Consider the following 880,000-nt stretch of genomic DNA (forward strand, 5'->3'; position numbering starts at 1 on the left):
ACGTTTGACAACGTTCCGCTCACCCACTGATGAAGCCGACGTTGGCTTGACGGCTGCTCTGCACAAGGTAATACGTAGCCCACCGCACATCAAACTGAATGACGCTAAAAAGGCATACTTATATCTAGGCGTTGTTGGCGCAAGCAAGCGAAACCTGTTTTCGAGGTGCGGCGCAAGATACTGCTCACCAGCTACGCACGCAAGCGGTTGGAACACAAATTTACTGACCGATGCTTCCACGACCTTTAAAAAATTCTCGCACCTAACTACCGAACGCTAAGCGCAATCTACCTTTCGGTATTTTTAACTCGAACAACGAGTTCAGGTAAAGTAACCTCAGTTTTTGAAGAACTAGATAAAACAGCACTACGGAAGACGAGAGAAGAGAAGAACAAACACCAGCGCTCGAGAATTCGCTCAAGCATCGCTCCTGTACTATAAGTGATCTACTACTGGCATGTCATGACAGGCGTAAAAAGAAGTTTAAAAAAACAGCGCTGGTGTTTCCCTTCTCTTGCTTCGTCTTCCGTGGCGCTGTTTTATCAAGTACTTCAAGAATGAACCACCCAGCCCGTATTTGCCCTCTTCTGTAACCAAAGCTTCAATTCCATTAAAGTGTTTATATAACTATGGCGTCATTCTGGCATGCGTAGCACAGCATAGTCTCGAGGTGCATGTAAAATATCGTTACAGCGCGCTGCTGCGCTGGAGTGCACTGTGAAGACGACGACCAATTCGATGAGCGCAAGAGAGACTGAGCTAGCTAACGCTGAGACGTCGGCGATTCCCGCCGTGACCTTGTAAATAAACCCGTTCTCATCCTTGTAGCTTGGTATCAATATGTATTTGCAATGTATCGTCCACTGCGCTGGAGAAATTATATGCGATGGCAGGTGCTGCCATCGGTTGGCCTTGTGCGACACAGGTTGCTCTTACCGACCAACCTCCCGCAAGCAATCATTAATAGAACCGCTACCTGCCAGGGTGGTTAGTTTGCTCACAGTCCGGTGGGTACGTTGTTATGACGCCACAAGGTCACGTGACCTAGGTGGCCCACCAGCCACCTGGGTTGATTCTCCAGGGATTTTCTGAGGATTTTCGCACAGGGTCAAAGACGCCGACACCGACGATGACTCCGGCTTTTCTGCGACACGGGCTTTTTAACGCTATCGCGTTCATTATTCAACGTCAGCTTTAAAGCGATGGTCAACACGACCAGATATATAATGTGGCTCAAGAATGAATTCATCACGGAGGGTCGAGGGATACTGAAGTGTATGAAAAAAAGTTCGAGCAGCGAAAATTGTTTCGGCGGGATGCTAACGAAGGAAAAGAAATATCCGATTTCATACAAGTTATACTGGCAGGGCGGTTACAACAGGAATAGCTGAAACGAGTAGAGAGACTCTGCATCATTTAAAGTGAAGCAGGAGAACTGTTAGTCCTTGGGCCCCACACTGAAGTGAAGTATTAGAATTTAGGTCGTATGGGTGCTTTATAAAACGAGAGCTTTAAAGAAAGAGCTGCTGAAAAGATATGGCATATGTAACCTAACTTGAGATTAGTGTTGTTAAGTACCTTCTCAACATGCAAACACCAGCATAAATTAGATGTATTAATACCTAAATATTTGTAGGGCATTTATGAACATTCCAAATGCTTACTTATGCGACGAAAAAGCCCGTCCGCGTGAAATAAGAGATATTTCATTGTTATTCCATGCATTTACATAGCAAAATTTATAAGAGAGGAACCCCGGTACTCAGCACAGAAGTTGTGTGAGGGGTCTTTACATTAAACAAATTGAGTACTTGAAAGGTTGTTTTTATTAAAGATGCAAAATTAGTGCAAAAAAGAGCAAATAGAAACAATACAGCAATAAAAAGAACAAAAAATTCCACCGGATACTCAAGCTCCGCCTTAAGAGTAGACGTGATCGCGTTATTGAGTTAATGCTCATATATGCAGAAGGTCATTCTCTACGTTCATATAGAGCCCTGAGAGTCCTCATATCGCTCCTGGCGCAGTGGTACAGCGGTTACAAGATGCGCCAAGAGAGGTGGTGGAATTCCCTCATGTTTACTTTTCCTCCCTCACCCTCACTTTTTAATCCATGACCCTCCCTCACCCTCGCCCTCAGTTTGAAAAACTATGCAGCCCTCCCTCATTCTCATCACTTCGACAAATTTGCTTGCCCTCCCTGGCCCTCGCCCTCACATCGTCGGCCCTCCCTCACCGTCACCCTTACTAACACTCGTTTTAAAACTCGAGTAATGTTTTGTAGTCGGCAACTTCTGGCGATATTACTGAGTAATAAACATACAAGACAAGCCCTCAAGGCACTATTTGGCGAGAGGTTTGATGCTTATATTGTTGTGTGTCCCTGTAGGTATATGTGTGTTGTTTGAGCTAATACGTGAGACAAAAGTGAAACAGCTACGAGCTAAGCCGCAAGATATCACTCTGCCTTTACTTCTGGCACGGACTTCGTGCATACATGTGCCCTCCACTCATAACATTTCATTGTTATCTACGGCCACTGCTAAAATGAGTCAGCGTGTTGCTGTGTCTGTGTACAAAAACTAATGTACGCCAAGAATAATCAGAAAACAATGCAGTAGCGTTTACCACGACAATTACAATAAGTGCTAAGCACAGAATAGACTCAGAACAAGGATAGTTTGTAGGTCGCTTAATTATCATTATCAGAGCCTTCTGGATTTCACTGCTTCTAATCTCCCGCCATTTCGTGCGGTTTTCTGCATGCTCGTCTGATGACGCTTCCACGTACACGGATGAAAGAAGATGGAGACCACGCTTTCAAACGACAGCGTGAGAGACAGGCAGTTTAACACGCGTGAACGCGAGTACGTGACTAAGACGACGAGATTGCAAGCACAGCTCAAGAGCTTGGCAGGATGTGAAGATTTCTCGCAACTGATCGTTCATCTGAGGGTAGTGTATGAACCGACCGACTTTAAATCGGAGTGGCATTCCCTCTAGGTGATGTACTCAGCCTTACCTCCCGTCTAGTACTATTCTGTTCTGTCTTTTTGCGATGTGTTTCGTGGCGTTTCCTAAAAGCTTTGTAAATAATTTGGTTAATGTAAATGTAATATATTTCAATGTAATAAATACCATGCTTTAAAAAAGCTGTGACGATGGTGTAGTGGTCGAAGCTGCGGCCAGCTGAACTGATATTTTTTTTTTTTTAGTGCCGCCGCGGGTTCTAATCCCGCTTCCTTAGCCGAAGTTTTTATTTCTGAAATGTCTTCCTCAAGCGCGATGCCGGCTTTCCGCTGCAGTGAGGTTCTCATGCTGTCGATTAAAATAAAACATTATTTAGGCCACTTGAAAATAAAATGGGTTGCTAAAATGCGGTATTTTGGCTGAATAATGGTAATCACTAACTCCCCAAGTCTGCAGTGAAAGATTCCTGCGGTAGCCATTTTGGTACCCTAGCGCTTCCACTCCACCGAAAAGCGGTTGCCTGTCTGTCCGAAGCCTGCTTCTAGTACGTGGGCCACCTTGGTCACGTGACGTTGTGACGTCATCACAAGCTGGCCACCGATTGTGAGAGCAAACTGCCCACCGTGGCAGTTCAATTAATGATTAGTCGCGAAGAGATTCCTCAGGAACAACATCGGTCTCATAAGCCCCGCCGATTGCAGCACCTGCCATCGCAAAGCAGTAGCTCGTAGCTTAACCGCTGCACCTGTAAGCCAGGAGCGAAATCAGTACTACCAGGGATCTGTGAGTGCAGAGAATTGACCAATCCTACCCAAGTACAAGTCTAAAAAGGTGCAATGTCACGCAAACTTACATAATATGATATATCAAAAGAAGTAATCCTGTTCAGGTCAAGCAAAAGCATAAAGTCAAGATAAGCTATGCAAACCTAGGGCTAATGGCGCTAGCCCACGATATTTCGTGGTTAACCCGAACCTAAACCCTCGTGATTTTTTTTTTGCTTGCACGTGTACGCATTGCACAAACGCTGAGTGTCAGTTCAATACCTTTCCAGCAAGAAATTTGGTTCATAAAATCAGGCGCGCGATTACGTGGTCGCACGTCTCCTCATGTACAGAAATAAACAAGGAGATGTTCCCGTTTCAGAGAGCAGTAAAACTATTTCTTTTCTAGCACCTCGTACAATGTAAGACGCAGCGAGCAATGATTCAGACCAAGGTGTTTTAAGCTCCTGCTTTATTTCCATGGTAAGACTACAGTGGTTGGCTTTGACCACCACATTGCGGCACCGCTTTCCTATAATGCAATTCCAGCGAAAATAGAAAGGTACGACTGTACTGTACTCGCAGAGTGAATGAAAAAATTCCACACCAACGCCGCCAATAGGCTTTGATGTGACACTAGAATTTCGTAAAAGTATTTTTGCGCGGCAGCAGTTCTTTGAAACCTCACTGAGCTGAAATCGGATTACGCACCGGGAAACAAGGCTTAGAACTTGGGAATTCAATAGCATTACTACGTATAATTTCCGCATGCTTTACTCTACACTGTGGGAGAAGCAGGGCTGATAATGAAAATGCTAACTGCGGTACCACGGTTCCCATTGGACCGGCGGCCACCCGCACGGCCCGGCTAGTGCCTCCTTGTTAGCTCACTATACAGGGTGTTTCATCTAAAGCTTAACACAATTTTTAAAAGTAGGCTTTTTTAGTTAGAAGAGCGCAATTTTCGGCATAGCACTTGTCATCGGTGCAGTACATCGCGGCGACGGAGAAGGTGTGCGGCTCCCCGCGTTTCGTGTTCGCCTTGTGTGCCTCCAGACTGCAGAAACTACGTCTTCCCCGGTAACCTTCCCCCTAAGAACTGGCGCTCTAAAACGGGAATTCTTAACGGGCTGCACAGAAAAAAGCGTGAGCCCGAAGTACGGTTCCAGCCACCAACCTCGCCCTCAGACCATGCATCTTGCCCTCTTCGCCCTCCCCTCACATGGTGAGGTGAGGGCGAGGGGTCTTCCCTCCCTCAACCTCGTCCTCACCATCATTTCACCGAATCAAATCCTCATGAGGTGAGGGTGAGGACGCCCTCATGAGGGCTCGCCCTCGTGAGGATACCCAGCATTGCCCTGCAGTGTCAGATTCTCCCAGCGGTTGGCCTTGTGCGGCCTAGGTTTGCCCTTCCCGAGCGACCAATGATTAACTGCCGCTTACCGCGGTGGGCAGTTTGCCCACTATCCGGTGGGCAGATTGTGATGACGCAGCAAGGTCATGTGACCTTGGAGGCCCACCTGCAATCTAGGTTGCTCTCTGGGCACCCCCTGCCAGAGCCATGCTCGTAATTTTTCGCTCATAACGCCGACACCGGGTTTTCTGGTGAACGGGCCTTTAATTATCTCGCGTTAATATACATACAATTTGGCATAGTTTTTGTAGTTGTTCTCAGGATTCAAGCGTTCTGATTGCTTGTTTGTGTTTGTATGAACGAAACAACACATCTGACGGAACAGTTTGTGGTAACTTATTCCCCAGCTTTGCAGAATAAAAACGAATATTGGAATAATCCGTAATATGTTCGAATTCTCGGGTGATTTGTAAGCCTTATCGAAGAAGAGCTTTGAATGCGATGAATCAAGTTCATAAGTTAAGATCAGCACATGGCAATTAATGCACCACGATAGCGGCTGAAGATTTTCCTTGTATATTTTAATGGTGATGTCATGAATGTGCGCGTGTCATGACACCAGAAAGCCAATGTATACGTTGATAATTTGTGTTATCGCAATAATTTGTAATCCTTTGTCATTAAGAAAATTTGTTAATCGTATTTTCTTTAAAGCAAAGGCTATATAGTTTGGTTTTAGTAGTGTTTGGAGAAAATTAAAATCATTCCAAGATAAATTTAAAGATCTGTTTTCCTTACAATAAAATTCTACTTCGTTTTCTGATATTACAAATATGTTTGTGTAGTTTGCATAAAGAACACACTCATGAGATATGTAGGATGGCAGATTAAAAATCAGCATTAAAAGTAGGAGCGGGCCGAGAACAGGACCCTGCGGAACTCCAGTGTTTGTTCTTAGTAGCGAAGATATTTCAAAGAAAGTTTCAATAAACGGCCGATCATCGTTAAATTCGCTCATTTTAAAACTAGAGAGAATGTTCTTCCTTTTGCTAAGAAACTAAAAAGCACTGACTGCAGCAACTCGGAAGACTACTCAAAGCCTGCTCTCTTTGTCAGAAAACAGTTGCTAGCATTTACGAAACTTCAACCACAAACATACAAACTCCGCCATAATAAACTAATCATTGATAACACGGTTTATATCTTCGACCATGCTCCACAGAAAGTCGTCCCCCGCACGCCATAGCTACTGCATAAACCTCCCGTCAGTGCGAAACTGAGCTCCTTGTTTTTCCTTACACTAATATCCGAAGCCTCCTGCCCAAACTTGACGCCCTTGAAAGTGTTGCGCGCACAATAGATAGCAGCATAATCATATTCACTGAAACCTGGCTAACATCATATGTACATGACTCTGAAATACTTTCCGCTTTTCCTAACTACACAATTTTCCGTCGCGATAGAACAAATAGACGGGTAGGAGGCGTGCTAATAGGAACCTATGATTCGCTTTGTGGTTCTGAAATTAAAATTTCGTCCCCTTTAGAAATAATGTTCATTCAGTGCCACGCTTCATTTCCTCCCGTAATCATTGAAGTTTGCTATCGTCGACCTGATTTAACCGATTGTTTTGTTGCTAATTTGCACGAAGAACTTCATGTGATAACCGCGGCTCATCAACATACTCCCACTTTTCTTTTCGGCGACTTTCCTGCAATAACCTGGTCCGACATTTCCACCACAACATGTAAAGATAACATCGAAATTTATTTTGTCAACAAGAGCCTAACATTTTGTCTGTCCCAACTCGTATCCAACCCGACAGGAAAAAAACAATAATTCATCCAACATACTCGACTTCGTGTTAACTTCTCACCCTGATAACGTCTCGGCGCTAGTTCATTTACCAGGACCCAGTGATCATTCCGTAATTCAATCCACTTACACCTGCCAGTTTTCACGCACAAAAAAAAATACGAAAAACATTAACACTGTACGGCAAAGGCAACTATGCAGCCATTAATTCCGAACTAGCTGATTTCTGCATGTGGTTTCTCCGATATTTTTTCAGAACGATCAATCGAAGTTTACTTGTTTTTTTTTTCAGAAACAAGATACATCGACTAATAGATAAACAGGTCCCTACTATCACCGTCACCCAAAAACCATCGTCGCCATGGTTCAACAAAGAGCTGAAACGCCTCAGAAACAAAAAGACTTTTTCGATCCGCAAAACGCTTTGATACCGCATATGCATGACAAAGATATTCTACTGCAGAAAAAACATGCTTATCCTTATGAGGAAAAACTAGACGTACATTTTTCTCGTCTGTCCTACCTTTCATGTTGCACACCAACACCCGCAAGTTCTGGAGAACTATAAACACATCACATTCTAAACCTCTAACATTACATGACGACGACAGCAACCTTATCCCGAAAAACGAATCTAGCAACGCTCTTAACTTTTTTTTCTTCAGTTTTTACGCGCGAACCCGACGGTGACTTCCCGGAATTCCCAGCTCTCGGCCTCCCTAAAGTTATGCCACAAATTACATTTGATGCTAATGGCATCATGAAAGTCATTGAGTCATTGAAACTTACATTTTCACCTGGTGTTGACAGCATAAATTCTAAAATCCTAAAAATACTAAAAACATTGTAAGCGTAATATTGTTCCACCTCTTTCAGCAGTGCATGTCAACAGGTGTCCTTCCACAGGATTGTAAAGTTGGTAAAATCATTCCAGTCCCCAAAAAAGGCTCATTTGTTTCATGCAAAAATTACCGCCCCATTTCCCACAAAAGTGTCTATTCGAAACTAATGAAACATATTATGTATTCGCACATAGCCAAATTCCTTGTCTCCGTAAAATTTTCCATACTAACCGACATGGCTTTTTGAAAGGACGTTCATGTGACTCCCAACTGGCTCTTATTAACGACCTAAGCTCCAATCTTGACCGAAACGTTCCTACTGACACTTTCTTCCTTGATTTCGAAAAAGCTTTCGATAAAGTACCACATAAAAGACTGTCACTAAAGCTATCGTGCCTAAACCCTAATCCGTTAGTATTGGAATGGCTTTGTAACTTTTTGATGAACAGAGAGCAATTTTTCTATGCTAACAATTATTCTTCTCGTTGCCCGGTCATTTCAGGTGTTCCCCAAGGTACAGCCGTAGGACTTTTGCTTTTCCTCATATAATTAACGATCTTGATTCCAATATTTATTCTACTGTCCGCTTATTTGCTGACGATTGTGTAATTTACCGCCCAATCACTAACTGTACTGACGTTGGAATTTTTCAACAAGATCTTAACCGAACTGAAACTTGGTGCAAACGTTGGTTAATGTCGCTTAATATTTCCAAAGCATGTTTGATTTCATTCCATCGTCGGCAGGTGCGTACTCATTCTAAATACGCTCTTTTTCGTTCGGAAGTGTCGTCCGCCTCTTCCTGTAAGTACTTCGGTATTACTGTAACACAAAACCTTACATGGTCATCTCATATCATAAACATCACTAACGAGGCTAATCGCACCCTCGGTTTCATACGGCGCAATCTACGATTTGCCACCCCATCCATCAAATCATTAGCATACCTAACTTTTGACCGTCCTAAACTAGAATACGCCTCAGCAATATGGGATCCTCTCCAGTCTAACCTCTCTTTAACCTTCGAAAAAATACAAAATCGTGCTATCCGCTTTATTTATTCTGATTATTCATACTACACTAGTATGTCTGCTTTAAAACCTAGAGCCAACTTACCCAGCCTTGGAACGCGATGAAAAATTTTTCGATTGTGCCTCTTTCATATGTTTTAATCATTCCCCTTTAGGAGAATCACTCATATCACCTGCTTATCGCCTCTCAAGCCGTATTAGCCACCATAAGGCCGTCTACGCCCCCACCGCAAGAACTACCACTCATTCTCGATCTTTTTTCGTCTCTTCATCGCGGGACTGGAATGATCTACCACAAGACGCCGTGCATCATATCAACGCCATCCATTTTAAGAACACTATCAGGACCATTATTGTTTTAACTGCCATGCCCATCCCTCATGTAATGCCCCATACCAGGGGCCTTTGAGGTATCAAATATATAAAAATTTTGGATTCATTAGCAGTTACGTATTGTTCATGATTGTACAGATAAGTTCCCAGTAGTTTTCATGTAGTTCCCAGAATTGTATAGTTAAAAGTCGGGATAATAAAATGCAGTGGTTTAACAGATGAAATGCTTTTGTTAAATCGATAAAAATGTACAGTTTGAGTTCTTTTGCCTTTATATAAAAATTTTACGTTTTCAACTTGTTGAGCAAAGCCGGTTCAATTGATTTTCCTTTCCTGTATCCACATTGCTCTTTTGTGTATCAATAACATCGACTGAAAAAATTCTGCAATCGACAAAACAGTGCCTTCACATATATATTTGCTCAAGGGGAAATAACAGATATGCGACCGTAGTTTTTAACACTATTCTGCTCCCTTTTTCGTGCATTAGTATTATCTTTGAAATTTCTCTGTGATAGAAAACAATCTGTGGTGCTGAACATATCGTTCGTGACTAGCGCTACTAGTTCACACATATTCGCACTGAACTTATGTAGAGCCGCCGCGGTGGCTCAGTGGTTATGGCGCTCGGCTGCTGACCCGAAAGAAGCGGGTTCGATCCCGGCCGCGGCGGTCGAATTTCGATGGAGGCAAAATTCTAGAGGCCCGTGTGCTGTGCTATATCAGTGCACGCTAAAAAACCCCAGGTGGTCGAAATTTCCGGAGCCCTTCACAACGGCGTCCCTCATTACCTCTGTCGCTTTGGGACTTTAAACCACCATAAACCATGACCTTCTTTAGAATATGTTCAAGAATTCAAATGCAATATGTAATAGGTATCTCAATCATCATCACCATCAGCCTGACTACACCTACTGCAGGGCAAAGGCCTCTCCAATGTTTTTCCAATTAACCCTGTCCTTTGCCAGCTGCGCCCAGCATATGCCTGCAAACCTCTTAATTTCGTCCGCCCACGCCCACCTAACCTTCTGCGCCCCCTGCTAGTGTGGCTTAACAGAGCGTAATTAAGCCTTTCATGCAATCACTTTATCTGAAGTTTGTAATCCACTTACCGGAGCAAGTTATCGGATTGCGACGTTTCGAATGCACCTGTTAATCAAGCGGTGTCACTGTCAATATCAGCATTACGCGGCGCCCGCTGGCACTGAGTCGGTTCCGCGAACCTACGTGCTCTTCGCGATTTCCACGAATCACAGCTTCCAACTACAAAAAGAAACTAGTGCAATTAAATCCAAATAGAATGAACGTCTTCGCATATCAGGGCTTTTCAAGCCATAATGCCTCACAATGAGGACTGAACAAAAATGTGGAGGGTGCCGGCCGATATGTTGTCGGTGCGTCAATGAATAATGACGCGATAACGACGAAGATGAAGGCAGTATAGCGGTGAGGCACTGTAGCGTGATTGCACATAGTGGACAGACCTACGATACGAAGTACAAGTGACTCCACCAACATAACTTCGAGCATTTCGTGCCTGCTCCAGCTCTTGGAGCTGACGAACGCCATAGAATAGCACTGTCAAGTTTCCATTTTTGGCGGTTTGGCAAGAATCCATATACGCGGGAATTCACATACCAAATGAAAAATAACAAAAAGAAACAAGAAACATAAATACCGGAAACAATACTGACGTTTGAATCAACATTTTTCCTTTTTGTTTTGGTTGCTTACACTCGTATAAATTGTTCTCTTTGCCCATAGTTGTACCGTTAAGTCAGGTGGCAGTGCTTAAAAGGTGACCGCCAACAAATAAAAGTCGGCCTATATTGATGGTTTTTCGCTATTTGTTCATTAACAGGCCACTTTGAAAGAAAAGGGAGTTCTTGTAAGCTGGAAAAAAGGGGGAATGTGAAAGACAGGTGTCGCCACTATCGGCCGTTTGCACAGGAACGCTGCGGTAATGTCAGGGAAGATTTTTTTCGCAGAACGAAAAACGGATATTACGCGCCTCATTAAATGTTAGCTTTTGTATTGTTACCGCTAGTGTACTTTCATCGCATCAGAAAAACGAAAAAAGAAACTGCTTGTAAGCCCACGGCATTCAACGTCATCACTAACCTCCCGAGTATGAACAGGGTGAAGAGAAAAATAGTTCTTTAAATTTGACTCCCAATTTCTCAGGAGTGAAAGCGTCTTTTGCTGACGCTTATCAAGCTGTTTATCAAGAACTAAAACCTGATGGAGTTATCACCAGTGCCCCATTTCAGATGTTTTTGGAACAAAATCAGTTGGAAGAATGCGATTAATTGCTTTTTCATTCTCCAACTTCCATCCTCCATGTTTCTGCGGCAGAGAGAAAACAATACATGTGCCTAAATAACTGTGCAGCTGCAGCACTTCAGAAAGTTTTTGAATGGACGAGGCTTATCAGTATAACAGTGCGACAGGCATATAGAGGAATTTCATACTTAATAAACAGAAGAGAAGTCCATCGATTTCTCCGTTCGGAGATTTATGGAGCGAAATCTCAGCAGCCTTGGTGCATATATGTACAAAACCCGCGCCATCTGAACGCGAACCAATGCTCTTCTTACAAACGCCCACAGATGTCCTCCCAGTCTTGTGCCTAGGTAGACACGCTACTATATTTGTTTTCTATATTATAGTCGTTCATAGCGCTTGTGCGCAGCTCGCCGCGGAAAACAGGTTTCCTAGTCGACGGCGTGCTGCTTTCCGTACACACCGGCACGCGGCGCTCGCGTGTCCGTGTATGGGCTCGCCGCAACAGTCGCAGCGTGTTGCGCTGTCTCGGACTAATGCTTTACCCGCAAAAGTCAGATCGGTTGGCGCAAACAGTTACCACGACTACGCATGAGTGAACGCTGCAAGCGGAAGCTCCGCATAGCGACATGGAGACCCACAGCAACCGCAGAGTAAGCAGCTGCTGCGCTCGGCTGACAGCATCGATGCCCTCTGAAACAGGCCTACACGGCGGCACACAGAGCGCTGCAGTTTCGCCGCCCTGTGCGGTGCAACCGTATCCGTCGCTCGGAAACAAAGGCGCCTGATAAGGTGATCGCTGTGGAAAGCGAGAGCGCATACAGACAGCATACTGAGGATGCATCGCCGTCAACCTCGTGTGGCTTCTAAGCTGCGATAAGATATGCGCCGCCGAAGAACAATCAAGTATGGTTCGCTGCCTCTCATTGTCGCCGTTGGAAGATAGCGCCGTCGCAAGTAGCACAGACTCGACTAATAGCGAAGCATTCCAGCTCCAGGCTCTGACAGCGCGCCGCCGCCGGCGTTCCATCACGATGTACAGCGTGGGCTTCAATACGCTCCTCGTGAGGCGCTTCGCGACTCTGTGCTCCCTCCTGTTCAAGGGCAAAAAAGCGGTGCTGCTCCTCGGTGGTTTAATGTTCGTCGTTGTCACTTATGAGTTCATCTCGTACCAGGTGGGCCTCATCAGCAGCCGTTACTACCGGGTGCTCCAGGACAAGGACCTGCACGGTTTCTGGATCCAAACTGCTCTCGCTCTCAGCCTTGTGTTCGCCATATCCAAGACCAGGGCCCTGCGGACCTTCCTCGCATCGACCGCCGGCGTGCACTGGCGCAAGCTCATCACTGCAGATCTGCACGGACTCTACTTTTCGGGAAAGAACCACTACGACGTGAACGTCGTGGAAGCCGGAGTACTAGACAATGCCGACCAGCGGATGACGCAGGACGTTGACCGCTTCTGCAGGACGCTGGCCGAGACGCTGCCGCCGGCGCTGATTGCTCCGTTCACGGCCGGTTACTACAACTACCAGGCGTACGTGGCCACCGGCTGGATAGGTCCGGTGTCCACGATCGTTTTCTTCCTCGTGTTCACCGTCATCAACAAGTTCCTCATGGCGCCGGTCGTCCCCCGTGTTTACCAGCAACAGAAGCAAGAGGGCCAGTTCAGGCACACCCATGCGCGCATCAGGGACAACTCCGAGTCGATCGCCTTCCTGGACGGCGAACCCGTGGAGCAGAAGAAGGCAGACGACATTCTGAGCGACGTGGTCAAGGCTCGGCAGTCCGTTGTGAACAGGGAGTTCCCCTTGAACTTCGGTATTCATCTCTTCGACTACACCGGTGCAATCCTGAGCTTGCTAGTCATCGCCGTGCCCATTTTCAACGGCGTGTACGACTCGCTGACACCCGGTGAACTTTCGCAGCTCATAAGCAAAAACGCGTTCGTGTCAATCTATCTCATAAGCTGTTACAGCAGCCTGGTCGACCTGTCTGGCAACGTGGCGGTTATCGCGGGAAACACGCACAGGATCATGGCTCTCCGGGAAAAGCTACAGGCTCTACATGAAGAACTGCGTGACACGAAGTGCGACGAAGCTGGCATCCAAAAGGGTCCTGACGACAGCGATGATGGCAGGCCGGCGGTCGAACTCCAGGACGTGACGTACAGCTCGCCGCGTGACGGTGGCGTTCTAGTAGAGAAGCTGACGTGGATGTTGGACGACAAGCGAAAGGCGCTCATCACCGGTGCGAGCGGAACCGGAAAGACCACTCTGCTGAGAGTCATCAAGGGTCTGCGGAACGTCGACTCCGGATGTGTGCGCTTGAGGAATGTTCACTCCCTGGCGTTTTTCCCGCAGTCGCCGTGGCTGACGTCGGGCAGCCTCCGCAAGCAGATCCGCTACCCTTCGGACGAATGCCACGAAGAAACCGCTGACGAAGATTCCGAGGAAGCAGAGATGGTCGCGTTACTGGAGCTCACGGGCCTCAAGCACCTCCTGGACAGTGCGAATAATCTGGACAGTGAAATGGACGCCGCGTGGTACGACACGCTGTCTCCGGGAGAGAGGCAGCGACTCAGCTGGACTCGCCTGCTGTACCGACGGCCAAAGCTCGCCCTGATGGACGAAGCGACCGCCGCCATAGACCCTGAGCTCGCGTCCACGTTATATGCTGAGTGTGAGAAACGAGGCATCAATGTAGCCGCCGTCAGCTACGAGCGCAAGATCGAAGGATGGGAGCCCGACATGGTGCTCCAGCTGCGAGGAACGGACGGCTACTGGACGGTCTCGTAGATGCTGGCATCAGCTGCAGAACATGCGTGACAGTATTGCTTGACGCTGATGAAATGTGTATAACTTTTGTGTGCGACAAACATGTGGCGCCCCTGAGCAGATGTGCGGCAGGAGACATGCGCGTCATCCAGTAATTTTTAATATATTCGCCCGAAATTCCCTCATAAGGAAACAGCTGTTCATGGACATTGCTTTGTTACAAGCCATCTCTGGTACACCTAACACAACTCTTTAGTCCTTAAAGTTGCAACAAAAGCCGCAAAACTGACGACGGCGCAATAACTGGAGTTCTATTTCATGGCGTGCGTTTCGATCTTGTCACAAAGAGTAGCCCCGTGTAGTCCCAGCACATAATGAAATTGCAGCCCGTATTAATCCCATCCTACAAAAATGTAGTCCTGTCTAGCGATATATCTACGCAGTTGTCCAAAATTTTCTACATAATATCAATCCCTTTCAAAAATGCGCAATTGTCCCCGTACTTGGCCATTGCAACTGTCAAATATTATGCCTTTCACTCCATGGCTTAAAGCCACGGACGGGAAAGAGGTTTTAGGCCCCGATCCTTAGGAGGGACCTAGCGCGTCACATCTCCACGCCTTCCTTCGGCCTGTGACCAAAAAAATGCGCAGTACATAAATGTAAACACGTTTTGCCTCATTTGCTTTCATAGTCGAGGCATTAAATAGACAGAGGCGAATTGATAATTTCAACGCCGGTGATTTTAAATGCAACACGCTTACTTCTTTCTCTGTGAGATGGCCCCGGACACGCTTTCGTGATGGCTGAGATGCGGGCGCGGTGTCCATGACATATATGGAGAAACTCAACTATTTTCAACAAGACCTATGTTAGAGATCCCCCTCCCTCCCTTTTACTGTACACTCGAACACGAATACACCTATGTGGGAGTAAAATGGAGTGAGCTGCCCTATAGCGGACACCCTTTTTGTTAAAGGGAGGAGGGGAGAGCTTAGTCACTTTTTTACTCCTTTCTGTTAGAGTGCACCGGTAGACACTGTTCCAGGAGAAGTGAAATTGGCTTCTTACTTGCGTCAGTGGTGCATACGTGTCATGTGATGTCACCCTGTGGAAATAACCTCAGTCCGCCTGTGATGACGTTCTCAAAATATATTTTCTTATGTAATTCCAAGCTGGTGTGTTTATTACTGCTGCCATGAGACGTGCTTCAATTATATGCGGTGTAAATGAAAAGGACGAAAGTTCTGAAAGTCTGCCGACTGCCTCAGAAACGTGGCGCGTTGATTGCGGCGTCCATTAAAGTGAACCCGCCTGCGGGTTTCTCACGCGCTGCCGTTAACCGCGGAAAGCAGTAAAAAGGGGACAAGAAAAGGATTGGTAAAAAGAAGAATAACATTTAGGGCTTTACCGCTGTGTTTTTGCGAACGTTGTGTACGATTCACTAGCATCTTGCGCATCTCTATACGAATGCGAGCAATAGAAAGTTTCAGTCATGCCCCTATTTTTTTCTTTTTTCAAACTGTATACTGTATTTCGTTCCCTAAAAGTACCCCTTGCCTCCCACTCCTCATATGCGCCAGCTATGATGAGCAAGTTGATGGCGACATGTACATACAGCTTAATCACACCTGCCCTTATAGCATCGTGTGAATTCATGCGCAGTGTGCACGATGGAAGATTCTGGACGCTTTCTGGGAACAGCCATGGCATCCGGCCTCGTGGCTCGGTTCCAAACCTCCTACCCACATTATGTACTGCACCTCGTGTTCTTCCGATGATGATTACCAAAGCGGACGGCCGAATTCGAGCAAAGAGTAAATACGCGTGAGCAACAAACTTTGGAATGAAATAACGTGCTGCCGCCATTTAAGCTATTCATGCACGTGTTAAATGAATTACTATCATCACCAAGGTCAGAAGCTAGACTCCCAGTAGGATTCAAATCTCACCACGCTACTCCATTTGAATCACTCGTAGCAAAAGCGAGTTGAAAACTTGGCCTTCGACATACTTCTTTCCTGGAAAACAGGGGGAATTTTCCTTTACACTTTCTGGTCCACAGCGAAGAAGAACGGCTCTGAACAGTCCTACCTGAAGGGGTCCGCATCGCCATTAGCTGGCTTTTTGAGCGCCAACCGCCGTCACCGTAAGTAAAATGCACGCAAAAACGCCTTCAATGCCTTCAATGCATACTCGCAGCAGCGGAACGTTGCGTTAAATATAATGCAATTATAGGTAAGCGAAACCCTGGCCATTAAAAGCCTTTGAAAGCACTGACTGAAAGAATAAATACATATAAATGATATATTAAGTAACCATACTCCGTACTGATTTTTTATTTGCTGTAAGAGATTCAAAACCCTTTCTTGCTTTTTCAGAGCATTTACTGATCGTTCAGGCAGGCAATTCACTTAAATTATTAGCAATTAATCTTGAATCTAATATATACGTGACTAAGTCGTTTTTTACACATCAGAGGCAACGCAAACTCCAATGGAAGTCAGACGGATGAATTAGCTTAGCATGGCTCGAACTACTGTCGCGCGCACATCCAGTTGAAAGGGCGGAGGCTTGTTCGTCTCAAATGAAAAAATTACTGCGGTTTGCAATTCACTTGACAACGGAACCGCAAAATGGCAATAATGTGAGGTTGGGCAGCAGATAAGGTCTTCTACAAGCGCAGACGAAGCCCGACAAGCCCAACGGCGATATCACTCAACGACCGTTGAAAGTGCCTGTCCGAGGGACACCGCGCTCGCGTAATGCCTTCTCTTATGTGTGCGAGCGATGCACGCTTTCACCCAAGATAAGTCAATAACGGAAGCCTTGTAACACATCGGCTAATCACTTACCCCGTGTAACACAGAATAAACATGGTCTACGAGCGCAAAGTTATCATACATGTATAGGCTGCTTCAAAGAGCAAAAAAAAAAACTCCTTTCCGAATAAGTCTGTGGGAGCACATTCTTTGCAAGCATATAGCGGAAGGCAGCCATATAGCGCTGGCGGTTGTGTAAAGCTACCATTGGGCGAACCCTTCGCTTAGTGTCAACGGCGATCTGCCATCCCTTATAAAAATCGTCTATAGGCAGTCTATAGGCTTCTTATAGGCACTATTGGCTCCCTATAGATATTTATTTTTGTCTATTCATAGTCTATAGACAGTCTGAAGAAGTCTAATAAAAGTGTTTGGCCATAAATCTATAGACTGTCTATAGGATTTGTATTGCCTATAAACTGCTCCCTGGGGTTTGTCTATAGAGTCTATAGACTTTATAGACAGAACTCTATGGGCAGTCTATAGACTGTCTAAAGAAGTTTTTGTAAGGGATCCTGCACTAGTAGCGCCGTCAAATAGTTTTCATCAATAACAATAAAAGTGAACGAACTTCTCAAACCGGCTGGCTAGCAATTCCAATTAAAGCTAGGTGGCGGCTTTCACATCGAATCTGTGCACCTGCGCACAGACACGATGCGGTTGCATTAACACTGCGTAACCGAGTAGAAAATCCGATGGCCCAATTAGCGTGACACGCCCTTTTCTTCCCGACTAAACGGACCAGACTCTAGTTGTAACTGCCGGTCAGAGGCACAGAGCAGATTCTTTTTGAGGCGGCTTGAAACACGAAGCAGATCTCATCGTCACGTGACACTTCTGCCTTAGCCATGCGCGAGAACTCACCTCTCGTAATGTGCCGGACAGCGAGGAGAGGATGTCCTTGTCGTTCAAGTACATCTGCTGTGCGTGCAGGTGCGACCGGATGCGCGCCTGTAGCCGCTCGGGAAGGTCGTAGTAGGCCATGAACTCCTCCACCTCTTGCATCTGCGTTGTAACGGCGGAGCAGGTGACAAGTAGTGCGTACATGGGCGGTCGCAATTTTCGTTCCATGCAGTAAGTACACTATAGTGTAAAAACTGGAGGTCCAAGGAAGGGAGTTAATTAGCTACTTTACTCTCTACAGAAGCTATTTACACATTTATAGCAACGCCAGGGGAAAGAAATGCCATGTTAATTCCTCCTTTGGCAGGAAGTGGAACTGCCTGCGCACCATCTCTAAGAACAAAAGAGTGGGAGATTAACACTACATCTTCCCTTTATCCCTCACCGACGTTTATAATGCACTAGAGTCCAGAGGCACGGCCGCTCAATGGAGGCGCACCCAGTACGCCCATTGAGCGGCCGTGCCAGAGGTATTGGCCTCTTTCGGCCTGCATCTGTCGAAGAATTCTTCCGTTGCTGTTTCAACTGACGGTAAATAAGGAGACCTGCTTATGAGCAGCAGGAAGAAAATGCTTTACAGGGTTGTTCAAAAGTTTCCACGCCATACGGTCTGCTTTTGAACAGTATATTTAGTATAACAGCAGTTTTTAGATATTAAGCAACTTGTTCAACCCGTAGATATCTGTGGGTTGAACATTGTCCCAGGTAGAAAAAAAAAGCGATCCTTAACTATAGTTCCGAGCATTCCTAACTCGTGAAAAACGGCATTGCTCTTTCATGCCTGCAGTCTTGCCTACCAAAATCGTGCATACATACTCTGCAGGATAGCTTTAACGCACAAGTGTACATATTGTCAGAAGCAGGCTACCCAAATAATGCCATACTCCAGTCATGTGTCAAGTTAATGAAGTGGGCAAAAAGGCCTTTCATCTCCCACAAAAGGCAACTCAAGGAAATATGCTGATGCACTGATTATCCCATGGTATAAAGAACGTAGCGAAAAAAATATGATGTCTCAGTAGCCATTCCCGCCCCCTTAGGTTAAGATTATGGCCCCTTGTACAAATTATGATTGAACAAGGTTAAACACAGGGTGAAGTCCTTGCGATGTGAATCTGCTGTTATGTACAAGATTCGCTTCCTGTACAGACTTGTACACGTATTCCAGACCGGGCGTTGTCTCAACACCCGCCTTAGACAGCATAAAAATGATAGCTCATCGTAAGTGGCTGAGCCAGGCCGCGAATGCAGATATTGCCGCAGTATCTTCGAGGAAACCGAAGTCCTGTTTCGTCACCCACAACAATTTACCAAAATTGTGATGGAAGCATTTTACATCGCATCGTATGGTAATTACATCAGCACGCCATCACTCTCACTGTCAAAAAGAAATAGATTAGCTCCGGAGATTTTGATTTTCTTTTCTTTTAAAACTTGAACTCATTACTGACCTCTTTGTTGTCGTGTTTAATCAACCGCGTCGTTTCAAATGCACCGGCCGTGTCCCTTGTCCTCTTTTTCTCTGTGCTTGAGTTTGCGCCTACAAATTTCATCAAGAACATCCTCCAGCTAGCACAGCTTCCTATCCAGTAGGAGTATGGTTAACCATTTACAGTGCCTATGAAACTACCAAAGGAAGATAAGACTTCTCCTCAACCTCCAGAGACTTTGAGCTTTTGGGGAGGTGTCGCAAAAGCCACATAACGCGGCTCAAAGGTAAACTTTGCGTCTTGGGAACCTTTGAGCAACCCTGTGCCTCAGCAAACGGTCTCGATAATAACCACTCGGCGAAGACACACACTTGCGTGCAGAAACTGTGCGATAGTTGTTGCCCTTTCTGCGAAACAGTTAAAGCTATATCGCTAAGCGACGAGGCAGCGCTTCGGTAGTGTCATTCACACACACACACACACACACACACACACACACACACACACACACACACACACACACACACACACACACACACACATACATACATATATATATATATATATATATATATATATATATATATATATATATATATATATATATATATATATATATATATATAGCATTCAGTATACGGCTCCCAATGCGCCAGTTTACAAGTGTAAGTACAGTATTACGACAAACGCGTCTGTTCGTTTTAGAGGTTTTTTGTGCCAACAGTTTCGGTAATGGTATTCCCTTCGTCAGGGCAGGCTTACAATGAATCAGTTTAAGCCATTGTAAGCCTGCCCTGACGAAGGGAATACCATTCCCGAAACTGTTGGCAAAAAAACCTTAAAAACATATATATATATATATATATATATATATATATATATATATATATATATATATATATATATATATATATATATATATATATATATATATATTTCCCGAAACTGTTGGCAAAAAACCTTAAAAACATATATATATATATATATATATATATATATATATATATATATATATATATATATATATATATATATATATATATATATATATATATATATATATATATATATGTTTTTAAGGTTTTTTGCCAACAGTTTCGGGAATGGTATTCCCTTCGTCAGGGCAGGCTTCATATATATATATATATATATATATATATATATATATATATATATATATATATATATATATATATATATATATAAAAGTAGGATGCAACTTAAGAAAACAGCGGCTGGTAACACTGGACTACGGTCTGCAGCGTCCTGTATTACTCCGCTAGTCAGTCACTACAGTAAACAAGATCAGCTGTTTAACAAAATAGGTATCAGAATCCTAGAGCTAAAAATTTTGTTCCTTTCGATTATCTTCTTGTTTAAGTAACGAGAAAAGTTTTAACAACGGGCTACTTTTTTGTCGTGGAGGAATTCTGTGCAGTGGTCCCGATTGTGGGGGAGCTTCACTTCAAGACAAAGTATTCATTTTTTAGCGCAAATAAGACAGAGCACATAAAGAAAGACAAACACGAGCGCCCGTGTTTCTTCTTCTTCTTCTTCTTCTTCTTCTTCTTCTTCTTCTTCTTCTTCTTCTTCTTCTTCTTCTTTCTTTCTTTCTTTCTTTCTTTCATTCATTCTTTCTTTCCTTTTCACTTTCCCTCTCTTTCTTTCCTTCTTTTTCTCTTTCTTTCTTTCTTCCTTTCTTTCTTTTTTTCTTTCTCTCTTTCTTCCTTTCATTCTCTTCTCACTTTCTTCCTCATTTCTTTCCTTCTTTCCCTCTTTCTTCCTTCCTTTCTTTCTGTGTTTGCGCTAAAAAGGTGAATGCTTTTTCCAGAAAACCAACTAGCCCAACATCTCACTCTTTTAAAGTATACTTCACTCCATGGAGGCTTAAGTTGTACCCAACCATATACGTATAACCATGTTCCGCACAGCTTGCCTGAAAATGGCGCTAACAATTCGTACCAGGTGCTGTGGCGAATATTTAGGATGCTGAATGGCCCCATGGGCGAGCTTGCTCAGCCCAAGCAGCCGCTGCTGGCGGAGCGTCGCTCGAAGTTCCAGGAAAGACAGAGTGCTTTACAACAACGCGTTCGGCGATTTTCGCTTACTCGACGTGGGCTGCGGTTGTGAAGTGTCCGAAGCGCATACGGCGACGTGCGCATGAGCGTCTCGCACTTCGAGGCATCGCGGAAATTGAACTGAATTGCATCTATCTCACTGGAAAGACTTCCATTTTGTCATGTACTACATAACTGTGTACACAGTGAATCCGCAGCTTTTTCTGAGGGTGCTCTATGCCTATAGGAGTGAATTCCTTGTTTATTACAGATACAGCGCTCTACATATCGCAAATGGGGTGCATTTTATGTTAGCTATCGAACGCAGTACCTAATCCTCAAAACAGTAAAGGCGTGGCATCGTGCACGCATCGCGTCCTCCGACAAAGTCATCTACAGACGGTTTCCATAATACGCAATAATATCGTTTTACTATGGACTTGTAAAGCGTCAAATATGTCTTCGAAAAGAAATAAGTGGTTTCCATGGTGGTCATATCACAAGTCCTGGTGATAGCGATGTCTTAGTTCACAACGATTATGCCGCTTTGTCTACATTTGCGTGCATTCCTAGAGAAAACAGTTGGTGTTTTTGCATTGCAAACTACCCTTCTTTAGGCAGAAATATATATATATATATATATATATATATATATATATATATATATATATATATATATATATATATATATATATATATATATATATATATATATATATATATATATATATATATATAGTGAACGCTCTCAAGGTTCCCTTACACCCAGTAAACATAAATACCCACGAGAGCAGCAGATTGGACAGCCGTCGCCGTAGCTCAGCTGTTAGAGCACCGGACGCGATATTCGGAGGTCGTGGGTTCGGATCCTACCGGCGGCATGGTTGTTTTTTCTGCTGCTTTAAAAGTAATTTTCTTTAAAACAATTGAATGGCACTACAATTTATAACGTCCGCGATATATATATATATATATATATATATATATATATATATATATATATATATATATATATATATATATATATATATATATATATCGCGGACGTTATGCAAGCGGTTGCCTAACGACAAACAATAGGCGAAGAAAAAAAAAGAAGCCGCCGACAATGCGGGACCTTATGGTGTGGCCACAGGAAACATCGATAGCGCATGGCTCGAAGCAATGGTATCTAGTTTGAGCGTGGCTAGGTGTTGACTCTTCGCATGGTGCACGTGGACGCTTGTCGCAACTGTCCCGACTGCCTTTGTCGGTACGGACGTTTTTCATTCATCGAGGTCGATGCGCGAGGGCGCGCTAATGCTCTCGGCAACAAGATTGCAGAAAGCGTTGTTACTAGAAGAAACCGGAGGCTGAGATAGTTAGCACACCGTTGAGTGCGACTTGCTCCACTGATTGAGCGGGGTTTTTTCACATCCTAACCATACTCAATGGGTCTATACCCTTCTCAGGAGCTGCGAAGTCTTGTTACTCATTAGCCTCAATAATACGCTGCCTGCAGAACAAACTTCGACAAGATGGGAGGGGGACCTAAGTTCGACAAGAAGACTCATTTTTGTCCTCTTGTTTAATGTCCATATCGAACCGTTGGTCTGCGAACTGAAGCTTCCCTCTCCGCCCTTGTTTAAATTTGTACTTCGAGAACTATTTTTCCTTGTGTACTAATTACGCTGTCGGGTGCTTTCAGACAGTGTGGATACTATATAGGAAAAGTGTGGGACAAGCAGTCACTGTTTCAGCTTTCAACAAGTCACGTGAACGGCAAGCTAGGTTACTTGGCGGTGGTTCATTCTGGACAGTAACCAAAGCGCGAGCCAAGAGGACAAAATAAAACCTACTATAGACCGACACAGCGCTGTACCCATTGGTAACATTTTATTGCAGAAGGAACGAAATAAATACATTTGGCCGCACAGGTCACACACAAAAAGATAAGAAAGAAAAACAAATATAAAGCGAAATACAACTAATATAGGTTTTCAAGGAGCTCATGCTCCTTTAATTGCAGTTGGAAATAAGACTTGCTTATGCAATGATTTCTGTTTTTTTCTTTCTGATATGCCCCTGCGAGTTCAATGGTATGCTGATACCGATGCCTGTACAAGACAGCAGTGTTCTTGCTGAAATCGGGAGAGCCACCACACGAGCCACAGCGCGGAGCTATATGTGCGTGAATAGTATTTAGCTATAGACAGCTAGTGTTCCGTTAGGCGTTCGTTGAGACATCGCCCTGTCTGGCAGATATAGCGGACGAAGCAAGGAAGAGGAATGCGATACGCCCCATCCACCGTACATTAGACATACTTCGTTTCATGTTTCACGGTACATGCAGCCCGAGCGTTTCTTTTTTTCCCCTGTTTCTGCCTTTTGTCCAAAACACAGAAGCGAGCGAAAAAAAAAGTGTGTTCACGCAGCGTATACTGTGAAATATGAAACGAAGTATGTCTAACGTACGATGGATGGGGCGTATCGCATCCGTCTTCCTTGCATCGTCGGCTGTATCGGCCAGACAAGGCGATGCCTAATAAAGGCTTAAATGGACTCTAAGGACCACACCATCCAACAATTATCCGTAAAAACTAATTCTCTGACTCTTTCCGGCTATGTTGACGCTTGTCCGGCAGCAATATACGCATTTACGGTCGAGAAAAGTGTATATAAAAGTCTTCCTCCCTGTCTATTCAAACCAGTGGCGTCAGACTGAGAAGGCCTAGGTTTCCGCCGTTTTGAAGTGAATGGCGGTGTAGCGTAGCCTCTGGGATCCACGCACAAAAATCGCTGCTGACGCACACGTTTTAGTTGCGAAACTGGTCGGCGATGGCGACACCTGCATTTCGTTTCTTGGTCCTTTTTACAGCTTATAACAGCTCCGTTCTCGGTGAGAGTGGTCTCTTTGGGATTATAAAGCGGCACCCTGTCAATACAGCCCAACCTCCATTTATAATAACAGTTTTGCTTACCCTTCACGTACACGTGGTGAGGATGGACCCCGAAAAAAAATCTACAGTTAAGCAGCTTGAGAGTGTCTGAGTGTCCCGAAGCATCGACCGCCCCTGGGTAAACGTCCATTCACGCGACTGGCACCCGGCTGTGCCTTTGTGGTGGCTCTCCCCAATTCAAGAATACTGCTGCATTGTACAGCAGCGGAACCATGAGCTCGCACAGGCTTATCAGATAGAACAATTTTTCTCTTTAATGCGTGAGTAAGCAAGCAGTCCCTGTCACTTCATTTGAAACAAGCGTTCCTTAACAGCTTCGAAAACTGGACCCTGTATCTCGTGTTTTCCTTTGGTTCTTTTTTTTCTGTGACATGCGCGACCAACTGTATATCATTTCTTCTCCACTAAAATCTCAGTTGTCAGTGGAGCGCTGGTGCATGCGTAGTATGTGTTCTAATGTCCTGGACTTTTAAGACACCGTAGCTATCAAGGACGACCTTCCGTGCCTAAGCTGTGCACGCTACCTGTCCTAGTTATCAGGTACAAAAGTCTTCGCGGAGAAAGGCTAGCCGAAAATGAGTAAATAAAAACAGAGAGACTCCTTTCCTGCTTCGTGCACTTTGTTTCAAAACTAATTTATGTGGAGCTCTATCTTTATGGTAACACCTAACTTTTCAGAAGGGAGCTGTAGAATCAGCAAAGTGACGTCTTTACTACTCACAGATACGTGCCTGTGCACAATAATTACAAGTTGTAAACGTCATTCGTAAAAAAACTTAAGCCTTCCGCAGTCCCAAAAGGGTACTAAACGCTGTAGCTGAAAATCAATGTCATCTGGCAGGCCTGTAAGCCACTGTCTGAGGTTATCAGCAACAGCCCTACATGGCGATAGCCTCTGCACTACAATAAGCCATCTGACACACCTTTCACCAAGGATGAACGCTAACAAGAGACCTAGCTAAGCCCATTGTGCGAATACCTGAGCTAACAACAGGACCACCAAAACAGATAAGATGGCATACACGCACGTACGGTATATGGCAACACAATGTTACACATATGCTTAACTCTTGTCTACGGACAGCACCCAGCACTGTGTAAGCGAATAGCTGAAGCATAAGTATAAGCCGTGCCCTGGTAGAAATGTAGCTACAGGCGAGGAGGACCTCAAGACTCCTCTCGGTAGGGCTGACTGTTCAGTAGCCGTTCAGTAGATGGGGCGGAGGAAATCAGGTGGCGTCGCTTTCCGGGCTTAGGAATGGTGATCAATGCATGTCGCCAATCCTGAGCTACAATGCCCTTCTCCCAGAGTTCATCACTGAAGTAGTCAGTGATGGCTTCGATATTCACATGACTCTATGAACGGGTCATCCACACCCGCCTCCAAAAATATATTGAAGACAATGACCTCTTCCCCCCACTATAGTTGGGCTCTTTCAGCCCAAGGCGCCTTCCTGCTCCTGCGAGAAGTCCTCACCAACATCCCCAGAGGTCAAAGACATCTCATGGCCTTGCCTTGCAATCTCTTCCCTGCCCGGGAAGCGGTGATCCCCGCTCCTCGCCACTTCGCTGCTCCAGTGTGGGATGGGCAGACATTGTAGCGCCGTACGTGCGTCACGGTGGCACGATTTGATTGACGTCGCTTTGCCACCACAAAAGGCCCGCGGTTTTAGAATGGCGCCAGAAATGGCCCAAATTAGTTGAGCCACAGCGACGAGGGTAATCGCGTTTTCTAAATTCTAAAAATTGATATGGTAATTACTAACTGCCGGCTACAAGTCTCTAATTGCAATCATGTGCCTATTGGAAATGGTTAAAAAGTTCCCTATTATAATTTAGCTAATCACTTTACTGGTTAACATCATTCGCTTATTTTTCACGTCCGTCAACACTGCTACTGCTAGGCCGCAAAAAAAGCCTCTGTTTATGTTAAAAACCCTATATTTAAAAAAAATTAGTGCCGGCTTTCCTGAAACAAAACAACGAGGGTGTCCACTCAACGAAAATCTCTTATTAAAAGTATTTGAAGGAGTTCCTGATGTAATCGTTGCAGTATCGGGCACTTGAAATAAGTCTGCATTCATTACGAGATGTCCTGCCGCTTCTATGCGACCAAACCACCCACTGCATGACGGATAAGATTGTTAAGATGAACACATGACCGGCAGCCGGCCCAGCTATCAAGTGGCTGACACATACATTCTGTGAAGGACAAAAAGCAGATACCTGCGAACTCGCGATAACAGACTGCTGAGCGTGACAGTCTTAGCACATTTATGCAACGCATTCTTGTGAACAGTGCTGATGTAATCGATTACCTATACTACTGCATACTATCCTGTGGTGGGCTCGTTCACGACACTGCGGCAGAGTGGGACAACCTAATCCGTACACCATGGTACAACATCGCAAGCACCACTTTCCTAAATACCTGGTGTTTCAGGGAAGACTTTCAAAAACTTTCAAAAATAGGTTTCTTGCGATAAAAATATGGCTATTTAGGCACAGTATTAGCAGTATTGGTGGACACCGGAAAGACGGTGCACTCTCTTAAGTAGTTAACTAATTTCTGATAACTAACTTTTTAACTATCCAAGCTAGGCAACTCGTTTCAGTTAGAGATATGTAGCCGGTCGTTACTAATATCAATACGGGATCATCGGGAAAAGGGAGGCGCATTAACTGCCTTCCACTGGTCACACGTATGAATTAGCCGCAACGTGAGGCGAGGGGTTGAAGATAGGTGCAAAGCCAAATTTTGTCGAGCCACAGAGCCGAGGATAATCGCGTTGTCGAAATTCTAAAAACTGGCATGGCTATTACTAACGACCAGCTACAAGTATCTAATTGCAGCTAGGCGCCTAACTCTACTAGTTCCAAAGTTATTAAAATTAGTTAACCAACTTACTGCTTAAGACGATTCACCAGCAATCCGGTGTCCGCCAACACTGGTACTAATACTATGCGGAAAAAGCTACATTTTTACCCAAAAAAACCTATTTTTGAAAATTTTTGAAAACCTTCTTTGATACACCTGGTATACACCTATAGAAATTTCACGGATGGAAAATTGGAAACATTTCTGATAAACAGCAGTTCTGCAAAAAATAAAACTTGAGGAGGCACTTAAGCACCGCCTTCAGTGTACGAAGCGTTAATGGGTCCCCAAAGCGGCCTGGGGTCCTCTTTGTCTGTCAATTCGCAGACACGGTCATTCACTACATTCATAGATCGCTTGGAGAGAAAACAATGAATAGTTTTGTGCCGTTTAAATGCATCGTTTTTCGTCTGCCAAGTTTCTTCAGTGCTCTTGCACTCGTCGAGAAACTGGCCGCAGTTATAGCAATGCCTCCGCGCAAAGGTTTACCGAAGGAGGAGTAAGAGAAGCTCGACTTGCCCTTTCCCTCTGGACGTTCTTGGTGTAGTCCTTGTGGGCGAGCAGGTTGGCCCCGTAGCCCAGAAGCAGGGCCTGCCAGAGGGCGCCGAAGAACATGCCCATCACCTGGATCCACTCCTCGACCAGCAGGCCCGTCTTCTGGGCCAGCCCGTAGTTGTTGGTCATCATCAGGGACACCGTGTTGTGGACCGCCCACGAGTACTGCACCCACCAGGGCTCGTTCTGCGGGCCCCCGATGTGCGCCGTACTGTCAGTCGGTATCGCTATATTCGTCTTCACAGACTCACCTTCCTGAATATGCCGTGAAGCGGTGCTCTAATTTAACCAATGTAAGAGCATCACTGTTCACAGGCACTAAGGAGCTCTGTCAGCTGCCGAAATTAATGAAGTAAGCCTACTCTTCCTCCTGGCGAGTTTTTACCAGAGGAAGTCGGTAAGATATATGTCTTGCTCTGACGTGCATCTTCGCTGCGCCGTCAGCTTCATGCATACGGTATCAGTGTGACATCGGAAGGGAATTCATACATCAGGAAACGCGTTATTTTTAACAAATGATCGCAGATTACAATGCACGATTCCACTCGTCCGTATGTGTGCAGCTATAGTCGGATACAACTCACGAAAGAAGCGGCAGATGCCCCTCAAAAGAGGCCTTCCACCCAATGGCGTCGACCGATTTCCATGACGCCGCGGTTAATCCCCTTCTCATCTGCCACCCCCTGCGTCGTCACACTAGCTGGTCTAAGGGCATTAGCCACAAACTCATGATTGTCGGTCAACGCCATTGGCTGGCCACTGGTCATTCGTTCTTGACTTGTATCCGACTATAGCGCACAAGAAAGACGAGAAATACGGGATCATCGGGAAAAGGGAGGCGCAATAACTGCCTTCCACTGGCCACACGTATGAATTAGCCGCAACGTGAGGCAAGGGGTTGGAGATAGGTGCAAAGCAAACAAGCACGAGAAACCTGCAGATTGGCGATGGAAATCCAGGACTCTGGGGGGAAGCCCATCATGAAACCGACGAAGAACTGCAGACAGGCGTGCCAGTGCACAGCCAGGAAGATGAGTGCCAGAATGTTGCCAAGCTGTAGGTACACACCCGTCGTCTGGTAGAACTGCGGCACGCAAGACAGACAAGGCAGCCTTAAGGATAAGCGCACACGTGACATTAAAGGGACATCGAGGACGACTGCATCGAATTTTTTTTCTGTGTATGTTAGAGGGACCGGCAACTGGCCAAAACGTGTCATGATATTATAACGGAAATTAGAAGACCACGCCTCCTGTTGTAAGAGCTGAGCACTGCAATATCAATGAAACGACAACTTTTAATTTGACATTGAAAATCGCATAAAGAGCAGCACAGTGTTTCCTTTCAGGAGTGTTCATCCTATTTTATTATAGTTTACGCTCTCTCCAGTGCGCCCTTCGGTGAAAAGCAACGCTTCCTTCGCATCGTCAACCATGTGCGTTTAGCTTCTGTCACTATATTGCACCAAAGCATTTTGAATTTCTTGGATGGAACCGCAACCACGATGAAATGCCGAGTGCATGGTCCCTGGGAGTTTCTTGGATTGTTTGTAGGATATTCGTTTTCAGTATTTGCCGGCAGTCATCGTCAGATTTTACTCCCTGCATTCGCAGCGCGCAATGACGCTGTCGCACTAAGAAACCGCAGCTCCGAGATGCAGTATATAGAGCGCGATGTTGTGTTGTGTTCTGTTTAATGGCACATAGGCAACTAAGAGAGCGCGATGAGGCCGCGCTGAGCAGCCGCAAGTTAAGCTCGCTTCCGAACATTAACGGCTGTAATCAGCAGTTCGTCGAAAACGCGCTTACTTGCAAATTAGGATATATCGATGCGATACCGCTGAAATTAGTCTTGTCTTGTTCACGCAGAGTGAGCGTGTACTGGAGGTGTTCAGTTTTACTGACCACAGATTTCGCCTAAAAGAAATTATGTTAGCAACTTAATCAATTGGTATTTACAAACATGCTTGAAAAAGATATCCGCAGAGTGGCATAACACGAGTTTAAGCACTTTTACAGAAAATCTGTATTGGATTTCATTAAACACCCCGCATTTAAAGCCTGTTCAACCCAATCCTCCATCTCGATTTTAGTGCGCCTCGCGTCAGCCTGCAGCTCTATATATCCAGGTTCTGTGCAGTGGATCACCCTTGCCCCCGCGTGCCGAAGATACGAAAGCGCCTCCACCGACCATCATCTGCTCGGTGCGTCCTCCGTATCGAAATAGGCGGCTGATCTTGACCAGCTTGACGAGGCTCATGAGCTTGGCCAAGTGCCACAGCGTGGAGCGGCGCTCGGTGGCCTTCCCCGACAACACCGCCACCATCCAGACGATGAAGTCCAGCGGCATGCTGCTCACGAAGTCCACGGCGAACCAGCCGCGCAGGTAGCGCCCGGAGATCTCCTGGGGATCCATGATCACGATGCCCTGCTTGCGGTCGTCAATGCCTGCGCCATCATGCGCGCGTACCCCTCACGACACCCGGCCGGACTGAAGAAAGAAATGATGATGGTGATGATGATAATTAACTGATTTTTAGTAGAGCAAGGGGAGCTTGGCCGAAGAGTGCGATGGACACCGTAGCTGGTCACCGCGAGATGGGGGGATGAGAGTCAAAGACCCATCTCCCCAAGGATTTCACCCGAGGAGAGAAGCCGTCTACTGGAAAACCGGTGGGTACCCGCAGTGGCACAGGCCTGGGGATCGAACCACGCACCTCCCGCATAAGAGGCAGATGCACAGGCTACAGCTGATGTGTATGGTTCGAGAAGGAAGGCAGGAAGGAAGGTAAAAATCACGGAATGAAAAGGAAGTACGGAAAGAAGGAAAGAAAAAAGAAGAAAAGAAGGAAGGAAAGAAGGAAAAAAGAAGGAAAGAAGGAAAAAGAAGGAAAGAAATAAATAGGAAAGAAATAAGAAGAAAAGAAAGAAAGAAAGGAGGAAACAAGGAAAAAAAGAAAGAAAGAAAGAAAGAAAGAAAGGAAGAAAGAAAGAAAGAAAGAAAGAAGAAAGAAAGAAAGAAAGAAAGAAAGAAAGAAAGAAAGAAAGAAAGAAAGAAAGAAAGAAAGAAAGAAAGAAAGAAAGAATTAATACCAGTCCTGAAGTTCAGCAGCAGGTCGGCGAAGAGTACGCCGTCCAAGAGGAGCGAGTAGAGCGCCCAGGCGTTGCCGTGCTGGCGGAAGAAGCCCAGCTGCAGTGGCACCAGCACCATGTTCATCAGCAGCGTCAGCATGATGAAGGCGTCCCACCAGCGCCTGCGCGGCCGTGTTCCATCAGGTAAGGAGGCTTCGCAGCGAACATTACGTGGCATAAACACGTACGCATACGAAAACTGGTGACAGCAACGGAAAAATCAAATACGGGGGACAACAGAAGACGTGCGGCCATGTGAATGCGTCTATGGCTCGCCTATGTGACGGACGATAAACTCTAGTGCACGTTCCTGTGGGACACTGAAAACTGAAATGCCAATGGCTTTCACTTTACTTTGAATGAATGGAATTTCCCCACCATTTTTGCTGCCTAGGCAGTATTTTTCCCACCCCTCTCCTAAGGCATTAGCGCGAATACAATACGTTTGTCAAATAACAGGTGAATTGAGCATTATTCAGCCAACGCTTTGATCTTTTGCCGATAAACGATCTTGCCAGAAGGCCATGGTAGGCAGAGGGCAGGCAGATGGTTCTTGACAGTCACAAAGCGAACAAGGGAGGGGAAAGCCTTACGGTGCTTGTCAACAAGAGGACTCGTCTTCTCGAAGGCAAGTCATCTTATCGAAACGTTGGCAAGCACCCTAAGGCTTTCCCCTCCCTTGATCATGTCAGCAGGTTGACCAGCGAGTCGACCCCTCGTTAACTTGGCGGATCATAGATGATTAGCGTACAAACGACGCTGGAAAGTAACTCGGGCAATCAACCTAAGTACGAAATCATTGTGTAACACACATGTCAAAAGCCGGGGATCGCACTTCGCTTCTGCCTTCGCGTCTTAACACGTTCAATGCACCGTGCGTCATCGGTGGGTGGCGTACTGTATTCCTGCTGTGCGGCACAAATACTAAGTAGTGCTATGAAGCCGTGGGACAGACCAGGTTTTCGAAACGGCCTACGATAAACACGAATCACTGACTGCTATTGCCATCACTTGTCGGGTCCGAAAAGTTTACTTCGCCGGAGGTGCACTGGCGGGTCACGCCGCACCCAAGAAAATCCAAGAGTTTACCACTGGTGAACCGCGACGTACAGAGAGTAGGGCCCCGAAAATCGCTGTCGTAGTGAACATGTTAAATAAATGTAACCGCGACAACGGTAAGAGCCGGACACAGCACTTGTCTTCAGCCACAGCATCACTTCCGACTGCAAAGAGTGATCACGCCCCAACGCCTCCGCGTGGTGAGCTCTAACCAACTGGACGTCCGGCAGAGCCTCCAGGATTTTTTTTTTTACTACACAGCACTCACTGAGCAACTGCAGGCAACGCTCTTCTCTATACCACCAAATTCCGAATGAGCTGGCGCAAATATCGCGTTTCTCGCCTAACCAGACATGATAAATCTAGCGCTCGTAACATAGGATTAAACGAAGAGGACACCACAGCGCATGTGTTTTCCTCTTCGTTGGTCCTGTGTTTCGAGCGTTACATTTATTGTCATAGCAACCTACTCCACCAAACAGCAACCCTTACCAAAGCATCCATAGCAGCGCAATCATCGGGGGTCGCATTTTGTAGTTGACAGCCAGCAAGCACAGGCCCTGGTGTCAATAACGCGGCCGTTCAGAAAAGCCGACGGAATGAATGGGGAACATAATACTTTTAAAAATGCGGTCCCAGATATTTAAAAAATCGCCAGAGACACTTAAGGCTGCTTGCATGTGAGAAGGCATAAGGCCATCCCCTCACATTGTGAACGCAGACGCCACGCGCTGCGGGGTGATGTAACCCGATGGCACGAAGCTGACAATTCTACCTCTACATGGCTCTACGTAGTCGCCGCCAAACCGATTCTGACCTGCGCGCGCGCGCGCGCGCGCACGCACGCACGCACGCACGCACGCACGCACGCACGCACGCACGCACGCACGCACACACACACACACACACACACGCACGCACGCACGCACGCACGCGCACACGCGCACACACGCACGCGCACACGCGCACACGCGCACACACGCACACACACACACACACACACACACACACACACACACACACACACACACACACACACACACACACACACACACACACGGGTATTCGCTCAACGAGGCAAGTAAGGCTTGCGCCTTAAAAAAAACCAAAGCATGGCCGGCGATGACCAAAAAGCGAGGAATTAGCACTAAGCTTAACGAAGTGGAGAAACGCCGGGAAAAGTGTATAAGCTCTCTGGCGGTGTTCATAAAGGAATGCCATTGCCCTTTAGGTTGCCGATATTATAGGAGACAAGAGAAGGTCGGGTACTTTGCGTGCAATCCTCTTATTTCTCCACTTCTCCTGAGACAATAACACTCTAGCGCGTCCCATGTATACGGACATTACATCAATATCACCTCGCGTCAAGATGTCCGCACCCGTTCCTTCGGGTGTCTTTAACGTCGCATTGTATTCGGCTCACGTTCCAAGCAGCCCACCTGTCAACACTTCTGCCATATCAGCCTCAGAACGTCTACGGCTGCTCCTCCTCGTTGCGATCGAAGGCAAAGGTTATAGCCCCATTGTCAAAAAATTAACTTCACAAAGGCACATTTGATCTCTCCGTGATTCTTTTACGCCAGATTCCACGCCATTTTTACGCGAAAAGCTGTCTCCGGGATGACAGTGAGGCCGCATACCTGAACCTGGACCGTGGGTGAAAGACGAATCTGTGCTTGGTCGGCGCGCGCTTCTTGAAGTCCAGCCCTGAGTACTGCCTCCTGGACGAAGCAGTCAGCATCTTCTTTATATTGGACTTGAGGGCGTGAACTTGGCCTGGAGATTCGAGTCGCAAGAGGAAGCAACGGTTTATTGCATAACGCTGGAGACCGTCAGATACGGAAGCACTCTGTGCTCATGAACACGTGAGCACTCTGCGCTATCACTTTGTGCTCATGTGTATACTTGAATGTCCCGAAGATCGCGCTCCACAATGAGTTCATTAGGTCCATGACAAAAACAATCACTTCTCCGTCGCTTCCCACTAGTTCTCCTCCGCCTTTTTCAGCCTTGCTCAGTTCACATAGAACGCTTTAATCAGAGAGATTTAGCATAGCGCGATCCGATTCCTCGACGCCTGATCCGCATGCCCAGGTGGCTAAGAGGAGCGCACACCTGCCACTGCGCAGGCGAAGCAACGTCTTTGCGGAAGCGGACCACGCTATGCTAAATCTCTCTATTACCCTCGAGCCTGTGTGTTATCTTCATTCGCTTAAAATATTGCAATGTAAAATTGGCGCCGCGCTACAGATAGTAGCGTGCTTAGTTTGTTCGCATAAGGAAGCCGAAGTCAAACATATAGGCAGAACTGTGCACCTAAAGAGAAGATCCTGCTCCTTTGAGGTGTACCGTATTTCGAAAACGGCACCATCTTTGACATAGGTGGTTTAAATTACTTCATCGAGAGTGCTGGTCTTGGCTGTGATATAACGTGGCGCTTTAAAAGAAAAATGTGCAGCTGCACCCACGAAAGAGCATTTGCTTGGCGCTTCTTACCAATGAAAAGAAACACACACACACACACACACACACACACACACACACACACACACACACACACACACACACACACACACACGCACACACGCACGCGCACACACACACACACACACACACACACACACACACACACACACACACACTAGTGCCCCTCCGTTTTCTTCAAGAGCGCCTCACCTTTGTTTAGCCCGCTAATCTCGCCACTACAACTCGTCCGACCGTCTGTGCTACGAGCTCATACGCCCAGCCCGCACAAGTACGTGGATAAGAAGCCAGTCGTATGCAGATAAAGGACGTTCTTGAGAGGTTTTAGTGGCTAAATTCGTCTCCCAGAATACGAGTTTGCGCACGTCTCATTGAAGCGGCAACACCGCCACATATGATGTCATATATATAAATAGCAGCCAGCAGCAGTTCCGTATACATAAAAAAAGAAAACCTTACAAGAACAAGTATCAGGCTATTTTACATAGTGCTCTTGTCCATCGGCTATACACAGAAAACACTTAGGTAAAAACTGCCCATAATTAAATGCCGATACGCTTAAAAGCTGTGTCTCAACGCCTGCCAAACTCCTGCCCTGAACGTACAGCCATGGACGAAAGTTTGTGGGATGCGGATTCACGGAAAATAAATTAAGTTGCCTCGCTACATAGACGGCAGATATTTGTTCCAGCGATAGTAACATGTGTGTGTCCTCATGCATCTATGCTTTTCATTGGCCTAATTCACCTGACCGGGCAGATTTTTTTTTTCAGCGAATCTGCACACCGCAAACTTTTGTCCATGTATGTACAAAATCGTCGGAGCACGAATGATGGTATGGTCCTAGAAGAGTTCTCAGGACAATTTTCGCGCTGATTCTCATGGGACCCCGAGGATATACTGGGCGTCTTTTTTTAGAAGGTACAAAATTTTAAAAAACAGGGTTTTTCAGGTAAAGGGAAGCTTTCTACGGCATAGTAATACCAGTGTTGGCCACACGCGCAAAGGACTTGATGCTCACCCTGTGGGTGTCCGCGCACTGGCATCGACCGCTAGATGTAAATAGCCGTTTTATCACCTCAATTCTCGTTTCTCAATCAAGGCCAGGGAGCCATCCTTCCCTAAGTACTAACCATCAATGTTTAGGAGTGATTCATAGCACACCACGTGCCGCCCTGAAGGATAACCCTATAAAATGTGGAGCACGTGGTATACTGTATTTGATGAAACTGCTGTTTCCGTCAATAAAAAAAACAATTAAGATAGTTCGCCATCCTTTTCTTTCCTTCGTTTTTGTTGCAGCATAACCTCCACGGAACCTCCTACACACGCCCAGCTATCCAATCTATTTTCTATGGCATTTTACTATCCCTAGTCGACCAAATAAAGAAGAAAAAGAAAATTCAAACATTCCAACTGTGTCAGCGAGTGCAGTGAATGCTCGAAAACAGTAGGCTGTTTCAAGACAGCCGAGGAGCTCGCAGTCCCTCCCGTCAGAAGCCGTGCTGTTGTGTCGCTTGCAGCACGCGAACATCGGCAAGAAAACAAGGTCACACATGTGTCACGCTACGGAAAAACAGGTGGTGTGTACACAAGACCACAGTGCGCCGGGGATTCCAAAACGCGAGCGATGCCTTTTCTCGCAAACGTTGGTACCGTGCGCCACACCTCAGTGAACCACCCGACTCCGATGAAGGCAGCCAGGTCAATCAAGTTAGTTCAGATCGGAAAAAAATTACTGCGCGGTCAGATTAAGACCCCAGGAGGTGAGTCGCCTGCTCACCCACGTCATAGAGAAGGGGGTACAGCGAATAGTTGGCGCTGATATTCGTAGCTGACGGTCGCCGAGTAATTTTTATTTACACAAAGCCAACAGCTTATCACAATCGTTTCTTTTGCTCTCCATGGGCACATGCTCTAGCTCGAGGCATCATCAATCGAGCGGGGCCACCCAACGTGCCCGCTTTTAATCCTCTACCCTCAAAGTGTAACGAACGCCTTGAGTCGCAGGGTCTCCAGCGCTGACACTTCCCCAACCTCATAGGAAATTAGACACCCCAGATGCCGTCTCTTGGCGGCAAATGCCGACGAACATATTTCGAAACCTCAATAGACTACATCTCGTACAGCGAACATTACACAGCGACACATGTCACTGGTGCCATGTGTCACTGGTGCCCGCCCTACACTCTTCCACATTTCGTGGGGATGTGGGGCCAAACCGAACAATCTACATACACAAAACACGTATTTTGACCGGTGGGGGGCGCTGCTGAGCAGCGATAGCCTGGAGGACCAACGGGCCCTCATCCATCAGCTCCGCAAGGTAGCTCCATACAGTGGAGCCCTGGAATAAGGACACCACCCATAAACTCGAACAACTACTCTTCTTGTAGAAATAAACATACACTCGCCAGAAGTTTCGACGAAAAAAAGAAACACGACGTTTCGAGACACTTCTCTTCTATTTAATAAAAGTTTTCCTCCTCTTAATCTCTCTCTTCTAAACCAAACGAATCAAGGTAAACTAAAGGCAATTAAGTCTACTAGACCTAAGGAATACCTGGCCAACGCGTAGTTACTGAATGGTCTCACGTCATTAGAACTTTTTATCACTGCAATGCTTGGGCAAAACATTTCATGGTCATTAGAACTTTTTACCACTGCGACGCTGGGGCAAAACATAGGAGGCACAAACATGAAACATTAAAAAAACGATGCAAGAACGGCTGGACGAACTTAATTTTTTCGTGTCTTTCGGGCTTGCGATTCCACATTTTCCTGAAGTATATGACCCATCAACAAGGCCTAAAGAGAGCATCGATTCCAGTAACGGGTGAAAAAAAAACCTTTATTTTCACTTCCGAAGCTTAAGGATCCTTCTAGTCAAGGGTTTCCCAGAAACAGAAGTTAATGGTGTTTCTAAATTTCCTACGGGGGTGTTGAGAGTAGAAGGCAAGCGGTAGTCATTTTGAATATTTTTATTTGTGTCGTTGATGCGTCACCTAGGACTGCCAACATTTATGACTCCCACACTCATGACCAAGATGACAAATATTCCTCGTCATGTGTAAAAAATAAAGATTCGTTACGAATTAAGGAGGCGCCTTTAGAAAAACAAGTGTGTGTGCACATCCCTAAGGGGAGCGTAAGGAAATCACTGCTTGCTGTCTCCTCGCGCGACGTTGGATTGCATTTAAAGGACCTTTTCCTATATATGGTTGTTCCCATGTCCATTAGCAACGCTTCCTTGCTCCCAGTGCTCAGGGAACACAGCACTGAGTTTCCTCGGTTGTCTTCCTTTAATCGGGGAAGACAAAAACGCCACGGCGCAGTCTAGTAGCGACGCTCTATCTATATTCGTCACTAATAGAGTTTTATCTATAGCGAATACTGTCCACCGCCACCTCTTAGCGCGGCCGCCTGCCACCAGTGCGCAGGCGGATATCCATGGCCCCGCGATGCCAGGTGCACCCGCAGCTGGCCTGCGCCCGGTCAGTCAGCGCCATCTGCGCATGTGCACTGGCAACTAGCTGTCATGATAAGATGTGGACGGTATACGCTATGCTAAAACTCTCTAGTAAAATTAAGCATCTATAGGTTAATTTCGCAGCCTCCACTGCAGCGCTGCACAAGAGCGGCTGACGATTCAGACGCACTCTTCAAAACTCACGGCTGGGCTTGTCGTCCAGGGAGTGTTCAGCGCTGTCTGCCCCACCAAGCGGCGTGTGCAGGGGCGCGTGCAGGGGCGTCATCAGAGAGGTGATGCTGCCCGGCGCGCTGCGCCCGGACCTCGCCCTTGGCGTGTCCGGCGATACCGGCGGTACCGGCGAATACTGCGCACTCGAGAGCAGTGACGACGGCGAGCGCATGATGACTCTTCCTTACGGCCGCCACAAACGCTGGGCGTAACACGCTGTTCCCGAGGAAGACCCGCTGGAAAAGGAGTGAAAATACGAGGTAAAAAGCACATCTCCGTGGTCAGCGGTGAAAACGTAATCGTCACTTGCCGACATTCAGAGACAGGGACCACACAGTAAAATATGCTTCAGCGCAGTTGACTGACAAGAGATTAGCTTGAAGCTGACAGCTAGTTGACAGTTAGTTGTGTGCAGTATGAGGCATGGTGGCAAAGCAAATAAGAACCAGCGATAATCTCGTGTGAGTAAATGTATTTCTGCGCGCAGTCTCCTGATCCCACAAGGGGAGATCCTGTCCCCGTTACTCTTCAAACGTAGCCTTAGCCCTACTGACAGATGCCCTCGCTGCCATCCCAGGGCTCTGCCCCAGCCCTGTGATGGAAGCGAGGGCCCCTCTGGACCCTCTGAACGACGGACGGATCCCTGGGAGCAGCCCAAGATCCTACAATCAACCTCAGATATATTACCACCGCCCATTTAGCGCATATACGGGGCTCCGCTGCTCTCCAACGAAATCGGAACTCTTGCAGCTGAAACCCCTACAATATGAGCGCTACCCTCCATCACGGGAGGCGGCAGTCTCGAGCGAGCTATCACACCAAGAGGTACAGAAACCGCACCGACATCCTCTTCGTCGCCGTGGCAGAGTACACCAACCTAGGGCTCTCCACAGCAGTCGCAGCATACGAAGACGGCACCGTGGGGGTTGGTGTCACTATCAGAACTCATTCCCCCGCAGAGGCGGAGGGAGCCGCCTTCGCGTTTGCGCTGGGTCACTGCACCATTTACAAGGAAATTGCCGAAATTTGCAAAGGTTCTCAGGCCGCATACAGCCACTACCTCCAGGGCGCGGCGTCACCGGCCACCCATCACATTCTCGCCACAGCCCCTTCTCTCGACCGGATGGTCACTATTACGTGTCCCTGGATATGCCTTAGTCCCCGGCAATCAGCGCGTTCATGCGTTGGCCCGATAGCTCTCATCCCGGGCCCCGGCCGATCAGGCACCCAACCTCACGCAAGAGGCCACATCGTCTTTTCTACATATTATCAAATCACCGCATTCTACAAACAGCCGCTCGACGCTGCCCTTCCCCCACCCCCATTGTAACTTCTGTGGCGTGCCCAAATCTGCACCCTTCCATCACCCATGGGAATGCCCTTCCCACAGGCAGTACCTCCCCCCCCCCCCCCCCTCCAAGCCCACTCATTCCTCCTGGAACGCTACTTTGCGGACCGCTCAACCCGCCGGCCAGAAATAGCTAACGGACCGGGCCCTACGTGAAGCTCACGCTTGTGGACTACTGGACCAGTAGGAGACCACCCAGGCGGCCTTTCTTTTGAAGCGAAAGCTTCACTACGTTAGGTAAGTCTATATCGCCGTGCGTTGCCGGTTGACCTTGAAGTGAGCCAGAAGTGTGGCTATGGACCTTACCATATGTGGTCCACCATGATGTAGCGCCACTTGACCTTTGACCTTTCGATTCGCCGGTAGAGGGCGGTAGAATAGGCCGCAGCGTTCATTGGGTGACCAACCTCTCGATGATGAGCCATCAATTTAACTGCCACCTGCCAGGGTGGGCGCGCTGCCTATCCAATGCGTGAAACGCATGAAACGTTACAGGCGCCAAGCTGCGTCTACTTGCCCGATACACCATAGCTTTCGCTCTCTAATCAGGTTCAGCAGTAGTTAAACCGCAGCTAATTTTTTGCCCAATAAAGTTGCTTCCATCCATCCATCCATCCCCTCTGTCGTTGCCACCATGGCTCACAATACCATGACGCCTTACCGCAACACCATCGCCGTCTGGACTTTCCAAATAGGTAGCTATAACAAAAGCCCCCACTAAGACAGCAAATGCCAAGCGAAACTTCCTGTGGCCTGAGAAAAAAATTTTCAACCAGCTCACATGGGTTCATTTTTTGTCCAAGTATCCTCTGATAGTGTGAAAGTATATGTCTTGCGTCTGTCTAACAACGACGTGCAGTCCGTTAAATCCCACACGCAAAATATCCTGTGCGTAGGAACTTCTAGCGGCGAAACGACAAAGAAAAAATTCCGACATCCAGTCCCCCAACGTTACAAACACTTTCAGGAAATAAAGGTCAGTTAGTGCCCTGCTGTCAAAGGATAGGCTGACCGCAGCTTCTGTACCGTCTATAAAAGTGCTTGGAGTCGACCATCAGAGGGAGAGGAGGAATGGGAAATGGAATAGTGTGGTAAGTACCTCAGCCCAGTTTTCCGTTAATCCTCAAATAGAACTCAAAAGAAACTGTCATTACTGCCGTAATGCCATTCGCTTGAGCTTTGCGGGACAGAAAATGGTAGTTTGTTACAAAGAAAGGAATACCGTAACAGTACGCTGGTGACTACAGCGTCCTCGCGCAAAAGCATGTACTCTTTCGGGAAAAATTGACTCGGCATCACCCCGGGAACTGCGCTGCTCGGCTCTCTCAGGTGCGAACAGCCAGCTAATCATTCAGTGGGGAAATCAGTATGCTTATCGCTCATTGTTCTCGTCACGCACTTATCCATTATCTCCCAAATATGTAGGTAAAAGGCAGCAGCAGGTTCAAACGTGAGCTTATCGGACGCCTCGGCTATTCACGTGCGAGCTCCGCCTCTCTAACTCCAACTGCAATGCAAAAAAGCATGTCTCCGCAGTCTGGTAAATATGCAAGGTTGTAAAAATGCGATAAGTTCAAATAATGAAACAGTGGTAGGGTTTCAATGTAGTTAAACCGAGTATATGTGTGAAAGTATGTGTTTAGCCTGATTGATTCATGGTTTTGCTTTGCTGGGTCGTCGGCACATCTGGTGACGATATTAGACTCAGGTTAAGCTCTGTTCGAGGTTAAGCTGTTCTCCCATTGGCTACGGTTGGCGCGACGCTACCCCGAACTTACCAGTGCTTCCTCCCATTGGCTGCAGTTTGCGCGATGTTCCTCCGAAGCAGTGGAGCGATATTATGGTCAACAACAACACGTGTACTAAGTGGACATTGCCGGTCCCCACCGTGTGTGTGTGTGTGTGTGGGGGGGGGGGGGGGGTCACCGCGGCAGTGTGGTCTATAACACCAACACATCGGCAGGACGTTCCGTGCTTACACCACAACACACGCGGAGGAAACCGAGATTGCGCTCGCCCTTTCCCTCCCACAAGTGAAACACGTCGTTACCGACTCGAAGAAGGCCTGTCGGAATTATGAGATGGGTTGGATACCTCCTCCCGCCTGGCGCATCCTACAAAATTGCTCTTGGTCCAGCGACCCTCCAAATTGTAACGTCATCTGGACTCCCGGCCACCAGGGACTTCAGGGCAATGAGTTAGCCGATCAGGCGGCCCGCGCCCTCTCCCCAGGCACTCACACTTACTCTGGAAGCCTACTCAGAGTCCACCCAACCTCTAATTACATTCAAAGACATCACTACATATTGTAAGAACAGTCGTCGTCGCTTTCTGGAACCCTGTAAGGGTCCCCGGGGAGCAGACGAACGGCTTCTTCTCAAAATTTTTACAAATACAATGCTGTGCCCGGCAGTATTGAAACACTTCAATTCAGAATTTGATGGTGGCTGCAGACTGTGCGGAGCGACGTTCTCGAAAGTTTTCCATGTGGTCTAAGCCTGCCCTTCCAATCCCCACCCTTCCCTATCTTTCATCTCCCACCCTCCGAGGGAGGCCTGGGAGGCGGCGCTGCTCAGCTGCCATGACCTGCAGTCCCAACGGACCTTGGTCGCCAGGGCGCGAGCGGCGCTAGACGCCATTGGGGCTCCGGAATAGGAGCTCCACCGAGATTTGTGAGGACAGCTGGGCCAGTAGGGCCTGGGCCCAAACACCCTCTTGCACATAGTCAATAAGTGCTTACCACCACCACCACATCCTCCGAACTCACCCGAGTTTAACCCAGTTACTCCGAGGCTTCATGCAAAATTCTTTGTTGGGCTTGACCGTGCTAAGTCGTGCTTTCACACTAAAAGCTCTCGATATCAGACGTGTTTCCCAAACACGTTCCGCATGAGATGCTGTTCCCAAGAAGCGGTGCGTCTGTAAAACAGCAAAACTGGGTGAGTGCTCAAGCTAGGATTGCAGCACTGTTGTTCTCGGCTTCTTGCGCCTGTGTATATTTCGCACTGTTTAACGATGTAAAAGCGCGTCACAGTTCCGCGAGCGCATCACTGCGTTCTCAACCATCCAATTTCACTTATTTTATGAGCCAAGAACTGCTCCGTCTGGAGTTTGGATTGCACGAAAAATTAAGAGATTGATTAGTTCTATACATCTCAAGGCAATAAAAGTTGATTTGCCGGCTTCCGTGAGCTGCAAGGTAGAGCACTGCACGAGCTCGGGCCGGCCCGGCCTATGTTTGTTTCGCAGAGCCTGGGCGGGGCCCGGACTTGAAGTCGCGGGCCCGGGACGGAACCGGGCCCGTACATGGAGAGGCTGCGTAGGTCATTTGATTCATTATTGCAGGGTGAAGTACACTTAAAGTGTTTTAGCAGCGACACTGATGGAATAGATCCATATATCGTTGAGAACAAAAAATATTCAGCTCTTGTTTGCTTAATTTTGTCGTCTGCTAAGTTGCATGTTCCTCACACAAGAAAATGACAAATAATCCTGGTATATTTGTTTCGACTGCTGCCTGAAACATCTCGGAAATTAAATAATCCGGAGCTAAAATGTTTACAGTGGTTTATCAATAAACCACTGATAATACTACTTTTTGCTGACGCAGAATGAGAGAAAGTTCATTTGTAGGCCGACTTTAATCAGCGTCACTCACTGTGCTATGTCCAGGTAATTTCCGACGCGCACACCTCGCTGTGCTGAAGGACACAAGAGAAGTTAAAAAGAAAACGCGCAAAATCCAGCAGCGGGCTGCACTACAGCGGCGTTATTAATGAAGCTTTGTAACACAAGACTCATGACTCATTTGTTCCAGTGCGTTCGCCTACTAAAGTACACAGCACCACTGAATTGGCTGTCCCAGCTATCGACAGCACACGCCATAAGGTCTGCCAGAAGGCGCTCCGCACGTGCTCGGTTTTGTGTCACCGCTAACGACTGGACACTTGAAGTCATTAAAACCGCCGCAGAATGAGCTTCATTCGATTGCTCGACGGGCAGCCGTCTGTTCCAAGATAATTCTGAAGCGAAAGCTTCACTACGCCAGGTTTTTGAGGGGGCAGCGTCAGTTGAATTTCTCTGATTGGTTGAGAGAGGTCATGTGACCTACTGACGGCATTACAATCTGCCCACCGTAGCAGGTGGCAAATGCCCCATCGGACTGTGAGCAACCTCCCTACCGCAGCAGGTGGAGATTAAATTGATTGGCCGAGAGACCACGTGAGCTTTTAACTTCATCTGATGATTCAGCCATGCGATCTCGAAGCGTCTCGTCTAACCAGCGACGCGGAGTCGGAGGTTTCTTCAACTTCGGCACTGAACGCAGAGATGGTTTCAAGTGAGACGGAGCGCCGGAAGACTGACATTGTGATCAGACTCAGCGAGCCTGGCTCGGCTACACGTGCATTTCATCGACTCTTCACAGACAATCCGTTCGGCAGTGTGTGTGGCGTTCGTGAACGTAGCCATGCAAAGGAATTGCTTTCGCTTCTCACCAGGGTTAAGCAAAGTTTAAACCGCAGCTAATTTTTGACTGCCTGCCTTCGCCTCACAAAAACGCATCTCTAAGCTACGAGAAACGCCATTGGAGAAAGCTATATTGGTTAGGGCACTTCGGGTGTTCAAACATAAACTACGGAATAAACAGGATCATTTATTCTTGTGTCCACAGAAACGCAGTCAGTGCGGCCATGATACAACCCGCGAAATCGTGATCATTAAAAAAAATAAATGCCAGGACGTTTTAATAACTATATATACAGCGCGGGCCATAAAAAATGACATTAAAAATCTATAGCGCATCGCAAAGTATAATGCACGTTTTGCAACCCTTTTCATTTAGTTCTAGGGAATTCGAGGCTATTCACAGACAAGGCCACTGTTCAAAACAATTGGCTATGGTTTAGCTCTTGTTAAACCTGGAGTGACGCGAGAGCTACATCTGACCGAGTGGAACTCGCTGAGTCGAACTGCAGAAAGTGAATATTTCGCCGCTCCCTTTCGCTGGGCGTTCTTTCTTCATCTTTGTACCTGGACGTGAATTCTCTCTCTCCTCCTCTCCACTCCCCCCTCGATACGGCGCATGCGCACAGCTGTTGCAGCTCGGTTTCGCCTGCGCGCCGTCAGCAGCAGCAGATGCTCCGCGCCACGTGACCACGGCGCCGCCAAGGAGCCCAAGGGGCGCCACGCGCCGCCAAGGAGCTCAAGGGGTGCCACGCTGAAGGCTCAAAGTGCTGGCGTAGTGTAGCTCTCGCTACAAAAGCGAAGCGGACGAACCCACATTACATTTTCTTCTTTTTGTATTTACCAAATTAATTTTTTCTAGACCTCCTTTGTTGGCCACTTAATTACCTGTGTAGCATGAGACTAATTGCACTCAGTGAACAATTTACCTCTTGAGCTGCTGTGGGAACGGACCCTGGCCCAGGCTGGACCATGCCTAACATCGAGCTTGGCGGGCCGGGCCCGGGCTCAGTAACGTGAAAATGTAGCAGGCCCGGACCGGGCCTGAAACCGCGGGTCTGGGCGGGATCTGGCTTTGAGTCTCGGGCCTCGGAATGCGGCCCGTGCAGTGCTCTACAGCAAGGTACTCCAACCTGCACTTCCCCACTAACATAAACACAGCGCCCACAGGGCACCAATTCATCTCTTTATTCGACGCAGAACCAATCGATGACGCAGTATCACGAGTTCACCGCCAGCGAAGAAATCAATAGAGCCTCACATATGAAAAATAAAAATTGGCACTTCTCCGCTGCGCGCGTAGGGGTAGCACTCGGCGGATTAGACAGCGAGGACAAAGGCCGACAACACGAGAGCTGCGTTGAGGACATATGAACGCTCTGTTGTATACTCACACGTCACTCCTGACTTGTGCAGGGAAGGCCTTCAAAGAAACGCAGGACTTGCAACTGAGCAAAGGTTTCAAAGCCAGCCTTTCATACGGACCGATGAGAGGCCGAGAATGTTTCTTTCTTCATCCTCTTCCCTAGGGAAACCTCACTGCCTTTCTTCGGCCATTAGGGAGGAATAGCGGAAAATGGGGCAAAATGCGAGGTTTTCGTACTTAGCACCCCTAACTTATAAACGTGCAATCAAATTAACCTTATATTTATCTGGCATGACCTGCCATGTGTCCACTGCAACTTAAGGCTGAAGAGGTTGATTTTCCCGACCAGAGGAAAAAATTAATGTGGATTAGCCCTGCTAATCCAGGATATACAAAGCGAAAACGAGATTGAGGTCTCCACTGACCCACGGAGCCGGTTGTGCGCTTTTCCTTTCGTGAAAATGAACAGTCTTTAATAATAATTGTTTTTTTGGGGAAAGGAAATGGCGCAGTATATGTCTCATTTATCGTTGGACACCTGAACCGTGCCGTAAGGGAAGGGAAAAGGAAGGGAGTGAAAGAAGAAAGGAAGAAGGAGGTGCCGTAGTGGAGGGCTTCGGAATAATTTCGACCACCTGGGGATCTTTAACGTGCACTGACACCGCACAGCACACGGGCGCCTTAGCGTTTTTCCTCCATAAAAACGCAGCCGCCGCGGTCGGGTTCGAGCCCGGGAACTCCGTATCAGTAGTCGAGCGCCCTAACCACTGAGCCACCGCGGCGGGGCAGTCTTTGCAAAGTTGTCAACGCCAATGAACTCTATGAACGCCGTCGGCTCACTTGTTTTGTTTAGTTTTTGAGGAAAGGAAATGGCACAGTAACCGTCTCACATATCTCGGTGGACACACGCACCGCGCCGTGAAGGAAGGAATAAAAGAAGGAGGGAAAGAGGAAAGAAAAAACTGAAAATTGAAAGTTGGATTTTGAGGAAAACCCGCCGCGGTGGCTCAGTGGTTAGGGCGCTCGACTACTGATCCGGAGTTCCCGGGTTCGAACCCGACCGCGGCGGCTGCGTTTTTATGGAGGAAAAACGCTAAGGCGCCCGTGTGCTGTGCGATGTCAGCGCACGTTAGATCCCCAGGTGGTCGAAATTATTCCGGAACCCTCCACTACGGCACCTCTCTTCCTTTCTTTCTCTCCCTCCTTTATCCCTTCCCTTACGGCGCGGTTCACGTGTCCAACGATATATGAGACATACTGCGCCATTTCCTTTCCCCCAAAAATCAATTATTATTAACACCGGTCGCTCGGTGTTACTAGGGGCGCATGCGCAGTAGTGACTAGGGAGCGAGAGAGAGAGAGAGAAAGAGTCGGCGGCGGCCACCTGCGCCGTGCATGACGTCACTCGTGCTCCGACATACGCCGACTCGCGCGAAGCGCGGTGTTGACCAGCGTAGTGAAGCTTTTCGCTTCAAAAATTGCGAATTGCCAGTACGTGAAACAGGTCAAAAATGCGATTTTCTGCAGGCAACATTTTTTGGCACTGTGCAGCACAATAAGTGGTCAGTTAATACAATTGGTTATTGACATTATGCAGCCTTTAGGAATTGTCGCGCTTGGCGTTCATAAAATAGAATTAGTTTATTCGATGGCAGATGCCGGGGCTAGCAAAAATCTTTTCCTTCCTTTTTACTATTATTTTTAATAAAACCACTACCACCACCACCTATCGGCAGGCGCCAACATACCCAGCAATTCTGGACAAAAGCATTTTTGAGCGGGAAGCCGTTCATGGACGCAATTTTTTTCCTATAATGTAACATTTCACTATAACAATCAATATATCCGCAGATCATCTGACTGCAGTCCTGTATTTTTTTTCTATTCACGTTGTTGTTATCGTAAAAGGCATTCCGCATTGGTTTCCTACGGCAGTTTTTAACAGTTCGATGCAATCGCTGGAAACATTTTAAAAGAAAGATTTTGCTACATATCATAATAATGTACTATTACCTTCAGTATTTCCATAACAGTGCCTTACGATGTTCCAATTTTCAAATCTTTTGTCCGAAAAAGCTGGACTTGCGGCGAAAAACGCGACACGTGGCGTCGCGGTAACGTCGGGCTGCGCAGTGTTCCTGTATATGCCCCCGCAGGGAGCATATAGAAGAACACTAGGGCTGCGCATTTCTCAGCCCGCGTCAGAACTTCCTCCGTCCACGGTAGCCACCCTCTGGATTCTTCCCGTGGCAGACGCCTTCCGGCCTCTCCACTTTGCCACCTGCCACTGTTGGCAGGAGGTCCCCGGAGGTTTCAGAAAACGCCGCCCACGGACACCTTTTTCCGACGTGGGGATTCTAATGTTGTCGAATTAAAAAATTGTCTTGCTTGTTTTCTGTCATCAAATATGCCTTCATCATCACCACGGAAACATTCTCGTGTTTGAGGCTATAGCTTGTCTCTCACTGTGCTGGGCGAACCTGGTTATGGCCAGGCTGCAGGGAGAGCACGCGTTGTTCTTCACCCTGTTACACCCTGGGGAAACTTGTGGGGAGCTATGCAAGGGAAAGTCGGAAGCTAGGAACGCAATGCGATGCCTCCCACATGTGCGCTATTCTCTCGTGTTCACAGCCCACCATGCAGGTTTGGAAGTTCTACAGTATTATTTTGCTTCGGGCCTCACCCGCCGACCCGCCGTGGTGGCTCAGTGGTTAGGGCGCTCGACTACTGGTCCGTAGTTTCCGGGTTCGAACCCGACCGCGGCGGATGCCTTTTTATGGAGGAAAAACGCTAAGGCGCCCGTTTGCTGCGCGATGTCAATGCACGTTAAGACCCCCGGCGGTCGAAATTATTCCGCTGCCCTCCACTACGGCACCTCTTCTTTTCTTCTCTCAGTCCCTCCTTCATCCTTTCCTTTACGGCGCGGTTCAGGTGTCCGCCTATATGTGAGACAGATTTTGCGCCATTTCCTTTCCCAAACAGCCAATTCAATTCAATGTGGATTAACCCATTAACGCTATCGCGTCATACCTTCAAGGCCAGTTTACGTGTCCCCTCCAGATTTCTTTTCTGATTTTTTATTCCTATCCTAAGACTATCCTAAGATTCCTATCCTAAGATTTTTTGTTCCTATCCTAAGACGGAGAAGCGAATTTTAGGGCGCCTGCAGACAGATACTCTACTTTGTCCTGCCCCCGCCGCGGTGGCTCAGTGGTTAGTGCGCTCGGCTACCGATCCGGAGTTCCCGGGTTCGAACGCGACCGCGGCGGCTGCGCTTTTATGGAGTCAAAACGCTAAGGCGCCCGTGTGCTCTGAGATGTCAGTGCACGTTAAAGATCCCCAGGTGGTCGAAATTATTCCGGAGCCCTCATTTACGGCACCTCTTTCTTCCTTTCTTCTTTCACTCCCTCCTTTATCCCTTCCCTTACGGCGCGGTTCAGGTGTCCGCCGATATATGGGACAGATACTGAGCCATTTCCTTTCCCCAAAAACCTATTATTATTATTATTATTATTATTATTATTATTATTATTATTATTATTATTATTATTATTATTACTCTGTCCTGCACATGAAACATTACGATCCTAACACGGATGGGCGATGCCCGCACTGTGGGGAGATCTGTGACATCTTCCACATGGTGTGGGCATGTACTCAAAATCCCCACCTCCCCCCTTCCCCTACCCCTTTCCAAGAGGCATAGGATGCAGCTTTCCTCAACTGCTCCTCGCTCGAGTCCCAAAGGGCTCTGGTGAAACGGGCGCGATACGGGGCCTCGCCATGCGGTGTCCCGGACTAGGGACGCCGACAATGTAGCGGGGCCACTCTGACTCCCAAACTCTATTCCACAAAATAAAAGTTTTCACCACCGAAATTATTCCGGAGCCCTCCACTATGTAACACCTCTTTCTGCCTTTCTCCTTCTTTCATTCCCACCTTCCTCACTTTCCTCACGGCGTGTTTGAGGTGTCTACCGAGAAGTCAGTCGCTGCACCATTTACTTTCCTGAAAAACCACTAATTTTAATTCATGTTGAAAGGTAGCGCGAAATGAATAAGGATCAAATTAAGAAGCAAGACGCGACACGAGCGCTTTTTCGCACAGGGTACTACTCTCCCGGGAAATCCTCCTGACTCAGAAACAAGGTTAGGCCGGGACACGTGTCTGGGCAGACGCTGTTACCCTGCCTAGTTGGTTGATTTTCGTCTGTGAGGAGCTCGCATCTGATGCTTTCTGCAGCTACGCAGATATCAGCAACACCTTTGTGGAGCTAGCAGAAGCACAGCACGAAGCACAGCTGCAAAGACTCAGAAACACGGCTGCAGGAAGAGCGCTCCCGACAAGGTTTGGTCGCGACCCAAGGAGGCATCTCGATCGATCCGCCGATATACCCGACGAGATCCGTAAAACCCTGCAGGTCAATCCCATTCCGGAAAACATGGACCCAAATCTCCACGCGGCCAGGAGACAGGCGCGGGAAGATTATGTGGAGAGGTACTTAGCGAAATTAGAAAACACAGTCTTCACGGATGCAACCATGTATCCATGGAATAGACGCGAAAGCTACTACAAGACAGCTTCGGTGGTAGTTAATAACGCAGGCAATCTAATCACCTGCGCAACTACGCAACTACACGTAGCGTCAGGATAGCGGAAGCGGAGGAGGTCGCTGTTGCGCTGGCAGCGGCTGAGGGCTATCGAAAAGACGAATCATTGGTCATCCTAACGGGCTCAAAAGAGACATGCAGAAACTATACGAAAGTTAGAATCTGCAGGGCTGCCTTAGCTATCCTCCGCCAAGCAGTACACCTCAGAAAAACAGCAACCCACAAATTAATCTGGATTCCGGCACACACGGGGATAGAAGGAAACGAAAGGGCTGACAGCTTGGCTCGAGAGATCACGTACCGAGCCGAGCGGCCATACGCCCTGGGACAGCACTTCACCGTGGAGATCGGATTTTCAGAATACCTAAACTATCAAAGAGGCAGGAGAATTAGATACTCCCCGCCACATAAGGGCCTCACACAACAAGAAGCAGCTATAGTTGGCGGAGGCTGCAAACGGGAACATTCTTTAACCTACATATACTTAGCAAGATGTATCCTACACAGTATAGGAACACATGCCCGTGGTGCGGGGCAACCTCCACGATTTACCATATAACCTGGGAGTGCAAGCGAAACTACACGTTCCACCAACACAAAACCCCGAGTGCGGAGCAGTGGGAGAGCCGGCTCACCAGCTGCGAGCTCGCCGCCCAAAGGGCAATGGTGCAGCACGCAGGCGAAGCAGCGCGATTCAGTGGAGCCCTGGACTAGGGGCCCAACCCTGCTTTGAAGGTCAAGAGTCTTCAGCGATGCAGACGAAGACCGAAGGCTAAACCCCTAATGGACCAAATAAAGTTTTTCTCTCTCTCCAGACGTCTTACATATAATGTCGGAAGTTCATGTATTAGCACACCATCGCTTTCTTCAACTGGAAAGGAACTAGCATCATAGAGAAACATACTTACGTTTCTCTATGCTAGCATACCTAGACTACATGTGGAACTGATTTCAACTTCTTTTGGTCTTCCTCGAATGTGACAATGGGTTCCTGCTTTTTGTATCATATCTCTTGTTACTCAACATTGCCACCTTTTGAATTTTTTGCCCTACACTTTTTATGGTGTTATCACTTGGTTATCTTTTTACGAAGTGGGTATATATTTTAGTTGCGAAAAAGCGCTCGTATCGTGTCTTCTTCCTTTGGGTACTTGTTCTTTTCGCGCTACCTTTCACCATGAATCAAGTTCGATTCGTCCAACTTTCCACCTTGCCACTAATTTTTAACCCTTTTTGGCGCGAGGTGTCAAATTTAACCCACCTTTTAGGTTGGCTTCCATCGCCTGGAGAGAAACATAGGGTACATTTTAAGGTCCTGCTAGCTCATGAATGAAGAGAGCTCCTTTCATGGTCTCTAACCAAACGACGCTGAGGTGAATGCGTTAGCAAGTGGGATCTGAATTCGTGAGCGTTTTGTGTTGAACTGAGTTCATTCACATTAATGACAATAATGTTTTTCGTTACTCTGCAGCGATTGTTCAAACTTCCACCGTTTCGTGGGAGATGGAGCTTCCTTGTGCCTAGTGCTAGGGTGCCTCGATGCCAGCGCCGCTGTACAGGGTGGCGACACCATTTGACATGCGCCGCCGCCTTCTCCGCAGTCCCCATCTTGGGGCAAGTCGCTTTTCGTGCCATTGCTGCGGAGTGTACGTAGCTGTGGTGTTGTGCGCCGGATGCTGGATGACTGAATTGCGATATCGTGAAAACTAGCGCACCAGACTGTTGTGTTCCATTGTGCACCGGCTCGACAAAGACAGGAGGCACCCGATGTTTTCGTTTTCCACGGGATGAGACACAGAGAAAAGTGTGGGAGGCGAAAGTGAGCCGTAAAAACCGGAAAACGAATGCGAAGACCTTAGAAGTAAGGCACAATACCTAAGCTGCTTTTTATACATGTCACACGCATTTATGCGCTTCCGGTAGCAATAACACTATTCCATGGCGCTGCACCCATTCCCTTCCAAGCACTAACTTTGTGCGGACTGAATTATTTTTTTAGCTTCTTCGCCAATCTCGCATTGCGCACAACAGATTTTGGTGTCTCTTCCACGACGTTGCAGCATCACTACAAACGTGAATATCAAACGTGTTGCATAGACAGCATTGGCATCGGGAGTAGACCGCTGCGTTTTTGAGGCGGAACATTTGAATTCACGGATGTGTGGTCTTATAAGCTAATATATGGACAATTGCTTCTGCTATATTCCTGACAAACGAGAAAATTTAGCGTCGCACCGCAGCGGTGACCAAGTGGTTGAGCATTCGCCTCGCATGCGGGAGGTGCGGGGTTCGATATCCAGTGCCACCTGGTACCAACCGGTGATACAATGGGTACAACCTTCCCGCTGGTCTGGTGCTCGGCTTATTTAGGGTGAAATGCTTGGAAAATGGGTCGTTGACCCCACCTTGAGTAGTCGAAAATACCTTTTGCTATGGCCCTCTTTGGCCATAGATGCCCTTGCGCCATAAAAGAAAGAAAAATCAGCGTCGCTTTGAATGAGTGACACTCGACTTCAGTATCATTCGCGGAGTGCAACACAATTATCCTTAGTGACTAGCGCTCAGGAAAAGGAAACGCAGACTGTGAACGACGACTTTTGGATGTAAAAAACAATCCTGTAAGTCAGCCGTACTAGAATTTGACCACTTAGCGAGTACTAAATTAAGCGAATCACCGGTGATATACGTCCCTTAGAGCTACATTTTCTCAAATTATCCGCGGGAAAAATTTTCGGGAGGTCCTTGCGATTCGTAAACAACGCGAAAGTTAGGTCCTCGAGAAAATTACGTCGTTCACAGTCTATGGCTCGCAGTTTAAGGGAACTTCTGTCGTGAACTGGAAGGTGCCGCCGCGTCGCCTTGCGAAAGCGGTCGCTATACGAAGCAAGCAATACGAAGCAATACAAGAAGATCATTCCAAATGAAGCTTTTATTCCCTGTATAGCGACACATCGCGAGGCGAAGTGCACCCCCGTCGAACACGCAATGCGAATCTAAATTCGAGTGAAGTTAAATTTGTCGGTCCTGCAGCCGGATTTAAGCTGTACGGCAGGAAAACTAGATGGCACCAACCGGTTCAGGAAATGCCTCCTCGTTCAGCCAGAGGCAGATTCAAAAAATTGCCGAGAACTGTTGTGAAATAAAACGGTATGCGCCTTAGCGAGCGGTTTACGATAAACCACTGCGATGCAATGCTTTTTGATGGCGCGGCTGACTGAAAAGTAACTAGTTGTTGATCTGTAGCAAGAGAACCATATGAAGCTTTATCAGCTCATTCATGCCCAGCGGTGCCGAAAGGCATTGCTTTATAAAGCAATCACTCTAGTCAAAATAATCGCTTTGAGCATCCGAGACGGCCAGACAGAGTATGCTGACCTAGCTGCACAATAGTCCTTTCTCTCAGAGCTATGCATGCAAAGCATACTCATTTTCTTTCTGTGAACAAGAACTTGGCTGTGGCTCAACTCGGCTGAGCCAGGTTATACCGAGCGAAAGCTCGATTAAGCATGGTTAGACACGGTTTAGCTTTGGCGCAGCGCAACGGCGATACCGCATAGGCGGCGAGCGCTGCCCTTCATTCAGCAAGAGCGAATCACGTGGCTAGTCACGTGACACGAGTGGCGAGAGCAACGGAACGAGCGGTAACACCTGCAGCGAGCCTCCAGTTAGGGGTCAAATCCAAGCGTCATTTGACCTTCAGCTTTGCAAGCGCGAAATGGAGCTTTTCGCTCCAAAAGTTTTCACAACTGCGAGTACATGTGCAAGAACTTTGCACATCTGAGCCTGATAGCGCAAACGCATGCTGAACAAGAACATCGGCCGACGCTCCATAGCCCGGAGTGTCTTTGTTTGCCCGAAGGTCGCGGACGCGAAGGCAGCGTCTTCACCCTGTACACGGCGGTGCGTTACATAGAACGAAGCACCCTACCTTGTACCCACCACGTGCTCTTGCGTTCGGAAGCGGATGAACGTTGATGAAGGCGACGGTATCCAAAGCACAGCGCGAGAGGCTGGAGAAAGGCTGCGGCGTTGGCCGAATGGTCCAAAGCAGCGGCAAGCGAAGTTGATCTGTTCGTGCTGCCGCGGGTTCGAATGCCGCTCGAGATTATAAGTACGATAAGTTTATTTCTGCTCCCGCTTTCTCGGAGGCTTCAGAGAATGACCGAGTGCCTGGCATCACACCCTTCCCGTCTTCTTTCCCGCCAAATTTGTCCAAACGTCGGACGCCGGGTTCTCGTTCACATAACCGTTCAATGCTAACGAATTAAGTGTAACTGCAAGAAATAAGAACGTTCCTTTTTCGTTTAGAAGGCGACGTATGTAAACGACAACGTTGCAGATATACACGGCAGAGCTCGCCCGCCGCCAAGGCGCCGAGGAGCGTGGCAATTACCGATAAAAAGCAAGACCTGAAGCTACATTTTAAAACAAAATAAGACATATTTATCACAGAAACGCGCAATAGTATTTTGCCGGTATGGGATACCGGCATGTACCCCTGTTAGTTTAGTGGCTGAGCCGGTTTTGCGATCAGTGTTTTCAATACACGTCGAAGACGAACGAAAACGCAGCGCCAAAACGTACGAGTGAAATGCGGCTAAAATCGAACTCGCGAACTTCGCTTAAAGCATCCGAGTGCAACAGCCACTGAGACACTGCTGAGAGTTTGTCGGTCGAAAGGGAGGCTGCGTGTGATGAAAACCATACAAGTTATCAGTCATTCTTTCAATTTGCTGTCAGGATTCAAAATGCGCCTTTTCAAAAATTTTCGGCACAAAATCTGCGAACAAGCAACTTCGTAGAGCAGCTCTCGAATGCTTTCTGGATTTATGCGAAAGGCATAGTGCGTTCATCCAGAACTTGTGGGGACTCGCCCCCCTCCGTACCCCTGGGTTTGCTTCACCGCAATGCGTCCTCCCTAGTTACCTTATATAACAAGTGAGAAGGCCTGCGTAGCAGCTACGCTAGCGCCAGAGACGGCGTTGAGGGCGCGGGATGGAAGCTCTCTCTCCGGCCTCGGGAAATCGTCGCGTGCAGACGTTTCAGCCCGGCGCTCCGCTCTCCGCCAGCGGTGCAAGGCCTCGTGGGAACATTTCCTGCAAGCTCGCCCCGTCCGGTGTCAACCGCGGTTCAGCGAGGAAAACGCATTTATCCCACTATTTCACATTCCACAAACTGCATCACAGCCTTGTTGATGCTGGACCAACCACTCTCTCCTTTTCTCACTCCCAAAGTTCTGCGCCTCTGCAGAGACACGTTTCGTTTGCTTTTCTACGAACTGTTTCCATGCAGTAGAAAGGCTCTGATGTCCCTAAGCCGCACATAGAGTAGGGACGCCGCGTTGAAGAGCTCTGGATTAATTTCGACTTTCGGGAGTCTTTCACGTGAAACTGCGCCGACTTTGCACAGCACACGGGCGTCTCGTGCATTTCGACCCATCGATATTCGCTCATGGAAGACGGGATTCGATCCCGCGACCTCGGGCTCAGTATTCGAAAGCCGCAGCCAGTGATAAACTGCGGCGGGTCGGACACTCACCGTATACTAATGCTGCGTACCTACCCTGAGCTTGTCACTTTACACACGCATACGTGCACCGTTTTTCGAAACACAAGGAACCAAGAGCTTTTGAAGCCAGAAGAACCAACAGCAATATTTAAGCAAACTGCATGATTAGCAAGAATGGGTAACACGGAGCCAGAGCCCAAAGCCGGGCCCATACGTGACTACCATTAAGTCCACCCATACAAGCAGAGTACCCGCATCAGCCACTCGGCTATTTCAAGGCATGCACATCTGCAACTATTTGCAAGCACACTGCAGGTATTTTTTTGTTTGGGACCTATGCATGAATCAATCTGCAAGTCTGGACTTCCGAGTAAAATTTAAGTAGGCAGTTATTTAGTCGCCGCGAATTTATTAACTTATTTAACTGCCGCCAAAGTCACTAATTATGCTTGGATCACTACGTCAGGCTCGCCAAAGTAATCAAAAGTATAAAATAACGGAAAGCGCTGTCTTAAATGCCCTCCGTTACATGCGGTGAATGCGAAAGAATGCACGTAGGGTGTTCGACTGTGGCGATGTCGTACTACTCTAATACAGTGGCTAGCGAAGCTGATATGTTCGCGCCACCCGAATGGAAGTTGAAGACGACGATACACAAAACCAGCGCGAGAGACTGACAGTTTAGCGCGTGGGGTGTTGTGCTGCGGCGATGGCGCCGTGCTCTAATGAAATGGCCAGCGAAGCTTATCTGTTCGTGCCAGCTTAGGTTCAAAACCCAGTTCGGGAGTAATTTAACAGAAAAATTATTTTTCCTAACGATGCAGGCACTGCTGACGACGTCATGAGGTCACATGGGCCTTCAGTGCATTTCTCGTGAACGCCGGACACCGCGCTTCGCAACTGATTATCCACATAGGGCGTATGACTTAATAAGCGACCTGCAATTAGCAATGACCTTTCGCGGAAACTGCACCCAATCGAGTACAATGGGCCCTTTATACAAAGCACCCACAATAACTTTATGCAGAACGCCCACGTGATAGCAGAAACGCCTTTATTTCGCGCCTTTTACGTCACAGACGATTATGCTCATGGGTCGGCAGGATCGGAAGCATGGCCGGTAGTGCCGAGATGACTGCCACGTCTACGACGGCGCAGCGTTTGAAATCGACATCTGCATGCACGCAAACTTGTCGGAAGGCACACACACGACCGGTAGCGTTTAGACTGTGCCCAAAAGTAGACTGTAGGTTGAGGTAAAGGAAAAAATTGCGAGATAAGTGCCGATTGAAACTCTCTGCAGTCATGCACACCGGTCCCTGCTCCCGCATGGTGCCTCCACAGGGGCCTCTTTCGCTACGCTTCAGCATACCGATCCTCTCCCGGATCCATGGCCCGGACGCCAGGCCTCAGAAAAGGTGCCCATGTGCTGTGCGACGCAAGTGCACGCTAAAGATCCCCAGGCAGTGGCATGTATAGGGGTGTTTCAACCGCACAGGGTGAAACATTGGGGGGGGGGGTCAACTCGGAATGAGCTCGAAGTTTTCATTTCGAAACTCGGGCTGCTTACTGGTCTGAGAGCACACTGTCAGTCGCGATCCCGATAGGCTATGGAGACATCTCAGAGGCATGCACCGACCCGACAACAGGCCAAGCATTCTGCAGCATTCAATATTACTATCATTGTCAGTGACTGAGTCAAAAATTTGGTGTGGGTTGAATTAGGTGTCTAGCCCTCTCCCTCCCCCTAAAACACCCTCCACCCCACTCTGTCACCCTCCTTTGGACCCCAGCACATGCGGGCCTACCTGGTAATGAGGCAGCTCATGCCTGCGCTAGGTCGCCTTGTGTACCCCCTCACCCCCCCGCGCACTCAACAAAACCTCTCGATATCGCAAGATTCTGTGGCGTCAGCTTCAGACCCACACTTTTCCCACTCCTACTTTCTGCCACCTCATTCCTCCTCTGCTTGCAATTTCTGCTTGGCCAGAGCCAGCCTCATTATGTGGGGCTGCGTTCATCCTCCAACACAACCCCTCAATATTCTTCATTCCAAGAGCAGTGGGAGGCTGCCCTGCACAGCCCAGCACCTGATCTCCGGGACAAGATCCTCGACTGCGCACAGAGGATAGCGGAGGCCTACCCAGCACAGGACGTCCCTCCCCCGCTGCCCTTAGTTATACCTTCTGGGATAAACAAAGTAGGTACTCACTAACTCGACTTTCGTCACATTCATAAGTCAGTAGAATTTTATATCGCACAATCCCTTCACTAGACCTGGAATTGTTTACAAAGCGCGTGCCTAAGCTGAATGTATGGAATGTGCATATGCTACTGCATTTCAAACTGTGACAATGACTTCCCTAAACATGAAAACTCTCAGCATGATGCAAGGGTGGGAGAATAGAAATGTTACCAGTGTATGTTAAAAAAAAAGTTGGTGTGCCAAACTGTCGGGTGTATTTGGTCATACAGTTACATATGTTGTGAATAAAACACTTCTCTAACTGTACATAGGCTACTTTTGAATCGAGTAACTATGTAACCTGTGAGTCACTGGCAGGTAATCAACCTGTACAAATTACTGATGAAGGGATTTTAGTGCACACTGTGAGCTACCACACAGCGACAAAGTGCACCAATTCTCACGAAGCACTCTTCTGTTCATAAACAGCTATGACACAACGTCATTCACCCTAAACAAGAGCACGGCTAGCGTGCCTTCCGTTCGAGACAAGTGAATTAAAAGTGAACGCAGCTTCTGCACTCTCTCAAGGTTCGCCACTGCAGTAGGAATGATGGTGTCGAAACAAGCCGAACTATAATTCGCCATGTGAAAAAGCCACTACTTCCCTAAATCGCCATGTTCAGTCGACACGGCAGCTGGCTTCTCTGTGAAGAGCAAAATCAAACAAGCCACCACAGCCAGCCCTTGTCTCTAGAGGAGTGTAGAGCAGTAACGGTAGGGTTCAGTGCTTGCTCACTGTCCCAGCGCTAAAGCCACTTTCAATATTTGACACTAACGTCACAAAACTGACATGAAAAATGGTGCCAGCTCCACGCACCACGCATCATAGCCATCACGGTGCACCGCTGACGGCAGCGTCCTGCACAAATCAATGGTGTCACACAAAACCTATGAAATACAAAATGCATGCACACAACTGCTGCGACAGGAAGTGTGAACAAGACAGTAAGGAATGAAACACGATGAAAGACTGCAACAAATAATTAATTTCACAGAAAAAAGGGGGGGGTTGCTAAGGCAGGTAAGATTAAGGCAAAAAGCAAACTAAAACCCACACCTAGCACCATAGCAATTCCCAGCAGTAAGAGCGGAAAGCATGTACGACCGTGTCACCCAATCCAAGCAATGATGTGCTCCCTTGTGAACCCAATCCAAGCAATGATGTGTTCCCTAGTGAACTTGCAAACACAGTTCAGAACATGAGCGCGACCGCAGTGCTCGACACACCAACTACTGCCACCAAGTTCCAGAACATGTTGGTCACGTACACACGTGTCCCTTGAACATAGGAACAACACTGTCAACAGCTCTCAGCACAAAGAGAACACATCCACAGGTACTCTCTTTATTCTAAATCATTTACAGCACAGCCATCTGGTTGCACAAGCATAAGATTTGGATCCTGTTCGATGTCACATAATGACCTCATGAAAGACACTTCAGAAAAGAGGTACAATAAGCTTAATTTCCCTCAGGACAATATGGTTGGTTGTTTTTTTTTCCTTCAGGAAATGATGTGGCATAAAAAATCGAACACTGTACTGGCGTTCCAACAAGCAAATCACAAAATTGCAGGTGTCAACAAAGGCCCTGAGCACCGCTCTGAAATTTTATCGAAGGAGATGACAAGGGGCACTACGGGGAAGTCTCGTATACAAAGGAAAATACGCGCTCCCACCAGTCAGGGGACAAAATGGCATGCGACAGTTCGTTCAAAAACAACCATCACTCTTGGCACAGAGAACGTCAAACATGGAAGGTAGTCAAAGTCTGCTGATAACTTTTCACGTGCCAACGGCCCGCTGCATGAGACCTAACGCAGTTTACTTTCGACGGACCAACACCTTCTATGCAGGCTCCAAGCGCAGCGCGTTATCAGTACTCCATCCGAATAATGCCCACTAAGATGAGCCTCAAGCAAAGAACTTTGCTCAACCTTACGGTAATAAAAAAAAATGCGCTCCCTTGGTCCCTGGAGCACTTTGCGGCCTGTCAGTGTTGCAAACAATGAAGAGTCTGTAGTCACTAGCTCAGTTATATTTCTATACGACCAGCAGTACAAACCAATGTAACAATGCTTGCAAGGTCACCATCCTCCTGACTTCAGGAAGACAGAATTTGTAACTTGCACCGGCTGAAGCTTTTTTTTTTTTTAAGGAGGCCTCGAAGCCAATGTATAGCTTAAGTGTCCCTCGCAAATGCGTCGGCAAGAAAACAGCCGGCAAGAGTGACCGTTTGGTGTTCGTCTCTCCTTGTTACTAAGAAAAAGCGGCACCAAACGAGTTTCAGCTGACGCACATGTATCCGGGCCGCCTCTTCCACACGGCCGCTCTACACATGCATGCCTCTCCTCCTCCAGCTCCACTGGCTGAAAACAAACCGCGAGCTCCTGCAGCACATGCGCAGTTCATGTTAGTGACAGTCTCATGCGATACATGGCGGTAGCTGTCAGGCACACACTTGCCACTTCGCAGGCACAGCTGGCACCTCGTGGAGCCAGATCGCACCTACATCTCCCAAGGGTGTTTGTTTTCAACCAGTAGCAGATGAATTTTTGCCACTTCCCAGAGAGGCATCCAATCTTGTGAAAAAGTAGGATACCGGTCCCGAGGGTATTCCGATATTACATGTTTCAGAAACTTCACACTGATCAAGCGTCAGGTTCAAGTCAGCTTTGACGAACTCCCCTCGTTCGTGGTGTCTTTGCCTTTGTATTTTTTTTTGCTGCTGCAACTTCCTAGATCTTGGCTGTGAGCGATACAATGCCCTCTCCGTTTCCTCCGGAACACACTCGAACTAAATCACCTAAGCACCCAAAAGAGGTAGCCTAGAATTATGCTGAGACGAAAGGAAAGCACTTGTTGCCAGTAATTTACACAATTACAGAAAAAGCGTTAAGTAGACTAAAATAGCTGCAAAACTTGATTCCACCAAACTAGACAGTAAATGTGCACTGAGGACAGCTCACACATATACTGCACAGAAGCCTAACTCTAGTTTGATCATAATATACCAAAGTAAAAATACACAAAAGGTCACCACACATCTCTAACTAGTGAAAAGAAAGCAAGCCACCACAATTAGGAAAAGATCTTAAGAAAGCAATCATTTCGGGCTCTTCATTTTCCAACAAGCACAAAAGAAATTGTTTCAACATTGACTCATTACTTCTGTTACTCCCTGAAGAACAGTAATTACGCATTGAACATTAGAGAGGTTCTAGTTTCTCAACGTACCCAAGCAATGGCAGCAGCTCAATAATTTCTGATCTCTTTGACTCAAACAAAAAAGACTAAATAATGCACTCTGCCAGAACTGATTAACACTGATAGTGAAGCAAAGAACCAAACGCTGTACGAAATGGCGTGACTTAACACCTTTAGTGGCACACCCGCAATGACAACCTCAACACATTGAAAGCTGCAGGTGAAGCAACGCAAAAAAAAATATTTATATAACCACTGCAAAAGTAGTGCACACTCGGAGATAAATGTGCACACAGATTATGGAAATTCAGCTGCAAGTCAAACATTAATTCCGAAGTCATTAAACTCCATGTCATCTTAAATGTTTCAAGTGCAACATAGACCCACCTGACCCTTTTCCTGTCTGCAGAGAAAAAAAATGGTAAAAAAAGCTCCACAGCACAGCTCCTTGGAAGGTCATTATGCTCAAAGAACTCTCATTGTAACATAGAATGATAACATGCTCAGACCACAGCAAGGAGCATATTTTTTGCTCTTCCAGTAATGCATGATGAAACTAGTGCTGAAAAAAAAAAACCATTCCTTTATCCTAGGAATGCGAGATCACAATCATGTAAAATCAGTACACCAGTACCTAGAGCTACAGCTAATATATCACAAATTGCACTGCAAAGTTTCCATACCGTCTCACACCCAACACTGCCCAAATGTTTTGGGACTGATTCACGACGAGCGTAGGAGTTAACGTTTCCAAAACTAACAAGCTTATAACATGGCGCTTAAGGAACTGCAAGGCCAGACAAAACTATAAAAGGATCCACTGGCCATCCCTAAATGCTGCCTAGGCGCCTAAATAAACTCTAAAAAAAATAAGGGGGGGGGACATGTGCACAGGTACAAGGGGGGGGGGAAAGAAAACATAAAACACCATTAGGCCTGCTTCGAGGACCGTGTCGCATGCCCAGCCAACTCGCTTATTCCTCTATAAACACCCCACATAGGTACCCAAAAGGGCACGTTCTCATGGGATGCAATTTGATCCTGCGCAGTGACCATGCTCGATGTCTGCCACATGATTACTAGCGCATGATATGACCACACATGTCGGGAATATAGAGATCACCCTTGACCATGAGCATCCGAACGCACTGTGGTTCACTCTAACAGGGAAGGAGTTCTGCAGACCATTTTCCTCAGATAAGAAAGTGGGAACCCGCCCTGTAGGTTTATTGAAAACTGCTCTCTTTCTAACGTCATATTCGGTGTGCCATCTTTCCTTCTCTGAGGTTCAACCTGTCGTGGTTTACTGTTTTCGTTAGGTAAAGCTTAAGCGTCAAGTGCACTTGTGCTTAGACACCCAGAGTTCTCAGCACTTTCACATTATGCCAATCAGCACATGCCCACAGAAAATGTTGCCTGCCAATCCCCCACAAGTTTCTCCAACCACCACCTTCATAAGCAGATTGCATTCAGATTCAACTATACGACCATTTGAAAACGAAGAACCCTTGGGCAGGAGGCATTCTCTTTGGTCATGACAGCAATTTAAAAAAAGAGAAATCCTCACACCGAAACTGCTTCCAAAATGCACATAAAATGACTAAGCTAGCACAGCTTCTGTGGATGAAAAAAAAAGTTACCAACAAGATGTGGCAATTTTGCTAGTGGACTACCACAGCTCTACAATGAAGCTACGCAGCCATACTCCAAAAACCTAACAGTCCTGTAAATAAATCACAAATGCACGAGGAAACAAACATTCACAGCAAAAGCCCAAAAAAAAAGATAAGCACCGACAACGCACTTCTGAAAAGCGACCGTAGGATGCCAGTAGACTACTTCTGTCTGAAGATTTCAAAGGATGCCACAAACGATGGGACAGTAACACGGTTGCTATGTAGAGAACATTCCTGTCTCACTTTGTTTTGTCCCATTGCTTGCACTCATCATGCACCAATCGCACCACCAACCGCACGCACCAACCGGTGCAGGACTGCACTCTTTGGACTTCTGTCTGATTGCTGTAATTGTTTGACTAAAAGTGCCAATGTCATAAGGAGCAAGCCTCTCTACCGAGCTGACCCTCATAACTCATAAGCCCTTCCAAGGAATCTCACACTAGCTGTTACACCTAGGCAAGCAAACCATTCAACATGGATCTGCATACATGCATGCACGTTTGTTGAATTACACTGATGCTCAACATGGCAAGCACAGCAGCACGACAACGTTGCGAATTCCACAGAATACACCATTTAAAACTGAAAGCTGTAGAAGAAACATAACTAGCCTACCTTACATGAAAATACACAAGATAAATACCAGCAGGATTTCATTTAGATCCACACCAAAGCTGCCAAGTGGCATGCTCAAAACATGCGGCCACCGCACAAAGTCTGCGCGCAGTGCAAAGTCGCGCACTCATCCGCGTCTGCGCGGACAACTGCGCAGCTACGCACACTCTACATGCCTCAAGCGTTATGCCACGGTGGCTGCACACCACCAGCGCCTTGTTCAGAGTCAACGCATGTTGGTTAAAGCCCTGCCTTGACAGTGAACATGCAACGACATCGGTGGCGAACGGTCACGAACTGCAGCAGTGAACAATACGATGTTTGCTGGACAAGTCAATGCCCCACTCGTTTTGAGCAGACCATGAATAGCCTTCCGATCTTGGTACATAAACAACCGTAAGCACTAAGAACATCTCGATGTCAACATTAATAAGAAGTACCGCCACTTCTCAGTTATCTAACCCAACACTCGTTCGGTAAGCAGCCCTTTGTGCAGAACACTGCGGCTGGCTCAGTGAAACTTTTTTTCCAATGTTTCAGAGGGCGGGACACTTCAGGAGAGAACAGCAACTTGTAGCACTGTCAAAAGCTCACTGTAAGCACCACTCAAATATTACCAATTGGTTGGCTGAACCAATCACAACCGTCCATGATGACGTCAAGATGCTCTTCAGCACAACAACAGAACACCACTCAGATGGCGTTTATATCAACAACCTTGTGACATCAAAAGTAGACACACAATAATCAGTCCCAATCAAACTTGCAGACCTAAGAAAACAAGATCACAAAAAGCAATCAACCACAAAAAAAAAGGACGAAAAAGGCAAGAGAGGAGGGGGAAAAATACACCCCGAAGGTGAATGCACCACCTGTACCCTCCTCTCTCTCATGTAAAAAAAAATACAAACAAGAGTGCTGCACAAGACAGCAAGAGAACACATACTGCTTGGAGTGGAATGCACAACGGTTTCTTTAGGGGGTGGACAGATTAGAGCGTTCTTTGTTAGAAGTTGCCCGCAAGCCCCGGCCGATCGGCGGTAGGCCGGAGCCCCACGGTCGTGCCCTAACCAAGTCCGTGATCCTCAAAAAACCCTTGCGGAGTTTCTTCCTACAGGGGAAGGAAGAAAGAGAGAAAGAAAAAAAATGGGGGTCAAGTTTAATGGCCCAGAAACAGCCAACATGCCATGGGCACAAATGTAAGACAACACCACAGAGGCAGGGAGCTTCAACAGGGGTAGGAGCAGAGGACAGAGAGGTACTACTGTGTATCCCTTTTGTACCCCTAGGCCTTCTACTTGACTGCAAGGGAAGGAACAGAGGACAAAAGGAAAGAAAGAATACCAAAAGACACTGGATGAAATACTGCTACGCAACAAATGGACAACACTGTATATGGGCTAAGCCCATCAGTCCAGTGCAGTCAAGCGTACGCAAAGCAAGCCCTGCATACAGCACAACGGTGGACAATGAGAGACAAGGCTTCGCGCTGATGATGAGAGTGTTGAATGTTGCTGAAGTGTAATCAACAGTGGCAAAGCTGGGATAAAACTTTGGCTGCTGTGTATGCCTTTCTCTCTTTCGGGAAACAAGAATGTGATTAGGCAAGCAGTGGTTAATTTAGGCTTACTTAGTCTGGCCATAAGACGTCAAGGTTAAACCATGCCACAAGGCACAAAGCCAGGGTTGCCGCCATGAAATGAATGTCGGCCCGCGTTTCACTGATGGGTACCACATGTGTGTCGTCACAGGTGACACATTTCAAGCACACCAATCGTCACATTTTTAAGTTTCAGCGAAGAAAGAAGTGCTCATTGCCAGCTAGTGCAGCTTCAAGTGTCCCCACCATAGGCAGGCCCCATAACTTGAAACTGCCTGCAATACCTCCTCGGTATATCACAACCTTCGTGAGGCTGGGAGAGATGCGAACCCAGTTGGCATGGCAGCTGTAAGGCATGCACTAGGCAGCAGCTATCCAAACCATTATTTCTGGCTAACACTCGAACACCGGCTGGAAGACTTGAGCCAGCATGAGTGAAGCGGCCAAAGCAAACACCTCTGCCTTTCAAGTTCTACAAAGGCATTTATGCTACGTCACTTGAAAGGCAAGTTCAGAACAGAGGATGTGACTTGTCTGCTAAAATCACAAACAACCCAACACGCTCTAGTTAAGGCCTTGACTTCAATGAATGCAAGCCGCTGGTTTCTCAGAAAAGATGATGTTACTGCAGCATTGCAAGCCTTTGTCACGAAGAGCAAACGAAGACAATTTGACATTTTGCAAACATGCAGCTACCCTGATGAATAACAAGCAGAAATCAGCAGCACCAAAGATTTGCACTGCTACAAGGAAGTGGCAGCCAACAACCGAGTTCGCACTAGTCCAAATGTTTATTAAACAGCATCCAAAACAACGACACAAATGTTACGACTTGGCGCACAACCTACAAAGTGCACTGCAATACCACAGACTGATCCACCTTCACAAAACTTCTCAGGAGGGAGCATCTAGGGGGGAATGACTGTATCTGGTATACTACGCATTGGGAAGTTACAGTAGACAAGGAATTCGGTGCCAATACAATGCCAGTACAAGCACAAAACCAATCCACAGGCTCACAACTTTCCCACAAGGATTCTATTCGTGCGGCACAGCGCTGCATTCGTAAAGGTGTTTTACCGGGATCTTTGCTGAAACGTTCTAAAAAAAACGCTACATCAATTGGGTGTGTAAACACAGACTTGTGCCACTGCACACTACATTGGAGTTTTCTACTTTTTAAGGATACAGATAATGAAAATGGACAATACAGAACACCTCCAGGAGCCCCAACAAAGATGCATTTGAGCAGTACTTCTAAGACATATCGAAGCAATTTTAAGCAAGAAGCTGCAGCTACAGTAGGGTTACCATTTTAAGACTGCGCCATTTATGGAGACATTTCAACGAGTGGCCTTCACACAAACTAAGGCCTGTATCCTAACTGACCCCTGGAAAAAAATGCGATCCCCGACCACAGACGCCAATTGGCTGAAGCAGCAGATATGCATGCGGTGCTATTACAATGTAAATCATCACTGGTGTGGATGGCATCAGTGTAACATATTCAACTCTGTCGCTCATTCCATGACCTCCATAGCTGCTGGGATAGCAGCAGTTATCACAATCTCTGAAAACTGCTCATTAGTGTGATAGCTTAAGTCGCAGTGAAATTGCGACATCACTGCAGTTATACGAAAGCTGTTGCCAAAAACAATGGCCTACTTCTCAGCCTTCCATGTCCCTTCTGAAACACCAATAATGTTCCAAACATATATTAGCTTTGACTTAGACTGTGATGCGCTTTAACTTGAAAAATGCAATTTACACAACTGTGGCATATCCCACACATAGTGCTGAAAGGCAAAATGAGCACAGCTGGTTTTGTCAAAACTAAATTTAAAAAAAAGGCCACTTGAGGGGGATGTGGGGCAGAAGGGTCAGATATTGAACTGCTGTGCCATTTTTTATAAAATTTTCAGAGATACTGTATCCTCGTGCCATTAGAAAATGAAGATTTCAATACTGCAATTTGGTGTGAGAAAAACTGCTTGCATCAGAATAAGCTAGTAAGTGTGTCAGTTCAGGAAAGCTATCATTTTAAAAATACTTGCAAGTTTTTTTTTTTACATAAAAGACACTGCAAAAACCCCACATACACAAATACTTGCAAGTTCATTTTTTTTTTATATAAAAGACACCGCAAAAGCCCCGCATACAGGACAAGGGCAATTGTTTTATGACCAATTTTTCTCAATATAGCACAACCTAATAGCAACTTTTGCTTTTTATTTAGAAATTGGGCTTTTTTTTTTTGCCACAATAACCTAACAGTTAAGCATCATTCGTAATATACCTAGCCCAAAATTGCAAACTCAGAAAAAAAGCTTTGAAGATTTCAGCAATAGTAATATTGTTTCACCGGCTATCAATCTTAATTACAAGTCCTTACTGCACCCGTAGGACCTTCTTCGATGCAATGCTGCTCAGTGGCCAGTCCTTGCAGTTTCTGTCGCTTATTTTCCAGGTTTTGAACTGCGGGGCAACTTTGTTTCAGCTCGGAAACTCACAGAAATAAGTTGAACAGTAAGTATCAACAGCAATGAAACAAAGTCTTGTGAAGACTAATGGCTAGAAATTTATTTTAAAAGGACGCGTGATGCAATACCACTAATCACCGACCTAGCTTTGTTTTCCTACCAATTACGGCTCACAAATCCGGGATATGTCATTTTTGCCTGAGTTTTTAACGTGTTTCTGATCAAGTCTTTAAGAGAGAGATTGTCTGAACAGGATTGAAAGGGGAAAAAAACTGCAATATGCCTGTTTGCCTCTGCACTGTATATTGGAGACGTTTTTGGGTACGGCCGGCGACAGCTCGCGCACAATCGGTCACGGGAAAACAATTGTCGACATTTCAACTGCACAGATTATGAGCAAACCTTAAAGATTTTCTGTTAGTTTATGAAGCTTGTATAATAAAAATTAAGAAATTTTTTATATCAAAATCACATTTTCTGCCCCACATCCCCCTTTAAGCCGCTTCAGCCTAGCAGTAAACGTTACCTGGAACCAATAATCACAGGGTTCAAAATTAGAACGTCCTTGCATCTCACGGAAAACTGCTGAGTAAAAATCTAAAACCAGATATGCATGTACCTTAAGCTGTCGATTTTGAAAAAAAAAAAAAAAAAATCTGTGCACCAGACAAAAGTGCACTCCGAAAACCAGATAGTGCCAGCAGTATAGGAGAGATTTCTCGAAGTGCAGGGCAAAGTCAACACAGACTATCTGTGAAAACACACAAGCAGACTTCTGAACTAACGATCACTGACTTGTCGCAAAGCAGTGAAAGGAAATCAAACATCAAAATACTGAAAAGCAGGATCAAGACTTGTGGCTTGTTATACTACACAATCCAACAATCTTTAACAATACACCATGATGTCACGTTCCAAGCAACCTGAACATCCATTAGCACAGAGACCAAAATTAGCACCAAAAATGATTGAAGCACGCCTGCTTATAAACATGCACAGTGCTGTATTTACTCAGTGCAAAGTGGCTCATTACAAGGCTTGGGTTGTTTTGGAGCATTACTGAGTAACAGAGATTGCATTCAGCTACAAGGCCCTACAATCGCATAGCACCAGCAAAGAATTTCTTATGTTTACCACGGCTGTATTACTGTTGCAATGATTGTCGCAAGCATTAAACAACAGCTTGATTTTTTAGGCTCGGACAGCATTCCAGAAAGCTACATCAAATAAACCGTACTGAATGCACATTGTACACAGTTCCGTGTGCATTCAAGACCACTGCCTGCTACATCCAATGCTAACTGCATGCAAAAATAGATCGGGTTTAGTGCCACTAGGCAGAACGACTTCCGTGTCACGATTAGGAATGGCCCTGAACAGACAGAGCCATATCAAATTGTAAACAGCAGATCAACCTAAAAGGTTTAACAGGCCTAAGTTGCAGCAAAATCTCTGCAACTGCCAGCTAACCCTTTCTCTGGATTACCACAAGACAGAACGATTTAAATATGCCTACACCACAAAAAGACTGTCATGGTAAAACAAATGAGTTGGAGCAGGGCCACTCATACCCTAGCCTGCAAAAATGCTCAAAAACTAACACAAGAAACTACACACTGTCTACCAGGTAATGACAACTCTGTCATAAAGGGAATGTGGGCAACTTAAACACAAGAACGCAAAACAATAACACAGCAGATTCTGCTTTATTCTGAGGTACCTCAAGTGCTTAAAACACACACAACAGCCTCCGGCACTGCAACGAATAGTACGGTGCAGTATTAAATTTGAAGTAGCCTGTCTTTATGTCATTTAAACTGGCTGTGCGCAGAAGAGGAGGCATGAGTAATGCATGTGTGACATATATTAACCATGTGAAATTAAGGCTATGCAAGGTGTCCAGCAAATGAGTCACAAATGGCAACCATGAATAAAAACATGCAACATGAATGGGCAAGTTTTCTACTCATGCTACCTGTTGGTCATAGTTATCACTACATGCTTAACACAGGCACATAATGTACAGGCAAACAAGCAACATACTTCTGCACAATGAATATGCTGAAAAATTTAGATGCAAGAAAAAAGAGCGCAGCGTTTGCCAAAAAAAAAAAAAACTTTCCTATGATGAAGAAAAAAGGCAACTTGGATTGAAGGGATAAGCAAACAATGCATACAACACTGCTGAAAAAAAAAAAAAGCACTTACTGCTACTACTATTAAGAGGAGCAAATATGCACAATCTCTCTGCAATAAACACCAGAGTTGTCAAGAATGCACAAGATTTTCTCAGTAGCATTTGCAGTATTCAATGCAAAGCACAATCGGCAGAGTGCAAAAGACAGAAAAAAGAAAATGCGCTCTTTGTTCTTGCATGTCCCAACTCAAGAAACTAGTGCCAGAGAGTGACAGCGCAGTCTGAATGCAACGACATACTGTGAGTAATGACAAAATGGTCCATTCCGCTCTACAAACAATGCGTACACACTCATACACAGCTTGAGCTGGACCTGCCGAACACACCACAGCTGAGGAACTGCACAGTGGTTGAGAAGCACCATGCAAAATATTAAAAAAAAAACTCCTCCCACAGAGCAAGAAAGCAACAACGGTAACAGTAACAACAAGCTTACAACAAGCAACAAGCTTGTCTGTGATCCCCTTACATTTTCACTGTGCTGCTGGGTTTCTCAGTGATGACTTTTGTTGTAATACTCAAGCTGTTTGTAGCTCCTACACTAATCCAAGTTCGCATTACCTGGCACTCAATGCTTACACAAGCTAAATTTAAACAAAGGCTTGAAAATATTACAGCGGACATTTTCTTCCTCGAAGAATGCAAGCACCTTGGCAAGCAATATGTTTAGACGGCATGAAAATGACCATGAACAAATGGACACGTAAATATTGTACAGGATATGTACCGGCTGCTTTACATACATGTTTCAGCCTTTGTCCGCCTTCTTCATCATAGCTTCTACACCTAGAACCAGAATACAGATAGCCCCTTTGTCTATTCTGAATTGCACTACTCAAGGTAACCCTACAACACCTCACATGCAGGCAATAAGGGGCATTTGCCTTTTTGTTTCACCTCACACACTTACCAAAGCTATGTTTGTTGTGTATGAATAAAGTTTAATAATAATAATAATAATAATAATAATACCAACACCACTATTACTACTGCTATGACCTTAGCATGCCACCTGTGCACTTCCTCAGCTGCAGCTGCCCCATCGCTGAATGACATGCAAATGACATTTTAATTAAAGGTGGTTCACCTCTAACCCACTGGTCCCAAACCGGAAACGGAAAGTAAAAGACAATGCTTCAAACCTCTGGCCAAAATAATACAATGCAAGAACATTTTTCCAATGCTTTTCTTCAAAAATTATGTTCCTGGTTATACGACTACAACTGCACTTAGCGACTCCCTGCTTGACAGATGTATGACTGAAACTATGAAAACTGAATAAGAAGGAGCCAGCTGGTTGGGGGTACTAGCCAAATGCCATTTTATTCGAATGGGTTCCTCCTCATCCAACCAGCAAATGAGAACCTTCATGAGAGCTAATGAATACACAAGCCTTAAATGGCATATTGTACCACATGTGTTCACGCTTCGGGAGCTTCAATCAATTTCACTAAAATGGCATTCAGCTACCACTCCTCACTCAGCAAAAAATGTAAATCGGCATACAGTGCAGAAAATAAGTCAGGGGTGGCGGGGGAGGAGGCAGTGTTACTCAGCACAAAAGCAAGCTCTGACTGAAAATGCAGGAGGGGACGTGTGAGCACACATGATGTTAGTCTTGCACTCCAGTCTCAAGCATTTCATCCTTAAGATGGGTGGGGAAGGGGGCAAAGAAGAAAAGAAAAATAAAGGAAATGACCAGCTGTTAAAAAAAGCTGCAAACACAAAGAAAAAAAAGGCGTGTTAGCTCCCACCACACCCAGAAAATGTGTCAGAAAAAGTGTGGCATGCAATAAAATGCACTCTCTTTTCCCATTTTTTTTCTTCCCATATTGCCTCCCAGTACACTCCACGAAACCTAGGACTGACTGCTGTGCTTAGCTGATTAGCGAAATATGTTATCTATATGGCTGTCAGGAGAAAAGAAATAATTTCTCATATAATAGCAGATTTGCTTACAAGGGTTACCTAATCTACGCAAACTGCGAAGCCGTAAGGCAAGCAACACATACACGGCACCGTTACGTGGCAGGACAGCCAGGAAAACATTCACGCATAATGGCACATACACCCACTGTAAAAAGGTTATGGAAGGCGACTCTGTCCGCATCCAAAGCATACTGCTCGAGATTTAATGGTGCACTGTGCAATATGTGCAGTGACAATAAGACTCATATCTATTCCACGATACATGAAAAGATGACAGCAAAACAAATATTTTTTCTCCAATATTGCCTTGTATAAACTTCTGACGGCAAGTGTAAACAATGCTCTTAGATGTGCGGTAATAAGAAGCATTACAGCACCGCAGATATAGAATAATGTGTTGGCAAAACAAAATTTTGCAACTTCAAAGCATTCCAATAACGATAAAATCCATTTAGCTGCTCTCATGCGCTTCCTTATAACTGTAGGCCAAAACCCCAGCTAGTACTAGTCGTTAGAATCGTAGGTTTCAGTAAACTAGTCCTCCTCTTGGCATCACCTTCATAAAACTTGAATGTCAAACAGCTGACAATGCCATCACAGCTGGGATTCTTTATAGCCAAACAACAGGAGAATTCAACAATCATAAGGTTGCCGGACATATTGCACAAATAAATTTTCTAAAAAAAAATTTTCTCTCAAATCGAGCTCAGACCTCAGGATGAGGGAGTACAGATTGGTTCTATCACAGCAACATTACAAGGCTTTCAAAAAACCTGCTCCTAGCAAATGTAAATGGAAGATGCAGTGACCAGAAAAGAAAAAGCTCAACTGCTCCAGCAACTAGCATTAACACGCCAAAGTTATCGTGAGAAAGCATAAAAATCGTGATCCAAAACGATTGTCATCATGGACGAAACTCCTCAATCCCCACATTAAAACAATGACCCTTTAAAGTACAGGTACAGAGTACAAGTGTAGACAACATACACATTGTCTACAAGTGCTTTGTGACTATAGTTACCTTTCTGGAAAACTGATATTACAGTAAAGCACAGCCACTGTTTGCAGCAGGTCTAATGCAAGCCTATGAAACTCCATCACAGGAAAAGATAGTCTCACTGCAATGTCAGCTATGTATATATACAGAAATGTTCACTGGTCTTCCTTTCTTAATTTCAATTCTCATGTGAACATTCTGGAAAGGTAAAAAAAAATAATTTTCCGCACAGATGTCACCGGGCTGTTTTCCTATTTCTTGCATCAACAATGCTCGACCTTGTCAGGAACTACAGTAAACTATCACGTGGTATTGTCAATCTGTAAATATTCCTCATCACTAATAAGCATTGCCTGCCATATAAACTGCTGTGGAGAAAGCACCGTGGCAGATGCTGCCTATAAATACAGCACAGCCTCTGCACACTGAAAAAGCTGCGAGTTTATCTGCAACATGTTCCAAGACAACACGAAATGCTTAATTAGTATATGGGCACAAGTTCAAGCTTGAGCTATGACCATTTCTGAAGAAGGTTTAGGCATAAAAAAAAAACAGTTAAAGGGAGCATTATGGAGTTTTTGTGAAACAAATCTATGAAACTGGAAACATGTTCAGCAATAAAACTAAGCCTGTTCAGCATATGGAGTCAGAGTCGCATGAGCCAATACTGCATTGGCAGCACATCAAACAGAAGCTTGATGCTTCATACTATAACAGCCATGCAGGAATGCAACACTTCTAGCAGCAAAGCCCACCGGTGACATTAGACACTGCAAGGCTAAGTTGCTAAGTTACTATGTGCACTAGCAGGCGCTGCTAAATAACCCACTGAATGAAGTACGCACCTACAATCGCTGTCACCAATGAAGCAGACTGTGCCTTATTTTAACTGTGATGTAGCAAAGAGTGCAACTTTTGCTTATTAAAATTACCTTCTCCTTGCAACACCAGACTTGGTCAGGCAATGTGAGGCCTCACCACATCAACTGAATTGACATGAAAGGTGCCACTGCTACAAGTGTATATATGGCTGAATACTCTCATCATCATCGCTTTTGCAAACGACCTTCAAAAACACTTCTTTTTTTCCACTGAAAAGCAAAGATAACGAACATGGCTAAGTTTTCAGCAGGTTTTTAAGGATAAAACATGTCCTTTCATGGTTCCTGCTTTGGCAGGATACTTGTCCTGTATGTGCCTTTTTTTTTTCATGGTCTGTAAACAACCACCAACTTCAACTAGTACCAGCAAAGGTTGGTACCTATTTGGAAACAGCATGTCAATACCACTCTAAGAGCAAGCACTGAAATGTATTGCTTATCCTATATTGCTTCTCAGAAACACAGTTCTGAAGACCCACGTCAACCTTCCAAGAAACGAATTATGGTTTTGGTACACATATGCATACCCAAAGGTACCAGCTATAGCTGTAGTGCAAGCAATTAATAATCTGCCTGAAATGAGACTAAATCAAAAAATGTCAGAATAGGCCCAAGAATAGTAGCAGCACTGTTGAAACAGAAACATCACGGCTAATCTTCAAAGGTGGGCAATGATTGTGCACCTGCATCTAGGCAGCTAACGTGTACGCAGCATCTCTGAGTAACCTAAGAAACCTTAATATGCCGAAGACTGCAGCTATCGTACATAGCTCAACACTTTATAGCCATGTGACCATTCTAATGTTGGCCTTCTGCATCAGCAGAAACAGGTGTTGCTTTGCTCTTAAGTAGCACATAGTACTGCCATCCATGGAAGCTTGCACAGCTTGATCAATGTGAAATGTGCATTGCTACAACACCACTCAAAAAGCGTGATTCAAATTTTACAGTTAACACTACCAATCAACGGTTCTTGTAAGCATGGCTCTATCACGGGAACAAAATTTGCTTTCCCTCATCGTACATGTACAACAAATGATAGATTTCGAAATGCAGTTGTCTCAGGACAGAGACTAGCCACAAGATCCTAGTTTGTGAACTGTTTCTGCTGTCTTTTAGCCAAGTTAAAAGTGGGCAGCCACACAAAAGTGCGGCTAACATGCCTAACATTGGTGTGTTGACAGCTGATGAATTCGCGCCATACCTTCATTACCGGTAACGCTTACCAGAGGAAACACCTTGACCACTGATTGCTAATCAGCCATTTCCTGTGCCAACTGTGCCCCACCCCTCCTAGTGAATTTTCTAATCTCCCAGCGCAATTTTTTTTATGCTATTCCACGCTGATTTTATTTTGATAGCTCATATAACAATAAAGTTTACGCTTTAAAAAAGCCTACGAGTTAATTTAAGGCCACACATTGCAAACTTTAGGACACAGAGAATGAATACTCTGTAACAGTAAGGTTCATTCGTGTAAGCTTGACAGCACATAAACTACAAGGGCCGGCTGAACATTTAATACATGAGCGCATCTAATCCATGCTTGCCTGAACGTTCCTTCCATGCCCATGTACTCCTATATCAGCACCACAGCAGCCCAGTGTAATACCTTTTCAGACAAGGGCAACAATAGCTGTCCTCCTAAGTCACACAGATGACAGAGCAATGTCACAAGAGCAAATGCTCCCAGGCTAGTTCAGCAGTAATGCAGGACAGGCGGATGCAGCACTTCCATAAATTTAAAAAAAAAGAAGTCCAGAAAAAAACTGTCTACGTAACCTGTTTTCCCAAAACCAGCGTCACAAAGCTGGGCTAGCACAAACATGTATTACGTCAAGAGATGGAGAGAGTGAGTGGCAGAGGAAAATTAAAGCAGCCAGACAAAAACGGTAAATCCGATTGAACTAAGACTCCAGGTACACACACTACCGTGGTCGACAAAATTGCAAAAACAATAAAATCAGAAGAGAGGCGGAGCAAAACAAAAAAAGGTCGCCTCCCATATGTCATGCAGCGCAACACGTTTACACATACACCGGATAGGAGGAGGAGTGACATCTCTGGGGTAAACAGCATGCAGACAGAATGCCCCAAGCAATTTGCAGGCAAAAAAGAACCACTCCGGGAAGAGAGACAGGCACACCCGTATCTACTCTCGTGGCATAATCACACCAACCAGCTCAGCTGAGATATTAAACAGATTCTGCAGCCTCCTGCTCACTCTCACATAAAACTCAGAAAAGCACATAAAAAAGGGCAAAAAAAACTCAAAAACAGATCTCTTTCTTGCATTTTATAGCCAGGCACACAACAATGGGCAATGAGAAGCGCAAAGAATTTGTTCGATAAAGTTCCCCTTCCAACTTGTGTAAAAGTGTGCCACGAAACCATGCCGCAGGGATGTTACAGCTTGTATATATAAAAAAAAATGCTCTGAAAAAGTGTCCAGTGATGCAGAAAAAAAAGAAGAATAGGAAAGGAGCAGCTTTGAGGCAGGAAAGAACCAGCGACGCTGCTGCCACCATTTAAACACAGATCAGATTCATATGAGTCCAAACTCTTTGAGGGCGTTCTCAACGGCTTCATCCTTTGGGAGGAGGACAGGAGAGAAACACAATTAGCACCCCACTCTGAGCACAACAAACCAAAATCAACGCTGAACAGCGCAAAACAGTGACAACATTCCACACACTACTCTTATATACTCACACATGTGCTCACAAACAGCACCCTTTGGCAAAGCACACCTGAAAACAATCTCTCCTTTGAAAGTACAGTGCTACCTGCATGAAATGGATCAGCTAACATGTCACCGACTAGGTCAGGTTCCTCTAAACTACCTCGCACACATGTGCAAAAATCTGCAAGAATTCTAAACTTAAACGCAATGCTCCTTTTATGCTGTCAAAAATAAACATTAAGTCAGTTACATAAAGTCAGTTACATTAAGTCAGTTACGTAAACATTAAGTCAGTTACATATCAATGCTGCGATTGCTCTTCTGCACATACAAAAGCAAATTTGTTTTACGCACAGCCACAGTCTGTGTATGCTATATGAGAGGAACACATCAATGTGGTTGCCACAACACAAAGAGTACCTTTTAGCACTGGCAGCTATATTCAACGCTATTCTTGCACAATTGATATAGGGAAGCCAATTTGATGATCACAGAAAGGATCTAATTAAGCTTTGCGATTATCGAACTACAACCAAGAAGAGGGTCAACTAAGTTAATCCCCCGTCGCATCACAAATTCAGCCATTCACTGAAGTTCCTCCTACAAAGAAGATATTAAAACTGTGCAACGTTCTCTTCACCCAAAAGTGCAAAATATAAAAATGTTTTAAAGAAACACTGACGACAATTCAATATTTTTTTTTTGTTAGCAAATTGCGATATTTGCGGATTTTCTGGCTCTGCTGCCACTTTTCCGGCGACGAAAGATGTATTTAGTGCTAATAAATTTGGATTCAAAGGTGGAAAGCTTTTTCCCACCGCTCTGATTAAAATTCGGGACACTCAGATGACAAAACAGCCAAAAAGTGACAAACTGAGGTAAATTCAACAGACAAGAGAATGGAAAGAGGTGCTGTTAAGACATAAATGATATAAGTGAACATTTACAGAATCCAAAGAGCATAGGGGATGTCTTTTTTTGTAGTTTTTAACACTGGGCGAAACATGTGCGAGAACCCTCTCATGCTACCTACAGCATCAAGAATGCCAGATTCGAGGCCCTCAATGAAGATGTGGAATTCATGATTGCTGGCCGCCAGCGGTGCAGCCTAGCAGTAGCCGAAATGAAAACTACTACTGGCCGGACGTTGAAGGCCTCTATTGACTGTCACGACCATCCCTTCGTTTATGTTTGCACCAGACCTATGATAGATCCGTTCCCGATCAGGACAACGAAGTTCTCGCAAAGAACTGCAGCCTGCACTTCAGTGACCTCAACCCTACACAGCATGCAACGCTTCTGGAAGCTGAGGCGGCGGGTCTGGCAGGATAGTCCGAGAGCTGAGGAGTACGCAGTGTTGGTAGCAAGCCAAGCTACAGGTGCAGCAACTGTCATCACCGAGCCACCATCACGACTGATTACTCGAGACTGGTACGCACGGACATAATTAAATTCTGTAATAATAGTCCTTGTGCGCTCGTTATGCAACATAGAGTCTCGGTACCTTCACGAAGCGAACAAGCCGAGCGGTGTGTTTGCTAATGCGGAGGCTCGCGAGACATTAGCTAGCCACAGGTAAAAGGGACGATTGTTGAGCTAGCTGGTTCATGATACTGGAATGAAACAGCGCGAAAACACGAGTGTATTCCAATGTTTTCGTGCTGTTTCGTTCCAGTAGCCACAGGCGTTTTCCTCATTGCAGGTGTGTGCCATGGCATGAACTTCGTCTGAGAAGCGCTTAGAGGGGCACCTGGAGTTCCTCCGCTGCTCCGCACTTGTAAATCAAGGAGCGCCAAAAACGCAACCATGTGGGCACGAAAAGCGCATAGCCGAGAAGCAACAAAAATACAAAAACTCAGCTGGCTGCCTGTTGTGCCGCCAACTGCAGGTTTTTCTTTGGCTTCCAACATTCAGGTTGTCTTTATCCCATCTTCTTCGTGTGATAAAAGTTCACTAGTGGTTTCAAAACAAAAATCATGTACATCAATATTGATCAACTGCATAACCATCATGCATGTTAGTCAGCCTCAGAGATTCGCAGGTTTTTTTGGGGGCCATTCCGTCATCGCGCTTGTAACTGTGAGACTGGCCAGTGGCAGCAATACCTGTATTTCAGTTCTTGCTCTTTTCTACCTTACAAGAGCTTTGTCTTCAGTAAGAGTGGTCTTTTCGTGGTTAGGTCTTTTCGTGTGTTTACTTGCAAAATCAGCGGCACCTGTATTTTCTTTTTTGTTCTTTTCTAGCTTATGAAAGCTCTGTTTTCAGTGAGAGCGGTCACTCTGTTGTTAGAACGGTGTAAGCTATCATTACAAGCCAATTTCAATTTCTCCTCATTGTCCCTTAGGCATGCTGCTGACCAATCATATCATCCAGAAGAAGAATTACATGACCATGGATACTGAGAGAGTTGTACTGGAATTGGATTGATAGCAATACTAAAGGCCCTACCAAATGTCCAGCAAATCCACAAGTTGGAGTTTCCTATCTTCAGTCATCAAGCTGGCTCCAGCTTTTTAAAGCTCATTTGCATCTTAGTCCTTTAGGCTTGAGTACTTGAAAAATTTTAATAGCTGTGGAGAGACTGAACTTCACACCTGAAACTCTGCCAGTAGAGCAGAGCTCCAAAAAGACTGGATTTAACGAAGAGGATTTTTCAAAACATTCACATTTTTGCAACACTTAACTTTGGCATACAACTGTTGGACATACACAAATTTACCAGATAGACAGAATACAAAAAGACCATGGGAAAACAGCATGGAGACAGAGACGTGTTATGTCACTCACTGTCTATGTCTTGTCTCAATGCCACTCTCGCACGACCTAGCATCAAATAGCATATCTCCAAGCTGCCATCAAAAAAATACCACCACATCAAAAATTTCCAGGGACACAAAACTTATTCACATGAAATGTGCCGTTTTCATACATGCGGCAGGCAGTGTACAAAGCAACTACTGCCAATGCAAATAGAAAGCCTCATTTAGCAAACCAGTAAATTCATATGAACGATTCTCAATGCCACTGCACAAAAAATGGTGGAAGTACTGAGAGGGGGCTGAAAAAATTTTGTTCAGAGAAACAGTTGCCCTCTGGTGAGTGAAGAGAAAGCTACTTGATTGCTGGTGAGTTGCATGAGTAATCCCAGCCCCACTGGACAGCGTGCATACATCATGTGTAGCCACATTCACAAGAGGATCTAGCTTTTTGCTGCAGTGTCCAATAGAATCTATATACATATCCTGCGTGCCAAGCTGATTAAAAGAATGCACATCCACCAAACAAAACAAGGACATGCGAGGCCCCTGGCATGGTACTAGTAAAGCGTAGTTTAACTAGCATGTATACATTATTTGTGGCTACTGTAATGGTGCTTCCAATAGCGTAGCAAGGTGGACATGTTGGTTTGAAAAACATAAATTTGACTGTTTCAACAAAACAAGGGTGTCCACATATGAGGTGAGCATTTCTGGAAGGCCTTTAGACTGTTTCTGCTGTAATCTGGTGTACAGCTCTGCATTGTACGCTACTAGTACCTTTCATTCTTCAAAGCACTGCTGTCTCCACATTCGCGATCGCATTTATTAACCACATACAACAAAGGAGCATTACGTTTACTTGCCCTGACCAACTGAAAAACTTTTTTTCTTTTCTCAGAAGAATTCCTCAGAGAAGGTTGAAAAAAGAAGCCTGAGAAGAACACCTGAAACCATTCTTTTTCCTCTATGACAAGATGTCAATGTACAGCAGCCATACAATCAGATTTAGGCAAGAAGTCAGTACTGGCATTGTCCTTTCCCTCCCCTTCTAACAGGGCCCTTAATTGCTATTCTCGGCATGACAAGTTTTTCTTCACAGCTTTTGGCTATTTTTGTCTCATGCACTATGTTTAGCTACTTAGGTACCACCACTTTTCATACTGTTAACTAATACTAGTGAAAGCTCCACATTCTCCCCCACCCTTTTGTCCCGACATCCCCTGCTCCTTGGAGCAGAAAATAAACAACAGAAATCTCCTGAACTCAACAACAACCGGACTCAAGCCTTGAGCAAGCAAGGATACCTGGAGGAAAACTGTACTCTCTGGCACGGTATTACACAATGCTAATATACATAGTGGCTCATAGCCACTTAAACTCTGACAGCACACCTCGCAGCCAAGACAACGACCACACTTGTGGACTTGCATTTTTCACAGCACTAACTTTTATACTGAGGCATTTCTTCAGTTTCACATAAGGGCAAACACTCCAAAGAGCATTTGATTGCCAACTATGCAGCTAGCACAGTATAGCACTGCACAGGAGCCTGCTGTTCCATGTTACCAAGTACTACTACTGCATACCCTCATTCTTTCACGCGTGGTAGTAGCAGTGCTAGCGGCTAATGCCACATCAGCAACTCAAGCTACTCACAATGTCATCTAGCTGATCGCTTGGTCTTGCTCTATGGCCACTGCTAAGTTTTACTAGTCCAATGCAAAGCCATTTGTTCCCGTGAAAAAAAAAAAAAACCTGACAGCTTATAAGCACAATGCACCTGTGACTGCCAGTTCTGAATAGGAAGCACCGCAAAGTTGTTTACAGGACAAAGAGCTACATGAAGAAGCACAAACATGATCATTCCAACTAGCAATTACCCGATTATGTAACGTATTACAGCTAGGAAAAAAGGAAAAGGTAACAGTGGAGCAGGATAACGTGTCTCGGGCGCCACGTACACTTAGCCGTCCTGGATGCACATCAGACTTCTTCAGCCCCACCAAAAGCATGTCTGCCAACCACTGCAGTCACTGAGAAGGGAGGGTGCGAGAAGAGGAAGAAGAAAAGAAGATGCTAAGGATGTGGGCCGCCTCACCTCCTGAAGTAAATCTTGCGCTGCGATGGCCTTGAGGACGTTCTTCTTGCTCGTCTCCTGCATCTCGCCGCCCACAAGCAGCTCATCGAGGATGAAGTAGGCTTTCTCGAAGTTGAAGATGATGTCCAACTCGCACACCTGCACAACAAACCGTGTGTGTAGCCATAGGTTCAAGTGTGCTCTTCACTGCCCACTTTCTTGTTTTGCAGCCAGCCAAAGTAGTGAAGAAAGAAAAAAGCATCGAAAACCAGGAAATAAAAATTGCAACTCGACTGAGAACAACGAACAGAACTGTTATAGACAAATATCAGGCATGATGTGCCACTAACACAAGTGGCTGAAACTAAAGCTGTCATGTGTTTCTACGGAAGATCATGGCACATTATTCACATCCTACCACTGAAGAGGTAAAGTAAGCTGATTCAATGGCAAACAGCAGTGCTAACAATCATACTGCAAGCAGCTACAGCTCCAGTGTCAGCAATGATTCTGTATTCAGGAGCTTACACTGCTCTACCATAACGGCAAGTTCCCATGCACAAGGATAAGAACAAGCTTGGAAAAGAGCTTTTAAAATGACCAACACCTGGAAAAGCTTTTCGAATTCCAACAAAATTGCCAGGCAATCTGCATTCTTCCAAAAAACGGGAAAAAATGATATCTTAAGACTGTTGCTTTCCATTCGCAGTTTATTTGCTGTCTTACGAAAAGTAAAGTTGGCTATGCTTTAAAGGGACACTGAGGAGAAATTGAAGTTGGCTTGTATCGATAGAATAGCAGCTCCTGATCACAAAAACGCCACTCTTACTGAAAACAAAGCTCTTGTAATGTAGAAAATAGCAAGAACCGAAATACAGGTGTCGCCGCCACAGGCCAATCTCGCAAGTACAAGCGTGATGACTTCCTAGGACAAGAGGCGCCACCTTGGAGGAATTTTCCTTACTTCATGGAAGCCACGAATCTCTGAGGCTGGCAAAGGAAGGTTGGGCACCGCACCGCTAGCCGTTAGAAATCACGGAGTCTGCGTTTACGTCACGTATCACGTCACTCCGTTCTGAGACATCATAAGAGTTGCCGTGGCGTCATAAGATTTCCCTGAGTTTGAATCAGAGCGGCGGGAAAAACTTTTTCATCTTCGAATCCAGATTTCTTTGAAATAAATGCATCTTTCGCGGCCGGACAAGCGGCAACAAAGCCATAAAATGCCGAACTATCAGATTTTGATAACAAAAAAAAATGATAGAGTTCTCCTCAGTGTCCCTTTAATGCTGTAATTGCACTGTGCAGAACTACTTCTAATTGACACCAGGAAATGAAACTGAAGTTAATCTATATGATGTTTTACTGCTGTTGTTCATGCTTTACAGCATCTTATAGGGCGAGAAGCCCATTTGGGAAACTTGTTTTGACGTTTTCCTCCATTTTGGCACTCTGGCACTCCTCTACTTCAGATCTGCCAAGAGGTGTACCACTGAAGGCGTAAGCAAGACAATACAAGACAGTGTTTCTGTTTCCATGGTTCGTTTTATTCTTGTTAGTGCCTTTTCGTTTCTGTATTTTCAACTTTTTCTATGTAGACAGCGATTAGGCTCACATAACCATTAACCCTCCCTTTCTTTCCTATAAAGCAGACTCTCACTGAAACGAATCTCACGGGATCACAAAAAATACTTGTATCATCAAAAATAAACAAAACCTTCATGGCTTTCACAGACAAGATCACTCTTCAAAAACAAAAAGCCGAGCGGGCGAACCCAGCTTGTATTCTCTTCTTTTTGCACCTACCAAACACATTTTTTACTAATGTTATTGTGATTTAAGCACCTTTGCTGGCCACCTTTTTTACATATGTAGCAGGAGGCTACATTCACTCAGCGAACAATTTACCGCTTATGCTGCTGTGGGAACAGGAACAGGCCAAGGTCGGGCCGGGCTTCACATCACAAGCTTTGCGGGCCAAGCCCGGGTTTCAGAAAAGTGATAATGTAGCGGGCCCGGGCTTGAAGCCGCACCTGGGCCGGGCTCAGACTCAGGCCTCAGAATGCGGCCCGTGCAGTGCTCTAGTTTGGATACCACGATGGACAGTAAATGGTGGCAACAATACAAGTGGTCTTGAGTGTAGAGACATGTGATGCCACCACGGGAATGCAGATTCATTATGAGAGTACCTACAACTTTTTCACTCACTGAGCACAGATGGAACAAATTGATGTGAAAACATCATTTTTTGTGGTTAAACACCCAACAGATGGATGATACATATGAGGACTAACTTAACCATGACCTAGGTGTAGATAATTATTAAAACAAAAACTGGACTAAAATCTAGATGTTCCGAAATTTCAGATGCAGAGATTGACAATGCTAGCAGCTTTCAGCAAGAATAAACAAAGGTACAAGGGGCATGGATGTGGACGCCCATTCAGCGCCGCAGACTCTGTAAAAATCTTTTATGCCACAACTCCGGCTCCTACAAGATTTTTCGTCGAATCAAAGAACTTGACTATGAGGTCGTCCGCAATGGAGCTACAGCATCTCAGCGGCACTGTTCACACACAGAAGTTGTGCATGTTGTGCGCCTGAAGCCTTATTATGGATACTAATTGATGCTTTGTGTTTGCACTCTCAGCTTTATTCTTCTCTTCTCAGTGGCTGTTTTTGCATACCTTTCTTTTTGTCGTAAGGTGTAGGGCCGATGCTTCTTTGAGAGAAGAGGAATACCGCGAAGCTTTGTACTTTTATTTTTTCATGCTGAAAGCCGCTGGCTCCTGACTTTATCACTTTTTTTGTGACGTAAAATGCGACCAGTTCTATCTCTAATGATTGCAGCCGCGTGCAACTGCTCCTAAACTGTTTAACGTTGTCGTAGCTGCTTTTGACGCTTTATCTCGAAGGCTGTTAGCCAGCTTTAAAATGAGTGCAGCAGAAAGAGGCCGTAATTATGCACTTCGACAACCACTGAGCACATTTGTTGCTATCAACGCAACATTTCTTGCTATCAAGTTTTCCAGTTACTGAGGGCGCAAGACAACCGAATAAGGAGTTCGTTTACGAACAACTTCAGTCAGCTCATCCGTCGTCCACGGCACTATCACCATCACGTGACAATACCTTTGCAATGCATATTTGTGAGAAATCCCAACATGAAGCAGATCTTTAGCCATACGGCAGCACCCAGGTGGATGCAAAGGAGTAATTACTCCCTTAATCAGATTCGTATCTGGCAGCAAATGTGCTATCTTTGCCAAACGTAACCAGGCTGGCTTTGCCATTTTCCACACTATCAGTACACTTGTGCTATTGTTGTCCCCCTTTGGATGACAGCGATTGTGCCGGATCACATCATGCATGTTGTCCTCAAAGCTGACCACAGCGTCCCCACATTGCCGCCAGCCCATTTTTTTCCATTGTCTCAGCAGCTAGCTATTTTAGGCAAAGACTAAAGGTACAAATAAGCCATGAAGTTTTACACCACTGGTAGGCATCATGAAGCAGCTACCTGAAGCCTTGTTAACTGAAGAGCAACTCCTTCCACACTCATTGTCGGATTCAAAACAATTGTAACCTGAACAAAAGACTCGTTACCATGTAAAGATATGGTCTCTCACTACCAGTGACACAGTCCACCAACACGGGTTGCTATTTTGCATGTGCCTTAAAGGGACATTGAGGACAAATTGAAGTTGGCTTGTATCAATAGAGTACACCATTCTAACAACAGAGCGACTGCTCTCACTGAAAACAGAGCTTTCATAAGCTAGAAAGGAACAAAAAAGAAAATACAGGTGCCGCTGATTGTGCAAGTAAACAGCGTGCGTTGGCATCGAATTTTTTCACAGATCTCAGAGGCTATGTTACACTGCCATTAAGTTCAAAACAGTGGCAACATATACATATTTAGCGCACACGTCACAAGTTTAACTCGAGTGGCAGGAAAATTTTTCAGTTAAATTTTCTTGCCAATAAATGCGCCTTTTGCTGCTGTGCAAAAATCAACACAGCCAGAAAGAGCCAGAGAATCAATTTCTACTCAGAACAATAATTGCATGCAGCTCTCGTCAGTGTACCTGTTTTGTCCAACCCACAAAGCAACAAGCCTTAGGGCAAAGCACCTGCTCATGTGGGACTACATGTGAACAGCACAATTTCCAGCCATTAATGAGTAAAGAAATGCTACACAAAGCTACACAAAGAAGTATAACGGGAAAGTTGGCAATGAGGATGCAATGAAAAGGCTAAACTGCGCGTTCCAATGCCTTAACATGTGCCCAAGTCATGAAAAACCAGTATAAACATAGTGATGTACATGAATGCACCCCCCCCCCCCCCCCCCTGCACCAAGTTACTTCATGATATGCTGAATCATGCAAAAGTAAAGAAATCTTTCCAAAGGAATGACTCTGCAATGCCTTGGTGGTAGATGTACAAAAAAGAACTGAAGAAAATAGGCAGCACACATGGGCCGAAATGATTACTCTTCCAATTGCAAAACTGCAAAAATTTTTCTTGGCAACAAAAAGGCACTTACACTTCCAAAATACTTGTCCAGCAGCTCCACATATCGGTGAATTACTTCAAGAGTCAGCAGCTCATTGTCCACCTGTTCTACAGCACAACAGAAATACAGGCTGGCATACCTGCAAGTAACAGGACACGGAAATGGGGATCAGCAACACACAGGCATGGAAACTCAATGGCACAAATATAGCTGTTCCATCATTCTGCAACAACACACCAAAGGGCTGGCCGGCCGAGGCAAGGAAAGAAAGAAGGCACACCACCACCCACACGTAGTTTGAACAAAAGAAGGAGTATACGTGAGCTTGCCCAATGACAACCAAAGCTGTTCACTGGTTCCACTGAAAAAATGAAGCTCATATTCCAAAAGTGTGAAGAGTCAAGCTGATGCACATTTCGCTTTCTTTCCTTATCTTCATTCCATATTCTTCACAATGCACTTGAACAGAATTTTGCAAACAAAGATGGCAGGGATGACCACATGTCCTAGAAGCTGCCAGATGCACGAGTGTCATGTTAAGTGTTTAATTTCCTTAGTTCCGTCGTGTTTGCGCTAACCTTGTTGAAGAATGATGCATGTAGTACACGCATGAGCAGTATGAAAGGAAAGGAACAAATCACACTTAAGACTCTAATTTACTTTTAATGCTGCACAGAACTTGAAGTCTCATGGGGTCATCTGTCCTGAAAGAGACTTCTGACCAAAATGAGAAAAGTAGCGTGTCATACAATTTGGGGGTTAACGACTGGTCATGTAACAATAAATGTTGCTTTTTATACTGCTCAAACCTGTGCTTGTTTGCTTTTCTGACTGCAATTACGTTGTGACCAGCGCTATTTCACACTCGTTTTTCTCATTTCTGCCTGTCAATGCTATAATAACTTCTTGCAGAATAGATACTTGAGACCAGGAAAAATATATATATATCCTGTCATAACAAGATGACAAGCTGTCATGTCGCAGCACAGTCTGCAACTGATCCTGCAGCATATCATGTGCCAACAAAGCCAAGAGACTCCATATTGAGATGTTGATTTTACGAATATGTTGAGTGTGTGATGATGTTCACAATATTGGGAGCCATACACATCACTGTACTATATCAAGAACAGAGTATCATGCAAGATCGTACGCATTAAATTTGAGAAATAAGCCCTTCGTCTTCAAGTTTAAAGACTAGCATGCAAGATCAGCTGTGCAAGGTGATCAATTTTGTGTATGATAGCTGAACAGTAACATTTCCGGTTTTTTGTAAAAAACAAAGCCAGACGGAGGAAATGACCTCGGCAACATGTTCCAGATTAATGGGACACTGGAGACGAAGACAGCATGCATCAATATACCCCACTCTGATGACAAAGTGGCTACTTTCAATGAAAATGGAGCTTTTATAAGCAAGAATAGGTCAGAAAATGAAATGCAAGTGTCACCATCACTAGCCGATTTCACAAGCAGACTGCAGTGCATCGAGATAATTCTTTTCACATGGATCCCCGAGGCTAGACTACACTGCCATTCCCTTACAAACGGTGATCAGGAGTCCCTTCTGGCCTTCACGCCGCAAGCTTAAACCGAGTCGTGGGAAAATTTTTAAACACAATTTACTGAGCAATAAAGGCATCTTTTGCTGCTGGACAAAAATCGACATAGCCAATAAGAGCTGTAGAACAGATCTTCTTTACTGGGAACAAATATTGGAGTCATTCTGAGTGGCCCATATGATTCAATGCTGGTATCCAATGGCAATATTGCCAAAGCCCTGCAGTACTGTTTTCAATGCCATATATAGTGCTCCAAGCGGTCGCGTATGCACTGCCAAGACCAGTGCTACATATTCTTTATTTTTGTTTTGTTTTGCTGTCTTCATAATATATGCAACTCATACTTTCAAGAGAGTTTCAAGTATAGTGGAAAACAGCATTCCTAGCATTGCATGTGTTCTTTTCATTTTAGTGTATTAGTTTGGGTCTGTTCTGCATACGAAAAAGGTGAAAAAATTAGATGCACAGCAACAAAGTGCAAAGTGAATGCCCAGCAAATCTACAAGGCAGCAGATCGACATTTGTCATAAGAACCGATAAAAGTATGCTGAATTAAGTTTCCGAAATTTGGTTTTAACCGCAGGTCAGTATTCTTGGCATGCTAGGCATAGCTAACTGGCTGTTGAGTGCTAGGTACACTAGGTCAAAGTTGAAAATTAACTGTGTAGGGAAGAAAAGTGCATGATGAGACAGTGGCAGTGTTGGATAAACAGAGTAGTAGTGCGACTGCTCCACTAGCTTACACACATCTGCAGACCAGGAAGCACCACGTCCTCGCCTCCTGCTAGCTAAGCACTGTTTGTTCACTATCATCACCTGTCTAGAGCAGTTAGTTAAGTAGGTTTATAGACTGTATGGAGGACACTGACATAAGCAGTACATGGATGTTACAAAAAAGTACCATATTCTGGCTATCACGACCACGTTGACCGAGCAGCAGTTCCATCACTGCCATCAACACGCGAACCATGTGATGCCCCACTCTCTCGCTCAACTCAGTGCGATAACATGTGAACACAGCTCTTGGACGTAAACTTCCACTTGACTTTTTATCTGCCGGCTATATCATTTAAGTTAGTTTTTTAATAACAATAACTTCTTCTACATGCTGAGCTCCAAGAGCTTCAATTTGCAAGTTATTACTGGCAAACAAGCTGTTCCTGCTGACAAAAACACCAAGACAGACTCTAAGCAACTTTTGACCACGCAATGTTGCTACAGTAAATCATCGAAAAAAGTCAGTAGTTCAGTCATCAAAAAATAATATTAGCTGAAAATAAAAAGCTAGCGTTCTGAAATAAACATAAAAAAGCCGCCGAATCCTCAAAAATACAAAGCAAAAAGTCCAGCCCCTAGCCATATAACACCCATTGCTGAAAATCACCCCAAAATTTCAACACCATCATGAAATCAGCATTTATGAAATACATCAATATATTAAACATTAAAAATTTGGTGTTCCCACTGGATACTGAAACAATGACATGCCCCACATTATACATACTTATGCAAGCAAGGAATAAAACCAATATGCTTAATCTGCATTCCAAGGCCCCTTAAAGATAATTATTAATCTTCGCTCCCACACAGTAGGTAAATTTCAGGCAGTTTATGTTTTAGTAAGAGCAACAATGCCTTTATTTGTATAAGACAGCATAAATAGCCCTCTCCAATTGGGCCTTTCATAGAAATGCTCAGCAAAACAAAGCAAGTTAACATACCTACAAAGCCCTTATTGCACGCATTCGAACTAGTCCAGGTTGAAGCATTCATTTTTTATAAGGTACAATGCCAAAAAAGTGCCTCATCACTGTGTGCTCATCAGCAGAAATGCATAAAATAAAAACCAGTATTTATGGCAGTTTGCGAACAGTTTACTGAACCCATTACAGCGACGGAAACCTCAGCAATAAGGAGTCAGTCAGAGCACGTTTCTGCTTGGTCTGCAGCACAAACCCATGAGAAAACAGTGCAACAGAAGTGTGCATCAAATGGGTATCAAAGATGTTTCTTGACTCCTGAAGTAGTGCTTCGTCCTGCCGAGCCATGAGCGCATCTTTCACGTGCAAGTGATCAGGAGAACAGCACAGGCTGCACATGACTTCGAAAATAAAAAAAAAAGGCAGCCTAAAAAAAATGCTACAACTGTCTTTGATTTGTCTACATCTGTTAATGGACACTTCTTCCTTCAAATTTAGATTGTGAAAAAATAGCCATGCCAGTTACTTCTTAAGCAGAATGCTAACTGACATGAATGTTTATCTAAAGAGCCTTTGAAAACCTAGTCCACTTCAACTCAAATAAACCAGTGCAATGGCATAAATAAGTGCCATGACAATAGATCAGAAACACCCCAAACCAATTAAACCTGCAGACCACTGATGCAAATCATGGCAATATGCAATTTCTTTTTAACACGAGAGATAGAAGCTTAAACCAGGCTCAAAGCAATCACAAAGAGCCATACCGCTTGTAGACGACTTTGAGATCCTTCCACTCAAGGAAGGAGCACATCTTTGGCTTCCGGGCAAGAATGGTCGTGACCAGTTCACGAGTGATCTTCTTCTTCAACTTGTCTGGATGAGCAATGTACCACTTCTGAAGCCGCAGCTTGCCCTGACGGCTGAACAGCAACATAAACTGCATCTGAAAGTGCACACATCAGCAATGTGAGAAACTGAGCAGCCAACCTAAGTCACCTTTTCAAGGGTCACAGAGCTCTCAGAATGCAAAGAGAACACAGATAGAACAAAATGGTACTGTCAGTAATAGAATCAGTTATCTTTCAGCATGAGGATGCATGCTAAATGTGACTGTTCCACTCCAAATGATCCAGCATTTATTTTTTTCAAACCACAACAGATTTTCTAAAAAAAAATTGGCAGTGGTTTAGTTCTGGTTAAACCTGGAGTGACGCGATAGCTACAGCTGGCTGAGTGGAACTTGCTCATTCGAAATGCAAAGTCAGTCTTTCGCCGCTCCGTTTTGCTGGGCATTCCTTCTTCATCTTCGTCCTACTTGACACGGCGCATGTGCACAGCTGTTGCAGCTCAGTTTCGCCGGAGCGCCGCGCCACCAGCAGCAGCAGCTGCTACGCACCACATGGCTGGTCACGTGACCACGTGGCAGTGGCGGCGCCGCCACACCGCGGCTACGCTGCCACCGTCACGTGCCGCCGCCATGATCACGTGCCACTGCCACGCATAAGGCTCGAAATGCTACCGTATTGTAGCTGTTGCTACAAAATTCTTTCCATGTTCTCTGTCACTGAAATACAGCTACCAGTGTAGAAGCATGGGCTATCAAGTACATCTTTTATATGAAAGGAGTAGATGAAAGACAAGATGTAGGGCACACTGTGACGATGTGAGATGGAACAGCCTCTTCATTGTAATAATGTAAGGCAGACAACACGAGTGTCCACAAAGGCAACAGTTCCAGATCCACATATTAATGCCAGTACTTTTATTCAGCCAGCTCATCAACCAAAAAATTTCTTTTCACTTCTCTGCTAATTCTTTAAATTCCCAAAGAACTCAAAAATAATTCGTTAAGAACCAATTTTTTTTCAGTTTATTTGTTTCATTCTGACTTACCGAAAATCATCTGAAAAAAAAAGGGGGGGGGGGGGGGGGTCCATTCCCAAATGCAGCATCATTGCCTGTACCATTAGCAGAAAGAAAATGTCACCCAATTTTGTATGCAAGCAGAGACTGAGCTGCTTTGCAGAATCTATGTACACATCATTACACTCCAGGAAGTTAGCATTGCATGCATCAATGTTCTGCTCACATCAATATCTTTAACACACCAAAACTCAACACAGAACATGGATTCTATCACATGACCTTGCCATTGAACTGCCGCACTTGAGGTTGACCCCAAAACAGAGAGAGAGAGGCTGTCCGCAATGCATACTGCGATATTTTCAAATGCAAGCGAGGACCTATGCAACCACCAAGAGCTCTGAAAATCTGTGAACAAGCAAACAAGCATCACACTCGAATGCTACCCAAGACTAACATGTGCGCATCACCAGACAGTGCTGGGCCATCTGATGTGGCCAGGAGCAAGGACAGCAAAAAAAAAAAACGAGCACCTTGAAGCAAGAGACACTTCACAAAGAAGGTTTTGCTCAATGAAGGGGTCAGATGCTCATTTCAAAGAGCAAAATGCAACTGACAAATGAGAAGCTTCCTCCTTTACATTGGCACCAAATTAGTCATGAAACTCGAGAAATACTTCAGTACTTCTGAAGACAAGTTCATACCTCTCTGGCAATCAAACAAGTGAAGGGCATATATTGACATAATGGTGGCAAAGGCAAGCCAGCCGTTTGATGAAAACATCAAAGAACATTGAATGGTTCGATAAAGGAGAAATAGCTTCAATCTAACTTCCAGCAGAAGCTTAATTACAATTAATCCTCAACAAACATACAAAAAATGAAAAAGAAATGAAGCAAGAACACATTTCAGTGCAGTTTTTTCAAAGTTTACTTCTTTGAGATCTTGATACTTCCTGCTATCCAAAGAGCCAGAAATGCACTCATGTAAGTTGCAGAGCTCGAAGTTGGTTTTGCATTCTTTGAGCCTCTCGAAGCTGACAACTGCCTATTTGGAATGACTGTTTGCAGTGTTCCAAATGAAGCTGCGGTATAGATTCCCAGAATGCCTGGATAATTCATGTGTAAAAGCCCTTGTATTGAATTCCTGTACTAAACCTGTCACCAACATAACCATTTAACAATGAATGACTAGAGCTGAGTGGAGGCTGAACATAATTTTCAATTGTGAAGACCGACCAGAATGTTTATTTCATTACTTTCCATTACTAACGATACATGTTTAAAAAACAGCTTATTTCCTCGAATTTACTTACAAGCGGGGCCTCCAACCCGACTCGATTGTTTAAGTAATTCCCTTAACTTCCTTCAAAGCCTTGAGCCATTTGCGTGTGTGTCATGAGCTGCATTTGTAGTCAGCATCAGGGCCTTTTCCTAGTTGAATTGCTTCGTTTTAGTACACCTTGCATGGCAGTGTTAATTTTTTGTTATGAGTGAAGGCTGAAGGTTTATTAATAAATGAAATGAACATGTTAAATGTTTCAAGGAAACCCTGACGCCAAAAATACGAAGTTAATGCATTAAAGAAAACCGTCATCAGAAAATAGAATATTTCTCTCAATAGTAAATGAAACTGGCATGGCGTACGTTACAGATGTTCGCACAGAGAATGACAATGCGCAAGCGTTAACTAGTAGACATCTTGCAAAAAAAATAAAAAATCCCCAAGTAGAACATAATTTTCTACGTCCCCCATTTCGCTACGCACTATACGCAGTTGAACTCGTCACATTCAAACACGTTGGGCGCCTCACAATGCTCCGAAAGTTCCGAAAGTACGGTCCTAACGCAAAACTCAAGAAGTCGCCGCACACATTCGAGGCAAATCCACCTCTTTGAAGGCGGCGTTCAATCGTCCGCATATTTACCTCGTTAACTCGCACGTTAACGAGGGCAGCGCTTTTTAATGACTGGCCTCTAGTCCCAAGCATCGTGGTAGAAAACATCTGCAAGCATTCGGGGGCGCCACGAACTTCGGTGCTTCGGCTTATCACACGAAATTTCAGTTGAACAGCCATGCTGCTACAAGGCTATGACGGGATACATACTAGTCGACGCTTGTACTTACCATCTTGCTGTCGACTTTAGAAAACGTTCCAGTCGTATGTAATGCAAAAACATTTACAAACGCAATTCGTTCGAGAACGCCCAGCTCGACAGTTCTTTCCTGTCAAGCCGGTCAAGCTGCCATTTGCACTCGATTAGAAATCTGGGATACGCCGAATGTTGATGACGATGATCACACGTAGTACAAGCAACAAGATATTAAAATCAATTTTTTTTTACTTTGCCCTTTGAACAATTCAGAATAACTTTCTGTTCAGAACTATATGTTTTACATAGCAACAAATATTTTTATAAACCATTATTGCCAGTGCCTTGTCCGAGTTTCGATTCCTCTTTTCGGTTCCTCTACTCGGGAAACCCGCTGCTGTTGGAGCGCTTCGGCTACAGAGCCGGAGTTCCCAGGTTCGATCCCGGCCGCGGCGACCGCGTTTTGATGAAGGCGAAACGCAATGGGTCCCGTATGCTGTGCGATGTCAGTGCATGTTAAAGATCCTCAGGCGGTGGAAATTATTCCGGAGCCTACACTACAGCACCTCTTTTTTTTTCTTCTTTCACTCCTACCTTCCTCACTTCGCCTGTAGCGCGGTTTGGGTGTTCACCGAGATGTGAGACAATTATTGCGCCATTTCCTTTCCTCAAAAATCAATTTTCATTTTCTTTTCAGGAAGAATGAGGTCGCACAGCACACGGGCGCCTTAGCGTTTTTTGTTTTTTTTTTATGGAGGAAAAACGCTAAGGCGCCCGTGTGCTGTGCGATGTCAGTGCACGCTAAAGATCCCCAGATGGTCGAAATTATTCCGGAGCCCTCCACTACGGCACCTATTTCTTTCTTCTTCAACTCCTTCCCTTATCCCTTCCAATACGGCGCGGTTCAGGTGTCCAACGATATATGAGACAGATACTGCGCCATTTCCTTTCCCAAAAACCAATTATTATTATTATTATTAGAATGAGGTGATGTCATTGTGTTTCACCCAGACAATTTTTGTCGCTATAATAGCATTTTAATTGGTTATACGAAAATGAAAACTGGTTTTGGGGGAAGGAAATGACCCCGCCGCGGTGGTTCAGTGGTTAGGGCGATCGGTTACTGATCAGGAGTACCCGGTTCAAAACCCGACCGCGGCGGCTGCTTTTTTATGGAGGCAAAACCCTAAAGCGCCCGGATGCTGTGCGATGTCAGTGCACGTTAAAGATCCCCAGGTGGTCGAAATTTTTCCGGAGACCCACAACGGCACCTCTTTTTCGCTTTCTCTTTCGCTCCTTCCTTTATCTCTTCCCTTACGGCGCGGTTCAGGTGTCCAATGATATATGAGACAGATACTACGCCATTTCCTTTTCCCAAAACCAATTATTAATATTTATTAAAGGAAATGGCGCAGTATATCTCTCACATATTTTTTAAAATTTAATTGGTTTTGAGGAGAAAGGAAATGGCGCAGTATCTGTCTCATATATCGTTGGACAGCTGAACCGCGCCGTAAGAGAAGGGTAAAGGAGGGAGTGAAAGAATACGGAAGAGAGAGTTGCCGTAGTGGAGGGCTCCGGAATAATTTCGACCACCTGGGGATCTTTAACGTGCACTGACATCGCACAGCACACGGGCGCCTTAGCGTTTTTCCTCCATAAAAAACGCAGCCGCCGCGGTCGGTTCGAACCCGGGACTCCGGATCAGTAGTCGAGCGCCCTAACCACTGAGCCACCGCGGCGGGGCTCACATAATAATAATAATAATAATAATAATAATATTTATTAAAGGGAATGGCGCAGTATATCTCACATTTTTTTATTTAATTGGTTTTGGGGGAAAAGGAAATGGCGCAGTATCTCTCACATATATCGTTTGGACACCTGAACCGAGCCGTAAGGGAAGGGTAAAGGAGGGAGTGAAAGAAGAACGGAAGAGAGAGGTGCCGTAGTGGAGGGCTCCGGAATAATTTCGACCACCTGGGGATCTTTAACGTGCACTGACATCGCACAGCACACGGGCGCCTTAGCGTTTTTCCTCCATAAAAACGCAGCCGCCGCGGTCGGGTTCGAGCCCGGGAACTCCGGATCAGTAGTCGAGCGCCCTAACCACTGAGCCACCGCGGCGGGGCTCACATAATAATAATAATAATTATCACATATCGCTCCAGAGTTTGCTTTCACCATGAAGTAAAAAAAAATTAAAGAATGGTTTGCGAATGCGAAATCAAATGAAGAGCGTTAGCTAAGTTGTTTTCACCTATGCTTTCGACTATGATTTGCGTTATTATTAACTATGATCATTAACGTGCACCTCGCTATATCCGAAGCTCAAATTCGTTATTTCCGAATTCCACTTTCAGGTCCAAAATTAGGATGCCAACGTGTACATCACGAAACGGCGATTCGTTTGGTACCGACCGCATCCCTTTTCGACCACTGGATCTCACGCCACGCTCCTCCGAAGGTCGCCCCCATTACGGTTTCGAGGAATAAGGTCGTCGCTACGAATCCCTCTCACATACCAGGCTTCAACTCAACAACTTTGTGCATCGAATCGTGTCGGCCGCAACTTTGTCAATAATAATAATAATTGGTTTTTGGGGAAAGGAAATGGCGCAGTATCTGTCTCATATATCGTTGGACAGCTGAACCGCGCCGTAAGGGAAGGGATGAAGGAGGGAGTGAAAGAAGAAAGGAAGAGAGAGGTGCCGTAGTGGAGGGCTCCGGAATAATTTCGACCACCTGGGGATCTTTAACGAGCAATGACCTCGCATAGCACACGGGCGCCTTAGCGTTCTTCCTCCATAAAAACGCAGCCGCCGCGGTCGGGTTCGAACCCGGGAACTCCGGATCAGTAGCCGAGCGCCCTAACCACTGAGCCACCGCGGCGGGTTAAACTTCGTCACAAATGGCGATTTCAACTGGCACCAATGTCGGCACCCGCTCAGATGGTATACATATGTGCAGCGGGACGCCAGCCTAGAGGGCGACTGCGCGCCCCCGGGGACGTGACGTGGGGTCACATTTTGCATGATGCTGCAGCAATTTGATCACATGACCGGCCGCCATCTTTAAAACTTGGACGGACAAGAAACATTCGAATGTGAGCGCCTTTGCGTTCCGCCTCCATCGAAACGCGGCCGCCGCGGTCGGGTTCGAACCCGGGTACTCCGGATCAGTAGCCGAGCGCCCTATAACCACTGAGCCACCGCGGCGGGGCCAGCGTAGGGGGCAAACCGGCTGCCGTGCCGGCCCGACTACTGCGCGCGCATGGTCACTAGATGGGGGTCACACGATGCTGCAGCAATTTAAAACATGACCAGCCGCCATCTTGAAATCTCGGGTGGACAAGAAATGTTCGAGTGTAAGTAGTAAGAGCTAACGCTCCTGAAATATGTGTCATGAAGAGGAATCCGCCTTTTTTCATTTTCCTGTGCTGCCACCTCGCGTACAACGCTGGAAGCTCACTGGTAGGGTACTGCGCGCCCAACCCGGCCGGACTGAGTGCCGCTGCGGAGCACGTTTTGTTGGAATCTGTCAACGATGGCGTGTCCTGGGCAGCACCTGGTACCTGGAGGATTTCTAGGATTGACTGATGGCTTGGTGCGAAGTCCGAGGCAGGCTGTAGTGCCCACTGAAAAGCAAATTCTTCAGTATCTCCGATCATCCGGCATGCGATGCGCACCCCAGCTAGCGAGGGCCGCCGCTTCAGAGATGAAGGCTACATTCGGAACATAATGTTCAATGAAATATCCCCGATCAGTGAGGTTGGCGTTTTCCGCTGTATATGCCTGCCATTCATGAAAGGTGGATACTACATCGTGCACGCCGTAGTACAGAAAACGACTGGGGACAACAGTTTTCCCAAGCAATCGTTGTGCTCAAGCGCTGCCGAATAGCTACACGAGCTATAAAAGCACAAGCGTACTCGCAACAAAGCAGCTCTGTTAGAATTTCACTGTATTTTCCCACAACACACCGCTGCATAGGTTAAACAAGCATGCGCGTCCCTAAAGACGAGCGCGAGAGGCGCACATTAATCCATTCCGGCGATACCACGCAGAGCTCTTCATCATGGATATGGTTCGAACACACGCATAACGCACCTTCTTCTTCTGCCTCTTAATACATGGCACATACCCACACGAGGGGATTGGCCAGGGTGTAGTGGCATAAACAAGGAAATTTCCATAGGAGATTATGACAAAATTTTAGCACCATGCGTGAATGCTCTCGTAGCTTCTTTTTCTTGCCCACTCCATCGCGCGTTGAAAGCGGCTCACAGCACTTGCCCATTTGGCCTTCTTGCTTGAGAAAGCAAAAAGCGTCGGAACGAAGTCTGGGTGCCGCGGTGACATTCGAGGCCTTCCTTCCCATGAATAAAACACTTCGTGATAGACTGCACACGCATTTAAACACAGTACCTCATCCGTACCTGTCACAAAGTGATTCCCGCACAGTCTTGACGTGCTTGACGGTGCCCAAGGGCGGCACGATTGTCGAGCCGGCGAACTGCTTTTATCCACGCTTCGCGTCGAAGGCTGTCCCGGGAAGCGCTCCGAAAGCGAAAAAATCCGAGTTTACTTCCCTTTACATATTGGGCATTGCTGCCGTATGCAACACATTTCGTAGGTATCGCCAAATGCGTCGCGCTGAACGCCCGACGGCTGCAGCAACGCACCCCGCGTAGGAAGCCGGTTTGTTTACACTTCCACGACCGGTCTCGAGTGGAGCGAGCGACCCTTCCAATATGTTTCGCGACACCGCCGCCAGGGGATGGGCGCATGCGCAGTCGCGTCGTGAAAAAGGCGGATTCTCAACCCGCCGCGGTGGCTCAGTGGTTAGTGCGCTCGGCTACTGATCCGGAGTTCCCGGGCTCGAACCCGACCGCGGCGGCTGCGTTTTTATGGAGGCAAAACGCTAAGGCGCCCGTGTGCTGTGCGACGTCAGAGCACGTTAAAAATCCCCAGGTGGTCTAAATTATTCCGGAGCCCTCCACTACGGCACTTCTTCCTTTCTTCTTTCACTCCCTCATTTATCCCTTCCCTTAAGGCGCGGTTCAGGTGTCCGCCGACATGTGAGACGGATACTTCGCCATTTCCTTTCCCCAAAAACCAATTAAAAAGCAATTCATTATTAGAAAGGAAGAAGAGGCCGGCACGAGCGATGATTATCCGGCCTGCTGCTTTACACTGCGCGTGCGCGGAAAGGCATAAATATTATGCAGCAGGTCTCATGGATATGTGCTTGGTGCGAAAAATTTGCGCGCAGTGCAACAAGCTCATGCCAGATCGGGTCGCCGTGCTCGTGAAATGTGTGCGCGTCAACGCCTTGTACGCACTCTACAGCTCTATCCGCACTGCCACGTTCAGAAGGAAAAGAGCCATGTTTGGACCTATCTGGTCAATCAGCGAAAGAAACGCACCACGGCCTTCCAGCACCTACCACGAGCAGGGTCGGATTAAGAAAAATGGAGCCCTGGGCTAATGCGCATGCAGGCCCCCTTTCCCTATACTGACCACCCCCCCCCCCCCCCCCGTCGCTGGCTACGCTACTAGAAATATGCCATGTTTAATTTTAATTCCACCAAATTAAAAATAACGAAGTGCGATCAACGGGATTATTATTATTTTTGTTACTTTTATTATTAAAAGGAAAAATACAAAACTTGCTTCAAACGCGGGTTGTTGTAAACACCAATTCAGATAGTTCACTTTGTGATTTAATCTGAATTCTGTTTTCAGCAAAAGCTAGGCTTTAAGGAATAGTTTACTGCACTCAAGACGAACAAGAACGTAGAAAAGACAACAAAGCTCAGATGTCGATCCTTCTGAAGCTAAGTTTAATCACAGGAGGAGACGCATGGTTGTATCCAAATCATTATTTATTAAAATTAAAGCATCAGACTGCAGTAATCGCTATACACGTTACTCTATAAATATGCAGTAGGTATATACAATACTTAGTGCAATACAAACACCATAAAAATGCAGTAGAATGCAGATGAAAATTGCCAACTCTAATTACAGAACATTACTTGAAAATATTTTCGTTAAAGGTAAGACAAGCAAGGACGACACCAAATAAACGTGGCACTATCAAAAACAACAAAACTACAGTTCTTTATAAGCTAAATATCACAAGAAAAATAAACAAGAGACGAACAACGAAGATTTGCATATCTTGAATTACACTGCTCAGCGTTTCATTGCCAACGTGGAGGCTGGGAGGCGACACAACAAACTTAATGGAACTATTCATGCATAGCGCAAACAGTCCTCTTTTAAAATGGCATCTTTCGCGCCTTCGCTTTGGCGAAATCGGATATAGTCTGTTCGAAGGAGAGATCGCGGAGGAGGTCAGTTTAAATGGACATGATAGCAAGCGAGTTCACCTTGTCGTCAGGGAGACTCGAACGAAGGCGATTTTTTATCAGCGACCACTTGGAAAACGATCGTTCGGTCTCACAGTTTGCCACGGCTATGCTTAAGTACATTCGCAAAACAATAGAAAGGTTCTGAAACACATCAATAAGCTTTCTTTCGTGCAGCAACTTCATTATTCCCAGGGGACTCGTGTCCTGGCGCACAGAGTTGTGCAGAAAGTTCCCCAAAGAAACGATTTCAGCGGAAAATGCTGGCTCAAAATATTTTTGTAGGATTTCACCAACTTCTTAGCCTGCTCTGCCAGAGAGGCCTCGCTCCCAACTTCTGTCAGCAATTTTAAGAAACCGAAACTTTCGCAGAGTTCAATGTAGGCAGCCTTTCGCACTCGGAAAGCAGAGCCTGGTCTTTCAAGTACAACATTGTAGGTCTGTAGGATAAAGCGCACTATCGCTTTTTACGTCAGGGTGCTTTCTGAAAACGATGCGTTTGCCCTCATCCTGATAACATTGATTGGTACTCAGCGTGCGTGCTCTCTCTTCGAAGGTATCAAATAGAGGTCGCCAAGAATTAACAAAGCCTTCTAGAGAGCTCAGCAGATCTACAGCAGTTGAAATGTGTAGGCCTGGTTTCTGAAGTGCTACGCTCGTTTTGTCAAAGCGCTCCAAGATTTCACTGCAGAAATCGCCATGAATGCAGCCTCTAGTTTTGTCATTTTCTTGAAGGGCGAGTGCACTTCGTTCCTAGTGTCACCGGTTTCTTCCTCGTTCATTGATATAGCTTCAAGGCAACACAAGACTGCCATTGAAAATTTTCAGAATGGCCTTACATGATTCAGCATGTCTTGATCACCTGGTCTCAGACTTTTCAAAACAAGCTGCTAGCCAGTTCCGCCCATGCTGTAGAAAGGATACCTCCATCGCTTAGGTGAGACAGCAAAGAACACATACAGTCTCAGAATTACAGTGAAAATTTTGACTGCCTCAAGGCAACTGTCAACGCTACACACGCCAACTAAGTTCAGTGAATGACCAGCACACGGACCGTGACGTGGACTGCCAATCCGTTCAGGTGTTTGATATGAGGTTGCAGTCCTTGGTATTTTCCTGACATATTACTCGCATTATCATAAGCACCTACTATCATCAATTGAGATGCCATTGGTCGTCAAGTGGGACATAACAGTATCGAAATGTTACAAGCCAGTATGCGATTCGATTGGAAGAAATCCAAAAAGCCTTCGTACATTTTTTCATTTAAATAGTATCGTAAAGCAACTGACAGCAGATCAAAGTGAGCAAGGTGTGGAGTCGAATAAAATATTAAAAAGAAGTATTTTGCGCGTTTCACTTCGTCAACGAGACGTTCCTTGACAGCCTTGGCCATACGCTCCATAAATTCATCACAAATTATTTTTGACAGATACGATGGGTGACATTTTCCTTTGTTCCCGTAGCGTTTGATGTGCTCCTATAGAAAGGGATCAAACTTGGTAATCCATGGCCTCGAGCACTCCCACATAATTGCTATTTCTCGGTGAACCAAAAATCTCCTCACTGCCTCTAAACGCTAGGTTGCGCTCAGCTAGAAGCTTAACTACAACGACTACGCTCTTCAACGCCTCTGTCCAGTAATTAAGTGGTCTCAGTGTCAAGATGCTTAACCAGCTCCTTGTCAATTGTGCTGCTCAAGTTAGAGCGGGCGAGCCAAGCTGCCACGTAGTTCCGGTGCTCGACGCTATTATCATGTGCGCAAACCTTTTCTTCTGCTCTTTTCCAATTATAAAAGCCGTGCGTGGTGAAAGCACTGGGGTCGCCTGAAATCGAAAATAGTTTGCACCTGAAACAGTAAGCGGAACCATTGGACTCCGAGTACATTAACCAGTGTCGCTCGTACGCCTCCCCATTTACAGCCTTTCGCACGAAAAGATGAGGTGACATATAGCGTTTCTGAGTTTAGTATTGCCTTTCGGAAGGCGGAAAATTTTCTGTCCGATTTTGAAAATACACTGGCCCTTTCCCAAGGCATACACTCCGAAAACTGTCAGTAATAACGTCCGGCCACTTAGCAGGGTCACTTCGGAGAATCTCACAACGTGCCTCTTGCTGCGGGGGTGTCTGTATTTCTTTGTTGCCGCAACGAGAAGCCGTCTCATTCGTACTCTCGAGGCACACTTTGTGGGCGGGATTTGAAGCCAAACTAACAGGAAACAAGGCGGTCGCTTCTTGAATTGTTTCCTGGCGCTCGTCAGTAGAAAGAGGCTCATTGGGGAGGTTTGGAACCTGTTGATCAGTAGTAGTAGAAATCGGGCGTGGTGGACCGGGCACCTGGAGCTCTGTGGCAGGGGCTCGGCCGAGTAACATTGACGTTGCTGACTCACGAACAGGACAGGGCTCGGTTAGCGTCGGTTGCTCATAAACATGGATGACCGAGGTTGGCGCCGTTTTCACAGGATCCAGAAAAACAAGATGTGTAAAACCATGCATCTTGCTAGGAAACCGTGGTGATGGAGTTGGCAAGTCTTCCACAGAAGCACAATCGGTACTATTGGGAGTTTGACACGGACTCTGGGCAGAACGATCATACTGCTCCGCGGAAGCTGCATTCAGTAGGTACTTTGTCATCTTTGGTAGCTTCTTTTCATGCTCTTCTCTTTCTAACTTCGCCTTTCGTTTAGACGCACCACTTTGATGCTGCCAATCGAACATTTTCGCATGAATGGATGCTAATTGTTCACCGCACCGGGCACTTCGTCAGTCCGACGTCACCGCAGGTGTCCAACGGTGGCAGTCCCGATGACTGGCGCACGCTGCCTGGATGGTCCGTGGCTGGCCGAGTGGTGCGTCCCCGCGGGGGCTCCTCAGCGGGCGCGCTTATGCAAGCTTAACCGGCGGCTTGTGGCTGAATCGCAGCCCGCGATCAACTTTCTTTCATAGACGCGCGACGCGTCTGTCGGTTACTAGCGCCAAAGCAGGCGTTCACATACGCACTGTGTTCCTTGTACAAATTCCCTCCTTTCTCTATTTTTCTTTCGCCCCGTCGACGCCGAGCGCGAGAACGAAGGGGAGGGGCCGACTCTTAGCGCGGGCGAAGATACGCGCACTCCGTCGCCTCAGGGTCTTTTCTCCTTCTTTCTAGAAAGTTCGGCGGCCAGACTCACCTACTTTTACCGTCGAGCGCGCGCGAGGGTGCGCAGCCACTAGACAGGAATGGGCCCTGGAGACAAGCCTTTGTGTCCAGCTCTCCAACTTCCCACTTAACTCTTCCACAACCCTGGCCCGAACAATGAACATTCCATGCCACCAAATTTCACGCCTTTTAGCCGAGGTCTCTAAGCTACGGCAACGCCGTGAACTGCTTGCTCGCCGTAGACAACCAGTGGAATCCCACTCCACGCCAATCAATGCTGCAGAGCCTTCGACTACGTCCAGCCCTCATGCGTTTTTCGCAGACTCTACCAGGTCTTCTGCATGCATCACTGCAGGATAACTCAACAACATCCCTCCTCCGATTTATGGTGAACCAGTTATCTGACCTGACATCAGTTCTATTACAACGCTTGGAAGCCTAATCGAAAATGGCCAGTACACGTAGTTCTGGTGTGCTCCAATGGAACTGCAGAGCCCTCTCCACAAAGCTGGGAGAGCTGAAATCTCGACTTCGCATGAACAAGCTCCAGGTGTGGGCCCTGCTACTGCAGGAGACCAATGCCTTGCCATCCATTCCGGGCTTGCTGGCAAAATTGCACAAAAATGGCGGGCCTGACACCGATGTCCCTTTTTTTGACAGATATGTTTTTTTTTAGTTTTATGCGGGTTTAACGTCCAAAAGCGACTCAGGCTATGAGGGACGCCGTAGTGAAGGGCTCCGAGGGAGGGAGAGAGAGAGAGAAAACTTTATTTGGTCCATTAAGTGTTTAACGTTCGGTCTTCGTCTGCATCGCTGCAGACTCGACCTTCAAAGCAGGGTTGGGCCCCTAGTCCAGGGCACCACTGTGTCGCGCTGCTTCGCTTGCGTGCTGCACCATTGCCCTTTGGGCGGCGAGCTCGCAGCTGGTAAGCCGGCTCTCCCACTGCTCCGCACTCGGGGTTTTGTGTTGCTGGAACGTGTAGTTTCGCTTACACTGCCAGGTTATATGGTAAAGCGTGGGGGTTGCCCCGAACCACGGGCATGTGCTCCTATACTGTGTAGGATTCATCTTGCTAAGTATACGTAGGTTAAAGAATGTTCCCGTTTGCAGCCTCCGCCAACTAGCTGCTTCTTGTTGTGTGAGGCCCTTATGTGACGGGGAGTATCTAATTCGCCTGCCTCTTTGATAGTTTAGGTATTCTTAAAATCCGATCTCCACGGTGAAGCGCTGTCCCAGGGCGTATGGCCGCTCGGCTCGGTACGTGATCTCTCGAGCCAAGCTGTCTGCCCTTTCGTATCCTTCTATCCCCGTGTGTGCCGGAATCCAGATTAATTTGTGGGTTGCTGTTTTTCTGACGTGTACTGCTTCGCGGAGGATAGCTAAGGCAGCCCTGCAGATTCTACCTTTCGTATAGTTTCTGCATGTCTCTCTTGAGTCCGTTAGGATGACCAATGATTCGTCTTTTCGATAACCCTCAGCCGCTGCCAGCGCAACAGCGACCTCCTCTGCTTCCGCTATCCTGACGCTACGTGTAGTTGCGCAGGTGATTAGATTGCCTGCGTTATCAACTACCACCGAAGCTGTCTTGTAGTAGCTTTCGCGTCTATTCCATGGATACATGGTTGCATCCGTGAAAACTGTGTTTTCTAATTTGGCTAAGTACCTCTCCACATAATCTGCCCGCGCCTGTCTCGTGGCCGCGTGGAGATTTGAGTCCATGTTTTTCGGAATGGGATTGACCTGCAGGGTTTTACGGATCTCGTCGGGTATATCGGCGGATCGATCGAGATGCCCCTTTGGGTCGCGGCCCAACCTTGTCAGGAGTGCTCTTCCTACAGCCGTGTTTCTGAGTCGTTGCAGCTGTGCTTCGTGCTGTGCTTCTGCCAGCTCCACAAAGGTGTTGCTGATTCCTAGCTGTAGCAGCTTCTCATTCGATGTGTTTCTTGGTAGGTGGAGTGCCGTCTTGTATGCCTTCCTTAGGATTGTCTCTGCCTGTTCCGTTTCGCTTTTGATCATGGGGTGGTATGGCAGCGAGTAGATGACCCTACTGACTATGAGGCTTCATACTAGTTTTAGCATGTCTTCTTCTTTCCTTCCATGTCTTCAGTTGGAGACTCTGGTTATCATTCTGCTTTGCCGAGCAGGCAGAGTGTGTGGCTGCATTTTCTGCTTGCTTGCAGCCACATCCCTAGGACTCTTATGTTTTTCTCCGGGATGTTTTGCCCCTCTAGTTTCACTTCGAGCGGCGCGTCGGTGGGATGTCTTCCTACCCTCAATAGTTCGGACTTTTCTGTAGAGCAGGCTAGTCCTCTTTTCTTCACGTATCTTTCAACGCATGTTGCTGCTCGTTGTAGCAGATCTTGCTTTTCCCCCAGGGATCCATGGTTCACCCAGACCGTGATGTCGTCTGCGTACATCGCGTGCTGGATGCCCTGGATTCTGCTGAGTCTTCTCGCTAGGCCGATCATCGCCACATTAAAGAGTATGGGCGAGATGGCCGAGCCCTGGGGTGTTCCTTTGCTCTGGGTGGTGAAGACGTCACTCTTCAGCTCCCCTAGTCCCACCGTGGCCGTTCTGTTGGTCAAGAAGTCCTTGACATAGTCATGGATTCTTCTCCCGCAGTTGGTGTTGTTTAGCCCCTCGATTATAGCGGCGTGGCCGATGTTGTCAAAGGCATCTTTTATGTCGAGTGTCATGACTACGTTCTCCCCTTGTTTGGGCATTGTCTCCAGGACTTCTTCTTTAAGCTGCAGAAGTACGTCCTGCCTCAAGAGGTTCGCCCTGAAGCCGAACATGGTGTCCGGGTAGAGCCTCTTGTTTTCTAGGTGTTGCTGGATGCGTCTCGTGACGATCCTCTCGTACAGTTTTCCTAGGCAAGAAGTGAGGGAAATTGGTCTGAGTTTCTCGATCTGCAGCTTCTTGCCTGGTTTGGAGATCATGACTACTACGGCATGCTTCCACTCAGCTGGTATCTTTCCTTCTTCCCATAGTCTGTTTAGGTAGGCCGTCAACTGGTCCACCGCTACGTCGCTTAAATTTCTTATGGGAGAGTTTCTAATTCTATCTGCTCCTGCCGCTGTGTTTTTCGTAATGGCTCTCATTGGCGCGGTGACTTCCTCTCTGGTGATGGGCTTGTTCATATCTGGATTTTCTTCTCCAAGGTAGTTTCCTTCGTGGCCCTTGGGCTCATCTGTGCCGTAGCATTTGGTTCTGACTTCATCGAGGAGCTGCTCGTCTGTTCCCTGATATTGGTGCACTAGTCTCTGTATGGCTTTTCCGCTCTCTTCTTTAGTCTTGGTAGGATCCATTAGAGCCTTTAGAATCCGCCACGTTTTAGCCGGACTGAGTGTTCCATTCAGCGAAGTGCTGAACTGTTGCCACCCTTGCCTGGCTAAGTGTGTTGCGTACTCTTCTGCTTGGGATGTTACCTCGGCTATCTTCTTTAGCTTCCTATTAAATTTCTGTTTCTTCCACCTCTTAATAAGACAACGTCTTGTCTCCCATAGCCTGAGTAGCCGCTCTGTCCACCTCTGGTGCTTCTTCTGTACGATCTACCTCCTTAGTATACATTTCCTGTATTTGTTTAAGTTGTTGGGACCACTCTCCTATCGAGGTAAGGTTGCCCTCTAGTTGCCGGCAGTGGTGCCTAAAGGCGTCCCCAGTCCGTGAGGCGGGCGTGCCAATTTTTCTCTTGACGTTATCTGCTGCGGTGGCTTATTCTTATGATGTGATGGTCGCTTCCAGGGTTTCTAGCGGATTCTCCCATTCCGCTTGTTTTGCTCCTTTGACAAAGGTTAGGTCGGGACACGTGCCTGGGCTGACGCTGTTCCCCTGCCTAGTTGGTTGATTTTCGTCTGTGAGGAGCTCGCATCTGATGCTTTCTGCAGCTACGCAGATATTACGACCCTTCTTTTCCGTCTTTGGGGTAGCCCCAGCTCGGGCTCTTAGCGTTAAAGTCTCCCGCTATATCTAGGGTGTTCAGCCCGGCAAGCCTGCTCGCCCCGGCGAGAGCTTTATAAAGTCCGCTTTCTTCTGCCTTGGGGGACTATATAGGTTTACTATGAAGGTACTCCTAACTTTTCTTTTCTTTTTCGAAAATTTCGGCTACCTGTGGTTGTTTAATGTGCACTGACTTCGCACAGTACACGGGCCTCTAGAATTTCACCTCCATCGAAATTCGACCGCCGTGGCCGGGATCGTATCCGCGTCTTTCGGGTCAGCAGCCGAGCGTCATAACCACTGAGCCACCACGGCGGCTTTTTCGTGAAGTATTGTTTACTCTTACTATATTCGAAAGTTGGTATAAATAAGCACCCACTTTGCGATATGAACTTATAAAAGATGCCAACTTCACCTGAAAAAATAAGTCACGCTATGTGCAACACACACACTCACACGGAAGACAGATGACTTTCACAGTTAATCAAATGCGAAGTATAGATGCGCTAGCAGTGCTTGAGGGAGCGCGAGCTACACACGCTCATACGTCCGGAGTGCCAAGCGAGAGACCCACGCTACCTGCGGAACGCACGCTAACTCAAGGCAGATGCTGACGCACGCTACACGGCCGCAGCCTCTCCCTTACTGGCTGCAGCTGCGCGACCGCGCCACCTCCCCGGTCGATAATCCACGTGACGCGCGCATCACCACCTGCTTCTCTCACGCGCTTCAAGGTCATGGCGTCGTGGCGTTGCTTGGAATACACCCAAGCGAAATTCATGACTACGGGCAATAGTGCTGGTGCACTAAAAAAATGAGGGTCGATTTGCGTGGTCGGAAAATAATAATAATAATAATTGGTTTTGGGCCAAAGGAAATGGCGCAGTATCTGTCTCATATATCGTTGGACACCTGAACCGCGCCGTAAGGGAAGGGATAAAGGAGGAAGTAAAAGAACAAATGAAGAACGAGGTGCCCGTAGTGGAGGGCACCGATATAACCTCGACCATGAGAGGATCGACCCGCCGCGGTGGCTCAGTGGTTAGGGCGCTCGGCTACTGATCCGGAGTTCCCGGGTTCGAACCCGACCGCGGCGGCTGCGTTTTTATGGAGGAAAAACGCTAAGGCTCCCGTGTGCTGTGCAATGTCAGTGCACGTTAAAGATACCCAGGTGGTCGAAATTATTCCGGAGCCCTCCACTACGGCACCTCTATCTTCCTTTCTCCTTTCACTACCTCATTTATCTCTCTCTTTACGGCGCGGTTCACGTGTCCGCCAATATATGAGACAGATACTAAGCCATTTCCTTTCCCAAAAACCAATTATTATTATTATTATGGGGACCTTTAACGTGCACTGAATTCGAACAGCACACCGGCGCCTTACCGTTCTGCCTCCAAAAAAACGCAGCCGCCGCGTTTTTGGGGAAAGGAAAGGGTGCAGTATCTCTGTCACATCTCGGCTGACACCTGAACCGCGCCATAAGGGAAGGGATAAAGGAGGGAGCTCTAGGTGCTCTTTCCTGCTTTTCCTTTTTGTATATTATTTCTTATTCTATATTGTATTTTCTTCCTCCTCCTCTGCGTCTAACCCCTACAAATAAAGGGAGACACCAATGAAGCAAATCACTCTTGAAAAAAAGATCGGTCCTCCTATCGAAACGACGAGCAAAATAAAAATGTTGCCTTAAACGAAGTGTATACTTCGCTCTATATTATTTTAAGCAGCCAAGTATGTCATACTGGAAAAATTGCAGGGCAGCAGTAACAAATACGAGACGAGAAGGACGCAAACGCAGCGCTTGTGTTTGCGTCCTTCTCGTCTCGTATTTGTTACTGCTGCGCTGCAATTTTTCCAGTATGCAGAACTAACTAGCCAGTCACTATGTTTTAAGTATGTCATATATATATATATATATATATATATATATATATATATATATATGTGTGTGTGTGTGTGTGTGTGTGTGTGTGTGTGTGTGTGTGTGGTGTGTGTGTGTGTGTGTGTGTGTGCGCGTGTGTGTGTGTGTGTGTGTGTGTGCTGTGTGTGTGTGTGTGTGCGTGTGTGTGTGTGTGTGTGTGTGTGTGTGTGTGCGTGTGTGTGTGTGTGTGTGTGTGTGTGTGTGTGTGTGTGTGTGTGTGTGTGTGTGTGTGTGTGTGTGTGTGTGTGTGTGTGTGTGTGTGTGTGTGTGTGTGTGTGTGTATACACCGCAGGTATATATATAACCTGGGTAGGTGATCATGAGCAGCCTACCGCAAAACCGGCTTCAGACAGACAGAGACCGACACAACGGCTGATGCGGGGCCACCATAAGTCCTAGCGCATGCACTTAAAAAAGACGAGTTCGCTATACGTACTTTACCCGCCGCGGTGGCTCAGTGGTGAGGCCGCCTGGCTACTAGTTGATCCGGAGTTCCCGGGTTCGAACCAAACCGCGGCGGCCGCGCTTCGATGGAGGCGAAACGCAATGGCGCCCGTATGCTGTGCGATGCCAGCGCACGTTGTGCCAAGTCTTGTGCTATACCTGCACAAGACTTCACACAACATCAAGAAAGTGGCCGAGAGGCATGGTGTGTCCGTTGTATTTTTGGCACCCAACAAGCTGGGAAAGTTATGCCCACGCATTTGCGACTCCAAAAAAAGAGGATGCCAGATACGACATGACACTCTGTCAAGTGCTCAACGGGCGTGATTTATGCCATTCCCACGACGTGTGGAAAGGTTTATGTAGGCGAAACCGGCCGTTGCATCAAGGAACGATTGGGGGAACATGCCCGAAATTTAAGTCAGTTAAAAGATAAGTACGCACCTTTGGTTGCGCACGAATGTGCAGAGGATGCGTGGCTCGTTTGGCTGAGACGAATTCTAGGCAAGAGTGCCGACAGGACTGAGCGTGTTAGCCTGGAAGCTTACTATATTAAGAGATATGGCGACACTTCCATAAGCACTCCCTCATTATCACTTTTTGCAGCAGAGGTAGACTTTTTAGAAGCAGCTGACGTTTCATTTTTTCATGTCTTCATGGGTGCTTGGGCTTGCTGCTACCTTTCTAGATTGTTTGCTCTCCTCCTTTTCACCTCTGTTGCTCACCTTATTTAAGACGTGCCTTTCTTCGATAAAATTCAGTTGTCAGTCAGCGCTTGTGTCTTGTCCTTTCTTCTTGAGTGGCTGCATGCTTTTGCGCTGCACCTTTTCCTTGGTTCAAAATGCAACACAAGCCCATATAGAAGTTTTACTAAAGATCCCCAGATGGTCGAAATTATTCCGGAGTCCTCCACTACGGCATCTCTTTCTTCCTTTCCCGCCCTTCTCTAAGTTTCTCCTTTATCCCTTCTCTCGCGGCGCGGTTCGGGTGTCCGCCGAGATGTGAGACAGATTTCAATTTTATTTCATGTGCCGCCGCCCGCAAACTAACATCACACAGATGCCCAAGCGCGTGGCTTGGACTGACCTTAGCGACGCGTAGAGTTGACCAGGGGGTACGAGAGCATGCTTCGCGGTGCGTTTGTGGCTGCTGACGAATGTGAAGATAGCGGGTCCCCCGCAGCCGTCGTAGCTCTAATTTGACCAGAAAGCATTTCAGAGAATAACGCATTCGCCTTCCCCGTGCCCCCGAGCACAGAACTTATATGGCTGTCACATGTGCTCGTGTTGTCAGAACGAATCCACTGATTAATTGCAAAGAGCGGCTATCTTCTACACATCTGGGATGTCCTCTAGGACCTGCATGAGTGCACAAGGTGCTGCTTAAGCGAGATGAAAAAATTCTCGCTTCCCGTTCCTTTCAAGTGTTAGGTCAGGATATCAATGATCTGAGCTCTGTCAAATATGCAGGGTCCTAAATAAACACCTAAAAATAACTGCAGTGCGAAGGCAACACGCCATCACAAAGGGGATTGTTGTACTGCAAACACGTACGTACTAGTCAGCGGCAGCCTAGCATGTGCACCCTACAAATCCAGCGGCGTTGAGAGATGGAACGCGGTACTCTGGCAATGCTTCCTGTGTCTCTAGCCCTAGTATGGTCTCGGTCCATACTTGATGTCTGATTTAATATCTGCTACGGGTCCTATTTGGACCAAGAGGTATAATAATAATTGGTTTTGGGGGAAGGAAGTGGCGCAGTATCTGTCTCATATATCGGTGGACGCCTGAACCGAGCCGTAAGGGAAGGGATAAATGAGGTAGTGAAAGGAGAAAGGAAGATAGAGGTGCCGTAGTGGAGGGCTCCGGAATAATTTAGACCACCTGGGGATCTTTAACGTGCACTGACATCGCACAGCACACGGGCGCCTTAGCGTTTTTCCTCCATAAAAACGCAGCCGCCGCGGTCGGGTTCGAACCCGGTAACTCCGGATCAGTAGTCGAGCGCCCTAACCACTGAGCCACCGCGGCAGTGTTTTATTTTTTGGAATGCGGCGGAGTGCTTTAAGCACTCCAGCACGGGCTGGCCCGGTATTGCACTGCCTCCTGGATCGGCCCGGGTGATAATAGCGCGCGCGCGTCTTTATATCCTTGCACTCCTATCTTTCAACTCTCCTTACTTTCAGCACGAGGTAGCGATTGTGGTTCAGCTTGAGACAGTGGGCAGGCCCGTGCACTTCCCTTTCCATTCTTCCTGTCAGCAACAGCAGCAGCAGCAACGGTGGCCTAGTCGTTTCAGCATCCGCCTCGCATACGGGAGGTGTGGGGTTCGATCCCCAATGCTGTCGGGCACCCACCGGTGATACAATGGGTACAAGCTTTTCCCTGGTCTGGTGCTCGGTTTATTGGGGTAAAATGCCACTCCTGCCTGCACCTTGTGCCCAGAACCCTTCGCCTCTTACCTCCACATCCTCTCCCTCTGCCAGGCGGACCCTTCCCCGCGCGGCCTAGAGGGCCTCAAGACGTACCTGGGACTACTGGGAGAGCCTGTTGCGCTCGGAGGATCCGGCTGAGCAGACCATCTCCACCGGCCGGGCTGCCAGTGTTATGAACCTTAGAGCCACAAAAATTTAATAATAATAATAATAATAATAATAATTGGTTTTGGGGGGAAAGTAAAGGCGCAGTATCTGTCTCATATATCGTTGGACACCTGAACCGTGCCGTAAGGGAAGGGATAAAGGAGGGAGTGAAAGAAGGAAGGAAGAGAGAGGTGCCGTAGTGGAGGGCTCCGGAGTAATTTCGACCACCTGTGGATCTTTCACGTGCACCGACATCGCACAGCACACGGGCGCCTTAGCGTTTTTCCTCCACAAAAATTTCAAGTGCAGTGTGGTCGTGCGGAGACCCAGGCGTGGCCCGAATTCATCTCCAAAAATAGTTTTTCTCTCACTCTCTGGTTTCTCTCTGTTTCTCACTCACTCACTTTTCTCTCACTGATCGTGGCGCCTTTTGTGATACGTGCACGGCTTCCTGAGTGGGCACACCATGCCCGTACGAGTAGGGGGCAACCTCTCCGAGTCTCGTCCGGTGAACTTGGGCGTGCCACAGGGCTGTCTTATCACCATTTCTGTTTAATGTGGTCATGTCAGAGGTGCCGGCATCCCTCCCCACGAGCGGCCGACACCATGTGTACATGTCCATATATGCAAACGACATAGCTTCAGGAAGCTCTGACCGCAATCGACGCCAGCTTGCGCGGCCTTGGTCTGTCGCTGAGCGCGGACAAATCGGTGGTCATGGCCTGCGTTTCGCGCTCGCGCGCGGACCTTGCGCCACTGTCACTGGCCGGGACTCCGATTACTTGGCGTAAATCGATGCGGTACCTTGGCCTTGACATCGACTGGCGCCTTTCCTTTCGCCCCGCGGCGACGAAGGCCTGACTGCCGATGAAGAGGACCACCGCCGCCGTGTACAAGCTCACCGCTTGAGGCCAGGGCATCTCCCAGCAAGCCGCGCTGCGGCTATACAATGCCACAGCTTTGGGGGCGGTGCTCTATGCGTCTCCGCTCGTCACGGTGCGCAAGCCGTGCTAGAAGCCCAAGCTCCAGCACCGCAAGTCCCTTCGCGTGTGCCTAGGCCTGTCCAAAAACTCGTAGTGCGCCGCAACGTTGGCCGAGGCAGGAGCGTGGCCACTTGAGGTCCTAGCAGCGCGCAGAGCACTGAATCACGTCGACCGGCTTCACCGCGCACCGGACGGCGGTTCGCTGCTGCAGCGTATGCGCTCGCACCCGCGCTCACTAATAGGCGCGATGATGCTCGAGTATGAACAATTGACTCAAGGCTCACCCCCCTACGGCTCCTGCGCGCCCTGGCCTTCTGCCTCGGAGGTACAGCGAGAGATGTCGGCATCGCGGGAAAGCGGAGCACACCTCTCTGTGCTGTGCAGCAGCTGGCCAGAGCCGTCATACACGAGGAGCTCCAGGACCATCTCCTCGTGTACACCGACAGCTCAGTGGCCCGCGACAGCTGCTCCCTTCCAGCGGCGGCTACCATCCCCGCCCTGCGACTGCACAGCCAGCAACACGCAACCTTCCTGGGCTCCTCCACCACGGCGGAGTTGATGGGGGTCCGGCTCGGGCTGGACCTGCTGCTCACCCTCTGTCCCCCGCCGCCCAGGAGTGCTCTGCTGTGCGACTCCCGCGCCGCCCTCAGCCGCCTGCATTCCAACGGCCGCGGTACTCCACTAGTGCGGGACATTAGCGCCTCGCGCAGAGAGGATGCGCCGCGCCTAAAAACAGTGGGTGCCCGGTCACTGCGGCATCGCCGGCAACGAAGAAGCTGACGATCTCGCGACCGCCGCACATCACCTACCTCCCAGTGATCTGCCCCTTGTGCTGGAGGACATTGCGTGCGGTCATCCACGGCCATCTCCGAAAGCAGCACCCCGACCCACGCATCGCAGGAAGTGAGCGCATCGACAGCATCAACGGCTGTCGCGCACTTACGCGGTCGCAACGTGCAATGATCCTTCGCGCGCGTACTGGCTGCGTGTGGCCCGGGGAACGACGGGAGCGTCACGGAATCGCGACGAGTAATGTGTGTGACGGATGCGGTGCAGTGGAAACATTAGAGCCCCTACTCCTTCACTATGCCGCGTACGCCGATGCTCGTCGCGATATGCTTGCGGACTATATAGCGCTGGGCATACTACCAGACTCCCTCAAAACGCTATTGTGGCCGCAGGGCAGTGAGTGCACCCGTGAGCTAACCTTGGTGAGCCTATGTTCTCCGCCAGGTAGTTACACGCAGTGACCGAACGCTCCGCGAGTTCCATCTTGGACGATTAACAACTGGACGCGTCCCACTCCACTTGTAGGCAACATACTGCTGTGCGCGTTTTTATTGTCCCATCATGAACTAATCACGTGCACAGCCAGGACACATTTCTTGTGTAAATAGTCTGTGTATATTACATCGCCCCCTACCCTCTCTTCCTGTCCCCTCACCTCTTTCATTTCATTTCTCCATTCTGCCTGCTATCCTTTATTTCCGCTGCCCCAGCTCAGGTGTTTCAGTATCGATGGCAGATGCCGGGGCTAGCAAAATTCTTTTCCATCCTTTTTATTGTTATTTTAATAAAAACCACTTAATACTGCTACTCTCACTTTCTCTCTCTCTTGAGAAATGGGTCTTTGACCGCACCTTGAGGAGATGAAAAATAGAAAAATTAATTTGGATTAGCCCAGCTAATGCAGGATATACAAAGCGAAAGTGAGATTGAGGTCTCCACTGGCCCACGGAGCCGGTTGTGCGCCTTTCCTTTCTTTACCCTTCCCTTACCCTTCCCTTACGGCGCAGTTCAGGTGTCCAACGATATATGATACAGATACTGCGCCATTTCCTTTCCCCCAAAACCAATTATTATTTTTATTATTATTTCCTTTCGTGAAAATGAACGGTCTTTGCAAAGTTGTCAACGCCAATGAACTCTATGAACGCCGTCGGCTCACTTGTTTTGTTTGGTTTTTGAGGAAAGGAAATGGCACAGTAACCGTCTTACATATCTCGGTGGACACCCGAGCCGCGCCGTAAAGGAAGGGATAAAGGAGGGAGGGAAAGAGGAAAGAGAAAACTGAAAATTGAAAGTTGGATTTCGAGGAAAGGCGCGGCGCTGCGCAGCGGCGGAACACCTGTGGCTCGGTACTACTAGTGGCGCATGCGCAGTAGGGGCTAGGGAGCGAGAGAGAAAATTGGCAGTGGCTTAGCTCGGCTATGCCAGGATATACGTAGCGAAAACTAAGGCACACCATGGTTAGCCTTGGTTAATCTTGATTGCAAGTCCAGGTTAGTAGCTGGGCAGCGTTACGCAAGTCCGAACCGGACCCCTGAAAGTCGTGGAGGAGCCCGAGGCAGCTGCCCCGGGTTAGGATTCCCTGTCTCCGAGTCGAAGCTATTGCGTCGTTGGGTGGTCAGGCATCCCGTGAGTGGAGCCGCACCATTGGACAACATCGACGCCCTCCCTGTCCTGGCCAGACAGGAGTCGAGCGATGATAAAATGAGGGTCAATATCTAGCTGTCCCCATTACCATCACATTACCCATAACCCTTCCCTCAGTCCCATTCCCACAACCTATGTCCCACCCCCTCCGCTACGTCCCAGGGGAGATCAGGGGAGTCTCCCCGGGCCCGCTTCCCCGGCTGTGGGTCGCTTAGTAGCATTACCCCATTTTTTTTATTTTCCCACCTGCGGGTGGCAAAAGCACAACATTGCCTTCGGGCCTTTTCATTTATATTACGATTGGGTCAAGCCTGTGATACTTTAGTGGTACAGGCAGGAGCTTATTGGTTTACGTTTTTTTATGGCAGCTCCACCATACTCTGTCTAGCTATGTTGTCGCATTAAAGACGACGCAACTGTGGTTGCGGCGCATGCGAGCTCTCCTTTTCAAACCTCCGACATGTTATCAGGCATGCGACGCAGCTGGCGAAGAGAGCGGAAGCGAGCGCAACGACGAGGAACGTGGTGTGACGTCATACCAAAGGCGGCGGCGGCGAGCCGCGCGGTGTGACGTCATGCCGGATGGAGTGGCGAGCACGCAAAGCAGTATAGAGGGTGTTGGCAAAGCACAGTAACCGCCCCCATATCTCGGTGGACGCCCGAACCGCGCCGTAAAGGAAGGGATAAAGGAGGGAGGGAAAGAAGAGGAAACTGAAAATTGAAAGTTGAATTTTGCGGACCCGCCGCGATGGCTCAGTGGTTAGGGCGCTCGACTATACTAATCCGGAGTTCCCGGGATCGAACCCGACCGCGGCGGCTGCGTTTTTATGGAGGAAAAACGCTAATGCGCCCGTGTGCTGTGCGATGTCAGTGCACGTTAAAGATCCCCAGGTGGTCGATATTATTCCGGAGCCCTCCAATACGGCAACTCTCTCTCTTCCTTTCTTCTTTCACTCCCTCCTTTACCCTTCCCTTACGGCGCGGTTCAGGTGTCCAACGATATATGAGACAGATACTGCGCCATTTCCTTTCCCCCAAAACCAATTATTATTACTGACCTTCTCATAGAAAGGATGTGCTGCAGTACCCAACAGTGCCTCCCATTCGACTTTCCTTTACAGTGATGATAATTTGGGCGGGGGAGGATGAGTCCGATAGCAGAAGATGATGAGTCTGAAGGCCGAGTCTAGGCAGGAAATGAAAGAAGACGTCACACGTGTTTTTGTCCGCGTGCCGGGGGGCATGGAATGTTCACTGTTTGGGCTATGGTTGTCGACGAGTGAAGGGCCAAGTTCGAGAGCTGGACACAAAGGCCTGCTTCCGGGGCCCATTCCTGCCTAGTGACTGCGCACACTCGCGCGTGCTCGACGGAAAAAGTACGTCAGACTGGCCGCTGAACTTTCCAGAAAGAAGTAGGAAAAGATGACTCAGAGGCGCCGGAGGGCGCGTAACTTCGCCCGCGCTAGGAGTCGCCCTCTCCCCTTCGTTCTCGCGCTCGGCGTCGACGGGGCGAAATAAAAATCGAGAACCTCCCAGAACAAACGATTGCTCCTAGCCAATAGGAAGACGAGACCGGAACGGGAGAAGAAATGATTTTTCACGGAGGAGGAGGGAATTTGTACAAGGAACTCTGCGTATGTGAACGCCTGCTTTGGCGCTAGTAACCGACAGACGCGTCGCGCGTCTATGAAAGAAAGTTGATCGCGGGCTGCGATTCAGCCACGAGCCGCCGGTTAAGCTTGTATAAGCGCGCCCGCTGAGGAGCCCCCGCGGGGACGCACCACTCGGCCAGCCACGGACCATCCAGGCAGCGTGCGCCAGTCATCGGGACTGCCACCGTTGGACACCTGCGGTGACGTCGGACTGACGAAGTGCCCGGTGCGGTGAACAATTAGCATCCATTCATGCGAAAATGTTCGATTGGCAGCATCAAAGTGGTGCGTCTAAACGAAAGGCGAAGTTAGAAAGAGAAGAGCATGAAAAGAAGCTACCAAAGATGACAAAGTACCTACTGAATGCAGCTTCCGCGGAGCAGTATGATCGTTCTGCCCAGAGTCCGTGTCAAACTCCCAATAGTACCGATTGTGCTTCTGTGGAAGACTTGCCAACTCCATCACCACGGTTTCCTAGCAAGATGCATGGTTTTACACATCTTGTTTTTCTGGATCCTGTGAAAACGGCGCCAACCTCGGTCATCCATGTTTATGAGCAACCGACGCTAACCGAGCCCTGTCCTGTTCGTGAGTCAGCAACGTCAATGTTACTCGGCCGAGCCCCTGCCACAGAGCTCCAGGTGCCCGGTCCACCACGCCCGATTTCTACTACTACTGATCAACAGGTTCCAAACCTCCCCAATGAGCCTTTTTCGACTGACCAGCGCCAGGAAACAACAATCCAAGAAGGGACCCACTTGTTTCCTGTTAGTTTGGCTTCAAATCCCGCCCACAAAGTATGCCTCGAGAGGACGAATGAGACGGCTTCTCGTTGCGGCAACAAAGAAATACAGACACCCCCGCAGCAAGAGAAGAGGTACGTTATGAGATTCTCAGAAGAGACCCTGCTAAGTGGCCGGACGTTATTACTGACAGCTTTCGGAGTGTATGCCTTGAGAAAGGGCCATTGTATTTTCAGAATCGGGCAGAAAATTTTCCGCCTTCCGAAAGGCAATACTAAACTCAGAAACGCTATATGTCACCTCATCTTTTCGTGCGAAAGGCTGTAAATGGGTAGGCGTACGAACGACACTGGTTAATCTACTCGGAGTCCAAAGGTTCCGTTTACTGTTTCATGTGCAAATTTTTTTCGATTTCAAGCAACCCCAGTGCTATCACCACGCACGGCTTTTCTGATTGGAAAAGAGCAGAAGAAAAGGTTTGCGCACATGAAAATAGCGTCGAGCACCGGAACTGCGTGGCAGCTTGGCTCGCCCGCTCTAACTCGAGCAGCACAATTGACAAGGAGGTGGTTAAGAATCTTGACACTGAGACCGCTTACTGGACATAGGCGTTGAAGCGCGTAGTCGTTGTAGTTAAGCTTCTAGCTGAGCGCAACCTAGCGTTTAGAGGCAGTGAGGAGATTTTTGGTTCACCGAGAAATAGCAATTATGTGGGAGTGCTCGAGGCCATGGATTACCAAGTTTGATCCCTTTCTATAGGAGCACATCAAACGCTACGGGAACAAAGGAAAATGTCACCCATCGTATCTGTCAAAAATAATTTGTGATGAATTTATGGAGCGTATGGCCAAGGCTGTCAAGGAACGTCTCGTTGACGAAGTGAAACGCGCAAAATACTTCTTTTTAATATTTTATTCGACTCCAGACCTTGCTCACATTGAGCAGTTGTCGGTTGTTTTATGATGCTATTTAAATGAAAAATGTATGAAGGCTTTTTTGGATTTGTTCCAATTGAATCACATACCGGCTTGTATCATTTCGATACTGTGATGTCCCACTTGACGACCAATGGCATCTCAATTGATGATAGTAGGTGCTTATGATAATGCGAGTAATATGTCAGGAAAATACAAAGGACTGCAACCTCATATCAAACACCTGAACGGATTGGCAGTCCATGTCACGGCCGTGTGCTGGTCAGTCACTGAACTTAGTTGGCGTGTGTAGCGTTGACAGTTGCCTTGAGGCAGTCAAATTTTTCACTGTAATTCTGAGACTGTATGTGTTCTTTGCTGTCTCACCTAAGCGATGGAGGTATCTTTTCTACAGCATGGGCGGAACTGGCTGGCAGCTTGTTTTGAAAAGTCTGAGACCAGGTGGTCAAGACATGATGAATCATGTAAGGCCATTCTGAAAATTTTCAATGCAGTCTTGTGTTGCCTTGAAGCTATATCAATGAACGAGGAAGAAAACGGTGACACTAGGAACGAAGTGCACTCGCCCTTCAAGAAAATGACAAAACTAGAGGCTGCATTCATGGCGATTTTCTGCAGTGAAATCTTGGAGCGCTTTGACAAAACGAGCGTAGCACTTCAGAAACCAGGCCTACACATTTCAACTGCTGTAGATCTGCTGAGCTCTCTAGAAGGCTTTGTTAATTCTTGGCGACCTCTATTTGATACCTTCGAAGAGAGAGCACGCACGCTAAGTACCAATCAATATCATCAGGATGAGGGCAAACGCATCGTTTTCAGAAAGCACCCTGACGTAAAAAGCGATAGTGCGCTTTATCCTACAGACCTACAATGTTGTACTTGAAAGACCAGGCTCTGCTTTGCGAGTGCGAAAGGCTGCCTACACTGAACTCTGCGAAAGGGTCGGATTCCTAAAATTGCTGACAGAAGTTTGGAGCGAGGCCTCTCTGGCACAGCAGGCTGAAAAGTTGGTGAAAACCTACAAAAATGATTTGGAGCTAGCATTTTCCGCTGAAATCATTCAGTTTGCGAACTTTCTGCACAACTCTGTGTGCCAGGACACGAGTCCCCTGTGAATAATGAAGTTGCTGCACGAAAGAAAGCTTTTTGATGTTTCCGAACCTTTCTATTGCTTTGCGAATGTACTCAAGCATACCGGTGCCAAACTGTGAGACCGAACGATCGTTTTCCAAGTTGTCGCTGAAAAAAAATCGCCTTCGTTCGAGCCCCTTGACGGCAAGGTGAACTCGCTTGCTATCATCTCCATTTAAATTGACTTCCTCCGCGATCTATCCTCCGAACAGACTATATCCGATTTCGCCAAAGCGAAGGCGCGAAAGACGCCATTTTAAAAGAGGACTGTTTACGCATTACATGAATAGTTCCAATAAGTTCGTTGTGTCGCCTCTCAGCCTCCACGTTGGCAATGAAACGCTGAGCAGTGTAATTCAAGATATGAAAATCTTCGTTGTCCGTCTCTTGTTTGTTCTTCTTGTGATATTTAGTGTGCTTGTAAAGAACAGTATTTTTGTTGTTTTTGATAGCGCCACGTTTATTTGGTGTCGTCCTTGCTTGTCTTACCTTTAACGAAAATATTTTCAAATCATGTTTTGTAATTACAGTTGGCAATTTTCATCTGTATTCTAGTGCATTTTTATGATGTTTGTATTGCCTTCAGTATTGTATATATCTATTGCATATTGATAGAGTAACCTGTATAACGATAACTGCAGTCTGATGTTTGAATTTTAATAAAGAATGTTTTGGATACAACCATGCGTCTCCTCTCGGGATTAAACATAGCGATGCAAACAAAGCCTATAGCTTCAGAAGGATCGACATCTGAGCTGTGTTTTCGAAGTTCTTGTTCGGCTTGAGTGCACTTAACCTTCCCTTAAAGCCTAGCTTTTGGCGAAAACAGAATGCAGATTAATCACAAAGTGAACATATGTGTTGGTGTTTACAACAGCACGTGTTTCAAGGAAGTTTTGTTGTGTTCCTAATAATAATAATAATAATAATAATAATAATAATAATAATCGCGTTGATCGCACTTCGTTCTTTTTAATTTGGTGCAATTAAAATGAAACGGCATATTCCTATTAGCGTAGCAGGCAACAAGGTGGGGTCAGTATAGGGAAGGGGGGCCTGCATGCGCTTAGCCCAGGGCCCCCATTATTCTGAATCCTGCCCTCAGTAGGTTCTTCCGAATATGTTTCGGTAGCCGAGTTTTCGCGTATCCTCTGGGAGGTGCGTTGCCCATTCCTAGATGGGAGAGAATAGCGCTGCCCGCACTCGTACGAGTGAGGAGGAGGAGGGACTTTAATGGAACAGGAGAGGTCTGTCTGGTGTGTTGGCCTGGCATGCTACTCCAGAGTCTCTCCGCTTGTGTCCTGAGGTGTGCTTCGCAGAGTCAATCTAGCGTATTGTGTATGCCGAGCCCTAAGAGCCTCTCTGTTGACGTGCGACGCGGTAAATCGAGGGCGGTCTTGTACGCTTGTCTGATGGTACTATCTATTTTATTCTTCTCCGCTGCATAGAGGCGGAGGTAGGGGACTGAGTATACGGCTCTGTTCAGAACGAAGGCCTGAACCAGACGACAAATATCATTTTCCTTGACGCCCCGTCTGCGCTTGGCTATTCGTCTGATGAGTCTCGTCGTCATACTGACAGTAGGTTTAAAGTTTGTCAACACTCTGGGTGTTTTCGTGGTTGGTTTGCATGTATAGCCCTAGGATGCGTATGGTGGATACCTCCTTCACTTGCAAACCTCCTACGCATACGTTTAAGGGAGGGGGGAATGTAGTTTTTGAGGTGTACGCCTCTGGGCTTGTTTCTGAGTGTAAAGAGTTCAGATTTTTTTTTATGCGAGCACGAGAGGCCCGCCGCTTCGGCGAAATTCTCTGCGCAGACGACGGCAGTTTTCGCCGATTCCGAACAGTTCAGGCAAGTTCCAATGTTTCAATTATTTATCGCATAACGCAGACTATCATAAGCTACCCTGTGGTCTGTGCTTGATCCGAAATAGACCAGTTGTTTTGCGCAGGAGGATGATAAATACGGAACACTCTGATGTATGGTAGTCAAGCCACACCCTCGAGCATTCGCCTCAAAGCATTAAAGTGCGTAAAAATTGTTTGTCAAAGGGAGTAGATCTTTCTGCTATTTACACGCACAGACAAGTACAGAAAGACTCGTACCACCTCATAGGTACACACCGTGCACCTCTATATTAGTGCAGTCATTCAAAAGAAATGTAGTACAGTGATTTATTACAATACTGTCAAAGTAAAAAGAAGACGCGTAGTTATATATGCACACGTCCCGATGCATAAACAATCCGTGCCCCGTATACGCTTGCTTAATGCACGCTTCCACACATTTATATACCCACAAGCTATAGGAGTCCATTCTCCGTGGCGGTCGCTTGTGTCAACCGACGCCGGAAGTGCCGTTAGTAGAACCAGCGAAAGGCGCCCCGTGCCTTCTCAGGCCTGCCAGCGCGCTCGAAAGTATGCTGCTGTAATCTGGAAGAGAAAACGAAAGTACGCGGTCAATTAAAGCTCAAAACCAAAAGACCGCGCGCTGAATGAACGTGCGCAGGCTTTTGCACTCACCAGAGTACACTACAAAACCATTCTATAAGTATACACTCTACCCTGCCCAAGCTTTCCAGTGTAACTTACTCGCAGCACCAGGAGCGGCTACCACGTCCCCCTGCACATCTGCACGCAGAAGGTTTAGCATATCAAAACCACCGCCGCCATCATCATCCTAATCAAAGTCACGGCCTTTTTAGTGACCGGCCGCCAATTAATTTATCGCATAAAGGAAAATAATGTCCAGAAAAATAACGACGGTACTGAGGATGCACCTCTTGTGTACTTACGCACTAATTTGGCACCTGGGGAAAAAGAGAAAACGAAAATGCCAGTTGTTTCTTCGCTATTCCTCTATGACGTTCCACGTGCAGAATTTACAGCATCTGCAAGGGACCTAGCTGAGGACAATTCCATTAAATTTTTTTTAGTAAAATGATTCTGTGCTTTCCCAGTGACAACACTGACATCCAAGGGACGTCCTTGAGAAATCTTGAGAACCCCCGGAAGCGCGGGAAACTCCCGCGGACATCCCTCGCATATCGTTTTCGCCCCACTTTCTGTATCCAAGGGAGGTCCGTAGGAAGTCCCTGAGGATTTTCGCAGGCCTTAACAAGGACATATCGGTTATATTGCTCAAATAATGGTAAATTTCCCTGGACATTTTTACAGGACCAAGAGAAAAAAACTTGTTCGGCCCACGTGAAAAATACTCGGTCTAATTTATGACTTCTGCGCTAAATCGCGTGTAGAAAAAATTGCGGCTGATTACAATGGTGCAGCTGGGCCCACCGCTGACAGCTTTATGCGTAAAATATGCATCGCATCACACGCTGTCATGGCGACCATGACATGTTGAACAACAAGCATACGCAAAACGCATCATAACATCTGTAACAAAGACTTGCCACGGATATCCCTCGTAAGTATTCATAGGTGTTGGATATTTGGCGATGATTTGGATATCCCTGGGATCAGGTGTTGTCAGTGGTATGTTGATGTAACCAATTTTCTCAGCAGTCAATCCATCTTTTGATACCGAGCAAATTTGATTTAAACGTTTTCCTACCGGTGTACTGAAACTCGTAACGTAAGTACGGAAAATGAATCCCTGATCACCGTATGGAAGAGGATGGTGGTGCAGCCTAGCCTCAGTGGTTCGCGAACTAAGAACACTGTTTTGACGTAACCTGAGTTTGTTTGCGAAAACGTTCGCTGGCGGTGATACTTGTCATTTCCCTTTTCTTTGCTATTCTAGCTTATGATACCTCCGTTTGCAGTGAAAGCAGCTTCTTTCATAAAAAACGCTGAAATTTCTATCGATGCAAAAGCTTCGATTTGTCTACGGTGTCATTTTAGGGATTATAATGTATTCTACATTGCCTTTCCTGTAGCAACGCCACCTAGACATAGTATAGGTGGTGTTGGCTGTAGACACGTCATAGTTCCGGATAGCCTTGCTTTCTTCTGTAATTAGGCGAACCCGGGAAACCGCCATCGCGTAGCCGTGCAGGTTCGCATACTCCGGTAGCATTCTCCGATGGTGCTGTGCATACTATCTGGGTCGACCTTGCAGGGGTTTGTACAGCAGTCGTTAGTACTTAACACTATAGAGAAGGCTGGCTGCAGAGGCTTCTATAATGGGTTGCTTTTTTTTCGTGTAAAATCACGATGATGGAGGTGTCGTAGTGGAGGGCTCCATAATAATTTCGACCACTTGGGGATCTTTAACAACCCGCCGCGGTGGCTCAGTGGTTAGGGCGCTCGGCTACTGATCCGGAGTTCCCGGGTTCGAACCCTACCGTGGCGGCTGCGTTTTTATGGAGGCAAAACGCTAAGGCGCCCGTGTGCTGTGCGATGTCAGTGCACGTCAAAGATCCCCAGGTAGTCGAAATTATTCCAGAGCCCTCCACTACGACACCTCTTTCCTCCTTTCTTCTTCCACTCCCTCCTTTATCCCTTCCCTTACGGCGCGGTTCAGGTGTCCAACGATATGTGAGGCAGATACTGCGACATTTCCTTTCCCAAAAACCAATTATTATTTATTATTATTATTATTATTATTATTATTATTATTATTATTATTATTATTATTATTATTATTATTATTATTATTATTATTATTATTATTATTATTATTATTATTATTATTATTATCTTTAACGTGCACTGACATCGCGCACAACACACGGGCGCCTTTTCATTTCGTTGCCGCCGCCACGGCCGGGTTCGAATCCGGGCACTCCGGCTCCGCAGTCGAGCGCCGTAACCACTGAGCCCCTGCGGCGGGTATTCCTCGAAATCAACGGAGTCTAAACCTGCCGCGGTGGCTTAGTGGTTAAGGCGCTCGGCTACTGAGATGGAGTTCCCAGGTTCGAACCCGGCCGCGGCAGTCGCGTTTGGATGGAGGAGAAACGGAAAAGCGCGCATGTGCTGTGCGATGTCAGTGCACTTTAAATATCCGGTCTAAATTATTCAGGAGACCTCCACTACTAAACCTCTTTCTATCTTTCTTCTTTCACTCCTACCTACCTCCCTTGCCTTACGGAGCGGTCAAGGTGTCCATCGAGATGTGAGACAATCACTGCGCAATTTCCTTTCCTCAAAAAAAAACAATTTTTAATTTCAGTTTTCAATTGGGATCTTTAAGGTGAACTGACATCGCACAGCACACGATCGCCTTAGCGTTTTTCCTCCATAAAAAAAAAACGCTAAGGCGCCCGTATGCTGTGCGATGTCAGTGCACGTTAAAGATCCCCAGGTGGTCGAAATTATTCCGGAGCCCTCCACTACGGCACCTCTTTCTTCCTTTCTTCTTTCACTCCTACGGCGCGGTTCAGGTGTCCAAAAATATATGAGACAGATACTGCGCCATTTCCTTTCCCCAAGAAGAAATTATTATTATTATTATTATTATTATTATTATTATTATTATTATTATTATTATTATTATTATTATTAATATTATTATTATTATTATTATTATTATTATTATTATTATTATTATTATTATTATTATTATTTTCATCTGGTGTCAGTATCATCGCGGCTGGCGAAAGTGATTGGTTATCAGTATATGAAAGCACAGTGACTGTCTCACTTCTCGCCGCGCCGTGAGGTAAGGAAGGAAGGTGGGAGTGAAAGAGAGAAAGAGGTGCCGTTGTGGAGGGCTCCGGAATAATTTCGACCACCTGGGGATCTTTAGCGTGCACTGACATCGCACCGCACTTGAGCGGCTTTAGTGTTTCGCCGCCATCGAAACGCGGCCGGCGCGGTCGGGTTCGAACACGGAAATGCCCTAGGAAGCAGTTTCTTCCCGCTTCCTGTAGCTTCCCCGTGCTCAGCAGCTGAATGCCGTAGATGACGCTCCCACGGTGGTAACAAGCTTGGGCTTACCATGCATATGACTGACACAAAACCAGTCACGAAAAAAAGCAGTGTTGGGCTTGGTGTTTGGAAAGGACATTCTGTGTCGACTATCCAAATTTAAACACGCACTTCAGTTATCTCATGTTTATTAAGTGCGGTGATAAATTTCACAGAAAGCTGAAGCATATGTTCTGTTAGCTTGACTCTGTATGGTCTGTGCGCAGCGGAGAGTATACATAGTAAAAAAGTACTGGGAGTGCGTTTCCACGTCTGCGTCTAACTTGCACCACCCCCTCTTCCCCAAAATGGGTCCGAACAATGGATCTCACGCCTATACAATGGGGCGTGTGTAATAGGTACACTTGCACCGTTTAGCCGACTGCTTTGCAATTTCATAGGTCGATTGTTTTACGGTTGCACATATACCGACTGCTTTCAAAGACGCTGATCGTTTCTTGCGTTGCGTGCACTTTTAGAGAAGCTGCACAGTCCCTACAAAAAGCTGCTGACGACTTTTCAAAATGCACCAGAGATACGTTTCCCCTACAACTGTAAAAAAAAAAAGTTCGCATTTAAGGGTGAATTCCGTGAATTTCCGTGTCTCTAACTCGCACCCTACTAGAAGGGTGCAAACTATGGTTATCACACCCGTTCAGCGAGGTTTGATTATTTTAAAATAAATAATAAATAAATAGGTTGATTTTTGAAGAAAGGAAACGGCGCAGTATCTTTCTATATCTCGGCGACACCCCAACCGCGCCGTAAGGAAGGGATAAAGGAGGGGTGAAGGAAGTAAAGGAAGAACTGCCGTGTGCAGGGCTCCTGAATAATTTCAACCACCTGGACACGCCGGTCAGTTTTTTTTGCGTGCACTCTTGGAGGGAAGCTGAACATTCCCTACAATAACCTGCCGACGACCAGTCTAACGTTGCACTGGAATTATGGCATTGTAAACTATAATTACGATACGGCGAGTCTGAGCCTGATTGTGGTGGAGTCCCATTCATGATGTCTACGTGGTGTTCACGGCGTGGCTTTACGCCATTTGAGCGAGCCCCCATTTGTGGTCAGCGATGCTCAGCAGTTTTGCTAAAGCAGTTCAGTTTATGGCATTATAGTGGTACAAATCGCAGTCGTAGCTGCACGCTACAAAGCTGGAGCTGTCATTTAATGAAAAGCTCAAATATCTCATCATTTTAAAATCGCGCTTTACTTAAGAACTGCAAAGGTGTTCAAGATGTCTACGGACACATTTACACCCTTATGCACCTTTGCACCTTTAGGAGCTGTAACATCTTTGCACCCGTGCACCTCTGAAGCGTGCATTGGTGCATTAACGGTGGTAATGCGCTCAGCGCACCCTTAAAAAAATTCAAGAAAAAAATAAGTGTTGAAGGGTGCTTTCATTAATGTAACGTCTTTAAAAATGCAATTTTTTAATATGTAGTGTATTCAATACCACGATATGTCTTTCATGGCCTCTCTGCACATGTTTGCCGTGGAGTGAACCAATTAGCCCAACAGCAAGTACTTCTAATGTCCGCATGATCACGGAGCTTTTTTTTTTCAATAAAATATTCGAAAAAGAACAAGTTCCTCCACGGCTGCCAACTTTCAACAAACCCGCTCTCACAACGACAGCCAAATGAACACAAACAGGCTGAGTGCGTCATTAAAATGCATTTAGAAAGAGAACGAAACCACTGCCGTGTCCGCTATAATTGCCCATTAAGTTTTCATCCAAGTTTAAATGCTCTTTAGGCTGGCCCCCATTAGAAGTCACTTGCGTTTGGCAGTTGAGCTAAGAAAATTTAGCTAATGCTCAAATCATGGCGGTGCAAGGTGCAGTCATAACTGAACGCATCAAACCTGCGCCTGTCCTTTATGAAAGCTGGAACAGCTCACGTCACATTAGATTCACGCTCGATGCACAATTGCAAAACTGTTCACGAAGACCGAGACTGCTGCTGCTGTTCTTGCTGATAGGAAGAAAGAAAAAGAAAGCGCACGGGCCTGCCTACTGGCTCAAGCCGAGCCACGCTCGCTGCCGCGTGCTGAAAGTAGGAGGGGTAAAGGATAGGAGAGCAAAGATAGAAAGAAAAGGCGCACGCTAATACGCCCCGGGCCGATCCTGGAGGCAGTGCAATACCGGGCCGACCCGTGCCAGAGTGCTTAATTCAAGCCAAGCACACCGCCATGTTCCAAAATTAAGTTTAATATCTTGGGTCCAAGGACCCGCTGCAGATATTAAATCAGGTATCGAAGACCGAGAGAACCAGTGCACCCTTATGTTCCCTTGTACCCCGTGCACCTGAAACGCCTGTGCACCTGTGTACCCTTAAAGGATCGCCTTGCTCAAAGCACCTTTTTCGAAATGAAACAAATAACTTAAGGGTGTGCAAGGGGTGCTTAAAACAGTGCTACGCCCTTAAAGGAGCTAACTTTTTTTGCTGTGTATAGCAGAGCGTGCACAGCGTCTCGACCATGGTGGTCTCAAATATTACGTCACAGTTACTTTGCAGGATACGACAAATAACCATGAGTTTGTTTGTACAGCGTGATGCGGAACTTGTGTTGCACTTGTTCCGCCTGGGAAGCGGACAGAGGGATTGCGCGCGACGTCGTGGACGCCATGACGGCGGACCGCGCACAGCAGGATGCGATAATTGAACTGGATAAACGCGCAGCTTCCTGCATCGCGTTATGACGTCGGTGCAGTGGTCTCTTTGTGAGAGTGGCCGTGTATACTGCGGGTGCTAGCATACCCTGTACGTAGGCGATGCCCAGAGCGAAAGACAAGCTCAGGGCCACCACGAAGAGGATGCAGAAGGCGCAGAAGCAGGCGTCCGAGCACGACACGAAGTACGGCGCACGGTTGCCTCGGCCTCCTGCCGCTGGGCCGCCGCCGGCGCTGTCGTCGGCCGCCTCGCCGATGGGGCTGGCGTTCTCCTCCAACGGCGACCGAGCAGCTGCCGGAGCCTTGAACGCCGCGTGGCTGGCGGTCACCGCGCCGCTCTCGTCGTCCGCCATCGCGTCGTCCTTACGGTGCCGAACGCGTTCAAAAAGCGAGCGCTGCAGTTTGCAGTCGGAGATGTGCGTTAAGGTCATTCCAGCGGTATCTGAGAGGAGCTCTCAAGTAGCCGGGCAATTAAGACTACCCCCATCTTGGCGATCGGTGGCTGTCTGTACGATGCTTATTTTTGTGTGCAATAAATATGTAGCCAAGAAATTGTTGCTTGCCGTCTCATCCGGACTTTTTAACTTCTCTTTGCCACCGAACCCCTCTGGAAATTGATTCGACGCGACTTATCTTTATCGCAGAGCCCAATGCAAACCTTGACGGCTCGGGTATAGTTTGTTGCACTACCACAGGAAATTCAAGACTGAGCGTGTGTGATTGTTCCAGTATGTTCCGCGCATGTTTTCGTTTCATATTTCTCCTAAAATGCTAAAAGCACCATATGCAGCAGCACGCCCGTTAGATCGTAGTGCCTAAACGAAAAGGCTGGTGCTGGAGCGCGAAAGTTTATTCTTTTCTTTTTTGCTTTTAATCTGATAGAATTGAGCGTCTAGACGGCCTACGTGGCTTAGATGACTTGGTGAGCGAAAACAGTTATATAAGGTACAATGAAACACCAAGAATAACACACTACCCTCTTAATTCGAACCTAACCCGGATATTCTGAATGGAAGTAGTAGTTTTGACAATTGATCGATACCTGAGAAGCTCTGGCCGACTCCTCCTGTCCTCTCGGCGGTTTTCCACAGTACGCCTTCAAAAATATGTCTTTGTGCAGTAGTATACTAGGGCAATCTTGACAACGAAACGAATACGTCCGCAACAACTACAGCCACTATAGCTCACACAGCGCTCGACATTCGTGATAGGGCAAATACCAGTCCTGCTATCACTTCATCGCTGCGCCATGTGGCCAGCAACTTCACCGGAGGTGGCTCACGGAACTGGCATGCCAGCGCTTTGAGGGAAGGGTAAAGGGACTAAAAGCATAGACCGGTGATGTTTGAAGCCAATTTTTGGCGCAAGTTTCTGTGTAGTGCAGGTTTCGAAGGATAAATGTGTGTTAAGTGGCACAAGCTGGTAGACGAAGCGCTAGCTTATGGAGCGGAATAAAGCAGAACGCACGAGTTAATTGCGACACACACACGCACGCACGCAGCCAGCACACACTGCGCTTGTGTGTGTCCTCCTTTTCTTGTCCTGTCTGTTGTGAGCGCGAAGATTCCAAGAATCAATGAAGCGCCAACTGGCGCTAAAAGTAATGCTTCTGAAATATAAAATTTAGTGGCTCTCAGCGCTTAATAAAACGCTCTTTAAAGCACATGAGCCAGCGCAGGATGGCGTCCAGGCACAAAAATACGTCAAGACAAAGACGACTGCAGCACAGTCGTGATTAAAGTGAAACTATAGCGCTTAGCTTCCTCGTTTGCGAGCAGTTATCTGACTCACAGGCACATCTACCCGGGTTAAGTTATACCGGGTTAAGTTATACGCAATACCGACACTATATGTATCTTACTTACGGTGCACTCAGAACCATACGCAATGAATAAGCAGCACACTCTCTTCCCCTTGCATGCAAGCATACACGCACAAATGTAACGCAGATATACAGTGGCAACCAACCAAAACCTGAGGGCTTCCTCGATCACAAGATATTCGTTAATCATGCGAGGTTAGGACAGCGCTTACCGAAGAACGTTGTCAAGGAGGCGATCGGGCGTTTGCTTGACGACTTCTTCCTCTTTTAGGATAGCATATCTATGGCTCGTGGTCAGATTCTTTAAACCTGCTCGCGCTCATTTTCACACATATACAGAATGGTTACTTCTAACAATTTTCTCATGATTAGCTTGTATTCCTGGACTATTAACTTGTGCCATTGGATGATCCTCCATACATATGACTACGGTGTGCTCGTATACTATCAGCGTCAAGTGAAACTTTAACAGAACAACTGAAACGTTAACCCCAAAACAAGATGTTAGCCTTTAGGAAGATGAGCACCATAAACCTTGATTTGCGCTTCTATGGTGTAAGGATTTCGTCGAAGCGTTAACAGACCCCACCTGTATTTCCTCTCCAGCGCCAATATTTATCTTTTTTGTTTTAGAACGAGAGCTCGACTGCTCGGGGTACAACTTCCGATTTCGATGAGACAATGACCTTCACTGCCTCACAAGGTCAAATCGAACTGCGTGGTGGTATGGCCCAAGCTGTGGTAGTATGACCACGCGATCATATGACTATGGCCATTGGGTAGCTGGCCTTGACTTTTGATCTTCACCCTTGACCTTGACATTTGATTTGAGACAGTAGAGACCATGCTTAACAGAGCTTTCGCTCGTATAACTAGGTTCAAGCCAAGTTGAACCCTAGCCATTTTTTTTTGCGTTTTAGTTGTCGTGCTCGCGTTTCATTTAGCATTGCACATGAAATCTGGATCGTCAACAAAGATGGCGGCCCGGATCCTCTAGTCGTAGCTTCTAGTGTGCCTCGCTGCGGAGCGTTTCTGCGTCCTAGTCGGGTCAATCGCAAAAAAAAAATAATTGATTGCGATAAGAAAATTCAGAGGGCGCTTAAGACTGCTTACGTGTGTGATGGCGGGAACGTTAGTGTGTAATCGTGAGCGTTCGATCTCGACACAGGTTGCTCCCTGAAATGAAACGAAGACGCACCCCTAAACGCTGATTCCACAAAAACTGAACCCATAAAGGTCCTAGTGAAAATATCGGACACTCAGTTCGAATACCTGTCGCGAGCTAACAGTATGACACACTCACTCATAAGTGCACTCATATAGCGCCTCACTCACAGACGTTAGTGTGCATAAGTGAACGTGAGTGCGAGTGCGAGTGAGTGGATGTGAGTATGGGTGGTCGTGAGTGTGAGTGCTTGTGAGTGTTAGTGGACGTGAGTGTGGGTGCGAGTGAGTGGATGTGAGTGGTCAGGAGTGTGAGTGGAGATGAGTATGAGTAGAGATGAGCGGTGAGTGGGCATGATTGATGAGTGGATACGAGTCGACGTGAGTGGCTGTAAGTGGTTGTGAGTGGCGACTGAATGTGAGCGGCGGGTGGACGCGGCAGTGAAGTTTGTCGCGTGTTTCGCGACGAAGGTATCCGCTTAGCTATTTTCATGTTGTTGATGCTGAGGGAAGTCAGTGAGCGAAAAACTTAATTCGGCTCTAAGTTTGCGATGTTGGTGGGTCCTGGACTCCTGGTGGTTTCGTCTCTGTTATCTCCCCTGGATCTGTTCCGGTGACCTTTGTAGCGATAGCTACATTACGGTAGCATTTCGAGCCTTCAGCGTGGCGGCGCCGTGGTGGTTGCGGCGCCGCCACCCTGCGGCTGCGCCGCCATGCACGCTGTTCCGTGGTTGGTCACATGGCGCGGAGCAGCTGCCGGCGGCGCGGCGCCGCAGCTGATCACGTGGTTCTTCACGTGGTTGGTCACGTGACCAGCCACATGGTGCGGAGCAGCGCCGCGCCGCCGGCAGCTGCGAAACCGAGCTGCCACAGCTGTGCGCATGCGCCGTGTCAAGTGGCACGAAAATGAAGAAGGAACGCCCAGCAACGGAGCGGCGAAAGACTAACTTTAAACTCAGCTGAGCAAGTTCCACTCGACCAGCTGCAGCTATCGCGTCACTCCAGGTTTAACCAGAGCTAAACCACCGCCAATTTTTCCCCCCTTTGTCAATGGTCGACTCCCCTTATTTCAGGGCACCGCTGGCTTCTGCTGCCCTTCGAGCTCGCTGTATTAGATCTTTCCGGATTCCACAGCTGTCCCTGGTCAACGTCTCCTACCATTGCTCCACACTTAGGTTTCTTACTTTCGGTGGGTACTGCATCTATTTGCTGACATTCCCATGCGATGTGGCATACTGTGGGTCTATAGCTTGACACCATAGACACTTGTTCTCGTATATTGTTGGGCGCATTTTTGTGTGCATGTTCGCATATGAGCCTCTTTGTAGCTGTCTCCAGGAGACAGCCTCTTTCCTGTTTGGGAATTTGTGAGGTGGGTACCGATGGTCGAGTGTTCTTTGGGTACTAGTTAGGGCTCCTCAGTTGTCTCAGGCACTCAGCAGAGTGTGTATCCTCGAACGATGCTTTCGACTTTTAGGTTCTCCACTACACCTGCGTGTCCCGGTGTCCATCCGATCTTGTGCTTGATCGGTTCCGTCCCTCTATCTATTACATCTTCTCTCGGGACTCCTGCCTCGAGGAGTATGCGTAGTGCGGTGTGTCCAATTCTGCCGTTCATGTAGTTTCGGCAAGCTGCTTGTGAGTCTTGTGGTCTGCTTGTGTTATCGACCGTTTAGTTCGGTAGCCTTCCGGCACCGCTAGAGCTACGGCTGCCTCCTCTGCTTCGACCACGGTGCAGTTGCGTATTGACACGCTAGTTCTCTCTTGTAATCATGAGTTGATGGCTACTGCTGCTGCTCCCTGTTGCTGGCACTCGTATGTAGCCGCGTCCACCTACATCTTTCCGTTCAACGGGGCGTAAGTCGTCTGAATATATTTGGCCCTAGCCTGTCTTCTTCCCTAGTAGATATCGGGGTCCATGATTCGTGGTATTGGTGCTATCTAGAGTGTGCCTCGAATTTTGTCGGTGATCTTTTCGGTTCTTGTTGATTCGCGCAGTTGTTGTAGCCGCGTCTTCGGAGAAGCGTTCTTCCCGAGGACGTTTTTGATAATGCGATCTTTTTGGGTTTCAGTTTGTGCTTCCCTCAACTTCAAATGTATTTTGAAGGCCGAGTACTAGGAATCTTCCTTTTGGGGTATTCTGTCGTAGCTTGAGCGCCGTTTTGTACGCCTTGCGTAGAATGGTATCCGCTATGGGGTCACTCTGCGTCCAGCCGGCCGGGAAGGCGAGCTTCCGTGCAAGCTACACGCAGGCGTTATTTAAGCACGAAACACGTTTCCCCAACCCGTGGCGCAGAGTCGCAGCCACGGCAGGTCCGGACGAAATAGGCAACGGCAGGGCACGCTAGGAAATAGTTTATTATCCTAACGCGAGGTAAAGCACACTGCGGAAGAATGTTCTATCCGTAAAATAGATGTTCCGTAGCTCACCTTGGTCGTTGACGTCGACCGGCGCTGGTGTTCGGGGGCCGGCGGGCAGCGAAAGGGGTCCGTGGGGCACTTAGGTAAGGTCCGGCGGCGAGAGCCCCTTCCCGCCGCGCGATCACCCCTTTTATCCCCTCGGTCATTGCCTCCCTGGTAGCAAATCGTTACCGTCAAGCTTAGGCGTGCTACCCTCTCCGCAGAAGGCGGCGCGCTGCCGTGACGTCACGTCAGTGCTGGGGCGGAAATGAGCAGAGTTGCGGGGGTGCCTTCTCTCCACATACCTGGCGGCCTGCGCGCCCGTGTAAGTCACGGTCGCCGCTGGCGCGGGGGACGAGGAGGGGATACCAGTGTATCCCACATCCTCCCCTCCTTAAGAAGCCTCCCGAACACAGAAACAGGGGCAACATTACTTGATCTCCGCCATCCTGGGATCGAAGTTCTTCAGCTCCCGCCGGTGCATCGGTTGACGGCCGCGCCACGCCCCCGCCGATCAGCTGCTTCGCTCCGAGGGCTTGGCCTCCCGCACGATGACGCTTGGAATCTTGCTCCCTCTCACGGTCTTCCGAGTGCGCGCGGCTGCGCCGTTCCGGCAAATTCGGTCGACCGCCTCCTTGGCGCCGGCTGGGATGGCTTGGAGGCCAGGTCCATGGCTGCGCCCCTGAGGTACTGGGTCAGGTGGCTTCAGGGGCCAGGGCTGCGGCGCTTTATGGTTGAGGCCGCGGTTGGGCTGCCCTGGCATACCTGGTCAGCAGGCGAGGACCCAGGGTTGCGGTGGTAATGGGGCCCCGCAGGCGGTGGCGCACAGTCGACGGGTGGGCAGCTCCGATGCGTTGTGGCAGGTAGCCGGGGTGGCCAGGGTGGCAACTGCAGGTCGCGGGCGGGGCGTAGCGTCGAGCCTTGGGCGCGGCGCGTTGCCGAAGCTGGATGGTGGCTGGTAGTGGAACGGTGTCGTTCCTGATGTGCCCTGCTTCTTTTCCATCTGCGCTGGAAAAGGTCAACACAGATGTAGCCAGCTCCCGCAGCGCGTGCTGCGTGGCTGTTCGACCCTCACGAGAGTCATGAGGGTTAATGCAAGTCAGTCTTGCGTGACACTGATCGGCATGAGCGGGCCCGTACGTTCATGCATCTAACGAGACTGCCTGCCGGCTCGCGCCCTCGCTCTAGGCTGCGCAGGCAGATTCTGTTTCTGCCTAGGGCGCAAGTTATAGCGGGACGCGGGGTTCGCCGGCTGATCGCAGATCTCGTTATCCGACTGCGGCGCGGGTCGGGCTGTGTCCTCTACCCACTCATCTCGCTGCACGTAACGTTTCAGGTCGCATACGTGCACCGGTCCGCCTGTCGGTTTCGACCGCAAGTCCTCGAGCCTGTGAACGAGCGAGGAAAGTTTCTCTCGCACGCGGAACGGCCCGATCCATTTCGGCGCCAACGAGGCCGCAAACTGTTTGCTAGCGTCGCTGAGAACGTGCTGGCGTCGAAGCACCAGATCGCCCACTTCGTAGTGAACATCCCGGTGCGAGCGGTCGTACTGTGCTTTCTGCTGCGCCCTAGCGGTGCTCAGGTTGCGGCGAGCCTTGCGTAAGGCCTCCGTCATCTTAGCGCGCAGCTGCGTCGCGTACTCAGCTCGTGCTGACGAAGCGACTGGCGTCTTCCTGCTGTCCGATAGAATCCGGTCCATCGGATTTAGCAGCTCTCTACCCAGATTGAGAGAACACGGCGCATACCCAGTCGAGCGGTTAACGGTCGAACGCAAAGCAAACGCGATCTCCGGCAGATAGGAGTCCCAATCTTTGTGCCTCTCAGAGTACGCGACAAGCAAGTGCTTAACGTTGCGATTGACTCGTTCCGTGGGGTTCGACTGAGCATGATAGGTGGTCGTTTTCTTGTGCTTAATGCCGAGTGCAGCGCACGAATCAACGAACACCTTCGCAGTGAAGTAGGACGCGTTGTCCGTTATCAGCTGCTCTGGGAAACCGAACCTGGTGAATACGTCCATCAGCTTCTCCATGATCACTCGTGCCGTCAGCTTTCTAAGGGGGAAAAGTTCAACCCACTTGCTGAAGTGATCCGTGGCCACCAGCAAGAACTTGTTCCTACTCGGTGGTCATAGGATACGGTCCCATGATGTAGCACGCCGCGATTTGCCAGGGAGTCTGGCTGTTAATCGGGTGCATGAGGGCCGGGTGGTCGTCCGCCTCGGGGCTTCACACTTTGGGCACACGTGGCACGAGCGGGCGTAGCGTATTACGTCCCTTTTCATGCCAAGCCAGGTAGCAAAGCGACACAACTTAGTGTAAGTCTTGGGGCGCTTGCATGCCCAGCGATGCACGAGTCGTGAAAATAGCGTAACAGTGCTGCTCTCAATACTCGCGGGATCACCACCTTGAACGCCCTCGTTTGTGTCGTTCTCGGAGGTGATATACCTCATCAGGACGCCGTCGGAATCCGAGCACCAGATACGAATCCATCGCGCTCACAGCACTACCAGCTGTTTCCCAGCGCTCCGCACCGACAGCAAAAACCAGCTGTCTCCTTGTGCGCGGCGGCCCTGCCGCCCGGGCTCCCGGAGCCCGTCGAACACCTTTCGACAAAACGGATCCTTCTGCTGAGCTTCGAGCAGCTCCTTTCTGCTGAACACGATCCCCACGGAACTCGCGTAGTCCACGTGGTTCACGCTCTCGCCCTGGATCAACGGTTGGTCTGCGTTCCTTACATGGGCTACGGCTCGGGTCAGTCCCTCGCTCTCCCCGGCTGTCGGGCGGTCGGTCGCGTGACCTTCCTCGCACTGGACAGGGCGCTCGCGAGAGTGCGTCAGCCACAGCGTTGTTTTTCCCTTTGCGGTAGCGCACGGTGAAGTCGTAACGCTGCAGCAACAGGGACCAACGCGCTAGGCGGCCGCTCGGCTCGCTGAGTCGTCTCAGCCAGGTGAGCGTCATGTGATCCGTCTCGATCACAAATGTCACCCCATCGACGTAGTAGTCGAACTTACGCAGAGCAAAAACTATCGCGAGACATTCCTTCTCTGTCACCGAGTAGTTTCTCTCTGCCGGCGTCAACGAACGGCTCGCGAAAGCTACCGGACGGAGAAAGCCTTCATGCTCCTGAAGCAACACTGCTCCTATAGGCCCAGGGTCGCTTGCGTCGGTTTGAATCACAAACTCCCTGTTTAGGTCGGGTAGCTGCAACTCAGCCGTGTCAGCGAGCACTTTGGTGAGGTTGCGCAGTGCATCCTCTTGCCTCGTGACCCCAACTCCAGCGCTCGCCTTTCTTCAAAAGCTTTGTCAAAGGCGCCTGCAGCGCTGCGCAATCTGGGATGAACTGGCGATAAAAGTTCGCCATTCCCAGGAAGCGCCTGAGTCCGGCTATATCTGTGGGCGACGGAAACTTAAGCAAAGCCTCAAGCTTATCGTCGCACGGCAGAATGCGGCCTCTGTCGATCGTGAACCCCAACAGTGTTATTCGGGTCGCGGCGATCAGTGCCTTCTTCGGGTTCAAAGTGATTCCCGCGGACCTCAGCCTCTCTAGGACGTCCCTCAAGTGGCGCAGGTGTTCCTCGAACGTTTTCGAGTACACCACGATGTCGTCTAGGTGCGCGAGCGCATGTTGCCACTTCGCATCTCCCAGAACACGGTCCATTAGGCGCTGATAAGTAGCGGGTGCTCCTACCAAACCAAAAGACATTCTCTTGAACTGGAAAAGGCCTCTGTGACAAGTGAAAGCAGTTTTCTCCTTGTCCCGCTCATTCATTTCAACCTGAAAGTATCCGCGGCTAGCATCGAGCGTTGTGAAGTACTTCGCCCCACCTAGGTTGGACACTAGGGAAGAAATGGTGGGTAGAGGGTAGGCGTCTTTCCTCGTAACCTCATTCAGCTTGCGGTAGTCCACGCAAAGTCGATATGTATCGTCTTTCTTTGCAACCAAGACTACCGGGAAGCCCCAAGGGCTGTTAGACCTCTCAACAACGCCAGTGTCGATAAGTTCGTCTAAGGCGCTGTCCAGTGCTTTTCTCTTGGCCAAGCTAATTGGTCTAGGATTGCACTTCCAAGGCAGTGCGTCACCCGTGTCTATTCGGTGCCTGACTAGAATAGTGAGGCCCGGGCGGTCAGTGAATGTCGCGTTGTACTCGTAGAGGAGAGATGACAAACGTGCCTTCTCCCTCTCCGTCACGCTGTTCACTTCCGACAACAAGGGGTGCGCTGACCTTCCCTGCGCGGCAGAGCAGCTTTCTACCGCGGCAACCTTCTCTCTGCCCTCTCCCTCAGCGGCGATGGTCCGCTCGCCTCCTGGATCTCGGGCTGGCGCGGTGGATTTGTCACGGTCTCCCCCCGCTCGCGCCGCGTTCGGAGTCTGAATGGTGTGCGACGCCGCGGGCGCTTTCGCGAAAGGCTTCAAGGCGCCTGACGTGCGCTCCCTGTAGCCTCCGCTGCTGATGTCTATCACAATACCTGTCTTGGCTAGGAAGTCTCGTCCAAGAATTACAGGAACGGATAAACAGGGAAGATGAACGCGGCGTTGTCGCCGCACGCGTCTTTCCCAGCGAACCACTATCCTAGCTGCACCGCTTGATTGCGCTGTGCCGCTCGCGAGGCGAAAAGTGGTATCGCACTCTCTCAGCCGGATTTTGTTCTCGCGGAGATGGTTTAACACCTCGTCACCGAACAAAGAAGCGCTTGCTCCTGTATCTAGTAACGCGGTGAATTTCTTTCGAGCTATTGTTAGCTCAATGAACGGCGCTGACAGGTCAACAGAATTTCCTACGCGACATGCCAAAGGCGCTAGCAAACCGGGGTTTTCTGTGTACGCCGCGCGGAATCGAAGGTCGATCACCGGCGGCTTTGGCCGTTTCCCGACCGTGTTTGGTCACGGGCGGGAGGGCGGCCACACTCGCGGGCGAAGTGTCCCGGCTGGTCGCACCGGTAGCAACGGTTGCCCGGGCCCCGACGGGTTAGGCGCTGGTCGCCCCGTTCCGGTCGGTCATCTCGAACTCGCGGCGAGGATGGTGGGGGCCGCGTGTCGGCCTCGCGATCTCGCCTCGGTTCATTCCGCTCTGCGGCAGCGTGTGCTGTTCGCAACGCGTAGCTGAATGGGTCCAAAGCGCGGTCGGACAACTCCCAACCCCTTGGGACACGCTCGTCAGCAAACTGTGCTGACGCTTCAGTTCTAGATGGACTGCGCGCTGAGCTGCCATTCCACGCGCAGCGCGGCTCAAGTGACAGCGATGCGGGTGGGGCGGCCGATACGCTCGCGCAGAGAGGATGTCTCCCTGAATGCGCTTCGCCTCAGCCGCCAGCTCATCCAAATCTCTGAACCTGACTCCCCTCAGGTAAGCCGTGAAAGTCGGGTGCGCTTGTCTCGTGACACGCTCAACTTTCTCCGTGTTCGTGGCGCGAGGGTCAGCGAGGCGATAAAGTTCGTCCATCGCTCGGACGTACTCTAACAGAGACTCGTCGGTGTGCTGGGTTCGGAGCTCCAGCTCTCTCCTCAAACGCCACTCATAGTTTGCGGGAAGGAATTCGTCGCGGAAGCTTGCGCAAAACTCCTCCATTGTCCTCGCTCGGTTGCCGGCTAGTCGGTACCAGCGGGCCGCTTGCTCCGTCAAAGAAACAGGCACAACACGCGCGAGCATTTCGGCGTCTGCGATTCCTGTCACTTGCTGATAATACAGCAGACGGTCGAGGTACTCATTTGCTCCCGCAATGTCGTGGTACCCCGTGTAGGTAGGCAAGTCTATCCTAACACGTGGTGACTGGGCCGGGGCTTGCAAATTGTTTTGCAAAATACCCGCTAGACTCTGCATAACCTGCATTGCGTTCTGCAAGAGCACCTCGGATGATTGCGGACTAACACCCCCGGAGTTGGGCGCAGCCGCTGATGGCGTCAAATGATGAGGCCTAGGTGCCTCATTGTTCGCGCCGCGGAGCGGCGAGGCGCCCGATGTGGAGCCCCCCATGCCAGGCCTAAGTCCTACCAACGCGTCAGGGGATGTTACTCGGCTATTCCGCATGGAACGCCCAAGATTCACAAATTCAAACCCTTCCAACGGCGCGTCAAGTAGGGAGCCCTGGTTATGTGCCGCTGGCTCTGACAGCATAAACAAAGACTGCAAGTCACTCCTGTCGGCTGCCATCCTTTGTTAGGGCGACGGTAGTCGTTCGCTCCAACAAAGGTCACTGCTCGATTGCCTAGTTCGCCCCACGTTCGGGCGACAAGATATGGGGTCACTCTGCGTCCAGCCGGCCGGGAAGGCGAGCTTCCGTGCAAGCTACACGCAGGCGTTATTTAAGCACGCAACACGTTTCCCCAACCCGTGGCGCAGAGTCGCAGCCACGGCAGGTCCGGACGAAATAGGCAACGGCAGGGCACGCTAGGAAATAGTTTATTATCCTAACGCGAGGTAAAGCACACTGCGGAAGAATGTTCTATCCGTAAAATAGATGTTCCGTAGCTCAACAAGTCATTGACGTCGACCGGCGCTGGTGTTCGGGGGCCGGCGGGCAGCGAAAGGGGTCCGTGGGGCACTTAGGTAAGGTCCGGCGGCGAGAGCCCCTTCCCGCCGCGCGATCACCCCTTTTATCCCCTCGGTCATTGCCTCCCTGGCAGCAAATCGTTACCGTCAAGCTTAGGCGTGCTACCCCTCTCCGCAGAAGGCGGCGCGCTGCCGTGACGTCACGTCAGTGCTGGGGCGGAAATGAGCAGAGTCGCGGGGGTGCCTTCTCTCCACATACCTGGCGGCCTGCGCGCCCGTGTAAGTCACGGTCGCCGCTGGCGCGGGGGACGAGGAGGGGATACCAGTGTATCCCACACCGCTTGTTGGATTTCGCTTTTGTTCAGTTCTTGGTATGGCAGGCTATATGTAACTCCTCAATGGGCATTGAAACGCCCTTGGACGTCCTGCGGACGTTCAGGATGTCTGTAGGACGTCCGAGGGATGTTCAGTGCCCATCGGGCTGTTCCATCATTATCAGCCTGACTATGCCCACTGCAGGGCAAAGGCCTCTCCCATGTCTCTCCAATTAACCCTATCCTTTGCCAGGTGCGGGGCAAAGGACAGGGTTAATTGCATACAGAGTTACATAACTCTGCTTACTACCAGGCTTCTGATTAGTTTCAGTGCATCCTCTCCTCACCTGCCATGTCTTCTGTTGGTGATACGTGTGATCATGCGTGCCACTTGTGCTGAGACTTTTTGTAGTGTGAAGGTGTGGGTGCTTGTTTGGTTGGATTGCACCCACATGGCCAGTATTCTGATTGTTCTTCTCTCCGATATGGGTGCTCGAGATAGACATTTAGTTTTAGGCCCTCGCTGGTAGGTATCATGCGGTTTTGTTTGCCTTTCCAGATTCTTACCAGTTCCGATTTCTCAATTGAGCATGCGAGCCCTCGTTTCCCGACGTGTATTATTCTACGCAGGAGGCAGCCTGCTGTAGCTTTTGTTCTTTTTCCCCGAGTGAGCCCCTGGTAGTTCATATCATTATATCATCAGCGTACATGACGTGCATGATGCCTTCAATCTTCTAGTTTTGTGCGAGGCATATTAAGGCTATGTTGAAAAGAAAGGACGATATGACTCAGCCTTGTGGTCTTCCATTGTTTGGTGTGTTGAATTTGTCGGACCTGAGATTTCCCAGGCCGATAGTGGCTGTTCTGAAGACTTTGGTGTAGCCATAATACGCACTCTGAGCGAAAAACTAGTCCAAGAACTAGTGATATTACTAAACGCACACTGGGAAGTAGAAACGGTACCAAAAAGTTGAAGCATGATGATACCGAAACCAGCCAGAAGCTCCAAACCGAAAATCTTAGACCAATCTCGCTTGCATCATGCCTAGCCAAGCTATACGAGCGCATCGTAAAGAGAAGACTCCAAGACTATATGGAAGACGGCGACCTGGTCCCCCACACCATGTTTGGCTTCCGTCCAAAACTATCAACACAGACATACTCTTCCAGATACAATTAACATGAAGTACTGAAAAACGTACCCTGCAACGGAGAGAACATAATGGCTCTGTACATTAAAGGAGCCTTTTATAATGTTGGCTAAGGGAAGCGAATATATTCACTGTCGAGGGCACTCGAGGCACCGTAAGGCATCATGCCGGTGCCTTTGGACAACCGAAGCTGAGGACTCCGCTGGCGCGGGAACAGCAGTCTTTCGTTGCTGTTCGCCTTATTAGTTCACTGTTGGCATGGGCGCAGGCCCCTAGCGGGTGCAATAAGCCGTTACTAGTTTCATCAGATCTTTTGGTCGAATTTCGCTTTGCCACTGCTATAAAAGTAGACATATCTTGTCGCGCCTCCTACACGGCTCGAGATCATGTACGCAGAGTTCTAATGCTTCCTGCTGAAACAACGTCTGCCCGCTTCTCGGCAATAGGTAGCGTAAGATGGGATCTAGAGTACTGCAGTGAAAGCTTCCGTTTTTTCATTGCCGGGGTGTGTGCAATGTATAGCTCTGCTCTGGCCATATTTTTTTTTTATTGGACCGAAACCGTAGTTGCACGAACTGCAGGTTAACGGGAAACCTTGCAAAGTGCTTCGTGATAGCTCCGCGACGATGGACGTTGTCCGTCCGCCCTACGTTACAGCGGACGATTTCGCGGGGGAAGTCTCGTGGATAAAACAGGCGGTAGAAGAACACAGTGTATGCCTACCAATGGCGAGAGTGAGCATTTGCGGGCCGTTTGGAGAGCTGATGACTGAGGCCACAGTTTCGGAGGCCGTACCACTTCAGTTCCCGTACCTCTTCTCGAATCGATCAGATCAGTTGCTACGCGAGAGAGACCAGAAACTCGAAAATGGGGTGTAACAAGCTTTGACAAGGTTGAAAACTCGCCAGCTCGCATGTCAGTTGAGTCAGAATCCCGACCCTCAAGTAGCCAGATATGCACCAGCCAACCTATCGTTGGAAACCATCGAAGAGGGAGAAGAGCCAACGGGGTACCTAAGGCAGACGAATTACCAAGCATATGAGAAACCAGAGACTTCGATCACTGAGTCCGTAAATGAGGCCAAGAACACTGAATGATCAGTTATACCTCCACCTTCGCCTAACTTTGATCGCCTTCTGCAGGTGCGCAAGGAGTCCGTAATAAGAGAACAAAATCAGGGCCCACTTTGGAAAGATTGCACCTTATAGTCAAAGAGGGCATCGCGAGACGCAACATAACGATGCATGAGGAAGGAGGCTTACTGTACCGATACTACCAGGACAGAAAAGGCAAAACACTTGATCAGCTGGTCATACCTGAAATATACAGAGCGGACATTCTGAGTCTCAGCCATGGGAATGACTGGCCAGGACATTTTGGAATCAATAAAACTAAAGAGCGGCAATTAATGAAATATTACTGGGCGGGATGTTTCAAAGATGCAGAACGCTACGTGAAATCATGCGATGCGTGCCAGCGCGTGGGCAAGCCGGGAGAGAAATGGAAGGCTCCACTGAAAATCGAGCCATTGATCTCGGAACCCTTCCGCAGGCTTGTATAATAGACACAGTAGGCCCTTTGCCTAAAACAAAGTCAGGCTGTAAGTACCTGCATACTATGCTATGCCCCGCCACAAAATTTCACGAAGCAGTTCCATTGAAGGATTGGAGCTCCGCAGAAATAGTTGACGCTCTTTTGTCGGTATTCGCGAGAATAGGATTTCCGGCCGAAATCCAAGCCTATCAGGCGACGGTCTTTACAAGCGCCTTGACGACCACGTTCCTAGAAAGATGCGGAATAAAACTGTTACACAGCTCGGTGTATCATCCGCAGTCCAACAGTGTAGAGAAATGGCATTCGGTGCTGAAGCGGGTGCTACGCGCTCTTTGTTATGAGCATTAAGCACACTGGGAGGATTGTCTTCCGGCCACACTTTTCGATTTACGAATAGTCCCCCACGAAGCTACGGGGTTTACGCCAGCAGAACTCGTGTACGGAAGAACCCTCCGCTCTCCCCTCCGAATGCTCAGAGAAATGTGGGAAGGGACAGGAGAGAACCAGACAGTGGTTAAGTACGTGCTTCAGCTGCTGGACCGCCTTAACAATACGACGGAGTTAGTAAACCGAAATATGAAAGCCGCCCAGGAGGTCGCCAAGGTCTATTATGACAAAAACGCCCGCCTCCGAGATTTCTCCGCGGGCGTTCGCGGGATGACCCTCCGGCTACAGTGTCCTCCGGCCATCGAGAAAAACAAGCTGGAAGTTCACTGAGATGGTCCTTTGTAAGTTTTGTAAAACCTTTCAGGCACGAATTTATGCGCTATATGTTCCAGGCAGAGAAAAGGAGGGGAAAATTCATCACAGTAATCTGATGAAGCAGTTCGTGCCCTTACAAAAATATTTAGAGAGCCAATACGTCTATAGCCTTCTGTCTACAAAGTCTATAGACTGTCTACAGACCCTTTAAAAAAGTTTGTGAGGGCATGAACGGCTTCATTAGATTGCAGTGATAAATTTTCAACTGCTTTTCTCTGCCTGAAACATTTAGCGCGTAATTCGTGTGAGAAAGTTTTTGCAAAACTTCCACGGGTCCATCTCAGTGAACTTCCAGCTTGTTTTTCTCGATGGCCGGAGGACACTGTAGCCGGAGGGTCATCACGCGATCGCCCGCGGAGAAATCCCGAAGGCGGGCGTTTTTGTCATATATAGACCTTGGAGGCCTGAGCAGCTTTCATATTTCGGTTTACTAACTCCCTCGTATTATATTAGAGAACAGTCTATAGGCAGTACAAATGCTATAGATAGTCTTGTTGTGATCGGAGGCCCCGACAGCGGGAACAGACGAGCCCGGCAGGCGCCATCGAACTATGTTTGACCAAAGGTGCTGTCGTCCTGAGAAGAGGATTAGGAACGGCTCCTGGCGACGGTGAGCTGTGACGAAAGGCCTCTCATCCCTTCATCCGGAGTATGGAATGCGGCATTTCTCCCGAACTGCGCCCTCACGTGGACCGGCAGAAAGACCCGAACAAAGGCGCCGGACCCGCCTCGCTCGCTTGCACCTGCGCGGCCAGACAAAGCGGGGGCGGACACGGCTGATTCTTCTTACCCTCTGGAATTCACTGGGACCGTCAGGACGCATCTTTCCACGGAGGGGATCACCGCCTGCAAAGCCAACGACCTTACGCACCTGGTCAACCCGTCGGAAACAGCATTCCAGGACCTCAAGGCGCCAGGATTCCTTATCGCCTGTGCACGTGTTTGTGAGGGCGGAGTGGTCACGGGGTTAGGGAAGAGACTATGAAGAGTGTGTCTGCCCATTGGACGCTTGATCAGCCACCGGTTTCCCTAGCTAGGTGCCTAGGGAATATCCACTGTATTTAAGCCGCGATTTGGCTGGTTTCACGGCACTGCATCTCTGACTATTGGTCTCCCTGCTTCTGTTGTAAAGATGTAAATAAACCTTCAAGTTTACCAACCCTCCTGAAGGCTTCTCTCCGTCGTCTGCAGAGTTCATCGTCATGCGGTGAAGACCTCGGTCCCGATACCCAAGCATATCAGTCTATAGACAATCTACAGATTTATGGATATACACTTTTAGCGGAATTTCTTTCTGTAGACAGTCTATAGACTATGGATAGACAAAAATAAATATCCATAGGAAAGCAATAGAGTCTATAAGAAGACTATATAGACTTCCATAGACCATTTTTATAAGGATGGAAAGCAGCGGGATCGTCAATCTGACTCTGAATGAAGGAGAAGCGCTCGACAGCGAAAGTCAGGATTTAAAGGCAAGTTCGGACGCTAGTGGCAATGTGGAGAACATCTTGGCTCTTTCTATAAAGCAGAATTTCTAAGTTTGGCCTAGATTGACGCGCTAAAGCAGTTGCTGGGCGAATTCACCGACCCATTTAGCAGCCGCCCAGGGAAGACACACCTCCTGAAGCACGAAATAGAGCTCACGTCTGATGAGCCGATACGGTCGAAACCCTACAGGGTATCGCCGTGGCAAAAAGAGATAATGGACAGTGAAATTCAGCGCATGTTGGAGTTGGGGGTTATAGAGACAGCGGAAGGTGACTGTACCTCGCCGCTGATTCTTGTTGAGGCCCCAGGCAAAGATCCTCGTCTCTGCGTGGATTATGGAAAGCTGAATGCTATTACCAGGGCTCAGCTATACCCGATTCCCCACATCGAGGAAAGGATAGAAAGGGTGAGTGATAATAACAATAATAATTGGTTTTGGGGGAAAGGAAATGGCGCAGTACCTGTCTCATATGTCGTTGGACACCTGAACCGCGCCGTAAGGGAAGGGATAAAGCAGGAAGTTGTGATGACCGCCCATAATGCGCAGGTCCACACGGGACGGAGAGGCAAAGAGACACCGTATGGCTCAGTTTAAACAAACAGATATATTCAATAATTACACATGATTAAGATTATACATCAGAGGCTGGGGCGTCCGAGCTTACGTGCCGACGACTTCATGGGGGCGATGGAGTGGCTCCGGAGTTGGGCTCGAGCGGTTGCTGGCAGAAGTTTCACGCCGTCGGGCTGCGGCGCTGAAGGCCCTCTTGGCGAACGATGTCGTCCTGAGCGTGCTTCTTCCGTACTGCTTGTCGATTTTTATATCCTCTTCTCCACACTCCCTAGGGTGAGGACGCCCACGCCGGAGGGGAAGGAGGGGGGGGGGCTAGGGCTTTCACTTGGGCGCACAAACATACCACCGCACTTATGGTCTCGCCCCCTTCACGTGTTGAGTCCGAGGGAAAGAAGGTTGTCTTCGAGGTAGCGCATAGCGTCGGCTGTGGTAAGGCGCGCTCTGGCCCGCTGACAGTTCCCGCGGGTCACCGGCCTCCATTCTCCATCCATCAACTGACACTCGCTCCTCAAGGTAAGGCGCGCTCTGGCCCGCTGACAGTTCCCTTGTCCTGGAATGTGCTCGGGAGGGCCGCCCCTGGAACCGCCACGCCAATTGGGGAGGATAAAGCCCGTTTCCCCGCAGCGGCGGCGGCGGGTCCGGTTGGGTCCGGTTGGGCTTAAACCCCTTCGTTCTGGTCGTCACTCAAAGAGCATGGCTGGGTAATTGATGATGCCGCTGTCATCTGGGTCTCCGTCTACGCCGCGCCGTCGAACGCGGAACCTCGTAGCACACACAAGGAATGTCACAAAGTGAAAGAAGAAAGGAAGAAAGAGGCGCCGTAGTGGAGGGCTCCGGAATAATTTCGACCACCTGGTAATCTTTAACGTGCACTGACATCGCACAGCCTTAGTCCGTGTGCTGGTGCAAAATCCATTTCCGCTCTTAATCTCGTACGGAGATATCGGCAAGTCCCCAGCCCCCTCAGAAAGCGCGAGCCAGTGCGCCGCCTTCATCTCCCCAGCAGGCACCTTTCGACCCTTAATGCTTAGTTTTGTGTTGAACAATGCCCCCTTCAGCTTCTCGAAACTAATTGACATCGTACTGAAGGACATGAAGGGTTATGCACTACCTTATTTAGATGATGTCGCTATTTTTTCGGACACCTGGAAAGAGCATTTGGAGCACCTAAAGACAGCGTTTTCTAGTTTGCGACAGGCCGGACTGACATAGAAGGCGGAAAGGTGTAGGTGTGGTTGCACTCAGGTGACGTACTTGGGCCACGTTGTAGGCCAGGAAACTAGGAGCCCATCCGAGTTAAAAGTTGCCCCGATCGCGGCATTTCCGCAGCCTCGGACGAAAACGAACATTCGCTCCTTTTTGGGATTGGTTGGATACTACCAGCGGTATATCCCGAGCTACTCACAACTTGCAAGCTCCTTAACTTACGCCTTACGAAAGGGAGCACCCACTGACGTACATTGGGATGACGTGAAAGAAAACTCTTTCAAGAGCATGAAGGAAGCTAGCGCTCGTGTCCCGACCCTTGCTCCGGACCCCTGACTATAGCAAAAAGAGTTTTTAGTCCAGTGTGGCGCCTGCAGTGATAGAGAGCTGGGCGCTGTTTTAAGCCAAGTTGGCGACGGCCACGAAGCACGCCCGATTCTGTACGTCAGCCGCGCTAGCTGACCTGTAGAGAGGAAGCGCACAGCGCTTCAGAAAAAAAAAAAGAGTGCGCGTGTTTAGTTTGGGCGGCACCGAAGTTGTCGTGTTACCTGTACGGCGCAAAGTTCGTCTTTGAGGCTGAATATTGCCCTCTAACGTGGCTGCGACAGATGTCCCCCCCAAAATAGTCACTTGCTCAGATGGAGTCTAGCTCTCCAATAGTACAATTTCTCGGTGCGTTACAAGGAGGGAAAACTGCAAGGAAATGCTGATGGCTTGAGCAGATTGATGTAAGCGGGAGAACTTAGTAGGATCTCCTCCTCTGTTGTTTTTTTTTTTTAACCTCGGTTCAAGCAGTCCGTCTGTGGCGATCTCAAAGTGTATGTCTCGCGCTTTGACAGCACAAAGTTAACCCAAATTAAAACGCATTTTAGTGAACTGTTTTGTCGTCGATGTGGGAAGCCTGGTGAATCTTTGGCGAATTCCGGACGCTTGCTTGTGGGGCAGTGCCCTGTCGCGGGGAACAGTCCGCTGACGCCTTCCTTTGTTGAACGTTCGAGTTTGGATGACATTTCTGGAAGCCAGCCCTTCTGCACAGTTCCAGTCTCATCTAAGCTTCCTGCCCAGCGGTCGTCAGCGCTGGCCGCTTTGAGATTTTCTGGGCCGCGTAGGAGCTGTTGAGTTCGGCGAGCTCCGACCTGGGGGAAATCCCTGGAAGGCCAACGTGATGGCGGATGAGTCATCGGAAAGAAACGCTGCTGAGAGGACTGACGTTCGCGGAAGCAGCGGCGACAGCAGCTGCGTCAGGTGGCCGAGTCTGCCCTCGGGTCACCCGACTGAGTGATGCTATTCAACGGTCACACAGGGGTGATTATTGAAAAACGGCTGCTAGCTCGACAGAGTTCCCTCGTTTAGGACAACAGGCGGGGGAGCACATGACCATTCATTCACCTGCAGGGAGACGATTTGACATTCCTTTCCCACGGTGGCGCCGAACCCGCCAAAATGGTGAAGTCGACACGCCAGTGTTCGTTGCGTCTTTATCCCTGTCCACCTGCTGGGAGACGGCTTGGAATTCCTTTAATTCCCACGGGGGCGCCGACCTAGCAGCAATGGTGACATCAACGCGACAGTATTCGAGGACTGTCCTTTCTCCTTTCCTTCGACCGACCTGCGAGAGAGCATCAGCACCGCCACCTGTCGTGGGTGGTACCACCAGCATTTGCATCTGCTCACTTGATTGGACATCGTTCTCCGAACTTTATTCCCCAGTCAGAGATCTGGGGAATTTTAAGGGTGTTTAACGGGCTGCTGGTTTGTTGCCTAGAGATTAACTCCTATCTCGACTGTAAATATGTAAAAATAAACCTACTGTACAGTTTCCTTCTTTGTTCAGAGTCCGACACCGTCCTTCGGAGCCGGGACCTGCGGTGCTGAACGAGTCTGACAACCAAAAGACCCCTCCGATTCCAACAGCGTGAAGCACATGTCATGCGAATACCCCCCGCGCGTGCGTTTTTTTTTTGTTTTTTTGAAGAGATGTTTATTGCCTCAGGGCATAAAAACTATGAAGTGAGAGATGAGTAAGATGCTTAAATAAATGAAAAAAAGGTGGGCTGATTTGATGAAATCAAGAAGTGAACGATGATATGGACCCTGTGTCCAGGCATTATAGCAATCCGGATTGTCCGGTGAGAGTCCCGCTGCCGCCAGGTGCCGAATTCTCGTGCGTGTTTCGGTCACCCGTTGCCATCGAGATAACTCGTACACCATTCGCTATGAACGTAACTGAAGGAGGAATTGGCGCTACCGTCTGTTTTTCGTGGCCGCTGTGCGGTAGTCGGATTCATGACCGCTGTACAGAATTCCTCCACGACAAAAAGTGATCCATCGTTAAAACATTTTTTGTTACCTAAACATTTAAGAACCTATAGTCGCAAGAAAAAATTGCAAGCTCTAGAAATTTGACACCTGGCTTAATTGCTTAGTGTAGTGAAGCATTAAAAACTTGATTTCATTTCCTGTTGTGATTGGCGAGCGGAGTAATACAGCATGCCACAAAGCATGACCCAGAGTTAGCAAATGCTGTTTTTTTTTTAAGTTGTACCCTAATGTAGCAAGTTTCAACCACCCCCCTCCCCCCGTTGCCACTGTTAAGTGTAGAGGTATGCTCTGCATGTCATGCATGCATGCATGCCGCAGTGTCCCCAGAGGCCGCTAGTGTACACGTGCTTGAAATGGAGACCTCTAGTCACAGTGATGGCTCTACAAATGCTTCTTCCCAGCATCAGGGAATTGACGATAGAGGTTTCCATTTTATGCATTTCTTATTAACCTAACTGCCTAATAGTTGTCGATAAACGAATAGGTGGAGTTGGCGATGTCAGCTGTGGCAGGAAAGCCGCACGCCTGCAAGCCCGGTCATACTCAATGTAAATGTGGGCTTCATGCAGGAAGAATTTGCGGTCCGATTCGCTCTCACTGAATCTGCCTACTATAAAATGCTTTTAGTTCAGGCGAGCTGCTAGCGATTATGCATTGGGAAGGTACTTACGAGCCTTACGAGTCATGTATTGCATAATGGGGCTTCAAAACACGCCTTAGCACTGTTACCACCTGCAAATGTACTAAACATTAAGATGATATCAAGTATGACTCACTTGGTGGGTAAATCTTCTATTCTAGGCTCTGTTCGAAAACGCCGTCAAGAAGCCTCGGGGAGCAGCTATTAACAGAATACCACAATGGTTCAACATCGGCCGTGTGAAGGGCTGAACAAGCCGGCGCAAGTCTGCATCCTACTGTGTAGACATATTCTGTCCACTGACTAACCAGTAATTATACATGTCCATTGGTGATAAGTGTACATGTGAGAATTTTCAACTGGTTGATTGCGCTTATTTACAGTGACAGCTAGCGCTGTTAATATAATGACCTATTACCTGAGGTCTCGGCACCGTTGCCGTAACGGCGTCCACACAGAGTAATGCGAGGAGAGTGGAGAGAAAGGGAGAGGCACACCGAAGGCAGAGGAAGAAAGCGGTGAGGCACAATAGCTAGCTATAGGCGGGCGAATTGTTGATACATATTCAAAAATAACAGGACGAAAAATGGGGACGAAGGGTAGAAAAGCGCAGGACAAGCGCTGTTTTCTTGCCGAAAGTTCTAGATGGCTACCATCGGTTTATCCGAAAACAACGATTCAGGTAAGACGACAAAACAACCCTCTTTTATCAGCAGTTACCAATCGCAAGTTATTCAAGGCTAGGAAGTTGATCAATGAACCAACCCCTTCCCATGTTTGACAGCAGTCGAAGTCCTGGCTAAAGCTGCAATACACTCCTCAATGCATACGGCCCGATACTCGTCCTGCACCAGGCGAAAAATCGATTGCGCAAGAGTTACCCTTTCTTCCTTTCGCAGGTGCAGCTAAACGCAGAACTTCAATCGGGCCCATCCAATGAAGGTTCTCATGCGATTTTGGCAATGGCATATCACCAAGGATAATCACTTTTCCAGGTTGCGGTGAAGTCCCCTTCTGGCTGAAGAGCTGCAGCAACACGTCCTAAAACAAGTGAGCGTGATCATGCATGGCCGGACTGCAGAAGAGCGCGTGTCGCCTCCGGGTCTAATCACATCACTCGTAGCAAGCAATTGCAGTGGCTGCTGTGCTGCGGTATGGATCACACTAAAGCCCCTCTGTTGTCGCTGGTCAGCAGAAAATGTCATGGAAGGGCTTTAGATCACACATCACAGTGCGCTTCAGCTGCAGCTTGTGGGTGATTCTCTGCCTGCGAGCACTCAACCACATGTCATGCCTGGAAAAACCATTAACACTTCCGCGCAGAGCCGCACGTTTGACAAGATTGCAGATCTCCGAGTGCGCTGCCACGAGCAAGCATATTCTACTGAATGTCAAGCTGCCGTGCAGCACACACAGTTCGATAATGTCTTTTCATTGCGCAGGCTTTTCATCCCAAAGCTCTTGCATCTAAAGTCCGCTGCCCCAGCTTCTATTTTTTTTCATTATGAAGGTTTTTACTGGGATGCCTCTCAGAATATCGTAGAGTGCCGGCAGAGAATTTTGATGTGGCGTGGAGAGGACAGGGCATGGGGAGGAAATTTTTTGAAGGAATGGTGCCTCTTTGGCATGGCTGCTTACAATTATAAAATAAAATAATAAAACTACACAGTTGGAGCATCATGCACTCACTCTCCACTCAGAGGTGTGGAAAGCGGGCTGTAATACAGGCTGCATAATCAGGCATCATCTTCCTTTTCTACGTCTAAATGCAGCACTCGGCTACTTTTTATGCGGCCCAGCAAATTTTTGAGGTGGCGGCCGCCACCCATCGCCTCACTTTGGCACCGTTGCTGAGCGCCACCTCCAGTGCAACAGAAACGTGGCCACCAAGCACATGTGGCTTCGAACGTCTCAACAAGGCTGACGCCTGAAGGCCTTACATGTGACGCATTCACCTGAATGCCTGACCTGTCATGCAACATAGGGAAGAAAGTGGGCAGAGAAACAACCAATGTGTAAGGCCGATTTCCCAGAACAAATTTAGAGTTCTTGTAAATGCATCTTCAAATGCCATAATTTTTGTAGCACAACAAAGCAGTGTGCTCCGAAATATATGGGTTTGAGGCGAAGTACGTGCTTTGGAATCTCCGCAGTATATCTACACTGTCAAGCTCACCCTAAAAAGCACACCAAGACCATAACGTATGGTTGTGCATAGGCTTGCAATACTTCTTCCCTTCCATAATCGCATTGTAGTCTCACTGGTGGCACTATGTGGTGCAAAGCGTGTTTGAACTTTGAACCACCATTTGTAACGGAATAAGCATTGGAAATATAATGCACAGTGTTGCAGGAATTCCGGGCAGTAACACTCTGTAGGGGCTGCAACCAAAGTAATCTGCTGCAGCGTCCTCAACGAGGCAGATCATTGTGGAGCACATGCGTGGCAATGTTCAGTGCGTGTGTCTAATTTCTAGAAAGTACGGTGGCGGTTAACTGGGCAGAAATAATATAAAAACCTCATGACTAAAAGCGTAAATGATCAACCAAGACAACAGAATTTTGAAAAGCAATAGATTTCATTCATTTTGAACATAAAATATTTACACATACATACAAAGAAGTTTGAGCACACACACACACACACACAACAAAGGTCAGTCAAAGTCAGCGTCTGTCAGGGTAGCTTGCAGCAGAGAGCAATTTATTCTGCTGTGCATGTTTGGCACTTCAATAAAAATCAAACGGGATGTAGCATACCGTGCTAGATTAGCATGTAACTCAGTGCAGTGAGAGAAAATAAAATGAACACATCAACATTGCCAACGACGTATATAGTCAGTATAATCACAACCATCATCAGTCTGGTCAACACACATACACACTCCTTTTTTGCAATGCTTAGAGCATTTCGTTTTGTCATACAAAAATGTATTCTCTCCCTTAGTTTTTTTTTCTTTCTTGAACTCTTGCCTCTGGTCCTTCCCAAAAAATTGAACGCTGAGCTTTCATAAATACATACACTACAAAACAGTCACTTAAACATCCATGCATACATTAAAAGGAAAAAATTTAACATTTACAGAAGCTTAAGAATTGCAGTTACAACAATAAAAACATGCTAACTTGTAGTTATTACTAAACCTATATATATATATTAAAAAAAAAGAGGGTACACTACTGCAGTAATGTTGCAAGACCTAATAAATAGCACATCAAACACGTATACTGCCTAAATGGTTGATTTACAGTGCGAACATGCACACGAGACAAGCAAAGAAAGTTGCCTTTGCTATTCAACTTGAAAATGTCTTGTGAGAAATTGTAAGAGTGTGCAGTATTTAGTTGTTTAAAAAAATTGAAATATAAACTAGAGTTAGTATACTCTAAACAGATTTGGTAGCATCCTAGATAATTTTGAGCATTGGAAAAATTAAAATGCCAGTTCAGTTCACATCACTACAAGAAATGATGTGAGAATGGCCATGACTAAGCAACGAAAGCTGTGTTAGTTTTAGTACATTAGCATAGAAGACAAATGAACTGATAGCAAACACCTAAAAAGAACATACAACAAACAACATCATTACTGCTTCACTACTGCTTCAGGAATGTGACTATGAAAGCAAACAAGAACAGAAATAATAATGCGATGTGCAGCAATAAATAATTGTAGATGTGGAAGCGCTTCACAAAGAATGCTCCCAGAAAAGAACTAAATGAAAGGTAGAGGTAATGTGCTCAGTGCATCAGATCCTGCACAGCTCTTTACAAAATAAAATATAATAGACGTAAGCATATATGAGCTAAAGAAGAACATGTTTAAAACAAAACTCCTTCAGAATCAACAGATGACAACACAAACAACCAGAGTGCAAGCTGCCATGAGTTATATTAATCAAAGAACACAAGCTAGTGTTTAGTGCACAAGTAATGAACAGCACAGATTCAAATTACATGTAAAAATGCTAAGACAGATTTAAAAATTGCTTTTGCCCCCCCCCCCCCCCCCCCCCCCCCCCCCCCCGCATGATAAATGTATAAAAAATTTAAAATTGTGACCTTTGCAACAAGCAATGCACGGTTAAAGTCATACAGCACGCCATTGTGCATATGATTTGATATAAAAAAAACAGCATTATAGTTTTGCCTGTTGAAAACGATGAATGCGAAAATGCAGCTTTTATGTTGAAGGGTTGAAATGCGGGCCAGTTGGTTCATAGAAACTTGAAAAAAAAACAGTCACAAAAGACAGTTGACAGTCCAGTCGTGGCGTGTACACTCCTTCCCTTGTCCATTGTCTTTTGTGACTGGTTTTTTTTTCAAGCTTTTATGTCATTCAAAAGATTGGGCAAATTTTGTTTTACAATGAAACAATGTCATGTGTCCTTTCACCACAGTAGTATGACAGCTACATGCTCTGGCCAGATCAGATATTTCTTTAACCGTGACTGTTTGAGAAAGCTTTATAGCTTTCCTTCATAACTGGTTGGCTGTGCCCAAGTGGGCATTATCTGCAATTGTTTGCTTGTTTTTTTTTTAGATGTTCAGTTCTTTGCAACACATAAACACGTCCACATGCACTTTGCTCACTGTAGCATATTAAACTGCTGTTAGCTTTTTCATGTATTGGAAGTAAAAGCTGCAATTTGGAAGATGTACTGCACTACTGAACAATGCTTGCGAAAATGCGCACCTGCTCATGTAGAGTTGACAGCACCCTCATGCTGGTGTGGATAAACCTTTCATCAAATCACAGGTAGGGGCAGCCAATTGCCGAGCATGAAAAGTCACTTGTAATTTTCACACTTCTGCTAACTTGACAGCAGAAAGGAAATACTCGCGCTCATCACGATGTGATATTACATACAAAGTTGCAGGCTGTGCTGTTCCACAGAGTTACACTTCCAGCGCTTGAAGGTGTTGTCCTTTCTAGCTTTTTGTTATTCAAAAGCAGACTTTGCATGCTAAGATGCCTAAACTCTCAAAATGATTTGTCACCAGTTAGATCATGTAACGAGCTAAGCTTAATTGCCATAATCATGGCTAAGTATTGGCCTCAAGAACAGAGCTGCAATAAATAATACAGCAACATAATTTGATGGCAGCTTTCAGAACTTACGTGCAAAAAAAATTGTAAGTCAAGGTCACCTCTGCCTTTTAGACATTCTGGCTCCCACCACGTGAATCTAACTCTGCAAAAAATAGTCCAGCAGCCCTCTATACACACACACACACACACAAGGTAAACTGTTAATCAGTATGCAAACAGATTCGTAAAAGCATACATTATTAACCCCTGACAGAGGGTGCAAAAATTCCACTCAATGCAATCAGATGCAACAAAGAAATGTGATACATTCTACACATTCAGCAATGCCCTACATTTTTTGGAGAAATGCTGCAGACAAGCAAAAGCTCAAGAAAATATCATAAAAATGATTTGCATTACTCAAGACTGCACTTAACTTTTCCAGGCACTCAAATACTTTACGTTGAAGAAGTATAATCAGCAGGCTACTTGTAAGCACAAAGAAAAGTTAGAGTGGAATCTATTCATACAACGTTGTTGCGATCAGAGCACATAATAATGGTGCAATTTACAATTCAGGCACTTAATGTAAATATCGCTCTAGGACATCAAACACATTCAAGATGTGTTGAAAATGCTAGCATATAATTACTTAGCAGATCTTGCTGCCTCACTCTACAAACAACAAAACTGCAACTTGTAAGAAGTGTGAGACATGCCCTCCTTTGCATCTTATCGTTAACATGAAGAAATGTCCATCCATAAATGAATAAGAGCCTGTTTGTGATGTCATATTTTCAGTATACACCTAGCCAAGAAAGTTATTGGGCAACATTACAGAGTAAGAACGATTGTGTCATCCGAGTCTTCTGGTTCAAATGCTGAAGAGCAAAAACATAGAGTCATGCAAATCTGATGAGTATGACAATACTTATCATACATTGACGAAAGCAAATCCAGGTTGTAAACACCTATTACTAAGGCTGGCTAGGATGCAGCTCCTAAAGCACATATTGATTAATGCATTTAATATTAACTACCTGTTGTGTAGCTTGAAACTTATAAATACACAGCTCAGTTAAAACGGCACCAAGGCATGCAGCCTGTAATGAAAACAATACGGTGCGATGACTTGACTTAGCACATCTTGCATGCAAAAAATAAGTTCTAGCAGTGAGCTAAATGCATTCTATTGTTAACAAAGAGGCATATGAACATTCCACCGAGTTCTGCGGCCTGCAATGCTTCGATTCCTGGCATGCCAAATGAAAACAAAAAACTTGCGATGATTACAAGCTTTTCAGAAAGCTATACAGCATCTTCTGCAACTTGAGACTTCTTTGATTTGTGACAAATTCCACTCATGCCTTCTCGTGCACACATGCTAATTGGTGCACACACTCACATTGAAGAATATAAAGTACAGAAGAAAAAAAAAACTGGGCGGTGGCTTTTGCAAACCAGCCTCCTTGACACATTTCCTCCCATCACCACACAGTCTTTTTGATCGCACCTTTGGCAAGTGTCCACACCTCACAACTTGCCACTCTCTTCCGAGTTCAAGCTGGAGCTGGCGTCCCAGTTCGTGAGAGCTGTACGCAAATGTTTATACTTCACATGCGCCCATAGAACCACTACAAAATGGTTTACCCTTGACAGAGACGAGTGACAGGTGTCCAGAAGAAGTCTCACCACACAGCGTCATCACAGGCACGATAGCAACACACGAGAGTCATTTCGCAGCGCAGCCGCCGTTGCTGTCGTCGTCATACAGGGCTCTTTCTATTATCCTATATTTCTGCTCAGGCACTATTGTGGCAGCAGGCAGGCGCTGCTGCAGTTGCTGGGTCAAAGTGATGATGTAAGGTCAGGAACAAACGTCAGACGCTTCTGCAGCTGCTCAGGCACGTCTTGAGAAGCAACAGGGCCATGAGAACGAGAAACAGAGGAGCCTCACACACCACACGGTGGGCAGAGCTGGTGTGTGGAGTCACAGGGTGCTTGGGCGCCGCTCGGGATGGTGGGAGTGAGCCGGTGAAGAAGATGTCAGGTGTGGTCATTGTTGGAGCAGGCTCATACTCGTCGTCACCGCTTCCGCTCCCACTTCCACTGCCCATGTCATCAAGGTCAGCTGCAATGGACCACCACAGAGGCAAGTAGACACAGTTAATTAAGCAGAAGGTCAAAGATGGTGCAGTTGGCTCTCGTTATTTCAAACTCGCTTAATTAAAACCTACTGTGTTTCAAACTGTTGGTTTAGTCACATCAATATCAAGTGTATTTAACAGTCAGACCTCAATTCGAACAAATTTACGGTCCCTTTCGAGTTTAAGTTACTGATAGCCAACAACTCCTTCAGCCCTTGTGTTGTTTTGAATGTTTCCCACATGCTTCAAAGACCACCTGAAAACTTAGTAACACAGACATTACATTTGAATACGCTTAAACATTGCTGTAAATGCCAAAACTGACAGCCCTGAATGCATAGATTTTTGTTGTACACTTAAGGGTAATGGTTCATGCAGAAATGATGCCTCCAAGCATGCTTGCAGCTTAAAAGTTAAAAATACAGCTCTGCTCAGCAACATTTTGGAATTGTGGATCGGTTTACGAAGGAATCAGTAAAGCAGGCAAAAAATCATCCAGGGGTACCGGGTAGGCTGAGCGTATTGGCCTCGTTTTTTCGACGACACAAGAAAGTTCCAGGAATTTCTTGCTGTGCATATACAACAACCTCCGTAAGTGCCTGCAAATGCGCTGTTTAACTCAGTCTCTACCCAAGAGATGGCACTACGGCGTGCTTACATGTTTCCCGGAGTCATGATGTCATATTTATTTATGACTAGCCGTAAGCTACCAAAGAGTCACAGTGCTTTAGGGGTGTATAAGAGGACAGAGAACTGAAACAGGGCTCTGGCTTTTAGTGCGACAGCACAGTCGATCTTTAATGATTTGAGCATGAAGTAACTGACAACTTGCTTGAGTTATGCAGAGTTCGACGTAAGAGAAGCCTTTCTAATACACCTGGTTTTGACAGGACCCAAGGGCAGATTATTTAAATAAACAAAGTTAAACAATAGGAAAGTTTGAATTAACAGAATTCTGTGCAACTAAACATCATTGAGTGTGCTAGCAATGCACTTTACTAATAGCTGGTATTAGGGAAGCAAATTTATTGATAATGAATTAGAGGGAAGCTGCTACACACACATTGCCAAGCTACACATCAGTCACGCTACATAGAAATATATTTTAATTTCGTACACTCCCGTATAAACCGAATCTCAGGTGGGCGGCAAACAGATTTTCTCAGCTCATTCATGTATGCATATCTCAACCAGAATCCACTCAAACACACAATTCTAGCAGCCACACAACAACAGCATACGCATAGCCATTATAGACTAAACTTTGCATGTGTAACTTTAAAATAAGGTCAGAACAAATGCATCTACATAAAAAGAGCGAACATCACTACAAATGCAGACATGTGAAGGTTACATCAAATAATGCAGGAAACTGTGGTGCAATTCATGACAAAGCTTTGCCACTGACCGGTGTCCTGCCACTGGACATCATGGCCTCCATATGCCAAGTTCAGCTTGTTAGTGATGATCTTGAGAGTGAGCACAAGCTGATTGACGACCACGTTACTGCTGGTTGAGTACTCATGGCCACTTGCCCTATGGCCACTCTGAAGTTGGTGCTGCAGCTGCTGATGTGATCCTCGGGCTTTGCCTCCTGTCACTGTGTGGTTCCCTTCAGACCTGCATAGTCGGCAAGAACACATTTTGAATGAAGTAAATGAGGCTCTTTTACGGCCGTCAATCATCACATGTGAGTCACAATGATGCCAAACACGAATTGAAGCTGTTTCAAGCATATCACTTTTGATTAGTCTCGAAATTGAGCGACCTCTCAAGCTTAGAAACTGCTGCACTACAATGCCTTATGAATGGTGGCTGCAAATGTGTTGATCATGATATAACATTATTCAGAGCTTTAGTAGTCGCCCTTAATGATCCAGATAAAGGCATGAGCTATAAAGCTATATATAATCAGTAGCATCATGCTGATATCAATGTCATAAATTAGAGCAAATTTTCACAGACCAAACTGGCAATACATTTAATATTGTTAAGCTGCTTTGAGCCCACACAACCTAGATCTAGCACTTATAAGGAAGGCATTAACTCTGACGGACAATTTCCAGTAATCAGAATCCTCATCAAAACTGTAGACCTCCTTTACCAATCAAGCAGCTTGGCCTTCAAGTAATTTTGATTCACCTACGTGAACAAGGCCAGTTTACAATTGGTAGATGCTAATGAATTGGGGACAACAGTTGGTGGCCAAATGAAGGCAAGAGTCGGCATGTGCTCGACCGCTGACCCTGTTGCTACCAATTGGCCAAAACAGTTGGTCCAAATTCGTGCAGAAAATTGGCTGACAGTGCTTTAAAATGCAGGTTGGAGAGTGAGGTCAAATCAACACTGCTTAATGGCAAGCACCCCACACAAACTTCGAGCTGCTTTAAAGTGGCACCCTTCAGTGGGCAAACTGTTTTAATTCCAAGGAGTGACTGCAGATATTTAAACAGTGCAATTACTGCATAAGCTGATAAAGCAAAACAAACCTAAATCGCATAACAAATGAATTGTACATTTTACGGACTTGTATAGGATTGACCGAATGTATAGGTGTGCAATGAAAAAGTAGAAACTAGCATTTGCACCATTGAATTTTGCCTTGTAATTTACTGCTTTTTTGCTTTACTGCATTATGTACTGTCTTTGTCAAAGTAACAAAGCAATGGGATCTTAGCAGTGTAGCGGAGCACTTATGGCACCCCCTAAGCTCTAAATCTGAGGAAGGCAAGGACAGCCCTTGTCATCACACTTCGAGACCCTTTGATCTTCAGAGATGCAATAAGGCTCCACTACATGGCAGAGAAGCAAAGAACGTTGCCTAGTCACCTCTGGCAAAGACAGTATGTTAATGAAAAGATAGGAATGCCATCTCCGCTTAGCCCATTGGCAGTTTGGCAAGACCGACTGAAGCCAAGCATTCCAGAAGAAAGGGAGGAAAGAGTGGGAAATAGGAAGAGGTAACAGTAGCATGCATCTTCTCTGTTTTCTGAACTACAGGCACAGTGAGCTGTGAGCGAAAGTTTGCAATTTCAGCAATTCTAGCAGCGGCAAAGCTATCTCTGTCATTTCTTCGCTACGGGGAATGGCCAAAAGTTTATGCCCCCATTTAAAAAAAGGTCAATAGAAATTGGCTAAAACAAAATGAGAAACAATTATAAACCAAATAGAAAAAATCGGATTCCTATCCGGTTCCCAATGTGTTTTGGCCCATGCTAACAGGCCATTTTAACTACGATATCTTCCCAACAAACGATGCTGCAGTTCAATAAGTGCAGTTTTACTGGCCGCACCCACAGGTCCAAATCTAATGAAAGCATCCTCAGTCATTTGGTGAATGCTTCTGGCTCTAGCATAAGGGTCAGGTATGTGGAGATACAAATGAATAGGGAGGACATGCTTCATGGATGTACGCAGGTTATGCCATTGTTTTCTGTCTTGTGCAATGAGTGATCCCTTTCTAAGTGCTTTGACTATAGTCAGATACAACTTAAGAAAACAGCAGTTTGTAACACTGGGCGGCGATCTGCGGCGTCCTGTATTACTCCACTGGCCAATCAAAATAGTAAACGAAATCAACTTATTAATATTTGACTACGGTAAACAAGCCAAGCATCAAAATTCTAGAGCTTATAATCTGTTCCTGTAATTAGCTTCTTGTTTAGGTAATAAGAAATATTTTACAGACTACATTTTTGTCGTGGAGGAATTCTGTGTGGCAATCCTGAATGTGGGAGGTGCTTCACTGCAGACTTAAGTTGTATCCGACCATATAACAGTTTGCACTGCTGCAGCTTAGGGGTTGGTGGATGGCTATGAACTTTTTATTTTGTAGCGATAGCTACACTACGGTAGCATTTCGAGCCTTCAGCGTGGCGGCGCCGTGGCTGATCATGTGGTTGGTCACGTGACGAGCCACGTCGTGCACAGCAGCTGTTGCTGCCAGCGGCGCGGCACGCCGGCGAAACCGAGCTGCCACAGCTGTGCGCATGCACCATGTCAAGTGGGACAAAGATGAAGAAGGAACACCCAGCGAAATGGAGCGGCAAAAGACTGACTTTGAAATTCAATTCAGCAAGTTCCACTCAGCCAGCTGTAGCTATTGCATCACTCCAAGTTTAACAGAAGCTAAACCACCGCCCATTTTTTCTTCTAAGAGGGTACGTGGTCAATCAGTTCGAAGTTACAAATTTTCATTTCCCTTTCCTCCCTGTGGGTCATTACTGGCTGGTATCTGGTCATGTTGGCCATCGATGTCAGCCTTATGAGTGTAGCCCCCCTTTTTTTTTTTAAGTTGTTGCAAATCCACAAGGTTATACCAACCTTGCTCATGTTAAACAAATACATGCACCCATGTTGTGCTGCGCTTTTTCATATGGTATGGCATGGTGCGGTTTGTGGAGTTTAATGCCTCGAAGATGCATGCAGGCAATGAGCAATGCTTTAGTGGAGGATTCCAAATTAATTTCAGCGCTAGATAGGCACGAGGAAGAAAGAAGCACACAGCAGCTGCAATTATTGGCGTCTTCTACCACACCCCGTGGATCGCCTTAGTTACTACAGAATTTTTAAAGGCAGCCACGCCAATTCTTACTTTGCACGGCTGAGTCCATCCCAGCAGTCTTCCTCAGTGGGAGGAGGCTGCGCAGAGGGCTGGCGGCATAAGCGGTCGGGCAGCTGGGACCACATGGAGCGTGTGGCACGGATCTGCTTCTTGATGCCCTGCACCAGCCGGTCCATGCTGGTTCCAGCCGCTGTAGTTGGTCGCATGGCAGGCTGTTGGCCACCACCAGCACCACCAAACTTGAGCGTCTCAAAGTGAAGCTCCTGGCCACTCCCACGTCGTGCCAGTCGAAGCTTGCCACATTTGTCGTAGAGCTGTGCCGCGTGAGGCAGAAAATGAAGGACACATGTCTTCTGTCATTTCCCATATGCATAAGGGATGCAGGCCCCAAATACACAGTCTTCGTAAAATGCAGGAAGGCCACTGCACTCAAGCATGACCACAGAACTCACGGCAGTGCTCAGGCGAAAAAAAACCATCGTGTCCAATTGGGCTTTTCAAATGAAATGTCCAGTTGAATCCAACTGTATGGAACCAATTGGACATTCCCATTAGAACCAATTAGTTCCAAACCAAATGGAATCCAAGTGTTCCAATTGTCTCAACTGGAGGTTTCAGTTGGTTCCAAATACATGATTGAAAGCAACTGGACATTCGAATTGGATCGAATTGGAAACCCCAATTGACCAAATGCATTTTTGGGCCACAGTGTGCAAAGGAGCCGCTGTGAGCACAGAACAAAAGATGAAGATTCATAAATTTTAAAGAGTGCAAAGGTGATAGCAGAACACAGCTCCTGTCTGATGTAGCCGAAATGGCCTTCACGCTTTTCAAATTCAAGAATGCATGCACACCAACTAGCTCACCTTGTTATCCTTTTACGAGACTCATATACGCCCAAACTCAAGTTGGTTTTGATTCACTCAGGCTCACTTGAACTAGGGCTTAAATGGACTCAATCAGGCTCATGCTCATCCATGAGTTTAAATCCAAATCATCCCAGGTGAATGGCCTCATTAATCAGCCCACCCCCAACCTATGCTTGTGAGACAACAGCTGACACTCGGCAGCCATGGTGGGTGGAAACAATGGACCACATAGGCCTCCAGAGTTCCAGAGTGTCAGCACCGCACAAACGCATCAACTGACAGTGCAGACATATGTGCATAGGCCTGCATATTTTGAATTCACCCTGTGTAGTTATCAGCCCAGCTGCTTAGAAGTGCTGTTGATTCAGTGACGCATGCTAACTTCATTAAAGCTTTAGCACCATGCCATGAGGAATGTATCTTTCGCTTCCTTCCAATGGGCCAGGTGCTCGACGCGCACGAAGCTACAGACACATATACCGTGGATCAGTGACTCATGAGGGCTTGTGGGCTTAAAGATGCCTGCGTATGCAGCCACTGTGGGGGGAGAGAAGAACAAAGGTGATTCAAATAAGGATGTTTGCCACTTGCTCACCGTTTGCAAAATGGTTGCCCTGTTCTCTTGGAAGTCCATGATGGCTTCTGATATCTTGACTCCTATTGGGTTCACCACTGACTCGATATTGAAAGAGCTCTCGAGGCGATTTGCCAAGTTCATTAGGGCATCTGCAGAGAAGAAAAAAAATGCTCTAACAGTGAGATATAATTAAGGTGCCAAAGCTAAATGTACAACCTTAACTATGCTAGACTTATTTTCTTATTTCCCACTTGGCACTATAGTAGAACTTTGTTGATTCAAACAACTTATTTATTGAACCTGATTAATGTTTATCCAGATTGATAAACCCTTAATGTTTTCCTAGTGCACTCTAGTACACAGCATTTATACGCTCACGAACTGAAAGAACACATGCAATGAGACATGCAATATAGTTATCAGACATGAATTACAGTACAACCTCTTTAACTCTTTACTTACCGCATCTATTCAAATCGTTCAACTTGACCGATGGTGCAAAATGTCCCATTCTGAGCAATTTTTCTGGACACATAAACCCATTCAGCGTGTTGCAAAAGGACTGTACTTAAGTTTCTGAATTTGCTTTTTGGTCAGCCGCATGAGGCAGCATTTTTAAACTTGTACAAAACCTGCCAACATGTAATGATTGTGCAAGCATGGTGCTTAACGTGGTGTCCTCTTCTGGCACTGACCCTGCAAGAGTTTTGTGTGAAAAGATGGTGCTTATCAGTTTTATTTTAGTTCAGATAGAGGTGGTGATTGCTCCTCCTAGCCCAGACTATCAACTGGTGCCCATCTATACGTTTCGTTTCCACCATTACCGAGGAAATTCACGGCTTTTGAAGGTACCGGTCATGTTCTGAACGATTCCACGCCACCAGCAGTGTAGCGGACAGAGTTATCTGCAAGACAGCCTGGGGCCCACCTAGGCAATGCACTGCGAGTAGCCCAAAGCGCTGCACGTGAACGATTTTTGTTGCGTTACTTGAATGCTAATTTTCTGTATAGTAATGCACAAAGCATGTATTCTAGATTTTTCATTCTCCTAATTTCCGATATAATGTGTTTAATATTTAAAAAATTTTTGTGAGTCTCCCAAACTTTGCCAAAGATTTTTTTCTTTCGTAAGAGATATATATATATAGCTTTTTTCTGAGCATCATTAAAAAGAGAATTCTGTTACACTACGATGTGCTGCAATAAAGAAAAATAGTTAAATTAATTGACGGAAAAATTTTTTATACACACGCCTCTGAAATTACTTGTTTTCCTGGAGCAAAGAAAGAGTTAATTCAAATTATTTGAATTATTAGAACTTGAATATTTGAATTAGGTGGGTTTTTGAATGCACTGAAATAGAAGCAAAACAAGAAAGGTAAGCACCAAATTTTGCTACCATTACATTCAACAAATCTGCGGTCGATGTTTCAACGGGTAATTCCTCCTAAATTGGGCTCTCTCATCGTACTGGTTTCAATGTACAGTCTACAGCGATTTTAAAGTTATTGGGTTTCTGTCGGCCAACAAGACCAATAAATGTTCCCTGCTGTGACGGTTTCTTAGCCTGCAATACAAATGACGGTGCAGGACAGAGGAATTCTTTGGGTAGCTAAGCTCATGCATTCCTTTCAGCCTTCTTGCAACAATAAACCGCATTAGAGCAGTTTATCTGGAGAGTTTAGACCTCAAGTGATAACCTTCAAATTCTATCACACTGTATGCAGACCATGGTCGCACATCACTCCCGATGTAACTCGGTTACTGGAAAAGCTCTTCACCGCTCGCTGGCCCTTTTATCCTCCGACTTTGTCAGCATGTGCTGAGGCGGTAGCCAAGATCGGATACATCGCATCAGTGTCATGGTGCAATGCAGGTATACACAAAGAAACGGCTGTCGTTTCAACAAGAGTGACAATGAAGAGTGCGCGCGGTCTATCCTACCTCTCTGGCCAATCTGGGCATGGCACGGAGTACTTTGTAGCAACGAGTTGAGGCGATGCCGCCTGCGGTATACTCGAAATAGAAACTATAATCTATGTCGCTGCCGGTGGGGCCTGAGCGCGCCTATCACTGCCGAATGGCGGCCAGGCAATGGTGAACTACAGAGTGTCGCTTTGGCCAGCGTGATATAGCTGCAGCGCACGCTAAGTCGTACTGCCGCACTGTATAATGCAGGGCGGCGCAATCCTTCGTTACCAGTCGAACTTGGGTGTTCCCAAGTTTGTAACAAGCTCAAATGTTCACGTATAGCACCCTGGGTATTCGAATTGGGTGTGAGCTGCCGGCTGGAATTATCCCGTAAAGTTTCTTCACAATATACGGGACCACAAACTCTAAATTATTTGCAATTTCAAATTAACTAATATTGAATCAGCATGATTTTACTACAATTGAAAGGAGAAAGCATACTTCACAGGTTGAGCGACACCGTGTAGGTATAAAATAAAACAAGGAGAACTGTTGCACGTGCAGAGGGATACTGACCAATGAACAAGCCCCACTCGGTGTCCAGCTCCATGTGGTGTGCTAGGCATCCACGCATGACGCTGTGACAATACGACGAGCAGGGCTTCAGGTTGGGGAGGCCGTGGCAATGCGGGCAGTAGCTCATCTTCATAAGTGCATGGCTGCAGTTAGCCGTGGGACCAACCTGGAACAATCATTACAACACAGATTGGTGAGACTTCAACATGACACATATTGTGTAGCAGTCACCAAGAAAGTGACACTGTTTTTTTCTCCAACAACTTCACAAACAGCCACTTCATTCAAGGCACTGGCAATGTTTAGTCAGGAACAGTAACAAAACATCGTTTGCATCCAAACTCAGGATGTCATGCTACCTAGAAGAATGCATTGAAAAGTGCTTAGAAATGTGTTCAGCGCATATTGATATTTCAACTTGAATAGCCAGGTACTTGCCGACTCTGAATCTCCTCCAATGTGTGGTTCAGCAGACATATAAAAACACATTTGAAAAATTGAAAATTGGTTTTTGGGGAAGGTAATGACTCAGTATCTGCCTCACATACGGGCCAACACCTGAACCACTGCGGTAAGGGAAGGGATAAAGGAGGGACAAAGGAAAGAAAGAGGTGCCGTAGTGGAGGGCTTCAGAATAATTTCGACCCCCTGGGAATCTTTAATGTGCACTGACACCGCAAAGGACACTGGTACCTTAGTGTTTTGCCTCCATCGAAATGCGGCCACCGCGGTCGGACACACTTACTGCAGGGGCAATTTAAAGGATACGTAGAGGTACATCAAAGGATAAATACAGTACAATTAAAAGTTGGCCTCTATTGATAAGGTACCGCGTTATGATCATGAACGGACCATTCTTAGCGAAAACTGAGCTCTTTTAAGCAAGAAAAGACCAGGAAACGACATAAAGGTGTCGCCACCTCCAGCCAAATTTGTAACTAAAATGCCTGAGCCAACAACGAATTTGGGGAAGGGTGCTGATCCCAAAGGGTACGCTACACCACCATTCACTTCAATATGGTGGCAACGTGTCCTTTTTGGTAAGGACATCACGAGTTTGGATCGACTAGCGGGAAGATTTTTAAATCAAATTTTCTTGCCAATAAGTGCATACTTGGCTGCCAGACAAATAGCAGCACAGCCACAAGGAGCCAGATAATAATTTTTTTACTGAGAACAATAACAGGTTGGGGTTGTCTCAGTGTCCCCTTGAGGAAAAGGCTAAAGAGCAGGGAGTAGGGAACAAATGCACCCATTCCGTCGAGAAATTTTGCTCGTCAAAACGCCACTGGACCCCCCTTTTCTTTTCCATGAAAAAAAAAGTCAATACTTGGTGAGAATAAGACCTCCTCTGCCAAGAGTGGCCCATACAGCTACCCCCGATTTTTTTTTCACTTTGTTTTGCCATCTTGAGCAACCATGTGACATACTGGAGCAGAGCTTTCATTCACCCACTCGAGCATGGAGAGATGGCTGGATCCACCATCATTCAGAAAAGGAGCCCGTGACTCGGGCGTGGAAATCTATGCTGCTGATCCAGAGCACCTAACTTAATTGTGCGATGGAATGACATAAGCATCACTTTCTGAAGCACAAACAAGCACACACGCACGCACACCACTCAGATGACCCCAAACTTAGCTGTTTCTTTTGTCGTCTCTCCCATGGAGTTCACGTATCTGGAAGCGTAAGGTACAGAATTCCACACGCAAGGGCCAGGCTCCTTTTCTGAGCGATAGGGAGCGCCCAGTCGTCTCTCCACGCATGAGTAGGTGAATAGATCAAGCCCTGTTGCGTGGGGGGCGCTTTGAGGGCACTGATAGCAATTCACCTGCTGCAACTACTAGCGAAAAAAAAAAAAATGAGAGAGCGAGAGAACGGAACTTTCTCCGCTTGAATGATCCTGAGCAACCTCAAAGCGGGGAGGGGGGTGAGGGAGAGTCTACAGCAAGCAAGAAGGGAGGCCGCCTCATTTAGTTGGGGGCTCGACCTTCGCATCCACAAGCTGGGGCCGAAAGGCGCGCGCGGCGGGCCGCTCTCTGTTCGGCATGGCGTGACGACAGCGAGACCGTGATGCTCCGCAAATAGCGACCGATTTGGGCGCATCCGTGAGAACGAACACGCATGCTGGCCGCCCGCAGGAAAGAAAAGCCGGAGAATTATTGAATAGATCCCCGTCGACGGTACAGCGCCCGACATGGGTCTTAGGGCGGAGCTCTACAACGCACAATGGCACACGCTTCCCGCGTTACGCAAACGCACCACTGCTGGCGGCCGCATAGCGTGCGACGAAATTCGTCTCCGTCCGGACCACCCTTTCGAAATTCTGAATTACCGTGCCGCGAGCACGGTAGCCGCGGGGAGAGCTAAGATTAACGAGGAATCTCTGTACAGCGCACAGAGATGCACAGCGCTGGAAGAATTGCCCAACACGGTACGTTCCGCTCATCTACTGCCTCGAGGGGGCGCGCGCGCATGCTCACGTGCCACGACGCATGCGCAGTAGTCAGTGCACACCGCGGAAACGCATCGCGGAACACGCTGTTCTAACTCACGCTCCGTGAATTAAATTACCTAAGCCCCGAGGACTTCATTCAAACAGAACGTGTCGCAGCTGCGTGCCGGATATAGCACGGAGAGTGGACGCGCATGCAGTCTTGGCCAAAGCCTTCAGGCCAAAGGCTTTTCGCTTGAGCCGCATAATGGAGCCATCACGGCATGATTAAAGAACCAAGGACCCTGAAATGCTAGGAAAAGATTTCTTCTTGAATTATCCTTGATTTCTTGAACGCTCCGCTACACGGAGCACACAAGGCCTGGACATTCACCCCACTGCAAGTGAACTTTTGACGGGGGGTGCACATACGTACCTCCATGACGCTCTGAATGACGTCCCTGCCGACTGCCAGCGCCTGGACGAAGGTGCGCGTGGCGACGAAGGAGCGCTTCACTTCGAGCGTCAGCTTCTGGGGCACGTCGCCGAAGGGCCGCAGCTCGTCGCGGTACTCGCTGACGCACTGCAGGTAGCGCTCGCTGAGCGCGTACTGCGTGTTCATCACCTGGAACATCTTGCGGTACAGCTCGAGGAAGAAGCCGTCCAGCGCGTCCACCAAGTCAACACCTCCCGTGCGGTAGTACTTCTCGAGCTGCTCGAACATGTCGTGAAAGATGTAGGAGTTGGTGTCGTACTGCATGCCGTAAGTGCGCAGGAACATGCCGTGGAAGTCCTTCTTCGAGGTCTTCAGCAGCTCCCTGAAGAACTCTGCGCATCACAAGGACGTCCACGTTAATGCTCCGCAGCTCTCTCTCTCTCTCGCTGCCACAACTCCGTTCAGACCACAGCGAGCACAAATTTTGCGCGGTGCTTTTAATACATTTACAAGAGTACTTATTAACGTCACTCAAATGAGGCATAGCAGCCCCAACAACTGAATACGCGTCCCCCTGGTGAGCAGGAGTGCAGCCGGACACTGCATCCGTTCACCGGCGGTTATTACAGTTTAATGAACGTATTCTGACACGTAGTTCCTGTAGTTGGGCGCGATTCACTAAAAAATTTGATCAACATTGGGCCATATAGGTGGGACATAGTTCTTACATCTTCAGCGAGTTGGTCAGTATAGTCGCCCTGCTCTGGTATCAACATGTTTGCCACTATATAAACGGAAAGTATTGTTATAAACAGATGCGTAAGCATGACGACGCAAGATGTACAAAGGCGTTGAGCCCAACCCGCCTTTTTTTTTTTTTCTTCGTGCGACACTGGCTACGTTGCCCTCGAGTACGGACCTCCCCGGACATATCTTCGCGGCAAGCATCTCAATAAGTGCGGATAATTTAAGCCCACGCTACTTTCCAAAGTGGACATCAGTTTTATGCGCACCAGTACACAGACTGCTTTTGCACACAGACTATTTCTTTCTCGTTTCCTCCCAACGGACCCAGAAGGAGCACACGAGGGCCGAGGCCAGACCTTCGCGATGAGTGATCCGTCTGCCGTAGTGACGTGCGACGCGTGCTGCCAGCTTTTTTAATACCGGCCGGCACAACGGCGTATACGTCACTCCTCCCCCACCGCTCTCACACAGCTGCTGCCCTTCCTGCCAGGCCGTTCTTTTCTCTGGGCCGGGACCAAACGCCAGCGAGACAGGCCGCCCCAAGAGTGCCGCCCTTCTTTGTTTACCCATCGCGCGGCGGAACACGGCCGTCCACCAGGCCAGCGCTGCAGCAGGCGCGAAGCAAAACAAAGCCGAGCCGCGAAGAATGAGCGCCTCAACTCGGCCCCAGATGGCGCGAGGGGGCGCCCAGTACTACAACGCTGCAAGCCTATTACGTGTACGCGGCTATACGCACGCACGCACACAAACACTCGCATACCACGCTGCAGTTGCTGGCCGGCACATAAGCGTTCTCCTCTGGCGAGGCAGCAGCGGCCGACGCGGTGTCACAAACACATGTAACTGCGGCCGCAAGCACACACACACACACGATGGCATCCAAGCATCGCGAATAGCACGCGTGATTGCCAGCACGACGTGTGCTCGCGGACGCTAGCAGAGACATGCACGTACAAACTTACTACACGCGCGGGAACAGCCGAGCAAACGATGCCTCGTCTAACCGATATGTCTATTCGGTATCTCGCGTAATGGTCCCTTTGTGTTCGCTCCTCCACCCCCAACCCCATCTATGCGGCCCCATCCTTCTCCGCTTCCTTCCAAGTACCCGCGGGCCAAATGATGATGATAATGATGTCCCGCAGGGGAAGCGGTCGATGATCGCGCGTTCCCACTTGGCGCTGCACTGCCGCGGCGGTGGTGCCAGCTTCGGGTTCGCACGCCTCGGCTGCTGCTCGCACTGAGAACAGCCTCTAGAGGTGCACAGGGACGGATGGCGCCAGTCAGTGCTAACAACGAAGAGTGTAGAAGGAAAGGACAGGACGTGCCGACACCGGAGTAATAATAATAATAATTGGTTTTGGGGGAAAGGAAATGGCGCAGTATCTGTCTCATATATCATTTGACATCTGAACCGCGGCGTAAGGGAAGCAATAAAAGAGGGAGTGAAAGAAGAAAGGAAGAAAGAGGTGCCGTAGTGGAGGGCTCCGCAATAATTTCGACCACCTGGGGATATTTAACGTGCACCGACATCGCAAAGCACACGGGCGCCTTAGCGTTTTGCCTCCATAAAAACGCAGCCGCCGCGGTCGGGCTCGAACTCGGGAACTCCGGATCAGTAGCCGAGCGTCCTAACCACTGAGCCACCGCGGCGGGTCGACACAGGAGCGACGAGCCTCATTTTACACTGCCATCGCATCCTTAATGCTTCTGTCGACGAAGGGCTTATATTAACCACCGCGTAAAAAGGAAAGTCAAATTCACGCTGGCAGCCGCAAACTGTTTATAATTCTCAATGGGAACCGAGTCGGGAATCCCTGAACTGACTCTCGAGTTCATTAAATCTGTTAGCGACGTGGGGACGGCGTGAACACAGAAACTGAGGCACAACAGACACACTGATATACGCGCTCTGATCACAATGTACTACACATAAAATCTCTCCTCCATCGCGAACGGCAACTGAAGTCAAGCAAGTCAGCGCACTGGATGTGCATCGCGCTAGTATCTAGCATCTGGGCGAGAGCAGCTTTCGAAATACGCGGATAAATAACGCCTCACGGGAACCCCTAAAAAGGTAGAAGGACGCAGGCGAGAAACACGATATCGGCCCTTGCTGCAGTATGCCTATACACACACACGCGTGCAATACGCGGTCTTGCCCAAAGAAGGCTCGAGTCCAATTCCCGGAAACCCCGCTCGCGCAACCTGCTCAGCGTCACGTCGGCGGGGCGCGCGTCGGCCTCCCCACACACGTGGCGATGAAAGAGCACGGCACCGCGAAGAACACAGGGCAGCGTCGTGACTCGTCACGGCCGGGCCCCGCGCGGCGCCGACAGACTGACGTGCGGGCCCCCGGGACTCTTGGGCACCTCCCCTCCCGTTGTCGGCACTTCCAAGGGTTCTCCGGAACCGACTTGGCATTCGTCGTATCGATTTGGGCGCCTGCTCTGTATCGTTTTATGCAGGAATGCGCTTGATACGTCTATATGTGTTGCCCGTTCATCCGTGCTCACCTTGATGGTAATAAAGGTCGTGCAGATATATCAGCCCAGATTCAAGCTCGCCTGCATAACGGTAAAGTGCCGTCACGTCTCTATTGAGACGTATACATGGCCACACTGCACATGTGACAGGGAAGGAATAATGATAACAATATTAATGTTATCAAAGTGCGCTTCTGCGGGAGCTCCCATAACATGGAGAATAGCAGAGGAAAAGAGCGACACACTCCAAAGAGAAAGGAGTAAAAAAGGGGAGTAAGTTGTGCTCTCTAGCGCACTTCCGTTTATAAAAGAGTGCGCTATAGAGGACAGGCTACTCTACTTTTATCCTCGCACAGGCGTATTCGCGTTTACAGTAACCGTCGCGCGAAGCGCACCGCCTTTCTTTCGGTTGTGTACATGTAACGTATCACAACATCACACACATTACAACAGAGAACACGATAAAGCAAAGCAACACAGCGCATGTATGCATTCGTGCAGGAGTCGTTAACAGGGGCACGACTGCAAACTTTTGATTATTTGGCAGCTTGCACACACGCAGCACTTTTCAACCCCGAGGAGCTGCGTCTAGCGGACAACTTTTCTGGTGCGTTTGCTTCCTTCTTCCACGGAGTTACGCAAGCCCCTTTTCCAAGCACGGAGTCTAGCATGGGCACAAACAGCAAACGCGCGGCGTGCCTCCGAGCAGCGGCTGTTCCATTCGATCCGTATCAAAATCGGAGGATATTGCGAGCGAAGACACTACATAAGTAGCCCACAGAGATCAACGACACGTTCCGAGCGCCTCGAATCCCTCCCCCGTTCTTTCCACAAGCAGCGCAGCACGCCGATCGCGACGATGATTGACCAACGACGCAAATCTTTTATCTCGATTTGTTCGCACACTCCGCTCGTATACACCTCGACATCTTCCCGCGCTCCCAGCTGCTGCGGGGGGCGTCATTTGTCTTTCCGCCGACGCCATAAATCCTGCTCCACGCATTCCGCCTTTTTTTTTTTCTCGCAGAGTCACAACAAAGCTTCCTCTTACCCCTTTCTTGCTTTCTTTCTTTCTTTCTCCTCCTGATTTACGTCCTTCGCGCTCTGTGCACGCGTCGCAGCAGCAACGCACCGCCGAGCAGCCGGCGTCCCTTTGCTGTCAATCCCTGCCGGAGGGCGTCCGCCGGCAACAATAACAACATCCCGCGAGGCGTGCAAACAAACACGTGTCTCTCCGCTAGACCGGCCTTCATCTTCCCGACGACGCTCTTCTCCCAGCGAGCGCCACGGGGCTTCTTCACCTTGGACGGGGAGAGGCACCCGTTCTCCGCGGACACGAGCCCGCTCGGAGCTTCGCAGGGATCAAAAACAATGGACCCGCCGGTGCGGCGCACGACGCCATATAGGCCTGCTGCGCGAACGCACGAAGCGTAGTATACTGGCGCGTGACTAATCCGCCATCCGTTCCGATGGGAGGACACACAAACAACGCGAAGAGAGAACCCCTTTTCCAATTCGGGCCCGACGCTAGAGAATCCCCGTGCACAAGCGTCCCGGTGAGCCGGGGCCTTAGAGCGGCGGCGCTCTTCGCTTGTTTGGACAGCTCGACAGGCGGCGGCGCTCGGACGGAGGGGGCGGAGTGTGCTCCGATGTGCCGAAGTGTGCGAGGAGCCGAGTGCGGGCTCGCAGCGAGGATGCGGGGACGGCGGGCCGATCGAGCGAGCGGACGAGAAGCGCAAAAGAGGCCCGTGGAACAGCGCTCGGGCATCAGAGGCGGGGTCGAAAGGGGGCGGCTGATGCAAGCCCGAGGAACGGAAGGCCTAAACGCACTATACACTCGGCGATCTCCACAAAGCGCCGTGTGTGGCATCGTTGGATGAACAGAGAGGGAAGCGCTCTCCTTTGAGCGGCGCTTCCGGGATGAGCCCCCCAAGTGCAGTTGAGAACGAGTGAAGGAAAGGAGGGGGATATCATTACAAACAGAAGCGCGATGGATGTCCAATGGGGGGCTCCGACAAGCGGCTCCCTCGCTGTGTAAGCGTACGAGTGGTCTTCAGTCGACTGTGTACGAGTGCCTATAGACGAACGTGTTATAGGAGGCAGCTTCATCCATTTCTTTTTTAAATAAAAAGATTCGCCCACGAAACTCGCTCCCTAACTTGGTCGCTGAAATAACAACACGCGGTGCTTAGCGGCCCAAGAATCGCCAGCAAAGAACAGGCGGTTCTTCTACGAAGGCTATTTGGAACCACTTCTGTAATACGCTGCACCGAATCCTCAGCCTGCTGCGCGGAGCCGTTTCTTCATCTGACGATCGCGACCGGGAACCCCAACTTCACGAGTGTCGTATGAGAAATGCCCACATTCCGCTTCGCTGAGTGCGTGCACCTCTCGGCGCGTTTTGTGGGCCGTGTTTTTCCCGATGTGGAATGCGTCGCGCACTCGTGGATCGATCGGCCACACTTGAAGCACGAGGCCAGGGAACGTAAAGGGACGGCGAGTGCACATCAGCGTCAGAGGGAGACAGAACAGCAGTTGATAGTAAGGAGGGGAGTAGAGAGACGACAAGGTTTGCCCCGCTATAAAAGAAGCACATTCAGTATCCTCACATCATCACCACTCATATCGACAGCACCGAAAGTCAGGGATGTACACTAAACTTCTATACAAACGGGCACTCGCGCGCGAGTATAGTATATATATATATATATATAGGTTGGTTGGTTGGTTGGTTGGTTCTGATTTAATGTCTGCTACGGGTTTCATGTGGACCCAAGATATTAAATTTATTTTCGGAAATATGGTGGAGTGCTTGAAGCACTCCGGCACAGGTTTTTCCCGGTATTGCACTTCCTCCGGGATCGGCCCGGGACATATTAGCGCGCGCGTCTTTCCTCTCTTAACTTTCGACTCTCCTACTTTAAGCACGTGGCAGCGGTTGTGGCTCAGCTTGAGCCAGTGGGCAGGCCCGTGCACTTTCCCTTTCATTCTTCCTCGCAGCAGCAGCACAGAGCACCATCTCTCTCGGACCGCGACCACTGTGGCGACCACTTCGCGAATGCGCGCATCAGAGAAAAACCACGCTACAGAATGTCCCAGCGCAGATGCCTTGGCAACAGGAGGCCCGAAGGAGCGCGGGCTCCTAATATAACAGCGCGGCCGGACACGTGCCCTCAAGGAAAAGGGCAGCAGCCTGTCTGAGAGACGGAAATAAGAAGAGGGTGGCAGGGCACAAGGGGGCCATCGGACGCAGCCCGCGCCAGCAGCGGGATTCGCCGTAAGTGCTCTCGTATGGCCCTCGTACACGGGGCGCCAGCGGTGTTTACGCATTCCCTCGCCCCAAGAAGCGCAAATATTATTGCGGGCGCGCGAGTCCGGAGAACAGAGCAAAAAAAAAAAGGGGGGGGGGGGGGGGGGGGCTTCATCGCCACCGTGGTCCGGTGTTCGATGAAACGAATTACGATAAGCTGCGTCACCACCTTCTCGCCCAATCTATTCCCGTCTCACACCCTTTCTGCCTAAATTCCCTCACTGCGGACAGCTCATTTTACGCATATGGCCGATTACGCGTACAAAAGCCCTAACTCATTTCGGAGGGAAGCCACTCCTCATCGCGCGGGCTCGTTAACCCTTCCGACCCCTGGAGTGGCCGCCCCTTTTGAAGGCTTCCTATACAGAGAACTTCTGCTCAAGAAGCCAGCCAGAACAACACTAGTGCGCGAGGATGCTGGAAAGCAGTTTTGGTTCCGGTTTAGTATGTATACATATAGAGGAAGAGGGCTTAGCCCTCAGGAAGGAAAAGGAGCGGGGAGAGGCAGCGAACAAGAGAGTTTGTACACACAGAGAGAGGAGGCCCCTAATATACACACTGCTTCTGATTTGCCGCGCGCCATTTTGAGCGCACGTCGCTGACCGCTCTCGGCAGCGTGCGCGCTGCACCGCTAGATGGCAGAAGAAGCATTAAGCGACAGGTTAAAAACGCGGAAGGTAAAAATTTGATAATTTTAAAGATCAAAGAGCCACCCACCGCGGTGGCTCAGTGGTTAGGGCGCTCGGCTACTGATCCGGAGTTCCCGGGTTCGAACCCGACCGCGGCGGCTGCGTCTTTATGGAGGAAAAACGCTAAGGCGCCCGTGTGCTGTGCGATGTCAGTGCACATTAAAGATCCCCAGGTGGTCGAAATTATTCCGGAGCCCTACACTACGGCACCTCTTTCTTCCTTTCTTCTTTCACACTCTCATTTATCCCTTCCCTTACCGCGCGGTTCAGGTGTCCAACGATATATGAGACAGATACTGCGCCATTTGCTTTCCCCCGAAAACCAATTATTATTATTAAAAATTAGATAAATTCAATGGAAAAGAAGCATAGTGTAGAACTATATCGATACTGGAAACAGCAGATCGGGAAGGAAGCGTTTTATGATAACTGAAGAGGCAGCGCCCTACTCGTTGAAGCCAGGTCAGGATGTCTTAGAACGCGCAGCCATAAAAAGAAATTTAACGAAGAACATGGCACATGTGCTGTGTGTGGTAAAGGTGTAGAAACCTTAGAACACCTCATACTAAAATGTGATGGTATCCATCCCGATGTCGATGCAGGCACAGTCACTCTTCCCGGGACCCTAGGGTTTAGAGATAACAATAGTCGTGTAAATAAATCGCGGTAGAAATTAGCAAAAAGCGATTGGAATATTGGTGGCTCAAAAGCAGAGAGGTGACATAAGGTTAAAAGTGTAGGAAGACATATTTAGAGAAAATGGCGAAATTTAACTTACAACACAGTCAAACAAGAATAAAAGAAAAAAAAAAGCATGGTGGCAACTGCCATCATCCCGTTTAAAAGGGGACGCTCCTACCTTCCTTCCATCCATCCATTAAATGGATGGCGTGTGCGGGGCGGTGTCGTGTGTCGTGGCGCACAACAGGTTGCCATTCTGCGCACTGGTCATGCAGTACTGCTGAACGCGCTATGTTGCATCCCCCGTAGGTGCTCGTTGCATTACAAGCTCGGTTCAAAGAGGGGGTATTAATTAGTAAGCGCAAAGCTAGCGGCGCGCGAGAGGTATCACCGCCTGCAAAGAGCGACGACGTGCGACAGACCACTTCAATCCCACTGACGGCGACGACAAAGGCATTGAAAGCAGGGAGCCGTTGTGGCAATGTCCCGTTGGCTGGCTGTAGAGGACCCTCCAGACGACGGACCACGGCACTGAGTGGATTTTACGCGTCGATACGTAGCCAGTGATGTAAGCCATTGCGGAATCTCTACGCTTCACAAAGGCGTAAATCAAGAACCCAACCGAAGGCGCGTGGCCGGTAAACCCTCGGACGAGGGGAGAAAGGATACGCTTCTTCTCCTATCACAAAAGAAACGCTAAGGAAGAAGGCCCTTATTCAGGTCGGAAGGACGGTTTCAGTGAGCGGTGCACAGTCGCGGCGCGGAATAGCGACGGCTCGCGCGCTGTCGCGTTCGCGAGTAATTAAATCCTTTGTTCTAGTTCCACGTGGCAGCAGCACGCCGCATTAGGCAATCTCGCGGCCGCATTCGAAGCGCATTCATATAAGAATTCCCCGGAAGAGGCGAGGAAGCGGAGCCGCCGCAGCGCGCCATTAACCCTCCTCGAAAACAATGTGCCACCGCGAGAGAACAATTGCGCCGCGTATAAAACATGGGCCTCCTCGCGGGCTCCCTATACACCTATAGCTCACCACCACCTCCCGCTTCTTGTTATTTATTCTACAGCCCCTGCATACTCTCAGCATCTCCATGCATTTTTACTCGCGCCTTGATCACCGCTGTTTCTCTCGGTGAGCAGTAAAAGAGCGGCAGCCGCACAGCCATTACAGTGGCAACTGCACCGAGTACCTGAGAATACCTGCACGACAAACGAGCCCGATGCGCGAGGCGGACAGCAAAGCGCGGGGGAAGCCCACGCCAAGCTCCGTTAATTGCCGGCGAATGCCACGGCTATAGCTGCAGTAACGAGTCGCAGGGAGGCGCGGAACTTTAGGAGAGTAGAACACGAACAGGACATGCGTGTGTGTACGCGCTTATGCAGGTGTGCGCAATACGCGGCGAACCAGCACGGTCACCACAGCACGCTCACGGTGTACCACATTAACGGACGCCAACGGGGAGCCACAAACGAGCGGACCGAAGAACAGGAGCCACGCGGTCCAAGAAGAAATGGCAAGAACGTGCCGCCTTTCACGGCGAAGGGAGGAACGCACCGGGCGCAATGCATGCGGCAGAAAGGATGGCATATCGAGCAGCCCGCATTCCTCGACCACCCTGCCGTTTCCCCCACTCACGGTGCGGGGTCTTCTCCACTCGGATTTACGTTCGGCTCGTCGTTCCGGAGCAGACGCAAGAGCGATCCGAGCACTACTGGAGCGGGCCGGGAAGAGGAAAAGGAGGCTCCGGCGGTCGCACGAAACGAGCAGGGGAAGAAGACGCAGGATGGGTTGTAATGAGCCCCGGGCCGGATAGGTGTACCGCGTTTTCAGCCGCGTAAGCAGCACGACTGTGGTCTGGCCGAAGATCTGAAATGTGAACTCCTGCTGTGCACGGCCGACAGTGATGGCCGATAGCAGCCGAACAACTCGGGTCACGGGTACGCACCGGAGGACGCAAAGTGAGGAATCCGTATATAGCCGCCGCAGTGAATTGTCTTCTTTTTTTTTTTAGCTCACTTTTGTTACCAGTACGTTAGAAACTGACTTTGCTCTCAGCGACTTTGCTCTCAGTGACTTTGCTCTCAGCGTGTTTCGCTGCAATTTAGAAGGAAACTTCCGCAAAGGTTTTGCTACGAGTTTTCAGGCGGTCGGTAATTACTGCGCCAGTAGATGATGCGCTTAAAACACGCCGCATGCTGCCCACTAAGGCGAAAAAGAGACGTTAAGTTCACATGTGTGGATTCCAACTGCTATTCGATGTAACCCGAGTACGTATACAGACACCGGCGCATGCACAGAAAGTTTCGCTCTGCGCACCGCTTGCCTCTGGCGCAAACAGAGCATGCGTCAGAACCTGACTTCACTGCTGACGCGGCACGGCGGAAGCCTGCGGATGGACATGATCAGGGAGCGGAAGCTTCCAAAGCCGCATGCGTGTGGGTGTATAGTATACGGCGCCAGTAACACACACACAGCGAGGACTGTAACAAGCAGGCACGCACGCCTGCCGGAAATATCGGAACACTCGCAGAGGCAGCGGCGAACACGCAAACCCGCGCAGTGCACGCCCCCTGCCGATCTCCTCTGCCTGGCGTTTCCGAACGGGGTGGGTGCGTGCGGCCACGAAAGCACGTAAGACGGCCAACAGCGGAGGCAGCGCTGGTCCAACTAGCGAAGGTATGAACGAAAGAAGGAGGAGGAGGAAAAAGAAAAGGCCCACAATACGGAAGGCTAAGGCGGTGCACGCGAACAGACCAATTGACAGAACGAGAGACAGGTTATTCGGAAACAAGGAGAGAAACAGAAGCAAAAGAGAGAGAGAGAAAGACAAAGTGGGGGCGGGGTTACGTTTGGCTCAAACAGGGGGTGCCCTCTTCCTCCTGCGCCAGGAGCAGACGCGGCGTCGGCCGAATCGGGCAGACGAGGAGCGGCAACCTCGTAATCCGTCCTGGTGAACTTTCGTGCAGGACGCCTGAAGCCTCACGTAGCCCGCCGCACGTACGACGAGGACGACGGGGACTCTCGGGAGCCGCGTCGTCTGCCTCTTTTCTCTCCACCCTTTCCGGTCGTTCGCGCCTGTCTTGTCTCAGTGAAGCACGACGGGGTGTCGCTGTGCGGCCGGCAGCCTCCAAGCGTCGAGTGCCTGCGGGACTTGGAAGAGCCAGGAGCGCGGCGCCCCTCCTCACGAGGCCATCCAGAGTGCGCGAAGCAGCCGCACCCTCTAGCGCGAGAAGCTGGGAGCGCTGCACAGCCTTCGGATAAGCCCGCACTGCGGGCAACTATCGACACAGCGGCTCGAGCCTCGGTCCTGCATCATTTAGGGAACGCAGCAGGGAGGCAGCTCCCTTTTGCCCCGCTGCCGCGGCGAACAGTTGTTTTCCCGCGCACGGAAAGGAGAGAGAGAGAGAGAGATGAAAACACAGGGAACCTGTGGCAAAGGGAAAGATCAATCGGGAAAGGGGGAAAATAAAAAAAAAGGCGACCTCGAGCGCATGTACACCAGGCGTCCAACTGCGGAGCTGCTGCGAGCGCATGCTAGTATACATAGGCCGGTCCTGAAGTGTGCGAGCGAGCACACAATTTAGAACGCGCCCGCATGATCGGTGTCCCCATTTCCCTTAGTCCCCTTTTCTTTCGCTCCCTTTCTTGCTTCCAGGGGGATTTATTTAGCGAAATGAAAGAGCAAGATCGGCTCACGTGACGGCCGGGAGAAAAACATGGAAGAGAAAACAATCGTATTCATTATGTATAAGTTATACAGCGGCGCTCTGATGGGGCGGGCGCCTTCCGCGAAATTGGGTTCTCGTTTCTCCCGACAGCAACAGTTCTCTCCGGGCACGACTCAGCGTTGAAGCGCATCGGCCTGGCTGCTAAATTTCTAAAGCGGAGCTTTGCGAAACGACAACGCGGCCACCGCGTAAATACATACGGTGCACCCCGTGCCGACGTTGTTCCGGAGAAATCCACGCAGAAATAACCCTGACAAGCAAGCAACTACTGAGTACACGAAACGTAACCGGGCAAGGAAGCCTAGCCGGTGGCGTCAGAGAGTTAGGTGGGCATATGACACGAAGGAAATTTGCTGGTGTAACGTGGCCATGGCCGGTCAAATAAAAAAGAAATGGCAATGAGGAGGACGCAGTAACTGTCTCACTCTTCTCGGAGGGCACCTAAACCCTGCCTTGAGAGAAGGGAGGAACGAGGGAGTGAAAGAAGAGAGAAAGAAGCGCCCCAGTGAGGGCTAACGGAATAACTTCGTCGTGAGATAAGGGATGGGAGAGGGTGTGCAGGAAAGAATAGAGACGCAGTAGTCGTAGTGAAGGGCTCAGGCTGTTTGAAGACCGGCGAGATAGGAGGTACATGTCTCGACGTAGACGCAACCAGCGTTTATGATGGTTATGAGTTTACGAGTACTCAAAAAAATGAGGGGAACGAAGAGAGCTAATTTCGACGATCTTCCAATTAAAAGAAACGTCAACTCTCATTCTGTTCTTTACCCTGAACAAAGGAGATCGAAATACACGACCATTCCGCCATCGACCAGCAGCAACAGCTTCCAGGACAGTGCCCCGCCCCTGATGATGACGCTGCTGCAAAATTACAAGTTCTGCCGCGGCGCTCCCTTGTCTGCCCGGCCACGGCACACGAGCGCCTAAAGAAGTCATCGTGGAGGCTTTCTTCTCGGGAGTAAAGACGTCAAGGCCGAAAAATGGGGCACCGCCCACGTACAACAGGCGACGTATTTATTATGCACGGGCTCCCGCACCGCGCGAGGCTATTATCGTCGTCATTATGCAAAAGGTTGCGCACAGCCCCGCGCAGTGACGACGACAATGATGGCCCGCAGACGGCGCTCGCCAATCCTCCTCTCCCCCGCGACAATCTCGCGAAAGCCGCGCGGCTTTGCAAAAGCTCCGAGACGAGAACGACTACGCCTCCCGCCCGCATGCAATCAGACCGCGCAAAGACGCCGGAGGAGTCCCGCGGGAGCGCGCACGACGATGACGGCGACCTCACGAGGGGGACGCGGTCATTAAAAAGTTGTGTCCCCGCATATATGCGCGCAGATCGGGCCCACACGCGCGGATGCCGTGGATTGAGGGAAGGAGAGGGGGGGAGAGCAGATTGCTCGTTCGATCTCGAATCGTGCATAGCGAATTCGGCGACGCCAATGCCTTGGCAGGACCGGTAGTAATTGAAGGCACGGCTTCGTACAAACAGAGAGAGGCCGCTGTCTCGGCCCGTGATTGCGGCCGAAGCGGGCACCGGAAATTGCAGGCACGCTGGGGAGGCGAGCGCGGCCGCTCTCTCGGTGGCGGGTTCGAATGAGGAACGTCGCGAGCAAGCTGTGAAAGGAGAGGCCACGCAGCATGGCGTCCGTCTTGTTTCCCGAACCATGATATAGGTGCATGCATGCACGTGCTCGAATGTGACAGCATTCAGGGCGACTTTGCGAGGTTGGATTTTAATAGTTAACAGGTGCAGGATAATAGCGGTCATCTCTGCTGAAAGTTTCCATATGACGAGTCCCATAATTCCTTCCGTAAGTTTCCATACGGATTATGTGGAGTCAGTATATAGATTAGGGAGTCGATATGGACTATATAGAAAGAACGTACCAAAGCTTTGGACCCCACATGACGTCACGAAGACTATATGGAAATCGTATAGAAATTATCTAGAAGGCTTATGGACTCCACACAGGAAACATGGATTTTCATATACCTTTCCGTATGCTATGGACTCCATATTTCCATAATTCCATACAAGCGGCTCATTGAAACGTTTCAGTATGGATGCTGGAAGACTGGAATGGAAAATGCTGTATGAGCCGATAGACCTGCGACACGAAGCTCACAGCCTGGGAGGAACGAGTTTAGCTACGTAGGTAGACTCTAAACATCTTGTAAAAATGTGCACGCTAAACAGACACCCTAAACAGAGGTACACTCTAAACAGACAGGAGTAAGAAGGAGTGCGCTATAGAGGACAGCTTACTCCCTTTTCACCCCTATATAGGCGTATTCGTGTTTAGAGAGTATGACTGATGCGGTAGCTCCAAGTGTGCTTTGGAGACCAAACGCTGTCTGCGAACGAAACTTTTGAGCCTACGTTTTACTGAAAGCAAGCAAGCTATAGAGGCGTAACACAGGCATGGACTCGCTTTTACTAAGCCGGCCTCAGGCTCTGCAGTCTGCAGTTCTGTCAGGGCTGGGCTGCGCGCTCACCGTCCTATCAGAATAAGATCGCCACGATTCCTAGGACTCTGCGGTCGTTTCTGCCCCGTTTAGAGTAGCCGTCCTGGCGACGATTTTCACGCCAGCACGACGAAAAACGGCGCACTGCGCGCGTAACTGACTTTGCATAGTCCTTCTCGGCTTCCGTGCAGTTCAGAATCCTCTGAGAGCACATGGGGAGGCAGCAGCTGGTACAACCAAAGCCAAGAAAGAGACTGAAACCGAGCTCGGAACTAAGTTCGGAGAGACCCCTTTCATCGACTATAGGCGCTTTGCCATGACCATCATCTCCCACAGGGACTATACCACCACAAGACACACATCGCTCGCAGTCGCTCTTCTCCTAGTCATCCTCGCGAGGACTATCAGTTGCCGTTAGTATGGGTATGGCCTTGTATTCTATAGAAGCCTCGGCACACTGTCTGTCGAGCGCTTGGATTAGGCGCGCAGTGGCCTTTCTCGACCACAGGTGAAGGACGCGTTCAAGCCTAATACGGAGGAAAGGGGTGGCGCGGTGGCGTCCGCAGCGCCACAGCACACTCACCGTCGAACCTCTGCATGCGGGCAGCGAACTTCCCGCGGACCTTGCCGATCTCGTCGCGGAGCACGCGTTCGAACTCCTCGCGGCTCTGGGCGCTGAGCAGGTGCTCCATCTCCTGGGTGCAGCAGGTCAGCGAGCGCTCGCAGATCTGAAGGTGCTCCCCTGCACACAAGAACCACGCCACGAGTCAGGGCAGTGTCGCGAACAATGAAACAACGGGCACCAATAGTATACTTCTCACTTCCAAGAGCATGCATGAATATGGTGAATGCACAAATGTACTCTGTAGGCTACCGTATTTAATCGAAATGTTGTTGCCACCGTCATACTGTCCAAAGTTGCGCGTTTGGCGAGCAGTCGGGGCCAGTGAAGGCCGAGCAATAGGCGAAGTCAGAATTTGAACGCACGGAGCAAGACTACAAAGGAGGTGAAACTCCCGTCTGCGCGAGCGAGCGCAGGCGACCAGATAGAATTGTATGCGCCGACAAGGGCGCATGCAGTGGCGGCGCCATGCGGCGCGTCATAGAAGCCGCAGCGAAAAAAAAATGCAGCTCCCGGGCAGGCGGCTCCGGCGCGCTCAAAGCAGACGACAAGCAGACGACACGGTGTTTGCTTCAGCGGGCACGCCGTAACCACCGTTTATAAAGCTTGCCGTAACATTGTATTTCAGTAGTTTCTTTCCAGGCCGCCAGCATGATAGTGGCGCCGCGGGCTTGTGACCTTTTCTGGTCGTTGCAGACAGCGGAGTTTCCACTCCTATATAGTCTTCCTCCGTGTTTGAACCCAACACGGTTTGTAGCCGACTAATGCAAACAAAATCCAACACAACCTGGAAACATCTTGAGGAGAGGAATACTTGGGAGTTCGCGGCGATAACACTGTGCGAAACCGAGTATGCCGATGAGCATCGCCGCGAAAATCAACCCGCCAGAAGTTCAGACGATGTTGAACGCCAGTGAGGTAAACTGTCACGTTGATTCATGTGTTATAACGCGCGCACCGTAATACACGGCATAAACATAGTTGTTGTGCTCTTAGTGTCAATGATGATAAGCATTTCCGTGTTCAAATTTTAAACCGCTATCCACACATATAATGCCATAGTGAAGCTATATAGACGCAAATATGTTTTGCAGCGAGCTATGTGGTACGTATCTGCCCGAGTAACTACAAAAGATCGCGCCGCTAAACAACCTTTCACATCACTAAAAACAGGACGCCACACGAAGAAAGCAAACAGAACAGGAGCGGCTTCATCCGAAAGTTTCATTATGTCACCGTTCAAGTTTTCCAAACTTCCGCTACTTTTGCCATATTTTCACAGCTCCCCTGTGAGTTTCAGATGAGCCCTTGAACCAAGCGCCTTTGTCAATAGGGATGAACAGCAAGCTAGTTCGCCGTCACACAGACTACGGCGGCAGCACATCCTATCAAGGAAGTCAGCTCAACAGCATCATGCGTCGAACAAACAAGCGTAATTGCAAATAAATCGATAGATGCGTAAAGAACGAAGCATCAACGCAGTTATCCTCACGTATATTCAGATGCTAAACGCTAGCCAGAGCTGTCCTCCGTGTTCCACACGAAAGGACTGCAGGACTGTTTTGAACGAAAGTTCAGCTGCGACAGTTCTTTGTCAAAGGGTCTCGCTACCTCAGCTTAATTAAAGATCCGAAGAATTAGCAGGAAAACAAACGAACAAAAGGGGAAGCCATAAGACAGGCGGCAGGCCGCCTTGCAGCGACAAACAAAAACCGCCCACGGCACTATTGCATGACGTCAGTCAGCCAGGCGGGCGCGCTGGCAGGAACACAGGCAGACGCAGTCATCTGGCTTCCTCGCCGCTCTGCGTAATTAACGACGACTCTGAGGGCGTCTCGAAGGGCTTCCCGAAACGCAACACGGAGGATAAATTTCGAGGAAAAAGCGATATGGAAGTCATATACTCGGAAAGAACGAAGGCGTGGGAAGATTATTGTTATTTTTGTTTTTCTCGACGCAAAGTTAGACAGCAATCAAAACAGCCAGGAGTGAGGACAGGCTGCTGCCGCCCCCACCCCCCCCCCCCCCCCCCAATAATTTTGTCACGCAACGCGACCGCATGCACCAAACACAGGTTGCTCGCCACACGCACAACGTGCCGCCACCTGCGTTCGCGCGAAGCGCCTTCAAAGAGTTGTGCCGGCGCAGTCCGCAGCCGCAGCTGACAGCGAAGAAAAGGGCCAGGCGGGGTGGTCCCATTTCGCCGCGAAATTAAGTTTGACGCGCAAATTTATTCCGCAGGAGCAAGGAAGAAAACGAGAGAGGGCGGATGAAAGAGAGGTACGCGAAATAAAAGAGCAAATAGAGAGAGACCTTTCTGAAAGGGTATAGGCGCCCGTGGTTCCAGCTGCAGGCCTGTCTTCGACGGCAACGAAGCAGCAAAAAAAAAAAGCATAGCTATAATAAGGAAGAGGAGAAGAAGGCAGGCCGGCCGACACACAGCCCGACAGCCGCAACGGAAATCTGCTTCGAGGCGGCAAGACGTCAGGCCGAGGATGAACAACAGGAACTCTTAAGAAGAAGAAGAACCAAAAGACACAGACGTCCTCGTCGTCTCCACGGGGCCGGCTATTGCAAACACGAAGGGAGAGACTACGGAGGCGCCCTGCGCCACCATCAGAAAGGAGTGAACGCAAATCAAATAACAAAAAAATAAGAGAGTAACGGGGAAAAATGGAAGGCAGAAGAAGACCCGTGATGAAAGCGCAGGGGCCGTCATCTCCCCTTTTTCCCGATGCGCGCGCCGAGATTTCAATTCGAAGAGCGCGCGCGCGAGCACCTCCTTCTCGAATTGAAAGGACATTCCGGTGCTCCTCGCCTCCTCTCCCTCATCCCCTCTTCTGTGCCGGCAGAAGAGCCAGAAAAAGCCGCGGTCTTCCCGCTGAGCCCGCCTGCTTTGCGTCCCCGCGCACGTCAGCGGTCCCGCACAGGTTGCGTGCTCGTTTGAATGCGCTTGCGCGGGAGCTTTTTGCTTGCGCGCGTCCGCCTGGCGACCAACGCAGAAGCAAAAATAAAAAGGAGGGAGAATAGGGGAGAAACGGGTCCGCGTCCTCTTCGCGTCACAGCACGCCACGGCGTAGGCCAGCGTTGCGCCGTCCGATATGCAAGCCACCAGCTAAGCACGAATAGATGGCTGAAGTCAGCATCGGAGGCGATAACGAGACCATGACGAGGCGAAAAAGAGCGAGAGAAAAGAGAAAAAGAAAAAAAAATAGACGAACCACGCGAGAGAAGGCGAAGATGAGAGAAGAACCACGCAGTGGATGAAAAACTAGAAAGACGTAAAAGAACAGACACCTTAAGGCCAGTCCAAAGGGTGAGATAGAAGAAAAACGAAACTATGAAAGAAGAAATAAGAGAGCGCTCCGATTTGCGAAGGACGGCGCGTAATAGAATCGTCAGGCTCCTCCTCTTAGGGCACCCGCAAAGGAAGGAACATAAAACGCGACAACGCCGCCGAAGGGCGTGAAAACTACGAACACAGGCTGCGAGATGCGCGGGGAGAGGGTAGCGGCGGGAAAAAAAATAACGACGAAATAAACGAGTGGGAGCCATAGAGGCGGTGGGAGTTGAAGCGGGAAAGCGACGCTACAAACGCGCGAAGTGAAGGGTGTAGGCGAAAGAAGCCGAGCAACGCTTACTAGGGAGGAGGAACAGACTTTAGTGTCCGGGCGGTGCCAGCCGAGCGCGATGATGGAAGGTGGGCGGCAGATTGAAGCCGGATGAAAAGCTCGGCAACGGCACGGCGGGTCGAGCGGGGGTCGGGGGCGAGTTGGCGCGAGGGGACAACACCACCACGCGACACGGCCCGGCGGGGAGAGCGAACCAGCGCAGCGACCGGAAACGCGCCAGATTAGCAGCCGCCAGAAGTGCGCGCGCACACGACTGCCCCGTAGTCTCGCGCGGGTCTTGGGGGCAAGAAATAAATAATGACAATACAAAAACAAGAGCGCACAGGCACCACCGCTCTAGAAAGAAAATAGCAAGGGCGTTTTAGATGCGCGGGAGGCACTCGCTGTATACGGGTGGAAATCGTGGCGGCGACGGTGGTGATGAGCACGAGGCGAACTTGTGGGGGTGTGAAGGGTGATGAGGAGGAAGGGCTTGTGCAAAGGAAAGTGTGCACTGTGGTGACAGAGGAATGAATGCGGGGTGAGGTGAGAATTGGGAGCAGGCAGTTTCCGTTCACAAAATGTGACGAAGATGAACAGGGATTATTGCTAATGAATACGACGGCATTCGCCTGTCTATCTCTTGTGAGTACGCAATACGAACAATAATAATGTGCAATATATGCACGGGTAGCGGCAATATGAAAGGGCACATGGGAGAGCGCGTTCGCGAAGCACTGCCGCCGAGAGTTGGCGAGAATCGGCGCAAAGGCGCATGCGCCTGGTGCCGTCAATTCTCGCTAGCCATGGAGGAAAAAGAAACTAGGAGAGAGCGTGACGTCATAATCTTCAACCCTAGTCATACAAAATATAATGGAAAGCATCATGGGAAATAGGCCCTCACTTAAGGCAGCGGTAGCTCTTAGCCGAATTTCGGTTTCGGTTTCGCTCTCTCGCTGTGTTGCGGAGCACGGACGTTCACTAAAAAGCACCGCAATCCAAGCTGGTTCGCAGTCTGTTAACTATGAAGGGCCTATTTCCCAAGAGCCAGCAGCGGCGTTAGAGGAGGATGGCTTGCAGAGGCTGAGCGCGTGACGTCATGCTCCCTCCTACTTTTTCTTCCTCCATGCCGCTGGCTCTCGGCGGGAGCGCTTCGCGAAGCCTGGAGGCCGCGCACTCCAGTGTTCCCTTTCATATTGCCGCTGCCTGTAGGTTGTTTGAAACACTTTTTCCGAGGGTTCTTACAAAGGTAACTTGGAAAAAAAAGAACACTAAGCCTTCGTGCTCTGCAGCACATTCTGCCTTTTCAAAGAGAAGATAATTAGCGCCTAGTTTTCCTGGGAACTCCTCCGCGGTGACTCGTGCAACTGCAAGCAGCGTTCATAAGGATTTGCAACCAGGATACTATGCCGTCCGCGGTTGAAAAATTTCGCAAAAATTCCTCAAAAATATGCCTGACAAGTTTCTCTTCTGGATCGAATGCAGCCACCCTAAGTACACCTTACACCCAACACCACTAGTGCAAAACCTAACACCTGGGGCTCAGACTCGCGAGCTCACGCACGATGCCTAAGCGCAGGCAAGTCCATATTCTTGGAAGCAATGGCATCAGCAGTGCAGAGCCAAGGAAGCACTGGGCCTCGCGGCTGCCACCGCAGGGCGGTCATCTTCAAAGCGCCGCTCGGTTCGGCGGTCTGTATACGTTATCACGGACGGGCTTACAATTAAACGCGTCCCCCGAGAAAATGCAAACAGAACAAACGAGGTAAGAGAACCCCCTTTAAGACAGGTCGGGCATGCGCGAAAGCCAACACACGGGGAATGGAAGAGCCGCCAGCTCGCGTAAACGAATTCCCGAGCCATCCTTTGAACCCGGCGCGTCTTGAAAGAACTCCCCCCCCCCCCCCCCCCTTTTTTTTTTCTTTTCTTCTTCTATCTCTCTCTCTATCCTTATTTCGCTCGATCACCGGCGTATATTGCGTTAGGAAGTCGCAGAGTAAAAAAAAAATATTTGGCGAATCCCGAAAGGCGCACGGAGGCGCGACCCGCGGTTCCAATTTTCCTCAATTCTAAAGCGCGGCTTGCCTGCGGCTTACGGAGAGCGAGAGAGATGAGACGAGAGGACGATCGGCCCCGCCACGGAGCATAGGCGTCGGCAAATACGCCGTCGGAAGTGAGACCTGAGACCCAAAGGGCTCGAAAGACGACTGAGCGAACGACAACTCCGAAAGGGGGCGCTCCCGGCTCTTTCCGACCGCTGCGCACACAAACTTCAAAGCAGTGTCGGGAACTGAGTCAGGGAAGCAAAGGCATCCGAGAAGGCCGGGCGAAGCATGCGCTCCTCATTAAGTTCGAAGATCTGGCAGAAAGCGCGAGAGAAAATGAAAGAGGGGGGGGGGGGGGGGGGGGGGGGGGGCTAATAAAGAGCATGGAAGAAGGTTCCGTTCGTCGCCCTCTTCGGAGCTCGCTTTTGTTGCGTCTGAGACGCTGGTATGCAGCAGCTATATGGGGGCGCTCGTCAAACAGCTTATTTTGAGCGCGCCGTTTGAGAAGAGACTCTCCAATCGCGAGACAAAACGCAACTGCAAGGAGGCCGTTACCCCCTGTTGCGGCTACAGGTTGTGCTATCTTGTTTCGGGCGAAAGTTACTCGGAGCATACTGCGTGAGCGACTTGCGACGTTCACACAGAGGCCGAGAAAAGGTAACGATGAGGAAAGGTAAAACTTTATCGGCAAGGGCACTCGAGATAAAAATAAAAATATACAAAAAAGAAAGCGCATAATGTTACGAGCGCTTACTCTGCGCAAGAATGATGTTCCCATTTCTGCATGCGCCAACATGCTATTCGGTGCTTCGCGGTTTCCTTAAATGCGGGTTTCATTAAAGCACAACTACACATCTGGAACACCGTACGCATATAGGCAAACCTGACGGGATTCAGCGAAGGCCGCAGTCCTATCACACGGGAGCAGAAAATATGCAGCACAACATGCGCGCGCCACTGTGCCGAAGCTATGATAGCATAACATAACGTACGCGTCTAGAATCGCAGCTACAGGCTCAAGAAACGCGTGATCTGTCCTTCACGTTGCATTCATGTTTTGTGATTTGAGTTCAACCACTCATGAGAGCCGTCGCGGCGAGAAACGACCTCCGTCACACTCAAAGTGTTCAGCAAACCACTAAGCCCCATCGCAAGACACGGCCAGCTAGACACGAGGTCTACGCGGGCCTGCCACTATAAAGCCGTCAGTCAGACTTTGGAAAGCGAGTTTTTCATATCAGCCTCCCGAGGAATCCGGTGCACGTGACATATCGCTTTCATGCGCAACACCACGCGCGTCAACCGCCATATTTCAGCTGCCACGCACTCCATGCCGCCGGCTCAAACCACAGCACGGGAGGGCGGCCGTATAGTATACACCACAGTGCGCTCGCCGCGAATGGCGCGACGCCTGCACCTTGTCGGCGCCGCCCCAGCGCCAAATTGCGGGGAGCTGAACACGCGCGTTTATGCGCTATGCGGGATGTCATCCGTCTTGCGCGTCACCCACGCCTCTCGCTCCTCTGCCGCTGCAGGCGCGCGACTGTTCAGCCAGCACTCCGCGATACCTGTCGGCGTGATTCGCGGCAGTGCAGCCAAATCTGGAGTCGACGGAGAGATCCAGCCGGGCGAGTTGCAGGCCTCCGAGGAGCCGCCTCACAACGCGCTACCTCCGCTGTCCTTCGTCTGTACTGATTGCATCTTTCCTAGCAATTAACGCGGCCTGAAAGAGCTTTTCCGAAAGAGTATTCCGAGGCCCGAATTGGGAACAGTTGGGGATAAGGGTTAATGGAGAATACCTAAATAATCTGCGATTCGCTGATCACAATGCATTGCTAAGTCACTCAGAAGATGGAATTGGAAATCGTGATCAATGAGTTAAACAGGCGGAGCAGAACGGTGGGTGTAAAAATTAAGACGCAGAAAACCAAAGCAATGTTCAACAGTCTAGCAAGGAAACAGCAGTTCACTATTGGAAACGAGGTCCTAAAAGTGGTAAAGGAATTCGTCTACTCAGGGCAGGTAGTGACAGCTGATCCGGATTATGAGAGGGAAATAACTATAAGGATAAGAATGCGGTGGAGCGCATATGGCAGGTTCTCTCAGATCATGAATAATCAGGCTACCAATATCCCCCAAGAGAAAAGTGTACAACAGCTGTATCTTACCGGTGGCCACCTACGGGGCAGAAACGTGGAGGCTAACGAAAAGGGTACAGCTTAGGTTAAGGACAAACAGCGAGCCATGAAAAGGAAAATGTTAGTTAGGTATAACGTTAAGAGACCGGAAGCGGGCAGAGTGGGTGAGGGAACAAACGCGTGTTAATGACATCATCAGGGTTGACATCATAAGAAGGTTGGGTGGGCGGATGATATTAGGAAGTTTGCAGGCGTAGGGTTGGCGCAGCTGGCAACGGACAGGGTTGATTGGAGAGGCATGGGAGAGGCCTTTGCCCTGCAGAGGGTGTAGTCAGGCTGATGATGATGATGATGATGATGATGATGATGATGATGATGATGATGATGATGAAAGAGTTTTGCGAGTTGCGACGGGCGTAGGGATACTGTCTCCGCGCTCCTCTGTCCAGATGGTCTCTCACCAACTAGCCCCGTTCCAGACTGTCCCGAGGGGTGCAACAGAAAGTGCTGACGGGAGGCATTTTCACTTTTCACTACGTAAGCCGCAGCAAAGATATTCACCGATCCCCAGTCGGTCAGGACGCTCACGCGGGCGCCGCCGCTCCACACGTGCACGCAACATAAAACGCCACACGGCTGGAGCGCTGCACGCAACTCGGGCGACAGCCTCGAGAGGAAGATGTGTCACGAGGGAGAAGTCGCGCCAAGGAAGAGGAGTCGGCGAGGGGGTGATTTCATCGGGCGCGCTCGGCTGGCTCTCAGCTGGGGCGTGACGCGATCAACAGGGTGGGCTTTCCACCCCGGCCTGCCAACCCCTCTCACCACTCGAGCCGCGCGTCTCGGAACGCATCCCCGGGGAGCCGTCAGCGCGACGCAAATGCGCAGTGAAATGCATTAATGGCGAGCTGAGTGGCGCGCCATTGCAGAAAGCGAGCGCGCAATCTGCCTCGATCTGCGACCGCTGCGGGCAAAAGCGGCTTTTTGAGATTCGAGCGCTGAAGAACACTGATTTAAAAACACAGGCAGTCCGTTGTTTCGGTTTATGTCAAACCCGTAAGAGCGGTACAGTGCACAAGGCCCGGCTGGCCCTGCCGTATCTTGGCCAGGGACAAGGGAAGACAGGAGCGGCGATGAGAGGCGTAATGGAGTGTCCCAAGCTTTTCCCGGCGTTCAGGTTGCAAGGCTCGTTAGACTCGCTTATGGCAGTTGACACGCACGCTTTCGGTTTGCGAGCCAAGTATTAAAAAAGAAACGGCCGTACCCATATTGCACGCTCGCTTCCCCCGCCTGGGTCTTTCAGCTCGTGAAGGAGCGGGAGGAGCAAATGGCGAAAGTTATTCCGCGGGGCAGTAAAGTAGTACGAATTGGGTAGTAGCCGCCTCTTCTCGTGTTCAAAGTGCAGGGAGAGGCGAGTGCAGAGAATCGCTGCACACAAGCACAAGAGGAGGCGGCACTGCCGATTGAAAAGCAGGCCCTGCAGGATCCACGCGGTGCAGCGTGCGTCATCCACTTCTGGACAATTCTGTTCCGGTCCAGTGCGCCCTTTCAGATTAAACCTGCGCGCGCCAGGCGGCTTCGATCTGAGCAAAGAAGGAACTAAAGGCGAGAAAGCGAGCGGGAGAGAAATAGAGCAGGTAAACGTAGAGGTAAATGGAAGAGTAATAAAACAATGAAAAACGCGGCATCAAGCCCACAAGCGCAACGGAGCTCGGAACAAGCGCGCTTAGCGCTGAAACAAATCCTCTCCCCAGTCTCGAGACACAAATAAAAAGGCGGCATAAAAAAAGTGAGGATTCGGTCGTCATCCGAAGTACAAACGCCCAAGAGCGCGGCTTCCAGAGCTATATTACTTTGAGGAGAAGGCAGGGTGTTCCTGCTGCTGCGCTGAGAGTCGTTTCAAAGCCATCAGCCGCCCCCAGCGCTAGACGCCTCGCCTTTCCTTCGCATCCCCCCCCCCCCCACACCGCCCCCCCCCTCCCCTGCTTCACCGCACACGCGCACACATACGAAGAGCGACAGCCTCCCACCGCGAAGGTGAGGCAAGGGAGGCGGGGAGACCGAGCGAATTTGTCCGGGGACCGGTGAATAGAAAAGCGATGTGTCATTGCATCCGCGAAGCTTCCTCTTCGCTTCACGCCGAGACATGACGTCATCCATCTTTTCCAGGCGCCGCCGCCGCTTCCCCTCATCCCGCTCCTCTCTTTCCACCCCCGCTGTCCTCATTCGCTTCCCCCGCCCAGCCTTCTTCATTCGCAGAGCAAAGAGACAAGGGCGAGGGTTGCGCACCTCAACTCCCGGTGAGGGAAGGAGAGATGCCAGGCATGGATGGACGGGGGCCAGCCCCGACCCGAGGGGTTCTAATCCCCGGCGGGAACGCGGGAGCTCTCCTCTCCTTCCGTCACCGCCACACAACAACGCGGCCCGCACACCTTGTCCCATCCCCCCTCCCTCTCTCTAAGGTATTGCTGTGCGCGCACAGGGACGCACACTTCAAATCGGCGCCCTATTTCGCCAGCTCGGCTCGCTTGTCAAGCCAGAAGGAAAGCGAGCCGCTTCTTCTTGCAGAGATATGTGCCGTGCTCGACGCAGGAGGGCGTGCGCGAGACAACTCCGCAGAGCGCAGCCGGAGGGGCGAGGACACAAACGAGACCGCGAGCGTGTGAACTGGCACGACTGTTGGCGAAACATTGTGTGTGCGGGTGCGCCAGTGTGTGCTTAGCACTCCCACCGTCATACGCGGACCCGCTTGATACGAACGCGCCGCAGACTGGAAAATCCCCCCTCCCACCTAAAAAAGAAACACAAACAAAACGTTAAAAGTTTTTCAGGTATTGTGCCTGCTACTGCACCTATAGCGGGTCGGAGGCGTGTATATGTTCGCGTCTTAGCGGCGAGGCAAGCACGTTCTGGACGATAATCGGCTAGAAAGAAAAGGTATGAAAAGGCGGATCTCCTCAACAAATCCGTTTTATGCTTTACGCTGCGTTGTATACTCATATCTCGTCAGAGATATCCGAGCGCGAAAAGTATCAAGACTGTTTTCAGTGGTAGTGGCACCATAGTCAATATCTGACTGCATGCATGAAGCTCGCGGAAAGGCCTCAAGCATTGCGCACGCGTCGGCGTTGTGAGCGAGAAATCACGGGCATGGCTCCGGCAGGCGTTCCCCAGAAAGCAACCTCGGAGGCAGGTGGACCGCCTATGTCACGGGGACTTGCGGCGTCATCACAACCTGCCCCCCCGGATAGTGAGCTAACTGCTCACCGTGGCAGGTGGCAGTTAAATTAGTGATTGGTCGCTCGGGAAGATCAACCTCCATGGGGAGCACGATCTCCACCGGTGGCAGCAGCTGCCATCGCAGAGCAGCGGCGCATCGCTTAATTGCTGCACCACTGCGGCAGGAGGAGTATAATGACTCGCAGTTATCTATGAATGTAAAGCAGAGAATGACCTGCACATAATGGAATTAGCCCACTTCGCTATAGCGTCATATCGCTAAGGCGGAGGAGCTTAGGTGTCCCCTCCAATTTTTTTATGTATTAATTAGCGGCGCGGGCGAGCTCTTCTATCGACCTCAACCTGCGGTCTGTCCCTGAGACAGAGTTCACAGCAGTCGACAGTAGGCAACGGGCTGACAAACCGCGTTCTATTCATGCACACGGCACATTTCTAAGCAATCGCTCATTCCCGCTGCCCATACTCTGCGTCAGCTACTGCGTCGTCAAACAGAGGAAGAAAGCAACGAACACTGCAAACAACCCGAGCAAGTCGCCTTTTCAAGGTCCCTCGCCGCTTCCACCATTTTCCTTCGCTTAACTCTGCTATCCTGCCGAGAAGGGGCGTCTATACGCCAAACAAGAAAAGAAGTGGTTCGAATGGAGACCGTCGCCCTTGGAACCTATTGGGGCAATGACAGGCTGTTACGGGGGCCGCGCTATCAAAGAAGCCTCTGCAGATGAGACACACGCAGCAGCACTCCCGCAGAGAGAGCGGCGGCGCTCTGGCCTTGAAAGCTTCGCATTCCGAGAGTTCCTGCGACCATTCCATTGGGTCACCGATTCACGCAATGAGGCCCGCCTGAAAGGCTCGCCGGGGACCAAGGCTGCGGGGGCAGCGCTTTTTTGACGAAGCGACGCCAGCTGTTGCCGCCAAACAAATGCTACTCCGCCCTGGGGCAGACCGGAGAGAGAGAGAGAGAGAGAGAGAGAGAGAGAGAGAGAGAGTGTGTGTGTGTGTGTGTGTGTGTGTGTGTGTGTGTGTGTGTGTGTGTGTGTGTGTGTGTGTGTGTGTGTGTGTGTGTGTGTGTGTGTGTGTGTGTGTGTGTGTGTGTGTGTGTGTGTGTGTGTGCGCGCGCGCGCGCGCGTATGTGTGTGTCATGTCAATGCAGAAAGGTATCCATGCGCTTGCGCGCGATACCGCGGCACTAGAATAGGAAAAGCAAACAACAAGCACGAAAAGCGTGTAACCTTTCTCGTCATGGCAACGGGCGACGCTCTTCCGCGCACGATCATCCGGGCGTGAAGAAAAAGAAGTTCTGGGGTTTAACGTCCCGAAGAGACACGTGGCCTACGAGGGAAGCCGCAGTGGAGGACTCCGGATTAATTTAGAACGCCAGCATGGGGTTCTTTATAACGTGCACTGACATCGCACAGCACAGGGGTCGCCTTCTGCGTTTCGCCGTCATCGGGACAAGGCTGAAGCCCTTCGGCTCAGTAGCCGAGCGCTCCAGCCAATGAGCGTGAAGAGGACCTCAGCAGTTTTCGGGAGCAAACAAGGCTGCCTGATGCGGCGCGTTTAATGAACTTGTGTAAGTATCTATGCAAACCGACTCCCGCGAACTGTTACTAAACAGCTGTCTCTTAAAAAAAAAAAACAAATTATCCGCAAGCACTGTTCTCCGTAGCAAACTGTCATGCCTCTGGATTATTGAAGTCAAGCTAACTACATGTACTGTTACTACTTGTCTACCATTGTTTCTTGTATTCTTAAAGGGGTGAGTTAAGCATATTATTTAGCTCCCAAGCGGCGCAAAGCACCCAGTGCTAACGTCGGCGTATTTCCCAAACCCCTAACGAGCTCGCAGATAACGCACATTCGCTCGTTAACAGCGGCTCATTTGCGCACCCATACAGGCGTATCTCACTTTACTCTTCCGCTGCCTTACTAGTTTCCACCGACTTCAAGCTTCGCTGAGTTCGCCAACGATAAAGTTTATGCTTCTTCCTTCCTTTCCCTCTTCCTTCTAAATCTCCCCTCCCTTCTTCACTTTGCCACACGTCCACTCACGCACGCAGAGTTAAGGCGATAGGGAACTAAACATGGATGGGATCAACCTTGTAGTGTGACAATAGCCTCGTTTACATTAATGCGACAGAAGTCGACAGTAGTCGACAGTCCACTTTTTGCGGGAAAGTACGAAAACGTAGAGGAAGAGAGTGGAGGACGAGTCAGGCTTTTCCTTCTCAAAACTTGCTCTTTCCCTCGAAAAGTGGACTGGAATCGACTTCAGTCGCATTCATGTAAACGAGGCTTATGAGTCCTAACCTGCAACATCGTGGCAGCATCCGACTGGATTGCTACACGCACATTCAAGCACGACCGCATCGAACAGCATAATAAACCGCTGCTTTACAGGGACTAGCAGTTTTAAAAAAAGGCTTAAAAAAAGTTAAAAGAAAACAGCAGCGCGCACACTTGCTGCGCGGGTGCGCTCGTGGGGAAGTAACGAGCGCCTTCACGCGGCACAGTGCGGTCCTGGATGCTCAGCGGCGGGTGCTGATCGGCCGTTATGAGGCTTATAAACGGCGCCCCCGCCAGCACAGAACCCCCCCCCCCCCCCTTCCTGCTCTCCTCCTTACCAGCTTTTAATTCATTCCATTGCTATTGTTTGCCATCCTGCTACGAGTCTTCATGGCTGAAGGAAGCGCAAATTGGGGACAAAAAGGAACCAAAAAAAAATGCCTGCTAGCTAGCATCGCGGGGAGGGGGGGGGGGGGGGGGATGAATGAAGCAGCACGCGTGTTCCGTGTTTCTTTCTGGGCATAATGTCGAAACCCTCCCCATAATCACAGCAGCGACGACAACGACCCCGCCCACCCCCGCGCAGTGATGTCCTCATAAGTGCTGACGGGGCGTGTGCTTTGTGCCATAATGCGTCTTTCATTGCCTCGTTCGTGAGCCTCTATGAGCGCATGGTGCAGTGATGGCGACGGGTGTACCGCTCAGGCGAGAAACGCTAACGACCGCCGAGACGGGAACGGCCGGGCACGGACTATAGGTTTATATATACACGTTGAGTCAATAATTGGTTCCATTATTCCTTATTCCCTTTCATTTTGTTCCTTCCCGCCGAAAGCGTGTCTCAGGCATAGTCGTTTCTTGCACTGCACGCACAATATACTCGAGGCATACTCGAGGTATTAATTGATTAACGGCGAGAGGGAACGATACCGCACTTCGCTGCGTAAATGGCATTCGACAGTGCGTTACGGAAAACCAGCGAGAAAGATTTTTTTTAACGTCACCATCACAGGGACGTTTTATTTCTCAAAGAAAATCGCGCAACAACATCGCATAGACCTAAGCCTGAAATGACAATTCACGCAGCAGGCAAGCGTGCGGCGCACATAAGGACGGCGTTCAGCTGACGCAACAAATCCTTTCTGCGCATGGTTGAATCGTATTCAAGCCGCCGCCTGCACGATTCCCAAAGCGTATATGGAAAGCGCGTCGATACGAACGTACCCACAATGCGCGATATGAAATCCGGCTTTGCAAAACAGACGCATTAAAAATAGACAGTAAAAAAGAAAAGCAGCGGGAAAAAGAGAGTGAAAGATCGACAAAACAGTACGGAAAGAAAATGCGGACAGCAGAGGGCTCTTCCTTGAAAGGCAGCCGCGGTCGGTGGCATTAGAAAGTGGGGAAAGCTTGCGCGGGACGGCTAAATTATGCATCCCGTAGAGTGAATAGGGACGGAGCCGAACGGGAGCTGTCTCCAGAAGAGAGCGTTTTCTTCCCCCTCCCCCCCCCCCCTTATTTTTGTGCACCTGCTTCTTTTCCCTCGCGCAAACCAGTGCGCAGATCCTTTCGCTTGCCATTCCTCTGCGCCGCAGTCGATGGCGAGCAATCAATACGCCATTAGCGGGACTTTTAAAAATACTCCGGCGCCGAGCACACCCACCCTCCCGGCGTCCATCGAACAGCAAGCGACGACGTTTACGGACGGCCGCGTCACGACACTGTAGGTAAGGTATCTTTCTTTCCTGTTTTATTTCTGTCTTTTTCTTATTTGCCGCCAATCTCGAAACCACACCGGTTCAGTAAAGCAGCACTTTCAGGCATACCAAGGAAGGTATATCGAGCTAACCAGGCCCAGCTGCTCGATTACACGCACACACACACACATGCATCACCGGCTGGCCGCTCCTCGAATGGGTTCCACGAAATGGGTTCCGAGAAACACGCCGCGAAAAGAAAGGAGAAACGGGACCGTGAGGTCAGACGGGAAAGGAGACTGCGCAGAATAGAAACAAAAAAAAAGAAAGGGGAAGCAAGGCAGGCGGCAGTGCCTGTCACGAGCAGATGCTTCTTTTTACCGGTGCGCGCTCTTTTTTTTCCTGGTAACAGCCCGAACTTTCTCAAAACTTGGCAGAGCGGAGTGCGAGGTCAAAACGAAGAAAAGCGGTGTGTGTACAGGGAAGGAAGGAATAAATTCGGGATAAAGCACGAGACGGTAAAAAGTGTCCCTAGACTGCCCTCGTCCGGACGGTGGAAGGAGCGTGGTATACCGGGTGAAAAACAGTGGCGCAAAGCGTCACTCCTGCCCAGATGGTCGTAAGCCTAAGTGAGGTAGAGAAGAAAAAAAAAGGGGGGGGGGGGAGGGAAAAAGTGAGGACAGCCACGAAAACTACATTATTCGATCGTCTTGGAAGAAATCCGCCAACAAGCAAGCACACAGTCCGCGTATAAAGAAAAGCAGCGGCGGCTAGGGCGCGTAATTAATATGATGAGCAGCTAGGAGAGAAAGGGAGAGATAGAGGGCAGTACTTGAGGCAGCGGTGAGCCAAAGCACTCGCTGCGAGGGCCATAAGAGGCAGCAGCGCCCCGCGTTCGCGTGCGAGCTGGCCCCTTCGCTTTCGCAGGGAATAATTATCGCCGCAAATTTGCCGCGCGCCCGGGGACAGCTGGCGTACGTACAGCACTCGAACGCATAAGCACCCGCGAAAGACGGGCTTCGGGGAAGAAAAGATAGGAAGACGGTGGAGCTCTGGCAAGAAGGAAGTTTCTGAGGGGCGCCAAAATGGATTTAGGCTGGCCGTTATTAATTTACCATCTTCATAGCCTCCGCCGTTTCCTCCCTGGAGGCTGGGAGCCCGTATGCTCGAGGAAATTTCCTTTCGCCGTGTAAAATTTGGAAGGAGAGAGAGAGAGAGTCGACGAAATTGTGTTTAGTTCGCCCCCTTGTTCGCGTGACTGCACCAAGCAGCGTGCGCCGCGCGAAAGAAAGCTTGCAAGGTAATCATTAACTTATTAATTACCCCCGTGACGATTAGGAGTTCGTTCACTTTCTTTTCTTTTTGGCGCCGCGCTGCATGCGCTAAATCAAAGGCGCTTACTTAATTACACTCCGGCAGTCCGCCGTAGAAAAAGAGCCCTCTTGCGGGCCGCCTGCTGCAGTGGCCGGAAATCTATTCGAGACATATGCTTGTTCCCTCATTTCAACCTGCCGCCGATATCCAGAGCCGTCCAAAGCCAATCCGCATCAGTTTAGTCTGCAGTTATCGCACTTTTTCCCTGAACTTATTTCGTTTCGCCCGATCGAGATACAGTTGGTTGCTAAGTAACGTATATCGACGTGTGTGTGTGTGCCCCCCCCCCCCCCCCCACACACACACACACAAAACGACAATGTGGAAGCCAAAGCGATGGCGCGGTCGAGACAATTATGTACATTAGCGGAGTGTAAAAGTTTACCTTCGCTTCGTGTCTGCTAATTCGTCCTTTCCAGGGGACACAGACGCACTTTCAACCACAACCAAGCCACTCACGCTAATCGCAGAAAGCCGACACGTGTTGTTCATTAGCCTGCAGCGGCTATATAAAATAACGGAAGTAAACACACGGACAAACAACTCGTAGCAAGCGATAAAACCGTTATCAATTAACAGATATATCGAACCCCTCGAAGTAGCGAAGCAACGCGCAAACACATAGAAATGACTGAGAGAGAGAGAAAAAAAGAAGGGGAATAATGAGATTTGAAGAGTACATGTACACAAAAACAAAGACCGCAGTGCGCCTTACACGGTGAATACCTGCAGCACGCCAGCTATGAAAGTGTGTACATATGATAAGGTTCCAAGTCATAAGTTATCACGTTCTGCGGTCTCCTTCCGGTCGGGTAGCACCGCGAGTACTGGGAACGGCGACACATCGCTGCTTGTACCCGCTAATAATTACAAGCACTGGACAGAAAAGAAAGGAGGAGGTAAAAAAGAACCGTGTCCTTGTCGATGGGAAAACGTCGCGGTAACGGTCGCTTACCACACAGCACTCGATGGGGGGGCTGAGCGCGCGGTTCTTTCGCTTGCGCGATATGAAAAATGGATCAGCTTCCGAAAGGGACGGGTAATGGACGAGAAAAATAATAAAAGAAGAAAAACAAGAGGGCAACTAGGTCGTAGCAACAAGCCAACCCAGCCAAGATAAATCGTACCGACTTCGTGGCCATGAAAAGCTACCGCTGCGGTTCAAGAGGGCCAACTAACTAGCAGCCGTTTTCACTAACGAAAGCGGACCACTCACATACGAGCGAACTAAAGATCAGTGTTCTACACGTGGCTGAAGTTGACCTAGTTTGTTAAATAGAAATTCAGCTGTCCGGCACAACTTCGCCCATTTGAGTTTCTCAGTGTAGAACGACATGTCAGCACATTATACTAGAGAGTCTCTGCATGCCTTTGGGTCGTGGCCTGATATGGAGCCCACTACCTCGTGCCCAGCAGCACAACACGATGTATATATAGCATGCTAAAAGCTTCGAGGCGGGTAACGAATACGTCCGCAGCATGTGGGGCGTGAGGTACAAGAGTGTACTGCGTATAGCTCGAAGACAAAAATATGTTGGGTGCAGCTGCCGGAAGTTCCTTCACCGAAAAAAATAAAAATAACAAAGAAACGACTTCTCGATTTGGTAGGCGAACTCGGCATATAAATTATAACACTCACAAAGGAACAAGCGTAAACTTGTGGGAAGTACACACAACAGCGCACGAGTCCCTTTGCAACTCCGGCATAAAAGCAGTTCCTAATTGTGTCATGCATGTTTTCCGCTGCTCTAAAACGGACTTCGTGATTGGACGCTACAATGCGCAGTGAATTTGAGGCGTACGCTGATTCTGTAGCGGCGTCGAGGAGAAACGACGGGGGCGCGTCGCAAAGCGTCGGATTTTTCATATTTCTTTAAAAGTTATGTCAACCAACACTAAATTTATCCCAGCCGGCATATATCACTCATTTCGGCATGTGGCCAACGTTTCGGTTCCACAAGAAATAAGGACCAGCGGAGGTGAGAAGAGGCGTGGTTGTTTCAGCCCAAAAGCGAAAGTGGGCCAACAGACGCGGCTGCTCCCGGCCAAGAGTGAGGGGTGATAAGGAGGCCTCTGAGGAGGGGACCCAAAGCGAGGATACGACGAGCGGCTGGATCGAAGAGAAGTTAATAAAACCACAGAGGTGGAGGATAAAGGGCCACTGCTACATAGTGGGCTTGACCAGAAGGAGAGAGGGAGAGAGACGACGTCTTCATTGCGGGTCAACTCGACCGCGGCACACCATTGAGAGCGCGCGCGTGTTGCAGCAGCGGTCGCGAGAATGGCGAGTTTACGACCCTCCTCCGAGCGGCCGGACGTCGTCGCAGTGGTCGGTCCTATACTGGAGGGGGGGGAGCAGCCGAATACGCGTCGTGTGTGCATACATGCACGCAGGGGCCACTGCCCTCCTCCTCTTCCGTCGGCGGCGCTTTTGCGCTGCCCTCCTTCCGTCGTTGGTGGAGACGCCGTGTTTACGACTGACGAGGCCCCGTAAATCAGCTTCCTGCATGCTGCGGGGACCGCCGCGCCCCGCGGCTGCCTCACCGCACAGGCCTCGCTCCGTGTAAACACACACTCTCGTGCGAGCAGCGCACGGGAAAGCTCTCTCTTTCCCGCCAAGCAGGTGCACGCGTGGGTGGGTGTAGTGATCACGTCACCCACCACGCAGCTCTGTGCCTTCTCGGTGTCCGCGCACACCCGACTCGCGGGCTTACTTCCGTTCATTGTTAGCGTGAGAAGATCGCAGGCAAGCACACTCATTTCTGGCCTGTAGTGGTGGTAGTAGTAGTAGTAATAAAGGTTAATTCTCGGTTTGGTTACTGATCCCCTAGTGCGAGGCCCCATATGGGGTCGCTTATCAACTCAGCCAGCGCTGTGAAAGAGACGCCAAGGAATACTTTCTGTGCTCTATCCAGGGCTCGGCTCTCGGGAGTAGGTTCGCAAAAGCTAGCTTCGCCTCAATGCACGGGTGCAATCTTTATGCGTGCTGCTGACAATGAACGCGGACATTCAAAAAATTGTGAAAGTGCTGGCTGTATTTACTTCTCTCTCTTGTCCTGCGAACAATATTGCGATTACAGGTGTTCGCTGGTCAGCCTCAGGACTACCCATATCCCGCACTCGCGCACGAGTGGCAGCTGGTGAAGTGAATTCAACGCCCGCCCCTTGAGCAACGCCCAACGGCGCGAAAGGGTTGTTTTAGAGTCACTAAATAAAGACTTAGAGTACCGTCACTGCAGCACGGCGGTAAGCAGGGGCGGCCATTTTGTTGTTTATCATTGTTGCCAGATTGCCGCTTCGGCGACCTCGCCGCTAACTTTGGCCCGGCCATTTTGTAAACAACGCTGTTAGCCACCCTGCGCTGCGGCGGGGATAGTAGCCGTACGGCATGGAGGAAAGCGCATGAAGCGTTTTCCATCATTCTGCGAGTTGAAACAGCCAACAACGCAGCAAAACGGCATCCTCGTATGCTCTTGTGCAGCTGAAATGCTGCGAGGCGCGGAATCCCTGGTCACTGAGTCGGCCACTGACAGCACTCGCAGCGTCGCAGCACTAGGACTACCACAGTTGCCCGACTGAAAACGCATAAGCCACAAAATGGCAGCCCCCATGAACCGTCGCAGTGTAAATAAATATCACGTGATGCAAACTGACCAATGATCGTGGCGGCGGCACAGAACAATAGGAGAAAAGAGTGCCGGTACTCTAAGTCTTTATTTAGTGACTCTAGGTTGTTGCATGCATGAGTCGAGACGACGCCACACAAGCTGCAAATAAATAAATAACAAGCGTACGTTACTGCGCTCTACAGTGAAATCAAACCATGCTCACGGCATTGTTCATGTCAAGCTCGTGCCTGATCACTATTTGGGCCCGCTTAAACGCTCGTGCGGCTGAGCTGCAGGCTGATGCTTGCGTGAAGCACCACTTCTTGCGCACTGCGCGTTGCTGAAGTAAAAAAAAAATCTGGATATCGGGGTAAAGACAACAGCTAATCCAAACTGGAAACTGAAAGAATTTTGTTTCGAAGGTCACAAGCCGGCTTTCTTCAGCTTAACGCGTGTTTTTTTTTTTCTATCCGATATATCTATGACATATATATTTGTTCGCTTTTACGATAAGTTCGCACTGCAGCCGTGGACGTGATATATTCGGACCTGTTCAAATTGCATTACTAACTGCTCACGAGAACTTATTCCTGTAATAGTCGGTTTTGCCGCTCAGCGTTTTTTTTTTTTTGTGCCCCAAAACTAATATAAGCACGAAATGTGCAACAAGAAATGCGGAGAACAGATAATTGTAAGACAAGGTAAGATAGTGAACACCAAAGAAAGGGCAACACAGCTGGACGCGGCAGGGAATCCAGCGGGAAGATGAGATTAGACAATACAGTGGTGGATATGAGAGACTATAGGGCGACGCAGCTGGTGGTGTGACGATGTTATTTCGACAGAGGTCAAGTGTTTAACAGGTCCTGAGCCAAGGTGACTGGAGATAAAATAAACTAACTGGACACGTTAGTTTTCTTCCCTGCTCGCTCGCTTTAGTTTGCAGCAATGCTTTGAGAAATGATTTGCAGTAAAAACAAAAATAAAACCAAACAGCACGAACTCAGAACAAACGAACAGCTCGGTTGCGGATTGGCAGGAGTCTTTTTTTTTTTTCCCCACAAACGGCGCAGGACACACAAAGCGTGGACTACCTCAGATAAAAGCCAGCGCTTCCGAGAAACTTGGGCAGGCCTTCTTTAGCGCTATAGCTGGCCATTCTGAGCACGCCGTTATCGGTCAGCAGCCTTGGCGGTGCGCACCCTATCGGCGTCGGAAACAAGGGGCCCTCTTATTTTCTGCGCCTCTCTCTCTGTTTGTCCACGCTAATCCCCTGAGTGATACCCACACTCTGGGCAAGACTGCTCCAATAAAACGCACTCCACCTCGGAAACGACTGTACGGGTCGGGGAAGCCGTGATTACCAGCCGCTGCTGACAGGATGTTGTCTCGAGAGATGCGAGTCTGTGCCATTTGAAAACACTTCCCTGAACTTCGTCAGATCAGAATCAAACCGGCATACATGTGCTTGAGGACGAGGGTTTTGCTTTGAACGGTATATGCATATAGGCGTCTTACGCCGAAAGACGCTGGCGTTCTCGTAGTAGTGTAGTCATAACCGGAAATGTCGCGTTCACTTGGTGCACATACACAATGTTGGTCAGGCGGGCATTTATAGCTGCTCAGGTGCTTTAAGCATCAAGGTCAAACACGGGGAGACAGCTGTGTTATGGCCGCGTTCTTTTTGCAGTTGCTTTTATTTTATTTTTTGTATCCTGGTGAATGCTTTCCATGGCATCTGTTAACTGCGGTGTTATCGGGCTCCTCAGTGTACGAGCTCACGCAGGAGCTCCATCACCCCAAACCTCCACACTGTCCTGCTACTCGGATGCAGCGCAGCAACCCGTGCCACCTTCCACGGGGTTCACCTTCCCAACCTCTTTCTCTTCGCGAGGGCATGAATGAAAAGGCCGACTACGCCAGAGAAGGCTTTTCAGGATCGGCAAATGGAGGGTAGGGGGTGCGGAACGAGCCAACACATTCCGGGCACATCCAAACATGGCCGGCCCGAGAGAACGCCACCGGGGGCAACACACGCGGAGAGCGTGCGGTGTGGCCACTCCCGGGCCAACCCGACCGAAGCCGCCGCGCTGGACGACCCCCTCGTCGCGTACACGCCACCCTCTCAGCTATGCAGAGGCACGGGGGAGGAAGGGGAGAACGTGCTGACCGGTGAGTTATTCGGACGGCGCACCTCCTTCCAAGCTGTCGGGACGCACTTAGCCGCGCCTTCAAGCTTTCATCGGACGGAGCGAGGAAGGAGGCGGCTTGGCCCCGGGCCCCCGATGGAGGCAACGGCAACGCACCGCCGACCAAGCTCGCGGAGGAGGAGGAGGAGGCACAAAGGCCGCCGAAGAAGACGGCGCGTCTTTAAAAGAGGCCAACAGCAAACACGTCGTCCCCCGCCGCCGGAGAAGGACCCGATCGGAGCCGAGAAAGGCTGCGTGGTAGCCGCCACCAGCGGCGCCGGGCAAACGAGAAAGAGAGGGAAGACGGCCCCTTTCTTCCTCCACATACCAGAGGCGAAAACGCCGGTTGCCCCGCGCGCTCCCGCCGCGCACGATTGAGTTAGGAACTAAACCAACGAGCGCACGTCAAATGCCCCGCGACGAAGAATGATGCGGTCCCGCCGCGTGAAGCACGGCGCCGGTTAATGTGAGCGTGAGGGGCGCCGGTGCGGCCGCGAAATGTGACGCCGGATAGTGTGCACAGACCTTCTTGCTACCGCAGCCGGACAGCCGGTGACGGCAGTGAATGGATGCGGCGGGCATACTTGGATGCGGCGGGCATACTTGAATGTTGCCAGTGGAGAACAACGTAAGAGAAGACGCGTTCACCCCGTGGAGTCGCACCAAACTTCGTGCGACGGCAATGCAAGCGCAATTTTCCGCTGAGGTGCGGTGTTGAATGAAGGACTTACAGAGCGCGATTGCTGCTCGCACACTTTTCAGAATCTCGTGAAACTTATGTGCAGACTGATCCTGGCAGCTTGCGATAATCGGTAATGGTAATGAAATCGAGTTGCTTTATCCTGAGTTACTTCTGTACAGACGCCCCTTTTTATTTTATTCCTGAGCACACCACGCGAGGTTCGAACATGCTCGTATACAGCGTCCATTGACTAAGCCAGGAGGGCCGAAAAAGACTGATGCAGACATGTATTCTGAGCCTTCACCACAGTTTCGCCACTTCGCTTAGCCATTACTCGCTGAATGCACATGTCTCACATGCGCTTCAGCCGCAATAGGCGTTTTCCTGCCCTTCATTACACCCCGTCCGCTCATTTCCGCCGCCAACCTCAGGCGCTACCACCTACCACCACCAGCCGGCACCAGGCTCGACGGCCGCAGGCCACAATAAACGAATCTCGCCGCCCCGCGTAACGAGCACGGCGGATAGGCGCCGTTTAGTAGGCGTCCACGACTACCGCGGAGCACGGGAGGCGAGAAAGCGTGAGAAGGAATGCACGGGGGCTCATCGGCGTCGTGCGGCCCGCGAGATCCTCCACGTCGTCGCCAATGCCGGGGCTAACCACCCATGAAGGAGGCGGCAGCACGGAGCGGGAGGCCCGTCCCGCAGCGCACATACCTGCAGCCTCCGTCCGAGCGCACTCTAGCGGGGGCACACACGCAGCGGCGAGCTGCTCCGGTCGGAGATGCCGACCTGCCGATATTGGCGCCGCCGCTGCGGGGGTCGACGGACGGCGGCGGTGAAGAACGGCCCGCCGGCCGTCCGGTGAAAGGTCACGTGCTCAGCGCGTACGCGGCCGCCGACGCCATGTGCGTGTGTGTGCTGGAAGACAGCATTTCGACTGCGCATTTGTTTGCGGAAGGCTGTTCGTCGGAACTACACGTGCGCAGCAGTACGTATTCCCCTCTCCCGTCGTCAGATGCACGGAGCGAAATAGAGGGAGGGAAACTGCCACTGGAGTATCCGGTGCTGCAGCAGTTTAGCTGGTAGCGAGCTGTGCAGCGCAAACATGATAACGAGGTTCATTACAACAACAATGAAGGACAATAACGCTACTGCTAAGTCGCATGCATCGCTGCTAACGCCGGAAGTAGGAGAAAACGGAATTCAGACACTCCTCGACGTGATCTAGCGGATCTAATCCATACTGCAACCAAACAATTGAGCGGGTGAAAACAAAAGCGGCGGGGGCAGCGCACCAACTCAGTTCTCTGTGCCCGAGGCACAACTCAGCACTGCTCGGTTGCGTACCACTCTCTCGTGACCATTTCAGGGAAGGCTCACCATAACTGAGCTATCCGCCCCAAGCACATAGGTATCGAGGCGCCCTACATGTACAGTCATGAGCTATATAACGGGAACGAAGTTTGACCATTCATTTCTTGATAACTCCATAATTATCTGTGACAAGCAGTTTTTTTATATATAATTTTCCTCTTCGTGTATAATATCGACAAGTATTTCTCAAATTTAGCGAAAGATTAACCAGGAAATTCGCAGTTTTTTGTATAAAGTCTGTTCCCTGTCGTATTGCTCACGACTGCAAAGTACGTGCCCACTCGCCTCTCAACAAGCACAGAGAGAGAGAGAGAGAGAGAGAGAGAGAGAGAGAGAGAGAGAGAGAGAGAGAGACACGAGGACACCGCACACACCAAGAATCCATCTCCCGCCCGCGCATTTCGATTCGACACCAGCTCCGCGCGCTCATCGCGATGTGAGAGAGAGCGCGCAGCAAGGGGCGGCCCTTCGTATGAGCTCTCTCTCGAGAGAGAGCGCGTACGCGCATGCCGTCGAGAGCAACAGGTCGGCAACCAAAAGCACGCCGCCGGTACAGATGAGAGACAGCGCACAGATCGGTATCAGGCGCGTTCCTCGATCGGCGTTTGCAGCATCGCTGCGCCCCTCACTGCCTCCCCTGGTGGTGGCCCCCCTTCGCTCATACTTCGCTTATCGAGAGCGCCTCTTTTTATCCTTGCCGCCCGGGAAACGCCGCTCGCCGGCGGCCGACTGGTTTGATACGCTTCCTTTTTCACATATAGAAGCTTTTTTTTCATTGCTCGGAAAAATTCCAGGGGCGTACGCCAATTTCGAATCGTTTCGGTGTACACTAGCGGCGTTCGCTGGTGATGGCTCCGGTACACTAGATTCTTTCGCGATCTGCTGGGGCGGCGATCTCTATCGTGAAACATGCTGACTCTGAAGCGACTTTGTGCGCTCCTGCAGCCTCTGCGCCGCGAAAGAAACGACAAAAAGAGCGAGGAGGTGGTCAGGGCTGCTTCATGTTCCGCGGAAAAGGTGAGTACCCTCGCGAATGATCAAAGCAGTGTTCGCGTCGCTCCTCGATCATTCGGGGCTGGGATTCGCTCGGCGCGAACTTTCGGCAACACCCAGTGACCATCCTGAACGCCACTGCGTCGCTCCGGGTACGCGGAGGTCAAGCGAATGCGCACTCGACCTAACATTCCTCTCTCCGCCTTCCCATTTCGTCTCCACACCTCCCCAGCCATCCGTCCCAGCTCGCCGCTGAAGACCAAGTGCCCTGACCGTACTGTGCCGCAGCAGACGCAAGAATGGGACAGGGGCAAGGTGCCTCAAAAATGGAGCAAGCCTCGATTTAGCAGTGAACCTGAAAGCGAGAGTCCGTCACGGCGTCGTTAAATGAAACACTAAACAACCGAAGCTCCACGTCCATTCCGCAGCTGGCGCGAATGATCCGCATGCCCCAGCCCGAAGATCACGACGGCCGGGTGGTCGGCGGCGCGGGTCGGGCTTTCTCTTGGGAGTCGGTTTCTCTCAGCGGAGGTCTTGCGCGGCATCGACTCAAAAGCTGAGCGCATCATCGGCCGAGAGCACTGCCGCGGCTCCGACCATTACGCACGCGCGCATTGACCGCCACCCCGCGTGCGAACGGCGTACATACACAGCGGTGGCGTAGGCCCGTCGTCGCCCTTTTGTTTGCCCACCCGCACGCCCCTCTCCTTCTCTATTAGGCGCACTCCGCACGAATTACACACCGGTCTCCGGCGGAGCGGCTCGCTTTGCCCAGTTTTCGGAGATCTTTTTTTTTTTCTATTTCCTCCGCGGGCGCATTCCTGGAGGCGGAAGGTGGTGGCGTGGCACGAGGCAGTTACGACTCTGTCGGCGCACGTTTCTCTCTTCCCTTCCTCCAGCCGGGAAGGAGAGCGCTACACGCACAGACACCGCGCGCGCCTCCTACTAATCACCGCCGCCGAAAGACGCGGCGACGAAATGGGCCGAACAGAGCCTGGCGGCCCCCATCCCCTCCCTCCTCCTCTTTGACGGTGGCCCGGCGCGTGTGCGGCGACGCGCCGTGTAATTGCGCGGAGGCAGCTGCCGCCCCCGATGGAGGAGCATGACTCAGCTCTCTTTGCCAGAGGCCGACATCGCCCAGGGCGACCACCGGACGCGAAGCCTCCCGCCAACGTCACCAGAGCGCTTGCTCAAGCCTGCTCACAAGCTTATATACCGTACGCCAGAAAGTGCTACAGGGGGCAGTTCTCACGACACTTCCCAATATATGGCCAATAAGAAACACGAATGTGATCGATGGCCTCTTCTCAGCAGTTAGTTGCAAGGACCTTATAGCTCATTTTATCCATTTAAGGCATGGAAACACGAGTGTACACCACTGCCAAGAAAGCAAGGGCTGCGCGTCAACGCTAACGTCACCCATTGTATCGCCAATATAGAGCCAACCTCCGGCGGTCGTCCTACCAATGCCAGAGCAAGCGGCGTTGGTCCACTTCGGCCAGTATTTGAGCAGCACACCCTCCACGTAAAGCCAACGTTCCCCCAACACCTAGCCGATGTAAAACCAGCACGCGCAGCCTCTGAGGTGCACCTTTTCGCTTTTATCACATCCCTCCCTGTCCGCCCGCACTGCCACACAACAACGTAACGGTGAGAGCGTCAATGCACCGGAGACCACACAACACCGGCCATATTTCACGGCCCCCGCCCGTCCTTTAGTACAACACCCCCCTCCCACCACGCCCTTCCCTGAAGACATCCCGCAACGTTCCATCCAACATTCCATCACGTCCCTTGCTCGACTCCCCAGCCAAGAGAATTTGCGCATGCCACTAACAACAACAAAAAAAGAATTAACAAGAAGCCCACGACTGACGAAGGAGGGGGGCAGCCATTTCACCCTGCCGAGACGAGTTCATCATACAGCCGCCAGGGGCCGGCGCCGAGAGACAGGCAAGCCGCGCGGCATAGCACGAACAAACCCGGACGCGTCCGCTCGCTGCGTGGTGTCCCGGTAGGAGGCGACACGTCCTCCAATCGGCATCCCCGCGGTGCAAACCAGCAGCACTCGACCAGGCGGGCATTCCGCGGCACGCGGGGGCAAGCCGTTACCGCGCACAAAACGCGCCCCACCTGGCCGCGGGAACGGCGTGCAGCATGGCGTACGGAGCGCGCGCCTAAAAAGAGCGGAATTTGTTGAGAGTGCAGCGCGGGCTCGTAAATCGCCGCTCAAGTGACGCCCCAGTGGTCGCCGCTGCGGCACGCGCGCGACACATGTGCGCAGTTCTCGCAGAAGCGCGTGACAACAAAGGTGTGCGCGTATTTATTTGCTTTTCGTTGAACAGAAGAAAAGTAGCGGCTTGAAAAAGACTTCTCGGAGATGATCAGTTTGACGGGCGGTTTGCCTTCGACTAAACAAACGACGCGGCCGAAAAAGTTTACGGGCGGGAGTGCCACGAAGAAAGACCGCTCGCAAAAGTGGCGGCAGTTAGCTCGCGACGACGCTACTACGACGGGACGCCGTTTTAGTGCGGGTGCCTGTCACAAGGCCTCTCCTCTTCAAAGGAGTCTCGTTACCGAACGGGGCAGCACCCGCTCTCGAGACATTCTTTCCACAAGCAGCGCACACGTGTTGCCGTGCGCTGCGCGTGTTCAAACGCAACGATGCTGGGAAAATAAATGTCCGTCGTCCTCGGAATCCGAAATAATGAATAATAATAATAATTGGTTTTTTGGGGGGAAAGGAAATGGCGCAGTATCTGTCTCATATATCGTTGGACACCTGAACCGCGCCGTAAGGGAAGGGATAAAGGAGGGAGTGAAAGAAGAAGAGGTGCCGTAGTGGAGGGCTCCGGAATAATTTCGACCACCTGGGGATCTTTAACGTGCACTGACATCGCACAGCACACGGGCGCCTTAGCGTTTTTCCTCCATAAAGACGCAGCCGCCGCGGTCGGGTTCTAACCCGGGAACTCCGGATCAGTAGTCGAGCGCCCTAACCACTGAGCCACCGCGGCGGGGCCCGAAATAATGAAAAGTCCCGTTTTTTTTTTCTCGGAGGTCGTAGGCGGTAGGAAACACGAAGGGTACGCGAAAAATAGGGACTACATTCGGGTCTGACACAGCTTAGCAACATGCAGCGATGCGGTACAGGATAGACTCCGTTTGCTGTAATCAACAGAAGTGAGTAAATTCGAAGGCATCAGTTACAGTACCGTTTGTATGAATAAAGGCATAACAAGCAACGCGCGGTGCCTTTGCGCCATACCACAAAACAGATGATCTCGCTGTGTTCCAGCGCACTCGTAAATTAACGGCCAGGAATAATTTTGACATAGACGAAATGAAACTGAGCGAGTCGGGGCACTTGACGACAGCCTCCCCTAATTCCCGCTGAAAATCACAATCCCCACTGAACACCTCAGGCTTTATAGGGCAAGCCTCCGTATAAGCTACGTGTGTTTCAACGGTTCTCCCAGCTTCAAATTGCCCAAACACACGCACATCGACATTCGGGACAAATCTGCGGCAGCGAGTCACTGTAATCCACACGAGTTTCAACGCTTCTCCGAATTTCATACAGAGTTGCACCACGAAATGCGATCAAGCTGGCGTGGGAGGCGGTTCGTGACTGCGTTATACATCGGGATTCCGCGGCATCCATGCGCAAATCCATCCGAGCAACAAGAGTGCTTCCGCGGGGCGCACATATCCCGATTTCTCCCTGGCTGAACACGGTGATAGCGCATAGACTTCACCTGGCTTTGTTCCCAGCGTTCCGCTCCGGTGGCCACCGCCTTGCGAGTCGGTTTCTCGTCAGGGCCCAATTACAACTAATGAGCGGGCCCCGTACGCAGCAGCCATCGCCTCCCGCCCATAGCGCGCAATTACGCTGAAAAGCGCCATTCACTGCTTCGCCCGCACGGAAAATGGCTTGCACTTTAGGCACACACGTATACGAGCGTCCCGTATACTGCCGCGTGGATTGCGCCAGCTCCTTCTTCCCCCGGTTCGATCGATTGTGATGAGGCCTGCTCCCCTCGTGGATCATTATGGGCTGAATACGGTCGACTCCTCCTGTCTGTAAAGAAGTGGAGTCCGCTGCAGAGAGGAAGGAGAAGCGTTACAGGGAAGAGATAAAAGAGAGAGAGAGAAAACGGTCCTAATGAACTTTCCTCGAACATTTCTGTCAGCAGCATCGGGGATTTCCATCGGCCATTTTCAAAAGTTACCGAACTATTCTGCGCTGCTGTCCGGAGCGCCACTTTACGGCAGAAAACTACATCACGAGACTGTACATAGAAAATAAGCTATCGAAATATGGGACGTTCGAAGAAAAGCTGCTGCACGTTAACACTGTAGCGTAATAGAAATTTCACTCGTTATGCACTTCCCTCTCGTTCGAAGAGGATGTTTTCTGCAATGCTCGCTGTGCCGTCCCGACACCGACTTCAACGCCTACGCTCTTTCTGAACTCCTGAAGCACACTCCCGCAGCTTGCTCCATTCTAGTGGTATATAGAAACGGGGCCGCTCCGATCATACTAGACTGGTTCATTCTCCGCCTTGGAGCACTCTGGCCGCTCTTATGGCGTATTCCAATGGGCGATCCGGAGCAAGTTTTCTTGCCCCGCGAAACCGAAGAGCGTGTTTCAATGGACGATTTGAATTCAGATCCCGAGCCATGATTGGACCCCGGAGGACATTGTGCCCCTTCGAGGATTCAGGTCGACGCTCCGAATCACCGACTGGAACACGCATTTAGCCATGCTACTATTTCCTAACATTATCAGCATGGCGCCAACACATCAGTGGTGCGGGAAGCTAGCTGGGCTCCAGAGTTATGAAATTCCTGAACTAGAATTCCAACAGATTCTTCATGGCGATGAAATTCACGAGCACTGCTATGAATTGGCCGGAGTCGAAGGGCCTTATTTCGTGATGCATAACGGTACCGCATTTGGCTGCGCAGTCGCAATACACGCCTTCCATCTTCAGGGCAAAAAGTGTAAGAAACCCTCGTGTGCACATTGAAAGCATATTACCGTTTCCGTGGCCCATAGCAACAACGACAGTAGGCGTAGTGACGAGGCGGGAACTATGCTGACAGAGCTCGAAAGTGAGTACGAAAAAGGCTAAAAAATATGCCAGAGAAAACCTATTTTCCGCTGGCTGCCTTGAGAATGGAATACTAATATGATTTGATAAAAAGATGGGACATGGTATAAATGATATTGCGCCAAAACTTCGAGCAGTCGGTGTAAGCCAAAATGCTTTTCCGCAGTTGCGTATTCTTCGTGTAAGCACTTCGAGAAGCGGCGCTCATATTCTACCTGCTGGCGACTGCCCCGGACGAAATTGGGAGGTGGCACTACATCTGCATGCTGTTAGTTGGCGGATCGCAACGACCAGTCGAATATGCCGTTACTAAAAGCACCTTAGGTGTTTGTCCAGCCAAGCCTACAGTCCGCATGCAAAACAGTCATGCCGCAGCATTCCTCTCCCCGGACGAAATATTGCTCTCAGGAGGTGGCTGCAACACGCACAGCTCCCGACACGCCTAGAGCATTCAGCCGCCCAAACAAGACACCGCACAACCTCTCGCAACGGACCAGGGCGGCGGTCACAGAGGAAGCCAGAAGGGATAAGCTTCCAGAGGCCTCCTTCGAATGGCATGCAAGAATTCCGAGCATTTCTGGCGACGCTGTCACAGCGCAGGCACAAAAGGGAGGGATATTGGCAACAGCGCGCGTACATAGAACGAACGCCGCCAAACCGCTTAATGCAGACAAGAACGCCGAGTGCTCTGTGCTCGCTCAGGAACGAGGAACGTAGCATTCGCATACATACGAGGACGCACGCACAAGGGCGATCTCCGCTGTGACCGGAGGCAAAGGAGGCACAGCAGCTGTTCTGCGACGACCACCGGCACAACAGCACCCCTGCGCACGGAGCGGGCGCAGCCTCCCGCGTGTGCCACCGTCCTCTGCTGCTGCTGCTCGGCTATGCACCGCGCGGTCCGCAAAGAGGGGGGGGGGGGCATTGTTGTGCTCGCCAAGAGCGTGTGCCCTGTGACCCGAGAACGCCTGCCCGCCCGGCCGTTGCTCGCCTCGCCCCTGCTTCCTACCAGACGCCGAGATGTGGCGTGTTGCCAGCGGAATCCGTCACCCACCCCCTACAACCCACGGCAACCGCTTCCGCGCACGTCCACTCTTCGGTGGGAGGATCGTTTTTCTTTTTGTCGCGCGCATAATGGCGTCGCGCTCGGAGGAATGTGCGGGAGATAAGAGGCAAAGGAGGAGGCCGCCCTCACCGTTGGAGCGAGCTTGCTCACTATGCGTACGTGCGTGCCATAGTTGGGAAGCATCAGCGAGGCGCTCAGCCTCTGCGAGCGGCCGTTTAAATGCTTGAGACGATGCGGGGAATAATGGCCGGAGATCTGCCCGCGAAATAGGAGGCCAGCAGCTTACAGTCGGCGCTGGAGCCTTTCCTGGTTGTCCTTTCTTCTCAACAGCAACATTTCTAACTCTCCCTCTCGAGGTGTTCTCATGGATTAGCGGGTCTTCATCCGACTCACAAATACGCAGGGCGTCCTAAGATCGGCTGCCTAAACTAACTCTGTTGTCTCAATAAATTTCCTTCAAATTTAAACGACGGTCCAAAGTTTTTCCCAGGGACACCTAACTGTTGGTGGCTTTGCCGAAAGTGACGTCACTTCCCTCCAGCCAATTGCAATCGCCTGCACTGGTGACGTCACTCGCATCCAGCCAATGAGAATTATCCGCATTGGTGACGTCACTTCTCTCCACCAGCACTTTTTTTTTTTTTTGCCCCGATGAGGCTTTTAATGCCATCGCAGCATTACAAGCCCGCACGTGAAGCCGGGTACAGCTTCCCGGATAGGATGACCACGTTTAAGCTGACAGCCATTGTTTTGTTGCTATTTTGTCACAATAAGAACACGCAGCCCGCCGCCACGAACACGGGCGCCTCCACAGCCGACTTACGGCCGACGCGCTGTCGGCGGATGCGGCGAAGAACAAAAGGATCATCCGGCAGGCGGAAGGAGTGAATCGGATGAGGCCGACGTCGTGATGGGCGCGAGGCCGCTCGCCTGGCTTACGCTTAGCGGCGCTAATTCCGCGTGACGCGCGTAAATATCGGCATCTGTCGGCGTCCGACGTACCGCCTTGTCTCTCGCGGAACACAGAGGCTCGGTGCAGTAGCGACGCGCCAAACCCGGCGGCAGATCTCGTCTGGGGCCCGACGTATCCGCCGTTTTATGACCCTGCCTTGTGTTTTGCGCTGATCAGCCGGAAAGCGCGCACACTGCCCGAAACGGAAGCGAGATATACGGTGAAAAGAAAGATGGTTCGTCTTACTACGCCGTCGTTAACGCAAAAAAAAAAACAACAAACGGGAGCTGTCACTGTAACGAAGCAACGCTTAAGCATTCGTAAATTTAGCTGCTATCCCTGACTGTCGCCACAAACAACAGCAATGTTCTAAGTCGCTTTCTTGTGCAATCCTACGGCCACGCTGTAGCGGAAAGCTAGGCCGATGGCGAGCGCTTTCGAACGTTTCAAGTTTAATTCAAGCCACGAAGGTAGATAGCAATTCCTCTCGCTTATTCTCGTTGTTCTGTTTTTTTAGTTCTCGCTGTATTTCTTCGACGATGTGCCGTCGTTCTGCTGTTTATTCTTCTCTTTATCCACCTGCATTCTTTTTTTTTTCTGCCTCCACAGGTCTATTATTGTCGGACAACTCCCTCCCGTGTAAAGTGGTCTCCGGAGACCTTCGGCGCAAAGACGCTCGACCAGCGCGTTCTCGAAGTCCCGGCCGTCCGGGCGCCAAGAAACCTACACCGACGACAAATGGGCCGAGGACAAAAAAAAGGAGGCTGGGAGACTAACCGGAGTTCAACGTTCCCCCTCTGCAAGCGCGGGTCGAAAGCTGCACCGATCCCCACTGGGACAGGACAGCGCGGGGTCACGTACGCTCCTCGCCCCACCCCACTCAGCGCCGGACAATGGAAGAGAGATCGTCCCGTGAGATGACGTCCCGCCAAATCGCAGGAGGCCACTGACTCCGCACAGAACGCATTTTCCTCTGAGGCCACACAGCGACTGCCGGCGATTAACATCGGTGACCTCAGAGCGAACAGGGCTTGGACACGGAAGGAAGGGAAAGCGTGTGTGTAGTGTTTGTGTGAGGGGGGAGGGTTCATGTCCAACTGAGCGGACAGAGCGGAGACGGCAGTGGCCTTGCGAAGGACCTTCTGTATTCAAGGCCACTGCGCATAATACGTTGTATTAGACCACTGAAGGATTAGCCTCAGCGGCTTTCACTTTCCGAGCGTGGGGGTAGAAAGCTCTTTCTTCCACGGCCCTCCTTCCGCTCACAGTTTTCTTTTTTCGTCACTTCTCACCCTCTTTTCTCCTCTTTTTTCTTTTCCCCTGTGCACCTCGCCGTCGGACATTTTCTACCGAGAAAAAGTACCCAATAGGAAAACGAGAAGAAAGGCTTCGCTGCGCACAGATTACCATATATCGCGCGCTGTTGTTCCGAACTCAGACCACGGATTAGACCTAAGCCTCGGATGGACAAGACGGTAATCCGGAGGAGTTCTCAGTTTCTTTCGCGGGAAGACTCGTGGAGGAGACTCAGGGACACAGCAGCCGCGTCGAGCCAAGGTCGGAACTGTGTGCGTGTGGGAAGCTTCGTTTATAGTTTTTTTCTCCCTTTTCCAACTGCGTCTTCCTGTCGAGCTCTCTCTCTCTCTCTCTTTAGCGGGATTAGTTGTGATGACAATCGCGCCCTCCCGCGGTGACAACTATAAACTGTGACCATGCACGAAGGGGCAGATTCGGCCTACCCAGAAGCGTCAGGAAGTTTAGTTGCACAAGAGAGCTGCGTTGTCACGTGTCCAAAGCAAGCAAAAACCGCCACAGAACACAGGGAGGTCATAATCCGCAGCGTCGCGGGCGTAAATTGATTCTGGGATCAGTGCGGACGCAAAGCGACAGCACAGAGTTGGCGCAACACGTGCCGTATCTTGTGTCCTTGTCTGAAATCACACTCCACAACAAAACGATGCGGCCACGGCACTTTACGCACGAAGGCACTGCCCATCCATGTCCTCTTCGTTAAAATAGTTTACACTCCGCATTAAGACGATGGTAGGTGACAAAGCAGTACGTAACCAGTAGTAAAAATAGGAAGGGGGAGGGGAACAACAAGAGTGAAAACAATTAATTCCCTGCCCGCTGCGTGTAACTATACCGCCTGCCCGAACAGTCCGTGCTCCCTGCTATCCAATGGCTCGCTTCGCAGCAATTTACCCCGGAAGACTGAGTATATTTATTTACTAAGCTACGTAGCAGGAGAGAGAGAGAGGTGAAGGAAAGGAGGTGAGGTTATATGGAAGGACGTACACGTTTGTTACCGTGCACTGCGGAAAGGGATGGACGATATATAGTGGGAAAGAGAAAAGAAAGCCAGCTTTAAAATGGAAACTGCTCAAGTAAGGAAGCGGAGCCTACTCCCCTGGTCCCCAAGAGTGATGCCCTAAGGGCCAACATACGTCGGGACCAGTATCCTCCCCCCCCCCCCCTTCATAGCAACAACCACCACCACCACTCCCCTATCACGTTCATGCTGTCGTTGTTTTGATCGCATATATTCCAAGCTTGTGTTTCAAGTAAAACAGTTGCGATCAGAGCACGTTTTCTTCGTTCATCCCACGTGCTTTAGCGCTGTTCCCCTTTTAGTATGAAGCAGAGGCATCTCGCCCAGCCCTCCGCCTTGGAGGCAAATGCTTCGCTCACGGCCCAGTCACAGCTCGTCGCGCAGGCAGAGAGGAGGACGCCTGTTTCTGCCGAGGCCCTGCCAAGATACTCAACTCACTCGAGTTTACAATCGCCGATGAGAAGGGAAGCAGCGTGTGACGCCTCCAGGTGAGCGAGCCGCCTTTCCGTTTTCCCTCTGCGCTGCCCTCGTGATCCCGGATCACGACGAGCAGTGACACGAAAGAGCCTCGTCCTCCTCCGCCGCCTTGGGGCCGGAACACAGAGCAGCAGCAGGAGCAGTAATCTTGCCGGACTTGACTGCCCTTCGACGCCACCCAGCTGGAGGACGGTCCGGACGCTTTAAACGACCCGACTTCTTTGCGGGAAGCACGCCTCGCAGTTGGAAGAAAGATGACCGGGAGGAGCGCGGGCCGAGAAAAAAGCCGCTGCCCAGTCACCACCTGTCGACGACGAGGGGTCGACCGTAGAAGGCATCCGCGGAATGCCCGGAAAGGGAGAGGGCGGAGAGCGACAGGAGGCGCAGTGGAGGGCGGAGGGCAAAGAGGCGGACATCCTGTCCGGCTCCTCTTTGTGCGGGCTCATCACGAGGCGAACGTTAAAGCTGCGCCGAATCCGCGTTTCTTTGTTAGCGGTCGCGAATCGGAACAATACCCGGGGTATTATAGTGCGGCTTGAGAGGGGGCCCTGCTCACATGCCGCGGACTCGCGATGAACGAACCCCGCGCGAACGCTGTCAGCCGAAGTAAGCGCGGATGCGCAACTTTTGCCCCGATCAAGCAACTAGGTGCTAACTGCATGCCTTCTGAGCACGGCGCACGCCAAAGGGGCATGCGTACAGCTACACGACGAAACAGACCAGGAATACGCAAAGTGGCAGGCCTCGACGACAGCGACCTTAAAATCAGAGACTGCCAAAGACGACGGGAACGCCGCTTTATCGACATTTGCACCACATTTACTTATCGATTTCCGCGACACGCAGCGGCTACCATGGTGGGCTCCTGGACATCCTGTGTGGGTCGCCGCGGCTAGCACCAGAAAGCCTCGCCGCGCTCCCTCACAGCGCGTGTGTACATACCGCCCTGCAAATGGCTGTTTAGCTGTCGCGTACACAGAGACTGCCCGCCGCTGTTAAAAGCAGCGGCCGATGAAGAGGGAAGAGCCGATAATGGCTGCGGCGTGCCGACAGCAGCAGCGGCGTGCGCGCACATTCCCGCGGGACGCCTCCTTCTTCCCTTCTCCCTTTCTCTCACCGCATGCATGCATTCACCGAGTCCTTTTCTCTTGCGCCGGCCGGCCCGCGGGCATTCTTTGTTTCTTCTATGCCGACACAGAAAGGCAAGAATGGACACTCCTCCGTCCGTTGCCGTTTACATAAGTGCCTTCCGAGACAATTTCGCACGGGCATTTCCCGTTCCTCTACTTTTTCTCAAGTGCCGCCCCTGTGGAGGCAGATAGCGCTGCTCTCCTTGTCTCTTTTCCTTCCTCTTTCAGGAAGGCCTTTGTGCGCCCGTCGACTAATGGATACTAAAACGACGACGCCCGCAGGGCAGTCTCTCTCCATGAGAAGAATCCTGCCACGTAGGACCACGAGACAACAACAAACGGGAGTGAGACACGTTTCGCGGTGCTCGGCTGGCCCGATTGTTTCCAAGATGCCAGCAACTGAGCGCTGGCGGGTTTGGGAATTGAACGGCCTCCTCGTTCGCATGAGCTGAACCGGGCGCGGTCGGATTTTAATCAGCGCGGGGATTTAATTACCCGGGGCTGAGTACACAGAGACTCAACTCACGTTCAGGGGTCCGCGAAACGTAATGCTTAGACCCGAGAACGCTTATCGTCGCTTGAGTATGGAGTCTGCTCTATGGAATAGGATCTATCCTAATATCGAACGAACCACAGAAAAAATGCGGGCAACATAATTGGCATGCATGAATTTCTACTTCTACGCATTTGCCTCAGCGCAGGTCTGACGCAAGACTTCCCTTCCGAGCTTCCAAGTACTGAGGACACGCGCAAAACTTTTGCGGCTCACGATTTTCAATGTTATAACTACGCACGTAATTTGAGAAATGTATGGCTCAACATCCGTGCCTCCCGCAAAAGTATCTGCGTGAACCGAAACCGCGCTCAAATTCCTACTTCGCAAGTTTGTAGCAATACCCCTTTTAACGACCGCGCGAGGGAACTTCTTCGTTCCGAATTCGACGACTTCTCCCAAGAGCATAAGCGACCATAGACCATAGGCATACGCCAACAAAATAAAACCAGCAAGTAAAACAAAACGAATGAATACACCGCGCAGCGAAAGCAGTTTGCAAACGCCACCGAGATCTCGAGCCATGTAGAGAGGACGCGACAAGATCGAGGGAGGCGAAAGCAGCCTCCCAAACGAATCGTTGCAGCTGAGGCTGGGCCGCGATCAAACACACTGAAATAAAAAGCAAAAGCCACCAAGACGAAGTTGTTTCGAGGAACAGCTATCCGTTCGGCAACCAAAACCTCTCTCCCAGCATGCTCATTTTTGCGTGCGCAAGACAGCTCGCGAGCTTTAGGGCTGGGGAGCGAGGTTGTCTATCTCGTCCGAAGCAAGCAGAAAAAAAAGTAAAACATAAAAACTGCCGATCCGCTACCGTTCTTATATATATACCGCCAAGGAGACGGCATTCCCGTCGTATCGCCTGCTGTATACGCGCTCAGCGGAATAACAACCTCGAGAGCGGAGTGGCGCCTTTCAAGAGAGGAGGCCGAATGAAAGAAAACCGCCAGGTACTTGCGCCACACGTATGCGGGCAGGCACAGATAGCCTGGGAGAGCCTCGCGACTCAATAAACTCCCCAAACGCGGCGCGCTTTGCGAAACAGCGTCACAGTTGAGGGCCGGGGAGGACATGTGTAGGGGTATAGACGAGGCGCAGGCGGGCAGCGCTTCTGTAGAGTGGTTTACCTTCTCTATAGCGTTCGTTCGTTGAATACGGGCGAAATCGGGCACACGCACATAATACACGCCCTCAGCTCTGAGCTTGTTCTTCGCCTGTACGAAACGAACTCCGCAGGCAACACACACACACACACACACACACACACACACACACACACACACACACACACACACACACACACACACACACACACACACGCACGCACGCACGCACGCACACACGCACGCACGTTCATGTTTCCAGTTTACCACGCATAACGGTTCGTTCCCCAAAAGCAAGGAAGCAAGAATGCTTTTGATTTCTGACTATCAAGCCTCCCCGTTTGATCTTCTATCTGGAGTATGGTTTCAAATAGCTCGGCATCCAAGACAAGTCGCCACCGCGCAGGAGACATAACGGGACAGCTGGCAAATCTGCCGTGGTTCCATTGCTTGCCGGCTACCAATACTCATGAGGTCGACAGCCGTTGTTGAAAGACGGTGTCAGTGAACCAAACGACGAGCTCTTTTGAATTATACACACAGGTGGTTGCGTATACTCACATTGCAAAGCTTCACCGCCCGTGAGCAAATAAATAGAGGTCCGATCGAATCGAACAGATAACGCAAGACCGTGTACTCACGGCGAGACCACATTGCGTAAAACACCTTGGGCTGCGCGCACAACGATTTCCACCCGTAACGAAAGCGGAAAAGAAAGAAAGAAAGAAAGAAAGAAAGAAAGAAAGAAAGAAAGAAAGAAAGAAAGAAAGAAAGAAAGAAAGAAAGAAAGAAAGAAAGGAAACGTGCAGAAAAACCTAGACAGACAACGGGTTAAGTTTCGAAACTACATCAACTCCGTCCGCTTCTTTGCCGCGCGGATCAACTCCCGAACGTCTGTCGTGTCGAGATATTACTGGGTGCTGAAGAGAAAGAACGACAGACAAGCCTTGGGGGGGATTTTCTCGAAATCCCCGGAGCGTGCCCGACCGGTCGCCCGGGAATTTTCGGGATGGCTTCGTTAAGGAAGTTCATCGCTTCTGCGTCGCTGGCAGAGAAAAAACTGAAGCCAAATAACGATCAGACTTCGGTAGACCAGAGGACGCGTCGCTTTCGCGAAAGGAGTTGGCGCAGTAGAATTTCGACACTCGGAACGACAAAGCGGCGACTTCGACAGTAACGAAAACGAAAACAAAAATAACTCTAAACATACCGCGTGAAGTATATAGTTGTGCTGTGATGGTTGTTCCCGCCTGGCACTTGCATCAAGAACACGACTGAAGAGAGAGAGAAAGAAAAAACTTTATTGGCGCCAAAAATTGGTCGATTCAGCGGGACCCGGGTGTCTTCATGTTGAAGTCCCGAGTCTTCCAGGGGTGGTGCCCTTATTCCAGGGCCCCACTGAGTCTTGCTACCTCATACGCATGCTGGACCAGTCCTTTTTGGACCGCCAGCACGCTGAAAGAAAATCTGGAGCAAGACTTGCACATTCCTTCGGAGGCAATCGCGGTGTGTGTGTGTGTGTGTGTGTGTGTGTGTGTGTGTGTGTGTGTGTGTGTGTGTGTGTGTGTGTGTGTGTGTGTGTGTGTGTGTGTGTGTGTGTGTGTGTGTGTGTGTGTGTGTGTGTGTGTGTGTGTGTGTGTGTGTGTGTGTGTGTGTGTGTGTGCGTGCGTGTGTGTGTGTGTGTGTGTGTGTGTGTGTGTGTGTGTGAGAGAGAGAGAGAGAGAGAGAGAGATTCCAAACGCCGGATTTTCCGCAAACACACAGAAGCGCCCAAGTTCAGGAACACCGATGTTCAATGCACATGCCGTCTTGGGGCCAGGCTACCGGCGGTAAGCACATTTGCAATGCGTTACCATAGCAACGAGGCCCGTCGCTAGCTGCACTAAAGACGTCGATCGCGAAAAGTAAAGTACAAAACTCGCGCAAAGACGCTCTGTCGCAGCACACAAACGTGGACGATTGCGACACAGTGAGCAGACAAGAGCGCTGTCATGCTCGCAGAGAAAGCGACAGGCGATGTGAATCGAGGGCCGACGAGAGGCGCTGTATATACGGGATTGAGCCACAAGCCTTGGCGCTGCTGTAGCCGACAGGCGCCAATCCCGTAGCATCACCGAACAGAAAAAGGAGTCACGGTTGATTACTCGCTAACGGGGCAACCGCCAGGCACCACATCCGGGCACAGACAGCACGAAAGGACCCGCTGTCCACCACATCTGCGCTCGTCGCATGTTGGTGGCATGGTCCACTCCACTGGACTTCCCCGCTGAGCTCTTACTTAGCACGCTCGTCGAGCATATATCGACGTCGCACGAGTGCACAGAGCAGAAACAAAGGGTGGCACAGCAAAGCCGGATAAGCCTGCTTCCCCGCAACGCGCTTGACGATTGTTCCCGACTATATATAGCCTCGCGCACGCCTCTCAAGCAAAACCCTGTATACAGTCCTTTTGACGCGCTCAGCGGAACAACGCGGACGCGTCAAAGGCAGATGAGGAGCTTTGCCAGTATTACATGCTAATCATATGCTAAGCACAGGAAAAAAGTTTTGGAGCGTCAGTGAATGCATGTGCGTGAATAGAAGCACATGAGCTACACGCGGCAGGAAACGCAGGTAAGAAGAGACACCTCATTATACACCGCATATATGCAAGGCTTCAGTTCTAGAACGCGAAGTGTTTATCTCCCCTCTATTTTTTTTATTATTTTCAGCAGCTAACACAAAACAGCGCACAGAAAGAAAACCGCACATAGTCCATCAACAAGCAGCTCTAGCTCCCTGCTGCCCGAGCGGTCCATTCCTGTATGCCTTCGTATACAGGTTTCAGCTTCATTATACCCGCTTTGGCCGTGGATTAAAACGCCCATCAGCGCTCGGCATTTCTCGTGCGCCCTTCATACGCAAAATAAATCGCAACTGGCGCGCACTTGCATCCGTTGCGGCAGCGAAACTAAATGGTTGCACGGAAGCGCATTTAGAAGCAAATTTCTTGAAACCTGCAGCGCGACAGCGAAAGTTTACTCCGCCTGTAGATGCTAAGTTTGAAAGACTATACGCGTGTGCCATGCTCTCCTGCTTTCCCACTGCGATCTTAAAGGAGTATAGACGCGCCTAATCTTGGTGGCATGTTTTCTTCTCACAATGATGCGCAAGACACTACTACGCATGAATCACAATGTGATATTCGCCTACGACCGCTAAATAATTCATAATCGATTTTTTCTGTCGTGCTGTTTCGGTTTCAACAGCCGAACGATGGCTGTGACGTCAAAGAGCACCTTTGTGTCACGTGAGGCACGGAAAAACGTCGATATAACCACTGGTTCATCGTTTTAACTCACTCCAGTGCTGAATTCAGCCTTTCTCAAGAGTCGGAATGACTAACGAATGTAGAAGCAACGATTACATTGCAGTTTTTTTTTTTTTCATGCCTCCCGTGACCTGTAACCACACTGAGGCCGCAGTCATCGCTCGGCTGCTGAAACCGAAACAACACGAGAGAGAAATTCGATTATAAATCATAGAGCGGTCGTAGGAGAATACCACGTGGTAATCCGTGTCCCACGCATCATTACAAAGAAGAAAACACGCACCCAAACGCTAGGCGTCAATACCTCCTTTAAGCAGTAGTCGTGCAGTAAAGCCTCGAAATCATTTGCGTATAGTCCCCGGACTTTTTCTGCAAAGAGTACATATACATGGCTCTAAACATGAATGCGCCTTATATGGGAGTAAAAATGAGAGCAAGCTTACTCCCATTTCACTCCTTTCCGTGTAGAGTGAATGCGTGGAAGGCAGCGGACAATGGCCCCCGACAGCGGCTGCCACACGAGCAGTGGCGTCCCTACTTGGGCGTCCTGGCGGCTGCCTCTTCGCATTCCTGGCCCGTCGCGTGACGGGTCAGCGGAGCGGAATAAGCGCGCGGCTGCCGCCCGCTCGCGCTAATTGCCCGGAGGTCAGCGCCCAGCCTTCTTCCGCGCGCACCACGACCGGCGGTGCGTGCCACATAGAATGCGGGGTCCAGGGGGATAGCGGGGCCCCAGTGCGCATGCGCAGAACAGTACCACCCCTCGGGTTACTGCCCTGCGCTACGCCCCTATCCCTCTAGTCCACAGACTACCCCCACTCAAAACTCGCTTACATCTCTGCTGTCCAACAGGACTGGACACGTACTTAGACTGACCACAGTCGCACGCCGCGATAAATCCGCGAGTGCGACACCACGAGCGTCGAGTCTCGTGTGAACTCGTTATTATAGAGGTCGAACACTTGTGGCGAACTGGATGTCGCAGAAACAGTCGCTCGACATCACCTGGACCGTTTCACAGACCTCGTTAAACGCATACTAAACTACTGAAAACAAGAAATATCAGCGACCGTATTCAAAGAACAAAACCACCGTTTGTGGTCTTCTAAGCGCCATGCTGTCTTCAACTCTGCAGTCCAACCCCCCTCTTTGAGTCAAACTTGCAGTCCTGACGAAAACGCCTAGGTGGCGCGCCAGCTGCGATTGGTATACGAGAAGCGGGTTTAACCGCAAAGGGTATGCGCACCCGTTTGCTTTCCACTCCTTCGCTCGCTGTAACATTGAGGCGGTGCGAGTGACGTCATAGGCACAGTTTTCATTTTCTTCGTCTTCTCCACCACGCAAGCCCCACCATCACTCCAGTACTAATCCCGCAAGAAAAATAAAGCTGTCCGGTGACGGTGTCTCCCCACGCGCAACACTCTGAACAATGCCGTTTAAAACGCACCCCTCCCGCGGTGTCACGTCCTCGGAGAAAGAAGGAAGGTGGGCGTGGGGGTGGGCGTGGGGGAGGAGCAGAGAAGATAGCGGGGTCAGATTCATTTGCCGGAGCGCGGCGCCCGTCGGATAATCGCGGCCGAGAACTTGGTCGCCGAGCAGTACCTCGCAGAGCCGCGCGGGGACCTTATTCGCAGCACGCCTGGCAGCAACGCAATTACTCGAGGATTTCTTCCAGGGGCGCAATTAGCGCGGCACGCAGTTCGTTAGCACTGATTCGGCGCCGCCTGGTTACTTCGCTCGCGCCGCGGGAGAAGCACAGTTCGTCGCTCTTTAGCTTCTAGATTGCAAAGCGAGCTCTTCTTAAGAACCAGTCCGGCCGCTCAGCAGTCTGCTAGGAATTAGGCACGCATACGAAGAACAGCGGGTAAAGAGCTTGGTAAGCGAAACTCACTCCTGCGTACAAGTGCGAGCCTTTACCGTTGCAGGCACACGAGCGTAAATAAAGAACGTCATTCCGCTGATTAAGCTGCTGCAGGCCCGTTATTCTTCTCTGAGCCGCAGAGAGAGAGAAGTAAAAAGGCTAAGCATCATTTCTTTTTTTAAACGAGATTTATTGCCTCAGGACATCAATGGGCGAAGGTGTGATGAAGGATGCAGTCATGATTGAGGTAATGAAAAAAGCTGATTTTATGATGTCCAGTAGTGAGCGATGGTATGGTTCCTGCGTCCAGGCAATATGTGAAGCACGGCTGCTGGGAGAAAGATCCGCTACCTTCAGGTGCCGGATCCTTAGTAGGCTTGAGAGCTGGGCAGTTGCGTCCGTTCTGGTGACGGTTGCCAGCCTGTTCGTTTTACCTTTTCTTTCATCGGTATCCATGCTACTACTGCTACTACTACTGCTGCAGCTGCTCCTGCTGCTGCTGCTAATAATAATAATAATAATAATAATAATAATAATAATAATAATAATAATAATAATAATAATAATAGTGCTATAAATAACAATAACGAATAATAGACTGCTTTCAGACCGGTCGTAACGCAATTGAACCCCCGGTCAGTCGACCGCGCGCGAGAGAGCATTCAGGTGAGTACACTCCACTTGGAGCAGAAGGACCCTCGTCCTCTCTCTACGCACCGGAATCGGAACCGCGTGCCCCAAAATGCGGACTGCCGCGAGAAAACGAGCAGGGCGTTACAGAGAGAGCGGGCCAGCCACGCGGTGCGCACCACCGCGGATGAGAGCAGTCTCCGCCGCCACGAAAGCGAGCTTTGGGCAAAGGGGGGGGCATTCCTTTGGCGTCCAAACCTGAGCGGGGAACAAGGTCCGGCATGCCTTTCCGCGCTGCTCACGATGATTAACGATCCCGCTGCTCCCGGACGACCGAGGGAGAGAAGGCAGCCACCTCCTTTTACGCAGTGAATGCGCGTGGAGGCGATAGCGCCGATACAATACCGATACCCTCCTCACCTTGGGAAGGTGGAAGGAATGCGCGGTGAGTGCGCAGTTGAAACAGGCGAGGCATTTTTCTTTTTTCTCCACCTCCTCCTCCTCCTCCCCCTCCTCCTCCGCGATGCTGTGTGTGCCGCTCTCGTTTACGAGACGGCGACGTGTGCGCAATGCGCTTCGGTCAGACGTGGTATATAGACCGATTTCGAAAAACACGGCGCCCTCTCAGGCAAGAAAAATCGGCAAACAACAAATCCGGTGACACGAAACAAAAAAGAAAAAAACAAAGCAGTTACTCGCGGAGGGGATGCAAACGGACCGTCGGAGGCGAGGGAACGGCGCGCCGACCTGCCAACCCAGTCGCGAAATGAATCCTCTATCCGCTCGCGCGCATCCTGCACCCTCGCTCTCACTTCGTGGGTTTAAAGACAAAATAAATAAACGAATAAGACAAGAGAAAAGAAAAGTACACGGGCTCGAATCGGCCGAGAGAGCATGGAAGCCCGAGCAACGAAAGGAGGCGAAACGGAGCTCAGCTGAGCAGAGGAGGCAGGGGGATGCGGCGTAGGGGAGCCCGCCGCTCATTCTTCGGCGCTTTATAGACACAGTCCCTGCCAAGCATATGATGAACGCACGCGCAAAACAAGCCTAAGCGGGGAGGAGCGGCGGGGAACCCTGCAAAAGAGAGTCGGCGCGCGTTCACACGCATTCCCGAAGGCGCGCAAAGCGAACTGACAGACAGACACCCAATCGACCAAATAAAACGATCCGCAGGGTGGGTGGGAAGAATGAGCGCCGCAACTGCTGAGACGGCGGCCCCCTCAGCGACCTCCTCCATCTTATGATACAGGCGGAAACCCAGAGACGGCAGAACGAAAACGAAATGCGCAAGAAGGCGTGTGTGTGTGGGGCGGTGGCGTGGCAGCTCTGCCTTCTCCGGCTTCCCAGGGCTCAAAGAAATTGTTTCCTGCCACCTTCGTCTATCCCCCCCCCCCCCCACCCTCTGTTTATCTAGGGGAAGAAGAGCGAAACATGCAGGAGAGTGCGCGCGGACTTTCTCGCCGTGCAAGTGGCAAACGATCCCAAACGACAGCCCAGGCACCGCTTTGGCGCTCGCTTCCAGAGAGGCGGCAGCCGCTGGTATGTGGGTGAATGGGACCTGTTCACATCCGCAAGCCGCCACCCACCCCTCTCCCCTCCATCCTCATCCCAAATGCACCGGCTATATATACACCCGTAGAAGCCCCAACAAATCGACAACACAGTCTGATAAGGCGAAGATAGGGTAGAAAGAAAAAGCAAAGAATAAGCCAAAGAAAACACAAAGCGGGACTGAGAAGAGCGACCGCATTCCACGGAAATCCGGGGCGATTCGAAGACCGCCAGCGAACGAGCTGGAGTCGAGGAGGAATAAGAGCGGAGAGACAAAGGATAGGGACAAGGGCGCGCGCAAAAACAAAACGCGCGAAATACGCCCCCCCCCCCCTCCTCCTCCCCTTTTCCCAGACAAAGCGAAGGACTCCGGCGGCGCGGCAGACAGCGTGTCGTCCTCTCTCTATCAGCCTAGGGTCGGCTGTGCACGGAGACGCTAAGACGACAAACGAGGTGCGTCACCCCCTCTGCAGCTCCAATTTTTTCCCTCTCCGGGCTCTATATATATACGCAACGGCCGACGCATCTTGGCGGCGTGATTAACGCAACATGAGGCGCACAAGAATCTGACAAGCTGTAAGCGCGAAAGTTTACCAGGCATGAAGAAATTTGCGCGTGCAGCATTACAAGAAGCTGCTTTTCCACCCAAGATACAACTCATTTGACGTTAACGCATCTTAACCTCCGGAGCCTTATGACTTATGCGTCAGTTTTAAAAAGTGGAGCTCCTGTACGGTGCTCTCTCGGGCGCACACGTTTAAGTGCAATGCACGCGAAATGACCCCAGAGACACAATCGGTTCAGCTGAGTCCAACTCGCACCAGACGCATAGAGTGCATATAAAGCATGGCAAGTCATTGCAGCATCAATTGTATACATTCACGCAAAGGCACATCTGCCCGTTAATTATCATGCTGGAAGAAAAACAGTGAAATCCGGGAAAATGGTTTATGGGGGTTTAATGTCCCAAAGCGACTCAGGCTATGAGAGACGCCGTAGTGAAGGGCTCCGGAAATTTCGACCACCTGGGGTTCTTTAACGTGCACTGACATCGCACAGTACACGGAGGCCCTAGAATTTCGCCTCCATCGAAATTCGACCGCCGCGGCCGGGATCGAACCCGGAGTCTTTCGGGCCGGCAGCCGAGCGCCGTAACCACTCAGCCACCGCGGCGGCTATAAATCCGGGAAAATGTTATAGTCCCAACCCAAGTTCAAAACAATATATATATATATATATATATATATATATATATATATATATATATATATATATATATATATATATATATATATATATATATATATATATATATATCATCGTCCATATCATGTGGCCTAGCACAGAACAGCGTTGAGCGAAGCTAAAAGTACAGAAAAACTACGAAATAATAGTAAAGCGTGAACAAAACGATCAAAGTCCTATGAGAAGCACCTCCGCCGCGACCAGCAGACGCTTTCCTTCTCCGGTGACGCCTCTCTCTGTAACCAGCAATCATACAGCCGCAACATACGGGACACGAGAAGGTGACAACGAACAGCAAAAATAAAAGCGGGAAGAAAGGGAAGAAAAGCGTCTACTGGCTGTAATTACGTGACCAACACATACCGCAGAGGGATGACGCATTAGTTAAGTGCACATCCGTCTTCCGCCAAGAACGTCATTCGTCAAGTCACCAAGCCCAGCGCTCATCATCTATACAACGTATAATATTAGCTGGCTGCCGGAGCTAGAGCTCGGAAGGCCCGACGACTACAGTCGCAGCGGCAAAAAGAACGAATTTAAAAAAACGGAAACATGTCAACTCCCTGCGACAGCGACAGGACTAGTTCACTCTCGCGGGCGCTCGGTCGCGGCAGCAACCCGGAGGCGATGTGACACCGCCCGCAGTTCTTTCAATGTTGAATCTACGTAAGTAGATAAATTAAACGCACGCGCACATTTGCCGAGGTGATAAAGTGGCGCGCGAGGAACTGGATACTGGCGGCCGCATAATTTTAGCCACTTCCCCTCCCGCGCCTTTCTCCCTCTCCCGTCCTCTCTCCTCGTGGCAGCAGCGGAGGCCATGTCGCCCCGGCTGCGATATTAAGTTTCCATCGTGCTCATATATAGTGTGTAGCGAGAGAAGCAGTAAGGACCGCAGCCTCGTTTCTGGCCGTACGGCGCGGCCTCCTTTTTCAAAAGCGGCGCGCCCGCGCAATACTCACGGTCGAGTGCGACACGAAGTGCGCGTGTCTGTGCGCGCGAGTGCGCGGAGGAGTGGGGGAAGGGAATGCGAAGTGAAATAACTACATCGCCGTCACAGCGCGATTGTAAATTAACTCGAGGAAAAGCGACAAGAGCGAGAATCAGAAACACGCGTACTCCGCACATCGCGAGAACAGCATGCAGGACAGAAAGCGAAAAGAAAAAAAAAAGAAAGCTTGGGGTATACGTTTAATTGCCGGGGAACGCGAGCGGCGGGAACCACGTACAATCGGCGAATATGCAAATGTAACGTGACCAAAAACAAAACAAAGAAACGAGGAGGGGAGAAAACAAGTGTCGTTAATACCATGGGGCTGCAAGCACACGGAGACGTGCTACCGGAGACGTATACCGGTTTGCGGGACCCCTCTCGCGCATGCGCAGTGGGTGGAGCCACTGCGCATGCGCGAGAGGGGTCCGGTAAACCGGTATACGTCTCCGGTAGTACGTCTCCGGTATGCTAAAAACGTCTAATACCATGGGGCTGCAAGCAGTCTAATACCATGGGGCTGCAAGCGCACGGGGACCAGAGTAACAGCAGGGAAGCACGACCACTAACGAATGGAAAGCTAACGAAGGAATGTTAAGCGGCCAAATTTTTCTAGTAAGGAATATAGAGAAGAAAGTGACAAATACGCCCACCACACGACGGCACAGTTACAAAAGAGTAAAGGCACACAACGCAGAAAATATAGAAGATTCTGCAGAGCGATGGCTGATGAAGTGCCGCATACTCATACACAGCGAGTAACTGGAGAGTCGCGGGAGAGGCCCAGGCACGATATGTGGAGCCAACGAAACGAACAGCACGGATGAAGCGCCCGAACACGGAGGGGTTGACGCGTCGCACTGAGCACGATGAGAATGCGGCGGTGACGCTACTCCATCCATCAAAGCAGCGCCGCATTAACCGAGCGTGAAAGAGTAGAGGGACGAGAGAAGCCCCGAGGGGCGCTTTCGGTTCGCGCGAGCAAACACAAAGCGAAAAATTTCTGCGCGCGCAAAACACTGTGAAATGCGAAGGGAAACGGTTTTCTATACCAAAACCACGAGGGAAAATGTAACAGAAGAAACAAGAGATGAAACGAGAGGAGGATCATAGAAAAAAAGAAGAAAAATACAAGCCTAGCGCTACAGACACGGCCCGTGGTGGACTTGCGTATATACGCATATTCGGGGACGTCCAGAAACGAGGCTATCCCCAGGGACGTGCGCACAGCGCACAAACAAGCCCGAAGACTGCGATGTACACAAGCCGAAAAAGAATACAAAGAGAGCTTCGAGACAACCATTGTGACTTAAGCAATAAAGAGAAACAGACTGAGAAAAATGGCTTTCGCAAGGTGCAATAGAGACAAAGGCGCCGAGAAAAAAAGAGCCAAATTTAGAAGCAAACAAAAAAAAAAGCATTCCGTAGCCAGGCCGGGCGTGGGCTCCTCGTCCCCGGGGAAACATTTTGACGCTGGTGTGGCACGGCTGCGCGCGTTATGGGCGCAGGAAGAAAAAAGAAAACAGAGAAGCAAAGACGGGCCCAAGGGCGGACAACAAACGCGTCTTATGGGGACCAAACAGGAAGGCCCGGCGTCGTAGCCTCCGGGCAGTGGCCACAACAGCAGCAAGCAGCGATGGTGGCCAGACGGAGAGACAGCCAGGCATCCGCGGGGCTCGCTAAACGCGTCCCCACTGATTTCGCCCGGAGGGCCCCCGGTTGTAGTGAGCGAAGGATACGGATCGGAGTGCCTGTTGCCTTCTTTTTTTTGTTATTGTTCCTTACTGTGCGCAGTAAACAATCTACACGTCGTCCCTACACAGCGAACCGAGAGCGATAGGAGCGCGCACCAAATGCATTTCCCGTAGGAGTACACCTCGAACAGGAGGACCATTCTTGTTCTCTTCTCAACTCATTTCAGGCGAACAAAACACGACAATGGCTGAGAGCGGCAGTAGACGTGGCCAAGGGAGTCGGGACAAAATGGCGTCCTCACTAAACGTCGTCCGCGATGGTGCACGGCCTGGAAGAGGAACGGACGAGGCCGCCGATCGCTACAGGATAAGGACGTTGGCGCCGTTAAGAGACGCCTCAACGGCAAGAGGAGAAACGAGGCGGCCGGCCGGAGCCAATTCATTTCGCGCATCAATCAGGCCATCGACGTCGAAGCTATTTCCATTAGCGGCGTACGCCGAGCGCTCATCGCTAACTTGGTGGAAAGGAGGAGGAAGGTGGGTGAGGGGGATGAGTTCCCGCTCGCGGGACCGAAAATAACGCGCCGATCGAATGTCTGGTCTATAGGATACAGGAAAGAAGCTTCCGAACGGAGATGCGGCCGCGGCAAGGGTACACGCATTTCGTACTTGATGCCAACATTCTGAACTAAGCTAGACGGCCTGCATCGCTAACTGCCAGCAAGCAAAAGGGGTAATGTTAAAGCGACCTTGTTATTACCCTCTCTAGATTAAGCACTCAGTAGAGAGCGCTGTCTGAGCTGAGCATGGCGTGGCGTGGTGCGGCACGGTCACACACGTAAAAAATAAAGCGGTGCTGAAGAGGTCACGATAGATGCATAAGTATAGATGTATAGATAGATGTATAAGTTGGAAATGCGTTGAACAAATCCAGGCAGGAAACATGTGCGAAAAGCAAAAAAAAATGCTGGCCGCTATTTCTCCTTTTCTCGCAAAAAATGCGGGACGACGGAGGAGCTTAGCAAAGCCAAAAAAGTGATAAGTTAGTGGTAAAGTCAGATATAGCACCAAAATAAGAAGCAAAACTCTATACGCGGTGCTTGCTGCACGACAGCAGCTCAAAGCCACCATGCGCGTAATCTTGGAAGAACACGGCATGAGGGCCAGCATCCGAAGAAAGAAAAGCACGCGGGAAACAAGAATGGGGACAAAGGGATTCGGGAACAACGTATACGGGAGGCTGGGGATGAAGAGCGCACACAGGGGAAGAAACAAAGCCGCGACGCACAAATTCTGCCGCGATGAGAGAAGGAAAGAAGCAAGGAAGTAAGAAACGCGGGCCAATCTAAAGTGACAACAGCTCGCTGTCGCGCAGGCGTCGCCTTGGGGAGAACAGCGAGCCGCACGGGGGAAGAAAGAGAAGGGAGGGGGGGGGGGGGGGGGGGGCGAAAGAGGAGCGAAAGCGAACCCGCGAGAGAACAAACCTCGGCGAGGCGTCGGAGGCGGCGTCTCGTTTAGAGCGGCTCCAGCCGCACAGCGCCCACGGGGGCCCGAGGCAGCTGAGTGTTTCCTACTGCCTCTCTTATTTCTTTCTTTCTTCTCATTCGTTTCATTCCCCCCTCCGTCTATCCCTCCATTCCCTCCGTTGGTGTCGCCGCTATTCTCTTCCACGTCGCGTCCCCGTCTTCCTTCTTGCTGTCGTGCTTGCTCCATTCTCGTGGCGGATACAGACGAGGCCCCGAGCGATGTTATGTTTGCAGTGCGCGACATTTCGCGGCGAGCTTCAGCCCCTGTTCCCATCTTTCTTTCTCTCTCCTTCTTTCGCTAGATCCGCGAGCGCTGTCGCCGTCAACCGTAATCGTGTTATATCCTCTCCAGCACACCAACGCTGCCTGCGGTCGACGCCTACACACCGTGGGAGCTTCTCAGTTTCAGCGGAGGCTTAATGAGCTTTCCTTTTTTTTTTTTACCCCGGCCGCCGTACAGAGAGAAAACTCTCTACGCGGTTGAATTGCCTCCGTGAGCGTCCTTTTTCGTTTCCCTTGCATTTCCCCGCCACTGAATGAACGTCGCGTGGGTGCGGATGCCGCCACTGTCGTCCACCCACGCGTTACAACAGGATGTGCTATTTCTGTCGGTCGCACATTTTACGTCTCCCACTCTCTCGGCCATGTCTTTGTGACGTAACGGTGTTTCGGAGAAGCTGCCAGCAACTAAACCGTGCCTGTCTGCCTCACCACGTGGCATGGGGCTTATTTACGTTAACAAAGTAGCGTCATCACCTTTCGCCTCGAATACAATACAGCTCAGCTGCAGCGCTATTAGAGTTTTCACTGCGGATACGTGGCTCTATTAGTAATTTTCAGCGCTTGATTCGGCATCAAGATGAAAGCACAAAGTGAAGAGTAGTACCTGACTTTACTACTACGATCGCTTGAACAAGCCGTGATTTAAAGAAATGAATGAATGAATGAATTCAGGTCGTCCAGTGCGTACACGCAGGAAAGAAAGAAACGCTATGACGTGCCAACATTGGACCTCCCAAGTCTTGAAGTGGCTCCCTGCGTGCCTCGAAGCAAGCCATACTGCGGCAGCTCAGTATGAAACTTCCATGCTAAGGTGCAAACAAGCACACCGGCAGGCCGCAACGAACGGACAGTGCGAGCCTTTTAAAAGAACAAGAAAGGATTCTCGGGGCAGAGCACCGGAGGCATCGAGAAAAGACTGGAGCCAGCAGTGCGGTCGCGCATTAGCGATTTCACGCATCACAGCTTGCAGTTGTTGCACTGCTCTACGCCACAGTCCCAAGAAGCCGGTTTAAGGGGGGCAGACAAAGACAGTCTCTTTTCTCCCGTTTGTTTCGACCGCGCAGCGGCCACGACGACGACCATGCGGCAGGCGGGGAGCTGCTTTATTGACCGACGCGTGACGGCCATGGCCGATGAGAGAACGAACGCCGCCGATTCTTCCCCCCTCTCTCACGCCCGTCAATGTGACACACGACCCACGCGGACAAACAAGCCGCGGTGCGTTCTCTGAGGAAGAGGAGAAGGGTGGACACTAGGTCCGACTGCGTTTCCTCCCACTTTTTGTTTTTCTTTCTGCCGGTGGTGATCGGCTGACAGTGCTCGCCTCCAATCGGCCGGGTGCGCCACAAAAAAGCAAGAAATCGCCCGCGCTTCGCTCCCCACCTTCTCCGCCTCCTTCCTTTTCACGGACCAGTTGAGAAACAACGGTCAGGAAATAGCCACTACGGTCGACGCCGCAGAGAGAGGGGGGAAGACAAACACATCGAGGAATCCGAACCCGAATAGCTGGCGTTCGTGGGCGGTGTGTGTGTGTGTGTGATCCCTTTTTTTTTAAGTTTGTCGTCGTTTCGATTGTTGCTCGCTGAGCTCGCTGAGAGCGCCACAAGAATAGGAACTGCGGAGTTCGTTACCCGGCGGCACCTGTTTAAGAACAAGAAAAAAACATGAAAGCGAGCCCAATGACGCTATAATAAAACAAGTACGCGGCACTTCCGACTTTTCCGAAGCTAACTTCGACCGGTCTTTTGTCACAATGCTCCGCGCGCTGTTGACTTAGAGATTGCACTACTTTTTTTTTTGTTATGATACAGTGTGCTGACATTGAGGTGTATACTTGCGTACCCCGGCTGTTCCCACTTCTCCAATATCTACAGCAAAACAACGAGATCAGCACGCACGTATGAGCAAAGTTTCCTACAAGCATATCTCGGAGCAAACACGAACCAGAGTCACACTGCTATGAAGGTATAAGGCCCTCCCTTACACTCGATCCGAATGCGAACGGTTAAAAGTGTTGTAAGGAAGTCCCAGTCAAGAATTAGATGGCCTAGTGATACAGTCTGTTCCCTCAACTCAAACCCGCTATCCAGCTAAGAGTCATAGTTCGCTCATTACGTCCCTAGCACTCATTCTCATTACACTGCAAGCATGAAAAACCGAGCTAATTAATGCTTCGAGGCACATAGAAGAGGTGACAGAGGGCCGGTCACTTTTTCCCTGGCGGTGGAATTTTGCGCCCTTAAACACCGAAGGGAACATGTTGAGCCTATTCTTTTCCTTATTTATCCTTCATTTTCTTTTCCGTCCATGATGCAATTGGTGGCGACGTACAATGCCTGCGAGCTGACGTCACAGGCGCTAGTGGTCAATAGAAGTCTGGAGTAACAGAAAAAATCGTGGGGGAAAGAGTCGCGACAACATACGGCCTCATATGTATTGCATCCCCCCCTCCCACACTATCCGAAAGAAGGCCGCCAGCCAATATCCAGCCTGACAGCGCCGGCCAACCACTTCGCACCCCCGCAGCGCAGGTCCGCCTCACGCTCGCACAGCTATAGGTCCGCGGCAGCCTGTACAAGGCCAGCCACGTCCGTCTCAGTGGCATCCGCGACCGATACACCCCGCGGCACCCACAGCGACGTCTCGATTGAGCGGGCCTTCCGCCGGCGGAGAAAACGCGCCACTTTGTCTCCATTACCGGCTGTTCTCTCCGCCTTGTTCCGAAGGCACCGGACAGAAGCCCCGTTCCGGCCGGAGAGCCCCCCTTGCCGTTGATTCCATCTGACGAGCGAGGGTGTGTATAGGTACGGAGGGCCGCTACCACGGAGACCGCTTCGCACCGGCTCGGGGACTGCGGGTCACTTGGGTGCAGCACAGTGAAAGCAGCGAGACTAAGTGAGCGATGCACCGGAAGAACTGAGCTTCATTCTAACGTTATCACGCCATTTCCAATCGGCTGCACACGCATCACCTAGAACAAATGGGGAGCCGCCGTAACCTCCGAGCGGCGTGCGTTTCCATCCAACAGTGCAGGCTGTGAACAAATACGACTTCGACTCCCTCTCACACAATGATGGAGGTCGCTATACGAATCTGACCACTCAGTACGGTTGCACAGCTCGCCGCGTCTATGGACTCCTCTAGTAGTGCTGCACGGAACTGTACACACACACACAACCGAACGGACACCGGGCGGCGCTTTTCGGACGCGTCCATTAGGCGACAGGATTAAGGCAGCCCTTCGGGAGAGGCGCGTCGCATCGTCGCCCAGGTCTAATCGCACGGGGTGCCGCCTTCCTTTCATTTCGGCCGCTTTGCTGCTGCTGCTGCTGCTATTCACAGCTTTCATTTATCTATTTGCCTGAAACTGTTCGCTACGTCCTGCAAGTTCGTTCGACTTCCCCGTCTGGTTCGCCAATCGACGCCAATGGCCGACGGCTCAGCGAGTGCAGCACAAAAATAGTTACCAAGATCCTGGGTGCCAAAGGAACGAACTCCCGGGAGGCGCTAAGCGTTAACGAAACCAAGAGTTTCCGGTGACAGGAAGGATCGATCGGACACCGTCCCTGAGCCGTGCATCTTGGGTGCGGCTCGCGAGGCAAGCCCACAGCTCCAGGCGTCGGGCTGTTTGCGCTTTCAATTAAACGTGCCATCCTTCTTCCGACGAAGCGCTTGAGTTGAGCAAAGACGGTGAGACCTCGCAGGACTTCCCTCGTTCTTTGCTTCAACGAGGCTACAGTGCTGTAATGCTCGAGATACCGAGGCCTTCGCAAGATCACTTGGCGCAACATCCGTTACGACGAAGCTACGAGGAAGAAGATGAATTAAAGCAGAAGCGGCAATAAGAGGCGCTTGTTCGCAATTCGCGACAGCTAGAAGTGTTTTGACCTAAGCGGGTTTAACGTCCCAAAGCGACTCACGCTATGAGGGACGCCGTAGTGGAGGGCCCCGGAAATTTCGACCACCTGGGGTTCTTTAACGTGCACGGACATCCCACAGCACACGGGCCTCTAGAATTTCGCCTCCATCGAAATTCCGACCGCAGCGGCCGGGATCGAACCCGCGTCTTTCGGGTCAGCGGGCGAGTGCCGTAACCACTGAGCCACCGCGGCGGCTCACAGCTATAGAAGTGAATAATCTACGCAGTAATCAACGGAAAAACGCGTCGTAATCATCACCATCGTAAGCCTAACTATGCCCACAAGAGGACAAAGACCTCTCCCACGGATTTGCAGTCAACCTCGCCCTTTGCCAGCTGCGGCCATCACATTCCAACTCGCTGACCATGGTACAACTCATGAACGAACAGGCAGGTGACCCTCAAAGGAGTCCCTGCAGCCAATGACGTCGGTCGGTTTTCATGACATCGCGGTTAATGCGATTAAGCCGTGGTTTGTCCCCATTCATCTGCCATCTCCTGCGATTTCACATCAGCGGGTCCAAAGGGATCGGTCAAGGGGGAGGCGAGAATGAGTCGACGCCATTAGCTGGAGTGACTTCTTTGAGCGGCATTTGCCGGTTCGTTCTTGAGTTGTACCCGACTATATAGTTGATTTATTTCTGTCTTTATTTAACCAAGCACATCTACTTGTAGAACCTTAACTTTCACTGCTGCCTTGAAGGTTTTTGTTCCATCTTGCGCTACCGTAAGTCGAATAATAATAATAAACCTATGTGCGCGTCGAACAGTTTGCACTGGCGAGCTGACCCTTTTTGCGAAGGTTCAGCTCCAGTGGTCGCGTACGAAGAGAGCAAAACGCGCCAGTAGGCGTAGCACACTACATGCAGCGCTTCTATTGCCGGCCGTGTACCGAGCGGCGCAGAATTTGCCGCAGTCGCTCAATAAGCGAGCCAATTAAACGAGCCGCTTAAAGGGAACGCCGTCTCTCGCTCAACCGTGCAACTGCAACGACAAGCCAAAAAGAAAAAAGAAACGGCAGGATAAAACGGCCAACGCTGGAGCTCCCGCTAATCCTTCAGGCGCGCCTGGAAGCATCGCTCGTTAATCCCCCGGAGGCCCTATCGTTAATCCCCGTGAATCCGTTGCCGCGCGGCGGCACGGTTCAATAGCTTCCTCAGCCGGCAGTCCGAGGTGTATACGAAAGAAGCTTTCAGTCTGCCCGGCAACGGTTTCTTTCACATTGATGTGTGCGCGCATGTTTTACGCACAAGTGTCCCGTCCTTGCCGTTTAGGACTCGCGCTCACATAAACTCGTATAACCTATACGATGAGTCAGATTATAAATGGCGGCGCAGCTTGGCCAGAATACCGTATTAACGCGAAATTAAGCACCCTACAATCCTAAGCACTTCTTCGCCTCTCTTTTGCGGGCTTTCCACGAAAAAAAAGAAAAAGAAAAGAAGTTCGAGCCTCCCGCTCCCTCATTAAAAAACGGTGTTTGTGTGGAGGGCTTAAATTTCAGTTAATGCGGTAGCAGACAAAAAAAAAAAACCTGTTCCGCAACGCGTTCACGCCACGCGGCTTGTAACCACCACAGAGCCGCTTATTAGCGTTTAAACTCAGCATTGCTATGGCGTCCGAAAGCGAAAGCTCCCGCAGGGGATAATTGCAGGAGAGGGGACAATAAAGGGATGTTTGCGCGAGGCGCACCACAAACCGGGACCATTTTGGAATACATAATTAGCCGGAACGCGTGGTTCGACGCATGCATAATTAAAAACAAATAGCCTCGTTACCAAGCTCTTGCTCAGGGCCCTTGTGCCACACGGGCACGTGGGCTAGTGCTACACAAGGTGCATACTACTCGTATAGTTGCACGCACCGACTCGACAACGAGCAGTCGGCGCGCGGCTACACAACAGAAACAACAACACGTGCAATGCACTTCACTCTGGGAGACGCTGGTACGTGGCCACAGCTAAGCAGATCCTAGACCCGATCATTCGCCTGCGCGAGGCGGCGAAGGCTGAACATCGGCCAAGAGTGCGTGCGTTGGAACAGCAACAACGACAACAGCAAACACTGAGCCGCATTATTATTCACCCACCGGGCTCCCTACGGAGTGGGCAGCAGCAGCAGCAGCATAAGCGGGGAGGGCTAATCGACCGCTCAGCGGCCCTACTCTAGCGGCGGCCACGTACGTGTGAAGGCAATTAACTCCGTCGGACAGCTCCGAGCCGGCTCGCTGCGGTGCCGGCCGGTTCCAGACAAAGGGTGCGAAGGGGTATAGGCGGAGAAGCCTTCGGTGCCGCAGCAACAGAACAACACTGCCGAGCAGCAGCAGCATTGCAGAGAGAGAAAAAAAAAAGAAGTAGAGAAACGTGTGGCAGCCCTCCAGCGGGTCAACCGGATACAACCCAGCGAGCACCGCCCGCAATGGAATGCGGCCTTGAATAATGAAACAGAAAGCTAAGAAAAAAGAAAAAAACAACCAACGCTACGAACCACAGGGTCTCGACTGGCTGGCCACTGCGGCGACACTATAAAATATGAGAGGAATTAGGGGTGTATAAACGAAGGGGAAAATGCGCGAGACAATGTATCCTGTCGGAGTGTGTCGGCTAGTGCATGCATGCAAAGAAGAGACCCTGGGAGAATCGCGGTGCTTCTTGAGGCGGCTGATGCATAAGTGGGCGAGTGAGCGATAATTATGAGCCCGTACACGTGAGCCTCCGCTGAGGAGGTGCCGGGCAGCGCAGCGGTTTGCGGCGTTAAGTGCGTACCTGAGTGTCAACAGCTAGCTGGTAGAGTGCACCAGTTTATAGCTGCTGGGGCGCGGGCCGAAGAAATTATGGGCCCAGTGATAGTTATGAAGAGAACACACAATCGTGTGCACTAGATACGCAAGTAAACTACGCCGCAGTGTCCCCTCACTCACTCCATGCACGGAGATCGCGAACAATGCCTGCTCCTGCGCTGAGACCCGGATTAGGGAGTACTTATGTATTTTACCATCCATCTTGCTCGCAACACTTCTCGCTCCCGCCTTGTAAAAGGCGCAAGGCAGAAGGAGTGAGGAAAACCACACTGTCCGCAGCGCCACATCCGAAGGGCAGGCAGTAGCACCTGTTGAAGAGTAACTGAAGACAAGCCTATGCATTCCCGAATGCAGCTTCAGTCCGGAAACAAATTCAATTCCCCTCCCTTCCTCCAGAAGCCAAAGGAAATGAAACAAACACGGGTACGTATTTCCAGCCAGCTGGAGCTCTAATTCGACCTCTGGCAGGTTCCACTAATAACATTGATAACCATGCACACGAAGTCAACCGCCGGTAGCAACGTAAAGACGACGCATAAAGGCAACGACGGGCTAGAAAGACCGCAAAGATCAACAGCCTAACAAAAAATAAAGCAGAGCGGTCAGAGCGCCAAGCGGCCCCCAAGCGAAAAGCGGAAATTCATGCTAGAAGACAAACAAGCCAAGGCGCGCCTAAAGTCGTTTCACGTGATTGGATTCGGCGCTTATCGAATGGGAAGAGAAGAAAGGGGAGGGGAAGGGTGGAGAGGAAGCGAGGCTTCAAAATTCGATTTCGTTTCGTCCAGGCAGAGAGAGGCCAGCTCCTTCGCCCTGCAGCGCGTCGTAAAAGCGACGAGAAAAAATATTGCGAACAGCAGCCGCCTGTTCGTATAGGAACACCAGGCAAGGGTCAGCAGACGCGAAGAAAGCGAAGGAAAAGGAATAAACAACCAAGTGGAGAGATTGCGCTGATATTGAGCTTGAGAAAGGCCGCGCTCGATAGAAACTCACGCAAAAAAAAAAAAAACAAAAAAAACACGAGCACACTGATCGACACCCAAAGAGCGCTCGCACAGGCATATACATGTGCTGTGTCCTCTACGAATTATGCACTCACGCGCTAAAGTCATTTCCTCATCCCTCGACTGGGAGACAGCCCAATCAGGCTGGGAAAACATAAGGGGCCGATCGTAAAAGCGCGCGCCACGCTGTTCGCGCATTGTGCTCGGGACAGAGGGAAGGACAAGGGAAAGAGGTCAAGGAGGGGGAGAAGGGAAAAAAATTGAACAGCGTGTGTCTGCGGAGCCCACTTCGCGAGCTGCGATAGAGAGTCAGACGATAGAGAGCCTGAAACATAAAATAAAAGAAAAAAAGCGACATCGCCGTTCATTCTTGCAGGTCTATAGACAAAGCGGGGGAAAAAAAATAAAACTCGTTGAAGATGTGCTGCAGTATATACTATGTAGCTCCGGTTGAAACATCGAAGCACGAATTGCAACACTATAAAAGGGAACGGACCGGAAAAAATCGCTGGGAGGGAAAAGCAAAGGCGAGAGAAGCGGTAAAAAGAGCACGCAATGGAGGTGGGAGAAGGAGGTACGTGTGGAGAGGGAAAGTACAGCAAACGAAAGGGTGCAGAATTTTAGGGAAAAAAACAGCTGCACGGACGGAGCAAAAGGCCACGGACACACATAAGAGAAAATATTTTTAAAAAAAAGGGGGGGGGGGGGGTGCCCGTAGAGAACTTCGCAGTGGAAGCGACGGCGCGAACGACTTTCGTATGCGCTACTTACGTATGCGATCTAAATAAAAACAAAAAAAAACGCGGGAAAACGCTTCGGCGGTTGGCCCCCATCGGGCGGCGCGTGGTCGATTCTGCAGCAGTGCCAGGTTTGCTCCCGCACCGTCGTCTCGGAGATTTGGCGATCAATGAGAGGCGAGGCGAGATGAAACGCAGCAACGCGGCCGATGCGGCGCGCACGAAGAGCGCAGCGAAGCGTGCGGGTGTGCGTGTAGAGCTGACTGCGTGTATATCCCGCAAGATAGAGCGCGCAGCTCATCCATGCAGCAGAGACGATCGCCGCCGCCGCTTGAGTCGCGAAAAGCAAGCAAGCAAGCAAGCAAGCAAGCAAGCAAGCAAGCAAGAAAGAAAGAAAGAAAGAAAGAAAGAAAGAAAGAAAGAAAAAAAGAAAGAAAGATCGGGAGATCAGGCCTAAACGAGAGAGACAGGGGATAAAGTGCTCCCCACCATGTTGTGGAAAACATCGCCGAAAAGGATTCGACGAAAGAGGAAAATGGGCCACGGAGACAACTGTAGGCCGATGATGGAAAGCGGGCAGAAACGGAGGAACACGGGGATCGTGGAAGAAAAATACTTCACCCCGCACGGAGCCAGCGGTGCTGGAAAGCACGAAAGAAGCGCGCTCTATTGTTTCTCTCTATTTTTTTTTTGACGAACTTGGAAAATGCGGGAGGGACAAGGAAGGAAGAAAATATCTCACAACTCAATATTTCCCTAAGGTTATAAGGATATTTTGCCAATTACCTGACGAAATGCAATAATTTGCGATAAGTATATATATATATATATATATATATATATATATATATATATATATATATATATATATATATATATATATATATATATATATATATATATATATAACCAAGGCTATAGTCACGAATTGATAGACAGGAAAAAGCGACACAAGACGAGCGACGATACATATAGAACATTCTGCCTTCTCTTTCATGCGTTCATCGCTTAGCTTCGCTTTCTTACTTAGCAGCACCGACACGTACAGCGTAACGTGGGAAGGAATAGGCATGCAATGATTCGAACGGACCAAACAGCACGTCTACAGAACTCTGTGCAAAGGGAAAAGTTCACAGGGACGCCTGCGGTAGCATTAGCAACTGTTGATGCCTCTATCGGAAGTGACGTCACACTTCCTCCAGCCAGTGGGCGAATTTCACGACAGACGACGCATTTTGGCCCCACAGGGCTTCTAAGGCTAGACCGCGTTAATAAATGAAAGTTAATCGCTTCGAAATTGTAATCAACGTGCAATGAAGAAACCTATGCGGTGAGTAATCAAAATTCCAACCCATGCAAAAAAGAGCCCGAAAGAGTACGTGAGCGCCACATTGCTCACTACAAAACATAACCAGCAAATGCACCGTGTTCAAGGCTTACAAAACGATATCAAGAGGCTAAATAAATCTGCCGCGGAAAATAAAACACAAATGAGCACTCAAGACGGAGCAGCTGGTCTCTCCAGCGGCTCCGGGCAGCGGCGGCCAGATTCCTGACGGCTAGCGGAAAAAGAGGGGAAGCGAGTGCTGTGCGAGGTATATGTATACGTATATACCACGCTCCAAGTTGAAGGAACTTCAAGTCAGCGCAAAAAAAAAAAAAAAAACGGCTCCTTCCTCACTTTTTACAGCGAAGCAGACCTCGAGGCGAAATAAAAAGCCACGCAAAGGAGGAGAAAGGCACCGCGGTGGAAGAACGGGGCCAGTTTGCGAGGGGAAGGAAAATGACCGGCGCTATCCCGGGCTCCCCCGTATGCCGACCGAGATAGGGAAAGGCGCCTCCGGCAGACACGCACACGGTCGGCCGCCGCCCCCTTCTCTCCCTAATGGCTTCGATCTGTATTAGGCGCGGGACGCCTGCTGGATAGCGCGCGCTGGCCCGTCTCGAGAGGCGCGCGCGATGCGGGGAAATGGGGAAGCGCTCGCCAATCGGTACCATGGCTTCGGGCTGTTTGCGAGCGCATAAGCGGTCACTCGAACTCCTACAGCGCGAAAAGAACCAGCGCGCAGAACAAGGGGACGAACACTCGCTGAATACAGCATACCCGCACCGTCTGCCTGTTGTTGCCGGGAAGAAAGAAAAGGAAAGTGCACAGGCCTGCTCACTGGCTCAAGCCGAGCCACAATCGCTGCCACGTGCAGATAGTGGGAGAGTTGAAAGATGGGATAGAAAGACATACGCACACCCGTTCTTATATCAAGTCACTCCCGCATGCTGTGTAGGAGTTCGGCGAGTGCGTGCCGACCGGATGTCGGCGCGTTGCTATAATTTTACTGAGCAGTGGCTGGCGTACTACCCCTGTCACAAACGTATTATTATTATTATTATTATTATTATTATTATTATTATTATTATTATTATTATTATTATTTCAGTTTTAGTCGGAATTAGCGGCTTTGCTATCGCAGAGACTTTCAACTCCGCTCTGTACCGCATCTAGAAGTCAAGTTGCTGTCGAACGCTGTCGAGGAAGAAAGCACGCGGGGAGCAAGGGGCCTGCTTAAACGAAAGCAAAAATAAAAACCCCCGCCGCGGTGGCTCAGTGGTTATGGCGCTCGGCTGCTGACCCGAAAGACGCGGGTTCGACGCCGGCCGCGGAGTTCGCATTTTGATGTGGGCGAAATGCTCGAGGCCCGTGTGTTGTGCGATGTCAGTGTACGTTAAAGAACCCCAGGTGGTTGAAATTATCCGGAGCCCTCCACTACGGCGTCCCTCACAGCCTGAGTCGCTTTTTGACGTTAAACCCCACAAAGCAAAACAAACAGAGAACACACTCTGCACCGAGTCGGCAAGGATAGAAAAACCGTGGGATGGAGGGCGTCGTCGATCCGGCAAGAAACGATCTTCTCCGTTCCGCATGAGCCTCTTCTCACCATCACCTCCGCTCCGCACACCCCATGCATACATGCATCCGCAGCACACGCGTGCACTGTGGCGGAGGCGGCGGCCAGGGGCGCCAATCGATGCCTGGCAGTGTTCCCGCCGTCCACTGCTCGATGCTCTTTGTGTAAGTGCGTGGCCTCGGGGCAGGAGAGGGGGAGAGAAGAGAGCGGCACACATGGTCACTGGACGGATGACGACGCGAGGCAATGCACGCCGTGAAATATACCACATACAGTATGCACTGACCGCGCATTCCGGCAGGTTCGCCGCTCTCGCGAACGACTGGTTGGCTTTTTTTTTTTCTCTGTAGGAGCTGCAGCTTGCACTTACGTATGCATGCATGTAACCATGCACAAATGGCCGCATATAACGCGGCGAAGCGCATGCACAGAAAGGCGACTGACTGCCCAGGAGTGTGGGGCGCCGTTCAGTGGCTGCGTAAGGAATCGCCGGTCAAAGGAGCTGCATTTTTGATGCCGGAAAAGGGCACGCGGGAAGGTCAAAAGCGCCTACAGCGCTAACAGCATGTATGCCACATGCACGCAGCGGCATCTGGCGATTTATTGGAAAACGACTGGTGCTTTCCCAACAGGCCCGACATTCACTCAGAATGCTAACAAGGACCCTGCGGACTTGCGCAATAGTAGGAAAAACACATCGTTAACCAGGGCTCTTTGATCTCACACCGTTTTCGAAACTCCTCTCGGGGCTCATCATATCAATATGCGGAGGTCGGCTGACTATCGCGCCACCTATGGTCTTTTAGAAGGACTTCCCAACACTGTCAAAAACAGTGTGATGGTGTGAAAAAAAAGAACAACTGACTGCCCACCAACAACTGACTGCCCAGACCGTATGCGGCGCCATCAGCTGCTAACTTCCAGACACTGTCCACAAAGTCACGACTGGTGTCATTAATAAGCACTGCTGCCAACGGCCAATCACACTGACGCCAAGGGGCGTCCGTCGCCGGCACATTCTCAGAGGGATTACGTACGAGGACAGCTGAAAGCGAATTTCGCGCGCGAAACACCAAACATGCAAGGCCGTAAGCGCATCGGAGCAAGCCGGTCCGCAAGACGGGGCCAGGACAGACGCACCCACCCATTCGTGGGGCGTTCATTCAACAAAAATTGCGACGAGCCTAATAAGCCGTTTCGCGCAGACATAGCAGGGAGGAGAAGTCGATCGAACTGTCGTTCTGTTTTTACTCCACTCGATGTACTCTCCAAATCTAAAAAGGTAACAGAAGGGGACGCCTTTTTAAATTTTACTTCTTTCCCCGCCAGCCAGTCAGCGCCGCAGACAAGAGAAGCCAGCCAACTCAGCACTCTACTTATTGTATATATTCGTCCACATGCACGCACGTATATGTATATACTGCACACGCGGGCACAATTATAACGAGGCTGCTTCTGACAGCTCCGAAAATTAGTGGCTGCGCGCGGAGGGCGCGGCTGCCGCCATCATTTCCACGTCGACGATTGCCGCATACGCTGGCTCTCGTGCGTGCGTGCAGCGACCCCCGCCGCAGCCCCGCTCTCTCGCAAGCACACACACGCCGCAGCGAATTCGGAGCGACGGTGAAGACGTGAAAGGCGGCAGTCGTGGTGGTGGCGGCAGTCGATGGCGCGCTAATTAGACCGCACACTATAACGCCTTCGATCTCCCCACCGCGTGCGTGCGATGCAGTGGCTGCCGCTGTGTGACCCCTCCCCTTCCACTTCGCGCGTCCGGTTCGTGCCCTGGCGTCGAGAGTGGTCCCGCAACCCGCGGGCAAATTCTGGGGCGCACAATCGAAACTAGAAGGGGGGGGGGGGGGGGGGCACAATCGAAACTAGTAACGAGCCGGCGTGCGCGAAAAAGGGGAGAGCGCTGCCTCATTGCTCTCTCTGTGCATTGCATTCATGTGAGTGAATGTGTAACAACCAAGAAGATAATTATAATGATAATGATGGTGGAATATAGTGTTTACTCCCCGAAGCTGAACGTGGGCTATGTGGAAGACGCTGTAGTGGAGGGATCCGGATTCATTTCCACCGCCTGGCGATCTTTGCCAAGCACCCCGACATCGGACAGCACACGGGAGTCTTACTTCTTTCACTCCCTCCTTTAACCCTTCCCTTACGGCGCGGTTCAGGTGTCTAAAGATATATGAGACAGATACTGCGCCATTTCCTTTCCCCAAAAAACCAATTATTACTGCATTTCGCCTCGATCGAAGTGCAGGAATTCGACCCAGCGACCATGGGCTCAGGAGCCGAACGTCGCAGCGATTGAGCGCGCTAATGATTTGATGGCTGAACAAAGGCATTGACAAGCGAACAAGTGATCGGGAGGACAGAAGATTGAGCGAATTATTCAACCAGCAAGCGAGTCGGACTCCGCGGTGAATTGTGCGTTTGGAGATCGGTCCTGAAATATTGAAATTTGGTCTTTTTCTTCACATAGAGTAGATGTCCGTCTTTACAACATCTTGAAAACGTTCACACAAACTTTCCTTCACCGCGCAACATTTCCACCAGTAGCCAACCGAGGGGCCACGCAATTAGTGCAAACGTATAAACGCGGCAATTCGACGAGACCCTCCCCCGTTCACCACTGATCTCAGTTTGCAAGCCCGTCCACTTCGCCTTGCGACGACAGCGAGAAAAACACCGCGCGACTCTCCCGGGCCGCTAAAGGGTTCATCGACTAATTAATTGACACGACCAGTGTGATCAACGGGCGAGAATTACTGCCGGATGTGCCAAGGAAGGCATATCGCCGAAGAAACTTTCGCTCTGGCTCGTTCCTCCCAGGGGCGCGTAAAATAAATACCTCCGTTTAATAAACTCGCCTCGCGTCACGTGGGAACAGCTCGTGTGTACATGCACGTAGTACATGCACACACACACACGCTCGACCTGCGCCGCGGAACTCTCACGCTTAGGTTTGGCTAAGCGGAAAGTTAGGGGCGCTGGGGATGGGGGGGGGGGGGGGGGGGTGGAGCGAGGTGAGGCTATATATCTCGCTTAAGCACGGCCTGCCGCTCGGCCAGATCCGTTTCGGGGCAGCGCCGGCAGCAGACCGAACGACGACACGTCTGGGCGGGCGCCGCTCTTTGGCCCGCCGCCGTTGATCAGAAAACGAGCAAGAGAGAGAGCACGCCGCCGCCGGAGGAAGCGCGCGATGAAGGCAGGCGCGGGGGCTAAAGAGGCGCCGTCGCGGGGACCCCGGCACCTCGGCCGCCCTTATCCGGCGTCCGATCGGAATCTTAATGAATGGCCGCGCGCACACGGCGGCTTCAATGGGCCGCCGACGAACGCGTCCACAAACGAGCCGAGAGGAGAAACAAGCGCCTCACCGGCGGAGCTGGCTGTGAGAACGGCCGCGAGGCAGAGACGGCGGCGAGAAAGAAGAGAGAAAAAGAAAGGACACGGCGTGTTGGCAGGCGCTGCCCTTCTTCGCGGCCTTGCAGGCGCTGCCCACGGAGGCCTCCTCCCCTCTTCGTAGCCGAGTGAATGTACTACTATCCGGACTATAGGGCTGCGGTCAGGCAGGCAGCAGAGGCGCCTGTCCGCGGCACTTTCTTCCAACCTCCCCCACGGGGGCCACGCACTCGTGCAGAATGAGCAACGATGCCGTGGGATGGGCCACTCTTTGTACGGAGGAACATCTTTTACAACCGCCTGCAAGAACGCCGCCGCTATAGCTCTCATGGCGTTTTTCGAGGCGTCTGTGGGAGTGAAGTCACCGGGAAGAAGCAGGAGAAAAGAGCGGAATGAATGAATGAATGAATGAATGAATGAATGAATGAATGAATGAATGAATGAATGAATGAATGAATGAACTGACCCACTTCATACTTCGACACACTTAACATTTGCCCCACTCTTCCGCAAGGTAGTTAAAGCTCACATGGGGCTTCCAAAACACCGGAGAGCTGCATTAATCCAGTCCCGCCGCTTCCCAACGTGGCGAGAAACGAGTCGGTGCCCGGCTCGTAAACTCTCCTCGAACACAATTACGTCGGATAGAAAAGTAACCGCAACAAAACGTACGCCCATTCCTCGCTGAGAACTCTCCCGTTCAAAGCCCGTTTAATGGCCCGTTCCGAGAGCGCTTATCTTGGGACAGCGTAACGCGGCGGAACGGCCGAATCGAGCTCCGCAAGTGGCCATGATTCGGTTTACGTCAGCTCGCTAGCGGGCACCCAGCCGCCCGTGACTCGGCTGCCGAGTATAAACTACACGGACCGAGTGTTGGCGCCCACTGCATGGGGCTGTTCAGCACCCGAGTACGAAAACACACGGCCACCTGTCAGAGCCGCCTGCAACGGATAGCCCGCGCCGTTGTTGGGTGAGCTATACCGGCCTGGCATGCTATCTCAGGCGCCGCTTGCACAAGCGGCACCAATTAACCAACCGCGCAAGGAGGGGCGCGCGTATTCGGCGCAACCGACAGGCCTACGAGTTGTCACGCATACACCAACAACGGGGAGCAAACTTCTCCCCCAGGAAGCGGACCCCTGTTTTCCCGCGCCGGTGAAACGTGCCGCTCGAATGCCCAGGGACGAGGTACAACACACTCGGGGCACCACGCGCTAATGGAGTAGTAGAAGCGGTTGTGCACGCGTTATACCGCGCGCACAAAGACCCTCGAGGCAGGCTTCTCCGCCACGCACCCGCGCACCCCCCGCGTTCCGCCCTTCCAATATCTCCTGTTCCCCTCGTCCACCTCACCCGCCGTGTTTTTCCGAGGCATCCCCTATTTCCCGATAACAGCGGGTAGGCGTAGGCCACGCCGTTGGCGCAGAAGGGTGCGCCCGACTAGTGAGAAAAGTTGTACATCGAAACAGGTGGCCTCGACACGTACTAAACTACAACACCGCGGGCACACGCCTGATTTGCCTGCCTGTCTGCCTAACTCGACGAAGCTCGAGAAATGCTCCGTTTGTCCCCTACCGCCACGGCGCGTGTTCAGCACGCGTTGGGTAAACGCTGCGGGCCGGTCTCCGCCGCTCTCTCTCTCTATTCAGCCCAGCTGCCACTGCTTCTGAGCCAAGCCACACGCTCACTGCGGGACTCGGTGCGCGATTCCATTTCGCCCCTGGCGTGTGTTACGCTCCGTCATTCGCAAATGTGGTGGTACGCTGGAGAATGTTTTCAAACACGTCACGCAACGGACGAGCCGCTGTCTCGTCGCATACAATGGAACCGACGTACGAAGTCCGGCGCTTAATCGCCTGACGTCGGCGGCGCCAGCGACGACAGCCCTCAAGCCGCTCTCTTCGTTAGAGCAACCGGTCTTGCTATACAAGTGGGCTCTTCATCATATGACCAGTTCGTAATCAGTTCAACACCAACGGGAAAGCGCTGAAACTCATACCGCTGCGAAACAACTAGCTCGCGCTCCTTTGTTCCGGAGGAAAGCGGAAAACACGCGCAAAAAGAAGAGCAGAAGCCAGGAAGAAAGGAAAGCATTATGCTTATGCGCCCAATTCTGTCGACATTACTATATCAGGGGCACTCACGCCATCCGGGTTAGGACCCCGGAGTTCGGAGCACTGCTCGGAAGAACGGCGTCGAGCCATCTGCGCAACGACGTTCCACGCCCTATGCGCCATTCAGAGCCGGGGGAAGAAGGAGGCTACGACACGAGTTGGGAGCAAGAGAGAGAGACAGAGAAAAAAAAATAACAAAAAAGCGAGGTTGGAAAGCAGCGAGCCGGGGATCCACCCCTGGACGCCTACCCGCTCTTGATAACGTCAGGTGCCGGCGCCCTCGCGGAGGAAGAGTGATGCGGGCCCTTTAGCGCCGTCGGCCGACCCCTTTCAATCAGCGTGGCCCATTGTTCCTCGCATCGTTCCCCCAACGCCTCCTCTCTGCGGCGCACACGCAACGCCAACGCTGTCGGCGCGAATTGAAAAGCCGCCAGGGCGGATGCCACAGCGTATTGCCTCCGAGGAAGGAGACGAACCATTTCTCCGCTGCGGCATGCTTCGATCGCTGACACGACCTTCTCTCTACTGCGCACTTCTCGCGAGGCACAGCGCGACCGCCCTGGCTGACCTCACTTGCACCGCTATTCAAAGGGTCTGAGAACCGTCTCTAGGAGAAACTAAATGCAAAGAAAACGCGTGGGTAGCATCCCCGCACAGCTGCAGAGCACGCACACGATGGCTGCGCGGCCAGTGTGGTAACGCGGCCCTTAAGTAGCGCAGCCGCGCATTTTTATTCACGTCGAGCGGCCGCCAGCGACGTCTATACACGGAGCACCATGGCAGCAGAGAGCTCACGGGAGCTCAGGTGGGACAGTTTCTCGAGGGAGCAGCGGAGGTGTGCGGCGAAGCCGACTTCACAAAATCGAGTACGGTTTAGATTTTAAAAAAGTATGTGTGCACTGACGCACCAGTCTCCACATTGTTCACGTTGCACATTGTTATTACCTGCAGTCGGTCGGGTGACCCGTTGCGTTGCATCGAATCTTAAACAAAAGGCGGATAGCGCAGCGCATCCGCAGCTTTGTTCGACCACAGGGCGTCACTCGCACCCGTCCTTCAATACCGCGCTGCTCTCGTTCGCTTCCTTCCGTATTTTACGCCTCCGAATCAATCTTCGAGCGAATATTCCGGGTATATATAATAGGCTTAAGCGCTTTCAATTCGGAATGCCAGTGTACGCTGACATCGAAGATGCCGGCGCCGCCCAAAGCCCGTACAATCTCGGATTCGGGCATAACTTGCCCCCAAGCGTGCATCGGCCAACACCAGCGCGCTACGCGAAACCACGCGGCATCATCCTCCACCGGCTCGGACAGAGGCGGGCGGGCAGCTCGCGCGGCTGACTCGACAGAGTGCCTGGCAGGGCGCGATATGCGGCCCCGGGGGCCCCTTCTTCTCAGCGGGGCTCCACAATGGCGATGATGACGATAGCGCCGTATCCCTGCCCCGGGCGCAAACACACTCTCGTAAGCCCCGAAGGCCGCCCAACGCTACGGCAGCGTCCGGCGGGGTGCGCAAACGCGGCTCTGCCGACGATTCCTTTTCCGGAGCGACGCAGCGCACACCGGAGGGGGCTTCACGTAATGTGACACAACTTTCAACGCCAGTTGTCGAGGGGCTCACATTGTGTGAGGAACTCATGGCGGTCGTCATGCAGGGGTTTAGTTAATCACGTGACCCACTGACTGTTAATCTGTGAATTGCTGTAAAACAAGAGAATCGCGAATTCGGTTCATATTGTTCTGCCAGTTTCCTCCAAACGAAAGATATGCAGGCTCTAATTATTGACGACGACAGTGAACTTTACTGGCGCAAAAACAGGTTTGGCCAGAGGCCAGAGGGTGCCACAGAGCAAAAAGTGTTTTGTCTACAGAAAGTGGAGTCATATAGACCCATATCTCAATAATTTCACCAATAGAAGAAGCCGAGCAGCAGGCCAAGGTGAAAAGCCTGTACCAATTTGTACCAGCGGCAATGGCAATCGAAGCCTGCATCTCCCTCATAAGGTTCTCTAAATATTACTGAAAAAGGTTCAGCACTTAAATGTCGTACGAAGGACGAGGCGACACAAACACGCACTCGCTCGCCACTACGAACAGAGAAGGGTCCGGGTGGACATACTGCTGCTGCACTTGAGATCCGACGCGACTGACTGCTTAATGGATTTATACGTGCATACCAAAGCAGCGCTGCTTGTTTTGAGAGGCTGCAGTGCGACGGACTTCGAGTCAGTTTCGACTGCAAGGAGCTCAACACTACCGCGTGCACCGAAATCATGTAGAGTACGTGCATTCTCGCATTTCTATACTGTACCCAAATGCGGCGGGGATTGAACCCTCGGACTAGTCAGTGTTCGACAACTGGACGCCTTTAATTGCAACTGAGCAAACGAGGTGCGCTAAGCGAGGCAACTGTTGTCAGAGCAAGAGTTGTCAAACTATTTCCTCAGAAGAGACATGGCTTGCTCGAGTCGAATTCATTAACGCAAAATTAAACACAACAAACCTCGCGGGATCTCCTAGTCGCTCGTGGCGACAGCTGCCAGGCAGTGATAAAAGCGCCGTGTCTCTGCCCTAGCACCGTTACAGAACACAACCCTTAGAGGACACCTGCCAAGCCAGCGTCCCCCCCCCCCTCCTCCTCCCACTCTTGTGCAACTTCTCGACTCGCGAGTCCGCCCAAGGCATGGCTGAAGCAAAGTTGATGCCAGCTACCCGATCGTCCGGCCCGGTCCACCAATCAGGAGAAGATGAATCGGTGCGCGTGTGCCGCATACACGCAGTACCTATATAGAGCCGCCTACCGCCGAACACAAGACGCGAAAGGAGGCCGACGCTCGAGCTACTGCCGCCTTTCTCACTCACACCCACCACGACAGGAAGAGAGAGCGATACCGCTACGATGGCGACCACGGTGCGGGGAACACGAGCCCAGGCCTGCCGGGAGAGCGAAGGCGACACCGAGCCTGCTTTCCGGCAAGAAGAAAGCTGCCGCACGGGAAAGCAGCCCGGTCCGCTCCGCTTCTCATCACGGCGCTGGTGGCCACGACTCCTAAAAAGCAAAAGCAGCAGCTGCGGGAGCATGAGAACAGAGACACAGAGGAGGCGGTGGCACAGCCAAGGACTTGGGGATCGCATGCCACGTGCGACGGGAAGCGGACGACAGCCAGTGCTGCTTCTCTTTGCCTCCCACGTCAGCCGTCTCTTCTACGATCGGGGATCGCGTTACCCGCGTCCCGCTGCTGACACTATAGCGTACACGCTGAGCGCGATGCGCGAGCAACCCCCCCTGTCCTTCTGTTGTTCTTCGCGCTGCGCGGATGACGGCGAGGCATCCGAGCGCCTCGTGAAATAGCAGATGGCATTCATGCGCTCATCGGCGCGCGCTCGAGCAGCCGGAAGGGCGTCGCGCGCGGAAAGCAAATGCGTCAACCGAGGCCGCGTTCGTCATGCCGTTGAAAGCCAGAAAAGAAAAAGAAAATAACTCTCCCCTCCTTGTGCCTGTCTCTGCACTCCCGCGCAGAGAGGCGCTGTTTCCCCGAGTCTTCTTTGTGGGTTAATGGCGGGCCACTGACCAACCAAGTCTCGAAGGAGTGTAGTTACGGGCGTTCTATACAGCTGCACCTTGTACGTCTCCCTCGGAGTTTTTCAACGCCTTCTTTTATATCGTCTCTGAGTGACGTGACAAAAACCCGCTCAACAATCCACCAAAGTGTGCCTGTCTTGCTCCTCATATTTTTAATGCTTGCGTTTGGGTTATTTTAACTCATCAGTTTCTGCGCGAGCGCTCAGGTCACGCACAGAACTCTGAAAGCCTCCCCATGTGAACAGAAAGATTCGAGCCTCCAACAAGTGGGAACGAGCCGTGAAAGTACCTTGCCCATAACAAACACAGGTGCTTTATTGCAAGGATGTGGCAGGCTACAGCGACCGTTCTCTTAGCAACGGGGGTCATCGATCTTCCTGTCGTTTCCATCCACGTCAACCGAGATACTAACCATGGAAAACCTGACATTATTGAGGCACGAACGCAACATGTTCATAGCTGCTGCTTAAGACTCTTCTGTTGCATAAGCAGCTGAGCACCCGTCCATGCAAGAACGCGCAGAATACTCGTCTAGCTGAGACAGGAGCTAACGCGAGGAAAAGCGAGAAGAAAAAAAGCTAACAAGCGACTAAGCAAATGAACGCCCGCGCGTGGTCAGAAAGAAATGTGCACCGTCTGCAAGCTGGTGTATACACACGAGAAACACCAGATGGCGCTGACGACCCTCTGAACTCTGGTGCTGCGCGAACGGGTGACGTCCGGTAGGAGCCAGATCAGAGCGCCCGGTTGCCCTACTTCCCCACGAGACCACTTTGCCGGTTTTTTTTTTTCTGTTTGTTTCGTTTCGTTGTTGCCAATCCTCGGCCAGCGACGCGCCAGAAAGTCCTGGCCGCGTACAGTAGCGTGGGCGTGTCGGCGAACATCATCGATCGGTGTGCACAGGCGATCTGCTCTAACTCAGCACAGCTGCTCCTCCTCCTCCTCCCCCCCCCCCCCCCCCCCATCCTGCGCACAAAGACAGGAGTGCGTGGCAGCCGCGCGGAGAGCACGTTCCCGCCATAAAAGTCTGGACAATGACTGACCCGGCGGGCGCGCCAAACGAGGGGAGAGGAGCGGGGAAAGAGGCGCGCAACCCCTACGAAAGGTGTCGGGTACGCGCCCCACCGTAGGCCGGAAAAAGAACGGGCCGCAGCAAACAGAAGACACGGAAGACAAGGGAATGAGGCTCGGTCGGCTAGCAGCAGCAGCAATAAGCGGAGGAAGAAAGAAGCCTTGTAACGACGCGCCCTCCAGCGGAGGACACCTGCCCCCGCCGCTGTTGGGGAGAAGCGTGAGGCGAGCACGGGCGTTCTCTCTTCCGGCCCGCTGGAAACAGCGGACACTCTCTCTGCCTCACGGGCCTTTATCACCTGCGTCTGCGCGGCTATTAGGTGGTGACCTCTGCAGAGGGGCCCTGGGGCACGTCCTCACCCCGCGCTTGGTGTACACCTCCGCAAGGCCTGCACCGACCCTCTCCGTACCACCGCGAGCAGCTCCGATTTCACACCTGGCCGAGGAGGGCACGGACCCGCCGGCCCTCCGCTGAGACTGCGGCACAGACGCAACAAACACCGTCTCACACGAGCGCACTCGCACGCGCATGGCAACGTGCTACGCACGCGTTCCCGCATGGCGTAGCAACATGCGGGAGACGCCCGGACACACACGTACACACACCAGCGTGCGGCCAGATGTTTTCCGCTCCTCGCCAGCCAAGTGAGCGGCAACGGAAGCAGGGAAAGCAGAGCAGCCGTCGCTGGAAGACACGCCCCGCAGACGGAGGAGGAAGAGGAGAAAGACTTCTTCCGGAGTCTAGGGAGGGGATCACACGAAGGCGACGATGGCAAAGAGTAGCAGCGGCAGTAGTTGAGGGCGGAGTGACCCAAGCGCCGGCCATATGCGCCGCTTTGGAATACTCCCAGGTGTGCCTGTCTGACCGAAGCTGAGCTCGGCGAAACAGCCTGTGGATCACAGTCTTGATTGCGAGTCCCTAATACGCACAGGCAGTGAGGCGCCGACAGCAGCAGGAACCACTTGGCCCTAGAAAGAACCACGACTGCCGCTGCTGCCAGTTTCGCACTTGTCGTACCCTGAAATTAGGGAGGAGGCCAGCGCATGATGGATCGAGCAAGCATCCGGCCCTCCCTCGCAATCGACACGCCGCGCGTTTCTCCTTCACTCAGAGCACCGGGACAGGTCAGACAGTATTGAGAGGGTGTTGGACAGGCGCGCCTGGAGCAGCGGATGGCACCGGGAGCGCTGGCGATGTACATCCGTTCAGTGGTTCTGCTTATTTTCGCAAAGCTTGTGCGTGCGTGCAGGTTTTGACTTAGGCCCCAGTCCTGGTTATCGCGTAACTGCCACTCCAACGACGTTACCGAGAATCCGCAGGTCATGCGACACGAAGAAGAAAGCGCCCCGCACGCATTTTATTACCCGAGCGGTTTCCAAGAAGGAGAGAGCGCGGGAAGAAAAAAAAAAACGAAAGTCTCGCTATACAAGCGTTATCCAACAACACATCCCCAGTTCCACTCAAGAGCGACAAATTGCGGGCGCGCGCGCTCACCCCTGGCGGAGAGAAAAGAGGGCGACAGCGATAACTCTTTTTTTCTTTTAAGTGCGCCGCCGAGCCACGGCGATCGTTTCGAAACCAGCCTCGACACGCTTTTCACTCCAGACAGCAGCAGCAGCGCGGAGAGAGACCGCGGCCAATTTACGGGGGTCCTCTGCGCTGGCACGCGACAGCGTGCGAGAACAACCTCGAGCGAAGAAGACACGCGTGAAAGGAGGTCTGTAAGTACACGTGTTTCGCCATTCCCTCGTCGCAGCAATTGAGGCCGTGTTTGTTGTCCTTCAGATTGCCTGTCTCGCGGCTGTTTTTGGTTTCTTTGTCTCTCGTTTCCTGCGGGGAGATAGGAAAAAACAGGAGAGGGAGAGAGAGAGAGACAAACAGACAGGCAACAGAGAAAAACAAACAAAAACACGCGCGCGTATCCAGCCAAAAAAGAATGCATGCCAAACAGAGGCAAGAAAGAATGAGGAGACCATTTCTTCGCAGGAATAACCCTTTAGGCACGTATTATGACTCCCTCGCTATCGGCGGGCTCCGAGACGTATTGGGGCATCAATCGCGGCGACAGCGCGCAAGACAGTCCGTGAAGAGGAACGACCGCGCAGCAGACAACGAAGAGGGCGCTGCCGCCGGAAGTCATCAGGGGGAGCGAAACCGGAAGCGCCCCATACCCGCTCCTCCGCACGGGCAATCGACCCGTCCAACGCGGAGGATGACCAAGCAAAGAATACATACTACATGCGCGAACGGCAGGGTGGGGATGCCACCTCTCGGCAGAAGTGCGCTCCAGCAAACGTACGCACAAACACTGCGCGCGGAGACTGCAGCTGCACTTGAAATCGCGCGCCGCCGTCCCTCGCACGCAGAGCGAGAGGACTGAAAAGCGAAACAAAACAAGAAAAAGCGACCGTAGAGGTCGTAGGAGCAATCAGGAAGGATGGGCCAGTAGCGGCGGGCGAAGAGACGCCGCAACAGGACTAACGGGTCGTGACCGCAGCGGAGAGAAGAAAGGAAAGCGAAGAAGTAAAAGAAGAAAAAGAAATGCACCACAAGACAGAGGAAGAGAAGAAAAGCGAGAAGAGGGAACACTGTACGCGGTACCGGACGCACTACTGCAACTACTATTCGACTGCTGGGGAGTCGTCCTCCAGAAGCAGACGGCAAGAGGACCGACTCTTCTTTCTCTTTTTCCAGTCGGCGTCCCACCTCTTCCTTTCGCCCTTGCAGCGAGAGGCAGTGCGTAATGAGGCATCAAAATCTCGACGGTCACGCTAGGCGGCGCGCGCTGCCCCCTCCGTCGCTGCCTTGCAGCGGCGGCTTCAACTCAGCACGCGCAAGCTAGAAAAACCGTACCTAAAACACAGACGAGACGAAAGCTACCGTCATTCGCTTGTCCCACGTCAACCCTCCCTGTACGCTACACAGGCGGCGGGCGCAAATTTTCCTTCCCTACTCGACTCCCCCCCCCCCCCTCCCCCAGAGTGTCAGGCGCGTGGCGCGGTCGGACACGTGGTGCGTTTCGGAAATATACGACCGAGGCTCTAGGAAGCAGGCGTGAAACAAGATTTGCCCGCGAAAAGTTCGTCCCCTGTCGCGCCTCTCGTTCGTTGGAAACCCATAACTTCACGTGCTCGAGTAGCACCGACCCATTGTGGCGAGGGCAGAGGGGCGTACCGGTCACACCAAACGTGCTCGCACCAGGCAGGAACGAACTGCCCCGTTATATAGAAACGGAAACACATGCACGCCGACAGAGCGCGAATGCTAGTCGACTAGAAAAAGCGGCTTGTGAAGGGTGCGTCACGCCGAGGTAAAATATGGCATAACGGACGGCAGAAAAGGGCACGTCGCGATTCGTACGAACGCCGCGACTCACAGGCCGCATTCATTTTCATTCCAAGGGATTGATGATGTCGAGTGCTACGCAGATTCACGCACACCATCGCTCGTTACGTGTCTGATTACTGTTTTAGGTATTACCAAAGGTCATCGCTACGAAAAACCACGGGTAAAGAAAGAAAGAAAAAACAAAGAGAGAGAGAAAGAAAGAAAACAGTTCTAGCGTTATACAATCACTGCACGGAATCACTGCAACGATGCTTGAGGGTTACCACTTGTTCATAGTGAAAAAAGCAGTAGAATTAGCTCAATTGGCGAACGTGTAACTGGGGTGAATCCGTATTTCAGTTGGCGTGTAAGCTTCATCATGAACTAATCCCGCGCGCAACCTGTACACATATTTCTTATTGTATAAATAGTTTGTGTATGTTACCTCTTCCCCTATCCTCTCTTCCTGTCCCCTCACCTCTTTCATTTCATTTCTCCATTCTGTCTGCTATCCCTTATTTCCGCTGCCTCAGCTCAGGCGCTTCTGTATCAATGGCAGATTCCGGGGCTAGCAAAAATCTTTTCCTTCCTTTTATTATCATTTTAATAAACCACTACTACTACTAGTTGGCGTGTAATGCTGTCCTCTCTCAATTCCGGCCCGACAGTGCGCGTTTATTCGCTCCCTCGCTCTGCCCATAACGAAAGAGGCGACAGAACAGTCTCTATAAAACATTCACGATCTAACCACATTTCAAGCCAAAAGTGGAGAAATTTACCACGACGTCCGTGAACGGAGCGCCGAGGTCGCCACCGCGCTGCATCGATTTTTCACCGTTTATTTTTTTTTTTTCCTACACCTTCGGACGGCATACCGCAGTCTGCACGCAAGGCTCTAAATAATTCGCGTGATGTGGCTCATAAATTCCCACCAGGCGGCAAAGAAATCTGAGATATAAGTTCGTTGCCAAGTGCGCTACTCGGAAATAGGAAAAGGTCCAGGTTTGGCTCAGCTTTATTTTAAAAGGCATCCGATATTCATTCGGTATACCAAGCGGACATATTCAAAACAAGAAAAACGCTCCCAGAGGAGACCAAAGAGAAGAATAGGTAAATAGACACGAAGAAAATATACACAGGTGGGGGCATCGGAGCTAAAAGCGCCTTGGTATAAGGTGACGCCGGCGAAGGATCAACGCCCCCGAACCCAAACAACCGCAACTCTCTTTTCCTCAGCCTCCTCTCATTCACTTCTAGCCGCTCTCTCTGTCTCTCTCTGCATTAAACTTTCAAAATACAGGCAGCAGTGTCTACGCCGCTCCGTCTAACGGTGCCGCCATTATGGCCTCTGCACGCACAGAGATTCCGTGCAGTTTTGTGCAGTTATCAGGTGGGCGAAGATGCCGCATTGAATGTGAGGGAAAAAAAAGGTTTTTGTCCGCAAATGTGGGGCTTAGTTAACTGCTTTTAGCTAACCGCCATAAACAGCCACTTCCAGACACGTATGCGGGGCAAAAAAGCATGACATGACGCTACAACAGCATGGCGTGACCGCAGCTGTTGCCATCAGTGGACGAGGGGCACGCGCAGTTTCCACAGCCCTGCACGCAACTGCGTCGACTCCTGACACGGGTATACAAGTTTTGCACGAGCTGCCTTCTTCGCAGCCATTTGTTGGCTGCAGCCGCGAGGCACCAAGAAAACAAACCACGCTAATCGCGCCCTGGGATAAAGAAATCAGAAAAGGACGCGGTTTCTCCCTTGCACAGGCTGAACTTTCGGGCCAAACAGGACCGAAAAGAACGCCTTGAACGGGATTTGATGGCTCTGCCCCCCCCCCCCCCCCCCCCCCCACACACACACACCCCACTTGGTTGATGAGGGTACAGAATGGGTTGAACTAAAAAAAAAAATACGGAAAGGGAAACGCATAGGCGTAAGCAGTGGCGAAATGAAGCGGGAACGAAAAAAAAAAAGTAAGAGAGAACGGTGAACGTAAAGAAAAAGAGAGAAAGAAAGGGGGCGGCAGGAGTGCATCGCAGAACCACAGCCCGACGATACTTACTCTTAACGAAGGAAAAATAAACACGGAAGGAGCGATTTTTCTCCGTTCAAGGAAAACCGTTCATGAGCGGCTTCTCCCGAAGCAAGCAAAAATTGGGAGAGAAGGGCGGAAGGAGAACACACAAAACATACAGCAGAAATCAAAGAATAGAAACACGATGTGAGGGGGCGTAATTGCAGTTTCTTGTGGAGCCTGAAAAGCGCCGCCCAAGCAAGACTCGATCAACCAAAAAAAAAAAGTAAAAAAGGAAGAAAATTTAATCAGCGACAGCTATAAACACGCCAGAATCTGAAAAGAGAGGCAGACTGTACTGCAAATCTGGGGTTTTGCACAATAAGCAAATGAGGAAAACATCGCGACTGACGTCTCTCCGAGACAGAATCAATAGCGTCGGAGAAAAAAAAAAAATGCGAATTGACTCGAGCGCATGCATGCATGCCACGCCTGTCTGTCTGTCTGAAGAGGATCAAAAGGGAGAGAGGGAAAGAGAGAAAAACGCAAAGAGAGCTTTCGCAGAGAAAGTCGGCCCGGCTGCATCAAATAATAAAAGACACAACAAGTCATAAAATTTTGCTCGAGGCCAGTGAACCCTCTCACGCTTGACTCTCGAAAACTTCGATTTTCCTCACGCGACGAAGAAAGAGAAAGACGTCACAGCGGCGGACTGGGAACTTAGACAAAAGTTCAAAAATGAATGGGGGGTGCAAAGGCTATACTTTTGCCCCCACGAAATTCACGGACCACACGGGCTGCGCCTATACAGGCCTCCACCGCCGCGCAGCCCTTCTTTACGCGGCGAGCCCTAAACCGATTGTGCGCGAATGGGGGAAAAGTACATACGTCGTCATGGCGACAAATACTCGGGGCGGGCTTCGCGCAGAGAATGCAGCCGGCGTCTTTTGGCGCCCCTCTCGGAATGCGACTCGCCACCGCCGCCGGCGAGAAGCGCGGACGACGCTAGCGCAACCCGTCACAACAGCCACTCGCGGAAGGTCTCCTTCCTGCCTTGCGCAATGCAATATAGGGGCGGTCGTCGCGCCTGAGTGCGCGCCGTCGCGAAAACCAATGCGGCTTGCATTGGTCTCTCTTAAGACAGCGCGGCTTTTACGCATGCGTGTGCGGGCTTCTTTGGCCGAGCTCTTCGCATTTGCGTTTTAGTGCTTCTACACCGTCCGTTTATTTTCTTCGCACGCTGTTGTGGTTTAAAAGCGCAATACACAAAACTGATGCCACCCAGCTGTTCTCATTTGCTTGTTTTAGAAGTTCTCGCCGCGCAATAATGTAGGCAGAGGAAGCGCAGGGTGCAGAAAACTTTGCGCACATTAAAGTGGGGAAGCGTTTGGACTGAACTCAACCACCCCTTACAAAGATGGTCTATAGACAGTCTATAGACTTCTTAGAGACTCTATTGCCTTTCAATAGGTATTTCTTTCTGTCTATCCATAGTCTATAAACTGTCTATAGAGAAAAAGTCTACTGAAAGTGCATGGCCATAAATCTATAGATTGTCCATAGACTGTCATAGAATTTGCATTGCCTATAGAGTGTTCTCTAGGGTTTGTCTATAGACTTTATAAACATAAATCTAAGGACAGCCTATAGACTGTGTAAAGAAATTTTTGTAAGGGACTGGCGAAATGCGGGTTTATAGACCTCTCCAATAACGGCACCTTGGGCGTCACCATACTGCCCGCTGGACTGTGGTGTGACCTCGCTCTAGCACGGTGGAAGCTGCAGCGGAACCGGTTTGCGACCGTGCAGAGAGCAGTTCGGATCTCTCCCTCCCCCGATGCAAAGGTCTATGGAACCGCAAAATGTGCAGTGGGCCGAATAGAAGTGGGGACTTTTTACCCTCGTCCAAGGGGAGGGCATTCCGTTATTCCAACAACCCGCTCCTGCCTGCACGCGTCGCTAGAACTACGGCCGCAAGGAACACGACAGCGGCTGCTCACGGCTCACCTGTCATCGGCCCGACCTCTCCGTCTTTGCTGCTTATTAGACTGCTCTCTCTCTCTCTCTCTCCGGATCGCTAGCAAATCAAGTTTCAACAAAAAGTTTGCTGCATCATGTTAGAGCTGGACGCATAGACTGCATGCAGAAGGTGGTCCCAGACTCAGCGACTGTATAGGGACTTCCCATCGGCAAGGCCAAGAGCTCCAAGGAGCAGTAAAATAAAGAAGGAGGTGATTTCCGGACACGTCGTTCCCCGTGACGTATACCGAGATGTGAAATGATCATGCACAGCATTCTTGAGGGCACCTGCTGCTTACCTGACAACAATTTTACGGGCCAGGAGCAACTACAGTTTTAGGTTTTGGCAGGCTACGTTTCGCTAGCCGGATAACATCATATGTATATATATATATATATATATATATATATATATATATATATATATATATAGAGAGAGAGAGAGAGAGAGAGAGAGAGGGAGAGCGAGACTTCGACGGCGAAACAGAACGCCTCTATCGGCGACAAGCCCCGGGGAAAGAAAGGTTGTCGCTGAGCACGCAGACCCGTTGTCAAGAGGCCGAGCACAAAACCGACCGCAGTGCACAATTCAGACACACCGCGCGAAAAGCGAAGCCAGCCCGAACCGAGCATGCGCGAGCGAAAAACCGGGCTGGGTCGTAAACAATACGTTTCCTTCACGGCGTAAATTTTGCAGCCTTCCTCCTTTTCTCTTCCAGTGAACCTACACTACACACCCTGACCCGGGGGGTGCAGGCGTTCCTCGCCGGGCGATTCAGTACAGGGCCGGCAACGGCGGAACTCACAAACGGAGTCGTCGAATCGGGCGGGCGTCTTCGAAAAAAAAAGAGAAAGCGAGAGGCAAGCCGCATCTGGAAGGGCGATAAACGCGCACGACGCAGCGAGCTTCCAAAGGACGCGCGCGCTCTGCCGACTCGCGTTGTTCGCGAGCACGCCTCGGCTGACGGCGCGACGGAAGCGGCGATAATACGCACCGCGACAGAAAAGTGAAAGCTTTTGCGGGGTGACAAAGGAGCCCGCTCCTGTGCCCTGACAGCGGTATATCGGGGCATCCCGCACCGCCGTCTCGCTCCTTCGGTGTCTCCTTCGTTTCTCGCCGGTTTTGCTTTATCTCGTCTACCGCGCACCTTCTCGCGCCACATTTACGGGAACCGACCACGCACGTTTTCAAGGAGGAAGATATAAAAAGTGCGACAGACACAGCCGGGCTGCCGTCTCCTCTCCCTCTTGCTACACATTACATTGCAGCATTAGGCAGGGACTCCGGAACAGGTGAATGGGTGGGATGAGCGGTCGGCCCTCCCTCACTCCTTTCTGTAAGAGTACGTGTGTGTGTGTGTGTGTGTGGGGGGGGGGGGGGGTTACTTTTCCCTCCACTGTCACCTGCCGGAGTTCGGAGCAGAGCAAGCCTCGCCCCTAGTCTCTCCTCCGCTCGAAGCACACTTCCGGAGACGCTGACATTGGGGATAAGCGCATTGCGGTCTGAATGCATCGTCACACAAACTCGAGGGACCGCAATGTGTCGGCATCTTGTGACATTGACGTTTGTACAGATTATGAGTCGCCCGCGATGCGAGCGACGCTTTACTGCTGGCCCCAATCTCGTATCTCCCTCTTTGCAGCAGATGAGATGGCAGCTCTTGACACAACCATCGTGGCGCACCAAGATAAACGGTCGCAGTGACGTCACCCAAACCGACTTATCGAAGTTCGCCAATCCCGAAAGGAGGCAAACAAAAAAGAAAGAGCGCGTACAGCCAGACAGAAACGAACTGCGCGCACTAGTTGGGAGGCCCAAGAGGTTCGCACGGCAGGAAACGAGGAGCTCGCGGAGGTTCCCCAAAGTGGCTCGATCCTCAAAGCGGGGTTCCCTGTGGCGGGCACTCCATCTCCACCCGGACTTTTCAAGGACTGCGCACTTGTCAGCGTGCCTGTCAACACAAGGGCAGAAACAGGGGAGCCGCGAATAAGACGGGGTCTCGTTAAGCAGCAGGAACATTCTCGCCCCCGGTCAAACACGGGCCGTCACAAAGACGTCTGCGCCATGCCAACAGCGACGCTGCCTAAGCTGCACGCGCAAAAGGGGGCCGACGCTAATTGGACGAAATCTCTTTTCGAACACTACCGAATGGCGCGGGAAATGGATAAAAACAAATTAGGCAGACTGCAAGGAACGGCGCTCGACAGCAAGTGTTCAGACAGAGAAGACGGAGAACAGAGCGGGAAGGTGGGGCGGAGATGAACAGAAAGAGCATATCGGTGCTCCCGCCTTTCAGATTACGCTTAAAGAAAATAAATATTCGGTCCGGAGAAAAACTTCACAGGGCGCAGAAGGCCTCACAACCCGTCGGGAGAAATCCCCAGCAGAGGGGACAACGAAGCACAGGATGGAGGACTCAGGCGAGAGCAGCGTGTCTTCTTCCGCTGGCGCCGCACTCACGTCGCGAGCTCATTGATTATACATAGCTCGAAATCCTCTTCTTCCTTGGCGTACCCTTGTCGCTCTTCCCTCGTCTCCCTTTTCCCCGAGTACGTTTTAATCCCTCTTGCGAAAAAGGGGAAGCCCCTCTAGTCTTCTCCCCAACTTCCCCAAGGAGGAACACGGCCAACGCAAGAGTCCCCTCGGTCGCCGCACGCACCCTTCGTTGTTTCCCTCGCCTTCTCCCAACCTCTCTCAAGAGCAGTGCCGCTTTTTAACGGCAGCTGGAAGAGCCACCAAACGAGGCGCGACACCAGGACGATGGCGCAGGGGGCGGTGGTCGCCTTATATATACGCACACTGACAAGAGGGGCTCTTCAGACGGCACGCTGTCTTCGTTAGTACTTGGGCACTCTCGCGCCTCGTGGAAAATGACTTCAACGCGTACGTAAAAGAGAGAGAGAGAGAGAGAGAGGAGTAAGGAGGCACACAGAGGGGGTGGCTAACGGCGTCCGTCCAAATTTAGCGGGAAGTGGGGGAGGTGCCACCAAGCCCCGGCGCAAATCAAGGCAGGGAAGGTGTTGTGTTGCCTGTGTGGAGCGCACGGCGCGTCTCTAGCGCTGCAGCGACCGACCGAGAGGTGGCGGGACGTCATTCAGTTGGGGTGCTGGGGAAGGGGACAAGAAGGGGTCTCAAGAACAGAGCTGCAGCGCCACCCGAAGGGCGACCCCTGAAAGCTAAGCCCACCATCACCGTCGCGTACGAGCACCGCAGTTTCCCGCATCATTATGCCCACACCGATTTTAGGCAGTTTCCCTTTCAATTGTCGAACATCCAATGCTTCCTACGTGGGACCTACTCTTCGCCGGCGGATTTCCACGCTGTAAAAGATTTTCGGCGAAAATCGGCTCTCGCTGCCATTAGCTGGCGCTGCATGGCGCAGCGGCGACGCCGCCTCTTCTTGCTTTCCATTCAGCCCACGACGCCGCCTCGGCCCCCCGAAGCAGAGCCCGCTTTTCGTTCGAACCCCTTTCACGGGGCCCTTCTTGTGTTCCACGGTCCTCGAGCCGCAGGTGTGTGAGCGTGGCGTGAAGCGAGCTGAAGAGGCCCGAGATGCCACCGGCGTGGATGATCCCCTACAGCCTCCTCTCTCTTTCTCCTTGTCGCGTTCAGTAAGCGCACACACGAAGGCCTCTAGAGCCAGCAACACAGCGTGCCGCTACTCGTCGGAGTGAAGCCCGCTTCTCGCAAACACACAGCGGCTCCCCTTCTTTCGAGGAACCGCGCAGAGTGGCCGCGGTGGAAAAAAAAAAAAAGACGCAAAAGGCGAAACGAGCGGCAGCTCCTCACAGACGCGCCGCCGAGTGACGGATGAAGAGGAACGACGACTCGGCCGAAAGGGGCCGGAGGGAAAACGTTCCTGTACGTACCGCCGGCAGCAGCCATCGAACGACAAAGGGCCGCGCCAATTGCATCGACGCCGAGGAGGAACGTTCCCTTTTACCGCCGGGGCATTCTTCGTTCCCGGAATAGACGGCATGTCCCGCTTCCTGATGCCCGGCCAGGGCCTCCCCGGGATGCCCGTCTCTTTTGCTCCTCTAGCGACCACGGCGAGCTGTGGTTCCTCTCCAGCGGTGCCAGAAGAGGCGGTGCGCGTAAAACATCGAACGCACACGCTGGCGGAATGAACGGGCCAAGAACACATTGGCACCCGAGAGCGCGCCACCGCTCCAGGAAGTTCCCGCTTCGTGTTTTCCTGGGCTGCTTCTACGCCGCGTTGAGCATAACGAGACCGAAGTGTGTCTGCGTCGGCCTGATGAGGTAAATGGCCCACCGCTTACTGACGGAGGAACCATTTTTTATTGGGGCGAGCTGTTGCGGGCACGCCACCGAAGACCGTCCTCTTCACAACGTTGACGCGTGTTCTCTGAATGAAATGTTTCGCAAATAGAAAGCTTTAGCATAGCGGAGCCGTACAGTGATGGATAAAATTTTGCGCTAGGCGGATTCGTGAAAAAAAAAACAATTATTGCGACGCGGTCAAGCAAAGCAGTTCAATAAAATACATTAGAACCACGAGGCTAAATGCATGCTCCATCAGCTAAAAGAATACCATATGAGACTGGCCAGCGAGGCAACGCAGAAATATTTTTTTTTCTTTATGCCAATGCACATCCACCAAACTTGTCCATGACCGTACCTTAGCGTGGACGTATACCAGTATGACCGTCCGTACCTTAGCGCAGGAGGCGTCTGGTACGTGAGCCGGCATACGTCTACGCTGTAGTACATATTCGCTATGCCAAAACTCTCCCACTCGTTTCACTCCTTTAAAATACTACCAGGTGCACGGCAAGCGAAAGCGGACTACTGCGACGCGCGCGAGTATTCCGATTCCAAGAAGAGGGGCGCGAAACTTTCGCTTAATCCAACGAGCTTTGCACCGCGAATACGCAACTCAGCCGCCGGCAGAGAAAAGTGGCGAATAAATGCTCCATTCTCCCCCGGTTTCTTTCTAATCTTGAGGTGGGTCTTATATGGGGCGAGAGGAAAAGAGGTCCAAATCCTCGCTTGCGCCATGCCGCTACGGGCGCACGACGGCCGCACGAGGCTGCGGGGCAAGCGTAACAGGGGAAAAAAAAAAAAGAGCCCGACAGCCGGCAGGTCCGGAGGGTAATCAGAGCGAGGTCCGGGGAGAAAAATGAGATCCTCGGGGCCCATCCGCTGTGTCTTTCTCTCCCGTTAATGATTAACGAGCCGTGGCACCGAGAATGCGGAGGAGGAGGAGCAGCAGCGCCCGCGTAAGAAGCGCCGGCAGCGGACGGATAAGGAACGCGGCGGCTGCATTCATTTCTCCCCGTCTCGCTCTTTACCCCCCATTTTCTTTCCCACTGCTCCCGCACTAACCTGACAGGAGCTGCATGCAAGGTATATGCAGCATGGGACACTCATTCGCCGCCATGGTGCAGGTTCGCCATCGCGCCAAGGGCGGCGTCCGAAACACCTGACTGCTTCACTGCGTCGCGTGCATTCACCGAGAGTGTCCGAAAAAAAAGAGAGAAAAGAACGATTTAACAGTAGCAGAGGGGAACGCCGGCTGAATTTAACTCCAGTTGTCAAGGGGTGGAAAAAATGTGGGAATTATTTATTCCTACGAAAGCAAAGTTTTCCTGTATCTTGTGAAGTACGTTAATTTCGCGAGATATTATTTCGGGCAATTTTAAATTTGGCAACGCTTCCCCACCGCGTTCTCCCCGACAGTAAGAGGCGAGGAAGGGACAGGTGGCTGGCTGGACGCGAGCATGCGCGGTGCGAGTTCCGAAAGTGGAACTTTGCGTCGGCAACGCGGATGTGCTTTCTACCGTATACACCAAGCAGACAAGCGAATTAAGCATTGCGACAAATTGTTTTTTCGAAAATTAGGGGTCACCGCGTAACAATTCCAGCGACGGAGTGCCGTGCCTGGAAACCTTATGCATGTCGGCACAGCCTACTGAAGATATGCGCGCCGTATTACAGCGCTTTCATTCACTCGTGGACGGCGATATACGAGCATAAATGATTTCCCTTTCGATGTTTTTAACACTCGAGAACCATGTCGAACAGCGAAAGGTGCGCAGTCGGGAGCATCTTCGGTGCAGACGGCGGCTACTCTCCGGGCATCACCCTCGCCTCTCCCCGATCCGGACTCCGACCCTAATGCGGCTTTTACCTTCAAGGAAATCATCCAGTATTACCAATTCGGCCACGCAATCTTTCCTAAGCCCTGCGAGGGCCTCATGAAGACGGACGAGCGCTTACTCCGTCGCCTTTGTACTAAAACACTTCTGTGCCCGGCAGTAATCAAATATTTCGACGCTGCGTGCACAGGGGAGTGCCCGCACTGCAGGGAAAAGTCTTCCGACATTTACCACATGGTGTGGGCATGCCAATCAACTCCGCATCTTCCCCCTACCCCCAACCCTGCCCGGGAGGACTGGGAGGCGGCCCTGCTCGGCTGCTCTGACCTGGCGAGCCAAATGGCCCCCGAGCAGCAGCTACCGCCAATGGGCTGCTGTAATGAGCAGCCCACCTAGCATTTGCAAGGTACGGACCCTTAAGGACCGCTCCACTAGCTCCCTGTATATATTTTGAAAATAAAGTTTTCAGTCAGGCTACAGCGTCTTCGCAGTATGCCGCAACACAATACTACCGAGTTCATTCACTGGCCGATCAGGTTCTGTTATACCGGTGCTCAGCCAAGCAGCGGCGCTCATAAGCTTCGAGTGCGACAAACGAGCAGTTTGAACGTACAGCTGTCAGCCTGTCCGTTCGTTCAGTCCTTCCAAGTGACCCCCAGCACACGATCCTGGTCAAACGTCACCTTGCTTCGCAAACCTACTCGACGGCGACGCTGGTGAGGTGCCGCGAACCCAGCCCTCGACGACATCCCAACGCGCGAACGAGGCGCGAGAGCGCGGTTGGCGTCGCCGCCTCCCTCGTACAAGTCGGAGCACTCGAGCGACCCCACCGTACCCCCCCCCCCCCCCCCCCCACCTCTCGACGCCCCGGTGCGTACACTCAACGTGCGGAGGCCGCTTGGCGCTTATCCAAGAGATAGCACGGCCGCCGCGCACATCAAACGCCGCCGCCGACGACACCAAGACGCGCGCCAGACCAGACGGTGTCTACCCCCCCCCCCCCCCCCCCCCCCCTTCCGCACACTTGCGCGGCGGCCACCGCAGTGCGACGCCTGGATTGCGCCACCAAAGGATGGGCCGCGACAAGCGCTGCCGCGGCGGCCTCCTCGTTTCGCACACCCGCCAACAAAGCGTACAACAGGCGCCGCTGAACGATCACCCTGCTACGCTGGCCAACTAAGCTGACTATACAACTCACACCGGGTTGACTATTACTCGGCCACGTAGATCAAAAAAAGTAAAGAGAAAAAGAAGAGGGCCCGCCGCGCGTACAAAACTGCACCGAGTGAGCATACGTCGCGCATGTAGCCTGTGCAGAAGCAGCGGGAAAACACTTAACTGCACTAACCCGCGTCCGGGTTGTGAACCTGCACAGGCACTTTCATGCCTCAGCTGAGGATAAATTTTTCCGCAAGGCGGCAGGGCACGCCTCCTCAGCGTGTCAGCGTCAAAAGAAACTATGAAAGAAAAAAAAACGCGCAACAGATTTAGACTCGATCGTGCAAGAAAGCGAACAGGAGAGATGAATAACTGCCTAAAACATGGATTTTATTTCCAAAGAAGAAGCACGTCATTTATGTCCCCAGAGACGGTCACAACTGCCGGCATTCGAAAGTAACAAGCCTGAGGCTAGATTCAGGAAGCTGAAACGACTCGACGCTGTTAATATTCTCTTTCGATACGAACTCTACTTCCGAGAAGAGTTTCCAGTGGGCCCGTACTGAGTCCCAGCGGTAGACCACGTCCAGCCGATTATTCCCAGTGGGCGCGTGAACACGAGGCGGCCGGAGTGGGGTCAAGGCTACCCGTTTCACGAGCATGCAAACCGCGGCTGCGGGGCCGCGCCATTGGCACTCACGGCACGAGTCTGGCGCGACATTTGGTGTAGGGGGAGGCCGCCACACGAGGCGCTTGTTTGAGGACGCCTTCAAGGGCTTGTAAGTCACATGCGTGCTCGCACAGGTGCGTGAGTCGCCCGCAGAGAAGCTTACAGCACCTCGTCCCGTGCGAAGGATTCTCCTTAGCGGGTTTCCGATAAGCGTGCCATTAGCATCAGTGTGCATTACTTCGTCACGCACGAATCAAACTACGCACACAAACGCGGCACTGAGCACGGTGCATACTTCACTGCGTTAATGACGTTCGTGAATAGAATGAAAAAGAAAAAAAAAATCGACTTAACACTCGGCCTCTACGGCATGTTGACATAAAATACCTCTCGCTACCACTGGTTGCCTGAACCGTACTCCGCTGCACCGTCGTTCAGCCTCTCCTGGTCCATATATATTGTCCGGCTCCTGCAGTTACAATAAGCGTCACGCGAGAACGCCTCTTAATCACGCGCACAACCTGGACATAATACTTATTGCGTAAACAGTTTGTATATATTACTTCTCCCCCTATCCTGTCTTCCTGTCCCCTCACCTCTTTCATTTCATTTCTCCATTCTGCCTGCTATCCTTCATTTCCGCGGCCCCAGCTCAGGTGCTTCAGTATCGATGGCAGATGCCGGGGCTAGCAAAAATCTTTTCCTTCATTTTTACTATTATTTTAATAAGAAAACCACTACCACCACCAGAACGCCTCTGAGCCACAGGCGTGAAATTGGAAATAACTTACGCTCGGCTCCGAACCCGACCGCGGCGGCTGCGTTTTTATGGAGTAAAAACGCTAACGCGCCCGTGTGCTGTGCGATGTCAGTGCGCGTTAAAGATCCCCAGGTGGTCGAAATTATTCCGGAGCCCTCCACTACGGCACCTCTCTCTTCCGTTCTTCTTTCACTCCCTCCTTTACCCTTCCCTTACGGCGCGGTTCAGCTGTCCAACGATATATGAGACAGATACTGCGCCATTTCCTCTCCCCCAAAACCAAATATTATTATTACTTACGCTCGGGACTGCAAAAAAAAAAGGAAAAAAGCCACACAAAACAGTAAAGGAGCTGGAAAAGCCGAAAATCAGCTTTTCCAAGCAGCAAGATGTGTTCACGGGCGTTGAGGAAGTCGTACAACAATGAAGAAATAAAGATACAATAAATGAACACTAGAAAGGATTTCGCCGGACATTTCGCGGCTTGCCTTCCCTCTTTTTATTATACGAATGCGGCGCAAAGTGGGAAATTCGCCAAGTAGTATTTCGACGCATTCCCAGGCGGAGTTTAAAATACGTGCATCTTATTGACGTCCTCGAGGCGCAGTTTGCACACTCGCTGGAAAAGTGGTCGCAAATAAGCTCGCGTTCTTTCATCTCTTCCTCTTTCTTTCTTCCCCTCGCCCATTCCTCTTTAAGCACGAACGCAGCTTTGTAATAAACCTCGACTTCACGTACCAGGCACACAAAGATTCCGAAAGCAAGCAGGCAAAGAAAAAAGCGGGAAGCGACTGAGAGAAAAAGAAAGTCTCTTTCCACCCTTGTCGCACACTTTGCGGGAAGAACAAAAACGGCCGGAACGCCTCTGCTCCAGTATGGCCATGTCCGATGGTATAAAGAGAACGCCTCCCCGCGGAGATGTGTGCACCCCGCGTGTATACTACGTCATCGTAAAGAGGGAATGATGGGGCCACTGCGGAGCTGCGGAAACGCCGGCGGATGCACTAAATGATTCAAGTAATGCCGGGGCGCCTTCATACACACGCGCGCGCTCAGCAAAGCGGAGGAAATCCGCGGCCGCTCAAAGAAAGGCGCCATCGAGCGGGGCTCAGCCTCCCTCCCGAAGCAGTCTGTTACCCTTTCGCAGTACGGTATACTGAGGGATGCTGAGGGGGACGGGGGGGGGGGGGGGGGGGATACAGGAAAAGAACCGCGGTGAAGCAGAGAGAACTGCCGACGCTGCAGCAGTCGCCGAATATCGCTTCCATTCAATAATTTCAGAACTTCTTTTCCAGCGGCATCCCTTTAATGGACAACTCCAACTCCCTCCCTCCCTCACGTCCGCCGACCGTTACCCGACCGTTTTACGCTACTATTTTCCGAGTTCCCGCGCGAAACTGAACAGCAGACGCAAGCTTTATACCCCCCCACCACCACCGCTGGGGTACACACGCCACACGAGGAGACCCATCTCGCCAGCGGGGGGCAATCGAAAACCTAAAGAAGATGCGGCGGCGGAAAGACATGCAGACCGAAGAAGCGGCACCGCAACGACGACGAACACGACGATGAGATTTGGGCTCCCGGCAAGAAGAGGAAGAGAAAACACCGCCCCCCGCGAGCGCACATCCCGGGGGAAATCCAATACCGTCTATGGCCGTTCTCGACCATCGCCTATATATCTATATCTTGTTCGGTACAGCCGCGTATATACGGGCAAACCCGAAACACAGACGTGAGGCGGGCGACCAAAGGCAGTAGAGCGCGAGGAAAACCACAAACAGAAGAAGAAAGAGTCTAAGGAAAAAAGCGCGCCAGTTAAAGAAGAAGACGCAGGGGTACAGCCGTAGCCCCGAGCCGCAGAAGGAACCGTGCAGAGAGCTAAGCACACAAACATCCTGTGCCCACACAGGGTCTTGAACGCGATCGCGCGCGGCGGCTACCGTTGCTGCTGCTTCTGTGGTCAGCAAAAAAGAAAAATGCATATATATACAAAAGCATGTGGGGGGGGGGGGGGGGGATGCGCTCGTAAAACTCACTAACGTCATCGCATAAACCTTCCGCTCCTCAGCCACGAAGCCATGGGTTCCTTGCACGGACCCGAAGTTCAAACAATAAATCATGGAAAAACGAAAAGAAAAACGGCAGATCCCATGGCGAACCCAGGGAGTGAGCGAGGTAGATTGGACGAAGTAAGTTACTAAGTCTCCGTAGAAGCAAATACACACGGAGTAGAGCGAATGGGGCTGGAAGGGGAAATGCTGCCTATGGCCCCCTATACGGAGCGGTCGTGTACCTGACGTTGGAAAAAGCTTCGACAGGCAGCGAAGGAGGGTGCTTCAACTGAGGCCGCACTCCGGCCGCTGTGTGTGAGGAGAAGTAGACAGACAGGGGCAAACGGTGACGTACCTCTGGCACACTCGCAGGTCTCAGCCGCTTCCTCTTCAAAACCGCAAAGACACGTTCTCTTGTCTTTCAGAGCTCGTTCGCAATCGTACACACTGAGGAAGAAAAACCGAAAGGTATACCACCAGCAATCTCGGGGCGCTTACACGGTTGTCATTCGCCTGTAAGCGACGCATACACGCGACGCAGCGCAGTGCAATGTTTCTTTTTCCACCTCGAGAGCCCTGCCTTCCCCCCTTCACTGCCTTCAATTTTCCTCCTTTTAACGGCGACGTGACAGTAAAGGCAGCGCCTTTCGTTTACGCCAAAGAAAGAAAGGCAGAACTATAGCGCCAGCGTGCGCGCGAGCACCCAATCGATTTCAATTTCGCCTGAGACAAAAAAGGGCGTCGCGCGAAGGGGCGCCAGCTCTAGAGAACGTGCTTGTAGTATATGTTCCGTATAGGTATATATATACGTGGTGCGGGTCGAAGCAATACAGCGCACACTTTAGCCGAGGCGAACAACTCCCGCTGCGATGGGCCGGACTAGGGAGTGTTGGGGAAATAGGGTAGCAGCGCTGCGACAGACAGGCGACAAATTTCCTGCGCCCCTCCCCTTTCTCCCCATCTATATACGGGCCGACAGTTTGACCCTCTATCGCCGTACAAGATCTTTCCTACAAAAGGCTCCGCGCGCGCGCGTGTGTGTGTGTGTGTGTGTGTGTGTGTGTGTGTGTGTGTGTGTGTGTGTGTGTGTGTGTGTGTGTGTGTGTGTGTGTGTGTGTGTGTGTGTGTGTGTGTGTGTGTGTGTGTGTGTGTGTGTGTGTGTGTGTGTGTGTGTGTGTGTGTGTGTGTGTGTGTGTGTGTGTGTGTGTGTGTGTGTGTGTGTGTGTGTGTGTGTGTGTGTGTGTGTGTGTGTGTGTGACGCCCGTCTCAACTCACTTCCGGCCGAAGCACGCTCTATAGACAGCTCGTTCTCTGACGCACAAGCCAAACTTTTCGCGCGGACACGGGCTAATAACACCTCTCAAGGCGTTCTGTGTACTCCGCCCGAGCGCCCCTCTCAGTAGACACACAGAAAGGGAGAGCGAGATGCTGAGTCGGCAGGCTATACGGCTGCGCTACTGCAGCGGCGTGATGATTAATGTGTCTCCCCGGTATTGTACAAAATTGCCTTCGTTGGTTCCGCTCAACCGTTCTTCTTTGGGTACACCCCCTCCCCCAGCGCTGCCTCGCCAGGGCATATAGCGGACGACGATGCCGTGGCGTCGGTGATCGCGCACGGAAAAAAAAAAAAGAAAGCAAGCAGCTCAAGACGAGAACAGAAGCGCAAGCCCGCGCCGAAAGATTAACTGCTGCAGTGCAGCGTATATAGACAGCCCTGAGGATCCAATTTTTCCGAGCTGAGCGAAATAGGTACCGAGCTGCGACAGTATGCCAACGCGGAGCGTAAATGCCATAGCTTATGTTTGCGACTCACACGCTAGGCCTGAAATGCGCTCGCGAGAGCAGCACCCCTAGCCTCCACAACGAAAAAGTGTGAACAGTCCCGCGGTGGACATGAACGTTGACGAATATCCGCGCAAAAAGAAAGCGGAGGGTGATGGCGACACGCAATTCTTTTCCGAAGTTCCTAGGCCAGCGGATTTGCTTCTGCGTAGGCACTGCGTATATATTCTGAAGGAGGGTGTTCGAGTGACAGGGGAACTGTTATCTCCGGGCATCAGGAACAAAGCCGGGGGCACTAAAATACGCCCCCCCCCCCCCCCCCTCGAGCTACATGGCCGAGCCGCAAACCTGCAGTGACCTTCGAATTTACGACACAGACGGCGCGCGCACATTTAGGCTGCATCATCATCATCATCAAAAATTATTAACTGTCTCGAAAGGAAACTGCCCCGTAGTTCATTTCCTCTTAGCTCCCTGCAGGTTGATACAAACCTCAAGTACGCGATCCTTATCCCAATCACGAACTACGCGCCGAAACAACGGCGGCACTACAAGGCGAGTTCACTGCTTCTGCACCCTCGCAAGCCCACAGCGCTGAATCCTCTCCAGCTCACTCTCTTTCCTCCTCCTCCTCCTCCTCCGCGAGCGATAAGAGCAACAGCCTCTCCACAACGCCTCGTGTCCGGGCCGGACCTCATCACACGCTTGGCGAGATTCCTCCCCAGCAGACGCCCTTCCGGCTTCTCACACCGGCCTTCGCTGCGCGCACTCTAATTCCTGAACACGGTTCCGGCGCGCCATATCCTCCCCTCACTGCCGCCGTCTTGAACGGGAATCGATGCCTAATTTGCCGGTGGACAGGCAGCCGCCGAAACGGAAACGTATTATTGCTCTCCCGCGCCAATACCCTCCTCCTCCTCCTTTTTTAACACCGGTGAGTTCAAGCTGGCAGGAAGACGCTGCGCTGTCCCGCCGGGGAAGCAGGAAAAAGCGGCGGCGCAGCTCCTCGCGCCGCCGGCCGATCGCAAACACTGGAAGCGCTCGGGAAAAAGCGAGGAGATAATTGGATGGAGATGTAATAGAAAATCTCTCCTTTTCCTTACGCGCCGCTGCGAGGTAATAAATGCTCCTTTCGCGCTCGCTGCTTCTTCCTTTCTCTCTCTCTCACCCGCTTTCTTTCTAATACAGCAGCGAATGCGGGCGATGCCGCTTTATTTTTTTTTTTTTCCTGCGCACTCGTCCTTGTACCTCGCCTCCCTGCCTCTTGCTCACTCGAGCGATTGCTCCGAAACTTTTGTTTCTTTAAAGCCTACGGTCATGATTGCCTTGGCCTCTCCTCCGTCTCTTCGCTTCTTGTTTGTCTTTCTCTTCCAAAGCGCCTTCTGTGCGCGGCTATACGCGCGCACTCCGGCGCTACGACGAAGCGCGCGTACGCACGCCCGGTTTGCCTCCAATTGCAAAGTTTTCCGCCAGTGCGCGCACGTGAGTGCTCGAAGGAATGGGAAGAATTTCGGGGCCTGCTCGGCTGGCGTTCACGCCGTTGCAGGCGTTGTTTCGCGTTTGGAATCGCCTGCCCCTGTAGCCTTCGCTACTGTGTGAACAGGAACGCCAGCGCCTGCCCGCCCAGCCCCGCGATGCACGATTTCGCGTGCGCCTGACTCTTGAATCGTATTGCTTGTTGTTTCGGACGTCTTCGTTTCGACTATATTTTTCCCTTCTATTCTCTCCACTGGCGGAAGTTCGCACCGAAAGCAGCCGACTTCAACGCAAAACACTAAAACAAGTAATAATAATAATAATAATAATAATAATAATAATAATAATAATAATAATTGGTTTTTGGGGAAAGGAAATGGCGCAGTATCTGTCTCATATATCGCTGGACACCTGAACCGCGCCGTAAGGGAAGGGATGAAGGAGGGAGTGAAAGAAGAAAGAGAAATAGGTGCCGTAGTGGATGGCTCCGGCATAATTTCGACTACCTGGGGATCTTTAACGTGCACTGACATCGCACAGCACACGGGCGCCTTAGCGTTTTTCCTCCATAAAAACGCAGCCGCCGCGGTCGGGTTCGAACCCGGGAACTCCGGATCAGTAGTCGAGCGCCCTAACCACTGAGCCACCGCGGCGGGTCCTAAAACAAGTACGAACCAAGAAACAGTACATGGCTCTCGAAACGAAGTGCTTCTGCCGGCCCTCCCCAATTTATCTTGCTTTCTTTCTCCTCTTTCTTTTTTTCGCTGTACACCTTCGCTCATTCTCGTCCTTTCCATTTTTTCCCTAGCCCTCTACTTCGCGCCATGGTTGAGAATCTGCACAACCAACACACAGCGACGGAAATACGTGTTCTTGTACCGCAAAGAAGAAGCCGAACTTGCCTAATGAGATAAAAAAAAAAGCTCAAAACCTCGCAGCTTACGGGCCACGAATTTCAAAGGCCGACCTTTACGATAGCTATTAACATCAGGCCGTCGCTTTTCCAGGACGCCACGACGACTGTCACGACGGTTTTGATATGCGTAGCGCGCACGGGTGCTCCCTCTACACCAGGCAAGGGTCGATCGCTCGCTTTGAAGACGTCCGAAGCCCGAGCCAGCTGCCACTGGCCATTCCGATTACAACCACCGACACCATTACTAGTACCCCGACGAGAGGTCGTTCGTTAACAGCGCGACAGCGACACTACAACAGAACAGGGGATCTACGGGGAGGGGCGGCTTTCCCGCAAAGCGACCTACGACGACGCATTTCCTCGGCGCGCTAAAACCCGCCAGTGACGACCGATTTCTAAAACGCCTCGCCATTAGCGTAATAGGCCGCATTCCAGCAGGCATAAAAAAAAAAAAGCAAGCCCGGCGCGCACCCACACTGGGCCTGAAAAGAGCGGCTAAAGCAAACAAGGCAATCGGCGCGAATGCTCCCAGCGTCGTGTTCCGGAAGCGCGCAGGCAGACTTGAGCCATGTCTCGTACCATCCTTTCCTGGGACGCTGGGCCGATTTAGCTCCCAACGCACGTAATGCGCTCCGCGGCCGCAATGTGGCGCGCGTGCCGGATAAGGCCACACGCAAAGTGACCGGCTAGGACCCGCCACCAGCCCCAATGGCCTTCACGGTCGCTGCACCGCTCTTGTTTAATTAAAATGCCTCGGTGAGGGACCGGAGCCCCAGGGGGGTGGGGGGGGGGGGGCGAATTTGTTAAGTTCGCAAGAATTAAAGAGCACGGGGCAGGGAGCTAAACGTTATTATAGCTCGAGGTTTCAATCTGTGCATTTCCGCCCCGTTCTACTTGACTTCAGGTAGGGCAGACGTGTCCTTTAGTGATCACGGGCCCATTTATGCGCAACTCGTGGAGAGGGCGGTCGGGAAGGAGGCGGCGGACCTGTTTGCACGAAACGTTACTTGAACTTTCTGCGTCCCAAAAAAGATGGAGTTTTTCCGATGAAAGTTACTGGACTGGGGAGAACGGGGTGACCCTTTCCATCTAAAATTCGCCTCTGTTCGATGTGAGTAGACACAACTCGTACTATACATAGGAAACCAAACACTATTACCAAGTACCAAGGGATGGGGGCATTTTGAATAGGTGTTATTACGGGTGTGCGCATTTCGGTCATCTAAAGCTAAAGGCCAGGACTCTGCATCCGAGGCAAGGCGACCACGAAAAAGATGCAAACACAAATAATTTCTGTCACATTCGGGTCAAAGGTTAGCGTGTTAGCCGTCCGTACAGCACGTGATGGCGCAGCCTCTTCGGAGAACAAAGCATCATAAAATATAACACGCACACAGTGATGATTACATTAGTCAGGTTAGGCCACGATAGGCCTTGCTTTCCTTGTACCTCAAGGCCGGTGTAGTCAACCGCAAACTTCCGCAAAAGATAAAAAAGGAGTTGCAACATGCATTCCGAAACTTCCAAACAGTTTGTTTGAGCGTTGTAACACGCCGCGATCGTAAAATAAAATAATGCAAAGCGTAATGACCAAGATATACGCCTACAGAATAGTCACATGTGTCCTCTCAAGGTCATACAATGCTCTCTCACACACACACAAAAAAAACGTCATTTAAACTAAACCAACCAAGCTAAAGCAATGGACTACATCAAGCCAACGCTCCCTGTGCTGTCGCAGAAATCTTTTACTGTTTAAGGGACCGTGACGGGGCAGAATGCGATGAGCATGTTGCAAGCGAGTCGAAAGCAAACGAAACACAAAGGCGCGGTGATTTAATCAACTGCGCTCATTCAATTGAGGCATTATGCCTTTCACACTCCACCTTTCCGGAACATTAAACTCAGTAACCCTGTCCGGCGTGGTAATTGGAGCTCAATGGGTGAGGCCTAGCTTTGTCCGGCGCAAACGTAACTGGGATCATGATGACGAAAACGAAGTCTGACGTTTCTTCCACTTAGGCACTGACACCGTGCTTCACAGATCTTCCAGCCGGGATGGCATCAACACTTAGTACAAGTACCATTACCATCGCCAGCAGGCTTCACCTTAGTTTCGATTTTCATCGGCAAGAATTAATTACAGAAGCGGTTTTGCTTGCCTCTTTCAAAAGCGTTTCCTCTCGAGCAGTGCCTTTGCTTGACGAAAGCAGCACGTTAGTCAGGCGTGTTGGGGTCAAGCGCACAAGCAGCTGCTGTTGGCCGAACAAAGGGGACAGCCAAAAGTTCGGAGAAATCACAATGGGAGCACAAAAGAGTGGCTGAACGGTAGGACCACCGAATGACTCCCAGAGGGTTTTCAGTCTCCAAGCATCGATTCGTGCGAGGCTACTTGCAAGCGTGCACTCAATGGCAACACAAGAAGCAAACGCACCGTGCACGCTATTGAGTGATTAGCGAAAGCGTGAGCGGGGGCATGCGTTTGCAATGAACTTTTCTTTATTCTAAGAAACACTACATCCGTACCGTTGGCTTTCCAATGCCGTCCTGTTCGATGACGTGAGCAGACGGGCCCGTCAGGCACTGCGTGTTGGTATTTTCATTACACGACATAAAGGGCTGCGATTTGATCGCGTTTGCGAGGTCGTCAAGTCTCTGCACGCAATGCACCAGTTCTTACATCACGGAGCATTTCGGCGAGGAAAGAGCAGCCGACAACTTCTGCCGTGAAAAAAGGGGCTCGATGCAAGAAGCTATACCTGCGCGAAGCTGTCGCCCTAGCGTGACTCCTAGAACTGCAGATGCGCCGTCTGCAGTTCGCTGTCACTGTGGTTTAAATTGATGCATAGTATCTCTGAGGTAACTTGGAAATAGAACTAGTTAGTGCACGATGTAAGCAGTGTCTTGTTTATGAAGCCAATGAGCCTTCGGAAGCTAGCGGGCTGCCGGCGCCGTTTTCAACCAGACGACGCGTTCCACTATCAACAGCGCATCGAACAAAATGAATTGTGAGGCGCTTCTGACACACAGGGAAATCACAAAAACCGCGCCTCGGGCGAGCATAGCGACCGCAGGCGTCTTCCTTGACAGCGGCGAACGAACGGCCCGCCGGAGGAAAAGGAGGACAAGCCAACGGTCATGCGCTTTGGCTCACCTGAGATGGCCCGCGAAGGGACGTCGTTTTCGAATCCTTTCCCCTGGAAGGCGTACTTGACTCCAGAACAGCCGGGCTCACTGCTCTGCGCTTCGGCGAGCCACGGGTTCGCAACCAGTGCGGTGGCAACGACGACGAGGAGGAGGCAGCCAGGGTACGCGTTCGTCTTCCCCATTGCTGGGCGTCTTACAAGCGGTGCGCGATGGGGCCAGCAGAGAGAGCGCGCGTGTCCGACACAAGTAGCGCGCGGCCGAGACAGTCGGAGATGTCGAGGAGAACCGCTACCTAGTCCTGGCGTATCCCATAGCAGGCTCCCGTCGGCGCTGTGAACTCGGCGCGGTCGCTTCGCTTTTCGACAGCGATCGCCACCGGGCACCCTCGTGAATAACAATCAGGGCCTTTGAACGGAGCACCACATCCCACACGGAACGAACCCGCACGAACAAATGCGGACGGGAGAGGAGCGTGCTTCCCTCCTCAGCTCAACAATGCCCAGCGTTGCCCGACGCGGCATGCAAGCGAGCCCCGCGCGCGAGTCTCTCCGCGGCAGAAGATGTGGCGCTGCAGTCAGTGTGTTTCGAGCTCTTCTTAGGGTGTGGTGTGCTGAAGATTCGCGGCATGTTGAGATTTGCTTGATAATTTAACCTGACTTAAAGCAGACTACTTAGAGTTGCCGAAAACGAGGGCTGTCAAATACATGTACATGTTTGTAGAGCGCTAACAAATACAGCTTCCATTCTTTATATCTAGATGGCAGCACTATTAAAAGCCGCCACTGCAGAGAAGTTTTGAATATCTTTTAACGGCGTTCAGTGATCCTGAGTCCTTTTTGGCAGGTCTGTGCTGTTTAGTTGTGAATAGCGTTCCACAGTCGTCATCTACAAAGTCCTGGGCACTTTGTGATCGCGTTACATGCAGATAACAAGAAACGAGCGGCTTGATACCAATGACTGCTGCAGCGCCATCTACTTTGCAAATCTCAAAGGCGTTCTTTGGCGGGTCGTATTGGACAATTTGAAGTCGCAAAGCAATCGCGTAGCAAGAAATCGTCCGTGCTATGTCACATTCAGTTTTCAAACAGAAACCTAAACAATCAACCTAACAATTTAAAGCAAATAAGATAGAGTTGCTATAACAGAGGTATACATGTTCACAGTACGTGTGCACTTCTAGAATTTTTTTTTGCACTAATTCTCACAATTTTGTTGTTTGCGGCATTAGTTTCATGCAAAACACAACTGGGTGCTGTGCAATGTCAGTACTCGTTAAAGAGCCCCAGGTGGTCGAAACTATTCTGGAGCTTTCACCTACACCGTTTCTTTCATCCTCACTCCCTTCAATCCCCCTCCCTTCGTCGCTCCTCACAAGGCTCGAATAACGTGTACACCCTGAGTGAGACAGTTACAGCTTATTTTCTTTCCTCCTCACAACGTATTATTACTACTGCTACTACTTTTCGAGTAGTTACGTGCACTGGAGAAGTTGCTTTGCCTGCATAATTTCGAAAGCGCATATATTTTCGCACGATGCAGCCGAATTTTGTCGAGCCACAGCGGCGAGGGTAATTGCATTTTCGAAATTCTAAAACCTGATATGGCTATTAAAAACGACCGGTAACAAATCTCTAGTTGCAACTAGGCGCCTAAATCTACTAGTTAGAAAGTTAATAGTTAAGCATTAGTTAACTAGTTTTTACTAATTAAGACGATTCACAGGTTTTCTGGTGTCTGCCAAAACTCTAATACTATGCCGCAAAAGCATTATTATTACCCCCCCAAAAACCTATTTTTGAACATTTTTGAAAGTGCTCGCTGAAACACCCGGTATATAGTTACGGTGTGGGTCGGCACAAGAAAAACAGCGAAATCCGGTTCTCCAGCCAACCGCCGACCACCGTCCTGCTGCCGCTGGCTCTGTCGAACCCGCACCCTTGTCCTCGTGCCTCTCGTGCTGCGGCATGGTCTCTTCCTCTTTTTCCGTCACAATATGTTAAGCTGTATGTGCCTCAGTTCGCTATTAATAGCACACATGCATACTGAGCGTTGGTTCAACTTTTTTTATCGCTTCCTCTTTCCACTTCCTCTCATGCAATAGAATTTGTTTTCACTTGCTTTGATTCGTGTAATTATGGTATGCACGCATCTCTTCAACATGCTCCAAATCTGCTCACAATTTGACTATGTAAAAGTTTCAAAATTCTTGTGCTATTCTCGTTCATCGGATTAATGTGCGTTCCGCAGTTCACTGCCGTTCAGAGCAATTGAACGCCAAAAGTGCCGGGTCAATGCGGAGGGTCATTTTCCAAACTAGACTGTTTGACGCATTATTCAGAGGGGCAATGTGCCCGCACAAATGACTGTGGTGTGTACAGAGATGCGCACTTTCTTACAAGTGTGTGTGTATATATATGAAGGGAGCCAATTAACAGTCACCGAAACCAAGGTGCATAAGGGAATGATTAATTTTTTTGTGTGTGTTGTGCTTAACAGTGGAATAATAATACTTAGAATCTATCGCTTAAAGAATATTACTTATAAAGCAGCATAAAAAAGATCCATGCCGCCAGTGGGATCCCAATCCACGACCTCCGAATATCGCGTCCGGTGCTCTATTAACTGAGCTACGGCGACGGCTGTCCAATATGCTGCCCTCGTGGGTAATTATGTTTATTGGGTGTAAGCGAACATTGTATTACAGGACGTGCTACGTCCGCCCCCTATGGACGAGGGTGGCGCTGGTGAACACTTTGGTAGAGCACCGGACGCGATATTCGGAGGTCGGGAGCTCGGATCCTACCGGCGGCATGGTTGTTCTTTCTGCTGCCTTATAAGAAATTTTCAAACGTTGGTCCTTGTTTTTACTACAATTGACCGTGCCAAGAGAGAGAGAGAGAGAGAGAGAGAGAGATGTGAAAGCTGTGCCGTAAAAAAGCAAAGGCTTGTTTTCTCCAAACATATGTTTTCAGCCAGGAAAGATCTTTAACCTCCCCTGCCTCCTTTCACCTCCCCCCCCCCCCCGCAAAAAAATATAAACGAGAGCGTAAGGCAGGCGGCGACCATCTGTGCTGCACACTGGAGAGTCACTGCATGACGTCACTGGGAAGACTCCTCTCCAACTCCTGTTGGTCACTGTGCTCGAGGAGAACGTTTCTTCTAAAACACACTCGCACACCACTCTGTCTCGTTAATTCCCAAACACGTGGATTGAGCAGTCGTGTAGGTGTCATTGTTCACAATAACGTTACTTTCAATTCAACATGTTCTCAAGGGGAATCGGTAACTGGTTAATAGTGACCGGGGTTTGCCGGCTTCAACCGCGGATTAGTCTGCCAGTGTGAAATTGCACTGGTTGCGACAGATATGGCTAGCAAGTTTACTACCGCCGTGAAGCGACGCCCAACAACAATTAACTGTAGCCGCGGTTTTTTTTTTCGCCCCCGCGGTCAAGGCTTTTCGGATAACGCCCGTCGGTTTGTGATTTGTCACTGGCCTTCTGCGGCTCACAAAACATGCATCTCTAAACTGCAAATAGCTTGTGTAGCCGAAGCGACGGGTAACTCTGGTATGTCCGATATAACGGCGTACAAACCACAAAGAAATGATCTTCCTATGACTCAGTTCCTCACTCTTGGAGAAATGAACAAGGCTGCAAATATATTCATTAACTGTCCCATTAATACAAAAACAAAGCTATCCAAATAGCTGCAAGATGGTACGGTGGCGCGTCGTCTGCGACTGTTTCCCTCAAGCCAAATGCTGGTGTTGCAGCCTGTCCGCCGGGAGTGGGCTGAGGTGTCTGCGGAGGAGGCGCAGTCAGCCCTTCAGGCTGCCCAACCTCGGGTCAGCGCTAAAGCATTCTGTCTCACCGGCGTCGGACACTCTCTCCGCGTCATCATCTTCGAACCCTGAGGGCAGGCGAAAGCGGCGCCAAAATCACCGGCGAACATCAGCGCAGCGCTGATGAAGTCTTTCACTCCGTGGCCGTCGACGGCGCGCATGCAGAGAGAACGCGCCAAACGCATGTAGAAGAGACGCGCCTCCGACACCTCCCAGGGCGCACCGACCGCCTTCAGGGTGAGCCAGTCGTTCCTGTCAAGAGCGCTCCGCACCGACGCGACCGCCAGTGTCAACGCCATCGCGGCCAGGTTCTCGTCGCCTCTCAAGCAGAACCACTCCATGAAAAGGCCACGTAGCGTGCCTTCGCGCCAGCGTTCTGCGGGGCTTTCGGTTGTAACGGTGTTCAACGCCGCCTCCCACAGCACTCTGGCAACCTCGATGCCATACGTTGCCATGTCCAGTATCTGTGTGGACGGTGGCCCGTCGAAGTGCAGTGTCTCGTAGCGGAGTGGGGCCGCGTAGATGTACTCGCCGCCAACGTCGACCAGAGCCTCGAAGAGGGCGCTGCTGTCGTGGTGCCACTCGATGCCGAACTCCCGTTGGGCCCAGGCGAGTACGGAGCGCTGGTAGTCCCGCCCTTCTAGGAAATTGCGCGTGAACGAGCGAGTGGACGAGGCCTTTGGAAGCGGGAACTCGTTGAGAAGAAGGTAAGATGGGACCAGCAACTGCTTGCTGCTCACCACCCCCAGCGCCAACCGTTTCTCGTCTTCGCGGAACACGTCGCCGGTGGATATGTCGCCCACGACGGCGCTGCGCACGGTCTCGAACAGTTCGACGACGTATGCGTCCCGCGTCGGGTCGGTCAGTCGTTGGGCGTGAAGGCGGTGCCACGTCAAGGACATCTCGTAACAGAGGGCCTCACACCTATTGAAGGAACGGGTGGACGGAAGTTGTCGAAAGTGATCGAATGAGGCAAGGCTGTCCACCGCGGACAACGTGCACTGGGTAACGAGGTAGGCGATGCCGGCTGCGGGAACGCTTTTAAGGGCAGAAAACAGCGCCTCAATGTTCGCGGCGCCGTTAACGTGCACGTCGCCTTCACTGTAGGTCCCGCGGTACCTTAGGAGAAGCCTTCTGAGTACTGTTTGGCGTAACGAGGGCAACACGTTGCTGAGGTTAGCTATGGGCACTACAACAGCTATGTAACCAACGGCAGCGCTTTCCCCGGCCAGTGACGAGTGGAAGGCTAGAACGTCGTTGTTCGTTACGTTGGTCTTGAATTTTGCGTTGAAAACTTGCAGCGAAGCGTCTAGAGTTGCGTGGACACTTGCCGTGCCTCCTAGGGGCTGCGATGCGTAACTGATTTTCAACACCGTTTCCCCGGAGGTCCCACGGAGAATAACTTGCACTGGTGCAGGCACTTGCACGACCGAAGCGACGAAAAAGAAATAGTTCCAAACCGCCATGACGTCGTTCTCAACTGGCTTGATGTATGTCATGTCGATGATGGCTTCGGTGACTTCCTGCACAAGGGCGTCGTGGTTCCACAGCGCGTTCACGCAGCCGCTGTACAAGACGGCAAGAAAATGGCTGCTCTCTTCTTTTCTCGTCTGCTGTGTTCTCTGAAATACCTCGGCCTCGAATCGGATCCTGGCGCTGTCCAAAACGCTGACGTCCTGTGTATCTTGTGCAGGTAGGGAGCCGCACACGTAGCCCGTGAAGTTATCGCAAGGGTCGAGAGTAGGATCAGCGCTGCTGAAGAGGCGGTAGGCCTCTTCTTCGCAGCAGAAGGTGTCGTTGACCAAGAGCACCACCGCCGGCAGGGACCCTTCGTCCGCGAAGTAGACAATGACGACCATGGCTCCCAAGGCAGCGAAGAAAGCCTGGTAAAGCACCGGAACTCTCTGGGATCCGTGCCTTACTCTTCGGAGGATGCGCAGTCGAGTGGTCGAGGTCCAGGTTCTGCGGATGGCATCCAGACTTGTCATATCTTCTTCTCCTTCCTCGTGTCATTCTCGTGACGCAAATTTCGCTCTCGGTCTTCTTCTTTCTCCGACGTATACAGTACCATGCCAAGCAGATCGAGTGGCATCTCGCTCCTCCATAGTTCTACACCCCTCCGATTAAAGCAAGACTTTTCCTAAAAGCTTTTCAAGTGGTTCCTGCAGAATAAAATGGTTCCTACTTAGGCTTAAGTTGCGTGTTGAAATCAAACGCTTATCTTGAGAGCCCCTTGCCGTGGTGTCTGTACTCCGATAGAGGAGTAATGCCAGCTCAGCCATGTTCTGTGCGAGGATAAGTCATCAGCACCATTAACAGCACAAGTACGTAGGACTAAGGCCCGTCCCATTGGCCTCCAATTAACACTCCCCAGAGTCAGATGAGGCCAACCTAAGCCAGCTAATTAGCGCCTTAAAACTGTCCCACGTGGCTGAAACTAATTCTGAGTCCTCACTGCGTATATTTGCTCAGAGACTAAGTTAAACTACTGGAAGTTAAACCACATATAATCTTTATATGAGTACTACCTGCAAAAAGGCAGCACGCAGACAACGCCCCCTGTGTCAGGCGTCTCAGCGTTTTCCATCGATGACCGGAAGACAAATGCTCCACCGTTAAATCTCAAGACACTTTGGACTTAGCCTGGGTCCTTACAGGGCGGTCAAGCGGTTATGTTTCACCCACTTCTATAAATGTCACCGACCTACAATTGTCGCCCGGGAACTACTTCCAATTTACGTAGAGAGCGGTGGACCGGAGGAAATTTTCGTCGCCCCAATTTGTAGTGTTGTATCTTTTCATTGTAGGTAGACACGTTCTGTGCACCCCAAACCAGCACCTTCCCTCACCACGCTTCCGCGATGGCTGACTGATTATAATGCTAGGCTGCTGTCCTGAAAGGCGGGTGTTCGATCCCATCCGCTCCGGTCGCATTCGATAGAGGCGAAACGCTATAGAGGCCGGCGCGCTGCGTGATGCCAGCGCACGTTACAGAACCCCAAATTGTCGAAATTATCCGGAGCCCTCCACTACGGCGTCCTTCATAATCTGGGTCGCTTTGGGACGCTGAACCCCATACAACCACGAAAATCTATCCTCACGTTGGCTTACTAAATAAATGTTACCCCTCTCAATACACCGATCAATGCCGAGTACGCCGTAACTACTCTAACCTGCTACACATGATACGATACGACTCCCTTAGAGAATACTTTCACAAACGCACAGTTGGAGGCCTTGCTGCTCAGCTCGTACTCGGCTGCACAGGAGGTAGTCAGCTGAGCTCTGGCTACCTCTCAGGCCGAACAACTTCTTTAATCCCACCCCACCGTAATTACCAATAAAAGTTTTCAAAACTACCACCACCATCAACCTACAGTCACCACACGTGCGTTGTCACAGTGAGCACCCGTCGCTTGCTCTTCAGTCCCTCCTATTCAGCATGGTTCCCTATACAACCTGCTCCCTTCTTAATTGTCACTTGAATTATTAATGTGCGTTATGGCTTGTAGCTACCAATGACGAGTCCCGCCTTCAAGTCCGCGCCAGCGTGGTGATTGCCTGATTTATTGGCAGTGGGCCTAAAAGCGCTAGCCCTGTGAATGCACACAGATATGAGTGTGCTCCATGTCAAGTGACATGGAGGCCTTTTGGGCCAGCAGAAGATTTAAAAAAAAAAGGAATAAAGATGGGAGGAAGCTGGTACCAGACATTCTTTTCAAGAAGGACCTGCACAGATAGCGGGGTCCAATGCAGCTGCGTGCTTTTGTTAGCTTTCTGCCCGTTGAGGACGCTCGGTTTCCCTGCTCGTGTAACATGATAATCATCATGGTCCGTTTTTGGGCACGTGAAATTTAAATACATTCACTTTGGCTTCCTCTGCGCTCTCAAAGGCGGCAATGAAAACGGATGACAACTTTTACCGATTTGTAGAACAAAAAAAAAATAGCGTCTTCCCTCTTGCCTCCTTTCTTTTTGTCGGCACCACTGCGCCAAACTGCGCCTAGTCAGTCTTTGAGGCCTAGCAGAGATAAGTTAACGATGATTACGCAGATAAATGATAAACTGTCTTCCTAGCAATAAAACGATGGAGGCGGCCATTTATCCAAACTGCACGGTATATATTATCGCCACTCCGCCAGCAGTGTTCTATCCTAGCGGCAAAGGACAAACTATACAGATGGGCGCTGGAGAAGTGCTTTCTGCACAGGTTTTCACTTTAGTAGTTCTTGGTTCCAAGGAACGCCTTGTAGTCATGAAAACTTCCGCTTGCTTATTGCACTGTTCTGTACTCTTCTGTACTGTAACTCTTCACCGCTGCAGTGCTAATTTTTAAATTCACTTTGTTTGCTGATGGTAAAAGAACGAAGCCGCTGGCATACGTCTCCGAGATGCGATGGCCACCGAAAATTATGCAATAGCACTCTAATCACTGCACAAGCATACGTTATTCGATACGCGTCTCCGCGTATCCACCGAGAAATATTTATTGCGTTCGTACACGACTTCAGGTCTTGCCGGCGTGGAAGAAGAATTCAACCTGGAATAAAAAAAAAACATACGTGACATGGTGACAGCGTCATATGAGACTGTATATTGCAGTCTAAAAAATGCAGCGATGGCGTAGAGGTAGAACATCCGCTTCGCGTGCAAGAGGACCGGGGCTCAAATCCTGGTGCCGCGCAACTCTCCACCGGGTTTAAAAAAAATCCGCGTGTCGATGGAATTGCATAACCAGGCCTGGAGTGCGGCCTGATCTCGGTGACCAGCACCGACAACGCACTCTCTCACCAGAGCAGGATTTGGCCACCCTGGTGTAGTACTTGGCCACAACCTTCTATGATCAAACCAATTAACCTTCTATGATATTGCAGTCTAAAAATCCAGAGGCCCAGCTATACCCACCAGCTGCAGACGATCATGTTAACAATTGTTCATAAAACCGAACAAATCTCTTCAAATATTTTATACGTGTCGAAAAAGACAGCAAAGAGGTTGGCGTCAATAATACGAGCGTGGCCCTCACCGTGGCCTTTTGCCATTCCCTAAAAAATAAGCGACTTTCATAAACAAATAAATGAACAAATCAATCAATCAATCAATCAAAAATATTTTGTATAATTTCATTCGTGCTTAAGAAAACTGAAGGTGTTTTGTGCGATTCTTTCGCGTCTTGTTCCTGTAATCAGTAAAGCGTATGTTATTGTTACTGTAATCAGTAAAGGGCCTGTTATCAGCTACAAAATTCTTTAGGAGATTCCGTCTGTCCTCTTCTGCAGCCTTCCAAATCAGAAACAACCAACGCACCAGACGAAAGCATAGCATGGCGATGGCACGAAACACGGCGCTTGATTAGCAACTGAATTTTCGTTGCCTTGAAATATGCTTCAGTAGATTTCTCAGCTCACCGGCTCACGGTCATAGGCATAAGAAGCCAAAACAAATTTTCTGCAAGACCTTCACGGCACGCGCTCTCCTATCGATTTCTAAATTTCACGGTTTGAAGCCAGGGTTCTTAAAGCTATTTTATTCCAGTTTCACCGTAAAATGGTCTGTTTGTGTTTTACAGGTTCCAAACGCCGCATATATTCCTGCAGTGTCAAGCGAAACTCGTTTTCATACTTTCTGTGAGCCAAACATAAGCAATAATTAAGCCGTGAAGAACGTGCTTCGAATCTCCACACCATTTACAAAAATCTTGTTCTGTAGGGCTCCTCCGTGGGCTACTATGCAGATTATCTCCAACACCTGGTAACCCACAATGTTGTTTCACCTATGAATCGTTTTCAGGATCGCAAATGGTGCTAGGTATACGTGGCAACTCAGCGAAAATACTATTATAAAAGAATGTTGATACCGGATGCTGTATACAGGGTGATTCTTTTTTTTTTACTGTTTGGAGATTTTTATTGTAAAAACTCTGTGAGATATGTCGTAGTGTAGGTGTATTTTACAGAAAGACGGACATTATGTACGTGATAGAGATGATTAATTAGACAATTAATAACTTAAAATAAGTATTTTAATTTTTTATTTTAGGAGGCAAGATTATATTGCAAAATTGAAGGATGCCAACATGGACGATGAAAAAGTGCTTAGATTTTCTTTGCCAGCAGTGTGGTTCGCAATATCGACCGTCAAAATTATGCATTTCAAAACTTGTTGAGTAGGCTTTTCCATGTTGCATATATATTTATAAAATGGGGTCGCTTAGCGTAGTACCGTCGCCGAAACTACATTAACTGCTTCTGCGTCATAAAATTCACAAACGGAGTCTGTATTTCCTGCAATACAAATCTGAGCGGCAACAATTTAAAAATGTGCAACGCGGGAAAGCCAACCCAACGAGCTGTCAAATGCGTGTTTTTGACGCTCGACGTTTGAAACCACATTGCAGATGAATAGAATTAAAAAATTGGGCTCATCATTGATCTCGACAGCGTTCGATTTCACAATATAACTTTGGCCCCTGAAAATCTAAACTAAAAAAATTATCACTTAATTTCAGTTCATTATTAGTCTAATTATTCAACTCTATCGCGTGCATTAATGTCCGCCCACCGCTGTAGAATCCATCTTCACGGACCCCACCGACGCATCTCTCATAGTTTTAAAATAAAAATCTGTAATGGTTAAAAATTAGCTCTTCATATGTATATATATAATATTCCTTCAAGAAACCGCTATAAACTGCACTGCGTACTGCGTACCTCGATGCGGCAGTCCTCTGGCACGTCGGTGCAGTGCACGCCATTCCGATGCAAATCTCTTCCCACCAGAGCGCGTAGTGAGTTAGGGTACAGCCTCCTCGCCACGACCTGGATGAGAGAGAGGGAAAGCAAAGCACTTCCTGTTCTCTTCCATTCCTTGCTAATCGCGTTCACAAGCGTATACACGCTTAATGGGACCCCGGACCCTTTATTCCAACCTTTTCTCGTTTTCCTTTCACTCTTGTCGCCATCCTTTGTGGCTTAAGTACGCGTTGAAGTCGAGTTTTCCGGGTTATAAAAGATTAGATCCCTCCCCTAGTCCGGGTGGATTTATATGAGTGTGCGTGCGTGCTGTGTGTGAGGAGAACGGGTTTACGAGAGCGCCTTCTAGAAAGAGGATAAAAAAAAGTCTTAGGGTTTTAACGTAGTTGAACCGAGCAGATGTGCGAAATGATGTTTTTAGCCTGGTTGGCTCATGGTTATGATTTGCTGGGTCGTCGGCACGTCTGGCGACGATATTAGTTCGATAGTTGTATTACTCGATGAACACACAAAACCATATGAAGAGCACATAATCAGGCGACTACAAACTAATACTCTGCCCAATCCTTACCTAATGAGTAAATGGTACCCAGAAACCTACAATTCGTCCTGCCCCTTCTGTGGAGCAGTTGGCACACTCTTTCACGCGGTTTGGGAATGTCAAGAAAACCCAGACTTGGACAGCAATCCCGATCCGACTCATGAGCGCTGGGAGGCAACCCTTCATAGCCACAGCCCACTCGACCAGAAATTGCTGGTTGAGAGGGGCCGGATTATGATGACGACCAATGGGTTCTCGTACTGAACCCACCCAGTTTTTGTGCTCTGAATAAATGTTTTTCCTCCTCCTCCTCCTCGATGAAGACGACGACGTGCAATGCACAGCGCTGCAGTGTGTTCAAGTTTAACATGAGGCGTGCATGGTCGGTTCCGGCGATAGCATGGTGCTCTCGTGCAGTGGCCACCGAGGCTGATCTGTTCGCCCCACCGCGGGTTCGAATCCCAGACGCGACAACATTGACTTTATATACTTATATATGGTTTGGCCAAGGTCACCCTGAAGGTCAAGCTTCACAAAAACTCGGTGAGGCGGTTAGACTTCGCGAAATAGCGCTTTCGCACTAAAACAGGGGGAACGCAGGCTTGACTAGTCACGGCAGGAACCGCTTAATGTATGTGTCTGCAATACGTTGACAGCACTTAAAACGACAAGACTGGGATGCGAGCACACAATGGTTCCATTGGCAGAAGAGGTGGACGCCCTCAATACTAGTTTTTTTTTTTCAGTCGGCTAGTTTTCCACATGGGCAAAAAGACCATTAGTGCAATGAAACAGTACTCTCAGAGATGGAAAAATTAATGGCCACGGCCAACTAATAGCGTCGTCAGCTAGTGTGCGGAAAATTCGCAATGGAAGGCTTATTTGAAAAAAAAAAAGACAGCAATTAGACCGCGCACAAAGTTTAAACTAAGGGCGAGGGATTACTCGATCCGGAAGCACTTCTCGGTAATTAGACAGCATTTTTTCTGCTTTTTTTTATATATCCCTCTATTTCGTATTCTTCCATGCATTTGTAGCCACCAACTTTCATTCTTCAAACTTATGAGAAAAAGAAAACAGCCATGAAGTGTTTTGGAAAAAAAAAGAAAGAAATCTGTTTGCTAAGATGCAACCCTGCTGAATGGTCATTATGTGCTCAACAAAGGAAGCTAGGTTTAGTTATGGTGCTAATGAAACGTACAACAAACGCTAATGATAGGACACAGCATGTAGTGCCCGTGGCTGATGTTCAAAGAAATAAATGATTGATATAGAAGATTTAAAAGTGGAGCTGCAGATTTCTTCAGAATTTCCCCTCCATTTCATTGTTACTGTTGGTGGGATATATATTTCGCAAACCGCGCTTTGCCGCAGTGTGTACTGCGGCAGCCTTTGTATGCACATTCATCGCCAAGGCAAACATTGAGACAACGTTGCCTAAGCAATCTATAGCACGAAACATCAGTAATCCGGGAAAAAAAAAAAAACATGCTGGCGTCCTCACGGGATCTGCCGGGCCGACAAGTTCCTTGAAGTCGAGGGCTGTGTTTGCAGCATTCGAACCTCTGACCTCTATGGCAAGGCACGGGCCACTGCACAGCTGTTGCACCATGTTCTGCGGTGTCATGTTCAGTATGGGAGAGAAAGTGAGAATGAATAAATAAGGTGCGAGGTAATAGTGCACATACAGCAGCCGTGCTTTCTTTTTTTTTTTTCGCGGCACGAATTGCTAGCATTCATGCTTGAAAAACAATCGCATTGCAGCCTAGAGAGAAGCCTGGGCAGTTAGGCCACTTATAGTAGAAATTTAAGTGAGGTGGAACTCAGTGTAAGATGACTGCTTTGACATAGCACAGCTAAGGAGTAACCAGGCTCAGCTGCAAACGAAGGCACGCAGACAGGTGCATTCAAGTAATTCACTGAATGATTAACAAGGGAGTACTAACGTACAACACCGAGATTCGTGAAACATGGGTGAATAATCTGCGCTTTGATATGCACGGTTCACACAGGCATTGAAGCCATATAAAGGCACATCCTGCACGACAAATAAACTGATCAACTTACCGTGTAGTTGGGCACGACACCTTTGTACACGAGAAGGAACTCCTCCGCTTTTGCGCAGTCGAGATGGAACTGAATTGAAAGGTCAAGGAACGAGAGAAGATGCAGAGAGCTAATGCGCTTGCCATGATACTGGTGAACTGACAGCGAAAGTAAACACAAAAGTACATCGCACAGGACATGCAAGTGTGGCGCGCGATACAGGCAGGCGCCTTTCGCCCCAGTTCCAGGGATACATTATCCGACTTGGTGTCAATACGTAACGCTTCGTCTGCCCGAAAATTTGACGTCATCACGTCCTTTCATGTTGCTGACAAACGCGCTTGCACATTTCTTCCTTCCACGACCCACCGCGGATTCCTTCAAGTGAGCGATCAGAAAGACGTTACAGACCACCGCCGGTTATAGTGACAAGTGTTACGATCCGTTCTCTCGTGAGAGCAAACTATCGGGGTTAGCGAATCCGGGCATTTACCGAGGGCCAGACCAGTGGACTTCACAGCGCTGCCGTCGTCATCGTGGCTGTACGCGCTTTGTTCAGTTTCTTTACAACCACAACCTGGCTGAGTTTTCATTTCTCATCCCTGGTTATGCGAACTGCCGGAGAAGGGAAGGCTTCTCGTAATTGTCTCCAATTACCCGTGCACTGTGCCAGGTGTTGCAGGCTACCTGAGCTAATTTCTCTACCTCATATCTCCAGCTAACTCTCTCTAGCCTCTGGTTAGTTTTTCCTTCCCTTTAAACCAACAGTGCTGCTCTAAGAAGTCATTGGTTATGTGCTCTCCAAATTGTATTTCCGGCCAAAACCTATTTCTTCCTTTTTACATCCGCTAAGACGTAACTAATGTGAGTTAGATCTGTATTCAACTCCACTCTCTTTTTGTGTCTTAATGCTACGCCATATATTTTCCTTTCGTTTAGCTCACTGCGCTGTTCTCGGTTTAAATTTAATTATTTTGTTCAGCCTCCACATATCTTTCATCCTCGCAAGTATAGGTACATACAGGTACGACTGTTATGCACTTTTCGCACGCTAGATATCCGTTAGTTGCTCTTCTCATATTAAGCGCGCTTGCCAAGTGCGCTCCAACCTAATCTTATTTCCTTAATACTTTCTGCCAGTGATCTCGATCTGCGATAATTACTCGGCCTTGACAGACGTACTTGCAATCTCTAACAATAAAAAAATCAACCGCCATCAACTCCTTAAACGAAATCGGAACCCGTGAGTACTGAATCATGTGTCCTCCTGACGTTCATTATCAATGCCAAATACATTACACACCGAATGACGGTGCTGTTGTTGAAGGTCAAGCTATAGGTGGAGAGCTGGGCGAATTGGCAGCTCTCATCACTTTGCCATTTTATGTCTAGTGACACGTCCTTTATTGCTGTTTATTTTAAAATGAAATTCATTTCACTAGGCATACAGGGCAGTGCTTAAATTAGGCAGTCCCTCCCCGACAATACTTAACAAGGGCGAAGAGCCTATAGCGCTCATAGTAACGTGACTTTGCGCAGACGGGATGAAACGAGACGCTACCGCTACGTCGTGCTTTGGCTAACAGCATGCGCTCTGTTAGAAACCTTTAGCTTGGTGAACGCGCAAGAACGTTATACACAAATGCTGCTGCGCCACAATGCGTATGAGAGCCACTGTGGTAGTGACCAAATGTGCATTTATGTGCTATCAAAAGCTGTTAGTAAATGAGAAGCAACTTGCGTGTCATGTATGCAGCGACCGGGTTATCTGTGGCCAATATGAAATGAATTGATACTCGGGTGACGCGCTTTTGAGCACCTGTGTCCCAGAACGCAATTAGTGCTGTGGCAGTAGAGAGAGAGAGAGAGAAAATGATGGACGGAAAGGCAAGGAGGTTATCTAGGCGATGTGTAGCATGCTACCCTACATGTGGGAAGGGGGACGAAGGGAGAGATAGAAAGGGGAGAGAGGAAGGTAGCCGACTTTTTGACGAGTCTGTAGTGCGTCTAACAGGGTACACGGGGCACGCTTTGAAAGTCTACAGCCTAAACTGTAAACAGTGGCAGTAAAGTGTTTTACAACTGGACAGCTGCAATAATTTGCGGCAGTAAAGTATATGTATTCAATCCGACAAAGCAAGGTGTAGGAATCTGGGAAAAACCAAAAGCGGCAACGTGTATATCTTTGTTATTTGCATTCGAGCAATGCCTGTGCAAATCCACCACATTGACCGGCATCACACGGTGCACCTTTGTGAGGCGCTTACCATTTGGAGTGCTGTGATGTCGAAGCCCGAGTTAAGTATCTTGCGTAGCACTCTGCTGACATTCCCTGGAAAAAAAAAGGAAAACAATTGCAGTTCCAACTAACGGAGTATTACGTCAAGTCCAGCACAGTAGTCAAGAAATAAGTGCGCAATGATTTGTTCCGCGTTACTTCTAAGTAATTCTACAGCGGCATAAGTTTGTTCCCACCGATATTCCATGGTGTTATGCTTCGCAGTACACGGCCGCTGGATCTCATCTGAAGGCCTGGGCCACTCGGCCAGACAGAGTGCCAGTTATAACAGATGAAAATTCCCGTTTTAACTTAGAAAGAAAAAAAAAACTGGTGGGCGGTCAAACAATGTAATGCCACAAACCTGCATTATCAGTGTTGGTTTCACCCTGCGCATTTTCATTTAGCGCTTTTGCAATGATCGCCGCACATGGCGGAATTGAATTTGATTTCGCCGTCCCAAGCTAGAACACAAAGATATCATGACAGAGGCAACATTGTTCATGTGTTGTGTTGAACTAAGTGCACTGATTTGTTCCACGTTACTTTTTAAGTGATTCTACAACAGCATGTTAGTAGGTTGTTCCCACCGATATTCCATGGTGTTATGTTTCGCAATACACGGCCTCTGACTACAGCTACTACTACTACGACGCCGACGGCTTTTCGCCCGAACGAGTTGTATATGTTGTCGCGTAAAATGAAAAATGAAGAAAGAAAGAGGACACGGGAAAGACTTTCGCATTCGCGCTCTTAAGCAGACTGAAGTGCAATCCTGTAATTTTTTTAGCTCCGGCGCTGTATGGGTGATGGGTAGAGGTTCGCTGGTTGGAGATGCATTATTTGGTGCTGCGCGCAATAGAGGGTGCTTCTTTCGGCGGATGCTGCCGGAAGGTCGAGGGTTCGTGTATACACACTGACGACTTCTTCGCCGCAGAGACTATGATGATGATGGCGACGTATTTTAATGACGCAAGGGCATCTGTGGCCAAAGAGCACCATGACACAAGGTGGATTTATCTATAGTTCCAACTTTTATACTCATAAGCAGAAATCGGCATAGTAATGCCCCTTTCAACCCTACGTGGTTTCGTTCACGTTTTCACAAGGCTCGTTTGTGGTACAGTCTTTTCTTTTGCGAATTCTTTCCTATATCGTGGGAAGAATGCTGGCGGTGTCTTATGAGAGAGCAATGAAAAGTTTCGCTGTGAAAGCCGCCAACCACGCGACAGAAGAGCCACTTTTCAAGTCACGCCGCTGCGCACCTGCGTATGCACGTCATGCGCTGCTGCATGCTCCTTTTGATGGAACTGGACGCTAGCACAATGCGGACAAGAAGGGCGGGAAATTCAACTCACTCGCGCCGTTTCTTGTCTACCGGCGCTCAAGGTCCTGCTTCATCGAGGGAAACAGAACACAGCGCTCTCCTCTCGTAACTCCTCATCTGCCTTTGCGTGTTGGGCATGACGAAACGATCATAATACTTCAAAATATGCAGAAGAAAAGGGAACGGGTGGCTACTTTACTTCTGAACAAGCAGACAGCAGCAAGGGTTTCCTATGCACTTCAGCAGTAACACAGCGTTTTTGTTGTAGTTCTTTTTTTTTACAGTGAAATAGATAATACGGAGCCATCCTCGGCAGATTCACAGCCACAGTATAGACAGTCTACATCCGGTGACGTAACCGGTCAGGTAACCAGCGCCGTGCACGTGGCCGTGCGTCCATTGCGATCGTTGTGGTGCCTGAGGTTGCCACACCATCTGTAGGTCTTGGACTCCCCTGTACGCCATAGGCGTTAGCAAAACACAGCAAGTAGCACGCCGACAGTTTTCGCTGAACTTAGCGCGTTCCGCGGCAGCGCGATAACATTTCACTTTCTTTTTTCTCTATGTCTGGTCACAGAGAACTGTATATCTGCACATTTCTTCGGTTTGTGATTGTATTATTATGCGGTTTCACCGTACCAAAGCGACTAATTAGGCTAAGAAAGAAATAATAGTGCTAAGCAGCGCCATTTGGGCAAGACACAAACGAAGGAAGAAAAAGGCATCACAAGCGTGTCATCTATATCCTTGTTTTGTGTTTCGTCCAGTCTGCGCCATAGTGAATTTTCCCCAACCAGCGCAAACTTCTGCTCTGCTATGAGGGACGTTGTAGCGGAGGGCTCCGGATTAATTTAGAACACCTGGTGATCTTTAACGAACGTCGACATCGCATAGCACACGAGAGGCTTTTGTGAAACATTCATCCTCCATCGATACAGCCGTCGCAGCCGGGATCGATCCGGCGACCTTGGCTATACTTCAGTTTAACACCGACGTTCTTGGCGTCGAGCACGCGAGTGAATAGGCAGTGCCGTCATTTCGTTCAGAGACCCATTCACGCTTTTTGTTGAATAGTAAGAAAAGGACAAACCATCTTTGAAGACGTGCGGCTTGACCACGCAGCACGCGGTGTTCTCGAAAACTGCAGTGTTGCACCGCCGCTCGAACTTCCCGCCAAAGAGCACAGCAGATTCCTGAAGAAAACAGATCAGCAGACAACGGCAGCGTGTGAATTTTACAAAGTTCACACGTGCAATAAAAACGATTGAAAACTCGCATGTGGGAGCCACCCTGAACATATTAGAGGCCGAATAATGCAACCATAAAATGAACACGTAAGGGCCTGAGCCATTCCAAAGACTCGATCGATAAAATTCTTTCATAATAAATAAATTCATTGTATCATTCAATTAGTGCTACGAGAGTGCTATGCCCGATTCGTAGCTTGAAAGCGTGAAATGCCGCAACCTTAGCATACGAAAGACGCTGACTCGTGTTTTTAATCGCGGTTCTACGTTTAGATTCATTTGCGATTCACGTATACAAGGACTTGGCGGCAATCAAATAAAAACAAGCGCATACTACGCACTCTTGTGGTACAGTTTCAGCATCCACCAGGCGGGAATGAGATTTTCTTTGGCGTTTCTAGATGCCCTCAGATGAGTATATAGGTGCGGACAGAAGTAAACAGAGCATGAAATCGTTTTCTAACACCAATTACGCGTTACCTAATGGAGGTTGGGATGTATGGCCTGTGCAGGCTGCTAGTGATATATGCTACTCATGGGCACGCATTAGAGAGAGTTAAGCGAGTTGGTAACAACAATCGGTTATGAAAAATGAAAAACAGCGGATATATATATAAAAAAAACACGAGGACCAAAATGTATGAAAACAGACTAGCGTTCATAGTGCGCCTTTGGATATTCTGGCCCTGGCGTTTTCTTTTTCACGCTGTTTTTCATAATGGAAACACAGTGTTGCCAGATTTCCGCCGGGGCATGAGTGATCGCACTCAACAGAATAGCGTGGTCCATTTACTTATGTCCGCACCTGTGCATGAAAAGATGGTTCATTTACTTGCTGTTTCGTTATTTTTATTATAACTGCGCGGTATACATGGCGTGTCTACTCTTTAAGTCGTTTTCCTTAAACTTTGCCTTGCAGAATCACGTGCGATACTGCAGCAAAAGGCAGAAAAGAAAGAAAAGAGAAGGAATAACAATGTTAATAATACAACAGACAAAAAAAATGCACCGTGCTTGCTGTGCAGTTTGCTACTACTGTGCTTGAAGCACTCCGGCACGGATCGGCCCGGTATTGCACTGCCTCCGGGATCGGCTCGTGTTATATTAGCGCGGCGCGTCTTTTCTTTCACTCTTTGCACTCCTATACTTCAACTCTTCAACTTTCAGCACGTGGCAGCGAGCGTGGCTCAGCTAGAGCCAGTGGGCAGGCCCGTGCACTTTCCTTTTATTTCTTCCTATCAGCAACAGCCAGCGAGCGAGCGAGCTTTCGAAGCACGTACCCGGGTCAGTGCGCGCGCGGTCGGAGTGCAGCCTTTTGTTTTGTTCTCGTGAGCTCGCGAGCAATAGCGTGCTCTATCTAGACACCTATATTAACAGAAGTGTCAAGCGGAAGCGGTTGCTGCATCGCCTAGTAGGACCACGCGCTCACTAGGTCACAGGCGCAATAATTATCCTGGCAAATTTTTGGTGCAGGTGGGGCATGAACAAAAAGGAAACGCCGCTGACATTTGCTCCGTCTTGTTTTTTTTCTTTCAGTAGTTTTCAAAATGAGAACGAAGTACTGACCTCTTCAGCTGAACACTTGTCCTTCGACATCCAACAGAAGCTTTGCAGTGCGCCTGTTGCGTTCACAAGGGACGGGAACAGAATGCATCGTACAGTAAAAAATTCGTACAGTAATCGTACAGTAATGCACCGCAAAAATTTCCCCGCACTTGAGCGTGAAATTAGTTTTGAAAAAACGAGGCGACAGGAGTGTTCCTCAGCTTTGCGGTGACCAGATAGGTGAATTCGACCACAATGGTTTGATATATGTTAAGATGTTTAAACCAGCCTAAATATAGTGTCGGGGTTATTTTTAAAGAATCATCGTCTGTCACAAAGAAAACCAAATCTGGAGAACGTCGCCAGCCAAGGCCGCGATGACCTTTGCAGGAGATGCACAAGTTATCCTCCGTCTCTTTTCCAAATAAGCAAAACTTCAATGATACATTCACGGTTCATACTGTCGCCAGGTTCATGTGCTCAAAATCGCGGGCAATAAAAACCTCTCACAGAGTTACACTATTTTTCTCCCGGTTAATGCGTTCCCGAATGACACCACTTCCCGGCTACCACGCCCAAGATTCCGACAAATTCGTCGTATAATAGGTTCAGTGACCAAGCGCACGAGTGGGCCGATCGACATGGATAGATGCAACGCAGCAACAGTCTTCCGTCATGGTGGCTTCTCTGCAGCGCATAAATGCACAGGGACGATGCGTAAAAAAATAATCTGCTTCATAATATAACCTACGAGCTGTTCTAATGGAGTGCGACATGAAGGGGAGATAGGCAGCTGCTTCTTCGCAGCGCCTAAGATCTGGGGGGCAGCGAAGCATTCGAGAACTAAAACCATGCGATTACATATGAGCCTGCCGGGTCTGGGGAACTCTGTAGGAAGAGCAACAACGCTGCTACGGTCAGCCGCTGCGATGGCTTTTCCGCGGGACACTATTGCACAAAGGAGAAGCATCCAAAAATAACGCGGAAGAGATCACCGTTACTTTCGCCATTGCCATCGGCTGATCGGATGCGTTGTGCAGTTTCATCAGCGCTAAGGAAAACGGAAATGCATACTGAAATAGTTAAGTGCTAGAAAAATGGCTGTTCAGACCTTGCGTCGAGAAATTCAGATCGACATTTTTTGTGAAATGAAGGTGTCACACGTCATTCAGCAGGTGTCACATGTCATAAAAAAAAAAAGGTGGTTTGGATCAAACGGTTTCCTGGCTAAAAAGTTTTCCTGTTGCGTTTTTTAACAAACCACATCGAAGAAGTTTCGCTGCATTCTCTTTAGCTCCCACTAGCAACGTCCGATGCGCCTTTGTCGTTTTTCACACCCAGCGAAAATACTGTTTCGTTGCCCTTCGATAACAAGTGAATAATGTGAACACGTCTGTGACCTGTGTGCGCTCCAAAACTCTTGAGTAAGAGCTCTACGAAGAGAGCGCATACGCGATGCCCTAGCGTCATCCCGGATACATTCTGAGCCTTGCGGAGTTTTCTGCGGCAAAATGCCATCATATAACGCGTGCGGGCCTATCACGTAGAAAAAATTCTGTGAACCCAGGTCACCATATCCTCTAGTCGGCGGCTAACACATACGTCCAGCTTTTTCTCTCTTTACCAAGGTGCCTATTATGTTGTCCAAGATAACCACCGTAATTCCTCTCACCCAACCCAACTACCCGTCTCAGGCTAGAGCTTTTTTTCCTGCCCCGATCACCTCAGTTTTCCACAGACGTGGCATGATTACCGCCCTAAAGACCTCTTTTGTTCTCCTGCAGGCGGTACTTGAGCTTGCCGATGAGACTGCCTTATAGTATGTCCTCTCGCGAAAACTGCCAAAATTCGCGTTTTACATAGCACGCATCACCGGGGTGTGCATATTGCACAGGGACTGCACCTTCCTCGCCCGCGTCTCCTTCTTCCCTCGCCACCGGCTGACTTCTCAGCCGCGAGAGCACCCTCTCTCCCAGAAGCTGGATGCACACCACCGGACCATCCAACAGACTCAAGTCGGCTCTGCGTGAGAAAGGAAGAAAAAAAGACATACACCGCTTTTGACAACCTGTACCAGATGCTCTGTAATGTGACGTATTTAGGATACCGGAGACATATACCAGTTTACTGGTCTCCGGCTGCGCACGCCCAAAGATCCCGCCTGGCCCCACCTAGGGTGCCTTGATGTAGCCCCCCACCCCCCTTGTCACTGCGCGTGCGCAGGCGTCGTCCGGTGAACCGCTGCACATCTGCGCTAATACGTCTCCGGTATAGCTAAAAACTTCTATTGTCGCTGCAAACACGGCGGGAGGCACTGCAGCTGGTCGCTCTGTTCCGTGCTGCCGGTAAAGCTAAAGTCGCGTTGTAATAGCGAACGAATGACAATTTTAGAGCGTACTAGCAGCAAAAGACGTCAGCCACGGGCAGTGAATACTAACAGCGGTGGTGTAACACTTCCTCAGCAAGCTCACTAAATCGTCGCTCGAGATAGCCTTCTTTTCACTTAGTTTAATTTACTGGTTCCTTCTGTGAACTCAGTTTAGAGAACACCTTGTTTCCGTCTTAACACATCACGGAAAGGACCGATGTTCGCGAATAGCGGGTGCGAAGTTTAGAAATTTAATGACAAGCTGGTTGTATGGCGAGTCGACTAATCAGATATAGTATCAAAAGGTGGAAAACAAAAAAAAGCTGCCCTCACAGAATATAGCGACTGTCGTGCCTATTTTCTCTCTATTCTAGTCTTTTAGGCGGGTACAAGTTAACGTCTAACTAAGCTGTTTCAAGGGATTATACAGTTATGTGCCTTCGCGCTGTAGGCAATATCCACGCCCCACAGTGTATGCATGCCTTGTCGTGTAAGGTCACCAGCTATCTATCTTCCATAACACCCTTTCTTCTTGGAAACGTCACAGTCGTACAGCGAGGCTGAACACCGGCAACGATGAAAATGAGTAAAACCAGTCAAAAGACGGAACACAGCGAAGAGAGGAGGCACACACACGACGACTGGACTAGCAACTGTGCTTTATAGAAGAAAACAGACTCCCAGGAAAAGTGGCAAAGTTTGCGCAGCTCAGTTAACAACAATCTACATCTAAAGATAAGCTGTGATCTAACGCCGTTGCGAAAGGAAGCTAAGTTCGTTCTGCATAAGGTAGATAGAAGGACTGCTGATACAATCATCTCTTTGAATACTAATGAGGAACGCTTCGAGGAATCCGCGCTCAAATTTTCCCTTTCCTCTGCCGACAATACTAACATTGGAAAAAAGCGGGTGGCAACCGCATTCCCGGCAATGTCGAGGCAAGTTAGCGCCGTCAGTAGGGGACAGAGAGTTGTGGTGTTCTCTTAGTCTGTCATTAATACATCGGCCTGTTTGCCCAATGCACACTTTTTCGCCGATCAACGGAATTTTGTAAACCACACCTGTGGCACAGTTGACGTAGCGGTTTTCATGCTGCGTCGAACAAACCGGCCGATAAGTCCCGCCACGTGCAACACGTGAGCACAGGCGTGAAAGCTTGCAGGGAGCTGAAAACACAACATTGACGCCCTGCTTTCCGGCGACCTTTTTGATGGTGTGGGCGACTTTATGCACATAAGGCACGACTTCAAAATTTCTCCTTTCCACTGTCTTTGGGTCAACCCTTTTGACGTCTCGAAGCTTCATCTTTTGCAATAGCGTTTCGGCCACTGCCCTCAGAAGTTCGTTTGGAAAACCGGCCGCCTCCAAACGTTTGTACTAGATATCGAAGCTGGTCTTCATGCTGCGGTGGCAACTCTTTTGCAGTGCATTACAGAAGCAGTTAGTAGCAATCCCCCTCTTGACAATCTTGGAATGAGCTGACGAGTACGGTAATAAGGACTTCTTAGTTCTAGGCATGAAGCACCAGCAAACATGGCCATCGTCATGAAATGTTAATTGAAGTTCTAAAAATCTAATCGAGTGGTTAGCGGGTAGTTCATATGTAAAACTGAGGGCACTCGAGCAAGCTTTAAAAGCTGTCAAAATCTAGTTTACAACCACATGCAATGAGTCACTGGGTGAAAGATTCAAAAGAATCAGGAAATCATCAACATATCTAAAAATTCTGCACACATGTTTGTCAAAAAGAACGCCTTGCAACGTGTTGTCAAACTTTGCTAAAAATATATGGCACAATACTGGTGCTACGCTTGCCCCAATACAGATTCCTTTTTTCTGCACGTACATGCTATCCTTAAAATCAACAACTGTGGAAGAAAGATAAATCGTTAACAGCTCAAGGAACGTATCCACAGAAACGCCACAAGCATTTTGAAAGGCGACTTGACCCTGCTGTTCAATCAGCTCACGCAGAGCAACAAATAGATCACCATGGGGGATGCTGTAAAACAAGTCCTCAATGTCAATGGAAAACGCACTGTTGGCTCCAGGGATGCCTTTGTCCAGAACTTCAATCACTGCAGCCGCGCTCGCAACACAGTAAGGGTCCTGAACAGTGATGGACTGTAGAAGTCTCTGCAAATACTGGCCCACTAACTTCTGCCCCGTGCCTGCCTCTGTCACAATTAATGATTCTCAAAGGGCAGTCAGCCTTGTGCGTTTTTGCAGAGAAAAACACGCGGAGGCGATTCCCTTTGCAATTCTTCACCCTTTGAGACAGGCTGTCCAGGTTGACTGGTTTTACTCCTGAATATGTGCCAACTGACCCAGATTTCAACACTACTGCAACGATGAAAACTTTCACGGGACATACATATCACGGGGAGTACTCAGCATACGTGCCGGCGTACGGTCAACTTATGCACTGCGACCACCGACATTTCCAACGTGACTTGTTCCATCGAGAGCAAATTGCGTGACATCCAGGACTTACGGCTCTTGCGAGTCCGCGCTGAGCAGCTTGACGTCCTGGGGCGTCAGCCGGTGCATGAGGGCCTTGCACACCGTGGCGTCTGCTGCCTCGATGGCCGCCCACACGTCTCCCAGGCGCCGCACGCCAGCCGGTTTCACCACGAGCACAGCTCTGCGTTCGTACTCGCCAATAAACGGGCGGGTCGGAGACACGACTGTAATACCTCACTCAAAAAGCGCGCAAGCGCATAGGCACTACGTAACTTGCCGTACTCTCAGTAAACGTTAAGTCGAAAGTCAGCTCTCGCAATGCTGCAACTCGGCAAGACGGCAGGCGGATCTCGGCGCCGATTTGTCGATCGCTCGACGTTTCTTGAGATTCCTCATGAAGGCCTCCATTAACAGGAAACAGCAGCAGCAAAACCACATGACTGAATTTTAAATCATGAATATTCATGAATCATGAATTTGAAATCATCAATATGAAAGTGAAAAAGCAAAATACCGGCACCCGGCAACCGGAACCGGTTGCACAGCGAAATATCCTCACCGTTCGAAGCTCTACAGCGTTTTACGACGACACAGTGCTAAATTTTGTTAAAACCCGACGACAACCTCTTTAGTGACTTTTCGGTGCGCATCGATATAAAAAAATAACAACCATGTGCAGCTATTGTCAAAAATTTAGAGGCCAATTTGCTTCTGGGCCTCGTTATGAGTCCTCACAGTTCCAGATACCTTGAAGGTAAGAGAAACTCCGGCCCTTCTCTCTCCGGAGGTCAGGACTTGCGCGGGTGCTACAAGGGCCCCACTAGACGGCTTAGAAGCAAACCCTCCTGGGTTCTAAACATTTGGCAATCTCTGTACCTCCCTTGTTTTGAGCCCACATCGTATAACCAGGATTAGTCACTTTGCTTTTCCGTCTCAGGCAATGCAAATGAGGAGACCAAGCGCGCCTAGGCACTTGCGAGATCTATAGACGGCTTCTGTCTGAGACAGGACAGCAATATCTACAGGTTGGCCATCGCGTTCTAGCTAGCACATGTAGAGCCCAAGAGGGTTTGCAAGCCTTATAGTGGGGCCCTTGTAGTATCCGCAAGGGCCGCAACTTTCTGAGGGGTGAAGCGGACGAGAGTTGCTATTGCCTTCAATAGATTTGGAACACCGGCAACGCATAGTGAGCATGTCCCAGATGCAAACTGCTTGGGCTCAACACTTTTGACAAAAGCTGCACACGCATTGTCTTTTCTTTATAGCAGCGTTCAATGATCTAAATCGACCTTTGTCAGCTTTCAAAGCAAGGTTATCCTGCTCAATATTAGCGTTATAAATACTGCCATTCACCTTGTGCTGCAAAAATCATATTGCCTCAGTGATTAACGCCGAACTCTTACCGAGTGCAAAGTAATCTCGTTCGGCGGAGGACAAGTGACTGCGCCATTCCGCAGTAGCGCTAATAAATTTACTGTAATGCTAATCATTCAAGCTTGCGGTTAACCGCGAAAGACGCCATGCAGGTTGTCTATTGTTGCAAACTCTGCACGATCAGCTGGCCCCGGGCTAAGGAGCTGTGCAGCTGAGCACAAGGCTTGCCTGCGGTGGTCCTTGGAATTCATTCAGGGCAGCAGATACTAAAATAAAATAAAATGCTTGTGATTAGATCTCACAAGATCCGTGCTAAAAGTTTTACTATACTAAACCGCTTTTTGAATAGGGAGTAAGAGAAACTTTAAAAGGAAGAAACGTCGGCTGGAACGGCAGGGCTCTGACCTGCTAACTCCCTTTAATTCCCGTTACTCACACGATTGAACGTCATGTACCCGGAATTCGTGCCACACAAGCACGTAAGAAGGGCTCATTAATGGCCCGCGCCGACCACTTCGGCATTCGTGACAGCACGACGTGTCATGTGCCGGCCAGTCACGCGGTGAATTTCTAACGCGTGGCCATCTTTGAAAACACTGCACTTGAAAGACTCGCATCTCCCGACGCCTCCTCTTCAGTGGCAAGGTGTGCTACGACGCACCGCTGTGCGATGAAGTGCGGGCAGCCTGCAGGCTGAAACGCTGTACAGTTTTTGTGTGACAGAGTTGTGCAAGCATGACAGCTATGTTTCGCACAGTTAGGCATTTAGCCAGGCAACGATGCATGCTCGCTTTTACGCACAGTACTCACCGTTCGTGCTTGGGGCCGAGGAAAGCGGCGGTCTGGGTGTCCGCGTAGCCCACGATGCGGAGGTGCCGGGACAGGATGGCCACCACGTTGCCCGCGTACAGGTCGCGCAGCGTACAGCTCTCGCACTCGGTGCGACGCAGGAACACCCGGCGCGTCTTCACATCGATCTGAGGAGCATACAGTTACGGGGCTCATTTGTTGTTGTTTATTCTACGCCCTCTGCAGCCACAACGATTATCAGAGGAACATACTGGTGGCGTGTACAAACGGATAAATGGTGGAGCAACCGACAAGTAATCTGGAAAGCACAAATTTGAGTTTAAAACTTTCTTTCCTGAGTACCAGCACCCGAAGACGAATAGACCTGGGCTGTTCGTGAACGCTGTGCAGTCGCCAGGTGTGCACATCTGCACTGTATAAAGGCCTCGTTACTTCTGACGTCATTAAGCCACTAGGACAAGGGCCAATAACCTGACGTGCTCTTGCTACTGGTCGCGATGTAGACTGTTCAGAGAACGATGTAAGGTGGATAACTCACCATTTCCACTGTTGAATCCCTGGTGAAGAAGTTGAGGATGAAGTTCCTGATAGTGTAGGTGCTCGCGTCATTCCATTCGGCGTGGAATGAGTACTTTTTACCTGACACTGCGCGGGGGAAAACAAAGGCAGCATGTGTACACCTTATCATGCCGGAAATATCACTAGGTTACATTTATGTTGCCAGCCGCCGCGGTGGCAGAGTGGTTACGGCGCTCGGCTGCTGGCCCAAAAGACGCGGGCTCGATCCCGGCCGCGGCGGTCGAATTTCGACGGAGGCGAAATTCTAGAGGCCCGTCTACAGTGCGATATGACAGTGCACGTTAAAGAACCCCAGGCGGTCGAAATCTCCGGAGCCCTACACTACGGCGTCTCTCATAGCCTGAGTCGATTTGGGACGTTAAACCCCCATACACCAAACCATAAACCAAACATTTATGTCGCTTTATCCGCCAGGTATGCGTTATCGCGCACCTTAAAACGGAGTAAAGTTTATCTTTAACGCAAAGGGAGCATAAAAAAAAGACATGGACAAATACACAGGAGTGTATGGGACGGGAGCCATCTTTCAACTTTGTTTCAGGAGAAGTCACCACATGGCACACATGGCCCGAGCTACCCACGGTCAGCTGGTGAGGAGGCACAATATAAACGCAAGGGACAATCAAGATCTGTAACACGTGGGAATAGGAGCAGATATAGGTACGTTCCAGCAATGCATAACCGCAAAACGAAAGAAAAGCCAAATAAAAAGTTATGTGTGACCAATGGTATGTCACAAAATGCTCTGGAATGATGATGAATTTAAAAGATCGTATAAAGTTCACAAACAGCAGGGAAAACGGAGATGAACGTTAGAACCAGGAAGCGTGAGAAGCTCGCAATAAATGCAGTTTTTAAGCCTCACGCATTAAACATAAGAAAAAGAGCTTCCTGTTGAAAAGAGACTAAATTAAATAACCAATGAATAAAAAAACAGCCTGGATCTAAAAATGAAATAACAATAACGTAGCCTGTGAAGCAGACTTCATACACTCTCGTTTCATGAAGGCGTCTGCTCTACGATGTCTCACGAAGCCTGTGGTGCCGCCAAGACTACTACAGTGCGAAAAAAATCAAAGCTCGTGCGCTCTACTTGACTTAAAGGTGCACTAAAGAGGAATCTGAACTCGTTTTTTTACCGCGGGAACTCGATCTACACGTTCCGGGCATTCCTAGAAACACCGAAGTATTGTCCCGTGCGGCCGATTGTCCTAATTAAATCGGATTAAACACCCCGGCTCCCGCCCTTTTTTTTTTTTTTGAACTCAACGCATAAGGTAGGAGGAATCAACTAATGCGTCAGCCAGTCCCGTGGCGGCTTTGCGCTCTGCCATCGGCGGAGTGACACGTAGATCAAAGAGTCCACATGTATTTTTATTTCCGTGGGCCTAATTTGCGGCTATATTGTCTGTAACTGAAACTGTTTATTCACAGAAACCTAAAAAAAAACTAAGTAAAAGCGAAAGTGAAGCCGCCACTGGACTGGCGAAAGGCACTTCACGCGTTGGTTGACTCCGCCTACCTTCCGCGTTGAGTTCAAAAAAAGGCGGGAGCCGGGACGTTAGATCCAATTTAATTGTGGCAATCAGCCGCACAAGATAATAATTCGCAATTTTAATAATGATCGGAACATGTAGATCGAGTTCGCGCGGTAAAAGACGAGTTCAGATTCCTCTCTAGAGCAGCTTTAAAGAACATCATAGTTGCTTAGCGGCGCCGGCATGCGTGGATCAATTGTCAGACGATGCTTGTCGACGTATGTTTAAAATTTTTATCCGCACGGAACGGCGAAATTTGCGAAATACAGATGCCCTGGGGTGCTCACTGGCTGCTTACAGGAGGCAGTGCGCAATTAATAGTAAACATATTGGAGATAAATTTATCGCACTGCACAGAAGACAACGGTGAAATTTTCAAGCCGCGCGCCACATCGACACCGAGGTGCAGGGCGACCGCTGCCGACAACGGTGGGACGTGACGTCGCCTTAGTAACGACAGTTGGAAACAGTCTGCTGCTCGGTTTATAGCAGACGCCTCTCCTCGCATTGTAACACCGACTCCAGACCAAAAAAAAGAAACAATTTTTTCCCTCACGAAACACAGAGTGCAGCCATAGGTTTGTAATCTTCTAATACCTACAAGAAACGCAGCATACACTTATAAGGTGAGCATCCCGTTGCCGCACGAGGATTGCGCACTTCCCAGATTATTTGAGCACCCACCGGCTACCTTTATGCTGTGCTGTACTCTACATAACAGCGTGGAGAGCGGAGTTAGGCACATGCATTTTTATTTTAACTTTTTTCGCGCACATAATGGCCTATGCAAGAAGAAAGCAAGCAGATAGAATCAAGTGCTTGAGGACCTACTTTCAGCTGTGGCGAATTCCAGAGCAGTGGAAATAATCCCCGCCGGCGATCGGCATAAAAATAAGCTGCGTCCCCTCGGATGTTGACAGGGTTGCCAGACAGCAGCTTCATATCTTGCCGCTGCCGCCAAACACGGCTGCGAAGAGAACAAAGCTCGGCGTGTGCGTTCATACGCGCGTCTGCAAGCGCACTTGTGTCCATCTGCCTGTCTGTCTGTCCATCTGTGTGAACGCGTGATGATGACGAAAATATTTATTGTAATAAAGGTAGAAAGGGTGGTGTAGGAGGGTGGTGTCCTTATTCCGGGACTCCATTGGCGTAAGCTGCTGCCCCTTGCTCATTCGATAAGCGGACGTTGATGTCTTTTTCCGATCTAGACAGTGCCGCCTCCCACCCCTCCCGCGTTGGCTGAGTTGTAATATCAAATACTTCCTTTTGTTGGCAGCCGCATGTCATATTTATTCATTTATTTATTTATTTATTTATTTATTTATTTATTTATTTATTTCCACAATACTGCAGACACTCATTTGAGTCCAGGCAGGGAGGGCAGAAAAATACACTCACTCAATACAAGAGCAGCTACATCATAAAACACAGAACAATAAAATTGTGTAATGTAGCACATACATCTAAAATAGCTCACAAAGTGCCTTGTCAAAATCAACAGCCGATATCACTCGTACAGGCAGGGTGTTGTATTCGTCAATCGTTCGCGGAAAAAAAGAAAATGTAAAAGCGTTAGAATGCGCGAAGTATTGATAAAGTGTGATTATGATGACGACCAGTTCTACGCGTTTCTGAAAACTGCACATAGCGTAGTGGAGAAATGCCTAGTTTTTCCATGAATTAGTTGGTGAAGTAAGGATAGGCGGGCCTGACGTGGAGTGGTTTAATATCATTTGCTACCATTAACGAAGATGGGGAATCAGTTCTATAGTACCTATTAAATATAAAACGTACTGCGCGTCTCTGTATTTTTTCTAATTCTCTTATGTATTTTTGCATGGGGGTCGCAAACGATAGCGGCATATTCGAGTTTTTGTCTTATAAGCGTATTGCAGGCTAATAGCTTGCAGCTGATAGGTGCGCCCCTAAGTTTATGGCGAGGAAAACCAAGTTTACGTTAACCTGAGGATTAGTGTGGTCAATATGGTCATTCCATTTTAGTTGCGAGTTTACTACAATACCAAGATACTTGTACCTTGACACTTCTTTAACTGAAACGTCGTTAATGCAATAGTTGAAGAAAAATGAATTTTTCTTGCTTCTTATCCGCAAGAGCACAGTCTGCTGAGTATTTATTTCCATGCCCCATTTTGCACTCCAGGAAACGACACTAAGCAGAGCATTATCTAAATGTTCCTGGTCAGAAACGGAAGATACCGGAGTATATATCATGCAGTCATCGGCAAACAGAGCAATCTTAACAGCTGGATCAATACCGGAAACTAAATCATTTACATAAACAAAAAAAAAGTAGGGGACCAAGCACACTTGCCTGGGGGACCCCAGAGGTTACAGGGAGTGGGGAAGAACAACTGCCGCCAATCTCCACAAACTGCGTTCTAGACAAGCTGCAATCCAAGCAATGAGCGGATGTGGTACACCAATCAGTTTCAGTTTTAAAAGAAGCTTGTTATGTGGCAACCTTGTCAAAGGCTTTGGCGAAATCTAGAAATAAAACATCAATTTGGCCTGACTTGTCTAAAGCTGCGCTGAAATTATGAATGGCTATTATCAGGTCTTATATGGTACAGGTCTGCCTTCTCACAGCAAAATTTTGCATTTTGATTCGATCAAATCCGGGTTTATGGCACATATTACATCTGTAGAATGTCTCAGTCTGTAGTCTACGGAGGTAAATCTCATCGTCTATGTTCAGGCTTCTGGCAGGTGGGGAATATGTCTTCCGCTCTAATCTGAGGTGTATAGTATGTCGTTGTATGTTGTGAGCGTATCCACTTGGTCGATTCCGAGGTATATATCTGTCGGTGCCCCGGGGCAGAAAACCTCAGGCAGAGTTGTGTGCCAAGTCGTTCCCCTCCATACTTCGGTGGCCAGGTATCCACATCAGCTGTTTGACGTCAGCGCAGGCTTGTCTGCTTTTGATGATCAAGGACGACAGCGGGGCAATCATATATCCTCAATGAAGTTTCGGTACGCTATTTTCGAGTCTGTGAGCTTGCACTGCGAGGCGGGATGTGTGGCCCTTCGCCGAACGTATTGTTCTGGCCATCATATTAGAGAGCTTTAGCGTGCCGGTGCGATCCGATTGCATGGGCAACCAACCATGCAATCCTGCGCATTGGCCAGTGGTGGATCCGCACTTTTCGCTAGTCCACGGCTGGCGGGAGGCACGGCGCTCTGATATAACTCTCCATCAAGTTCTTCTTTGTCTCTTCTGTTACCAGGCCCGTTATACCAATAGTGGCACGGGCAGGGACACTTTATTTTTTGTATTTTTTAATAGCACCACAATAACTTTTTGTCTTCTGTTACCGTTCTCGATGAGTTGTCCTCCATAGCAGTGTCTCTCGCAAAGTCACAACGCCGTTTATTTATTTATTTATTTTGGGACGCTATATGTGCCGCACGGCATAAAACGTGATGTCATTAACAAACGTTATAATACGTTACAAAAAGGCATGAACTCCGATTATGTATAAAAAGTCACCTAACTTGGGCCGTAAATGTTTTTCGCTAGCCACAAGTGAAAATCGGAGTCATTGTTTGAGGACAGGCCTGCCTCTTGAAGAACTCGAGCGTGCACCAGAGAAGTTCCTGGGCATGTCCACAACAAGTGGTATAGACAGTGGTGTCAGACACAACACAGTTGGCACGTCCACATAAGGTGCTCTAAATGCCTTGTCATTCTCCGGTAAGTTCGCGAATTATTCGACTTCGCACATATTCTATCTCCGGGCGATGCTGAACTGTATTCCTCTGGCATATGTAATTCATCCAAGCCATCTTTTCCTCTCCTAATTTCCCTGTAAAAGCGTTTATTCTGAGAGCCAGGTGAAACTGCGTCGGAAAGTAGCCTTGATGGGGAGGCAGGTTTCTTCCGGGCAGTTTTTTTTTTGTATCGATAGCTACATTACGGTAGCATTTCGAGCCTTCAGCGCGGCGGCACCGCCACGCTGTCACGTGGTTGGTCACATGGCGCAGAGCAGCTGTTGGCGGCGCGGCGCCGTGGCTGATCACGTGGTTGGTCACGTGACCAAGTTCCACTCGGCCAGGTGTAGCTATCGCGTCACTCCACGTTTAACCAGAGCTAAACCACCGCCATTTTTTTTTGCACTGTACGAAGGCGTCAACAACAACATAATAGCAACATTTTTCACAAGACTGTGAGCTACACAGTGAGATGGCAAATTTCTCGCTAAAATAAAGAAGGAAACGAAACATATTACGCCACAAAGTCAATGTAAACTGATGCACCCGTATTTACTTAACGGAGGAAGTACAAATAAAAATGACCTACTGAATAATCCGGGGCGTGTAAATCACAGTTGTGAGAAGCAGAAAGCAGGAATTCACCGCGAGTTCGTGCGTGAGTGAGCGAGTAAGTGCTTGAGCGAGTGAGTGGGTCAGTGAGCGAGCGAGTGAGTGCTTGAGTGGGTGAGTGAGTGCTTGAGTGAGTGAGTAAATGATTGAGTGGGCGAGTGAGTGCTTGAGTGGGTGAATGAGTGAGTGAGTGAGTGAGTGGGTAAGTGCTTGAGTGAGGTGGTGAGTGAGTGCTTGGGTGAGGATGAGTGAGGCGAGCTATAGTCGGATACAACTCAATAACGTAGCGGCTTTTCCACGTCAAAGGACACCAGCCGATGGCGTCAGCCGATTCTCGTGAGCCTGCTAGCTTGACAATGCAGCGATGGGACTATCCCCTTTCATGTGCCTCTCCCTGCATTGCCACGCTAGCAAGGGTCATGCGAATCGGCCGACGCCATCGGCTGGTGTCCTTTGACGTGGAAAAGCTGCTTCGTCATTGAGTTGTATTCGACTATTGTAAGCGCGAGTGAGTGTGAGCGCGTTTTATTCGTGGAGGCCACCTTCCAGCTTTTAGCAGCGAGAGGAATAATGGCTTATTTATCACGCGTTTCATCAGTTCAATCGATTTAAAGAGAAGGTGGGGCATAATATTTAAGGAGGGAAGGTTTACAGGTGACGCGGATTCAAGGATTTATAAATAGTGCGAGTGTCACTGCTGAGCTGAAATGACTTCTGATCTATCACCCTTTACGGCGGCGGGCAATCAATGGGAATCGGCCCCATACTACCTATTCTCCTCGGAATGGAATTAATGGCTGCGTATTGATGCAGGTATCCCCTCGCCCAATGCCAGGCTGGTGCTGAAAGCAGTCTGAATGTTTCACGATTCCTTAGTGCGTGGGGAACGAGGCGAGAGATTTTCCGCTCATTGCTGACGTCAGAAAGCGTCTTGCAGAGTCTTCTTTCTTGCATACTTTAGACCAAAGTTACTGACTTCAGCATCGTTAGCTATAGATCAGGCGATATGTGGTTCAACGCGGTCGTGTATTTCAAATAGTGGCTGCGACAGGGTACGGATTTGATACACATTTCATTGCTGCACTCAACCAATCATTCAGGGCTAACTTGAGAGTACTATACGACATGTGATGTCCCACAACAAAAGCAGTACCCAACTTTTGCTTTTATTCATTGTTGGGATTCAACAACAACACAATCCCCGGGCATTGCAGTGGTATTACGAAAAATATAGTTTTAAGCTAAGAACATAACACCCTACTGTTGCCCAGAAATTCCTGAAAACAAAAGTAAACCCAGAAAATGAAGGTTTTTATGCTAATGGTTCAATATGAGTTATACTACAGCCTTTTCCGACAATCTTGAAAGACTTCACGGTTACCGCTCGTCGAGAACATGGTACGGAAAATTCCATGCAGACTGCATTGCTCCGTTGAAATTGCACTGCCTCAGTCCAGTTAATTGCACTGCCTCAGTCCAGTTCCGAGAAGGAGAGCAGAGAGGCAGACACTGCCGTTCAATTTGAACTCGCAAGGCGAGGCATATAACGGGCGCTGTTCGGAACATCCCGGCTCTTAATCAACGTTGCGACAGTATAGGGACCTCAACCTAAAGTTTGCCGCGCGACGACAGCGCCGTGCTCCTCCCTTAGCGGCGGAATTCTGAAGCGTCGATAGGGCACGACGGCGCCGGGGCGCTCTGACTGGCCGTGTTCGCGTGCTGCGCGCGCTTTCTCCCTCCGCGTGCTCCTCGTGCCCGTCTCCTCGCGGGCGCGGCGGATGCGAGCACAGCCTGACGACTGCACAGCGCGCCGTTTATGTCCATCGCTGGGCAGTTTTTACGCGGTGATCGAAGTGGCACCGTGGTTGCATAAAGGTGGGGAAGCGTCTTGCATGACTTGTGGGCTTCTATGGAATGGCGCATTTGCTTACTGACGTGTGTGCTGTCAACAGAAATTACCAAGGTGGCAGGAATCGTTCATTGCGAAGTACCGGTGCATTATCGCGCGCTGCAGTATTGATTAAAAATACTACTACTTATCCATCACCGGTGGCAACAGGAGAGAGCACTGGCGGGCACTTAATATATGTGCACTTACTCGGCCGACACCATGTAAAGTAGCAGCGCATACAACTGCGAAGGCGAAGATGGCAGACACGATTCCACATGTGAACTAACCTTGTGTCTCTGTCGTACACACGAGTAGCAGTGTGGCTCTGCAAATTACACTGTAGCTAGACCATTGTTGTCTGTAACGCGTTACAAGTAACGGCGTTACCGGTAACGCATTACTTTTTTCGGTAAATTAGTAACGTACTCGTTACCAATTCGGAACTGTAAAGGGTAACGTACTTACGTTAACATTTTTCGGTAACGGGAGGTGCCACGTTACTAGTTACTTTTTGTTCCAGTTGTGACCCACTCCACCCCATTTTTTAGAAAAAAAGCGCAGAGCACCTAAAGTGATGTAAATAAACAAAATGCACAGGTGCTCCGGACAACCCGTGTTGGGGTTCGCATGCATGCCAGAAAACAGCTGCCCTTGGCGACGCACCCTTCTAAAAAAAAGACGGAATAGCCATAAAGCACAAAACACCTGCACGAACACGCATTCACACACTTGCCTTCACCTACCTCCCCTTCCCAAACCACTCACACACACACACAACTTTCTACAGAGTGGAAGCATGCCGATCATTTTGGAACATCACATTTTTCAGAATTACTCTAAATGTGTTGAGAGTTCAGCGATGTTTTCTTCGTGAAGTTAGAATTGATGATGGAGTGTCATTTTGTGTTTAATGCCACATTCATAAGGTTGCTTCATCATGTAATACACAGTTAGAATCGAACAAATGTAACTCTACAGGCATCTTTAGGCTACTATAACATTGCTAAGCTCCTGCACATTTGTGCAAAGTATTCTCGTTAAATCAGGATATCGCGTAAAACCGTTGTTTAGGCTAGTTGTTATTTGGGAAATGTGAGCTTTATAAAATTGTTATCGTAAGGTCTTAAGGTGACGAAAACTTAACATTTATGGCCATGAAGTAACGGCAAAGTAACGTACGGTACTTTTTTCGGTAACGGTAACGATTACGCGCTACCTTTTTGTAGGTAATGTAGGGCGGTAAAGCGCTCCTTTTTTAACGTTACCAGTAACGTATTTAGTTACTTTTGTTCGGTAACGCCAAGAACACTGAGCTTGACCTCGGGCGGCCGCGCAATAGTGTTACGTGCCCCGTCGATGCGCATCAAAACTGAGTTGTGCCAGCGGTTTGTGAGTTTAACGTCCTAATTCTGTACGCATATTGTGCGCACAGCCGTTTCTGGAGGGCTCCGTAATAAGGGGTATTATTTTTAGATATCCGTATGGTAAATACGCCATATGCTGTAAATACGACAATATGGCAGAAGCGGCTGAGCATGCGCGACACCGGTAGGAACGGCAATGCGTTACCGTATTGGTCGCATCAGCCGCACGCCCATGCTAACACTCTCAAAGCTCAACAGAATTGGATTCATTAATGCGCACCTATATTGCGAAATACGCTTTCGCTCAAATCTAAACGCGGCGCGATTTGATCTGTGACACTGGGGTGAGCAGCATAGCGCCAAATCCATTAAAACACCGTGCAAAGGGAAAAGAAAAAGGTAGCAGAAACATGTCACCAGCACGCACGGCGGAAGCAAGCAGATCGAGCTGAGCTAGCTCTATTTGAAGACACGAAGAAAAAAAAAACGCGAAACGCATTCGTGCCGCAGCTTCGTTGGAAGGTAGGCTAAATTTCAGTTTTCACTTCGTACACCACGTGGTTATGCGCTCTGGGCACAAAACTAGGGCGTGACGAAACAGCGCCCTTTTGGACTGTTTGCTTGACGCCGCGCACACGATCTGCTCCCTCTCTAAACCACGAAAGCACGCGCAAAATTTTCGTAGCAGTGTCAAAGCGTGCGGAGAACCCTCGAGCGGGCGCGCTCTTCTCTCACAACGGCGTCCATGCACGAGCGGAGAGAGCATAGCGCGCGCGAAGCAAGCTCCTCTCTCAACGGCGCCGAAGCGCGAGCCAGAAAGAACGAGTGCGCGCGCGCGAAACCCGTTTCTTCACGTGCGGGCCAGGCAACCCACACAAGTCAGTGGCGAAACTCGTCGTCCTGCCCGATCAATTAGGAGGAGTCGCTCGGAGAGGGCGCTGTTCACTGGCGTCCGCAGCGCCCTCTGGCCCAGGTTGTGTCCCCTATACAGCGGGTGCTGTTAAGGGCACTCTCCCCGGTCCCGCGCCTTTGGCTTCACAACGCGCCATGCCAGTTTTTAGTCAGCATGAAGTGACGTCGATGCATGCGACGCGCCGAGTGGTTCGAGCACATTGGCAGCTATAGTGACTTGATGCGCACGCTACCAGAAAAGAATCCAAACAGTACTGAATAAACAAAATGTACTCACCACCGGAATGAGCTGTCGCCGAATCTCGCATTACATAATGGTAACCGTCCAGTGATCCCCCCATTACAGGAACTGTCCCTTCACTGCTTATTTATTTTGACCGAAATGACCTGGCAAGGGGCACTTGTTTCCGCTGAATAAAAATGATTGGTTATAAGGAAATGAAAGGCGCGGTAACTGTCTCACTTCTCGGTGGATACCTCAACCGCGCCGTGAGGGAAGGGAGGAATGTGGGAGTGAAAGAAGAGAGAAAAAGGAGTGCCGTTGAGGAGGGCTCCGGATTAATTTCGACCGCCTGGAGATTTGACAAATGCTTTTATTTGAACGCAACAAGGTAAGAAGAGGGAGCCTCGGCAACGGTCACTCGCGCTGCAGGTGCAAGATTTCCGAATAAACTTTCAAACTTTATGGACTTGGATCACCAACACCTGTACATCGATCGTCTCGTCGTCGGCTGGCGCCCTGATCGGGTTGCGGCACCCTTTGCAGCGGCATTGTGTGCAGCTGGTTCTGGCCCTGAAGCACGGGCACCGCTGCCCGAGGCACGTCAAGCTGCCCGGCTTGGCGCTTGTTGAGCCGCACTTGCAGTTCCAGACCGCCGGCGACGGCACTGGAGGCCGCGGGTAGGGCAGCGGCGAGACTGTGGCTGCCGCCCCCGACAAGTCCGACCCGTCGCCGTTAAACGCCGGCCCTGCAAAGACGCGCACGCAGAACGTCCTGTTCACGCACTGGTTGAATAACCATTCACTTATCTCCCTATGAAAAGTACAATTTACACATCCACGACAGCTTGCTGTTTCAATTTTTTTTTTTGCGCATTTAAAGAAAATTTCAACAAACGATGCGCGGCACCCGCCAACCTTTTAAAAAAAAGCGATTCCCTGTTCGCTTACGACACGAATGCGACCTCACCCGAGCTTAAAGTAACAAAATCCTCGTTATTACGGGGCTATAACTGCCTGCAGCAAAAGAAATCCTCCACTTAGACACAACAGAATGATCCAGTTGATGTTTAAGAGCGTTGCAGTTTACCTGCTATTTGCCTACTGTCGATCGAAGAGCAACAGCCTAGCGATAAGAGCAAGCATTTTTAGGCGGACTCGTTGTGCTTTTCCAAACCACCTGCCTGCGCATAGCATGAGCGTCAACAGACTGGGCTGCGTAGAATGCACGTAGGCGTGTGCAAGGATTGTCATGAGCCAAACGCACCTCTAATCACTCAGTATGTGGTCCCGCATTTATCGCGACTGACCACAGCAGTTTTGGGCGCGCAGTGAAACACCTGCACAGCGGGTTGCCAGGCAGCACCGAAATTTAGAACATCACGTTTGCGCCAATGTTAACAGGCTGCCGTTTTTGTCAATTCTGTCTAGTGTTCGTATGGCGTCACAAGTGAGTTTCATAAGATAGAACATTTCAACAACATATATGCAACTGTCGTTAAAATAGCCAAGTAATTCTGGATGACCAGAGCAGCCAGTAGTGATCGGCCGCAGCTTCATTGGACACTTAGTAAGGAGCAAGTTGCGACGAGGGCGACATGCGCTACACACTAGCACCACAACTGTACATTCAACTCACACACCCACCGTCTAACGGATATCATGACTCAAGCATATAGAGCCAGCTGCGAAGGGTGTCATAACTGAGGGATGAATGGACAACGTGCAAAGTTTTCTTACGAAATGTTTTGGCTGCGCATGCGATCTATGGCAGGCATTATCTCAGATGTTTAACAGTAAACTTATACTATAGTTAAAAAAACATCATTAATGCACAAACAGTGTGGAAGCTCTGAAACAGAAAACTTGAGTTTTTATGATTTGAACATTATAATAATATTAGAATTTATAATGTTGTTTTAGTTATAATTTTAACATTGAAATAACATTTCAAACACACCATGTGGCATATAATGGTACTGTAACTTTGAGAACATTTATATAATAATCTTCTAATGCTCGGTACTATCTAGATTTGCATATGCCTTCTCAGTACGATAAAACATAATAAAACGGACCAAGCTGCACATCGCTAATCTGTTTTCATGCGGTGTAGCCATGCTCATTTACTGCTCTTGCCCCCCCCCCCCCCCCTCCCCCCAAGGAAGGCATTTCCAAGGAAGGAATTTCTGTAATGGAATGTCTTGAATAAACAAACGACACCACTGAAAGAACACAAGACACAGCATGCATAGTCTAAACAACACAAACAACTAAACTGCAGAGCGACAATACATTATACTCAAGAGAACCACATCAGAACAAACGCACTATGCCAGAGCACCACAATAAAAAACAACACACAACATCTCAAGCGACAAAGCAGAAACAGTACACGACAAAAGAACATGCGCAAGATCAGCATGGACCAAACGACACACGAAGAAATTGCACGGCAACAACAGATCACGGGAATAAAACAACACATCAAAACAACAGCACTATGACTGAATAAAATAGCCAAAAAGCTGACAGTACATTACACTCAAAGAACCACATCAGAACAAACGCACTATGCCAGAGCACCACAATAAAAAGCAACACACAGCATCTGAAGCGACAAAGCAGAAACAACACGCACAAGATCAGCATGGACCAAACGACACACGAAGAAATTGCACAGCAACGACAGATTACGGGAATAAAACAACACATCAAAACAACAGCACTATGACGGAATACAAACGCCAAAAAGCAGCACACTGACATTGAGCTGTCATTGCATGCAGTCACCTTCGCTGTCCTGCCTTGAAATTGCACGTACAGGGAGGCTGCGGAAAAACGCGTGGGAGAGCTCTAGGTGCGGGGAGACGGGCAGTCGTGTGCAAACAATGTCTTTTGCGCCAAATTTCGATAAAGTAGACGAAAAAGCACTTGCAAACCAACCGCGCAACCGCTTTCCGTCCTTCGCGTTTCTCCGCTGGCGTTAAGGTACCACTGCTGGGAGAGCTTGCCGTTTCGGTACCCTGGCGGCGCACGCGATCGAGATTTTCGATTAATTCTGACTTAATCAGGCATGTACACCACCCACTCATAGTTTAATAAAACAAAACAGAACGCCAAATCTCACTGCGAAATTTCAGCCCGAACAAGCGAGCGGGTAGGCCGAAAGAATTTTCCCGGTTTTATCTGAGCGACGCAACAGTCAATATATGTGAAACGATCATAGGAGAAATGGTAAGTTCACCTCGTTCCTCATGAAAGCCATAAAATTACTCCAGCCTTAACTGCAGCAACAACCGCAACGCATAGCCAGAGCCCCCCACTCACGAAACGGCTTCACCAGGCACAGATGAGAAGGCAACAGTCAAAATGAGAGTGCAGCCATCAGTCAGTCCCAAGGTGTAACTACGCACGTTTGGGCGGCTTCCGCTGCATCAGCAAGTCTTGGCGGCGAATCGCAACACAGCAACACAATGGTGAGATAGAACAAGGTGACACGACTGCTCGAGCACGGTCTTGCAAACAATGGCAACGGTGATTACGCCATCACCGTAACTCTTCGGCCAGTGATTTGGCAGGACTCCACCAACTTTCCGGGCTTGTCTACACCAAACTTCATTCTCGCGGTCTCGAACGGCACTGCTAGCTCGACGACGACTCGGTCTTCGCTCTTTTACCGGCGCATGTCCGCAGTTCGTCGAACACACAACCTCCGCTCAGCAAACCTCCGCTCGAAGTGAACCGGTGAATCGTAATTTCAAATCCCGATAACGCGCATGCGCAGATCAGCCTCCTTCCTGCGTCGAAAGATCACGCCACCCTCCACAAAAAAAGAAAGAAGAAAAAAGCGCGCCAACGAGATTGCGCGCCGAGGGGTTGTTTTCTTTTATTTTTAACTGAACAGTGTGCTCAAGCGTGATCTCAGGCACTGCGTCGACAGACGCATCACGCAAGTGAAGCGCAATAGTTAGGCGAGCTTGTTTGTGCACGATATTTATTTCCCTTCAGAAGTAGCTTCTAAGTCGGCCATTTTGTGCGTTCCTTCCAACGGCCGTCCGCCTTCGTCGGAATTTCACGTGGTTGCCGAAAGAATCGCGCTATTGGCTGAATGCGAGCAGGCGGGCTTGGAGACACTCAGCCAATCGGCTAGCGTCGGGCCTCGCGTCTCGGGCGACGAGCTGGAGAGCGGCCTGGCGTGCTGTGCTGGCGGTCGCGGCGGTGTATCTGCGAGTGGCTCTCGGGCACGTGGCATGATACGTTATGTCCGCATGTCAAGTTGATTTTTTTTTTTTTTCTGGGGGGGGGGGGGGGGGGGGGGGGGGGGCGTGGAAGGAAATGGCGCATTATCTGTCTCACATCTCGGCAGACACCTGAACCGCACCGCAGTATAAAGGTGGGACTGAAAGAAGGAAGAGGTGCCGTAGTGGAGGGCTCCTGAATAATTTCGACCACAGCACACGGGCGCCTTTGCGTTTCGCCTCCATTGAAACGCGGCCGCCGCGGTCGGGTTCGAATCCGGGTGCTCCGGTCAACTTCGGTAATTTGTTTTCCGCCCTCCGCTCGCGCTTCTATCGTCCAGACGCGAACATGCGGCTCCAAAGTATTCATGCATCTAGCGTTCACGGAAAAGCTTTGGTTTTCCCGCTGGTCTCATGTTTTGCGTGCTTCCTTTTGCCTGAGTGCGCGTTTGAATTGAGTGTTTTTTTTTTAATCGCAGTTTTGTGATGGGTTTTCTGTAATCGGAGGGAAGAAAACACTACGGCTTGAGGCGTCTATAACGTACGCCGCCTCTCATTCACGAGTTTCTTTGATGACTCGTTGACATAGGTTCGTCTTGTGCAACTGGAATGACATGATATCTCACTCATTGCGACAGTATGTGAGTGTTTAATCTTGAAGTCTAAGGCGGCGCATTTGTTCGCGTGGAACGCGTTTGATGGGGCTTTGTCATAGTAGAAAGCTGAAACTCACTACTGCTGTCTTGCGGCGAGAATCAGTATAGTTTAGGAGACGTGAAAACCCGTGAATTGCCCGCGAAATTCTCCTGTTTTCCAGGCACGCGGAAAGCAGTTGTGCAAAGTGTGAATTCATATCAGAAAGCAGAACTATTAATCATAGCTATGACTTCGAGACGAACTCGAAGGTAGGCCTGGATTAGAGACGCATATTTTATTTTACTTTCTCATGCATTCGCGCAAAGGCAGTGCTCGCTTATAGGGGGCATTGTCGCCCGGAATTTATTAAAAGCATTGACGGCAGTTGAGGATTTCGCTGCAGTGGGCGCGAGGTGACTTTAGCGCCGCAGGTAACATTGTTACGGTACACAGTCGCGAGGCGAAGAGGACGTTGTTCTGTCGCTGGGCAGTTGACGAGGACGCTGCAGCTATACTGCTTGGGTGAATGGTTCTGGTGTGCCTTCTGAACTGTGGCCTGTCGCGCATGCTGCTGAGCCTAACCCCCGTAATATTTGGTGGAGGTGTCGATCGTAATACACCTGTCCTGTCCACTGTCCTCGACCACTGCCCCCACGATGTGATCCTCGCCATCGACTTTTTGACGTCCCACGCGGCGCTAATTGATTGCTCCACTGGCCTTCTTCGTTTGGACCTGCCGATCTGCTCTGAAAGCGCCGATACGAAGCCGCCCCGCTTACGTGCCGCTCAATTTGCTCGCCTGCCTCGCGATGCTGCAGTCTATGTTCCAATGTCCCCGTTTCCTCCCGTTCCTGATGGTTCCTACGCCACTTACCCAATTAAGGACGTTGCCCTTGAGCGTGACGTCATCCTTACACACACCATCCTGACCGTCGCCGACAACCGCACCTGCTTCCGATTCTGAACTTCAGCAACTCTACCCAAGTTTTACCCTGTGGCATCGTACTCGCTGAACTGTTTCCTTTGGCCGAATGCACAGTTTCTGCTCTGATACCGACGACTGTGTTTTGTCCGCATAGGGCTTACATCGGCGACGAGCAGCTCTGTAATCCATCTCTGCGCCCCATAATCGACTGCCTCCACAGCGACCCTTCCGAGCCTGTTCGTGCTCCATCGCGATACTCTGTACCGTCGTAATATGCACCCTGATGGCGCCGACCTCTTGCTCGTCGTCCCGACCTATCTCTGCTCCACAGCACTTGCCCAACTTCATGACGCTCCTATACTGCAGGGCACCTCGGCGTGTCCCGCACGTACAACAGCGTGCGCCGGCGGTTCTTTTTCTGACCTGGTCTTTACCGCTCTTACCGCGCCTATAGGTTGCTTCCTGCGATCAATGTCAGCGCCGGAAAACGCCCCCGCTACCGCTCAGTGGCCAGCATCAACATTGCGGCTGACGCATCTTTCCGTGTTGGCCTCGATCTGCTTGGGCCTTTTCCCATATCAACTTCCGAGAAAAAATGGATAGCCGTCGCGACCCATTACAGTAGCCTATACGCTACCATGCGCGCTATCCCGACCAGCTGTGCCTCCGATGTCGCCGACTGTCCGCTCCGTGACGTCGTCCAGGTTCATGGCGCTCCTCGTCAACTGCTTACGGATCGAGGCCTGTACTTTCTTTATAAAGTGGTCCACGACCTTCTGCGCTGATGCGCCACGTACCCGTTACAGGTTCACGACGGCCTATCATCCCCCCCCCTTCCCCCCCAGAACGGCCTTACTGAGTGCCTTAACCGCCTTAACCGCACCCTGACGGGCATTTAGACCACCATCGTGACTGGGACGCCATTTTATCTTTCGTGACGTTCGCCTGCAGTTCCTCACGCCATGACACCACCGGATACTCCCCCTTGTACCTGCTCTTTGGCCGCGACCCGTTGCTACCCTTTGAGAGCTTACTGCCTTCTGACCCTTCTACTAGCAGTTACCCGTGTGACGCCATTGCCCGTGCTGACGCCGCCCGCCAAATCGCTAGGGATCGTCTCGACGCTTCTCAGAACACTCACAAACGTAGTTACCACCTTCGTCACCCACTACACTTCCGGCTCCCTCGTACTCCTCTGGCTCCTTGCGCGCCATGTGGGCCTGTTTGAGACGCTACTGCCTCGTTACGTGGGTTCTTACCGCTTCTTGAGGCAATTGACTTGAGCAATGTGACCTTCGAAATCACGCCCCTGCACCCCAACTCTCCTTCCGTGGCCCCGTCCATACAGCTCGTGCACGTCGCCCGTCTTAAGCCCTATAATTCGAACCCACTCCCTTAGGACGCCCAGGGACTGTGCTTCCTTCCGCGGGACGGTACCCAGTCGCGAAGCGAAGAGGACGTTTTTCTATCGCTGTGCAGTTGACGACAACGAGGACGCTGCAGCTAGTGCTTGGGTGAATTTGTTTTGGTGTGTCTTCTGACTGCGGCCTGTCGCACCTTCTGCACCCCGTACTAACATAGGTCCCCATGTGGTAAATGTCCACGACAAGCGAAACGCTGAGTGATTTTTGCGAAGATGCGTGTGTCAGTCACGTAGCCAGGATTTTTTTTACACTGTCAAGAGAACAAAAGGGGGGGGGGGGGGGTGAACTTGATTTCGGAGGGAGAGAAATAGAAATGAGGGCCCTCGCCACCCCACCCCCCACCCTCTTTGGATACGCGTGCCTGGCGTGGTACAAGATTGCTGCGTTTGAATACTGCGGCACAGTACTCGCGCTGTAACATGTGATGATGTGAAATTGAGGTGTTAAATAGAAATTCGTAATTTAATTAACAGCTTTGATTCCCATGTTTGCCACAGGCCGGACCAGCATCGCAAGTTGCAAATATGTGTAGAAGGCATCGTCGGAACATGGTCGTTCTTGCACCATTTGATCACCAAATGTACCGGTAAGCAGTAATCTATGGCCGCTTTGATGTATCACTGAAAACTGCAATAGGTTTTAAAATTAAATTAAAGCTCTTTTTTCTTGAGTCACCGAGCCCGCTACCCCTGTGCTCTCACATTCAGACATAGGAAGACGGGACGGCCCCCGGTGGCGACGTAAAACGCGAGCTTAGTGGCTTGGCGGACTTCGTTTCGGAATCCGGCGTCCTGAACCTCACATAAACCTCCCACTTTCCCCTTAGGCCCCACGCCATCCTTGTCAATAAAGACATATGAATGAATTAATAATAATTAGCAAACACTTTTCATAGACTTGGAGGTTTAAGATAAGAAAACATTGCTTTTAAAGAACATGTGCACTTGAACAAAAAAAGAATGGAATGCCGCAAAGCCTGTGAAGAGTGGGTGTACCAATGCACTGTCAGCAGCAGTCTGAGCTAAACCATGCGGAGAGATTGGGCTCCGCCGTCCGAGATGGTAGTGTCGCATGGTAAACAAACGCGGCATTGTTCATGAGCGAGAGGTGTTTGGAAAAAATGGTGATGCCAGGGCTTACCTCGGGGACTGCGGTTTTGTGCCTGAGTGCAGAAGTTTAACCGGGGCTAAAATAACGAAGTGTCTAAAGATACGTCCGACGGGCCCAGATCATTCTCATTAAAGATACGGCGGACGTCACGCTAGGCCATTGCTATAACGTTACGTACACCGTATACGCGTCATGCTGCCAGTGAGTCAGGCCTGATTGCTCCGCGATCTACTTTGCGAGGCGTTTGCATCGCAAGGTGCACGTTACATTCGCGATACTGTCGAGGAGCGGTAAAGAGAGAAGTAAGCCCATTGTAATATATCTCTGGCTGTCGCTCAATCTATGCGGCGACGACGCATCATGTCTAGCTCGTCCACTCGTCGCGGCTATAATCATCTGGCATCACGATGGATCCACGATCATAAATGCATGCGATTGCGTTGAGATTGTGGTCAAACACTCTAGCGCTCCCAAAATTGGCACATACGGGCGTCTTGACGCCCCGTAGTGCGCGGCGAGCCCCACAGTCACATGCACCAGGACACATATGCAAGCGACGCGACGTACGCCAGCAGGGGCCGAATCCACAAAAGAGTTCGCTTTGGAACGCGTTCGCTTTGCCGTGACGTCAATTTGACGTGGGCATCGTGGGGATAAGGATGGGACGAACACTGCGGGAGGGTCAGGCAACAGCCAATCGGCTTTGTTGGGCGGTCCCATCTCGGCTGCTTGTATGTTTAAGGGACTATATGCTAACTTCGGCGCGTTTTTAACCTCTCGTGCCGACTCGCACGATTGCCTGAGCAACGGCCAAACTCGTCCGGCTCACAGACGACTGCGGGAGCCGTACAGTTGCTTCGCTGCCGAGTGTTGCCTGGAAGCCCCCGGTAGCGAGGAACCGTAGCGCGCACAGTATTTTGCGCTCTGTTGTGAGCGCACTTTTCCTCGTTGCTCCAAGGTGGGGTGTGGAGTTCGCTGACCATTCCGCGAACTCGTTGGTCTTGTGTTCGCAAGGAAGGCCGCTCCAGCAGGGTCGGAAGTCCCCAACAAAGGGGCCCGTCCGGGCCGTGCCTCCCCTTTGTGCAGCGGACGTCCTCGTTTACGCCGCGCCGTCACGGGGATGACCCGCCGGGAAAAACGCGAACCAAGTACAGCTGACGACATGTGGTTGTTAAGGGGTGGACGAGGTTTCGGGGGCGCACGAGATATTAGCCGAGTGACCGGAAACCCACTATTCCTGTAACGACTGTCTACTTCCCTTAACGACTGTGTTCTCTTTGTTGCTGTCAACAACCTGAGTCATCGCCTCGTCGGCACATGTTTCTAGCGTCTGTGGTGCCGTGGGTGGCGTGGGGAACGGAAGTCGCATTTGTGTTGTTTGTTTATTTGATTGCGACCTCTCCTTTCCCAAATGTTTAATCAGTACTTTTTCCCCAATCTCTGATCAGTGGGCGGACCTTATTTTCCTTTCCCTAACCACTAATTGGCGAGATGGGTCGTTTGTTATCTTATTGGTTGCTGTCCCCGCTAAGGGCGGAGACAGAGGGTTTAAAACCAAGCGCTCTGGGTTGAGCGGGGGCTGAATTCGTCTGATCCACGATTTAGTCATGTAAATAGTTTTCTCCTTGCTTTGTTTCTTCTCGTTTTTTTACCTATGTTGTAAATAAATAGTTAACCTTCTCCTTTCCTTGAGTAATGTGAATGTTTGCGAGTAGAACCATCGGGTCATCAAGAAACCCCGATTTCATCATCAAGTAGTTTCCTCTCATCACCACCGGAAGGGGATCTCAACTGGCGCAGTCGACACAGGATCTCAACTGGCGCAGTCGAGACAGGATCACAACTGGCGCAGCCGACAGGATCGCAACTTCTTTCTACTCAAGGCATTGGAAGGTGAGAAGAACAAGTCGGTGGACAAGCTGTTTGTCCTAAAGGAGAAAACGTGAAGCTGCGTCGCAAGACTGACGTCGAAAGCTTCGGGATCACGGGTCGAGTTCCAGAGGACGTCGGAGGCTCAAGTCAGCTAGGAGCTGAAGGAGCCGGGCAACAACAAGCCATCGAGGGTTCGAGTCAGCGAGCTGCTGAAAAGAACCAGGCGTCCACATCGAACGGGTTCGAGTCAGCGAGCTGCTGAAAAGTAACCAGGCGACCAAGTCAAGCCAGTCAAACCAGGCACAAGTCAGCGAGCTGCTGTGAGATCCAGAGCTCAAGTCGTCCGCATCGAGGAGCCGGTCGTCATCACTGAGGACGACGATATCACCGGGGCAGAGAGCAACCAGTAAGGTAGGAGACCTTTCTGCTTTCTCCGAATTCACCATGTCGGTGTAGTGTTTTGTGCTAGAAACGATAGCACGGAAAACGGAGATGGCTGCCGTTCGGTATGATCAGGAGGGCAGGATGCGACGCGTTGAGCAGGAGGAGGCAGAAAAGCTGAGTGAAATTGAAAATTTGAGACTCCAAATTGAGCTGGAAAAGAGAAAACTTGCACAGATGCAGTTAAAATTAAGACAGGGGGTGAAAGTCGATAGCGAGGTCTTATTCGCATCAGTTCAATGTTTTGTCTGCATGAAATTTGGGCATTCGATGATTGAGTGTTCGAAAAAGCAAGAACAAGATATTCCCGCGGTGAGGAGAGAGGTGTGCGAGCTAGTAGCTCAGGTGGAGGTACCGGTGCCTGATAAACCAAGTTCCCAGTCGGAGATGGCTGTTGATAAGGTCAGTCAACCAGATAGGGTAGACGACATGGCATGCCGCAACTTGGAATCCGAAGGTCAAAATTCTGAAGCCTGTGTGGATTCAGGGACCGAAATTACAAAATGGCAGTGTGCGGTTCTCCAAAGAGCACAAGCTGATCTAACGCTGTGTGCCGTGCCAGAACAGATCGCTGAAGGCATAGAGGCGTTAGTCACACCTGTGAAGCACGCGCTGTCAGAGCGAGCAGATATAGAGCTGACCCAGGAGGCGCAGGAGTGTACTTCTCGCAAACAAGCGTTCAGCGTTGCCCAAGAGCAGGTTGGCGCTAGCTCTGAGGCAGCGGGAACGCGCGAGGAAGATGTAAATCAAGATCTGATAGCGGGCACACTCCTTGCAGGTGATGGTAAGCTAGCTGCCAAAAATGAGTTGGTTAGCAAGCTGGAGCTGACACTGTGCGCAGTGACAGCAGATGTAGCTGCAGGTGTAGGGAAGTTGATAACACTTGAGACGCCCGCGCTGCTAGAGCAGCCAGGAAAGGTGCAGCTGCAGGAAGAAAATGTGAAAGCTGATGTCAAAGAGCATTTAAAAATTCCGCGAGAATCCGTTAGTGACAAACCTGAGGCTTCAGTGGAGCTTCAGGCAAATCCGGAAGCTACAAATGTTTCTGCATCAGATTGGGAGCTGACAGGGGCAGCTGCAAAGAGTTTCGCAGCACATAGAAAACTGGTGGATGCGGGCAATGCCTCCATTCCTGTAGGTTTCCACATGGAGCAACCTGCCCCATTAGCAGAAGTGTGCAAGCTCGGCGGCGATGGTGATCGTAAAACGATAATGTGTGAGGGCAGGCTCTTCTCTGAGGAGAACACCGGCCGCCAATGCTGTAAACAGCTAGCACTGTCTGAAACACGATGTCAAACTGCAGGCCAAGTTGCCGATGACAGGCCTAACCCGACGGTAAAACTCAAAGTAAGGGCGAATGCAGACGCAATACCAACAGCAGCCTTCGTGGCCCGTGGGGAGTCTGTAAGCTCTATTAATTTTGAGAAAAGCGACAAGGGAGATCCGATAGCGGCGGCAGCCTTCACAACCGGCGCCGTGCCGGATAAATTAGAATTTTGGTCTAATCTTGTGAAGAAAGCTAAAGAGAAACATCAACTCCTTTTTCGAGATGTAGGTGGCTAGAAATAATTTCTGCCAACTTGGTGCACCGATCTGACATGGTGGATTATGGAATGTGCAGATTGGTGTCCTAACCTTGTGTGCACGGAACGAATTGAGGCTGTGTATGTGTGTGCGCAGTGCTGCTTGGAACCTTGTGGCCGGACTTTAATGTCACACTGACAGCAAGTGTCCGCGTGACATTCTTGGTTGGGAGGTGTGGAGTTCGCTGACCATTCCGCGAACTCGTTGGTCTTGTGTTCGCAAGGAAGGCCGCTCCAGCAGGGTCGGAAGTCCCCAACAAAGGGGCCCGTCCGGGCCCTGCCTCCCCTTTGTGCAGCGGACGTCCTCGTTTACGCCGCGCCGTCACGGGGATGACCCGCCGGGAAAAACGCGAACCAAGTACAGCTGACGACATGTGGTTGTTAAGGGGTGGACGAGGTTTCGGGGGCGCACGAGATATTAGCCGAGTGACCGGAAACCCACTATTCCTGTAACGACTGTCTACTTCCCTTAACGACTGTGTTCTCTTTGTTGCTGTCAACAACCTGAGTCATCGCCTCGTCGGCACATGTTTCTAGCGTCTGTGGTGCCGTGAGTGGCGTGGGGAACGGAAGTCGCATTTGTGTTGTTTGTTTATTTGATTGCGACCTCTCCTTTCCCAAATGTTTAATCAGTACTTTTTCCCCAATCTCTGATCAGTGGGCGGACCTTATTTTCCTTTCCCTAACCACTAATTGGCGAGATGGGTCGTTTGTTATCTTATTGGTTGCTGTCCCCGCTAAGGGCGGAGACAGAGGGTTTAAAACCAAGCGCTCTGGGTTGAGCGGGGGCTGAATTCGTCTGATCCACGATTTAGTCATGTAAATAGTTTTCTCCTTGCTTTGTTTCTTCTCGTTTTTTACCTATGTTGTAAATAAATAGTTAACCTTCTCCTTTCCTTGAGTAATGTGAATGTTTGCGAGTAGAACCATCGGGTCATCAAGAAACCCCGATTTCATCATCAAGTAGTTTCCTCTCATCGCCACCGGAAGGGGATCTCAACTGGCGCAGTCGACACAGGATCTCAACTGGCGCAGTCGAGACAGGATCACAACTTGGGGGTTTTAGCTCTTCGCATAGCCGGCGTACAAGTCCCTTCGACAGCCTGAAATGCCTTCGGAAGGCATCGTCACGCGTGCCGAAAGAATTGTCATGCACGTGCGACCGCCGATAGCATTCGCTGAGCACCGGTAACGACAGCGGGGCGACGGGAGGTACCGGCATGTTTCTTCTCGCGCCAAAGCGAACGCCACTTTCAGAGTTCCACACACAGCGACCGAACGCGTTCGCTTTCACTTGATTGACATGTCTCGTGACGTAAACAAAATCCGTGGTCCCGCCTCCGTGAAGTGATGTCACCGCCAGCGGTGACGACACACGGCCAATGGGGCCTGGTGGCGAGAGAGAAAGTGTTCCAAAGCGAACTGTTTCGTGGATTCGGCCCCAGATGTGTATTCGCTCGGTGCCTTCGTCCGGCTTGGTAAACAGTCTCTAATATGTCACCTCGTTCTGCTCGTAATTTAAGCAAGTCATAATATATCGCCAGCATTTGTGACGGCGGCAATTGTGCACCGACCTGTGAAGAACCGCGGTATATGCTTGCTAGGGATCGATGGCCCGTACTCGGCGAACATATATAACGAACGAACATATAACATATTACGGACGGGTGCACCCGTCCGTAATACGCAATAAATATCATTCTACCTATTTTACCGGTAAATACTTCACAGTTTTTACCTTCCGCCTCGCAGTCATGGCAAAAGAAATAGTATGCCGAAAATGGAATTTATTTGAGGACTACAGTTACTAACGGCGATGGCCTCGCCAACGCACGTGCCGCATTGAGGACGTACTCCACCACAGTACAAGGAAACTCTGAGGAGGAGAAACCGCAAACTCGGAAGCGTGTGCGAGTCACTTAATTTCTGGCGATCATCGATATTTTTTAAGGGAAGGCGAGGAAAGGGAGTTGCTCGCAGTTTGATTACTGTAGCTTGGTCTTTCTCACGGAACTTCGCACACATGGAGCCCCGTCAGCCATCGCCACACATCTTGGAGCATGGATGCGGCGTGCACTCAACCTCGGCTGGAGGACAGCGGCTCGCCGCAATGAAACAAGCCTCACGTTCGCGAAGCGGACTTCAGCACACGACAGAAATATCCGGGAGTAATTTTGCAGTTCGCACGACGCAACCATGGTAGACGCCACCAGACGACGTGCGCAAGACGGTGCGACCGAAGGATCCGTCATGGTGTTTGTAATGCGGATAGCAGAACGTGTAGACAGTTTATTGCATGGCTCTCTCGAAGTATGCGCATGCATCGAACGCCAATCGGCTTATTACGGGCAGTGAGTAAATATTCTTGAACCAACGGTATATCTGTTCTCGTATATAGATATGGTAGTCGAAAACAGCGCAACGAGAACCGGACCACCGAGCGAGAATCAAATGGACGGACTTCAAAAATGCTGGTCAGATCCGCCCAACGTGCTCGGGGATAAGAATGCTCCAGGTCCGTCCGACGTATCTCTAGCAGCACCCTTGAAAAACACCGGTCGGATACATCCGGCGTACTCGGAGAAGAAATGTACCATGCCATATACCGACGTAACTTATAGCCACAAACCAAAAATAAACCAGAGAGGTGCAGGTATACAACTGCATTATATTTAAAATCATATTTAAATAATTGCAGGAGACACCTCAGCTCCACCTTAAGGCTATGACGCGATAGAGTGAATGCCCACACACGCGGAATCGGTCATTCTCAACTTTACATTCATATGTGCCTGGGAGTCCGCACATCATATACGTCCGCAATGGAGCAGCGGATGCCCACTGCCCTGCGATGCTGCAGGTGCTGCCACCGGTGGGTCTTGTTCGACCCATTTAAGTTGCTCTTCCCGAGCAACCCGGCGCGATCAACCATTAACTTAAGTGCAATCTGCCAGTGTGGTTAGTTTTCTCACAATCCGGTGGGTATACGTATACTGTGATCATTCCCAAGGGCGTCCGCAGAATTTTTTGCAGGGGGGGGGGGGGGGGGGGTGTTTGTTGTTGGCGCCCTACCACTTTTTCATTCTGCTTACTTATCGCCTTTTGACAACCTTGCATATTTCGCATACTGCGGAGAGTTATGCTTTTTCTTCATTACAGTCGGAGTTAGGGAGGCGGAGCTCGCACGTGAATAGCCGAGGCGTCCGATAAGCTCACGTTTGAGCCTGCTGCTGCTGCCTTTTACTCGCATAATTACGAAATCACGGACAAGGGCGTCCACAGAATTTTTTGCGGGGGGGGGGGGGGGGCGGCAGCCATATGTTCGCAGCAAAAAGGCACTATTTGCGGAGTAAATTGATTTATTAATTCATGAATACATAAGTAAGGCACGCTCATGAAATAAAAATTACAAACAGCAAATTCATGCGTGGCTTGGAGAGATACATTGGAGTTTATTAACGAACAAACAATTAAAATTAATCAAAAACGCAAAGATCCTATCACTTCGTGGAGAAGAGTGCTCAGTCTTGCTGCATGCGGGTTCTCGACTCACCCGAATTGATGACCAGCACACGGCACAATATGTTCATAACACGCAACTACAGTCGCTCAGTCAGTCTTCCTTGAACAGCAACTGCAGGCGCCTCGGATTTTTCTGGCCGAATTGCGTGATGACACGGGTGATAAAGCCATAAAGATATCATCATCATTTAAGTGATTGGCTGCATCCCATGCTGCATTCATGATGTCAGAGAACTCCTCTACAGCGTTTGTCCGGTGGCCGCGAAAAATACGTTGCAGCTCAGTGATGTGGTCATGCACAGAATGGAAGGCCATGGATACACCTTGCAGAACGTTCGTAACTGGTTAGAGTCGAGCGCTTTACTTCGCTACAGAATGCAAGCAGACTATGGAAGATGAGCTTGTTGCGCAGTAGAGGATGTGAGCTCGTTGTCTGGTTGCAGCGTTCGAGCATGATTCCGTTGACGCGAGCTCCTCGAGAGCTTCGACTATGGCCGCGTAATGCCGAGAGAAGATCCTAATAGACTTGTATTTTGCAGACCATCTTGTCTTACACAGCATCGGAATGTTGGGCACCAATTTTCTCGGGAGCACGCTCTCGAGGAAGAAGTTTATGGTTTTTTGACTATCCCAGTTGTGTTTCGAATTTCAGAGACGTCGTTCAAGTCGTTGATGACAAGATTTAGTTTGGGACTTGCGCAGTGGAAAAATAGTGCCTTCGGGAACAGTTTCTGTATTATTTTGTTCACTGCAGCTTCTTTTCCAGCCATTATAGATCATCCATCGTACCCCTGTCCAACGAGGTTCGAAAGAATCAACCCGGCATTCGTCAAAAGCTTCAAGATTGCAGCGGCGATGCAAGCGGAGTTTAATTGTTCCAGCTCTACAAATTCCAAAAACTGCTCTCGAACGCACACTTTGCCTCCCCCCTTGTCAGTAAAGCGAACGCCTATAGACATCTGCTCTTTTCCTGAAATATCTGCAGTTTCATCAGCAAGAACGGAAGAAGCAAACGCTCTGTTAGCTTCGGCAACTATCTGCTCCCTCAGGATGTCGCCACAGATTGTGATGATCTCGTTCTGGACGGGGACAGACGTGTATTTAGCATTGCCAGCAGAAGAAGCGAAGTGCTCCTGAAGTCAAGTATCTCCAGCTTCTATAGAAGCTATATATACCCGCAAGTCAAGGAGATCATTGAAGACTCCACTATCGGACTGCTTGGCGCGAATTGGCAAGTCATGCGTCACACAAAAGACAATGGTGAAAACTATTGGAAATAGTTTCTCACGATTCCCTTCAACTTGCTCGTGCAGTGTTCTGTTCAGCTGCTGTGCAATGGGTAGCTTTTTGCCTTTCATCACACCCATTAAGTTCTGTGAGGCCGTCATTGCCCCCTGGTGCCATTGGGATTTTACGTGATCCCTGCACGCCTCTTGCATTTTTCTGTACTTACTGAAAGCACGCACAACAAAACTACCTGGAGTACCCCGGTGAACACGCGGAGGAAAAGTGACGCAAAAACGACAAAGGGCGCCTTTTGCTGTCGCTGAGTACGCAAGCCAAGGGCCGTAATCTCCCAGCCATTGGTGGCGAGAAGGCCTCTTTCCAGGTGTTACGTCCTTCTTAAAGTATTTGTAACATTTGGCGACCATGGCTTAGTAAGATGGCGTAAATTCAATAAGTCCGGGGTGGCAGTGAGTTTAGCTTTGCCTGGAAACACTCCTAAGTCGTATTTTTGAGGCAAGTTAGTTGTTTTTTTGCTGTTATCTCCGGACTTCAATCCCGAGCACGGAGAAAGGGAATCGTCTCGGCTTACTGCGTGACTGGAGCTCGCTGTTGGTGGAGTTCCTTCCATGGAGTCGACGACATCGACTACTGTCCGGGGATGAAAGCTGGCGCCGCTCTGTTCAAATCCGGACTTCAGTCCTAAGAAAGGAGAAAGGGAATCATCTCGGCCTGCTGTGTCACTGGAGCTCACTATTGGCGGTGTCCCTTCCATGGAGTCGACGACATCGGCTACTGTCCGGGGATGAAAGCTTGCATCGCTCTGGTCAAATCCGAACGTCAGTCCTAAGAAAGGAGAAAGGGAATCATCTCGGCCTGCTGTGTCACTGGAGCTCACTGTTGGCGGTGTCCCTTCCATGGAGTCGACGGCATCAGCTACTGTCCGGTGATGAAAGCTTGCATCACTCTGGTCAAATCCGGACTTCAGTCCTAAGAAAGAAGAAACAGAATCATCTCGGCCTGCTGCGTCACTGGAGCTCACTGTTGGCGGTGTCCCTTCCATGGAGTCGACGACATCGGCTACTGTCCGGTGATGAAAGCTTGCATCGCTCTGGTCAAATCCGGACTTCAGTCCTAAGAAAGGAGAAAGGGAATCATCTCGGCCTGCTGTGTCACTGGAGCTCACTGTTGGCGGTGTCCCTTCCATGGAGTCGACGACATCAGCTACTGTCCAGTGATGAAAGCTTGCATCACTCTGGTCAAATCCGGACTTCAGTCCTAAGAAAGGAGAGACGGAATCATCTCGGCCTGCTGCGTCACTGGAGCTCACTGTTGGCGGTGTCCTTTCCATGGAGTCGACGACATCGGCTACTGTCCGGTGATGAAAGCTTGCATCGATCTGGTCAAATCCGGACTTCAGTCCTAAGAAAGGAGAAAGAAAATCATCTCGACCTGCTGCGTCACTGGATCTCACTGTTTACGGTGTCCCTTCCACAGAGTCGACGACATCGGCTACTGTCCGGTGATGAAAGCTTGCATCAATCTGGTCAAATGTTACACTGTTGTCACATGTCACACCAGAATCTTCAGGGGCGCAGTTAGATAGCGTTTCGTCAGGCAACCGCTGACGCTTGAAGAAGCGTCGGATGTCCATCATTCGGGACCGCGCGTGACAAATTTCTGCCTATGGAGTTCCTCGTGGTTGATAGCGTTAGAAAATATATACACAGTGATTGAAAAAAACAGTTGAAAGCGTACGTTTAAAACAAACAAAAAATGGCTTTATATACAACGAAAACTTATTTACAGGATAAATGCACGCTCGCAGCTTCATGCACCTCGCTCGATCTTGCTCGCGCATCCGCGCAGTCGAGCAACCGCACGCAGACTGCTCGCCGCTCTCTCGTCTGCTGGCTTGGTTGTTCTCAGCTCCGTGGCTCTGTTGACAACCGGCCACTTAAAAACACCGAAACACAAACAAACACAGGCGCGCGCACGTGCAAGGGCTTACTTGCCGCAATGTCCCATGCAGAGTGCGCACTTTGTGGGTGAAAGGAACGCCGCGCGACTTCCGAGGGGAAGGGACACTTGTCTCTCCGGTCGCAAAATTTGTTTTGTGTGTTTTTAGGGGGTTTAGAGTTCCAAAACGACTCAGGCTATGAGGAACGCAGTAGTAGAGAGCTCCGGATATTGTCGAACACCTGGGTCTCTCTACCGTGCACTGACATCGTACAGTACATGGGCGCCTTCTGCATTTCGCCTCCGTCGAAACGCGGCCGCATCGGTCGAATCGAACCCGCGTGCTCGGGATCAGCAGTCGAGCCAGAGTACTCGCTGAACCACCGCGCCGAGGCTCCGGTCGCAAAATGTAAAGGAGGCACTCACAGAAACAAAGATATACTCACGGAAAGGACGCTGTGTAAAGGGCGCTCGATTACAATGGCGTTCATACGAGGTGGATGGGTCGCCGGTCACACCGAACATTCGAATAACGGCACAAAATTTAGATGCCGCATTGGAATGTCACATTAATGTTGAACATTATTAAATAACATTATGTGTTATAAAGAAAGCATTAGTTCAACATTGAGAATAAACATTATTTTGATAAGGTGACCTTTTATTGTTAATATATTGTTGAAAATTATCGTACAATGTTAAATGTGCCAAAACATTAGTTTAATGTTCCAAATGAACATTGTTTTAATATAGTCCTCTAAACTTTATTACAATGCTGCAATCATAAATATAAAGAAAAGTGCAATATGTTTGTCCCAGACCTTTTTTCACTGCTCCTACAGTAAATATAATATTCGACTAGCTGTACGTTGCGACTAAATCTTTTATATTGTGCCTACCATGCATTCTATGCACAGCTCCAATATTTTGTTAGGAAGTTTTCTTTATTACGCATTCGTCACTATTACTCACCAGCCACCCATTGGTAAAGGGTGTATAGGCTTGACACGATAGTACCCGTTCGGAGGCGAATGTATGATATGCATGCTGCGCTGTGTGGAGCTCAAGTGCCGCCCCCCTAGTTCGTCTTTGAAAAGTGTCAACTTGTGTACCGTCACAACTGGTGGACCCGCGGGCTCGTGAGAGGTTGCTGTAACATTTTCGAGAATGCTGCAATTATTTTTATTGATTTTTATATATTGCTATAAAAACGTTAAATAATAACATTGCAAAACAGAAAAAGTACATCAAAAACTTACAATTAGCAAAGCAAAAAAAGTAACATTATTATAATGTTTGGGTCCTACATGGGATCAATATCAGTGGATATGGTGCAGAGATGTGGCGGGCAGTAACTTACGATTTTTTAGTGCGCGGTAGCAATTGCCTCATCTAGCTTGGAATACGTTTGTCCTTCCTTTCCAAGTTTTCTCCTATCATTTTTTCTCGTGCCCTGATTTTGTTGATGGCCATTTGTGAATTTTCCAGGTAGCACCAAAACATTATAGCAATAATGAGAACGGAAAACTGGGCGAGTTGGTAGGGATTCATGTTTAACTGCGCAAAAAAAAAAAAAAACGAAGAGAGAGAACAAGAAGGCACGACACGGACGCAGTTACTTACTTTACGGGAAATCTTACATTTTGTTTGGTCAAACATTGATTCAATGTTCTTAATGTATTTGTAAGACCGATGTTTGTTTGGGCTACATTCATTTTTACTAGTGTATGACGCTTACCCCGCCGAAGATAGAGCGGCGCCACTCTGCCGGAGACGAGCCTGCCAAGGATCCACCCGAAGGGTTTCTGATTGTACAAAGACGCACGTGCTGGGAAACACGTCGCCGTGTCGGCTCCTCTTGTGGGAAGATGGTTGGAATCATTTACTCGCTACCGCCGCTGTGGCGAGGCCTCTCACGCCGCAGGGGCACTAAGCCAAATGCACATTCGCAATGGTGTGGGATTCAGGTAGCGTAACTGGGCCGGAGAAGAGACGAGGACGATCGGAAGAAGAAAACTCGGAAAACTTTATACAAGGACTATTTACATTATGTACAAGTACGGGCAACTGAGAGTGCTTCTCAGTAAAGAGAGCTTCTTAGGAGTCGGGAGTCTCCGATACCTCTCAAGAAGGGGGCTCTCCCCTGGCATCAAACCAGCAGCTCCTTAAGTACTCTTCGTATTAAATGAAGGCACAGCGCACGAAAGGCGGGACTGAGAAAGAGACAAACACAGCGCTGACTTACGACTGAAAGGCTTTATTGCTCGCACGCAATAAATAGGCGAAAAGGAGCACAATCAACAGAAGAACAGCATCAGTGATGATTGTCAAAAAAACACAAGAAAAAAAAGCACACAATCACAACCTACACAAGCGAACGTAACAGTTAAGATAGTCAATTTCTTTTTGTGTTAGCGCGACGGAAGGTTTGCTGACGCAGTTGTCAAGTCCCCGGTGAATTAAAACACACAGTCGCGATAGCCGCCCTCAAAAATGCCATTTCCAGGTCATGTTCCCATCAAATGCAATCTAGCTTCAGAAGCCAGATCATGAGGCTTAAAAAGGCCGGCTTTCCAGACCACATCCTGCGTGCTGTAGCGGAGAAAATTCTTGCCCAATTCAGAACAAATACAGCGAGTTCGCTTGCAGCAGAAAACCAAAACTACGCGGTGATACCTTATGTGCACAAGGTATCACATAACCTGAAAAGTATTGCAGGAAAAGCCGGTGTCAGAGCGATCTTTTCTGCCCCGAACAAACTGCAGCGCTTGTGTAAAACCGTAAACCGTGAAGGACCTCCCTCTGCCGAATGCGGAAAAAATCACGAATCACCTAATGTGCAGTGCCTAAAAATGTCTATAAGATAGAGCTATCCTGTGGGCGATTTTATATTGGCCAAACAGGGCGCTGCCTGAATGATCGCCTAAGTGAGCATAAACGCTCCCTAAAACCACCCCCCAAAAGCAATTTGGTTATACAATGGCTATTCTGTAAATGCACTCCTTTTTTCGGCCGTACTAAAATACTGCATAAACATAAGGACCAACGTACCCGGGAAATCGTGGAAGCTCTTTTAATTCACCGGGGACTTGACAACTGCGTCAGCAAACCTTCCGTCGCGCTAACACAAAAAGAAATTGACTATCTTAACTGTTACGTTCGCTTGTGTAGGTTGTGATTGTGTGCTTTTTTTTCTTGTGTTTTTTTGACAATCATCACTGATGCTGTTCTTCTGTTGATTGTGCTCCTTTTCGCCTATTTATTGCGTGCGAGCAATAAAGCCTTTCAGTCGTAAGTCAGCGCTGTGTTTGTCTCTTTCTCAGTCCCGCCTTTCGTGCGCTGTGCCTTCATTTAGTACCATGTACCGACTAGCCCAGACAAACACCTTATTGCAGTACTCTTCGTATTCCCCAGATCCCTAGCTGGGGAATACAGTTCGAAGAATGATGTCCAATCACACGATGGCACTGATGGTACCACCCACGGCAGGGCGGTCCTGATGTTTCTTCGCAGCTCGGTCGAGGGAAAGGGAACAGGACCCGGTCACGTTGTCGTCCCCGCGGCTTCCAGGTGGCCGCGCACGTGCGTTCGGACCGCGCCCATGTTGACCCGGAGGGCACCTGCATGACACAGGAATGCAGGCTGTCTCCCAGCAGGTGTCGAAAGAGCTTGTACTGGTGACCGGAACGCGGAAGCTCTGTCGAAGGTGCGGCACTCGGGCAATTGTTCAAATCCAGCGTGACTGAAGGGGACCACACTGATACCGCACTTCGTCGTGGTGAGGACCGGAACGAATACGTTTATGGTCGTCGCTGGCATTCCTGTTGAACACGTGGGGACGCTATGGTCGTCGTTGCCTCCGGCAGTCCTGCAGTCGCGTCTCCCTCAAGGGCTCACCCACCCTCGCGGTGGTCTTCAGGGAATCCTCCCCATGCCCAACTTCGCCGAATTCCACAGCAGGAAGGAAGCGCGAGCACAACAGCACCCCCGCCGCCAGATATTGTGCCCGGAAGATGAACTGCTCGCATGTAGCTCAGCTGACTGGGCGTGCCAGGAACCAGATGCTCTTTGGGAGCCTTCTGATGACCTTCAGTGCCGAAGCTCGGCATCGCTTCCCCTCGTCAGATGGCCGTTTTGGGAAATTCTCTGCAATGCTGGCCAAAAGGGATCACAGACGCCAAACCACACCTTACAAAAGCACGTTCCCTCAGAACCCACTCATCCCACCAGTCCAAAACTCAGGGCCAAAACTGCACTTAGCAAAAAACTTCAACTAAAACTTGAAGAGATCAAATGTTATGCCTGAATGAACACATGGTGTCTCCCGACGAGTAGTATTGACAGGGCACCTGTCCAAGGCATGTGCTCCCGCTCGAGGCACACTTGGATAGGAAAAGAAATTCGCTATATGAAATCAGGTTGGTGCTTAGAGGGCACGCGGTACGGGAATAGGTGGTTTGATTTGGCCGACGTGGCGTTCAATTTTGCCCGCCCCAATACCTAGAGTCAAGGTACGTTACATCACTCGCTTTTACTTATCCTTGGCCGAAATAAGGAAACGTACTCCTAGGTATGTTACCTGATTATGAACAACATTACTGCGAAGAAAGTGGGAGATATGCGCTCTCCATTAGGAAGACAACATGAAATAAACCTCCAAAACTACAAATTTGGGGGACATCCCTTTTTGTAAAATCTTTACTAGATAAAAGGCTCGGCTTAGCCCGTCGGCATTTGTGTGGAGCGTGCCTTTCTTGTAGCGAACCTCGAAGCTGTGGTGCTGGAGTGCCAGGCTCCACCTCAGTAGACGACCATTTTTGGGCGACATATTGTGTAGCCAAGTCAAAGGGCAATGGTCCATTTCTACTGTGAAACGGGACCCGGAGACGTAGCATGCCAATTTGTCTATCGCCCAAACGAGGCATGCTGCATTCTTTTTCAGACGTGCTATACGCCTCTTCCCGCGTGCTGAGCTTGCGGCTCAAGTAAAGGACAGGCCGTGTGTGCCTGCCATCGCTTTCCTGGCAAATAATAGCGCCTAACCCACGGTCGCTGGCATCGCATTGCATGATAAAGGGTTTCGAGAAATCTGGCGCAGCCAGTATTGGGCGCTCGCTTAGGGCCGTTTTCAGACTCTGAAATGCCTTCTCTTTCTTTTGGTCCCAAGAAAGATTGGCAGGCTCACTTTTTCTCAGCGCGTCGGTCAGGGGGCTGGCTAAATCAGAGTAGCCCTTTACGTAATGCTGATAATAGCCTGTTAGGCCAAGAAAAGCCCCGAGTTCCGAATTTGTGGTTGGGCGACGGTACTCCACCACGGCAACCACTTTAAGTTCTGCAGGTCTGCGTTGGCCTCGTCCAACCACGTGCCCAAGATAGTTCACTTCGGCGCACCCCAGGTGGCATTTTCCCGCCCTTACCGTTAAACCAGCATCAAGCAGTCGGCTCAGCACAATACGCAGGTGATCAATGTGCTCCTCCCAGTTTTGTGAGAAAACGGCCACATCGTCAAGGTAGGAGAGAGCGAAATCTGCAAGTCCCCGCAGCACTTGGTTCATAAACTTTGAAAAACAGTACGGAGCATTTTTCAAGCTGAAGCTCAACATTACAGGGCGAAACGTGGACGCGGGGGACACGAATGCTGCATACCTGCTGACGCGCTCAGTGAGTGGCACCTGCCAGTAACCACGAACTAAATCCAGTGTGGATAAATATTCTGATTTAGCGACTGTTTCAACCCTCTCCTCGATGTTCGGAATGGGGTAGGTCTGGTCTACTGTGATTGAATTCAGTCTCCGGTAGTCCACGCAAGGTCTCGGATCCTTGCCTGGAACCTCTACAATAATGATTGGTGATGTATAGTCACTTTCACAGGGCACTATGACGCCAAGTTCGCACATACGGCGGATCTCCGTCTCAATTTCTTTTTATCTTGGAGAGACACGGTACGGTTTCCTCCTGATTGGCTGTTCGCTAGACAGCTGAATGTCGTGTTCGACGAGAGTTGTTTTTCCTGGCTTGTTTGAAAACACCGCCTCAAAGTCGCGGACGACGTTTTTCATATCTCCTCGTTGATTTTCCGACAAATGTGGCTCTCTGTCGATTGAATTAAGCAGCTCATTCGCTGCATGCTCGTCCTCATGTATGACATAAGGTACGTCTTAGATCTCTTCCTCTGGCATGTTCAGCGCCATGTTAACCATGGCCTGACGCTTCACATAAGGCTTCATCAAATTACTGCGGATTATCCGATTGTGTTTGTTCTTAAATTTGACCCCACAGTTGGTGTTCGAAAGCTTGGACACCACCTTAGCTGGCCCTTCTCATTGCACCTCAAGCTTGTTCCTTTTTGACGGACGCAGCAACATCACCTGGTCACCTGGTTGAAAGGTGCGCTTTCGTGCCGATTTGTCGTAGTACACTTTAGACAGTGACTGCGCTGCTCTGACGTTTGCTTCCACGAGGTCTCTGGTTTTCGCAAGTCTTTCCAGTAGTTTCTGGACGTATTCCACTACACAGGGATCCTCACCGTAACCCTCCCATGACTCCCTTAGCATGCGCAATGGGGTCCTCAAGTCACGCCCGTAGACTAGTTCAGCGGGGCTAAATCCTGTGCTTTCGTGGGGGACGGATCTCATTGCAAAGAGTGCTGCTGGAATGCAGCCTTCTCAGTCTCCCTTATGCTCACAACATAGAGACCTAAGTATCCGCTTTAGCACTGAGTGATACGCTCGACTGGATTTGACTGAGGGTGGTGAATGGAACTGCGGATTATTTTAATCCTGCACCGTTCAAAGAACGTCGTTGTCAAGCAGCTTGTGAACACGCTCCCGTTATCGCTTTGTATCTCTGCAGGCAACCCCACGCGAGATAAAATTGACAAAATGGCGTCTACAACACATGCGGAACTTAGCTCCTTCAAGGGAATGGCTTCGGGGAATTGGGTTGCCACGCACAAAGAGGTCAGAATGTAGCGACAGCCAGAGTTGGACGCTGGCAGTAGGCCGACAGTATCTATTACAAGACGCCGAAGGGCTCTGTAATTATGGGAACTAGTGTCATGGGTGCTTTCCATTTATCTGTCGACTTGCCGACCCGCTGGCAGGTGTCGCAAGATCTAACAAGCTGTTCCACATCTTTCCAGCAGCGAGGCCAGTAATATTCGAGGGCTAATCTAGCTTTTGTTTTCTTTATGCCCAGGTGGCCCGCCCATGCATTTCCGTGTGCGAGCTCTATAGAAGCTTCCGCCGGTACTTCTCAGGCACTAGGAGTTGCTCATATGCGCGTCCCTTTGAGTCGCAGTATTTCCGCTACTGAAGGCCTGATTTCTCCTGAAAGCTGATGTTCTTTCTGGCGACTCCCTCGCTCACCTTATTGCTTAGAGCTCTTAACGATGGGTCGTTTTTCTGCTCTGCAATAAGTGCTTTCCTATCAACCTTAGTCAACTCCTCCCAACAAGTCGAAGCAGGTGTTAATGTCGAACCCTTCGCGTTGGTTCCTGTTGCCCCATTCTCTACGGAATCGGCAGTTCCTTGGATTTCATGAGCTACCGCTTGTTCGGGAACACCTTCATGGTCATGATCATGCAGTTTAGACGGATTAGTTTTTCTGCAAGGATCCCCCGGCTGGTCGGGAGAGTGGTTCGGTGCCTGCTCATTTATCGGAGCGCAGTCGAGTTTCTTTGCGAGCTTTCGCGCTCGAGAACGTGTTAGCGCCATGCAAGCCAAGCCCGAGGCGAAAGAGAGACCTTTCTCTTTCAGCAGCTGCTCGGATTTGTTCGAAAATAGGTCGGGCAAGTGTGTCGGCAAGTTTGCGCTAACTGCCGCTTCTGTGTCTAACCTGCCAAAAGTCCCCTCTAGGGTCACCTTTGCTATAGGCAAGCATGCACTCTGTTCTTCGGCGACCTGCTTAATCCAGGCGCATTCGCCTGTGTAGTCCGTGGAGGAAACACAGGACGGGCGAGCAACATCCATGGTAGCCGCTGAATCCCACAGTGCCCTGAATTTCTTGCCATTTATAACCACGTCCCGCATGTATGGCTCCAGCAATTTAAGGTTTTCCTCCGACTCTCGCATGCACGCGAACGCCATCTTTTGCTGTTTGCAGTTCACTGAGATGTGACCCTCCTTGTTGCAATTATAGCAGACAATGGGCTTTCGCGCTTCAAACGCGCGAGCTCCAGGTGCCTGCTGTGTCGGCGAATCGGCAGATTTGGGTGACTCCATCTTGTTTTCGCTACCTCCTCCTTTTGGTGGCACCCTTCAGTCCGAGATTCTCTTTAAATAGGTTTCTCCCTTTCCTAACCCGTTATCGTACCCTGCCTTGCTTTGGAGGTTTCGGCGAACGTAATACTCGTCTGCGAGCTGTGCTGCTTGTCTAGGTCTATATCTGTTAGCCTATCTTGCAGCCATATCCTCAGATCTTCTGGAATCGCGCTATAGTACTGCTCTAGTGCGATGCACTCCAGTACCTTGTCATGACTTCCGTGCACCTCAGCGGTCTTAAGCCACAAGTTTAAGTTGACTTTAAGCCGGTACGCGAAGGTCAGTATGCAACTCTCCGCCTTTCTTTGCCTGCCTGAATCGCTGCCTAAAGGCTTCAGCAGAAAGTCGGTACTTTCTAAGCAGTGCGCTCTTCACTTTCTCGTAGTCATCACACTCTTCCCGTGAGAGGCGAGCCACCACTTCGGCCGCCTCGCACGGAAGGAGAGGAAGTAACTTCTCAGACCAAGCGCTCTTGTCGATGTGCACCTTCCCGCATGCGCGTTCGAAATTTACCAAAAAGAGTGCAATATCGCCTCCCACGCGGTATGGTGAGTCGAGATCCTGCAATCTCTGCCTCCCTTGCTTTTATACCGAAGCTACAGGGCTAAGACGCGCCATATTCTCTCCGTTCGACGCGATTTCGAGCTCCTTCATTTTTCGAGCATGTTCTCTGGCTTTTTCCTCTGCCTCACGGACCTCCCGTCTCTCTTGAGCCAACCGAAGCTCTTCTTTTTCTTTCTGCTCGCACAATTCCCGTCTTTCTTGAGCCAACCGAAGCTCTTCTTTTTCTTTCTTGCGTCCAACAATTGTTTCCAAAGCCTCGTTGACCTCCTCAGTAGTCGGCTCCTTCTGCCGCATAACCTCGTGAATTTCTTTTTTCTTTTCGCAGAACGTAGCGAAATCCCCAGCTCCTGGCAAATTTCGAGCAGGTCCTGCACTTTTAACTTCTCCATCGTGAGTTCCACCATGTGTTAGCAAGCCCACTGAAACAAAAGCCCTAGCTTGAAGTGGACAGAGCAGTTTCCCTAAATCAATTTCCCAGACAACACGAATCCGCACCTAGCATCTGTTCGTGAGTACGGTCTGGCGAAATGAATGGAAAACATTAGGCACTCACCCTGCCAAGGTATAGCTGACGCCTGTCAGTCCCGTAGCTGCCGAGGTCCGTTGGAGCCGGTAACTTCACGTGGACGTCCCACAGCTGCCATCCAGTTGTTGGGATTCAGGTAGCGTGACTGGGCCGGAGAAGAGACGAGGACGATTGGAGGAAGAAAACTTGGAAAACTTTATACAAGGACTGTTTACATTATGTACGAGTACGGGCAACTGAGAGGGCTTCTCAGCAAAGAGAGCTTCTTAGGAGTCGGGAGTCTCCGATACCTCTCAAGAAGGGGGCTCTCCCCTGGCATCAAACCAGCAGCTCCTTAAATACTCTTCGTATTCCCCAGATCTCTAGCTGGGGAATACAGTTTGAAGAATGATGTCCAATCACACAATGGCACTGAAGGTACCACCCACGGCAGGGCGGTCCTGATGTTTCTTCGCAGCTCGGTCGAGGGAAAGGGAACAGGACCCGGTCACGTTGTCGTCCCCGCGGCCTCCAGGTGGCCGCGCACGTGCGTCCAGACCGCGCCCATGTTGACCCGGAGGGCACCTGCAGGCTGTCTCCCAGCAGGTGTCGAAAGATTCTGCACTGGTGACCGGAACGCGGAAGCTCTGTCGAAGGTGCGGCACTCGGGCAATTGTTCAAATCCAGCGTGACTGAACGGGACCACACTGATACCGCACTTCGTCGTGGCGAGGACCGGAACGAATACGCTTATGGTCGTCGCTGGCATTCCCATTGAACACGTGGGGACGCTATTGTCGTCGCTGCCTCTGGCAGTCTTGCAGTCACGTCTCCCCCAGAGGGCTCACCCACCCTCGCGGTGGTCTTCAGGGAATCCTCCCCATGCCCAACTTCGCCGAATTCCACCAGCAGGAAGGAAGCGCGAGCACAAGAGTACGCACCCAATCGCCCACAATCCCGTTCTCCAATCTCAAGTTCAGAGCAGTGCTTGTTTTAAAGGGCAGCATGACTGTGAGTCTTTACGCCCCAGTATATGTCACAGTACTCCTCCAATCTTGTTCGCATTCATGAGTATGGCTTGATTCGCTTCTTCTATCAAGTTAGCAGACAGAATATGCTGTCGCTCTTGCTAAGATAATTGATTCGCCGTGCTCATATATTTTTTTTTGGCGCCTTCGTAGGCGAGGACACTACATAAGCAAGGCAAATGAATATCCAGACAGGCGCAAAATGTGGGCACGTTTTGTTTACGCTGGACCGGAGCTATACGTAGAGCATTACTTTTTTTTCTTAAAGGCGAAGCCGCCATGTGCACGCCAACAACAGGGTGTATTAAAAACACGAGTCAAAACAATATCGATGCATTTCCTTGCGCGCGTTTCGCTTAACTGTTCTGCTGTTGAGCTCCAGGCTATTGTTCAGTAACTTCGCGGCTTATAGAGGCTATTTCGGGATGAAAGAGCTGTCGGTATGCCACACAGTCTGCGCAAGGAGGCGCGAAAGTTCATGATCTGCTTGTGCTTCATTATTTATTTTAGGTCGTTGCGCCATGGGCGATGCGATCAGAGCCGTTTTTTTTATTTTTCATGGGTTTCCCACCATCTAACCAATGTTCCGTGACATAACAAGCGCGGGCATACAAGTCCACGTCACCGCGACTAGGAAAACTAGCACGTCTCAGGAGACCCTGAACGGGATCTTAGCTGCTGCTTTTCTTTTTTCTGATGCACCGTCCATCTGCGTCAGATGCTAATGATATGACTTATTACAGGTACGCTCTTTTTTCTCCGCTAACCCATTTAGTGCAACCTGCTGCTGCTTCTGCCGTGTGTTTTGCATAAGATATTTTATTCATCGTAATAGCGAGCGTTGCTTTGACATTTTTCTCTTCATCTCTGCCGAGTAGCAACAGCTTACGCCAGCACCAAGCATGCAGCGTGAAGCAGGATCGTTGTGCAGTGCACAGTGTAATCTTGATGTCGGCTCACAGGGCTCTAGCTTAGCTCCTTTTTTGCGGAACAAAACGAACAAAATTCATGGGAACAACATGGGGCTACAAATCGCATTTCCAACATCTTCTAAACTACCTGCATTCGCATGGAAAAGGTCATCCAAAGGTCACCCTGTTGCTAATCCCTAGATGTTTTTGTTTTTTTACGACGTTTGGAAGAGGTATTCAGGAGACCACTGTTAGAATTTTCTTGCCTATACGCCTAGGAGACGTATTCCGAGACGTCTTTTGACCCGGACGCTAGACGAATTATATGACTGATATACAAGACGTTAACCAGCCGAAAACGGATTTTCCACGCCGTTTCCTAGACGCTTGTTTCGTTTCGGATAGCTGCTCTGAAGACGTCTTATACTCTTAGTTTGTGCTAGCTCTGCAGCTTTGTGATGACAATGAACATAACCGGAGTACTCCGTGTATTACGCTGCATAAAAGAAGCCACTCCATACAGACGCATCGCAATGTTTACAAGGGAGACTGAGGAGAAACTGAAGTTGGCTTGTATCGATATACCAGTTCCTAATCAAAAAACACCACCTTTACTGAAAAAAAGCTCTTGTAACGTTGAAAAGCGCACGAACAAAAATATAGGTGTCGTCGCCACAGGCCAAGCTCGCAATACAAGCGTGATGACGGAGTAGGAGAAAATAGCCATGATCGATTCTCTGAGGCTGACAAGCGAAGGTTACGCGGTTGAATATTAAGGTAAGTTTTGTCTTGAAACGGCTAGTGCACTTTTATCACACAAGGAAGACAGAAAATAGACAATGTGAATGCTGGACACACACACACACACACACGCGCGCACTCACACGCACACACACACGCGCGCACACACACACACACACACACACACACACACACACACACACACACACACACACACACACACACACACACACACACACACACACACACACACACACACACACACACACACACACACACACACACACACACACACACACACGCGCGCGCGCGCGCGCAAAAGGATTGGCTTTGAGGGAAGGAAATGGCGCAGTAACTGTCTCACAGCTCGGTGGACACCCGAACCGCGCCGTAAGAGAAGGAAGGAAGGTGTGGCTGACTGGGGCTACCGCATCATCACCGGACAAGGAAGGCGACTGGTCCTTGATACAAGAGCTCCGCCTCACAATACACAACAATTTTAACACTCCCGCGAGAACAGGCAACAGCGTCAGCGCGGACACCAGTCCAGACTTGACACTGAGCCGCAGCCTTGCGGGTATTACGTGGAACACATCCCACATTAGGGAGCGATCACAACATCCTTTCCGTTAAAGGGGCCCTGACAGCCTATTTGCACGCATACCCTGCTTATCGCCTTTAATTCCCGACAGGTTAAATTACAATTCCCCCAATTTTCAGTTGATTCTGTGCGGTAAATATTTTTAAAACGAATAATAATAATAATAATAATAATAATAATAATAATAATAATAATAATAATAATAATAATAATAATTGGTTTTGGGGCAAATGAAATGGCACAGTATTTGTCTCATATATCGTTGGACACCTGAACCGCGCCGTAAGGGAAGGTTAAAGGAGGGAGTGAAAGAAGAAAGGAAGAAAGAGGGGCTGTAGTGGAGGGCTCCGGAATAATTTCGACCACCTGGTGATCTTTAACGTGCACTGGCATCGCACAGCACACGGGCGCCTTAGCGATACTAATCGCACGGCCGAAATTCACTTCAGACCCCACACATCCTGCCCATACACCCTTAGTGGGGTCGGCACCCCCCAGGGATCTGTCCTTTCCCCTTTTCTCTTCAATGTCACTCTCATACCCCTTGCCCGCAAACTGCAAACCATCCCTCACCTTCGGCATAAACTCTATGCTGATGATATCACGCTATGGACCACCCATGGCAGTAATGGAGAAATAGAGAATGCTCTGCAGGCGGCAGCTACCCTCACCCAAACACATGCGCGGAGTATCGACTCTCATGCTCTCTGGAGAAGTCGGAGCACCTCATACTCCGCCCCACAAGAAACTGCCCCACAGCCCCCATAACCGTGACACTGGAAAATCGGTACATCCTGGAGGTACACACTCTCCGGGTACTGGGCCTCCAAATCCAGAACAACGGGAAAAACACTCTCACCATCCAGAAACTCAAGAAGACGGCGGTATCGATATCCCACCTAATCCGCCGAGTTTCTGGACATCACCGGGGCATGAAGGAGCATGACCTAGCTATGTCGTCTCATCCATGCCTTCGTCCTCAGCCGCTTTCCCTTCACGCTCCCCTACCTGAAACTCCAGGACACAGAAATCTCCACCCTGGATGCCATGATGCGAACAGCATTTAAAGCAGCACTACACCTGCCCCTAAACACCTCAACTGAAAAATTCCTCCATCTAGGCCTACACAACACGATAGGTGAGCTTATCGAGGCTCACCGACAGACACAATACAAACGTCTCGCGAGAACCACCACCGGCAGACACATCCTACACACCCTCGGTATCAGGATACCAGCCACGGTTCCCACACAGCTCCAGGTACCACACCACATGAACCGCGAACTACTTATTAAACCTTTCCCCCAAAACATGCACCCCACCTACCACGAACCCCGCCGCAGAGCTCGCGCACGGGCGCTCCACAAACACTATGGCACGGAACCGGATGCCGTGTGGTTGGATGCCGCATGCACAGGCGAGGACGCGGTTGTAGCCATCACGAACCCCTCCCTACAACCGATTGCCACCCTTCATATATCCCCCACTGACACTTCGGAGGAGATGAAAAGGCCGCTACTGCCCTATATATCCATCACGCGCACGGAGGCCCGGTATATACTATCGGACTCTAAAACTGCCATACTAAATTTAGACCGCGGGAGAGTTCACGTCCCTGCATTTCGCATACTGAACTCCCTCGCCGCACACCCGCCCCGCCACGTGGAGCTCAAATGGGTGCCTGCCCACTCCTGGAGGGCGCTGCGGACGCGCGAAGAAGGCGAACGCGCTCCACATCGGCTCCTGTGATTTTCGTCCGGAGGGCCGGATTGCTGCAGCCCGAAAACTTTGCCGGCATCATCCTTCTAAAGTTGTCTGGACCAAGAAGACACCCCTTTCACCAAGGTGGGACCATATTTGGGCATGTTATGCCCGGTCTCTGATTCCGCCTCATGGGAGCTCCGCTAAGCCTAACGAAGAATAGCGTCAATACCGCCCTGGACGGGTACTCCCCGCGGCCGTCGGCCAACATGGCGGCCTCCGCTCTTCGGGGCTACGATCCGACTACACTGTCGTGGACCGAAACCGTCCCTGCTGCCGCTCAAGACACTGCGGAATCGTCGGACGCTATTTCTGGCGAGAGCCTATACGTTAATCGCGCTGCGCAAGCGTGGCCGACGCGCCAAGACGGCTGCCGCCGCCGCGTCCGATACTGGCGGGGCGGCTCGAATTTCTCCTGCTACAGAAGTCGGCGCGCGAGGTCCGCCGGCACAGAAGCCATCGTGGCGTCCACGCAGGATGCCTCGCTTCGAACAGGAAGACATCATTGTGGTGGTGAAGCCATGAGCCACCATCGACTTCCGCCAAGCTTTCAAGCCCGGTGAGCTAGGCCTACCCCTTGCCTCCTAAGTTGGCGCTGAGGCAGTCAAGGCCCTCACTATCTGGCCCCTTTGGGATCAGAACATATTTCTCTGCGCCACCCAAGACGTCGCCACGGCCAATAAGCTGGCCCGGGAATTCACCCTTAACTCAAGTGAGGGTCAACTTCCTCTCATTGGCCACGCGAAACTTACCGGGGAGGTGTGCCGGGGAGTCATCACCGTTCACGAGCGAGAGACCTCGGCTACTCTCCGCGACAAAATCATCTGGCGTGACGGTGATATCGCTTTCGTCCGCAAGCTCGGAAAGTCATCTCTTGCGCTGGTCACCTTCGAGGGCCGAAAGGAGCCGCGCTTTGTCCTCTATAACTCAACGGTCACGCCAGTGCGAGAGTACAAACGCACCATCCCTGCTTGTTACCGGTGTGGAACGATCGGACACCGGGTGGACACCTGCCCTCGCCCGGTAGAGGAACGCTGCGGCCATTGCGGCCAAAACGTGGGGACGGCTGCCGACGGCATGGCGCCTCACGAGTGCAAGCCGGCTTGCATGGTCTGCGGGCAAGCCCACCTCACAGGCTCCCAGGCCTGCAAAGGAAAATTTCGCCACCTCCAGAACGCTCCGGGAACCCTCGCCGCCCGGAGCCTCAAGGGGCTTCCAGCTACACGGCATTCTGAGTCGCCAGGCATCGTGCAAGGAGGTGCTTCCGGCGGCAAGGCTGGCAACACGGCGACCAGCGACGCGCCGCGACGCGGCGTTACCAAACGCGCGCCGACCTACCCGATGACGCCACATTTATCCCCCAAGAAGCCGTCAACGAGGACGACACCGAAGACGTTACGTGACCAGGGTGCTCCGGCTTTCCAGGCCGGGGAGTTCCCAGACCTCGGAGGCAGCGGCCCGTCAACGCCTGCGGCTTCCAAGAAGTCATCGAACAAGGTAGGCAGCTGGGCTGGGGTTGCCTCCTCTTCCGCCTCTAACCCTCCTTCTTCCCTTCCCTTTGAAATCGTTGAGATGCGCCGCGAAATGGCCGCACTTCGCGCGCAGGTAGCTCAGCTAGCTGCGGAAAACAAAATTTTGCGCTCTGCGCAGGCAGAATCACCATCCCCGCCGTCGTCGCCGGCGGTCCCAGTGGTGCGCCCTGAGGAATCTGAGCCTATGTGCGAGAGCCCTCAGTGAAAGGAGATGGACAGCCGTTTAACGGCTGTAGAAAACACCCTAGCCGAGTTGGTAGGCCAGCTTTCTAACTTTGGCAAGCTAGTGGAAGACATCACTCAGAAGGTGACCATTGCGGTCACCAATAACATTAAAACTTGGATGAATGAGGCTGGCCCGCGCCTTGGCCGCAGGCCTAGCCCACTAAAGGACGTTAGCCGTCCACCAAAATTTACCAGGAGTATTGACATGGGCGAAATTGCCGAAGATTCCGTGCAGTCCCTCCCAGTTCAGGGCATGGGAGCCGTAGCTGCGGAGTCTATCCCAGCTCAACCCCAAATTCAAGATGGCAGTGGGAACTAGGCCCACCCGCCCTCCAAAACATCAGGCTTTCTCCGTCGTGCAATGGAACTGCCGCGGTTTCAAAAAACAATAGAAAACGAGCTCACTTGAGATTATATCTCGACACTTTTGAGCATACGTCAGCACTAGTCGCACTCCAGGAACCTGGGGCGGCGGTGAAGCTGTCAGGTTACAACACTTTCCAACGGGACCCGTCCACCTGTCTTTTTGTCCACAAAGGCTTTACCGCGCAGGAGGTCCGCCTGCAAACAGCGGCGAGCATAGTGGAACGCTATGCTAGGTACTGTGGTCTCCAGTGCTGTGAATATGTGCATAGATGGTGACTTCTGGAGTGGACTGTGATGCGAACTGTGTGGATTGATTGTGTGCATAGATGGTGACTGCGGGAGAGAATGTGTGCTATTATAAGAGACTGTGCGCTTAGCGGGGTAGATGTGGCATTGTTAATATCGAAGGGATGCTGCGGTGGAGCAATTGCCGGCAGATAAAGCAAGGCTAACCCCACCTGTAGCATTCAACACTTCAACCTCCAGTGCTCTCCTCAAAAATCAGAATTCGTACATCTCCGCCCCTCGCAGAGATGCAAGACCCCAATACTTCTCTCTCTGGCTAGCGGACCCATACACGAAGCCACTGAGATTAGAGTCCTCGGACTATTTACTAACCATAACCGTCGCGCTGACCCAACCATAGGCAAGCTTCGCAAGGTTGGCGATCAAGTGGGCCGCATGGTCCGCCGCGTCTCCAACAAGCGTGGGGGCCTCAGAAGTAGGGATGCGATGCGACTCGCCCGTGCTTTTGTGACGAGTCGAATTCTATATTCGACTCCATACCTGCACTTGCGCAAGCATGACGAAGACATCTTGGAGGTTACTCTCCGCAAGATGATCAAAAGGGCGCTCGACCTCCCGATCTCTACCTCAAATGCGAGGCTCCTTGCACTGGGGGTGGTGAACACCTATCGGGAGCTGCGCGAGGCGCACCTCACTAATCAATAGACGCGTCTTGCCCAGACCGTGTCCGGTCGTCGCCTACTGGGCCGGCTACATATACAACATGACCATCACATTGAGGAAAGGGTATGAGTGCCAGAACAATGGAGAGGCGCCCTCCGTGTTCGACCCCTTCCTACCAAAATGGACAGAGAGAACCCCAATGGACGGCGTCAGGCGCGGGCGAATGCCCTGCACCGCCATTATGGCTCCAAACACAGCGTTTTCTAAGTAGACGTTGCGGGCCCACATCATTCCAGGGGAGGATGATACACGGCCGAAGTCGTTCATGAGGGGAGACAGGTGAACGGTCTCACTTTTAAGGCACTTCGCACAACCCACGCGGAGGAGGTAGCAATCGCCCTAGCCGCCTCCCCCGCTGAATCTAATTCATCATATCTGACTCGCGAGGGGCTTGCCAGAATTATGAACTGGACTGGATAACGCCAACAGCGCAACCGAAAACTTCGGAGAGCAGCTCGGGATCAGGACCCCACGACCCGATTTCTCATTTGGACTCCAGGCCACCAGGGCCTACCAGGGAATGAGGCCGCCAACTTGGTCGCCCGCGCACTCACTAAAACGGGCCCCCGACGTAGACCCTACCGATCTGGACCAGGACTCGTATCCTCTGTTAACTTTCAAAGATATCTCCGCTTATTACCGGGGCTCGCACCGTCAGTACCCGACTCCTCTCAAGGGCTAGGGGAAAGCGGACGAGAGAATACTGCTTAGACTTTTTACTAACACTCTACTGTGCCCGGCAGTGCTCAAACATTTCGACACTTCTTTCTCTGGCCTCTGCTCTTTCTGTGGGGAGGTGGCTGACACGTTCCACATGGTCTGGGCATGCCAACACAATTCTACTCTTCCGCCCCTAACCCCTTCCCCTACTCGAGAGGACTGGGAGGCGGCCCTGCTCAGCTGCCTGGACCTACCTGCCCAACAAGCCCTAGTTCAGCGAGCTCGAGTGGCGGCCCAGACCAATGGGGTCCCTGAATAAAGGGACTTCACCCTAGTACTGTAAGGAGAGCGGCCCACTAGGGAGTGCTCCCCATGCAACCTCTCTGCAATATTCAAATAAATGCTTTCACCACCACCACCTGCCCATTCCGGGAATCCCGGAAACGAGGCTGCCAACGCTTTTGCCTAAGGTTCTCTCAACCGGGCACCGGCGGCCTACGATCTGGGGTTCTCACGGGAGCGCATGTATTCGTGCAGTGAACTGACGCAGGCCCTGCAAAGCCGAGCATTCGGCTGTACCCCCTACCCCGTCCCTCCCTCGTCACTTATCACCAGACACTTTGGAGGCGGCTCCAAACACGCACCTTACCCTCCCCTTATATACGCTCGCGCTATCACCAAGTCCACAAAAACCCCTCCTGTACCCTCTGCCACCACCCCAAAGCCACTCTCGATCATAACTTTTCCTCTGCCCGGCGAATCCTCCCCTGCGGGGCCTGGAGCACCTTACCACTTGGGAGGCTTGGGAGACCCTACTGCGCTCCGAGGACCCGACCAAGCAAGCCATCGCCACAGGCCGGGCTGCCAGCGTCATGAGCCTCTGGGACATGAACGTTTGAGTGCAGTAGGGCCGTGCGGGGGCCCAAGCACCTGCGTGTCCTAAATTCCCCTGTGTCTAATAAAAGTTTCCACCACCAACCTCCCGTCGCTCGATCCTGTCGCTCAGCCCCTCAAAGGGGGAGTAGGGTATAAAGTCTGGTTTTGGTTTGGTTTATGGGGGTTTAACGTCCCAAAGCGACTGCGGCTATGAGACGCCGTAGTGAAGGGTTCCGAGCGCCATAACCACTCAGCCACTGCGGCGGCGGGGTATAAAGTCTGCTCGCGGGCTCGAGTAGAGACGGCAATCGGTTGAAGCGTCACCTGGATGAATTAGAGAATTAAGATAATGCTTTGGCGCTTCGCGGCTGTGCGCTTTGCGTGCCCGCGTGTTTAGTTTTTCGCGCGCCTCGACTTCGCGCCTCTTACAAGCGCAGAACCGCACAGGAACTCAAAGTACCCCGGCCACGTGCTAGCTAAACATTCCATGGAGCCTGTTACGGCTGGTCAGATGATCTCCGTGGTCAATAAATAACCATGATAGCACGATGGTCGTGGTGATCGTATAAGGCAGTAAGCAGTATAAAGAGCACCTTGAGATTGCGTACGCTCGCCCGGCGAAACGTTGCGGGGCAATAACTTCGAATTTCTTAACAAAAATGGTTTATTAGGGACGGAAGAGATTTAACATACAAGGCAGTTAACAAAAGACGATTTGGAAACTGCCGAGAGCGATCGAGAGTCGGCGTGCTCCTTCCACTCGATTCGTTGCGGCTTCGGTTTGGCTTGGTTTGGGGGGGGGGGGGGGGGAGGGGGGGGGAGGGTTTAATGTCCCAAAGCGACTCAGGCTATGAGGGACGCCGTAGTGAACGGCTCCCGAAATTTCAACCACCTGGAGTTCTTTGACCTGCACTGACATCGCACAGTACACGGGCGTCTAGAATTTCGTCTCCATCGAAATTCGACTGCCGCGGCCGGTATCGAACCCGCGTCTTTCGGGTCAGCGGCCGAGTGCCATAACCACTGAGCCACCGCGGCGGCCCCGTTGCGGCTCCATTTACCAGCTTCGGTAGCTGCGCAGAGCTGTATACATACTATTTGTGCTCTCGTCCAATTTAATCCATTCATAGTACACATTGGAAGGCATGCAAGTGGGCGAGGCCTATAGGCTCGCTGCTAGAGCCGGGCTTAGTTGACCCCGTACCTCCGCGAACGCGCAGGGCGCGCGGTTTCGTGTAGCGGCGGCTTTACTTTCAAGCCATTATAACCTTAATTGCGTTTTTCGTGGCAAAAAACGGCCCTTTGCGACCGTGGAAAACCTCCCGGACGCCGCCCTCCCGTCTGCTGTTCCATGCAACGGCTCCGTTCAAGGAATCAGAATCCATTTGGGCCCAAAGCATCGAACAGCCTCCGAAGCGAGCGACGCGTCGACGTTGCCCTCACCCCTCGCGACTCCCCGCGCTGCGGTTACAATATTTAATTTGAAGCGTAGGCTCACAGCGGAAGGGGGAAACGACTCGCCGGTGCCTAACCTAGCCAACCGTTGGCAACACGACCCGGATTCCAATTCTACAGGATGAAAAAATTCTCCTGCGAACGCCCTTTTTGACAAGCCCGGTGCTGCGCCACAAAACAACAGTGCCCTAACGCTCCCTTGACAAGTTAAGGTGCTGCTCCGCAAGGCAGCAGCGCCCTATGGAGAAGTATCGGCGAGGGACATGCCCAAACGTGCAGCAAGCTGCTAGACAGATAGGACAGAGAGGCGCCGGTTTCCCTTTCCCCTTGGAAGTCGCCGCGCGCGGCAAACTTGAAGCGGGTGGCCATCGCGGTCGCTGGTTGGACCTCTGGGACGGCCGTCAAGTGTTGGCTTTGTATTGGGCCGTTTGAGTGACAACCGTTCCTTGGGCTTTATAAGCCCCAGCGCTGCCGCTTGGAGAAGAGACCGATCCACCGAGAGACCGACCCACCGTGAGTCGAGTGCCGCTCACGAGTGGAGTGAGATGTGTGAGAACAGTCACGTCTGCTGTTAGCTCTCGGCCCCAGTGCCGATCTTGTCCTATATAATGCCCTGTACGTAGTGTATAAAATCCCTTTTGTTATTCTCACCTGTGCCTGACTTCTCTTCGCTACCGCCAAGAGAACTGGCAGCGCTCTGTCACAAAACGGGTGGCGAGCGCAACGGAACCACCTCTAAGTCACAACATTGGTGGCAGCGGTGGGATGCCAAATCACAAAATTGCAGCGGTGGGATTCGAACCCACGCCCATGAAGAGACTGGTCACAACACGGGTGGCGAGCGCAACGGGACTACCTCAATGGCACAACACCATGCTCCTTGAATGAAGCTGATCACTCGGCAACAATTTTTTCGCTTGTGCCGCGCAGTTTACCCTGCGCGAGAGCAGTGCGCGCTACTGTGTGCTTCCGTATGCTCCGCGCTCACAGCCGGAGTACGCGGACGTACAGCGTCGTAGGTCTCCTTTTGATCGACAGTTCAGCGCCACTAGCAACGCAGATGGGGGCAGCTGCAATTATCAACCACAAGCCTCCGTTTGTGATGGGGATGGCGAGCTGCTTGCGGCAGCACAGCAGAGTCTAGTGAACCATGTCAGTAAGATCCACGAAGGACACAACCAAATCTATCCAAGGTGCCTACATAGGCCTTAGCCTTTGAGCAGCTCTGCACGGCTCAGTGTTGGTAAGTGGAGTTAAGTCCCCTGCTCAGCTTTCTCAGGACTTGAATGGGCTCTTAGAAAGTCTACCAGTAGAGATCTTGTGTGCCTAACCGAAAGCAGAAAGAAAATAATGCCACTGTTACCTCATACTATTTCATCAGAGTTAGTACTATGTCATGCAGAATGTTTTTTGTTCAGTTGTGTAACAGTGCAAAAAGTGTGTTTTTCTATCCAGGTTCTCTTTCACAGAAGGAAGTTGAAGCCATTATAAAAGCACCAATGCTTCTAAAGGACATCCAGTGCCTGTCACCATGAGTACAGACATATGGTCTGGAACCACTTCACCCTGTGATGAATAGGTTCGTCCCCAAATCAACCTCATTCACATGCAAAGGCATGAGGGCTCAGTGAGTATGCATAAGGATACATACAGAATATTATCCATCATGGCATAGTGGTGCAGTACATAAAGGATAAGGAAAATTCTTTGCAATACAATAATAATATCTAAAAGTTTTGGGTCATATTTCTTGACCTTTTCAGCTCACTCCTGGCAGCTCTTCATTTTAATGAGAATGGTGACAGGGACCAGGCAATAAGCGATGGCACACTCATGTGGCATATATAGACCTCAAAAGCCAGGCATGGTGCCGCATTCGTCACCCACAGAAGACAGTGCCAACATTTGGGTGATTTGTTGCTGTGATTTGCACGCTGTGGTTTGCATATTCTGTTCCTGTGGTTTGTGGCTGTAAGTAGAAAGTGCATAGGGAGCAATTATTGCTGGTTCAAAGCCTTTAATAAAACTACTAGCAGTCTTCACCTGTAAAAAAATGCATACCATTGTTTTCATCTGTAGCAAAAGTGAGCATTTGGTGAAGAGTCCATTTACCCTGACACTGGCTGCAAAAAGAAAACATCAGCGTTCATAACTCGTTCACGAGCTTTGTTCAGTTCCACATGGCCGAGCTAGGCAGGCTCTAGTTTCCGCAGACTGTGGGAAAAAAAAAGCACACAAAAGTCAATCACTGAGAGCCCAATGTCATTGTCTATTGCAGGGTACACAGAGTCCCTGCAAATGAAGGTCATAAAACTGCTTTCTGTATCCTAGCTTCAAAGATGCCATGGAACAAACACACTGAACCAGGAGTTGGACCAGCATATCTAAAAAAACGTGCTATCCAGGCCATCCAAGGTAGACTTGGTTGGTAGGTGGAAGCCCACAAAGCGTGCTTTGCAAAGCCGTAAAATGGCTGCCGCACTGAAGTAGCTGTAGGAAAAAGGACTGGAAAGCCTTCAACTCATTTCCGGTATCTCATATTTTAATTTTCATCCTGTAAGTTGGTCTTGCAATTTTGTGTTTATTATTAACATGTAATTCCCTTACTCTGTGCGCTAGCAGCCGCGTATATTAAATAAATTTCAAAACCCAGCCTGTATCCTACTTTTGCAGTGGTAAGCACTGCTCTGTTTTTGTCGGCGACTACCAGAGTGAATACCTTGAAAGCAACAGAAAGCAAGCTCAGTCTACAATTTTTAGAGTTCTTATTCTGTCAGCATTCCTGAATGTACCTTTTTTGTAATGAACGTTGGCCCTTAGCATATTCATTTGCTATAATGCTTATTCTGTCAAAAGTGAAGTATGAGGAATATCGACATTTCATAACTGGCCACAATACTGCTAACTTGTAAAATGACGTCCTGATGCACTGCAGACAGTCCTATTTGAAACACCTCTATTCTGCCTGTCAGTGTTACCAGCTGCACATTTTCCAACAACTAAAATTAGAAACTAATTGGCTGGCCAATTGGCAAGCTGTTAAATGAATGCTGCACCTCTGCCAGCCATGGACACATGCAACAGCTAGTGGGCATGCACAGAACTTCTTAAAGCTGGTTGATTTGATGAGAAATGTCATTTAGGCAACACAGGGACTGTATGTGAGCCCTGCCATAATGTTGTAATGAAGTGTGTTGACTACTTATTTAACAACCTGAGAGTAACAACAAGCACATAGCCATTAGTGCTTTTTCAAACAATTCAAGTAGACGATTAGGCAATTCCAACGGGCTTGAAACTATATATTCCTCATAACAGTGCAATCATATAGCGGCACATACCAACAGTCGTGACAATGCGCTAACAACCACTAAACTACCCCCCCCCCCCCCTTTTGTCGTCTTTTCTGGTTTCATTTAGCAGACTGGTCATTTCTGTTGTGTTCATTTTGATTACTTTTAGCAAGGACAAAAGCTTGACCTTTGCAGAAGTTGTGGGCAATGATTTATTCATATTTAGACAACATGGCTTGGATTTCATGTGTGAACTGTCTGAGGGTAACTTTGTATAGTTTTTAGATCTGACCATTGAGTTTTGTATGGATCACGTGTGCTGGAGTTATGCTATGCGTGCAAAAAAGGGCTTCAGCCATATGACTCCTCATGTTCAAAATTAGTAAAAAAGAGAGATTCCTTCACTTTACCTTGAATCTGCACTCAGGAAGCCATGCACTCACAAGATTCAGTTGAGTTTTGTAAGACAACTGGCCATGCTGGCTTCAGCTGGGTTCCCTCAGTCACTTGTGACAGCTAGGAGTTGCCGAAGCCTCATTCAGAAAATGAAGAGCAAGGCAGTGTGAGCTAGGGAAGATTTCTCTCGAGAAGGGGCAAGACTGGCAGTGGTGCTGTATGTGCACAAGCTGGCCCACAATTTGAAGAATGTTGAGAGCAAGCATGACGTACTGCTAATCTTTTCAGCCCATAAGAAGCTCAGGGGCCTTTGCTGTTGGATCGGAAAAGGACGTAAAGAGAAAAAAGAGGCTGTGGAAAAAAGCGTGGGTGACCTTCCATGAAGTGCACCAAAGGGCTAGTATACGAAATTGCCCCTAAATACAAGATAAACCGGGCGCTGTGTAAATGAGCAAATCAAATAACATGAACAAAACATTAAGCAAAATAAAGAGAGCTTAATTTCAACAAAGCACGTCAGACTTGCACTTCACGCTCTTGTGAGCCACGCTTTGCTGGCATGTGATTTCTTGCCAGAAGTAAGAATACAATGGCCACGGAATTGACTGAAGCATTCTGCATCAGAAAGAAATGTAGCTTGTGCATGAGTGAAAATTCCATATTATTGTATAAGGCCTAGAAAAAGTTTTTTGAGCATCGTTTATCATATCGCACTTATCACTAATACAGTAAGAATAATCTTAGACTTCAGTCAACCAAATGATCAGGTAGTCTTTCATAAACGCTACTTAAGAACAGACCATATTCACACTATCAATCAGGTGATAAGCAAAATGCACAGAATATAACCAACCTCTATATATAGCCTTCATAGATTATGAGAAAGCATTTGACTTAATAGAAACCGCAGCAGTCATGCAGGCATTACGGAATCAGGGAGCAAACAAGCCATATGTAAAATTACTGGAAGATATCTATAATGGCTACACAGCCACCATAGTCCTTCATAAAGCCAGCAATAAAATTCCAGTAGGTAAGGGTGTCAGGCAGGAAGACACGATATCGCCAATGCTATTCACTGCCTGTTTACACGAGGTATTTAGAGATTTAGATTGGGAGCAGTCAGAGATAAGAGTTAAGGGAGAATACCTTAGTAATCTGTGATTCGCTGATGACGTCTTGCTAAGTCACTCAGATGAACTGCAAAGCATGATCAATGACTTAAACAGGCAGGACAGAACGGTCGGTCTAAAATTTAACATACAGAATACCAAAGTAATGTTCAACAGGCTCGCAAGGAAGCAGCAGTTTACAATTAGTAGCGAGGTGCTGGAAGTGGTAAAGGAATACGGCTACTTAGGGCAGGTAGTGATCACAGATACGGATCACGAGAAGGAAATAACAGAAAAATGAAAATGGGGTGGAGCGCATTTGGCAAGTTCTCTCATATCACGAATGGAGTTCCCCAAGATCCTGGAAGGGAAAAGTATATAAGAGCTATATCTTACCGCTACTCACCTATGGGGCAGAGACATGGAGGCTAACAAAAAGGGTTCAACTTAAATTGAGGACAACACAGCAAGCTATGGAAAGAAAAATGATAGATGTAACGCTAAGAGACTGGAAGAGGGTAGAGTGGGCCAGGGAATAAATGCAGGTTAATGACATCCTAGTGGAAATAAAGAAGAAATAGGCTTGGGTAGGGTATGTAATGTAAAGGCAAGATAACTGTTGGTAACTAAGAGTAACGGACTGGATACCTAGAGAAGGCAAGCAAGCCAGGGGGTGGCAAAAAGTTAGGTAGGTGGATGAGGTAAAAAAGTTTGCGGGGATAAGGTAGCCGCAGCTGGCACAGGACAAAGTTAATTGGAGAGTTACGGGAGAGGCCTTTTTCCTGCAGTGGACGTAGTCAGCCTGATGATGATGATGGTGACTTGATGCATCATTGTGTCCTTTGTGCAACTTTTTCTAAGCTTTGCTACTTAAGGTGGAAGCTTAAAGGTGCCCCAAGTAAAGTCAAACTCCTTGCATACTCGACATTTATTAGGTCCAAATTAGAGTTCGCTTCGGTTTTATGGGATCCATTCATAAAGAAAGACTTATGTTCCAGGTAGCGATGGTGCAAAAGAAAGCAGTTAATTTTATTTATAACAAATATAGGAGGTTAGACTCACCTACAACACTAATGAAAACCAACCATATTCCACTACTTGAAGTATGCAGAAAAATGTCCCGTCTATTGTTTATGCATAACCTTTTAACACATAAATTAAACATACCCTGCCCCACAATTCTCAAACAATTGTAGCACAGAACACACCATTCACGAAGTCATTTGCTCGAACCCATTTTTGCAAGGACTGACACTTTCAAGCACAGTTTCTTTACACAAACTGTTTCCGACTGGAACTCTCTTCCCGAGGTCATTTTCCAGTCCTCCAGTTTCAGTAAAGCTCTCGAGAAGTATTTTCTTGAGTGAATGAGTGTTTCATTTTGTTGTTTTTCTCATTGATTGCAACAGTATGTATTCCTTTGTCATTTTAAATGCCTTGTATAGCCCCTCCTGCATGGGCCAATATATTGGCCTGCAGTTTTGAAATAAATAAATAACTAAATAATCCCTTGTGGAATGTGTAGTTTCTTTGGTGCATTTAAACAGTTGCGATCAACAGCTACCAATTCACTCAACAATAAGTTCTCTTGAGATATAAGGAGAACCACTTTTCTCTGCTCCAGCCCACATTACAAGAAGCTGAGAACTTGGCTGTACTTGCCTCCTAGTATTCAGGGTATCGGAATCCTGTTGGTGTGCATGTCGGGAACGATGCCCTTATCGTTGCCACAGCATAAGCTGGCAAGACCAGGTATTTTTTTTTCCCAGGTGACGCCACAGCCACTGAACAAACTGTAGGTATGCTGTGTACTAGTACCTTCTGGGAATAAACAACAAAAGCACTGAGTGAATTATGCACTGTGATGACAATACACGCAAGCATGCATGTTTGATGACACCGAAGGATGAAAAAAGTCATAGTTGTAAAAACTCAATATGCCAGTCTATCCACTATATAGTTTCGAGAGACCTTTTCATACGAAATGCTGTGCACCAGAAATTAACTAATTTACAGTGCGTGTAGCATAAAACGCTAACGCATAAAAAAATTACTACACTATAAGAACATTCGATTGCGGATGAATGCCCTGGAATGCTGAGTTGTACAATATGCGCATCCTAACGCACATCAAACAGGAACAGAACATCAATTGTGGATATTGCCGCCACCCGCATGCCTTGAAGCAAGCAACGCGGAGCACGGCCATATTGAGACATAGAAGGCTGAACTCTGGGTGCTATGCCCTCCAGCCGAGCTGCGACGACGCAGTCCATCTCACAGCAGCACACACTCGAGCTCCTCAAGTTTGAGAGAACTTGGCAGTGTCCGTAACTGCACCTGTAACAATTGCAATGTTAGTGCAAAAAAAATAGCTTACTGGGTACGCTTACCTCCAGCAGCAATGCTAACTGATCACTCAATTGTGAGCCAAGTGTTCAGCCGGTGAATGAATGTAAGGATTTATTATCACAGTTCCTTGTCACGGTAGGCAACATAGCTGCTGCCAGAATTTAAATGTTGCCTTCGTGAAGCTTGCTGTCATATCCCAATGGGCACTGAACCTTCCTTGTACATTCTACAGACGCCCTGCAGACATCCTGAACATCCAAAAGATGATCAAGACAATTTTAATGCCCATTGGGATGTTTTAAACAAGTAAATGGAAAATGCTGGCCTATGGCTAGCTAATGTTGCATGAGCTTCGAGATTAGTCCATCTGTGGGCCAGCGTGAACTTTGGGACGTAGAGAGACACATTGAAACACGGAACACAGCACTGCACAGATGGAATCATACCAACTAGCCCAGAAGAATGCCATTTTGCAGTGCCTCGATATTAGCAAACGCACAGCTCGGCGTGTTCGCTCAGTGAAGGTACCAAGAGCTGGGCAGCACTACAATTTACGAGAACTATTACAGAATTTACATAAGTCCGCATGTAACAGTCTCTACTCATCAGTCGTGACGGTGGCTCCGATGACAGCTCCCGAACCGTCAGCTTGGCTTAATTGCTGCTGACGCCGGCTCCTCGGTGCTCGGACAGCTTGATATCCGACCACTCAAGCCCGCGCTCAAAAGCATATCACATGCTACATGGGGATGAGGCCACTGAAGTGCTGGCTGGAGTTGTTTGCAGGAACTTCGCTGTCATTATCAGGTACGGGATCAATCGTAATGCTGGCAAGACGCTGGTGTAAACGTAAACGAAGCGACGGCAGCGACGGCTGATACATGCTTTTAACATCTGGCCACCGGTAGCTTTTATTTCGACTGCTTCTAGACAGCACTACTGCACTGCTAGTTTCCAGCAATCACGGAGTACGGGCTTTACGTCATGTTTCATGCCACTTTTTCCTATTTCGCCATCAGAGAGTTGAGAGTTTGAATCAGAGCGGCGGGAAAAATTTTCAACTTCGAATCCAAACCTCTTAGCAATAAATCCATCTTTCGCTGCTGGACAAGTGGCAACAAAGACAAATGCCGAACTATCGCACTTTGCTAACAAAAAAAAAATTGATAGAGCTGTCCTCACTGTCTCTTTAACTAGGTCACGGACCTAGCACGAATAAGACCTCAGGTTACTGGCACGGAAGGGGGTCTTCTCTGCAGAATTACAAAACAACCTGATAAGCCTGCTTTCCAGAAGCGGATGGATAAGATGTTCCCTCTTTAGAATTGGTAAACCGGGTGAGAGAATTTACTGAACGAGAAATGGCATCCGGGTCCAGGGACAGCCCCCAAACTTACCAAGATATTACTTCAGCATAGCAACTGTAGCGGACCCCCTATCAACCCGCGGACAAGTCGCTCACCAAAAATCAAGCGAGCGCATGGCGACGGCTACAGACGATTGTAACTATTCGCACCCGCTCTACATTCCAGAATACACCCAGAGAGATACACACCAACATGCAAAATGTGCTCACAACCAGCTCCTTTAAGATTGTCAATACCTACCCTTCACACACCCAACAGTCATTACAACCAAACATAAATTATGGTGAGGCATAAAAAAAAAAGTAAAAAAAAAATAGAGCCTCTGCCTGCGCCACAATTACAACCAAACAGTGGGAGGCACTGTTCCGCAGCTCGGAGGCACTGTTCCGCAGCTCGGAGCCACGGCTCAAGTGAGGTCGGCGGGCTGCGGAGGCCGCCGCGGCTCATAGGCTTGGGGTCGTCTGATATCCACCCTTTCCCTAAAATCTCTCAGAAATAAAGTTGTTACCTACTTACCTATCATTATACTTTAACAATGGCTTTTGAGACACAAAAAACACGAAGCAAGCAAGCTGCTTGACATTAAGTACCACCCAACTTCTCTTCCAGCTCGCGCAAAGAAGAAAAAATAGACGATGCCAGCTGGGAGCTATTCCTCTGGTGCGTTCTTCTTCTTTCTATGTAAAAACAAACACAAGGTCTGAGGGGAAAAGACTACACACCGAAAACAATTTCCCTTGTAGACTTTGAGCATAAAATGCTGCAGGCATCAGAAGGCACAATTAAAGGATTTAAAAAAAAATTAACCTCTCATTTCCTTACCAAAATCCAAGCGATTTTCATTCTTGTTGCATGAACGAAGAAATACAGTCTTGTCCCATTGCTTGGACGAGAAAGGCCCGACAGCTTCGACCCGAACAGAACGTCTCAGTACCCCCAAGCAATCAGGATGAAGCAGAACACACACACTCAATTGATTAAATTTTTATTTTCGTTTTAACAGAGATGTTCAGGTCATCACTGAAAACCACTGCACAGCCTCGCTCGGACTGTGTGGTCGGTTTGGCATCAAACATGAAAACTAAAAAATGTGCTGTATCGACAGACCATTAAATTAAAAGCACAAAGAAGAAAAAAAGTCCTACAAAAGTTACTACATGAGCCATTTAAATATCAGATGAGGCATTGCATTCGCCCCTTCAAAGCACAACAATGGTTTTAACTAGCAGGTCCCCGAAAGAGAGTGTAATGAAAAAAATAAACGACACAAAACCAAGAACACAAATCTCGTGACCACCTGCCGAGAGAAAAGCAATTGGTCATTTACAAAGAAAAGCAGAGGAACTCCCTCACATTGCCGGCTGGCCAGTAGTCTTGAGAAATGGCCCCGCTATCGGACGGACTGAGTTTCATCAGCAAAAAAGCTGCTTGTCTGAAGAAAGCAGTTCATCGTTTTTGTTAAACATGCAGCAGGAAGTGCTACCAGACAAATTCCTCGGTGGAAAAAGAAAGGCCAGTACGTAACTTGAGTGCAGTGGTGTCTGAATGAAAACTGTGAACGCACAAACTGTGTTGGATTTAAGGAACCAAGCAATTCCAATATGCCGTGAGGAAAGGGATGTAGAAGGGAGTGAAAGAGAGGAAGAGTGCCTGTAGTGTAGGGTTCCGGAATAATTTTGACCATCTGAGGTTTAGTGTGCACTGATCCCAGCTGAAAAAGTCCATTGCTTCCAACTGAAATTCCAACTGGTATTAAGCGGAACCAATTGGAGTTACTGGGTTCCAATTGGCAACAACTTATCGAACTGCTCTTGCCAAGTGGTATTAACTGAAGCCAATTGGAGTTCCCGGGTTCTAATTGGCAGCCGCTTGTCCTGCTGGTTTTGCCAACTGATGTTAACTGGAACCAGTTGAAGTTGCTGGGTTCCAATTGGCTGCAGCTTGTCCAAGTGGATAAATCCAATTGGTTCTTGAGATTCCGATTGGACATTCCAATGGGTCCGAATTCACATCTACATACTGCTCATTATTGACATACAACAGTGAAATTAAGAGGTTCTTGTTAAAAAAATATCAGCTTTACCAGCTGAATTATTTTCATCTTTTTCCACCACCACCGTGGCCGTTAATAAATGAAATTATTTCGCTCAATGAACAAGCGTCGCTGGCTCCAGCAGGAGGGTCCGATTAATGGAGCATATAAGTGGAAGCAAAAGTGCGTTCTGTGAATATGTATTGAGCTAATATTCCTTGTGTGTGATGCTTTTGTGATGATTTTGTTTGGCTTCATTTCCCTAACAGTGTGCAATTCTCATAATTTTAATTTCCCTGTAAAACGTTGGCACAAGGCAGAATGTTCCCCAGTGGTCCTGGGAGAATATCTAAGTGGTTCCAGTTGGAACCAATTGATTTTTGCGGCACTGAAACCAATTGGAAGTATGTCCAATTAGTGTCCGAAAACCTGATGGACTTTTTCAGCTGGGATGTTAACTTTTTTTTTTTGTTGGCCCATCTTCCACCTAGGTTGCTTCTCTGGGGATTTTCCATGGATTTTTTGCTCACGTCCAACGACGCCGACACCAGCGCTGGCATTTCTGCGACACAGGGCCCTTCAAGCTTATATGCTTTAATATTAGCAAATTATTTTACCCAAGTCCAAAAACGATGGAAATGCGTACTATGCTCAGGTGCCTTGCAATAAATCAATAGCAAACCTCGTCTTCCTACAGTGGCCAATGCACCAGTATGACCACACAAAATGTAGGATATTTTGCCGTAAGGGTTAGCTTTTTATAACGAGGTTTTCCAGCAGGCCTACTACATCTTGCACTTCAACTTTATTTTGACATATGTTGACCAACAATTTCTACAATAATGTGAGGAACTGAAACTCTCTAGCATAAAAAAAATTTTGTATCGTACCTAACACACTGGGTGCTACAGGGCTAATATTCTAGTGTCACCATCCACAATTGCACTCTGCTGCAACTTCTATCCCTGAGTGCAGTTTTTTTTTTATTGATCGCACGGCTGAAGCAGCACTTTTGATCAATATTTCGAGTGAGGTAACGAGAAAGGTGAAGGGATCGAGAGAGAGTCAAGTCCGTCCATTGCGGAGGCATTTCCCAAAGTACAGACCGAAACCCAACAAAACATCTGCCATTTCTCCCCAATTCGCATCCATTTTTAAGTACGCCAAGACCAAATGAGACGTGCTCCTCGTGCGGTCTGGCGATCAAGCAAAGCACGAACGCAATGCCTGCTAGAAGCAGGCGCCCGTACACAGAACCCAGGATCATTATCACGATCATCACCACCACTAGCACACTGCACATTCACACAAGACAACAACCAAGCCTCACAAAGAAACCACGACCGCCACAGTTATTCCTTCCCGCTCGTTGCAGGCGTGCACTACCATCTGCCAACTCCATTGAACAAGGTGTCTTCCTTACATTGCTGGGTTCCAATTTTTGAGCAATCGTCATACTTCCAGGCTGGAAGGATCACTGACCACTGCCAATGTGCAAAACATTGTGCCACAACCCATGGGGGTTCAGCCATCTGCTATAGATTTTTAATAACGCTACGGATCGAGTGTACACAAATCTGTCATTTCAGATAAAAAAACGTTTTTCTCAGCTTTACACCATTTCTGCACACTTACAGCTGCTCACCGCAAGTGAAAGCATGCACAGATTTTGCTGTAAGGCTGCCATAGGCAAGAGTAAACAAGACGAGCCCTAACTTTCCGAGTAAAGTAGCTGCAGCAGCATGAACATCAGTAGTTCACTGGTGAACCTTATAAGCTTGTGAAGCCTGAAAGGGAACTGGCCCGTGCACACCCCCATCACACTAACATAGAAGCTGCATTAAAGTGGTCACTCACAGGTGACCACCTCACTGCACGTAGCAAATGACTAAAGTTTTCATTACCCCTTCAAGCAGTCATTTTGCAAAGAGGGCTGGCAAAGGTGCACATCAACATGTACACACAAAAATATATAGAACCAGCAAGGCAGTGATTTATGGCATATCCAGCGGTGGGTAGTCGTGGACAGTTGCAACGGTCAAGAATGAATAACTGCATAACTGCGGCGTTCCTTTAAAAAAGGAATACAGAGGAAAGGCACAAAAAGTCTCTAAAGAGCGAGAGAAACATGGGGAGATCTCAATACTGTACACAAAGCAAAGGCAGTCTGTACCAAAGTGGCTGAATGAACAGCTGAGCACACCACTTCAAGCCGTCAACTCATAATTGTCCACAGGTTCAATTTAATAGAAAACAAAAATTAAATGTGTCGCGATAAAAACAGAAGTAAAAGAATGAAGACAGCTCCATTCTATTGCAGTCAGGGGATTTGTTTGGCCAGACGTGTGCGACATTTTATAGAACCATACATTTCTTCTGTTTTTGGAAAAATATCTCGATGGTATATCCTTCCCTTTCCAAGGGAAAAATTTGCATATATGAAATATGTATATATTTACAAGTATTTACAGATGAAAAATGAGAGCTAGAACTGTACAAGGAGGCGTGAAACGCTGAGCAAGCAGCTCGCACCTATACAAACATGTGTTGCAGTCTAACTTGTATCGCACTCCTCAATTCGATCCATTTCAACTTTTTTTTCTACCAGCAGAAAGTACACTCAAGCGTCTGGCTCCTTTTAAAGGCAAACAAGAACCTGCAGCAATTCGAAAACCATCTCTTGCATGTGTAAGTCACTTTGAATACATCCTAATGTGCGCATGTTACACTGGAGGTGCAAGATGGGCCACAAGCGAGATTTGCATGTTGGTTACACCACAGCATGTTGGTCACACCACAGCATGCTGGTAACACCACACCACACAAAAATGTCAGCAGGGCACAGCAGCTGGTGATATGAGAAGGTTGTGGGAGCTCAGCACCTACTTAGATGAATGGCTTCCACTGTATGCACAAATTAGATGCTGAAGTTTAAGAGGTTATTTCACAGTATTTTTGTTTGTTTAAAAAAAAATATTTTCTTCGCAGAACTGCCTGCTGACTTTATGCCTACAAATGTAGCCTGTCTGCAAGGGCAAGTACTTCCAGAGACAACAGGGGCTTTGGTTCCTTGCATTTGCATGAAAAGGAAAGAGATTTCACAAAGTATGCAAGCATTCTTTCTGATGATCAAAAGTGAGCAGTAGACTGCAGTTCGCAAAGATGACCTATATTGTTTTGCTGCCCTTATAAGCACATTTTTGTTCGTCACAAGGACACAGAAGACGGATTGGCAAATGAAACGTGAAAGCTTGAGTAGGCTAAGACTTCATAACAATAGTAACAATAGTAGAATCATCATATACCTCACCATGCACAACTCAACGAAATAAAACTAAAAAAAGCTCTTCAGTACAGCTGTCTTGCTCAAGAGCATTTTCAACAATTTTTCTCGTATACAAGCTCATATAACTCGTGCAGCAGCTCATAATTCTGCCCCGAGAGAATACAATTAGAGTTCACTCTAGCACAACTCGTTGCATTCGGATCTAAGCCCCATTACAATAAGTTGCTACAATCATTAATTTGGAAAATCTAACAGAGACCCTTTCTGACCAGGCATGGTTTCTATTAGTTCTCAGATTCCTCACGAAACAATCTTTTTGCTTGTTCATCCTGAAGGGTAATGTATAGTAGCATTGACATTCAGCAGATTGTGCTCCATACTGTTGCATATTTGTTTCAGCATTCAAAAAAGGGTGCTTGCTAGCACTGACAATCATTATCACCAGACAGTGCGGCCAAAGAAAGTATGCATTTATTATGCGAAAAAAAAAACCTTCCTTTTTTGACAGCCAAAGTAGGGGATGCATTCATTATCCGAGTAAGTGCATTCACTAAGCGAGTATATATAGTATCTCAAACTGCCTTTTAAAATTCGCTATTTATGATGTGGCTTAACATGAGGATAAGTTCGGAAAGCACGTCCTAGAAGCAAGAGGCCAAAACCCCATAATGACCAGGAATCTTACTAGAGACCTCAACGAGATCAACCTTGGTTCAGGAAAACAAGTGAAAAGGGAAGCAAAGAAAGCATGACAACCTAACTTTGCAGTGAGTTTGTGCTTTTCACTGCCACAGTACTGAGCACCTATTATTACATGGTGTGTAGCCCTTTTTTTTCTGAGATCTAATGGGTTCTCAGAGCAGGAAAAAGAAAGAGGCAGGGAAATAACAACAAGAGCGAATTGTTTTCAGTACAGCTATGTTCCTCAAGTAAAGAAGCATTCTTGGATGCATCTGCAAAAGGATCCAGCCAGTTCAACACAGTCAGTACCTGTCATGAAGAAATTTGCTATACCAAACATTACAACAAAACGATGTGCACTGAACTTCTCAGAGTGCTTGGGAAACAAGGAATAGGAATGAGCACATATTTTTCGAAGAGAAGTGAAGGCAATACCTTACGAGTTAGTAGAGATATGAGGAAAACATGTCGTCACTTAAGGCAGTTAAAAAGCTACAAACTAAAAGTTCGTAGCTATAGTTTGCAGTATTTTTTTTTATAGTAAAAAAAAAGTCAGCATTGTCAAGTTGTAAACAGCCAAGACAACATTCCTGATAGCAGTTTGTAAACCGAAACTAGCATGCAGTGCTGGCAGAACTCGTTCACAAAGAAAAAATCGCACTATCTTTAAAGCAGTTTGTAAACTGAAACTAGCCTGCAGGGCTGGTAGAACTCGTTCACTAAGAAAAGCATGCACAATCCTTAAAACCTTTGCACTGCTGCTCAGTGTTATGTGGGAAAAAATTCTGCAAATTGAAACGAACATTTCAATTCAGGCAGTCTTGAGCTGAGCTTGACAGCCTTCAATTGGTAGAGACAGTAATGTGGCTGTTCTGAGAATACAGTGAAACATAGACAATAATGTCCCTTACTTTTCTGTTGGCAGTGTTCACACTATAAGCAAATGAACTCAACAAATCACAATAAGCTGCATTACACTTATCAAAAAGAAGCAAGAGTACACGATTCACAAGGCTGATTTGTTTAGAATTACACTGCACAAAAATGGAATTTAAACAAATAATTGTACACAACATATAAATGTTGATCTCTTCGTCTCAGGCAGTGTTATAAAATAACCATGATCTTCGTCTAATTAATGCCATGGTCAAGCCATGACACTGAGGCATTTCTACCACGATTCTAAAAGAATACTTAGGATACTACGGACCCATCTTGCACCTCATATAAGGCACGCCAATTACCTTTGCAACACAGCACAACAGAAAACTGATCATAACTAACCAGGAGCTGTAATAAAAATTCGCTAAGAAACATCAGGCCATAATTATTATTCAATCATAGCTCGGGCTGAAGGCTTGCTGCCAAAATGATTTCCTTTTTGCGCAATCTCTTGGCTGAAAGCCACAAGTGAAGTGATTCAGTGAGCTTCCAGGCGTCTATTCTTTCTTCTGCAGTGCTCATAATGCAAACAAAAAAAAGACACCCATTTAAGCAGCCTAGAGTAAACATGGAGCAGTCTCTTAACCCTACACTCACTTTGGCACAAAGATAACTTGCTTTCAAGGGTGGCCTGAAGAATGGAATTATTGCTTTGCTCAACAGGCATATGGGCTGCACACTGACCACAGATAGGCATATAACTGCAAAAAACATAATCAAAATGTCTGAGCTTAATCCAGGTTCAGTACAAAGCTGCTAAAGGCGCCATGCTTCAATATGTGATAGCTCAAGGCACGTGACATAAAAGCACAAAAGGCGAGGCACCAAGAATGCCGGCGTAAACCATGCAGTAATTTTTCATAAAAGCAGCATATCTTACCGCTGCTGTTTTGCCCCGTTTCCGTTTTGCTATCTTTATTACAGTGCTATTGGCTCAAATGTTATAGAAAAGAAAGAACAGCTGATGGTAAATATTGCTAACATGACACAATTCTGTGCAGTGGTCAGATGCTGCAGAGTTCTGAAGCTGAACAAGTGACAATTCGCCACACAATGTCATATCATTGCATCAAAAATTCTTATTAAATAAGGCTTGCATGGTGAAAGCTTGATGATTAACCACGAGACTAACCACAAGATATAGACTTTCCGTCACAACGAAGACTGGATGATCGAAAACAAAGAAAAAATGTAGCATACCAAGTTTGACTTTTGCTGGAGTTTTCTGCAGCATCACCATTCACCACGCTACTTTTTTTCTCCTTTTCCAATAGCTCTTCAGATGTCATTGCATGCAGAAAACAGGGAAAGCAATAATGAAAGCATAACTGTGACTCCTACATTCGCACTCAGCAACTGTGGTGCCTCGCTTTTTTTTATCTTTTGTGCCATTGCCTTCTGTGTTCAACCATGTGACAGCACTTAAATCCTGCGAGCACGCAGCCATAAGCTTTGTTAGTCGTCCGACAATACTGCGTGGCCTCCGTGATGCGCAAGATTTGACAACGTCCGCCGAGCGGCCCGTGGCCATGACCACCCGCGGTGTTCGGCCAGCTGGTCGCTGCGGCCAGAGTTTGCTGCCATATATGCCAGCCGTGGCGAACGGCCTTCACGGAGGCCATCGCTGCGCAGATTCGCCATTTCGTCGCCGGTGAAAGAAGGCCAGACATGCTCTTGACTCTGGTCCTCACTAGAAATGGAACGAACAATAATAATAATAATAAACAAAAGGAGAGATCCGCGACACAGGTCACTTGTGGTCCACCTGCAGGATATGCACCACGTGTGTCCGTCCCTTGGGCGGCTTGCCGTCAGTGCCCGACTTGGCCGACTCATGGCCGCCCACCTGAAGGGCCTCGCTCCAGATCTGGGTGATCTTGTCGATGGGATTTCGGCACCCTTTGCAGCGGCACTTCGCGCAGCTCGAGCCGGCCACGTAGCACGGGCACCGCTGGCCGCAGCACGTCAGCTTGCCAGGGTTTATGCTCGCCGAGCCGCACCGGCAGCCCCGGCGCCCCGACGACGACACCGGTGGCTGCGGGTAGTGCAGCACCGCGGCCGTGGGCGCCGCCGCCGTCGAAGTGGTGCCGCTGTACTCTGATGAGTCCGAACCATTGCTGCTCAGCTCCAGCACTGCACATACACGCGCGTCGGACGTCAGTTGGCCACTGGCCCAGAACAATTCGCATACTCATGATCGTTTGCCGTTATTTCAATTCTTTCACCCTATTTAGCAGCTGCTTCCGCGGACGGCACAGATGCGGACATCTTTTCTTGTGCGCCGGCGCTTAGGCGTGCACGCCACGTGGCTCCAAAAAAGCGCACCACTCGCGCAGAGAGATTTAGCCCGATCCGCGATCTGCTACCATGATCCGTTTTCGCGGGGGCCCAGCTGCGCCTTGAAGAACCGGTTTGCGATAGCGTATCGCACTATATGCTAAATATTTAATTGTTTCTTTTGCTCAGCAAACGAGCGTCACGGTAAGGCTTTTGTTCTTTCTGGTGCCAAGGCGTAGCTAGGATACGCAACATAGTGGCATAATGGCGAAGCCTCCTCACTGTAGCAGTTCCACGCAGAGCCAGAATTAACAGAATGATGCGATGTCATCACGGTCGTATAGTGCGTGTCACAGGCAGCTGCTGCCATCCGGTAGCTCTGCGCACAACATGCCGCGCGAGAAAAATTACACGATAAAAGCAATTGGTGTTTGCTGCTAATTCGGGATGAGTGGCTCTTACACTACGGTATACGGTAGCTCCAAGAAAAGGCCTGACAATATATGTCCACCGCAGCATTTTCGCTACACCGAGAGGGACAATATGGCACAGAAAATTTACTGAGCATTCAAAAATCCATCCAATACAATGGCAGGAAAATGCAGTCTTAATAGAATATAACCCTTGCTCTTACTGACTTACCGATTGTAATAAACCCAGATTGAACTCAACATTCCACAACACGGTCTCGTAGAAAGAATTTACGAAAACTCAAACCTCCCCGCAGAAGTAATCGTTGGAGCTTATATAGTTCGGACAACCGGAGAAAAAAATGCGCCAAATTTTACTACATGTTCTGTCCGACAAAGCGTATCAGGACAAATAAAATTTTATTTATCTGGCGCTCGCCCTTCCCCAGACTCAACTACAGTCGAACCCGAATATATTGAATTGGAAGGGGATGCGAAATAGTTCAATATATCGATGGTTTGATATATAAAAATAGCAATAGATAAACTTGTCTGTAACCTACAAGCAAGAATACATTACGCTAGTGCAGCGTTATACTTGCAGCGACATGCTGCCTGCCGGCATGCTGGCAGTGCACAGCTCTCAAGGCACTGCTACATGTAACCTGCTTTGCATCGAAGCTGCTGTGGATGGTGCTTTGGAACTAGCCGCTACCTTATATAAGGTACCTAACCGTGTCACCACAACATTATAAATAGAATTATCGGTCATTAAAATTAAGATACACTTGGTTTCCACAATGCCTTGCCAGAACAGCCGCCAAGCTTTAGTTAGGTTTCATTTCATTTATTTCATTTATTTCATCCTTAAAGGCCCGAAGGCAGGGGCTTACAAATGGTTTTGTGTAAATGCACTCATGATGAAAACATAGGTACAATGAACTTAACACTGAAACTGTAAACACTAGAAAAAAACACTAAAAAAATGGAGGATCAAGCGGTTACAAAAAGGGTAAGAAGAAAAAGAAAAAAAGCACAAAAATACAAAGAAAAGATACAGGGAAAAACTACAGGGCAACTACAGGTTCACGTGTTCTGAAAATGACTAGTGAGTTTCGCGCGAAATGTTTTGCGATCGTTGCATGAAACTATGTCGTTTGACAGGGCATTCCATTGGGTTATTGCATCAGGAAAACAAGAACTGCTCATAGCTAAAGTACGGCTCTTGATGCTGGCTATGGGGTGGTTGTGGCTGAGGCGACTGGAAGTTCGGATTGGTGGTTTCAGCAGGGGTTGCTTTGACGTCGGATGGTAAAAAAAGCTGTGTAGTAGGCAAAGGCGTGAAATAATGCGGCGTGACTCAAGTGTGGGGAAGGAGATAGAACGTTTGAGTGCAGTGATGCTAATTTCTTTTGTGTATTCAGAGGTGATAAAACGGGTCGCACGGTTTTGGATGGCCTCAAGTTCGGCGGTGAGATAGGCTTGAGAGGGATGCCAGATGGATGATGCAAATTCAAGTTTGGGATGAACAAATGTTAGGTAAGCAAGTTTTTTTACTTCGGGAGATGCTGACTTGAGGTTACGTCGTAGATAACCTAAGAAACGGGAGGCATCTGAACATATTCTTTGGACATGGTTTACCCAAGATAGTGAAGATGTCAGATGCAATCCAAGATACTTATATGACGTTGTTGGGACAATCGGGACTGAGTTTATATGTTTATATTGTAGGAATGATGAATAACTGCGTGTTTGCAAGAGAACGACAACAGTTGGCATTTATCAAGGTTTAAAGGCATCGGCCATGTGTCGCACCATGTGGCTATTGTGTCGATATCTTTTTGTAGCAGGTGACTATCGGTGGGATCACGAAGGGGCTGTATATTACACAGTCGTCCGCGAACAGTCTTAATTTGGTGCTTGTGTTTAATGGAAGATCGTTGATGTAAATGAGGAGTAGCAGTGGGGACAAGCCAGCCCTCTGGGGGACACCTGATGATACATCGGTAAGAGATGAGCGGTAGCCATTGCATGAAGTGAATTGCATGCGCCCATTTAAGATATGATCAATCCAGGTTATTAGGTTATGAAGAATGCCTAGGGAGGAGATTTTTGCGAGCAGGTGTGAATAAGGAACACGGTCGAAGGCTTTGGAAAAGTCTAAAAAAATAGCGTCTATTTGAACGTTATTGTCCATAAAGTGTAGGATGTCATGAGTGAATTCAGCCAACTGTGTTTCACAGGAATAGTGTTTTCGAAAACCGTGCTGGTGGGGATAAAAGAAGTTAATTGAATCTAGATGGCTCATTAAGTTTGACGACATAACATGTTCAAGTAATTTTGAAGGAATGCTGGTTAACGAAATGGGACGATAGTTGGAAGGATTTGTGCGGTCACCTTTCTTAAATATTGGAATGATTTCAGCTATCTTCCAGTTATCGGAGACTTCTCCGGATTCCAATGATTGGGTGAAAATTAGATGCAGGATTAGGCTTGAGACTAAACTAGTATCTTTCAGTAGTTTACTGTTTATATTATCACAGCCAGCTGATGATGAAGTTTTGAGAGAACTGATTAAGTTCGCTATTCCTGTTGGTGTGACTGTGACCTGTGGCATGGGTATTGCGGCGATGGCTGGCGAAAAATTGGGGCTGCTAGTTGCTGAGGAGAACACTGAACAGAAGTAATTATTGAGAATTGCCGCGCACATATTACTGTCTATGGTCTCACGGTCAGCGTCAAGAAGCTCAATTCTACAGGACTGCAGTTTGGGGGAGAGAATACGCCAGAATTTATTAGGGTTTGTTTGGAGGATAGAATTTAAGTCGGAAGGAAAAAACTTCAATTTGGCGGAGGCTAATTGTTCATTGTATTCTTTAGCACATTGATGGTATTGCTCCCAAGTTTCAGACAGGTTATGCAAGTTAGCCTTACGATAAAGACGCTTTTTCCTATTAAGAAGCCTTTTCAGGTCTATTGAACCATTCGTTGTTACAATCGGATTTTACAAGGAAGGACGAAATGTGTGCGTTTTTCAATGTGAGCATTGTAGTTTTAAAAAGTTCCCAGTTGGCATTGACTGAGCGAGCAGAATAGGATTTAACAAAAGAGTTATAAAATTCTGATAATGCGAGGTTGATGGCATCGAAATTAGCCCTTTTGTAGTCGGTTATCTTTTTCGTTGGGGACCACTTTGTGATGGGCAATGATAGGCGGATGTGAGTTAGGTTGTGATCGCTAATGGCTGGTAATATGGTTATGCCTTTAACGTCATCGGGGGAGGTTGTCAGAAATAGGTCAAGAATGTTACTTCCTCTTGTGGGGCATGTAATGACTTGGTGTAGGTTGTAGTCAAGTGTTAGATCAAGGAAGCGTTTTGATTCGTTGGAAGATGATCCATTAAGCACTGAGATTAAGGGCCAGCTAATGTTAGGGAAGTTAATATCGCCGAATAAATAGATGGGAGAATTTGGAAATTTATCTTTGATGTCGTTCAAAGCACGGCAGAGCGCGTCACAGAAGCATGAATCACTATCAGGTGGCCCACAGCAAATACCAAAAACGACTTTTTTTGCCCTGTCATTCACGGATGCCCACGTGAGTTCAAGGCTGTCGTCACTAAAGATGTGAGACGAAGACAAGGTGTTCTTGATGGTTATGAGAACGCCTTCGCCTTTCTTGTTTTTCCTGTCATGCCGGTATATTGTGTAGTTAAGGTTGGGGGAAAATATTTCACTGTCTCTAATATTGTCGTTCAGCCAGGTTTCAGTGAGTAACACGACTTCCGCTTCAATATCAGTAATGCAACCTTCAAGTCTGTCTCGTTTAGGGATAATGCTCCGGATATTCGTGAACACAATATTCAGGTTGAGGTATAGTGATGGACGCTGTGTAATGACGGGTGAAAGTACTTGTTGGTTGTTGCGTCATGTATCGCTTTGTTGGGCGTTTGCGGAGGGTGGTCTTGCGTTTTTGCGGACAGTAGCTGCTGAGTTTGGGATTTCCAGAACGCTATCAGCTTTAATAATAGCATTTGCTGCCTACGTAAACCTCAGGCTGCTACGTAAAGCTGCCTACGTAAAGATAGGCTGGCTTGGCAGCATGACAGCGATGTGGCGTGGAAAATGAGAACAAGAGACCGAAGGCCACTGTTACGTTTCGCCTACGACGCGCGGTATAGCCGGCGCGGATGCAACGGACACTGGGGCTTCGTTCAAAGTGGCGGTCATTTTGGTCCGTTCAGTGCTGCCGCAACGCCTCCCGCCAAGCGCGTCCAGGCAGGTTTCAATGCCACGTGTCTTCGTGTGTGCGTGTGTGTGTGTGCATGTTGGTGCCCACGCTTGTCAAAGCGCGGCAGCCGGGGAGAGGAGCTCCCCAACTGGGAGGCGAGGAGGTCTGACCGGCGCCGGCCCGGCGGACGCGCCACGTCACGTCTCAACATGTCCGTGCGTCGCCGTCTCGGGCGCCTCATCCCGAGCCGTTCCTTCTTGCCCTCGACTCCGAGGGTATAAAGGCAGCTGCCCCGGACGCCAGAGATAGGCTTCGATTTCTTCCGTCGAGTAACGTGGTCGCCCTGACCGGCTGCTCTTTTGCGATGCTAGAATAAACAAGTTGTTCTGTTGGCAGTCGACTCATCCTTTGCCAGGACCTTCGGATGTTTCCAGCTGTGCCCCAGGCCGCCAGGCCAACGCTACCCTTGGGGCTTGCAACCCATTTGCAACACTACCCTCAAGCAAACCCCCATTCACCTCGTCAAGCGGTGTCACAGTGCTGATGCCGCTGCAAGCAGGTGCCAAAGGCCGTGCAGTTGATCAGTCCCGGAAAGTGACCGAAGAGTGCAGTTAGGAGAAGTACCACTTGCACGGCCGGTGCGCAGTTCGATTTATTGGATGACCGGCGAAATTGAAGTTCGATGCACAGCGCAACTTTCATACATACTTTTACACGGTATTTTCCAGGGGATAATCTGTGTGTTCGATAGAGCCAATATTTGAAATATCTGGACTCTACTGTAATACGATCTGCGCCAAACATCCTAAATGACACTCAAAGCTGTTTTTTTTTTTTGCAAAACTGTTATAAGCGGGTGTTGTGTTTTGAAAAAGCATGCAGCAAATCAGAAAATGAAGACTCTACTGAGGGGAAATTATTACTGTACCAGTGGGAAAAGATGCAATTGTCTCTTCCAGCATGTCCAGATGACGAGTTATATTACTAGGACTTTTATGAAAAGCTTGACGTTTCTGAATAGGACATGCCATTTCTAGATCTACGTGGCTAACTTCGCTCTGTGAGGCAATTCAGTGTCGGTGATGTTTATGACTGGCAACACACGCAATGCATCACAACGGTAAGGACTGGTGGAAATTAGGAAGAACACTAAGTAGCAGAAATGTAGACTCTTCCGCATGGCCTGAAGGTGACCTTATGATAACGCCTCGTTGAATGAATTAAGCATATGTTCCACCACACCAGTGGGTGCCTTTTCAATAGCTGATGTAGTCAAAGCTGTTTCCACATCAGGTGCAAAAGTAAGAACAATGCTAGCATATACTAATGCTTTTGTTTTAATTCCAACAATGCACAGGCATCTGTTCTAAAGGATCTGTTAAACACGCTGATGACATCGCCGTCTGGGTAAAATAACTGCGGTAAAGACAGCAGTTAGATGAAGTGGAGGCACCGTAGTTGAAAGCATGCTTTCCGCCACAAACTCGGCAGCGCGTCACAGATTTGAACGCTCTACCACTGCGCACTTGCCGCCTGCAGTTCCAGATATGAACAAGCTAAAGTAGCCAGAAAATGCATGAATAGCCAATCCTGTCTTCCTCTCAGCTGCAACAGCACACCAGATTGACACGATGCACCGGCATCGAGCTCATTCCAAAGCGATGAAAGTGAGCCCACACTATGCTTTTATTGCTGGCTAGTTGAAATTAAGGGCTTAATGAGCACCGGCACCGAGCACATTCCAAAGGGATGAAAGTGAGCCCACACTATGCTTTTATTGCTGGCTAGTTGAAATTAAGGGCTTAATGAAAAACAAGGCAAACGGTGAGCGGTTCACAAAGTCCAACACATGTCTGACGAATTGCACATGATGCCTCGTGTACCAAGTGCCAGCATCTAACAGATTTTCTTACGCCAGTGAAATAACTTTAATTCTGTTCCAAGCAAAGGAATCAGGCTGAAGAACAATGTTGACAGACTTCCGCTTAGGGAAGTCGAACATGCGTCTCTAAGCACGCCAACCAAGACAAAAGTTACTTCAGCCTAACTACAGCAATACCTGGCCAAAGCTACCAGTCGCAGAACTGCCTCACCCGACATCGATAAGCAGGCAATGGGCATAATCAGAATAAGTTGTAGCCATCAGTAAGCACTCAAGAGTGTCCAGCATTCATAGCAAAAAACAAAAACAGCTGCTGATTGTCAGGTGTTTAAGGGCACACACCCCCAACGGGGAATCGGCTAAGTATCATGAGGCGTTGGAAGGTTAATCAGCAAGCCATGATTTTGATAAGGAAGAAAAAAAAAAGTAAACAATAACACGCGCAGTTGAGCACCACCAGGTAGCTCCGTCAAATTCAGTAAAGACAAAGCTAAATGTACGGGACAACTCCTTACACTTTCCTCTGGTGTTCAGTAAAGCATTTATTAATTTGCGATGACGCTTCTCCGTCAGCACCGGTCATGCATCTCTGTTTTTACATGGCGAATAAATATGCTTTTGTTCATAATTGACTGCACATAAACACTACCACTTAAGGTTGGCATAGGCATATATAAAATTACATCTTTCCTCTGTCGGTGTGAATGATGCACGTGTTTCCGCACTCTTGCTCTGCGAACTCATATTTGTAGACTTCTATGTCACTTGCTAGATGGCTCGGTCACCTCGCATTATTCACACACTGAAATTCAGACATGACTATCAGTTCTGCCCCCTAATCGTGAAAAAAACGAACAGCACAGTGGATACGTAAAGGGTTGCTTCGACCACTGTGCAGGTGTAACTAGCTACAGCGGGAAAAGATTAGTACAAGTACAGAGTCGATCACACTTGTCTAAAGCGCTCGGGCGGTGTTCTGCGAAGCAAATGAAGTGAAATCTTTTTGCAACTGCTTAGCGAGCGTTAAGGCACTAATGCCTGTGCAATTCATGTGTCTATTCAGCTACTCTCCAGCGCAAGCATTATCAGTGAAAGTCAATACCTGCTTTAGAATGTCGGCTTATTTCCCCCGGACGGCACCTCGCGAGCGCTCTAGACAAGTGTGATCGACTCTGTACAGTGTTCTACAAGAACACTGTAGTACAAGCAGAGGAATGAAAATTTAGAGAGGCCATCATGTGACATTTTATGAAGCCAGAAATGAGCTCGGCGCCATGATGTCCGGGCACGATCTTGTTTACTTCTCTTCGCAGCTCCACTCATGCCGCCAGCCTGCGCTATGATGCGAGCGTTTAAACCCTGTGAAGGAGCTGGCCTAAAGAGACTCCATCGCGAATGGCACTTGGTTTCTGACCGTTCTTCATAATAATAATAATAATAATAATAATAATAATAATAATAATAATAATAATAATAATAATAATAATAATAATAATAATCCTTTACTCGCACCATAGGAAATGACACGGGAGACCGGCAGTAAAAGCTTCCATATAGGACAGCTTGACAAAGCCGCCAGCCCACCTATACAAAATCACAGTAAAACATGGCACGTCACCTAAGAAAGAAAGAAAGTGCAGAAGCTAGGAAACTGCATAAAAATAACTAGATCAAAGAAATGCAAGTTTAAATAGAAGAATGCATCATCATTTCATTTTATGATAATTTCATATAAACAAACAGAGGCTGTGTCAGAAACAAGCAAGAGGTTTGGTTTATGGTTTATGGGGGTTTATAGTCCCAAAGCGACTCAGGCCATGAGAGACGCCGTAGTGGAGGGCTCCGGAAATTTCGACCACCTGGGGTTCTTTAACGTTCACTGACATCGCACAGCACACGGGCCTCTAGAATTTCACCTCCATTGAAATTCGACCGCCGCAGCCGGGATAGAACCTGCATCTTTCGGGCCAGCAGCCGAGCGCCATAACCACCGCGGCGGCTGAGCGGTTATGCAAGAAGTAGCTCAGGCAGTTTAAATAACAGCAAACCAGAATGCAATGGTGAGTTACATAATGGATAAATTATGCTCATTGTTTATTTGAACAACACTCAAGAAATAAATAAATATAGAATGAGAAATGTGACAAGGAAAACAAACAAATGGCAGAGAAGCTTCTTGCAGTGTAATAAAATATTTGCAAAGTTTTTTAAATGTCACCTTTTCAAATTGAATATGCGCATGAAGTAATCTGGGTAACTTTTTTGTAAAGTTCATAGGCCAAATGTTGTTTTAAAGGTTCCCACTTGCCAAAGCTCAGTGTGGCATGTCTGGCGTGCAGCATTATTTTCTTGTAACCTGGCTAAATGATGTAGATGTGAACCATTATTTGCCTTTTCATTCTTAAAAGCCTTACAGAGAACAGAGAACTCGGAAATATTCGTGCGAGACATTCGGCTCATATTTCAATGGCCCTCTGCAGCACTTTGTATTTGATAGCATAATGATTTTTGAGTGGACAACTGTCAAATGTTCTCATGAGGTGGTAAATAAATCTTTCTTTGCTAGAATGAATTTAGAACTTCATGCATGAGATCCCTGAGCAAGGTTTTTGAAGTCGGGTTGTTTGCATGCTATGCTCGTGTAAAAGTGGCCCAGATACTGGCCACACTTTAATCACGCTCTCTGGTGGATAGCACAACCCTATAAGTTTTATGCCGAATGAATGTGCATATGCCTGCCTTCTGCTGATTCGTGAACAATGCTGCCATGCACGGTCAAGTCCTAGCTTAGTGTCCAACCTGCCTTTTAATGCTGCTCTTGATGTTGAATACTGCAATCTGCCTCCATTGCATATGTTTGGGTAGCTGGCCGTGTCAACAGTGCCTTCTTTTGCAGCAGTGAGGACAAGAAAAATCCTGCAGTATTTTGTTTTCAGTCTTGAATACTGTATTTATCTTCATAGCATGTTTTTGCGTGGCTGGCCATGCCAGGAATGCTGTCTTATACAGCAGTCAGGGTGGGCAAATATACTAAAAAGTTTGAGTTCTTGGCCCTGAATGCAAAATTTAGTATCATAACGTGTTCATAATGATGGCCATGCCAACAATGACTTTTGATTCACACCTCCAAGAGCCATTCATAGAGGTGAAAGAAACAGAAAGGGCCAACAGTGCCTACAGTAACACGGCAGGGGAGGATTTATAGGGGAGGGGGTGTCGCCTCCCTCCCAAAGCCTGAAATTTTACATAGGAAAACCATGCAGAACCCCTTTTTTCTCAATGAAAAAACTCCAAGAAATACATGTTTCAAATGGGACCGCCCCCCTTAAGAATGATCCATAAATACACCCTTGTAACCCTGCAACATAGCATGTTTCACACCCACAGATCTAGTTTGGTGCATAATATACATGACCGTAGTTTTTCAGACTGCTTCTAGAAGTTTAATAGCACCCAGTGGCTGCAGTAAAAGTTTCACAGTGTTGTGCATTATTTCAATGCTGTGTTTCATATTTAACGTGCAAAGCTGCAGCTGTAAGCACCAAGATTCTTTACTTGGTGAAATACTAGCTTGTATAGCTTGTAATGTCACTGCATAGGCTTCTGCTCGCGACGCCGTCAGAGGAGGATGCTTTTTTTGGAGCTCCAGCGACTTTGTCAGAAGCTAAGTGCTTTTGGTATTTGTTTTTGTACATGATATAAGAGTGGTAGTTTTAAACCGTGTTAGGGGCAGGAAGGCTAGCGGATGTGCGTGTGCCGTAGGGCTTTTTTTGGGGAATTTTGGCGGGCTTTTACATTACGTAGTTGGCCAGATGATGGGCTGGCAAGCTAGGAAAGCCAGGGTGGATGGGGAGCTAGTGCAGTGCGAGGAGTGCAAGCGTTGGTATTATTTGAATGAGATGGATTTTGGGAGCTTAGCCGAGGCAGTCCAAGAGGCTAGCTTCGTGTTCAAGCAATGTAAGCGTTTTGAGGAGGCCGTTCGGACGTTGGAAGGGGAATGGGCAGCTACGATTAAGGAACTCAAAGGGGACCTGAAGGTGGAGCGAGAGGAACAGATTAAGCTAGAAACTCAGGTCGCCAAGTCGCTTAAGAGGGAGGGGGCTAAGATCGTCCTGTTGGAGTGAATTGTGGGCCAGCTGAAAGACGAGCGGGAAAACCAGGCCCAGCTAGAAGAGCAGGTGGAAGCGCTCAAGTTACGGCAGGCACGTCACTGCAGTTCGGGGTGGTGGACGAGGACAGCGTCAGGTGGTGGACGAGGACAGTGTGGTACATCTAAAGACAGTTGTCCCTCAGACAGAAGGTAGCAGTAACAAGGAGGCTCATCGACCCTACAGCGCGGCAGCACGGCAGGCTTTGAATGGGGAAGACGGAAAGGTAACAACGGGCATGGTGACATGCAACAGTAGTGTACGACAGCAGGAGAGCCAGTTAGCGCGATTCGGAGGGCAACAGTCGCAGGCGGGAAGCGAACGGTTAGAGCACAGAAGGGTTCTGGTAGTAGTGCGTGACTCAAACATAGTGAGGGGTGAGGAAGGCATTTTAATGAGAGTGAAGGCGGACAAGTGGGTGCAGGTGGAGGCCCAGTCAGGGAAGTGCATGGTAGATGCAATGGCCAAAGCTCAGGAGGCGGTAGGAGACATGGATAACGAACACCTTGTGGTTATCCATGCTGGTCTCAACGATGTGCTGAAGGAGAGGAGCCAGAATCTCGAGAAACAGTTAGCAGTGGGGATGTGTAGGCTTAGAGAGGCCTCTGAGAGGGTGCATGTGACCATATGCACAATCCCAGAGGTTCAGAGGCAGTCTAGCGGGACGGAAAGTAGGGTCGTTGGAGCTAATTGTGTAATTAGATTAATGAGTCAACGACTAGGATATGAGGTAATGGAAGTTAACAGGAATGTGTACAAGGCCAGCTTCCACCCTTTTGCACAGGATGGCATTTACTACAATGGTGCCACTGGCAAGAGGGTGGGGGTAGGATAGGTCGTCAGGCAACAGCTTTTCTGGGGGAACTAAGAGCCCTGAGGGCACCAGTGTAGACAAGGATGAACCAAGATCAAAGGAATGATGGAACCATAGGAAAAGAAATAGACACAAGCACCAGTGCTAAGTTAATTCAGATATAGGGTAAATTAACATGCAAGGTGGCAGGAATAGGCTGAAATGAGAAGAAATAGAAGAACAGTTAAGGCAGGAGGAATTAATGGTATATGGTTTAGTCGAAACACATCTTAGGGACATGGAGCAACAACACTGTAATCCAGACTATGCATGGGAATACTGCAATAGAACAGAGGGCAGCAGAAAGGAGGTGGAATTAGGACGTTCATACATAAAAATTGGAGGACGCTTAAGCTTCGCCTTTAAGAGTGGAATGCGACAACGTGTTGCAGCACTGCCATGGAGTCCACGGAACGCCATCGCCCGTTTGGCGCGACGCTTTTCCCGTTAGACAAATCGCTCTGCTACGTACGGTGAAACGGACGCGCGGAGTGGCAAATCACGTAGAAGCACGTTCTCGGCAAACCCGATGCCACGGCCCCACTGCGCCCGAACGAGATGTGCGGCTGCCTCACGTGCTATCTGTTGGGGCAGTGGCTTACTTTGCAAGGAGGAGGAGGAGGAGAGAGAGGAGGGATTTTTCGCTCACGCTCAACGCTGCCGACGACACCGGCTTTTCTGCGACACAGAGCCCTTCACGCTGTCGCGTTAAAGGTATGAATTGGCAAAGGGTTAATCAGGAATGCAAGGAACATTTATGGCTAAAAGAAAAAGTGGCAGGGGAGCAAACACTCCTTGGCTTTCTGTACCTGTGGACAGGATCGAGGTAATGCCAAAGAGGAAAACAGAAAAATGGTAGATTGTATCGCAAGCGACATTGATGAGCTAGGAGTACAGGGCGAGATAATTATATTAGGCGACATGAATATACACATAGACCTGGATGGGTACACAGATTCGACAGGAAGTATGCTGCTGGATATGTGTGACAGGCATGATTTAGTTGTATGCAACAGCACCGAGAAGTGTGAAGGGCTCATAACATGGGAGGCGGGGAGTCTGCACTCGACGATAAATTATGCACTAATGTCACAGAGGATGTATAACAGATTAGGGGTAATGAGCATAGATGAAGATGGTTCCAGAAGTCTAGGTAGTGACCACAAGCGTATCAAGTTGAGCTTCAAAAGAAAACGCAATGTAGGACTGAAGCAAGATGAACAATCAGGGGGAAATTTTTACTCAGAAAAGCAATTGGAAGCAGCAGCCAAGCAGATTGAGAAAAAAATATTTCAGGATAAGGAAACACAATGGACTTATACCATATTAATTCGATTACTTGAGCTAGAGCTAGCTAAGGTGCGAGTGAGGCCAAAAGGAAAAAAAAAGACGCAAACCCAAGAGTTGGTGGGATGAGGAGGTCAAGAAGGCTATAGGAAAACGTCAAGAAGCGTCCAAGGAACACAGATATTCTAAGAAGAGGGGAGAAAGAAAAGCTGAAGTAGACAGAAAATAGGGTACCTTCATAAAGTGTAGAAAGGAAGCATCCTATTTGATCAATGAGAAAAATTAGAAGAAAGGGTGCCCAGTGGATTTCAAAAGTATATAGAAAGGATAGAAAAACAGCTCAAAAATTTCGGAAACTTCTGAACTCCATGAGTAATAAGACTAAGCTAGAGCAAAGGTTTATAGTTACAGATCAGGGCATTCGGCTAGAAAAGGATGAAGCAATAGAACATATAGGAACAAGGATGACAGCAAAATTTAAAAAACAAGGAAATGCTGCACATAATTTATCGAAGGAGGATAGACCGGTTACCGCAATTGTTTGACTTGGACAAAGAGAGAGGGAAAGAGCAGAGAAGATTCCTAGTAGCACGTCGACAGGATCAGATGGTATTCTACATTAATAAAGAAGCTAGGTCCAAAATCCAATCAAACATTAAGAGAGGCAGTGAGCAAAATGATAGTAGATGGCAAAGCCCTTGATGGTTGGCAATTAAGTAGAATGAGCATGATATATAAGGACAACTTATATAAAGGACAACTTAACAGCGAAGAGTGGAAAGAGCGCCAAGCCATGACAAAAAAAAAAAAAAGAAGCCCCCGAGAGCCCCGCGGTCCTCCGATTGTTGTAAGAACCCCGCTTCCGACGCGCGCGCGAGCGCCCGTGCGCAGGTGCGGATATCTAACATGTCAGATATCTGCGCCACCGCTCGCGCCTGCTCGCGCGTCGCACCTCGCGCATGCGGATAGGCTCCAGCGTACGCCCGTGCGCGTAGGCGCTCTACCCGTACGTCCAGGATGTGTCCATCGAGTTGGGGCTTTAAACTCTTCAAACGGGCATGCAACAGAGTTTCTATGTACTAAGAACAAAGCGAGCGCAGCTGCTTCCTTTACAATATCGCTCTCAGCCCATGTGTCATGACCCCTGCCGCTGATACAAGCGCAATCGCCGATAAAACAACAAAATGACAGTTATATTATAATCAACACCAGTTACAATCGCTGAGCGTTGCAAGAACACGCATAACTAGCAAAGAGCTAGGTTTCACTGCCGATGGAAACGGGAGCGCGAATGGCACGCGCACATTACACACACAAGACGCGAAACATTGGCACAATACGCCGACGCGCACTCCGTAGCGCGAGACTGAAATACTGGTGAACGAACAGCGCGAATGTCCCACAGTGAACAGCGGCGGTCTCTTGATCGACGGCTCCGAGCAGTGTCGCAGTATACGAAATGACCGTGCTATCGTTGTCGCCGAGCGCGTTCAAATCCGTGCACGCAACAAGAGTTTCGCACTGAATTCCACCTTGAGATATCGGTGAACGTCGTCAACGTCTGACGCCTGTGAGCACGAACAAAAACAGAAACTCGAGCAGTAAAGGGACCCGACCGCGGCGGCTGTGTTTTTATGGGGGCAAAACGCTAAGGCGCCCGTGTGCTGTGCGATGTCTGTGCACGTTAAAGAACCCCAGGTGGTCGAAATTATTCCCGAGCCCTCCACTACGGCACCTATTCCTTTCTTCTTTCAGTCCCTCATTTATTCCTTCCCTTATGGCGCGGTTCAGGTGTCCAACGATATATGAGACAGATACTGCGCCATTTCCTTTCCCCGAAAACCAATTATTATTATTATTATTATTATTATTATTATTATTATTATTATTATTATTATTATTATTATTATTATTATTATTATTATTAGAAGTAAAGGAAAGTGCGCCTACGCCGCACCTCAAATGGTACGCCGTGGCCCGCTGCTGTCGCATGGTTTGTAAACAGCAACTATGAGATAGACACGTTGTGCGCTGCGTGCGGAGGAGGAGGAAACGGCTGAACGCTTGATACTTTTCTGTAAAGGGCTTCACAGTGGAAAGCAGCGGGGCTGATTTATCCAAAGCGTTGGGGTTTAAAGACAGTGAAGGAAAGTAGATTTTAAGGGGGTATGAGTAACCAAGCGAAGGTTGTCTGATTGGTGGCTAAAATCAAGACAAAATTTCACAAGTCATGGCTAGGTGGCTTGAACCACCGCCCGATTTAAAGGGTCCGTCGGCCACCCAGCGCAGACGGCACGGAGTTCGAGCACTCTAGACAGGTCTGTGGATGACGGTACAAATGACGTACCACCGGAGCTGCAGAACACGGCGCTGCGGTTATGAACACGCCGATAACAAGAGTGCCAGGCGTGTTCGCAAACCGCGGCGCCGCGTCAGCTGCGCAGTGCGATTTCGCCGCCTTGGTGACGTCATTTGTGCTAATCTTTTTCCTCTGCAGCTGTTAATTTTAACGAATGCGCGGGAGCGAAAAGCCTGAGCTGAAAAGCGAACGGCGGTGTACTCGCATTATAACGCCTTTGAACGCGCATGCGCAGACGAACCGCTTCCGTGCGTCGACACCATGGAGCGATCACGCCGCCGACAAAAAGCACCAACTACACTGCCTGCGGAGGTGGTGGTGTTTTATTAAAATAATAGTAAAAAGGAAGGAAAAGATTTTTGCTAGCCCCGGCATCTGCCATCGATACTGAAGCACCTGAGCAGGGGCAGCGGAAATGAAGGATAGCAGGCAGAATGGAGAAATTAAATGAAAGAGGTGAAGGGACAGGAAGAGAGGATAGGGGGAGAAGTAATATAAGAGAATCGAAATTACAGCCGGGCCTCGAGGCAGGCCGTAGCGCATTCCGGGATTCTTTAACGTGGAATGAAATTTCAAGCGAAGAGCGTTTCTTATCCTTTTTTTTTCTCCTTTAACCCCACCAATTAGCGGCCGGCAGGGCTGGGATCAAAACAGTTGCGTTACAGAAAAGTAATTTATTTGCCTTTTGGTTTGCCACCTATAGGCAACTGCATTGTGTTGTCTGGATAAAATATTCTGCCATTGAACTGAGCGCCGCAGTCAGTGAGCCAGCACGGCGAGTCGAAGTGCAGACGAGGCTCGCGAAGAGAGCTCTCGCGCAATCGCCGTTTTCCCACCCAAAGTTCCACAACGAGAGAACGGAATTACACGTACCGGCGACCTAGAGTTTACCCGTGACAATACATCGTGTTCTAAGTGATGCGCAGGATCAGTATGTTTGTTCAACAATCGCGCAAGGCTCAACGATCCAGCATACAGAAGCTTCACGCAGGGTCTGGGAATGTGGAACGGTGAAGATCCGATTCGCGCCGAACGTCCTCCGATGAAAGCAAAAAAAAAAAAAAATGAAAGCACAGATTGCCGCTACGTATCGAGAGCGGTGAAAAGAGCAGTGTTCAGCTCCGATTATGCGCCAGCCGACACTTCTCACCTTGCGAACAGCCATGGAGCCGCGTTTCTCCGTTCATGGGCCAACAAGGTTGCTGCGAACGGGGTAACCGCGCATAACTGTGATCACAGAGTTCAAACATCTTTGCCGCCTTTCCCGCCAACGGTCGCGGCCACTTGCTCAAACCAAGCACCCGCTAGCTCAAGCCTGGCGTCACCTAGCGGTCCTAGAATGACGCCTCCCATTTCGCTCGCCAAGGGGTGCTCGTCTGGAAGTGCCTCCTCTGCTTTCATTGGGTTTGTTGCGAGAAGCAGCCCACACGATGACTCGGCAAAGCGGCGCGTGCCGCCACTCTACCTCATGTATTTTGCGCTACTATTGCGATTTACAGCCGCCTTCGCTTCATCCGGCATATTTCCTCGTTATATCAGTCAATAAAGGTTATAAACATGCGCATCACAACATGACGAATCGTCTGACACCATCCGGAACCCCCCGCGACAAATGGTTCGGCCGTAATGGCAGTATGGAGGTCCTTGGAATGAACGGTTTGAAGGCGGAAAGGTCATTTGCAAATCCAACACATATTTTGGGCTTCATCGCAATTAGTAATTTTATCTTCAGGAACGTGCCAATTCATTTGACACCACTTCGAACATTCTGTGTCAAACGGGTGGCTGTAAATTTTGTGCAAAATAGTGGTCCCAGCGTGGTCCCACTTCAATGGCCGCTATGCTATATAATCGATCGAAAGAAAATGACATCGAGCGATAGCAGGACTGGCTTTCACTTTTTTTTTTCTCGGAAAATCAGTTGCATATTGGTAGCAGCCACAGGCAATTTGACTGCAACCAGTATCACGCGTCCGCGCGAAGTATTAGAAATAAAACATCAAAGAAATGGATGAATACGGCTGAACCCTTTAAATCGGGTGGTGGCTCAAGCCAGCTAGCCATGTCTTGTGAAATTTTGCTCCTGTCTTGCTTTTAGCCACCAATCAGATAACCTTCGCTTGGTTACTTCTAACCTCTTAAAATCCACTTTCCCTTCACTATCCCTAAACCCCGATGCCTTGGGTAAGTCAGCCCCGCTGCCTTCCACTGTAGGGTGAAGCCCTTTACAGAAAAGTATCAAGTGTTCAGCCGTTTCCTCCTCCTCTCCGCACGCAATGCACAAAGTGTCTATCTCCTGGTACCTGACTCTATACGTCTTAGTCCGCAAAACTCCAGTCCTGGCCTCAAACAACAAAGAACTTCCCCTACAATTATCATAGATATTTTCTTTGACAATTTCCTGTTTAAAGGTCCGGTATGTTTCTAGTGCCGATTTCGTCAGCATCCCTGTTTTCCACAAAGCTCTCTCTGTTCCTTTAACCTTTTTCTTAACCGATAATTGCTGATTTGCCCCCTTACTGCTGTCCAGATATTTGCTTGTCAATTTTCTAGTTCGCTTTCTCCATTTCGTGTCAACATTCTTTATATACAGGTATCTGAAAACTTTCCTAGCCCACCGCTTTTCGTCCATTTTTCTCAATCTTTCCTCAAATGCTATCTTACTGCTAGCCTCTCTGCTCTCGAAAGACGCCCATCCCACATCACCCTGTACCCCCTGATTTCGTGTATTGCCATGTGCTCACAAAGCTAACCTCCCTACTCCCCGTTGTTTAATTTCTAACCTTGCTTGAACATCTGGCCTCATGCACAGGACCGCATTACCGAAAGTCAGGCTAGGGACCATCCCCCCTTTCCAGAACCCTCTTACCACTTCGTACCTATTGTAATTCCACAGTGCCCTATTTTTCATGACAGCTGCATTCCTACTAGCTTTATTCATTACATATTTTTCATGCTCTGTCAGATACTCAACACTGTTATTTATCCACACCCCAAGATACTTGTACTCATCCACCACCTCTAGCATGAACTCCTGTATTCTATGCTCGCTGCTGCCCTCTTCATTAAATATCATGACTGCAGATTTTTCCTCACTATACTTGAAACCTAATTATCTCCCTCTGTACCGCATATGTCTATCAACTTCTGCAAGTCTTCCTTGTTGTCAGCCATTAGCACTATACCCATTAGCACTATAAATGGATGGATGGATACGGCTGAACCCTTTACATCGGGCGGTGGCTCAAGCCACCTATCCATGTCTTGTGAAATTTTACTCCTGTCTTGCTTTTAGCCACCAATCAGATAACCTTCGCTTGGTTACTTCTAACCTCTTAAAATCCACTTTCCCTTCACTATCCCTAAACCCCAATGCCTTGGGTAAGTCAGCCCCGCTGCCTTCCACTGTAGGGTGATGCCCTTTACAGAAAAGTATCAAGTGTTCAGCCGTTTCCTCCTCCTCTCCGCACGCAATGCACAAAGTGTCTATCTCCTGGTACCTGACTCTATACGTCTTAGTCCGCAAAACTCCAGTCCTGGCCTCAAACAACAAAGAACTTCCCCTACAATTATCATAGATATTTTCTTTGACAATTTCCTGTTTAAAGGTCCGGTATGTTTCCAGTGCCGATCGCGTCAGCGCCGCCGCGCGGGTAGCGTGGGCGAAAGTAGGAGAAACGGAACTTTCGCCTGTCCGACACGACGTATCACGGGAGTAGTAGTAGTAATAACTTTATTCATAGAATATATATGGGTGAGTCTCAGTGTAGAGCCACTCTTCACATCTTTTGATGTGGTCTGTGGCTCTTGTGGCAGGGTTGGAGCCGAGCAGCGCAGTGGTAGTACAACACATCCGACAAGAGACACTTCTTCAGTGTTCCTGCAGCCCACATCAGGCAGTTATGAATTCACTGCACATTATATCCCTCTTGGCGTAACAAGTTCACAAAACCGTTGCGTCCTTCGTGCCTGTTTTGGTCGCCGTTGACGGTTGTGATTTCAAATTGCCGATGGAATACAACGAATTTCGCCTGGTGCCGTCTACTGCAGCGGCTTTGCTTTTGCGAGATGCGTTTTAAAAGTACGTTTAGACTCATTAAAGCAAAAATAAGGGGCCGTGATGCAGTTCTAGATGGCCCGACGCGGCATTGTTTTTCTTAAGTGTGGGACCGCTCGCTACTTTGTTTTGCTTGCTTACATATGTGTGCGCGCGCTCGCGCCTCACTGTCTGGCTTAACCTTAAGTGTCTCGCTGTTACTGTTTGGCATACGTTTTATGGAATTTAGCGCTTGTATATATATTACGTGCGTGTTTTCTGCAGCCGTGATGTGAGCGTCGCATTCAGAATTATCGCGCAGGCCTTACTGACACCAGTAGGTTGGGGCAGCGCGCCGTGAGCTGCATACATAAAAGCCGTCGGAGTTTTTTTTTTTTAATGCACAGGAAGCTTTGATTGGCAATATTCGTGCTGAACTCCCCAGTGTGCCTCGCGGAAGCGTTGCTCGAAACTACTGTGTACCGTAGTGCTACCGTAGTGCTGCCGAACAGCGCCGCGCCGCTGTTCGCCAATTCGCTTGCATGTGAACCGCCCTTTAGGGCCTTTATAAGCGACGCAGCGCCTTTTGCGCGGGCCACTTTCTTTTTAACTTTTTCTGGACCCATCTTCGTTCTTTCCTCTTTTTTTTACATAAACAATGCAAAGCTAGTTTAAAAAAAATTGTAACTGAGCATTAAAACACCTGGTTTTGAGCCTCCTACCGTGCATTTGTTCTTTTTCAACAGGTGATAGCCCAAGGACACCCATCAGAGTGCCCACAACAGCATCATGGAACTTACCCTATGATGGTAATTAAGTGCACAAAGAAAACTTGAGAATTTATTGCAAATAGCTCATTTTTTCATTTGCATAAAAAACTATGGACCGGTAGCCTTGATATTTTCGTGATGGATATTGAGAGGTCTGTAATAGGCATCAGTTTTACTTTAATGCAAAAGATTATTTCTTGATTCTCCCATTTGCATAACTCATACATGGTATGAAAATGTACACACTGTTCAGACACAGCTGTGTAAATACTTAAGCTGTTTATTGTTTTCAGAACAAAACATATAGTTATAGGCATACCTTCAGTCATTTTGTTCACAAAGTTTAGTTTTTAAATTGATGATAATGCAATTCAACACAATAGCTGGGCGGGCGAGTTGGTGATACATTTTTAAAAATAACAGCGCGGAAAACGGGGACTTCAAGGGGAGAATTCCTGTGTTTTTCTCCCCTTTAAGTCCCCATTTTCCGCTCTGTTATTTTTAAAAAAGATAATGCAACATACATGGAGCACTTGAGATACCAATTGTCTCGCAGTCACGTTTACATGAATGTGACCTGTCTCGACTTTCTAGCATATCGGATGTGGGAAATGTGCACCCATCCCCCGCCTGCACTTGATACCAGCTGCAGCTAACAAAAGTATCCTAAGCTGGAAGTGGCCGCAGCTTGCCGTTCCACAGCCTACACTGGGCATGGCACCACCAAGCTTAATGTGGTGCATGTAAACGATGATGCAGCTGCCAAACAAGATACATGAGGAAATACAATGTGCCGCAGTCACAGTTTTGTTAACTTTGCTTATGTAGCCGAGTATGAACTAATACAAAAACCATTACTTTGCAAGGGCTGTTGCTTTCTGTCAATATTTCATAAAATTCTGCAATTTCTTTAATGAACTGCTTTCTTGCCACGTTTAATTTCTGTAGTTGTGAATTTGTGGTGCTTAGAGAGGAAAATCTTCCGACCACTACATGACAAACTTCCCCTATGAATGCTCATTTCTGCCTGATTATATTCATGACTTCAAACAAAACATGACATAGCATTGCACAGTGGGCAATTAGTTGCCCTGTGATTGCACGCTAACAGTAATTTGTATGGGATCTAGGCTGCTTTGTGAGGTTTACAAAAATACGTCTCTTTGTTTTCTTTCATATTTTTTTTTTTCAGGTGAAGCTGGCCTAGTGGCCTCAGTGGTGCCAGACAGGCCAGTGTCGGACAGGTAACGGTGACATCTGCACCGGAAGCACCAAAAAGAAGACGGAGGAGACGCACATCTGTGCACACTGCTCAAATTTTCAAGCAGATTGAGAAACTGCATTCTCAAAGCGACAGCTACAGGAAAGTACTGGGCCGGATAAGAAAAAGGCATGAGAGAAGGCGAGTAACACATCAGGAGGCTCTAAAAAAGCATAAGCCGCATTTGCTACAAAAGCTTTTTCAGATCAGGCTCTGCTCTTTTCCGAAATCCAAAAAGCACTGGTAAAAACAAACAATTCGCTCTCAATTTGTTCTTTCACTCCCAAAAATCTTATTGTTTCTTTAGAGAAATGCTTCCTTTGCCGCAGGTGAGGATGCTGAGGCGGTGGCTGGCACACATCCCAATGACACTTAATATCATTCCAGGTGCCATGAATGCAATGGAATCAGTAACAATAGATTGGCCACATCAAGACAAAGCATTTTGCCTTTTATTCAATGAAATAGCCTTGAATAGATTTTTTATGTATGATCACTCGCAAGATGTTGTTTATGTTCTATGGGGGTTTAATGTCCCAAAGCGACCCTGGCTATGAGGGATGCCGTAATTGGCTTCGTAGATGATGGGAATACAAGGACTTCTCATGTGGAAAACAAAGCTCTTGTTATGGCAGTGTCTGGCATATCAAGAACTTGGATTCAGCCAGTAGCCTTTGCGGCGGCCCACAAAGCATCATCGGCTCTTGCAATATACAAGCTGCTATTAGACTTAATCCAGTGGCTTGAAACAAAAGGTCAGTTGCTGACAGCAGTCATCTGTGCTCATGAGTCGGAACGATGTCAGCCTGACAATAATCATCATCCATCCCATCCATAAGCCATATTTGAACGCACCAACTGGACATCTCAAAAGCAGATTAGTAAAGAAACTAAAGAACAACACATTTGCAGGATGCCTTCGCTGACATGAGAGTTTGAAAAGTGTTCAGCAAATCTGTGTCTGTGGCACTTCTCACTCTCATCACCATTCAGGGGCTTCCTGTTGATGCCAAATTTATAGCAGAGTTCGCAGAAAAGGCAGATCAGCTTTTTAACAGCCTGTTCAATTCAAGCCCGAAAAAGCAGGATGACGAGTTGTGGTACGCATGTGTGAGGGTTCGGAACACCATGTCTTCTTTGAGTCACCCATAAATAGGATTGCCCAATGAAATTTTGGTTGCCCTTGGGACGAGTAACCGCGCTACATCAAAGGTTGGCAGATTACAATCAAATCCTTGCTCCTACTGTGGACTATCTAAAAGAAGATTTTCAATTTACTCATCTTTTCACTCATTGATTTCTGCTAGACCCTTTGCAAACCTTTTTTCAATTATTCATAAAAAAAAGGCCCTACTGAGACACACAATCTGCACCAATTCATTGCCACTCTGAAACATATCTGGATTGGCAAAGTTTTCACGCTTTCTCAAGGAGACTGTGAAGTGACAACAAATGCATTCCTCATCAACGTGGAGGGTGTTTCCGTATTGTGTCATGAAGCAGCGTACCAACCACAAGCCACAGCAGGCCGCAAGGCTCCAATTCATCTGATGTGCAAAGGTCTTCACAACATGCCCCTCGCATAGTATATGGAAATGTGTACTTTATCGCTGTCACTCTTCTGAACAGCTTTTTTGATCTGAGAACTACTGAGTGTACATGTGAGAGAACACTGCTTGCAGCAGACGGTAGCTCTGTCCATGAGCGACATCAACTTTTCATACTACTCAAGGAGAATGGTGGTCCTGAGCGAGTTTTCTTATTTGCTGCCGCAACCTCTAAAGAATGTCTATATTATTAAAGGAATTAGATTCCACCTTCGGACAAGAAATCACATAGTGTGCCTAGTGCCCACATATCGAATGTGTGTAAGAATCTGATTGAAAGGATGCCAAACCAACAAGGCATGTTCTGTTCAGTAGGCTGAAGTCTGAAGCTTCTTAATTTAATGTGCCACACAAGGCTACATGAGTACACCTCATTTGTCAACAGAAGCACAGATACAAAGTCAAAGCAGATGCTCCCACCAGAAAGAAGCGAAAATATGCTGTTTTATTCATGACGCATTGTGTTACTAAATGATTAAAATATTTAGTTTTTTATTTCTGCCTACTGCTTATGTGCTCTCTCTTTGTTGAACTATTTATTTGTCATGTTCATAAGTGTTTTGTATTTGTTATGTAAGGGGGGTTGTGGCTGTTCGGCTGAGCCACAACACCCTTCTGCTAAGCGTCTTTCACACACACACAGTTCACCGCAGTTGGTGACGTCGCTGCTATGCTAGTTTATAATTCTGCTCTGGTTGCGCATATACTGTACTTGATTTTGCTCTTGCTGCATTACTTCTTTTATGAAATGCAATGTTGCTTTCTGGAACTGTTGTGTGCCAGGTTAGTCTGAGCATTGTTAACCCCTCCAAAGAGGATTGGTCATCCATGCCCAGTGAGCAGCCAAGCTCAGTGGTGCCCTGGAATAGGGGCACCGACCTCTGCAAGACGGAGGGAGACATCTGCTTGAAGATGAAGACCTCTGTCTGACCGAAAGGCCTTGTTAGAGCAATAAAGTGTATTTTATCCTATCCTATCCTATGACCAGGGGTTTTGAACTTACTTATTACTGACAAATACTAACACCTTACAAAAGGTACTTAGGAACCCCGTGTTATATGGCTTCTTTCTCCTCCTGTTCAACAAGCACATAGCCATACAGCCACTCAAAAAATGCCAGAATTCAATTAATAATGATTAGCTGTATGCTGAAATCAGCCTCTATAAGCAGTTTTAGCATGATTAGTGAAAAAATAAAGTAGTGAATCTTAATGTTGAGACATGCATAGCTTCAGCAGCTCAAAAAATCCAAAAAGTACTCTGCAGAACCAAAAGGTTTTGTGGCATATAATTTTCCATCCCCTGGTCATGACTGTTGCACTCTGTTTTGCAGTTGGGGGAAGTTAGCAGTATCTGGAATCCAGCGCCAGCAAAAACAGGCTGGCTCAAGTGTTCGGCTCTGTAACAATTAAGAGGGTATACACATGAGATGTGACTTGGTTGACACGTATACTAGCGTCGAAAACAGGCATTCTCAAACTATGATAAAGTGCTACTTATACTGGCTGTTTTAGGAATTTCTTCTGCAAGTTGTAACATTAAGGGTATCGCGTTTCCAAGCAAACACATGCACTAGGAGGGACATAGTACTAGTAGCCGGCATGTTATATTGGATCCCTTAACATGTGCGGACACTGTACAGTACAAGGACCACTTGCAATTTACCATTTAGTAAACCACCCGACATTGCGGCAGATGCATTATAATGCCGCATAGAGAATTAGTGGCTTGTTACACACATTGCAAATTATATTTGTAATTTCTCTATGAGCTATTTATACGAATGCATATCTTGGCTTACCCTCCAGTGTGTCATCACTGCAATATGAATTAATGACCTCCGATTATTGTTGTGCGCCAGCCACGGCCACAATTGTTCTGCGAATATTCAAAAATTCGCTTCTCGACCTGCCTTGGTCACATTTTCCTTCCCTTTGCGTCTACATTAAACAAGTAACCGAGCCATGCCCTAAACCGTGCAAGCCTGGAACTCATTAGCCAAGAAGTAAACATGCCAATTGTTAGCAGAGTTAGAAGGTGAACTTTTCTTGGTGTCTGTACATGAAGCTGTATGTAGCACTGCAGCATATTATGTTGTCCTTGGTCTACTTATGCACTATGAATTCTTCTGCACAAGATAAGGGTTGAAACTTTTGGCTGGCTCACTTTGTATGTGTATACCCATTGCCACACATTGATCAAGGACTACTTATGCACTGTGAATTCTTCGGCACAAGTTAAAGGGTGAAACTTTTGGCTGGCTCACTATGTGTATACTCATTGCTACACATTGATATATTTCAATACATGTGAAATGTTTTACTTTATTGCCATTTACCTGAATCTGTACAAAGTTATTGTGTATCCACATATACTGATTGATGTTGCATTTGGTTATGTATACCATATTTTTTTGATAGTACCGCACCTTTTTACAGCATACTGGCATGTTCCGATACTGATTGTTTGGAGTGGCTGTCACTGGTATTGCCATGCCACTGATGCCTAGAATCACCACTTTTGTACATCCATTGTGAATACTTATGTATCCTTTAATAAACTGTCGTTTGCACTGAATTTGTTTACGCTTTTGCTTCTCGAGCGAGCGCCCTGCTATGCAGTCGCGCCGCTCGCCACCATGCCACCTACACAAACACGTCGAAATACACGCCGCACATAACGTAAGTACATAGGAAATTATGTAGGAAAGCAGCACGGGAGCAGTAAGCGATCAGTATGTAAGAAGCTTGAATCCAGGGGCGCGATTACGGATCGCAAATGAGACACTTTTTGAGACAGTTTCGATTGAGACCGATCCGTAATCGCGCCCCAGAGCGGCCGCCAGCGCCACGAACGCGCGAGCAGCCGGCTGCAACCACCCACCTAAACACGCGCCGCCATATTGGATTTCTAGATTGCCTTGGCTAAGCTTGTCTCGGGAAGTTTTGAGCAATCCATGCGTTTACCGTTGCTCCCAATACCGCTACCGTCGCATTCAAATATCGTCCCCAATTGGCGTCTTAGTTGACCATAGAGTTTCTTACTATTAACTAGACGGAAAGCTGGAGGCGCTGCACCTGAACAGCGCCTCCTCTATTTGTAAAAATAGAGGCGCTGATGAACCTCCATGTGCGCGCAAAGCATCATGGGGCGATGAGCTACTTGGTGCGGGACAGTAAGTTTTTTTTCAGGAACACAGAGTGGCGCTACTAAGATTTGCCAATCCGTATCCACGGCGCACTCCGCGCGCAGACGACTTCGGCGTAAAAGTAGTGTGCAAAAGCCATAGTAGCGAAAACGCAACACCACACGACGCCAATAAGAGGTTTTGTTTTCCGAAATGCTGTGGAAAAACCTTCTAAAATGTTGAGGTGACATTTTTTTCAAAAACATATTTCTTTTTAAAAGCGCGCCTGTTAAGCACGAAATATTGGCTTTTGTGGTCTGCAATGCTTGGCCAATAGGAGAGCAAGCCATTGCCTATTTTGAGCAAGATTTGCATTCGCATGCTTTTCAGCTCGTTTGTTACGATTGATAGACAGGATATTGAACGTTTGGGCATTCTTAATTATCTAACAACGTTTCTTTCATTATTTTTTGGCCAAAAGTTGTAGTTCTGCAGTCGGTAGCTCTCCGCTCCATGATGCTTAGAGCGCCCATGGTAGTACAGGTGGTCTCGAGGAAGCTCTACGCAAACTCCCATAGGCGGGGCGCCAGCTTTCCCTCTAGTTAATAACTCTATGACCGGAGCGCACCTCCCGTTCCGCTCGCTGACGACCCTAGCGGAGCAAGATGGCTGCCCCAGCGAGGCAAGCACGCAGAGTTCGACGTCGACTTCTACCGCCAGCGCTGCTAATTCGGTTTTGGCATCGTCTTTGTAGATGTAGCAAATGTAGATGTACACACGTACGTACGTACGGTGGCTCGTGAAATCATCGTCAGGGAAAACTAGTACAACCTTGGCTAGGGTTGCTGTTGGCTTGCTTTGGATATCGGGAAGACCCGACCTGTCGAAGTACATCAACGTATGTTAAAAACATTTCTACTGCATAAATAACTTTAACTGCATATAAAGTGGTACAATAAAAGTATGTTTTAAAGTATAAAAAGAAATAATAACCCTATATAGTTTATCGAATGCAGCGCTTCCAGTTTAACTGCACAGAGGGCGCTACGAGAGTCTTCTCCGCCGAGGGAAACTTGTTTCACGCGAAACTAAAAAAAGATTTTGGTGCCTGCGCTCCGCTACCGCTTACCGTGAGCGGAGCGGGACCGTCGCTACGGCCAACTAAAACTGTCTGTCACATTCTTGGTATCGATTGCTTCCTGACCCAACGGACTAGGATGTAAGTTCCTCGAGTATTGCGAGGATTCATCACCGGGTGTACCTGCTGCCAAACCGTCGTCTTATCGTATGACTCAGTAGTTTCAACGCGCTCCTTGACTTTGAATCTATTCTCTCATTTTATACCTCTCTTACTGTCCGCACGTGGCAGCGATTGTGGCTCCGCTTGAGTCGGAGGGCAGGCCCGTGCACATTACTCTTGATTCTTCCTGCATTCGCCACAACAAAGCATAGGTATAACTGAGGCGCCCACTGTTGCTATGTGGTACAGTCTGGTCACGTGGTGACTGTTTGGGTCAATTTTGCCTTCAATCCAGACAGACGCGTCCTTGACAGTGGCCTCCGCGATCAAGCACCTCGCTTCAAAGGGACGGCTCCAAGCATACATCCATACGTCCGTCTGCTGCGCCAGGTTTCCTTAGCTGCTTAACAGTTGAGGGCGCTCAAGTGACGTGTCCGTCTGCTATTCTCGTCATCATCCTCTATTCAGTGCCTGCCTTGTTTTGATCACTTTAAAATTAATAATGAAAACAGCCATAACGGCAACTTTTTCTCCCCAAAACAGAAAAAGTGCATGCATGCTCGCGCATCTTAGATCGCTGCAGTTCTACGTTATCGAGTTAGCGCTTTAGTTTTACGTAGTCGGCAGAAAAGAAACGGATCGCTCGTGCTCAGTTGCTTAGGTAAGATCTTTTGAACATTCACTGTGTTTTATGATGTAATCGAACAGTCGACTTCAGCCATTCTGAAAGTCATTTTAAATGCAGCGGACTTAATTCGGTCTCAGATATACGAGTTAGCAATGAGCGCGCTTTTTATTACATTGCAAGCGTGCGATTCTCCTTCAGCCCCTTCCTTTTACATCGGCCCCGCCCCTACCACAGTTCACAGAGCTTCTTACTATTAACTAGAGGGAAAGCTGGTGCCCCGCCTATGGGAGTTTCCTCGAGACCACCTCAGCCACCATGGGCGCTCTAAGAACCACGAGACGGAGAGGTACCGACTGCAGAACCACAACTTTTGGCCGAAAAGTAATAAAAAAAAATGTTGTTCGACAATCAAGAATGCCCAAACGTTCAATATCCTGTCTATGAATTGCAACAGACGAGCAGGAAAGCATGTAAATGCAAGGTTTGCCCAAAATAAGGGGTGGCTTGCTCTCCTATTGCCCAAGTATTGCACACCACAGAAACTAACATTTCGTGCTTAACAGGAGCGCTTTTTATAGGAAATATGATTTAAGAAAAAAATGTTGTTGCTTATTAAACACATCAAGAACTTTTTAATGGCATTTCAGAAAACAGAAACCTTTTATTGGCGTTGTGTGCCGTTGAGTTTAGCTACTATGGCTTTTGCCCACTACGTTCACGCCAAAGTCGTCTTCGCGCGGGGCGCGCCATGGACGGAATGGGACATCTTAGTAACGCCACTTCCGAAAAAAATCCGACTGTCCCGCATCAGGTAGCTCACCGGTCCATGATGCTTTGAGCGTCCATTGTGGCTGAAGTGCAGCGCCGCCAGCTTTCCCTCTAGGTAATAGAAACTGTGTACGCACTGCTGAACCGAGCTCGATGAATGTAACTATGTGCATAAATGATGAAACTGCCCTCTTATAAATGGTGGACGAGGCTATTTGTCCCAACAGGCGTATATTAGCGCCACGCAGCCCGCAGTGCTGCTACCCTAGCGGCGAAAGGGATGAACTAGGACGTGCGTGCCACGCCCTCCTGGATGGGACGCGATCCAAGTGGCCGTGTGTGTGCTGAAGCAGCGTTACCCGTGCTGGTCATCAGTCCAGGCCTTGTTGAGACGGAGAAGAGCGCTCGGAAAGATGCAGTCGAACGCGTCAGGAGCGAAGTATTTCGACCATTCGAGTATGAGATTGGTAGTCAAACAACGGTCGCTCAATGAAAGCGCACTAGCGGCTATGCCGGGGCGCACAGAAACGACTAGTCAGAGGCAGCTTTAGTTTGGGTCAAGACAATCAGTGCGCTTAGAACCACCGATTATATTCTATTCCTGTCAGCGCGTATCATTCGAGTGTTCATCCAGGCTTGGGACTGCCGCACTTCGTGAAAATCTTGAAAGCTGTTATGGCTTCAGTGATATTTTGAAGCGATAGTATACTGCTCCTGGGCACACTGGATGAGTAGCTGACGCAAGAATGATATACGTTCCGAGGCCGCCTCGTACGCCCGTTTATTCGCCGCATGTCCGAAAGACGACGTATCTTTTTTTTTTTTGTATGCACAGCAGCTGACTGGAGCTACCTTCCTGCAAACGCCATACATCACTCTAATCCTGCCCATTTCAATGCCGCTATGGATCAAACTTTCTGTGAACTTGCTATCAGGCCCGGGGTTTTTAAGGCAATGGAAATAAATGCTGTTGTTTTCCCGTCTTGCGAATGCTGATCCGGACTGTAGAAAACGCGCCAATTTAAACGGTAATTAACCCCCTCCCCCTATTATGACTTAGCATCGTCACGCACAACTGTAGAGTAAGCACTAAGCGAGTATTAAAACACGGCTACCTTGCAAAAAGGCCCCTTTGCAAAAAATAAGCTGAAGTCGCTTCGTTTACCGCTTACCACATGGAGAGCCAACTGTTGCTAGCGGCGCTGGATGTCCAACCAGCAGTATTTAGTCAAGCTCGGAAACGATATCAGGTTTTTTAATGTCAAACGATACTACCCCCATTCGTTTAAACATGGCTACTAAAATTGCCAACTGCCATAGCATGCATACAAGAAAACGTAAACTAAGACCTCCATTATTTTTGCGCGCAATTATGTTCCGAAATCCAAGCCTGCCATTGAGGTAGTCTCAGAGAGACGACTACGACTGACTGATAGCTCTGCCACCCAATACGAATGAAAGAACGACCGATACGACCGTTCAAGCAACACTTGTTATTGACTCTCCGGATCCCTGATATGCATGCTTTGCGCCTCTTTCCACTCACCTGGGAAAGGTAGAATTTCGTCGGCGGTTTTCGGTTTTCGTGTCTTCTAAACTGTTGCGGCACACTTCAACATAACATTCATTTTACCTTTTCACGCAGACGAAGAAGCCGCGCGGCCAAAATCATTACACTCGGTCCAAACCACGACCGACAACGTCATGAGGCAACAACTCCATCCCTTCCCACCAGGGCAACAATGCGGCGCTGCTGTCACTACGCCAAGCTTAAGCTGCACTCCCGCTGTCTTGCAAGTTGCACCCTTGTGCCGATGGCCGAACCGGGATCAGCGTTCGCTAGACGAACAACAAACATTCGTTCTAGGCTCACTGCTGCATGTGCTGTCGTCCCGCACGTACGCCACCCAGGAGGGTCGGAAAACGCGGCAATCCACCGCCCGGACAGAAACGCGTCGGTTGGGGTGACGGCCACAAAGCTGGCGCAAATGTCGCGGCACAGTCAAGAACGCAAGCCTGGCGACAACTTGCACTGTTCGCAGAAGCTTCTCCACAAATGAAACTCGTGGATGGAGCTGCTGACCAATTACTACGCCCGTCTTGCCGGCAGTTGAAACTAACAAGACAGATTCGATGATGCTTACCGCGTGGTGCCTTCTAAGGCGTCGGCAGTGTACAAAGCAACCTTTCATGCTAAATTTTTGTCTTCAGAAGCTATCGTTTAATTGAGATAATTAAAAAAAAATAAGCATGAAAAGAAATAACAGGCAGGTTAAGTATAGGTACAGTCGGACACGAAAAGTCTCTGAGCTGCGTGCTTTGTAAACTATTTATTAGCTGCCGGATGCAGACTACACACTTGGCGAGATCAAACTCAACGGTCCAGATGCTTTTGCTCCCGACTGTCTTATTTGTTTCACCCCGGCACGTTTTTAAAGCGTTATATTTGTTAACGGTTTCACACTGCCTTTACCTGGCTTGGATTTTGATTTCCCGACTCTGCTTTGCTACGACGCCTTTCACCCTCGTCTGGCCGTTGTGTCGAATTCATTTGTTTTTGTTACTATTTTGGTTTATTGACACTGCTTACAATACGATCGGCTTTAATTCGCTTTACAGACTCTGCCCTAACCTGCTCACAGCACTTACTCTGAATTTTCCTAAAGCTTTTGTTGCTGTCTTGTTTTTCGGGTAAGAGAAAGAGGTCACCTGCATGTATGCTTGCATTTTTGCGCTCGTGCGTTTTGTTTACTTCAACATTTTCCTTCGTTTTCCTGCTCGACTATTGCGAACGCTCTAGCTTGTACAAAAATCGCGGTTGCTCTGAGAGAAATGAAACGGTAGGAATTTGCGCACTGCACACGTGGTATGCGGTCCTTTTTCGCCTGTGTTGGCATCGCGCAAGTATACGTATACCTTCGAAACAAGGCGCTGCCGATCGGCTAACGCTGGTGCACAAGAAACGTGCGCTCTACACAAACAGGAGCAGGTGCATAGTGTATTACAATGAAGTTTTGTTGCGTTTTTTTTTTAACTGCGCCCTTCGTTTAGCGGCAAAGAGTGCTCGCACTTCCCGTTCGTTACGCGGAGCGAGTCAAACAGCGAACACTGGCCAGGGGCGACTAAAATGTTCGCGAGGAATAACGATCACGCCAGGCGATTCAGCGATGTTCCTCTCGTTTTTCCAGTCATTACACGTTCTAAGCATGCTGGAGACGTATAATCTCACTGCGCGTGCGCAGGAGGCGTCGGGTAAATCAGCATGCGTCTCCGCTAACATGTCTCCGGCATGCTTAACTCAGCCGAGCTATACTTCCGAAGACGTGGCTGAAGGGCGCGCAAAAAGGCGATAGACGGAATTTGCTTAGCTGGAAGCCACGCTAGGGTGTTTTTTTTTTTTGTTGCTCAATTCGACGTCACACGTCGCTCAAAGATCCGCTAGACGGGCAAGACGTCATCACACGTCATCACTCACAAAGTGTTGGCGTTATGACAACTATGCTCCGTGATTGATACTCGTAGTAGAATAGCTGCTAAGCAAGGTATCGTTGGATGTACTAAGCACGACGAAATCGCTGCTCCTACGGCTCAGACTTTATCGATGTCCTGTCAACTCCCTTGAGTACGCGCCTATAATACAGCCCTCCCCCCCCCCCCCCGTCATCTGGAATAGCCTTGCAGGCAAACCTTATAAGCGCACATAAAAGGGACAGTAACTACGAACTCAAGTTGGCTTGTAATTCAGGGGTCTCAGACGTGCGCCCCGCTGGCACTTAATACTCCAGCCTTTCTTACAGAGGGGTCCTGCTAGTAACCGATTGGTTTTTGAAGCGAAAACCTTCACTACGCTAATTAAAACAGTTATCGCGTAGGCCGGAGAATGACCTTGAACGACCTTCAGCCCAACCACGTTAGCGGTGTATAACCATATGTGGTACCGTTATGGTGTCGAACCCTTGACCCCTGACCTTTAGTTGACCTTTGAATTGGGTATCTTTGGATTGACCTTTGACCTTAGGAACATCCTATGGGGTGATGTGAAGCCACGTGGTGACATCCGACGTAAGACCATGTGATACCACGTCATAGCCACGTGGTCATGTATGTATAGAACGGCTGTCGCGAGCGTGTAGCGGAGTTACCATGGACGAGCCTCAGGCGCTTAGCAGGCGTCCTTGTTTTTCGCTGAATTCCAGGGTTAGCCAGGTTAAGCCACTGCCAGTTTCTTTCTTGACCCCGTCGCATCTCTTCACCACTGTTCGCTGGTTGCTTACCGTGTACTTGAGAGTCAGCGGCTGGACGCACTCTTTGCCCAAGGCCAGTGGTAGCAGTCCACCACTGGCTTCGAGCCAGCGTTTGAATTTTGTTCGTTTTGAAACATTCCAGCATGTGGTACTCACCTTTCTCCTCTTGTCTCCTTTTCGCATTCACTGGCCCCGTGGAAGGCAAAAAGTTCGCCAATACGGCCCGCGATGCGAGCTGAGCTTGAGATCCGGGACACTGATTGATTATAACAGTGTTACAGGGACAAAGCGACGACTCTGAGTGAAAAACGAAGCTTTTATAAAACTAGAACAGTTTGAAAAATGAACCTTTCTCCTCTTGTCTCCTTTTCGCATTCACTGGCCCCGTGGAAGGCAAAAAGTTCGCCAATACGGCCCGCGATGCGAGCTGAGCTTGAGATCCGGGACACTGATTGATTATAACAGTGTTACAAGGACAAAGCGACGACTCTGAGTGAAAAACGAAGTTTTTATAAAACTAGAACAGTTTGAAATATGGAACACAGGCAGGTATTGCCGCTACCGGCCATTTCACGCGCACAAGTGCGAACGACTTCTATACATTTTTCTGGACACGAACGCGGAGCTCCGGGACTAGGGTGCCTGGATGGCGCTCGCCCATCGAGGCACCCTATCCGAGGCCATACAACAACGCCATCTGTCTGCGTACACTTGGTTTTGAGTGGAACTTGAGACGCACAACGTGCGTCCCAAATGGGCTGAAGAAAACATTTCATTTTTCATTGCATGCGACAGTAAGACCATTTCTTGCTGGAGGTTACTTCGGACGACCTCTGCCGACACTGTTGGCCAGAAGTGGTCCAACATATATGCGCAACCATAAGGCAAAGTGGATATGGATTGCCTTGTGCTTTCGCGCGTCCCTCCCGCTCTCAGGAAAGGAGATGAACATAAAAACAAAACAAACAAATACATAAATAAAACAAACACCGTCCACAAGCTTTCAGAAATCTGACTTAGAGTATCCGGCGCATTATGTGGCGTGGTGGCGACCTTGGCGCGCCGCGGACGACCCGTCCGAGGCAAAATAAATAAAATGAGAGCAAAAGAGGAAGACAACACTGAGCGAGTGCCGCTCGAGCGCCACAGGCCAGCGCGTGCTGACGGCGGGGCTCGCGGCAGCAGGACCGCTGGAAAGGACCGGTGACTTGCGAGGACCGAAGGCCAGGAGCACCTTGAGCAACGGCTGCGTCACGGCGTGCTCTTTCAACGCCGTGCCCGCCGGAGGGAGTCTTCGAGCCGACCTGCTGAGCCGACAAAAACCGTGAGACGCCCCCGAAGACAGACCCAGAGCCAAGGTGGCAACTGGAATAGTGTGCGTGCGTGATTCCTCTCCTTGTGTCCTTAAAGGGCCCTTTCGTGCACCCGCACAAACGTGGCCGCGCCGACTACCGTCCACTGTCGGCGCGCGTCGCACGCCGACAGCTTAGCCGACTCGTAATGCATGCCCTGGAGGCCAAACTGTGGGACAGAATGCTTTGAAAAATTTTAACCGTTCGACGTTATACCGACAGTGCAAAAATGCAAGAACCTGGCGGAATTATTGGAACAATTAATATATTACTGAAGTGGGCAAATTAGGGTGATTTCTTAGAACCCGAAAAATGATAAAACTGCGCACGCATACACACAGCACAGAGTAAATCATTATAACGGAGTAATTACTCATTTGCATCCACCTAAGTGAAGCCATACGGCTACAAAAGAGATATATACAGCTTTCAGAGAAACTTCCTACGAACTTTCAGTCCCGGGTTCAACCGGGACGAATTTAAATTTTTCTTCAGCTGCGAAGTTTCTCTGAAATCTGCATAGGTTTCCTTCGTAGGCCATATGGCAACGCTTGGGTGGATGCTAATGAGTAATTACTTTATTGTTTAAAATTTACTCCAACTTGCAAGGAATAAGAAACAACGAACAAACAAACAACGCAACTAAAAAAAAAAACCTTGGCGCACTGAAATCTTGCGTAACTTCGCCAGCATGCATTGCCTCCTGGAGTGTAAGCTCCTGCAGCATGCTTTCTGTACATCTCTGACAACTGGCACCTATACATTTCAATACGAGAAGCAAGTTTTAAAAAAGCAGTTTCCTGAATACAGTGCGATGACGAGACTTTTTATTTGCGAGCAGGAACAAAATTTACTGGTTTGTATAGTGTCCGTAACGCAATACGCCGGGCGTTACTAGGTTATAACTCGCAATTTAAAGAAAAAAGGAGCAAAACTGGCTGCGCTTGTATACGTGCAGTGAGTACAGCCGTCTTGAATTAACGCATGATGCCGGGCTGGTCGGTTCACAGGATAATAATAATTGTTTTTTTGGGAAATGAAATGGCGCAGTTCAGGTGTCAGCCGATATGTGAGACAGATACCGCGCCATTTCCTTTCCCCAACAACCAATTCAATTCAGGACGAACCGCGCATCACTTGACACGACGTCACGGATGTCCGTGGACGACGCGGACGGAAAAAAGTTGGGCTGAGGCTTAGCTAAAGTGTTAAGCCTGGATACCTCGAAGCGAAAAGCGTTTAACAAGGCGTGCCTCATGTGATTCTGGCGTTTCAGCCGCTTTTCTAGCCTTGCACTTTTCATATATTCGCTGCTTTTGAGCCAACTCCCACGCTACCACTTCTTGGTCTTCTTCTCCTCCTTCCAAGACGAAAGGTTAGACGACGGAGGCAGCGCGCGGTGGCTACGACGGCTGCGGCAGCAGCGGCCACCTGCGCTCCGCGTGACGTCACTCGGTTTCACGGTCAGACGACGGAGGCAGCGCGCGGTGGCTACGACAGCTGCGGCAGCAGCGGCCACCTGCGCTCCGCGTGACGTCACTCGGTTTCACGGTCAGACGACGGAGGCAGCGCGTGGTGGCTACGACAGCTGCGGCAGCAGCGTCCACCTGCGCTCCGCGTGACGTCACTCGGTTTCACGGTCAGACGACGGAGGCAGCGCGTGGTGGCTACGACAGCTGCGGCAGCAGCGTCCACCTGCGCTCCGCGTGACGTCACTCGGTTTCACGGTCAGACGACGGAGGCAGCGCGCGGTGGCTACGACAGCTGCGGCAGCAGCGGCCACCTGCGCTCCCCGTGACGTCACTCGGTTTCACGGTCAGACGACGGAGACAGCGCGCGGCGGCGACGACGGCTGCGGCAGCAGCGGACACATGCGCTCCGCGTGACGTCACTCGGTTTCACGGTCAGACGACGGAGTCAGCGCGCGGCAGCAGCGACCACCTGCGCTCCGCGTGACGTCACTCGGTTTCACGGTCAGACGACGGAGTCAGCGCGTGGTGGCTACGACGGCTGCAGCAGTAGCGACCACCTGCGCTCCGCGTGACGTCACTCGGTTTCGCGTATGCGAAGCCCGGTGTTGACGAGCTTAGTGAAGCTTTTCGCTTCAAAATGAGGGCGCTTTTTCGCTTTGGAATCTGTTGGTTTCATCCGTCGTGTGACTGCTTCCACCAAAGCGGACGGTCCCCTGACTTGGCGTGACGTCACGGATTCGGCCGTGACCTCATCAGTCGTGTGAATACGCCTTCAGGTACCGCCTTCCACAGCTACTATCAGTATACTGCTCTATCCCATGCAATCCCTCAGCTCTCTCGTATCTCTCCTTCTCCGTGCCCGGCCACGAGCTTCTGCCGACCGCGGCCAGCGCTGGACCCCCGGAATAAAAATACCACCGTCGACGGCAATCCTCTCTCCCTCTGTCTCTCTCTGAGAGTGAGAGCAGCAACTAAAGGATGTCACGAGGCGCCGGCGTACACAGGCGAAGGCATAACGCACCCCCCCCCCCCCCCCCGCGCTTTCAGCAGCGTGTCCTTAAGCCTATCCTATATAGGGGCCGAGAAGATCACACGGGGTAAAGGTGTAAAATCTACTGCGTTTCGCAACAGCGACGCTGGTGTAGTGAGAGCAATCCGCGAATGGCCGGTGATTCGGCTAGATGAACGCCCGCCTATCGCAACGTACGAATTTATGGACACGAGCCAGTCGTTGACACGGTCGCCATAGCGATAGATTTAGCGGTACCGTCCCGACATTACGCACGGTGCCCCGTGTACCGATGTGTGATACGGTGGGAAGAGGAATTCGTCCCACAGTTAGCTAAGTCTGCCGAGGCCCACGCGCACACATAGCGCACCGTATGGGCCCATGATGCAAAATTGGCTTCCTTACGGCCAGTGCACAACGCGAGTCGTAAAGAACTCTGTGCGTCACTCGCCGGTGTCTTGAATACAGTAGAGTTCCTATACAGCATATACAGGAGCACTAATCTACAGCTGCTTTCATATTTTGTGGAAGTGTGGTTTCGCTTTCGCATAGCGCGGCTATGGCCATTCTGGGCGGACGCAAGCGCCGCAGCATGGGGCCGCACTCAGCCGACAGCTGCAAATAGATAACTCACGTGCCATTTTAAATGTCAGCAAGAATAGAAGGCTGATAGGCCACAAGTCAAGTCTCAATGAAGGACGCTCCTTTTGAAAGCGGCGAAAAGGAAGCGAAACGCTGTCTCAGCTCCAGCTCATGCACAATAATATATTTTTGGTTTTTGGGGAACGGAAATGGCGCAGTATCTTCCTCACATATCGGCGGACACCTGAACCGCGCTGTTAGGGAAGGGATAAAGGAGGGAGTGAAAGAAGGAAGAATTTAAGGGGTGCCGTAGTCGAGGGCTCCGGAATAATTTCGACCACCTGGGGATCTTTAACGTGCACTGACATCGCACAGCACACGGGCACCTTGGCGTTTCGCCTCCATTGAAACGCAGCCGCCGCGGTCGGGTTCGAACCCGGGTACTCCTGATCCGAGCGCCCTGAGGCCGAGCGCCCCGATCCGGAGTACCCGGGTTCGAACCCGATAATAATAAAATAATAATTGGTTTTGGGGGGAAAGGAAATGGTGCAGTATCTCTCTCATATATCGTTGGACACCTGAACCGCGCCGTAAGGGAAGGGATACAGGAGGGAGTGAAAGAAGGAATAAAGAGGTGCCGCGGTGGAGGGCTCCGAAATAATTTCGACCACCTGGGGATCTTTAAGGTGCACTGACACAGCACAGCACACGGAACCCGATAATAAATACGAATTTCAAGGCCATATTGATCTTGCTGATTCTGGTTGTGCTATTGCATTTACTATAATTTGTTTTTTAAATTTTCAGCTTCCCCTCAGCCCTTCACCAGCATCAGCTTCCAGACGCCGCGGTGGCTCAGTGGTTATGGCGCTCTGCTGCTGGCCCGAAAGACGCGGGTTCGATCCCGACCGCGGCGGTCAAATTTCGATGAAGGAGAAATTCTATAGGCCCGTATACTGTGCGATGTCAGAGCACGTTAAATAACCCCACGTGGTCGAAATCTCCACAGCCCTTCTCTACGGTGTCTCTCATAGCCTGAGTTGCTTTGGGACGTTAAACCCCGTAAACCCGGTATCAGCTCCCTTCGTTGGAAGCGACGAAAACCGTTTTACGCGCAAGATGCTCCCGATCTGCTGCCGCGATCGAGCTGCATTTCTTCCACTCGGCGGCCAGAAATCACCGAGACACAAAAGTAAACTACGCGGAGTGGGCCCGACTTGTTTTCGTGCGAATCACCGGAAATCTCTCGCACATTCTCGCTCAATGCAGGAAAGTGATGTGACTGGTCGTGCAACCGAAAAGCAGGCAACGGGTCCTCCGCAAGACTATGACTGGACGTATATCAGAGAAAACAAAAATTGGAACCACGCAGATGGCACAGATTCAGGCGGGAGCGGAATCGCAGACAGCTCAGATCTATAGAGACCAGCGCGTAGCGATACCGCCGTAGCTGTAGCATGAACGATGAGACGTCTTTGGCTGCGTACCAGTTTTTTGTGACTGTCAATTCGCATATCGCCGTTTCACGCCTAGTTCTATTTCCAGTCACGGGACAGGTCACATCATCATCATCATCACCACCGTGATAACCATTGCTGTCAGTTGGAAGACGTGCTCCGCTTCTGTCGTCAAGACAGGTTGATGTACTACCCAGCCTGCACTTCAGCCGAAAAAAAATCGTAGCCACGATAGCCAGCCTCAAAAGTGGCACTGCAACGGTTTTCGAAGGTGGCGAAGAAACCCGTCCAAGAACATGCCAACAAGAATTCTTAAAGGGGCTCTGAAACACCTCAAGATGAGAGTACATGAACTCGCTGAATCACTGCACACACTCGTCATGAACACCTGAGCCACATACTACACTTCTACACGCAGCAGAGGACTCACAACCGCACGCGAAAGTAGGCGAGCCCTTTCCGACAAGTTTTTCATGCTGGCGCCCTCCTCCGTCGCACGCTCCTGCGTAATTCTATTCGGAGATGGCTACTGTGGTTAGATCCTTTGAGGCATCACGCAGATACCATGGCCGCGGCCAGTGAGCAGCGTCGCTCTGGCGGGTCAGGAGGCTCCGCCCGCGCGCGTTGGCGGTGGGGATGCTCCGAAGCGCCGACCACTGAGCGTGCAAAAAGTGACGAGACGAGAGGGAAAGGCGCGGAGACGCTGTTGTTGTTAGTGGCTATTTATTAATAAAATAACAATGGAAGGAAAAGATGTTGCTAGCCGCGGCATCTGCCATCGAAAGTTGAAGCACCTGAGCTGCGACTAGCGGGAACAGGGAGAGGCAAAGAAAGGGGGAGCGAAGAGACGTTGAAATTCAAAATTTAACTACACATAACTCGGCTTCTACAAACCGCAATAAAAAAATTGCTGGTGGTTTACCTCTCGTTAACCCTGCAGGTCGAAAGCGAAAAGCTGCATCTGATAATAATAATAATTGGTTTTGGGGGAAAGGAAATGGCGCAGTATCTGTCTCATATATCGGTGGACACCTGAACCGAGTCGTAAGGGAAGGGATAAAGGAGGGAGTTAAAGAAGGCAGGAAGAAAGTAGGTGCCGAAGTGGATCGAGGGCTCTGAAATAATTTCGGCCACCTGGGGATCTTTAACGTGCACTGACATCGCACAGCACACGGGCGCCTTGGCGTTTTTCCTCCATAAAAACGCAGCCGCCGCGGTCGGGTTCGAACCCCGGTACTCCGGATCAGTAGCCGAGCGCCCTAACCACTGAGTCACCGCGGCATCTCCCTGGCTACGCTTGTGGTCGAACGACTGGCGGTTTCCATGGATAGCCATACTGACAAACACACAGTAGTAGGCATTTTCTTATTTGTTAAACATCTTGCTTTCTTCGAAACGACATTAAAGGCGGTCGCACAAGACAGTACATATTTGCTATAGCTTCGGTGACATTTACAACTGTATTACTGCTCGTTGTATGCGGAGATAGGGAACCAAATCCGGTTCCAAACGACGCGCAAACACTGCAGATAATTTCGGAAAGCCAAATTGTAAAATAAATTTTCTTTATTTCTGGGGGGGCGCAATGTGAGACAGGCGTCATTTCCTTTTCCTAAAACCACCTTTTATTTTCCTTCGCTTACGGCGCGGTTCGGGTGTTCACCGAGATATGTGAGACAGGCGTAATTTCCTTTCCTTAAAACCAAATTTCATTTCACTTTCCCTCTTACAGCGCGGTTCGGGTGTCCACCGAGATATGCGAGACAGGCGTCATTTCCTTGTTTGAGCTCTAGCTACATTCAAGGTCAAACTTGCGGCCCCGCTGACGGCTCGAAAAGCTGGCGCAGTGAAGCTTTTCGCTTCAAAATTCTCGCTGGAGGATGGATATTCGTGATGCGATGTCCTTTGACATCGCAGGAGCACCACACCTTTATAGCGAGCCCCTTCCAGGGCCCTTTTAAGCATGGACACCAGCAGAAAAAGCGGACTACCGCTAACACGGTAGCTGCAGCTTTTTCAAACGGCCGTTAGAAATCTCCGCCACCCTCCGGGAGAAGGGCGGACGTGCGCGTCGAGAACAGCTACTGACCGGCTTCCTCCAACCATCGCGAGAAGCCAGGAGCGACCTAAGACAAAACGATAAGAGCCGTAATGAGTGGGGCGGCGGAAAGTGCGAGAGGCTAAAGGGGGAAGAAGGTAACACAGTGCAGTCCCACACACAACTGCCTAAAGCAATGACAGACGTCGGCGAACAAGCGAGTTTTGTCTAAAGGCGCTACGGAAATTATGCGACACTCCGATCGGGCTTCGTGTTCGACCTGACAACGCGTCGGCCAAGAAAGTGCGTTCGGCTGCCGGAACGTATTCGGACCGACACAAGCGGGGTCATCCACTAAGCGCACGTGAAAACGAAGTGACACACAACAGTGCGACCTCTACATTGCGGGAACGAAGGTTTGTCGCAGCTATCGAGCATCTCGAAACGGTATCGGTCGAAGCGTGGGGATTAGTTGCACAGCAGTGCACCGTCTTCAGGTCTCAAAAATACGCACATATGCTTCTCAACTTAATAAAGGAGTAAGGACACCAAATTTTCGTAGTGCGTTATTAGAGAGTTATAGCATATCGTTACCGTGTTTACGTTACCGTTTACCGTGCCCGGCTAACGACATATACGCAAGCGCCGCCACTTACCGGTTCGCTAGCACTTGACGGAATCTCTTTTAACGTTGCGGAGAGTTAGCGTTCACTCGTAAACAAACATTGCGGCGCCCTGCGCAGCCGCTTCGGGCCAAACACAGCACCGCCGCCGCGTTCTTCGGCGCCATTTCTCGCTATAAATGAAGGCATTCGCTTTTAATTTGCAAACTCTCACTCATACGTTGAGGTTTGAGTAACAACTAGGACATGTTTTGAGATTATTTGCCGATTTTTGAACAGTTAACCCTGACTATATGTCGTGTACATAGCCAAATAGCAACGACTACACTGCAGCTCTTCAGTTTTGTGCCCGATTTAACATTTGTTTATACTTTCACGATTTTTTCGTCCAAAAAAAAAAGACGCAATTCTCTTACTATATTCATCAGTAAATGCAGAACATAAAAAGTTTCTCCGGCCCGGAGTTGGCGCGCTTTATCTTACTGCCACTAGATGGCGCCGCGGTGTTTACATCCAAACACATAAAGAAGAGACGGTGCGGCACGGCAAACAGGTGTCGTAGTTGTGCATTTTTACAGCGTTCGCAACGCAACGTGCACTGTGTATGCAAGCTTGCTGAGGTCTACGTAGTGAAACTGTCTACTGGCCAGGGTAGGCAAAGCTGTCTAGCTTCACGGGTCCATTTGAAAAGCCGCTGAGTCGGCTTTTAGCCGAAGTGTAGTCGGTACGTCTTTATATGAGAGAAAAAGATTATTAAAGTGTAGCATCTCACTTCATAGAAATGATTGCAATGCATCCGTATTTTATTTTCGTTAAAAGCTGGGGATCTGCCGTCATCATCACTCGTTTTCGCCTTACGGTAACTTGTTACGGGAGAGACGGTACGCTAAAACGTCCTCTGGCGTGCGCCGCGTAAACCGGAAAGTCCGGCGTCTGGTAACACGGTAAACGGTAACGTAAAAACGTACGGTAGCGATATGCTATAACTCTCTACTGAGACGTCCGGAAACATGGACCGCCCGGTGGAGTTCGTCTAAGCCTGGTAAATTACCTTTAGTTCAATAGAGAGTCATAGCATATCGTTACCGTGTTTATGTTACCGTTTACCGTGTTACCGGACGCCAGATTTTCCGGTTAGCTCGGCGCCCTTCAGAAAACGTTTTAGCGTACCGTCTCTCACGTAACAAGTTACCGTAAGGCTAAAACGAGTGATGATGATGGCAGATGCCCAGCTTTTAATGATAAAAAAATACGGATGCTTTGAAATCATTTCTATGAAGTGAAATGCTACACTTTAATAATCTTTTTCTCTGCATATAAAGACGCACAGACTACACTTCAGCTAACAGCCGACTCAGCGGCTTTTCAAATGTGCCCGTAAAGCTACACACCTTTGCCTACCCTGGCCAGTAGACAGTTTCACTACGTAGACCTCAGTAAGCTTGCATTAGACGTTTTTAGCAAGCTTGAGTTGCGAGCGCTGTAAAAAAAGCACAACTACGACATCTGTTTGCCGTGCCGCATCGTAGCTTCTTGATGTGAACACTGCGGCGCCATCTAGTGGCAGTAGGTTAAAGCGCGCCAACTCCGGGCCGGAGAAACTTTTTATTTTCCGCAATTACTGATAAATATACCAAGAGAATTACCAGTCTTTTTTTCTAGGAAAAAATCATGCAAATATATAAAAAAGTTATGTCGGGCACAAAACTGAAGAGCTGCAGTGTAGTAGCTGCTATTTGGCTATGCACACGACATATAGTCAGGCTTAACTGCTCAAAAATCTGCAAATAATCTCAAAAGCATGGCCTAGTTGTTATTCAAACCTCAACGTATGAGTAAGAGCTTGCCAATTAAAAGCGAATGCCTTCATGTATAGCGAGAAATGGCGCCCAAGAACGCGGCGCCAGTAATGTACTTGGTCCGAAGCGGCCGTGCAGGGCGCCGCCATGTTTGATTACAAGCGGACGCTAACTCTCTGCAACGCTAAAAGAGATTCCGTAAAGTGCTAGCGGACCGGTAAGTGGCGGCGCATGCGCAGATGTCGCTAGCTGAGCCCGGTAAACGGTAACGTAAACACGGTAACGATATGCTATAACTCTCTAATGTTTTCTTCTGTGAAGTAGTTTAGGTTTCAAGAGCCGAACGGTGGCTATGACGTCACAGACGACTTCGGGCGACGCTGAGTTCGTGTGAGGCGTGCAATAATTGCGATGTAGTGGCTGTTTATTAATCTGTTGACACTTTGGCTCTTGGAGCAGGCTGGCGCAAGAGTACGTGTCACTTGAAGCAAAAAAAAAACGGCAATTTTTTCAGCCTCACGTGACCCATCCCACCTATATATATATATATATATATATATATATATATATATATATATATATATATATATATATATATATATATATATATATGGAGGCGGCGTTGTGGAACAAGTGGCTCATCTCGGGGAGGACGTACGGGTTGTCGTTGGGGCTGAGCAGTCCTTACTGCAGCGACGTAGATCATGGCCTGGGGTTCTGTGGCCGTCGGGGTGCCAAGTGCCTGTTGCACTTCTTCCCGTACCACATCCATCAGAGTCGATTCTTGTGGCTGTGGGGAGGATGGCAGTAATCGGCGTAGCTCCTCTCGGACCATTTCGCGGATAACTTCCCGCAAGCTGTCGCTGGTGGCGGCCGCCGTGTCCGATCGGATTGCACAGGCAGAGGAAGGGCGATTGTACTGCCGAGCTCGGACGTCGAGGGTCTTCTCAATCGTGCAGGCTTCTTGCATGAATTCCTCGACTGTTTTTGGCGCCTGGCGGACGAGGCTGCCAAAGAGTTGTTCTTTTACGCCGCGCATTAAAAACTGAACTTTCTTTTCCTCGGTCATCTCAGGGTCGGCGCGGCGAAATAGGCGCTTCATCTCCTCGACGTAACCGCGGACGGGCTCATTCGGGAGCTGGATTCTGGACTCGAGGAGTCGTTCGGCTCTTTCTTTCCTCACGACACTGGTGAATACCTTCAATAGTTCTCTCTTGAATAGCTCCCATGTCGTAAGGGACGACTCGTAGTTTTCGTACCACGTGCGTGCGGAGCCATCCAATGAGAAAAAAACGTGTCCAATTTTTGCCGCATCATCCCACTTGTTGAATGACGCCACGCGCTCAAAGTGATCCAACCATTCTTCAGGGTCTTCGCCTAGGGATCCATTGAAAGTTGGCGGCACCCGCGGCTGCTGCAGTATGATCGGTGTCGACATCTTCGGCGAGGTTGCGGTGCTCGTAGCAGCGTCTTTTCGCTGTCTGGTGCGGTCCGGCAGTTTCCCGAACTCGGGCTCCTCTCCCTGGAGACGTCGGCTGGCTCGCTGAGCTGCTGGCTCGTCCTCGGGTGCGAAGCGCTGAGGGCTGGCTTCACGACTTGAAGGGGGCGTCCCGAACACGGAAGGCTACCCCGCACCTCCACCAGATGTCACGTAGTGGTGACGGCCGTCGAAGCAGCGATGAAGACGGACAAAAGGGTCTTCTAAAAGAAAACTGTTTATTGGGCTGACTTGCACCCAAAATGGACTGAATCACTCGGCGGCGGCGAAGCGACAAGCGTGCTCGAAGGTCGTCGAACAGAATGCCCGCCGCCGTCGGCCATGCTCAATTTAAAGCTGATAGCGAACTTTCGAGATAAAGCGTGCAAAGTTACTAGAACATTCCGGAACAACGTAGAATCAGCTCTGCCTGGATGCGATCAATCGAGATAAATCTAGTCGTGTTATATATATATATATATATATATATATATATATATATATATATATATATATATATATATATATATATATATATATATATATATATATATATATATATATATATATCCGAAATGAAGACGTTGGTTTCCGGGGTATGTAGCTTATATGTAGCTTATAAGCTATATATATATATTAGAGGTGTGCGAATATTCGAAAATTCGCGAATATTCGGCAGCGATCGTATATCGCGCCAACTTTCGTAAATTTGATTGCGGCAAAAGAACAATATCTGGGCAAATTATCTGCATATAGAGTTTAAAGTTCCAGGAAAACAATATAAAGGCCCTGTTATCTTTCTTCTCCATCGTTTATCGCGTGGACCGATCGCATTTTGATGCCGCTAGGCTTCACCTTGTGCGCAACTCCGCAAGTGGGCTTTCCCACGTACCACACTGCTGCGAGCAAGGTGGGGGACAACCCGCTTCTAACAATTGCAACGCGAAAGTGCGTTTATTCTTTTATCCTTCCGTAATATGTTATCTAATTAATGCCCACACCCATGGCATTCGTTCTGTCACCTTAACTCTCTGAGCGTGACCACCGCCATCTTGTTTTGGTCAACTACGCTATGCGGGAAAGCCTACTTGCGGAATTTTGCGTGAGGCTCCCGAAGTGGCGAGTCGAGGTGTCACAACAGGGCAAGCGATCCTGCAAAAATCCCGCCTATTGCGTGGTGCACTGTGACCCATGCACCTCTTAAGTGGGCATAACGTCACGCGTGAGAACGTTCGCAGGACCCCGAAAATAATCTGGCCGCGTAGTTTTGGTTTCTGAGCTTCGCCACTTGCCCGTGGCAATGGCTACTGTCTGCCCGCGCATTCGCCAGTAGTGCAATCTTAGCACCGTGCCGCTTTCAGACGCTGACTGTCGCGTCGATAGTCATTTTTTTTTCCTTTTTAGAAGCACTCTCGCCATTCCGACGACAATGTGCGTTCCCATCTCACTCACGTTCACGATGTCTTCCAGCGCACCGAAACTCGGTGCTCGTCACGGGATTACAGGTGTTCGCACGATAGAGCTGCCTCATACGACTACCGCATTTTCGGTAGTTTTTTTTTTTTGGGGGGGGGGGATTTTATAAATCGATATTCAAATAACCCGGGCATTTCTGTCGCTTCTTTGAACTCCGAATTAATGAGGTTTTACTACACCATCATGTTATTTTTGTTTCCAGTCTTGTCATGTTATGGATTTCACTTTGCCTCACCACATAACAGGTTGGATACTGTTATGCTGTTCAGTTAAGTAGTATACATTTCTGCGCACATTGTTTTTTTTTTATATGGTGCTCAGGCAGACTAGTTTTGTTTATTTCAGTTGCAAAGGCCACACACTGTTTTGAAAAAAAAAAAGAGCAACAACGTTTGCTTGTTTCTTTTTTGAATTTATTTTTTGTGCTGACCAGATATTCGATTCGATATTCGAAGCCATTTTTTCTTCATATTCGTATTCGATTCGTATTTGAAAATTTCAATATTCGCACACCCCTGATAATATATATATATATATATATATATATATATATATATTATATATATATATATATATATATATATATATATATATATATATATATATATATATATATATATATATATATATATATATAATAGCAACATACACTTATGCACCTTGGTCGCTGTGGCTGTTGGCTACCTTCAATATAGGTGGCTGCAGCGGAAAGAACTCCCAATATATAATAATTGTTTTTTGGGGGGAAAGGAAATGGCGCAGTATCTGTCTCGTATATCGTTGGACACCTGAACCACGCCGTAAGGGAAGGGATAATGGAGAGAGTGAAAGAAGAAACGAAGAAAGGGGTGCCGTAGTAGAGGGCTCCGGAATAATTTCGACCACCTGGGGATCTTTAACGTGCACTGACATCGCACAGCACACGGGCGCCTTAGCGTTTTTCCTTCATAAAAACGCAGCCGCCGCGGTCGGGTTCGTACCCGGGAACTCTGGATCAGTAGTCGAACGCGCTAACCACTGAGCCACCGCGGCGGGTCTCGCAATATATGAATTTTTCATTTTTTAGGAGTTATTCCCACTGCAGCTACCTTCCGGCCTCTGCCCTACAAGTGGAGGGGGAGATTTGCTTCTCTCAACTTTGCCACCTGCCAACCGTGGCACGTGCCAGGTGGGTCTTCCGTCTACCAACCACGGCAGGAGGCAGCTGGCAAGCGTACGCAACGCAACGCCGCCAGACGCCGGATACTGTTAGTGCGCTAGCACTAGATCCCATGCAAGCGAAAAGGTTGCCCTGTCTGCCGTTGAAGCCTGCGATCGGCAGGCTGCACACAACGCAGCAGGCAGGTTGCCACCTGCCCACCATGACAGGTGGGAAGTGAAAAGGAGGAAAACCGCGACAGATGCAACAAAGTGTCGCGCCAGCTGCATCAATGTTAAAAGAAGGTTACACAATAGCTACAAATCAGTGGAAAGGAGGAAACCTGCGTCACGCTAAAAGGGAAGGAGGCCATGTACGTCATGCAAGTCATAGTCACGTGTTCAGGTTTCAGTAGACAACAGAAAGCCATATTATGCGTGGGGCGCAGCTAGTGCAGCGTGCCAGCGAAGTTCGATTTTGCTAGCGCACCTTTACCTTTTCTAGCTATAAAGGCACCCGTTTTCAGTCAAAGTCGCCTATTTTTCATTAGGACGCGGTAATTTGTCGAGGATGACCTTTAGGAATAGGTAACCATTAAAAAAAAACGAGCCCTTTGCAAGCAAGAAGGCGATCAGGCGCCTATCAGGGCCTCCCACCGCCCGAGAAATTCAAGGCGCAGGAGTAAAGTAAAAAGCATAGGTCCTCGGACACCTCGCTTTTAGCGGGTGAAGAATCTTCCGTAGCGGTTGCAATCGCAGCGTGCTCGAAGCGACCAACGAGACGAGTTAGCGCCCAGAATGCATGCGCTAACGGTCAACTTCCGGCATTTCTTCAATGCTCGCATGCAACAGACTTGGAGAAGATTAGACCCCTTTAGCACACCGTGTACCGCGTTACCGTTACCGGAGTACCGGAAGTGTAGTTCACTATAATCGGAAGTCTGCGCTCCGTCAGTGCGCATGCGGAAATCGCCTTGAGGGCACCAGATGGCGCTAGTTGACTGGCAGCTGCGCGCGCACCTCCCGCATGGGGATCAATCGCCGTGTGCGGACTGGCGGTGGGCGGGCTCCTGGTGCTCTCATAAAGGCACGCTAAAGGTGTCTATTAAAGAAAAAAATGTACGCAACCCGAAATATACGGTACCGGTATATTTCGAACGCATAAACACTGGCTTTGAAGGAAGAAAAAACACGCCACTGCGAAGGCAAGCCCGCCGAGCGCTGAAATATTACCGACCGTGGCGTCACACCGAGCTTCTCAGCACTTCCGCAGTGCTGTGAGGTGAAGCCTAAAATTTAGTCGCCGATTACGTCACCATTTTAATTGCTATCTTTAAAAAACGTTGCATGCTTTACCTGCATCCAGTATAGATCTTAATCGTTGAATATCGTGGCGCTGCTAAAATATGGCGTAGTTGACCTTTCGCTCATAGGAAAAGTGGGCTTCATCCGTCACGCCTGTTCCCTTCTGTTTCGCCCACCATGACCAACCGACGTGGGACACCACACTGTAGCACACACTGACACCGCTGTAGAACAGCTGCAGCGCTTTTAGTGCTTGCGAAAACACTTATACCTTCACCAACAGCGACCATGAATATTGTCTCCATCTTTGTTGTGCCCTTGCCAGCAACAACGATGCCATGTTAAAAAGAAATCAAATAAATATCCACGACTGGGAGTCGAAACCGCGGCGGCGCGCACGCAGATCAGCTTGGCAGGCCGCTGCGCGACAACAACAGACTACCGCCGCGGCCGAACATGCCTTGTGATGATGATGATGATGATGATGATGATATGGTGATGATGATGATGATGACCTCAGACTTAATGGAACATACACGCCTCGTGTTAAACTGGAACACACTCTCGCGCTGTGCACTGCACGTCGTCGTCTTCATCAACTTCCATCTGCGGCGCGACCAGAACTGATCAGCTTAACCTCGATCAGCGCTCAAACTGTCTAATATCGTCGCCAAATGTACCGACGATCAATGAAAGCAAAACCATGAGCCAATCAGGTAAGACACATGCTTTCGCGCGTCTACTCGGCTTAACTACGTTAAGACCCTGCCAATTTTTATTTACTTTCTTTTAAGGGCCACTAAGGACATTTGCACCATTTTTTTTTGTTCGTGGTTGTTTTCTTCGCCGTAATTAGCTGTAATTAACTAATCGCTCTACATCCATAAAACTTGGCGTGGGGGTTACATTTTGTCCCCTCTATCTGATACTACCATTCGTTTTCTGCTATCCTGATTAGTTACCGCGCTATTCGTGGAAGACAGCGTTACACCGGACGCCGCGAGTATGAGCCATTAAAGGCTTTCGCCTTAAAGTCGCGAGGCCCGGAGAACACAACTCAGTTACCAACGAAGTGCAGAAACACGCTCGCGACATGCTAACGTACGTGAGGGGCGTCAGCGAGGCGCTGGCGCACACATGCATTCTGCGAAGGCACATCTACGAGGCCCACAGACCTGTGACAGCGCCCGGCCGATCCCTACCCCGGCCCGAAAGAGGAACAACAGGGTGTGACCCATTCTTGCGCCATTGCCATCGGCAGGAAGAGGTAAATAACTTGGACGACATAAGAGAGAGCTTTAGATTCCCCCAACGCTTGGGGGCCCCAAGGAAATAGCAGGCCCCAACGATGCGGACGCCAGCACTGGTTAATTTTAGAATACGGGATTTACTTGGGCAGCGACGACAGGCTCTGGTTCATCGATTGCACTGCCATTACGGCCGAGAAGAGAAAAGCTAAAAAAGTAAAAATAAACAAAATCACTTCAGTTTCGCATATCTGGTTACTCTTCCGCAGCTCAAAATTCGCGTATAATCTCCGAAACAAAAGCAACAGGCAAGCGATACATTTGGGACTGCTTGCCACACGTGTAACACCATCTCGGCCGAACGAGCAATGTTAACTCCCTCAAATGTAATTATTTTCCCTTTTGTTTACGCCCGCAAAAATAAAATTTACTAAATAAATAACAATGCAACGCGCTAACGGAACGTCAATCTTTGAGACTCCTTTTTGGACGAAAATCACGAACCTGAGCCATGGCAACCAAACTAACGCGTACTCGCTAACCGTGGCAGCTCTGTAAATCCGCAAGCAGAAAATAGAGAGTTATAGCATATCGTTACCGTGTTTACGTTACCGTTTACCGGGCCCAGATAGCGACATCTGCGCATGCGCCGCCACTTACCGGTCCGCTAGCACTGTATCCAGACGTTGCGGAGAGTTAGCGGTCGCTCGTAAACAAACAGGCGGCGCCCTGCACGGCCGCTTCGGACCAAACACAGCATCGCCGCCACGTTCTTCGGCGCCATTTCTCAATATAAATGAAGGCATTCGCTTTTAATTTGCAAACTCTCACTCATACGTTGAGGTTTGAGTAACAACTAGGCCATGTTTTTGAGATTTGCCGATTTTTTAGCACTTAAGCCTCACTATATGTCGAGTACATAGCCAAATAGCAGCTACTACACGGCAGTTCTTCAGTTATGTGCCCGATTTAACTTTTTTTTAATATTTTCATGATTTTTTTCCCAGAAAAAAAGACTGGTAATTCTCTTGGTATATTCATCAGTAATTGCAGAATATAAGTTTCTCCGGCCCGGAGTTGGCGTGCTTTAACTTATTGCCACAAGAAGGTGCCACTGTGTTTACATCCAAACACACAAAGAAGCAACGTTGCGGCACGGCAAACAGGTGTCGTAGTTGTGCTTTTTTAGAGCGCTCGCAACGCAACGAGCGCTGTGTACGCAAGCTTACTGAGGTTTACGTAGTGATATTGTCTACTGGCCAGGGTAGGCAAAGGTGTGTAGTAGCTTCACGGGCACATTTGAAAAGCTGCTGAGTCAGCTGTTAGCTGAAGTGTAGTCGGTGCGTCTTTATATGCAGAGAAAAAGATTATTGAAGTGTAGCACCTCACTTCATAGAAATGATTGCAATGCATCCGCTTTTTTTTTTCCTTAAAAGCTGGGCATCTGCCATCATCATCACTCGTCTTAGCCTTACGGTAACTTGTTACGGGAGATGGATGGATGGATGGATGGATACGGCTGAACCCTTTACATCGGGTGGTGGCTCAAGCCACCTAGCCATGTCTTGTGAAATTTTACTCCTGTCTTGCTTTTAGCCACCAATCAGATAACCTTCGCTTGGTTACTTCTAACCTCTTAAAATCCACTTTCCCTTCACTATCCCTAAACCCCAATGCCTTGGGTAAGTCAGCCCCGCTGCTTTCCACTGTAGGGTGAAGCACTTTACAGAAAAGTATCAAGTGTTCAGCCGTTTCCTCCTCCTCTCCGCACGCAATGCACAAAGTGTCTATCTCCTGGTACCTGACTCTAGTCCGCAAAACTGCAGTCCTAGCCTCAAATAACAAAGAACTTCCCCTACAATTATCATAGATATTTTCTTTGACAATTTCCTGTTTAAAGGTCCGGTATGTTTCTAGTGCCGATTTCGTCAGCATCCCTGTTTTCCACAAAGCTCTCTCTGTTCCTTTAACCTTTTTCTTAACCGATAATTGCTGATTTGCCCCCTTACTGCTGTCCAGATATTTGCTTGTCAATTTTCTAGTTCGCTTTCTCCATTTCGTGTCAACATTCTTTATATACAGGTATCTGAAAACTTTCCTAGCCCACCGCTTTTCCTCCATCCTTCTCAATCGTTCCTCAAATGCTATCTTACTGCTAGCCTCTCTGCTCTCGAAAGACGCCCATCCCATATCACCCTGTACCCCCTGATTTGGTGTATTGCCATGTGCTCCCAAAGCTAACCTCCCTACTCCCCGTTGCCTAATTTCCAGCCTTGCTTGAACATCTGGCCTCATACACAGGACCGCATTCCCGAAGGTCAGGCTAGGGACCATCACCCCTTTCCAGATCCCTCTTACCACCTCATACCTATTGTAATTCCACAGTGCCCTATTTTTCATGACAGCTGCATTCCTACTAGCTTTATTCATTACATATTTTTCATGCTCTGTCAGATACTCAACACTGTTATTTATCCACACCCCAAGATACTTGTACTCATTCACTACCTTTAGCACGAACTCCTGTATTCTATGCTCGCCGCCCTCTTCATTAAATGTCATGACTGCAGATTTTTCCTTACTATACTTGAAGCCTAATCTATCTCCCTCTGTACTGCATATGTCTAACAACTTCTGCAGGTCTTCCTTGTTGTCAGCCATTATCACTATATCGTCCGCATATATTAGTCCCGGTAATGTCTGTTTAATCAATTCCCCTTGCTTGAAAAAAGATGGGTTGAAACCTAGTCCGCTCCCCTCTAGCTTGGCCTCCAAACCTTGCAGGTACAACATGAACAACAAAGGGGACAGAGGACATCCTTGTCTAAGCCCCCGCTGTATCTCTACAGGCCCTGATACATTTTTTTCCCATTTTATGAGCACTCTGTTACCTCTATATATATCTTTTAAAAGATTAATTACTCCATTTTCCACATCCAATGTGCCCAATATGTCCCACAAATGCTCCTGAGTAACGTTGTCATAGGCTCCCCTAATATCCAGAAATGCTAGCAATAAGGGCCTATGTTCCTTTTCTGCAATTTCTATACACTGTGTCAATGAAAATAGATTGTCCTCCAACCTCCTTTGTTTCCGGAACCCATTCTGTAGTTCCCCTAGCACCCCCTCGTTTTCCACCCAAGCCTGCAGTCTATCCTTTATAATTTGCATCACCACCCTGTAAACCACAGACGTCACTGTTATGGGGCGATAGTTACTTACGTCTGCTTTGTCCCCCTTTCCCTTATATATCATGTTCATTCTACTTAATCGCCATTCATCGGGGACTTTCTCATCCACTATCATTTTGTTCACTACCTGTATTAATGTTTGCTTGGATTTTGGTCCTAACTTCTTTATCAACATAATCGGGATACCATCTGGTCCTGTTGATGTGCCACTAGGAACCTTCTTCTCTGCCCTTTCCCACTCTCCTTGCTCAAGTGAAGCTATTGCTGTAACCGGTCTATCCTCCTTCGATAAATTATGTACCACGTGCTTTGCTGAAAATTTTTCCGTCATCCTTGTTCCTATGTGTTTTATTGCTTCATCCCCTTCTAGTCGAATACCCTCATCTGTAACAATAAACCTTTGTTCTAGCCTAGTTTTATTACTCATTGCATTTAGATGTTTCCAGAATTTTTGGGCTGCTTTTCTATCCTTTTTATTTACTTTTGACATCCATTGGGCACCCTTTCTTCTAATTTTCTCATTAATCAAATAGGATGCGTCCCTTCTACACTTTATGAAGGTATCCCATTTTCTGTCTACTTCGGGTTTTGGTTCCCCCCTCTTCTTGGAATATCTGTGTTCCCTGGATGCTTCCTTGCGCTTTTCTATTGCCCTCTTGACCTCCTCATCCCACCAACTCTTGGGTTTGCATCTTTTCCCTTTTAGCTGTACTCCCACCTTAGCTAGCTCTAGCTCCAGTAATCGAGTTAATTTGGTATAAGTCCATTCTGTTTCACTATCCTCAAAAATTACTTTCTCGATTTGTTTGGCTGCTACTTCCAATTGCTTTTCTGAGTAAAAATTTCCCCCTGATTGTTTATCTTGATTCAGTCCTACATTGCTTTTTCTTCTGAAGCTCAACTTGATACGCTTGTGGTCACTACCTAGACTTCTGGAACCATCTTCATCTATGCTCATTACCCCTAATCTGTTATACATCTTCTGTGACATTAGTGCATAATCTATCGTCGAGTGCAGACTCCCCGCCTCCCATGTTATGAGCCCTTCACACTTCTCGGTGCTGTTGCATACAACTAAATCATGCCTGTCACACATGTCCTGCAGCATGCTTCCTGTCGAATCCGTGTACCCATCCAGGTCTTCTATGTGTGCATTCATGTCGCCTAATATAATTATCTCGCCCTGTCCTCCTAGCTCATCAATGTCGCTTGCAATACATTCTAACATTTTCCTGTTTTCCTCTTTGGCATTAACCCCTGTCCACAGGTATACAAAGCCAAGGAGTGTTTGCTTGCCTGCCACTGTTCCTTTTAGCCATAAATGTTCCCTGCATCCCAGTCTAACCCTTTGAAAATTCATACTTTTATGAATGAATGCCCCAATTCCACCTCCCTTTCTGCTGCCCTCTGTTCTATTGCAATATTCCCATGCGTAGTCTGGGTTACAGGGTGGTTGCTCCATGTCTCTAAGATGTGTTTCCGCTAAACCATATACCATTAATTCCTCCTGTCTTAACTGTTCTTCTATTTCCTCCCATTTCAGTCTATTCCTGCCACCTTGCATGTTAATGAAACCTATATCTGAATTAACTTGGCCCTGGCGCTTGCGTCTCTTTCTTCCCCTATGGTTCCATTGTCCGTTTGATCTTAATTCTTCCTTCTCTACACTGGTTCCTTCAGAGCTCTGGGTCCCCCCAAAAAAGCTGTTGCCTGGCGACCTATCCTACTACCCACCTTCTTGCCAGTGGCACCACCGTAGTGGATGCCATCCTGTGCAAAAGGGTGGGGCCTAACCTCGTACACTTCCCTGTTGACCTCCATCACCTCGTATCTTAGTCGTCGACTCAATAGCCTAATTACCCGATTAGTCTCCACGACCCTCCTTTCCGTTTCGCAAGCCTGCCTCTGGACCTCTGGGATTGTGCATATGGTCACATGCACACTCTCAGAGGCCTCTCTAAGCCTACGCATCCCCACCTCCAACTGCGTCTCAAGATTCTGGCTCCTCCCCTGCAGTACATCATTGAGACCAGCATGGATGACCACAAGGTGTTCGCCATCCATGCTACCCACCACCACCTCCCGGGCTCTGGCCATTGCATCCACCATGCACTTTCCCGACTGAGCCTCCACCTGCACCCGCCTGTCTGCCTTCACTGCCGTCAGAACGCCTCCCTCAACCCTCGCTACATTCGAGTCCCCGACCACCAGAACGGTACGCTAAAACGTCCTCTGGCGTGCGCCGCGCTAATCGGAAAGTCCGGCGTCTGGTAACACGGTAACGATATGCTGTAACTCTCTAGTTTCAAGCGGACATCTTCAGAGAAAGAAAAAGCTCCGTACGGCTTCAGTTGGCCGTGAACGTGAGAGACAATGCAGCAGAAACGACGAATCGGTGCAGAGGCAAAATCAATATATTTACTGACGTGAACAGCCCCCGATTCGCCGGTCGCCACCACGTTCCCGCAACGCGAGGCGTTCGCCGCTAACGTTAAACCAAGAAACAAGGCGTGCCTTGGGTTCTGCGCATGCGCATTTCAACGCCCAAAACTTCCTAGGGGGGACCGAAAGTTTTGAGGCCCTTTATTCTAAAACTCTAACAACAGAAAAAATTTAAGGTGCGCATAAGTCTCCTCACGTGCGGAAATGCGAAGGCACTTCGCGTTCCGTTGCCTCCCGTTAATTAGTAACAAAATTAATGATAATTATCAGATTAGTTAACTAATCAATAATCTGCTTTAATTAGTGAATTGACAACTGATTTATTAATAATTTAGTCACCAGTTATTATTACTATTAAGTTTGTAGTTAATTCATTACCTCATTATTTATTAATCAATTCCATTATTATTTTCATTGCTCGTTCGATTTTAGAGGAATTACTAATTCATCAATTTCGTGAATAACTTGTAGTATTTAGCGAAATTAGTTGCCAGATTATTCAATTATTTTCTTTAGTAATTCGGTCATTCAAAACTTTCCATTAAATCCTTATTAATCAGTACGGATCATAATTACACTCTTACTGGATGATCGACAGTTCATGAGGACACACTGTGTCCACAGCCCTTGGTGACGCATCCTGTCCACGCCACTCATGAGGCAAGAAATGCTTTTGCATTAAAAACGACGACCGGATGGTGAACACCGAACGAAGTGCCCTCGCCGAACATTGCGACAACAAAATCGCCTCCGAGCGTAGAACATAATTCGGGCTTTACCTAGAATCGTGGCACATCCAGCGCACAAAGGCGAACTTGAACAGATGCCCAAAAACCCTACCTTGCACCTTCTATTAACGTTGCCTGTGGATGGCTTTTGTCACGTAACCACAAAGGGTAAGCAAGGGCTACTACCTAGTGCGTGCAAGAAGGGACATGTTGATCCCGAAACGTTGGGATTTCTTTTTCTTTTTTTCAAACCTTGGCTGGTTTTCAATGAGTCTAGCATTTTGGCCATTAACACGCGCTAATCAGTCGATATAGTCCAATTTAAATTTGTCGTTAGTGTCGCTTTAAGTAACTCACAGAACTGATTTACTGGATGACAGGATCACACATTTTGCTCTGCCGGGTGGCTGAAAGCGTCATTTCTAAATTGTCCGGATGGGCAGAGTCTTATCGCACGCAACGCCAAGTACCTAATGCAGCGTATGCTCGCAATAATGGAATGACGGAAGCACACTGAATTAATAGTCTGACAAATCAGAAATGAAAATAGGTTAAAAAAGCAAGGTTCAGGCCATCAGGACCATCAGGGAGGCATAACTGTAGCTGTTCTGATAAGCCTGCTTTGCAAGACAACAGAGAAAAAGAAAAGTGGCCGCGCATCAGCCTTTATAGCAACACAGGGAGCGAAGAAGTCAATGCGAATGAGGTCACTTCGCAATGACTGCAATGCTACGCTGCTTGTGTGTACAATCATACTAGCATGTGCGAACACAACACTCAAGCCGTCGCCGAGTCGGGTAACCGGTGAAACGAACCTCAGCAGAGGTGCCGGTTTTATGAGAAAAATGCGGCGCTGGTCAAAAACTTCACTTGATTTAGATACGTTAAGCAACCATCACGACGACAGTAATCTAAACAAGGCGTGTCCGTAAGTACTCGCCATTCGAAATTATCGCACTTGATTACGCTCTTTAGTATGGTGCTAGCCATATCGCAGCGACAACAGTGCGCGATTTAAACAACCCGCCATACGTGATGGTCTCGCCATCTGTCGACAAGATCAGTAAACGTGCAAAGCACGGGGCAGTAACCCGCGCCGCCGTGCGAGAAGTCGCGAAAGCTTAAGCACTCAAACCAGCCAGCCCTGGAAACAGCGGGGGCAGTACTATTCAAACTATTTGTCCCCCACCACCGTAAACTACGCGCAAACGTACATGAACTCCAAAGCGATAAAAAATAAACAAAGTGGTGGTTCTCCAAGCATGCAGATACCGGGAAACGCGGATACGCGATGCTCGTCAGTCTGTCAACTGGAAACGGGGAAAGCCGTTACGAGTCGCTGAACCCCAGTCAAAACTTACAATGCGGCAACAGCTCAGTTTAACGGCCGCTATTGCAGCTCAGTTCATGCACAAGTGTCTCTGCTTTGTTAGCAAAGGCGGCGCACACGAACGCGTGCAAGGTTACTGCCAATGAACGATGCGTGCTCTGAAACTGCACGCCGGAATGAACGCATAAGCTCTCTCCGCACGCGCATTTGGGAGCACTGGTAGATCGAGCAGGCTGGTTCGATACGAAAACACCTACCTGGAGGTACTTTTATCAACTTGTACGGCGCAGCATTAGCACGGTCGTGCGCTAATGCCATCATATCTCCGTTGAGCAGCGCGACGCGACGCGTCCTGTCACCATTGACACTTTTTGTCACTGCGGCCGCCGCTACGGCTGAAGTCCGATTCACAACACGTGCTGCTTGAGGTGGTACCGTTGTTGATGATGCTGCAACACCTGCCGAGGCTAATGAGGAAGAAAACGATGGCGAAGCTGCCAAGGAAGGCACTGCCGAAGAGGTCGACGGTGTGCTCGTGGGCTCCGCATGCCGATAGTCATCGGGTAGGCGGGACCCTTCGACCACAATGTCCCTAAATGTGATGTTCGTGCCCCCATTTAAGCTCCCCCACTTCCTCTGAAAGCTCGGAGAACTCAAATATCGGCAAATCTTCTTGTAGCACTGCAGCACGATACGGAGCTGCAAGTTCTCGGTGAAACCGGCGGTGCTGCTGTTGCAGTCTGCACAGGGCGAATTCAACCGCATCGTCTGGCCGACACACATTTTGCACACTGTGTGGTGACACTTTGAAGAAGTGGACGACATGGGGACGACGAGTAGGCCGGAACACACACAACACGCTAGCGCCTGCCGAAGCAGGGACAGCAGGCGATATATGTCAGCCCAGGCACCGTGGTCTTCGGGGTCCGATTCGAACACTTTTCGGGTTACCTGTGTGTAGAGATCCACAGCGCTCATTCTTCACAATGCGGGCTGGCGCTGAAGGTCCTCCTCAGCCCGCACAACATGAAAAATACACTTTTCATGCGCATTCGCGCTCGACTCCGATCATGTTTTGTTTGTGGCGAGCGCGATGTCGCTGCCGCTTCGGCTGGCGGTCTCGCTTCGAGGCATGCCGGGTCAGCTGTTAGCGACACAGTGGCGCCGAATTTGACGGTCATTGCACCTTAATCGGTCCCCATAACTGACTCTAACAAAGCTGTTTTGAGGTTAAATATTTTCAGACCTACTAGGCAGAAAATATCTGGTTGTCCTTTTAATTATTGCTTGAAATAATCACATCAACCGAAACCCGTGGTACGGAATTTTTTTTTTTTTTCAATATAGCGCGCTATATATAATTGCTGAAAAATTTGGCTTTATATTATAAAATTAATATTAGCTAAACGGAGCTTTAAAAAGCCGCCGCTCATGTCGTTGGATATTGCGAAACCCGAAGATGTCGACAGTAAACTGTATGGTCGACAGGTAGTATGCGTTATGCAAGTTGGCCCAGGTGAACAATGAACGTGAGAATACAAAAAGAACTATGCGCAGACACCACAGTAGCTACTATAAAGCTTTCAACGGAACGCATCTGTTGTGGGTAATTGTGTGTCTGTATGTGATCGTGTTTTTCTTGCGCGCTGGAATTTACAGCCTAATTAGCTAATTAATAAGTTGCACGTTTATTTACAGTCATGATGTGAAAACGTTGCAGAAGAGGCTTAGGAGCACCCATCAAAAATGTTTTCACTCAAGCAGGCCTTATTTAGCTCTTAGTTTAGGTAAAAGAAAGAGAGAGAAACGTTTGATAATGCATCGGCACACAGCGATTGCAGCGGCACCCAACGGACGCAGAAAGAACGCATCTCACCTCATTTCAAGCGCGCTTTTTAAGACAAGGTATTGCTTGCGTGTCGGCCTCACACGCAACTTTTCTTTCTTAGATTTCGTAAGCCACAAATGCGAGAATGGGTGCCGCTGGTTTAAGCCCGTATGCGTCAGCAGCTTTCAGCGCTTCACTCACTCCCGGCACGAACCCTAAGCAACGTCTGTGAGATGTGCTCGCGCTCCCTTCCTGCTGTTGAGTTCGGCGAATTTGGACATAGGGAGGATTCCCTGAAAACAACCGCGAAGGTTAATGAGCCTTCTGGAAGAAACGTGACTGCAGGAATGTCGGAAGCAGCGACGACAGTGGCGTCCCCACGTGTTCGAACATGCCATCGGGTCGACGAACGGAGTGTTGTCCTCTTCAGTCACGCTGGGGTTGAACATTTGCCCGAGAGCTGCGCCTTCGACCGAGGTTTGATTTGATTTGATTTATTTGTTTCTTTCTGATGCAGAAAGAGGAGCAAGAGCAAAAGGCGAAACACCTGACGATGGCTCTGGCCCCGCATACAGTTTCGCACAAACGTTAAACATAGCTTTAAAAAAGTTTCACACCAAAATGTTCTGGGGGAAATAAGAAGGGGAAAAAAAGGTAAATAAATCATGTAACGAAAAAATAACAGTATACAACAAACAATAATTCGTAAATGCCGACACAAAATACTTGGTACAAAGATTGCAAATATAACAAAATTCTAAACATGGTTGTTGCAAGCTTTGGAACAACAAAAATTGCAACATCATAATAACAAAACAACAGCAAGATACAAAATGATAATGCACTCCTAAAAAAATAACAGTTAGGGACAGAAACATGACAGATTATGTGAGTTCTAAGTTATTTTCCAGCAGCAGAGCTCTAAGCGTGTTTTTGGAGACATTAGCACTCAGATCTGTTAATTCTTGTATTTTATTTAGAAGGTTAGCTATTTGGTATTCAATATGTTGTCGTCCATAATTCGTTCTTATTTTTGGCGGCCGTAAAGTTTCCTTACGGAGTGTGTATGCTGGAGCTGCATTGAAATTTTGTACACTGTAAAGCTTCGCTTTTTTATGTACTGAAGCAATTTGAAATAATACATTTGATTGGCCTTTAGCATTTTGTATTTCAGGAAAAGCGGCCTTGTCCGCAGTAGTTCCTGTGGGTCGTGATATTTCTCAAATATTCTTAACACTTTTTTTGCAGGCTAATTAATCTTTTGTAACTGTGACTTGTAGTGGTACCCCAGACTAAAGCACAGAAGGAAAGCTTGGAGTAAAATAGTGAGTAATAAAGTACAGTTCGTAACCATTGAGGGATGAGTGGACAAATCTTAAAGAGGCAGCCAATTGTTTTACTTAGGTCAGCTATGAGACTGTTAACATGACAATTCCACGATAAGCTTTCTTCAAACTACACGCCTAAAAATTTTAGGCCTTGACTTGAGCTATTTCTTTGCCATCAAACAAAATTTCTATAGGAGATTTCCTGGGCTTGTTTAGCGGTGCAAACAATCTGTATTTCGTCTTCTCAATGTTCGAGCATAATTTATACGTGTTTAACCAAGTAGACAGGTGGAACAAATAGTTATTGACAGCATGTTCAATATCCGGAAGTGAATGGCTAGAGAAAAATACGTTTGTGTCATCTGCATACATGATTAGTTTCGGGGTATTAGGAATAGAGCATAAATCATTTACGTATGTTATGAACAGCAAAGGCCCGAGAATAGATCCCTGTGGAACGCCTTTTTTAACTGGCAGAACTGGAGATGATTATTTATTAAAACTGACAAATTGATAGCGGTTTGAATGATAGCTTTTTATTAATTCTAGTGGTATTCCGTGGATCCCATACCTATTCAGTTTAACTAGGAGGACATCGTGGCACACAGAATCAAATGCTTTATGCAGATCTATAAATAGTCCGAGCGTATATTGTCTTTGTTCAAAATTTTTTCTATGTTAAGCAGGGCTGATTCTGTAGATTTGTTTGTTTGTTTTTTTGAAATCCGTACTGCATATTACTGATCACATGATATTTATCGAAAAAGTTTTGTATCCTGACGTTGATGGCATGTTCAGAAAGCTTGGACAGGATCGGCACGACTGAAATTGGTCGGTGGTTAGTCAAAGCATAGCTGTTCCCACCCTTAAAGATCGGATGTGCGCGTGCTATCTTTAAGCGGTCTGGAAACACACCGATCTCGAACATAGAATTCATGATATGAGCCAGAGGAATAGATATTAAATCAGCGACATATTTTATCGGTCCACATGCAATGTCATCATAGCCAGCAGCTGCATTGTTTTTTAACGTATCAATTATTCGTTTCACTCCGGAAGGTGTCACGGGAGTTAACATGATCGAATTTGCGAAGTCAGCACAACTAGTAGCAGAGTTATTTTTGTTTTGTGTTAAGGTCGGTACATTCAGAGCAAGAAACAAAGTAGTTATTCATGGCGATTGTAGCTGCACAGCCAGACAAGACGCCATTCGGCATTGTAATATGCAAATCTACACATGGTTTCTGTTGATTGGTTAGGCTTCTAACTTCATTCCATATTTTTCGGGGATTGCTTCTTATTTTTAAAAATAGCTGCTCATAATACTGAGTTTTCGCTTCTTTTACCAGCGATTTCACCATATTTCTACACTTCTTGTATTCAGTGAACTCTGTCGGGTCACGACATTTAACAAAGGCGTGGTACATCTTCTTTCTATTTATCATCTGCAATATAGCTTTGCGGATCCATGGTTTTCTTATTTTTTTACTGTGCCGCTTCTGCGTCTTTACTGGAAAAGACTGATCGTAGCACCACATAAGTTTATCGAAAAACACATAATATGACTTGTTCGGGTCTTTTTCGCTTAGAACAGGTTGCCAGTCAGTGGTACTGATAAGAAAGCGAAAGATTTCCAGAGCGCGTTCGTTTATAATGCGTGACTCTTTAATTTCTCTCTTTATTTTCAAAGTGCGCAAGTGGAATGGAACAAAATGTTGGTAGGTGATCGCTTATATCTACTGATAATAATCCAGAAATACTGCCGGGCGGATGCATATTACTGATGCAGATATCTAGTAGCGTGGCAGATTCTGCGGTGAGTCGGGTCGCTTTTGTAATAAAGTTCACACATGCAGAGGAATTTATCAGTTCGTTCAGTTGCCTTGACGGTGGGTTGTCAGAAAGCATGTAGATATTCACGTCACCCATGATTGCAAAGGGAAGCCCTGAACTACTGAGGTAATGAAGAGCTTCATTGTGTTCAAAAAAGTGTAACTTGTTCCGTACGCGCTGGTGGCCTATAGACCACTGCAATCACGGCTGCATCTAACCGCACCGTGAGGCATTCAACATCATTTGTGATCATTGAAAACTGCGATATGACGTCATGTTTTTGTGACTGCAGCACGTACAAGGCCACACCACCTCCCTTATTTTTCGAACGAACTAAGCCATTATACCTGTATTGTTCAAATTGTGTTGGAGACTCGCCCACTGAAAGCCAGGTTTCAGAGAAAAGTAGAACATCAATTGAAAATGAAAAGAATGACAACAGATCATGCAGTTTATCTTGCTTATTGCGAATACTGCGAGCATTTATATGCAGTAGTGTCAGGAGATTTTTCGGGCTGCCTAGAAATGGATTAAAAGAGTCAAGTTTATGGTATTCGCAGTTTACATCTGTGTCCATCTTGGATGCGCGCCATGCAGAACTATAGGACAGTTTGTCTACTCTTCGTTGGCTGTCATCTTCTCGAGATCATCCATGCAAGTGATCCTAACGACCGAAGGGCCCTCGTCATTTCGCGCGAAAACCTTGCATCCAGCGGTCCAGACAAACTTCCATCGCACCTCCTGCTTCCTCTTAATCGCCGCACCAAGCAACTGTTTACAAACCTTGTCAGATGCTCATTTACATAGACAGGAGAGGAGGTTTCAAAACCAAGTTTTTTTGCATCCATCCTGACTTTCTTGGCCTTGTTAAGTATTGCGCTCCTCTTAGTTCTGCGGACAAGCCGAACAACAATGTTTGATTCATCATGGCGTGCAGTTGGTATACACGATGGCATATGTCAATGTCCTGTTCAGTAATTTACTCTCCAACAGTGACACCAATTTTTTGCACAATAGATAACGGTTCACCATCCAGTGGAATGCCCTTGATCTCAAGGTTGTTGGAGCGCTGATACTGCTCGAGCTAATCAAGCCTGCGTGTGAGTTTGACATTTTCTGCTTTCAGTTCGCAGTTCTCTTTCAGTACTTGCTGAATTTCATCTTTAAGTTCTGTCATTCCTTATAGGCTATCTTTTATAGCTCTCAATTCAGCTCTTAGCTCACGCCGCAAGTCTTCGATTGCTTTTGCAGTATCGCGGTCGTCTTTTCCCATTTTACAGCTTTTTTCTCTTTTTTTTTCAAATACACCACATTCAGCACATCAGTCAATATAGTTTGGCAGCAGCGCACAATTTCCACATAATACGCGGGCACTGATGTTAACAAAAATACCTCACCTGCAAAAGGCAGATAAGATACGTGATGTGGTCCCGATGGTACGCTGCTGCCAAACTGCGGAGAGGCGTTGGCCTTGCCGTCCTTTTATAGCTCCGTAGCCGATGCTTGCAGCCCTCTGCCGGGATCACCATGGTGTCGACAACTGGTGTTGCTGAAGCGGCACTTCCTTCCGGGATTTCTTCTTTCCGCTCCTTTCCAGGCTGCAAAAGGCAGATAAGATACGTGATGTGGTCCCGATGGTACGCTGCTGCCAAACTGCCGCGTTCCGGTCATCAGACGACGAAGTACAAGATCTTTCAACTTCTGCTGGGAGACAGCCCGCATTCCTGTGTCACGCAGGCGCCTTCCTGTTCCACATGAGCGCAGTCCGGACCCACGTGGGCGCTCACCTGGAGGCCGCGTGGACGACAACGTGTCCGGGTCCTGTTCCCTTCCATCGACCGAGCTGCGAGAGAACATCAGGACCGCCCCGCCGTGTGTGGTACCATCAGTGCCATCGTGTGATTGGACCTCCTTCTTCAAACTGTATTCCCCAGCCAGGGATCTGGGGAATACGAAGGGTCCTTAACGAGCTGCTGGTTTGGATGCCGAGAGACTTCCGACTGCTAAGAAGCTCTCTTTACTTAGAAGCACTCTCAGTTGCTCTCACCTGTACAGTATTTAAATAGTGTTTGTATAAAGTTTTCCAAGTTTTCTTCCTCAGATCGTCCTCGTCTCTTCTCCGGCCCAGCCACGCTACCTGGATCCCAACAGAGAGCAGGCCAGTAATGAGGCCAACCGAATCCTTCCGCTGTGCGTTTGAGGCCGCAACGTCCGGCTTTGTTTTCGCATGGTTTTTTTTACTATATTCTCCCGGAAAATTTTGTTTCCTCGCGCAAAAAAAAAATACAGAGAAACGAAGAAAGGAAACCAGGCAAAACTTGTTGACATGAGAACGGTGAAGTTTAAATAGTTTATTTCTACAGAAGTCCCTAGAATTCAATAGATAAGAGAAAATACGCAACACGTCTTTTGTAACTTATTAAACGACAAACTGTAACAGCTAAGGCACATATAGCTTTCGGTTTCTATCTCCCATTTGTGACAAATGACCCTTCGTTATCTGGTTCTTTCTTTCTTTGTTTCTTTGTTTCTTTCTTTATTTTGTTCTTTCGTTCTTTCTTTACTTCTTCCTTCCATTCTTTTTTTATTTCTTCCTTTCTTTCTTTCTTTCTCTTTCTTCTTTCTTTCTTAGGTTCAGGTTCTTCAGTGCACCGTCGTGCGGATTCTTTTCGGGTTATTTTTGGGATCAACTGTTCAAAAGGAGCTGAAAAAATACAAAATCAGCCGCCTTTGTGCTGCTTGAAAACGACACTTTATTTCGTATTTCATTGTTTTCACGAGCCAGCTGCAGCCCTCACAGCGCTACAAATAAACTTTTATCACGCACATTTTGTTTCTTTTATATTTTCTTTGTTTTCACATCGCCGCTGTGGCTTAGCGGCTGCATATGGCGTTCGGCTGCTGAGCCCAACAGTGGCGAAATTTTGCTAAGGGGGGGGGGGGGGGCTCACGTTGCAGCGCGGCCTCCTCCTTATAGAATCTGTCGAGGGATCAAATACATTAATAATAGCTGCATTGCCACTGCCAATGCTCAGGGATCCGGAAGAGGGGTGTGGGGCGGTCGCCCCCTCCCCCAACATTTTTCTAGAGGGGGCGGCAACCGCCCCCCTCCCGAGTTTCCAAAGACTTAAACTTGGATTAGATTTCTGACAGTTGAAACATTTCAATTCTAGGACTCTTTTAATGCACATCACAGAGGGGCTGAGCTGCTAGGCTTCGCAGCCAGATGTAAAGCATTTTGTATATGAGTAACCTAAACCAGTAATATGTTCTGACAGAAGTCGACTATCTGACCCGTGCACATGTCATGATTTGCAGAATTAAAAAATAACTATGCACAAACATTTTAAATGCAATTGAGCACTCCTCATGCGTAAAGCTTCCCATCTATAAAGCTTCCCATTTAAATTCGTTTTATATGGCCTTGAATCTTTGCACAGTTCGTTCGTTCGCACTCCAAACCGTTGGCACGCGCCATTTCGTTCTGTTATGCGAGATGCAACCAAACTTACCTCCGTTGATCGTGGCCACGTGCAAATGCTTCCACATTTTTCCAGATTGTTGTAGTTGCTTTTGGTTCTTTACCACGAAGGTTCCTGGCCAGCTTTAAGTTGAGCGGGGCCAAGAGCTGCAGGCATTCATTTCGATGACCGCCGAGCACGCTTGTGGCTGTCGCCGCCGCCGAATAATTCAGTTCTTAGTGGGCGCGAGCCAGCCCTTTAGCCAGTTTCTTTTCGAAGCCTTTTCGTTCTCCATCTTCCTGACTGCCGGAGTGTTGTCACCACAACGTGACAGTTTGCGTCAACCTTTGAACATTGACAAATTAAGAAAAATAAAGATAGAAAATTTATTATGTAAATTAGCAATAAAAATAAATAACAAAAAAAGCTCGAAGTCTTGCCCCGCGCCCCACACAAAAAAAAGTTCCGGAGTCCCTGCCAGTGCTATTGTGTATTAGATGCTGCAAACGAATTCTTGAACGCTACGCACAATCAAGACAAGTAAAATATGTATTTCTTCTTAAAAGAATATATTCGTATGTCCCTAAAGTTGCAGCAGAAATAACTGATTTCAATGCTTCCACGTTTTTTGTCTATTTAATATTTAAAGAAAATATCACATGAACTTTAGATCGATACAAGTTCGAAACCAGCAAAGCATGCAGTGCATGCCGCTTATATGAAAAATGCAAATGCCATGAAATGAACAAGTTGAGGATAAATATTTTAAGGAATATTTGCTATTCAAGAACCTTGTTTACAATTTTGTACATATTCAACAGCCAGGGGAAATTCTCAATGACGCTGTCCTTCGTTCCAATGTATTGCGCAGGCGCAGCTGTCACTGGTCGAGTATTGTAATTGCACCGAAATTATAGTCGCAAAGGAGAGTACATATGAAAGGCAGGAGTTCTGTAGAATATACGTTAGAAATGCGAAGATACAACGTAATATCACAAATGAGAAGACACAGCTCGATAAAGGGCAAAAAAGTGTCTTTAATAATAATTGGCTTCTGGGGAAAGGAAAAAAGGAGCAGGGCTGTGAACAATGGGGTCCGGCCAAGCTAGGTCGTCTGCGAACCCCGCACTCCCCTCCGGCGCCGTCCGCTTGACTCACTAGTTCTGTGCGGAGTCAAAAAAAGAAAAGAAAAGAAAATGAAATCACAACACACACACACTTGTCCACACACCGGCGGCGTTCCGTACGTGTTTACTTGAGGCTCCGGATAAGCCCCAGCCACCCGCGCACGACAGATGCCCTCGTAAGTTTCGTATTCACATGATAACTTTGATCATGATGCTAATTGTTACAATGAATGGCAAGAATTTCTGCGGTTTTAAAAGTTAATGAACTGTCAAACGCTTTCCTAATTACGCGCGTTTATGCGCCTGAAGGAACAGACCTTACTTGCACTGATTTTTGCTGCTTTGCTATCTAAAGGGCAAACTTTATGAGAAAGTTATATCCATAAAGTTTCGGAACTGAGGCAAAACGCTAAGGCGCCCGTGTGCTGTGCGATGTCAGTGCACGTTAAAGATCCCCAGGTGGTCGAAATTATTCCGGAGCCCTCCACTACAGCACCTCTCTCTCCCTTTCCTCTTTCACTCCCTCCCTTATCCCTTCCCTTACGGCGCGGTTAAGGTGTCCAACGATATATGAGACAGATACTGTGCCATTTCCTTTCCCCATCCATGCGCTCCGTAGATTCCGCGGCCGTCGCGAGATGCCGCGACGAACCTGCTCGTCATCGAAACGCACTTGAAACTTTGTGCTCGGTGGGGGTCCTTGAGTTATATGTGACTCTAGGTGCAAGGGCGTTGCCACGAAATCCAGTCCGAGCTCGCAATGTTCGGGCCGAAATGTCTTTCCGAGCGTGAAAGAAGACATTCTAGAGAAAATCCAGCATCATTTCCCGCGCCGGTGGTTGTTTTGGTCGGCGGTGCATGACAGTACGGAAAAAATTCGGAGGTGGGGGGGGGGGGGGATTGAGCCTCATAAGCCACCCCCTGGCTACGCCCCTGGAGCTCAAGGACACGGGATTGACTCCCAGCCGCGGCTGCCGCATTTAGATGGCAGTGAAACGTGAAAACCCCGTGTGCAATGGGACGTACGTCAGCGGTAATTTCGAACCTTAGGCTATCAAAATTAATCTGGAGCCCTCCACTACGGCTTCTCTCATTGCCCCTTCTCTTCCTCTATGTGTCGCTTCGGGGCATTGCACCCCACTTACCATGCCACTGTCATAATTGTTTATTACGAATTTCTTCCCCAGACTCTCGCCTCAACACGTCCGACGTGAGAGCAGTAACCGCAGCAATATCACAGTTCGGTGACGTTACTGTGGTGCAATGGTTAATACACAGTGCTGATAAGGCGTGGACGCAGTATCTGTGTTCTGGGGGGCTTGCTTTGCAAAGGTAGAGTGCCAAGTCGTTCTGGAGTGATCCGCGCAGAGCCCCTTACAGCTTTAAATACACGCCGTATCTGATAAGAGTGCAAAAGGAATTAATTGAACCGTTAACTGACGTCGTAGGAAATAAAAGTGAGGTGCAAGTCAAAGGAAAGAACAGATTAGTGAACTGAAGTGAACACTCTAAAATTTAAAGGGACACTGAGGAGAACTCTATCATTCTTGTTTTGTTAGCAAAATCTGATAGTTCGGCATTTCATGGTTTTGTTGCCGCTTGTCCGGGCGCGAAAGATGCATTTATTTCAAAGAAATTTGGATTCGAAGTTGAAAAAGTTTTTCCCGCTCCTCTGATTCAAACTCAGGGAACTGTTATGACGCCACGGCAACTCTTATGACGTCACAGAACGGAGTGACGTGAATCGTGACGTAAACGCAGACTCCGTGATTTCTGCCGGCTAGCGGTGCGGTGTGCAACCTTCCTTTGCAAGCCTCAGAGGTTCGTGACGTCCGTGAAGTAAGGATAATTCCTCCAAGGTGGCGCCTCTTGTCCGAGGAAGTCATCACACTTGTACTTGCGAGATTGGCCTGTGGCGGCGATACCTGTATTTTGGTTCTTGCTATTTTCTGCCTTACAAGAGCTTTGTTTTCAGGAAGAGTGGCGTTTTTGTGATCAGGAGCTGCTATTCTATGGATACAAGCCAACTTCAATTTCTCCTCAGTGTCCCTTTAAGGGATATGTTTCCATGTGGATTCTTTCAGCGCCGCCTTCACTCTCACGGTCTGAGAAGGAAATGGGGTGGGGGAAGGAGAGGGGACGCCCCAACGCCTTCAACTGTGTGCGTTAAGATTAGTTTTTGTACTGAAATACTCTAATTCAAGGCCGTTCTTGTAAAACAGACAACACAGCTGCACATACCTCATTTGCTATAAGAGGAAAGATTACAACAGTTGCATCTTTTCAGCACTCACTTATGGCGCAGGAACTTTGAAAGTTTCTCTGAAACATTGAAAGTTGATGTCAAGCCAGTGAATATATGCTTGACATGGAGTTGAGGGCATGGCGAGCTACGGAGTGGAAAGTTATTAGTGCATTCTTCACAGCCATGTTCACAGCGTTTGGGCGATTGGTTTGGCCCTCCATCTTGTTATGTAAAACAAGTTTAGTTCATCAGAAAGACACTGATTTTTTAAAGGTATGCTTCGTTAATATCAATACTAATAGTGGGTACGTGTGGAGTGAGCAAAAAACGGAGCGCTTAAAATTGTTACTTTGTTCTAGTTCCTTTGCTTGAAAAAATTGTTTTTTTTTTTGGAAAAGCTGTAGCACCAAAAAGAGGGCGTTCACCTGCAGTGTTTAAATAAAATGTTGATCTCAGTAAATGGAGAGTGATTTTTGGCTCCAGTTGGCAGTTATTTAAAACTGTTGGTCTGAAACAGTAAATAAAAGCTACAGTTTAACTACTGTTGAACCTGCTTAAAGAGCAAAAAGGTGCGACGTATCGGGCAACTAGATGCGGCTTGGCGTCTGTAACGTTGAGGGCGTTCCGAACAACTTCGCAACTCGCTAAATTGAAACATCTATAATTTACACGCTCATAATTAAATTATTCATCAACACCTCGGTACATAACTCGAAAATACGTACGCACATGGCTACTGACCCGGAGTACTCGGGTCCGAACCCGACCGCGGCGGCCGCATTTCGGTGAAGGCGATACGCTAAGGCTCCCGTGTGCTGTGCGATGTCAGTGCACGTTAAAAATCCCCAGCTGGTCGAAATTATTCCGGATCCTGGACATAGAGGATACATCGGCAAACATCCCAGACGAAATACGTCGAACCTACCAGGTTAGCCCTATACCCAGGAATATGGATCCAAATCTACACGCAGCCAGAAGACAGGCAAGGGCTGAATATGTAGAGGCGAAGATAGCCACACAAGATCGGGTAGTCTGCACTGACGCCACTCTGTACCAGTGGACTCGTTGCCAAAGCATCAAGAAAACGGTATCGGTTGTCACAACAAAGGAGGGTGGCCTCATCAGCGGCGCATCCACGAGAGATGGGACGATAACTGAGACAGAGGAGATCGCCGTAGCTCTACCGGCAGCCGAGGGTTATCGCACCAACAAATCTCTCGCAATCATAACAGAGTCCCAAGAAGCGTGCAGACGCTACATGATAGGAAGAATCAACAAGAAAGCACTAAAGATTCTCTTGAAAACGCAGCGAACCAACGAAAAGATCCGACATAGGATCTACTTGGTACCAGGACACGCCGGAGTCGAAGGCAATCTGAAGGCGGACAAGCTAGCTCGCGAGCTTACTATCCGAGCTGGTGCGTCAAACGCCTCGGACGGCCCGGAGATAGCGGTAGAGCTCACGTACGCAGCTATCCTCAACCTCATCAAAAGCAGAAGACGTAAATATCCCTAGCCACATCCTCTGCTAACACAATATGAAGCGACACGTTGGAGAAGACCCCAAACAGGAGCCTTCCACAACCTTCACATTCTACATAAGATGTATCCGGAGCAGTATAGGGATACATGTCCGTGGTGCGGGGCAACCCCCACGCTGTATCATATCACATGGGAATGCATACACAATGTAGCTTTCCGAGGTAACAAAGAGCCAAATGCGGAGCAGTGGGAGAACCGGCTAACCAGCAGCCAGCTCAAGGTCCAAACAGACCTAGTGAGCCACGCATGCCGGATGGCCAGGGACAGTGGTGTCTTGGACTAGGGGCGCCAAACACGCTCAGCCTGGGAGACATCGGCAATCTTCGGGCAAGCAGCAAGACTCCTTTATTAGAGCAATGAAGTTTATTCACTCACTCCGGAGCCCTCAACTACGGCGCCTCTTTCTTCCTTTCCTTCTCTTAGTCCCTCGTTTATCTTTTCCCTTACGGCGTGGTTCAGGTGTCCGCCGATATGTGAGACAGAGTGTGTGCGATTTCCTTTCCCCAAAAGCCAATTTTCAATTTTCGCCGTGGTGGCTCAGGGGTTCGGGCGCTCGGCTACTGATCCGGAGTTCCCGGGTTCGAACCCGACCGCGGCGGCTGCGTTTTTATGGAGGCAAAACTCTAAGGCGCCCGTGTTCTGTGCGATGTCAGTGCACGCTAAAGATCCCCAGGTGGTCGAAATTATTCCGGAGCCCTCCACTACGGCACCTCTTCCTTCCTTTCTTCTTTAACTCCCTCCTTTATCCCTTCCCTTACGACGCGGTTCAGGTGCCCTACGATATATGAGACAGATACTGCGCCATTTCCTTTCCCCAAAAAACAATTTTTATTATTATTATTAATTTTCGGTTTTTCCATCAGTGCATTCACTAAACGCGCGCCATCTGCTGGACCATCGCTGTACATTGCGTGTTGGAGTTTCAGTGAATTTGCGCATGGTGGCGCTTCGACTGCAAGCCATGCGGGAAGGAAATTCACCGGAAACGTACTTCGCTACTAGCTTAATTGGGATATCTGTAATTTACATACCAATAAATAAATTATTCCTGCACGCTTTTCAGTAGGTATCTCGAAGATACGTTTCTTAAGCTCCGTCTGAAGGGTATGACGTGATGGCGTTATGAGTTAATGCCCACATATGCGCAATTGGACATGCTCTACTTGGCATTCATAGATCACTGGGAGACCTCATACCACTCTTGGCGCAACGGTTCAGCGGTTAGGCGATGCGCCACGGCCCAGGCAGGTGGCTGTATCAAGCACAGCCACAGGCAGGGCTTGTGTGGCCCAGGTTGCGACCAATAATTCATTTAACTGCCACCTGCCACGGTGGGCAAGTGTGATGACGTCACAAGGTCACGTGACCAATATGGCCGACGCCACATTCCATCTGCGTGCTCCGGCGGCTGCGTTTTTATGGAGGAAAAACGCTAAGGCGTCCGTGTGCTGTGCGATGTCAGTGCACGTTAAAGATCCCCAGGTGGTCGAAATTATTCCGGAGCCCTCCACTACGGCACCTCTTCTTCCTTTCTTCTTTCACTCCCTCCTTTATCCCTTCCCTTAGGGCGCGGTTCAGGTGTCCAACGATATATGAGACAAATACTGCGCCATTTCCTTTCCCCCAAAAACCAATTATTATTATGCTCCGGCCGCTCCGGCTGCGAGGCTTCGAACGGTCGCCGACGACGGTCAACTTTTTCCGACATGGGAATACTAACGCTCTCGCGTTAAGACGACACATATCACAGGCTCATTAGATTTCGTTATAACTCACAAACGCAAGTGTATTCGGCTCATTTGTGGATCTTGATTACATCGGATTTTTTATTTTCAGCCGCACTTCGAATCTGTTTAATTTTCAGTGGTAAAACTTACCCGTCATCACGGAAACGCAACCCACACGGGCTTGGGTTCTGGGTGCCCAGACCACCTAGACCCAGGCCTCTGTGGGTCGCGTTTTCGTCACGATGGATAATTTTGAACAACGAAAACTAAAGAACTACCAAGTGCGGCGCACTTCTAGAAATATGTCGGACCACAACTGTGCCAAATAAACTTACATTTCATCAGTTAGACCGGAACCTATTGAGCTTGTAACATGCGTCATTTTTTTAAATTTTGGCCTTTTTCAGAGCGCTGGTTCTAAATTACTGTTCACTGTAGACAAAAAGCGCTCTCTATTAATCGGAACATTCAATTTAAACGCCTTAGAAGCAGCCCACTTTTTCCTGCAGTAGATAAAAAAAAAAACTTCATCCAAGCCGGCAAGCCGAACTCAACTATATATGGTGTTATGCACAAAGTTTTTTGCCCACTCCATTCGTGTCAAAAATAATTGCTACTATAGCAACGCCTATAGCTAGAAAGTAAATACACTTCTGTTTCCATGGTGCTTAAACTTTCTTCCTTAAGCGAGTGGGCCACTGCCGACGCGCGAACATTGCGAAAAATGGCCAGAGGCCGCGAAAGTGTTGGGACCATAACCTTGGGTCAGGGAACAAACGCGAGTTGATAACATCCTATTTGAAATCAAGTATAGTAATGAGAATAGCCAAGTACGTAATGCGAAGGGAAATTAAGCGATGGCACCTCAGGATAACGGAGCTGACTCTAGGAGAAGGCAAGCATAGCAGGGGACGTCAGAAAGTCAGGTGGACAGATGAGATTAGGACATTTGTGGGGATAAGATGGTATCAGCTGGCAAAGGCCTTTGTCCTGCAGTGACCGTAGCTAGGCTGCTTCTGCTGCTGATGGTGATAATCGGTGTCTTCGCCTGTTTTAAGCTTCCTCTTAATAATCTAGCGCAATCCCACCCCAACAAAAAAATAAAAGGTTGAAGGGCGTCGCATCGCGGGCAGGGTTAGATAACTGAAACACGCTGGGCGCGAATATTTATTTATGTAGTCTTACCACTCCTTACCTTGCGCCTAGGTACACATTTCTTCCCATAAGTTACCTAGCAAAATGTCCCTTTTTGTGATGCACACCTCCTCCTGTACCATTTCACATTGGAATGCGTTAATCCTTCATCAGTATCCTCCTTTTATTGGTCCTCACAAAAAAATACACAAAAAAACATAAATGTAAGAGATAGGGAGCCCGGACCAGCAACGCTTTACCAGGCTTAAAGCCAATGGAAAAAAAATAAAAGGAGCTAAACGCTAAAAAAAACTTAATTTAAGGAAAATAGCAGGAAAATAGAAACAACAAACAAAAAAAAACGTGAAACCCTAAAGGCACAGATAATGTGACAGGGAATGTCAGCACAGATTAGGTCACAGGCACAGTTGGTCCAGACACCACAGACAGTCAGAAGCACAGATTAAGTCACAGAAAATGTCAGCACAGATAAAATCACAGGCACAGTTGGTTCAAACGCAGTGTCAGACCACAGAGAGATACATCATTGTCCAGCAAAGGAACACAGAGCACTTCTCTCTACAGAGCTTAAGCAGGAAAATGATAGTGACGAAGGTACTCATCGGGAATGTGTAGGAATTGTGCTGCTGATGAGATGAACCATTCGAATCAGAACAGCACAAGCAGCAGGGTTATTCAAAAGAGAGGGGTAAGTATACGGTGTAATGTCAGATGAGCAGAGGGACTTTAAACGGGAAACGAAAGGAGCAGTAAGGGAGCAATTCCAGAAGTAATGACTAACACCTTCACACAAAACACCGCATGAGGAAATTGAAGAAGGAGACAAGCCAATTTTTCTTTAAAGTAGAAAGAAATCTACCATGCCCAGTGAGTAAAGTAATAAGAGGACTCCTAGGTAGACGGATCATATTGAGCGTATCAGGGATGCGGTTAAATAATTCTGTGCCGTCATTAATCTCTTGCCAATAAGTTCTCCATAAAAGAAGTGAAGAATGGTGTAAACGGGAACGCACGCGACTGCGTGAAAGGGTAGAAGTGTGTAAATGGCCATATTGCCCAGCACTACCAGCAGCCTGGTCGGCTAACTCATTTCCATAAATTCCGGAGTGACCCCGGATATGAAATAAAAGAAATGAGGCAAGAGAAGACAAATGATAGAGATCTTTATTAATGGAAATAATTGTCGGGTTTAATGAAGCAACTGAAGACAGGGCAGATAGCAGAGACAGATAATCAGTGTAGAAATGAACGGGCATAGAAGGAGGAGTAAATTCAAGATGGTTCTTTGCGTTTCTTCGGAGGGGCACAGGACCTCTCCAAACGTGAATTCGACGGTGTTGAAGGAGCAGACGATGACTGATGCCAGATGATGAAGACAAAGAGAAAATATATTTACAGGATGGTACAAGGGCAAACTGCGTTACAAGTTGAGTCACACAGACAGTCAAACTGTAATTTAAAAGAAAAGATCTCACACGGAGAAACTCGACAAGACCTTACTCATCGACCCGAGGTTAGAGTCTAGGTCTGTACAATTACGTGCCACTGCACGGAGCCTCTAGCTCAACTAGACATGCTCTCCAATGATTTTACATGCAATTTTAGGCTTTTTCAAACAAAGAAATTAGGGCGGTCATATTTGGAGGCCCGCCCTAAGCTTCGATAACCAATGGAGGTAGCCACAGCCCCTGAAGGTTGGACCCAACTTCGGGACCGGGGCTTGGCTAAAAAGAAAAAGAAACACATACAAAAAACATTCTGAAACCACTCACCCAGGGGGAGTTCTCGCCCTTATTGCTTGATGCTTTCCCCTTCCCTGCCGCACCCGCGCGTCGCCTCTGGAAGGATGAAACGTATTTTTTTTTTTAGCTAGTTGGCGGGACCACTAATCCACTGGCTCGCCATAGGAATGTGAGACGACGGAGACCCTCGACGCTTCGGTACCATCGAGCATGCCAAAAAAAGGGGGCCCATCACCGAATGCGAGGTGGTTCGCATATTTCCGCAGACGCGCAGTATCGTGGTCTGCCACCGTGGGAATGCTACGGCACCACGTGCTCGTTGTGGGTGCCTCGCATGCTTTCTTGGCGCGCTTAACAAAGCCAGGTGTCTTCGGCCATCACAGCGGTCAAGCAGCCAGTGCCTCCTGCGCCTTTGCCACTGCTTGCGGGGGGTAGGGGGGGGGGGAGGCACGCGGGTAGGGGGGGGGGGGAGCTTAGACCGGAGGCCCGCAGTGACCGCAAGCTAAGGGAATAATAAAAAAAAATGTGCGCGTTGACGAAGCGCGGCCTTACAGGAGGGTTATTAATAGCAAACGCAACAGCAGAATGGAATGCTACAAGCTCAGCTGCATAGGCACTTGAAGGTGGTTCTAAGGATATGCGATGAACCGATAAAATATTTTTTGTGGAGCTAAGAACAATAAAAGCAGCACCAGCGCTGTGATGAGTGAATGACACGTCAGTGTAAATAGGCAGTGCGCGTTGACACGAAAAGAACAAGGCTTCCTGATAAATAAGTTGAGCAAAAGAAAATTTAAATTGCAATTAGGGATGGTCAGACCAGATATTAAGTACAGGCTGAATTTCAGACGGGTTATAAAATGTCTTGCCATAGACAGCGGGTTGCCGTAATGTAAAAAGCATAAACTCTGCATATAATTGGTCCAGATAAATAGGCAATTGACGAACATTGACAAGGACATGAAGAGCAACAGTTCACACACACACACACACACACACACACACACACACACACACACACACACACACACACACACACACACACACACACACACACACACACACACACACACACACACACACACACACACACACACACACACACACACACACGCGCGCGCGCGCGCGCGCACACACACACACACACACACACACACACACACACACACACACACACACACACACACACACACACACACACACACACACACACACACACACACACACACACACACACACACACACTTTTTCCAGAGGAGAAAAATTAACAAGTGCATTCCGTAAATAGGACCCCCCTCTTCTCATACACCTTCGTCTCCGTTCTGCATATCTTACGTCAGCTAAGGAGTCGCGGCCTCTTTCCTGGCCATCGATATCGTTAACATACTTTGCGATCAGTCCCGATACCAGCGCATTTCCTTGAGTCATCTGGACCATCTTGTGTTGTGTCGCATAAATATCAAGGTCTTCAGAGCAAATTGTATCGAAAGGCAGTGGTACGGATTCTTGCGAGAGTTCACAAATCCTTCACCCCGCGACGTCACGAATATGCGGTGGCGCTGATGTCAGCAGCGACTTTCGTATACGGTAGGAAAAACAGCTACGGCCAGCCGGTGCCTACCGCAGCTGCTGCAGCTACCGGCGGCTGCATATCATGCCTGCGCACTGCAGAAGCAGCATGTATTGATCAGCTGCGTCACTGTCCGATCCACGTGGTAGCATAAAAGGAAAGTTAAATTAGCCCCGATAGGCTTCTAGCGATAAATACCGCATTAGTAAACTGGCTAACGGGGAATGGGCCGCGGTACTAAAGGGCGAAGTCTGGGAGTCGATCGGCACTGCCACTCAATGCACTTAATAGCATGCAAGTTACTGCGTTCATTCATCTGAACATCAGCATAGTACGCTTATAACTGCACAAGGAAAAAAAAGCACGTATGTAGCTACGCACGCGTTTATCACCTTGAGGCGGGGTGCACGGGACCTCCGCTGGCAGGTTCACTCGCCCCCAAGGAATGCGTTCTTTTGTTAATAGCACAACATGCTTTAATGGCACGTTTTATGGCATTTGATATTTACTAGAAAGTGTTTCTTAATATGACAGACGTAATTATTTGATTCGAGTAGAAAGAAGTCTGGTAAGTTCATGCGCCGTCACGTTGGCGTGCTTAGGATAGCGTACCTTAAGTGTGCTAAAAGCCACATGCTTTTTCATTGCATCATGTATCTGTCAAGTTTCATGATACAGTCCATGACCACGAAGCTTGTTTGGAAAGAAGCAGTCGCAGACGTGCTACTAACAGACGTGTCGAGATTGAGAGGGGGCGCGGCAATGAAAGGTATTTTCGTTATTTATGGACGCGAAATGAAACTAAATTTGGTGCAAATATGAAATTGCTACGCTAGTTTCGGTAATGCCTTTTATTTTTAGCTATACCTGGTGCATTTCTTGGGTAATTATAATTAACACCCTCGTCAAGTCACCTCAAGGTCTTAACTAATTGAGTAGAAAGTGCGCAAATTTTTTATGCCAGCATGTTCACAAAGCCCTGGTCTGTATATGACGCTATTACTTCTTTTTTTAGATGATCATGTACTTATGCATGCATAGTTACCTGAAAACGTTTCTTACAAAAATAACAAACATAATACTGCACGTGTAGGAAAAAAGTCGAGAGATAAATTACACTCCTTAACGTCTCAGGAATCGTTTGCGACAAATAGAATCATTCTATTTTCATGCGTTAAGAAATTACGAAGGTGTGAGTGATGCCAATCGCAGAAAATGTTAAAGGTCAGAAAACGAACCTTATAATTAACGTTTATATCCTCGTTTTTGGCGTCTGCGCTTGCGCTTTGGTAAAAAAAAATGTGGTCCTGAACTCAAAGAAAGCCTCTAAGGAATTACCTCACAATTTTCGACGACACCGCATCTCGAAAGCGTACTTTATAAATCTCTACTGAATATTTTGCTATAATTTTTCGTCACGAAACAGAACACCCCAGGGCTAAGAAAGAAAATAATTCCATAAATGAAAAATTTTCACCAAATCGACCAGTTTAACAAGGGGAGAAGTCGGCCTGGCTGGTGCGTGATCCTGCGGATAAAAACAGCGCTTAAGCGGGACAGCTAGAGGAGAATAAGGACACGACGCTGTCCCCACTTTTCGCACAGCACAACAACTACGTATGTCAGCAGACGGTGAGCGCACGTCTGCTCCGCCGAAAGATCGCCAGCTCATCCTCTCACTACTGTTCCGAAGCAAAGTCATTCTGGCTAGAGCTGAGTGTCAAAAACTTATTCAAAATTTTATTCAATGCCTAGCGTAGAAATCAACGCAGAAACGCTTTCTGTTTACTACTAACCATATATACAATACACAGTGGCGAACTATTTCTCTGAATGCGCCGCACGTGGGCAACGCGAGCTCGTGTACTTCAAGAAATTACTAAGCTGTAAACATCAACCATTGCTGTGATTCGCAGAAACTGAAAACGCGCCTACAAGCCTTGAAAACCCGCGCTCAACACCTCTCCGCGACGACACTTCCTGGCATTTTGCCTACCACGAGCCCGCTAGCGACTGCAGCGCCACCTCGTTTGTTTACAAACATGCAGGAGGTCTATAGGTCGGGTATTCCTATGTTTTGAAAATTACCAGTTTGTCTGAGGGGTCTGATGGCCCGCCCACATTGCGTCGTGCAGTGAAACCAAATCCAGGATGCTTGGATATCAGTTTTAATTGTGTGGAAATTGTAGAGTATTGTAAGGTACGGTTATGGAAATATTGAAGGTAACTGTTCATTCTTTCGATGTGTAGCAAAAATATTTCTTTTAGCATTTGTACATAACCCGCATTAATGGGGAACGTTTTTGACGATATTAAAAAACGTTAATAGCAGAAAAATGCAAGCCTGCTGATGGGAGGTTCGCGGATATATTCATTGCTATAGCGGAATATTGCGAAACATGAAAAATAATGGGTTTGTAAGCAGCTTTCCTTTGAAAAATGCGCTTGTCGAGAATCCCTGGGTACGCTGTTTACGCAACTGTGCGGACGATCTACATCAAGCCATTGTGATATGGGCACATATAGCTGAAATTTCTAAAAGAAGAATGCGATGAGGCGGTTGTGAAGCGCGAACCTGCACGTTGCTGGCACCTTCGTGATTCTGTGAACGCATTGTATCTGCACAGAGACGAGATGCTTCAAAACAACCATCAGCTCCACTTCACATTTCTCTTGGGTATTGCCGCATAGAGTGTTAATTTCCAAAGCCGCTAGGCGCGAAAGAAAGGCTACCTTCCAGTGTTCGACTAATCGGAACAACGAGAGAAAGCGCAGCGGTGGGCTCGCTGACGCCGTTGTTCGTAAGGTGCCTCGGTGCCCGCACCTTCGCTAGGGGTTCGGTCCTGCCCCTTTGTGGGAGATTGTAGTCGCAAGTGAAAGAGTGCCGCGAAGCGGTGTGTCAACGCGCGTTCTTCACAGTGAGGGCAACGCCCAGCGAGAACGCGGAAAAGGAGACACGTGCAGGAAGATTCCCCCCCCCCCCCCCCACACACACACAGCCTGCCCCCTTCACCGCGTGATCGATGGACAAAGATGGTGGAGCTAGTTGGAAACCACCGAAACAGGTGAAATCTGCCACATTGGAAAGGCAAGTAATGTGCCAACGTGCACCGAAATGAGCATACAAAGTGTACTGCACGGATGCGCAGAAGCCTGCGAAAGACACCCTTGAGCAGAAAACAGCTGCAGCCTTTCAGACCGTGATGAATCCTTCAGCGCCTTGTTCACGCCCCAGATGTGGGCGAACCTGCAGCTTCCCGACCCATCCATGTTAGTCAGTGGATAAGTTTTCCAGTGACTCCAGACTTTGGCGTGTATGGCCGGATCCAAAAATATAGAAGTTAGCTACCCTTAGGAGTGAGAGCCCCTTCAACATGACACCCTGACCTGTTTTGGGGGCAGAAATTTAGTGCAGCATTGGAGACCTGCGGAATGAGAATAATCACGAGTGTCTTTCCTACACGCTCCTGACGTGCGCTGCAGTCGCAATCAAGCATTTATGCGCAGGTCTGCCAATCGACTGCTCGGCAGGTGCAACACGCCTGCCTCGCGTAGCAGCTGCGAAGAGGGGATAAAGCACAGCTGCACCAAGCTGCTGCTCGACAGGTTCATGCAGTGAATAAGGCTTGCAGTACAGGTCTTCAATGCTGCACCCAACTGCTCCCCGCAGTGCGACTATGGCGTTCATGGCGAAGGGGTTTTTTGCTTTGAAGAGAAGGTGACTTCCAACATAAAGCTTGACCAGTCACCCAGTGTGTTAGCCCTTTTCTCCTCTCTTCAGCGCGATACCGAATGGAGCAACCCAACCGGTCGTGTTAAGACAACATCTTCACCGCGGGATCAAAAGTAACAGCAGAGACTGCTCGGGATCCACATATTCATGCTACAGTCTGACGCCGCCTTTGGAGACTTACGGCATTGTAAAAATGCATATGCAACATGGCCAGAGTCGAACGAGCCGCGAATAGAAAGAGCTTCAAAGCCGCAGAAAAGGATTGGATTCACTAACAAGCCCGTAGAGCTTACCGTGATAGACTGAAAAAAACATCGTAAAAATTCTTTTTATTTTGCGTTTTTAATTGCTTTACCAGTAAGACCGGACAGTGATTTCAGTCCGCAGGACCGCATATTTATTCGACGCTCCACGAGGGCATGGGACCCTCAGGAAATTAATTAAACGAGCTTCTAAGCGCACTCACTGCACATTTTCATCTGACTAGGTGCACAGCACGGCTTGTGCTCTTGCCATCTATACAGCATGTCGACGTCGACCCCGAAATCATCTTGCAAAATCTGCCGCGAAAGTGAGAAAAGTGTTAAAAAAAAAAGACTGGTTATCAAGAAATGAAACTCAACCACGCCGTGAGGGAAGCCTGAGAGCAAGATGGGACTGAGAGAAAGGGGGAAAGGGAGAAAGACATGCCGTAGTGGATGGCACCGGAATAATTTTGAACACCTGGAGGTCACCATGCACTGACACCGCACAGCACACGGGCGCCTTTTGCGTATCGCCTCCATCGAAACGCGAACCCAGGTATACAGGTTCAAAGTGTGCGAAATGCTGGAATAAGTGGTCCGGTACTTTATATTCGCAGTGCCCCCATGCGCGTCAACAGTTTCGTGGAAACGCTCTTTCAATACCTTGTCGCAAATAAAAGCCTTTTTGAGAAGTCTTACACGCTGAGAAGTCTTACACACCTCCCCTTGTACGTGCTCATGAATGAATGCGCGGAAGTGCATTGCGCGAAACGTAAGGCTTCCCACTCAACCGTTAATGAAAATATTTGTTTGTTTTTTAAAGTTATGTGCAAGTACATAATTGTTTATTTGATGTACAGGGTCGGTCAAAAGCTCCCGGGCCACAGGGTCTGCTTTCGAGCACTGTAGTCGGGGAGTTGCGACACCCCCGAAGCCCAAAATCTCTTTATAGTATAGAAGTATCATTCTCACCTCTGAAAAACTTCATACCTTTACTGATATATTATAAGTGGCAGGATATGCCGCTGAAAAGCAGGCCCTGTGGCCTGGGAACTTGTGACCAACCCTTTACATATATGTATGCATATTTAGATGCATAAGCCACAGCAGCACAGAAGCCTGAATATGCTAAATATTTCTGTGAAACATGACAGATAATGTCGGCTTTCCTCGATTCACAACTTCGCAGCACTCGTTTACTAAGATTTTTCTGTCAGTTGTGCGATCTGAGCATGCTTTGAGAACATCTAAAAATACGCAGCTGCTTCGACAGAGTAGATATGCACTAATCGAGAAACAGTAAATAAAAACGAAATAAATATCTTTTAAGCAGTAAATAAAATGAAGCGACCCTGGGTAAACCAAAATAAAAGTTATTTCCCTGTCTTGTCTCTCTCCAAGTCAACATCTTCTGGTGTCGGTGAAAGGTGGGGGGGGTGGGGGGTGGGGGGGGGGGTGTTTATGACATAATACTAAGCTACCGACACCCGCCCTGAATAATTGCGCATAGAACAAAGGACTGCGGTATTCTGAATTTCGTTATTGACTTTGGTTTGGTTTATGAGGATTTAACGTCCCAAAGCGGCTCACGCTATGAGGGACGCCGTATTGAAGGGCTCCGGAAATTTTCACCACCTGGGGTTCTTTAACGTGCACGGACATCGCACAGTACACGGGCCTCTAGAATTTTGCCTCCATCGAACTTCGACCGCCGCGGCCGGGATCGAACCCGCGTCTTTCGGGTCACCAGCCGAGGGCCATATAAACGCTGAGCCGCCGCTGCGGCGTTACTGTCTTTGGACAGGAAGGGTTAGTTACATATCAGAATCTTTTTTCAGGGACAAAACAGAGAGAAGTAAACATTAGTAAACAAGTGTTTTTTTTTCTCATCTAACAACCTCAAAATGTTCTTGAAAGCCGTGGGAGTAGGGATAGTTGATGCGGATTTGAGACCATGATAAAACAGTGCACTGAGACAGGACACCTTAAGCTCCTCTGTCGCGCGCCTTTGCCTCGAAATAATTGACTCCGGCACCCCTCTGCCAGAGTAAAAAAAAATCGGTCGTATATCTACCTAAAAAAAGTTCTTCAAAAGGGGTGTAACTTCTGTGCCTGGAATTGTAGTCATCAAAGTCTTCGTTGCTCATTAGTAGAGAGTCAGCTCTGTGACGAGGCGGGTTTGGTTCGAAAGGTTTACAGCAGAGTACTTTGATCATATCAGTTGTGAAACTCCCTAAAAAAAATTGGTTGCTGGGGAAAGGAAATGGCGCAGTATCTGTCTCACATCTCGGTGGACCCCTGAATCGCGTCGTAAGGGAAAGGATTAAGGAGGGAGTGAGAGAAGAAAGGAAGAAAGAGGTGTCGTACTGGACGGCTCCAGAATAATTTCGACCACCTGGGGATCTTTAACGTGGACTGACATCGCACAGCATACGGCGCCTTTTTTGCGTTTCGCCTCCATCTAAACGTGGCCGCCGCGGTCGGGTTCAAACCCGGGTACTCCGGATCAGCAGCCCAGTGCCCTAACCATTGAGCCATAGCGGCGGGTACTCATTAAAAGGCCTATGTGTTGAAATCGAATAGTCTGAATGGGCCAAAGCTACAGGATGTTAGCCGACTGCCGCGGCTTATGGTAGGCAAATAAATTATACACAAGTAACAAGCTTCAGGATAGGTGATAACCACGCTAGCGACTGACAACAAAATCAGTGTAACAGATGCACTAGTACAAACGCATAAATATAACGGACTGAGTGATAACTTAATAGAATAAACAAGTTGTTTTACATTTCAGCGCTTCTGGAATTAATGACGACGAAAGTTGAAAGATTTTGTTTTCTGTTCGCAGCTGGCTCCTCCACCCGTTAACATCTGCGTAGTGGCAAAAGGAGTAGCCATAGTGGCAAGTGGAGTTTCACAACTGGTACAGTCAAAGAGCTCTGATTTACAGAGGTTTGCAGCGTTACATGAAATGGGCGGAAAATTTCGTCCAGTACAAAAACTGCAAATTTTTAATCCTACTAGTTGTTGGTGATTTCAATGTACCGCACGCTCCATTTACGCGCGCACGTTCCGAGAAACATTGACGGAACGCCGAAGCGAAGCTCTGGGCGACTGCTTTCGCAGCGTACGAGGTGCACAGCGCATATGCTATACAATCCCTAACGCGTAGAAGCACTCTGGCACGGGTCGGCCCGGTATTGCACTGCCTCCGGGATCGGCCCGGGACATATTAGCGCGCGCCTTTTCTTTCTATCTTTGCTGTCCTATCCTTTAACTCTGCTGCTTTCAGCACGCGGCAGCGAGCGTGGCTCGGCTTGAGCCAGTAGGCAGGCCCGTGCACTTTCCTTTTCTTTCTTCCTATCATCAACAGCAGCACAGCACCCTTACGCGTTCCTTTCACAGGGACATTCTATAGAGCACCGCTCTCGTTGAGACGTGATTATCGCTCAGTTAAATAAAACAAAGGTATAGTTAAATAGAACAAGTTGATAATTAAATAAAATGACATGGGCCGTCTTAACCGCCTGTTACCTTTTCCGTCAAGAGGTTACCGCAGTGCGCGGTATGCAAGTGGAAGCATCCAGAAAGTGTTGCAGAGAAATTAGGTTCTTGTTTCTGGATAATATGTGCAGCGTTGTAAGGTAAAGTCACCGAGGACAATATATATATAGTTATTTTAAACGCATTGATTGTTCTTACAATCGCAACTTAAATTGCGCGCTTCGCGCGAGTGTGCAAATATAGAGAAATGAAGGGTCCGTTATGATAGTCATACGAAAGAAGCCAGCAGTGACTGAAATCCAGGAAATCATCGGGAAATGTTTTATTTTTAGGTGTTGTTGATCGAAGCGGGACATTGTTACTGCAATAATTTTGTTTAGATAGAAGATGATTATGCAGAACGCAGGAGAAAAGACAACACGTAGCCGGTGGGAGCCGAACCCACGATCTCAGCATCTAGCGTACGGTGCTCTACACTCTAAGCAGAGAGGAGTAAAAAGCAAGTAAGCTTTCCTCTAGCGCACTGTATTTTCACTCCATGTAGGCGTATTCGTGTTTAGAGTGCAGCAACTGAGCCACGGCGACGACATTACAACATTTAACTTTAGAGCCCATTTGTGTCGGCCATGCACAGTACTCACGAAGTATCACAGGCGGGTGCAATAGGCCGGCTTCACATCAAAACTTGAGAACGACCGTCGCGTACCAGCCATCAGTGAGTTTCACACTGGCGCTTAGTTTCCTCAGAGAGAGGGCGAAAGTGTAAACCTCCTGCGGTAGCTATCAGTGCTTTCCTATAGCATCAGTGTAGCGTCAGTGTAGCGCAAAAAGTGTGACGAACTTTCTTCTTTCACTCCCTCCTTTATCCCTTCCCTTACGGCGAGGTTCAGGTGTCCAACGATATATGAGACAGATACTGCGCCGTTTCCTTTCACCAAAAAAACAATTATTATTATTATTATTATTATTATTATTGTCGTTGTTGTTGTTGTTGTTGTTGTTGTTGTTGTTGTTGTTGTTGTTGTTGTTGTTGTTGTTGTCGTCGTCGTCGTCGTCGTCGTCTCTAGAATGTTGCGGTGCAAGCAGTCGGGCTAGCTCCAACTCCTATCTTGTGGGGATTATAGCGTCTGCAGGTGTGTACAACCAAGGGACCTTCCACCATCGGAAGGTCCCTTGGTGTCACACAACCTTAAATGGCAGGTGAAATCGGAAACCTGCATCGATCCTACAGAGGCGGACCGGTTGATGGCTCTCGTCTTTCGAGCGCAACTGCATGGCAGCTTGCACTGAATGCACCAGAGATCCTGCAAAGTCACTTCTATAGAATGCTACTTCGGTGAAAGCGCCAACAGTGTGACCCAGCTTAGCTTCAGCATTAGTGCGTTCATTTCCAGCCATTGCGCAATGTGCGGGTGTCTACTCATGCCTTATTGTATCGCCGCGTTGAAATCCCTCAGCTATAGCAACAGCACAATTTGTCCGACTAGCTGTTCGCACGTTCTTGGCTTCACCATCATCATCATCATCAGCAGCAGCAGCCTGACGTGGGCGTCCTGCAGTGGGCGTACCACTGCAGGAAAATTAGGCCTCTCCCATATCTCTCCAATTAACCCTCTGCCAGCTGCGGAAACCATAGCCCCGCAAAATCCTTAAACTCATCCGCACACCTAACCTTCTGCCGCCCCCTGCTGTGCTTGCCTTCTCTTGGAATCAGCTCCGTTACCCTTAAGCACCAGCGGTTATCTCGCCTTCGCATTACATTCCCTGCCCAAGCCCATTTCTTCCTCTTGATTTCGACTAGGATGTCATTAACCCGTGTTTGATCCCTGATCCACTCTGCCCTCTTCCTGTCTCTCAACGTTACACCTATCATTTTTCTCTCCATGGCTCGCTGTGTTGTCGTTAACTTCGGCTGAACCGTTAACCTTATTGGCTTAACTTACGCTTTCTTTAATGATCTCTAATGCTGGTCTTGAATTGCAGATTACTGTCAGTTGCTTTGCGGACACCACAAGGGGACGAGGGCGTGCGTGTATGGTTCCAGGAATGTGGCGCCTCCAGCTCATTTGTGCCAAGTGCTCGTGACACCGTGTTGCAACTCGCCATACGTACGCGCAGTTCAGTTCGTCCTAGCGAGCCCTACATTCGAGAAGGCGGTGGATTTTCTGGTAGAAATCAGAACTAATGGGTTAACCGGAAAATGACAGCCCATGATCGTACAAAACATGAAAAAAAGACATTCCGTGATCTCCAGTTTTGTGCCGATGCAGTGGTAATGCGAAGAATGGTGCGTCCGCCCACATAGATGCTTGCTTCCGGAACATGCGCAATGCTCTACGAACGCGACAACAATTTCCGCTGGCATTGCGCAATTAGTGGTTCTTGAGGAAAGGAAATTTCGCAACGACCACATATGGACTTCGCATTAGAGAGTGAGTGGCGCATCGTTCTTTTTTTTCCTTATATCAAGCTCAACAACAAGAAATGCCCGCTATTATAACGCGCAATAATAATAAAAAAATATGTTTTGTTCCAATACAACCCTCTGCTGTCCTTTTAGTTTGGAGGGGGGCACCTACATGCAATGAAATTTATGCTTGAACAGTGGCCAATAATTATTGCTTACATGGTCACATGCTGCTGCAAACCAGTGTCATTGCCGATAGATAGAAATCATATGCTATAAAATGTACGGTAAAGACTGTTTATAACCGCCTACAGAGGGCAAAACACTTGTCTATAACGACCGAACTGTGTGTACCGCAGCTTCCAAAACCGCAGCGACCAGGAAGGCAAAAAATGACGATGAAATCATAATTGCGTTTAACTGCACGCGCTTACATCCAGACTATTTTTAACCAAATGTCATCGCTATATATCGCGTGTTCAGCCCGAAACACACCCTAGACAAGTGTTTTGCCCTCTGTACTTCTCATTGCTTACCAAAGGGATACCACGTTACAAGCACGCGTGCATAGGCTAATGAAATAAAAAAAGTTGTAGCAGCGTCACTCGAAATAAAAAAAAACGAAAATTTATCGCTCGTAAGTTTTGTTATAAGAGAGATGAGATGAAGCGAAGGCTCAATGTCAAATTTACGGTCAGTAAACTTACAGAAAAACGCGCCAACAACGACGAATTCACTCCGAAGCGAGGGGTCGTGCCTCGACGCGCGTCGCCTTGTTGGAAACGCTATTTTACCGTACGCAAGAGCCACGCACTCTAAGCTCGGGAAATAGCGTACGTAACGCCAGCGTACGGTAAGACTCGATTTGAAATAACGTTTGGCGGAGGCGAACACTGCGAAGTACTCGGTTTTTATAGCGTACGCTACCCGTTTTCGTGTGTCTGCGTACGCCAAAACGACAAATGCCTACTGATGCAATTCACTCGCTGTACACTATCCCCAGCGTTATTTTTAAGGGACTGTAAGCAAATTGAATAGCGAAGAGAGAGAGAGAGAGGTGTCGGAATGGAACTGAATCTCTCCTGCCGGAAACTGCAATAAATACGGCGAGCTACAAAACAAAAGAAAACAAAACAAAAAGCCCATGTCGATACCAAGAGCTACACTGGGCGGGAGATGCTTGTGCGAGCGGCCGTGCTTGTGCGCACACTGCTCCGCGGTCCGTATACTCCCCACGGGAAATCGTTTACTACACGCCTTGCACTGCCCTCCCTCGCGAGATTCACTCGTCGACGATGTGTGCGTACCACCGCTGGCGTCACGATTATCCCTTTCCCACTGCCAAGGAGAGTCCCTTCTCCTTGTCTTAATGCGCAAGCCCATACACGCCGCGTTCACGTCTTCGGCGCAGACTCTAGGAAGTGCGGGGTTCGATCCCCAGTGCCGCTGTGTACCGACTGGTTTTCCAGCCGGTATGCACAAGGTTGTCCCCTGAACTCGTCATCGGCTTCTCTAGAGTGAAAAACACGTTTCGCATGGCACCTGTTGTTGGCCAATCTGCCCATCTGCGCTATTAAAATCTAATCATCATCATCATCACACCGTTGGCCATGTCAGTTCTTCGGCTACGGGCGCTGCTCCGACGAATCGCATCTGCCCGCAAAAAAACAACAACAAAAACATAGATAAATACGTGGGGTTTACGCTAACGCGTAACGCAGAGCGACATGTGTGGCAGAGAGAAGCGATCGTCAAGCACCTGGGCACGAGCCAGCGCCGCGTATGCCAGGCGAAGCTAACGCATGGGGGCGCACGCATCGTTCGTCACGAAGCCCAAGACCGTTAGATCAAAGTACTTAGACAGGCCTTTATCAATCCAATTTGTGGGCTCTCCGCCGAGCTGAGTAGCATGCTGACGACGGGCGTTAAAACCCGTTTACCGAACACTTTTAATTAGCAGCTTGCAAATGTGAAACACGCTCGGGAACAGGTGCTGTGTAGTTACTTTTAAACATAGCAACAGAATAACACCAGGGCAAACCGCTCCCTTTCAAACTCTTTTGTTTATTTTGCGAACAGCTGGCGTTTATAAAAGGTACAGTGACATCAAGGAAAAATGTATCAAGATGCGGCGTTCTGCTATGCAGAGGATAGGCTGACTTTTGCGATGAAATAGTATCTGCACATCGCTGCTGAATACATTTCTTTCTTTCATGAGGACAGTGCGGGTTTAAAAAATAAGCCTCACACGGCCTGGAATAGAATAGTTTGCCGAATAAACAAGCAGAAGGTCAGCTCTCCATCCTCTGTTCCTTTGTCTCTGTTTTACTGCAACAACCAGTCCAGGTCTCAGCCTTATTCACTGCTGTGAAGCCCCAGCGCCCTCTTTCCCAATTCACTCTGTCAATGTCGACGTCCTCGATCGCCGTAGAACGTTGCAATGTCGGCATTGCCCACGTCACAGAGTTTCATGCAATGCATTCTTCAGATTGACACCTGTCACTATAGTGCCTGTGACAGATGTCAGCGTGGTACCTCAAGTGGCCAGAGGATGAAGCGAAGTACATAACTGTCCGTATAAAAGGGGCTTCGATCTTACTTCTGACACATTACACATGCTTTTTTTTCTGTCCGTTCTGTCACTACAGAGCAGCTAACGAGCCTAAACAACTCCCTGATCAATATGACATTTTTTTTTCACCTTCTGTTTCGAGGCTTTAAACAGGACTTTTGAAGTTGTACACCCTAGTTTGAAGTAACATATAGAAATTGCTCTTATGATTTTTTGTAAGGTTCAGGGGTCAAGGCGTTCAGTTTACATTTAGGAAAATGACTAAACCTATGACAAGTTCGAATATTTCTCCGTAAAATGTGTCTCCCAAATACGCACATGGCGAAATAAAAATACGTGCACAGCGTTTTGGTCGTAGTTGCTGCCATGTCTAGCATCAGAGCTCTATAGGAGAGCGCTTCCACAAATATAATACCTGCGACGCTCGTGCAACGACCCCACAGCTGTCACTGCGCCTCACAGCCTTTTCATTTTCTTTTTATTACGACATTGAGAGACACATGCTCCCCAGATAGGCCTTTTCCGCTGCCCAAGCCATCCTCATAGTATGTCGCACGCTCGGCAATTCAGCTTCCTATCAGGGCACAACTGCAGACGGCCGTCGGCAAGAACATCAGAACGTGACGATAAAGCGCTGTGATAATTCTTAGCCCCCCTTAGGCGCTGAACTACTCCAGTGCGACATTTCCCTCCATAGGTGTCTGCACAAAACTGTGTAACTGCAACCATAGACCCTGTGAGAAAAATAACAAACAAACAAACAAACAAACGATAAATAAATTATTTAACTAATTAATACGCATGCATGGATCATTCGAGCCATTAGGGAATCTAAGTTACAATGAGGGGATTTGTTGAGTCTCTACATTGTTACTATGAAGGTGACTTGCCGCTTGTGAAGGTGGAAATGCTAATGGATTATCTAGAACTCTGTTTAGAGCTGAGAAAATCAAACAGTACCAGGAAAAAATGAAATAGGCTTCGTAAGGAAAGCCTATAAATTGATGACACAACACCTGATTTTTGTGCTTTGTGCTTTGAGCATGGTATTATCATTTGCCATGCTTTGTGCATGGCAAATGAGAGTATTCCGAGAGGGGCTCTTAGCTCAGGCAGTGAAGATGGTGCCGTTGGAAACAGACCACTGTCAGCAGGATAATGTTCGCTTTGAACGATTTACCAGGTCCATTAAGAGCCTGAATTCGGTAAGGAAATCAGCCATCACTTTAAAATAAATCCCCTGTTCTCAGGCCGAATGCTCCGCGACCGGCAGAATACATTTAATCTTTCTTTTCGTGTGATTGCGAAGCCTGGTCAGGTGTAGCACACCGGCGATTCTAGTTTCGCATGAGTCCGCGAGAGATTTTTCCCTCTTCCGGACGGAGAGTGTAACAGGCCGAAGCAGCATTTCAGCATTCTTGAAATAGTGTGCTTCATAGTCATTCTCGTTCTGTGGCTATATATAGTCGCTAGACATGCTCATCATGCAGTAACCGTAGGCTTATTCCTGTTCATAGAGGGAGGTTGATTAGCAAGTCGCACTAGTGAGTGTGTGACGCGGCATTGAGCGACGCCGATGCAATGCGAACGCACGTTCAGGAATAGTGTACTTCTCACAAAAACGTCATAAAATGGCTCGAAGGGTGCTCCGCTTGGCACACGAGTAACTATAGACACGACGCCCGCAGATGGGATCTTCTCGGTTCGTTCGGAAACCACCGGAACTAAAGTACACAAAACTCCCTCTGCCGCGTTAGTTCTGGCACGCAGGCATCCAAGCCACGAGTTGTTAGTTTCCGTTCTTTTTCTGCTCCCTTGGAAGCGTGCCCGCAGAGGCGCCTTCAATGTGCAGGCCGATGGGGAGTTGCGACATGCTGCTGCCGAGCTAGGTGGTGTTGACCGAGCCCGAGTGCGTTGGACTATTCTTGGAGGGGGTGGATGGACATGCTGTTATAACCATCCACGCGCGCTAAAGAATTTGCGTCTAAGCGCATTCGGGGATAGAAATCTCTAGGACGCGTGAGCGGTGGCCGAAGCCTATAGCTCTGTTACGAAGACAAGCAACACACACACACACACACACACACACACACACACACACACACACACACACACACACACACACACACACACACACACACACACACACACACACACACACACACACACACACACACACACACACACACACACACACACACACACACACACACGCACACGCACACGCACACACACACACACACACACACACACGCACGCACACGCACACGCACACGCACACACGCACACGCACACGCACACACACACACACACACACACACGCACACGCACACGCACACGCACACGCGCACACACACACACACACACACACACACACACACACACACACACACACACACACACACACACACACACACACACACACACACACACCGCTGAAACCCGGGGGATGCGGCGCTAGAAGTGTTTTCGCAGAAAAACGATTCCGCGGGATGTCGGTTAATTGGCCTAGTGGAGGGAACGCTTCGGTGTTGCAAAGGAGAGGCATCAGAAACAATGAAAAGAGAGCTTTCACGAGAAACCCTTCAAAGGGGCCTTATATTTTTACTTAACTAAACGTTTAGATTCGAGCGTCTTGCCCAAGTGTTGTGAAAACGAAAAGGATAAAAGCAGTCTACATTCCTGAACGATTCAGTTTGTTATAACAACAGCGTAATCAACGCCTCGTGCCCTAATCTTTGCTCACCGCATCGCGTGGTTCGGGACACTTGCTACTGGCTAGCGTGGAGTTTCTCTCTTCTCTTGTGTCAAATAACGGCCGGGGCCGTACATTCAGCCTGCGCAGTCGATTTAAGTCAATGGGAAGCGGAGAACGATAACACGCCCACTATCCTTTATCAACTCCACGGCCCAAGATAAGACAGCAAAGCCGCTGACACTGCGCTAAGCTCCTTATGGCAGGTCTGAGTGCTATGATAGGAGGTACAGGTGTTTTTCCACCCCAGGTTAACGTCGTATATTTTCTACCTTAGCAATTTACTTGAATTCCTATGTTCAGTGAATAGCAAGCTCTTGATAAAAAAAAAGTGAGGCTAGCCGGAAGTGAGGGTTGGCGGAATAGATTCAGAAAAGCATACCGTTGGGCCAGCTGTCCCATTTATGTCGATAAAGAAGAGCTCTACACAACATGAGTACGAAAAATGGGACGAACAAGAGGAGCGCTCACAAATACTTTGCTCGGAAGAACGACTCGGCAATAAATGGATTGATCAAGATGCAGAACAGACACGCATAAACAAACACAAGAAAAAAATGAAGGGGTGCTTTCATGTGACTGCCTCACCAAAGCGCTTTGTTTAAGAATTTACACTGTACATTGCAGCTGGCACACGGACGTTCCCTGTACAAATAACCGGCCTTTGCACGTAAATGCCAACGCCGTGTTAACAAATATAGAGGGCACTCGCAGGCGACAGAGGTGTGATGGTTTTCAACAGTACTACTGATCAGGAGCTTACAATACAAGGCCATAAAATACCCCGAGTGGCCGAATACGAATATCTCGGGGTATGGGTAAACGAAGGGCATATGTACACGGAAAAGCACGAACAGTCTCTCATAGCAAAAGGGTGAAGAGATGCCGGAATAATGAAACATAGGTCATTGTGGGGGTACAACAGGTATGAAGTACTGAGAGGTATTTGGAAAGGAATAATGGTGCCGGGGCTTACTTTCGGAAATGCGGTTCAGTGCTTAAGGGCAGAAGTTCAGTCGCGATTAGAAGTAAATCAGAGAGCTGTTGGAAGATTAGCACTAGGTGCCCACGGGAAAACCACAAACGAGGCAGTACAGAGGGATATGGGCTGGACATCGTTCGAAGCACGGGAAGCTTAGAGTAAAATACTATACGAAGAACAGCTGAGGAAATTGGACAATAACAGATGGGCAGCTAAGGTATTTAAACACCTATACAGAAAGAGCGCTGACTCACAGTGGCGGAAACGAACTAGAAAGCTGACCAGTAAGTTTGCCAGAGACGAGGAAAGAGAAAGAAAGAGCATTAAACGACAGGTTAAAAACGTCGAAGGTAAAAATTGGATAGGTTCAATGGAAAAGAATCATAGTGTAGAACTATATCGATGCTGGAAAAGGCAGATCAGGAAGGAAACGTTTTATGATAACTCAAGAGGTAGTGCCCTCCTCTTTGAAGCTAGGTCAGAACGTCTTAGAACGCGCAACTACAAAAAGAAAATTAACGAAGAAGAGGACACATGTGCTGTGTGTGGTAAATCTGTAGAAACAATAGAACACCTCAATCTAAAATGTGATGGTATCCATTTCGATGTCGATGCAGGCACAGTCACTCTTCCGGAGGCCCCAGATTTAGAGATAACAATAGTCATGTAAATAAATCTGCGGTGGAAATTAGCAAAAAGCGATTGGAGGATTGGTGGCTGAAAAGCAGAGAGGTGACATAAGTTTAAAAGTGTAGGAAGACGTATTTTAAAGAAAATGGCGAACTTTATTAACAACTTACAGCAGAGTTAAACAAAAATAAAGGAAAAAAACTGAGCACGGTGGCAACTGCCACCGCCCCGTTTCAAAGGGGACGCTCCATCCATCCATCCATCCATCCATCCATCCATCCATCCATCCATCCATCCATCCATCCATCCATCCATCCATCCATCCATCCATCCATCCATCCATCCATCCATCCATCCATCCATCCATCGGCAGCCGGGGGCTATTATCGGCGCCGTCGTCTGCTATGGTGCACGGGTTCGTTGTCATACCGTTTTGCATGCAGAGCTGTCCAGCCTGTCTGGTTTGAACGACTGCATTTGCGAGCAGATGTAGCGCGCACAGCGGCATGTCGGACAACACGAGTAGCTTGTGAAATTCAGAGAAACCCATAGCAGCTAGTGGAGCGCTTAAATGTTACAGGAGGTATGTGCAGCACCAGAACCCGCGGGAAGTTTCAAAAAGATATCTTCGAAATTGTCAATGGCGTCGACCGATTTTCTTAACATCGTGGTTAATTCGTGGTTAACCTCCTGTAAATCTAGCCGGGCAGGGAATGAACCAAGAATTAATTTAGCGTTACATGGGATTAACCGCGGATTAACCACAATGTCATTAAAATCGCTCGACGTCATTGGCTGGAGGTTTTTTATTCTTTTTAGAAAAATCTGCCGCTTCGTTCTTAAGTTGTATCCGAGTACTGAAAGATTTGTAGTAATTGTTATGTCGTGTTCTCCGCAGTGCACAATGTCCATGTAATGGCAGAACAGAGAGTTCTCCAAACAGGAGGTATAAGCGCAGTTCGTTCGTTTTTCGACGTATAGTATGAGTCGACGTGGTTTTATTGAGGACGCCATGGGCCCGTTTCAGGAGCTGGAATGCGCAATCAGCATTTGATCTGTGTCCAGATTCTGGCCGATGTCGCCATTAGTTTGGAGAAAAGTATTAAGGCGAAAACAACTAATCAATGAGGAATATCTCTTTGTGTCCTGATCCTTTCACAACTGAAGTAGTGGGTGAAACAGTGATGATTTTTTTTTCAATTTCAATTATTTAAAAAATGCGTCCCCTCACCAGAACAGGAACTGGTTACCCAGGCGCAGTACTCGGCGGCCACCTCCTACATGAATACACCTATTAACACCTGAACCTCAGTACCAAAGAGGGTTCATTGGAAACTGAACCTAGCAGCGTTTAACGCAAGAACCTTATCGAGTGAATACATCTATAGTTTGGATAGATAGTCGCCGCTAATCTGGGCCACGAAAGTGAAATAGCTAGGATAAGAGTGGAGTGGAGTGCATTTGGCAAGTAGTCGCAGCTCATGAAAAACAACTTACCAGTACCCCTAAATAGGAAAGTAGATATAAGATAGTTGCATCTTGCCAGCACTCACTTATGAGGCAGAAATTTGGAGACAAATGAAAAATTCTGAAATTAAATTGAGAGCTGTGCAGCGAGCTGTGGAAAGAAAAATTACTGGTGTGCCGTTAAGGGACAAAAAAACAGCACAGGCGGTCAGGCAGTAAACATGACTGAATGATATCCTACCTACAATCAAAAAGAAATGAGCTTGAGTATGACATGCTACTTCGAAGGACCGATGGTCCCTTAACGGGTAGATGAGAGAGCGAGAGAGAGAGAAATGAAACTTTATTTCAGCGCAATTCAAGATCCCAGTATGTCTTGGCCCAGGGTAACCAAAGCCAACTGGTCAGTCAGCTGGTCCCAGGCTAGCCAAGCCGGCCACGTTGGGGGAGAAGGGTACGCAAAATGAGCGGACTGAATGGCAACGTGGGAGGAGAAAAGGCAGCGTTCCAAATTATCATTGTTTTCGGAACTATTCGAGCAAGCAGGTGGATGAAATTAGGAAGGATAAAAGCGCAGCGCAAAGGAGACGAGGGCTCGCAAAGACAGACACACACAGCGCCAGCTTCCAACAACGATTTATTTCGCAAAAAAAGGGTGGTTTACATACTGACTTATCACACATGCACCTTTCAACCATGCGCTGGCAAAGCGTATCAGCCAGATATGCGAGCTCCTTTGGCAACAACGCGACGGAAGGGCACCCCATGCTGCCATCTTTCAACACGGAAATCCATTCATCTTCAATTATCTCCCGTGTTTTTGTGCACAAAAACCGCTTAATGCGGGAAATAAAGAATATGAAAGAACAATAACGCGTCCGAATACATTTGGCAAGCACTTCGAAGTGACTATAGATGTATGGCACCATAGTCCATGTTATTGAGGTACATTGTAAGGAGGAGTATAAACACAGAACAAGTGCTCCGTCCACCTCCTTGTGGTGCCTCGGTAACATGGATCCGTACCAACTCGCCCAAATTTCTACCCTTTTCCAGTACCATAGCCATCGGACGGGCATAAATACATAGGGCTTGATGTGCAGATCACAGTAAACAAACAGTAAAGAAAAATTACGTATAAGTAAGGCCCGTCATTTTCGTGTAAAATCCGGCTTAACCGACTTCTTCCACGCCGAGAAAATCCCTAAAAAATCGATTTATACCCGAAAATGCGCCTTCGAAAAAAAAAAGACTGTTTGCCCGAACACGCCACTGATTGCCACCAGAGGGGAACAAAAGGATGTGCTGTATATTTTCTAAAAAAGTGTTCTCAGCTGATAATTAATCATTTTTAAACTCCTTGACACCACCTAAAAGTAAGTTCGAGAATACCATTTTAAAGGCGAGAAGACAGCAGAGAAGTGCTGTCTGGGCGTCTTGCTAGCCGCGTTTGTGTGAACGCTATACCCACGTTGACGACGCTCTGCAATACGGGTGCGAGAGGGAGCAAGAGAGAAAGCGCGCTTAAATGGCGGCGTTGATGTTGAACGGGTGCCTTCATAGCACACGCAAAAAAAGCAGACAAGTCTAGCATAGACGCGGAAGTGCTGTACAGGGATATATCGATTTATGTTGCGAGGCAACTTTAGCAAATTAAAATAGAAATACTGTATTTGTTTTAAAGTTTAGTGTTGCCACCTGTCATTTTTACATTGTTTAATAATATTATAGGCTATGTACACAGCCTTTTATGCACCACGCAAAAACAAACGCTAATAGTCTGTTATCACTGGCAAAAAAAAAAAAAGAATTGCCAGGTGCTTTACGCCTTCCTGTGAAGCGCGCTCAACTCAACAAATGCTGCCGCTTTGCGCTGTGGTAGCCAATGTTGCCGCGAAGTCTGCAGGCAGAGACTTCGCCACCCTGACTCTCATCTCTGCCGAGAGGCTCGTAACAGCTCGGCTATACCTCCTGGTTAATAGGCGGGATGAATTTGGACTCAAGTGGGAATGGAAGGGGCGTGAATATGGGGCGATGTGAGCTGTTCGACGGGTACTGTCGCTATAACAGGTTTCGCCGTAAAATTAAGATGCAAAAAGCTAAATTATGGAAATTTTTGTGCAATTAACCGGTCCCCCCCCAGTTATGCAAGAAATGAAGCTCGACAACGATGGGACCTGTGTATATGTAACGTTAAAAGACGAAAGGGTGGTAGGACAAATGCGACCTGATATTAAACTGAAAACAACAAGACCAGAAACGAATTGGACGTGCCCAGCGCCAGAAGGTCGGTGGCCTTCTAGAGTTAGAGCGTGGTTGCCAAAAGGGGTGTTCTACGGTCCTATAAGCAACCAGGCGGAGGCATGATGTGTCTTTAGGAGATAGGCTGGGGATGAGGAGTGGCTGCTGTATGTGCAAGACGTTGGTAATTGGAACAAGATGGGAGAGACTGCTCAGCCTGCAGTGAATTGAACTGAGCTAATTAATATGGTGATTATTACTCACAGCAATTATCATCATCAATAGCCGCAATACCATTCACAACTGGACGCCCCTCGTCAGCACATACCCAGCAATTCTGGACAAAAGCATTTTTGAACGGGAAGCAATTCGTGAACGCAATTTTTTTTTCATATAATGTAAGGCTTCACTACAACAATCAATACATCCGCAGATCACCCGACGGCAGTCATACATTTTTCTATTAACGTTTTTGCTATTGTCAGAAGCGCTCCCCATTGGTTTTCTGTGGGAGTCTTAACTGTTCAATGCGACCGATGGAAACACTTTACAAGAAATGTTTTGCTACATATCAGAAGAATGAACCATTATTATTATTATTATTATTATTATTATTATTATTATTATTATTATTATTATTATTATTATTATTATTATTATTATTATTATTATTATTATTATTATTATTATTATTACCTTCAATGTTACCGCAAAAGTATCCTACAATTATCCAATTTTCAAAGTTTTTGGCCGAAATTGCTGGGCATGGTCCAAATCACGTCCTCAAGCCAGCCCTCCAGGTATAAAGTAGTCATTAGAGCGAAAGCTTCTTAGATGGGCGTGTGTCCGAGGGTATATGATGAGTATGATTGTGTTCATTAAAAGAGGGCTGGTATCATCGGCAGTTTGACTCTTTAGAATTTCGACGCTGCCCTTGCGGAAGCTGAAGCCCAAGCTTCGCGCCATTACGCCGCGGCGAAACTGGCGTGTTTTGTCGGCGAGCCCGAGTTAGGGCGGGAACATTGTTCTCTGATTTCTGGAACGGGGACGCAAACAAGGCGGAACTGGCTATCCTCATCTTCTCATTGAGAGAGACAAACACGTGGAGAGACGCTAAGCAGGGTGAACGGTATAGCTCGCACCGAAAGGAGGCCACAGCACATGCGTGTGTCGGCCGTGCAAAGTGAAGCCGCTTCGCTAATCAGTTTGTTTTTCGAAGCGGGCGCGACTTGTTCCAGCCGCCATTGGAGCCACTCGAGTCAGCCTGCGACACTGGGCCCTTGACGATGAAGCGGACATCGGGGTAGGGCTGTGTGTCTGAGAGGGATTCCAGCTGTAGGAAGTGACACTCGCCTTCCGGCGACCGAAGGCGCAGGCCCCTACGATGCCGTACCTGAGGGCGCAGCACCCCATCTACCGTGGGAACATCAAGTGAGTCGAAGAGCCGTGTCTTTCTCTCTCAGCCAGTAACTGGAGCAGCGAATGTTCGATGCCGTAACCGATAATTCCCTCAGTTAGACCAAAAAAAATTATATTAGAGGCCATTTTTCCTTCACCACATCGAAAACTCCGCCAGTTTGGAAGAAGCTTCTGAGTTTCGGTTCTTAAAAATTCCAGAAACTCTGTAGTAATTCCGTTCGCGTCGAATTTTGGGCATCAAATTCTTTGAAGAAGGAAAACTACCCGAGCATAACATCACTGTTCTGGAGATCAGCGCGTTGGTATTGATCAGGTGTAAGTACAAGTCATTTCTCCTTGTAAGAACAGACGTGTATGTGTTTGCATATGTGGCAGGTTCTTTAGGTGCAGGCAAGCAGCCGGTGCTGGATAAAAAAAAAATGTCCAGAACTTCCCTTTCCGAGTAGAGATGCCGGAGAAATTGCCCATATGCTACAACAATTGCTGTGCGGCGAAGACGTATTGCGTTTAACAAAGAAAGCTTTCAAGTGTTGATGTGCAGGAGCGATATTAAGGAGGGATTGTTAGAGTAGGACCTTTCTGCCGTCCAAAGAGAAGTCTTGGAACTTGCGTCACAGAGAAGCACAGTCGTGTTCCTTTCTTACGACAAGGCAATAGATCCCCCCGCAAGAAAGACGTCATCTTAGCCGGAATTTCAATGTGCAAATGTTTCATTGTAGGCGCGCCGCTTCGGTGGTTGCGTATGTAGCCCAAAGTGCATTCAATCAACTGCTTCCTGCGACGATAAATGTTCCTCCTGAATACTAACTTACCTGAATATATATAGCTTCTCAGAGGACAGATGCATATTCAATACGATTGTTAAATAGGCTAATAAAGCAAAAGACATTGCGTTTCACCTTATGTGCATAGACCTCTGACAACGTGCGCGATGCGTTGATAATTGGCAGGATCGATCACAGAAGACGGCATACGGAGCAAAACTTCAGTGCATGTCATGCGTCAATACGAATCGCAGGAGCAGAAGCTCCGCGATCAGGCTTTCTCTCGCACCAAATTTGGTCCTATTTCCTCCTTTCAACGACGTAGTTCTCCTGCGTTCTACTCTCACTTACACTGCCTCCTCTCTCTTACTCTAGAATGCCGCTTAATACACGCACCGCTCGCCTTTTCTTTCTGCAAGACCCCAATCAATAACCGTATTTGTCGCAAGGGGTCGATGCCCTTGAGAAGTGTCGCCTTTCGCGACTCATTCCGTATAGAGGTGACATGTATGCTATCATCGCCCGTATTTTTAATCTCCTCACCACGCCTTATACTCTCGTTGCCGAGGAGATAACAAAGACAAGGAACCGGCTAAATTCTTGCGCTATTCGGTAGTGCTTCTCAGTTTCCTGGCGCGACGAGGGACTCGTCTGCGGCGCGCTGACCCACACTCGGCGATATCGATGCTGATAGTCGTCGAAGCTGCTGTGGGGCAACGACGATTAGGTTTTTAAACAATCGTGCAATGACGTCACTTGTTTGCTGTTTCGCCCCCTTGCGTCGTAACTGCGTCCGCTGAATGAGCGCCAGTATTGAAAACAAAATTCAGTCAAAGGGGATAGCTGCCGCGGCCATCTTCATGAGCCGACAGCTGTACTATTACAAACATTTTATGCGACATATTCAGGAAAACGTTGCGCAGAATAACACACCGGCCCAACGTTCTACCCTATTAAGCTTCATTTTTAGAAGGTAGCGTTAAGTGCCCCGTTACGCAGAAAGTCCGGCGTCGGCGTTGTAGCATTGTGAGCGATAAATAGGGTGGGGCAGGGTGGCTCAGGAAAACCACCCCCGGATAAGCAACCTAGGTGGGCTACGTAGGTCACGTAACCTTGTGGTGGCATCACAACCGCCCCACCGGATTGTGAGCAAACTAACCACTCTGGCAGGCGGCAGTCAAACTATTGGTTGATCGCGAGAGGTTGTTCGGGAAGAGCAATTAACCTGGGTCGCGCAAGCCCCAGCACCTGCCACCGCAGGGCAGTGGCTCATCGCTTAACTACTGCACCATTGCACAAAGAATAATGTGAGGACTGTCAGAGACATGTGAATGCAAAGTAGCGAATGACCAATCGTGCATATATGAGCATTATCTAACTAACGCTATCGTGTGATATCCTTAAAGGCGGAGCTTAAGTGCCCCCTCCGATTTTTATTTTTGCTCCGACTATCGTGAATTTTTTTTCTGGAAGCTGTATGACCACGTGCAGAATAACAATGGTTACTCAAAGGCATTATGAGAAAGCAGCACTTGACACTGGACAAAATGATTGCTACAAAAAAAGAAACAACGTGAGGAAACATGATAAGAAGCCAGTGCTACGGATTTATGCCAAATGTTTTCTTACCTTCTCGACTCTGCATCAACTAGCCTATACTACCAACGCTCATGTAGGTTATTTCCGTGTTGAGGCGCACTGCTCCTTGGCGGACGGCCACGTGCACTTTGGGCTAAGGTAGTGGTGAAATTAGAAATTGGTTGTTGGGGAAAGGAAATGGCGCAGTATCTGTCTCACATCTCGGCGGACACCTGAACCGCGCCGTAAGGGAAGGGATAAAGGAGGGTCTAAGAGAAGACAGGAAGAAAGAGGTGCCGGTACAGTTTTCGGAATGATAATCACTCGCGAATGCGTACTTGGCGATAATCGGCATCAGAGGGGGAGGAATGAATGCCTGCATGTTCCTGCATCGCTCAGCACATCCTTTGTTTTGCTTATCCACTTAGCTATCTTGAAAGTTTGACCAGGAAGTGTGGGAACGACCAGTGCGCAAAAGTGTTTCTTCCGTCCTTCACTTTTGCAATTAGTGGTGGAAGTCACGGCGAAATCGAGAAAACAAGATAAGAGGGGAAGGGGGTTTGTGAACGAAGGTAGAGGGAGAGAGAGTGAGGAAGCGCGCAGAGGGCGTTAACCCTGTCGCCGTAACTGTATGATGAATCGCTGACTGACGCGACCAGCCAGCCCAAGGGAGCGCCATCCGGCGAGTTCTTGCGCATCGCAGGTAATGCATTGTCAGCTCAATGGGTGCTCAAGAAACTCCACAAGCCTCTGTCTATCGACATGAACGTGTACTGCGCTATTGCCGAGATCGCAGTTCGTCCCCAGTATACTTTCTTCCAAGTTTTTCTTCCCAGTATCTCGCTCTTCCCAGTTCAGGATATCAGAGTCTTGGTTTATTTGCCCGCCTGTGTGTTTTCCTATTATCACACCATACGTGGCGTAATTCATGCTGTCTCAGCGCTGTGCCGTCTTGCTTTGCATGCACTAAAGATTAAGAAACATAGTTTTGTTTGTACAAATCGCGTAGTGTTCTGGCCGCCCAGTCACTGTGTGCCTTAGGACTCATTTTGGAATTTGGAACTGGTGTTTATTTCTTTCCAAAAGAAAGGGGAAGCCTAGGCAAACGACGGTAGGCCTTGGCTCCCTCATCCAGACAGCGGCACACACTTCTACTGCCAATACAACACAGGCAAACAAATTAAACATATCACGTGATATCTATACAGGCCTAAGCATAATATTCAAGGAAAGTAGTAATACATATACAGGTTTTACACAGAAAGCAGAAAGCACACAAGCATCAATAACATAAATTTCAGGGTACAGAATTTTTGTACAAACACAAAACATATATTCAGAAAAAGAGAAAACTGAACTAAAGAGAGTAAACCAATGCAACAGGATATTCATTCAAATATGATTTTGTATTCTTTTTAAATACCTTTGCTGACATGAAGAATTCCCCAACTAGTGATGTTCGGTTAATGACATATAGTACCTGAAAAGTTAATTTTCGTTTCCCATTATTAGTGATTTGGGAAAACGAGGCACCTCGGTTTTGGAAGTACTGTATATATATATATATATATATATATATATATATATATATATATATATATATATATATATATATATATATATATATATATATATATATATATATATATATATATATATATATATATATATATATATATATATATAGCGCGAACTAAATTGGTTGGTAGTTGCGACAACGTTGGTTGTCGCACCGTAATGTTCACCGCGGAGCGACCACCTGCTTTGGCATTAAATGTCGCTGTAGCCTCAGTATTGCTGTGTCTGTTTGGAGCACAGTGGAACCCGCATTGAGTCCGAGCAGCTGGCTACCGCACTGGCGAAAACTCATTTTTGTCTTTTTCATGTGAAAGTTCCACAAGGTACCACTGAAGTCTAACTGTTATCATCTACGCGAATCTTTCAGCTTATTTTCACTAATAGCGGCACTGTGAGCGCAAAGAATTAGATACTCAGTTTTGTTGCGGCGGATGTTTTTCTGGCCATGTAGTTAGCACGATGAGAATGTCGAAAAATGATGGACGGCGCAAACACAGAGGTCCAGGAGTGCTCACGTGCAGATAAAGGCGAGAACTGCCTTGGTCCCATGCAAAGCAAACGGGGTGCTCTCGAAAGGCAGAACAAAGCATAGTACTTTGAGGTGCGAATCCGAAATCACTTTCGCTGCTATCAAGAAGGGCCTCCTTAGAAGCTCACACCGCCTCCAGGTAGAAACCATGGGCTATGAGACCTTTGGCCCATAATGTGCGACGCACGGCGGAGTCCTCGGTTGGATGGTGTTAAAGGGGGCACTGAAGGCGAACTGAATTTTGCCTATATTAATAGATCACCACGTTATAAGGACAGAAGGCTTGCTTCACTGAAAGCAAAGCCAGCTTTTATAAGCTATAAAATTGCGAGAAAAAAATTAAAGAGGTATACAGCAGCCGCACGCAGTGATGGCAAGTTAATTGCGGTGACATCAATGCTTTTCCTTTTTGAAGCGAATCTCTGAGGCTGGACTCCACCGTCAACCACTTGCATTCGATGAGTACAGATTCCTTTTCATTGCTGACGTCGTGAGTTTGAACCGAATGGAGAGGGGAAAAAATGTTCGATTTTCAACTCTATTTTGCTCTCGAGCAATCGTGAACAGAGCTTAATAATTTTTTTCCACTCAGAGGAAAAACAAAATGGATGGATTTTTTCTCAGTCTCTCTTTTAAATAGAAACAGTAGCACGAAGGTAATTGCTGTTCAAGGCAAATAACACGACGGCACCCATTTTTCTTCCAAATTACTTCAGTGTGGAGCATGGACCAAAAGAACACGATACTCTAGAAAGACTTCAGGACACTACAGTAAGTGCCAGTGAATTCGGAAGGCCTGAACGGAGAAGTGCAAAAGTTCAATAAACAGTTTACACAGAGATGTGCGATATACTATTCTAGACGGCTGCTTCTGCGCGTTTTTTTTTCGTTTTTTCTATACCGAGAGAACAATGAAACGGCGCTAGATAAACCATTTGAACAAACAGCTGGGAATTGCCTCTTTTTCTTTGACGGTTGGAAGAACCGTCGACTTCACTAATTGTCGCTGCAGCTGTCGGAGATCTCTAGTGTTCTTTTTCAGACTCATTAACGGCTTCCAGCTCTTTTATAATGCCTTGTTTCGCGAACAAAGGCACGGTTTTAATTGCAACCGTTTTGACCAGAGGGCATGTGCCCGGTCTTCCATTGAAGAAAAAAAAAACTGAGCTAATCAGCGAGACTCAGGTAATAAAAAAAAAATCATTTAGGGCGTTAACTTTGTTCGCACTTGTTTAGAGATACCAGGAAATAAAGGAGGGAAGGCGAGCATGGATAGGGGAACAAAAACCAAAAGAAATGGTAAACGAAAAAAAAAAGAGAAAGAGGGAATGCGCGAAAAAAAAAAATAAATGATCGCCGATTTGCGTAGTTAGGCCAAATGCGAATTACGTGCGCTATCAGTTCGGTTTTCCCTTCGGTTCCTATGTTCCGATCCGGTGTTCACGGATGGCAGTTGTTCGGATAGTGATATAGGGTTAATGTCCATACATGCGGAATTGGTCATTTATTTTTTTGTTTATTTATTAGTACTTCAAAGGCCCCATTGAAGGTGTATTACATGATGGGGTGTAATTTCAGCAGTACATTTCTTCTATGAATGATCTGAATGACGATGAGTCGATCTGATCAACGATGGCGTTTGGCAGGTCATTCCAGTCCCTTGCTGTATGAACGAAAAATGATGACAGATGCGCAGAAATGTGGGCAGGGGGAGGGTAGACTGCCTTCCCGTGGTTTGTGCGATCGGAGATGCAATGTACGGGGCTGAAAATAGAGTTGAGATGTGGATGATGATAGAATTTATGAAACAGACACAGTCTGAAAATTTTTCGGCGGTTCGCTAAAGTTGTGAGTTGAGCATTGCGTTTTAGTTGAGTTACACTTACATGATAAGAATAGGCTGAGAAAATGAAACGAGCTGAGCGATTCTGTAGAGATTCGAGAGTAGTGGAAAGGTTATATTGATGAGGGTCCCAGATTACGCATGCATATTCTAATTTACATACATAGACCCCCTGGGAGTCTCCTGGCGCAGCGGTCAAGTTAAGATGCGCCACTGACCTCTATGCCAGGTGCTGCCATCGGTGGGACTAGGGTTGCGACACAGGTTGCCCTTCCCGAGCAGCCTCTCACGAATAAATGAGCTGCCGCCTGACCCGGTGGGCAGTCTGCCACAAAACAGGCTTCGGACAAACTGACAGACAAACACGCAACGCCGAAATGTGGAGAATGGCCATTATAAATGCTAGCGCACTAAAAAGAATGAAGACATAAAGAAGGAAGGAATGTCAATATGGCAAAGAGCGATGAAAGAAAGAAAAAACGTCTTCGGATTGCGGGGACAGTGATAAAAACCAGTGGCAGCGCTTCCAGCGGTCTCGGTGCGTAGTTCGCTCGTTTCGAGATGATTAGTAAACACAGGACAATTTGAGGGGCATGGACCAGGATTTCAAGGCTCAAGTACCAGGGGTTTCAGGGAACACTTTAAGTAATTCTCAAAAATAGCTTTTTGAGGTAAGAATGCGGCTTTTTCAGCGTAGTATTACCAGTGTTGGCGGACATGAGAAAACCGGTGAATCATTTTAAGTAGTAAGCTAGTTAACTAATTTTTAACAATTAACTTTTTAACTATTAGAGTTAGGAGCCTAGTAGCAATCAGTAATTTGTAGCTGACCGTTAGTAGTAGCCGTATCAGTTTTTGTAATTTAGAAAACGCGATTACCCTTGGCGCTGTGGCTCGATGAAATTTGTCTTTTTTGACTAGTTGCGTGCACTGGTAAGGTTGCTTTGCCTGCATGCTTTTCGGAAGCGCATGTATTTTTGCACGATGTAGCCAAATTTCATGAAGCCACAGTGTCCAGGATAATCGCGTTTTCGAAATTCTAAAAACTGATGCGGCTATTACTAACGACCAGCTACAAATCTCTAATTGCAACCAGTTAGCTGTGATAGTTAAAAAGTTAATTATCAGAAATTAGTTAACCAGCTTACTACTTAAGTCTATTCACCGGCTTTCCGGTGTCCGCCAACGCTGGTAATACTATGCCCCAAAAGCCATATTTTTTTTACCCCAAAAGCCTACTTATGAAAATTACTTAGTCTTCCCCGAAACACCTGGTGTGTACGGGTTCACATAGCGAGAATGATGCTCAAGTGTTATTCATGGCGTTCGGCTGGTTCACCAATTACCAACATTCATCAATTTTTTATGGAGTTTAGGTTGAACAATCGGCCAGCAGATTAAGCGATTCGCACAAGGTTTCAGTTGGCAAGTATCATTCCCACTAGAGAAGCAGCCAACAGGGTAATTTTCACACGCACAAAATAATATATTAGCTGCTTTCTGAACGTTTTGTTTTCGCGCCTGGAACGAAGCGCACGAAAGTCAAGAGGCGCACGAAAGCCGAGGGAGAAGGTCTGAGCGAAAGGGGGGGGGGGGGGGGGGGGGGGGGGGGGTCGCCGATTAGAGCGCGCCATAGCAGGGGCACGGAGTACAGTCTAGCGTGATTTGAAGGTTATCGCGCGCGAGCGTCGACCGAGAAGAGCGACAGCGCCATGGCCCAGAATCCTCTGACGTGGCGAAGGAGGTATCAGGCCAGCTTCCCTCACTCTGTTTGCTGTTCCTTAAGCAGCCGCCACTCCCTTCTAGGCAATCAGGTCCTTTTTTTTTTTTTTGCTGCATCGAACAGGCAGTGATGGTATTGTGCGCGACTTATTCTTTTGTATTATCTGGAATTGGACGCTACGAAGGTGGATCTGGCGCTTGTAACAGCAGTTATACCCTTACGCAAAAATCTTATTCGAAATTTCATCGGCGGACAAAGGCAATATGACGAGGCGATGTTGTGATGGCATATTTTTTGCCGCTCGGAAATTCGTTCAAATGAAGCAGTGCTAAGGATCAGCTTTACGAAATCTTTCCCACCAATTTTGATATCGGCCGCGAAGATAAGAGGTAACAAAGTCCACACTTGATTGCAAAGAATGGAAAGCTTAGAATAAAGAGAAAGGGTGGTAATTTCGTCGCGGGGGTGATGGCTGAAGCATGGAGCAGCGAACGAGAGAGAGAGAAGAATGGGAAATCATGACTTTCATTGCTCCAAAACCGGTCGCTAGGCGCCTGGAACGCTAGGTCGGTCGACGCTGGCGCGATAACCTTCAAATCGCGCTAGACTGTACATAAAAGCGTCAGGGCATTCGAAGCGGACGCTCACGTCGCAATGATAAGGATTTTTTTTTTGGATCACCGTTATAAGCGCTTTTCTTTTTTCTGTTTACCAAACTAAGCTTCCTTTTCAGAAATGGCGCCATTCGCGGCTTATTGCACCGATTTACCGCTTTCTCATTTGAACCTTTCACCTATCTTCGGCGATTAAGCGAATAATTAATCTTGACGAATTACGATGTCCTCTTAGTTACTTAGCAGAGTAAGGTCATCAGCAAATCGGAGGTTGCTGCTGCTGTTTGCCGCTAATTCTTTTATACGTACAGGTCTTCAAAATCCTGCCATCCAGAGCCCCTGTAAACACGAAGACAACAAAATTGGTAGGGGTTTAACGTAATTAAACCAAGTAGACATTTTAAAGCAGGTGCTTATTCTTCAAATGGTGTCGACACTTAAGCTCTGCCTTAACGGTACGACTCGATATCTTTAGTTTGTGAATATGCAGAATTGGTCATTCTCTATACTTAACATTCATAGATGGCGGCGAGTCCTCATACCACTACCAGCGCAGTTGCACAGAGGTTAAGCGATGCACTGGCAGGGGTTTGCTTCTATCAAAGACACCGGCAGAGACTGTGCGACCCATGTTGGTCTTCCCGAGCAACCTCTCGCGCAGCTGGCGCGGCGCTCCTCCGAGCTTACCCGAGCTTACCCGAGTAACTTGGGTAAGCTCTGGTTGTAACTCGGGTTGCTAGGCAACGGCACTAGATCGAAAGAATGTACGTACGCACGGTGACGAGATTATTGGTTGGCGTTGGTGAGCGTATGAGTGCTCTCGAACTAATAACGAAGGTATCGTGCCTGCACGCCTTACTTTTTTTTTCTGTTTTTAATTTTACCGCTCCTTCCGAGGAGGAAACAGCGACCACGGGAAGGAACTTACCCCCGCAGAGAGAAATTCTTGGAATACGTTAGGCAGGCAGGCACTGCTAAGTGATGAACCATAGCTTACCGATATGCCGCAAAATAAACATATGCAGCCACTGCAGTTCTGGCCTAGTGGTTTGAGAATCCGCCTTGTACGCGGAATGTGCGGTGTTCGACCCCCAGTAGAGCAGGGTACCCATGCACCGGTTTTCCAGTGGAAGCAGTCCCCTTTCCTGGTGTTCGGCTTCACGGGGGTAAGATGCTCGAGAGAATGGAAATCTGCGGCGTTTGTGAGCGTCCATTCTTTCCTGTCATAGTAATTTTTCTCCATCTGTTTGTCAACTTGGCACATGTGCCTTGTTTGTTTGAAGTTTGAAGTTTGAAAGTTTATTGAAAAAGATGCATAGGTAAGATGTACATAAATTGATTATTACAGAAGAAGGTCCCAAAATGGAAACTGTCAGGGGGACCTCCTGTAATTAATTGCATATTTGAAGTAGGATAAATATATGGCAGATAGCAATTACATAGCGGAACACAGGTGCAATGAAAAGTAAGATCGGATAACAGTTTAGTCATGCTAAATTTTAAAAACACATTTTGCAAACATAAAAAGAGAACATAGAACAAGCACTCAGGCAATAGAAGTCGTACGTAATACTAACAGGTTTCGCTGGCGTGGCAATTGAAGGCAATTATGCAGTACATAGTTTTTCAAGTTTTTATGGAATTGTGCTTCGGTGCGAAATGATTTGATGGTTGCGGGTAGCGAGTTCCAGACAGTGATTGCTGAAAATAAGCGGACTGTTTGCCATAATTAGTTTTGACATTCGGAAGCAAAAGATTATGTTGTTCAGCGAATCTAGTATTATTAACGTTACACAAACAGGAACCTGTAAATATAGGGAGAGTAGTGCTATTGTGACGGGCGCGATAAATTAATAAACCTAGTTTCAGTTGTTACTTGTTACATTTATCCTGTTTAGGACTTTTTTACGCTTTGCACATTTTTGTTCATATTAATGTGTTAACCTAAACTAAACTTTCATGAGCACCATTTATATTTATATTTTTCGCTGTTTTGTTATCCATTTTTTATCCGACCCATTGCCCTCTGTGTTGTACTCGGACCCTGAGGGCAATGAAATAAACAAATAACAATGGTATTTCATTCCACTTCGTGCAAAGCAAACATTCGTTAGCTACGGCGCTCTTTGGCCGAACTGCATGTCCTCGCGCCATGAAAACCAAATAATCAGCCAACGGCATTGGCCGTCAGTTATGTATACTACACGCACCCATGGTTCTATATAAGCTACCTGTTCATACGTATGACCCTCGTTTCCGCTCTGCGGCTGTCTTGCGCTACCGTTTTCGTTTCTTTGACGCAGTTTTTCAAATCTCGCTGCAGAGTGCCCCCATCCTGTGATTGTTGTCGAATCTGCCTGCATACGTTTTAAGCTCGTTAAAACCTTAATACGCATTGAATATAACCAACGGGTTAAGGTATAGAAACTTCCGGCTGAAAAATAAAGGAACAAATAAATTATAATATTGAAAGTCCTGAAGATATCTTCTGTTTTAATAATAATAATAATAATAATAATAATAATAATAATAATAATAATAATAATAATAATAATAATAATAATAATAATAATAATAACAAGTAATAATTGGTTTTTGGGAAAACGAAATGGCGCAGTATCTGTCTCATATAATCGTTGGACACCTGAACCGCGCCGTAAGGGAAGGGATAAAGGAGGGAGCGAAAGAATAAAGGAAGAAAGAGGTGCTCGTAGTGGAGGGCTCCGGAATAATTTCGACCACCTGGGGATCTTTAACGCGCACTGACATCGCACAGCACACGGGCGCCTTAGCGTTTAGCAGTTGCTATTTTCGCGGGGGTTATGTCGAGCTGCAGCGTTATCGTTTACTCTTCAGGTAATGAGTGGGCGCACATAAGCGCTGTACATGGCGAAAGTGGTAGGGCGTAAACGCTTACAATAATTGATCTCAATAGCTGATTTATGTTTTCTTTGGACCTCTACCACATTTTGGCGCTGTAATAATGCCAGTAAAGCGTGAAACTGAGTCGACCCATGGTGTGTACCGTGGGCGTGTTCCGACCACCGCGTCGCGTGTGGGCGCATGGTTTCAATTCAATTCGATTTAGTTTAATTTTTCCGTGCTTATACGCAGTTATTTAATGGGCAAGTAGGCAGAAAGCTGCTTAATTACAGCTTGACTAAGCAAGGAACCGGATGCAGTTCTGACGTCAAGTTTAGAAGGCATGAAAACAAGACAATCAATGATAGAGTTACCGCCTCTTAGAAAACAGTAAGCAATTCATGCAGTACCAATGAAAACGAACAAAAAAAATATAAAAGCACTTGTCGTGTACACAAGTCCAAATAAGACTCGCACAATAAAAGAAGTACCTTGAACAACAGCGACAACAAATGAACGATAGGGAAGTAAAATATAACGCAGTACGTATATAGATTTCAGTATTCTGCCGTTTTTTGGCAGTTCGCCTGCGGTACCGAACCAACGCCTTTGGGATCAGCAGCCGAAAGGCAGAGAATTGACCATTTAGCATTCGCAGATGTACTTCCGGTATGGAGAAGAACCTTCATCTTTTCTTTTGCAGGGTGGAGATGGTAATTGGACAATTAACGCTCCGCACAGCTAGTTAATCAGCCGCACATATGCACCTGCAGCCTCCGTGTAAAAAGGTGCACCGCTGCGAGCACGAGTGCAAAAGAGGGCGCGCCGACTGCTTCTCTCCTATTCCCCCGAGCCACCAAATAACCGACTTACTACAACCGGCCGCAGTGTACGAAACTGTAACTCCCTTCGCACATTAGCTCTGATTAAGAGTCATTAGTCATCAGCCTGCTAGTTTTCGACGTAACTGCACCGCCATTATCTCCCTCGTCGCCGGTGCGAGAAGAAAGAACAGCACACGGCAGCGGCTGAGAGGACGATTACGTCGGAGGGTGGGAGAGCTGGAAGAAGCCCGACCGGCAACAAATACAATGTTCTCATCTTTCTTGCTCGACTGTGCGCTCGCTCGCAGGTGGCGTTCGCCGCCGTTGGGCTCCGCTTACGAACTACGACACGGCGGCGAGTCTCGGCGAATGTCGTCGCGCACGCGGTTGCCGTTGAGAGACGCTCCCCCGCCACCAGCGCTGTACGCAATGAGCGCATGACGGCACAGCGAAGCTTGCGTTTGGCCGCCGCCGCAGCCGCCTGCGCGCGACGCGAAACGGCGATTCTTGGCGAGCAAGGGCGCGTCACACCGACTCCGGCGGTTCGCACAATTAGGATCATCGCTCACGTATACTACCGCCTTGTGGCGCTTCTGCTTTTGCTGCTACGTTGCTGTACGGCTCGTGGACGCGGTGTCGGTAGCACTACCGGTTTGCCGGACTCTTCAGCGGAACAGCCTGCACCCGGACGGACGCATACGTTTAACCGTCGCACGAAGGTGCGCGCGCGCGCCTCGGATTACTAACCGTCACCAGTGTGCGGAAGCCTGGCTCACGACTGGTCGGCACCACGATGTGGCTACGAGTGGCAGCGCTCAAGATGCGTATCAGCTCTCAGCGGAAAAGGTAACTCTGTCGTCGGATGACGTCACGTATTCTTATTTGCTCGGAGTAAATGCACGATGCAAGCTTGGATTCGCGATTCCCGTTGATTCTGCGCTCGACATGCATGCGCGATGGCTGGCTTGTACGACAGTGCATCTTGGAAATCTTGCAGCATTGATAAGAGCTCTGCTCACTGTGTTTAGAGGCCCATGTCCTACCGCGGCCTCTCGGAGGGCGCCTTTAGTTATTGGTTACAACTGAAGGCAAATAAAGCAGCCGCGCCGTTTTTCAGAGTCCGAACTGCTGCAAGATGACAAAGCTCTACGATGCCCCTTATGACGCTGCTTGCGTTGTGCATTTTGTCAGCATGCATGCCCCACTTGCGGCATTGAGAGTTCGTTAGTCGCGCTAGGAGAGTACCGAGTAAGTCACTATGTTTGCGCTTGTGACAGATAAAGCTGGCACAGCATGTCTTTCGAAACAATGGCATTCTAAGAAACATGAGAATGCAGTGCGCACGGAAAGGGAGAGGCACAAACATACTTGCTCAAAGGATAGAAAGGATAGAAAGGCATGGGCGCAGCCGCGGGACAATGTGCTAGACCACACTACTTGAGAGCAACATGCCGACGGGTCATCATCATGCTTGTCACGCGTTTGGGGCCTTTACTGAATCAATAGCGTCGGTGTTTTGTAATGTGGAAGGTGTAGAATAGTTACTACGTGAAAGCAGTGCAGAAGAGCGCAATAAATGGAGGCTAAGACGAAGACAAGCAACACACAAACACACGCAGACACGCATACGCACACACACACACACACACACACTGCAATTTTTATTGTGAATAAGGGTAACAAATACAGATGGCAGACCTGACAAAGCCTCAAAGGGCTTGACTGGCAGTGTCTGGCAGTGCCTGGCAGTCAGGTCACAGAGAAAGTGCACAAAAATATGAACGGAATATTAAATTTAGAATTATAACAAAAAAATGACAGTTTAGATATCTGATGCTCTAAATGCTTTATAATCTCACGTCATTTGCATTTTGCGTTTGAATTTAACACAGGCTCTGGTAATTATTAAAGGTGGTTAGAATATAATATTGACAAGTTTCTTTCCAGATATTTTGTTACAACTTTGGGGATAAGGTACGGTTTTTTGGGTTTTAGGCAGCAGGCGCTGGGGTACGCCGCGCCTTGTAATCGCTATTCCAAAAGTGTTTAATTATGATTGTTTCGACAATCCAGGAGCTAAAGTTCGGTGAATTTAGCATATTAAAGACATCTGTAGCTTTGCTTTGACATAAATCGTATGCTGTTCTAGGCCCCAAAGAACGCAACATTGAATTAATTCAATTGAGTTATTGAATCAACTAAAATTGAATTAATTCAGTTTTGCCCGTAGCGCAGCACACTGCAAATTATTCGGAAGGAAATTCGCTTGATATGTCGCATATTATATATGTAATATGCAGGAAACCGCACGCAATTTTTACAGAGGTAGGATAAATGCAAATGCCATAGTAGATCCCTGTCAAAAAAAAAAAAGTCTGGACCACTCTCGTGTAGCAAAAGTCGTTTCTCTTCCTCGTCTTGATCCGACTTGCAAACACCCCAAGAAAGTAAAAAAAAATGTGAAAGAACCAAGTCCTCACTTGGTACATTGTTAGAAGCAAAGGCAGGCAAGCTCGGTTAGATTTCGTTGGAGTCTTACAATATATCATCCTTCTCAAGCGTGAGTGTTACATCTTATGTAGTTGTCTCACGAGGCTCGCGCCTGTAAAATTTCACATATATTTCGTGTATTCATTGGGCAACATATAGGAGCCGCGCAGTTCCATATTGGCTGTCATGATGGCGAAAATGTTGCGCAAAAGATTCGTTCGCTAGCATAGGCCACATGATTTCTTCTGTTTTTTTTTGCTGTCTACTAGTTAGAATTGAGCTAATGAGTCAGCATAATTGTGCTCGTAATGCTTCTAGCTGTGTTCAGTTAACAATATGCAAGTTCTGACGCGCTGATGGTAACGGCGCACATCAAGTCATTGCGGTCGAAAGACCACAAAAAAGAGAAAAGAACCGTAGTAATTCGCCTACTCAAGTGAGCAAGAATTTTTTTTATGATGACAAATAAGTAAACACTGTTTATTAACGAAAGACAAGCACAACTTATTTGGTTTTACCCCGTACGTTAGCCCCATAAAGTAGCGAAATTCTTCTGGACCACTAAGAAAGAGTTCAGCTGGCATAAAGCATTGGTGTTCAATCGCTTTAATCATCATCATCATCATCGTATGAACTGATGAAGCTCCTGCCTACAGTGCCGCTTTCGTAGAAACAGGTATTACCATAGTGTAACGTCCCAAAGCTGCACAGATCAGTGACGCCGTATAGTGGAGGGCTCCGGATTAATTTATACCACCGGGGCTTCTTCAGGTGTCATGAAAACGCCTTTATTATATAGTAGTGTGCGAATATTTGAAATGTTTGAATATCTAGTCCAATATCCTTCGATTCGATTAGTTGATTGGATCAAATAGTGAGCGCCTAAAGTTATTCTACACCAGTCGAATCCGTTCTCACGTGTCCGAAGAGTTTACGAACATTTTTAGAACAGTTTTAAAACAGTTGTCGAGTAGTTTTCGGACAGTTTTTGCACAGCGTTCTGCCGCGACCAGCCTTCGTGGGAAGGAATGCACGACACGGCCCATTCGTCTGTCGGCGTTCATGCTCATTCTTACGGCCTTCAAGAGTGGACGACGGGAGAGGGTTTAGCGAGGTATAGCAAGCCCTGCCTTCCATGCCCGATATATATACGACATCGGTATACCGGATATCGATGGTTCAAATTCTAGTCCCTCTCATCGACTGCTTTGGAGCTAGTCTGTTCGCTGCCTTCATCTGTGTCAAAAGGCATTTTTTCAATGCGTATATATGACATGGCGGTCATAGAGTTAGGATACTGACTGCGTGCTGAGTGTCCCCGAGTAGAAATCAGCACCGTGTCTTTCGAAAGCTACAGCTTTAATTCCACGACTTATTTCACCTCCGCTAGCGGTTCTCTGCTTGTCATAATTATTCGCTTCCTGCGAATGCTTGTGCGATTGCGAATAAACGCACAAATATTCGATTCGATTCGTATTCTTATTCTATTTGGTTATTTAACTCTTTGATTCGTATCGGTTCGGTAGCAAAGCTAGCCTATTCGTATTAGATTTGATTTCGAAAAGGCACCATGCGCACACCTCTAATCCTATAGAATCTCAGGTGGTAACGAAATTCTGCTTATAGTGCACATGTTTTGCTGCGATGGCTTATTAAGCATCACTTAGGAGTTGGTGTGCATGTGTGTGAACAAGAAAGTTACACGCAAGTGAAGCCGTTCTATATACCCAACGCGGTGGCAAAAGTGTGAATGAAGAGCGTGCTAGTATAATGAACCGTAAAACACGACACACTCGCAGCTGCGCGGTATATCTAAATGTTATGCAGCAAGGCCTTGTTGTGTTGACTGAGGTGGGCACAGTGCAGTCGGTAAACAGACCGCCTTCACAAGTCTGCGCACAGCTTGACGGGAAGCGTGCTCATGCGTATAGCTTAATGGATCCAGTGCGGTCGCCTGCCTAAGCAGGTTATACTAATAACCAACACGGTATAAAAAAATATAAATAAGTAGAAAATATGCTATTCCCTAGCTCATGCCAGCACTGTCAACTTTTCCTAAAGCCCGCGACTTTGGCACAGCTCCGTTGGTGGCAAGGACAACGCGGTCTGCATGGCAATTTTTGGAATATCCCAAGTCCGAGATAACATAACGTCTCCATACCGGTTATTTTTCCATTTTAAGCCTTTTTGCCCTTCGTGAATCGCTCAAGTGATGCCATGGCCCCACTTATCGCCGGTAAGTGACAGTCACCGCAGCGGGCGATAGGGACAGAATAAAATCGGAGGAAATAACCATAGCTAAGTTATATGCAGTAATAGGCGCGGTATCCACAGAACTCGTTTCACATGAGTGCGGTTTTCATCGTGTTAACAAGGATGAAGCAAAGTAGCGATTATATACGTGCCTCGATTCTCAACACACTTTCGCGGTGGATGGCTTGGAATTTCGCTTTACAAAAAAAGGCAAAAAGTGGGTAGCGGTTTCGGAAAGAGGCTGACTGACAGCCAACAAGAAAGCGAACGCAAGACCGGGACACGCAACACAACAAGGACACACAACACAGCCTCGTGCGGTGTGTCCTTGTCTTGCGTTCGCTTTCTTCTTGGTTACCACTCTCTGCTCTGCACCAACTAGCTTAGAAAAACTCTTCACGGTGGCTTCAATTTACGTTGATGCGGTAATTTCCCAGTGTGCTCTTTTTTTTATGAGGCTCACTGGTCACTGACCAAGGTCAACAATATAATGACGTTTCGGGAGCGCTACGGCTCCCTTGTTCACAATGAGCCGTAGCGCTCCCGAAACCTCATTATTTTGTTGACCTTGGTCAGTGACCAGTGAACCTCATCAAGCCATGATTCCTGACCAGACGATATGCCGTCAAACCCTCGACTACATGCTCTTTTTTTTTCTTTGCGCGATATATTAAAATTAGCCGATCTTCATGCAGGGGCCAAACAAAGGAAATAACTGCGATCCTAGACTCGGGATTTCCATTTTCCGAGCTGAACACGGCGGTCGATGAGCGACGCGAATCGCGGGGCCTTATACAGAGGGAAGGTCAGGTCATAACTGAAGCGACGACGGTAGTGTACACATAGTTACGCTGATTTCCGAGCGCCAGGCAAAATCTACTGCGCACGCACTGATAAAAGCTAGAGCGTTAGAACTGCTTTATTCAACCAAGATGGATGACTCGACAACCGTTCATTTCAGAGTGATGAATGCACTCTGAAGGCGACGGGTTCCCGGGTACTCGCGCAGAAAGTCATAAAGGGAGAAGGAGAAGCGGCCTGGCAAAGCGGCGTGACTGCCACGCGTATAGCACGCAACGCAGACTCCAACGGTGGCACCTGAAACGTGCGACGCATTGAAGAGAAACTAAACCACGCCCAACCGCCGCATTCGCATCGAATGCTCTGTATGCAACGCACACGGTGTTTTGCGAAACCGACCAGAAGCATTCCCCTGGCGCTGCACGTTTCCTCTATATATAGCCATATACGTGCAGCGCCACTTTGTGGAGGAAAGGGTGAGCAGCCCAGCCTACCTCACGTTAATGAAGTTTTGAGCCTATAAAATGCATGTTTTGGCATTGACCTCTATGCAACGACACCCAGGGCCAAGTATTGGACGCAACAGGTCTTCAAAGGGACTTTAATTCGGTTTTAAAAGATTTTTGAATGCCCTTCCTAAATATAAAAACTCGCGGCTAACGCGAGTATGTGGTGAGGTGTGAAGCTTAATTGGAACAATCACAGAGTGGCCCTGTCCAATACTAGTTTTCCAAAACACATTAACGTGGCGTACGATGAGCGCGACCGGCGCTTTGCGGCTCTTTCATTTTAGCCCTTACGATGACAAGAAGCAATCAACTTAGCGCGTCTCATTATACCAATCCCGTAAAAGGAACGTATTGCCGATGTCAAGAACGTCACTGTAGACGGCATTGTTTCCATCGCATTTTCTTTCGTAGTTTTCCAAAGCAGCTTGAGCAGCTTGAACGCCGTCTGTCTCCTCAGCGAACGTTCCTGAATTTCGGGCAAGTGATGTAAGGTACGCTTATAACATTGCGTTCAGTGAGAAATTTTCAGCTTAACTCTTTCCCTACCGCGCCCATTGACCATCGTTAGACTGCTAACGATGGGTGCGAGCGTTAATTTCAAACGCTTTCGCGCCGTTATTGAACATGCTGCGCCATTTGACTGAAGTTAGCAATTTTCTCTTTAGTTTGTCCTTTTTGAACCGCTTGTGAAAATAGCGGAGCGTAGACGTTGAGAATGGCCGTCTCCGCCAACGTGGCACGCCCCTTGACACGCGACAAATCTCGTGACTTCGGCGCCGGGGTGGCTCAGTGGTTATGGCGCTCGGCTGCTGACCCCAAAGACGCGGGTTCGATCCCTGCCGTGGCGGTTGAATTACGCTTGAGGCGAAATTCTAGAGGCCCGTGTACTGTGCACTGTCAGTCCACGTTAAAGAACCTCAGGTCGTCGAAATTTGCGGAGCCCTGCATTACGACGTCCTTCATAGGCGGTGTCGCTTTGGGACGTTAAACCGCCATAAAGCGTAAATATCGTGATTGAGCTCCGTCCGAGGTTGAGTATGTTGGCAATATGGTATAGCAGTGAGACTCTGCGGATGCTGCCTCATCATCTCACTTCAATTCAGTAGGCGAAGAGCAAAGGATTCAGCCCAGAAAATCGATGGCAGCGGCTCGATTAGATTCTAATATGCGCCCTTTTTGATCGACTCAGCGGCCGTTTTGAAAAGGGTACTCACGTCAGCAATGTTATTCGTCTCGCTTGTATGGCTTTTCACATCACTCGGGCGTGGTTTTGTACCGCCTGCGCTGCAAAGGGTTCGTCCGATTGTATCGCCTATTGGGGTGTCCAGCTATATAGGGTGTAAAGTGATTGGTTTCTAATGAGAAAAGTGTACATGCTAGAACCTTCATTTTTAAGTAGCAGTATGATAGGCGGACATTTTGTATATTCCAGTGTTATGTAAAGCTATGTTAAAAATTTATAAAATACCTTGATTTCGCAATAAAATTTGGTAAAACATAGCTGTGGTCAGGTCTGGTACTCCAAATCAGGAATTAGGCAGATATGACGAGATCTGGCGATGGCCATATGTGCCTAATTCCTGATATGCCCAGATATGGTTGTTTTCGTAAGTCCAGATATGAAATTTTCGTAGGGAATAGAATACTTTAGTGAAAGTCACATTATTAAAAAGCGAATTTATTTGCTTTCATTTTTTATCTTCGCAATAAATTAGGAACATTGAAGTTATTTACTTAAAAAATAGCGAAAACCCACAAAGTACGGCCAATTCTTCCGGCTTCGGGAAAGAGTAAAAAGGAATGGTTCATTAGTAGAGAGGAAGTAAGAGGCGAGAACGGGCGTAGAATATATATATATATATATATATATATATATATATATATATATATATATATATATATATATATATATATATATATATATATATATATATATATATATATATATATATATATATATATATATATATATATATATATATATATATATATATATATATATATATATATATATATATATATATATATATATATATATATGTTACGAACGTAGGTTGCGTTGGCTCCGCAGAATAAAGATTTAAGAGAAGTGGGCACTTCTACAAAGACACTTTTATTTATCAACGTTTCGACCGCGGTGCGGTCTTCTTCAGGACTGAAGAAGACCGCACCGCGGTCTGAAGAAGACCGCACCGCGGTCGAAACGTTGATAAATAAAAGTGTCTTTGTAGAAGTGCCCACTTCTCTTAAATCTATATATATATATATATATATATATATATATATATATATATATATATATATATATATATATATATATATATATATATATATATAGTCAAGCCATGCGGCCGCGTGGCGCCGTGTGCACGCGTCACTGCGGACAACACACCCCTCTCGGCCTCGTGCGAAGGAACAGTGCTAAAAGACGAGTGGGTTTGGAAAACAAAAAGAGGGTCCGGAACATTGTTCCGAAACAGAGTTCTCCGTCACTTTTTTTTCTGCTCCTACGTAGGCTTCTGGTGGATGGGGGATGCAGAGGGCTTGTCTAGGCGTAGCGCGGATTACACTGCTGCTTTTTCAAAGTTCCGGTGATGCGTGCGATTCTGGTGATTGGAGTCTCCTGTAGGGTGGTGGTCAGTAGAAGGGAACTGCGTTATTGTCGGCGCACTCATCGGAGTTGCTTCCGGAGGGTGGAGGAATCTCGTCCCTTTATCTCTCTCTCTCTCTCTCACACACACACACACACACACACACACACACACACACACACACACACACACACACACACACACACACACACACACACACACACACACACACACACACACACACACACACACACACACACACGCACGCACGCACGCACACGCACACGCACACACGCACACACACACGCCGCGTATTTTGGGGAACGTTTTTTCATGCAGTAAAACGTTCATGCCTCTCAATTACAACTTGTGACGTCGCGAATAAGAAAGGATTCCGTGATCGCCGTTTGGAAGTTAGAGGCGTTGTAACCTATCCTCAGGGATCTGCGATGAAAATTTGTAGAGCCGCATTTTGTTTGCGAAGACAGCCGGTGGTGGCGACGCCCGAATTTCATTTTTTTTAACCTTTTCTAGCTTATAAAACCTTCTTTATTAGTGAAAGTATCGTCTTTAACATTAGAACGCGGTAGCATATCGACACAGGTCAACGTGACTTTGTTCCCAGTAACCCTGCAAGGATCAAAGAGAGGCCACCTTCAGAGCTCCGGCTCGAGAAGACGCACCCCTGTACCCGCAGACAACCTTTCCCTCTCACTAAGGTGCAGAATGTGCAGGCGGGACGCCCTACCACGCTGCAGAGCTATCCTGACAGCTCTCAGCCCTTCCACGAGGGCCCTCACATTCAAACCACCTTCGCCATCACAGCGCCTCTTCCACATCCCGATTCGAAAGCGCCCCATCGCGAAGGTGAACTGGCCCACTCCACAGCTCCGGCTTCTCCACTCATATCAGTGAGCTCTGATTAGCGCATGGAAGAAAGTCTGTGCTCCGAACGCCAGACCTAAATGTATCGCTTTTCCTGGTGAACATATTTCTGCCTCAGAAACGAGAAGAAATGTTACTTTTTCTGTTAACCTGATTGGCAACAACTCTTGCAGTACTTCCCAGCTGTGATTTCCACCTGGAAATCCAGTCCGCTTTTTACGGTTTCCTCTTCCCAACTGGTTTTCACCGGTAACCTCCATCGCAATGAACGCGCGTCTGTGAGTGGTATATAGTGTTTTGCCTTTGTATTCAATTCGTGCCTGTGGATGTCAGTCTCCGTGATGGAGAGGAAGCAAGCTCGTTTGCGGGCTATTACAAGTACCGCGAGTAGCTGAAGATATCTAGGCCGAGGCCGGAAAAAAAAGTTGACATTGAATAAAGTTCGCTGCTCGTCCCTTGCAGCCTCGGCAGGTGGCATGCAAATGCTGCTCCGGCTAGAGCCTAGTTCCGGCAACGCACGTGATTGCTATAATGGCTTAAAGAGTTGCCGCTTCTTGTTTTCGTAATGATATACGGCTGTTAAAAAGCGCGCCCGTTTGTTTCCGCTGGAGCGTAATAAAAAAAATTCGAAAGGATAGGATGTATGATTTCTTACAATCCCATTTTGTGTGCATGCGCTTGCGCTTCAATTTTCACTAGAGGTGTACTGTCGGCGATTGCTGTATATTCAAATACAACTCAAGAATGAAGAGGCAGACACCTCTGAAAGGATGTTCAGTTCAGTTTATTTCTTTAAAGGCCCCTTTTTTCGTACATGAGGGGTTGGACTTTAGTGAAATGAGCAAACAAACAGCGAATACTATTCAGCATTGAAGCTGATCGGTTACACGTTCTTGAAAAGTAGATGATGAAGCGATGTTGATGATGTCACGGCGTAGGCCGTTCCAGTCCGTTGCTGCTCGAAAAAAAGAATTCGAAAAGATGAAAAATAAAGGCCATCCAGTCAATCGTGTCGACCAATTGTCACGGCGCCGTCTGAGTGTCGGAATTTGAGTAGTCGGAATTGGAATAGAGTCAGAATTATAGTAGATTGATTCGTGAAAGATAATGGTCTCAAAAAGAAATGCAATAGAATCACATTTGTAATAGAATCAGAACTGCAATACATTGGCGAGTGAAAGAAAAATGTTATCGCATTTCCTCCGCATCAAACCAACCCATCCCCTTAATTTTTTCTTTAATTCCAGCCAGACCGCTCAACCGACAAATAAAGGCCCTCTCACCCTCATTTTCTTCTCTCCCCTATCCTCTAACCTTCGCGCCTGCTCCACCTCTGTGGTGGAAAGTATACCGCCTCGGTGGCTCCCTACGACGGAGCGCGGTTGAACTGAAGCCACCGCAAGCGGCCACACGGAGCTTCAAAGATCGGTACAAACTACCTATCCTGGAGTCGCTCCTTCTGTCTAGCGCCGCGTCGGGGCAGCTAACTCAATTGAGGCGTCCGAAAGGCTCCCACCGCGAAGCAAGCGACGCGGCCGGCATTGAAAAAATAGATGAGGCGCTGGTCTTACGGGGCTGTGGGTCGAACGCCCAAACCAGGAGCAGTTTTTCTTCCACTACAAATAAGAAAGCTGTACGCATTTCCTCTGTGGCTACTTGTATTGCTACTTGGAATTATTGCTTCATTTAAACATGAGACTAAGAGTGAACTTGCGCCACCTGGAAGACGTCATTTTGTATTCATCTCGACTGTACGACCGATTAATCCTCCTTCTGCTGAGATCTGCACATTTGGTGCCACATTTTTGTAAAGGTTATCTCCGCGATTCATTTTTCCAGTCATCCACTGACGGTCTTGTCCGCGTCTGGGTTGCCTGGTGAGCAGTGATCTCGCTTTCTCTGCTGTAAAGGGTAGTTTTGAATAATGACAGGGTGGTAGAAGAATGGATCGAGCAAAAAATAATCAAACAAAATATACGACCTTAGTTTCATCCGAAGAAAAGTAAATGTATTGGCCAAATGTTTAGGGGAAGCCCCGAAGGTGGAGTTGATTTGTAATAAGGGAGTAATTACTCATTGTAGCCGTATGGCTGCGCTTGGGTGGATTCCAATGAGTAATGACTCTCTTATTATAGCAAATATATGTAGGTATGTTCTCATTTACTCGTCTGAACCTGACGCCTTACATGAAGTGATACGCGACTCACTACACGAGAGAACTGGATTGCGCGAGGTTTTTCCCTTCTTATTGATTTATACCTATCTCTAAAGAGGATGTCAAACATATGGCGTGGTGTGCATTCGACATTGGATGATCTCCTCCAGCAAGAGTTTTTCGATTGCGTTCAGTACAGTCGAATTTATCTGTAATCACCCTTCGCCCTCTTCACTCTCTTTTTCCTCTTCTGGTGATTCCTAGCACACTCAAGACCAGGCACCTCTCCACCAGCCCCATCCAGCGAAACTCCATCGCTTGGCGCAATCGTGCAGTCGTTTCTTTAATTTATTCTTTAGATCGCGAGATAGCTATTGCAGAAAGCAAAAAACACAACTGCACGTGCCACTTCCTTCTGTGTCAAAATACTTCTCTATCTCTTGTGAGTTAAAGAAGTTGCACTGCAAAGCGAGGACATCTCGGAAACATCAATAATTAAAGTCGAGGTCATTTTGACTCACCTCCTGCGGAGGCATGAGTGCGCACAGGTAGCGGTACTCCGTTTCTGTGCACAACGTTTATATCTCTTCTCTTGTGGAAAAGTTTTCGATAACCACGAGTTCAGCCATCTCGCTCACTTTTCGACACAACCCTATGACCTTTGAAATCTGGGTATACCTGCTGAACTGGCAGTGGAAACGCTCATGTGGTCCGCGCAGACCACGGTCATACAGAGGCTATAGAAAGACTGGGATAATTTCTTTCTCGTTTTTACAGACAAAAGGGCAACACGGACACTTTCTATAGTCCATACAAAGAACTGAACTCTCCTTCTCTCATCTCTTTCACTCATCCTTCTCCTCTCCCCACGTTTAGGGCACCACCTAATCGGGCATTATCTGGTTAGCCTCCCTGACTTGCCATTCAGCTTTATCACTCTCTTTCATTTTGCACAGAGTCAACGTTTCCTAATCAGGCAATCTATTCAATCCAGGATTGTAAGTTCGCTGCCATTCCACTTCCGGCATTCAGATAAAATGCTGAAAGGCTACTTAAAACATGGAGAATGAAATGTTAGCGGGCGCCATCACTTGCGGCCATGGAGGAAGGAAACTTCAGGAGAAGCCCTCGCTATCCGAGCTGCACGCCAAAAAGTGTGCCGGAAGTCACGCGCTTTCTCAATGACTACTGGGAGTATTTGGCCGATGGCGCAGCCAATGGTAACGCTGGACGCAGCGGCGCCGTCTGCTACATTTTCATCTGTGCATGCTCAAGCGTACCTAGACGGCGGCTAAAAAATGTGGCCTAACCGGTGCCCCTGAGTTCTTTCCTTCGTCTATGCTTGCAGTCAACCCAACCGGAAGTATGACGACCAGAACCTGGCCATAGGACATACCTGTATTACATTCGCAGTTTCGTAATTGGAACAATAAAACAACACTGGCTTTAAGGGCTCTAACTGAAAACGCGTTGATGTGATATGCGTAACAGCCCGAGAAACGAGACGCTGGTCGTTTCGCTGGTGCTGCTCGAGGACATCTCGGAACCTCCTGATGGGACATCCTACAGCCGTCCCGCAAACAATGGCTCAGCGTTGCAGCACTGCGCGCATAGTTCGGCGATGACGCTGCAGGTGAAGCTCACAAAGCTTGTTGCCCGTCGCAGCTCTCTTGGGGTCAATCGAAGGCCCTTTACAACAGGTGCAAGAACGAGCACAAAGCGAGCGCATATCCCTCGGTATCGTTGACCCTTTATCATTCATTACGCCGTGCCCTTTTATTCCCCAAATCCATGCATGTGTGTACTGCTTCCGCTGTAATAAGCAAAAATGCAGGCAACGCGCTCTGAACGCCGCCTTCTGAATAGCCTTTTTCTTCTTGCGAGGGGAAAAAGGTTGATCGGTATCTAGAAAACTGTCGAGTAATCGGTTACGGTGAAAAAGTCCATGATGTAACTGTGCATTATCTGCCCCGTTACGGAATACCACTGTCGCTGGTGTTGCACATGTTTTAATTCGTGCCTTTTTGTGTCTGTTACGTTGTCGTCATGACATAACGCCAGTCGCCATCACGTGCAGCTGCAATATGTCCTCTTTTTGGCGCCCAAAGTGGGATTCTGCCGTCAGCAAGAAAGCCGCGCTTTCTGACCAAATGGAAGCGTTGTCGTTTTGCATCTCTCTGAGAATGCAATTCGCTGCGTGAAACGATATACACGCTGGTTGAAAGCGCAACAATTGAGTGTATCTCGATAGTTAGCCGTAAAACGTCGGTGGTGGTCAGTGTCGGATTCCATTAACTCTCTTTTCTAGTAACCACACCGGTTCGTGAACTCTAGAGTTGTTGCCAGGGGTTGTTTAAAAGGGCAGATTGCCTCGGCGGCAGCCACTGCGCAGCAGCGCCATGGTTCGGGATCGATAGCGCGTGGGAGAGCGAACGTCAGCTGCTGAAATCTCTGCGGTGTGGCTACGAGGCAAGTGGCGACGCCACGAGGAAATGCTCTCAGGCCTCCATGTCGGCGGTGCCGTCATTACTTCATAGATGGCGCGCCGTCTACAACGTTGCTGAAATGTTTCGTTCTGACGTTCTCTCGCTCCTTCTCTCTCTCTTCCTTTTTTTTCTTTTCCTCAACTAGCTTTACCGCCAGCGCAACAAACGCAGAAACCGGCGCCTAGGAAAAAAAAAAAAGGCGTTTTTCCAGCAGAGCAAAAGTAAGCTTGAAGGAAAAGAATGGGAAGCTGCTTTGGGGGCGGCCTGCAAGACCAGTTTCACGTGCCCCTACAGTCTGTCAGAGGCGCACTCTGCAGCAAGTGCTTCTACTTTGTCGTTTTATCGCCGCGCCGCACTTGCGTGCGATGTCTGCGCAAGCGAGCTGCTGCCGCTGTCTGTCTATCTGCAAAGCTGAGTTGGCTTTGTTCCCGTTGCACGCTGCCGTACCACCTGCCTGTCTGGCGCCGCGGCTGAATCCGTCCCGCTGCGTCTGGCTCTCGGAAACCCGTCATTTCTGTGCTTCCTCCGTCAAGCCGTCATCAATAAGAAAGAAAAAATAAAATGCACGCGCAGATGGTACGCAACAAAAGCCGCGGGGTTACTTCTGGATCGTGGTATTATCATGCTGATTTGCTTTGAGTGTACGCGGCCGGAAACCCAACTCTGACTCATCGATGCATAAATCAGCGCAACTTTAGCACCGCCCAAGTTCCCGGCACGATACATGGCTCAAGCGAACTTGCTTTTAAGCATGCAGATAATCGCACCAATGCTAAAGTTAGCTGTTTTGAAGTGAATTTGAATAGCCTTTTTTTTTTAACGAAATTGATGGCAGTAGATACCTTGTCTGAAAGGTTACACCCCCGGTATGTCCCACAAATATCCGTGCGATTACGTATTCCCGGAAGCACAAAAAAGATACCACGGACGTCTCATATGTATGACTGCCGCTTTGCGCGTAACCGAGGGACATCCCTTCCGTGTTTTGGCGGGTCTTCTAGGGAATTCTTCCTCGACAGGACGGCTACTGCAGACATATTGTGGTAAATATTGAAAAAGTTTACCGTATATGTCTCAAAGAGTGCTTACAGATTAAGTGTAAAACTGCTACAAAGTTTACAGTATAATGTTTACAACAAAAGGTAACGGCAGTGGGCGTGCAGGCAGAATCGTTATGGCCTCTTCGGCAGAAGCCTTAAAGCTAATTGAATTAAGTCTTCGAGGTACGAACGCGACAGTGGCTAGTGACTGTATATGCGCTTTAACTTAATGATACCGACTACAGAATAGGGTTCACATTACGTGGTAATTTTACTGCTTGCCTAAGTTTTCTTTTTCTCTCGCTGTAAACAGAACGAATCGCCTCCGTTTTAGGCTACTAGAGTGAGTCACTGATCAGTGGCGCCTCGTATCTTTCCTAAGAAACACAGCTGCATCTAGATGTTTGCGTGTATTTGTTGCTTGCATTCTCCTGCAGCCTCTTTTTTATTATTTCTCCAGCGCGTTGCCATCTGCTCCCTCAAAGCGCCCTTGGGCGTCATGTTCTCTGCTCAAGTGATCGTTTCTCTCATTGTGGAGTGGAGGAGGAGTGGAGAAAACTTATTGTACCCTGCGGTTTCGGGGGCATCTCCAGGGATGTTCTCTCCTGGGTTGTATCCCCAGTAGTCTTCTCTGCCGAGCTCGTCCACTTTTAATCAATGGTCGGTTGCCCTCAGTCCAAGGCTCTGCTGGCCAGTACCGCCCGTTGAGCTCGCTGTACCAGACCTCATTGGTCTTCAAAGCGGTAGCTGGACAGCACTCTCTCCCATTGCACCCCACCCGGGTTGTGTACTTTGGGGACCACGTCTATGCATTGATGCTGTACCGCGAACTATCAGACCAGGAGCATGAATCCGTATTGAAACGGAGAAACCAAGTGCCTGACTCAAGTGGCACACTTTAAGCGTCAATTGGCCGCAGATGCTGGCTATAGAAACTTGTTCATTCTAGTGACCTCACCATATCTGCCCCCGAAAAAAAAAAAGATCTTCAAAGAGGCGCGTTCTCTCTATTTGATTTTTTCTTTAAAAAATGAAAAAAATACGGCGGGTTTGGAGCCTCGAAGTGGCACCGGCTAGCTCAGCGTTCTGCTGGGCGAATATATAAAAACCACAAGCATAATAATCATCATCATAATCAGCCGTGTGTAGTTTACTGCACGACATGGGCCTCTCAAAACGACCTCAAATAATTCCTGCCTTGCGCGAACCGCGGCCGCGTTATTCCAGCGTATTTCCGAAGCTCGCCACTCTGTAGGTCACTCCCAGCTGACTTTGAATACGTTCTTCTCCTCTTGGTATCCAATTTGGGCCTCCGTAACTCTGACAGACCACTTGTTCTGAATTGTGCGTATTAAATGTCTCATGCCTATAATGAGCCCTAGCTTTGAGACGTTAACCTCCAGTACCATACCATAGCATACCGTACTATAATGTACCGTACCATACCGTACCGTACCCATACCAAGCCGCCTAGGCGGCTCAGTAGTTATGGCGCTCGGCTGCTCACCCGAAAGTCGTCGATTTTATCCCAGCCGCGGCGGTCGCATTTCGGTGGAGGCAAAATGCTAGAGGCTCGTGTTACTGTGCGATGTCTGTGCACGTTAAAGAACCCCAGATGGTCGAAATTATCCGGAGTCCTCCACTAAGGCGTCCCTAATACCTGAGTCGCTTTGGAACGTTAAACATAAACCATACCATACCATAATGTACCGTACCGTACCGTACCGTACCGTACCCATACCAAGCCGCCTAGGTGGCTTAGTAGTTATGGCACTCGGCTGCTCACCCGAAAGTCGTCGGTTTGATCCCAGCCGCGGCGGTCGCATTTCGGTGGAGGCAAAATGCTAGAGGCTCGTGTTACTGTGCGATGTCAGTGCACGTTAAGAACCCCAGATGGTCGAAATTATCCGGAGTCCTCCACTAAGGCGTCCCTCATAGCCTGAGTCACTTTGGAGCGTTAAACATAAACCAAACCATGCCATACCACACTGTACCGTACCATACCATACCATACCGTACCATACCTTACCCGTACCAAGCCGCCGCGGTGGGTCAGTGGTTATCGTGCTCGGCAGCTCATCCGAAAGTCATTGGTTTTATCCCAGCCGCGGCGGTCGCAAGTCGATGCAGGCGAAATGTTAGAGGCCCGTGTGCTGTGCGACGTCAGTGCACGTTAAAGAGATCCAGGTGGTCGAAATTATCTGGAGTCCTCCACTAAGGCGTCCCTCATAGCCTGAGTCGCTTTGGAGCGTTAAACACCATAAACAAAACGAAACCATACCATACCATACCGTACCATTTTTTGTGTTTTCTCAGGTGCTTGACTTCCATCCCGCCGATATTCCAATACCTTCCTACATCCAGCGCGCGCCTCAGCCAATCATGTTCGCTTTCAAGTTCGCTCAACTTTGTAAGACGCGAGTGACCGAGCACTACCTGAAGTTCTAACTGGCTGTCGTTAGTAAAATATCCTGAGTTCATTGCTGTTAATATGTAGGCTGCCTTCCTTACTTGCCAGGACAACATCGTCGGCACATGGTACAAGCGGCAAAGGGTTACTCGCAAATCGTAACAGGGATCCGTGGAAGTAGCACGTACGCGCCACTGCTAAGTGCAACCGCATGTTCAGAAACGCGTACAAGGCGTCATTCAGTAGATGTGCTGCCAGAATGCGGTACGCCTACGCCTGGCGTTTCATCACTCATGAAAATGAAAACGCTGGGAGCTTTTTTTTTTTTTTCAGGCATAGTAAACGTGCCAGGCTTCTTCCGAAATATCAAGTTATGATGCGTGTTCAAAGGTGTACAAGGGTTCCGCTTACAATTCTAGGCCTCAAGCTCTGTACGGATGATATTTATCCGCGAAGCGTGCCATTTTCCCCGGAGAAATGAAGGCCACCAGCGCGTTTCGGCCACTAAAAGCGAATTCTCATTTGCTTTCTTTTCTCGAGAGATTGACTTACGTGCTTCAGGAGAGCTTAATGCGCGTCATTACAAGTAGGAAATTCCGGGCTTTTTTTCCACCCTCCGTTAGCAGTGAACAGGTAGAACGTGCGGGTTACTTAAGTGTGGTGCAGGTTAGACCCGCAGTTAAGAAGTGGGGTGCATTTGGCAGGTTGGTATTGAATAATTATCTTGTGACGTATGAACTGGAGAGGAATTTAGGAACTGGACGTAAGACCGTTGCCTCTCCCTCCGTCCCGGCGCGCTTTAACGCGAGAGCGTTAGTGCACTCGTGTCGGCAAAAAAAAAAAGAAAAAGTCTGCGGTTGGCGTCCGCGTATACGATTGTTTAAAGGCCTCTCGCAACCTAGGTGGCCCACCCACGTGACCTTGTGACGCCGTCACAACCTGCCCACCATACTGTGAGCAAACTGACCACCGCGGCAAGTGGCAGTTAAAGCAATGACTGGTCCCAAGAGGTTGCTCGAGGAAAGCAACCTGGGTCTCACAAGCCCCGCAGTGACAGCACCTGCCATTGAAGGGCAGTGGCGCATCGTTTAACCGCTGTGCCATTGCGCCAGGAGCGGTGTGAGTACTGCCAGCGATATATGGCTTGGTTTGTTTTGGTTTATGGGAGTTTTAACGCCCCAAAGCGACTCAGGCTATGAGGGACGCCATAGTGAAGGGCTCCGGAATAATTTCGACCACGTGGGATTCTTTAGCGTGCACTGACATCGCACAGCACACGGGCCTCTAGAATTTCGCCTCCATCGAAATTCGACCGCCGCGGCCGGGATCGAATCCGCGTCTTCCGGGTCAGCAGCCGAGCGCCGCAAACACTGAGCCACTGTGGCGGCCACCCTGCGATATATGGATGTAAGGCCGAGTATGACCGATTCCGCATATATTGCCGTTAACCCAGCAATGCTATCGCGTCATACCCCTAAGGCGAAGTTTAAGTGCCCCCCCCCCCCCCCCTCTGGCTTTTGTGCCGTAAAATAAAGAGAGCCGAAAGGTGGAGCCCGAAAATGACAAACCGCAGGAAGTAAGCGGACAGAAAGCGTAGAGAAAAAAGCAAAAGCTAGAAAGACAGAGGGAGAAGCAAATAAATTATATATTGCAAATTGTGAGGTTTAATCTTTCATTAGTGATACTTGGGCTATGAGGGACACCGTAGTGGAGGGCTCTAGATTAATTTGGATCATCTTGTATTTAACGGGGCCTTGAAATCGCACAGCACACGAGCGCTTTTGTGTTTAGCCTTCATCGAAACGCGGCGGCCAAGCTAGCAAGCCCAGGGTATCAGAAAAGCTTGACTGGCGGTATAGAGCGCGGGAATTGTAAAGGAGACCGAACAGCGACCACAATACGAGGAAGAAAGAGACATTCCTGCTCCCACACGGAGAAACAATGGTGGTTAATGCAGTCAAGGGTGTGACGAAAGCTCGTCGGCTCGTGATGGATCATGTCATACGTAAAAAGCAGAGACGCCGACAGCAAAATAAGGGAAAAATAAAGTGGCGTTTCGGCTCCCATAGCCTGTTGCGAAGAAGGCAGCCGTACGGAAGTCGAAATGGCCCTCTCTTCCTTTTGAAAGGCTCCTCTGTCCTTTAGGCGGGAAAAGAAAGAAGTATCGAGGAACCGAGCTGCCGCTCTTTGCACACCGCGAAAATAGTATTTGTAACATAAGGGACCCGCCGCGGTGGCTCACTGGTTAGGGCGCTCGACTACTGATCCGGAGTTCCCGGGTTCGAACCCGACCGCGGCGGCTGCGTTTTTATGGAGGAAAAACGCTAAGGCGCCCGTGTGCTGTGCGATGTCAGTGCACGTTAAAGATCCCCAGGTGGTCGAAATTATTCCGGAGCCCTCCACTACGGCACCTCTATCTTCCTTTCTTCTTTCACTCCCTCCTTTATCCCTTTCCTTACGGCGTCTTTCAGGTGTCCAACGATATATGAGACAGATAATGCGCCATTTCTTTTCCTCAAATAAGCAATTATTATTATCATTATTAACATAATGGAAAGTAGCTGTCATCTATCAACGAGGTTTCGCGGCACGTGCAGTCCAATTAGTGAACAATTTGCATTGTAAAAAAAATGGCTGTAGTGTAGCTCTGGTTAAACCTGGAGTGACGCGATATAGATACAGCTGGCCGAGTGGAACTTGCTCATTCGAACTGCAAATTCAGTCTTTCGCCGCTCCGTTTCGCTGGGCGTTCCTTCTTCATCTTCGTCCCTGAACGTGGATTGACTCTCTCCCCCTTCTCCACCCCCCGCCACTCGGTTTCGCCGCTGCTCCGCACCACGTGACCGACCACGTGACCAGCCATGGCGCCGCCACGGAGCTCAAGGGCGGTCATGCAGCTCAAGGGGTGCCACGCTGAACGCTCGAAGTGCTAGTGTAATGTAGCCATCGCTACAAAACGAATACGCTTATATGAGAGTATAAAGGGAATAAGCTCTCCTCTAGCGCACTGCCTTTTTTATAAAAGGGAATACGCTATACCCAGGTTCGAACCCGACTGCCGTTGGTTGGATGGCTTTTTGGGGGAAAGGAAATGGCCGACCAACGAACCGCGATTGGGTTCGAACCTGGGTATAGCGTATTCCCTTTTATAAAAAAGGCAGTGCGCGGCAGCGTTTCGATGGAGGCGAAACGCAAAGGCGCCCGTATGCTGTTCGATGTCAGTCTACATTAAAGATCCCAGGTGGTCGAAATTATTCTGGAGCCCTCCACTACGGCACCTCTTTCTCTCTCTCTTCTCTCAGTCCCTCCTTTATCCCTTCCCTTACGGCGCAGTTCAGGTGTCCGCCGATATGTGACAGATACTGCGCCATTTCCTCCCCGCCCCCCCACACAACCAATTTCAGTTTAGCGGACAGCTTACTCCCATTTTGCTCCTTTCTGCTTAGAGTGTATCTCACCCAGCTGTTTCTCGTCGTCCGAAGAGCGAAGATTCCTTAATGTGCTGGTTTCGGACCCACATGTGTACTGGCGCTTGAGAGCGCAATGTTTTGTCGGGGTAATTTAACTCTATTGCTGGTCCTTCCATGCGTTTGCATGAGTCTGCGTAGCATTCAGCGGCTGCTTTCGTGATGTTAACAGCTATGCATGTCGATAGAAGTGTTCCATTTGCCAAACACAAAGTTACCTCGTTTCGGCTAAAATTAATGAACAATGGACTTCACTGGGAAATCGTTCCACACGTTCGCGGGAACTTCTTGTAAAAAAAACAGTACAAAATGGACTCGTACCAACGCTTACTAGACATGAGTTTTACCACGCCTCGTTAAAATGCATGCTTCGGTTCCCACTCAACAACTCCACAGAACCTTCTGAGAGACCTTCCTTCCGTGGTGGCTCAGTGGTTAAGGCGCTCGTCTACTGAGCCGGAGTACCCGGGTTCGAACCCGACCGCAGCGGCTGCTTTTCGATGAAGGCGAAACGCAAAAATCCGAACCTCTGATAATGGGCAGAAGAGCAGAACACCAAGATATTATAATATAGCTGGACGGGAGAGAAATCCCAAAAGTAGAATAAATGAGGATACTGGATCTAATCATCAACAAGGCTGGAAAGAACACCACGACGATAAAGAAACTCAAGGACCAGGCGGAGAAAGTCTGTGGGATGCTCAGAAGAATCACCAACAGAGACAAAGGCATCAAGGAACAAAATGCAATAAGAATCATCCAAGCATTCATCGTCAGCACAGTATGCTACGCACTCCCGTATATGAAACTAACAAAAGGAGACAATTAGAATGTAGAAATCATGATAAAAAGGTGTGCCAAAAGAGCGATGGGACTGCCGATTACAACACCGGACACAAAGTTGGAGGAAATGAGCATGCTAAATAAGCTGAAAGAATACATGGAAGCAACGAAGCAAGCGCAGTAGACAAGACTCGCCCGGACTGCAGCAGGCAGAGCAATATTAAAAATGGCACGAATAGAATAAGAGGAACGAGCCTCTGAAAAAACGGCTCAAATCCCTATGAATGGTAATGGAGAAAATCACCGTGTCCAACATTCCGAGAAACATGCACCCGGAGAGGAACGTTAACAGAAGAATACTAAGAGCAAGAGCCATAGAAAAAGAAGTCCAGTCCAGACCGCACCATGACACTGAATACACTGATGGCGCGGTGGGAATCTACCCCTTCACAGCTTCGGTGGCCGTAGATGCGGCTGGGAAGTGCAAATGTGACATTATAGCCGAAGGCCTATCAATCACGTAGGCAGAGGAGCTAGCAATCGCGCTAGCCCCCACCGCTACCGAAGCCAAAGTCATCATTAGCGACAGCAGAAACGCGGTGATGAACTACTCAGGGGAAAGAATCGGCAAGAAAGTGGCCAAAGTAATAGAAGGTGCCGTTGTAGACAGACATGTTAGAATAACATGGACCCCAGCACATACTGGGGATCCAGGCAGTGAAATCGCAGATAGAACTGCTCGTCTAGTATTATCAAGACGAGGGCTCTACTGCGCTGGAACAATCAAGGTACTGGAAGCGGAACACTATACTCCAAGGGAGAAGATGGCCACGCAAAGGGAGGACAGAAGAAGGCTGCCCATTCCAGGCATGAAGGAGCTAAGCTGCAGACAGTGCAAGATATTAAGAAGACTACAGGCGGGAAACTACCCCTCCCCAAGATGGAGGGCATGGATCAAACCCGAAAAGAAAGAAGAAAAGGCCCTAAGTCAAGAAGAGAAATGCATACTTTGCGGAGGAGTGGCCGGCATGGACCGCATCATTAGAAAATGCGAAGCTCCAGAAAAAACCAAATAAGACGATGAAATTCGGAATGAATTGTATTAAGAAGCCCAGACTCCAGGGTGCAAAAGGAACTGACCCAACTGGCAGCTGCAGCATCACTTAAATTTAAGTGTTAGTCTTGTAGCGAATAAACCCCGTACTCCTCTCCCGGCGGGCTGCGTGCCGTGCCGGAGAGGGTTGGTAGGGGGGCCGGCTCAGACATTAAAAGCTATTCTGAATCTGAATCTGAAGGCGCCCGTGTGCTGTGCGAGGTCAGTGCACGTTAAAGATCCCCAGGTGGTCGGAATTATTCCGGAGACCTCCACTACGGCACCTCTTTCTTCCTTCCTTCTTTCACTCCCTCCTTTATCCCTTCCCTTAAAGCTCGGTTTCGGTGTCCACAAAGATATGTGAGGCAGTTACTGCGCCATTTCCTTTCCTGAAAAACCGATTTTCCAATTTCTCTTCATTCACAGCCAATTATAGAATATGGCAAAAGGAACGGCGCATCGACCGGGCACATTGCCTCTGAATGCATGAAACCTTAAAACAAAAAGATGGACGTCACCCAGGTATTTTGCATTTTCGCTCTGCCTTTCGCTGGTGCCCCGCACTCAAAACTCAGGAAGGGAAGAATGTGCGTGGTTGGGGTGGACGAGCTGTTCTTCTGGTCGCTGTCCAGATTAACGCAGCAAGAATGCATAGGCCCCATTGAGATGTGTGTATTGTCACCATGTCCATTGTCCAAAGAGCGAGTTGCTACATCAGCGATCCCGTCCGGGGCGGCCGGGATCGAACCGGTGACCTAGGAATCAGCAGCCGAGCGCCAAAGTCACTGAGCTACCTCGGCGGGTGCTCCAAAAAGAAAGCTGTATAACATGAAACGGGGCTGCCATGCTTGTTCTAATGTGATCTGAAAAACTTGTGTGCATTGTAGTTATGTGATATATAACTACAATGCACACACATTTTTCTAAGAGGTATTAAGAGATACTAAGCGGTTCTAAGAGGTGCTGACACAGTGCGGCGCTCTCGTGCAGTTTCTGAACACTTCCGAAATAATTTCCGAGTTAATTTTTGTATATTTCTCGATGCGACTTACCTCATGCCTCTCTTCTTGAAACCAGTTCCTCTATTCGTCTTGACCTTGTGCTAATGACTAGCAGCGTGTGGCGGCCCTTTCTCTTAAAAAAGGGCAGTCCCGCGGTAAAGTTCGCGCCTTCAATATGTTAGCGAACACGAAAAGCAAAGCGCTGCTTTTTTAAAGCGTTTCTGCTTACTGCGTACCTACAGTGCACAGTGTACATTAGAGCGCGAGAATTCTTTTTCTGTGTACCGTATACCGTCTTGCGTGTACCTTATCGTCATTAACTTTGTAAGAGTCAAGTGCTTAACCTTTCTTATTCTTTCTTGTGCACGCTAGCGCCGAGCCAGGCCTTTATGCGGGGAATAAGAAAAGGTGGGGGGGGGGGGGGGGGGGGGTATAATTTAATTTATTGCGCGGTGGCAATGAAAGCTCAGAGGTTGGCGAAAGAGCGTTTAATGCTCGCGCAATATACGGTGGCGTATCTTTTTGAGTGGAACATACGGTAAAATGTATGATGTGACTAGCAATATTCCCGCGTGATAACAATGACAGCCAGGGTCGCGTTCAGACGAGGTTTGTATACATTTATAACCGTTATTCCGTGCAACGAATGACGGTGATGCATATCACTCTGTTCATTAATCACAGCGCCGTGCTGTGTCAGCTCACTTATCGTCGAGCGGATCGGGACCTCAACAATTTCAAGTTGAGCGCATCCCACGTGACGCTCTTGATATGCATAACCACACTGATATATACAGTGGCCCGCCTGGCGGCCTCATCACCGCCCTAAGCTCCTCACCGTGGATGATGCCAGTCGCCTTCTACGCACGTGCTCTGTTCATCCGGGTCTCACTAGTGCCGAGGAACTCGCAGAAAAGGATTACCAGTATTATGGTGTGGCCCTGACTCCTATGGTTACTTGTGATTGACCCCATTTTAAAGTCCTATTTATCCGCCCTGGTTGCCCTGTGAGTATATCAGCCACGACGTGAAAGCCAGCTTCCATCGCTTGTTACGAGTATGGCCGACACTGCAACCAACTGGAGTCCGCTACTTGACAAAAAACTGACCACTTGTTGGACTGGGCAGCATCCTGTGCCGCTTGTACACAAGGACCTTATCGTCGCTGCCTGCTTGATCTATTCATAAACGTTCTTTATTAAATGCCCTTTAAGCGTACAGTGCTCGAGGTGTCAGTGCAGACATGCGCCCCATCGCTGTCACGGGGGAAGGCGGATGCTGATTTGGTCACCGCCGACTGCCACAAAACATGTTGCTCGCGCCTTTTGGAACAAAATTTTCTGAGCTTTTTCTCACAGCGGAGGGATAACCGTGCTTACTTGTTTTGTGGAAAGCACCCAGTCTCCGAACGTGGCTGTGAGAATCCCAGAGTTCCGTGAGCTTCCTTGTGCGTAGCTCCGAATCCGAACAGACCTGCCACTCCCAGGAAGCGATCCCGGGGCTTCGGGAGGGATGACACACCTCTTCCTCAGGGTCGTTATGAAAAAGAGTATGTCTCAAAGCCGGTGATAGGACAATGTGTGTTGCGGACCAGTGTCTGCATATATACCCCTCAAAGCTCCTCCGGCAAGGATGGAAGAGGTTGCGCCAACTGCTCGGTATTCCTCTTGTTCCCAGCAGAGGTGTTAAATGATCTTACTGTCTCACTGCTCTCCGATTTTCTTGGAGGTTCAAGGGTCCAGCTGACGGATGTGTGTGCCATCTTGCACATTCTTGAGGGTAACTGTGCGAAAGACGGGGACGAAAGAGGAAGCGCTGTTACCTTCAAGAATGTATAACCACTTTCCAATTTTAGCAGTTGTATTGAACCATCTTGTGCGCTGCTGTAACGTCTCACTGTGCGTTTTCAGGCACCTTTAAAATCGTCGCGTAAGCTCGAGGCGCAGTTCTCCCAATGTGGTGAATAGGCCGCCGACTATGTCCGGGTAGGTTTATGGAGCTTCCCGCTCACTCGTCTGCACGTTTTATATGCATGCGGGAACGTTCGAATTCTTGAAGAGGTGGACACTGCGGCCGACCGGGGCGCCCTTTCGACTAGACGCTTGCCTAGGGTTGCTCTGAGAAGAGTTGAAAGCTCTGCCTCCGCAGTGTCAGCAACGGGGACAGCGGGGAGCGCAGCCGCACGCACAGTGCGATGGGAGGTGGTGGCCGAGGGCACTGCCCGGGCATGCTTGATAACTCTTAAATCAGAGAACGTTGGCAACGGCCATGTAGGGCGCAGTCTATGCCATATCGGTTTAAATTACTGCTTTGCGCCTTAGCAATGCCCTTTCGTCGCTCCAAGTTGCCTTGTCGTGACGTCATAATTTGTGGCAATGATTTAAAGTCTGGAATAGCCGCTAGAGGGGAGCATGGACGATGGGCGCAAAGATTTTGAGGCGCAAAATTCACTATTAAGTGATATATGAAGTTTCTTCAATATAGAAGGTCCAGATGACGTGCACCTCAGCCGGTCCCTCTGGCCAACGTGCGCCTTCACGGATGGCTTCACGGTTAAGGTGCCAGTGACTTTCCGACTGCTTTTGTGTGAACGCGTCATAGCTGTTACCATACAATACGCGGGAGTGATGTGAGAAGTTGACGCGTCTTTTTTGCCCGCGTACTCCACTGGCCGGACACGTACAGGCTGGACTTATTTCGGAGCGTTCAGCCTTCCAGTGCGGGTCGTTGAAAATCACGACTTATTCACCCTTCTCCGGCGAGGCGAAGATACCCGCAGTACTTTGGAATTCATTACGGCAGCTAGGCCAAGTTGGAGAGTATGCCAATGTTCACCCATTGACCGTGCCATATCCCTCAGAAGATGATGTCAGCGTACAGGACTTAATGCAATGACACAACCGCTGCGAGCAACGGGGAAAATCTTGCTATTACTAACATAACTTGACTGATCGACTGCTTGGCTTTATTCGATGACCCTGACTACTTTTTATCTAATACTCACGTTAAAGAACACCAGGTGGTCGAAATTTCCGGAGCCCTTCACTACGGCGTCCCTCATAGCCCGAGTCGCTTTGGGACTTTAAACCCCAATAAACCAACCAACCAACCAACCATCATTTTAGGCCGTGAGGCAATGCCCAAAGTATGAAATCTAAATAAAAAAAAACTGGGGAAAACGATGGCCAATTTCTCCGCCGGAACTCCGCTTGAGCCTGTCGTCGATACGCGCAAAGCAGCGCTTTCTGTAAATGGAAAAGAAAAAAAAAGTTATCAGACAAATCGAAAAATGCTGGCAAACAAGTAAATGTGTAAAAAAATCAACGCAGAAAAAGAAATCAATGCGCGACTTGCATAGGAGTGTTGCTGAACTGTTTTTCAGGACGGCATATGTGTTTGTCTTTCAGCTCTAAACACTTCAGGCTGAACCCTATAGCGAGATAGGGTGAAGCTTAGGCGAGGATGTTTACAGAGGAAACCCTCGGAATGCACTGAAGATCGTCTACGCTTGTTACTGAGCTGAGACACTCTTACCTCGCACCTGTCAGCCTTGTGGGTCGCTCCGCGCGTATCGGTTCACCGCGGCACTCGCTGATATCAATGGGAGCTTAAGGCAGGTCATTATGTTTCTCAAGAGTAACCTAGTGTTATCGACGTAGTTCCTTATCGCTCCGGCATGTAGCGACACCGCGATCACCGAACGTGGCCAAAAGCGGCATGCGTGGGGGAAAAAAAGCGAAGAAATACGAAACTCTCTTTCAATGGAGAGTGGCTCAGCCGAGCAGCGACGCAGGTGACGGAGTCGACTTATCCGTCGCTTTTATCACTACACGTTGCCAGGTCAGGTTACCCGGCCGCGCAGGTTGGAGTTCGGAGGACTTGTTGTAATGTGGCTGCGTTAGAAGACCCCCGGACGCGGCGATGCGGGCCAGGCAGGATAAGTGAGTACGCCTTTCAAATATTGACACTCGTCCCGCTGATTCAATCACTGTAGAGGATGACGAAAAGAAGTAAGAAATTGCCACCCTGCAGTTTTCACGCACGAGACGCGTGTTTTTGCAAAAACTGGCTTGTTTTTCGAGACTCTTTTCGAATACGCGCACACGCTGTTATCATACGCAGTCAACCAAATATTGCGAGTTAAGACTCGCTCGTTTTCTCATAGATCTTTGCTGACTTCAGACAAAAGATTTCTTTCCCGCGCGGTTGCTGAAAATGTGACGTCTTTGCTGGGTCGACGTCGGGCTCCTACGTCAGACACGTTAGGTAACGCCGGTGCCTCCTGAACGTCGAAGAAAATTGGCTGGAGTGTTTAGTCTACACAACTGATAAACATATGGGGACGTTGAGGGAGCGGCGCAAAGGAACTCGAGGTGTGCTTGCGTTCGAAGATGGCTCGCATGCGATGCGTGTCACGTAACGATTGGACACGCGATCGCTTGATCAGACGGCACGATTTCGTGAGTGGTTGTAGTGCGTGCACTATCGAAGCCAAAAAGCGCCCGAAGCCCTGGCTTTGGGCGCAGCACTTTGCAGGGCACACATTAAGGCTTGCGTCTAGCCTTCACTAACACCGCCGTTTCCTGAATTTCAGATTCTAGACGCACGCCTGTATATTTTATAGCTTGCGTGCGAAGAAGTGAGGAAATAGTGACTTGTAATATGATATACGTCTGGTTGTAAACGCGGCTTCTTCGGAGAATTGTGACGAACTGTATTGTGCATAAGCGTCACAGAAAAGGGCCGGCATTGTAAAAAATATTGTGGAAGCTTGTTTCCCCTATTAATATTTATTTTCATTCTCGTCTCGGTGCATTACCCATGCATTGTAGTACGAGTGCATGTACCAAGCAAAGGAGGATATCCCACAACATGCCGCCTTAACTGTAAGGTGTATACGCCCTTTCTTTCTTTATTTTCTTGTCAGCTGTAAAAAATATCACTTTTAGCGCTTGGTTAAAGGGGAGAATGCTCCAAATGCAAGAGGCTTAATTATACCAAATAAATTGGGTTTTATATTGCCCTGACTGCACCCGCGTACGCAAAATGTAATAATTTGTGACATGGAAACAAAAAAAAAGGAAGATGCGAATGGGAATTGGGGGCAGTGTTGTACGCCCACGGCACTCGCTGTTTGCGCAGAGAAGAGTTTGTAAATGTGGGGCTGACCTTTCTTTTTCTGCCTCTTGCGTAATATGAGAAAGATAGCGCGGAAGGCTTCTGATAAGCAACTCGGCGTGGCCCTATACAGTACAGTTCCTGGTCGTACAGGCCAGGATAGAAATCTCGTTCGCATTACGCAGACATTTATCCAGGTATTTTCCCCGTACAGCTTGTTACCTGACTGAGTAGGAGACCGAGAGCTTTTCCAATCACTCAGTTGCACGTCTTAATGAACAGACAGTGTTTCGTCATTTAGGCTTCTCGTCATTAGCTCGAAACAAGTACAGTTCGCGAAAGCATTAATCACTGTTGCGCAAATGAATGTAATTTGGACGAGACCCTTTACATAGCGTTATGAGTTCCTTGTGGAGCATTAAATCCGCGCGAAAATACAATTTCGACCAAACAAAATGCGAAGATTCGCGAATCAAAATCGTGTTTTCCCTCAGACTTCTCAATGCCCGAACGAGATGCACGAATGTTTTCAGATAGGAAACAAGTATCATCGTCTGGCCCCAGCCCAAAGCACAGGACAACCTTACGTGTTGATCGTCACTAGCAGCGGACGCGCCACCGTTCACTGCTAGCGGAAAGTTATTCCCGACGTGAGACGCACTGAGTATTCTTCGTTGCTTACACAGTCCGACGCCGCTAGGATCCGCGGACGCCTCTCGTCGTTGGCGCACGGACGTTGTTGCACTACACAAACTGAATTTACGATGCAGAATGCGTACAGAGAACGCACGCTCAAGGACGAGGGGGGGGGGGGGGGGGGTTGATTTCCAGACAGCTCACGCAACTTTCAAGCACAGTGGCTTCGCGGGCGCTGTTTTCAGTGTCCTTCAGACTGTAACTCATTCTCGATACACCCGCACTCCTGCAAGGGCAAGCAAGGGGCCGATAACAGGTCGGGCGAGCTTGCGGCCCTGCGCGTATTTCGAAAACATGCGACCCGATAAACGAAGGAACGAGTAATTGTGTGATGCTGAGAACGCAGTGAGTGAGTGAGTGAGTGAGTGAGTGAGTGAGTGAGTGAGTGAGTGAGTGAGTGAGTGAGTGAGTGAGTGAGTGAGTGAGTGAGTGAGTGAGTGAGTGAGTGAGTGAGTGAGAGAGTGAGTGAGTGAGTGAGTGAGTGAGTGAGTGAGTGAGTGAGTGAGTGAGTGAGTGAGTGAGTTTGGTTTGGTTTATGGGGGTTTAACGTCCCAAAACGACTCAGGCTATGAGAGACACCGTAGTGAAGGGCTCCGGAAATTTCGACAACCTGGGGTTCTTAACCGCACACTGACATCGCACGGTACACGGGCCTCTAGAATTTCGCCTCCATCGAAATTCGACTGCGGCCGCCGGGATGGAGCCCGGGTCATTCCGGTCAGCAGCCGAGTGCCATAACCACTCAGCCACCGCGGCGCCTAGAGTGAGTGAGCGAGCGAGTGAGTGAGTGATTTCAACGGACCCTCACTGATAATTTTTGTCTGCATGTAATGTATCCATCAGAACTACCCCCAAGCAGTTCGAGAAGAAAACCAGAAAAAGAAATAAAGTGGAATTGATGCCTTCTCCTGGTCAGTGCACAGTACACATTCGCTGGCACTTAAGCTACGACCCTCAGAGAGTGCGGCTTCACAAGGGGCGCCCGAACGCACACACGTACTTGCGCACGCACACAAAATGCGAGGTGCCAATTATAAACCGAGGGGGCGTCAGTGCGTTGACTGCAGCGCGGCCTTTCTTGCTCCGGGGGCGACGTGCGCGGCTGCGTCTCCTTCCGGGCGGCACTCCACCGAAATAGTGCTCGCCTCGGGGCTCATACACTGGCGCGAACGCACGCAGGTTTCGATTCTATTTCGAGGCTATATCAAAGGAAGCGCCACTCGAAGTGGTGGTCCGTCGCTGCGCGACTGCGATCGGCCGTTGTGGCCGCTAGGGTCGGATCACCTGACTGAACGGAAGGCACCGCCAAGGCTGCTGCGGCTCACTGAAGGTTCCGGATACAGCTTTTTGCTAGTCGGAGTGACTTGCACCTCCAAGGGGCAGTGGTAGACACCACGTTGCTGATGGAGAGCGTAAAGCACACAGCACGTGTGCATCTTAAGTCATGTACCGGCACCGTCACGAGCACATTTTTGACTCCGGCATGGTATGCACAAATACCACGCATGACAACAGAGGGCGATATATGGCTCGTGTAACACAGGCTTCAGTTGCACGGGCAAAGGTAGTATGAAAAACTCGCCTACTATGGGCTGTTGAACTTTATTGGTTATTGCTTTTTAGTGAACTCTCTGACTCGTTGCCTTTTCTCGGTACAATATGGCGACAGCGATGGAGGTACAGCACTCCTCCTCATTCCCCTCGTGGCAGGTCCGCCTGGATCACGAGGCCATACTGTCATGCTTAAATTTGCCCAGTCACGGCAGCACAGTGGGTCAAGCAAATGCGAGCTAACGCCCTCCGTTTCACACCCCGCGTGAAGGTGTTTCCGCTTTAAGTACACCCCGCCGGGGTGTTGACTTGTATACACGCACTCCGTCTTACTCTGTTTGCCCAAACAGAAGGCGGGAGGAAAGCACCCGTCTCCATTGAGGCGCTCTGGCTGAAGCGTGACACGGTGGAGTGCCGGCGCGGCCGAGTAAACACGCGACTAACGCGGTTAGCGAGTCACGACGCGACCGTTGCGCAAACGATGGTCGTGACCGTCGCACGACGCTGAATCGCGTGTTTATTTCTTTTTCCGCGGCTGCACGCACCTCCTCCGCCTAGCGGTCTCCTTGGCCGAGATAATGTCCCTGCGTTTTCATGGTCGTTTTAGACCAAAAAGTGAAACTGTGAGGAGTTGTCACGCCGGAACAAGCCGAGGTAATGAATGTCGGGCTCAACTTACAGGCGCCCGCAGAAGTTTCGTAACACGGAGGCTTTTGCTAAAGAAGCAATAAAAAAAACAACAGAGAAAAATAGGATTAAAGGATAGAAAACGGAAAATACGGACAAACAAAACAGACGCCAGTTGACAAGTTTATAGTGCGCAAATTGCTCTTGAAAGAGCACAGTGCACACGACATTCGGTTACCGGCCCTGTGGCTCTGTACCAATAGGCTGCGAGAGGAGAACGCGCTGTTCTTTCTCCTGGTTTCCACGTTTAAAAAGCGTCTGTTAACTGGTGTACGTTTCGAGTGTCCGTTACGCGACCTCCTTCATCACAAAGGCAAGGGTTCCGTGTCACGAGAAGAGAGCGTGAAAAAGACGCAAGCGAAATTAAGCTAGGCCCACGAAGGCAACTTTCAGGGCTCTACTCCGCATGAACGATGTAACAACTCAAGTTAAAATTGCCGACTAGCGATGACAGGCCGACCATCGGTCTTAGATCGGCAACCGACGAGACTGGCAGCTGAACCTTAGACCGACATTGAGCCAGCGTTATGTAGGCATGTTGTCGGCAAGAGCCTGTTAAGGGTGACTGGGCCGACGGCATGCAGTCACAGCTGCCGACGGGTTTTCAAGGTTACTGTGCGTACGTCAATGTACGCCCACTTTCTAATCCAAAGGTCTTGAGTTCGAATTCCAGCGAGTCTGTTTCTTTCCTTGCTTGTAATTAGCTTTAGGGCGCTTTCAAATATACATAGCGCGAAACTACGACTGGACGTCGCACTTAAAGGGGTACGTGGCTTTCAAGTCTCAAAAAATGACCAAAAATTGTTTTTTTTTTTCAAAAATTCCAAGTGTCTGCTCATATGGTTCGTTTTCTTTGCTGCAGCGAAACTTCTGTCCTGAAATTTATTGGGAAGTAATTAAAAAACACTGCTTTATATCAAACGCGGTGAATGGTGCTAGGTGTCTTGAGTCTTGAAAGGTCGAAAAGTAAGCATTTAGAACCCTTCTTTACGGATCCGCGACCGAGTGGCGCTTTCTAAGGCATACCCGCACATCAGCCTCGCACACACATTATATCCAAACACATGCCCGCTCTGCGGGCAACACCGCACATTATATCACACTACACGGGATTGCCAAAGCATGCGGGCTGTCCCGGAAATCGTGACCCTACAATATGAGTACTGGGAGGCCGTGCTGTCCTGCTCAAGCCTAGAGGTCCAAATACAGCTGGTTCAGCGGGCGCAGCAAACAGTTAGGCTCCGTAGGTGCCATCGACTAAGGGCCGCTCCCAGTTAAGGAGTCATACAGCTCTCTACTGAACAACGTTGACCACCACCACCACCCCCAGGCTCGGCACAAAGTTTCATCTTCAAATCTGGCGCCACGCCTCAATTCCGCGTGCAGAAGCAAACGTACAGAATGGAGTAAGCTAGTGAATAAACTTTATTGCTCTAATAAAGGAGTCTTGCTGCTTGCCAGAAGATTGCCGATGTCCTCCTGGCTGAGCGTGGTTGGCGCCCCTAGTCCAAGGCAGCACTGTCCCTGGCCATCCAAAATGGAAAAGTTTCAACGTCTCGCCACGTGACTGCCGCGAGTCAGCCGTGTCGACATCATTGGTCTCCTCCACAGTTGCCCCTGGCATAGCCCTTCAACGCTGAATGACTATATGCCCCCAGTAACCGGCGGAGTTTGATCGGCGTCTGCACTTGTTCCCGGCTAGATAGGCTTTCGCTTGCTCGATCATTTCTCACTACATTCTTTGGCTCGGACTAGAGCAACCGTTGACCGAGGCTCCTTCAAGAAGCGGTACAAAACGGCTCATTGTTACGGCAGCCGGAAGCGAAAGACGCGAGTGGCCATGAATGGTAAGAAGACCTGTGTGCGGGCTGCTGCGAGTGAATTTATCGCGGAGGACATTGACATGGACGCTCATCCGAGCATTTCAGGCTGCGCAGGTAGCGTTTATGCTGAAAGTGTAAACTGTATTGACGATGCAAACCGCGCGGTGGACACCGTGCATGCGTAGCCGAGCTCTTCGGGGGCTTTTGCTAGCACACAGCAGCCGACTACAAGCAAGTGGAATGCACACTTATTAGCAGAGGCTGGCAAGAAAGAGAGAGAGAGAGAAGTTGTTGCCAGGAAGAAAGAAAACGAAAGTGCACAGGCCTGCCCACTGGCTCAATACGAACCACAATCGCTACCACGTGCAGATAGAAGGAGGGTTGAAAAATAGGATAGAAAGACAGGATAGAAAAGACGCGCTAAAGACAAGGCCGATCCCGGAGGCAGTGCAATACCGGGCCAACCGGTGGCGGGAGTGAAGCATCCTTCAAACTCTCCGCCACATTTCCAAAAATAAGTCCAATTGGACCCGTAACTGATACTCTACGGGGTCCGGACAATCGCCTTGACAAGAAACACTGCATTCAAAAGGATACCAACGACTACAACCCTAGTATCTTCTAGAGAAGTAAACGTTGTAGTGCGCATTTTGAATGCTTTTTTCTCAATACTGCTTCTCTCGTTTGTTGCTCACTTTGTGCAACAAATTTAGGCGCGACTTTTTTATTTATTTTGGCCGCGTTGGTTTTGTTGCACTTCTAGAACCATAATGCAGCTCTTGACATTCTTGGTTTCTCAAATTTATGAATTATAAATTCCACGTGCGAAATTTTGCATCCTGTCTTCGCCACGTCTTCGGCAACTGCACCGCAGAAATTTAAAACTAGGGGTTTTTGTACTACACAGAACAAAATCTAAGCATGTCTTGCCCTGTTCTATGCCTATACAAACACTATGAATGTTTAACCGACTTTCCGCCACATTTTGTAAACTGCAGGGTTTTCACAAGGTTGACGAGAGAAAAAAAATTGTAGAGAAAAATGTTCTTGAGATATAACAGTGAAATGTTGCGGAAAAAGCCATAAACATTATTTCTAATATGCTCAAAAATCGTCATGCAAATCTAGCTTATAATAAAAGTTTTGCAGGAAGTCGCGTTGGTCCTGAACGTGCATCTTATTCTTTTAAATGCTGTAACATATTTCTATTTCAGTTTTTGCTATACTCTGACGAGTATTTGCTATACTCTGACGATACTGATCCGGAGTTCCCGGGTTCGAACCCGACCGCGGCGGCTGCGTTTTTATGGAGGAAAAACGCTAAGGCGCCCGTGTGCTGTGCGATGTCAGTGCACGTTAAAGATCCCCAGGTGGTCGAAATTACTCCGGAGCCCTCCACTACGGCACCTAATTCTTCCTTTCTTCTTTCACTCCTTCTCTTATCCCTTCCCTTACGGCGCGGTTCAGGTGTCCAACGATATATGAGACAGATACTGCGCCATTTCCTTCCCCCCCCCCCAAAAAAAAAACCTATTATTATTACTCTGACGATACGTAAAGCCAACGTCAGTATTTCAATTTTCGCTATAATCTGACAATATATACGTGAGGCCGACGTCGGTAAGACCGACATTCAATGCTGGCCAGAAATAGCGATGCTTGCATTGGGCTGTGTAAGACGCATGTGCATCCGCAAGCTCGGCCAGGCCTCTTTTGCCATGGCCTCTTTTGCCGGGCGGTTTTTTGTCGGCCCTATTCAGTGCTGAGATTGTTTTGTCCCTTGGAAAAAGGAGTGAGCAGATAAAGGCAACAAGGGCAAAGAGCGCAGGCGAAGCGCTTGCTTTGAAAGTTTCCTGACAGGTAACTGAAAGGAGATACGAAATTAAAACACATGGCTCCGCTATCAGCTTACTAGCTGCTTCTCGCTGCAGCCCCTGTCTCGGAACTTGTGGCCACCGCCGATTTCTCCTGTTCACCTCTAAGCTCGAATAGGCGAGCCACTGTTCATCGTGGTGCCCGGTAACACATGTCCAACATTCTTTGGCAAAAATTTTGAATATTAAAAAACTGTGAGGTACTGCTTTAAAAATATTGAAGGTAACTGTTCCGATGTATAGCGAAATCTTTCTTATAAAGTGTTTCCATCGACCGCATCCAACAGTTAAGACTGTCATAGAAAACTAACGGGGTACGCTTTCCACTAAAGCAAAAACGTTAACAGCAAAAAAAAGTGCAAGCCTGCCGACGCGAGATTTGCGGATATATTGATTGTTATAGTGAAATGTCACAATATATGAAAAATTGCGTTCATAAACTGTTTCTCGTTTGAAAATGCTTTTGTTCAGAACTGTTGTGAATGATTGCCCTCCAAGATTCCTTTTCTCAAGTTGTGGAAAAAAATGTACGAAGTCGATGGGGCTACAACAAATGGAGCATGATTCTCGTCCGCATGAACTGTATCGGTTATACAAAACGAACATGTTTGTTATATATTATGCTGCACAGTAAAACGCTATAACCATTTACCATGGGGCAGACGCAAACTTTCACAAAAGGAAGAGCTTCGGTACCTAAGTACATGCGATAAGAAAAAAAAAGAAATTTGCTGTTTTGACTGCATGGTCGCCAAGAGTCACGAAGTGACTCTATGTGAAGTGCCTCTGCAGCGGAGAATCTTTGTCGGCTTCACCTTGCTGACGCCTGATGGAAGCCGTTATCTGCCGGTCACCTTACACGAATGGTAGAGTGTGTCCTTTAAGACTCTCCTTTCTATATTTTTTCCGAGTGTTACAGCTGTGGAAACGGTGCACGCATGGTGATGTGAAGGAGAGTGCGGTTCGAAATCTTAGTGTCGCTGCAGAAGGGTCATCAGAAAACAACGTTGAAAACGTGTCTTGCGTATTTTTTTTTTTTTGCATTTAGAGGGGATTGTACGTCTTGGAGACAGCTCCAACAGCAACATACCGCTCCTCACGAATCAAACGAATCTCTTTTGTGTGTTTATTTGCCTATCCAAAGTGAATTTTCCTCTGCACTGTTTTGTCCGCTCTGAAATGCTGTCTTGAATGTCATTTCCTCCTGGTTTGGGTGCCCATCATGACAATGGAAAGCTCTTCCTCGCATTATGTAAGACCCTTCCGCTACGCGCCATTCAATGTTTTCGAGTTTTCGCACAAAACTGATCGCCTATACACATCTTTCTCTGGGCACCTGCGCAGCCTCCATTGAGCTGGTGCACACCCTTAGAAGAGTTAGCACGCATAAAAGATTCGGAGCATGCGTTATTTAGACCGCTGCGAGCAACAGAGGAGCGCTGGCGTCATCTCTTTTATATGACTATCCAGCACGCCAGCAGCGGTCCGGGCAGCAGCAGCCACTTTCAGGCTGATGGTTCTTCAAAAGTATTCGTCCAGGCCCACAGGAGGCGTGCGGAGTTTTGAATGCATTCTCCAGGATTCATTCGGCTTTTCCTAGGAGTGATCAGATACCGTTGGATACCATACAGGGATGTGGAAGCTAGAATTATATTCATGCTCCGTCACAAATGGTCTATTTCCCTCTAGCCTTTTGTCGCATGCTGGCTTTTGATGGCGCATACTATGTACAGCTGTGCACAACACCCGTGGCTGTCTACACCAAGGGCCGCAAAATAACTTTCTTGGTTCCATAGGAATACGGCCCCTTTCCTGCTCCTTGGTTTGGCTCAGGGTTCCTGGCCCAAGGCTTTCCTGGTCTGTCCCAACAGAAGCTGCCAACGCACTTCTGGTTCTCCTGAGAGGGGGAATCGACTCATCTGAACAGCTCGTTCTTGCATGAGGCGAAAGGCTGGAAAGCACGTCTTGTTCTTTACATGTTTATTCTGTGGAGGCACTCCCGTAATGCGTGCATGGTGAATGGCAGGCCTCACCTGAGGTCAGGGCACACCAATCGCGCGACTGTCTGCCGTCGGTATATACTGGCTGCCCTGCAGTGACCTCACGGTGCCAGAACGGAACGCCGAAAGCGAAGTTCTCGCGCTGCTGACAAGATGTACAACGAGCTGAAAATGCGGCACGTGTCGCGAATTGCTCGAGAACTAGAATAAACCAAGTCTACCGCGGTACCCCTGGCGCAAGCGTGGGTTGGTGAAGAATCTTTCCCACAAGGCAGGTCAACGGCAGTCCTAAATTACTGGGCGAGAAGCGGCGACACCTCAGCCCTACTCGGTAAACTTACTTGCCGCGAGGTAAGATGACGTGCATATTTCGGTCACGTCAGCAAGTGTTTTTCGTGTCCCGCCGGGTATTCCGAGTACTGCATCTCCAGAGTACGAGGATGGGGGGAAAGAACACCGTAAGCGGCACGCTTTCGTCTCGCGGGTGGACCTTGTCGAGTAACTCATCTCCGGAGAACTCCGAGCATGTGCTGGCCCAGATTGGAGTGCGGTGGGGGAAAGCCGCGGGGAGCTCATTTTATGCGCAGCTCGCTCAGCCGTATCAGAAGATGAGCGAGGGGAAGGGAATAGTCGCGCTCAGATCTGGAAGTGTCTCGCCCTCGGCCGCCGGAGAAAACCGGAAGAAAGAAAGAAATCCGAGAACGGTAAAAGTGGGAGATAGAAGGAAGAAAGAAAAAAAACACAGCAGGCAACCGAAGAAGCACACGTGATCAGACTCGAGTATAGTACGGTGGAGGCGCCAACGGCGCGCGAGGAGGACACTCGAGCGCATAGCGGCACGCGAGACCGGGACAAGAACGCAAGAAAGAAGAAAAAAGAAATAAAAGAAAGCACAAGAGAAAAAAAGGAAGGAGAAGAAAGTGAGAAGACCTGCGAGAAGGGAGGACTGCGGCGAAGAAGAGAGCTGCGGGCGTCTTCTGGGAAAGAAACCCGAGAAACCCCAGAAGGCGTCCTCTGCCTGATTCGTTTTCTTCTCTTTTTCCTCTCCTTCTGCGTCCTCATGCGCTTCTCGGCTACAGCCAGCCGGTACAGATCGGCCTGTGCATCGGATCCGCGTCCCGCAGAGGCTGCTGCCGCGTCGCGGGCAGAGTGCAGTCAGTCCGAACCGGCGGCGACGTCCCAGCGACGACTGGAGAGATCTCGGCGAGCGCTATCGGCTCCGCCGCCGATGCCGGCTCAGCTGTATTGCTGCTGCGGCTGCTGCCTGGGAAGGGAAAAGCGAGCCGTCTCTCCAATTTACAGCAGCAATCGGAGCTCGTTTATTGTGCGCCCCGACGCTGATCCGGAACGCGGGCCCCGCAACCGGGCAGCCAGTGACGCCAGCCGCCTGCACTCTTCTTTTCCTCTTCAGTCTTCCTGCTGGTCCCTCGCGCAGGCCTCTTGAACAAGAGGAGGAGGAGGAGAGAGGGGCCGCACGCGACTTTGTCTTCATCCGCGACAGCGTTCAAGTCGAGCGAGGCAGCCATGGTTCGGCAGCTGGGCTGACCGGGCTTCGGACCATTCTGCAGTCGCCCCGCACACCATTTGCGGAAGGACAGCGGACTTTCAGCGTGGGTGTCTGGATCACCCTGCCCGAACCACGAGAGGGTGCGTGGCACAGCACGTGATTTCGAAGGGAGTGTTGACTGAGGATACTTTGGAGCTGTCTTTTTCGGTTTTCCCCAGTTTTTTCGCCAGCTAGTATCGAGCCACCCGAGTGTTGCAAGCAAATACCACTGTTGATCGGTTGCTTGAATGTGCAGCCAGTTGAATCCAAAGCGAATCACGTTTTGCGGACAACGAACCCTTTTTCTCTGACCAACTGGATCGACGCTTCAGCGAGCTGTGCGGTGTACTGCAGTGCTTTGCCCGTGCTTCGGCAGTGTCGTCGCTTTATTACTGCTTGTTCTTGTGCATTGACTGGAGCAAAGCTGCGACTCTGTGCGATACAGACGCGCACCAACGGGACCATATCAGCAGTCGTGCGCAAGGAGCCTGAAGTCAACAGTTGCTTTCGGGCACCCGTTCGTGTTATCGCGGTCCAATCGCTCAGGTGGTGCAGTGCGATCGAAAGAGGCGCGAAGCGAGTGTGACGTCACTGACGTTCCGCGCGATCCTGGTTTCATCCGCCTTGAGTGCGGCGACGATTCGCGCGTGATCAGAGTACACTGCTGGAATCCGGGTACGGTCCGTCGGTGCCGGTCGTGATGGTGCCGAAGGAGGTCATCCATCGCCTCTTCTCCAGGACCCGTTCGATGGAGTGAGTCTTCTGCCTTTTTATGCCTGTCGCAGCCAGCAAGGACGAGTAAGAGGTTGTTATTACGCAGGACAGAGCGCTTCGTTTTTACTATAGCGTCTTACCTGTGATTCAAAACAACACACTGCTGGCAGGCGTTCGATTTCATCCCAGTGTATAATAATAGCTCTTGTGCCCCGTTGACATTTGTATGTCGAGACTTTAGAAGGAGAGGACGCATTCTCAGCTATGTGAAGCTCGCACAAAATTCGACGCAGATTTCGCTAGTTTCTAGTCGCACGTTTCTTTTCAGTAAACTATGGTCATGCACCTGAACTTGTCCGAGAAAACTCTCCGCTTTCGTAAAACAATATGGAAGAAAAGGTTTACTTTTATGTGCAGAACTTCAAGAAGACACAAAAATATGTATTCGGCATTTAAGCTCAACTACTTGACTCAGTTAGCAGAACGTCTGGCGCACCCGTTGCCAGGCGATCTGCTGAACCGAACGCCATCTCGTAGACAATGGCTTAGAAGCACCTCATGTGACCTTGCGCTTGGAGTGCAAACATTTGAAGTCTAGCGCCAAGTTTTCTGAATGACTCGAGGCTGCTCTGTAGGGGCCAGCATGTGCGAATAGACATTGTCTGCCTGAAAGTAATGAAGTCAGTCCGCTTAAGCGTAAGCTTACGCAGGAGTGAAAGCGGCCCAATCATGAAAGAGTGATTCGCTTACACTGAGCGCCTGATTATTGCTCAGTCATCGTCAGTGACTGTCGTTGCAACTCTGCTGCAGGAAACAGCAGATTTGCAACACGATAAGCGCGAAGAAAGCGGTTGAAGTTGCTAGAAGCAATGGTTTGCTTCTTATCAAGTGCGTCCTTCTGCGGAGAGTCGGAAGTGACACTGACCTACAGCAGTAATAATAACATAACAAAAATGGCACTGCGTTTGACATCGGATGAATCCACTTGCGCAGTGTTTGCCCCTTCTCTTGCAGTTGTGTGGTTCAGTTGGTGTGTGCTTTCCCGGAGATATCATTATCTTCAGACTTCGATTTCTTGTGTACATGACGCGTTTATTAGTCTCGTTCTTTCTCGGCTACTATATTAATGCATGTGCCCTTCAGTGCTTCGAGATACGAGTCCCAGGAATGCATTTAACTCATTCGTCACTAAATCTATGCTGTCTGCGAGACCACGCTACTTTGACTATATATATGCAGTTAATACAAATCTGGTTAGCCGCAGCAGCTGCGACGAGCGTGTAACTACGCACTTTGACGCAGGCAGTTTTCAGACAAACTATTTTTCAACACCAACTTTGGTATGCCAACAGAATAAGGCGTTGGCGCCGACCTCCAGCGCATAGATGCATTATATTTTTTTTTCGTTTGCGCTTAGTATGCTGTATTCGAGTGCATGTTTGTTTCGAAATAAATAACTGAGCTCCATTATTCCTCAAAAGGAAAAATAAACATCGCAAAATGAAAAACCGCGTATAGAAAAAAGGCACTTCCAGCATTAGAAGCTGAGTTCTGCGTCGCCTTTGCATCGCGGGAAGTTGAACGCTATCACCCGGGTGCTCACAGCTGTCGCCTGGCGACGCAAAAATGGCTGCGCAGATAAGTGTCGCACCAACAACTTGCACAGGACGCAGCTTGAACATGTACGCTCTCCGCCTCCGCATCCAATGCAGTCACTTCGTTCCCCACAGTGCTAACGCACACGCACTCGGGCCATGACGCTGACCTTGCGCTGTATTTCCCGTCTTACGCGGGTTTTATTTACGTCGCAAACACATCCGCTTGCGTCTGCTTATATATATATATATATATATATATATATATATATATATATATATATATATATATATATATATATATATATATATATATATATATATATATATATATATATATATATATATATATATAAGTTAAAGGAAATGAGGGGCCCGTTTGACAAACTTATGAAGGGAGCCAACAGTCACCGAAACCAAGGTGCATAGGGGAATGTTTTACTTTTTTTATGTGTTGTGCTTATCAGTGGGATATTATAGTACTTAGATTAATAAATCGCTTAAAGAAAATTACTTATAAAGCAGCAGAAAAAACAACCATGCCGCCGGTGGGATCCGAACCCACGACCTCCGAACATCGCATCCGGTGATCTCTCTCTCTCTCTCTCTCTCTCTCTCTCTCTCTATATATATATATATATATATATATATATATATATATATATATATATATATATATATATATATATATATACACACACACACTCTTAAGGGCAGGTCGCTTTCGTCATTCACTGCGCCCAGCTGCGGCAGCCATAAGAGATATATCGGAATGCCGGCGCACTAGTGATGTTTATTTCGACGCCCTTATTTTGTTGCTGTTGTTGTTAGCCTATCAAAAGATGGCACATACCCACACTGGGGGATCGGCCAAGAATCGGGTGGCTATTCTCCTGTATGCAGGTAATTAAAATGAAAAGCACGCGGGAAAGCAACACCGCAGGATTCTTCCTCATGAAGAGAAAAGGGATGGAAGTTTTGATTTCAAAATTAATAATAATAATAATAATAATAATAATAATAATAATAATAATAATAATAATTTACACAAGCAGGAAGGAATCTGAGAAAGAAGATGCAACGCCGAGAGCAGCTCACATGCCTTGCCTTCCTGCCGTTGTCGCTGCATGCTTTGTCGGGCGCAGGATTCTAGAAATATGCCCCCGAATACATATGCGCCTACCGTTTGTTCCTGCCGATTCAGTTTACAGTATACGCTGTCCGTGAGTCGAGCTCGAATATTCGGCGTTTTAAATCCGCTGAAGCAAATTTTAAGGCTTTGTTTGAGTCGCTTTTTTTAGGCGTGTTCCAGTGAATTTACCGTAACTAGGTCAAGACTCTCATCATGCTTTCGCGAATAAGCAAACAAAAACTAACAAATAAATAGTAACAAGCTGCCACCACGACAACATGGAAATATAAATTTCTTAGGGCGACCACTTATTTTGTGGCGGTGCCTATAGCTGGGCTACCGCACAATGAAAGGGATTTATTTATTCATGTGTTCATTCGTTCGTTCATTTGCTTGCTTGTTTGTTTTTGTTTGTTTGTTTGTACTCGCTTCAGCACCAAAGTATACAGAAATCTATTTAGGTCACGGCTGAAGACGCCCCGCCGCGGTGGCTCAGTGGTTAGGGCGCTCGACTACTGATCCGGAGTTCCCGGGTTCGAACCAGACCGCGGCGGCTGCGTTTTTATGGAGGAAGAACACTAAGGCGCCCGTGTGCTGTGCGATGTCAGTGCACGTTGAAGATCCCCAGGTGGTCGAAATTATTCCGGAGCCCTCCACTACGGCACCTCTTTCTTCCTTTCTTCTTTCATTCCCTCCTTTATCCCTTCCCTTAAGGCGCGGCTGAGGTGTCCAACGATATATGAGACAGATACTGCGCCATTTCCTTTCCCCAAAAGTCAGTTATTACGGCTGAAGTCTGAAGCAAGGAAACACCGCGAGAAAAGGCGGCGCCGCAGAGAGACACAACACGTTGCACACCGAAATATTCGCTACGGTCACCTGAGATTCCCATCACACATTTCTCAGCAAGCAGAGCCAGTGGAGGAGGTATTGCAGCTTCGCGCTGTGTGTGTGTGTGTGTGTGCGTGCGTGTGTGTGTGTGTGTGTGTGTGTGTGTGTGTGTGTGTGTGTGTGTGTGTGTGTGTGTGTGTGTGTGTGTGTGTGTGTGTGTGTGTGCGTGTGCGTGTGCGTGTGTGTGTGTGTGTGTGTGTGTCTGCTAGGCTCGTGGCTGCATCACGTTCCTCGAATTAATTGCTTCGCTGCTTGCCGGTCCCGACACGCGATCACATTTGTGCAAAAGGACAGCGTTACGTATCGCCTGAACAGTGCAAATGCAGTGGCCTGCTTGTCAGAGGATTTTTCTTTCTTAAAACGTAATGTGAACTGTGTTCCAGGTCTCCAGTGAGGACATAACTGAGGCTACGGTCTGCCGGTGCCTGCAACTGCAATGAGATGTGACAGAGAGCAGGCTGAAAACGACGAAAAGAATTGGTCTCGCGCCTGCACAACTAACGTATCGGGAACAGGCTGAGTAGAGGGGCAAGAAAAAAAATAAAAATAATATTGCCTAGCCCGCACCGCATAGAAGCACAACGGGCTGTCGCCATCGGGCTAGCGGCTCTTGCGGTCGGTTAATGCGGTAGCAAACAAAACAAAAAAACTTTCTCTTTTCATTCATCGCGGCGCCAGCCGCGACATAGGTGCGACTTGCCCGGGAAAAGCCTTATTCCGCTGCCCATGCAAAAAAAAAAAAAATGTGGGGCTTAAAAAAATACATCAGATTACCAAATTTACCTTCCCACTTCCTATCAATGTGCTCTGCTTGAAAAGAAAAAACAGGGGGGGGGGGGGGGGGGTATTTGCATTCTAAGTGACAAATGAAGAGACTATCTTATTTCGTTCCCAGGATCAAGAGGAAGCTAGGCTGAATTTTTCTCGTACTTTTTAAAAAGTAAATTTGGCGGCAGTGTGGTCGCAATAAAGCTCGGAGGTGAAATGGAATTCAAGCGTAAGTAGACTGAAGCAGCGCCGACTACGTCGCAGTGCGGCACCACGCGTGTGCAAGCGCATGCAAGGCGCCCGCGCTAAACGCGCTGCGCTCAGCCGCAGGAATGAATGCGCAGACAGCACAGAGATAATTCTGTTCACCGTATACGGCTAACGGGGTGGAGTTTTGAGTATAGCAAGAAGTATGCCGCTGAAATATGCTGCTGAAATATGCGGGCATTATATAGACGGCACCGGTAGGCAGGCCATTTAACGCCCGGGGGCGTGAACAGTCTCCCAAACAGAACGCTCACTGAAATCGCCACTTATAGCTCTGGGTCAAAATACGGAGCCCAATTATAGTAACCACTTCGTGCTGTCCAAACTGATCTGATCAGTGCAATGTTGCAGAGCAGAAAAATGAAAAATCCCAGTATAAGACAACGGCTAAAAAGGACGCCTTCACTACTGCATTTGTGCTCTGACTTTTCAAAATGTGTTCGGGCTGTTGCTTCATCTACGTCAAGCCACGCATCCTCCCAACTGTTTAATTCTTTAAGGAGGTACGAAATAGTCCACTGCGTAAAAGACACACTTATCGCGCATATTTGTCTTTCGGCGTTTCCTCAGTAAAGCTGGGTGAAGTTTAGAGGAAAGCTCCCCTTATCGTTGTGCCTCTGATCAGTGTCGCTCGGGCTTAAAAATGTCAAGGAATTTTGCTGCCAGCATTATTTAATTCTTTCCTCGAAGAATTTACTGTTGCCGTATAGAAACGGCTACAGTACAAAAACCGCAATGACCATGTTTTGTTTCTTCCACGGCCGAGGATCAGGAGGCGTTTAAAAACTTCCTTCTTGCCTGCAGTAGCCTTAAGAAGCGCCGAATTGCACCTCTTGCATGACGACTAAAAGGGTGCAAAAGTCAACGGAAGATGATAATCAGCTGTCCTTAACAAGAATACTGTCGCACAAGCCTTAGTTGACCGAGCATGTTAGGAATGTACTGCTTGAAGCAGAGCGACACACGGGCGCCTTGTTTGCACATTTATTTGTTATTTATTTAACACATACTGCTAGCCTCTTGTACGAGGCTGTTGCAGGACTTGGCGTGTAGAGCACTTACGAAAACACAAATGAGAAGGCGGAATGTACATATAAGGAACCTTACAAACGGTTAGAAGGCATTGAGGAACATAAAGAGCCAATATTTGTAAACTCATAAAATTCACAACCTAGAACAGCATGAGTAAGCAAGGATAACAGCAGCCGCGACAGACAAATTCGCAATAGTAATACAAAAATACATGAAATAAAAAAAAACAATAGACCCAACAATACAAAAAGACGAATCGCCATATCCTCGCCTCTTCTCTCTCTCAGTCTGGCAAGAACCGGCCCGCTCCGCCTGGCGCGAGTAGACAAGGCGCAAAGCGGCACAGGAGCAGGGAAAGAAGGGCGGCCGTGAATGGGGCTCCCGTATAGCGGATGCGAGAAACGAGCATCCGGGATGGGGGCGCGCAGGCGCCCTCTTCCCGCCGCCTTTTCGGTCAGTGGCCGCAGAACAAGGCCACGCGAACGACTGCTTGTAGTACGGCGGCAATTTACCTCACGAACGACGGTCCCCACGGAGTACGGCCCTGTCAACACGCTACGGGACTTGTCTCCGATCACGCGCTGCATCGCATGCATGATCACGGGATGATCAGACATGTGATGTGACGATGCTGCGAAAAGCAGTTGGCTTTACTCCCAATGATTGCTTTGACTTTAATGAATGGTTTTACATAAAGCCGAGCTTTCATACCCGCGACAGCCTTTTTCTGGAGGTGAAGGCACGAGGAGGTGGGTCGAGGGTGGCGGTGGACGGATGAGCAAACCCCCAGCTAGGGTTGGGAGGTGGCTGGTGCCTTTGGTGGACATCTGGCTTTCCAAGTGCGCCTGAGAATTCGGTTTCGCCGTGTTTTTTTTTTTTTGTTCCGCTGATTTGGGGGCGGGGGGGGGGGGGGGTCTCTAGTGGGTAGAGGCCTTGTGGAGGGTGCAGGTAGACGTGTTGGTCATACGTGAAAGTTCTTTACGGTGAAGGTGGCCGAGGGTGGGGTGGGACGGTGGATCGAGAGTGGCTGTGGTGTAGTGTAATAGCTGTGGGTGGATGGGTGGGACCTACCTTCCCGTGCCTAAAGGGATGCGTTGAGGAGGTGGCTGGTGGGTGGTGATTCTGAAGTGTGGAGATGCATCGAGGAAGCTTCTTGCTTGAGCTGGAACAGACACCAAATTTACGGAAGGCGGGTTACATCAACACTGCTTTCGGAGCAAAAAAAAAAAAAGTCAGAGGAGCACATATTTTTCCTTACAGGGACAGAGAACGAATTGAAGTTGGCCTGTATCGATCGACGACCACCGCGTTAGAATCGCAAGGAGACTGTTTTCGCTGAAAGAACATTTTATAGGTTAGAAAATGTTGAAAAGCAAAATGCAAATAGCGCCACAACCGGCCGGTTTCACAAGCAAACTGCGTTGACGTCAGTGCTCTTTTTTGATGATGCGGATCTCTGAGGCCGGAGTGCAACGCCATTTACATACATACATACATACATACATACATACATACATACATACATACATACATACATACATACATACATACATACATACATACATACATACATACATACATACATACATACATACATACATACATACATACATACATGCATGCATGCATGCATGCATGCATGCATGCATACATACATACATACATACATACATACATAACATACATACATACATACATACATACATACATACATACATACATACATACATACATACATACATACATACATACATACATACATACATACATATTTTATTTTTTCCAGAAATTGGAAAGGTCTCCTGAGCTAAAAGCTATGAGCTTGACTAGGCCCAGGAGACCCAATACATGGCAGTAGCGTGTGTTTACAAAGAAGAGATAAATAAACATTCACCCAAAAAGTTCGCAAATGAAACTGATCTATACTATTTCCATAGCATACACACAGCATTTAGCATACATGATGCATATCACAAAAAAGATATTTCACACAAAGCAAAACAACAACAAAAGAGTAATAACTTCAATGTGCAACTCAATATGAAATATCGCTAAGAGAACAAAAATTGCAGTAGAAATCATATATTAGCAAAATAGGAATGCAGCTGCTTGGCACTGTATTCATGAATATAATAGTATTTGTTGAGCTCAACAGGAAGGTTATGGGTCAAGGACTGATGCTTATAGAAAGTGCGAAAGCGCGGGATTGCCCATTTTTATGTGTTTCTTGTGTTTATGTTTGAATTTGTAATGCGCTGTTTTAAAGACGCCAACAAAGCAATAGTGCTTTTTATTTGTGGGGAGGAGTAGCAGGCTGCCTGTAATAAACGAAAGTCGTATAGGTTATCTACTTTCCCCTGCCAGTGTTCACGGAGTCCATAATTCTCTCGACGTCATCAGCCACGCGAAGAGTTCGAATCGAGTGGCGGAAAAAAAATGTATTCCTTTTTCAACTCCGAGTTGCTCAGGAATAAGTACGCCTTCTGCAGCCGAACGAACGTCGGCAAAGATACCGACAGGCAAAAAATAGAATTTTACTTTGAACAAAAATTCGGTGAAGTTGAAGAAATGTCACTACTTCGGGGAAGCTCAGCAACTCACGGTCGTTCATGGAAAGTTCCTTTCTTCTTGCGTGCGTGCAGTATAGAGAGTTAAGCAGCCCACCGATAGTCAGTATCTGCTTGATTTGTTTAGGGGGTTCAACGTCGCAAAGCGACTCAGGCTATGAGAGACGCCATAGTGAAGGGCTCCAGAAATTTCGACCACCTGGGGTTCTTTAACGTGCACTGACATCGCACAGTACACGGGCCACCATCGAAATTCGACCGCCGCGGCCGGGATCGAACCCGCGTCTTTCGGGCCGCCAGCCGAGCGCCGTAACCACTCAGCCACCGCGGCGGCTAGTCAGTATCTGCACTCAGGGTAATGACCGTCTAGGAGATGAAGGCAGTTCAAGACGAAATGCGGGATTTACAAGACAGCCATCCCGATCTGATTAAGTCGGGTGAATTAAAGGCAGCCCGTAACGCCAGGTTATATAAATTGCGTGCAGGTTTCTGTAAATGTGCCTTGCGGGCCAAGAAAAGGATCTCTTTTTTTCTTTTTTGTCATGATTCCCCAGTTGTGGTGGCGAATGCGGGTGTTAAAAAAGAGATGGCGTATTCTACATCGTATTCGACGGAAAGCTGCCCTGCAGGTAGACTCTGGAGCGCGCACTTTGTTTCACGTTTTTACGCGCGCGCACGTGCACAGTATCAGCGCAATGGAGGAAGACATGTACGCACTGATACTGGTACCCATTACGTAAAAGATGGTCAGCCGATCCACTCTGCGTCAGTGCCGTATTGTTCTTGCGCCGCCTGAACAAAATGCTTGGTTTAAGAAAGCAGCTCATCTTCCTTTTATCCTTGCTCGGAGGGTATCCTACCTGTTCAGCATGCAGACGTCGCCTCTTTTGGCAGCGTAGATAAACCCGTCGCCGTGTTAAATTTCGTCCTGGGGGCACCTTTGACTGTACGCTAGACAAATGCAAGTGATGATGTTTGTCACTTGCTAGTGTTTGCGTATAGTCTTGTATAGTTGATGTATATTGTGTCCGGGGTCACACGGCGCAGCCTTTCATTTAGCTAGTCATTAGCGCTATTCGCATCAACGCAAGGCTTGACAGCGCTACTTGTCGAATTCCAGGATTCGGGACTAAATATATCATCATTACCATTCTGTTCCAATCGGAGACAGTTTCATCGCCTATCGCTCCGCGTAACATGCCAGCCGTTTAATCCTGTGGCATTAACAGCACGAACTCTAATCCATTGTTCCTTATAGTTTCAATGTCGAACATTAATTCGTCGTGACAACTCGATCCGTGGCATTCGTGAAGGGCGGGGCCGAAGGGGCATGCGCACATGTATCTTTGTCGTAGTAGGGAAGCGACCCGGAGCGAATTGCAGCTTGCGGCGCGTTACGCCCAATCAAGTCCCATTCTGTGCTCGTTGCCGAGAGAGCTGTGACGCCAGCCGCTTCGAAGCGCGCACGATAGTGCACAAGTGCTTCAAATCGTGCTTCCTCTTCATTGGCCTGGCTGTCTCTGGGGCAGTCTTCAGCCTTGCGCAAGTTCCGCGCTGCTCGCAGTCGACCGTGGTGCGATGGTTGCCTCTCTTCCCCGGCAGTCCCTTTCGCCACACTGGAGCGCCACTGCACGAACCAGACGCTCCCATGTTGTGCACCTTCGGTGCAGGACTTCCGGCATCTAAGCTACTCCGCTGAGAATCTCGTGCGCACCCTTACGCGTTCGCGGTGTTATACGCTGCCGATTTGAATACCAATGGAGCGAGGACACCCACATTATGCTGCTCCTGCCACCGCGCTCAATGTGGCGCTCGATCACAATAATCCGCAGAAGGAGTTTCGGCACCTCCGACAGGATGCCCCCTCGCCAGCCTCCCTCGTACACGAGCGGCGTTTCCCAACGTCGCGGAGGCGTCTATTGCGCGCTCAACCGCGTCAACTGCGCGCGCCTCTGCTGCCGCCATTGAGGCTTACCGAATCTGCGCGCCAGACTTGGTAGCAGATGTATTTCTGGCTCGTGTCCGATCGCCCAAGAATTCCGCAGCCCCACTGTATCGCCGCAACGTCGCGTTTCGTGTGACCCATCGCGTGTGTCCGAGACAATTGCGTATCTACCTTGACAAGGTGTGTACACGATCGGGCCGTGATTGAGAACAGGGTTCCTGCATAAGCCTGGAGTGCTTATACAAACGACCGCTGCCACCAGCACACCACCGCCTCGTTTTATCCACGCTGCCATCTCATGAAAACAAGCACTTCTCGAGCGTTGCCGTCGACGGCTGTGACGTCGACGGAGGCAAAAGCTCAACATGTCCTCTCCCCAAGACGACAAGCACGCAGTTTGTTTTTCCTGGTGAGTTCATCCTGGCTCTTCTGTCTCGTGAAAACGCTGCGCACGTTGTACCTGTCGGATGAATATTCGTACTTAATTAATATGCAGCCTACAATTACAACACATACAATTAAACCTTTATTGCATTACTTTTATTTCCTGATAAGTTGTTGAATCCTGCCGGCATTTGTTAGAATCAATGCGAGACTGGTTACCTTTAAGCAGTAAGTCTAGACGCATGATTATTATAAGGTCAATCGATGCAGAGGTAAAAATAGACTTGAGTTATGCAGCGCCAACTAAATTTTGCCCATTTTCACATTGGTCGTACGTGAGTGTTCTTGACCTCCTCCACAATGCGACATCTCCGACATACAGCGTCTTTATCACAAAATCTACACTCTGACCCCGTCTGAGTGTGCACTTAGAATGTGGCAGCGGCTATCACCCAGGGGGTGCAGGTCGTCCTGAACGGTGCGGGGATTTCTCCTGTGGTTTGTCTCCTGTGACTACTGATATCGTGCCGTTCTTTAAGGATGACGGCCTAAATCAGTCTTCAAATGATCTCCAAACTGAGTCACTGTGCTGCATCCCTTTACAGTAATGAGCACTGCATATCTGTTGATGTAGCGTTGACATCTTATGGACACAACAGCCATTGAAACAATACGCAGCGCTGTTTACCATCGTGAAGGCGATGTAAACAAGATTATTATTGAGCTGTGGTCAACACATTACATTTTGACTCATTTGTGTTGAATTTATGCTGAACCATGCATCATGGTAGTCTGTCTTAAGTAAATTAAGCCTAACGAGGCTCACACAGCTTTAGCCTTTTTATACTTAGCAGAACGAAGTTCGTGTGTGGTGTGTGTGTGTGTGTGTGTGTGTGTGTGTGTGTGTGTGTGTTGTGTGTGTGTGTGTGTGTGTCGTGTGTGTTGTGTGTGTGTGTGTGTGGTGTGTGTGTGTGTGTGTGTGTGTGTGTGTGTGTGTGTGTGTGTGTGTGTGTGTGTGTGTGTGAGAGAGAGAGAGAGAGACAATTGACGAATATTGATATTCTGACGAAGGTCGGCCCCACGGCCGGTAACGTCAATAAGGTGTTTCACACGCTAGTCTCCCTTTTCACCATATTTGGCCGTGCCAAGATTTTATTCACTGATATATATGCGCCGGAGGCCGCAGCCTATGTATCCTAGAATGGCCAGCGTCGTCTCTCACGTCCGCCGATCGATCGTTGGTCGCCTTGTTACCTGCACAGATTTGTAAATAGGTCATGAAAACTCCAGTCTGGCACTAATACTTTTAATTGTTTCGTAGCCGACCCTAACGGAAATAGTTCAGAGGAAAACGAAAGTAAAAATTCGAACCACCCTACATAGTGGCAGGGCACTATCCTTTGTCCCGACTATAGGCAGTTCAGCGAGTGAACCTGACTACCCTCAAAAGCCGCGCTTGCGTATATTTACCCAGCGATAGCTGTCTTAACGACAATTATATTACCATTTTTAGTCCATTTCGCTGACTTTAAAAACGTTGTGAATGCGAGGTGCCAATTCAGATTTCCCGAGCATTTTTTTCAGCGAAGGCAGCGCTCTAACAGCATATATCGTCGCTTCTCAGCACTTCTCTTCGTCATCAAATTAAAGCGGTAGAGGGAAAACACAGTCTATGTGTTGATCCAGCACCACATCACAATAGCGGGAAGCTGGCGCTATGGTTGGACGCAACTTAAAACAAGAGCAGTCGCTAACCATGGCCATGGTCTGCGGCCTCCTGCGTTAGTCCGCTGACCGGTGAAATCAGCAAAGTTGTGCTGAACAAACCGGAGGCTTCAAATTTCTTGAGCTTATAATTTTTTTTGATAGTTAGCTTCTTGTTTAGGTAACAAGAAGTGGTTTAACAACGGCCTGCTTTTTCGCCGTGGCGGATTTCTGTGCCGCTCTCCTGAATGTGGGCGATCTTCACTACTGACTTAGGTTGTATACGTCTATAGCTCAGTTTTAGTGGCATATATGGTCGACGTGATACGGGGTTCTTTCTGCGGTGTAAATTAAGATTTTACCTGCTTAAAGTTTCTCTACGCACATGCTTACGCTACTATAGCATTCGTAACAATCGCTTCTCAACGCTGTGACCCTAGATTCCCAGCGCCCCCCCCCCCCCCCCGCCTCTTGCTTGTTCCGTATGCGTCCTTCCCGCGGACAATATCTCCGCTCTCATTCACACCCGGCACTCGCTGTCGCTAATGGCCTCCGCTCCGTGCATGCCGGCCGTTGCCGGGAGCCCGCGACCGACGCCCTCGGCCCATTGTGGTGCGCCAACATCGGAAACGGAATCACAGCGTCCGTACACGAGACGACATTCCCGAGATAATTCACGCGCCCACCTGGGTCGGAAACGCGTACGCATTCACTGCAGTGTACGCGCGCGCGCACTCGCGTACTCGATACTAAAAGGAATCTCGCGCGCCGGAAGTGGATGGATCTCAAGGGCGGCACGCGGCCTGGTATACAACGCGACCGAGACTGCTCGCACCGGACTGCCAGTGCTTATTTGGTCTGCCTCGTTATGCGCGCATACAGATGAGCGGCGTATCTATAGTAACGTGTATACCCCGAATCGTGTCGCGCGTGCGTGTCGAGCGAGACGGCACGCCCTCCCTCTCTCTCTCTCTCTCTTCACGTCCCGTACACGCATGCAGGACGCACTGTATTTTGTGCGCCTCTCTTACGAAACTGTGGCAGCCGGCAACCTGTCCGCAACTCCCGCACCGGTCCCGCAGCGGCATGTGTATTACGCCGGCAGGAAACACATTTGCCGAATTGGCCCGCGCTGGGGTCTTTGTGGGCTAAACAACTGTGATCCGCCGCCGTATAATGACTGGCAATTGGGGAGGTCCCGGATTCAGTTTTTCCTCTTCTAATCCTCGTGGCCTCTCTGGGCCGCTCTTCTATAGCAGCTCAGGGAGAGAAGGAAGGCACTGGACACGGGGCGTGCTACCACGGGGAGAAAATAACGAGCGTGTAAAAAAAAAAGAAGAAAGGGCTACAAATTGTTTTTGTTTACCAGCCAAGGTTCGGCGCACACACAGGAAGGCAACGTGAGGCTGTTTCTTTTTATTAATGCTCGCACATGGTCAACACTGCAAGTGGTGATTTCGGGGTTTAAAATCGTCCACATGAAGTCACTGCGGCTGAAGCTTAGAGAACTCCATTGTTTTTCAAAGGGCGAGCAACACATGGAGGCCAGTTGCGCTTTGATGCCATCGCCGTTCAGCCCGTGGTTTGTGAAATCGCGCTGTTTGTGTAGGATATGCATATTGAGGGATTAGAAATGTGGCAAGAAGCCCATCGTGCTATGCAGGCATGTGCAGTATTGAAGACACATTTTGTGTATCGGTATTAAGTATCGCTTGCCAAAAAAGGAAGTATCGGAATATTGGTATTAATAATAATAGTAATTATAATTGGTATGGAAAGTACATTTTTAGTGTATCGTGTATTTTTAACGATACTCGACACTCAAAACATAGCGTGTCGCATATTTTGAGGCTCCTGTGAGTCAGACTGCGGCCCGCGGCGCTCACTCAAGCTGCAGTTCACTGGAAAAAAAAAAATGGAGCAGAATGAGTAAGAGACGATTTCTTTCCTCCTTCGTTCGTCGTTTGACAGATAAACGATGTATATACGTTGCATTTCTGCACGCTCAGCGGCGACAGAAGGGACGAAAAGATACACTTTAAACAGAAGGGAGTAAAAAGAGAGTAATCTGTTCTTTTACAAAAGGGAGGGAGCTAGAGGACAACTTATGATCTTTTTTTACTCCCATACGGGTGTATTTTTGGTTGGAGTGTAGACACACCGTTGTAGTAGAAACAACACTCGGACACCCCTGTTTCAAGTTGCGATGGTTGCCAACAGACATAGAAGACTTTCGTCGTCATGCTCAGGAGCTTGCAAACTATACTTTTTTTTTATTTAGTAAGTACGGTAGAGGTCACGCACTCTTCCACACTCGGGTCAACGCGGTCATCAGCGCTGGAACCGTCAAATGCATCAGCCGACACATTCTCGAGACGCGCTGTGAAAGTTGAGTTTCTTAACTATATCTCCAGGATCTTCAAGGCGACGTGGCTATGCTTCACTTTTATCCGTTGATAAAAGGCACCTTCACGAAATAGAACACGGCTACATGCTAGGCTGCTCCAGAATACAGAGTATTTTTTTTTTTCATTTGCATCACTTATAGCACGGCCTCATCGTGGGGGCTCTTTCGGATCGGCGGTTTCAGCAAATGCTGTTGCCTAATACCGTTAAGTAAAAACGCAGGTTAGCAAGATATGTTAATTGCGTAGTAAAAACTTTTAGCCATTTTATTTTTTTCCTCCTATATTTAAACATACAATGTTCATTTTCAAACGTCTGTTGAACAGAGCACATGGGAAATCGGAGTTTGGCTTTCCCAAGCGCACGGAGGTTGCACTTTCTTTTTTGCATAGGGCAGGGGGCACAATTAACCTGGTAAATATTGCAATACAGAAAAGCATCCTAAAATGTTTCAGGTTTATTCGTATGTAGTCAAGTGTTCACAGACCGGTGAAAACAAAGATTTTTCTAGGCTCCGAGTGTAAGGAATCATTTCAACGCCGCCATGCCTTCAGTCCAATGCCTGCACCACAGAAAATCACACACCACAACAAAATCAGAGAACTTGGAGCTTAAAAAAATCTGCGCAGCCGGATTAGTTTAAATCTTTTCAAAAACTGTGCGACATATCGAAAACACTAATTAGGTTCCAAGAACCATGGAGAAATTTTTGAACTTAGCTAATCGCGATAGCAGCTTTATTAATGTTGAATTTATGTGGTGCATCGAAGTATCCACGATGCAGTATCGAGTGTCTGTATCGGAAATCATTTTTGTTTCTGTATCTTGTATCGATATCGGGAATAGAATTTTCGGTGGTATCGGGTGTCGGTATCGAAGATAGTTTTTTGAAGTGTCGTGCCCAACCCTGGTGCTACTTGTAAAACAAGGAGAATAAAGTTTATGCAGTGCTCTGACCTAAAATTTCGGAAATTCATCTCACATATATTGACCTGACAGAACGTTACGCTTCGGCACTTCAAATGCATGCCACTATTGTCGTTTGAAAGCAAAAAATACTATAGAAATGGCTGGCAACAGTATAACACCGAGTTTCATCATTTTGCTGTCTTACCGATCTGGGGATCACATGAACATTATCTTACATTTCCTGTCTTTTCATCCTCTTTCTCACATATCTTGTCTTTTCTTGGTGTTCTTCTCGATTATTTGCGGAGGCAAATGCTACAAGTTCCCCCTTTGTCGGCGCATCGCCGTTTGGTGAGAAGAGATCGATCAGCGTGCATATCATCATGTTTTGCTCCATGACGATTTCTTCCAATCACCAGGAACATTTTTTCCACGACACGATCACCCGTTCAGAGTTAAACTCATTTCATGTCACACATATTCTTTTACGACATCAATCATGCCTCGCACTACACTGGACTGGAATAACCTGCCATCGCACACAGCAAGTAGCCTTGACAAGTTTCAGGACCTCCTAACACAAATGTCTGTCTAGCATTGCTCATTGCTTCTGTCACTTGTTTCATTCAGATGTATTGTTATTTTGTTTTATGCCAGCAGTTGCCTTATTCCTCTAATGCACTTTTTTGTTTCTTGTTGGGTATAATAAGGTTGATATTTTGTGATTTCTATTATAGTGTTGTGTATTATTAGTATTTATGTATTGTACCTTTGTGCTTGCCATTTTCTCTCCTTTTTTTAATTATTGTGTACCAATTCTCCCCCGTATGTAATACCCTCGACTGAGGTCATTTAGGGCTATATTGAATGAATAAACAAATAAATATGGCGGAAATACGGCTCAGCTGTTTGATCTTTTTCGCGTGTTTTAGCTGTGTGCGCCCGCACAGATGGCGGCAAAAGTTGAGGCAAGCCGCGGGAAGTGGGATTACTGGCACACCCCAGGAACGTAGAACAAAATTACAGTAGTAGTAATCCACTTTATTGTCTATACTGATGGGTAGCTGAGACCCCGGGTGGAGCACCTAATAGGGCCACCGCCACAGCACGGTCCACCAGCCATTGCACGGTGCACGCGTATTTGTGGGCAACAAAGTGCGCCCGTCATTTCCACGAGGCTGATCACCATGGCTTCAAGAAAATGTGTCATCTACTTGTATTGTTATTTTCTGCGGCTCCAGGAAGCACTGGAATTTCGCAGCTGAATGCGTACGTGTGGGGAATTTGCACGCCCGCGCACCTAGGACTCCTGGCAACCATGCGCGGTGCAGCACCCCACATGTATTTCCACATCCTGTGTTTGTACATAGTGTATATTGCCGCCCTACCTCTATCCTTTCTTACTATCGCTGCCCCTTTCCCTCTCCCTGTTCTTTTATCCCCGCTAGCCGCAGCTCAGGTGCTTCAGGCTTCGATGGCAGATGCCGAGGCTAGCAACATCTTTTCCGTCCATTATTTTATTAATAAATAGCCACTAACAACAAGACATTGCACAGGCCTTTCCTGTGGATTTTTCGTTGTGCCGCTCAGAGTATCGGATTACCCAGCGGCTGCACTGCACATAAAAGAGTGCCTATTACCAATAATACCGAGCGTTGCTAAAGAAGGGAAGAAAGGGAAGGAGAAAAAATTAAATCCTCAGGTCACCCCTTTCTCCCCAAACAACAGGGCGGACTCGGCGTCGCCTAGCGACTACAAGACTTGTGGTTTCTCTTCGCCTTGGTTAAAGTGGGAGTTCGTGAGGCAGGTGTTTCTTACTCCGGACCTCTTGACTTGTCTTTAAGGTTTTTCTTTTGGTGTTATTCAGTCGCCTAACTCGTAGCGTAAAGTCTTTCCACTTCGTTTTAGTGCGCTAGCGCGAAGACCACCACTCACCGATTTCGCCACTGTCTCTCTGGCTAAGCTTGACCTGAAATAGAATAAGCTAAAATAAAACACCTTACAGCCGCGAGTGGGTTTCATATCTGCTGCGGCGCGAACTGATCAGCATCTCTGGCCCCTGCATTAGACCACTACGCCATCGCCGCATTTCTTGTTTCTTTTTTACCTGTTTTGACAGTTTACAATTGCAGGGCATGAACACATATAAGTTCGGCACTCCATTCTCAAAATCAGGAGCGATTATTCAAAGAAAACGTGCTCTAGCTGCGCGAAGTGTACGTAACTTTTTTTTTTTTTTGCTGATAGAGTTATTAGCGTGATGGAGCAACTGCGTTCCTTGAAACGATTCTGAGTTTCTGCTGTGAGCACTACGCCATCGCCGCAGCCGAGTAGTAGTATATTAAAACTTTTATTGTCCAACAGAGAAAGGCAACTCCCCACCCCCGCGGCGCGAGGCCAGCGGTGCAGGGGGTGCCGCTTTAGATGCTGGCCGGAAGGTCTTGAGTCCCGGCGGCCTCTTGGGCGAGCAGGAGCTGGAGCTCAAGGTCCGAGCTGCGCAGCAAGGTCTCCTAGGTTTCCCTACGAACTATATTATGCGTCCTCCCTCCCCCCCTTCCCCGGGAGAGTACGGGCATTCCCATATTATTGTGGTCGACGGTCCCTCTCGCCCCACAAAGATTACACCTATCGCTCCTGGCCTCGGGGAACATGTGGTTCGCCGTGACCAGGCGCGGATACGTATAGGTTTGCAGTCATCTCCACGCGACTCTATTAATTAATTTCGTGTCTGACTGGGGTATTAGTCATCAGTCTGCGATCCAATCTATAAAGCTGCGTGATCTTGCCATATTTTAGCATGCTTTCTCCGCTCCCTCGACCATCGAGGGGCCCCGTAGCGGCTCGGCGGTAGAGATCTCGAGCCAGCTCGTGGGCCGCCTTGTTTCCGGGGACGGCAGTTTGGCTGTCACTGATGACAAATTTCGCTTCCGTTCCTATGCGAGCTAAGGCGGTTGCAATTTCCTCGGCAACTTCTATGCTCCGCCCGCGCAGAGTGGCGGCTGTCACGGGATTGCCGAGGCCGCTGACGACCTTTGCCGCCACCAACCGCCGCGTCTACGTAGGCCACCGAACATCCCGCGTGTCTAACTGGCAGTCATTGTTGTTGGCCTCTGGTGGAGTGGCAGTCGTTGTTGTTGTTGTTGTTACCCTCATACAATGGCACATGCCCACATTGGGGGACCGGCCAAGTAACGGAGGGCACAGAGAGTTTTTCAGATAAATATTTCCTGGACGAAAATGAAATGAATGCTGAGGAAGGAGGAAGTAAACAAAAGGAACAGCGAAATAAAACGGGAAATGCATAACGCACGCAGGAGATCGAGACTGATGTTTATAGCCGCGTGGTTAAATGATAATGAGTGGCAGTCTCTCGCGCTGTGCTTTGGATGTTGTCGTCTTCATCAACTCCGTGCGCAATGGATTCGAACATCGAAGCCGAAGTGAGAAACCGAAGAGCTAGCACACCTAATTAGCATTTGGACTAACCACGCTAAATCATCCGTCATTTTTTTTCTTCCAAGTCCAGCTTTCTCGGGCAAAAATTTTGAAAATTGGGAAATTGTAAAACACTGTTATGGAAATATTGAAAGTAATGGTCCATTATTGTGATACGTAGCAAAATCTTTCTTTTAATGTGTTTAAAGTGGCCGCATCCAATAGTTAAGACTGCCATAGCAAACCAATGGGGAACGCTTTTGACGATAGCAAGAACATGAATAGAAAAAAAGAATGCAAGACTGCCCTTGGGTGATCTGCTGATATAATGGTTGTTATAGTGAAATCTTACATTATATGGAAAAAAATGGCGTTTATAAGCTGTTTCCTGCTCAAAAATGTTTTTGTCCAGAATTTATGGGTATGAGTCATTCGTTGTCTTCGTGCATGACGCGTTCTCTGAGCTTTGGCAGCTTTGGTTTATTTCGTCTGCTTGTAGTGCCTTCCCGTTTGTCTCTCTCTTTTGTTCGCGTAGGGTGTTGCATCTGCTGCTCTGTCTTGTTTTTGGGCGATGATATTCTCACCTTTGACTTTTGTTGACTTTGCATTCTCATGCTGTACTTTGTACTCTTCCTGTACCATTTCGTTTTCAAGTTATCCTTAAGTTGTATACCAGACTTGCTTCTCTTGTCGCGTACGCATGTCAATTCTGACCCCCATAGAAGTCTGTTCAGCCTCCTGCCTTCCTGCTCTGGAGGACGCTTCGGAGGTCAGAATTAATTGTTTTGGTGTGACCGCGATTGTGATGCCTCCGTAATAGATGAGTATAAATCTCGTTGTCCCTACCCTCATGAGCCTGTGCTGGTTTCAGTAAGGCATTAAATCTACACCACCAGACGCCGGTTGTTTCCCCTCTCCCTCTTCCTGCAAACCCGTCAAGACTGTTTCTCCGCTAAAGCAAAGTCGGTGCGCATTCGTTGTGGCACCTCGGGGAACGTAGTCAAACTTCAAGACACTGTTCCAGCGTAATCTCGTCTTTGGCGCAGCCTCTCGCGAACAGCCAGCCAATCAGGGCCAGGCTCTTCGCACGCACGACCTCGAAACTGCACAGCGAACAAACACAGGCTTCCTGTGCACACATTTATCTCCGTAAGCGCATTACGCGAGAGAACACGCACGGCTGTGACATTGCACAGGCCTGGGCAAGCTTGTCTGCATTTGCAGATATTGTTGTTCCATGCACCGCTAATTCTCACTGGCCTTGATGGAAGCGGCTGGACGGGTGGAGTGGGCTATATACACAGCGGGGCCGTCTCTGTTATCTGCTTCGTAGGCTTGGTAGAAACGGGCGGTCTTTAAACTGCTGAGTTCGATTTACTCGGGCCCTTTAAGTTGCTGTGGCCAGGCAGATGTAGCACAGCGAGCGTTGTCAGGCATCAGCAGTTAAACGTGGGTCATTGTCGCGTCAACGAAACGTTTGCTTCAATAAAAGTACTTGTTTTTCCGGCTGGGTCAGAACATTACAACTACTGCTCCGTAAGCAGAATTAAAAACGTCTGCGGCTAGGCTTCGTGTTTTCTGTACTTTTGTTTTTCTCCGAGTTCGGGATGTTCTTTTGTTGCCGGCGTTTATTTTTTGTCAATTAAAAAAAAATTGGTTTTCGGGGAAAGGAAATGGCGCAGCAGCTGTCTCAGATATCTCGGTGGACACCTAAACCGCGCCGTAAGGGAAGGAATAAAGGAGGGAGTGAAAGAAGAAAGAGGTGCCATAGTGGAGGGCTCCGGAATTTCGACCACATACGAACGACAAGGCGGACCCACAACTGACCTTCCCAAACATATACGCCAGCTTCTGGTCATTCCTCCACTACCTCGGAACATGCACCCAGATTTCCACGCTGAACGTCGTACAGAGAGAGCCAAATCATTAGGCAAACGCTTTATTAATGATACCTCTGTGGTATATGTAGATGCGGAGATTCTTCGGCTGACAAGATGGTAGCTGTGGTCACCACGGAACGTGGTACACTCATAACTGGGGGCACTATACGCACTCAGCACACACATGTTGGAGAAGAAACAGCCATCGCTCTAGCCATTGTGGGATCCTCGGCAAAAACCATTGTCAGCGACTCAAAATTGGCTATACGTAACTACATGTTTGGAAGAATCTCCCCACAAGCAGCACGGATTCTGCTAAAGTATCAGCCCACGCGGCGCATTCGCCTAATCTGGACGCCTGCTCATGCTTCCCTTGCTGGTAATGAGGCGGCTCATAACCTAGCTCGAGAACTGTCCCGCCGAGCTGGGTCGTGCAGCCCACCCGCCTTATACTCTGGCAAGGACAGGTTGTTTTCTTACAGAGAAATCCTGCAGCACTACAGGCTTGCAAGACTCAGATTCCCCCCAGCTGATAAAACGCTCTCCAAGCAACAGGCCAAAGCCTGGCGTAAACTTCAAACTAACACCTATCCAAATCCCCAATTGTGTAGCTTCTATTCGGAAGGACTCTACTCAAACAAATGCAAAAATTGTGATGCGAAAGCCGATCTAAATCATATGATCTGGAACTGCCCGCAGTCCCTACCCGCGAGTCACTTCATTACCGACTCTGCTCATTGGGAGGCTCTATTGCTCAGCCCCGACCCGGGGATACAGATCAAGCTCCTCCAGCTGGCTGAAGACGCCGCCGCTGCCCAAGGGATAGCGGCCGCCGTTTAAGCGGGGGGCGACTTCGTGTCGCTTCTCTATATCCGCTGGAAATAAAGTTTCACAACCAACCAACCTGGGGATCTCTAACGTGCACTAACATCGCACAGCACACGGACGCCTATTGCGTTTCGCCGCCATAGAAACGCGGCCGCCGTGGTCGGGTGCGAACGCAGGTGCTTAGGATCGGTGCCTTTCAGTGCTTAGGTTGACTGCCACATATCAATCACTGTTCGGTGGCGCCTGTGTTGTTGAGCGATTTTATACCTATAATGTTTTAGAATTGGAGAAAGTATGAAGCAAGTTAGGTCACACAACTTTATTAAAAACTTTACGCAAAAGAATTGAACCCTACGATGAAGAGGTAAAGAAAGAAACTTTAAGGCGTATAGAAATGATAATTAATCTAATTATTAGAACTCAACATTTTTATTATGAGTAGTTTATATGCCATCGGAGCGTCATCTTTTTAGTCCCGGAAACAGCTCAGAAAATCGATCTCCTATACCGTTTTGCGCATGAGACGGATATGACAAAAAATTAAAACGCAGCTTTTAGCCAAGACTAGTGGTTCTTCGCTGTCCACTCTCTGAGACAAACTTTGGCAGAAAGTCCAGCCGCCAGGGTGGCTCAGTGGTTACGGCACTCGGCTGCCACCCCGAAAGACGCGGGTTCGATCCCGGCCGCGGCGGTCGCATTTCGATGGAGCCGAAATGCAAAAGGCCCGTGTACTGTGCGATGTCAGTGCACGTTAAAAAACACCAGGTTGTGGAAACTATCCGAAGCCCTCCACTGCGGCGTCCCTCATAGCCTCAGTCGCTTTGGGACATTAAATTCCTTCAAGCATAAACGTTAGCAGAAAGAAACTAAAGTTTATTTTTCGTGAGGAATGCATGCACGCAAGGCGGAAACGGCCCACTGCAGTCTACTTGTGCCGTCTAATGTTTCTGCTTCTTAGCTGGGACGGAGAAACTGAAGATAGCAAGAATGTGAGAGAAAGTTACTCACCGTGAACCTGTCGATTTCCTTGTTCAAGGACAGCTCAAACGCGGCTTCTGCTTAGTGTCTACTTTTACAGAAATTAAGTTTGAGCGTTTTTTTTTATTATGTCCGCAAACGACCTTGACCACAAGTAGAACACACTGCACTTAAAGAGTGAATAGAGGCAACTATATCAGAGGCATAGAACTTCCTGGGGCGCCTGCTGCCCTAAAGGGGAAAGAAACGCTCCAATGAATGTCGGTTGTACTGTAAGAAGAAAAAAAAGATCCAAATTTATGGCGCAAGAACAGGCGTTGCTGCAACATTCCATCGCGCGGTATTCTGACCGGCGTAGCGCAGCTTGAGGCGGACACTGAAAGCGAAAGGATCTGCTATACGTTTTTCTTTGAGGGAGCGAAGAGAGGCTCTGCACGCATTCCTCTACTTGTTTTGTGTGTGCGAAAGCACTTGAGAGATTTTCTCTATTATGGTCATATATATCTTCGTTATAAGCTGCTTCTATGCACCGAAGTTTGACTGTCGCCCTGCCAATGCACTGCACTTGGACTCTGATGTTTCAGCTGTGGCTGGGGATTGTTTCGTCTCTCTCTGTCTCTCTGTCTTTTCCTTTTTTACTGAGACGTTTTGGCCACCAAGGGCGCTGGGCTAATCTTTCTCGCTCTGACCGTTGCATAATCTCGCAGCCTGCCATGCAACTCTTGAAGGGAAGTGTGCCAAACTTCTGCGAGGCCATCACTCCCTCGGTGCCCCTCACACCTCACATCGCGGACAGCGTTGCTTGTGAAAGAATAAGAAACAATGTTTTCAGTTCAGTGTCCAAACACATACTCCATTTGCCGGTGCCCGGTGTGCTGGTCTGTCGTGGACGTTTTAAATGCATCGAAGCTTGACTGGCGTTCGCGGCACAATACTGCTTGCAATGCGATCATCTTGACTCCTGCATAGCTTGACTCCTATGCTTGCAAATTTAGCCGTGCCCGTTATGTGGTCATTTCACACTCGATCCCCCGTGGTTTTTTTTCGGTGAATATAAATTTTGATGGAAGAATAAGTGTTGTTTTTTTTTTCAGCGACATATGTGGCATCCTTGTGTGCCCAAAGGAGAGGGGAGCCTCGGGGTGCTTGCCAACGTTTCGACGAGAATTAAGACTTGTGTTCGTCTGGGCAAAGCGGTCATCACTGGCGAGGTTTAAATAGGGCCTTCACTCCGAGGACGAAGGCCCGGTGAGCTGGAGGAGGGTGTGAAGCTGGGAGGATGTTACGATGGGGAGCCCGAATTTTGTCCAGACATTATGGGAGCTCCGCATGTGTGTACACACTGCCTTTCAAGCCCTTGTTCTTGTTCGCTATCTAACCGTCCTCCCCACCCTCGGATTCCTTTCGCTTCGCTGGCGTATTGGTTTTCACAGTTTTGCAGGTCCGCCGTTTAATCCTCTTTAGCAGCCATCATGCCTGGACAAGATTCACGCTCTCCATCCTAATACCCTTCCCACATGGCACCCTCCTCACCCTCAACGAACCTTCCTACTTGGAGGCCCTATTTAAACCCCGTCAGTGATGAACGCTTTGCCCAGACGAAGACAAGTCCCCTTGTCGCAACGTTGGCAAGCACCCTGAGGGTTTCCCTTCCCTTAATCCTTTCGTGTTTTCAAGAAACCCATCTACCTGCCCCCTCTCTCTCTCTGCTGTGTGTGCTCTAAAGTCGCTTATATATTTTATCTTCGCGTGTTTGTTTGCAAGCAGTCTATACAAGAAATTGACGCTCAAATGGTCGTGTTTGTAGTAGTGATTGCAGCACGAAAAACTGTCGGCGTAAAAAAGAAAGTGACAGCGTGGAAGTTAAATGATCGAGCCGCAAGGCTAATATACAAACTGATGTTTGTTACTCAAACCTGGGTTGCGCAAAAGAAACAAGAAAAAAAAAGACGCGAAGGAAACAAGGGAGCAACACTCAAATATACTTGCCTCGCTGAGGCAAGTAGAACCAAGATTTTCTGCGTAGTCGCCTTCGTGTCACAATAGCCTTTTAACCGATTGCGACTAATGCAAGTATTTGTTGCTTGTGAAACATTTCCCACTATTTGAGTCACGGAGCGAACTGTGAAAGCAGTAAATTATTCACAATAACAAAGTTTTTGATTGCAAAAAGTAAAGACACCCAGAAGGAGCCATGCAAGGGGCTTCCGATCACGTAGCCCGCACGTCGACGGCAGCAATGGAAGCGCCGCTGAACCATCGCGGAAACGAGGTCACGGCACTTTTTTCGTCACGCTTGGGAATGGTTTGGAGTTGAGGGGGCTTGTTACGCTTACAAACGTCGTCGATGTCCTTAGATGCCTTGCGAAAATTCCTTAACCGAGGAAAAGCTCTGATAAGGTGATAAGACAGTCTGCGAGTAGAAGGCGCAAGCCAGTAGACGGAGCTTGGCGGTGCATGAGCCACTCGGTGTGCACCGAGTGCTCCTGGCTTGCGTGCTTTGTTAATTATTTCGTGTGACCGATATCACCTCGTGCTCGGTAGCCTGCAAGATACCAAAGCAGCGCAGGTAATCGGCCCAATATTGGAAATATATTGGCTAAGGCTGGCTAGTTGTTGGACCGGCATTAGCCAATATATATCCAATATTGGTCCGATTAGTTGTGCTGCTGGGGTATATGCCGCGTATATCAGAAGCGTTATGACCATTTTCGGTTGAAACAGAATTTAAAAAAAATGAAATGGGCGTAGGTTTGTCTTTTTTTTTAGGTTAAACAGACTCCTTCGAATTCTGGTTATGACGTATTATATGTTGTTTTTCTCCAAGAAAAAGAGTTGGTAGACGTAGTATATTAAACTTTCTTCCTTGTTTCCGTCTTCACGCGGGAGGTGGGCGGCTTATACCGCGATGACAAGGGCCTAAATACACGAAGTTGCTTGTTGAGAGGCTATGCTATAAAGAAAGAAAAAGCTAGAGAGAACTGCTGAGTGTCGCCGTCACCATTGTTGCTAGCGAATGCAAGTTAGGTGAACTGTTATCTAAATTAGCTCGAACCCAGCTCCTCATCTGGGCCCTTTATACTAGCACGCCTACTATTGTTTATAAAGTGTCTTTTTCCGGAAATATCGATGCCCTTCGGAATAACGGCTATGTAGTCCTTACTCGATTCGCGCCTACCGCAGTTTCTGGTGGCACGCTAAAAATATTGTAGATATCAGTGTAGTTAGGAAAAAAAACGCACTGTGTTCAAGCTAAACACTAAAATACGCGGCACAAGTTTCTGCATTGCTCGCGTCGAAAATATTCCTCTAAAATGCCCTCAGTATGGCACAGCACAGGGAACACGCAGTAAACTCAGAAATGTGATGCAGTGTTAACACAATAGCGCGAGAACAAAGGCTTTCCCGTGCTTGTCCACTTCTGTACTTTTCACATGTAGTCTTGAGCAATAGGCGAGAGAACAATGTTAGAGCTTTCGTTTATTGATCACTCCATGATAATGCTTGAGGAGCGGGATTTTTTTCATTTACTAACTAGTCTCACTCTTGGCGTACAATATTCAAAAGTGATTCTCAAATTTAGAGCAGAAATAACGAAAAGATTCTTAATAGTTGGTTCCCTCTCATATTGCTCACGACTGTACATAATACAGTTTTACTGGCTTGATGACTTGATAGCTGGTAGGAGCTTCTTCTCACAGTGCATTTGAGAGACGTAGGAAATTACGTAAAAAAATGCATTCAACGGCCTAGGCTGGTATGCTGAAAGCGGGGGCATACATCGAAACGCAATGTACGCCTTTTTAAATTCTGCTGCAAGCAACAAGACGACAGGCTCAGCATAAGTGCGCTACACTTACCATCCAGGCGCAGTCCTACTGCAAGTCCGACATGGTGCTCCGCGATAGAGCGCAGCTGCGAAGCCTAAGAGCGCGACATTTGAAACGACGCCGTTCCGCATCTGCACAATGCTTCGAAGACGCAAAGCAAGCGAGGACAGCCGCTTGCAAACTTGAGATTGCCTGTAGTCTAGTCGCAAAATGCTTGCGTCGTATTTTGTTTCGGTTTAGCGACCCTGTCTGAGCCCATTCTTTCCATGTTAATGACCTAGTTCCGCAGGCCATTCCCGTTCGCCGAACCCAGAGCATCGGGTCTTGCAAACTGCATGACCCGATGTGTACACAAAGCTTTCGTGTACACAAAGCTCCTGCTTCCCCTCGGACGTATGTGCGATTCGTACCGCCTGTGCACAGTACCGTTGACGTCATTAGCGGCTGATGGCCGATTTAGGAGCGAGGATAAGTAAATAGAGACCAGAGGGGGGGATAGAGGGCCACAGAAACGAAGAGCAGCAGAATGCAAAGTATTGGAGCATGCACGGTTTGCATTCCGCCAGCGTCGGGAGAAAAATAGAAATAAAAAATTCGCGACGCCATTAATCGGCACACGTCTCGTCCCCGTAGACGCGACGATTAGATTAGATCGAAAGCTACCGAACCCGCGGATTCCGCGTAACAACGGAGGCGCGACAGCCGGCTTTGTCTGCGGCCTTTCTCGGATTGCGGACAATGGACAAGACGGAGATTAGGGGTTGCGAGAGAGCGCACGGGTGCGCGGTTCGTGCGTCAGCGCACGGGATGTGTATCTCTCGAGCACTGCTTCCAGCGTCAATGCCTAAACGTATTGTTGCCACTCCCTATACCTCATCGGCGGCTCTGCATCTCGCGAGGTGCCGGAGAGGGGGCGCTGATGGGGAGAGAGCACTGTAGCACACCCACGCTGCTCGCTTCTTCAAACAACCGTGGGCTCCCTTTCCCTCTCCTCCCCCGCCCCGCCAACCCACAGAGACAGGCGGACGAGCACAGACAATGGATGGAAAAGTAATGTCGGCCTTCCGTCCGTTGCTCGCGTGCTTGAGATAACGTCACCCTCTTGCGATTGGAGGTGAACAGTCAACGTTGCTCGACAAGGTGTATAACGACATCTTTTTGCGAGGGTACACGCGGAGAAGATATTGCACCCTCGCTCCGTGCACGCTTGAACGCTACTGATTGCGGCTGCGAATGAACGCATTCTCCCGCTCCCCCCCCCCCCCTTCCCTTGGTAGTCGGGTCTGAACGTAAAAAGGAAACGGAGAAAAGATAAACAAAAGACAGTGTGTCGGTCCACGGAAGGGCCTGAGCTCAGCAGTGTAGCCTCGGTGGAAAGGGAATCGGCGAAAGGTATATAGGACGCGTCGCGCGGAGCCGTTGCTTCGGTGTCTTCTCGGCGCGCACATGCGTACGGCGTGTCTCCGACAGGGAAGTGTACGGCGTTTCGGATAAGTGCCACCGAACAGTTCGCAGTTAGTCCCGTGTTGTACTGACATTGTAATCGCTCGTGCTCGCTGGGTGGCGGAACTGTTTCTAGCGCACCGATCACGATTACGAGGCCCTGTGCGCCGGAAGGACTTTCTGCCGTGTGCCGCGCACGTGTGTACAACCGCCGGACTGGAAGGAAGGACGACGCTCCGCGTGGAATTCAGCGTTCGGAATGGTGATGGCCAAGACGCTACTCGAACCTCCCACGTCCCAGTGGGTTCTCACCGACAGGTCAGCAATCATGCGCAACACTATCTCTGTACAGGGAATCCATTGATTTGTCCTTCTTCGTTGAATCGCGCGTCATATAACTAAGAAACGGTAGGCAGTATATTGTAAAGATTATTGCGGTTTCCCCTATCTCCCCTTTTAAATAAAAGGGGCCAGCCGCTAGCGAAACAAAAAAGATATTTCAGACTTTTTTCATTTCGTTTTACGCTTTCTCTAATCACCCCTTTACACTTCATGCCACGCCAGGTTCCTCCCGTCTCTTGTGATACCTTCAAAACTGTTAAACGCGCTCCGTGCTCATTGTAATTTTTGTATTGCTTTACGAAAGACAACCGAACGTCGCAACGGTTCCCGAGTGATCAATTGCAGCAGTAAGCGGAAGCATTGTGCTGTCGTTCTATGCGTTGTTGTTGTTGTTTTTGTTGTTGGAATATATGTCCCGAAGCAGAATAACTGGCCCATTACGATCTCCATAGTGAAAGGCTGATAATCATGCCCCATTTAACGCGGACCGACATCTCAGGTCCCCTAAGTTTCTCTGCACTGCCAGACAGACCAAAATTCCAGGATGCAGCTGAGGATACCAAAGTGCGATTCAGTGCTAACAAAAAGAACTCCTACAGGCTTTAGGACAGCGCGGCGGGTGCGTCGTCGCTAAAAATCCCTATTAAAACGAGGTAGCCTTATCAGTGCTACTGGATATTCTTGGCTAAGACGGCATTGGAACATGCCGCCTTCCTCTATATCCCTTATTAGGCTGTTAGCTGTAGCCTCGTGTTATTAGCCCTTGCTGCGAAAATGCGGCTGGTCGAGCGTTGAGGACACGGCGTTTGTTTGGGCGTGGGCGCTCAAGCAGCCGCAAATATCAGCTATGAATTCAGTTGCGACAGGGTCTCGCATGTGTGATATACCTTGCGCAAGGCCGAATCAAACTCGGAATAAAGGAAGGCCATACAGGCCTTGTGCTGTTCACTTATGCTTTTGCTCCTTGGTCTCGCAGCTTCACTAAAACTCGCCAATGATGTTTCTCATTCTTTGCTTGCACCCTCATTTAAAGAACACCTTCCGTGCCTACTGTATCTAAGCTTTCTTAAGCGCACGTGTCAGGATTCATCACACTAATGCAGAGGACGTACTCCTCTTGGTCCCAGCGTCCAACTGACGACAACAATCCTCCGCGCTCAGCGTTGAATGCGACGAGGCGTCTGTCGCGGCCGAAATTGTTGTTTTTCTGCACGTGGCACGCGCTCGTTTGCCCCTCGCGAACGCTGGCGCACGCGGCGTCCCTGACCCCGTGACGCCGAGGGCCAAGTGGCGGCACCACCCAAAGTGGCAGCACAGAGGCCGCGGCGACGCCTGTGCTGCACGGCCGCCCATTTTGCATCCGCGTCCTTGTCGGGCAGCCCTTGCCCCGCTTATTAGGGATCCTTCCCTTGCTAGGCGCGCTGAAGAAATGGAAGATGTGCTCACGTGTCTCCCTGCTTCATCACGCGCGGCCCGCTGCGTTTGAGTGCTTCCGATTGTGCCAGGCTCTATAGCGGGAAGACTGTCCTGGCGCATGCAGTCGGCTCAGACTCCTCGTTCGCGGCCAACTTAAGGAGATAGAGAGAGGAAAGAAGGAGCTTAACTCAATGATCGCTTGAAGCGTTGACCCTTGGTAAAAGATTCTTACTACTGCTGATGAGGGTGGCATGGAGAACACATAGAGTTATCGTAGAACCTGTGTGTTAACTTCAGCTGTGAGGCATGAATAAGATGGCCGGCAGGCGTAAGAAACGAACATACCGAGAAATTCTGGGAAAGCGCATTTTTTTCAACGAGAAGTTGTTTATAAAGGCTTTTTTTTCGCATATCGTAAGGTTGCACCATTGCCGTCAATATGTATAAGCAATGTCTCAGCTTGGGACGCCTGTAGTTATTGTAGGTATTGCAAAAATATACCCCACTGGTTTAATATAGCAATCTTAACTGCTCGCTGCGAACGCTGGACGAACTTTAAAAGCAAGGCTTTTGCTACGGATCGGAAGATCGTACCAAGTTAATAACAAAATCTTACAGTACTGCACAGTTGCCTCCCAGTTAAAAGTGATCTGCAAGAAAGCTGGAAATTGTATACGGTGAGTTTAAATGGGACAGTTCTTCTACTGTGAGCCTGATTCGTGCTGTAAGAGGTCACGCGTGGTATGTGTCCAGTCCAGCGCGCTGAGGGAGTTATAACGATAGGTCTGCGGAGGGACCATTGCTTTGAAATATGCGAAGCCGGATGAATATACGTACATGAAGCGAGAAAATCTGGGGCACTTGATATAATACCGTAAATACGTGCATAATATATCCGTTTCATGTTCGTCATTAGTGTCCGAATATTCGACAATACGACCTAGCGGTTCCATGCAGACCATAATACGATCACATGTACGCACCCTGACACTTATCCGCACGCTTGATTGTACTCTGCACGCGGTGTGTGGTTCACCTCACGACGTTCCTTAATTGCTCACTGACTAGCAAGCTAGCCACGAGTGACAAAACACGAGAGTGCGCTGTTTATGCATGCAGCTGAGACGCTGTTCAAGCACAAAACTTCGCCGAATCACGCCCAACGTCTGTCTCAGTGTAAACGTTTATCAGAGTTCCCGTGCACTGTTGTGACTGTGAATTATTGCAGCTAATGTATTGAGTTCAAACCGTACTTGCAGAGTTGGCATTACACCCTCTTTTCAATACGACGGCATTTTCGGTCACATAATTCCCAAGACCGGAAGTGACGCCTGCACGTTTCGATGTATCTTCATTGCGTCCGTTTCGCCACTTCTGGACACCTTCGAGGAGACATCTAAGGAACATCTAAAGATGCCTGGATGGCCGCCGACAGACGATTGGAGGTCCGCGAACTCCTAATGTTATCGTATTGCCAACACACAATGCAATTCTCGAACATTACCAAGTGGTAACTGCCAAATTAGAGATTTGAAGCGATCAAGCCGCACTGACTCACGAACAAGGAATTTGATTATCAGAGAACAGCGCGCGCGTACGGTGTAAGACAGTAGACGAGGAAATGATAGCGAAACAACGCACTTGACCCAGCCGTGTTACTCAGCCGCAAAACAGGCCGTAAACACTTGTGACGGCGCTGATTTAACCTCGACGCACGAGACCCGTCCATTCCTGAGATAGCGAGCCGTTGTTCCTCCATCGCCCACAGCCTGCGGCGTTTTGCCTCGTTCATTAACTCGCGGATTCCCATGCATGTTGCGCGCATACAATATATCGCACCAGAGTAGCAATCAAAAAGGCGTTATCACGTACAGAACTATATATATATATATATATATATATATATATATATATATATATATATATATATATATATATATATATATATATATATATATATATGATATATATATATATATATATATATATATATATATCGCACCAGAGTAGCAATCAAAAAGGCGTTATCACGTACAGAACTACATATATATATTCCTCCCCCGCTGTTAGATGACGTTCTACGTCACACTCGTGGTATTGCAGGACGTGCTACGTCCACCGCTATGGACGAGGGTGACGCTGATGAACACTCTCAAGGTTCGCTTACACCCAATAAACATAAATACTCACGAAAGCAGCCGATTGGACAGCCGTCGCCGTAGCTCAGTTGGTAGAGCACCAGACGCGATATCCGGAGGTCGTGGGTTCGGATCCCACCGGTGGCGTGATTGTTTCTTCTGCTGCTTTATAAGTAATTTTCTTTAAAACCAATTGATTGGCACTACAAATTAAAAATAGAAACGTTCTCCCCTATGCGCTTATACAAACAAGTTTTGTACGTGATCAAGCCATATATAGCGATAAACAGCAGAGCGATCGCAAGAAATAAATCATTTGCACAACCTTTGACCTTAAGGTCCAAATGATTTATTTTTCGGGCAAGGAAGGCTATTTATCGCTTCTTGGTGTATGATATTTACTATTCCCTTCCAATCAACTCGCAGGTCTATGACGTCCTTCAATTCGTTGCCCATAACCTCCAACAAGAGCAGGGCAGTGAAAGTAATTAGACACTGTAATAATTACGCGCAATTAATTCTTCGTTTCCGCAGCAGTTCCACTGAGCACTTTGCGTGTGTACCTCGAAGTTTTTTGTTTTTTTTTGGATTGCATAGCCACAATATGGTGGTGCCTAGTCAGTTACTGACGCTCACAAAATTTCCTCTCATTTTTTTTTTCTCCTGCAATTCGTATCTTGTGCCGTGCAGTTTCCGTCACTAGAAATGCTTGCTGGCCTTGAATTTGTGTTCTCGTTTCGTCTGTTTCCTCTGCGGAATCTGCTGAATGCAAATTTTATTCTTCCCGTCTGCGATAAGTATGAAAAACAAAAGCCTTGATGCGGTATTCATCCAGTCAGCGAGCGTAAACCTACATTCGGAAGCTATCAGAACCGCAATTCCGCAAGCTACCATATATATGCGTAGCTCCGCAGGCTACAGAGCTCAAGGGTACCCCAGTATGCAAATGCGAAGGTAAACCATCAAAGGTGGCCATGTCAGTGTGGTTGCTGGGCGTAGATGTCCCAGGGGAAATGCTGCAAAAACGAACGTTTTCTTTTTGCAGCATCTCCCCTGGAGTTTAAATGAGAAATGTCTGTCTAGAGATATCTGTGTGCGCCGAATGTGCCAAGGCGGCTCAGTTATAATATTAACCTTGAGCATTCCACGATGAGCCACGCTTGCCTGATCGTCCCGGTGCAGCTTCCGTATGCGTAAAAATTCATTATCTGACTTTTTTTTTACTTCCCAGCTACCGATTTTGGATGTGTTCACAGTAACACCGCAGATTGGCCTGTATACAATGGCAAAAAAATACGCCCCCAAAGGTAGGTCTGGATAAACGAAAAAGTGAATAGTCTAGCTTCCCCTTCTTCCTAACCTAACCAAACCTAGCCTATTCGACGTGCGGGCATTGATATACCCGACCCACGTCGCGAGACGACGACACCCAGTATCCCTCCTTGCAACCCCCGTGCGACTTGTGCCCTGTATGCAGATCAATACGCACCGCGCGCGCTGTGCCTGGAAGATGAACTAACTGCTTGGCTGCGATGCCATAAGGTACACCTCATATAGCGGCCGTCATAATACCCCGTATGTATTCGCGAGCTTCGCCGTTGAGGGCGGCATTCGCTCTGCAGGCAGCCGCAGTCGGAGCTGTCGGAAATCTGCTTCCCCCAAGGAATGAAGGAAGGTCTGCAGGCATGGCTACCGACGCACCGGAGTTACCGTCGTAAACTTTGGTACCACAGACTCGGGTACCGCAGACTGCGAGCGCCAATGCTTCGTGCTCATTAGATCCAGAATCCACGGTGGAACTATCGCTGCAAAAGCTCAGTATGTCAGGCGTTTCTGTACCGTTTTTTTTTTACCGATTTGCATTGTTCGAACCTTCCTTAGGTGTAAACGGTGCCACTGTCTGCCTCGTAGTACGTCAAAACCTAAAAATCTCACGCCACCTGGTGCCCAAATACAATGTTTTCAATCAACGTCAGAGCCATAAGGGACAGATACCACTGTCAATGCTTCGTTCCGCGAGAGGGCCAAACATCTGTTAGCGTTCTTAGACCGACCGCGACTCTCAGTTGCTTTGGCGTTCAGCTGCTGATCCGAAGGCCCTGGGATGGAATCCCGCGGTCTCGGCGGCCGCATTTTCGTGGAAGAGAAATGCGAAAGTCGCCCGCGCGCTTTTAGATGTCAGCGCGCGTTAACGAACCCCAGGTAGCCTAAACTAAACCGGATGCCTCTATAGACTACGGCGTGCTTCGTAGCCCTCCGAGCTGTTTCGGGGCGTTAAACCCCTCACACGCAGCATACCGTTCCTGTCATCACCGTTTACTCGTCGTGTGAATCGGTGCGGCGTGCACGTGAGGCGGTCGCGCGACGCTGCTGGGGTCGGCGGCCAGTGACCCGCACGGCAGAAGCGTCGAAGACCGAACACACGTGGCCGTCACGCGTGGTCGGTGGCGCGAGCGGACATCGGCCGCGTACAGCGTCGTCGGCATGGCTGGGCGCACGGGAAATCCTGTCCTCGGCCGCTGCGACGGAGGCAAAGGAGATTGCCAGCGTGTACGTACGTATGTGCGCGCTCGATGCTTCGACGAACGCCGCCGCTGCGGGACGCTCCGGTCATGCCCGGGTTCTCCGATCGCGCAGTCTCGTCGGAGCGAGAAATCGATTCGCACTGCCGTCCCGGCCGTGACTTTTAAACTTCCTTAACAGAAAAAACTGGCGCCAAATCAAACAACACGCAGCAAGAAAGACTGGACCAGTCCAGTCCAGTCTTTCTTGCTGTGTGTTGTCCGATTGGCGCCAGTTTTTCCTGTTGATGTGCGCCAACTAGCCCCCCAACATGTTCTACTCAATTTAACCTTCCCGTCTGAGCTCATTCGAGGGTCTCCTCTCTGCCTTAACTCCTTCATTCTCCAGGCTCCACTGCCTCCTTCTACTTTTGTTAAATAATTATAAATTGATTTTCTCGTTGTAGCAAGAACATCGTTACTGTTATCAACATTTTTATTTCCCCACAAAAAAGAAAGTTGGGCATGTTCTACATCCCTCCTCGTTTAATTTTAATTGGCATTAACCCTGCTGCAGTTTGCTGGTGAAGGCTTTTCAAATTTTTGTTTAGTTTTCTTTTCTTTAATTCAGAAGAGAATTATGCGTGTTCTATGCGAGGGTGAGCTCAATGCCACAGGCAGGAGCACGCCTTCCGCCTATACGTAGTGAATAAGCCTGCTAATGGCGGGAAAAAAATTAATGCACCAAATAATGGCCCTTTACAGCCTGAGGCGCTCAAGAGCAGAATAACTTGGAATCACTGCCGCAAAGGCAACGGTATACCAGCAGGTTCTGTGTTTTTCTGCGTATTTCCTTTTTTGGATGCGCCAGTCTTGTCTTTGACGTTTCTGCAAAGAGAAAGCCTTGGATAAGCTGTATTTTCCCGCAGCCCAAGCGTGCATCTTGCAAGTACATTGTGAACGTTCCGGCCGCGAGTTGAGCTTTTCTGTCCCAGCCACAGTTACTAACATTTCTGCGGGCGACTGCACAGTCGCGAGGACGAGGTTTGGTCTGGAACCACGTGATTTTTTCCAGCGTTACGACAATCCGAGCACCCACGCGACCTCCGGCGCTGAACAGGCATGCAGCAGCTGCGCGAGCGACGCACCGCACGCATCTGAGCACGAAGAACACAGCTGTGCATCACGTGGACGCGGCGGATATTAAGGGTGCTGTCAGTTAAACATTGAACTCGTCGGCTGCAAATTTAGAGTCAAATCCGCCCTGCCCAGAGAATAACGTACATATATCGTTGGAACTCAGAAAATCTGGACAACTTTTCGCAAGAACAAGCATTCATGTGTGACTCGCTCTGGTGTTCTGGGAACGGAAACCGTGCATTAACACGCGAGGAAGCACGCGCTTATCAGTGTGCGGGACTGAGGCTCTCCGGTGACAGGAGTGCGGTGCGGGATCGCTTGACGCGGCCTGTTTGAAGCTGGTAGCGGAAAATATCGTATAGAGCACTGCAAGATCCTACACAGCGGGCACAGTTGTAAACACTGTACAATGAACTCCCAACACACATGAACTCGTAACATACCCGTATGGCACACTGACGCACAACTTCCGTCCAAAGTAAATGGAAGGCAACTCTACGCAGCGGTGGCTCAGTGGTTATGGCGCTCGACTGCCGACCCGAAAGACAGGGGTTCGATCCCAGCCGTGGCGGTCGAATTTCGATTGAGGCGACATTCTAGGGGCCCGTGTGTACTGTGCGATGTCAGTGCATGATAAAGAGCCCCAGGTAGTCGAAATTTCCGGAGCCGTTCAATACGGCGTCCCTCATAGCCTGAGTCGCTCTGGGATGTTAAACCCTCAGAAACCATAAAACAAGGCGACTGTGTCGAAAAAAAAAAATAATTTCTTTGTATCCAAAGAGCAATGGTCGAGATTTATAGGTGCACTGTGTTATTCGCACAGTCACAATTAGGCTGTGTATATCGCCCTATCTTTTCTGCCTGTCCCCTCACCTCTTTCATTTAATTTCTCCATTCTGCGTGCTACCCCTTTATTTCGGCTGTCCCAGCTCAGGCACAATTCAGTATCGATGGCAGATGCCGGGGCTAGCAAAAATATTTTCCTTCCTTTTTATTATAACTTTTCATATAAATCACTACTACTACTACTACTACTACTACTACTACTACTACTACTACTACTACTACTACTACTACTACTACTACTACTACTACTACTACTACTGTATATATCTATTCAAGGGTGCATGAAACGATGGTGCTAATATTGCCTTCCATTTACCTCTGACAGTACCTGTGCACGCTCGCCTTCATACTTTATCTTTACGTGATGAATACATCCGCGCTCCTTTGAAGTGCTGAAAGAAGCAGAGGGCGAGGTCGAACATTCAACCCATACGTTTTTTTTTTTTTTCAGAACCGATAATGAGGTGCATTGCAGTCATGCGCCCGAATACGTCAGCGCATCTTTGTTCCTCATTTCTTTATGACGCATGTAACGTCTATGCGTTTATTGTTTCTTCCCAACAAGCGTGGCGTTGGTAACGGTTCCCTCGGAACGCCGCTATCTGCGGACGTGTCTCACCGCCAGTCACTGCTCTCCGTTGCAACACCAACCGACAGTGCGATGGCCGATGTGTTTGTATACCGTCGGTTGTCGCAGTCACCTCCGTAGTGGTCGCAGCAAATACAGATTGCGATTTGTTTCTTCACGCTGGCTGGTTTTACTTCACATTCGGCGGATCCACTCAGCACCGGATGCAGAACCGCGCCTGAGCAAATTAAGGACTGGCACCGCAGTCGCAGCAAAGGTGCGTTGCGACACCTGGGGAATTTTCAGCTAGTGCGCAGAAGCAGGAAATGTTCTGATTTGTGGTTATTATTCTGTTTACGCGAAAATAAAATGACGCGTTAGGTAAGCGCGGCCCGCTCCCTTGCCTGCGTGGACCACCCGTCGAGAGATGCTGGTACTGGACTCGTAGAGTCGCGGTGCTGCAGCATTTGGTGAACGCTGCCTGTTTGCCAAAAACTCAACTTGGGTACTCTAAAAATAGACAACTGTCTGCTTTTCTATGCCCTTTTTTATTCTATTTTATGGGGGTACATAATGGCTCATTTTCCTTATTGTTTTCTTCCCTCATTGCCTCAGAAGTCTGCGAACATATCCCACAGTCGTTTTGAAGTTAAACGAAATCACGCTGAATGCATGCTGTACTCAATGCCTTGTAGAGCTTCTCTGGAAGTAGCCAAGCTATCCAAGCAGCGTTTATTCGTGGAAACCCTCCAGTCGTAGCTCGTAAATCGAATGTAATTCAATAGAATCCCGCTCTCAGCAAGCGAGATAACATTCTCAGATGTACCACTTCGCATTTGACGCGTATTGGGTTTATCAGACAATTCGGCTATCGACGATCAAGCGAGCCGTACATGTTCCTGCAGAGAAACCGCCGCCGTAACAATTCTCTCCGCAAGGATTCCGGCACTTTCCGTCCTGAGTTTATTGTTGTGAGAAGCCATGATGCAGTGCTAAGCGACCGTTCTTCGTTGGACCAGCGTCCCTGGTGAAGTATTTATCTCCGCTTCAAGCAGCACATTTAATCCGCCCAGTATTACAAATGGATGGCATCACTCTGGGCCTTTGTTAGGCCGGGCCTTTTCCAATGCATTTCCAATATTTGGTCGATTACCTGTGTTGCTTGGGACAGTGGCATCGCTTGCGCAGACGGGAGCAATGGTTGAGCTGTAGGCTCCGCTAAAGGCAGCGCCTGGTAGAACGTGGCAGGCTTCATGGCGACCACGTTAAGGGTTTCGCTTACAAAAAGGTTTGCCAGGTTTTCACACATTTTCAAATTTCAGTTAGCCCCGAATGACGGGACAGCGCGTTGCCCTACGTTCATCTGTACCTTCTTGTTGCGTGGCTACCGCTGTTTTTATTTGTGTGTGTGGGTATGTTCGATTGCAATGCCTAGCGGTGTGCCCGCATAATCTGTGCGGTCACGCATTTCCTTGATGATGATGATAATAATAATGATAATAATAATAATAAACACCTTTATTTTAAGAAAACATATTTACAATCTTTAAGACAGGTCTGCCCAAGCCATGAAGGCTTGTAGGACAGTACCCGGCGGTCGGTGAAGGGCAAATATATTATATTGCAAATATATTACAAATATAATATATTGCTTTTTGTCTCCTTGGCGCAACAATAACCCGTAAGAAAACTGTCATCAGCTGATAGAGGAAATGGGAACTAGAGGCTCAAGCCCGGGGTCAGGTATTTAGGTTTCTGAATACGCTGTTGTTGTTGCCACTGCAGGAAGAATGAAAGGAGAGTGCAGTGCACGGGCCTGCCCACTGGCTCAAGCTGAGCCATAACCGCTGCCACGTGCAGGCAGTAGGAGAGGTAAAAGAGATGTGAGAGGAAAGATTGGAAGAAAGGACGCGCTTATACTGCACACTTGTATGCCACGGCTTAGAAATGACTTGTACACACCGACATTGATGAATGATAAATGTCACATTACCACTTCATGTGTATATTAACACATCATTGTAACATGCGTTCTTAACATCACGAGACCGCAACAAACTGCGAATGAGTCTTCGAATAGCGTATTAGTTACAACAATGGTATAATCTACTCAGTATAATTGCTTCACAGTGCAGATGACTACGCATAAGAGAGTAAATAACAGCTTGGCGATGTAACCGTTTTGCATGCGCCCCCTACTCTCAGGTAAATTTATGAAAACACGATACCTGCTCCCAGGTAAGCCGCGTGATTTATCTGCCTGCTTGTGATCTAAGGCGGCCACTTTTTCGCCGCTCATTTCCATGTATGCGTAGTTTTCGGCCGTCCTGTCTTTGCGAAACAAGCCTTGCGACCCAGCCCTAATCACCCCCTCCTTCCATGCTCCCGCTTGCGACTAGATGGCGCCAGCTGAGAGGAGCGGCTGTATAGACCAGCAAATGCGCTTGAGCGGCGACGTGCACGTGATCCGTCTTGTTGACACTGAGGACGTTATATAGGTTTGGTCGGTCAGCGAGGGTTTGTCTGACGCCGGCGCCGCTTGAAGGCCAGACCGATTACGATAAAAGGAAAAGGGTTTCGTCTGACTTTCGCTACTTTGTTTACTTGGTGAGGCCCGGTATCTCGCATGCGTTATTTTGATCCGTTCGCATGTTAGACGTGCACGTGGAAGCGAGCAGAAATAAAGACGCGCGCATCCCGGAGCTTTTCTAGGCTTTCAAGTATAAAATTATTATTACGATTATATAGCGGAAGGTTAACTGCATCACTTGCTGTCGGAGTTGAACACAACGTTGTAAACTCGCCGTGGTTGCGCCATTGGCAGCAAAACGTGGTGCATACCACGCGCTATTGCCTGGGTCGCTGCTCGTGCAATGCTTTCCGGCTTTTTCGCTGGGCTGGCGTGCCACGGATCGAAGCGGGCAAAGTAGAGCCGAGGTTCGTTTTGTACGCCCCTCTAACTGACCTCTCCATTTCGCGGGAGGAAACCCAAGTTAAAAAAGAAAGAGAAATTTAGTCCCGCAGACGTCCATCAGCGCCCGTTTCTGTGTCCTTGCAAACGTCGGGTGCGTGTTGTATAAGACGCACATTGGCTGACACGTGAACACGGGCTCATTCTGCTTTTGAGTCAAAAGGGTGATTCTACGCAACGCCGAAAGCGCCTGCCTCGCGAGTGATAGGTAGGCGTGCACTGCACATACTTCGCTCATCGTGATCGCTGTGACGCGACTAGGTGGCGTGTACGGTAACGTGAGTGCTCACAAGTACGCTAAATGAAAGGAACTGCGAAAATGGAGCAAAGAAAAGGCGAAAGTGGTTATAAGGGATGGCGAACCACATGCATTATATTTTGAAAGTATCCTACTCTTTTTTTTTTTATCTTCGGCACTCCCCCAACTTCCAGCTCTGCATTTCCGTTGCGCAACGGAGTTGAAACATCCCATTCGCGGGATTCAAACGCATACGTCCTCAAAATGATTACGGGGGCACATGTCGCGAGAAAAATTTATTTATTTATTTATTTATTTATTTATTTATTTATTTATTTATTTATTTATTTATTTATTTATTTATTTATTTATTTATTTATTTATTTATTTATTTATTACTGCTACGCCATTTCTTCTTTTGGTCTGAATCAGTCATCCGCCGCGGTGGCTCAGTGGTTAGCGCGCTTGGCTACTGAGCCGGAGTTCAAGGGTTCTAAACCGGCCGCGTCAGCCGTGTTTCGATGGAGGCGAAACGCAAAAGGCGCCCGTGTGCTATGCATGTCAGTGCACGTTAAAGATCCCCAGGTGGTCGAAATTATTCCGGAGCCTCTCACTACGGCACCTCTCTCTTCCTTTCTTCTCTCACTCGCTCCTTTATCCCTTCCTTTACGGCGCGGTTCACGGGTTCACCGGGATGTGAGAGTTACTGCGCCATTTCCTTTCCCCAAAAACCAACTTTCATTTGTATTGTAGCGACTGCAGGAAGAATGAAAAGTGCACGGGCCTGCCCACTGGCTCAAGCTGAGCCACAATCGCTGCCACGTGCAGACAGTAGGAGAGTTGAAAGAGATGGGAGAGGAAAGATTAAAAGAAAGAACGCGTCATCTGTAGTGGCAGCGTCATATGCAGCGACGACGACGGTTTAGCAACAGATACCCCCGGTGACAAGGAGCCCCCGCAACATGTGCGAGAGCCTCTAGAGCCCAGCCCCGTAAGGCCAGCAAGCCACCCCATTTTCATTTCGAGCAGCGAGGAGGTATATGTTATTAACGCCAATAGAGCGCTCTGTAAACTCGCTGCCTGTTGCCATCAGAGCCATTGAGTGCGTGCTGTTGCTGCAAGCGGTGGTCCCCGAGATGCCCCTTCAATGCGCACCCGATCTCAATGCATGGAGGCAGCGAAGGCAACAACGACCGGGGTTAAGGGGGAGGGTGTATGCGCGCACAGGACCTAGAGAGATATGTATCCGTTGCCTCATTCGCCAACACGTGCCCAACAATGAGGGCACCACGGGACGGCACGCGCACGCAGAAGCTGCACTTTTTGAGTCTCGTGATATGGAGCGGCATCCCCGCTGTAACAGCACCTAGAAATCAAGGCGGTGATGCCCGGTGCCGGCACACCACACTGGCGCGGTGCTGCTGGCTTACCTCCACACGCTGTCGCCACGCGTATTTTTCTTCTTTTTTTTTCGCCGCATATAGTTCACGGAACGCGTAGTACAGAGCCGGCGGATGCAAGGGCTGCCTTGCCGCAAGCTCGCGGACGCCTATAATTACGCCCCTCTCCTCGTACGCTTTCATCGCTGCAGGCCCTTTATTCTTTCTTTTTGTTCACGGTGTTCTTGGCTCGGGGGGAGACAACTAAACCAAATCTGCAGCAGTGCCCGATTATGGAAGGAGCATTCCTGGTACGCAAGCTAATGATGGCGCGTCTGGCCCGAGTGTGCGGTGTCCAAGCCACCTTTGCCTTAAATAGCTGCCTGATGAGAACGAGTGCTGTATCTGCATGAGCATGACGCAGCGGCCCCATGCGAGCTCAGAACGCCGGAGCCGAACGCTGCAGTTGGTGACGAATTCCGCCACGGACGAATGCCAGAAATGGCGCTGATGCATGAAACGGCGCGAGTAGGATGGGTAGAAGGAAACGGGAACATTTTTTGCTTGCACTGTTTGCGCGGGAACGCGAGCTGAGGGAAGAGGAACTGCGCACTCTCTCCTTGGCCTGCAATCCCTGCATGCATGCACAAAGTGGGTCTGACGAATGACGTCGCATGTGATCCCTTTTGCTGCACGACCGTGGCCTCACTTCCCTTAGAATGTACACGAAAGGGAACAAGGCTTGAGCATTCAATTAATGGTCAGTCTATAATTATGTGTAACAAGCGCATTTTTTCCTCTTTTTAACTAGCTTCTCTTTTTAACTAGCTTGCACCCACACCTGTCATCCTTAAGTTTATGAAACGCGATCTCAGGAATATATTTTTTTTAATCCAAAGAACATTGGTTGAGATTTAACGGTGAACTGTGTAATTCGCACGCTCAGAATTACGATGTGAACTGCACAGTGCGACTTTGGCTAACAAATTGAATTCCTATATGCATCCGGGGTCATTGCGACTGAGACTTAATGATGCATTTCTTAATTCGTAGGCTCTAGAATTGATTTACATATATGGGTTCCCCGCCCTCTGTAAACCTTTGGCTGCGGATGCACAGCCTGTTTCCTTTCTGTAGAGCTCCTGCCGTCATTATGGAACGACTGTGGCAGCTCGTCAGATCCAGAAGCTCTCTTAAGCCACCACTGCAGACAGGGAACCCTTGGCTGAAGCGATTCAAAAGCGGGGCGCTGCCACAAACTTACGTCAGGGGGGGGGGGGGGGGGGGGGGTGGCGAAAGCACCTTCAAGACAGCTGGTCCACATCACCACCGCTGTATACGTACGAGGCTTACCCAACGTACGTGCGTTTTGCGTCACGAGACTCACGGTGGCACCACGTGCAGGACGTGTGGAGAAAGGTGGCTTGCGCAAAGCTCCACTCGCGTGTCACGGTAGCCACGCACACAGCAGCAGCGGAGGTCATGAAGTTGAGAAGGGAGGGCGGGAGCAGTGGCCAATTGGCAGAGGCCGCCATCGTTTGAGACGTCGCCGCGCCGGCGTGTCTGCAACCTTGAGGCGACCAGGAAGGAGGGAAGCAGGCGCCACTATAGTGAGGGCTGCGTCTGCCGGCGCCCGCGGTCAGAGCGCGCCGCGTAATAGAACGAAGAGTAGGCAGACGACGAGAGTCACGCGGCCATTTGCTGCCACCTTAACGTTCGCTCGTTCCCTCTTGAAAGTCAGCATTTGTGCGTGTGGTCCTTTTTTTTTCGTTGGGTCCTTGGGCCATTGGCCCTGGAGCCGAAGATACTTATTGACAAAGGTGGGGCAGAGGGATGGAAGGCTCTTTTCAAAGAGATGTGTTTGAGGCGAGAATCGTGCTTCGTAAAGAAGTGGGATTAAAGGACACAACGGAGGACATAGATGGCAAATGTTGTGTCATCATCGCTCCTGCCCATTTCTTTGTTCGGGGCTTTTGGGGGCGGGGTGCAGAAGAGGGCTGCTTGCTTTCTCGGAGGGAGGGGAACGTCCGAGGTGGTGTAACACGAGCTCGACGATCTTCGCGCTGCGGAGTCGGGACAGAGAAACGGGTGTCTCAGAAAGCAGAGGGGCGTGGAGGAAGCCAGCGCGGACAGCGCCCCGGAAAATAAATAAAGCACCGGTGATCGGTGTACAACAGCGTCGCGGAGTACAGTTAAAGCGAGTCTGCAGCGAGAGAGAGAGAAAGCAGGAAGTGATGGCGCTGCTGCACTTGCTAGCCATGCAACAAACTGTGTTGCGCGACACCGAAAGCCACGACAATGCTGCATACATTAGAAACCGCCGATGCTGGTCACTTTTTTTGCGATTATTGGAGTTGGGAAGGAGCGTAAGGGCAGCTTGCGAACAGAAAAAAATACATATAGAGAAGAAAGCAATAGCCTGCATTTATCACGCGAGGAGGTTTACCAATTACATCAGTGTGATGCTTCCGGGCTGGGACATGGCAGTGCTTGTTGACGAAGAGAGAGGCGTCCATGGGTTTCGCACCGAAGATACCCACGAACATGTACCGGCGTTAACCCACTCACAATCTGCCATTCAAATCACCGGAGTTTTTTTAACTCCCACCACAGCGAAAACCTCCAACCTTTCGCTGATTCTTTGTGAGAAGTCTCACAGCCGGGGACCCCGCACCCGTACAATTATCACGATAAATTCAAGCTTTCATTCCACCTCTGTGTTGTCGCTGTTATTGGAGTGGTTTGCATGGTTGGCTCGCTCGAAAATGAGATTCCATGTAGTTTTTTTTTAGACTTTAGTCCGACCAGCGCATTGCGGGTATGCTTTGCGTTGCACGCCGTATACGGTAGCCTACGGTAGACTCACACGTTCCCGAGCCAACAGTCCCGGACTTGAAGTGCGAAAGCATGCAATAAAGTTAATTGTTTCTCTCTCTCTTCTCTGACCGTACGTTAAGAGCAGCGCAGCGCGGTCCGTTGACAGCCGAAGTTAAACATGCTTTCCTTTCGGTGCTGCCATTTTATCCGAAAATATGCGAGTCTAACCCGAATGCTTTTCCACCATATAACGAACGGAGGCTTTCTGGGTAATAACAATAACAAAAAACGGGTCCCGTTTATTCTCCTGCCCACACTTTGCTCTCCTACGCACTATGGCGAAAGTGAAGCTACAATCGCTTCTCAACACTGGTGCGGCTGCAGTGATAATGCTTGCACATTTATGGGATGTCGCGCATCGTTCGCTGCTTTACGGCGAAAGATGATAGCAGCGAATCGGCGGTGATCATAAAGGTGGCTGTACGCGAGGACCGAATATGCGACTATCAAAGCGCAGGTCAGCGAGAAGCCGAGGACGCCCAGAGGCACCGTGAATGAGCCACAAGAAAGGAGGCTCTTTGCACCCTGCTGCCACTGAGAAAAAGGCAAGAGAGGCTGGGCGTTGTTTGGATAATTTTTTTTCTCTCGCTACTCAATATCCGTTGATCGACTTTACTTTACAACGCTTACAACCACACCCGGTAAGAAAAAAAAAACACTCGCAGAAAAGAGGCAGGCCTTAGAACTATAGCGCCGAGACAAGGAACCAGTGAAAAGAGGTTGGCGCGGCGAGGAGTTCAACGCACTCCCGGGCAGCGTCCTCCGCCCCCCGCGGCGAGCTCGTCATTGTGCCGGGCCCGAACGCTCGCCTCAGTTTGAGCAGCGCCGATGCCTCGGCGCGGGTTTGTGCGCGGCAGGCGGCAGCTATGCGGTTTGTAGCCACCCCTCAGCGCTAGTTGAGTTGGGTTGGGTTGTTGTATGCTACAGGTGGGATTGGCCTTGCTTAGTCTGCTGGCATTGCTCCACCGCAGCGTCACTTATATGTTAATAACGATCTAAAACCTGTCGGATCTGCCCCGCTATGCCCTCAGCGCTACTCATTCGAACCCGGCTTCATCCCGAGGGGCATGGAGCAAAAAGTCAGGCGCGCGTTTGTCCACGTGGCTTGCTTGAGGCAGCAAGCTGCTGAAGCGATGCATTCCCTGAAACGACTGCCCGTTACAGACGGAGCGTCGTTGTGAAATCTGTAATAAAAGCCGAGATAGACAGACATGGAAAGGGAGCCTGTATTTCGAACAAAATAAAAGGGGAAAAACAGGGTGATATAGACCTTCGTGCCAGTCCCGATTTTAAATAAAGAATTAATCAATTTCTAGATAACGATACTGTCTACTGGCAGCACAGTGCGAAAAGAAAAAAATATAAAAAACGGAAAGAAAATATAGAAGCCTTGCCCAGTTAACACACAACTGCGCCAGCGTTTATTCGCCGTCTGTGACATGCTCATGCATATACACGTGCATGTGCAAACGCACATGCATACTTATGCACATGGACGCGTGTTCACACGCGTGGCCATGAGCACCACGCCTTCGGCGCAGGAACATGCATAAATATTGATCATGCATGCGACTGAATACGGCCGAGGAACGAAGGAGCCAAGGCATGCGGCTAAGGCCTAGAACACATTGCAGTATACGGCCCGAATGTATTTGCGTAAGACGTGTATTACAGCATGCAGTCTTCCTAGCGCAGAATGCCAACTACATATAAATCTCTCCCACGTTCGGCGGAACAGTACACGGAGGCGTTCTACCGCTCGTGCACATTGTGAGGTCTGAACACACTGACGACACGTCATCTTCGACACTCATCATCGCATGTGCAATCGTAAGCTTTGCACTGGAGGAGGAGGAAAAACATTAACTGAAACCTTAAAATAAAATTGCTCTTCAGCCTCGCTGGTGGCTTCCTCATTCCAGGACTCCACTGGCCATGGCCGCCCGGCGAACTTGATGAACAACTGCATGTTGATTTGCCAGGGTATCGCCGGTCAGCTGTACCTCCCACCGCTCAAATGACGTGCATTGCGTCTTTAAGTTTTATAGCTTGCTCCCGCACCCCCACGCATTGTGAGAGTGTGTAGGACGGCTCCCGCACCAGGGACACGTATTGCGATATGTTGTTGGGTATATCTTATATCTGAAATGCCTCCGCGGGCGGGATTTTGTCCCGAGACCTCGCACTCAGGGGTGCCTCGATGCCCGCACAGCGCTGGCTGGCCCATCGGGGCGCCCTATCGTGGTGAGGAACGGAACGTCCATGTGGGCCGCCGAGGCGAGTTAAACATTACTTTTCTTTCTTCTTTCTTTCTCTGTATTTCTTCCTTTCCATTACAGAAAGCCGGAGCGGAAGCTAAATGCTACAGTGCCTGACAGACGGTTTAGTGTTCTGATAAGATTATATCATTACCCAGTTATATTTGAGGCGGAAATGCTTCGTGTATTAAGGGATGCAAGCTTCCCGAGCTCAATAACTTTGCTCGAAATATATTTGATGTGCAGTTATTTGATTCCTCTCCTTACCACAGTCTGCCTTATGTCTTACCTCCTTCTTGGCTTCAACGGGAATTTGTACTTCCTCGATAAAACAATACATGCTTTAATGCCGCGATTTTTTTGGCTGCTGTACAATTTCGTGTCAAGTTTATCTGGTACCCTGTCTTTTCAAAAACTTTAAATGTAACTCCCGTGTCCGTCTCTAACTACGTGCGCCTCATTTCTTCAAATGCCTCATTTCTTCTTTACTGTTTTCGCTTGAACCTGAATCATTGTAGAGTTGCCACAAATATCGACGGAAATGTGTGTGATTCAGAGCAGGTCATTTCGTTTTTATTTGGCGCTTCCCATGTTCGCTTTGAATATTTCTTTCTTTCTATAATTCTGAGCAGCAATTTCAGAAAGGGGATGCCTATAATCACCTCAAGTGAACTGCAAAGTGTCGCCTCGAAATTCGAAACTGCTGAGGCAGTTGTGCCAGTGCGTAGTTAGCAGCCTAGATATTTAGACATACTCGTAGAGCACGGAAAGTGGAAAGGAAACTCTGAAAAGCAAAGACTAAGCTGTTAACGCGCACGTGCAAGCTGTGAAAAGAGAATGGCTGGCGCAAATGTTCCGGGTCGTCCTTGCCTAGTCAGATAGGCGCACATCTCAGAAAACACATTACTCCGTCTGGAACGAAGTCAAAGGAACCGAAAGCGACAAGACAACGGTTATGTACATTTATGTGGGGCCGTAAAAAGATGCCGTAAAGCGCCGAAGAAATCGTGTGCAACCGTAACCGTGCACATCGCTCACCATATAGAGCAGATAATGTGCAGAGAGCCGCTCCCGGTTCCTTTTATAATGCCTGCAGTGCAAGACTTCACACCTTCCATATTGCGTTTCAGCGCATCAGTATCAAGCGGTGGCACTTGCAATGCATCACGTGACCCTCAGGCATAAAAAACCCATTCGGCACGTGTTGTGTCTCTTGGCGTCGCCGACAGCTGGTTGGCCTGCACGCTGCTGACGGACTGCAATCTGCTATTCACAATACTATCTACGGTCTGTGCTCTGTGCGAAGCAATCACTGCAACCTAAGCTCCGCACTGTTCGGCCTGCTCACCGTGATCATCATCGCCACCATCATCATTATCAGCCCGCATACGTGCTCTGCAAGGCAAAGGTCTTCCCTATTAGCCACCAACTGTACTGTCCTACGGAGCTGCGGTTGCCCTCTCCTCGCAAATTTCTCAACCTCATCGCCTCCGCCTGACTCTGGCGCCCCCTATTTCGCTTTCCTGCTATCAGAATCTACTCCGCCGCCCTAATTGGCCGTCGCGGTTATCTTGCTTTCGCATTATATGTCCTGGTCATGCCATTTTCCTCTTCTTGGTTTCAGCCAGGATATCATTAACACGTATTTGTTCCCTAAGCCACGCTGCCCTCTCCATACCTTTTAACTTATACCCCAAACACGGTGTTATGCAGCTAATATTAGGAGCTAATGTATAGTCGCGAAAAATGTTACTCGCAGCTTGGCGAAATGGCGACATCCTGAGCACACGTTAAGTTGTGGATCCTGGCCACATATGCAACACTAAAGGGTCTACAGAACTAGTACTTAAGGTAACACACTTCCTCAAATGGTGCACTGCTTCCAGGTAGACGTACATCTCCAATGACACTGAAAGTAACCAATTTAGATCAGCTTAGATCATGAGCAACCACCATTGTAACAGCGTGGCTGGTGCGTTATACTCAAGACATATCGAAGAACACTCAGAGCCAAGTATGCTGCGCCAATCATGACGACATAAGGCGCCTGCTAAGTATCTATCCCGCTTTGAATGCACTGCATGCGTGCCCATATCAAATACGACTGAAGTGCCGTGTCCACATTGTATCCTTTGAGTACGGGCTGTGGAAAAACCACTAAGAGGAAATCATGTTCGGATCTAAACTTTGGTGAATACCTCGAGGAGCCTGCTATCTTATCTGCCTCGACGACAGACAGTAGCTTCGGCGCCAGACAAATTGAATGGGCCACTTATCGTCCTAAATGCTGCCTGTTGCTGTCCAATGATGCTAGGCATACTGCGGGTTCTCGGGGTTCCCCTCCCCAATTCGAACAGTTAACGGGCAGTCTGCGGTATGAAATTAATTATAAGTACATCCCTGTTCACGTCTTGCTAAATTACTCACTTTTTAATTATTGGGATCAACTTCTGAAGGCAACCTCTAAACGAATTGCTTAAACAAAAAATATTTACGAGTCATCGTACCATTCAATAGTCCCCCCCTCCCCAGCTCGTATCAGTATAGATTATCACGCGAGAACTGCACCAATAAAAAAAAACGAGGAATCAGCATACTTGACAAATTTATTTCAACTTTTACTTGAATAAACCAACAGGTCTACATTAATGAGGAAAAATCCAAGCTCCCATAATATTTTAGGGGCGACAAATATGTCGAGGTTTATTTTGCAACGTTTGTTGAATGCCTGCGTAAGTCGGGGAAGGAGGGTGGTGATATGACTAAATTCAAGAGTTCAGGCTTTCATGTATTATTTATCTTACGAGTTGGTTAATTCAATATACCACGTGCGCTATGTCAGGTATTTTAAGTTATATGTGTGCGCTTCCAGAACGTTTCTATGACGTGCGCTATATGCTATGATTTTGTTTAAAATGTGACGAATGTTACAGCTCTGTGCTTGAAATTTTTTCTCTGCTGTCCAAGACAAAGGCCAGGGACTCCTGAAACCGTGTTAAAGCTGCTTCTTCCTTGGTTCTCAATGAAAGTAGTTATCTGGCCTCGACCAAATGGGCATGCCTGCAGCGTCAAGACACATACAATCACGATCAAAAGTTCACGGGCTACGAGTGAGCAGGATGAGGAGGAGAAGGAGGAGAAAACATTTATTACTGCACTGTATTGACTTGGGAGTGGGAGGTGGGGATGGTTGCTGCGCTGGGTGGCAGTCCCTATTCCGGGACGCCATTGGCCGCCGCAGCGGCCCGTGCTCTCTGGACCAGGGCCCGCTAGGCCTCCAGGTCCGAGCTGGACAGGGCCGCATCCCAGCCCTCCCTAGCTGGCTGACTCATAACGGCTATATGTGTATTGTATTGGCAGGCCCACACCATGTGGTATAGGTCAGCATACTGCCCGCAGAATCTGCACTTGCCCGTGAATGTAGGGTCCACGTGTTTTAGTACGGCGGGATTTAAGAAGGACCCTGTTTGGAGCCGTCTAAGGTGACACTCCTCGGTTCTGTCGAGACCCTAGGCGGGTGTCGAGAGTACCCTCCTGCAGAAGCGTAGATGGTTTGTAATATCCGCGTAAGAAATTAGCGGGATTGGTATAATTGCCGCGGCAGAAGCAGGGAAAAAATTACTTCGGCGCAGTCACGCAATCCAGTCAACCGAAACAAGTCAGTGTATGACAGGACGTGCATGCTCTATCCACTGGTATAAATACAACACGACTTCGTCGCGAAGCACCCGACAATAAACTTTTTTTCTCCCGAGAACACGTGTCCGGTAAAGCTTTGATTGTGATATAGTCAGATACAACTCAAGAATGAAGCAGAAGTTGCTCCAAAATACGACCCTCCAGCTAATGGCGTCTACCGATTTTCATGACGCATTAAGCCATGGTTAGTCCCCTTTCATCTTCCACTCCCTGTGATTCCACCCTAGCAGTTCAAAGGGGAGTAACCACGACGTCATGAGAATCGGTGGACGCTATTGGCTGGAGGGCTTCTTTCGGAGGCATTTCCGCTTCGTTCTTGGTTTATGGTTTATGGGGGTTTAACGTCCCAAGGCGACTCAGGCTATGAGAGACGCCGTAGTGAAGGGCTCCGGAAATTTCGACCACCTGGGGTTCTTTAACGTGCACTGACATCGCACAGCACACGGGCCTCTAGAATTTCGGCTCCATCGAAATTTGACCGCCGCGGCCGGGATCGAACCCGCGTCTTTCGGGACAGCAGCCGAGTGCCATGACCACTCAGCCACCGCGGCGGCTTCGCTTCGTTCTTGAGTTGTTTCGAACTATAGTATATTAAACGTGCCAGCTTGAGTATGCATGTTCAAGAACGAAGTTATGCAGCTGGTGTTAATTAGCAACTATCACTGGCACACCAAGTGGCGCCATGTCCACCTTTTCTGCATTCGCGAGACAAACATGAATGCTCAGAAGTTGCAAAAAATTTTCGTTTTTTTTTTACTCACACGTCGCGGCTATTACAGCGCACCATGCTTTGCAGAAATGAAAGTACCTGTTTTGCGGCACCTCTCAATTTTCGTGTCGATGCGGCATAGATTTCTAGTGGATGCTTCTCGTATACATCCACCAAAGAGACACGTTCGCGTTTTGTAGCACTGATTGCGAAACAACATACTTAGGCACGCGCACTGAGCACAAAAGCTCGTGTCTGAGCGCACCATAGAGTAAGCCATCTCTCGGTTATCTGCACTGCAGGGATTGAAAAAGAAAAAAAACAAGATGGATTCTTGTATGGGAAGTTTTACGTGCTTGACCGTCATCCGATTCAGTGCACATCTCAGGTGTTCATATCAGAGCATCGCGCGAGTTTCCTTTAATTCCAATCACCTGCTCTCCGCAATGGCGCGCGCTCGGCAAGTCCTGCTCGCGTACTTTGAGCTAATCGCTGCTCTGTCTGTTGGCGTGCAAAGTGCGCGATAGCTGTGTTCGCATGACGCAAATGCTAATCTAATCGCTCATTTCGAGCACATTCGTCAGACTGGAGAGCTTACTCAGATATGTCTTGTACAGACACTTTCAGAAATCTGCACGAATAAGTAAGCAAAAGAGGGGAGCCGATGTGATGGGCTTCAGACGAACGGAGAGAAAAACATATGAACGCATTTTGGCCTTGTCGGAAGAGTAAGGGGTGACTTTGAGAGACGCTGAAGTAGCAGCTTAAAGACAAAAAGCGTAAAAATAAAAGAAAGGATCCAGATCATAGCTGCCTTTCATGCTAACCCAACCTGCACGTATGCACTGCTGAAACGTTATTGAAGAGGCCCATGGGTGCTGCCCACAATGGCAGTGCACCTAAAATGTCAACAAAGAAGAATTTATGGACGCTCATTACTCTTGGAGCTCGTCACGCTTTTTTTTTTTTTGCATCGTTTGGGCACTTGAATTAGCGGCACACATGAACTCGGATAGGAATTTGCGAAATTCATTTATGAACTGCAGCCGTAGTCTTTTCATTTTTTTTTCATTCGGACGAACATGTAAGCAGAGATTGGTGCCTGACGATTCTCTGCCCTAACAGTTCTTATTGCGCAAAGAGCCCAGGTCAACTTCTCGGCCTCTTTGGAGGCGGGTACCATTGGCAGGATTATGCGGTCCTTGTCGGAATTCGTCCAGTCAGGTGCTCCTTTGCGAATCTCCAGACATGTTCCGGCGCAGAGCCACTCGTCATGCACACTCTTGCATTAACTCGTATCATGTCGATGAAAATCCACTGACCCAGACTCCGCTGCAGATTCATAGATGAATTTCGCAATCCTCATCCGTGTTACCATGTGTGCGCGGATAATACAAACGTAGACTCTGAACTTGCGGATCCGCAAAAAAAAAAAAACTTCATGCATTTGAGAAGCCTATACGCCGGAGGTTATCTTGGTGTAAAAAAAAAACGAATATGCCCTTATGCGAACAAATAAAAACATCGTGATAATAAAGCCGAGAACTCAAATCAAAGCAGATGCTGGCCCGAAAGACGCGGGTTCGACTCCGGCCGCGGCGGTCCAATTTCGATGGAGGCGAAATTCCAGAGGCCCGTGTACTGTGCGATGTCGGTGCACGTAAAAGAACCCCAGTTGGTTGAAATTTCCGGAGCCCTTCACTACGGCGTCCTCATAGCCTGAGTCGCTTTGGACGTTAAAACCCCATAAACCAAATCAAATCCTAGCAGATTCTGTTCCATAAATCCCACGTATTGAGCGGTTAGTCTACATCAACGACGGATGGCCATAAAAGGGACTAAATACAAAAGAGGCATTTCGGCAGTGACAGCTGCGTATGGAGTTTCTCAGAGACATGAGCCGTGTAACCCAGTCACAGCTATTGACTGGGACGGAACACCTAATACTGAAAAAGCGGTATCACAAATACCACTCTATACTCAGTCAACCATTCACACGTCCCTAACCATGCAGATATGGGGACAGATGCCCGAGATAGACGCGTAGGCACTGCGGCGCTCACCCCTCATGTAAATAAAGCCTTTCTGCCAATCGTACACGATCTCAGCAAGGAACCCTTATGGGCGCCGAAACGTCATCCCTTTCGACTTTTTTGGCTGCAGTTCTCAAACGAGGATTGACTCAGTATCACTCAAAACGCCTCTGCATCTACAGTGCAGAAAAACAGTACAGTTCAGCAAAACGCCAGAATGAATGAATGAAAAAAAGTTTATTGACTTGAGCGAAGCCTTCTCTGGCGACTGAGAGTGGATCCCCTAGTCCAGGGCCCCTACGGGGACGGCAGCAGCTCTCTCCCGGTCCACCAGGCGTCGCTGGTCCTCCAGGTTTGAGCTGGACAAAGCCCCTCCCGCTACTCCTGGGATGGGCTTCGTATATTGAGAAATGCCGTGTTCAACCCCACGAGGGTGTGATATAATGTCACCACCTCCCCGCAGAGCAGACAGCCGGCAATTTAGGCTGTCGGGGGAATTTAAATTGGGATGTGTGAACTAGGGTAAGTGTTTGTCTAAAATAATAATAATAATAATAATAATAATAATAATAATAATAATAATAATAATAATTATTATTATTATTATTATTATTATTATTATTATTATTATTATTATTATTATTATTATTATTATTATTATTATTATTATTATTATTATTATTATTATTATTATTATTATTATTATTATTATTGGTTTTCGGGGAAAGGAAATGGCGCAGTATCTGTCTCATATATCTTTGGACACCTGAACCACGCCGTAAGGGAAGGGATAAAAATTTATTTTTGAAGAAGTTAAAGGCGCGTAGCTGTCTCACTTCTCTGTGGACACTCCAACCGCGCCCTGAGAGGAAGGAAGGAATTGGGATTGAAAGAAGAAAGAAAAAGGTGCCGTGGTGGAGAGTTCCGGAAATAATTTCAACCGCCTGGGGACCTTCAACGTGCGCTGACATCGCACAGCACACGGGCGCCCGACTTTTGCCTTTCTCCTCTAAATCTGGAGCCGCCTCCAAGCGTGTGCCTGTTCTTTTGTGAGCACTGAAATGGAGGGGAAAAAACCTCTGTGCTTTACCACTTCGTAGCTTTACAAAAAGCATTCTCTAAACCTGCTGGAGCGACGAATGCTGTTTATGCTTTGCATACGGCAAGCGTGGACACGAACGGCAATGTACACATTTAAAAAAAAACGGAATTTTTAAAGCTCTTGTGCAATTTCTCATCAAGGGCAAGTTCGTCACGCAGAAACTTCACCACACGCTGCACTGAGCGGACATGCAACAATGGCCGGAAATTATGAAAGCAAAAGCACGACGCCATTTTCATCCCCACAAGAGACGGGAAACAAAAGTTTCACTGCCCAATTCAGAGTACTCGCGGTTGCCGTACTGCTGTGCTGGCGATCTCTCACGTGCTGTCCGCATTATATACGTATGGAAGCTCCCATGCGCTATCTTTATCGTCTTCAAATACGCTCGAAACATACTCGCAAAGACCTCGGCATGTAGTTCTTGATACGGAGCAGAGGCCTGGATACAGCGCGTACGAAAGCGTACGAAAGTACCTCGCGCTATGTCTTTCTCTCTCGCCATCGCGTAATTTTCTATTCCTGCATTTCAAGGTAGGACACTCGTGAAGGTTATTACTGCACGTGAGCGCGAGGGTAGTATACGTTTGTTTCTGTGCTTTGTGTCGCTTGTCACAGAGGATAATTGGTTCTGGAGGCTGGGCAACCGAAGTGAGGAATTTGTTTGCCTTCAGAGTTTAGCCTATAAATTAATCAACAAAACTGAGATGCAAGACCTCCTGTGTTTGCAGTTGGAGCCGCCGCAAAGATGATGCAAGAATACAAAAGCCAACCTGGACGGCCGGCAAACACAGAGGGACTAAGCCAGTATAGCGCAGCTTGGCTGTAAATTGCTCTGAAACACGGACGAACAATGCTCTGCCACCAGCTGCAGGCGAGTGACGTGGATTCTATTCGTTCCGCGGAGAAAATAAAGCAGCTACACACATGGAAGGGCGGCTTGTCTCTGCCACCCAAGAGCATAATAGGCTTGTTATTACGCAGGTGAAATGCATGCAGGCTGACATCACTAGCAGGTGCTAGTTGGTTTAAAAAAGAAATATATACTGTCATCATCTTCAATGCACCTCGCCAGACGAACTGAGGTTGAATTGTGGCAAGTACACTGAATCCAGATACTCAAACTTCGAAACCGACTTAAAATAGGCCTTATGTGATGGTGTTACTCGTCTCCCCGCCTTTTGCGGACAAAAATGACTTGTGCATGCAACAGTATTGTTCACACAAGTGTTGACGTCTAATCGTTCATTCGGTATCCACGATGCACCCAAGAAAACGCTACATGAGATTAGTCGTATTTGGTTTCGACCCTGCGGCTGCCCCAGCGCATTTATTTGCATTTTCTGTTCAGATGGGTAATCATTAAAACTTCAGTGATCCCTGTAATTGGTAACTGAGCATGGGACTAGGCTGCGAACACGAAACCGAACTAATAACATTTTCTCAAAGGTCAAAATCACTTTGGTTTAAGTCGCCTCGCGGGTATAATCTAGTAAGCATACCTCTTTTTTATAATGAATATTCTAGCTTTTTTTAAAAACTGACAGTCCATAGTTGCAGCTGCGGAGACGCTCCGAAATGTGAAAACCTCCAGTGCGCTGTAGTGATATGTATTGCATCGCAGTGGGAACCAGGAGATGGCTGACGCAGTTATTTCTCATTCGAATTGGGGACGAATCTGTAGATGTTGGTCCACCGCCCTTCTAGCAGCTGGGCCTAATGAGCCGCACTCGTCCTAATGAGCACGTCCTAATGAGCCTAATGCAAACGTACCGCCTTTGCCAACAGTATAACCAGGTTGCTTGATTTGCTTCAACTTCGTATAGTGGAGCCCTTACGGTTTCCCTAAAGACCCAAATGTCTTGAAAAGTGAGGGCAAGTGTTTTCCTTGCCTTAATTTAAAGGACTATAAACACCTAATTTTATTGCGTGTTTTCCTATTTCAAATGAAGCTTTAGACATTAGAATACGTGGATCACCAGGTGGTTTTCGCCTACGACCTCTAAGTAATATATAATTGAATTTCTTCCTTCATGCAGTTTCGGTTTCATCAACCGAAAGATGGCTGAGACGTGTAGTTGATGCTTAGGTCACGTGACGCACGAAAGAATGGCAATATATATGCTGATACATAGTTTCAAGTCGCTACAGCACTTAAACTAGCCTGCTTTAATAGCTAGAATTACAACAAACGACATATCAGCAGTTATATTGCCTTTTTTTTTTTTGTGCGCGCCTCACATGGCCTAAGCATCATATATATACATCACAGCCATCGTTCGGTTGATGAAACCGAAACCAATTTTTTAACGGTCGTAGGCGAACATCACGGGGTGCTTCGTGCATACCAATGTCTAGCGCGTCGTTTGAAAGAAGGAAACACGGAAGCAAGAATTTTGTGTCTATAGTCCTTTGAAGAGACTAATACCCCTGCCACACGGCAAATCTAATGTCATTCCCATCGAATGACATTTGTTCGACTTAATGTCATTTATTCTGCGTGCTGCTACACGGCCAAAAGTAATGCCATTTGCAAATGATGGCGATTGCGATGGAGAAAAAGTGCAGCATAAAAACATTTCGATCTATGCTTCAATATGTTTCGAAAAGTATTGTTTTGCGAATGGAAACTGATTTCAAAATTTTAATCCTCGTTTCAATAACGCGTTGATCACTGCTATCCACCAGGAGTCCAAGCCAAGCCAAAGTTCAGCCAGCGACGGCAGACAAATGGCGGACGTCACTACGTCGCTTTGTGCAATGGATTCGCGGCAGCGGAATGCGATCGCTGCGAGTCTATGCTTGCGAGCACAAAGACGCAGCAGGCTGGCCCTGTACAAAGGCAGATTAGCGCGGCTAAGGGTAGCCATACGCCACGCTACACAAAAAAGCCAAAAAACATGACTGCTCGTCCATTCCGGTTGGCTGGTAGCGAGAGTGAGTTTTATTTTTTCTGGTGCTATTCGGTATTATTATATAAATAAATGAACGACCACAGAATTATACGGGCGTTGAAATATTATAATGCTTGTGTCGCGTTTGAAATTTATGTTCGGTGCATATTCTCACCAAGTCTCTGGTGTAGAGGGAACACATTAGCTCGGAGTTTGCTGGCGAATGAGTTCCCCAAACTCGTTCGATACCTAATGTCGTTTTCATCGAATGTCATTATATTTTCTCGTGTGGCAGCAAACTAATGTCGTTTTGAACGAATGTCATTCGATGGAAATGACATTAAATTTGCCGTGTGGCAGGGGTATTACAGCTTCAGGGGCTCCATAGGTGCTCCACTCTACGACGGAGAAGCAATCCACGCAGCCTTTTCATGACTCGGCCGTGTACAGACGGCAAGAGTGCCGACTCGTTTGGCATTTACGGCCGAGGGGAAGCAACACGCACAAACATCACACACATAACGGCATGGGTTGTCATCACTGTTATCAGGTGCGAGCCGATGTTCGAGGAACAAGTGCGACGTGTTTATATCTGCTTCGAGCGTAATTGCGCCAACCTTGATTTACATTGTCTTGACAATCTACAGCGTTTACTCCGTTTCGTCTCTAAACGGGCGCGGAACTTACTGCCGGAAATCCTAGAGGAATTGGATGGAATGCGAAAAAAATGGATGAAAGTGGCAGAGCTAGTGTTATCAGCCATCAACTGGCAAGTTAGAACACCTCCTCAGAACAAAGAAAACGAAAAAGTGCGTCTGCGCGTCCACGGCAACCCGTATATTAGTTTACTAGTACTAGTTGTATTTTTATTTCTCGGGCAGTTATGCTTAATCCAACGAGTTGCTGGACGTGTCGTTTCCAGATATTTTTTGGCTATGCAAACCGAAGGACGCAACGTGGGGTGAATGTTTCAAATAATTCTAATTTCGGGAGCAACAGCGTGCGTATGCATATATATGTCCTGTGTTTCCCACGCTCGTCTACTTAACTGCGCTTCTGTTTTGTCGTTTCTTGTCGTGGCTTCTGTTGTGCAGTCAGGCTATAGAAACGACCAGACAAGGAATGATGGTGGGAGATATCGAGAGTGGATTACGTGGCACCAACCAAAGGACTCTAACGCGGTCGTCATTAAGCAATACAGCGACACTCTTCGCGATCATGACTCTGCACGGGCGAACCGCGTTCTCTAGACGCTTAAAGCGAACTAACGATGATGATGATGATGATGGCCTCTGGCTGAATGGCACGTACCCACGGTGGGGGATTGGCCAGGGTACATTGTTGATACAAACGCACACATGGGTAAGGAGTGGATTAATTGGATTAAGCGAACTAACCGGCGCTGTGTCTATCCTCTTCTTCCTTCTCGTCATCTGCGCTGTGCGTAAACGCGATACACCACGTTAAAGATCCCCAGGTGGTCGAAATTATTCCGGAGCCCTCCACTACGGCACCTCTCTCTTCCTTTCTTCTTTCACTCCCTCCTTTACCCTTCCCTTACGGCGCGGTTCAGGTGTCCAGCGATGTATGAGACAGATACTGCGCCATTTCCTTTCGCCCCAAAACCAATTAAATTAAATTAAATTAACTAACCCGCATATCAACTATTGTGCTAATCTTGTTGGGGGAACTAACCTTAGTCTAAGCACGCGCCGGCCGACGTCCTGACTCCCAAGCAGGTGCATGACTCCTATATTGTGTTCACTGTAAGCGTTCTGTATTCATAAGCCTGGGACTGCCATTACGTCATTAAATTTTATAAGTTCCCTTAACTGAAATGCCATGTCTGACCCTGATATGTTTCATATGTACGCTTCCAAATATAAACATACGAGGCAACAAAGTAAAGCCATATCTGTACAGATCTCAACCGAAATCAGGTCAGATAACAAGAAATATCACCATATATAGCTAAAAAAGGCGCCTTCGCCTGGCCAGATAAGGGTCGTGTTTCTGCCCTCATCTCTCCATATCAGGCGCTGGTCAGTCCTCATCAGTGCCATATCTGGGCCTTGTCTCGCGATGCATGGCATGTCTGATCCTTATAGCCAGAGGTGGGGATTTGTACAGATAATGTATGACGTGTTTTAAATGTTGCGTACATTCCGCCAGCAGCTGGTTGGGCTCACGCGGGCAAGGGAAGCGAAATACGCCGGGTCGTCGTGAAGCGCCAAATCAGCAAAAACAAGACAACATAAAAGGCAAATGTGTGCTGACGTAGGTGTGAGATGACAAGAGTACGCAGTCGTGGGACACTCAAAATAACAGCCATTATCATGTCATCACGAAAATAAAGAAATTTTCCGTTGCGTCGTGTAAGGCTTTCCGCTCTCTCTCCCATGCATCCGAATTGCGTGCAGCAAACTTCAATGGATAGAGAGTGGCCGAAAACGCCAGGTACAGAATATGGCGCGATACTGCTGGACTCAGAGAAAAACAAAAGCAAAAAATTTATGCCGGGAAAGAAACGGGAGTGTAAGAGTTTATTGTTTGTCAGTGAACAACTCAAGTCTTCAAATAAAATAAAATCTTTGGTATGGCTCATCGTCTCTCAGTATAGAATCATTTGTGAGTGAGAGCTTAATTCTTAGCATCTATTCTTAGGTATAATGTACTAGGAAAGCAGATAGAACCGGACGCGAAAAATTGTGACGCACTTTATTATTCCGGCAGCCTTGTCAGCTTGTTGGCTCGACGTGTTACTCCGCAGAATAGAGGGGTTCACAGGAAACGTTTCATCAGCAACGGCTGTTGACATTTCGCGCATGCGCTGTAGGCACAGACGAATCAAAGGAAAGTTTCGGAAGATATTACGTGCATCCTGTGGCTCGGGTACGCAAATCACCTACAGAAATTGCTCCCTTCCTGCAACGCGACCGGGAAGGCGCTTTGGCTTCCGCCGCAGTGCACGGAACTTCCGAGGCGGAGCTGTCGCCCAGGAGACGGCCGGCGCTTTGTGGGAAAAAACGAAACCTCTTCCAGGAATGTTTTCCGCCTAAGTGGCGGTGGTGGAGGCGCGGCGGCAGGACTTTCACTCGAACACTATATTTACGTTGCGACGCGCCACCTCACGCGCTTTTGACTGGCTTTCTTTTGTGGTGCTGTTTTTGCCCTCGTCTGGCTGGGGCGTTGGCTTTAATGGGAGAAGCAGACGACCACCACCGCCGGCCGCGAGTAGAAAGCGCTGCATATGTGGTGGCGAGCGATGTGCGGTCAGTAAATGCCGTAACGCGCGTCTGTGGCGCAGTTGTAGGGCCCGAGGGCCGTCTCGTAATCAAAGCATCTGGGCTGTTAAGGGCGGTCGGCAACGCCTTAAACAGAGGAAAGATGCGATTCTGCGGTGAGGAGTTTCGTGGCGTTTTTCACCTACTGGACTGGCGTGTGTAGCACGCTAGACAAAGGAGTTCGTGCCCCTGTGTTAGATGACGTAGGAGCCCCACCATGGCTGGCGCGATGGGGCAGGCATCCATCGCGCGTGATCACTGTGAGGCCATGAGCGCATCTTCCGAAGGTGTCCAAGCTTTGGTTATGACCTTAACGTTGAACAAACACGCGGGATTTTGAAAACAAGTCATTCGAAGTGCCCTCGTGTCCCCTGCCTGCCGTGAACTGGTAACCAAGATTTCTTTTTCTTGGTCTGGTAGGCGAGTGTAGTCTTAAATGTCAATACTCGTATCTCTAGCAGGGCTACAGACCCCTGTCGCGGCCTCGTTATGGTCCCCAGTTGAGAACGCGCTGCTGGCGTTTCAAGCACACACTCTTAACCCTCTCTTCTTCACGAACCCAGATCTCGCTTGCAGTGACTGCAGTCAGCTTGCGTGCCAGTGAACTCTGCGACTTCAGAGTTTATCACAAGTTTACCACGTGTTTACCACATTTTTATCACAAGTTCGAAGTAGCACACTCGGAGGTCGATGATATAGTAATGTGTCGCCAAGAATATGGCATCACTGCGCTTGTATGCGTTCTCTGTCGCCCTGTACAAAACGTGGTTTTTTTTAATTAATATTCATGCCCCCAAACTGCAGAGTGGCGTCCTTGATCGAGGCGACATAGTGGATGACTCTGTAGTAGTTTTGAACCACTACCCGGCCTCAGGAAATCCCGCAGGACTCTTAAACCGCTGAGTCACCGCTGCCAGTGCGCGTCCTTTCGGCACAAGCTGGATGAGCTTCACTGTTCCACGTAAATTCTGCGCAGTCTGTACCCTCTGCCTCCTCCGCCAAACATCAGCGTTTTATTGCTTACGCATTCACCCGGATATTTCCTCTTCATGCCCTCTCTCTTGGGTTCTCGGCCATCATTAGTGCGACGGTGCAGAGACAGCCCCCGACGCCGTCTGGACCGCGCCATTTGCATAAAGAGGGCGAGGCTGCGGAGCTCCCTAATGGTCCCTGCCTGGGCGAGGCTCGCCGCAGTTCCAAGGACCCGGCTATAGCTTTCCCTCTCCGTCACGGTTCATTCTCGCGCGCGGTCTAGTCGTGAGCAATTACGAACCTTAGTCGAGGCGTGATCAGCCGGAGAGAGAGAGAGAGAGAAAGGAAGGAAGGATAGTCGCGCACAAAGTAGCGGAACTCGGCGCCGATGAGACCCTGCAAGAGAGTCGCGGCGCCAATGCGGAGGTTCACAGTGATGACTATTGTTCCGTTATGTCAGAACCCCCAGGTAAAGCAAGAGACTATAGCGCATAGTAGACAGGACACAGAAGAAACGAACAACACGTGTCCTGTCTACTCTGCGCTATAGTCTCTTGCTTGATCATGCACCAACAAGCCCAAAAAGCAACGCTTTTGGACTACATCCCCAGGTAAAAATTTTAAATGTTTTGTCATAGCTGGGATCAGGAGCAAAGCCATCCAGCCAGCCAGAAAGTGTATTCACACCAATAGAAACACCTTTGTTTTTTTTTTTAATCTCTCCTTCGTGCATACAGTTACAGCAGGCACTTCATGTTGTGTCTTAGTAGCTAGAAAATTTGGCTGCGCGAGCATCGGATACAAGGGTACGCAATAATATTACACTCTTGACTCAAGTTGAAAACTTTCATTAAACCTTCCATATTACATTAATCCATATTTCATTAATCTTCCATATTACAGAGACGTTACACCATATAAGTGATGCCGGCCATGAAATAACGTTCCAGTGGCTTCCAAGTCACTGCGGGATTATCGGCAATGAACGGGCGGATCACGCTGCCCGCTCAGCCCATACTGAGGAGCGCCACGTCCCAATTCCTCTTTCTAGAATTGACGCGGCACGGAAGCTGCGCCTACTTGCTCGGCAGTGCACCGAGTCGCAATGGAATGAGCCACATTTAAGAAATGCGCGACTGTACTCACTTGATCCAACATTAAATCTTCGAGCGCCATCACAGCTTCGCCGTAGAGACGCCACGCTTTTATATCGACTTTGGTTGGGTGTTGCCTTTACTTAAAGCCTATGCCTTCCGCATAGGGATGACCGACACCCCAACCTGTGACCACTGCGGCCATGAAGAATCAATGGGCCATATATTGTGCTCCTGCCCGCAGTACAGTCCACAGAGGACATGCCTTAGCCACGAACTTGACCAACTGGACGACCAACCGCTATCCGAAAAAAGAATTCTACAACATCGAAAGGACCTACCGTCGCAGAAGAAGGCCGTGCAAGCGCTTTTGCGCTTCTTACAATCTACCGGCCTGTGTGAAAGACTTTAACTGGAACGCCTTGTGTGTGTGTGTGTCTCCATGTGTGCATGTTCTTTTTTTTTTGCGTTTACCTCTCTGTCATATTTCTAACCCCTATCCCCCATCCCCAGTGTAGGGTAGCAAACCGGAGACTCACATCTGGTTAACCTCCCTGCGTTTCCTTTTCATTCTCTCTCTCTCTCTTCATTAAACCTTCAGTTGCGAGTCAGCGCTTGGGATGTCTTTTTCTCTTGTGTGTTGCGTCTAGTTTGCGCTGTTTTTCAACATGAATATTCAGTGCAGATTTCCCGAGCCGCTGGCTTCGAACTGTCAATCAATCGAGCGCTTCACGTCGCAGGCGTTAACTCCGGAGACGACCGCAAATTCTCTCATACTGCAGAGATGGAGGCCAGAGGACAGGACACCACGGGCTTGTGTTGTCTTGTGTTCTGCTCTTCGTCGTAGGGAGCGCCGTAGTCTCAGCATGAATTATGCCATCGTACTGCCATCAGTATGCCATCATAACGAAGTTTTCCGGTAGGTTCTCTGGCTTCTTCTTCTCCGTGCGAACTAAATAATCGGAAACACACAAAAAAAAAAACTCAAGGCGCTCAAAATAATGTCCAGTAAGTGTTGGATCGCCGCAAGGTTTACCAAGCCTGGCGCGACGCCACACTTTAGTCACGAAACCGTGTTCAGGTGTACTCGATTAAGCCGCCAATTCTCCACGCCACCTCTCCTGACAACTTCGAAAGAGAGAGCTTGAGGTGCTGGCGTGGAGGAGGGAGAGACAGGCAGGCAAATCGGGACGACGCGCGATCAGGAAATCCCATCGAGCGCGCACGTTTCTCCATTCTACGCCCTCTCTTCTCGAAAAATTGGGCACGTGCTGCCGAGCTGCCCTTCGGTCACCCCCTAGGATTCGCCGTCGTCATCAGCGGAAGGCTGGCGAGAGAGAGAAGAGACGAGTGAATACACAAAGGCCTTCGAATTCTTTTCTCCTTCTGGGAAGCGAACGCCCGAAGCCAGTATCGGTGGGAAAGGATCGGATGAAAACGTCGTGCATCGCATCCCACGCTGGCAAGGTGCCCGAACGGATCTCGCCGCGCCTTACGGATCGCCTCGCGCCGTTCCCCTCATCTTCACTCTCCGCTTTATTTGCCTGAATTGTCTCTTACTCTCTCTCCTCTCCTTTCCTCCGAAAGACACGGAGAATGCGCGTGCCTAATGCGATGACGAACGAGCGTTGCCGCGTTCTTGAGAGAGCTCGTCTTTTTTTTTTTGTGTCCCCAAACTGAGCGTCGACTCTGCTGCTAGCTCCACCGCACGGGAAGGCGCGGCCAATCCACTCTGGGTGCGCCCACCCGCTGCTGAGGCACTCGCAGCACTGACTCTAGCTCAGCTGAGTGCGTGTGACAGAGAGAGAGAGATGGAAAGGCGCAAGGGCGACGCCGTTAACCATTGGAAGGACCTGCAGTGTATTATGTGAAGAAATAAACAAGCAAAGAAAAGGTTTCTTGTTGAGTTCCCTGCATTGAAGGAAAAGGAACAAAGGATGATGTAAAGGGGAGAAAAAAACAGGGCAGCGAGTTAAAAATGAAGGAAGTCAAGTCAGGACGAGCGTACTGCAAAAACACTACGCCCTCAGGAAACGGAACAGTGAATGGGAAAGCTGACTTCGCTGCGGCTTCCATTTGAGGATTTAAAAAAATATTGGTTCTGAGGTAATGAGAGGTGAAGTGTCTCACTTCTCGGTGGACACCTAAACCGCGCCGTGAGGGAAAGAAGGAAGGTTGGAGAGAAGGAGGAAAGAGAGAAGGACGTGGCGCATTGAAGACATCCGCAATAATAAGCTTAATAAGCGTTTATGCCGCGATAAACAAGTTCGGCTAATAAAACATTTTTTTTAACCGAGACGGATACGGCAATTATACACGAGAGAAGCATGAAATTAACGCTCCTCGCAACTCATTCCGGTCACGCCTGGACTGATGATACAGAAACAGGCTGGGCGGCATCCGCTACCGTGCCGCCGCCGTTCCAGAACGATTTATTTGCAGCTGACTTGAAAAAAACAAAAAACTTTTAACCATTTGAAGAACGTTGTAAAATAAATATACGTTCCACGTCGTCATGCCCCATTATCTAGAAAATCACTAAATGCATTTGCAGGTTAGAACTACTCCCCAGGCCCATACACCAAGGCCTGCATTATTATCGTTGACATTCAGAAGGCTCTTTCGAAGGGCGTCCATTTGAATGTCCACAAGAACTTTCGCAGAGACACCATGAACTGTAAGGCAGGCCTTTGCCTTCCGTGCCCTTCAATGAAAGCCACGCTGTGGGTTGATTTCCCGCGTACAACGCTAGTCACGTGACGAGGCTCTGACTTCCTCCATAACGGCGCAAACAATATGTGTAGCTCATTCGCCGTTGTATGTACAGAGACAAGGACGCAGAGCTAGCAGCCGCGGGTAGCGCAGCGAGTGCGTACATATACACAGTGTGTCGCTGACTAAATCCGGCCCTCCTCCCCCGTTCCCCTTACGCCACGTAGCCATAGACGAACGGGGCTCGCATTGTCCCCGCAGAGCCCGCTATTCGATCAAACCCGACCTGTCGGGAATGACCTATTGTGTCCTTCGCGGAGGGTGGCTCCGACGCGGCTTTTTCTTCCGCGCATGGGCGCCACGCGAAACGCTGTCCGAGGTCGCGGTCGCGCAGACGACGGCGGTCGCGCCTTGTAGTCCCCTCCGTACGCCCGGGGCTCGGGCCACGTGCGGAGTCGTCTTCGGTCCGCACACGCACGCACGTGCACCCGTGTTCCCCGATCGAGCGGGCGAGCATTATGTTCAGGTACCGTCCGGAACTTTGCATTGTCCCTTCCACAGAAACAAAGCGGGCGAGGGTTATGTTCAAGTACCGTCCGGAGCTTTGTATTATCACCTTTGCAGAAACAAAGCGGACGAGTGTTATATTCAAGTTTACCGTCCGGAGCTTGCATTGTCACATCTGCAGAAACAAAGCGGGAGAGCATTATGTTCAGGTACCGTCCAGAACTTTGCATTGTCTCCACTACAGAAAAAAAAGCAGGCGAGTGTTATATTGAAGTATACCGTCCGTAGTTTGCATTGTCACATCTGCAGAAACAAAGCGGGCGAGTGTTATGTTCAGGCACCGTCCGGAACTTTACATTGTCCCCTTTACAGAAAAAAAGCGGGCGAGTGTCATGTTCAAGTACCGTCCGGAACTTTGCATTGTCACCACTGCAGAAACAAAGCGGGCAAGTGCTATGTTCAAATATACCGTCCGGAATTTTGTATTGTCGCCTCTACAGAAACGAAGCGGGCGAGTGTTATATTCAGGTACCGTCCAGAACATTGCATTGTCACCTCTACAGAAACAAAGCGGGCGAGTGTTATATTCAGGTACCGTCCATAACATTGCATTGTCACCTCTACAGAAACAACCCTCATGACAAACCGGATTTTGTTTGTATATTATAAGGATGTATAGGTAAGCTGTGTATTCTTAGAGAACAAACTTGCATTAATGCTGTTCCAGCGGAAATCGAGCGGAGGTAATGGGCGTGAGCGGGACATGTATTCGGAGAAGGGAGAACCGATGTTCCTTTTAGCGGAACAGAGTGAATTCCAATAGTTCGGGAAGGAAATCTTCTTGGATATAGAGTGGCTGCGGCTAGCTGACAAAGGACATGGCTACAGGGCTGACACAGAACAGGTCAGGACAGGTGTTTTCCTGCAGTGGAGGTAGCCAGTTTTGGGATTAGGCGGCGGTCAGGGCGATACTGTTGACTTTGCGTTGCTCTTCTGTTTCGTGGTTGAGGAACAAGGTCTCTTAGGATTCTACATTTCTAGGAAGGGCAGGTCCAGACCATGGGGCTAGATCTGCGATGCTATTGCAGTGCGTAATTCTAGGATTAAAGACTTCCGGATGCCATTTACTGCACAGATGAGGGTTTGGAAACACCTTGGTTTGCAATTTCCTCCACATGATTTCCTCTTTTCTGCTGAGCTCTTTATCCGCTGCTGGATAGACTTTACGACCGAGCTTATAATGAGAAATTATTTCGTCTAATGTTCTTACCTCGTCACCCGAAGGGAGGAGTTCCTCGCGTAGAGGCGGCGCGTAATAAGCTCTAGAAATGCATCTTGCAGATGAAACCGCCCCCTCCAGGACTTGTCGATTAGTCCGCCCCTGAGCCTCTCTCCCCTCTCCACGTGCATTGTTAGTCGCACCGAGCGTGAAACACACATGCTATCGGCAGCAAAAGTTCACGGGATGCGTGCTCTCGGAAATGAAAAAAAAAAAAATATGGTGCCGGCGAGTATTGTTACGGCGTCCAGATGGATTATGAGCGCCCTACACCTTCAGACATTTCTAGCGATTGGCTTACGTGACTGCTCGGAAACAAGCGTTTTTCCATTCACCCACATCCCATGAACTTTTGATACCGATAGTACAGTCCTCCACACGCTTCACATGTCTACAGTGCTCGAGCGCTGCGCTCATTTTTGCATTTATGACTGTTGCTACTTCCTGGCGGGTTTATACAGCTTTCGAAGACATAAGGAGTTAAACACGATCCGTGGGAATTCGAGCTCTAGACCATTCGTTCGTGACGCAAGTGTACTCCCCCAGGTGCCGTTCGAGCGCTCTAAACAGGTGTGAGAGCGACTGTACATGCACGGAAGGCAGGCACAACAACCACGGCGACCACTTTCACCGGTGCTTCAGTCGGCTTCCGGATGCGTGCACCTGGAGCACGTTGATCGGTTCCGGAAATGGGCACGACAGAGTACGTGGGATCGTATTCCGGCATTGGCTGCATAACGACGCACACATGCATGGTCGGCACACGCATGATATGCAGCGATGCGGTTTTCCTGACGCGACTATGTCAACACGGCGCTATAAATGCGGTTGTCAAGCCGGATGTGCGAAGAAAACTTGCTCTAAATTACGCCACGGTTGCGGCACCATTGCATCAATGCAGAGGTACACGCATGACTGCAGTTATTGCAGAGCGCAATCGTTGCAGTGACGTCTGAAGTTTCATACAATGGCGCATCAGTACACGCACCGGTACACGTCCACAGGAGCGTGAAAGTGCGTGTGAGAGTATCGAAGTCGGCTGGATAGGGTCAAAGCATTTTTCCGTCAATGTTTTCTTTCGCTCGCTTTTGCTTGACTGCAGAGCGACGTAGAGATGCCTATTTACTCATAATGATTGGTTTTAAGGTGTTTAAAGTCCCAAACCGGCTCAGGCTATGAGGGACGCCGTAGTGCAGAGCTCCAAAAATTTCGACCACCTGGGGTTCTTTAAAGTGCACTGACATCGCACAGTACACGGGCTTCTAGCATTTCGCCTTCATCGAAATGCGACCTGCGTGGCTAGGATCGAACCCGCGTCTTTCGGGTTATAGCAGCCGAGCACGATAACCACTGCAGCCACCGCGGCGGCTTTACCCATAATGAAGCTTAATGCAGATGTTGCGGCTGTCCTGATTCTTCTCTGTACGCTGCACAAGTTCTCTCGCCTCTCCCCATCTTTCCCGCTTGCCTTTGAGCGCCCTCCCTCCTCCTTTCGTCTTCTCCTTGATTTCTCCGCTTTGTTCCGAATGTACGCCAACAAACCAGGCCAGTGTCGTTGTCCAGCGTGCTGACACTTGCAGCTCACGTCGCACGCACGCAACGAAGTCATCAGCGGAGCCTGCGAGGATCCGCCTCGACTCTTCGGCTCCCGTAGCTCGGTACTCGTTGCTGCATTCCACGCTGCACGCTTCGAAGACGAGCCGTGCGCTGCTCTGTTCCCTTCGCAAACCAGTCCTGTGCACGCAGCAGTAATACATAGACTCCTCCACGGCGCAACGCGGTTGCGCCTCGCGTGACCGGCTCTTTTTCTTGAAGTATTGCCCGCGCACTGTGACGCGCGACCGCCCTTCACCTTAACCGACTTCGTGCGTGCTGCGTACGCCTGGACAGACGCGTTTTGTTTTACATTTTTCAGGGCGGGAGGCCGGTTGACTCCTTTCTTCCTCCTCTTGTAGAACGCTTGTCTCTCTCTCTTTTTTTTTTACAATATTTCGCATTCCGGCTGGCGCCAGGCCGCACTACTCGGTCAGAAAACCAGTCGAGCGCTCTCCGACGACATTCCGTGCCGCCGCGGAGTTGCCCGTTGTCGTCTATACTCTGGGATCGTCGATTTCGCAGATGCGATATTCTTCGCAGGCTGATTAGGCGCACTTCAAAAGAGAGCTAGCGCATGGGTCCAAAACTTGGAGCACGCGAATTATGGCGTTATCTTTAGGCAGGCGGATAAACGACATTCCCATGTCAGGTTTGGTTTGGTTTATGGGGGTTTAACGTCCCAAAGCGACTCAGGCTATGAGAGACGCCGTAGTGAAGGGCTCCGGGAATTTCGACCACCTGGGGTTCTTTAACGTGCACTGACATCGCACAGTACACGGGCCTCTAGAATTTCGCCGGCATCGAAATTAGACCGCCGCGGCCGGGATCGAACCCGCGTCTTTCGGGCCAGCAGCCGAGCGCCGTAACCACTCAGCCTCCACGGCGGCCTCCCCTGTCAGGACCTTGTGACGTTGGTCAGGTCGGCGTCAGATCTCGACGCCAGAGCGGCGCTTGTGGCTTGACTGTTGCAATGTTCCTGTCACTGCGGGAGCATATATAGGAACACAAGACTGCTCATCTCCAAGAGGAGCTAGTGCATATGTTATATGTGTCGAGAAGTTACGTTAAAACTAAAAGCTAAAGGCTTTAAGGCAAAGCTTCGCATCCGATCCGGCTGTAGAAAACTGAGATCGGCTCCATGACACTGAACAGCATCATCCCCCCCCTCCACTCTTTTTTTTTTTTTTGAGCATGCACGTTGTTGGTTCATGCGAACGGTTGACAGATCTCGTCCGCTTGAGTACACTCATTCTTGAGGCGGTGACTTGAAGTGATGTGCAGTACTATCGAAGTCGATGGAACGGAGGATCCAACAAGAACAATGACAGTATACCGACGAACACGCAATGGGCAGAAGTCAAAAGCCGGTGATTCAGCAAACGTTACACAATGCCACCTCATCTTTGCATATGCACTTACTACTCATCACTGCTTTTGGAAAGGGATCTGCAGCCCCAGGGTATGCGCATGCGCGTAGCTGAAGGCGAATGCTCAAGCCGCTGATGAGGTTCTCTTCAAATTACAGAAGCTAGACACTAAGCAGGTAGTAGTTAAGAAAGAATGGCCTTGTTAACGGCAGGCAACTGTCATTCGTCTTTGCTAATTGGGTAATTCGGTTAGTCACGCATCCGTGCGCACCTTCTGTGATGCTTATCGTGCCTCGCGCAGCTCTAATTTTTTGTCATCGACTACGGCTGACGCTCGCTTACTGCGTTTCTTGCAGATTCGGCTCTATTTGCGCGTCGGAACGAAAAAAAAAAAGCGCTTTATAGTTTCTTTTTATTTCCTGTCGTTTTCTGCAAAATGTATCGTGAGCAAATTGTTACGTGTCATTAATTGTTGGCTGTGGAAACCTTCGAACGGGAAGTGTCCAAAGCTGTCTCTGAAACACAAACATGACCTCAATCGATCTACCGCTTTCGGCACTTGCCATATAATCCAGCCGCCCGGCAAGGAATTTTTTGCAGCGAGTTTCTTAAGTGCGCTGCAGTCCTTAAAACATAAGCTCCATTGCGGCTTTTCTCGAATTCACCGGCCAAGTCTCGCTGGAGGGTGAACAGGGAGAGTGATGCGGAACACAGTAAACGAACATACACCATAAGTGAGGCACGTGACACCCTCTTCCCGAAGATTGTTCTCCTGAAGAGTGTATCGGAAGAGTGACACACTCCCATTGCGGGTGCACACTTCTCGGTGCACTCCAGTCACGGTGCACTCTTCGGGTACACTACTCCCGAAGAGCGTTCCGGAAGAGTGGCTCAGAACGGCATGAATGCTTATCGTTACACGAGGCACATGGTACGCATTCCCGAGACGTGTACCGTGTTACTCGTGCACGATGTCCACAACTGTTCGTGGCCCTTCCGTGCCACGCGGCCGATGACGGCGGTGGCTGCAAGGGGGCGTCCGGTCTCGGAGTAGACGCACGCAAGGAGCGAGCCGCTCCCCCGATGACTCAGACCGAGCGGAAACCCATCGCGGACAACGCTCGCTGCGCCAGCGGCTGCGGCCCGATACGGCGAGACGCAGGTCTGGGACACGCTCTGCTGCCCGGCATTCTTCCACCGAGCCCTCGCGTTTGTCGCGTACGCGAGATACACGAACACACAACGCTGGCTGTGGCGCGTGGAGAAGAATGCTACACGCCGTTGCTTCCGCGTTACAAAGACGCACTTGTACTCCGCGTGTAAGGCCGATTGCGCGCGCCAAGGTCGGGGCACGCGCGGCTGACGGCGTGGTCGTTGTGCGCGGCGTGTGTGATGGCCCTTGAAGCCGAGAGGGAAAAAAAAAGGTGAGAAAGGCTCGCAGACTGAAGTATGGAAGTAATGCTTTCTCGGTGTAGGTTGCAGAGGAAATGTCACGTTCCATCAATCTTTAGTCTATCACTCTATGAATGTACTGCGATAAGAAGCACGGAAGACATCGGTAGTCTCGCACATTTCCCACGGTGATGTTGGGGCGGCCCAAAAATAATATGTACGTGAAGAAAGGGTAATAATACAAAAATTTCGAAGATTTTTTTGCGTCTTTTTAAGATACCTGATTCTTGTAATTGAAGTAAAAGGTCAACTTGATTTATATTGTCCTCTCAGCGCGTTGAACCCCTTGCAAGACAATATAAAAAAAACAGCGGAGATCAATTTCTTTCGCGTTATACTTTCTAATTAATTTTGCGAAAACTCCCGCGCGTCTGAAGTAATATAGAGATAAAAAAGTGGGCTGCATTGAACGAGAGATTTATCGCTTTCTCAGGGTATAGATTTCTCTCATGTTTGGAAACAAAAGCGGTGTGACGTCACCAGGGTACTCCTGTAGGACAAAAATTATGATGGGGCAGGAAAAAAGATTGAAAAATAAAATGCCCCAGCCCGTGTCACTGCCTTCTGTAGGAGAGGCAAGAAGCGCCTGCGTATGACATCCGTCCTGTACACTAGCAGTGTGTAGGTTGCAGATTTTCTTTTCTGTGGCACGGCCGGGCTAGAAAGGGGAAAAGGGAGAGTTTAAATCGGCCAGATTTGCCGATGTAGTGTGACAGGCAGCGTTAACGCTATCTATCGCTGAAAAAAAAATGGCAATAGATCACACTTTCAATTTAATTGCATAAAGTATGGTTGCGATGCGCGGGTGCGCGAAACGACTATCTTTAGAAAAAAGTAAAGGTGTCGTGACACGGGAACGGATAAAGTTGTAATATATATCGGGAAAACAGGGACCTAATGCGTGACTTGCTCGGCGTCCCCTTTTTCGGCACGAAGCTCAATGGTTAAGTAAATACTCTGCTCTCGGATCTGGTTTCGTTTGGTTCGGTTATGGGAGTTTAACGTCCCAAAGCGACTCAGGCTATGAGGGACGCCGTAGTGGAGGGCTCCGCAAATTTTGACCACCTGGGGTTCTTAAACGTGTACTGACATCGCACAGCACACGGGCCTCTAGAATTTCGCCTCCGTCGAAATTCGACCGCCGCGGCCGTCTGCTCTCGGATCTATATGAAAATTTCTCCAGCGGTTGCACATCGAAAATATCGCGTGTAAGCCTCTGACAGACCGTTGTAATGTGGACGTAGAAATTGCAAGAAGTCATAAGAAAGAGGTCTCTGGTACACCCAATTGCCTCTGATGATGGTGATGATAATGGATTTTTTTATGGCACAATGCGCATCTATGGCCAAAGAGCGCAATGGCACAATGTATTTTTGACTTCTCAAGGTGGGATCAAAGACATATTTCCCAAGAATTTCACCCTAAACAAGCCGAGCACCAGACCAGGGGAAGGCTTGTACCCATTGTATCACTGGTGGGTGCCCGGCAGCACTGGGGATCAAACCTAGAACCTCCCGCATGGGAGGCGGATGCTCAACCACTTGGCCACCGCTCCGGTGAATTGCCTCTGATAAGCTCTGATAAGTTGGCGCTGATAAGCCAATAAAGCAAGAATGAAGCCTGGTAGTAGCTGCGTATACTCTTGAACTTTGCGAACCAGAAGAAGTGCAGTAGACACGCATGCATGTATACAGCCTACGCAATTTCAAAGTCCTCATGCTCGTTCCGGCTACAAGTGACCAACAATTTTTCCTTGACGGGATGGTCGCTTAGTCCGCAATATACATGACGGTGCAGGATAGAAGATACCTCTGGCTAGCTAAGCTCATGCATTCGTAGCAGTCTTATTTGGAAAATAAACCTTGTTACAACCGTTTAATTCGAGTAGGTTGACCCTGAAATGATCACCTTCAAATCGCGTTAGACTCTATACTCACTTGAGCTGGACAGCGCAAAACTTAAGGGTCAAACCGCCAGCAGAATCAAGGGGGAGGGGGGGGGGGGAAGCGGAGATACGAAAGAGGCGTTCAGATGCAAGAGGTTCCAGCCATGCAGCAGGACAAAAGAACACACGCTACACAAACCAGTACTTCATGTATGTGTTTGACTGTTTACGCGTGTATACGAACTTTAATCTCTTTACCGATCGGTACGTTTGCCTTAAGCCTCCCGGGTTCCGGCTTCGCGTACACTCGGCATGAGGGATAACTCAGCTGTTCTTCACAGCGTCGAAGTATAACAAACATGCATGTAAGAAATTATCTATGTAAAAAAAAAGGAAGCATGAAAGACCGGAAGTCACGCCAAATTTCCTCAGCATATAACCATCGCTTCTGGTCAGATTTGTCACTCAAAGCGCGAGGAAATGAGACGGCGGAAAGCAACTCACCCGTCAGCGAATTCTCCTTTTCATGTTCGCCAGAAGTCGCCGTGGCGCGCTGAAAGGCTGGGGAGCAACGCGAGGACTTCACCAACTCGGTCACCCCCTCCGCCCATTCATAACAAAAACGCGCAGCTCTCGAGGGAAGGTAATGGGGCCCGAAGAACAAAAGCATCAACTCGCGCAGAGGAAGAAGGCTTAGCGAGGAAGGATTGATGGATGACCGCGTGTTTTCTCCGCTGCCTGCCTTTCGGAGGAGCGATGCTCTTACGCGCTTCCAACACCGACCGCCTCCGTCACCGCCACGGCCCCAAACAAAAGAACAAACACCTAGAGCCCCTACACTCCTACGGGAAAAAGAAAAACACAAACGACAATAACAACAACCGCGGCAGCGGTGAAGAAAAATAGAAAACTAAAAGAATGTTCGGCCCGGAGTGTTGGAACGGGCGGAGAAGAGAACGGGAGAGCGCGGTTGTCGAATCCGGTGGCTGGGTCGTGTGACTGGAAGACAAAAGCCTTATTCCCGAAAGACGTCGGGGACTCGGGGGCCGTTAACGAGAGCCTGCGAATTATTCCTTACGTCAAAGCAGAGCTGCCGGAGACAATGAGGCCCTGTGACGCCGTCGCCCGCTCTTCGGCCGCCGCGGAGAAGACACACGTCCCGTGCCAAACGGAGCCCCCAAGGCGCCCACCGCCGCGTGCGGCCCGGAGGCATACGACACGTCGCTGAGCCTTCTCCCTCTCACGTCCCTCTCGTACCGACCCCCGCGGGTCCTCAGAGGGACGTGCCCATACCTTCAGTGACGACTGAGCCAGGGTACTCTGCGCACTGGCGGGCCCTGTTGCGTAGTGAATCTCTCGAGTGCACCTCCTGGTCCAGATGTGACGTACACGACACTGTTTCTTTTTTGTCGTTTGAGCTCTTTATGCGTGCTCGTGGTCGTGCTCTGCAAGAGGTGTGCCGTCCCTGTTCCCTTCAAAGACGAGAGTGGATTGGACGACATCGGAATGAAGTCGTTCCTCAAGACAAGAATCTCGGAGGAGTCCCTGGACGAGTCAGTACTTAGACTGTATACGGCGTATAACGCTAGTCCGAAGAACCGAATTCCCTCTAGCTGAGCACTCGCGCTATCGGCCACCAAGAGATGAGCAAGCAGTGTGCGCATTAAGCCTATAAAAACACGCTCGTACTTACTGGCAACCATGCAGTGCGCAACGTTCTGAATGTCAGTAAATGTCGCATTCACCTCTCGCACTGTCGTTTCAAAAGATCAGTTCAACGACTAGAAGGATGCAGACGGAGTTTCTGTAAAGGTATGCGTTAGCACACGTGCCTGTGCGCATGCTCGGTCATTGGCTGAAGACTGAGTTCTAAACCGTTCGGCTTCGGTGTCGTTTTCTCTTCCCGCCTCTCAGCTGGATAGGAACGGTGTCGAGGTGACCAGATTTATCTCTCACCAATTCGTCGCTACTGTCTTCCCCCTGTTTATAAAAGCGGCAGAGTACTTCCTGTCCCAATAACATATATGCCAGACATAGGTACTCTGAACAACAGCGAGTGCGCACGTCCTGTGAGAATACCGTCACTTATGACGTCAGTAAAGACAACGCGGTCACTCGTTACGCGCGGCCGTGAACGCCATTGACAGCTCAGGGCATCCGCTAGGAGGCACTGTCATAACGAAGAACTGCCGAGCTCATCACTTGAGGATTACTTTCTGCTATCGAAAATGGGGATTGGTCGCCGCTTTCCATTCGGTTCGAATTTTCTTTTTGCCCTGGGAAACAAAACTACAGGGGTATTGCCAGAATAGGGGCGCTGCCCATAGAGTGCAACATTTAGTGCTCGTTCAGTGTTTCAACATTTAGTGTCGGATGCTCTGCAGTTTTGTTTCTGTTATTGGCTATTCAATGTTCCGCTCGTTATGCCCCGCCACGCCTTTTTTTTTCCTGTCCTGTTTTTATACGTTTATGAGCAAGCTTAATAACTATTGTTGCCAGCAGCGATCAGTAATATGCATTAACTAGATAAAGCTGTACACTCTAACAACTACTAAATAGGAAGTCGTGCTTCCTCATGCTTCTGTAGATTAATGCGGTGATGCACGTGCAAACTATGAGTTAGGCTTAAGCTTCAGAAAAAATGCAATCCGCTAGTTGTGCATAGAAAAAAGGCGTCGCATTTTTGTTGAAGAACGCCGGATGTAAGGCACGAAGTCTTCGTGCATCATATTGGCCCATAGTCTGCAGTGATTAATTACTGGTCTCGAGTTATCTTGAACGAATGTGGGGTAATTTGATTAGAAATCAGACTGAAATGAAGCGCCTTGAACTGAATTTCCTAGCAAGTGCTAGCGCTGTGTTTTTCTAAGCTAAAGGGAGTCCAGTGAATACGACTTTTTTCCACAGTAGCATATGCAATGAACGTTTAACGCCTCACGAAGTCTGCCGTTTCTACGACACGGTCATTTTTGTGCACTGTGAGCGTAGTGTTTGAAAACGCAGAGCGGTACATAAAGTAGACGAAAGGAGGCGCCACTACGGCTTGTTGCGAAAGTTGTACTTAGTGACACCTGAGCGCCTGTGTACTATATTTTTCCTTATGGTCCGCGATTCGCACTGTGTTTACTGTCTGCAGAGTTGCCGTTTTCTACGAATAGCCGTGCACTATACTTCTAGAGCACAATCTCATGCGCCTTCAGCGTTTGAACTGCTCCTCTCACAGCGGCGAAAAACAAACTGAAACGCATGTAGGAGAATATGAGTTGAACCTGCATGGGCAGTATGGGAAACCCAATGTCTAGAGAATTTACGTCATAGTTTTCTTAAGGTACGAAACAGCGCAACTAACACGAAGGACCAGAAAACGAAGAAACACGGATACGCGCTTCTTTTTCTGGTCCTTCGTGTTAGTTGCGCTGTTTCGTACCTTAAGATGCAATACCAACTCGCCCACTTTGCTGTGTTGCAGATAGTTTTCTTGAAGTCCGCGGAGGGCACGGATTTCATCTGACGCTCTACAGAGTTTCGGTTTCAGCTTCTTCGCAACCCCTAACTGCTCAAAGGCCGCTAAATGCTCCTAAATGAATAATCACAATCAACTGCGAAGAAAAAGTACACAAAAGTATACACTTTGCGGTATAGGACAGCCTCAACAAAATTGCGTTAATTTCAGTTCACAAAATTTCTTCGGAAGCGTTTTGCTCTTCCTCAAGCTCATGTATTGCTTAGCAAAGGTACTATATATCACATGCATATAATGAACTAAGGCTCTTTGCGACTGTGGATGTACATAAATAATTAGGCAGTAAACTTTCCGAAGTTTTGCTAAATTTCACTGCAGCATCAGCATGAGCCTGCTGCGAATGCAAGCAGAAGAAACCATCTCAGAGTAAAACTACTCAAGCCGATTATAGACCTTCATCACCGCGTTGTCGCCTGCACACGCGTATCATAAGGCCAGTGAGATATCAGTGTATTGATTCGAAAGCAAAAGAACGACTGTGTTGCTTGGGGCTACATCCGCGTGCATGTTAAAAGGTTGCGGTGACGCGATATCATTCGCAATATCTGAGATACCATTCGCGAGCAAGAACCATGCCATTAACGGGCACGGGGGAAAGGCTGGCTGTTCGGATATATTAGAAGATTGCAGACCGTGGGTGAAACGGAGCAAGTTTAGTTTGTGACGCATGTGAACAAGCGCTTGAACCGTGATGTCAGCTAAGCAGCAATTCATGAGCAGTCAGTCGAAAAATACGACAGAGCGGGTCCCAAAATACAACAGAAATTTTTTTCTGCCTGTCATTAAGAGAAATTTTTCTCTAGTATTGTGAAGTTGTCTGTTGTTGCGACAGAACTGGCTCTGTCGTTACGACAGGAGACTGCTCAGTGCTACGCAAAATCCTGGTGTACTACAAGCATTTTTGTTGTCAGGTCCCAAGCTACTACAAGAACATCTGTTGTGACATGAAATTTTCTGTTGTGTTTTACGGTACTATATGTGGCATGTAGATAGGTTAGTAGAAGTGCCTTCTCGTTTATGACACTCAACTAATGAATGACTTTCTTGACTTCGATGATCACCTTATGCCGAAACATCCCTCCACAACGTAAATGTAAAGCGTTATTACTTGAGCTTTTGTGAAGTCAAATATTCGTTCGCGGGTGTTGTCTTTTTTGTCCTTCGACGTCGTTTCGACAAGCCTGTAAGCATACGCCTCTACGTCCTCGGTTAGTACATTCGTCGAGACCGGGAAAAAGTCAGTACCGCTTCTGAAGCATCGACCCTGGGAGTTGCGAAATGCGTACAGCGTGCATTGCTGCATGGTACACCGACGGCAGCCGCTCGGTATTGTGCGAGAACGCGTCGCCCCTCGTGGCATAAGGTTATCAGTTCACCGCATAGCGACTCAGTGGCTACCTTGGGCATGATTGGTTTGAACGCTGCTGTATGCGCGTAGATGTTTTAGATCTTCGTAATTGCGTAATGCAGACGCATGAGTAGATATGTATACAGCTAGAGCTTGCACTATCGAAAGTGAAACAGCCCGGAGCTTTTATTCGAGACGCAGGCAACCGCGCAACGTTGCGAAATCTGCCGGCAGACGCAGCGAGCAGTCCGATGCGACCGATATAAAACCGTCTGGCCTTGCGTCTGAAGCAGACGGACTTTGACGGGTTTCTTTTTTTGTTTTGGCGGCCGGCAGCTGCGTGCAGTGTTATACAACGGACACAGACGGCGAGATGCATCCGCGCCGTCCAGTCCGTCTGCTTGCAGAATCGGCGCGAGGAATGCACAGATAGCTTTAATGTGTTCTTATGCCTTAAATATCGCAGGTCACGCAGCGATAATCAGCAGAGGCCGGCAAGCGTGTTAGAGAAGACAGCTTTCGTGTAGATAGATACGCGGGCAGGCAAAAGTAGAGAGTCTGATATGCATGCACATGAACGTGTGACATTTGGTCGAGAACTGTGCGTAAAAAGTTAACCGGCAAATGGGTTCGAACCCGACCGCGGCGGCTGCGTTTTTATGGAGCCAAACGCTAAGGCGCCCGTGTGCTGTGCGATGTCAGTGCACGTTAAAGATCCCCAGGTGGTCGAAATTATTCCGGAGCCCTCCACTACGGCACCTCTAATTCTTCCTTTCTTCTTTCACTCCCTCCTTTATCCCTTCCCTTACGGCGCGGTTGAGGTGTCCAACGATATATGAGACACATACTGCGGCATTTCCTTTCCCCCCAAACCAATTATTATTATTATTATTATTATTATTATTATTATTATTATTATTATTATTATTATTATTATTATTATTATTATTATGTACCCATAATTTCAAGTGACGTTTACTGACGTAGCCGCTGATGTCGGCAGTAGGGAACGCACAAATATTAGGAGACAATTTATTTGCTTTTTTCTAAACTTCTTGTTGACAAGGCTTCGAAAACAAGTCACGTTTCATTAGCACGTCTTCGTGTTGGTTGGTCACGGCTGGTTTTTCCTCTTGCCGCGTTACGAGTGCTTATGCCGGCAGAATTCTTCCTGTTAAAATTGTTTCCCGCGCTCGCGTTTCTTTATTTAAGACTCTTGGGATTTCCTACTTCTTCTGTCTCTACCCTTACTTAATTCGTTTGGTTTATGAGGGTTTAACGTCCCAAAGCGACTCAGGCTATGCCGGACGCCATGGTGGAAGGCTGCGGAAAATTCGACCACCTGGGGTTTTATCTATCTATCTATCTATCCCTTCACCTCATTTCATTTCTCCATTCTGCCTGCTATCCTTTATTTCCGCTGCCCCAGCTCAGGTGCTTCCGTAGTGATGGCAGACGCCGGGGCTAGCAAAAATCTTTCCTTCCTTTGTGTTATTATTTTTATTAAGCCACTGCTACTACTTTTTAACGAGCACTGACATCGCACAGTACACGGGCCTCTAGAATTTCGCCTCCATCGAAATGCGACCGCCGCAGTCGGGATCGAACCCACGTCTTTCGGGTCAGCAGCCGAGCGCCATAACCACTGAGCCACCGCGGCGGTTCCATTTAATTCACTATACACTGCAGTAATAGAGTCGCCATGGAGAGTCTTGAGCCCAGCCTTGCGCAAGGCTCTCGGCTTCAAATGAAACTTTTTCATTTTATCCGGAGGTTTTTCTCGCTTGATGAGGACTTAAAACAGCCCATATATTCAAGAAGACGTTAGCATATATACCGTCCAATATGTACTCGTCCGCGTATCACGTACGCTTGCATACGGAAGTCTTCATCTCTCAAAAACGTTTGTACACCCTGCGCTATCTTTTTTTTTTCGTTAGCTTCTTTTCTTGATGCTATATGCATGCAGGAATATAGGTGCTGTAAATCAAGATAAGTCCTTGTCCAAGTCGTCGATATACCTGGAAAGGAGTCCGGCTGGGCCTCTGGCTATGGTGCGGTGTCCACTGTAGGAGATCCTTTAACAATGGCATGCCGACGTATCTAGCAAACACGGAAGGGTTGAAGCGGGTTGCACCGGCGACGCTGATCAGTGCGTGAGCAATGGCGCTTGTATACGGCCCTGTCAACTTCCGAACGTGAGCAGTGCTGTCCGCGCCGCATCACGTGCTCATTGAAAGGCTGTCCTCACCAAACCGCCGCCTGTGCACGAGTGAATCGCGCCTTATGGAATCGTGAGGGGATCGTTTGGAAGGGCCGTGCATCGTCACCGTGTTCTCGATATATGCCAGAGGATACAGCAGCCCACATCCAGCATTTTCATTCCAAGCGCTGAAATGTAGTTTTGTGCCGTCGCTGGAATGGTGCGGGTAGGGGAAAGAAGAGTTTAAAATCTCGGGTAACAGTAGCAGACGAAGAGCACAATTCCGAGGCGCTAAATTACGACAAAAGCAGCCTGGTTGACGGATGGATGTGCGGAGGAGTACGGGGCCTCCGCTTCGCCTTGGCACAGCGCGCCTACATTCGCGAGAGGTACGCCGTCGACGACGCTTAGCGCGCTAGCATCGAGCGCGTGGGAGACCCCAGTCGTCCTAGAGGCACAGCCCAGCGAAAGACGGCCCGTAGGGGCCTCCTCCTAATGAGCTCGCCCGGTTAAGAGCGCCGCGAAAGGCACACGAACGTCGTCTGTTAGAAAGATCGCCGGAGTGTGCAATTCCTCGTGCCGCAGGCCTCTGCAGATCTACCGGCGCTGCAACCGGCACTTGAGAAGCATAGCTCACTTGCGATGTCCACAGCTTCGGGAAGCCGTCCTAGAGGTATTCGAGCCCAGGACCTCCGGCATACGAGGCGCACGCTTTGTTCCATTAGAGCGTCTCTGAGGTTAAAAGGGCTGTGAAGGGGGCTCTAGTAAAGTTGCGGCATGCCTGGGATATTGAAGCACGCCACTTCACGAATACTGTCCAGCAAGGATTTTTTAAATGCGCTTTGTAGAAGCTGAGTTATCTGTAGTTAAAATTTGAATTTCAGCGTCTTCGCGCCTTTCCCTCTTCTCTCGTCACTTTTTACACGCTGGAAGCTAAGGTAGGCGCTCCTTCGCCGACCCCCTTCTGGGAGCGGAGCTACTACACCCGCCGGAGATAAGCGGCTTATTGGCCGCGACCATGGTAGCTGTCTGACGTCTGAAAGAATCTAACCAATGGCCACCTCTCACCTTGTCTACGCAGGAGCGGGGGACGGAGGAGGGTGCGAGCATGAAGAATTCGCTGGGAAGGGCTCGCCAACTTTGACGCGCGATTGTGGGTCGTCTGTTGCGTGTAGAAGAGTATTATTTGGCTCTGGTTTTCATGGCAACACAGTGCAGTGATTAATTGAGTTAATGTGCTCTCCTCTAAAGGCATCTCAGAGCCCCTTTAAGAAAGGTTGCTGCAATTTGTTACGTCTCTCAAGGCGGGCTTAAGTTGTTCGACTGCGGAGCGAAGCACCGACCAGTTGGCGCAGTGGTTTGGGCGCGCTGGGTCAGATTTTAGGTGATACCTGTTTCCAAGCGCTCCAACCTTGAAAGGGCAGAGAAATGACTGGGGAACGTCTGCACCCTTTGGAAAATCCGATCCGTTTCTGGCGGCATTGGGATTCGAACGAGGGGGAACTACCTTCGCAGCGATGGCAGAGGCAATATGCCCCCTACCTTGCCCTCCTCACAGCTTGACACATATAAAGGGAGTGTCTCGCTAGACGAACGAAGTACGAAGTACGAAGAACGAAGTATTCATGCTTAGAGGGCAACCGCACCACTTTTTGAAAATTCCGTGCTATTCAAGGATTCAAAATTTATATAGGTTGCAGGTAAATCATGCCGCGTGTTTCTGCGGCAGCATTTAAAATAGGGACGTGATCGACAATTAAATTTTAGGCTTCTCCTCATAGCACCTGAGGAGTGCGGAGAAGATCGATGTGACGTCACGGAAGGTAAGATTCAAATTTCCGCAGCCGCCAACCACACCCTGCCATGCCTAGTTGGATGCTGCCAAACAACGCTAGGAGGTATTTGCCTTCGGTGGTGTTGTTTTTTTTTTCCCCCTTGAAAGCAAGCGTTTATGCGTTGAAAATGTACTGGTACCTTCGATGACGTCATGATGCGCCTACCCACTTGGACCTGTGCGCTGCGAAGCTTGAAGGCCGTCTCGATTTCAATAGACGATACGTCACCACTTCAGATGCTCGCCTGAAAGGACTTCGCATGCTTTACCTGCAAGTTTCACACATTCGGCTCCTTTAAGCCGAATGTGTGACGCCTCAGACTTGGCGCTTCACATCCCATTGGGAACTAGACTCGCTGCTCTTTCAATAAGCGTCACAGCTGTAACCAGCTCTCAGTTATTGGAAGTGCGAAACGTCTTGATAAAGAATAAATAAAAAGAAGAGTTTCTTAAGCACTGATGGCACGAATACCGGTTTTCGAAGGCTCTGCGCAACACAGCGAGTTGTATATGTTTCATGCGCAAAGTATTTAAGTTAATCCGCGACTCGGTCAAATCAGCGTGCAGTTATTTATTTTATCTATTATTTATTATGGTACTACAAATCACTCGTAGGCATTGCTGTGAGGGGGAGGGGGGGGGGGGTGTCACAGAAATGAAAAACGCGAACAGTGGTTAAATGAGCAAAATATCATTGCAACTAAAGCATAAAAACACGAGAACGAGATTCATACAGTAAAACAAATAATAATAATAATAATAATAATAATAATAATAATAATAATAATAATAATTGGTTTTAGGGGAAAGGAAATGGCGCAGTATCTTTCTCATATATCGGCGGAAGAAAGAGGTGCCGTAGTGGAGGACTCCGGAACAAACAGTAGAGAATCAAGTTTCGAGACAAGCAAAGAAATTTGTTACACAGGGAAGGAGCAAAATAAGAATAAAATGTATAATGCACTATAAAGTCACAGCCTATGACTATGCGTTATCGCAAAGGTATCGCCTTAACGCATCCCCAAATTGCTCATCACTTGTGCAAACCACGGCCTGTGGCAGTTTGTTCCATTCGTTAATGCTGCGAGGAAAGAAAGACGACTTTTCACATCGGCAAAACGCATACGGTCAACGCTCAAGGCGGCAAGAGTTATAGTTGCGCACAATTGGGGCCAAGGCGATGCTCAAGCGGTTCAAGGCACTGCACAAGTGTACGCGCGAAGCCGCTCTCCAAGCAGAGCGTGCGCGAGCACTGCGGGCAGCTGAAGTTTTCGCTCTGAAGGAAAGACTCGCGCAGTTCATCGTTTCAACACACGACGCACTGCGACAGCCTTTACAAAGCCACGAAGTTTTGTTCTGTTTCCTGTTTTTGTGAGTGCTTTCCGGGGCGACGAACGTTTTATCATTTTTTTTTCTTTTCTGTGTGTTCGCACGACGTGGCTATACAGTTCATCACCTACTATTTTTTTTAATTGGTTTTTTTTGGGGAAAGGAAATGGCGCAGTATCTGTCTCATATATCGTTGGACACCTGAACCGCGCCGTAAGGGAAGGGATAAAGGAGCGAGTGAAAGAAGAAAGAAAGATGGAGGTGCCGTAGTAGAGGGCTCCGGAATAATTTCGACCACCTGGGGATCTTTAACGTGCACTGACATCGCACAGCACACGGGCGCCTTAGCGTTTTTCCTCCATAAAAACGCAGCCGCCGCGGTCGGGTTCGATCCCGGGAACTCCGGATCAGTAGTCGAGCGCCCTAGCCACTGAGCCACCGCGGCGGGGCACCAACCACCCAACTAGTCCAAAAATTTCTCGCCTGGAGAAAGGAAGTGGTCGCCCCCCCCCCCCCCTCCCATTTTTTTTTTATTTCCAAAATCCGAATGTTCTTGAAGACGCACGCGTGTCCACCATCTTCCGAATCAAACCGTGCTGCCAAAACTACTCCTGATTGCGCATATTGTTGTTTGCGTCTCGAAGTTTATCTCTTCTGCGGCCAAAAGTTTGCCCCGTAAAGAGTTTGCTTCTGAGTTCTTCGGCCGACTGTACTTGCCCGCTAGCTTATACCGCCACGTGCGTGACAGTGCAACAAACCTCTTCACAACCTTTGGTTGCCTTCGGCAGGAAAACGGTTAACTCGGCGGTGCAACAGGGCGTAACGTGATCGTTCTGGAACGCTGTGAAACCACGCGGCCGGGCCGTCAGGCTCAGTCGTCGAACTTCGCTTGCCGTTACTTTTCAGTTGTCACAGCGCGCGGGTTGATGATGCCGGAGAGCAAACCTATCCGTCTTTTATTTAACACTTTCTTTCTGCATTTTAGATAGACCGTCCGACTTCGCCAGTCTGCTCTTCCTCATCACAAAGCGCAGGCAGCCGTGGCATTTCAGCCGTAGCGATCTGACTCGCTTTACTCGGCGAGTTGTACTGGCCGAAGGAGTCGGTGGCTCGGAGAAATCTATCCAGAGCACTTTTCTGTTAAAGGGCAGAGAAGCAGACAAAATGTATATACGATATGACGGGTTAAGTGCGCTTCCATTCCCGCAAGTCCAGCTTTGTCGGGCAAAAATTTTGAAAATGGGAAAATTGTTAGGCACGCTTGTGAAGGTATTGAACGTAATGGTCCATTATTCTGATATGTAGCAAAATCTTTCTTTTAAAGTGTTTCCAGCGATCGGATTGAACAGTTAGGACTGCCATAGAAAACCAATGGGGGACGCTTTTGACGATATCAAAAACGTGATCAGAAAAAGAATACAAGACTGCCGTCGGACAATCTGTGGATATATTGATTCTTATAGTGAAATCTTACATTATATGAAAAAATCGCGTTCATAAACGGTTTCTCGCTCAAGAATGCTTTTGTACAGAATTGCTGGGAATGGATTTCGAGAGAAAGCAGGGTACGTGATGATGATGTTGAAGAGAGAGAGAGAGAGAGAGAGAGAGGGGAGGGGGGGGGGGGGAGCCTTGCTAACTGCCTAACGAATGGCACCTGAACCACGCCATGAGGGAACCGGTGAATGAGGAGCTGACAGAAGGCGGAGACGGGTCACCGTGGTGGCATTAATTTCAAAAACCTCTAGTTCTTTAACGTCCACTGACTTTTGCCAGAGCGCACGAGCGCTGGAGTGAAGGGCTTTCGACCCGACCATCATGGACCTAACTTTGACATGAAATAGCGGGGTCCTGACCGCAACGCTACCAAATCGAATACAACGTTCGCGAAAGTCCGAGGGAGAAAAAGGTTACACCGGGCACTTGTCGAAACCGCCATGTCTGAGTTTATAAATCTACCGACTAATGTGGGACGATAAAATAAAGATAACGTTAAAAGCTGCAGCCTGATCTAGTATTTATAATGGTGCAGAATCGCATACCTGCCGCCATTGCCTCAAAATAAGACAATTCCATACTCTTTCGGTTAAGAACGTTCCGCAGCATTTCTGGCGATAATAACTCGAATTTTTGCCTTACTCGGCGGAGAACTCGCATCTACATCGCATCGGGTTAGCCGCAGGGCACGGTGTGTTTCGCAAGGCAAGCTATGCGAAGCGACGTCCTCGACTGATGTACTGCGTCTTAGCGCTGTGTCCTCACGAATTACGCATTTAAATTTTTCGTTGGGATCAGTGCATCCGTGACTGTGCAGCATATCAAAGCACGGTCAGCCTCCTAACAAACTGTGCAAGGACGTCGCGGTTACATAGGTGGACATGAACTTGCGGTTTTGCGATCTTTACATTTTTAACACTAGAGTCCAGAAAGGCGCTTTTTGTACACGCCGCCCACGGTGGCTTAGAGGCCGCGGCGTACGTTCGACTGTGTGTGCCCAAGGTCGCGCTATCGAATCCTGGTCGCTGCGGCTGCGTTCCGACGAAGGCTCGTGCTGTGCGATGTCGACGCATCCAAGTGGTTGAAAAAAGTCACCCAGACAAGCACATGTACTGTGGGCCAAAAATCTAACGGGTCTACCCCACCAGAGACATGTAGTAGACAAGACCTGGTTAAGATATATCCTGAAGTGATATTATTTACGGGGCCAAAATAATTGTCTTCATTAAATCGCTATCGTAAACAAATTTCTTTATTAAACCTGCAGCTTTATACAATGAGAGTCACGTGTGCGAGATAAAGCTGGCTTGATTTCAGTAAAATGGCGCAATTTTGTCCCACAAGAGGACGTTTGCAGGACATTTGCGAAATTTATTTTCCTTGAGTCGTTCAGCAGCATACAAACTGAGGACATTCTTTTGAAGACGTTTGCTCATGGTGCGCTCAAAATGAACTGAGGACGTCAAGTTCGGAATGAGGATGTTTGAACCTTTTAAGGATATCCTCAGACGATTTGGTGTTGTCTGGATATCTTATTTGGCGCTCTGAAGGTTGCTTAAAACGTTACAAGCAGTATCCAACACCACCGCTGCCCCACAGCGCTAATAACGATAGAGCGGCGACTGAAAGCGAAATTGCATTCAAATAACAATTATTAGTCGGCAGTGAACTACCATAGCACTGGGTACGTACGACTCATCAGCCACTGTCAGAGGAAAATATCTGCAGTCGTGTCGCTGCAAAAACATTTCTATTAAACGGCACGCGCACTACGAGAACGGCAAAATTAACATTCGGCGCCCGAAGCGAGTCTCACAAGCAGACTGTGGTCCCCGGAAGCCTGTGCGACAGGAAAATAAATAAAAGAATGAACAAAGGAACGGTTGAACAACCCTGAAAAGCTGTTTTCAAGTAGTGAGCTTTCAGTTTCGTTATCGACAACGTTTTTCTTGCAAGCGCATCGCCCTCCGTTTGTTGCCTTCGGTGTGGGTAGAAAAAGATAAAATTATAAAGAAAAAGAACCGTTGGAATGCTGTTGTAAGCAACGGTTGATAAAGAGCACGCTAGTGTCGACTCTCGGCAGACGTGCGGAGAGCATTCACACATTTCGATAAAAAAGAATAGAAAGGAAGCCGTCCAGGCGGATCATGTGCATTCTAGAACGATAGAACGAAATCGCTGCAGTCACTTCAATGCTCTTAACGATACCTGTTCACAATGGCTCGCTGTTGAATAAATATTAGATCAGCAGGAAGCCACAACCCCTCCCCTTAGTGGTTTTACCGTTCTCCTAGCCACTGTTAGTTTAACATCTCCACAAGGGTGGAATACGGCACTGACTGATTTTTGCTTGCTTTTTCGCAGGAAGGGGTCGTCCCGAGTGGCTGAAAAAGCCGGCATCCCGATTCAAGGCTCCCCCGGAGTGTACCGGCGCCGGGAGTCGGCCGCCATCGCCCTCTCGAATAACCATGTTCAGCGAGTTCGAGATCAGGCCGCTAGGCGGGGAAGCATCGTTCCTGATCTTCTTGCTGTCAAAATGGCGGAGGCGGGCTGTACGTCGAGTTCGTGGCCCAACTTAAAGGAGAATTACGAGCTTGGTGAAGTCATCGGTGAGTGTTGGCATTTTGTTAAACGTGTCCGAAAGGTTTGCTTTAGCATTAGCTTGTCGAGCAAGGTCGGACAGCTCGTTATTTCAGCGTTTGTTTATGCCGGAGCGCGGTGCGGTCGCCCTTTCTTCGCTGTAGCCGGCAAACTTGAACGTGCGGGCTGCGCGATGCGGCACGGGTTACTGTTCGTCGGCAACGTCGGCGCTGAGTAACAGTCGGCGTTTCCAGCGCTCTTGCAATCGCTTGGCCGAGAAGTGAGCACCGGCGTCTTCTTGTAGGCATAGACGCGGGCGGCACGGGCATCAGCGCATCCAGCTTCGCCAACCAGTCGTGCAGCCCGTGAGGCTGGCTGCCTTTCCGAAACGCCGGTGGGCCCTCGCTCGTCGTCTGCTTTTATCCACCGGTCAGTGGCTTGCAGTCAGTGATTGTGGCTCAGCTATTCGACAGTTTTGTTAAATTTCGCAACGCTAGCCGGTCCGTAGCGAACTATGCCTTCGCAGACCGGCTCTATCGTTCATACGTGGTCGCATCCTTTCGCTTTTGCCTCGGTTAGCACATTCTCACGGCAGCTCTGCAGCTTCCCCAGCTGTCGCAAAATTCAGAGCGTTCACCACTTAGCCGGAACATAAGACGGGAATTCCGCCCAGTGCTCTTGTGTTCTGGGCTGATAGCGAAGGGGGGGTATTTTTTTCTTCGTCAGGACTTTCGAGTGCGACTCCGTCGAGCCGCGAGAGTCGTGCCGCAGTTTACCTTGACAGAAAATTGTTCACGTTCCGTGCTGAGCTTGCGAAACTGGTCTTTTGTGCGCAGGACCGCTGGCTTTTCGTGCACGCACGCCGCATTGTTTACATAGCGGGGCGCATTTCTGATTCCGTCGGTGTATGTGTTTATTTTGTGCGCAGAATAGTCGCTTCGTCCGGCGTTGCTACATTTTTTTTTTTTTTGCGCTACAATTTCGCTGCTGCGCGGTTTCGCTCGGAAAACGCGAGGCTTCCCTGAAACGAAGCGCTCCTCAGCGGTTTGTTGTACGATTTTATGATGAAATACTTTGATGGGGGAATCGCAATGACTTTACGAAGCCAAGGACAGATTGAATTGAGGTCCAGCGAAACTCCTGTGAGTCATCGAAATTCCGCAGCCTGTGAACAGCCTCGAACAAGCGCAAAGGCCAGACATGATTGATGGATTCTTTCCCTTTTTTGTTCAGATAAGACGGCGCAGATAATAGCCCTCTTTGTTTATCGGTCAGACGTTGGTAAACGCTTATTATCAGCCAATCTGCAAGCAGTGGGTCATTGCCACGGTCCGTTGTTAGTCATTTATCTGCTTTGTCTATGGGTTCTCATTTATGACGCTAGTTCACAAAACGTGCCGCACTGACGCTGGAACACGGAAATTACAACAATTGTGCACCTTGAATCGCGGCACAAAGTTGCTGTACTACACCTGAACATTTTAGTTTTCCTGCGTGTTTGATAGTGCACTAGATTGCTGCAAAACTTAAGTCCAGATTGGTTTTACTTGAAAACAAATGTCTCTTGTGATGCTTATTATGAAATGAATTGTTTCAACTCAAGCCTAATCTTCCTGCAGATACTTATATGTGATAGAGCTTTTGTGTGTCTTTTTCTTTGTTTTTACAGCTTGAGCAGCTGATATATGTATTTGTATGAACACATACTGCTGTTTCATGCATGCACAGTCTAATTTGCGATGCAGTTATATGGCATTGTCTAGTACAGCAACTAGATGCCAAGGCAGGCATACGCAGTATCCGTATTGATTTCTTCTGATGTTTTCCATGGATTGTTCTATGTCAGTATGTTTAGCCGTTTAGCCCATATAGCCAGTGGCAGTAGTCTTACTGGAGATGTAGATGCTACTTTGTTGCACACAGACTGCTTAATGCAAGCATGTACAGTCACGGGCAGAATAATATGGACCACGGTTCTGCATTCAAACTCTTCTGTTGCGTTGAGTGACAGAAATAGAAATGTTTTGTGCCTTTATGTGTGAGGGAAGAAGTAAATATTGCTTCATATGCATCAGATATCTATTACTTTTCTCTAGGTAACGCGTTGGAAGACTGACCGCTGAAGCATAGTCCATGTTATTCTGTCCGCGACTGTATGTGTGCCTCACAAGCTGCAGTGAAAAGCTTGAATTTGACTTCATGTCTGTTAGGTCAGGGCACAAAGAACATTCCCTATTGGGGGAAGGAAAGAGCTTGAAAGTTTAAGAAATGCGTTTTAAGCTGTCTTGTCTCCAATTAGTTCTTAGTTGGCTCTAGCAATGTTTCTGGAAATTGCCTTCTTTTGCCACCTACATGTTGTGACTTGACCTTGCTTGGATTATAGTTGCTGTGCATTGGAAGGTCTGAAGATGCATGCTCATTATCTAGACTAGCCTATTGTGTCTCTCTCATGGCATGCAAAGTGTTTTAAGATGACCAGTTATGCACTAAAGCTGCTTGGAATCCTTAAAGGGACGCTGAGGACAAGTAAAAGTTGGCCTATATTGATGGAGTACCACATTCTAATCACGAACAGACCACTCTGACTGAAAACGGGGCTTTTTATAAGCTAGAAAAGACCAAAAACGAAATACAAATGTTTCCATCACCGGCAGATTTTGCAAGTAAGATATGTGCGTTTACACCAACTTTAAGGGCGGACGATCCCAGAGGGCTACACTACACTGCCATTCATTTCAAAACTGTGACAACCTGTGCTTTTAGGCAGGTATATCACCAGTTCGAATTGACTGGCGGGAAGATTTTAAAATCCAATTTTCTCATCTATAAATGACTTTTGCTGCAGGACAAATCTCAGCATAGCCACAGAGAACCAATTTTTGCTGCAAACACTTATTGGATAGAGTTGTCCTCAGTTTTCCTTGAAATTTGCAGCCTGAATGCCGCAGCGACTTTTGCTGTGTTGTCCGGAATGCCGCGAGTCACTTCTTGTGACCTCTGTAACACCAAAACAAAGTTATGTTCTTCACTTATTGAAAAGGCTTTTTTTCTTTTCTTTGTACACTCATTTCTATTTGTTTGTAGCCTTTTGACAAGATGTGGATTCTTTTTTCTCTCTCTCTACGCGGTCACTAGGTGTTGGTGCAACCGCCACGGTGCACACTGCCTACTGCAAGCCCAGGAAGGAGAAATGTGCCATCAAGCGCATCAACCTGGAGAAATGGAACACGAGCATGGAGGAACTCTTGGTTGGTGCATGGCCATATTTTAATTGCACTCTGTAGTACTTCTCTTATTTTGGAAGCCTGGTGCTGCTTCAAGCTTGGCATGCTGGAAGCCCTTGAGCTGCTTTTGATGAGCACTCATGATGAGAAGGGGCTTTTTTTACGATTCTTAGCATCATTAGCATCTTGAGTTGCCTTGCTTTTGATGCCATGAAACTTCTAGTACTTCGAAAATTTGAACATAGTTTTGAATGCTTAGGAACACAACAGCTTAATGTGTGGGTAGAGCATGGTGTGCATTTGCTGTAATTGCCATTTGTTCTTGTGAGTTTTAATAGGTGTAAATAAGCTGGTTTGATGAATGCCTCAAGTGAGGTGGGTTTTTGAATCGTCGTTAAAGGTACAGGTGCCAGGGACATGAGTGTAAGGTGCCAGCTTGCAGTGAGAGTTGTGCTTGTGTAAGGTTTACAAGAATGATAGTAATCTGAAATGTAGAAATCTGCTCACACATGCTTACATGTAATAAAGAAAAGTTGGAGAAAGTCTTATGTGTTGTAATATGTACTGTGAACTCCTTGCAGACCACTGCATGTTTAGTACTACAGTGGGCTTTCATTATTCTAACAATTGCTTGTCTGACAGGTGATGTGTAAATTGTCTTAAAACCATGAGAGTTACTAGCAAGATTATGGCTGCATATGTGCATTACCTGTATGTTGCTCTCTGTGGCTTTGTGTGTGTGTATGCGTGCGTGTGTGTGCATGCATGTGTATGCAAGAGAGAGAGAGGAGTTGCGTGCCGCATTTTGTTCAAGCCTGCTTACTCTGCTGCTTTTCTTTGTTTTGTCTTGCAGAAGGAGATTCAGGCAATGAGTGCCTGCCACCACGAAAATGTGGTCACCTATTATACTTCCTTTGTGGTGAAGGAAGAACTCTGGCTTGTTATAAAACTCCTGTCTGGTGGTGAGTGCAGGTCTTCATGCTGTACAAAACCGTATTTGCTTTTAGTAAGCAGTAGTGGTCGCTTAACATGACATCAATGCACTGTTGACTGGTCTTAGTCTAGGGACTTGACCATTCTAACAAAAGCTCATGTGCCTCTGCAGAAGGGGTTCTAGGAACCCTTGGGATCCTTGGATATTTTCTTTAGGTTTTGTGAGCACCTCAATGCATGCATACCCCAACCTCGTTTTTCTTTTGAGCCACTTTATTTTGAGACTAATCGTGCTGTAATTGCTTATAGCAAATTGTTTTGTTATGCAGACAGTCATCAGTATTCAATTTGGCCATTTTTCTGAAGAGCTGTGTGTCTGCGTGCATCGGGCAAGAAGGAACGAAAGTCAAAACATGCAGAGTTGCTCTGCACCTTTTAAAAACCATTGAGTTTCCTTGAGGCTAAAAGAACATGGAGAAGCCCTTCTCTGCAATTTTTATTAATGGCATAGATTTATATGTTCGCTGCGTGTGTTTACCCTTAACAGCGACGTCCATTTCATTACATCGCTAATGTGAGGGAACAATGTGCACAATATAAAGGCAGTAAGGTTGCACAGGCAAACACGTTGTACCAAGTCGTTTAAGCTATACGTTTAGTGCTAACAAGTACAGTCAATGCTTTTTCTGTTTCCCTTTCTTGCAGGTTCTCTCTTGGACATCATCAAGCACAAGATGAAAACGGAGGACTGCAAGCATGGTGTCTTTGATGAAGCCACCATTGCAACGGTCCTTAAGGAGGTGCTCAAGGGCCTTGAGTACTTTCACAACAACGGCCAAATCCACAGGTGAGTTGTGCATGGTATTGCTGTTCTGGTTGCTTCCTACAAGCTGTTGTTTGTCTTGGCAGCTGCTTGTTCTTTTCCGGCTATAAGTATTCACTTGCATTACTTGTTCAATCAACCCGTTCATTAGTTGTTATTTTTCCTGCTTTTTTTTTCTTCCTTTGGTTTTTTTTTAACTTTGAGCTACTGGTATGTTGGAGTGTTCCGAGATATTATAAATCATTCCAGAGCAACCGCTTTGAAAAATTGTTGGTATGCTACTAGCGGTAATGTGTTATCAAGTGCTTGTTTATTTATCTATAGTCGTATACAACTCAAGAACGAAGCAGCTTTTCCCGTTCAAAAGACCCCTTTCCAACCAATGGTGTTGGCAGGTTGTTATGGTCCTGCTAGCGTGAGAATGCAGGGAGGGAACTATCCTCGACTATGGAAGGAGGGGACGATCCCCTTTCATCTACCACTGCCTGCATTGTCATGCCAGCAGGGTCATGAGAATCGGTTGATGCCATTGGCTGGAAGGGGCCCTTTGACGGGGAAAAACCACTTCGTTCTAGAGTTGTGTCCGACTATAGTTAACAAGAATTCTTGCATGGTACTACTGCACACCTTTTTCCATGCCATGTGTCTGCTATGATGGCATGCTTTTTCAGAAATCAGTAAAATTTTTATTTAGAAATGTAGACTAATTTTTATAGCTGGCAAACTTTGCACTCTGGTTGCCTTGTAATATAAGAGAGAAATATAGTGCTTCAGCCTTGGTTCATACTCTTCTAAGTAAAGAGGAATAAAAAATTCACATGTGATTATGAACTCTCCTGCAGAGACATCAAAGCTGGAAACATTCTGCTTGGTGAAGATGGTGCTGTCCAAATTGCAGGTAGGTCTGACACTGATCTGATTGTAACTGCAAGTTTGTTTTGATTGCTGTTCACCGGCAAACGTGATGCTTGTATTGGAAATACCACGCGTTGGTTTTCGCAGGCCACAGAGCAATACAGTATGTGTAGGGATGTTTACCATGTGTCTCAAAAGTAATGTATTATTGAGATTTAGTAGCGCTTATCTTGCAGACAGAGTCAAATGAGCAAGAAAAAGAATTTAAAAGAAAGTTGCCTTGCCCCGCCCTTGGCTGGACGATTAGTGCACTAGCCACTTGATGCAAGAAACTTGAGATCTGGTCTTGGCCAGGCGGTCTCATTTCTAGGACTGAGAAATAGGAGCCACACATAACACTGATACCTTGAGCAGTGGCAAGATTAGCCTGAGCACACTTGAGGCTTTCGATTGAGTGCATTGCACTCCCATTTCTTATCTGTGCTAGGGACAGCTAGAAAAGGCTTCCTTTCGGTGAATCTGTGTGCGCAGCCCTATCCGTTTAGTTTTTGTCTCTGCGACTTGTGACCGCAACAGCAGATGCTCATGTTTTTGAGGTGTTCATGATGAAAACGTTCAGTGTTTATCTTAGTGATCATAGATGCTGAAATAAATTTCATTGCCTAAGGAATTGCTGTCCTTCATTACAAAATTTTCCAGCCAGCGTATGTGGTTGTTATCTTGCATTTGTGTTATAGTATTTAATGCAAGCAACCTTGTAACTGGGATATAAGATATGTTGCCTTTCCATGAGTATATGGTTGTGACGCGTTGCTTTCCACAACTGTTGTTCTTTCAAAAAGAATCCTCGTACACATTTAGTTAAAATATTGTTATTTTGTTCAAAGCTGTGGGTGTAAATGTTTGAAACCTTGGCAGAACTTGACCTCTCTCTTTTCTGCCCTATCATGCTTACTGTCTAGTTTCTCAGTTTTGCTTTCTTCTTCTTCTTTTTTTTTTTGTTGCTGGTAGTAACCTCTGCTTGACTGACTCACTTTTCAGACTTCGGTGTGAGCTCTTGGCTGGCAACTGGTGGTGACTTGTCAAGGCAGAAGTCGAGGCACACTTTTGTGGGCACGCCATGCTGGATGGCTCCTGAAGTCATGGAGCAGGTAAGCAGGAGACGTGAACTTCACGGTGAACTCAGTATGTTTACCTTTAGAGCTCTGGTTGTTAAATTTGCACCGGGGAATGGTTTAGGTGCAGTCACATCAGTGATGTGTGCAGGAGAAAATTGGAATGTTACAATTGAGCTATGGGTCACTGTAGCCACGACTTGAAATGCAAAGTGGCTAAACACCTTTGCCTAATGTAAGATGGCATAGAGTTTCATCCTTTTGATGCGTTTGATGATTACATGTATTAATGGTGACAGAGTGGACTGAAATATTTTCACTCCTTAACTTTTGAAGTTGTCCGTGGAATTTTAATGTGCAGTTCAATGAGTAGGCAGTCATAGCTAGTCACTGAAGGAAGGGGATGTTCGGAGTGACTGGTCCATTCATAATTGTCTGCGCTTTTTGTGGCTCATTTCATGGGAGACATTTATTTGACCCGTTGGTGTCGTGCTTTCACGATTGCTCCCTCTGCAGGTTACAGGGTACGACTTCAAGGCTGACATTTGGAGCTTTGGGATCACTGCAATTGAGCTGGTGACAGGCACAGCTCCCTATCACAAGTATCCTCCCATGAAGGCAAGTACAAGAGGCGGCTTCTCAGTCACTTTCTTATTGCGAGAAGTAGGCAAGCACAGGAAGAAATGCTTGCTTAGTATTTTCAGTCTTTTTTATTTTCCCTTTGGGCCTGCAAGAATCAAGGTTGCTAGAAAAAGAGTATGCATTTTTTTGAATCTGAAGCTGTGCTGCAGTTCTGAAAGTTACACTGAGGAGGACTCCAGTTTTTGTTCTTAGTAAAAATAGATTGCACGGCTCATTGTGGGCTGTGCTGATATTTGCTGACAGCAATAGATGCATTTAGTGCCGAGTTAATTGGTATTAAAATGTAACTTTCTTTTTTTTCCGCGATACTCGGTTTATATTTGCGACATGAAGGCCAAAAACAGCTCTGGGACCACTGTTTGGAAGTGAATGGCACTGTGTCCAAGCATCTGAGATTAGCTTACAAAAATTGGTCCTGGCATTATCGCAGGTTGCTTGTAAAAATGGCCGGGGGCGACGAAACCTGCACTTAATTTTATTGGTCTTTTCTAGCTTATAAAAACTTTGTTTTAGTGAAAGTAGCATATTTGCCATAGGAATGCAGTAATCTAATGGTGCAGGCCAAACTTAGTTTGTCCTTGGTGTCTCAGAAAACAAAGCTTGCAGAGAACTGTTAGTGCAGTCCAAAGGCTGGGATTCTGGAGTTGTAGAAACCCTCTTGGTGGTGCAGGAACACATCACACTCGCTCTTAATGGGGCAATGAGGTAAACTGACTTTCTTTCACTTCTTCGACAACCATGCAGGTGCTGATGCTGACACTCCAGAATGACCCGCCCACACTCGAGATGGTTGGTGAGGACAAAGACCAGTACAAGAACTACGGCAAGTCCATCCGCAAGATGATCACAGAGTGCCTGCAGAAAGACCCCACAAAGAGGTGCGTCACAGCGGTTTGCAGTGGTTTGCTGTCTTGCCCTTGGCATGCAACTTCTCTTATTGGAGCACCAAACTGAGCAGTTTGAATCTCTTGCAAAAAGCCTTAACATCAAAGCTTTGGCGTACTGCTTTACGCATGGAGCCGTCTACCGCTCTGACACTACTATCCTCTCGTTGGCAGCCCTGCTTCTTTCAGTGTTTCTTGCTTCAAACCTCTGTCTGTAATTGATCTGCAGTGCAATGTTGCTTTCTTAGACTTTTCTAGTGCCTCTGGGAAGCATAGCAAGTCAACCTGATTTTCTGAGGGTGGGCAGGTACAACTGGATCAGCTGCCCATTGGCTTTGCTGCTGGTCCAGGGCAGGTGGTTGAGTGCACTATTGAAAGCAGCACTGGTGAATTGGCAGTCAGTGTTTCAAAACTATTCCCATTGCATCCTCATCGGTGTAGAAACAGTTCTTATGCAAGGTTGTTCACTGGGCATCCTCGTACCTTTGTTGTTGGTTGTTTAGTACCAGCCTACACACCCCTGCAATTAATAAGGGCTGTATGCATTGAGTGGTGATTAAAAGCATACCTTTGGAGCTCTTGTTATGTTGCTATGAGTTCCTTATGGGTTAAAAAATGAAACAGCTGAGTAAGTTGCTCCAGGCAAAATATTTTTCAATTTACCCACGTATTTTGTTGTATACTCATGGTCTGACCTGATCTACTGAACAGTGCTTGTTCTTGCTTGAAGCTGTAATAACCCTAAGTAAAGGCTGCATTTCGCCTTTTTAGTGCAAAGAACTTGTAGTTTATACATGTTTTAATGCTTTTGCCACGGATCATAGTCTGAGCATGTTTCTGCTATCACCTTGACCTTATGGAAATTGCTTTTTGTTTTAATGCAACAGGCATGCTTCATTTAGCTGGAAGCACTCACTCATGCTTTTCATTTTCCACCTGCAGGCCCACTGCAACAGAATTATTGAAACACCAGTTCTTCAAGAAAGCAAAGGTATGCATTATTGTCACCAGCATTATCTTTAGCATAGAGCAAAATAAAAGACAAGTTTTTTTATGCTGAAGCTGCACAGTTTTCACTATTTCAATGTTCTCACCTGTGCCAACATGCTCAGCATCGAATAATCTGCTTTGTAGCGTGCATGCGCACAGTTGTAAAATTGGAAATAGCTCATTAGTTTTATTCGGCCTTTTTTTGCATCTTTTGCTCATTGTCTGGAAATGTGTGAAATCTTGGCATGGGATTCTGAGAAAAAGAAGCCGGAGTGAGCAACTCCATCGCTCACAAAGCTTGTTCCGAGTAAGATAGTTCGTGGTAAGATTGGCGTATATGAGGTGCCCCTCACCGAGAGATTTGGAACGTTGTTGATTCAAAACTAGGCACTGTGGCTCAGGAGCAAACCTAGCGGACTATGTATTTGTAACAAAGGCTGTACTTGCAGCATGTGTTGACATTCAGTGTCGTTCTTTTCTGCGCAACATTTTTCAGGACAAGAAGTACCTGATGCAGACACTGTTGACATGTGCTCCCACAATAGAGGCTCGAGCTCAGAAGGTGAGCTGCCTGGTCACGACTTCACAACCTTCCCATCCTTAATTTTTCTGACAGAACTGGTCTCCTGTCATGTCGCCTTGTGTATGCTGTGGATTTTGCATGGTTTGAGTGCAGGCAGTTATGCCCATGTGTATATAAATATATATATATATCTCTTGGATGGAATTTGCAGCTTAAAAATAGCAGGCGGGTCCCCGGCACAAGTGGTCGTCTGCACCGGACAGAGACTGGCGACTGGGTCTGGTCAGATGGAGAGGATGATGAAGACTCGCCGGATGAGAGGGTGTGTTTTGAGAAAGTTGCTGCTTTCAAATACAACCTTTGTCCGTAAAGTTCCGAGATTGAGTCCATTAAAAAAATGGATTTAACATTAAAATCATTTGTGCAGCACCCCTTCGAAATATTCTTCATTGCAGTCTATACACAGCTTCCAGCGCTTCTTGAGGTCTTGGAAACAGTTGGAAAATGCTTCTTTTAGCAGGGCTGTCAGCTCCTTTGTCGTGGCGTCTTGAATGGCCTCCACGCTCCCCTTCCAGCCACCTTTTAGGGCTCTCTTCATGTGAGGAAACAGGAAAAAATCGTATAAGGAGGGGTCAGGCGAGTATGGCGGATGGGGAAGTACAGTAATGCTGTTCTTGGTGAGAAATTTTGTCACGCTGAGAGCAGTGTGCGGCCTTGCGTTATCGTGGAGAAGGCTCCATTGTCCCGATGCCCATAAGTCAGGGCGACGGCGTAGCAGTGCATCACGCATGTGTTGGAGCACGTAGATATAAAACTCCTGATTCACAGTCTGCCCTTGTGGGACGAACTTGTGGTGTATGACACCTCTGGCATTGGAAAAAACTATCAGCATCATCTTTGTTTTGGTCTTCTATCGCCGCACCTTTCTCGACGCCTGAGAGCTTGTGGACCGTCATTCGGCGCTCTGCCTCGTTGTTTGAGGATCGTATTGAAAACACCATGTTTAGACTTCAGCATGATGGTGTCGACGAATGCAGCATCCTTTTCTGCCTCGGAGAGCAAATCAGCGCTCACTGATGCCCACGTGCCCTTCTGGTTCTGTGTGAGGGAGTGGGGCACAAGTCTGGCATTCAGCTTTCGTTTCCCCAAGTTCTCACGCAAAATTTGGTGGCATGTTGTCTTGCTAATGTCGAAGCATCTGATAGCATGCGGACTGTAATGTTGCGGTCTTGCTGTACGATTTCCCTCATCCGAGCCACGTTGTTTTCATTCCATGAGGTTGAAGGGTGCTCCTGCCTTGTCGTCTTCCATCGACGTTGTCCCCGAAACGAACCTCTTGTGCCGCTCGAAAACTCGCGCCCGCGATAATGTCTCATTGCTGTATGCATCACGAAGGAGCTCATACGTCTGTGTGGCTGTCTTGCTAAACTTCACACAAAATTTTATGTTTACACGCTGTTCGAGGCGGACGTCCATCTCTCCACATTCACTCACAGTAGAATGCGCAGACGACTAGTGACAACGTATTTTTCTACATGTAGTGCCATCTAGTGGCTGCCATAGCAATTAACATAAATAGCTCAGGCTAGCCCGAAAAGATGGCGCTACACATACGCACCAACATTTGTTTTGGGGATTCACTCCTAGAGAAAAAAATAAATCAGTCTCGAAACTTTACGAACAAAGGTTGTACTATGCAAAATCCAAAAAGCATTTGCCCATAAGTGTGTCTTATGAATTCTGAATTTGTTGCTAGATGAAGTATTCTTGGTCGTGTTGTGCTTGAGTAGTCTTCAGCAGCTGGAGTGAACTGCATGCCAAGCATGTTTTTTGGATACTCTTCTGCTTTTTTTTTTCTTTTGCAAAATACAGTTGAACCTCATTTGAACGAAGTTGAAGGGGCCCAGCGATTACTTCGTTATAGCCGTAGCTTTGTTGTAGCCCGTGTTGGCCGAACTTCCAAGGGGAACCGTCATTCCTTCGTTATATTCATTATTTTGTTACAAACTGTGTCATCATTACAAGGTTTGACTGTATACAAAACTGGTTTTGAGGCTTGCATAGTCTTGTATTATCATGAGCTTGCTTGTAATTGTTCACGACTTAACCTCGTGGATAGATAGATCAAGGTAGGGTTCGTACGAGAGTGCACGTGAGCCCAAACTATGTGTGTTGTAATAGTATGATAAGTGTGGTGCAGTAGTGTAATAATAATGGGCCTGTGTGCCAATACAGCTGTGTCAGATAAACCAGTGCAGCAGAAGGTGTTGCTGGTATGGTGGCACATCAGTGAAATAGGTTCACCTGCTTTTTCGCAGGACTTGGCAGCGAGAGACGAGGCCATCCTGAAAGCGAACCAGTCTACGAGTTCGTCAGACAGTGCTATCGACAACGCCTTGCCCGTTGACCATGAAACCACCACGTCGGGTACCTCCTCTGGCTCCACGTCGGGAGCGGCAGCGCCCAGCAATCTCATCCCCTCCCAACCGGTATGCCACTTGCCATTCTGCTTCTTTGTTCATGCCGTGTGCGTGTCGCTAGGCTCCGCAGTTTGTAGATTATATGTGTTGTGAGCCTTGTCAGGAGTAGAGCTGGCGGAGAAAGGGGCTGAAATTCTAAAAAACCTTTTTTGCCATTGTGTTTTGTGGCCTTACAGGGATGCTACTTGGTTGATGCAGTAAATAAATTGTTGCTGGGTAGATACGAAGAGATGGACGAATCATATCAAAAAGTGCTAACAGTGCCTCGCATAGCACCTGATTTTGTCACGTATCCACCTAGCATACTTGCTCAGATAACGGCACACATTTTTAATTTCCTTTGCAGCACCGCGGTTCTAGCATCGCGGTTGGGGGGCTCATTACATTGAACAAAGCAAGTTTTTTTTTTTTTGCTGTGCAAGTCGATTAGTTTGTGATGTGACCACTTGCAAGTGACCCTGAAGTCCTGTGACAAATGCCCGAGGCACCACTGATTTATCAATTTAACAACTGGTCAGATTTCCCTGTCAGGCAAGCTAAAGAAGGGATAAAAACAGTGAATTTTGGTTGTGTGTTCTTTCTTCGCAGTGATGCACAAAAATATACATGATCAGCACACCGAATTTGCTTGTGCCCAATAAATAAATTTCTAATTAAATTTGTTCTGTCATGGTGATTTATGGTTTTTAGCTGCTGAGCAGTGGCTATAGTGCTGGTAAGTTTAGTTCAGGTCAAGTGAGAATTGCAAAAACAGTGATAGTTTATCTGCTTCATTCGTTATTGTTCCGGCCTTGGAGAAGGCTGCCAGAAGAGTTGCAATGAATTAAAATGACAAAACAGCTGTCATAGAGTGAAACATTGTTGATATGTTTTTAAAAAATTTAGGGAAAAACATATTTATCTCAGGAAAACTTATGATCTAAACCACCCAGTTGTGAAAAACATGACTGTTGAATGAGATACAAAGGCATTTACTAACATTTTCACTTTATAAAAATCTCAGTTAGCATTGGTCTGAGCAACTCCTTTTCTAGTGCTCGCAGAATTCAGTTTGCTTTTGTGTTGTTCTTGGTGAGGAAGAAACTTAGCAACAGATCTGGTCCGGTTAAGGCAGTGGAAAAATTAGCACCTCTTCCTTGTTTATGAACGCTTCACCCCCTTTCACCAGTGCACTGCGGGGAAGCCGCTGCGGTGTTCTTGTGCTGCGTTCTGCAGACCTAGTCTGCTCATAGCCAAGCGCATTCTTGTAGTTACCAGATGCTTCGCCCTCTTGCCAAAGGCACACCGAAGCAGCCACTGCGTTTCTCCTCCATGTCGTATCTGCCGCCATGTTGGTTCAATGGTTATGGTGCTCGGCTGCTGACCCAAAAAACACAGGTTCGGTTCCAGCCGTGGAGGTCTCATTTCAATGGAGGCCAAATGCTTGAGGCCTGTATACCGGGCTATATCAGTGCACGTTAAAGAGCCCCAGGTGGTCAAAATTGTCTCGAGCCTTCCACTATGGCGTCCCTCCTAGCCCGAGTCGCTTTGGGACTTTGGGTAAGCCTCGCAGGAATAGCCCGCTGGTATGTTGTAAACGCGCTGCTTTTTTTTTTTATGCTTCGTCCACAACTTTGAGCGTATGAACTGGGAACATATCAACGTGGTTTTGCAGATTTATTCCTCATGTGCCCTCAACCAAATTCATTAGCCACTGTTCAGATGCTGAAACCTAAGTAATGTGAGGAAGAAATTAAATGGCAGATTATCTACTGGGCATGGGTGAAGTTTGAGAATAGTTAGTTTTGCCACAGTTTTGTGAAAAGAGCATGTGTCTTTACAGCCACCACCAGTGCCTGAACCCACAGCACCGAGTGAAGTGCCTGCGCAGCAGCTTGCTCCCCTTCAACCGGCACCAACGGCAGTGGCAGGAGCACCAGTGTCATCACCAGAAACCATGAACCTTGTCCTCAGGATAAGGTTCGTGTATAACTGCAACATTCTTTCGCTGATCCTGTGCACTTAGGCTTGCATACAGTGGTTGTTGTCAGGCGCTACTGTTTCGAGAAAAGTTCAACGTATGCTAGGCTAGTCAGGCTTGTATATTTATCTAACCTAGACATACAGCCGCCGTCATAAGTTTTTTAAATGTGACTGTGCTGAAGAAATTTCATTTCTTTGCATCCCATGCACGTCCAATGCGAGGCGTACAGTGTAGTTTGCACATTTGGCAGATTTAGGCTGCATGTATTTGTTGCAGGCTGTGTGCAAAGACTGCAGTGAAAGTGAATGTTAAAAGTATTGTTTTCCATAAACTTTTTACTTGGGGTTTATGCCTGTTAAAGACGAGGGGAATTTGGCCACACAATTAATGCTGTTCAGAAAGGGAGGCAAAACCGGTCTTATGAATACTTGTATCGTTTTCTAAATGTTTGCTTCCATCCTTTCAGGAATCAAAGGAAAGAATTGAATGACATTCGGTTTGAGTTCACACGTGACAAAGGTGAGCATTGAAGCAATCAGTGTTGGGCAGTGCTTGGTCACCTGTGCAGAGACCATTGTTTTGGATGCATATGCTTTGTCTGGCTTTTTCATGCTTGGACGCGTAGTTATAAATTTACTCAAAGCACTGCGTGCTCGTCCTTCTTCAAACTTGTCCCGTGCCCTTTATTCCGCTGCAAGATTCAATACGCATGACCAGTTCAAAATTGGTGCTTCTTTTTATTGCTTTGTGCTTAGCTAGTGTGCAGGAATGGTGACGTCTCTTTTGTGACTTCCTTCAGACACTGCCGATGGCATTGCATCGGAGCTTGTTGGTGCTGGCCTGGTAGACGGGAAGGATGTAGTTGTTGGTGAGTAGTAAGCACTTTTGTTTTAAGGCTCAATTTCTTGCAGTTTTAAGAGCTGCATTTGACTCTCCCTCTCTGTTTTCTTGCTCACACAGTGGCTGCAAACCTGCAGAAGTTGATTGACAACCAGACTTTGAGGACGACCACATTTGCATTGGTGAGATGCTTTTTCTTCCAATTGTGCCGGTACTGCATATTGCAAAAAAGGCCGCCGTCCTGTGTGTTTTATTGGCCATTCCGAGACAAAACATGATGAATGAATCAATAAGATAGGCATGCATTTTTTTCACTGGGCATGTTTCATGTACCTTAGTCATATTTCAGGGTGTCTGACTTTATTTGTGTGCTCTTGTTGCATTACAGAAGCAGACGCCTGAGGAGGCTGCCGTGGATGCTCCGGATGACAAAGCGCTCATCGGTTTTGCTCAACTTTCAATCGTAGACTAACCAGAGCAAGCGTTGAAAGTTGGCAGAAACCCCGCGCCCCGAATGCAGGGAAGGAGCAGCAAGAGCCAGCCAGCCAGCAAGCCCACGTACTACCATGCACCGCCTTATATAATTCGTCTTTGCCAGCAAGCGAGCAACGCAAGCAAACCAGGGGGGAGCGGCGGCGGCAGCAGCAGAGAAGTGGAACGGGAGCAGTGTAGCGTCAAATCGCCTCGCTGCTCTCTCTTCCCCTTTTTGTATTTTTGTAAAGTGTAAATTTTTGGTCACGGGACGAGAGACAGGGAGGCTTTGTAGGGGTGCAAAGTGAGATGACCATGGCAGAGCAAGAAGTATGTTGCTGTTGACGTGAGCACGTGTGACTACTGCAAGCAGGCATGTGTGCATGCACACATGCACACACGACGAAGACGACCACGCCACTGCTTCTTTGCTGCCTGCACTTTTTGCAAGAGAGAAAACGTTACCTCCCAGCTCAAGTTTTTTTTTTCCCCGCGTCGTACATAGGCCGTGCCATTCATGCAACTCCCCCCTCTCATTCTCCAGTGCCTCCTCGCCAGTCACTGCTTCCACACTATGGGCTGAGCGAGGCACGTTCGATTATGCAAGTGTGTACCATAGTCTTGGGCATGGGTGCTGCCTGACCCACTTCCAATGTGGAGTCTGGCAGCAGGGGTCAGTTTAATTTATTCAGAGGCAGTCATAGACAACAATAAAGGCAGAATTCAAAGAAAAAAACTGTGCCTATTTGTTCCATTTTTGTTTACCTTGGTTTCAGGACCGATCTTATCTCAGTGGAGCTGCATGACCTATGGTTCAGTCTGCTTAGCTGCAATTCCAGTTAAACAGCCTGTGCGTGATGAAGGTTGTCTCGCAGCAAGCCCCAAGAGTTGTGAGCAACAAAGAGTTCTCGGGGCTACTCCTAATTGCTGGTCCGCACTCGCTTTATGAAGCAGCCATATCGCACAAAATAACTTTTTCCTTTGCAATGGCAGCTGGCACCAGTGCTTCCTGTGTTGTTTAGCAATATCAGCTTTCAGCATTTTTGTCATGCATTCATAATTTTTGTGCCCCCATCATGTCTTGTTCTTAGCAGTGGCCTACAAGTGTGCACACAGCCTGAATTTGAGCACTAAGAGTTGAGCTCGTTTATTGCAAACAACACTGATGTGCAGCATCCAAAAGTTTGCAGCAGGCAGGCTGAATATATATCTGGTAATGCAAATTTGCGCACTGTAGCAAATCTGGTGTTGGTGGCCATTTCTAACTCGAATACATTTAGGTTATCTCAACGAGATCGACATTCTGAGGCAAGTGTTGTCTCTGAATCTGGCATGAGGCTGCCATACAGGGGTGAAAGCTGAAAATTTTAAGAAAATTCGCAGAAAACCATTATTTCGAAGTAAAATACATGGTGAAAATGAGACCACCCTCCGACAACCACACCCTCCAAATGTGACCCATTTAATCCACCCCTGCTTCCATATTTAGGCCTAGCATTTGTCAACAAATTTACTTTATTTGGGGCACAATAACATCTGCTAATTGTGAGATTTTCAAGCATAAATTATCATTTCTGCATCTGTTTCTGTTGCAATCTCTGCTGAGCAGCGACTAATCGAAGCATGCCAATGCAAGCAGCAGTGGAAAGAAGCGTTTCTTGCCGCCCAGGTTTTATATCTGGAGTGAGCCAAAATTTTTTTTACGTATAAAGGGAAGGGACACTTGGTGAGAGTCTTGCAAACTGGACACGAGTGCATCCATGGGATTCTTGCTGGCAGTATCAGCCTTGCATAAGTGCTCAATTTGGCAGTGTGCAACTTTTTCCATTGCATATATATTCATCTGACTTTGAAGCAAGTGAAAATGTTGCGCACACTGCATGCGGCAACTGAGTGGGCTCCGCTGCAGTTCATTTGAGGAACAATAAGTTATGTGGCCTGCTATAAAAAGTGCCGGGCCTTTTGTCGAAAGGGAAGAGCGGGGACTGCAGTCAACCCATGGGTGCCCCACTCCTCTGAAATGATGCGACATTTCTCTCAAAGGTGGTAAAATTCTAGGGTGACCTTGAGGCTGGAGTCTGACACCACACGAACGAGACGACTACTTTCTTTTTTCGCTCCACTGCGTCATGTTTCGCCAAAGTCATCGGTTGCCGCCGCATGACCGGAGGAGCGCTGGAGGTACGGCCCGACGTTATACCACGTGATGCGCGGCGCGCGGAACCCCGCATCGCCAGCTGTGGTCACATGACCGCGTGACTCGCCGTTCGCCTAATAAGGAGACGAAGCAGTAGCTAGAGCATTGTAATTTCGCCACGGAGCAGAGCGCGGCGGGCAGTGCGGTCGCAACGCCTGCGAGAGAACCGTGCGCTATAGGCGAATTATTGTGGGACGGTAAAAAGGAAGAAAAAGTGTCCCTGACCGTGATGCGCTATAGACAGCAGGCCGAGTCGGAGCAGCCTGCAGATGTGGCTCTACGGGCTGCGGTGTTGAAGAGAAAGCAAGGAGCTAGTCGCGCCAAAGCAGCAGCCGAAACAAAGAACGTGAGCAACGACTTGCTAAGCGGCGGTTGCAAGCCAGGTAAAGGCAACAGAGTAATTAAAGCGTACTCCAAATTTTTTTGTATTGTTTCTGTATAACCAGCATTGTTTTCACTTTTTTGCCGCAGAAATCAAAACCCACTGAGGTTTCAATATACTCACTCACGGCCATGTTAAAGGTCGTGTTTGAGTGGTTTGTTCCACTCGACTATAGAAAGCAGGAGACTAACAGTAACGCAAAAGGCAAACACGGACGCAGTGAAGGAACAGGAAACAGGACGAGCGCTATAGCAGGGGCCCTCAAACTGTGTTCCGCGTACCCCCCCCCCCCCCCTTCCCCAAGATTACTTGGAGAAAGAGAAAAAAACTTTATTTGGTCCATTAAGGGTTTAGCGTTCGGTCTTCGTCTGCATCGCTGCAGACCCTTGGCCTTCAAAGCAGGGTTGGGCCCCTAGTCCACGGCTCCTCTGAGTCGCGCTGCTTCGCTTGCGTGCTGCACCATTGCCCTTAGGGCGGCGAGCTCGCAGCTGGTGAGCCGGCTCTCCCACTGCTCCGCACTCGGGGTTTTGTGTTGGTGGAACGTGTAGTTTCGCTTACACTCCCAGGTTATATGGTAAAGCGTGGGGGTTGCCCCGCACCACGGGCATGTGTTCCTATACTGCGTAGGATACATCTTGCTAAGTATATGTAGGTTAAAGAACGTCCCCGTTTCCAGCCTCCGCCAACTAGCTGCTGCTTCTTGTGTGAGGCCCTTATGTGGCGGGGAGTATCTAATTCTCCTGCCTCTTTGATAGTTTAGGTATTCTGAAAATCCGATCTCCACGGTGAAGTGCTGTCCTAGGGCGTATGGCCGCTCGGCGTGATTTTTGGGGCAATTGTTCACTGCAGATTTGCACTGTCTAGTCAGTCCTTTTTAAATGAATCTGGGCATTTCTTAAGCTTCCATGTCTGCATGCTCCTTTTTGCATGCATGTCGGGAAGAAAGGAATGGGGTTCCCCAGCACCTTTTGAAAGCTGTTGGGGTTCTCTTAATAGTGGTTAGGCCAAATGCAAATTAGGTGCGCTAGCATTTCGTTTTTTAACGCGACAGCGTTAAGGGGCTCGTGTCGCAGAAAAGCCGGTGTCGTCGGCGTCTTTGGCCGTGAGCGAAAAATGGCGCATCTCGGTGGACACCTGAACCGCGCCGTAAGGGGGATTTTCCTTTCCTTCCGGCGCGGTACGGGTGTCCATCGAGAATTGTGAGACAGGCGTCATTTCCTTTCCTTAAAACCAATTTTCATTTCAATTTCCTTCCCTAATTACGGTCCGGGTGTCCACCGAGACAGGCATCCTTTCCTCAAAATATATATATTTTTTTCATTTTCCTTGTCTTACGGCGCGGTTCGGGTGTCCACCAAGATGTTTCCTTTCCTTAGGTTATCCGGGCAAGGGGTCGCACCGAAGGACGATGGCGTTCCGTGGATTCCTTGGCAATGCGAGGCAACTCAGATTTGAACTTTTTCTGTCGATAGGTGGCAGCACTTAAGTACCACAAAAAGGAGGGAACTTCTATTACCCGTCCATGTGTGTAAATTCTACCGCGACACGCAAGTATTAGTTCTTCTGCGAACAAAAAGTAGGGCCGAGAATTTTCTGTGTATATCCTGCCAAAGCAGGGAGACGGAAGCACAAAAGAGTAACCGGTCTCAAGGGGTGCTGGTCACAGAATGGACCTTTTTCCAGTAACCCACCACTCAGCTGCCTCAAGGAAATGTACGTTTTCCGGTTTAGGTCCCCCTAAGCTCCCTCGCATCTTTTCTGCGAAAGTACATTCACAATAATAGGGTGCACGGGGTATACAACCTGTAGTTGGAAGCAGTGTTGGTTTAGCCTAGCCAGAACAGATGAGTGTGAGTCATCTTTTGACTCACACTTTGGGAACACCTCCCCTTCCGCACTTTGGCCGTATTCCGTATTCCTCCGTCGCCACACGCAATGCAAGCCTGGTGACTGTGTACGAGTGTGGACGCCGATTCGACGACGCGGCCTCTGTGGAAAGCTTTTTGCGCTCTCATTGTTTACACTGCCGGTGTTTATTTTGCATTGTCTTTGCTGGTTGACCTTACTTTTTGTTTAAGCATCCGGCCGATGCTTCTTTGACAAAAGGAGTGCCGCGAAACTGTTGTACTAGTTGTTTGTTCGAGTTCAAAACCGTTGGCGCGCGGGAATATCACTTTGTTATGCGAGATGCGATCAGCGTTATCTAGAAGGAATGCAGCCAGGCGCAATTATTTCGACATTATTCTGGGTTGTTGTAGTTGTTTTTAGCGCCTTATCTTGAAGGTTCCTAGCTCTTCGATGACCACCGAGCACGTTTGTTAATTGATATATATCGGCGTCGCCGAATACTTGTTTATTTATATGGGCGATAGTCACTTCAGTAACGAAATTACTGCTGAAATACTTCGTATCATGTATCCTTCACTGCTTATAATTTCACCACGGAGCAAATCAGACGGGTAAAAGGGTGAGATGTGTGGTTTGCAAAAGCACTGAGAAAGCTGTTGCTATTCGTGGTGACTTTGAACGTGAATTTCGTCATTGCACACAAGCGACTACTAACTGTTCTGGACAAAGTTGATAGTAGTGGTTTATTGTTAAAAAATAATAAGAATTGCAATTTAATAGAAGATGGCCACGCCAACCGCGTGTAATCTTTCTGAACACAAAAACGGCAGCGCACCTGAATTGTCATGACGTCAGGGGTTTGAAAGCGAAAATTCCACACCTGCTATGGTTTCCGAAAAAGTCTCATTATGAGCTCTGCTTTTTTATGTTCTTTTATATATTATATACTTTTATGTATTATATATTTTATATATGTATTTATATAGCGCCCCTCCGAGCGTTTTTCTGATTGAAATGTGACTTTTGGAAGCGTAGTGCAGGAGGTGCGACTAGGTGTGGCGCATACCGGGGCGTATCTAATTGGGAGAATAAAGACGGTTGGGAACGCTTGACACATGCGAAAATCGGTTCAGGAGCAAAACTGGATGATTTTGCCAACCAGGCCATGAACGTTTGACATCACGTTATTTACATCACAGAGATGTCTATTCTGGAGTAGGGGGCTCGGAAATCCGCGAGCTCCTTTCTGCAGATAAGGTGCAACCATGGTTACCCGCGTACAGTGGACAGCACCTGCATTGATAACGCGAACATTCTGGCAGAGATATGCCTGGTCGCAAGAATTGGGGATGCCGATCGATGTTTCGATGCCGATCCGACACATTCTGGTTTCACTAGCTTGGAGCCAAAGCCGAACGTTGACTTCGACCGGTTCTCATGACGTCGCAGTTGCAGTGCAGCAGGGGCTGAGCAGGAAAAGGAAGGAGACGGTCCTTCCTCCCTTTGATGTGGGCTGTTGCACTGGCATACATAGTTGTCCGCGAATATAGCGTGAAATCGCAGGTGATTGGCAAGTGCCTCAGTGAAAGGAAGTTAATCGCTACGTCATGACAATCAGTCTACGCCATTAGCCGTTTAGATGAACCGGATAGCGTCGGGTCGACTCGGGGGTCGGGTTGAGCATGGTTGATGTTAATTAACTCAACCACTGCATGCTTACATGAACTCGATTTCAGCGATTCGAGACCGGTTCAGCTGTAGCGACACCAAGCGTCGAACAAGCAGTAGCAGCCTCCAAGATTGAGGCACGCCATCGCTGTACCGGAGGTGCGACGGCGCACGTGAAAAGCAAGTTCGCATTTATCCCCTTCCCTCTCAATAACCCTACTTTTCGTCCCAACAGCGTTTACAAGCACATCGGTTCAGGGTCGAGTTGAGTCACCTAACCCTTGCGACGGAATTGACTGGACCCGACCCGTCGACTCACGGCTCGGCGTGCGTACCAGTACCGGTTTCCAAACAACCAGGCGTGTGGGTTCATGTAGAGTTTTATTTAGTGACTCTTAGGTTCATGTAAACGCCGGCCGCTATCGGCTCGAGGCCCTCCTATGAGGAATATTGGCAGCTTCATTCTTTACTTGTTACCGACACCTGGGTCACTGCGCCCTTGCGCTGGGCGAGGAACAATGCTGTTCTCCCACACTTTCCTGAATAGGGTGCCCCTATCCTGTGTTTTGGCCCTAACAATGTGCCCCGCCGCGGTGGCTCAGTGGTTAGGGCGCTCGACTACTGATCCGGAGTTCCCGGGTTCGAACCCGACCGCGGCGGCTGCGTTTTTATGGAGGAAAAACGGTAAGGCGCCCGTGTGCTGTGCGATGTCAGTGCACGTTAAAGATCCCCAGGTGGTCGAAATTATTCCGAAGCCCTCCACTACGGAACCTATTATCCTTTTTTCTTTCACTCCCTCCTTTATCCCTTCCCTTGCGGCGCGGTTCAGGTGTCCAACGATATACGAGACAGATACTGCGCCATTTCCTTTCCCTAAAAAACCAATTATTAATATAACAATGCCTTATTGTGTGGCTGCCGGGACGGGAAGGGTGGGGGGCATTTTTGGGTGTGGCCTTGCATCCCACTTCCTTTCCGCACCAAGAGCTCCAGCAAAAAAGAAACGCAGAAATCCTTTCCGAATACAGCCCAAGCAAGAAAGAAAGAGCTCAGGTCCGTCCAAGTTCTGAGTAAAAACCTGCAAGCACGAACACAGACAACCAAGAGGCTGGTGGTAGTGTGTAGTAGCGACAAAATATTCTGACACCAGATGGAGCCACGTCGCGCCAGTTAAATTTGGCGCGAATTTTAAATCCCCGCAGAAATTACAAACACAACCTTCAGAGCCTGTAAAACGCAAATACTAAGCTCGATATGAATGAAAATTGAGGCTTGACAATCAAGAAGCAGAAAGGGAGGAAATGTTGCGGACGAAATTCTGATATTTGGCTTAGTTTTTTCACGAGATGACATGGAAGACCGACATATCTAAAAGTGCAATTTTTCTGGATATTTACCTCCGATTTGTAAAAAAAATGAAACAAAATATCTGCCTGCAACATTTCCTCCATTCATTACAGAAGAAAACGCTGCCACAGACGTCACGAAAATCGAGCCATTTTTAGACACGCTACAGCTTCTGAAAGTTCCTATGTATTTCCTATGGACATTGTCACTGGTCCTCCAAATTCTTCGGTTAGAGGCTCAGCTTTCAAGCTCAAGCAGACTTCAGACAACGATGGGTGAAATCTGCGAGCGGGGGCCTTAGTGCTAGCGCACTATAACTGGAGTTAAGGCCCATATATGTGGAATTGGTCATTCTCTTCTTTACATTCATGGATCACTGGGAGTCCTCATACCACTCCTGGCACAGTGGTGCAGCAGTTCAGCAATGCACCACTGCCCTGCAATGGCAGGTAGTGCCAGCAGTGAGGCTAGTGAGACCCAGGTTGCTCTTGCAGAGCAACTTGCATCACCAGACAGACAGTGGCAAAATCATTGGGTGGGGGTCTTAGTGCTAGAGCACTAGAAGATTTAGAGCCCTTGATATATCGCATTGTGATGGTCACATTACCCGTGTTCGAACTAGACAAATGTTCATATTAAGTGGGCTCATATACAATAAAGCTTTGTATAGTGGCTTGCACTTCAGTGACTGCCAGGCGCCTAAACAAAAATTCTGTTGTATCAGATGCACCAGAACATTGTGATTACAAGAAATGCGATACAAAAGAAACAAAAACAGCAAACTGTAGCCAATTTTATAACAGCAGTTACAGAAAAGCATTCACATAACTTTAATAAATTACAATACACAAGACCCTATAGCAGTTCTCTATACAGTGGCACACGTTTACTTTTTGTCACACACATGCATAAAAGAAGGAAATGTCATCTAAACGCATCCGAAAGACTCCTCTTGATCTGAACCTTCGGGTAAAGCCTCTTCCACTCTTGCACCAGCTCTAAGCTGATTTTGAAGCAGAAGGACACATCTAGAATCTTCAGCTGCTTGCACTCGCTCAGCACACTGCAACCATAGAAAAGCAATATGTTCGTCAAATTTAGATATGCATGTGATGAACTCCTTCACGTGGGTCTTCTAATATAGCACATCAAAAAGCAACTAACCCAAGCTGTAATAATCCCACTCAGAAAAAATACAGGGGGATTATTGACAATGCTAAGTTTGTTTAGAGCAGAAAATTGGGCGAGCTGGTTAATATGCATAGTGGAAAAAAGCGTGTGAAGAGGACGGCAGGATGAAGAACCACGTGGACGATCGCTAACTATCAGCTGAAAATTTATCCCAGAAAGTACATGTGTTAATAGAATAACGTGAAAAGATTGAACAAAGAAAAAGAGAAAAGAACAGCACAGTAGCAATCATCAAAAGAATAATTTACCGACCGGCAGAAGTAAAAAAACATAGTAGGGTTTTAATGCACTTAAACCAAACAGACGTGCGAAAGCATGTGTTCAGCCTGACTGCCTCATGGTTTTGCTTTGCTGGGTCGCCAGCATATCTGGCGACAATATTTCACTAAGGTTAAGCTCTGATCGAGGTTAAGCTGATCTGGTCTGCTTGCACCGCAGATGGAAGTTGACGAAGACAACAATACACAATGCTGGCGACAATATTTGACTAAGGTTAAGCTCTGATCGAGGTTAAGCTGATCTGGTCTGCTTGCACCGCAGATGGAAGTTGACGAAGACAACAATACACAATGCTGGCGACAATATTTGACTAAGGTTAAGCTCTGATCGAGGTTAAGCTGATCTGGTCTGCTTGCACCGCAGATGGAAGTTGACGAAGACAACAATACACAATGCACAGCGCGAGTGCGTTGCAGTTAAACACGAGGTGTGATCGGCTGCAGCGATAGCATAGTGCTCTCATGCAGTGGCCAGTGAAGCTGATCTGTTCACGCCACTGCGGGTTCAAATCCCAGTCGCGGCAATGTTTATTTTATTTATTTATTCAAGATCAAAGCTTCAGCAATGGCCCGGCTTTTACAGCTTTGGTCGTGAAGTAGAGCTTTCGCTCTAAAAAGGAACATAAGCAACACAGCTCAGTTATTTCACTGGCAACCTAATGCAGGTGCTAAAAATTCAGTCTCTATCCGTCAACGCCACCGAAGGTTGACTGATAGATTTCCTGACACATGAGCATGTGGAAGGCTTCCTTCAATTCACGTACTAATCACCTTCTGTGCCCGAAAAGAATTGTCACTTTTGCAAACAAAAGTGTGCAAACAAAAGTGTGCATTTTTTTTCTCTTTGTGTTTGATCCTGCACGTGCAGCAATGCTTGTACTGATTATTAAGTGAATCCCCGTCTAGCGATCTGCTGTGTTCCCCTAACCTCTCATTTAAACACCTGCCAGTTTTTCAGATGTACGTAGCAACTTATGACAATGGCATCTTGTAGGCTAATCCAACACCACAAGTGACGGACGGGTCCTTGCGCTTAATGCTGCATCCGGTTTTTTTTTTTTTTCCTTTTCTCGCCATCATCCTGCTGGTTCTGCACCTTAGAACATATTTTGGTCAATTTTGAGGGAACAGAAAAGACTACTGGTACGTTATATCACCCTCCAACGTTTTAAAGCCCATGCAACATTCTGTGTACATACGAAACCATTGCAAATCTCTGCTGTTCCCGAGCCAAGTTGCTTGGCCTGGACCCAGCCCTGACCCATCTAACATACTTGCTGCAAACCTGTACAACCGCATGCTTAGGGTGTTCACTGCCCCTAAGAGTGTCCGCCTGCGCAAAGGACACTCCCTTGTAATGAGTGAAGTCAGGATTTCGTGATCGCAGCTTTAATACATGAAGTTGCAATACCGTTCTTAATGACCTTGAAGTGACCAGAGGACTAGTCAAGTAATGTTATTTTAGACCTGGGATGCTACGACCAACAGACTTGGTCATAGCAGATTGGGGCAGACCGATAACAATGTCTAGTCTTCTGGGAATTCTGCGGTAGAATTAAGACCTGCACTGCTTTCCCTTAATGCCTTCAAGACGTCTACTGCACTGAGATTGAGGTTAGATTCAAAAGAAAACATGAGGTAGTCATCCACAGTATTTACACGATTGTAAGTAACCCCCCCCCCCCCCCCCAATCACATTTCCGAAAAAAAAAAAAAAACTTCGAGGTTGTTTAAGCTTAGCCTTGAATAGTTGAACGCGATAGCATTATCCAGCGGCGGCCGCCATTTATTGCCAGCCGCTATCGGCTGCCGCGCGCGGGAGCGCCCATGGGCGCATTCCAAAACGAAAATGCATTAGTCACTGGACTACTCGTCCACACTTGCACCATCGTCCTCACTAGCGCTGCTGTCGTGATCGCTGCTGCAGTCCCAGAGCTCGTCGCTCTAACGTCGTCGTCTAGCAAAATCCTGCACTTCGCAAACAGCCACATCACGACATCGCGTGGAACAGCTGAAAATTTTCCTCGCTGCAAGTGCCACACCTGTATCACCCATTGCGAACATCGAACTTGCGGCCCGGCGCGCAGCTGTTCGTTTCTTCGGTGTAAAGATTGGCAGCCATTTTGAATATAGCCATAGCGCCGGTCGTTTACCGGGCACGGAACACAAACAATGACGACTGACGAAGCACTACACTAAAAACTTGTGAAATGCGGCCGGCAGTAGTCAAATGCCTCAGAGCCAAAGAGAAACTACGCGTGAACGGCGTCGGCTATCGACACTCCCCGGCACCGCTGCCGTTCCGAGTGGGGGTGCCGCCTCAATTGGAACAGCGGCCCTTCTATCAACTATCAATGCTCCCTTGAGTGCCGAGTGCGCATTTGAAAGTAAAAAGAAAACTTTTGGACGCTTGAGCTTCCCATAGAACGCGATTGCGTTAACGGGCCGCCGCTGCTTATCAGCAACTGCAGTCAGCAGCCCCGTGCGGGGTGTGTGAGGGGCCAGTTTGCTACTTATCGATAGCGGCCATCGGCCGCCGTCCGCGAGCGCGGGGAGGGGATTCCAGTTCTGCACGTTGACATAGCAGCTTCTCAAGGCCAGCACCAAGAGCGATGCGACGGAGCCGTGGAGCAAGAATGCAATCACGCTGTAGCATGCCCAATATCTCGTTTGCCTCGCCTTTACTTATAGTGCGATGTTTTCGTTTCGATCGTAAGTCGACCCTGCCCACTTCGGATTTTCAAATTTTGAAAAATAGGTCGACTTACAGTCGTGTAAATACAGTATTCAGGTCTAGCCCCCCTCCCGAGTTGTGTTCTATGGATCTATCTACCTTTGCAAGGAAGATATTACTAAGGATGGGGGAAGTGCAAGAACCTAATCAAACACCAGTATGCTGAACAAAGAACTGTCCGTTACATCTTATGGCCATTCAGCCAAGACAAAAAAGACAATTTCTAGAAAGAACTCAGCCGAAACACCACACCTAGACATGAACGAAACTTCATCATAGTCAAGTTTGTTGCTGCACTTATCTGGCTCATCTAATGTTTACTGGCAAGAGAGTATCAACTGGTAACTCAGCAATGTGCAATATCAAATGGGAAACAAAGATCGTCCTAATTAATGGTTGATAGGATGACGCTAAGGTTGCCAAAAGAAAAATTGAGAAAGGCAGCAGACATCCCACTTTTTAGCAAGAGGCGATACCTTTCTTGGCTAGGCAGCCAAAATCTATGCCTTCAGCCTGTCATTGTCAGGGACAACGGATCACAAAAGTGATATTTCAACAAGCAAGCAACCAAAACTAAATGTGCCATATAATTTGAGTGCAGATGATGCCAGAGCTTTAAAAAAAAGTATGTTTATGTCTGCACTATAGTCAGATACAACAACTTAAGAATGCAGCGGCTTTTCCCCGTCAAAGGACCTCCTTCCAGCCAATGGCGTCGGCCGATTCTCACGACCCTGCTAGTATGACAAAGCAGGGAGTGGTAGATGAAAGGGTATAGTCCCCTCCATCCATGGTCCATTGTGGCGTCACTCCCTTGCATTGTCACTCTAGCAGGGTCATGAGAATCGGCCGACGCCATTGGCTGGAAGGGGGTCCTTTGATGGGGAAAAGCCGCCACGTTCTTGAATTGTATCTGACTATAGCAGCGATACAGTCGCTGTGCAGCAGAATGACCGCAGATAAACAAATTTTTTCCACCCAGGTGCTTACATCTTGTGAAAACACGGTCGGAAGTGTTTAGAAACAAATAGGCCAACAGGCCAGGTCACCTACTGTTCGACTCCAGAGGAGCTTGCTTCAGCAGATCCCAGGATATCGAGGTGTTCAAGCTCGTGGCAGTAAGTAGCAATGGCAAAAAGGTCCGAGTCGCAGAGCACACTGAAATTGGAAAAAGCAGTTCAAGATGTTTATTGTTCACCGTAACCTGGCACCTCAATTCCCAAATGGCCTGTATCACTGTTGAGCCTGCAGGGCCCAATGGCACTGCATCAATGAAACAGCCTGTTTAGAATACAGCTTTCATACTCAACAGGAGTGTTCAGTACTGCAAAACCAGCTATGTACAGTTTTCATGGCTGATGTTATTGTTAGTTCTTCAGCACTGCACAATAAAACCCAACAGTGGTCTTAAGTTTTAAACCATTAGAAACTTAGACTTAATATGCAGCCGACCTCCACAGCATATGATGTTGAGCCTAGTAGTAGCAATAGAATCACTTTATTTAGTCGCTCAAAATCAAGCACCAAGAAGGGAGTGCGCCTGGTGCACAAGGGTCAGCTGGTCTTAGCGCTGACCAGAGGACAGCCAGCCACTCCACAAAATGGGGAGTGCAGAGGAGAGGTGAGACAATGGCCATGGGTCCTTCGTTGGCAGTGCTATATATCCAATAATACATTTGGCCAAATATATACAATGCATTGTCATGTCTGGTCTATTTCAACCGACGACTTCGTCACCATCAGCCTAACTATGCCCACTGCAGGACAAAGGCCTTTCTCGAATCGCTCCGATCAAACCTGTCCTGTGCCAGCTGCAGCCATTTTATCCCCGCAAATTCTCTCATCTCATCTGTCCATTTGGCTCTCTGATGTCCCCTGCTATGCTTGTCCTCTCTTGGAATCCGCTCTGTTACATTGTGACGCAACCCCCACTGTGGGGGTTATCCCGTAATGCAGTACTTTGCGTCTTGTATCCCCATGACTGCCACCGAATTAACTTGCCCATCTGCAACTACACAGCTATTCATCTCAAACCTGTGCATAATCTGAGTACTGCACATGAGCAAGCACCACACAGCATCAAAATTGAGCTCAAATGGCATCATTTAAAAATGCAGCAGCTCAGTCAGGAAAAACAAACGTGACAGCAAGAAAGAACGTTTCATTAACCGCTAGATGACAGCTCTAATTATGCTGATCAGTTGCTCTCCCTAACTTCCTAGTGCTGTGATAGCCTAGACCTAACACCTCTTATAGTCTTTTTTTTTAAATTAAAGCTTTCTATGGGAGCACCCACAACATAGAAAACAGGCATGCTTCTGATCTCATTAGGAATGAGAAGCAGATGAAATGGAATGCTTTATTTTTCCTTTCTTGCAACATGTTCAACAAAATCCAATGGACTGTAAAAACAAACTTCCCATCTTCTTTTGCTGGGATGGATGCGACTAAAGTTTTAAATCTCTTTGTACATGGTTTCCCTTTTTTTATTACAAAAAAATAGCTGCTGAATATACCATCTGCACAAGGGCTCCAGGTGCATTTTCTGTGAAAGGGTGGCATGTTTGTGATAAGGGGCTGAGATTGGATATTTACTGATCAGAAGCAAAGAGAGCACCCTTACTATTGAAGGTCCGGCCTGCTAACACGTCAATTATAAGACGACACAGCTGATATAGACAAACTGAAGAGGCTCTCCTGAAGGTTTTAGCCTGCCCTTTCCATCGCACAGCACAGAACAACATACCATCTGAAGTTATCCGAAGCCTTCATAAGCACTTTTAGGTGGCAGTATTTACCAACAGGGCAGCAGTATAGGTAAAAAAAGAAAAGCATCTGGCCTTGCTGGATGGAGTACGATGAGTTTATGAATGCACTGAAGGCTGCTCATTGTTGGCATCTTGGACCTCTTAAAAGAGATACAAATTGATTTTGACTTATGTGATGGTTTTTGTGCTTATACATCAAATGAGTTCACTAATAACAAATTGCATATCAGGAATGACAAGATGCAGTAACTGTCTCACTCTCGGTGGACACCTCAATTATGCCATAAGGGATGGAATGGAGGAGGGAGTGAAAGAAGGAAGAGGGAGAGAGGTAATAAGGTGGAGCGCTCCAGAAGAACTTAGACCACCTGGGGTTCTCTAACGTGCACTGACACCACACAGCACATAGGTGTCTTTTGTATTTCAGCACTGTCGAAACGCACATGCCGAGGCCAGGGTTTGATCCCGCACCTTCATGCTTAGCAGCCAAATGGTGTCCGAGGCGAATAACAGAGAGGAGAGTGTAATAGGAAATAGGGCCCATTCACTAATGCTGGTCATACTGGGGGCACGTCCAAGACAAGTATTGGTCAGATGGTTGATCCACTGAGGCACACAGGCGTAGGGTCTGTGGTAGGAATTTAGTGGTGAGGCTGCATACACTCGCAACACAGCTGTGAATCTTTGCACAGCACCATATGACTCGGAGCAACAAAAGGGAAGGCTTCACCACTAAAGGCACTGCTACTCAGCGCGAAAAATTACATGCTGAGCACTAGGGAGGCAGCATACACAAGCCTGACAGCACTGTAACAGCGTAAAAGGCACAGCGCCAATTACCGAACAGCAGTCAGCAGCAGTCTTTTCAGGTGTGGGCAGCCCTTTGCAAGCTCGTGGATGCATCCAGACTCGATGCTAGTGCTATAGTAAAATGAAGAAAAAAATGTGCATGAGATGCAGGCCTTAGGTTACTTTGCATACGAGAGCAGCATAAATATCAAGACAAAAGACGAAAAAAGCTCATCATGGCAAATACCACATATACGTGTATAACTGACACCCTCTACTTTTGGCGAGAAAAATTTGAAGAAAAAAAACCAACTAAAATGCACCAATAACGTGCCTAGTCCCACAAAGTGCTACAAGATGGCGCCAGTTAGTTTTCCCCCCCACTGCATCCATTATAATCATCGTTGCGCAACATGACGTTTCCGCGGCTTTCTGTTTCTGGTTTTCACGGTGTCTTGCCCAGCGCCATTTGGCTGTTATTCGGCGCTTCGTTCGGAAGTGTGTGAACTCCGACAGGACAGTTGAAGCGAGCGTCCTTCCAGCAAATGTGCACTTGGATTACTATGCACGCGTGGCATTCGTTGTCAGCGGACACAGTTCGAAGAGTTTTAGAGTCATGGGGCTGTCAAACGCCATGGACGGCACAGAGGGCGACCGAGCACGCCAATGAGGCGAGCTTGTCCGACAGCGGTGAGAGTGCCGATGAGCTGATTGGCATGCTGATAGCCACTGATCGGTCGCGCTAACTGTGCAACGGCAATTAGCGCAAAAGCGGCAATGAATGGCAAAATAAAATGTTCATATCTGTCGCCAGCTTTTTAATTATCTGACACAGTAGTCGCAGTGGCACCACAGTGTGTTAATGTGTAGCTATAAGCCTGATTTGTGTATAACCCACACCTGAGAAATTTTGATGAAAAAAAGTGCGGGTTATATACGAGTATATATGGTAGCTTACTATGGTAAATTCACATCATATATAGTATGAAGGTCAAAACTGCGCTCTTGTTTGCCAGTATCACTTGCCATGAATGGAAGAAAAAGATGTCATATTTATGAAAACTATGAGGGCTCTATAAAGAGCTACATGCACAAGACAGTTCACAGAAAAACATCATAAGGCAAGCAGCTTCCTCAAACATATTAAATCTTTGCAGTCAAAAACCTTTGCCCACTTTGCGGCTGTTCCGGTCTAAAACTATGTCATCAGTTTTAGACACCGGGAAATATACCACTGTGCAAAAACAACTCATGGAATGTTCCATGTTTCTTGATATGCCAAAAATCTTTCAACGATTATTGGGCAATGTGTAATTTTATAGATGGCAAATCGGCAAATCATGCGTAGTGAAGAAATAATGCACAATTCAACCAAACCACGGAACGGCTTGTCAGAAGTGGAACGGCTGTATTGCATTGTTGGGAGAGACCCGACTGGGACCGCAAAGGGTTAAGAAAACAGTGATGACAGAATAGCAGAAATGTGGTTTGCAGTTTCATACAAGCAAACTATTCAAGACAGAAAACAGAGCAACAGTTCCACACAAACATTCATGTTGCTGCGACACTTTACTGACCATACAATTGGCCCTAAAGACTAAAAAATAACACATACAACACAGCAAGACAAAGAAACCTGTAAAGGTGGAGCCAGTTCTGTTATGTTTCTACATTGGGGGCAGAGTTATCATGATGAACAGTGTAGGCAAAAGAATAACGCACATCATCAGGCAACCCCCTTTTTTCTAAACTCATCCATCCTTTAGACTCCTGTGCTGTATTCTGCCAAGCCCTCTCCTTACTTATCATGACCATCACAGCCCGATGAACCTTGCTACAAAGTTTTATGCGAACACGCTGCATCCATTACTGGTGCTAATACGTGATTATCAGCAAGAACTCAAAATTACTGCACCCTTTCTGCCTTACTAACGTGTCCTGTTCTGAGGTACTAAAGTTGTGCAGCTATGGTACAGCAGTGGAAAGGTCAAGAACACATGCATGCTAGTGTGTGTGGCCTGGCGTGTATCAACCCTACCTGTAAAATCAACATGAACTGATCACTCACCACCACCCCAAGTCCAGGCTGACTATGTACGGGCAAGATCGGGCAAACAGGTTTACACCGACAGCAGACAGTGTTCTTGCACGGTACAAGTCCAAGCTCCTCAGATTTCTGCAAAGAATTTGCGTTGCTATTAAACCTGCCTTGTCAAGCCAGGCTATCAACAACCTCAGTGCTAACCATGCAATAACAATTCGCTGTCCCTGCACATCGAAAGTGTCGTTGCACATGATCACAACTGTTCTTTGTAACAACAATAAAACCTCTAGAATAACTGTCACAGAAGCAAGTAACTTGCCAAGCAAGCCATTAGGGCTGCACTGGAGGACAGTAAATATTTACTATAAACGTGGAGGAAGGAAAAATTGGAGGAGAGGCTGCCAACACGACCCGCCATTGGAATTTATTGTAGCGATAGCTACATTACGGTAGCATTTCGAGCCTTCAGCGTGGCGGTGGCAGCAGCGGCACGTGACCGCCACTGCCACGTGGTCACGTGCTTGGTCACGTGACCAGCCACGTGGTGCGGAGCAGCTGCTGTTGCCGGTGGCGCGGCGCGCCTGTGAAACCGAGCTGCAACAACTGTGCACATGCGCCGTGTCAAGTGGGACGAAGAGGAAGGAGGAACGCCTAGCAAAACGGAGCAGCGAAAGACTGACTTTGCGATTCCACTGACCAAGTTCCACTCGGCCAGCTGTAGCTATCGCGTCACTCCAGGTTTAACCAGAGCTAAACCAGTGCCAAATTTTTTCATCGCGCTTTTACCTGGGTGGTACGAAAAAGACGTTACAGTCGTCCTAGAATGTATCATGGATGAGTCTAGGGTCTTTTTGCTATCACCGAAGTAAAAGCGCAGTGAAAAGAAATTGAAACAGCGGAGCGTGTTGGTGCCGAGTTGTTCGCGTTTCTTTCCATCGAGGTAGTACATGAGGTAGCTTCCTCCTTTCTGGTGCCTCTGCGCGCCCATGGCCCATCCATGCCAGCCACAGTGCTGCTTCTTAGAAACAATGATGCCTTTGCTATTTGCCCAATAAAGTAGGCATAGGAATGATACGTGATTTCTGCTAGGCTTTCTGCAATATATACGGGATACAGGGGGCCTCTCCTGTCTTTTACATCCTCCATGGCTGTAAAAATTTGCACCACAGCACTGCCTCCCAGTATCCAAGCAGTACTCAGCAATACAAATTAGTCGTACTAAAATACTGACCCCAGGTGCAGGCCAATCTCTAAAGCGATGTCATCGTAATTGTTCACAACCGGACAGCTGCCCAGACCAAGGTGCTCCAGCTTGGTGCAGCTTCTGCAATGTAAAAAAGGCCATTTACAATCCATGCACCAGCTCCTCATCCAACAACCACAAATTATGAAGCCATGCAACAATACGATCGTTGTCCAGAAAGTAGTGTTGAAGGTTTTAACATTCATGACTTATGCACACATGTATGCCATGGTTTGAGGAATGGCATTGCTACAACAGTCTATGAAGGTGGCACCTGTGCTTAACATGTGTCAGAAGCCATCAGTTGCAATTTTCTCCTCAGCCCAGTTGCTTATGAGAGGAAACTGCATGTAATGCTCACAAATGTTTGTCTACAGTACTGCAATGCATACAGAAGCTGCATACTTGATAGGAGCATCTTTCAGTTCTTGCATCAAAGCATTAAAGCCACTGAAAATAGAGGGATAGAGTTGCACGACAACCCGACAACTCTTTGCTGGAAATTGGTTATCACCATTTCTAGGTCCCTGCCGATGTGGTTGCTGTAGATTCAGTGCCAAAGGAATCAAATGCAATTATCAAGACCTTCGCAGCATTACTACAGGCATTTTGTGGCCTTAACATGAATTTTGAGAGTTCTTTCTCCGTACAGTGTCTCCCTCAAAATGGTCTAAAAACTCATAAGCCAACTAATGGATTTGGTGTTTCCCAATAGCCTCCATGAGAACTTCCATTGTTGATGCCATGAAATTTTCCACTCTCTTACGCCCCAAAGCTTACATTGCATGGAACAGACTTTGGAGATAATGGTAGTGGAGCAAGCAAGTGCAGGAAAGTCATTTATGTGGGCGCGGTGGCAACGCCAAGATGAGCATCGCCAACCCGTTCGCATTTTTCGCACAGGTATTCCTTGGACTGCTGCTGATACCAGAGGCACCATCATCGACATGCCAAGCTTCGGTGACCATTCTTCAGCCTTCTGGCGTCGATGAAGGGAACCAAACCCTTCAACTGGCTGCGTTTCACCAGAGCGACTTTCATGTCCCGTACGGCACCACACTGCTATCAACGGAAGCGACAAATGCATCGTCACAGGTATCAAGAACGTGCAGTATAAAAAGCGGCTTCTCTGGTTCCTTCTGCAGTGGGTGCGGTGGCAATGCCAAGATGAGCATCGCCAACCCGTTCGCATTTTTCGCACAGGTGAGCAAACGTTACGGCAAATCTTATTGAGGTAACAATGTCTGCTTGCTGTTGCTGCCGTGCCCACAGCCGCTTTATGTATTGCTCTCGACTATGATTGTATCACAACGAAATTTGCTTTTGTTCGACGGTGACAGTGAGGAGAATCCCGGCCACATTGAACCAACGATTGCCGAGCAGTTGAAGATAATCGCTGACGGCATTCAGGAAATTAAGTTATGAAAAGCTGTAACCAATCAGAAACTGCATGCAATAGAAAAGAAGCTTAAAAAAATTAGCGGGCTCGAAAAACAGGTAACGGAGCATATCAAGAAAATCACGAAGTTAGAACGCAACCCTGCTATAATGACCAGCAAAGTCGACGAGCTTGAGAACAGAAACCGTTGCTCCAATCTAATCATTTATGACGTTAAAGAAAAGGAGGATGAAGCTACAGACACTTTGCGCGATACCATCACAAAAACAGTCTTTGAAGATATACTTGGTAATAAAACAACAGGCATTGAAGGAATTCATCGTTTAGGCAGACCGAGAGTAGACAATGAAACTAGACCTAGGCCGGTAATCATAAAGTTCCTTGACTACCGAGACAAGCTCAGCATTCTGAAACAATGTTCCGAACTAAAGAATTCTGGTTGCTCCATTGGGGAAGATTTTTCACTTACTGTAAGGAATATTAGAAAAAATTATGGGACCGAACTAAAGAGCATTGTGACAGGAAAGAAAAGGTCTCTCAGGTATATGACAAAGTAAAAATAAATGGTCAGCTGTTCACATGGAACAATTACTACAGTGATATTGTGCAAGTTAAGTCAAAATAAGAAGGTGCAAAAAGTATCGAAAAACGAGTCACCCGGAGTCAATGCCACTAACTCTTCTCAATTTAAATGTGCGCAGTATTATAAATAAATCACATGAACTTGAAGCTATTCTGCTGTCTTTCAAACCCGACATTGTTGTAATCACGGAAACATGGTTGCACAAAAACATTTCAGACTGTGAAGTTGTTCCGCCGGGCTACAAAATTGTAAGAAAAGACAGAGAACCAAGGGGCGGGGGCGTTGCTGTGCTTCTTAAAAGCGACATAAGATACTCAAGTCATGCTGGACGTCCCGACAGTTGAAGCGACGTGGTGCAAGATTTATCTGACAAATGGTATCGTGCACGTTGGCGCTGTTTATCGGCCACCAAACACAGAAAATAAGTACCTCGACCCCTTACTTGATTACATGTTAAAGCATGTGTCTGGTGGCAGGATACTAATGGCAGGAGACTTCAATTTTCCCGAAATACACTGGAGCTCTCTGGATGCGGGAACTATGGCAGGTAGCATAATGCTTGACTTCTTATTTGCGTTTAGTCTATGCCAGCTTGTTTCCGCACCCACTCGTATCCAGAGTGTGTCCAGTACAGTTCTCGACCTAATATTTGTTTCCGACCACTTTCTCCGTGGTACTTTTGACATTCACACAGGAAGGCGTTTCTGACCATGAAATGTGTACTTTACATTTTCCAAATATCATTCGCTCTCAACGTCCAATCAAAAGTGTACACGTGTTCGGCAGAGCAGATGACGCAGCCATACTTACATACCTTGCACACAAATACCCTAATTTCTATGACCTCTGCACGAATGAACAAACCAGCATAGATGAGGCCTGGCTGTAGTTCCAAGGCTCATATTGAGCACTGCATCGGCAGTTTCCTACCATGAATACAAAAGGTCATCCGGAAGCAGAATCCTTGGATTACGCTGGATATAATATATATGAAGTGAAAAATAAAAAGGCAAGTCTAGAGCTATCTCAGCTTACCACTCACGGATAAATGAATTAACAAATTCACTCAAGAATAAAATTCAATGTGCGAAAGAACTGTTCTGCAGCACTACGTTGAACAATTTTATCAAGACTGGCCACATAAGTTTTGGCAGTAAATAAATGAACATCCTAACCCTCAACTGCCACTATCTGCCCAGGAAGGAAGAGAAAAAGCAAATTCATTCAACCCGTACTTCCAGTCAGTTTTTACGTCAGCTTGCTGAATGCAGTTCCAGCAATACTGGCCATCCCAAACTGTCAGGCATTCCTGTTATATCTGAAGCTGGACTGTTATTGCCACTGCTGAATCTAGACCAGAAGAAAAGCAACGGACAAGACGGAATTCCGAATTGTTTTTTGAAACGTTGTGCTGAGCCGGTCAGCAAATTTCTTCCCCTTGTATTTTCAAAATCACTCCGCGAAGGCCGCCTACCATCAGAAAGGAAAATCGCTAAAGCAGTCCCCGTGCACAAATCAGGCAACTCATCTACGCAGGCCAACTTTCGTCCTATTACCCTCACCTGCACACGTTGTAAATTATACTAGAGCACATCATTTTAAAATAAATTACGGAGTTCATGGAGGGACACAGCCTCCTCAAGCCCCATCAACACGGTTTTCGATCCGGCTTATCTACTGTTACACAGCTAATTAAAACCCTTCATAAGTTCGCATTAGGCATAAACAACCAATCGCAAATTGATGTAATTTTTTTAGACCTATCCAAAGCCTTTGATCTTGTGTCTCACATCAAATTGTTGTGTAAACCAGGGAACTTATTTGGAGACGGACGGATTGTTTGTTGGATTAATGATTACCTTACCAATGGCTGCCAGTTCGTACAGCTGGGCGACTGCATTTCGGACACGGTTCGTGTACTATCCGGTGTTCCCCAGGGCTCAGTACTTGCTCCGCTTTTATTTGTACTTTACATTAATGACATAACAAAGGACATAAATGACAATGTGCCCCTATTCGCAGACGACTGCATGATTTATCATGAAATAAAAAGCCCCGATGATCAAGTAAACCTCAACAATAACCTGAACCGTGCCGCGCAGTGGTGCAATAAATGGCAGAGGGTTATGAACAAACAAACCAATCTGCACGACAATTAGGAAGAAAAAGACCTCGTTAAATCTTGAATATCACCTCAACAATATCCCACTATGTAAAGTGCTTGAGTATCTGTAATTGGGTGTATTGATCACATCAGACCTTAGCCGGTCAATGCATGTTCGAAACATTACTAAGAAAGCTACAAACAAACTATTTTTTCTCAAACGAGCACTGCATCATTCTACTCCCAGCACAAAGGAACTCGCATACATCACCCTTATTCGCCGTTTTTGAATACGCCAACATAGCCTGGTTTCCATTCATAAAAAGCAATGTGGCCATGTTAGAAAGCGTGCAGCGCAAGGCTGTCCAGTTTGTATTCAACAGATACTGCTGCACTGATTCCCCATCTGAACTACTATATCGCGCAGGCCTACCGACGCTGACTAATCGAGCAAGGTACATCATTTGAAGTTTTTGTTCTTACTACTTTGCAATTCCTTCAAGATTATTCCCTCAGCCTTCATTACCATCAACTGTTCTAGACCTACACGTCACAAACACACTCTCACACTTCAGGAATTTTCGTGCAAGAACAATACCTTTCTGTATTCATTTTTACCACGTGCAGTACGTGAGTGGAACAAACTGGACTCACGAATTACTAAACAGAGCGCACCTGAAATGTTCACTCAGTTTCTAGAAGCACTATTCTGGCCAAATTCCCAGTAAATCTATTTACTGACACCTACGCTATTATTGTATTGATCGTTTGTTTTCAGTGTTTGCTGTTGCTTTCTTGCATGCATCAAAGCCCCTCATCATATATCTTGTGTACTCAGCATTTTATGTATGTAGTTTGGCATGCAATAAGGGGTAACTCTCGCTTGTTTAAGTTTTTCGTACCTGTTCTTGGACTTGCCTTGTAAAGACACGAGGAGTAGATTGTGCCGCTTTGTGTCTTATGTACTTTCTTGATTCAGTCTCTACTAACTTTTGTACCCCCTCCTGTTACAATCCCTTGTGGGATTGACAGTATCTTGAAATAAATAAATAAATAAAATGTTCTTGTCTTGTGATGGCACAAAAGTCATGAAAGCTAATGGTGATTACACTGGAGCACAACATATGCACGAGGCATGCAATACAAATTTCATACTTCTTGTACTCATTTTTTACTTCACGGTTTATTTTACTTTATTGTATACAGAAGCAATAGAATACATCCATGTAGACGAGAATACATCAAAACATTTGTGAACAAACAGTCAGGGAACAAGAAAATCAATACATAAGCTTTATAGCTCCACTACATAACAGTGTGTCGCGATAAATGCAGACCGAATTTCGCAGTCATTCCAAATAAGCGAAAATATAACAATAACAAACACCCGGTGGCATTTCTGAGATTAAAATGCGGGGTGGAGGTAAGGACTGCGCATCAAACCTGAACATGTCATCGCCAGTTCTTGTAAGACCAAGGATAATAAAAGCTCTCTTTGACAAGCATTGCACTGAACAAGAGAGCATTCACATAACTTGTCCTGTGTATTGCAATCTGGAGCCTATTCCCAGTATAGCATGAAGATATTACATTAAACATCGGCATTTAATATCAGACAACCACTGCAGCTTCATGTGTTATGTGACTAGAAAATTGAGATTCTGGTCTTATTAAAACAAGCCTAATTGGCACAGTGTAGTAAATAAATTGTAGTTAGGCTAAGCTTAAAAAAAGTAGTATAACTATCATTAATGGAAGTATAAAGCCATTGGGGCTTAACATGGTACCCTGAGAGAAAAAAAAAGCAATCATTATGCTTGTTTCCTAACTGAGCTTTATCTGTCAGTTGACATTCTGCATACCCAAGGAGAACAACCAATATGTTCATTGCTATCTAAAGGAAAGCATTCATTCCATGCCCATGCTTTGACTGGATGCTATGACAGCTCTATTAACTCTGCTCTTTCAGCAGAATGAAATATGAAATAGAAGACTTTACCCACAAGCGTCAAACGTCAGGTCTAACATACAGTTAAGCAGCAATGCGCCATAACTAAAAGCACTGACTGCTCACTCAAGCTCAGTCTGCTTGCTTATCGGACCAGCTTCTTTCTGGCTTTAAGAAATGCCCAAAAGCAAACTATTCAGTACCAGCACTCCGGCTGAACCCCAACACGCATGCTTAGGCCAATTTAAAACTACTCACAGATTGAAGCTATACTAAATGCTGCAGTGTGCAGGTTTGTTTGGCAAGTAGCAGGGTTCATAGCCAGCGTGAAGGAAAAAATTCAAGGGTTTTTAAGGACTTTCAAGGCCCTAACAAAGAATTTTCAAGGACTTGAAACAAGACTTTTTGAGATCATAGAAAAAGACCACAACATGCTTTACAGCAAGGAAGCCCATCTTTTACTGCACACAAGCAAAAGAAGGCACATTTTCTACAATCAATAGCTAACTAGCTTCTTTTCTCAGACGTATTGCACACACCCACAAAAAGAGGCCCATTCTTAAACAGTGGACTCGTGATAAAGTTCCTGAAGCTTTCCCTTCAACTTGTCATCAATTTCTGCAAGCTCCAGAGTCTTTTCTTTTGCCATTGTTCTCAAACTGTTGGACTTCACAATGAAGGTGATGTCATTTGTAGCTTCTGCCCGCTCAGTGTAGTTGTCAGCACAAGCTGTTAAATCGGCAATTGTTGCCTCCAACCCCCTCCTCTTCATTTTCATGCCGTGTATTTCCTCTTCAATGTGGATTCTCTTTGATGCCTTTGACTGCTCGATCGTTTTTTTTTTATCCTCCAAGTAGGCTCGATAGCGGTTGTGTGTGGCCAAGACAGATCTATGCAACTCCTTCGTTATTACAATGTTCAGGATGCCACCAGCCTTGCTCACTGCATCGTGAACGATTTTCTGCGACACATATGAGATCTCTTTCAGGTTTTCGACAGAGACCTGGCAGTTCACACTGAAGCCTTTTTCAACAGTTGCCTGCCCGTTGCTCAAGATGAGAAGAAGTTGCACAACTTTCCACAAGTGCTTATAGGATGAGTCAACCTTCAAGAGGTCAAGGTAGAACTCGTCTAGGCTAAAAGAGTGTTTGTCAAACTGCCACAGGTTGTGTTTCTTCTCTTGCGGAAGTTCTGTGTATTTGCCTAGGACTGAATCGCGCTCATGCTCACCCAATCGTCTTAACTGCAATGAGCGCGTCTAATACTTTCCTGAAGCCTGCGAGGCACTCATCTGGCTTTGAGGTCATTTGGCGAGGGTCTAGCGAAGACAGGCTCGTAACTAGATGGTATATCAGCGGGCTCTTTTGCAGAATTTTCTTGGGAGAACTGATAAGGAACTGTTTGCATTCCATCCTGAAGGCAAATACGTCCTTGGAGCTCACCTTTGCGGCTTTGACCATTTCTTAAGCTGCATGCCCAATGTCAACTTTCTCTGAAGATACATGGTTATTTGGTTTTATGAGATCTATTTTGAGAAAGCCGACAATTCCTGTGGGAGCTGACAGCACTTCATGAATCTCATGAGATGTTTCCTCACGAGACACTGCACATCTCTTTTTAAAAAGAACATCAATGGTTTGTCCATTTGATATTCCCTGAGGAATGGTTTCAGAATCATTGTGATGCCGAGAGCAACATTCAGTTTGGCCAACAGCAGTGGCTCATGGCAAAATTCGCAGAGCTGTGTGAATAATGCACACTTTGGCAAGTTCACCTCTTTCTTTTTTGCACATTCCACGTACCTTTTCACATCCCCCCACAGAGCAATGGCACGTTCGATCACAACATTTTCTACCCAACGATGAGCAAAAATGTTGAGAGGAAATGCCATTTGGCCTGTCACAGTAGAGAAGTCTTCCCTTTATGCTGGCGCATCATGAAAGATGGCACTGAGGCTTGAAAGAAGATTCTCTATGCCCCACTTGCTGGCAACAACACCCACCCTGTAAGCGTTAAGTATTGTATGCCGTCCGCAAGTGCCCAGGTCCAAACACTGAACTTGGTTCTGCTGCAAGTATTCCTGCATTTCTCTAAAACACTTTAGGTTCACATTGGGGCTATCCATAGACAGCTGGACAGCTTTCGCCAGCGGCAAATTTGCCAAGGCAGCCAGAAGCTTCTCCTGAAGTTCTTCGGCAGTCGAATGTCCCATGAACACCGACGTATAATAGCTCGTGGTTACACGCTCGGGCATAGTACTCCAGTACCGCAAATGGATGTCTATCTGTTTTTTCTGCAGGCAGTCGTTCAAAGACTCATCAAACAGAAAGGTGTAGCCGTCAGGTTGCTCGAATTCACGTTGTAGGCACGAGAGAAAAAATGGTCTCAGACCACGGCATACTACGTATGCAGATTTTCTTTCACCGCAGGAAAATGACATAGCGATTTCGCTATCCGGGAACATTTTCTTGAACAATTCCCCTGTGTGTGATGACGAGTTGTAGTAATAGTGTGATGTTACCATTTTCTGGGTATCTCCACGTCGGTCACACTCGTGCGCTTAACACAGGCTGCTCACATACGACGACGCTGATGGAGCCGGCTCGATGCGTTGCTCATAAGCAATTGCTGTCAAGTAGTTCCGCATGGTACTATGCGCCATAGTCGCTTTCGTGTTCACAATGTGTTTTGCGCTCTTCATATCACTTTTGAGGGCCGACTAGCCCATTGATGATACATCAAAGGTTTTCCTGCATGTCTTGTACTTTGCCCGATGCGAGTTTGACGTATCCGGAGAAATCCACTCCCTATAAGCAGCACTGTTTAACCACGACTGCTGGAAATTGCACTTACCCGACATATTACAGCTACGAAAAACGCGACAGCGATTATTCACGCACCATGCTTTCCCACAACGAAGGTAGGCTTAGGCCATGGTCGTTGCTGCCACTGTAACCAACTGTAACAACGCTACTGCGTTGTGGCTACAGAAACGGATTGGATTGGATGCTTTGGTTGGCTCGAGTACGTAGTTGCCAAACGTTCAAGAGGCATCCGCTAAAAACTGGCTGAACGAAAGCCTATTGAAGAAATTAAAGTATATTTAAGGACTTCAAAATAATTAAGTTTTCAAGGCCTTGAAAATGTTATTTTTAAATTCCAGGGTTTTCAACGGTTTAAAGGACCGCTACGAAACCTGAAGTAGTAGCCACAGTTCCTCTATGTTATGCGAGTTCATTGAGCTCTTAGCATTCACATCAAGCCAGCTTGTATTTCTTTTCACAAACATGTGAAGGTGCTGAATGCACCGAGAAAAATTCACACAAAGCAGATTTTTATCTTTCCTGCCTGTTTTCAGCTGGTGAACATCAAAATTAAATGTGCTTTAGGATAACACAGCAATAATGTTTTACGCCACAGCTCACCTGATGATGGAAATGAGGGAGAACATCTCAATTTCTGTCCGATACAGATCAAGCCAGACCAGCTTTGTCAGGTGAGATATTTGAAGAAACCCAAGCCTATTTAGCAGAGGGTTGCAGCAGCCTTTCAGCTCCAGCTCTGTGCACAGAGGGGGAAATACAAAGGCCACAGGAATTGCATGGTAAAGTAGGTACAGATTCCTAAAACAAGTGTACTCCATGAGAAGCTTGGCAGTACTAGTACTCCTAGTGCAGCTTTTCTAAAAGCTTTCACTAACACTTTCCTTTTGCTTGCCACAGTGACTCAAAGATCTGGTGGGCAATTTGATTCCACTGGCCCATTTAAGCATGATATTGTGACAATGGTGGGAGCAGGCAGTTCAAGAGGAGGATGGGCGGATTTGCTTGAAACTTGAAAACTGCCCATTGGGTGATTTTGTGCTCGCAAACATAAACTGAGCTGGGCAAAAGCAATAGAAGCAACTATGCTAGGCAACTGAAAACGATCACAATTACCGCCACTCCTGGCTGTACTAAATTTAAAGGTGTTGAACTTTCAACATTAGGAATGGAAAGCACATACAACAACCTCAAACATTATAGAAGTAGTTGTACATGTCTACAATCATTCCAAACAAATATGGCTGCCTCTCGTGACACAAAAAAAAAGTTGATAAGGCTGCATGCTCGCAGCTTCGACTATGAAGAAACACACTTTGCAAACCTTTACTGCAATACAAAACTCTATACACTTAAGGCATGTACAGCATGGCTTCAGGAGCAGTTATCAAGAAAGAATTTGTGAAGACTATGCAAGGTGCACATCGATTTCTTGTCACGCTGACCATCATCGCTGCCTTCCTCATTGTCAGTGGGCCAGGTGACAAATTTGTTGTCCTCTCACATTTTGCTTTACCTTTAGGACACGTTCTGGGCATGCCAGTGTAGTCAACTTTGAAAACTATCACTGGGGTTGCCTCTTTGTCCTCCAAATTCTTCCCTCGTATATTAACGTGACAGCGTTAAGGAGCTCGTGAGGCGGCAAAGCCGGCATCGTCACCAGTGTCTAAGGCTACCACGGCTCCATCGCGTCGTTAGTGCCTGAAAAATTTAAAAAGCGCCAGTGGTGGAGGCCCTGCGCAGCTTGAGTGAACAAAAAGCTTTCCATTTATCCCGGATGCCTCCAGAAGCGCTGTGAGTGTGACATCACCGTTCATCCTTGAGGAAACAAAGTCGGAAGTTTCCACTGCGTACGGGGGCCTCTAGGAGCAGTGCAGTGTGATGCAGTGATTTCCATGGCATAAAGAGCGGACGATATTGCGTTTCGTTCTTAAGGCGGAGCTTAAAAGAGTCCCTAAAGTTTTTTACACTCGGCCCTGCCACTGCCCATTCCTGTGACTCCTACATTCACTAGAAAGCTGACTATGGTGCGCAGATCATTTGCATATCAATGCAAAAGCATTACTAGTCCCATTAAGAGGAAAGCCGGCGGTGGTATGTGTGTGTGCGTGTACTCGCAGATGGTACAGAAAATCCCAGCGATAGCAAGAAAAATAGGGCGACACCATCAAGCGGCCGTATGATGGCCACAGCAAGCCGAGCACCACCACTTCAGACAATCCAAAACCTGTTGTTCGTCTATATATACTCACCACTGGCCGATCTACATGCAGCGCCTTTTTCCCCAACATTCGTACCAAAATTGTGACAAAACCATTTGTCGTACAGCACACCGGGTGGTGCCATAACATTTCTCGTTGCACAGCTTACATCTGCTAGTCAAGTTGGAGGCTAGCTTGCGACAGGGATTCGAACCGACAACATATGCACCTTTAATTGTATGCCTTCCCAGACTTTCGTACCAAAACTGTGATGCAACTGTTTGTCATACAGCATTCGGGGTGGTGTGGGTGTGGGGAAGTATATATCTGTCTTGTGTCCACGACATGCAAACTTGGCCAACCTCATCGTCGTGCAGCGAGAGGGTCCGAACGTTTGCGGTCTGGTAGGCAAACAATACAATAGCAAACATACAAACTCATAGAAATGTTTGCCAATAGGCAAACATACAAACTCATAGAAAAGAAGTTTAATGGATGTACAAACATTATGCGTAAACAATGTGCCCGGGCACGGCAATGCTTTCACATTTCTACACGTAAGCAGTCTTAAGTGCCTCTACCGAATTTTTCTAACAGAACTTTGCAGACATTTTCCTTATTACTGTACTCCTGCACTTCCAATGTACTGTTGCTCCTCCTCCTGTATATCTTTTGTTTCATTTATCTTGATACATTACTCCTTTGTCTGCCCTCCCCCAACCCTTTTTTTTTTGTTCTTTCTCTCATGTGATTTTATTTTACTGCTCGTCACTTTAATGTTGTACCGACTCCCCTCCTATAATGCTTCAGCGCTTCAGGGTGTACTGAAAATAAAACTATAAAACTGCCCACCACTACCATCATTCTCAAGTTTCCCTCATTAATCTCAGAACTACACCTTGTGTCACGAAAGTTGGGGCCATGTTACATCCAATTTCATTTCATAGCCTTATCACTGCACCTTATTATCTGCAGGCTTCAATTCAATGTCTCCCTTCTGCCTGTAGCCTCCCTACTTCGTCACTCTGTATAATCTACAGGTGTCACCTGTAGGGCACACTGCATTTGTTAGTGTCTTTGCATGCAGTGCATACCACCACTTCCCTCTTTGCTACACCTCACTCCCAGCAACTGTGCCCAACGGGATCCCATATCAACTGGTTAAAGGTTAGTCTGGAAAGGATCCAATCCCAAATGCTTGGTACAGATTTTGTTTCCTGCACATCAAGGAAGGGTGGGAATGTGCAGGCTGCACACTGGTGCATGTGCTGCCATTCAAAGGGCTGTCAAATTCCTGTATACATTCTACACCAATTAGAATCAGCAGCTTAGTTTCAGGTTCAGTTCACAGCTTTACAGCAATTATACCTCACAAAGACACAGCATTTTATCTGGACAAACAGCACAAGAGGCTATTCGATGGTTTACACAAAACAGTGCAGTTACTGAACATAAGAACAACACAGAAAAGGACTGTCTGTCAGAGCACATCAAAATATTATGTCCATGTTCTGCTGGTAAAAAACCAGTAGCTAGTCAGAGCCCATCTGTGCTGCTATTTCGTTCCATACATGCACTGTTCTGTGTAAGTTAACATGAACCAACAAGCCCAATGGCATGTCACTAGTTGGCAGTCCAATAGAAGATCATTAATTGGGTCAGCCATAATAAGGCGTACAGTATGGAACTCAACCAGCTGTCAGTTAAAATAGTGGTGAAGGGACTATAAAAATAATATTACATATATTGCTATTGCAGTTAATAAAACTGGAGGTACAGTAGTCCAGTATGTTTCACTGTGCTTTCAGAGTGTTCTGTATGGCAACCAAGCACGACAGTTCAATGCAAGTGACAGCTGAAAACCAGCTTGGCAGCATACCTGTCAGGTTGGGGCATTCATCTGCGACCACTTTGAGGCACTCATTGTCTACAAACGGACAGGAGGAGAGGCAAAGGCACTGCAGAAGCTCTCCTCGCAGCTCCATGAAACTGAACAGTGAAACACAAGGAAAACATCATCTTCAAATATGCCCTTGAAGGAACGCGCAGTCAATGACCTGCAAAACTTAGTAGACACACTTGAATGTATACCTATACAACATGCGAAAGAAAAAAAGAAATTGTTTTTTCCCTTTGGAACGCACAAATGAGAAGCAGTCGGTAAATGGTGCTCTTGATGAACAGAACAGTAATTATATTTATTTGGTGGATATATATTTAGTGACCTTCACGTCAGAAGTGTGAGGCAAATTAACATTTTTTAGAAAGCACGTATTTCTTAAATTGTCTCTTCTCCGTGCAGTCTGCTTTGAGTGTCATAAGTTACATGTGGAATTTTGTATAACGCTTGAGGTTTTGTGTTAGTCATAAACTTTGTGAAAGCGTTACACTTGCTTACCTCACGAAAGCATCAGCCGATAGGTAGCCACCTGCACCACACCACGACAGATTGAGCTTCTCCAGCGTTGTGCATCGCTTCTGAAGAGCCTCAAGAGCATTGTCATTAATCTAAAGAACAAAAAATGCATGTAAAGAGACTTTCAACACAGTCAGTACAAAATGTACTCCTCATATCAATTAACCGAGGAGCCATAACAAGCAAGTGCCACTGATCAAAAAGCTGTTCAAGTGAAAATAACTTCCTGTGCATTTTTTTACAAAAATTTTTTGTTGTCTGATGCTGCAAGCACCAAATGAAAAGTAATGGAACAGGCCAATCCTATACAAGTTTGACATCACAACTCCTGCTGCTGGAGCTGCCATTATTTGCAATTTTCACTGTAGAAAACTTGCTTATGTGGTCTATGACGCATTAGTCTAGGTCAGGGGTTCTCAATCCTTTAGTCTCAAAGAACCTTGACGACTTTCAAAAGGTGCTGAGGAATTTTGCAAGTGTTTGCTTCAAACTCTACCTGCTTAACATGAATGCAAAAAAAGGGGAATGGGGATATGCAGATGACTGGCCCCCTTAAAAAATATCCAAATTAAATTAATAATTACAGGCTATGCAGTGGAAAAGCGATTAGCACAGTACGAAAGGTGGGAGTTGGAACAAGCATGGATGCAAGTTGTTCGGCAGCCCACAGAGCAGCAGAACCAAATAACCCCGACCAAGGCTAAAACCTTGTCGTGCAGGCTACAGTGATGAAATTTTCACGCAACAGATGTGATATGGGTAGTTTAATTAACAGAAAAAACACCCAAGGTCAAACAGAACAAACAAGGAACTGGCTCACAATCATTTTACTGTACCTAGGTCATATGATTTATTGCAAGTCAACACCTTGTTTGTCCTCTTTGTGCTGTGCTGTCCTCATGCTGTTTCACCTGTGATCTGTTTTCACAGCACAAACCAATCACTTTTAGTTAAAATAATAACAGTGAGGCTGTGTTACATAAAAGCTAATATGCATTTTCTAAAAGACTAGAAAAGGAAGAAGAAATGCATGCATGATATGCAGTCACCTTTTCCCAGTATGGCTGAAGGTCCAGACACTGGTAAAATATGCGATCATAGCACACCTTCCAGAAAAGTCTGGAAGAAAGAAAATGCCAATGATAGAAAAAGACAATTTAGAAGTACCCAGTGCATACACAAGGAAAGAAAAGGGGTCTCTGATAACAAATCATCGTTGTTCAGGTTACAGGGTATGTAATGTCTAAAGTGCAATGGAGCGTTCAGCATAACAATAATGCATAAATACAAGCCAACACAAACATGCCAAACAATCTAAATACTATGTGACAGCAAATCACAATAAACAAAATTATCACAATATAATAATTACAATTAACCCTCTCAGCATAATATGTCAGTATAATGCAAAAAAGGCTGAAAGAAGAGCATTTCCTCATTTTAACACTAGTATATGGTTGACCTCAGAGGCTTGATAGTCATTCCTTCCACAAATGATCCGCATGTTTTCGACTTGCATGAAAATTCCATGAACCAAGACCTGAAAAGTCTAGAGAGACATACACACCCATGCACTTTCTGATGGAGTTTAGCCTTGACAGTGTCGCCAAATGGGCTGATATACAAAATCCATCAAAATGCAAATAGGTACCATTATCTGCGGGGATCAAAAACAAACGGTATTGAACTAACAACAAATACTTACTTACAGGTTCCAGATAGTCTACACAGAGATAGGAGATCGAGGTAGCCAAAAATCTGAGTCAGGAGTTCACGCTGAAAAAGAGAAACAATGATTCAGAAAGAAAATACTGAAGTCTTCATCAAACAAAGAAAAAAAAGCTCTGGAGATGGAACACTAAGGTTTTGCTGAATGCTAAAGCTCGACACAAACATTTGAATGCACTTGCAGACATACACACAAAAATAACGTTCAACCTTTAATTGATGAATGTAAGTGGTAATATTAGCTATGTAAGAAGAACAAAATCTGTCCAGCTCTGGCCAACTTTCTTTGGGAAAGGAGGCCCCAAGAAACCCTAGAGTCAGCTGGTCCCCTTTTAGAGTCAAGAGTTTGCCCTCCTGATTATGTGACAAAGCTTTATATAGCAACAGCTGTAAAGTGCCCGTTCCTGGGTTTTGCGTGAGTGTAGCAGTAGCAATAGTAGTAGTCAGCGTAACCGGTGGGTGGATATCATGGGAACCATCGGGAAGGTGGTTACCATGAAAGGAGGAGGGCATGAGGAGAGCCGAGGAACGCGTAGCCGGAAGGAGGTTACCACCAGCACTTTCCAGAGGGTGGTTACCGTGGAGGAAGGAGGAGGGTATGGGGCGTGTGAGGAATGACAGTCATTCACTTTTGCCAAGGGGGGGAACTACTCTCCGGTTGGTAACCGTTGAAGAACAAGGGTATGGCGAGAGCGTAAGAATGTGCAATCGGAGAGGGGTTACAACGGAAGGAGAGTATGGTGAGAGTGAAACAATGTGCAACCGGAGAGGGGATACCATGGAAGGAAGACGGTTATTGTGAAAGGAGAGTATGGAAAGAGCAGAGTGCATAACCGAAAGGTGGTTACTGTGGGAACCATCTGGAGGGTGGTTACCGTCGAAGAAGGGAGCTTGCAGAGACAACAGAGCAGCAGGAGCGGCCATATACGTTTGTGTGGATTTCTCTGGGGTATCCGTCGAACTCTCTGGCGCATTAGAACAAGCCGGGTGAACTCCATGTTGCAAAACTGCTGGATAATGGCTCACTCATGGTGACTGTCTGCTTTTTGCATACTGCACTCACTAAAAGTGCCATGGACTTCCTGCAGCTGGCATTAACCATACATTAAACTACACCAATGTTAGTAGCGGGGGACTTTAATGTAGACACTAAGATGAACAAGAACTTCATACCTCTTATGCACAAAAACATCCCATTCCTCTCCCTCGTGACCCATTCCACTGCTGCAACCTCCAGAAAACATGTTTAGACCTCGCCATTCAGATTCAACCATTGATCCAAAACCTAGAAAATATCCCCTGCCACTTCTCAGATCACAAGGTGTGCTTCATGACTATCAAACACTGGTAATGAAGTGCGACTTGAAGAACGAGTATATCTGTTTAGTAATAGAACACGAATTAAACTGTACTTACATATGTAGATGTCTCTCCCAAATTCTTTGCAATGCACATATAGCAAAATGGAAACATTTAGATAATGCTCTGCGTAGTGTCGTTTCCTGGAGTGAAAAATGGGGGCACGATCCGTTTTCCTTCAACTATTGCATTAATGGCATTTCAGTTAAAGAACTGCCAAGGTACAAGTATCTTGGTATTGTAGTGAACTCGCAACTAAAATGGAATGACCATATAGACCACATTAAATCCTCAGCTTTATGTAAACTTGGGTTTTTTTCGCCATAAAATTAGGGGCGCACCTAGTAACTGCAATCTGTTAGCCTACAATACGCTTATAAGACCAAAACTCAAATATGCCGCCATGGTTGGGGCCCCCATGCAAAAAAAGACAAGAGAATTATAAAAAATACAGACGCGCAGTATGTTTTATATTTAATAGGTACAATAGAACTGATTCCCAATTTTCGTTAATGGCAGCAAATGATATTAAACCTCTCCACGCAAGACGCAAGATAGCCCGCCTATCCTTCCTTCAACTAATTCATGGAAAACTAGGCATCTCTCCAGCCCCCTATGTGCAGTTTTCAGAAAAGCGTAGGACTCGTCGTCTTTATAATCACACTTTAGCATTATTCTTCACGCATACTAACACTTTTAAATTTTCTTTTTTTCCGAGAACAATTGACGAATGGAACGCCCTGCCTCTACAAGTGATATCGGCTGTTGATTTTGACAAGGCACTTTGTGAGCTATTTTAGATTATATATGTACTACATTAGACAATTTTATTGTTCTCTGTGTTTTACGATGCAGCTGCTCTTGTATTGAGTGAATGTATTTTTCTGCCCTCCCTGCCTGGACCCAAATGAGGGTCTGCAGTATTGTGGAAATAAATTAAATAAATTTGAACAGCTGTTGCTGGATTTTGAATAACAGCAGTATCCGTCTTTTGATTTTTAAAGTGTCTGGGCTTACACTAACTACGAGAAAAAAGCTGTCATTTCAATCAAATGCAAATAAACGGCAAAATGAATGGCTTTAACCAGGTCATGAAAGTTTTTCGACCGCAGCTGTCATCATTCAAACAGTAACATAATCCTGCTCTCAAACTCTTCTTGGCGCTCCACTTGTTTTGTACCACTACTAGGCAAATGTTTGTTTTTGCACTGTCTTGGTGTTAGTTGTTTGACTTTTTTGTAACGGTTAGTAAAACTAACCTTTGATAAGTAATATTCATAAAATATGATCCAGTTGAAATTTTATTTATTCATTTAGTTATTTGTTTACTGTTAACACTGCTGGGGACTGTTATAGGAGTGGGTTTGTGTGCACAGAAAGTACACATCAACAATCAATTATACAATCAGTAGCCAAGAATCAAAGCAATGCATTCATAAGCCCATACATCAAGCAAGGAATAACATGAGAACGGACTGAAGATAGTCTTCAACTTTGTCAACTGATGCAGCCGTGGGCTCAATGAACTTTTCTAACGAATCCTGCGAAGTTATGTACTTATCTAAAGTATTCCATTGCCGTACAGCTCGTGGGAAGAAGGAAAAATTATATATGCTGTTTTGCACAAGAGTATTCGTCTATCGTAAATTCGTGCTTGTGGCGCATCCCTCCAAAACGGTTAAAAGTAGCAGGACCCATGTTAAATGCATTATAAATTAATTTTGTTCAATAAACTTTAGTCTATAGAGCGTTACATGACTTGATAATATGTCCAGGCCTGTGCGGGAAAGCAATTCCGTGGGGGAGTCAGCGCACCGGTACATGCTGTAGATAAAGCGAACCGCGTTGCATTGACTTAAGCTCGTTTACATTTTTGCACATATGGAAATCAGATGATGGATGCATATTTCAAGATTGGACGGATAAGGACCTTACATGTGAGTAGCTTGGTACTGGAAGTTGCAAAATGCAAGGTTTAATGTAAACTGTTCATTACTTTAGCGTTGTTCTGCACTTGGGTTTTTGAGCTGAGGTCATCCGAAATAATGGCACCGAGGTGTTTCTTAGTGTAAGTGCATACATGTGTTCACATGCTATGCTTTTTTCGAAGATTAAGCAAGTTGGATCCATAGGCTACAATGGTGGGCACGTAAAGTTTGCCTTTTAGTGCTAATGTGCAGTAAGCGCGTATTTCCATGGCGAAACCAGGCATGGTACTTGCAGTTTAACGTCCTGAAGCTTCACAGAGGCTAAGAGAGATGTTGTAATGAAGGGCTTCCAAATAATTTTGACCTAAAAAATTAATGAGCAGAACACTGCTGCAATTCTGAAGCCTTTCATACTTTCAGTTTCTCTCAGGAACCAAGGGTTCACGCAGACCTCAAAGAGAATTCAAGGTGCCCACAAACCGGTAGTGAGTGGAACCCAGCAGTAGAAGAAAGTGATGTTCCCTGCTGGCAACTTGGTGGTGGTGGGTGTTTCACAGTAGCACTGCTGTGTTCATCACCGTCAGAATCGGGAGATTCTGACTGCCTCAGCATCCCTGCAAGCACCACCGCATCGATCTGTGCATGGTAGTCAAGGTGGGCATGATGGAACTCAAGCCGCAGAACCCTAAAGAAGAAGGAGTTTGCGCAGACTGACACCTCTCCATTGACACCAAGAAAGGCAGAACGGCTATAATTTCAAGACATTAATAAAGAGTGTGCCTCAGAGTGCTCTGCACCAAGAGATTTACGATATGTGAGGCTTAGCATCTACAGCGTGTTCCACAATTAAATGCGAACCGTAGAATGCATCTCACAGTTAAACCGGTGAATTGTTCGAGCTCAAATATGGCACAGACAGCATTTGGTCGGCAGAACTGTTTTATACCCCATTTTTGTTTGGGGTACTTGCCTGAATCAACAAGAAAAAGTCTGACATTCTCGTCGTCTGTGGCCACGACGAAATGAAGCAGGTCGCTTTCTCAGCAGTTGCACTGGTGGCGCCATCTCATCTGTCAGCCGTGGAGGTTTGGCAAAGGAGGTGGAGGAGTGTTTTGCAGGAGGTTTGTCGATGCTGCACTACAAAAGACTTCAAACGTGGTGCGGTTTTAGCCAAACCAAACTTTTTGTGATCACTGACAAAGCAGTTGCTGAAAAGTCTTCAAACCTTCCACAAAAGAACCCCCGTCCGTTACCTAATCTCCACAGTCGACCAACAAGATGGAGCCACTGGTGCAACCGCTGAGAGGGCAGCCTGTTTCGTCGTCGCCACAGACGATGTGAACATGAGACTTCTTATTGATTCAGTCAAGTACCCCAAAGAAATGTGGTATAAAACAATTCTGCTGACCAAATGCCATTTCTGCGAGAAATTTGAGCACGAACAATTCGCCGTTAGCTGCGAGGAGCATTCTGTGGAAGAGTCTATAGTAGCTGCAAGTAGGCTACAAGAGACTGAGCAGCTTTCACCACCCGGGGTTCTTCAACGTGCACTCGCATTGCAGAGCATGAGGCGTGCTTCCAATTCGTCCCCATGGAAGTGTGACCTCTGTGGCTGGGATTCAATCCCTCAAATTCACCTTGGAACCCAAATATCGAAGGTTTTGATCTACTGTACAAGGATACTGAGGGCTTTGCAGGAAATTAACAGTGGCACACAAAGAAACAATGCTAAAGGCCCACATGTCAACTTAAAATATGGACAAGTTTGCAGAGTAAGCAAGAAACCGTGCCTCTGTCAAGTTTCCAATAACAGCTGCTTAGTAGCATTTAGAAAAAATAGCAGCACTACTGGCCGCAAGGAGCATTATGCCCTAAATCTACCCTGCATAAACCTTGAGTAATAAAGAAGAAATTTGTTGTTAGTTGATGGAACAAACACCATGAGACAAAACTACCTTTAATGCTCACATGCATCCTTAATCAAAAATATCAGTGTTGTTTCATCGAATTGTACTTCTTGTCCGGTTTTACAAGATGCTCCTCAGTACAAATGCCTGGTAAGCCATACTGTCCTGCTTTTACAATACATACCACATGCAAGACAGAAGAAAGCTGGTCATGGCTATCAAAACAATAAAGTGCATTCTGAATGTGCCTGTATGCTGTGTGTGGATAAGCAGACCACGTACACTAGAACACCTACTGACTATGCTTCAGAGCTTAATTTTTCTTCTACAAAATGCAGAAACATAGAAACTCCCAAACATCCATCAGCACTTGCAGGAACTAGTGCGCATAATACAATAGCCCACAATTTTAGCAGTGTTAGCTAGAATATAATAGCTTAATTAGCAACATCACACCCTCAGCTAAGCCCATGAGACCACGCCGAAGCCAGCAAATGGCCTTTATTGTAACGACAACTAGCCTGATAAACATCAGATTTTTTATTGTCATAGATCACATCGCTAGTGATAATGCAATTCCCAACATATGCCAAAAATTCTACACGTTTATTAGGCACACAAATGTGTTAACACAAAACTTAAAAGGCTGCTCCCAGCATAGTTTGCAGAGCAGTTTTGTAACTAACTAAGAGGTGGATGCCGTGCTTTGCCAGATGCAGGGTGTACATACATAATCCATACTTTAGCAATGTGACAATGTGACTAATATGAATGCAGATATATGCTCATTTAGAAATGAAGACAGGTCACCATAACTTGACACTAGCCCAAAGCTTGTGGCTCACCTGGTAGCAAATCTCTCTTCTGAAGGAAGCGGTCTCGGCCACGCACAAGCTTCGGCACCTTTGGTTGGCTTTCCCACCCACAGTTCCTTCCATCTTGTAAAAGGCCGGAGGGAGGAGAAATTTGAATACATTACTACAGACAATAAATAGCTAGTTTGGCTCACTGCAGAAAAATATACTTCAGCCGAACTTCTCACAGAAAGAAAAATCTCCATTTATGCAATCCAGCACTGAATTCTATCAAAAAGAAGGCAAACGTATTACTAAAGCAAACAAAATATCACCAAACATCACCAATAACAAACGGTTCTTTAGGACTCTGACGGTTCCATGTGCCGAGGCAGTGGTCTCATTCCCTTCCTTCTCGATTTTCCATGCACGAAATAAACCTGAACCTCCCTGCTGGGCAAGGGGCAATCCCACCCCTTGCAGACATGCCTATGGTCAACAAAAGAGGGGCTTCTTTGCACCATCCACTGGTTAACTGAACTTCTTTTTGCCTTTATGTGCATGTGCCCTGTACTGTTATCACTACAGCAATAAACACGTTGAAGCCAGGTGTTATATCTGCCTGCTTAAAGAAAAAAGAATGGCTAATGGACTCATGCAAGCCGAAGCCAAGAACAAGGCATGCTTTAGCATAATGCCCTATGTAAATTCCAACCACCTGGAATTTAAGTCTGCACTGAAATATCTGTACACAAGCATTTCCTGAACTGCGGCTGTTGCAGCCAGTTTTGCACGTACAGCTCAGCAAGGCTTCAGAAAAAGGTATAAAGGAAGCCAATACTAGCAGTGAATCAAAGCATGATCTCCCCAAAACCTGCAAACACAGCCTAAACTTTCTTCTCTGGAGAGTGCCTACCTGTTCTTGAGGCGATCGAAGGCCAGTATCCTCACGACACTCCCAGGATTGTAAGTTTCAAAAACAGTCACTGTAACTGGATGCACTTCTTCTTCATACTGGAGCTCTGTTGGCAAGTTAGACACAAAACATGCTCCATACACCAATGCCAGTGCCTCCAACAAATCTTACCAATTTGGTGCAGCACTAACAATGATGAGAGTAGGCTGATGTGCACCCATTCATACACATTCAGGCCTACAAAGGACGCTGCTACGTAATGCGACTTCTTTACTTAACACAGGTTCTGAGAAGAAGCACAGAAGCCATGCATGTATGCATGACCGAGAAAAGAAAAGGCCGCTCAAAGATATCCCAGTATTTGAACGAGCTTCCAGTTTGGTTCAACCAGCCATAGGTGGTCTCCGAGAGACTTGCAAAGGTCGGGCACTGCTAACATTTGAGTAAAATATAGAATGAGATCCTACAGCGGAACACTAAAACGGGACTTCTAAAAGAACTATTACTAATGATAGTGCAGCAGGAGCATGAATATGGCAAAATCTGATTAGAAACAGTGGAAGTCTGTTTTATGATTACCGCACAAAATACAGGATGCACACAAAATGTATGCATTTCACACACAAAAAGCAACCATACACAGAAGTAATATAAATGAAACTTTTTCCTGTCATATGTTTTGTTCAGGAATAAAATTACAAGCACACTTCCAGTGGCATCACATAAATGTAGCTGGCATTAGTTGCATTATATAACTGTAGCCTGTGATCCAATAACCTCACAGCAAAACCTGAACAGCTGTACATCTCTCATCACGTTCAACATTAGCAGTGCAAACATGGTGGCTTTTAGTCAAGTGAACAAGCGCTCGGCAGTCAGCCTCCACGACTTTACTTGCTAAAGAAACACTGCAGAGATGGAATGTAGGAAGAAAATGACAGCACGAGCACACACGTTGTGTCAATCTTGTCTTGTCTCCCATTGTTGCAGGGTCATATGCACCAACTACAATAACTAAAAACTAATTTTTAATAAGCTGGAATGGTGGCTGCTTGTATTACACCACGTTGTTAAGTCTGCAATGCCTTGCAAAAGTCGAATGCATTCAGGAGCAGTACATGCACGTGTCCCTACGCACGGTATAGTTTTGTTCCAGTACATACACCATCTGTTATGGGCTTTGGAAACAATGGACATCAGCCTCTCAGATCAGATGGGTATGAACTGCAGAAGTCACGGCTGTTTGGTCCATATGAAAGGAATGGCAAGGAACAGGCAAGATTGGTCATAACAGCTGGTGGCGCACTTAGAAGTGCATAAACTAAAATTGAACAAGGAGGCTCAAAACACTGATATCAGCGAACTTTGCATGCGCAAGAAATGTGCACATAAACTCGGCCTCGGATACACGCTGGAAGATCAACGTGTCATCGCACATGTGAATTTTCATGTTATATCAAAAGCATCACATACTGCACTTAACTCAGTGCAGCTGACTCTTGCAGTCCAGAAGTGACAACTGTCAAAATAAAGCCGTGCTTGGCACGTGTCTAAGCACTAATAAGAGCAATTAAGCAACCAAACAAGTGCTGAAATGGCCTGCCATGTCGTTTCATGGTTCATCACCAGCGAAAAACAACTGGCACAAAGAGAGTTGACGTGACAATACTTGCCAACGTAATCTTGGCTCTTGACATGTCTTTCCTTTGGCAGTATGGGTTTAAAGTTCCTGTCAGATATCGAATGACGAAGCCACCACGGTCCGTAAGTGCGCTGCGAATTATATGTCGCATTTCAGCCACACAACAGCACACGGCAGAGCGGCGCACGTGAACTGCGTATTATTATATGTGTAGATAATAGCGAGAAGCACAAAACTGCCTCCCCGTGAGTAATAGGTCTGCTTTGAATTAAATGGCAAGCTGACATTACATTTACTTTTACATGTGAATGAACTTCCACGGTTTGAGAAACACCTACTACCAATTAAAACATTAGTCCAAATCTTTTTCCCAGGATACGCAGTGCAGAGTCATATGAAATTACTAGGAAAAACTTGACAGCTGTAATAACAATAAAAATGTATTAAAGCAGAGGAAACAACAAACGTACCGCTGAAAACGTCTCGGCATAATCTCCGTACTCTGGAAAGACTTCTGGAGCTCCGACAACGTTCAAAGCTACGTACGATATGCTGTTATAACTACCGTACTGCGAGCTGTAATCTGTAACTTCTTTAACGTCTTGGCGGATCACGTCAGTGCCCATTTTAATCGATTTTAATTACAGACCACCGAGAAAAGCGATGCACACTGACGATTGTTTACAGCTGCTTCGGTATCCATGTGCAGTTCACCAGCAAACCAGCTGTGCACTGAGCAAACCATCAACTTGAAACCATCACGAATCACGGAACGCATGGATGAGTGGATACATGGTAATGGATTTTATTCTTTGTATCGAACGGCAGCTAACGCCACCTAGCATAATTTCCCCCTCTCTCCTCTTTTTCTATTGAATTGTTTTAACTCCCAGTTTCATTTTTTTTTCTTTTAAAACGTCTAATTTGACGATCTTTTTCGCAAATCCACCCATATCTTGCCATCCTCCACCAACCTTCAAGCGCATCCGTCGCTAAAGCAACGCTTGCCCAGGTTCCCTCAGGAAGAGCTCCATTTCATCAGTTGTTAAGGCAGTGCATAAAAAATGCACTTCTTCATATATAGCCCTGTACATTTTCGTCTTTTCGTTCTCAAATCCCCTGTCCTAGTTTCAAAAAGCAAAGAGCTGCCCCACGAGTTAAAAAATAAATGCTCATTCTTCATATCCTGTTTTCCTTGCCTTCCTTCCTCCCACATTTTTCTATCTGTCTCCTTTACATCCTTTTCCTATTTTACTGAGCCCCATCCCTGCCCATATTGTTTCCTCCGTTTCGGTTAGTCTCTGATCATATCCTATCCTCAAACGATGGCCAGCGCATGTCCCCCGGCGTTGACTCCCTCATTTGGAGTGTTCCCACGTGCATCCATGGATAACCTGCCTACTCTCTGTTCCATTTGTTTGATTGTACTTAAGATTTCATGCGCACAGAACTGCATTACCGAATGTGAAGCCTGATCCGTAGTCCTCTAACGACCTTATCATACCCATCATATATTTCCATATAGTGACCTGCACTTCATAATATCTGAGTTTCTTTTTCCTTTTCCGTTGTCTATCATAATTCTTATGCTCTTACAGATATTTTCTTTTGCTCAGTTACCATATGCCCAGATACTTATACTTCTCCACATGCATGGTCAATCTTATTCTCTTGTAATATCTCCCTGCATCATTATATACCATTATCCCAGAGTTCTCTCTACCAAATCGCATCCCAAACTCTTTGCCCTCCTCTCCGCAGCTCATGTAATTATTTCTTTAGCATATCCCACTAGCCTGCTAGCAGTACAATGTCTTCTGCATGCATCCTGCTAGCACTTGGTTTACTTTCAAACCTTCATGCATAAATATAACTCACATCGACTCCTGCCTTGCTCTGTTCTAGCCTCTTTTTCCATTTCATTCATGTATATCACGAAAGCAGAGGTGATAGTGGACAGTCCTAGCCCGAGCCCCCTTTTTATTTTGGCTGTTTTTGTATAGTTTCTCCCTCCCATGTTTCCACAGCCTTATTACCTATGTATACTCATAGAAACTTTACAAGATTTCTATCTAAACCATAACCCCTCAACAGGCCTCAAAGCTTTTGCTACTTCACATTGTCATATGCTCCCTTAATGTCTAAAAATGCTATCCATAGTGGGCTCCAACTTGCTGCTGCTATTTCTGTCACTCAAGTGCCTTTATATGTGCAAATAATTTTTAGATATGCCGATGATTACTTGGTGATTCTTGACAATTCTCATATTTCATCCCTTGACGACGCAGTTGCAGAAATTATCATGGCTTTTAGGCTTAAAGGTTACATACGAACTTCCCTATGAAAACAGCCTGAAAACGGCTATAGCCTGTACATGACTGATGTAACTGTAAACCATCCACATTGCTAGCTAGATGCCTAGCTAGATGCCTCTTGACATCGTGCTATGGCTGCTGCAACTTCCTTGTCTCACTAGCTTTTTGGTTTAGGTCCCTTCCTTCTTCCCTGTCTGATCTGGCCCTTTCTCGCTCCCTTTCCATACTAGGTCATTATTGGCCCACACCCTGTTCGATTGCTTGTATACTGTGTTTTCGATGAGTTTTGAACCTTCCTGCAAGTGTACATCGTTAGCGTTATGTCTACCTTTTCTCTCAAGTTTCTATTGCTGATACTGCCCTATCAAACTTGATTTCAATCCTTTGTGATTCCTTCATAGACTTTTCGTACTTTCTTCATCAATGCCTATGCCCCCTAACCTGTCATACAGTTTGTGGGACTTTAGGCAATAGTCGATAGTTAAGTGAGCGTTACTTCTTTCCCATGTTATTTCCCCTGGCATTTTATTTCTGTATTAACCATTACTAGCTCTTGGACCTTGAAAATTCTCCCAAGATCTTCCTTGCTGCATCTGTAGCTCCATCAAAGTATTCCAAATGAACATTCATATCACCTGAAATGATTATTTCTCATTTAAAGCTTAACTCCCTGATGTCGTATTCAAATGCCTTGTATTCTTCTCTCTCGAATCATTGCGTTTTAAGATACGCAAACCCTCTGGACTCCCCACTATGCCCTGAAACCATAAATTTATACTCGGCACAGTTCTCTCTCACCTTTTCTCAACCCTATCCCTTTATTAATGCCCCTAGGCCTCCTCCTTTATGGTGTTTCCCTTTTCTGTTACACCCTATCCAACTATAACCTGCAATGATTGAAGGTTCTTCGATAAACCTGAAGCAAGTTTCGGCAACACCACATACCGCATTACCAGATTTCCATCATTATGATCACGAAGTCATGATAATAATAATAATTGGTTTTTGGTGGAAAGGAAATGGCGCAGTATCTGTCTCATATATCGTTGGACACCTGAACCGCGCCGTAAGGGAAGGGATAAAGGAGGGAGTGAAAGAAGAGAGGAACAAATAGGTCCGTAGTGGAGGGCTCCGGAATAATTTCGACCACCTGGGGATCTTTAACGTGCACTGACATCGCACAGCACACGGGCGCCTTAGAGTTTTTCCTCCATAAAAACGCAGCCGCCGCGGTCGGGTTCGAACCTGGGAACTCCGGATCAGTAGTCGAGCGCCCTAACCACTGAGCCACCGCGGCGGGGCACGAAGTCATGCCCGATATTACTTTTAATGCTACCGGTATCATGAAAAATAATAGAATCACTAAAGCTCACACTTCATAAGGTATCGATGGCAACAACTTTAAAGTACTAAAACACACAAAAGAAATTGTGTGATTTTATGTCATATTTTTCAGCAACAGTTGTCATCAAGAATGGTGCCAGAAGATGGAAAGTAGGCAAGGTTATTTCGGTTCTGAAAAATGTCCTCCCTCTTCATGTTTTAGTTATTGTACTATTGCTCTCACAAGCGTTTGCTCAAAACTAATGAAACGTACTCTATTCTCACATATCAAAGTTCAGATTATCTGCATCTTTCATCCCAATCAGCACAGCTTTCGAAAAGGGTTCTCACGTGACATCAGCTAGTTTTATTTATTAATGATGTCAGTTCTAATGTTGATACAAACACACCTGTCAACGTTATCTTTTTGGATTTTGAAAACTCTTTTGGTAAATTCCTCCATCAACGACTTCTCCTGAAACTTTCAAGACTGACACTTAACCCCCTTATATTAGACTGGATATGCCATTTCCTTACTAACCAGCAACAATTTGTACACGCTAACAATCACTCGTCAACTTTCTCTCTAGTACGCTTTGGTGTCCTGCAAGGAACAGTACTCAAACCCTTACTCTTCCTAATCTACATTAATGACCTCCCCAGAAATATCTCCTCTCACATCTGCCTCTTCACTGATGACTGCTTAACCTACCACTACATTAAAAGCATACTTCAAAGCAACCGTCAGCGTGTTGAAGCCTGGTGCAGCAAATGGCTAATGTGTTCGAACACTGAAAAAACGTCATTACTCTCATTTCATCGTTGGCAACGGCGCCGCGGTTCAGGTGTCCAACGATATATGAGACAGATACTGCGCCATTTCCTTTCCCCCCAAAACCAATTATTATTATTATTAACGCTACCAACTCTCAAAATATGTCATATACTGCTCTGATATATCCTCTGTAAATTCTTATACATACCTCGGCGTCACCCTTGCAAATACTCTCAGTTGGTCTGCACGTACAATGAACGTTACTAACGAAGCCAAATGCACTTTTGGTTGCCTCTGTCGAAACTTGCAACTTGCCTCTTCCTCGACAACGTTAACTTATCTCACATTTGTGTGGCTAAATTAGAATATGCACACTCAGTTTGGGACCCTCATCAATTTGAAATTTCCAACACCATCAAAGTGGTTCAAAATCACACAGATTTATTTTTTGGGCTACTATTATCACTGCAGTGTCATTACACTTACCCAGGTTAGCCTCACTAAACTGAAATCGCGACGTCGCATCTTTAGGCTGTGCCTTTATCACAAATGACCAGTTGATATTTCAGCGACATTATCAGCTCATTGCCTGTCAGGCCACACCAGCCATACCAAAGTTGTCTACCCTGCCTCAGTACAGACTACCGTGCATATTCGTTTATTCTTCGTGAACACTGCAGAGGCACCCTGCGTGCCTGCAAAAAAGCCAGTGCCCTAAGGCCCATCCCCATTCCAACCTGCCACCCTTCTGGCGCAGCATAACGGATGCCATACGGGGAGAAAGGGAGCAAGTTCCCGTCTACAGAAATCACTCACTTGACATCCATCTTGTTGCACCTGAGGGTCTTCCCCACCTTTCTGATCACTGTACTGGCCCTCATGACTTGGTCCTTCATGTATGGGCCCTGTCCCTGGCCTCTGGGACTGTTCACAGGATAATGTGCACAGCATCCGTGGTTACCTTACCTTCGCCACCCCCGTCTATATCTGCTTTCCCAGATGTCTCCCCCTGTTATGTGTCACATCGTTCACCCCTTTATGGATGATCACCAGGTTCTCCCCCCATTACATTCTCCCAGAGCTCATCCTCTCTGAAACACTCTTCAGGCATGCTGTCTGCACATGCTTGCTGCACTGTTTTCAGCAGTGCTTGTTTGACGTGGGAGACATTTGAACTTCCAACTACCCAGACCTTCCAATTACTGTCCCGTCTCTCCTCTGCCTGCGTCCTAACACCGTTGGGCTCTCGATGTTGACTCCGGGGTCTCCACTACCACCACAGTACCTATTATTCGTTGCCTCCTACAGATGCTCTTTACTCTCCAGCGATCCCCCACTTTGCTACTTCTGCCCCCAAGTCTATTATGTTGGGTGGCCCTCCTGTCCCTTTTGCCGTAATTTGTCTTTCTGCCTGTCTCATTCTCAACTCCTCCACCCGCCTCTCTAATTGCCCTCCTTTCTCTCACTCTACAAGGTTTTTACCCTGGTGCCCCACTCCCCACTTTCTTCTATGAGACCTTTGCTTTTGTCAATTTGAGGTACCACCACACCTGTCCACCATGAGAGGTGGCTTAATCACACCCACATGTCTACTTACATTCACAACTACTTGCTCCAACTCACGTCTACTCACCGTTTCCCCGTTTTCCGACAACGGAAGGAATGACAGATTTACTGCCGTGGCCAACAATGCTCATGGCTCCCCTAGCATAGCCTGGGTCACACAGATGTGGTGAGCCACCCGGGGCTCTGTAAAACTGTTTTACCAATTTTCAAAGTATCGCTGCTCGAAGGAAGTGGTCACTTATCACACAACATCCATAGCCTGAACCAATGTTATGCACTTATGCTTCCGTGCTTGCTGCCAAGTCGATGAGTGCCGGTTTACAGTCATTTAAGACAGTTAAGCACATTTTTGAACGTGTTTAAATAACAATAACAAGTTTGCCTTGACAATGATGCACCCGTGAGTCTGCATGAACACGATGACGCATGTGGTGATTATGAATACCCTTGGCAGCGTCGGAAATCAAGTGTTATTGAAAAGATCGGGCGAGTTCCTCACAGAAAGGGAACTGGCTGGAATGGGCCACAAGTACAAATTTTCCCCACGGAAAAAGGTTCCAAAAGGGAGTGTCAGTTTATCAAATCCGTTAACAACAGCCTCTTGGGCTTACTTTAGGGCAGAGTTCGAGAGCAGGGCTTGCTTCGTCTGACTAGAGCAGGTACGCATGACTGATCTGTGGACACGGCAGGGTCGCAGGGTTCCTTCAAGTACAGGATAGAAACAAGAACCTCTGGCGTTACTGAAAAGCGCACTTGGTTTTCGCGTCGTTATCGGGCTTGAGCCGAGCCTGTGCAGTTCGAGAGCTAGGCCAAGTAGATCAGTTCGTCGCGTGGGCAATGGAAGCGCCTGCCGGCTCCGGTCCAATCAAATTATTACGGCATGCTAAGCTCTACAATGCACACACTCGGACGCAGAAAAACCTAAGCGCCCACTTCAGTACATGAGATCCCACCTTACGCTAATTATTGCCAATAAGCGGGCAGTCGTTTCAGCAGCAAGCATTGCAACTCTGCATATTGAGCTCGAGCCGTGTAGGATCCATTACAAGACCTTTCTAGCAGTGGAAATGCGAAATTTTATCACAGGATCAGACAACCCGTAGCGGCTCATTGCACCTGCGAAGGGCCTGCGCACATGCCAACGGTCAAACAGGAACGCGCCGGCGGAATCCTTGGCGTCCAAAGACACCCGACATTCTACCGGTAATGCTGCTTCGCCCTCGAGCACCTTCGGCAGCGAATATTTGCTCCCCTCAGCTGCCAACAACATCAAAATAACTGAGCAGATACCGTTGTCGCGAAACACGCGGCAAACTTTATAATCGCGCCCACCCACCACGCACAGACGTGAGTGTGAGTGAGGCGATATGAGTGCACTCATGAGTGCGCCGACCTATCGGTACCACGAAGCTCACTCAACAGAGGAGACAACAGGCACCTTGCAAAATAGACACGAGCAAACTCGCGAGAACACAGTTTGAACTGATTCATGTATTTCCTTCGCAATGCACTTCACTTCTTCGACACCTTCCTCGGCTCCTCGGACTGCTTTGCCTTCAGCACCTTGGCCACGATCTTCTGTTCTTCGATGAGGAAGGCCCTGATGATCCTGTTCCTGACGCACTTGGCACAGCGCGATCCGCCGTAGGTCCGCGTGACAGTCTTGTGGCGCTTGCTGAGTGCAGAGAGCTCCCTAGGCCTTGCAGGTGTTATGCCTCTCAGCTTCAGCTTGCAGTCGCCGCATTTCGGGACACTGCCTGGCTTCTTCAGGTAAAGGTAGACCAACTTGCCACCCGGAGTCTTAGAGATTCTCCGCCGGTTGGAGTTCGTGTTGTACGACAGGCGCCGCCGGAGGGTTAAACGCTGTGCCATCGCTCACGTGTTCTCTCGACAACGCTCGACAACGGAAAAGGAAGCAATGGCGGCAATGAGCAATGCTATCGGCTGAAAACGTGGCTAGAGCTGGGCCAGAGTGGACTAGAACGTGGCTACAAAAGCCATAAAAAAAAGGGTTGTCGATGACGATGCGAATGACGAGTTGTAGGCATAAAAAGAAAAAAAATATTCCTTTTGCCACGTCCTACCCGATGCGGTACCAACGTGAGTCTCGACAGCGCATCATTGCAGTAAATCGGTGCTGAAACATCCGCGTACATCCGCTGAGCACGTGGTATATATCCCTTCCATCACTACAGTAAACTAGAAATAGTTCACTGTACTTTCACAGTGCGGCTGAAATGTCCACCCACGTTGGATATGAAGACCTTACCACGGCACCAGCGATAATGTGGGCCACTGTACCAGCGACGACACCCCAATGCTAACAGTAAATTAGGAAGGCCGATTGTTGTTTTGCAGGGGTGCATTTACTCACAAAAGCAGGCGCAGCTCGCCTCGGCAAACCAAGTGGTCGCAGAACATGACTAAGGAGACACATTGCCTCCAAGAGCTTAATACACGTGCCACGCGCGCGGAAGGCATGACAGCAAATGCTGAATGGCGTAATAATTGGTTTTTGGGGAAAGGAAATGGCGCAGTATCTGTCTCGTATATCTTTGGACACCTGAACCGCGCCGTAAGGGAAGGGATAAAGGTGGGAGTGAAAGAAGAAAGGAAGAATAGGTGCCGTAGTGGAGGGCTCCGGAATAATTTCGACCACCTGGGGATCTTTAACGCGCACTGACATCGCACAGCACACGGGCGCCTTAGCGTTTTTCCTCCATAAAAACGCAGCCGCCGCGGTCGGGTTCGAACCCGGGAACTCCGGATCAGTAGTCGAGCGCCCTAACCACTGAGCCACCGCGGCGGCGTAAGTCTATCATTTCCGGAGATGCTACACGTCCGGATTTAATACTATTATGCGTAGGTCATAACGCCAGCAAGCTAGTCAAGCTCATAATCAAAAATTTTGGATTGGATTATGGGGGTTTAACCTCCCCAAGAGACTCGGGCCATGAGGAACGCCATAGTGGACTCCAGCCACCTGGGGTTCTTTAAAGTGCACTGACATCGCACAGTAAACGGGTCTCTAGAATTTCGCCATCGAAATTCGACTGCCACGGCGCAAAAATGTTCACCGATGTAGATCAAATATAACAAAAATTCTGTAGCAGAGAATGCCGCCAGTCTTCGACGAGGAGTCGAAAAAGGTGCTTAAACTCACGTCGGGAAAACAAGACTCAACCAGAAGTGTTTGTAAAAATGACACCATTTGCAACAAAAATGTAGCAGAAGTGTCTCATGTGACTGAAGGTTAGGAATAAAACTGTACATTTACAGCAGGTTTCTAACGAAAATGCTTGCTTTTCAGGACGTGAGATTTCTTGGGAAGATTAGTTGCAACTCAGTAGGCTACAAACAGCAGTAAGGCTAATGCCATGTGCACATGTGGCACGCGAATGCCATTACATGTCCTTGTGCGGGCATAACAGCTTTAAGGCATCATAAGAATACTGGGCGACAGGTAAGGATGCCCAATGCACTGGTCCCGGTACGGAAACACACGCAACTGGTTGAAGGTCGTTATTTTTATTTTGTAATGAAAATTACAAGCATCTCAAGTACACTGAAGAAAAAGTCCTAACAGGTACAGAAAAAAAAAGAACAGCCTAAAGTCTGACAAAAAATGCACAATAAAATAACACACACAAGCCTGGCCTGCTGCCAAATCCTCCACACACAATTGGGCCCAATCTTCCGCACAGAATTATGTACAATCACGCGCCACTTATCTAAATACCTGCTCCTGCGCAGAACGGAATAAAAAAAAGGGGGGTGGGTGCTCATGAAACCATGCCTTTAATTCAAAATCCAGCACGGAGTACAAGAAGCACAGGTGACGTTGATTGATCAGTCCATCCTTGCTGCACTGTGCACACACATCCTCCTTTTACACGTCCTATGCTAGGCCTTTCTGTATGCCACCTCTGATAGTAACATTAAGAAAAAAAAGACCCATCATTTGCTAAACAGCAAAAGAGAAGGGTGAAAAAAAAAAGGAAACAGGGACAAAGCAAGCTCTGTGCTCGACACTTGCAACCGGGATGACAGACTATGCAGCAGCAGGCAAATTTCTTGGCCCAGCAGGCGATTTTTCGGTTCAGCACACAGCCAGGAAAAAAAAAAAAAAAAAGAGGCACATGGTTTCTGAGAGCAGCAAGGAAAGTGGAGGAGAGAAAGAATACTGGTGGCAGACAGAAAGGCAGAGGAGAGAGAGAGAGAGAGCAAAAAAAAAAGTTAGCGAATGGGACTGAAGAAAAAAGTCTCCCTATGCCTTCCTAACCCTCTCCAAGGCAGGGTGGACTGTAGAGAGGGCACCGTCGCACAAGGATGAGGCAAATAAGTCCTTTCTCTCGTCCCTCTTCATCTTGGGGAAAAAAAAAAAAAAATGGTGGTCTCCCTGCCGCCCAACTGACGCACGCACTACTGTGGCGGCCTCCTTGTTGCGCTGTCTATTTCTGGTTCTTGAGCTGGTTGGAGAGCCAGTCGAGCCCCTCGTAGAGGCCGTCCCCACTGGTGGCACAGGTGGCTTGGATGTACCAGTTGCGGTTGCGCAGGGAGTGCAGGCCAAGCTTGTCCGTTATCTCTGCCGCATTCATGGCATTGGGTAGATCCTGGAAAAGAAGAGCAGACAACACTGCAAAATCTGCCAACACCACTGCCCCTGAAACTGACCCAATGCCGGAGAATGCCGGAGCTTTTGTTCTACGCATCCAAAAGCCACGGCGCACTCCAAACACTCTCACCAAGTGCATGCCAATAACCATCAGTTCATTTCTCTCCGGGAACAAGCCATCAGGCTGCAGACAAACGAAAGTTTCAGTAAAACTTTTCCAGCACTTCTCTGTGAAGCAACTTGTTAAGGAGACTGCTGTTTGGATGACACATCGTAGACAACTGCCTTTTCTAGTCATTGCCGTATTGACATTCCACAAGTATAAAATAAATACCGTATAAACGCGTGTAAGGGCCGTACCCTATTTTCCCTAAGGAAATATTAAAAAAAAAAGATCTGTGTAAGGGCCGCACCCAAACCTATGCTGGAACAGCCTTCGAAATGCACGCGCCGCGGCCTCCGCGATCAGCTCCAGTAGCGAGTAATGGTTCCCTTGATCGCAGAGGCCACGCATGCGCACAGGAGCTTCCAGGTGCTGCCATGGATGGCGTCTGAGGCAGCGGGTCATCATTATAGTCAACTTTTTCCTTCATCGCGAGCTCGCATTTTGGCCTCCGTATCACCACCATCATCAGCCTGACTACACCCACTGCAGGGCTAAGGCCTCTCCCATGTTCACCGTAATTGTGGCTTTCGTGAGCTGCCGCCGCGCGTTGCAATTCTAGCACGATGGGCAAGCACCTTAATAGCTACACGGCTGGGAGCTTGCTCTCAAACACAGCAAGCGTGCGGCAGGCAGGAAATTCGACGTGGCCGAGAGGTGCGCCTGATGATGGTGCAACCATAAGGACGCATTGAGGAACACAAGCCGCGAAAAGCGCACTTTCAGCTTGCAAGTTCCCGATCTGGAAGAGTTCCTCTGTTACGTGATGAAAGTGTGGAACAACAGCTACGCATTGACAGCGGACATGCTGCGAGACTTCTTGTGGGATGAGCATGCAGCAGAGCACAGCACCACCTCGGAGTCTGAAGACTCTGCGAGAAACGGTTGAACGTAGAATAAATGCTGCTCATTCTGATTGGTGTGTTTTTACTCAAAAAAGATTTTTTTTTCTTGCATATCGCGTGCATAGGCAGCATCCTGAAAATTACCCCTCAAATCTTGAAAAAAAAAAAAAAAAAAACGCGGCCCTTACATGCTGTTATATGGTAATTGTAATGGCCAGTTCAGAGGACCTGGCACCACTTCCTCAGCTTCAAGATGAGTCAACCAGACTTGCTCTTGAAACAAGATGTGCTCAGGCATCATCTTGAGATACAGGCACATATCTAGCTTTTATGACCAACCTGATAGCTACTTCAGCTGCAATAGCTGATCTCAACTGAGCTCAAATGTCAGCACTTGATGGCAACTGATAACGCTGTGTTAAGAATGACATCAGCCTCTGCAAGACAACCGCCTGTTTGATGTCGGCTTTAAGTGTAACTAGGCAGCACATCTTCAGACTTACTACACTTCAACACTGTCTACATACCGTAAGTGCATGCACGCTTAATTGTGCTAAATGCAAGCATTCTGAGGCACATTACGCCATTTGTCACATTTCGTACATTTAGTTCAGACACTGTCTACATACCGTAAGTGCATGCACGCTTAATTGTGCTAAATGCAAGCATTCTGAGGCACATTACGCCATTTGTCACATTTCGTACATTTAGTTCAGCATATGTCAATGGAGACTCAACGACAAGCTCAGCTAGTGGCACCATCTGGTCGTTACAACGGTAACTATTTTTGTCAACACACCTAGGCTTTGAAGCGGCAGAAACAAAACTAAAAAAATAAACCAAATTTACCGCTCATGCCACACAATCCACACTACATATCCAGACCGCCTCGAACACGTCTCGTCGTTTAAATAACCACTTAAGTTTTGCGCGCATGTACGGTACGACACATGCTTTTAACTTTTCCGCACTCCCTACCGCCATTCGCTTGTGGAATAATCTGCCTGATCACATTGCTTCCGAGTCAGATCAAGAAAAATTTCGTCATCTCCTACACGAGCATTGTTCATAATAGCACTTACAAATAACTTTATCTTGTTTCTTACACTTGGCAATCTGCTTCGAACTTCTTGTGATATTTGTGATGCATTGCAATCTCGCTCCTGTGAATTGCTATTTTATGCTGCGTCGTGTGTTCTTTGTATGACCTGTATATATTATTGCTTTTTTGCGTCTTTTCCCCTGAATATCACTTCAAGAATTGTACTCCCTGATATGTTCATTCTTTGTGTATTTTACTTTCTAGTATTAATGCCTTACGTTAAGTTTTACTCATGTTATTTCCTTAAGTGTACCTTTGTGGCCTTTCATTACTACAGTTGTTCCTATTTCATGTTTTTATCTTGGTAGTAATGTTGATGAGCCCTGTATTGAGGTGAATCTTTTGTATACCACTTTAGAAGGCTGCTTACTCTGTAACCCTCCTTACACAATGCCCCCATGGGGCCTGTAAGGTATTTTAAATAAATAAATAAATACGATTTGTTAAAGGCGAGATGAGAAAGCATAAGCCCAGCGCCTCTCATATTGCCAGTGAACAGACTGAAAACTGCAGTAATAACAATGAATTCAGTCCAAGACAAGGAGTCCTGCTTCAAAGAGCGCCGGAAGAGCAATTTGGAACATTTTAGCAGAGCTACAGACTGGGAAATAGCATACGTAGTGCGAGCGTATGGTAAGGCTAGATTTAAAATAGCGTTTCGCACATGCACACTACTAATGCTATTTTTTTAGCGTATGGTATCCCATATGCCCATTTTATACTGGCACTACATGCCGCAGCGTCAGAATGTCCCCTCTGCACTCAGCACAGCTTTGGTAGTGCTGTAAAGACTGCTGAGATGGAGTATATGAAATGATTGTCACCTAGTTGCAATAAAACCTTTAGAAACAGGGGACCCAAACTTGGCACCCCCCATTTGTGTGGCGTACGGCTGCCTTGCGGTGTGCACTCAAGAGAGCTTTAGAATATGTGGCCGGCCTCACCTCGATTGCATCAGTCGCTCGCACAGCCACTCTGGCTAAAAATTGAAACCCTAAATTGCAAGTCTCGCAAATATTTTGCTTACACTTTTATTTGTCAGCATAAAGCAACTGCTGTAACAAATAATAAAAACAACTCATGACAGAAAATTTAGTGTGTAACCTCTTTTTTAAGTGCGCCTCGCCAACGTGTTTGAACAGCCTCCACTATCAGACGCATTTCCATGAAAACCAAACACCCACTGAATAAGCCTAGCAATTGCAAAATTTCAGCAGTTTTACTTCTGGAATTTTGTGGTGCAGGTATCTTGAGACAAATTAGAAAGTAAAAAGTAATGAATATGTGATGAGGTGGGCGCTGCTTCGAGGGGCGCCACCATGTTGGTTTGATTCCATTGCATACACGGCAGGCAACACTGTGGAGGCTGTGAAAGCAGTGAGTCTGAATCCACATTACTCCAGCATGTATCATTTTTTTTTTTTTACAAAACTTTGGTCAATGTTTGGCCGAAAACAAAGAGTAAAATCTCGTTATGGTTTATGGGGGTTTAATTTCCCAAAGAGACTCAGGCTAAGAGGGACACCATAGCGAAGGGCTCTGGAAATTACGACCGCCTGGGGTTCTTTAACGTGCACTGACGCCGCACAGTACACGGGCCTCTAGAATTTCACCTCCATCAAAATTTGACTGCTGCGACCGGGACCAAACCCACGTTTTTCGGATAAGCAGCCAGGCACCATAACGACTGAGCCACTGCAGCAGGTAAAAAAGAAATGGCGGTGGTTTAGCTCTGGTTAAACCTGGAGTGACGCAATAGATACAGCTGGCTGAGTGGAATTTGGTCACGTGACCAACCACGTGATCAGCCACGGCGCCGGCAGCTGCTCCGCACCACGTGACAGCGTGGCGGCGCCACGCTGAAGGCTCGAAATGCTACCGTGATGTAGCTATCGCTACAAAAACCTCGTTAATCCGACTTCAAGGGAGCGGAAAAAACGTCCAAATTATCGGAATGTCGAATTATTGAATACTCCCTCCAGCGAATGCCCATTATTCCAGCGAGAGGAAGCGCTACCTAGTGGTGGCATAGGTCAGTAGTAGCGATTTCGATTCCACTTCATTATGCTGGCCTGACATCGCGACGCCCAGGACGATCGCACCTCGCATGACATCCGGACCGCGAAAGCAGTACCCTGCTGCTTTAAAGTAATTGTAGCTGCCGAAAGCATCGGCACCGCATCAAGCGCTGCTACAATGTCTTTATGAAGTAGGGAGAGCCTGCAGTTACACAGCCGCCAGACACGGGCCTCTCCAACCACGCTGTGCATTCGGATTGCGGACGCTTTGGCCAGCATTCCCAAGGAGCTCACCGGTTGTTTTTAGAAAATGCGGGATATCTAACGCCCTCAATGGTGCCGGTACACCCGGCGATGACGATCACCAAAGCTCCGACGAACATTTCCTACGCATGCGCGCTAGCGTGTATGCCGGAACAGGTCTGCGCATACTCGCGGCGCAGGATGAAAGACGGCACAAGCGCGGTGCCTTTGTAAACTGCCACTTGTGCTATACGCGTCGTATCCAGCGCACCGGTGTACATAAATAATCGGAAGGGCATTCGGCTTCCATGACTTCCGGAACATCTTCAAACTGTCTGCCCTTCCTTACTCGCATTATACGCAGATTAAAATTTTCGGTTTTTGCTATTTCCAAATTACACCTTGTATTATATGCGGGTCCGTATTATAAGCGGGTTTTTACGGTGATTTGCACACGTGATCGGGAGTGGCAGAAGCAGAACTGTTTCACAATGGTAAGGGTGACTGTGGCTTCTTTCAGAGTCCGAAATGGTAATGCTAGAGCTTCGCTGCATGTGGCACCGCACGTGGGGAGGCTTCACTGCACAAACAACAAACTTGGCTGGCCCGCTAATTTGAGCAGGAGATAGTTGCCGTTGCCGCAGGCTCTGCCTATTGATGGGAACCTGCCGAGTGTCAACATGCCTCTCTTTGTGTGCACATCAAAGGAGTGCGGGAGACTATGCACAGTTGAACCCCGCAACAACGAACGCCGCTTCAATGAAATATTTCAGATTCTCGGTCAGCTAGCCAAAGAAAACAATGCATGCTAGTTCTCGCCGCAACGAATTATCTTTTCAGGTGCGTTTCCGCTTCAATGAAATTTTTGTTCAGTGGAGATGGGCTTAATTTTATGAAAAAACAAGCATAACGTTACCCGTCCGTACGCTCATGGCGTTTAATTTCACCGAAAACGCTTGCTGGAATCGATGTGTGCCCCATAGTGCATCGAGTGCGAATGGGTGGCGCCATTCGATATTGTCTGTCATATTCATCCGGCGGACCATAACTGAGAACTGCTTTGTGCACGCTGGCCTTAAACATGGCGCTGAATCAACGTCCAGCTCAACGGACGACGACCGCATCCTAACAGAGCCTCCCTGCGCAGTGGCCATTGAAGCGTGGGCAGCACTTCAAAGTGCCGGAAACGTGTCAGCGGATGTAGACCTCAATGAACACATCGCCGTTGATGCGGACGTGGTAGCACACAAGGAGCTAACCGATGAAGCAATAATTGGAAGACGCCCGCCACAGAGCGACGTGCAAGATGCACCAGTCCTGCCGTCTGCATTGCATGTGATGGTTGCACATGACATCATTTGTGCTTTCATGGGTGCGCATGAAGACGACATTGCGATGCAGTTGATGGCTGAGTGTGATACTCGCACCACGACGCTCACGTCCACTAAAAGGACGCAAGCCAAGATGACCCAATTTTTTGAAAATAAATGACATTTTTGAACAGTGCAGTCAGATCTTAATTTCTTTGGGCTGATTTCGCCACAACGAAATTTTTCGCGCATCTCGTGAATTTCGCTGTAGCGGGGTTCAACTGTAATATACAGTTCAGGCCTGCGGATGGACTTTCATGGGTGTTTGGCAGAACTCTGGTGGCAGTCCTAATTATGCGAATTTCTGTATAAAATGAAGTGGTAGCATTGAAATCATGGTCGAAACTCTGAGGTGCTCACTGTTCGGGCCATCTGGCTATAAATTTCACTGAGGGTGAACTACTTTTTGGGCGCAGATTGAGTAAGAGTGATTCATCCTACCAACCATGTATCGTATCACCATATGTAATTCTTGCTTCTCAAAGTCTTGATTGAGTTGTAGGACAAAATTGTAGCAAACGGTAAGTACAGGAGGTGCCAGCCACGGCACTTAACGTTTGTCGCAACGAAATATGCTTGTGTTCACTTTGGTTCTATGGCGAACTGCTTTTTGAGCGCGGACAGCCTGCACGAACAGGCGCACTAGCTTTGGCAGCGTTGCCTCCCTATCCGACATTAGGGGGCACGCTATTTTGCTGGTCTAGGGTTAGTATAGCCTGCTAACCCTAAGGGGCATTTGTGCTCCCCTCATATGCACCAATGCCCAGCTCTTGACAGTACAAGACTATTCCCTTCCAAGACTGTTGCAAAGCATGCTTGCATTACAAAGTGAAATACGTTGACGAAGAAGAAGGAGCGCCGACCAAAGAAAACAAAAAAACATAAACAGACGTTTCGGCTCCCGTACGGGAGCCTTGCTCACATTGAAATGAAGCAAGCAGCTCAGTGGCATTACATATGCTTGAAAAGAGGGCGCAGGGAGCGTGCGTAGATTGGGTTAAGATTTCCATCGTTGCGGTTGAGGGTGTGACTAGTAGTTTGGATGATTAATGATTCCAAGTGCAGGCGAGGGTATAGCTTCTTTTCGGTTGAAAGCACGTGTGCCCGACCCCAGTCGATGTCATGGCCTGTAGATACTGCGTCTGTTTATGTTTTTTTGTTTTCTTTGGTCGGCGCTCCTTCTTCTTCGTCAACATGTTTGTCCCCGACCAGACGAGTTTTCGTCGAACTCTCGACTTCAAAGTGAAATATGGTATGAACTGCAGCATTCTTTTAAACATCACACACCATTCCCAAATTATTTTTTACAACGCTGTAAAAAGGCACCAGTCACAGAACATTGCCCTCTGCTTCCTCTAAGAAGGAAGAAAGCTCAAGGTCCCTGTCAAAGCACATGCACACATGACACTGATAGCAGACTAGGGACAGGCAGGCAGAGCATACACCTCAGAAACGAGGGGAAGCCACACCAAGGCCAGGAGCATGTGCCATATGGGCAACGAAAGTGACAATGTCAGAAAGGACACCCACCTGCTTGTTGGCAAAAATGAGCAAAACAGCATCCCTCAGCTCATCCTCTGCGAGCATCCTCATGAGCTCCTCCCTGGCCTCACCAATACGCTCCCTGTCGTTGCTGTCCACCACAAATATCAAACCTGCGGGAGAGAGAGAGAGAGAGAGAGAGAGAAAGCACCGCCGGATGAGCGCTCTGAATCTTGAAAGGACTGAAGCACCCTTTCTAGAGCAAGGCGGTAAGCTCTCCTGCCCCACCTCAAGAAACAAATGCCTCCCACAGGGCCTTATTCTTTTGTCAGTCAACAAATGGCATCAACATGCACAGCTGGTATATGTCCACCAGACGCTACTAAGATATAAACGTTTGTACGGGCCACAGAGTTTTCCCGAAGGAAATAAAAAAAACCTTTAGGGCTGCACCGAACTTTTCCATGACCCACACGGGAGTAGCCTTTGATATGCATACGCACAAGAGCTTCCAGGTGATGCCCACGGATGGCACACGAGGCAACTGGTTATTAACTTTTTTCGACCTCGGTGAACCCCTGCAATCCATATTGGCATCAGTAATACCATCTCGAGCTTCTCAAGGCTGTCAAATACATGTGTGTTGTGGCTTTCGCGCGGGCTGCTTTCTGTTTTGCATAAGTTGCTGTGAGCGTTGGAATTTTAGCACGAGCAGACTCAGACTGGGCGGCTCAAGAGGACGTTGCTTGTGACTGCCAGACTGGATCTTGTCTGCATGGAACACTGCACACTGCATATGGACATTGTATCCCACAGCTTCAAGGAGACTGGGATCTCGCTGTTTGGATGGCACTGAAGATTACTTCTTGTGGGACGACCACTCACCAAAGCACAGCACCAGCTCAGACTCCAAGTTACGACGATTGAGCATAGAATAAATGCGGCTCATTCCCCAATTGCCATGTTTTCACACAAAAAAAATCTTTCGCACACCACGTACATCGGCCACACCCTACAAAATTGGCCCCGGGAAAAAAAAAAGGAAAAGGGTGGGGGGCAGTCCTCACATGCGTATTTAGGGTATATTGTTTATTCAGAAACATTTGTGGCCACGCATGGCTGATTCTCCTGTGTTCTGAACTGTTCACCCCCCCCCCCGCCTTGCCGCATCTTGTCGAGGTGGTGAAACACGAGGCACACTTGGCAGTCGCCAATACCAGATCAGGCAAGCCTGCTGGCCATGTTCTCAAACATGACTTAGAAGATGTCAATTAATGGGAGTACTTAGCGAATATTCTTGGAACACTACACAACTGCCTTCGAGTGGCTGCAAATTTTATCCAAGTCTAGTAGCCTAAACACCTTGCAACTAAGCCTGTACAGAAAATGAAATAAGGCCGCATGAAGATGGCAAACACAAAAACTAAACAGAGCTTAGCAGAAATGCGTGCACACCTAAAGGGATTAAGTGGCCACAGTGAAAAACAGCATAGGACTCCGAGGATGTCAAAAGCAGCAGTGGCGCTCAGAAGCTTAATTTGCATTTATGCCTACAAGACATCCCCTGCATTACGAAAGTCCTGGTAATAAGACCCGCACATGATGCAAGGGTATAATGCCTTGCATCAAACTGTGTGGGGGGTACCTTGGAAGACTTTTATGGGAGCCCCTACTTCAGGAAATGTGCCTACTAGAAGGGCTATTCACAAAATTCCTCATCCCGTATTAATCTCAAGCAGTGCCAACCCAGTATGGTTTCACTGGTCCAGACTGTACAGAACCCTGTGTGCGGCATGCACAAACCAATTTCATGTTGCACATATGGCACAGTATCATGAGCAGTTTCAACACCCAGAGGAGCCAAATGAAAAGGAAGACTATCTGATGCATGCAACTGCACGGACCATGGATTTGGCCCGTATATACAACGTGCTTGGAACAGCATTGCAATGTTTGCTGGTACACAAGTGTGTAGTGTCCATACCAAAAAAACAGTGATGAAGGTGGTATAAAAGGAAAACTGCAGCAATAACCCTGGAGCGAAATTTATTGACATATGCCTTTGATAAATATATTGTGCAACTTAAGAGGGTGCCCCCGGTAGTAAGTCACTACTGGGAAACAACAATACAGTAGATGACAGGTCCAAAAACTCTCACATCTCGCAAGTGTCCCAATGTATTTCTCCTTTGCCTTCCTTCTCGGAGGACCCTACCATGCGCCGGATAGTGCTGTCAGCAGCTGAATATTTTGCCTGCCAAGCTTGTCACGTGCAAACCAGCGATGCAGGCTGAGGTATATTTCTGTGCCCTTTCTTTAGCATCATGACTCCTTTTTTGTAGTTCCAAGAGTCGACCAAGCTTAGACCCATGCATACTTTAAAATAATAATAAAAATATGTTTTATGACTTGCTTGCCTGTATGAGTCCTTGTAAACTTCAGCAGGTCTTTTATAGCCTTCAAATCTGATGTCTGGACTCTTTAAGGGCTCAATAACAATACAGCTGCAAACCAAGCAATTGCTAACAGTCATATGAAAATACAACCAAGTCTTAACACGAGCATCCGAGATGAACATTCTAGAAAAAAAAAAAAATGCCTGTCAGCGCACCATTGGTGTCCCTTTCAATCATGTCACCCACATACCTTGCGTGTTCTGGAAGTAGTGGCGCCAAAGTGGACGAATCTTGTCTTGGCCACCAACGTCCCACACTGTGAAGCTGATGTTCTTGTATTCTACTGTCTCCACGTTGAAACCTAAAAGGGGTGGACAGGGCAAGAGAAAGCATAGCTCTTTTACAAAGTTGCCCGAGCGATAACTATGCAGCCACACCTGCAGCTGTGCCCTAAAAACAGCAGAGCGAGCAAGGGCTAGCCTTCACAACTTATTAAGGCTGCCTGGCATTGCACGCAGAAGCCCAGACAGGCCGAGACAGCTGCCAGGGAAAGAGGTCAATGTCTTGCTCTCAGTAAACACCCTCCAACATTAATTTGCGCAACCCTTTTTTTTTTCTTCATAGCCCAGTTACTTCTAACTGGTGGCATTTGTCACATAAAAATGCCTGCCCCAGCTCGTGCATCAATGCGTGTGTCCCAGTCAAAGAGCACTAGTGAGAACAGGCTTCAATAGTGCACACTCAGGAAAGCAAATAACGATGCAAATATATATTACATGATAATGGCAGCAAATCAAGTAACTGCATTAATTAATAAGACAGGAAAAGTTAGTTAGTGCAATACTGCCTACACTTTGGGTTTGGACAGTTCAGCCTGCATTTTCTGAGGTGCATTGACACCAGTGAGTTGCAGAGGCCATTCAACCAGTTTAGATCAATCTGTTCCACGTGAAAACCCTCTCGAGACTTGTTTTCAACAGTTATTTTTATTTATTATGGTACCAGAAATCGCCTGTTGGCACTGTTGTAGGGGGACGCCACAGAAAGGAATAACGTGAACAGTGGTTAAATGAGCTAAGCATCATTGCAACTAAAGCATAATAACACAGCAAGAGCGAGATTTATACAATAAAACAAACTGTAGAGAATCAAGTTTCGAGACAAGCTAAGAAATTTGTTACACAGGAAAAAAGCAAAATAAGAATAAAATTAGAACGCATTATGAATTCACAGACTACGACTATGCACTTATTGCAAAGATAACGCCTTAATGCACCCCCAAATTGTTCATCACTTGTAGTCACCACGGCCTGAGGCAAATTGTTCTATTCGTTAGCGCTGCGAGGAAAGAAATAAGACTGGCATAATTTTGTTCACCAGGCAATTTCGCGTATTTTTCTGTTATGGTCATGTCTTTGCGACATGAAACTAGGTGGTTTTAAGAAAACAGAGGTTGACGGCGATACGATTCCGGTCAATTTGATTAATAGGAAACATCTAGCTATAGTGCAACGGATTGCAACTGTGTCACAGTTCAACATGTTCTTCAGGGTGGTGCCGCTAGTGTTGACCTGATTCGTGTTCATTACAAATCGTGCTGCACTATTTTGGATTGCTTCTAACCTATTGGCGAGGGTTACAGATTCATAGTCCCAGACTGCAGCTGCATATTCTAAGAAGATAGGGCGCACACTAGAAAAGTATAACACCTCTTTGACTTCTTGCGATGCTTTCCTGAAGTTTCATCTAATGAAATTAAGTATTGGCTGACTTCTTTTTCCAACGCGACGTAATGCAACACTCCTCAGCTAGTCAGTGGCACAGCAGGAAGTGACACTATGCCAAGTGACATTTAAGTCTCCTGTGCCTTCCTGTAATGGCAGCCTCCATTGCCGGGCGATTCCAGAGTGGCGCCCCCTGGTTTTGTTTGAAAGACCGCATTAATGTCACATGTTCTTTGTGAATAATGAAATTAATATTACTTTGGAGCAAACTGGTAGATGGCGTGCATGCTATAAATGTGCAGTCGAATGCTCAAAGTAATGTCACGCTCATCATAAAACTACTTGTATTTCTCGGTGCACGGGTGACAACAAAGGTGAATATCTGATGTAGGCTAGTGATGTGTAGTGTGTTCTTGACAGCTACCATTAGCACTTGTGTGCATTTTTTTTCCTGATCATACTGCCGCAGCACCAAACATTTATGAAAGCTGTTAAGCACAAAACATTCCTTTGGAAAGCTGCTTTAAACTCCTTCACAACATGCCGCTCGCAGAACACATTCTCTCAAACCACTGGTGACTGGCATATTACATGACTGTACAACTGCCCTTACCTTTGAGACTAATTCCTTTCATAAGAAAAATGCTCAAGCTTTTCATGGTCATAACTAAGGTGCCAAGGTGACCCCTGGTCTGGCAAATACTAGCCTTCTGTGGTTATGCATCCAGTGATGTCATGCACATTATTTTATGTAAATTTTGCTAAAAACTGACTCTAGAAAAAATCCACTCTGCTCTCACCTAGATGTGATCTCCCTGCCCTTACTTCTGGCAAAAATAGAGTTTTCACTGTGTAGTTTTTGCAACACTGACACATTACAAGGCATGCTCAAGTACAGAACCAAAAATTAATTCGAATTAAGGGGTGGTAGGGCTCCCCTTGAAATGTGATCGTGACAGGACCAGAGGGCCCTGCCAAAATGGAATTTTAGAATTTCTAAGTGAGTTTCAAGTTAATGTTATTCCACAGTACAATTTCTTAAGCCTGGAGTCTGTAACACAAAGCATGTTACATACAAGCATACATTGAAGATATGATGTAACATTGAACAATGCAAAATGTAGCTATTATGGAAACTCACAATATTTAAGTGTAAAATTTGTGGAGGGAGCTGATCTTTCAGCAGTAGGCAAAGAAGGCATACTGAATACACATTTCAGTAATAATCAGTGTCTAAAAAAATCCTTATTGCAATGCTATAGTCAGATACAGTACACAAATGCAGTGGCAAATGCCCCTTAGGGGAGCTATACAGCCAATAGTGTCAACAGATTGTCATGCCTGGTTAATCCCATTTTACAGAGGCACCTGATAGTCGTCAGAAATTTCTCACTAGCAGATTAACTGCAAAGTCATCAGGATAGGTCGACGACATTGGCTGGAGCACTTCGTTTAAGGGGACTACTGTGTTCTTGAGTTGTATCAGACTGGCATGAGAAATACGCAGAGTGTTGTGACAATCACAATTAAGGCTCAAAATATGCTAAATACACTCTTGTGCCTTTCTTTCTTATTGCAATTGCAAAGTGCTTTATGTATCGGGGCAGATTGGACCATTTAAGCGATAAATGTGGCATTACGCACGCTGCAACAAAAAACCAAACAAAGGCAACACTGCACCCCCAACTATTGCTGTCAGGTAAGCTCATTTCACACGCAATTCGTCAAGTTTTCACCTCACTGTGAACCACTCAAAGCAAGCGTAGCAGAGGCGTGGTTACAACTAAACGGACTGGCTAGGTTCAGGACGCGCACGCTTTGCGCCACACGCCTAGCCCCAAATTCGTAATCCGCCGACTCCAGCCTTAAGATGGAGCCGAGCTGACGTAACGCAGCGCTGCGGGCCAGCTCATTTCACCGAGATCTTTCTCGAAGGCGGGTTCTAAACAATAACGCTCAGCCAACACATCTGTTTTCATCTACGAAATATGAGCAGGTCGGCGGCGAAGCAGTGCGCGATCTTCGGTGCAAACCTAAGCGAAACATGACAGCCTGCACAGCTCAGAGCGAAGCAGCTGCTGCTGCCCACAGCCGACGCCAGCGCAGGTGCTTGCGCGAAAACGCCCCAGGGGCGAGTAAAGCCGACAGAACAAAAGAAATAAGAACGAGAAGGAAAAACTGGGCCGATATGATAAAAGTCACAGCCCGACCGGCAGGCGAAGATGCGCCTCCGCCGCCGCGCATTACTCACCGATGGTGGGAATGGTCGTGACAATCTCGCCCAGCTTCAGTTTGTACAGAATCGTCGTCTTGCCAGCCGCATCAAGGCCCACCATGAGGATCCTCATCTCCTTCTTGCCGAAGAGGCCTTTGAACAAGTTCGCGAATATGTTCCCCATTCTGGAAAGTTGTGCGTGCGGAGTACTTTTCCTTTTTCAAACGCTGGGCTACCACCTGCGAGCGCGCATATAAAGAATCATCAGCAAGGATGTCGAGACAGTGGCGAGCCGCCCCAGGTTCCGTCAAAAGCGCGACAGGATCTGTGCACGTCTGCTGCCACGCCAGAGGTTCGCTCGGGGAGGGACCAACTGCGGAACCACCGACGCCCCGCACGCATGCACACAGTTGACGAAAGGCTTAGTTCCCATTGCTACGCTTGTGTCACGTCAAAGAGCAGGGTTCGGGTTGGGCAAGTGTCGTTCCGAGAGAGACAAAAAATCTCCAAATCCGCACAAATATTTGGTCAGGCAAGCCAATTAGAGTCCCGAGCTATGCTGCTTATGAGATTAATCACCGGGTTTCATTCACCGAAGGTGGGGAGCGATGAACCGAGCCGCGGACTCGCGAAAACGGCAAAGCAAATGACGCGAACTAGCTCAGTCAGAAAGGCAAGCTTCAGTGCCGACCACTCAATTAACCTCTCGGTGATGTGACCGATAAATACGGACCTTGATATATTCGCAAAATGCACAGAAACTCGCGAATTTTTGCTGGTTTATGCAATAAAATGGCGGTAAAAGAGCATGTTCTGCGAGCCGCTTTGATGTTCAGCGAAGAAATTTCACAACCGGGGAATCCACGGAAAAAATCTGAACAACGAACAGCACCTAAGCAATGCTAGGCAAGCTCTCAGGCACAGTAACACGAAATAAAAGGCGGACAGACAGTCGAAAAGAGGCTTTCAAAACACACCAACCACACGTACCGGCAGCACGGGCGACAAAATATGGCGGAGGTGGAACGGTGAACTCCAAGAAAAAAGCCACGTCACAAACGTGACGTCGCTATCGGCGTTTTTCTCTTCTTTACTGCGACATCTGTTTGCTGGAAGAAAATTAAGTTGAAGGTAGCAAGGGCTCTACTAAAATAACAGATGAAGTTTCCTCACTCGGATGTATTATTAACGCAAAAAGTTATGTCGATGAATCAAGGGTTATTTAACCACACTGTTCTGCGTTAACCTCGATATTTCTTATCTTTGTCCCACTTATATGAGGCGAGGTCGGTGCCCTTAAAGGCGGTTGAAAGCTCTATCGCTTGCAAACTCTTGTAATTTCTGAACGCACTCTGGATAGGCCGCACCAATGTGGAAATGCCACTAATTTGTGGCGTCCTCTAGTGGAAGAAATTCTTTTTTCTTTTGTTCTTTTACGTAGCAACGTAGCCCTGACGTCACGCATTCCGTCACGCTTACGTAACTTAGAGCGTGCGTATGCCGTCTGCACGCGTGATAGCGCAGCTATGTGGGAAACTCCCACTGCCCACGTTTTATCTCGTGAGGCCAGCTGGTAAACTTACTAATTTATGTCGCAAATGATATCGGGCACTCATGAATGCCTTGTTGTTTATCTGCTTGCTAGCATATATTTTCTTGCAAAACTGCTTAACCGGCATTATATGCTGCACACTTGAATTATGTTAACTCTCCAAAATACTATATGCAATTGCCTATTGGACACAAAAGAGAGTAAAACAATGTAAAAAAAAAGTGCAAACATCGCTAGCGGTCTGGACATTTACCTCAAGTAGATACTGCCATGTGGTATAGCCATTGCATACTCAAGTGTAACTTTATATCAGTACTGGCTACTGTCTTATCAGCCTAATATAGTATGGACTACAAAGACATGCAATACCACCATTCTGGGATGCTTGTGTTAAGTTGCGCTTGTTACTTACCATTCAGTAGCTCTGGAATAAATCCAGTGCGTCCCTGTAAAGATATAACAGCATGATGCTTTATTCTGATATAATTTGTGAGCAGTACTTTATGCACATGTGTGGTAGTTTATTCATGCATACAGAAAAACCACAAGAACAGGCAGTCACAGCTGTATTCACTTTATTTAATAACCCATGAATCTCTAAACTATGTAAACCCTGTAGATTAGGTCATATGTAGTATGTAGTGTATCACACATGTGATGTAAAAGGCAGTTTTATTTTTTTATTGGAGTCCACGTGAGCACTGCCTCGTAATGAATGAGTGATGAGTTATGACTAGTCACGTAAACCTTCAATTGTTCTTCTAAGTATGCACACATCTCTCTCTTTTCAGTCAATCAATGTGGACAGAAGACTCAAGTTCACACGCAGGAATGTGCATGCTTGCAACAATCAGTGTATGTTTACATGAATATGAAAAAAAAGAAAGAAATGCAGCACCAAAACAACCCAGCATGCATACAGTATATTTGATAAACAGTCATTGATCATCTAATGAGAGATATGAGTAACAAAAATAAACTGCTGCTCTCCATTCTGCCTAAGCTCCAAAGCTTTGCGGAAAAACGCAAAAGAAGGAGAACACGCAGAGGTGGCCAATGTCACTGCTAGCATTATACAAGACTTTGCCCAAGCGACAACTGTCTTCTAATGCAGCCTCAGCCTTTTCATTTCATTACAGTACGCAAAAAGGAATGTAATGCCAAATGCTCAAAACAAAACTCTTGAGCTGACACTGGATTAAAAAAATATGACTGAACTTTGCCAAGCAGACTGAAAAAACTTTGCACCATTTTCGTGCATACACACAGTGGTGCAAGAAGCAACAAAGCCAGCTATGTGGTTACATCCAGAAAACAATGACAGCAGGCAAACATGGGAGGTGTAGATGCAATTTCCCAACTTGCTGCTCATTATATACAGCTTGCTTAAATCTTTGATGGCTCAGTAACTATGCTAGAGATCTCAGCAACAGGCAACTTCAGAAACAGGTGGCAAAACACTCCCATTACATTCTCACGATGAGTGCACTAGACAAATGACCGCAACAAAACCACTTAGCTCATGGTACAGCACTTCCTGGTTAGGAACTGAGAAATTTAGTTATTAAAAAATTTTGCTAGTACTATTTGTCTAATAAAGAGAAGGTACACTTCAGACTGCGTTTTCTTCATGATGGTATTTCAAACCTTGGCAAGTAAAAAAGAGGTCTGAACAGAACAAAGGAGTAAGATGCATCTTTTATCATAAAATAGGTTATCGAACGTGTTGCTCTGTGCACGTTACTACAAGCAACACAACACTCATGGAGTGGTGACCAATTTCATTTCTTCCTTGCTACAATAGAAAAAAAAAATCTAAAAACCACATTTCCATGTATTCCTCCCAGCAGGGCAAACGCCTCCTGAAAACACTTTTTTTCACTTGACAAGCGCATAAAACCTAACTCACTTAAAATCTGAGTAAAATAAATGCAATCCTCACTAGCCCTATAAATGATTTGACATCTCTTGGATGAGCACTCCGCCACAATCTGCCGATGCATTAATGCCACAGTGTATGTAGGCATACAAAAAAAAAAAGCCAACTGATGGCAATGGACAAATCCACATGCCAGGCGAAGAAATGTTCTTATGGCACGAGTGGCGAGTGTAATGATTAAGCATAACTTGTGACCTACAGGCTACATGTGGAAACTGCACAAAGCTCTCAGAATATATGCAAGTTCACATTCTGTGAACCTAAGTACCTCTGAGGGCAAAAGAGAATAGATGCTCTCGAAATAACTTCACCCCTGAATGCCTTAAAAAAAAAAATAGTCCTGCCTGTTATTTTTCAGAAGGTTTCAACTTCAGTGCTGACTCAAAATGCCCTTGATTGCACAAAATCGCGCCAACCCAAAAACAGGAGCAGGCGCGCATGACATGTAATCATGACTGATGACAGGATAAAGTCTTGCGGGACAATTAATACACATGTGCAAATCAGAAGCAAGAAACAAAAACCTTCAAGGCAAATGGCAAAATTGCATGCAAGCAAAAGGACCGAAAAAACAGCAACTCTTTTCCATTTGTGTACTAGAAAACATGTGGACAGTGTAAAAGTGCATCATTCACACGTTGCGCCATCAGTGTCAAGCCACATTGCAGCAGTGAACAGCACTGCCATGATATGAGTGAGCAATAACAAAATGCGAGGATGGCTGCAACCCTGCAGTTATTGGCTACGACACAGTGGCATTGCACTCCTGAATGGGGGGATAAGAGGATGTCAGGTTGTGCTCTCAATATGTGAATGGTAATGCTACCTGCGTAAATATACACAGGTGTTGCCATAGAAGCAGCCAAGAAAATAAAAGGTGTGGGAATTAAAAGAGCAAATGGTGACCAAATACCAAACAGTGGCGAACAGAGATTACCAGGAAAGTAGAATCTCTATAGAACAAGCTGACGGTGCTGTGAAAATGCACATGTGCACGGCACTGCATGAAGACCCATTTGGCTACCACCCCGAGACATAACTCAAACACGAAGTGTGTACTGGTGAAATGCGATGACGGAGGGACTACACAAGGAGGATGAAAACACTGCCCTATGCACAGTCCCGGCCATAATATTACAGAGCATGCTTCAGTGATCTAGCTTTTGTCACGACTTAGCAAAAATGAGGAAGTACTTTATACATACATTAGCACATGCAGCTGGTGCACTGGCATATGAACCCAAGCAAACCTCATATCTTCTCCACGAAATGTGTGAGAAATTTTCAAATTCCAAAGCATGCTCCATAATATTTTGGCTGCCCCTGCACTGTCAGCACCAAATGAAAGAGGAACAGAAAAACGAGATTACTTTAGCTGAAGACTGAAATGCTAGCTAACTTAATTTTCACTTCAATGACACGAAGACCACTAATGAGCCTGCCTGCATTGCTGGTTCGGTGGCTAATAGTTTTGAGTTTAAGCTATTTGTATCCAAGTTATACTGTTCACATATCATTTGAAGCTGGCAGTACTTGTGAAACACAATCCCACCCTCCCATCTTATTGTAGTCACTGTCTTGCCGCACTACACCGAATATGCTTTCAAATGACAGCTAGCGCAAACTTTCACTTCTGTCACTTACAGAAGCACAAAAAGAAAGTAGGAAATTGAAACAATTCCCTTGACGAGCATAAGACAGTGCAGGTCTTCATTTGCAAGCAAGACAGAGAGAGCAATGAAAAAGAAAAGTATTACAGGAGACTCTCTTCAGCACAAACATTGCTGAAGTGAATTCTTTGAGTGTTGGTCTTGCTGTTTCCATATGAACACAACAACAAAAAGGGCTACTTAACATGACACATTTAACTAATGCATGCTGGTTGACAATAACCACTGCAGTGCCAAGGTGAACAGTAATGCACAGCAGAAAGTGGCCGATTGATTTGTTTATACCACTATATTGTGCTGTGTATAAAAAAAAATGGTGCAACATAGAGAGAAAAAGCATTAAAAAAGCATATTCAAATAGGCTAGCACTAGCAGCTTTTCTAGTTTTCCCCACTGCTCAGTGGTGGGCAGTTTTGTGTGCTACATGTAATTAAGTCCTGGTCTTTAAAAAGAGTAACAGTTTATTCATGAGCATGAGGATTGCAAGTAGTTCACCAAACAGATGTCCTAACAGAAGTATTTTAGAAAATTAATTTTTGCAAGCAAATGATTGCCCATGTGACAAAAGAGTAATTGGCACAGAAATAGCTAAAACCCAAAAGAAATGTAAGTGACTAACTGCAGGTTTTGCCTGGGCATTCTGAAAATATTTTCCCTTCAGAGTGCTCGCATTTTTTTTTTTCACACATGCTTGTCTCACTCATAGGTGATTAATAACCCCAACATTTTCTTACACGACCTGGCAATTCAGACAATTCTGTTAAGCCAAAACATGAACAAGGATGAATTAGTATTAGTTTGCAAAGTCCTGCCATGCTTACCCTGAAGAAAGCCTTCTGAGAAATGCTGACATCAGTAACATTTTGCTTAGCTATTGCAATCAAACTAGGATCTCTACATGTCTTGTCACTGCGCACTGAACACGAAAAAACAACACATTCAGATATTTTACTCCACCTTGACATTTCACAAATGCGTGCCTTAAGAACTGATAACACCCACATTACCGCAAAACAAAGGCAAGTTTTAAGGCTGCAAATGAAACTTCAACACCTATCCTGCAAAATGCAACACAAAAACAGCAGCTGCAAAAGTGGAACCCTAGAGGTCATCATCACACATCGTCGGGCTACTTTTTGATATGTAGCAGTGACTTTTTCGATTCCTTGAAGCTGAGGGATGTGAACCACGTGTACCACTCTTTCGTTTTTTTTTTTGCTACAGCTATGCAACAGCATCGCAACAAACAACAGTATACTGTGTTAACCTACGTGAGTTCCGAACAAGAACTGCTCTTAGTGTAGCCATCACAACGCTTTCCGCACATGGGCAGAAACTGTGACAAGTCTACTGTGGCAACTGCCTGCTTCTCCCAACGGCCATGCTCGAAATGTACATTTTTGTATAAAAAGACACTAACGCTAGAGACAATATCAATACTTCACGCATTGGTGCAGCGTTTGAGCGCACTGCATCCACTTTTTAATAAGCCTGCTTCACTCAGAGTGGTTAAGAACGGCAATGCTTGCAGCTACAAGTAATAGATGCAGCTTGTAACATACGTCCCCGCTTTACTAGCTAGCGATAAGGTCTTGCTGCAGTCATGCAAACAAAGTGAGGAAAACTATCACTTCCACTTGCATCTGACTTCAACAAGTACGACAGAGTGAGCTTAGTATTGCATTCTGCCCATGACTACAAGTATATATCTGTACGTATGGAAGCGACGATTACAAGTCTAAACAAGACAAACAACGCTGTGCTTGCAATTGCAGCCATGTTTTGTGCAAGCTGTTCCCATCCAAACACATTCTTCTGCCCCGATGACACATTTAGATATGAGCTCAGTGCCTAAAACCACCTACTAGTGTTTGTTGTTCACTCACCAATGTTTCTCGCAAACATGATGGAGGGGCGAGGTAACATTCATCGCTCAGCAATGTTCATGAAGATTTGATTTTATGGTGTAAGGGCAGCTTGACCAGCGAGTGCCATAGCTAATATGTTTCAGTCTACAAAAGGTAGGTTCAAAGCAAAGACCCATTTTTTCCAAGCATTTCACACCAGAGAAGTCGAGCGCTAAGCCAGGAGAGAGCTTGCAATCGGTGCGAAACTGGAGGGTATCCAGTGGCACTGGGGACTGAACCCCACACCTCCTGCATATGACACAGATGCTCAAATCACAACTCTGATTAAGACAAGCAGAATGTTTACCTGTTCGCTTTTTACTTTTTGTTGCTACATCCTCACTATCATTAGTCACAAGTGCAGGCCATCAAACTTAACACACTAGGAAGAGTGAAGCTTTGGTTTGGCACAGGTTGCAGCTGAAATATTCAGTAGATGTGTGCACATGCCAATGGTTGGTAGCATGCTTGATCTGTTCAGTGTCCCAGATACAAGTGCAGTGTTCATGGCTCGCTGTGTCTCTAGTGAATCATGAAACTTAACATTTTCACACCTAACATTTGCTTCGCACTAACCTGTAACAAATGCTGGCAGTGCCTGTATTACAAACGATTCTTGCTGAAGCAATATTGCACAAAGACTAACTCAAGCATGCCGTGCTCATCATTTTGGGTGAAGCAGACCACCACACAACCACCATGCACTCAGAAGACATCTTTTTTTTTTTTCTTTCAACAGCCACACGAGGGTAAATGATACTTGAAAAGAATGACACAATCCCTGAATATGAGTCAACATTCTTAAACAAGGAACTGGATCACCCTTTTCTAACTGGAAACAAGATGACAGAACAGGTGACACGCTCCCTTGAACAAAAGGAAAAGCAATGTCAACCATTCCACGCTCTTTCGAAAACAAATGGAAAGAAGAAATCAAAACACAGGTGCTTCTGTTCAACAGCAGAGCACACGGTTTGCACACCCACTCAGTCTCCAAGCTTTGGCCACCTTGCTGCTGGATACCAGTCTGGCCTGAGCAAGCGAGGTGCTGCAAGGTCAGCAAGCAGGAACCTTCTTTCTTTCTCTTCCACCCCGTTTTGATAAAGAAGTCCACAAAGTCACTTAGAAACATATGGAGGCACTCTGGTGGTATATAGCGATGGTGCGAAGTTGATGTCGTTGCACCCAGTCTGTCTTCGTATTGCAGCACTTGGTCGACAGGACGACAAGCTGTGCACTGAGGCTGCAGAAATCTGATGCTTCTAGAGCTCGAGTTAACGAGATCTTAATTGTGTTCCTTGTGGGCAGAGCACACAGCTCATTTCATAATGAAAACACTATTTTCCCCAGGTGGATGAAATAACAGAAATGTGTACTTATGATCTGCATATAGATGGCATGGCTGATAGCAACTGATTAGCAATTCGTTAACTAATATTGGTGACATGCAAATAAAAGCAGCAGCTAAAGAGCAATGCGCAGTTTTTGATAGCTGGCACTGGGATTTGTGTCCCGAGCAATTACATGTGAAAAATGATATGAAATTCCTGTTCTCGGCCATTCCCATGGCAAAATAGTTAGGATGCCCTGTGATCTTCGATGATGCATTGACGGAGGCAGCACCGCGCATTAAATGCAAATAATCAAATACTCACTACTACACACACCTCTTCTTTCAACATTTGTGTATATAGTTGGACTATGATGGGGATGCAAAATGGGAACCCGTGGGGACTGAATTAAGGGACTTAATGTTAAGATCAGAGTGGCCTTTTTAACATGCCTGAGCCAATTTAACAGCTGCCACCCACTAGCTTCTTTTAATCTTGACGAGTCACACTAAGAAGCCGCTTACACTCCTGAGTCTTGAAAGAAACATAAAAATAAATGATTTATGGTTTATGGGGGTTTAAGGTCCCGAAGTGACTAAGGCTACGGGGGACGCCATAGTGAAGAGCTCTGGAAATTTAAACCACCTGGGGTTCTTCGACGTACACAGACATTGCACAGTACACGGGCCTCTAGAATTCCCCCTCCGTCGAAATTTGATCGCTGCGGCTGGGATCGAACCCACATCTTTCGGGTCAGCAGCCAAGCGCCATAACCACCGAGCCACTGCGGCGGCATACAAAAAGAAAGACTGGATGTGTGAAGCTTTCAACACTGCTCAATATGAATAAGACAACCTTCAAATTAAATTAAAACCCACAAAAACTAAACAAAAGGAAAATAATATGCACATCGCAGAAATGAAGAGCAAGTCGAAATGAAAATTCTAGATAGCTAGTAAAAGTACTACTAGCAACAATAAGAACAGCTGCTCTAGCGATGGAATAAAGAACCAATCAGACGTGCCTATTGAACATGCTTTCCATCACTACCAGCAATAACTGCAATGGAATATACTTAAAAACTAAAAAGAGGTATGTGCTGACTCACAGCTGCACTTTTTATGTGCACGAAACAAAAAACGAATTGCACGAGTGTGCAGTTGTGATAGCTGGTGCAAGGATATACCTGTTGGGGAAGAGACCATGTCATAAAGTTTGAATGCAGCACACCAAAACAAGCCTCATTGACTCCTGGTTTTTGGTTTCTTGGGAACGGCTACAAGAAACATTAGATAAAGCTCCTAAATAAACTTTGCTTTCATTGTTGATAATGTACTGCCCAGTGCTACAGACATGCACTCAAAATAAGAAGCTGAATTACTCTGTAGGAAAGGGAAGCTAAGACCATGTGATAAGCACTATAATGCCATAAGGCTGAAGCTAAACGCGCATTAAACCTTGGCTATTACAAGCCTTCAAAATAAAAATATCAAAGCAAGCTGCCCTTTTCAAAGCAACAATACCGTTACAGGTAAAGTGAAGCAGCAAAAGCAACAAGCTACATAAAATGATAATATGTAAAACTCCAGCTGCAACCTCAATACTTGATGGATCAAATTGGAGAAGTTTGAAGATCCCAGCCTTGATTTTCTGGCTGCAGAATATTACGAACATTACAAAGATGGTTCAATTAAAGTGCCAAGAAGTCATATATTAAAAGTGTAAAGGACAAAAAACGTCCACGCCCACAGCTTGAAATGCAAGATGGCCCAAAATGACGAATGAAAAGAAGCTGAGGCTATAGAAACAAATCAAGACTTAAATGCTTAAAAGTTTCTTAGACAGCAATCCCTTAACTGGCGTTAAGCCCTTACCATGTGAGCCAATGAAACAGACTTTGCAAAATCAAAGGATATGCAGTGCTAGACAAGTAAACATTTTTGTTCATGGCTAGATTTGAAGGCAAGTGGGCCACTAGAGGAAGCTAACATTTTATATGAGAAAAAAAAGAAGAAAACTACAAAGATGAAATAAAACCCCTCCAAAACTGGCTTGCCACAGTGCCACCTGAAAGCCGAAAAGGTTAGGCTGCTTGAAATCACATTTTCAGCCTTTAATCCTGTCTTTTCTGCCAGAAAAGATTAATGCTTCGGCGGACACCCCTCTTAAGAGCGAGATGTTAAACAAGGAGCAAAAAGCATCGCATTTCTACAGCCTGTGCACAGCCCTGCCCTTTCCAAAGGTGTGTGACCACTGCTGCTGCTGTCTTGACGACACGACGACGACAAGAGTGATGTCGCCCCCATGTGTGGCACAATGACACGGCTGATTGGTCGGCCCAACAGTTGCCGTGGCCCTGAGCTGTATGTGGCTGCAGTGGTGGTGGTGCCTTCACTGGGAGCGGCAGCGCATTGAAGAGCAGGAGGAGGGGGAAAGTCAGTGAGGGGTGTCCGCTCCCCTCCTGTCGGCTTGTCAGTACACCCACGAGACCGGCACCCACTGGGGACTGTTGTCCAGTGCCTCCAGGGTGGTCTCCAAGGTGTGGATAGTCTCCTCGATGTCGTTGTTCACCACTGTCAGGTCAAAGAAGTGGCCGTACGCCTGGCGAAGGAGGTCACTCTCCTTGGCCAGCCGCTCAAGGCTCCCGTCAACCTGCAGTGGCACCATTAACTTGAGAAACAAAATGTCGTGCGTGCTCCATAGCAGTAGTGTGCGTGTGCCACTGAGAACAGAAAAATGATAAAACTGAAATGAGGGTGCAGAAAGCAATCGGACACAAATATTTTATTATTTTTTTCTTTAAATGTAGCTGAATAATTAGAAATTTGTTTCTTTTTATCCTACAAAAGCTGTAGAAAGTGGTAGGAAGCGGGCCCCCTCTTTTTAACTGTTATGAAAAAGGTGAGAGAAAACCAAAGAAAAGAAATGTAATGGTACTGCCAGCAAATAATCCTAGACATCTGTAGTGACAGCACTTACAATGTAGTGACAATGCACACACTCCCATGCTCGCTGTTTGAGGCTGAGGATCTTAGAACAGCTCATATTATATCAAACTCAGCTCACACTACACAAAGCTCATGTTACACCAACACGTGCTCATGTGCTCAGTGTGCAATCTGAAGCATGCAGCAGTGATTTGAGAAACCTCCTCTTCTGATTTAATTACTGCACACTCAGCGCTCGTACAAAATAATTAAGCACAATACTTGCAATGCCAGTGTAACCTCCATAAATAATATGATTAGCTAATCTACCATTTATGGTAGATTAGCTAAACATTTATGCTTAGCTATCTCCAGTAACTAAATTTATTGGCTGCATTTATGGTGAAACCATGCATCCCCTCGTTTAGTCCTTGGTATAATTTCATGTCAGACAAAAATTTGATTGTGCTATTTTATTCGGCCCGCATCACTGGCATTGAACCACATTTCTAGCTTGACATCCATCACTGAGGGCAACCTCTGTTTCCTTAGTACTCTAGTTAACACTGCATACTCGGGACACATGCCTTAAAATTTTTTAATTGTTTAATTGTTTCAAATAGTAGTATAGTGTAGTGCAGTGTAATGTAGTGTAGCATAGTACAGTGCAGTATAGTATACCGTAGTACAGTACAGTATAGTACAGAACAGTATAGTAAGTTTATGGTGTATGGGGGTTCAACATCACAAAGCAGCTCAGGCTATGAGGCACGCCATAGTGAAGGGCTCTGGAAATTTCGACCACCTAGGGTTCTTTAACGTGCACTGACATTGCACGGTATATAGGCCTCAAGAATTTCGCCTCCACAGAAATTTGACCGCCGGGGCCAGGATCGAACCCGCGTGCCATAACCACTGAGCCACTAGAACATTATAGTATAGTATAGTATAGTATAGTATAGTATAGTATAGTATAGTATAGTATAGTATAGTATAGTATAGTATAGTATAGTATAGTATAGTATAGTATAGTATAGTATAGTATAGTATAGTATAGTATAGTATAGTATAGTATAGTATAGTATAGTATAGTATAGTATAGTATAGTATAGTATAGTATAGTATAGTATAGTATAGTATAGTATAGTATAGTATAGTATAGTATAGTATAGTATAGTATAGTATAGTATAGTATAGTATAGTATAGTATAGTATAGTATAGTATAGTATAGTATAGTATAGTATAGTATAGTATAGTATAGTATAGTATAGTATAGTATAGTATAGTATAGTATAGTATAGTATAGTATAGTATAGTATAGTATAGTATAGTGTTAAATAGTATTGCATAATCAGGAGTGCCATGCCTGTATTTTTATTCTTATTGACTTGGGCATTCTCATTTCTTGACAACTCCCACTAAAATGTCTTTGGCCCTGAGGTTACCAATAAATAGATAATATCATTCCATGCAAAGCCTTTGCCAGCACAAGGTGACTTACGTCGTGCATAGATGTCAATGAAGGTGCTGCAATGAAGACCACATATGGTGCATATTCCCCAGTGCGAAGAATCTTCAGTGCCTACAGGAAAAAACGAAGTAAGAAATTAAAATGACGGCATGTTTTACCATACACAGCAGCAGCAGCAAAACCCAAACATAGAAAAAGAAAGGGGCTGGGGGAGGTAATAAACCAATGAAGTGGAGTTACAGCTGAGAGCACTTCTAATGCACTCGAACTATACAAACCCCTTCCCTTTGTATATTTCATTCGTTAAAATGACACATGGATAACAACTGCAACTTACTGCAGCTGCTAATCTGAAATATTAAGACTATCACTACAATTAGCAACTCAAGCAAGCCTTATGCCATTATAACTCAAATATCATCATCACCAACATCATAAAATATCAATTAAAACTAATTAATTAGGCAGAATTCAGTACATAGTAAAGAAAACAATCCCCTCATGGTGCAGACACCAGCCAGGTGGCATTTGTCTCAAGGAGAGACCCACTAGGTCTACGTCGTCTAATAGATTGCTAGGCCTAGAATTAATAGAGATTACAAGGCCTGGTGATAATTGTGCCTTTATTTACAGCCTAGATCGAAGAGCAGATATGCTCCCTTGTTCTATTCAGGGTGAAATTATCTGTCCTGGCATCACTGCAGAAATTGCATATTTGAGCTATGTTAGCCGAAACAGAAATAATAAATGAAAACCACTGCTGAACGCCGTCCCTGCAACATTAAAGCATGAAGAGAGGCATTGATACTTGTTGCTTTGAGTGCCATTTCAATAGAGCGTGGGTATCAAGTCACAACTGCAACTGACTCTACTGGTCGTTTGTTAACATATATACTGCCAGCTCTCCTCACCCCACATTACCACCATCATAACCCTCTTTCATTATTTCTCCTCGTGCAATGTAGCTTGACCTCTCTGCCTTTTCGCGCAGCTAAAACTCTCCTTAAAACTTCAAAAGTTTATTCTCTCTCTCTCTTTCTGTAAGTGTCGACCACAACCTAGCCATTCGAGGTAGGAAGCTAAGGGCTGTGAAATCACTGGAATTAAATGATGCAATGTAAAGTGAAATAAAGGAAGCCCTGTCATAAGTTTGGTTATGGCAGGGCTATTGTTTGGTTATCTTGGAAAATCCTGCCCTGACATCAACGGCCACCAGCACTTTTGCTCTGGCATTTTTTCTTTCAGACAACTTAAGAACACTACTCAGGTGACCCGTCTGGTTTACATTTTCATCGACGCCTTGCACAGCGGGTTCTAACTTGCACTTTACTCTGTACAAAAGCAGGTTTAATGGATGCAGTTTCCCAGTTTATTTTGTAGAAGGTGGAAATAGCTTTGCCTGTGAACCTAGCTGGAGAGAAGAGAGTTCTACTAAGAGACCAAACTACATAGCTAGTGTAGCAGTTAGTTAAAGAATGGCATAACTGGCAATCTTGTTGCTGTCTACCATGGCACACTCACCACACCTTTTTCTGCTAATGGTCCCACCAACCAAGGACGCAGAGAAGGAGTTGGAGGATTAGAGTGTTTGCAATCAAGTCCGCTGGCAGGGCTCACTTTTCTGCACTTTCATTTCTAGACTGCACCTATTTTATGTATCTGCTGAACAAATCATGCAAGCACTGACATAAATGAAGGGACCCTGCAAGATAAGACCTTGATTTGAGTCGTGCTGATGAATAAGCCAGGCCAGTGAGCAGGAGGAATTTCTCTGTGGTTGTCGAAACAAAGATGCAAGTCTTTGCAGGTTCCTAACACTTTGTTCATATGCACACAGCCACACGCACCTGGGGCTCAACGTCCAGGATGGCGACCTTTCCCTGGGCATGGATCTTGCGGATGGTGTCCAGCTTGGTGCCGTACATGGCATCCTCGTGGGTGCCGTACTCGAGGTACTCGTGCGACTCAATGTCCGACACCATCTCCTCGTGTGACACAAAGAAGTAGCTGCGCCCGTTCTCTTCACCCTTGCGCGGAGGACGCGTCGTGTCTGCACACACGTGGGGGAGAGAGAAGGGGCTGCATTCCAGTGCATTTCTATTGACAGCCCGTGTCGAGGAAGTCCCTACGGAGCATAGGTAGTTAGTCTCCAACTGATGAAAGTGTCAGCAAGTTACACAAATGAGCAGCCTGGCACAACACTTTAATGACATCAGTGAAAGCAACCTATGCAAAATGAAGACAGCATGCTCCATAAAGCAGCGGATTTTAAAAGAAGTGCGCTAACAGCAATATTTCTTTGAATAACAAGCAGGGGTACAAGAGAACACCATGAAGCTGAAAACAAAACTTTTACTTAGCTGACAGCGCACAGACAATGGTGCAGGGTTTACACCATGTGTACGTATAAACACATAGGAGGAAAAGCTGAAGCAGTAAAGAAAAGATGATCTGAACTGAACACCCCCATGTAAAAACGCTGAGCGTTTGCATGAGAAAAGGCATCCATGACAGTACACGACAAAAAGAATATCAAGAATAAAATATTCAAGCTTCCAGAGAATCCACATGCATGCAAGCAGTGTTGTGCATACATGCTTTCTACCACATTGGCTAAAATGTAGAGTTGCTGCCTTAATCTTTTACTAAGCTGCCTTTTTTTGAGTAAGGTTCCACGTCAAACTGTAAGACAGAACTCCCTGCATCAGACTTAGAATGCACGAACGGAATTACCTAACATGTGTTGAAGCACATAAACATAGAAATTTTACTAAAAACATACAACCTTAACAAAAAAACAAAGGCAAAAATGCAGGTAGACAGGAAGTCTAGTAACGAATTTTAAAAATGAAGTCTTAGCAAAGAAGTATAAACTGCACACAATATACACATTAACAAATACAATAATGAAAGAAATACAACAAAGCAGAACAAAGACCAAAAACTGCAATATTCATTCTGGTGCTGAGTTTCAATGAAACACTGTCACACAGAAAGTGACTGCCGAGGAAACATCCATACATTTGTGTTGTGTTGTGTTGGGTTTAGTGGTGCATAAGCATCTAAGGCTATCATATGCCAAGCTCAAGGTATAGAGAAAACTGCTTTTAACATAAATTTATAAAAACGGGAAAAGACCACAGTGGTATAAAGGACCTAAAATGTTAGTTCGCATTACCTACTGATGACATAGAAAGAAATTTTAGTAATGGCTGGTAGTAAAGCTTTAAAAGAGGTACGGTAACTTCAGCGACCATCCGTGCTGAGCAAGGATCTTGAGGCTCCCAACATATCAAATAAAGACCTCAGCCTTCTTCTCAGGAATGAGAAAGTGAGTGAGGTGTATCATCATAAGTAGCGAAGCGCAGACTAAGAATTTAGAGCTTTTCAAGGATGTTTGCTTCCCTTAAAAAGCTAAAAACATGAGGCATATCTACCAGTGCATCCTCACCTAAAAGCAGTGCTGCATGAAAAGGAATGTGTTCATTGTAAAATGGAGTAAAGTATTTTTTTTCTCAGTGATTCAAGTTTTGTGCATGAGAATATGATGTGGTTTACTGTGAGTTCATCTGTGCATTTTTCACAAACAGGCTTGTCTTCTTATGTTAGTACGAAGTTGTGTGTAAGGTGTGTGTGCGTCCAATACGGAGACGGCATAAAATTACTTCGATGAAGTGTTCCTGGTGCCTACAGGTTTTCCATTTGAACAGTACGGGCTTTACAAAGTGCAGCTTGTTATTTACTGCATTGTCCCAAATTTCCTCCCATTTAGCCTTCAATTTACTGTGTATTAATTTCATGCAGTCCCTATGGGGCATGTTGACTTTCATGATTTCACGACTTCGAGCTATTGCAGCACATAGGTTGGCTCTTTCATTTCCATCTATTCCAACGTGATTTGACACCCAGCAGAATTTTATCATATGTTCTTGCGTTGTGACTTTTTCTATGTTGCGTATTATGCTTCCTACTAAGAGTTCGACTGCATTTCTGGAATGTAATGCCGTGAGCAGGCTAAGTGAATCCGTGTAGATTATGCTGTTTTCAATACTTCTATTTATTATTCTGCCTAAAGCTACAGACACTGCAACAGACACTGCAGATACAGCGCCCCATACTTTTGAAACTAAGCTGCCAACAGCATGGCAACCTGTGCAGTGCTCAAGCAAATGAGGATCAAAGGCAAAAAACGAACAGTAGTATGCATTAACATTTTGTTTGGCCTTCTGCGTTTCGTTTCTGTTTATTAAAGCTCAGCGCCATTCATTATGATCATTTACTAACTTGTCTTGATGTTGAACTTAATGCAGCCAAGGATGCCATAAAGTTTCAAGAAAGCAGGAACACTGCTACATCCAGACACAGTGTCCCAGACATGTGTAAGCAGGTACTATTATGAACTGGTACTGAAAAACAGATGAAAGATGGCCTGCGGTTTGCCATGGCTACAGATAGGAAAGCTAAACAAGAGGCCCCAGATACCATACAGCAGCATCAAAACAGGAAGCGCTACATAAGTCAAAGATCCTCATTATGGAACAGCTTGGTCTAATACTGCTGACTCTTATGAAGACGACACAATGCATCCTGTTTTGCACAAGTTTGGCACAGCAGGCCCGTTACTTGTCACGCAGCTTCCATAGCAGTAGCCAGGGTCATTACTGGCAGGGAAAATACATTTTTTTTAGGAAGTGGGGACAGGGCTTTTCAACTAACAGACAAAAAGCCTTAAATGGCTGCAGTCAAGTGCCGTTTTCTGGCCAAATATTCCGTCATCCTCATTAACATCATGATTATAACCATCATCACTCTCACCACAGTGGGAATATATTGCTACTGCGGTTCAGCTTTTACTGTTCAAGTCTGGTACAAGTGCATGCATTAGAAAAGGAAAACGAAGAGCTTCTTGTTGCTTGATGTGGCACTCACGTGGAATGGGATATGCATATTTGTTGGGGTAGCTGGCAATGAGGGTATTCTTGATGTGCCTTCGGCCCACGCCATGAGCTCCTGTAACAAGAACGTCAGAAAGGAAATAAAGTCAAATATGTATAAAGAAACCTTCACTTGTTTCTTTTTTTTTTTCATGCCGCACTTCCATTCTCAAACTGAGATGTGGGTATATCTCTGCTTTAATTAACAATATCTTTTCTTTGAACTTCACATCTTTCATTTCACTGTTCTCATAACAATGTCCGAAAACAAATGACACAAACTTTACCCATATAACCTACAACACATAAGAAGGAAACACAGAACAGAAACACGGGACGAGAAAGAACATGACGGCTCTTTCATGTTCTTTCTCGTCAAGAAGGAACGTCGTGTTCTTTCTAGTCGTGTGTTTCTGTGCTGTTTTTACTTCTTAAGTACGATGTGCCAAGTCTCTGCCTTAATACAGATAACCCACAAGCTCGACAATAAAAATAACTCCTAGAATCTGATACCAGAAGCCCGGGGCTGGTAGATCATGAATAGAACGTCATGAATAGAAGTTGCACAACGGCACTATGATATTGTATAAACATTTTCATGCTATATTGACCACTCTAAGTCATCTTTAATCGTTGTACATTTGCGATGCCTAATTACAAACTCGCAATGTTAAAGGTGAAACTTTTTACATGTTTATCACAAACATTTACCACATCACATCTGTCAAAAAATCATTGATATATATTCCAGCCCAAGAGCTGCCTTGCCAATCTTCTCACTTGCAGAACGTGACTGGTGACTCACGTCTTTCTTTTTGTTTTTTCCCCCGATGGAATGACGCTGTGCCAAATAAGACAAAACAAATAGGCGTGCTGAAACTGCCATAGCAAGACTAGACAATGATGACAGCAGACTGCCACTTGGCAAGCTAGATTATTTACTTCTTCCACTGTGTGCTGTGTGCATGGCATGACTCACCCAGCAGGACAAGTGTCTTTCGATGGAACGCTGGGAGCCGTACCACCTCCTCATAGGTGACAACATCCAGCTGATCGAACGCCGCGTTGTGCTTGGCCAGGTACTTGTCCTTGAGATGCTTCTTCTTGCGGCCGAATATGGAGCAGTTCACTGCAAGTCAGAGGAGGTGGCGAAAGGCAGCATGAGGAGACAGCTGCAAGCTAGTGCCTTCAGCGATAACATAAAGCATTAAGTTCACTATATAGAGCAGCTTAGCACTGTAAGACACTGAGTAAGGGACACTTCTCCTGTTCATACTGTTCTGATACTCGTGATACAATTCTTGAATGTGCACTCCTCTGTAGTTGAAATGCCAACTGGGAAGAGGTTCCACCTGAAAGGCCGCAAATTTGTTATGATGACTGGGACCCAACTTAGTGCGACTACAATGGCCCTATTGAGAGAGGGAGCTAGAATTCTGGAGCGAAATTTACTTTGGTTCCGAAATCCAAAACAACATTCTGCAAAAACATTTCTGAGCTCTAAGCCTGCTGCACCTTGGTCGTTCTTGGCATGTTCCATGGCGATGCAAGCCATCCGCCACTCCTGGAGTTCGGGCGATGGAATGAGCCCGGCCGTGCCGTCGGCCGTCTCCTTCTTGGCCTGCCACCAGTTGTGGTCGTCCTTGCTGATCACCTGCGGCCCCGGGAGACCAGAACACAACACAAACACACCTCCCTCTCTCTTTTGCAGGCATGGCAAAGCACTCATATGCTTCATCTCTTCAGCCTTACAGAAGCTAGCATGCAGTCAGTGTAGTGGCAAAGTAGATCAGTGCGAGCCTCTAAGCCATGAATCAATAAATCATGAATGAACTGCATATTATTTTGTACAGCCACATTAACAGGCCTAAAAAATTAAACACACTCTTGTCAGTTTCATCTTATCACACCCTAGCCCATGCACATTATCTGCTTTGCCCACCATGAAAGCACGTGAGCAAGAAATAAGTGTTTCTGAGAAATCTTGATATCCAATGTCATTGATTCTGTGTGCTGCACGGAACTACACTAGTGAGCTTGATGACCGCTGTAGAAATCACACTGCCTGCTACATCTGCAGAGTACCACTGAGATTTAATGCATGAAAGCAATGAATATAATATCATCAGTTAAGGTTTGATCACAAAAATAATCAGCATAGTGCTGATATTTTACTCTCTAATAAAGTAGCTGGGTTCTGAAACACAGGTAATAAAAATTTCTAAAAATTTAAACGTGGTAATTTTAACCCATACTTTAAATACAACAAATTTTTGCAAAGAGAGCACTGCTCATAGTTCAGGTCTTCTATATGGTTTATGAGAATTTTAACGTCCCAAAGCAACTCAGGCTATGAGGGACGCCGTAGTGAAGGGCTTTGGAAATTTCAACCACCTTGGGTTTTTTTAACATGCACTGACATCGTACAGAACACGAGCCTCTAGAATTTCGCCTCCATCAAAATTCGATCGCCGCAGCCGGGATCAAACCCACGTCTTTCGGGTCAGCAGCAGTGTGCCATAACCACTGAGCCACCACGGTGGCTAGGTCTTTTCTATATTTGGTCTGTACTATTAATGCTGAAATGCTGTAACTTCTACAGCATCAGCTGTACTGAAACATTTTTCCACTCTATTCACTCTGTTGCACTATGATCTAGTGAAGTTTTAGCATCAGAGACAGCTCATGAGAGAAATTTTGACGGAAAAGCATGCCACTTGACGTAGCCATGAGAAAACAAGGAGAGAGCGGACAGCAGCAGAGGCCGAAATAAGGGGAAAAGACCTGTAGTATGTCCCCTGTTTGGAATGCAATGCCAGCTTGAGCACATGGAATGAGGTCGTCATCCAGAGGGTTGTAGTCAAATTGGGCGCGAACATATATCTGAGGAAGAGAGACATAAACAGCACAGTTAGTGGGCCACTTGTGCTGCAAATGAGAAATAGCCATTTGAACGAGACAACATGTTAGTTCTGAACAAAATAAAAAGTGGGAACTGCAAAATTCTGCCCAGCTGCTCTAAAAAAAAAGGAGGTATGAGCAGCCTAGTACTAAACTACATGATAAGTGTGACCATTAGTGCCTAGCGCTTAAATGATCCAAGACTTGGTGAAGTAGAAAGGTGCATGCTTTCTACTTGACTTATAGTAGAAGCAAAGTTATGGGTCTCTGTAAGCAAATTGCAAATGTGCAACTAGCGGTTCCCTTAAAACATCAATAGCCTAGACACTAGCGCAATCAAATTCCAGAACATGGCTTCGTTTAATTTTGAAATAACTGGTGCATACAATATCCCATTAACTAAAAATCATTATCAATAACTTCACTTTTAGAAGCCCTAATACTTACAAACATTCAAAGTTTCCTTTAGCAACAAATCAACGCTTCTTTATAATATCGAAAGTCATTGCTCCCCATGCAACACAAAATGGAAGTTAAATTTAGCAGGACAACAAAAAAACTAGAGAAAAGACAGCTCTCAGCAGCTAGACAGCTCTGCTGATTTTGTGCAGCTGTACAGTTGTTGTTCACTGTGAGAAAATCCCCTTTGCTAAAATGATAAGCCAGTATATGACGGTTTTATGTACGCAAAACATGTCAACGGCAGATACCTGCAGACGCACTCTGTCATCTTGAATAGTAAAATGGATGAGCTCCTTTCTCTGACACAGGTATTTAAGGTGTTTTCGCTGCACCACCAGCAAAAATTGCCTTGAAATGTCAGTTCAAAATTAACATTTAATATTCCGAGTATTATGTTGCACCGGACGGTCACACACACCAACAGGGCCATACCATCTCTACTAGCCTGACCAAGTTCTTGACCACACTTAAATCTCATTGCTAACGGGTGCAGAACCAGGCAGTACAAATTTCAGCAGTAAGTGGGCTGCAGATCTGACACAGCAAGCATTTTTTGGCAGCTCAGAATGTCCCAAAGTGTTTAAAGCAATAAGACTACCTACAAATACGTTTCCACCATGCACACAAGAACGAGCAAAAAAAAAAGAGAAGCAGGCAAGACAGAAGACTTGAGTGACAAAGGACATGCACAAATGTGAGTAACAGACAAACAGGCACAAAATATGCCTAAGAATACTGGAATACTGAATAAGAATATATTAACATCCTGTACTCGTCAAGGAATGTCATACATTTTTAAAAAGCAAGCCTTTATGACAACATTTTTATGATAACTAGTTTGGCGAATTTGTATATTTGATTACTGGAAGTGTAATGTTAGAAAGTGATAAAGTGATAAGAAAAATTGTGCCAAACAACAAAAGTAAATTTGAGCTTCCACCCACACAACACCAAAAGGCTCTGTTCAGAAAGTATATGTCATACCTAAAAATGCAGGCATAGACTTCATGCCTGCAGAATGTTCATCTATCACTGAACATAGTTGGGAAAAAGGTAGCAGTTTCACAATTTATTATACAAATCCTTTGATGATGCAGAATTTTATTCAGAGAATAAAAATTATGTGGAAAGAGTATTGCAAGTAAAAGCTTTGCAAGTTACAGCTTCCTCATGTTACTCTTTCATAAAAGGTCTAGAGACTGAAGTAAGATCAAGACAGTCTATAAACATAGGGAGTGGAGACAATGACATAAACAAGCTTTCCAGGTAGTTTATAATATATGGGTGTGATACATCCAAGAAAATGACCACTGAGTGTGCAACAAACTTTTTATTTATCATTTTTAAAATGCATGGTACACTGCTAGGGTATATTTGACACTGTCACCACAATTCAAGGCTGTGTAACAAAAATAAGTACCCAGATGTTTTCTCATTGTTGTACGCTTTTAAAGTGGGGACAAAAAAAAAGAGAAAAAGAAAGATCAGCAAGTCCCACAAAACATGAAGCGCACTGAAAACACAGATAAGGATGCATCTATATATTGTTAAAGCTGCCAACTGTCCCAACCAGGCCAAGCATGATAGCAACAATTATGTGTGAAAGCACAGCCTTCACCCCAGCAGACCATTAGCGCTCTGTTATAGCTACACCCTTCACATGCTCCATGCTTGTACTATAGCAGAATTCAGGCAGCCCAAGAATCTAGATAACAAATGAAAAAAAAAGAGAAGCAATAATAATAATAATAAAAACTCCAAGACTTTTCATCCCTGGGGCTGAAGATTGACGGTAGTAACTATCCTGATCCATTTCCCCACCCTTGTCTCAACCTTTCAGAAAGTGCCCTCTCTCCAGCCAAGTAGTCAGCTGGCACAGTCAGAAAAGCGCCCGCTTCCTAGCTCACATGGTCTTTATGGCACAGGCCCCCCTAAAGTTACTCTTGTAACACCACCATTCGCGTTCAAGTGCAGACTAAGATGAGGAAGTGGCCACCATGCATTAGACGGAATGTTGCAGTCTACCGGGCAGAGCGGATGTGGCTGTTAGCTGGCCTCTCCAGTTCCAGCCAGGCACCGCCTTCTATAAATGCTACCACAACCATACTCCCATTGGCCAGGAGTTTCTGGGGACTTTGAGAGAGTTTAAGTTTCCAGGGTCACTGCAAGTTTTCTGGCTGCGATGCACTACAAATGTGATGCCAACGCTGTTTATCTCAAAGAAAGTTCCACACAGAGAAATAACTGTAAAAACAGGTTGTTTTTCAAAATAGTAAAATTCAAGGCATAATCAATACTTCACAAAAACAGCAAGTTGCATACTGTATATAGCTACGTATGTTGACACAACCACGCATTAAGTTTTACAAACACCACAACTAACTATACTACAGCCATCTCTGGTGGCGGCCCATGCAGCATACACTCAAGACCTTTACTACCCATTAGGTATGTGCGCTTGGGTGTTTAAAATGTTGATACATGCCAAAAGAACGAATTAAGACTGCAGCAACATGTCTGGAACAATTGTCAACCTGCTTATTTTACACATTTACATTACATTATATGGATGAGGAATGTACGCACGCCGTGGGCCCAGAGATTCATCACCAATGCAAGAGGAATCTCTCCAGTAAATATGCATGCTCGGACTAATTTATGTTAACCTATACCCTGGTTCACTGTGTACAAACCACTGATATATTAATTATGTGCATGGTGCACAACGCACAAGCATTAAACAGGCATGCCTCTGAAAATTTCGCATCCATGATAGCAGTCATGGTAAAACAAATGTTTTGCATGGATATAGGCTGCTTTATCTAAGACTGCCAAAGCTTAAGGTACTTTTGTGTTCAAGAGACAGGTGCAGTCAGGTTGCTCACACCTAATATAGCAACAAATGCAAATTGACAAAACTACCGACAGTGCCTCTTGGACCATACTCTGCAAGCGCATATCTATGACCATAAAGAAGGAAGAACAGAATACAGGTACACATTTTTATTTCTTTTCCTTATTAACAAGCTGAAGAGACTCGTCTTATAAATGTGTACCTTCATAAGTGTGTAGAATTCATTCAATGTCAAGGAAAGAAAAAATAAAGAACGTCACAGTTTGCTACATTCTTGTTACTGAAGAGAGCAAACAAGCAGCCAAAATATATCTTGCCCATCAAACAAATCCAACCATGATGCTTATCTCAGCCTTCCAACAACCAATTGTCCTGGAGCCTTTTCTGGAAGACAAGTTGAGCCTAGCACGAGGTACCCATTTCCAGATGTCTGCAGGACAAACACGATGCACTGATGACCAGCACTGATGTGTATGCATGGTTCTCGAACAGTCCTCTGGCTTGGTCGAACGGCTCACTGCTTCAAGCAGGCTTGTGGTCCATGTCAACAGCAAAGCGTGGAAGCTCTGTTTGTGTGGTCCTTCTTGAAGAGCTTAGTCCCTACACTAACCTCTCCTGAAAGAGACCACATGGGACCATGTGTCCAAGCAGACATGTCTGCCTGCACTGCAACACACTGGAATGGGGGCTTCCATATTCGTAACAGTGAGGCTCCACTCTCATTAAAGGCCACTGCTGCCTATTTTACTGACGGTAACAAAAAAGACCATGAATCATAATTCCTCCGTTCAAGTAACTCCATGCATAGTATATCTCTCTACTCATTTTCTACTCCCTGGACATTCTTATTGTACGTTGGACATTTATTTTAGTAGTAATTGTTATGATTGTTATATTGCCTGTTATTCCCGCACCCCATTCTTGCTCAGATCCTGACAATGCAAAATTTTCATTACAAAACTCCCTTCTGTATATACAGTTAATAAGGTGCATTAATATGAATATATGCTATATGTAAAAAACTCCTATAAGCATGGGCACCAGTTGGTGAAATAAAATATGGTTCTGCAATCTTTGTAATAGTCTAAGCCAGAATTCTGAGAAATACACTCCAGTGCTTAGTAAATATTTTTGCATAAGCTTACATCTAAACGTTTTTAAGATGAACAATTGTGGCCACATCATTCCTTACAGTAATGAGGCAGAATGTTGCAGTTTCACCAGACAAACATCGTTTGAAAAGCACATTTAAGCTGCTTTTCACGTATGTTTAGAAAATATCAGTTTTTTTCGCACACCATTCCTTGGAAACAGGTGCTATTTATAATGCTATTAGCATCTTTTTAAAAATGCAAAGCATTAGGTAATATGCTGAATATCCAATACACAAAATGATTACAGCTGTGATTATAAAAGCACAATAATTAAAAAATTGTTACCACAGCTATTAACATGAAAATGACAGGCAGTGAAATGATTTTAATTAAAAAGTTAAAAACCAATCTAAAAAATTTGCAAAAGTTTTTCGCCAAGCAACATCAATGTTAACATCCTCGTTGAAGCAGCATCGATTGAACACAGGCTAAGCCATAGCTTGTTGGATGTGATATCCAAAAAGAATAATGCTTCGTTTTAAGATTACAAAATTTAAATTAACTTACAACAGCTATAGAAAACTTTTTGCATCAACCCTTTGAGGAGCAACATAACAGGTGACTCAGGAGCCTTCATAAAGTGTCTTATATATCTGTCGCTGGGCTAGGTTGAATGTATGTAGCCAATTTCGTTTTCAGGTGAAACCCGGTTTTACCCAATCCTTGCACCCAAAGCAGATTTCTTAAATGTTGTGTTAAATCCAATTTCTACCTGGAAATAAGTCTTCTAAGGAACATTGTTTTCCACTAGATAGAGCTGAAGGCACCGCATGAAAATTTGTGGACGTCAAGTGCTTATTCCGAAGAGATATTGACTGTTAACTAATAATTTTAAATTTATTTTATCACTTTTCATTTGTGAGAGTGCTTTATTTGAGGCCAAGTTCGGAGAGTATGTTTTGGAAGCGAGAAGCCACAACACAGGTACTGTCCAGATGTCTTATTGGCATCACTGCATAAAGCACTACCCACATTAATGACATCCTACTCCAAAAATTATCACTGTGAAATTTAATGAATGTTGTCACCATATACAAACAATGACATGCTACACAGAAGATGTTAATAGGCGCTGCAAAATTACTAATTATAAAAAAAATAAAGATCAGATTCTGTAAAAATATTCCAGTGCAACCTGCAATTTTCATATTGTGTACAAAATAATGTAGAAAAAGAGTATTTATTTTCTGTGCAAAAACAAGTGAGAGTAACTTGTCTCCTGCTGCAAAATATGACTTGCAAACAAAAAAAAAACCTGAATTATGGAGCCTTTTGTTGGAAACCTTATCTGTACCTGAAATTGAGTTCAGAACATACAACCTAATTCTTACCACTAATTCTCAAAAGAATATAACACAAAAATGACGATCCCTAATTATATATGCATGAAATGTGTAGAAATGACAAGAAAGGTATTTTAAGGTCTGCCAGGTTATAAGAAGCTAATTAATCATACAGTTATTATTCCTAACTGCTATTTTGCGCAATAGCTATAATTCTCTATGTTACAAAAATTACAATGTGTCGCAAGAACTAATGAGCATCTCAGAAAAATGGATATAATGCATTTTTATTCAGTCAGAAAAGTTCTGACGTTTTTTCCTCCCACCTTCAAGTCTTTTCTAACCTAGAGGTAATATTTGTTCAACTAAGAATTGGGGACTTCAAATTTGACAATACTATAACCTGGTGGCACAATACAAGAGCTATAGACAACAATCATGTGCATACTAAAACTTATAACATGAAATGAGCAAAACAAAGTCTCTCTTGATGAAAACAATGATGTAATGAAAAATGCAAAATCTCCACATTACAAAAAAAGAAAAGAAACCATGACATCAACAGCAAAAAGAAATACAAGCAGCAAAGCATCATTTGCACAAGTGTTTTCAAGTACCAAGTCAGATAGAAACGAAATGTGGCTTCTTGGGTAGCAAAAAATTTGCAAATTATAGTAATCAGCAAGCTGAATAATTAAGTTTGACACTGTAGGTTATACACGGTGACCATACATAGATTTGTACTGTGGTAGGGTTACGGAGAGGTAATCCGAGTTACACAGGTCTGTACTGGTACTTCCAAGACCCACTGACACAATATTAAGGCCAGTGCTCACAACTTGGAAAGCACAAATTGCAATAAAAATGATAGTACAACAAGCGGAAGTCCTGTACAATCATGAGCCAAATTTTGCAGGACGTGCGAGTGCATGGAAAAACTCCATCCTTGCACCACCTGACGTCACGTAGCCTGCTGCTTTGTCAGGAGGTATGCTCTGTGCATGTCTGCTCTTGCATTCCTTGCAGGCATCTCTGTACCCTCACTTCTAAATTATGCGCGCCGTATATCAGAACTGGCACAAGGTGCTGCTTTGCCATTCGCAGTGCATTTACTCCAGATGCCCTAATTGTTCAAACCAATTGGGTGCTGCTTGTCACAGTGTGGCTTACAGCGGCTAGGGCAGATCCCAGGCAGATGGCAAAGTGGTACCTCGTGCTGGTTCTGGTCTATGGCATGCACAAGGTAGGAGTGATAGAACAGAAGACGCTTAAGAGAAATGAAAGATTGAGTGTGCGCAAAGCACGTCTCAACAGCAGGCTGTGCACCGTCAGGTGGCTCAGGCATGCAGTTTCACTATGCGTTTGCCCATCCTGCAAAATTTTGCAGCAGTAACAGTGTGTAAACTGCCAAGTGAAGAGAAAGTGAATTTCGGCAAACAAAGCTACGCCACTCACCCACTCTGAACCACAGTCAAACATAAAAATATGTGTATGCACTAGTAAACAGGGTGAACTTACTAACTTAGACTTCTTACTGAAGAGGAACCCTATCCTGAAACACTAAAATGTTAACCTTTATTCTAAATAAATATTCTCTTGACACAGAATCTCCCTTCATGATGCCACTGGTGCTCAACCAGCAGCATCACCGGGCACAACCAATGATTTTTGCTGATCGTTAGTACTCTAAAATATGTCCACAGTGCAGCTCCAAAATGTGACAGTAAAGTGTGCTCATAAAAAAACATTGTTCATTAAAGAAAATTTACATCCTGTTATGTAACAAAAGGTATTCACCTGATTTTCATCTAATCATGCTCTAGACTGAGCCTGCTCACGACTGCACATCACTGCTCAGAAAGTTGCAAAAATTATGGCCTTTGAGTAGGCTATGAAATCTGGTGGGTATATCACAGTCACACAATATGACAAGGTGACTGCACAAAATGTACGAGCTCAGTGCAATGCAAGATTACTAATGGGCGAGTAGCACAAGAAATAATTACTTCTGCGGTATTTTTAGTGGCCTGTGTCTTAACTCTGCTTACTTGAGCTGAATGTTTTGTGCATTCGGGGTGTTTCACTGTCTTTTTAATCTAGATGGCACCACAGGATGATGCCTTGAACAGGGTTTTATGCATGGGCTGTTTCAAGACCACTGCATTCTCCACTGGACAGTAGCTTGCCCTCCACAATATGCAAAGCAAGTTCCAATACCATGGTCATTAAAAAGTATTAAAATATAACACCTGACACAGGACTAGCAAAGGTATGGAAACCAAAGCCTAGCAATGGTCCCAGCAACCACAGACAAGCAAACGCTGAGCACATGGGTCAGAAATGCTGGACTCTAGAGCATATAATAGGGTCCTACTTTGTCTGTCACATGTCACAATGTTTCTGCAAATGCTTTTATTTTATTGTCAAGCCTAGATAAGACTCCGACCTGAGGTGCAAAGCTGCAGGTGCTTTTGTGATATTATTTCAGCTGTACACACATACAGCATATCAGCCATCTCCTACAATGTACAACTCATGTAAAAAGTTCAGAGCCCACCATGACCGTGGCCAGAGCACTGCCTCAAAGATGGCTGACAACTTAGACAAGCCTATACAAATACAGTTTTGATTCAGCTATGGTGACCACATGTCAGTTAAAATCCTGCTTTGATAGCAAAAAAAAAAAAAATTGTGTGAGAGGTTAGTGGATTACACTAGGCACAAGAAGTAGAAAAATATAGCAAGCAGGGATATAGAACAGAGCCCTAATCGGCTGGTGATCGTTTTTGTCAAATATGAGCAGTGGTAACGGTGGTCAGCTATAGGGTACAAGTGGACCTAGCTTGTGTTATTTTTGTAATTTTTTTTCTTGTCAATAATCCCAGAACTCACACCTGCTGCACTGACTTCATGACTGATGCGTACGGCTGCCATGACAGAGAAATCAAGAGAGCGTGCAAAAATAATCAAATGTGTGCCATGACTCTGCCAGAGAATTTTTCAGCTTGCTCAAACTATTATGCATAAATCTAAAACAAATTCAAAACCACATTCTAACTGCTGATACAGATGAGAGCAATCAGTCTGTGGTGGGTAAGTGGTCACTCTTTAGACAGGGTAGCACCTTGAGAACACTTGCGAATGCAGTCACAGACAGGCAATGCAACCACAGCACTACTCTCAAGACAACAGCACATAGCACAACACCAATCAGCACACCTTCAGTTACACATTGTTTTGGTAATGAGGCAACACCCTGTTCTTCCAGCAGGTTAAAAAAAGAAAAAGAGCAGAGGCTGAAAGCACACGCAACAGCATGCTAGTACTGAAACACAGTAAAACAAAAGAAACTCATTTTGTGTAATGAAGCTGCACGTATCTTCACTCTGACTGCAGTGAATAGTAGATGAAGTTATACTTCAGCATTGCGAATAAGCATCAGGAGAACAATAAATAAGCATGAATGCTTGTCATCATGGGTAGCTGCACATTACCACAAGACCTGCGGGTTGTTATATTACTTAAACTAAACAATATAATCCTGAATGAAGCCAAAAAAGAGGTAAAAAGCTGGTTCCCCTAATCTGTATTTGGTCATTAACAGTTATTTTTTGCTTTGGAAACTATACATTGTGCTATATGCTATATGACAGGGTTAATCAGAGAAATATGGGAGAGGCCTCTGCCCTGCAGTAGGTGCAGTCAGGCTGATTATGATGAAGATGCTGAGATCTTTGTATTATTTTCTTCTCCTCTCATTATACCATAGTTCTCCCCTTTTGTGCATACATCTTGTTTTTTTAGCATCCTGGTTGATTAATACAAGCGAGTGTTATTTGGGTACTCTGGATGTTTCTTTTTCCCTTGCCTCGAATTTTGCCCACACTCAGTGTTAATGCTAAGGCAGCTTTTCAGTCTGTGTTCATTTTTTCTCCAAATTCATTCATTCTTCTTCTTTTGGATGCGTACGTCATACTCACTTTTGAAGTCATTTTCGATGTGCTACCTTGATGTAAAGAAACGCGAACAGCCTGGCGCCAACACGCCCCGCTGTTGGAATTTCTTTTCACCGCGCTTTTACTTCAGTGATAGCAAAAAGACCCTAGACTCGTCCATGATACATACTAGGACAACTCTAACATCTTTTTCGTACCACCCAGGTAAAAACACGATGAAAATAAATTCCAACAGCGGGGTGTGTTGGCACCGGGTTGTTCGCGTTTCTTTCCATCGAGGTAGTACATGTAGCTTCACTGATCTGACTGCCCATCCACAAGCACTGTATGCTCAAGCGGAAAGTAAATTAAGAGAACAAATGGTTATAATAACTTATAATTATTATAATGGGTGGATTATTATGATAAGGTGGCACAATCCAAGGTGGCTAGAAAACATCTTCCCTAAGAGTTCCATGCAACTTTTCAATGAGTACTGAATATCGAAACTGCTCTGTAGAAGAATGTTGCTGTGCAGGCATGTAAGTGACAAAAAGAAAACAGGTTGAGGCCCAGCAGTCTACATGCTATCTACAGAATGCAGCAAGTTGTAAACACTGCTATGATATGAGCAGTGGAAGAATTTATTGGTAGATGTGGCACTAATGCAGTACGCTCTACAACTGTAACATGAAAATGGCTGCAAATTTTAATCATATGAAACAGCAACCGACATGAGTAGCTGGCCATTTTTTACTCTATACATGGAAACGTAACACTTGGTCCTGCTGCAGTAGGAGTGAGTGAATGTTAAAGCTTGAAGTAAAAACATTTCTTCTATTCAAAAAAATATTTATTATTGTTCGAAAGTGTTCAGCATTTGGCCCATGTTTGTTGGCTCTCTCTTATCCTTGTCCTTTCGTGCTAAAGATATGAATATTTAATTTTGTACACAACAATGCATGAAATAGGATAGCGGCTGACAGACTGAAAGTCGGGTATTGTCATGCAATGCTGTGGGTGAAGCCTAGATAGATCTTTCCATTCTGCAGCAAAAGTACTAAGCTGCAGGCTAAGTCATAACATTTCGGTTGTGACTAAACATTTATCCAGTCATAACAGCAAACAGGGAAAGTCCTTGTTGTGCTCCCTCCTGCTTAGTGAAAATTTGCAATCTGTCGTACAGATCATCAGAAAACAAAAAAAAAGGGCAGGAATCAAAGATCAGTATCAAAGCAGCTATGAGGATGTCATAACCTGTGATAAGAAACAAGGAAAAACAACTCCATTTTCACACTGAGAGTAGGCCCCTTCCCACATAACTAGAGATGCCATGATAGTATATAACCACTGAAGTCGTATTTTACATGCATCCAAGACCACAGCTGGTAACATACATTGCACATGTGACCAAACACATAATTAAATATACTTGTATAGGCAATACACTACTCCTTAGTGTCACAACCATAATGTGCTCTCTCTCTATGTATACATACACATACTGAAGAGTAACCTCCTCCTCACCGTCCCTTACACCAAGCAATTTTCAGAAAAGTAAAACAAATGTGCAGCTTTAAGTGCTCATTTACACATATCAATTGTTTTTTAACTGCAAACTGAACTCAGTCATTACCTTGATCGTGTAACATGCATTGTTAATTCTGTTTCCCTGTGGGTATCCCGGTAGCCTTTGCAAGCTTCTGTTCATATTCATGTGACACTAATGATGTTAGCTTTATGCCGACAGGAAGCTAAAAATTTCCTTTGGTGTAACCTCGGTTTCATTGGCTCCCTTTGATTTCTTTTGTTTCGTACATGTGAATCATATGAAGAAAAGATAGCTTGAGAGGATTTTTTGCCTAAGAGACGCTAAAGGGTCATGACCACCCTCCGGTCGAAAATATTTTATACCCCGGTGACTGTGATGCATTGCCCCTGGAACGCGCGGCAGCAAACATTTTTTCAAAAGACTAACTAATAGTGCACGTACATCTGCCGCAATCAACCAATTTTGCCATGCTCTTTTCCTTTCGTTCCCACCACGGAAGTTTTTCACTCTCCTGCCTGGCCGTCTAGCCTCCACAAGCCAAATTCCCCTCTCTCCTCCTCCGCGTTTGGCAGGAGGTGTAGAATCTGCTGGAGTACGTCACATGCGTACAGGGCGAGAAAAAAGCGTGGAACGAGCGGCTGACACGAGTGGTCTACGCCTACCCTACACCAGTCAGTCAGAGAGACAGACCAATGGATGCATCCCTATTCGTATGTCATATCCAAGGTTCGACAGGCCAGCGTAGAGGATGAGGAGGTTTGGCTCTCCGAAACGAAGCAAGAGAGAGCTTTAATTTGCATTTTTGCTATGCGCATCACTGTAGTATTTTGCAGAGACTATCTCCAATACCTAATCGAAGCAGTGGGCTTGTTTGTTTAAAATGTCCAGACCCTGGTCAGTGGCCCTTTTAAGGGTCTCTGGAAAGGGTGTTTGAGGTTGTCTATAAAATGCTCGCATTATGTAGAGCACAGGCCAACGAGCGTTCATGCCACGTATGAGACCTCAAAAGCAAGCCGATAATTTACAATAAAATTTTTAAAACTCCTGCTTCCGCACCTAGCGGTGACCTGCGGTGCTGGGCTTTCGTCCGAATCCGTGCTCGTTACGTCAGCAGCAAGCTGCTAGCATTAGTTCGCGCGCATCGGCAGCCGGTGGGAGTGGATGAGTGCGAGGGGCCGTCGAAGGAGCGCCGACATTTCAGCATGCAAAAAGTGACGAGAGGAGAGGGAAAGGCACGAGGACGCGGAAATACAAATTTTGACTACAGATAACTCAGCTTCCACAAAACCCACCTAAAAAATTCTTGTTGGAGGATATTTGTGAAGCGGTGTCCTTTAACACCCAAGGCACATCGCATCTTTGATGAGACCCCCTTTCACACCCACTTTAAGGAGGAGGTGATGGACAATGTCACGAAAGTAAAAAAAAAACATACATGTCCCTGACTTTAAAATGTGAGTATTGTATACATTATTCTACACACACAGAAGATGTCAGTTTCAATATCTGTATCCTCAAGATACCCAAGGAAGTCCAAGCATTTGTCAGGCGCAGTTACTGTCTTTCTGACGCGATGTGATAACCTAACGTGCAACCAACTGACCTGATACTCTCTAATGCCAGCTCTGTGAAACCTGCCTAGACATTAGTGAGTGAAAAACTTTTATTGAACATTTGCGTAGTTCGGCGGCAGCAGGATCCGCGTCGTCTTCATATCAGGATCGTTAGGTGGAATTGTTTCATGTCTAGATAAGGTTGGAATGAGGGCCCGACCTTGCCTAGACATGAAACAATTCCACCTAACGATCCTAATGCCCACACAGAGTTTTACCCAGTCCTCTGGCCCACATCTCAAGGCACATCTGCCAAGGATAAAAGATCTGACCTTTAAAAGAATCCTCTCACAATCCTGCCTAGCCCACCAGGTGTCCCTTTGAGGATCTCTAATCTCCACAACCTGAAATTGGGTTGTCGGAGCAAAGTTCCTTTTATAAAAATATAAAATGTTTTTGGTCACAGAAAGCCTCTGCTCTTGCTTGTGACCAAGGACAAAGTATGTTCCAGCTGTTTGCTGCATGAAGCAAAAGAATGTGCTAGTTTAGGATGTTGTTTGCCAAAAATATGCAAACAATGAGTTTAAAACAAACAAACTGTAATTCCAACCCTGTACACAGTAAACTGTCATCAGCTCATTTCCTTCTTTTTTTTTTTTGTTTCAGGAAGGCAAGACATGTTCGGAAGAAAATGAAGTCTCTGCTCTTGTTCCCGACAGAACTAAGTGTTTCAACGCTTCAAGTAGTGCATTTTATGTGCTAATGAGAAATATTACTCTATGTGAACTCTCTCAGTCTTTTCAACTGTATTCTTGAAGGTTTTTTTTTCCAGGTTGATTACTCCTCGATATATATATATATATATATATATATATATATATATATATATATATATATATATATATATATATATATATATATATATATATATATATATATATATATATATATATATATATATATATATATCCACGAAAAGAAACAAGTGAGGAAGGTTACTTACATGAAAAAATTCATAAAATTATGAACATTTGATACAGCAAAAAAATGCCAATACTTCAGTCTTCTGGTTAATACGACCATCAAAATAAAGCACATGCTGTCCCGTTTAAACCCCGCACTTGTGAAATACAGAAATATAGTTGTGTTAGAATATATACAAAGAGAAGTGCCAGAGATAATAAAACAAGCACTTTTTACACAGTCCAAGCATTCAGTACAGAAAGCTACCTCTTAACACTTCATAACAAACTGTCATGTTTTGTACAGAAAGAGCCGTCTCATTTCTTGCGGTTGTTATATTAAGTACCTGCCTTTCAGTATAGCTTTTACATCTACCTTGGTAATAAGACACAACAAAACAGAATACCTTCGTGGTAGCTAAGACATGCTAACAGGCCCAGCCTATAAAAACTAGATACCTTTCTTAACAGTATCTCTGCTTTGGCACAGTTAGATAAGAGAAGTGATAAAAGGATAACATGACAAAATAAGTAAGTGAACAATTGTTTCATAAGCAGTTTACTAAGCCCAAGGTGTCAACAGCTTCAGCAAAAGCAACCTCTACAAACACAACACAGGTCCAATAAGTTGCACAACACCGTGCAGTGCAAATGCTGACAAGGTGAAACAAACAAACAAACAAAAAAAAGACAGGCACGCTGTAAGCATGCAACAAGCCTGACTCAAACAAAGGTGCAAGTGTCATGCTGAGCCCAAAATGGTCCCAACGCCACGCAAAATGCAAAGTGCATCAATCTCCGGCCAGCCAGTACAACGTAAATGCCAAAAAAAAAAAAAACCAAAGAAAGTAAAGAAAGACAGAAAAGAATGCAGGCAGAGAATTAAAACAAGGCCCCAAAAGGCCTACTTACTAGAACGGGCGGGGGGTTAATCCTGAAATACTATACGGGGTAGAGCAGGAAGGAAGGAGGGCAAAGAAAGATGGTTGAAGAAGAAAAAGAAAAAGGGCAAAAGAAGAACAAATGAATCACTTCTACCAAAAAATGCGGTTCTGTACCCCTAAACCTTCTACTTCGCTTTGAACTTTCAAGGCTCTACGCGACAAAATGCTCCTACGGTTCTTACACATGCATATTGCACGACAGCACAACCAGGCAACAGGTTTGACCAAAATGATGAGACTTGTAAACTATCCATGCTAGCTAGCACCAAATGTAGCTTTGCTTACTACTTGCAGTTCTGACTTAGGAAACAGCTTGTCAGCACAAATTATTAAGATTGGTGATGATCAAATCAGCCAGAGAGAAAAAAAGTCTTTTTTCCCAAAGTAGTAACGGCTCAAAAATGAGGTGCCATGGCTGCAAGCTGCAGGAGGTTTCATAGATAAACTAGAGAGTTTCATGTAAAAGCCAATGACAAGAGTCAGAACAAATTTTCTGCTTTTAATATCGTAGACAATCGTCAAAAAGAAACACATAGTCACATATGACAAAGAAGCTATCCAGAAGAAAAGAAATGCCTGACGCGCTCTACAATGACCACACGGGAAAGCAAGAAGTGTCATCAGTTAAACGATAAGAATAGCTGCAGCAAATTCATTTAAACAATGACAGTCACCTGCTTATTCACCCACTGCTAATGACTGCACTTTACCCCAAAATCGTTCGACGTCTGTGACTGCCTTCAAAAAGAAAATGCATTCAGAGAATTAGTCACAATGATAATTGTAGAGCACAGCAGAGTAAATTGTGAAGTAACAAAATTACTCAGTCTGTCAAAATGAAACAAAAAGGCGGCAGAAAAAGTAAAAAGGAGAGTTTCTAGTGAAAACTCGCAAAAGTTACTGTTACACCTGAATGTTTTGCTTGTTTCAGCATCGATAAATAACTGCTTCTGCAGCAGCACTCGCAGGAACTGTAAAAGCAGGGGCTGTGATGCAGGGGCTATGTTCACAATGTTTGCACAACAGCACTAAAAGAAAACAGAGGTTTGCTATGACTGAGCACCCCCCCCCCCCCCCCCCCAAAAAAAAAAAGAGAACTTTCTGAGTATCTGCTTTAATTGTCCTGCAATTTAAGATGCTGTAAAGGCATTCATTTAACTCTTGCCTTAATCCAAAAAAAGAGTAAAAATTGCACCAATATCAATACAGTTCCTTTAGCAGCATGCAGAATTTTTTATTTTCTGTTCAAACTACTTCCATTCCTTCAAACATGACAATCTTCTATGTTAATTCAAAGTATGAAAGAAAAAATGTGCAAGTTAGGCTTTTATGTGCAATACAGCAGCTTGCTGACATTATGTCAACAGTTTCCTTATTAAACAACAACAAAAAAATGATAAAACCACCCCCTATGCTGCTAACATGGGCGAGTATTTTTTTTTTCTGTCCTTGCAGACTGGAAAAACAGAACATGTAGCAGCAAGCACGACTGACGGTTTAGATACACTGGTGCCCAACAGCTCATAGGCAGCACCTCTGAGTGTTGCTCACACTACGCAGTTAATGCTGTCAGAGAGTTTACTTAAAATAATTTACTTTTTCTTTCTCAATGCAGCTTCACACTGCAATCCGGTGGGAAAACGGGGGTTTAAAGTAACCATTTCTGTGTATTTCCCTTCATTTTCAGCGAGCAGGCAGTCAATTTTCTTAACTGTGGCAAAAAAAAAAAAAGATGCGAGAAAAATGCAACCAAACGATATGCCTCTTGTCAGGAGGTGTCAATAACTTCAATAAAAATAAATAAACAAATAAATAAATAAAATCATTACGCTGACAGCCATGTGCAGATGCGCTGAGGGCATACATTAAGAGCAGACTTGTGCCAGCATCGGAAATATTATGCAGTGGCTTGCAAACAGAAAACACACAGAGAGAATGAGATGTTGCTCGTAATTAAATGCGTAGTCAAGAGAACAGTGTGGTGTGATGTCAGAAACAGCAACAATACCACCACTCATTGGCTTGATGCATTCAAGGCATTTATTATCGAAAACAAGTAATTATTCAGTTCTTGCAACAACCAACAGAAAATAGAGGACTAACAGTAAAAGCCAATGCAATGCAGGCAGTTCATCTGTGTTTATGAGAACAGCGGACCTGCTAATAACAAATACGAAGTGACAAAATAACTACCAGAACAGGCAAACAAAAAAAGACGTAAGGTTGCTTGTAATGAAAAGAAAACAGCAAGTAAAAACTAAGGTGCTACTGACTAGTGAGCTCCACGATTTACAGCAATGAATAACTTCTGCAGGCTTGCTGAGAACAGTTATTGCACTGCAAAAGCAGACATGCGGCATTATGGTAGCTGCTTTACATCCTACTGTACTTATTTTGCATAGTAGAAGATAGGATAGCAGCATATAGATATATACACTAACAACAAAAAAAAAGCACAGAGTGGTCTACTTTCAACATCTAACTGCATTTCAGCATTAAGGCACCCGTGGTGAGCTAAATAACACCATAGCCTAGCCTACAGAACTGAACTTCCAGTTTATGAAAGCAACGCATTGCAGCTTCATGATTCTGACACAGCAGCAGTAAGTGCACAATAAAAAAATAAAATGTTCAGCTTTGCTGTACTGGCTTGAATGGGCTGTAGAATTCAACACATTCAATTTACAACACTAGACATATCATTTTTCCCTGTCAGTATTTGACTGAGGCTTTAGAGCTGTCACCTTGCCAGCCCTAAATTAAGCACTTCTTCGACGACTTGGCACACTTGACAACATAGTAAGCACACTATTTAGTGACTTGGCGCGATTTATCACCTCAAGCTCGATATGGCACAAACTGCTCAGTTATCACCAAACAGCGTCAACATGCATGGCTTAAAAAATGCCTCGACACAAGATACCCTGCTGTACGCTAGAAACCATGCAGGAAACATGGCTTCAGACACAGAACAGATGTCATGCACTTAGAAATAAGCAAATTTTAAACTAAATTTAAACTAAATTTTAAACTAGCGAGGGCATCTAAAAAATGTCATGCACATGTAGCACATGTGAACTAACCATGTTCTCAACTACTTTTAAGAAAGTTCTGAGAAGGCAAGTTTGCCAAGGCAGACATCTTGACAAATTACATTTCGAATTTTGACAAAAATCTTCTCTTAAGAGATAACTAATGTCGACAAAAAACTTGCACTGTTCTGAAACAGATAAGGAGGTCCTAACACACATAGAATGTACTATCATTGTCAAATGAAACGCAAACAGGATAACTGTAACCTGAATACAAGAACACAAAAATGTTAGCTACTATACAGTAGAAATAGAGGTCGACTCCATAAAAACTTCCATGTAGCGGTCTTGATGCCATCGAGGTGACAATATGTGGGCTCGTACTCAATCTCCACCACCTAAAATTGCCTCATTATGCTGTTCTCATTTTGATTTTCTTGTTTGTGTTTCATTGGGTGCTGACAGTACGTCTGAACCTTTATGAGCAGCTCTGCTTAGGGCATTTATATAAAAGCAGATAGTAGACTGCATATGAGACCTGCCAAATATTTTAATCTGAAGCTGCAAGGCAATCACGTCCCCTAAACGATGCTGTCTTGACGAATGCTATTAGAGGAAGGAACCAATACTGCATTCACAGCCATTAAACTACTAGGTTCCCCAGTTCTTGCAAAATCAACAAAACAGCAAGCATGGAGCGACAACACAAACAAAACAGTGCAGCCTGTAACACAAACAAAAGAAGAAAAGGTTCATACTTCTGGCTTGGTTCACGCCCAACCAAATGGGGCATATAACAAGCTTAACAGTCATGCAGCAGTACCAATGCTTCAGAGGGTGTGAAATGGTCAGATGGCAATGAAACAATCAATTAAGAGAAATTAAAGGATCCCAAATATTTGGCACTTTCATTTCAGCAAGAAACTCGAACACAATTAGCTTTTAGTCTGTATCTCTGGTTTGTCTTGTGAGGATTACCTGGTAGTGTGTATAAATTGGTACCATGACCATAGGCCATAAAGTTGCTAATACAGAACTATGTTTTACTTAACCCCAAGGAATAAAATCAACGGGAAGTGAGCAGACATCTTTAAACGAGGTGTAGGAATAGTTTTACAATTTATGTCACCATCCACGATTGATTCCCTTTTGAGACCTGATGAAGAAACACTGAGCCCTACGGCATGCATAAACCATGCTACTTTTTGTATTTTCTGACATTCACTAACCCATTTATTAAAGCACATGACACCAGCTCCTGGTACTTCCACACTAGAGATGCAGCCCTCAGATACACATAACTAATTTCACCAAAGGATAGCATAAAGGATGTGCAATGGCAACCGGTGAGATTGCAAAAATTATTCTCACTACCAAGTTGAACCTGGCCACCTGTGGCACTCCAAGGTCTTGTAAAGCCCTTGAGAGACAACCATCCTTTTTTAGTAGTTACAGCTTTGGAGATTTATGACAAAGCTGCTCAGAAGGGTTGATCACCAATCGATCACATGCATAGTGGCCTGAATACTTTTGACAAAGATTATATATTCTGAAATATTTCTCAAATCTATCTATTACACAATGGGCCAGAGATTTGCATACTGAAAAGGCAAACTCACAACTGGTAATATCTTCCACTATTATACAGGAGCCAGAAAGATGGAGCAATTCCAGCATAAGGATACACAAGTTCAATAGCACAAGAACGTGCTATTGAACTATATAAAGTAGTGTTGCCATTCATAAGAATTATGATCATGTTAAAAAAAAAAAAACCTCAAGGTTTTACTCCCTTGCCTGCAGTGAAATCTGCATTTTTGACAAGCTTTTTTGATTTTTGCTTTTGAAACAGTGGTGAACTTGATATGACACCTCTACCAAACTGAAGTTGCAGCCACTCTGATCTTCACAGTCTCATCGCATGAACTGCATGCACTCTTTAATTTAACGCACACTTCCCCATACCTGGGACATCAGGACAACATTGCAAGCACATGACAGGCAAAAGGCAAAAAAAAGAAATAATGGGCACAAAGTGATGTAATGTGGCTTCCTTAGTACTTTGGAGTGTTTTATCGAAAGGAGGGTGGCACAGTTACTGCCATGCCTTCTTTGTGTGCACGGAGCTCATGCCGTGTTCTATAATGACCCACTGTGGCAGCCATACCAATTTAGTTGGATCTGAATTAACTAGATCAAGTATGACATTTCTTCAGACATGAAGTATTTGGGGTGACGGCTTTTCTCGAGGGCAAAAGAAAAAAGCAGAGGTAGAGAGGGGAAAAAGGTGAAACACAATATCCTCCAAACTACATCCCATTCTGTCCCTGAGGAGTGGTGGCAGCCCTTGTCCAATCCTTGTTAAGACGCATAGCAACTGCACTGAACCGAGCGCCATGCATCATAGAGGGTGCGCTGGAGCACCATTGGTGCAGAAGCTGAGCTGACGCCCCAGCTCGGAGGCGTACTGAAAGATTACCTCACACGGTGGTGGCGCACTGCGGTAGCTGGGGACTATCTTGAAGGTGACGCTGCCACGTGCGTCCCTCTGCGTAAAAAGCAAAAAGAAAACAGACAGCTTTGAGTTTTCCGTAAAAATAAACGAAACTATGGTTGTGTCAGTAGCTGTAGAAGAAAACAAAAGCCAGAGCCGTTCTGATCACACCATTTACAAATCTGTGTCGAAAATCTGGCAATTTTTTCAGCAGACAGCTTTCAGTGCACACATCACTCAAGAGCTCTAGCAGCAATCAAATACAAGACTTTTGTTAGCTATACAAAAAAGGCGGAAATAGTCACCAGAAACACAAACTCGAGATAAGCAAGGTAATGAAGTTTTCAGCATAGGTACTAACAGTAGGCAGTTTTAGTATAACGTACGCACACATACGTTAAAAAATAGTGTTCTTCATAGTGCACATGTGCCAAACGCTGTTTCAAATTGAGCCTTACCATACGCTTGTGTTACGTACACTGTTTCCGAGTTTAGTGTGCATGGCTCTTGAGTATGCTGAAATACTGTTTCCAACAAGAACAAGATGGCGTGCTTCGAAGAAGGACTGCTTGCTTCGAGAAAAAATGGTTGTCGTTACTGCGTTTTACAGTAGGTTCATTGACCATAAATGGGATGCCGGGCTTTCACTTTGTTTCATCTGGCCTATAACAAAACATATGAGCGATAATTTCCCGTATTTTTTATTCAGAGTGATATTTCTGCCGCTCATAGGCTTAGCGAGGAGTGTTGGTTTGTTGACAAAAGTGATTCCTTCTCTAAAAACCAGATGTGCCACTAGGCTGAAGCATCTAATTTGATCCAATTCAATATCGCTGCATCGCCATTTGCATGCGCTGAAATAAAAGTGCGTATGAGACAAACAGCGTAATGTTCCACAAAATTCTTGTGTTTAGACTAACTAAGGGTGCATACTATATTATAAAACTGCAGAGTGCATTGTAAAAATTTTAAATCTTCGACTAAGCTCTATTCTGCAGTGCGAACTGAGCACTTCATTACACTAACAAGATTTCTATGTAGTGGAAAACAATGCAAGAAACACGGCCAACGAAGAAGCTGGAGTGCGCCACTGTTTTTGAGTATTTTGGGCACGTGACCATGCTGATGATGTGACAGCACCAGTGGCCCCACCACAACCACTGCTGCTGGTGCCCACGTGGTGGAGGATTGGAGGTACCCAATCATTCCTACATGTATGTCTTCTCTCTCAGTCTTGCTTTCCACCCATTATCAACATGAAGAGATGAGCTCTGTCCTCACCTTGCACGAGTAAAGGCAGCATGCAATGACCTTTGGCATATCAACATGACGATGGTTTGGTTTAGTTTTATGGGTTTAACATCATCATCATCACCATCATCAGCCTGACTACGCCCACTGCAGGGCAAAGGCCTCTCCCACGTCCCTCCAATTAACCCTGTCCTTTGACAGCTGTGGCCATCGTATCCCCACGCATTTCTTGACCTCATCCAGCCATATAATTTCCTGCCGTCCCCTGCTACGAATGCCTTCTCTCAGAATCCACTCCGTTACCCTTAAGGACCAGCGGTTATCTTGCCTTTGCATTACATGCCCTGCCAAAGCTCATTTCTTCCTCTTGGTTTCGACTAGGATGTCATTAACCCGTGTTTGTTCCCTCACCCACTCTGCCCACTTCCGGTCTCTTGACGTTACACCTATCATCTTTCTTTCCATAGCTTGCTCCGTTGTCCTTAACTAAAGCAGAACCTTTTCCGTTAGCCTCCACATTTCTGCCCCATAGGTGAGTACTGGTAAGATACAGCTGTTGTATACTTTTCTCTTGAGGGATATTGGTAACCTGATTATTCATGATCTGAGAGAACCTGCTATAATATGCACTCCACCCCATTCTTATCCTTCTGGTTATTTCATCCTCATGATCCGGATCAGCGGCCACTGCCTACCCTAAGTAGACGTATTCCCTTACCACTTCCAGCACTTCGCTACCAATTGTGAACTGTTGTTCCTTTGCGAGGCTGTTGAACATTACTTTGGTTTTCTGCATGTCAATTTTAAGACCTACCGTTCTGCTCTGCCTGTCTAACTCATTGATCATGCTTTGCAGCTCATCTTCTGAGAGATTTAGCAAGGCAATGTCACAGCAAATCGCAAATTACTCGGGTATTCTTCATTAACTCTTATCCCCAGCCGTTCCTAAACCGGTTCTCGAAACACTTTCGGTAAACAGGCGGTGAATAGCATCAGCGAGATTATGTCTCCCTGCCTGCCCCCCTTCCTTATTGGAATTTTATTGCTGACTCTATGAAGGAATATGGTAGCTGTGCAGTCGTTGCTTTTGGTTTAACGTCCCAAAGCAACTCAGCCTATGAGAGACGCTGTAGTGGAGGGCTTCGGATAATTTAGACCCCCTTGGGTTCTGTGCACTGACATTGCACAGCACACGGGCCTCTAGCATTTTCCTCCATTGGAACGCAGCCTCCGTGGCCCCGATCAAACCCATATCTTTCAGGTCAACCGCCAAGCACCATAGCTACTGAGCCAACGCAGCAGCCTATCATGAAGAGTGTAGCGTGTGCTTAGAGGTGTACATTGCACTGAACTAGAACAGGTTTGCAAGTTGCTTTATGGCATGGTTCATGGCATGACCTCCAGGCCATGCAAACCGCTAGCTGATGGCCCCTCCCCTCATTTTTTATCTTTTACTTTTCAGAGGACATTTGAATTTCGTCTCTAAAACCTTTCAAGATAAGCAGTCATGAACACACTGCAGCCCCTACTGAACCTAATTAAGTGACACAAAAAACTTTAAACTTGATACTGTGTGATATGTGAGGGTTCACAGCATTGGTGGCACTCTGCAACTCTCGAGTAAATTCTGAGAGCTGTACCTGAGATTGTACCCAGAGGCCACATACAATTTCAGAAACTCAAATTCTGGATATATGAGCATGACACTTTGAAATCTGTGGTTCAATAAGAATTTTTCCACTGAATTTCAATATTATTACTGCACAGCTATTTCTAGTAAAATTTTCATGTCATGCTTATGGTGACCTCTGAACTCCATATGTACTATATTGTCTACACTTCCAATACAGCAGCAGAATGACAGTGACATTGTCACATGATGGCGACAATGCTGTGAACAGATGAGCAGACTAATGAGGTACGGAAACGAACCATTCATTGCGCTGACTTGTGCCCACAAAAAATTTAACAACTTGATGGGGGCAATAACAACGGCAGCCGTCGATGAACAGAATCACCCCCATCTAAGGCTCCGCTCAATTTAAAGATAGTACTGAACATTCGAGATAAGGGGCATAGGAGAATGACAGTCACCTCGAACAACGTGGAAATAGCAGCACATGACTACGGCTTTCCGACAGTGCTCTGGTGCCTTCTTGCCTAGCACAAATAGTGATAAGCCCGTGCTCCTCTTATTTGGCAGTACTTGAACTGAGCCAAAAAATCACCTTGTCCTTTAACCTCAGTACGAACAGCACCACTTCATCAATGTACCAAAGTGGGCACAGAACCACTGACCACTCAAACTTACACTCAATCATTCATACCCTATACCAGATAACAATGAAACCGCCTTCCCACAGATCTCATCATTATTAGCAATACTCTACTTTCTCGAGAACCTTCCAGTAGAATTGTATATTCTGGCTGAAAACTTGTACATTTATGTACACAGTATTCTTTTTTGTCAATGTCTGTCATGGTATTTTCCTTTCTTTTGGCACCATTACTCCTCTCATGCTTTTGGCCCTGAGGGGTAAAATAAATTTTCAAAAGTAATAAAATATGAAAAGGTGCCGATCTATCTCACTGCCAAGGATGGGTTTGGGCATGAAAACATTTGTACAAAGCAGTTAGGCACCATTTGGTGCTGTGAAGATGGTTCACTCAGTGAACTCAGTGAGTGAAGATGGTTCACTCACACACAACAAGAAACTATATATCACTACGCCAGTTAATACATTGTTTTCTTCTTTTAGCATCATTTTTTAAACACCATGTTCTGCCTCTTTTATCAATAAGTTTGATCTACATATTTCCTCTCTGTAATAGAGAAGTTCAGGTACCTGAAAAGGTAGTACAAAATAAACAAATAAAGGAATAACTCCCTAATGGACACATTTCTGTTGGAAAGCGGTACCAAAATGGTCATTTATTATGTGTGCTGCCATCTGTCGGCAAACCAAAAAAATGCTTTGGACGAGACCTGCTCGTCTTAAACTGGACACGGAGTGCCAGAAAGCACACGATAAGCTGGACTCGTCATGAGCCAGAAATGACAGAAGGCTTATGACAAGCCTGGCTCGTCCAAGTCCGCTTGGAGGTTAAAGAAACAATAAATGATACATTAAATAGTAGTAAGAAACCCAAACTATCCTTTTAGTTTTGTACCAGTGCAGTAACGATAGATGCTGAACACTTACGAGCATTCTCTGCAAGCTTTCTACTGTTTGGTTAGCAACGCTGATGCCGTTGATTTCACGTATTTCGTCCCCGACGTGTAGCGTGGCTGCAATAAAGGGGCAGAAGAGATCAATGAGCATGGCGAGCAATGAACAGTAGTTTCTTTAAGAACAGTTCCAGATACTCGGCACTACCAATAAAGGAATGAGCCATGGCTCATTGATGACATCACAACTGCTAGCAGGTGCTAATGGAAAAAGCAGATCCCACAAAGCGTTTTTGACTCTTTGCAATGGAGCCAAGTAAAACTGGGGGCTTATAGAAAATAGAAAAAAAAACTGCCAAATTTCTTCAAGTTACTGTTTATCATGATATGGATACATTACACACATGCTTGACCACTTTCTCATATGCAAACACACACATGTACACAATAATGTCAGGCTGAGTGTTGTGGCTTTCTGCATTGATAAAGAAATCAAGAATGTTAAAAGACTTTTCTTTTTTTGTAAACAGAGTTCTTCTCTCACCTTGCCTATGAATCATGCCTCCATGCATGATGCGAGCCACAATACATCGTCCATCCTCGTCCAGCTTGAGGGTGATACCCTGCAAGCAAACAGAACAAAACAAGTGGCAGACCTTCACATGTGCTGCAAAGCTTCAACCCCTCCTATGAGAAGAAAACAAACCATCTTGTGGCGAAGAAATCATACAGATTTGAAGTGGTAGAACAAAAAATCATATGAAGTAGTGATTATAATTTAAAAAGAAAAATCAAACAAGCCACTAATTCTAATATAATTTTAATTTTTTTCAGATCCTATCAGAGAATAGGTAAAATAGAAACCTAGAGCCAAGATACAGCCTCTGCATTGATTAAGTGATCTGGAAACCTTCTTTTTTCTTTTATTTTACATGTAAGTGCACCTTACTGACATACAAATTAACAAGACCACTCAAGAAGTTATTAGGCAATTTTAACACAGGAGTTTTATTTATGCCACACTACACCAACACCAACATCAATGCTGTTAATCCCAGCGAAAGTGCCATATATACCAAAAGCTGTGTAAGGAAAAAGAAGCTACGCTGTACTCAAGCAAAGAAAAACTTATTATGTTTAAGCTTTCTTTTTTTTTTGCTACCTGTGCATAATGGTCCACTGGACTTTTTGCACTTCCAGATTGAACAACCAACATTCTCTGACAGGATATCTATGCAATCTCTTTCCTCATATAGTTTTTCCCTGCCCACCAGCTACACTAACACTTCTAGTCAGCATCATGCTGACAATGCTTTGGATGCAGTGCACATAACTTGGGCAACAGAAACAATGGTCTCTTTGGCAGGCACTACAGTTGCATGCTTCTTGCAACAAGTGTCCGGCATGCTTGATTGCAACTATCTAACCATGGCAGCAAAGTTGAAGCATCAGGAATTTCACTTTTGTAACTGAGTTCAAAGTCAGTTCTTTCGCGAGCTATATGCCTTCCTGCTTTTCTGCCGAAGGGTGATTTTAGCAGTCAAACTTGCCCAATGCCATATAGGGACCAAGAAGGGGAGAGGGGTAGAGCACTCACCATGGGCTCATCGGTATTCTTCTGGAACTGGACGAGGCGCACGCGGGTGACCTGCTCCATGTCGCCAGCCTCGCTGCCCCCTGCCTCCTGGTTGCCGTTGAGGAACGGTGTCAGTGGTGGCGGTGTCACCCGAATCGCCTCCTCACTGTACACCTCGTGTGCCACCACATCGTGGGCCTGGAGCAATGCCTGTGTAGGAACGCAAGAGCGAAGCCAGATTTATTAGGTAATGAAATGCTCCAACACTGCTTATTACACAATGAAATGCCTAAAGGCACCATTTTGCATGCTTCGAAGAGTGAAATTACACAAAGCAGAAGTGAACTTTGCAATGGAAGTCAAAACGCATGTGTCCCCAGGATCTTCAAGGCTATGCTACAAAAGCTCCCTAACTCATCGGTTCAGCTGAAAATTTTAGTTATGACATCGACAGTGATGCCATTTACCTATGCCATTGACACTGTACATTATCATCAAAACCTTCCCACAATCACCTGCGAATATTATGTAGGTGAAGCAGGCATGAATGCAATGCCTGAGAATGTGTCCAATGCAGCTATGCGATAGCAGGGCTTTTGGGTCTGTCCCCACATGAAGTTGCAAGCTTGAGGGGCGGCAGAGGGGTGCAATCTTCCCCCTAGAGCATGGCCAAAAGCCTGGGAGTCTCTGAGTGGTGCAGATGGACCAATCATCTGTGGAATAGGAATCATCTGTGGATGTACCTGCCATCAACTTTGTTTGGAAGTACACAGGGAAAGCAGTGTGTGTGGATGTATATCCTTGATGATTTAATGCTTATTTCCCTATTTATTAGCCTGCCGAGAGTTGAAGGATGATTTCATCCATGCAGAAGTAGCATGTGAAAAGATACGAACTCAGACACATGAACACAAAAATATTTGTACAATGGTTGGGTACAACAGAAAGCATAAAAAAGAAAGGAGAGTCGTTACTGCACATCCACATATACACACACAACTAATGTTAAAACATGTTAAAACGTGTCGATGCCACAGGTAGCATAAGAGGGTTCTCGCACAGCTGCCGTGCTCACCATCGATCACATTCCTACGTGGCATTCGCGGTAATACAGGACGTACTACATTCACCGCTATTGATGAGGGTGGCACTGGTGAACACTGTCAAGGTTTGTTTACACTATGCATAAATACCACTGAAAGCAGAAGACTGGACAGCTGCCATCGTAGCTCAATTCGTAGAGCACAGGACGCAAAATTCGGAGGTTGTGGGTTCGGATCCCACCGGCGGCATGTGGTTATTTTTTCTTCTGCTTTCTGATCAACCATATTTAAAAAAAGTTCCCTATTAATCTCCCATTGATGAACACAACAAAATATACATAAAAAAAAATCACCTTTGCTCCCTGGTTTCAGTAACTGTTGGCTTCTGTCATGTTAAAACATATGCGAACAAGACATGCACTAATGCAACATGCTTTTCTGAAATCAGTGGTTCCCCAAATAAGTTTAGGAAAACCGGTTCAGTCAGAATTTTCATATGAAAAGAGGCTCTGCAAAATCATTGGTTTTGGCAGACTTAGGCTTGAACTTTCATGCCCAAACACGTGTTTTTTGTGTGGCCAGAAGTTAAGCATTGGCACATATAGGCATGCTGGATTTATACATCAAAATATCATAACAAACAATTGACTCAGTATCCTGCAAAATTACGAAGAAAGAATTCTGTTACTGCATACTGGACAGAAGCATGCCATATGCGTTCTCCAAAAATACCACACAAACTCACCCAAATGCTAGGCTGATGTAATGGCTGTTACCGCCTACTTGCAACCCAAACATGGAAAAAAAAAAGAAGAAAACCTAAGCGAACGAACCAAAGTGTTTCAAGTACCTATTCATTGTGCAGTGATAGCGATAGGTGACTCATGACTCCCACTGTTCAGCACTATGGTTCATTTGTGTCTGCCTGTGTGTTGCCTGTGTCTGTCTCTTTTCGTCGTTCTCGATCCTTTGTCCATTCGCGCTGTCTCTATCCAAAATGAATTCTTGCCAACTCGCCCAACTATCCATTCTACTTCACTTGCAAGATCTTATCACTCCTCCTATCCGTCTAGCTCACACGACTAAGGATGACTAAAAACAGCATCATTTTAGCATGCATGTTTGTGGATTCTAACTGTAAAAGCAGGCAGTATTCTTGGATGTTCTTGACCCGACGTCATCACGCTGGTTTCACTAATGGCACCAGACACTGGTCATGACAGCACGCTCAAGCCAACAAGACAGAATTGTTTTGCGACGTACTGCTACATCATAGAACGATTTCGTGCAAGTGCTACTGATATCAGCAGTTGGTTTCTCTGTTTCTGTAATCTAAAATTGAATGAAAGTTCCAAACTACGGCCAAATACGGTATATAGGTGCCTTATGCACCTTAATCTGTGATACATAATTATAATCGAAATTCACTAAAGGTACGAGGTCAGTCTTGAAATTTCAATTTTCTTCAAAGAAAAAATTTATCATTTTTATCTTTTTTCGCAACCCAAACACTCCTATACCGCTTGCAAAAGGAATTATGGTTCTACTTGTGCTGTTCTGAAGTCAGAGGCTATTTATTATATACACTGTGCTTGCATCTATAGAACTTGTAATATTCAATTTTATTTTTCTCAAAATGCAGTTTTGTTCTTTCTTGTGTTATGCCAACACAGACAAAGTTACACTCACCAAAAATGTTCTCTTGAAACTTTGTATGCTCATTTATTACATACCAAGGCATGCATTGAACTAGGATTATCGAAATCCACAATTATTTTTTTTTTGTTTTGGACTGTCATCTTAATATCTTTGCTTGTGGAAAGCCATTTTGCACGTACACTTTCAGATTTTTTACAATAATTGCTTTCTTAGTTCATCACAACTCTTTATTCTACAACTCTAAAACTCTTTTAGTTCACAGCACAGGTACTAGGTAGGCCTACAGAAATGCCAAAGCAATATGGTGTACATTAGTTTGTGAGTTTTTCACTGTTGGCGCTCAGAGAGGCAAATTTCAGCACATTTAAGGTAGGACATCATGTTTAAAAAATTACAAAAAAGTTTTTGAAGCTCTACACTCACTGATGACATTAACATGATATGCCTCACAATTCAAAATAGTAAAGGAATAAACATTTATTTTTCTTTCAAAGAGTGTCCTCATACTTTAAAGGAACTAAAAACTGACAAAAACATGCAATGGGATTACGATGGAAATGAAAAGATCTTGTCTCATATTGACAGACTTGGGCATTCCAATACTAGTGAAAGGAGAATTTGCTATTTTACTTTGACACTGCAAATAGCATAAAACAAGCTGCAGCAACATTGCAGTTCAAATATGACACAGCTGTCAAGGCATCCCATTCACATGAATACATGTTGGTAAAATATAATTTATGCTTTTTAAGCGCAAAATTTTTTTTTATTTCAAATAGTTTCATAGGTCAGCGAACTCACTGTTGAGTTGAATCACTAAGGCTCACTCAGGCTCAAATTCAGATCATGATCTGAGCGGTGAGTGAGTCAGGACTCAATTTAAGACCATGATCTGAGTCACAAGTTCAGGCTCACATGCAGATCATGATCTGAGTAGTGACTGAATATGGGTTAAGGCTCAGATCATAGTCTTTGTTCTCGTGACGATGGCGTGGCATTAGTTTTTTTTTTTTCCTTGTTTGCTAAGCAGCAGAGGGGAGGAACGATTTACTACCGCGACCAAGCATGCTTGAGGGCATGGCAGCTTAACAAGGTCGAAGAGGGAGCGAAGAGGACGGTGCTTTGTCTTTTTCCCATTGCTAGTTCACGCGGATGCAGCTACAGTAATGAGCTCCACGGGAATGTGTCGGAAGCTTTATCAGAGTTTCACAATGTGACTGCGCTGTACGCGAGGGTCCTTTGTCGCGCGTCTCGGTCAGCTCGGAGGCGTGCTACTTGGGCATTTCAGTGAACCCAAGTGTGTTTTGAGTCGAAACGAGCGGGTGAGCTCAAATGAGTCCATGAGCTGAGATGAGTGGGTGAGCCTAAATGAGTAGAGTAGAAATAAGTGAGTCAAGATGAGTCAATGACCCTAAATGAGCAAATTACCCCAAATGTAATAAAGAATTAATTACGCATTGGCATCCACCCAAGTGCAGCCACACGGCAACAAAGGAAAGCTATACTGCATTCTCAGAAACTTCGTAGTTAAAGAAAAATTCGTCCTGGTCCGGGGTTCAAACCCGGGACCACCGCGTCACCGGATCAGTCGCTCTACCAACCGAGCTAACTGGGACAGCAAGCTTATGGTAGGGCGAGAGCGAATTGATCAATAACTTGAAGTGGGAACATTGTTGGCCAAATGTTTCGAGGAATCCCCCAAGGTGGAGTACATTATACGGAAATTATATGGAAACCATTATATGGAACAAGATATACATTATATATTATTCCATATAATAACATTGTAATTCGATATGATATACATAATATGGAAATCATTGATAACAAAAAGGTTGACCGAACGGTGCAAGAAATTGACTGGAATGTCTTTAGGGCATCTGATCACTTGCAACTATATGACCTGATGGTGGAAAAATTCAATGATATATATGAAAAGTCTAGAAAATGGGTCAGGATTTAATGACAAATAGAAAGAAAGTGGATAAGCAACAAAATCTTAGCCTTATGTCATTTAAGAGATCAAGCGTGGAAAGAAGGTGAGACAAAAGTCCGATGACGTTGCCCTACACAACCAAGTGAAAGCTAAGCTTAGGCTTGGAAAAAAAAAAAAACTTCTCTGACTGAAAAACTGCATAGGACCAACGGTAAACCGAAAGAACTGTGGTTAACGCGAACTGATGGGAAGAAATACGAAACATAATACCAATCCCACTATTAAAAAGAGATTCGGAAACCTATATGACCCATCATTCAGGTGACGTATTCAATTCAGCAGTCCTTAACACTACAGATCATCTTCGGCAACAAATCACAGTGACAGAATTACAAACTTAATAGCTACCTAGTAACTTTAATTTAGCCTCTCTACCAGAAATAACAGCAGATGAATTCAATACACTAGTAGCAACTATTCCAGACAACAAGCCTGATGGATATGACAAAATAAGACCCAGATAAATTCAAGCTAATATAAACAAACTTAGCCTTATTAATTTATTAATACTAAATGCCATCTAATCAACATGACAGTTCCCAGAAAACATGAAGAAGTCGGCTATACGCCCTGTATACAAGACAGGTGCGAAAAATGATAAAAATAACTACGGGCATACAGCCATTTGGTCAGTAATAACTCACTTGATAGAAAGGTACATTACAAATATCACGGTTAAATTCAGTGACAAATGTTCTTTGATTTCAAGGACACAATATGGCTTCAGGAGAAATAAGAACACTGCCACTCTATTAGAAGACCTCAATGACTTCGTAAATGGTGCACTTGACAACAACCAGATTATATTAATACTGCAATTAGATATGACGAAAGCCTTCGATGCAGCTGACCATAAATTGATGATTAAAAGACTAGAATCAGTGGGGTTTATAGAAAACTTTGCCGATCTTATTCAAAACTATTATACAGGGAGACCACAGAGCGTTAACACTGATCATGTGTTGGGCTCTAAGATGGCTATTAAATGCGGTTTTCCGCAGGTCTCGGCAATTGCACCCTTGCTCTTCAATACCTATGTGAACGATGTGGGTACCTTGCCATTCGCTTCCCAATTAAATCAATATGCTGACGATAACGCTTTCATTCTCACACGCTCTTCTTTTGAACAAGCCACGCAAATACTACAAGCTGACATATGTATTCTCTTTAGTTGGATGGAATCTAATTACATATTAATAAATCAAAATAAAACAAAATTTGTGCATGTTCTGAACCACCACAAACAAATAAACCTCAATAAAAAGGTATACCTGCACCTAAACAATTGCAAACGCTGCCACTGCTCCCTCTCAGAGTATTGTGCAAATGTAAAATATCTTGGTGAGTGCACAGAACACTTCTTTAACTGGAATGAACATGTCATTTACATTTGCAAAAACGTGAGGGAAGTGGCATCACATACGTATAAGTTATGTGAGGGTGCTAGCATCGAAACAAGGTGTAAAATATATGAATCTCGAGAGGGGGGGGATAGTGTCATCCGTTATGGTATTACAGCATATGGATATTGCTCAGGTAATAGACGAGAAAAAATCAAAAGGCTGCTTCTTAGAATTGCCAAAAACATAGTCTATGGAAGTAGGCTATATAACCTGAAACAAAACAAATAATGAATAAAAAATAAATGTTAAATAAGCATTAGTTATACCCCTATTTCACATTCTATGCAAGGTATTACAGAAAAGACTATAAAACTTTGGTTGTGAAATTAAAAATGCTGAGAAAGAAAGAAACATACTGCATACTGAGAATTTATACTAATAATGGCAAAAAATGAGACAATACTATGAGCCACATATTTTAATAACATGACAAGGTTGAAGAAAGCGAGGAGAGAGCTAAAGAGCTGATGCCTTTTATCCACCATCAGCCAATGACATTTTCCCTTTCTCATAATCCTGGATCTATTGTGCTGCACGTTTACATTTCCATGAAGCGAATTCCTTCCACATGACACATTACACATCCGAGTGTTCATCCATTCCGATCCTATTTGTTTCATGGAAATTTGACTTCCTTGGTTCCTTGAATATATATGCTTTGTTCACCCTCCCCAAATTTTGGACATACCATATAAACTCGTGTCAGAGCTGCACTTTGGAAAAAAAAAAATTTGGTTGTGAATTTTGAAGGTGCAGCCAGTAAAAGAGCAAAAAAAACATATAACCACTTTTTTTTTCACATTTACTTAGTCCAAAAGGGGGTGCGGCCCATACAAGGATGCGGCCCTTACACGAGATTATGCGGTATCTGTGTTAATTCTGACCACTATATTACGTCAATGTTTAACGCAATTGTATTTCATTTTTTCCTTCTCTCCCATGTTTTATGCACATGTGTTGCTTTGTTGCACTAAATTGGACGTCGCTACCCTGATCTGCCAGCCCGCCCATAACCACTGTATGCTTAGGTGGGCAATGTAATGAATAAGAAAAAAAGTTGCGCAATAAATTGTTATTATTATAATAGGGATATTCACATCTAGAACCCACCTTTTTGTACGAAATAAACGACATGTGCAGATTTTCTTATAAGTTTTATGGCCAGCTGGCAGTGCATTAGAACATTAAAACAGTTGAAAATTTTTTTCTACACTGTCCACTATTTCTGCTATGCACCATTTGAACAAAGCACTTGGAAACCCATCTGCACCAGTGCTCTCATCTTTCCAGTAGTGGAATAAAGATAAAATCCTTGAGAAGAGATAACTGAAATTAGAAGTTGTATTCTCTGCCAGAGAAGGGTTCACTAAAGAAACACCGGAAGTACTTTTTGTCGTTCATGAACATTCCATGGTACTAGCACAATATTGGCAGCTCCAATTTCAAGAATTCAGAAAGTGTAAAAATAAAATAATTCTGGTTGCATTAAATCTAGCAGCCAGCTTGCTCCTCAGTTCCATGGAGTATCGTGTTTTAGTGCAATGTTTCTTCCCATGTTGTTTATATTTGTGTCCAGTGTGTACCATTGAGGGACAAAGTTTCCAGGATGGGCAAAAGCTAATGTAGGTGCACTGATGGAGTGTACACTGGTGCAGCATCTCACTTAATTTCACTACTGCACAGTAGGGAAGGTGATCTGATTTTCACTGCCACAAGCACGGATGGAACTCGTTGCTTTGCTAAGGCAGCTATGTGTATGCATGCTGGAGACTTCTGTCCCCGATAGTGCAGTTTCACAGCTGACCCATGGGTCATTGCAGCAATTGACAATCTTTCTATACAAAAACACATTTTTGAATACAAAATCATACTATATTCTAAAACCGTATTCCTAAATTGTGAGCAACACGTGCACCATCATTTTGTGGTGCTCTATGCAACAATAACTTATGTACGGCCCCTGCAGTCAACATTCTTAACGTTTACTAGACAATTTTGTATGGTTGGTATCCACAACACACGCTGTGTGAGTGGCCAGGCATTTCATAGCTCTTGAAGCAAGCACTTTTTTAACACAAGGAACAAGGAAGTCAGCACAGCAATTGCCCACTACATTCTGTAGCCATCAAACCTGTGTACTGCCGGTACAGCCAAGATGTGCTTCAGAAAGCACACAAACTTCGGTAAATGTCACAATTCATTTGTAAACGATATGGATGCTTATCAAGCCACAAGTGATAAGGGAATGAATGTGGTTCGGTTTATGGGGTTTAACGTCCCAAAGCGACTCAGGCTACGAGGGACGCCGAGAATGGACGTATTGTGTGCTTTAGGCAGAAAGCGAACTGAAGCCGAAATAAAAATGACTGATCAGTAACGCCTTCGCAGGAGTTTTTTTTTTTTCCATTCCGTAGTGCTTCGTGGCCAGGTCTCTGCAGCGCAAAGCGCTGTCAGTGAAACATTATATAAATAATGTCATAAACACCCGCAAAGTAACACCAATAACTGCCGTTTCCATTCAGTGCATGTAAAAGCAGCTGAGTATATTCCCTAAATTAAAACTAACCAAAATCATCCCGGTGGTTTCGCCTCCTGTTATCAGAGGAGCGGAAAAAAATTGCCTGAGAAAGGGTCGCTCAGCGTAACAACGCCGGCAAGTCACTTTTAGCAACATTTTTCCCGTTGGACAGGTACGCCCATCAAGGAAGCAAGAATCAAGGTGACGCCCAAAGTCAAACATAAATGATGGAACGATCCCGCACTCTAAGTATGTGCTGCGTAGCAGAGTCGCTTCGGACACTAAACTACCGGCAATGCAGGCAGCAAGCGCGATCCGCCCAAAACTTTGAATTAGACGAATTAAAAAAAAAAAACCTCGAAAGAAGTCGGAAATGCTGGCGCTGAAACCGATCTCTGCCGATATAATAAATTACGAGCACCAGGAAAATAGATGCCATCCTACCTCGGCCTGTCAATGAGCGGCGGCACAGATGGTATCCAACGCGGCTTTGCCGTCTACTTGCGATGAGCCCACTACAAGACCAACTGCGGCAAATTATTCATTAGCAAGCTAAAATCAAATCTGAAGCGTTCGGCAACACAGTTACACACGGTACACTTGTTAAAATGCGAACTTCACTTGTCAGTCGGTAAAAAGAAACAAGCACGGCAAATTACTGCAGCACGCAAACTAAACTTGACTTGGATTGGATCGGCTAGATAACCGACTTTCCAAAGACTCCGGCACATGGTTGCGAGACTGATACATTGTTCTTCTACATGCAGTGCACGGTCGCCTCGTTTCGATTTCGAGAGCGCGGTTGAATTCAAACGCAGCGCTTTTTGGTTCGAAACAGGAGTAAAGAAAAGGCTGGTGACAAAGATGACAGAACGCGTGCTCAAGTTTCCTTTAGTTTTCTGTCTAGTCAGGCGAAAATTTCAGTGAAAGCAGTCATGCAAGCATCATTCGTCACTCTCGGATTTCTTTCGATATGAAACCTCTTTACATTTCTATAGCCATCCACATTTCTATAGCCATCCACATTACGGCGCTCGGCTGCCGGCCCGAAAGACGCGGGTTCGATCCCGGCCGCTGCGGTCGAATTTCGATGGAGGCGAAATTCTAGAGGCCCGTGTACTGTGCGATGTCAGTGCACGTTAAAGAACCCCAGCTGGTCGAAATTTCCGGAGCCCTTCACTACGGCGTCTCTCATCTCTCATAGCCTGAGTTGCTTTGGGACGTTAAACCGCCATAAACCAAACCAAACCAAACCAAACCAAACCAACCATTCATAAAACCATTCAATTTTTATTCCCTGAGGCAATAAATACCGCTAAAAATTATGCAAGTACATATTGCAAGGTAACATGTGTTCCGTAAGCTCCTTTATTCTGTACTTCAGCATGTGCTGTTACTCTTTCCTGCAGCAGCAACCGTCGTTTACAAAGAGGCAGTCGCGGTAATCACAACTTCGTCGCAGACAGGCAGCAGAAAACTACAACTTTGTGTGATTTTAATGCGCTGGCAATTCAGCCCCACGCACTGACGTTATCCGCAGAAATATACGTATACGTGCTCACTCTGTTCGATTCAACTCTGCGGGAACAGCTCAGAAGCGCGCAGATTTGAGGCCAGCGTGTGATGTACTGTTCAGGTTACCAGCTGTGTTATGTCTTTAAGACAAGAGCTATATCTGGTGTTCAAAATCAGACTTTCGGATTTTTTAAAAAACAAAGTGCATAAAGAAAAGCCGTTTTTGAACATACACAGCAAACACGAATAAGCTTATAGCGGAGTAAAAAGGGTGTAACTGCCTTCTAGAGCACTCCCTTTTAGGGGCAGGGTATGCTACACAAGCTGCTTAACTTTTATTCAGTGCAGCTAGTGAAGCATGTCTGAAAACTCAGGAGCAGCCGTATTCGCAAAACTATCCCATTTCGTTCTATTTTCGTTGCGCGCCTGTTTTCCGAGATATACGCCTCTGAAACTTCAACCGAATCCGTCCAATTACGCATGCTGGTTACAGCGCGGGACTCGCGGGTAAACCCTCCCCGACGTGACGCAGCTGTTGCGTGCAGCATTCCGTGTGGCGTCATGCATACATGCTACTGCATCGGATAGAAGACTTATAGGGGCGTGCGAATTTTCGAAATTTCAGAATAGCGAATCGTATACCCTCCAGTTAGATTCGTTGAATAGTGCATGTTCAAAACTATATATCCTAATGAATCGAATTTGTTCTCAGGTGTTAGCATAGCTATCGAATAATTGGCACGAAGTTCGAATAAGGCGCGCTGTAGTTTTCTACGTCTATTTCAGAAATAGTGCCCACTCAAGGCGCACAGCATGCTAGCTCGCAATCGGTCTTCGCGAAAGGTATACGGTTCAGCTCTGCAATGCAGCCCATTCATGGCCGCTGCGGTGGCTGAGTGATTACGGCGCTCGGCTGCTGGCCCGAAAGACGCGGGTTCGATCCCGGCCGCGAAGGTCGAATTTCGATGGAGGCGAAATTGTAGAGGCCCGTGTACTGTGCGATGTCGGTGCACGTTAAATAACCCCAGGTGGTCGAAATTCCCGGAACCCTTCACTACGGCGTCTCTCACAGCCTGAGTCGCTTTGGGGCGTTAAACCCCCATAAACCAAACCAAACCATTCACAGCCGTTCACAATGCTCATATACGGCCTCCAAGATTGAGTGATTGGGCAGAGCTCGAACAGGTTTAGCAAGCTAGCAAACCCCGCCTTGATGCCTGAACTCGGAATAGACAACTCATACGTATACCTATCGCCCCTCTGATATACCGAAATGGGGCGCTATAGTTTATTCGTTGTCCTCTCAGTCACCAAAAGATAATCTTCTTACACGTATCATATGATGCGCATTATTATTATTGGTTATTATTGGCAGCAATTATTGGCAGCAATGGTTATTGGCAGCAATAGCTATATCTGCATAAGTATGGTGGACAAAAGGGGGAGATGTTCCTACAAGTCAGAAATTTTGGCTGCGACGCGCCGCTCAATCGCTCAGTCGCTTGCATGTGAACCAGCCTTTACGCGGTGTTCTCTTGTTCCGAAACTTCTTGCAGCGCCTAATACGCGTGTCTTAAAGGAATGTTCAAGTCTCAGTGAATTTAGTATATGTAAAGGATCTCTCCTGCAATTCCACTTATTGCACTGTTGGCTGTTAGCCTGGTGCGCAGGCCCCCAGGTTCGAAACGACACAGCGTAACGAATGGTGAAAACTCGCGCACGCTATTTAGTTCTTTTAATGGTAATTGTGCCGCTCTTAATTTTCAAGCTCCTGTAGGCAGCTCATTAATTATGCAGTTGGTGCTTGATCTGTTCGCGTTCTTAATCGAATATTTCAGTTGTGCGACGGATGTAACGAATTGTGAAATAACCGGCACTGATTCTTGAAGCGGACCCTAATACGAGAAGGGAAATTATTTTCTTTCATCATATTCACGCATTTAACGCCAGCAGTGCATTATCCATTGCCATAAACGAAGCGTGATCTGTGCTTAAGGAAGAAGCAAAGGCAGCTTATTTCTCAGCATTAAATGTTCGCAGACAGCTAGTGCGAATAACAGCGGTTTTCGCTAGGAAGAAAACGAACTATTTTAAAATAATGTCCATAAATAAGGGCAAAAGAAGATCACAAATTAAAAATACGGGGCCTATCATTGGCGCACTTTAGTTATGCTCAGATAAATACACGGCGCGTGCAGTGAATACAAAATTAATAAACCGGTGAATTATGCAGTTCTGTTCAACGCAGTAGGGCAGAAAAAAGTACAGGACAAGTAAGCTTTGAAACTGAATGGTTTTGAGTACGTGCGAGGGCGGGCAGGTGGCCGCAATTAATAGTCGAGTGTAGGAAGCCGGATCGGCAGGAAATTTATTACTGTTGCACGTGTATACTGCATGGCAACCGACTCGCCTGCTATTATGTAGCTAGTGGATGAAGCCTCCATCACTTCCCTGTCCATGTTTGCTAATTTCCTCATACCATCAGATATTTTAGGAGACTGGATGATTGCGCCCAAATAAAATTTATCCGTACAGCCGTATCCCGTAAACTTTCGCTCACGGTAAGATGAAAGCAGAGTCTCAAGCAGCACATGTAATCGGCCAAATATTGGAAATGTATGGTTTCACACTGGGCCTTTGTTGGACCGACCTTTGCCAATGCATTTCCTATATTGGGGTAGATTTACGCAGAGTCGAGGAGCCATATGTTCCACAGAAAACACCCCCACCCTAATTTTCTTTAGACAAAAAAGTTAAAATGCACTGTGCAAACAGATAACTTCTGCAGCCTCATATCCGGCTCTCGATGTGAGATATTTGTGATGGTTTCCTGGATTACAGCTATTAGGAAAATATTAGGAAATGTTTTCTAGGGCAGCCTCTCATTTGGAGCAGATTTTTCTGAATACACGCCAACTTCCATGCTGGTCTCCGCTCACGTCGGGACGAAGCTGTGCACGAGAGAAAGCTTCAAAGGCTACTACCTCGTCGCATGGACATTTCCAGATCTGCTAACCGCACCACTGTGCACAACCTTTCGTCACAGAAACTGGACGACGCTGAGCTCTCAGTGTTGAGCCTCGGTCTCAATTTCAATTTGGGACTGGAGCCGGACATAAAAAAGATGGTATGCGCCGTGGAAACTGCGGTCAAGAATGTGCAGCCGTCCCGTCGCGACGAGGCACGCACCCGTGTCGTCAGCGTGCTGTCCAAGCTGAACCGGCATCAAGGACTTGATCCCCTTTTGCCCGAAGAAAGAAAGGCACTAAAAAGATTTCGCGGCAATGAGAACATCGTGATCCTGCCCGCGGACAAGGGAAACGCAACGGTCGTCTTGGACAAACGAAAATACGTGAACAAGATGACGAGCATGCTGGAAGATGAGAAAACCTACATGCAACTTAATCGGGACCCCACTTCAAAGGTGCAAATGGACTTGCAGAAACTTTTGGCTGATGTCTTCTCCTTTGTCCCGCCACAACACAAGTCCCTCTACTACTTCCTCCTCTGCCACAATGGTTCCGCTCCCGCTCTGTATGGACTGCCAAAGATCCACAAAGAAGGCAACCCAATGCGCCAAATCGTCGATTTCACCCGCTCCCCGCTTCACAAGCTGTCCAACTATTTGCATCGTGTTATCTCCCCTTTGGTTGGTAAAAGCGAAACACACGTGCACAACTCACACGACTTCATCGAAAAGGTTCGCAACATGGTTGTAGAGGACGACGAAAATTTGGTGTCATTTGACGTGAAGTCACTGTTTACGAGCGTGCCCACTGACCTGGCCGTGAAGGTTTGCACAGATGCGCTCCAGGCGGATGCAACCCTACCGGAAAGAACACCCATTGAAGTTCCAGACCTCAGCAGACTTCTTCAGTTCTGCTTGTCAAACACCTATTTCACGTTCCAGGAGAGCATATACAAACAGGTTCATGGTACGGCTATGGGAGCATCAATTTCTGTGACCGCTGCGAACTTGACAATGGAGTCACTGGAGTCCCGCGCCCTTTCATGCTTCACGCCGCGCCCGAAAGTCTTTCTTCGTTATGTGGACGACTGTTTCTGGACAATCAAGAAATCGGCTGTGAGTACATTCCTTTTGCACCTGAACAGCATGGAACCGGCCATACAGTTTACCACGGAAGAGGAAGTAGATGGCCGTCTGCCTTTTTTGGACGTTCTGGTGAAACGCGACGGCCCTGGAATATCATTCAGTGTATTCAGGAAGGACACGCACACTGGCATGTACCTCAACTTCAGTTCCGTACACCCGACCTGTCACAAGAAGTCCGTTGTTGCCTCGCTTGTCCGCCGATCGGAGAACCTCTGCTCTACGCTGGAAGAGAAAAAGACAGATCTGGACACCGTTCGCCGCGACCTGATGGCTTCGGGCTATCCCAGTTCTTTTATTAAAAAATCCGAGAATCGCCTAGCTCACCCGCCGCCACAGCAACCCCAGCGAGAGAAGAAGAAAAGGATTCCGATACCCTACGTCCCCGGAGTAAGTGAAAGTTTATCCCGCATATTCCAGTCGTACGAAGTCGACGTCGCACATGTACCCACGCAGAAGCTGTGACACGCGTTGGTTACAGTGAAAGACAAGATAAAGAAGGAGAAGTTCCCGGGCATCGTGTATAGGGTTCCCTGCGCTGATTGCGAGCATGTCTATATCGGTGAGACAGGTGATTTTCGGAAAAGATTGCAGCAGCACCACAATGATGTCAAGAACAAGCGCGTGGCAACAAACGCACTGGCTGATCATGCTATCTCCGAGGGCCATGACATCTACTGGGACGGCTCGAAGATAATCGGAAAAGAAAAGAGCAAGACGACAAGGCTTTACCTAGAATCTTTTTATATTCAGACGACGGCCAACACGCTTAATCGCAACGTAGGCAATCTACCCCCGATATACTCCCGCTGCTTGCGTCATACCATGAAACCTATATAACTCACCTTCACTCCTGTCTTTCTTTCATTGTGAACAAGGCCCCCGTAAGCCGGGGCCGAAACGTCATCTTTTTAACGATTGGTCGGCGCTTGAAGATTTTCCGCCACATGGTACCTTGTATAGCGTGCAACGTAACTTCACAAAATGACTTGTAGAAATAACTCGGGGAACAAGTCCGGAGTGGCAAACGCGATTTGTGCCCAATTTCTAGACACCATCTTACTTTATAGACAAATGAATCTAGGGAACTAGGAGATCCTTTATATAAAATGTTATAAATTCGTGTTTTATGCTTTCTGGCCGAAATTGCTATGATATCCTCTGACTGTATGTAATATCGAACAGAACTGAAACGCCGACACGCACGTATGCGAAATGCTTCGACTCCGCAGCGATACACATTCCTTTAATTGGCACGATTTCATGCACATATAGAATAGAATAGAATCGAATAGAGTTTTATTTACATCACTATACATGATGTAGGAAGCCTGCAGAAAAAGCTGCCAGTAGCCAGCTTGACAGGGCCGCAGGCCCCCTGCATTGGCAGTACTCAGTGGAGATAAATAGCACCTAAGTCATAACAAAAGAAATCGCGGGAACAGTGCGTGAAAGAAGACGAGGTACATACATGATAACTGAAAAGTGGCATTACATACAACTACATTTCTCATGCAAAAAAAACTAAACAAAACAAATGTGTACTACAATTTGAAAAACTCGCGCAATGTCTTGAACGTAATTTTTTCAATTTGTATATTTCGAGCTTCTAAACTGTTCAGTATCTTTGGCAGTTTGTTCTGCAACATTTGAAGGCCGTATGTTGTTCTTCTTGTTTTAACCTTCCATGGCTCGAAATGGCGTGTATTGTAAGTCTCTAGATATACTTCGCCAGCCCCATTAAACAAAAACATCGCCCTCACTGGCTGTATACTACAGCTGAAGGTAGAAAGGGAACATACTGTGCTTCGTTCGTTGGCGAGCTTTTCTCGTGTTTCATTGCGGCCGAATAGTAGACGGGTCCACCGTTGTGCTTTGGAGTCCTGTGCCTTCTTCCCCGTCGCGTTTTTCTGCTGCGACGACAACAATCTGGCAGGCTTGAAAGGAAAGCAGGGCCAACTGGTCACGGCAAACCTAGCTAATTACGTTAAAGACAGGGCGCAGCAGCGCGTGCTCGAAGCTTGCGCACCAAGTTGCGCACAGAGCCGGAGGTTGGCTACAGGCACTGTAAGGCTTAGCTCGCTGTAGACGCGCACGCCACCAATCGGCGTCTGAAAAAGTGGGACGCCGCCGAGCACGGCAGAGCCCAGCCGATGCGCACACCTCCCCCTCTAGCCCAACGTTTATAGATATACTATAAACTTTGCTCTAGTCATCCAGTATGTTATACCGCAGCACCGCAGTAATTATTCGTTTTGTACGAATATTCACACGTGACGAATGCTCGTAAAAAATATCCAGTTCACATCTAATTCGGTTCTATCACTATTCAATTCGGATTTTGGCTACATTCGTATTCAATTCGGTAGCAAAGCTACACTATTCGTATTTGATTCGGTTTTTGAAAAATTTTACTGAAACTTTCACATTGTATATGTTCTCTGCAGTTTTCTGGTTATTTGTACCAAATTTAGCAGCGGGGCGGCGTTTTCTTGCACCATAAATTAATTTCAAAATTTTCAATTTCGTGGCCATTTCGTGGCCATTGAGGCCACGAAATTGAAAATTGGAGGTTTCTAAGAACAACCTTGCCTGTGTGAGGTCGTTGGATGCAAGATCGTCCTTCACCCTCAGCCTCACCCCCGTCCCCTCCCTCATCTTCAGTAATTGGCAATTGTCGCTTATGCGGGCGCACGCATGAGGTGCTACACAGTGGTTGCCAGGACATATAAGCGCGTTTATTTCCCCCCGCCCTTTAGAAGCGAATTCCTCACGCTACAGTTCTCCCCGTACAGAACTTTATTTGCGCAGACAACCCGATGCTTGGAGGCACTCGTATACAGTTAGGACGCGCAGCTGGAAGCAACAACTTCATTACAATTTCCAACAGGTAGAATTCATAAGAGTATTTGGTAACAATAATCGCAATCTTCACAACATAGTTCTGGCGACACACAACTGCAGTTATGCCGCACCCAACTCGCCCCCAGTTTCCCGCATGGCAGTTAGGGCTTTCCTCCGAGATGAGCGGCTTCGGCTTTCTTCCCTCATTGCGTCTACTACCCGACTACACGCTCCTTCACCAAACTGCTTAACATAGGTTTTCTTCATAATGTGCTTAAGCCCTCAACTGTGTGTTGTAATGCCTTTTAAAACGCAAACATCCCTGCGACGTCCCGATTGAGTCTAAAAGCCTATGTCCAGCGGTAACATATTTTGGACGTCCCATATAAAAACGTTTTTGACAGAAAAACTGAAGACACGCTCACGATATTGTAGCTACATTAGTTTTAGACGACGCTTAAGTATTACTGATGTCATAGGAATGCAAGTGGGACGTGCGTTGCTGCATGCATGCCTACAGATCTTTTTCAATGATAATTTTAGGGCACATGCTGAACTTCGGTAAGGCATGTTGCTGGGCAAGTTGGTTAAGCATCTTTGAAACTTGGAAAGAATCCACCTTGGCGCAAGTAAAACCACACACACAAAGGAAAGACAAGGAGACAACGGACAGGCGCCTTGTCTTTCCTTTGTGTGTGTGGTTTTACTTGCGCCAAGGTGGATACTTTCCAAGTTTCAAAGATGCTGAACTTATATACCGGCCTTTAATGCCAGTCAGTCCGATCCTGCTGCCCTATGCCAGCATTTTTTTTTGTGCACACGACAAAGGTCCCAGACAAAAACAGCTTTTAAGAACATCAGTTCTAACAAAATCCATTACTGCCAATTGGTTTTTGGACGCCACAGATTCCTGCAGTCTGGCTCAGTTAACTTAAAACCCATCTGATCCCACACGGCCGCTCTTGGATATACAGAGAGGGCATTTTTAACCACTACCAATTTAAGGTAAAGTACAGCCTTTGTCAAAAGTTTGGAGCCCACTGAGGTTTACTTCTAAGTAGTGTAGTGGGGCCCTTGTCGCATCCTTGGCAGTCATAACCTTCGGAAGGGGGAGTCCCAGCGGTCCTCTTACCTTCAAGAGATTCTGAACTTTCGGTAAGAGGTGTAAATCGCACGGATATATACCATGGAGGTAGACGTTTCCATGAGTGAACAACGCATACGTACTAAAAGCTGCTACGCGAGCTTATTTTAGTGTTACCACAATAACTGTGGCTTTCAACTAACAGAACAATTAGATCAATTTGCTCACCTTTAAAGCACACATAATGACTAAGAAGCTGCAACACCAGTCTAGGTAATTCTACAAAACAACAGATCTCCGCAAGCCTTCATGGGACATTTTCCTGGGCGGTATATAAGCTTGAGTGAAGATCTGTTGAAATGTGCAAGTGGAGAGATGTGTGTGCTGCTTATGATGTGGTATTACGGTTAGGGTGTTCTTGAAAAATGTTATGCTGGAAAAATGTATGATGGAGCGCTTATGTGCGATTTTAAATTAGAATAACAATTAAATAAACAAAAATAACCCAAGCTATTCGGGCATAAGAGGTTCACTGGACGCCTGGCAAATTTTGAAGACCGGATGTGAAAAATATTCAAATTTATGAAATTACGATCTTTTGATATTACGGTCTTTTGATATTATGTAGATTTAAACACACTTATTCCGCACATCAATTGTAAAGCTCATTCAGACTGCAACAGTGCAGGAAATCCATAAATACTATTTCGTTCACGTCCAGCTGGTACATCCTATAACAGTGACCGGACGTAAATTATGTGCAGCAATTTCGGACAAAATTTTCGAAAATTCAAAAATGGTAAGATGATTTTGCGGCAGTATTGAAGGTAATGGTCCATTCTTCTGATATGTAGCAAAATTTTTCTTCTAAGGTGTTTCCATCGGTCGCACCGAACAGTTAAGACTCCCATAGAAAACCAAACGGGGAACACTTTTGACGATAGCAAGAACGCTAATAGAAAAACAAATTCAAGACTGTCGTCGTGTGACCTACAGATATGCTGATTGTTATAGCGAAATCTTGCATTATACGAAAAAATTTCGTTCATAAATGGCTTTCCATTCAAAAATGCTTTTGTACAGAATTGCTGGGTATGTCTGCTCGAGGTGTCAAATGTCCAGCCTAAATATATCATGGACGTCTATATAGTCTTTCATGGTTTACTGGCAGTTGCATGGTTTACGACCAGGACAATGCAGCGTTATCAGTGTATCGGCAGCTACTGAGGTATTCTCGATTAACTCTTCCGCCCAGTTCTTCTCATTCTATCCCTGTAAACAGTGTAGACATGCAGTGCATAACAGAGTTGTACGTAACGCGTTACAAGTAATTGAGTACTTGTAATGAGTTACATTTTCTTGTAATTTTGTAATTAATCGATTGCTTCCTCCACGCGGTGACGTTCTAGGTATTTCAACTACTGTTTCTGTAATTGATTACTGGCAATCAGTTAATTTTTTTCAGAAGCAAGTTTCAACTGACTATCCAGATGTGAGAACCTCAACCTGACGCCAAACACTGGTGCTATAGCGGTGATATTGCCTTCGTGACCGAGCGACAGCATACCTGCTGAGGAGAAGCACGCACGCGATCATGTCCGGACCACAACCGGGTCACCGCCGATAAATATCACGTGGCCGCTTTGTAGAGATTACTGTGCTCTTAGATGATGCCGCAAATTACCTCCCACTGCACCGAACTCGAAGGCTTCCAAACAGAGCGCGACGCTTCATAGCGGACTTGGACACTAGCATCGAGGTACTGCGCAACTACGAGCTGGTGCGTAAGGTCTTCATACGTTATAATACCGCCCTTGACACCAGCGCAGGCATTGAGAAAGTGTTCAGTGCAGCTGCTGATCTCTTAACGAGGAAGCGCGCGAAAATTAGCGGCACCAACTTCGAAAAAGAATACCCCTTGAGAATTAACGTGTTGCAAAACATTGAGCAAGCCGCAATATAGTTCATTCTAGCCTGAGTACATCTGTATTACGGCAATAAAGGTTAGAAGGAAAACAATGCAACAGTTATCGATTACTTTACTGTAAATGTTCAGTTACTTTTCTGGGGCTGTAACTGACCACTGTAATCAGTTACATTTCAAATGGAGTAATTGTAATTGTAATCAGTTACTTATTTTCTGTAACGTGCACAAGACCTGTGCATAATAACGAAGCTCTTCCCCCCAGATGATTGGTATTTTCTCACTATTCGTGTGTATGCTGAAAAGTTCCTGCTGTTTTATGATGTATATATATATATATATATATATATATATATATATATATATATATATATATATATATATATATATATATATATATATATATATATATATATATATATATATATATATATATATATATATACGTGTTCAACTTTCATGCCCTGACACATTGCTCTCATGACGGTTGGTGTGCATATTCAAAGTATTTTTCGTAATCTGTGAAGGCTACACGCAGGAACCTGTCATTGCACTTTACTCAGTAACAAGATTGGTGACATGAATGTGACTTAATTACTGGAGAAAACCACACGGGAAACTATTGCGAGCTTCTTGAGTAAATTGTAGATTAATTCCCTCTTTTTCTATTAGCAACCTTGCGGGTTGCAGGCATTTAGCTTATTGGTTTAAAATATTGTTAGCTGGAAACTTGCGCTGAAGAGGCCCAAACCATATACCTCCCACACCGCAGCTGCGCCAAGACTATTCAGGCAATTTCTGTCTTGTTGTCCCTTTCGGTCACGGTTTCTGTTACTGCACGGATCTAACGTGCCGTAAATAGCTGGAGCTTATGAAACCTTTCTAGTCGAGCCGAATGGAATACTCTCAAGCCCAGACATGCGAAGTGAAGTAGGAAAATGCTAGTTTCCTGACAGGTACTCGCTCCGTGTTCTGCCGTAGATCTGGTACAGTTCCGTTGAATGTCTTTTCGTTTGCTTACTTTGCAAACGACAGTGCTTTAAATTGACTGAAATATTATGACTATGGATTTTTATGGCGCAACAGCATCTATGGCCAAAAGGCGCCATGGCACAAGGTATTTACGACTTCTCAAGGTGGGGTCAACGACCGATTGCTCAAGCATTTCAGCCTAAAGAAGCCGAGCACCAGGCCAGGGGAAAGCTTGCACCCATTATATCACCGGTGGGTATACTCGGCGGCACTGGGGATCGAGCCCCGCACCTCCCGCATGCGAGGCGGATGCTCAACCGCTTGGCCACCGCCGCGGTAAAATGACTAAAATATACTGACTTGTTTATATACCGACTTCTTACGACAATAATGAGTCAAATGAGTGCAACTGAGACATTCAAGAAGAGTTAACTTACGACGTAAGTCACGATCTTGGCGGGTTCCTTACATATATGTCAAACTGAAAATTTTCTTATACTGGATGACATCTCTTCACTGAAGGAGTTTACCATGAGATCAGAAAAAAAACGCTTTCCGTTCGCAGCCCTTACATAAATGTCAAAATGCAAAAAAAAATTCTACACTGAATGATAGTTTTCCACTGAACGAGAATGCGTTCGTCTGCCTTCGACAGCCCCTTTGCCGGTGGAGGGAACTGGCTATGACTGTCTTTGTAATCTTAGACGATTTCTCGAAACCGCAGAAGCAGTCAGCTATAGGCTCATCGGTTGGGTAGGACGCGGAAGTAGGTGCCCGGAGGATAAGTGCTCGGGCATCCGCATTCGCAGCTTCGTTACCACGGGGTCCCTGCAGTGGGTCGGCGCCCACACGATGCGTCTAGGCGTGGCTTCGGAGTCTTTAACGGCGTTGTAGAGTATGTCATAGGCTAGAGGACATACCTCGCCCTTGACATCGCTCTCGCAGACGAAACTCGAGTCTGAGATGACAACCTTGCATTGGGGGTCTGCGACAGCGAGGGCGACCTGTTTTTTGTTCCTGCTTTCTTATGTAAGCCACAAACGATGATCAACCTGACGCCCTACTACACCAACGCGCAGTGATCGAATTCCTCGATACAAGTCCGTAGATGACTAAAAAAAATCAGTTCGATGTAAGCTGTTGCCAGTATATGGATGCAACACATTTGGAGCAATGTGTTTCAGTGGCTTCAGCTGTTTCGGCTCGGTGAATGCAGTATCCAGGTCCTGCCACGTTCAGGTAGACCCTAGCTCAAGCGTCACAGGGCAGAAAACTGAGCTAGTTGGTATACGTCCATGATAATAAATCCAGGCGCTCACAAACATGTGGCGTGTGGCGTGCGATTACTCTGGGTTTGTTTTGGTTTTTGTAGTATATATATAGAAGCCTCTGAATAAAAATTCTTGTAGTTGCGAGTAAGCGCTGTGTCCCCTCTTTGTCGTTGTTTGTAAGCGTCACAACGATGAAAACGCGATAGTGATTCAAGGACTCCTTCAAAATCACAGATGCATCAACACGAGACAGATCACGGAACAAAGAGGTATGTCAAAAAGGATACGTCTTAACCTTAATCGAACGACTGTGATACAGAAACATTTGTGCTCGCTGGGTTACACGGCTCTTGACGCAAACCAGGAACAAAGTGCGTGATGATGTTCTGCTAAGCTTTTCGGGGATTGTCCACAATGCTTTTATGAAGTCAATCATTCATGAAGTCATTCATGAAGCGCTAGGATTTCCGTTTGGACAAATGTAGGCACATTTGGGTGAAAAACAGGTTTGAGATGACAACGAGTTCATTGGGTGTGTGAAAAAGTGGTGTAAAGACCAACGCCTCAATGGTTTTACGAACGCGCATTTGCGTCACCGAAACATATATAGCTGCAGTGCAGTGATTCAGATGGATGAAATACTCAGTGGACTTCGGGTGGTGTGAGTGCATGACCAGGCAAATGCATAGAAATGCAACTGGATAGCCAAGAGGATCAATTAGGACTGACTTCCATTCCAGCGTCCTCACATATGCGTGCATGCAAACACGAGTTGAGAAAACGAGGCGAAGTCATTATACAGTGAACAGGAGGGATTACATACAAAACTCTCGAAGTCAAAATGCGTGCAGTCGTGGTTGAAACACAGCAAGCACAAGACGCACAACACGAATGCGGACACAAACTGAACTATCAAACGTACTCACTGGAACGCACCCGCGCGCAAGCATGAATAGAAACACAAGCATTATGATGTCACGGAAAGACGAAGGAGCTCCTGCTTTTTTCTTATCTTCTCGTCATTAAGGTTAAGGAGAGACGATGAACACAAAAAGAACACAAGACAAGGCCTTGCCGGCACCCGCAGACTCGCTTCCGCTAGTACGGGAGCAGGGGAAGCAGAGCCGCCTTCCGTTTCATTTCATGCCCGTCAGGACAAAGGAAGAGATGAAACACTTGTCTCGCACGGCCCATTATTCATTCGGCCCACGCTACCCGAGGCGCCGAGCATAAAGAAACCACGCAGTGGAAGGGGACGAGTTATATTGGGACGATTTTTCTTCACCACCGCGAGCGGCGCTGTAGTTGCACCTGATCTGTTGACACGTAACGAAAACGAACTGCAGACGGCATACACAAACGCGAGCGCGAGCCGACAGAACGCGGAGAAACGGACTTAATGAGCGGGGCAAGAGGCGAAACGCACGCGCCACACCAAGGTACGAGGGAATGGAGCAGCGAAATGCGCAAGTAAAAGCGCCGCCGCACCAACGAGGGCCTAAAGTATGAGTCAGCAAAAAGTTAATCGCGACGCTGTGGAAACAGCCGCAGGGCTGCAGCCGCCGCTGTAATCTCTGCAGACACATCCGTTCGTTACTTACGGATGAAACGAAGAGCAGATATATAAACAGCGACGCGAAAGGGAACGTTGGTCTGGCCAGACTTTGTTTTTTACTTCGAGGCACGCTGAGAAATCTTGAAAAAAAAAAGGGGGGGGGACGAAACCCGGTAGACATCTGAGACTAGTAGGTTGAATAGTAAAAAAAAAAAAGGAAGCTAGAAAAGGAAGAAAAACGTTTAAAAATAGCGTAAAGAAAAAAAGAGAAGGGAAGCGTTGGTGCCGTGCGGAGAACATCACAATAAGTAAGGAAAGAAAGAGAGAGAGAGAGAGGAGAGAGAGAGAGAGATAGAGATGGGCCGCCGTGGCGTCGCGTAGACACGTGCTGCGACTGACTCTCGGGCGCAGACTTAGTCGAGCGTTGGCGTCTCGCCATTTCTTAACTTCATGCAAGTCAGCTGGCAAGCCAGATTTATGACCCCGTCATATTAAAAGTAGGGGAAAAGAAATACCGCAGAGAGAGAGACGGAAAGAGACGGATTGCGATCCGTGTTTTGTTTGGTTCTTCTTATATTTTGATCGCTTCCTCCACATAACTTTCGGCTTCTGTGTAAGCCCGTTTTTATTTTTATTTTTGTTTTTCCATGTACGCAGGCACGGAGTTATTGCCCTGCGCTGCAAAAATGTGGTACGTCGTCTTCGGAGTTGCGCTCTGGTCTTAAAAACTAAAAAGGCAACGGGGACATTCGGCGGCGCTCACATTTGTACGGGTCGTGCGGAGCACGGAAGTGCGGCTCGAAGTGCTTTAGTGCGCGATAGCTGCGCCGACGAAGCGCGCAGTACTTAGTCCGCACTATCACTCTCTGCTGAGATATGATTATTACGAAAAAGCGTATATAACGAACAAGTAGTTATTTCAAGAAGCTGAGTGGCACCGAAGCCTTCATGAAGCTTCGGCGCAGCTACAATATAGCAACGAAATGGCCGTCATGCTGCCGTTGACATTCGCTGGAAGGATGCTTTACAATACACAAACTTCGTATTTTGTAACTGCTGTAGATAATGCAGGAAAGAGGTTCCACTGATGCCATGCAATACGTATAACATGCTAGGCGGCTGCGACGTCTACTCGTGTCGCTTAAAAAAAAAAAAAAACCCTGAAGACGAGGCAGGACAGCGGGTGCCGGAGGGCAGGATTCGGGAGATTTTAAGCCGTCGCTGATCTCCAATATCAGCTGCCACGTATGCGGAATGGCAAATTAGAATTTCAAAGCTTGAAAACAGTTGTGAATAAATAAAACGAATTCGCGATATTTATGCCCCTGCTTTACACGTGCAGCCGACGCACGACCTACTTTTGATTGGAATTTAAAGAGACTGAATCAGAATTTTATTCGTATTTTTTTTCTCATTTCGAAAGAAGGGGAGCTGCAGAAAGGAGAGAATCGCGCTTCTCCCTCGTAATCACTCCTTCTATCTGTCTCTGCCAGGCGCATCCCGAGCTCTGTTTTTACAACGAGAGCGAGCAGAAAGGAAAAATAAATAAATAGAAAGTATTGCGACAAGTAAGGAGAATAAATGGGAATGGACGAGGACTTTTCAGGCGATTTATACGTCGACGGTCCGTAGAGGCCCTCAGGGAACTAGGAATCGCTTGAGTCTCGCTGTGGAATATTTTCCCAGTCCTCCGTTCTTTTAGTGTCTCGCGCAAGAATAATACGCGGAATTCGAAGCTCCACACAGAATAAGAAAAAAGAATAAAGTCTGTAGAACCGAGAAGCAGCAAACACGCAACTAAACTCATCAGTGCATGTTAAAATACGTTCTGTTTGTCTCGTTTAACAGATGTATGGGACTGACTCTTACTTACATTCACCGTCTGCGCTTTTCCTGGTAGCCCTCCTTAACCCTAACGTGCTTTGAGCCAAGATTTTTGTCGGTAATGTAGCGAAATGGATTCGGTTTCGCAATGGCAGGCATTTGCATATCTCTTGCATTTGATAAAAAAATATGTAAATAGATTTTTTTTTTTGCAGACAAGGCCACAATGAGGTTGCGAAAAATGAGATTTTGATCCGGGAAAATTAGGTTAAGGTTTGAAGTTCGGTTCACATCTATGCCGGGGTACGGGTATGCGGAGTGTTCAAGAGAGTGACTAGATATTAACCTAACCACCGTGCACAAGACTGCTAGTAAAAAGAAATGAAGGTTATTTAAACTTCCTTTGCAAGGAAACAAACCAGACAGAGACAGAGAGCAGGTTGCCCGCGCTTGACAACGGTCGCCCGCCCTAAAAGGAGAGAAAACAATCGCAACATATTCTAAGAGTTCACGGTCGTGCGGCAAAGACGACTCGAGTTTTACATAATATACGCCAGAAGGATGCACAGCAAACGTCACAAGCAATCCATGAACTCATTACCCCCTTTCACCATGCATGAAAGAAAAGGATGTCAAGAACAACAATTACAATAACCGGAGAAACTGCTCGTACACTGCTGTTCGTAGGAAAAATAATAATAATAATAATAATTGGTTTTTGGAGAAAGTAAATGGCGCAGTATCTGTCTCATATATCGGCGGACACCTGAACCGTGCCCTAAGGGAAGGGATAATGGAGGGAGTGAAAGAGGAAAGGGAGAAAGAGGTGCCGTGGTAGAGGGCTTCGGAGTAATTTCGACCACCTGGGTATCCCCGCCGCGGTGGCTCAGTGGTTAGGGCGCTCGACTACTGATCCGGAGTTCCCGGGTTCGAACCCGACCGCGGCGGCTGCGTTTTTATGGAGGAAAAACGCTAAGGCGCCCGTGTGCTGTGCGATGTCAGTGCACGTTAAAGATCCCCAGGTGGTCGAAATTATTCCGGAGCCCTCCACTACGGCACCTCTTTCTTCCTTTCTTCTTTCACTCCCTCCTTTATCCCTTCCCTTACGGCGCGGTTCAGGTGTCCAACGATATATGAGACAGATACTGCGCCATTTCCTTTCCACCAAAAACCAATTATTCACCTGGGTATCTTTAACGTGCACTGACATCGCACAGCACACGGGCGCCTTAGCGTGTTGCCTCCATAAAAATGCAGCCGCCGCGGTCGGGTTCGAACCCGGGAACTCCGGATCAGTAGTCGAGCGCCCTAACCACTGAGCCACCGAGGCGGGTCGTAAGAAAAATCTGCAACAAAAAAAATTGAAGGGGCACTTAAGCTCCGCCTTAAGCGTGTGACGCGACAGCGTTGATGGGTTAATGCCCACATACGCGCGGATGGAAATTCTCGACTTCCCCGGGAGTCCTCATACCACTTGGCGCAGGGGTGCAGCGGTTAAGGGACGCCCTGCTGCCTTGCGATGGCGGATGCTTCCATCGGTGGGGCTTGTGCAACCCAGGTTGCTCTTCCCGAGCAACCTCTCGCGACTATTCATTAAATGAATTGTCACGGTGGACAGTTTGCTCACAATCCGGTGGGCAGGTTGTGATGACGCCACAAGGTCACGTGACCTACGCGGCCTACCAATGGGTTGTCGGAGCGGCCGGAGCTGCGAGGCTTCGAACGATCGCCAACGCCGACGCCTGCAAGTTTTTTTTTCCCCGACATGGAGGTACTAACGCTCTCGCGTAAAAAAACAACAAAACAAAAACAACGCACCAGAGAGAGAGAGAGAGAGACAGAAGTGGTAGAGGAACGGCAGGGAGTTTAACCAGTAAAATGTTTCGGTTGGCTGCCCTGCACTAGGGAAGAGGGATGAGGGGGGGGGGGCATAAAAGAATAAGAAGAAGTAGAGAAATGCGTTCCGTAGCAAGCAGGACAGGCAATGACACAAGCAGTGTAAGTCACAGGTCGCCGCAGCTGTAGCCTGCACACCTTGAGGGCAGCCGACTGCTGCAACCTGAATGGAACAGATCGAGGGCCTTCCATCACAAGGCAGCGCTGACATTTCAGTGTCAAGAAAGGCTTCTTGCCCTTGCGGCTGATAATGTTGATGACAACGTAAGCATTGGACTTCTCGGAAGGATGAGGCTGGGGGATGCGTTGTGCCAGGTATTGGACAGCTGAAAGCACTGGATTCAACAAATCCAGCATCTGCAGTGCATTCTGTGCAGCTGGCATGTGCATGCCGGAAAGCAGCACACGCATGGCATTCACGATTGGCTTTAGCATTGCAATCACTTGCTCGTCACGAAGTTGTAGAGGAGATGCGTTTCGCAGTACCATAATCATTAGTTATTCTGGAGATGGGCTGTGGCTGTTTGCCGTTCTCAATTTACACTCCTGGAGAGCAACAACTAATTTCTCGATACTCAATAGGCAGCGGGAATGACTAGGAAAAAAGGTCGACTATACATTTGGTGTTCCATTTAAGTTCCATTTCTCCGCTCCATGCGTATACTATTTCACCCCCTCACGCTTCTCTTTCGTGCACGCGTTGGCCCCCTCAGAGGAATTCCACCGTTTTTTTCCCTCGGCAGCCAGTTTCGCGTTAAGCCGTGGGGAACATCCCAGTCGTGCAGAACGTGAGGGAGTGCTGTCTGGGCGTCGGCTTCTCCTTCGCTCATTATTTTGTTTGCGACGTTCATTTTTTTTCCGGGCGCCATTTTTGTTTCTCCGATGGCTCTTCTCTAGGCCGACCTACGAGCTTTTTCTATTTTTTTTCTCATTAAAATCCCTCCATCCCCCTCTCCCTGAATGGTATTTTAGTCCTTTTTTATTTAAAGATACTATTGGCCCAATTACGGCCTAGATAGGACTGACGTTGCACAATACGACTTGAGAACCAATAAAAAAGAAGAAAAAAAAGCACAGCCGATTTAGCTTACTCGGCCAAATGCGAAGTATGTGCGCTAGCACGTTGGGTTTCATTTCGCTTTTGGTTCGAGGCTAGGGTTCCATGGTCAGGCTTGAGGCAAAGATCAGTGAAAGCGGTGATTGGGGACCTGAGTGGTAGTGGCAGGCATTGCGATAGCTTTGTGTCCTCCATCCATGACGCACAGATGGTAGTTGATCGGGCAGAGAACGACACAGTAACTGTCTCACTTCTCGGTGGACACCTCAACCGCGCCTTGAGAGAAGGGAGGGAGGTGCGAGTGAAAGATGAAAAAGATTGAGGTGCCGTAGTGGAAGGCTCCACAACAGTTCTGACCATCGCACAGCACACGGGCGCATTTTGCTTTTGGCCTCCATCGAAACGCTGCCACCGCGGTCGGCTTCGAACCCGGGGACTCCGGCTCGCTAGCCGAGCGCCCAAACCATTGAGCCACCGCGGCGGGTAGATGCTGATGAAGACGACAACATGCAATGCGCAGCGGGAGAGAGTGGCAGTTACACACGAGGGTGGGGTGGTCGGCTGCGGCGATAGCGTGCAGTGTTCTCATGCAGTTTTCAGCGAAGCAAACTGGATCCCGAATCGTCGGAATGGATTCAGACTAATACCGTGCCGCTCGCTTTATGACTACCTGTTACTCGAAAGAAACAAGCGTCGCCGTCCTCAAACAGTTCCTCTGCCTCCCAACGGTCGAATCGCGCCGTGCAATCTCCCGCCTCCGACACGCATTTTGGCATAAGCCAAAATCACACCGCCCATTATTAAACATACCCTCCGACCTCCTTCCCGCCTAAACCACTATGCCACGCATTAGCGGTCACAGGTCAGCCTTGCTGTTGGTGATGGGGGGAAGGGTGCCCTTGTGCTGCCGCTTACACGTCTGGGCTGCGCATCCTGAGTAGCTCCCACTGCTCCACATTTTCGATACTGCTATGTATTTTTGGGAGATTTGAGCAACCCCACGTCATGTGGCTGGCTGGCTGAGGGCAGAATTTGCATATGATTATATTGTGGGGTGAGGGGGTGTTTTAGCCGCCAACCGCGGCGCCAGGTATGTGCTTTAGCAACTCATTCTTTACTACTCCAATAGCCATCGTAATGACAACGCTCCATGCACAGATGATAATATATTATGCGAATAATTAAAATTTCAATTTACAATACAATACAATGCAATACAATACAATGCAATGTTTATTCAACATCTCAGGGATGTTTGGTGCACGGGCAAAAAGCCAGAAGAAGGTTTGACTAAGGCCCGTACCCCAATACATGGCAAACAGTGTGCAACGACATGCTGCAGTGGTTAGAAATAAAGATTAAAAAGAAATGGCTGCGATAAGAGAATACAAACACAAGTCAAACATGAGCATACATGAAAATAAAGTGCAATGTAATGAAATTTTTAGTTTACATGGTGAATCGTATATATGTTTACCCATACATACAACACAACTTGACACAAAGACATCAGCAATAAAGAACACCGCAAAAAAAAAAGGAAAAAGAGGAAAAAAGTAAATGCGCAAACATAGCCCCATTCGCTTTTATTAATCCCTGTTGCCCTACCAAACCAATCTGTTCCTCCTTATGTAACGCTTACAGTTCATCAAGGGAAATATTAGTGAACATATCGACATTAAATGATTATCTAACAATAAGATGCTATTGCGGTTTGATGTACCGCGGGATGCTATTTATCAGCAACCATCGCAGTGTGTGCTGCATGCCTCAACTACACTTCTTTATCTTACGGCTGACTGTCAAGTGGTAATGGGCTATCGGAAATTTTCGCAGGCTCTTTCCCGCACATTCCCGCTGTCACTGGTATATACCTTTCGAGTGAATTAATGAATTTTTACGATATAAGTCACACGGTGACCTGTAGGATATATATATATATGATCGAAGACTCCACATCGATTTCGGGCACCTGCGGTTCTTTAACGTGAACCATAATGTCAGCGCACTGGCGTTTATGGTATAAGGTTTATGGTGGTTTAACGTCCCAAAGCGACTCAGGCTATGAGAGACGCCGTAGTGAAGGGCTCCGGAGATTTCGACCACCTGGGGTTCTTTAACGTGCACTGACATCGCACAGTACACGGGCCTCTAGAATTTCGCCTCTATCGAAATTCGACCGCCGCCGCCGGGATCGAGCCCGCGTCTTTTGGGCCAGCAGCCGAGCGCCGTAACCGCTCTGCCACCGAGGCGGCTGCACTGGCATTAATGTACTACGCCTCAATCGAAATGAAGCAGCTAGAAAGCGCTATTGGAGGAGGCCTGAGAATAAGTTTCGACCATCGGGAGATTTCTAGGGGTTTATGCTGAGCGATGCCAGATCACGTTAATGAACCGCGCGAAAATAGCTAAAATGCAGCTAGTCCTGTATACGCTATACGGCGTTCCTTCTTCTCTGCCTCCTTTAAATTTTTGCTTCCCCTCACGGCAGAGTTCACAGGTGTCCGCCGAGAGAGAAAAATACCAAAGGCGAATCTAGGTATTACGACCAAATGGTCGTCGCAGTGATAATGGCAGTAATCGTTGCACTGCCGGTGGATTGGCGGACGAGGGTGTGGTAGTTATTGCGCGTTTCCATTCACCGTGTTGCATGTGCCGCGTTTCGGACGCCTTTTGCACTTCGCCTCCATAGAAAAAAAAAGCGTTACCCTCCACGGTGGCTCAGTGGTTAGAGCGCTCTTCTATTGAGCTGGAGTACCCGGATTCGAACCCGGCCGCGTCGGCCGCGTTTCGATGGAGGCGAAACGCAGAAGGCGCCCGTGTGCTGTGCGATGTGCGTGTACGTTAATGATCCCCATGTGCGAAATTTTAAGCACTCATACGATTGTTAAATCTGAGCAAAAATCTTGCTTGTGCATCTTGCATCTTGCTTGTGCATCGCTCGTTGCCATAGCAACTGCGACACCAAGCGGCAAGAATTTCGCCCGGGTCACCCTCGAAATCTGACCTTGCACGATTTGGACCAAAATCGATGCCTGACCATAACTGAACATGCCCGACACAATGACGACTTCCAAATTTAGCCCGGGCCATTGTCAAAATTTGGCCCTGGTCACCCCCGAAATTTGACCTTGGCCGATCTGGACCAAAATCGATGTACCATAACCTCCTCACAAGAAGTGTACATACATTGTATTTTTATTACAGCGAGTGTGTTTTCTGTTTTGATTAAGGCAACCAACATATATGATATATTACAATAATTTTTGTTACGATAATTGGGTTCTGGTGTTCGAGACGCACCTTTTATGTGTATGCATTTGAATGCCCTTTCACCACAACTCGAACTAACTACAGAATGGGGCTGGGGCCTTTGTCAGGCTCTCTGGGTTCTCACACCTATAGTCTCCCCTCGCTTTGTCGAGAAATAAAGCTCTTTCAATAATAATAATAAAAAAACCTGACCGTGCCCGACAGGATGGCGACCTTCAAATTTGACCAAGGTCATTTCCAAAAATTTGGTCCAAGCCACACCTGAAAAACAAGTTCACGGCTTTGAGATTTGCGCTATTTCGTGTCTATGGTGTCACTTGCAGCGTCCCCATTTACGTCACCGTGCCTTCGGACGTCACACATCGGTTTAATCGGAGTTAAACCCTGGCTAATAATTTTCGCTCACAACGCCGACGCCAGATTTCCTGCGTAACGGGGCACTTAACGCTGTCGCGTTAAAAGGCGCGCGTGTGCTATGCGATGTCAGTGCACTCTAAAGGCCCACAGGAGATGTAAAACTTACCCAGTGACTCTAGGACGAAATTGCACCGGGCGGCGGCGGAATTGGAGTCGGGCTCTTCCCGGGAGCGCGTGCACTCCCTCAACCAGCTGACCCAGGCACATCGCACCTAACGACAGCTATACCCCCCACCCACCGATCCCTTGACAGTTGCCACCGAATATTATGGCGCCGCTTTCAGACACGCTTTCTTCCCTCCCCCTATTTGCTCTCCCACATCCACCCGGGAGCATACACTCCCTCCTGTATCCAGTGCACCCATCCCCACGCTACTGTTACCCGCATTCTCCTTGAATGCCGTGCGGACCCTCCCCCGCGGGGCCCAAAGCTCCTGACCACTTGGGACGAATGAGAGACCCTAATGTGCTTGATTGACCTGGCCAGGCAGATCGCCTGTGACGGGCTGACCACGTCAAGGAACTTCATGCACTCGTAAACGTATAGTGCAGTGCGGTTATGCGGTGACCCAGGGACCTAGGAATTCCAAATCCCCTGGTCAAACAAAGTTATTTCTCTCTCTCTCTCCGGAGCCCTCCACTGCGGCGCCTCGTTCACTCTTTCTTCTTTCATTTACACCTTCTTCCCTTCCCTCACGGCGTGGTTGATGTGTCGACAAAGAAGTGAGACAGTTACTGCGCTTTTCACATCCTGATTGGTTTTTTTTTCTGGCGCCGTTACTTCAATTCAAGTTTAAAACGTATCTAGTGACTTCAATTTCAATCACTTCTGTTTAGAAGCGCTTTAAGAAGTGTGTCCATACCTATACGATACAACGTGATTCAGGGATTCACACACAGCGAGACACTCACCGCGCCTTTAGTTTTCCCACAGCCTTCTCCTCCTACTCCACCGGCTCAGGTGTTCAGCTGTTCAGAGCCCCACCTTCGCTGGGACAACTGCTTTGCGACAATAAAGTTTTTAATGCGAAAGCACCTTATGGCTCATCGGCAATGAAACCATTCGCCGTCGGCGTTGACCAGAAGCAGTGGTCTCAAGATGCCCAGACGACGTCACCGTGGCATCAAACACAAATAAAATTTCTTCCGACAGTGTGGGGAATTGAGCCCAGGGCTTCCAGACTGCGAGGCGAGCACGCAACCAGGCCACAAAGCCGCGTTGTTTCTTGGCGAACAAAGGTCAACCTAGTGCATGCGTTGCCTTGCGAGTGTATGCTGATGAGTAGGTGCGTCATTAGAAATGAAGATAAATAATTAAAAATAAATACAAAAAAAACAAGAATGAATGAATAAAATCTTTATTACAAGGAAAGGATGGCTCTCAGCCACTGCCAGGGATTTAGGAGCGATGGGGGTGTATATAGGCTCAGCAGCAACTTCTTGTGTGTCGTTTTCGTAGCCTTCAAATATGCTCGTCGTAACTCAGTCGACCTCTCCCACACTATTCGAAGCAGGCCGCCCGCACTATATACCGCATGCATGTTGTACTGCGGTACTTGATGACATCCGTTGCGCTAGGGTGGTCATGTGGTATGTGCTGAATGTTCCGTCTCCATCGCGAGAAAGACGGGCAAGTCCATATGAAATGTTGTAGACCTACTCTACGGTGTTCTTGGCAGTGGGGGCACCTGTGGTGGATAAGTGTTTCGTGTCTGGAAAGAGACCACTTGTGAAGTAAGTACGGGGCGTACGCTGAACAGGAATAAAAACAATGATTTCGCATCCAAAGCAAGTAAGAAATCTTAAGTGGCCTCCGTAATTTTCACTCACTCAGGGCGAACGCGAAATTGCCTGCATAGCGGCCAGGCCTATTTACCGTCAATAAGGTCGCGAAACGTAATCATCGACCGGAAATGGCCAAAGGACAACACGGAAGGACCAGAAGTTTTCTCCCGGTCAAACGTACTAATGACCAGCTGCAATCAGAAGCCTCCAATTCGCGGTCACAGACGTTAACGCGGGCATTTCGCCGCTGCCGGGCCACTTCTGGAAATGCAAAAATTCAATCACGGCGCTCAAGCTCGCCCGTACCAGAAGTTATCGAAGAAGTCCAGACCTCCACGCTTTTCACATTTTGAGGACCAAGCTTTGCTAAGCAGGCATCAAAGGTAACCGAAACCTGACAGGCGACACGAAGAATGTGTAAGCACACAGTGCTCTAATATCCGAGAAACGAACATGCCTAATCGTTTTAGACCCTGTTCTTTGACGTCCCAAAACAGGAGCAAAGTCCTGTGTATGCAAAAGGATATGAGACAGATACTGCGCCATTTCCTTTCCTCAAAAACCAATTATTATTATTATTATTACTCCTGGTTAACGAGATAGTGTTAAGGTCCCGTTACCCACAAAATCTGGCGTCGGCGTTGTTGGCGTTGTGAGCGAGAAATCACGCGTATGACTCTGGCAGGTGGTTCCCAGAGAGCAACCTAGGAGGCAGGCGGCCCACCTAGGTCACGAGACCTTGCGGCGTCATCACAACCTGCCCACCATGGCAGGTGGTAGTTAAATTAATGATTGGTCACTAGGGAAGTGAAACCAGGGCCCCACAAGGCCCACCGCTGGGAGCGCCTGCCATCGCAGAGCAGCGGCGCATCGCTTAACCGCTGCACCACTGCGCCAGGAGGAGTATGATGACTCCGAGGGATCTGTGAATGTAAAGTAGATGATGACCTTCTGCATATATGACCATTAATCCATTACACTATCGCGCCATACCCTCAAGGCGGAGCTTAAGTGTACCCTCCAATTTCTCAGACTCCGTACTTTCTTCTCAGTTTAGATGATTAGCGGGAACAATTTAATCACATAAACCACCTTTGGCTTGAAGAAAGCCACGTTCATCCGCGTATCTATTTTATTAATGCTATACGCACAGCTATTCCGCGTCTTGCGTAGGTGGCGCAGCTGATAGTGCGCGGGTCATTTCTGTTTCAGTGATCTGACCATCTGCGAATGCAGATGATGGTACGTGCCATGTACAGGGTCGTCAAAAGTGCCTAGGTCACAAGGTCTTCTTTTGAGCAGTATAGTCAGACAGTTACGACACCCGCGAAGCTCAAAATACATGTACATAATACAAGAAGTACCGTTATGACCTCTGACTACCTTGATAGGCTCATCGGCATCTTAATTGCCAGGATATACAGAAGAAAAGCAGACCCTGTGGCCTGGTAACTTTTGAACAACACTGTACCTGCACTGCACGCAGAATGTACGCACTTTCTAATGTTGTGTGTGCAGGCGTAGCGTGGAGTACCCGCTTCCCGATCAGGTATTCTTCCACCGTGCTACCGATTAAGAAAGAAGAGCCCTGCAACAAGCGACTGCTCGAAGTATTGCTCGATATAACAGCGCGCTTCTATGCGACCTTCTTTGCATCATATTTGCTGATGACCTTCATGGATCAAAAGTAGCTTGGCCAAACCGCGCCGTAGCTAACGTGTCTTTGGTCTGTACGAGCTGAGGTCAGAGGCCCATTCACCCGAGCATCTCACCCTAGAGAAGCCGCGCATCGGGCCGTGGAAAAGCTTGTATGCATTGGGACACCGCCGTGTACACGAGGCGTTCGCGGTCGAACCCAACGCCTCCCGCATACGAGGCGAACTCTTTGGTGGGCGCTCGGCTACTGATCCGGGGTAGCCGGGTTGAAACCCGGCCGCGGCGGCCGCGTTTCGATGGAAACCAAACCCAAAAGCGCCCCTGCGCTGCACGATATCAGTGCACGTTCAAAATCCCCAGGTAGTCGAAATTATTCCGGAAACCTCCACTACGGCACCTCTTTCTTCCTTTTTCTTTCTTTCTTTCTTTCTTTCTTTCTTTCTTTCTTTCTTTCTTTTTCTTTCTTTCTTTCTTTCTTTCTTTCTTTCTTTCTTTCTTTCTTTCTTTCTTTCGTGTTTCACTCCCACCTTCCTCGTTTCCCTTACGACGCGGTTCGGGTGTCCATCGAGGTGTGGTGGCGGTTAGAACTTTATTGTCACAAAATGGAAGGGATTAGTTGAGGCTGGGGCGAGCCCAGGGTGGCCTTCAGTCGGGGGCGACCTCTTGAGCTAGCGTGATAAAGGCCAGCTGCGTTTTTTTTTACCTTGAACTGGCCAAGAGCCGCTGTCGCATTCCTCCGCCGAGGGAGCTGGCAAGAGCGTCGTCGGAGGGGGTTTGCTAGCACATTCCCATAAAATACGGTTTCGGGTGGCGTGCGTCCCGTCACCGCAGTGCGGGCATGCAGGGTCATATTCATCGTTTGTGATTGAACGTAACCGGTAGGGGCTAGGAATAGCCTTTGTTTGTAGGCGTCTGAATGTCGTGGCTTGCGCCCTGTCCAAGTCGGGGTGAGGGGTGGGATACGTGCACCTAAGCTTGCGATAAAAGTTCGTAATCTCCGCGTACGAGCGAAGCGCCTCGGCGGGGGCGTCCGTTTCCGAGAGGTCTCCCGTCCCCGGGTTGGTTAAACCTCGGGCTAGATGTTCGATCCCTTCGTTTCCGGAGTTGCACGCCTGAGCGGGAACCCATACGAGATTGATGTTGTGATCGATAGTTCGGTTGCGCAGAATTCGCATTGGAAGCGGACTTACCAATTTCTTGGCGAAATTTCGAATGGCGCTCTTATAGTCGCTTAGAATAGTTCTGGTGCGGGGATCCGCGATGGCCAGTGCGATAGCTACTTCCTCTGCCTCGCGTATAGAGCTAGCGTGAAAGGTTGTGGCGTTAACGAGGGCTGACTGTGGAGTGGCTATACATGCCACGTATGTTCCGCCTTGGATGTGTTGAGCTGCATCCACGTATATTGCTCGTGGTTCATTGTCGTACTGTTCCTCAAGGGCATGCGCCCTTGCTTTCCTGCGGGCGTCGTGCCTGTCTGGCAGCATGTTCTTGGCGACTGGTTTAGCAACTAGTCCTTCGAAATGTGAGACAATTACTGCGCCATTTCCTTTCTTAAAAAAGCAAAAACCAAGTGAGACAGTTGAAAATTGGTTGTTAGGGAAAGGAAAATGGCGCAGTATCTGTCTCACATCTCGGCCGACACCTGAACCGCTGCTGCTGCTGCTGTTGCTGACAGGAAGAATGAAAAGGAAAGAACACGGACCTGCCCACTGGCTCAAGCCGAGCCACAATCGCTGTCAGGTGCAGAAAGTAGAAGAGTTGAAAGAGAGGAGAGAAAAGAGTGGAAAAAAAAGACGCGCGCTATAACGCCCCAGGCCGATCCCGGAGGCCGATCCGGGAATACCGGGCCAACATGAGGCGGAGGTGAAGCAGGCTTCAAGCTCCGCCACATTTCCAAAAATAAGTTCAATATCTTGGGTCCAAATGGGACCCGTAGCAGATATTAAATCAGATAATCTGAACCGCGCCGTGAGGAGAGGAATAAAGGAGGGAGTGAAAGAAGAAAGAGAGAAAGAGGTGCCGTAATGGAGGGCTCCGGGATAATTTTGGCTACCTGAGGATCTTTAACTTACACTGACATCGCGCAGCGCACGGGCGCCTTTGGCGTTTCGCCTCCTTCGAAATGCAGCCGTCGCGGTCGGGTTAGAACCCGGGTACTCCGGCTCAATAGACGAGCGCCTTAACCACTGAGCCACCGCGGCTTTTTTTCATTTACAAACCAATCCACGCGAACAACAAAACACATATGATAAAATTACGTCACCCGCACTGGGGTTACTAAACACATTAAAATTCGCGCATGTATAACAAAGCTTCCATTCTTGTAAGCCACTCAGGCACTGGGTCTTGTATCTTGTGGCCTTCAATAATTATTCCAACAGATTCACGAAAATACTCTCTTATCGGCCTCGCGTCAATGTACGCATGTCTGACTGCCATCCTCGATCGCTAAATACTGTGCAGGCCCAATATCATGATCATGTCGAAAGGAACCCCGTCTTCATTGTCAACAGGCAAAAATCTGATTCCGAAAGCATCCACCGGTAAGTCTTTTTTAATCGTGCGTTGTAGAATGTCCCAAAAGAAAAAGGCTTCCCAACAATCTATGAAGACGTGTTCAATCGTTTCTGGCTTTCGGCATATGAAACAATGATTTCCCCAAGGTACAAAAAGCCCTTCTCTTGTCGATACGTCTTGACTTCGAGAGTGTTCGTACGGAGCTTAAAAAAGAAACTTTTAACTCCACCTGGTACAGCCATGATTTTCACTCGTTTTAGAACTGTCTGCCATGAACCTGCGCAGTATAACGACCTGTACAATGGGACCGGAAGAAATACAACACCCAGGTCCTTATTAAGTTTGTTTCGCGATACAGCTGACAGATATTCTATTGAAGATCGCTCTTGCAAGACGCGACATGCCATGCACACCTCTCTAAGGAAGCCGAAAATGCCCCCTTGCATAGTCGCCGAACTAACAACTAAATTTGGCAAGACCCTACCCAGCCTAACTTGACAAACAGTTCGCAGAAAGGGGTCATTCACGTCCCGAAAGAACATAAATCGTTTCACCAACTGGCGCAGATACAAATGCGCCACACCTACTCGTCCAGAGCGGACACGATGAAACAGATTGGTTCGCCGTGTCCGCTTCCAAGTGCTTCCCCACACAAACACCGCAAAAACCCGGTGCACCCTCTGCACATTGACTCGAGAACAATGAATTGCTTGCATAACGTACCAAAGCTTGGTTCCAAAAAATATGTTACATATTTTGGCACGCGCAAAAATAAACCAAATGAAGCCTTTTAGCCTGTCGGCCTTCTCACGCGTTTCAGCAACTTCGCGTTTCCAATACGGCACACTGTCGCGATAATTCTCCAGTTGCACTCCTAAATATTTTACTGGGGTTACTGTCCAAGGCATGTTCGCGAAAATTGTTGGCGTTGTGGGCCAATCGCCGTGCCAGAATCCCAAACATTTAGCCCAGTTCACAGCGCTCCCACTCACAGAACAAAAGTTCTTCACAGTTTCAACCACAACACGAACGCTTTCGTAGTCGGCACAAAATACGGCAATGTCATCTGCATACGCCAGAACGCGGATTTCGGCCGCATGCAGACGAAAACCATGAATGCTGCTGCTTTGAATTATGCTCAAACAAAAGGGTTCAATATACAAACAAAACAGCAATGGTGACAGGGGGCAACCTCGACGCACAGAGCGTTGCACTCGGATGCGCGCACCCACACCTTTATTCACTATCAACCGCGTCGTGCATCCCCTGTACGCCATGGCAAATGACTGATACGACATTCACGTGCTCTAACAGAGAGAACAAGAGGTCATGTGGCACCCTGTCAAAGGCTTTCTCTCGGTCAAGCTGGAGCATTGCGATGCTTTCAAGCATGGCGTCGCAACACTCGAGCACAGACCGGGCTGTGTGGATGTTGTTGTATAGTGCGACCTTTAATACTACAGGTCTGATGTGGCCCTACTAATTCTTGCATAGCAGTTTGGAGTCGTTTAGCCAGAAGTTTTGTGAAGATCTTATAATCTACATTCGTCAGTGACATTGGTCGGTAAGCGGTAAATTGTCGAAGTCTACTTTCATCGTCGCTTTTTGGTATTAAAATTGTGTGTGCTGTTAGAAATGACGGGGAAAGCATATACTTGTCATAAGCCTCATTAAACAACGCAGCCAGAACTTCTGCAAAATCATTCTCGAATGCCTTATAGAGAGATGCTACCAGCCCATCTGGTCCCGGAGACTATACAGGGTTGAGGTCTTGTATGGCTTTCCGCACTTCTTCGGTTGAAATAGCCACTTCTAATTGTTCTTTCGTTTCATCACTAAGCTTCGGCATTAAGGACAGGGAATGGGTTTTAAAGTCTTCCGTTCTTACTTTCGTGTAACCAAAAATCCCGCTATAGTATTCATAAAAGGCCCTCTCTATGTTTGCTTTATCGGAGTAAATTACACCTTTCACTCTATTTTCAGGATGTCATTCCTGTGGGCATGCCTCTTTTCCAAGCCGAGAGCACGTTTCGTGGGCATTTCGCCCGCTATCAGGCGTTGTGTCCTCGCCCTCACGATCGCTCCTTGATACCGCTCCGCACCTGTCGTCTCTAGTTTCCGCTTAACGGAGCGAATTTCTTCGATGCATGCTCCTGGCTGCTCGCCCTCTTGCGCTGTCAAAAACCTCAAGTCATCTCTAAGCATATTTTCCTTCACTCTTTGTTTTTGCTTTATATCGCACGATCGTTCAATAGCTGTCATTTTCATTGCCTGCTTAAATCTTTCCCACTTCACCCCTAGTAGTTCATTGTCCTCGATTTGCAGTTCGCGTATCGCCGACGCTGCACGTTCCATAAAGATATTATCTTTCAGCAGCTTTTCATTAAGTTTCCAGTTTTCCCACCCGAAGTTGCTTTTCGTTCCTTTTCTTTTCCCTAAACGAAAGACAACATGACAATCGTCACTAAACGGCACTGCTTGTACGAGGTATTCGGCGCAGAATGGTATCAGTTCGGCAGATACGTACGGCCGATCCAAACGTGCGTGACTCGTTTCCTGGAAATGGGTAAAACGAACGCCAGAACCACACCCTAGACAATCGCCAACATCTTCGAGATGACAGCGATCAGTTACGTCACTCAAACAGGCAGCACTCGCATCTCTATAGGGAGTCGAACTGGTTCTGTCGCGTGCCATGCATACGCAGCTGAAATCGCCAAGACAGATGACCAGACGATCTGTATCGCAATAGTTTCCAACTGACTCAAAAAGTTTTCGCCTCTCATCCACGTTAGCGTGCGCGTAGATACAGATGATGCGCCATTGCAAACCAGCAAATGTCATGTCACAGAGAATCCAACGACCGAAAATGCAAGTCTGAACTCTTTCCCCAATCGCTTTCAGAGACTGGCGGATCAATAGCATGCACCCTGCCGAAGAACCCACCGCATGAGACACGAAAACATGGTATCGGCTGCTGAACAGGCGCACCATACTATCGGTCTGCTCTTGACTCTCGATTTTGGTTTCTTGTACCGCTACAATATCCAATTCCTGCTCAGTCACGAGTCGTAACAGCTGATTTTGCCTCCTCCTGGATGAAAGACCTCTGACATTGAGCGTGGCTACCACGAGGCGTCTTTCAAAAGCCGCCATCGCTTAGCAAGACCAGGCCACCAGTAAGGTCCTTACCTTTGTACGCACAACGTCGCGCCGTGTAGTGTCGCCCCGCCATTATTAGGACTTATTGTCGTCGCGCGGACGCGACGACGATCGTTGCCCGCTGGTGACACGCTGCTTTTTATCATCGCCGGCGTCCCGCTGGCTTTGTAGCAGACGTTGCCTTTGCTCCGGGCTCATTGCATCGACGTCGTCGCGGCGCCGTTTAGCAGCAGCGGGGTCGACCTCCATGGATTCCCCGTTGCCTTTTTCAGCGGGGCGTGGGATATCCTGCGGTTGCTCGGTAACCTTGTTCGTGACTGCCGACTCGGGTGGGCTGAGCGTTGGTTCAACAGTCGGTGGCGTGTCGTTTTCCTTGTTGTCGCGCTTCAATGCAGCCGTTAGGGTCTAGAGCAATGGGTTGGAGGCGGCCTGCTCAGCTTCATCCTCGTCCATATGCAGCTCACTGTTTTCGCCGAGTGTTCCTCGTCCAGCCGCGCGGGCGTACGACTTCATGCATTCAGCCTCTGCGTGCCCGTACGCGTGGCACTGGCTACACTTGGGCACCTTGCAGTCACGCCTAATGTGGCCTGTGTTGCGGCAGTGGCGACATATCGTCGCACGCCCAGGCTCGACGACTAACACTGTCCCATTCCTGATACGCATCTGATGGGGTATGCGCTCGAGGCTTGCACCTTCTCGTAGAACCAGCCGCACAACTCGAGTAGTTGAGTCAGCGTTTGCAAACCCGGTGGTCTTCCATTTATCGCCCGAGACTTCTTTAACTTCGCCGTACTCAGCGAACGCCCGCCTCAGGGTTTCGTTGCTCACGTTGAAGGCGCACCAATGCACCTTCAGCCGCACTTCGTGCCTTTCAGGGTCAAAAACCACGCAAGTCTTCCCTTTAACAGTGATATACTCGGCGTCGAGCAGCTTTTTCTTGGCCTCTTCGCTGCGGAAGTTTACTAACCAGACGTGCGACATCTGGTATGCTCCGATGCCTCCCACCGGTTCGATGACGCCGGCTTCTATCATCGGCTGGCGGAAATCTTCAATCCTGTAAGGCCTTCCAGCGGAGTCGCAGTGAAGAACAACCGTTCTTTCCAGTCCTTCTCCGGTACGCAGGGGCGGCAGAACAATCCTGTAGTTCCGCAGCCAGCATCGGCCGTTATCACAGCTCGCGAAGAGCCAGACATCCTGCGTCCTTTCACGACTGTGGCCGGAAGAAGAAACTGAGCCACTGCGGCGCGTAACGTGAGACAGGTACTGCGCTATTTTCTTTCGCCAAAACCATTTTTTTGCGTAGAGTCTGCGTTACAACGTACGTGGAAATAGCGAAGGCGGAATTTAAGCTCAAGAATATTACAGCTAATGTAAGACCTGGGAGGTTTGTATCTCTCTATGGTGTCTATATTGATCAACATACCAAAAGGTTCTTAATTTTTCACTGAGTAACTCGCGCGCTTATAGACGTCAAAAGCACGCCGTAAAATCAGTTGCACAAGTTCGTCAAGAAATGACACGTATGGAGTGAAGTTTGCGGCGATGAAGTGGCCGCAGCTGGCACATGACAGTTTTAGACAGATACGGGAGTGGCCTTTCTCCTGCAGTGGGCGCAGTCAGGCTGATGATGATGATGATGATGATGATGATGATGGCGTGAGGAAAGTGAACAGCCAAAAGAGAAAAAGCGTGGATAATAAATAAAGCGATATTCTTGATAATGACTACGAATAGGCCTTGAGGGTACCGTCGATAGCTTGGGATGGAATGATGGCGCGTATATAAAAAAGTAGACAAGATAGAGTAAATAATCCAAAATGAAAGCCCTTGGGGGCTGTTTGCAGCCTCGCCGCTAAGAAAGCTGGAGCCGGCCGCTGGCATATGGGCGAAAGAGAATGCGCTTGAAATCTTTGTTTGTGTTGGATACGTTATAACATCATCTGCGTGAAAGAAGATTAAAAAATAAGAAGAGTAAAACTCATTTCATGAAGCGGCAGTGACAGCAGAGCCGCTGGGGACCACGATTAGCAGATTGAAAAGCGCGGCACTGCAGCACGCTATATACAGCAAGGGGCGGCTTGATCTGATAAGAGTCGCGCGGGACCGTTATGGAGCCCTGCTCGCCTGCCATGTGTGCGTAAAAGAATCGCCGCTCCAGCGGTTCTTTTGTCGACCATATATGCCCATGCTCCGAAGGCCTAGAGTGAAAAACTCTCGCGTTGAATAAAGCGCCCGACAGGCTACTTTAGGCCGGCCGATGATCGTCAACTATAGAGCACCACGTCTGAAGCATGTTGCTGCGAATGGTCTAGCTCTAGACAAGTACGAGGAAAGCAGGAATTGGTGTTCAAGCATCGTACAAGCAGCACAAATCACCCAAACAAGACTGCAGACGAAACGAACGAATGGAGAGTTGAGTGACGTGCGAATCAAGGCGCTGACCCTTATACAAAGTCTCTCGATGAAAAAAGGAAAGAAACAGCAAAGCATGGCTGGAACATGAGGCTGATTCTCGCCTCGCGCACTTCCTTAGAGGACTCCGCTCAAAGCCTGTGGTGCGTCATATACTAAGGACTAGATCGCGTGGCGTGCAATGTTATGTATACAGAGCTCCAAGCCAAGCCTTTGGGTGTACGTGAAAAATGGCTCGAAAGAGGAAGGAGAGAAGAGGGATAGAAAGGAGGGAAGAGAAAGGCGAAAGTGGTTCACCAGTCCGGCCGGATAGCCTGCAGTGAATTACGGGGCTATGGGGAGAAAACAAGCAAACAACGAGTAGAAAATAGGTAGGAAATAAGTTAGCAGCCAAACGAGGAATATATGAAATAAAGAAGACAACGCTGTCGAGGAATATTTATATTGGACCGACTGCACGGGGTACGCAGAGGAGTTCGCATATCTCTGTCCCCATATCTCTTAACTGGTGAGGTGAAGAATATATGCCGAGAAGTTAACAAGAGCATACTAATGTTGCATGGTCTTTCCAAGGCGCCAGTGTCATTTGGGAAAGATATCGCAGAATATCGGGGGTTTAAAATTATTCAGTACAGTTTTCTCTTTTAAAAACCGGGAAAGATACTTGAGAGAAGTTTCTGCACAGACTGATTGTATGGTAGGGTGGACATTATTTACGTGACCGAGTGCAATAAAAAGGCGGTTAAATAACTATAATTAGCTAACCGACATTTTAATTTTGCTGTTATAGTACTTGATTACTTCGCTAAATTGTAGGAACTCAAAATAGAAGTCGAAAACAGTTTTTAAAATTTAAAGAATCGGCATCGTGGTTTGCGGTATCTATCGAGCGGGAAAAAAACCCTTTTTAACGCTTTTCAAGTTGACGCTTTCCCACATTGAATATTGGTAAAATGGCATCGTTGCGACACATACAGACGGAGTTTACGAAAAGTAGATGTCGCCGTGATTACCGTGACAATACCACGCACAGGAACGCCATCTTAGAATTTTGCAAAGCGGCAAAGCCAACTTGACGTGCTATCAAAAGTATATTTTCGCGTTCGATATTTCGACCCATGATGCTAATTAAGAAATCTTATAACTGGGCTCGCCTTCTACGCTAGATGCCTTCAATTTCGCAGTACAATTTAGCCCACAAAACTGAAAATTAAACAGTTGATTAGTTAAGATTACTTAATTATTCTTTTCATTACACTCTATCACGCAACAAATATCCGCTTTGCCATGCAGCCGATTCGCATAGACCGAAGTGACGTATATTTCACGGGTTTAGAAAGAAATTTCTGTGTTGACCAATGTGAAACTCACCGGATACTCATAAAGGTCAGATTATACTACAATGTGCACGCACAAACTACACGCATTTGGCGACAGGAAAAGGAGTATAATATTTCTCCTAACAATGCTTGTCCGCAACATGAATGTATGCTTTTATCTAGCTCCCTTGGTATGCTATTTCAGCGCACGGTAAAGGCCCCACGTGGTCGAAATAATTCCAGAGCCTTCCACTCTGGCACCCCTTTCTCCTTCTTTCACTCCTATTTTCCTTCCTTCCCTCACAGCGCGGCTGAGGTGTCCAGCGAGAAGTGAGAGAGTTACTGCGACATTTCCTTCCCTAAAAAAAAAAAGAAAGCACACTGATCCTTCAATAAGCCGCACGGCAGATTCCGTCCTTTTTGACGGGTGCAAATTAAAGTTATTTCTCTTTCCCCCTCTCTTCATTACACTGTGTAGAAAATTAGTAAAGTAATCATCTGCGCTGCTGGCCTTACATCAGTTCTCAACGCTGCATGCACCATATTGTTTTGAAGTCGAGCGAAAGTAACATGCGCTAGATATGCTGCAAAGACCGACCCCGCAGAGCGGTATATGTACAGAACCGCATGCGGTGAATTAAGTCTTGACCGTTCTCGCTTGAGGCACACATGCGTTCTCTTTGGCGCTGTTAGTGTAATCTGAACTGCAAGTTAAGAGTAAATTCTTGTCTTATTATGGTAAAAGTCTGACCGGATACTACCGAGTCGTGGCGAATCCATGAAATTTCATCTACGCCTCAAGCCATGCGTACTGCTTCTGCCTGACTGAGATCTCTTACAAGATGACGCAGAGGCAGGGGCCTCTCTTTTATTTGTTGCCTGCGTCAATCTCTACAATACTCACTCCTTCAGCCCAGACGAAGACAAGTTCTCCTGCCTTAACGTCGGTCACCGGACTGACGCTACGCTCTCGTCCCTGTTTTGTTTCGTTTCGTTCAGTCGGGAATCCCATCTTCCCTGCCCTCTCTCTGGCGTGAGTCCCTACAAAGTCACCTCAAATCAGTATACGAGATAATAAAAGCTGTTCTTTTAGTCATGTGCTTTCTCTTTATCTGCAATAACAATACGCTTCTTTCAATCTCTCCCTACTATCCTTTCTTCTACACTATATCCTTTTTTGTCACCGTCCGTCACCACTCAGGTGCCAGATGAACGTGTGGTAGTTTCTGCGGCCGGAACCAGCTTTTCTTCAGCTTCTTATTATTTTATTCAATAAAATCAGTTCACTGTCACCATACAGCCACTCCGCGGGGTCACCTCGACTTTACAGAGGGAAAGTTCAGAAGGAAGAACGAAAATGAAAGAACCAAGCATTACGCCTTTCCCCAAAGAGGAAAAGTAACCGTAGCTGTACAGATGAGGTGAGGGCAAGATGGAGAGGGGAGACCACATGGGTGAACGTTTAGCGTTGTCCCTGCCTTGGAACAAGCACGAGGGAAAGTTGCGAGGAAGAAGGCAGTCAGCTTGTCAGGAATAAGGGAAAAAGCGGAAAAGCTCAGGCTCTCCAGACCACGCATTCGTCTATAGCCCGACGGGGATGCCAAAAAGGCATGACCAGACTAATGACATGTTATACAGATGAAGTAAAGGGTAAGCTAACCAGGAAGGACACTAACAAGCTAGCCTTTCCTAGGAAACCAAGGGCCTCATTAAGAAATGGTTACCTGCGAGACATCTCCAAAAACAAGCTTTTAGTTTTGGTTGGAGATGTCTACTGGTTTTGGTTGGAGATGTCAACAAATCTAACAAGACAGGCAGTCCTGTCGAAATGTTTAGTTTTCACTCATTAAAAGATGTCAACCCGAGTTTCAAGAATAAAAAAAAATGCCTAACACCACCGTAAAAGTTGATAAATAAGGATAATATAGGCGTCGTAAGTTGTAGCATGAACGAAATTAAAGGAGCACTCAGGCATGGAGGATGCCTGAAAGGAGGAAATCGGACATTAGCAGAAAACAATTGAGGACAGGAAAAAATAGAAGTGTCATTAGTAATTCCAATAAGACAGTTAAGGTAACAGAGGATTATGCCCAGAATTCGACGTCAAGACCAACCATGGCTTCTATGAACATTTCTACCCAAGATGTACCCTAGTACCAGCTGTAACAAGAAATAAGGAAAGTCTTACAAGCTGCGAAGAAAAGAAGAAACGACCTAGATACTACAGATCCGCTTAGAAAGACGCAGATGTGTTCGGAAATGTCAGACGGCCTCAAGACTACCATTATAGAATTCAAGCATAATAAAGACAGCACACATAGTAGGAAAACGACATGCATGTCCCGTCGATCTCCTATTCTGTGTGCTGCCTTTGTTATGCTTGATTTCTCTAGAAGCTATGCATCAGCTTACCCCGCTAAGTGTTTTACTGATCAAGACTACGAGGCACGCAGGTTCAAAAAAAAATTGCACGCTAAAGAGAGCCTCTCTGCACTGTCTTTAGAGCTGTCAAAAATTCAGCAGAAACAATTCCTGTTGTTCAAGCACTGCTTAATGAAAGCGCTGGGCAAGCATCTGTAAATAGTACATAACATAAATATTTACAACCATTAAATGCCAACCTGACCTTCAGACAAAAAAATACGTCATTGTTCAAGAAGGGTAATAGCTATACAGTTTTCAGAATTTCGAAAACGCGATAACCCTAAACACTATGGGCCAACTATTTTTGTCCATCTCGCGCCATAAAGATAGGCGCTTTCGGAAAGTGCGTGTCACTCTTCCGCGCAAAGCAACGTCCCCCCCCCCCCCCCCCCTCCCCTCATGCACGTCGCTCTATAGCGTATGCGTCACGTGACCTTCCCCCTCCGGTGTGGGCTGGCGCAGCGGTGAGCCCTGTAGTATCGCAGCGCGGACGGGAAAGAGAACGTCACGTGATATATGCGTCACTGAGTGATGTGCTCTGGGGGCATTTCTTTACGTACGACAAATAAGCCGAAACCGCGCATCTTTATGGCGTGTTTAAGGCAACCCCACAGCGTTTACGGCAACCGCGTTTACGAAATACTAAAAGATGATATGGCTATTACTAACAGCCGTCTAAGCATACTTAATTGCGACCAGGTGCCTTACTATAATAGGTAAAAAGTTGACTATCATAGATTAGTTAACCAGATTACCAGTTAACATGATCCACCTGTTTTTCGATGTCCACGAGCAGTGGTGTTACTAGGTCGCAGTAGGCATCTTTACACACCAGAAATCACATTTTGAATAACTAGTGGCGGGCGTCCTTGAAAGCTAAAACGCATGACCTATTTGGAACTTAATGAACAAGTACACCTCTCTGAGCCAAGTAGTCACGGAAGGTTCGAATCGTGAGTGAGCGGGAGGGTAGTAAACGGGTTGGAGTGCATTGAGCAGGGGCTCCCAAGTTATGAGCAGCAGATTACCAATATTCCTTCAAATGGAAGAAACGTTACCCACCTATTCTACCTGTACTCGGCGCCGGGACTTGACCGCTAACGTAAGACTATGGAATCGGACTGAGGAAAGAGCAGCAAGTGATGCAGAAGAAAACGATAAGTGTAACGTTGCGAGACTGAAGGTGAGCAGCATGAATTAGAAAACAAATACGAGCTGATGGAATTCTAGGTAACGTTTAGAACAGATGGCAATATGAGATGCGAAGAATGTAACGCCGATAATTTATTAGAATGGATGAACCTGGCTCACGCACGATTTCTCCCTTTTGCAGTTGTGTTGACGCACACAGCAGCAGGGTTCTTACAAAGCCCTGAATTAAGGCCTTGAAGCTACATTCGCCCCACGATATGGCGAGCTGGCGCTTTTAGCACACGGCCAAGCAAACTGAAACTGAATGAAAGAAGGCGCCCCATTTTACGTATTCGGAAGTCTGAATACAAAGTTTTCCAGTTTTCTATAATCGCGAAGCTAATACGTGAATACATTTCGAGCGATACAAAGTAGTAACACTCAAATGCAGCGCTCTGCTCAAACTTGAGAGAAAAACCCTTAGGCGATCCTCGGTGGACCGCTTGAATGCGTTAGCAGCCAAACGTTCATTATATCTGATGTTGACACACACATACTAAAGTTCTGAAGTTCGTTATTTTCGAGGTGGTACACGTAGGTTAGTAATATCTGTGGTCAACGCACACTAAGTTCTTTACATCCGAGGCCCAGACAAGGGTGTTCATTATATCTCCGGCGGCGTACTTAGGTTTGTTTTATCAGAGGTCAACACACGAAAGTTTGTTATATTCGAGGTGGCATACTAAGGTTCATTATATCTGATGTTAACACACAAAAGGTCGTAATATCCGAGGTACGGAGGTAGGTAGTGTACTAAGTTCGTTCGTTGCCCGGTGGGCAGGTTGCCACTTGCCGCTGTCCAGTGACAGACGGTGCTTGCCATTTCCGCTCTAATGCTAAGGCATCAAAAAGGTGTTATTCTATAATTAAAAAAGGAGGATTTGCTATGATGCATGGCGATGTGTGTTCTAACAAGAATTCGGGCACCAAGGGTGCGTAAAAGGCGATGAGCTTCAAAACAAACATGCCAGTTGCTTATCGAACCACAACAAGGATGATCAATACGAAACCCCGTTACTAATATGCCCTATACTCTCTGCTAACTGACATGCAAGAGTCACGAGAAGCTCTGCACAAGCTTCAGACACCGAAACTCAGCAGATCGAATGATTACACTTGCCTTGAAAAATTGAATGAACGTTTGATACAGTGGTATCACTAATGAGCCAATAATTTGTTCCAAATACCGCGCCGTAAACGATGTGGCTACTGGCCTGCGACGCCCTATCGGCCCTGACAATAACAGCCTCCTATTCTGCGTTTTTCTTGATCGCGTGCACATGAACCACCAGCAGTGCACTTTCGCATCGCGCAAAAAACACCCGTGGGGCCCTGTATCTTTTTCACATCTGCACCGAAGCATGTGCAGCGTCCTTCAGTTCATTTGGCATGCGATGACGCCAAATGCAAGCAAGAAACGCACGATCGCACACGTAAAACAAATTCCTGTGGCGCCGAGACACAGACGCCGACAGTACAACAGCCGGCAGGGATCCCCACCGTATGGTCCCTGCGCACAGTGAGGGCACTGTCCACTGGCGACCGCAGCGCCCATCTTCTGCGGCGTTGCAGCTGCGTTCCGTGTCCTTTCATATTGCGCGGTAAAGTGCGCAAGCGGGTGTTGGAGAGGAGGAAGGAAATAAAGAAGACTCACCCGTACGTGCGGTTTGCACAGTATGGTCTGCAGCTCTTCCATGTCTGGCGTGGTCCCCATTGGACAGTCCTGGATCCACTCCAGCACCTGCGTGGTGCAGCCACGTGAGGACAGCGTAGACAGCGCGCTAGCGGGCACTTGTGCCATCCTATCTGTTTCGCTATCCGCGACCGGGTTTCAGGCGGTCAGCTTAGAACTCTAGAGACGAGAGCCGCAATGAGACTCTGTCTCTCAGTAATCTGCGACGGCCCAGTTAGACATTCCTTCAGAAAGGAATGGGGTCCCGTAGTCTGGCCGTCGATGGAAGGGGTCGGAGTGATCGCTTTTATCTACGATCTTATCTCTGTTTGCGTCGTTTATGGAGAGGTCGGCAACATTTCGGAGAAAGGTGGTTGGGACGAGGCGGCTTCAGCGCGGTCAGCTATCGCCCATTGCTCCGGTCCTGGTTCTGTGAGCTCTTTGCTTGCTGTGCCCGAAACAGTGCATGAAAACAAAGACGATAGAATCTACAGGGTTGTTTCAAGTTGCATGGAAACGTCGTTTAAAACGTCGCTTGATGCATTATTAGGGCTAAAAATAGAGAGAAATAAACCAAAGCGAACCTTCTACGCAACGTGTTTGAAGTAAGGGAGAATTGGTTACATGTCGGGGGCTCAGTGCACCGCCAACTCCGGTAGGGATAAAACGATTTTAGAACACGGAAAATATACAAGTGACAGATAGGTTTAACCGTTTTATTGCGATCGCAACCATAAGCCAAAGTCGCATGCTGACAGAATAACATATTTGGACAGACTGGGTTGGCACCCGCCACCCGTCGAGGAGGCAGAAAGAAGCGTTGCTGTCCTTGCCGACATTTAGCGGTATTTCTTGTGGATTAGTGAGTGTTCGAAACTCGTTAGCAAGCGGATGCGCGTTTCATTCATTTCCTGCCCTTTTGGTGAGATATTCTAGTTAGATTCGTTGCTGGACTCCAGAGTCCCTCTTTTGTCGCTGGCGCTTCTTTAAGTATAGCGCCAAACTTTGAAGTGCGCCGCTGCCTTATTTCCATATCCGCACATGGCTTTTCCGGTTCCGTTTCCCGCCAGAAGTCGGCATTCATTTTGTATCTGCTCGCAAGTAGTTATCCATTGTACAGGTTAATTACGGTCACGCACATCGTTTTGCCGAGACGTTGACCAACCGAATGCAAGTCCGTGATGCGAGAACATAATTCGAGAGCGCCGGTGTTATCAACGAGGCGCGAAGGCGCACCACGGCATCAACAAACAGCTGCTCCGATCTCTGTCCCTCGGCGTCGGTCAACTTCGTGGTTTGAGCGCTCAGAAATTTTGACGCTTTCCACACGGTGCAATCATCGCATGCGGACACGAATTACTAGCGAGATATGTTACTTTTTCCGACACTGCTTGAAAAAAATTGGCTGTGGTTTAGCTCTGGTTAACCCTAGTTGAATTGCGAAAGCTTCGTTTCCTCGGCATGTCGTCTACGCAGCGTCTCGTTCCGAAGCTCTCGAGAACTCACACCGGTCTCTTTCGCAGTTGAAGAGCCACTCCGGGACGTGGCACGACTTCTTCTAGCCGCACCTTCGTTACGACGCTTCTCGTGTCGTGCGGCGCGTTCTACTGGCGTCTCTTCCTCGCTTCGTTCTGTCATTGTTGCGTCTCTTCTGCGCTCTTAATAATAATAATAATTGGTTTTTGGTGGAAAGGAAATGGCGCAGTATCTGTCTCATATATCGTTGGACACCTGAACCGCGCCGTAAGGGAAGGGATAAAGGAGGGAGTGAAAGAAGAGAGGAACAAATAGGTACGTAGTGGAGGGCTCCGGAATAATTTCGACCACCTGGGGATCTTTAACGTGCACTGACATCGCACAGCACACGGGCGCCTTAGCGTTTTTCCTCCATAAAAACGCAGCCGCCGCGGTCGGGTTCGAACTTATAACGACTACAATGCGTACACTGCTGCTGTTGCTGATAGGAAGAAAGAAAAGGAAAGCGCACGGACCTGCCTACTGGCTCAAGCCAAGCCACGCTCGCTGCCGAGTGCTGAAAGTAGGAGAGTTAAATGACAGGAGAGCAAATATAGAAAGAAAAGGCGCGCTCTAATATGCCCCGGGCTGATCCCGGAGGCAGTAAAGTACCGGGCCAACCCGTGCCAGAGTGCTTCAAGCCAAGCACTCCGCCATATTCCAAAAATAAGTTTAATATCTTGGGTCCAAGGACCAGCAGCAGATATTAAATTAAGTATATACAATACACTAAGGCGAAGCGCATATATATATATATATATATATATATATATATATATATATATATATATATATATATATATATATATATATATATATATATATATATATATATATATATATATATATAACCAAAAATTGAAGAAACATAACAGGATTTAATTCACGACGTTTCCGCTGGAGGACCAGCTTTTTTCGAGGCTCTCGAAAAAGGCTGGTCCTCCAGCCGAAACGTCGTGAATTAAATGCTGTTATGTTTCTTCAATTTTTGGTGATTTTATATTATATTGACCAAATCAGCTGCCAGAAATATACCCCGCGAGGTGACACCTCCTCTCCCTCTACCGCAGCACAGCACATCTGGTGGAGCGAGCGGCGACGGCAGCGGCGTCGACGGCGGCGCCATCTGTTGGAGCGCGGCTGCGGCGTTGCTAGGCAACGGCGGCCAAAGGTCGTTCGTCGGCCACGGCATACGGCACACGGCATGCGGAATACGACTGAAGTACGCGACGAGCCGAAATGGCTCGCTTGCTGGCGTAGTAAAGCTTCCGCTTTAAAATAGTGCCCGAACAGCAATACAACGATGGATGAAAACAGTAGCGACGTAACGCGAAGAGTCTCAAATACAGCTATCATGGAAAAAAAATTAAACGAACGCGCCCAGGGTAGGTTCAGCAAACCCGCCTCATGCACCGAGATGTGGCACTAGCTTATTACCTTCCGTTATCAACAGCAAAATGTACTTTAATTATGTGCATAACATCACAGTGATACAGTTAATACACTGACTTTGCGTTGCAACCTCCTAAATGGACATCAGCATTGTGTCTATAAACAGATACAGCTATAACTGCGAAAGCGACGCTTCACTATTTTTCACGACTGCTCATTGAATATTCGCACAAGCAGCGAATATTCGTAAAAGTATTCGATTCCATTTTAGCTACTCAGTCTGGAAAAAAGTGCTATTCGCACACGACTAGTTTTATGTCTACACTTGCTTTCTTTTTCTCTAATTAGTATTCTCATCACACCTTTACCGCTTCTTTACCATTATCTTTATCACCATCATCATCATCATCATCCTGGCCACGCCCATTGCAGGGCGAAGGTCTCTCCCATATATCTTCAATTAACCCTTTGCCAGCTGCGGCCACCTTATCCCCGCAGACTTCTTAATCTCATCCGCCCACTTAACTTTTTACCGGCCTCTGCTACGCTTCTTTATATTCAGCTGTTTTTATAAATCTCGTGTTGGTGCTACCATTTTTTGTGTTGCCTCCTCCCCCTTTTCCCCCTTTTGTAATGTTCTCCCTCGACAGCTATTAAGGGTACTTTAAAAATAAAATACAATAAATAAATAAACAGGCTAGCATGCGCGTGATGTTCCGACTTCAGACATCTCGTATTTGGGTCGGGCAAGCTACAACCGAACTCAGCGACTTAGGGAAAAAGCATGCGCCGTCATGAGTTGAACCAATTATGCGGTCTGATGCCCAACGTCCGAGTTCACCGAGGATCCACTTGTGGTCGCTCTTTCGACCTTACGTAAAACCCGCGAGCGCATGCTCAAGACAGGAGGAGGCACGTCGCTATGTCACGCGGTCAAGGAGGAAGAAAGACAGGGGGAGCGAATGAGAAATAACGAAGGAAATGAAAGAGGGCTATAGCACTGGAAAAGGTTACGAGCATGTAAGGCACTCACGTCTCTCGCCCGGCCGCAGGCGTCCGACGGGGGGCACTTGATGGGGCTGCACGAGCTCGTGTTGATGCGGTCGTACAACTGCGAAAGGAGGAGAGGCAACGAGAGAGAGGAGAACATCGATTAGAAACTGCCAGAGACAGCACTTAGTACACCACGCACCTGTAAAATGCCATATATACATACACAAACACGTACATTAGTAGGCTGCGCATACATATGAACTCTCTCTCGCGAGTGTCGTCTCTAGCGTGTCGAGATAAAACGAGGACGCGATCATCGCAGAGATTAAGGGGTAACGCGATGAGCTCGCATCTTCCTCTCCCGTGCTACTTCCGTCCCCGACTGCGTCTGTCTGTGCGCACGTCTAGGCGCCTCTGCTCGCTGGACCGATCGTCGCATTCGCCGCACGAGATGGCACGCGCCCACACGCACACAAACAGCGAGATACGCGACTGCGGCCTCAGCGGGATTCGTCCCCGCGAGCTAGAACAAAGGGAGGACATGTATCAATCCACTATCTCGCCGCTGCGACCCTCGCTTCTCCGAACTGCGGGCGCAGGACCCGCTCCCCCCCCCCCCCCCCCCCCTTTTTTTTTTATCCCGACTACGGCCAGCGAGGACGTGCTGTGGGCGGGAGGGTAGCGCAGCGGGCAGCGAAGATCAGCGCTCAGGAAGAAAGCTGCGCGGTGCCATCCATACGCGATGAAGCGTGCGACGCTGGTCAGGAGATTAGCAGCTGGCGGGACAAACAGGCAATGGCGGGGACCGCCGCGCAAGCTCCTTCGGGGAAGACGCGCCTGCAGATCGAGCATGGGCGGAATACCGGGAACAGCCGAGGCCTCTGCTGGCGAACCCAAGGAGAGCCGACGATGAAGGGACGAGGACGCGTAGTGCACAATCATGGGCGAGCGTGGTGACGAAGGGGAGGGAAAGGAGGAGCGAATACCGAGTCGGTTATGGGATCCGTCTTCTCCTTATTACCGGCGCTCTTCGGGCGGATGTGGCCCTCTCGCGTTACGGCAGAAGCGTGACATGCTTCTTTCTCTGCTGACTTCTCTTCTTTTTTTTGTTTCGTTACCCTGCCAGCGCCGGTTCCATTCTTCGGTTGCCACTGGATGCCGGATGCTGGTGGGCCGATTGCGCGAGTGTCACGTGGCAGCCGGGCGCGAAAGATCGAGCTGACCGGATGCGGGGAGGATCGGTAGACTTCCTCTATCCTGGAATACGCGAAACTAGCATGGCGTCCTCGCAGTTTGCGCGTCGGATTACTGTTAGGGCGCTTCACTCCTTTCGATGAAAAGCGCAGCGCGAAAAGAGCACCAAAATCAGAAAAAGGAAAATGAACTTTTAAGAAAGTGTTAAATAGGGTTCTAGCGTCAGCATTCATGACGCAACACAGTGACGACGCCGTTTTATAGGTCCGTATTCTAGTGATCTATAAACACGAGTCGCACATTCCTGTCTCGTGCTATTTTCTGGCGCGTCGCGTTTACAGTCTATATTAATAAACCATTGGAACTAACGACGAGAGGTATCGGGCAGCGCGTGTGATTTGATTTCTTAACTTAGAAACAACAACAGCATGCGTACGGTGTATGTGCGAAGAAACTCCACAGTTCCTAAAAAGAGAAAGAGTTGGAAGTGGGGATAGTCGTTCAAGAATAGCGCAAAGTCGTCGGAAGGCCGCCCACAAACTCGTCACTCAGTTGGCACTCGCCGCCTTGAAGCCGTTCTGACGTCATTGCAGTCGGCGGCAGAAAGCGACGTGTTGCTCGTTTCCGTGATAAATACAGAATCGAAAATTTGGGCAAATAACGTAGATAACCGCGTGGGATCATTGAGCTCGTTGGCCTGTTTTACCGCACTGAGACACAGTTTATGCTACAAGAGAAAAAAAAAAAATCCGAGTTTTGTCATCACCCACGACGAAGGAATGGACACTATGCAATAGTTTACCGTACTAGTAACCCGCAAGACAGGCAAGTTCGGTGCCGACATGGGGCACACGACAGCAGATGGCGCTTTCTAGAGAGGACCAATACATCATCATCAATTCTCCGGCCTGCGGCACCCTTGTAGCCCAGGCGCATGGGCACCAGATTCTGATGGACGAGTAAGTGAACGTGGGAGGTCTCCGTTGCAACACACTGAAAAGAGCCGCCGTGGATCACCCCAGGTATGGTTCCAGATACACTTATCCATGTAAAAAATAAAGCTAGCTCATGCGTCATGTGACCTCTACCTACCATCCACTTATACCCAGCAATTCTGGACAAAAGCATTTTTCAGCGGGAAACCGGTTATGAAGGCAGTTTTTTCATATAATGTAAGATTTCACTATAATGATCAATATATCCGTAGATCACCCAACGGCAATCTTGTATTTTTTTTCTATTCACGCTTTTGCTATCGTCAAAAGCGTTCCCCATTGTTTTTCGATGGCAGCCTTAACTGTTCGATGCGGTCAGTGGAAACACTTTATAGATAGATTTTGCTACATATCAGAATAATGGAATACTACCTTCAAAATTCATAACAGTGTCTTAGAATATTCCCATTCTCAAAGTTTCTGCCCGAGAAACCTGGACTCGGTTGAAGCAGCCAGAGTTCTCAGAAGGCTCATTCTTTCTTCGATTTCGATTTGAAGCCGTAGGTTTCTGACCCAAAACGAATTCGATAAGATTTTAACGTTTCTTGCGTCGCTTTACAAACCGCGACGCTAGCCGCCCATTCTCAGTTTCCGCCAATTCTCCGTGTCTTTTTAAGACTCTCCGACCGCAGGCGTGCGTGCTTCCCACAAAGCAGGCCAATCCTGCGGTGAAGCTCACCCAAGGGCGCTACGTATACCGCGCGCCGGCGGCCGAGTTACACGAGTTGTTGCTCTCGACAGAATCAGGACCGCGCCCGGAGGGCACCCGTACACATTGCCAAGGCTGCGGCGGGGCAATGTACAGTCCACTGAACACTACACCGAAGGAAGGGGAGGAGGTGAACGATGGGAGAGGAGGAGAGTCGGTTGGAGCAAAACTTCCCAATGGGAGTACTCGGGCCTTCCTGCCCCGGTTCAGTTCATCCCGCGGCGTCCTCCGTGCCAAGCGAAGTGTCACCGATCCGGCCGCACTCGCCATCTCCTCCTCACGGTCTTTTAGGAGTTCAGCGATTGGAATCACGTCCACTCAGAGAGCCGACTCGTAAAGGGACCGCTGGACGCACTCGAACGGAGACGACGGCGCGCCCTGGGGGACTTAAAGCCACACTGCGAAGCTGCTCTAACGGGCCACGCAGCGTACTATAAAAGCGGGCTCTTCCGCTAGAGGGCGCTGTGCACGTCCCTCGCACTTCCTTTCGCTCGTTGAGCGCTGGCTTGTGCAACCGCTACGGTCTTAAGGGCCGTGTGAATGAGTTACGACGAGCTACGAAGCGTAGACGAGATTCAAGAAAAAATGAAATAAAACGAATAACACAGTCTTTTTAAAGCAAGGACATCCGGAGCGTACACAGCGACCGAAAACTCCCCCCGTGATTGGACAGGACTGCTCGTCAGCGGCGGATCGAGTTTTCTTTCTGTCATTGTTGGTAGATAGCAACGAGGACGAACACTAAACGACATCAGAGCTCATCTTTCTTAAAAGCCGCTGGCTTTCTTCTCTTTTAATTCGGTCGTAGAGGCAATCAGATGGTCATCTTGTCTTTAATCTCCACCAGGCTCCACAGAGTTTCACTTGGAGACACCAGTCCAGCTCGAAGAACTCATTTAGGCTTTGGAGCCTCTGTACTCCGCTCTAATGTTCCCTCTTAAAGTAAAATAAAAGAAGTCTGTGGAGAAAATAAATTCTCCTCCCCGTGTAAATACTGGAAGCGAGGAAAGAACAGCTTCGGTTCTGCCATTTAAGCGGTTCCAGATTGAGACGCGCTCACTGTTCGCGTTAATGATCGAAGAGAAAGGACAGCTTCGTCCCATTATTTATAAATGCACCGCTGTAGCTGTCGTTCAGTTTCTCTTAATGCCAGCGGCGCCCTGCGTTTTTCCTCAGATGCCCGCGAGCTTTTCAGATGTAGTCAGAGATGTGAAGTAACAGACAGAGCCTGTAATTTTCACGTAACTATTGTAAGAGCTAAAAGTACATTACCGGCGGCGAGATATTGGTGCGACTGTTATCTACATGGCATCTCGAAGGCGATGAATAGGTCGGAATATTAAAAGGCACAAGGCAGCCAATGTACAGTCTTTGTCAAAAATATAGAAGCCAAGGCATTTGCTTCCAAGCCGCGTAGCGGAGCTCTTAAGTACACTTGGCAGTCCTAAGCATGGGAGGGTTGATGACTTAAGTTCCCCCCGCCTTCGTGAGATTATGGCCTCAGAGTATGCAAGAGGAGTCGCGCTACAGGGCTCAGAAGCAGACCCCTTGGGCCGTATACTTTTGAGAAAGACTGTACTCGTTATACAGGGTTGCTTGCTGAATTTCAGTCTAGGATTGCCATATTTTCATCCTCACCAGATTTGACGTTTCCTGCTTTGTTCAGGTCGGCTCCTCGTGTGATGTTCGATAAGATTTGTCACATTTTACATTATGAACCATGTATTATTTGCTGACTCACCTCACAGTTCACGAGGTAAGAGCATGTTTAGTTTCTTCCGTACAGTGGGAGTGCCCGGCACGGCAGCATGTGATTCTTCGCGCAGGACGTCAGCCCGTGTTAACTGTATCTTCGAAAGCGTTCCCGCATTCACACGGTGTGGGAGTGCGTTCGCGTGAGTGATCCCGTATCTTTATTTTGATTTCGCTCAGTTTTATTCATTTTTGGGGTTGCACAATTTCATAGTTATTGTGTTTTATTCCCTTCGCGCTACGAGTGGTACACAGAAGGATCCCATACGCCCCAGATCCCCAGGTGGCCTAAATTATTCCGGAGCCCTCCACTACGGCACCTCTTTCTCCTTTCACACCCTCCTTTACCCCTTTCCTCATGGCGCGGTTGAGGTGAGCACCGAGAAGTGAGGAAGTTACTGCGCCCTTTCTTTCCTTCCTTCAAAACCAATTTTAATATGCTGGCGGAGGCATTCTCTGCCATCTTGCATTACTGCGTGCTATCATCAGCGATACACCACCACGACTAACGACATCTAGAATTGGCGCAACAGTGCTTAATAATGCTTGCAGAACAGAGTAGTTTCTATGTTTTTGCATTAATAAGAAGCACATCGGATTCGCTTATACCATGCAAAAATTTGCCCTAGATCAGCCTACTAACCTTAGATTTTGATTTTTACTGATTCAGCAAAAAAAAAAGAACACTGTTTGATATTTGTCTCAGGTGTGCAGTTCTAAACGCCAAAGAATGAATCTCATCACCAGTTTTCATTTTCTGTCATGCGGGGTTTATAAAAGACAAATTATAGGGTTGCCGAACTACATGAAACAAAAGATGTTAGAAAGAGCACACTGCCTCTCACGATAGTTTCCGGCTCTGGACGTCACAACCAGGAACCTAGCTAGAATATTTTTTTCAGGAGGGGCCCGAGGCAGTCTTATAGGGCGGAGCCCGGGGGTCTTGAGTACGTGCCTGATTACAACATAATAGTCGAAAAGAACGGCAACCGCACCGTCCTCAAAGCTCATGTCACAATGAGACCGAAAGAAAATTAAACCAGATCTTGATTAGGCACCAAACGGACCAAATGAAAATAGTCCTCGTCGGCTGCATTCACTCCTTCGTACAAACAAAGGCTGACATTACCGCGCCTGTTGTCTTTTCGTTGCGCACAACCAATTTTGTCCCTATAATAAGAGCCGCATGTGCACACACTTATTTTGTTGTTTCTTCTGTCAACGCGAATTAAAATTCGGCAGAGACACTTAAGACTGCTTGCGTGTGAGAATGCGAAAGCATGAAAGTGCCGAGTCATGCTACATTGCAGAATGGCTGAGTCACGACTATGACTACTAGGTATTACTATGCATACTTTGTACAAGCTTTATATGCCTTATAGTACGTTACTCGTAAAGTGTTGAGTCATGCGTGATGACTACGCTACTTTAAAAGTGATGAGTCATGCTATGTTTCAGAATGATTATGAGTCATGACTACGAATTCTTTGTACAAACACTATATAGCTTACTCTACCCGACTTGTAAAGTGCTGAGTCATTATACGTTGCAGATTGACTGAGTCACGACTGTGAACTGCGAGTAATGACTTTCATAGGTCACAGTACGTTACGTTTTATCATTCGTGACTATACATGTTCTCTTACATGTTGCGACATACAGCGGCGTTGTGACGTCGTCCGAATTTCGTGCCATGGACAGCGACAGACCGGCGGACGGCGACTTTTGTGCCAATGGGACATATAATGCTTTCGAATTAATAAACTATCCGACGTACACAGCACTTCAATATTGCCATGTGGTAATGAATACAGTTAGGTAGTTAAGGAAACAGCGAAAAGGGCTTCCAAAAGAAACCGTTTATTGGGCGAACCGGACTGACTCGGCGGTGGCGATAGCGGCAAGCGTGCTGGGCGGTCGTCGAGCAAAACCTATTCCGATCTCGGCCACACTCAATTTAAAGCTGGCAAGGAACCTTCGAGATAAGGTACCAAAAGCAACTAGAACAGCCTGAAACAATGCGGGAGCAGTTGCGCCTGGCCACGACCAATCCAGGTAAGTCTGGTGGCATCTGGCGTTGCAAGCAAAATGCTAAAGGCTCGCGACGGCGGCTTTGAGCGTGAACAAACACATACAAATATTCGTGCCAATATCTGCGCAGAATGCCACACGAAACAAAACAAAACAGAACTAATAATAATAATAATAATTGGTTTTTTTGGGGAAAGGAAATGGCGCAGTATCTGTCTCATATATCGTTGGACACCTGAACCGCGCCATAAGGGAAGGGATAATGGAGGGAGTGAAAGAGGAAAGGAAGCAGGAGGTGCCGTAGTGGAGGGCTCGGGAATAATTTCGACCACCTGGGGATCTTTAACGTGCACTGACATCGCACAGCACACGGGCGCCTTAGCGTTTTAACAGAAACGCGTTCTCGTGGAGCTGAACGGTTAATCTTTCTGAATTCTTTCCCCAGAGAGAATCACACTAAACTTTGCATGTCTAATTATGTATTGGCGCACTCGGTGTTTGTGCACATTAGGACTTCGGGTATTACTAAGCGTTCTCAAAGTAATTCTGGCGCTCATTGTATCCCCTTTTAATTTTTATGTCCAATTCATTTAGCAGACGGAAACCGAGCGAAATTGCAGGAAAGCATGAGCAAGTGTGACAAAAAAAAACAAACATATGCGGTGACAGGACCAGCTCTGCAGCTGCTACGTGACACTCTCCTTACGTCTAGCGTCTACTTTATACCTAATGAGGAGCTAAAACCAAACAAACAGGAAATACAAAATAAATACACTCAAGCAGAGACACGCGTACACTCGGATGCTAAAGTAGGTGGTTGGGAGCAGTGCATTCAGAAAGGCGATCATTCTTTCTTATCGCGGGCACACAGATGACGCAATAGACGCTTATCGTAAGGTACATTTTCTTTCGTCCCATTGTAGTACTCAGTTCGATTTCCGGAATGTCTGGATACTTCCTCAGGCAGGAGTGGGCGCTGATAAGGCAGGACGCTAAGATGTCGGCAGATCAGATGCCGGGACGGAAGCAGAAGCGCAAACAATGGACTAGGTTTAGTACAAAGAGATGAAGGAGAGAAAGAGCGAGCATTTGGAAATATAAAGAAGCGGGTCGGCTGCAAAATGCCTTGCGAAGAAGCAAACGCACGTTCATCGGCTGCGCCGCATCTCACTGAGGCAGGCAGCGCGCAGGAGAGTCTTCCTGCAATGCTCAGCGCCAAGACGTTCTCAACCACTCCGCTGGTGTACAAAAAAAAAAAGAAGAAAAGGTCTCGAAATGCTGAGCGATGCACTGATTAATGTAGTTTCCGATCTGTCCACTAAATGACTAACCGGAGTAACCCGTCGATGCGTTGATCGGATTAACGAGGCCCGTTTATTGACAGGATGTAACTGATTGATTGGCACTGAAATAATGGCGGCGTTTTTCAACGCTGTCTCTACGTACCATTGTAATTAACTGTTTCATGACAGAAAGAAAATGATAAAAATTACACGTAGCAACAAAACGTACAGTGACATTATCACACTTACTAAAGCGCGCCCAAGTCAGTTAAGAAGAAAACACATTGAAGAGCTGCGCGCAGGAACACAGATGAATAAAAAACGAACGACGCGAAAAGATTTGCAAGATATCTTTAAAAAAAGCCTTCGAAAAAAGGGTAGGAATCAGAACCATGCTAAAAAAAGAAAAATATATTGTCGGGAAGACAAAAAAGAAAGAAGTCGACCAAGAACGACTAAACGTTAAAAATGAAAAAGCCAACAAACCACAAAGAAGTATACACCTTTTGAAGCTGCTGCGCAGCACGTTTCCTCGCTTCCTGCAACAGTGGATGATAGGTCAAGTGCGTGCCTGAGGAAGCCAATAACAAACTCAGAGTATACGTATGAATAGAAAGGCACGTCTCCTTCGTTTGCGGGGTCCCGTTGAAATCACGAAGCAGTACGCGACTCGGTGCATTCATGAGAGCCCGCGCGGAGAAAGAGACTCCCTGCGGAGCTGTACCTCTCCATTCAGCGCATACTGCTTTGTTTTTCAGAAGCAAGCGCGACGACAGTGTACCGATTCCAGCGCCACGCTCGGCCTTCGCCGAAACAAACAACGCGGCGGCGGCACAAGTGGCATTCGCACTCCGGACGTCTAGAAAACGAGGCTTGCACCGGCACGTCGTCGCCTGAGTGCGCTCTCAGTGAATATTAATTAGGCGCACGCGTAGCGGAGGAGGACCGCGCGTCGCGCACCCACTCGGCCAACATCAGAGAACGAGGAACCTGCACAGATTGCAAGAAAGAGGCGCAGAGGAAAAGAAAGAAGAAAACGGTGAGCCCGAACGCAGCTGGGAAAGATTCCTATGCACGCGGCACGAGGCTCGCTGCGCCACAGACGATTTTCAAAACGCACGCTTGGCGCTCGCGTCCAAAACTCTGGCGTGCACACGTGCAGCAGTTCTAGCACAACTCCAGACGTACCAACCCCGAGCAAAAATCTTGTCTTGCCTTGTCTTGTGTGAAGAACCGGAGAAACTCGGGTAAGGTCGGGAAAGTTCGGAGCAGCGTCGCGCCATCTGTCGTCAATGGGAGGAGAGCGTCACGCCAGCTGCCGCCGAGTGGGGAGACGGAGTGACGATGAAGAACGAGAAACACGGTTGCGTGCACATACAGAAGCCAGAAAGAAGATGAAAACCCCACCACTTTTTGTTTGGCGACATCCGACCTGGTCGGGTAATAAATTATGTTAAAAAATTCCCCGACGGACGTTGGATTTGCCCTCGATGATTACTTTGATGATTTTACTCTAAGCTCGAGGGTCCACACATACACTTATTTTCAGGAGGGAGAAGGTGGGGGAAAGTGCGTCGAGGGTGGCAGTCGGTGGGTGGGCAGCACCTAGCTGGGAGGGTGCGTTGGGGAGGTAGCTGGTGGCTGGTGGTCTGAAGGGTGCATGCTCCTCTATTGGACTGGGGGCTTCCGTTTAGCAGACATCAAATTCCCTGGAGGAGGGATAGGATACAGAAGCACTACTTTCGCAGTAAGAGGAAAACAGAGACGCCTACTAAGGGTACGTTGCTAAAAAGGTTTAAAGACGTTTCGGCTTCCATACGAAGCACTGTTCGCAAAACGAAAAGCCCAAAACACGCAGCTCCAGTGCGCGTCTGATCAATCGCCCCAGGCGTCTTGCGCACGTCGGCGGGAGGGGATTAATACAATCGCTGCGATTCAGGGTTCTTTAAGCTTGGATTGTCGGGGACCCAGATACCTTTGGTGTCTTCCTGTTTTCCTTTTTAGCATGCATTTTTCTGTTCAGGTTGGTACTTGAAGGCGCCTAATGAACCAAAGATTAATATCAAAGGTCCGAAGCCTGTTTAACTAAATACTGCAATAAGAAAGAGAAATGAAGAAAAGCGCCTGAACGTTTGCGAACGGATCAGAGTCGCCGTCCCCAGCGCATGAAGATTTAGGTAATAGATGCTCTTGACATCATTCTGTTGGAAGAATTCCGTAGTGACCTATGCTGCTTTGATGTGCGGATCCTGGAGGCTATGGTGCTCTTTTGCCGCAGCCCCTCAACCTCGATAGGGATATGCTGAGGAGCCGTTCAGGCAGCTATTACAGTGTACGGCAGTCACAAAGAAAAGAAGACAGAAGAGAAAGGGAGATACAAAAGGTTGCACAAGGTTGCCTGCTTCACTTATTTCCACTAAGATGATGGGACCTTAAAGCATCCCAGTTCTTCCGCAAGTCTTTTTTTTTTTTAGGACCGCCACCCGTGGTTTCACCACGTGCGGTCGGCCGATGGCAGTTTAATCTGTCAACGCTGCTTCTCTGACGTAACGGCGAGGTTGGGGGTGACGAATAGGCGGAGGACAATACGGCAGAGCTAAATCATTAAACACGCTGACTGTAATGTTGAAACTCATTCAACACGAGGCGAAGAGGAAACATGCATTGGTGAGCTTGGACCCGATCGCTGCGAACGAAATATGCCTGAGTTTGAGTTGGGTAGACTGCGGCACAGTTCGAAGTTAAAAGAAAAAAAAATACCTGTTGAGCCCACTCGACAGAGGCATTATAGAATTGTATATCCGCGTAGGTCTCACCTGTCCCATTAACACGCTGTAGTCATGTAGTGCTATAACGAGATGAAAACTGGATAGCTCAGCAAGCATTAAGTTTGAGATTGGGTGCATAATTATGAGTGACGATGAAGACTGGCTAGAGCATAAACTTCGCAAGGATAACTTAGGAAAGCGGTGGCTATCAGCAGTGTTTCTAGAAGGCACATCAGGAGACACAACGAGAAGGTAGACAATAGAAACATCAACTGCCGTAGTCAGACAACCCACGGACATGTAGGAGAAGGAAGCAAGAGAAAGTAAAAACAAACAAAAAAAGCAAAGCTGCACAAAAACGACAGCGAGGAAACAAAATAAAAAAATAAAGAACAGGCAAACTAACGGACGATCGAAATGAAAATGACGGCGTGGGTTAAGTATTATAAGAAATATGAGAAGAAATAAGCATGAAATAAAAGAAACAAGAGTGGAGGGAAGATGGAAAATTCTAATACTAGGAGGGAAGTGAAAAAAAAAGTTCAGCCAAGGACGAAGCAGGACTCTGTGCCTTTCAGTGACAGCGCCGAAGATGAAATGAGAAAATCGAGTCGGAAGGAGGCGTCACGACTGCAGTCGGCTTGTAGGTCGCCCACGTACTGTAACTAGAAAGCCTTGAAGCAGGTTTTTGCTCTGGGAACCGTAATCGATTGAATAGCTTGCTTGTAGCAGAGAGAGAGAGAGAGAAGACAAGTGCAATCAGGGCTAATTCCGTTGCAGTAATGTTCCTGACGCACATACATTATGCCAAAGAGATTCACATTGCCGTTTTCTTTCCACCATGTGGACGGACGGCATATGCACCAAGTATGAAAACTGAAGTCGCCTTTGTTCTTGCTCTTTTATTTCTTTCAGCAAAGACTGACTGGCCTAGCCCAAAGCTTGCGTGGTCACACTCTTTTCGAAAGCAGAGCTTTCCATTGTTCCTATGCTGGTGAGCAACAAGTAAATAATAGAGAGGAACTTTTCGCACATTGTTAACGTGTGGTTCCAAGCGAAAAACTGATTTCCTCTGCCATTCACTGAAGCCTGTTGTACTGGGATTCAAGCGCTTCTATTAAGAATCATGCACTGACGGCGTATTTTTATTACGGTACACTCGAGAAACAGTTTTTCTTCATTGCACATATTCACACTTGGGCAAAAATTAAAAAAAAAGGACAGAGGTTTTCCCTTAATACATTCTAGCAGTTTCTCTTTATTTTAATATCGGACACGAGGAACTGCGAGTTACATTGCCATCTGATTACACAAAGGCATGATGATAGAAGCGCAAGGAAAGTAGAACAGAAAGAAAAATTACGTAAAAAACAACTCGTGGTGATGATTGAAAACTTTCCGTGAATTGCATGTTTAAATTTTCTTCGTTGTTCAGCACAGTCAATACTTGGGAAGATCTAGTAGCGAAAACCATGAAGAACAGTGCCTATTTTTTGTTCGTGAGCTTGATTTCATTTATTTTACAATTTTATTTCTAATTTTGGGTTTGTTGTGCCATGTAATACCCTCCATGTAAAGAGAGACTTCGGGCGTACTTTGAATTGAAAAAAAAAATTGCAGCATTTTTTGCGCATGAATAAAGAAATCGTAGGGTTTTAACGCAGTTCAACCGATGATGATGATGAATTTTTATGGCGCAACGGCATCTGTGTCCAAAGAGCGCCATGTCACAAGGTTTTTCTTTTTCTCAAGGTGGGGTCAAAGACCCATTTCCCCAGCATTTCATGCTAAAGGAGCCGAACACCGGGCAGGGAAAGATCGTGCCCATTGTACCACCGATGGGTACCCGGCGGCACTGGGGATCGAACCCCGCACCTTCCGCATGCGAGTAACGTAGTTCAACCCTGTACACGCGCGAAAGCATATGTTCAGCCTGAAAGGCTCAAGGTTTTGCTTTGATGAATCGTTCGCACGTCTGGCGACGTTAGACTCAGGTTAAGCTCTGATCGAGGTTAAGCTGTTCTGATCTGTTCACGCCGCAGATGGAGGTGATGAAGACGATGATGTCGTTGCGCGATGCACAGCGAGAGATTATGTTGCAGTTTAACACGAGGCGTGATCTGCTTTGGCGATAGCATTGTGCTCTCGTGCACTGGCCAGCGAAGCTGGTCTGTTCGTACCGCCGCGAACAGATAATGCCCATTCGAATCCCAGTCGCAGCAATTATTATTTTATTTATCTATTTATTCGAGGTAAATATCAAGGCTTCAGCGATGGCCCGACGTTTGCAGCTTTGGTCGTGAAGAAGAGCTTTCGAATTAAAAACGCGACAAAAATGTGAGCAAGCTACAGCATCATGAGGTGCGGGCGCCAACGGAAAACACACTCGTACTGGCAGGGTCTTGGTCTCCTGCTACGAAAATAAAATTCTAACATCTGTGCCATAGTTTTCAAGGTACAAACCTACGCTTGGCGTCAAACATTTCCAGCGCTCAAAATAGGAGGAGAATGTGCCCTTCAACGAAGAGAAGCGTAATGTTTCGCTCTCGTCTAGTTAGACAAATGACGGCGTACGCAGAGATCGGACAAACGTTGGTGTTGCCACACACGTGACGCCACGCACGAGCGCGGTTGAAATACTTAGAATTCCAACCGTGGCTTCGGGCATCTCACTCTAAATGCGGCTGACAAGGAAGATCCTTGGAGGCCGTTTCCGGCAAAAGAATACGCGCATAATGCGGTACATGACAACGACTGCTATTAGACGCGGGAGTCACGCGCCTGGAAGGGCACTTTACGCGGTAAGCAATCGCCCTCACTTTGAGAAAATCCCCGCAGCGGATGCTTGTCCCTAATACGCTTGGGGTGCATCTTCCTTTCAGTTCCGCTGTTGTTGCTAGTTGCGAACTTCCGTTTCGTAGGCTTAAGAATGCGTCCCTGTTTTGCTAACGGTCTGAATGCCACACTAGAAGCTGACCATAATCTATGGGCCATCTTTCCGTAAAAACAAAACAAACACGAGAATAGAAAACAAATAAGAAGCACCACTTAATTTGTTTCTGTCTCACATTTAAAAGAGCTCACGACGCACATGACGCGGCCAAAAAGCATTACGTCTAAACTCGCGCTCGGTAATAACAGCGTGATGACTGCTCTTCCATGGAGATGACATCTTAACGAACAGAAAGGACGAAGCATGGCGGACAAAGAGAGCTACTTTGTTTCCGAGTTTCTCGTCAGGCTCGACTGAGACTGAAAGATGCGGACCATTACTTAGGAGATACCAAGCACGAGAAACGGCAGCACGCCACGTATCTCCCCCTATGGGACACGGACAAGTCCCAGAGTGCTGCTGGCCGGCAGCCAGGGAAGAAGAAAGTCGCCCGCCCGTACAACACGACGCTCACGCTCAAATGTATACAGGCGGGCGATAACTTGACAAGAGATGCAGTGTCCGGACCTTGTGCCAGTCACTCCGAAATGCACTAAGCGACGACACGTCACTGAAGAACAAAAAACAGTATACGACAGACGATGACTGGCTCCGAAGTCCTTGCTCGCGCACAAGAGCTCGCGGGCGCGTGCAGGCCAAAGATATATATCCGTGTCTCCCGAGCTCGTCTTCACAGGCTCCGCTTTCGTCCATCTCCGCCGAAGAACTCCGAGGCTTGCGCTGTTTTCGTTAGTTTGTTTCTCTACAAAATGCGCCGCCTCCTTCCCGCCAGTAAGCAGAAAGCTCGGGACGGCGGAAGAAGCCCCCGCGAACACGGATACATCTCTCTCGCGCGAATTCCCTCGGGAACCCCCGACTCTTTCGCGACACGCGCAAACACGTTAAGAGAGGGCCGACGGCGTCGGGCATGCTTCCCGCGGGTAAGAAGAAGGCGCAGGGAGGCAGCGAGCAGGGCGCTGGTCGCCATCGTCGCTGCCGCTGCTGCGTGTCAAGGATTTTATTAGCATCGCCCGGGGCGCCGGGGAATCCGGAGCGACTCCCGAAACGCGGCTGCACAGCTTACACGCGAAAGAAAGGACGGTGCTTTACGTCACTGGGTGCCGGAAGTTTGGTTCGGTCGCGACGCTGACGCCGCGACTGGGTCTCTCTCTATAGTTGCCTTTCCTTTTTGAACTCCCCTGCCGTAAATAGTGATAGCCTCGCTCTAACGAGTGCGGACGACGGAGGGTTTTTCACAAATTACGGCGAGTGTCAAAGGAATTCTCTCGAGTGGAATTTTCGAATGGGGATGAGGCGCGGAGAAACGCTGCTTCTTTTGCTCTTTTTTGTTCCTTTTTTTTTCTTTTTTAGTCTCGACGGCGCGCTGGCGGTAAGAGCGAGTTTTCCAGCCGAACTTGCAAGGGAACACGGTTGGAACGTTGATGACGCGAGCAGGTGCGCTTTTTTTCCTGCTGATGTATTCAGCAGGGAAGCCGATCTTTACCAGAAATGGCTCTTGGCGCGTTTATTGTGTGCGGTAAGCGAAAGCAGTGGCAAATGAGGAATGAGCGCTGCGTTTTGCAAGACCGGAGTATCATGGATACCTTTGGAGCGTCGCTCAAGGTCTAGCGCTTTAAGCAGTTCAAACAAAATAAATAAACTTTCTCCTCTATTCTGAAGAAGAAAACAAGACTCTCGCGCATAATAAAGCATTTGGCGAAGTGCAAGTTAAACATTTAGATTGTAACGGCCGTACTTGGACCACAAATTTTCTGTACGCAGTTTATGATTTCAAAGCAAATGGTAAGCCATGAAGTATTGAAGATGGTGTGAAATAAATCGTGCACTATTTCTCGGGTCTGACTGCTGAGCGTTGATGGACTGATAATATGAACAAATGGCGCATGCAAACACATTTATTTTTCCTTATAGCAGGAAAATCTAGATATTAGGACAGAAAGCCGGTGCACCAAAACGGCGACGATTAGAAATTCGTGCCATGAGGTAGTTTATATCACTTTCGGCCTATTTGTTTCACTGAGAAAAAGCAGACAGGGCGGCGCAAAGGAAACGTACGCTACAAGGAAAGTGGCGCAAACTAAAAAGAGCGTTTTTTTTTTGTTGCGAAAGCTACATTGGCCACAAACTCGCAGTTTCGCCGTGCACGCAGTCCCACCGTGGTCGCGCCGCACCACGTGACCAACCGAGTGACTGGTCACGTGACCAACCGCGTGACGAACCACTGGACCAGCCACAGAGCCGCGCCGCCGGCACCTGCTCCACACCACGTGACCGACCACGTGACCAACCATGTGGTCGGTGGCTGGAGCCACTAAAGCCCCCGCACACTCACTGAACGAAAAAAAAAAACCCTGTGTCGAGGCTGGGAATCGAACCAGGGCCTTCGGCGTTTGAGACGGAGACGCTACCACTCCATCACGAAGTTTTTTTTTTCATTTGTCGCATGGAAATAGAGCCGAAAAGAAAAGTCTAAGCGCGCTTACGCCACAGCACACCAGGCCACCGTACACCTGCATGACTCCTCCTTCCAAAACATCAAAAGTCTGGGAGGCACACACATGCATCCAGCTAGGTGGCCCTCGCAGGGCAGCATATACTGCCCACACCAAAGCGCATTGCTCACGAAACAAAGATTTCGACGACCGTGGTGATTCGGCGTGGCGGTCCATCATGCGGCTCTTCCAGAGACTAAATAGTCCCAGCAACATAAATAGATCTGTAGCGCCCCTCGGGCCGCGCTCGGCTCGCAGGCCATGGCACGCGACGCCGGACAAGGAAGACGAAGTTGGGCTAGGCCGCCACAGCGCGAGCAGCGCAGTTTTTCTCCGCGGGCAAAAAACGGATACTGTAGGGTGTGATGTCAATGTCCTTTTTAATTGTTCGTTGTAAAATGTCCCAGAAGAATTGAGCATCAATGCACAGAATAAAACAATGGTCAATTGTCTCTGGTGTGTTGTTTAGGCGGCAGTTCACCGTCCATGGCGCAAGCATCTCCTTAGCATGAAGCCATGCCTTCACAGGCAGCGTGGATGTGTGCAGTTTAAAGAAGAATGTTTTTGCGGCAGAAGAAATGCACATTCGCCTAACACGTTTTAAAACGCTGGTGTCAAGGAACTCCAGAAAGGGTTGCCGATACAACGGTACAGGGAACAAATACTTTGTAAGTGCCTGAGTCATCTGCCTTCCGGAGAGGCTATACAGATAGTCTAAAGAAAAGCGCACAGTGAGGAAATTAAAGGTGTCAGCAACTTCCTTAATGAATCCCTATAACGGCCCCTCACGAGTGTGTCCAGTCGGTGCGAATAGGAAAGGCAAATGAGCACTGAGACGCCTGATAAGCACGGCTACTAAAAAAGGGTGCTTTGACGATTTCAAAAAAGGAAGAAAAAAAAACACGAATCAAGCTGATGCACGAATAAGTGTACAAGGCTGATTCCATAGACTCTAGAGAAAGAAATAGGTTATCGCGACGCAAGGGTTCCCTCTGGGAACGCCATACGAATGTAGCAAAAATTCTGTGCATCACCTGCACTTTCTTCCTCGCACAGTGTAGAACCTGCAACACATAAGCAAGTTTTGTCATTGAGCCCGAGAAAACATTGACAGTTCCCTACCCATCCAAGCCTGGGTTTGTCGCCTCATGGAGGCTATCTGCGAATCCCAGTAGGCGCCACTGTTGCGAATTTGGTGAAGAGGAACCCCTAGGTAGTGAAGGGTCCAGCAGTCCCAGCTTATGCCACCATAATGACTTGGCGTTGTGCCCCGATGGCCCAACCGAAACCCCTTGAATTTATCTATATTAAGAGCCGCACCTGATACCTCGCAAAACTGTTCAGTCAAATGCAATGCCTCAAGCACACACTTTTTGTCAGAACAAAAGAGGGCGATATCATATGCATAGGCTAAAATGTTAATTTCACACTGCTCCAGGGAGAAACCACGGATGGATGTGCAGTTCATAATACTGAGGCAAAGGGGTTCAAGATATAGGGCAAACAACAAAGGCGATAATGGACAGCCACCATGTCGTCTCAAGGTTTAATCATGAATAAAGGCGCATGTAGTGAACGTGCGCCTTTCATATATAAATTCTTTCGAACCAGATGTCGCCGCGCTTTCGCTACGTATATCCTGGCCTAACAGAGCTAGGCCATTATCAATTTTTGTCTTAAGACAGGAAGATGACATTTTTTGCTGAAAAAAAAACTGTAAAAGCATAACTTATGCTTGGTACGTTGGCACGCTTATGTGTCAAACCTAAGCTGATTAGCAGTCAAGAATTCGCTTCGGAACTTAAAATTTTTTTATAGCCTGTGCAAGATTTTGTGCGCATAGGGTGTACGACGACGGGGTGGTTCTTATTTGTTTTATTTTTTTCGTTTACTCTCCGCTTACGCCTTTTTCTTTGAGAGAGAGCATTCATTGAATATAAAACAGTCTTGCATGTCCTTTGGAAGCAGGCCACGCTCATAAGAAATAGATCAGATTAATTGAAGCTTACTAGTTTGTGTTTTCGTATATTTATTCTGTACGTGATGGTGACAGGCACAATCCGAATAAAAAAGGCACAATAATTTTGTAAAGTATACCAGTTAGGGCGTTTCAAGAGAATATAACATATGAAATTTCGTTCCACCACTGAGCAACTACTTTTCCAAAAGCGCTCTCGCAAAAGTCAGCTAGCCATCCAGAAAATGTCACGTAAAGTGTAATTTAAAATTCTATTTCTCGTTCCTTTTGAATGCCATCGTAGGCCTGATTAACCAAATTTTGACATATTATTTTTTTATGGAGCAGCAAATTTAAAAGGAAGAAATCATGATGATGATGATTATGGATTTTTATGGCGCAAGGGCATCAATGGCCAAAGAGTGCCATGACGCAAGGTCTTTTCTTCTTCTCATGGTGGGGTCAAATACCCATTTTTGCCAAGCATTTCACTCTAAAGAAGCCGAGCACCAGGCCGGGGGAAACCTTTTGCCTACTGTATCACCGCTGGGTACCCGGCGGAACTGGGGATTGAACCACTTGGTCACCGGTGCGGTACGAAAATAAAAAAGGAAGAAATCCAGATATCCTAAAAATTTGAGATTTTTCTTTATATATTACAATTAGAAAATGAAAATCTAGATAAAAAATTGCTTCCAGAAAACACTGCAGTTTCACATCATTCTTTAAATGCAACAAGTTTCATTCTAATGAACGCAGCACTTCACTAATGAGAGCATTTCTGAGCGTCCTGTGTAGCCGAAGACAGTCGCCGTGTACACCCAAACAACCGCAGTGGTGGTCTAGTGGTATGAGCCTCCGCCTCGCATGCGGGAGGTGGTGCCCGGGCATCCACGGGTGATACAATAGGTACAGGCTTTCGCCTGGCCTGGTTCTCGACTTCTTTAGGTTGAAATGGTTGGGAAATGGGCCTTGGACATCACCTTGTGTAATGAAAACTACCTTCTGCCATGGCGTCCTTTGGTCAAAGCTGCCCTTACGCCAAAAAATCCATCACCATTATAATCCTATAAATAATTTGGGCTGAGGCTTAGCTAAAGTGTTAAGCCTGGATATCTCGAAGTGAAAATCTTCGTGGCGATGCTCGTGGTTTAGCTTATGCTTTCATACAAAGGGTTACAATTTGGGTATACCTTTCTAGCTTTTCCAAAACGTGTTGTCTTAGGTATACAAAGCTTGTACAATAGTTATACAAGGCTATTAAAATCTCCAGCTCCCACGCTACCACGTCTGGGTCTCCTCCTTCCATGGCGGAAGGTCAGACGACGGAGGCAGCGCGCGGTGGCTACGACGTCTGCAGCAGCAGCGACCACCTGCGCTCCGCGTGACGTCACTCGGTTTCGCGCATGCGCAGCTGTGGCAAATCTGTAGTATGGCTCACGCTAAGCCCGGTGTTGACGAGCCTAGTGAAGCTTTTCGCTTCAAAATACAATAAGAGGATGGCACGGGCTCAAACTCTCCTAGCAGACTGTCCCGTGTAGCTCCCTGATAAAGAAGCCATCGGCTGTCGGCGCTCTTGTACTAAATCAAAGCCTTCTTGGCAGCTTTCACCTTTAACATTTAACTCCCCGTCGAGCCAAGCGGTTCTAAGCAGAAATTCTTGCACCTGCAAGAGTCCAGGACGCTTGCAGACATCTCAAGCTAACTCCATTAAACATCTCTGTCATAAGCTTCCTCTTTTCTCTGGCCCTTCCCCTCCTCATTCCTCTCTATAAAATAAAAAAAGAAACAGCAAAACAGAAAAAGAAACAAAGCTGCTTTCGCGTTCTCGAAACTCTCGCAATGAAGACGAACAAGTAAATCGGGCCCGACTACACCGCGAGTCTCTGAATTACAACCCGCAAGGTGTTGCGCCGAAAAGTTCTTCCAAGGCGCCCCGCGTAAACAGCGCCGCGCAGCTTACGACCCCGCGAAGAGCATTAAACATACTTCGAGGTTTCTGCGACGCGTTTTGCCATCACGCTGTACTTTGAGTTCTTGTCGAGCCAGCCGCGCGCCGCTGCAAAACAGCGCTGGTCATTTGTTGCCCCGTTCCTGAGGGAAGTTACGTTGTTGCATTCTACACCGCCCCTAAGCCCGGCCACTCCATAATATAGTTTTTAAAAATTCACTCCCACCACATTGTCCCGGCCGCTTTCCAAACTACGGGTTTTCTACAAAAAAAAGGAAAAAGAGAGCTTCCAGCGACAACGGCTGCGAGCTCCTACGCACAAAGCCCTGCTCCACCCAATCGCTCCCGGGCCTTCTAACAGATGGCGCGCTACTCCGCCTCCTTGACCACCCTTAGTTTCTCCGCTGACTTGACTGTAAGCCCAGCCGCAGACAGCTCAGTGCAAGGGAAACTGAGAGCAAGAGGGCACTCCGAGAAGCCCCGCTGAAATAAATAAATAAAGTTTCAACGAGTTCGCCGTTTTCGTTCTCACACAAAGCGGTCTCCAACACACGGCTGCGTCCCTTCCCAAAGCCAGCAGGACCCGACCGCACTTGCCGCTGCCGAATCGATTCCACTTCAATATTTTGAACTGCCTCCTTGCACCCTAGTCCCGGTCACGAAAGATGGGCTAAGGAGTGGGAGGGGAGAATAATCGGCAAACTCGGTGTGGGGGCGCAATCGATGAGCCCCGGAGAGGGGAGGGGGGCTTGCTTGGACGCATGGCTGCGGCCGGTCATCGGGTAGCCACACGCACACACATTGTTGCCCCGCCGTCAGAGTTACGTTGAAACATGGCAGGCAATGTAACTCGATTTTGCCGCTCCCAACTCACACCCGCAAAAAATGACAGCAACGAGAAGAAAGAGTCACGGGTCAATAGTAAAAACGTTGCATTCGGCTCTTTATTGGGTTTGCTCACACACCCCTGCGCCGGTCTTGGTGGAGAAGTTGGAGAAAAAAAAGCAAAAACAAAACCACATAAACAATACAAATCTGAAAAGAGTTTGGTTTGGCGCTGATCGTTAAAAAGACCAGCAGCAGACGCGGCAGTAGTATGGATGATAGTCCCGAGATAAGCGAGGAACTTGAAAGCAAACTTAACCCTGAAATAAAGCGAAAGATATCGAAAAAAAACGTGATCTTCGCCGCACCCGTAACGGATGAAGTGGGTCGTTGAAAGTGCAGCATCAAATCTCGAGAGATGACGGAGCACGCTGGAAGCGCTGGCGAAGCGAAATGCACGCTTATGCAAGACGGGTCGTAGTAGGGTCCAGGCCGAAGGTTTGAGGAGTAGGGAAGGGGGAAAACAGTCTGGATAGGAGAGGGTAGGACAGCAAGAACACCGAATTGCGCAGCATGACGGAGGTATAGCCGCGCTAACGTAACTTAATTGACCAGTTAGGACCTTCTCTTGATGCTTTCTCTTCCAACGTTTCGTCCCCAGTGCTACTTTCACCCAGCGACTTCTAGGATAGTTCGCCCAGTTTTTGGATACGGGATATCATGGAATGCATGGGGAAACAAGGAAATAAAGGGAATCCCAGGGGAGCCGGTGGAGAGGCGTCCAGTGATATGGCCCTGAGGCCATCTGATGCCGAGCCGTTTACCCGAGACAACAAGCGAAGGCTAAGAGCGGCGGCTGAGGAGGAGCAGTGAGGGCACAATGACAGCCTTTCTTCCTTGTTGCCGGAGGCTTTGCGGCTATCTCGACTTTACCAGACTTCCTGCATTGTACCTTAAATGTAGTAATTGAACAAAGTGAGTTTGAATTTCACTGCTTTTTGCTTCGGAGTAGAGGCGCAAATGCTGCCTTAAAATACTCGTTCGCGCAAAAGATTACGCATAGCAGAAACAGACTTTTAAGAAAAAAGAACAAAGAAAAAAGGAATAAAATGCACGTTAAAACCGCAGGAAATTTTTGGATATATCATTTTGTGAGCTCAACTCCCGTTCCGGGCGCAGCAAAACCATCTGTTGTACATACAACGCTCGCTTTAGCTCGTTTATTAGAGACAACGTTCAGAACGCAACATCAGCTAGATCTGCGTCCTCCTATGCAACCTCACTTTCAAGTGCTTCTTGTTCAGCTATGCGTTGATTCCGGTGGATGGAATTCAAAAACTAATCTATTTTAATAGAACGCTAAACGTTTGTTTAAGGGGCTACTGACGAGGGTGTAGAATTCGACGGTTTTTAAGGGGTCGAATGTGTGAAACTTGCAGCTAAAGCATGCGAAGTATTTTTGTTCTAGCATTTGAAATGGAATGGTAACGCAATCAACGAATAAAGCCACGTCGGCGTTCAGACCTTCCTGCAGTGCACAGCGTCGGGCAGTGGCCGCAGTGATGACGTCACGCACGGCGTGCTACGTTTCTAGAGAAGAAAGAGTTGCTTTAGGGAGGAAAATCATCGCCACCTAAAGTGAAGAGCCCACGAAGCATTGTTTGGCGGCATCAAGGCAGCGAACATGTGAAATTTCGTCAATAATGACGTCATCACAGGTTTCATCGCACTCCTCTAACGCAGTGTGGAGAAGCCTGAACATCATCACGGTTTTAATTTGCGATTACATCCCATTTTAAATGCTAGTGCAAACCTACTTGACGTGCTTTATCTACAAGCTTCTTGCATTCGAATGCATAAATCACATTGAATTTTCAAAAAATCATTTCAACTTCCCTTTAAGGCCGTTCGTACAGCAGCTGTGGTGAATCTTTTAAGAAGTGAAGTGAAAAAGAGCAAAGATGCTTTTCCTATGACTAAAATCTTCGTGCACTGATGTACACCTCTTCAAAAGTGTTACAATTAATTGCGCTCCTTGCCTTACGGGAGTTACCCAGCTATATACGTGCTTTATGAGGAGGCTGCCCTCAGCTGTCGGGAGTAGAGAGGTGGAAAGGGAAACAGGTGCGCCATTCCTGCTCCGTCACATTTCTCGCGCCCTCATGGAACTCCTGCAAGTGCCGATTCTCACACAAACGAGTGGGCGTGGGAGTCTGAGCTCTCTAGGGCGCTAAGAAATCCGAGCGGATTGTTCCCGCCCTACCGAGCATCGCCTACGACTGCGCGCAATAGCCCAGTGAAGTGGAACAGGCGAGAGCGCCTTCCTTCACGCAGCGCCGACGCGACGGCGGCTCGGGATTACCAATTAATGCCCCGGCGAACGCACCGATTCTGCGTGGGAACAGGAGGAAGGCACGGGGCGGCGAGCTAAAACAATTAGGACGGCGCAGCCGGCGCGCGCGGCAGGGGCAGCGCTTGGGTATTAGGCTAAGAGGATCAAAACTCACGGGATGCCGGAAGAGGAGGGCCTATGCGCACACGCGACAGAAAGTTCTCGCCCAAACCTCTCATCTCTTCCCTTCTTCCCTGGCTTCCTCCTTAATTTCCCTTGAACTATCCATCCTTACCTTCCCTATTCCGCACCTCGCCTTTTGTAGAGAAAAAGGCCGCTACTTCTTCCCTCCTTCCCTAACTCCCTCCTTCACTTCCCTTGAATTCTCTTTCCTTACCTTCCCTATACACCACACCACGCCTTTTGTAGAGAAAACACTCCCTGCTTCTTCCCCATTTCCCCAATTCCTTCTTCATTTCCCCTGCATTCTCTATCCTTAGGTTTCTTACCTTGCACCTTGCCTTTTGCAGAGAAAGAAGGAAGCGTCCTGCGCATCTACCCCTTTTCTCTAGGTTCCCCCTCCCTTTTCCTTGCATTATCTTTCCTTCCCTGTACCTTGCCTTCTCGCAAAAATAAAAAAAGCGTGGAGTTCGGCTTTTGTGACGGCAGCGTCTTTGAAGAGCTCCTGAGGGGGGCTCTTTGTTTCGCCTGCGTCAAGATTCGTTTGGCGTTTCCGGTGAGTGGTCCGCTAATTGGTGCGTCTTTGCCAGGCAAGGCGGCGCCGTTTGAAGCCTTTTTTGTACGAGGCGCAGGTAATAAGTATGTTTGCTTGTGGAGCACAACAAGCGAGGCACACGGCTTACAACCCCTCTTTTGTAAGCAAAATTAACAACAAGGTCATGAGACTAACGAAGCGTTATTTTTAATCCGTATGAGTTGAAAGATGCGGAGAAATGAGGCCTTCGTCCGAGAATACTTTCCTTTTCCTACCGGGATCTTTTGGACGCAAAAGGAGATTCAACTTTGTAAAAGAATACTGGGCGTCGCTAGCCGCTAAACACTGCACACAAAGTCAATCTGCCACAAAGGAAACAATTCATTGCAGACAGCTTTGAGGTTAGAAAGGCAAAACTTGAATGTCCAATTCAATCTCCGTCGTCTCCGCGCATGTTGCAGGGAAGCTCTTCGGATATTACAAAACAACTTTCCGCAGTTACATACGTTACTAAGCTCTCGTACAGTTTTACTTGAATAAGCCTCTGAATACAAATGCATTTTGTACACAGTGGAAAGGCGTCCGTTATTGCTAACAAATCAGCGGCGCTAGAGTGAGCTGCACAAGGATCCGTCTATCTCTAAGGAAGCAGTATGGTATGCCTGAGGGGAAAAAAAAGATATCAAGCAATCTCTAAAGCTATGAAAATAGGAAAACTTCCATGTCTTGTACCGTGTGCTGTGTTATGAATACCCGCTGTCGCAAATGGTATGAGCTTCGCTTAGTATTTACTGAAGTGCCATGTCGTGTAAGCGGAAGGTCTGTATAACTGTTTGTACCATAAAATTATCAGAAAGGTGAAAAAAAATAACCTGCTCTTCTGTTCTCTCACAAGAATGCACGACTGCAGTCATTATCACCGTTACCTCCAGTAAGCATTTCCTTAAATCGACTCAGAAGGTCAGGAACAATGTGCTCGCCCGCGACTTCCGTCAACTAAAGAAAGTGATCGCACTCTAAATCAAAGTACACCCGTTTGCGGACTTTTAGTTGTTCACTCACTTTAATCGCGAGCGAAGATCGTAAGCTTTCAGGAGAAATCAAGATTTACGCCGCCTCGGGGCCGGGCTAGCTGCTCGATATACGGGGCACACACACCCTGCGTCTTCCGGTAATGACTTCTCGGCTGGGACAAAGGCCAGACCTGACCCGGCACGGCTCGCGGTCCCCCCCTTGCGTTTTCACTGTTTGATGCACGTCTCTATATCTTTTTTTAACTTGAATTTTCGACTGAATGCACGTCGGGGCGAGAGCCTAAAGGCATCAGCCCTCATCTCAAAAGATTTCTCGAAGGAAAAGAAGGGACTTCCGGCGAGACTGTACGCATTTGCGCTGTAATAAAATATCGCCTTGGCTGCGCGCCCTCATTTCCCTAATTGACAGATGCGTGGAAACCACGACTGATCGATCCCAAAATTTGGTAGTTTTTTGATGCCACTTCTGCTCGCTATATTTTCTATAATAGCTTTAATTGTTCGGCGTCCCTATAATAAGAAAATAATAAAAAATGAAGACTTACTACTACTACTACTATACACGCACACAGGCCGTGAAAGCAGGGAGCTGTTCGGTAAATTAAGACGCTTGCACTCTGGATTCACTTATGAATAATCATCTTATACTGTGATGAAAATATTAAATGCAAACGTAATAAGGCTTTCAGAAATTACTGGTAAATTCATAATCAAACCCATCAGTGAAAGAGAAGCCATATAGCTATCACCACGTCTGTTTAAGTGTCTACGTGCAACGTTGAGATAATTTTCATACTCCTTTAATGAGATTCCATTAATTAAGGCAGAGTGTACTTATTAGTGATTAATGAAGAAAGATCACACTTCAACGTTGAAAGTTATTGGAGTAAATGTTGCTGTTCAACATATATTTTGTTGTTTGTTTCGGGAAGGAAGATCAGAGTTGTTTCCTAAAAGAGCGCCACCAAACTTCCAAATAAGTACTTTTTTTGTCAATATGGTTTTCGAAAATGAAAGTTCGCCCCAACCACTTCATCAATTAGTCAGCTGTCCTCTACTATGGCCATGGTGATTTTCTGTAATACAGCGGCTGAAAATGAATTCCCCTTGAAAGGCTGTTGTCACTTCACCGTTTAATCAAATTTCTTTTAATAACTGCACAAGAAACTTGACTGAGTCGTTATGACTGGACTTACGCTGCCAGAAGATGCAGCTCTTAATAAAGTAGAGGCGTCAACCTCATCGCAGGATTAGCATATCGTACACCACTTATTCCATAAACTTGTGGCCGGGATGGTCAGACGGGTGTCACAGGCACGGAGATGCATCAACGAATAACGCTCGGCTGCATTAACGCCCGTCCTACTAAACGCTCAAGGGTGGAGATGTAGTTAGGCACGACAGTGACAGCAATGCGTACCCTCACAAGAAAGACAAACCCACCAAACGCGCAGCGCACTTATTAAGCTTTCCCACAGCATGCCTGGTTTACTGCCCGCGCCCGGGTAACATCAGAACTGCGAATGTTCGTTCATTTGAAGTGAAATTCTGAACAGTCAGGAAGGCAGCTGTCGAGCACATACCATCTTTCCCGAAATGCTAAAGAAAAGTACAACTCATCAGGATTTATTATAACTCCCAGTTGCCCAACGGCCTGCGCGCAGGCTTATCTTGAGTGCCCTCCCATCTCTTTATAAAGTCCAGGAGAACGTAATCAGTGCAGTTTCTAGTCAGAGCAAACAAAGTGGGCTTAGTGTTCGCTTTCGTTCCATGCAAAAACAAAATTTTGAAGCAAATTAAAAGTTGTTCAAACAGCAGCTGTTAAAACGTTTGCCGTCCTCTTTTGAACATTTTCTAGACTTTCGAGCAGCGGCACGGTGGCCGCAGTTTCTGCAGGACAAGCGTAATCCTCCCGTTCGTTAGGAACAATGGCGTCGGTGGACAGTTTTTCTCTGGTCAGCAAGAGGAAGAGTACAATGGGCTTTTTTCGTAGCGTCGCGTGCGCTTCGTGACGACCAATCGGTGAACCCTTGCCGAAGACACCGTTGTGTCTGCTGCTGCCGCTGTTAACTCTTCTCGTCGGCCGCTGAAACAGCAGCGTCAGCAGTTCTGCCGCGCTCCTCGCAGCTAAGCCTCTTTCGTGTCCGTTTACTTCCGCACGTGTGCCTTCTCGCCCAGCGGAAGGCCGTCCGCACGGCATTGATAAAGGACTTAACGAGAGTCTACTTACTGAAACTCGTTCCTAAGAGTGAGCTCTACAGCGATGTAACTGCTGCGCTGGCGAGATCGAACGGAACGGGCAACTGTAGTTGTCTCAACGGTTCGTTCGTTGCAAGAATTGGAATGGAGAACCGCAGACGTTGTGGTAATTGAGCCCAAGCGCATGAAACTCACAGGCGCCTAAACCATAATCCGCAGAATCACGTTAGCTTCTTGTTTCACGGAAAGACAGCAGCGTTGGAAACTCATCAGACTTGGTTGATTCGTTCAGTTTGTCTCCATCTTCAAGACTACCGCCTCGACACCTTCCTGCCCTAACTGTCCAGTCACTCCCCCCCTCCTTTTTTTTTACTGCACCGAAGCCCTCTTCCTTAGCTTCGCCTAGCCCCTGTCCACCAACAGGAGTAACTTGGCTGGCCTCCGACCGGCTCGATGACCAGCTGGCCCTAGTGAACCAAGCTTAAGGCAACGTCCTTGGCACCTGAGTTATCTTGTAAACCAAACCTCCACCTCTTTCTTAAAACTGAGTGAGTGAATAGCTCTGCCGGAGGGGTGAGAGGAACTTTCATCTGCTTTACTGAGCTTCAGGAAACCTAGAGGTCTGAAGATAGCCAGTTTTGATAGTAGGCATTTCCACCAGGCGAGGGAGAATCGAGCAAGAGATACCGGCCACTAGTCCGGAGAGAGGAAGCCTTCTCTCAGTGGGGCGTGTGGCGGACAGAAGGGCACGTTTTTCCTCCTGGCGAGGAGGAAGTGTGCTGCAGATAATGTGACAGAACATTCTAGAAAAAACGTATGCAATATCTTAGCCCCTAATGCTGGAAAGCCTCGAAAACAACTGTCGTTCGCTATTCAACGTACGGTCATGGACAAAAGTTTTCGGGATGTGGATTCACGGATAAAAATTTATTTCCGTGTTGCCTCTATATTATAGCCAGTCAGCTCAAATCCAAGCTGTGAATGGCGCACGCATGTCCCCTTGTGGTTCAGTAATTTACATTGATATGCTTTGCCCGACCGCAGAGAGAAAGTTTTTTTTTCCGCAATCCCTGATCCCGCAAAATTTTGTCCATGACTGTACGTCTTCATATTTACCCTTTCCTCTTAATATTGACAAAATTTATGTCGATTGAGCAGTTCCAATCAGAATGCAATTCCCATTGAAAGTAGTGCCTCGGTATGGGATTTTCTCTTCCTACCAAAGCCTAATTAGGTACTTCCGCGCCGCTAATCACAAACTCGTGCCATATGAGCGCTTCTAGTTCTTTCTTCCCCGGCAACTCTGCTTGCGGAGCGATACACAGCACGTGTTTTCCATATCCGACACAAGCGCAGCGAATGTAATAACGTTCCTGGACGGAGCCCTTCAACCCATTACCCTTTTTTCTTGCACCCTCGTTTCTCCTCCTGCAATCAATCCCTCTTCGGGCATTCACCAGCACAAACTATCCAGAGAGGCGGAATTTTTAATAAACCATCCCCAGGCATGGCGAAAGTAATATTTTCCATTATTAAGTCCCAGAAAAAAAAAACAACTAAGAAGACGCGCTGCGGCGCAACAACCAATAGCGAGACTGGTTCCCTTCCTTTGTACCTGTGACTCTTGGCTCCGGAAGCGGAAGAACGCTGGCTGCTCATCCGTTTCTGTCTTTTTCTTTTTTCTTCCATCCCGCACGGCGACAGAGCGGCCCGCGCCGTCGATGGAGCGGTACGATTATGCGCGCGGAATGCGGGCTTTGTCGTCGCGTGGCGCCTCTGCCTTTCGCGCGCAAAATGGCTCTGGCACCGAGCGGCCGTAAATAGCTTCCGTCCTCCGCTCAAGCGGGCGCCCGCGCTCACCGGTGAGAGAGGAAGGGAGGAGAGAGGCTGGCGACAACGGTTCCGGAAGCGAGGATCAGAGGGGACGAATCGTTTGCCGCGCTGACCTCTAAACAGCGGCGTTTGTTTGCCTAATATCGCGTGGAATGGCGCTAGCGTAGATGGCGAGTTGTGAAAGCTCTACTGCGGGGCTGGGCCTGTGTTTCTTGACCGTTGCCAATAGCTCCTAGACGCGGCGAATGGCTTCCTGAAACAGGAGGATGAAGTGGCTGTGCAATGGAGAGGCTCGAGCACGTATGCACGCGGTGAGAGAGGTCTGCTTTAATGCGACAGAGCTAAAAGCCTCATCGCGGAGGGAACTGAGTCGTCAGTCATAAAATTTGTCCATTGGCTGGAGGAATGTGACGTCATCGGATCGGATGATTACCACTGGATGGAGTAAACTGACGTCAACAGTGCGGAAGTGATGTCATTTCTGATAAACGCATGAAGTAATTAAGTGTTCCTGTGATTTTTTGTCCCGGTGGTATGCTCAGTTTGGCCGCTCGCGTCTGTACTACTCTGAAAACCCTGCCTCCTCTTTACTAGCTATCAGAGGACGTCCCGGCCATAATGGGAGACCGAATCATGGAGGTCGCAAATTGAAAGGACGGTCAAACCGACCTGGCCCTCAAGAATGCCTTCGACTATGTCCACCAAGACGGGCCCACCAGTCTAAATATCTAGTTTTCCTGGCATGCTATTTTCCGGTTGGTCCAAGCGTGGTGTTCAGTCACTGAGCATTTCTTAATTTGCAATAATTACCTCCCTCTCCGCGCAGGTCCACATGAAGAACGCATAATCGGACATACGTTGCCCCGCCTTTCCACAATAGGCGACTGACCCTATCCTCGCATGGGTGAAGTTGGTTGAACTTCCGGCGTCAGTACTGACTAGAAGTTAACAATCCACGAATTGTTTGGAGAAGTCGTTTTGGCAACACCACGTGTGCGACAGTCTGTGCGGATTGTGGCTGCACGCTACAATTCGTCGATTCCAGCATGTGCTCATTACAGCCGCTGCCGGTCGTGCAATCTGTCTAATTTTACATTGCACTGACAACGCCTTTGGCAATGCTTTACTAACGTCGTCTGCGCGGCGCAGCAGAATGGCTATGGCGTTAAGCTGCTAAGCTCATGGCCCCGAGATAAAATCCCTGTAATGGCGGATACATTGCGTAGGAGGCGAAATTCAAGAACGCCCGTGCGATATGCGATGCGAGTGTACGTGAAGAACCAAGCGGTCGAAATTAATCCGGAGCCTTCTAATACGAGGTCTTTCAAAGGCCACGTGTCGGTTCGGGAGGCCAGACCCTGCGCACCAACGCCGGCTCTCGCAAGGACTTCAAAAAAAGTGGCCCGCTCATGTTCGTTCCCTCATTATCTTTCTATGGGTGGCACTCATAGAAAGATAATGCTACCGCTGTGATCGTTCAAGTTCTCATTTACCCCCGTTCATAACGCGCTAGGGGAAGTAAACGTACGCGACGCGCAAAATCGAATGACCGTCCAAAGCGGTGCTTCGAACGTTAAGTTTTACATTTCCCCTTTCACTTTTCTGATTCTGCGGTTGTGAGCCAATCTTCAATCACAGACTGCACAGAAAGCGGCACTTCATACTCCATTTACATGTCATTTTCGCCTTTTCCCTTACAAAAATTTCTTTAGACAGTCTATAGACTTTCTATGGACTTCTGTCTACAAAGTCTATAGACTTTCTAAAGACAGGCCCTAGAGGACAGTCTATAGGCAATACAAATCCTATGGACAGTCCATACACAATATATAAGTTTATGGCCATACACTTTTAGTAGACTATTGTCTATAGACTATGAACAGACAAAAATAAATATCTATAGGAAAGCAAGAGTCTATAAAAATTCTATAGACTGCCAATACACTATTTTTATAAGGGTTGTTACCACTACTGTCATGCGCAATTGCCGTTAATATATCAGGTTGCTCCTTGTAACGAATCAATCGTTCACAGTTACTTCGCCAGATTATGCTGCCGCACGGTTACGCAGTCAGTAGAGAAATTCCAATGTACGCTGTAACTCCCCTGGCAGTCACAAAACCCACGGTCACCCCATAGCACCGGGTGAACATGATACGGCACCGAGTGCTCGTAGGAATGGTCTTTGTTCATCCACTTACTTTTTGATTCGTAGGCGTAGCTCTTTCCACCGAGTTGGGCTGTTCCATAGTTGTTTAACGAAATAGTTCAAGAACTGCTCCGCTGCCACCGGCAGAAGTGGGTCGGTACTTCTACACAGTTGAGAAATATTCCCCGCGCATTTTGAACGGCGTCGTTTTATTTTTTACCCTGAAAATGGACTGCACGTGTTACTATACCGGGAACAGACAGGAATATAACCGCTGCCTCTGCATACAATGGGTCAATTAAACGCCCACGATCCTCTGCCTTATTTTCTGCATGCAATGCAATCTTGCTCCCTTCAGGAATGCACTGCACTCCCATTAGTTTAATAGCGAACAGCGCGTTTCTCTAATCTGCACAGGATTCCAAACCGAAGCAGACTGAATTAGACGAGAAACCCGAAATACTGCAAGAAATACAAAACATATATGTCCCATTGCTGACGAAAGTGCGCACGAATACTTATGACACTGCATGCACGTGCCGTATTCAGTAACGGAACAAGTAGCCAAAGAAAACGAACACAGCGAGTACTACAGCAGTCGTGCCGAAGCCGAAAGGTCGCTTTTACTGCCTCCCATTTACCTAAGTGCGAGAGAAAAGTCTAGGGGAGAAAAATACACCCAAACGTTATGGGCATTTCGTACCTTACGAGCTCTCTGTCAACAAAGAAGAACTGGGTACGCCATCACCAAGCCCACAGAGGAACAGAGGACGAACTTCACTGAGAAAAGAAACGCAGAAAGAGAGAGAGAGAGAAAGACGCGGCACAGCGAGACCCGAATGGCGCTGTTTCTGCTTTCGAAACACTCCCCAGGGAGCAAGTGTGTCTTTCCACTGAGTGCACTCGCGTTGGCCGCCTCTCCGAACCATATTGCCCGCGGTAAAGTCAGCCTTTCACTAGGCTTTTTTTTCTTGTCTTGTCTTGTTCCCAACTAGTTTATTTCTCCTCCTTTATGTGACCTTTTATGCGCACGTGCTCCGCCGCACTGATTTGTTGCATTGAGGCGAAAGCAAACAACCCTGCTGCTTTGCGCTTGATGTTTACAGCCGAGGGCACTCACGAAACGTTCCCGGGGCAAAAGCGATGCTAGCGACGAACTGAACAGCCTCCGCTTAGACCTTTCGCCCACTGCTCTTTCTCCCCCCTCCTCTGTCTCTCTCTCTCTCAAAAAAGAAAAGAAAACAGAAGGATGGCGAAGTCCGCACGCGATGAAGAGGGCATGATGAGAGGACATGAACAAAACAATGCACAACACACGGCCTCTTGTTGCTGGCGCTGCAGATGAGCGGTCCGGTCATTTGCGTGATGAAGAAGTTGCCGAACTGGCCAGAGGCGACCTCATTTATTAGAAATCTGTCGCGTCTAACCGGACCGCGTCCACGCTGCGGGCTAAGATGTTCTGTCTCATACGTCGGCGGGGTAAAAAGCAACGACAAACAAACAAAGGGTAGTACAAACGCGAGTTCGTGACAGCGTTGGCCGCATTAAATATAGCAGTGATCACGTGCTTTAAATGGTGTACTTGACCGCAGCCTACGCTATACTTTCCTTAGTGGGCTCCTTATTGCCTGCCAGAGCACTTACTTTTGATCTTATTCCGCGTCTGCTGCTTCTTTCCACGCTGATTCTCCCTCTTTCGCTGCACTACTGCGTAGACGTCCCCCCCCCCCCCCCACACACACACACACAAAAACCCATAAGGAGAGCTTAGCACTTAGTGCATCCGGTGAAAAAAAAAAAAAAAAAACGTGCCTCCTCTTCGCTCACTTTTTTTTTCTTCTTGCGAAGAATACCACGGGCAAATGTTCCGTTATGCAAAACAACAAGAAATGTCTTTCATGATCTCGCCTTCCTACCACTTAGCTTAGTTCTTGCTAGACACACGCCTTCCCAAATTCGTGCTCTTTTCCCTATTTTCTTTTGCTGTGGTGAAACAATACAGAGAATAAAGAGAGGCGCCATTCTTCTTCCTTCCCTCTCTCTCTTCCCCCATCGCATCCGCCACTCGTACGCGAGAAGAAAAAAATCCCGGCGTGTGCACAACTGCGCACGACAGACGAACGGAAGGGAGGAGGGGGAAAGAGAAAGAGCCGAGCGGAAATTGCGCACAGCCAGCCGCGCGCGGCCGTCTGCGGTGGGCGGCAGCAGCAGCCGCGGCAATACGAAGGGGTCGTAAGTCGTTGTTTCCGGTTTCGTGAGCGGATTTTACGAGCGGAAAACCCGCGCGACTCCTGAGCTCTTCCCGACGCGCACCCTCTCTATCCAAACGCCGCGGGAAAAAGAAGGAAAAAGAAGCAACAAATGGGGAAAGAAAGGAAAGAGGGATCCTGACTGTCCTTCCCTTGAGCTTTGCTGCTTACTTCTTCCACAGCGACAGCTGCTTCTGCCACTTGTTCCTTAGCCTGCCCTGCCTGCATGCACCTAGCCCCCTCTCGCCAACGCCTTAAGCGTGTCTTCCTCCAGCTTCCTTGTAGCGTTTTTCCTTATTCAAAAGAGCACCGGCAGATGGCGCAAGTGGTGCAGGAACCAAACGCAGAGTAGAAAAAGCAGGCGGGTTTACACAAAGGACTGTGTCTGGGGAGTTGGGCTGAAGTTTGTCGTGCGGGCATTATCGCCGCAGTGCACAGCGACAGCACAAACTCGAAAACGGAAATTGACAAACGAAGCCGTGTTGTCCAAGAGCGCGAAAAGCAAAAAAAAAAAAACACACACACGCCAGTTTGCATTATGGGTCTTTTCCGTCTGCATGGAGTGTTCACTCGTCTTCGAAGCCAACTGCAAAAGTATTTCTCACATTCCCCGCATCGCGGTGCGTCGACAATCTACCACACGCACAATATACACTTGTGTGCACAATGCATATGGTAAACAAGGCACTTTGGAAGGCAATATCAGTGCACGTTAAAGAACCCCAGGTGGTATAAATTGTCCGGAGTCTTCCAATATGGCATCCCTTATAGCCTGAGTCGGATTAGGACATTAAAAACCACGTGAACAAAAAAAAACAAACAAATCGCAAGGTTTATAAAACAGGCGAGCCCAAAGACAACGGTCGCAACCATGATGTTCAGAAGTAAAAAATTCAATGCCTGTGAAACTACGTACTGGAGGTATCCAAACATTTTCCACTTGGTTTGGACCTTATTTAAAGGACAAGTGAAGAGGTTTTAGAATTTGACGAGTTCAAAAGGGTAGAATGTGTGAAACTTGCAGGTGAAGAAGCGAAGTATTTTTGAGCAATGATTTTAATGGTGATGTAATCGCAGAATAAAGCCGCATTGGTGGTCAGGCTTCTCTGCAATCCGCAGCAATGGGCAGCGGCCGCAATGATGGCGTCATCTAGGGAAACCAGCGCTGCGTTTGCATTTAAGAAACTGTTGTTTTAAGGAAGTAAAGCAACACCGCCGAAGATAAAGCCTCAGAGGCATTGTTTGGCGGTGTTTGAAGACGTACGGTGGCTCGTGGGCGATGGCAGCGGACGTCTGAAATTTCGGAAACAATGACATCGTCGCAAGTTTCTCAAAAGTTTCACGTAATGAAATGAAATAGGCTTATTTCCTTCATGGCTCTCACAACTTGGATCGCAATTAGAATGCGAGCTTTAAGCGAACGTGGGCGTTCCCCATCAGAAGCCCTAACCGGAGGCACCAGACTGCCAAGAGCACGCAGAGCAGAGGCGTTCTCGAGCGCGCTACTTTGTAAACAGTGCCCAGTCTCCAATGCCAGGCTCTGACGGGTGCCAAATAAGATGCGATGAATTAGCGAGTAAGCAGCGTCTATTAAGCAAGCGCGCTCTTCAGGAAGAGTTTTCGAATACGAAAATTCCGACAATGCCTCAAGAAATCGATTAAAAATACGCTGCCAAAAAGTCGGCTTTTCCTTTCTACATGCTGGTTATGGCATAGACCACCATGCCCATTTACGGATCGAAAGTGCGGGAACCGTTTGCACGTGCGGTTCATGCAAACGAGCTCTATACAGGTTTTTGCGCAAAGCGACATGCAAACGAACGAAGTGGGAGAGGAGCTAAAGCACTTTTCAACAAATAAATAAATAAATAAATAAATAAATAAATAAATGACAAATTAGAAACTGAAAGGCTGTATTTCCCGGAAAGCCGGCTCATCCAGAAATTGGAAGCCGATGACGACCACCGGCCATGTTTTTCAAGAAAAAATAAAAGAAGGCAAACAAATAGGGAGACAGAGTTGGGAATGCGCGTACAATCGATGCGCTGTGCCCAGAACCCAGGAAGCTGACATCAGTGCGTGTATACGCACAGCACTTGTTTGGAAAATATCAATGTCGATTTAAAAAGCAAACAAACAAACAAACAAACAAACAAACAAACAAACAAACAAACAAACAAAACCACTACGGGACGCTGTATGCGGCGTCTAGCAACGTAGGAACCTGTTCCCGAGGGTCTGCATGTTCCTCTTACGGCTCCGAATAAATTTCGCAGGACTTATTCCTTATTTTTTAAAACTCTCCCTCGAGAGTTAAAAAAAAAGGCAGGAGGTAAAAATCGTTTCCCACAGCACACCGCAACAAAGCCGCGCTCGTCGGCGGCCACTGCCTATAGCGAAATACAGCGGGCCCAGCGTCGTCCCCGCAGCCACGACAAGTTATGCGATTCGCGTTCGGTGTCTGCAGGCGGCGGTGCACCCCGGCTCGCATGCACAACTCGTGCGGCACGACGGTATATACATACATATGGGCTCGCGAACAGCCGTCGTTCGCCAGAAACAACGAGGCGGCTCGGCCCCTTTTGTACACGCCGGGGCGAGGAACGGCAGCCGTACGCAGTAAGCGCTGGTCCCGAAGCGAACGAATCTTAGGAGGAAGCACGCGGAACGGCCCCGGCAGGAGCACAGCCAAAGGGAAGAAACAGTCGCGGATAAAACAAGACCGAGGAAAAAAAATGACGTACTACAACGAGATAAGAAGAACGCGCGCGCCGCGTGGCTATAGGATTCCGATATAGGAACGCGCCTCCGTGTTCCAACGATGTGTGCGTTTCGCAAACACTGCGCCCCGTCGCGCTGCGGGATGCACTACAGAAGAAAAAAAAAGAAAGCCGCGTACACAAATAGACGCTTTGACGAGGAGGCAGGGAGACTTCGAAAGGAAGGCAGGGTGTAAGCTCGCAAGAGACGAACCAGAAGACGAAAAAAAAAAAACGATTCAGAGGCCTTCAGAACGGGGCCTAGAGTTTTATTGCGCTAACATGGGGAAGACAAAATGGAAGAACAACAGGCGTAAAGAAAAAAAAAATGAATGAGACAGCGTGATGCGAGACGGTATACCGTGTGAACTAGAGGTGTTGGGCAAATACTTATTGGGTGGAGCCCCTATTTTTGGTTTTTTTCGCCGTGCGACTTGGAGCGACAAGCACACGGATGACGACGAGGTGCTGGAGGCGCAAAGCAATCATCTGGATTTCCCACCTCGGTCGACACGCACGACCCTTGGCGAGGCCCCGAGAGCAAAAGCAGCGAGAAGAGGGAACGAGCGGGTCTCCCTAGGGGACGACTCTGAAGGGCGTCACCGCTTGGAGAGATCACATCTCAGCAGCGCGCCTGGAACGAGCCCACTGTACGCGCATGTATGCATTCCCGGCGTACGCACTGAATCTCCCCGGATTACACCTCCAAAGCGGCGGGTATGTCTTTTACGATTCCTTAGCGCAGGTCCAAGAGTTTCGTGGGAGCGATTCGTTTTTCCCACTCTTTCAGCTCTGTCCTTGACACTGGCCTCCTTCACCGACCATTCAATTAATGTAACACAATTGCAGGACAAGCGTATTTAAGAACAGTTCTTTATTGTCCCGTGGGCGATACGTAAGTGACGAGGGTTTCCCGAGAAAACTGTCTCGGGTTCTTCTCCACCTCCTGTACATATTTACTATTGTGTAAATAGCTTTTGCGTATATTACCTCTCCCTCCTATCCTCCCTTCCTGCGCCCTCACCTCTCATTTCATTTCTCTGTTCTGCCTGCTAGCATTTTTTTTTTTTGGTGCCCCAGCTCAGGTGCTTCAGTATCGATGGCAGATGCCGGGGCTAGCAAAAACCTTTTCCTTGCTTTTTATTATTATTATATTATTAAAACCAATTACTACTACTCCACCTCTTGGTATCAATTGGAGGAAATTTATTTGCAGATAATTTTAGCATTCTTTAGTATAAATTTTGTTACGCTTTGTCTCTGTTACATATTATTGCGCGACGGTGCTGATAGCGTGAGTAAACAGTTCTATTCTTCAAACTTTTTACTTGTCGATGCAAAACGACTCTGATATGTTATCTATGCTCTTGGTTGCCCCCCCCCCCTCCCCCTCCCCATCAATAATGGCCGTAAGGGCGATGTAGGTAGCGAATAAATAAATAAAAATTATCTATATTTAGCGAGGTTTCATCGCACTTTATCTCCAGAGTTGACACCACAAAGCGGAAGCAGGCAATGCGGCTGAATTAACAACAGCACTCTATGCGACGAGCCCGAAAAATTCATTTCCACGGGGGGAAAATTATGAGTATACTTAATTATCATTTCCTATGACATTCCGATAGCAAGCGCATGCGCACGAGTGTTACTGTAATTCCAACGTACCACGCGATACACAAACACAACTCACACAAAAGAGCACCCTCTGTGCTTGCGGGGATTTTCAACAGCGACCAACGCCCCTGCCTTCGTGCCAAGGGAAATATTGGCGCATGTAGAATTAATATAAGAGGGAACACGGGAGCGCGTGGGCTCCACGTTTCATGAAGTACTGCCGCCGATAGCCGCTAAGAATTTGCGGAAAAGGCACATGCCCAGTAAGCATGGTCGGCTGCGCTCTTTGCGCACATGCACCTGGGGCATTCCATTCCCGTTGGATCTCGGCGCAGTGCTTCACGAAATGCGGAAGATACCTGAAACCCGTGTTCCCTCTCATATTGTTTCTACCTGTAGCCTACTTCTGCACATTGCCGAGCGCACCTGCCGGCTGCCGCCTCGCCTGCCACGTGCATCAGCTGATAACGTGGTGCATGACGTCAAGCCGCTCTCAGCCAATGGAAATTAAGTGACAGAAGACGGGGTTTTCTTCTGGATGAGGCTTCTATTGCTATCGCAATAAAAAGCTTATACTCACTGACGTAAGCAGTTAGATCGGCATCATAAACCGCAGTAATGAATTATGCAAACTGAACGAAAAGTCGAGAGCGACGCATGTAAGCTCGAACGAAACAACGGCAGCAACCCAGAGCCGATTCCTATACCCACGCGTTTTTCACACGGAAAGATGACGGCTGCGGACTCGATACATCACGCTTACACCTGTCTGCTTACCGGCCGCGCAACACTGCGTCTTTCGCAACGCCAAGGCAGCACGTGAGCAGCGCACGTTCATGTAAATTCCCGACGGGCTCAAAGCTGGCTTCTCAACCTTTCCCAATTTGGCACGTCGTAATTCGTTTCCTTCTCTCGCTACCTTTCCATTTTTATTTTCAAAAATTCCAGGCACTCTTTCGACCTTTCTTCATATGCGGCGGTGCGTTCGCGCGCTGCAGCGCAATTTTAACAGACGCGCGAAATTGTGCAAGCACGCAGGAGCGCGCTTCACACAAGGGTTCAGAAGGACCGGGGCACACGCGCACGTACGAGACACGCGCAGCGCTCCAAGTAGAAGAAGGCACTGAAAACGAAACTAATATCAAAATAAAGATGAAAGGGAGCTGGAAAAAGCGGAGAAATCAAGACGCCCTGGCATGGCGGAGCTATATATGGGAAAGGATTAGGGCGCGCGATACGCACTTCCCACAGGCGGCCTCTGGAAACCCGGTGGCAAGTGCCGATAATGCCTCGTCTGTCTTCATTTTCTCTTCCAAAGCGGTTCCGCAGCTTCCATTTGCACGCAGATATCGCTCGTTCTTCCCCTGCGCACTCTTTCCCTATTTCGCCCCTTCTCTCCCTCCTCCGTCCTCCTTAATCTTCTGGCTCCTCCTCCCCCTCTTCGCCCCACTTGGCATGCACTGGCGAACCGCTCAGTGACGACACTTTGGCCGGCAGCTCTGCTCTCTTTTTTTATCACTTCCTCCGCTCCATCACTCCCTGCCCATTCGGTCGGTGCCGCGCTCTTCCCGCTACCTCCGTGCGCCTCTCGCGAGACCGGACTTCATAGTCCCGCGCGTTAGCCCGTCCAAGCGTTCGGCGACAGTTACCGGCGCCTTCCCTAAGACCCGACTGCATTTCGGACCACCGGGCACTCAGTCCCGTCCCTCGGGAAAGATCGCGTCTTGTCAGCCTCCCGCCAAAATCACTCTCTCTTCATCGAGTGTGAAAAGAGAACTCAGCCGAGTTCGCGAAAAGCAAAAAAACTCAATTAAGTGGCGTGAGCCGCCGGTGGTGAGAAAGAAATAGTAAATTAGCGAGAACGGGAAAAAAAGATATACGCGGTGGTCGGTCGGTAAGGCGCCCGCGCTCGCTGAGGTGTGCAGTGGCGTGAACCACCCCGCCCGAGAAAGCGGCAGCCGAACGTCAATCCAGAGCGTGGAGGACGAGCGAGCTTATTTCATTGGCGCATATCCTCCCTTTCAGACTTCCCCGTCACGCGTCGACTTCTTCTGGGAGCCAAGAATAATTAGTCCACGAATTGAAGACGCCAAAAGCGGCATGTAAAAACTCTCTCCCTTTCTCTCTCCCTCTCTTACACATACACACGAGCACACACACACACACACACACACACACACACACACACACACACACACACACACACACACACGCACACGCGCACACACACACACACACACACACACACACACACACACACACACACACACACACACACACACACACACACACACACACACACACACTCACTCACTCACTCACTCACGCGCATACACACGCACGCACACACGCGCACGAACACGCACACACACGCACGCACGCACACGAGTATACATGAACAGTCGCGGACAAACGTCTGTAGACTGCGTGATCCGTAAACGAAGCCTATAGATAAGTTGTTAGCCACCGGCTGGAGAACACACGCGTGGATGTGAAAGAACGTGATTTTCACTTTAAAGAAAATGCACACATGTGGTCTCCAGCCAGCGGCTAATAATTTATCTATAGGCTTCGTTTACGGATCGCGCGGACCGGTGACTTTTGTCTCGGACTGTGTACACCGTCGACCGCAGGAAGCGGGACAGCCGCTATACACCGTAGCTCCCTCTGTAGAGCATTGCATGCGACATGCGGAGGTTGTGGGTTCGTGTTCCAGCGGCAACATGAGCTTGTCGTTTCCTCTCCTTTCTGCAAAATTGTACTCTAACCGATTCCGCCGCTAATTTTGTATTGTTGCAAAGACCACCATAAAAAAAGATTTAATGTGGCGCACTCTCGTTTGTTCGTGTTTTTATGCGCAATGTGATGAAATGGAGGAGGAAAAAAACACGGCTATGAACAGGCCAGAGTGCACGCGCATATAGAATTGCGGCAATGTGCAACTTCCATATTTTCACGATGCCGCAAGATTCCGCCGAGCCGAAAAATCCTGATTGAATTAATAACCTGCCCATCACGGATAAAAGCGCCGCAATCAGCGGTCACAAAGGCACAGCTTAATGTTCAACACAATTTAACAAGCGCGCGTTGTCCCTACCAGACGCGAAGTCGATAATCGCGTCGTTACTAAACGCGTTCTTTGAAACAAATGCCATTTGGGAACAAAGAGCGCCAAGCATCACAAAAGACGAGCCGCACGCATTAGCAAATTAGGTTAGAGCTGTTGTGGACGGTTCTAGCGAACGTGCAGCTTTCGACCAGCAGCCGAATCTTTTTCATTCCATTCATTTCCGCGCTCAAATAGCTTTTTTTCATTCAGGGGCAAACGCGCGCGTCAGAGCTGTCGTAGCATTGAACGCCAACGACCGACGGAGAAGATAATTAATTTGTCTTTCGGGAGCGCGTTGTTGCAGGGCTTGGAGAATGGAGACGCGGGAGCGGCTATACAGCTCCAAATCCCGCAGGAGTATAGGGACTCTGAAATGAACTTATCTCGCCTGCTGTCAGAGATGTGTACACAGCGATGATGGATGGATGCATGGCTTTTGCTTTTCAGGCGGTTGGCGCCGTTGTAAGCGTTGGGGTTCGCTTGAACCAGTGGAAATTTTTTTTCGATCTCCAAAGAGTTTTCTTTACCGCGGTTCTCTCGACTAAGGGGATATTTTTTATGTGTTGGTTTTTTATACGCAAGACTCGTCTTTCGTTTGAAAGTTTTGATTAGTTTTTTGAGCAAAACGTGCAAAAATCACGACTCTTTGCCTTTATGACGAATTTTTTCGTTGGGCGAAAAACAAGCAAACGAAAAGACGCAATGTCAAGCCCATCTCGTGCTTGAGGGAAATGAAAAGAACGCCTATCTTTGTGTGGCTTTCGATCGCAGGGAAAGATATGACCAGCGCAATTAAGAAAGGAAGATAAAAAAGACAAAAAAGGGAAGCGCGACGCTTGCTGTAAGTAAAATGTTATTATTTGCCACTGCAATCAATGAGAATTAATTGCGCTGCTCGTACAGCAGTGGATGAGATACTCGCTCTTGCAAAATGAGGTCGTTTTCGTGGCTGGAATTTCTAGCGGAAAGCAAATAAAGCTATCAGTAAAGACAATGCTTAGGAAGAAAAATGCACACTGCCTATAGACGGATAGAACTTAAGAACTCGGCGCCTTTTCCCTGTCAAAGGACCCCCTTCCAGATAGTGGCGTCGACGGATTCTCATGACCCTGCTGTAGAGTGACAATGCAGGGAGCGGAGCCACATTAGAGAGAGGGGTCTGTTGCCCACCATAGAGGGAAGGAATTATCCCCTTTAATGCACCGCTGCCAGCTTTGTCACACAAACAGGGCCATGAGAATCAGCCCACGCCAATGATTGGAAGGGGTCCTTTGACGGAGAAAAGCCGCTGCGTTCTCAAGTTGTATCCGACTATAGTTGTTCTTGTACAGCGGCGGTAAAATACTGAAATAAGTGTTTTTTAGGAGCTTACTTTGAGTAGCCATAAACCGACAACGGAAAGAAACGAGGCATTCGAGGCTTAACGGCAAGCATAACAAAACTAGTCCCAACTGGCGCTCGAAAAGAAAACTGCCTACCCTACCTTCGGTTCGAAATCACTGTCCATTAAAAATGGAGGCACACTTGCCATGAAACGTTATTATGCTTGCTGCTTCAACCGCTCTACATACACTACAACGCAAACACACACATATGTATGTACCCACGCACACTAGCACACGCGTAAACATATACACATGCATAAACACACGAACACTTGTACGCCCGCACCAAAAAACGACCCGCCAACCAGCGCGCTTTGTGCTTGGTACAAATAAATTCAGCGCCAAGCAATAGGGTAAATTGCTGGGCTAGTTGCCGTTCATAATGCGCAATGGTGAAACCAGCGTTGTTGTTGTGTGTGCCTACTTCCTTTTGTCCTGTGTCCGTTTCGCTGGTTCCACCATAGCGCCAAGCAGTGCGTCTAATCTTTGAAGTTACGCCTCAGAGTTGCCTGAAAACAGCAGTTTCGCAGTTTTTGAATGAAAACATGACAAAGGAAATCCCTGAATTAAAGAAGTCACGCAGCCGTTATTCATATGTCGCAGGAAAGTTACGGAGGCCGACACATCAGACAAAAAAAAAAGTTGAAAGGAGGCGGTACATTCGCGTTACCGTCGCGGCACAAGTTATACGTAGGCAGGAACACGCGACTAAGCACCCGCTCAAGTACGCTAGAGGTCGTCAGCACGTGTTAATGAGGCTGCAGTAGTGAGACACGCGCCTCCAGCACAGCCTCTGGCGCAACTCTGGCGCGCGTAGAGCCGTAATTAAGGTCGGCTGGCGCGAATATGTATGGTCGGCTAACGAACACGCTGCATACGCCGAGAGAGCCCGGTGACTCCAAGGTCGCGCGGGGGAGTGGATAGCATGCAGCCGCCTGCAGCGTACACTTATGAAGCAAGGCACCGCCAAGACTTGCACTTACTCAGGACGCCAACTCACTCCCTCGTAGAGGCCCTGTGGGCCGCTTTTTTTAACATCTTACTACGTGCTTTGTAAACGTCATTTGAAGCATAAATTGCGTTTGGCGCCCATTCCCGCAAAACTCATGCGAATATTTTCCGGAAACCACAGAGATTCTGAGGCCGAACTTTAAGCCAAACATGAAGCCGAACCTTTCTGAAACATTTCGAAATTTTCTGTCCGCATGGTATCCAACAGTAAAAAAAAAAAAGAACTTTACCATACTGCAGCATTGAGCGTGATTCGGACAAGTGACGGAGAAAACACAGAAGCTTTATATCCCGATGAATTAGACCACTCGGCCATTGCCGCAGCCTCTGGCGCTACGAGTTGTAACTGGTAGCCGCTTGAGCTACGTGTTCTAAATCGCCCTTTTGGTCATCTGTCATCCGTTCGTTCTGCGCTTCAAAACGCTGTGCGCCACTAGCGCTGCCGCAGTGGTCGCGCGATGGTGTCGTACAAGTTGAGAGATAGAAAGGCTCGTCCACGTCGCCAACGGAACCTCTATGCAGCCGCACACAGAGGTAAGAAGGCGGCCAAGGCCGATGAAGAGCGGCCGAGTGCTGTGACGAGTCAAAAATCGAAAGCAGCGAAAGACATTGAACGCGCAGCTCAGGACGAAAACGATCAGTGGCTGAACACGGCGAAAGAACCTGTGCGCACCGTCAAGCTAAGAAGAATGGATGATGGCGGAGGCTCCAAAGCCGCGAAAGCAGCCATGCAGTGCATTTTAGACTGCGAGGGCGAGCGAAGGTGGGAGCGCGCTCAGCAGCCAATGGCCCTGGCATATACCGATGTGCGGTCACCACCATCTATGAGCTATCTCAGGATCAGCTACTTCTTTCCTACAATACACTTTGTGCTTGCCGCTAATCTCAACCGCTGTTTTTCGTGCCTCACATTATTATTGTTTATGTTTTGGGCATAAAATTGAAGGTGCATATGTCGCATGCATGCAGCCCTCCGAGTCGGAATAATCTGAACCTTGGAGCAGTCCTTCAAGCCTGCTCGACCATCACAGGGAAGAATTCCATGGCAGTAGTGGGGGGGACCTCAACGCTCCACATACAGACTGGAGCTACGGTCATAAGAGCGGCAAACGGAACAATGTCGTCACAGCCATCACGCAAGAGGGACTCAAGCTTATTACAGATACAAACTTCCAAACCCGCATGGGTAATAGTGTGGCCAGAGATACATGCCCGGATCTTACCAAATACATTCAACGTGCGACCTGAACCAATTTGGAAGAGGACTTTGGCAGTGGTGACAAAATCCTCAGCCTATCTGTTCCCGCGGCACTGTGGCTAGGGAGACGATATAGAGTTGGGTTAGTCATTAATACATAAGGGGCGAGTGGAACAAGAACCCTCCCCCGTGGTACTCCAGAAGTGACTTTAGGATAAAGGGAGTTGCTGTTAATGAGGTAAATTAGTGTATAGAGGATAGAAAGCCCTTAATGCGAGTAATCACAGAAGGGTAAACATTCAACTGAGTTAGTTTGAGCATAAGCCCGGGATGAGGGACGCGTTGGAAAAATCAAGAAAAACAGCACCAACTTCACAGCCAGCATCGGTGGATGCTGGTATTTGAAAATAACATTGTTATTTTCAAGGTGGTTAAATTTTTAATATGCATGACGTGCTCGAGAAGTGTACAGAAAGTGTTGGTTAGTAAGATAGGGCGATAATTAAGCGGAGAACGTCTTTCCTGCAATGCATTTCATACTTACGGTGATATGTGGAGTTTAACGTCCACGAGCGGCACGCGGACTATCAGGGACGCCGTATAGCGAATGGCTCGCATTAATTTAATCCACATGGGGTTCGGTAAGTTAACGCTTACATCGCACAGCACAGCACCGGGATCGAACACGCGACTTTGGGATTAGCAGGCTAACGCCGAAGCCACTCAGCCACCTCGGCGGGTACCCTCGACCGCGAGATAAAGCATAAATTTTTCTTCAACATCGGAGTTTTTGACAAAGATGCGGAGTGGTTGGACACGAATATGTAATCACTCTCGTATCTTTAGTTTAGTTCACCTTGACGGAATCTACTGAACACACTGAATTCGAGACTGATAGTTTGTTCTCGCCGCTAAGCCACATACTCAGTGCAGTAGCTTGCAGCATCTCACACCAAAACACAGCAGTCGTTCTAGCTCACATCAAGCGGTATCCCCGACAGAGCGCAGTTTTTTATTCGTCTAAACGTACACAAAGATATTAGCAGTTGGAAAACGACGCCGTCATGTGCACCCAAGACGAGGCACGTTGCGGTTCCCCGACAAGATAGCAAGCATATAAATTATTATCGCGCTCAAAATTTTGTAACTCAAACTGATGACTAATCGTACACTAAAGAAGTTGAACATGATGAACGAAAAACTGCAAAATAGACGCGGCGGCTAGAAGCATTTTTTCTCGAACATGGTTCCTGTAATGGCTCAAGTACATACTATGCAAAATACTTTATTTTTAACGCGGCAATTATATAAATAAGGTTTTGTAATAGGAAACGTATACATTCTAGGCAATCATTTCATAAAAACTTGAAAAGACTCACCTCACCCTGACTGTTTTTACTACATACTCAATAAACTCGCAAAATTTTGCGTTCAACTTATACTCTGTTTGAAAAAAAAAATGTTTTAGATATCAGAACAGTAGAACGGAGAGAATATTATGAGAGGGAAAAAGTGAGGCTCTAGACACGGTTTTGAAGAGGTTTAATTTCGTTCAATATTGTCAAGCTTGTTTATGGATCTAAGTTCACGGTGGTGTTTATTTTTGTTTAAACCATACTCGCGATTTTTTTAATCCCGAGTAAGATAAGAACAAAGTTTCTAATTACGTGCAAAAAAACAAAAACAAGATTAGCCGAGGAAGAGCAGCAGCTGTTACTGCAGACAAAAAAAGAGGTAAAATTTCGAAGCCATAAGATGGCCCCACAACCTGTTGCTTACATCTGATTTTTTTTTTCTAACGTAACTACAATGCACAATTGAGGTTTATGTTTTTCTGTGTAGAAAGGTTCCCGGTCTCGGATAAAATCTTTTTCGAAGTCCTACAATAGGAGGAAGCACGCACGCACGCACGCACGCACGCGCGCACGCACGCACTTTCTCTCTGATAACGGTGCCTGAGACAATAGCAAGAGAACAAGCTGCATGACCCAGCGTCCGCCTACGTTACATAGCGCCTCCACGGAGCCTACAAGCCTCGCAAAGCGTCCGCTGACAAATGACCCGCGGGCCACTTGCGATCCGATAGCGGGTTCTGCCGGTATACGGGACCGTGCTTTCAGAGCGGGGGGCGGACAGAGCTTCACGCCCACAGAAGAGCATCCGTGTACAATGTGTGTTGCACCCTGCCTTCCGGCGTGCGAAACACGCCGCGATCGGCGCCGCCGCTTCTAACTTCGTGCCTCTTTTGAGCGGCCCTTTCTCTCCCGTCCACTCTCTTAGGACTGTTTATTTGCCCGGTGAGCGAGTACACGGAAGCACCCGCGACTGGAGGTCCAAGGCCGGCGCAGTTCGTCAGTTCGCACCAGCGCGCGTGCGACCCGGCTCCAAAGTCGGCGCGGATGACCCGGCCGCTGCGGGCTCTCCGTGCCACTAATCAGTGTCGCGCTCGCGCGATAGCCTCCGCCCTTTTCCGTGCTTTTATCACTGCCACATGTTAGGCCCGTAAGCGGCTTTTCCCCTTCTACCGGGAAGAGGAAGAGCCGCCTACTCAGATAGCACGCTAGCGAGGCGTTCGAAAATGCATGGAAATTGCTACATCATCCGGTTGAAACTTAATAACGGCTCCAAATCGGCCATGTCCGCCTCATGAATGCGTCCTTCTATTCCACTGTGATGCCGTATTGTTCGTCAGTGAATGCCTTGTCAGATACATCACCCTAAACATAAGGCATCCACAGCTTATTTTGCTGCACTTACTGAAAAATAAAAACAGAATCATAATTTTCGCTAGGAAGAATGCTGCAAGAATGAGAACCTGTCTTGGCCATTTTCCTTTTTACCTCGGCACAAAAAGAACTCAGAACGGACGTAATCGCTTGATTTGATTTCATACTAAACGTCATTTGGCAGAAACGTCAGCTTCTGAACAGCACGCGTTGAGCGGCGGTGTTTCGCGGGACCGCGTAACAGCGTAGCGCTTCGAGGGAGACCCGTGGCAACCTGTCAAAAGGTGACAACAGCCTTCTGTACGCTGCAGTAAGTGGCGTTAATGAACACAGAGAGCGCTGGAGCTCCCACTTGCCTCCCCGTCACTGCTCTCGGAGCGTGGGTCTTATTCATGGAAATTTTCTCATTCTCATCTATCCAGTTCCCGCCTTTCGCTCTGCAACCCTTTTGCACAGGCAGTGGCCTTGTTTCAGCTATGTGAGTGGGGAACGCCTTCAGGGAAGCATTCGGGTGCAAACCAAATGCCGCGCTGCGCGACAGCGTCCCAGTGCGACTGCGGTGACAGCGTTCTCTGCCAGCGGAACAAGCGTCGTTAGCGTCCTTCTGCGCTGCCCATGGCGCAACGAGCACAAGCGCTTTGCGACAGCTGCGCTCACGGCAACGCGAGGTAGGCCTAATGCGCGCAAGCAGCAGCAGTAGAGGCAGTGGGCGTGTCCGGCTTACTTGCCTGCAGTGACGGGCAACAACCGCAGGCTCTGTCAGCACCGACATCAGCGAGGGATCGGGCGTGACTTTCAGCCGCCACTGACAGTGCGGGTTACGAAGAGGTCAAGAGAGGGATAGAGGCATCAGCTTTGTTAACACGAACGAATTTTTCGCCAATATGCGCTGTTCGGCCTTTCCGCCACGTACCGAAAAGTGCTGCCGTAAACGTGTTTATTTTTTATTTGTTTTCTCTGGTGTTAAGCGATGTGCAATGTATTTCCGTTGACTTGTTTCGCTCATTTGTGTCATGTGTCAAACTTTTTGTCTATGTAGTAACTTTGTGGCGTTTGTAAATATGCCTTGTTATCTGCGTTTCCTGCTTGGACCACATGAGGTCTGCTGTATTATGTAAAAAAAAAGCCATAATATTTACCTATGTGTTATTCGTTTATTTGCCAAGTGCAACCGTAGGACGTGACAGAATACTGCGGTTTCTAATTTTTGCGTCCGAAAGCAGAATGCAAAATCAGGGCTATTAGTGAGCACTGCTTGAAAACTAAAGTTAACAATCGCCACATTCCTCTCGGGAAAGTAGTTCTCGAATTTGCATACCAATAAAGCGTGAACCCCCCTCCAAGCCACCCAGATGCAAACTGCTTTTCCCTACCCATTACGTACCGTATTTAGACGACAGCGCTAGTTTTTACATGAAACACGATACCCCTGGTACTGCGAGCTTTATTTCTCTCTTTTTTTATTTTTCCTCACGCGCAGCGAAGCATGCGGGCGCACTCAGCAATTTCACATCGGAAGAATCCGTTATAGAGGCCAGGGCTCGCTCGACGCGCCACTAAAGAGCCCGCGTTGCGCCCTCCAAACACTGGTTTTGAAAGAAATCCCGCGATGCATATCTCCCAACGAGTCCCTGTGAATGCCACTCGCACACGAATACGCGAATCCCATCAACGGTGGAGTGAATGTCACGTCCAGCTGTGCAAACCGGCCGCCGCAGAGTTCCCCCAGATGGATATCGCCATTCGGAAGCGGGCTAGGCAGCCGCCGTGCTTCGACGGCTACTGAGCTGCGATGCACGTTTCCTACGAAAGTTCCTCGCATTACAAGCGCCAGGGCACCATCGCATGAGCGCATCTGTGTCAGCCAGTATTGCGAACCGAAAGCACTGAATGACGAATGCAGGAGTCGTCTCACGCTTCGACCTTTCAGGTATACGTCACAATGCAGTATTCCTCGTCCTGCGTAATGCATTACCCGTGGTTCGGAGTGAATACATTTTGCAATTATGTGTTCCAGAGACCATAAAGATGTTCTCGCTATCGTAGCCGAGGGTAGATGTGTGCATGAAATAAAATTACAGAGGGCACTTAAAGACTAGTGGCGCGTTGTGAATGCGAAAGCATGCACGCGGGGTGTTCGGCTGTGGCAGTGGCGTACTACTCTAATGCAGTGACCAGCGAAGCTGATCTGTTCGCGCCGCCCGAATGCAGGTTGATGAAGACGGCGATACCTAAACCCAGTGCGAGAGATCGGCAGTTTAGCGCGTGGGGTGTTGTGCTGCGGCGATGGCGTAGTAATTTGTTGGTGAACCTTTAGACATGCTCTTTCTGATTACACCACACAGCCTATGGAAAATGCGCATTATGGATTGACATTGTGAACCTGCTGTTTCTGCAAGAGACCACTTCAGCAAAATGATTGTTCATCTAATGGAATTGCATGCCCAGAATTAATTTGAACCAGGGTTGCAACCGTTCGTAATGTTGTGCTCTTCACTGCCTTCTTTCTAGTGCGTCGTTGCTTAACTGTGTCATATTATTATGTAATAGTGGTGTGCCGTATGTCTCGTCTTTTCTCGTGCTTGGTTGTTTAGGTGTGTCGTATTATGCATTTTGTTGATTTGCGACTGTTTTCTTCATAGTTTACATATAGTTCCTGTACATAGAACATTGCTTCACTGTAATAAATACAATGTTAAAAATGTGGTGGCGCAGACCTCTAATGAAATGACCAGTGAAGCAGATCTGTTCGCGCCGGCCTGTGTTGGAAATACACTTCGGAAGGAATTTTATTGTTTTGAACCGAATAGCTTCACTACGCTAGGTAAAGCAGTCGTTGCGTAGGCCGCAGAATAACATTTTTGAAGACCTTCGTCCAACCACGTTAGCCGTGTATGAACATAAGTGATACAGTTAAGGTGTCGAAGCCCTGACCTTGACCCACGATCTCTAGTTGACCTTTGACATGTGACCTTGAGTTGACCTCTAATCTTTTATACTGGGTGACCTTTAGCTTGACCTTTGACCTTGAGAACTGCCGATGGGGTGATGTGAAGCGACGTGATGACATCGGATGGGGATGTCGTAAGACCATGTGATACCACGTCGTAGCCACGCGGTCGTGTTGGTATGTATAGAACGGCTGTCGCGAGCGTGTAGCGGAGCTGCCATGGACGAGCCTCAGACGCTTAGCAAGCGTCCTTGCTTTTCGGTGAATTCCAGGGTTAGCCAAGTTAAGCCACTGCCAATTTTTTTTTCTTTTCTGATGGTGTGGGCCCTGCCGATGACGTCGTGAGGTCACGTGGGTTTTCGGTTCGATTCTCGTGGACAGAATGCCGGATTTCCTGACTGATGAGTCATATAATGCTTTAGTAATAAAATGCAGGAACGGCGTAGCGCTTCCTGGGACGGTTATGGTGGTAGCCGCACTCGAGCGTCGAACGTGTCCCCTCCTTTGTCAGTTTCTGCTGTTCAAGCTATGCAGCACACACGGTCTCATTGGCTCCATGGCGGGGTCTAAGCGTGAGGCTTAGCCTCCGCCATCCGCCGCTTTCTTAGCTGGAAAGCGCACTCGGCTTCCTTCGCCATTTTCGGTGATTTACGTGCCGTCAGGTTTAGCCACTTTTCTTTTGCGAGCCGGAGAGACTCTCTCTGTTTTCAGTATTTAACGCACGAAGCGCTCGCCCACTCTGCAGCAGCCTTCAGACATCTGCGGCGCAGAACTAACGGGTGAACGATGACGAAGAGAACGACTTCAAACACACAGCGCAGGAGGCTACCAGTTAGACCACGTAGAGCGAAAGGCTGCAGCCAAATGACCTAGTAGTCTCATACGTAAGGAAATGAAGCCTCTTTGCTTACGGCAAACCTGCTTCGAATTCCGTTCGGCTTTTTTTCTTACTGGAAGCCATTCGACCGGAGAGTTTTGTCACATTTAGGAAAAGTTGTGCATCATGTTCGCACTCATTTTCGCCTTCGTGTTCGGCATGATGGCTGCACTCATGTTCGGCTTTACGTTCGGGTTCAGGTTCGCTTCCGGACTATGTTCGCCTTGGTCTATGGACAACGTGAGCTATAAGCGCTTCATGCTTAAAAACAAAAAAAGTATCAAAGAACTTGACCGGCGGGGCCCACTTTAGAAAAATGACGCATTAAAAAAAAAAGGCGCTCACTGCTCACGTTATGGCAGACTGACACTGGGGACTCGTTAGGAGTGGGATTAGTTTCTCGACCATCATTACGCGGTGATCCGGCATATCGAGGTATTCAGCGAGCGATGCAGCGAAAAGAAGAAACAAGAAGAGAAAAAAATGAGGACGGCAGATACGATGGCCGGAAAGGGCGCTCCATAATGCAGTGTCCCCGACGCCAGACCGGCAGGGATGTGCATGCAAAAAAAAAAGAAAGAAGTAACAGTATATAAAAATATATATAATCGCGACAAGCAAAAGCAAAATGATCTGCATAAAAACTAACTCCATTCCCGACCGAGAAAAACAAGGCTATGCGCTCTTGAAGCGCATAACGCACAACGAAAATCTTTCGCGACTTAAATCCAGCCCGGAACAGCCAATATAACACATTTATAGCCCGGACGCTGCGATCCGGTCTGTGCTAACTTTAAATGCACCGTGCCCCAGTGCCATTGTTACTGCGTCATGAAAGCCTTGCCTTACAACGAAGTACCAAATAAGAAGGCGTTTTTGGAATGCATTTAATAGCTACATTTTCACCTCTCCTTTTAGGAAAACATTTAGTACGTCCATCCACAAACTCGCGAAAATGAAATGGGCGTTGATAGGTACAGCTAGGTGCCACTGGCATTCGAATGCAAGCCCCATAAGTGCGCAACTGGTGCATATGACCAAACTAGCGTGGTTGCCGAAGTTTCTAGCAAAATAGAAGTAGAACGTAGAACAAAGTAGATAAGCAGCGTGAAAAAAAACACGATGACCAGAAGGGAAGAATACAACTACGAGCGCTGTATGTCTTCGTGCCTAGCAGTGGACAAGAAAAGGGAAATGAGGGGTTGGTTATGGCATACATATAAAGGAAGCCAGCAGTCTCCGAAATCAAGCAGCAAAGGCGAATGGCCCCGCCGCGGTGGCTCAGTGGTTAGGGCGCTCGACTACTGATCCGGAGTTCCCGGGTTCGAACCCGACCGCGGCGGCTGCGTTTTTATGGAGGAAAAACGCTAAGGCGCCCGTGTGCCGAGCGATGTCAGTGCACGTTAAAGATCCCCAGGTGGTCGAAATTATTCCGGAGCCCTCCACTACGGCACCTATTCTTCCTTTCTTCTTTCACTCCCTCCTTTATCCCTTACCTTACGGCGCGGTTCAGGTGTCCGTCGATATATGAGACAGATACTGCGCCATTTCCTTTCCCCCAAAACCAATTATTATTATTATTAAAGGCGAATGTTTATTTTTTTTTTAAATTTGCGGCCGTGATCAATGGGAAATTAATAGTACAATTATTTTATTGCCGAAATATAACTGATTAGAAAGCTTAAGAAAAAAAACTGACAGGATGGACACCACTATGTAATGCGAAACTCAGCGGCAGCTGCTAAGGTATTTATATTTTATATTTTACGATATGTAGACGCACCACACGCGCGGCGCCAACGTTGACCCTCCCTTCCGGTGACGGGTTTCGCTGCAGCTGCTCCAGATGGACCGTGCTACATTCTTCCATTATCGCCTCACACTCCGCCTCCCTTCTTCAGTATAGCTACCCTCAGGTGGTCCCGTGGCTACCACCCGTCGCTGACGACTTAGGCTATCGCCATACATTCCTACTTCCACGGTAAGCCGTAGGCCTTATGGCTGCGCTTCTGTGGATGCTATTAATAGCTCCCTTATTGAAATGAGTGCATTGCGGTTTCTTTACTGACAATGCTCGGTGCTTATGCATACCAAATAAACGCGACGCAGCACATATGCATTACTGTACTCAGGTATAGTCGAAGAGTAGCACGAACCAGAGCGCCATTTTTTTTTGCGTGCCCCTGTGTTAGCACTCTGCGCATCCACCGCACGATTCAGCGTCCTCTACCGCACTGAGGCGGTCCAAGCAAAGCGCAAATTAGCACCATCAGAGGACGCGACGCGAGAGGAAGTGGTGCGCGTTGAAAGCGAACACGGGACCGTATATGAAGAGAGGAATGAAAGTAGGAAGGAAGCGAGAAGTGCACACGACTGCATTAACCGACAAGAAGGGCGGCGTCTGGGGTCAAAGACCTGCAATTAACTCGACTGCGAGCAGATGGTAAGCAGCGCCGCCAGGAGTATCGTAGTACGAATTTACAGCCCAGAACGTCGAATTGCATTAACTTGGCACTCGCAAAAGCGCCTTGTGATATCTCGGGATACTCATCCGGTTAGGTCTCCTAATGTCGAGACGCAGGGGAGGCAGAGCTACACAAGACAGACGGTCTCCTGCCTGGAGGAGACTAATTTTCAAGCCCGCATCCCCCGAGACATATCCAGGCGCGGAAAGCGAGCGCACCTACCCACCCACCCACCCGTCCGTCCGTCCGTCCGTCCGTCCGTCCCTCCGTCCCTCCTTCCATCCATCCATCCATCCATCCATCCATCCATCCATCCGTCCGTCCGTCCGTCCGTCCGTCCGTCCGTCCGTCCGTCCGTCCGTCCGTCCGTCCGTCCGTCCGTCCGTCCGTCCGTCCGTCCGTCCGTCCGTCCGTCCGTCCGTCCGTCCGTCCGTCCGTCCGTCCGTCCGTCCGTCCGTCCGTCCGTCCGTCCGTCCGTCCGTCCGTCCGTCCGTCCGTCCGTCCGTCCGTCCGTCCGTCCGTCCGTCCGTCCGTCCGTCCGTCCGTCCGTCCGTCCGTCCGTCCGTCCGTCCGTCCGTCCGTCCGTCCGTCCGTCCGTCCGTCCGTCCGTCCGTCCGTCCGTCCGTCCGTCCGTCCGTCCGTCCGTCCGTCCGTCCGTCCGTCCGTCCGTCCGTCCGTCCGTCCGTCCGTCCGTCCGTCCGTCCGTCCGTCCGTCCGTCCGTCCGTCCGTCCGTCCGTCCGTCCGTCCGTCCGTCCGTCCGTCCGTCCGTCCGTCCGTCCGTCCGTCCGTCCATCCATCCATCCATCCATCCATCCATCCATCCATCCATCCATCCATCCATCCATCCATCCATCCATCCATCCATCCATCCATCCATCCATCCATCCATCCATCCATCCATCCATCCATCCATCCATCCATCCATCCATCCATCCATCCATCCATCCATCCATCCATCCATCCATCCATCCATCCATCCATCCATCCATCCATCCATCCATCCATCCATCCATCCATCCATCCATCCATCCATCCATCCATCCATCCATCCATCCATCCATCCATCCATCCATCCATCCATCCATCCATCCATCCATCCATCCATCCATCCATCCATCCATCCATCCATCCATCCATCCATCCATCCATCCATCCATCCATCCATCCATCCATCCATCCATCCATCCATCCATCCATCCATCCATCCATCCATCCATCCATCCATCCATCCATCCATCCATCCATCCATCCATCCATCCATCCATCCATCCATCCATCCATCCATCCATCCATCCATCCATCCATCCATCCATCCATCCATCCATCCATCCATCCATCCATCCATCCATCCATCCATCCATCCATCCATCCATCCATCCATCCATCCATCCATCCATCCATCCATCCATCCATCCATCCATCCATCCATCCATCCATCCATCCATCCATCCATCCATCCATCCATCCATCCATCCATCCATCCATCCATCCATCCATCCATCCATCCATCCATCCATCCATCCATCCATCCATCCATCCATCCATCCATCCATCCATCCATCCATCCATCCATCCATCCATCCATCCATCCATCCATCCATCCATCCATCCATCCATCCATCCATCCATCCATCCATCCATCCATCCATCCATCCATCCATCCATCCATCCATCCATCCATCCATCCATCCATCCATCCATCCATCCATCCATCCATCCATCCATCCATCCATCCATCCATCCATCCATCCATCCATCCATCCATCCATCCATCCATCCATCCATCCATCCATCCATCCATCCATCCATCCATCCATCCATCCATCCATCCATCCATCCATCCATCCATCCATCCATCCATCCATCCATCCATCCATCCATCCATCCATCCATCCATCCATCCATCCATCCATCCATCCATCCATCCATCCATCCATCCATCCATCCATCCATCCATCCATCCATCCATCCATCCATTTCTCTATCTGTCTGTCTGCCTGTCTGTCTGTCTTTTCACTCCCTTTTCTCCAGCGTGTCGTGTATCATGGCAGCTTTCCACGTGCATGTATTGGCAATAGGTGTGAGTGACCGGAGAAGAGGCAGTTAAGATCACCCTACCTGCGAAGATTTGTTTCTTAACTATAGCCCCAGGAAAGCGTCAGGACGATGCAACAGCAACAAAGTAGAACCAAACAAAACCTTGACACAAAAGCAGGAAACAAGAAAGCTAAGAACATCGCCACAAGAAGCAATGAGGCAAACTAACAAGCGAACAAAACCGGATGTCTCAATCTCACATTGATTATATCCCGACGAGCACGGATAGATGTTAAATAAAAAATAGTGGCCGACGTGTGTGCGGACGGCGGAATCTGCAGAGTTTGCGAACGGGTGTACTCTCCCCGCGAGTCGGGCTCATACCTCGAAGGAAGTACGGAGATGGAATGGTATGGCAAATCTTCGCCGTATTTATCTACGGTCAGCGGACGGAACACAGCGCAAACACTGCCGTGGCTGCCAGCCCTACCGGTACACTCCGACAACTAAGCGCGGACGACTTCGGAAGACATCGGGACGGTGGGACACGGGGAGGGTCTCCGATGGACGTTCGACAAATAGTCGAGCGGTGTTTTATGCACGCTACACGGATTCCGTCGTGTTTGTCCCGTGCCCAGAAAGAAAGAAAGCAACTGAAAGAAGGAGCGTAGGAAAGGAGACGATAATAAAGAGATAGATGTGCAACGCAGGGTACTACTACATCCACCGGCTTTTTGTTTCGTGATATTTCAGGGACCCATTTGTATCCATTGCCTTCAAACGACGTTTTATACACTTCTCAAGCGCGCAAATGTGGATCTCCTGCAAAGGCTCCCCAAAACACTCGTAAAAGCACCTTACTTTTGGTTGTATATTCTCCTTTTCTTTTCACCCTAAACGTCATGAATAATGTCCGTTAGCGCTCCTACTCTTTTTAAAGTTACGAAATAGAAGGTGCAGAAAAAAAAATGAAGGGACGATACTCTGATGATCTCATGACCCGACGGCTGTCCAGAGTACGGTTATGAATTGCAAAGTCATGGTCTTCTGACTTGGGTTCCTGTAGAAACATGAAACCCTTTTCTATGCGTCCTGCCGAGCACATGCACAATTTCTTTCAGACAACACCTAAACCGCCCACGCCAATTAATTGCAAGTAAAATGGGTGGTTTGGCAGGGTATGAAGTAACGTCTCTTCGTGAACTTGACGAAAAAGTCTGTCGGGCGCGTCAGTGTCGTTCAAGCCTTTACATTTTTTTGCATCGTATTTGGCATTGAGAGATCACTTATGTTCGGAGCAAAATGTCACCGTCAATCTCGCACAGAACGAACGTTACACGCAACCCAAGTGAGGACAGCTTTGTCACGGTTTTTACCTAACGATAGCGAATGGTGGGCAACACAGCCTCGCAGAACAAGAGCCGTTATGAGAAAATGTACGCACATACAATACGTGTCGGGCACGATACACGTATACTAGATCTGCAGTGATGGAAAAGAAAAAAAGAAAGCAAACGAACGAGGACGCGTCGCCTCCGCGGTGGCTCAGTGGTTATGGTGCTCGGCGGCTGACCCGAAAGGCCCCGCCCGGTTCGATTCCGGCCGGGGCGGTCGAATTTCGATGGAGGCAAAATTCTAGAGGCCCATGTGTATTGTGCGATGTCAGTGCACGTTTAAGATCCCCAGGTGGTCGAAATTGTTCTGAAGCTTTCCACTACGGCACCTCTCTCTTCCTTTCTTCTTTAACTCCCTCCTTGATCCCTTCCCTTACGGTGCGGTTCAGGTGTCCGCCGATATGTGAGACAGATACTGAGCATTTCTTTTAATAATAATTGGTTTTGGGGGAAAGGAAATAGCGCAGCATCTGTCTCTTATATCGTTGTACACCTGGACAGCGCCGTAACGGAAGGGATAAAGGAGGGAGTGAAAGAAAAAAGGAAGAAAGAGGTGCCTTAGTGGAGGGCTCCGGAATAATTTCGACCACCTGGTGATCTTTAACGTGCACTGACATCCCACAGCACACGGGCGCCTTAGCGCCAATATAATAATAACAATAATTGGTTTTTTGGGGAAAGGAAATGGCGCAGTATCTGTCTCATATATCGTTGGACACCCGAACCGCGCCGTGAGGGAAGGGATAAAGGAGGGGGTGAAAAACCAATTTCATTTTTCATTTCAATAATAATACCAATTATTATTATTATTTTTATTTCAACAGGTATCTCTATTGGGCCAAAACCAATTTAGCCAAAAACCAATTTTCATTTTCATTTCAACAGATATCTCTATTTGGGTAACAGATAGATATATCATACGCATATAGGGCATATCGGATGCCGAGCATGAAGCTTAATTTTGCGAGGTCTTTCATTGCGAGGTTGAAGGGAGGGGAGATAAAAGCGCACCCTGTGGTGTACCCCGGGATCCGATGGTATAAGGTACATGTTCCTTGTCTTGAATTCGAATGTAGGCCTGTCGAGTGAGAAATTGCCAGATGTAGCGTTTCGATGGAGGCGAAACGCAAAGGCGCCCGTGTGCTGTTGCGATGTGAGTGCACGTTAAAGATCCCCAGGTGGCCGAAATGATTCCGGAGCCCTCCACTACGGCACGTCTACTTTTATTCTCTCACTTCCTCCTTTATCCCTTCCCTTACGGCGGGGTTCAGGTGTCAGCCAATATGTGAGACAGATACTGCGCCGTTTCCTTTCTCCAACAAACAATTTTCAATTTCAGCTAAACCTGTGAATTGTTGGAGCTGAAATTTCGCACAGAATTTAAATGGCATTTGATTGCCAGAATTGTTTTATATCATATTTGTTTGGATACTTGCCTTAATCGATCAGAAGTCGGATATTCGTAAAACAAGTGACTGCATGGGTGGCGCTCGTTTGACGGCAGTGGAGATTCGGCAAAGTACGGGGTTTGCGAAAAGATTGAAGACGTCTTTTCACGAAGGTCTTAAAATTTAGTGGTTTTCGTCCAACTAACTTTTTATTGCGATCACTGATGGAGAAATCGAAAAAGCGTCTTCAGATCACCACTATACCCCCCCCCCCCCTCTTCTCTCTCACTCCTCTGCCGAATCTCCACGGCCGACAAACAAGATGGCGACCCCCGTGCAGTAGCTGAGATAGCGGCTTGTTTTGTTTCGTCCTCGCAGCAGACGATGCGAATATCCGAACTTTTTCTGATCGGTTCAGGCAAGTACACCAAACTAATGGGATGTAGAACAACTGTGCCGACCAAGTGCCATTTCTGTGCGAAATTTGAGCTCGAATAGTTCACCGGTTTTACTGAGAGAAGCAATCTGCGGCACGCGTTTAAATGCGGAACACGCTGCAGAAGGTAATCCGTATCGATAGGGCACCGCGTTCGAATCATGAACAGAGCACGTTCACTGAAAACGAAGCTTTTATAACCCAGAACAGACAAAACAAACAAACAAACAAACCAACTCACAGGACGGTTAAGACTGCGTAACGCGAAATTCAGCGATAACTGTTTAGGCGTTTAGTCACGGTGCAGTGGTCACGTGATGCACCCTTGCACTGGCAGGCGGCTATTGCAGAGCCACCCGTAGGCTTATGCGACCCAGTGCGACCGGTGCAACCAGGGTGTGCGCTGGCACTTACCAGTTACGCCGGCGGCGACGAGAAAGCTACGGACGGGCGCCTAACAGCTATCGCTGTAGAACGAAATACAGGTGTCGCCATCACCGGCCTATTCCGCAAGCAAACTGCGTGCATCAACAGAGGTTTTTCCACGCTGATCTCAGAGGCTACGCTACGCAGTAACTTGGAAGCTGTGGCATGTCGTCTTTTTCGGTCAGGACGTGAAAGTTTGAATTGACTGGCGGGAGAAGATTTTAAAATCGAATTTTGTCGCCGATAAATTTTTTTTGCTGCCGGAAAAACATCGACATAGCCAGAACGAGCCATGGAATCAATTTTTACAGAGGAGAACAGTTATAGGGTGGTGGTGTCTTCAGTATCTTATTGATGGCTGCAGCGAAATGAACAACAACAACAAAAACAACCCCCACCCCGCACACACACAATAAAGCGTTCTCAGAATATTGGTTCCAAAGTATAGTACCTTTGTTTTACTACTAACATTTAGGGTTAAGTTCAGGGAAGCGAGGCTCATCAAAAACAGTTGGCGGTGGTTTAGCTCTGGTTAAACCTGGAGTGACGCGATAGCTACAGCTGGCCGAGTAGAACTTTGAATTGCAGCAGCTGGTCCGCATCACGTGACTGGCCACGTGACCAACCACGTGACCACGTGGCGGCGCCGCCACGCTGAAGACTCGTAATGATACTCTAATGTAGCTATCGCTACAAAACTGTTCGGCATGAGGGCCTCCGTGGCCACCTTCAGCAGCAGCGCTGCTCAATCATGGATCGCCCAATCACTATAGACGACGGTGAATAAATTTAAGCACCCAACGCTTTTTGGATCTTAGCGCAGGTCCAACACATGGGGACGGACGCATTTACACTGTCCAACACAATAAATGAAAGTGAGGAAGGAAAGCGAAAGACGGAGACAAAAAAACGCTACTTGTTCCACTGCGTTCCAGTTCTCAATGAAAAATGCTATCCAACTCTTGTTAGTCGACGAACGAAATAAGAGCCAAACAGAAAACCTCACGACGTCAACTCCGACAAGACTTATTTCTTTTACCGCTCCTGCGCTCGGTAGAGCAGGAGAGAAAATAGCAATTAAAAAAAATATGTAATTGCACCGAAACAAACAAAATTCATACCTTAGCACCATTCGTACCCTTCGGGAGTGGAGCTGATATTTTGTTTCAAATCCGCGCCAAAGGCGGAGTCGACGTCTAATTTGCGGGACTGCGTGCCGCGCTCCCACTTGCCGCCCCTTTTTTCCCTCTTCGCGAGAAAAAGAAGGAAAAAGCGGGGCAGCTTCTGAAGCTGGCTTTTCATCAGCGCTGCCGCCAAAAAGTCTTCCGCACGTGTGCGAGCGCCGCTTTGTATAAGCGCTACGGAGCGCTCTTCAGCTTTCTCTTTTCAATTAGGCGTTTCATTTAGTCCTTCGTGTTTTCGTCACGTCGTGCCGCACCGTCAGAATACAGGGACCGGAGGAAGAGAGGGGCGTAGAAAGGCGGGGGGGAGCGATGTGGGGAGCTTGGTGGAGAGGCCTCTTTGCACCGGCCGTATGTGCGAAAGAGTGTACACGCCTACCTGGACGACTTCGTCGTCTCTGCCGCCCACACTCGTTTGAAATTGCTAGTGCGCTCCGAGAGAGCGCGAGCGCAAGCGACACGGGCCTAAGCGCGGATTCGAAACCAATTCACGGCTTTCGCGACGATTTTAATTTGCGTGCCAGCGTCGAGACTTAAGAGAGCTACTGGCAGCGGAAAAAGAAAGACAGAAATATTTAGGTTCCGTAATACATAGACGTTCAAGCTTGGTCTTGCTGCTTTTATTCATCGATTTTTTTGTATTATAAATATCTTTTTATACTGTTTCTTTTTCGCTGGCCCAGATGCCAAGATGGAGAATAAAATTCAATCAATAGCAAAGATAAAAACCTCCGCGGCAGGGCTCCTCAAGCCAAGCAGTACGCGCAACTGTTCTTTCAGAGCTCGCACGTAGGAGTCAGACAGAGAAGTTGCGTTGTTAGAGTGCTTACTTTTTCTGCCAAATCTCTGCAATTTTTATGCGTTGCTTTCAGCGTGAAATAGTTCTATTAGCTCTCTGTAGTCGTAGCTAAAAGATTCTTAAAGGTGGCTGCCGCCACTGGTCAGCATTGAGGCCGAAAACGAGAATACTACAGGAAGAGAGTGACTGGAAAATTTTATACGTGATAATTTTTAGACTACTAGCACAACGCATGTACTGAACGACTAAAATGGGAGGGCGCGATAAATCTCCCAGAGATTATTTTTAGTCGCGACTATTTCCAGGTGGCTTTTCTGAAAAGATGAAGTACAAAAATAAGAAGGGAAATTTCAACGCCTCTTTTCACGCTTCTTGCAGTCCGCGCCATTGCGTCATTTAAATTGTCGAGAGTGTATCCAGTAAGGAGATTCAGCTTTACACCCGCTCAACAAACTAACTTCATGCTTGGCACCAGCTCCTGTCAGTAGCGCAAGAAATCACAAGATTCTTGTTTGTATAACGTATGTGTCCTACAAATACTGTCAGCGTCGAAAGAAACGGGAACAAGTCAGTCGAAATGGCAGAAATAAAACGAAGATTTTACTTGAGGCAGAATGACTATCAATGCATTTAATTTTAGCATCGCAGGTGCGAAAACCGTTGCGTGGAAGTGTCAACAAGCCCAGCGATTATTTTGTCTCCAGCAGCTAATATTTTGAAGTGAAAAGCTGCACTACGCTTGGTAAACCAGTCTTCGTGTAGGCAGCACAATGACCTTGAACGACCTTCAGCCCAACCAAGGATCGCCGTGTATGATCATATGTTGCACAGTTATAGTGTGGAACCCTTGACCCATGACCTTTAGTTGACATTTGACATTGGGAGGCCTTTGGGTTGACCTCTGACCTTAAGAGCATCCGATCGGGTGATGTGGAGCCACGTGGTGACATCCGATAGGGGCGTCGTAAGACCATGTGATACCACGTCGTAGCTACGTAGTGGCATGAGTATATACAGAACGGCTGTAGCGAGCGTGCAGCGGACCTGCCATGGACGCGCCTCAGACGATTAGGAAGCGTGCTTGCGTTTCGCTGAATTCCAGGGTTAGTCAAGTTGAGCCACTGCCAGTTTTTTTGCGTTCTTGTTCTGATGCTAACGCTTCTCTGTTCGCGTTTTGGGGCGACGGTGATGGTACATCATAGGAAAGGCAAAATATCATTAGGTAACCAATGGGTGGTTCTCTCTCACTCCGCTCAAGACAGACGTTGTAAGGGAAGGCGAACTAGCCCACAACCTTGGTAGACGTTTCGTTAGTTGTGAATCCGTGCTAAATGGCGGTAAATAGTCGCGGACTCGCGGATTGCAGTCAGCTACACGTGTCTGCTACAAACGAATGGAAAATATGTCGCTCTATTTTTCTGCAGACACGCAAGGAATATTATGTTTCAAGCCCAACTACAAGTACAGACAGCTGGGCACATTGGTCTGCCATAGTATCACAAAATAAAGCGGGAGAAATACACCACGGACCGTAGCCGATGAGGATTAAAATGCCTTCTCTCGTACTTGGGAGTGAGGCTTTTCTTGCCTCCACATTATCTCATTCTCGTCTTTGTTCCGCTTTTCACCTCATCCATCTGTTCCATCACGGCGCAGTTGACACGTCCATTCTGAGTCACCGTTCATTTCCGCTCATTTGCCAAATGCAGTCGGTACTGGATGGACGGACGGAGGGATAAAAAATAGTGCTCCTTTTGAAACGAAGTGGTGGCACGGGCCACCATACCCACGAATAAAAAACAAACAAATCAGAAATTTTCTTTCTACCTTAATAATGATTACCAAATGGGCAATTCTATCGATTATAATTTTCCTTAACCGTAGCGATTTTGAGTCCTACAATATTATCTTCACTTGAGAACATTTCCGCCATCAGACCTCCAACCGTTTTTTGCTAACATCTACCGCGGGTACATTAACGTACCCAATTGAACCTCTACCATAGGATTCTAGAACCGCAGGGATGCTGCTTTCGACGACACCGACATCTGATGCTGCAGATTTGCGCCAAATTATGCTCGTCTCTTCGAACTACCGCACACTTCAAACATCATCGGCAGTGTATTTAACTGCGCGTTGAAAGGCTCCCTGGTTTGCCTTTAACATCATGGCATTGCCTATTGAATAATAAAAAAAAGATTCTTTTCAGATTTCACTCTTCCTCATTCTATAACTCATAACTGGATTCTTTGTCATGGAATTTATCCTATTAACTCTGAGTTGAAGAAAAATTAAACCTGCTTATGTATTTTCGTTCATTGTCTCTAACTGTTTATCCACTAAAGGTATTATTTTGCGCTTCCCGCGTTTAGAAGGTTCATTCCTTATGTGGACCATTAGTGAATGGGATTCACTGCACACGGGAGTGCCTGGCGTGGTGATAATCCTACATTCGCACACATTACATGGACATACACCGCCAAACCCAACCAGTTAGCGCCGCCCAACGCAACGCTGAAGCAGTGGGAGACGACGCTGGCCAGCGGTACTGCGCAAGACAAGAAGGCGCTAGTCACCATCGCCAAAGCGTCGGGGGAAGCCATTAGAGTCTTGGACTGAGGACCCCACCCACAATCCGCTACGGTCTTCTTTCTTGCAATAAAAGTTTATTCTCTCTCTCTCTCTCTCAACGTTGCTGGATGATGCCCTGGGCCGTAGCAAAAGAAAGAAAAATTACGGGACTGTCAGAATCCTGATGCGACAATTCTGCGAAAGCGGCTGGAGTCACCCTCAATGATCACTTTAATGCTTTTACTCTAAAGAATGCTTTTAATGTAAAGCGAGTCTTCGCAACTCGCGACAGATCTTTCCTGGACGGTGAAGGCGAGCGGTGGTTGCTGGCACTTCTGAAGGTGGGTGGATGGGCAGCCCCTAGCTAGTACGGTCGGGTGGTGATGTGGCTTGTGGGTGGTGCTTCTGGAGCGCGTAGGCCTCTCTCTCAGTGGCTACAGGCAGACGCGGGCATTTTCGCATTGTGTCATAGTGTAATTAGAAAAGCTCCGCGGCTTATTCAATGGAGCGCTTACACTAGAACTGGAAACCCCGTCGACGCTGCATGCGTCAAATTTCCACCCGTTTCCCTCCTCAGGTGCTAACCCCTAGCTGCTGAAATAGGGCGCTTTATCCCTTTTTCTCCACTCATTCCTGCGCCGCAAGCTTCCCTTTGCGGCACCTTTTGTGAGGCGGGTACTTCTTGAGCACTGGCCTCGGCGTCGTTTAATTAAAGAGGCAGCGGCGAGTCGAGCTCGAAGGCCTTATTGTGCTGACGGGCACGGAGCGAGAACTGCCGTTTCCAAAATTTCGGAGGACGCGCGAATGCATCCTCGCTTCGTTAAAAGCATCCAGCACTGTGGATGCTAGAGCTTATGGCGCTTAATCGGCTGTAGCCTAGGGAGGCACTCCTCTGTACTAGCGAGAAAGAGAATGCAGTTGTCGCGCTGCGCATGGAAATGATATTTCGACACGTCGACGCACGCCCGTGTCAACAAACTGTTTAAATACGCAGGTTGTTTCGATGCCATGGCCCGCACAGTCGACACTGCGTGCCACGCGGCGCAAGACATGTCGACGTGGCTGCGTCGACAACTCAATGAGTCCGTTTGGAGATGCGAGCCTGGGGCCGCTTTATATCGCTGAATGAAACCAACGTTGGCACAGTTTCAGGAATTTTACTGGCCTAGCTAGTGTTTGCAAATATTTTGCGCTCGAAACACTAACAAGGAACTCGGGGAGTGGCGCGCAAACTTTTCAATCGACTTTATGCTAATGGTTTCTGCGTTCATGAATCTCAAGGAATCGTAGCGGTGCGATCGACAGCAGTCTGTTTCACGTGTGAGCGGCAGAAACAAACTCGAATTTGTGCGTGCAAGAGTGCACAAAAAAGCCGCACTGAGACGCCCACGTATTAACCTTTAGAAGAGTCCTCCAAAACATTGACGGACTCTGCCTATTGGAACAGCTAGGAGAAGAATACTTATAAAAAAAAAAAACAAGAGGAAAAGTGAGGACAAGGAAGACAACTAATATTGATAAACAGAATAGGGTAAAAAATAGCAACAAATGTCACATGGTGGTGTTGCTGGTGCTGTTCATGTGCAGGCGGGCTTACTCTTACACTGGGCCTCTCATCATTTTGATGGTGGTGGTGGTGGTGTTGATGTGCAGGCAGGAAAACCCTTACAGTGGGTCTGTCAGGGATTGACGGAGAGAGAAAGAAAATCAATTTATTAAATATTGACAGATAAGGTACCCAATAAAATCGTAGGCATATTAGCACCAGAGTGCTCTGGTGATCCAGTTGGTCTTGATTGATTCGAAACTGGTCCGACGCCAGCACTCCAGGTAGAAAGGGGGGGGGGTGAGTGGGGGGGGGGAGTTCGGAATGCTACTGGGCATTAAAAGCGACCGTGCTCCAGACTGGCATCGTGTGAAGGGCAGTCGGTGCGGGACAGGTCAGAGCACACGAGAAAGAGATACAAGCAAAGCTGGGGTGCGAAGAGTGTTGGTGTGAAGCCTGCAGAGAATGTATCTGCGAAACGCCGAATTCGGGGTGGGTTCAGAGAAGCGACTGAACGGAGTCTGAAAGGAGCTGTGTGTAGAGTGCCTTGATGGGATGTTGAATTGCTCAGTCTGCGCCACTTAATAGAAAAGTCTCTATCATGGTCCCATAAGGCCAACGTCCTATAAACTCTAAAAAAGGTTTATTTTCCACTGCTCGTTAATCAGTTCGTGATCCCTCAGGGTACATAATGCTAGAGATATCCTCCAAATAACACGATCCGTTCCCTCAAGGTTACATGGGTCTCTTACACTCGCTGCAGATGCGAAATGAAAAATGAAAGTGAGCAGAAGAACGTGTGGCGCTCCAAGAGCCACATATGTTCCTCAATGTCCTGAAAAAAGCAGCAATCGAGGCAGCTTGAAAGCCTCCCGGAATGAAGATGGCGCTGCAAGCTCCGAGTTCCTGAACCGCCTGCCCGTAAGGGAAGAGGGAGAGCATAATAGTCTCGCACTCTGCCGAGCTCACTGGGCGCCGAGGGGAAAATAAACAGCCGCCATCGAGAAATATTTATCGCGCGCTCGGAATATGCGTGCTGCCGCACGGAACCGTCCCAACAACGCCGCGAAAGGAAGGAAGAATTGAAAGAAAATAACACACTACGCTTGAAGAATGCAGACAAATAAAGCGAGATTTTCAAGAAATAGAAAGCCGCGAAGGAAGCAAAAGCAGCTTCCTGGAATTCTGCGTACGCTGGCGTCGCAAGTTGTTTTCCTACCTTTCTTCAATCTGTATCTCTGTAAGGGTTTCGGTCGGATTTTTATTCCGTCATCTTTCTTTCGCGTTCAAATCCTTCCCCAACAATTTCGACTCAGGTCGTATCTTTTAGCTCGCGCAGTTTGGCACGCGCTAGATTTCGCGGAAATCACTTCCGACAGGGCAAGCAAGCTGGAGCGTGAAGTTCCCATCCAGCACCGGCAGACCATGCGGGGCGGTATAACGGGGAGAGCAAAGCGAACGAGGAAATAGGCAAGCAGGAATGAAAATGGTCAGAAGAAACAAGAAAGAAGCGAAAGCCTCATGCATACGGTTTGCCTGCCTCGAAAGCTGAACTATCGGTGAAATTTGGTACTGAAGTATTTGGGAAGCCCCATCGAACGATGCGAAGAGATACTGGGGACGATTCCTGGGCGGCACCTCTTTGTCGCATGGCAGCCTCGCTACCTCCTCCCATACTTGATCGGCTCTTATGCTTGAAGAGAGTTGGACTGCTTCACATGCAGCCGACTTCTCAACGCCAAGATCGCTCAGGGTTTGACAATCAACTCACCTTACCTACCTGCGGCCTGAACCGGCGCACATAATTCCGCGGCCTGGATTTGCACCGTTCATTCATTTGTTTTTACTTTTACTCTAAAGGGTCCCAAAAGAACGAGAGCGGGTGCAGAAATCAGCTTGAGGCAGCGTGAGGGGAGCCACACAAAGCTGTACACTGTTAACCCTTATAAAAATGGCAGTTAACCCTTATAAACATAAGCTCCATTGCGTTCCTAAAGATTTTCTTTTCGGTGCAGCCTATAGACTGTCTATAGACAATGCTCTACTAAGAGTTTATGGCCATAAATCTATAGAATGTCTATAGACTGTTTGTAGGATTTGTATTGCCTATAGACTAGTCTAGCCGCCGCGGTAGCTCAGTGGTTATGTTGCTCGACTGCTGACGCGAAAGACGCTGGTTCGACCCGGTAGCGCCGGTCGCATTTCGATGGAGTCGAAATGCTAGAGGCCCGTGTAATGTGCGTTGTCATTGCACGTTAAAGAACCCCAGGTGGTCGAAATTCCTCGGAGTCCTCCACTATAGCGCCTCTCATAGCCTGAGTCCCTTTGGGACGTTCAACTCAATAAAAACCTAAACCTATAGACTAGTCTATAACATTTATCTATAAAAAGTTCACAGATTTTATGAATAGAAGCCTATGGACAGTCTACAGACTGTCCAAGGAAATTTTTGTGGATGAACAGGGCTTACAAACGAATGATTATAGTGAAAAAAAAGGCAACTGTGACTAAGCACGAAGCCTTTAAGATGGAGGCACTTCTCAACCGAGAGTGTCTAAGCGTGTTCCCGAATTGTGAACACTTGCAGTGAATAAGTTTGTACGATAAAAAAATACGCCAGTGATTACGCACTATGATACGACTTGTGGAATTAAGATAATCAAAACAGGTGACTGATTTAAATTTTTGGATTTCATTATGTACGCATTTTCGCAGTAATCATGGTCGGAATACTGCAAGGATTGAAGAAACGCGAAGCTAAAATTAGATAACTAGCTGCGTATTTACATTGTAGGTATATTATGCGCAGTTTTGAGACGCGTAGTAATGGCTTGATTATTATAAGCAGGCCAAGCTGAAAGATACTTCAAATTAAATTGCTACCAATTATCTATTTCAGGCAGACTAAGTGCCACGTGTTGAGAGTACTGTAAGCACATGTGCATCCACCGTCAAACGCTTATGGAAGGTGACTTGGCCGAAGATATTAAATTTCTCTGCATTCGAGGCGTATCGCTTGAGACTTAATGTCGCACTGTGTAAACCGCACAGTAACAATTAGGCTGTGTCTATCGATTACAGCATGCATAGAAAGACAGAGATTAAATGAATATTTTCGCTACTATTGCCTCTCATATTGGTTTGGCTTTTTTAAATTGGTTTTTAATTGGTTTTTTTTTGTGGGGAAAGAAATGAATGGCGCAGTATCTGTTTCATATATCGTTGGACACCTGAACCGCGCCGTAAGGGAAGGGATGAAGGAGGGAGTGAAAGAAGAAAGAGAGAAATAGGTGCCGTAGTGGAGGGCTCCGGCATAATTTCGACCACCTGGGAATCTTTAACGTGCACTGACATCGCACAGCACAAGGGCACCTTAGCGTTTTGCCTCCATAAAAACGCAGCCTCCGCGGTCGGGTTCGAACCCGGGAACTCCGGATCAGTAGTCGAGCGCCCTAACCACTGAGCCACCGGTGACTGCGTGTGTACAAATGCGCGTTGATGAAGGAAGCACCGAGACCACTGTACTACACTCACGATCACACAAGGACGGCTTTGTTCAGAACCACAAGGGATCTAAGCTAGGTAGCAACATGGGTTTAGCGCTCGTTAAACCTGCCCGCGTTCATACAGCCATCTATTATGCAGGCTAACAAAACCCGCCCCGGCCAGAAGTGAGCTAATCCGCTCTGTTATCCGAGCGGCGTGGTGCACGGAGGTTTGCGGACGTGTTATCCGGCTATTCAAAGGGGCACTTCCGAGTGCCGCTTCTCCAGACGGTTAATTGCGAGATTAGAGTAATGAACCAGCTAAGCCCGAGAGAAGACGCTGCTGTGGAATCTGTCGGCGCCTCCTTGAGCGTTGGGAGCTCATCGATTGCGGCTCACACCTAGCGCTTCGTTCACGGACCTTTACGCTGTTGGACAGGAACCTCGACTTCGAAGGGGGCTTTTCTTTTTGGTTGAGCACCTCATCTTAGGTTTGAGAACAGGTTATGAACCTTCCTTTAGAAAAATAGCTGCATGCAAAGAACTTTAACAAACATGAATTGATTCACAATAAATATATAAGAAATGAAGGAGACACTTAACAGGGTGGCTTTTTTGGCTTGTTGGTAGCACATAGCTTCAAAACACAGTAGCGCAACCAAAGACGAGGACAAAGTGGTGTTCCTTCTGTTCTTTTTTTTGTGCTCGTCTTTGGTTGCGCTACATTGTTTTGAGACACTTAAGCTCCGCCTTAAGGATATGACGCGATAGCGTTAATGGGTTAATTCTCATATATGCAGAAGATCATTTTATACTTTGCATTCACAGATCCCTGGACGTCCTCATACTCCTCCTGGCGCAGCGGTTAAAAAACGTATGCGCCACTGCCCTGCGATGACAGGCGCTGCCACTGGTGGGGCTTGTGCGCCCAAAGTTGCTCTTCCCGATCAACCTTTCGCGATCAACCATTAATTTGACTGCCTTATCCTAGGGTGGTGAGTTTGCTCACAATCCGATGGGCAAGTTGTGATGACGCCACAAGGTTGTGCGACCTAGGTGGCCCACCTAGGTTGCTTCTCTGGAGGGTGGCCACCCGGGCCACCCTACGCCACCCTATTTTTTGTTACCAACGCCGACGCTGGATTTTCTGGGTAATGGAACCGTTAACGCTGCCACGTTAAAAAAATGCGATGGCGTCACTAAGATGTATTAACGCCACAACTTAATGGCCCCGTTACGCAGAAAATCCGGCTTCCGCGTTCACGGTGTTGTCGGCGTTGTGAGTGATAGGGTGGGGTAGGGTGGCCCAGGCAGCCACCCCCGGAGGCGCAACCTAGCTGAGCAAGCTAGGCCACGTGACCTCGTGGGGTCATCAAAACCTATCCATCGGATCGTGAGGAAACTAACCAAGCAGGCAGGTGGCAGTAAAAATTTATCGTTGATCACGAGAGGTTGCTCGCGGAGAGCAACCTGGGTCGCACAAGCCCCACCGGTGGCAGCACCTGCCATCGCAGGGCAGTGGCGTATCTCTAACATCTGCGCCATTGCGCAAGGAGTGGTATGAGGACTCCCAGGGATCTATTAATGTCAAGTCGAGAATGATCAATTCCGCATATATGAGCATTATCTGACTAACGATATTGCGTAATATCATTAAGGCGGAGCTTAAGTGTCCGTTCTAACTTTTCTTTTGAGTGCGTGTGCACTGTAAGTTTGATATCCTTAAAGGCCAACAATATGCCCCACATTGTCTCAGGGAAAAAGATTATAGGGTGTTCACGAACACCCGTAAGGTGTTGAAGAACATTCAAAGGCTGTTGACCTTGAGACAAACGCGGTACACCTTCAAGAGTAAAAAATTTTTGCAGTGTGTGTTCTGAACACCGCAAATCAGCGATGATTGCAGCTGCAAGACACAATTCTTACTGTCACTGCGAAAAACCCAGGGAGGTACTCAATGTAACAAGGCTTTGACACAGTGTAGGAAAATAGAGGCTCTACAGTGCTATTTTCCGAAGCTGCCGTTCTGCACCGTACGTCTGCAGGCTTGCAACGTACTTATACCTCAAATCCGATCTCAGAGAACTCTTCGCGACTGCAACTTTGTTAACAAAATAAGAAATGTCGTGGTATCAAAAACACAGCAATGTGCCAAATAGAATATAATAATTTTATTTTTAATCAAGCAAGTCTGTAACTTTTCTAAGCACTTGATTTCAGCATTGCTGAAGAGGAACTAAGTTACTCGCCACTCCTATCACAGATTCTGTCGGTCAAGATGCGTCATTTTGACACATCTTACATCAAGCAAGTCCCTGATGCATCACCTGCACAACTTTTTTTCACATCTTCCCTGGATATTTTCCCTTACCGGCGTTCGCAAAAGCGACTTCAGTGGTAAAAGTGGTTTGATCGATAGTGTTAATTCAAATTCTGGTAGCGGGATCATAACTGCTTTGTAAAATAGGAACAAATATCTTACAATATGATTTCTGGAAATGAAGGTTTAAACGTATTTACATCCCCACCCCCACCCTTTTTGTTTTGCAAGAACAGTAAGAAAAATCGCTAAGAAGTGCAGGTCGAGTTGAGACCTATTGCGTCTAGTAAAAGGGACGTGAAGATCACGTCCCGCTAGCACCGCAGATAAAAATTCAGCGTTTTTTTCTAGCATTCACATAAAGTCCGAAAAAGACAACAGCTAGATAATAATGGCGGACACGCTGGTTAAAACTTTGAAAAATCAAACCAGGTAGTTTTCTCAAACTTTGATAAAAAAGGGGCCCTTCAATGTGTCGCTGACACCACAGAAAATAAGAAAAAAATGACGCCAGTGACGCCGGCCGTCTCCTAAACTAGTGAAAACTCGACAGCCAGGAAAAGAATGTTAACAACAATTCCTAGTCCTGGCCCTGCATCAAAGGCAGAACAAAAGTGTTTTCTTCCGGCCTGCCAAACAGAAGGAATCGAGCCGCGTCGAAAGCGAGACGACAGGCGGGAATAAGGAGCTAGTCCCACGCGAATAACTTCTGCGAAACCGAACTGAGCAGTTCACAAAGCAGGGTGAATAATAATAAAAAAAGATGAAGCAACGCGAAAGCGAAGGTACCGTGAGATAGGCGTATCGCGTTTACGACCGCTTAGAAACAAACGACGGGAGGCGTCGCTTGAGCAGTACGCGTAAACCAAACACCGAAGGTGAGGGGGCGGGGTGGGGCTGAAGAATTTCGGGATAGCGTGATGAAATGTCAGTCCAGGGAAACTCTCTACTGCAGCCGCACATTGTTATACGGAAGTACTCTAGACGGAATGCTGCATTCCCGCCGCTATAACGGAACGAGAAAGGAAGAGCAGGAGAAGAGAAAACATCTCCTTGCTTGCTCTGGCAATTTAAACTGAGAATCTGACGTCAAAGCCGAAAAAAGTGGGCGTAGGCCTCGCACTGCTCGCATGCATCCCGGAAGGACAGCAAGGGGTAACAAGAGCAAACAGGACAAGGCGCGCGACTCGCTGTCCCACGCACTATTCGGAGACTTCCGTTGCTTCTGCCTCTTTGGTTTTCTATGTTTTTGTCTTTTTCGTCCGCGATGCGGCGCTGGCGGCGCATCCCAGTTCGCAAGATGCGGGCCGGCCCAGTGTGGTGTTGATTCTTCCTTCGGGCTGCTCGCATTCTCCCCTGCGCCACGTTTACCGACACGAAGGGTGCGAGGTAAGTGGGAGGCCGCTGTTGCTGCTGCTTATTTCTGGCGTCCGCGCTATCTGCTCGATCTTTGTTTATTGCGACAGCAAAACGGGGCAGGGCAGAAGATAAAGCGCGCGGGAATCCAGGAATTTACGACCAACCCGAAAAGAAATGAAGTCCCGAGAGGCGCGTTTTGCTCTGGGACCAGGAATGACACGAACTGCGGGGTGGGAGGAGGGGGAGTGTAGTTTCACTTTTTGTGAAGAGAGGACCGGAAGAGTCGAAAAGATGAAAAGAAAGAGAAAGGAAACGAGCATTTGAATGAAAACAAATATAAACGGCACGAGAGGAGAAATCAGCGCGAATTCAACGCGACAGCGGGAGCCCGTGGCGTTCCTCGTACGCACACCCGGATTGTTTCGCGAATGCCAGAGTCAGTAGACGTCAGGAAGCGGACAAAACGAGGTACATTTGCAAAGACAGAAGAGCGAAAATGCACGGATGAAGAGTAGCACGTAGGGCTACAATCGTTGGGACTTGTTCGAAACAATTCGCCTCTACGGGTATGTTCCTCCACGCGTGGGAGGCGAACTTTTGCTTTTCTGCTGGCTCCGCGATTTCTTAGCCAGATCCTGGTCAAGATTCTCACGAAGTCTTAGCAACGAGAAAAGCCCAGGCGAGGAAAAAGAACACCGAACAGTGCGGTAGTCAGAAGTTGGCGATTTTACCCCGAGGCGCATACACGACGAATGGTGGTCTTAAATGAAAATAAAACAATAAGAAGCAGGAGTGTCGGTGAGGCATTTCTGAGTGCAGCAGACTCAGTTGCCTTTACTACAGCGGTTGTTTGAGGTTGGGGGCAATGGAGCATAAAAGGAGAACTCGGACAAGCCGAGGCGGACGCGATTCTTTGGCTTTCGCACGCCGCGTGCGATATTAAAAGGGAGTACTGACTGTATTCTTCAGCACCTGAAGTATGAAGTGTGCAGTACAACACTTGAATGCAAGTACTGCATAGTGCTGAAATACCAGAGTAATCAGCGCAGCATGAGAGAAAATTACGGCAGGGAATATTCGCTAGTGGACACATTTCGTCGCCGACCAAGGCAAACTGAAAAAGTCGACGATCAGCTCGAGCTGGTCGATCGATCTCGCTGGGTCCCGCTGGCTTCCTGGTTCAGAGGTGCCAACCATGAAGACACTGATAATCTTCACCTTCGGTTTGGTTTATAGGGGTTTAACGTCCCAAAGCGACTCAGGCTATGAGGGACGCCGTAGTGAAGGGCTCCGGAGATTTCGACCACCTGGGGTTCTTTAACGTGCACTGAAATCGCACAGTACACGGGCCTCTAGAGTTTCGCCTCCATCGAAATTCCACCGCCGTGGCCGGGATCGAACCCGCGTCTCTCGGGCCAGCAGCCGAGCGCCATAACCACTCAGCCACCGCGCGGTTTGGCGCGGAGGCCGAACCCCCTACCAAAAATTATATGCCCAAGCTTTCCCGTTTCAGAAGAGTGGCGAGCTTCAGCCGACCGCCGTGCAATGGCCGGCCTCGACCCAAGGAGGCGGCCTCGTTGATCACCGCACTCCCAACACGAGGTAAGTATGCCCGGACGCTCCTCACCCAGACCCCGTCTCTGGCATCGACACATGCGGGGGCGCTTGCTGTAAACGACTGAGACAAGTTTTACGCAATGCCTCGTAAAGAGCGGCAGTGGAAACATATGCGGCGCATGAAACGGACCCCCCTCAACGCAGTTGTAAATTGAAGCGCTGACGTACGGAAGCGCGGTGACGTCACATCGGATTACGAGAACTGCTTCTCGCACCTATACGCGGCTTCGCTTGAGCCGATGGGTGCGCGTTCACTGCCCGTGGTTCATGCGACAGTGAACATGCTCACGGGGTCCACAGGACACGGGGCCTGACCAGGACAGATTTGAAGTCAGGCCAATACGCATGACAAAGCATTATTTATTGCGTTGCGCGTTGAATCTGAATGCAGCGTATGTAATTTTCCCGTTCATGTGCTCTATTGAGGGCACGCGGCATACGCTGCAATATATGTAAGGCCCTTCGTCTCAAAAGGGTAAAACTCGATTTTACTCGATGATTGCATTGCGATCAGATTTCTTAAAAATCGACTTAAGCCAGATTTATACTCGAAAATGCGCCTTCTAGACATCGTGTCCGTTTCCAAGTGCACAAATCTGAGGACACCGCAAGAAGATTTGCGGATATTGTCTGCTTGTTCTAGGAGAGTGTTTTCTTCAACTCGTGAACTTACACCAATTTAAACGCGTGTTGCTCACGACGCAGCTTAATTTGAGGATAATTCCGAAAAGTATGCACCAGATACGAGAGGCCAGAACACGGATACTGATCAGGCGTCTTATTGGCATTATTGCATACAGCGCTGCTCTAGTTAACGCCGTCTTGGTCCAAGGCTCTTCCGAGCTTGAAATCCCCGTAATGATGATGAAATATAGTTTCCGCGGTGTACAAGACAAGAAAGTCTTGCACGGATGTGGAAGTGCCACGTAGGAGGTCGCTATTACACCCGACGAGGTAATTCTGATAGATGAGGTGAGGAAGTTTGACATGGTAAACAGTTGTTTAGTTGTTTAGTACAACCTGCTATTTCCATGTTGTTTACAAAATAATGAGCTACGAATATGGCATTTTGTGTCCCGTGAAAAAACGAGCGCTTAGAGCAAGCCGACTTTTGCTGCAAGAAAGAACCCGAAAAAACAGGGTTTATGAAGAAGAACAGACATGTGGACAAGTTGGTACGGTGCCGTTTTAAATTTACCAGCGCGAAAGACGAGGACGCGAAGTAGATGCATGAAGTCACATGACAAAAACATGATGTACGCAGGGCCAGCGCTTGTCCTGTCTACTTCATGTGATTTCCTCTCGCACGGGTAATTTTTAAATCATAGAAATTTTAGCAGAAACGCCCGATTTGGTCCTCAATTTGAGCTCCAAGAATATCTCTCGATTTTTGCCCCCCGAATAACGACGAAGAAAAAAATATGAAAATTAAGTGCAAATATATGCTACAAATGTGAAGACCAAGTGAGGAAAGACGAATTTAAAACCGAGACTCCAAATCCTGCGCGATGATTGAAGGGATGAATTTTCCAATAACAAATTTTCACATTGATTCTTTGCGTATACAACTAAAGTCCCGTTCACATGTTGACCACTGCTACACACTCATACGACCAGTGCCTTCGAGCGCCCTCTTGGGAAGCTCTTCATTGTTGCCGTAATTGTGGCGCAACCGATGTAAAAGCGGCCGCTGAAAAGCGGCTTGCGTCTGAAGTGCCCAATTTTTGCCCAGTTACGCAGAGCACTAATGGCTCATTTGGAGGCTGAGTAAGCGGAAATAGAGTGCCTGCGTCGCATGGTCAAGCCGTTGCACCTTGACCGAAAAAAGCGCCGTGCCCTTGTGGGTCGATATTCGCTATCTCGGGTAGCCGGGTGGGGCACGTTGCGAAGCTGTTTTTGACTCCAAGTAAACCATTTGACTGTCGTGAGCAGAGGGAGCTGCGTGGTTCTATCCCCAGTGTCGCCGAGAACCCATCATTTTTCGATGGATTCAAGCTCTCCCCAGGCCTCGTGTGCGGTTTCTCGCGGGTAAGATGTTCGGGGAAAATGGGCGCTTGACCAAGGCACGCCAGCCATGGCGCTCTTTTGACCAAACCTCCCTTGAGCTATTAAAGGCAAAACCATCATCACCATCACCATCATCATCATCATAAAGTAAAATATTTTTTCTTTCAGTTTACATTACTTGGCAGCCTCCCACCCACCTCCTTCCTAGTAATGACCGCTCAAATGCAAAGATCTCATTAGGTTGGGGCCGAAAGGGGCCCATGTGAACTGTTCTTTAATATGATGATGAATGATGATGGTGACGACGATGATGATCGTTCTCACGTCCTTGAAGATTGGTTTTTTGGGGAAAGGAAATGGTGCAGTATCTGTCTCGCATATCAGCAGACACCTGCGCCATAAGGGAAGGGATAATTGACGGACTAAGAGAAGAAAGGAAGAAAGAGGTGCCGCAGTGGAGGGCTCCGGAATAAGTTCGACCACCTAGGACCTTTAAAGTGCACTGACATCGCGAATGTCCGGACCCCGTAGAGTATCTGTTACGGGTCCAATTGGACTTATTTTTGGAAATGTGGCGGAGAGTTTGAAGGATGCTTCACTCCCGCCACCGGTTGCCCCGGTATTGCACTGCTTCCGGGATCGGCCTTGTCTTTAGCGCGTCTTTACTATCCTGTCTTTCTATCCCATCTTTCAACTCTTCTACTATCTGCACGTGGTAGCGATTGTGGCTCGGCTTGAGCCAGTGGGCAGGCCTGTGGACTTTCCTTTTCTTTCTTCCTGGCAACAACAGACAGACAGACAGCACACGGACGCCTTAGCGTTTCGCTTCCGGCTTCACGACCTGAAGGCGGCCTTGAGTAAAATGAAAAGAGGAACGGCGCCGGGAACAGACAAAATAGCTGTGAAATTACTTGCCAACCTTTCCGACCCGGACTACGAGGCGCTCCTCGCATGCATAAACTCAATCTGGCTAGGTGAGGCACCCCTCCCAATCGAATGGAAGACCGCCCTGGTCACCTTCATTCCTAAAGCCGGCAAAACCATAAACACGGACAACCTACGCCCCATCTCCCGCACGTCTTGTGCGGGAAAGCTGATGGAGATTATGGTGCGAGACAGGCTGTCCGAGTTTTGCAAAACCAAAATGTATTCGCAGACACCATGTTCTGGTTCCGCCTGCACCGGCCCGCACAGAATATCCTGCTTCAACTAGACCGCGAAATTCTGAATCCCGTCGAATAACCCCTTAATGACAAGGTAGTACTCGCCCTCGATTTGAAGGGGGCTTTCGACAATGTAACACACGACATAATTCTGACGCACCTCTCCCAAACCAACTGTGGACACAACACGTTTCAGTACATTAGGCAATTTCTCTCCGCCCGGCAATCGTATATCCGGATACAAGATGAAGAACACGGCCCCTACCAATTAGGTACGAGAGGTACCCCGCAGGGCGCGGTCCTCTCACCTCTACTATTTAATTTGGCAATGATTAAACTTCCGGCTCAACTGGAAAGTGTCGAAGGCATGCAGCACGCGCTATATGCCGACGACATCACCATCTGGACTAAGCACGGATCGGCAGGAGACATTGAAGCCAACCTGCAGCAAGCGGCGGAGATTGTGGACGCTTACGCCCGCCGTTGCAGCCTTGAATGCTCCCCGGCCAAATCGGAATTTGTGCACATTATACCCTCGCCGAAATGCACTACCAAAATGGAACTGTCTCTAGCGAGTAGACCCATCCCAGAACACACTGAGATCAGAGTACTGGTTCTCTTTATCAATAAACACCGCCGTGTCGACACAACACTGGCCTAATTGCGCTAGGTGGGGGACCAGGTGAGCCGCATGATCCGCCGGGTTTCCAATAACCGCGGGGGGTTACGGTGCAAAGATGCCTTCCGGCTGGCGCACGCATTCGTAACCAGTCGAGTCTTGTACTCGACTCCTTACCTCCAGCTTCGCAAATGTGACGAAAAAGCCCTCGAGGTGGCTCTCCGTAAGACTTACAAGCGTGCTCTCGACCTCCCGGTCCCCACGTCCAACCAGCGCCTCCTGGGCCTGGGGATGGTCAACACATCCGTGGAGCTCCGAGAAGCACACTTGAGAAACCACTACACAAGACTCTCAAAGACGCCGTCGGGTCGCCGCCTGCTTGCCCGACGTCACATGCCCTATCCAACACTAACTGAAGAGCGCATGCCCGAGATCTGGAGATACGCCCTGCACGTACGCCCTCTTCCGGCCAACATGACACGAGACGACCATAGTGGCCGGCGCCTCGCGCGGGCTGAAGTCTTGGCACGCTACTATGGAAACAAACACAGAGTATTTTACGCTGGCGCCACCGGCTCACACCATGGGGGCTGGTACACGGCCGCAGTCGTCCACTAGAACACCGCCTTACGTTCAAAGCACAAGGCATTACTCATGCGGAAGAGGTGGCAATCGCGCTCGCCGCCGCCGATCAGGACTCGCGGGTCATCATTACCGACTCGCGAGGGGCCACCAGGAGCATCGAAATGGGCTTTATTCCCTATTTGGCATACTCTCCGGGCATCACCTTCGCCTCCCCCCGATGCGGACTCCGACCCTAATCCGGCTTTTACCTTCAAGGAAATCATCCAATATTACCAATTCGGCCATGCAATCTTTCCTAAGCCCTGCAAGGTCCTCACGAAGGCGGACGAGCGCTTACTTCGTCGCCTTTATACTAAATCACTGCTGTGCCCGACAGTCGTCAAACATTTCGGCCCTGCGTGCACAGTGGAATGCCTGCACTGTAGGGAAAAGTCTTCCGACATTTACCACATGGTGTGGGCATATCATCCAAATCCGCATCTTCCCCCTATCCCTAACCCTACCCGGGAGGACTGGGAAGTGGCCCTGCTCAGCTGCTTTGACCTGGCGAGCCAAAAGGCCCTGATCGGGCGCTCCCGAGCAGCAGCTGCCGCCAATGGGCTCCTGTAACGAGCATCCCACCTAGCGTTTGTAAGGAACGCTCCGCTCCCTGTATATATTTTGAAAATAAAGTTTTTCAGTCAGTCAGTTTCACTGAAACGCGGTCGCCGCGGTCGGGTTCGAACCCGGGAGCTCCGGATCAGTAGCCGAGCGCCGTAATTACTAAGCCACCGCAGCCTCAATTAGCTTCGTTTCTAGGAGCGAATTAAGCATTTATTTGCTTGAAAAAAGTTAAAATGGCTTTTTGAGGAAAGGAAATGGCGCAGTAATTATCTTTCGGAGGACACCCGAACCGTGCTGTAAGAACGTCTTGCTTATTCGTTCTGCCTTGAATGTGAATTAAATGAGAAAATGAGCGTTATCTCCAGCTCACGTTAGAAACGTCACTGGTACTACGTCTTAAATCCTGACGTCCACAAAAAGCTGTAAAAGTAAAAACAACACGGACGGTGAGGAAAAAGTTACGCTGCTCTAACAATGCGACAGCAGCCAGTGCTGCCCCCAGAGCATCAAGGAGAACTAAGTGGCAATGAACACGACGTGATGAAGAGTGAATTATGCAACTGTAGCTTACTAGAGTTCGCAAACCTGTTCAATAGCGCTTTCTATAGCAGACAGAAGTGAGTCAAAGCCGGCAGTATTAAGATAAGTGACCCGGCCACTCCGCTAACTTACCGAAACCCTTAATGACACAAGAATAGCAACAGGCAATAAGAAAACTACACATAGAGATGAGACACTACTCGAGGCCGTCGTGCTTTTTTACATCACCCGGATTCTAGTCATATTTATTTCTTTTGTCACTCCGACTTTCCTTTTTTTTTTACCAGCGTGACGTTCGCTATATTTGTGTTCAATTTCCGACTACGCAGTATTTCATGCTCCATAGCCGCCCCCCGCCCCCTCCTCAAAATTTCGCATATATTTGTGTCTGTACGCCCCAAATAAAGGATCAGCTAGCCAGCCTTCTCTGCGTGTTGTCCGCTTGTTCGCTGTTGATATCTTCACACTATAAACCAAATAGATCAGGCACAGATCCTTATGCAGCATCCTTAATAACATGATGCCGGGTTAGTCAGCATTGAACGGAGCATTGAACGGAGGCGGAAGCAGTTTAGCTCTGAAATGTCCACGTATCACTTACGACGCTTATAATAAAAAATACGAGCAGTCTTTCTTCACGCAGGCAGAGGTGTATCGATTCCTCGAATTATGGCAGAACCGGCGTTTTTCACCATATATTTATTCATAGAAGTGTTAAAGCGCCAGGTGCCAGAAAGGCACGGGGGCTGCTCGAAGATAACGCACCCCAGAACCTAACCTTGGCTTCAAGACAGCCTAGAATTACAAAGATTGTACTGCTGACTGGTAGGCAATGGAATAGGAGTTGCATTTCTCTACTTTTACTGCATACGTTCGAGTGTATTTTTGCACATTCAGGGATTATCAGAAATTGCTAATTTTGAGGTGTGCGCCCTCTGTCAACATGGACTTTTGATTAATTTATTTTGTTGCGGCTTTTTCTTTCCATTTTTGTAGCGATAGCTACATTACGGTAGCATTTCGAGCCTTCAGCGTGGCGGCCCGGCCACGTGGTATGTCACGTGGTGCGGAGCAGCTGCCGGCGGCGCGGCGCCGTGGCTGATCACGTGGTTGGTCACGTGACCAATTCTACTCGGCCAGCTGTAGCTATCGCGTCACTCCAGGTTTAACCAGAGGAAAACCACCGCGAATTTTTCTCTCCTTTGTTTCCTCCTCACGTGTAGGGCAGCCTACTGGGCATAACCTGGTTGACCTCCCTGTCTTTCCGTCCTTCTGTTTCTCACTCTCTTGATTACGTAGTAGTAACATTTTTCTTAATAAATCTACCACTTTTCTTTCTATACGTTTATGTAATTTAGTTACGGCTAATGACGAAACACCGGGAGTTCATAACTTTCGGACGGCGTTCTCGTTGCCGGCACATTACATGGTTAGGCAGGGAATCGAGACAGTGTCCAGAAAATAACGTAAAAAACAAAAAAGAACGAAACAGAAATGGCCCGTCGAGTGCGAGCAGTCGCGCAGTCTAACTGTGACGCAATAAAGCGCAGCCGGCGAGCGCTTTTTGCCGCCCAGCCGGCGGGCGAGTGCGTTGCAGGCATCTGCGCGCGCTGCGTTTGCACGCTCACGCACTGGTGCACTGAGAGGATCGGCGATAACGCGGGAGAGGCAACAATGGGCGCGAATTGAAAGCAGCCTGGCGCGCGAGGGCATTTCTGGCAGAAAAGCAGTGCGGCGGGTGAGGCGCTTTGGGAGAACGATGCGTGGTGGCAAGCAGAAAGTGAGACACAAGCAGAAAAGACGCGGGGCGTTAGAGCTGGTGTTAAGGCGGAAATTGCGCGCCGTGCGCGCCTTATTCGGGTACATTTAAGCCGGGGCTGAGAGCTGCACGCCAATGAGATGTTGCTGCCTACGCACGAAGGGAAAAGAAGAATGGAGCATAAAGCGAAAAAAAAAACGGAGGTTAGGGGGATAAGAGGGTGGCGAGGTGAGGAGTTGCAATGCGTCCAGTTTCTCGCTGAAAGTGCTGCTCGTATGCGCGGCGGGCTGGGCGAGCGGCGTCAACGAAGGAAAAGCCCGTGAAAGGAGCAGAGTGAAATGGCAGGCGATGAAAAAAAAACATCAAATAACTAAAAAAAGGCGACAGTGTCCACCGAGTATTACCGCAAAAACCGAGCAGAGAATGTGAAACGAGACGAAAACAAGCCCACGTTCTTTGCCGAGGACAAGGAAAAGATACGTGGGCGTGCACATTGCAGTGACAAGCTGAGTTGGCGGGATCGGATGTCGTCTGGTACCACACCGCTCCTCGAGAAGCCTAATTTGACGCCCGTTGTTCCACCTCCCTCTCACCGACAGTCCCAGGCGGAACACTCTCAAGAGAAATAGAAGGAGACGTCGTTTCGCACCTCGCGAGTTTCCCGCCAACAATCGCCGCTGCCGACTGCAGCCGCTTTGTTCGCTGAGGTCAGGGCCCGCTGGAAGAGCGGCTGCCGGACGGCGAACATAGCTCTCTGTAGTGCCCCTTGTTTTCGTTGCCGGAGCGCAGGCGCCTCGAAATTTCTGTTTTTCTTCTTGTTTAGTTTTACGCTATGTGCACTCTCCTTTCACGGATACCAGTCGTGGAGCAAGCAGTGCAGGTTACAAAAAGAAAGGAGTAGTATACATGGCGAACCCCCCCTCCCCCCCCCTCCTCCCTTCGTACCCCCTTTAGCTAGTTTCTGCTTCCCCCATTTGTTGCTTCCTGCGGTATTCACTCGGCCGAGCTGTTTAAGCGCAAACAATAAACACCGGCCTCGAGCGAGGAAGCATACGAACAGAAAAGAGAGAAACGAACCGACTGAAAGCGACGACAGTTGTGGTGGGTGCGCGCTCGGAGGCAATTGTGTTCGCGTCGCCGCCAGCGTCGGCATTCCGCTCACGACCTGCGCTGATGGGAAGCGCACGCGTGGCGAAGGCCTTGCCGGATGGGAAGCGGACAGCCGCGAGAATAAAACGTCGGTCAGCGAGAAGAGAGGGCAAGAA

The 880,000-nt window shown here is 47.8% G+C and overlaps 13 protein-coding genes, 1 non-coding gene and 4 pseudogenes across 38 annotated transcripts in view; 3 read left to right on the plus strand and 15 right to left on the minus strand.

Moving 5' to 3' along the window:
- The window catches only part of LOC144124788 (potassium/sodium hyperpolarization-activated cyclic nucleotide-gated channel 1-like), a 48,391-nt gene extending 10,049 nt beyond the window's left edge, over positions 1-38,342 (minus strand). The window contains exons 1-7 of the mRNA XM_077657665.1: positions 38,098-38,342; positions 33,581-33,716; positions 30,843-31,003; positions 29,941-30,197; positions 28,685-28,834; positions 27,715-27,936; positions 17,853-17,993 (exon numbers count right to left, since the gene is read on the minus strand). Of these exons, the coding sequence (XP_077513791.1) occupies positions 17,853-17,993; positions 27,715-27,936; positions 28,685-28,834; positions 29,941-30,197; positions 30,843-31,003; positions 33,581-33,716; positions 38,098-38,296 (1,266 nt within the window). The 5' untranslated portion in view covers positions 38,297-38,342. The remainder of the gene's footprint in view (positions 1-17,852; positions 17,994-27,714; positions 27,937-28,684; positions 28,835-29,940; positions 30,198-30,842; positions 31,004-33,580; positions 33,717-38,097) is intronic.
- Positions 11,825-15,340, plus strand: LOC144124789 (lysosomal cobalamin transporter ABCD4 pseudogene; annotated as a pseudogene). Its single transcript, XR_013313281.1, has one exon. The product of XR_013313281.1 is annotated as a lysosomal cobalamin transporter ABCD4 pseudogene (transcript).
- A 20,657-nt stretch (positions 38,343-58,999) lies between the features above and the next one.
- On the minus strand, positions 59,000-583,178 carry AP-1sigma (AP-1 complex subunit sigma-2). 3 transcript variants are annotated; one of them, XM_077657685.1, is made up of 6 exons: positions 583,168-583,178; positions 92,546-92,653; positions 89,320-89,498; positions 85,321-85,429; positions 80,793-80,930; positions 59,000-64,279 (listed from the first exon to the last, which is right to left on the minus strand). In XM_077657685.1, the coding sequence occupies exons 2-6, from the start codon at positions 92,546-92,548 to the stop codon at positions 64,235-64,237; spliced, it is 474 nt and encodes a 157-aa protein (XP_077513811.1). In that variant the 5' UTR covers positions 92,549-92,653; positions 583,168-583,178; the 3' UTR covers positions 59,000-64,234. The 3 variants fall into 3 exon arrangements, with proteins under 3 accessions (XP_077513811.1, XP_077513813.1, XP_077513812.1); XM_077657687.1 differs by lacking the exon at positions 59,000-64,279 and adding an exon at positions 65,541-71,090; XM_077657686.1 differs by lacking the exon at positions 59,000-64,279 and adding an exon at positions 71,555-75,842.
- LOC144123206 (uncharacterized) lies at positions 121,052-127,740 on the minus strand. 2 transcript variants are annotated; one of them, XM_077656078.1, is made up of 4 exons: positions 127,434-127,740; positions 121,590-121,604; positions 121,387-121,425; positions 121,052-121,227 (listed from the first exon to the last, which is right to left on the minus strand). In XM_077656078.1, the coding sequence occupies exons 1-4, from the start codon at positions 127,696-127,698 to the stop codon at positions 121,133-121,135; spliced, it is 414 nt and encodes a 137-aa protein (XP_077512204.1). In that variant the 5' UTR covers positions 127,699-127,740; the 3' UTR covers positions 121,052-121,132. The 2 variants fall into 2 exon arrangements, with proteins under 2 accessions (XP_077512204.1, XP_077512205.1); XM_077656079.1 differs by lacking the exons at positions 121,387-121,425; positions 121,590-121,604.
- On the minus strand, positions 151,796-281,049 carry dlp (glypican dally-like). The gene is made up of 9 exons (XM_077657667.1): positions 280,556-281,049; positions 182,471-182,629; positions 167,779-168,170; positions 164,909-165,074; positions 162,440-162,570; positions 161,006-161,289; positions 157,820-158,031; positions 153,561-156,395; positions 151,796-153,412 (listed from the first exon to the last, which is right to left on the minus strand). The coding sequence occupies exons 1-8, from the start codon at positions 280,728-280,730 to the stop codon at positions 156,145-156,147; spliced, it is 1,770 nt and encodes a 589-aa protein (XP_077513793.1). The 5' UTR covers positions 280,731-281,049; the 3' UTR covers positions 151,796-153,412; positions 153,561-156,144.
- nmdyn-D7 (nucleoside diphosphate kinase homolog 7) lies at positions 288,864-310,291 on the minus strand. Its single transcript, XM_077656654.1, has 12 exons — positions 310,282-310,291; positions 307,681-307,787; positions 307,143-307,309; positions 304,990-305,139; positions 302,031-302,149; positions 300,149-300,201; positions 298,426-298,528; positions 295,998-296,062; positions 293,752-293,820; positions 293,189-293,299; positions 291,102-291,209; positions 288,864-288,931 (listed from the first exon to the last, which is right to left on the minus strand). The coding sequence occupies exons 1-12, from the start codon at positions 310,289-310,291 to the stop codon at positions 288,899-288,901; spliced, it is 1,095 nt and encodes a 364-aa protein (XP_077512780.1). The 3' UTR covers positions 288,864-288,898.
- LOC144124793 (uncharacterized) lies at positions 318,341-321,721 on the minus strand. Its single transcript, XM_077657668.1, has 2 exons — positions 321,403-321,721; positions 318,341-318,735 (listed from the first exon to the last, which is right to left on the minus strand). Exons 1-2 carry the CDS (start codon positions 321,422-321,424, stop codon positions 318,443-318,445), a joined length of 315 nt encoding a protein of 104 aa, XP_077513794.1. The 5' UTR covers positions 321,425-321,721; the 3' UTR covers positions 318,341-318,442.
- Positions 366,867-405,806, minus strand: LOC144124795 (E3 ubiquitin-protein ligase MSL2-like). 2 transcript variants are annotated; one of them, XM_077657670.1, is made up of 3 exons: positions 405,269-405,806; positions 401,874-401,966; positions 366,867-374,972 (listed from the first exon to the last, which is right to left on the minus strand). In XM_077657670.1, the coding sequence occupies exons 2-3, from the start codon at positions 401,893-401,895 to the stop codon at positions 374,590-374,592; spliced, it is 405 nt and encodes a 134-aa protein (XP_077513796.1). In that variant the 5' UTR covers positions 401,896-401,966; positions 405,269-405,806; the 3' UTR covers positions 366,867-374,589. The 2 variants fall into 2 exon arrangements, with proteins under 2 accessions (XP_077513796.1, XP_077513795.1); XM_077657669.1 differs by lacking the exons at positions 401,874-401,966; positions 405,269-405,806 and adding an exon at positions 391,436-391,559.
- LOC144124794 (uncharacterized) lies at positions 385,992-386,677 on the plus strand (annotated as a pseudogene).
- Positions 473,963-630,478, plus strand: fray (oxidative stress responsive kinase frayed). Of its 13 annotated transcripts, none has more exons than XM_077657676.1 (18): positions 473,963-474,156; positions 613,784-614,028; positions 617,135-617,247; positions 618,077-618,185; positions 618,862-619,003; positions 619,822-619,877; positions 620,876-620,985; positions 621,466-621,567; positions 622,336-622,469; positions 623,418-623,466; positions 623,962-624,027; positions 624,200-624,310; positions 626,307-626,477; positions 628,291-628,427; positions 628,898-628,950; positions 629,231-629,299; positions 629,392-629,453; positions 629,660-630,478. In XM_077657676.1, exons 1-18 carry the CDS (start codon positions 474,110-474,112, stop codon positions 629,741-629,743), a joined length of 1,860 nt encoding a protein of 619 aa, XP_077513802.1. In that variant the 5' UTR covers positions 473,963-474,109; the 3' UTR covers positions 629,744-630,478. The 13 variants fall into 13 exon arrangements, with proteins under 13 accessions (XP_077513802.1, XP_077513800.1, XP_077513807.1 ...); XM_077657674.1 differs by lacking the exon at positions 473,963-474,156 and adding an exon at positions 486,822-487,305; XM_077657678.1 differs by lacking the exon at positions 473,963-474,156 and adding an exon at positions 514,216-514,364.
- A 7,482-nt stretch (positions 630,479-637,960) lies between these two features.
- Positions 637,961-672,723, minus strand: LOC144124800 (F-box/LRR-repeat protein 4-like). Of its 2 annotated transcripts, none has more exons than XM_077657688.1 (15): positions 672,449-672,723; positions 672,010-672,109; positions 670,337-670,442; positions 669,472-669,564; positions 667,200-667,404; positions 663,410-663,480; positions 662,754-662,823; positions 661,687-661,796; positions 661,168-661,277; positions 657,691-657,826; positions 648,220-648,312; positions 647,013-647,120; positions 644,996-645,076; positions 642,441-642,545; positions 637,961-638,247 (listed from the first exon to the last, which is right to left on the minus strand). In XM_077657688.1, the coding sequence occupies exons 1-15, from the start codon at positions 672,602-672,604 to the stop codon at positions 638,109-638,111; spliced, it is 1,683 nt and encodes a 560-aa protein (XP_077513814.1). In that variant the 5' UTR covers positions 672,605-672,723; the 3' UTR covers positions 637,961-638,108. The 2 variants fall into 2 exon arrangements, with proteins under 2 accessions (XP_077513814.1, XP_077513815.1); XM_077657689.1 differs by having other exon boundaries at positions 672,010-672,065; positions 672,449-672,609.
- Positions 654,573-657,202, minus strand: LOC144124799 (uncharacterized; annotated as a pseudogene).
- A 6,705-nt stretch (positions 672,724-679,428) lies between the features above and the next one.
- LOC144124801 (large ribosomal subunit protein eL34-like) lies at positions 679,429-679,941 on the minus strand. The gene has a single exon (XM_077657690.1). The coding sequence runs from the start codon at positions 679,827-679,829 to the stop codon at positions 679,470-679,472; it is 360 nt and encodes a 119-aa protein (XP_077513816.1). The 5' UTR covers positions 679,830-679,941; the 3' UTR covers positions 679,429-679,469.
- A 1,528-nt stretch (positions 679,942-681,469) lies between these two features.
- Arf1 (ADP-ribosylation factor 1) lies at positions 681,470-697,252 on the minus strand. The gene is made up of 5 exons (XM_077657691.1): positions 697,121-697,252; positions 696,167-696,369; positions 692,442-692,552; positions 689,844-689,968; positions 681,470-682,570 (listed from the first exon to the last, which is right to left on the minus strand). The coding sequence occupies exons 2-5, from the start codon at positions 696,312-696,314 to the stop codon at positions 682,409-682,411; spliced, it is 546 nt and encodes a 181-aa protein (XP_077513817.1). The 5' UTR covers positions 696,315-696,369; positions 697,121-697,252; the 3' UTR covers positions 681,470-682,408.
- A 5,240-nt stretch (positions 697,253-702,492) lies between these two features.
- CASK (peripheral plasma membrane protein CASK) overlaps positions 702,493-880,000 on the minus strand; it is a 663,473-nt gene continuing 485,965 nt past the window's right edge. For 4 of the 7 annotated variants that reach the window (XM_077657697.1, XM_077657695.1, XM_077657693.1 and 1 more), the window contains 14 exons: positions 797,425-797,502; positions 793,467-793,553; positions 743,006-743,194; positions 741,953-742,031; positions 741,443-741,528; positions 736,974-737,042; positions 731,431-731,460; positions 716,647-716,745; positions 715,378-715,516; positions 714,842-714,991; positions 713,858-713,938; positions 710,776-710,978; positions 708,959-709,039; positions 703,901-707,181 (listed from right to left, as the gene is read on the minus strand). In XM_077657697.1, coding sequence (XP_077513823.1) covers positions 707,002-707,181; positions 708,959-709,039; positions 710,776-710,978; positions 713,858-713,938; positions 714,842-714,991; positions 715,378-715,516; positions 716,647-716,745; positions 731,431-731,460; positions 736,974-737,042; positions 741,443-741,528; positions 741,953-742,031; positions 743,006-743,194; positions 793,467-793,553; positions 797,425-797,502 — 1,551 coding nt within the window. In that variant the 3' untranslated portion in view covers positions 703,901-707,001. Of the gene's footprint in view, positions 707,182-708,958; positions 709,040-710,775; positions 710,979-713,857; positions 713,939-714,841; positions 714,992-715,377; positions 715,517-716,646; positions 716,746-731,430; positions 731,461-736,973; positions 737,043-741,442; positions 741,529-741,952; positions 742,032-743,005; positions 743,195-793,466; positions 793,554-797,424; positions 797,503-880,000 lie in introns of all 7 variants that reach the window. The other 3 variants (XM_077657698.1, XM_077657699.1, XM_077657694.1) reach the window with 2 other exon arrangements.
- On the minus strand, positions 784,872-787,920 carry LOC144126363 (uncharacterized). Its single transcript, XM_077660422.1, has 2 exons — positions 787,892-787,920; positions 784,872-785,676 (listed from the first exon to the last, which is right to left on the minus strand). The coding sequence occupies exons 1-2, from the start codon at positions 787,918-787,920 to the stop codon at positions 784,872-784,874; spliced, it is 834 nt and encodes a 277-aa protein (XP_077516548.1).
- LOC144126399 (U2 spliceosomal RNA) lies at positions 795,578-795,748 on the minus strand (annotated as a pseudogene).
- On the minus strand, positions 871,292-871,452 carry LOC144126476 (U1 spliceosomal RNA). Its single transcript, XR_013313517.1, has one exon. It is a non-coding gene; the product is annotated as a U1 spliceosomal RNA (small nuclear RNA).

Source organism: Amblyomma americanum, chromosome 3 (assembly GCF_052857255.1).
Source record: "Amblyomma americanum isolate KBUSLIRL-KWMA chromosome 3, ASM5285725v1, whole genome shotgun sequence".
Taxonomy (NCBI): domain Eukaryota; kingdom Metazoa; phylum Arthropoda; class Arachnida; order Ixodida; family Ixodidae; genus Amblyomma; species Amblyomma americanum.

Coding starts and splice junctions, on each gene's coding strand:
- LOC144124793 (XM_077657668.1), bottom strand. CDS start 321,424: ATGCAGCGGAAGCCGCCCAAAC. Junction 318,736..321,402: donor GCAGCGGAAGCCGCCCAAAC/GTGCGTAGTTAC, acceptor GCGTCTTTGCAG/GGCCGGCGTTTAACGGCGAC.
- LOC144124795 (XM_077657669.1), bottom strand. CDS start 391,535: ATGTTTGAACTCTGTGATCACAGTTATGCGCGGTTACCCCGTTCGCAG. Junction 374,973..391,435: donor GCTCCATGGCTGTTCGCAAG/GTGAGAAGTGTC, acceptor GTGTATGTGCAG/TGCTGGAGCTGAGCAGCAAT.
- Arf1 (XM_077657691.1), bottom strand. CDS start 696,314: ATGGGGAACATATTCGCGAACTTGTTCAAAGGCCTCTTCGGCAAGAAG. Junction 692,553..696,166: donor CACGACCATTCCCACCATCG/GTGAGTAATGCG, acceptor CACCCCTTTTAG/GTTTCAACGTGGAGACAGTA. Junction 689,969..692,441: donor CTACTTCCAGAACACGCAAG/GTATGTGGGTGA, acceptor TCTCTCCCGCAG/GTTTGATATTTGTGGTGGAC.
- LOC144123206 (XM_077656078.1), bottom strand. CDS start 127,698: ATGGCGGACGACGAGAGCGGCGCGGTGACCGCCAGCCACGCGGCGTTC. Junction 121,228..121,386: donor AGCCGCTCCTGGTGCTGCGA/GTAAGTTACACT, acceptor TTTCTCTTCCAG/ATTACAGCAGCATACTTTCG.
- AP-1sigma (XM_077657685.1), bottom strand. Junction 85,430..89,319: donor CTCAAAGTCGTCTACAAGCG/GTATGGCTCTTT, acceptor TGTTACTTGCAG/GTATGCCAGCCTGTATTTCT. Junction 64,280..80,792: donor CGCAAGATTTACTTCAGGAG/GTGAGGCGGCCC, acceptor CTTCCCCTGTAG/GAAGAAACTCCGCAAGGGTT.
- dlp (XM_077657667.1), bottom strand. CDS start 280,730: ATGGGGAAGACGAACGCGTACCCTGGCTGCCTCCTCCTCGTCGTCGTT. Junction 162,571..164,908: donor CGAGTGGGGCTTGTTCATTG/GTCAGTATCCCT, acceptor TCTTCTCTGCAG/ATGCCCTAATGAACTTGGCA. Junction 156,396..157,819: donor TGTCCAGTGGCAGGACACCG/GTCAGTGGCAAA, acceptor GGTCCATTGCAG/CTGACCTTGATGACATGGGC.
- LOC144126363 (XM_077660422.1), bottom strand. CDS start 787,920: ATGGCGTTCCTGTGCGTGGTATTGTCACG. Junction 785,677..787,891: donor CTGTGCGTGGTATTGTCACG/GTAATCACGGCG, acceptor TTCCGGCCACAG/TCGTGAAAGGACGCAGGATG.
- LOC144124801 (XM_077657690.1), bottom strand. CDS start 679,829: ATGGCACAGCGTTTAACCCTCCGGCGGCGCCTGTCGTACAACACGAAC.
- nmdyn-D7 (XM_077656654.1), bottom strand. Junction 300,202..302,030: donor AGGAGACGCGGGCGAGGAAG/GTGCAGTCCCTG, acceptor TGAACGCAACAG/GCGCACTGCAAAGCTTCTGT. Junction 296,063..298,425: donor GCCGCACGTCTTCAAAGATG/GTTTGTCCTTTT, acceptor TTTTTTTTCCAG/GGAATGTCAGCAGAGTGCTA.
- fray (XM_077657672.1), top strand. CDS start 554,686: ATGGTGATGGCCAAGACGCTACTCGAACCTCCCACGTCCCAGTGGGTT. Junction 617,248..618,076: donor CGAGCATGGAGGAACTCTTG/GTTGGTGCATGG, acceptor TTTGTCTTGCAG/AAGGAGATTCAGGCAATGAG. Junction 629,454..629,659: donor GGACGACCACATTTGCATTG/GTGAGATGCTTT, acceptor GTTGCATTACAG/AAGCAGACGCCTGAGGAGGC.
- LOC144124800 (XM_077657688.1), bottom strand. CDS start 672,604: ATGGGCACTGACGTGATCCGCCAAGACGTTAAAGAAGTTACAGATTAC. Junction 661,278..661,686: donor TCGGCTGATGCTTTCGTGAG/GTAAGCAAGTGT, acceptor TTCACTGTTCAG/TTTCATGGAGCTGCGAGGAG. Junction 647,121..648,219: donor GAGATTGGCCTGCACCTGGG/GTCAGTATTTTA, acceptor AATTCTTTGCAG/AAATCTGAGGAGCTTGGACT.